We start from the raw sequence: 1,074,012 nt of genomic DNA, 5'->3' as shown, positions 1-1,074,012 counted from the left end.
CCTCTGCTCCAAGCTGGAGCTTTCCAGTACACAGACAGTGAGGAGTGTGAGAACAAGATCTTTCTATCATAAAGCAGCAGTTGAACAATAAACAACTGCATTCTTTATACTTAAAAAAGGATAAATCAGACTTGGACAACTTCTTGGAGAATGCAGAGAGTGACAAATTTAAGGCTGCAGGCAAGAGGTGAGTTCTGAGGTTACACTTTGAATTAGTGGGAAGTGTGAAGAACTTAGAAAAAGGACAACAATTCGGGGGGAGGGGGGGTTATGTGTATTTTGTTTGGTTTAGAGTTTATTTAGTCTCAAAACTGCAAATTAGGAACCAGATCTTTTTGGCTAAAAGTGCTCGCAACTTCATCATGGCCTACAAAAGTGAAAAAGATAATGGGCCAAAGTAGCCCATATTGGTATGTAAGTAGTTTCATCTGAAATAACATGAGTTCCACAAATGATTTCAGAGTTTGAGGAGCTGCTGTAATTAAACATCTGTTAAAAAGCTGTATGTTTAGTTTGAATATTATCCTTTAATACAAATTGTACCACATCCAAGCAATGCTTTTAATAACACATGAAAACTTCAGCAAATGAAAGCTTTTAAACGTAACACCAAACATATTGAGGGCTGTGTTATGCTTGTTAAGCATTCTGAATTTATCAAAAAGTTTTGCTATGGGGAATAATATGCAGTGTGGACTTAGATAAAATACATGTCATAACTTTAGCACAGTTTATAATTTATCGAGGGGTAATGTGTTCCTCTAAATTTTGACACTTTATGGTAGACAAATGTATATTTTACTGGTTTCCTTGTTTCCCTGTTTCTGAAAGGCGTAGAGATGTTTTTGACACTTAAACATACGATCCATTCCTGCCCTTTTTTTATAATTCTTTCATGATGAGGATCAGCAAAGGGTTCCAAGTGAATCATGCAGAGCAATTATCCAAAGTTACCGTTGTGAGGGAGTGAGCTGCATAATTCCCCTGGTTCATCATCACAACTACACAGTCCTGTTTCAAGATGTGGGACATATTATAAGTCATAAATATGTGGAAAGAAAAACAGTCTGCACCTCTCACTGCGGTGCACAGGAGCCTCCAAACACATCTCATGTCAGTAATTTTTTCTCTAACCTGTCTTTCTGCTGGTAGAATGCTTGAAATGTCTTTGCCAACTCAGGTGGAGATGTTTTCTCCTGATGATGTTACTTATTAGATGAAAATGAACAGAGAAATGGCAGATTTACTTGGCATTCTCTAGAGAATCAAAAGGAAAATATGAAAAGGAAAATAAAAGAATGCTGTGATTTGTGGTAGATGAATAAATGAATAAAAGGAGAGAAATCTAGACGTAGCAATTCAAGACTTTTCAGTATTTTTCATCAAAGTTTTGCAACTTTAAAACCACAAAATTAAAAGTAAAATGGTTACATTGAAAAGTAATATAAAGTCCCACGTTTTGGTGAAAACATCCCCCATCCAGGATCAGACTGTGAGTCTATGCTGCAGACCACAACCTGTGTCAGGGAGTATCGGTTAGCAGTGCAAAATCCAGCTGGAGCCACGTTACTCCAGTCTGGGAATGAGAAGGCTTGGGGCTGGAAGGGGGTGCAGGATCTCACTGATGTCTTCAAAAGCAGGAGATGGAGCCAGCCAAAGGACTCGAGCTGCCCAGTGTTCATAAGGTAAATGAGATGTGGTGGAAGATCTTTGAGAGTACTCTGTGTTTTTATTGTAGACTGTGATTTTGAAGCACAAAATTCAAGTAATAGTATTATTCTTCAGTGTTAGGATGTGTAAATGGTATTTTCTTATCTAGATTCTAGAAAAGACTTATAATTATGGATCCTTTGAAACTGGGAAGGACAATTAGGAGAAGAAGATGATTAAGAGAAAAAGTTGCTATTTTATTAGGTAGGATTGAGGGAAGAAAGTGAAAATGTTGATCTCTCTGCTTTATCTGCCTAGCATTTTACTGTTCACCCTTTTATCCGTTTCTATGACCATCCTTTCCTTTGTTCTGTGAAATTAGTGTTTTGTTCATCCCAATGTGCTCACTTTGATTTTCTATAAAGAGCACTTAATGAGGATGACTGACAGCTTGTGTTTAGGTTGTCAACACAACAACCTTTTTTTAAAATTTAGATATTTGCCCCAAAACTCAACTGGCCTTTCCTACATTTTGCATGAAGTTCACCTTCCATTCAGCCATGTTACAAGAGCTTTTTACAGCAATAAAATATGGTTGGATTCTTAGTAACTTTTACAGCCTTTTTCCAGTGCCTTTCAGGTTTCATCATCCTGTTTTGAGAGGATCAGCAGTGAATAGAGTCTTTCTAAGTTGCATTTTGAGTTCAAAAGCACCTTTATCTCTGGGCTTCGCTAAGTAAATCCTCAAGAGATTCACTCTTCAGTTTTAGAGCCACATGTATTTAATTTATGGGCATATACAAAAAAAAAAAGTAATTCTCCACATGGATGACCAATATCTATTCTTCTAAATTGTCATTTACTGGTGGGGAAGAATAAGATTCTCCACCTGTCATTTCAAGGAAGTATTTTCATAAATGTTAAGCAGTTTTTTGCAGCTTTCAGAAGTGGCTTCCACCAAGCCCATTTTCTGATGAAACCCTCAAAGGGAAGTCCCTGCATGGTGCCCTGAGGCAGTCAAATGTCAGCATTCCATTGGCATCTGTGGGGATCACACTTGGCCTGCTTGGAGCTTGGCTTCATCCCAGTCTTCCACAATCTTCCTGCTCCTCTGCTTCCAGTGTGGGGCAAAATGAGAATCCGGCAAGGTGTTATTTTCCTTCCTCCCTTACAACTGGAAAGCACATCTGGCAAGAGATTAAGAATGAGTAGAGGTGGCTCCTTCTAACCTCTGGGAAACAGGAATGCTAAACTACATTGATTTAACTTTAATTCACATCCTCTCAGAGGGAGCATTTTTAGGGAGCCACCAAACAGTGTCAGGTGGAAGAATATAAGGATGAAAGCCCCACATCAGAAAATTTGTGTTAGTCAGGACAAGTCAACAGCAAAGGGGTTAAAAACATTTCAGTATTTCTAGAGTGAGCCCTGAGGATGACGTGTGGTCATGGATAACTCACAAGTTGTGTCATCAGTCGGGAGAAAAAAGTGGAGCAGACATTGGAACGGGCTTTCGAGGGAAGTGGTGGAATCATCATCCCTGGAAATGTTCTAACAAGGATGTGTCACTTGGGAAGGTGGTTTAGTGGTGGACTTGGCAGTGCTGGGTAAATGGTTGGACTGGGTGATCTTGGAAGTCTTTAGCAAGGCTGAATGATTCTCTGACACGTATACGTGGCAACACACACCCGTGGATGTTCATTCCACATGTCAATTAATGCCCTGCAAATTCCCTGTCAGGACTCCAGGTTTGGAAAAGAGATCAGCAACCTGCCTGCCCCCAGCCACAGAAGCTCAAGACACTGTTCTGTGTGATTCCGCGACTCTTCGTGCAGCCTGTCAGACAAGGAGCAGGGAAAATAGACAGGTCCCTGTCTTCCCATTTGTTGGTTTATTTCCCCTGAGCCTTTTAAAATCCAGAGTCTGATTTAGTAATTAGTGTTTCTCCTTGCATATCTTGTGCAATTAACTAGAACAGCATATTAGGGAATAAGACATAAGCATTAATATAGAAAACAAACATTAATATAGAAGAACATAGGGGATAAGAAATGGATATTGATGAATCATTCAAAAAGCACATTTTGGTGCAATAATCTAAAATCCTTACAAATAAGCATTGTAATTTCCTTTAAAATACAATTCTTGTTCAATAATGTAAGTCTTTATTAAAACAATTTGTTAAACCTTGGCAAAGAAACTATGTGACAGCATCATTTTACAAGAATTCCTTGTAGTTCGTAGAAAGCAAAGTGAGAACTGGAATGGTTTGCCTCTCTTAGAACAACTGATGTTAAGTATATTAAAAAGGAAAATGAATCATGTTTAATTTTTTTTTTTTTTTTGCACCTGTAGAATTTATCACAAGCATCAGAACCAGCTGGACTTTGTAGAGCTGCATAACCCCATGTGGCAGGGAATGCCTTTTCTGTGATGGTGGCACCTCCCTGCTTTGCAGGAGGGGCTGTAATCAACATGATATGTTATTCTGAGCTCCTGCCAGAGGCAGCCTGCTAGTTTTGAGAAAGAGCAGCGAGTTCTGATAAAGAAAACCCACCCTCAGCCTTGGAATGCTTGGACCACGCTGGTGTCCCAAGGCAGCCATGGCTTTTGATATTGCCAGGACAACATTCCTAACTGCCCGTGAATTTCTGCCTAAATGCTCTTTTACAAGGGAGAAAATGCTTTTGTGAGAGGAAATCGATTGGTATTTCAGTCTGAGCCTGTTACTGTCACCAGGAAAAAGGACAGGCAAAAGCTTTAGTTGAGGAGGGGCCTTAAAAATCACCTAGTTCCAACCCCCCTGCCGTGGGCAGGGACACTTTCGAGTAGACCAGGTTGCTTCTAGCCCCATCCAACCTGGCTTCCAGGGTTGGGACATCCACAATATCACCCCTGTATGGTTTCATCTGGCTCTTGTTCTGGTTTTGAATTAGAGTCTAAATAGGCAACATAGACTGGAAACTAAGGGGGCTTATTTGAGATTTAATCAAAGCTGAAAGCACTCAAAGGTAACAATGTGTAAGAATGCAATCCTTTGAAAGCCAAAAATTAGTGTTTCTAATCTACTGGAGCACCCCAGCATTTCAACAATTGTTTTATGGAATTGCATTAAACTCTGGCTTCCCAGAAATGCCACAGAAAATCCAAATAACCAGATTATTCTATCCATGTCAAATACACTCCTATTAAAATTACCCACAGAGTCTCCAGTGCCCTGGCTGCTTTTACAGCACCAACCAATCATTCAAAGCACAAGTAGGAGAGAGATCCTGACGGAACAAATAGCTCCCTGAGGATGACAATTGCTCTCTACTGCTCCTGAGGGAGGTCAGTCCTGGCAAGTACCAGTGATGCTTGAAACTTGTAGCCTTAGGTTTATTAGGAAATTCATTCCAGCTGGGGCAAATCATGCACGAGCTATGGGTGTCACTTGGAGCTTTTCTAATCCTGCTATGTTTAGGGATTTGATCCATTTTTTTCTTCTCCAAAGTGGTTTGCAGCTTGAGTCATGTGGAAGAGGTAAGAAATATTGTTACTTCAACAGAACTGATTTTTGATTGAAGTTTTTAATTACAATAAGGTGGGAGTTTATTATGAGGGATATTATATATTAAATTCTGTTCACTTTGACCCTTTTCCTGCTGTTACCAGAAATTCTATTGTTGTTTGTTGTTCTGTATCCCATGGTTTTCTTAAGGTTGGTTTTATTCACCTGCTCTTAGCAGTAAAACCAAGGGTGGCTTTTTATGAAGCTAAGGCTGCAAATAACATCCCCCTGAAACTTTGCAATGCTTTCTGTGGCAAAGGGGGCCCTTCTCCTTCATTGAATTGAGTGCACTCACTGAATAATTGCATCTGACGAGATTCTGAAGCTTTGTCAAAGTTTCCTCTGCCTTCTCATTTTGGTTGCTTCTGTTTTGACTTTAAGATGTCCCTGGATGTTTGTCACGGGAAATGAGCTTGGCTGTTTGCTTTGGTTTAAGTGACATTCAATACTCTGAAGACAGAAGTGGAGTATGACAGGTCTAAAATTGGGTCAATTTTTCTTTTTTCATCCATGAAATAGCCAGGCACGTACATATCTAAGTGTTCTGCTCATGCAGTACACCATGTCCTGGAATTTTAATAGGGTTTCTTTGTAGCTAGTTTTGAATTTTTTTTTTTTTTCTTTTTTTGTTGTTTTTTTTTTTTTTACACTTATAAATGAATCTTGTAGAGCTCTGAGAGTTTTTAATCTGGAAAATGTCAGTGACAGGAGAAAAGCTTTGGTATGACAACTAAGAGAACCTTTTCCAACTTGTCTGATCAGCACTTCCCTGCCCTTTGGCAGGAGACATTAACTTGGTGGAAAACAAATCTGCAGACTTTATAGTGCCTGGAAAACAAAGGCAATGGGCAGAACTGTGGGATTCCTCAACAACAAACAACAGGTTGTGAAGCTAGAATCTGCCTTTGATAAATGGTTTTAATAGGATTAAATGGTGCAAATTCCTGGGTCTAACTACCTCATGGTGTTTTTTGCTCTGAAGAGGTTTTGAGTCCTGGTCCAAAACTGGCCTCTTTTTGCTGGAAACAGGGACTTGGCTGGTCTGCAGAAGCTGAAGAGCTGGTTCTGTGGTTAGTTAAGAACAGCAGCAGAGCTCCACAGACATCTGTGAGTAGTTGCACTACGGGAAATATGCATTAGTAGAAAAAAAAAATAGTTCCCTGTGAAGGTAATGAGACCCTGGCACAAGTTGCCCAGAGCAGCTGTGGCTGCCCCATCCCTGGAAGTGTCCAAGGCCAGGTTGGATGGGGCTCTGAGCAGACTGGGATAGGAGAAGGTGTCCCTGCCCATGGCAGGGAGGTTGGAATGAGATGGGCTTCAAGGCCCCTTCCAACCCAAACTGTTCTGTGATTCTGTGATTCTATTCTACCTACTGTCTTCTACCTAAAAATAGAAATGGCTTCTCTAAAAATAATTACACCACTTCTACATCTTTGACTTAAAAAGATTATATGTGGGACATCAAGGGATGAGACAAACTGAGTTTTACTCAGATATGGCCTGATAGCCAACTCGTGTGATATTAGCTGATAACACTTCCATGGCACCACTGGATTGCCTCCTCAGCTGCCTGAGTACAAGGAAGAGATTAATCCTCCCCTGCCACCCCCAGCCCTGCTTTGTGTTTTATACACCTACAGCTGTAGGACATCTGCTGAGACAGAAGATCTTACATAAATAAGATGTTAATGTAAAAAATGTTATTTACATTACCTAAAATGAAGACTGTTAGGGAAGTGTCCAAGAGCCTGTGTATCTTTCCTGTGACGGCTGGATGGAGATTCCTAAACAAAAAGCAGCAGGCAACCTAATGTTTTCAAGGGGTCCTTTACATTATCCTAAACTCTTAAGGGTTCCATGGAACAGAACTTCTAAGGTTCCTTCTAAGCGGCCCTTTAAGGTCTTAACTGCTCTGTTGTGCTTTACTTTCTTTTGGTTCTAGTGGGCTCCTTCCTCTGCTTTTTGAGGATTAAGAAGTGATTGGGAGGGTCACACGTGACTTGCAGATGACCTTCCGTACTGACATAACACACATGGAGGAGAGAAATCCTTGTCCACCCTTGAGAAAGCACCATGGTGCATCTTCCAGCATGAGCCTTTCCTCTTGTTTTCCTTTCTTCAAGGCCAAATTTGCTGCTAAGGTAGCCAACCGTGACACAGATCCCTTCTGTTTCATCTTTTTGTTTCACCCTGGGGTCCCTTTTCCTTGGTTATGCTGATCTCAGGTGCAGACAGGAGTGGCACACAAGGAGTTGCCTATGGATTATGATCCTTTTTGTTCTGGAGCAAGCAGCCTCCAAGTTTGCCAGGCCTCAGTGCCGATACAGCAAGCGCAGCCAGCAGGGGAAAACATGCCGTGTCAGCAGGAGAATGGCAACCAATGAAACCAGCAAATTATTTGTGGTTGGATGTTTGTTTCATGACTCTTTTGTCACTCAGCCGCTCTTCTCTTCATCACTTTTTTTTTTCGTTCCTGCTAAACTGCTCTGACATATTTTCCACTCCGTACATCACTGAGGATTGCTGCCCTGGGAGCGGCTGCGGTAGGACAAATTCCTTCCTCTTTATTCTTGATTTCTGGTATTTATAGTGAGGAAATGGCCCTTCAGAGTGTGACAGGGTGCTCCTGGGGCTCAAGGATCACCTTGCAGCTCTTCAGCTGGCCATGTTAAACTAGCAGTCCAAACCTACTTGCTCACCACAGAATTAAAGGTAATGATATTAAAGGTAATAGTAATATAGTTAATGGGAGTAATAATAAAAGTAATAATAATAGCACAATAAGTGCAAGTCAAGTTGTGAGGTCTCCTTCTGCTGAGGATCAGGTAAGGCCGTTCTGTGTTTTGAAGATGTTCTCCCATTCTTATAAAAGCTGGTCATTTCCAAACTATGTTGATCCCAAATGTTTAGAACTTCCATGAGGCAGTCATGGAAGGTTACCCTGCCATCCTGAGTCTGGCTATCCAGAGCCTCGGTGGTGCTTTGGAGCCATTGCAGGACTTTTGTGTTTGCAGCCCACTTGGAGCCGATTTACATGGCTGCATCCCCATTTCCCAGCTGGCTTCCCAGGAGTAAATCAAGCAGTGGAGAATCAAACCTGGCTTCTTATACAACCCTGGGTGTTTAGTGGAGCTCACAGACTAGAACCAGCAGGGCTCCTCCTTCCCAGACCCGGCCTGCCCGGAGCCATATCCGATCTCAGAGCGGTGTAAGGCATGCCAGGTGGGTGGGAGAGCCACAGCACAGCAGGGACATGGCTGCTGGGTGGAACCAGAGCAGAACAAGGACAGAAATGAAGCAGAGGTGAGGCTCTTCCCTGTGCTCCTCCCAGTGCTGCATGATGAGGCACTGAAACTACCTAATGGGCACAGAGGTGCACACACACTCAGACTCCAGGGGCATCTCGTTCTCTACAAGATACCACACGATGTTCCTGAAGTCATGAGTTGTCTGCTGTCCCAAAAATGGTGTCTGTGGATAGACTTCCAGCATTGGGAGTGACAGCAAACACACTGCTTGTCCTGGGGTGCTTTAAGGAGCACGTTTATGGCAGTTGCTGATCCCGGTTTTAATGGATGTCTTTGAGTGCCGCTTTTCATTTGTGCTATTCCTCCATAAGCAGCTGCAATAAAAAGAGCTCAGTCAAACACTGTGCTCCAGGTTTGTGTGCATGAAGACAACATGCATGTGCGAAACAGGCAGAAGAGAGCTTGTATTTTGTTTTCTTAAAACATCCAGAAGCTATTGTCTTTTACCTTAATGGAAATTTGGATTATTCCACTAACCAGCCTCTGCTCTACCAAGGTCTGCCTGTCTGGGGTGTGCTGCAGAGGCTGGGGGTCTTTGCAGTGGGCAGCAGCTCTAACCCCCTTCACAAACCCAGGCTCCTGGGCACAGTAAGCAGAGATGCATTCCCAATGACAGTGTTTAGAGGTGAAATATAAGTGCTGAGACATCCTCCCTGGGATAAGAGAACCTATAAAATTTCAAAAGCTGGAGTGGAAGCACATAAGTGATATTGGGTTAAGCAGTAGGATGCAGCATATAGCACTGAAACTTTCCCCTCTTCAAGTTCTGCACAAAAATAAAGCAGTAAATTTCATCGATATATCTAATTAGCTTTCCCCAGGGCCCATGGGGATTTGGGGTCAAGAATAAAGAACAAAGAGAAACATATATATAAGCTGTGTTTTACACCATAATGACCTGGTCACCCACTAACCAAAAATGCTGAAATAGCTCAGTAAATGAGTTTGTCTGATGCAGAACCACATGAAAGACCCTCTTAAGGAGTTTCCCACTGCAGACTTGCCACTCTCTGTTTTTTTTTCTCTGAGGACACCAGCTGTGGTTTTTCCTCTCCTCCTCTCCCCTCCCTACTTAAAAAGTGCCACATTCTTGCTGAAAACTCCTTTCCCAAAGCAAAGGGAATCACTAGTTCCTGACACTTAAAAAACTACCAAAGCTTACTCACTTGAGTCTCACCTTAGTAATGCACCAGGAGGATGTAGCAGCCTTTGCCAGAGCACGTTTTGTCCAGAAGAACTCAGGCTATGGGGCCCTTTTGGGATATCCTTCTGCTTTCTCCTCAAATTAGAGCTTTATCCTTCAAATCAAGGATATAAGCACTGATATGTGGGTAGCGTTTAGGCCCATTTCCTAGTTCCACAGTCTGCATAGAACTGCATAGTAATTCATCTATGTTTTTTTGTTCAGTCTTTCCTGGCCTGGGATGACATTTCCCCATGTTAATATCACACTTCTTTGAGCAGTTTATGTGTTCTATATATGGATGATCAATTATAGCCAGAAGCTGTAAAGCTAGGAAAAACTTCAGGGAACATGTAGCACTTACCAAAGTGCTGATGGAGGGACAGCCAAACTAAAATGTAACCCTCTCAATGCAGCCCCACATGAACCCTATGCTCTGTCCACGTGGACCTTGTAGAGAATCACAGAATGGTTTGGGTTGGAAGGAACCTGAAAAATCATCTAATTCCAGCCTCCTGCCATGGGCAGGAACACCTTTCACTCTCCAGTCTGCTCAGAGCTCCGTCCAAGCTGTCCTTGGACACTTCCAGGGGTGGGGCATCCACAGCTTTGTGCATAAAGCAGGGCCCTTCCATGTCTTACTGCTTATATCGTTCCTGGATAAACTTTATGCTATAAAATCAAAAAACCTAACTCAGCATCCAGTGATTCCAGAGTTATCAAGACCTAATTACTTTAGTTTGCTTTCATAATAGCAGGAAGCATAGCAGAGCATTGTCAAAGTGGCTTATTTCCATAAATACTGTTGGAAGAGTCTACTGGCATTTATACGGTGAATGAGTTCATTGAAATAAAGATAGGATTATTGTGGATTAAGTGGGAGCAAACACTCGACCTTAAAGCAGAAAAAAAATAGCAATATTATTCTTGCTATCTGCACATTGTCTTTACAAGAACACTCCTCTTTGTGTTGCTGGGTGGTTCTTTTATTTGGAGGGGAAGGGTTGTTTTTAATATTCCATGATAAGAAGACCCTGAAAAAATAAATAAGCTTGCTGGGACTGGGGGGAAGGGGGACTACCCTCAGTAAACCATTGTGTTTCCAAAGCTTTCCTCTATCAACAGCCTGGCTCTGGAGTCATGACTCTGGATGTTTATTATTGTATTAGCATTGTATATATTGACAGTCTGACCAGTAAAACTCTGCCAGAGTCATCCCACAAAATGCTGGTGAGAGAAAACAGCGCTGATCCATCCAAAATAGTATTTGCTGAAGTTGTTTTTGTCTCTCGAGGAACTAGCAAACTGCAGTTTGTTCAGATGGTCCCTTTCTTTCCCTTTTTTGTTTTGGTGATTTTCCCCTCTCCTGTGTCCTTTTGTTTTTTTTTTAAACCCATGTTGCATCTGTTGGCTTCATGTCAGGTCACAGAACACTTGGCTGCATTTTTCAGGAGGAAGGGAGATAATCAAGCTAAAATAATCTCAAAGTGCCTTGCATTGCTATAGTCTTGAAATGCAAACAGAAGTGAAAAAATCCTTTTCAGAGATACAAACTGATATTGGCACCGAGTGAAGGGAACAATCTACTGCCTACCCAGACCTCAGTGCTTTGGAAAATGTGTTTGCAGGTTTTCTTCTTAGGCTAAGTTATCTGGTTGGTGTGAGATGGTGTTGATTTCTAGATGCTTCCTAGCTGATAGTGTCTGTTTCCAGGTGTCCCCTGGCTGAGAGCACCTTGGTGCAGTGGGCAGGAGTGATGGGGCCAAGGCTGCAGAGCCACACTGGTGCTCTCAGTGACAGAGACAGAAGCCATCACTGCTGGTGTATGAAATCCACCTCAGGATTGTAGCCTCATAAGGAAAAATATGCCCCAATAGAAGGCAGTAATTGGCAGAAAATAAGGCAGAGGGAGAACTCAGCTCGACTCTCTGTTCTCATTAGTTTTAAATTAGTGGGACTCCATTGGCTTCATGGGAGTTCTTTCTGACTGAAGCTCAGATAACTGAGCTCAGAATCAGATGCAAGATAGATTGAAACCTTTTTTTTGTGTACAGTTGTGTGACATCCTGTGGAAATAGGCTGGAAAATGCTATAATTTGCTGGGCTGCCTGGCAGCACTGTCCAGCACCACCACAGTACCCTGCCCACAAAAGAGATGTGAAGCACTCACACATTTTGCATCATCCCAAACTCCCCTGGGCATCACCATCAAGCACATAATGCCTTTTCCACAGAGGTGAGGAAGGTCCATCAGCAGAATTAATCTGTGCTTTGAGAGGTCTTCTACCCACCAGAAAAACTGCTCGTTCAGCTAAAAGCAGTTTGCTGACAAATAGTTTGTGATGAAGGTGCTGAAGACCAGCACTGCCATGGTTATTTGTATTTGTTTTAGTCTATCTGCTATGCACAAACTTCTCCTGCAATCTCTGTTCCTCCTAATGGCATCTTCAATCAGCAGCCAAGCTTAGGCTCATAATTAGTTACATTTGAAGTGACAGAGGCTCAGTTTCTCCCTACAACGTTTCTTTCACTACGGCATTTACACTGCAAAGATGCATTGACTCCTTTCAGTCAGTACCAGTTACACATAGCTAAACACTACTGAGGTTTTGCCATTCCTTATTTCTTTGGGTTTTTTTTTTCTCGTTTTTTTTTTTTTTTTTACCTCAGTTACACCAGTTGCATTTTAATCAGAGAGAAAGAGAGCAGAATCTGAGGAGGCAGAAGAACTGAAACCTGATAGAGTCAGTGTGTCACAGCAAACCAGGGAGCTCTGTCACATCTCCAAAATCTCTCAGCTGGCAGCCAAATTTCCACAGTGTGGAAATTTGCTGGGTTTAAATGTGTCCCTCTGTACTTCTGTCTCAGGCTGTGCTATCTCAGACATGCTCAGAGGTAGCCAGGAGCAGAATCTGATTTAAAAATTAAGAATGAAATAAAAATAGAGTTACAGTAGTGGAGCTATGAATGTAATTCAAAAAGTTTTAGATGTGCTACAGGTGAAATTTGTGCTGTTTTGCTCATTCAATTTGTGCTCATTCAGTGTCGTCAGAAGAAAACAGCTAATTTGAAGGAAATAAGAAGTTGATAAATGTTTTAAAACCAGAATACCAACAGTTATTATTTTATTTTGAAAATCTGCTTTTGCTAAATAGGCAGACATGTTATAAAAACAAATAACTGTACATTTACCTGTATGTATACACACACTGAACAAGCACGAGTTTATTTCTTGACCATTTGCAGTTATTTAAGGTACTTGAAATTACTTGAACTTATGGAAAATACTTGAAAATACAGTGAGAAAAGCTGTGTTTCAGTAAGACCTGAAGCTGTTGGACCTTTCCAAGCAGAATAAGGTCTTCAAAGTCACAGGAATCCATCATGAAAGTGTAGTCCCAAATTTACCTTTTAAGGGAGTTTATGATGTTTCAGATAAGACTGGAAAGAATTTCCCAACTTTCCAGCATTTACCCATTTCTATAAACAAATGTAAACCCTAAACCTTTGACAAATCACTTGAAGGTTTACCCACTGCATGTGCAATAGATCTGCATGCAGTGCCGGGTTGTTCTGCCCTGGAAGGGGAGTTCAGAGATGCTGCATGACCAAAGTCACTCATTTCAGTGTATTCCCTTGTATTTCCACCACAACCTCCAGCTGGGACTGGAGAGGGTTTGTTTGCAGTGGCATTTTGGGCAGCCTCAGAGCTGCCTTTCCCCCGGCTCAGCTGCATGAGCTCGCTCAGCCTGCCCGTAGCGGGTGCGCTCCAGCCGCTCCTTGGACGCGCTCTCTCCAGAAGAAGAAAGAGAAGCCTTTTTCCTTGGCTTTGTCCATCAAAATTAGGCATGAGAAACATCACCTGATGACTTCTAGCCTAAAAAGGAATGAGAAAAAAGCAGGAAATCAGAGCTAGGGTTTGGTCTGGTTGTCCCTGGCAGAGGGGCTCTGGTGCTGGAGGGTTACAGATGGATTTGGATGCCAACTCCTTATGTCTCCAATATTACTTTAATCCTGTGGAAAGTCCCTGCTTTTGAGTACCTACTTTGCAATAGGATCAAGGATATTCTGTAATGAGGTGTTTGGTAGCCATTTCACAAATATTAAAGTGGATTTGCTAGGAAGACAGATGGAATTTCTGCTAATAGTGTCGAATACATTTCCAGCTGGGCACTCTTCTGAGAGGAAACAAACAAACAAACAAAGTAAATTTTCAATGTTTCTTTTAATTGTGCCCTAACCCATTAACATCAGTTCAGCTGCTGGTGCTTTGATCTTCTGCAGAAGGAGCTTCAAAGTAAGTGGAAGAAGAGTGAGAAAGGAGGAGAGAAGAGACAAAAGCTGTCAACAGCCCAAATTCTCCTCATGCTAATGCACTTCCTTCCCAGTTGGTTCATCTTCCATTAAGGCTTTCCACAGATTGTTGTAAAACAAATATCTGTGGATCTGGAGCCTAATAAAAATAGTCCTTTATTGTTTAGCACTTAATTGCTGGTCACCACTTCAATTCTGAACAGAATAAACCTGCCTGTGACCTGTAGGGGAAAAGGAAAGCACATCCTACATCCAATCTAGGAGGAATCACTGAAGTACACAGGAAGATCTGGGAACATATTTTTCTGATAATTGAAAATCAATTTTGCAATTGTTGCATGAGATAAATTTGGCAATCTTTGGATGAAAGTCTCTGTGCTTGTCAACTTCAGAATGGGCTGAGATTCCACTGAAAATTACTTACTGTTAAGTAAATTCATCCTAGCAGTGTCCTCCTGATTTGGAAGACAGGGCACTGGAGCAGTGCAAACAAAAAGAAAGGTACTTTCCTCATGGAAGATACTGAATAAGTAATTAATTCACAACATAAAAATATATTAATAAATTTCAATAATCACTGCCTGATTCCAGAAACGAAGTTCCTGCTAGATGGTTTGAACACCTGGCAATTAGAAAAAGTATGTGGCAAATTTTTCCCCTGCTGTGAATTTAGCAAGCCCATAGATTTTGGCAAAGCCAAGCTATGGGACTCCTCAAACTGTGGGATGGGTTCTCATAAGGTTGGGTTATCAACATATCTATCTTGAGCATGTTCTGCTCCATTTTAAAAGCAGTATGGTAGGTTTTTTTCTTAACTGTTGCTTCTTTACAGCAAGTAAATTTAATGTAAAAATTACTGGAATTAAAGGTGGACCTTTACATTGTGACAGACACTTTAGCCACAGCACAGTCACACTCTGATATTGCTTAAATGCTACCTGGTCTTTTTTTGTCCTCTGATCTCATTCTGCTTTCCCCCTGATGGTCAAATAACATTGGTCTAATTAAAATCAGGCGAATATTTTGTGTCGTGTGTAATAGGTAATATAAAGTACATATGTAATGATTTAACTGAACATCTGAATTTTGGATAAAGAGAAGTTTTCATCTGGCATTAACTTCCCAGTGGGTGGAGAGCACTGACTGTTGCCAGCCCCATCAGAGCTCTCTGATGGATGCTCATTCTGTAGGAATTATTCAAGCACAGCGAATTCAAGTGTATTTTTTGGGGTTTTCTTGTTTTTTTGGTTTTTTTTTGGTTTTTTTTTTGTTTGGTTGTTTTTGTTTTTTTTTTTTTTTTTGGTAGCTCTCATTTGTATGGGAAAAGTGATCCTCAAAGATAACAGAAGAAAATAGAACACCAGAAAATGATTGTGATATTTCTGCAAGACTGTCCTAATCTAATCTCTGTTTGATTATGGGAGTTGGATCAGTATGAAACATTAGCAAATTGGGTTTCTGGCCTCCCAAAGCCAAACACAAATATTTAACCTGGCAAAAGATTTTTCAGTCACAATCCCCCAAAAGCCTTAGAGAAAGTAGGCCTTGAAATACTTTCAAACTGATAATACGCTGATGTTCCAGGCTTCAGCCACTGCTCAGGAATAGCAGGCAGGAATTCTCTCCAGCCAGGGATATCTATTCAGAATTAGAGATCTAGGTGTTGAGAAAGAGTCCACCTAAATTCCTACTTTTCTTCTTCAGAATTTGAGAGGTGAAAAGTAAATGTAGGTAATTTTCTGTAGCTCTGTGTGCACTGTAGCCAAGTTTTAAAAGAGTGCAGGGAGAAGAGGTGGCGGATCAGCCACCAGAGGAATGATAAAGGGAGAGATACTTTACTGCTGAAAGAATTGTATTAATATTTATACTCACTCCAAGGTGTATGGCTCTGCAAATAGCAGCATAAAACTATGAATCCTTTCCCCTTGTTTTCCAGATTTATATATTGATGGTGTTTTTTCCTATTCTGTCCTTAAATAGCTGGTTGCTGCTATTTCTGTTTCTCTTGGCTTACTTAACAGAATCTACAGAACACAATGACAGCACTTTAAAAACTTAGAAAATATGCACACACAAACACACTCTTATGTGTATTGGCAGGTTGTAAGAAATGTGTGAATGTCATTCTCAGAAGTCATTACCCGACATAAAGGATCTAACAGGAACTGAGAAATTTATTATAATTCCCTTCTGCAATGTGCCGGATTAAACTGTACTGTGGGAATGAAAAGAGAAAAAGAGATCTTCATGCTTTGTGAGACAAACCAACTATTCACAGTATTTTCCATGGGGACCTTTTTTCTACTTTTATTTTCCTTTTGAGATCTCTCTTCTGAGAGAAAGGATAAAGTGGATCACTATCTACTCTGAATCCATATGGAAATTTCTATGCTTATATTTCAGATATTTCTCCCACTCTCCACTCTCCTGATTTGGACAAGAGTGGAAGGAACCTACATGAGGAATCAGCTCTAGCCAAAGTTCCCAGAGTTTGGTTCCATTCCCTGCAGTTCCAAAGGCATTGGGGTTTTTATTAGGAACAAGTGCCACAGCCTGAGCAGGCCCCTCAAGGCAATAGTGTTTTTCATGAATGAGCCTCCTTCTGCACTTGCCCTGGGGCACTTGTACAGCACAGCAAAGGTGAAAACAAGTAGCAGGGACTTTGCTGTGGGCTGCATGGTCCCCCAAATTGCTTCAGACCAAACACATGCCTAACCTGCAGAGAAATACCATTGCCAAGAGCTCAGTTCTTTAAAAGCAAACACATATTTTATTAACAAAGAAAAAAAAATCACTGTAGATTTTTTTACCTACCTTGAGTAGGGTTTTGAAAATTTCATTTGATTTTCAGAGACTGTAAATTGCATTTGTATTTAGCCAAGACTCCAGGCCTAAATTCCCAATATATTTGAAATGATGCATGGTCAGTCACTCCAGTCCTAATAATACACACTGGTTTTCTCTTATGTCCAGTCAGGAACTGCTGTTTCAGCCTAGCTCTCCCTATGAATTTTGAATGCTATTAAAAAAAAATTAAAATCACTGGTTTAAGGGATTAAATTGCCCTCCAGGCATGACACCTGCCTCATGGAGCTGCCCTCCATCCACCAGTGGTATAATTAATTTCATGTAAAGCAGAAGGGTCTTGTTCTATTCTGATTTCCAGAGGCTCAGTGTGAAAGCACTGCTGTCAGATAAGCTTTTGCTGCTGAATTGATGGGAAAAATATTGGGATGCACAAACTGAGATGCCTGGTGATGTACATGTTCAGCTGACTCTTGACTGTCATCAATTGAACCATTGCTGCTGACTGTGAGGAACTAGGTTTGAAGTGCTGGGTGTTACCAAAAAGGCTGTTTCCAGAATCAGGAAAGGAGAAGAGTTAATTTGTCTAGGTGTTTCATAAGCTGGATGGGAGCTCCTCAGTTAATTGAGGAAAGGGAAAGTGGGCACAGCTGCTGTATTTCTCTAAATTAAAAATACCTTGGCTTTATCCACCCCTGTAGGAGCCAGCCCAAACCTAGGAGTTGTAACAGGATGGAAACAGCTTTGCATCTTAATGAATAAAGGGTTCTGAGCCCTGGTCAGACATGCCCAAGTGATGGTACGTGGTATGGCTAAATGTAAAACCAGTCCATAAAGTCAGGAGTGGACAGAGATAACTCCTGCTGACACCTCCACCCCGCTGGACCCTGCCATCCCTGAGTATCCCAAGGGACCAGACCATGTTGTTCCAACCCTGTCCAACCTTGGCCTTGAACACTTCCAGGGATGAGGCATCCCCAGCTTCTCTGGACAAACTGTTCCACCACCTCACAATAAAGAGTTTCTTCCTAATCTAATCTAAACCCACCCCCTTTCAGTTAAAAGCCCTATTTCGGGAATTTTTGTCATTTTGTGGCCTTGCTACTGAGGAGAGAAGCACAAACACTGAAAGGTACTTGACTTCAGTTTCTGCCTCCCCTCTAAGTGCTGTGCATGGCTTCTAAGTGGTGGGTCACATTCCTTTACAGAAGGATCTGGCAGGGGCAGGGTTGAGAAATGAGTGCTTCCCAGGAAAATTCCCCTGTTGCAGGGAGAAGAGCCACCTGCAGCCCATCAGCATGGGAGGGGAGGGGAGGGGTGATGAAGGACAGTGGCTCTTCTGAGAAGTGTCAGAAAGCTGCACCTCTCAGAATGGAATCTCAGAGTGGAGATTCTGAAGCTGAGCCAGGAGGACCTTGGAAGGTTCATGCTTAAGCTTTTATAAAGAACGAAGCCTTTTTAATACTATTTTTATTATCATTATTAAGTTATTATTATTATTTCTTCTTTACATATATGTATCTCTTGCTTATTTCTACTCTAGGAATTTTCTTGAGCTCTAGAAGTTTTTCTCTCTATTTCTTTCTTCTCTTCCAGAATTCCTTTTGGTTTTGTTTTTGCTTTTCTTTTAAATAAGAGCTCAAAATAAAAGGATTTTTACCTCTGTAACTTGGACAAACAGGTGTTTGAAGGGGAGCATAAATGCAGTCTTTTATGGCACCTGACTTAAGCTAGGCTTGTTTTTAATCAAGGTATGACTTTATCAACTCAAAAAAAGGTGCTGATGAGTAGATACACTTGAATCTCTGGGTCAGGGGCTTACAAGCACATCAGACACTTTCCTCAAAGCCATCACCTTGGAGGCTGTCTGAGGAATTGGGCCAGGGAGGCAGCAAAGTGCTGCTGTAGCAGGAGCACTGGCTGTGCCTAATCTGCTGCTGAGGGCTGTGCTGCTTGCCAGAGCTGCTGTTCCTGAGCTGGGAGAGAGCAAACCATCCAGATACCCTTTGGGCAGGCAAAATAGTACAAAAAATAAACCCAAGGAAATGTTTGGCTGCCTTTCCTACTGCAAATAGCATAGTCTGAGATAGAGGGCTTTCCTAGAGGAAGGAAATTAAGTGTTTGCTGATGCTGATTAATTTCTGAAAAGATGGAAGAAATCTGTTTATACGTGGGCTGGAGGTGATATCATTTTTGTCTGATGTCTGGGAACAATGTAGAATTTTTCAGTTTGCTCATTCAGACGTTAAGCTCTGAGACGTGAACAGAGAAGACACCCCATTGCCTCGTCACATCAGTCAGCAAACTCACAAAGAGCATAAGGCCATGAAGTCTGGATTCAGTAAGAGCAGCTGGCTTTGGAAGAGAGAAGGAGCCCAGTCTGTGGCTCTGTTTTCAGGCAGGAGCCCTCGAGCAGATGTCTGTGACACGGCTGCTGCTCAGAGCAAGGCTGAGCTGTGCCTGCCCGCCGTGCTGCTGTCGGCCTGCCTGCCTCATCCCCAGCCTGCTGGGGAGGGGTTTTAAAGCCAGTCCTCCCAAATTCACATTTGAAAGAATGCCCGGAGAAGCTGTGGATGCCCCAGCCCTGGGAGTATCCAGGGCCAGGCTGGATGGGGCCCTGAGGAGCCTGGCCTAGTGGAAGGTGGATGATGTGGAATGAGATTACCTTTAAGGTCCCTTCCAACCCAAACCATTCTGTGTTTCTTGCTATTTATAAAAGTATTGTCAAGCTGAAGAATGTGTTTTACTCAGGAAGGTGAAGGGAGGCACAAGAAAAGGCCACAGTAGATCAGGCTTAGCTCAAGGTGAGGATTATCTCAGAGCAGGAGATGATTTCTTTCCAGAGCTGAGAGCCAATTGCTCCACGCTACAGGCACGGGCCACACTGAAAGTGGTGGGAGGTGATGGTCACAGTGTAGGAGAAAAGCCAGGAGATCCTGGGAGGAATGAGAATTTATGGATATGGTAGACTGCAAAAAGGAGTCTGATAGTGATACTTTAAATGGACTCCCTAGAGTAATTTAGAATTGGGGACATTTTGATGGCTCTGGTTTGCTCAAGGGGTAGACTTAATGTTTCACCACTCAAAATATCAGATGGATGCAAAATCCCAGCCAGCAGTGATGCAATAAATCGTTGATCAATAGAAACTGTAGAAGTTTGAGAAAATGTTTAAGAGCACCAAGCACCATCCATTGTGAATGCAAGTGGATGCAGCAGGCTAGGCTAGGCTGGGATTAAAACTGAAGGTTCTTACCTAAACTGCAGACCTGATTCCAAAGAAATGCTGATTTGGGGTACAAGATGCAGCATTTTCCCCTCACTGTTGGGATCTTCTGTTATTCTGTAAAGGAGAATCTACTTGATTTTCCAAGTCTTACTTGTTTACATGCAGTCTGTTGGTGTTATCAAGGTTTTCATTCTCAGCTGTAGCATGAAACCTGGGAGGAAACACAAATTATTGTTCTGAGGTAATGATCTAAACCTCACCCTCTTTCCTATACCTGTAGATTACAATTATAATTGTAATAATCCATTAATTCATTACATGCTCATGGAATTCTGTTTCTTTCATGTAATATCCTGTTGGCAGCTCTCCCTTATGAACCTCAGGTAAGCAATTGTGTGAAGAGACCAGAGCAGGCTAGGGGAGATGGAAAATGCAGTGTCAGTACTTGGGGAGTTCAAGACATAAGGCTTAGATTTGGAGGGGGGAAAAGGTGATTGAAGGGAGCCTGGGGCCTGGATGCTTTTGTAATGCCAGCTCCATGTCTGCTGCACTCCTAATGAAATCCTGCTCCCTCTCCCAGCCTCGTGCAGATGGTGGTGGAGTGTCACTGGAGCCAAAGGGGTTTAGGAAACCTCTGCTCAGCACGTGACTGGTAGCAGCACTCAGATTCTGCCCGAGTTGTTTAAGTTACATGGCATTAGTGAGGATCTGGAGAAGGACATGTTTCAGTGGTTTCATTGTTTTTTAGGGTTCTCTGGGTCATGGTGAAATTTATATTCTCTGGGGGAAAACACCTTATCCAAACAGACATCTTCCATCTCCAGTGCAGAGCAGAGACGGGAGTGAACCAGAAGAGAGTGAAAAAGTCTCTCTGCTTATTCTGCTGCTGCTGTTGTTGTAGGATCAAGAACTTGCTGAGCACTTAAAGCAGAAGTCAAATGCAAGATAATAAACAACCAACAAATGGGAATTATAGATACCACATCATTGGTATTTTTAAACTTTGTATTAATAGTCACAAGATTGATATGATTTTGACAAATTATTTTTATATAGCAATGACCCTTATAATTACTGTAAAGTTTAGCCTTTATTTTACTGCTCTCCTTCATTTACTTCTTTTTCATCCATTATTTAGCTTGTTTTTTGGACTTGATTTGTGTGCTTTTAAGTCTGATACATGTGTTTTTAATATACTGGGAAGATAAAACATTACCTCTTCTTACTCCAGTTGGAGTCTGTGGCCAAATCTCAGCCGTACAGAACAAAAAGGAGTCCCTGTTATTCTGTGTATATGGAATCATTTCATTCTTATCACTTTGTCCAGGTCTGAGTTAGTGTAAGGACTTCTCCTTTTTTTGCCCTTTCTCCTCCTGAGGTAAGGTGTGGCTGTCTGCTGGTATTTTTCATCTTTCTGGGTCCTGGGATACACTTGAGGGAATACAGACAAAGAATGATTGAGGAATTAAACAAAAAAAAGATTGTCATTATATGAATGAAGAAGCTTTCTGCTTTTCACAGAGAGCACCCTGAGGATGGTTCCTTCAATACCACCCATTTTTTCCTGCCTTGGAATCTGTTTATTCACGTCATGGCTATTCTTGCTGTCAGGATGAGCTGGTCAGCACTTCCAAGGTCTCTGTGTTATAAGTAATATCCATTTCTGTTCCAAAGCCACATTAACAATTGCAGAGGTCATTATTCTAATAATTAGCTGCTCTTTCCTTACCTCATGAAAGCATATTCACCCTCATCTTTAAATTTAGAATATTTTACCAGACAAGTCTTTCAAAGCTGATTTTTACTATTTCTTTTTTCTTGAAATGGTGTATTGGGAAAACAATGTTTTATAACCCTAGTGCCTAATTTCCAAAACAGTATATTCATAGGACAAATGCCAATAAGCTAGAACGTTACACAAACAAGAATGCTATAAATTGTGTGTGGACTATTTACATAAAAACTTCAGCTTGAGAATTTACACAGTAATTCATTTTTAAGCATTTTACAACACATTCAGTAGGAAAGAGGAAGGTAACAGAGTTAAACCATTTCTTTTGTAACTCAGAAGTTTAGAAAGGAAGATTTATTGGATGGTCAGTCATATTTTGCATAGCCATGAACAATAAAACCTGAAGTTGCTACAGCTGTAGCTATTTGACAGAAAAGACTATTAGAAAAGTTCTGTTAATATGTTGCTCCAGAGCAACTACATTAATGTATATTACAGCTGAAACATAAACCCACCTGTGCATACAAAAATGAGATGTTTTTTGTTTATCCTCTGTTGTTTTCCCTCCCCTGGTATAGGAGACTATAATAAAACAAGAAATTCTGTGATTTACTTAAACTTGTTAAGACAAGGGAGAGAAAAGAACAAAGTTTCTTATTGTGATAGACTCCTTTTGGAGAAAAACTTCAAAACTTGTGATGATCTGACAAAACACAAAACACAATTTTCTTCCACAGAGTGGCCACTGTAACACACACACACAAAAGTGTGAATCTAAATGCTTAAGTCTGATTTGCTGCTTGAATATTCTCAGTCAGAGGGGAATGTTTTATTTCCATCTCTAACAATATTTATTTTTCTATTCTCTCTCTTCATTTTGAAAAAAACCCCAAACAAAACCAAAACTATATATAAAAAAAACAACAACAAACCAGAAATTTAATATTATTCTACTATTTCTCAGCACTCATGGTGTAAAGTAGTCTGAAAAGATGCCTTCATCTCAATACATTATAGCACTTGGTATTCCAAGAGGTGTGGTTAACTCCTGGGCACTGCTCTTACTCAACAGTCTTCACAGATTCAACAAGAAGTGTAGGAATATGTTTTTAAAATAATTCTTTACACTGAGACCAAATCCAGCCTATATTTTAACAAAAACCTTTCTGAAGCCTCCGTTCTTGTATGTAAATGGGTGGCTGCAGAATTCCCCAGCTGAATTCCCCATTTCCAGCCTGGTTTTAGGTTTCCATTGTCTTCCTAGTGACCAGTTACACATTCAATTGTATTCAACAACTTCTGGTTTTGTAAGCTGGGAAACAATGTGCTTCAGGGCAGCATCCAATTCTGTTTGTGTCTTTGGGGACAACATGGTGCTTGGGAAGAGCATTTCAAACAATTAGGGTTAAATTAATCCTGGTATTCAGAGGCATTTCTTTCATTTGGCTCTTTGAAAGGAGAATACTCTTTTATCTTCTTTTGTTTCTTCTGTCATCTTTACCAGAATTAAAGGCAGGCATATAGAAGCACCAATGAATCTGTGCCCATATAATTTTGTTCAGTGGGGCAGGGGTTTTGACTCTATGTGTATATGTAGAGACAGTGAAATGAACAGATTGTTTTAAATATGTGACTGAAAGTTGGGGATTTTATGTTTACACTCATCTGATTTGATCCTGTACGTGTTTAGGTTTACATATGTCAAACTGACTGGAAAACTCCTGGGAGCTGGAAGCCGCTGGAGTCATGCATAGGAAGGAAAGGCCAATTGAACTCAAAGATAGACTTCTCGTAATGTTAGACAGAATTGATGGACTAGGGATCCCTCATCACATTTTTCTTCCACAGTGCATCCTGACTTTGGCCACTGTTTTGTAGCATGCCAACTTGATTTAATGTACAAACTGCTTGAGCTGTTGGATATGCCCATCACTGTTTTTTATGTCAGTTTCTGGTTTTAAATTTTATGTCAGTAATAAGCACCTACATTTCATTACAAGTTAACAGGACTGCATGATTGTAAATCATTGCAAATCTTTTCCCTTCCTTAGCCGAGGAGTAAACTGCATTTTTTTTTCCACATGGCTCAAGTGCTGTAAGAGGATGAGAGAGAAAACAGTTTACTTGAGCCTTGGATATAAATACAAATTCTTCCTCTTCGGGATCAACTTTAGTCAGGGTTAATCCAAATTTAAATTTAAGTCTCACTTTGGCCAGCACTTCAGTGTGCTTTCAAATGCAGCAGTCATAAATAAAATTCCAGGAGAACAAATCATGTTGAGTGACATCTCTTAGCCTGTTCCCTGGAGTTCATTGTCCTGCCTCTGGTGATGTATAACCTCCTCTAAGAGACATATCAATATGTTTCTTTTCAGCTGATAAGCATGCCCAGGTACAGCTGTATTTAGCTGTGCAATGTCTGAACCTCAGCAGGGGTGAAACCTTACGGTGTTGGGAGCCTCTGTGGAGCTCTGTCTGAAGATGTCCTTTATGAGGCATGGGGACATCTATGTTTGATTTACTGTATTTCTGGGTTTTCCTTTTCTTCTCAGCTTTGTCCATTATTCTCCAGTGTTTTACAGCTGTGTCAGTCAGTTTAATAAAAAATACTGCATCTTCTTACTAGTGATTCCTATGCCTTTAGACTGTTACAGCTGCAACAATACTGCAACTATTCAAATATTTACATCAATCTCTTTTGTTGTTCTTACTAGTTTTTCTCAAAAGTAATTAGAGTTTACTCTAATAAGCACACTTTTCATTAGGAAAGTGTAATTCTGTGGATAGGTAGTAACTTAACTGTTATTTGATGCCATTTAACTGATTATTTTCACCATTTTAGTAAAGGCTAATTAATTTCATCCTAATGTATGCAAGCAAATCTAGGTGGTCTTTAAGAAACGCTAAAGAAACACCCTATAAATATCAAGTTATAAATGTTAAGTTCTATAAAGTTAAAACTTTAATACAAAAAACCCAAATGCTACAAGATGAAACAAGGGCAGCAGGTATTCTCTCTGCTCCAGATATCCTAAAGCTCAGCCTAAGATGATCCAAGTCAGCAACTTCACCATTGAAAGGGAGAGCTCAGGTTTTCAAAATATATCCTGTTTAGCACAAGGGTCACTGGCAGGGCTCCAGATCTTGGTGTGATTTGGGGTAAGATGGGACTGTTTAATCTCTTCTTCATCAGCAGATTTTCTGCGTCCCTCCCTCTTCTGGGTGGCCAAACCCCAATTTTTATTTTTTTTTTGCCCTGACCTTATGGAGGGGTAGCTCAGCATGCTGGAATGATTTTCTGGCACTGCAATGGCATTATAAAATTCAGAGGAATCCAAGCACAAGAGCTGGCATCACTATGACAGACAAACCTTGAGTGACACAAGGTTTCAGGGTACTTGCAAACACATTTGAGGTTTGCCTGAATTCTCTTACGTAGCACAGAAAATACCATAAACAGACTTTCTGTTGGGCTGTGGGTTCAGGGCAGTCAGATTTACACTTTGATTATTCATTGTTAAAAACAACAGCTCTCCTACTAGGAAGATGTCTGTCCCACTCTTGGGTTGCCAGCAGAGAGCAGGTTAGATGGCAGGATTTTTTTCTGGGACAAAAAGAAAAACAGCAAGAAACAGCAAGATGGTCCTTTCTTATCACAGTTTGGAGCAAGGGAAGATCATCTGTGGTGTGCCTGATGGTCAAGGGCTATAGCTTTTTGTGAGGCTATGAAGGCTTTCATGTCTGCACAAATAACACAGCAGAACCAAACAAGTTGGCTGGCTGGAGTGATGAGTGTTAAAAAGAACATGAAAAATTAGCTTGTTTAATAGAGAAAATGTTAAAGGCAATTCTTTTTCCTTTATGTTTTTGAGATCGTGCTAATGTCTTACAAACAGTAGTCAAGGAGTAATTGTGTGCAGGAGGTGTCTTTAGTCAGTCAGGCTGAGCTATAATTCAGCTGAGAGGCAAACTTTGAGCTTTTGGTATTCCATATGAACTTCTCGTAATAGTTTTCAGTGGCTTGCACCTATTTTATTTCAAGCTTTCTCATTTCAAATTCCTCCCTCTCCTTTCCTGGTTTCCTCATCAAAACTGACATTTAGATACTGTGCTTTCACCTGAATTTTACCAAAACTGTCCCATGGTGTAATTAGCTTTTTTAAAAAAGATACATCATTTTATGATTTGAAGACCCGGGGCAAGTGTCCAAACACAGCATCACTGCAAATGCCTGTGTCTTGCAGCACTGAAAGTATTCAGCTTTATGAATCTGTTTCATGAGCCTCATTGAGAAAAAAACCTATAAAATCACTGTGGAGAGGTTCATCTCTGCATATGTTATCACAAGGATTTCCCTTTTAATGGGGAAAATATTATTAAGCTCAGACTGTTATGAACAATCTAATTTGTCTGGGCATGTGATATCCATGAGGAACAGATAAAAGAAAAGATTTAATAGTTTCAGTCTTTGGCAGCATATTTTGTTCCAGTAACCACACAGAATTTAAGCTGTTTGTGTTAAACTTGAACAAAGCTAAACAGAAGAGAGATCATGCTGATTTTCACAGCCAGTCAGAAGAATCCTTTTGGAAACTTACATAAGGGTGAAATATTCTCTTCCCCAGAAGAAATTATTTAGGATGAGTAAGCTCCCATTTGTGAGGTTCCTCTGAGGTTGTTCAGAACAAGAAAGTATCTTTCTTCTTGCTCAGTTGAGTGGCTGCCAGGTACTGAATGTCACAAAAGCAAAAATGTGGAACCTCCTGCAATCTGAGTTTCCTACAAATTGCTTTATAAGTGTCTTTTTACCACCTTTTTGTGTGAGCATTAAATGAATCCCCAAAGTCAATCTTTCTGGTGCATCAGTCATTTTACATCTTGTGCCAAGTTTTTAATCAGACTGAACACAAGTTAGTGAAGCTAAGTTCCTAGGGGAGCAGAGAGAATAATAATTTGTGGAGGTTTTGGCACCAGTAAAGTGCAGTTTAGAGGGTGTGCTAGAGCTTCTGGACATACCTGAGTGTAGAGGAAGAAAATGTAGACAATCAGAAGAGGATTAATGGTTGAGGAATAAGTCCATGCTGTCTTGAAACACCTTTGCCTTGATGTCTGGGAAGGAATAGTCAGAGCAACTCTGTTTCTCACTTGCTCTGACTTCCCTGTCTCTGCTCTGTGTGCAAAAAAATTCACATTTTTTGCAGAAAGGAAAAGAGGTGAGGTGTTACAGAAACTCTATGATCAACCTACCATAAATGGGGAATAGAGAGATGATTTTCTCCCCATCTTTCCTGTGCTTCCTACTGGCAGCCCACCTTGTCAGAGCAGAAAAAAACATGAATCATGGCAGAGATCCAGGTGAAGAAATTAGAGGGAAAATAGAATATTCAGTTAAATGTTGGTAAAGAAATATTTTGAGAGTTTGCTAAACTTCTCCTCAGCTCCCATGCATTATTAAAGTCACTTGGAATTAATAACTTTCCAGTACTGGCTGGCAGCTGAAGGACTTCCATAAAGATGAATTAACTAAGAAACAAGGGAAAAGCTCGCATCAGAACATAATGGCATTATAATTTGCACAAGAACATTTGTCAGAGAGGAAATTATTACTAAATGCTACAAAAGAGTCCTATAACAAAGGAATCTTATGGGAGGAAATGTTCAGAGTTTTTTATGGTCTGTTCTCTATTTCAGTGCCTGATGTAACAACTAGCTCTAATGTGCACAGTCAAGGTCATTCAGTGGAACTGGAGCCAGCAGCCATTTGTTCCAGCAGTCCCTCTATTTCTTCTCAGGTCTTACTGAATTCCTGGAAGATTTTCTCCCCATTGTTTAACAGAGGCTGTGTGAGGTCTAGGAGTCGTCTCCTATTCTTTTCTTTTTATTGCCTTCTTTATAATTTCTCATTCTTTGTTTTTTCTATCCCTCCACAGTTCATTTTCTCCCAGAGAGGCTATATGCAAATTCTATCCCAAGAGGACAAAATCTGCAGATATAGATGCAAAAATCTTGTCTTTGCTTTCACAGTTTTATGCATCTTTGAGATGTATGGCTCCTGTTTGAAATTTCTCTAGCGTGCTCCAGAATCAGAGGAACTTTCTGTCGCTGGGAAATTTTCTCAAGCCAAGAAATCTGGCTAGAAGTCATGAATGTATTTTGCCTCCTGCTTGTGTGTCTCCACACTTGTGAGGTCTTGCAGTGTTTTGCAAGTTGTAATACTTGGAGCATAGCTTGGGACTATTTGGCATTGCTTGGATATAAAGGCTGACTCTTCAGGCTGCACTGCCTCATGTAAAACATGAATCCCTGAGCTGTATATCCATGTGTTTTATAAAAATTCCTCTCAGACTTGTCACTGCCACTCATTGGAGGCATCTGAGCACCCCACTATGTCATCTTGGAAACTTGCCACAGATCCTAAAATCAGAGCACCAGCTGCAAATTTAGTATGGAGCTGGGCTCATCCTTGGCAGGAGAAAGGGAGCAAGAACCCAGTCCTATCCTAAGGGAGATGGGAATGCAGCTCTTGACTACACATCCAGTGAGCACTTCCTGTCCATGGCCATCAGGATCTGCAAGTGTCTTCCTGTCCAAGCTTGCATTAATTTAAAGAAGAAACACTTTTAAATGGTTAAAAATATTTGTATCAAATAGATTAATCCAAGCTCTTTCCCAGACTGGGTTGTACTAAAGTAACTCTGTTCAGCAAAATGCCTAGTTGTTTTTTCTAGTTGCCAGTGTTTTCCTGGTTATTCCTGGATTATAATATAGCTCTGTTTGAGCTCAATTAAATAGTGATATTTTCAATGTGGAGTTTGGAGTGTTAGCTAGAAAAATGACTAAAACTTTTGCAATTTATTCAGATCAGCCTGATTCTCAATCCAGAATTTAAAATCAGATTCTCCTCTGTTTCATTTTCATTTTCCTTCAGAAATGGCCATGTAACTAAGGGATCTTTCAAGACCTTGTTGTTACAATCAACTACACAAAGAAAATAGGTGGTTTATAAAAAGTCTCTCTCATATCACCAAAAATTAGCCACACCAGTTCTTTTTCATGAAAGTAAGTGCCATTAAATCATGAAATTGCTTATGATAAAACCAAAGAAAGTGTGAGTGAAAATGTAAACACAATGACGACTCTTTGGTGCCAAAATTAAAGCTTATATTACAGCAGCTGATAGCTAGCTGCAAGTCAGAAATATGATACATTAAAATAAACAGTTTGAGATTAATCTTCAGCTATCTGGCAGAGCATGAATTAAAGCACATTTCAAATAATGTCAACATCAGTTTAATTCTCCTTCCCTTATGCTCTCTTCCATTACCCAGCCTTATACATATGTTTTTAGTTGAAGCCCAAGGTCGGGAATGGACTTTTAGCTAGTGGACCCACTTCACATGCCCAGACGTCTGGGAGCACAACAGTTTAGCAGGAAATCCCCCAGGTCACCTGGGAAAAGCCTGTGACTCTCCATCACTTGTTTTTTGGAATAGATCACAGTGAGACCTTAGAGTAGTTTTGGGTTTATTATTTATCTCAATTTCTAGAAGAAATCCATCTGATGTTTGAAATTCAAGTTTGTCTTTGGGCTCTCATTACTGGATATCACCTTCAAGAAAACTTTAGGGTCTCATTGCAAAAAGCTGCATGCCAAGCAAAATTGAGTAGTGTTTGAATTTAATATTGGAGCAGGGGCAGATAATAGGGAAAATAAAAACCACTCCCCTGTAATGCAAGATATACTTATATGGCTCTGTTCACTTGGAACTCTGTTCTCGTTGATCTTTGTCTGACTCTCTGCAGGGTTTCCTTGGTCAAGGAGGCTAAAATTGATTCAAGGCCCAAAGCTCTTCAGCTCAGTGTTGACAAAACCTAGAATCCAACGTCCTTGTGTCAACACGCTCTGACTTTCTTGGATCTTCAAACCACATTCTGCTGTATGACCAAAAATGGAAGGTGGATCACAATGAGAAACATATGGCTGGGATTGGAATTTCAGACTGGAGGAGAAGAAAGGAGGAGGAGTAGGGATGGAGATTGAGAGGAAAAGAGCGGAGCAAAGTAGAAAGTGAGAAGAGAAATTAAATTTAGGCTCCTCTCTTAGGGAGAAGAAAAACATTCCCCTCAACTCTTTTGGTGACCTTACATGGGAACCTCCTAGAGTTTAGTTTTATGTCTTTTCTCTCTCTTGCATTTATTTCCCTTCACTGTTATTTCTATAATGTGCTAGACATTAGATTTGGGGTAAGCTGGAGAGCCACAAATTTTGAGTTATTTACCTGCTTTCCAGGGCATTCCAAAGGGGTGTGCAATATGTCTGAGTTTAGAGGCGGGAACAGCTTTTTAAATGAAGATGTTTGGCTGTGACTCTGTAGTTTGAGGTTGTTTGCAGAAATGTCTGAAGCAAAAACTCATTCAATTAATTCAAAATTAGAGCTGACTGAAGGGCAACAACAGCTCTGCTGTGTGGCAACTTGTGAGGTCCAGCAATTTAGGTTTGCTCAAACATGGCCTTATCTACTGGGAATTTAAAAATGTCCACTTTTCATTCTGACACAGAGCAAAGTTTGGGGCTTTTTGTTTGCTTTTGCAAAACACCAATATATTTTTACAGGGTGCTGGAAATGACCTTTTAGTGAGCTGTGCTTCATTCTTTACAGGAAAGGACAGGGCATGGCCTGCCTCTACATGGACCATGCTGTCCTTGGTGACACTCTTGGCCCTCTCATGTGGCAGAAGAGGGACTTGTGTCCAGGGCAGGAGGAGCTGTCTGGATTCCGTGGATACAGGTTTCAGCTGTGACTGACACTCCTTGTACCATGTAGAGCTGCTCTTATCATGTTTTAAGCAGTCTTCTCATTTTAAAAGGACCAGAGAAAATGGGATGAAGATGTTTCTTGCTGTAGCTTTCCAAACCATGTCATACAAAGAAATAGAGAAAAAAAAAACACCAGAAAAGAGATGCACATGATTCATACAAAATTCCCTGTTTCTAAAAATGACCATACAGTGAAGATGATACAATTACACTACCTCAGAGCTAATAATGCTTGATAACCAAAATCTCATCCCTTATTTTGACAGAATTCCCTGTGGACATCATGGGAGCAATGGCTCAGAGGTAAAATTTTAAATGTAGTGTCTGCAACTTGATTCTGCTTCTAAATTCTCTGTACATCAACCCTCTTCTCATCTAAATGCTTTACAGAGTTCCTACTGATTGCACCAGGCACAATATATATATATAATTGTATTTTATATATATTATAAATAGTAAAGTGCAGCTGATTCTACGTGATTCCTGATGCATCAGCTGAGATTTTAGGGGTGGAACACAAAATCAGGTTCCTGCTGACAGGTGATTCCTTGTGCATTTTTGGGAGTGTAAAGAGATTTTCATATGGGTAAAGAGCACTGATGTGTCAGTCTGTGCTGAGATTTCCAACAGGGAACCAGATTATATCTTTAATGAGTAGCCCTACAAGATGTAATAAACACACTTCAGGTTTTGGTTGATAGAATTAATGATTTGACAGTGGTCAAACTTTCGTGACTGCTAACTCATTATGCAAATGGTATCTTGGAGCATTCTATGTTTGCTTTTCAAACAACAACAGCAAAAAATCTGGTTTTGGAGAGCCCATTAAACACTATGCAGTGCAGACTACTTCAAAAATAGCATAAGCTAAACATTGATGGTTTTTAATAAACCAGACTTAAACGCTGAGTAAGTTTAATAAAGCGGATACTTAAGACAAGCATAATGAAAGGTGAAGGTATGTTTTCTTTTTATTTCATTTCTTAACCTCTACTCTTCGATCCTATGTTTGGTTTGGGGTTTAAAATAAATCATTCTCTTAAATGAAGTAATAAGAGAAGAGGGTGAAGAGCTGACCTGTGCAAAGAAATTTATTGCAGAGAAACTAGCAGGCAGGTAGAAATAAGTTCCTATATTAACTACAAAACAGTAAGTGCTAAGACTTTAATAACTTCATTGCAATGAAAATGTTTTTCATAGAGTCAAAACAGATTAGTTGCAAGAAAAAATATTTAACTCTTCTACTTGAAGCCAAATGGTGAAAATTTCAGTTAATCTAAATAGATTTATGACTTTCATCATAGTCTGTTCCCTCTGATGATTTGGCATGTTTTTTTGCTGTAACCAAACACCTTGAGGCTGTACTCAGACTAGAAAGAAAAGTGATGATTCCCTTTTGTGACATCCTGTCTCCCATCTCCCTTGGGTCTGTGTGACTGTGATGCCCTCACACCTTTCTCAGAGCTGGTCTGGAGGAGGTGAGGGTAAATTCCTGCCTCTTCCCAACTTCAACAAGTTGAGAGGGTATTGGACTTCATATTTTAGGATGGATTGTCTATTTTTGCATTAGTAGTTTTTGCAGCTGCTCCTAATTTCTTTTGCCAGCCCTACTAGGCTTCAGTAAAGGCAGAGAATTCCCCCCAAAGCTTCTGTCAATCTATTGAAAACAGCCTTGTGCTTTCAATGTTTCAAGCAGAATAGTTTCTAGACCCAGTAAAAAAAATTAAAAAAAAATAAGCCAGTTTCAACATAAAGTGGAGAGGAATAAATTTCAGTTTTCATTTCAAGGAGAGACATACATGTGTGAAATCTAGTTTAAATTTATTTACATGTGAACACTGGCAGAAAGGGCTTATTACTTATAAAGCAATATGAAGATATTGTGTAGAGAGGCTTTCCTTAGGTGACAAGGTATGGAAAAGGCATTGGCAAGTGGAAGGAAAGGAGGAGGTTTTCTGGTTTGTGTACTTAAGTATAGATGGGCATTGAATTATGATTATTAATAACCTCTAATAAATTTATCAGGAGGTGCCTCTGTATATCACAGTTGTACAATGTATAATTTGAAACTATTAGATGATAGCACTCTAGTAACATATTACTTTAACAGTATATTTTTTTGTAATTATTTTGTTTCTAAAATTTTCCTCCTAAGGATAAAAATCAATTTTTTCCTAATGATGACATTTAAACTAGGACCACTGGGTTAATGGAAGGAGTTGGTTACAGTGGACTCAGATAAATGTGAACTGGTGACTGGAAAAGATGCCTAAGACATATGTGGGTTTTGCTTTATTGAAGAGAAATTTTAGAGTTGGGGTTTCTTTTCCAAGTTTAAGTATGATGTGTTGCTAAAGCAGAGGGGTGTCAGCATAAGAAAGAGATAACTCTTCTGACAAAAGTATTAGTGAGGTTAATTAGCAAAATTATCCAAGGTTTTCAAACCAACACATTATTTAGAAGTTCCTCTCTAAAGAGGATCTCTTTTAAGTGAGTTTAAAATTTACAGATAGTCAATGAAAAAGAAGTTATTTGTAAATCTTTGTTAGTAAGGCAGTCCAGATATCATGAGATTTCCACTTGTTTTTGTTTGCCTGCAAGTGGGTATGAAATTCCCTTCTTAGATAACCTACACAGGCTTAGGATTCAATGAGGATCTGAAAATAAAGCTTAATCCAGATTTTGAAAAAATATAGTCAACAATTAGCAAAGCTTTTGCTTTCAGTTATAGTGGTGTCAGTATTTGACTGACATCTGTGTTCTTTTTCTCCTGAGTGGAAAACCATTTTCCTGTGCTCCTACTGTCACCAAGATGCTCCAACTCTCCAATATTCTAAGCCTCAGAGAGGCTGCATTGTCTTTCCTGAGTCGTTTTTCCTGTCCACTCTGTTAGTCTGAATTCATAAAAATAATTCACAGAAATGGAAAAAGAACCTCATTTTAAGAAGGATAAACACACTTGTCAGACTGATGCAGAGGGGAGGTGAGATGGCTGTATGCTCAGCAGGTGAGGTGGGACCATTCCCAGCTTTCTTTAGCACCATATGAAGAAGAAAAAGAAAAAAAAAATCATGTTTTTCCATCCCCAATGTTGATAGGCAATGCTGGGAAATTCTGGTTACAAGGCAGCGGCACTTTGGGGAGTTTTGTTTAGGTTTCATATTGGTTTACTGTGACAACAATCTCAGTTCCTTTGGGAGTTGTCCTTGTGGGAGAGGGGGATTTTTGGAACTGTGAAAATGTGCAAGTCCTGTATAACATCACTGCAGTGGTTCAGACACTGCTTCTGACAAGACTAACAGTGATAACATGCAGAGATGAATCTCAAGTGAGTGTTTATACAAGATAATCTCGTTGCAGGACGCCAGAACACTTGCTACCCCCTCTGCAGCCATGCACACCTTTCCCAGCTTCATCCTGGTGATTAATTTCATGTGAGCCTCACTTTCTGCTGGGTTACTTTTGCCACTTCAGCTGCAAATCCTGAATTTGTCACTGAAGGAACACCTCTCCTGACCCCAAAATCATTAACTGTGCAGAAGACTCAGTGCAGAGCTGTGGTAGCTCTGAGAAACCAAATACTGTCCTTTAAATTGGGTCCCAGACTTCTCTGGGAGGGCAGAACCAGCCTCTTCCTCCAAGTGACAAGTGACAGGACAAGAGGAAACAGCCTCCAACCGTGCCAGGAAGGTTGAGACTGGGTATTGGGAAAAATCTCTTCACTGAAAGGATTGCCAAGCATTGGAACAGGCTGCCCAGGGAAGGAGCTGGCGTCAGCAGCCCTGGAGGTGTTTAATAGATCTGTGGATGTGCCACAAAAACTGCACATCTGCTGCATGACCCTTCACTGGCTGGAGAGGATGTAGTTGGATTGATCTAATTTAGGTATTTTGAATTTTTCTCCTGAGGTGTTTTCATGCAGTCCAGACTTAGAAGCTGAGTTCTTTTCTTCCTGGTAGCAGGAGAAAAAACGGTACTGTTCATACCAGTTACCAAATGTCTTACGCCTTTTGAAGGACTGCTCTGAGAGCTCCTGGGGAAGAAGCACAAAGCCTGTTTGGTGCAGCCACACACACATTTCCTGATAGTGCTGCTGGGGCACCTCGCTCACCCAGCTGGGCTTGGGGAGGGGAGCACACAGCTGTGCTGACACCGAGCCCAGCTGTGACAGTCACACTCTGCTCGTGGTTTCCTCTCTGCTCTCAGGGGGACACTGTCACCTGGCAGAGAGGTGTGGCTGCCTCTGCCTCCCCACAGCACCTGGAAACCTCCGGAAAGTCCCAGGATTTCCCACAGGAGTGTGACAGTCTCCTGTGGGGGATTTATCCACCCAGATTACCGTGCTTGGAGAAGTTGGAGGCAGCTCTGAAGAAGGTTGTGTGCAGATGCTGACTTGGGGCTTATTGTAAATGCAGGTGAACCCAATGGGAAGAAATGACCATGTCTGACTCAATTCAGAAGGCTGAATTATTTCTTTATTTTAACCATGCTAAAATACATCAATATACTTTATAAAAGGAGGATGCTAAAACTACATACTACTTTCTCTGACTAACACAACTCGTGACCCTCTCTCTCAAGTCCAGCCCCAGGTGGGTTGGGTTGGCCATCAGCCTCAAACAATCCTCACCAGAATCCAATCAAGCACTCACTCCAGGTAAACAATTCTCCAAACACTTTCCACATAGGAAAAACAAGCAGCAGAAATAGAAATTGTTTTCTCTTTCATTTCTCTCTGTGCACCTCTATGACAGTCCTGAGAGGGAGAGAAATGTGCTTGCCACAGGGGCTCTAAATCAGTAGTGTCACATGGGTGCCACACTGGGCTCAGATTGGGAAACTTGCAGCATCTATCATTCCTAGCTCACCTTTGGCTCTGCAGAAGCACGTGGCACAGAGGATGCCCAATTTTGGTGGTCCCATATGTTTTATACACCAGCATTGACACTCTTGGCTCTCTGGTCATTCAGTTTTCTTCTCTGTCCACCTCGTTTCTTTGACACCATGCGGTTTGGGGTTCTCTCTCTCTCTCTCTTTTTTTTTTTTTTTTTTTTTTCCCTAGACAAGGTTTGTGGTGGGCATAATGGAATGAGTTAAAAGGTGTCAAATTAAATTAGTGCACAAATTTGGAAGGAAGCCAGTCAGGAAATAGCAACTGCTTTTTAGAGGAAAGCGTGAGAGATGGAGGGAGACAGGGAGGATCTGTCTGCCTGTGTGTAAGTGCAAATGTAAATCATGTGCCCAAAATCAAATTATTATAAATGTTTTGGATCAATGCAGCACATTTGTGAGTGATTTCCAATACTTCTTCCTGGAAAAAAGTCCCCTTGTTTGCTCAGAGAAAGAGCCAGATGTGCAGGGCTTGTTGGGAACTTGTGCATTTTGGACATTTCAGGCTTACCTTTGCTGTGCTGGTGAGTGAAGAAGCCCCATCCATACCTTGTTAACTTGAGGTAAGAGTGCAGCACGGTAGAAAATAAGGATGATGTGCTCACTGATTCCACACCAGTGGTCTACATGGCTTTAGCTCTCCTCTGAGCTTACAAACACAGCAGCCATGAGGAAATCTTTCCAGCCACAGCTTGCCTCTGCTTTACAAGTTGATCTCATTTCATCTGCTCATGTGACTTCCAGCAAAGTCAAATCTGCGGAGGCTTCCTCTCACTTCATTCCGCCCTGGACTTAAAATAGTCAGAAAGCTTTTCTATGGCTCGCAGCAGAAAACAGCCCTGGTGGCTTTCGACCAATTACATCATGATTATGCGGTAATCTGTGTTTTCTATGTGTTCAGAAATGTATTTTTTGCCACAAGTGCCTATTATAGTAGATTTATGGAAGAGCGCAGGGCACACTTTCTGCTTTGTAAACCAAATATTTTATTATATCAGACGCTTGCCAAAGTTCTCCTAATATATTTTGTGTCAGACTGTTGTGAGAAACAGCACAAAATGGAATACATTTCTTAGTTTCTCATGAATACTAATCTCTGAAGAGAAGCACAGACTATATTCCACCAGCTTGTTCTTGATGCAACACTAAACCAAACCTATGAGATCTCTGTATGAAATCACAATGCTTAAGACAGTTGTACTCCTTTGATTCTCTGTTATCCATGGCACAGAGTGCACTGAAATACATGTATGAGCTATTGAAATTACAGTTGTTAAATATGTCATTTATGCACCTCTACTGAAGGTCTTCAGAATTCTTTACAGTGTCTACCTTGTGTGATTACTTATTCTATTATTATAAAGTGTATAATATATGCTGCATAATATATATTGGATTTATTATACATCTCACATCAGTGTAATGCTAGAAACTAAGTAAATGACTTGCTGTCAAGTGTGGAATCATTAGCAACAAAAATTAGAAACTGTGACTCTTGGACCTTTATTCTAACCACTAGTTTTCAATTCTACAAGGACACTGTTTTGGGAAGGAAATACATAATAAAACTGCATTGAGGAAGTATTTTTCAGCTTCCCAAGTCTGAGGTATTTTGACTGAAAGAATCATATAATCACCAGATACATATATAACTAGTTGATAAAGACAAGCAAATTATTAGGTCTTTGGCATTTGACTGGGCAGAGGAGAATTTGTTGCACTCAGAGGAGAGGTCAGAGCATCTTTTACAAGATAAATACTTCTGTTCAGTATGGGACCTGTCACTGTTGGATCTTGGCTTTCTCCTCCTGTTTCTCCTCATCTTCCTTCTCAGGCACTTTTATTTTCATATATGAAGGTTATTCATAGAGCTAAATGCTTTATAATTTTTTCATCTCTAATTAAGCCTTGGTGTGGCACTTTTTTACAATGATTGCTGCTAAAATCCTCTCAGGTATTATTCCAGAGCTCATAGCTCCTTGTGCTGAAACAGGAAAAATCCATAGAACACTGTGTAAGGACATCAAATGAAACACCTTCTCAAACTGAGACTTTTTTTTTTTATCTACTTGGCTTTGAAAACATCATTCACGTGTTTCACACAACTTCTGGGCACTCTGAGATGCTTTTCTGGTAAGAACAGAGAGACAAAACTTCCCTCACTGAGACCAAAATGATAAAATAATTAATCTGCCTACCATGACATTGAAAAGGGGTTTGTTTAGTCACAGCAAAGGAAGGTTTTGTGAGCAGCATGTAGTATTTCAGGTTTCCTTTTAGTTACAGTGATGTTCTAACTGTTCTGTTGCACTCATCCAGACCTGTTGGATGTTTTCAGTCTGTGTCACCAGTCTCAAAAGTCTTTCTAGTGTATCCAAGAGATGTATCAGAGCATTTTCTTCCAGTAGATTCCATGAAGGCATCCTAGTGATGAATAAAAATGAGATAAAAAAATATGATGCATCATCCATGGTGTGTTAAAATGGGCCCCAGAGTTATTGAGACTGGTATATAGTTTGCATTTCATCTAAATGCATGCTTTGCCTCATTACTTAAGCAATCTTGGGAAACCCTCATATTATGAGCTTTATTTCAAAATTAAGTTAATTATTCATATGATTATTTTTCTTTCTTAGGTACTGCCTTTCTCCTTTTCATAGTCTGACAAATAATGTACCTAACATGCCTGTATTTTTGGACCAAGAAAAACACCCTCAACAGTGAACTTATTTTGTATATGGCAATCAAAGTTCAATAAATATAAAAAATTAATCTGTTTTTCATTTGTGTAAGCACAAAAATTTATTTAAGAAAATTCAGTCCCCTTCATATTTTACACTCTTTAAACTCCAACTTGGCTTTAGTGACATTTTTTCCAACTTAAAACCTTGTTTGCCAAGATTCAAACTGAGTGAATTTTTATTGCACAGTTATAAACCATTGGTGGAGGGGGTTGGGGGGAGAATTATATAATGGAAAAAAGTTGAAATAGCCTTTGCTCTAAAAGTGCAAATAGCATACAGCACCCATTAGAGAGGGGGAAAAAAAAGGTCCTTGTTAATGTTTTCATTTAAATACTCCTATAATGCTTTAAAATGCTCCCAGGGTGCTTTTCACAGACAGAACCACTGAACATCGTTAAGGAGTAATGACCAGTGGAGGGGGGAGCTAATGACAAGCTGGGGCAAAAGCTGTGGTGAAACCACCAGCCCTGAGCTTCCACTGGTCTTTAGCAGCCAGGAAATGCCAAACCTTTGGAGAAAGAGGAATATTCTGGTCCTGATGCTGTTCAGGTGTGGTGCTTTGGTGGCCAGGTGAGCACTCTGCTGTTCCTGGCTGTACCAGAGGAGAAAGAGGGGGTAGAAATACCCAGGGTCGTGTCAGTTCTATAATAATTACTCAGGAAAATATTCAGTTTTATAATAATTGCTCAGGAAAAGCTGGAAAATATTCATATTCTGTTAACAATAGTTTGGATATGCTTCCAATTTTTATTTTCTTTTCTTTTCAGGGCTGGCAGCTGCCAAGACCTTCGCTGGTTGTTGCTTTGCATTCTGGGGTGCAGCTCACAGTGATTATTTATCCCAGCAAACCAAAGCCTCCAGTGTTTTTCAGCATGACCTGGATGGTCAAATCTTTGGTTAGTTCAGTGATTTAAACTGAAATACCATCTGGCAGCAATATAAAACCCAGTCTGGTAGGAGGTGAAATGGAAGAGTAGGGAAGGATTGGTAGAAAAGATATGACTGGAGAACAAAAATGTGTATCAGCAATAGCATCAGGATCAGTGTCAGAAATTCCATGGTATGTCTTGCTGTCATCTTATGGTTAAGTTTTATGAGGCCTGCCTTCATGAAGGAAATCACACAGATTTGAGGGGAAGAACCAGGGTTCTCCTGTGGTAGGAAACTATTTTCCCGTGGTGGAATATGACAATTGGCATTTACAAATGCATAATAACGAAGGGGAACAAATAACATTCATTATAATGCTCTTGAAGCAACAATCAGAGTCTGTTTTAAAGTCAAGTGTCTGGCAGTACATGAATTAACTTGACAGAATTAGGAAAATACTATGGAAACTGGAAAATGTACTGCATAAAGCTGACTCTGTTTTGCCAATTCATAGTCCAGTGCATTTGTATAATTTTTATACATAAATGAAGCAGTGTGTAATCTGTGTAAATCATTTGTAAGTACTGGGAGCTGCAGTATCTAGAGCATGAAGTGTATGGAGCCAGAGAAAAAGCTCTGAAGGAACAGTAATGTTAACGTGATGACTGAGAAGTAACTGCATGTTTAACTGTCTGTGAAACAGAAAAAGGTTAACTGCTACATGAGAAGCATAATTATTATAGTGTAGTTCCCCCATAGCTTTTGAGGACACTATATATAGATATGTGTATATATAGTCATGATTTCATATAAATTTGCGCATCAATATATACACAAACTTGGGAGCAAACAAAACATTTTACTTTTTTAAAATTTTAATCTTTCTTTTTCTGTTATTATTTAAAAATTATTTATATTATCCCATCTCTGAATGGGAGAGCAAAATGTTCTCATTTCATCGAGTTTCATGTGACTTTTATTAACATTTGGTCTTTAATTTGGTGAAATTCCATTTGTAATATGTCTTTCCCATGAATATGATTTCAATCAATTTCTTCAGGTTTCACTGACAAAAAACTTCAAGGAGAAGTTTGCTAATGCTTGCTCTGGTCTGAAATACAGTGATCAGGACAACTGGAGCTAAAGAAGAATTTCTAAAGAAATTCTTTAGAGGCCTCATATGCAGAGTATGTTCAAAAAGCAAATACCCAAAGGCTACATACCTACACCTGGGGAAAAAAAAATCATGGCAAACTCTCTCAAGGTGCAGAGCACAAAATCTTTTGCTTATTCAAGGGAAATCTCCTGATTTAAAACGGTGGAGCCTTTATCCTCCATTGTTCAGTAATTCTGAATAACTCCTATTTGTTACAAACGTGATTTTTTTGCTAGGTCCTTCAAATACTGTGAAAATAAAAATCATAAATATAGGTGCAATAATCTCACATAGCAACAGGATGGATCTTCAGTAAGCTTCAACATGAGATTATCCAGAAGCATAAAAATAAGTGAATATTCATACTCAGTAAATCAAATCAGGCTTGTATGTTGCAGAAAGAATTGGATCTAAAGCATTGGGGAAAAAAAATGGATGAAATAGCTTTATAAGGAACTGAAAGGGGGTCAACAGAAAAAATAAGTAGAGATGATTAGAGGAAAACAGGTAAAATTTCTGTGGAAGGCCAACCAGAATAGAGAAGGAATAATCAGTTCATAAATCCAATTTAACAGTTTTTAGTTAAAAGTTCAATTATGCTGTTTAAGGGCTTTCAGATGGTCCCACAGGATAGCAATTTCTTTCTTTTTCCTTGCATAACTGCAGTCCACTCTTCCTAGGCTGCAATTCCCTGGGTCTGACATGAGCAGTGGCCCAGATCTCCAGCACAATCCAACAGAACAACTGTTCTTAAGGAGAGTAAGTCAGTGGACACACCTGACATGAATTTCCTTGAAATGAGCTGGCATGAGTGAGTTTTGTTCAGTCAACATTATGGTGTTTTAGTCCCTACTACAGATCACCAAAGGGTTTTTTGTTGGGATTCAGGCACAAACCTTTCCAAAAACCCTGTCTTCCTGGATGTCTTCGCAGTGCATGCAAAGAGCAACTGCCTTTTCTCAGCTTTTGGCAAAGCATGAAGTACCACTACTCATTTCGAGGCCACAGATATTTGAAACTTAGTCATCAACAGAAAAGATTTTCCTTGAAAAATATTTTGTTAAAAATTCCAAATTGTAATCTGTATTTGTCCATTGGGCATGATTCCAAGATCATCTTTTCAGTGCTGTTGTGACTGCAGAAAGGTGCCTCCCTGTGATGAAAGTCTTGCTAGATTTTTCTAGGGTGTAGCTCTGAGCCTGGCTCTCTCCCTTTCTCCTTTTTCAGATCAGAAGGAACAAAGGAATTAATGTCAGTGACTCACTGAGAACTGTTCTCCACAGCTGCTGCAAGAGCAGCAACCCACTCCCTGACACAGGTATCAGATTAATCAAAGACTTGTTGGGGACTATTTTTCCTTGACATATGGCTACGAAACTCTGCCTCCAAGACTTAGATGGGTCAAAGAGCCTTTTCATGGTTAAGCTTTTTGGTTGGAAATGGGATTACCATGGGACAGAGTGGTCCTCAGGCAAGCAGGCAAAGACTTCAAAGGCAAACTTGGCATTAGAGGTTTGGCAAGTAAAACACTTGAAGCCTCTGCCAAGCATCCCATGTCCAACAATGCCCAGCATCCTACACAGAAGGGAGACTTTTGATACCTTAATGAGCTAAAGAGACTGTAAAAAAGTAGTGTTTATAACATGTGTGTTGTGCCAGAGACCAAAAAGAATCCACTTTTTCTCTCTCTGTGAGAAGGAGAAAGAGGTAATTAATGGCAGAGAAATAAGTAAAAATTACCTCAGGCTTGCAAGAGTCTTGTTTTTTGTTTTGTTTTAAACTTTTAAAATCTGCCTTATCAATTAATTGCCATAAAATTATGTTTATCTTTGTTGCATTTCAGTGGCAGCTCTGGCTCTTCATGATATCATTCCAAAATAAATGTTTGAGCTTTTTTGGCCGAAACGACAGAATATACCATTTCCATTAAAAACCAAAGTAATGAAAGCCATGTAAACAGCTTTTACTGGCCCTGTAACCGCCTATCTATGTTTCTATAAATGGGCCAATGGGGAAAAAATTAGCTGGTGGTTTGGAATGCCTCTGGCACTGCAGCCAGGTGTGCATGGGCAGGTGCCTGTCCCACTGCCTCTGCTGTCAGCAGGGAGATGATGGCTGGTGTCCCTCTGCTCCAAGAGCCCCTGGATGCAGCCATCCCCTCCTGGAGTGCTGCTCATCCAACAAGCCTGGGTCAGCTTCCACCCTAAGCCAAAATTGATGGGAATGGTTTTTGTGAACTTGGCAGCGCGGTGAAACACTTGATGTGAAAATCTACATTAACAGGCTGAGAGGCCCATTGAGAAAACATATTATAGAATCATGGAATGGCTCTACAATGAATTAATAATGCATGTGATTATTATTAGAAAGCCCATACCTTATTAGGGTATATGATTATATAGATTATTATTAGAAAGACTATAGAATACAGATTATGTTTAAGGCCCATTAAGAAAACACAAGATCATATAGGATCACTTGTTACATAATGAATGAATGAATATAGAATACTTTCATTTTGCACTGAGATAGCCTGTTTTCTGTAGAATTTCCATTCCTTTTATTTTCAACAGTATTATAAATATACTTAAATATTTTATTTTGTTTTATTTTAACATTTTATTTTATTTAATATTTTATTTTGTTTGATATTTTATCTTATATATATTTATATATTTGATTTGCTTTGATGGAAGTGTGTCTTGAAACTTGCTGTATAAGCCATTCTCCAGTGAGAAATGCAAACACATAACTTTATAAAATGCATTGGTGGCATTTTGAAGTAAAGTTGCAAATGGACTCATCAGTTTTGCCTCACCTCTCCTTCCCCCTCTCTTCCCACTAATGCAATTCTTAAGGTCTAATATGTTGAGCTTGTCATCTTCATCAGGGGGATTAATTGTCCCCCTGCAAAGGAAGTTGAGAAAACAAATAATAGTGTAAATCATCACATTTTGTTGTTTTTTTGTGCATTTTGTGTTATTTAAATTGCAAACTGGTTTTGTGTTGCTTGGATGGAAGCTCTTTCCCCTAATAATGTCTAATCTGACTTCAGCAGCTCAGTTTAGTTGATTGCTACAGGCCTTACCCTAATTTTCCTCTTGCATTCATCCCTAATGCCCAAAAGATAGCTGTAGGAAAAAAGCCCCATTGCTTTTTTTGTTGTTTTTGTTGTTTCAGTTTAAAACACCTGCTGGAATAAGTGCTGCTCCTGAGAAATTGTGGGCATTGTCTGCGTAACCACCCAACAAACGCTTTTTCCCTGGCACCTACTGGGCAGCAATGCCCCTTGGAGTCCAAAATTTTGCTCATCGCTGACACGAGGCACATGATTGCCATGTGGAATGTCATCCTCCTTGCTAGAGATTCCTGACACAAGGGACTTTGCCTGGGATTTGCTCTGAGGAGTCCCAAGTGCCATGCAGGCAACTCTTTGCATCGGGCACGTGAACCCTGAGAGGACAAAACTCCGGTGGTCTGAGCCTGTTGAAAGCCTTGGGTCAGAGTTTCCATCTGTAAACATTCTCTTGCGTGTTTATGCTCTCATACAGCTTGATTTATTGGAGGTGAAACCCACTGTATACTAACTAACTGTATGCTAAGTCTCCTAATGAAACTGATTAATTACTGTTGATTGTAGGCTATGCTCATCAGCAATAATAACTCAGATGATCAGCTCATAGCCCCATACTATTAAGTTCAGCTACATGATGAGCTCATTGGTTAAAAGTCAGAAGAGTGACTGTGGATTATTCCACCTTTTGAAAAAAAAAATATTATTTTGCGGTTCTTTTACAACATGTCTCCAGAACAGATGAGAAGCGTCTACTACGTTTCTGTCTGGGTGACATCACAGACATCACCTCTGGTACACACAATGCATGTTTGTTAACAGATTTTCAGAGTGAAAAGAATTTTAAATCATGAGCTGAGGGTCATTCTTGATATTTAGACACATACATCTATCTAATATATATCTTAATTATACCTAATTATATCTTATGCTTGATTATACCTAATGTATATATTTTTATTTTATATTTCTTGGCTTTGTGGTACTGACATGCAGTGTGATCTTCTCAAGAGGCTGGATTTTCCAGGAGCAGCATTTTAGGAAAGGCAGTAGATCTTCTGCTGAAACAGCACGATTTTCCTTTTCCTTTTTTCCAATTTTTTGTGCATGTTCTTGCCTGATCATTATTTGCTATTAAAGCAGCACAAGCAAGACCTTTCAGATTTCTGAGGGATTTATCTATGTCTGTGACATGAACTGCTCATCTTTTGCAAATTATTCAGTGTCATAGCAAAATAACTATTTTTTGTCCCAACTTTCCTTTTTTTTCCTCATAAGACAGATTCACTCCCTTCAAAGGCAGAATGTCCCAACTTTATAGCTAAGTTGAGATGTGGAGCAGAGAGTACCATCACTGCTGTTCAATCCCGCCCATCAAGCTAAGCTCCAAGTACATAAATGCAATGAAGTGATAATACAGGGATGAAAAATATTTCATTGGGAATATCCAGCAATCCTCTCTGAGTTTTCTAGCAAAAATAAAATCACTACAAAACTCTGTGGTAAAATGAAATCTAAAATCAGTAAATATTTTTTAATTTTCTCCTATTTTGATAAGAAATTAACCATGTTGTTCCATTTTTTTTCTTTTTCTGGTGCAATTGTGGATAGAAGTGTGTGTTGGCTATTTTACAATGTGTGATCTGATCACAGGTACAAACAGTTTATGGCACTGCAGTCATACCTAGAAACATCCAACATCAAAAAGAGAACAGCCTCTCTGGCTTTTACTGTTATGCTGTTCAGAAGAAATTTAGTTCCTGGACCTGAAGTAGCAAGCAGGCATGAAATGTGATATTGTTTAGTAGAGTTTAGTGGTGAATTTGAAACCCTTCACAGGGGGAATCCAAGAGAAAAATGACCTCTGAGCAGCCAGAAATCACTGGCTGCCAACTGCTGACATCTGTACTCCTGGTGATGCTCTGAGATTCCTGACATATGAGGTCGAGTAAAGCAGAGTAAATTGATAAACCAAACATCATAGCTCTGGATTTCAGCTCAGTTTCTTCATATTAAAACAGTGAACAGAAAGCTTCAGCAGGGCAACTGGTTTTGAAGAGGACACGCTTGGCTTTGGTGTAACTGCAGCCCCACTTCAGCTCTGTGTTTGAACTGGTTAACGCCTCCAGATTCAACCTTTTGTGCCATGTGAGGAAATGTTCCCTCACTGCTCTGATCTTGCATTCTTTCAGTGTGAGATTTTCTGTGTCTCAAAATATCCTTTATTAACAACCCAGAATTTTAAGGCCCAAATCAAAACTTCCAGTGCAGTCAATCCTGGTCCAAATGTTACAGCTCAATTTCTTGCTTTTCATGACTTTCCTACCAATACTCAAACAGCTACAGGAAAATCCAGTATATTACCCTCATTTTCCATTTTCTGCTACAAAGTTTTTATCTTTCTGCATTTGTTTTTATGGTAGGACAGTTTCTGGTTTGAATTTTATCTAGCATAAAAGCTGCCTAAAGGCGCAGACCTCGATACTAGCCTATTATTCCTTTCAGGTTTTGGCTGAAACTGAAACATGGAGGAAAACCAATTGTCCTCCTTTTCCTGTTCTGAAAGATAAGTGTGACATGAAGCACATGCCTCTCTTAAACGCTCTCGCATGTGCCTAGAATTTTAGGTCAATAAACCCAGCTCTGGAACAGGGCTGAGGCAAGCATTATGGATTAAAGATTTGTTAGAAGGGTCAGATTCCAGGCAGAGGTTTCTTTGTTCCTCCAGAAGGTTTGTTCATACACGTTACTCCTCGTTTTATGTCTCTGCTTCTCAGTGCTTGGCCACCAGATCCTCGCAGGATGCAGATGTGCTTCCCCACTGCCCTTGTTCTTTCCCCACACTCTTCATCCTCACAGCACAAATGTTCAGAGGATGTAGCTATGGATGTCCAGACTGGACAAATTAGAGGATATCATCACTTCTGTGTTTCCAGGACTCCCAGCAACTCAGAATTGCAGATTCTTTGTGACTTCTGCATATAACTGGACTTCAACACGTACCTCAGCTTTTAGACAAGAGTAGCACCTGGAAGACCCACACAAATGAGCCCATAGATTCATCCAGCTGAAGTAAATTAACTGAATTTCAGACAGACAAACTTGTAACATGGCTGGTAAATTACATCCACTTTCTGCCGTTTCATTTCCGAGCACTTTTCCATTCTCTTTTTCTTCATCTGGTGTGGCTTTTGTCCCTGGAAGTGAAGCAGCAATGGCTCTGCAAATCCTGTTCAGAGAGGGTCAGGAATGCTCATGTAAAAAAGTCTTAGTTTTGCCTTCCAGTGCCTCCATTCCTGGGGATTTCCTGTTACTAAATAATGCTCTTAATAATATTTAAATCTCCCATAAAAATAATTAAATTAACTCTGTTGAAAGGCTATTTTCCTTCCTGACACTAACATGGGAGATTAATGATCAATTGATTGCCTGTTCCTTGCTCTCACCCTTTACAAAAACATTATAAATATAGCTATTAAAGGATATGAGAGAGGTGAGAAACAAACTGAGGCTTGTTCTTGCTCTGAAGAACTTCAAGCACTACCTGGGGCTCACCATAGGACAAGCTGAGTGGCCAGGCTGATTGCCTTGCTCACCTCCCTGCAGTTTGACTTAGCTCCTCTCTTCCTTCAGTATTTTTGCCTTTCCTCCCTCTTGACATCAACATCATTTTTCACTTGTCCTCTGGTGACAGTCAGGTAAAAGTTTTCTCCTTTATTTCGGCCTCCTGAACTGCTGGGAGGTGGTTGAGGTGGGATGTGCCAGAGACAGGGACTTGGACAACCAGGCAGACAGTTTGGAGAGCAAATAACCCTGGGTGAACCACCCCTAGAGGGATTGAAATACAGAAATATCCTCGCACAAGGACAAGGAAAATTAAATAAAGGACTCTGAAATAAAATGGCTCTCTTCAGGTTTGAGTGCCAGCTTAACACCCAGGTGCTGAAGTAACATTTCCAGATAGACAGAAGATGTGTGCATGCAGATAAAACCATGCCTTAGTAGCCAAACCTGAAATTCCAGCCTTCCAAAAGCAGACTTGACTGCTTAACAGTCTTTTAAATCTCTGCAATCCAGATGTACTTTGGTTTTAGAAGCTCCTGTTCTGATTTCACCTTGCAAGTATTTGATACCACTTTTCCTTAAATTATCGTGCCTGAGTGGGTGTGCAAATATGTACATACATATCTTCCACATTTAGTGGGTAAAAGGGACAAACTGAACTTAAAATAGAGATTGATACTGAGGAGCAATTTCTCTATCCCTGGTAGTCTCCTAATATCTAAGTAAAACTTATTTTCTGTCTTACTGACTCAGCCCTTTAATGAAAGGGAGGTTTTCTTTTAACTTCAGGGCTGAAGAATGTCTTTGAATATGTCTCCTAGAAGAAGTAGAAGAAAATATGGTTCTGCAATTTCTACCCCCTGTGTTTAGCTGGAACCTCTTCCTCCATGAGAAGAACATGATGAATGGTATGGTCTTAAATGTAAAAAAAACCCATTAAAGTATAGGAGTCCTTTTCTGCCTTTGTATTCTTTTGTAATATAAAATGTTATTTGGCCACAGGGTTTCTTATATATTTACTTTGGCCCTAATGTAAAGAAGGCAAATGAAGTTAATTTCTGAGAGGAAATAATGTTATTTCTCCTTAGAAGAAAGGAAGTTACATATACTCCAAGAAGCTTTCTAGGAGCTAATTATCTCAGCACTAATAACTATAATCTTAATGGCCAGGTCTTGCTTCTGGTCATTTAGGAGAAACCTTTAATAACACTGCTCTTTGAAGAATCTTCTGTACAATTTTATTATCACAGTTGGGATTGCTTAATGGTTATTTTTAGCTGCCCTTTGAAGAACTCTTATCTCTCCTGTGCCATTTCCTAGGAATTGCCTCATGAGTTCTGACATTTTTTTTAATAAATGACTACAGATATGCAGTTTTGCCAATAAAGGTAAATTCTGTTATGTTCAATAAAGGTATATTCTGAAAAAAAAAAAAATTAAGGGGTGATTCTGATGTTTCCTGTACCAATCATAAGTCCATCAAAACCAATCAATTAATTTCACTGATGGAGTCCTGAATAAAAAGAATAATTTATTTCTTGCTTTTAATATTTCTGATATGAAAGGTTTGCTTTTGATTGAAATAAGAAATGACTGATTATTGGAGTTGCTGACCAAAATGCCTGTGTATGCACATTCTTATAACTAGCATGAAAATTTAATGTTCAAAACATACAACTAAATTTCATTTCTCCAAATTAATACCTCTAGAATTTCTCTTTGAGTAAAAGCAGCAGCAAGGGAGAAAGTGTGGTGTATTTAATAGTCCCTCTGTTACTGCTGGCATTTTCAAATTGAAAATTCCTAGAAAGTTCATGTCTTATTCCTGTTAATGTCTGGTTTGCCCCAAGGTGTTGGCTCTTTTATTATTAACACCTAAGGTCTGATTTCTAACAGTGGGCATGCGAGAAGGCAGAGTTTTATACCTAGAATATAAAATATAAACTTATAACCAGCCCTTTGTTTGCATCAGTTACACTCTGAAGTGGCAGCCATGGAAGAGGCACAGAAATAATTGCTGTTCACCTTTAAAAACCATACCAGCACTGAAGAAGGAAAATTGTATTTATTCCAGGTTTTTCTGCACCAGCCTGGAACTGACTGAGCAGAAGGACTGAGAGGCATCACAATTCCCATGTAAGTCAGCCTTGGGTATAAAACCTGGGAATAAGTCATGTCAGTTTGGTCTTTAGCAGTCTGCTGAGCTTCAAATAAACAAAGAGGGATAAACCGCATATCAATAATTTGGAAATATCTAAATATTAATATTTCGGCTCCTTCAGTTCTTGTACTGTTTTATTTATTCTCCTCCTGTGTTTTGAGCTGCATGCTTAAGCCATAGACCCTTCCAATGGAACTAATGGCACACTCCTGGCTGGCATGTCAGCACTGTCACACAGCCCTGTGTCCTGGCAGCCCCCTCAGGTCCCACTGCTGATCCCACACCTCCTCCTGGCCCTGCAGCTGCTGAGGATGAGCTCATGCACTTTATTTTAGAAGGACTTCCAAGATCGTCTCCCTCTCAAGTGGATATTTCCATAGTTGATGTAGCCCTGTCATGGTATTTTCTGTTTACCTACAGCTGAGAAGAGGGTGTATTAAATTACTTGGTAGCAGCTAGGTTAGACAGTTCCATTTTGTCTTTATTAAATCACACGTCGCTGAAAGTTTAAACTACTTGAGCAAAACAGTGAATCAAAGTTCAGGGCTGTTCCTCCGATTTCAGCTGACTTATATCACTTTCACTGGATTGGAATTATTTGTGAAAGCAAACCCTTCTAGAGTATTATTGTGGTAAAAGGAATGGAATCCTACATTATTTTATATATGATATTTTTTTTCCACTTCATGTCCTGTTCTTTACAAAAGTCTTTAGCTTAATTGGCTCCAAAAAAGAATTTGCCTGCATTTAAGCTATCAAAACTTTAGGCAGAGCAGATAGGAGTAAAGCCAGTTATTTATACATTGTTTTTAGTGCACCAAAATGACGAAAATATAAAAAGCAAAAAGATTAACCCAAACTCTCTAACATTTTAAGGTCTCAAAAAAACCCAAGATTAAGGCTTTGAAAAGCATCCAACTAATAAATCCACAGAACCAAAACACATAGTTTTGATAACTTTATTATAAAGACACACAGGAGCTGACGGGCACAGATGCTAAGCTGGAAAAACTTCAGCAGCCCTCTGTGTTTGTGGACTTTTAAAAATCAAAGGGTCAGGTGTAATAAGCTGATGATGCAGCTTGATTCTCTGATGCCAAAACCCAGTGAGATGCTTGGGGGAAGGGTGAAAAAGGGGTGGGAGAAAAATATTCCCAGCCTTCTGCTTGGAGTCATTGGCAAAGCCAGAGCTGTTCCCCTCTTTAGATAAAGCAAGCACTGAAGCTATGGAATCATAAAATCCTTCTGACTTGAGTGATGTGGAGCTGCAGAGGACTCAGGCTTGATGGGCTTTTTGGGCAAGACTCTGATGATTTTCCCTGCCCCAGAGGGGGTCAGGGTCTGAGTTGGTGCAGATGTGGTGCAGATCTCGTGTGGAAGGCTCAGTGTCCATGGGCAGGGCATGGAGAGTGCACCTCAATGAAGTGTAACTACTGTTTTCAGTCACAAATCTGGTTACAAATGTAAACATCCTAAGCTTTATTGAGATTTTTGTCAGCAGATTTGGTCCTGGGTTTTGCTCAAAAGCAGCTGTTGGCTTTTGTGGGAGGGAGGTGTGACATTTATTCCCCTATAGCCTTGTGGATTTTGCTGAAAAGCAGAGGAGGTGATTCTAATTCTTTTGAATACCAGTAAAGCTATTTACAGATGTTGAGTAAGCTATTCTTCTGCAAATCCACTGGAGACTTAATTTAGTCTGCTGCACTCACTAGAGAAAATAAACTCAGCTTTACTTTGAAATTTCTGGATGCATCTCAGGACTGACAGGAAGCACTGCTCCAGAAATCAGCAATTTTGACACGGTAATGAATGGCAGATAGGAGCAGTTTTGAGTGCAATGCTTACTCCCAAGGCACTCCATTTGCAGTCATTTTTCACAGTAATATATATTTTGGTTTTGTATCAGGTCTAGATATGGTGGTTCTTTTGTTTTCCTGCTTTCCCTCAAACCACAGATCTGTGCAATCATTTCATGTAGTGAAATGAAAGGAATCAAACTCCTTTCCATCTCTTTCTTGAAGTCTTCCACTGTACTTCTTCCTGCCTCTTAGAATCTGGGCAGGAGGCTCACAGGTAGACAAAGGAGCTCTATCCATTTGTTGCAACCAACTAATGACAAAGGATGTTTCTTTTTCTTCTGTGTGCTTTCATTTCTTCCAGCTTCTCCACTCTTTCATCCTTTGTCATGATCACAGATATTTTGGGAAGTAGCTGGATGGAAGAGCTTAGAAATGAGGGACCTCTTCAGACCCGAGTGAGACACCGCTGAACGTGGCATCACATTTTCCTGTAAATGTATATTTAGCTTGAGTATCCCACCAAAGCTCTGCGGGCAGCAAAAGTGACAAAGGTGTGAAATGATTGATTGGCGCAGCGGAGAAACTTCTGTTTCATCCGCGGCCTCCACCAGCTCCGCATTTTCCGTGCGGCTGGGCTGCCAATTCTCACACCTAACGGGTCAGTCCTGTTTTGTCTTGCTTGAGCAAAATTCCATCGGCATTTCCAAAGTGATGCCTGCACCCAGGCATTTCCTAGCTTGCTGAGCAAGGTCCTGGATGGTGATGGCTCTCTAGTGTGGCATAGTCTCACTCACCAATTATTCTTGGCGGCGCTTCTCGCTGCCCTTCCAGGCAATCCTCGTCTGCCACAGCCTTTGACTGCTCTGCTTCATTTCTGTTTAATTCCTACTGTTCTTACAGCAACAGCCATGGCAGAAACACATTGATTCTTTCCTCTGACATGTCACCAGCTTTATCTGGACCTCCTGCATGGGCTGTTTCCAGGCATTGCTGCCAGCAGCATGCTTTTGGGTAGTGTTTTCAAGATCAAAGTTATTCAGTGCAAATTCTGAGGCCTCTGGTATTATCTGCACTGGATTGTTGACAGATGAAAATATAAATTCAATTCGATGGTGAAGTTGAGGAAAAGAATGTCTCCAAAGTAAGAGGAGGATGTTCTGTCTGCTCTGATCCAAGTTTGCAGTAGGCATGGCTCCTCACCAGTGGCCCATGGGCACAGGATATGGATCATGATGATTATTAGGTTAGAATATTTGGGATTGGTGTTTGTGAGATTAATTTTCCATCCCAGCAGCTCAGCCACTTTGGGGATGCGCCTGTGTATCCCATCACAGCCCTCTGCTGCCAGCAGCAGCAGGGAAGACAGGCCTCAGGGTTGCAGCCTAGCCCTCCATTTGACTTTTGCTCATTGATCTGGGGGGAAGAATTGGGGCTGCTCAGTCAGAGGAAGGATGCAAGGGACCAGAGTGCTTGTAATTTTGTCTGCTCCACTCAGACTGAGAAATCTGAGATACAAAACTGTAGGGTGCAAAGACTTTAAAAAGTTTGGCAAAGCCTGGAAAAGACAGAGAGGTTAATACATTCCTGTGCTAGGCTGTAGCCTTAAGTGGTTTTCAAGTATTGATGGAATTAAGGAGGGAAAACATGCTTCCAGTTTTTTTTTTTGTTTTGTTTTTTTTTTTTTGTTTTTTTTTTTTTTTTTTTGTTTTTTTTTTTGGTAATAACAGTTGAGGAGCACAGGATAAGAACTCTTCTTCTATTCCCTTTTTTTCCTCTTTTGTTCTCGGCATTGAGAGGCAACTTTTACCTCACATTACCAGCCTTGTACATGGTCTTTTCTAAGCATAAACTCCTAAGGAGGCTGTCAACTATAACATTAGTTTATACATGCAAAAATCATTTCTAAAATGGATTTTTTCCAGGTGCAAATCCAATCATCTGTTTAGCCAGGTGTGAGAATCTATCAGCTGTGCACACAGGTGTCAATGCTTGAAAACTGACCCAGTTTACTTCTCCACAAAGGGTTTACACATGGATCTGTGTCACTTAAGTCTGCTTTTGGGCTGTGTTTTGAGGATTTAAGTGGAATTTGGATGGTGGTTTCTGTGCTGAAGGCTCTCTGTGCAGGGCAAATGCTTCACAGAGCGTATGAACAGATGGGCAAATTTGGCGGCCCCCAAGTGACGCTGGGCTGGGTGCCCAAGTTGATGATCTTGCCCCAGATGTGCCTCCTTCTAAAACGTATCTACCTCTTGTCAGGCTCATTAGAGAGGGGTGGTTTTGGCTAGGTTGCCTCTTCGGGGTTTTTTGAGCGAAAACATAGCATTTCTTAGTGTTTCAGTGTTCCCAAACTCAAATATTTAATAACACCTGCTCTCTAATACCTGACTTGGCTTTGCATTAGAAACAATTGCTTGCAAAGTGTTTATCTGTTGAATGAAAATGATTAAAAGAAAATACAAAGTCCTTCATATGCTATTTTGGGGCAAAAGTATGAGCTTGCTGCTATTTTAAATATTCCAGTATAATTTATATTAGCTATAATACCATCAATAAGGCTGCTCGAAAATTAAGTGTCATTCTTGGCCTGAGCCACTGGGTGTGTTGTGGGACCAAATGCCATGTGCCAAAAAAAAAATTAAAACCAAAACCACGGTCAAGTAGCTGAATTTATGGAGAGAGCAAGCAATATGGGCCTGAACAGCACAGCTATTTTGGACAAACAGCAATGCTTCCACCTGGGGAAAATCTTAAAGTTCTCCTCCACCTTAGCAGCAGCTGTGGTATGGAGGGGAGAGCAGCAGCAAGCCACAGCCATCACTGGTGATGATGCTGTCACCCTCCAGATGGGCCAAGCAGGCGAGGCTGGAAAGCTCTGAGGAGTAAGTGGATGGGAATTAACTGCCATTTATGTCCCCGAGTGTCAAAATATAGTGATTACTTCTCCTTTATGGGGAAACTAAACCACCCAGCTCTGTCTTTCACTGATTTCTTCAGTGTCAGTCTTTCCCCAGGCAGCTCCTGATTCCACATCTTCCTGCACAAGTCAGTTTTTCTCCAAAGTGGAGGACACTAAGTACACTGTGCCAGACAAGGGCCTTCTAAGGCATTAATGCTTCCTTATCTCTGCTGGAAATCCCTCCCCTGCTCCATCCCAGGAGAGCACTTTGCCTCTTTCACAGCTGCATCACACTGATGGTTTCACGATCCTCCTGCGCTCTGCTAAGACGATGCCAATACTGGGGGATTTGGCAGCACTTCCCGGCTCCTGGCTCCAAGTGCAGGTCCTGGACACATCCCAGATCTGTGCTGCGGTGGGATCGGGATGTGCACTTGAGGTCTTTTCCTCCTACCTGTCCGTTCCATACTTTCCATGGAACTAAGTGCAGAAATACTGGCCAAAAAGGAGCCTCGGTGCAGTACATTTTGGCCAGATAATCAGTGAACAGAATCTTGGAGAAGTCTGCTCCTTATATCAGTTGTTTAGACACGGACATATAAACCATATATATTTTTTTTATTTTCTCTCAAGTGTTTAGAATGGACTCTGCTCTCCCCAGCCGATCCCATTTGACATCTGTTATTTTTGTTCACCCCTCCTGCATGACATAGAATATTTTGTCATTTTGTCATTTTGCTTTTTCTACAGAGCAGCAAAATCCATATTCTTTCAATTTAATCTATTTATGTCCTGGGCATCCTCCACTCTGATATTTCTGACCTTCTCTTTTCTGAGCCTTCCTGAAGAACTATCTGTTATTCTCCCTACTTTTGTGTAGCCACTTTGCTCCACATTTTGAATAAATCTACCAGCTCTTTTTTCACGCACTATCAGATTTCAGCTGCCTCTGTTGTCTCTTATGCAATCTAGACTGGGATGGTATAGCTGCCTGCCTTCCTTGTGCAGCAACCTCTTCATAATCATCTGAGGGTGACAGACTGCTTGAAATGATTTCTAAATTCAATTCACTCACTGATTCCCCTCTCTCTTAAGGGAACTGGCAGAAAAACTTTCTGCTTTTGTAGTATCTCCAAAATCAGAGGCAGTGAGGCCACTAGGAAGAGCAGCGGTGCTGCTAAAATGTTCTCAGTGAGAAAATTATGTGCTCTTTGAGCTGATCCATTCACACACTGAAGTGTCAAGTCCAAAATTAAGATATAAATCCTTTGAGAGAAAAAGAGATGTACTGCAATATTGTTTGGCTTCCAAAGGATCATTCTAAGAGGCATACCTAATCACTTATAAATATTCACTGCTAAGGCAGTTGTTTCCTTGCAGATTTATCCCATCAAGCCATAATTCTGGGCATTAATTTTTCTTCCTAAAATCTCAGAAACAATCTGTTTTTGTAGCTTTGCAGTTATGCGTGGTTTTGCTGAGTTGGTGAACCTCTTTAACTTTTTAGTATGCACAGAAGAGCCATGACTCTGAGATTTATGGCACAAGCCAATAAAAAAAATACCTCTGGTGGAATGCTAAATATTCAGAGGGGTTAGAAAAATAACAGCCTCTATCTATACATGGAAAACCAATATTAAAAGTTAAAATCCCCTCAAAGAAAGCTTTAATTTAAAAAGTAGTATAGCATTTTACCTTCAGAAAGAATAAAGGATTTTTTTTCTCTTGTATCCTCATATTTACAAAGACTTTGATATACTGCAGGGAAAACTTCAGGACTCTTCAGACATGTGGAAATAAGAAAACATGTAAAACCTCATACCAGAGCTCTGGAATCATGGCATCACCAATCCACTCAGACACTCAAGAGTAAAATAAGATCTGAGTTGTGCTGTCATGACATCACAGAGCTTTTCCATTAGCTTGCACCCCCCCAAGACATTTTACTTCTCTAAAGCTTTCTCTAGTGGCAGTGAATGTTCAGATTACCAATACCCTGCAAATAGATCTTGTATCAAAACTCCCATTAAAGTCAATGGGAGCCCTGTGGCCAACCTGTGTGTGTAACACACTTCAAATCTGGGGCTGGATGGCTGACTGTTTTACTTTACATGTGCAGGTTTTTAACAGCATTTTTAAAAACAAAGCAGTGATATTTTGGTGGAAACACAAGCTGGGGTTCAATAGACTGGGTTTTTTCTTTCACTTTCAGTGTCCTTGCCTGGATCAAGCAGGGAGCACCATAGAGGGGTCTCAAGCTCACACTGCTTGGAGGACTGAATTGCCCTAAGGGACAGAAAACAGAATCCAGCTAAAAGATTTGGGCTCCATCCCAGATACTTAGTCTATTAAATGAGCCAGGAGGTTATGACTGAGAAGAAATAAATAAGCCCCTCAGCAGAAGCATGGTTTGCAATCTGCCCTCTTTGGAAGGGCGCTGATGCAGAGACAGGCTGCTGGCCAGGGGAGATGCTCTGATGGATGTTGGACCAGGTGGGACAGCAGGAAAAGAGGGGGAAATCAGGCATTTTCAGGCTTGTTGATGAGGGCAGAAGTCATGCTTTTCTACACCTTTAGATACTGCCTTCCCCCTCCAGACACTGTTTCAGCAAGACATGACTTGACAGTAACACTTTAGGTAGAGGTTGTTCAAGTTCTGTGTGACGTGGCTGAGGAGCATGGGAGGTCTAGGAGCGGGAGCAGAGGTCTAGGAGCCACTCAGTCACTCTGTCACTTTAGGGCAAGTTACTTGACCTTTCTACATGGGCTTGAGCCATGTCAGATACAGAAAAGAGCTGCAGACCAGCATTTCACACAGTATCTGAAACCTAACCTGAAAAAAAACTTCCTGCAGTTCACTGAAGAGGTCATCTGTATCATCTTGAAATGATACAGCTGGGTGAAAAGACTGAAAAAATTATCAGTTCACCTACTAACCACCATCCTGCCTGTACACTTATGTCAAAAATTGAATATTTGTAGCAGACAAAGAGCATGTGTGAGCATAGAGTAACTGAATTGTGACTCTGCATTTGTATGCTACAATTCCTGGTTAAAATCTGTTAAATTATACCCATGTAAATCTAAAATTAGATGCTGTTTCTGAAAGCATGGGGCTCTGTAGGTTTTTCATATTAAATCTAGTAGTTTTAAGCTGAAACAAGGCATATGATTAATATGCCTTCCTTTTCCAGTTAATTGTTAGACTGCATCAGCATGTTGCGAACCTCATCTGAAACAAAATTCTGGAGCATTTAGATAATTAATGGGCATCAAAATGTTGCAGTTCCTGTTTCTATTTCCTCCTTAGGAAATAGAGAAAACCATACAGTCCTCAAACATAGTTTCTGCTTGCACAGTTTTCCCCTTGCTCTGAGTGAAAGGGTGGATATTTACACACTACACCTTGCAGCTGAAACTGCTCACAGGAATCAAACAGAAATCATTTGAGGGCACTGATTTGGTAGAAATAAGTCCTGTAATTTCATTGGCATCTTTGTGAAAAAGGAGAGGATATTAGGAGTTTTCAAATCAAGTTACCAAGTGTTAATTTGGGGGAGGGGGGTACAGGGGGAAGATAAATAATTAAAGAATTTCCAAAGATTAAAGGGAAATTCATTGCATGTTAAAACTGGTGAAACAGGCTTCATGTCCTGAGGTCTATACTAGATACACTGCTCCCTTTAGAAGTGATTTTCTCTTATTTTTCATAGAAAAAGCACACTTCGTGATCATGTGAGGAGCTCAATCAAATGGCTGAGTTGATTAATATATTTGCTGCACCCTAATCCCTTAAAATCAAAACTCCTTACACACAAATAAGTGTAAGGGGAATCTTATTTCAGTGTTTGAAATGGATTCATTGTGAATTTGCCTTCCACATTTAAGACTATTTTTAAACGTGCAGCACTCCTCCACTGGGGTTGCCACCGGAGCAGAGGAGATCAGGCTAAAACACCCATGTTGCTGTAGAGCAAATGAAAGTACTGCATGTGTGCCTTTTAAAAACAGGAGATGTTCATGCAAGTTGGCTTTAAGCATTTTTCCTGAGCCTGAGCAGTCAGCAATTACCCTGCAGCTGAAGAGCAGAGGTGCCGTATACCTTGCGGTTGCATAAAGCACTGCCTGTTCTATTTTTTAGTAACGATCCCCTTGCCTCTTTTTTTGGGTTCAAACTCTTTGTAAAGATTGGAAAAACTGTGTAGGTGATGTTTTCAAATTGCTCCAAGGCTCATAAAGGGTAAGTGCCTGGGGTATTTCTGCTCACAGCATGTAGGTCACTGGAGGAGGGATGGTTGGGAGTCAGTGGGTTTTCATACCTAAATATTTGCTCCTTAGGCCATGGAGATATCAAAAGATCACCTTGCACAGGCTTGTAAAACACACCATTATGCATCTGTCAAATATTCTGTGTCAAGACCACAGACTTCAGTCAGCCTGTGTGTTAGTGCCCAAAGTGTAAAACGTGACTCTGCAGGCAAAGACCCTGCAGGGAGGATGACTGGATGGCTACAGGGATCCTCTGCAGGGTTTTCTTTCACCCTTGTGCTCTAGAGAAACCTGAAAGCCAGAACTCTTTCCCCATCTCTGGTGGGAACGTTTCTTCTGTCCCCAAATAGGTGGGGTCCTGAGAAAGAGGCACTGAATGTTCAGCTGAGAGAGGGGATTCCTCTGTGATGGCAGGGCACCCTGTCCCCAGGCCCAGCACCTCATCTCCTGCTGATGATGCTGGGAAGGAAGGGAAAAACAGGCTCATTCCTCGAGCAAAAATAATTCTCAGCCTCAGTAGGGAACTCTCATGAACAAGATTCAGTCACAGTTTTTGCACAGACATGTGCAGAGGGGAACCATCCTTGAAATTTCCAGTTTACCACCGCCTTAAACAGCCCTCTTTGGGAATGCCTGTATAGGCATGCTTCCCCACCTCTACCAGGATAATCTGAATTTCAGCCTTGCATTTTCAATCAAGGGATTTTAGTTATACAAAAATATTTCAAGTATAGCAGCAACAACAAAAAAATTTTCATCTCCCATTACTGAAGCTTGGAGTTCTGCTTTAGGGATATTCTTCAGGTTTTTTTTTTTTAAAAACCTATGGTGAATTTTATTTCTCAGCCTTCTGAGATAGAAAGAATGCAGGGAATTTAGCATTACTGTAATCCTTCCCTTACTCAGCAGGTAATGGAAAAGCATAAAAAAGGAAAAAAAAAAACCTGCTTCCCAGAATACTGAACAAAATTTCTAGGAATAGATCAAACAGTAGGGTAAAATAATTTACAGCCTTTAACTTTATCAGTTGCAACTGGATCACCATAATAATATTCACCCTGATCTGAATGACAGCAGAGTTCAAGGCCAGAACATCACAGATTACCTTTTTGCTCACTTCCCTGCCACACTGTGGCCTGGTGAAAATTAAATTTACTTTTATACCAATGGAGGGACCAGCTGGGGCAGGAGACCAATGTTATTTAGAAAAGCAAGGGTGGAGGGAATCATCTGAGGTGGCCACCTTCCCTTCCCTGGGGCCCCAGCAGTGCCCATGGCACCAGCTGGAATGCCAGCCCAGGATTAGCAGCGAGGCTGGAGCCTGGAGGCTGCACTGGGACAGCAAAAGCAAAGCAGGAATAGTGTTTCTACTTTCAGCATTAAATTCAATACTTGGAAGATTCAGTGCTGTCAGCTGACAGAAAATAATAGATGCTGGAAAATACTTCTGCAGCCAGACAAAGTGTCTAAATGCATGTTTGTCTCCAAACTGGTGATGAATGCAGTTTAAACAAGGCAAACTTTGGGGACTGTAACCTTTTTTAGCTTACTGTAAAAACAGTTTACTGAACTTTCTAATGACTTTAATACATTTTGGCTATTGAACTTGTAACTTGAATGAAGAATATGAGATTGTTTCTGGTCTAGTGGGCTTTCTTTCTGTTCCATAGATGTCATAAATAACAATTAAAAATAAAAAAAAAGCTGATTTTTTTTTCAGCATTCATTAGCAATGGAAGTAGAATTTAATAGCAACTCTAAATCATCAGGATAAATATGGCTAATTTTCTGTTCCATGTGTTTTCTGGAAACTGTGCAAACATCACACACTGGCTGAAGTCAGCTCCTCAAAAACACAAAGTGCCCTGTGACCTTCACTGGATGCAGGAGCTCCGTGGTAAAGAGACATGAAGGAAAAGCCCACTGGAATTAGTTTGGTGTCCAAGCAGGACTGATGGCAAACAGCTGCCAGCTGAAGGATTGGCAAAGGATTCATTTTCTGTCGTGGTTATCTTGCTCCAAAAGCCCTTCCCAGCTTCAAGCACTTTCCAGAATCTCAGGGAAGTGGGGTAAATGATAAGGAAATAATGGGAGAAAGGCAGAAATAGTGCAAATACTGCATCTGTGGTCCTTCTGGGAGTCGTATGTCAAGTCAGACACTGCACAAAAGGCTTCCAGCCTGTGAGTTGGTGGAGCTGCTCACCATTTCTAGACAGAGGTTGGCTTTAATTTCTCCCTGTGAGGTAGTTACTGAGGCTGCAATAACAAAAGGATTACAGGGATATGTGATTGGATATTGGAAAAGGGCCTTTGTAACCAAGCAGAGGAGGAGGCACTTAATTTGTTTAAAAACAAAAGCTCCCATTTCGAGGGAATCTACATCACAATCTGTGTGAAGCCCTAATTCCACAAATCCATCTGTGCTTCCACTGGTACAGGGAATTACTGACCCTAGCAATGCCCAGATGGCAGATAAGGATGCAGAAAAAGATTGCTTATTTTATTAACTCTAGCTACCTGGGGGAGGGGCTAAGCCCCCCATTTCAGAGTGGGGACACAGGGAATACACAGTGACAATTAAATCCAATTAAAATATCTTTCACAGGAAATCATGACAAAGGTGCTCCTAATGTCTTTTTCTCTTGATGTGGCAGAGGAATGTGTGTAAGGCTGGAAGAGTGAGTCCTGCCTCATAAATGGAGGAAGATGAATTAACAAATTTTGCAGCTGGGGTGTGGGGGGAGGTGGCTAGAAATCTGTTTCTTTTGTGATATTTATCTGGGAGCTAGCTAAGGATTTCCATGAAGCCTAGTTCTCAGAGTCTAATTTAAATGCCTGGTCTCTCTGTATAATTATTTGAGACACAAAGGCTTCTGCACATGCACTTGGAATCCTCTGAGGAGGACTTTTTGATTGAATTTGGAACATTAGTTCCCAGTCAGCATTCACATAAGACATGAAAATCTTGAGAGCAAATATCCTGAAAGGTCTTTTAAGGTCCTCCATTCCATTTTTTGGAAAAAGGGCTGGAAGTCTTGCACACCTGAGATGAAGGCCCCATTTACTACATCAAACACAAAGCTTTTCTCATCTGCCAACATTATACAGAGCAGCATATCTGCAATTTTGTGTAATCAAACACTTTGGTAGATATAGAAATTAATCCTTCCATATATGAACCTTCTTTCCCATGCTTTTGACCATTTTATTTTCCAGTAATTGGAAAGCTGCATGAATCACTGATGTGAATTTCTCAGTTTTGCCATTGACAATGCAGATGGAAAGCTGTTTCATCAGGTTTTAATTTCTTTTGTAATTGTTTTGGTGCTAGAAAGGAAAACAAAATTGTACGATGGCAAACATTATTTTGGATCTTCATGAAAGTGAGTTTTCAGTAAGAGGAAGGTGAAGACACACCATGTCTTCTAATAAAGGGATACAAAATCTAGAAATTAAGATAAAAATTTAAGAGGGAGTAAAAAAGGTGGAGTATAAGATAAAATCTGTTGTAATGTACTTTCCATTTGGTATCCTCTGAAATGAGCCCACAGTATTTTCACTATACAGTTTAAAAGAGGCCAGGCTGTGTTAAGTTTACAACATACATCAATGCATAAAAAGGCCCTTACAAAAACATCAGAGAGTGAATAGGGGAGTACTTGTTTACCCACCAGACAAACCCAATGCACCACAGAAATGTTACCAATAAAGTGATTAAAATATCTGTCATTTTATAATGACAATTATAAATTTTATAAGGGGCAATTTTATAAGGGGCAATTTTATAAGGGGCAATAACAGTGATGAGATGAAGAATCTAAATTAGCTTGAATTTCATTGCTGTGGTAATTTTAAAAAAAACTTATATTTCCAATCTTCATCTTACTGTGATTTTTCCTTGCATGTCTGCCCTAGAACTGTGTACTTTATGGATGAGTGACACTTTGTAGAAACCAGCACCCTGTCTGAAGATTGATGATGACCAAAGCAAGGCAGATTGGCCCATGTAAATCTCTTTGGTGATTACAGGTCCAGCTGATGTAGGATGGATGCCAAATGTCTATTAACACTGGGCTTTGTGGATATTTTAGCATTTGCCTGATGTTCCAACCCTCCCCCCCAAAAAAGACATATGAAGCAAACAAAACCGATGCACTTTGGCCTCCCTTTAGTTTTGTGGATAATGGCTAGTTTTGCTGGAAAGGTTTTATCTTAGTTTACTCTTTTAGCAGAAAACAGATATATCAGCTGATGCTCTCCTTGCTTATTGAAAACAACTGTGCTGAGTTTAAGCAGAAAGTCAGAGCTGAAGTCCCTGGTGGTGTCTCACAGCTCTGGCCACAGCTGTGGCTGTGTGTCCATCCGCACTTCACTCGGGCCTGATGGCTCCTGGAAGAGCCACCCTGGAAAGCACAGACCTCTTGAGAGCCCTGCTGAGGGGAACAGCTTGGAAAGCTGGAGAGCCACACAGCTTTTGTGTGCACTGTTTCTGTAGGTGGAGCAGAAGGAATCTGTAAGATCTCCAGGAGTGAGGACAACATCCCAGCAGAACTTTGGGTAGAGCCAAAGTTCTGGAGTCTGGGAAATGCACCGAGGGTGCTGTGGGTGCATTTCCATTCCTAGGCTGGGAGGGATTCAGTGTTTCAAGGGGAAAATACTTCAATGAAGAAAACCAAGCAAATTTCAGGCAGCTAAAAGGTTTTTAAACTATGCATTATTGTTTAAACTGTGTGTTTGCATAATGCAGTGCAATCTCTTTCATTGGTGATAAACTGGAGATGCTGTAAGACCAAACTTGTAAATGCCATATTGCCAGAAGAACATGGCACATAGCCCTTTGACAGAAATATTACTGGGAATATCAGGATGAAATGAGAAATAGGATATGGAGCCTAACAGAAAGGCAAAATGATAGATCTGTTTTGTTAAGTGAGCTGTGAATAATCTGCTAAGGAATATAGTGGAAAGGTAATAGGAGGCTGGCTGCTCAAAACTGGCATCAGTTTTGATCCCAAAATACTCATTAAGGCAACCTTGGGATTGCAGTCAAAAACTTGGCAAGAAAATATTAACTTTGTAGGACATAAAGGGGCTGTGCATGTACCTTATTGGGCAAATAAAATGGGAAGGAAACAAATAATGGTGGGTCCCGGGCATCAGTGTTTAAACAGCTTGAAGAATTTGGAGCAGTTCATTATGAGAGACACCAAATAAAAAAGTGAAGGTAGAATTACAAATACATGACTTGTAAACAATCCTTGAAGGAGAAGAATACACAGGGAAAATTTTTGCCTGCATGAGCGTATTCAATGATTTGATGTTTCATCTCCTGACCGCTACTGAAAACTGAGCTGTCAGCACTGACTGTTAAACCTTGTTCCTGGGTGTTAATGAGCAGATCAGAGCCAAACATTTTATACATCGCTTTAGCAACGTGTTTTCCCACATGAATTATTTTATGTTTGTGTAAAAGGGTTCATTTCATTAAATAAAAGTAACACAGTTTCTTCTGAAATCCCCATGGGAGTGCAGAACAAGGCACGATGTAGATCATCAAAGGTTTCTGAAATCATATATGCTCCTTCACCATGTGTACAAGAAACCTTACAACAGACTCTTAGGAAATCATCTACCAGGTTAACCAATGTATAATTTAGCAGTTAGTGGTTCTACTTCTTCACAAACTAGGAGAATATAGCTCCTTTTAGTCTGTTTCTTCTTATTATTTTTGCTATTATTAGCCTTACCTAAAAGTATTTGTCATGTACACCAATATCTAATCCAGATGAGTGAGATAAACCTGTTCATCTTTTTTCACTCTTTAATTGTGCATTGTTGAAGGATGGCTCAGGAAAGCTACAGCAACAGGAAAAGGTCTTTCCAAGTAGTTTATTTTCCGTGGTATTTAGTCATTATTGAAACCACCCATAAGTTATTCAGGAATGTTTTATCTCTTCTCAGTAGGAAAGGAAGGGGTAAAACACTCTGTGTCTCACTGAATCCATCCTGTTCTCCTGCAGGTAGAAAAGCAGGGCAGGAGGAACATGGGAGCATTATGAATGGTGCTATCACTACTCCCCAAAAGTTAAACAAAGGCGGCTGGGACCTGCGGTCACCTACAGAGGAACAAAGGCTGTAATTGCACCACTGAGCTATGCTGATAAAGCTACCTTTCAAACACAGGCCTGGATATTTTTTTTTCTCTACCACTGAAATCTCTGGAAAGCCCTAAATAATTGACTGTTCAGGAGCCAGGAGCCGAAATAGAAGTTGGAAGTGCTGTTTGCACAGGTGGCTGGCCTACTGGGAGACTAAATGCTTACCCCCTTGCCCATATCAGTTATTCTGAGACTGTCTGTTTAATGTCTGCCCAGTTTTGATAACAACAAAATCCTTTCAGAAAACTGCTGATGCAACATGTATTGTGTTATCTTTATGGGATTTAGTTTTTCTTTTTTTTTTCCCCTTTTCTTTCCTGTTTTCATTTTTTACAGCACTATAGTGAGCAAAGGTACTGAAGGAGCTGCCAGGAGAGTAAGGTAAGAAGTCAATTAAACTACCACCCCAAATTTTCCAGGAGTTTAAAAGTAAACAGTCTGAGAGACCCTATGGGGATCTAGGTTGGTTTACTTTGAAAGCATGGGTATGGGCTTCTGTACAAACAATGAAATTCAACCATTCCTCCTTGCAGTTACCAAGGGACTTACCTGTCTCTTAGAAAAGCCTGACTAAAGTGAAATTTTGCCTTCTGGTCCAGACACTGCAGCAGGTCTCATACCACACACCAAGATTTGCTTAATATGAAAGCTGTACCTTTTATTAGCTTGTCCCCGTGAAAAGCAATAACTGGGATAAATCCTGTGAGATTCCCCCAAATAAGCAGATGGTGAGATCAGAGAAGTCCTGAAAATAAGCCAATGCCTCATCTTTTCATGGAGATCTATCCAAGCTGCAAGGGGAAGTCCCCTTCAGAGCAGATTGAGACATTTGGTGGCATCACAGGTCTTCTGCACTGGGTGTTTCATTCCAAGCCCTGATTTGCAAAGCCAAACGTTTAGGAAAAGCAGATCTGCTTAAGAAAAAAAGGTAGAAAGCAACAATAAATTGCTAGATCTCCTCTCTAAGGAGGAAAGTCATTAAAAAAAAAAAAAACCACAAAAAAAAAAACCTCTAACTTGTGGCCTCAGTGCCAAAACTGCACAGAATTTTGGTCCTGATTCCTGATTGCAAAATACTTGGGTTGCCAATTCTGTGCAATTCAGAGCAGCAATAGTGAATCAAGCAAATGCCACCCACCAAGTGTCTGGGCTCAGCAGCAGCTCTGCTCCTTCCTCTTGTTACCTCAGTTAACCTAGACCTGTTCCCTACCCAAACTGTTTGTTTAACCTAAAGAATAATAATGATCCAGTGCTGCCAATTTGTCATGTGGGAAATGTTATTCAGTCCCTTTAAAAGAGCTCATGGGCCAAAGCACAGGAGAAAGTGTGAAAGCCAGCAGTGAGAAACGGGAAAGCTCCAGTAAAGGAGAAGTGGTGGCTGAAAACTGCTATAAAATCCATGAACATCTCAGAGGAGAAACCCAAGTTGCCATTTTAAGGTGTCTAAGTCTCAGTAGTTGTCTTAACCCTGCTCGATGAGAGAATTTTGGATAAGGAGCGACTTGCACTGGGACATGGACCAGTAATTAACTTTATTAACATCCTGTGACTTTGGATGCCACACAGGTGGCATTGGGTCATGGGTGAGTGACCTCAGAATGAGGGGTGTCACAGGAGACAGCACTGCTTGTCAGGGCTTCTTTGTGCTGGAGCTTTTCTGTTCTTTTGCTCATTACTCTGACCCAAATTGCTTGTTTTCTTGGCTATGCAGAGTTGGGACTACTCTGCTGTGGGATGGAGAATGTGTATGAGCAGAGGGAATAGCTGGGAAATATAGGTGAGGAGCAAAGAAGCCCTGTGTAATGAAAAAAAAACCACTTAAAAATAGTTTGAGTGCTTCCCTCATACAGAGAAGCTGAAGCAATGATACTGGAAGTTTTTGAGGACAGTGTTATGTACCCACCATACAGAGATAACCAGAAATTCATAGAATAACTATTTTTATTAATTCCAAATGATGTTTGACCAAACACAGTCAAAGTGAAAAAATCTGGGGACTGTGCTAAACCAGTTAATGTATTGATGGATTTTTCTTCTCCATTAACAGGAAACTTGGAAGAGACAAAGTAGACACTACAAATACATAGCACTTAGAAATTCACAGTAATTTCATGGCCAGTTATTATTTCCTGATTTCTCAGGTTCAACGTTAATGAGAATGTGATGAGATATAGATCTTCAAGATCATCAAACTTGCAGTCAAAAACTAATGGTTAAAGGGGGGAATGTTGCTTCCACTGATGCCAATTCTGCATCCTGCCTGAGTATGTGGTCTTGCTTTTAGACAGAAAATATGAGGGAGATCAAATGGTAATGTTCTTGCTGTAATATTTTGTTTTGAAGCCAAGTCCCTCTAGACAAGGACCATCCTTGACAGCCTGTCATCAGGCTCCTGGAAGGTAGGGTTGAGAGCCCACCTACCAGTGACTAATATTTTCCTTTTTGGACAGGGCTGAGTGTGTGGTTTCCAGGTCAGACAAAGTATCCCCCAAGGAGAAAGAGTCGACTTATGGATTTCCTGCACTTTCCTATTGTCTAGCAGTGTCTGGGAGCTCATGTCAGTACTGTGCCTAGTTATCATCAATCCACAAATTGCATTTATTTAAAGGCCAAAATGTCCTCTCAGAGAGCTCTGCTTGGTTCAGATTTCTGAAGCAAGCATTCTCACTTTTCTGTGATCATCTGGGTAGTGACAAATTTTTCTCTGTGCAGATCACATTTTAAATTTCACCCTGTAATTAGATGAAATGAAAATAATGTCTTCCAATGTTTCTTTAGGTTAGTGGGTTTTATGTATCTCGGTGGCATCTGGTAATTTTTTATCATTATTGTCCAATTGCTTTGTAAAGGAAAAGCACATTCAGCAAGTCAGCAAAATGACTGAGAGCTGAAAGAGGAGCACCCATTTTCCTTTCAAAGTACCCTCTCTTGGAATTTCCTGGGGTAAGCTGACATTATCAGTCCACAACTACACATCCCTGGAAGTGTTTAAAGCCAAACTGGATGGAGCTCTGAGCAGCTTGGTCCAGCAGAAAGTGTCCCTGCCCATGGCAGGGGGTTGGAGCTAGGTGATCTTTAATGTCCCTTTCAACCCAGAGCATCCTGTTATTCTGTGATGATCTGAGATATTTTATGGAGAAAATTGGCTTCTCAGTCCTGGAGGCCTGAAACAAAGAGCCAAACAGAGAATCTCAGTTCCAGTTATGCTTGTGGACACAGATGCTCTAATACAAACCAGGAGAGACATGCATGACGTCAGGCAATCTAACAATACTGTGAAATAGCAATCAATTTACTTAATTTCTTGATGTTCCAGCTGGATATATACACAAACATTGCTGTTGCCTGTTGTGTGCTTGATGTAAGTGATTCTGGAAAATAAAACAGGAAAAGAGCAGAGTCCTCCTTGTGAATCTGTCTTTAAGTTTATAAACATGCACATACAGTACAAAATACTGGGGGGAAAATCACTGCATGTAGGTGTGTTATATACAGTACTTCAGGGTTTAAAACAGATGTAGTGGGGTAGTGATGTCACTATGACAAATTGCAGGGTCACTTGATAAACTGAGTCCTCCTCTGTTAAAGGGCACCCACTTTTGACCTCCTCACCTACAAAATATTTTTGCACCGGGATACTTCTCAGGGCACTGAGAGCCTCTGTCTAACAACAGCTGCCTTGGAAAAATAACCAAAACACATGAATTGCCCCCTCCCACACAAAGTATTTATTTAAGATAAATGTATTGCTCCAGATTGGAGTCTGCTGCAACAGTTGGCGCTGGGTTTATTACAGGTTTTGGATCCAACAAGCCATTGCTTTCAGTGCTAGGAATGTGTTACATCCTGACCTGGTTCTCATCCACACAGTTTGGGTTTTTCCATGATTGTCCTTTGCAATCTCAGCCATTGTTCCAATGGTCCATGCAGTGGTACTCCTAATTACTAAGTACTTCTTGGAAAGGAGGCTCGTTCTCATCAGCTCTGTGTGTTTTTTTTTGAAGTCTGTTCATATGGTTTTGTGGTGCAGGACTTCACAAAAGAAGGATGGAGAGCAGGAGCCTATAAAATGTATTTTGAGTCTCTAAGGAATATCCAAAATAAGGGTTCTATAAAATAAGTGCCATATACAGAAGGCAGTGATCTCATTTGCTTTCAGTTTTACTGGCAGTTGTTTTATCCAGTTTGTACAAACTCCTTGTGGATGTCTGCTCTTCAGGGTAACTTCACAGATTCTACCTAGAAGTTTTTTTTTTAAGCTGTTCTACATGGCACATAAAGTATCCATTCCGAGGTTATTTTGAGATAACAGAAACTCTTACTGGAAAGCTTTTCAAAAATCTGGCTATTCAAAAGTATGAGCTTCAGGTAAAGATCACAGGATATTTTTTTTTTTGCCCAGGAGATCCACAGAATCACAAAATTCACTGCAAGGTATTCAAAACCTTGACCTGTTTTGCCTTTTCATCATTCATATCCTTATACGCTCTCCCATTATTTCCAAATTTTAGAGTTGTCCATCTCCAATGGTGTAATAATTAGCAGTTCTAAAGGCAAGGATGGATGGATGGATGGATGGATGGATGGATGGATGGATGGATGGATGGATGTACGGATGGATGGTGTGTGTGTTCTTCCTGAATCTGTCTGGTGTCCAGTGTCCTAATTATTTCTTAATTAGAATTGATGAGCTGTAGAAGTTGAATTTTCCCTTCTGAAAGGACCATCAGGAAACTGTCTGTACTGTTAGTGTAGCAAAAATAAGCATTTTTCATGTAGTTTTCTCTCTTTTTTTTTTTTTAATGCTAACATAAATGAGTATTTCTTCCAGTTTTGGGTTGTGTATCAAGCTTCCTCTAAATAGCGTGCAACTGGGACTTGATCTCTCACAGGTTAAATTACAACACATTGACCTCCAGCTTTTAAATCTTGGTATCAAAGACAGTTTTTATTTGCAATATGCTTTAATGTAAGAGGTGTCAGATGGGACTGGACAACCAGTGACCAATCCACCTTTCCTCATCTTTCAGTGGCAAGAAATGAACTTCTTTCAAGCCTTGTTACACAGCATGATGTCAGCTCTTTACAAACTGGCCACAAAGATGAAAGTTCGATTTTTGTAATTCACAGAAATACCTTTTTTTCAAATGAAATTGCCCAACATGCCCTACAAGAGGTAGCAGTTGCAGACACTAGTAAAGAAATGTAAGTGAAATTCATGATATCTGTGACTAAAATTCAAGTCCAGTCATAACACTTCTGAAAATTAGAACAATGTGATATTTCATAATGCCCTTTATCATTTAGGCATTTATTTCACACTGTGTCTGTTAGGTGAAATTACCTGGGGCAGGCAGGAGGATGTAAGAAATCTTTCTTACAACCTGAAGACTTCTGGTACTCCACTCTTCTGCTACTAAACTAGATGCAGAGGCATTTTCTCTTATTGGTGTGCATATCTAGCATAGCCAAGACCCTTCCTGCTGGGCCTTAGCCCCTGCAAAGTCTTCACAGCGTAGGTGTTGGAGCAACACTTCTTTGAAGATCTCTTGTACAGCAGATTGCCTCTGCCTCAATCTGAGGTTGTTTGTAGCATCAGGAACGTAATTAAGGCCTGATTTTCAAGACAAGACCTGCCATGGCAGTTGTGAAGTGCTATCTGTCATCCTGACAGAAATACATAAACAGAGAGTGTCGCTTTCCTTCAGCATCCATTATGTGCCTGCTTAACGTTGCCTTCACAGGCATGGAGAAAATTAATCAGCCGCCTACTCATTTGTGCATCCCCTAATTGCTCACGCAGCTGAAGAAGCTGTCACCCAAATTGCCAGAACTGGGTTGGTTCCTGGAGCATTTCGAGAAGCCTGTCTAACAAGGCGTTGCGATGCCGATCACATAACGCGCACGAAGACAGAAGTGCGACCGTGACACTTGTGCAAACACATTTGGCTCGGCTCCTTTTTAATTAGCGCCTGGAAGCGGGGCTTGCCAGATCCTGGGGGCTGCCTGTGAAGAGGCAGTTTGATTGAGGTCAGCATCCAGTCGTGTGTGCTGCTGAGCACTCGCTGCTGCTTGAGCCCTACTGAAAGCCCGCAAGCCTGCGAGTTTTCCCCGTCCACATCCAGCTGAACAAAAGCGCCTTGTCAGGCAGCGGAGGGAAATGAAAGCAGTGTGAGGGAGGCAAAGAGCTTCTCATCTCTGCCATCTTTCCATGAAAATGGTACCTTTCAGCTCGCTGAGAGTCACAGCTTTTCTTCCCTGATGTTATGTCACGTTATGTCCCTTTTGATATTTCAGCAAATAAAAATTATTTAGTGCCGTTTCCTCATACATTAGCAGAACTGAGAATATCAACCATAAGCTGTGTGGAACTTGTTTTCTACCACACACAAAATACAGAAAACAACTCAAATTGTACATAACATTAGGCCTATAGGGTAAAATCCCTTCCATATACACATGTGCTATTTATAACTTCTAAATTTCTTTTCTGGCAGAAAGTTTAAGGAAAGCATGTGCAACATCCCCAAATTGCTTACACTACAACACTGTTTTTGGAAAAGAGTCTGAGGAAGAAAAAGGGGTTGTTATTCAGTTTTTATTCTTTAAGGATGTCATGGCCAGTTGAAGAATAAGGAGAGAAATGAAAAGACATTGAATGAGATGTTTTCTGAAGCCTCACTTTTTACAGTTCTTTTGATGTGTCTTCTTGAGAGACTTTGAAGGACTTCAGAGCTGTCACATGATTTTTTTTTGGATGCCAAAAAAAATCAGAAAGCCTTGGGAAAAAAACAATCTTGGAACAATGTTGTTATTTCTCCAGTGTGGTATGGTCGATGCAGAATAATTAATGCTTATGAGATTCCTGAAGAACAAGGTACACATTATGGGCCATATTTACAGAGTAAGTTTCTTTTACTTAATTTTGCAGGGAATTATATGAGTAACTCACCAAGTTTAAGTGATGAAGCAAATTAGACTGCTGGGAAACACAGAGTAGCCAGGCTGTTGATACCAGAAATTAATGAAGAAAACTATTTAAAATAATTTTTTGCTCTAAACTGAAGGAAATTGTACAAGAATTTAAGTCTGGAAAAATCTGAAAATGTCTTCATGTATTGTTTTACTTGCAGGCCTAGGGGCTCAAATACCAAACATAATGGGAAAAGCTCTGAAGTTTCTGTAACTAAAAGCTTTCAAAACGTGCATTGGAAATCAAACTAAATAAAATAGCTTCCGATAAACAAGACTTGGCAGCATCTAAGAGGCAAAATATCTCTTGGAAGATATTTTGTAAGAATCTGAAATAGTTGGTCAGATAAAGAACTTTGGAGAACTTGCAAAAGCATGGAGAATTTGAGGAACGGTATGTTAGGTAGAAAGTGTTGAGGGCTATATTGGTAGAGATGATGGGTGATGTTTAGTTTTCAAAACTAAAAAAATAGGAGAAAGCAGTAAGCAATTGGGAATGGAGTAGAAAGTAAAGGAAGAACTACTGAGTCAGTGCTCACAAACCACTGGGACCAGAACTCATTGCCTGGCAAATTCCAGCTCTAATTTTCAGCTTCTTGACCCTTTCTTTTTTGCAAGGTTTCTATTACTGTGATTTGCAAATGGAAACCAGCCAGACTCAAGGTGTTCTTAACAAAGGTTTCATAATCTTGGCACTTTTTCTGTTACTTTGACAGAGGGAGGGACCAGCAGAAGATATTCTTTTAGAAAGTGAAGTGTATTGTTAATTCTGTCTTATAGCCTGTCTTCCTTCTCTGTTTAGCCAAGGAAAAGTTCTTTCTTGACCAAGTAACATTTCACAAAAACAAAAGTTATAAAAGAGCTGAGAGCTGCTTTCATGGGTCTGTGCTTTATCCACCTCCTCACAGCCATTGCTGGCATGGAATGCACAAAGTTCTGGCACCTCATGGAGATGGAAGAGGACAGTGGTGCAGGAAGTGGCAAACAAAGGGGAAATGGAACCTTGAAAACCTTGCAAGTTTGGCATCATTTTGAAAGGCTTGGTATTGGGCAGCCACACTCTCTGTAAGATCTTGCCTGCTTAAATTTACCAGGAATTTATAACAGGAAAAGAAACAAGCTACTATGGGAGACACTTTGTCAGAAAGACTCCATCCTTTTATGAAAAACATTTTTCTGTGAGGATAGTTTATTAAACTTCACATAATCTGACAACTGTGGTCTTAAAGTAAAAGACTTTATACCCCTTTTAAATATATTTTGACCCTTTTCTTTTTTCCTTTTGCCTCCCTTTAAGGGACAAATGAGTTCATGAACTTTATCGATAAACAACGTCGCTTCTATCTGGACTTTTGTTTTCCTTTCAAGACTTTGCTGAGCCATCTGTAGTTAAATCTTCATTATTTTGGACATATATTTTTCGAACTATCCCCTTTTCCTAGCTCCTAATATAGCAAAGCCATTCCTATTCAGTCATGCTCATAAACATTTGCATAAAGTGAGTTGTGTACTTGAATTGGGGCCTCCGACATATCCTGTTTGATATAGTAGGCCTCATAAAAACAAAGACAAGACAGATGCAATTTGTGCCTGTCTGGAAGTGAAGTGCTTCTCTGCTTCACTCACATAAGCATCACATTCTGGCAGAGAGCAGAACATCTGGGTGCTGCCTGCTTTTCAACCAGCCCTGACAGAAGAGGAATCCTTTTATAATGTAATTAAGTAGTAAGTGTGAAAACCATATCTGTAAAATAGAAATGGTTTCAGAACAGTCCAAAGCATTTTTGGCTTTGGTTGTTGATAAGAAATGCTATATGCAGATTCTGAAAGTTGTCTGTCTGTAGTGCAGACTCTGCCAAAGTTAAAAATGTGAGGAGTGACCTGAGATACTTTTAATTTTTTTTTTCTTAACAAGGAAGCCAGAAATGCCTGCAAAAGGGATAGGGCATACATTAAGATAGGACATCACTTTATTTTTTCCCAGCATTGTATTTTTCCATTAAATTCTCAGTTAAAATGTAAACATTTCTCAGGGTAACAACTACTGTTCATGACTCTGGTCTCTCTAGTGCTTTAAGGCCCTATTAAGTCTTACTCTCTTTTCTGGGTACAAAACTGCTCAATAGTAAGGTGAAGAAAGCCCAGCAGTCGATTTCTTGGTGTTAGCAAAAACATCTGGACACCTGATATGAGCTTGGACAGCCAGAGGATCTCCATGCTGGGCAATTGCTGAGGGGTTTGCCTTGAGATGTACCCACCTGCATTCAGAATGATCATATCCACTGCTGAAGAGTTTGGATGATCAAGTAGGTTGGGAATCTCTGATAGAAATTGATTTAATACATTGAACATCTCCCTGCAGTCCAGTCCAGTCCGGTCACCAGTGTTGGAAGCTGCTCAGGCATGTCCTTGCTCATCAGCTCCTTTTTGGCCAGCTCTGAGGGCTGGATCCTGTGCATGCCCTGGGAAGTACCCAACTCTCCATCTTCTCTTTGCTGAGTCACCAGTGCCAGAATTCAGGTTAGCCCTTTCCAGGGAATACGCACCTAAACATATGAAAAGGCAAAATCTGCCATTCTGCCTCCCAGCAAAATCTGTGCTGGGGCAGAGAACTGAGCCTGGATCTCTGAAAATCAGCTTATATGGCTGGGCCTTCCTGCCTTTGAGGATCTTAAACAAAAAAATTTATAGTTTATACATAAAAAAAAGTAAAATCTCGTGTTGTATTTCTTGTATGATGTGCAGCAATACCCACAAGTGAAACACTGAAGTCCATCATTAAGGATTAGCTATGTAAATATGACCTATCAAAGAGATTCAGTGAAGAGAGTAGTGCTCTGTGGAGAACTGAATCATTTAGGTCAGGGGATTTTTTTTTCACTATTATTTTTTAAAAGAGAAAAACAATTGCAAGGTGGCCAGCCAGAAAGCCTAGGGGAACCATTCATGCTCAAGGTGTTAGTACTAAAAGGCACAATAGGAAGCAGATGTGCAGAAAAACAAAATAAAACTGCAGGCAGGAAGGACTACCTCGGGCTACAACTGTTCCTACTGTTACTAGTTAATGAGAACTCCACAAGGAATTACTGATTTAATTACAGCTCATGGGCAACAAGCTAGCTTATCCTTTTGAAATTATGCATTAGAAGTGTGCGTAGCAAGCGTAGGCTCTTGCGTGGTGCAACGTCTCACAAGGAGGAGGAGACCTTTGATATTAAAAATATTCAGTGTGCAGGGGACAGGCATGGTGCCAGCTGTCCAAAGAACAAAATGCCATGTGGGAACATCTTCCAGGTGGGAGCTGGATCTGGCTCAGAGGCTTGCCCTGTGCTTTAAGGTCAAGTGCTTGGGCTGAATTAGGGTTACCTTAATTAATTTCTCTGGCATATTTCAGCAAATATGGCAGGTTCTAGATAAAGGTACACTGAAATTATTATCAGACCTGAAAAAATGAGTGAAATTTTAGGTCATTCCCAAGGTTATATGAATCCATAACTGTTCCTGAAATAGCACTAAATACATGACATTTAAGCTGAAGGAGGAAGGCTAAACCCAGGTTTCTAAGCTATTTTAGAGGCCATTTCCCTATTCACATAACAAAAAATGTTAAATTTTTAGTTTTCAAGGGTTTTATAGGAAATGTAACCCAGAGATTTTCCATGGTTTCTGCTCCTCTTGCTGACCCAGTCAAAAAAAGGAGAAGGCAGAAGAGAAAATAAAATAAAAAAAAAGTCTGTTGATATTAAATGATCTCCTGAATGTAAAAGATGCCATTAGGAACTTTAAAGGAAATTTATGTACAGCTCCTGTGTGTCAGGGCTCAAATTTTTCCAAAAACGTTATTGTTCAACCGGATGTGTCAGGAACTAAAGCGAGTGCAATTCCATGCCAAGAAACTGATGGTAAAGAGCATCTAGCACCATATATCACCGAGAAATCATTCCAGAGGGGATAAAGATATGCAATGATTGGAAACAAAAAAGTAAGTTTCCCTATAAAATGGGCTTAGGAAGCACTTTTCTGTTATTTCTTACAAAAATTCTTCTTAGGGGAAGATTATGGGCTCTCAGCATGAATAAATATAAAGAGGAAAAAGAGGCATGTTAGGTAGATTTTGATAGTAGGCAGTGTCCCATCAGTAGCAAAGGGTTGGGCATGTACCTGGGCAGGCACTCCTGGCAGGGAAGAGCATTGATCCACAGATTTCTGTCAATTAGGGAACACCCATGTTGATGCATGCACCAGATATTTGGGTCTTTTCCCCCCATGTACAGACAGATTTTAAAGCACGGTTAAGAGATTTCCATGTCAGGATTATTCTGACATTTGTTCCACATAAGATGGAAAAGGGCCAGGCTGGAAAAGCTGGAGGGAAGAAACATCCTTCCAGGCAGGAGGCATCTGGGGCATTGCAGAGGCTTCCTCCCTGTTCTTTGCTTTGCTCTCTTAACATGAGCAGCAGGGGGGACAGCTCAGACCCACTCATCCCGTTTGTCACCCTAATCAAATATTTTTTGCCTGGGTAATGTGCAAATCAAAGAGTCCCTTGGGTGTTCTTCATGTGTGTGCTGGGCTGGCTGCAGGAGCTGGCTGCTCTCCTGCCTTCCTATGCATTCCACAACCCCTGGACGTGTGAGTGGTTTGTATAATTCTGTACCTGCAGTATGGAATCAGCCTGGGCATCAACAAACAGGTTTTAGTTTGTCAGCAGCATCTATTAATACATGTACGTGTGTAAATTTAGAAATATAAGTATATCTTGGCAGTTCATGAAGCTGCCTCAGGCGATTGCAAAGTCCTCATTTGTTCACACTGACCACAGAATGGTTTGGGTTGGGAGGAACCACTGGAGATCATCTAGTCCAGCCTCACTGGAATGAGCAGGGACATCTTCAGCTAGATCAGTTTGCTCTCACCCAGATCTTTTCATGCTGAACAAGGCAGATATTTTTTCAGGACCACTGAATGAATGTATAGCAAAGATAGTGGAAAGCTGTAGCTGAGCAGCCTCTTTCATAGAACACACTGTCACCCTGGAGATAATCATCATTTTGGCTAACAGCAGCAGGTCAAAATGCCTTCCTGAGTTTGTTTTTTGTTGATGCTTTGAATTATGTTTATTTAGAAGAGAAAGATTTCCATTGCCACACGTTAGACGTTATAATCCACAAACAAACACCTAGACAGCCTGATTTTTGTCAGGTTTCAAAAAATTAAACAATAACTGCTTCATCTCCGTAGGTGACTAATGAAGAACTGAATCAGGATTATTGTGTTGCTTTCAATTTGCAGATCCCTCCTGAAAACCAAAGTGAACTCCAAAGGACAAGGTTCCCCAGCCATCGGATGCTCTCTGTGGATGTTGAGCTGCGTAGTTCAGCCTGCTGCACTGTGTGGGCTGCTATTTATTTCTCCCTTTTCTTTAAACTGACTAAATGAATTAGGGTTCAAACTGTATATTTGCTCTAGAATTTCATCTAATTCCACTCTCATTGCAGCACAACATTTTAACATAAAATAAAATAGTAAACTCAATCTTTCAGAGTCTATGGCTTGTTGACATTGAACCTCACACAGTCCTTACACCGTCTGCTTGGGACGACATGGCGCTATTAGATCAACAATACCAGCTGGTTTTTTAAATCTCTTGGGAGCCAAATTTTAAATAAAGCTAAATATTAGGTCTGAGCTTAGATGTGTTCTATAAATATTGTCATTAATTTAGAAGACATTTGTTTTGAGGGTTTTTTTTACATTCAATTTTTATTGTTGATCTTTGCAATCTTGCATTTGTCATTGTTTTTTAAGGTATTCATAATAAGTGTTTTGTTTAGCATGCTTCTGTGGTGCAATTTTTCTGTCATGATGAGATGTTTCTAATCTGCTCCGGGGTTTGTTTGATTCGTCACTGTAATAATTTTAATTACAGGACACATACTATTTGTCACTGAGTGTCAGAAAGAGCAGGGGACTGAGACTTCAAAGGATTTGGAATAATTTGTCTTGTTCTGGGTGTTTCAGTGATGTTTTTTGACCCCCCCAAAATCTCTTGCATCTGTTATCTGAAGTCTTATGAGTCCTCAAATGGACAGCAAGAATCGTGGGATGATTTGAGCTGGGAGGGACATTAGGAATTGTTTAATTCCAATCCCCTGCCATGGGCAGGGACACCTTCCACTAGAGCAGGTTGCTCAGACCCCCATCTAACCTGCCCTTGAATATTCCCAGGGATGGGGCATCTTTTCTGGGCAACCTGTGCCAGTGCCTCACCACTGTCACTGTGAAGAATTTCTTCCTAATATCCAATCTAAACCTGCTGTCTGTCAGGTTAAAGCCATTCCCCTTTCTCCTGACACTCCAGGCCCTTGGAAAGAGTCCCTCTCTAGCACTCCTGTCGCCCTTCACGTACTGGAAGGGACTCTAAGGTTTCCCTGGAGCCTTCTCCTCCCAGGATTACCACCCCCAGCTCTCCCAGCCATGGTGTGTGCTCTCTCAGAAGCAGGCAGAGTCGTTCAGTATGATGACACACAATAGAAGAAAAAACCACGAATACCTAAGACTAATGATCATTTGCTAGAGGTAAATGGCTTTCATGCATGAAGATGGCGAGGATTGATCAGCACTTAGTACCAGGAGACATTTCCACAGCACAGCTGCTAATGTATCCAGCATTATCTGTCCTTTAACACAGAGCTGGTGTGTTGTACGTGGATTTGCCTTGCGCGCTCGCTGTATTTCTTTGGCAGAATTCTATCAGGTCCTGCAGGCCCCAGAGTGACCATAGCAGCGCCTTCCTGCCATTGTGCGCCAGGAAGGGCCGGCTGAATGCCTGCCATTTCCCTCCCTCAGTTCTGGGATGCATTATTTTTAAACAGCCAGAGTAGCAGGAACAGAAAGCTGCTCCTCCGCGGCATAGGAGCAGCCGCTGAGTTATGGGACAAAGAGATCCCCACTGCAGCCTCTTCGAGCTGGTACCAACACCTGCTTCACCAGTGCTAGAATCCGACATCCTTATTGCACTGGAAGTGGAAAAATGACCCCATCTTTATGGCAGAGAGATCATCAAGACTGAAAATCTGAGGCCAGATGCATTAAGATCCCTCTGTGCCAATCAGCATGAAAATCAGAAGCAAAATTATTCAGCCCCTGCATCCCTTCCCATATCTTTTGGTCCAGGACATGTGAAGGGATGAAGGTCTGGCTTCACATGCCAAGCGAGCTACTCTTCCCCCAAAGCTCAAATACTGTCTGTCTGTGCTGTTTCCTGGAAGATTAAGTTATCATTTTGGGCTGGAAGGTTGTAATTTGTGAGGCTTCACCAGAGATATCTGGGGTTTGTTTGTTTCTGCCTCAAATTGGAACACGGATAAGACTTAACCACAGAAAATAGTATAATTTCCAAAGTATTAGGGAGGATGAAGGATAGTAGCTTGAGAAGAGATGGTGATGTTCTAAACCTGATATTCCCACCATTTATACCACAGTAAATCCATAAGAATTATTTTTCTCTCAAATGCAGAGAGACACACCATCTTTAAAAAGTTATCAAACAATAGCAGGAAAAATCTCAGGGAAACAGCACCAAAAATGAGATGTGTAGGGCTTTATGTTGGAAAAGCGTTAAGAAATAAAGCCTGTGTTTTGGATGATTTGAAATGTCAAATACCTCAGTACATACCCATTGATTAAAAGTATACCCCAAATACCTGTGAGACTCATCTGGAATTAGTGATGTGTTCCGTTGCATAAAGCAACTATGAAAAGAACTTGATTTTTGAAGCAAATTAGAAAAAGAAATTATTTTACTGGCTGCCAAATAATTCTTGAATATATTCAGTTTCCCAGTCCAGATAGAGAAATAAGTTAATCAAGTTAATTTTTGCTTGTTATTAAAAACAGAATTAAAAATAAACAGATGTTTTATTGCATTTTGTTATATTAAATCATGATTAAAATAAATGGAGGAAATTCCTAATAAAAACGCAATACACCCTAAGAAAGATGCAATTGGCCCTCTCATGTGTTAGGCAGCCCATTTTTTATAAGCATTACTGGGCCCATTTTTTATAAGAATTTGAAGTATAAAAATGAATGAAATAGTGACAAAACTGTTTATCCAGTTTTAACTGTTTTATACTTTGCTAAGTGGTCAGGCTTTTTGAGGTAAAAGCACCTCATGCCCTGAACCTTTTGTTTCTCAGTCTCTTTCAGTCACATCCTCCTTTGTTTGTCACAATTGTAGAAAGAAGTTCCAGACTGCTTTGGCAAAGACTCCTAGAAGCACTGTTTTCAGGTTTTAAAGATCCCCTCTAGGAACAGCCATGTGCCTCTGATCTGCCCAGAGTGGGTTTTCGAGGCTCCAGTCTTATACAGTCTTGTTTTTGTGATGCTTAAGTTTTGGAAAACAAGAAGCAGAAAGTATCTGTCTAATGAACAGCATCCAAGACTTAAAGACAACCCAGATTAGACATTGCAATTAAATCCTTAGCCTGAAAAACCCATGCTAAGCCTCTGAGCAGTATCAGCAACAACAGGAAAAAGCTTTTCCTTTCTGTACCTCCAGCACTTAAACCTGGGAAAGGCTTTTACTGGTGAGACTGAAGTGGGATTTAACACTAAAACCAGAGCAAAAAGGGTATCATGAAGGTAGGCTGATAAATCAGACAATTTATTCCAGCTGTGGATTTGGCTCCTAATAAATTGTTAGTTTTACAGAGACATATTAAAATAATAAAAGTCAGTGAATCAGCAATCTTCACAGCAAACCAAGCTACAGAAAGTTCAATCCCCACAAGAAGCTCTCTTTCTCTAAACATTTGGACATCATCTCTGTCTGCTGTGCCTTTTTGAGTTTCCCTTTTCTAATTCTGAGCAAATTACTACATGGAGCTACTTCCATGTGTCAGAGCCAGTGCTGAGCAGCAGCTGCAGCCAGGACACACCAGTTCTGCACCAGCCTGATGCAGCCAGGGAAGCAGCAAGCTGCTGTCAAGGGGATCCTCCTCTCTGGCTGTTTGCACAAAAAATTTTTGAGCTTCTGAAAAGTACAATACTTCCCTCCCTCTTAGTCACCCCCAAACAGCATAATTTAACCAAATAAATGGCTTTTCCTGTAGGAATTATCTTCTTTCTATTGCAGGAATCACTTGCAAGTAAATGAGGGAAGAACAAGGTGGGGGTTCAGGCTGTGAACTTTGGCAGCATTAGCAAGGAGCAGCCCTCTGTGTTGTCCTGAGCACTGTCTGAAAAGTTGGTTATAGCTTCTCATGAGTAATTTGTCCAGGAAAAAAAAGAAAAATAAAAAGTCTACAGTGCTGTTTAATGCTTGGCAATACAGATGTGTAGGTCTTGGGAGAGAAAGTTCTTAATTACAATTTGGCTGTAACAGAAATTTACTACAGATGTATTGGGAAAGTACGGAGCTATGCCCATAATCAGTTTTCTTTTCCCAGTATTTGCACCTTTTTTGGCTTATACATGATAGCTGGGTACTGCTTATGAAATGGAAGTCAAGAGCTGTGAGTGAAATCACACACATGACACATAAGTGGAAATAAAAAAAGCAGCCGATTTTAGAGTAAAAATCATTGGTGTCCCTTTTCACTCTGTTTTCAGCAGCTAATCATTTTTAATGAAAACATCTTTGATGGATAGGAGAAACCAGTTGGCATTTAAACTGGAGGAAGTTGACAGTGAATACATTAGCTGGGGGAGTCATCTGTTCTGTAGCTCTTTAGCAAGTGGCCATCTATTTTAAATTTGTGTTACATCAGAGCTGGTAAAATTGTTGAGCTGCTCTGCTGAGTGTATTGAAGTCGACTCATGAGCATTGCACACAGAGAGATTTGTTCATGTTAACCAGACAGAAACATTATATTTAGTGTTGCTGTGACTTAAATCCATCTGTCCTGACACACAGAAAGGAAGCTTAAATATGGCCTGTGTTTATAACAGCAAAACTATGTGTGTGTATGTATTTATATGCATATATTATGTAGAAAAATATGTAGGGATTATGGCTGCTAAATCCAAGTATCATATTGGCTAATGGACCTGCAGTAATACATACATTTAAGACAACCTGTGTGGGATTTTTTTTATGCATGTTTCTGAAGTCAACTAAGATAATAGTCATTATTATTTAATGACTATTAAATAGTGGGTTTTCTCACAGAAACTGACTTGTCATGCTCCTGACATATTTCTGTTACCAAATTATGCACATACCTTATCTAGATCTTCTCCTGCTCACACATTTTTTTCCCAAAAAATAATTTACTGTGAATGAACGTGAGCTATGAGTTTTAGTTATGGCTAATGAATGATGAGGAGGGGAAAGAAACCAAGTGTGCTTTTCCATAATTTCTTCACATATTTAAATTTGTAGAGAAAACCAAAACTTTGTCTTGTTATAGATGAAGAAAAGTCAGTATTCATTCTCCTGAATACAGAAAGTTATTTTGCAGGTTTCCTTGCAGTTTGCTACTTTGCAGAGGTTTTCATATGTGATAAGAGAATAGATGATTCTCAGAGTTAACTGTGGCACATGGAACAGAAGTCATTGTCCCTATTTTGGTTAAATAAAACTGTTTGTGTATCATGGTGAGTTGGGTATTAGAGTTCTCACGATGTTATTTAAAGTATTATCGGTGGAGGAATACCACAGGAAGAACTGTTTAGAAGCAGCTACCTGGTGCAGTGATATATATTACTCTTCAACTAATGAAAAAGCTATTAAAAGCTGAAAATAACTCTTTTTCCAACCCAGCCCTAAACCTTGCACCAGCAGCAACAGAGACACGGGCCATCCCCACGGAATCCCTTGGGCCACACTATTAATCAGGGCTGTAATATTTAAATAAACCTGCTTTTGAAGACTTGACAGCTATGCCAGAGCCCATCTCCGTGGCTGTGTCAGTACAGCACTAGGGTTGCAGATGCCAGAAAGGCATGAAGCAGACTGCAAGCAGTCAGGGAGGTGTGATGGCTGGCCAGTCCTCTCCTGGAGGACTCTGAGTATATTCAATATGCTACAGAGCCAGGGGATTAATTTTAGGATTTATTAGCTTTGCAGTGACGAGTGGATGCAGTAGGGAAATGATGAGCGGAAAAAACCCAGAGCAATTAAAGTAATGAAATATGACTGCAAGTGTCCAGCCTACACCTTCCCCCAAATAAATAAAACTGACTTCCAAGTCAGAGATGGGAGCCAAGAAGTTGTGGAGAGGATAAAAAAAAAAAAAAAAAAAAAAAAAGGCATCCCTTCCATCTGGGCATGGGATTTATATCCATAATCTCTAAGGAAACCAATAAGAGAAGGATGCATTTTTCATCCCTCTCCTACCCTGAGAACTGCAATTGTGGTAGAGGTTCCTACCCATTTTCACGTGGGAACCGAGAGCAAGTTCCACCAACAAGTGAGGAACCTTGTCTTCAGTATTCTCTGGAGAACAGAAAAGATGGAACCAGTAAAGCCCCATCAGGTTTCTTTATTTCTGTTGGAATGTGGGAAACTGAGCTTTTAGGTATTGTGAAATCTCAGCTCCTTCTACCCAAAGAACTTAGAAGAATTTATTGCAAGAAGAGATGATATTGAGGTTCAGTTTTATTTGTATTCAAAGATCTGGTTTTGAACTTGGCAGGACAAATTTTTTGCAGGGTTTGGCTGTTCTTGCAGAACCTAATCCAAAGCCCATTGAAGTCAGGACAAATCTCTCCCTAGACTCCAGTGAATTCTGGGTCAGACCCCTACAGTAACATTGATTCTGATGGTTGCAGAGGTTGAGATTTTATTACTGCAATCAACATAAAATATGTCTGGCTTTCATTTTAGATATTTCCCTCTTTCTTTTGCATAGAGTTCAAGAAATAATAATATTTGCCTTTTCTGGGGAAAATATTTATTTATCACTATACAAAATTATTAATTATAATTGTTGTTATATGAAATTACCATGAAAAACTACTCTAAGTTCTATGCATTTCTCTTGCTCAATTTCCTTGTTTCTTCTGATGTTTATTCCATTTTTACATTACAAGACATGCAGTTTTTAATTCCTTTTCCAGACAAATATTTTCCCCCAGAACAGAAAAAAACATAGGCAGAGACTACAACAGACTTCATTCAGGCTGGAGCCCTAATTCTGCATATAATTCTGGTTTTAGTTTTAATGACATTAATATTGGTGAATTTTGCACTCAATACATGGCTATTATTAAATATAAATTAGGGTCTGCTGAGCCATTTTGAGGCCATTTTAGTTTACACCATGGCAAAGAGCACAAGCAGGTGGTCCTTCCCTAACAGGAGGTCTGGGACAATAACAGGGTTTTTTTGTTGTTTATGGACACATTTATTTTTAAGGAGCTTTGTTAAGCTCTAACAACTTACTACTTACCTTTTAATTTTTTTTTTTAATTTGATCTTAAAAAAAAAGCCTTTAGACATTTTGTCTTTTTTTGCAACTTTCTTTTTTAATTCTTGTATTTGATGGTTAATTATCAAGCTAGAAGTCTACTACAAAATTAGCATTTTCTTTCTTTAATTCTTTTTTCTGTTTTTGTAATTGGGATAAAAAAATCAAACACTTTCTGCATTTGGGGTTTAAATCATTCCAATTTGTGTGCCTTTTACTCAGGTGACTCCAGTAATCAGTGCCTTAACATTTTGAGATTTGCAATTTCAAAACCAAAATCATCAAACAGGAAATTCTGGGAGGAGTGAGAGGTTATGGAAACTGCATATGCTCTTTTGTGTTACAGTCTCAAAATCTATACATTGCAAATAATTGGTAGAAATACACTGCATCTGGAATGACAAATTTATGCAGGTGAAATTGTCATGTTATGAATAGTTTTGGTAAGAAAGGTGAGGTGATTTTATACCCAGTAGTACTTAATCCCCAAGGCTACTTTCAGACGGAAGAAAGACAGGACATTTATATATAAGTGTTGTGCAGCTTAAGGAGTGATGGATAGTGCTGTTATAAATTCAGATCATGCAGCCCTTGATTTATTCAGCAATTTTCAAGAGTATGGCAACATATATTTCTAATTTCCACTGTGGATGAATTTGGTGAAAGGAAAGAGAAATTATTTGCTAAAGTCTAAGCTGGAATGAGGTAGTGGATGCCAATATTAACACTCCTAAAGAAGAGCTGTTTCCTGAATTAGGCTACAGAGCAAGGAGCACTTTCGGCACAGAATTGCCAGAGCTGCTGACAGACAGTCCCCTTTATAGGAGGGCTGGTGGGCTTGATTAAAAGCTGGTGATGAGAGCTTTCACTGCCAGTACTACCAGAGCTCCTGCCCTCCACAGCAGCCTCCTGGCTGAGGAGACAGCAGCAAGCAGGGAAAGAGGCTCTGGGTATTCCTCTACCCCCTCTGTGTCCTCATAGGATTATGGAAAATAATTATGAATTACAGCTGCATCAATAAGAGAAGTGACAGTCACTTTGATGGGAGGTGTTCAGTGAGCTCAGAGCTCTACATTTCAAACAAGGAATAAAAAGGCACCTGAGTTATAGATAGCCCATACAGCTGAATATCCCCATTATCCCCAGCTCCAAATATAATAATCTGAGTGTGAATAGCACTTCTCAGCTGAGAGGCTGAAGTGGCTTGAAGACATTAACAAATTCCCTCCATCACTTATGGAGACAGGAATCACTATTATTGCATTTGGGATTTGGGGAAGTTTGAGATACCCAGGAGTTAGTTTGTTCAAGATGGCAAGGGGAATCAGTGGCAGAGCCCTGAGGACTGCGCCCATGTTGCTGAACCCTTGCTGCTTATCCTTTCTTAGTCTTTCACAGCATGTCTCAGATTAAAAATAAAATACTTTCTCACAAGTCAGACTGCAGTAAGGGTCATGTGTGGCATGGGTGACCCTGGCTGACCAGCAGACAATGGCTATGAATGACCATGACTGTGCAATATATTCAATTTACAACTTTGTGCAGTGATTACAAACCGAGCATAAGGCACTGTGACCACTGTATGTTCTCTTATTACTCAAAGAGGTGGAAGACAAGGTCAAGCTTTTAGAATTGCAGTCATTTTTTTAGAAATTGCTTTATTTTTTTATTGCTGCTGTGAGAGATACCAATAAAGCCAGTCTAAGCACATAGGAATTTTAGCTCTGCCTCTACCCTAAAATACTTAGATTTCCTTGAAACTCTCACTCATAAGGAACAGAAAGCCCACACTGTGGTAAACTTTCTAGTTTCTTGTAGGGTACTATTAGGCTTCTCTCAGGTTTGGTCAGCAAAGGGCTCTGAAGCTAATCTCTGCACATAAAGAAAACAGGTGGTGTCAGGTCTGGGTTCAATGTGCCCTAAACTTAGGAGGAAGACTAGGAAAACAAAAGTGTAGTGGAGGAAAAGTCAGTGGCTGTCAGTGTTTAAAGTGCAGACGTTATAGCCAGCCTCTCTGCCAAAACCTCACATCCACAGCTTCTTGTTTCTTTTTAAAACTTCTAAGCAGACAAAGGCAGTGCACTGGTCTAAATTTTTGGGTCACCCCAATTTCTTATAGCATCCACCAGCAAATGAAGGCTCTGGAATACAAGTCTGAAGAGCAGCTGAGGGATCTGAGGCTGCTTAACCTGGAGAAGAGGAGTCTCAGGAGGATGTCCTCACTCTCTGCATCCACCTGCAAAGAGGGTGCAGCCAGGTTGGGCTCTCAGGTAACAAGAGACAGGAGGAGAGGAAACAGCTACAAGTTGTGCTGGGGAGGTTTAGATTGGATATTATGAAAAAAATTCTTCAGTGAAAGGGCGGTCAGGCAGTGGAACAGAGAAATGATGGAGTGGCCATCCCTGGAAGTGCTCATGCTGGGGACATGCTTTAGTCGTGGGTTTGGCAGTGCTGGGTTCATTTGACTCAATGATCTTCAGGGCTGTTTCAAACTTCTCCAATTCTATTCTGAGTCTGTAGGCCATTTACAACACAGAGAAAGTTGGTGGCAAGCTCCTTTTTCTTGATGGAAAAATCCAAACAGTTTGGGAAAACATGAATCTCCAAACTTTGAGAATCTGTTAACAGACTGTGGGGAATATAAAATAACATGTATTTATTGAAAAGGCCTTGATGAAGTCTTTTTGAAAGCCTCTGCATTTAAGAACCAGAGTCTTTTGTGATTTGACCTCCCAACAGCACCTTCTTTTTTTGCAGAGGGAAAGAAATGTTAAATGCTATGACTGCTGGATGGGGAGCTTAGTTCAGCTAACATCAGGTTTATGACCCAGGATGGAGGTAAATGGCCAAACCCGATCAACACCCCATTAATCCAAGGATGATCAAGTAACATTGCATTTGGCAAAGCCACAAATAACCGTGTAATAACATTGTAATTCTATGGTAATTTCTTACACATGGTTATTGATGCCCTGTAAAATAATGTGTTACCAATAATCCCATATTACCTCTCTGCTCTTAAATATAAGGTCACTGACAGACCATGACTGTTTAATGTACTTTCAGTCTCAAACAGAAATCTTATACAATGGTTATAAAAATGAACCTTAGTGGGTGACCCTCTTTGCTCTCCTTTGTTTTTTTCCTCAGAGCATGTCACATATACATCAGTGCTACTCTAGATAGTTTGCAGGGTATTGGATTTCACTGACATTTAGCATTTCCTTTCCACTTTTCACCTACCTACTTAAAATTAGGACTTTTCTCAAAAATTTGGATTGTACAGGCTGTTCCCACTTTCAAGGGTGGAGACTGAGAACCTTGTTGAGAGGGAAGTGACTCCTGCACTAGGATTCAAACCATCCCAAAACCAACCAAATACCACAACACTGTGCCATGTACCTATCATTGCTGAATGGGTAAGAAAAGTTGGGTGCTCCCATTCCAACATCCTACTGGGAAGATCCCTAGAAACCGAGCTAGAAAGACTTGGCAGTACAGGGAGAGCACTCAGGGAGACTTGCCTAAGGGATAAACTAGTGTCATATTAGGTTTGTGTCTCTCAAACCTGGACTTATTTGACTCAAAATAACTGTGATGTTTAATATAATCTTTTCAACCTGTGTGCAGAGAAATCCATATTCCTCCATATGCTGTTGTTTTTACATAGAAGAAGTTTTGGGTCTCTCTTTTTAAGTAGATCTCACTCGTAGTCTGAACTTTTTTATCATAGAATTATGGGATGGTTTAAATTTGAATGGTTTAAAAAAAGGAATGGTATGGAATTATGGAATGGTATGGAATTATGGAATGGTTTAAAGGAAGGAACCTTAAAGATTATCTCTTTCCAACTCTCCTGCCATGTGCAGGCACACCTTCCACTTGACCAAAGTGCTCAAAGCCCAATTTTTCCCCTTTATTCTTGTCATTAAAAAAAAATGGAAAAAGATATTAATTCTAACATTAAACTTTGAATACTCTAAAAATTTCAAAATATTTTGAACTGCATTTACCTTGTGTTTTAAGCCTAACCCTCTTGTCTTGGTAAACCAGACATTGGAAAATACTTATTTGAATCAAATTGTTTTTTAATTAGGAATATCTAATGAATTAGGAGCCTGGCCACAAAATTCTTGATCAGGCACACAAGCAAGAACACGTTGTGCTCCTACAGCTGAGGCATTGCAGAGCATCTTCTGCTGCTTTGCCTGGGCTTCTGCCTTCCACAAATCCATAGCCTGAGGCAAGGGAGTGCTTGCACACTTTGAAACCCCATTTTGTTCTTTTGCTTATGTCCAGCTCTGGGATTGTGAGAGTTAGTTTTATGTCTGCAGTTCATCAGGGCTGGTATGTTTTGTGCAGCAGGGTAGCAAAATTTAACAGCAGTTATTATCATTCCTGTGCAGAGGAGATGTGTAACTGGGGGTTTATAACATTCTCCAAGAAGCTGTCGAGGACAAGACCGGGTCAGGCTTTTCAGAAAACAAACAAACAACAAAATAAAAGTGCTACAAGATGGAAGAGGAATCCTGAGAATGATAACTGTCCTCTGTGCAGAAACGAGTGGGGAAGCCAACAATCCAGCAATCCCACCAACTTCATATTCCCCAGGGCCTGACTGGAATTAGCATCTGACTGGGCTTCCTTTCACCAGCTGTGATTGTCAGGTAAACAGACCAAGGGGAAAATAGAGACATCTGTGCCTGGACATGGCAGAGCCCCCAGCCCATAAACCCACTGGAAGTCATGTTCACCGGGCTGTGCTGGGCGCTAATGAGTGAGAGCAGCATCTCTGGCTCAGCACAGTGTTCTTCCAACTGCACTTCTGAATTTAATTAGTTTTTAGGAGCCTACTTATGTGTTCTCCATACAGCTGTGGAGCACAAGGAATCATGTGGTTTCTGTGACCTCTTGTTGCTCCTTGCAGTGTTTTCTCTGATGCTGCCTCTCAGCCATTCCTTCCACCCCATCGTGTTATCACATGCATTGTTCATATCCTTGAAAGGCACAGCTTAGGATGCAAACATGATTTATGTGTTTCACAAGATCTTCTGTTTCTTCTGTACCAGTAAGGGAACCACAAGGCTCCTTTCCAGTGTTGCTGACTAGGACTTAGCTGGTGCTGCCTGTTACAGCACGTGTCGCAGTATAGACAGCCATGATACACTGAGCATCACCACACGGTTTCAGAAAGCTTCAACTCACACAGAGTGACACCACACCACTCCAGAAGACTGAAAGTATCTGTTCCTCTTGTCCTTCAGCCCAACATTTATCCCCTGATGTTGATGCACTGCCCCTGTGTGCCCTCTGCTCCCTTTGGTGGTTGCTCAGTACCCCTGGGCACTCCCTGGCTCATTGCTGTCAGTGCTGCTCACCTGCTTCTCACAGCTGTGCCCACTGGGGATGAGGCTCAGCCACAGCCCCACTCCCAATTAACATAAACTGTGTGTCTACAGCTGTCCATGGCATGGAAACCTCTTCAGATCTTCAGAGATGTGAGCAGCACTCACTCTTCACACAGACCCTTATGAGACAGGTTTTGATCTGGGCATTGGCAGATCATCCTGGTCACTCATCCTGGAAGTTCAGCTCTGAAATGCCCTATTGCACCTGGGTGAGCCAGTTCTGGTCACCAGAGCTAGGGTAGAAATTAGCAATGAGCCTCAAGGCTGCACTCATCTGTGTTTGTTCTCCAATGTATAGCAAAAAGGGCACAGCAAAGCAGGTTTCAACTCTGGTCTCTTGCAAGCGGATTCTTCCTGGCTTTGTTTAAATGTGTCATGCAAAAATACAAGTCATGAAGATATGATTCCTTTAACTTTTAAAACAAAATTTCCTTATTTACTGAGTCAAGAAGAATATTTTAAACTCTAAGTTTTAATTAATTATTATTTTTATTAAGAGATTGGATAAAGAGAGATTCTGTACAGCTCAAGATTACATGCCATGCTTTTTGAACCTGCAATGAAGATGCAAAATTAAAAACCTAATTTTTATACTAATTGTCAGGCTTATATAATTGTTTAGATTTGCTAAGTCCATTGACATGCCTGATAGTCACTAGGATCATTTACTGGTAATATTACTACAGGCAGCAGCGCTTCCCTTTTTTTCTGCAGCTTCCATTCCTCTTCCATAATAATCATTAGTCCTGTCACTGGAAATTAGCCTTTTCCCAAATCGAAATATAGCTGCTTTTCTGTCACAAAGTGCAGTAATACATATTCTTTTTGGTGATTAACTGAAAGTTGCAAACTATTATCTTTAAAAATTTTGTTTAATGAGGAGAGAAAATAACCATAAGTGTGTTGTTCAGGTTCCTAAGCCACGTTACACTCTGAAGGGTATACCTGGGCATAAGGGTAGAGAACAGGTTCTTAGCCCCCTAGGATTTAGCATTAACTTCCAGGCACTTGCCAGCAATGAAGTGCTAATTTGAAGCCTTTTGATTTGGCACAATTCACTTCAACATGGGGAGGCGAGCACAGAGAGAAAGAGCTCCAGCCCCCTTGGAAGGGACAGCGTTCCAGCACCAACAAAGCCTCATTGTTCTCCTGCCCAGAGAGCCTGGAAGCAGTGGTGACCCCAAAGCAGTCCCTTTGGAAAGGGAAAACTGCTTTGCAATAATAATTATTCCTAGAGTTCAAAAGACTAAGCCTTTCCCCGAAAGAAATCAAATGATTAAAAATTCGCACAACAGCTGGCTAGGGTTGAATGAAGACGTCAATTACACTGATAAGGAAGAAAGGAATGGTGCCTTCAAATGCTTCAAAGGAACAGCTATGTATAAATGTGTTTGGGCTTTGTAAAAATAGATCTGCAGTGCTATGATCAGCCTAATTAATGTTCCTCTTTTGTGTGGCATTCCTGCCTTAAATGCTTTCAGTTGCTTGAATAAGCACAGATTTCTCAGAGTGAATAAATCCTCCTGTTACCTTTTCAAAGTGCCTGAAAGCGTGGTCTAAAACATTACTTGATCCTCTCTGTCCTTCTCAGCCAAATCAGCTGTTCATAGATAGATCTGTATCTTGTGCTTAGTTTATGAATAGCAAGAATAGGCTCATCCCCCATTTCCCTGAGGAGAATAGACAATTTATTTATTGCATTATACAACAGACCTTCACTCCTGTAGTAAAAGGTATGATTAAATGGCACAAAACTTGGCCAAAATACTCAAGATACAGCTGAAATCTCAAAGTATGGCTTTCTGAATGCAATAAAAACCCCCCAAAACCAGCAAAAACTAGCAGAAGTTGGTTTTTGGTATTTTTTTTTCCTTGTAAGACCTAATGACCCTTCAATCAATGAATGTGTGAAATGTTAATTTCCAGTAAGAATTAAAATTGATCTTGTGTTTCTTACTGCTTACAACTCTGAGTGTGGCAAAGTTACTATGCAGAATCCATTGAATCATCAGCACTTATGCACTGGGGACAAAGCTGTGCATGAGAAAGGGGAAAAGAAACTTTTCAGGCTATTTAGGCAAAGTGTTCCACCTATTTAACACTTTCCCCTATCTGTATGGCCTCTGCCTGGGACACAGAATGGGGTTTACAGCATCACCCCCATGCAGGACCATGCAGTCACTCAAGGGTGAGTGACTTTTGTATGAGAGCATTTCCAAGTGTAAATCTCAGGAAACATGAATGGTACATGATATCCAGAAGAAATTGGGTTCTCATTTTTGCTTCATAGAAGTTTTTTTTTTGTTTGTTTGGTTGGTTTTTTTGTGGAAGATGGAAGGGCACTGCTTTTGAGCAGTCTCATGTCTTGCAGCTCAGGTAAAGGGAAGGGCTTTGCATTGAATAAATATATGGATTCTCTGCAGCCCTGACTTCCCAAATAAGAAACCAACCTTCAAACCATGAATGCAGTTACCAGCTGGCAAACTGTAAATTATGCTTTCACCTAATGTAATCCAGCTGAGATTTTGTATTTTAGCTTATTTTTTCCTTAGTACATTTTCACAGGTGAATGATCGTGCCAATGAGGTCCCCTTCCACAGAGAAGCTATTTGCCTTCTGTAGGTTATCTATGTATTTTATTGACTCAGACATTTTCTTTTAAGTGTGATGCTAGTAAATGTTAAAATGCCTTCTAGGCTCTTTTCCCTCTTTTTGGCTTCTCCACTTCTGCATATAAAATTCCCAAAAATATGTCTGTGCAGTTCCAAGCTGTGCTTGCATCCAAGTAGATGGAATAGATATACAAAATAAAAAAAGGCCAGAGGTCAAAGCTCAGGACCTTTGGGAGTCATGACCTCTCCAGGTCTCGCCAACCCAACTGTTACCACTGTCCTTGGTCATCCTGAATTGCTCACATCTTTTTTGGTGTTACCACAGAGCTGCCAGGGAACAAATTCTCATCACTGATGTGATGAAATGTGGGACAGTGCAGCAGAGCCTACTCCCAAAACATATCTGTGAGTTTCACTGAGCTTGTGAAGTTAATAGTAAGCAGGTAATCCTTCAAATGGCCATGCCTTCACAGCACTTCTTTCTGGATTTATTTCTCTTTTGTTTTCTTTTCAAAATGTGCTATGAGTGCTACATGCTTTTCTGGGCTGGTACCAATATCCAGGGATTTCACCATCACAGTCATTGCCAATATTCAACAGCCAATATCTTTCCTGGATTATGTTCTTCCACTCATTGCTGGGAAAAGGACCTTTTGAATTTTATTCATGTTGTTTTTCGCCTTGTGAAGTATCCGTTCCTGAAAGAAACTGTGGTCCTGAGAAACTGTGACAAACATTCTGATTTTATACCCATCAAACGATAAGTAGAACATGTGGGGTTTTTCTCATTTTGCACCTTCTTCTTCCATGCACTTCTCATAAAAATGCTAAATATCAGAAGTACCTTGCGCCCAAGCCTTGATAGCCAAGCATGACTTTGCTTGTAAATTCCTAAAATTTTGCTGAATTACTTGTACTGCTACTCAAGCAAACTCCACATGTGGATGGTCTGCAACTGACATGGGAAATGAAGCCTGTGTGAATGGCAGAGGTGGGTGTATGGAAAATGAAATCACCTGGGAAGTTTAGGGAGTAGAGTTCAGTTTTGTATTGGTTATCAGCTGGAAATGTTATCAGACTATCCAATTTATCCAGTAAGTGCTGCTGTCTCTAGAAAACCAACACACTGGCTCAGAGCAGATGGGGCTGATGGAATAGTAATTCTTGATTGGGTTCATGCTCCTGTATATGTATACAGGACAGCATTTTTTCTTTTTGTGTGCATGTCACATTCCTAAACTGTAATTGCTAGACTCTCCAAGTTTCTCTGGCTGCCAAATCCCCACACTGTGACTTTAGCAGTGTTTTGCATTAGCTGTACTCAACAGTAAATATTATAAAGAAAATAACCAGCATTGAATATTCTGCTAATGCATTGAAACCACCAACCCCCTGAAATTACTTTTGACCAGTTGTGTACAGCCCCAGATTTCAAGGCCATTTGTGACAGAACCCAATTTATCTTTTGTAGCTGTAATCACTATTCTCAGTCCACCAGGCACTGCAAACTCTGATGGCCTCTTTATTTTCCTGTACCCAACCTGCAGTATTTAAAATGTTAACATCTCTCCTGTCATACTGGTTCAGCACACTGAATATTGAAACTGTGCTTAAAAAATGAAACCTTCAGAATATAACACAAAAGAGGGGAAAAAAAGGATTTCCTGTTCTGCAGGATAAAATAAGGACAACAGAAATCTGTTGACATAGTCTCCACTGAAAGAATACACTGCATAAAAGGAAGTTCAGCAAAATGAATGGGCACCAATGCTTGGCATCATCCCAGGCTCTAAAATTAAATAGCAACTTAATTTTCTTTAGAAAGAATGGAGAGATAAAACTGAAATTATTCTTCCTGCAGTTAAGAACCCTGCACTTCTTAAATGATCTTAAGACTTCCAAAATCTCATTTGAAGAATTAATATTTCTTGTAAAACTTTTTTTTTTTTTTTATTAGGAGACAGCATGTACAGCACTACTTTCTTGGTATATTTCCATTTTTATTTTATTTAGGGGTGAGTTCTAATGCTCAAATCATTGTCCAGAAGTTGAAATAAAGTTATCAGGGGCGCAAATAAAGCAAATTAAGAAACATGGCCAAGAAAATTGCTATCTAAAAAGGTATGGGATGACAGATTTCTTCAGAATTCTTAATAAGACTGAGGTGACTTACAAAAGCCCAAAAAGATATGATACTGAGCACCAAAGGCCTCCTTATGATCAGCTGTGGCAAAATCAAATACTCTTAACAGAGAAAGTCATGGGTGTTGTTAAACTAATCTATACCTGTGTGAGTCATGGAAGGGGCATTGGTTAAGGTCAGGCAACAAATTTGTTGGGTTTTGAAGTATGGACAAAATTTTCTCATTAAAAAATGGCTTTTTTCTGTACTATTTAAATCAGCTTTTTGCAGAGATCAGGAAGCATTCTGTGGATACACAAAATGAGCTTGGGAAAACTATTTTGGATTAGGAAGATTGATTTGGTAACGACAGAGCTTGCTGAGGATCAGAGAAATGGTTTTAGTAATGAAGATTGGCTTGGGGTTGGAGAAGGGATACAGGGCAGGAAAAGTATAGTCAGAGGAGGGGGGGATGAGAAGGATTACACCTGCACAATGGGGATGGGGTTCTCCCTGTGGGGCTGCTTCCAACATGCTCAGCAAACGTCCTGTGAAATGCCAGGCTGAGCATGCACAGCCTTTTCCTCTCGGTTCCGTGGACTCCCCCTTTCCAGAGAGCTGCAGGGAACACACTCACTGGGAGGGCTCACAGCTCAGGAAGGGTCTGCAACACCCGTGCTGGAAACAGAGCTGGCTTGGAAGTTTGCCAAGAACAATAAAGGAAAAAGTGTTCTTGCTCACCTCGTGGAAGTTTTATTTCATCCTTTGGACCTTTTTTGCGACAGATTATAACTGTTTCTAAAACACTCTTTTTGGAGTGCAGCTTTTGTCCCACAAACAAAATAACCTACAACTTTTCCCAGCTGACTGTGATACAGGAACATGTGGAAGCCAGACCTTCCACTGTTCAGAAGGCAGAAAGCAAGAAGGGCTTTTTATTTGTCCCACTGTATATGAAGCTACAAATCTTAATGGATACTTAGAAAGGAAGAACAGAGCATCCATGATGCTGCATACTTATTTTCCTCAACTGTGAATTTATCCCTATTGTCTGAAATTACATTTCTTTCCTGCTGGGTTGAAACAGTAAGGAATGGAACTGAACTTCATCAGCTGAAGTGAGAAATGGTTTGCAGTTCAACTGGGAATTGCCAATCCTCAGTTTAATACTCTCTTTCAAGATACACTAAGTTTAGGAGAGCTACTTACTTGATATTTATGTAATGCTCTACTAACACTCCGCTGTTTCAACAAATCAAATCAGTTGAGTGTTCTCTTTGCAGGCTGAGGATGTCAGGTTCCACAGAAGAACATATAAATAATTTGTATCATCCAGGCATGGAGAATTGTGGTTGTGGCTCTCTCTCCTTGCCTTTTTTTTTTAGTTAAATGCTGTGCTGCCCCACTCAAGTGGCATGCCAAGTGACTGTAGGCAAAGCTGTATGGTCAAAATGCTGTGCTTTGTCAGCTAAAACTCCCTCTCTCTTTTAAAACAATGTTACATCTTTAATTTATTGCCACTCTTCTCTGCTCTGGGAAAGCTCCTGTGAAGGAGGGTGTCGATTTCCAGACTCAGTTCCTGAGGAGTTTGCTTTATAAGGTGAACTCAAGCAGTGCTGTGAACATCTCAAGGTCTTCCTTCATCTGCTCAGGGGTCAGGAAAATGTTGGTATAAGCTTTCCTCTGCCTTCTGAGTCTCAGGTTCCCTCTCGTTAAATGGTGTACCACATCTGGGGGAGATTGTCCTCTGAGACTGATGTCCACTTGTGCCAGCTACTGCACCACTGTTTCCTGCAATCTGCACAAAATTTAGCCTGGATTAGTCAGATTGTCTAGTCTTTATTCTCTAAAGTGAGACTTTACATACCAATACCTGCTAATAATGGCAAAATGTTTAAAAAGCAAATGGCAAAGTTAAATACTGTAGCAGAAGCTGACTAAAAAATAAAGCTTCTGAATCATATTACAAATATTTGTGGTTTGCAAAGCAGCAAGAAAAAGACAGAACTGCCATTTAAGAAAACATTTATAATTCAACTGGATGACTCTGTGACAGATTAAACGTTTTCACCCTGGAAGAAAACATGGCTAGCTGGCCAGAATTAAGTAAAGATGAGGAAATCCTTTGCATATATATATGTTATCCTTTATGGGAAATTCAGATGTTAGATATGATTTAAGGTGGCTCTGATATCATGCAAATGTACTGGGGCAAGTGACAGAGGAGTTTTTTAATTGTGCAGTCAAAACTAGAAGAAACTGGAAAATGACATACCAGAATTACTTAATGTTCTTTTCAGTTATTTTTGTAATACCTACAGCTACACTAAAAATACGTTTGTTTAGGGAAAGAGAAAAAAAAGTTTAGCTTAGTGCCGAGTTTTAATATTTTGATTTCTTGGCTCAGGCGCTGAAATTAATTTTACTTCATACATTTCTTTCTGATGTAGAGAGTGGTCATGAGCTTTTCACAGCTTGGAACACCACATCAAACTAATGAAGGCAGCTAAATGATGTGATGGCATTAAGCAGCTAAGTCTGTCTTCTGCCATTAGGCTCAGAGAGGCAGCAGTGTGTGTGTGTGCAAACCCTGGCCCCGTCAGAGGGGGAGACTGAGGCAGCTGTGGTGGCCTTCTTCTGGGGAAGGCAGAGCCAGAGGTGCCATTCTGGAGTACTGGAATTTGACCCTGCTGCTTCATGTTCTGGCTTGTGATCTCAGATGAGTTCGGGTCCTTTTTTGCGGTTCATTTTTACGTTAAACATCGTGCAAGGTAGATTGGTTAATGCTTTCATTCCTGTGCATAGAGGAGGATTTAAATATGAAGTTGGGAGAGTTTTACTGTGGGTGTTCTCTTCACATGACCAACACAACCCTTTTTTACCCTCCTATCAGAAGCTGGGTCCTTCATGTTCTGTCCCACTTCTTTACATGTTCATCTTTCACCAAAATTCAGAGAGCTTCAGGCTTGAGTACAGTCCTCACACCAAAGGCAGATTTAGTCTTCAGGAAGCACAAAGATATTCCTTCAGATTCACAGCCACCACAGAAATCATAGACAGCAGAACTTTTCCACTGCTGAGAGGACACTCAGTAAACTCCAATTTTTTTAATTATGTCATCGACAAAAGGTTTGGAGAAATCTTAATATGGTTTGGTGTTGCTAGAAAAATTTCTGTTTGGCTCTTTGGAGATGAAAGGTGTATGAGTGGATGGATTAAACATATGCCTCCCCTTTAGCCAACTGTCAAGAACCAATAAAGAAAAACCCTGTCTTCTATATTTCATGTTTATTCCATACAAAAATCTTGAATATATATATATATTTTTTTTTTTTTTTTTGGGTGGGGGGATTTTTCTAGGAATTTGAATTCTTCTCAAAATGAAAATGAAAGGTAGGAAGGTTCCACAAGCACATACCATACTCAAGTGAGCACTCGAGGGACATTTTGAAAGTCTGAAATGGACACACAAAATAATTTTTTCCTCATAGTCAGCAAAAACCTGGAAAAGGCTTGTGGAAATTAAAATGCTTTGTAAAACTCACAAAGTGGAGACTGAGCAGCACACACATGACATGGAGAAGTTCTTTCCAGCATCCTCACTCTTCTCATTCCTATTCAAATTATCGACAAGATAATACTAATACTTTCAGGAAGAAAGAGACTCATATTCTGAGACTACAAACAGAGGCTGAAATTTGGGCACTTGGTTATTGAACAAATAGGTTAGTCAGGAGATCTGAAAGGGAAGATGTAAACAATTTACATTCCTAGTGAAACTGGAAGCTTTTCCATTATGTTTGCTTTTTTTTTCATGGCTCATTTGAGCTCACTGGAATCCCACCCAGTAAAACATGAGTTCCCTAAATGAGTTTGGTATGTGTCAGACATGCACCAGCTTTGAGTGCTGAAGGTCTGTGGTGCAAGACTCATCATTTAGAATGTGTACCTCTGTGTTCCAGCCCCTCAGTGTACGGCAGGAATGCTTCCAGTAGGACTGAATTTGCTTTTTGCCAACAAAGGGCCTATAAAGATTTGCAAATTTAGCAAGCAGTTGCTTTCATAACAAATATTTTGGCTTGTGCCCTGCGTGATCTGTGAAACACCACAGCACAGTGATTTCCCTCAAATCTGTGCAGCAAAACAATAAATCAGCTAAAACCTAAAACACTGAATGCTAAGATGGAATGTGCCATATTTTTTTTTTGTAAGAGGCACAGATTAATCTTAAATCTTCAGCCTAAGACACAGTAAAACTTACAAAAGTCTTCAGATATCTTTAGCTGTATTTCTACTGCTTTCATTGAGTTTTGTTTTCCAGACTCTGGTAGCTCTAAAACCATGGTCATAGTACAGAAAAGAGCAAAAGCTCTGCTGTATCTCACTGTAAATTGTATTTAAAGGGCTTGTTAGATCTGAATTCTTTTAGAAGAACTTGCATTTTTGTGTTTTTTCCCTTTGAAGAGCATGGGACAAGTTAATGATTTGGCTGTGATGGTGTGTGTAGGATTTTTCAGTTAGATACCTTTATTTCAGCAACATCCAACTTTATTTCCAACTTAAAAGAGAAGACAAAGGTAAAGACCTCGGCGTTGAGTGGTTTCTGACTTGAATTTCTAGATTTCTGACTTTTTTCTGATCCACAAAGTGCTTCAGTTACCAGTATCTCCAGTCCAAAAATTTTGAATCCAATACACTGCTGTGTTTGAGCAGTCATACAGAAGTGCCAACTCAGTCAGAGTTATGATTTTGCTAAGAAGAAATACTGGCTAATCCCATTTATTTCAGCATGACTTTTTCTCTCACATACTAAATCTTGTTGTTAGTATCCCCAGATGGGATCAGGGAAACACAAAATCATAGAATAGTTAAGGTTGGAAAAGGCCTTATCCCAATCTGCTCTTCCTACATCCTTCCACTTGCTCAAATCTTCTTCTGGGTAAGGGGAAAGGTACATTTTTAGAGGTGATCTTCTTCTTTCAAAGGGAATGGCCCTCTGAGACCACATAAAATTGGTGTTGAGATGCTTAATTGGAAGCGATTTGGTCTTGCTAATTACTTTCTTGGTTGTTTTGTTTTCAGCTGTCGGTCCCCAATGTTCAACAGCCGTCATCATCGGGGCATTGTTTTTGCAGCTCCCTCAAATTCCCTTTCAAGTGATGTCTAAACTTCAAACTGTTTTCCTTGCAGACAGGTCTACAGAGATTTACTGGGAACATGGGAACTACAACTAGTCAGCAGGCGAGAGGAAAAGGCCCCATTATTGGCTCTGTCAGGAAAACTCTGCTCGTAATTAAATTCTGCTTAAGATTTATGAACCCAATGCAGTGGGCTTGATTGGGCTGCTTATCAGTTATTGGGAACCTCATTATTTCAATTTTCAAGTGAAATCTGTTTCAAGAACAGACAAAACTCAGCAGGACCTTTTATTGAAGTATTTGGTCTGCTTAATAACGGGTGGCTACTTGTTAATTATTGGGGTGGGGAAGCTGGGCTCATTATTGGGATGAGTAATCACGTCATCCCAATATTTTTCACATCAGTTCTTTGAAAAAGTCAAGTAAGACATGAACAAAAACAAGAAAGTTCATGCAAGCTCTGAACTTTCAAGTGAAATATGTATTTTTTCACTTCAGAGTAAGAAAAAAGTATTTTTTTAAATCATAAAAGAATTAAAATTTATTTTTCCTTTATAATCTGTATAAGGACATTAACACTTCTACCAGCTACATCAACAATAAAAATAAAGTAGCAATTTTTTCACATTTAGAATCAATCTATTAAAACCTAAAAACTTATCTCTAGTCACTTGTTAAGGCAAATACAAGTACAAGATTAGCCAATTTGAAAACACAGTGAGATTTGGTTCAAAACAGGAGAAAAGTGAACAGCATTGGAGCAAATCCCTGGTGTTCCTGGAGAGCCTTGTTAAGGTTTTGCAGCCAAACTGAAAGGAATATTGGGGCAGTTTTCTAGCACTACTGGAGCTGTGGCACCCCTTAGGTGCTTGTTAAATCACATTATTTCTCTTCATCCGCTTGTAATTATATTATCTAGTGACCAGCCCTTGTATGAAATCAAGAGTAGAATTATTTCATTTAAAAATACAGACTTGTCCAGAGTCTTTCATTGTTTCTTACTTGCATGTTGCTCCACTCCACTGGAATGGATGGAATTGCTCAGGACAGTCAGGTGGTGAGCACTTCGTTGCCTGAAGAATCCCTTCCCCTCCACCCAGCCAATTGCTGTTCTTGCCACACTTGAGAACACCAGTTTTGTTGCTTTCCAGACTTTTTAAAAGGGTGCTTTTCCCGAGTTCCCAAATTTTTCACAGAAAGGTAATTCCATAACTTTCCTGCTACCAATTCTGATATCACAAGTCAAACACCACTTTATAAGAGCTCCGGCTTTTTTTTCTTTTTTTTCTTTTTTCCTGTTTTCCTTTTTTTTTTTTTTTTTTTAAACAGGAATGAAGTGAAGTATAAACATTTCCTGCAAAAGTACATATAATAGAGGTTTGTTTGCCAAGTGGTTTTATTTTCCTCCTTGGCTGTGACTCTCAGAAAATGTTTAAACAGTAATGTAAAAATAAATGAATAGATTTTCTTCATTACTATTTTCTTTCCCTGCAAGAATGTGTGCCTCAGGGACACAAGGGTATAGAACAGATTAATAGGGAAATTTTAGTGGGAGCCCCTTGTTAAATACTGGCAGTACATCACTTTACTGGAGAAAAATCAAAGTTGGTGCCCATGGAGCTCTGCCTGATAACTGATTGCAAGACGCCTTCAAGGCTGCAATTTATCTTCAAGAAATACAATAATTAGATCTGTGTAAGCTTGGGCTGTCTCTCTTCTGTAAAGAGGCAGATATGATTTCATTATTCAATTCCTGTGAGGTCATTAGTGAACCTGGAAATCTCTTCAGCCTGTCTGTGTTAGCCTGGCTTCCAAGAATGAGAAGAAGGAATAAATCTATCTCAAACAGTGCCAGATGAGAACCAAAGCCCTACAGTTTATTTGGACACACTTAGGAAGGAAAAAGGTGCTGCCATGCCATCATGAATCTCAGCAAAATGCCTCCTGTGCTGCCCACACGGGGCTGGCTTCCTAAATCTGAACTCCTCTCCTACTCACAAAAGTAACTTGCAGGATCTTGAAAGTTCAGTGATATTAACACATACTTCTTAACTCCTGGGCATCATCAACACCTACACTGGCCAGGTAGTTCTAAAGTAAAAATGAGTACTTACCCAACGCTTTCCAAATATAATTTTTATTTTTTTTCTTTCAATTAAAAAAGCCTTTACTGAGAGAAAACTCTTCCCATGGGGGAAGTGGTATAAAAACACACAGTTTGGGGTTTTACTTTTAAGTGTACATTTACATGTATAAGGTTATCATCTATCACCATCTCAAAGTGTTAGCTCCTGTTTCAATGAAACAAGGTGTTACATCAGGCTTAAATCACTTCACCGGCCACAGAGAGGAAAATCAGATGGTGTATATTTGATCTATCCAAACTACTTCACATTTATTACACATGGGTAGCACCTAACACCTTCACCCAGACACAGGGCAGCCGAGGAATGAGTTGTCTTTTAGCATTACACCCCTACCAAGTATTGTAGGAGTTTTTTGTCATACCCAGGAATACCTGGAGAGGAAAAGATAGCAAGAGGTAGGAGCATAATAAAGGACTGAAACATCTCAGGGGGAATTCATTCTCTATTTACTGAAGCACCTGTATTTCAGGCTAACCCAATGCAGCTCTCCTGATTTCAAAGTGGCAGCAGAGAAATGAGTGTGTTTTCATTGAAAATGCCAGGAAGGGAAATAAGAGGAAGAACTGTGGAATGGGATCCAAACCAAGAGCAGGAAGATCAGAGCAATAACAATGAAAAAACACTTAAAAAAATAAAAAAGGGAAAGCAGGAGAAAAGCAGAAGAATCATGTTGAGGTTATCATAGCAGAATTTGGAGTTCTGTCCTTTTTGTATTTTTCCTGGAGGCTGCAGACACAGTGAATAGAAAAGCAGAGCATTAATTCAGTCTAAAAAATCCATTTGTCAACTGTGAGCTGTAGGGATCCCTCTTATTGTTTTTTCAGCTTGAATTTTCAGAAGTGTTAAAAGTTACTTTTTAAGTACCTCTCAAATCTTTTTCCCCTCTGTCTACCTACATGCTCCCAAGCTTGCTTTATTTATTTTTTTATTTATTTGCATCTATTCAAAGGGAAATGACAGCCCTGAATGCAATTAGTTATTAATTACACTGCTAAAGGGAAATGTTTCCTTTCATCATCTCCTTCCCCGTTGAAGTGCTGCGCTGGGCTTTTCTTGCCAGCTACATCACAAATGGAAATAGCTACAGGAGCCATTTATTTGTCCTTATGAGGCTGTGAAACAAATCTGCCAAGTGCCTTGCTCTCGAGAAAAGTCACTGCGATGTCACTGCTTAGGGCATTGTTAATGGCTAAGTAGGTTTGGGCATGCCATTGGAACAAGCTCAGAAAGGAGCAGAGGATGTGCAGAGCAGCTCTTGCTCACATTCCCTGTTCCCTGGTTTTGATTAGGCAGCACAGAGGCTGAAACCCACTGACATTGCTTGTCTCCTGCCTAGGAGGAGCTCGCTGTTGAGTGCATGGCTGTGCCAGTTTTCCAGCCTCCTTTCTGGACACTTATTTAAATCAGATGTCTGTACTGTAGGTCCTGCAGCTTGCCTCGGCTCCAGGGGCAAGGGTAAACAAGCAGCACAGAGCCCTTCACGTATGGATACCAGCCTCAAAAGGGCAGGAGCAAGGATTTTTATGGTCAGGTTTTGGAGAGAGCTCGGCTGTGAATCCCACTGCAGCATCTGAAGGGGCTTGTGCCCTGAACAGACAGGAGTGACCCATGTGAACTTTCTCAATAAACTCCTGGGTTCCTTTCAAGCACATAAACCCCTTCTGTGAGAGAAACGTGCAGAGCTGGTGGCAGCAGCAAGAAGGGAGCTGATGAAGGCAGAGAGCAGCTCTGCTGGTCTGTGTGGAAGAGCTCCCTGCATCAGCCCAGATGCTGGAGCAGACAGTAACCACACATAGCCTGGAACACCGAATTTCTGCACTAAGCAGCAGATTTTGTGTTATGACTGGCCACCGAACAACAAAGCGATCCAACTCTACGTTTCCCTTAATCATCACAAGTGCTTACTTTGTATTAAAATGAAATGCCTCCAGGACTAGATCATAGCAAGAGAAATGATAAATCTTGTCAGAAGTCCTGCTTGCCCTGGCAGGATGCAGGCTCTGTGGTTTTGGCTGTAGCGCATCCGCGCCCTTCGCTGCACCGAGGGCATCACACGTGCCTATTTAAGGTTCACGTTTGGCTCTCCCCCAGCTGCCCTGGAACCTGTTTAATTTTCCCTTTAGAGACCAAAAAGTTCATTTCTCCAGGGGTAAACTGGGGGGCCAAAGGAGGTGCTACAGCAAGATGGTCTAATCCTCTATTTTTGTCAACTGTGAATGTTTTTGAGAGGCTGGTGCCAAACTCGGAGCATGTGCTGGGTACCTGTCCCTTGATAGCTCAAGGTCTTGCCTGATGCTGGAGGCCCCACACCTCCCTCCTGCATGCCTGGGTTTCCTTCCCAGGGAAGGCAAGGCACAGGCAAAGAAGAAATATTTGTGGGCAAATCTCATCCTGATGTAAGTTCAGAGCCCAGCTGGGCTTAGTAGAATTCCCTCTTGCCTGTGTATTTTTGATACAGCCAATGTATGAAGCTTGCCACCAAAGACATTCTAAGTGCCAGAATTGTCTCTGGGAAAATAAACTGTGTGATACTCTGGATGTTTTCTAGTTTTTATCTTTTTGTAGCAAAATGCTTCTTGGAGGTCTGTGTCTTCTTGATATTTTATCAGGGAATTTCATACTGTCCTTGGAGTTATTTTGGTTTGCAGGGTAGAGAACAATGGGAGAATGATAATATCAATTGCTTCCTCATATTGTTTTTATTTGTTTTTTTTTCCTCCTATGTTTTGGGAAATAGTTGAATTTTACATGAAGCAGCACACTGAATAGTCATCTGTTGTCCTGGATCATTTCATGCCAGACAAATTACTCTGGGAAACAATTCTCTTCTGACCTTCATTTTTATGGATACTTGTATTAGTTGCTCATGTGAATTAAGTGGAGCAGTTTCATAAAACCCTGTGCTTTTCATCACATATTTTGTGAAGTGCAGTAAAAGGACAGTGCATCTTTGTAGAGTTTGGGGGTATTTTTGCATGATGAACTGGTAGTGAATCTGCAAGTTAGATTACAGCTTGATGTGAATTTACCACAGATTGCAATACAGGCTCTATTCAATTTACATAATTTTCCCCAGATTTTATTTTGTTACTCATAGTATTTTACTGACACTATTCGGTAAATAAAAATGATAATTCCACAGCATTTCAAAAGATTAGTTGCATTTCATTTATTGGTAAGAAATGCTGGTCACCAAATCTCAGATGAGAAACCATAAAAGAATAAACTGAGTTCCAAAATCATCCCTCCAGGGACTGTATTCTTTTTTTTTCAGAAGAATAGCTATTCACTGATCTCAGAAAGCAAGAGAAGGTGTACACCAAAAAAGTCAGAGGGATTTCTGATTACAACCAGTTGTACCCACTTCTTGTTCCTTTTGTTTGTTTTCTTTTGGTTTTGCCAGTTTTTAAGCAAGATGACAAAAAAATTCCTTCTCTGCTTTTGAAAGTTTTGAAAGTTTATAAAACAATTGCACAAACAGGGCTTATTCATCCAGCTCAGCCATGGTTCAGTGGGTCTTTTCTGGTCTTAGGGAAACAACCTCAGCAGATGTTTTTCATCACTGTTTCAGTACCAGGAATGTGACCAGGAAAGAAGGTAGTGTGCCTAGAGAATTCCAACTCCTCGGTCAGCCTGGGTGCTGCAGTGGCTCAGGGAACATGCAGAGACTCCCTAACAAGTCACAAAGGATGACTTGTGACTTGACTGGCACCAGAATCCCAGAGGAATTTAAGTGCCTTATCCTAACTTTGCACACCCTCTCTCACACTGGTCTGGGAGCATAAAGACCAGAACAAACAATGCAGGCCATTGTCTTAGGAAAGTAAATCTCTTAGCAGGGATGTCCCTAGTTTGTCATTTTGTGGTTTGTTAACAATTTTCTCCACTAATCCGTCTTCCCTAAATAAACTGAACTGCTTTGCTGTTTGGACTGTGATAGCCCAGACTGGATGTGAGTAATTTATTTTTTTATCAATTAAGACATCTTTATGATTTTCTACATTTGTTGAATGGGCTATAAGGGTAAGTTACCAAAAAGCCTTTGAGATACTGGGGTGGGACAGGGCGGGCAGAGGAAGAAAAAGAGATTGTTTCCTCCAGCATGTTGGTTTCACTGTGATAGTCACAAACCAAACCCAAGAACCCCTTTCTGGCTTTTTGTTTGTTAGATTTTGGTGTTTGTTTGCATGTAGAATGGGATCAATAAGGTGTGTTACAGAGATTTGATTTGACATCAAATGTCCTTTTCACTTTTCCAGCAGCAACCAGGCCCATCTGATCACAGAACCTGTATACAGCACCCACCTTTAGTGTGAAGCTCTGGTGGAGTCTCATGGTACAGGACACGCCTCTTCCAAAATTCTGCTTCTTCATGCACAGCTGTGCCCTGGACTGTCACAGCCTTTGCTGCTGCTATCCAACCAGCCACATTATTGCTCCTTACTTTAAAATGAATGCAAGGAGCAAACTATGTTCTGTATGTCAATATTTTAAAGTCAAATCAGGCAAAATTGGCCCAAATAACAGACAAAGGGCCAGGAACCAGGATGGGCAGGTGTTTAAGGTATCAGACTGAGGCTTGGCAGATCTGGTTTCAGTTTCCAAACCTGTCAAAAAACGTTTGTACTATCTCCAACAAGCTGTTAAGTCTTTTGGGCATCAGCTCTCCGGCTATAAAGCAGAAGATGATATCATCTTGCCTTGAAGAATAATTGTGGGGTTGAAGTTGTTTGCTAGGGCTCCACGGTAAGATGGCAAAGGCTATTGCTTGCAGCCTGATCTCACAGAGATGATCTCATTGCTTAGTGGTTTAGTTTCCAAATCTGCCAAGTGGGAACAATAACTTTGCTACCTCTTCAGGTCTGTTATGAAACTTACTTCAGGAATATTTGAAAAAAAAAAAAACAAAAAACCCTTTCCTTTACATTCTACTTTCTCTCAAGGGACTCCAGGGTAAAACAGCAGCTTCCTCACAGCCACCAGAGAGTTTAATGCTGAAGGGGCTTGGCTCAAATATCTGAGCTAGTTAAGGCTTTCCAATGTAAACCCTCAAAGAAGGGATCATTTAATGATTACCATCTTCATTCAGATTCCTCTTAGTCTTTTGCCTTGTATGTTGTATCTCTGGCTCCTAAGTTCCCCCAGCAATTTTCTCATGTTGAATGTGTTATTCCAAGAGCAGGAGAACTGGATTCATTAGTTAAACTCCTGTACAGCAGGAAGAAAGATGCCAATAACAACTGATTGTCAGTACTTTTCAAGACTGCACTTAGTCTCTGCTGTCATTTGAGCATGAAATTATTTTTAAAAAGGAACAGAGAAGTGATTCCCAATTAAAGATGTAATAAATAACAAAAGATGATGATACCGATCCCAGTTTCTTCAAGTTAGAATCTGGGAAATTAACATAGTGCAATAAGTTTGGAAGATGCAATCAGATGACTTATGTGCACTTCAGGAATATTTCCTCTCCCAGTATAAATTTTTTTATACACATTCACTCTTTCTTGTCAAGCCAAATTTTGCTGCATCTTTTGGATGTCCAGCTATTCTTCTCAAAACCTTAAACCAAATCACAGTAACTGGAGTGAGATTTGCATTCTAAGGCAAGATAGAAACCCTCACTTCAAAGTCTCCTGCAACTCTGAAGTCTATTCTACCATTATTGATGGCAATACAAAAGTGCAGCTTTGATCAAAAACCATGCCTGTACAGAGATGTCATTTCTTACAAAAAGATCTATGGATTCAATGGGTTGGCTTTAGTAATCAGAATATATGACAACCCCAAAATTTTAGAAGCTGCCTTGGTAGCAATACACACATGCAAGCTATGTTTTTATTAATATTATTTATTGATCACTGCTTAGAAATTACCTGTGTTAAGTTCAGCTAAAAAAATCCTGTGTCCTGAGCCTTCACATCCATATGCAATGCCCAGTTGTGCTATATCAACCTTTTCTTTCTCAGCAAAATTCCTACAAAAGGGAAATAATGTTATTCTAGGACAAGGGAGGGTTAACAAGATGCACATTTCTTTCAATACTTTTTTTCATATTTTCTAAGCTTTCTTTTATACTGGCACCTCTCTTCCTGTGTTTTTCAGTTTTTCCAGTAAATAAAGATCTGTCTATTGTTTTTATTAATCTGGTTCATATGAGGGGTCTCCTAAACAAGTTATTACCCTGCAGGGGAAGAGAGAACAAATTTCTTAAAGATTTTTGGAATGTGAGGATGTCAGCCAAGTCTCAGAGAATTTGCTGGGGGTTAACAGCAGTTCTAACTGTGTTTTCTGATAAGACCTGTTTTAGAGGGATTTCCCTTCTAGAGACATAAAGAATTGTTCATGAATCAGGCTCTTCTTCAGGGCACATCAGGAAAGCAGAAGGAATTAGCACTCCTCAGTCCTATCTCAAGGCTAAATAAGTTTGCACAAATGTGCTCAGTCTGACAAACAAATGACAATTCTGGTGATCAGGATTCAAGATTGAAAAATAAATGCAAAGGAAACTTCAGTCTCAAAAGAAAGTTGTGGAAATCTTTCATGTTTTTAAGAGAAATAAAAGCAAACAGATAACAAGCCTGAACTCTGGTTTGGTTTAACATGAGCCAAGTAGGACAGTAATGTTTTGTTGTCCAACCATATTTGAAAGGAGAAGATATAGAAAAGGGAATCCCTCCAAAGTAGTTTTGTTTCTTTGTTTGGTTGGTTTTTTTAAAAAAACATAACTATTTCATTGAGTTACATGTTTTTTAGACCTAGATTTCTTTAGGAAATTGACACTTAACATTTTGGAAAGTGTCTAAGATTCTCCTCTTTTTAAACAGAAATATTTACTTCAGCTTATAAATTAAAGGACAGAAATAACCACGCCTAAAAGTCAGCAAAGGTGTAGAAATTACTGAGGTTTCCTTTGCACTTCTGTTAAAAATAAGAGCTAATTAGTAAAATCACACATAATTGGTGAAAAATAAATAAATATATTTGTAAAAAAAAAAATCTGTCTGCAATTTTTTTTTAAATATGAAAACAGATACAGGGCTGTCTCAGGTATTTAAAAAATACTGACCAACATAAATATTTTACTATAGAAAAAGCAATGAGGAAGGTTAGATTTGTGAATCTATGTGAAAAGAAAGACACAACATAATGTGATTTCTGTCACAGATGCACATGGTTCTGGCAGACAGAGAGTCACGTATTTTACAAATCTCCCTGGCAAATAATGAGAAGAAGAAAAGTCCTCGCCTCGCATCCGTGTTAAATTATTCCAGTTCTGGTTTACATGCCAGAAGTTTGCACTGCAGTTAGATATTATTTCTTCTCTGTGTACTTCTGACCTCGCCACTCTGAAGAGCCAGAAAATCACCTCCCTTTCCAGAGCAGAGCAATAATTCAGGATGGAGCAGAAGGAGCTGCTTTAAATGGCTGGGCTTTGTTACCCCTTATCCAAAGCTTCCATCACCTAGACTGCTCAGTATGTGGGCTCTTACCTATTCCTTCGAACATTAATTAATTAAAGAAGGAATGTATCATTCCTTCAAATAGTAATTAAAATATTAACACTCCAGAGGTGTTAAGACCTAAGTTTGCTTAGAACTTTGGGCTACACTGAGCAGGACTGGTGAGTCCCCAGTGTAGCTGGTCCCCACGGAGTGGCTGGGACGTGCCCTAACCCACTCCCTTCAGGCTTTTGTGCTGCTCTCCTACTCCCTGTGTGCTTGTGACCTTGTCCCACCACGGTTAGGAGTCAAAAAAGGGCTAGAGGATGCATCATTCCACAAAAAATGAGGAATGTCCTCGGTCCTGCAACACTGTCATTGTCCCTTAGGGGTCCAGCACCCAACAGGGTCATGCTGCAAAGGATGACAGTGCCCTTGCTTGAAACCCACTCTAAGATTGAAAACCAAAACAAGCCATTTATACAAATGCTTTGTTTTTCTCCTCAGAAAAGATTGTATTTCAATCCTCTCTAGCCCTGCTACTATCACAGAATGACAGAACTTTGGCCTAGCTTCAGTTCTATCAGTATTAATCAGAAGGGTGTCTCTGCCTCTTTTTTTCTTCTTGAAATATATTTTCCTTGTAAGAACCAACACTCCACTTTATGCTAAATAAATCCTGTTGAAAATTATGCAGTCTGAAGTATTTCAATATATATTTTGTAGCGGTCAATTTAACCATAATGCCTCTGTCTTTGGGATATAAACAAGGTATCAGTAGTACAGAAACAGATCTTTAAATAGCTTTCTGAAGAAATTTGCTGCATTTTACTAACCAACACTGTCTCAAGGCCAGTATTGAAACTTGCAAGAAGAATACGGCCCTTACTTTTAAATAATTTTCATGAGACAAACAGCAAATTCTCTGTCAGGTTGTCACTTAAATGAATGTAGCCTTCTTTCTCAGTTTTTTGTCTGCTCCCAGGAGAAGTCTACTTTTATCTCCTTCCTTTTAGAAGCCCTGCTAGTACTGAGTGTCTGGTTAATCATGTTCTGATCATCTGGGTTGGTTGATACTGTATTAGAAAGCTGGCAGGCAATAATTTAATGGATTACACAAGTGTTGCACTGTGTGTTTTTCCCTTCCTTATATACACTCGTATTCCCTCTATATTCTTTGGGGTAGTAACAGCAACAGTTTATTTTGGCACTGGAGCTGCCTGTGGCTGTGTTTGCTCCAGACATGGAGGCCTGCAGATGATTCCCTGTCTTAGTGTCTCCCTTCTTTCTTTGATGTGCTCTAACACACATGACTTCACTGAGTGAGTGTGAGGATAAGGTTGAAACAGGCTCTCCTTTCCAAGCAATAGGTGGAGGAATTCAATGAACACTTTCCCTGACTGTGGTTGATGCTCTGGTGAATTGCACTCCAGCTCCTCAGACGGAGGGTCTTATATCTCATTGCCACTTCCTCCAGGTTGCCTTTAAGATATCACAGTTGTCTACAGCCTAATATTAATACAGAAGTCAAAACAACACAACTTCCAAAATTCTCTCCCCCTATTCTCATTGGGGAGGCAATATCCAAATACAGGATTTTGTGACTTTAGGTGGATTTAGAAATGTTAAACTAAGAAATGGATCAAATCCCCTTACAAAATATCACCTCCAAATTTCACTGAAGTTAACTAGGAAAAAAATTCCTCTGTGACTCCTGAGGGATAACAGTTGTTAGCATTCATAAGCAATACTAGCTAGATATTAGGTTTAATGCCATGCCTGCTGGGTTTTAACCATCACTCCACAAGCCCTGTGAAAAGCTTGATGGCTTTTCTTAACAAAGCCCTACTTTCCCTCCACCATTCCCTCTGAATTCCAATCCTGCACTGCCACAGATGTCAGGGCAAAATCCTTTCCCCTTCAAATTGCTATGATTACAGGCTCTGTAAATCTCTAGCTCCTCATTTTATCTCCATAGATTATCTATGCTAGATAATGCTCAAGTAAAATAGTCTAATGATCTTATCAGTTTCTAAAGTCAGATTCATTTTTAGAGAAAAAAAGAAGAGCAATTATGAAGTGGAAGGGGCACATTCAACAAATCTAAAGAGATCTTTCAGGCTAAAGTCACACATTGAGTGTTTATGTGCAATGCAGATACAAAGCCTGGGGCCTTACAAGAGCATTTACTCACACGAGTGCTCAGAATTTCTTAAAATGAATGTGAGTTTGGGCATAAAAAGATGGAGCACATGGTCAGCAGCTGGAATTTATGAAGACCTCTATTTAATAAAACAGTAGTAACCACTCTGTGCTGCTGCTGCATTCTTTCCTTGGTGGCAAAATGGTGGCACACCAGAAGAAAATAATCTGTGGCTTTCAGTAGAAAAAGCATTTCCCAGAGGCTGGGGCAGGGAGAAGACAATGTTGTAGCAAAGAGCTGATTTGCTTATAGTGTTCTATAAGTTGTTGGGTGGTTTTGAGTTGGGTTTTGGGTTTTTTGGGGTTTTTTTTGTGTGTGTGATATCTACTGTCGACACTTGTAGCTGCTCCCACACACCTCTTCCTCTGAGGTTTACAAGGCTTTTCTGGACAAAGCCACCACTGACAACTTAAGGTTGGTTTTAATCCTGGTTAGGACAGAATGCTGGAGTAGATGGTGGCCAGAAGTCCCTTCCAAGCAATATTACTACGATTCATTAATTTTGTGCTGAATTTGAAAATTTATCACGTTATAAGAAACTTCTCAACACAAAAATTGTGATTGGGCCTTCTGCCAAAGGCAAAAGAGCCCCAAAAGCTGCGTATTCCCCGTTTCAAGTAAAGCTAGCTAACCAGTGTGTATTTTCCCAGATGCTGGGGCTTCCTTGACAAACACTGCCTTTCTCATTTCATTTCTTTGTGGGAAACCATTTGTTTCAAATCCTACTCCAGCTTGCACCCAGAACCAACCAAAAACATCCATTTGGAGCTCAGGAGTTAGACCACTTGAAAAATGAAGCCAGCAGTGCCAGCTCTGTTGTGTGCAACAGTCATGAATAAACAGTGTGAAGGACATTTGTCATTGTTTCACTGTTGGCCTCACACTAAAGACCAGTAAACATTTTAAATAGTGCAGTTATGTGGGTTGGGTTGTTCAGGGAGGCATTTTCTGACTGTGGCAGCACAGAGGTAAAGAGGGTCAATTCCCAAGCCATACGTATGGATTCATATCTGGATAAGTTCAATAATTCATGTATGAAATAACATATAGATTTATACTGAACCAAACAGAGAAGGTAATATTGTAAAATCCCTAATTGCCTAATCCCAACATTATTTTCATCATACCACATTTGGTCAGTCTTTGTGATAGTGTACAACAGAACAAAATTTGTATAAACTTATAAACAGTAAAGGGAAAATATAACGCCAGGTTCTCCAGGCAGAAACATGAAAAACAGTGTATGAGATCCAGTAAGAAAAATAATAAAAAACTACTGGAGAGGGGAGTAATAATATAGAGCCAACAGTAGTCAATCTGAGAACACCTTTGGAAATTAAAGAAAAGACATAGAAGTAGGTTTTAAAAAGAAGGGAATAAGTAAAATCAGCTTTTAGGGGGATTGTAGTGCCCCCCACAGTTAAAAATACCATCACCTGCCAATTTCAGAAGTGATAGCAGATTCTTGAAAGAGCAGGTATTGTGTTACCCTGTGTCTAAAACCCAGCCAGGCCCAACACCTTCAAGGCTTTCAAAACCAATAATCCCAATTGAAAGGCAAGCAGCCCCATTACAGCAGGCTGATGGAAAGAACATAAGGGGAGCATAATGTGGTTACAATAGCTCAGAGCAGTACTTGCACACTGATTCCATTCTGGGCAAGGCCCAATCGCTGACATACCCCCATCAAAGGTTTGGAGAGAGGAAAAGTTCTCTCAAACAGTACACTCACAATAAAAAGTGCCAAAAGAAACAGTGGGAATCAACAAACTTTCTTCAGTACGTTTCTTAATGCTTCCCTGTGGTGGAGGGTATTGCTGATGTATTTTTCATCCCTCTTATTTTGACTGGGAGGTTCTGGTTTGCTGCTGCTTTCAGCAAAGGAGTTACAAATTTGGCCTACCAGGCTGTGCCAGCTGTTTGGTTGATGTTAGTGAGAACTGATTAATGACATTAAGTGATATTTCTAATCTGCACCAACCAGGAATTCTGCAAGGAGCAGCTTTCACTGGAGAAACCTTAACTGTGATTCAAATACATATGGCAATTTTCAGTAAATTTGGTTGTCTGGAGCTGTGGAAACAACAAACCCAAAAAGTTGCACTATTTACTCAACATTTTGCTTATGCGTGTTTTTCTTTTGATGACTGTTTGCCATTAATAAAGGAAAAAAAACATGAGACAGAAATGATCACAGAAACAATTTTGCCAAATAGAGATGGATTCATGTAAGACATAAGTTGCACATTTGTGAACCAGTGCTCAGAATGACTCTGTCATTTGTAGAATGTGGCAACGCTGCAGTGACAGGAGTGACTTCCTGCAATGCAGGTAGCCAAGGCAGGTACAACTACCTGGTTTTGGAGCACACTAATTTACCTCTTTCTTGGCTGTCTAGTAGAGATAAACTACAAATCCCTGGAAGTGTCCAAGGCCAGGTTGGATGGGGCTCTGAGCAACCTGGTCTAGGGGAAGATGTCCCTGTCTACTGCAGAGGAGTTGGAATGGGAGAATGGGATCCCCTTTAAGGTCCCTTCCAAGCCTAACCATTCCATGATTCTGCCATATCCCAGACCTGATCTATACCCGAATGTATATTTCTATAAAAAATAGATATGGATGTATGCAGAGTGTAAGTTGCATGTATGGCTATAAATCCATGGATACTCTGCCAGGAAATGCAACTGCAAGATGAAAGGCAGCAGGAGCAGGACTGCCTGTGATAGTTATGTTTGCCAGGCCCATGAACTGACATTTCTCCAATGAAAAATGATAACCACAGACACCCCACCAACAGGGCACAGCACTGAAGGCCACCACCAAGTCAATTGTCCAATATGCATTGCTTCTTTTCAGTAATATGTCACAGCTTGTGCATTCTGTTTAAGATTTAGCTGGTGAGTTAAATGGAAATGGTATTAATTATATGCTAGAATTATGTCAAGCTTCAAAACAGCTGCAGGCTTTTAGTCCAAGAGTAAAAAACCATAAAAGCATTCTAAGCTTTTTTTTCTCCAAAGGGACAGGGTTAAGATATGACCAGAATACCTTTCATTATCTCATGAGGAAAGCTTCCAGTGAGTCCATCTTCATCCCCTTTTTTCACCTCTCATGGGTCTTGATTCCCCCCTCCAGAAGAAAAAGGGAACAGAGGGAGTGAATTTGGGTCTTTTCTTCTGCCTGCGCTTGGCTTTGTTTTCATAGAGAAAATGATTAAATCTGCCAAATTTCTTATTCTTTTCTTAATTCTGCCTGTGTGCTGCTACATGAGCTTCATCTGCTGGTAAGCTTGACTGGAGCATGTGTGCATGCCCTGGCTATGAAGGACTCAATGGCCATTCTATGTTTAGGTTTCCTGTTCACCCTGGGGTTATCCTTATGATATAATGAGGCTCTTGAGGCCACTGGCACTGGCAGAACACTGTTTTCCTAATAGCCTTTCAATGGGGAAGGAAAGTGTTGACAGCCAGGGACACAACCACAAAGACACTGAATTTGAGGAATGGAAAGGGGGTTTTTTCTTCCCTTCTCTTCCCTTTTTTTTTTTTTTTTTTTTTTTTTTTTTTTTTTTTTAATTTTGCTGGTGGGCTGCTTTTCCAAGCCAAGGCACATATTTTGATGATGACTGCATGATAATGAAAAACTTGTAACTATTTTACAGGCAAACTGCATCGCTTCAGAACAACACACTTTGTTCCTTGTCTGCTATTTTATTTTACAAAGTCAGTGATATTTGGTCCAGATATCACCCAGAGTTTAGTTCTGCCCTGACATTATTTTGAGGAGATTTCTTATCACTTGGCTATTCACCAAGCCCACAGCCTGTTGTCACTAAATGAGGCATCATTTGAAGAGGAGTTATGCACTCATTGTAAGAGGCAGGGGTCTGAATGAGCCACCAGCCCAAGGAAGGTGGCAAACAAGAGCCCAATGCAAGTTCTAAGCCATCATCTGATGACATTTGAGATGTTTGATTGGGAGGCCTCTACAGTGAGAACCACATTTTAATTCTCCTTGTCACTACTGCTGGGTATTTTTCTGCCTTCTACCCTGATTGTCTATTCTGACAATCAAAAATTTGAGCTCGAAACTTGCAACTCTCTGTGCACGTATGGCATTTCTGATGTGGCACAAAGACACTTTTGTGAATGTTCACTCCAGCCAAATACAAACAGCGTGGTCAGTCCCACAGGCAACATCTGCTACAGATAATGCATGCAAGTGTAGAGATGAATTTGCTAAAACATGAGTTTGTATTTTATATTTTACACTGGGCAGGCATGGTTTGGTTCAGTTGTCTGTAAAAATTCATTGGTTAATTTTGTTTTTAATTTAAAAATAAATTAATTAATTGGAGTGTTGTAGCTATATTTCTTTATAAAGTTTTTTATAAAAATCTGCATATCTTTGCCACATGCTTGTTAACCCTCTTTGTGTTTCTTCAAAATAATATCAGTGTTACCTGATGTTGGAACATTTCGGTACTGTTCCTTATGTATTTCACTTTTTATAATTTCATTAAAAACCCATCTACCAGCTTCACTGCATCTGTGGGCACGCTTCTCAATCTTTCCACCCAAAATAATTCAAAGATAACTTTTGTTACTTGAAGGAATTACTGGTTTCAAATAATTTTATAGAAATCTGTATGTTGACTCAAGCTCCTTCAGAAGATGTGACAATTCAGGAGGTTTTAGCTTTAATTAGGGGTAAATTGCGAGGAAAAAAAGAGTAAATTCTCTGTTATGCTCTTTATGTCTTAAATTTAACTTATAATAAACATTAAGATATATTAGAATTATGGTGTAACTGGGATTTGGTTTTAAGGAAGAGAAAAACCTTTTTAGAGGCAGTTTTTTTTCCTCTGAACAATTTGCCCAGGGAATCAATCTGAGGTGTTGAATCTCAGTGCTGAAACTCCTTAAGGGAAGTTTCAAAATCAATCACACCTTTCCAAAGAACAAACTCTCCCATAAAATATTTTCATCTACGTGGCAACTTGTGAAGAAAAAAGTTCTGTTCTTTTTGTAGCCACAGACCTCTACTAGGGATGTCTAGCTTCCAGTGAAAACTCTTTATGGCATTTTCTAGCCATTCCTAGGAAAGGAACTTTCTAACCACAAAAAAAGTACATATGAAAAATGTGAGTAACTTACATCTGCAAAGCTACACTGAAATATTCTCCTTTCTAAGATAGCAAGCTGGAATGGAATATTTGGGAGGTAAATTCAAGCAGTGTCCTTTTTCTCTTGCTGCATAGAATTGATTTACTAGGATGGACTGCTAAAGACTCATTTAAAATCAAACAATTATTCAATTTTCCTTGCACATCTTAAGAATTATCAGCATCTGCAGATAAACTAAGGTATCAGGCCTTGTATTCTCATGAATTCAAAGTTAGAAACACTCCTAAGTAAACCACCATGATTTAATACTCTCTGTGCATTTAATAATTTAAATTATCATGCAGATTTAAAGCCAGAGATCCTGGAAAGTATGTGTATGTATTTCCAACTTACATCTCTGATCTGCTCTTTCTCATTGAAAAACTCCCAGGGGTGATGACTTCTATTCACTTACTCTAATTCATAGATACGGTTTGAAGTTGACAGATACACAGCTTTTGATCATGGTTTGGAGATTAAAATAAGGGGAAAGAAAAAAAGGAGAGCATAAAATGAAAGAATACTTTTCTCCATGGAGGATAAAATGCCATGTAAGGCTTTAACTGATGGTAATTATAACATGATTTAGTTATCATATCAAGTAAAAGGTTTTTAATGCCCTTAATATAGCACCAGCTGGGTTTTTTTTCTTTTGCCTAAGTTTATTATGTCTTTTTCCAAACCTTCACAAGGTTTGGGTATTTTTGTTTGGGGGTTTTTTTTGTTGTTGTTGTTTCTTTTTGTTTGTTTGTTTGTTTTATGCTTCTGGACCATGAATTGATGACTGTGTACCATTCTTACATAAGTTTACAGCATACAGAAGCTTTGACAAAGAGCCATATGGGATGAATTGTTGAGATTCTGTGTTGTGGGGGTTCTCCCCCCCCTATTCTTTATTTTTTTCTTCATTCCTTCTTTAGAAAAAAAGAAGCAGAGATTAATTTGGGAAGCTGAGCTGGGGAGATTAGAAAAGAAGAATTTAAACCTGATGAGATACACTTCAGTAGTTTTCAGTGATACAAATGGCCTCTGACTTTGAGACTATTTCTATCAAGGCAGGGAGATCCATTTTTCTCTCCTTTTTTTTTTTAATATGATGCATTTAAAAGCAATTGGGACAATTCAGACAGGACCAACAATTCTGGAATGTGCAATCTGACAACTAAAAGGGGGACCTGGGGGTTCTGTCTTGTTGTGTTTGGGTTTTGTCTGTTTGTTATCTTTCACTACATAGGGATGAGCAAAAAATGTAAGATGTTTATTCTTTCTTCAGCTCTTGAAACTTTTGCTCAAATGAAATGAAACTCAGATTTAATTATTCCCTGATCTGGATTCCAAAGTCAAATCCAGCCAAAAGATGCTATAAACTCCAGGTTACTTCCTTTCTATTTCTAGTATTTCTATTTTGATATGTTGAAAAGTTGCTGCTTTTCAACATATATGTTTTTTAGTCAGTCATTTTTAGGTGTGTGGCAGAAGTCAACAGATTTGAGCCAGCAGCGTCCTGGTGGCCAGTGGCATCTTGGGCTCCCCCCAGCCTGATCCCTTCTGTGATTTTGTGATTTAGAATCAACTTGAACTTTTTTATGCTTTATTGACAGGCTGGTTATCAGCATCTGTCACATCAGTGGCTAAGAGTCACAGCAGTAAAAAGCTTCAGTTTCGAACTGGGAAAAAATTAATGTTTTGCTTCTGTGTCTCTTCAACTGTATCTAGATAGAGGAACTAATGAAATTACTTGTAAAGCTCCTTATTAAAGTAATCCTGATAGGGATGAAACCAGCAAATGCTGCAGCAGAAATTCTTTTGTTGTATTGATAAAGTAGATGTGAACTGAATTTTCCTGTATAACTTCCTTAAAATGGAATTACACTACAAGTTAGGAAGAAAATCTGCTAGCTTCATGCCACTTACCTGAGTCTCCAGAAAAGCAGATACACCTGAAAAGCTATTATAACCAAGGAAGAGGCTTTATGTCTAAATATTTCCCTGGTTGTGATAGCAGAAATATTGGCCCACTGAAACCAGCAAATACAAGAATGAGGGAAGAAGCCATAGAAGGAGTAAAGCTTTTTGGATTTCACCTTGCTATAAAAGCTGATTTTCTAGAGGCTCTCAGATGCTCAAATATATGCCTTATACCTTTTTCTGAAATGAAAATGTGAGGAAATAATTACTTGTTAAATTATGAATAGGAAAAAAAAAAAAACCCAAAACAAACCAGGAAGAAAATTTACAAATTATTTAAGCTTTGACACTCAGGCTCTGGAATCCTATATCCAAAACGCTCTCGTGAAGCTAAGAAGGCATAAAGAAGATAACGGCTATGACCAAAGTCCAAAAAATATCTTCCACGAAAGAAAGTCTTGTAAGGTAACTAGGTTCTAACTAAAATAAATGAAATTCAGAGGAAAGAGTTGAAATTGAATTCTGCTGGAAAGAGGAAACAAAGCATGGGTGTGTGATAGAAGCTTGTACATTAATGAGTTCTATTAAGATGCTGAGTTTCTGCATATTAGCTGGTTTTCATAACTGAGAATGAAATACTCTTGTGGAAAAGAACAGATGGAGAAGAAGAGGAAACGTCTAGGTTTGATTGCTATATGAAGGTATTTTTCCACTCCTGCTTTCCCATACCTGAACTGATCATTCTCTCCTGGTGAAGGAGCAGCAAAAATCCCTTCAGTGAAAAATAGTTGTTATCTCTGCTCAGCTCTTCTCACTTGGAAAGATTCTTTGCATACCCCACACACTTGGCAAGGGATTTGTTGTCTTCCACACAAACTTCCCAACTTTTGCTGTGGTGATTCCCCAAAGTCACCATTAGTGTGCTGGGGGTGTGGAATGGGAGCACTTTCCTTCAGTTTCATTTTGAAAATGAGGCACAGTGGGAATTAATTTCTTTTTAATTTTAACTAGAATATCAAATACTGGAGGAGAAGAAAAGTGCACATTCCACATGGGATACCAAAGCAATATTAGAGAAGAAAATAAAATGGAATAAGCTACTTTTGTTAAATCAGCCAAAATTCCTGCATATCATTAAATAGTATGGTTTAAAGGGTGACTATAGTGGCTGCCCTGGGATGCCCAGAGAGAGCTCAGCAGGAGATTTGCAAACTCTGTATTTCTTCAATTTCAGTTTTAAGCAATTATTAGTCAGCTATTCTGTCTTCCTAGGCAACTATTAAAAACATCTTCTTTAAAGAATGGTCACTAATATTTTTGAGCATAATTTCATCTGATTATGTCAACAACATGATGGCTAAAAATATTAGTATTATATTCCCTGAAGGATTAAAGGACGTGGGACAAAACACAATGAAACAAGATAATTTACCTAGAAATACATGATAATCTTTATACATAATGCTTAATTGAGCTCTGCCACTGGTCTGGGTTGATTTTGTTGTTATTGCAGAGTTTTTTTACCTTGATGTATGAATGTCAGCCACAAATACTTGATACCTTGCTTAAAAATCAGTTATGCCTATTTACATATATATATGTATATATTCCCCCCGCCCCCCACCCCCTGTTTTCTTATTGTGGTTTGAGAAAATGAACTTGTTCTTCATCTAAAGAAACACCTTGAAAGACAAAACACAGAAATAGGAGAATTTAGTTGTATTTCCTGGGGAAAATTTGTATTTCCCATTCCTTATGTGTATACCACAGCATAATCTACCAACAAATATGACAAGGCTTACATTACCAGTAGCCAAAAAATTGACACAAATATTAGTTACACCCTTACTGAGTTACAAAACCACTGAAAATTAATTCAAATCTGCACAATTTTGCTGAGCATATCAGTGGATTTTGGATTAATTCCTTAATTTGTAACATATCTGAGCTGATGGTTTATAAAATCATAAATGGAAAATGGGCATAATGGTTGAAAAATAATGAGAAGAAGTATGGCAAAGCCTGGTGAGACATGTTGATTTAGGTTTTCAGCACGTCATCAAGCACACTGTTCCCACTTTTGATCAAATTTAAATGGCATACATTATTTTATTTGCAGTTTAATATGCTGAGATACGTTGGAATAGGCCTAAAATATCTAACATTTTCATATACAAACAAGCAAGAGTTTTACGGATAATTTCTGCTCATTATGAAAACATGCAGAAAGTAAAATACTGAGGAAGAAAAAGGTAGGTTTTAAGGGTATTAGACTTTTTAAAGATTTCATACCTTCGTTCATAATTTGTGTTTATTTAATACGTAATTTGTAATTTGTGTGTATTTCAGTAGAATTTAACTGCCACAGGGCCCCATAAAGTCAAGCCTTGGTCCTTTTTTTGTGAAAAGCAAGTCTCCATAATATTCTCCATGTAAAACACAGCTCAAAGTCTTATATACAGAATCGCTGGGGGGATACCCCAAAGTGTTTGAAAGCCTCCTGAAGTGACTGGATAGATTTATACCATTCCTTGAGTGTGATCTGAAATGCACACTTGCTTTGTGGCCAGGCTGTTTGGATTAGAGCTTTTAGATTATTCTGGGCTATGCCAGAGGAGAAAGGCTGTAAACTGCATGATCTCGATCAGAGCCCTTCCTCCTCAAAGAATTTCTGCTGGTTCTGGAGGGAAAGTAACCAGCAGACATCAGCACATATATATGGTGGCTATAACAGTGCCATTGCCAGCCAGGCACTGAGGTTAAAAAAATACTATTATTTTTAAAGGCATTTTTAGTTAGTTTAAAATAAACATACACCTATATCAGTACATTAACTACAAACAAACTTTCACAAGGTTTTAAAGAGTTTTCTGAGACATCTAACCTAGGCTAAGCACAGCAGCAACTGTCTGTCTGACAGACAATTACACTTGTGACTGTAGTATTTATTCATTGTTATCAGAATTATTGCCACATTTAGGACTATTTAGATGGAATGCAATTTCCACTCTACATTTCAGTGAAAAACCCCAATTGGCCCCTTGTGGGTTTCTGATTATTTCACTTTCTTCTTTCTCTCCTACAGTTTTCCTGGTTTCCTATTATTGCTCTTGTCTCTCAAGGCTCTCAAGTTCTTCTCTTGTTTGGTAATTACCTCATTTCTCCCTTGTCATTTACTACAAATATGTATTTCATATCCTCTCCATCCTTTTTATTCCCATTTTTCTTCTGCTATTCTTTAGAAACTCCTTCCTGCACCAAGTATTGGACTACAGCTCTTTCCATTACCTTTTCAAAACTCTCTTCTGTTAATCCAACCTCACCAAGCTTCTCAGGAAACTGATTTGTTGATTGCATTCTTATTCATCCCTTAAACAGGGAACTTATACCCCAGGAACACGTCATCTTGTATGGCATATGTATACCATCCTTTATTGCTGGATAAATATTTTGGCCTTGAAAAATGCTGCTAGTGCAGGGTGATGAGGCATTAAATTAAAAAAAATGCTGCTAATCGTCTGGCAAGTGAACTTTTTATAAGACGATATATATTCATAATAATTCTTCACAACTGTCATAATCATTTAAAAAAAAATGTGTGGGATTTATTCCCTCTTACTGCTTGAGATAAAATAAGGATATTTTACTTTTGGGGAAAAAATATACCAAGGTCCAAATTGCTAAGTATGTTGGAAAATTTTCTCTTTATCTCTGCCTTTTCAAATGATTTCATTAAAATTTATGTTAGGCTTTTAGCTAGGGCATTGTAATGAAAGAAATGGGGTGATTTTTTCTAAGTTTACCTACAGTGGGATTTCAAAGATTGCTCTCTGAGAATCAAATCAACCATCCCTTCATTTTATCTCCCCTTATCAATATAATCTAGGTTGTTAAACATGATTTTCTTAAAGTTTTAGCAGGTTAGAAATAACACTTTTAAACTTTGAAGAGACTTTTCAGTTATTATTAAAGTGCAGTACTTTTTCAAAAGTAACATTTTCCTTGTGGATCAAAAAGCAGCAAAATTGCAGAGTTTATGACAAAGAACACTGCAGAAGACTCCATTGAAAAAATAAATAGTGAGATGATTGAATTAATAATGAAGTATAAAATATGTTTTTAATGCATGCTCAAGAAAAATGTGCTAAGTCCTAAAACAAATATGTTCTGTGGTCTTCAGGAATTTTGCTAAACTTCTGTACTTCTGTGTGTGTCCTGTTCCTTTTCCCAGCAGAGTTTATGTCAACATTTATGTTGATGTCAGCAGGAAGGGATCAAAACAAATTGGTAAAGCTGATGATTTGTGTCTCCCTTAATTGGCAGCTTTTAAAATCTATGGTCTTGTAATATTATTAACTTCTTGGTTTTCCCCTCAAAATTGTATTTCATACATAATTTAATGAATACAAGTAACATAAAAACAGGGTTTATATTTCAATGATCAGGCTTTTCTGTCATTTTCATTTTAAAGCCTTTAAAGCTTATTTTATTTCACTACTGTGGGGTTTGCATTTTAAAAGGATTTAGTCTCACCCCCTATTTTCCATGGAAAGTTTTTCTCAAATTCCAACTGCAATGAAGCCTATTCAGGGAAGTGCTCATTCTGAGGAGTTATTTTTGCCATTTTGCCAGAGCTATTGTAGAGCTACAACAGGGAGCAAACACCATAAATATACCAAAGGTAAAACTGGAAAGCACCGCTGCTGCTTGAAGAACAAGAAGTGTGTGATCTTTCTATGTGGATATATCTTTCCAAGGTCTAACGAACACCTTTAAATCTCTAAAATATTCCTCTTTCTAGTGATGTGAATTTAATTTTCCCCCATATGCATTTTTTTCCTTGTACTTCATTCAGGTTTTGCTCACTTTCTCCTCTACCTATCTGCAAACTCCTGGCCATGTGACTGCCTTAGCTCTGAAACGGAACACTACTTTTACAGCATAAAATGAAAATGGCCTGAGTTAAAACATGGTTGTGTTTGGCCAGCCTGGAAGTGGTCCAAGGTTCAGAGGGGCTATTTTGAGTGGCTCCAGGCACATGAGCCTGGCTGTCACATGGACACTGCTACCCGTGATTAGTGACTCGTGCCACTGCAAACCCAACAGACACACACAGTGTCTTATGTACTCCACTGATTTTGTTCCTAGAAAAATAAACTTAGACCTTTGCTTTCATTTGTTGGTTTGGTGTTTTTTCCCCCGACCCGCTCTTTTTTTTTGTCTTCTGCAATCTCTAAAAAGTCCGTGCAGATGGGAGGTGCACGCTCCTGCTGCTCTACTGCAAGGCTTCCCACTGACATAGACAGCAGAAATTAGCCAGAGAAACAATGATCACATTATAACACAGACATTTCTGCAAGGAGGGTGGTGGGGTTATTTTTTTGGTAAAAAACCTCAGTTAGAGCTGTTTGTCACGTACACTGCTTTATCAGACAGTCTATTCAGTCTGTGCAATCCACTTTAATTTAAACAGTTATTTAGAGCACTTGGGAAATTCTGTTGAATAAATACTATTATTGTATAAACACCATTATTTTATGCATTATTATAATATGGATAATGCTCCCTAACCCTTACAAATAAATTTGAAATAGAAAGAATTCATGACGTTAATGACCCAGTTCAGTCTCATGTTTTACCATGGGTTGAGCTCACAGTTCAAATGACGAGCAAATTAACCTATGCAAGCCATAAAATTCCTCCAAACCTAACAATAGCCATCAAAATTCTTCCAGTTCAGACATTCATGACCTGTATTTTAATGAATTTCAAAGTCTGTTTAATGTGAGGCTTCTTTTCTTCTTTCCTCTCTCTTTTGTCCTTTCCTTTCCTCTCCTCTCTTCTCTCTGCTTCCTATTCCCTATTTTCCTGACCTCATCTGAGGTTGAGTAGCATGTAGGAAACCTTAGCAAAAATTCAAATTTTTAAATTTCTTCTTTCCTTAAATTTTTTGAAATATTCATAAAGCCACAAGCAACTTATATTTATTTCCTTTGCCTCAAAATTTGAATAAACCATATTATATTGATTATTATTCTGGCAAACCACTGACTTTTTTTAGACTCTTTCTGAGTAGATATATATGTATATGTATATATCAGAGCTGTTTCAATGTTTCAAGTTCTGGCAGTTTCATTTTGCTGAGGTTTGTGCCAATATTTCCTTCAGTTTTAGTCCAGATGGGTTCACACCCCTAAATTTAAATTTGACTTTCAGAACTGAGAAAACTCAGACTCTCAGCTGAAATTTAAGGAAAATGACCTGCACTTTAGAGACATATGAAACCACTTAAATCCAAATCTTGAGCTCCTCATATTTGTTTGAAATGTAGGCCAAAGGTATGTATTAAAGCCACAAAGATTACCTGTCTTTTGTCAGATTGACCCAAGTTTCAACTAAAATCCAGATCTATTTACTTTGCAGGTATTGAAAATGGAAATGGTGCCTGTGGTAACATCAGAGCCTACACCATTTTTTAGCACCAAGATGGAACAATTCAAATCCTTTGTTTGTTACATAGCCAAAGTAACAAAATTGGGGTGAGGTTGTTTTCAGCTTCTTTTGGAAATTAAGAAATTAAAATCCAGCCTAAATCACAAATTTTAAATCAAACAATAGTCTTCAGCCATGCTAAATGAAAAATCACGGGATTTTTTTGTCCCCTAGTTTGCTGTTTTAACTCTGAATGGTCAGTTGACTCCTTTGAAATGAAGCATGAATTAAAATATATATATATCGAATTTACAGCCTCATTATCAGAACAAATCTCGTTATCAAGCGCTTTCCTTGTGGTATCTCTTGCCTTTCCCAAGTTTGGCTATAAACAGAATAATAACACACGCTTTTCCCTCTGTACCTGAGAGAGTAGAAGGACTGATCAGCAAATTTGGCATACAACACTGTGAGTTTCATTCTACTGTAAGCATTCCCCTCCCAGAGGAGTCATTTGTTATCTTGAGTAAGTGCTGGACAAACCCTTTGGGGCTGTTATGAGATTTGGGTTAAGGCCTTTCCTTCCAGCAGTGAATTCACCTTAACAATGATGGGTTTGTCTTGAGATGCCCTGGCTCAAAATGTCTCCAGGTAGGGACTTGATAACTACCCCACCTTTATCTTGCAGAAACCCCCAGGACTGAATTGCCCAGCATTTTGGAAGATTGCTCCATGAGACATGTGAACTTGCCCACTTCCCTCAAAGCATGTGTTTTGACCCAGAAAACTATTAGACTTAAATGAATAAATTATAGTTAAGAACTGTTCTTTTCCTTTCAACAAATAATTCTCACATTTCTCTCTCTCACTACTGGTACATGGGAGCAGATCAAGTCTGTGTTTCCTTAAATCCATTCCCAATTCCTAACATTATTTCCTTGGTCTGTGCTTCCATTCTTAGCTACCAGCTCAGGAAACTCAAGCTTCCCAAACATGCACATTGAGCAGACAGAAAAATAGTGAGTTCATGTTCCTCTAGAGGAGCAGTGCTCCATGGACACCTGTAAATCCTGGTGCACAACCATGCACAGAGGGAGAAAGCTGAAGCATTGGGAGAAACAAGGAACATCTCACTGCTGATCCCATCACAAGCATGAGGAAAGAAAAAGTGGTTTTCCCTGTCTCTAATTACCTCATACCTCCCCCTCCCTCTGCAGCCACAGATCCTCCATGGATCCAGGGATATCTCAGAAATCTGTATGCTGTCAGTCAAGTGAAATCAAGGCTGGATGCCCAAAAAAGTAGGATTCTCTGGATAATACTCATAGGGTCAGTGCATAAATTTAGTCTGAGACTGTGCAGCACTGACAGGAAAGGCACACTTAAATTCCCTCCTGCAGCTGCAGCTGCTTTTGCATGGCTGTCTTGCCATGTGTCTGATTGTCCTGTTAACTGAATTTTCCTAAGGGGGAAAAGGGGCATGGAGGGCTGGGGGATGAGTAGAGTTAGTATTTAATTTTAATTAAGTGCTGTTTAACAGCTGCTCTAAGACTCACTACCACAAGCATTGGAGGAGTTTGGTGTATTTTTGCTCATGCTGGAGAATTGAAGGAACAAACATATCACAAGTTTTCACAGGCATCCAGGGATACCTGTGTTGTTTGTAATAAAATTCTGATGATGAATGAGATATGCCAGTCAATGTTAAAATAGGGAATTCCACAAAGTAAAAATACCTTTAAAATTTAAATTGTCAAGGATGAAGAAAGGATTGTGTTCTCCTTTGTATTTACTTATCTATTCATATTGATTTATATGTTATTTATAAGAATTCAGGAAAAGAAGTTATTCAGCTAAGAACTGTGATTTATAAATTGCTACCTTTAGAGTAAAAGGAGAAAAAGCAAGTGAATGCCCTCCTTTATCCCAGTAGAGACATATGAGGTGTTCCTGCCCATGGCAGGGGGGCTTGGAACTGCATGATCTTTAAGGTCTCTTCTAACCCAAACCATTCTGTGATTCTATGAAGGAGAAAGTGGCATTCCTCACTCATTCCTCCTTTAAGCTGCATCCATGTAGCTGCATCATAATTTTGAATGTTTTCTTCACAGCAGTAAAAACATGAGAAGTATGGCTAAATCCTCTGCCTGGTAGAAATGGATCTCTACACCAGAACATGGATCTTGCCCATTACCAGAGCAGCAATCTGTAGCTCTGCTCTGGTGGAGCTTCAGGCTGTTCCAGTGAGTCTGAAGGAGCAGCTACCCCACAAGAGCTATTCCTGCTAAAGCTGTGGAATGTTTTAGTGTGCTGCCTGGCCCACATTGGGAACACATTGGGAAATACAGTGTCTAGCACATGTTTTCAAGATCTGGGGTGAGATAAAGGCTCCACTAAAGCAATGGCAAATTTCCCAGTGTGTCTGTGGGGCCAGGACTCCACACCTTCAGTTTTCCACAGAACACTCAGACCTGCTCATGCAAGATGTGAAATAGAATCTGCCTGTGGCAGCTTTAATGCACATAATGCCGTAGTTACTTGCTGTTTAATTCTGGCTATTATATAAATGTTGTGGACAGATAATCTGCAGCCACTAAATTCTCTATTCCTCTTTGGTTTGGTACACACTGGTGCTCACTTAAGTGCATTAACTTGGTTGTGCTGGGACAGAGAGATCCTGGGTGGTACCTGCATGTGCTGTTCGTTAGAGATGTAATCAGCCTGATGCATGCAGACACCTTCCTAGTATTTCCTTTCACTGTTAAAAAGGTTGACTTTGTGTCATCTGAAAGCTACAGAAGAATTCTGAAAACTCTTATCTCATGAGAGACAGAACAGGTTTTAGGCCACTTTAAAGATGAGTTGGCTTTAAGCCTCAAACAACTACAATCATTCTCTGAAGCTCTTCACTGCTTTTTTTGCATTCTCCAAAAGCTTGAACATAGATTCAGTCCAAAAGTGCATTCTCAGCTTTAGCTTCACATCAGCTATATTTGTATGGACAAACTGTACAGTTTGCAAACTCCTTTGATTTTCAAGTGGCTTTCATGTACATCTACATCATCATGTATAAAGTCCAGGAGATTTTCTAGTGCTGAGAGCAATTTTGTGTCTAGTTGACATGCACAGGAGTCCTTTACATATTCCTGTAGAAGTCAGTTATGAGGATTTGATTGTTTTGAGTTGATATAAAGTAAACTTTAAATCTCTTTTTCTCCATATTTTTTTATCATTTTAAGGTTAGTTCCTGGAGCAGAGTTCAGTATAAGAAACAGTCAGGATTTCTGCCAGCAACCTGTCTATTTTATAAAGACTTGAAGACTTTTTTTTTTTTTTTTTTTTTTACTTTTTTTAGCAGTCTAAGAAGAACAAAGAGCAAGCTGTTATTACTTGTTGAAGACCTTACACATTTGGAGAGGGAAGAGAATGGTTTAATAGCTGGTGACTTATATAAACTGAGGGCACAGCCTCTGCACAAAGTTCTGAGTGATCTTTTTCACTGAGTACAACATTTTTTTAACATACTTTTTCAAGTTTGAAAACTAGGCTGGTTTGCTGCCTCAGTGCCTAAAAGGACTAACAGAGCTATACAATAAACTAATATATTGTCTTTCAAAAGTATTCCAGTACCAGAAGGGCCTTCAGGAAAAACATTGTTATCAATATTATTTGATAGGATTATCCAAATATGTCTCTTTTACCTGTAGGCTTCCAGTTGCTGCAGTCTCACAACCTTGCTTGACTTATTATACATGACAAAGAGGAAGAGGCTCAGAAGAAAAACAGATTATGGCAGCTCAGAGATGAGTACTTAGCTGTTTTAATCTAGAGACCACATTTACCATGATTACGGTGCTGTAGAACAAGTCCTTGTGGTTGAAAATCAGCTAAATTTTCCTGCCTTCCTTTTTCTCTTGGCTTTCTGTGGGTAGCAAGTCATCAAAGAGCAAGACAAATCAGACTTGGGTTCAGTTCCTTGTCCTGCTAATTAGCCCTATTCCTAGGATCTGTCTTCTTTGCATAACCCATTGATGTGTAAAGGTCATTTTCCAGTCCTCAAGGGACATCACATATTTCATATGGCAGAGTATCTCATGTCCTGAGGCAGCATGCCCACTTGTTCCCTGTGAAGTTTGACTTCTAACTGGTGTGATGTTAATTTCTTTCATTTTCATGATGCAGAATGCTTGTGAGCTGTGAAACCATGCTCATCATCACGCTCAGTTAACATTTTCATTCCACAACAGCATGTTCCAGCAGCTCCACAGGTGGCCTGCTCAGCGGCGGTCAGCAACAAATAAAAATCCAAATGCTGCAAGCACACATTTATTCCCACCCAGTGGTTTGAGTACCTGCAGGCTTAGTTGGGAGCCAGTTCCAAATGGCTCCAAGCCTTGTCTAAGGTTTTTGGATCTTCACTCATGACAGTTTGAAAAAATGTCCTTTTTCAAATGCATCAGTCATTCACCACCCCAATCCTGCAGCTCATCCACTGAGCTTCTGTACCTTGTAAGATTATTTGCATTATTTTCTCCCCAAAGATTAGAAAATTCACTGAGTGGAAAACAGTTTGGGAAGGGCTATTTTATATAATAGCCCTGCAGCCAAATTCTTATTGATGCTGAAGACACTTTTCCTCTATGCAGTCCAAGAGGAACAAAATAATTTTACAGCTGTATGAGACAAGAAATATGATTTAAAGGACTTTTCTGAGTATTGCAAGTATTCTGGAGAAGTTAAAAAAAGACCTAGAGAAATGTGTCTTAAGGGTCCTTCACATAAATATTTTCCCTTAAATTTCAGTCCCAAGATTAATTGTCTCCAGTCTCTAGCCTTACTTCCCCTGCATCAGAGAACAGTCCAGAAGCAAGCTCAGCATCTTTTTTTTTCCTTTTGCCTTCTTAGTAGAGCATTAATCTGTAATTTTTGTGATTTAATAACATGCTTAAAGAAGTTTTCTTGGCTAAAATCTGATACACAGTGCTGGCGACCTCCAATGCCCTTCCTTTCCCTGAACCAAAGGCTTTAATTGTTCATCCTCTAATACGTACAGAGAGGCCACTCAAACGGATGGGATCCAATGTAAATAATGACATTTGCTGATGAGGTCAGCTTTCAATTTAAAATTTATTTTACCCAGATGCCTGAAATGAGTGGCCAGACTATGTTCAATGTCCAGGGAAAACTCAGTAGGAATTTATCAATTAATTGAAGGGGTACATGTTGAAGGAATCTGTGCTAAACTATGTTTTTGGGAGGCTACTCTGTCTTCAGCATCTTCAGGCCTTAAGATGCCATCTTTTGTGCTGAGAAAGTCAGATCTGAGGATATGGAGAGCTGGTAACCAAAAATAAAAAGAGAAGATGATGAACAAGAGCCAAGGTGTACATAAATATTTGACCTCTACAGGATGGCTACCAGGTCGCTCTGCTCCTACTAATGTCAGAGGAATGTAGACTGACATTTCTGTGGGAAGGGACTCAGGTTCCCACTCAATCTACCCTTAAGTGAACTCATTTAACATGAAGATCATTATAAGCACCTTTAAATCCTCCTCCTTCCCACCCTTAAACAACATTCAACTAAACAGCATTCAGATATGCTGAAGATCTGAACCCAAATGGCAAACCATGGGACCATCCAGTTGTGTGAGTGTTAAATGCATGTTAAACTGTATTTGTATAGTGATTGGGGTTTTGGTCTTCATTCTTGCATTCCGTTCCCTTGTATTTCTGGTAAACATAAAAAAAAATTTTCTTGTTCATAAATGATATCAGTAATCCTATTATAATCTAATTTACTTCATGCTACTTATGACATGTTTATTCTCTGTAATTCATTGGCTAAAGTACTCAGGAAAGTACTGTAGTAAAGTTCACTTTGTTTTATTTTCAGTTCTTGCTGTAGATCTTTCATTCCAAAACTTCACTGAAATGTTTATAGAAAAGAAAAAGAAAAAAACCACAACTTTACATTTAAATGTTAAATCATTATATATATGTATATGAAATACCAGAGATATTTATAGGCAATACCCCTTAGCAAATCCATCTCTTCTTGTGGTCTTACATTAGGACCTGACAGTATCCATTGCAGGTGTCTGAAATGCTCTTGGATTTTCACAGAAGGCATATTTAAGGCAGAACATCCTCACTGAGCTCACACAGAACTGTCCTTCCCCATCAGCATCCTGGCTGACCTCTCTGACCTCTCCCAAGGCAAATGGAACACTTTTGTTGCCATGTCCACATCCCAGTGTACTGGAGGAGGAACTGCCACAACTCAGATATCCATCACATATCCAGCCAATGCCATGTCTGATATTCATCAAGCAGAACATCTTGACAAATGCATGGGGGTAAGGGAAACATATTCTAATTGCTAGAGAGGCACTCTAGAAAGTCAAAATATTCCCACAAGAAGACATAATGGGTCACAAGAATTACTGAGAACTCTCAAGGGAGTTTTTCTGTAATACTGATGCTTCATTCTTCTTAAATAATTACTGTCTCCATAAGGACATATTTACAAGGTGTGTGCTTCTACAGATCTGCTTGCACAAAATCTATATTTCTGCCACTTCACTCATAAGACAGATTGTAAAATTTACTAAGAATAACACAGAAGCTGCTGAACTCTATCCTGCTTTAACTAACTGACTTCTAGTATGATATTAATTATTTCAACTGAGCTCAGCTATACAATGTACACTATCAGGGACCCTATTCACATCATAAGTCACTGAACCTTTTAATTGAGAGTTGTTGATTTTTTGTTTGTTTGTTTTGGTTTGGTTTTTTGGGGGTGTTTTGTTGCTTTGTTTTTGGTTTTGTTTGGGCTGGGGTTTTTTTGGTTATTTTTTTTGTCATATGGTGTTGAACTCTAATAACCAGGGTCTTGATATTTTGGAATAGGTATTTCAGAGCCTACACCCTAAATTATCACCCCTGACATTCTTAATTCTGCATGTCCAGCTTCTGAGTGCAAATTGAGAATAATGGGTCCTGCGAGAATAAATACACTGAAAAAATGACTAGTGCCATGATATAATATCTAAGGAAATAAATAGTTCTCTCAACTATGTTTAAATTGTATTAGAGATGGGAGGGACATTGGAGTCCACACAGTGATATACTGAACAACTTGCCATTCTGTCAGAGTTCCTGTGATTCATTGAGGTCTGAGGGAAAACAAAAATATCCCAGGAACCAACAGGTTTGACTACCAAAGCACACAAGGGGGCTGAAATGAAGTAATAGAGAATCTCCTTTCTGGCATTTCCCATATTCTGAGTGCTTGAGTTAGGCTGCTATTGTTCTTCCAAATTTGTTTAAAAGAGGAGTGTATCCACACATCCTGTGTATAAAATATTACTGCCCACAGAGGGCTGGTTTAGCCAGGCTTTCTCATGAGAATAACTCTTGTTATGGCCATGTGGAGATCTGGATGAGAAATCCCAAAGCTCTTAAATTCATTTCAGGTTTGCTACTGATTTCCACAGTGGATCAGAATTTCGCCTTTAATACTGCTCAGGGTCAAAACACAACTGAAGGAAGTGGAAGCAAATGGTAGTAAAACATCAGCAGTAAACCTGTCCCACAAATTTCTCGTGCTTTTACAAGGATGTAGTTAATACATTAAGTTGTTGTTACCTAATTAGGTGACTTTTATTGTGCCATCAAATGGAAAACTGATACCAAATGGCATGTGCATATGAATGAATGAATGAGAGAATGGAAACAGCGTTATCAGAGCGGAAAATAGTCTTCATCTGAGGCATGGGAGCAGAGACTTCCTGAAGGACAGTATATTTATATGGAAGAAATAATTAGTGAATGCTAATTATTAAGAAGCTACTGGGGTTTTTGTCTTTATAGAAATAAATAAAACTGATCAAAAGCTCATACTTGCAACATTAAATAATACCTGCATCAGTGCTGTGGTTTCCGTCTCCTCTTTCTCCAAAAGTCACACCAAAAGCATCATAACAACCTTTGATGGTTCTGCATCCCTTACTCATTTTCACAGAGCATGAATCAGAAAAATTGAGGTTTTCTCATGTTGTCCCTGTTCTCTTTCCCATTGGGGTCACTAGGACTTTACCAGAAAAAGAGCTGGACACAGAAAAATATTTATGAGTTTAGTGAGGGCAACAGAACAGGAAGGTAAATGCTGAGCAGATCTTTAATTCTACTTTTAGCACTCTGTGTCATCACTAGAAGTTATTGCCTTCATTTAAAAATGCACCTTTATAAAACCAAGCATGAACAAATAGAGAATCATGGAATTCATAAGGTTGGAAAAGACCTCTGTGACAACTGACTGCAACCATTTACCCATCACCAGTGTGCTCACCACTAGCCCGGTCTCGAAATGCCATATCCACATGACCTTTGAATGCTTCCAGGGATGGTAATTTCAGCATTTCCCTGGGCAGTCTACTCCTAACTTAGCCTGTGACATTAGACCCACTCATAAATGCAGCAGCAGCAACAGATGCAAGGAGAACTTCAGGAAGGTTGGGGTACCAACACAAATAAACCACACTGAGCAGTCGTGGATCCCCACTTCACTGCCTCCCTCCCTGCTCACAGGAGCCTGGTCTCAGGAAACCAGAGTCACATTCCCAGGCATGGCAACACCAACTCCAACCTCAGGGAGACTCAGGCTGGTGTGGCACCTGAACCACGTGCTGCTCCAACTTTTAGGTGTTTAAATCCTGACCAGCAGCTCAGCTGAACCCTGTGCTCCTTCAAATGGTCTGAGCCGACCATTTCAGCCCATGAAGCCTAAGAGTGGCTGTGAGCTCCATCCTCACTTCACGCTCAGAGCCTCTTCACCCTGCTAATCTGCCACGGCACAGGGCTCAGCTCTGTGCCTCAGCAGTTTGACTCCACTCAGAGGTGGCTACAACAAACCATGGAAGGGGATTTTAATGCCATAACAACTGTGGAAGTGGCAGGTCTTTCTGCTGGCGGCACCAGCGTTTCCAAGCCTGGTGATGGCTTTGGGGAAGCTCTCTTTAAGTTGAATGATTCTTTTTTTTTTAATATTGCTTGATTAACATTGCTATTCATAAATGACCTAGAAATGCTATGGGGGCATTGATCTAGTGGTTTTTTTGAACAGACCGCATTTATGAGACCTTTGTTATTTTCTTTTGAATCAGTGCATTTTCCACAGTAGGGGAAAAATCTCACTAGTTACCTATTGTCAAGTTTCTACTGTAACAGCAGAAAATAAGAAAGAATTTCCAATTGCTCTTTCAGCAAAAAATCAGTGGAAAACATCAAAGGAATATTTCCATATGGAGGTTACTTGTAAGTTGAATCACAAGTCGTCATTCTGCATTGTGGGTTATAAGAATCAGATATAAACTACTTATTCTACAGAGATCTCCCTAGGAGACATTTACAAGGAGGAATAAATCCAAACTCTCAAATGAAAAAAATGTACTTACAGCAATTTATCAATCTTTAATAGCTGTCCTGCTATTTAATATCATGTTTGAGGAGACTCACCATGGCTTTGTGGATAAACATTTGTTAAACACAGTTTGCTTCTTCTTTCAAACAATCAGGTTTCAAATGCAGCCAGAGTGTTTAATTTCCCAAGAAGCATTTCCATTTGTTTGTACAATGATTCACTCCTCTATCCTATTTCTGTATATTTTTAAAATAAAACACTTTTTTCTTTTTTGTTTTTCTAGTTATGGGAATGACATTATGTGAAAGGGAACAGTGTTTGGAATTTCTGTCTCGCTATGGCATTGTACATGCTTCACCCTTTCATTTCTTAATTTCTAATGACACAAAGCATTATGTCATCCACGTAAGTAATATGGTCAAAATAGCCAAGTGAAAGTTTGTGTGAGAATTCTTTTCATTAATTACTGCTATTTAAGGGCTCTTATTTTAAATAGGAAGTTGTACCAGTACAAAGAAAATAAATACCAGTAGCATGTTTTAACCTTTGTTCAGAGAAGTACTAAAGAACCCCGGTGGGGAAAGCAAGTAGTTGTTAGTAGATAAATTAAAATATTTTTGGAAAAAGGTAGGTTGGATGAGGCTGATATTGGCTTTGACATACAGAAATATACTATCAATTTTATTATAAAACTTTTTAAACACAATCTGTAATTATAAGACTGAAAAAAGCCTTTAGTCTTCAGCTAAAGCATAAATTTAGTGTTGAACATACACATTAGTAGGAAAAAGTGAACTGCTGCATACATGGAGAAAGCTGTTGCTGAAAAAGGGACTAAGTCTTGTGGTGCATGTTTATTTCTGAATTTCCTTGAGCACAGCTGAAACTCCTTCTCAGAGCAAAAAGATCTGTAATTCCTGTTGGACACGAGATGTCTGTTAGGGGCTACCTAAAGGGCAAGTGCATTCGTTTGTAAATGTCACACCGCTGCAGACTTGGAGAAAGAGAATTAAGCTCTGAGAACAAAGTTTTCCTAATGCCACATGACACAAAGCTCAACAAAGAATATCTTGACAGGTAGGGGGTGGAGGAGGGAAAAATCCCATGGCCTGTCTGTCTCAGCAGGAGCACGCAAGTAATGTGGCATGAGGCTTACAGGGAAAAGTACTGAGAGTCTGAAAAATGTGTGCTACACAACTGTATCCTGCTTAACACACATTCTGTTAAATCCTTAGCTCCTTTAGCACAGGATCTTGCATAAGGAATATTCCCTGAGGAACATTTCCTAGTTTGCAGCAGTATCTGCCACGCAGAGGTGTGAGACTGGGTGAAGATGATTCAGTCCATCAGTAAATTCTGCTGCCTCTCAGTAAATTCAAGAGATAATTCTGCATTCATCTAATGTCAACCTGGCCCAAATTAAGGATTAAAGGAGTGTGGGTGAGAGGAGTGAGAAGGAATTTTGATTAGCAAAGACACCCCTCAGAGTTGTGTTTAGAGAAAAAAAATGCATCAGCTTGGAAAAAAATATGCATTAGCTTCTCCTTCATATCACTTTTAAAAATGCATTTTGTGTGTGTGTTTCAAGTAATGTAGACTTAATGTAGATTTAATGTAGACTTAAAGCATCAATGGTTGCTTTACAGAGTCTTTTCCTTCTGTCATCTCAGACTGCAAATAAGCTGTAATGATATAGCCAAAGATTATAAATATATATATACACCCTGTGTTATGTACCCCAACTGCTCAGACATTCTGTCCTTTAAAGCTTAGATATATTCCAGTAATCCATTTTAAAATTGTTATAAAAGTAACTCACCCAGCACTTTCACTGGTATGACTGAACCAGTTGAATTTCAACTACTCTAAGTACTAATATAAAGAAAAAAGGTTTTGACTTTTGGATTGGTTCAAACAGTAAAGGATTTCTTACTTTTTTTCTATCACTGCTAAAACATACATCTTTGTGTTTTGATGATAAAATGCCATTGGCATGGTTTACAGCATTTAAAAAAAAAAAAAAATCTATCAGTATTTTAATTTGTGTGCCTGTGTAAGACTTTTAAAGCAAGAAATCTCCCAGGCAGGAATGTTGTCGTTCCTTCCTCTCCATTCCGGCTGCACTCCATAAACATAACCTGGAGCTTTAGTGTCTTTGCTGCAAAGACTGGCCCTCAAATTGGCTAGTGTAAATGTGGTGAGGTTTGGGAAAGCCAGGGAGATGCCATGTAGTTTATCATGAGCTTCAGTATCTAGGAGCTGGAAGAACCACAATCCTTCAGACACACATTTATCGAGAGAAACCACTGGAAAATGTGATAATGAACAGATAATCAGCTGCAGCTTCTTGAAACCTCCCCATTTCTCGAATATTCCCCCATTTCTCCTCCTTGTAGCACAAGTTTAACTTCACAGTCCATAAAAATATTTCTGTTTGTTTGAGCAGCCTCCATTAGCCTGCACAGCAGGGGGGTGGTAGAAAACCAGGGTTATTATAAAGCTGGTTTTGAGTCTCAGAGGGGCAGTTCACGGCTTCCCAAGCTTCCTCTGCTCCTGCTGTCACACTGCAGTGCCTGGTGGCCAAGAGCAGCTCCACAGGTGGGGTCTGCCTCCTGCTAGACACTCTATTTAATTTCAATTCATGCCCCACGTGCAGCCTAAGGCAGCCCAGAGCGCCAGGGCAGAGAACAGGCAATAATCAGCCTCTTCCAAAAGAACCTCTGGAAAGCCAGCCAGCAGGATGGGACAATGCATGGCCACAGGTTGGTTGTCTCTCTTTTTGCAACAAAGAGGAGGCTGACAGGTAAGAGGCCTTTTCCAGTTTTAGTTGCTAATAGGTATATTGTTAGGAAGCTGAGAACTTCTTCCCTAACAAGAAAACACTGTTTTTCAAGCATCAATTTCATCCCATTTGAGGATTGAGTGACTTCCAAATTTTCCTTCTGAAAATGTGAGGATAAAGGCATTGCAATCCTATCTTGCTCTCCAACCCTCTGTTTGTTCCACTAAACTGGGATTATCTATTATAATTAATTTCAGAAAGCTATTGTTTGATGAACGATACAGGTAGCATCACCCTCTCATGTTCACGAAGAAAATTCTTGTTACACTGCTGTAGTTTAATGTCTCTCTGTGCTGCTGCTGCTATTTTACAGGCAGTGGCTTAGGAATAGAATATAGTGGGAGAAAAGATTAAATTTAACATGGTTCTCATGCAGATATACACTGGCAGTTTATCTATCATACTTTACTTACATGGTAATTCCACTATGGGATATGACAGTCTGCCACCATACAATATGTCTGAAAACTTTGTATGCCCCATAGCTGTAGTGTTCACTCACACCATCTCTTCTCCCTGGGTTTGGTGCATCTATAAAAGAGCGTGGTACAATATAAATAAAGGAATATGTTGTACAGATTTAGGATTTTCTCATTTTCTTTGGGCAGCTTGTAGAACTAGACTCACCCAAATACAGGAGACACAGATAATTCATTTAACAGAGAGATTTTAACATGGGAGCACATTTTGAATGGAAAGTAAACCAGGGAGAAAACTGTTAATTTTTAAACTGTTGGGGGTGAACTATTTTTTTGTGTTACAAGTGAACATTTTTGTGTATTCACTTGTACATGCACACACCATTTTAATTTGCTGTGTTTGGATTTGGGGACAATTCCAGTTACCTGGTATCCAGGTAAAGACTGATGTTGAGTCCCTGTTATCAAAAGTCAGAGTTGCAGCAATCTTAAGCAGACATAACTCCTGACAGAACACTTCTCTTCTGTGAAGTTTCTTGTGGTGGAAGAACTTTCCAAAATTATACAAGCACCGTGAAATAAGGTCTGTTTAATGTGAGTCACCTTGGCCTTGATATCTTCTGGTTATGTTTTGCCAAATTAGTTTGAAAAACCTAGAAATAGACAAGAATGTTTTAGAGTAACTTTGCTGAACTTCTTCAACACCAATTGCAGGTAAGAGGGACTTCAGGAAGTGAGTTAGATGAGCTTTTTTTAGTGAAGTTTGTTGAATGTACTAAAACACCAGGCTGAATGTACAAAAACTCAAAGGCATGGGGAAACTCATGGACCTTCACGATGTTCTACTGCATAACCAGGGAAATAGCTACACCCTAATTTAATGAACTGCACCACTCTGATTAATCCTAGATGGATTTGTCATGCTAAAGCAATAGAAGATATCTTATTAAAAATGCAAGTAGAGATTTTAAGACCTCTGTTGAAATTAATGAAGGAAAATCATGTTCTTCAAACATAAAATAAAAATTGGAATCTTATGCTGTTGCTTTGGCATAAAGTATATTTCTAGTTGGTAGTTTTTGGACTTTTTTTTCACATTTCTTTCATAGATTTTACTCAAAAGCGAAATGATCCATTGATTAGGAGAGGACTTATGTAACAGCTTGGTTCTCTCATGCTTTTATAGTTCCCTGCCTTAATTGAGCAGCCACATCCTTATTTGTGCTGTCAGTGGCACGGATTTGTTCCAACTCATCCCATCCCTTCATCACTCTCTGTTGTTATATTTTAAAAACCCTCTTATTTGTTATTGTAATCTACACGTTCTCAGAACCCAACATTTGGTAATGCTGTGCTTATTCAGAAAATAGATATGATCTAAAAAAACATGACTGTGGTTGTAAGGGGAAAACAACCCAACAGTGAACAAAAGCAAACTGCTCCTAAAGGAATGCATGACTGAGAGGACCATTTGATGACCTTGGGCTTGCTTAGCAAACAGAGTATTACAGGCTGTTTTGAGCTCAACACCCAGTGGCTACTGCCCCTCTACAAAAGTAGGGTTATTAGGTATTGACAGCAAAACATTGCTGTTTGCCTATTTTTCTTGCTTTTCACCTTGTTTTTAAGCCTTCCCTAAATATGGAAGGCTGCCTGAAGATAGGAAAAGCTTCGAAACAATAAGCACTGAATGCATGAAGTGACCAGCTGAGGTCAGCTAAATAGCTATAAAGTGACAGCCAAGAAATAATTATACAAATCTTGTTAGTTTTACACAAAACCTTACTCAATAGCAAGAACTGTGTATTTCTGAGAATGGAAGTATTTTCCATTAATTAGGAGTTCTCGAAAAATGTGTCATGAAATACAAAACACATGTCATTAATCTTCACTTGGGGCTAAAGAACAACTCTGATAATATCTGTACTCATTACATTTTTCGTTCCAAATACTGTTTATCATACAAATCTCTTGCATCATGAGTTTTCTATCTGCTCAGATGAGCAGACAGAAAACTTTCTTCTCCATGGAAAAGCTCTCCTTGGAATGAAAAATTACTCTTTTTTCATGCAGCAGAGAGATGAAATGGAGAAATAAGAATCCACATGCTTGAAGGAAGTTTCTAGCATGCCAGGATGCCAGAGGAAAGTGTGCTTCTTTGAGTAAATAAGATGAAAAAGTGCAATTATCTACAGAGAACAAAATGAGAAAAACAGCTATTTTATCTTGTAGCTCAGTAATAGCTTCTAAACTCAACTAATCCTTTATAATGTGTGCTACACTAAAGCTCTAAACAAGGGAATACTGCTCATATGATTAATGAAATGCAATATTTCTTTGCAATAAACCTTTTCCATGCTGCCCTCTGCTTTCTCTTGGAAGTCAGCTGCACTGAACAGATGGAGAGTGAGTCCATGATAAGGCTTTCATGACTACTGTAGAAGTATTTAATCTCTTAAAACAAATACATTCCAGTGTAAATCCAGAAGGCAATATATAAATATACATAAACACACAAATATGTGCATGAACAAACACCTATAAATGCATGTATAAATATGTATCAAATCAAATATCCATTATCAAGAAGTTTCTGTAGAATGTTAGGGAGAAAAAGTTTTAGAGTTTCAAAGATATCCTTGTAAAATGTGCAAATAGTAATAATGGCAAATATATTTTTTCTGTGATTTTTTTTTTGACTCATTCTTCAGAATCTTACATAGACATTCAGCAACTTATTACATTCTTTATGAAGGTCACAAAAAGAAGATAAAAGAAGTAACTTGTTGCTTGGTTAATTTTTAAAATATTTTTTACATTTCTTTTTAAAATTTTAAAAATTTTTAAGGGATTATGTAGTTTTTTCTTACAAATATATCTGCTTTTTAATTCTCTACTGCTATGATCTAATGAGATTTTTTGCTAGAATAGATAGAATTGGTATAAAAATGAATATTTAAATTTAATCTGTAGCACTATTAAAGTCATAAATTTTAAGCAACACAAGAGGTTGGAACTGTCATGGCTATAGCTGAGCAAACAATTGGATATATTAGTCACAAATTATTGTTTCAATAGATCATTGAGTGAGTTATTATGACAGCCGTACACTGTTCTTCTAAGAGCAATTAATAAAGCAGTTGCTATCCCCTTAAAGAGGAGTGAAGAGAGAAATCAAGAGTCAAAAGCTATGAAAAAGCAACATTTACAATTTTTAAGCATGAAAAAGTAAAAGGCTCCCTCTTTTACTGAGTGACCTGTCTAGGTTCACAATTGATACATTAAACCTGTTCACATCCATTGTAGAAGTAGCTATTTATAAAGTTTTGATCCTAAAAAGTCATTATTTTATACTTTACTGAAGATGCTTTAGTTCAAAACTGTCTTATAAAACTCTTTTAGGGACTCATAAAATAGCAGTAAAACCATTCCCTTCAGTACAATCTGCTAAACTGCAAAGAGCTTTAAAGTGAAAATAATTTTTAAGGTTTGGGTTGGGTGTCTTAATGAAAAAAAAAAAAAAAAAAAAAAAGAAAAAAATTTTATGTATACTGCAATGCTAGAACATTCTATTTTTCCAGGATGTAAGGCACCCAAAAGATAATGTGCATATGTACTGCTCCTCATAATTTCAAGGAGATCATTCAATATCTAATAACATAATTTAATATTGTCAAAGACATTCCTAATGTCTTTTTTCCCTAGTGTATTACTTATTAGCATTTCACAAAATAAATTACACTCCATCTTTGCTCAGATTTGGGTTGGTTCTTTGACAGTGTAATTCCACTGTTCTCCTTTTTCCTATTTTTAAGGGGAAAAAAAAGCCATTTGCTGCCAAAGGATTTTCCTAATTCCTCCCTTTTCCACATAAATCCTTTTCTTACTTGCCTGAGAATTACTATCAGTACAGGTTTACCTCTGAAGAGGGACACTGATGATAATGGTAATAGAAAGAATAACGAGCAAAAGGCTAATGAGAAGAAGAATCACTACTGAGGGAGTATTTCAAAGTTTGAAAATATTGTTCAGATGTTGAACTAATTTCAGTCTCTGGAACAAACCTTTCCTTTTCACTGTTATTACATCAGGGAGCTTTATCCCTGATGAGACATTTTTATGTCCTGCTTAATAAAGCTTGATGGCTCTTCTTTCAGGTGTCTCTAGTAGCTTCTCCTTCCCACAGCCATCAATCATCTCCAACTTTATCTCCCCTTTTATTTACACTGGCAGGAACACTTGTTTTGTAATTTTGCAGTGTGGCTTTAAATGTTGTATCATGGTTCTGAAGGAGAAAGCAGGAATGAAACCTTCAGTTTCTGAGTGTTAGATTAAAAGTCATTCCTATGAAGAACTTACATTTTTTTTCCTTGTCTCTCCCATACTAGTTGTTGGTTAAGAAGAGTGGATGAGGAGGCAACAAGGGGGCAGAAAAGGGGGTGCTTTAGAGTTTTATGTGTGATTTAAGACCTTCATACTACAAGCAACCACAGCCTTCAAAGGACAGGGATGATGAAGGGGCTGGAGCATCTTTCCCATGAAGTCTGAGAGAGCTGGAACTGATCAGCCTGGAGGAGAGAAGGCTCAAGGCACCTTATCAGTACCTAATGGAGCAAAGAAGAAAGACTCAGAATCTTCTCCCTGGTGCCCAGTGACAGGCCAAGAGGCAATGGGCACAAACTGAAACACGGAAGGTTCCTTCTGAACATAAGAAAAATCTGTCCTCCTGTGAGGGTGACCAAACAATCAAACAGAATTTCCAGTGAGCTGGTAGGGTCTTCATCCTTTGGAGATCTTCAAAACCCAGGTGGACAAGGTCCTCAGCAATCTGCTTTAGCTGGCTCTGCTTGAGCAAAAGACCAGACTAGACAACCTCAGCTACTCTGTGATTCTCACATTCTGTGGAAGAAAACACTACTCAGGCCACAAACATGTTTTAGAAATGCCCCCATGAACCTATTGGCTTTATTAGTTCTTCTCAGTGCTGATGGGATGGGAGCAGGTGTGGAAGTTGCTTTTCTTCCCTGATCTCGGTTTCTTGGTGGTTTCCCTGCAGAGATAAGTGACTGAATCTCCATCCTGGAGGTTCTTATGCCTGTGATAAGCTATCAGAGGAAATATTCCATTGATGCCAGCAATGCCACTGATGTGGTTAGGGCCCAAACACACACAAAACATGCCTGGAAGATCTCTAAGCAGCTTTTTCTTTGAGTCCTCTTGGTGGTTTTGGTGGTAGAAAGTCTTGAGCACTGGAATGCAGAAATAACCATCTCATTTTACTGCTCAGCAGCCATCAGATGATGACAGCACCTCCACTCTGGGGAATCCAGCATCACTGCAAGCTTCTGTAACTTCAGCTCTTTGGAAGCCTTGAGTTTCAGCCAGCTATAAATCTCTAGTCCAACAATCACCATCAGGTGTGGAAGAAACAGGAGAAGGTTTCAAAGGCTCTCTGGTGCCAGTGTATCCAGCAGACTGAAAGGAAAGGAGAATGTAGAAAAGCTCTGGACTTCCTGCCATTATTTAAAATAGGCATTCAACTGTCAAGCATGAGAGAAGTGAGGTATTGTAACAGCCACTCTCACCTCCCAGGGGAAAGAATACTTCAGTGCTTCATTACATCTCCAGATATACCATTAGCTGAGCCCCCACTAAAATACCTGCCATTCTTAATTTAGTTCTTAAAGAAGTCAAGACTGAAAATGATGCAAAAGATTATTTTAAAAAAAAAAAAAAAAAAAAAGAAGAAGAAGAATTAAAAATACCCAGTTTATTTATCTATAAAATCACTGATTTTTCCTTCCTGGCTATTAAATAAAGAATAATACAAAGCATTGTTATTGTATGTTACATAATTTTTGGGGATTCATTATAAGTGAACTTCCATGAGTGCATTGGATGATTTCATGATCACCAGATGCCTGAGCAGTGGCCAGAAGCAGTCACCACATCCTAACTATTGCAGCATTTCAGCACCTTCATGTGCTCCAAATAAGATGTGGATCTGATATTTCATATACCTGAGATATTTAACTGAGATATCCACATCTCAGTGACTGAGCTATATGAGAAAGGAAGTAAAATATAACCTATGGAAATTCTGTAGAATGTCAATCTGAGAACAAAGAAGATTTCTCCATCCACACTTATTGAGTGGTAGTAGCTCCTCTTAAATACTACTCATGGGTTTAGTTTCATTTTGAGTGGCACAGAAAGCTAGATTGAAGGCTTTTTCAATATACCATAAAAACTGTGTGACAACAAAAACTCAATTTGGGGTGCCAGCCAAGATCAGATAATAAACAATGGGCAAAACTAAATAGAGTGCCCAAATGCAATTCATTTTAGTTATTGGCTCACAAAAGAAGACTGGCTGGAGGCATGCAGAACTCCCCTTGTCAGACCACTGAATCATTCTTGGTCTTGTGTGTCACCTCTGGGGAAGGTTTAGATAGAATAAAGACAGTGAAGTCAGTATTTAACCCATTCATCTTGTTATGCAGATGGATACAAATATCTCATTATATTGCCACTTCTCTTAATTTCAATTGCCACCATATCTAGTCACTTCACAATGTGTGGAAGTTAAACTAAGAGGATTAAAGGGCTTTTAACTAGCTTTTTTTAAACTAAAGAGTTATTCTTTACAGTAAATTAATTATGTTCAAGAAGAGTCATGCCAACTACCAATACAAGTATGTCTTATTTTCACAGTTGCAAGCTCTAACAGACTTTCTCACATGGAAAAATATGTCAGTTTAAATTCCAGAACAAGAAAAAAAATTACTGATTCAGTCCTTCTCATTCAAAGATCATTGCTCTCCCATTCTAAGGAATTTTAAGAAACAAAAATGAAAGCAAAGATGTAACTAAGTTGGTAAACTCCCCCTGACTAGAAAGAAGGCATCAGCTGCTACTTGAGAATTTAAACAACCCATCAGCTAAGTTGCTTTATTTGCAGTTTTTTCAACTTTTCTTCAGCCACTTGCTGCTAACAATCTGTAAATGTTTGGCATATCTTTGACTCTTTTCATAACTTTTTTTTAAGAAACCCCTCTTCTGAAATATTGGTGGTTTTGATGGTTTATGAATTATTCATATGTTAAATTGTGACACCTGTATTTAACTGCAAATCCCAAATTAATTGGAAAAATTCCACAACAGTGCTTGTTTTTCTGCTCTGCTGCTTAGCAGTGATGTTAAACTAAATCAAAAGCTCCTTTAAAAGGATCAAGACCTGCTTCCAATATAAAGAAAAAAAAAAAAAGCAGTAAAAGAAAAGCAGCCTGATAGCTGCATGACACTAAGAGTTAAACCACTGTTAAACAGAATTAAAATCATGGACTCCAGTTCTCCAGGCAATCACACACATGTTTCATTTTAAATGTGCCTGTAGTTCTATTGACTTGCATCACTTAGAGGTACTGAAACATTGTACACGTGCTTGAGAGAAAGACTTACTGAATTTTTTTCCTCAAGAATGTGTCCACCCATTTCTACACTTGCTCATGGATCAAAATCTGGGCATTTCAAGGTTGGAGGCATTGCTAGAAACCCTCACTGCCAGCTGAAAGCAGTGAACACCCACTGCAAAACTTCAATTCTGTTGCACTAGACAGGAGCATCTGTTTTCAAAACGAGCTTTTCTGCCCAGAAGGCTACAGAGATGAGTAAAGAATTTCCCAGACTTTTTGTTCCACATGCACTTTCTATTATTTATGATCCTAATTCGTTGTGATGTTTCATGTTAATGCAAAGGTATTACTTTCTCTGTGTATAATAGAATCATAAATATTTATACATAAATTTATATATATTAGACATCTTGTAGGTAGAGACTTGTACTTTCTTAGGTCCAAATAACACACATATGTCCTTCTCTATTTTTTTCAAAGTAATATGAAAATATTGGGCAATTTAACTGACTGAAACAATCTCAATCATGTCTGATTGAATGGCTGCCCACCTCTTCATGTGGAAATTAAAGCTTTTGTTAAAGTACAGAGTAATTACTTCACTTAAACCCTGGGAAAAAAAAAAAAAAAAAGAAAGGGAAAAAAAAAAAGAGGATATTTTGGCTGTGCATTTGTTCATTAGATCCAGATGTACATTATTAACTGTCCATAGCTGGCATTACTAATAAATCATGCCTGAAGGATTTTGTTTTGCAAGATGGAGAGAGCAGTGTGCTCTTGCTTGTTTTGTTGTTGTTGTTGTTGTTGTTGTTGTTTTTTATCACAGTTGATTTATTGGTTTTGTTTTGTTTCCCATTTAGGACCTCCTGGCAACAGTGGCACAACAGTGGAGCAGCCTTGAGAAGAGAAGCGTGAGCTGCACCGAAGCCGCGGCTGAAACGGAACAGAACGTGCCGGCCTTGTGCAAGGGAGAGCTAAAATTAGACCAAAACCAATCCTCTACATGCTTCAGCTGTTTTGTTAACACCTACCTAGTAACTGAGACAAAAATGTGCAAATGTGTGTTCTGCAATGCACATGAAAAAGCAATTTTCCAGCCTGCCTGAAGCTGCATTTAGTAGAAAACCCAAATATCATCAACTGCTCACTCTAATCTCCCATGCACCCCTTATGCAAGATGAGCTCTTCCATTATTTTATATTTTTCCTAGCTTTTCTATAAAGGGAACTCATCTATCCTGCTGTCCCACACAAACCTCAAACACCATTAGCTATGTTGCCTGAGCCATTTGTCCATGGAAATACATGATCATTTCTCTTTTCTAAAAATGGGAAAGATGTAAGGAGCACTTATCTCCTGCAAAGTGCTTAAGTGACTCTTTCAGGGAATTTGCAGTCCTTGTGACAGCAAGATAGAAAGCTCTGTGACATCTTGCAGAACTGGACTTTATGTCATTCTATTGTAACCTATCTTGTCTTTTCAATGATAAACTCTCTCAGAGGATGGAGTGGCTTTCTCACAGAGAAACACACACACAAAGCCCCTTATGTTTACAGCATTTTTTACATGCATAGTAACATTCCACAGACATCATGTGGTTATAGAGTGTATTTCTTACTCAAATTTATAAAATAAAACCTGACATTTGAGATGCTTAAAAGGTATTATTCCTATTTTGAAACAGACAACAGTGATTTTTCCTAATATACACAATTTTTATGACAACCACTTGCACTCCAACTGAATTATTTTCCAGAACTAAAGTCATAATTTTATTGAAACCTTCCCCTCCCCTAGAAACTTACTTTTTCTGAACATTTTGTGATCCTTTGGAGGCATTTATTTTCCTTCTCTTTGACTGTCCTTTCAGACAGACAGACTGACAGTTTTTCACTCTCTCACCTCTGTTATACTGGCATCAGCAATTAACAGGCCACTTAATGAATTCTAAATATATGCAAGTCAATTACTATGACAACTGTTCCTATTGCCCAACATTTCTCAGCTCCCAAGATTTTTCCTTTACAAGTTCTGCTTAAAGAATATGAAATATGGAAGTAAAATCTGAGCAAAGGTGCTTTTTTACAATTTTCCTTTGTTGAAGGCCTTTGTACTTGGACACACATATTTCCATAGCATTAAATTGATTTTTAGCAGCAGCATTTGGCTGCAGACCTGCCATGACATAATGTGAAGCTCTGCCTCTGAAATTAGTCCTCATACTCACATGTAAAATCTAAGCAGCATCAGCAATGATGGAGATCTGTGTAGATCCTGGATGTCCTTGCTTGAATCAGCTGTGCCCTGCTCATGCTGGAAAAACCCAAAACCTGCCATCATATTGTTTCATGTCCAAAAGAGATGAGGATTTCCTGTTGGTAAGAAAGATGAGTATTCCGCAACAGAGGTTCATATTTCACCATTTTAATGAGATACATTAAAACTAAAGAGAACCTAAGAGGACAGAGCTGCTTTAGACATAATTTAGGAGCTTTGGTATGGCACAAATTAGGGCACATTCGAGTAGTCCAAAGATTAAAGCTTTAAACCAGAATTGCCAAAGGACCTGGCCTCACTCCTCTCTGTGCCTTTCCTGACAGCATGATGAACTTCCTAGGGAGAAAGAACTCGCCTGAAGGCAGCCTCACAAAAGTCAAATCTTCCCAGAGAGTCCTCTCAAAGCTTCTGCATAGCCATGTTTACAAAGCCCATCACACCTGGGATTAATGGTGAGAAAACCTTTGCAAACAAGCAGCTGTGAGAGAAAGGGAGCTAAGGTAGTTAAACTGCAAGTACAACATGCAGAAATTGAGCAGCATGAATGCAGCCTGCATTTTTATTTAAAAAAAAATACAGCAAAACCCCACAAAACCTAAAAAACCATTATTTTAATCCAAGTCTATGGGAAATTAAACATATTGCAAAAATGAATAGAGTCTGCTTTGCATAAATTGACTAAGAATTGAGATAATGATAATAATAATAATAATAATACAGAGATATTTTCTGATGGAAAATTCTTCAGCTTTATCTTTTCCTGAACACTTTGATTACAACAGTAAAAAGAAATAAAAGTGAATATTTCAACTCAATGAGATAATTTGTAAACAACTATTTTTTCTGAGAACTACAACATACTCCTAGTATGCTTTTATAGTCCTGTATTTTAGGACTGTTTCACTGTCTTTTCTACAAATAACAGGTGCTGACTACTGCATTTTATATCAAATACTCAGATAGGTATAGCGATTAATAGCATCCCAGGGTGTTCAGGGAGCATGGTTGATATGTCAAACAAGGGTTACTGCTTTCACGCTGTAGAAATAAAAACATGTAGGCAGGGCAAAGAAAAGTGAAACTTCTTAGATATCATGCTTGACACCAGCCTTTCTTTTCAGGCCTTTTAACATGCCACTGTTTATCACCCTAGTTTATGCAGCAAGGAAACATATTTACAGCCTCCTGGCCCTTTGCATCATGTCTCTAAGTACAACGTATAAATTTATGTGCATACCAGGAATCCATGTGCATCTAGTGAAATCCACACGGAACTTTCTGTGCCCATATTCCATCACATTTTTACATGAGCACATTGGCTTTTAGAACACATCCTGCTTATAATTTGGGGCCCTCCTTTTTCTGTGATCCAGCCAGATCAGATGGATTTCTCATCCATAGGGCCCTAAGACTTTACACTTGACTTTGGAAAAAGAGCAGGCATCAATGCCAATTTATGAAACTGTGTAGCCACTGCCATGCAGTTTGTTGTGCTACACACATCCAAATACATAATTCTGGGAGAAAGCAGCATCCAGATCGAAAATTTGGCCTCTGTGGGCAGCAGGCTTTACTGTGCATGTGGCAGCACCAGTCCTGGGCACATTGCTGTGGATAATTGATGGCTCAGGGCTGAGCTGTCGGTGTGCTGGAAGTGGAAATGCTGGGGTATTTCTTCACCCAAATAAGTAGTGGGTTATGATGCACACATGCCTTGGCAAAGTGCCTTGGTTTTAGTCATTTAGCACAAAAAATTCCCTTCCTTTTTGTCTAAGGTTTCATTCAGCTGCCTTTTAGCTCCCTTTATGGTAAGATTCCTACCCATCAATAGCAAGCCTTAATAGAAGGACACTACTATTTTAGAATTTAATTTCAAATAATCCTTCATTTGCTGGAATTCAAAAATACCAGGAAAATTTGGAATACTGCCAAGTGGCTATAACTAATACCTTGAAATGTCATAACACCTTCCATCACAGGATCTTTGGACCTCATTAGGAACATCAAAATAGTTTATTATCAAGTGCGTCACATGCTTACAAAACACTCATGGTCCTCTTTAACATTAAGAAAGTAGTGATACCCCTTGGAGGAAGCCCTGTCCTCTATAGTTTCAGAGTAACAGACAAATTTTCTTACAGAAGAAACTGAAGATATGCAGAGTTAAGATGCAGAGTTAAGAAGCAGACAGGAAATCCTTTGGCACAGCCAAGATAATTCCTACCGTGCAGTTACCTTACATTCCTTTCCTTAAAGCTAAACTGGTTTTTGTAAATTAATTGGAATTGCATAGACTTTAAAAGCTTTCTCCAGGATTGGAGATGTCTTAGAGGCTGGTGTAAGCAGTGCCTGAGATGTGGGACACCATGCAATAAGTAAACACACTGATGATAAATTAGGAGGATGGTCCATATCTCCTGTTAGGTACCTAGTAGAGCTGTCCCTAGGGTTTGTGTTAGAACTGACCATCCTTCTGCAATTCTTTTCTGACAAAACCATTCAAACAAACCCTTCTCTCCTCTACATTTTGAAAAAAAGTGTTGAACTGCCACCCACCAAAGATGAAACTGTCAAATCATATAAAGTTTGAGCACTACACGTCATAACTTGCACCAACCTGTCAGTGCTTTGAAAAGCAGTCCCAGAAGGGAGAGAGAGTCAATATCCTGAATGTCCTTGGAGCTGGTAGAGAGCCAACCAGTGCTAATTGTGGAGATGGTTTATTTCATGTACACTCCAGAACTTGCAGTCAGCAAGGCCAAAACCATTGACTTAAGTCAACCTTTATTATCTGTTTATCATTATAAGCATTTACAAGATATGCATCCATGCAGCATCTGGACACACTTGGCAATTCCATGGACTGGAACTGCATCCCCTGGCAGTTAATATCACTAAGAGTTTGTTATATTCCCACATTGTTTCTATTGTCTTGTACACAGTCTGAAACCACTGGAAAGACACTTTGCCACAGGGAGCTTAAAGTACAGACAAGCAAATTTTTCCAAGTGGTACAACAAGGCATTATGGAGTTTAGCCTTAGCTGTTTGTTTTTTTTTTTAATCTTTTCCCTGACTATTAGCATTAATAAAAACATAATTCAAACTAATGAATTTACTCTGTGAAGACCAAGACAATTCATAGACTCAGCCTTTGCATAAATATGAGAATGGAACAAGTTTTTTAATACTTACACAGCGTTGATTCCCCAAAATAAAACCATATGTCAGGTATCAGGAGTATCTGTCTGTAATGTATAGTCTTTTAGAGGAGACAAATCTGGATATATGCAACTATATATGCAATATGCAATGGATATTTCACTTTACCTCCAGGAATTGCAGTTTATGTTTCTGAGTAACTCCTGAGTTACACATACTCCAAGAACTATGAAATTATACTGCCTGCAGCCATGGCGGCGTGGAGCTCTGAAATCAAATGTCCACTGTCCCTAGCTCACTAGGATCTATTTTCATTATTTTATTGAGAAATTACATCAGGATTTCTAGAATTTCTCAGTGAATACAGGGGATGCTCTATATGAAGCCTCTCAGAGTATTGGTATGGCTGATGCAGGCTGGAAAGGCAAAGCCAAGATGCTGTTCTGTGGCAGAAAAAGAAGTAAAAGTGAAGTGGCCAGCTGTCAGATTTAAGATTTCAAGGCTGAAGCCAGGCAGCAGAGGTGAGGTAAAGTCCTTCTGAACATATTTTAAAACTTCTCTTGAAGTGAACAGCTTTATTAGATTTCATTGTTTCGTTGTGTGATGTCACTAGAAATTTTGCATGTGAGTATAAACAGATTCCTTACATTTTGAGAATAACTTTTTGATTACACATTAACCATTTTTTGACTGGATATCATCCTGGACAACACACATTTGGACACTCTTACATCCCAGTAAAGCATTTGTACATTGCAATTTTAGAACCTCACATACAGCAGGATTTCACTGCTAAGGTTCACTTGCTGTCCTCAGAAAGCACTTAAATGTGTTCCCTTTAAATATATTGGTATTTCTCACTATTCCCTTTAAGCCAAAACAAACAGTATCTTTAGATTAAAAAGCAAAACAAAATTCAAACCTGCTGTGGTTTTCCTTAATTCACAAGAATCTAAAATAAGGATAGTGGAATTAAGCCAATCCATAGGATCTGCTTTTGTCCTGTGAAATTTCCAGCTAGTATCATGAATTGCAAATGGAAAGCTGATAGCCAAGGCTGAAAGGTCCCAAAAGAGACAACTAGCAATAAAGTGCAAAAGACGGGGATTATCTGCAAGAATACTGTGTGTCCAGATTTCCAGGAGTATGTTCACAATGAACAAAAATCTTGAAAGCAAAGGAGCTGGACCAGCTGGAGTCTCTGTGGATATCCAGCAGGGCTGGTGTGCCCACCATGAGATAATGGTGCCTGTGCTGTGAAAGTAGAATTGCAATTAAAAAAAAAAAAAAAAAAAAAAAAAATATATATATATATATATATATATATATATATATATATATTTGGAGCTGCTGCATCTGTTAGGTGCAGAAGAAAATCCCATTTATCTCCTAAGAAAAACAAACTCCTAAACATCTGTAGAAATGTGTGGAGAGACATGGATTCTCTCACTTGTACTCCTCATTAGCTACAGGGATAGGGTTCTGGACTTGCTTTAAAAAATAGTAACAAATAGCTGGTTTTTTTCCTTATTTTCATTGTCACTTGAATCATAGGAAATAATTTGTAAAGAAGATGAGAAGATTGTCCCTATTAGTACAGGCTTTTTGTCAGGCCAGGCACATGTGGCTGAACCTTTTCAAACTCTGATTAGGAAAAAAAAAAGATGTGCATAAGTCCTATAAAACTGATATCTACAACAGAAACCTCAGGCGTGCTTAGGGCAAATCTTGTCATTAATATGTACCTGAGAATAAGAGGAAGAAAAGTTAAATGGATGTGAAAAGTTTGATATAATTTTATATATATATATATCACAATTAGTATATATTATAATTAATATGCCATTATATATAGTGTCTATGATATGTAATAGATTATATTTTATATATATATAAATATATAACATCAGCAGACACATAGGTACTCACACTTCAACCACATGAGACTTTCAAAGCTGCAGTTAAATGAGCATTATTAATTTAAATATAATTATATTTAATTTATAATTATATTAAATTTTGCATAACTTAAGCAAAAATTCTGCATGTATTCTGCTTTCTGGAAGTCCAGCTGACTCTGGTATTTTGTTATTGGGTAGTGACTGCAAGCAGGGGATTTGAATAAATATTTATTTATGTACAACTATGTCATCTGCTGGATGCTTCATTATTTTTCTGACAAAAGGGCTGAATAAATGGAAAGAGTAAAATGCATGAATGAACATATGGCTTGTCATTGTTTTGTTTTCCTTACAGTGAAAAAAAGGCAGTGACAGAATTCCTCACCCACACCATGTCAATGTCCCACATTGGTCTTACTGTTGTCAGTACATCCCCAATGTTAGCATTTTCCTGAAAATTTGATTAAGTTGAAATACCTAATTTTATACATACTTTTTTTTTTGTGTTGTAATTGGAATCTTTTCTTATAAAATGCACTCTAAGAATTGGAGAAAATGTATTGTTTATTAAAGCTATGTTTTGCTTGTAGCATTTTGCAGGAGTTCAGATTACACAGAGCCTTCTTCTTTGCTCCTTTTTAAGGAGATGTTGTAATTTGGGGAAGCAATGTAGGCTCCATTTGAATCCTGAATTGCCATGGCAAATTCACATTTTGATTCAATGCTATTGTAAATAATAACATTGTGTGCAAATAGCCAGGATGAAGGTTAAAAAAACCTCCCAAATATCCTTAACTTGGGGCAAGATGCTTTTTTTCCTGTCAAGGCTCACAATTCCTGAGACCCTTCCTGTACAGCATCCATGTGCACTTTTAATTGCATTTTCATGCTGTAGGTTGTTCTGACCTTCTTGGCTCATGGACAGCTTCTGGATAAACACACAGGAAGATTCTTTAGCCTTGCTAAAGATGAGTTTTATGAAGAGGCAGGTTCCAGACACCATCCAAACCAGCTGAATACTTTCAGGTACTACCTAAAATCTGAGTATATAGTCAGCTCTCCCTGACACATGAGATGGATGAGTGATGCAGGGTAGAAGAAAACCCTCAAAAAAGCCATCAGCTGCAGTAAAACCTGAGCAGCTATCAACACAGCTAGCCTGACTCATCCCTTTATGGATTTATCAATCTGGACAAGCACATGGCTGTTGGTCCTGCCCCCAGTCAAATGCAGCACTGGAGGGGTCTTTGTCTCCCAAACTGAGAGGATACTTGTGGTGTTTAAAAAAAAAATTAGCAATAATAAAAGACACATCCCAGGGCATTCACTTGTTTGCTCTGCTTGAACCAGAGGTCAGCTTGCTTCAACACATATATTTTCTTTGTTTCTTTGTCAATATTTAGCACATATCAGGGAGAACAATGCTGGTTTGCAGATAGTTTTGAATCCAAAGAATAATTAAAAGATGTGTATTGTTGCAGAGGAAACATAAATATACTCTGAAGAAAGAACAGATCATCCTGATCACTTTTGCCTTGCCTGCAAGATAGCAGGGAAGAGGGCAAAAATTTGACTGTGAAAACATTTGGCTCTGGATCTCCAGCGCATTCCTCCCTGTGGGATTTTGTGCTCCTTATAAATTGCTGCTCTTTTATTTAACAGCTGAAATGTAGAAAGGGAGGATTTTTTATTCCCCTAAAGCATAAAGGTATCAAGTTACCAACTGATTATAGGAATAAAACCGGCAAATCAAACATAAGCAAAAAATATTCTAAATCAGCAGAAAAATGAATTAGCTTATCTAATTTATTTAATTTCCAAAGCTGAGATCACCTCATGTCCTTCTGTGCAGCAGAAGATTGAGACTGAAGGGCTCTTTTCAGGAGGCAATGCCAGGAAGCACTAGCTTACACTCTTTGCTCTGCCTGCTTTTCTCTTTATCTCACTTTTTCTCTGTCTTTTGGGCTCCTGTTCCCAACAGGGACCCAGAGCTGCAAGGAGCTCTCCATCACAAGAGCAGCCTCCTGGGGAAAGCCAGGAGGGATGAGCTGGAGGCAAAGCTCGACCTCCCACCTCTTCCCATCTGGCTCCATCTGAGCTGCCCTGAGATCCTGCTCCTTCACAGAGGTTTCCCAGGATAAATAAACAATGCAGATATTGGCAACAGAGCTGCAGAGATGGTGGCAGCTCAGAATTTCTGTCCTTTGGGAATGGTACTATTTTTAGACCTGGTTTTAAGGTGTGCTGGAATTAAACATAATATTGAACCTCCACACATCTTCAATAATGTTTTGAAAACTGCATTTCTAGAGGAATGAATTGTTAAATGAAAATTAAGCTGCTGTTTTATTGTCTTCCTACAGTTTTCATTTTCTCTCATTTTTACTCTGCCACAGCTAGTCTGTTATCATCAATGGGAGTAAAAGTAAAAGTATGTTTTTTCAAATAAATATAATTATTTTAATGGTTTAAATTCATTCTAATAATTTCAGATGTTATATGGCATGTGATTTAGAACACCACAGCTTCTCTATTTTTTTTAATGAAATTGCATTTATAGTAATACTTAATGCAAACTGAAATAGGAGTTATTTTCAGCTCTTGTTACAATAGATTAAATATGAAGAAATAAAATAAAAAAAACAAATTGTAAGAATGTAGTCAGTCTTGATAGTACAGATTGCCCTTCAGTCTGGTTTTGCTCCTTAGTTCTTCCAGAAACTTCTGTAGTCCTTCTGGAATTTATTTTTTTCTGCTGTCATTCCCAGCTGCCAAACGACACAACATCAGTTATACTGGGGGTGTTTCCCCAACAGAAATTACAAATTACTACTTCCCTATCCCTCCTGCTCCATGATATGATGACACTGATTTACTTAAGGAAAGGAGGAAAATTGATTTACTTAAGGAAAGGAGGAAAATTTTGTCTGATGAAAACTGTCTCTGATCTGAGCGTCGCCTCAAGAAATAAGAATAAAATTCTGGGTCTTTGCCAGCTCTACTGTCTTGGAGCAACCCTTGCTATGAAAGCTCACACCACTATTGTTGCTGCAAAAAAAAAAAAAAATAACATCTCTTCTTAATATTGTCAAGACCTTTTTTTCTTACTGATTTGTGGCCAAATGCCTTTTCTACACTGACAATGGTGTTTAAATCTCTGCAGGTCTGACCACCTGCAGAAGCCACTAACTGTTGAAATTGGGAAAAATAACAACAAGTAGACTACATTTCCCATGATTTAATTCCAAAAATCTTGCACATGTGCTTAATTTAAAGTGCGTGTGTATTCTCGGCGGAATCGATGGGAAAAGGCAGAGGACTAAAGGTAAGCAGATGTGTAACTTGTGGGATCCGGGTCTGAAATTAAGACAAGCTTCAAGAAGTGAAAACTGCAGCAGAAGAGGAAATCAAAGATGACAGGAGCAATAAACAGCAAAAATGTCATGTAGTCAACCTCAGACACGTGTGTATCATGACCATCATTACATTGTATTTCAAATTTAAAAAATTAAAATAACAATGTATTCTCAATCAAAAATAATTTTCTCTTCAAACAGTGGAATACCTAGAGGCACAGGGACTAAGTTGTAAGGATGGAGTCAAACGAGGGGAAAGCAGATTTTTAGAAAGACTGTTGAAAAATAACTCTTCAAATATCTTGCTAACTGCAAAATACAAAAATAACAACTCAAAATTTTAGCAGCTCCATAGGAAAGGTGTTACAAAAGTAAAGAGCAATTGTGTGAGAGGACCAAACAACCAAAAAGACGTGAATTTGAATTTGTCTTATGAAACAGGACAAGCAGCAAGCTGCTCTAGTGCTGCAAATGATCCAATGTGTGGATTCAGTGGAGAGGTGACCTTAAGTGGTGAGGAAGGAGGGTCACCTATGGCATCTGAATCTGAACGAGCATTGGAGCAGGCAGGGAACAGGAGGTGACAATTGTCAAAGCCAGAGACAGTAAGAGCATAGGTGAATGTCTCAGCTCTCTCAGCACAGAAGCATCACACCCAAGAGTACTTCAAAACAAATACAGCAGTGTAAGACTGAGGTTGAATATAATAAGAAATCACCAAAATATTTTCTTTCATTTTGATTGACTGGAAAGTTCTTCCTTGCCACTCATCTACTTTGCAGTTTCAATCAACATATATTAGAACATCTGAAGGGAAGATTTAAAAAAAAAAAAAAAAAAAGAGAGCAAGAACTGAAAATGTTGTTACAATATACCGTGATTCACAGCATCATTTTGGAGGATGATACTTGTCTAACTGCTTTATATAAACATTCCTGGTACCACGCTGGTGTTTCAGAGCTGATGCTCTACCTCCTGTTGATTTCTTTACAGCAAGAACTCCTCCTCTCAAATATCTAATCTCCATACCTCTCTGCACTCATTCCTTTGTTACCGCACACATATTCAACATCCACACACTTAGCAGGAAGTAAACACTTCGATATTCATTCTAATAATATGAACTGTGGTTTTGACATTAAGCACCTGTTTAAAGTAGTTTTTCTGATTGAGCACCTATGCTCTCAGGATTAAGATAGTGAGAATGACAGATGACCTCTAAAGACCATGGGCTGACCGGTCTGTGGGTGGTATCTGCGGGTGGTCTGGAAGGGGAAGGAGATTGGAGATCAGTAAGACTTTCAAAGGAAAAACACTTAAAAGAGAATTTCTCAGCTCAAATTTATGATGCACATTACCTGTGTCTTGGAGCTTTTATGTTGACAGAGTCAGGGTGATTCCTCATGTCTGGCACTCAGTGGGAGCTCTCACTACATCTTAGAATGGGGATTTTGCTTAGATATTCATTTTGACATTCACACCAGTGCAGAGATGGAGCTGAGTCACAGCTTTTGGAGTCATAGCCACATCAGAAAATCCCTACAGTTTGAGGGCACTTGAACTGATAGTTTTGGCTCAAATCATCACTGATCTTCTTGTAAACAACTTGGCATCCTTCCTATTTGTACATACTCAGGGAATGATGTGAACCAGGAAAGAAAATAAGTAGGCTAAAATAATCCTTTCCTCCCTGTTGTGCATATGAATGGATCTGAGTCCGCCAGAACGGCAGATATCTGCCAGTACCAGCAGGGAGGTTATTATCTTTGCATATGTTGTTTCCTAAGAAAATCCCTGTTAAGGACCATTATGATGATATGCAGAATTGCATTAGGATGCATTTGCCCTCTACCCATTGTCATCCATCTAACTTTTTAATTTCCTGGGTCTCTAAACCCTTCCTAGGGGAATGGCATGACAGCCCTGAAGACATTACCTTGAACTGCGTTCCATTTCATCAGTACAGGACAGTATTCATCCCAAAACAATGCTGCCAAGAGGTTCCCAGATCAGCACACCCATGAGCAGGACCCACATGATGAGGCTGCTGCTGATAGCAAAGTTAACCAAAGCTGGAGACCTCAGGACTGTGCTTTCCATCTGCCTGTTGTATATCCTTGTGTCGCCCCTGTCTTGCCTTTTTACAGATGTCCACCTGAAAAAAAAAGGCAAGAAAAACAAAAAGGAGTCATTATCTGTGTGTTTTCTGAACTGCCTTATGTCTTCAATTCATCAGAGGACAGCAAATGGCCAACAGGTGAGAGAGAAGGAGGGAGGGAAGTCAGCATCATCTATTTGTGTATGTGCCTGCTTGGTCACATCTGTTCCCAAACTCTTGCACAAACCACAAGCAAGTGCTGAAGGCTAGAGGAGGAGCAGCACAAAATTAGGGCACATGAAATCGAGATCAGTCCTTAATATGGGACAGAGCAGAAGAATACATCAAAACACAAGAAACAGCTTGAAAAAAAAGAATTTTTAAAAAAGTCAATAATGGCAACTTTTTTTTTTTTTTTTTTTTTTGTTTAAGAAAAAAAGCAGGATCCCAAAATAAAAACCACACCATTGGTGGTCACTAGTGCTGTGCTTAAGCTGTCATCTGTTGAATCTGGCAGTCTGCACGTCATTCAACAGATAAATGCCTTTAGCAGAACCCTGCGGACAAGGAGAATGTACAGCACACACATTTAAACCAGACATTTAGGGCTGGGGCAAACTCTGTTGGTGGCCACAGACACCAAAGAATCAGGTATAGGAAACTCTGAGTAAAGCAGATGAATGCTCAGAGGAAAAAATAATGAGAAGCAAACCTTTTCCCCCACCTCTTATCCCACATTTCGGTAATCCAGACTAATTGCAGGGTAATGCAGCCACTCATAAATCTAAGAATACACACGGATTATGTCTGTGTGGCTAAACTGGAAGTGGTCTTTCCTTTCAGGTAGCCACAGAGCCATACAATCTGCTTTAGGAAAGCAGGACATATTTTATCTTCTCTCATCCCAGTTGCTCCAAGGAACCACATACTGCCTACTCTGCAACCTATTAACCATGCCACAGCAAAGTGTTTTCCACTCCGTGCCATGTGGGAGTCTCAGCAAAGCAAAAAAAGTGGGATCTTTTTGCAGATTATTTCATGGGCTCAGAAATCCTGAGCCTGTGCAAACATTAAAGAATACTCATAATATTTGAACTGGAAAACACACTCCTTTGCTGTAAGGCCTGTGGATTTCTTAAAAAAATAGAGGATCTTCTTTTCCAGTCATCCCCTCAATGTGAAGTGGGATAATGAAGAAGAGTTCTAAACTATTTTATTGTAGCATGTCTTCATAGGCTATTTACAGCCATTTCAGTTTATCCATTTATGTGCACTTTGTCTCAGTTTTCAAACTAAACCAAAGCTTTCTTGAGGGGGGGTAGCTTTATCCAAGTTCTGTCTCCTGCTCCACTGTTCTACTCCATGGAAATGGGCATATTGCTGGAATCTCTTCCATTCACATCAGCACTGGCACAATGCTTCGAGGGCAGCAATTATGCCTGGGGCTTTTAAAGGGTATTTCTGGGGCATTGCAGCTCCTGGCACTCCAGAAGGAATGCTAAATTCTGGAAAAACCCACCATGTGTGCTATTTTCTGTGTGATGTTCAGCAGATTGAACACCCTCTCTCCTGGGCATCTGCTGCCATCACTGTGCCAATGCTCTTTGAGTATGTGATCCAGATTTATTACTTTAGTCTCGCTCCTTTTCTTCCTCTCTCACCAGCCTACAACTGGGATTAGCATTTTCTGTGTTATCTGTTGAGTACACATGTAAGGGGACAAGAGAACAAACCTTTTTATAGCAAAAGGCAGAGGATCCTCTGCAGGCTATTCATGTTCACAAGGTATTTTCCACCATATAATGTGGAAGCACTGTTGTTAAAATGTTACCTCTACAGAAATTTCCAGTTCCTTTTGTTTATTCCTAATCTACATCATCTGGGCCTCCTGTGCTTTTGGGTGAGCAGTTGGTTTGTAGTCCAGCACATGAATTATCTTCACATGCCAAAGAAAGCTTAGGAACTGCCCAGTATATTTCAAAACCTTGAAAAAGTAGGAGGTTGTATCTGGCAGCAGCAATAAGCATTAAACATTCTCAAAGAAATCTTTGTTATTAAGGAGAGGTAACCCTTTTGGATCAAGAAAGACCAACATAAATCTTCATTCAGGGCTTCAAGAATACCAAGAACTATTCTGAAATTAAATAAGCTTTTTTCTTTCTTCTTTTTCTTTCTCCCCTTAATGTTTTGTTTGGAGGGGTTTTTTTCAGTATTTCCTAGGTCTCTGCACTGCTAAATTTTAACCTCTTAGGAAATAAAACCCCTCTCTGGTTGCCATTTGGATTGTATGTATTGAGTAAAGTGTAATCAAAAAAAAAAAACATTTTAGTTATGCATGATATATAGTTCCTGAAATCACTGCACAATTCAAGGGTTCTTTTAGACTGACTTTCCTGAAGCAGACAACCTCTACACCCTTGCAGAAAAGGTAGCAGGACAATTTCTGTTCTCATGGAATATCCTGAGTGGGAAGGGACCCACTGAGTCCAGCTCCTGGCCCTGCATGGGATCATCCCCAAGAGACACAACATGTGCCTGAGAACATTGTCCAAACACTTCTTGAACTCTGTCAGGCTTGGTGCTGTGATCACTTCCCTGGGGAGCCTGTTCCAGTGCCCAAGTACCCTCTGGGTGAAAATTGTTTTCTGATATCCAACCTAAACCTCCCCGACTCAGCTTCCTGCCCTTTCCTTGGGTCCTGCCACTACACTAACCTACAGAACTCGAGGTCATCAGCATCCTTCAGACTGCCTGCAAGCAGAACCGAGCCCTCAGACCCCTTTCCTCTGCCAAATGGCACAGACAGGGCTACAAACCATAGCAGTGAGTCAGACCAGACCTGACCTGAGACGTGGAACGACACCATGCGATCATTCCTCTTGTCGTCTCTCCACTTCTGTTTCTCTCCTTGCTATACTGGAGGTTTGGATGCTGTGCTGGAAAGCTGAGCCCTACAGACCAGAGACAGCGAGTTAATAAGAAATTCTCCTGCCCAAAGGGTCGATCCTGAACATATTTTGGGTAGCAATCTGCTGTTTCGTTGACTGCATGAAGAAGAATGATGAGGTAGGGAAGAGAAGCATGAATTCGGAGATGGTGCCTCACATCTGCCTAAGAATCTGAAATCTATGGAATATTTTAAACCTCTGTGGTTGCAAGGCCCTGGAATGTGGTTGAAATAATATGCAAATTGAAAAATAAAAATCCTGCTGAAACATTTGACTGAGTGTACCTTCACTGAGCTGAGGCCAGCTGGGAATTCGCTTAAGGCCCAGAATGAAGTGAGGTTTCTGATGCAGATAGCCCACAGTGGAGCAACAATGTTCCATGGATTTTATGAATTTCAATAACTCTGCTTTAATCAGAAAATTAGAAGTAACCAAGAAACCCCCCCTAAGGCCCGATTTGCGACTCTATTAAACCAGTGTAGCACCAGAGTAATATCATGGTTTTCACTGGAGTTACGCTGGCATAAATTTGATGTCAGGGATGGGTGAATCAAGTCCCAAGACAGCTGTGAATTATTTTCTTCCTATCTGACATGTTAATGCTCAAGTGAAAAAATATGGTGGAGTTGGGAATGAATCCCAAATACTCTCAACCTGAAAGTCTTGATAGAGAGAGATGTGATTTTAGTGCTGGTTTAATCACTCAAATACACAGAATATGTCTTAACAAAAGCACCAGCTAAACAACCAGGCTGCCACAGTTCTTAATAAATTAACAACCTGCATTTATACGCTGGCATTAATAAAATTTTATAGGGTATTACAATGGACAAATCCAAATATTTGTATAAGATTTTCTGATGATTACTATTTCATTTTTTCTGAATACAAAGTTAAAATATTTACCCTATGGCATTAGGAATAATCTTGTAAACTGTAATGGAAGCAAAGAACTTAGCAGTGCCTTTTCTGTGCAATTTATCTGCAAGAAAATACATAATTGCAATAAATTGAAGGACATTATGCTAATTAAAAACGAGAAAGAATGCACTTTACAGTGCAGTAAGATTTTAACTTAAGTGAGCCATTTTAGTTTTGCCCCACTTGTAAAATCACAGTAATTGTAATGTTTAGCAAATATTTGCAAAATTACACAAAATCACTTGAAAATGGAAATCTGCTAAATAAGCAAAAAGAAAGCATCTGTAAGTAATCTAACATCTGAACATAAAAATATTAATCAGGAGACAAATGTTGCCAAACATACACATAATTATTTTAGTTCATTAGACCCAAGCCTGATGAATCACAATGAAACCCGCAAATACATTTAAGATTCAACCCATTCTTGCACCACTTTTACATCAACAGAATCCTATTAATTGGAGGTCTGGGGAGATCTTCTGGTGGTGTATGGAAGAGAGGAAATCAGGCACTTGGCTTACAGTTTTCCAGGCGAGACATAACCACTTATGATTTCAGTTTCTTAAGTAGAATGAATACAAAAAAAAAGAAAAAAAAAAAGACCCAAAGTGCAATTTTTACCGCCAGGAATTGTACAACTCAAGCATGCAAAATGAAGCAATATAGCATTTTAGTGCCAAAGTAAGTTCACTTAAAAATTCTGAAAAACTGCAGGTTGCCAGCTCCATGTGTGCTGCACACTACCAGGCAGTAATGAGGGATAAACACAGGAAGGTAAATGGCCAGCTTCCTGTACAAATACTTGACTTCATCTTAAATATTAAGCTGAAATCCCCCTACAGCCTTAATACAAAACTGAATCTATCACTTTTATGCCCTATGCTTACATGGGGGTTTTAGCATTTGTGTGACAGTTGTCATCACAAAAGGAGCTGAAATCAGAACTGATCCTCTGTGAGCACCACCATGCCTTGGGCAGGCCCAAAGTGGTGGGACTTCCAGGACTTCTCTGCCCCATGCCACTGTCAGAACAGCTCAAGTTCTTGCCAGATTAGATCTGGGCAATTATTTAGAGTCACATGCATGCACCAGTGCAAACTTTACACATTTTTCCTAGAGCTGTCTAAAAGCCACCTGAGGTACCAAATGCCTTGTAGGTGACACACAATGTTCTGTGTCACATTTACTGACCTACACAGGTGAGGGCATCACTGCTGAATTTTGGTGCTGTGCTCCCAGCTCAGTTTCATACATTCATTAGCCAGATAAGTTGCAATCTTTTCAAAATTCTAAGGGAGTAGTTGCTCAAAAAGAAAGAAGAAAGATCCAAGCATCAAACTCGCCTTACATCTACATTCCTAACCATTCTCTTCAGAGCTAGGCAATGAATTCCCAGGAAGAAATGAAGCAATGCAGGACCAGAAATGAAAGGAACAAGATTATGATTCTACTGAACAGATTATGCACTAGTACACAACCTTGGATTTTTTTTCTAACCATGCATTTATATGTAAGAAATGGTCCAAAATAACTGGGAGGGCAGCCTTTGAAGGAGAGAGAAAGGAGAGAAGACTGAAAATTCTACATTGCCAAATAATGACAATAAACCATTGATTCATGTGGAAATATATCTGGCAAAAATTTCAGTTATAATACTACAGCAGAAAAACAATACTATTGTATCAACAGAAGAGATGTTTAAAACGGTTATTATCTGTTTCAGAAACCACTGAGGCTGCCTTGTTGTGATGGTTATTTAGACTGTCTAGCAGAGCTCTAGATCTTAAAAAAAGTCTTGTTCAATTAAGATATTTTCACTAAAAACAGATTATTAAACTGTACATTGTTTATCCTACTGTGATCAGCATAGACTGAGTGTTTCATTCTTGAAAGCAATGTTTACAATCTACTGTACCATCTCCTGGAGTGCAATCCCAGTGTGTCTTGCACAATAAAGTTTTTACTACAATTTTCAATGCCACAGGAAGTGATGTCTCCATCAATTGTCACTGAAAAGATCATTTTGCAAATATCCATGTCCGTGTCTTTGTTAATCATTGAGCCTGCTGGTTAAATTAATTACTTCCCCAGTTAATTACTTCCAGTTAAAACTGGAATGCATAACTATAAAACAAAGTTATCCTAGTACTCCTTTTTTAGAGCATTCTTCATGTCCTTTGTTCCGATGACATTTTTCCAAGAAAGCAGGGAAAACAAAGGTATTTGACTTTTCTTTTTTTAATCACCTACCAAATTCTACAGCTTGCCTGACCTGTATAGCCAGAATGATGCTGCTAAATTTTGCAATAGCCAATTCACCATCACTATTGCTTGAAGACAGGAAAATCATGGCTGGTGAGAAGAAACCACAGTTCGCCTACTTTTTTGTGCTTCAGTGTCCAAAAAGGAAAGAAATATTCCTTTTACAGCCTTATGAGCTACTAAGCACTTAAGCTTTGATTAATGTATGTCTGCTCAGTGGTTCATGTTTTTGGACTGGATGGAGAAGACCGACTGATCCTGTCAAGCCAGATACCTAAATTGGAAAGAAAATATCCTTTAACAATTTCAATCCACAGGTTTCATTACAAAAAGATTTTTCAAGTTGTCCAGAAAACTCATGTTCTGTTCTCTGGAAATAATTTCCCATGCTTCAGGATTGTTTATAGTAAATAAATCATGTGTTGGATTAACAGAAAACCCAAGTCAGGTTTTAGCTTGAATCTTTAAGCTTGAGAGTTTACAAAGAGATTCAGCAAACTTTTTTTTCTTATTCATTGCTTCCCAAGACCAACTGAAAGAAATCAAATCTCCAGCAAAGACATGATGGGTAATTTAATTTTGTCACATGATGAATGCTCCCACAAAGATGACTTAATAAATTATTCCAGAGAAAACCTCTGTATCTCTTACTTCAGGTCTAATTCAGCAAGGGGTGTTTCTTAACATCTTAATTGCAATTAACTTTAAATATGACTTTCAATATATCCACAGTATTACTTCAATAATATATTGACACAAACTCTTTTCTCACAGCACTGTATGATGCATACATATGATGCTGAAAGAATTTTTTTTTCTCAGTATCAACAGCCATTCCTCCCCAAGAGCTTTAATATCTTGTCCAATAACAACACCAAGACCACTCATGAAGAACAATTTCACAAGTCCCCTGGGCCCAGGGTTTATTGAGCGTAGTTTAACCAACCTGGCGGGAACTACTCATGAAAACAATATCTTTATGGCACATATAATTGTGATAACAATTACACCCCATTTCCAATTTCTTCCAATTTAGAAGGATCAGTCGCTTTTGGAATCTGGCAGCTTCTCATATTCCTGAGTTTTTTAGCTGTTGAAGTTGTACAAGTTTGCAATACATTCATCACAAGAGCCATATGAAAATACACTGGAAATAGTACATAATATGTGCTGATAAAAAAAAAAATCTAACTACATATTAACTTTATCTGGATCTATTTTGGCTTTCAATTTTCAGCCATTGGAAAAAAATTCATATGTTGAGGTATTGAAAGTATTAACATCAGCCAGACTACCAAATCAAACTTCCATTCCACTCAATAGAACTGAAACACCACTTCTTCAAATTCCAAAACCAAGTCTAATGTACATTAACATTTCTCATTCTATTTCCTGAAAAAAATTACTTTTCCTCTTCTTTTTTTTTTTAATGGGGAAAGAGCAAGACATATTCCTCACAGTGAAACTACAGGACTATAATTCCCTAACAAATATAAGGGTTTTTGACCATGCAATTTCACATAACACAAAGCTTTAGGAAAGACAGAGCTCTCCTGTTGTTTTGAAATACCATTTGCTCTGTGCTCCCAAGAGTCAAACCAGGAAATCTTTCCCCCAGAATCCTGGATTAAGTCTCGCTCTTGAGTGCATAATTAACTTTATTAATTGTGTCTGCAAGCTGCACTACCTAACACAGAGTTGCCATTTTCAAAAGAGAGTACCTAAAATTTTAGCTCTGTGATATCATCCTCATGGCCAAAGCTACGAATTTTAAAGCTCTGACTTGTTACTATTGTTTCCAAATCAGAGTGGGAAAATCTAAAATGTAGCCTGACTTTACTATTAGGGCACAATAAGAGCAAGCTATGGCACATGATTTCTTTTCCCTCCTGTAGAAATTTCAATCTTGTCCAAACATCCAGAGTGATACCAAAGAGATCAGCACAAACCTGTGCCCCTTCTGAGGTGTTGGGTGTGTCTCTGCTTGTGTCTGGGCTCCATACAAATAATTTCCTCATACTTAGTGTACATTGAGACTGGAAAGTGTATTTATCGCAGTAGAGGGCAGTAGTACTCATCCACAAGCCAGTACAATACATATATATGTGTGTACAGTACATATAAATACCAGTGCAGTTGTTAGACATTTTAGGGAAAGGGAGTGTGTTGAAGGAAAAGTAGTTCTTCTCTGTAAATTAATTTTCTTTTTAATACTTTGATCAGAGAGCATAATGAACTCACATCACACTCTTTATAGATAAAGACAGGTAATCAGATTTTGTAATCACAATATTAAAATCATCCTCTACATGTTAAAATCACTAACCTCTTAGGAAATCAGTCCAAATTTATGAGTGAACAGAGACTGCAACCACTTGTGCTTCATGCAACAATATATGTAATTTAAAAATCTGCAATATTGAACTTGGGGCCATCCCTACCCCATTAAAAAGAAAAGTCTCTTCCGAGCCAGTGGAAACTGGCAATCTTCACTGAGCAGCAACAGCTTACAGAAATATATCTCCATTTGTAATCATTTTAGTGTATGAATGATGACATTTGCAAACATCTGGACCTGATGATGTCCATAGGAGATTCCAAAATGGTAGTGTCTAACTGCGATGATACAATAAATACAAGATGTTTTATTTTAGATTGAAATAGCAGCATAAAGACAAGGGCAGATTTAGATAAAGCATTCAAGCATGGGACTTCAGGTGGCAGACCTCCTAACTCTGGAGAACACCTCCAGCTACAGCCACCTCCTGAGATCTCAGAGCAGCCCTGCAGCTGCTCTGCAGCCAAAATTCTTAACAGCTCTGTGCTCACCAAACTATGCGCCTGTAATTTAAACCATTCACTGCTCAACATAATTAAGAACCAATCCCGAGTCCAGAACAATAGTCTGCTCAAGCACTAGCACATGGGAGCAAAATGAGACTTTATGTCTTGGCTCATGTTTGCTTTCATCATTTTTTTTTCTCTCCCAAACCTTAGCTTCCCCTCTCCTCCCTGCAGCACACCCGTGGGCAGTTTTCAGATTACTGCAGCCTCCTCCAGGTTTTCTTCAACACTGAAACGGGGCTGCAAAGATACCCCAAGTGTATTGTCATGTAGGAGTGCTAAAGCAATAAATTTTGGGTGTATGACTTCGCAATAGCTCGCTTGGAGATCTGATGGAGACACACCAAAAACCAACCTGGCACTTATTTCTGGTCCGCTCCACTTTCAGCGTGGAACAGAGGGGAAATGGTGGGATTTACACAAACTTTGCTGTTTCTCAAGCCCCAGCTGACTCAAGAACTACTTCATGCCTCAGCTTGACCAAGGGCAGCCGCAGGGACAGCTCTGGCAGCCAAGAACAGCTCGTACGGAGAAGCCCTGGGAGATTTCTGGTTTCCCACTACATTCCCTGCTCCGCCACGCAAGGGCTGAGAAGGCCGGGAGAAATAAAATCGGTTTTATGAAACAATTTTCCTCAGTCAGGAAAATTTTCTTCTGGACAGGGTGGGCACTGCTCTGCTTTGTGGCCAGGAGGTTTCCAGTGACCAGAAGAAGGTTTGGGAGCAGGTCTTCCTCTTCCCTGAAGTGTGTGACAGCGCTAACCCAGCTCTGCACAAAGATTTTTGGCATGGGCCACACAAGTCTGCTGTTAATGGATGCAACTTCAGCTGGTAAAAGGTTTAAATAAAGAAACAGAGCAATGAAGGAAAACAATTAACACAGACAAAAGTGTAAGACTTTCTGGGTCACAAGCAGAGAGAAGAGACACTCTATTATGGAAAACAATCAGAAATTAGCTGTTCTTCCTACGAGTGCTGAGCTTTTTAAAAAGGACCTTCCTCACTTCAAGCTACTGACAAAGTCATAAATGCAGGAAATATTTTCTGTTTTGCATAACAAAGTCTTGCAAAGGAGGCCAGGGAAGGAACTCAAAATATGTTTTGAAGATCTGGAATCAAAGCCATGTGGAGACTCATGAAAACATACAGCAGATAAGGGCTAACAAAGATGAAATCTACACAAGATTCCTGTCCTACTTTTTCTCTGCATATTCCTTACAAATTACACAGTGTCCTTCCCTACAGAGAAGCCACCACTAGTCTTCTTAGGCCTGGAGACCAAAAAAATCATATTTGCAGTTCAAACCTCTCTACCCTCACCATGGGGCACTGCTCATTATACCTTCTATAACTCCAGCTGACTAAATTTGCATTATTTAAACTCAGAATAATAGGTAGACCAAATTCCAGCAGGGCCTTTCTATCCCCTAATTAACCTTTGCTATCATTAAATTAGACACTTCTGAGATTGTCTTTGTAAGACATACCCACTGAGGCTGAGCAGTAGCTGTGCCTGTTTACTTTGCTAATCAAAAATAAGGTATGTGCACAGTTTCTGTCATCTTGCCATGGAAACATGGAAGGAACTGGAAGCCAGGAAAAATTGGAGCCATCTACTAACGAGCCCATAGCTCATTTTCATTAGGGAAGAAAAAAAATTGTACTTTTAGGAGTTTAGACACTATTGTCATTTCATTAAAATTGTTCCTAGGCTTCCCAGATTCTGTGTGGTGCATAATGGGGTGTGCATGCTGCTCGCTCATGGCCCGATGCTTCTGCACAAGACTGCACATATGAAAAGGAGAAAATCACCACTGTTAATGTCAGTCTCTATTGCTGTTGGCATTAGTACTACTTCTTTTTAAAATTAACATTTGGCACCAGAACTACTTCTCCTCAAAACTGACATTTTTTTCTGCTGGAGGCATCTAAACCACTTGTGCGCACAGTAAAGTACAGCGTTTCAAAGTCCAGAGCCATCAGGACTGTCTTTGTTTCAGACCTTGAATTCAGTCGCCTGATGCTTCTGCACATTTGAGCCAGAGGAACTACTTCAAATAATCTTAGGTTTGAGAGTACAGAGCCCTTTGTTCACAAGTTCCCTTCTGCCTTCAGAATACATGTTACATAAATTTATCATTCTCCTCGCTTCTTTCCTTCAGAAAGTTAAACATCATGTGTTTGCCCTAAATTCCACACTATTATTCATGTTTTAGCACACAGTCTGAATGACAAAACTAGTGTATCACATCAGAGTTTATCATACATCACATCAGAGTTTATCCTGCAACAATTTTTCTTTTTTCATTAACCATGTGATAAACTATGGATGAAAATGGGTCTTCTTTCCAGTCCTCCTATCTATGGATTTTAACTATTATCAGGAAAATGGTGACCCCCTTCCATCAGTTTCCCATGATAACTTTATTGGATTTGTTTAAACAAGCTTGTGTTCAAGTTCTCTGATACACTAACAGCTGTTGGTGAATCACATATTTTACAAGAGGACCACTATCAAATGTTTTAGTTTTGGCACTGTGTCCCTGACAGATTGAACGATGATCACCTCGCCCTGCTAATGAAGGAGGGCAAACTTCAGAGTAGGGAAAAAAAATCTCTTGCATGTGGATTTGCAACCGGAGGGAAAAGACAGAGAGGTCCAATGCAATCTTGACATACTGTTTTTCAAAAGGTGAAAGTCACCAATCCTACCCCTCCTTTCTTTTCCTTCCCAGACTCCAGAGCTGTTTTTCCCTTGCTACTCTTATCAGTTCCCAGGCTCCACCCTGCTGAGATGGAGGGACACTTTTCTTAGAGAGAGAGAAATTTTCAACATGAAAATCTCCTTGCAGCTCCCCATGACTCACAGGCTGTGCCTCCCTGGTGCTGAGGCCTGGGGTTTCCATGAAGGGTGATGGAAATCCTCTTTTACAGAGCACAGCTCCTTTTAGAGCCCTGCTTAATTTACTGGTGTGGCATTTCCTGGGAGAAAGCAGCCATGCTTCTCTCTCCGGTGATTTGCTAAACAGTATGAGCTGTGTTAAAACCCAAAACCCTGCACATACCTCGAAAGCCCTTATTAGGGCATTCTTGACCAATTATTTCCTTGGAAGTGGCTCACGTTAACGAAGCAATTAATAGAAACCTAAAGAAAACAAGAAATTTGGAAAAAGCAAACATTGAATAGCTGGCAGTCAAGTGAATGTTGGTTCTTTCCTACTCATGGCAATTTTAATTCCAATTTTGTGCACTTAGTCAAACACTAAATCTAAGTATCCTGTCAATCTCCTTTTTTAAAATTCTGGCTAATTTACAGCTTCTCACTGAACAATTTATAAATAATATATGCTGACCTGTTTTTACAAAGCTGTTGAAAGCTAATGCCTGCCCCTCTTTTGGTATTCGGCATGGAAACCGAGAGGAGGAAAGAGCAGTGCGGAAAGTAAAAATTCCTAAGGTAACACCCTTCCTCTCAAGACAACAAAGTGGGAGTGGAGAGCCTTTTTCACTATCTTGACTCTGGAGCTAGGAAGTATTGAGATAGCCATAACCTTTAGCAGAAATTGTGCTCCGACCTCCCCCGGGGTGAGGCGAGCTGGAACCACAGCCGCAGTCTCTTAGGAAATGCCAAGCCTGTATCTGCTTCTTGTGCAGGGATTTATTTTTCCGTGGGACTTGGCTGGATGGTGCTGGAGATGAGCCTGTTGGGTTGACTCCCACTGCCCTTTTAACCTGTACAGTGAGGCAGCACCTTCCTCCAAGGCAGTTGGAAGAGAAGAGAAAATCTGTGCTTATCAGCTAAAACTGGTCAATTCTTCCTATGAAAGTGGACGGGATATCTTTCCCAATGCTGGTTTAAAACACTGAAACAGCACTGAAAGCTATGAAAAATGGACAATGCCTGAAAGCTGTGAGGCTTTAATTTTTTTTTTTTTTTATTGGTTGTGCCTGCTGTACACCTGTGACCCAATATAAAATTCTACTGGGGTGGAAAGCATTCCTGTGAATTCCCACAGGCAGAGTGGCATATAAAAAAAATAAGACTCTCCTGGGCTTTTGCCAAAATAATTGGAAATCTCAATTTATAAGTGTTTTAAAACCCAGTACCAGCTGGCAGCTACTGTTTGTAGGAGATTCATTTGGTTATGGTAACAAATAACTACTCTCTTCTGAAATAATAACACTCTATTTTCAAGTTGAAATCCAATAAGGTAAAACAACCTTGCAGCAAAATATCTGCTACTAAAATATCTTGGGAAGAAAGGTAACTATTCGTACATGGTTGTTCTTAGGCCAACACCATGGAAGTGACCAGCATGCCAAGAGTTTGCAACTTTTACAGTTAAATGCCATTAAGTAAAACTATCTTATAAACATAGCAGAGAAGTGTGTTCTGCCAGAGCTTTACATTTAAAATGAAACTTTAACTCTTGTCCATCAGTGCCAATGGCAGAGATTAATATTCCATACAGAAGGAAATTTGCATAAAGAAAATATTGTCCCAAGATCACTGGATATGCCAGAAAGAAAAGAGTGTGAAAGCATGAAATAAAAAACTAAAAGTATGGGATCAAGCTTAAAATGCCACACCAGCAGAGAAAGTCTCTTAACCCTTTCCCAGGCTGAAATCCCCTCTCTGCTGTGAGTCATTTGGCCCTGACCACCCCTCTAGCACTAAGAATATATGCGAGGTACTGTGGTATCAAGTGAAACCACTGTCAGGATAGCCAGCAGGAAAACCATGTCACCATCAAACCTCCCTGAGTCACTAAAAAATCTTTTCTTTGTGGCTTTGCATCACTTGTAGAAAATGACCTGGTAGTTGTCTGAAATAATACCTAGTTTTCCCCAGTCAGTTATTCTAAGGAAAAGTAAATTGTATTAATCACCGTATGCACGCTTTTCACTCCTCTCTGGACCTCAGGAGGTGTCAGGAGCCTGAATAAGGTAAAATACTGGCACATAGATCACCTGCCTTTCTTTTATCAGGGCTGGATTTTAGCCTGATGAGAAAACAAGGGGATGAGTTCCAATGTCAATGGACAAATGACAACAATAACGGGAGCTGAACTAGGATGGAGGGATAGAACTAAAATACTGCAGTTACCTGTTCTTGAAATTCAGACTGAGGTGGGAAGAAGAAGAGGAGAAAGACAGGGAAAGCACAGCTGTCACATTGCCACTGAGTCAGGGAAGCAGGGAACTGTGAAGCCCTTCCATGAGGCTCAGTTCAGGAGCCCAGGACTGATGGATGCACATACAATTTGCTGGTCATGAAGCACAGCATCACCCAGTTCATGGGCTTAAGAAGGAAGAGTGTATAAGCTGCTGAGGTTCTAAAGAGAAGTTTAACATCAGAAGACATTTTTGGGATCCAGTTTAGTGAACCTAAGTTCCAGAGTGGAATCATATTAAGAGTGTCACCCTCTTAATATTCTTACTATTCTCTTTACCTGTAGACAATCTCTTGCTGATTGTTGGTGGGGTTTTGTGAATCCAGTTTAAATTAATTCTTATGTTGGCTTTTCTGCACTACTTTAGGACCATCATGAATCATTTTCTTGGACCAAATTCTTGATGCTTCACTAAATCTATGCCCTGGAACTTGAAAACAATATCATTAACAACTTTAGGTACCAAGATAAATATTTCATCAACTACATCAAAGATTAGAAACCTTTTCGGAATATATGCCTGTCTCTCTAACAAACTAAAATGGACACAGCACAGGCATCTGCATCTCTGGATCAAACACAAGGTTTAAAAGTTACTAAACAAATACACCCATGGTTGGAACTTCAAGGGACCCCACAGTAAAGAAACTCTTTACCTCTTTGTGGTGGAGTAGATACTTTCCACATGAAGCAGGGTCATGAGCCACCATAATGCTAAATAAAGCTGTGGATGTGAAATCTGGGAAGCAGATTGCAAGGAAAACTTCCTCAGACTCTCACAGAGTAAGAGTGCCCAGCTGAATGCTTCTTCCCCAGATTCTGCAATCACAACACGAAACCTTCCACCTTTTGTTGCAGTAAATGGGCTACACCTGCCAGGCACAATGAATTCTGACAAAGGGAAGAGATGATTTGAGGAAATGCATTATTTCTTGTCACTGATGTTTTAATAAAACCAATTTTGTCCACTTTACAAAGACCATGTGTTGAAATAGAGACAATACATCATGATAAGACACTGAAAGCTATTGTTTATTATCTCTTCATACTAAAGCATAGTTTTCAATGCTCTTCAAGCTATTTCTGTCTTTTCCTTGTTTGGCTTAGTTTTTTGAGTGCCTTGTCTGAGACTTGTCCTTTAGCTTTCCTCAGGAAATCTTGTAGAGTAGAGCTTTCACAAAACCCTTGCAATTGTGAACTTGAACTCTTTAATAAAATTTTAAACTGAAAGCATGACAAGAAGCTAACGCTCCTGTAACATTTGGGGAATCATAAAAATCTTACAATCAAACCAAGGGCACCAAGGGCATCAGCAAACCTGGAAGAATTGGCTGGTCTCTGGTGTTGGGTTAACACTGGGCAGAGCTGTATGCCCAAGAGGAGCAAAGAAATAGAGCAATGGGAGAAGGAACCTCGCTAGCTGAAGCAGCATTGAAGATACTTGGTTCTTTTTATTTGCATTTACACCAGGCTTTTGTCATCATGGACATATAACCCCATGTTTTTAAAAGAAAAAGGCTTTTCTGTGGCCCCATGTTGACTCCCCATCCTGGGGGTAAACGGTTTTTATTTGATGATTTGGAGATTCTTCACAAGAAGAGGCAGCACACACACCAAAATCACTGGGATAATTTACTTGTGGGTACCGCTCAGAGCCACACCTCACAGGGTCCAAGGCCAGTACTGGTAAATGCACATGACTGTGGCATGAATTTCTGACAGGACTTTTGTCTCAGATTTAGAGAACAAAAATGATTTTGTGGCATCCCAGGGATGCCACCAAAAAGAATGATTGTTTTTCTTTTATTTCTGTGTTATTGTTTTAATTAGGACACCACAAAAGTTATTGTAATGAACTGGATATCTGAAAGAGAAAGGTAAAATTAAATCCGAATGTCCTTGGTAGGAGTGCTTTGATGTAATGTTTAGTTTAGCTGAGAGATAGAAGTGCAGAAAAGAGGGGTAGGATGGCTTATGTCTGTCAAGTCTCCTACCATAACTGAAAAAAATGATCTGAACAGTCTGCTGTTAAAATGTCTGAGTCAGATGTTACTTTTACCACCACAGTCAAAGCAAGGGTCTTCACTGTTTGACTTTCCAAATCCTCTCTAAGTTCCTTACAGAGACATAAAATGGTTTGTTTATTAAATCTGTAGTTTTACAAAACTTGTGAGGTCCAGAATGAAATGCCGAATTCTCTGCAATCTCTGGTGGGACATATATTTCCCATAATGTCTTTGAGAACATACCCCCTTCAGCTCATACCAAGTGCCACATTAATGATCTAAGAAGACCCTAAATATATTTTTTCTTTCTTTGTATTATCATTTCTGCTATATTCATCTTTAATACTTTCCAGTTGAGCCATTTTATTCTTGTGGACACATGGCGAAACTCCACTTTATTTCAATTTCCAAAGCCTGAATATATTTGTGCTTACTTGCTGCTTTTTTCTCTCAAAACATTTAAAACATTTCAAAGGTGTTTTCAAACCTCATACAGGAGAGATTAATTTTAACAGGCACAAAAGATTGATCATTGATCAGCAGCAGAGTGCAGTAAAGCTAAACACTGAGGAAGAGATAATGTCAAGAAATAAAAGTATTAGTTTTCCTGAAATCTATGTTCAATTAGGATATTTTTGTTTCCTCAGCAGTCTGATAGGCAGTTGCCTCTTTGCGTTCCAGAAATCAGAAATGAAATAACACCCCAGTGACAACACTGGGAAATAATACAGTTAAATGGGTCTATTGTATGCATTTACATTTCTCAATAGTTAGGTAATAGTGATTAATTCCCATCAAACTCTTGAGTGACAGAACACAGGCAGACTTCAGGCAGGGAAAGGAACTATGGATCCAAAAGGGTATAGGATCTCCTAATGTCAAACAGCATTTAAAAGTCATGGAGGAGGCTCTAAACCCACTGAACTGGATAGAGCTTTAGCTTGTTTGGCTGTGTTGCAGTCACCCCCTGTTCCATGTCTAATGTCCCACAGGAGTTTAAAGACACGCACAGCGGTGCCACAGAACCCCAGCACTGCCCCTGCCTCCAGTACCGCAGCAATCATCAGCCAGCCCCGAGTGTTTGGGATTGCTGAGACTAATTGGGATCAGGACCCGAGCTCCGAAGAAGGGTCTGAAGAAGGGACTGACAGATGAGAAACACATCAGGACGGCATCAGGCAGCCGCCATCGATCCCCCAGCGCCGCTGGGATGTCACACGCTGATTGCCCAGATCTGACACGGCACTGACGGAAACCAAAGCGCACTAAAGCGTGCCAGCCTGTCCTGGGATGCAAGGAGAGCTGGGAAGGGCAGGGAAGAGAGATGGAAGACGTAGAGTAGGGATGAGGAGTCATCTTGCCTAGGCAGGATGGGTCTGGACTTCTTCCCAAAAAAGAGAAACGGAAGACACGAGCAAAATAAAGCAAACACTAGAAGATACAGAAAAGAGAGGAAAACCTCCCTGAGTATATACTTGAAAAGCTTTCCTACTTGACCCTCAGACACTGATTACTACTTAAAGACATGGAGTTTTCTCTACAGTTACTCCTGGGAAAAGGAAACAGTAATGGGCCTCCTCAGGATGGGAATTTTGTTTCTTTCCTAATATTGTACACATTTTTATATGCCTTGGTAGAATTTTTATGCAAGTGTGCAAAGAAATCAGTGCACAGATGCCTCAGTTAATGCTCTTGAAATGTTTACACAGCAATAAGAAGATTCATACATAGAAAGAGGAGAAAGAGTGGCCTCCCCAAAAATATTTTTTCACCACAGACAATTTCCCACATTTTAAAAGTATGCATGTAATATATGTAAAAGTATATAAGTATAAATAGGAATATCTGTTATGCAATGCACTGTACAGCCTTGATTCCTTAGAAATCAATATAGAAGGCCCTCTTCTGATTCTAGGAACAAAACCCCATTGATTACAACACTAGCAATTCTGTAAGGATGTAAATAAAAACTACGTTTTATGAGAAGCATCATAATTGTATATGTACCATGTGACTTGCGTCCTTTTTTTGTGGCACCAGCTGGAAACAAGCACAACCTCAGGTGGCATAAATTATTCCTGAACACCTTGACTCAATCCCCTGAAATCAGTGGGATGAGCTGTTGCCTCCAGTCACACCTCATGGCCTTTGTGATTGAAACAAAAAGTTGACTTTTACGTGTTACAGCGAAGCCAGAGAAGCAAATGCACATCCAAAATAAAGTGAAATCTCCCTATGATAAATACTGTTACTTTTTACTCAAGGAACCCTGATGTTAGTCTTAAAATACTGTATGATACTTTTACTTGAGCATATCCTTCCTGAATTCTTTCCAGATTATTTTGTCAATCTTCATCACACTTCAAAGTTGAAACATCATTTCTAGATTATTCAACTTCTTTTTCTTCTTCCTTTTACTTGTGCATTATTTTCAGAGAAAAAAACAATGCCTTATGCCTGTGTCTGTTTTATTTGGACTCAAGGAGTCAGGAACATTTTGCTGCTGGTATAACCAGTCAGGCCCATTTAAGTGTAATTGACTCCAAAGACCAGCAGAGATAAGCAGGAGGTTCTGTAAACCACTTTAGTGTCTCCAAAGCAGCCGTTCTGCAATCCCATTCCTCCCACAAGAGGCCAGGTCCTGGTGTGCAGCGAGGTTATCAGGAACACCCTGCAGCAGAAAGTGGAGCTTAAGTCAAAGGTGAACTTTACAGCAAGGCAGGTCTGCACACCATCCTTCCTTGTGGTGATTTGAAAGGAAGGAGAGAAGGGAAGGGTAGGGACAAAGGAAAAGGGGAAAAGGGAAAGAAGAAATACTTTTGTGAACCAATTCTTATAGCCTCTAGTCAAATTAAGTTAAATTTTCGAAGGCTTGTTGCCAGGTGAACTCGGGTATCACGAAGTCCTTTGGAAGGCTCAACTTGTGCAAGTGCCAGCAGAGGCACAGAGAACTTTTGCTGCTGGTACTTCTGCTAATTTTATCCCTTGCTTTCTCTATCTCCTCCTGTTTCTACCTTCTGCTGGTCTCCCAGTGCTTCTGTTGGAGACCTGCTCCAGGAGGCTGAAGCAGTGGGAGCAAGGATAACACCACTGAGGTTGCCACTCTCCCTGCTGTGGGAACCATCCTGAGGGTTCCTGTGAGTTGTTAGCATTAGGTTACCTGGCATACCAAAAGTACATTCCTGAAAATCCTTTCATTGGAGTTACTAGCACCATATCTGTTTCTTCAGTACATCTGAATATCAGTGCTTGAAAATACTTGCCAGTTGTGTTGTTCTCTCTCTTTCTGCACAGTTCTTTTGGGTATCTGGTCACAAAATGTTGTACTTCCACACTAGTTGATATTATTTTACTGTTCATAAAATATATTTGTTCAGGGTTGTATGAAAAGCCCAACAGCAAGAGCTCAGAAAGGAGTATATAAACAAGTCAAGTGTGCAGTGGAAGTTCCTCAGAAAGCCCATTCCATTTCCTGTCCTCTAGTCCTTCATCTGCTGCATTCTGCAGAGAGTAATGTCCCTGCTGAAGACAAGCCATAATTCTTGATGGTGACCTCCAAACATTCCTAGAGACAAGGATGTAACACGAGCAGAAAGCAATTCTTTGGAACACAGTGCTGGCATTCGATGCTAGGACGCCCTTGGACACACCGTAGTGCTCTTTCTCCCCGGCTGGCAGAATTTCAGCAGAAGCCTAACACAGATTGTCACAGGAACTCCCAAAACTCTGCGTTTCTGTGCACCTCCAACCAAAGTATTTGAAACATGAAAGAAGGCTTTTGAGAAATTAGGTTTTGAAAAATAACATGGCTTTACAATAGGTGTTGCCCCTTTTGGTAGACTATAAGCAAGACATAAAAAATTTCACATTCAGGTCTACCATGGCAATTTTTGGTCCTGTTCCAGATACACTGTATTTTTCTAGATGCAAAAAACTTTATTCCCACTATTCTCAGCAAACAGAGGAGCTCAGAAAACATCACAGAGGAACCTACTGTTGATGGAATCACAGCAATTTTTATGGCTGAGCTTACATTTACAAGCAGGAGTATCAGCGGGGTCACAGCCCTGCTTCATGTCATGTGGCAACTGAGCAAAGTTGAACACACACAGACAGACATTTAGGTGGCCAGCTGGCACAGGAGGTAAGCACTTCAGTATCACTTTGCCCACCCACATAGACAGTGTTTTAAAACCAGTAAATAGAACTACAACAGTAGTTTTATAGAAAGGCCAGACCATAAATAATTAATCCATGGGATAAATATGCTTACATCAGACAGAAAGGGAGAACTCACCAGCCAAACTTTACCCTATATAACATTTTCTGGAGCATGAACTGTTTTCAAGTGTCATTAATTCAAAAAATAGAGCTCTGAAATTGTTGTTTTATGCAACTAGCTACACTAGCAGAATCCTTTCTCAAGATACATGCTATATTTTAATACCAACTACCTCTGCACCAGGGAAACAACCCTGATATCTGTCACACAGAAAATTTCCCTCAGGACTCACCTCATTCTGCAGCTCTCTCATTAAAGTGATGATGATTACAATCATTAGTGAATACCAAAGCTGCCTGTGTTACAAAGCTATCTCTGGCAACTGAGCATTTAAGGGAATTTAGAACACAATACAGGTAAGATATTAGGAAGCATGCTAATTTTTTCTTTTCTATAATTTATCTCTCCAGCTGTATCAATTGGAAAAAGCCATACTTCTTCGTCATTATATGAAAAATAGTTTTAATTTTATGCTTTAAAAGTAATGCACATTTATCATTTGCATTAACCTGTGACCTAGGCAAGTACCCTGAGGACTCTCTAAGCTTTAAGTTTAAAAAAGTTAATAAAAAATTATATTAAAAGTGGATTTTTGCCACTTAATTATAAAAATAATGCTCTAGCTTAACGTTCTTGAGGACAATTATGAGGGGTTTAATTCTTTAACATATATGAGAGCTATTCAACAATACATTCCCTTTTTTTTTTGCAAGAAGAAGCATGATTTCAATAATTTGAACTTTATTTTATGTACAAAGGCCATGTCCCTTTCCTACATAACTACTATGTTAACCCTACATAACTGCCATGTTCCACTATGCTGGCAGTAAAGGTAAGGAAAGCTGATTTTCTTTCCATACTGCTCTGAGATGAAATACAAAAATTTTAACTAAATTTTCCCCAATAAGCTGGAGTGAGGTAATCAAACTTCTGGTCTTCTAATTCCTTCCCATGGAAGCTACAAGGTTCCCAAATGGTGTTCTGGGCCACCATGAGCCCCAGGAGGAAACAAGCAAAGGAATAAACTGGAATTAGAGATGAAAATATCAACACCTACCAATAAATCTGGGGTTTTTATTGTGTTTTGGAGGTTGATACATTAAAAATACATCTCATAGTATATAATTTCCTAAGCAACTCCCCTATGTGCTTCCATAACTTTTTTCTTAGCTATTTTCCTACAGATCGTAAAAGAGCAAAATCAACCAAAACCCAATAACTACTTTTTTTTTTTTTTTTCCCAAATCAAACTGTTTTGGAGACAAAACTTTATTAGACTGCCCATATGTAGCTTAACAGACAAAAGTAAACACTTCTTAAAGCAGTGCACAAACAGTCTTTATTTGTAGCCAGATAACATCAAAACTAAGAATTTAAGAGCATTCCAGAGAAGACTGGAGAGTTAAAATACACCAAGAGTCACCTTCATAATGAACAAGAAAAAAACAAATTTGGCTAGGGCTATAAAAGAAATCATAAGTCTCAGGACACGGTCCAACCCGTCCGACATCAGGGAATTAAGGAACTCTTAGTCTCACATGAAAACTAATATCGACTTTTACGGAATATTTCTTTTCCAGGCGATACAAGTCAATGGGCAGGATTGGATCCTGCAGATTGATGCACCGGGTACCCACACTGCTGATCCAAAAGTAAAATGAGATCTGCATTTTATGTGTGCTGGGGATACCAGGCCCAGCAAACCTGCAGTGTGCTTTTCTGCAGCTGCCCAATGAATCCTGATCATCAGATTCGCTGCTTATTCCTCGAGGGATTTTAAAATAACTCTGCACAAAGAACCAAAGTTTAACTCTCCCAATTCCCAAGGCTGAATCAGGAAGACTACCACTTACTTGTAATTCTGATGGGAAAATAATAGAGCTAATAAGAGGGAGGACACTGAGTATTCCTCCACATACCTCTCCTTTTGAGAGAGGGGAAATGCATTCTCAACCTTTCAGGTTTAGGCACAATTTCACTTCAGTCCTCATTTCATCTTTTCTTAGTTTTCAGCTGGTTTTACTCAAATTCCTGAAGCTTTACTTCATGCATCTGCTGCCTTGCACTTTATCTCTCTGAGATCCCAGGTAGGGTTTCTCTCCTGGCACGCCGCGCGCAGCTACCGGAGCATGTTGGCAATTAGGGCAGCCTTGGGCTGGCTGCAAGGAGTAGAAGCTGCAGATTTCCACGTGGGATGAAATCAGAGCCCTGTTGTAGCTGACACCCGGCTCGCCAGGACCAGTTTCCCACCGGGTGTTTGGTCACACGAAAGAAAATCCTCTGCAGAAGCACGAGGCTGTCGTTGATGGCAGTCACTGGCCCGTGAAAAATCACTGCCAGCTTCAAAAAGGGCTTTGAAGTAAAGGGACACTTATACCAACAACAGTCTGATAGCATCTTTCACTTTCCCTTCCTGAGTTCCCTCCTGAGCCTTTTCCCTCATATTTTTTCTCTTTCTCTCACTCCATTCCTCACCAAAGCCTTAGACTTATGGTTGGACTCAATGACCTTAGAGGCCTTTTCCAACTTTAACAATTTTGTCATTATATGATTTTTACCACTGCACTGCTTTCCTCTCTACATTATGCCATACATGTGAAAAACTCATGTCTCCACCTGCTTTCCAATTAGATTATGCATTTCTTTCTCATTAGTACACATCAGATATAATAATGATTTTCAACAGAATGGGAAAATAATGTAAATGGGATCCATATGTAAGATATAGCTCAATGTTTTTCTTACCTATGTAATGAATTAAGGCACTCTTTTATTTCCTCAGCTGCTGGCAGGTTGTGTTGGTAATCATCAGGCATGATAGCTACTATTTGTTGTATATTCTATTAAATTATCACACGTGCAACAGAGTTGGTGGTTTTCTCTGCAAGAGATATACATCACAGGAAAACAATATTTATTAAAAATCCCTCCACTTTCATGGAGACAATAAAAGTATCTAACTATAATTCCACTCTAATACTAACAAACTGAGAATGAATAAAGAAAAATCTGAACCCTCTACCAGTGACATGATTTTCAATACCAAGCTCTTTACAGAAACATGGTGGGTTGAATAGCACAAGAAGACCATTAGGAATAGAAAACTTTGAGAAAATATGTTTAAAGAGGGATGTTTGCAATTCATATTTCAATATGTGCAGAAATCTCACCAAGTAGCACTTTTTACTGCAACAGCTTATCCAGGCTTTCCTTTCAAATTTAGGTATTTGATGCTTAAAATAAATATTTGCTTATTATCTACCTAATCAAATATATGAAGAGTCAGAAAAAGACAATTAGATCATATAAAAAAATATAGTGATGAATATTATCTTATTTTACTTCCTAGAATTTTATATTATACTTAATTTTGCTGGTTTTGTCCCAATAACAAAATGCATTTTGAATTAGGCATCTGATATCAAATAAAGGCTATTACACTATGCATAGCTGAAGACATACTTGGTGAAAAAGTATTTTAGTAGTTAAAATACAACTTAATATCTCGGTTGTCCTATACTTTACATCATCCAAAATTATTTCAAGTTCAACACCTTCATTGTTTGCTGTAATCCTTTCAATTTTTGGCATGGAGAGAGTCAACAGGTCACAAAAGTGTTTTTCCCCTCCACTGTGAAATTTCATTTGGGTCTGAAAAAAATCCCTGAGCTCATGGGGCTGTGACCTCAGTGGGGAAGTCCACAGTTTCTAGTGTCCATCAGCAGGAGGGCAATGAGCTCCTCGGTCTCACGGCCAACCCCAGCAACATCCACATCCCTTGAGACTGAGCCTTAGAAAGGGCAGCTTTACAAACATCATTGTTAACAGCTTTGTAAAAACTCTTCACATACAAATCCCTCACAGTGTTGTATAGTGACAATATTACATTTGCAGATAAATTTTCCAGCCTGCGCTGCTTTTTTCTACTCAAAAACACACACCTCTAAATAGATCCTGTTTCATCCCAGGAAAAGAAGATCAGTCCTGAATTTAAGATACTCTGCCCTCTAAGCTTCTTCTCACCCTCTATTTTTTTTTTTTTAGTCAGGTTAAATCCACCTTGATATCATGAAACATCTCTCCTTCCTCTCCTAAAGTTCTCCCTCTGTAAGATGGAAATAGCAGCCCTGTATGTCAAGAGGAGATAAATGCCTTAATATTCTCCAGGTACTTTGTTGATACATTGATGGATGTGCTAAATGAGGCTAAAAGTAAATGAACAATTCCACATTTAATTCCAGCCTTAAAGACAGAAAAGACTCTGCAGTGAATAATGAAAAGAAAGAAGTAGGAAACTGTCTGGAGTATGTGTGAATACATAATTAAAGACTGCGCCTTAATGCAAAAGGCAGATGAATTACAACTGCAAATCCACTTAGTGTTAACACTCCTTGCTTCATAGAACTTCACAGATTAATGTACTTTTAATGTATTTATGAGCAATGATGTACAAACCTATATATATTTAAGCATTGAGTGAGCAATGGATCCAGTCTGACTCAGGAGAGATTTACGGTGTAACAACTACAGGAAATAAAATCTGGATGAGAAATGTCATTTGTACTGGAAATTAATTTCAAAACAGTCATCAATTTATTCATGGAGCTCTAATGAAAAGGATAAATTTTGCTTTCCAAGTTAAAATTAGAAAAGTCATTATTTTAAAAAAAATATTCCTCCCTATTACCTTAAACCCATTTTAACTCAGTCAGAAACTTAATGTATTGCAACTGTAGCTTTGCAGCCATCATTATTTCCCCACTATTGTGATAATTCACACAGCTGTTACCCCACACCATGCATTCCCTCTGGGTTCACCTCCCTTTTCCACTTGGTGATGCCCTGATGGCACAGTTCAGATCTGGTCCAGCCACCACCCACCCTGCACAGTGATGCACATTCGAGTCCTGCTCTGAGGCTCACTGCAGGCAGGGTTGAGAAACAAACAGGGAAGGGAAAACCACTTGATTTTTTGTGTTTTTATGGAGTGTGGCTATGACCCTATCACCCCTGCTAATACCTTATTTGATGGCTTGCTTGCCTTCCCTGAAGGTGTGGAGCCCTGGTACACCCTCTCACCCAAAACAATGAGTCTTCCCTCTCAGGGAACTTGCACAGGGGAGGGGAAAGGTGAAAAGGAGACAAACACAAACCAAAGCTGAGAGTATTGCACAGCTACAGTCGTGGTATACATTGCCTCTTCTCTCTGAAAGGCTTCCTCAGAAGCTCCCTTCCCTCTCCCCACAGACCCGTAACAGGGTGCACACTCAGCTGATGTTAATTCAGCTCAGTTGACTCAAAGCTCAAATGAAGGGAGGGAACAAAGGGTAAAATAAGTAAAAAATAATGAAGCAATTGCTCAGTTAGTGTAATTGCATAGGCTCCAATAGTACTATGCTAATTTCCAGCAGCTGGAGCTGTGGTTGTATATTTTTATTTACTTTGCCTCCTGTACTTAATTTCCTACCCTCCCATTTGTTTGTTATTTTCATGTCCTGTGGTGGCTTAATTTGGAGTGTAACTTTCTTGAGGAATCATGGTGGGGGGGGAGGTTGAACAACCCCCCAAGTATAGGACATAAAATAAATGCATTCCACTAAGAGATATGTAGGAGAGATGTGGTAGGTAAAGAGACAGTATAGAAATGGAGCAAAAAATTATATCTACATCCACAAAATTTTCTATCTTGGACAAGATCTTATCTCACACACAATGCTCATTGTTACATTTTACAATTCATAACTTAGGAATAATATTTTCCTGGTCAGGTTTTGTATGAAACAGTCTCTGTATATTTTTGGACAGACATGCTTTGGTTACTTGAAAATATGATAATTTAACAGATGTGTTTCTTAATGATCATCACATAAATTGACTGTATAACCCACTTCCCCACCAACTATTTGAGAAAGAGTGGGGTGGATGACATACAAAATGATGTTTGGAAAGTATTACAGGACTCTGTGTTGCCTAAGACACTGCCAGTGAGCAGACAGACCTAAAAACACAACAATTTGATCTTCCACTTTCAGAGCTTTACCCTACTTCTTAAAAGAAGAAGCTTTGAGAGAACTGGTGGCTATTTTTCAGTTTTGGTGATCTCTTCTTCTTGTACTTTTTTGCTCTACCAAAGCAACCAAAGGTCTAAATGAGACAAGTTGTGTAATTTTAGTGAGAACTTTTTCCAGAGAAAACCCTAATTTGAGCTCTCAAAAGTTTAAATCTGTTGAGCCACAAACTAAAGTACAACAAGGCTAATGACACAATCAGATATGGATTATTATCCTCACCACCTGTGACAAAAGTCCTCAAAATGTTTAAGTTAATAAACTGAACTCTGCTTCAAAGTTCTTTCTGAATAGTCAAGGTGACATTAGTAAAAATGTTTTTATTTATATATAAATGTTCCCATTGTTTTCTTAGTAATTATAATACCTTAGATAGAAGAGATTTAGGCATCATGAAGTATTGTATAAATATTGAAAATTACCATCTTATTTACTACTTATCTAATATTTAGTAAATTTTGTGGAATCAGTTTTATCCATTTGTGAGGAAAAAAGAACTCCATAAAGCAGTAACAATTCCTAGTCAAATAGTTCTCTTGGTACCATCTGCACACAATTCTTAGGACTAGGACTGAAAGGACATAACCCTGCAATCCTGTAATGAAACTGTAATTAAACCCTGACTGTTCCCAGAGGAAAGAAAGGGTTTTTTAAACACAAAGCATCCCTGTACACGTGCAGGGGGGCTGGGAGTCAGCCTGTGCCATTACTGCATGGAAATAGAAATGTTTAATGTTATTTAATGTAATAATTATCTTTAGGCAGACAGACACACCTGTTACACCTAAGTTTATGCTCTCACTCTTTCTGGCAATTTTTCAGCTATATTCCTCAGATCTACCTATGAGCAGCTAATAGCAACATATAATAATGTATAAAACAAAACAGTGTTTTTCTCACCCCTTGCATTCATCCTTTCTGTACCACGTCTCCACCAGTAAAGAAGAAACTTCTGATCAAAATCTGTGAAGATATTTTTAAGATACAAGTTTTTACCTTGGAGTTTTGTTATGCAGCCAACTTAATGATATAAAACACCATGTCTTTATTTCCTAGCAATGGGTTAGGAAACAACAATTGAACAACCATTCAGGTCAAAGTAATCTTGTTTCATGGTTTCTGTAACAAAAGTTACAATCATTTACTAGAAGCCAAATCCATTATCAAAGTCCTGTTATTCAATACTAACAATGAAATTTTAAATACAAATAGCAAAGAACTTTTACATTTCAGTGCTAAAACTGGACTTGTTAGATAAACCTGCTCCTAACTTTCACATAACTTTCAAATTAACATATTTTCAGTTAGCTGAAAATTGTAATGTATCCATTTACAAAAAAAAAAAAAATAAATTGAGTATAAATCAGTCACTCACATCCAAAGATTCTGCTTATAGTTAATTTGCAGACCATTTTCATATAAATATACCATAAACATTTTCCCACTAAGTTCCCATTTCCTAAGCTACAAGTGCCATTCTGAGATGTAATTTACAGAATATCATCAAGATAATTTTCAATGGCATGGCAGTGTAGGTGTGAAATAAACTGGTTTGTGGAAGACAGACTGCCAAGGAATGTGATGCTACAGTGTTTTAATAAGAGCAGTCTAATGTCAGAAACTGGGCTATTTAAATGCTAGGTATGGATTAGATTTTTGACAGGAGAGTATTACTCTTGTTTTCCCAGGTATCTTTTGTTTCTAATATTTTGCTTTAATGCTTGTGGATGATGTAAGGCTCATAAAATACTGCAAAACTCACCCCATCTCCCCTGGATCAAAAGCCCCAGTATTCCCCCTGAAATTAAGCCAGCTCTCCTGTAAGGGTTTAACAAGGACAGTGGGTCAAATGCTGAGCTGAAGAACAGAAGCTGAAATGGAAGTTGTAAAACTTGGTCTGGGGACTATTACAGAGCCAGTAGTTAATGAGTTTAGTCCAGCAGTAAATCAGGAAAGGACTAACAGTGAAGGGACTGAAGAGCTCAGTGGTGTCTATGGTGTTTTTCCTATACTTCATGAGATTTCACTTTCAGAGGCATTACATGAGATTAATTTGTTCAAACAAAGCCTCAAGAGATTTGCTCTATTATTCCTAGGCAGGAAGAAGAGTCTAATTTCACTGGTACAGACTTTATCCAGCTTACAATTCCTCCAAAATATCTTTGCATACTCATATTTATCTCTATTTACTGTGAGAACCCTTTCCTTGAGAAAAAATATAAACAGTTTTTACCACTAATTCATTGCAATTTATTATATCTTTATACTGTAAATATCTGTATTAAATGGCTCCTAAAAATAAGTGACTTTATTACTGGAATAAAAATTGCTATTAGTTTTTGAAAGTTATTGTTCTTCTCTCAGTTATTTTGTGTTGCCTGCACGTACATCTGATGAGAGCACTCATAAGCATCTTAGTCTTGAAATCCCTGGTGAGACAGATTTTTTTCCTGGGATGAAGCCCACCTAAATGAGAACATACAGAACTGGTGAAGCAGGAGGCAAGGAACATAGATGTTGAGAGATCTGTTATGTTTGTTTTGTTCATCTTCTGTTTCCATGTTAAACTTTTCAAATATTGCATCTTCTTGATCATCAGAAAAAGGTCAGTTATAAGTTCATCTTGGTACAGCCTGCACAATACCTCTAAATGAAGTCTTTTATATGGAAAAATTTTATCCTATTTCATACTTCTAGTTTTTTATTAGAAAAAAAACCCAAATCATAAAGAAGCCTGCAGTTCCTGAAACCATATTAAACCCAAAAATGTGCTGTTTTTTCTTCTTTTCAAATTAGCAACATGACTTTTACATCAGTGACAAACTGAACTGCATTGAGTAACATTTATAGATGACTTTTCAGCTTAAATATGGGTTATGATGTGTTTATTCCATTTTCAGTTTAAATATATCATAATATTCCATTACAGGTATCATTAAATTCAAACCCAGTCCAATTTAACTGGAGACTAAAGAGTTTATTCATAAGTTATTTATCCCATTGTCAGCAGCATTTTTCCTGTAATGCACTTATTTTTGCTGTTCCTGAAATCTGTGAAATAAAAATAGAACAAAAACCTAAAGAAATAATTTCTCCTAGAAATAATTTATTACACTGTAAATTTGTATCACATGCATAAACCCTGGAAGTATCATTTAAAATGTGTATTTCCCAAATATTAATTATTGCTGTCATCATGAATTATTTGGTCCTGTTGGCCAAGAAGTGAAGTTATCAATTAAAGTAAAATGAGAACTCATCTCTTTTGACTCAGTCTGGTCACATAATTAGTAGTCATTTATAGACTCTGCCATTCATGGTGTCACTCCATTTACAGACTGAAATAGTGAGGGAAAATTAATGTCCCAAATTGTTTTAGGCTAATATAATGTGCAAATTGCAGTTCCTAGTGATAATGCCATTTATGGGACAATTCTGCGGGAAAATTGTTATGACACGTATTTCTATAAATCTTTTTACTGCAAGTAGAGTCAAGACAGGAGTCTTTGCATATTGAAGCTTTTCCAATTTCAGGAAACAATTATTTTCCTCTAATGACAAAACTAAGGGAACTCAGACTGCTCCTTTAGAAGCAGTCAAATATGTTTTAAATGCCATCAAATACAGACTGTAAAGTAAATATTACTTTACTGTAGCCCGCACCATTTTTCTTTGTCCTGCTAAAAGTTGAAAATAGATTCCTCACAGGAAGGTTTTATGTGTAAACTCTTACTTCTTAATGACACCAAAAGACTGTTAAGTGCTAAAATTTTTAGGTCTCTTCTCTGCCTTTCTCAAATATATAAATTTTTCTAATTTTTTTTCCATATAGATTACTCACTGAGCACTGTATGAATTTTGGCCCATCTCAGAGGCCAGGAATGGCATAAATATATCTGTTTAAATGTCTTTTAAATGTCTCTTTAATTTCTCAGAGAGTGAGAAAGGATTAGAAGTAGATTGCTGAACTTCAACAGGTAGGTTTTGCCATATTTTAGCATTTCAAGAAGTTAATTAAAAATATGTTCTGCTAAAGAGACTCATCTGAATAAATATTTAAAACTTCAGAATTTTGAAACTCAAGCCAATATTCCTTATGTTGCATAACTGGAATTTTATCAAAGATCAATTTACATTTGAAAAGGGATAAATGAAGCAAATAAAAAAAAATGAAAGAAGAAATAGATTTATGAACTCTGAATTGTATTTTCTTTAAAGTTCAGAATTTTGACATTATTTTCAAAACAAACAGGGAAACATCAAAAAAAAAAATGCATTTTTCTTCCCCTTAGATGGTATGGGAAAACCTTTCAACAAATACATGTCTGCATTTGCACAACAGTTTCAGATTACGAGCTGCATTCTCTAGCTTTTACAGGAAACCGCTGTGCTTGGTGGCAGTATTAAGTTATTTTTTTATTGGCCTAGGATGTGTACTGGTTAAAGCAGAGCTATTTGGTGAACCACACATACAGGCCTGTTTACCCACAGTTAATAGAGCACACATTAATCACGTGCGAGCAGGACGTGCAGACAGACTCGGGGCTGACTGCAAGCCCCAAGTTTACCTCCACGATCTGGAAATTTTCTCCAGTCAACCACACAAGTGCACAAAGAGATGGAAGGGCAGATCAACTCTCAATACTAAAGAACAAGCCCTCCAGACTTTTAATCTATTTTTGACACCTTCTCCTTCCCAGCTGTGTTGATCTTACCGGTGCCTGATTGGGCCAAAGGACGCAAAATTTTCTGAGTTCATTTAGTGCCTACATAGAGCAGAAGAAACTTGGCACCATAAACTAAAAGCACTCTGGAAAAAGTACCAGTTACATTTAATTTTAAATCAATAGACCTTCAAAATTATTGTTGAAAGCCCATGAAAAACCACAAAAAAGAGAAATTCTTTAACTGGAAAGAAAGAAGGGCAGAAGCTTTCTACATTATATACCCAAATAGCCTTTTTCTTCTGTCATTGTCTGCCACAGAGTCAGGAGCTGGATGGAAATGAGTCTGCAGTGCTAGGAAAAGAAACCCTCCACTGATTGAAGTAACTGCTGCAAAGTGGATGGGGACAAGATACACATGAACCTGGCAACACACCTCCACCCTCTTTTGCAGGCACCAATGTTTTGTTGCTATTATTTTTTCTCTGTGGAGAAACAATGCAAAGGCTTCCAACATCCAACATGCCCTTATATGAAATTTATAAAGATGTCCATGTTTGTCCTTGGGTTCACTCAGACAGTAATTACTCTGAATACCTTGGAGTAGCTATTCAGAATAAGTAATTCTTAATTTAAGGGTCACATTCAGAGATAAAATATTATAAATAGCAACAGTGTTTATTCATTACAATAGCTTGCATCACCACAGTCCTTGATGGTTTTAAGATAAAAGAGAATCTACAATGCAAGACACTCTAAAGTGATGCAAGACATACTGAAATTGGTCTAGTGATAAAATAACCCAAAACCAGGGAAATACTGGATGTTCTGTGTTATCCAGCAGCAATTACAGAATGTGGAATGTCAGATATATTCTATAACGCTGCCTGGAATACCTTCAGTGGGTTAATTCTATGTGCAATCCTGCATGAATATTCACATCTTAGGAAATCTTTTTTGCTGTTTGGAAACTTTGGTCTAGTGGCAGATTGTAAGGGACAAGCAAATTTTTTTAAACACCCAGAATGCTAAATTCTAGATGTGGCACTTTGAAATAGCTCATTAAAAGCCATCTCATTTAAAATTCAAGATATAAAAGCTTTCATTTCTGGAATGCCTGGGAAACTCTCCAAATAAAACCCAAGGTTGTACCATCCACATTTTCTAAGCATTTCTCAATGTTCTATGCTTTTTTCCACAAGTATGGCAGCCAAATAATCCTCTACAAATTAGCAACAGCCACTCATCCAGAAAAATAAACTTAACATTTTGACATGTCAGAGCTTCCCTTTAGTGTGAAGCTTGGATAATTTCTGGATTTTTTTATCCTAGTTCCTTGTCCTCCAAGGTACCACCCAATCAGGCTTTTGGGCAACCTTGTGGGTGTCTGGGTCACATACAAAGAAAATTAGACCCTCTGCTTTTCATCTTACTGAGAGCTTGGGACTGCAGTCCATGCTTTTAATCTTGACATTCCAGGATGTACAACTATTGTTCTCCTTTGAATTTTTCTTATTATTTGCCAGGGCAACTGGTATTTGGAATTCTGCATGGACTTTAAAAAAAGAATAATCCTAGGCTCGTTCCCATTTGCATTCAAGCTAATAAAACATGTGCCATGACTTCAGTAGAGTGCCAGGCCCTCAAGGGGGACTTTCTCAACATTCAGCTTCAGCTTTTGAAGTTCCACATGGCTCAACCCAAAAGTTGACTTACTGGAGAGGAGCAATTTCTTGAATCTTTGCATGCTGAAATACACATTCCAAAAAGTTACAGAGGCCAGTTTAAAATAGAAACAATTTTGCCAAACATGCCATGCTTTTTTGTTGTTTTTTATCATGGTACCTGCACTTTACTGTGACCTGGGCAAGTTCAGGTGTAACTTGCTGTTATCACAAGAAGATGCATTTAAAGAAGCATGGATGGGGATTTATGCTGTCTGGAGAAGTCACTTTCAGGCAAAAGTTTTTTGTTCAACCATTTCCACTTCAGTGAAGGAACAGGTGATGTCCCCCCATGATGCCAAGGAAGAGTATGGCCGCTGTGGCAAGGGTGAAACAGCTTTCCCAGGGCAAGCTGACATGTTATTTCTTTTGCAAAACCCTCAGGACTTTCTGAAAAAGGACCCAGTATTTGGTGAAGCATTAAGAACTCTTTGGAAAACATGCTTTGCTTCGTAAGAAGCTACTCAGAATGTGGTTCAAAATGTGTTTTCTTAACTAAAATGAAACGTGTGGAGCATATGAAAAAATACAGAAACCCATGAAAGATATCTTTGTTAAATGTCAGTGATATGTGTCTGTTATTTTTCTGTCTTGCAAGCTAATAAACTTAAGACCAGTTGCTTTACAGACAGGGTAGTTATTAGCTCTCAGTAGAAAATAATGTACCACAGGGAATTTACAGTATAAGAAAAATGCTCTTAAATATTTGGGGCCATCTGAGCCACCCAAGTTAAGTGTTTTCTGGCAGTAGAGGTGTTATTGTTGCCATAGCCCTGCCACACAATGTTATTCTCCGAAGTAAAACGTAGTTTTCCTATTAAAGACCTCTGCTTAAGTCCACATTTCCTTCTCATACCCAGGATGGAAGAGATGTTTTTGAAGAGTTTGCAAAAAACCAAAAAGAACAAAATTGCTATCAGTATTTTAAATAAAGAAGGTGGACTCCAATAAAAAGGCATTTAATTTCTGACTGCTGTCACAGCAAATAGAATTGCAGAAGGACTATATTACTGCGTAGAGTGACTGTAAACTTATTGCTTCTGTCTTTCAGGAAAAATAGAAGACACCCAAACATAAGACACCACCAAAACAGCTCTATGAGGAGGTATCTAACCCTAATGGCTTTATTTTTCTGTAATGGAACACTCTGCTATTAGACATATTCTCTAGTTTTTCTTAATTTTAGCTTGAATCTAGCTAATGAACATCCAGATTGGCAATAAGAACGGCTATTGCTGAAAACCCAACAGCCAGACTGTGTGGTGATTGTCAGGATTATCAACCACCTTCCAGACAGAAAAATAAACATGAAATTGGGTTTTCAAACCACTCAAACAATGTCTGGCTATACACATTCTTGGCCTTATTCTCTGCTTTTAATAATGTAAATATAAAATTATTCTGCATTAAAACTTGACAAAATTGCTTCATCACTTATTTCAGGGCACCTATAGCAAGGCTGAAGTTTTATGAGTGTAAGTAGATTAGACCTGCAATGTTATTTTAAGTTGTGTAGTTATTCACGAGCAAAGGGTTTTTTAGATGTAAACCAGGTGCAGACCAGCTGCTTTGTGTGTATCTGTGAAAGTGGCCTCAAACTCAACAAAAACATTGCAGATACGCATCTTTGAATAACAGCATTTCTGAGAAACACAATTCCTCCATGTTATCCTTGCACAACATTCTTCCATAACTAAATAATTGGGGGGCTCCTCAGCTGAGGTCAAGCCATGGGTGTCTGCCTAAGCAGAGCCTCCACAGGGCACCTCACATCCAGCCTGGGGAAGCAGAGAGTGCAGACTGCTCCTTCCCAGGTCCACGGACCATCCTGGGATAGAGGGAGCCCACTCCCAGCCCCTGCTACGTGCTGACAGAGCTCTACACTAGCAGCACAGATGGAAAACCAGCAAATCTGCCAAACAAAATGGGCTGTTTGAGACAAGGATTGTAAATCCCAGTGGAGGTCAGTGTCTCCTTGACTGTAAACAAACGATAATGATTAATATTAACATGTAAATTCATATGGGGAAGGGAAAAGATGCCTTAAGGAAAGCTATGATGCTCAGCCACAACCTAAATTTCATTTCAAATATCTCACAGTGATTTGCACTTAGCTTCTGAATAAAGGCCGGAAGCAATGTTTGACTGGAAAAATATTATGCAGCCAGAAAGCAAGAGCTGAGAGAAGGGCGCCTACAGCACTTGAGACTAGGGGCTGAAAGTCCCATCTGATAGAAAAAATGAATGCCTGTTGATCTGGAGCAAACATAATGTGAAACATGTTTGCTGAGTGAGAAAAAAGTTGCTTGGCCAATATCAAAAGCAGCTGTGGTGTGACAGTCGAAAACCAATTAAGTAAATGTGACATGGCAGCAAAAGAGTCCGTGAGGATTTGGGTCTGTGACGTTACTAGAGGGGACAGGGAAGTAGAACTGTCTCACTGAGCTGTCACTGTGACGACAGCACAGGGGGCCTGCCAGGGGTGGAGAGAAATATGTGTGTTCCTCAGATTATGTGTGTCTTCCTTTTATAATTATAATTATTCATTAAATATCTCAGGTTTCCAGTTGATCAGACACATCTCATGCTATGAGGGTAAGTTAATAACACGTGTAGCCATGCTCACCTGATACTTACCTAATAGTGTCCATTCCCTGGATTTCTTCTTGTTCTTCTTTGCACTAATCTCAAAAACCACATAACAAAAAAATCAAACCACATCACAAAAAAAAAAAAAAAAAAAAACAACACAAAAAGACCCCCACAAACAAAAAAACCACAATAAAATACCCCCAAACCACTGATATACAATTTATTCTGCCAGACAGGAAAAATGTTAGACTGACTGTGCTGTGATTTTCATTTCTGCAAGAATTGAATATAATGTCTATACATTTTTGTGATCGAGAGCAGATCAACAGCCACCAGCCTTCTCCTTTGCAGGAAAATGCAGTGCCTGCAATGAAATGGGTTTCACCTGCTTCTACCTGCTTTTTGAGGTATTACTAAAATAAAAAATTACTGGCTTGTCTAAAAAGACCAGATATTGACACATTAATCAAAGACTGGGTGGGTAATACACACTGAATAGCAATATTTTGGAAAGTGGCATGCAATGAGAAACTGCTTTTTGTACTTGAAAACACTGGAAAGCCAAAATGCAAACACAGATAACAAAGTTTATGTCCTGTCTGTCTTTTTTGTGGGTTCCTTCTTGAACAAAGAAACTAGTATTCAATTTTTCTGGTTATTTGAATCACACAAAATGTTTCACCAATGAGTCACTGTCAAGAGACTAGATGAAAAACCTTAATCATCGAGAGATAATGCAACAAAGCAATGCAAGTTTATGTTGCAGATTATTATTCAACATACCAGAATTCTTTTTCAAAGTCTGCTTACAATAATTCAGAAAAACATGGGCTTTTTCTACATCCCAAATGGTGCTAGCCGTTCTTTTCCCTGAAGCTTCCCGCATTTCCATAAAACAGAAGCAACTTTCTTTCAAACCTCCCCAACATACTCCCACCTTTTCCTTAAGGGAGCACTTTGGGCTGAATGGATGGTTTAGTCTCCATGACCCCCTCCCTCGGTGGTGCCACTGTGACTGCCAAGAAGTGACTGACATGGGCTGTAAGTGCCAGGCGAAGGCCAGGAGCAGCCAGACAGACACCAGGGATTCATCCCACTCTTAGTGCATATTCCTGCTGCTGTTAATCTGCCTGAACCACTGACCTACAGCTAATGCATTCAATAGGCCTTCTGCTTAAGTCCGACCAAGCTATTGCTGATGCAGCTGGCCTAAAAAAAGTACAAAAAATAGTTTGAATATGTATATGATCTTTAAATGACCTTCCCTATTCCTAATGCCTTCAGCCGACTTGCTTCCAGGTCAGACTAATGTCTAAAGCAATCATCCCAAGCAGCAATGGGTTATCTTTGGTGCCTACAAACCATTCCGCATGGTGAGCTTCCCTTTTTTTTTTTCCAACAGCAGCTGGGAAAGTAATTGCTGGTGGAAACACATGGACACAGTGAGCTTCAGCACCACCAGGACTGCATTAGGCCATGTGGTTAACTTGAACTGCATGGGTTTGGATTCCCTGTCTTAATTCTGAACCCACAACATAAGGGGAGCATATTTCCCTGCTCCCACATCATTATTTGCAATCACTGTTATCCAAATAATCTGGTTCATAGATAAAAACTGTTTCAAAAAAAACATTGGAAGAAAGACAATAGATCAGCTAACAATAGACTGGCTAATCATTTAGGAAAACTAATAAAATAATAATGACACATTAATAAACCATTCAGACTCCTGGCTCATCAAGTGTTTGGTCTATAAGTTACAACAAATCCAAAATCCATCTGCTAAATTCTACTGACACTGAAATCTATAGGAACTCTTGATTCTTGTGTAGGGTGACGGGTCAGTTCAGTGAGTTCAGCCAAGCACTAAAGTCTGAATTTGGCTTCAGGAATTCTGACATGCTTCCACCTCCAAGGGATTGCAAAGGTTTACCAAGAACCATAAATAGCCCAAGCACAAGGCTCTGAGTGAGCAAAGGACACAAGAAGCAGCTGCATTAGGTTTTAGCAATAAAAAGCTTGTTACCTTCTGCCTAACACAGATTTTCTACGTGACAAACATCAGAATTAAACAGTTGCAATATTCAGCACATTTTTATCCAGATAAATATTGAAAACATATTTAATGCAATATTGAAGGGATTACAGAATTCAGAAAAGGGAAAGTCTGACTAATGCTGCAGCTGTGCAGCATTCCAGTGAATCCAAGCCATTGCCAGCATTTATTAGCCACTCAGCCTCTGACAATAAACAATCTCCAGCTCATGATCATATATCCAGACAGATAGATGTACGGTATTGCCTACACAGAACACATTAACACTGTCCTGTCTATGTGATTACTTTCCAGCATTAGCTTTAGTTCAGTGAGCCTCCTTTAAAAGGTGAAGTTCAGTTTTGATTTTATGTTCTTTAATGACTGTAAACAATTACAGTATAACATGCCCTGTTGTACATTTACTTTTGTTTTCTGGAAGAATTACTGTGGCCTGAAGTATGTGAAGACTGTTTATTCCGGACATTAAAATGAAGACTTCAGCCATTTTACAAAATCAAATTTTAGGTTGGAAAAAGGTTTTCCCCCATAACATTTGGAATCAAACCACTTAAAGTTATGATAGTAACTTCAATAGGGGGCAGGTTTTTATCCATTGGAGTAGGGGTGATTTGAAAAATAAAACACCAGTGGAAATGTCTAGGCATGCAATTTCTTAGGGAAAGTACAGTATTAGAAATACCAAATAAATAATCATTATACTATCCCATTAAATCAGATGAAGAAAAAAACTCAGGGATTTTTTTTCCCATCCTTTTGTGGGACAAGTAACATAAGTTTTGTGAAATCTCTTCATTTCGGCATGCATTCCACATTGGATTCAGATAACCAGGCACATGCGGGATGGACTCAAAGCTGCCTCTCTTATCTTTGGCCACCACCACATTATAAACTTCAGTTAAGAGCTTTATTTATGTTTGGTGTCTGGTGAAGGTTCAGAAGAGGAAGCAAAGAGAGGATTGCCATTAACTAAACAGAACTTTGCAACGTGAGGGGGTTTTGGTTTCTTGAAATACCTGCTCTGCCAAGGACATGCTCAAGGGTTTATATCATACAAGCCAGGACACTTGCCTTGACACACAGCATTAAAACTGGACTAATACCAGCCAGGATGAATCTCCAGTATGAGATACTGTTCTGAGAATGGTCTAAACAAGAAAACAAGAATGCTCTGCAGAGGAAAAGCCAGGGAAATGATTCAATGCTTCTGATAATACAAAGCAGAAAGTCACAGGAGAGAGCTTCTCGTATAAAAATATGTATTGTTTCAATACACAAGATAAAATAATTACTTGGCCCTCTTTCTCTTCTGTTTCTTTTAGTAGATGAAGAATGAAATGTCACCAGTATTATTCAGTTATAGTCTTGTCAAAGTTCAACATATCAGAGAAAATCTCCAATTATACTGAGAAAGATTTTGTTGTCAGCTGGAGAGTGTTTTATTATGGTACCTTACTATGATAGTTTTATAAATACAGTCCAAGAACAAGTGGAAAAAGCAACAGATTTCTTGCAATATATGGAAGGATTAGGGTAAGAATAATACATCTATTTTCATTTTTCCCTGGTGCTGAACTTTCCAACATAAAATACAATGGGAAAGTATTTCAGAAGTGCATTTTTCATTAACATAAAATTTTCCATTCAGTGCAACCATCTCTGGCTTTGCACTTAAATTTATCACTTAAAATGATAATTCTCAAAGTAGCCCTAGGTGGTGAGGATGCAAACCAGCAAGAACCCAGGTGGGGACCCAGCTAACAAGAATTCATTCCTGACACCACTACATTGGTCTAAGCTGCCAGACACGCAGATTCCAAAATTGTTGCATTTGTTGTGCATTTTAGGACAAATATTTTGAGGCAAAACAAATTGGATGAAGTTACATGCTTCTGACTGGAATAGGCAAGCAGCTCAAACAGGTCTAACTCATGAACAGGGTAGGCAGGTCTAAGTAATGTTTTAATCAGTCATCCCAAATCGCCAATATTTGTTAGTCATTATATTTCACAAAAGATGGACCTTGAAAAAAGATGGACCCATATGTCCTGGTCCATACCCCCAGATTTACAAAAATTGCAGTTGTATGGGTTTTGATCCTCTGACCACTCAGCCAGCAGAGAAGGGATGCCAAGGAACTGCTCCAGGGAGGAGAGAAAGAATTCTGATCACGCAGAGCCATTGTTAAATTGCCCCTGAAGCTCAGCTAGGGAGCAAGAGCTCTGAGCTGGGAACTGGATCCAACAGGTATGAGACAATTAAACACTGGGCTTGTTCCACTGCTCTTAGATATTTTTGGTAAAACAAACATTGTTAAGATACCACTTCAACCCAAACTTGCTCAGTGGCACAAAGGTGTCAGGTGGTCAACCAAAAATGGTCAAAGTTATGGAATCATAACAAATTATTCCATTGATAGCCCTTGCACCCTCTTTCATTAATGACTGAAGGACACAGGGGAATTACTGAACATTAATTAGTTGTGGAACTCCCAACATAACTGATGACTCACATTTACTAGAATTTCACTATTTCAAACATAATTCCACCACAAAGAAGCAGAATATCACCCCCGAGTTCACATCAAGTTCAACTTGCAAAGCACCATGGTACAGTACGTGCTGCTGGATATAACAAAATAAAGAAAATGACTGCAGCTCAACTGAGATTATGGAACCTGAGAGAGTTCCTGGAGTCAATGATATCCAACTGAAAGCCTACCATGGTGGTCTGATCCAGAGGACATTTATTACTGTATAAGGAGCACAAGCCCAAGAGACTAGACAAAATTCAATAAATACATATTTCATTTATGAGCAGGGTGATAACCTGGACAGTCAACTAAGATTTTTTAACAACAATAAAAAAAGAAAATAATTCATTTCTCTGGCCTTTTGTTAAATTTTTTTGATGCTTCACAGAGGTTCGGGAGAAACTGTGGTCAGGGATCAGGAGCTCAGATGCAACTGCCTGGAGGTGATAGTCATATAAAAGATAAAAGGGCTATAGTACCATATGGTATCCAAGCAATCAGAAAGAACACTGGTAGAGATGAAAAGTAAGGAGAAACAGCCTGAGGTACTCAATTCAAGTCGTAGGTTTCCTTTAAGAAGAGATGCTGAATAAATCCAACTTTTTTTATCATTAGAAATTACTCTTCCTTTTAAAGAGCACATTAAATTATGACAAGTCAACATCTACAGGTCAAAACAAAAACAGCAACAATTCCTAGGTTGTCTTCTCCAGGAAATAAAAAGGATAGCATTTGCAACTAAGACTTTTAGTAGAATCTGCCTACAAAGTTGCATTCTAAATAAATGCTATTATCATGAAACAGTATTGGCTTCTTTCCAGTCCTAAAATCAAGCCAAGTATTTAAGCATAATAATATGGTTTTGTCCTAACCATTCTAAAGACCCAGTTCTTTACATTAGGCCTTTCTTGATGAAGTGCTGCTGATATCCTCAGCTTGATCTTTTAATTATTTGGTTATGAGTGGAGTTCATAGTGGTTTAAAGATCAACATCAGTTTAAATTAAAAGTCTGTCAGATTCTTTGAATAGTCCTTGATTTTTGAATGAAGGAAGTAAAGGTTGACTTGGACTGTTGCAAGGAGCTGATATTTTGTCATATACTGCTCAGTGATTGTTTCAACTCTTTTTATGCATCTGCAGGATAACAAACTTTGGTAATCCCACGACAACAAATCGTTTGAGGACCCATGGCTACATTTCTATATAACATCAGACAAGGGTTGCAGAGAATTTATCCCTTTCCCACCTTTATCCCCTTCTTCCCACCTCAGATTACGTACCTGCATTGGAAGACAAGCCACTCCAAGCACCTTCTTATGGTGATTCAGACAACTTGTATTTCAAGGCCTTTTAGAAACTCCTGTATCTTTCCAATTCATGGGCTTCAAGCTGTTACATCCCAGGAGAATCTTCTGGTTAAAAAAGAGATGGAATTAAAGCAGCCAAAGGGCTGATACAAAAAAAAAGAGTCTTCAATTTATTTGAAAAGTAGCACAATTCTAGATCTTTCTCATCCCCCTTCTTAATTGAGATGAAAATTCCTCTCTAGCTAGCAGAATTAATTATTGGGATAATTTCTTTAGTGATTTAAAATTATGTCTTTCAGTAAACAAGCATTTAGGCAGACATTTATTACCAGTCCTCTTATCAGATTGCATTTTCTGTGAAATTCAGTTTTTTGAAAAAAAATGCCCTGACTGAATTTTGAGCACTTTGCAGCATTTGGAGTGAATTTGAAGATCAAAGACAAGATACAAGCAGCAATGAATTTCTGTGAATTTCTTATTTCATTATAAGAAATTAAATGACCTGCTACAGTACTTTGTGTATATTCTGAATAAAGAAATTTTCCTAGATTGAAATAAAAAATAAACTCAAAATCAAAATACCTACACACAGAAGTGTGTTTCCTAACATAATAAGGAACATTAAGCATATATATGTGACTTGGTGACGGTCAAAAACTTTAGGAATATTGTTTTTTGAATGTCTCTTTATAGTTCTGATAGAAGCTAGAATATAATTACAGGTCAAATAAAATATTATGCACATATTTTTGGGCCTACAAAATGGGTGTCAAATTGAAAGACTGTATTTTCACTGATTTAGCCATTAATTTCTTTATTAAACAAAAGCTGAAGAGGCCTCACGCTTCCATAGTTGCGTTCCATTAGAAATAAATTTTTCTAGATAATGGGGCTCCTTCCTATTCCCAGTTTTAAAGTAATATATAGGCGTATTAAATGAATTAAAGTAAATGAAAGACATATAACATTAAATAATACTTCAGACAGAATATTATGTCTGCCATGGAAATGCCAACCAAAGGTAAATGCAAGGGAAAGATGTCAGCTGGGGTAGCTGATAAAGAACAGGCAGAGTCGCTTCAACAGTCTGTGTCATTGCCATCAAAAGGGAATTCTAGAAAATCCTGCTGCTCCAGACAATTTCCCCACAGGTTAGCAGGCTGAGTCCCCAGCAAGTCTCAATACAACGTTGGGATCTCTGAACCAGATCATGGCTGTGATATTAAGTCTTTGGGAAAAAACCCCAACTAAACAACCAAAGAGAAAACAAGCAACCCCACCAACCTATTTTTTCTTGTAAAATAAAGAATCATGTCTGTGGTATTAATTCTTTAGGGGAAAAAAATGCTACTTTGTCTGCAAAGTGAAGTATTGAGCCATGCTGAAATGTTGCATCAAATAGAAGTGATTTCTGTCAAGTTAAACACTGCAGAAGACATTTCCAGAGCCTCATAAAGACCACAGATAACCCCTTCCCATTATTGGGCCTTAAAGCATCCAGACCCCACGTTAGCTTTGAAAATTTCAAAGTTGATGAGGGGTATTTGTTCAAATTCCTGTTTCATTTTTAGAGGGTCTCTTCTGCCTCAGTTGAGTAAAAACAGATTTTGTGTTCACTTCAGCAGGATTAGTATCCTTCATGAGAGAGGACTAACCAGGATTCATGTCTTCCTACTGTTCTCTGTTCAAATTTTATCAAAAAGTGTAACCCCAGAGCACTGACACCTGATGTATCCAAAACAGGGAGACATTCTGTGGTGCTCTGACCTTGTCACATCCTGCTGAGAACCACCAGGTTAATCCAGGCTAAGTGAGACTCTGATGTTTAGAGCAGGTCTGGTTTACAGCAGAATATTCATCTCTAAAAGGGATGGGAAGAAGTGTCCAGAAGCATTATTTATAAATGAAGATAAGTGCTGGCTGACTTTCCTGCCTTATGCTTATATCATCTAATTACTTTGGCACAGTGTTTTATTCTTTCATGTTCCAAGTCTGGTTTCTGCTTGAGCAACTCACATCATTCTCCTTCCTATCTCTTAAATTTTCTTTCCCCTCCCTTCAGATACACCCTTAACAATCCTAAGTAAACCGATCTTCAGGGGTTTATATGCTCAGTGTTATCTAATTTCTGCTCTCAGTTTCCCAACAATTTCTTTTTTTGGCTGCGAGGCATTATGATATGATGGGCATGCTTTTAATGGGATCACCCAGACCCCCACATCAATCTCAAAGCACCCCAAAAACCAGTGAGAGCTATGAATTTCAATGCCTAAATTCTATAATTTGGAGAGAGTGCCATCTAGAACTATTAAATTCTTTAAACAACAATGAAACCAAGTGAAGCAAGACCTAAGACACCAGACTTATCTGGCATGTCCAAGGGTTCTCTTTTACAGCACATCAAGTTAAATGTTCAAACAGCACGGTTTATGGCTTGCCTGTGCTGTTAAAAAGGGTTTGTATGTGACACAACCCTCTCAGTTCTCTGCATCTGCAAATCTGATCTTTTAAATGTCTCTTTTCTTTGATCTTCCTAACATGAGCAAACAATTCTCTCAACCTCACTACCTATATCTCTTGCTTTTTCAGTTAGCTCTGAGTTTTAGTGGCCTGGTAAAGTTTCATAGATGTACCTTATGTAAAGGACATTTCTTAATCCCAAATCAAGGTAATGGAATATAATTTCCCAAGAAAATTGTCTAATTAGCGAGTAATAAAAAATGACAAATCACTCTCTTAAAGAATTGAAACATCAGCAGGTAGCTGGCAGAATAAATTATGTTTAATTACAAATATTTGCACTCCACTGTCAATAACATGATTCAGGAAATAGACTGAAAATGTAACGTAAAGATTTTTTGCATCCATTTTTAAACAAATCTTTACACAAATGCCTATCTTATTCTAATACTAGTTTATAGAAACTACATCAGTTCCAGGGGAATCTTTGATCTGCACAATTATCAATTACATAATTAAAATCAGAAGAGTGGAGACGCTTTGAAGATTCATTAGTAACTTAATTTATTCTCAGTTACTAATTTTCATTTTCTAAGATAGAAAAACATGAAACAACAAAGTGTGTATATTGGCTCTGTGGTGTTCTTTGAACTAACAAGCCTCCTATGAGTTCCAAGAAGTATATTTTGGGTTATTTAATAATATAGTACATAGGTTCCTAGGAAAATACGGGCAGAGTCTGTGAGGGGTGGATTTGTGATTTGTTGCAAACATTTATAACTATATTTGAGATTTTATGAAAAAAATAGATAAATTCTTGAAGATTTTAAATTAAGTACATTTTCTCTTTCCATTTACTCTAAAGATGCTTTTTATCTGCAATTAGAACATGGTGGATATTAATATTCCAGTCCAGTCTCTTTCTTCACTACAATCCTTTGTGTTGAGGGAAATATAAAGTATTAAGCAACTCAGAATATCTTGTGATAACACACAGTGGCCTACTATTTAAAATGGAATTACAACACTTCAACCTTTCTTACATGGAATAAAGATTTTTAAACTTATGCAGTTTATTTGTATTTGCAGAGATGCTACAGCAGTGATACTGTATCCTCACAAGCAAAGTTAAATCTTGTGCCACACAATTTTCCTCTAGCTAGGCAAAGTGATTACTCTAAATTACTCCTTCTGTGCAGCTGATAATATCAATTAACCAAGTGGTTACTTGTAAATGCAAATATCTGAGGAAATCTCTGGACTAGCTGCCACAGTGGAATCACAGAAAAAGTAATATACAAGTGGTAAAAAATTATCCTGTTTAATGAAAAAGCTACAAGCCAAAACAAAACACTCAGACACATAAAGAAGACTCTTTATGTATAAATACTATCAAGAAGCACCAGGTTTTGAAGGTAAGCCATTTTTAAGAGAAGACAGTGTGCAAATCAAAACAATGGACATAGATATTGCATCTGCACACTATAAACTCTAGAAGGAAGTAAAAATATTTCAGTTGAGAAATCATGTTCTGAATTTTAGAAGAAATCAACTATTTGAGAGCGTTTAAGAAGGAAAAGAAGGAAGCATGCCAGAACATTTCATCGGCAAGGCCCCAGCCTGATACCAGCAGACTGCTTTTTATCATTTAAATATCATAGAAAATTGCCAGAAACAGAGCTATGCATCATACCAACCACATAAATCTACCTCCTTAAGGAAGGATTTAAAGTTTTGTCATTCAACATCTGTTTAGGAGCCTGAAGGCTCATGTCAAGTATTCTGCCCCTTCATGAACTCAAACTGGGAGATGGCTTTTGTTACATACAAAAAAAATGAGAAAAAAAGGCAACAGAAGTTCAGAGGATGAGCATTCTGCCTCCTAGCCCATGGAGTTTCACTATTTGTATGTAACTTTGATTTATGCATAAAGGGTGAGTAATTTAAGATGAAATCCCAAAAGTTACCCTCTACAGCCACAGACATCTGCAGTGATTTCTTCAAGGAATCAGGCTTTCCAACACCACCTCATACACATGATATTTTTAGTGTTTCCTGGTTTCAGTTAGGAGAGAAATCACAAAAACCATAACTTTTTGAATGTATTTTCCCATGTATTTCTCTTGCCATTGTACCTTAGAAGTAAACCATAGCAGAGAAACAGAGCACAGCAGTACAATAAGCATCTGGAGCATAAACAAGGGTGAGTTACTTCTTCCATTTCAATGAGTATTTATGTAAATGTAACTTTAATCAGATGTGATCAACATGCTTTTTTTTTAAGCTAAATGCAAAAACCCAGCCCAGTGAACTGTTATTGCAAATGGGAAATAGCATCAGCTCTGTCTGAAGCTCTTCCCAATGCCATGGAGCTGAGTAAAGACAGAGTTTCAATTTCTACTTAAAGCTCTCTGATATAAATACCTAAATGGGACAATTTCTGGCACTGACATGCATTTTGCTAAGTTGATTAAATGTTTTTTTTTTTTTTTTTACCAAAATATGGATCACTTATTGTTCACAGGAGTCAAACATTATGCCAAGCAAGCAACATAATAAGCTACCCCTCTCTACCCAGATTTGTTTCAACAAAGCCTACAGACTCTTCCTTTTTATTTTGCAATTAACAGCCTGAAAGGATGTGCACATGGCTGTGTCCTGCCTTGGACATCCATGACAAATGGATTTTCATGACAAATGAAGTTTCATTCCTTTAAAGATAAATAAAATTATTTTAATATGGTCAAGGGTTTGCTTGAGAACTCAATTTTCAAACCAATCTTCCCATTTCAGAACATGGCCTGATCATTTAATAAAAATGCAGGAAATGTACCTCAAATTTGAACATAATTACTTTGAATTACTTTCTAAAGATTCAAAATGCAAATCAGCCTTTCCAGTGGTTTGTGCCATTCTGATAACTTGGAATAGTCATGAACTGAGTTCATGGCTTCTTTATGTTCCCAAAGTAATTTTACTGGTACAACGAATTGGTTGTACCAGGAAAATTAGATGTGAGAAGAATACTTAAGAAAGGATGAATTCCCTGGTACAACAAATTGGTTGCACTAGGGAATTCATCCTTTCATAAGTATGTTTCTCACATCTATATATCAAATAGCTAATCAACCAGAAAAAAAAAAAAAACTCCAAACTTTTACTGAATAAATAAGATAGCCATACAAAAAAGTCATAATGTTGCTTCATTAACCATCCACTCCACAGAGAGGGAAGAGCTTCAAGACTAGGAGAGAAAATAGTTTCCTGAGGACCTCTAAGCCAGCACACCATTAAATGTATGGTCTGACATTGTTCTATTCTTCCACTCTTGCAGCTACCACATGTGATGGACAAAATCCAAGTTAAACACTCTCACCAGAGCATGCTCCAAGACAGACGACCGGGCCTGGCCAAAACAATGCAGTTCTATTCTCTATTTATTTTTGTAGTTCAAAGACCTGGCAGTAGCTCATTTGATGCCTGCCATAAGGACCAGAGCGCTCCTGATTACTGCCATGAGATTTCCAAGCCCACAGAGGCATGTATTCCAGCCTATGCCAGTCACCAAGATGGACTATGTACAAACAGCAGCGGGATCCTCTGAAAGAAGGAAAAAAGCCAGCTCCCATTTCCACTTTGAACCCACCCATGATAGGCTGCCAACTTGAGGACCTTGCTTTAATCACAGCAACCACATAAAAGGGTTTATTCTGTTTATCTTGGTACATTTAGGAAACCAATGATAAGCCTGACATGAAAAAATTCCATCTTCTCCTGGAAGCTGGCATACTTATCCCAAGATACAGTCTTTGATTCCATTTTAAGTGTAGTTATTTACAGTCATATCACCGAGGGCATGAGTTTTCTCATCCTGCCAGATGACTTCTTTTCCCTAATAAGCAAGCTGTGATAGTTTCAAAATCCTTCTCAAGCAGAGTGGCATCTCTGGGGGAGAGTGCTGGGGAAAGGGCAGCAGATCCTCCTAAAGCCACGTCTGCAGTGTGCAGGCTGCAACCTTGATGTGTGCAGCCAGACAGGAGGCAAGAGGTGCTGGAAGAGCTGTGGCCCACACATGGGAGGGGATGAAACGTGCAATGAGACCACTTTTTCCTTCTTGCACTAAATTTTGTGAAGAAAATAGGACAAACGCAGTCTTCAATAAAGATATGAGACATGTGCCCAATTACTGAACATGAAGATGGAGTAAAAAACAACAGACATCGAGGCTTATGGAAGATAAAGTAATATAGCTCTTTTCTGCATGGCCTAGATGTGAGTTTGGTGGCTGTGGAGTATCATGGATAATCAGACAGGTTCTCTTGTCCCTGTAAACCAGAGCAGGGTATATATAATATAGCCTAACCTTCCTTTGGGCTGCTGGCTGACCCTGGTGGTGCTGCTGCAGTACCCAGATGCTCTTGCAGTGGTTTTCTGGGCTCACCAGGTACCTCACAGGGCTGAAGGGTCAATGGACATGGTTCTCTCCTTGGACACAGATGGTAGCACTCTGCTGTGACCAACTCAAAGACATGGACATACTGGATTCCTGGAAGCTACATGAAGCCTCAGCATCTGGCAAAGACATAAATGAGAATGGACAGGAAAACTCTTCTCATATTTGCTGAAAGGTGCATAGTGTTCAGATTCTGAGACATCATTATCGTCAGTGAGACCATTTTTCCTCTTAAGATGTAGGTTACATTACTACATTTACTTCTGGTTTCTCAGCCTTTGGCACCTATAATTCAATTTTCCCATTTAAAAAATTGCTGACGTCTCTATGCTGATATCTCAGCAAACACAATATTTCATTCCTAACTGTACTCTGTTAAGTCTGGATTTGCTCCTGTTCACAAGCAATAGATTTGAAATACAGCCTTGCAGAATAATTAGTAATAAACATACAAATTTGACAGGCAATAATTTCGTAGTTTTCATGTGAGATAACATGATATTTTGCAAAACTTTGCTGTATTTTGTGATTGTGCCAATTTACCTCTCACAGTAAGATAGAGTTATTCATGTTGTGAGATATTAGGAGATGCTACTATAAATCTTGCAGTATCTTGCAAATGGTGCAATTACTCTTTGCAAGTACCCAGATGGGGATTATATCTCATTATATCAAGTGCTATGCAAAAAATATGTCTGGCTGTAATTAATGGGCTTGGAAACTTCAAGAAGAACAGATCTGCTGATGAAAAAAACACAAACTTTCAGAGTTTCAGTTTGAATAACAACTCCAGTGCGTGGATGTTTATGTTAGACTTGTCCAAAGTACGTAATCACCCTGAGAATTAAGAACTGGACTGAATCTCAGGAGTGACCTTCCTTGTAGGATTTCCATTGTGTCCTTTATCTGTGTCTATGCCTTAGAAGTATGTCCAAAATTTTTCCTTTCTGATGCTACAGTAGCCTTTAAATTTCTGATCTGTATTTTTAGAAACAGAAATAACAGACGCCTGAGGGGGAAAAAAACCCCAACAAAACAAAACCAGTTTTATATATCTTTAAGGTTAGAAAATGGCCCACTTTGTTGGAAGCTAAAATGAGTTCCTATTTCATGTGAGAACTGATTCACTCCAGCACCCAGGCTGGTTTGCTCACATAGGTGTAACACGGTGTTGCCAAATTCCCAATTAGGAGCCCTAGTCAAACATTCCAGCACATTCCCATTGCTCCTGCCTGAAACCTTAAAATGTGTTTCTGAATTCTTAGCCCCCGTCATGTAACATTTGTAAATAGACAATATTCCTGGTTTGTCCTGCTCAAGGGATGCTTGTGGCCAGTCCACACGCTCTGCAGGATTTCAGTGTCATTTGCCTCAAAAACAGATTTCCCCAAAGAAACATCTTTGGATGATCTCACAGGCAGGTCAGAGATGGTCATCTTGGGGTTTTCCCTGAAGTTTTCTGTGGCATTATTTGCTGTACAGGCTGATTGCGTATTCAGATATGCTTATATTAAAATTGACTTTTAATATTAGTCATGAACAGATCTTCATACTTTTACACATATTTTCCCTGAGAGCCAAAGTGGTTAAAGAAAACTGCATCTGAATAAATTTATTCTGAATAAAGTTATTCTCATTGGGTAATAACTATTCTGATTAAGCACACCAAGTGTGGATCAATCTCTAAAATATTTTTAAATGCTTTGAAATGTAAGTTTTCATTTTTCTCTAAAGATTACATATTGTGTCCATTTCAAAGGAAGTATGGGACAAGTCAGATGAAATTTTTAAGGTGAAAAGTGAAAATAACGTGAAAGTTTTGTTTAAGAAAAATGACCTTTCTGAAACAAAGGCTTACAATTACGGTTCTTCTAAGCAAAACTGAAAAGAATTCCTTTTTCTTGCTATCGCAAAAGGAGTCAAAAAGCAAGGATGAGTGAATTTTGCTTACCTACCTTTAATTTCACCTTAGCAGTGTAATTTATCAGTCAGAACCAATGTCAGGGTTGCACAATTATTAACTGAGCTCCTTTTACTGAATCCTTGTAACTCTGACTACTGTGCAAGCCATGAAACATGAAAGTTCACATTAATTATGAGCTCAGATTGCAGAACAAACCATCAGGAAAAACAGCTCTCCTGCTTGCCTCTGCCTCCAGCTCCCAAAACCTGTCCTGAAAATGTTCAGTGACCCCAAGCCTGCAAATCCACAGTGTGTAAATGGATGCTGCTTTTAAACAGACTGTCATAAACACACGATGAACAAGGGAAGCAGTAATGGCTATTTTTAGATGGATGGCACCAGTTTCAGAGCAAACTGATTTTTTTTTAAGGAAAGTTTTCAGATCACCCTATCTTGTATGCAACTATATCAATTTACCTCAGCTTCCTCTATAACAAAAACAAAAAAAAAAAACCACCAGTAAGTGGTGTCCAGCATCATCCCTGGGCTTTTGTTGGATGTAGAGGAATTTCCCTGCCAGTTCCATGGATCAACTCTCACTTAGCAAGGACTTGGCTGACAGTAAGAAACTCCAACTCACACATTTATTCTCCTGGCTTATTAACTCTTCTGACTTCTCCTACAGTTTCTTCCATCCAGTCTGTGCATAATCAACTCTTTCAGTACTTAGGATGTGAACCTCAGGTTTCCTTCTTTCTGGAATTCTTTCTTCCCTAGTCCTACTCACTTTAATTTTGTACTTGCTATATCTGTCTAACACTGTGCTCTGACTAGAGAACTGGTATGCTTGCAGTAATTGGCAACGAAAGTTGTCCTTGAAGGACCACTGCTGTTTTATGTTTGGAAATACCAACCCTGACAAGACATGCCAACACTTAATTTGTACTTGAACCATTTAGTAGGTGAATTGACTTTGATCACCGTAACAGTTAAAAGGACCCAAAAAAACCCCTAACAAAAATAATATACAATAGGAACAAATATGCTGGAATATCTCTGCATTCTTGAAGTCTTTTGGTCTCTTTTTCTGAACAGCATAAGAGGCTTTTATATGCAGCCTGTTCAGGAGAATCTCCCTGCAGCTGGGAGAGTATGACAGTGTGTACTTCCCACAAAGTACTCAATACTGAGGGCTGCTCAGAATTTTTTATGGATAGGGAGTTAACAGGGGAGAGCTCTGCCTATGGATTAACTAAGAAAGTGTTACCTGGATGTAATGATATGCTCTTGCTTTCAGTAAAATAGGATAATGCAAACCAGAATAATACTCTGGCTGTGTATCCACAAAATATAATCTTTTTCCACCAGAAACTAGAACAGTTTAATGTGTTGATTTTTACGTCCTGCTACAGTCCTTTAATAAAATCAGCCCGGAGTTTGGAGGGGTTGGTTATTGTACTTAAAATGCGTTATTGTCCAGATTGCAAACTTAACCATTTTTCCTTCTCCTGTGCCCATAACAGTATTACAACAGAAAGAAATGAACCAAACTATGCTTGTTAACCTACTTACACGATTTTCATCCTAATAAATTCATGGGTTTATGTGTTCTGCTAATTCTTCTAATGAAGGTAAGAGAATTTATTTCTAGCAATTAACTGAGGGTTCTAATCCAACACAGCACTTCAATATATACTGAATTTTCAGCACCCGAGATGATGCCTTGACAACAACTGAAAAACTATAGAGCAGAACTAGTGAGAAACAGTAATCAGAGAACAAAAAACTATTTGGTTTGGAAGGGGCCTTTAAAGGCCATCTAGTCTAACCCCCTGCCATAGGCAGAGACATCTTCACCTAGATCAGGTTCCTCAGAGTCTGACTGTGAATGTTTTTATGTTTTTAGGGATGGGGCACCTGTTTCCTGCAAAAAAAAAAAAAAAAAAAAAATCCTAAAGCCCACCAAAACCCAAGAACACCTTTCCTCCACAGGAAAAAAACCCACAACTAAACTTCTAAGAAATTAATCCCAAATCTGTACTCACAAAATCCCTAAAAATATTTTTTTTTCCATCAAAATGAGAAACAAACAAAGTTCTGGCCTTCTGAATGTGTGCCAGGAAAGCTCCTGTCATATGCCAGAAAGTGAACTTACAGCAGGAGAAAAGGTGGCTTCAATAAGCACAAGAAGGGAGCAATAAAAGCAACAAAATTATTATAAACAGCCTGGTAGGTAGTAATTGCAGCCATAAAAACGTTGCTATTTACTTACTTGTTTTTTTATAGCTATTGTGGAAAAAATGGAAAAATGTTGAAGAGATGGTTTTGAGAAGCTCTAAGCATTGGAGAAGCTCACAATGTTCAGAAGAGCTGTTAAGAACGAAACACAAAAAAGTTAAGGAAACACAAAAAATGGGACATCTCCACATCTCATCTGGTTTTTCAGAAAACCTGGTAAAGACAAATTTATGCACGGGGGATGGGAAAAGGTCAGTGTAATTTTTTCAGAGTTATGGATCTAGAGCTACTTCTTGAATGAATAAAAACATCAGTAACTATGGGAAAGATACATAACTGAACTTAATATTTGTATTAATTCCTTATACATGCCATTGCTAATGTCTGTTAAACAGTTTGCTGCAAGTATCTTCACTGGGGTGGGGTAGAAAGATTATCTTAACATTTATAATGGAAAGGTAGCCATAAGTTTTCTCTGATCCGCCATTACAGAAACTATAAAACTGAAGATCAAATTTATAAATGGAGGTTTTGAAATCTAAACGAACCTCAAGGCTTCTGCTTGGTGTTTTACCTTTTACTTGCCATAACTGAGTCTTAGAAGGAAAAACACAGTTTGTTGTTTCAGAAGGCCATTTTAAAGAGCTGCTGTGGTTTGTGCCCAGAGGTGCTGGGAAAAAGAAGGATTAACATCTTCCAAAGGGAGCTAAAGTAATATGTGGAAATAGCATACATTTGTAATGCATTTGGTTGAAAAACTAATTGAAGCCTCAAGGTTAAAAAAAAAAAAAAAAAACAGGCAAAATAGATACTTGACTATCTGATTTGATACAAGCCATCCTTTCATTCTGCTTGTCACAATGTCAGTAAAGAATTCAATGTCACAAGACAAGAAGTAGCCATAACAGCCATATCTACCTCCAGGAGCTTTCCTTGATGTAGTAGAAGACTGAGATGGGCTTGACTGCTTTGCTAGTGGGAGCAAAGATGGAGATCACAAAACATGGTGCCTTCAAAGTCTATGTTGAGGACTTATTTTAGCATTTTTCCTATATTTTTGCTCATCACCAGCTAGATAGCAACAGGAAAAACTATTCCTAATTAGTTTAACTATTAATAAATCAAGCAACAAAAGCCAGCCTCATTCAGCAGTGACATTAATATCTAATAACTAGGTCACATTATCCACAATTACTAGAGAGACTATAGAGCTCCTTGTGGAAAATAACTTCCTGTAGTATCACAGGACATGAATAAAATCTGGGATGCATCTAGTTCAATAATGGACTCAGCCAAGCAGAAAATTAACCAACACATGGTCTAACCACTAATCCCATAGCTCTAAAATTCCTGCAGGATGTTAGGTATCTGTTTCAATCAAACCAGTAGTGAGAAAAAGTCCAGAGTTGTCTCACAGAATGTTCACAGTGAAAGAAAATTTTGTTCAGAAGTGAAAGACTGGATGCTTTCACGTACTGATCAGTATTTGGTGCAGCAGGTAGGTGTGAAGAACCCTGGGGACACTAGGCTATAATGATTCCTTCAGGTAAGAGTGGATTTTCCACATGTGCCTCATGCCCATTTGTTGGGTGCGTCCTCCAAAATAGTTCCTCAACCTGGTACGGAGAGTTTTGGCAATCAGCAGAGGAGCTCTCACTGGCAAGAAACTCTGCACGTGGGCTAAGCAAATTTAAGAAAATCCAGATCACAGAATTCCTTGTTATTTCAAATGTCTTCCAGCTGTTTTCTGTCAATCACAGTACTTCTGTATGCTTGAAAGTATCCTGTTGCTGAGGACATCTGCTAATGCAAAATATTGTCAGATGATGAACAGCAAGAAACCATCAGAAAGGATGTATATTCTTACCTCCTAAGGAAAATGTGACAACAGGGCTATGCCTAATCTGTCTAATCTGCACACAAAGGGTATTAAAGTCCCAGTCTCGCAAATTTCCAACATGCTCCAGGCCTGCTCTTCTGCTTGGAGGAGTGTTCTACTTTGTGTGGAGAAGCATGAAGAAAGCTAACATTGCTTTGTTCCTCTCTGTGGTCATAAGGGGACAAGATGGTGCCATAGTAAAGGACATGGGGCAATGGCTTTAATCTGAAAAGGGGTAGGTTTAGACTGGATATTAGAAAGAAATTCTTTACTGTGAGGGTGGTGAGGCCCTGGCACAGGATGCCCAGAGAAACTGTGGCAGCCTCATTCCTGAAAGTGTTCAAGACCAGGCTGGATAGGGCTCTGAGCAATCTGGGATAGTGGAAGGTGCCCCTCCCTACGGCAGGGACATGGTCTTTGTGAAGATGGCCTTCAAGGTCCCTTCCAACCCAAACTAGTCTATGATTCCGTGATAAGTACCCAGTCCCATGGTTCAGATATAGCTAAGGAGGACCATGAGTCCCCTGAAAACGTGCTCAATGAGGCTTTCAAAAGGGTTTTTTTTGTTCATGTATTCTGAGTAAGATACACAGGAGAAATACCAAGAAGATATTCCCTCCATTCAGAACCAAAAAATAAAAAACTTTTCTGGCAACTTTAGAGAATCAGTGCTTTGGCAAAAGGTTTAATGCAACATTCTATCAACATAAAATATTTCTGAAAGTATTAATTTAGTCCATTTAACTCTACAAACTCTAAGCCTGTTCGATTTTACGTTCCTCAAATATTCTAAGGAAATTAGGAGAAGATAAAAAAGCTGAGAGAAAGACTAAAAAGACATAGAAAAGCACACATACAGCTACCATCTCTTGGTGTTCAGCTGACAGAAATGAAGGTATTTACAGGTATAGGTTAATCCAAGAAACTGACACAGGGATCTTAGGAGCATATCAGGTACCATATCCTTAAGTTCCAGCTAAGTATATAGTAATCAACAAAAAAAAAGGGAAAGTCTCTCTTTTCCAGTTTAACAGTATTATATAGATTTTTCTCAAATGGAGAAGCAAACAAAAAACCAAAACTAACCAAAGCTAGCCATTAGTAAGTGATCAATAAGCGCAGACAAAATAGCATGCTTATCTCTCCCTGATTTACACGGTAGAAAAAGCACCAACTTTTCCCTCATGTGAATTACTTTGTTTTTTACACTACATTAAGGTGCTAATCAGCTTTGAGAAAGACTGTGCTTTTTAAGTATGTTACTCTAACCTTTAAAAACAATTGTAATGAACAAAGAAAAAAGGGCACAACTTAAATTTTTCCTCTTTAACCAATTTATTTCATTATTTTCAAGGCCTAGACCAGCCATATTGAAGTGCCCTACTATGATATATGTGATCTGACATTGGCATGCCTGCTCAGTATTTCTGGGAGATTATGTGGTTATACACCAGACAAATGTCAAGGTCCTTAAATTTTCACTGAGGTACATTCCCTGTGGTTTCATTGCAGAGGTCAAGATTTTAATTCCCAGGGGCAATTGTATTTTTAAGGTGGAATTATGTGTTTATAATGTTTTCCATTGTGGGCTACTCTTTCTTGTAATAAGAATTGTTAAGAACTCTAGTAGCATGTAGTTGATTAAAAATAGGAGATTTTTTTCCTCTCAATAATCTTTGAAATGTATTCTGTTTTGTAGCTATGTCTAGCCTCCATAAAATGACTGCAAGTAAGTATGATATGCATCAAGAGCCTTTAAGAATAAAACTTTTTGAAACTGCTCCCCTCATACTAAAACAGAGTTTGAGAGAGGTGTAGTGTTCAATTTGCATGGTAAAAACACAGAAAGCAATTGCAAGGCAGTCACTGCCAAGAACATTTGGTGTCAATTACAGCAGGGTTGAAAAAAAAAAGAAAAAAAAATTATATATATAATAGGGGAGAGGCAGTTCTTGGGTTTTTCAGAAGTGAGAATTTCCTGCATTTTCTGTTTCATCAAAAGGCAGTTTGTCCCAGCAAAAATGTCAAGATGTCTCTTACCTAAGTAATTGCCCCACTTGCATTTTCAGTAGACCAGAAAGTTGTACTATTTTCATGAGTAATAATGAGAATACTAGAAAGTGATTATTAAATGCAGACATCTGAGGGACAGAAATTGTAAAAATGGAAGACAATTTTCCACTTCTTTAAATGGCTCCCACTATTATTCCTGGAACTGTCCCATGACTGCTGCTGTTGGTAGCCACATACCTCAGCAACCAGGTCGGTCATTGTGCCATTAGTAACTTACCCCATGAGAAGTCCCACTGGTTTCATTCCCTACCCTTCCCATGGGACAGAATCAGGCCCTTTTGATCTAACAGAAAAATTCTCACAATGTATATGTTCAGGCACTGCACTTTTCTAAAAAAAAACCTTTTAAAGAAAATAATAAAATTCCATGCACCCTCGTTTTCAGTCCATAAAGAAAACTAGTGCTTTCTGGGTTGCAAAAATGACCCCCAATGAATAATAATGTCCTTGCTTGTGGCTTCAGAACTTAACACCCATAGATTTCCCCCATTTTCATCCCAGAGTGCAATTCCTTTCCCCATAAACTAAACTTCCAGCCCACATCAATTTTATGACATACTTTTAAAATGTCATTTCAGTCCAAAAATGTGCAAAATTAATTTGAAGTATGTTCTACCAATCATAAAAAAAAAAAAAAACAAAAAAACAAAAAACACATACAGACCTCCACAGACAATGTGCAGAAATTGTGTCATGTTGGGAAAGAAAACAGCCATGGCTGTTCACACACGTGGTGAACCAGCCATGAGTTGATCAAGCTACTCTTGGTTCCTCCAAATAAATCCTTGATTTTTCTTTTCATTCTTCGTGTCCCCAGCACATGGATGCTCTACTGCTGTGCCTACAGCCAAAAGAACCACAGCTGACTTCTGAGCATGCTGGGGTACCTGTTGTGATGAAGATCTATGGCCTGGCTTGAGCAAACCCTAAGTGGACAACCTCTTGTTGGAAAACAACCCACAAAAACCAACCAACCAACTAAACAAAAAAAGAGTTTTTTGAGCTGGCACGGTCTCTTGTGTAAGTTTAGCAGTCTTGTATCTCACCAGAGCTATAAAAGGAGGCCCAGTCTGTGATCTCATTTCCACCACATCTGGAATGATTCCACTGGAGTCACTAAAAATCCCTCTCGTGCCTCCAGAAGAAAAGGCTGCGATTACTCCCAAAAATGTTAGCCACCAGAAAGGGTGGTAGGAATTCTCCTGATTTAGGGGCACATTTGGCTACAATATGCAAACCCATGCCCCATACCTTGGACTTGTACATACTAGAGCAGGCCACCAGCTTTTGGAGTTGCTGTAGATCCCTATTTCACCCCACTGAAACTCAGACAATTTTATTTTTAGATGCCTTGTGGGCAGATTGCAAGGTACAAGGTCACTGAGGTTTTTTGCTCTTGCTTGTAGGTATAAGCTGATGAATATTGATGAAAAACTTAAAGTTGAAAATCTACTGGAAGTAATTTACATTTTTCCCTTCCCTCTCAGACAATACATGTGGTCCCATAGCAATGAAGGCAACCCACATTTATAAGTGCAGTGTGACAAAAATTACTTAAAATTAGTTTTTTTTTCAGAAGTCCCTAAAATTTTCCTTAGAGAAAAAGTGTATTTTCTGTAAATCTCTGTTAGTCCTGATTATTACGCTTTCTACTACTTTTAAAAGTAATTTCTGCATTTATTTGAGAGGATAGATGCCAGGTTACATCCTCTCACAGTCATATTAGCATTAAAATTATAACAATACCCTAGTCTAGTATCTTACTGTCACAAACCAAGCACAACCATTGCAGCTCATGACACAGCCATCTCAAAGTAAGGACCACCATTTATGCACATTTCTTTATTCATGCAAATTTCGAGAAAAACTTTACATATTTCTCTGTGCCAGACGCATTTTTTGGTCCAATTAACATCCCTTTATTTTTTTATTTTCGAGTCAAGATTTCATGCAAAATGAAACTTATTTTTTTACTTTCATGTCTTAATTAAAAGAAAGGTGTCAATTCCATTTATAGAGATGAATATTCAAATTTAAGAGAACAGACATGGGAATTTTGTTGGTTACCTGCTGCCAAGATTGTTCCTAATTTTACTTTGGTGAAAGCTCAGAAATATGTTGTTAGCACTTCTCTGTCTCCTTTTCCTAGCACTATCAGGGAAGAGTTGGCATAGTCTCATTTTACTTGTTTCATTCAAAGACATTCTCACCTTCCCTTGGCTTAATTTTCCCCCTTATTTCTCCTCCCACCCACCCCCAGTCATAAAGCTTTCTGCAAATTATGGTAAGCTTCACAGCTCTGTGAATTTAGAAAAAGCCCTCATAAAATAAAAGCTTTTTTTTTTTTTTTTTAAAGCAGAACACATGCAGGATGCTTAGGAAAGATGTGAAAACTCTCTTGTTTGACTACCCTCATTTAAGGGCAATTTTTGGAAAGCCACGAAATTCATAAAGAACACCAGGAGTAAATTAGCAGGTCATCAACTTCTTTGCAGCCACAGAACATAAGGATGAAGTTAATGAGAAATAGGTTAGGTGAATCAATGGAAAAGTATATGTAAAAAAAAAAAAAAAAGACAAAAAGGACACTGTTTGAGCCTCATGAAACTACTAAGTCAATTTGTTTTTCTTTTAATTTTACTTTTTTTCTTTTCTACATCTCATCACTGAATGTTTGCCTTGGGTCTTCCAGAGCCTGCTCTCAGAGCTAACTATTTACAGTTCCAAACAAAGTGCTGTGTCACAGCCAGGCTTCATACACCTCAAGCAGACACCCAAGGCATGTTACCCAATGTTAGATGAAACATTGGGAAATAAGAATCTAAGTATAGAACACTGTGTGAAAAATAATAACCTGAAAATTTACCTTGACAAAATTCCACTATATGTAAAATAAGTATTTTATAAGCTTTGTTATATCAGATTACCTAGATTACTTAGAAATGTGGAGGGGTTGTCCTTTGAGTTGAGTAGAAAGCAATTTCACATGTTTCCAACTATTTTACTGTCTCCAGATCTATTGCTACTGCTCCAAAAACAAAGTGAATACATCAGCAAAAAAAAAAAAAAAAAGGGAACATTTAATTTTCTTAATAAGTTAAATGAGTAGAGAGCAACCCATCTACAGTGCTCTCATGCCACAGCTGGCAGTTAAAAACAATTACATAGGAATATAGCACCTTGCTGATACAATTTTAGCATTCAGAAACTCACCATATGCTTGGCATATGCTGAAGGTCACAGACAGCAAATGGCAAAACATAAGAGAGTTTTTTAAATGTTATAAATTATCATCTCACAGCTAAAAAGGCACCGAACCCAACACATAATAGATTTTAACACTGGAATGACCTGAAGTATGATTATCTTCCAGTCTGATCTTCTGCAGTCAGTATTTGGACCGCTTGTTACTGATAAAAGACGAATTACCCAGTTTTCCATAAATCATCCACACTGGGATAAACCAGCATCCCCTGGAAGAGCAGTGTGGAGATAACCCCCAGAAAATGTGCAGAGAGCATCTGGCTCCAGGCAGCAGGCAAGAGCTATGGCAGATTCCCTCCCTCTCTTCCCTTCCCCACCCTCCACCCCACTCCCACGCTCTCTTCCCTTCCCCCTTCACTCCCACCACTTACAGACCCATAAATCAGCTCAGCACACAGGGGAGATAGCACCAAACATCAACTGGGACAGCAAGACCCAAAGGGAAAGAAAAAAAGCTTTTCCTTGTAGGGCAACGCATGACACGTAGGAAAAAATCACATTAACTTTTATTGCTAGACAGCTCACTCTCCTTGCTGGGGTCAGGTTGGAAACTCTGGGATTTAAAAAAGTTCCTTTTATTGCGCAGCAGAGTAATTCCTAAGTGTGTTAAACACATGGGCATATGTGACAAAGATAATTTATAAAAGTAAATGTCTCTAAATATTGAAATTTCCTCTAAACTGAAAGTTCACATTTTCGTAATAAAGTAAATCCAAAAATGAACCCTGATTTACTGTGCATTTGTATGTAATGTTCAGCCCTTGACCCCAACCTCAGCTCATTTTTTTCACATCATTTTTGGGTTTTCCCTCCTAATTTTATCGTTTCCATACACACTGATTGTTCTCTTTATCAATTAAGGAATGAATGGGAATTTTGTTCCACTTTAAATGTTCCTGAAGTTACCAACCAGGTCATAGACAGATGAAGTCAGAGAGCCCAACAACATCTTATCATGAACTTTGTTTCCCTGAGCCCTCAGAGCCCAATGCAAAAATACTGTCATTCTGTTTTCTATTTTTTCCTTATAATCCTTAGAACTCATATCATCTTTGCAGTCAGGAAAAAAAAAAAAAACAAAAAACACACATTTTGGCACATGCTTTGGTCTACATTTTGATTTAGCTCATCCTTATTTGATGCAGCACAAAAGTTATGCTAGAGCTGTAAGAAATTACTCCATGTATGATTAAACTTTAGAGCTCAGGAAATTAGTCTAAATGCATTAGAATATTTTCTAGTATATTTTTCTGCAGGGTGTTTATGCTTTATAAAAGGAAGAGGTTGGGAATAGATACAAAAATGTAAGTCTAGCTTTGGCCACTGAATCAGTGAACGAAACTTAGGAAGAGATTTGTAAATATTTTAGCTACTGAAGATTGACTTAGCATTGTATGGGGAGAGGAATCTGGTTAGACTTTGACATGAAAGTCACTCACTGTGTGGGTCCCAACTCCCAATACATTATCAGTAATTCTATTCAGTTTATCAAACAACAGACTATTAATCAATTACTACACACCCAACCTTGGGCTGATAGAATCTGACACAGTATTGCCTTTCTTGTAATTGGTTTTTACTCCCTTAGCCAATAGACTCCTCTCTGGTGGCAATGGTTACCAAGCAAATGACATTTTTCTCTTTCAGCCTTTGGCAGTTCCAGACAAAATTACTCTGTTGGACAGAGCAGTAGGAGCTCCTGTAGGAGCTTTACATTGCTTTGAGGGGAAAAAAAAAAGCCCCACCCATTTAAAATTCCTAGAGTTCCAAGACTCTAGGATGTAAATGCTTATCTCTTGCTTTAGGATGTAGCATCTTTTTACAAAATATAATTCAATGATAGATGGAACAGTCACTTTCAATTTTCTGTTTTGGGGCCAAGACCATATCTTATATTAAACAGGATGGTTATACAAAACTTTCAAGTCAGGTTTTTGGTGGTTTGGTTTTTTTCCTCCCCAGAAAAAATTCTATTTACCAAAAATGAAAATCATACAGGCCTTTGATTTTAAGTTATCTTTGCAATTCTGAAAGAGAATCTTCTGAGTTTAAGTGGAATACACTTATTTTCCCACATCTTGCTTTTCAGCAAGAGCATAAAAGGAAGAAAAACATATGACAAAATGAAATATTCCATTTCTTCCCCAAAATTTTGTATAATTTTTTAGGAATTTTACGCAACTATATCTTTGTGTTCCAGTAGATTTTTTTAAACAACATTTTTATCCTTGCAAGCCAAATTGCAAGTGAGCTCATATCTAAAATAACCTTCTAGAATTCTAAAAGAAGGATTTTCAAAAGGGACTGCTCATCTGCTATTCAATTGTATTTAATTATAGCCCAGCGTAAGAGATAACAATTTCCTGCTTTTGCCATTCCTTTTATGGGAAGATGGACTGAATTATTTACAGTTACGCTCAGCAAAATAATCAAGTCATTAAAGCAAAATTGGGCCACCTGCATGTAAACACTGAGATAAACAACAGACCAAAACTGCTTTGGCTGCCATCTAGCACTGCAAATGTCTAAACTCTCCCCTCACAGCCACATTTGACCAGAAAGCACTAAAAATAAGCTTGACATTTGCTCAAGCTCTTTAGGCTGATCTTTATGCACCCAGAAGATATTTTTTTGTAGTGTAATGACAAGATGCAAGTGTCCACAAGTAAAATTTCTTGCCGATGCTGCCACACCAGAGGCGCAGTGCCAGGGCCTGGGGTGGTGGAGTGCCATTGGAAGCTCAGGATGGAAAGGAGGGAGTGAAAGGATGAAGGAGAAGGATGCCAAGGGGTATCTCTGAGTACTCCTGTTCAGGATTTACCCTAATCGCTGAGAAAAAGAAGGAATACAGCTGGGGTGGGGAATATCAGCTCAAAGACCATTTTTATACCTTGTCTAAAACCAGCTAAACCCAGAAACAGGATTCAGTAGAGCAGGGACATCACCTTCCCATCCCAAACTGGGTGCCACAGCCACAAAGATACAGAGCTACGACCCCCATTGGGGATGCACTTGCACACAGATACATTCCCTGCTCTGCTCAAACAAAACCAAGGGGACCAGCAGGGATTCCACTCTTCAAAAATCAACAGATAAAAGCACATTTGACAGAATTCTAACTTTTGACAGGGTTGTAGGTGCTTGAGCCTGAAGGAGGAGGCTCAGGGTCTGTATAGGTGAACAGAAATATCTTCATGTGATCCAAACGAGAAACCACAAGGATCTGTGCCTAATTCTGGAGCATCCCAGCAAGGTGATGGAGTGCCACAGCCCTCAGGTGTGGCTGTGCTGTCCCTAGAGCCCACTATGCTGGTCCCTGCACTGAGAGCTCTCCCTGCACACCAAGCAGCTCTGTACAGAGTTGAGCAGGTTCCTTTGGCACAGGCAGCTTGGGTGACTTTATGATTCTTTACTCGTATCCCCATTTGTCTGTTTAGCCCAAAAATAAATTTTACACCTTTAAGATTGGTTCTGAAAGTGAAGGGGGAGAAGAAGAAGCAGCACACAATTTGTTTTCAAACACTGCACTCACTCCCCCACATCCCTACTCCTAAACTGTGTTATATACAGACAGACAAGACTGAGCTCTACTTTACTTTTAATTAATTTTTAGCTAACTAAAGCAAAAAAAGTTCCATATAATTTAGTTTTTCCTTTTTCTTTAAACCTATTTAAAGCTACTTTAAAATGAAAACCCAAAAGAACACTAACAACTCACACCTGTAACCCACCAGGCCTGAGCCACAACATTTCCAGAGCCAAAGAGACTAACAGCAAACTAAATAAGCTAAGCTACAACCCACCAAAAAAACTTTCAAAGTTTATAATCTATTTTAAAACAACAAGAAATTTTATTATTTCATAGCATTCATTTTTTATACTAGAAAATATTTTGCCTATTAAATAAACAATTTTTTTCCACTTTTCTCAAAAAAAAATTCCCAAACCAATTAAAGGAAAAACCACTTAAATCTACTTTCTAAAGAAACCCCTTCAAAATTCTTTCTCAGATTTAGCAAAGCCAGTTGCTTTGCCTGGAGAATATCTGCAGTGGGGCTTATAAAGCCCTAGCCACTTTTGCTTTCCCTTCAGATGCTAACTCTGGTATTCATCTGGGAGAGAAACAAGGTATTTTCTGCCATGCAGTAAGATCCAAGCTACTTTTCAAAACAGCAAACATTTCTTTCAAAGAAACCTCACATCAGAGTTCCCCATCAGAGTTGCCAGAACTGTATTTCATAGGCAAAATGTTTCTTATTTACTATACTACATGTGCTTTTACATAGTGCTGCCCACAAGGACAAGCTCTCTTACAGATCCCTTGGGAGATCTCCTTACATGTGGCTTTGTGATATTTTTTAAAATTTATTTATGGTTTAATGATTACATTTCTTTCTCCTTGATGCTGTTGCATTAATTTAACCTAATTATGATTTTAACATAACAAACAGTAGCTATCCAGACTCTTCAGATTATTCTTTATCTATTTACTTTTAAAGACCAGTGTTACAGTTTTTCATTAATCTCCTTTCTTTTGGCTTTACTTCTTCAAAGTCAATACAAACACAGTAATTCAACATTTCCTGATGATTTCTAGAAAATGGGCATCTTTTCATCATCTAAAATGAGAAGGCAATTAAAAAAAAAACACTTATTGTTTTATTTATATTACAAGTATCTTGCCACCACCCACCCCCATTTTGACTTTTAGGTGGAAGTTTTATTGCTCCTCTTTTCTACAAATTAGAATAAGTGCTTTAGCAGCACAATCAATTTTGTGTGCAATGGAGAGCAGCCTGGAATGCTGCCAATTTGATACTTCACTACAAAAGCAAAAAGACTTGTACAAATACTTACCCCTCATGAAATCTGAAAATTAAACCCACAACAGCCTTTCAACACTAAATCCTATTTATTTCTCAATATAACTTGTTTAAGCTGAACACAGGCCACATTTTGGCACAATTTTTCTGTTTTGTTTCATTTCATCACATATGCAACAAGCAATCATCCAAAGCTCTGAAATGGTCAAAGATTACTGAAGCTTTTAAACAGTGACTTTAAATACAGAGACAAATCAAGCCTCCTTGTAAAACACTACATTCAGTGAAGAATTGCATGGGAGATACCACAGCAGCCAATAAACTACAATGAAATTAAAATCTACTGGAAATCTACTGCATCTCTCAATTTTTGCTCCTATTTTTTGTAATCCCCATCACTGCCACATCCAGCTCTCTGTGTATTCTGCCATGGATTAGGTCTGTCTGCTCCTCACATCATGGAACCATTAAGCATTTTTCAGGCTAGGAATGTGGTTATGAATAACCTGTTCTTTTTCTTTGGTGTACCTACATGTTTTTTCCCCGTGATAAAAGGACTACAAGGCTAGATCAAATCTTTAAAAGTGTTTTCCAAAGAAAACATGCTATTGCCTTAACTTTGCCCCCCAAGGAAGGTTGCTGTCCCGCAAAGATCGTGCTAATTGACTCCCTTTTAGGCTGCCAATTACAGCATCTATCTGCTATTTCCTGCAGATAATTGATCAGAGCACAAAATCTTCATTAAGTCCTGTAAGAGTTCTCCAGATTTGCATGGGAAAAGTCTGCCAGCTGCAAGGCTCAGGTAATTATGCTATTATGTCCCCAAAGTAGACAAAACAGAGCTTCATTTTTCAGTTAAATCTATACTAGCCTTTTAAAGAAAAAGACACTATTCAGAGCCACACACATGCAGCACCTTCTCTGTAGTGCTCTCTCCAGTGGGTCACCAAAGCATGGAAATTGGAATAGAGACTTATACCAGAAATAATACTGTACAGGTCCTTTTGTGGAAGCAAAAGGGTAAATAATATCCCAGATTATCTTTCCCACTAGCCAACACTCATTATGTTGCAAACTATGTCCAACTTCACCATTATGAAAGAAATAATTTCTTTCAAAAATGCAGAATTATAGGTTTTGCAAGCAGACACCCTCAGTATACTAAGTTTGCTTTATTTTTAAAATGGAAGATATTTTATTCTCCATCTCTCATGTATCCTAATAATCACTGTGTGTTCAAAGGCAATACTTCAATCTTTTACTTGGTTGTCACTCTTCTAAACCACTATTTGTATTTATTTTTTAAAAGCTGTTTACAAGTTTTCAATCCTCAGAAACATTTTTAACAACAATGTGATGGAGGCAACAGTAAAGAATCTCTGTCTTCCACAAAGCAATTAATTACTCAACTTGGAGAATGATTTTCTTTTTCTATTTAAGAAGAAAGAAAATAGAAACCAAAAGGATGAATATGGCATGGCCCAGTGGACTAGTGTTGTTTACATAGCTGAATAAAATTCAAATCCATAATGTATCAGTATTTCTTTTTTCTTTTACCCTGAGGTAACTCAGTTCCACTGAGGCTGGGAGAATCATCCTTGATGTTCAGCACTGTCACAGGGCTGCTCTAACCCTGCATTATGCACAAGATTTATTAGCAATACAATTTTTCCCTCATTCTGTTCAAACATTTCACAGTCATTAATTTTGCTTTCTAATCAAATAATGCTCTGCAAGGAAGCCTGGAAGTGCCAGGGGTCAGAATTGCAGCTGGTATGAATGAAAGCAGATCTGCTGAAGCATCAGGGAGCCATGTCTACACACACATCTGAAGCTGTGCCTTCTCTGCAGCTCCTCTCTCCCCAACACGCTCTCCATCACTTAAATTGTGAAAGTATTTCAAGACTCATAAAAAAATCTTGTTCTTTTACTTGGCACATTTGAATTTCACTCCAGATTTAGCTCAATTATTACTTTGCCTTTAGACAACCCTGCCAGACAGACATTTTGGTAGGTATTACAATAGACATTCATTATCAGAAATCTGTGTGGCTTTCTCTTTCCTAAACTAGATATTTATTATCTGTGAGCAGTTGATTCTGCATCATTAATTCATGCCCTCACGGTTTCTTACATTTGTTACTGTGATTTTTCTTAACTCTTCTTCCAATCCTGTATTTTTATTAGGGAAGATTACTAAACTAGTAATCTAATCTAGGTTTGGTTTATTTGCATTCTCTATATACTTTCTTTTATTGTTTCAATACAGAGGCATTCTTGGTAAAAAAACCCAAAAAAAAAAGTTGTGGGTATTTTATCCTTACAATCCCTAGCTTATCAAAGTCAGTGCTGGTTGATAACCAGTTCTTCATATGATTAGTTCCCCTTTGACTCACCACACAGATCAGCTAAATAAAAAAACCCCTTACCACTTTATAAATTCAGCTAAAATTCATTTAACAGCTGAACAACTGGTTTTGAATGTAACTCTTTCACAAAGTGAATGGTGGTCTATGTTATTTCCCATTAAACAATGGGCCTATGTTATATCAAACACATGCATTAAAAACCCGAGTGCAAAGAACACATTTAAGAAATCTTGGAAATAAGGTGTTCTGTGCTTGTTTCTAGTTGAGAAGGCTTCAAATACAAAGTGACATAACAAGGTTTACAAAGCTCTTTTAGCATCTTAATATTTACAGTAAGCAACATGCTGTATATTCAAAGAATGTAAACTTTAAACTGCAGCTACAAATATTTACTATAGATTCGATATATAAAGAGGATGATCCAGACACGTTAGTAGAAATTCCTGCATTTGTGTAGCACAGGGCACAAGCATAACCCCAAAGTAATGCCAGGGTTGCTGTCCCTGCTTCTTCACTGCTGTAACACAGGGGTTTTTTTATCCATCGGGTTCATGGAACACAGAAGGAATTATTGAGACCCCATTTATCCCGTCATAAATTCTCACCTCTCCTTACACCTTTCCCTTCCACTGATAAGCTTCAGCTGTACCAAAATAAAAGCTTCAAACTCAAGAAAAATTATAGTTGTCTTGCAAGTTCTATTGCCCAAATATGAAATATAACAAAATAGGAAAGAAGAAGACAAGAGCACGAACAAAGACTTTAGAAATTCTCTTATTAATAGGATTGTCCATGCCAAATGACAGTCCTCTCCCTCCCTCCCACCACCACCCTTTTCCAAAAGCTGTTTATAGCCAGTTCCAAAGCTACTTTTACACTGCTCTTCCAAAATGGAAAGTTTGATTTTAAACTTCTCCTGCTTTCATTTAGTGGATTGTCTCATTTGTATAATCTAAATGAGATTCTGCTTCTGCTCCTTGGAAAGTATCCTGTTGGTTTTTTTTAATTTAATATCTCTCGCTTTCGCCAGATCTTAACTGGGACAAAAACTTGCAGCTGTATTTGAAACTAAAAATAAAAACCAATATATGCCAGAATAATTGTGGTACAGAGGAGTTTGGTCTTGTTCCTAGATTCTGTTTGAGACATTGACACATGGATTGCCATATCATGACACACACCTGCTCAGAGAAATTTTCATTGCTAGCAGCCAAAAATAACAAATATTGGACCACTCCAAAGCTTTCATTATGTCTGGTCTCACACCCTGGCTATTCAAGTCAGACCAAAAATTAAGCCCATAGGCCACAAGAGATTCTTGGGTGTGTTTAAAAGCTTCTTAAACAATTTATCCAAAGACAAATAATTCATCACACAAATGGATGGGTGGGGCTTTCTTATTTTGCTCCATTCATTCTCTTGCACACGAGAAAGCCCAGAAGTGAGCCTCACTGCCTCTCTGATCATGGATGGGTTTACATTTCTGAGTGCTTCCAGGTCTAAATGTTTCTGGGAAAGGCTGAGGAGAATGCAAGGTTGGAAGAAGAACCTCCAATGACTGTTCATCCCTTTTAAAAATGGTTTCTGAATGAAGACAATGTAGTCTCTAAAATGTGTCTGTCTCTTACCTCTGAGTAAAAAGTAAGATTTTATATATACCTTATATAAAGTAGCTATTTAGGTGGCTAAAAACATGTGAAATGCACTGCAAATTAAAGCAATACTTTCAGTCTCTATGTGTGGGATAAAATTAATCCTTATGAAGCAAATATAGTTATTAAAACCCATTTATACACAAGCATTTCAGGATTTCCTGGGTGGCAATTTTCTTATGCTATGACATCACACTACACCATTCTTTATACTGTGATATGCATATAGCTGTTCAACAGTTCCAGTAGAATTTATGTAACAGAGAGATTCTTTGATATGCATTTCACCAACAGAGTAATCACTATTCCATAAATTATTTCAGACCAATTGCAGGGGAACACTTTTCCTCCACACCTGATCCAGTGGAACATACTTTAAAAACCCCAGTAAAGCTTTTTATCTTTTATTCTAAAAGTACACTGACTGCTGTCATAGACTGGACAACAAAAAGTACTTCCTTCAAATTCCAACCATAATTTAGTAGGGTGCAAAATGGAGTTCCATTTTAAATAAACACATATCTTTGAAGTCTGTGAAGAATTTCCTTCTTTTTAGCAATTTCAAGCACAGTGCCAGCAGTCATCACTTGCACAGCTACTTCTCTGAAGTAGTTGCAGTAGATGTAACTTCCTCTCTATATCTCTGCCTGGAAAACCTAGCTAGACTGTCAGCAGAAAACCTCCACCAGCAAGGGTCCAGATCCACATAGGTGGGTAAGAGGGAGTAAGACACCCTAACAGCAATTGAGTGTTTTAGATAGATGTAAATTGTTTATAGCAACTACTTGTGAAGACACTGATTTGCAAACCATCTATTTGTCCAGAGAATATGTGGATGCCCCATCTCTGGAAGTGTTCAAAGCCAGGTTGGATCAGTAACTTGACCTAGTGAGTGACATCCCTGCCCACAACAGGGGGCTTGGAACTAGGTGACTTTTAAAGTCCTTTCCAATTCTATAACTCTGATTCTATTTCAAGTCACCTTTTACTTCAGTCAATGCTCATGTTACAAAAAAAAAAAAAAAACACCTTTGTGAAGCATGACTAAAACAGTATATTAAAATCAGGTTTGGTGATTTGCAATGGTTTTTAGTATGGAACCATTAACCAAATGAAGTTTTCAGGTTTAATTCTTGTATGTGAGCAGAAGGCCAAATTTCTCAACATTGGTAGCTGGTCATGACATTTAGCAGGTAGAAGACATGTAGAATTAATTTATCTCAGGAGTTAATATTTCCTATATATAAATATGCCTAGAGAGAAGAGAGGAACTCAATTGCAGCTGTACAAGGGAAAATTCTGTCCCTGCATGCCACCAATTTATGTTATATAAACTGTGGATGAAGTCCCATATCTAAAACACCATCATCTGGCACTTAAAGAACAGGCTGGTTTTAAATCATCCCTGAAGTTCTGGACTGAATTCCTGTACCTCTGGCAATGATAGCAGTATTGATTTCTACACAATCTAAATTTCATTATATTAGAGAGTTCTTGTGCAAAAACCTCAGCAGATTTAAAAAAAAAAATAAAAATGAGAGGGTTGTGATGGTGGCAGGCACGTTGTGTGCTCTGCTTTCTTTCCAGGTTTTTGCAGAAGAATGTAGAAAATACTACTACATCTCCTACCACTTCAAGGGAACAAGCTTCTCCAGGAGCAGCTGCAGCAGATCAAACAAGTAATGGAAGCCTCTAACTCTCATGCTTTTTGGAAGAGCTAAAAAGACAACTCCTGCCTCCTACCCATGTAATTTACAAATTAATTTCAGCAGAAAACAAAAATTCTGAAGGGCCTTCCCCTCTGCCTTGTATAATTTAATTCTCACTTCAGATGTAAAGGGTCTGTGGCAAAACTCCACACTTGTTTACAGAAGTTAAGCCCCATGTTTACCCAGTTATAACTAAATCAAAGTTTTTTGCCACAGCATTCTGTTTACTCGACTCACTTGGCTCCCTTCACAGCGCCTTTAGTGACACATCCAAATGTTTTGTGGTTGGTAGCTGTTGTCTCCTAATCTTTAGTGACAGCTCAGCTCAATCTGGTGTTTTCCAGGCTTGGATAGAAGACAGAAAAATAAATATCTTTTTTTCTTATATTCACTGACATTTTTCCCCTCTTTTTTTTTTTTTTTTTTTTTACCAAACACTCTCTACAACAGAGGTTTTCTGCTTTTCACTTTTTACGACTGAGCTTTCAAATTCTGAGTCTTAATTGATCTCCATGGCCTGAGATGTTTCTCACCATCTTACTCATGCTTAGGAAAAGATGTTTCTAGTGACAAAGACCTTAAAGAAATTATTCATTTATTTGCTATCTGATGTAATAAAATTCCTGTATAAAGAAGTAACTTTCCCCTCCTTGGTTTTCCTCACCTCCTTTGCTAAACATTTTAGAAAGAAAAAAAAAAATCTCAGCTGGAGATAAGGGGGCAACACTGAAAGAAAACTGTGATGAAGAGCAGCTCATAAGATGGTCTGTGAGACAGAAAGCCATTAGTTTTGAATAGCTCTGGTCACTTGTAGTCACACAAGCAAGAAGAAAGGAAGAATTTATCAAGCCGACACTGTCTCCCTGCCCCGAGTGCAGAGACCGATCATTTTCTGTCTCTTGGCTAGTCTTTGTAATAAATATAGGCTTGGTGTGTAATGAAAACCAGCTGAGTGTTTCTCAAGGTACAGATGCTTTCTTTTCTTCTGATTCCAGCTAAGATTGTTCTTACTCTTCATAATCTCTCACAGCTGCCAAAAATCCATCTTATCGTTGCATGAGGTGAAGTTTCCATTAACAGCTATTATGGTAGCAGAGGTCAGGCGACCAGTGTCAAATGAGCTGCTAAAGAGAAACACTGTGCTAGAAAATCCTGTACTAGGGAAGAAAACCTCAGCTGAGGTGTGTTTTATTATTAATCTGAATCGTTGTTATGTGCAGATGTGGCTGGGCTGTGCTGCTGACAGACCAGTTTCTGATGTCCGGGAAAAAGACAGGGAAATTTGGGGTGTGGATGAAGTGGGAATACACATCCACTTGGCTGGCTGAAGAGGAATTTTAATAGTTTTGATGATGTTCAATCTGTCAGCCAACCAGACTGGCTGCTCCTTAGGCTGAAGGGCTCCAATGAAGGAAACCGTGGCCATAAACATCACTTGCACACATACATTTCAGCACTCACATTGCTGCAGGTGTGGTTCCTGACTCCCAGTCATGGCTGGGGAATAAAATAAAAGCAATAACGATAATAGCCCTTAGTTTCCAATCACCTAATGGAAAATGAGAAGTTTCCCTCAAAAAGAAACAGCTCCATCTCAAACTCTTTCCCTTTGAAAAGGCCTTCCTCTAGTTAAAGCATCTGGATTGAACACATTCTTTGTTGATATCAAATAGCAATATTTTAAAGCCCTTCCAGTATGATGGTATATTTTCTTTTGGAATTATCTACCTGAAAAACATATTGCCTGAAGACATTTTGAATAGGAACACCCTGAATGTGTCTTTATAACTCTGTCTACATGATAAGTGCACCAAAGCTATAATCATACGGGCAGACACACTTTGCTGTGCCAGTTGTTAATTGTCAGTGTGCTACACAGTGAACAAAGACAGAAGTAGGCAAATAAAAAAAAAACAAGTTTCAATAGATTTCAGAATCATTTTACAAACTCCCTTAATTTTAAAATAATGAAAAGCACAGTTATTTAGAAAAGCCTCACCAAAATATTGACTACCACAATGTATTTTAAAAATCACTTTTGACATTTCAAAATATAAAGGAATAAAATATTTACAGAAAATACTGGCTATTTTTCAAATAATCACAACATTTTTCTCTCTACAATACCTCAAAATTGAAGGCCCTAAATTTTAAATACAGACGCTACCAAAAACGCCACAACTATCAGACACCAACACTATTGCAATATCTCAGTAACATCCTACTGAAACATGGCCACCCTTCCTCTTCCAAAAAGCCATCTTGCAAATTTATGTGTCAGGTTGTGTGGAGAATTAGACTTGTCTTGTCAGCCAGCAGCATTTTTGTGTGACATAGAAAACCATTTCCCACACAGAGGTGTGAAGATCCTGCACTTCATTTAGTCCCATGTTTTGCAGCTTAAAAAAATCCTTGCTCTAATTAAATCATTATAAAGTTCTTACAAAATTACTCACAGCAAACCCCATTGTTGCAGCACACGTGGCAGTCGAGACAGCTACAACACACAGTTTCATCACAGAATTTCAGGATTCAATCCACACAGAGTAACTCCACTCCAGAAGGCTGCAAGCACCTGCCCTTCTTGCCCTTCAGCCCAACCCTTTACACCCTGATGTTGATGCAGTGCCCCTGTGTGCCCTCTGCTCCCTTTGGTGGTTGCTCAGTGCCCCTGGGCACTCATTGCCTTCAATGCTGCTCACCTGCGGCCCATTGGCCATTCCCAATTGCCACAAGCTGTGCCTACAGCAAGGTTCAGTCAGAGACAGCATCCGAGCAATATCTATATCTTAAAACAGCTGACAGAACTAGAACAGCAAGTAATTGTGACACAGAGCTGACAAAGCCCAACAGATGTCTTCAAGACCAGATAAAACCATCAACATTACAATGCACATGAAAACTACCATGTCTCTTACTAAACCATAAAGTGGATACATCCACCTGGAGGGGAAAAAACACTTAGGGTAAAATGATCAGAATAGAAACACAAAGCTTGGTGAAAGGTACTCGTCACAAAATGCAGAACATTAATTACTTTAACAGAACCAATTTAAAAATTCCAATGGTCAGGAGATACATGCATGCCTAAAAGACAAGTCCCAAAGCAGCGTTTTGAATTATATACTACTTTATCTATTAGGAAGTAACAGTTTTAGAAACACAAGTTCTTCTGCATTCCTCTTCCCCACAAATGACCTCAGAAACAAATCAAGTAACTTCTGACTTACGTGTCTGGTAACAACAGCAGCTGAGGGTGGAATGGGTGATTTGGCTTCCCAGTATTCCCAGCTGGTCAGTGGCAGCACATGTCACACTTGAGATGGCCACAACACACAGAGCATCACCATAGAATTCCAGAAGGCGTCAACCCACACAGAGTAACTCCACTCCAGAAGGCTGCAAGCACCTACCCTTCCTGTCCTTCGGCCCAACCTTTTATCCCCTGATGTTGATTCACTGCCCCTGTGTGCCCTCTGCTCCCTTTGGTGGTTGCTCAGTGCCCCTGGGCTCTCCCTGGCTCATTGCTGTCAGTGCTGCTCACCTGCTGCTCACAGCTGTGCCCACTGGGGATGAGGCTCAGCCACAGCCCCACCCCAATCACCACAAACTGTGTGCCTACAACCCCATGGCTGCTGACCTGTTGGAGCAAGTCCAGAGGAGACCACTAAGATAATTAGGGGGATGGAGCACCTCTCCTGTGACAAAAGGCTGGGAGAATTGGGGTTGCTTGGTCTGGAAAAGTGAAGGCTTCATAGTAACCTAATTGCAGCCTTCCAGGACCAGGGAGCCTGCAAGAAAGATGGAGAGATACTATTTACCAAGGCCTGGAGTGACAGGACAAAAGGAAATGGCAAAAGCAGAAAGAGAGTAGATTTAGCTTAGATATTAGAAAGAAATTCTTTACTGTGAAGATGGTGAGACACTGGAACAGCTTGCCAAAAGAAGCTGTGGATGTGCTATCCCTGGAAACATTCCAGACCAGACTGGATAGGGATCTAAACAACCTGCTCTAGTGAAAATTATCCCTGGCCATGGCAGGGAGGTTGGACAAGATGATCTTTAAGGTCCCTTCCAAGCCAAATGATTCTATGGCCTGCAACTTTGGCAGTCAATTTGAGCAAATCCAGCACCCAAGACTCTACCACCAGAACCTGGAAGTTCACAAGTGCTCTGTGGCAATGCCATCACCACAGCCACCGTGAACCTGGGGTCCCCAGGGCCCCACAGGCTCTGGCAGAGAAGGAGCAGTACGGGTTCTGGAGGATAATTGGGAAGCACAGAGTGTTATCTGTAGTGTCTTCACAGAGCTCCGCAAACAACACTCTTAATCTGTACCTTCTATGATAAAGAAATGCTATAGGAGCAGAAAAATGCAGTACTAAGTAGGTTTTTCTATGCTCTTCCCTGCTGAAAGCCGTGGTGGATGTTTCAGTGATGAAGCCAAATGATCTGGCTTCATCACTGAAACTGCAGCCACTCCTTAGTTCACACAGAAATATATTGTCTTCCTCAGTGCTAACATGTCAAGAAAGGCATTAATTGATAGCTTTGAACCAAAATAATGTTGAATTAAAAAGCCACTATCTTTTGTTTTATAGAACTCACAATTAGCCTATAGACACCAAAGTGGTTTGGGTTTTTTCTTTTCCTAACTGAGAGAAGACTTACATATATGTCATGATTTCTGGTGAAAATTTGGTGTGTTTCAAAGTATGGTGATAAGAGGAATACCAGATTAATGGGCATCTCAGTTGGATTAATAGGAACAGGGCATGAAAGTGAAAACTTACATTACTAAATAAAGACAATAAACTCTATTTGGAATTGCACTTTGAGTGACCAATAGATTACGAAGAACATTTCTCAATATGTTTATTTTGAAACAAATCTTTTGTAACCTGTGCTCTGTTCCTAAATGCTGGGGTCCTCTTTAAATATAAGACTGAGATTACACAAGGATAAAATGGTTAAACAGTAAAACAGATACAACAGTTGGACTTGATGGTCTTAAAGATCTTTTCCAACTTAAATGATTCTCTGGTTCTACAACATCAGCATTTCTATTGTCCTCTTAATATTACAAGCAAAAAGAGCAGTCTGCATGCACAAATCTCTGACAAAATTATTTTCAAGGTTCCTGTAGTTTAGCACGTTTCTGTCTTCCAAGCAAAATGGGAAGTGAACCCAGACTGAAAGCAGAACAAGGTGGGTTGGCTGAGGAAGGCTGTCACAGCCTTTGCCAGACAGCCACATCTTGCTGCAGGGCTGGCAATCTTTTAAGCTGCCCTTTACATGCCAAGTCTCTCTCCTTCATAAAGGAGGGAGGATTTTACCACCCTACTTGCAAATACCCACAGAGAAAGATATAGTGAATTGCATCTAAGGTGGACAGGACCCCTGTGACCCACCTCCCCCCATCACACAAATCACTGATGGACGAGATCAGCAATAATACAAGTATGATAAACTCAAGACAGGAACTGAAATAAGAAAAAAATGTGAGAACAAACTAAAATCTGTTTCTACCATCAAGATGCAGCTGTAGACATTAGTGCCACAGGAAGAGGTGGAGACAAAACCTGATAATAAAAAGTTATTGCAGGATACACAAACATAAAAAAATATATAGATTTGAAAGTAATGTTAAAAATGTTTGGCTTTTATCAGCATCACACTCAATGTAGCTCATGATTCTTTTGCTTCCTTAGCATTACACACTTCTTTGTGGACTATGACCAAACACCAGCAGCTGCAAGGGCAGGGACAGGGCTGATTTAGTGTAGTAGCTCCCTTATTTCCTCTAGTTTCTGTCTTCCTCGCAGTAGGAATCCATCACATTTATATGCACCAGAGCAGAAATAACAGTATTTCCAGTTAAAACTCTTACACAAGCTCTGCTTTGTTGGTTACTATTATATTAAGTCAGGAATTTTTTTTTTATATTGAGAATTTTTTTATAAAAGTCAGATGTTTTAATCCATGTTTCTTAGAAAAACTTTTGATTTCATTAAAAATCCACTGCATTAAAAAATAAAAGTATTACATTTGTTACAGAAAAAAGTAGATTGAGAAAATATTAACACAGTCATGGTAAAATGCCTTTTGTCACTGCATTGTCATCTCTTGATTAGGGTTCCTGATCAAGTAACTTATTTTTTGATGCTTTACAATCCCTTCTCTTGTTGAACCTGGTGCTTCATGAGAGCTGTCTGAGCCCTAGCCCACAGGGGAAATGGGTGCATAAAAAACCCAAAGTAGTTTTCACTGGTCATCATATCCACACTCCCAGACAGATTTTTCATTGGGGCACCTTTTGGGTTTCTTTCCATAGATAATTTAATTTCCAAGTAAAACATGAAATGAACAGTTTTACATTTAAAAACAGCTTTGATAAATAACTTTCAACCTGTCCTACTCATTACTGCACACTTAGCATTTCCATGTGTGCTGAGGAGATGATATTATACCTGAGTTAATCATACATGCACTGAAATACATAACTGCACCTTCAGCATCTGCAGGAGAGTTCTGACAGGCTGGCAAATAACCCAGGAGCTGCAGCAGACCCTGTTTCCGAGTTTGGCAACTGGAAAATAAAAGCATCAGAGGCACCAGGGCAGTAGAGCAAGACAGTGTGTGCTGGCAGGCTGAGCTGGTTTTCCTCTCTGCATAAGCAGAATGGTGCATGGCTGGGTTTTCTGTCAGGGAGCCAGAAGTTCATAGGTAGTGGGGCTGAGTCGATCCAGAGGTAACTGGAGGGAATTTCACTCACACTCCAGCATTGTCCTCTCAGCACAATGCTGGCTCCTTCCAGCAGTAACTTCCTTCTCCCCTCCACCTTCTCTGCCGTTTTCATTATTACTGCTGCACTCAATAAGGTAGCAACATATGCACTGTTTTTTCCCAGTCCAGCAACAGTAAGTGTTAAGTAGATGATACCTCCAAAATGCAACGTGTATATCATATTTTGTGACTAACACAATCTCCCAATCAGGACATTTTGATCTTCCAGTTATAGCTAGGGACTTTGGCAGGAAATGATCTTTTTACATGCTCTCATAAACTGTCAGAAAGTCTGGTTTTGGTTCACTCTTTCTGCTAAAGAACACCAATAGTTTCTCTTTGGTTTCCCAGTGTACGTTTACCAAGCTGATAAAGGCTGCAAGACAGGTCAAAAGAAAAACTTGGTTTATTTTCTTTTATTTTGGCAGTGATAAAAGTGTGGAGTCCATTTTAAAACCAGGAGAAAAATAATTGGCGTGTCCCAGTTATTTTTTATACACAGGCACACATGAATGCATGCACACACAGATTTTAGGGGTTTTTTATGGGTACCTTCTTGACTTGCAGCCAAGTCATGTCAATGCGAGCCAGCTCATGTATTTAATTGTATCAGCATATAATGGCAGACAGATTTTCTTCCTTTCTGTGATGCAGCACGAGAAACTTTCCTAGGAAAGCTTGTTTTTCACTAGGAAACAGGAGAGTGCATGGTAAAAGAAGTAAACCCCCTGCTTCCATCGTCCAAAAGAGATTAAAAACACAGACGTATCTAGATGATAAACTGAAACACAGTATCGTGCCCTCTGTGTAATTTATGGAATACATGCCTGAACTAATAAACGCCTCAGGGAATAGTTAGTGGTGAGTGGAAGCCTTAAGTGCAGTGGTTACATTAAAATCAGGCTAGACTAGCTAGTGCTTTGCTTTTAGGTACAGACAACAAAACAGAAGTTGCAGTCCAAAACTCAGAAAAACCTGCTGAACTTTCAGCCCTCTATGTCTCTGTCTCCCTTTCCACAAACACAGCTCTCTCAGTAAATCCCAAGCAGGAAATAACAAAAAAATTGCTTGGAAAACACTGATAATGCTGTTCTGTTATTATGGTTAACATTCAGCAGAATATGCAAAATAATACAGATTATGTCTTTATGTCAAAAGAGAACAAAAAAGGCTGCAAGTTCTTTTTCCAGCATGTTGGGTTGAAGGTAAGGTCATTGCTTGCCAGCAGGCTATGACTGACTCTAATTAAACATTTTTTATACCACTCATCTGCGGCTGGGGAACATGTCATTAAAACACAGGAAACATTAATCTACAGATTAATGCTATAGAAAGAAAACTTTTACACAATCTTTACTCAACAATTTAAAGAAGCTTACAAAACCTTAACCCTTGGGATACCACAATGCCACCAGCTAGTAAGAGCTCAAAGTGAATGTTATTCTGATAATTACCTGTTTCTTCATCAAATCACATGTTTTGCACCCGTGTGAGGGTACTTATCCCAATACTGTTCCATTTTGCCTCCACACTCACAGACCTTGGAGAATTGGCTACATGTATTTGCTGCATTTTTGACTATTTGGAACAAACTTCAAATGCTTTTCAGAAAAATGATCACTAAATCCCTATGTTTCAGGCTAGTCAAGTGCCCAGCATATACTGTTCTTTATTCATTATTTATTTTTATCAAGCACTGTGGTCCATCTTGAAGCAATTGCATTGCTATATAAAGGCATCTCCATGCTAGCTCCATCTGCTTATGAAACCAAGTAATGTTCTGGGGTAGGAGGGTAGAGACAGAGGGGAATTTATGGATCAGCACAGAGTTCTATGCTCTTGTCTGTTTACCAGAAGTATACAAAATTTGCTGTTGCTTCTGAGGTGATACTTAGTTCTTGCACTGAATCCCCCCTTTTATTTTCTTTCGTTTCTGTAAGTTATATTTAAGTTCAAACCCCTTAAAAATGGGTTTACATAGATTAGAAATCGTGTAACTAGTAACGTTCATTTTGTCTTAGGTTTTACAAATCTATATACCTACAGAGCACATTCAGTATTTTTGTAGGCATGCAACTGAAATTGAGGACATTTTCTATTAGTACCTATATATGAATATGTATAGATGAAGAAAGAGAACATTTATATATGAATATGTATAGATGAAGAAAGAGAACATTTATATTTAATGTTTCAATCTGCACTTTTAGAAACGCAGCACACAATTTCACCAGTAGCATATTATCACTGCTCTTACTTTTCAGGTTTTTTCATAACAAAAAGTCTGTCATCCAGTCCTCACTGTTACAAAAGCATTTAGTTAAACAAGTTCAGATTTTTGCTAGAACCATGGTGGAAATATTTACAGTAAAACTCACCTGGCTTCAAGTGTTGTTCCAAAGTTGAAATTCAGCCCAGTCTTGGAAGTTCACAAAGGTTCATTAGCTTATTTGAGCAAAACCCAGGCTCGTTTTCAAGTAAACTTTGGCTGATATTTAGTTCTAGATAAAGGGCACAGTATGATAGTGATATGATTAAAATGGCTTGAATGCAAACCCTCTGTTCTTTCTTGTGAAGTGGAAGAGAAACATTATTGTTTTGGTTACCCATTCAACACTCATAAAATCGGCCACTCACTTTCAGAGAGAGGTTTACTGCTCATGCTCACAAATACTCACCGAGCAGCCAAAGGATTTACACAGCTTAAAAAATACAAAATGTGGGCAAGTGAAAGCATGGCTCGTTATTTAGGGAGTTAAAATGTCTCCAAAACTGGAACAAGCAAAGTGCATTCTACATTAGCAAGACAAAAAGGGAAAACAGGCATCCTCCAAATCCTTACAGACTTTAAAATGTATTCCACATCATCACTTGGCAGATTTATGAATTAATTGTTTCTTATTGTTCATTAACCCAGTGACCCAGATTTTACTGCAGCTCAGATCCAAACAAAAATCTAATCAGATGGGAAGGTAAGACCCTTAATGAAGTTTAAGGGCACACAAACCTGGTCTGTCTTACCATGCCATATTGCATGTTACTAATCTGCAGAGAGTTACAGCTAGTTTGTCAGGCTTAAACAAGGGAGGAATGAGAAAGCATTATTACCTCCTCTGAGGCTTCAAATCAGTTTTCAGTTTGCTGTGATGACCCTGGCCACCTTCAAGGCTCCCTGGAGAAAAGAAGGAAAGGAAATTAATAAATAGGGGTTCATAAAGATGGCTGCAGCTCTAAAGAGCATCCACGGCTCTCTTTTTTCATCCCGTAGTATATTGTGAAGAAAGACTGCCTCGACCATATGAAAATATAATAAAATGCATATGTTTCTTTCATATATGGAAAAGGTATGTAATTAGTTTTAGTTTAAAATAAGAAAAAATGGTCTGGATGAATGTGTGCTCACTATAAAAGAGAAAAGAGGACTTTTTTTTTTTTTTTCAGAAAGGCTCTTCTTAAAAAATTCCTAGTAAAACAAGCAGATGGGCTAATTTCACTTAAGCTAAAAATAATACACAAGTGGAGAAAGCCAAACTTGAGTCTCCCTTTGTAGGGAGTGTCAGGTATATATTTAGAGGGGTCCACATTTTCCTTAGCAGCTTGGGACAGGAATCAAAGGCATACCTTTGCTGCTTAACAAATCATTATCTTTACCTTTACTGCTTGGGAATAGAGGACCAGAAGCCTCAGTTGAGCATTGAACCTTCTGGTTGTCCACATAATTTTTAGTTCATTCCCTGGCTCCACTTTGGAGTCTTCCAGCCAGCTCTCTTCAAGACAAACGTGAAATGGAGAATTTTAATCCTGATGTAATCTGGATTCAAGGAGGGACTGCTCCATGACTCTGGATCTAGAAACTCTACCTTGGTTTGTGCTTAATGATATAAATACAACTGAATGGATTTTTCCAAGGCATGGCAATGTTTTCAGGAGGCAAGAAAGGCCTTTAGGAAATAGCTTTGCCCTGTGCCCTTATGTCACGTTAGAAAACCTGATGCAAGTTTAATTTGTTTATATTCAGATATGACCAAGTCCCAGTATTGCTTCTCTGTAGTGCCCCTCTCTTTGACAGAAGTGTCAGGAAATCAAGGATATTCCACAAAATTCCAGGTTTAATTGTGAATACTGTTTGATACAGTGCAAAAATAAAAGACCTTCTATTTAAAGCATAGATGTACTCTTCCTAACAATATGGAATACATCAGATTTTGGGTTCCTCCTAACCAGCTAGTTGTAATATTTCTACTTAAACAAGGGAATTTTCCCTCTTTCACCTCAGTCCGAGCTTTTCCTTACAGTTCCTCTCCCCTGACCTCCTGAGGAGGGAGTGACAGAGGAGATTTGGTGGGCACATGGTGTCCAGCTCAAGGCCAACCCACCACAGAAACCAAGCAACCAAAATCACAGGGTTAAGCATGAGGAGAAAGGGAAAAGGGAAAGAGCAAAAGGAAAAGGGGAAGAGAAAAGTGGAAAAGGAGATGGACCTTTTTGAGAGGTGGCAAAAATCGACTTAAAAAATCCTTTTACTTATAAAATCTAAACCAAAACTAATCATAAGCTCAAAGACATAGATCTTCCATATTTATACCAGGTTGCCCTTTGGAATACAATCACATTTTAAATCACAACTATGCAGAGTAAATAGTACTCAGTAGTCTAATTTCTATCCATAATTTAAAGTATTTCTGAAGTGAGAAATCCCTGAGTGAAGAAAGAATGTAAACTCAGAATATGTTTTCAGTAATATTTGCTTAGTGAAAAAAAAAAATCTTTAGAGTTGCTACTGTAGCTCACTATTAAATCTGAGTAGCTGTGTCTGAATGATTTATGTGGTAAGTTATTAAAAGTAAATCAAATAAACGCATGGGAACACCAGTCAGTCCTTTTGCTCTCACTAAATCCCCCTCAGGTTATTTCTCATATATCAGCAGTGTGGCCAAGCAGGCTGCAGGACTCTTCAAGTGTCATGATAATATTTTGGCATCTCCAAAAAGCAGTGACAAAGGGGAAGACTTTTGACACTCTCAAAAAGTGTTTTGGAAGTGTTTATTCATATAATTATGACAAGTTGTGTTAATTAATGCTGAAGGACTCTTCTCACTTTCCCAAAATTGTGCTTATCTTGGTGTCTTAAACATTTTCAGGACGTATTTGAGACCCTATGAAATATATTTATGCACATGAAACATAAAATACATTTTCAGAATTGCAACCCTGCAGTCTTACTCTATTTTCTTCTTCCAAGTTTCACAGTGATTAAGTTTCAACATCAGCTTCCTTAATTAGTCATATTTGAAAATGATTTCGCTATAATTCATATTGAATCATAGAATGAATCACAGAATGGTTTGGGTTGGAAGGCACCATTAAGATCAGCCAGTTCTAGGCTCCCTGCCAGGGAAAGGGACACCTTCCTCTAGATCAGGTTTGCCCAAGTAGAACGTGTCCCTGACCATGGCAGGAACAAATTAAAGTTAACCAAGTTAAAAAGATTTAAAATATATCTTCAATCAAAAACACTTATTGGCATCATCTCAGGCTTTTTCCCAATGTGGCTATTTTGCACAGAATATTGCAAACCATACATAAATTACATTCATTTTTATAAGGATATCTTTCACATTATGTTCTCTGTTGTGGAAACTTTCCCATACACAAAGAACTTCCATTATATTTTACTTTATTCTAATCCCAGTTATGCTTGTCAGGATTCATGAAAGCTCAGTGCACTCATTCAAGCTGTGAGAGAACAGACTTCAGAGGGCTATGCCATTTTACACTGCTCTTCTTTCAGGTTCATCTATGATGAAATAAATAGTTTGGGCCCACGTTGTTTCTCAAGGAGGCTTACAAAGAAATTATCCATATTTAGGATCTCAGCCAGTGAAACAATTTCCCTTTCATATTCTTTCTTACTGGAACACCAAGATGGAAAATTCATCGTATTTGCTGAAGGAATAGAACATCGTTCTCATGTATAAGCATGCTCCCCAGTTAACCAGTTCCCATGGCTGTCACAGACACTGGTTTATATCACTAGATGTTTGTTCTGAACTGGAAAATTGTCACCATTTCTAAATGGGGACGTATCTGTGAAACTCCCTTGAAGTCTGCCCATCACTTCTGAAGACACATCTCACAGGGCTTTACAGTGTGACCTGTTTATCAGGCAGGACTTGAAAAAATGCACTATTAAAGTTATTTGTTTGGACTTTCTATTCCTACCCCTATCACTTCTCTCTAAATTCACAGCTGACCTTCATAGTCTGAAACAGGTTAGGAAGTTTCTTAGAGTTAGTTCTGAGGACCAACACTGCCAAGCATTTCTATTTCCTGTTATTTCTATTTTTCCTGTTATTTATTAATAAAAGCAGGAGTTTCACATAAAAATGATGTTAGCTCTCAGTGTTTTCTTTCCGCATAAATGTTGGCTTTCTTAAAAAACAGCAAAATCCATTAATATCCCAACATCTTTTTTTTCCAGAGAACCTCTTCTGGTATCCCATGTAAATTAAATTGGTTTCTATTCCCAAGGATTAGGTTCTCAGCTAGACTGCAAAATAAAAGTTACTGGCAATCTTCATGACGGGGGCACCATTCTTCTCTGAAGGCCAAAAAATAGCAGATGAAAGTGGCAGTACATTTCTGCCAGAACATGTAGCACGGACAGTTCTCTTAAGGAACCCTGCAGCCAAAAAGGGGATTTCAGCTGAACTTTTCAATCTTTGGATTGAACAGACAATACAGAGAAAATATTTCTTATTCTGGGGAAAAATACTTATTTTTAAATAGCTTCCATTTTCCCATTAAACAGAATAGCACTTTCATAAAATAAAATGCTCATATTAATGAGCCTTCTGTAGTGACCAACAGGGAAAGAATGAGCAATCAAATATGAGATTATTCTTATTGATTCTTATGTCATTACACTTGAGGAATGGTCTGCAGATACCATCTGCAGGTAATCCTGGAATTAAATTGACACAAATTGCAGCCCAAGACCACCTCTGACTTCAAAATTCAGTCCTATTCATTCAATTTTTTCCAAATAATTTTCAAAATCCAGAAGAAATTTTAAAATCCTCACAAAAGAGTAATGTTATGATGGAGAAAAACAAATAACTATTTATAAGTGCTACAGCTCATTTCAGATGCCATTTCAGATTCTGAAAAAGCTAACTTGCATTAAAAAAAACCCCTGGAATTAAAAAAGTTACCATTGGGCATTACAAATGATATATAGCTAATTTTGTAAGTCTTTCAAAGTTCTGAAGAAATATATGAGGTTTTTTTCTCAAAGTACAGGCTTGTCTATTCCCTTCCTTACAATCAGAAAAGGTTAAGCCACTGAGCCACTTATTTTTGGGTCAGCAAAGTAAGAGCACTGCTAAAATGCAAGGTTTCATCTTTCAACAGGAAATGTCTGCCTGGAGTAAGATTTTCTTTCACAGCAGCCCCCAGTTTATGGCAGCAATGGCTTACACTGCAGGGGAAGTGAGGGAGAGAACAAGTACCAGGTATTGTACAGAAAACTGGATGAAAAAGCTGAACAATTTTTGAAAAGCTGGAACCATTTTTTTCCCTTCCATTCCAAAAGGAAAGTGGTAAATGTTCCGCAACGCTGCCTAATTTATTTACAGAAATGTACAAGGTGCTCTTTTCTTGAGCACAAGTGAAATCAAGAAACATGAGACAATTTTCTGCTCACTTTTCCAGATCTCTCCTAGTCCAACAATTGTTTCCTCAGGGACACCTTCTCCATGACACACTAAGCTCCGTCTCCTGTCCTTTTACCAGCTCCTAGATCAGATTCTTTCATCTTTTCCTCATCTCTCCCACAGATAGACAAACAACCATAAAACAGAGGCTGGGAGAACTGTTCTTGCTTCCAACTGCCTTCAGCGAGCCTTTCCTGCATCCTGAGACCCTAAATGGGTGACTGTATGTCACCTATTTGGCTGGCAGCCATATCTTTACAATTGTTTCATTTATTTTAAGGCCCTAAAATTGCATTGGCCCACTAATTTGCTTAGGTTTTCAGGAAACTTTGTTTAAATGTAAGAAACAAAACAATAAAAATAAACTCTATAGCTGAAACTATCTTTCTTATATTGTAATAATGCATTTTAAAGCACAGAAGATCAATAAAAAGAGGGTATTCCCCAGAAAACAGGACTATATGGAATAAGCAGAATACCTAGAAAGCAAATTTAGATTAATATTACTTGTTAATGGGGGAAAAAATAACCAGAAGGGAATGCTGTTATCTGAAAAATTCAGATAGTTAGCCAGGAAAAGCCAAGAACCTTTTCAGAGTCACTAAGATGAATTTTAGATTTCTGAGGAACTGCTGCCCACTGTATTCATTGATTTAGTGGTTTCTCGTGATAACAAACCCCAGAGCATGAAAGATGAGGCTCTCATTTCAAATCATCTCCAAAGAATAGGTACAACTAGTGTCTGCATGGGAATAGAAGAACACAAAAGTACACCATGGGTGATTTTCATGAGGCAATGGTACTATTTTTTTTTTTTTTTGAGCCCCAAAAGCAACCAGTAGTGTTAACTTTATATGAATATCTCAAAGTTACAGCAGCAACAATAGCATTAGATAATTCTGACACTAAAAAAATGCTGAGGTCAAGTTACCTCCACTTTCAGGATGGAAGTCCTGTTTAAGCCCAGCTGGACTACCAGCTCATTTCAAGCTTTCTGCTGAATTTATATTGAGTGCTAATGATCTCCAGCTAATTCCAGTTTGGAGTTAAGAGTTTACAACAGAAACTGACCTTTGCTGTCCCAGAGGAAAAAAGGGAGTGAAATTATTATCCGAGGCTATTTGTTAGGTCTGAAAACCCACTTAATGGATCAATAAATCAAACAGTGAATGAAGCTGGTTTAGAAGGCAGGTGTGTGGATTCTAGTACTAAATAGGTGTTTCATGTGAGAGAACAGTGTGGGTTATGTTAGACTGAATGAAATCAGCTGAACTGTGTCCTGTAAATCCCTCAAGCAGGGTGACATTTGTTCTAACTTCTTGTAAGAACACAGTAAAACATCCTTGGACATGTGGCTTACGCAAAATGTGTTAGCATCATGTGCATGTAATATCTGGTGAGTTTTAATGCAGTACACTAGTAACAGATAAATGCATGAGAGTTTATAAAGATAGGTCAGTCAAGGGCTGCCAGGAAGCATCAAAGACTGCTTAGTGCTCACATTTGGGATATTTTCTCATTTAAGACAGAATAATATATCACTGAACCACCTTCAAAGAGAAATGATGGAAAAGACAAAAAGAGGACCAACTTGCTTAGGAAAATTAAAAGCAATTGAAGCCCTAAACCTCATCTTTCCTGCCCTGCCCATGGCATGGCATAAGGGAACTCCAGAGACAACTGCTTTTTCCAAGTGATATTCAGCTTGCCAGCAGGTGTAGAGAAAACTACCACAGGAAATGCTGCAAGAGCCACCCACATTATCCCAAGAGTGCTTCATTAGTCCATTGGTAAATCAGTGGTCCTCATTAAAAGAGCAGCATGTAAAAGGCTATCTGAATATCTGTTCTGGGATATTTTAAGATGTTTTTGTCAGTTTAGGGTTTTTTAATTATTAAAATTTGCCAGACTTGGGGTTTTGTTACAAAAATGTAGAAATAGTAGAGAAAACAGGATTGCTCTCTGACAATATATAATACTTTAGTTTATGTAAATTTGAAAGGCATGTTACAATGTTCTGTAGTGTACTACAATGTTCAGTGTTTACTCAGTACATAGATTTACTCAGTAAAATCACACTTTTTCCAACTCTTCTCATTACATGCTGATGTATTACAGTGGAATAAGGCCAGAGCCTTATTCTATTCCATGTCAAATAAATAAACACAAAACAAGTAGGAAGCATACAAACTTATTTTTCACATCACAGATCTCTTAAGACAGAGTACATACGTCTCTTTGCCCCTAGAAAACTTTGTAACAGTCTGAAATATGATTCCTGTGGCAAAGTCAATTCCAAACCAGTACTTGCTGATAATATCACTACAGCACCTTCCTCCATACAAATTTGTCCCAGACAGTACATTTTTGGGCTAAATCCAATACTCATCCTGAAATAGCATTTTCCAAATATTTTCCAGTCCATAACAGGCAGTGTCTAGTAAAGCATTTAGTATAACCTCAGTAGGAGTAAACCTGTACTTCCAGTAAATATTTCTAAGCATTCAGAAAATATTAAATTGGAAGGAACTGTTAGTCTGTTGGGATGTGATAAAAACTCAATATGAATCTAGACAATTACAGAAGTTGCTTAGCATCAAATAAAGTCAGGTGCAAAATGCTTAGCTTAAATCAGGGAAATTGTATGCACAAAGCCAGAATGAAGAATGATTAAGCAGCAGCTGCTAAGAGGTTTTAAGGAGTGCCATGGATCACAAGCTGAACATAAATCAAAAGTTGTGTTCTGTGGAGAGAGCAGGCATCACATTGGGATGTGTTTTACAATATTGCCTGTGAAAGGCTGGAGATGGAGCCCTTCCTGTGACTGTGCCAGGAGAGTTCTGGATGCCTGCCCTGGAAACACCAAACTAGGAACTAAGTGCACCATTTAGAGAGTCTGCAAAGGGGTGGTGAGAGTGGGAATAAGTGATAAGGGGAAGGAGATGAGGAAACAGGGGAGGGGGAGAAAGGAAAGGCTGATGCTCCTTAATTAAGAGAAAAGAGGATGAGGGTGAGAGCAGTGTTAAAATAACAAAAATGAGAACAGCTCTTAAACCATTTAGACTTCCAGGAGTAAACAGACGTGAAGTTATGGAATTAAACTTCAACAGCAAAGATGAGTTATGCACTGGGGAGAGGCTAATAAAGCTATCAGGCAGGCCCAGGGAAAGCATGGCCCTCCATCACTGGAAGCCCTGAAGACAAATGTGCTAAGAGACAGATGTACTTGATTCTCCCACTGGGGCAGGAGAGACCTCAGCAGGCACTTTCCAGCCTTACATTCAATTATCCTGTGATTCTACAAAGCTATTGCCACCACAGTATTATTCATCTCTTTAGAAACTATGCAGCCACTGCTGAAATAAAATAAAGGGAGAAAAGGGGGTGCTGAGTTTTTTTCATAAGTTTCTTGTGATGGATGCGAGTCCCTGATAGGTTTCTGGGTGCCTATAAAGGAAACCTCCAGGTGGATACAAGTCTAATATTTCCCATTTTGTCTTCTTTTTTACACTCACTACGATTATTTAGATTCCATTTTGTTTATACTAATCTTAGTGCATCACATCCTCCACTCCAGCAATTTTCAAATACATCCCCTCAGAACAGCCCAAGAGATCCCCTGTATGATAAAGAAGTGCCAGGAATCTTTTTCTTTTTTCTTTTTTTTTTAATGAACATGTTTTTGAGTTAATAATATGCTGAGGGAGCAGCTGCACTCAGCAAAACTCCAGCTATAAAACCCTGAAAAGCTTGTGTTTCTTTCACATCATACTGCAGCCAAGCCAGCTGAGCCTACATCTGCCTCAAATCACTGGCAGGTAAAGTTTGTGTCTCACTACAGGGATGTAGTCCCACTGGGTTATTTTATTTATTTGAAGCAGAGCAAACTGAAACATTTGGTTTAACTTGAAATCATGTTTCTCCCCAAAGTTCACATGAATTTCAACGTATTTTTACTTTTTTTTTGCGCTGTTTTGTTTTGATGTGCCTGTTTTTACTGTGTGTGCTGCACACTTGCAGCCACAAACAAAAGCCATAAAACTGGTGGGGGATTGCCATGGCTGTTTGTGCTGCCATGTGCTTCAAGGACCATGGCAAAGGAACGTGGTGCTTGTATTTGTAAATTCCAAAACACAGAAACTCAAGGTGGGAAGAACCAGGGCCAATTTGAGTTAACAAACTCTAAAACTGGTGGGGTATACAACAGCAATCCAAATACCTTAACTTCTCTTTATCCAGCCCTGTTAGCTTTTACTAGTTTTGACATTCCTCTTGCTATTTGCATCCACATCCCCTTAAATCATTTCTGTTCCCATAAATCCCTTCTGTATTGCCAACACTGCATTGAGATTGTCTTTTCAGATTGCCATTCCAAAGAAATGCTGTGAAAAATAATTTTCCAAGCTCTTAAATCATTCCTGCACATACCACCCAACTGATCTGGGGAGTGCTGCTCGACCAAATCATAATGTTCAAGTTGAACAATGCCAATTAAAATAAATATTGACCACAGATCAACACAGATCTCTCTCTGCTCTGCAATCCTCCCTGCTCCCACCTTCCCCTCCCCATGACTCAGGAACTTCAGTCACACAGATTTGAAGGTTGGCTTAAGTAAGTTTCTTTCAGCAGCCTTCTCCAGCATCAATGACTCTTTCTCCTACCTCAAGAGGTATTAGATATAGCTGTTAAAGGATTATTCTGATCTGTTAATTTACAGTTTCAAAATATATTTTGTGCTTAGCTTTCCACGTGAGTGCTATATTCTGAAGTCTGAGTCAATACATTTAGCCAGAAAAAAAAATCATTTAACATAAGAACTTCAACAATTATCTAGGAGGAAATAAATGTCAGTAAGTTTGAGCAGATCAGTTCATTACAAATATCTGAAGACACAGAAAGCAAATATTTTGATGCTTCTTAACTGCTTTGAGGGGAAAAAGATTGAAATGAGTGAATAGAGTTCACTGCATGAATGAAAGCAAGAAATTAGTGCCCAAGCCCAGTGGAAAGACCCAAATAAAACACTCGCACATGGAAAGAGAATTCATTTTGTTAGCATTTATAAATAAAGGGTGTAAACAGTTGATTTTGGACTTTGTAACTCAGTGGGAAAGTGAGTCAGAAAGTGTGAATTAATGTCATCAGATGCAGACACTGACCTACTTAAATTAAAAAGACAATTTTGACACATTATCAAGAATGGAGTAAAAATGAAAGCCAACAGAAAATGAATTTTCTACTAATTTTAAAGCATTCCTATGATCTCAGTTTTGAAAGCAGACCTCCTGCAGCTTTTATCTGACTTTCAAGGCACATTAATTCATGGCCCAGAGATGAATCACAGCTGCCAGTTCTTCTCAGAACACTGACAGTGGCTACCTCTAGGCCAGTGGATCTGTGACTCTACAGTGAAAAAGTCACTGAGATCACATCTCAATCTGCATTTACTGCAGACATTTGTAGAAAAAAAATAATAAGCAACAGAGATGCAACAAGAACCACATGCATACTTTGGGAACATAAGCATAATGACTTTCACTGTCATGGACTCACAGAAATGTCAAGGACTCAACCAGCCTTTTCCTTGGCTCGGGAATACTGTGAGGTGTATTTTACTCATCCTTCACACATAATGATCTCCTGAAAGATCTCCAAGGGATAAAATCCTATAGTCTCTCATTAAGGAGTGTTTAAAAGCTTAATTATATGCATAGCTGTCCACAGAAATGCAGGTGGGAGATATTTTGTGTCATTTATTATCATCTATACACGTGGCTCACATTTTGGCTTTACCCCTCTTGCTTATCATTAATATCACTACACTAACCATAGGAACACACTGATCCTTACTAATAAAGTCAGGAAAATCTTTCAGTCTTCTTACCTTACTCAGTATTCTGTCACAGCCACAACACACAAAGCATCACCATAGAATTCCAGAAGGCTTCAACCCACACAGAGTAACTCCACTCCAGAAGGCTGCAAGCACCTGCCCTCCTTATCCATCAGCCCAACCTTTTATCCCCCTGATGTTGATGCACTGCCCCTGTGTGCCCTCTGCTCCCTTTGGTGGTTGCTCAGTGCCCCTGGGCACTCCCTGGCTCATTGCTGTCAGTGCTGCTCACCTGCTGCTCACAGCTGTGCCCACTGGGGATGAGGTCCAGCCACAGCCCCACCCCAATCACCACAAACTCTGTGCCTACAGTTTGACTATTGAAGGATATTAATCCATCAATAAGTATCTGTAGGGAATATTAGACCTGACTTGTTTTTTGCTGTTACTTCCACTGCCCCCAGCTAACTTCTGATATATTTATAGAACCATTGCTTTATGCCTTTAAGGTACATTTTTCCAATTAATTGACTTATTCTTGCACTTTTTTGTGATTCCTTTTGGATTTTCAGGATTTATTACAGACACTTCCTCTTCTTGTCACTTTTGAGTTTAAGGTTTACTTGCCAGAATGCTTGTGTTTTCTCTTGGTTCCTTTTCCTTATTTTCCTTTCATAGACCTGAAACATTGCAACCCTAATTTTACTAAAATAGGCTTTCTTGAATCCCTGAACTGTCTGATTCACTTTTTTTTTTTTTTTTTTTTTTTTTAGGATGGGATTAAATACTCATTAAGGATGAGGGTAGGTATTAATTTTGGAAAAAAAAACATTTCCAATATGACATGCTGTCTTCTGTAGTGCAAAATGGTGACATGTAATTCACTGCCTGATCTCCTGAGTTTGCAAAACTTCCTTTTTCATGTTGTAACTCACATGTGCTGACATAAAAAAAGCAAACAAGCAAAGGCCAAGGATGTGTAAGAGACAGATCTTATGGATCTAAAAGGAGAAAGGGCAAGGTAAATATTGCCAGACAAATCCTCCCCTGACTACCACCAGTGGATTCACAGTGTGAATTATAGAGCACTTGCTGTAATTTGCTTCTTAACTTTCAAAAAAGACTTATTTTGAGACATCCAAATTGACTGTACAAAAGGTTTATGGCATTTATTTGCCATCATACACATGAAAATGTGCAACTACTGCACAGATGGGCAGTTTCATGTGCTTTTCATTAACTTTTCTCTTTTTAAACACACCTTCTTTGCTCGAGCTAGTTTCTGCTGGTTTTGTTTTATGACATGATGGTTTATAAAATTTCCGTCAAAGCGTGTTACTGTTTGATCAGGTTAAGAACAATCAGGGTAAGTGTTGCCAGCTACAGTTTTCCATCCCAGCAGAGTGTACATATGGTGCAAGACGTAAAGAAACACAGACTGATTAGCGTCAAAGTGCAGCACGGCCCTCTTTACTATTCATCATTAATGTCAGAGTGGATTTTCAGAATCAAGAGGCTTCTCCCACAGCCACAGCAGTTTTGCACATAGCCACACAAAGAAAAGCCAACCAGAAATTATACAACATGTGTGAGCGAGGTCTTCAGCCATGAGCTCCTTTTCAGAAAGGGAAACATTGTTCCTATCATATTTTCTTGCTAACTCCTCCTAAAGGTTCAGGAAACATATGTCAGAACAGCTTTCCTTAATTCAGAGCAAATTCAGAGCACTGAACTTTCCCATGCATTTCCTGGAAAAGCTTCACTTCCTGAAAATGCTGCTCTGTCTGCCCCAGAACACCTGAAGCCCTCTCTTTAAAGCTTGCCACAAAAGAGAAGAAGAAGATCACTGTCATCTTTGGACTTCATGTAATAAATAGAAGTGGATTTTAGAGAAATAAAAGGAACACAAAAAAAAAAACCAAAAAAACAGGGCCAGCAAACCAATATCCTGAAGATACTAGAGACCTCCCTGTTGTCTTTTTTCTTCTGTATTTCATAGCCAAATGTCCAAGTGCTCTTTCTGATTACATTTTGCCTTTTTAGATAGGAAAAATCTAAATTCAGATTAATCACTACATGTAAAGATTTATTTGACACTCACCCAGGAAATTCTTTGTGTACTTTAACCATTCTGCATGTGCAGACATTAGTGAAGCACACGTGCTCAATGGCCTCAAAGGCGTCTCTTCAGCAGGAACTTTCAGAAGTGAATCCCCTTGAGATTACTCACAGAATGACAAAATTTAAATACCTTTTTTGCCAGGCAAAAACCTCATTTCAAGCAGCCAACACACTTGTATGCTTGACAGCAATGAGCAACAATTTATAGCACATTGCCTGCTTCACTGGCTAATGTAAGAAACTGATGCTTAGACATGTCAGAATTCATACAGAGCCATGTCACCTGAGGAATTGTTTGGGGAGCACTGCAGCAGGCACAATTCCATCACAATCTCCAAAAAGTGTGCATATCCACCCCTTCTGTAGGCAGTCTGGCTCCCTAAAATCACTCAGGACCCTCTCAAGAAGATCCATGACTTTTGGGAGAAGGTGGAAGGCAGAAAATTCATAGGTAACAAATTAATAAAGAAAGCTCTCAAATTACTTCTGTGCCAGATGATATTCTTGAAGTGCCCAGATGAACTATAATCAAATATATCTGATTAACAGAAGGTAACTCCAAATATGTGGGAACCAAATAAATACAGTGACTTGTAGCCTCATCATTTTGCCTCATGAGCCAGTCAGACCTCCCAAGTTAAGCAGTGCTGAGCCAAGTGTGAATTTAAATAGGAGACCCTCAAGGAAAACTGAGTGCATGGGCTGAAGGAAATAGTGCTGGTAATCCTTGTCTGAGTTACTACTGAGCTAAGATGCTTGCATGATGCCAACAACACAGGACTGAAGCTGTAGAAGTAACTCAAATCTTTGAACACCAGCTTCTCTGTTTCTTACTCACAAAGAGCATAGAAAGCAAATCTCTTTGGAGGACTTGGTAATGCATGAAGCCAACTGAGGAACTCCTGATTCTTAGAGCAGCTTAATCTGGAAGGGTCCTCAGAATTCATGTTGTCTAATGACCTGCTCAAGCTAGAGCCAATGCTAAAGTTAGGTGCCCTGGGTGCCCAGGGCCTTGTAATTTACAGGCACAAATAACACTCTCCTAATTTCATACATCATGTGAATGAAAATAGCTAGGGAGAAATTTTTGTTCTTTACTTGTTTTGGGAAAAGCCTGTGCTATAGTATTCCACAAATTCCTATTTGAATGTTGCCCCATTTTGTTGGCAATTGAAAGTTTTTGCGCATTCACAGCCTAATTCAGTGTGCTGATAGTTATCACTAATGCCAGCAGCTCAGAATATTCCCTGACATGAGTATGTGAAACATACAGATAAATTCAGGACTAGAGATAAAGAAAACATAAAAAACACTCTAAATCATTGAGGCATGGTCATGTTGTCAAGAATAGCAAATGAGATTTTGACACTCTTCTGAAAACTGCTGGTAATTGATACCCATGACATAGGTGTTAAGTAAATACATTCATATTTCTGGTGCCAAGTGTGATGCCAATTACCAGCAGATTGAATTTGATTTGTAGATGTTCCTGCATAGAAGAGGCAATTAGCAGCACCTTAGGCAGAAAAAAAAATTAAAATAAAAAAAAGAAGATACATGAAGAAAAAAAGGTGGGAGAGAATTTTGGATTTGTATACCAAACACTACCCAACTGACTTGTATTCACTGCATTTGTCCTTTACATAGCTGCAATACATGGATTATTCATTTGCTCATCCTTTATTAGTCCTAAAAGTGTTCTCCTCACTGCAAAAGCACAGAGACAGTCTGGGATGTAAGCTCTATCAGCCAGACTCAGAGGAGCCAGAACGCACCAGGAATCTGTGGGATGGGATCATTCAGACTGGTTTTGTGCACGGTTGCGTGCATTTGCTGCTTAATAGTTCTTCAGATTGCTGTTACCATGGAACAAAAGGAACATTTTTAGGAGCACTTTCAGTGAGAAAAGGATGATTCCTTTGGCTATGACCAATGTGGGATCATTAATACCTAGCCAGAACCATTTCCTGACTTTGTACTAGGGGAAAACCTAGGGTGCATCACCTCCCTGACCTTCCTGTCCTGGCTGCCATGGAAAGAAAGAGACAAACGTAGGCCAGAAGGACTGTGGGTGATGTGGGACAAGGAGGGTATGGCCTGCTGCCAACACCACCAGCCCATACACAGATTTTGTGAGGACTAGGACACTGATAGCCTTTCTGACCATATTGCCTAACAAGGAAAATGAATGGAAAATACTAAGTTATAAGCAGCCCCTGGCACAGACACTCAGCTAGTCCAGCTCTTCCTACTAACACAGATAGCCTAAGCAACAACAGAGAACAAAGTGTGCCTGAATCCAAATTATCTCAAGTGAACATATCTGATTCTATCTCAGCTTCCTCACATCTGTGCAATTAGGCCTCTGCTTCATCTTGCTGAGTCCATGAAGTGTCATTTGCATGAGCTCAGCAAATCTTTGAGGCACACCTTCCTGACAGCAGCCACAGCTGACCATTACGCCTGCCAAGCGATGACTGCCAATGCTTACTACTCCTCACCTTTTGTGCCATTTGGATCTGGTTCTCTTCTTCACTTCTGGTCTCCAAGAAGTAACCTGTAATTCATCAGCTTAGGGGAAAATATGTGTGATCTCATGAATCCTGGATGTTGTAAAATATTGTTTTGTTGGTGAGGAGACAGAGGTCTGTACACCATTAGACTAGTAAAACTCGCAGTTTTCCAGGGGTTTGCCAAGCAAGTCTTCAGTCCCTCAAATCTTCCACAGTCTGTTTGATATATCAGGAAGGAGAGACAGTAAACTATCCATGGGGGTAGCTAGCACAGATCATAGCGTCAAATGCATGACATTTATACACTATAAACTCACTTTAAATACCCTCCTACAACAAGTACTGTAACATTAGAGAGGGCAAAGTTGGAAAATACTGATTGTGACCATGTGTAGAACAAGGATAATTTATTTTTAGCTTTGTATTTCTATTCTAATACAATACTACCACCCAACACACATGCATATGGATTTCTAAAACGGTATCTTATATTTTAAAAAGCTGTTGTTAGCAAGATCCAGAAAATGAATAGGTGCACGTTTGGCTTACATCATGTTAGAGGTGCATAATTCACTGAGGGTAGGGAAAACTTATCTTCCCCTCATGGATTCACATGAATTCATGTTTTCCTCTCCACTCCAGGGTGCAATTCCAAAATTTATTCCATTATAACAGCAGGCGTCAATACCTCTGTTTCAACATTGCAGAAATTGGCAGCCTTTGGAAAGAAGCAATTAAATCACTGCCAGCACCATCAGAGGGCTTCCACTCTTTGCTGCTATGGCACTGAATAGTCTGAGGAGAGCAAAGTTACATCATGGATGGCAATGAGATGGGAAAAACACAACATTCCCTTTACACCTGAGTTTAGTCACAGGTTATTTACAGTTCTTCATTAATACAAAGGCCTTGAGCAAGGGTTGTATACTGCTGTTGTGAAATACCTGAAAGGCAGAAGTGGAACATTCACCTTTAAATTCCTGCATTTGGTATTTGCTTGCGTCTTTTGTAATTTCACTAAGAGGAGGGGTCTACCAGGAAAGGAAACTTCACAATCATCTTCTGCTCAAACCCTTATGACAGAGACTCATAGTTCTTCTCATCCATCATGTACAACTCCAACTAAAATCCCTGTCAAGAGAACCATAGCATGCTTTAATCCAAATTGACTGTGTCTTGTTCTGCTTCTTAAATCTATATGCAATTAGATTTTCTATTCAAGTTACCAAGACCTTGGAGACCTTGTTATTTGCATGAGTTCAGTAAATCTCTGAGCCTCACTCTCCTGACAGCAGCCACACTTGAACCTTACACCTATTGAAAATGATGATTGACAACCTATGTAATGACTAAAACATAACTCTACTGGTTGTACTTTCTCTCCCTGATCCCCCAAATACTTACTCAAATGAAAAATTTTTGAAAGAATCTGAAGAGAAAATCTGAGCACAGCTGACTGCCTACTGCAGAAGCTACCTACCTTGTGAAAATCCATCACCAAATGCACCATTATATTTGTTATTTGGGCTAGTGATTATACTAAACCAGTGACTCCTGCATTTCCTGTGAAAAACTGCAAAGGCCTCCATGGCATTTTGGAAAAGAAAAAAGAAATTCTGCATGAGTTTAATCTCTTTTCTTCATTTGTTTTTATCCTTGTCATAGTTTAAACCCAGCCAACAACTAAGTACCATGCAGTCACCTGCACATTCTCACCCGTCTCTTGGCGCAAAGAGGAGGAGAATCATAAAAAAGTAAAACCCACAGGTTGAGAAAAGAGAAGTTTAATAATTGTAATGAGTTCAACAATAATCATAATAGTCATGAAAAGGGAGATAACAAAAAGAAAGTGGGGCCTAAAACCCAAGGCAGACAAACGATTCAAAACACAATTGCTCACCACCTGCTCAGTGATGCCAAGCCCATCCCCAAGGACTGATCAGCACCCTCCACCAAATTTCCCCAGTTTACATACTGAGTGTGATGATCTATGGTGTGGGATAGCCTATGGAACAGCCTCTTGACCAGCTCAGATCAGCTCTCCTGCCTATGCCCCCTCCCAAGTCCTTGTGTACCTGCTGGCTGGCAGGGCACGGGAAAACTCCTTGACTTAGCAACAACGAAAACAGCAGTGTGCTACCACTGCTATTCTCATGCTAAATCCAAAATCCCAACCACACAAGGAATAAAATTGACTCTATCCCACCCTAATACAGGACAACTTCCTATCCTGAATTGTTGTTGTCAGGCCAGACTTGGCCCGCAGCGTCTTCAGTCGACTGGGGCAACTTGTGACAATGTGTGACTGTGCACAGTAAGGTGGGAGGAGAGATCTTGGCCAGCAGTATGTTCATCAAAATGCTGAACTTCTACCCTAGGAAAATGCCACAGGATCTTTCATCATGGAGCAGATATTTCCCTGTCTCCTTACCCAATTTCTTTACCTTCTCAACAATGGAGAGCAGAGTCAGAGCCAGAAACTGGTATTTGAGTCCAGATATGGCATGTATTCCAAAGTTGATGACTCAGTCTCAGAATTATTCCCTCTGGGTTTAGATTTTAAAAGGTCACTGTGGTCTCTGCCAGCTGGTAATGTCAGAAACAAGAGTATTGCTGTTAGCGTTTAACAGGTAATACCACTTATTTCATGGAGTGGGTTTTGTTCCAGATAGGGATATAAATTTATTTGTTTTAATGACTTAACTTGTTGACAAATAAACATTTGACAAAAAATGTATAATATAATCCTGGCAAACTACAACACGACTTTAGCTTTGCTTCAAATTTGAATTCAGCTATTTATTACATCACCCTTTGCCAGAATTGGGCAGTAAACCACTTTCATATTCAGAAGAATGTTTCCATTTAAAATTTACATTTAAAATTGCAATAAGATGCTGGATCTCATTCTTTTGGAGGAAATCGTTGTGCATTACATTAGCTACATTCTAGAGAAATGCATTCTCCTTCCTGTATCAGTTTCAATTATCTGGGTGCATTACTCACCCATTTTTATCATGGAATGTTACAGTTAGTGTAATTCCAAGTGTCACAAACCACAGCTACAAAAAATTAGTTTGCTGTTAATTACTTAAATACTGCATCCTGTGCATAATGAATTTCTTACCTACAGTCATAATGTATTATTGACAGCTTGGAAGAATAAATCTATTGCTGCCCAGCATAATTCTGAAATATAATTTATAGTGGTTATTTGGAGAACTATATAGAGTACATTAAAGCCATATGGTACTGTGGTTTCATCCCCAAGAGATGCCTCATCAGCTAAGAGAAGCATTATGATCAATATGTATATTACTCATTTTTAATAGAGTGTACTAAGCTGTAGAAGATTATTGTTCCTGCCAGTTACTTGAAAATATGAGGTGCAACAATTATTTTAAGATTGTTGGAGAGTTACAGTATTCTCAAGATATAGAAAATATGTCTTTGTTTTGTTATGCTTAAAACCTGAAACATTCTCTAGCAGCTGAAATCCCCCAGAAAATAGTCTGTCTAACTAGAAAAGCTAAAACCTATAAAAGGTAAAAACCTTATTTGAGCTGTAATGCTCAAGCAATTTGCTAAATATGGCTTCTAGGAAGGGAAATAAAAAGAGTTAGAGATAAAAAGATGAGAGCATTGTTTGTAATTTCTCTTGGCAAAAGGATGCAGCATCTACCACAATTATGCCTATTTCACTGTTAAAAATAAAACATGGCAAGTATTACAATGATTGTTGCAGCCTTAGCAATCAGAGATTCATATTACATATTCCTCAGTATATTAGAAAAATACCACATAAATAGCAAGTATTTCATTAACCTCTGACCTAGTGGAAGCCTTTGCAACTGCAGACAAAGTAAACTGCTCTGCCTAGCTAAACGTGCAAAGCCACAGACATGAAAGATGAGCATAAATTAAAAAACCCAAAAAGCCAAATTTCAGTCATTCCATCAGAAACAGCAGAACTGCAAACGTTACAAAACAGTGTGAAGAAGATGAGACAAGGCCACATAAGGGGCTGGGAGCAGAGACAGTGGGAATAAGGAGTGGGAAAGCCTGTGCCCCGCTGGTGAGCCAGAAGGTAAATACTCAGCCCACAACATAGGGCAATTCCTCCAAGTCTGAAGACATGGCTAAGGGACAGATTTAGGGGGATTTCAGCTGGAACAGGAAGCTGAGGACTAGATGGAGAGTTTAGACTTAAAACTACGTCAAGAAGGCATTTGTATGGTGCTCTACCCAAACTAATACATCCTTCAGTTGCAATTCAGGTCCAGCTCTTTGAATGTTGTCCAGAATTTTCACCCATTTCTTCTTTAAAATCAAATTCGATGAAAAACTTTTAAACTGAGTTACTTCTTCACCTTGCAGTGGCAAGGATGCAACACAGCTCAGCAGTGAATTAAGCTTAATCAACTTTAAACACCCTGTCTAAAAGTAGCTCCTTACGATTAGATGTGACTGCATGCTCACAGATTCATCTGTATTTTGTTCCAAGAAATTTCCACTGTTTCTTTGAATACTTGATTCAGTATTTTCTAAGAACTAACTACATGGGAAGAAAACCACTATCATTCTGAAATACTATCACAGAAGTATGCTACCAGGATACTGAGAAAACACTACAGAAGCACCATGACAAAAATCCTCATGTCCTTTTTATCCTCTTAAAGGCCTCAGCAGAACTTCAGCTCTCATGATGCATGATGGCCCCAGGTTTTTCCCATTTGTGTGTTCCTCACCAAAACCTTCAGCAGTCAGTGATCTGCTATTTATGAGTCACTCATAAATGCCCTCTGATCAACAGGGGATGCCCCTGGGAAGTTCAGCAGACACAAGGACAGCTGTAGTTTTCCTGAGATAGCTCTTTTAAGAGAAAAGCATTCTCCAAGCTATCCTATTTAGATGTTCTAGAAACCCACTAAAAAACTGGGAAACCCTGCTTACATACATGGGGAGAAAAAGCTAGGCAGTTTCAAAGCATGTATGTGTCTTTTTCAAGCAATTTACATGTTCTTCCATAATCCTCAGTTTTATTTATTTCCAAACCTTCTCTCCCATCTCTTCCCTCCTGCATGAGCTATATGTTATGTTAAACAATTATCCCTAGCACATTTTTTTGCTTCCCCTCTCAGTCCCAGTTACATTAACAATGCCAATTAACGATCCAGTTACATTAACGATGCTTTTTGTGTATTCCTACTCTCTGTTTCTTTTGTCGTGCATCTTGCATTCATACAGATGCTTTCAAATACTTATCAATCCTCTTCACCCTCCCACAACAATACTAGTTCTTATTCCTAGTTCACAAATGTTCTCTCTTGATAATTTTCCCTTTCTTTTTTCCTCCTTTGGACACAGACTGCCAGTTTTAGTGCTGAATCCCAGTTCTTCTGGTACAGATTCCTTCCCTTTCCTTTTGCTTTGTTTTTACCCCTCAGCATTTATTTCTGTGCCAGAGCTAGAGGTTCTTTATCAAGACCTACCTCCTGAGACAGTTTAATGCATTAGTGCTTCTTTTCTTTTCTTACAATGCTGTGTGCCCTGTGAACTATTAATTAAATAAGCTTAAGTAACTGTTGCATTAATTGCCTCTGCAAACTATTTAGAAACATTTCAGGTTTTAATCTACCTCATGTCCATGCTACCAAGTTTTCCTTGTGGCACTAGAAGCATTCCTGCAAAAAATGTTTCTGTTAATCTTTTTCAACATTAATTCAGGAGTAAAGCTATATTTTGAATTGGAACAAGCCCAGTACTGTTATTTTTGATGATAGACAACACTTTCTTCCTCTAGGAGATAAAATGGTCAAATTACAACAAGTTGTTTTGCCTTGCTGCTTCAGGCTGTCTCTGGTCCAAAAGATGAAATCATAACAAAGCAAATGCCTCAACTAACTAAATAATCAAGCACGTCCCTACTTAGAGGAGTAGAAAGCTGCAGGGTTGAAGAATCAGGTTGCAAAAATCAGCCTGGGTACATATGGCAATAAGTCTTCTTGAAGTTTCCCTGTTTAAAAGAGAAACAACAAGTCAGTGCTACAGACAAATAAAACCTGATGTATGCAACACACTGCAGATACCCATTTGGAGGTACTTATGGGAAAAGACAGAATTGTCATGAATAGACAAGGAAAACACCACAGAAAGTTTATGCAGGCTCTGAGATCTCACCATTATTTCAGAGACTCTAAACTGCCAGCCTCTTTTCCCTCTTCCCAAACCTTTCAGTAGAAGCAGCATTTGACTCTGGAGAGAGAGAGAGAGAGAGCCATGGGAAACACAGCTGATAAACCTAAAGGAAAGCCATTGGATTGTCACACTGGAGATAAAAGATGAGATGAGAAAGGCACAGTTTCCCAACAATTCCAACAGCACAGCTCAATTGCATTTTGCTAACAGAGGACTATAATTGAGTATGACATATTTGGTGAGTGCTCACAGTCGAAATAAAGTGTTGAAATAACACTTTATAACAGTCATAACACAGTTTGTAACACAGTTATAACACAAAATTAAGAAATTTGCATAGAATTTAAGAATGAAAGGGCATATCCCAAACACCACCTACACTCACTGTGATATATCTAGTCAAATTTCAAACTATAATTGAAATATTTTGTGCTACCAAATACAAGAAGTAATTTCACTACAACTGGCACAGATGGCATGGATGTATCCCTTACATTCTTAGTTCAACAGCTGTGAATGTTGACAGGAGAGGGATGGTTTTCAGAGGCTTATGTAACCATCCTAAAAAGAATTTCTTTCTCCACTTATCTGATCCAACAAGGTCTTTCTTAGGTTTTTACATGTTTTAAGAGAATTAAAATCAAACTAGCATCCTTGGAGATGAAGTTGTACACATGAATAGCAGTTTCCACTCCTAGTGACAAGGCTATGCTCAAAAAATTTCTTCTTTATCAATTGGTCTGAATTAGCAAGTCAAAAGAATCACAGCATATGAGCAGGGCAGAGGAGAACTGCTAAACCTGACAAAGCCAAAAATAGATTTTTAGAGGCCAAAAGCAGTATCACAAGCCTGATAGTAGAATATGAAGTTCCTGAAGGTCTAAGACTGTGTCTGAAGCATAGGACCAGGAATCACTCACTATCTCCTGGCCCCAGATGTATCCTGACTCCACTCTGCCCAGGATCCATGTCAGGATGAGGGCTGAGCACATGCCACCTGCCAGACAACATGATTTCCAAGGGAAAAACAATTAACAAACCTTGCCTCCAGACTTCATACAGATCAGATTTACCACTCCACCTAGACAGAGCCTTTAGTTCTCTTAGTAATGAGCCAGTTAATTAAATCAGCACAGAGCCCTTTCATTGCTGTTAACCAGCCCAGACTGCTAGCACAGTCTCATTTTCCAACATGAGCAAACCCGAGTCCTGGCTTCTGGGTGCCCTGAAATAAGAAAGATCCTGAGAGTCTACAATTAACATTTTATCTCAGTTACACTTGCATGAATCTGGAGTAAATTCAGGGAGGAAAATGGAGATATTTCTGATTCCAAGCCATATATTTCAGGTGAGGGTCTGACCACCCAATATGTCTGCAGAGAAACACTTATGCCCGCTGAGGTATGAGTTGCATTCATTTAGGCAGCCAGCACACACCTGGCTGGTCTACTATTTCTACCATTTCCCTTTTTCCCCTGTCAAATCTTCCTACTCTCAATAGATGCAATTCATGTTCTTTTGATGAATGGCAAAGAGTAGGTTAAATTCTTGTCCCAGTTTTGTGTATAGAGTTGTTAAGCATCAGAAAGGAGACTAGCCAAAAAGGCACAGCATATCATCCTGCAGGTCATTAACTGGAAATGTAATCTGCCCCACTCTAGGTGTCACATCCAAGAAAAGACCACAGAATTAGAAGCACAGTGCTCTGAGCATGGGAGTACTCCGTGTTCCTCTCCCTGCCTCATGTGTGAGCATCATAGCCAGCAGCCAAGCACAAATCAATGTTTTACACAAAACATCTCAGAACCTGATAGCAGATCCAAACAGCAATTCAGCGTCACGCACTGTGAAGTGGTCATGTAATTTATGTATTATGATAATCTGGTTCTCATCTAACCTACTAATTCAACCGTTGTTTCATTTAAATAATTGGCAAGCTGACTCCCCACCCATGTTGAGAAACATGCACACTGCTCTCTTGCAAGGATACCATTAACCTGGACAAGATGTCATGAAAAAAGAACAAAGATAAATTCCAAGGGAAAAAAAAACAGCATTCACTTTAATGGGAGCTTATCTCCCATTATATATTTTAAAACAGGTAAAGTTTTGAACATTTAGAAGGAGAAATTATTTCTAACACTGTTTGAAAGGATCACTTTCAACACTTCAGGAAGGGTTTAGTTTTTGTTTTCTGGATTTTGTTTGGTTTTTTAAGCATATCTAGAGTACATCCACCTGGAGCACTGAGTACAATTCTGGTGTCCCCAACTTATATAAGAAGGATACAGAACTGTTGGAGCAAGTCCAGACACAGGCCACAGGGTTGATGAAGACTGGTACACCTGCCCTGTGAGGACAGGCTGAGAAAGCTGGGGCTGTTCAACCTGGAGAAGATTGAGTGGAGACCCTCAGGAACCTCAGAGCCCCTTCCAGTATCTGAAGGGGCTGCAGGGAAGTGGGAGAGGGACCCTTTATCAGGAGCTTTAGTGATGGGACAAGGGGGAATGACTTCAAACTGAGAGAGGGGAAATTTAGGTTAGATATACAGTTGTTTGCTGTGAGGGTGGTGAGGCACTAGAACAGGTTGCCCAGAGAAGTTGCCCAATTCCTGGAAGTGTTAAAGCCAGGTTGAGTGGAGCTCTGAGCAACCTGTCTTTGTAAATTCCATGATCATTAGATGATCTTTAAGGTCCCTTCCAACCCAAAACATTCCTTTATTCTGTGAGAATCAATCTGTGGAATATCTACATGGGACTTTCTACTCAGCCACAATAAAGACAACGAGAATCACAAGGTCACACAACACTGCTAGGGACATTTCTTCTGTCAAACATTCTTTCACCTGACTCTGCAAGGCAGTGTCCAGCCTTGTCTTTAAACACTGCTCTTTCTCAAAGAGTGCTATGCAAGCAGCATTCAGCATTTGCTCATTTTAGTAATGGTTTTCCTGTCTCTTGTAAGGCATTTGCAAGTCTCCTGTGTAGCCAAGCACTCCCAGCTCCAGGTGACAACCATTCATACAGAGGGGACACAACCCCTTCCACTTTTACAGCATTTCACAAAGTCAGCAAGTGCAAGACAGTGAAGAACCCCATCCACAAGATGCTATTAAGCATTCTTACCCTAATTACAAAGGTTGTGGGGTTTCTTTCAGTTTTCCACTTCATTCTGGAGTAGTCAGCCACCCTCACAGTGTTACAAGAAGCATAAAGAAGTCTCTGTCCCTTTCAATACATGAACTAGAGGGTATAAATTGTAATTAAAAGGCATACTCACACCATTCTCCACTTGTCTTGTTCTGTATCAGTGCACAGTCATTCTATGTTGGTTCTCACCAAGAGATGCAGTGCCATGAAAGGAAGCAAGAGAAGTTAGTAATGACAAGTTCCTCATTCAGCTATTCTATTAAGAATATTTTAAAAATGCATATCTTGCAGGAAATTATGTACTCAGTTTATTAGGCAAGAGTATTGACTATGCCTGTTGTACTTTTTCTTTACGCATTTATTAAAATTTTTTAAAAATTGGAAGATGAATTGTATGAAAAGAGAAATAAATTGGATCTTATTCAAGGAAAAAAAATGCAGCCTGGATTTCCTAAGTGTTTATTTAGCACAGTGCTGTCTTCACAGCTCATTTCAAATTTTACAAATGGTCTTTTTCATTAGAAATCTTCAGGCAAATTCTATTAAATATAATAACTGAAAAGTTTCCATAGACTCACAAATTTTAAGAAGGTTTTCTTTGCCTCATCAAAATTTTCACTTTTCCCCTTGTTTCCTTTCCATCACATAATTTAAACCAATGGGTGGAAGTTCTACTTCTAAATAAATCTCTTTTTTCCCCTATTGATTCCATTACCACATACATTTTCTATATAGTGGTGATATTAGCATTTTAGATGGGTTTGTGAGGTTTGTCTTTAACTTAGATGTTACTTTCTTCAGCCTTCTCATCATTTTAGGTTTCCTCTCAAGTCTTAGATCTCAATACGAGCCAATTTGACTCTTCAGGACTTTCTGAGTCTTGGATACAAGTAGTGAAGCACATTTGCCTGAGTCATAGAAGACTGAAAACAGGACAGCACAAGGAGCTGTGTTTTGTAACTTATTTTAGCAGGACTTCAGCTAAACTTGGAACTTGCTTGAGGAAAGCCTTAAACTCAAGGGTTGTAGGTACATACAAATTGTACTGGCGTGGAAAGTAGCCCCTTACTTGACAAAGAAAATAGAAAATACTTTCAGTACAGGAGTTGGGTACCACTGGGTACTGCAAATATTTCACACCTGAAGTAGTCAGGCTGCTATATTTGGGCACAGAAGGAAATTGTTTATCATGCTCCTTTGTAAATGCATGTCAGAGAGATCTGGGTGTAGAGAGTGTAGATTAGGCAATGGGGGGAAACTGTGGACCTGCCTGAGCTGCCAGTGCCAGTTGTCAAAAATCAGGCACAAAGATCCTTCCCTGAGGAATTTTCTGACATGAAAACTGCCAGAACTTTGGGGTACATTGACTGGGACTGAGCTGAGATTGCCGTGGAAAGCATTATGAAACTCAAGTGCCAAGCCTGCAGAACACCATGGGCTTTGCTGTCTCCTGGGCACTGTCATTTAGGGCTTAACATAGCCTGAATGCTTTTGGCTTGATTTGCATGATGATCCCCAATTGTTCCATAGCCTTTTCATGGGGACTTCAACTTCCAATGCCCTCATGGTTTATTTTGCACTGATTTCAAGGCTTCAAAATCCACCAGATGTGAATGCTGACAAACAAACCCATTTATCTTGGGAAGACAAACCAAAAGCAAACATGAAAATAACCCTGCATGTTGGCTAAAAGTTCCCTCTGGCATCTCTCTTTGGAAATATGAAACACAAGACAGAAATCCTCTTTTCTTATCCTTACAAACTAAGCTAATTTTCCTCAGTCACACAGAAAGGAATAGAACAGGCTATCAATATAGCTTAAAAACAGTGTCAACTCTTTGCTTTCTGCTGAAGAAGTTGTGATGAAAAACTGGTTTATTCTTATCACAGAGATCTTCCTACAGCTCCTTGTTTGCTCTCCCCTCTGCAACACAACAGCTTGTTACTACTATGGGATTATGTCAAACAAGCACATATTATTTCTTAGTCCCTTAATTCCAAGTCCTCCACATCCTCTGGCTGGTCTTGGTCCTGAACCACAACTGACAATCTCTGTAGAGCTGCTAAGGCACTCAGCTCCTGTTCTCCTAATTCCTGAGCAAAAAGTCAGTACCCAAGAGCTTAAATTCCTGCTCTCTGCTCACCTGCAAGATACCAAGAGAAAAAGCACAAACAGTACTTGTTCCACCAACCACCATACACTGCAAACCATGCACTGCAACTATGTCATTAATAGGATTTGTTAAGGTTGGAGAGAATAACCAAAACAACCTATAATTTCCCTGACAGCTCCAGCTGAAGGGCAAATTTCTTCTGCCTGTTCTGCACTGTGGAGCTTTAATTGTATATTCTGTTCCCAGAAGGTTAAATTATACTCTCAGTTACAACCATGATATAATTAAAGTTAATGGAGCTGCTCAGGTCTAATTGAGGGCGTAGTTTATTGCAGCAAATGTTACATTACAATAAATCATTGAGAAAGATTCCAAGCTTTATATATCATTCCATTTCATGAAATCTGAGTTAAAAGTCTTTAAATAAAGCTCCACTGTAGTGGATAATTGTCCTCACCAAAAAAAATCAATTACTATAAAGTAAGCAGATAAACACTGAGTAGCACATTCATTACTTCTTTCAGCTTCTGCAACTATCTTACTTTTTGGTCGTTTGTCTGGGTTTGTGCTATGAATTTTTTTTTTTTTTTTTTTTGGTGATTTCTTTGTTTGTATGGTTGGGCTTTTAAAATATATTTTAAATTGTTATAATGCAAGGAATCCTATTTACAGACAGGTATCTGATAAAGAAACAGTGCCACAAACATACCTGCTGTACACTACAGACACAGATATTAGATCAGATATTAAATGTGCAGCCAGCAAAGGCCTCATTCTAACACCTGTGGACAGAACCAACACAGCTGAGTTTTAACCCAGCTAGTCTGGGTGCCACTAACAGTAAAACCAGGACAAATTGCCCATTTAAAAGCTATCCTTTGGTGAAGTGCACCTTTAGATTCCAATATTTCATGAGCTTTGCTAGTATTCCCACAGTGCCCATAGCAAACCCGGTGCTTTATGTCTCTATCCTGCTATTACACCTTTCAAAGCAGAGTGGATAAGATCTGGAACATGCAAAGTGAAAAGTTTTAATGTTAAATTGACATACCGGTTTAGTCTGCATGAACCTGACCGGAAATCTTTATCACCTTGTTCTTACAGATAATCCCTTATCTCTACCACAGTTCTACATATCTGCCATCCCTTTCAATTCATCAGAGGCACATTAACATAAACCACCATTAAAACAAAGGTTCTGTGCTTCAAATATTGACAGATAATGCTGAGATACGAGTCCTTAAATGAGGTTATTCAAATTAACTTTATTAAGTTATCATTAAAATTAGCTGCTTGCAGTCTTATAATGATGAAAGATTTGGAAAAGGTAAAAAGGGTATTTTTAGTGTTCAGATTTTATAGCCAATGCTCAGAAAAGCCTCTCCCTTTCATTTAATTTTGCCTCACATTAGCTTTTTGCTTCACGTTGCATTTTGACACCTTTAGAGGGAACACTTAATTTCTAGGTCTGAAGTAGCTGGAAACGCTTTGTGTGTGTCTGTGTGTGCGCGGCTGTACGATGTCTTTATTCTCTTTATCTTAAATTCTCTTTTTGTGTTTCTGGTTTGCACAAGCTGTTTCAGGAACGGCTGTTGTCAAAAACCATTTTCTCACCTTGTCCCCAGCTATTAAATAACTCTTCTTTCTTTAGTTCACCATTTTTCTGCTGTAAGCATTGCTTAACCACACTGGAGATTTTACAATACAGGCTTGAACAGATGAGTAATTAACTTTTTTTCCCTTTTTGTGAGGAGGAACACAAAGCATCGGCTTTTAAAAGTTAAACAAGGATTATCTCCTGTGCCTGCGAGTGATAATTGTGCCATTAGCAGTCGTTTATCCCAAGCTTATGCAGTGCCTAAGGGTCTCCAGATTTCAAGCTCTGGCTCACTTGAACTCTTCTGTTTTATTGCCTGAAGCCAGGGAAGAAGCAGGTCAGGATGAAGGTGAATCTCTTAAAAGCTTCACTCCAGCTCAGGTCCCTGTGCCTCCCCTCCTGAAAGGAGGAAGGCTCAAAATATTTCAGGATCCTTTCAGCAGGGATCTCTCCTCAGGTAGTCTGCTGGCCAGCAAATTGGAAAACATATCACGTCTACTTATGTTTTTCCCTTGATATTTTGTACTGCCTCACACCACTGCATCTTTTGAAGATTTCTTATTTTAAGTAGAGCCAGCAGTTGGAGACTGCCTGTCTGGTTCTACCACCGCTGAGCAAGTTTCAGTCCTCAAAGGTATTTTAGATTAGTCTCTCTCTCTCCACATAGATATATATATAAATGTGTGTGTCTGTGTATATAGAAAAAAATATAAATAGATAAATGAAAATGTATATAAGCAAATAAACTGAGACATTACTTATTTAAAAGTTATGCTTTTACACTGTTTATGTCAGAGGTGATTTTTTTAAACTTCAATTCTGTCTTTCTTTCCAGGTCTAGACTACCACAGCATTATGTACTATTTGCCTTCAAGTTCTTCATTGCTGGGGATTGTTCAGCTTTGCACAGCTCAGAAGTGGCTTTCCAGAGTTCCCTGCCAGCTTCCTTTGGTCTTAAGAAAATTGATTTGTGCAGCTGCAATTATATTCTTGTTGGTTACAACAAAAAGCACAATTAGTTTGTTTTAGGAAAGGAATATACTCACTTTTTCCTGACAGATGAAGTACATGACCATTCTGTTGGCTGGTTCCCTGTCTTGGAATAGATAAAAATGGATATCTATAATAGATAGCATATTATAATTATATAAAATAAAATATTAAATAGACAATATAGACTAAATTATGATAACAATAAAAATAGATATAAATAGTTATAAACCTAACAGGGTCATCAGTTGCACAGGAGTAGCTTACACCCTTCTGGAACTGCAGACACACGGAGAATGGCCCTGCAGAAATGGTTAAGCACAGGCCCAAGTCATCAGCTGAATCACAGGCCAGTCAGAAGACTGTGCTGGCAGGAAAAGGAAGAGGAATTCAAATGTCTGGCCATGGAAGGAAAAGAGCCAGCAGCAGCTGCTGAAGCCAAAATCAATGGGCTGCTCAGGGATGCAGCAACACGGCTGGCATGAGCTAGACCTGCTCCACCATAAATTAATGGCTCTGCTGGGAGCTTTGTCAGCTACTGCCCATGAATGGCTCCAGGACCTCCCCTTCCCCTCCACAGAGAGTTCTGCATCTTCTGTGGCTTTTGATCACACAAAGATTTTGGTATGTGACTCAGGAAGAAGGAGAGTTAGGCTAACCCCAAACTAACATCCAAATGCCATGCACATCTTGCAGCATATGTCTTCCACATTTGATGGAATGAGTGAAATCAGATATTCCTGTGTTTAGATTATTGCAAGCAAAAGCATCTCTTGGGAAGATTTAGCCCTCTTCCACTCTCTAATATCAACCACACAGTGATCATGACAGCAATTTTTATCTGAATACTTTTAGCAGCTGTTTCCACAAGCCAGTTTGGGAAATGGAAAAGCATCTTTTAAACTGAATGTTTATTTCAACACTTTTTTTTAGGGACCGTCTTCATCACAAGTCATTGTCTCAGTGAACTTTACTGGAGATTGGCATAAAGCGTAAAATATAAATACATGGAAATATTCCTGTTAGTCATTAAATTCAATTAAGTTGTTGTAGTTTAAACTTAATTGGAGCTGTGGTGCTTTGCACACAACCATACAAGAGGTATGAAAAATTAAAGGTATAGGAGATCATCAGCTGCAGGTATGCATGCCATTATACAGCATTTTTTAGGAGAAACACATTAAGGTTCTACAGACACGCTGTTTACTGGCCAATTCACATTTGATTCATATTTTCTGGAGAGGTAATAAGAAATAGTAATACATACAAATGGATCATAATGGGCTTTAAAGATATTATATGGCTTTGGAAATTCTTCAAAGTGCTGCCTGCCACTCCTACAGGCAGGAAGAAATTACCTGCTTTATTTATTTTTTTAATAACCATCTATTTATCCAGGATTGTATTAGACTGTTGCTGTAATGTCTAGCCATTTTCCAGGGAAATTACATGTGAGCTTGCCGGGTTTTTTTAACCTCTGAGGATTTTTGAGCTTTTCATTGTCTTACAACAAAAAGAGCACTTAGTCTAAGGATGCTTGAAAGGACTATCAAGGGAAAGCTACTCTGAATAATTGGGTTCTTGCATTGAGTGTTTAGAGTGGCACATATACTGGTCACTCTTATTTTTTCTGGCAGCAAGCTCCACAGCCTTACCCCAGCTCCTGTGAACATTTTGTTTCCTGTGGTTATGAGACTTTTCCTATGTTGTTGACAGCTTCATTTTTTCAGAGTAGCAAAGCTGTAGCACGAGGTCATCTTGGTTCATCTGCTATCCCACAAAAAAGAAAGACTGGGAAGAGCTAGAGTACTACAGAAAGTATTTGCATAGGTTTGAGCATACTTAGACATGTAGCATGTGGCATATTATGATACATTAAAAAAGTGTTTATTCATTTTCCAGGAGAAAAAATATAATGCATTGATTTATAACTACAGAATTAATTCCCATCATATGATGTGATTATTATTTCCAGCTTTACACAACATAACAGGCAGCAAAATCAGATTCTGTTCAGATGAAAAGTCATACAATGACTATATTAAAATGCATCTCTCATCTTTATTCTAAGGCACGGTGTCATATAGCTTAAAACAACACTCTCAGGAAATTATTTATCTTTCTCCATGATTCCTTATCTTTTAATTTTTGTTTATGCAAGACCTGCCTTGTACAGACACAGTGTCATCCAGGCTTCCTGCTAAAGCTCTTACTGACCATAAAAATTGGAGAAACTCTCATTACTCTTGTTATTATTATTGTCACTGGCAGTGTAGGAGAGTTTCCCACAAGCAGATGCTCCTCCCTTTCTTCTGCTGTGTGCATGAGCCTTTCCACTTTGACTGAAACACAAAAATGGGGCAAGACAAATGCTTTGGAAAGCATTCCAAAATCCTTAGACTGGGACAAATTCCTAAGCTCACAGTATCAATGAGATTTCACCCTGTCAGCTTACCCAGCCATCCACAGGGTCTGTAATGCAGCTCATGACAATTTCCATCTCAATGTCTAGAGTTTAACAGAGCATTTAAAGCACCGTGGAGTTAAGGGAAGGGCTGAGCCCATCCATTCCCACGAATGGATTCCTTGGCTCCTCTTTCCCATAATCAGAGAATCATAGACTCTCCTGAGCTGGAATGGACACTTGAGGACCATCAAGCCCAACTCCTGGCTCTGCAGAGGCTGGAGATGGAGGCTGTTCAAGGAGAGGGATGCATTTACCCCCTGGCACTCTGTTCCCAGGGTCCCAGCTCAGCTCCCCAGGCTCAAACTGAGCAGCCAAAACAATTGTGGGTGAGATGAGGCTGCACTGCTCATAGCATCCCACCAGGCTGCACGGTGCCCTCTCAGCTATCATTTTAATCAAAACTTACTCTTACCAAATATGAAAGACTGCCTTGACTATTTAAACTAGTAACCTTTTTCTAACATTGCTGCTTATAATTAGATTTCACAGAAAACCAGACTGGTGGGTTTCTCCAAGCCTGACATTTTTATCATGTGAAATATGTTGGATCAGGTAATCAAGAGGCCTTAAGGTCAGGTAGCATGACTGAATTGCTGTTAGTAATTAAATGTGCAATAAATAACAGTATCTGCTGCAGACCGTGTAGGTAGCTTCGTGTTCTGTTTTATAAATCATATTAAAAAAAGTGTAGGGGTTGTTTTATATTAAACATGGTGGTTATATGTGCCAAAGATTTATTAGTCCAGTCTGTCTTATGGTGAGTGGCTGCAGTCCAGATTCATGTGGTAGAATAATAAAAAAAATTTTAAATGGCTGTAGAAGTTGATGGACCAAAATGGAGTTAGTTACTCCATTGGCTGCCTGTGATGTCATAGCCGTGGCTGCAGCCCCGCATATGTTTACGAGAGGTTTATTCCCCTTAATTTCCACCTATATCATAATAACAATCAGACATTCAAAAGCATACTGTTCCTAAGAAATCACTAAATTTCCCTGCTGACTGGAGTCTCTCGGCCCCATCTACTTCACCCTGAACCCAGGGTCTGCAACTGTGTCCCTGAATTTCTCTGTTCCTCAAGGCTGATCAATCTCTGCCTCCACACTTTGCTGGAAAGGAACAGCTGTATTTAGGGTTAGGGTAGGCTATGGAAGAACTCTCTGTTCCAAGCACTTAGCTTGAGACCCTGCAAATGCTTAAACACATATATAATTTCCCTTTTGCAAGTAGCCTCACTCACTTCAATGTCACCATTATGTGAACAAAGTTATAACCATGGTTAAAAGTTTTCAGGAGACTTACTACCTATATTTTCAGAGGCCAAGAATGCTGACGGCTCTTAAAGAAAATAAAATGAAATAGAGACATGCATGATTTGGACTATGTTCAGAATTTGCTCTAATTGCTTTAATCAAATTCCCACTAGGCACTGAAATTAAATTGTCTACGTTAGCTGAATTCCACTGGTCATTACTGGCTGGCAGTGGTTGATGTATCAGATTTTCTATTTCTTGTTTTTCTTATGCATGGGTGTATTATATATAGACATTACTGGGGTGTCTGGCAGTCTCCCAAAGAAACTGCCTTAACTTCATGGCAGGATTTTTTAAAGATACACTGTTGATGTTTCAAAATGGCTGCAAATTCAAATTTTGACCCGCCTTTTTAAGGCTTTCTATCATGAAACCTGGTGCATGAATTTTGAGTGGTACCTTGTACTTCTGTCTGCCTGCCCTAAGTAGGCAGATAGGTATCTGCTCCATAGAGTACAAATAAATCAATTTGAGGGATTTCCTTATAAATTCAAAACTGGAGAACCTGGTCTGCACTAATCAGAACACTATATTGAAGGATAGACCAGGTTTATGGTGCTAAAAACCCTAGTTCCAAAAAAAAAAAATTAAAAAAACCCCCCAAAAAACAACAAAAAAAAAAAAAAAAAAAAAAACACAAACAAAAACAAACAAACAGAAAAAACCCCACACAAACAAACAAAAAAACCCCAGCAAGATCTGCTCTGGTTCATGTTTTGCTTTTTTTTTTCTTCTTTTTAAAACTTCTTTATTTTATAGGTATGCCTTCCAATTTGCATAAGTTGTAAGTTGTTATAAACAATACTTTACAGGTCCTTTTCAATAATCTATTTCTTTAAAATTTCTGAAATTATTTTGTGGGGTTATTTCCCAGTCAAAACTGTTTCCAACCACAGTAACTACAAAACAATAAGATTCCTGTGCCCAAATACTAAAGGCCTCTTGTGTCAATACCACATCTCTGCATCCCTGAGGAGCAGACTCTTTGTCTAAATTGAATTATAAATGATACTCTGGTGAAGGAAGTAATAGTCTAGTAGTACTTTAGTCTTAATGCCATAGCTGTGTTTATTGGTTTTGGCTGTTTGATAAATAGAGGGAGGTTTTAATTTAACATAATAGTTTTTTGCCTAGATAGAGAGCCATTACTGCAACAGCCAAGTAATATCCCTTCCCATGGGAGACCCTGTCAAAAAGCAAACAATATCAATTTAATTATTTTGTTTTCTGAACACACTGCAGCCTTGGGTATTGACTTCATGTTTTTCTTCAGTAAATGTAGCACATATTATGGCACCAAATTTAATGAACCTGTAGTCGTATTTTTTTAAACTGAGAAATGAAAGATTCTTTATTAAACAGACATGTAAAGGATTGTATTAGCTTTCTTCTATGCAGCTATGATCCTTCTTCCAGCTCTGGAATTTCGTTGTAATTTTAAGCCATGCTTTAGCAAAACTCCAGAGATTTTACATACAGGGGTGTTTAATGCTCAAAATGTCTTTAGCTGTGCATTACTAATCACAAAGGATTTGGTTTAAAAACTGTTCTTTTAAGCAGCAAGATATTTTCAGATGTTACCAAATAGAATAGAAAAAAAAAAAATAAAACTGGCTAGAAACAAAAAATACACTCTCCAAAATACATTTGAGAGGCCTAATTATCACGCATGAGCTCCTGTTAGAAGGTTGGTAATAGCAGCAGAAAACTGCTGTTGGATTATTGCTTCCTGTGCAAGGGAGCGTTACCCAAGGCGAAACGGAGACAAATCCAGTGCTGGGCGAGTGCTGAAATGTTTGTGACTAGAGAAGGCCAGGAGCTGGAGCTGACCCCACAGGCATTGCAAAGGCTCAGTGAGACCCTGTGGTGGCTGTGCTGTGTGTTTCCTGACAGACGGACACTACCGGGCTGGTATGCCAAGTATCTACAAGATTAATCTCTAGTCACGCTCCCTGGGATTTCATTACATTGATAAGAGGACAAATGGCAGCCTGTGATGATATGGTAATCTCTGTGATATAAGCACTTACAGTTTGGAAATATTTGTGCTTTAAGTGGTAGCTGTATCTACCGTTATGGCTGCCAAAGAATTCTTTTTATCTGTTCTCAGTTGATCATGTTTTTTTTTTTTTTTCCAAAATGGATATTTTAGCCTGATATGTTCCATGCCAGTTATTTTGCTTAGACTCAGATGTTCAAGATAGACTGGTGAAATTCTTGAGACGTGTCTTGTCCAGAGTTATCTTTATTCTCTGTCCCAACTCCTTTTTGAAAAGCTGTAGTGCTATTATGCTGTGAAGAAGAAATTGAATTTATAGACCAGGCTGCATAGTGCACTCAGGTTTCTGCCTGACAATCCACCTGAATTGAATACATCAGTTCAGGCTTAGACACATTCAGCAGAGCTTCTTAGGCACTAGCTGTGAGCAATTTTTCACAGACAATTTGCTAAGAGCAAGCTGCAGCTGCCAGCAGCCACCAGTATGCTAAAAAATATGGGAGTGGACCTGAGCTGTACTGCACAACTTTCTACTAAAAAAACAGCATAAGGTTCTACTACTCACCCTCATCTCAGAATAGGGCATCAAATTACCTCAAGCTATAATCCATCTCTTTCTAGTAATTATACTTTGAGTACTATGAAAAAAGCTCTCATGAAAAAATCTAACCAACATTTTTATTATTACTATTACTTGCCTATATTTCTGAAAGCCCAGAAAATGATGACTTTCCACTTAGAAACCCAAGGGAAAGAGTGTGAGATGGGGCACTCAGCTAAAGCAAAAAGATCAAACATTTTCACAGAAGGTAGACTTTCAGTGGAAATTCCAATTGGTCAAGAAAATCCATTTTCTCTCACACAGCCAACTATAAAGGAAGCAATTTCAATCAACTCTACTTATTCCCCTTTGCTAGAAATAGATAAATAGCAACTGCTCAATTTTATTAAAGAGGAAACTGAAAGGCTGCACAGGAGAAAATGGCAGGACTGTAAGCTGAACCCATGCTTCTAATATGTTTTGTGACTGCCACACTTCTCTTCCTCTGATGAATCAGAAATACCATTTTCTCCATATCCTTCTCCCAGGAAACAAGTGACAGGACAGGAGGAAGCAACCTCAAGCTGCTGCCAGGACAGGTTCAGGTTGGATATCAGGAAGAATTTCTTCATGGAAAGGGTTGTTAGTCATTGGAACAGGCCACCCAGGGAGGTGGTGGAGTCACCATCTCTGGAAGCATTCAAGGAAAAACTGGATGTGGCACTCTGTTGTGGCTTAGTTGACATGATGGTGTTGGGTCAAAGGTTGGACTTGATGAACTTGGAGGTCTTTTCCAACCTTTATGATTCCATATAGATCTCTACAGGCTCTGTGATTCTATAGAGATCACTGTGCTCATCTAGTTCCAGAATGCAAACCAGCATTTCTGGTCCCTAACCGTTATTTGCTGCCCAAAAGGGTCCACATTTTTGGACTGCAACCTCTCCTCTGCAGTACTTTACAAAACATCATATTTACTACAAAGACAAAAAAAAAAAATATATATATATATATATATATACAAAACAGAAGGGAATTCAGCTAATTTTCAGAGACTTGGTGATTTTTTAATGTGTAATGCTTATTAAGCACACATAACTAAATGTCAATATTTGGTTATTCTTAAAAGCTAGGAACTCAGTTCTAAAAAATATTAATTAAAAGAAGTGTTTTGCTTGCAAAATCCAAACTTCAAAGCTTAAAAGAAAAATCTACAAATAACCTTCCCATGCATCCTCTGGGAAAGATTCTGCAAAAATAAAACCTACCTCAGCAAACTCCAGAAGATGAAAAAGTAGGCATAAAGTCATCTAACCTTGTAATTTGGCTCAGTAGATAGAGAACATTAGGGGTGCAGGTAGAAGAATTAGGTAGAAGAATTGCTCTCCAGTGGAGTATCTGTCTCTTACCTGCTGACCGAGGCTGGCTACTCTCAGAGATACAATAGATCCCACCAGACCTGTCACCAGGAAAACTAATTGGAAACATCAATCCCATGTATGGTACAAGTCATCATGTATTTCGCAAAACCTACTCGAGTTGCACTCAAAGCATTCTAAACCCCTCCACAGCACTCAGGCACTTCCAATATGATTTTTGGAAAGAAGGATGTAAAATAAAGGGTAAATGGCAGACTGACAGATACAATCAGCTATATCCATCAATCAATCCGGTGGCTGGGTATTTTGTGCTATTAGCCAATGCCTGCACCAAACCCTAGAGATAACTGCTTGAAAAATATTATCACAAAGGACAAGGAAACACCAGCCTCATTGTTTTTAAGTAAAATGGGTCATTTTGGAGACTTTAATGAAAAAAAATAGTCCCAGATGCTTTTGAAATGTCATCACATTGCTCAGTTTAAATGCTCTGAAGGGGATAATGCCAGTCTGGCAATCCTTTACCTCCAACCAAATAACCTCCATTTGAAATTACCTACTAGCTTTGCTTATACTGAAATGTTTAGAAAAGTAAGGGACAAATCTAATGACCCATTCTTCATTCATACAACCAATCAGCTTGGGTGGCCTGCCCCAATAATACCATCAGTTTCCTTTCCAATTAATTAAACTCCTTTGAAGACCAGATAATGGAGAGCATGGATCACTGCAGTGTTACTGGAAAGATTACAGGGACAAGACTTGGCTCTCAGAGTACCTCCTTGTTTCACAGAGAGGCCCTTCTCCTGCAGCTGGTTTCTCATCTTACTGATTACCTGCTACATGAGAAATTTCAGTCGGGCCTCAGGGCTGGACCCAGCCCAGAGGCTTCTGTCAAGTTTGTTATAATTTATTTATTGTAACTCAGAATCTGATTAAACCAAGCCTCTCCCTGGCTTGCTGCACTGGCAGTGTTTGGATCTGTTGGTCAGTAAGTGCTGGACCACCTTCAACACCTTATGAAACTTTCAGCTTGGAAGCTAACATGAGACAGGACCTGCTTCTCAGAGATGTGAGTATATGCTTAAGTCCTAATGTAATGAATGGGACTTAATACCTGCTAAAAGTTAAGCATGTGCTTATGTATTTTTATATATAGGGTAGAACTTTCCTGTGCTTACAGAAATGGAAGTGCTCAAATGTTTTTAAACCTTGAAGCTTTATTTTTGAAATAAAGGCAGTTTTGTGAGTTTTTAAAACATTTTTGACACCTTTTCTGAGAAAAAACATGTTTTTAATGAAAGAATTTTCATGGTGGTGTGTCAGGTTGAGGAGTCTTTCAGGCCTTAATAATCTATATTTTTTTAATAGAACTGTGAAAAGTGTAAGTCAAATCTGATCTTTCTTCTAGGCTGGGTTTCAGGGGCCAGAACCAAATTGCTCTCAAGCACTTCCTAAAGATCCTGTTCATCTCCGTTATATTGGCACAATATCGCTAGGTTCATCCAGAATTCACTTGCATTTTACACTAGCCCATAATTTGGGATTTATTCCATAACTTATCCTAATCAATGTAGTTCAAAGATGAGATCAGTGGCAGAATGATTCTGTTACTCCTCTGCTGCTTATTCTGTCTTAATGCATATAATTCAAATATGAACAAAAAAAAAGACATTTAAGGTTTTTTTCAGGAAAGAAATGGTTGGAAATTATGAACAACTATTTGGGATATAAATGCTAGAAAGGAACTGATACAAACTAGAAGCTCACCTCATTATTGTTAGTTCTAGTGACAATAAATATAACTTCACATACCTTTCATGTTCCCCCTATGAAAGGGAAAATCAAGGGATGTCATTAATGCTATTAAAGATTGTCTTCCAGATGTTGTCCCCTTCCATGGAAGAAAGAACCAACACATTTCTTTTGCCAGTTCAGACTTAATCTGTAGAACAAGAGAATAGTCTTTCCTTTAAACATCATATATGAGTAGGAATAAAGATCCCCAGAGCAGTGGGGAGAAATAGAACTGCAATATTACATTTCAGTAATAAAAACCAGCTAGGAGATTAGAGGTAGAGCTTTATAAAATACAAGAGCCAAAAACCAGCTTCCTGAGTCTCCTAAAGGACATATCAGTATGTTGGCCAGTCTACTTTTCATTATCACTTCATGGTTTAGAAGTCGTTGTTTTCGCCCCCTGATCCCTCTCCATCCACCTTTTATGTGAAGTCTTCGGGTCCAAAGTCTGTCAATGCATTTATCATACATTTTAGGGACACATTCAAATAGCAACAACTTGTATGAGTGCTTTAAATGATCCTGACTAATGCCAGCACAATTTAAGATGCTTCTGGCCTAAGCCATTAATGATGTTACACACCATTAATGGCGGAATTCGCCTGCACAATTTGCTCCAAAGAAGCATGGAATACACATAAAAATGGATGTCCTGCTGTTCTGTTCTCCAGAGGAAGGCTGCTGTAAGCTCACCACTTCCACAGCTTTAACAAAGATAGCACACATCTGAGAGAGGAGCTAAAGCAGCCAGCACCAAAGAACTGATTGAGCACACAACCTTTGCCTTACGGCTTCTTTCAGATACATGACACACACAGATAAAACTCAGTGACAACGTAGGAAATAATTCAAATATAGCAATTCCTTTAGGTTTCTGATTCCCCTCCCAACTCCTTACACCAAGTGCCTGTTAACTTATACATTAGTAATTATGCAGTTCTAGAGTTAAAAGATCTAACTCAAAAAACTTGTCAGTTATCAGCTACCCCAACCACAGACTACACAACTACACATCCATAAAATCATTCATTATTTTCTGAAGACACTAGAAGAAAAATCTGATAATCTAGTCCTATTGATTGCACTGCCAGCAGTTAATAAATAAAATAATACTAGTAAAGAATGAGTAGCATCAAATAAAGTACAATTCTCCAATTTGGAACGTACTATTACAGCAAGTAAATATAGAATGGCAAGAACTGATTAAATGCTGTTTGCTGCATGTTAAATTATTAACATAAGGTGAAAAATGAATTATTTTTAAACATACACAAACAAAGGTTTTCTGTGTAATTACTCATCTGTGGTGCTGACAGGGCAGTATCCCTACAGAACACCTGGCACCATAGTTAGGGCTGTGCTGCAGGAACCACAGCTTTCAGTGCTGCCATGCCAGAGTGACGGCTACAGCCTGCAAGCACTAAAACATTTTGGGAGAGGCAATAAACACCCTTCAAGTCCTTTAACGACACTCCTCCACATCTATCATGCACAGTGCTCTGGACTGTCAACATATCATCTCCCATACTGCAGCAAGAGGAGCAGTTTTCACTTAGGATGATTTTCAGCTGTCACACATGAAGAGCAGGCGTGTGTTAAGGCTTGGGAAAACTCCACAGGGCTCCCCACTCTGAGGATATCTCCAGAATTATCACAGACAGAGGAGACAGCAAGAGAAGGTCTAGGGGAAAAAAAAAAGAATAGTAGAAAATTGCAAATCCAGATAGCATTACTTTGAAAGCCCTTCTGTGCTTGCAGTGTGAAATTGCTGCACTGTAGAATGCAACCTGATGCTTACATTGGTCTCTTAAGTAAATTTCATAGCAAATGATCCACCTATAAACAAATAACAGAAGATATGCCTGTAGACTGCATGTTATCTGGCAGTTATAGAAAAATCACCCACCTACTATGCCATATAACCCTGTCCTTTAATTTGAACACCTGTCAAAAACAGAGAAACAACAATCACACAGCAACTTCCAGATTTTCACAATAACAGAGCAAAGTTTTGTTGTTTATGTTTAAAATGTCCATAGGAAAAACAAACATTGATTTGCCTGTGGTAAAACTCAACTGTGTACCGTCACATGCTTGATTTTACCATTCATTAAGTAAATTTCCAATCAATCCCTTCTTTTCCTTTTTCTGTAGTTTTCCAGACATTACTGAAGAACCCATTATTAAAGTACCAAAGAGATTTGCCTGTGTAAAGAGTGAGCAGAGTTCTAGGGGATATGGACAGTAACATGATCATGTTAGAAAGTTGTCAAGCTGTCAAAATGTAAAGCACTCCAAATACTGAAGTGTGAGGGTTTAGGTATTTGTTTCCACTGATATCAGGAAGAGTTACGTGGCCTAAATTCTCTTACTTCCTCTCATACATGCTCACCTCACTGCTCATCAGAAACTGAAGATGACGCAGCAAGAGATTTTGAACCTCAACTCAAACCAGCAATTTCACTGACTGCAACAAAGGCATTTGTGCACATCAGTAGGAATGTCCAGTTCAATGTGATCCCAAAAACACTTTGGTTAGGGAAATACAAAAGCATTACTGTTCTCATCTTACAAGGCAAGAGAATACTGCACAGAGATGGCTTTCCTGAAGGTAAAAGGGAATACAAAGTAAAAGTGCTTTGTACATTAACAGTTTTGGACTGTCCCGTTTACGAATTCCCTTGTATGAATTAGAAAATAAATAAACCGAAATGAGAAAACAAGGCCTTGGGCTAAATTTTTCAAATTTGGTCCAAAGTGGGTTATTAACTTAGAAAACTCTCTTCTTGTGACAGAGATTTCTCAAGAATATAAACTGGCAGAGCATTAAGATACTCTGGTGGTATGACTGCAGTAGTGATGGAAACGATATGTGGAAAGACCATTGTCATACCAATGTGAGGAATGTAATCAGATTGGTATCTTGTGATCCTTTTGGATGCTACCTCAGAGCTCAACACAACACAGATGCTTCAGTTGTTAAAACATTTAACATCTCATAATACACATGATGCCAAGGCATATTTTGCTAAAGGCAGGCAGTGTCTGTCACTTACTTCAGTAGTAATTTTGGGCCCTACATGCAAATACAGCTGAATTAATGCATAGGTGGGGCCCCGCCCTGAAGAAGTAAATGAAAGAAAGTTTTAATTATTTCAGCAGGGCTTGGACCAGGACTTTCAATCACAGAACTGGGAGAATAGCCAGAAAAGATCTCCACAAACTGCAGTTCATACATTATGTAAACTGCATGCATTCACTGCTGTGAGCACATCCACATCCACAAAGCACAAGCGCTGTTCCAGGACAGCGTGTGACGCACGTGGGCCCTGCACGTTCAGCACAACTGCTTCCTCAGCAGCTTCACTCTCCTTTTCTGCTCTCAAGCACAATGACAGAGAATTTACACATGTGCCCAGGCTACTCTTCATGTACATAAATGGCTCCTTGCCTTTCATCTGCTCCTACATTTTATGCTGACAGATGAACAATGAACAGCATCATAAATGGAAGTAGCACTGTTTAAAACTAATAAAGCCAAAAGGACAGTCCCAAAACGAAAAGCTTGAATACAAAAGTACATTTTCCCCTTAGTATGCAACTCATATAACAATAACAAGTCAACAACAACAATAGTGAGGATCTCCTCCAAGGTAGGCAAAGTGATATTTAAAACTGTGTCAAAAGTCCTAGGATTTATTTTTGACAGGCCAGATCTTCAGCTGCTGCTATTTGCTTCAATTGCTAGAATTCAATTGGAAGTCTGGCCCAAACTTTATAAGATTGCAGGAAGGAGTGTTAAAGACAAGTTTGGCTCTATCACAATGCTGCCATTAAACTACCTGCACGAGGTTTTGGTAGCAAATACCAAGGGCCAAAACGTTTTAAGTCCCAGTCCAGCCTAAGGAAAAGTAAACTTGTTTCCAATTAAATAAAATTAATGTGTGGCAGTCAGAGATCCTCAAATTCAATTCCAACAGAAACATCACTAAGTACTGTAATGTACATGTCTGCATTTGGGAAAAAAGTAAAGCTTTGAAAATATCTGGGCAGACTAGAATCAATATGCAATCAAAAACCTATAGTTCTCATTGCAAAAGTTCCCAACAGCAGTGAGTTCTACAGCCATTGGCTCAATTTAAATAGCATTATAGCAAAAATTGCAGGGTTTGGACATTCTATGTTTCTTGCAGCCATGGGATGAAAATTGTTTGTGACTACATTTTTTTTCTCCTAGACAGCCTAAAAAGATTGTTCACCATGTGAGTGATTCCACTGAAGATTTAATTTGTATCTGTGTCATTAGGACTGCTTAATAGCAATTTAAAAGAAACAAATATCACAGACTCTTATAATCACAAAATGGTTTGTGCTGGAGGAGTCCTTAATGATCATCTAATTCCAAATCCCCTGCCATGGGCAGGGACACCCTCCACTCAGGTGGGCCCAGAGCTCTGTCCAACCTGGCCTTGAACATTTCCAGGGATGGGACATCCACAATTTCTCTGGGCAGCCTGTTCCAGTGCCTCACCACCCTCACAGTAAAGAATTTCTTCCTAATACCTAATCCCCACACACAGGTCCCATTCTGTGTTATGGATGAGGGCAGCCTGGATGAGGATATATTGTAAATTGTTCCATAATGACTCATGGATTAGCGGGGGTTGCTTTAAACACAACATTCCCGAGGGGTAAAGTAAAGCTGCCTTTAACTCAGGCTTATCTGGAAAAGAAAGAAAAAGGAGCATTTAGCTGCTTACCTGGCTTGCACTGCAGTATTTTTAAGCTCCTCTTCATCATCTTGTAACTATTTCAGCATAGTTTTGTAAGCCAATTGAATAGAAAATTTGGATAAAATATGCCCTTATCAGGTAGTGACTGATGGTCAGTAAAATCTTGATAACAGAGGAACCATCTCTCCTTATCTTTTCAAGACACTTTGAGAATTATTTGGTTAGACAGCCATAGGAATGAAAGCAAGAAACTTTTTTATATGCTGACTCCTAAAGTGTAGTGAAAAATTAAAAGAAAAAATACTTCAAGATCAATAAAAATTACAGATGCCTCAGATTAACAAGTAATGTCTTCAATTTTCAATGTGATGAGGATCAGACCTAAAGGAAAATAGAACACAGAATTTCTATTTTTTTATACAATGCTCAGGTAGCACCCTTTGAAAATACACTTTAATCCAAAAAAAAAAAAAAAGGTTTTTATTTTTCCTGTCATCTTCTAAGCTCCAGTAGAATTAGATAATAATCAAAATTGGCTCTTTGAGGGAAAAATATTAAGGAAAAAATCAGCAAACTTTCATCTGGCTTTTCAGCTTTGCTAGCTCCACATTCTCAATGCCTGGATGAGGACCATGGTCCTGTGGCTACCTTGCCCTGCCACTGATATGAAGAAGTTTTAAAAATGTACAGTTCTAAAACAGCTTGTAGAAAGCAAGAGGAAAAGGTCAAGAAAGATCTTAAATTTTTGGGTACTGCTGAAGGCATTTCCGTTTCCTTAAGTAAGAAGGCAAAGAGAACATCTCTGAGTATTTCAAGCCAGATAAATGGGGTTTTGTCTGTACAGTGCCCAACTCTTGAGAGAGAAATCCAACACAGGAAACTATCTCCCGGGTTAAATCCTCACCATGCCAGACACTACATCACACAACTCTTTCAAAACAGCACTAATTCCTTTCAATAAACTGAAGCACAGATATTTTGTCATCAAAACATGCTGTTTGAAAATACACTAACCCTTTTGCTTATTCATATATGTGTAATGTCTGAACTTTTCAATTGCAGCTCAGTGGGCACTTTGATGACAATTATGAATCAAACAGTGCTCCATATACCAGAGGCCATTCCATTAATTTGGTTTCAAGGTGACAAGGGAATGAATGATAATGATTAAGCCTGCATTAAAAAAATAATAATGAAAACTCATAGCCAGATGTAAATACTCAAGAGCAGTATTCTGAAAAATAGCTGGGGACTAACTATCATCAGAGAAAGAGATCTATGGAAACCCATTAAGTGGTTTAGATGCATATTTTCAGCATATCTGTAAGTGCTATCCAACACTTTGCTGAGCTTAAGCCACAAATTCACTCTTCTTTCCCTTCTTTTCATCCTACCTGTAGGAATTTCACTTACCTATTCTGTCTAGTTCAGGAAAAAAACCACACAGAAGTGCAATGAAATCGCAATAGAATGGAAGATTTTTTCAAGAAAGGAATATACATATATTTTCCAAAGACTTTTTGGCACTGGGATCCATTTCAGATTTCCTGCAGTGGTCTACTTCTTCAGAAACCTTTAATCATCTTAACTGCTGGCAAGACATCTGTTGGAAGTGTTGGAAAACCGAAAATGAAAAAGCTCATAACTCTACAGAAATCAGCAATAGAAAGTGAGAAATAGAACCTGCACAGCATTACTTGAAATGTCAAAATGTGCTGATAATAAATGGAATCTGGCTAGAAACAGTTTGGAGTTGAAGCCCCGCAGTAAGCATCTCCAGAGCTAGGCAAATCAGTTCTTACAAGGATTTAGGAATCTACCTACACTGCAACCTCTGTCTGAACCCAAAAAAAAAAGGTCAAAAGTTGCTTTTTACTCGTGTAGAGAACATTTTCCTCCTCTAAGACATATTTACTTTCCCCTCTTGTCACAGTTCCTTTTTCTACATCTTCTTCAGCTGTCATGGAACCTGTTACTGTGTCACCCTCAGGTACCCACTGCCAGATGAAACTCAGTATTCCCATCAAATTCCATTCAAAATGGGTATTTTACAAAAGCAAAATCCACAAATATGAGAATTTCAAGGTCAGCAAGGCCTAGGCACTTCACTGGAGTTCTTGCTCATGCTTCAGAAAATATAAGGCATGTATGGCCTGTGGGGGGTTAGAAAGGTGCTGAGAGCATCTGAAAAGAAAAAAAAAATAAACATATCGGGGGTTTACTGAGGAAAGACTGTCTCAGTCCTTGAACATTTGAGAAAACTGGCATTAAAATTCAGATTATAATCTCCATCCAAACGGATCATATATAAAAACCTTTGTGAGCAATTCTGCTCTGTTGGGAGCTCCCACATTGTGAAACTGTCCTCAGTCCTCTCACTGCTGCTGGTCTTATGTTCTGTAACTACAAAATACAATAGGTTTTGAAATTTTACCCAAGTTATGTTTATAACTAACGTCTTGCATTACTGAATGATTGTTAGTTAAGGAGAACCACACTCCCTATTTTCTAATAAAAAAGAGTTTAAAATCTATGTAGATCTTGACAAGCTCAACTGCTACGGTTGACTCAAACAATGAGCCTCTTGAACTTTGAAAACTAAGTCAAAACCTGGAAATGTTCCAAATGCCATGTCTCCTATGTGGATAACTGCCCAAAGAAGTGGTGGGTAAGGTCATGCTTTATACTCTGCCCAGAAAAATGAGGAACAGTTTCCCACCCCCTTGGCAACAGAATGGATAACATAAGGGAGAATACTTTTCCAAAGTCAGAAAAGTTAAAGAGAAAACTGCTATTTGTCTATATTATGTAAATCTAAAATAAAACCCTAAATTTTTATTTTAACAAAATGCAGTAGGAAAAAAAAAGGGATAAGTGGATCAAAAGCGCAGAGCCTTCTGAGTAGACTCAAAAAGGAATCTAAAGAAGTATATTCTTCTCTGCTTAAAATATATCAAAAAAATTACTTAGTTGCCACATTGGAATAGAAACAAATTTCTATTTAGAATTTTTGTAAAATATCAGACAGGTATGTATTAATAAACACACACACACTACAGTAGAATAGACTGAAGTATTTTTCATGCAGACAATTGCCAGAATTATCTTTATATGATGTGATATATAGCAGAGGAATAAGAGCAGCAAATCTGAAAACATGTAGTTATTTGCTGCAACACATGCAGAAACAGATACATTTCAGCTGATTTGCAATGTGCAGTCACCATTATGCCCAAGAGGATTTAGAAATGAAAAGTCGGGCAAGAAATAATTTGCTCACCATACGGAACTTTTAAATATTAGAGGACTGTTATATTTTGCTGGGTTAAACCCAAAAACCTCAACAATAAAACAGCAACTCTCTGGCACCTACAAGATGGCACAGCAGAAGGACCCAGGGTATCCATTCGGTTTTGTCCTTTCCTGACCTCCTGTGGTGAAAATTAATTGTTTCATATGTGAAAAAGATGGGCAGCATAGTTATCACAAGATAACCAGGGGTTTACTCACTCTCCTTCATGCGTGGAAGGAGAATGTTTTGAAAGTTACAGCCTGTACCCATTGATAGGCAATGACTTGGTTCCACCTTGAACCAGAAAAAAGTCCTTGCTTCAACTGTTGACTGATTAAAACATTTTGACCAAACACCTGAAGGGATCTTACTGTAAATGGAGTCTCCAAATTCACTTTTGTGTGCCTCTCACCAGGTAAATCAACCTTCAGTTGTGCCTCAGCCACGGGACACCAGAGCAATGTGTGCAACTGCTCTATTCACAATCTCAAACAAGACATTGCCAACCCTCTGTTAAACTTCATGGGATAATTTAAAACATATGCAAATAGATTAATGGTTTAAAATTCCTTTGGATTCTAATATGAAGACAGCATGCCATCAATTGCAGTAACTGCTTTAACATGCAGCAAATTACAATAGATATGGTCCCTGAAGTGGAGCAATGATTAATCATGCAGGGTTGGGGGAGTATTTTGTTGTTTAAACTTGCTTCACTCCTTGAATTTGCATCCCCTAGGCCACCAGTGTTCGAATGGTGATCATAAAGGAGAGGTAGTAAGCTGACAGAAAATGCTAAAAAAGGGAAGTGTTCCCACAGTGTTAGCCTTGATTCCCAAGGCTAATCGAGCACACGACTTGACTTTACCTATAACTCAGTCTTGCTGAACATTTCTGAGATACAGAACTGCATCCACTACCCACTCATTTGAGATAGTAATCTAATATGAGAAATCATTTTATAAGTAGGAATATTCCAAGACCTTGTTACTTTTATGAGTCTGAAGGCTAAATAAATGAAGCTGACATAAAAGCCCCAAATAAACTACTTTACAATACATATCACTCATTTCTAAATTTTGACTCGATTTATGAACACAAATCACAAAATGTAAAAGGTGCTACTCAGAAATGGAAGAACAGATACATAGACAGGCAGCTACAAACCCACAGCAAACAGTCATCTTTATTTATGAAAGTCAGTGCAATCACAAGCAAAATAAATGTCATCCACAAGAGAGCCCCAAAAGTGCTACCTGGATTTGAGCAATAGTTGAGTGTTTGGGTGTTTTGACATTGCATCATCTAACAAAGTCCTGCACTCTGTCCACACTATAACTAATGTAGCCATGCTCAGAATGAAACAGCTTTACCATATTGACATTGTAACGCAGGCTAAAGTGTTGGCAAAAGAAAAAATAAAAGACATAATGGTACATGTGGATTTGAAATCAGTAATGTTTCAGAATTCTTAACTTTTTGAAAAATCAAAATACAGAGTTAATACATCATGCAGTACAGTGTGTGACCCAAATAATGAAGCTTTTCTGCGTCCATCTATGAGCCATTGATCTAAAACAAACTCACTTAGATAAAAACTGTTTCTCTCTACTATCTCTCTATATTAAAGAACATGATGATGCATCTCTGAAGCTAAAAACTTCTTCCAAGCTCCAGGCTGACACTTCTGAAATGGGTGGAGACTTCACCTTCCATACTGTGTAAAGAAATTTTTTCACATAGACAAGTCTTTTCTTGCTGTACATTACATGAAAAAAATGCAAACTCTATTCCTATTCTGAATAAACAGACAAAAATATTTCTGCCACCAGAGAAGAAGGAACATCCACACTAATCTTCTGGAAATGAGTGAGCCTATTTTCTTCTGAGTCAAAGTAATGTTCTTTGACAAGACCACATCTGTAGCAAGAACAGAATCCCAGTTTCAAGATAGCCCCAACCTGAGCAGGCTCTCGTTGGATGGGTATGGGGCTCATAAAGGCAAAATTTAGTTCACAATGTACACTGTCTCTCCTTCATCCCTTGCTGTACTCAGGATAGGAAGGATTCAAGACATGGCAGAGCAACCCCTATTCCAGCATTCATGTTGCACAGGAAGAATTTAAAAGAAAATACACCACAGAGGTAAATAATGTGAAAAACAAAATCTTCGTATTCAGTTTTACATATGTAGGTGGAGTCTTTTGTTTCATCTAGGCCAAAACATCAGACTAAATAAATACTGAATATTACTATTAAAAAAAAACCCTTGGGCTAGTACATCCAAAGAGGAAGAATTTTCCTGTATCTAGTTGTGCAGTTAAAAATATTAGAAGTCCATGGCCTGTGTTTCATATGCAAATGTGATGCTAAACATGCCAACATTTGCTTTAGTCCAAATTTTACAATGTTTTACCAACATTTCTAGTACAGGGATAAAATTTGCCCTGCTCTACTTTTCTAAAAGAATAACTGGAAAAAGAGACTATTGGAAGGCAGTCTCCCCAACAGAAACATAGATTTTTATGAACAAATGTATAAATGGTGGTTAAAAAAAGTGATCTTTGGAGTAGCTTACCAAGAAAACTTGCATTTTGTCTTATGTCAAGATGTTCAGTGGACATACCCAGCTTTGTGTCTGCACACACAAGATTGCAGTATTCTCACACTCAGAACGAGTGCATTATCCTGATGTAGGTATGTGCTTGGCCAGAAACAGTAAAACAGTCACTTTGTGACTAGCTGGAATCAGGAAACGCTTTTGAGGCTTGGCCATCTCTGGAAAAACAATTTTTTCAGACAAAAGGCTGTAATTAGAAAATAGATATTCCAAAGGGATTTCCAAAGAGCATTAATCTAGGTCAGCATTAATCCAGGCTCAAATGGGATTCACCTTTTTTTCCAGCATCTTTCCACTGAAATGCTCATTTTAGTGAAGCTTTGAGAAACCAATAAGATGGCATAAATAATCTTTGCAATTTAGAGAATGAGATTTAGAAAGAGTTGCTGCCAACCCTTTTTTTCATCTGTATTTCTCATAGATGTCTCTTGGACATTGAAGGTCACAGAAGAGAAGAACACAGTGCAAATCTCTGTGAAGGGAAAAAAAAAACAACACAGAAGATTTTGGTGGAGGATTTTTCTTAGCATGGAGTCCTGTTTTTCCAAGATAGCTGGAAAGTAAAACATACAAGAATCAAAAATCAGCAAAAAGGGTCAGCGACGTTTATGTACTCCCCCTGCATGCACCTAGAAGAGGTAACACACCAGGATTACTGTGTGCTTAGTACCTAAGCCTGACCTCAAAGTATTCCATCAAATTCACAATAACTGCTTGTTTTGCTTATTCAGAAAAAGAAAGCCAAAACACAGAAACAATTATATGCAATTGATTTTTAAGATCTCACCCAATGTACATTTTACTTGCATTATCCCTTATCTACAGGCTGGGAAAGCAGGCTTCCTCAGTGGCTTGATATAAAATTTCAGTTCTTCCCATCCCAAAAATCCACACTGCACTCCCATATGGAAGCACCTCATTCCTCAGAGGAACTATTAGATGTTTCCAAATGTTTCAGGCTGTGTCACAAGTATCTCTCATCAGCAAAGATTATTTATTTTTCTTTTTCTAGAAAATCATCCCATGTTTTAAATACCTGCATATTAAAAGTAAACATCAAGACAGGTTTTAAAACATTAACCTAATTGCAGTATCTGTCATGGCAAGGATTAAGCAGAAATATATTTTTCTGTCACACGGTTTGGATTGTAAAAGCTTCTCCTCTCTGGAAGTTTCAGTGCCAGTAAAATCTAACCTTTCCTTTTGGCCCCCCAAAACCCTGACTTTGCTCTAGCAAATTTTAAAAGACATTTCTAGAACACGCTCATGTGTTTTGGGAAGCTGCCATATTCAAGCAAAAGGTCACGAGGCTTAACATACAAGTGTATCATAAAATCAAGTCTGAAGGGGTTTTGGAAAAAGGAATATAGAATGTAATTTATGAGGCTCGTCTCCACTCAAACTTCTTGTGATACAAACCATGACAAGTTGCCAATTCACCAGCATAAATAGGAAAATGGTTATAATTATATTTCCCTGTGCTGTTCTTCTGGAAAGTTTTGACCATTCGGATGTTTCAGAGCCAGTGGTTATCCAAGAAGCACAAGAGGAAGGCCACAGCAGGAAGGAATTGTGCATCACCCAGATTTAGTGTGCCAGTCCAAATGTGGGGTACCAGCAAATGCACTGAGATGATTGTAAGGGGAAAAGAAAGGCTGAATTTACCACTGGGCTCCCATGAGAGCCACATCCTATGGGACAATGCAAAAATGTGACTCAACTACATGACAGCTTTCCAGAGGGATGGAGTCAGGATGATTACATCAGTGATTTGTCTCATACTTTCACCACAGATTGCACAGAAATGACTAGTAGAGATCTATTGTTGACTTCTGTGGATGATGACAGCATGAGGAGGATTTTTGAGATGGTTGTTTTTTACAATTTTTTTTTTTTTTTTTGCTTTTTGAGTCTTAAGACATCTTTTATGTAGACATATATGAAGAAAAATGAGGAAAAAAATTAATTTACACCTCTTGACCCAGGCATCTTTCTGCATAGCATAGGTTTGTTAAAAAAACCTGGAAATGTAACTTATTTCCCTAAAATGGAAAGCTAATAATATCTCTTTATGTGCCATGCCACCCTCAAATTTCACCCACATTAAATAAAAAAAACAACACAAAACAAACAAACAAACAAAAAAGCCTCAGTTATATGGTTTGCTCCTGAAATTTGTGTCCAAAAGTGTATTTATGTGGTGAATACCATCTTTGCATTAGGTGGCAAACATAAAACTGACTTCACCCATTTACATATTTCTGCTTCATACAGTATTTCTGAGACTGGATACAACAACCATGAATAACTGAGGCAAACCAAAACCATATCTGTATATTCAAAATCATAATTAAACACATTTCCAATGATACTTTGATACTTTTTTTTTTTTTTCAGTGAGCAACTTAACAGGGAAAAGAACGACAAAACTGTACCAGATTAAGTTACTAATTTATTCATTTTTTTCAGGAAAATAGCTCTGCTTGAAAAATGTTACAGTCTAATTCTATGGGTCATTTAGGGATCGAAGAAAATTGACAGAGAGGACTAGCAGCATTCATTTTGGTCTCCAATGAGCAGCAATAGCAGAGATACTGCCAAGGCTTCTTTCCTATGCCAGAAACACAAACCAGATCCTATTCATGGACCAGGAAAAGTTAAGTAAGTGCAGCAGAGCCAGCCAACTAGCTTACCTCGGGCAGAATTGTCTGTGTAGAAGTTCTAGACTGTATTTCTAGTTTATTTGGGTTGGTATAAAATACTTTCCCCACCCCATGTACCTCTGTGTAAAACCAGTTATTCCTAAGGATTTTAAATTTGATGGTATCGGCTTTAGACAACTGAGCATGATTTCAAGCATTTTGCAGCAAAAGATGGGCTTAGACCAGCAATTTCTACTCCACATCACCAAAACTATGTCAAAATGATAAATCTATTGAAAATGCTATAGGTCATAATCCATACATTTAGCATTATCTAGTGTAATAGGTCATCACCTACTGACATTTTTATTTAACTGAAAAGCAGGAAAACGAATGGTTTCAATGTCAGGAGCTGACATTAGAGGAACCAGGGATTTGCAGATGTATAGAAAGCCTAGTTGGGCCAAGAAAGAAGAAAGAACAACCTGACCTGAGGCCTCAGCAGTTACCATTACTTCAAATTGAGACAGAACAGTTGGACTTGATGCTCTGTTTCCCAACCCAACAGATTCTGTGATTCTCTGTCTATAAAGGGGACAGCCTGGAACTGCAGTGCCAAAGCTTGTGTGCTTTGCTGAAGTTGCCATTTCACCTAAACTGAGGAGCTGGCAGTGCATTTCACATCTCTCAGAAGTAAGGCAGGCAGCAGTGTGAAAATCTTCCTCTGGTCCAGGAGCCCTCCAAGAGGAAAAACAGAGCAGCCCGAGACAGAGGCACTCACAGATCGTCCATCACCAGAAGGAGCAAATGTCCTGCTCCTGCCAGCAGCCCCACCAGCTGCCAGCAGCTACCACAGCAAGAAACTGCTCAGAGATCACCAAGGCCACATTCAGAAGAGGAGGGATCTCTCTTGTGCAGCATGAAGACAGCTGGAAGCAGGCATCAAACACAGCAGCTGCAGGTGGAGCACTTTGTGGAGCCTGTCCCCGTCTCCTGGCTGTGGGGACACGCAGGCAGGCTGGCTTGTGGACAGCCCAGCCACTCGGGATTCCCTACAGGATTTGGAGAGAGGAAAAAGCACTCTCAAGCCTCCACGTAATTCTAAACATTGTTCCTCACAAGATGATGCAAGAGCACTGTCACTTCCCTCCATCCCTGTACATCTGAAGTCACAACCTCACATAGGTTAGCATAAAGGAAAAAGGTTAACACCGAGCTCCACTATTATTAGGTCCCTCAAAAGGATACAAAATTAATCCTATGAGGTCCAGAGCATGGGGGACACATTTTTCCCCACTGAACTAAGAAGTATTTACCAGAAATGTAATTTTAATCTCTTTTTTGTGCTGCTTTTCCATAATTTCTCATCTAACTTTTTTCCCTCTACATCACTGGCTTCATGTATCTTTTGCATAAATATTTGTCTGAATGCATTTGAAAATTATTATTTCAATTGATTGACCCACCAAAAATCATTCCACAATTCAGTCAGGGATAATAATTGTTCTTGAAGCTGTGAAATGCCTCAACTGCAATTTTCCATGTAATGAACTATAAACTTTTATATTAAATAATAATGATATGCACATTCACTGAGGCATACATTTCTAACCACATAGTTTTGAGACGAATGGCATTTTTAAAAGCAGTTACACTCCACACTAATTAATTCTGAGAACATAAACACTCTCCAAAGTTGCAAAATTAGGCAATTATACAATAATATGTTATAATCATAACAGCTTTTCAGCTCTGATTTTTTTTTTTTTTTACTTATTTTCTCACCATTGCTGGGCACATATGTATGAGCACTACAAAGCCAATCAGCACTACAAAATGTATGCTTTGCATTTTAGCTTAGACTTCTGGTGTTTGCAGAACAGTGTGTGTCTAACTGCTGTTCCCACAGCTGTAAAGCTTTAAGACTTAAGAACGCATTGAACCAGAGTCTGTCCTCACATAATTGGAGTGGTGCAAAGTTTTGTCTGGGGGTGTTCATTTAAAGCACAAAGCCCCATCTGACGAACCCCAGGTTGCTCCCCACATGATAAAAGTGAGGGGTTATTCATTACCCTGTGACATGTAATTAACATGATGATTGGCTCTATACACCTTATAAACAATGAACACTTTTCTTATTTCCTTTTAACTACCACCATTTAAAATCACTAGGAGAGAGGAGGAAAAAAAAAAAAAGATACAGGCACCGAGGGAATTTCCAAATTAAGAGGTCCTTGAGATTCCAAAACAAACCCAAAAAACATAACAGACACTCTTCTCTTCATAAAACACTCACAATAGCAGAGGCCCAGCTTACAACTTTTAACTGCTGCAGTGCTCACGTGTCGAGGCAGGATGCTGAGGTCGTACAAAGGGATCCCACAGCTACTGCACATCACAGCCTAATGAATCTTTTCCCATGACAGGTACAGACCTCGGGACTGGGGCGGGAGCCAGGCTGTCAGAGGAAAAGTTCACAGAATCTGCAGTGGCAAAGGCTCAGTGTGCAAGATGCTGCAACAGTCTGGAAGATATAACTCCCTGAATCTACATTATACCAACTATTTTGTAAGTCCCAGAGCATCCCTACCTGGCCACCATGTTTCAGTCAAACCTACACAAACCAAGATGCTGTCAATCTTGACATTACTTGCTGAAGACAAATACACCTATCAGAGTTGAGAAAATTTACCATTTGTTTTGTCAAAACCTTCCTTACTGTCTTGGGTAGTTCAATCCGTTACAGGCATTTGAGGGAAATATGGAGAAAACTTTCTTCAACTCTTTTTTCTAGTTGCTATTTACTAAACATAATGCAGTCATTCTGGCCAATTCTTAGTATAATGAATAATATTATTAATTCTATTTGAAATGTAGCCTAGGATCCTGAATACTTTCTCCAGTTATGTACAGTGTCGCCTTCACACTTATTTCTGAGAACCAAGTTACCAAACTTGTTGCTGGAGCTAGTGCACAGAGATGCAATACAGATCTTGTCAGTCTCTACTTCCTCACAGAACATCAGGATTTCTCACACTCTTGCCACAAAAGATCTCTGGCTTTTCTTGAGCATGGGACCAATCTAAACCAATACCTTTCCTTTGACAACTTTGCTGGTTTCTGAAACTGAGAAAGCCTCAAAAGGATTTAAAAGCAGGATTCTTCTTATACCATTTCAAATGTCACTGTATACATGTCTGTTATGAGCCAGTCATCAAACTGCTCCTTTAGCCAGCAGAGAAATAACCTCTTTCAGATCTGACCTGCTTTAATTTAAGCAGAGACTAGTTATGTGCTAGATGCTCCTTTTTTTCCTGTGCTGACCACGAAGACTGTTAAAAGGACAGAGAAATCATGGTTAACCTGTCAGTTAAAAGAACAGGATCCCTACAGACATCTTCTAAGAGCTGTTTAAGGGTCTCTCCACTAAGTCTTCCTTTCAATCTCATCGAGAAGACATCTGAGTGAAACCTATATTAGCCAAACTTGTCCAGAAAGAAATCACAGACTCTGGTTGTCAAATAATCAATCAATCCCAAAATAGTTATGATTTCTATTAATTCTTTTGGTTAGGAAAATGAAATATTTTTCTGTTATTCTCCAAAGAAGACACTTTGAGTTTGATGTTTTTCTAACTAAATATTTTGTATTCAAAGCCACACTTTATTTTGAAATTTGCCTGTATTTTAATCACAAAACAAATGCTATTGGAGTGAGCCAAGCAAAAAATCAACAGTTCTAGTCACAAGATCATGTTCCACATTTAGGTTGTTGTCCTGCCGGGGAACACAATCTCTTTTGCAACTGTACCCTGCCCTCCTTCAGCTTCTTACCTAGTGTCTCAGGCCTTACAAAGGTGGAAGTTTTTGGCATTCCAATTTACCTTCCCCTTCAGCTTTTGGCTCATCCCTAGGGCATATCTGATGGGCGCTAATCCACCCTAATTAGCCTACTGGGAAAACAACAGACAGTTTGCAAGACTTGAAAGGCTTGTTCAGGAAAGTCGACATCTTTGGCAAAGAGCTTAATGTGTCTGCAATCAAGACAAAAAGGAGAGATTGGATCACCATAATGAACTCTAATTTTGTATTGCTCTAGAAGGATAAAATGAGGGTGAATTGAGGCTCTGAAATCTTTTAGCACAAGAGCAAATGAAAGCTTTAAATTATGCATTTTTTTTTCTGTCAACTGAATAAGCACGACTTTATAAGCATGATTTAATCCAAAAAACAGATGCACTCTTCCCTTAAGACAGAAATCTAAGCCAACTGGCTTGCATAAGCATTTTCTGTGCGTGATTATTGGACGTGGCAGGTTGAAAGAACCAAGAAGCAGGATTTTGAGCCATGGCAGGAGATGCAAAGAACAGAGGTCCAAATTTTCACAGGAAATAAAAGCAGGCGAGAGAGAGAGAGAGAGAGAGAGAGAGAGAGAATAGTGGGGGAAGACATTGTGCAGCATTTAATCACAGGGTTCAGGAATCAGGCTCTGAATGCAGTGATGACACGCACAAGTGGCGGTAGGTCCTCTTTGTGCGGTTTCGCTGCGCGAGCAGCATCGCAAGTTGTCCTGCATCACCCATAGCCATGGTTACAATTTTTACCTAGTAATGATTCCATTGTAATTAATGGATGTTCCCACTGCATAAGGCAGAATACTGATGAGGAATGTGAAGGGCAGACAATAGTTTAACTATCTTTGATTAAAGTCTCACTTTGCGTAGAGCAAGCTGCATTCATCATGTTGCCTCTCAGTTTTCCATTCTTACCCATTATCAATAAATTGAACTAAGAGATTTCCACCCTAGTAGATTTTTCTTTATTCTGTTTTGTGCACTGTATTTCCTGACTTTTCAAGACAGACCACAGATGTAGGAGCCCTTTGCACTCTGAGTTAACTTCACTTTTGTAACAGAATGGATGCAACTCTGTGTGTGTTGTTGTAATCGTGTCTCAAGTTTTAACAACTAACTACAGAATATCCTAGATAAAGCTGAAAAACATTGAATTAGATTTAATACTAAGATATTACTGTATGTAAAATTTACTGCTGATTGAACTCCTTAGCAGTAAATAGCCTGAATATCTGGACTGTGAACATATGTGACTGATAAATTTACAAAGTACAGAGGGCAAATTCTGGCCCACACTACACCTACACAATTGTCACTGCTTCAGCGGGAAGAGCAACAATTCTCCCTTCAAATTTCTATTAATTACTGTAATTTTTCAGTTTTGGTATTTCAATGTCACTTAATTTTCTCCTGATGTTTCCAGCTGCTCTTGAGAGCTTCATGAAATTTTTTACTTTGCTGCTTGGTTAAAAAAGCTAAACACATGTTGGTGCTTTTCCTCTACTTATTCCCATATCCCTTGTACCCAGTGGAAAGGAGAGAGGCCAGAGGAACAGCAGATGAAGAAGGACCACAAAAAACAGGAAAGTGAAAGCTGGTTGCTGCCAGCTCCCCACCAACACTCACTACATGAGAACTAGTGCCTGTAATCCCCAGTACGTGCACATGCATATGCATGATTGTAGTGCCACTGATGAATAGAAATGTTTGTCTCGTTCATGTGAAAAGACATCAGCTGCTTTTGGCTTCAAAGTCAAGATGTCTGGTTTTAGCCTTTTTTCTGTCAGAGACACCTGATGGATCTGGACTGAATCCCACAGGGATAGATCAGGAGCATTTAGCAAACTTTTCTGTAGATCGTGTAGAGTTTAGGGAAATGTCTAAAGTCGCTATCAGGGGTTTTAAAACTTTTGTTAAAGTCTCTCTTTTTTCTTTCTTAAGGAAGATACCAATATGCTGGGGGCTGTTAACAGAGAATGCATTTGTCAGACAGAGCAGATGGGCTAAATATTGTGCATAGAATAAGGAAACCTCTTTAATCCTGGTTGGATATTTACAGGTAATCAAATAAATGACAGCCATGTTAACATAAATACTAACTTAACATGAAAAAGAAAACCATGAAACTGGTGGGGTTTTCTGCATCCGGAAAGAACTTCAAGTAATTGTCAGCTTTTGTGAATCAGCAAAGAAATTTATCTCCAAAGAGCTTTCAGTTATGATGTGCCACACAGGGATACAAAAGTGATGGACTACTGTTCAGTCTTGTGTCCTGCCCTGTTTTCATATTGTATGACTCAAAAGCTGTACGAAGTACTTTTAATATGTTTCTCAGAACCAGTGACAAAACAATGTTTTTAACTAGCTACAAATCTAAACACAGAAACTCTGTTGAACAATTTAATTTCCTGTTTTCTTCTTGTTCTTAAAAAGTAATTAAAAACCCCAACCTTACAACCACAATCAACTCCTTGATTTGTTTTAAAATAACGGATGCAAACATTACCAGATCAACTTGGAATATGGTGAACGGAAAAGGAAACTCTAATTTGATAATATTTGTTAGTTTTAGGCAAGCCATTTCATACATTATTGGAGAGATCCAAAATTACAAAAAATTTGACCATTTGAACTATTTAAGTAAAACATGAGAAATACACTATATGGAAAAAAGTGTGCAGAGGTAATGGCAAAAGAACCAGATGTTTCTGTAGAGCTTTTCAGTCTTTAACTTCAGCATCAGGATGATAAAGAGCAACATAAAAACCTGTCACTGCTACAGCCAAGCAAGTACACATACACACACTTCCAGCACAGCCAAGATATGACATTTTTAGGAACATGGAGTGCATCCATTTTGTTCTCATGTTTGTACATTTCTGTGAGCACAGCCAAGTTTTTGCAAGGCAGAACTCAAAGAGAAAGACCAGGAGGCTGGATAATGCTGAGTGTAGTCTAACAGGATATACCGGGCTATTGGTTTCCCTCCAGATGTTTTTCAATGGAACCAGTGTTTCAGTGGCCAAGTCTCACTAAGCTCCATGATGTCAAACATAAGGTTCCCTACCACATGACTCAAGAAATTAAGGATAAAAGCGCTGACTTAAGTGTGATTGTGAATCTGGACAAACTCCTAGGAATAAATTCTTGTTGCAGAATGCTTATATTGACTAAAGACACACAAGGGGATGCTTAACGAAGATAAGTGAAATATTAATAAAGTAAAAATTCATGAACATATATTAAAAAAAAAAAAAGGTTGTAACAATAATTAGGAAGTTTTCCAGAGGCACGTAAGTTTTCACTTAAACCAATGGATAAGTTTAGGTACACAGTTCAGCTGGAAAACCTTATTAATTACTATAATGGCCAAACTCCAGGGCCTAAATTTTTATGTTATTTCTTGACGTTATGATTTATATGATTGTCCTGTTCTGGTGACCAAAAGAGTACCAAAGCACGTAAAAATCTTGTACCAAAAAAAGAGAGAAACTGCTTAGTGTCACATTCTTGTCCCCTCTTTTAAATTGAAGCAAGGGATTCTTACATTATCAGTTTCCAGCAGAACCTGTCTTCAGAAAGACACTAAAAGATCAGAAGTTGAAAGACATACAGAATTTTCCTCTTCAACACAGTGAAAGGCATAGGATAAAAGGAAGGAAACAGCTCCTGTTTTACTGCTGCTCTGATTACTATTTATGCATCACTTACTGAAGAATTTGTCATACTTGACACAAGTTGTGACCTCATCAATGACAGTAACTGAAATATCAGCTGCTAATTCATGAGTCAGCCATGTATTACTGTCTCTGTAGGATACAGAGGATGCATGAAAAGAAAAGTCACAAAGAAATCACACCAAAAGAACCAGGTGGAGGGCTACTCATGGGGTCACATCCTCTTTCAGGCATCCACTTGCTCCCATGTGGAGTCCTTCACAGGCTGCAGGTGGATCCTTGCTCTTCCATGGGCTGCAGGGGCACAGCTGTATCACCATGGCCCACGCCACAGGGGAAATATCAGCTCTGACATCTGAAACCCTCTTGTACTTCCTTCTGCACCAGCCTTGGTGTCTGCAGAGCTGTTCCTCTCATGTATTCCCACTCCTCTCCCTGACTGAAGCTGTTGTTGAGACCTGTTGGTCTATTCCCCCTTTTTGAATCTGTTATTCCAGAGGTGCTACCCTCGCCGCTGGTGGGCTCAGCCTTGGCCTGCGGCTGGTGTTTCTTGGAGCCAGCTGGCTTTGTCTCCATCAGATACAGGGAAAGCCTCCAGCAGTTCCCCACAGAAGCCACCCCAAAACCCTGCCCTGCAAACCTAATACATTCTCCTGCTCAAAACAGACACGTACTCAAAGCCCTTGCCAGCCCTGTGTCAAGGATATCATGTTCCCTCCTACACAGCACAGAGAAACTGTAAGAATTGATGGATTTCACCCTTTTTTCTCCTAAGAAATTTCTTGTTTCACAAATGCTAAGAAAATGGCTTTGTATCAGTTCTTCGGGAAAAAAAGAGATTTCTGTAGGATGCCTGATAAACTCCCACCATTCTTGTATCACACTCAGGCAACCTCAGCTAAAGGCCTTGCCACTGTTCCATCTATGAGTCTAAACCACAGTATCACATGATTTCACAACTGGCTCTCATTATTTTCTACCACATAAAATCCTTGGGATGAATGTGCCATACTTAGTTAATTTGTTTTTTTTTTTTTTTTCCAGTTATGGAGAAATGAAGAACATCTACATACCAGGTTAAGATTCCTTGGAATGTTTGAGAAAAGGATGCAAGTCAATAAATCATTTGAAAATGGACATGCACAGATGGTTTTAATTGACGTAAGGACATGATTCATAGCAGAATATAAAGAAAAATCTAACAACTTTATGTTGGTCTACTGATTAACCCTCCTGTGCAATCGCTGCATGTAACCAATGTTGGGACTTATGGTTTCAAGCATTTTGCTGACAAACTGTCCAGAAATACAAGTTTCTCTCTCATGTCATTAATATTTTCAAGGTAGACTCCACCAACAAAAAATTTTCAAGAATCAGTTTACTAGAGCTCTATCTAATTTCAAAGCTACACCCAGAATTTCAGAAATGCTCCAGACATTACATTGCTCTGGGAAATATACTACTACTGAGACTTGAAGCTCTGCTGAATGTTAAAGAAGCTCAGTACTTCCTGTGACAACTTCTCACTTAACTCTGCCAAATGTGACTTTTAGGCAGTGATTATTCCCAAAGCAGAGGGTCTGCTTCACAAAATTTTTGGAAGATTCAGCCAAAACCCTTTACCTGTTTCTGAGGAACAGAGAGGGGGAAACATGGTATTTTTGCTCCTGCTGGAAAAAAAAATAATAAGCTTTGGTTATTAAATTAGTTGTGAAACAAAGTTTTGCATTAGACAGGAAAGTTGTTCTGTGTCAAGGATAGACTTTCAACTACACCTGTAAAAATTTGCCTATACTTGGCCCACCCAGAATCCTTAAAAAAATAAAAGTCTATTTAAGCAAGTCCAACACGAACTGGAAATTGAAATTGAGCTGCTAATTTCCCTGAAGACTCCTCAGCTCACTGGAACATGCAGCTGAGCAAGACATTTCCTGCAATTAAAGAGAAGAACTTGTAATGACACCTTTTATCCTCAGTGACACTTTGGCTTAAGTCTGAAGGAGGAAAGATGTGACTGGATGCACAGTTTGGAAGAGGAAGGATGGAGACCAGCTAGAGAATGAGGAGTGAAGACATTTTTTAAGAGAAATCAAGAGTTCAACTGAGCCTGCTTGGCCAGATACCAAGGATAGAAACAGATACAACAGGCAGGAGAAATTGTCCAGTGGAAACATGTGGGAGCAGAGAAGAGAAGGCAAAAAAACATTAATACATCCCTTCAGGGACAACCAATATAAGCAGCTTAAACCACAAGGTGGTATAAGACCTTGCAGACAATGGGAATTATCTATGCAAAATTAGAGCCTTCTGGCAAAACTGAACTGGGTTTAGGCTACTTGAATATTTTAAAATTCAGCAACTGAGGTAGAGAGAGAAGTAAATTTCTCTGGGCAGTAGATGAATTGGGTGAAACTAATTCTCCCTTCCAAACCAGCATCTTGTATCCTCCTGTAGCCACAAGCAGATACCTGGGGAGCATTAAGTGGTATTTTCCCCAATGCACTCACAATCTCCAGTGGTGAGAAACAGGATCTTTCTGACCAGAATCCAATCAGAGCAATCTTTCTCTTCAATGAGTTTACTTGATTACCTTTCAAAGCCAAGCCAATTTTAAGCATCTACAGTGTCCCAGGCCAGAGTACTCCTTTGTGTGAAGCTGCTCCCTGTGGATGGTTTTGAGCCTGCTGCTGCCAGTTGCATTGTGATCTTTCTTTCTTATACTGAAAAGCAATCTTTGCCTCTTTTGCTCCCTTCTCCATCACATTTGTCAGTTTATAGGCTTTTGCCCTCTGTTTCCTGAATCATCTACAGAGCTGAATAGATTTGATCATTCATATACAAAAAAATGACTCCTTATTGCTTTCCCTCTTTCTTCTCCACATCCTCTTTAGCAGACACAAAAGAACAAAATAGCCATCAATATTCAAAACCAATTATATAACTGCAGATACAATGCACAAATATGACATCAAGATTTTTTATTTTTATGAATAACACTCAATAAGTAAGGAAACGTTGGCTGCTGTCATCTGTGCCCAATATTCAGTGGTTTCATACAGGTATTAGAGATGAGCTTTCCAAAAGAAATACTTCTAAGGGAAGGGAAGATGAGCATCCTTCTGGAAATGCTCTAGTAAGAGAAGATTTTAAATGAATTGCCGATGTCCACACAGTCGGGGAGAAAAGGAAGAGGTTGCTTTGAAAAAAGAAACAAATAAGCAGATAGAGCCTCCAAAGGGGAGAGTAAGAAATTTTAATTTAGTGCCAGAAAACTCACTGAGTCAAGTGAGTTAATGAGGAAAGAACAATTACTTGAAGATTAACAACTGTGCTCATTCTGGGGATGAAATAGAGTCAGAGATACCAGAGGAACTAACAGGATAATAAATAAAGAGTGAATTGTAGAAAAATTTTGGTATGCTTGAGGGCACAAAAACTAATGTTGGAAAATAGAATGAAAGACTCCAAAAATTTAAGGAATCTGTGCCTGCAGGTGTGTTTTCTTCCCTTTCTCCAAACATATTTAGCTTCAGTCAAGACATGGGGTAAGAGCACACTGGGATGACCTTGAGAGTAACAAACCATTCAGCAAGCAGCAACATCATACAATGAGATTTCAAATAATAGGGGAGTTTGAGACATATTCAAAAAGCAAGATGAAAAGAGGGAGGTATTAGACACATTGAATCAAAACATACTCAAAATGTTCTGTATTCCTGAACATCAGCCCTCACATCACCCTTGCAATCCCACAGGACAATCATCTTTAACAAGAAAAAGCTTGAAAAAGTAGTACTTAAAAGCATTTGAATGGGCTCAAGGGAGTCAGTACAACAATTCTTAGAGAAAGCAGATCAAGCAAAACATCAAGACTATTACAGATTCCCTAAGCAGAAATTAAATATTTGCAGAATACCTCACAACCCTGAAAAAATAATGATCTCCAAAACAGGCAGCTTTTCACCAAAGGGCCAGTTTAGATCTTCATCTGTTTTCAAGAGAGTTACATACATTTTCCACTGCTGACACAGAGATCAGTCTTGGGTTCGAAGTACGGGTCTAGAAGCCATTATACCAAATGACAAAAACTGTCACACAAAAATTACACTGGAATGCATATTCTGAGGGCCAAATTTCACATCATATATTTGGACAAAGAATTCTGGAGCGTATTTCCAAGTTACCGGACGAGAAATACATTTTTGAAAGGATAGAAAACAAATACCAAATGTGTCTTTTCTGGTATAAGTATTTGCGGAAAAATATCCAACAGTTCATGAAGTTCAGCTTAAGGAAATTTCAGTCTGCTTAAGCTGCCGATCTGAAATTAAAAAAAAAAAAAATTTAAAAAGCCTTATTTTAAATCTTTTAGAAAGAGAAGTGGGTGAAAGAAAGCAGAAGTAGCATTTCAGCTGATGCTTTTACTGAAAAGGCCAGAGTTTGGGGAATGAGCTACCAAAGTGCAAAGCACAACACACAAGCCATGGGCAAAGATCTTCCTCCACACAAGCAAATCAAATACTAATATGGAGGATAACTAAGGTAACACACTGAAGAGAAAAATTAACAATTCCTGGCACCTGGCACTTACAAGCTCTATTAATATAGAAATTTTGAAGCACATAATGTCCCTTTAAATCAGACATGCAATTTTATATAAACCTCAGCATAGAACTTAAATCTACCACAGATCAAGTTACATAAACTGTGTAACAGATGCTTTATATTCATTTTTTCATTCTTGCTTAAGGTTTTATTCATTCCTAATCAAATGTTTATATGATTAAAATTTGGGTTAACTTGAAATTCTCTGTTTTCTTTGAATTTTTAAAAGCATGCAATGCCCTTAGTTGTCCTGGCAGCATTTAAAGAACTGAAGTCATTAAAATATTTTCCAGTCCAATATGGAAGGGACCTAAGTTGAATGCTGTATGGCAACATTGTGCTGTATGGCAACATTTTTCTACTGGACATACTGTGGTATTTGACAATAAAATTTCAGTGTTTTCTCATGCCATGGAGGAAACAATATTGATCCTTTAAGTGGTATTATAAAATACAAATTAATAAACATCAATAACAGATCAAAATAAAATAAAATCAGCAGGACTATATAATGAAATACATAATGCATTTGTATTTCTTTTCTGAAAGAAAAGAAATTAAATGGGATAAGAGTAATTAAATAGATTTTATAGCTTTAAAAAGTGAAAGCAAAGAAGATGTTAACATGAGGATTCTTAATCTGAATTTAAAGGATATTTATCTAATTATTATGGTCTAGATTGCAAAAAGGAACCTTTTCCCAGGTTACCATGTCTGGAAAATTTAGAAGTCAGTGTACTTTGATAAATTCAAAACTTCCAAAATAATGTTTCCAAGAAGTTTTTTAATAGCCATTAGTACCTGATTGTATCAGAAGCCTTTTTCAAGTATCAACCTTCACTTCAAGAGCTCAGCTAGAATGCCTATCAGTAGGTTAATCAGGCAAACATTGACTAACACTTAAATGGCAGGAGGGCACCAGAGAAGAGAGAGGGTAGTGGTGACATTCTGCCTCCTACCATGAGATCTAAAGCTTTTTGAGGCCAGGGCACTTGCAGCCAAGGGACCCACACAGTAGATGGTATTTGAGAGCTACCTAAACCAAACATCTCCATATATACTTGGCCCTCAGTTTTAGGGACCTGGACTTGTTGGTCCAGTCTCTATTATTCTCAGCTGTTTTCTTGTGATGAAGAATAGTCAAGCAATTTTTTTTTCCTTAATATTATAAATAGGACAAATTTTAGGGGAAAGAGTGCCCAAACAAGGGAGGAGAATCTGTGCACGTATCTGTCAGGATGGTTGTTCATCCATTTTCCCTGCTCCAGACTAGTTGAATTTGTACCTCAGCTTCAACCCTCTGAACATTCCTGCTCCACTAAACTACCCTGACCACACCACAAAGCTCTTCTGGTGTTGTTCTCATCACACTATTGACTGAAACAAATTTAGTTTAGTTGCAAGCATAAACTTCCAAAAAATTATTATTTTTAGAGATCGTTCCTTCTCTGAGTATAAATGGAAAAGAAATAAAATGATGTTGTGATGATATAAAAATATCAGTTATATCTGTCCTATGCTCTTTCCAAAGATGGTACAGATATTTTGAAAATAATAAACTGATAAATGTTTAAAATGTTTAAATTGCATCATTTCAGCAAATAGGAGACCTTATACTTTGCCAAAGTCAGCAATTATGTGGCATTTATAAATCAGTACTCATGGTATATGCCTGCAATCCTGTGAGGGTAACACAGCAAAAAACAGAAGCTTTGAAGCTGTGAAGTTTAAATCCAGACTTTGCCCATATTTAAAGATAGCTGAAGCCAGATATTGTTTGAATACAATAGAAAGTTTGTAGCCAGCAGCAAATTTTTGGCCATATAAACGACTGTTTCTGAAATTCAGTCATGTTCATGAGTTAAGCTTTGGTGTGAGCCATGAGCAAGACATGGACCAGCACTAAAGTTCAGAAATTAATTTTGGCCTACAGTCTGTGTCAAAGCTTCCTGGATCCAAAGTGTGCAAAACTAACACTAATTTTTGTCTTTGGTGCAGGTAATCCAAAGAACAAAAAATACACTTTGGATGAATGTGCATATTCCAGCTCCCTTGTGTAAAAGTGCACAATTCTGATGTAAAAAATTAGTAGTATGGCAGGCTCCACAACAATCTTTAGAAATTTTCTCCAATGGTGACTAAAAATGTCCATTTCCTTTCTAATCTAATTTTATCCAGGTATCAACATACAGTCATTGGATCTTCAGAGATCTTTCTTTCCTACACCGGTAACCCAAATTTTCAAGTTTTGTTCACCTTAGAAATATGCATCTGTATGGACTGAAATACACATTAAACTTGTCACAGTCAGAAAAAACAGTATAAGCATAAATATAAAACACACATTTCCTAACCCTTCCTTGATCCTGACATTTGTTTTCTTATCACCTTTTGACCATCCAACTTGAATTCATGTTGCTGGGACACACTAAAACCCAACAGACCCTGCATCAAGACCCTGGATTTCTTTGCTTATTTGTGTATGGATCCTATCAGCTTTTTTGGCCACAGCAATAGTCCAGAAGGTAGCAATCAGGTATTATCCATTTTGATTCCCAATTCTTTATTTACTCTTTCCAAGTTGGAGACCCTTCTCCTGCAATTAGGGCTGTCCTCCTGGCTAGTGGATGTAAGAGGTATTTGGCCATATTCAGACACACTATTTGTTACATCCAGATGATCTAGATTTTCCTTTCTCATTAATCACTCCCCAGACTTCATGCCACTATTACACCATCAGTAAAGCTTTTAAGTTTCATTCCAGCAGGTTAATATGGATCAATGTTAAACACAATGTTAAGGCAAATTACCTAACACTTTTTGTAGATATGATCCTGTTTATGGCTGTGGAGGAAGATGGTATTTTCACCAGAATGAGGACAATAACATGACCTTAGAAACTTCTTAAAAACTCCAAAATCATCAAGCAATATAGTCTGCCAAATTCTAAGGTCAGAGGAGAAGATATGGAACAGGACAAGGCACTGAGAATTTTGTGAAGTTCTCAGGTTACTTGTCAATATTCCAATTCTCCTTTTCCAACCCTCCATCCAACATTATGGGTTGAAACCATCTGAAGGAATGAGTTGGAAAAGTCTGAAGGATAACTTGAAACTCTTCTTGCCCTCTGGAAAATTCTGAAATCCCTCCTATTTAATTACAACACAGCTTGTATAACACTTTGGCTGCCTTTCCTCCTCTTCTTTGTTTTGTTTGCGTTACTAAGAATATTTGCATGAAAACAGGATATTTGTTTATTAAGAGCTCATCATCTCCTGCTGTGTACTCTCTAGTTTAAGTCATATTCCTTAACATTTATTAGCAAAAGGAGACCATAAATCCTGTTTCCTGTAAAAGTGCCTAATAATAAAATGAGCAAAGAAACTTAAGTGAAGTAGAGCAATTCAGGAAGAAAGAAAAAATGAGGAGGAGACACTATATGATAGATAGTGTAACTTGTGTTTTCCAGAGGAAATGGCCTAAAATGTTCCCCATGAAGTGTGAACTTTTCTTTAGGACTCCTTATCCACCCTTCTATTTCCAAGAAAGAATTTCTCAAACTAGGCAGAAAAATTTTACCTTGCCATCAGCAGACAAGTCCATAACTCCCCCTCATCTCTTTTGATACTCCTTATTTTCTCAAGAATGCCAGCCTACAGGAGGAATATAAAACTTGGAGTCACATAGCTGGCACCATGCATATGGAACAGCAGAAGAAGATCTAAGTGCTTGCCAAGAAAGGACTAAGCAAACCTCAAGTGCAATCTTAGGTTTAGCTTCATACTGTCTTCTCATTTATCATTTTCCTTCAAAATATGGTTTGCATTTCCAAGATGTACTAGATTGATAGATTCCCACATGACTGAACATGTTTACAGTTTTGCAGGCTTTTTTTAGCTCTAAAATCTGCAAAGATCTACAAGTAGTTGGCTAGAGAAAATGAGCAAGGAATTATTCTGCAGTGGTAAGCAATAGTCCAAAGCATTCACACGCACAACACACACCCAAAGGATTTCCACTTACCCTGTGCAGGATAAAAATGGAGACTACATAGTCACTAAACTTTTTCAGGGCTATATATTTATAATGTGTGGGGACATTTTTCATCCAAACAGCAATCTATTTGGCATGGGAAAACGATGGAAAGGGAAGGACTGGGAATGGTTCCACAGCTCTGGCATACAGTGCAACCAATGTTACATCATCATCTCTTCAGATGTGTTATACAAACAAAAATGTAAAAATAAATGCAAAAATAGGATAAGTGATGCTTTTTCAAGATGGGGTGATTAGCTTCATAGGATATAAAGTACATCTACCCAGACTGGTCTCAGCTAATATAAAGGCAAGAGCCTATTTACATAATAGAAATATTTTAAATGCTATCTAAGAATTAATAATCTTTATTGGTTTCACAAGAAACTGGCATGACCATTGTATCCTTCCTCTTTCCTTTATCTTTCTTGAAACATTATTTTGTTTTGCCTAAAGTTAGATTCAAGCTCTTCTGTCATTCTAGACCCAAACCACATATTTTCACTGATCTGCAGTTACATCAAATTTCTTCTCAATATATGGTTTCACATACACAAAGTGAGTCCTAAAATTCTGCCATTTAAAGCTCTCCCTGGTTCAGGGAGCTTGGCAAGAGAAAACAAGAAACTTGGCAGTTCCCTATCAGCCCAATATATCATTAACATTCATGGCACCTGTTTCCATGAGATGTTTCTTAGTTTCTTGGGTCTATCCAAAATGCTATGATGAACCAAATCCCAGGTTAAGGTGCTGCCTCTCACAATATCCAGTAATTGCAAAATAAAATCCATGTTAAATGTACTGCAGAGAAAAGTCAAGTAAAAGAGATAACAACTAAGTGCATGCAATGCATCAAATATATATATATATATATATATATATATATATATATATATATATATATATATATATATATGCACACACACACACTGCTACAGCTGCATATACATAAAGACATACTAAAAGACATACTAAAAGACATGTATATGGAACACACATACAACTACAACCCATGGACCAGATATTTGGTTCTCTAGCACCCACTGTTCAGCATCACACCCATTTCCTTTGTCCTCTTTAGTTAGGGATTTATGTCTCTTACTGAGACATAAATCTCAAAGCTCTTGCTTGGGGTGACAGCACAGAAGTAGCTGGGTCAAGACCATGCCCTTACTTTACAGCTTGAAAAGCTTGCAAAAATCAACCAGGGATGCCTTCTCTTTTTCCATTTGCTTCCTTCAGGAGGGCTGAGGACAAGACCTCTACTGACAGTTTCTTACCTTGAGTGATCTTTCCCTTCTCACTAGGATATAGACAGAGAGGTATTGGCTAAAACATGGATTGTTCAAATTTTAATCAGAGACTTGAGTACCTGCCAAACCCTCCCAGAATTGGTAAAGAATCAAAAAGTCTTAAATCATGTTTTAGACACTGGCTATAAATCATTTGGACTTTACATTTATAATAAACTAGATGCTTTATATTTTCATATAAAAAACTCCATCAGTAACAACTCAAGCCAACTGCTTGCTAAAACCAAATTATTCCCATGACTAGAAGTGCAGATTCTTTACATGTAGTTGAACAGAATTTGAACAAAAGAAGTCATAGCACTATTCCTAAATTGTAACTGGCAAATTTTAGAACAAAAAAACATGTTAGTCTCAGATACCTGCTCTGAGACTCCTAATTCCATGCTTGTACTACTATAATACCATGTACTTACTTTCAGAAGCAACAAGACTCTACATGAAGATAGAGATCTAAAGCGATGGAATAATTATAATTTAGGATAATCTCATCTTTAGAGCTCTTGCTATTTTCCATTGTAAGGATATAAAGTGTTATTATGTCTGATGCATCTTGTTGGGAATTAGGGACCCACATGACTTATGTTAAATAATATTTGTATATCCCATGTTTTTGTTGGACTTACCAACACATCTGCCTTGTGCCAGAATGGGGAGAAATTTAAAAAATATTTAGAGGGATCCCAGTTCTCAAGCCATTTAATTTACAGCCCTGAATATTTTCTCTTTACTTGACTCTAGCAAAAGAAGACCAGTGTGGTGCATGGAGGCTTGGAAATAGGTACCATATTTTATTTTAGGAAGAATAACAAGCATCACAACCACAGAAAAGTGATTCCTTTGCATTGTGACATGAGCAGCAGAGATTACAGTCTATGACATAAGCAAAGAGGGGGGGACATATTTTTGTCTGGATGCTCACCCACACCCTCTGACACAGCCTCTTCAGTATTTTAGGACCAGGCTTTACAGTAGGAGCTGCCTGTGCAGGCTCCTGTTCCTGTGTGGCATCTATTGAAGTTCAACAGGAGTGTGCATTGTTCTAGTACTTGGAAACACTATTCCAGTGTCTAGAGTTTTTATCTCTGAACAATATCTAACCAAGGTGTAAATATATGTCTCAGATCAGATTCCACCAAAATATATCACTTAAATATTTACTGAAGAAAAAAAGTAACTTTGATTTTATATTTTTTCTACAGATTTCTTTCTTGTGTCTTGCAAGCCACTGGCAAAATAGGAATAGATAATATTGAAGGATTTTCCTTAGATTTGTTTTTTCTTCAAGACAGTTTCAAACTTTTTAATCATCCAAAATCACATTAGAAAAAAAGGCAACACAGATCCCAAATTCTGAGTAGAAATATTCTCAGAAAAAATTCTCAAAGTTGCAACTAGAGCTCTCTAAAATCAAGTTTTTCTAAGGATAAGCACATAGAACCAACAGAAAGACTTCTCAAGGTAAAAATTTGCTGTTGAGGACCCAAAGTCCACCCACTAAGCTCCTGAGCGGTAGGACTATGAGTCTTGCAGATTTTTTTTGTTTGGCTGGTTATTTGTTAGACTTTGGACCAGTCAGGTTCCATGGCCTGAAAGCCCTTTAGCAGCTGGAGTGCATTAGCTGCAGTGCTGCAGTGCATCTTCCAGCATAGTTTCACTGGAAAGGAATCTTGTTCACCTCCTCCAAGACCTTTTGCCAATGCACATCAAAACAAGGTAAGTGTGGACAACTGGTAGATTCTCTTCAGAAGTCCTGAGCTGGACTAAAACATGCAGGTAGATGTTCCCTGTGCATGTGCTTTGCAGTGTGGAGGCTGGCAGAGATCACTGACCCACAGTTTCACAGGGGCAGTATCATCACTGATATGGCCTCCTTATTAAAAAAAAAAAGCCCCCCCCCCAAAAAAAAAAACACAAAAAGACCCACAAAAAACCCTAATAAATCCTACTACCAGAAAAGTAAGATAACATCATTCCTTCCCTATAGTAGTTTTTCCAAACAACTATTTGTCTGGCTTCATCAAGTCTGCTATGTAAATATGTATGGAAACTAGAGATAGTCAGGCAGCTATAAAACTGATAGACTGATCAATTACATAATCCTTCTGTTAAGATATGATCACATTTTGGGAAAGTCTGAGAAATCTTACTGCTTCCTCTACTGTTTCCTTTGAATCTTCCTTGCAAACAACACATATTGGCTCTGGTGTCATGGCAGGAGACAATTAATTTGCATCTATTTACTCAGCCTCTTCAGAAAAAGCCTAATTTAAAAAATCTTCATATTCAAGCAATCTGATATAATAAAGCAGACTGACTCCCTGTAGGTGTTAATATGTCAAACCAAAGGTAACAATGAACTTTTTTAAAATTAAAGGAAAACTGAAAATGCCTCCATACACCCTTCTCTGTAAAACCTAAACATCTGCTCAGGATCCTGATGCAGTAACACAAAATGTCTGCAGCTTTCATAGTTATGAATAAATGCATCTTAAAACACAATACTGCAAGACCTATCCTTCCTCCATTTGCCTGCCAAATTCAGAGTTCACCAATCTCTGACCTGGGTCCTTTAATCAGTTCCTGGCACTCTGGCCTCCCTTGGGAGCTGCAAAGGTGGAGGGAGCTGGCTGTGGCCAGCATTGTTCCCTCCTCCTGCAGGAGTGCCCTCGCTGGCACACGAGTGCCAGATCCAGAAACATTTGTGCTTCCACTTTCAGCCCTGACAGAGGAAGGGCTATTGGAGAAGATGGAAGACAAGGTAGGGCTGTGGCCAAGGCAGCAGAGCCCAGGCAGGTGACACCCTAGAAGAGCTGGAATGGATCTGCAGAGCTCAAACCTGCCATGGATTTTATTTGGAAAGTGAAAATCACAGGCAGTAATGACGTCAAAATCACCTTCTTGAAACAACACCTTCGAGCTGTCATGCTATGGTCAAAGGTATTCCCTAAATACAGCACTAAGGGCTTAACAGGTATGAAAGCCTGAATGTTATTTTCAGCATACCTTATTATATTAAAAAGAAAAATTACAGCAATTAGGGCCTTGAATCCTTGAAATGAAAAAAAAAAAAAAAAAAAAAAAAAAAAAAAAAAAAAAAAACAATTTGGATTTTATTTATTTGTGGGCTAGTACCAGGTGAAAAGCAATTTAACTCATTGTTCTTACAAAGAGACAAGGGCTGTGGTCTTTGTTGCCTAGGGCTTTGAAGGAAGTTTGTGGAACTCTCTTGAAGCTCTTCTTTAGTTATGTCACAATTGCCTAATTCAGATTTGGCTTAGTCAGTGACATTTCTGTACATTACTTCATGGATCATAGCTGTGTACCAAGGTAAATGTATGGCAAGATTCTTTTCATTTGATGTTTAATATCAACACACATTGTGACTATCACAGTATTAAAGCAGCTGCTCTAACAAGAAACACCTTTAAGTTTGGAAGGCTTTTTAGCTGAGTCCAGTTTGTTTATACTTGATAAATTATCTCTGATTTGCTACTTAGTTTGGGTTATAGAGTTATCAACTCTTCATGAAAGGGCTAAACCCCCAAACCTGCTATTTTTCAAGGGGGCGGGGATACTTCGATATTGTGTTCCACTTCATTCCCTTTTGTTTCATTTTTCTCCTGGTAGAAGCCTCTGCCAAATATTTCAAAGCCCTTCTTGGCAAGTAGTAAAATAATTTGGACAGAGTAAACTGTAATTAGAATTTTTTGGCAGGTTTCATATTTTGGATGCTGATGAGAAGGGTATCAGTTTTAGTGTACTTGACCAGTTCATTATTTCAGATAATTTCCTGCCACACAGAACCATTGCTACAGATTGTGTTTGGTTGAAAAACCAGCAAGGTCCCAATTTCTGGGTTTTTTTCAAGTGCAGATAACATTAAATAAATTGTTTTTTCTCCCCCATCTGTCATTCACTCTAACTTAACTCATAAAATCTTCTCTCCTTAATATTGTGTATCCAAAAACTGTTTCTGACACTCCAGAATATGTCACTTATTATACAAGAAAAGGTTGTAAAACACACAGAGGAACACATTTGCATTGCTGTTATTAGAGGCCAAATTCAATTATTCCCTCTTTTGCTTGTCTTTGGCACCACAAAAATCTACGTACATTCCAATGAGACAAATTTTTTTGTTTGTTTTTTGGGGGTGGGGAGCTTTAGACAAGAGCTGTGACCTTCTGCACTTTTCTGCACACCAGAAGTCACAGGTTTTTATTGGATCCTGTTCTAAATTTGTGTCAGCACTTCCTTTATAAATCCTTATTTTGATATGGATTATAAACTGTTCATTAATAAATCCACCCCAGACTAAAATTCTATCTTGTTGTTGTGGAGAGTGTTAAGTACCAGACTTGATGACTTGGTATTTCTAGACCCTAAGATTACAAACAAAACACACCTTGTGAGAGCTCAGAAACACTTTTTACTGGTTAGAGATTTGTTCGCTGTATGCTTTAAGGTACCAAGCAAGCTGTTCGCTGGAGTTTTTATTTCCCTTACACAGCTTTTCCAATAAAAACTTCCAATGAAACCACCAGTGACAGACCACAATGCAGGACATGCCATTATGCCTGTTTCTCCCCCTGCTACAAGAAGTCCTAGTGGTTTGTGTTATTTCTTCCTCACAGAGTTATCACCTCTGCAGAAAAATACTCATGATACTAAATCAGGGTCAGAGAGCACTGAGGGGAAAGGGGGGTCAAGATCCATTCCCTCATTGTCAGGGAGAGTTGTTTTTCTCAACCTTTCTGTCTACATCGTGGTATAGCAGAATAAAAGAACAGCATTTTTTTACCTGTTGCTGTAGACAACATTGCTCAAGGATCAGCACCTGGCTTGCCAGCATTCTCAGGCCTTCAGCTCCATCTCCATGCCTCTTTCTGCAAGTCAAGATGCATTGAACAGACCTTTATTGTATGGTTAAGGAATATGTGAGAGACAGCTCTAAAAGGTAGCTTTCTTCCCCTTCTTTGTTCTCCTGTCCTCAGGAAAACATGCATCTGCCTTGGGCAGGTAAAACCTGATCTGTTAACTAGTGATTTCTTCAAAACTGGATCATTGCCAACGATCTCACATTGCAGGGCAACCTAAGGAAGCAAGATGGACTTTCACAGTGCACTTCTCCTCGATCACAGAGGAGCTTTGCTGTTTGCCTCTCTGTCCTCCACACACTTTTAAGTTACTCTCTTCAAGGAAAATGTACACAGCCCTCGTTGTGAGCTGTGTTTTCCCTGCCCAGCAAAATGTGTGTGACTGCTAACACAGAAGTCGTGTGCAACACCCCCAGGAATGACCAGCTGCCTCTGAGAGGCCTCAAAGAGAAGGACACTAAGCACATCTTAACCATTTGAAAAGTTCAAAGCTAATTATAACTTTAAGGACCAAAATTCTTAGTGGAAAATGTATGGAGAGCTGACACTGATCAGTACACACATTTTTATAAGAAACAAGAAGAGAAGCCCACAAGAAGTCATAGGGCTGCACTGAGTTCAGCTTTGTGGACGCCCCACACTGGAGTCCCATGTTGCAGGGACAGCCATTCGTGTGGTCCCTGCTGGTGGTGTTTTCACAGTTCTAATTAATTTGATATGAGCATTCCTGGCAGTGCTGGTGGCTGAGTACTGCAGAAGCTGAATAACACTTCACTGATGATTTGCAGAAACCCTTGTATGTTTATATCTCCAGCAGACCATCAAATCCACAAAACGCTTTGGTCAGTTTAATAATTATCCTGGGAAGCAAAGTAGGGCTTCCATTATCAAGATGCTATCTTCTGCCTAACGATTTAAAGCAGCTTTCATTCCTTGGGGTGACAGATGTGCTTGAACATTATGCAGAATGCATTACTTCCATAATGGGATTGTGACCTGTTATTGATCTCCATCGCTTTCATCACCACATTCACGTCAGCTATTTATGTCAGTCTCAATAACTGGTCACATGTACAACTATCTGCATGGCTACATGAAGACTTTCAAGCAAACTTGTGAATCTTGCTCATTTTATTCTGCCTTATGTTATGTTAACTCTGTTTTACATTGTTTGCGTCTCAAAGCAAAGATTTTTATTTTTTTCTTTTTTTTTTCTTTTGTTGAATATTAACATTTTCATTGAAACTCTGTTAATTGTTGACTTCCTGTAAGGGAGTCTTTTCCCTTAATAGCATTCAGATCTTAGGGAGTTAGTGGAATCTTAGTTTTTAAATTAGTGTCATCACATACAATCAGTAGGGGAAGAAAATTTTTGTATTTGCTGTAGCTACATTCAAAAGAATCAAAACAAATTTTAAACATGCATAGACAAAATTGCCACATTACCCACTGAAAATGCCAGTCCTAGTTAGACTCCATGGAATGCAGAGAATGGAAAAAGCAACACAAGAGAATGTCAAAGGAATTGCATAACTTCCATATCTTCAGCTTTCATTTTTAAATGAGGATAAGCCAGTCTCTTTAAAAAATCTGTAAGATTTACCTGTCTCATACCTACAAGGCCCTCGGCCTCTCTTCTTTGCCTAGCTTCAGCTCCTGATGCTTCACTTTTTCCTGCTTGCAATATGTTGATAGACAGAACAATAGAAATAGAGTTGGAACTGAAGAATTTTTCAGTTTTTCCCTTTTTCTTCAGTTTTCCTGAAATCCAAGTTCAAATATGTGATTGAAATAAAAAAAAAAAAAATTATTCAAATCCCTCCATATTTTACTAAAGAAAAGGCAACACTCATGCATACTAATGACAATTAGAAATCTAAATCACAAATAATGGTGCATTCCTCAAAAGGCAAGTTCTCCAGAAGATTGAAGATGGAATCAAAACTACAGCTCCCTCTCCTAAATGAAGGGAAAACTTGCTTTTCCTCTGTATTATTTCATAAGCATATAAACGAGCAGAGGTAATTTCTAGCTCACTTCATGCTTCAAGAAAAAGAATTTTCCTCTGCACAGAATATTGTACACTTAGCATACTGAATCTAGCAAAACCTCATCATCTTAATAAAGACAATTACATATAATTGTGTATAATATAAAATAAAGAGAGAGAATGTCAAATCTATCATGAGCCACACCAAACACACAAGGTGTCCTATATTTTAGTTTCAGACAACTTTACCATGATATTGCTGCTAAACTATACTGAAGTTACACTGTGAGATGTAGAAAGAAATGAGCTAAATGCTGGTTCACTGAACTTCGAGACATCAGAAAAATCTGGCATCAAACCCACACTGGCTCAAAAGCAAATTTTCAAATTGCAAAGGGAGGATACACGATTAGTCATCCTCTGTAAATAGGAGGATGATGATACAGTCTGCTGTAGATAACCTTCTACAGTCACTGTCATTGTAAAACAGTGTGCCTTTAGCTAAAAAGGCACATAATGCTTGCCATAAAACTGTTTTTCCCAGGAATAACTTTTGTTTCTGCCCTAGATGAGTATTTTTGGATGGAATCTGTTTCAGTCTTCAAGTCTAGGAGTTAGTTCAACCTGGTCCTTACTCTACTGACTAGATAATACCATTCTGCATTTTTAGGGTCAGATTGAGTCACTTTAGTGAAGGCATACCACAACACACCATGTTTCCTCCTGTCTCCAGTCTCAAATTGTGATCTGCTTCTCTTGCACTTTAAAGCAACATCTTAAGTCTTCCAAGCATTAATGTAGATGAAATTTCCCTCCACGGGGCTCATTTCACTACAATTTTCTAGCTATTTTGTCCCTCATGGTCTCTCCCTACACCCTCTAGAACATGACCACGCTGTTCTAGTGCAAGCCCTCTCCCTCACACTCCATCCAGAGGAAGAAGCATGCTGCAGAATGATGAAGAAATGCTCACAGTACCCACAGGGTGCTGGCATTTGCAATCTCCTTCACTCCTGAGGGAATCTAGCCCAAGGCCAGACTTGCATGCAAGTAATTTTTATGCATTTATGCAGTACCAGACTTCTGTGGCAAAGGGCCAAACATAGCTGTGTTTCATTCCAGGCTCCATATAGATTATGGTATCAAACCCATTGACACTGTTTAAGAGGGTACATGTTAAAAGGTCCGAAGAGACATGTAAAGGGCCTCCATATTCAACTCTGATCCCCAAACAGGCAAGGATGTAAATCTCTGGTTTCTCAGCAGTTGAAAGGAAAAGCCTGGGATCAGAAACCTGAAGTCTACTATGTCCCAGTGCCTATTTTCCACTGGCTGGCTGTAAGTCTTCAAAAAACACCTCACACTTGACAGGGATTAATTGGAGATTAGTCTTTCTGACCTGAAACAGAACTTCAGAGAAATACTGACTAATATCCCCCGTAGCTGTAACAGACTAACATGAAACTGCAGACCCTGGAAAAAAAAAAAAAAAAAAAAAAAAAAAAAGGCTCAGCTGAGTAGAAGAAAAACTACAGAATGCTCTTCATCTTCAGTAGATCCTGTGTAGGATCTAGCCTGGCTCTTCAATAAACCTACTTGATTCTTTCTGTAACCCCAGTGAATCCAGTTCTCAGAGTTGCCATCCCACTGGTGAAGAAAGTAAAATTTGTCACATACACTTGAGACTGCTTCAGCATAAAAGGACGCAACCCTACCTGTTGATTCAAATAACCTAACCTACAAAATTGTTTTTCCAAAACACTGGATGTACTGGGTTGTACTGAACAGGAAATAATAAGAAAGCATTTTTCTCTGTTCACATGTGGGTAGAAGAAGGCTGAAGCAGTTTGGACATTTCTAGACAGAAGCGATAGGAAAAATGAAATCAGTATATTCATCCTCCTCTGTGTCCTCAGCCTATTCTACCTACTGCCATAATAACACAAGCACCCTACAGAGTGCTCTTCTGCACTGATAAAGATAACCTTCTGTGACACATGCCCAGAGATGCTTGGGCCAGTTAGCACCTCCTGGAGTTACCCCATTTTCAGGGTGTTTACGGATTCTGGATGGCAGGCTGGCATCAGCTATAGCCAGTTGAAGTAAACTGAGCTAAGCATTTCCTCTAGAAGAATGAAAAATTAGTAATTTCATGGCACTGAGTCTGGGGGCCCAAAGCACTCTTCTACAGGGTCTCTGCTCTCTCCATTTTGGCCCCAGCCTGACCAGAGCTCAGTGATTAAGTGTGGAGTTGAAAACGCCCTATAATTTCAAGCCTGAGCAACAGATGAGTTTATTTGACTTACACCATATGATGAAAAGACACTGAGCCAGATTAGATATCTTAGTTTACAAACAATAAATGAGGTCATTTGACCCAGAAATCTTTGCTTAAATGTTTGCCTAAGTAGAACATATGGAATATGCACATAAAAATATAAAATGTTAAAAAAAATCCGCTCCATGTGTTCCCAAAGGTGTTTCACAAATAAGCATTTTTTTCACACAAATGCTGTATTCATCTAAGCTCACATAAATAAACTTGGTAATATTCTTTGAGAGGTACCTGAAGGTGTCTGTGAGGGTTGTTGGTACTTTTGTAATTTCTACAGGTGTAGTTTAAGCACAACTGTTTGCAAGTCTGTTTAGCCTGGATGTAATTGTATTCAGTCAGAAAAACTTCAGAGCAATTGGGATAATAGAAGCTCCTTCTACATTAGGAGGGAATTATGGAGGTTTTTACCTGACAAGAAAACAGTCTATCTAGAGTTTCTTTCAGGAGTTTGTGTCTGTCTTCCAATATTCCTCCCTGAGAGAGCATCCAGAACTAGAGAACAGCTCTGTATTATGTTTCTGAATTATCTGAGAGCACCCTGCAGGTTATTACAATTTTTACTACCTGAAATGATTTAATGGTCACCCACAAATTGTGCAACTGGTTACCTAATATACAGCATGTGACTTTCTCTTCCTTGATTAGATTAAGCAAATCTGAGCCAGGGGCTCAAAATGTGCTTTTCATGAGTGTTCTTATGAACAAAAAGGTACTTTCACTAATATTCACAGAAGGAAAATAAAAGCCTAAGGTCAGGAAATCACTAAAGCATGTGTTTAATTCCTCCTCTCCTTAAGAGAGGAGTTATGCTCACACTTAAGTTGCAATGCTTAACTGTTGTCTGAATGCTTTTCTGAACCAGAACCAGCAAAGAGGCAGCCACAGTTCAGTCATCTTTAAACACTAAAAATGTTTTAAAGATAATTAAGTCTTCTGATTTATTGCAACAACATGCCCTTTTAAAAGTTACTAATTTTGCATTTTTTCTAACCTCCAATATTCAGATAATACTGGCTTTCAGCCCTCTGCCCTTAAATTCTTGTACCCTCATGTGACAGAAACACGCCTAATAGGATAGCCTCCACATGTCCTATTAGACAAAATTTGTGTTTTAAACCTAGATTCAAGAGTAATTGAAGTTAATGGAAAGACTTAATTGTTTTCAATGAAAGTTGGATATAGAACTGATAGTTTAACTCTGGACACTCTCTTTTGAACCTACTCACCAAGGTGCTGATCCAACTCCAGTGAAGTCAATAGAGGGATTTGTGTTGGGATTTGGATAATAACTCTGTTCTTCTTGGAGTCAAATCCCCTTTGTCAATATGCACACGCACAAATACAGAGATATAAATGAAAACAAATGTTTGGCAACTCGTGACAGAAAGTCCAAATCTGTATCTGTGTATTTGGGCCAAACCAAAATTGTTATGCTTGACAAAAACATCATTATGCTGATCTGGTTTTGGTTTTTGCTTACTAGTAATTGTTTGGTGAGTATAAATCTAACTTCTCATATTTTATGTTTTTGCATAAATAAATTCTTCTGTCACTGTAGACAGTAAAATGAGAGGGATTTCTATTCAAAACTCTCTGTTCAGACTTGTCATAACTTTGACAAACATAATCCTCTCAGACCAGATTTTTCCATGCTTGGTCTCCATCAAGAGCAATTCTGTTTTTGCCAAGTATGAAGACGTTTGCTTCAGCTCCTTCTTAGTTTCCAAAATACAAAAGGTTTCTCATTTAGGATCGATCCTACACTCAAAACAAAAGGGATGTGGGCTGGATTCCCAGAGGTGCAGCGCTCTCGCAGTTCCCATTGGCTTTAGTGTTTCTAAAATCAGCTTCTGTGTTTTTAAAACAAGAATTCCAAGTGGATGAGGGAATTCTGACTTGGACACAAGGAGCTAAGCGGAGCCTTGGCTAGCAGAGCTGCAGGGAGCAGAGACGTTGCCGATTGCTTCATCTGCCGAGCGTTACGTGCCGCGCACCGGCTGCGCTCCGCTAACGGAGCAGGGCTCCTGGTAGCACACAAGGACAGGAACAAGGTGGGCATCGAGGGGAACACCAAGGCATGGGAAGTCTTCCAAAGCTTTGCCTCAACACCACTGAGGCAGCTTTTTCTGCTGTAAGATAAACAATTTCACAATTTATGCCGATAACAGCTCAGGCCATCTCATAGCCCTAAACAGACTGATTTTAAGACCCAGTGACAAAATAATTGGTTCAGCCCCAGCACCTTTTCCAAAATGATGCATTCTTTCTCAGTTGTGCTACTCCTCCAAATACCAGCTCAGGCTACTCATTGAACACTGAGGCCATCCTGCAGTTGCTTAGCTTGTGTCCTCCAAGACTTTGTATTTCTGTAATATTTACTTCATGAAGCAAATGTCATCAGATTATCCATCTGTGTTCTGAAGATATTAGATGGCCAACTTTGAAGCACATCCATATCCCCTTATGATGACATATGAGATACCCAAGAAATATATAGATATTGAAAAGTAGTACCTAAACTCTAAAGGTCAGTGAACAAGCACCAAAAAATTCAAGTGAGAATCAAGTAAGAATCCCTCCCTCAAAATAATTTAATAATTCATCAGTAACATAACACAGAAAAATTTCTGGCTATTCACTCTCTGGCTGGTTTAGGCATAAAATACTTACTTTAATAGGTCTATTTGTTGCAGAATGAGAGCTTGGGTTGTTTTTTGTAAGTTTTGCCATGTTTGTTTTTAAAAAAAAGCCTGCAGAGTCTGGAAAATCTGTGAAATAATAATTATAAAATATAAAGTTGCAATGAGAATTTGGAACTATGTTAAAGGTATTTGGTAAATGAATATTAAAAGGGACTAAAGAGACTGACAATCAAATCCATGACTTGAGAAAAGAAAAGTCAGAGTCAAGAGAAGGAATTCCACCTCCATGGGGACAGAAGATGGAATAGAATATTTTAGTAGGAAAGGGCCTACAATGATCAACTGAATACATGATAGGTCCAGCTGCAAAAAGGTGATAGTGATTTGAAGCCATCTGCAACTGAAGAGAGAAAATAATCTAGATTATACCAAAATCCTGTAGTTTGAGTAGCTACTTACAATTTTTGGATGATAACTGGGTCCCTAGAAGAGTTCACCAGCCTATGTGGTGTTTATCTAAGCTTTTGCTTGTTTTATAGACCTCACTACTACTTTAATGACATAAAGAAAAAAAAATTAAAAGAAATGAAAAGAAAAACATCCCTCATCAATAAATAGGTTGTGAATTACAGAACAGGAGTAGCTGCTTTCGAAGGCTAGAGTGGCAAATGCACACTTGCTGTAACAGCCCCAGGGGCTGACAGATGCCAAAATGCCTGGATGATCTGTTCATTCATGTCCAGGCAGATACTGACAATGGCTCCTCTCCAAAGGGGAGGCTACATATTGTTCTGACATCCACATCAGATGACTGAAACCCCACCAGGACTTCTGAGCCATATATTTTTTAACCTGAAGATCAGAGAATGATTTTACGGCATTTCTCCAATGCCTGATTGATAAAAGGCAGCAAAAATTGAGAAGAAAGAGGGGATGCCCTTTCAAATACATCTCTAAATTAAGTTACTAAAGTCATGCTCAGCTTTGTCTTTTTCCAGATTGATCACTTATTTCAAAATATACCATTGAGGGGAAAAACAAAAGGAAAGCATTTTTCCAGAAGCAATTTTTCTGGAAAGGACATGTTATCATTGTAAAGGGAATTTACATTTTATATTTCTCAAGTCTTAATTAACTTAATTACCTGCTGTAAAACTCCCTAATATCTACTAAATCAGATAGGTACCTTTAGCCTAACTCCTAATTTAAGTCTGAAAACTCTTTTCTGTACCCACTGTGCATTTCAAAACCAGATATTAGAACTCAATAAATTTCTTGGGGAACCACCAGTGCTCTTTGTATTTAACCTTGTGACCTATGCCTCTGTATGGGCTAAATTACACCCACCTCTGTGGGAAGATTTAAGCCCTGCACCACTGTCTCACAGGACTGGAGGGGCCTGTCTTTAGAAGAATGAAATTAAGCACAGACAATGTTTGAGAAAGTTCAGATTGGCAAACTTGGCAGGACAAAAGGACAAGTCTTCAAACTTGCTTTACTTAGCAAGATTCGGGGGAAATGCGCCGACTGTACATTCTCTACCCTCATTATATTCTCGGAGTTTTGACTTCCTCTGTTGCTCCCTAGCCACAGATAGGTATCTAAACATGGGGAAGGCAGAGTGTTTTCACAGCTGCTAGAACCCTGTTACACCTATGGGCTGCAGGCCACACAGGGGGAGCACAGCCGCTCGACTATTGAATAATAAGATGTTGCTTAAGTCAAAAGGTCTTAATTGTGTTGCTTTACATTCAGTTCTCTACCTAGACAAAAAAAAAAAAAAACCAACCAAAAAAAACCACAAAACAAAACAAAAAAAAAAAAAAAAACCCAAAAAAACGTGGTTAGCAAAAGGAGAGTAGTTAGATTTGTTTGGGGGAGTCAGAGCAGGAAAGAATGCAATCTTATGAAACTACCAACACTTTGCAGCTCTCTGTCTGTACTTGCATACTTGAGTCTATGCATCTATACAGAGTGTATAAATGGCTCTGCATTTCAGAATGCACCAATGCTTCTGAAAAATCTAAACACCTGTTAGGGCAAAATGGAACTTCAGGAATTATTTTTTGTCTCTTCTGAACTATCAGTAAGAAGATGAAGAAGAAAGAGAGGAGTCCAAACTCTGAGACTTCAATTTTTTCCAAATGAAGACATCATCCCTTTCACAACTGAATATTGCACTTAAAACATCTGAATTTCAGTTGAAAAACAAAGTATCTGTATTTGATATAGGGCTCAGTGTATTTTTAGCACATTCAGAATCTCACTTTACTATCTTATGTTGGCTCATTTTGGCCAATATCATTTGTCCAGTGGTCCAAAAGAGCACTTATTGCCCTTTATCTATGGAGGGGAAGATTAGCATCACAAAAATAATCTTGTAATTAGTACTGTTGCCAGTGCCAGATGAAAGACAATGATTCTGAAACACTTAAAAAGCTGTTGCCCAAATCTGCAACTTCTGGAAATTCATGTAGGTCCATTACAATGAATGGAGTTTTGCCAATAAGCCAACTGATGACCTGCCTGTTTAAAAAAAAGAAATCCAGCCTTGATCATTCTTTTATTGTTCTGATTCTTTTGCAGATTTAGAAAATGTAACAAAACTGCTTAAAATAACCCTACCATTTATTATTCCAGGAGCAATGTTTTCTTAATAATACAGTCAAAGTGTGTCTGGAATTTTGAAATGCAATTTATTTTCCCACAACACACCAGGCAATCAAAAAAGTTACATTCCATATCCAGAACAAAAAATTGTGGCTATTACAAAACAAGAAAAAGTAAATCATTAAAAAAAATATTGCTAAGCCTAAAAATCTATAAAATAACACTGACCTTTTTATATACCTCATAAACAGCAGAGAGAAATTCCTGCTTCTGCCAAACACTCCAGTTTGCAACGGTGTTCCAAATTTTCATTAGCACAGCAACCATGCTGCCTGATACCCAGTGGATCAAACTGTTTTCACATTCTTCTTTCTGAAAAAAAGAAAAACAATGAGAAAGGAAAAAGTAACTAAAAACCAACCAGACAGGTTTATTCCATATCAACATGACACCTCTAGATAGTGAAACATCTACAAGTGATGCAGCTAGGGCTGAAATGTGTTCAACCCAGAAGCCCAAGTTATAACTCAGATTTTGGAAAAGGTTGTCTTAGGCATAAACCCTTTCCTTTAAGGTTCTTTAGACCTGGTACCTGTTAGCACATGCATGGATTGGTAAACAAGACCATTTTGAGAATAACTTAAAGAATAAATATGTTTGCAGATGAGTAATTTCAGAAGACTGCAGAGAAACATTTGAAGGTTAAATTTTTATTTTTAATTAGGCTTTTTTTTTTCCTGCTCAGTACAAACACATTTAAAATTTTCTCAATTTCTCCCATGACATGAAAACAGGATACCATAGAAAGCATCTTATAATTTCTTACTATAAAGAGAAATTTATAGGGGATCATAAGGAAGAGATAAAAATACTCACCGTATAAGATTCAAATTAGGATTCTGATTTTACCAATCCCAAAATTCCAGATCTTTTGATCTAGGATTTTCAACCAATAAGCAGATATCCCTTCCAAATATCTACATTCACAGATTTGGAGGTTATGGTAATTACCTGTTTATCTCAGGAGACATTTTGATATGTGAGATGTTCCAGAGCAAGGAAAGTAGGTGGTGGCTGTTCAAGTTTTTCATGCTGTTCATATTGGAATAAAAAAGAATGTTCTAGAACAATTCTTACTAAAACAAAATAGGAATGAGATAGAATTCCCTTATTTCTTTAAGGCAAAAAATTGCAAATCAATCTGAACCAACAACCAAAAAAAAAACCCCAACCAACCAATTAAAAACAACCCAAAATACGGGAAATAGGAATAGAGAAGATGAGGAAAAGAAAAACCTGTTGGTTCAATGTTTTTCCAGTTCTCTTCCTTGTAATATATAGATGGAAAACAAAACTAATTAAGGGGGCTTTGGATTGGTATATGACATTTAGGTGTCACAAAAAAAGTCTATTAAATCCTTACCAAATATTGTTTCAGCTGCTTCAGAGCACACTCTGCAGTCACATAATGTTGAAGGTACCTGATTCCTCATCAGCAATGTTCAACACCTCCTGGGCCTGGGTCCTGTTACAAGAGAAACAGTTTAAAGGAACTGGAAGTGAAAATAATCTTTGTAGCAGATGATGTGGACAACATAAGCTCATTGTTAGAAAATACTGGAAATTAACAAAAGGGAACCAGAACTGCACCTTTATATAAAGTGAGCTAAGAATTATGTCAGAAGACAAAGAATGCCAAATAATGAAAAGAAAAAGGAAAATCAAATTTAATTGAAAAGTGCAGTTTTAAAGAAAATAATTTCATCTATTGGACTAGTAAGAAAAAAGCATTAAATCTATAATAACATATACATTTATTCCAGTCAGAAACATATTTAACAATGACATGTAAGTGAGTAGCGGGATAATTGCTAAGATGTGGCTAAATAGGCAACACTTTATTATTTTAATATTAAATACAATCACGATTTCTTGTTTTCTTAGTTCTTTCTTTCACAAGGGCTGTCATAATCCATCAAGTCCCAGATTTGGAATGTGTCTTTATGTGACTTTATGATTAAATTCCACACTCAAAATTCACAAAGAATAAACCTGATGAAGTGCACGTGCATCTTAATAAGTGAAAGGGACAAATGAATTCATTGTCTATTGAAGCAGTTTTATAATATCTAAACATATGCTGAACAAAGCTGCAAACTATTAAAACAAAACATACAGGCTTTAATTACAATCTAAATCTGCATTATAAAGTAATAAAATGACCCTAAAATAAATGTTATGGAAGTCATGTTGTCCCTACAAATGAACACAGCATGAAAGAGTGTTACAATAAAACACCCTAACATTAACATGTTGTATGTACCAATGTGGCTTCCCACAGAGCTAAATCAACCAGACCTAACTCTTCTCTTCCATAGCTGTGGGCAAAATTCTCCTCTCCCTTAATTTGCCTTTGTTGGTCACATTCATCAGAGTTCCAGGAGCCTGTGTGGGGCAATAACCCTGCTGGCCCAGCCTCCTCCCCAGGGTCCCTGGAGATCTCCAGTTCTGGGCACAAATCCTATCGGGAGCCAGATGGGGCGATGCAGAGCTAGGGAATAACTCATCTTAACTGCAAAAAGAGTCCCAGCTTAAACGCTAAAATTTGGCATTACCGTGTGGCAGCCAATTACAACAGAGGAGTCATTCTTGAGATTATCCATGTGTAGAACATTATTCATATGACATTTACATATGAGAATTTGGAGGGTCAACCATAACTGTGGGGTTTTTTTTTCCTTCTGGGCAAGCACTGATCTCCAAATGCATGATCTGATATTATTTCCTAAAATAATCTGCTATTTTAGAATACTTGATATGCGATCATGACATTTATGATCTGTTGCAGAGCCTATACTGAAGTCTAGAAGCATTTTAACCACAGTATTTGCTGCCATTTCCTAAATCATCACATCCCACATTGATTCTGACAATACAAGAAAGAATGACAAGGGCACTGAAATAGTTGAATGGGAACAGAAGGCCAAAGCTCCTATTTAACCATGTATTTGCCACTATGAGATAACACAAATAAAGGCTTCTTTCCCCTCCTCTGTAACTCAGACTGGGAAATGTCCAAATCCTTCAGTCCAATTTAAGCACATTAGGGCAACTCCTCAGGAGGGTTCCTTTACAAACACTCACTAGTCTCTGCACCTTCTGCCAAACCCCACAGGATCATTTCTGATTCCTTCTGAGCACTTGTCCTTTCACTTTGGACATGGCAAACAAGCCCAAGCCTCACCTGGCTACACCTACCTTTGAGGTAGAAAGCCATAATGTCTCCCCAGGTTCCTTTTTCCCAAATTAACAACCACAGCTCCCTCAGCCACTCATCAGACATGTTTTTAGATCCTTCATGACCTTCACTGCCCTTGTTGGGACAGGCTTCAGCACCTCAGTGTCCTTTTTGAAGGCAGGGGTCCAAAACAGAGCACAGCACTCGAGGTGTAGCCTCACCATGATTGCAATATTGGCTCTAAAAAAGAGATTTCTGATTTCTGCAGTGTTCCCCCCTCCAAGGGCAAGCACTTGAGAAACAGATGAGAAAAGGAGCACATATCCTCTCTACCATAAAACATGAGATTTAAACAGACACTAGACCACTTCACCTTGTTGAACACACAGCAGAGATCAGCAGGGTTTTCTGCTTTATCATAGGGGGTCTAATGTGCTCAGGCCTGAATAAAAGAGGAAGGTGCATCAAGTGGGGCAGACTTAATTGCTAATTCCTTGAATTATGTTGGGCTCCTACTAAGACAGGACACTATGCAGTCATTCTCCTTCAGATGCATTGATAAGAAAAATATGAGCGTGTGAGAAAAGGAAGGGGGAAAGGCAAGAGGCTGTAAAACTGTATCTGGCTGAGTAACAGGTGAGCAAAATATCAGAGCAAAATTAAAAACTATGACATGGTAAAGGTCCCAAAACTGCACACCATGATACAATTATATTCTATATCTTCTATAATTTCAAGATATTAAGATTATTGATTGGACTTGAGTGAGAGTGTAGACTGGTACCTACCTATTTAAAATATGCTAAAATTCTTAACAGCTTCACTGAAGGCACAATGGTTAGGAATAATTTAAACATTTTAATATCTCACAGTAGCATATAAGTCTTTAAAGTTAAAATATACTAGAAGGCTGAATGCTTAGCAGATGGCTTGAAAAATAACCAAGCCTTAGATTTTTCACATGATCAGATAAAATATATTAGTTTTTCCAGGTTCACTCAGGGAAAATAAAGCCATTCCAGAAGATTCAAATATTATGTTTTGAATGTGCTTAGATTATCCTACTTGACCTTGCAATGCAAGAGGGTAGAAGAGCTCAAACACTTCATCCCCACTCTTCAGTTCTGCCTTTGAAAAATGTCTCTCGGCAAACTCTCAGCATTTTTCTGTGCAAAGTCAAAATGGTCTGCTTAAACCACAGGTGACCACCTCAAACCAAAAGGCAGCTTTACAAACTTCTACCTCTCTTCTTCCTAATTACCAACTTCCACACCCCTGTTCCTGTAGGTTTTTAACTTTTCCATGACCTGAAGGACAGAGGAATCACAGGTTCATGGATGCTAGCTGGCTTTCCTCTCTCTCCAGAGGTGATGTAAGGGGAGGCAGAGTTGGATGTGTTGGTCAGTAAATTACAGCTCAAGATCAGATGCCAGCAGAGGCACTGTGTAACAGGAATGTGCAATGCAAGAGCCTCAGTAAAAGGCACCTTACTGAAAATAAAATGTGTAAATTAATTCCCGTGTGGGAAGCTGGCTCAGAGTAGCAAGGATACTGCAAATTCACACTGCTGTTCACTGCACATTCATTTTTTTAGGTGGAGGACTCTAATTGAGTGCAATCTTGGAACACACATACTGTAATGATTATGGCACCCTCCTAGAAGGGGAGAGATCCGATTTCAGCTGGGAGCTGTAACAGGGGTCTCCTCCTTCCATGCAACTGTTCCAAAATGCCAAAACCCAAACTTGGTGTGCAATTCGGTCATGCTCTGTGCGTGCCTGCCAGATGAACTCCTGAAGGTGAGCTGTGTGAAGTACCAAAACTGCACACTGAGACTTAGGCAGGAATTAGAGGCAGCTGCATTCAACTTAGGTGGCTGAGAGCATGTCTAGGAACAGAAATAGAGGTACTACTGGGACTTTCCTAGAAAGCTTTGGCACCTAAAAGCATTACACAGTTCTGAGGGCAGGTAAAATTGAATTTTTGCAGACAAAAGCACATGAAAGTGTTGAGCCTGCCGCCCTACGTAATTTGCTTTAAAGATGGCCCATCTATTAAGGCATATATAAAACATGTGAAACCTCATTTCATACCTGATGCCTTTCTCATTAGTGTTAAGTTACAAAATCCTGCTCATGTCAGCCCTGCAAATGCAGATTTTGGACAGAACAGATGACAGCGTCTAATTAATGTTAGATTTTACCTAACGGTTTATGGACACATTAGTAAGAAGAATTCATCCTTCTTTATATTTTAACTTGTTAAAGAGAGAACAATCATATAAAAATAAATATGCCTGTCATCCTTTAGAGACCACTTTTAAAGATGGCTCTGGTTAACTCAGTTCTTGTCATATTTTTATTTTTCACGATATTTACACAGCTTAGACATTTAGAATATTTTTTTCACTTTAATCTCTGAGAAATACTTTGCAATATTTTAAATGCACAAAAGCATTTGAATTCTCTTTAATTTCACTTAAGATTTTGTCAAAACCCATTCTTCTTAACTGCAATATATCTATATAGTCCATCATTTTATTCTTTTGAGAAATGACTTCAGTAAGGTCTCAGCAGCCATAAAATAGGTTATTTTATAATTTCAGGGTATCGGTGGGATTAATCACTCTTAACCAGATATTTCATAGCCATGGTGTGAGAATGTCTAAGGTTTATTTGGAGTATTGTGTTTTTTTTCAGGATAAAGCACAGTAAAACATGTCAGCCATAGAAAAGCATTACTCACTTCCTTCTTATCACTCTTAATTGAGATCAAATGGTTTTAGGTCAATCAATTTGGTCAGGAAAATTTATGAAAAATACAGGTCAATTTATACTTGGTAGAGGTAACTAAAGTTTTTTACGGACAGTCATTATAATAAAAGCCTTTCATTCCTCATCCCTCACTGCATCACTGTGAGAAATTCCACAGAGTAGATGAATGTCTGGATTGTAATATTGATTTCCCTGGGTTTTCTGGCATATGCTCATGGTAGCACATAGCTCAGTACCACTCACTTGTTAATCATCAAACAAACACAAAGCCTGTTTCTGTCTCTAAATTTGTGAGATGTGACCAGATGGCAATCTCACCCTGACAGGTGTGTCCTGAAAACTCATTTCAATATTTGTAAATAGTGGCACCATTCCTGCTTTAGGTGATTAATAACTGCTGATCCTGTCACTCTCTTTAACATAATTTCTGTCTTAACAAATTTTCAACTTCATAACTCAAAGGAAACTTTAACAAATACCTTTTCAACCTTAACTGACTTGTCTTCATTAATTATCCAGCAACTTATTTCCCACAGTCAATAGCATTTATTACGTTGTGAAAATTCTAGCTCTTATTCACACACCTACAGGAAGTTAGGTTTTGCTTATCAGTTTAGCAAACGTGAGTCACTGGGATGAAAGTTTTGCATAACTATCTGCCTCATGGTGAAATATCAGAGACAGTTCATTAGTTAAAAAAATTAAGGACGAGAAGATAGGGAAGGGAAAGGGGAAAGGGGTCATGCAGAACAGAATGACTTCGGGAGCACAAGGCAGGGAAAAGTGCAGAACCAGGCTTTGAGGACAGAGGTGCAGAAACAGAAGGGAAAAAACTGACACAAAAGGAAGGGTATCACAGATGATGAAAGAGGACAATTTGTGGGAAGGAGCAATAGAGCAGTGGGACAGAAGAGCAATAGACTTTGTGACAGAAGTGGAGACCAAAGTTAGGGAGAATAAATGGGCTGAAAAGAGAAGGAACAGACAGAACTGTGAGAGAACAGGCACTTCCAAGACCCAAGGCTGTAATCAGGACATCACTTTTCTAGGGGCAAACATGTGCTTCCATTCCCCTCTAGTGGCAGGTACACTTCAAAAAAAAAAAAAAAAACACCCATCAGTTAGCATTTTACTCCTATGGGGTTCAAGGTGACACAGTCACCTAAATTTTAAAAACTGCCTGTGACTTATGTAGGATGACCATACTGCTTACTTTACACCCTCATCTTTCTTTATTTTGTAACCTTTTAAAAGCCTTTGAAACCACAATGAAAAAAATCATTTTGGTAATAAATGGGCAAAATCAAACAAGAGAAGTCAGGAAATTAAGCCTTTCTTTCAATACCTACCCAAAGGGCATAGCTAGGGTAATGCACGTTTTAGTAATGCATACACATTTCCCAAAGAGTTACAAATCTGTGTGGTTGCACACTGGTTGGTTCCCACTGAATGAGCAGATAATTATTACTGCTATCCCAGAACATATATTGGGAAATTGCCACTTGGCATTCTGGCACTATCCCTTCTGTGCAATGAAATCTTTAATTTGCATGTTAATAAATGTCAAAGCATGCCTTCTGCTCTGATTTGATTTCCGCTTTTTTTTTGTGATCAAATTCGCATTTTTCCATATACGTATTTCTGCATGACACCAACCAAAGTATTCATCTGGAAGAGTCATTAAAAAATGACTCTTTAGTCATTTTTGCTCCATTTGGATTTCTTTAGAGGAATAGGTATTCCAGTATACCCAGGGATTTGCATTACGGTAGGAATCAAACAGTGATCACATCACATACAAGATTTTTATAACTCCTGCACATTCCAGAGAACCACACCTCTTCAATATGTCCTTTTGTTTTCTTCTCATTCCAGATCCTATTTTCAGAAATATAGTTGCTTGAAAATGAAAATTGCAGTAAGAGGGGAACTATGCTGATTGCTATTTCTATGCGTTACGTTGATACCTTTACTGGGATTGAATGGAGCACTTCAAAGTGAGTTAATTTTTACCTTGGAGCTTTGTGTGAAATTAAAGTGAAAGTAATTATTTGTAATCACTAAAAAGAAGTAACTGTTGGCGTTTTACAAATGACCAGATTTGAAAGTTAATCAAGAGCAGACATTAGTTGTAGGGTTGATCAAGTGAGCCAAAATACAAGCTCAGCCTAATAGCTTCTATAGGAACCTTTACTTTTTTCTTTCCTTATTGTTTAAAGAAACTCGTCAAGGAGACATATTCTAAGAGCTAACAAACCATATTAATTCCATTCACTGTAATTGTTCTTATCCTGAGTTTCATTACAGACTTCTAGAAACCTTCACAAATCTTGAGTAATTGTGTTTTGATCCCAGAAATCTTTTTGAAGCAGTACTTTATACTTCAGAACACCAAGTTTCTATTTTAAACCCTGATTTTCACTAAGCACACAAAATCACTGACAAAGGCTGCACCTGAGGTTGCAGCACAGTCAGAAGGTCTAGCTAAGCAGTCTGACTTGTTAAGTTCAGGTTGCTAAATCAACCAGAAGAGAGAGCTTCAAAGACAAACGTGATAAATGGTTTGGAAAGCCTGAAACCCCCAAACGTCAGGGTTTTAAGAAAAGTAAACAGAAAGGAAGTTCATTTTTGCTGAGACTACTATGGCTTACTTTTAGTTGTGAGTCAGGGAAAACGCTCTCTGCTCTTTAATTGCATGCTCATAAAGTTTTAATTAGCAAAGTTTCAAAACATGGCAATCGCACTGCTGAAAATCAGCCACAGTTTTGATTTATAGGTCTGCAAAGGATTACTTGGTAGCAATCAGGATGGATTGCATGCTTAAGCCCAGAAAGCTCTAATATGTTATAAACACAAGCAAATGATGCAGTAATTGCCCTTGATTGCACTACTTAGAAGATTTCTAGAGGCAAGCCAAAGAGAAGTTGATAGTACCTATGTGCCTATGGCAAACAGTATGTGACAAGACCAAATGCATGCAGGAAATCCTGTAGCACTGTTTCCTTTTTCCTAATACTTAGAAAGCCAGCTCTGGGACAGACCATCATCAGGTCTGAGGACTTGTGAAGCTATCACCACCCAAAAGGGTCCGTGGAAGGAGAGTGTGGGCTTCCACAGGGTCTGGCAAAATCAACAGAACCATTAATGCAGATACCACAGCCACAGAGGAGTGGTTTTCTTCCCTACCTAATCTGTCTGATGGGAGCAAGGTTTCCTTTTGTTACACCCATAAACTGTCATTAGCCAGCAAGAGAAAGGGGATGGGTGAAAACTGGGAGAGAGTGGTGAAATCTGTTAGGTTATGACGTTAGGTTCAAGGCAACTTCTGAACAAGCAGTAAAGAAAATAGTTCACATAGCCATTATTTATCAACCTGAAAAATCCACACTACTAATGACCAATGTACAACTCTTCCTTTCCCCTTTAAAGATACCCACTTACTAAAGCAGGAAGGATTTACATAGTGTGGCCATTTCAAAGTTACAAATACAAATTTCCATAAGCTTACAGTCTATGAAGATGATTCTTAATTCTCCTCTGTGTAATGACCTTTATAATGTATTTCCTAACTGCATTTCTAAGAGTAAAATTTTCCTGAAGCCTGGGGCTGGAGAGAACTCTGCTCAGGATCCTGAGGCAACTCCTCCTCCTCCTACCCTTGAATTTATGCCAGAGGCACCCAACTTTAAGAAATCACAGCAGTTCTGAAAGTACTGCAGGAGACCTAATATCCACACCTTAGATTTAGCAAATAATTGCACACAAATTCAAAATTCCTTGAACTGCTGGTATTTCAGTTGACTATGTTTTCAAATCTTTTACAAGCCATTACAGAGATTGGATTTGACACACAACTTTCAGCACTAATTTCAGTCCTGACAATACTGTTTAATTTCTTATCAGCATATTAAATCTCTGGGCATAAAACTTCAAGTTGATAACACAGTTCAGTCTGGTGGAATTCCTAAAGACACCGTAAGGAATTCTGATAGTTGCAAAAAAATTTTTACTTTGGAACCACATGCTACCACAGTCAAATAAAATGACTGCTCAATTTTACTGTCAGATTTGAGAATACTATTTCTTGAACTGATATTGGGATCCCTAATGTTTCTAAAGAATTATTTGAAATCAAGAAAGAGTTATACGCCACCAAATTCCCAGAGAAGAGCTCCCTGTAGAGCTACAAGGATTTCCCTGCTACAAGAATTTCAAAATCTCATTAGAAAGCATTTCCACAGCTCTTTGAGCTCTAATCCCAAATGTAAAGAGCTAGATAAAAGGAATGGGGATTTAATACTTTTTATGTCAACCATTCTCTTTTTTTATAGGTAGTTCATATTCACCCAAAAAAAAGATTAAGGTGGCCAGTGAGCTCCTCAATTTTAAAGTAGCAGCATTTCTCAGATGGCTCAGCTCTTGGCAAGGTTTGCAGAAATCTACAAATTTATATTTTTTTAGGACAAGTCACAAAGTCATAATTACATATTTCATTGTTTATTCTGTTCAAAGCCTTAAGAAAAGCCCATATGCATATCTTTAAATCAAATGCAAAAGTTTATATTAAAAAATGAAAAAGGAGACATTGCTTTTTAAAGGAGGAAATTTATTTTCCTTCAGTTAGTATCTGCAGCAATAAAATAACTAAGATCAAACATGCTTCACGTCCCAAGAATGCTGTTTAATACTTAATATAAAATATTTGAGAAATACACCACCTTTACTGTCTCCTGATTTTTTTTACCTTCTTTTGGTCACCAGCAATACCTTACCATTTAATGACCACAAACATAGCACTCCAGCTTCCATTTGATTCATGTGTACATATAAAGCAGGCCAGTTCCTGAGTAGCTTTATTTAAGGCCAACTGGCTACAGTCCCAGAAGGAAAATGAATGATTCAAATCATATCTGAAGTCTTATGATCTTGTTTATGATGACTATGATCTTGGACAAGTGGCCTGGTGGTGCTGAACAAAAATTACATAAGTGGGCACAGTTATTCACTTCAGCATTTATCTGGAAATGCCATAATCTTTTTTTAAAAATATAGTCACTTTTATCCTTAAACCTTGTTTGATATATATTACTGTACATGCACACAAAGGGAAAAAAAAAGGAGAGAAGTTTTATGTTCTATAAATGTTATATGTTCTTATAGCACTATATTCCACTGAGGTTAGAAAAATTATTGCAAATACTCCCTTGAAAAATTTGAAGAACCCTGTCTTCAAAATAAATGGATACACGTTTATATGCTCTTGAACTCAAAAATTTATGTAATATATATAAAGAGTGATTCCTATTTGATTTGAACACAACTAAGACCTACTCTCAGTCTGAGGGAGTTCAAAGGAGCCACCAGTTACCTCAAACACAGCCAAATAATGCTCTTTGGAGAGATTTGTAAATTTTGAGACCAGAAGTACACTTTTGATAATCTAGTCTAATTTCCTGCATCATAATTAACACATAGCTTCCTGTACAGACCCTCACCAAGTAATTTCTTAATCAAGCCTTTATTTTCTGATTTAGCTAGACCACACATTTTGTAAAAGAACTGTGTTTATTTCATTCAATATTGACTTACATTTGAAGTTATCACATGTAGGAAAGGAGCCAGCTGACTTCTGTGAGTACCAGATTTGAAACAAGATAGTCAGCAGGAAGTACACCTTAAAACTTTGCATTTTCCTGTATTGGTTCTCCTCTGAAGGAAGAATCAATTCCAAGAATTTCTTTGGCTCGGTTTCAGCTGCAGCATGGGCTCCTCTATGCACTGCCCTGCAATTCTCTTTTTGTACCCAACTTTCTGACTCTTTCTTGTACACACACACGCTCCTCCACTAAAAGTATTCCCTGTATGTACTCAGACCCCAGGGAAAACTTCAGAATCCAGGGTTCATGTGGCCTGCTGCTCTGAGCATTTCCAGGCTAGGGAGAAGCTGCCTAAGTAATAGCAAGATAAAGTGCTTCTGACATTTTGCTAACTGACCTCTCATGCTTATCAGTTCCAATGAGATCTCCAGCTCCTAACATCAAAGCAGTGAGATTCAGTCAAAAGTAGGAATAATACATAAAAATCTTAATTTTAGAATTCTTAATCTATATTATGTCTACCCCACTCCAGAGCTTATGCAATTACAAAAAGTGTTAATAAAAACATTGTGCTTTACTTTTAGCAGCTAAATAATACTGAATAATTATAAAATATACTTAAATACTTTAATATACTTAAATATTATGAAATATTTACTTAAATAAGAAAAAAAAAAAAAACAAACAAACCAACTCCCATAAAATAATGCATAAATATCTCCATCCATAAGTGAAACAATGGTCTTGAGGCAGATGTTCTAGTTTCCCAGAGTGAAACTTGGGGAACTACAGCCTTTTCTTGAAGACTGCAGTTCTGTCACTGAATTACAAGGGGAAAGATAACTTTGGTTAGAATATGGCCTTCACCAGAGAACACTGATAACAGTCAGAGGGAAGGCAATAGAGAGATTTGTTTCAGAGATCTTCATAGCCAGCAATGGGAACACCACTGCACCACTAGAAACCAGGAGAAACAAAATACACCCAGTGACAGGTACTGTGAGGGTGAATCTGAAGCTACAAAACTTTCTGACACAAATTTAGCTGAGTTTCAGACATTCTCTGGGTAGCTTTATATTTTTCTGACAAGTACCTTTTTCTCTTTGCCCACAGCTGCTGCACAAGTTCCAGCTGCATAGATGACCCTCCATCTCACTTACTTTTAGAAGATAATTCAGAGCTCAGTGAGGTGGGTCACAATGACCTGAAATTTTAGACCTTCTAGCACCACCCGAGTATTCCCAGCTCCTTCACCACCCATGGCCATTTTACCCAAACAAAACGGAGAATATCCTGAGTTGGAAGGCTATAAGGATCACTGACCCAAGTCCTGCCTCTGCACAGCACAAGCACAAAACCCAGTTTGGGCTGTCTGCTAATGGACTGACCTTTCATCAGACATTCAGATTCTTTCACTACCAGTTGTGACCCAACCCAACCAAAACTCACCTGCACTTGTTCAGAACACTTTAGCAAACTCTCTCCTTCCTGCCTTCAGCTCCTACCATCTGTAGTCAGGCTGGCTTTAAAGCAAATCAGATAATTTAAAAAGTACTTTCTCCTCTCTGTTCAACTTCTGTCTTCTCAGTAATTTAGAAGCCTTGCCTTGCTAGACTTATTAATTTCACACCATGGCTATCAACCTATATTAGCATCAACAACAGCCTCTTCTACAACTTTTAAAGGATTTTTGTTCAGTTGTATTGTGACATTAAATATGTCCTTCAAATGTGGGTATCTTCAAGTCACACTTTGATGTTTCTATAAACAGCGTTAAAGGCTCTTGTTCTCATTAGCAGCCCAAATAAAATTTCAGCTTCATGTTACTGTTGTTCAGTTCTTGACAATTTTTCTCACACTTTTACACTTAAAAGAATAGAGACGGTGAGCAGGAAAACATTTCAGAGGCTAGATGTTTGAAAGGTCAGATGGAGAGCAGATTACTAGAAAAATCAAAGGCAGAAGAAGTATTAGCATTGAGTATCAGTAAGGCCTCAATGTCAACTTTAATGATTTTTGATATTCAAACCCCTCACCCCAAACATTTTTTTTTTTCCTTTTTTTTTTTTTTTTTTTGTTTGTTTGTTTCTTTTCTTTGACACCTCACCTTTTTTGTATTTTTACCAAATGAGAACTGGAAAAAAACAGTCAGTTGTACAGGGTCTTCTCCCCAGATCCCCAACCCTGGGGGATCTTCTGGGAATGGGGACTCCCCTGGGCAGACAAGCACTTTTCCATCACCTGTAAGTCTTTGAGGCAGCAAACTCTGGCAGAAATTCATATCAAAAGATCTGGGGACCTGTACTGGGAGCAGTCAAACCCAGAAATAGTTTGGTGCTATATGAAGACCACTGCGATGGCACCTGCTTACCTTAGCTTAGTCTATTTTTAACTTAATTCAGCTGGATAGAAAACTTTCCTGCATGCAGATCTGTCTCCAGAAAAACTAACATAGCATTTACAAAAACAAGGTAATTTGAAATACTTCTCTGTCTGGTTATTTGCTGACTTAAAGTAATTGCCAAGGAGACATATTGAAAGCTGTCCAATAGCTTCTGGCATTTAGGAGGGAGGCCACACTTACTTTATATGGGTCAGCTCTGCCCTCAGATATGTGATTTTAATTTCAGTAAAATTCCTATGCTATACACCATCATGCAAGAACAAAATTAATTAAGCCCTTTGTGCCCAATTATCAGTTCTCTTAAGCTGTACTGAATTACATCTCTTCTTTCCAAAAATATCTGTACACTGACAGATACTTCTCTGGGAAAAACAAACTAACTAACTAACATAAAAACCCACTAAAAAAATCCCAACAACAAAATAACGAATAAAATCTAAAAAAAAAAAAAAGACAGAAAACCCCTCCTCCCTTCAAACCCAATATACTTCAGGGTGAATGAGAACTAGACCCTCACTCTGTGCACAGTTGAACTCATTGTAATGAGAATAGCAGTGATTGCCACTCTTGAGTCTTATTTTGAATAATTTTATTGGTGGTCTGGTTGCTGCCTGTAAAGATGAGGCCACATCTGGTCAAGTGCACAGTCAGTAGGTTCAAGGCTTTAGTTCCCAAATGTATATTGCAATATTCAGACACTTTACTGACCAGTTTCTCTTTTTATAGACCCTGGACGTAGAGAATTAAACAGCATTTACCTCCCAGAAGCTGTTGCCTTCTTAGACCATCTGGGTAATGAGATGTATCATTTACACCACATAAAACTGTGACATCTGGAAAGGAAAAGGCCAGGCTGATAAGATCACACGTACAAACAGAATGAATGAGCTTTTGATCAGCCTTTCACAGTTTGTGGGGTGGCTTGTTTTTGGTTTTTTTGTTTGTTTGTTTTGCCTTCAAATAATGGAGTTGAAGTAAATGAGTGTTAAAAGAATGATAGTTGAAAAATAGACAAAGAAATCACTTCCAACAAATAAAAGCATCTTCAGTTCACACTGCTAACAACTAAAAATGTGAGTGTGGTGAACAACCACAGTCAGGGTTTCTTCAAAAAATAAGCATGAACAACCTAAGAATATGCAAGCCTAAACTTCATAGGCCCAGAGGAAAGATCTGTACTTCAGTGTTATCAGAGGAAGAATGTTGTCATGCCATTACCACTGTAGAGGCTCCCATTTTCTAACACTCACATATTTATTACAGAATCCAAAGATTACCTTTAAAGTAATGCCATTTTACTAAGTGGTTTACATCACTAAGAATTAAAAAAAAAAAAAAAAACAAAAACAAAAAAAAAACCAAAAAAACCCCACACAGTAATTCCAGTTCTGTTCCCCACAGGAAATGAACATGATTAACATGCACACTCAGTTTCTTACGTTTATTAGCCCAAGAGTAGGCATATTCTGCATATTTCCCCTCTTTATTTTATTGGAAGTGACTCATAAAAGACACAAAAATACCATCTCATTGTGCCCATGTAAAGCATCCCCTCTCTGCAGTCAGACCAACTGCACAGGGACATGGAAAACGAGTTCATACAAGTTAATTCCATGCTAAAATTCTGGTCCTCCTTACCTCATGACAAGCACCATACCAGAAATCTTACAGGAAATGCCACCACCTCTATAATTTTGTTTCTACTTCTGTCCAGTATCTGATTTACATCAATACAATGCAATGAATATCAGAATTCTTAATTAATTTGGTTTATTTCAAATCTATTTTATTTTGTTATTGAAACACCTCCCTGAGGACTTCTGCCTAATATATTTAAGGGCATGAATAACCCAGGTAAATACTCAGGGACATCAGAGAGACACGTGAATTAAGTTAAATAGAGCCTAAAACAAGATAGGAACTTAAATGGATCACAGAAATATCCAGAAAATCCATACCTAATCCCTGAAGTGCCCATATTCCTACCAATAAACCCATCCTTTTCCCTGCATGTTTAGGTTCTGTATCTGCTCTCATAGACACAGAGGTTTAATGCCAACTCCTGTTCCCACACTGATGGTTAGATTTGCTGCACAGCAATTTCTTAAACACCCAGTCCAAGAGATCAAGTTTTATTAACAACAAGAATTAATTTCACTGACAGATCAAATACAACCATGGCTTTCTTGCAGCTCTTAAAATTGTTTAAAAGCAGAACTATTTCTTCCAGTTGGGGAAAAGCAAGACCAAGCTGTACCTAGGTTTTCAAATATTTTCTTTATATAAAAGCACAAATAATTTTTTCCTCAGAGAGTCTAGAATAACTGTTTTGAAGACTGAACCAATCATAAAATCACTGTGAAAATTATTCCTGAAGAAAGAGCACTGATAGCTGGGACATGAGCCCCACACACCAGGGTCATTTGTAACTAGAACCATATCATGGCATCCAGGAGCATCCTTGGCTTCAGATGCACATCCTGGCAATGCCCTAACTTCTAAACAGGGAGGCTGATATGAACCATTTCCTCTTTCCACTCTTCCCACACCCTGGTTTTCACATCAAGGAAACTCAGATTGGGTTTAGGAGGTTTCCTAAATGAATAATTTTTGCTCTGACAGAAAAATTTCAGTATCAGAAGATTCCGTAAATATGCAACAGTTCTTTAACTCATTCAGAAAAATGCTGGTCAGCTGCAAAGATCTTTACAAGGGCTACTGAACGACAATATGTGCATCAGGCTGTAGGTAACTATTGCACAAAGAAGTTATTGTCCTTTTAAACTATCAATACTGAATCTGCACAGGCACAGAGGATATTTGCACCAAAAGAACAAAATCTAGGGAAGATGTAGCAGATACATTTCTGTTTTTCTCTGTTTATGTTCCACATCCACCTACTGATTTCAACATGCTGCTGATTTATATTTAACTTTTTTAGCAGGATTTTTTGCCCCTGACTGACCAAAATCTTTGGCAGCATTGCTGCTTGGAAAACAGAAACTGCACTGCCAAAATAATTGCCTAGGATAAGGACAGATCCAGTCTCTGGAAAAGGCATCATGCTTTTAAATCGCCAGTTTTCACCTGTCCAATGCACTGCGCACTTTGGCTTAATACAGCCTAAGCTGACTCCAGTGAAAACAGAAAAACTCAAGGCCAAATGTCTGACTGGGAAGGCAACTAAGAGTGTCCTGGCCCATTTGGGAATGGAGGCCTGGAGAATAAAGTGTGCACTGAGTGTACTCAAAATAACTGTGTGCAAGTAGGGGAGAAAAAGGGGTTTACTCAGTAAGTGCTAAGCTCAATATTTTAATAATTCCTTTGACTTTTGTTGGCTACTCTAAGGTATTTTGGGTTTGCTTTTTTGACGTTCTGCGCAATTTCTGTTTGACAGGTGCTTCAGATTCCTAAAAATAAGTTCTTTCTGTGCCTTAAATTATCTTTTTTTTTTTTTCTTCACTGTTTAAGTGTTGGAATTCTGCAGAAAGAGAACTTGGCTTATACTTTAGAATAGCCTCCTTTCAAAAAATCTTTTCTTCACAGAATGTAAGGAAAAAGGATCCATGAAGTTATCCACAATTATCCACTGTCACCTCCTGTAAAAATGCTCCTGTGTTCACATCAATAATTTTCTTTATTCATAAATTCTATGAGAAGCAGCAAAAAGGGACTGTTAATATCCTCAAAAGTATTAGAATCTGGGGTCTTGGTTCTATAAATCTTTTCTTTAGCCCTTCCATTAAAAAAAGGCTGTGCTCAGGTGAGATCTTCCTCCTCCTCACCTCCCATTGGTTCAGCTGCAGTTCTCATTTCCAATCATACTAAATGTTCACAACTATTTTAGAAGATCCTTTTGGGACCTTATCACACATGAACTGTCTCCACCATCTCAGAGAGCTGAAATTTTCAAGTCACCTCCCTGTTTCATTGTTAGTCTGAGCAGGATAGAAGCCCTACCTGGAAATTAACCTCACCTTTAATTATTAGCTTGCTTTAACTATTACACTATTAAACAGAAAAAGTTACCAGAACACCAAGATTCCTGGGAAATATGCCCCTTCTCAGCACAGGCAATACTCTAAAATGAAGCCTTGTTGGAACTCAAAATGTCTCTCAGACATTTTTGGAGGTTCCAGGCCCTGGTCAGAAGCATTTTAGACCCTGGCAGGCAGCTGGAAACAGCTGTGATTTTGGATTTGAGCCACAGAATGATTTACCAACCTTGCAGGAAGAACAAGGAGTCACAAAAGTTTAGATATTATAGTAGAATTAGTCACAAAGTAGAGGGAAGAATTCTTTAGTGCTGTACGGGAGGGTTTTAACACCTGTACAGGGCGGTTTTAGTTTTGTACATGGGGGTCAGAAGTTTTAAGATGGAGGGATCTGGGCCTGTCCTGTCCTCCCTCTTTCTTCTTCCTTAGCTCCATGTTCTTGGTGATGTTGGCACTCACAGATTGGTTTAGAGTAGAAAGGCACCATTTAATATAGGTAGTAAGTATTGGGGAAAAACTGTAAACACGTAACACGTAATATATCATATAAAAGATAGCAGCAGCCCTGGGCGGGGAGAGAGAAGACGAGAGACAGAGAAGGATGTCAGGGTGTGTGTGTGGCTCTGCCTGAGCTGTGAGCAAACTGCAGCAGCTCAGGAAGAAAATCTTTTAGATAGCTTACAATAAACAACCATGAGACCGAACAACAGAGACTGCTGAGCCTTTCTTTGGAAGCACAGGTTGGAGGAGAAGCTTTTCCACCACACAGAACCCCTGAGCCAGGCAGGGGCTCCGACAAAGCCTCACATGCAAATTTCCAAGAAAGCTGAAATCCACAACTCCGACTTGCTCTCACTTAGCAACTTTTCAGCTCGAGCCCAGACAATGCAGATATTGTTCTACCTTCAGCTGACAGCAGGAATATCTGGGATGTTCCACAACACATGGAGCCATCTGATGAGAGATTAGCCAGCCAGCTGAAGGCAGGCAGCCTCCTCCAAGAGCAGCCTCTGCGAGCCTCATCCTGCAAGGTGCAGAGAGCCTCGACTCCCGCTGGCTGCAATGGGAATTGAAAGCAGACGAAAAGATGCAGGAGATGATCAATATCTCCGAGACATTGGCCCTTAAGGGGCTCAGATTTCAAATGCCTGGCTCTCGCTGCAGATGTGCAACAGGAATAAAACTTCCTACAGCTCTGAGGGGCTGTTACGTTGGAACAGAACATGGCCAAATCTTAATGGTTATAGGGACATTAGGTTCCCCTAAAACACAGGAGCCAGGGAGACAGATGAGCAAGTTTCAAAACCAGGTTGAAAGCAAAGTCCATAAATGCACTAGCCAAGAGTGATAGTGAATTTGCCTGTGGTTCAAATTACAAAATCATGTCTCCTCAAAGGAGCCACGGAGAAAAAAACAACTGTACAACCCACCAAACAGAAGGTACACAACAAACAGAGCTCTCATACAGTTTTAAACACAAGGCCAGCACTTCTCTAGATGCACATCCATGACGTCAGCAGCAGAGGCAGTGACAGTTAAGATAATTGCCTTTAGCTGACAGGGACTCCATCTATTGTGGTGCCCAGGGGTGCTTCTGTCTCTCAGCCTGTGACAGCAGAGAGCAGATGTGCTCACACAGCCCTCTCCTCCCCTCGGTGCAAGCCATGTCAGAAACAGGACTCCCTGCTTCAGAAGGATGCCCTAGTCCAGAGCTCATTTCATTTTTGTTCCCTTTTTGGCCCTTCTTCAGATTCTTGCACAACTCCTGGTTCTGTTTGGCATGACTTCAAGGACAGATTAACACTTTCCCCCTCTCTCAGCCCATTTACCACCATTTTGCTTCTATATTTCAGCTTCTCAAAGCATGGTCCTTCAGAACAGGGTTTGAAGACTTGAAAACACAGATGAACCCCAAATCTACTTCTTGTTTTTTATTTTTCCCCATCCAAGAGCTCTATACAACAGGCTGTTATATAAAAGATTTGCACTACAATTATTTTTTATTAGAATTATTATGACTATGATGCACTTAGGTAAGTGCTGCACTTCTACCTTCTTCTGTCAGCATTTTGTCTAGCAGGGTTTTGTTTTGTTTGGTTTTTTTTTTATATTTTATCATTTGTACTGTTAAGTCTGTACCTAGTCACATTGGTTGGTCATTTCTAAAACATTATGAATATTTTGTTTATTTGCTTGTTTTGAAAAGTTATGTCAAACAACTCTTAAATATCACAGAAGACTCACTCTTAAAAAGCTGCAATAAATAAGCAATTGCTCATACACATTATTTGATGGCAGGACAAAGATCCACTTTACAAATTCATGACCCAACATATACATATAAGTGAAAATAGGTAGCAAAGCAAGGTATATGAAAAAAGAAAAACGACATATGAAACCAAATAAAAAAAAGATCCTTTCAACAAAAGACCACTAAATATGTATGGCTATTCCAGATGTTTCCTGAGATGAAACAAAACATCCAGCGATTGTTAACAGATTGATGATAGAGGATTAAAATGGATGGAAAAAAAGAATTCCACGGCACTGAATACATGTGACACCTGAAGGCTTCAAGGTTAGGCTGGGAGCCCAAGAGAACAGAGATTCCAGGGCATGGATCATCCATCAGGTACAAGCACAGGGCTAAAGGAAGCCCACAGCAGGGAAAACATTAAGGAACATTCGTGGAGAGGAGGGGAATGAGCATGGCCAAACACGTGGAAGAATCACTGCACTTTCTTCATGGATTTACTTTTACCTCCAAGAAGATACAGAGGAAGGTCCCAGGGCATTTAAATGCCTTGTGGCTTAGGATCCAAGGTTTTGGAACTGATTACAAGGCCCACAAAGACTGCATTTTTCACCTCTGCAGTAATAAGAACATAAAGTTACAAGCAGCTGAATTGATTCTGTAACAGATAAAAATCAGCATATGGCATTTTGATGTCTTTGTTTTAATCCTGCAGTTCCCACTTGTAACATTAAAATACATAAAGTCCTCTAATAGTTGTCCATCTTTGTTCATTATTCTTGGAAGTGTATAGCCGAACAAGAAAAATGCACATTTTTTACAAGTTCTCATCCCATGTTTCAGCATAAAATAACAGGCTTGTTTGTGTCTCTTAACAAAATGGGGCTTAACTGTGCTGCAGCTCCTAACTTGTACCCCACTGCCCTCCTGCCCTCCACATCAGTACTGAAATCTCTATTGTTTAACTTCACTTGTTGCTGTGAGTTTCCAATGTGGGTGTTGAACAAATTTCGAATCTCTGGATTATTTTTTTTCACTTTCCTCCACTCACCAGTATTTATTTTAAATCCTGGCACTTTGATACTGAGGGAATAATACCAGACCCCAGTAAAATCAAACAGAGGTGTTAGATTCAGGGACACCACTGTTTCCCATATTTTGGCTGTTTTTACCATGAGGGTAAATTGCAGCTGAGTGAAGACAGACTCAAATTCCCATTCCAGAACAAACAGGTCTTTCTGTTCCCAAATACATTTTTAGCTTATCATGAAAAATTATAAGATGATATGAGACTCTTATCCAAGGTAATAAAGATGATGTCCAACTATGTAGGGCCAACTTGTAAGCCTAAAAGAGTAGGGAAGAAGGTGACAGTTTTTTCTCTGTGTGCTATATTCTACATTTATACATCTTAATGTTATTTTATCTTAATTGTACACAAAAAAAAAAATTGACCCTGAAGTGGTGATTACCAAACAGGAACTGAAATCTTGGAGCCATCATACACATTGTCATGAAAATGAGCTCAGGAACTTAAAAAGCCCACCAAAACAAAACAAAATTCCAAGGAACAGCCTCACTAAGCCAGCATGGTACTGGAGATCCAGAGAAAAGAAATGAGCTTTCACCTCGAAATTTATTTCAGAAGCATGCTTGCAAAAACCTGAAAATCCTTCTAGACTGACCAGTGCTGCTGATTCTCTTTTCCTTACACAGAATCTTGATTGGTACCCACAGGGGACTATCAGTCACCTTTTATATAATTGTCACTATTGAGACTTTTATGTTTTCCTATAAAAGCTACTTCTGGCCCCAAAGAGAGGGTCCTGGCTAAGTGATCTGACTGGTTAAACTGCTCTTAGCTGCTCCTCTCCTCCTGGAAAGAAAATGAATCCACAGCTTCCACAGGGATGTGAAGACTGATTAAATTTATCTGCATTTTCTCCTGCCAAAGCAAAAGCACTCCATGGCAATGGGGGGCATAAATTTGACCAGTTTCAGCAAGAAATGGAAATACTTGACAGTTCTTTCAAAGCTTTCCAGAATAAAAGAGAAAAATTTTGTATAGTCCTTCACAGTGAGAAGAGGCAATATTTTCTACTTATGCTTCACTCACTGGAGAGGTTTCAAAACCACCATCCCTATTGCTGTTTCCAGCTACCATTGAAATCCCAGAACTCTGCAGAGTTCTTGCAGAAGAAGTCTTACCTCGTTCTCACAATTGAAACATTCTAGTTTTACTCATTACAAAATTAAAGAGCATGTCCCTGGGCAGGGAGCACAGGACTAAGAATCACACATAATTATTATCTCTTTTACACACCGTGGTATCTGAGCACTTAGACAAGATGAGAATCAATTTCTCATTTTCTAAGATTAAGTTTCATGAGCTGTGGTCATTTATTACCACTTCTAAGACACAGGGAGTGTCACAAACACACTTAAAACTATCAGAAAACTAATTTATTAGCAAGAAAAAATATATTAGGTGAGAGCTACTCAAGAACACAGTAAAAAGAAAAATTATTCTCAGCACCAAAAAAAGGGAAAGAGAGAACCTTGAGGAATGAGAAAAACCTAGGTGGATGTGTGGAATTCTTTCTCTACTTTACTTTTTTATATATTTCCTCCTCCACTCCAGGTAGTGGAATAAGGCTTCTTGAAATCTCTGGCAAAAATGCCTTTGCTGATGCAGAAGGAGAATTGAAACCTACTCACAAAAAACATCAAACACTGACAGATTCATTGTACCAAAAAAAAAAAAATAAATTAGTTAGAATCCCAAAGAGGTTTGCAACAACCACACTCAAAACCTTGGTGCTGCTTTGTTCTGTGCTAAGTGGTGTCATCTTTGTCTTTCCTACTCTGCAGGAATCATTATCAGTGCACCTTACCCAGGGCTCTGCTGCCTCTCCAAACTCCCACAGCAGATTTAGGATTTACTGAAGGTAATTCAGTAGAGCTGTATTTCCTTAGAGGAAAAAGAACAAAAGAAAGCCCAGTAAATCCAAAGCAGAAAAAAATAGAACAGAGTCAGGCTAGGAAGGATTTTCTAAGGATATTTTATTTTTAGGTTCATTGCTGAAAAGATTTTAAGTTCAGAGGTACAATCATGATAATTTAGTCTGACTAAATGTTATGGTCTCTTATCCAGCACCTCCAGTTTGATTTGTAACCCACTGAGTAACTTTGTCACTTCCCCTCTCAACAGCCTCTGCAGGGGTGAGAATACCATCTATCTCCTGTGATCTGAGATCTCTTGATCTCCAAAAGCTGGATGCCAGCCTTGGGGATACTTGGCTATTTGCCAAATTGTATTAAAAAAAAAAAAAGACCCCATGCTGACATTTCACATGAGAAATAGCTGAGCAAGCCAAGTGTCATTTTGGGGTAAATCTAGTAAAAGTTTCCTTTTTCTTTTTAAAAATCAGAATTCTCTCTTTCTTATTGTCAGGCCTAAGTCAAAGGTAGAATATTTTAGCCCATGAAGAAACTTCAGGGGTAAAAAACCTACCATTACATTAAAGGGACAACATAATTTTTCAAGACACTTGATGAGACAGAAAATATTTACAAAATATTAACACCAACAAATTAATATTGATATTATCCTTACAGATATGTTGAAAATACTATTCAGTTAAAGAGTGTCTGCCTGAGATCCTCACCCTATCTTGTCCTTGCTTCTTTTTTCCACCCTCTGCTACAATTAAAGCTCCATAAATAGCTCTAAAAACCTTCCAAAGCAGCACCTTCTTCTTGCCCACCTAATATCATTCCTTGCCAACCTCAGCAGCTCCTCTATATTTCTAAGCATAACTCTTTTTTTTTTAAGCCCAGAATGTCACAATTTTTATGTTCACAAAGGGGTGTGAATTAATGAGTTTTTGTGGGTGCCTCGGGGGTACCCTAAAACCACTTTTCATAAAATATTGTCCATGTAAATCAAAATCCCTGATTCTCTCCAAAGTTCAGACAGCTACTTTGCTCAAAGCTGAACTGTTATTTTGGAAAATTAGCTTTATTTACAAAACAACTGCTTTATAAAACACTAAAAGTTCTCTTTATGGTGACAAGAATTACTGTAGAGTGATGCAGTTTAGAATTAGCTCAAGACAGTTTAAAGTTGACTTGAAAATACAATCTTCTAAGGCAGGAAAAAAATAGAAAAAAATACATTCTTCTAATTTCACATTAAACTTGTAAGTGTCAGGAGTATCTTTATAAATACATTATTGTATGGAAGAAATCTATCATTAGGTATTTGGTAGCTTTTTTTGGTACTAAATTAGGTTGACCTCTGGAAACATGTTTTGCTCCTTGTGCCTCAGACCCTACCCCATGTCCCTCTTGCAAAATATTTACAATAGGATCCTATTCACTTATTTCTTCATGAGGACACCGTGTATTTATTTTTGCCAGCAGAAATCCCAAAGTATGTCTTTATTTCCTAAGAATAATCTTTTCAACAGCAGCAAAGAGGAAGGAATACTAGATCAGCAGCAGAAAATATCAATGAAAACATTCCAGGAACCCCTGTACTCTCAATTATGCACTTCCACTTTGAAGCAGCTGTTGTTTAAAAAAAAAAAAATATCTGTTTGATGTCTACTTTTTGTTAATAATTTAACAGAGGTGTCAGTGCCATGATGGCATCAGTGCCATCACTGCAATGATACCCCCAGCTGCACAGTCTGGGGGAAGCTGTGAGCTGCTGGTGTCAGGATGGCTCTCCAGCTGAGAACACTTCTCTTCAGAGCAGGATTTCTTTCCTCCTTGCAGCATTATCATTTCCCTCCTCATGCAGGGGCAAACAGTCCCCAACTGTTCAGACAGCTATTATGAAAATACCAGATTATGAAAATTGACTTATTCTTCGTTCTGCAAATCCTCTCCAAAAGAAGGCAAAACACATTCACATTAAAAAATATAAATTTTAGAATCGGTGAATGCTAAATCAGTTATTTTAACTCAGCCATAAGACCTGTTTGCAAGCTCTCTTTCCCTGCTCAATAGCCTAAAGAGTCTCCAAGTGTTTTCAATTTGTTTTATTTCAGATGATTTTCAAGCTGCTCATTTAGACGATTCTCAATCTCTCTAGCTGATTAATTGGCACCTCTCACCACACTGCATGAAAATCTCACCATTTGCACTGGAGGCCCTTCTCTGACTGAAATCAGGCCCACCAGCACTGCTGCCTGCTTATTGTAATCCTTCTCAAGCCTCAGAGCCCATCATAAATCTGCAGTCATTTGCAACCCATCCAACTCTGTTCCTATGCTCACAATTCCCAACACCCTCTGTGAAGGAGTGAGCCACCGTCCCCAAATTATCAGCTTCCCAGAGCTCAAGCACAGCTGATGAAAACAACAGGCTGAGCACCAAAGGGCATCATTTCACAGCTCTGAAATATGATTAAAAACTTACAAATGATACATAACCCCTGCTGCAAACCAGACTGAGTGGCATCCCCACTTTCCAAAGGACCCAGGCTTTAATCTGGCGTGCTGGAAATCCTGACACGCCAAGTGTAACACTCTCAAATGGTGCCAGAGCTCCAACTCTGCACACTTAAAATAGGTTACACACAGATATGTATGGAGAGAGAGCCAGAGAGAGAGATGGCTCATAAAACAGGCTCAAAATACTTTGTTTTGCTGCCTCAGACTATTCCTTTAATACAAAGTATTTCTGCTCCAAGCGAGGCATGAAGAAGGCCTCACCTAGAGTAATCCTTTTAATGTGTATATTTATTATTTTCGAAGTATAACCTCACGAAGATTGGCTGTGCCAATCCCTCCAAAAATGCCTCCTTCCTCACATATGCTAGTCCTTTCCAGGCCCTTTTCAAGCAGAGTGATTCCTGCTCCCAACTACTTTTATTTATTTTAAAATAAATAAATAAAAGAAATTTTTTTGAAGTTTCAAGCTCCAAGCTTCCCTTCTCCCAGTCCATTTCTTTACCCCACTGCACTGGAAAAACCTCCTTGCCACACAATGGTGGCTAAAAACAGTTTGAATTAAGATTTTCTTTTTCCCCCATTCCTCTGTATTTGTTCATGGGGTTTAAATGACTCTAAGAAGACAAATGACATATTAGAATATATTCAGCTTTTGGCAGGTTACCTAACAAGATTTTTCAGCAGAGTTTATGTCCTGTCAGACTTTATGAATGATAACTATTGAGTGTTTATGTAATACTATTTATTCATTAAGACCTTTGCTTCATCTTTCAAATTTCCTTCTCTTTTTACCTAAAAAGTACTCCTATGAGTTAAAGGAAGTCACAGGGACAGATGTCTCTCAGCTCCTCTGAAAACACCCAAGTCACTGCACTGAGCAGTGATGATCTCCTTGGAAACATGGATACAACTGAATTTTGGCTCTAAACATTGAATCTAAACATGGCTCTAAACATTGATTAATTAGAGGCTTCATGAACATTTCTAATAAAGGTTGCAAAGAGTCACATCTCTTTTTCACTTGGGCCTAATGCAACTCTTTTTACCCCTCTTGATTTAATTTAAAATTAATTACCATTAACTATACCTCTCAAATAAATAAACAAATAACAAATGTTAGTCTAAGATTAATCCATCAAATTATCTGACAGAAAACATTTTGTTTTCTCCTGCACCTCACACTCTTCACATGAGCCTTCCTGGCTAACTACCCCAGTGCAATCCCACCATACTATTTCACTAAATAACCTAATTTTCAGTTCTTCTATAACCAGGGCTGAACATAGTTTAAACAATAAAACATATTTCATCTTTACCTGATGTTTTAGCCACTTTCAGCAGGGATGGAAATCCTGACCTCCAGATCAACTGTGGAACAGGAGAGAAAGAGAACAGCATCACCAGCCAACGTGTTCCCCACCTGAAAGAGATAACCACCACAAAATCACCATGAGAAACCCCTGTGCTCAAGCAGCTCCTGCTGGGGCTCTGATGGGTAATTCCTGTACAGGTGATCACACAGCCCTCAGGATCCACTTTAAACATTCCACAGAACACCTGATGGATAATTATTGTACAGGTGTATCCCACAGCCCTCAGGATCCACTTTAAACACTCCACAGAACTCCTGGCAACGACAGCTTTTTATTTCCCTCTCCATTTACAAGCATAACCCTGCCATATGCTCTACACACATAAAACACAGACATGCCAATGGACTCAGAATTAGTGACCAGGTCAGAGTTTAACAGCAGCTCTGCAGCGTGCTCAGAGATTTCAAAAGGAACCCTCAAATCCAAGTGTTCTGTACAAGTCTTGGAAAGAATCTACCCAAAATATTAATAAGAATATTTTTTAAAATCCCAAAACATAGCATAAACTATTAATTATTGTCCTGTAGCAATGAAAAACCTTTACTGAAAGGGATGCACACCGTCCACTCTCTCCTTGCCCGTTGATGGAGTTTCTAAGCTGGGACAATGTCTCTGGGGACAATGTCTCTGACTGAAAACATCTATCAGCTGCCCAGAATTTATCTGTGAGACATACTGCTTAAATAGAACTTAGAGTTGTCACTTTCAAAATCCTGAAGTGAAAAAGATAGAAAACCTAGGCATCTTCTGATAAAGAGAAATCAATGCACAGAAAAACTGCCCTCCCCTGTTTCCCTTCAGGGCCATTTGCCTGCTTCATCTACTGCTTCTCATCACAGCTTGTGAACTGCTTTTAGAGGATTTGTGAAAGGCAAACCTAACAAGAAAGCAAGTATTACGTGGCTTAAATTCTCCATAAAAGTGTCCATACTAGCAACAGGAAATGTTCCCATCTGTATGCTCTTATTTAATTTTTAAATTTTCTTACTTCTGTGACCAGGTGTAAACTCCTTTCCAACTCATTCTCTAAATTCCACTATTTCCTCCTTTCCCTTCCAAGCAAATTAATCCTTTCTTGTGTCAGTGATGGTGGGACCAAGACAGACTGAGAGTTCTAACACTCACCCAAGGGATTCTCTGAGCCAGGCACTTTTTAGAGAAAATAAGGGAAGGTGACAGGCAGGCTCAGTCTGGGTGATGTTTGACACATTCCTGGTCACCTCTCTTTCTTTGGTACACAGGAAAGTCTTTCACATGGGTTTAACTTCCCAAGAGTAAAAAACAATAATCCCAGTGGATGTACCAACTTCTTGCTGCTGAAGTCACCTCCCTGAAGTGAAGAGAATTTTGCTGATATAATGCAGTGTAATTTATGAACCACTTCAGACACAGTTTGTCCAAATGTCTTTTGAAAACTTGGTCTGGCAAGTATAAGAGCTACATTAGCACTATGCTGCTAAAACTGCTTCAAGGGTTATCAAACTATCCATCTATCTTCCATGGAAACTGGGGGTGGAAAAGAGCTCCTAGGTGCTTAGCTCATATCTCTGCCAACACAAAACTGCTCCATGCTGTGTTCCGAGAGGTTTGTCCAGCTTTTAATCGAGTAAAGAAGCTCCCACCATTTATCCCAATGGAGAAATTATTCTCTATCATAAAAGATTTCAGTGCAAAGAAACAATTCCTGACACTTAGCCTAAAATATTCCCTTGCTGACATTCTTACATTCATCTCTATTATATACACACATATATTTATATACATATGCTATACAACAAAAGCCAAACTGCTCCCACTTACATCATACAGGCCTTGAAAAGCCAGTCCCATTGCCTTGGTGTAAGCCTGGAAAGAATTTGTTCTCACACTTTGTTCTTCGGGAAATCTTCGTGGGGGTAAGAGCTCGATTTTCATGACACACATTAAAAGAATAAACAATATAAATTGTCAGAAAACCTCACATCAAATGAAAATCTGTAATTCTGCATCAGCCAGGCCCTGGTTGAAAGTTATTTTAAAAGCAAAAGGTGCTGGGGACTGTGTAGGTGATGTCATTTACCAGCAAAGAGATGCAATCTCTGCAAATTTTCCTAATTGCAAGACGTTCATTTCTGTGTAGAGCTGCTGCTTCTTGGTTCTTCAAGTCCATTAAAAGGTACCACAAACAAAACCAGCAACAACCACATTGTAAACACACAGATCCTTTAGCTCCTTGCAGTAGTATTTAATGTTCTGTGTTTATACTTCCTTAATTTCTGACCAGCCCACCTTTAAGGATATGGAACTGCTGCAGCTCCTGGCACATGAGACCCAGAGATTAATAAACCCTACATAACCAGTTGCACAATGGTTTTGCTAATCTTGTTTTCCTAGATATCCCCTAAAAATAATATTTTTAAGAAAAATCTATTTCTTTCAGAAGTTCAAAATTCCTTTCAAAGCAGGAACTGCAAAGCAATTTAAGTTTTAATCTGGATCACTTTGATTATTGATCAGATTATTTAATGCAATTTTCTGAAAAATTGTATCATAAGTAGTTCTAGAAAGGGTCTGTATGCTTGAGAGTTAACATCTTTTTATACAAAATAAAATGAATTTGAGTTCTGGTAGATATTAAAAACAGATGATTTTTTTTTCCTGACTTTCGCTGACAAGTCCTTCAATTAGTTTGCTCTTTAGGTTTGCCAAAATTACTTGTGACTTTTTATGCATTGACACAATAACTATAGGTCATTTTCAATAACCCATGGCTACCCCCATAGAAAGAGATTAAGCAAATTCCCTTATTTCTCATGGGAAACGTTAAGGTCAGTGTTAAGGCTGTAGAAAGATGGAAGGGTTAAAATTCCACCACCAGAGCTTCTCCAGCAATTACAGATGGAAAGCAAAAGAAATCAATGTTAATTAATTACACCACTCCCTCAGGAAGGGGAAACAAAATTTGCACAATGAAAAACTATCTTGCTCTCTCTCCTTTTTAAACTGGACAACTGAAGTACTTTATGATCCTCTTTCAGTCACAGCTCCTGTGCGGAATGAATGCTGCAGAGACCTCAAAAACCAGAACACTTAATATGGTACCCCTGACCCAGTTCTGGTCATCCTTACTTCCTGCCATCACTCTGGCTTTTAAGAAAAGTGCTGCTACGGCTGAAGATGTAGGAATAGTGAGAGAGACCCACAGAAGTCTCACAGGAGATTCACTGACCTTGCTCTCTTGATCTCTCACAAACCACTGTTTTGGCTGAGACTAACACCTGGGCTGAGCCCATCTCCTGGTGGTTTAAGTGTCACTAATTAAGGGCATGGAATTTACAGCAGATAGGAAATTTGGACAATTTTGAAAGAGAGACAGCACCTGGTACTGCAGGGCAACTCCCAGTTCACCCCAGTTCCACCCTTTGGATTTGTTAGCCCATTCATTCAGCCTCCAGGTGACACCAGTGCAGAACAAGCCACATAAGCAGAGCTGCAAGAATGGAAAGCTTTGGATATAAGGAATTCCTTTTACACAGCTCCATATGTCTCCAGATCCCCTAAAAGAAAAGCAGGCCAGCAGTCTGACAAAAAACATGCTGTCTGAGCTACTGCATTTTGAGTTTGCAGTGCCATAGAGATTGTGAATGTCCAAATCAGCACTTTTTTCCCCACCCCCCTGTTTTTTAAACCTAAAATACTTTCCCTTATGGACATAGTTTGTCCCTGTGACCTGCAGAGTGTGGCAGTTCTGCAAAAACAGGCCTTCAACAGTGGCTTTGTGAGAGTCTAAGTACAGCTCATTGAATCAAGCCAGAAGTTCCTCTGTTTATTTATTTAACTTTGCTAATGCAAACTAGCCCTGTCAGAGCTTACCTGCAACTGGAGGCTTGGATTTTTCTTAGTTTTGGTTGTGTTGGGTTTCTATTTTACTTCTCTGGTTTAAAAAAAAAAAAAAAAACCAAAAAAACAAAAACCTCAGATAAAATTAATTCCTCAAAAATACTCCTGTAGTTCAGTGCACAGATGACAGTTAGATGCTGTCACAACCAGAAATTGTGGTTATATTAACAGTTATCTCATTCAAACTAATTTCTCTGAGAATGGAACCTGAAAATCTGAGTAATGAAATCCTGGAGAAAGGTCTCTGTTATTCTTGCAAAACTGAACTGCTTTGCTTGCAGATAAGGGGCAAGTTAATGAAAAAGGACTGGTCTGAAATAGTAAAAAGGGCAAAACCACAAAGATAACTAAAATAGAAACTTGTGATAAAATGACATTTTTATTGACTCCACAAAACTTTAGCATGCCTGTTTAAGAAAAAACATTTTAAAGATAAATATCTGAGATGAGGCAGACATGAAGGTGTTATCTGTGGGAAGGATTGTCCAGCAAGTCACGTGTATTTTGAAGTTATTAAAGTAAATGTGAAATGTAACTGTGAAATAATATTATGTACTTCTGCCACTGCTGCTGCATGTGAAAGAAAACATAATGGTAGTGGAATGGTTCTCCCAAATACCATTACAGGTATATTTGAGAGATGGAATTTTGCCAGTAAGTCTTCCATGTTCCTCCCTTATCACCTCTATCCATTAAATTAGATATTGCACTGAAGAAACTGGATCATTCAAACAGTACAGAAAATCCACCTCACAGTGTCCAAGAGCACGGTGGTAAGGCTTTGGTTTGTTATCATTTTTCATGCTTTGTAAGAAAACCACCAGAGGCATGCTTTGCAATGCAAACTTTTTGAGATTTTTGTGGTAACTGTAACTTCAGGAGACAAATTGCATTTAAAAAGGAGGAGGGTCCAAGACAAAATATGAGTCAATTCCCAGGGAACTGTAATTTCCATTCATATTGAAAGATATTGGCAAGAAATTTCAAAGTTTTGTGGAAAACTGAACGAGCTCTTGCTGCAGATTCTGAGGGAAAAGCAAATGGCTGATGAATGACCAGGTTGCAGAAGTAACACTCTTCCAGTAAGAGTGCTTGGCACATGCCTGCCATTCTGAGGGGCATGAGGCTGGAGCAGGGATCCAAGTGCTGCTTATCCATGTCCCTGGAAAGCACTCTTACTGTAAGACTTTTCATTTTCAGCTGGAAACATTTACACAGCTGGAATATTTGCCCTAGTCTTGTAGGAGGAGCACGTTATGGTGGGTTCCCCATCCCTGGGACTGTTCAAGGCCAGGCTGGATGAGGCTCTGAGTAACTTGGTCTAGGGGAATTTGCCCCTTCCCACGGCAGGAAGGTTGGAACAAAATGGTCTTTGAGGTCCTTTCGAAGCCAAACCATTCTATGATTTTGGGATATTACATGAAATATGATGAATGGTCACTGTGGATCATTTAAAAGAGCAAGAGACTTCAAGTACATGGTCTTAAACTGGTCCACAATTCTCATAGAGAGGCAACAACATCAGTGACAGTGATAAAAAAAAAGTAAATTAATTTCAAAGTTGTAAGATTTTAACCCATATTTTTAATGGTAAGTATGGGGACCTTCTGTTGCCACTGAACATCCTTGTTCTGATTCAGTTCCTACTGGGAGAGATGCTGTCACCTAGCACCAATGCTATAATTCAGGGTTAGTTTGAAAGCTTAGGGAAATCCCTAATTCATTTCTCACATATGAGAAAGCATTTTGGAAAGTGGCAGCCTGGCTAGTTTTGTCATTTTTACACGTCTTTCTTGTAGCCTTCTTTTATTATTACTTTATCTTATGGTTGAAAAGTTGAGTTTGCTTTTCATCTTCTGCAGCCTAAACATTTCAGCATGAGCAAAAAGACATTGATTTTTCACACTGGATGGCTTCAGCTGAGCTCCAAATTTAGAGCAATGTGCTGGCAAATACCCCACTCCACTCCAATTTTTTTTTTTTTAATGAGATACCCAGAGTAAGTGCTTTCTCAGATTATTGCCTCCCAACTTGCATGATTTAATCATGATTTATGTCTTTAGTTTGGATTCTATATTTGAATTCTAAACTTGGAAGTTTCACCCTCCAAGTCCTTAGAATACTGACTAGTATGAATTACTCACTGTATCTGCATTTTTCTCTCAAATTACACAGGGCTGGTGTTCAGATCAACATTTCTATTTGTGGTTTTTGTGATCCCAGTAGTGCTCTGAAGAAGCTACAGTGGCTGTATGAGGGGCTGAAGATGGCTGTATCTGCCTTCTCCTCTCTTAGATCTCTGATCTTGGATAAATACCTTGGCTGCAAAAAAATGAAACCTGTTCAGGTAAAAGCACATGGGTGGCAATTCCCTTTCACAGCCTGGCATAAAACCCATACATTTTACACCAAATTTGGTGAGGACTTCCCCAGTATCTTCATCACTGTGTACTTCCAGAAGGGGCCTTGTACCCTTAAAGGGCTTCAAGGAATGTTGAGGTCACCCATCCAGCACATCTGAGCAGGGCTGAGGTTGTACCAGAGCTTTTTCAGGCATCCAACAGAATGTCACAGCATGCGTGCAAAGGAACGAGGGAAATGATACCAGAAGCTAAGGACAGAAATAATTTTACAGAAACACAGCCCTGACAACAGTGCAAGAAAAGCCATCATCTCCTCTGGGTTCCAGTACATCTGAATGCTGAAACCATATTTGTCTTTGGCATCTGGCAATGTCATTTAATACATTCTTATGGACCTGCATGCAGTTAAGCATGCACTGTATATTATTTTATGATGTTTGGATTGGAATCATACTTTCTGGGTACAAGTATTCATGTTTTTGCAGATTCTTGTGTAAAGTTGGGAGAGCCTGTTTCCAATTTCATGACCGTTTATCGCTAATCCAAAATGACTGCAGCATTACCTACAGACAGGAAGCTGGATGAGGTCTTGTGTGTTTTGGATTCATCATGCTCTTCCCAGGAAACTCTGTTAAACTAGTTTTATGCTTACATGAGAGGAAGACAGAAATTACTAATGGACATGACTGTGCCTAATCTATATATAGTTTTACAAAATAGAGTTAAAACTGAGATGGGTCTTGTAGCAGCTCTTCATCCATATGAGCTCAAATAATCATTTCAGCATTCCATTCAGGTTTCTGCTTTTGCTTTCTGGAAGCTCAAACAGCATAAAAGCACCCTGCACTCACTAGTCCAGAAATGTTATTGTTTTAGTCTCTAGCCTAATGGTGAACTTTTCCTAAAATAAACAAAATCTTGCAGCAAAACAATTCTTCTACACAATTCACACTACCATCTGGCAAGAGATGATGGTAGACTGCAGTCATATTACATGTCAAAAAAGCATATTGCTCCTTGAGGAGCAAAAAACCAGTACTGACAAGAGGACAGATTAAACTGTCCTTCAGAACTGGGAACTGCCTAAGAAAGATATACTTATCATTTTATAAACTTCTAAAACTTTAGAGGTTCATTTTGGCCAACAGCTGATTTAGAATTTTTCTAATAATTCTCATGAGAAAAGGACTTCTGCTGATTTATAGCAGTCCAAGATTTTGATGGATAGAAATACCTGTCAGATTACTCTCTTAATAATTCTGGAATCTTATGTTTAATCATAATCATACAGTAAAGGTGCACATATTCTTTCCCTCTTAGAAAGTTAATAATTTAATTGGATTTTTGCCAAAAAGTATTAGAATCCTACTTGCCTGAAAAGGATTTGAACTGATTGCATTGTTTATATTCTGTTCAAATTCTTTGCTCATTATGTTACTCAAGCAAGGTTTTCAAGGAATATTTATTGTTGAATACCATTCAACAGTTAGAAAAATTACTCTAAGTTTAACTTCCAGTTAATTGAACCTGTAGTTACTTAGTGGTAACCTTAAACAATAGCAAGCAACCCTCAAAGTTGCATCTTCATTAGATAGCATTTAGTATTAAGGAACATCTACATGGCCCATTCAGTAGTGCAGGGAGAAAAATGGAAATGTGAACTTAAAAAACACTGTAATAACAGTAGAAAAACAATAATATATATTAGTAGGGCTCTGAATAAAAATCCATTTTCAGAAACCATTTAAAACTATTTGATGTAGTATTGTCGTACATTATTTAGGTCTTTTGTTTTCTTTTACAAAATTTCCTTAAGAACATGAAATTTCAGTCAACCAAATCCAATTGCCTGCATCTAATCCCTTCCCTCATAACAATTCCATACTTAGATTTTATTTCCTGAGAAAAAGCTGTACCTACACTTGCTCCTTTCTCTTGTGAGAAAGCTAAAGAAGGAAACACCCTTTATGAAGGTTACTGCTCTCAGTGCCTCTGAACATGATGGATATCTCTGAAGACAGTGTTTTCTAGTGCTTGCTTGGGCTATAGGATAAAATCTGGCACTTTTTTCCTACTGAAAACAACTCATGGTTATTTGACTAACATCATTATGAATTACACCATGCTTTGGTGTTTCTTTAAGCGATTTACATTTTTCTACATTACTTTATAAATGTCTTCAGGGTTTTTCCCAATAATTTTATTATTGGATTTTTATGTATTTAGTTACAGTAGATTATGATTTCTCTGGCTAGTTTTTTAACTGTCCAACCATTGAAAAGAATGGAAGTGTAAAAAATCAACAAAGAATATATATCAAAGTACTTTTACAATTGATTTGTAAACACCTAGAAATAATTACATTTGTAGGACACAAAGAACAAAGCCATGTTTGTCCCTTGCCACTTGAGCTCTAGAGTGTGAAACCCACCAGAATTCAACAGCTGTGAAGCCACAGGCACTAACTACTCAGTACCCTGAAGGGAAAATAACCTCACAGCTCCCCATATCCATTCAGCACAACCTCCCCTCTCCTCAGAAATACTCTGTCAGGCTCAGTATTTCAGGCAGGTTCTGGGTGATTTTTAGGAAAAAAGGCAAGAACCATGTCTACTTGATCAGAGGGTACCAACAGAAGCCAAGCATCACAAAAGGGAAAACTACTGTCCACCACCTTGCCCAAAGGAAAAAGCACTTCAGCATGAAAAGGAAGTACAAAATAAGAATTTCTGGGGTGTGCAAAAATGAATTACTCTGACAAGCTGGAGAGGCACATGAGGATCCAGGAATAACAAGAATGGCTGTGTCCAATGTGTAGCAAGTCATAAAAGGCTCCACACTTTCTATCTTCCTGCAAAATAAGGGGCTTGATTGGTGATCAGTCACACACTTAGTGCCAGGTGTCACATCTGGAGGAAAGGAGGAGAGAAAATGTTCAGTTCATGGGAAAATATCACAGTTCAAGATACCTACAGGATATCAAGGACCCAGAGAACAGTTCATGGATGAAATGCAGGAAGAAGCATCAAAAGGTGCCTGTTCCACTTCCATTTTCCAGGCCCTCTTGGTGAGACTTTAAAAAGGTAAGTAACTTTTCTAAAAGAATGTGCGAAATCCTCAGGCACTGTTCAGGTTTTTAAATTGATTATCATTTTTATTACTGAAAAATAATTCTCTTCAAATAGCACAGATTTCTCAAAACAAAACCATTTGTATGAATGTATCAATTTAAACTTAAAGTGCTCCATGTCCAAAACACAAATTGTATTGAAACCCCAACATTTTTGACTACTACCCATCTCTCCTAAATCTTAAAGGTGAGAGATTCATCTCAGGAATGCAGATTTAAGTCCTGGTTTGACTCAGAAATAAGAGGTCTTGACCCTGTGTCACACAAAGCAGAAGTCATCTATAACCTTAACCAAAGGATAGAATGGTCTCATTCATAATTATTTTTTCTTAATTGCTATTGTTATCCAGACACAAAGTAGGAAAAGTTCTACATCCCCATTTTTACTTTGTTTTCCCCGTGGGCTGGGAAATCCATTTCCTGTTCAGCTTTAGGCACAACTTACTTGCCCCCACACCGTTTGTTCATCGCAGGATTTTTCTGTACCTTCAGTTATTCTCCCTCTTTTCCTAAAGCTGCCATCAGGGAATTAGTGCTCCAAGTTCATTTTCGAGCAACTTCCAGAGATAAAATATGTCTGTCAAAGCAAGTGCAGTGCTCCCTGTTAGTTTTATTCAAGCTGTGAGGGCAGAGTTTGGCCCAAGTACTGCACATCCAAGCAGCTCTGAGTTCTGAACCTTGCTGGCTTCTCATTTCAGGAGACAAACCAGCATTTCCCACAGCAACCTGTTGTATGTTTAAGCAAAAAACCAGAAAACCCAACCAAACACATGGGTTTCTGAATGCACTCAGAAGATACAAGACCAGATTCACCAATAAGTTCTAGCTGCTTTGCACTCCTTTGGCAGCAGAAAACAGCTGTAAAGCTGGTTTATCTGTGTTTAGCCAAGCCCATGGATACTTTGCATCTATTGGAAAAAGTCAGGACTTTATACTGAATCTGGCCATTAGAAAATATTATACTGCTACTACACAAAGCACAGGGAGTTAAGACACAAAGATACTTTCAGCCTGCTGTACACTATTAGTTCGGACTAAATCTTGTCACAGGTTGCCTGGAAGGGGAGGAGAAATCTCCATTTTATTATTATCAGTTATGTATCTGAAAAATGCTTTTTTAAAGATACTCAACAAATAACCACATTTAAATGTTTAAATATACTCAACAAATAACCACATGTAAATGTTCCAAAAGTATCAGTTTTTAATGATACCTTGAATGCATTTTGTTATACCACATATTTGAAATATTATGAAAATTGGCAAAGTTGTCCCATTTTAAACAGACTATTTTATACAGGGAATATATATTTTAAATACATGTGCAATAAATTTTAAGCAAATGCATTACAAGTATACAGAAAACCTATTTTTTTTCCATGTGCGAGGCAATGATCCCTGTTACAGCCATTTTATTGCTCACTGCAGACAGTTATGTGAAGCAGACTGCATCCATTTGATTTTTTTTCTTCTAGAAATCTGGAAAATTTTTGCAGATCCCTTACTTACCGTTAGCAGGATAACTGAGCCCTATTACAGACACCATGTAGCTGCGATGTAAAAGCTACCTCTTGAGCTCTACTGACAGAGCTGTGTGTTTTAACATGAAAAAGCTGGAAAGCAAATCAGTCCTACTTGGGTTCATGCCCTTGCTCCTCAGAGATCCATATCTTTCTATCCTTGACTTAATCACGCTGCATCTGAAAGCTTCCACTCACAGTTTCCTCTCAGTACTGGAAATTATCTACATCAGAAGCAGAGGGCCACAGTTAAAATAACCTGGTGACTAAGCCAAGGATTACTTGCAAAATCCCCCTAATGTTGGTGCACTGATTTCATTTCACAACCAATTTGTTGTCACTTCCAAATTTTCAAGCGTTTTGAGCACTGAAAGAACAGGAGCTTTGGGTTTAGCACTTGGGATCATGAATCTTTCTTGGCTGTAAATCAGCTTTTGTTTGTTAAGAATGAATTCTTAGCTGAAAAAAAAAAAATTATTCATATGCTGTAGTAAAACCAAACAACCCATCTGCCCAGGATGCAGAGCTCCACGACATTTTATGGCACTTCTCAGGTGCCCAAACACTAAGAAATTAGGAATCAGAAGACAGATCTGTTCACCAATAGTGTAAACTTTTGATCCTACTTGTACAAAAAATGATTCTGTTCAGGGGCAAATCTATTTCTGGAACTTTAAAAGATTTTTGATTGTCATCTCATCCTGTTATTTCTATTTTATTTCAACAGCCAGCTATTTTAGTATTTCAGTTTCTACATCATTGCAGACTAGATCTGTCCTCTTTTGACAGATCCAAAATACCAGGGTGTGCAGAACATGCAGTCATTTTACAGCTTTTTCAGATAATAAATTTTACTCTCCACACAAAAAATTGTTTAAATCATATCCAGACATAAGCTTACTTAAGGAGGCTCCTGCCTTGAGCCATTAAACAGTATCTTCCCCACTGCTGGGGAAAGAACAATACTCAATTTCCCCCATCAAACCCCATCCTGACCACAGCCAGTAGATGACACCTCAGATTTACTGAGGAATCCTCTCTGAGGATTACAAATGCACATTTCTGTACCCTATGTATGTGTACCAACTGGAAATGAAGAAGCCTGGCATCTGAACAGACACAAACATTTGTGTGGTGTCATACACAGTCACAAAGACACAAATATGGTTCTGGAATCACCAGCTCAATAGATGACAGGACCTTTAATTGCTTACATGGCAAAATATTTCATTACTTAATAATTCATAAGTTACACAGTAATCAGCAGCTCTGAGCCACAGCACTTTCCCTCCAGCTCTCAAGAAATGCTGCTTTCTAAGAGAAATTATGAAAGTTGGTATTCTCTCTTTCTTCCTCTTATTTCAGTGGTGTGGTAAAGGATTTATGGAAGTTCCACAGTGACTTTAGATATAATCAAGGAAAAAAAAAAAGATATTTAAATAGTGACTGCAGCACACCTGATGTTAAACATCCCAGCTTAAACTAATCCAGGTAACAGCATGGAATGCACAACATTATGGGTCTGTGATTCCTGCACGTAACCACAGCTGGGGAAGGGTCTGTACTCTGTTTTGATGTATACAAAAACATTTGCCATCTCTACTCCACTGTTATTTTATCATGCTAAGAAGGATGAGTTAAGACAGGGATGCAAGCTCATGCCAAATTACTATGGTTTTATACATGGATTTACTCTTATAATTAGATGCTCACCCTGACTGTGGCACTGGAAGCCAATGCATTCCAGTGGGTATGAGATTCCTTGGAAACACATCCCAAAAATGGGAAAGTTCTGGAAAGTTAATGTATCTTTGTGTATTTAAATGACAGGTATGATACACAAAACCCCATGTATATTCATATATATTTATAGAGAGAGTGCATGTCTACAACTGTACAGACATACATAATCAGTCATCTTATAAATTTCAGATTTATATGATAGTCATATGATTGGATGCCACTATTGTTAATGAGAAAATCATGTTGCAAAACTTACACTAATCTATATCATCATGGTATAAATCAGTGTTAAGGTCATGTGTGTATCTTTATTTTTCATGTGAAAGTCAATTTTTTTTAGTATTTTCTCTTTTTTTTTTTTTTTTTTTTTTGAGGGATAAATGGCTTTTCACAATCATCTTGGGCAGAGAGAACATGCACCATCTTTACTAAGTTGTACATGTTTTCTAAATTTCTCTGAGTACAATGAGACTGATTTCTACCCATCCTCAACTGCCTGCAAAAAGTGAGCCAGTTGTGGCCACATCTCTGAAGAATCTTCAGTGCAACTCTTCTGGAATTAACCATCTTCTTATGCACTAAAAATACACCAGGGCCAGAAATTAGTGTCTATCTGTGCTTCCACTTACCATCTCCCCAGTTACCCAGAGGCTGCCTCAGAGTCCAAGTTCACAGTGGAATTCCAAAGCCATATGATGGTATTTCCATCCAACATCAGAAGAATGTCTACCTCTCACACACTGCCAACTGACTCTGAAGAAAACATGAAAAATTCAAAATTTTTTTTTTAATGGATCAAGCCAACTCTGACTCTTTTTTATCACTACCTGCAGTGAAAGATCTCACAAACCTCCAGGAGCATAATCCAAGCAATGTTAAGCACTTTGGGAATTCCCTCCTGTATTATTAAACATGCATTCATTTTGGCTTGCTTTTCTGCAAAGAATTTTTGTGTACATCAATTTTTGTCAGGAAGCAAGTGTTCCTCTGAATGCAGCACCTGAACAAATACTTCTGCATATATGTCTGTAAATATCTAAATTAATGTGAATCAGCAGTGGAACTGCTGCTTTGACCACCCTGTCTGTAAAGCATGCCCTGTCTTCAAGAAATGTGACCAGAAAGAAATTAAATGAAAAGCCTGTAGGTCAGCCAAAAAATCTGGCTTCTGTCTTTCTTCCTGAAGCAGGAAGGAGCCCAGCTATTTCTAAGTCTGGTGTCCAGGTACATAGCCAAAACCAAATGCTACTTCTGCTGGAGAAGAAGACAGGAAAAGGTTTTATACATTCTAAAGATGTCAGAAGACTTGGTAGTCTCCTCTCTTTGGTGTGTCACACACTCTTATCCTATGATAATTTACTTCCCACTGATTTTTTTCAGGTGCTGCATTATCTAGTTAACAAACAGACATGATACTGCTCTATTTGAAGTACAGGCTTAAGAAAAAACAAGAGAAAAGCAACCCCCTCCCCCAAAAAAACCCCACAAGTCTACTTAATTCTGTATTTGCAGAAGTCAGAGAAATAAACTAACATTTTTGCTTCAGAACACTTACAAACCATTCCTTAACCCAAGTCTAAAAATTATTTACTGTCATAATTTCAAAGAGTAGCCACTGTCATTAGTATTGCAGTCAAAAAAGGGAAGAAAGAACTATGAAGATTTTATTTCTTTTCAGGACTTTGTTTCCTTATGTTAAAAATTAGTTCAGAAAAATAACTTGATTTCCCCTTACTACTGGATAATTTATGTTTATATACATAATGTATCATTAGAAAATCTCCTGGGCATTCACAAAACCAATTCATATAAAACTTCAGATTTCTTGCAACTATCTTCCATAATTAATCACTATTTATACTTTATCTTTCTTGATAGTCAGTTTAAAAGCATTTTAACTAGTCTTTAAACCAAAATCAAATTTTCTTTATCATTTCTCTGGTTTTACTCTTCTCTCCCTCTGCTCTCGATTTCTTTTTTTTCTTTTTTTTTAACATTTAAAGCCTGACCAGGGCTTTTGGAAATTACATTAACGAGTATCTTCCCTAAGAAGCACACGGGATTTATTCAACACTGCATCTCTACAGCAATTCTATGCCACAAATTGAGATCCAGTTGCAGCTATTCTTCTGAGAGCTTTAGATGGCAGACAGCTCCAAACATGGGCAGGTAGCATTTCAAGCTGAGTGTGAGCTGCCTACAACAGAAATACCTCACATCCAGTCAGGAACTAATCCAGATCGAACTGATGCAACTCTTGAACCTCTGCCCACACGGTCAGCTTGCCAATTTCAATAACTTAATAAGAAGATATAGTTGCCAAAGGACGTTTTGAGACATGAAACAATATAATTCTCTTTTAATCATGCAGCAAAAGGGCACGTGTACTCCAACGTTTTTGTGATGGATGCAGCTGCATCAGTAATAAAACAGAGAAAAACATTGTGTGAGTGCATCTTTCAAGCCTGTGGGAAGCACAAGTGACAGAATTCTGTGTACATAACAAATGTGTGGATTTCCTGGGCAACAGACCTAAACAATACTTTAATCCAGACCCTTTCCTTTAAAAATTACAGATTTTCTTAACCATTCCAGCAAATCATTGTGTTCGAAATTCATGATGACCCTTCCACAGCCAGGCTTTAACTAATTGTCAAGATAAACATTCAGGAATTCAGCTGAATTCCAAGGAACACATGAGCCAAAAGAAGAAGCAAAATACTCCAGTTCTTCACCACAGATTGCTTTTGAAGGTCGTCTTTGGGTTGTTCAGCTAAAAGCAGTCCAGGAGGGCCATGCTGTATCCTCACTCACCCTCAGGAGTTCACAAGGTGATCATGTTTGAAGGGTTGGAAAGAGCAAGCTGAAGCTCAAATGGATCAATTAACATGTTTATAGGAAAAGGTTTTATGACCCTGTGCTCGCTAATAAACTTTTCTCATTATAAAAAGGCAATGAAATTATTCAGTTTAATAAATCCTCTGGAATTTTATATAAAACATAATATTAAATAATGAGAAAAGAAATATTCTGTGCCTTTTTTTTTTTTTGCTAAATAGATGGTTATAGAAAATTACTGCAAGAAATGCATTCAAAATATTCTTTGCTTTTGTGAAAAAAAATGAAAATGTCTCATCTAAGCCACTTTCTACCATGGGTTCAATGAGAAAAAAATCCAGAACCCATATGGGAAAAAGAGCATGGAAAAAGCATGCACTGTACTGGCAGGACAGCGTGGAAAAGTGTATCACAAACTCCCCTGTCATAACCTCACCTGGCCTGCAGTTCAGCCAAGAGATCTCCTGGCTGCAAGGCTATGAAACCTTCATCACTAACACTCAGAAGCATCACTGCAGAGGCTCTAGAAAGACCTGAGGGAAGAAAGACAGGAGCAAAGGTAGAGATGGAGATCACAAACAGGAGAGAGTGATGAGATTTGTTTTCTCCACAAAGCTGCTCTTTTGTGTGTGTCAGTAACATACCTTAGTGATAAAAAGTTCCAAAAGGAATGCAAGAAAAAAAACAAAGAGTGGAATGATAAAGCAAGGCATTTCCCCAGTGCTGTGGTACAATGGGAAACATAAAAAGTTTGACTCACACTAGGATACTCCAGGATGCAGCCATAAAAAAATAAAAGTACTCCAGGGAAGCAACAGCATTCTCAGGGCTAAAAAACTTAGTGGTTTTATTCCAACATATTTGAAACCAATGCATTCTCTTATTATTTTTTCATCTTTCAGCTGAGAGGAAAATGCTCTGATGGTGATTTACCCATCAGTAACTACACTTTGGAGCTACAACTACCAAAATCCTATCAGCAGCAAGTAGTTTCCATTGTGTTGTTGACTGTTTCCCTTACACTGTTGCTTTCTTATAGCAAAGGTTGGTTCAACAAAGATCAGGAGCTTAGGCTGACTAACTTAGACTGAGCCATCTAATTGAGGGCAGGTAAATCTGATCTTGCCTAAGATGATCAGTGAGTTTAAATGCCCATCTGTTTCCTGCATGCACATACCCATCACAGTTCCGCAGGCCAGAATATGAAATATTGTGTTATGATGGCTTCAGACACAGCCTCTATATAATCATTTGCTACACACACCTGACACACTGGATCTTTTGATGGCAAGTTTTCCACACCCCTCTCTGAAAGACAACCTTCAAGTTACCCCACATAACTTGGGATAGAGTCTTTAGAATATGCACCGTATTCCCATCTCATATGCTAATTTAACCAAGGTATTTTGACAGTATTTGACTGTATTTCTGTGTTATTTCTGGGACCTATTGAGCTGGATGCATGCAGAATTGCAGAAAAGGACTATTTAACAAAACCACAATCAAAACAGACATTATTTGGGCCAGAGTCTATTTGACTCTACTTCCTGGATGAGCTGCTCATGAAACATCCTTTGAAATGCACTGTAGGAATAAAATGTACACTCTAATCCTTCCTTTTTAAATTTTTCTAACAGCAAGAAGTGTTTAAGCAAGCCTAGAAGCCCTGCATACCATTTTCACCACTGATTTACATTCTCTATCACAGGTGGAATGTTGTGGTTGCTCCCCTTCTAGATTAACCCATTTTCTCCTGAACACTAAGGGCAAGTCATCTGCCTGTTATTTCACAGTTCAGGCCATTATTTAATGTGTCCCATTTTCTCCTATGTTTTTAACTACCTGAGAAAAGCTACTTGTCAAGCTACGGTTTTATTTGGCTGTTAATGGGGGAGTTTTTTGTTTTGTTTTGCCTCCAGACAAGTAATCAATCAAGCTCCTGCAAAAAGATTCCAAACATAGAGGTGAGCCCTCTCACTGTTCATCATATTTGGTCCAGACACCATACTTCCACTGGAAGAGATTTTGTACTTAACTTCAGTGACCAATAACTTAATGAAAACATCCATAACTTTCCTGGCTGATTCCTTCTAGGTTGCACTAGCCTGAAATTTTGGGGAAAATACAGAAGAGATCTGTCTTTTACTGTCCATCATAGCAACATTTTTTTTTTTTATCCAAGATCTTCTCTATTTCCTAACACACATCCACACATACTTTTGCTTGCAGACATATTTTAATTTTTAAGTTACAAGACAAAAAGTCAAGAGCTTCTTTCATACCTACAGCTGTAAGGAACCAGCTTGTCTTCCCAACATGACCTTCTCCAAAAGACACACCACTGAACACGAGCCCAAGTTCTTGCTCAAGGTTATAGATTCCCTCTAAGTTACATCTTCAGAAAGCACTCCACTTCTGGTTTCAAAACTTTAAGACGTGAAGAAAACGCAACAGTTTTGTGAAAATTCCACTCCATGTAACTTTTAAAGCATCACTTTAATGTCTGCCTAATGTCCATGCCCATAAAGTGATTACAGCTTCCCCTGAGCACAAACAGTATTAAAAGCCCAATTAATAATAGAAAAGGTTTTACGACATGCAGTTAAAATTACACCTTTACTAATAATTTGAGGTTCTCAACATGCAAGCCATATATTTGCAAATGCTAATATAACCTCATGCAAAAAATTACAACTTTTTGCCCTTCACTAACTATGTATATGTATATATAGATATATTTCTTCTTTTTTTGAAAATATATATAGGTTTATTTCATTTTTAGCTTTAAAGCCCTGATATTCACTGAGATTTGAAATCTCTTCTATTTTCTTTATCTCTTGTCTATTTCTAAAAGTTCAGAACACAGATATAAAAACCATATCCAGTAAGGATCCAAGGCAGAATGACATATTTCCTCACCAGATTCTAAATTGACACATTATATTTTTCTAGCAACTCTCAGTGCCCTCATTCTTCATGCTAGCGCACATGACTGAGCCATGTGTACCAGCTCACTGCCTTTTGGAATTGTGCTCTTACACCACTGGCTTTTTCACTTCACAGTTTCATAAATCCAGCATTAAAAGGACATTAAAGTGACCAAGGACAAAGCACCCCCTGGAGAAAGAGGATTCATTTCCTGATACTTCCTTTGAGACAGGCATTCTAAAGACTGCATTTCTCAGCTTACTCATCTCTCAGACAGCACACATTGCATCCACAGCACAATCCACATGATTATTTATTAAGTATTTAGAGATGTCATCTTCTCCAAGTTACCATTTGGGCTATCAGCTCTTTTAGGGCGAATTTAAATAAGTCTGGCTTTCTTTGTGCCTCAGTCCTTCAACTTTAAAATGGAAATTATTCACTTTATCCTCTTCTAATTAGCAAGATACACACTGATAAAACAAAAACTCAGGAGCTACATGGAACTTCCTCTACTTCCTGAAAAATAAATAAAGCTTTGTGGCCTCATTAGCCTGATTCATTACTCTATCATGATTTTGCTAAAACAAATATTGGAATGAAATACACATTTTGAGATTAAAAACCAAGTAAATACTTAATGGTCATCCCAGTTTAAGAGGCAGCTGAAATTCCTTTTCCCTGAAGAATCTACTGAAGACCACATAACACTAGGAGAAATCCTCCTCTAAATCTTTTATGGACCACCACCTTCAACTAGTGTCCCACTCTTCCAGTAACTCCTTGTAATAATCTACACCCCAAATATTGTATCTAACCTCAGCAGAAGAAATATGGAAATGCAGTAATCTCCATGTTCAACCTCAGACATTCAAGGCTGTGCTCACATAGTGTGTCTTCAGAAGTAAAGCAGAGTCAGAAGCTCTCCCCACAGACTCAGCCTCGTGCCACTGTTTGCTGTTCTCTGAATGCTGTCAATAGCTGCACTCCTTGAATTAATTCAGACTGTAAATAAGAAGCATAAAGTGAGATGGGATCACAGCCTCCTCTCCCAAAGTGTGTGTAAGAAACCTCTGGCCCAGTAAATGAAGTTTCTGAAAAGGTTTGTAAATCAGAGTTCTTGAGCCATGGGCTTTTACTATTTCAGGCTGTGACATTTTAAACACACAGTTTTAAGGCAGTACTTTCATACTATAAGAATGGGAGTCCTCTGGCTTAGCAACTTCAAGTTATAGGAGGACTGAATCGGTTCTGGCAAGTTCAGCCTCACAAAAAGGTTACTCAAGCCTCTTTTAATTCTCTATTTTGTACACGCCTAGGTCTTAATAAGCATTTTCTTGCAATGGTGTTTGAGCATTGTTGTTATTATAGAAACTTGTAGATATTCATTGCTGAATTTGAGATATTAGCAGTTTCCCAGTTAGAGAATGGCTTGTTGCAGCTGCATACAACAAAGTTTGTAAATGCTCAGTTACTAATAGCTCAGATTATAAGAAACCTCCATCTGACATTATTTACTAGTTCTTCCTACAGCTGTTGATGGCCCAAGTAAAAAGTGTGAACCCTGAATACCAGTTTAATGTGCTGAGCACTGCACCAAGACTCTGTGCTGTGTGACAGCTGCTCCTTCCCATTGATGCAGCAGCCCTTGGGGACCTCAGCTGACTGGGGGGAATTTATGGAGGCTGTCAGTCACCTCTGAAGTCTCCCGGCCACCTTCCCTAATTCTTCCAACCTTCCAGTTTTCCTAGGGTCTTTCTTGCTTCTTTAGTAATCAGGGTTCATTTCTTAAATTTTGAATTATGGCTGTGGACAGCCAAATTCTTCTCTCACTTGCACTCCCTGAATTTGAAGCCATCCTAGATTTGTAATGGAAAGCACATCTGTAGGAGTCTCCATTTGGGTCTTGGTGATGACAATACAGAAAAGGGAGAGATGAGATAAGAATATCAGGAATTAATCAAAAGCATAAGATGCCTTCTTCATAGTTATTCAAAGCCTTGAAGCCATTTTTGTCCATTTTTTCTGCAATCATTTGGTGATTATATTTTTGGCCCTCTGTGGTTGTCATTCATTTATGTACTTAACTGCATATCAGTGATGGAATAAATCTATCCTATCACATAGTCATCTTTGGTGAGCTTATGTTAATGAAATAGAAATTATTTTAGAGATAATGACAACCATAAGAAAATTCGGATGTTTTTGGTTTATCCCCTTGGCCATGACAAATGCTGAAAATGCTCATTGCCACTCTATATGTTGTGTGGAGAAAAGAATGCAAAAGGAATTTTCACTGCAACCCTGGGAACGAAGCCACAAGTCACGTGTTCATGAACATGTAGAGTGAAGGCATTCTTGAACAATCAAATTCATTAATGTTCATACAGCAATAACCCCCCAGTCATAGTTCCAGTCCTGAAAGATCCGAGTAAAACCTTCAAGTATATTTGAGATTCAGAAAGTGCTACTAAAAACTGCAAGAATTTTTTTTTTTTCCTGGCACTTTGAAAGTCAGAATATGCCTTTTGACAGTAATTCATTTTTCAGACAAAAGCTATCTTCATTATATTTGCCCAGCACTGTTGTAAGGCAGCTTACAAGAGCACAAAGGACTCGTTCTCATGTACTCCTTAAGTAAAATCCAGATAGAGGGGGAATCAGTACAGCTTCACAATAGCTGTCTCCCTTACCAACAGCCAGAGACTTCAGGACTCACAGCTCTCAAAAAGCCATGGCTAACATGCTGTTTTACTTTCTTTTTACAAACATAACAATGTGGGAGATGATGTTGTCGAAGAATCATGGTTAATTCCTTTTTTCATTAAGTCCTGCCTAACTTAGGCAAGACCAGCTGTTTTGGGATAAACCAGGAGCAAAGAGAAGCTGTTCTGGGTGAAGTTTTGAATGGCACTTTATCCACCCTTTCACAGCAATCCAACCAACTTCCACTGAGCCAGATAGCTTCAAGTTTTCCTCCTTAACCTGCATACAAGGAATAAAGAGGTATGGAAAACCTGGACATCTGTCCTGGCTGAAGGGAGATACTCAATTTATTTGTCACTTGAGTTTCAGAGATCCAGTACTTTGTTTCTCTCCTCCAGTGTCTCAGATGAGTTTGGCTGGTGGTCTACCCACTTATGGACACATCAGCTACATCCTTGCAAGCTCCCCAATCCTTATTAGCTCCATGTATCATCCTCTGACCTTCCTCCTACCAACCATGTGCAAAAGGAAGCTACCACAGCACACTCAGCTGGTAGATCTGCAGTGGCAATGTTCAGTTTTTCCTCTTGTAAGGGAATCCTCTGCAAGTAAAGAGAGCTCTTCAAATCACCTTCAGTGCCTTTCACCATTCCTAGAGGTGGAACATTTTATGTGATTGGATGCCTCATCCATTTTTATACATGATGACAGAAAGATTCTTCCCTTCACAGCAATATATACATAATTAAGCAGTTCTGGATTCAGCTATAGAAAAAAAAAAAAAATGGATGCCTGCCCACACCCATTTTTCATTATTTGTCCATGCTCCAAAATGGCCCAGTAGGATTGACTGAACAAATACGATACCAGCCATTACTTGGAGTTGGAGTAGACCAGGACAAATCAAGTGAAACATCTTTCCATTTCACTTCAATTAAAACCTGCTGCAGCTGAATCAGTGTTGTATTAATGAATCCAAATCTTTACTGTTGTGGTATTGGAACAGACATCTTCCAGAAGAGGAAATGGGAAGACAGCCATCAACCTCAAGATGACAAGAGAAGAAATATTTTTTTCTGTAGACTACTTATGAGGACACTGAAACAGTGCTCTGTCAGAAGAAAGAAAAAATAGGGAGAAAAAAGTGAGGTCAAGAGGAAAGGAGAAGTTTCAGGAGCCTTTGCATCAGATTCCAAACATCTTCCTTTTTCTTAAACTAAGAGAAAGTTATGATTTTCTGTACAGAAAATTAATCCCCCCCACCCCCCCAAAAAAAAAAAAAACAACATCTAGTACGATTCCCTGTTTAGTGACACTTCTTATTAATGCACTTTTATGGATACTTTGGAAAGACATTGTGAGAAAGGAACAATACACATGGTAGACATGAATGATATATGTGTTGCAAATAGCTTAAAGTCTAGAAATTGGAAGGTAGGATAGCTATAAACAACCTGGCTGATGAATTATGTAACTATTTAAAGCCATTGATTAATCAATTATTGATAATTTATTAAACCCTCAGGAAAACAACTGTCACACAAACCTTAACTACAAAAAGACATGTACCAAAAGAGAGGAAAAAGGGCAACAGCTAATCCATACAGTCTGTTGAAAATTCTTAAGATCTGTGTGTTGGCAGGCTGTCTAGTGGAGAGAAGGGAGGAAGGGTAAGGGCCAAATTCCTGGGATGAGAAGCTTTCTAATAGGAAATCCCCACAAACCTCCCATGGAAATTTTTACCTGAGGAACAAACAGCCAGTTGTATGCCCCACATCTTAGTATGGGGTGAGAGCCCATGTCTTAGATAACGGGTCCCAGACATGGTAGGATTTGGAGATAATCACCGACAGCTTGAGTTGCACCTGGATGAGGACAGGAAACTAGAGCAGAAACACGAGCATTATCCTCTCTCAGAAGCTCACCTCACAGATGGGAGCACTCTGAAATAGCTGCAAATTCCTCAAAGATTGGCTTTAATTAGAGCCTAGCCTTGCCAGGAGAGGGATGGAGAGCCATCACCCACCCAGCAGGAGTGATTGCAGTCTCCTGCCTGGCTGGAAACGATGAAAGGCACCACTGCTTGCTGCTGCTACTCCAGATTGCAAAGCCACTGACAGACTTGAAAGGCAAGGCTACAAAACTTCATCATGGTGAGAAGAATGATTATGAAATAAGAAGGATGAGAATTCCTACAATCAGCCTGAGCTGGCCTAATTCCCCTCTGGCAAAGCACTACAGGCATTTAAACTCTCCTTATTCATGGTTGCAGAATTTTATCATGCAATATAAAGACTACAGCAATGCAAGAGCCACATCTTATGGACCCTTACATTATATCTACACTAAAAAAACCCTCAGCAATACTTTGTTTCCACTTCTGCATCCTAGCTGCAACCCAACTGCATCACAGGTTCATCCATGCACCAGAGTTGTCTTCCATGTGCTGGTTTCAAGGAAAGCTCAGGTGCAAAGCCCATACAGTAGACAGAATGCCCCTCAGCAGGCATGAGAGCACCAGAAAGCATCTCCTGGCCTCCCTCAGCCTGCTGCTCTGGACTCAGCTGCTTCTGCTAGTGCTTCCTCACAGCTACAAGTTGTTTTGATACTATAGGATGACTAGGTGATTTCACAGCCTGCATTTTTGAAGCCCACGGAATACCGTAGTAAGAGATTTAGGCTTAAAACCAAATCTAAATACCAAATGCACAAACTATTTGCTCTTTAACTCAGCTGCATCCAGCCTTGTGCCCTCCAAAGTGCTGCATTAACTTCCATTCCCAGCAGGGATGAATCCCACCCCAGCTCTGCACATTCTTCAAATGTCTCTCCAAGCAAGCACAGCATCACTGCTGGTTTATCAGTGTTGAATCAGGGACAGCTGAATCTCAGCTGGATCCTTACCTGGTCACAAAGTAATGGCCAAATTTAACCCTGGGCACATAAACTCGATTTAGTATAACTGTGAGACCAAAATTTTATTCAGGGAAAAACACTAAGAGTGAAGAATTTCTGTTAAGTAAAGAAGACAAAAATCAAAATATTCGTTTAATGACACTGCAGTTGAAAATCTTTCTCAGAGTTTTTCCTGGAAAACCTACATTAAAAACATTGAAACAAACTAGGAAAAGGCCATCAAACCTAAAGACAAATAAATTAAAAAAAAAATTACAAAAAACCAAACTGGAAGAGGAGCTCCATGAAAATCCATAAAGTAGAAACTCTAGGAAAGCTGAGTCACTGCTCAAGTACAATGTGTATTTGATCAAAGGGAACTTTTTGCCTACTTCTCACATATATACATTATATGAAAACAAAAAGAGACTTCCAGGTACCTTACAGATATAAATGGCAAACCTTGGATAAAAATCCCAATAAAACAGTGCCTCACTGTGAGTCAGGTCCAGAACTAAATCACTGAAATGGAAACTGCCTCTCAGTTACCATTAGTAGGACTGGAACTGGATCTTCCCAAGGTGCCATTCACATTAATATGGAGCAGTGAGGCAGCTGAGCCCTGGACATGGATTGATCTCTGCTCCAGGGATGGCTGTCTCCAGCAGCAGGGTGGAGCAGAGCTCTGGGGTTAATTCCTTAAACTTCTGCAGACAGTTTAGGCTGCACTTTCACCATGAATTATTTATAAAACAAGCCCACTTTAATTTCTCTTGGAAACTTAAAATTTCTACTGTCTTCCTACTGTTTTCTGGGAGAAAGCAACTTATTTTATATTAAAGAGGTACAGAGTTGCTCCATTTGCAAGGGAAATGTGTTGGAACCCAAAAGCTTCAGAGGAATGCAGGAGGAGGAAGAAAACCTTTGCGCTTATTCTATCACAATGTAAATAAGCCAAAAAAAAAGGGTTTGTCCAAATCAAGTGAAAGCTCAAATACACTGCAGGCAAAATAGAGAAACAGGCAAAAGTCAGCATACTCAGGAAGAGAGATGCTTTGAGCACATTTCTGAGACTTTACCACAGCATTTGTCAGACTGTTACCTTGCAAATCCAAATTTACCCAGAGTATTTAAGCTGTCGTGCTCTGCCATGTAATTGCCTCCTACCCACCACAAGACCCACGGCTGCCTCAGCAGCAAGCATTTGACCTAATTAGAGTGCACAATGGAAAAAATTAAAGGGTTTTTTTTGCATTACTTCCAAACATTTCAAAACACAAACCTTTCACAAAGGTAAGCTGTGACTGCTGTATGTCGTGTCGTCCAGTAAGAATGTGCCCTCACTCTGTAGTCAAAGCTACTAAGGAAAAAAAAAATAACACAATAGTTTGAATTTAAAATGTATCATTTTAAGTGCATGTAGAGATGGGCTTTTTGATTTGGTTTTGTTGTGTGTGGGGGGGTTTTTTTCTTTCTTTCGTTTCAGACTGTTGCAAGTTTTCTGAGGAGCAAAATAAGGAGCATGGCTTTGCTTTGCTGTGTACCGCTGCCATCTAGTGACCTGTCTCTGAGAACGGGACTCCAACAGCAGCGACACCGTGTCTGCACTGTCCCGCTCATTCCCTTCATTTCAGCTTCAGCAGAATGTTAAACCACTTATTATTTCAATTCACAGCTCCTATTGCACTGTATAAGTATTCAAAGCAAAGAATAAATTTCAGTTAATGGTGGCGGCATATGTGCGATCATATCACAATAATGGAACATTTATTCACTTTGCATAATTGCTATATCTATAAATCACCCAGAGGAGAATGATTCTTTTAGAGAAAAAGAGAGAGAGGGTTTTTGTTTCTGTGAAGGCAAAGTTAATGCAGAAGAAAATCAATTGTAGTATTAAAACATAATTAACAGACTTCATTATTTGCCTATGACATTGCATTAATGAGCTTTGATGGCATGCACAAGAGCATGTGGTCGTGTTTTTCCCTCTTAGCTGCTTGTGACAAGCTCTCCATGAAGACTCAATTTTGAACAGTTCTGGCAAGGACAGTGATTTAGGAAATGCAAGGGCAAGTTGTGGCACAATGTGATTAAGAGTGGGTCTGTCTGAGCTGCTTAGAAATCCCACAGAAGGTCACAGTGACACTGGGCTAACTCAGCCAAGCCAACCCTCCCTGTCCCAGAACTGAGGGGTAGGTCCGAATTAACAAGGATTTGAGAGACCCTGATACTTCAGACAGCTCTGCAAGTACAAGGCAGACATGGGAGAAGGGGCAGAACCAGAGAAGCAGGCTGCTAACATATAAGAGCAATAAATGTAATAGCCATAGCCTAACACCACAGCCCAGACTGCATCTTCATTTCTTTTATGCTCTAGACTTCTGGGAGGTATCACACAGTCCTGTATGTGGCTGAAAGTAATTTACAAGCCCATGGCAAGGGCCAAAACCAAGTAAACCTATATCAGAGTGCTCCTAACAGGGAAACTCATAAAGGTATATTGGGGAAAAAAAAAAAGAAAAAAAAAAAAGCTATTCAGCAAATTACACAGTCCATTCTCTAAGGAGGTCATTGAAGTCAAATAAATTTCATAGGTCTTTCCTATGCAATAATTTAGATGCAGTTAATATGCCCCAGAACACCAATAACAGCTAGATGCAGAGGTCATTTATTCACATTTTATCAATAGGATCTTTATGGGATGCAGGCTCCTTCTTCAAGATCCATCCCATGCCAACAACCCAGAACATCAATGCTGTCCAGAAACCCACCTCAGTGCAATCATCCATTTCAGACTGCTGACTGAGCAATATAAAGCTAGAAAATGTCTTTGGGAGATACTCAACCCTCTGCCTCCACCTCAAGCCAAAACTAACTTCAGACTTGCTGGGAGGAGGAAAAGGCTGCCTGCCGTCCCTCAGCCATGAGAGGTTTTCATATGAAGTATGATAGCATCGTGTGTTTCCTCTGAATAATAACTTACTTCAGCATAATGCTTGTTTCTTCCTTGCCTGGGGTTCATCATTTCAGTAACACAATGATGGTTTTTGTTCTACACCCTGGACCAAACAGACATTTCTGGTGCTTCACTACACAGGATACCAGCAGATCAAAAATTAGTTCAACAAAACACATAATTGGCTAATTGACTATATCCCCTTCCCCTAACATGGATTTTACTACAATTTAAACTGGGGTGGCTTTTCAATGGACTTAAGACAATGTTGTTTGAGTACACAAGATGAAAATATTGCCACACAACCGAACACAGACAAGTCAAGCTCACTTGTTGAAATATATCCATGCACAGCATGAAAGTCTAAAGACCTCATATAATCAGCTGATGAGTGCTCCAGTGTTCCAGGTTTAGAAAGATTTCCTTTAAGGTCCACCTACAGAACAAATATTCAGAGCAGTCATACTGGGGAGTGCTGCTGACCCCACCGCTTCAATAATCAGCTGAGAAAAATTATGTTCAGAAATCACATAGGTCATAATGGAGAATTCTGTTTAAAAAGTCAGTAATGTGATTAATCCAGCTGGACAAAAAAACCTGAGGAAAAATCAAAAAAGATCTGGCCTGAGGATCTAGAACATTTAGGATTTCTCTGTTTTCATTTGTAAGTGTTAAAACTGTTTTCTCGGCTCATACAGAAATTCTGCTTATATAAATACATTAGGTTTTAAGGAACACTTTTCAGTTATTCTGCTTATAAAAACATCACCTCCTCCCTCTCCCCCCAGTGATTTCCAGGGAGCTGCTACAGCTTGTTTCCTCCAAACTACCATCATCCTCCACCCCCGCCTACCACCCATTAGGAGGCTGATACAGATATCAAATATGGGGCATAATGGGCATTAAATGAAGACCTCCCAGCTGTCTCCTGACAGTTTCATTGCATAATGGTGACCTCTGCATGTCTTATTCACCAAATTAAAAAAAAAAAAAAAAAAGACAAAATTATACAATTCCAAGCTGCAGATTAAAAAAATAAATAAATAAAGTCCTATAATATATTTGGGGGGCAGGTTGGAGGGGGGTCTTCATTTACTTGCATATGTAGATGGTCTTATGAGGCTTCCCTTGGTGCTTCCTAGTTGTGTAATATTTTATTTCTTGATAGTCATTCTTGCTTTCTTTCTTGCTGAAAAGTGATAGTTCACTTTGAAAGCAGAGATTTATACTGCAGACTCTTCATTTAAACCTTATGTAAAGAAATAAAATCTTTATGTCCACACATATTTGAGCTCCTACCTTCATACATTTATAGTGTGTTACATTTCCCAGCTTTCCCATATTTAATGTTTTACAGCCTGTTCTCCAGATTCAGGTAGTAAAAGGCTTGAAGGCCAGAAAGCAAACAGCAGCTCACAATTTAATTAGAAAAGAACCAACACAGAGTTCTCCAAACTGCACAGTTGCACAGAGGTACTAGCAAGACCTCTCACCAGAATAAGAACAATCTGACCTATGACTTCCAACAAAATATTTTAATTTAGAGAGTTTTAAAATGCTTTAAGGGAATGCTTGCTGGACCCTGTGTTGTCTCATCAGTATTTAGAAATAGCACTAGCAGGGAAAAAGAAAGAACAGGAAAGGGAAAGAATTATACACTAAATAGAAAAAAGTCTGGGTAAGGAGAAATAACTATTCCTCCATTTCCAGACTGCTTCACTCCCACTCCATTCGGCAATATATCTCCCAGCCAAGATGTGTGACATTTTCTGTGGATGGCAGCACAGTTGTATTGGTATTTAGCTTGCATCTGACAAGCCCATGCACTTGGAAGAACCATAGAATCACTGAATATCCAGAGCTGGAAAGGACCCACGGGATCATTGGTCCTGCACAGGACATCCCCAGGAGTCACACCCTGTGCCCGAGAGCATTGTCCAAGCACTTTGCAAATTCTGCCAGGTTGGTGCTGTGACACTGCCCTGGGGAGCTGTTCCAGTGCCCAGCCATCCTCTGGGTGAAGAACCTTCTCCTGATATCCAGCCTAAGCCTCCCTGGTTCACTTCATGCCATTTCCTTGAGTCCTGTCCCTGGTTATGAGAGTGAAGAGATCTGAACCTACCCCTCTGCTTCCCCTTGCTAGGATGTGGAAGACCACAATGTCTCTCCTCAGTCTCCTCTTTTCAGCCTGAACAGACCAAGTGCCCTCAGCCACTCCTCATATGGCTCATCTTCCAGACCCTCCACCATCCTCGTGGCTCACTTTGATGGTCTCCAGTTGTTTAATGTCTTTGCTATACTGTGATGCCCCAAAACTGAACACAGGATTTAAGATGGGGCCACTCCAGTGCAGAATTTGCTGATAAGAAGGAGTTATCAAAAAGAACTTATTAACAATATTTTACACTTGTGGAGTCTGACCATATCCTTTATATCCTTCCCACTTTCACTCTCCATGGTTTTTTTCCCCCTACTTCACACTGTATTTCCTGGAACATGAAACGGAATATAGGAAAATGCCATCAGTCGGGGATCTCAGGAAAATTACATGGCACCATTCCCTTGCTCCAAAGGACGATTAAATATCACTTTGCAATACATTTCAGATGTTTGTCTAATCCCAAAACAACCTCCAAGGCTCCACATAGCCATCCGAGGGTAAAACATGCTGGCACTTCCCCCACCTTATTGGATCCATGGCAGGAGCCTCCTCTAACATGTCCACACATGGCCTTGCACATTCCCCAGTGTTCCACAGGGCACACACTGGAAAAAAAAATGGGGAAATGGGCACCACAGCCTGGGTCTTGTCCATAAGTTAATGGCTCAGAAAGTGGGTACTCAAGTGCTGACAGAAAAGTTGTGCCTGGCCCACAGCCTGCAGGTAACTCCTAAAGTACTTTGCTAAAGTTGTCCTCTTATACCTGTTGTTATCCTAGCAATTCTCTTATTCTCCCCTTTTTTTCCTTTTTTCCCGCCCTTGAATTAGGGCATTAACACACGACAAATTAGGTCATTAACACATGTTGTCAAGCAACACTACTGCTGACCACCACGGCAATGCCTGCCCACAAGTTATTTTTATTTTTTCTAATACTTCTGAGGACAAGGTTCCTCCTCTGCCACAACATAACAATAGTGACTATGGCTTGGCCTCCAACCTTTTCTGACTCAGATCTTCCTCTGGGCTGCAGCTCACTGGAACATTACCCAGGTTTACACCTCAGGTTTAAGCATTACTTTTACATTACACTACATTTCTTAGGTGAATTCCTCACGTTCCTGCAGAAATCCAAGCATAAAGCTGGGACGAAATTCTAAACAATTGAAATTCCAGGTGTGACCAGTAGCAGTGGCTGTCTGCAAGCAACATCTCTGCTCTTCTTCATGATGCACAGACAGAGGTTTTGCTGTCCCAAGGCTGCAATAATGGTGGAAAACAGAATACCCCTCTCCCTAATCCTTCATCCAAGGCTCCTTTGTACTGGAAACCAGAGGATAGAGACCACTGGGAAAAAGGAGCTGCTGTCCTCCAGGAAGTGGGGTGTTCAAGGACCCCCATTTTAGACATTATCAGCCAGGCTCTCCATTAATGCCATCAGTATAACACAAAGTTTAGGAGGTAAAATACCAAAACCCACCAACATCTTGAAGCGTGGCTGAAGCCTCTGTTCAGGCACCCCTTGGCCAGAGCATAATTCCCTGCTCCCAATGCCTAGCATCTGACAGAGAGAATGATACCTCTTTTCCAAGCGGTTATTTTAGGATAGAGGAATTTATCCTGTGTGGACTTATTCTGACATAAATCCTTGCCTCTGATTGTAATAAAAGCTCTTTATGGTGACTTTTCAACAAGCAAACTTCTGTCAGAAGTCTTTCAGAATTACAAGCCTCCTTTCCCACGCCCTGCCTCAACAAGAGGGAATGGAGGAGAACAGAATCTCTTTTGCTGCAGGCAAACTGGCTTTGTGTGCTCCATGTATTTTGGCTTTGGGTTTCTGCACAAAATTCAACAAAGTTTTCATGTAAATGCTTATAGGTTTGGAGGCAACAGCTTACAGTGGCAGCCTGAGGCAGGTCAGCTGTGGAATTGAGGGGCTACAAGGAAAATGTTTCCTCTCATTGAAACCCACACTGACTCCTGTAAGGAAAAACATCACAGAGACACAAAAGACCACTGAATCCAGCAGAGATGCTGCCTAAGCAGTACAGGGAGGAGATGGGTTCTGGCACGTTTCACTAAAATCAGGGAGCAAGTTGTGCTCCTTCCTCTGAAGAGAGAAGTGCAGGGCACGTCCCTGCCTGGCAGGCTGTGAAGTGAAAGCCTTATCTTTGAAAGCACAGACACTCCAGGGAGACTGCTGTCGAAAATCCCTCCATCAGACAAATCCCTGTGAGTTTCCAAGAAGTCCCAAACCTCGCTGGTCTGTCAGAAATGGATGCTCAGCTATTGCTAAGGCTTTTCTAGAAGGATGCAGAGATCCAGCTGTATGACTTTGGCAACAATCAGTGAACCACCACAAAAGGTTGTCTTTTTTTTAACGGAGTTAATTTATATGAATATTGTCACTGCTGCTCTCTTCCAAAAGCTCAATTTGCAACAGTGGCTCGATCTCAGACAAAAAAAAAAAAAAAAAAAAAAAGGAAAAAAGAACATGTAAATGTGTATCATTGATGAATTCACCCATCCCATGAAACCTCCCTCCACATGATAAGCTGTCTGAGACATCCTGCTATGTATACACAATAAAAACTGGGAAACTGGGACTCGGAGAAGTGCTTACTTAGTTTACAAAGTTGGAAGCTTAGTCTTTATTCAGCTGAGGTTTTACACAGACTAATGTACCCTCAGCTCCAGACACAGACTTACACGTATTCCCCTGTATAAATTTCTACAAGCTCCAATTACCATATGTAACTACACATGTTAGAATAACCAAAGCAAATTTTTCACAGAGTACAGCTACTGTGTGCTACAGTGAGTAAAACTAGATTCTTACAATCAAGAAATGCCAGATCTGCATAGCCAGAAAGGATAATCATCTTCACAAGATATTAATTCATAAACTTAGGTAAAAGAAAAATAGAAAATTGTTGTCATGCAGGACAATAGTGCTCAGCTGAGGGACACATGCAAGCAGCAATGCATGTTGCAGGGAAATTCTAATTAAAAGTATATTTTGACCCCAGAAAAAAAGATAAAAATATATTACTTTCTAAGAGAAAACAAGCTTTCTCTTCTTCTGTACCTTTTACCAACAAGTATTGGATTTAGCAATAAACATATATATGTTCAGACTCCACACTATTAAGAACATTACCAGACATTTATAATGCCATTTATAATATCATATTATAACCATATTATATATTATAATATCATATGACTGACCTAAAACTTCCTGCCAATCCCATTATACATTACAAGAACCCACAAAGCTGCCGCTTAAAGGTAGTAGTCCAAAACCTGCTGTCACTGATTTCTGAATCTGCTCACAGCAGCTACACTGACAAAACCTGACACAGCATTGTCCCACATTTCAAGGGGACAACTCAAGCCTCCCTTGCTTAGTTTGTCCCTGAGGTCCCTATAAAACTGCAGTTATACTGACTGAGAAACTTGAAATTCGTATAGAGAGACCACAAAAATCACTGCCTCCCCCTGAAATCAGTGTTTTCCTTTGATTTTCAAGAAAAGCAAGCTTCCAGTCACAACCTTTAGATTCATATGGGGAAAACATTTAGAATTTCATTAGAGAGAATAAAGCATAGGTCCTTTAATATTTGCTATGAAATAATCCTTAGAAATAGATAATTTACTAGAATTCTAAAATAATTTCTGTAAAATTCCATAGAATTAGAAAGTGAGCATCTGTTCTAAATAACTTTTTAGTTGCCATATGGAATTGGAGAAGCAGAATATATTTTCTTGCTCATTTTTATAGTCTGGTAGATAACTCATGTAGAAAGATTTTCAAATTCTATTAAATGCCACAGCACTTTTTCATGCAGGAGTCTTACTATTTTCTCTCTGTGATCGTGTCTTATTTGAGGAGGGGAACATGTTCTGCAGCCAAGTCTCCATTATTTGCTTTGGACAGTCAATTTTGCAGCTGAGCCCATAAGGTTTCTCCATATAATTATAAAACATGTCTGACTGTTTCAGTGGGTGGACAATTACAAATGTCAAAACTTTTCTTCCAGATAATAACAAAACTGCAAGGATAGAAAACCTGCTATATGAACCTCCAATTTAAATACCCAACATCATATCAATTCGTCATCTGAAACACCCTGCTGGGCAGCACACATGGAAATTACCTTATTTGAAAGAAAGATCTGCTAGGCAGGGTAAATATTAGCACTATCTGGCATGAAAATCTTGCTTTGGCATAAGTTTTAGGTCAAGAAAGAATAAATAATGACAGAAGAAAACCTCCCAGCTGAATACATTATGCTAGTTAAAGAAAGTAAAAGGTGAAAACTCCTTCCAAGACCTTTTGTTTTTTAGATATCTTGTGAAATACATGAACCAGATTCTATTTCAGCCATTAATTCAAGTATTATCTTAAGTATAATTTAAAAAGAATCAACCAAATTAAAGACTCCCAACACACTCAAATGCTCATGAGGTTGCTTGCCTGAAATCGCCTCCATTAACTTAGTCAGCTCTTCCAAAATTTAATCTTTCTATTAGAGCAATAATAGTTCTGTAAACAAAAAGCATTTTATGATTGTTTCTGTATGTATCAAGATGTGTTTGGCACTGAAGTCTGCAAAAGAGAATTTCCTGTTTACAAGCTCATTTTTTGTCCTGAAATTTGAATGCATACTTGAGCAAAACCCTTCTACACAACTCCTCATCTTATTTCAAATGAGAAAATATTTTGATGAGCATTTTTGCTTTAAGTTAACCATAATTATTGCAACAGTTTGACCTCTTATTTTCTTAAAAAAAAGGAACAAAAGGAAAAGTATTGACAAATTAACAACAAAATATGGATATTACAACATAATATATGAATCTAAACAACTTTATAGATCTGAGAAGTCCTGTTTGGTTCAATGAGACAACTCTACCACGTTGTTGGCCATTGTATAAATGAAGCCAAAGCCTTTGTTTGTCAGGTTTTTCTCAACAGCTGTTCAGCTTAAGTCTCATAAGTCTGACTTTTTGTTATATTTATAATAATCCATATATAATTTTAGACAAAAAACTCATGGAATTATGCTGAGACATTAATTTACCTTATTTTCCCATTTCAAGATATCAAAAAAAGTGGTTTTATATCACTAGTTTTTATTTTCTTTATTCTAATGGAAGAACTGTATTAGTTATGCTCTCACTACACAATCATCTAAGTTCAAAGTTGAAATGTGAAACTGAAAAGGAGCCAAAGGAGCCTGGCTATAAATGAAGGTGAAATAGAGAAATACAAGGTGAGAAGTGACTGTGTTGTCCACGTACCACGCAAAACACTGACCTGGAGCTCTTCCCAAGAGCTGTGGCAGAACCTGGGCCCCACATGATCAACCCAGGAAGTTGGGTCAGTCTGCCCAAATTCCCATCTCATTTTCCTGAAACAAGCCTAACTTTGCTGTCTTCAACTTAATTATTTCTGACTTACAGTAGAATAAAGGATTTATCATCAGGTTTAAAAGAACACTTGGATGTAAACTAGCCTCAAGGCAATCACATAACCCTTGGTCTCTGGTAACCCTTTTCAGCATCATGCTAGAATCCAAAAGTGCTGCATACATTATTCAGATCCAAAGTCAGCATAAATTCAGAGAAATGTTGGATTTACTTACTTGTATATTATATCACCCAAAACAGCTGCCAGGTACAGAGCCTGTTATTTTGTCAGTTAAAAATTTCTAGTCTTAGAAATCTGTTTTATACTATTAATTTGCCAGATGGTGGTAACCTTTATTTAATATTCATATTCTAAAGTATAGAAAAGCCTCAGATGTGTTGCAGGAAACAGCCACTGAATTAATGTCTCAACCAAGTAATATTCTATAAGAAAGAGGTTTTGGACAGACTTTCAATAGTGCTTTTTATAATAGTCCTTTACACAGAAAAGCAAACAATTTTCGTCTGCAAAATAATAAACCCTGTGGGGTGAGGCTGCATAAGGAACAGTAAAGGCCATCACAGCACAGTAGGGCAGGACCACTCAGATCTATTAGGACCTGATTGACTTCTCTTTCTTCTTCACTTCTATGAATGAACATAAGGTTTGCTGTCCCCCAGTTATGAAATGCTCAGTCACAAGACAGATGTCATCAATAGGTTTGAACTTGCTCCACAGGATCCATAACTCCACTAAGAAATACTTAAAAGATTTTAAAATTTAAATTTTGTTGAAAAACCATGTAAGAACATAGCTCCAGGCAAGACCAGTTGCTCAATACTTAGGGAGTACAATCCCTAATTATTTAAATTAAATACTCAACAATGATGGATCGCCATTAGATCATCCACATCTTATCCCTGTGCACCCTTACGTGGTGTGTGCTGGGATTAATCTGCTGTGGAAAGCACCGTTTAAATAGCATATGGAGAAAAGCAGAGCCACAGCCTGGGAATGGCAGGCAGAGCAAGCCAAATTAATATCTTTTCAAATGCACATGTTTGGCAATCAGGTTGCACATGAACATTGTCAGGTGCAATTTCTTTTGCTTTGCAAATACCTTGGTAACTAGAGCAAAACCTCATGAGCATCTCAGCTCAGGAAGCAGAGGTGTGAGAACTGAGCTTTTCCTCTCCTAATGTGCTCAGAGGCACAGAGGACACAGCAAAAAGGAGAACTTTTGGCTGTTGCTCTCCGTGACTTTAATTGCACCAACATAAATTGAGCATCTTCACCACTTCTCTTCTGACTTTTGCACAGCTACAGACCATCAGTGTCTGACAACTGCCATGCTTTTTACAAAGTCAAGCAGGTCAAAGCCTAGCTTACATCAAATCAACCAGGATTTACAAAATAGAAATGAAATTTTCACTCCTCAAAGGGTTGATCTAACAGATATACTTCATTTGTAAATATATAAAGCCACATAGCTATTCAAGAGGATAAAACTTCTTGCAAAAGATAGCTGCAACCAACTGCTTTGCTTTAGGTCCTTGAGCTGTGCTTTCATGCAAGAATGTAATTGTCAGGCACTAACCGTGTGGGGCACCCAAGTCCTTTTCTTTGACATCTGCCAGTGCCCATGAGAATAATCTAACTACCAGACTGCACAAAGGGCATTCTTCAGCCCTTCAGTTGAATCACTGCTGTGTTTTCCTGTAAAATATAAGTCTCAGTGATACAGAAAAAAAAAAAGAAAAAAAAAAGAAAAAAAAAAGAAAAAAAAAAGAAAAAAGGAAAAAAAGAAAAAAGGAAAAAATTAAAAAAAAAAAAAAAAGAAAAAATAAAAAAGGCATGCAAGAGACCATGCTTCTAAAGTCTAGTAGTTATGTCACTTACTAAGAAAGGACAGTCTTGGTTCTAGTTCCAAGACTATGCCTGTAATCCCCATCATGGCATAAAACACATAAACACTATCTCATACCTTCCATTCCTTCAAAAGAAAACAATATTTTCTGTTCAGTTATTTAAAATAAAAGGTACTTTCAGAAATACTCAGTGAATATGCACCCACACAAGTCACTTTCCTCCTGAGCAAGGTGCCTAAATCTCAGAAGATGATTAGAACTGGACACATTTTTTTTTAATTATTTTTGTCTTCTGCAACTCTTATTAACTACCTTAAAGCATCTCCTCACTCAACACACCCCCCTTCTGAGATACCTTCACTGCACACCTCCCCTAGGATGCCAAGGCATTCAGCATTTGGATTCTGGATTCCAGCTTGCAACCAGGTGCTCAAAGGTTAAAATCCTCACCTCTGTAGCAGATATCTGCTACATTTTGCACCCTCCAGAAAATGAAACCAACATGCACATTTTTGGCAGCCAGGGTCTGGAAGCAAGCTCTCCTCTAGATTTCCATCTTCCATCTTTCTCTCCCATCTCTTGTTCCCTGCAGCTTCCCTCCTCTTCCAGTCTGTCCTCCCAGTATTTTATCAGATGGGCAAGCAGCAGGTGCTCATCACTGTAGCTGTGCTGATGGGCCAGGATATGCTTATCTTATGACTGCTTCCATCATGAGAAGCCAGGGTTTCCTGCCTGATGTTGGTGGAAGAATTCACTGGGAGTCTACATCCTCACTAGATACTGTTTTTTTCACCACACATCCAGCAATTTAAAGCTTTTAAACCATGAACTCTTGCGAAACGTAACTGAGTTCACCAGCAGATTTGGAAGGTTTTGGACAATAGCACATAAATGTACATATGGACAAAGATTTTGACTTCTAGACAATTAATGAGGAGATGAGGCTGTGTCGGAGAAAGAATGGAATAGGAATTAAGCAAATAGTTGGACATTTCTAAAGATGAGATTCACCCATCATTCACACTGCCAGTCTTTTGAGCACATGCTCAAGAAACCACCAGTTCAGCAGCCAGAGACAGTCTGTGTGAGCAGACGGGGTTAGGGAGTGGGTCCAAGGCCTGGCACATCCTCCAGGATGCTCACTTTGGGCTGGGCACTCTGCAGGACAGGGCTCTGAGGACAGGTGCAAGCCTGAACAAGGAACCCTTTGCAGGGGTACTTTGGATGCAGTCCCTCTCTCTGGTGAGGGTGATTTTGCTGTACTGATGCAAGCTAGGCTGGGCCAGTTGGCCTCAGGAGCAGAAAACAAATCCTGTAGAAGCAGCCAGAGAAACTGGGACAACATCATGTGTTAATTTTGACCCAAGGGTGGATGGATAAGTAGAGGGAGCTTTGTCCACCACTGGAGCCCTTTGGCTCTTCCCACACCAGCAGCTCTGAGCCTGCATTGCTGTGAGCACATTCCCAGTTCCAGGAACTCAGTGTTCCCAGATCCTGAGCTGATGTGCTCACAGGAAAATGTGCATTCAAAATATCCCTTGTAGACAATGATCTCATGTTTTTCCACAAATGCTCTTTTCTTTTTCAATCCTTCTGTGAAAAACTGAGATTCAAAAATTTGAAGACAACATTGACAGGTCCCATAAACAGGATTTGCTGTTGCCCATAGGGGTTAAATCAGTGCTCAGTGACTTCAGTAACAAATTGGAAGGCAGGAGTAGTAATAGGAATTAATCAGGGATCCTTAGCCTTGGACTGCAACCTTTTTGTCCCCATATTTGCACTGTTGGCAAAATATAGATACAGAAACACATGCTCGCAAAAATTTCCATAAATATCAATACACATATATAGACATCTATTAATACATTTACACAATATGTTTACTTGCATCTACCCAATTTCTTAAACATATGCTGAGTATAAATATCTAATTACATATGAGTATTTCTTTAAGTTTGTTTATACATACACTTATATGCACATATACAATAGAGATAAGATACATTAAATACTGGCTGGGGAGCAGTTAATGACATATATCCTGAAATATTTTGTCAAAGGTACTCTGAAGGATGGAACTGGAAGAGTGATCTGCTAGAAAAGTGCCCAAAAGTGCTGCCCTGATCCCTTGTTTCCCTGTGCTAGCCTGTATCACACACGTGTATGTACACACACAAAAGCTCCCACAAAAGTCAACATGAGCTTTGATGCAGAAGCAGCCCTTTATAAGCATTTCAGCAAAAATAGAGCATGTTTTGGGTCATTTTGGTGAGTGACAAAATAACCACTCTAACATGAAGGATCCTATTCTAATTCTTCTTGGATTTTTAGAAATAAAAAACATTCCCAAACTAAAAAGAAAAACATAGAATCAAGTAATCACTTTCTCCAGCCCTCAGTCACATATTCAGAAATGAAAAGACTTGAAAAGAATGCACCTTATTTCAAGACTTTATTGCATCTATTCTAAGTATCTGTTTTTTAAAACTGACCTTTTCTTTAGGCTTCTATTTCCAGATAGGCTGGAAATATGCTTCCAGATACTATTTCCAACACCCTTCATGTTTTAAAGAGATGAATTCAGGTGCATATTGCTTTTCTGGAAGTTTCTGTCTCTTAATTCTATTTACCCTGGTACCGAGTTAGCATTGGAAATGCTGCCCTTTTCTTAGATCACACACAGTTTTGTACCCTGCACCACACTTCTACAAGGATACTGAAACCAATTCCCTTACCTTCAGGTAAAAGTCTAGCTTTAAAATTTGGGTTCACTGCTCTAAGTTTTGTTTTCCTCTCTTCATACACCCTGGACTCCAACTGTCATATTCACAGCAGCATTGGTATTAAAAGCCTTAACATTAATGTCATTAAACATTAGTATTAAGATTAAAACCTCTGGTTTCATTCTTACTGACTCCACCATGCTTCTATTTTATGAGCAATCTTTTTAATTCTCATTATATACAGTTCTAATGACTATTAGCCTAAAAGGCAATACCTTTCCAAGTGTCCTCTTATTTAATTATCATTAACTGATAACAGCAGATAACCTTTCCTGCAACCACTTTCCCACAAAATGCAGCCTAGACACTTTCTCAATAAACTCTTCAGTCACTGGTGATGATTTTTCCAAGATAGATAAAACCTCCTACTTTCTCACTATTTTCTCAAAGTCTGTATTTACTAACTTTCAAAATATGCCCTTAGTGCTCCTTTTCAGTCCCTACAACAAGGCAATAAGTTAAAAAGTAAAATTTCTCAGGATATTAGGCAGCTAAAAAGTATGGCATTGTGATCCTGCATGTGCAACGCATGGGAAAAAAATGGTGTTATAGTTCTCTTAAAAATAAATAAATAAGGGAAATAAAACCTCACTACCATTTTGAAATAAACCTGATGATAGCTGAGTCTATAGGATTTTGTATTCTGACAAGCAGAGCACTTTTATTTGAGACTTTTAATCAGAAATTTGTAAAGCTGGGGGGAAAGCAGCTGGGCATTTCAAAAAGAGAAGGAGAAGGCTCATAAATTAACCGGTTGGCACAACCCTAACTATAGTATCACGAACAGTGCTGTTATAATATTATTGCTGTAGGTTAATGTGATCCTTTATACAGCCTTTTTCTCCTCCACAGTAGCCCATTTTCAAGAAATAAAATGGTTTCATTTGAATTGCAAATCCCAACACATATATAGTTTGATTCTTTTGGAGAAGGATGAGTGACAGTGGTATATTAGAGTTAACAAACCTTACCCACTTTTAAATACATTTCTGGTATTGAAAGCTAACAGAGCTGAAATCTGAATGGGTAAAGGCTCTGCTCTGGCATTCATTCCTTTATTGGAGCCTTGAAAGGACCGTATGGAGGGAACCTGATAGAAATTTCGTGTTGCTGCTAAATAGAACTCAGTCCAAGGTAGAAAAATAAAAGCTTAGGTCTGTCGTCTTTTGTAACATTTCATTCCTAGGGGCCACTGCTTTCAAAACTGAAACTAGGGGCTGTACAGCCTCTTTGATTCAACTGGTCCCTCAGCTTAATGGACTACAGGCCTTGCAAAATTGCTGAATCCAGCCTTTTGAAAGATTCTGTGCTTCCTGTACAGAAATCCATTAGCACGTGCGGCAGCAACAGAAGATTTAAAAAAAAAAAAAAAAAAAAAGGAAGCTTCAGGAAAATGTGCAGTGGGAAGTAGATAATAATCTCCTTCCAACAGTCCTGCACACTTGGGAAGCTGTTGGGAAGCTGTTTTTTAGGTCCAGTACAGAAACTTAACCTGCACATTGCCATTAGCGACAGCCAAAGACATATCATAGACAATAGACATGCAGGCACAGAGCAGCCAAACAACACTAATCTGACAGAGCAATGTCAGACTGAATTCATTTGCTACTCTTAACTTTTTTAAAGAAAATTCTAGATCCCAAGGGATATACAGGCAAATTTTTATAAGAGGGAGAAATCAAATTTATAATAGGAAAAATAGCACCCAGCCAAAGTTGTGCTCAAGTGCTCTATTAGAAATACCTGTCCAAGCAGGAATTCAAGGCAGAATTCTTCAGTATCACCCTCAATGTGCTTCCAAAACTTAAGGAAAAAAATTAGCTGTAAGACATTTGTACAAATAATACAAATATTCTTCTTGTAGCCAAGCTACCCATCTGTTTAAAGCATTGAGAAGCAGAGCACTCACTCCACAGCACGGTCACAGACTCTAATGCAATGTGTCCCAACAAAGACGCTTCATGTTTTCATAGTTAATCTTCCATTCAGCCATTGTACTTTGATGTGCTCTGAAAGCAGAAGAAATTTACTCATCCACCCTTCGGGCTGCAGCAGCTGTGACACTGCAGAGCAACACAAAGGGACGACTCTGTGGCCAGGGGATGGCAGAGACCTGCTTCCCTTTGAGGCTGATAACTCATTCTGCCATTTGGAGCTCCAGTGTTCAACAAACAACAGATTTACACCCAAAAATGGAAGTTATTCGAGTGAGAGATACAAAATATGTATAAACAATGAGTTGCATACAGGAGCAGACATTAATTTAAATATACCTCAACATCAGCTCAGTTGAAGAGTGTCTGATCGATCCCATGATATTCTGACACTTATTTCAACAGCTTTCAGAGTCCTGATCCTAAACAAAGAAATAATTTATACTCCTTCCTATTTCTGTAAGACTAACACCTGTAAAATTATTTGTGTTTTACTTCTCACTATGCACATGATTTTAAATGCTGGCTGCACATGTAGAAACTAAGATTTTTAATGCTCTGGTACCCTGGCAAAATAAGCCAAAGACATCCCTAATAACATAGATATATTATTATCTGGGCCATCCTGCATTTATTCTAACAGTTACTCTAACAATCATTAACCTGAAGACCATGAAAGCATCAATTTTAAATGCTTCAGGAATAAATTTCCAACATAAGGTGAATAAGTGAAAGTCTACTCAGTCATGGGGTGTATTTTCATGCTTTCTTTTTTAGTGACTTTCTAGGCTGAGCAGTGGCTTTGATTCCTTCATCAACCTTGAAATCAGACAGAAAGCCAAGAAAAATGTGCCTAGATTGCTACTGCAAATGCTGCACAGACAATAGCTTTTTCACACACCACTTCTTTCAAACATTGTCTTCATTTTTATATTTCAGGGGTTTCCAAGAGATGAATGGCAGATGTAGCAAGTAGTTTTAGCTGCCAAAACAAACGCTGGTCACTTCACTCATTGTTCAAAGCCTTTGACTAAACAGATTCAGGATGTGAAGGATGCAAGGAGAAATTCCACACTACAAAATGTATTATGGGTTTTGCAATATCTGTCTTTGAAAAAAAGACAGACTGAATGTGAAAATCACTTTTAAAAAACTGGTCTTAAATCTCTCTTTGGCAGCACAGACTGTAGAAGTCAGAGACAGAAAAGACCTTACAAGAAATCTACATATTTGCTCATGAACATTGTTCCTTCCAACACAGTTACCCCTAATATACTGTTGTTTCAAATCTATGTTTATGAAAAAATTTGGATGATCCTCATAGGAAGATCTGTAACCAATATACTGGATCACACTTTTCCTCAGAGCCTCCCTGACCTTTCCCAGTTTCATTATTCAATTCTTTTCATAAATATCCCAAGCACAAATGCTTTTGTTTTACTAGTTACTGTTTGAGATTGAACACAAATGGAGGCAGTTAAGCCAACAAGATTTATGGGACCACCTGTACATAGCTAGTATTTTTTAATTTATGCATTTTAAAAAGTAAATATTCATTTTGCATCAGAGGTGATTGAGCATGGGTTTGGAATTTGATGGTCAGATTCAAGGACCGGGAAAAAGAGTGAAAGCAGCTGACAATAGAAAAATATTTTTTTTCCTGTATTCATTTATTTGCCTGCTAGGGACATGTTTAAAGGAGAAAATGCCACGTTCCAATTGATCTGGATACTTTTCACTTGCAGTGCTCTTTGCCTCCTAAACAGGCAAAAGTTCTTTGTCAGGTGACACGGAAAAAAAAGCTATTTTCACAGTTTATCAGCCAAGGTTTTATACAATCATATGATAATTCAGGCTGTTCCTTTAGGATTGACGAATACCAATAGTGGTAGGGCAGTAACAGAACCAGCCAATATAATGGAAGAATTTTCAGTGGGATTTCCCCCACAGGAAGGGTTTCTAAACAGCAAGGAAAACAACCAGCTCATTACTTGCATTTGTCTTGTTACTTGCCAAGAAAATGGCAATGAAATCTGAAAAACTCAGGTTTTGAAGGCACATTTATAAACATTGCTTCCATCATTCAAGCCAGAACCCTAGAAGCTTCTTTTTACGTAATGTTTTATAAAATAATAATTACAAAAATAGAGGCAAATCAGAGATTGTTAACAAGACTGCTTCAAAGCAGGCCTCTTATTTTGGCTCCTCTCTAATTCTTCGGCTGACAAGTGAATCTGGTGAATTAATGTTGGAGATTTGAACAATAAACACTCTGGGCCTTTTCTATTGCTTCAGTGATGCAAAGCCTAATTAGATGGTTAACGAGGCATATGGCTACTTTGCATCATTGTAGAAGCAGAAAGCATCTGATGTGCACACTGCTTCTAGAAATTTAAAAGCACCGTAATTGTTGGAACATAATTTTCCTAGATGCCAATAACAAATGGTTGGGGTTGCAGAAACATGGAGTACATTACAGGTTTTTCTTTATTTATTGTAAATATCAACAGTATAAGCAGAAAACTGAAGACATACTGTGATTATTTATTGCAGACTCAAAAATAGTCAGACTCAAGCAAGAGAAATATACTGAGTGAAAAACAACTATTTTAGATCAGTACTTAGCTTAGTTAACAGCTAAGTTAACTATCACATTTTGAAAGCAAATTCCAAATTTAAGAATTGGTGGCAACCATTGTAAATAATGCTGCAATCTCATCAAATGTTAAAACAAAGGCACAAAGACTGAAAGCTTGAGAATAACATTTTTTGGGTTGTACAACACTCATCTGTTTGTTTTTCAATACTGAAATTTCCATAAACTAATTACCAAGAGAGTAACAAACCAGAGCAGCTCTTTCAGAACACACTGCTGATCCTTTTTTATCATTTGAAGTTCTAAAGGATCTGGATCTTCTCTAGTGCCTTCATTATTTAAATTTATTCATTAAATACGTTTTTAAAAAGTTACTTTGTTTACTAGAAATTTACAATCAAATCTTAGTGAACATTAAATATACAGAACTCAAGCTCTTGAACAATGAATTTGTAGGATTTGCTTCTTTTTTTTTTTCCTCTGAAGAAAGATTATATTCAAAATTGCATTTCCCATTCTGATTCCACTGACTTCAAATTTGAAACTCTCATTTCTTGCTAATTTGTGCAGCTTCTCTTCAACCAGCCTTATCAGTGAAGGTTCCAGCACTCATGTTTGTTTGCTAAGAAAGTGACAGCAATCAAAACCAAAGCCAAAGAATATGAAGAAGGATCCTAGAATTTGAATACCTATTTATCAGGAGTTCTCCTGTCACAAGCAGTATTTTTAACAATTTGGAAGCCACACGTCTACCCTGAGAGCTGGAAAGACACATTAACACATCTAGCTGGGGGTTCATGAGTAAGAGCCTCACGGATCCCACATTTTTAGCATGCACTCTAAAATTCCATCCAACTTATCATCCTTACTTATTCATTTTTACTATTTTAATAAGGAAAATAAGGCTGGTGTCATGTAGGTACCTATATGAGTGCTTCCAGTGGAATTTTCTACATGCATAAGAATGAAATGAGAATAAGTGGCAAAGGCTTCACACAGTGCTTGTTTCTGCCAAGTCAGCATGATTATACAACCTGAGCTATCCATGATCTCACTCATTAGACGAGGAAGAGGCTGGCTGTGAAGTCCCACACAGTATTCCAGTGTCATAGCTGGGTATTTTGGGCAATTTCCTATATTCCACTTACCTTGGCACAAAATCCCTTTTCAGAATTGATGCATATTCCAAAGCAGAGCAGAAGGTTCAGATATATACAGTGGCCCAAGTTTTTTTTTATCCCAAATGGATTTTGTTCATCTCAGTACACATTTTTCCTAAATCTAAGTTATTTTTATAAGTCTTTGAATACTTTATTCTCCCCTGTCAATAATGTCATTTGAAAGCTAAAATAACCTGTGTACCCTTCCTTCACCAAGCTTTATAAACTTGGAACATCCTTCAAGTACTACTATAAAAAAATATATCAAACCCTACTGTTTGGTTTTCTTGGTCCTTATATTATTAATCAAATTACTGAGTCTCTCAACCTCCCTTTACATCCTGTACTAACAAGCCCACTGCAAAAATAAACCAGGTTATTGCCACAGTCACCAAGTTTCTGCATTCAGCAGCTGTCATTCTTACAAGGTTGCAGGCACTGCAGAAGTATTTGTGATCTCAGGAGGGCAAAGCAGGGGGCACGGGGGGGAAAGGCTGTCCAAAGGTAAAATAAAGGAGATTTCAAATTATTTCTTTTAAACATTTGAAATTAAATCAGCCAATATCAAGAGACAACCAATGATGGTATGCAAAATAATGGCAATGGGCTTTTTCTGGTTTATCAGTTTATCAGTTAATTCCAGGGACTTCAACTCTCCGACAGGAGGCTATTAACAAGTAACAGCCCAATAGCAGAAGATTCTTAGAATAAATAGTGCTAAAATCTCATTAATCAAAAAAGATTTTAGACAAGGATCATGGACAAGGCATCTTGCAGATTTCAGCATGCTTTCTGTGATATTAGAAGAAGAAATTAAAACAATCATACAACAACATCCCTCCACAGACACCACAGAGTTTGCAACTCCTTTCAATGTTGCCGCATAGTGAAACCACTAATGTAAAAACATTCTATTTTCTTTTAAAATTACACAATGAATAATTGGCCTTGGCCAACTCCTGTCTTCATTACAAAGTGGCTGCTGCCACTTCCTCTCAGTGGGAAGTGATCCATGTGAGATGAAGGCTGCAATTCACATTTTTAAAATAACATCTCTCCTCTTTAATGTGAAGTGATCCTCAATCATTTCACACAGATGAAAGAGGAAGCTGAAATTTATCCCAGCTTTTTATTCACTCTTCTATAATTAGCATTTACGTATCCCCAGCTGATGTGTTTTACGTGTAAAATTCACAAGAGTCTGACAGGAATGAACAAGCTTACCTTATAAGAGAGTCGTATATAAGATAAATGGTGCTAGCTTCCTCCCAGGAAAGGTAGATTCTGCAACATGGAATAAAGAAAAAATTATTTCAGTGGAAATGAAACTAAATAAATCTTATGTGGGAAAATAGAGGATTATTTCCTAAATTTAAAGACTGCAGATTGAATGGCAGAAGGCCACCGTGCACTGAAAAAAACCCCAAAAAATACTTCAAGAACATAGCTATTTAGTTAGAAATACCTAGTTCTAAATATCTTAGAAAGAAAATCCTGCCAGCCTGAAGCAGGATTTGGATTCAGGAAAAGGGCACTCTAAGCATCAGTGGAGTGACACATGCAGACAGAGAAGCAGAAGTTCATCCCTGCAGCAGAAAAGAGCAGGAAAACTTGAGATCAAAACCAAGAGCCACAGGAGCAATTCTCCAAGGAACAACACAGCCAAACATTCACAGGAGCCATAAGAAGTAATTCATGCTTTGCCACAGAAAGCACAACCTGTTCTGTGCTTTGTCAGTGCTCACTCCCAGGACAGAGAGGCCACAGCCACCCACCCAGGAGCATTTCCACTGCAGCCCAGCCACCACGGGTAGCCCAGCTGTGACCAGCGACTACTGCCTGACAAAAGGGGTGACACTCAGGCCACAGATTCACTCAGCTGGCAAGTAAGCACAGACCCAGCTGTAATACTCTTTGGAGTCAAGGATAACCTCACAATTATGAGCTGAACCAAGATAATGGCCTCAGAACTGAAAAGCTATGAATTAAAAGGCCAAACTCTTCCATTTCCATATTTCTAAAATGAAATATTAATTTATGTCCAATACTTCCTTCAAATGTGTAGCCAAGAACACATTTTATGTAAGAAACTCTCCAAGCCAAAACAATAATCTTAAAACAACTATTTATTTCATTTCAAACCATGTATCTTTCTTCTTTTTCCTAGGGAAAAAAAAAAAAAAAAGAAATTATTTTCCCTGCTTTTTTTCATCTGTTCATAATATTGAGAGAGGTAAAAAAAATCCTTACATTGCTAAAAACCTCCTAATAAAAGGCATACACTGTCTCCTTGCAGACATGCACTAGCCCTTTGAATTTCCAACTGGACCACTTGGTCCTGGAAATCCTTCCTGCAGCAATGGGCTCAATGTATTTAAGTACTGAAGCAAGGGAAGAGCAAAACTGGAAGTGGGCAATGCACATAGAAGTGGGATCCAGATTTCCACCTGAAATACTTATTGAAGTCCAACCTCACTTTTATCCAAGACCTGCAGAGAACTAACTTTTGAGAGGTGGTGTCAGAAGGCAAAATTCTATTTAGAACACTGGAAAAATTATCAAAAATGCATTCTCACATTTAAAAATCTCTAACTGCAGGGTATTATCATGTGCCAAAAATGGTAATGCAAAGCTTTAAAAAACCAAAACATGAAAAGATGCTGTTTGCCAATGCAATCTAACTTCATTTCTCATTTAACATGTTAGGACACATGAAAAACAAAGTCATGAATGAATCTTACAGGTTCAAATACACCTAATATGCATACACTCATACGCAATCACCCATACCCTTACTCAGAAAATATTGCTCATATTTTTCCCATTTTTAACAAATTTAAATTTTCCTAGATTTATGCATGTGGTATTATCATGCTCTCCTCAGATTCTTGAGTGGACTGAACTGCCTCAAAACCTCCCAGAAAAATATTTGCAAGGATTGAGAAATAACCTCAGGAAGCTGGACTGACACTCTTGGAATGCAAAGATCAAGGGTTTCTTTGCACTATTTTTATTATAAACAAAGAACCCACTACAATCGCAGTGGCATCAGTGGGGGAGGTAGAGGGAGGAGATGAGGAACAGTAGGAAAGCTGGAAAAAAATACAGATAATTATTTGAAAGCCTTGAGTATATTCCTCCTGTACTCCTCACATCATTATGGCAATGAAAATACCCCAGGCTTTTTCACCATGAGCTTTATTTCTGTCTGAATGAAGTCATAACATTACAAATTTTGGAGGCTGTTTAAAACATCGTTATGTGAAGTCAGATGTGAATCACTAAACATTTCCCTGTAAAAAAAAAACAAAAAAAAAAAAACAAAACCAACACAATCAATCACCAAAATACAAAGAAAACAATCAAACACCAAAATACAAAGAAAAACAAAAGTAAGAGGAAGAAATAAAATGAGCTCAGATTTCTGGCCATGTAAGTCATCAGGAATTGTTTCATCTTAAACACTAAATGCCCCAGCCATTGCTAGCATGTAGAGATAAGACATTTCCACCTCCACATGACAGCTCATACAAACCGTTTCTTGTTTATTTCCCTGTTAGGAGTTCTCAGCAGTCACCGAGATTATTTCGCTTGATTTGATTCCTTCCCTGCTCTCTCTGTGGTTCCTTTACGGAGCCCTGCACAAGGCTGTTGGCGTCCCTTGGGAAGATCCAAAGTCAGCATTTGTGCTGCACGGAGCCCTGGCCGCCACAACGCCGCTCCTTTTGCCCGTGCTCTCACCCAGGGCACCTTCCCAGGCAAAGGGCTGGGACAATTCTCCACGCTGCTCCCAACTCACTGCCTTGCCCACCTCTCTCAATCAAGAGTGACAGCTAAGGTGACAACAGAGACAGTTGTGAGGTTGGTATCTCTGGTTGTTGAATCCTAGGTTTCCTGGTACAGCCTTTCTGTTGCAAATAAAAGTGAGAGTGCCTGAAGAAAATCTGGTTAAAATCAAAATATATTCCCAGCTTTTATTTGAAACTCTTCTTTTTTTAAAGACATTAAATGATGCCTCAGGTTTTAGCTTTTAGATTTTTCAGACTCTGTATTGCTTTAGTATGTAACTCTGTGCTTCATACAAGGGGATGGTGACCTCTCTTCACAGAGCAGGGAGACAAAACAATTCCTTCTCCAGCTGGGGACCAAGGACAAATTATCCAAGTCGTAGGCCCAAGAACATAAACAGTGGACTGAAGAGAGAAAAAGAAGGATGGAACTTCATAAACTGAAGCTATAATTGGACAATTAACTCCAATACACAAATGGACCAGAACTTATTAAGACCAGACCCTATGACTGGTTGTCCATTTTTGTGACCATTTTGGTTCATCTTGGGTGTGGCCCTGGCTGGGCTCTTGTGCTGCCCAAGGTGGATCCATTGAGGCCTCCTAATAAATCCCTACTTTGTTCTTTAACTGTCTAGCCTCTGTTCTAGGTCAGCCTTCACAAGGCATCAGAACATGCAGAAAGCATGTACGAGTGCTGGTGATGAGCCACAGCTTTTGCTGGTATTTTAATATTTCTCTATCAAAAGCTAAAGAGAATCCCATTTTATTTCACAAGAAATGCATAAAAGCAGTTTCTTCCACAACTTAATTACTAAAAAAACCTCAGCTCCAAATAATGATCTCTGCTAGCTTAAAAATCAAATTTTCATGTTAGTTTCTGCAAATGACTTTTGGTGAGTTATTGCCAGGCTACTGTCCAACCAAACACTTACTTGTACAGGGTAAAATGTAAAATGATACATGAATGAGCTACCCATTTCTGTTCTAAACTGATGTAGCAGAAAAAAACCTTTAAAAAAAAACCCAACACAAAAACAAGAAAAAGAGAATTTGTCACAGTTCTGGGAAAAATGCTTTTTTCCACTGTGGAGAACACCATCAACACCACTGAAGAATGACAGCAGAATTTATTCTGGCACATGCCCACAGCTTGCAAAACTAAGCAAATAATAGGGAGAGTTAGGAAAATAATCATTTGATAACACTAAAAAAAAAAAAAAAAAAAGAAAGAAAAAAGAAAAAAGATAACCCACACAGCAAAGTTGCCTTGCATCCCTTTCTGGGTGAGGGCTACACCCTGTTTGGACAATAATGTAAGAGACTATAAGAGTTAGTTGGTAAGAATTTACCCTAATGATAAAATAAAGCAGATATGCTGTAGCATAACCAAATGAAAACAGCCAGCTTTGCTTGAAAATTTACAAATATTTCTAGCTGCAAAACCTGTTCCTTTCCGTACCCAAAACATAATGGGAACATTGTGAGGGGGGAGGGTATTTATTCCAATGCAACTTTTAAATTGAAGTTACAGAACAGATTAATTTTTCCAGCTAATTATTACAGGAAGAAAAATATTATAGCAGGCATAGATATTTTTTTTAAGCATTCCCTACATCATACTAACACTGTATTCTTTTAGTTTAATATTACAACTTGTAGATGTTCTGAGATACAAGTCTCCTGAGTGAGTGTTAAAACACTCCAGTATTACTTCCTCAACTTCATCTGTAAAATATGAAACAAACTGGAATTGCAGCACCGAACAGTAAGCAACCTTCCAGAACATTCCAGCCTTTAACCTCTGTGTCAGTCAGAGCTCTGTATTCATATCACACACTGAAATAGATAATACACGCCATACTTGTGAAAAAAAATGGAGGACCTGCAACTACAACCAATAAAATATTCTTTCACACTTTTTGGATGTGATCAAAGAAAAGGGGTTTCTAGAACATCATCCAATAATAAATGATAGAAATAGATATCTGAGCTTAGTGTGATTCATTTGCACATGTGACCTGGGAAAGAAATCAAATAAGCATTCTGGAAGGAAATCAAAGTCAGTCTGCAAAATTTTAAAATAAGAGCTGGAAACAATAAATGATACTTAATCTAGAGTACAGCTAGTATATACAGTAGTAGAGAACCCAGAACTATTTTCTCAAAGGCAGATGTGCAGATAGAGGCAGTAATATTTAAAATGGACTGTAGCTGAGACAATTGACATCTCTGTACACCACACAGATGCTATATACAAGGATCCATGGCCAAGCCCCAGATGGTCACTCATGGTATCTGTGACTCATGATATCATGATATCATGTTGACCTAAAAATCACTGAACAAAGAAGTTGTAGGAGTTGTTGGGCTTTTTTGCCAAGCCCTTCATTGCTCTTATTTGTTCCTGGATGCTTTAATAGTGAAAAATCAACATTGTTACAGAGAATAAACCAAAACAACTGAGTCGACCAAGAGGCTGGTGCACAAAGACCAACCTACAAATGTTGAACTGCAAACAAATCAGCAGGAAGGTACTGAAACATTTGGTTCACCCCTTTACCCACTCCTAGCTCATCCAAGTTCAACAGCAAAGGAAATGTGATTATTGTATAATTTTAGAACCTATAGAATGTCTCTTAATCAAGAATCCAAAAGCAGTTTTGGAGAATACAATGCTGAGAATTAGGTCTCAGGGGAATTCTCCTAGCCAAAGCCTAGGAAGTAGACCATGGGATTAAACATTGTCACATTATGTCAAATTATTTCACTCATTTATATTTCATTTCTTTGTCTACAGAATTTAGCACAGATCTCCAATTTTTCCTCCTCCCCTTTCTCTAATCTTCAATATTTTGATCTTCTGCAGACATTTCTTACAACCACATAATAAGATTGTTACATTTTATACTTGACATTTTCTTCCATACTTAGATGTCACTGCATATTCTTAAAGAAAAACAAATAATCTATTCTAGATTATGGCAATGCAGAACTTAGTATGGGGCTCGCCTGGGAACTTCAGCTTTGTAAATTCAAGCAGCAACAGCATAAATTCTGTTGAAAATAGGTCTCTTCTGGCTGAACAATAATGAGCATTGAATTCTAAGACTTTCTCTCTAACTGAATGTGTTTGGTACTCCTGAAAAGGAACTTAACTTTGTAATTTTTTAAAGCAAGAAGGAAATGATACAATTAAAGAAATGAAATAAAGCAAGGGGGATAGAAAACAGACATGCAGGGGGAAAAATGAAAGGATGAAGAAAATTAACAAAAATAAAAAAGGAGGGGGGTGTCAAATCAAACACAAGATATTCTACTGGTTTTCCTTCTGCAAAAGAACAGCCTGGGGTATTCAGTTAAATTATAGATATTCAGGATATTTCACAGAGCTGGTGTCAAACTTTACCTGTTCTGTAAGCACCAGCATCTGCCTCACTATGGAATCCCACTGTGCTCTCTCTTGTAGATCACATCTTTGTGAACTGCTTCTAGATAGTCTTCAGTGAGTGTTTTCAATTACAATCTGGTTTTTGATCTTCTCTTTCCCATTCAGTGTTGTTTCAGAGAACAGAAAAGTTGCTTCCCTCAGGTGAGATGTCTCCAGGAGACATGGAAAAACCTCTGGAGATTCAGTCATGGCCTTGCAACTCTTCCAGGTGCAGGACCTCATTCTTCATGATTTTGGCTCTTTGCACAGAGTGTTAGAAAATGGCACTAGAAGGTCCAAATTCTACTTTTATTTCTAAAAGTAATTTTTAATAACTCCTCAGGAAAAGTGAGGGCCATTTTTAAAAAATACTATCTTTACTATCGTCTATTTATATATACATGGAGCCAGAGTTTTTTAAGCAAATGGAACACATTTGGACACTGAAATAAGGTCACATTTCCAGAAAGGATCTGCAGCTGGAAGCTTTCACCACCCTCAACACACTAAGCTCTTGGAAACCCAACAATGTATATAGACACCTAAAGAAGAGCTGAGTGGTTCTGAAAATCTGGTCCCAGTTGTCAGTACTGACATCTCCTGACTATCCTCTCTCAGTGGGTTCTGAAAAGCTGCCTTACCTCCAGCTCCCACTGACTGGGAATCCCTGTCACTGAAAACCACACGTGCCTGAGTGGAGACTGCTGTGGTTCCAAACATGAAAATTCACTTTTGCATTTTTAATTTGAAAATATTCATCTTTGCTTCAGCCATATATGATCTAATTTGTGTTTTTTCCAAGAACCTGTTGCTGAAAGGTAGAAATTACAAGGATGTATTGCAACTTATAAATTACACCCTCTAAAAATGAGACAAACTTTCAGGGCTCCAGAAGCATCCATTTAAGTTAAACAGTTTTGTTACTGAAAATTCCACTATATTCTAGGAAAATGAGGGAAGAGGACAGCTTTCTGCTGGGAAGTTTCAGCTGGGTATGATTATGACTCCTTTTATACACACCATAAGTATTTAATAACTTTGAAATTATCTATTTTTCCAATTAACATGTCAATGAAAAAATAAATGAGCAAGGGATCACACAGGGCTGGTCTTAAAAAGTCAATATCAACCTTAATTCTGTGATGACACTTTATAGCTTATTTTCCAAATATTTTATTTCCCACTCTCACAGAATTAACATTTTCTTCAATTGTCACTGCAGCATAATGATGTTAGTACAAAACATGGATTTTTCTCATCACTTAGATATCATGAGGTTACCTTCAATTTAGCTTGTGCTACAATATCCCAAAACTGACAAGGATGTGTCCCATCCATGCTCCTACTTCCATACTCAGCCCTGCAGTGACTTCTGTGACAGTTTTGTATACTGGAATTTGAAAGCATAGTAGTTATACTACTTGAAGTATATCACTTTCATTTTTAAATGTAATAAAAAGTAAGAGCCCTGCAGTTTCTCACCAGAATGCACTACTTCAATCTCCTCAGAAAGCTTTGCAACCAAAACTATGGATTTTTTTTCCTCATGAGAGGAAAAATTATAGAACTTAAAATGTAACAATAAAAAGCTAACATAATAATGAATCTTAGTAATTTTTTTTTTCATTAAAGCAATGCAAAAGACTGAACAATAGGTGATGAAATTGCCTCTAGAACAACCTCTTTGCATGATATAAGTATTACACCAGCTGTAAATTGAACTGCATAATCTCTAATGCATTAGGATACGTGGATTAGGAGAAAGAACATTTTCTCACAATACCTTTGAAGAAGAAAGAAAAGGAAAAAAACAAAAGAAAATTTAAATGAGCCTCCAACAATCAATCTTTCAAACTACAAATTAAGTTCCCTATAATGAATTTTAGTATGCACTTAAAAAAAAAAAAAGAAATTTAAAAATTGTCTTAATACTTATGAATATATTCACACCCTGGATTATAAACAACAAAACTACTGAAACAAACCCATTCTATGTTCTTGGGTAATTTTTTTATTTGCATACAGATGTTAAATTTAAGTCTAAGTAATCAACTGTGATTTTCATCCAGCATACACAGACTTTTCCCTTCATGATGGCAGTTGTTTTTTCTTGGGGGCAGTGCTGGAGTTTTGGGGGTTTTTTTGGAGGGAGAGGGATTGCTGATTTCAGAGATACTAAAAGAAAAGTGTATTTCTATAAGAATATCAGCATTTTAACTCAGTCTCTCATTGCAAAATTAACATCCTTGTGACTGATGAAGACACAAACTCGATGGATTTTAAAACATCAAAGGACCATGAAGATAAATATTTGGAGATCAGCAGAGAAGGCACAACCTGAAGAGAAGGGTGCCTCCCTGTGGCAAACAGATATAGGAGAGGCCAGGCAAACTCCTGAGCCTTAGTTCCAGTTTCTTTTTTCCATCTTTTTTCCATCTGGACTCAAGCAGCCATAGCATCAAATGTTCATGAGAGCATGCTCTTCTCTTTATGCTGTGGCAGAAAATCACCAGGGCAAAAACATACACACAAATAGAGAAAAAAATAAACCTACAGAACATCCACACAGGCAAAAACACTCACAATTTTTCCTGACTTGGGCAATTTAAAGCTTAGGCCATAATTTGATTTTTAATTAAAACAAATTGAATTATACCAAGCTTCTCTCTTGTCACCATACTAATATAGATAAAGGCACATTTTTATGAATTCAGAGAATCAAACTGGTTTTTTGCTGAGCACCAGTTAACATCTAATCTTTCTTGATGCTCTCTTTCCATTCTCTGCTTCTAATTCTTCCAAATCAGTTCCTTCTTTCCTGCAGAGTCCTACTCTTGTAAGGAGTCCATACAGCCTTTACTACAAGTTCCTTTGGCCTTATTTTTCCACATTTCCCGAAGCATGTCACTTCTAAAACTAACTCTAAAGTTATCACAGCAATAGTTGGCCTTGTGCCATTATATAGTTCAAATCTAATCTAGCCAGTCAGACAGATCTCTAGAAAAAAACTGTATTTTTATCTGAATGATGACTGTATCAGCAACAGCCAAGGTAATTATATTACCCAGAATTACCCAGATAGCATCATCCCATACAGGTTGTTGAAGCATTTTCAGATGTTTCATCTTATTTCAGAAACAAATATTTTTAAGACACAAGTGTGGGTTTTTTTGGAGATTTTTGGTTGTTGTTTGTTTGTTTTTAAGATCTCATTCTCTTTAGATTGTTTCTCCTTTCTTCACTGGTAGAGTGGAAAAATGACAGAAAGAAATAGAGGAACTAAAATCAGAAACTAGCTACACCATGCCAGTCTCTTGCTATTATTCTCTGATTGCTTATCCTGCACATTCCTTTAATTTTATCAGATACTATTAAAGATTCAGTACATGTTTTTAAAATGCATCTGATACAGAAAGTCACATATTATTGAAATTCAAATATAAAGCAAAAAATAGTTTATCCCTATAAGTTCAGGATATATATATATAAAACACCTCCAAAAGGACTTGTGCATGTATGATGATACCAGTTCTTAACTTTGGGTAAAATAGGCATCTGTAAGACAAGATAAAAGAAAAAAACAGCCATATCATAGGAAGGAGAAAATTATCCTTTTACAATCTATGTGAAAAACTTGGATTTAGGAGATGTAGGATCACTGCCTGGTTGCAGAGAACTTTTCCTGCATATTACCCTAAGAGGAAATAAGATTGAATGTAAACAAATTATCCACTACAATAGTAAAATAAATTTTCAATATTAAATGAAAGCAATAAAAAATAGATTGTTAACCTAAAACAATTTTAAAGGCAGAATAATTCTTATCCAAAAACACTCAACTGGGCTAACAGGCTAAATCAGGTTTTAAAATACACCAAAAATTCTTCAGCTATTTTTTTCCTCTGTTCTAGAGCCTGCTGTAGGCAGATGAAACCTATCATGGTTATCATTATATTCTGAACTAGTTTATTTGAAAACAATTTTGAAGTCAAGGTCTTGTGATACTTTATGAACTCCTTTACTCTTCCTCTGAAATATTCTTGGATGGACTTGAAAGAGGGCTGCACATATGGTCTACCGGATTAAACAAGGAGGTAGGAAGGTCAGATTATTACCGGAATAATTTATATTTCCTTTTGCATTGGCTGTGTATTACATGAGCTGTAAGCAAATGAGACTCCCCAAAATTTATAGTCAGCTACACTTTGGATTGAAAATCAGACTGGGAAAAAAGAGATTTTACATTGACCAGAGAAACAGAAATCATGACCAAAAACTGGAGATGAGTGGATGGAGATTAGAAGTATCTTTCCATGCACCTGAAATGCAGTTCTTCCTGCAGCATATGCTTCACCTATTGTACTTATTAAAGTCAGTATTTCAAATTTTGAAATTTGTAATCACTTTATCAGGGAAAAGAGAACTATTTTCTTTAGCCTGTCTCTTCACAGCAGTGAAGACAACCACTCAGTGGTCATTATACTGTACCCCTGCAACTGAAGGCAACACTCCACTAAAAGAAGCTGCACTGATCATTTGATGACAGCCTGATTCCTTTTTCGGAAGTTTCTTGCTAGAATTTACTGGAAATACCCTGTTACCTAGGATAGTCTGTGGCATATCCACAAAACATAATAATTTTAAAAGGTGTGTGTTCTGCAATAACCCTAGCAAAGCTGATATTTCAGAAACAATCTGTTTAGAATAAGGACATCTTTTTGCTGAATTTTTAAACAAAACACATACTCCCTGGGGAGAGGGGAAAAAAAAGTGAGGAACTTTCTATTCTGCATTCTCCAATCACCTCTAAGAAATGAGGATTAATAACTAGTTGCCTACAGGCAAATTGTTATAGAATTACATATTAAAGGACTTCTTCCCCTTCACCCAGTTCTGTCTTGAGACAAGGCATCAGCTTCTGTGTTTTGAAGGATCTTTAAAAGTCATCCAAAGTAATCACTGTGATAAATGCAAAGAAAATCAACTGCAACTGGTTCAGGGAAGGGTTTTCTTTCCTTAGTAGAAAGAAAACTTCAGGAAGTGCTTTTGTCAATCCCAGTAAGACTTTGACAGCAACATGTAACCTCAGTCCTTGACCCAGCAAGTCTGAGCTGCATTTAATTGGTCTGTCTGCAAAGCTATGAAAAATTTCTCTTTGTGTACTGTAAAATAAAATGTATATATTTCATACAGCTGGGAAACAATATCTACTATTCAGAGCTGCTGGCAGCACAACAGAGCACTTTCCCTGTTAAACTCTCTAAAACCATCCCCTTTTTTCCAGCCCTGCTTTTAGGTGCACTGAAGAAGCCAAAACTATAAAAGTCAACAAGTGGAAAGCATAATCATTGGAAAATTCAAAGGACATAAATCATTCTTAGGAGAAACACAACATTAGGTGAAAAATCATGAGAACCATGCAGATTTGGAAGGATTTATCAGAAAAAAAAAAACCCAAAAAAAACCCAAAACCAAAAACAACAAAAAAACAACTGAACAACTGCACAGCCACACTGAAACCAAATCCCCATCTCTATCCTGCCCATCTCTTTTTTAAACTCTACTTGCTGGTCTTCCTCAGCGTTAAGCTACTCCCCATAAATCCACAACTAGCAGCCACGTGGACTTTTATGAGATAAACCTCAGTATAACCCAGTATAGTTTTTAAAAACCTAAGCTTCTCAATACACAATCAAATAAACATTCAAAGAAGAAGAATCCTAATGTCTGTCAGTGTGAGTTACCATGGCAGTTTTAACACACATTGAGCTTGTGGCCATTTTTATGGCTGGAAACAGGATGGGCTGAGGGGTATCAATGTTATAGAATGAGTTAGCCAACAAATCCACGCCAGGAGATTCCCTCATGGAGCAGCCACAGCAGTCATAAAGATGTAAACAAAGGTAGCAACAGGACTTATTTCACTGCTGAGGTGCAGCTACCCAAGAAGTTTTGCTGGCAACAAGATCTTAGTAGTGGGAGGGAGGACTTCCCAGTTTCCACTTAATATACCCAAAACCAGTAAAATTTATAGCACAGGCTGAGCCTGAGCTGTATAAAAACACAGTCACTGAAAGTTTGCAAAACACTGGTTAAAAGGAGAAAAATGGTTATTTAAAGGATGCCAATATTGATAAGAAATGTAGACTTTTAATTGATCCCATACTGATCCAGCAATAAAATGTCTGTTATAAACATCACCACCTCATAGGCCTGAACACAGTAACACAACTTCAACTTCTTCTAAACCTTCATTTTTTATCAAATGAGAAACAAACTAAACAATGAGAAATAAATGAGAAACAAACTAAATAATAAACAAGGTAAATTAGGTGTGTCCTGTACAGAAAACACATGTGGAAGAGACACACATCATTTTAGTCTTCCAGATACGTATAGATGCAGTGATAACTAACTAGAGAAAAGGTAATCCTGCATACAAGCACGGTCAAGATGCAAGACCATTTTGAATCTTTAAAGTAGTTCACAATTTTAAAGTCATGGGCAGGAGAAAGGCAGAAAAAAACGAAAAGTGGGAGTATCTTACTGCTAAGGGACCTGGACACCATTCTGACCCAAGTGTCCTTATTGTTTTTAACAAAGCACAGAGAAACAAAACTGTAACAGTAACAATTAGGTCCATTTTTCTTTAATCCTGGGCAGAAAAATAACATTCCCTCAAGTATTGTTTGGGTGGGCACTGAACAAGTCCTGTTTGGTGCTGCTCAGTGTTAAATGGTAAAGCACTAGCATTTATAGTTTTTTATCTTCAAGCATTGGTATGAATTGAAGGGATTTTTTTAGCATTTTGTAGGTGTGTGATAGTTACACAATGCAGAAATACAGGCTGCTGAACACTAATTAAAAACAAGCCCTTAAAATACGTATTCCATTTGCTTTAGAGCATCAATTATAAAACCAGATGTTAGAGCCAGATGTCAAAGAATTATTTTTCATAAGCCACAGCTTATAGCCATGTAGCCTCCATTCATCATCTCAGATGGGAACATTTAATTTGACAGCACACATTTTGGTTAATAGCCAGTTTCAACATTAGCACTTGTTTTTGCAATTTTATGTAAAGGGATGCGATAAAACTGTCTATAATGAAAATACTGTTATTTCAGTACCTCAGCATTTACAAATCATGTCTATCTGTGCACAAGCTGAAAATGTTTTACACACTTGTGAGCGTCTGCAGTATGTCTCAGAGGCATAGTTCTTTCCACATGCCAGCTTATTTAATATATATCTACAGATAGTTTGCTCCTAGGAGCTGTGCTCCTCTTTCAAGACATTTATCTTAAGAGAACAGAAAATAAAACATCTTTGCTCCTGTGTTTCTTGAACATTACAAAACTTCACTGATTGCAGTGGATAATTTTGGTTAAAAAATATTACATTGTTTTACTTTTGATAGCTAGTCTTAACAGAAATTTGGGCCTAGAGCTCTCAGGGCAGCCTATATTTAGAGATACAAGTCCTGTCTTCTTGTGTATTTATTGCATTTCTAGGTAAAATCTATGCCAGGCTTCAGCTGCTGTCAGGCTTGCACAGATCCAGTATTTAAATTTCTTTTACATTTGACAGGGCGAAAAAATAACCTATCTGTTCTGAAGCCAGAAATAATAAGGAAGGGATAACTGGCATACCTCAAAAATCTGCCAATAGATACCAATCTGCTCTGATTTTAGCCCTAAAAGTGAACAGTCCCACTGCAAGTCTTCTACTGAGAAAAAGTGGGTAATCATATCAAATTATGTGACAAAATTATGAAAACAGCAAATTAATTTTCCTTCTGACTAAAGCCAGGATTTGACTCTCCAGATAGTGAGAAGACACAAGTACACTATTTCAACTGTGATATTTCAGGTTTGAATTATTTTGTCCAGACAGCAAAACAGATTTTTTGGCTGCCGATCACACGTTTTCAAACCCAGACGTTAATTTTAGAATAAAACCCTCAAGAAGCAAAATCAAGATGTTTAATGCAGCTCTATGAGAAAGACATATTATATGTGCTGCCTACACTTGTGAAAAAATTAGGGAATGGGCATTTTGATTGCTCCTGTTCATAAATCAAAGAATGAAAAGAACACATGAAGGGACTAAAGAGGAGCATAGAGTATCATCTATCAAAAAACTCCTGTGAAAGGGAAATTGAGATGAGTCATAACATACCTTTAATTCTTCAATGGGAGGCATGGCCAGATCACAGACTCCAACTGCTAATAAGAAAAACCAGTCTCTTAACTGCAGATTAATACAGAAATCACATCCAACATCTTTTCATGCTGACATAGAAGAAACCATACCAGCTAGCTTTACTTTCCTATTAAGAAGGATTTCAAAAAGTGCCCTAAACCAGGACACAGGGGTGCTGAACACCTATGTTGACTCCTCCACACACTTGAGAGACAGAAATGCAGAAGGCCTGGGTGTAACCATGTTCAAAGAGCCTCCCAGATTCTGAGCTGATGAGGACAGGAGGGTTAAGATTCCTCCTGTGTAATAAATGTTTTCATTTGGTGTTTTTTTAATTTGTTTTTTTCTGATTTTATTTTTCCTGTCTCAGAGATTGGAAGTTCCACCTATTAGAATTGGTAGAACATCAGTCTTACTCCTTCTGCTCAGTATGCAAGCACAACAAAAACAAACATATTAAAAAGTTAGTAGATCAGAACATACTAATGACTTCTCTTTTCAGTTTCTGAAAATAAAACAATATTAAAACATCACAGTTATTCACACACTGAAAATCCTGATTTTTCAATACCTGGTAGCAGTAAAGTCAGCTCAAGGCTTTTGAACAAGTCACAGTTCCTTTCATGATTTTGGATATTTGTACACAAATAAAACATAGACTGAATTCACTACTGAACTTCTGATGTGCACAAAATAATGTTCTGACACAGGAAAAGACCTGTATACAGTGATTGTAACTATTGGTTTCAGTTGTTATGGTCTGGCAAAAGGCTTTCAAGAGCTCTCATATCTGCTATCGTCACAGGAGAAAGGCATTGCAGCTTAATTAACTTGTCAACAATGCAGAGGCAATGAGAAACTAACATTCCACCTTTTCACATAGATCATACATGTTGAACAGCTCTAGCATTCAAATCATTACCACAAAAAAAGTTGTTTTTCCAGTCACCGACATCCATGTTTTTATTTGAGCAGCCATAACACTCTAATGGCTAAAGGGGCTTGCTTTCCCAGAGTGTCTGGGAAATGATTTTGCTAATCTTGGTTCACAAACTCATTACCAAACTGAATTCCAGCATCTTTTCCAGTGTCTAGCCTGAATATCAAGTTTCAGACACCTTTCACTACTCCTTATTTATGTAATTCTTTATTAAGCCTGAATTTTACAGCCTTTTTTTTTTTTTTTTTTTACAACTTGGGCACATTAAGTAACATGGTTCTGGATAACTGGAAAAAATTCAGCAGCAGCTCAGGAGGTATGGCAGATTTGGGATGGAGGTGTAAAATAAATTACAGAGCAGCAATACACACAATGCTGATGCAATTCATGTGGCTGCTGTTGCATGCATTCCATCATACACAGGAAAGTGTGTTACCTTCCTTCCAATCTCACCTTAGCCTAGGAATCCTTTTCTGAGGAATAAATGTTCAAGAGTAATATCAAATATCCACAGCAAGGCAACTGGCACAGCAGCTAAACAATCTGCACTCGTGAGGCACTGCAGATGTTTGAAACACTGTGCAGACAATTTAGGGAGTTTTGGGAGACACAACTCCCTAAACCTTCAGCATCCTTGCAGCATCCTTTCCAAGGCAGGCAGGCAGAAAGGAATGCCTGTGACAAGCACAGTCCCAAGTGGCAGCCAAAGGAGTGCACCAGGCACGAGGAAATAGGGACAGTCTCTCCTCAAAGGACAAGGGACAAAAGCACAACCAGCACAAGAGGTAAATGGAAAATTATTATTAGGGACTGGGGGGAATAAAACCAGCTCTTATAGAAAGGGTTATCACACCCTGGAACAAGTTGCTTTACTATGGGATCACCATCCTTGGTGCTATTCAAGAATTGCTTGGGAAAAGCCCCAGAAACCTCAACTGGCTTCTAAAGTTGCATTTACAATGAAGAAAGCTCTGCTGTGACTAGCTTGGACCAGCCAACTTTCCCTCCCAGCCTAATTTGATCCTTGATTTGATCTCACTTTCCATCCCACATTCATGATTCCACAATTTGGGAACAGAAAAGGAAGCCTCTGCTGTGGAAAGGGGAGGCAGATTTTTCTGCCACAGAGGCTGAGCAAGGCAGAAGCAGATTCAGCAGCACACCCAAATTTTTTTTTTCCTTTTAAATGCTTGCTCTATCCCCTACCTCCTTTAAAAAAGATAGCATGTACTAAAATCATAAATTTTATCACTAATTTCATCTCTTCAAACGGTATTGTTCTCAAAGGGGCTACGACATACTCAGTTTTCCATGGATTTTTGAAGGGCAATGACCTCCCTCCCTGCAAACTTGAAGAATGTCTACAGCTGGAGGTATGCTGGATCCAGGAAACCTTTCATATTCTACCCCAAATCCATCACAACATTTTAGAAAATTGCTAACTTTTGAAAATAGACTTTTGCCAATTAAATGTTTGGCCCGTGTAACAACTGTTAGCTGAAGACTTCTGCATTTTCTTTTTGCTCCTTCAAAATCTGAGTTTGATACATTTTTAAAATTTCAAATTATCTACTGAAATAATAAAAATTTTCAAGTGTCCTAAAGAACTATCTACTTTCAATTTCACTGCTGAAGTAAAAGGAACAATTCCAATCAAGCATTTTCCCTACAGTTCCCAAGAAAGTTAGAATTGCATTTAAACTAAACACAAAAATAGTTTTCATCTTAACTAATCTTATTAAACCAAGTAGCAAAGTTTTCTATCACATCAATGTCTATTTAAGTTGCACAAAGAAGGAGAATTCCTAAATATTTAAAAATTGAAAAAAACATAGGGCTTTGTTTCATCCTTTCTAGCTTCTAGAAGAAACTGCACAATGAACTCCAAGATACTTCAGGTTGTTTCATTTTGGTTCTAACAGTATTTCATGAGTTGGTGGTGTGCTTGCTCAAGTGTAACTTCAAGAAAATTAAATCAAATACAGTAATGCAAACTGATAAACTGCAGAATGAAAAAAAGAAGTTTGTTAATTCTCACTTGCACAAAGACATGGTATTCAGAAAGTTATTGCCACTTCTAATTATCACAAGCAAACAGCTGGCATGTAAAATTGTTAGTTAGTGACCAAAAGTATACACAGATGTGTTATTTAAATTTATTTCAGACTGGATAATGGGCTCTTGGAATGAAGAAGACCTATAACTAATTGATTCATACACTCTAATTTGTTTATTTCAGTTAGAAACATTTCACACATTCCTGAAAGACCTGGCAAGGAAAGTAAATGAGAAATAATGATGTTTCTTGCTGGAGTATTTTATCATTGTTCATTTTATTACTGCTTTTTTTTTTTTCCTAGTGGATATATGAAATATGCAAAAGTTCCTGTTATTGTAATACAGATACATAAACAGAGGAATTTGGCTTTTCCCTGACTCCATTACAAAGAAAAATAAAACAGAATTTTACCTACTGTCAGAGTTAGGCACGGTTGTATTTTTTCAAAACTACATTAACTGCAGACCATATATGTGGGAATTCAGGTCAAATCTCATTCTGCCCATCCACTTTTCTTTCTGTCACACAGACTCCCTTTATTTCCTTCTGCCATTTCCCAGGCTTTCTTGACACTTGGAGCAGCACCACTGAAGGGCTGGGAGGGATTATCCCAACCTATAACAGTGCTCCATCACAAAAATGGGCATTGCTCTAAGAACCACTTAATGAGTAATTAACAGTATATAACCTGCAACTTGAATAAGTATTTCCCAACATTTAAGTTGAATTAAAAAAAATATTTAGGTTTCTTAATACCAAGGGGGCTCATTTTGAATAAATACCATTCTCTTTAGTCCCATTTTAGTTCATTTTTATTTCAGTTTTTTGTTTTCATTTTGCTGGTACTTGGAAAAAATCCCAACATTTTAAAGCTTATAAAGCAAAAGGTAATGGTATGCTAACATTATTCACAAAGTAACCCTACTGCAAGGCTGGTCTCGCTGTCTTTCTAAGGGTTAGAGAGCAAATAAACATTTTAAACTGCAATCCAACTGTAAATATGTTTTTCTCAGTGCAGCCTGACAGTAGATTTTGCTCTTTATGTGTATATGCATGAACATTCATATAAAACTCAGAGGAAAAAGCACTAAAAACAGCACTGGAAAGATTCAAAAAGCCTAGAGAGAATCACAAAAATCTTCTTCTTTTAATGTGTTCAAATTCAGAAGTCAGACAAAACTGGAAGCGGCCACGTTTATTTTTTGAATAATTCTTATTTCATGTTAAGAGTATAAATGAGAGTCTAGTTTCTCAAGAGCACACCAAACCTAAACACAGAAAGAAAACCATGCTGAGGGAATAGCCTGACGTTGTGTCAAGGCAGGTTTAGGGTGGATATTAAGGAAAGTTCTTCCCCCAGAGGGTGTCTGGGCACTGAACAAGCTCCCCAGGGTCACAGTGTCACTGCACCAGCCTGAGAGATCTTGAGGAATGGTTGGACAATGCTCTCAGGCACATGGTGGGATTCTTAGGGTGTCCTGCACAGGGCCAGGAGCTGCACTTGATGATCCCTGTGGGTCCCTTCCAACTCTGGATATTCCATGATTCTGTGCAGCCCCTGGGATGAACGGCTTTAGCAAGTTCCCGTGTTCCTCTGTGGGGCATTGTGACCGAACACAAAATCTGAGGACATGCCACCTATCCCACAGGCCAGAAGGGACAACTCAACCCCCCCTGGATTATAAGGAGTTCAGCCTCCTTGTGCCACCACCAATCCTGACTTTCACCCAGGTACACAAACACTGAATTCTGCACCTTGATGCCCACAACAGGGAAGGTTGGTGGTGTGTGTAATGCTGCCAGCAAAAGAATGATGCTGATAAGTTCAACAGGGAGTGAAAATCTTTATCTTTCAGGAAAAACACAATCCTCAATACTTAAAATTGGTTTGGAAGCTTCATTTGAGACTGTAAGTAGTACTCTGATTTTTCTTTAAGGAGGCTGGCCTAAGCAATATGCCCAATGTATCATGGAACAACTCTTAATTATTTTAAAGAATAAATGAATCAATTACATGGACTCTTAGAGCTGGCAAAAGACTGAATTAGAATTGGCTAGTATGACTTAATGCTCAGTTGTTTAACGATTTTTAATAAAATATATTACAACTGTGCTTAAATTTTTAGGTCTAGAGGCTTTTGATTTCCCAAAAACAGAAAAAGAGCAATTAAAAATCTGCCTTAAAATCATAATTTTTTTCAGGCAGACCACAACCAAAGCAAACACCCAGACTCTGCGTTGAGTGCCCCCAGGTTTAAGAGGTCAAAGGCACACCCTGAATCCTGGTGGTCCTATGACAATCCCAATTCAGACCTCCCTAAGGAGCAGAGTGAGGCACTTGAAGCCCCCAGTCTCCAACAATCCCTTTCACACACTGCAGCTTCACTTTATGATGATTCTGAGCAAACACGTCCCCAAACCATGACCTCTTCCAAAACTTCTGAGCACTTCTAGAAAAACAGACCAATTTTCCTTCAGCACTGGGCTCATATCATCTACCTTTTACTTGTTCCTGACTTGCACACAGATTTTGGTTGTCTCCCTGCATGTGAAGAGACCCACTCTCTTTCTGATGGGGATGCATTTCAAATGCTGGCGTGAAGAGCATGTCAGGAGCTGCTGGCTCAGAGGAGCTTGGAAGCAAATATGGAGAGAGCTGGAGAAAGGGAGCTGGGCTTGTGCATGGCTTTTCCACACACTTTTGTAAGAAGTTTAGGCTAGTCCTGACAGCTGGGAAATCCCAAATGACAGATGATCCATTTTTATTACCCTTACATTTCCATTGTGGATATAACTCATATTGGACTTGTTGCAAAAAAGCACCATGCTCAAAGCCAAAGAAGATGTAGCACATTTCAAAGCAGTCTTTTTCACATCTCTATGGTTATTCTAGGAGTAGTTAATGTAAAAAGTAGCCAGGATGACATGTGCATTAATATATATATGCAGCACCTATGGGTTTATTCGTTAATTAAGGCAAGAACCTTTATGTCATTTGTACAGCGTGAGGTAAAGAACATTTTTCCTGTCTGTATAAGTTCTGGTACACCAGTTTCCTCCCTAAAGAGCACATAATAGCTACATTTAAGTAAATCAGGTCAACATGTCCTTCTTTATTTTAAGTTAAGGTAAACTAGTCTTCCTGTCCCACTGCAGCCTAATTTTTCTTTATAGCTATTTAAAACCTATTATAGGTTAACATTAACATTCAGACCGCTTCCTGCACTGTCTGATTTTGCTAGATGATAAACTTAATAGCACTTAGTGACAGACAGCAACCGAGAAGCTCAGGGAAGGAGGGATTTCATCTCCAGCAGCAGCCTACAACACTCGTAGCAGTTTAATAACAACATCAATAAAAAGGCAGATCTACTGTAAAATGCCTGCGGTGGCAATTACTCTGCTTTGTTTACTTTGGCTGCAGCCAGCAGAGAGCAGGATCCATTCTGCTCACCATTTCTTCCCTCCCAGCCACTCCTATCCCACATGTGGATGGGGAGAAGCTGTGAGCCGGGGTGGGGATCAGGAAGGGATCGAGGGTGGACACCGTACCGCACCTGGCACAGACCGCGTTCCTCCGGCGCACGGCCGCTCGCCCCGCTGCTGTGGTCCGCACACAAACCGTAACCTTGGAAAAGACATTACCTCACAGGAGAAAAATTCTGCGCTGTGCTCATTTTTCAAGATTGAATTAAGCCTGTTTTGGTTAAATGTGAATATCAGTAGTTTGGAAACCCAAATCTGATGCATGTGTCTCTCTATACTGCCTCAGAGGTTCAGTCAGGGGATGTTTAAAAGCTTTCTGCTGGTAGCAGGCAGCAGAAGTCACTCAAGAGGCAAGAGGAATGATTTGTCAAGAGGTTTCTGATTCCCAAAGCCAGTTTTCAGGAGCAGTTTTATTCTCAGGATCAGGGTGGCTTCTAGAGACAGCAACTCTGCAGTTATGCTCTGTCAGGCTGCTTTGGAAATATCTTCATCTGCCAAAAACAATATTTATAGTATGAAAGACCATGTAAGTTACTTCAGCAGCACTCAGTTTCTAAAGACATTCACACTTTGCTGATACCTGACTCTTATCTTTCAGAAAAAAAAGAAAAGACGACATAGAAAGGAAAACCTTTGTGTTAACAAGGACAACTGAAAAACTGACTGTTCTCTTAAAATTATACTAACAGTGCTAAAATTATTCTAAGCTGGGCCTTCCTGTCCTCAGGCCTACTTGGTACAGACTAAAATGCATGGAATAAAGAGAAGTTTCAACACCATAAGAAGTTATAGACTCTGGGATTTTGCTCTGGTTGACAGCTTCCATATGGTCATGGAAAACAAGGAGAATTTTTAAAATATATCTGTGTGCCTCCTTGCACAGATTAAGCTACTTTGGTAGTGTACATAAGGAGGTGTCACAGAAAACATTGTAATCTCCTTGCCAAGGAAACCAGACAGGTATCCATCTGTACACTCTATAATGAGCAGCACAAAGCAACCAGTCCTCTAATCAACTTCCTCCTAGAATTGGACTCAATTATTCTTATAGGTCCCTTCCAACTTCAGATATTCTATTGCATGATAAGTATTGACTTTTCCCCATGTGAAAACGAAATCTCTTGTATTTGTCACAAAGTCTCCAAAAACATCTCTAGCAAAATAAATGCCCATCACAGTTCCAGATATCTGCTTATCTTTTCAGCATGTCATGACTATTTTTTTCATCCCAAAGTATGAGACCTCAAGATGGACCCATGAGATGGGACAGGAGGAACCTGGGCAGCCCTTTAAAGAGAGAGGTGCTAAGCTGTGCATCCAGGAGAGTTCCTCTGAGCACAGAGCAGCCACACAGCTCATCTGACCATGACATTTTTAGTCCACCTGCATCCCATGACATAGAAAAAAAACAAAACAGTGGCAGGAAAAGAGGCAGAAGTCAACTCTGAGGCTTTCATTCTAGACACATGATACTCAAAAGTCAGAATAAAGGAGTTAGCAAGAAACATTGACAGCCAAGCGAATTTATGTAAGCAGCAAAGATAGGTGCTACATATGCCCCTTCTGCTTCCCATCCTCAATGCACACTCAGTTGCAGGATACAGTGGTATCCCAGGAAGCTGCAAATGCTCAGGAGTGCAGTGGCTCCTGCCTCTCTGATAACCCCTTGGAAAAACATACTGTTTCATATAAATTAGAGGAAACCCAGGAACCACATCTAAATCAAGATCTAGGCAAGACCTCAGCCACCCTAAAACATGGAGAGGCACAAAAGTGCTGCAAAAACACCTTTCCACTCCACCTCCCTTGAACTCAGCAAGAACTAAGCCCCACGTCTCACAGCTGGAGGCAAAGCAGTTGGCTGGGAGAGGAAAACAAAAGTCTCACTGCAAGGCAGCTCTCCAAGGCTGAGCCCCAGGAGAGGCAGTGCCTGCAGCGTTGTGCAGGCAGCACCAAGAGAAGCCACGTGCCATGGCACCGGGACAGTGCCAGCCAAAGGCCACCGATGGTTCCACTGCCAGCCCTGGCCAAGGGGAAACCTGGACGCAGGACAAGGCAGAGAGCAGGCAAATGTTCTACTCCTTCTCAAAACAAGTTGCTGTTTTTGTTTCCAAGCTTCAGACTCTTTGGATCTAATTAAATTTGAAGAAGGAAATGAGGAGTAAGCAAAATTCATAGGCAGCAGGCTGGTTTGCTCAGCTAGCTGGGGCTGCAAGCAATGCTTGGAAGGCAGTGTCAGGTGCTAAAGCAAATTTCTGTGTCCTTTAACAGCAACAAGAAAAGTGTGAACAAAAGAGGATATACCTAGTTCAGGAATGTAATTGTTTTATAAGAAACATGCCAACCTCAGTGTTCTTCTAATGTTTTTTAATACTCAGCGCTTGTAAACTCCTTCAATCTGGGAAGTCAAAGATTTCATCTGATAGCATAAATATTTGTTCCATATCATTCTGAGTTGGTTTTTTTTAGCTCTTAATGTTTATATAAGTATCACTTGCTGAACACTGGACCTGTGAAGGATTAAGGAAACGTGCCCTTAACTACCCTGTGCAGGTCATCTGGAACAAATCTCATGTCAGAGCAGAGGAGCTTCTGCAAGCCCCTGATTTACCACCACCTCCAAAACTTGGTAGTGATCTTCCAGAGACCCACCATGCAGAGGCCAAACAATTGTTACTGGTCTTAAAATGAAAAGAACAATTGCTCCATGGAGCTTAAGAGAACATGCTGTCTTGGCATCAAATCCTATCAAGTCTGCTGACAGTACAGAGGAGTAAATAACACAGATTTGTAAATTATACCTCTTAAAAGCACAGCCTAAAAATAGGAAAGACTCCTATAACAAAGAATCCTTCAATAAGTGCTCAAGAAAAAAATTCTTACATCTTCTAGACCACACATAAACCAGGTGGAATCAGCTCTGAAGTCAGATTTCAATAGTTTTGAGTGAGATTTTCTTTCACAGTTGCATTATTGAAGCCATGTAAACTCCTGGAATCCATATAATCTTCTAACTATAAGCTGCAGAGTTTAAATTTCTCGCTGTGTGGAGATTCAGTTTGTTTTGAATCTGCTGCCTGTCAACTTTTTTCTATCTTGTCAAAGGCTGTCTGGGGAGAACACTGTCAGTGGAATTTTTGTGAAACCTACATAAGAATCTGAGGAGATTAGTACATAAGCTTGGGTGTTAGTGGAAATTCTGCAAATAAAATGCAAATTTTTCAGGTTATTTAACTGATTCAGCACTTTGCTTCAGCTGACAATAGTTCAAGAATTTTATTTTCTAGTGTCTTCCGGTGGCCCACATAAAAGAAAAAAAATCAACTTCTGCCATTTTTCATGTCCAAACAGATATTCATTTTTTTAACCCTGCATTATGACAAAGTAAGCAACATTTAAAGTCATTATTCAAAAAGAGCCCTGAGAAAAGGCTAGATGTTATATGTAAATTTCCTTCATTTTATTGTGAAAGCTCATTTTATATACTAGCTTTCTGTGTCTCTAGCTGCTTATATCTGTTACTACAGCCACTTCCAAGTCTTTGTAAAAGTTAGTAATTTCTCCACCTTCACTTTGTGGGAAATTGTGGGGGCAAAATAATAATATTGTTTAGTCCAAGTTCAAGCAGAAACACAGAAATTCTGAAACACTGGCCTGCTTAAAGTTTTATTTAACACATTCCAGTGGTCTCCTCACCTCTCCTGGTGGGAGAGAATAGCACATTATCAGGTGACCACAGATGCACACAATGACTTACCCAGGGACAGGCCAGGAGACCTGAACATGGTTCTCACAAATCTCACAACAGTCCACTTGCTGTAGGACTGTTTTTCTCAACTGCTCCAAGAATTTTAGGACACTGCAGGTTGGTAAATTACTACAGCTAAAGGAGAACAGGGTCGAATTCCAGAGCTGTAATATTCTCCTAGAAGGGGCAGATTTTTAAGAGCCATCCCCATCACAGGTGGGAAGCTTAGTTAAATGCCTTGCAGTGTTGAAAGACCACATCAGATTTTACCTCTTACCAATAGATTTCTACTCACTTCCTTACTACTTAGGCTTCATCCCCTGCTAGATTTTGGGTAACTATATAAAGAACAGAAGAAAGCGTCCTCTTCTTTCAACAAGTTCTTAACCCCACAAAAAGTTGAAGAGAACCTGCAATAAATGCCTAATGTTCTTTTCATGCACCATCTTTCAAACATAATTGAGCAGTACAGGTATGTTAGTGCTGTACTGCATATCCATCTGTTACAAATCACCTGAAAACAAAGAGAAATTTAAATGTGAAGTATGTCTAGCTTTGGTGAAAACCAATTGGATTTTATATGGTATGAGACACACCGGTAAAAGCTAACACCAATGTATTACAGTATTTAGCAGCTGAACAGTTTATTATTAATTCCTTTAAAAGTTGCAAGAATCTTTGCTACAATTCACCTTAAGCAATTGTCTCAGGGCACAAATATTAACATATAATGATTTGAAGGCAACAAAAAAGCAACATGCAACACCACATATAAAAGGCCAATTGGTGACCACTACTAAACAAGTGAACTACCTCATTTTCTGACTAAAAAGTTTTAAAAATTTTAAAATGTTTTAAAAATTCTTCCACACCACTTTTGGTTTCTCCAAAAGTTGCCTAAGCAAATTCATCTTTCTCAAGCTGGAAAGCCATCTAGAAGGGACTCACCAGGCAGCAGGAAAAGAGAAACTATGGCAATGGCTGGGTCAGCAACTACAGGAATGATGTCGCTTCCCAGCCTTTCCATGGAAAGTGATGGTTTCTCTTTTACAGCAAAATTAGGACACTCTAATAGTTCCAAACAAAACAGGGCTCAGCTCAACTACAGCACTCAGGTTTTGCTTAGAGGATCTATTAAAAAAGCAGTGAAACATCATTCCAGCTGTAACTTGCTGCTGTTAAGAGATACTTAAAAAAAAAAACATGCCGAGTGCACTTCAAAGTGCTACTTAGATGAAGAATTACCCCTTTTTGGAGCAAGCTTTAGATACTGCGATGATGAATTTCATAACCTCTCATTTACTAGTCAAAACAAGAATTTGTTATCAAAACTCCTGCACAATTACCTTTGTTTACAAATGTAAAATTCTTTATGCTTCCGTGCACCATCACTGACAATATCCAGATAATAAAAACCATGTTGAAAACTCCCCAGTGGCTGGTTTTTCATGTGAACCATAAATAGAGAATATTAAAAGGAAAAAAACAACTGAAGATGATATAAAGTTGGAGAAACCTGCAGGATAATAGGGGCAATATCTATTGTTTTGACTACAAAATCCACTAAACAACACATATTGTATACAAACATGGAAAGAGACATTAAATAAAAAGAACGATTTTTTTTTTTTTTTAAATAGAAGAGCTTAGCGTTGGTTCTCTTTTTCCAAAGAAAGCTTCACTTCTTGAAAGCTGTGAGACATGTGAATTCTCACCCATTTACAGGGCTAGCTTTGAATTTTTATGTGTTAAACAGTTTCTTTTATTTCTGTAATTCTTCTGTAACTTTCACACACACAAAAAAGTTTGTTCCCCAAAACAATGACTTCAAAGAAGTTTGCAACCACTCAATACAATCCACACAAAGAACAGGCATGGTCAGACTTTCATTTTTCCACAGTTCAGGCTCAGATCAGAAAACACATTCACTGAAGTCTCTCAAAGTTTCATCTGAGTCAAAGCACAATTGCAACAGCCATCAAATATTTAAAGATATTTAAAAGTCACATGCAGTACACAGCTACTTTAAAAAGTCTTAATTATTATGTGTAAGATTGTTGATATATTCACTTGAACTTATTTAAGTTAATCAAAACTCCAATGCACATATTGTGTGCTATAATGTGTATAATTGAAAATATTTCTGAAAAACCTCTGAAATAATAACAATGTCACCTGGTTTTGAAATGCTTTCACCAAAACGTACGTCATGTCCTTGTCTAACCACAACAGTTAAAAGGCATAAAGCAATATAGAATTTTATTGTTACCTATGTGCCCATCAAACAAAACTGCAGGGCATCTGGAACAAGCTGGTTACTATCTGAACCTGGGGTTTGAATAAATCCCTTACTGCAAGTGAAGGCACATGAAAATCATGGACCTAAAACAGTCCATACTCTGAAATTTTCCAAATTTTTGACATTGAGAGCTGCATTCCAGTCACACGCACTCCTTGAAATTCAACAATCTGCAATAACAAGATGATTTTACACTAAAAAAAAAATCTACTCTTCATCACAAAACCACAAGTGTTTCACTCCTTAAACACAGACATGTATCACCATATTCTTTGGCTATGGGTGCCTGCCCTTTAGCTCTCCTAATGTTTGTCCCAGCCACCTTCCACAAACTCTACCATCATCTCCACCACACAGACAGCCCAGCTGCCCACTGGTAAATAGATATTTATATACTTAGACATCAAGAGGTGAAAGACCAGTCCACATGCTGGGGCTCTTGTTTCCTGTCTTCCCACTTCCATGTGAAGTTTAATATGATGATGGTTTCTATTTTTAGAGGGCAATTTTCTGAACTACTATACAGATCTGAATAGTCTGTAAATAACAACATCTTTAGCTTGGCATCAGCTCTCTTCTCTGCAGCACTAAACTTCTTTCTTGCCCTAATGATTTCTCAGTCATAGTTTTCCCCAAACTCTGATACTACTAAATTTAGATCACCACAGATATTTTTTATTATATTCTCTGGCATCTTTGCACTATAACCATTGCCTTACATTAGCTGCACATTTTTAGCTGCACTCCATTATTCCCATAACTCTTTTTCCAACAGAGCTCCAACATCTAATTATGTGAGCTAATAGATAAGAAAAAAAAAATCTTTTTTCAGATGTTCACATGAATATAGCCATATTGTTAAATAGATTTTATCTACTTTCATCCACATATGCTTTTTCAAAATGTAACTGAAATTGTATAGTTTAGTCTTCATTATCATTCAGGATTACAAACTTAAATACAACAGATCTTTACTTTAGACTGGAAAAGCAAAAAAAAAAAAAAGGGCAAAAAAACCTAGCTACAGCAACAAATCAATATGGGAATAAGAAAGCACTGGAAATCAAAAAATACTCCACAGCACAGGCAAATGCAGTGATCCTCAGGAGTTTTTGACACAGATTAAATTGTTAAAAAATTAACAAAAGCTTGACCAGAACATTGTTTCCTACTTGCAGAATTAATCAGATGAAAAGAGCACTGAAGACAAAGCTTCTTTTTAACATATTTTAAAGGACCCTGAATTAGACTATAAGTAACAACGTGCTTTGACTTTAGTTTCATGTTCTTTTGCACATTTAAGCTATTCAACAACCACAATTCTTTGATAATGACAGAAATAAATTAATAATAATAATAATAATAATAATAATAATAATAATAATAATAATGCTTTATTAGGAATTACTGATTTTTAGTCTACATCCTTTTCTAAACCTGCCACAATAAAATCTACTTTTCAGCTTTGTCTAACTGGACAATTCTTCTAAGATTCAGACTTGAGAAAACTATGTAACAAAGGATCAACATCAAATTGTCTTAACATGAGAAGCTTAAAAATAAGGAAGTACTTCAGACTTGACAAGTCCCCCCAGGTCTTATGGGGGGACAGTCATCACTGGTGACCTGTAACAAAACCTAAGCCTATTTAAGCCCATTAATCTGCTGATGAACCTGTTCCATTTCTGCTCTTCCCACTATAGCTGTGCCTAACAACAGAGTTCCTGCCAGCACCCACAGAACACCCTCCCTAGATCCGGAGAGCGATCCATGATTGTGAGGTCACGGGGACCGCTTCCACATCACCAGCCAGACCTAAGGGGTACAGGCTGTTGTGCATCAACACAGCTTGCAGAGTCAAGGAGAGGATCGCAGAGACGAGCTTGCCCTAGGCTACCGAGCGAGTTTTGGTGCCTCTGAGGCAGTTCACATGCACCTCTCTTCACTCAAGGAAGGATTGGAAACTTTGTCAGGAGGAGAAAGGCCAACAGTGCTGCGGCCCAGACCCTCCAGGCATTCCACCATGCCCACAATGGTGCAGCAGAACGCTGCTGAGATGTGTTTTCCTGGGAAGAAGCGAGGTGAGAACCAAGTCTCCTCGCCAGCTCCCCATGGCTGGCAGAGGGGGAGCGGCCAAGAGCAGCAGAAAGGGGAAGCAGGAGCTCTGCAGAATGACCCCAGAGTAGGATCCCTCCTCTCATGGGCCAGCGGAGCCAGGCTGGGCTGTGGGCACTGGTGCTTCCCCTGCCCTTTAGCCAACCCAGCAGGGACACAACGGGGCTTTGGGGACAATCCTAGAGGGACGTTTCCTGGGCCATGCAGAGGTGCTCACAGCACCTGCCCTCTCTCTCTCTCTCCAATGGGCGCACTGTGTCACTGGGCAGAGGCAGATGCAAACAGCAGCAGCTGCCTCTCCGGACAGCCCAGGCCGGACGAGACTCATCGCCGTCCATGGAGACAGCGAGCGAAAGACTCAGGCAGGAAGACAGGGAAGCCCATACGGCTCAACCGTGTGCCGCTGCTGCATGCTGAGACCAGCAGCCCCAGGACTGCCACTCAGGAGGCGCCAGGGCTGTCCCAGGGCATGGTGCTGGTCGGCGGCAGCGGCGGCAGCGGCTGCATTAGCGGCAGCAATGGCAGCAGCGGCATCAGCAATAGCAGCATCATCGCCAACAGCGGCAGCAGCGGCCGCAGCAGCAGCAAGAGCAGCAGCAGCAGCTTGCCCTGCCAAAAGCGGGGCTTGAAGCGAGGCCACCCGCAGAAAGCCGCAGAGCCACAGGCGCTCGAGGGCCCGCTGGCGAAACGCCGCAGGATGGACGAGGTGCCAGCCCAGAGGGCCGAGGCCATCGGCTCCAGCACCGCCTGCCAGGTGGCATCGAGGCCGTCCCAGGACGCTCAGTCGTCCAGGAGACAAATAGCCTCTTACAGACCACCCTGGCTCTTGCCCCGCTCCGAGCCTGGCCCAATTCGTATGAGGCACGTCTGGCAACAAGAGCGGCGAGAGAAAAAGCCCTACAGTCGACCCCAAAACCAGAGCAGGACCAGAGGAGCAGTCGTCCCTGGTGCTCGCCCCCCTTACCCCTTAAAATAAAGTTTTGTGTTTGTTTGAACTGGGAGATGCCACATTCTTTTTTCCAGTCATCTTGCAGCCTCCTGCAGCTGATCTCCATATAGGGGCCCTAAGCTTGGTGAGACACTCCAGCACCTGTGTACCCTCAAGGACTCGACCTGTCCCCGTGGCAACACCTAGTGTCATGATGTCCCATGGCCTGGAGAGACCAGCCCTGCTTCTGCCAGAGGAAAACCAGAATGGTGTAAAAGAGGAATGGAGATTTTGCAAGAATTCCTGGCTCAGACAGCCTCAGTGGGAGGGAGGGCACAGCTCTGCCTGCTGCAGGTGCCCAGGAGGGAAACTCATGGATGCATCCAGATTATTCCCCTCCCAGCCCAGGCACAGTTCAATCTACCATCACTGCCATTGGAGTAAGACATACCAGCCTGGAGAGTAACTGGGATAAGAGAGAGTAACTTCCAGCATCAGTGCAGCTGATGCTGGGAAGGCAAAACTAAACCCAGCCCCCTCACCCCCAGTAAAAATACACTGCACTTGGAAAAAATAGCCAACACCCTCCTGTTCTCTGCAAATGGGACAAAAACTTTAAAAAGTATAAAAAAATTAAACAGGTTTTAGAGAAGACACAGGCCAGACTACATGAGGCTGGAAAAGACTGTACAAGTTCTCAGAGGAAAATTCATAGGAAATCCCTTCCTTCTTGCTATTAAAATCTCAGGCTGTTGCCATCAGACACTCAAGCCACAAGAAAAGTGCTTCAGCACCTGCACCCAACTGAGCACCTGTTTGATCCACCTCAGTGGAAAAATCATTTTGCAAGCAGAATTCCTCCTCTGAGTTACACACAACATAGTTTTTTCCAACTGGAAGTGCTACTGGGTTTTTTTATCCAGCATTTAATATTAAATTGTGGAAGTACTTTAAATGAAAAGGGAATGAAAACTCAAAGTATTTAAAGAAAATTGTTGGGAAAACACTAAGATTTTTTCCATTCTAAAAGGGAACCAAGGCAGCACAAGCCCTAAAAAACTCACTAGCTCTCTCAAACAAACAAGGAATAAAGCCTAAGAGGAAAATGAACAGATAGACTTAATTTGGCATTTATACAGCTTTAAAAAGGATTAGTTGAAGTTTGCAAGACACCTTTACTTTGATTCAGAGATTTATTTGGGTTTTCCTTCAAACTCCAGAGAGCTGGCAACAGATCTCTGTGCGGTGTGCACAGGCTGGGCCAGCAGTCAGGGCAGGGCAAGAGCCAACAGCTCACAGGAAGCATCAGAAAAAAAGCACCTTGGGATGGGCTGGAGGTGGAATGGGAACAGGATGGGTGGGGTGGAGGGAGTTCTGCTCCCACCTAGGCTGGCTTGTGGGAGTAACTGGGATGAATAAACATGCAGCTGAACCCAAAAGTAATTCTGCACCCAGGTCTGGGGTCCCCAGCATATGAATATGGACCTGCTGGAGTGACTCCAGAGGAGGGTCACAGCAATGGTCCAAGGGCTGGATCATGGAGATGGAGATGGGCTGATAGCTAGGGTTGTTCAGCCTGGAGAAGGCTTCAGGGAAACTTCAGGACCTCTCCCAGTGCCTAAAGGGCACCAATCTTCTCAGAATTCCTACCATGGTTGCCCACACCAACCCTGAATTTTCCACTGCCTCAGAAACTAGACATGGCTGCTTGTCACAGCACATGACACAGTTAAGATGGCCATGACACAGTATCACCATATAATTTTTGGAATCTTTAAACATTTTACCACAGAGAGTCACATCATGCCTCACCAGAAGGCTTCAGGCTTCTGCCCACACAGAGTAACAACCTATCCCTTCAGAAGGCTGCAAGTATCTGTTCCTCTTGTCCTTCAGCCCAACATTTATCCCCTGATGTTGATGCAGTGCCCCTGTGTGCCCTCTGCTCCCTTTGGTGGTTGCTCAGTGCCCCTGGGCACTCCCTGGCTCATTGCTGTCAGTGCTGCTCACCTGCTCCTCACAGCTGTGCCCACTGGGGATGAGGTCCAGCCACAGCCCCACCCCAATCACCACAAACTCTGTGCCTACAACTGCTATCCTGCCAAAATCCTGCCAAGTTCCCATATTGCTTTGCTCCTCATGCTCTCAGTATCTTTTTTTTCCTTTCAATACCCTTTTACCACATTGTTTTGGCCTTTAGGATGCTCTTAAGCCATAACAGAATTCAAGGGTTTTGTGACTTTTAACAAGGGAAAATTTGGACCTGGAACATTTGCACACAAAAGGATCTGTTCTACAGCATTATGGATTAAGAGCTTTCTTGTAACACTTGTCCACTGTCCAAACCAGATGAACAATCTTATTTGCTACCAAACAACTATCTTTCTGGAACCCAATATTGTAACCATGAACACACTTGGGGAAAAGACTAAACTCCAGTGTTACCTCAATTACTTGCGGTTATTAATCACAGATCAGCTTTTGAGCTTCAGCCTCACCCAGAGCTACAAACAAGTTGTCTTGGTTTGAAACAGTTTAAAGAGGTGGGAACTATGAAATTAGTAACTTCCCCTTGATTCCTACCAATCCCTTTCTAGCAATAAGGAACAAGTGAATAGATACATGAGATAAGATATAAGTGAAAAAAAAAAAAAATTAGTTTAATTACAAACAGAATGCCAAAAGGCAAGGGAAATTAAGGGAAAATACCTGTTAGATACCAAAGTGCTAAATCTCATAATGCCATGAGAACAAAGAGAGACACAAAATGCCAGAAATACCCATTCCAAGGGCTTTGTTCATCTCTCACCTGAGAAAATGGCTCAGTCCTCTGATGCTTTCTGCCAAGTGTCACATCAGACTGCTGAAAACCTCTACTAAAAGTTTTATTTAGTGGTACTTTTACTACCTTAAAACTGGCACAGCCTTTTATTAACCTGGTGTGATGTTTACAAGACTGTTCTGCCAATTAGTTAACTCTGTGATACATTACAGCCATATTTTCCCAAATACATCTTATTTAAACCTTAGGCTATAATTCTAGCTTTATTATCAAGATATTCCACTTCAAAATAAAAATTATCAAAATTCTATATCAATATTTAAGCTGTTCCAATACTTAAACCACAGATTTGAACTGAAAGATAGATGTAATGATAATAAACTCAATCCCTCAAAAACCAAAACACACTCTACAGGATAATGTGAATTAGAAGCCATCCATTGCATGGGAATAGGAGTTGTTTATAAAATGCAGACTGCCCTTCAATTTCTGCATCTCTTAATTCATGTGAACAGAAGACTGTTATCTCCACCCCCTTCAGAGACTGGGGAACCCAGACTTGCATCTATACCAAAACTCCAAATTGGGCTGTTGTGTCAGATTCAGAATTTTACTAGGAACTGTACACAAAAGAACTTTTCCAGCTATAAGAGTTGTTGAAACTGGTACACCTCCATCAAAATTTTAAGCTTTGACAAATTGGCAAGTTTTGATATTGAAATTACTTTCTCAAATAAATTCCCAGTAAATTCAAACTCTAATCCCAAACAAAATAGCCAAACTTTCCAAAAGACCATGAGGATTCTTCTGGTTATCAACTGCTAATTGCCACTCAAAAAGAACAATACACACTTGAAATCAAGAATTTAATGAAAATATTGGAACAGTGTAGCTGGAGCTGACATGCCTCAAAATTATGAGATCCTGACAATGCTCTCAGTAGAGGAGTAAGACTGCACTAAATCACACAGAATAGGCTGTGTTGGAAGGGACCCACAAGGACAATCAAACCCTGCACAGCACCATCCCCAGGAGTCACACTTAGTGCCTGAGAGCATTGTCCAAACACTTCTTGAGCTGTCAGGATCAGCACTGTGACACTAACCTGGGGAGCCTGTTCCAGTGCTCAACCCCTCTCTGGATGAAAAACCTTTTGCCAATATCTACCCTTAACATCCCCTGACACAACCTCAGGCATAAACATCTGAATATTTTGTTGATATGCTGATTCTGTGTCCAAACAAATAGTCACAAATGCATAATTATTATTTTGAACTCTTTTCAGATACCTCAAGAGGAGAGGAAATGGTAATGTCACAAACCTGCAGCCTAAATGAAGAAGTTTCCATGGCCTAGAGACCATATACAAGATAATATTTTGGTTAACTGAATGAGCTCATTATTTTTTGTTTTCCTATCCATAAACTCCCTGATCTCTAGTAAATTATGAAGGATAGCATGTTAAATCTCTGTTGTATACATCTAATGGCAGATTCTTAAGGCACCCCAACTGGACCAGACTTTTATGGGTACTGCACACCTTTTATTAGTTGCCCTGTGAGGTGTAAGCTCCCCATTAGGGCAAACCCCTGCTCATCATTTTACCCACTGCATTTCCTAGGATCAAAACCTCCAGACCTCCAGAGTCCCTCCCAGAACGTCACCAAAAGTGTGTTGTATTTGCCTGTGAAAAGCTTCAGGTGCCAAACACAACCTAAGGAGCAGTTTGAGCAAACTGTCTCAGAGGGGATGTTGAATGTGCACAAACACGTGCTCTGTTTTTGCAAGGGAACCAGCCAGATCCCTGCTGATGCATCAAGTGCAGGAAAGTATTTGGCACCAGCCCTCAGCCCCAGAATTTATCCCCTTGTAGGCAGTGGAAAAACATTCCATTTTTAGTTGTTCAGGCATGTTGGGTCTATACATAAGCAAAGCATTCTGTCTTGTTGGGCAGACAGTAACCCTGTCCACTTCTCTGGTGCTTCTAGGTATGGCAAGGCCCAGAGGACTGAACCTTTCCTTATCATATTTTAGCCCCTCTTTAACCTGAGCTGTATTTGCTGACAAGAAGGAATCTCAGGACAGATGGGGTCCCTGCACTCCAAGGACAGGCCCTGTTGCCACTGAGTAGATCTGGGACTACAACTCGACTCAGCCACATCTGGACTCCATCAGGAATTTAGAAAGCCAAGGGGTCCTCTCAACCTTGTGACTCAATGGAGGGATCTCTCATACCCTTTGCATGCCTGGTCTTCATGCAAATCATTCTAATCAAATTTTCCTCTGTGTGTTTCTTTTGTGTACTAAGCAACAGAGTGACCCTTACCGAACTCTGCTAGGTCTTGCTTTCAGAAATTTATATTTAAACCTGGTTTTGTTAATATCTTTGACGGTGGTTCTTGAAGCGGCCAAACCCACTCATTTGCAATGGGCTCCCATGATGGAAACTGAAATTAAGTGGGGAAAGGCTGGGAAATGCCTGGATTTTTTCTTGATGTACAAGCAAAATAAAGTCATGGGAGCTGGGAAGCACTGCAAGTTCATTACCATAAAAGATGAGTAGAAAATAGTTTGCTTTAATTAGTTGGGGAGGTCCCCCAGAAAAGTGTGAAAGTGAAGGATGCGGGAAATAAAAAAAAAAATTGAAAAAACAACAAAAATGTCCAGGAACAAAGACAGCAAAGAGCACCATGAAGGGAATAATGAAGCCTTTGAGGCAGAAAAAGAATAGAAAATAGGGCCTGAAAGCCTGAGCTTCCAACAAAAGAGAAAGAGGCAAGAGCACAATTCAGTCAAAGCTAACAGGAAAGACTAAGAGTGCTCAGACAGGATGAAGAGCCAGCAAGGTTAAAGAAAGAAATGTGCCATGGCCAGACCTCGGTGCTCTATTCCAGCTTTAACACTCTCACTGGTATCTTTGGCTGCACTGGCAACCTTATTTTTGTCATGCTGCACAGCCCCAGCCTTCTGTACTCATCCAACATACATCAGGAAAATTTTTCTATGTGTATTTGTACTTTATAACTTTAATTTAATTAGACTAAACATGCTTCATATAACTAATTTCCAGTAAAAAATGAAATATATACGCCTCAACACACTGTGGTTTTTTCCTATCAAGAATCTCCTAAGATTCAAACATCTCTACAATGAACTTTTAACAAAAGATTAAAAGGGTACTTTGTAAATGCTTGGAACAAATATAAGCAGAAGGGAGACAATTTCCTTCTTCTATTAAACAACGCAGCAAAGCGTGAGACCTTCCAAATAATAAAACAAATGTTTATGTCCTCCCTTCTTCTTCCCATAACAATCTCAGCGTTAAGTAAGAAAAACTTTAGCTTGTCACAGGCACATTTCTTTTTCAACATCTCATGCAGTACAGCCAAAAAAGCACTCGTTTGATGAGGGCCTTCTGACAGAAAGGTTGAAACAGCTGCTGTATTGGATAACACAGAGAATCAAGATTTAAGGTATTTGGAAAGATACTGTGATGCAAATAACAAATGAGGAAACAAAAATTTGACCTTGCTCAGCTCCCTTCAAGTCATGCTGAAGTTTTCACTCACACAGAACAAGCTGCTTTAGCAGACACAACCCCAAGAAGGTTTCCATCAAAAGCTGGTTTAATAGAAGACAAAAAAAAACATGGAGTGGAAGCATGCCCCATCTTCACAAACAGCATCTGCACTTACAGTGCACAGAGTGGCCACCACATGTTCTTAGCATCAGAACAGCACAAAACTTTTAAGATGAGAAGTCTAAGACCCACCCTGTCCTTCACCTAGCCACTATGGAGTGAAGACAATCACGCGCAAAATCTGGATTTTTCTGTCCCCATAACATAAGGCAGGTCAGCTGTAGCATTCAAATTAAAAACAATTAATTAAATTGCCTAAAATAGGGAAGATTACAAAGGAAAAAAAAAATCTGGAATTATGTATCAATCTCTTTCTACAATTTGAGACACACTGGCAAGCAGATTGTTATTTTGGCAAAACTATTCTAAATTATCATCCCATACTTACAAAAGATAACTCTGGACATGCCTGAGCTACAGATAATGATTTAAGCATTCATCTGGTACTTTAAGTTAAATTGCATCCAATGAAGTTTAAAAAAATCAGTTGCCAAATCACCTCTTTTCTCACTTTCACCTGTTTGCAAAGTCTTCTACCATGTTCAAATGAAATGAGTTGGTAGCAGTCTGAGGAACATCACAGCAGTATTTTTCCCTCTTTTCAACTATTGTAGCTAGCTTTTTTAAGCAGTTTCTATTTTATATATTAAAAAGTAGTCAAAAAATACATAATTGACATCAGGGAATGAAAATATAATATTAATAACTTTTGGCCTCTGATATATTTCAGATTTTAAAACACTAAGCATATGTCATTTCAATGTAACTAGTATTCTTGAGGTTGGAAACAAGTTTCCCTAGGAATCGCCAATGGAAGAAGGGAAAAATGAATCCTAGCCAACAACAAAAAAAAAAGGCTTTCTGAAGAACTATTAATAAGAAATCTTAAGAGAAGGGCATTTGTCCGCCCAACTGAGTAAATATAAAGTATTTCCACCATTAATTTTCTCATACAAAAAATCACTAAAACATAGACCAGTATCAAGAAAATACTCTGGAATCAAGACATCTCTGGTCCAAAGTTAGCTGGTAAAAACAACTCAGTGATTATTCCTCTTACAAACAGGGTTATGTCTTAGTTCAGAACAAATTTTTAAATGCTCCAGAAAGGCAAACAGCCATACAAACAGCTTGTTGAATGACACGCCAACTGAAACAAGCTCGTAATAATGTTGTGAAATTACATTATCTGACACGTTTCAAAAGCTTATTCAGGTGCTTATTTAAGCCCATAAAACCTGTAGGGAAATACAGACAGGATGACATTTCAGTCAGCTTACCATAACATTTTTCTAGTGAAATTGCATAGCAACATGTTAATGCTGAAAAAAGTGGCAGCAGTAAAAACAAATGCCAATAACCTACACACTTCCGTGAAAAAAAAAAAAAAGCTACCAGTAACATACATCAGCACATTACAAAGACACCACAGTCTTAACAGCAGTTTAGAGCATCAAATATATGCTCTAAAAATATCATACAGCCTCTTAAGTGCACTCTAAAATGAGAGAACAAGGCAGTTTATACCATATGCCGTATGAAATCTGCATCTCCCATCGTTCTGCCAATATGCACAATTTGGAGGCAACTACTGAACTTTTTATTCCTCTATGAACAAGTGGACAGCAATGGCTGCCAGTGTAAGAGCTTTTCACAAATCATGAAACTCAACACAATTCAGTCATCAATTCACACACTGCAACGAGACACACCATTCTGCCCAGTAGGTTTCCCACCTGAAAATCAAGATAGAAAGTGACAATCAGTTGCTAAAAAAGGTCCTCCTTGCACCTAACAAATTATTTCAGTGACTGAAATATCATGATAAAGTATCCCTTTCCCCACAACTCAATTCACCTGCAAGTCAATTCAATACTTGGAAAGTGCTTAAGGTGAAATCGAACCAGTGATAAGCCTGTAAGAGAAATTAATGTTATGTGAATTGAAATGCAAAAAAGATGGTATAATTCTTAATAGCACAAGTGAAACACAAAAGACAATGCCATTCAAGATGCACAAATTACCAAATCAATCATTTTAGTCACCTGCTTCCCATAGCTTAGTAACAGTTATCCATATATTCTTTTCACACCCAAAAAATGCCACTGAAGTTGCACCAAAAAGACTGTCAGATCAAGATCTAGATGTTCAATGAATCACAATTGGGAAAATGCAGACAGAATAAGTACTTAAGCATCTGAAATTCCAAGCTCTCTCAAACATGCAATGCACTTTCCCAAATCTACTTCCCGACTCATTCTTTACCCATTATACAATTTCCCAGGAGAGGCGTCTGTTGCCTTGACTAAGAAAAAGAAATATGACTGCAAGAACCCAGCCAGAGATGAAAGTTAACCATATTTTCTAGTTACATCCCTTGGACACATACAAACAGCAATATGATCTCCTTGCTGCAGTTGTTCTCTCCATGGTCTTTATAGTCCCCTTCTGTTCATTTTTAGATCTCACTTGCACTATTTTCTAGCAGAGCCTGATCCTTACACTTGGCACAAATGGATTAACACCACTTAGACAGCAGTACTGATATCTCGGGTTCCAACCTGCCTAGCTCTGAAGGAAACTCTTTATGTGAAAAACATAGCACATTTCTGAATTCATCATCATTCCTTCAAGGGATACAACCAAACCACTGAAAAACATTTTCCTATATTCTAATAAATACCTGCTTGTTTTTAATCAAGAGTTTCAAATATCTTCTTTCATTTAGAGCAAAGGAGGACCTTACTTGTTAACAGCAAAGGAAACCACAGCATGATCAGAACACCATCCAGCAACAAACTAGAACAGGTGAGGTTTGAAGGTCCACAAGACAGTTTGAATCCTGTCTGGATATAAACCTGTGCCCATGAAAGACAGTGGGCAACTGACTGAATCCAGTTTTGGGAGCAAAACACTGGAGTCTGTGAGTCCCCAGCCAACATAATTTTCTTGCCTTGGCCTTGATACAGCAAAGGTTACCAGAGATAGAAATGTGGAGAACAGAGGAAAGAGAATATCTGAACAAAGAATAACAGTGGAAAAAAGAACTTCTAGCTCTAGAGGATATAGAGAAGAATTTGCCTTTGGACATCAATGGTGGCCATCAAATAGGTAACTATGATAATTATAGTCTTAGGAATAAATACAAATACCTCATACAGGTAGCAGAACTAAGCCTCAGATATTCTACCTACAACATTTCTGAGGACCTAAAGATCTTAATTACAATGCACCTGAAAAGATATGCAGCCCCAGAAGAAAAAGTCACACCTCTTAATGGAAAAAAAAACTTTCACATTCTACCAGCATTCATGACATCAGTGCTAAAATGAACAAGCACCAGGCTGTGCCACCTCTATTTGGCTGCCACATGTGTTCTCACACTCCCTCAGATAGAAGTGATGACATGAAGACTAAATCTGAATTATGGGGTAATTCAGCTAAAATACCAGTTTTTTTGAAAAGAGCATGTAATGTGGCAAGTAGATCTGAATTTTTTTCAAGCTCCCATCTCAAGTTCACTAACTTTGGCTAATTTGGTTTAATTCAAATAAATAAGAATTCTGAAAATGGGGATATTTAGTAAAAGCTCCAAAGGTTTCTTATTTAATATTAGTATTCTAAAGTCGATATTCAACATTCCTTCAAAAGGAAAACGGAGTATTTAAATGCTACATAAAAATCTTGCTTTGTAAACATAGTTAATGCTCAGAGATCACTTACTCTTGTACCTTTCAAAAGATATCAGTAGTGAACAAATGTCATGAATCTCAAAATATTCTCTGACTACTAATAAATCTCTAAATGGCCATGATCATTCCTTAGCCAAATGAACTTTAACAACCAGATTGTAGAATTCTATAAAAACTGGAATAAAATATTAATTGTAAATTTCAGGAGGTCTTTAGTTAAAGAAGAACAGATGTACAGCTAAATGGAATTACAGATATAATACTGACAGAAACTCCTTAACTCTCATCCACTCCTCTACCCACGTGAAAATGTGTCAGGTTTATAAAAGAAAAAAAAATTATAGATATTATCATATCTTTTTTTTTTTTTTAATGTGGAAGGAAGGATTCCAGCCTGCACCTATACTACTGATTTGGCTTGCAGCAGTATCATAGTTTGCAAGTGAACCCTCTCATTCTCCCCACTCACATCCATTGGCTCATTTCTCAGAGCACTTTAATGCAGACGTGGCTGGACTCACTCTCATCTGTGGAGAGCTAGTGAGGCTATGAAGCTTCTCAGCCTCGGGTGTCAGATCCCACAACCAGCAAAAGAGTTGTCAAAGCTGCTGTCAGTTTATCTGGGCTTTTAGTGGATGATGAGAGGGAGTTAGCAAAGGAAAAGAAAGGAAAACAAAGCAACCAAACATCCAGAAAATGGTTGTACCAATGTAACTGAACACATGATTAGGTGTTGCAAGTTAATGTTCTAACTCTGTCTGGGAAAAGTGTCCAGTTAGGACACAGGAAGCACAAGACAAAGTTTGATTTCTACCCCCTTATTGTTTCACACAACTTCTTTGGGAAATTATTTAGCATAGTTTAGAGATTGACTAAATCCCCACTGGAGCAGTAAGGCTGTCTCAAGGTGCAAGGAACATTGCTTTCCTAGCAAAGTGAAAATAAAATATGTACATATATATTTAACTTTCACGTACTTTGGCTGTCTTGAATCTTCCTGACAGTTGCAGACCACATGAACCATGTCAAGTCTTGGTCCATTGCAGAATATATAGCACGAAAGTGGAAACTTATTTTCTTTTCCTCTAATCATATAGCCAACATTTGTCTTCTTACAAAAGTAACCTGTTTTAATTGCTAAGTTCTATTTTCAAGAGTTATTTCAGTATTTGAGAGTTTTGAGTTTTGTGCAATAGCACAAAGGACTTCAGCTGGAATTTCACACAAGTGATTCAAGCACAATTTACCCTTAGGAAACCAAAGCAGAGAAACAGTAATTAAATGCCAAGCATCATAAATAAATATTTGCTAAAGACAAGGAAAGGCAACTCCATGGCAACAAAATTTATTACCCAAAAAAAACCAAAAAAAAACCCCAAACCATTGAAGGCTTCAATAATACCCTTGTTCAAAAAAATAAAATTCTCCCAACATAAAGCCACCAGATTAAAAAGAATTCTCTCAAAGTTATTCAGAGCTCAAACTACACTGAGATCCAAATCTAATAAATGAAACATAATTGCTTAGTCCTGCACTGGAGAAACACAAATCAGACAGCTAATCACATTCTTTCTCCTCAGCAAAATCCAGGTTTTCTTCTCTACTCTTTCCCCAGCAAGGTACAATAATCACAGAACCATAGAATGGTTTGGGATGGAAGGACCTTCCAGATCATCTCATTCCAACTCCCCTGCCACAGGCAGAGACACCTTCTGCTAGACCAGGTTGCTCAGAGCCCCATCCAACCTGGCCTTGGACACTTCCAGGGATGGGGCAGCCACAGCTGCTCTGGGCTACCTGAGCCAGGGCCTCACCACCCTCACAGCAAAGTCAAGATTACTGGATTGTGGCTAAAAGTTGGAAATACAAAATCATAGAAATAAACCTCAACGTTTTCTAAGAACACAGCCCTAGTATTTTAATTATAAAAAAAAATGAAAGGCAAAAACTGACATCTCCATTACCCTCTTACGACCATAGATTTGTCAAAGTATCCAAGCAAAACACACCCACGTAAAGCTTTAAGCAATGGTAAAACCCCTAGTAGAATTCCTATTTAATTTCTAGAGCATATAAGCATCTCATTAATAAGCTTAATTTTCTCATTTAACAAATTCATTTCCTTTCTACAGATACCAAGACTATCTAAAATGAGCTTAGTTAAAGTATTCCAGTGGTAGACATATTAAAACCTTCAAAACTTCAGTCAAAAGCCAACTGGCAGGAAAACTTTAAATGAAAACATTTACCTCACATCATAATCTGAAGTGCACTCTTTGAAGCAATATTTTTAGATCAAATCTATGGTAAAGTAGGACTTAAGGAGATTTGCTCATAGCATGCTAATGTATAATGTCCTAGTCATATTTATTCCAAAACTTGGAGCTTCCAGTAAAATTCCAGTTTTTCCCTAGTAGTACTTTTCTTTGGTTTTCTTCTGAAGATCCCTTGCTGCTGCATATCTATTTGCTATTGCCTTTCAGACATGAACACATTTATCATGATTTAAGGGTGATTCTCCATCTCTGTTTCCCTCTCCTCCCACCTAAAATTTCAGGTTAAAGTTTTGGCTATTTTATCCTCTTGCCACTGACTGCACATTTACTGAGACCCACATGTTTCAGAGACAACTGAATCATTTGTACACTGGCATAAAAACATAACAAGACCAAGGCCAGCCTTCATGGTCTTTGAATTGTGTACTCTAAAAAACCAGTGTTTTTAACAACAGACTATATCTTTCATATATATTCATATATGTATATCACAGACCTTTAAATTCCAATACTGCTACGTAGAGGAAAAATTCAGTGTTTTCTTATTATATTTCCAGTTATAGAAAACCTACATTTTAATTCCAAGCTAAGAACCCAAAACAAACTCAGACTGGCAATAAGCCTTTTTCTCTTGGCCAACAATATCTTAATCAAACTTTCCATTTCCTTTGTTTACAAAGTTCCATCTAGCTCCCATGTTACATTCAGCACAGATCCTGAGAGCACCATTCATCTAGGAAATTGGTGCTAAATGGGGCAGAAAAATGTTATGTGCAGGAGCACTGTCACTGCCTTTAGGTCCCCAGGCTTTCTTCTGCATCGTTTGTACACAAGTGACAGAACTGAAGATCTCAAACCCCACCCCATTTTGACTTTGTTGCTTTTCTCTGCAAACACCTAGATTTTCTCCTCCTTGAGGCATGCTAGAAAACATACTTTTTTGTAAAAAATGGAAAAACACATTTGTGGAAAGTGCAACAACAGTGGAAAAAGCCAAAAGACAACAAGAGTATCTCCAGAGAAGGTTCTGCAGTAAACTGCCTGAACTGCTGATAAATCTCAGTCCTTGTCTGACTTGATTAAACAGAAGTCACAAGTGGATAGTTGTCTCCTTGCCCATTCATTCCTTGTTAAAGCTGCCAATTTTGCCTCTTTACACAAAAGACCACAAATCCAATATTTGCTTTTTCTTTTGAAATTCAGCTATGCAGTTCAGCTATGCAAAGCAGCAGAAAAAGGCAATGTGCATGCCAGATTAAGAATGTAAAACCAGAACTTAAATCCAAACCAGTTTCTTTCTGTGGAGTACAGGACATGTATAGTGTGTGTTCATTCTTTCCACTCCAAAACAATACATGCTGGAAGGTATCTAGTGGTGCTCACTGCCTTTTCTGGGGAGGTTCCTGCCCTCTCCCAGCTTGCTACCAGGGAACACCACAATCACCACTATTAAAGCTGTCCTTATCAAGTGTTAGGACAAGCACAGAGGCAAATCATGCAGCCTGGATCTGCTAAGCACAGTTTTTACATAAATGTCAAATCTGCCCATTTGTAACGGGCACAAGACATTAAGTGAAATAAATGTCACAGAGCAATTTGGCTTCTCTTGCACTGCAACAGACATGACAGATTTCAAATATGAAACTTGCTGATTGGAAGACTCTTTTAATTGCCAAAATGCTACCATCTGTTCTTCTAGATTTACTGAGAAATACGGGAAGGGTTGCTGCAGCCAGTGTTTGATAAATTGGTGCTAAATGACAGAAGCCAAGTTTAGATTAAATAGTAGGAAGAAATTTTTCAATAGGGTGATGAGACCCTGGCACAGGTTGCCCAGAGAAGCTGTGGATGCCCCATCCCTGGAAGTGTTCCAGGCCAGATTAGATGGGGCCCTGAGCAACCTGGTCTGTTAGGTGGTATCCCTTCCCGGAGCAGAGGAGTTGAAACAAAATGGCCTTTAAAGCCCCTTCCAACCCAAACCATTCTTTGAAAATTATAACTGTACATCTGAGGCCTTTCCCACCTGCCCTAGAGCTGTCCCCCTGCTCTGCATATCAGATCATTTGTGCCAGACCTGTGCATGAGACTCTTTGTGGAACTTTGGTCACAAGTTTCTTCTCAGTGCAAGGAAGCTCCACTTCTCACATGGTTTATAGGGCTTCTTACAGGTTTAAGGCCAATGCAAAAATCTGGGGATTGTTAGAAATCATTAGCGATTGAAAGCTGGAAGGAAAAAAAACCAAAAACAATAGCTCCAAATCCCTGACCTGGTCACACATCTAGAAGTCCTAAAATCTTTAAGGAAAATCAAGATCATGACAGCGATTCTTTAAGGAAAGGACTGCAGCAAAACCAGCCTATACTTAAAACACTCCAGCTCGCCCTACTAAAGAGAGAGCTGAAGTTAAACCACTTCACATGAAAGAGAAACAGGAAAAGCTGTGGGTGTCCTGGGAGGCAATGCCCCTTCAAGCTCAGAAATACTTCTTTGACACAGTTTGACCTGCTGTATCCTATTTTGGAGCTGTGGCACAAAGTACAATCTAGCTCTCAGTGGGAGAAGTATAAATGTGGTTATAAAAATCAGACAGGAAGAGACCTAAGCAAGGAGACAGCTGAATAAAACTGAATTCTTGCAGTTTGAATAGTTGAGGCTGGTAGTTGTCAAGAATGAGATACTGAAGTAGATAGAATTAGCCTGCCATCATGGCAGTCCTAATTTTCTTATATTTCTAAAAGGAAAGGCATTCTGTATTTCTTTCTATAAATCCTAAACACTATTCAAATGCTGGGCTGTAGATAAGAGAATAAGTGTTAAAAAGCATAGCTGTCTCCTAAATAAAAAGCTAAATTTGAAGGAAATATCTTTGCCAAAATATAATAGCAACCTCTGAACCCTCTTTAATTCCATATCTGGCTTCTGTTTAATCAAAGCAATATCCTCCCCTCATTAAAAGCCACTTTGGCTTAGATCTCTAGAAAATCCAAAGTGCAAGGTCGGAGCTGGAGCTCTTACTTGAAAGAAGTGCCATTTCACCAACGCAGGGGCCACGCTGTCACCACAGTGTGGCATTCATCATACCCCATTCCATTAATCTGTGAGGCAATAAAACTCTGCATGCTGCCTTTTGCTCAGGAATTAAGAGTCCCCATGCCAAACCATGGAGCCTTTTTCATTTTTCAAAAAGTAATAACCCAGCAGCACAATTGTCTCTTTGGTATGAGCAACAAACTAATAGCAGTAATGGTTGTAACCACAGCCTAGTTTCAAAGTTTTTTCACAGGTATCAGTTAGTGATGCTTCAGAGTGAGATTATCATGTAATCCCTCAACAACAGCAAAACATCTTAATTCCTTCCACATGCGCAATACACCCCAAAATTACAGATCTGATTAGCACTGCTAGGTGTTCCTGCAGTTTCAGGGCTTCTTACCTGAATTAAAAAGTGAGACCTGGAGTTTTCTAATTAGAGCCTTAAAAAAAAAAAAAAAAAAAAAAACCAAAAAAAACCCAACACATTACTATATCATTTTACCCTCAGACAAATGCCAGATTTTCATTACTTTTTCATACCAGATTTTCATACTTTGTTTAAGGTTAGGGTGAATTAACATTTCTGACTTTGGAGATGATCAAAATTCCCCATATTTTTAAATGATATAATTAAGAAACATCCTGGGATCTGCACTGTGCAAGCAAGAAGCTTCAATTTAGCTTCACTAAAATTCAGAAGTTTTAGTGAAGCTCTCTAAAGCAGCTGAAGTCTGGTCCTGCTTTGTATGTTGGAGGACCTATTATTCATACTTGAAAAAAAAAAAACCACTGCTTATGGGTGTATTCACCATAGAACATCAAAATATATATTTTTAAAGAGAACTCCACAAGTAGAGCACTGAGCTGAGTTACACAGTAGCTTAAGGCTACAATAATCTTTTGCTTTAATAGGATCAGTAACCAAAACTAAGTATTAAACACTGTGTTTGCAAAATAAATGTCCATTTCAAGAGTCATTTTTATGGCCCAAGGCAATATTTCAACACATTTGTATTCTGCTATAGAATTTCTGTTTCAGCTTTGCTTTCTTTTGTTTCATTCATGGAGCAAAATTCCATGTGGATGTACTCTGCTCTTTCTTGAGGGAAGGAAATGCATTTTTAATTAATTTAACAAATTAGTCCCACTGCAGAGGCATAAATAACCTCTGTACTAATAGCAAGTTCAGTAGCCCTTTCACAGCAGCTGTTAACACCTCTTCTCACTGCCAGAAACTTCCGGATGGCAACTTGGAACAGTCTTTCCATTTCACAGCAAGATAAGCCATTCTAATTCTTTCTCTGTTGGAGCAGGACAACAGTATTTTAGCACTTTAGTATTTAGAGGGGAAAAAAAAGAAAAAAAAATACAAAGATCAAAACTATTAAGTGAAAAATTTGTAACTGAAAACCAATACATTCCTTTTCTAAAACCAAAGAAGAGAATTAAGTTGAATGAGAGCCCAAAAAGTAAAAGGAAACAGGCAAAACCATGGAAGAAAGTCAGGGTGGAGAAGTAGCAAGAGTGTGTGAGTAAGCACCAGGAGCTGAAGGAATCAATAAGAAGGTTATGATCTAGAAGGAGAGATACAAATCTACACAAATCATATGCCATAATTCAACCCTAGCTCCAGAGGGGCAGAAATGAAAGACAGGAAAATATCAAAGTAGTAAGAGGAGGGGGAGAGAGAGAAACAGAGAACCACAGAGATTATTTTACTTTAAATAATGCATGGTTTATTAGAAAAGCTCAGCAATAGTCTGCAGTTAAAGTATTCTCAGCTGCAAACTTCATCAGCAACAGCTCAGCTTTGCCCTTGTGTATTTAGAAATTTTAATTAAAATCTCACATATTTCTATGTAATTTTTGCTAATACGTTTCTGTTCCAATTTCAGGCAATGAAATGGGGTCTTACTCAGACCTCTAAAACAATCAGTAAGTTCCATAGAGTGTGTGCTGTCAAAAGGCCAAAGCCATAAAACTCATGATTCTCTTACACAAAGTGAACTGAGCATTAGAAAATATCCTGCAGGGAATAATCCTATGATAGCAAGCAGATAGACAGGGTAGTTTAACAAGCCTTTTCTATCAATTTCTATGATGTTATCAAGTGCAGTACATGACCTTGTCATTAGGGTAGTTTAAAGAAATTGCCATATTTCAAAACATCCAAGGATGGTAAATTTTGGTGATCATTAGACTATCTGACCCTATCTCTTGCTGCTGGACATAAAGCATCTCCTCCCATTCCTTCCATGTTTCTGAAATTAAAATTAAGAATGATACCTAGACCACCTAAATCTCCATGCTCAAACATGCCTCCCCTTCTATAAAGCAGGAAGAAACTGGGACAAAAGTCATTCCCCTATCCCAGCCAGCACCACAGAGTGAACACCTGAACTGATTTACTCCTGATGGAATTTTTTCAGGTGGAAACATTTCACTGCTGAGATTATGTTCACCTGTCCATAGTAGCACACATCTGGAATAAATCAATGGCAATGAAACTCGTGTCTCTCTTCACTGGGGCTGTACAAATGCAGCAAAGAAGAAAATTTGTCAAATTATCATCTTTGATAGCTCACCTAAACCCATAACCACTCACTTCTCCATTCAGCTTGGAACTGTTTCCTTTCATTAAGATAAATTTTCCCAAACAGCCTCTATCGTGGAATTATTTTGCCCTCACACTCAATGATTCAACTCCTCCACATCCTGAAAGGAAAACAGCTGTCTACGCCCAAACTGCTTTACTGATCCAGCAGAACTACTGTAAGCAAGTCCGAAATTCTTGTTGTTCTTTTATTTGGAGACCTAGGGAAGATTATGGAGTAAAGCATCCTCAGCTTGAGCCTCCTGGGGCACAATATTGATTCTTTCCAACCACAGCCAGTTACAAAATATCTGACTCGTGCAGTTCTTGGTGGATAGGCTGCCTTGCCAAGCAAGCAAGATTAAATTAAATAATAAAACTCAAAATATGAAATATATTCCACTGTTCCAGGATCTTTTTCCTCACTGGTTGCAAGTGAAGGCAGAAAGATGATCCTGCCACAGACTGCTTTGAGGGCTGGGTGTGCAGCTGGCAAGTACTCAAGCCTGTATTTAAAAGTATAGTGGGGATGAGGGAGAAATGAGATGAGGGGAAAAAGGAGAGTTGCTGAGAAGGGTGGGCTATTTTGGGCTTAAAAAAAAACAACAACTTTGTAATCAAATCAAGTTTGGTTTTGTTTTCCTGGGGAAATGGGAGGTGGGGGAAGAGAGAAGGAAGAGAAAGGTTTTACAGTTCCTTCCAAATCATTGAACAAAACAAAATCCTACCAAAGTTAAAATATGTGAAATCTAAATACAAGTGTTTTTAAAAAACAAAGTACTGATAATTGCTCCATCAGAGCGCATGGAGAAGCTTTGTCGCTGAGAAGATAAACACTAGGTGTACAGAAAGAACATGATAAAAAAAAAAAAATCTCACCCTCAGAAACTGTATCTGCTCCATATGCATTTTAAGCACATTCACAACAGATTTACTGAGGGTCTTCTAATGGTCTGACATATAATTAATTAGAACAAAAACTACTCTACATAAAAGAGCACCACATCAAATTTCTAAGACCTGATAAATCTGTAGAAAAATATGTTAATTTAAAAGGACCAAGCTAACTGAAACTGAGGATGGTATTTCACTTTTCAATATATTGCTAGGGTAGGAATATTTCCTTTGTAACTGAAGTTCCTCAGAGATACTTTCTTATTTATTTAATATATTTTTAAAATACACTTTATTTCCTGACAAGCAGACCATACCGCTTTTATTAAAGATTATTCCTCTGACAATACCTTTTTTTTTCCACTTTTTTAACCTCTTTTTTGGAAAGTTACTTAAAGCACAAAGATTACCTAAAATATGGGTCAATAGATATTGCTCTTATAACAGTTACTGTATTGCCCCAAGAGACAGGTATGGGGAATAGTAACATAGTATAAACTGTATGGCAAAATGAACAGTATAATTAAAAGAGCCTTGACTTTGTGAGAGAGTCTTAAAATGGTTTTAAAAGGACTGGAAGAATGCCAGAAAACCTTCTAGTGAACAAGGTTGCCTTTAATAAAATGTTGCCTAAAATTTGCTAGATTAGTCATAGGCCCATCCTGCTTCTTTTAAACCAAATGAGAACTAAAATCTGGGAAAGAAATGTTACATTTAGGCGCAAAAGATGAGAATAACTTTTGAGCATGAGCAATATGCTACAGTTACCTATGCAGTGTTGCACATACCAGTGGCCTCCATTTGCAGCTGTGCTGTCTAACCCATTTCTTCACTCTCCTTCCCTTGATTTCTGATCCATAAATAACATAATGGAATTATTTTACCTCCTCGACGTGGTGTATTAGAAAATAGTGGAAAGTATTAGAAAAATAAAAAGCATCATAAAAGCAGCAGCTAACATCTGAGAGCTACAGACAGGTAGAAGACCCTTGCTATCATCAAAGAGTCAGAGCATTAGTGCTGTAAAAACATGTTAAAATTTTAAGGAGAAGAATGATCAAGAACAGAGAAGGGAGACCCTGCAAAAGATTGATTCTTAGTTTACAGAGTCTCTGGGCATTGGCTTGTGTTCTCATTAAATCTAGAAGAATCAGAAGGTCTGCCAGATACATAATGTAATATAGAAAGTATTTTAAAATAGAAACCTTCCTTCCCACAAAATGCATTTTCCAATCCTCCTATTGTGCTCTTCTCATTTCATGATTACAGCTCTCTGTCCTGCTTGTTTATAAAAATATACTCTCACTGGCTTTCTTTTTACCTTGCTTCGCAGTCTGTCCCTCACGATTCATTCTTTTCTATCTCTTATAATATTGGGTCCTGTATCAAGATTAAATCCAGATGAGAGTTCCTGACAAAATAGAAATTAATTCACAGATGTAAGGGATTGAAAATAAGAATCCTCTAATTTCACTGTTGCTCTGTAAAATATACACTTTTCTTTCTAGAAGGTTTTTTTTTTTTTTATCATCTTCAAACTGGAGTTCAAAGAATAGGAAATTCACACTTCAACTTTATTCACCACAATCACGTCATTTGAAGGGGAGATTATCTCAAAGATGAAGACTGAGAGGGAGTATCAGGTTACAAATTAAGTGGGAGACCAGGTTCTAGTTGCAGGACTCTGCCACCACCATAACAGGGCTGCTGCTCCAGGGGCTCTGCCTTTCAATGGTCTGATGGCAGGTGTACCAGCACAGCCACACAGCATTGCAGATTTCACAAGGTCATTGCCAGTCTTGCAGCTTTTTTTGGGTTTCCTCACTTCTCCAATAGGTTTATTGCACTCTCAGACACATGTACACATGCTCAAACCTGTGCTCAAGTCAGTACTCAGGCAAAGGAGACTTCCTTTTGTTCCCCAAGTACCTCTGTATGAAAGAACAGAACAGTCAAGAAACATCATCATCTACATTTTCACTGCAGCCTCGGTCTAGTACAATGGAACAGAAATGTTGGATATGCTCAGATTGCACATCCTTTTAGTAATTAGTAGGCAGAAAAATGCATTTCAGGGAAATGAAGGAAAAGAGAGACAGAAATCAATCCCATAACAATCAGCCAGTGTATCTGGATGTTTTACCACTTCATCAAAGAAGACGAGTTGTGGGCATTTTATGTAAAGAAATGAAAAAGCAATAGGAAAGTTCTGGGAAATTTGTCCCAGAAATATTCAATTATATTGGTTTGTTAGGGTTTTTTATTTTGCTAATGCCTTAAGGAGAAAACAGCTGGCCTTTGTGGCTATATACTCAAATTTCCAACAGCAAATATACACTGGTAAATGAAAAACATCTTTTGTACAACTTGACTGTTTAACACTTTCAAGGGGTATCCTTTGATTTTTCCCACTAGTTTAAGAGTACCAGCAGAAATAAAGTCAGTACTCCTGTCTGCACTTTATAAAAATTTTTCTGAAGGACACTTTGAACCCACTTACAAAATACATAATTTACTGTATATTGATGATTAATGAAACAAAAATTTGTGTATTGCTAAATTCCAGACTTTATCAACATCTACATGTATTATAACAACACACATTTTGTGCTAGCAAAATACACTACCTGATAAAAAGTGGAGTTCTTTAAAAACCTTTCATTTCCTTGAGCTTGTTGGCACCTGCAAGCCAACGCAGAATAAAATTCTAAATCTATATTCTGAATATAAAGAATATGAGAATATTCTGAATATATGAGGAATATAGCTCTTCTCAATCAGAAAAGATGAGTTATTCCACCTCCTGAGCAAACCAACAATGTTCTGTTGTTTTCCCACCAAGGTGTCTATGGAAGAAGCAAAGAAAAAGCTGTGCTCTTCAAGGAGAATGCAACAAATATAACCAAGGGATAGCCTCCCAGCACTAGCTCCAGGAGCAAAATTAACCCAAAGGAGAGAAATCTGGAATTCATAAAAGACATTAGCTACCAAATATGGGACCACAGAAATTGCCAACACCAACTAAGAGACCACAGAGTCCGGAGTATTTTAATTACAGCCTTTCCCAGTTTAAAGCCAGAAGCACTAATGTAACATATCTAAACCAGTTCAATATATCACATGGCAAATCCCAGCAAGGAAAGGAGCACTTTGCTTGCCTTCCCCCACCTGGCAGTGGGAGGGCTGGGCAAGGTTGCTGCCTGCCAGCACGCTCAGGAGGACTGGCAGCATGGGCTGTCTCGCTGGGGCTGAGCTCTGGCCAGCTGGCACGAGCTAGGGCCACTTTCTGCTTCCCTCTCTCTGCCAAGCTCCTTCAGCTTTTTAGGAAATTATTCTACATTTCTTCCCCCTGCCCCAATTAGTCTTTGGCAGCCAGGAAAATAAATACAGCAGGAGGAATATAGAAGGGCTGCTTTTATGACATGGCATTTTTGGACATTTATAGCAACAGATTGAGAAATCTGCTTTCACAGAACAAAAAAAAAACCCTCAGATGACAGTATCTATTGCTTCTTAGGCAATGGTTGAGGTAATGGGACAAAACTATCTCCTTTTAAGTTCCACACAGCAGCATATTTTGGTCACCTATCTCACTGTTCTTAAGCATGCATGTATTTTTTTAATAAAATCAAAAAGAACCTGCGTGGCGCCAGCCACCTCCAACTACAGGCAACCACGTGAGAGTCCAGAGAAGACTGATCACCTCCTCCCCTGGCTTCCTCCCCTCACCACACACTGGGAGCCAGAGACAGGAGCTCACAGAGAGCCAACACAAACATGGGAATTACCAACATCAAGCGTCATGGCAGGATAAAAAAAAAAAATTGAGGAACAGGAAAGCCCTCTGGGGGTGGGCTAGTCTGGGTGCAAAATTCAGCTGTGTCTGGCTTCCAAAGGGTACCTGCCAGAGCTGCTGATCCATCTTATTAATCAGGGAACAACTCAAGCCAAGGAATTGCCACAAGGCTGTCAGGACAGTCCCAGCACTCCTGTTCCCCCAGGGCCTTTATGCTACCAACCTGGGCATAGGACTCCCAAACTTTTCTTATCTCCAATGTTAGCATCTCCAGCATTAGTTGAAGCAAATAAAACACACAGTGAGTACTATCAGTATGGCCCAGTTTTAATCCCAGGTTAAAATTAATTAATTCTGGAATATCCATTTTTATACTTTAGCAAAGAAAAAAAAGATTTATTGCTTTTTTAGTAAAGCAAGTCTCCCTGCACAGCAGCTAATGATAAATTACTCCAGCTGAGAAAGTCTAAGAGGTGAGGCCAGTTTTACTGATCACCATTCAATACCTGTGCATAATGCCAGCCTTGTCTTCACAACCTGTGGCAATTTCATTTTCTGAAAGTATCTATCTGCCCATACAGCTTAGCTGCTTGTGTAAGAACATCTGCAAAAGTAACACTCATTGGCTCCCAATGCATTTGATGTTCTGCTATTTTCCAGCTATGCAGTGAATTAGTTGCTGTTATATTCCTCTCTTGGCAGGCGAAACAGATTCCTTTTAAATACGTGTTAGTTCAATTAAGTTAATATAAATTACCTGAAAAACACTATTAGAATGCTGACACATGAGAGCCTCCCTTTACTGGCTGTTGCCATTACAATGAATGAACAAGCAACTTTTTTAAATGTAGTCCCGTTGAAAACTGGAAATACAGAATTACTTTTCATGGTGGTTTTTTATATTGAGTGTAGGGATGAGATGGATACTTATTCTTAAGCCCCATATCAGTAGTGAAAGAATAGTTTCCCTTTTCTCTCTCCAGCAGCCTCTTGTCAGCAGCCTCCTCTGAAAGCAGCATCACAGGAGTCTATCAGAAGATGCCTGACAGGAGCATTTATTGAAGCACTTGAAATTCAGGGGAGGTTTTAGCTCATTCAGACAGAGGGAGCTGACTATGAAATGGCAACACAGGAATCTGAGGGGAAATGCACTTTGTACAAGAACAGTTAGAGGCAAAAAGATACAGACTTCTCAGAATCCAGTAAGGCAATAGCACAGAAGTGTGTGATGCCAGTGTAAGCCTGCAGAGACAAGCACAGAAAAACTGACTCTGGCGACAGACCAGGTATCACAACTGGGATCAAAACATTCTAGCACACACTATTAAATGACCCTGAGCTAGCCCTTGACAAGGCACACAGAACTTACCATGCATAAAGAGCTGGGTTTTGAAAGAGGGATGTCCTCAGCCATTACAAACATTATCAAAAATCAAAAAATGTCTACTGAAGTCAAATGGGGTAAAAAAGAGCTACAGATTTCAAAGTGAGAATTACAAAATAAATATGCTGTAGTCAACTGAAAAATGCTCAGAACTGGGGGGAAAAGATGCAGTAACTATGAAGCATTCCACCCCTTGGCTACGAAGTTACTGAGGGCCAGCTTAACACTTGGAGTTTACAAGCATGCCAATATCTGTTATCTCAAAATAATTATTCAGAAAAGAGGGTATCTCAGGGAAAGATTAATGACCAATCAGCTAGAAAACAATACAGGCCATTTTTCCTTTTCATTTTGGCAACAAGAATAGAAGTTAACATTATAGTGTATAAAAAATGCTCTTACCACTCTAAGAATATTCACAATCAGTAGATGAATGGGTAAAGACTTGCTAATCCTCTAAAAGGTGTATGTATATCAGTCAAAAAGAAATTGAAAAGATCCAGTTTTGAACCATTTCAAACACTGAAGGTGCAACTGCTGCAACCCAAATTTCCTCTTATCAACAGGAAGAACTGCTAGAAAAGGACAGCAAAGAAATTCAGGAAAAAGCTAGTTATTTTTGCAAGCACTGAGAAAATCCTTGAAATGAAGAATATAGATCAGAAAATCTTCCCTGTTCATATCACAGCAATCCACATCTTAAGGCATATAATTCTGAGAATCACATACTGAGCAGAAGTTTCAACAAAATGGGTAATATATAAGCAGGTTACTGCCACAGAAAAACAGGCTTTTGTTTTCTCAAAATATACAGAGGAGTCGAATAAGAAGGTGAAGGGATTTATGTTTTCTAATAGAGAAGAATCCCCAGGATAAGGGTGATGCAGAATTATTCTACAAAAATTAGCATATCTGTAGCTACTGGAAAAATCAAAACTCATTACCAGTGTTTTTAGGAATACCTCTTTCCCACTCTGCAACTTGGGATCCACACAGCTTCACCAAGAAATACAAGTTGCAAAGGGAAATAATTGCTACACACAAAATGCATTTATAATTTGAGAGAAAATTATGCAAAGGTACAAGTAAAAGTTGTATCAACACTGAGCTGATTCTTCTTCCAGCACCACCTTCCTTCAAGCTCCCCTACTAACTTCTTACCACTACAACATGATGGTAAGGAACCTTTATAGTACAAATAAGTTGCCCAAAATTAAAAAAAAAAAAAACCACACCCATCCCCAGGATTACTCAAAAGGGAATGAAAGTGAATGCAGCAAAGGGATACAGGCTGGTGGTAGCAAACCTGAGGGGATGACGAGTACACATGCTCCTGATGGTCAAGGAAAAGACAAGAAATGTTCCTTGAAGCACCAAACTGCATAGGGACTTCTTTTTTCTCCTAATCCAGATCCCAAATCTAGCAAGACTTGCAGTTGGAGGAAAGGGTGTGTTCTGGTAGATTTTATTGGCAGTAGTCACACAGTAAAATTTTCTACAATGCAAATAAAGGTAACACAGCTTGTCTTTAAAGTCTGCTCTCTGCTAAATGCTTGCAGCCAGAGTGGAGCATGCTTTTGCTTACATACTACCAAAAAAAAAAAAAAAAAAAAAAGAGAAAAAATACATATATATATATGTAGCTCAGCCATTATAAGGATGGAGTTGGAGGGGGTGAAATTCCCTGCTACCTCTGAAACATAGCAGTTGTTCCAACTAACAAAGGTTAATAAAAGCAAAATGCTGTTAAATATAAAAGTTTAGGTTTATTGTCTTCATGCTATGTGCCAGCTAATTTTATCACACGGTCATGTAAGTATAAAATAACGATTTGCAGTTGCACCTTCTCAGGTAATGAGGCAAAGGACCATGACAAGGAACACAGGCAAGTTTTGGTGAAAGCAGAGACTCTACCTGATTGGCACAAGATGAGCTAAACTTCTATAATGGATTCATCCAAACAAAAGCTCACACCATGAAAATAGTACTGCAATGTCTTTCTTCTCACAGCATTCCTATAAAATATAGTATTAAAAAATGCACCTTGATTACTGAATAATAATTGATCCCAGAACCCCATCAGATGAGAGTGCCAAAACTGCTTGAATTTTTCCTATCCAAAAATTATTTGCAGAACAAGGAGTGCTGAAGTCCAGTTGTCCAGAATTGGTTTTTTTAATACTATATTGTTTAGTTATTTTACTTTTTGAATAGCTGGCTGAGACAATGGAAATCCCCTATCATGTTTATCTATTCCTGGATCCCTGTTATTAGTCCTTGTAAATGCACACCAGCATTATCACATCCTAAACACCTAAGCACACTGTCAGTGTCCCAGGGAAACAACACGATATGCTCCAGTCCACTGTGAAAATTGAAAGGACAGGAGTGTCTGGATTTTCATTATTTATTTCCAGATAGTCACTTTTAACAAAGAATCCTATGGAAAAGCCATTTTTGGATATCAATTAGCAAACAAAAAAAGTAACATTGCTGAGTGGACATTTGGTTTCTCCATAGCTGGAGAGAGGAAAACATTCACCAGTGCACAATCAAAAAATAAAAAGCATATGTGTTTTGGTATTTTTATGTTTGGAAAGGGAGTTCAAGGAGAAGAGGGCTTAGAAAAAGTCTAAAGAAAGAAAGCAAGAAGAGCAGTGGGCTTGGAATAGGAAAAATTCTCTTTTCCTAGAAAAGAGAGACAACTCCCCATGAGAGCATATTGCACATATTCGGGCTGAGTTTGTTCTGGAAGGTGTTAAGTGTTCTGGCTTGTTTCCAACAAAGCACTTAATCACGTACTTAACTTTAACTACACCCACAGTCCTGTAGGACATCAATTAGACTGATTTTGAAAAGACTACTTAGAAAAATTTGAAGGCACATATTTGTAAGTCCTGTTGGATTGGAGTGAATCGAAGCTTTTAAAGCCTCCTCTTCTTTGACAGGTAAAGGCAAAAGGTGTTAGAGCCAGAGCTGGGGGAAACTTGATTTGAAAATGGTCTGCCTTCAAAATCAGGTTTCATGAAAGTTATGTATTTCTCATCAAGATTAAAAATTCCAAAAACATTCATCCTTCTTGTTCTAAGTACAACAGGAAGAAATAATAACCCTCACTCTCTCCATCCCCTCTCCTCGTTCTCCAATTCTCCATTTTCCTTTTTTTTTTCTTTTTTGATTCAGTAATTTTGGGGTTTATTTCTTAATTTGGAGAAATTACAAAGTATTTTTCCCAGAAGGAAAAAGAGAAAATGAGCAAGGCATTAAAATGTCTACACATTTTATTTAAAGGTCTGAAGTGTAACCTGACAAAAATAAATATTTTTGTTTCAGGTGTGAGCATGTGTAGGATTGTAATTTTCTGATTTTTGAATTAGAAAGTTTTAAAGCCTTTGTAATCAAAACTGGCACTAGTTTACAATAAAATAGCACTCTGGAAGACTAGATGTCCAGAATAAACATCAGTAGCACAAGAAATGCAAACGCAAGTGCAACAAGGGAGCCAAGTTTATCTGACTCTCAGCCCAGGGAATCCTGCTTCCCGCTAACCAGTGCCACTTTCTCCTACAACTGTGCTTTATATTGCTGCAAGACAGCTGGCACAGAAAGTAATCCCTAAAAGTCAATATGCTGCTTTGCCAACTTCTGCTGCTACACTTGGGTTAAGCAGGGGGGCTGCATAGCTGTGATCCCACCTCACTGTTGGTGCACAAATCCCCACACCAGCCAAGCTCCAGGGGCAGCTGAGTCCTCAGTCTTCTGAACCTGTCCTCCATGCCTGAAAAAAAAAAAAAAAAAGAATTAGTAGGGCTAGAGAAGATTTGGAGTTCAATCATTTAAGGGTTTACCTATAGGAAGTAGAACAGGAGAAGAAAAATTTCTTTCACTCCATCCTCCTTCTCAGTTTCCACTTCCAGGTATTTCTCCTCTTCAGGAGCTGTGTGCATGATTAACATAAGCTAAAACAGTTTAAGCACAGCGTTAAACACTGCAGCTCTCTACATATTTGAACCTTCTTCACCCAGACCTGCTTTCCTGGCATATACAAACAAATGTTGTGTAAACTTCCCTATAAAACCAGAAAAATTTAAGAGTTTTTCTAAGCTCTATCTCTGAACTACTTACTCCCAGAAGAAATTCTATGTCAGATGCAAAGAATCAATTTTCAGGGTTCCAGGTAAGGCAAAAGCATTTTATACTTACTATCAGCATATTGGCTGCAAATGTCTTCCATCTCACACATTCTGTCAAGAAAGGTTTTGAGCAGACAAACTAAACCATCTTACACAACAGAAAATGTTTGAGAATTTCAGATACTTATATTAGTTATATTTACTTTCCATTATTTTGAAACCTATAGTTGGTTATAGCCACACTGTTTCCTCATATAAGTATCAATTTTAATGACAACCTCAATTTACTACAGCCCTGGGCTTAATTTTTTTTCCTTCTATTTCTAGTATTAATCCCTGATGTAAAATTTTATCTCCTCTTACTATTAAAAAAGCAACTAAAAATCCAATCATCTTAATGTCCGATGAAACCTTAAAATATATATAATGTGATTGACATAAAACTTCTAATTCCAGTGGTAAAAGTCAACAGTTGAATCTCATTTATGACTATATAAACCTCAGCTGTTCCATAATACAACAGCTAAATACTGGTGTGAAGACCCAGATCATCAAGTCGCTTTTTTAACCAAAAGGCATTCCTTCTCTCACTACTTGGTTGTTAATCCATATTAAGAAATACAAGGCTAGAAAAGAATCCATGTTAAGAAATACAAGGCTAGAAAAATATTGGTGTGAAGACCTAGATCATCACATTGCTTTTTTTAAACCTTCTCTCACTGCTTGGTTGTTAATCCATGTTAAGAAATACAAGGCTAGAAAAGAAAAGCAAGGCTAGGATGTCTTCTGGAATATTGCCCTTTTTTTCAAATTGCGTTACATCATTTACATGCTTAATCTCTTCCAGGCTGGAGGAAAGAGTTTATAGCCTCACTCTCAAGCTATTAATGTACTACAGAACTGCAATGCTACTGCTCATTAGCTCACCAAAACCAAAACCCTTGACCTGGGGGATGTTGTGAGCAACAGAGCAGGGGGCTGGAGGAATAATTCTCCCTCATTCCCCAGCCTATGGGCTGATCACCATGCAGCACCGCAGTCCCTGCACTTCGCACCGTGCTGGGGGCAGCCAGAAAACACACAATGGCCTGCTGTACTGGCCTGGCTCTTCCTCAGCAACACCTCCTCTGGCCCCCACAGCTGTCTTAAATGATTTAATATAGGTAAACCCTGCAGAGAGAGATATTGGTGCACGCAGAGGATTGTTGAACCTGTACAAGTGGCTCTTGAATAACACACACGCTGTAGTCAGTCTTTCCAGCCTGAGTACATTTGTACCAACCCACACATGGGGAAAAAAAAAAGTTTAAATGGATGTATGCAGCAGCAAAACAAAAGCAACTACTGGACTTTCCCCTCTGCCTTGCTGTCTTATCTAGATTACAGACAGGTGCTCAAACTGCTCACTGTCTTCTTTCAGACTTATATCTCCACAAGAAAAGTGAAGATCATGTCTTTCCACAGAGCTCCTGCCTTATCTTTCTTGAATAATGCAGTTATGACAAGCCTACCACTTCTATGACTCCTTGTATTCACTGTCAGATACTTTCATCAGCTGACTTCTTGACTTCGTTAAGTGACCCCTATTTACTTAAGATGCAAAAGCTGCTCCTCTACCACCAATTAAAATGACTGCCAAAGTTATTTCTTATGCTACCAGTTCTTCATCAGAATCTACAAATGGCCCTATTTAATTTCTTCCATCATGACAGAAGGATGGCTTTGCTAATGGTGTGTTGAGCAGTCAGACCCCCAGCACCAAACCCAGACCCATGCACCTCCCCAGGCACAGAGAGCTCAGGCTCAGCTCTTCCAAAAGGCTCATTACCTAGGCTCAGGAGGCAAACACCAGCTCCAAGTCCCAGAGCTAACACTAACAAAACATGACCTAAACTCTAGCAGTTTTCCAAGGGCTCTTAAATCCACCCCCCTCTGCACAGCATTCTGAGAAAGGCTAGTGCACAGGACAAATAAACATCAGCCAGCCCAGGAATCGGTGTGGGATGGCTAACATATTTTCTGTGCTGCTTGCAAAGCAGCAGGCATCTCCCTTTGTTGCTGATGCAGATTGTTTCCAAGCTCGCAGCATGTCTTTTTCAGCCACTTGCTCCTGAAACTTAAAAGGAAAACTGTGCACAGTTAATTTGAAAAATGCCTTGCAGATTCCATAGCAGAAGGGGTTGAGTAGGTTGGAGGGGGTAAAAGAAACTGTTTTACAGAGTTATTGAGGCCATGTGTGACAGGCTAAACAGAACCTCCAGGCAATTCTGTCACAAGTTATTTTCACTTCTTACAATTTGCACAACTAAGTGGGTGGCCATATGTCTATCCCTTCTCCTTCTTTTTCAACAAATGAAATGAGGAGGATTTTAATTTTTTTAATAGTTTGGTTGGTAACAGCTCTGCCTTTATTGTTTTCAGATTGAATATATGCAACTGAACAAGTTTCCTCGTTAAACGCAAAAGCAGATGATGATCATGCTGATGAGGCTCCTTGCACTATGGGATTCCTTCTACATATCAGGCTATATTTATCTTTCATTCCTCTAAGAAAAAGGTCATGTAGTGTCTTACACATGTCATGGAACCAGAGTGCAAATGCAGAGCCAAAACACTAGCCTAGTCCAAGGTATTCAAGGAAAAATAATCAGAATCTGAAAAAGTTTGCAGTAAAATAACAAGCCAGGCTCATTCCTCTTTCCTTTTCACACTCAAGCAAAGGTCAAGATAAAGATACACATAAATAGGGTTCTTTTCTCCCCATGCTTGATGCCTTGTAAGGGACAAGGCTATAGCTGCCTTCAGTCTATGCAGACTAAAGAGGAAAGCTATCCAGCAGAAGTCATGGTCTTGAGCTTCATACCTCCAGTCTATCTCAGAGCTCAGTCTGTTAAAATGGATTTTTCCTTCTGCCTGCTGATTAACATTACCAAGTTTTTCTCTTTTCCAAGCACACCAAAGGTGGACAAGCATGGATTTAACTCAACAATCAGCTTTCCCTGAGTAACAGGAGTGGACCTTCATGATCATCTTCTCTGATTTAAGCTATTGAGCATTTCTGATTGAGCAGTGGACACCACCTTCTCCACATTCCAGACCAGCTAGCCTGCACTGAAAAGCAGCTGATTGGGAATAAAGCAATAAATTCATGTACATTTTTAATACCTGCTATAATGAATTTCCAACGATGTAAAGTGGAAAGATATTTCATTCAAACTGTTCAGCATATCTACAAGATATTAAACTGAAGTTCTGGTAAAACAATCATTTATCCTATTCCCCTTTTAACTAAAAGTTAGTCAGTCTGTGCTTTGGGATAAGGATTGAGAAAGGATTCTTCAGAAAGGGGTAATTTCATACCATATAGAGTTCAGTCCCAGCATATTAGAAAGGTTTTGGATTTAGTGTTGTTCTCAGGGACTCTGCCTCCTGGAAACTGATATTCCAGCATGGCATTTGTCTTTATTGAACAAGCAATAAATATATATATACACATATGTAAGGAAACAAAGAAGGAAGCTGGGCTATTTGCATCTCTTCTCTACCCTGGTTCTACATTTTCCATCCATTCATGCAAACTCCAGCTTCTTTTTGTGCTTCTCAGTCCCCATCTCTTTTTAAGTTCTCTGCCAAGCCAATGCCACTCTTATTTTTCCTCTAGAATGTAACTGCCATTCTAAGCCCCCACCCTACCCAGTATTCCTTTGGTGTGTCTTATTCTTGTTCCTTACCTTAACACAATGTCTTCAACACCCCATATGCCCTCCACTTAATCTTCATTTCCTAAATGCTAACCCATCCCATCATTATCTCTACCTGTAACAGAATTTTTCAAGCCATTCCAAGTCCTTTATACTTCTTCAAATACTGTGACCAACCTCTAACAGTGATTTTTCCCCCTCCCCAGTGGAGACCTTGTTGTCTCCCAACACCAGGATAGTTCCTGCTGCCCCAGGTCCGCACTTAGCGAAGCCATCCATACTTCTACTGCTGCTTTCAGCAAAACCAAAATTGAGTCTTAACATTTCAACATAACCAGATGATGTCTACTTAGCATGAAATGTAGTTATTGTCCAAGATTTGTATGTGCCAAGCAATTTCTTAGCATAATAAATTTTAAATCCATTGGGTTTTAAGTGTTTGGAAATCATCTGCTAGGGTATATAGCAAGTTCACTACATTCTTATTTTCATTATCTATGCAGAGCTAAGGAATTCCAATTATGAAAGGCTCTATTCTGTAAGCTCATTAAAAGTTAATATCTACTACAACACTGTCTCTCTATTTCGCTGGTTCTTTGCAATCACTGAGCAAAGAAAGTAAGCACCAGGCTTTTTAAGAGAGTGAAATACTTTCTTACATAAGATGACTCAATCTTGTTCTCTCCAAAGCACTCAGAGAGTGGTGAAAGTCACAATTTTATTTTCCTGACTCTTCTTTCTTTTCCAAACCAATGCAGTGTGATAGAAAGTAACTATTTCCCGGGGTAGATGGATCACAGACAGGTAATATGACATTAAGGCTTATTCCTCAGAGGCAGTCAGCAAGAAACAGAGGATCATCTTAAGGATCTAAGTAACACCATCCCCTTCTCAAGAGAGGAATCCTTTAAGCAAGCAGATTGCTCATCACTTCCATCCTGCTTTGATTTAATGAACCAACTATTCCTGGCAATGAGCAGCAAGAGGATACAATTTGACTGTTACTTTCCTTTTAATTTTATTCAATCATTACATCAGAATAGGCATTTTACTTTTGTTTTGCATTACTCCAGAGGACTTTGGCACAAAGAAAATGAAGCCAATTGAGAAATAACTAGTTTAAATTTATATATACCAACAAATCACCCATTTCAACAAGCGTAAGAGAGACATGGGACTTTGCCTCCCTCTGAGCAGCTAGAAGCATAAAAAAAAGCAATGATGCAACATTCATTAATAAAACTGTTTCTTAGAAATCTCTTCTTGTGAACAGATTCAACATCTGCAAGAGATATCCATAACATACTCTTTGTGCTACACTTCCCTTTTTCCATTCACATGTTGTACCTACTGAAAATGTTTTACGGAGTAGGTAGGCACACACCATGCTCCCAAATTTTCTTCTAACACATTATAAAACAAATGATGATGATGCTATAATCAAATACAAGGTAAAAGTATGGCACAGATACCCCAGCAAAGGAAATTCATCACATTACACATCTCCTCTGGAGAACTCCACCTAAAAGTAACTTGGAAAACAACAAATAATTGGCCAGGACTTCAGTCAGTGATGTGAATGAATTTCTCATTGCCCTATTTACAGCATCTGAAGCAAGAAATAGCAGAGGGTTCTCTTTAAGGACCCAACACTTTGAGTGGTATCTAACACAGCACAGAAATTTAAACAGAGCAATTCACAACAGGCAGCAATTCATCCGGCCAGCTCGCACCTCAGATAACTATCTGCAAAATCCAGACCAACATAGTACTCCAAGGGGCAGGGAGACAGCCAAAAGATTCTCAGCTAAAGAAAACCAGGAAAGAGCACAATGTTCCTTAGCCTGGCTAACCTAGACAGCATGTCTCAGACATTAGCATGAAATTAAACAGAGAGTGAGAGGCTGAATTACTTCCAGTGTACAGATACTGCCCAAGTGAAATGTGACAGGTGACCTACAATACAAAAAAATGCACTTAACTGTAAAAACTAGAAAGTGAAGCTAAAAATGAGAAAAATGAAAAGCTGTTCTTGGATATGCAGTAAAAGGCACAATGACATAATAAATGGGAGAAGGAACACAAAAGCACCCAGCTGTTCAAAAGCTGCACTGTTAAGGTACAAAAAAATCAATTTTTTTTTTTAAAGAAAAAATCCCTCACAACATGAATAAGCTCAACAACACTAAAACCAATATTATTTATTAGAAAAATCATCTGCTCCAGTGCCTGAAGCAAAAGGTTTGCAGTTTATTCCATCATTCCTCCAAATCCAGGGATTAGTGAGAACTTCTTAAAAAATTCCTTCCTTGCCCTATAGTCCTTCAGCTTCACCAGGGCCAAAGCTTGCTGCTCACAGTCAGTACATGAATCCCTGCAGTGTAACCATCCACTCACAGAGAAAAGTACTCACAGTGGTGAACCAAGGGTTGGGGCAGTTGTCTGATGTCTGAGCAGGATGTTCCCAACTCAGTGGCACAAACTCTGCTTTTGTTCAAGCAGGAATTAAAAGAAAAAATGTCAGAAATTAACAATAGAAGCAATGAGGAGAAATGTTGGGCTGTGCACACATTTGATCCAGGCAACATCAGCTCTAGGTGTGGTTTAAAATTCACATTTATTCTCTATTAAAGCCATGCACTGTATTTATGGCTCTCAATGAATTCTGTATCCAAAAGGGACACATTAGATGATTAAGAATTAGTTGGATTTCCTTCCTTCTCCTGTAGCAGTGCCAGTAGGAGAGGTAACAGAGGCAGTTCCCTGGCCTTCAGGCATTGCAGAGAAGTGGGATACACAGATACATACTCATGCAGTCAAACTGCAGTTATTTCATTCAGAGCCTAAGACACAAAGCTAGGCTGCTTTCAATAAATCATGGACAGGGATGAGCTCCTAACATTAATAATCCACTCCTCCCTCTTTCTCCCGAGACAGTCTGAACAACATGGATATCCCTAATACAGATACAGGACTCGGATACAACAGCAACCCCAAGAAGCCATTGTTCCAACTATCTTTCCTTTTCTGCATCACACCAGGAGGAATAAAAATAAGTAAAACATATTTAATTTATTATTGTAGATGAAAACTCCTCTAAGTCCATAGAAGAGACGTTGTATTTTGTAACCTTGTTCTCCACCTAGAGTAAAAGCAAGGTCTGGTGTGAGGCAGCAAGAGGAACAGAGAAAATGCTGAAAAGAAACCAAGGAATGTGAAGCCACATTTTCAAGCATTCCAGGCAATCATATCACTCGGGGACATTCTACATCTCAGCAAATCACATGCTGGAATGCAATGGAGTAGGGAAATAGGGAGCTGCTCTACAAAATAGGTGCTACAGCCTCTTATGCTCAGACTCTTAGACCAAACTTCCAACTCTAACTGAATGGCATTGTTAACCAGAAGAGCACTGAGCTTTTGACCTTCTCAGACATCAGTCCTTATGCAGCTCCTCCCATTACTATTTCTGCCATAAACTTTAGTATAGTAGCCATCCAAGAACCCAGGATCTCTACTATATTAAGAATACAGAAGGTAGTTCTCAGAGTGCATTAATAAGGAACCAATAGAAAACCTAAACTATGATCTTCCTCTCAAAAAAAGTAGCAGACAAAAAATAGTGTGAAAAGACTTTTTTTGATGGCTGAAATTAATTTGATCCTTTAAATTAAGTAAATTTCTGAAATTAAATTTAAGCAAATTGAACTGTTGCAAAGTATTCATAATATACATACAATACAGTATACTAGAGTCCAAAATTTAAAAAGTTGGTCATGGAAATATGGGGTAAGGGATATATTTATTTGGAAAAATCAGTTCAGCAGAGATCTCTTTGCCACAAATATCTCGAATTTAATCCTTCTGTCTTGATACAACCTCCTGAGAAAATAAAAATAATTAAATAAAAATCATATAGGAAAAACTAGAGTTGGATGCAGTCTACTTATTCAGACATGATACAAAACTCTGATTTATTGTCTTGATTTATTGTCTAAAGGAGAATGAATGAATTATTCTTCCACTTAGAGGTCTATAGCACTAATCCTTGAGTTGAATCAGAGAAAACTCAATCTCTCATGAGTTCCAACTCCATTTACTTTTCTTGTAATATTGGCTTTCAGGGACAAATTAATGAGAAAATTGACATACAAGCTCCTTCACTGTTTTTCATTTGGCACAAAACCATGTATTTCAGCAAGAGAAAATTCCACTTCTACCTGCAAGAATTTAATACTCTTTCTTCACTGCACTGAAATCAAAGTCAGCGATTCTAACCATTGTTAATTGTGCTGGAATAGAGTCCTAGAGACTTGTGAAGCAATCTCATAAAATGTAGTGATTGCCTTCACTTCAAAAACCAGAATCCCTTTGGAAGAAGCCCTAAAGAAGGTCATATCCTGATTTATTTAAACAAGAGGCTGGATCACCTTTTAACTTCTATTAAATTTGTCTCTAAGGTTTTAGAGGAACTGTAAAATACATAAGAAAGAGTTGGGTTTGATGTAAAGAAATGCAAAAGAAAGACAACTCAGAGGGATTTGAAGCTGAAGCTACTTCTCACATGCTTTAGAGCCCAGATAGGAACTCCTACCTTTTTGTCCTAGCAGATGATTCTTTTCCTGATTGTGAGAAAAAGAAATCACCCTCAGCGGCACAGCCAGTGAAAACGAGTGCCTGTACAGTGCAGCTTTGACAAGGGTCCCTCCCGAGGTCAGAGACTAGCCACATCACACCCCCACAAACAGATGGTCTGGCAAATCTCATATATCTGAGCTGTAAGAGCCTCTTCCAGATCTAGAAAGATGCAATTTCTCTAGTCCTCACTCCATGTGCAAAGTCCACACTCACTCCCATCTTCTTGTGTTTGAGAACCATGAACATGACAAAGGCAAATTTTTTGGTTTTAAATGAAAATTCCTTTTCTCTGTTGTTTCATGTCAATAGAAAGGAGGTTATTTTTCTCCTTCAATAATCATGCAATATTCCATAAAGTTGAAAGCTTTTGCACAGGATGAGCTAGATCTGAAAATGTATAGTTCTGAGAGCTTACCTCAATATATTTTGGGACACAAAAAAAAAAATTTCAGTCGGGAGTATTGCTATAGATGAAGCAGCAATTTACAAAAAGAACACTTAAAACTGAGGATAAGCATCTATGTGCAAAACCACTTTGCCTCCTGTACCCTTTCTGAAAAGCAGTAGTGCTCTACACATGGGAAAAATATTTGCATTGTTTTTAAAAATATTGTTTGAAAGTATCCCGTTCACATCTGTCGGTGACTGCAGAACTGATACACAGAAAGTGCTCTTACACGGATCTTTTGCAGAAGTAGCACTCTGGAGAACATCTGGGGAAGACATATAGGGATGATATGAAAGTATATTTCATTTACTTTATTTTTTCCAGATGACCCAGTAGCAGAACCTCAGCATGTACCAGTCGGAGAATTTTGGAACAGTTTAGATGGTAACAGATCAGTGCATATTGCTGACAGTAAATGCTGATGGGGTGCACTGCCTTTGGTGCTATGTCTGAAAGAGGGAGGGCTTCACACTGCAATAAAAGAATGGGAAACTTAAACAATTAAAGGTACAGAAGAAGCTGACTTGGCTGTATGCTTTGTGACAGCCCATTTCTGAACTGTTTGAACAGGCAGATCTAAGGCTATTTTACTGCCATTCTTCAGAGTTTATTATGGCATTCAAACAGCTGCTATCTCTCAGCACAACTCTATTAACGTTAGTTCGATGACAATGGGTTTACTATTATGGTTATGTCAGTGAAACAGACTTGGGAGTTCCTCTGACTTTACCATACAATTACCTTGCTCTGTTGTTGTGCCTCCAAGCTCCACTTTGCACATTTCTGTGTCCCCCTTACCCATGTGGAACCATTTACTCATGGCAGAGTCGAGAGCGTCAAGCCTTACACTAACCTTACACTGTGTCACACAATTGCACAACCATAAAGGCTGTGAAGTAATTTACCAAGTTATTCCTAACTTACACAAATAAGAGTGAAAATAGGATTGTGCCAAAGAGGACAGTAAACTCTTATATTGAGGGGTAACATGAGAAGTTAAATAAACCCATCAAATTAAAAAGTTGCCTCGTTTAAATTGTTATGGATACAAACACATGTAGACAAATGGGAAAAAAAATCCACCTTTACTATATCTAAATTAATCCCAGAATGCTTACAAAAAATCTGGTGAGTAGTATTCCAGTAGCCCAATATCTGTTCTATTCTTGCTCATCCTTGAAGAGAAATCAAAATAATCCAAATTTAAGAATAAGCATTTTTGCTAAAAACCTTAACATTCTGCTATTCCAGTTAGCAAGATCCAAAAAGGAGGATTAAATACATAACTTAAAACCTGCAGATAAATTAAAAGCACTGCACATTCAAACTTGAATGCTTGAGGAAAGACATACAATATCTAATAGATGCAGGTGTTAATATCCGAGTTAACTAAACTGAAGAATTTGGGTCCAAGTTTTTCATACTAAGTGAAAAATTTGTACATAACATTTGTGTTATTGACAACAAATATAGAAGAAATTCAGAAATATAGTGGAGCTAGAGCAAGGAGTATCTGGAGAAGCTCAGAACATCCTGAAGTCAAGATTATTCATTCTCCTAGAACTACCCTCAATGTCAATGACCTCCTGCTGATTTAGTCATAAGGATTCCCACAAACATACTCCCTGCATCTCAGCAGCCCATGGGTATATCTGGGTCCTGCAGAAAGAAACCTATTCATATTTTTTCATTTTAGGAGACCCTATTCATTTCTTTCCCACCTGAACATATTTTCTTAGAAGGGTCAATAAAAATTATACATTAAACATTATCTGAAATTTGCAAGCAGCTTGTTCATACAAAGAAAACACATTGCTTTTAACTGGAGCTATAAAAGCACAAATGCTTCTTTTGCTCTTACATCAGCTTTGCTTCAATTTGTTACAGATTTTAGCTCAATCAGATCAAGGACATGGGAAACAAATATGTACTTCAGGTTCTGGATTTATAAATTCTTTACGTCCAGCTCCTCATTGCCACCCTCAGGAGCCTCCACCCTTGGAGAGGAACAGACCCTCTGAGTTCCAGTGAAAAGTGAGACAGAGCACCTTAAACTGACAGGTGATTAAGCTGATAAATTAACACCTTTTACTCTGCACTGGACAAATAAAGAATGTTTACACACAAAATTCCAGCATCTCAAGTGAGAAGGCTGCAAGTCCCAGATGAGGAGCAATAACAAACAGCTGGGTAGCATTTTAGATTATCTTCATTCCACATCTTTATGGTATTCACAGAAAAGTTTTCATTTTATAAACTAATTAAACATTAAGCTTCAATATATGTTACCTCAGTGGGTCTAGGATTTGGGGTGGGTTTTTTTTTGTTTTCATAACCTATATTAATTATAATGGCTGAATGTGACAATAATCTTGTCTTGTGTAGAAGAGCAATGAAAAAAAGGGGTTAGAACTTTTTAAAAAATATTTGAGCAGGTTTTTTTTTTTACAAGGCTCGTCTCCTGAAAGTCTTTCCTTTATTGTGTTAGATATTAGAAAGTATCATAAAAAAACAATAAATGCTCTTTAATAAAAAGACTATCCATCCAAAACTTAATGACAAGGTACCTTCAGCAGAAAGAACAAACTAATTCTCTACAGAGAAATTACTCACTTCAAAGGCAAAAAAATGATCCCAAATGTTTTGTGCAACTAGGAGGAATGGGACTTTCAGGAGTCCCCTGCAGCACACTAAGTAAAAATAATGGTGGGAGCCACTGCCTGTAAGACATCCCGAAAGCAGAAATCAATCATCTGCAGAGCACACGCTTAGATGTTCTCTGCCTTTATTTCTCTGACTTTGGCTGGAAGGTTGATAAAGTCTCTGGAAAGTGCAGACCCAAATCTATTTTTTATTAAAAGTTTTGGCAGCAGGACGGGTGCGTGCTTTACAATAAGCAAAGGGTGGGGGGAGCGGAGTTCTGAAAAACCTCCAGTCGCAGCACAGGGTTCCAGCACATCTGCTGGAGCAGCAAGGGCTGCGATTTCTGAGAGGCTTGTGGTTAACCTCATGGCACAGAATGAATTATTATTCCCAGCCCTGGCCTTCATTAAACCACCCATCCTCTGAAATGTGTCGATGAAGCCGACACATGGCCGGTCACTCATCAGCACCATGACTGTCCGTCCCCAAGATGATTTCTTTTTTTGGCCAGGACTGAACAGAGCTGTTCATCCTGTAGAATTCTGAGCTGTTTACATTGTGTGCTGCCCAGAGGGATGAACAACTGTCATGATTTAATTCAAACAGCCTGAACGTTCACACATTCATGTTGGATGTCGTGCAACGCGCCTCGCGAGCGCGAACACTTCTCAGACCCTGCGCTCACAAATATAAATGAGATACAAGGACTAAAGATGTGCTGGCTGAGATGGCCTAAAAAGGGTAAGGGCAAGGACAGCTTACAATGAAATTTGCAAAATAAAAAATTTCCACAAAAGTCTTAAGACACAAGTGAGTGGAAAGTTGAAATCTTTAGATATAAAAGCTTTCATGCCTCCTGTGTGGTTTATCCCTCTTGTAAGGATCACTCAGTATATGAGTGATCATTAAGTAATTGCTACTATATGACACTTCAAATGGTGGAAAAGCAGAGAAAGAGAAAATAAACATAATTCAAATTTTGTTGGGCTATATTTGACCCCAAAAAATGGTATGTGATTTTGGGCCACCATTTAAATTAGGGTTTTCCCAGATAAGATTATTTTAAAGTGTTCTTATGGTGACATCTGATTTGCTGGAGCATTTTGTTTTTATTTGCAACAGGTATGAAGAGGACCCAGGTGAGGTGCTATAAAACACTAAGTTCTGGGAGAAATCAGTGCACAGGCAACTAATCAGGCTTCTTCAGTCAGACACTTCAGTCACCAGAATCATCACATCTCCTTTCTCCAGAAGAGATCATCAGGTTTTCTCATAGGGGGAATAGAACAGGAAAAGAAACACTATGGCAATGAGGGAGCTGGAAAACCTCACAAGGAAACTGCTTAAACTGTTCTCAGAGCAACATTTGGATGGTAGTGAATAAATAAGGCATGTGAGCTGCAAGAAATAAAAATAAAGCACAAGCTTACTTAGCAGCACATTCAGTGAGCACAGACTCTCTATGCAGTCTATTTGGAAACTGAGATAACACTTTAAAATCAAACCAGATATCCCTATCACCAAAAGGCAGACACCAAAAGCTGGACAATCCAAGCAATCACCAGATCCAGATCTCCATTGTGGTTTAACATTTTGTGAAATCTCAGCACACTCTCTTTTCTCATATGACATAATTTTACTCTTGATTCTGTAAAAGTCATGCTGTGTTCCTGCTGACTCTAAAGAAAATAATTACAATCATCTGGCTGTTGAGGGAACCTTCTTTAGGGTCACAAAAACAACAAATATTTGGCAGTGGAGACAAAATTTTAAAAGAGAAAAGATAAAATAATTATCTGTGGTAGAAGTTCAACAAGGATCAACAATTTTAGCAAAGAGGAATATTTTGCAAAATGCATTAAAGGCATTTGGTCAATACCTTTGTACAAGAGGTGGTTTCCCTCATCTTGCTGGCAGAAGAAAACTGAACATATTTGCAGAACTTGAAGATTTATGGTTTGTACAATGAGGGGTGAAGATGGAATACAAAAGATACAATTGCTTTTAAAAAATTATGTGCCTACTTTACATTTTTTTAAACAGAGCAATAGAAGTTTCAGTCTTTTCAGAAGCCAACTATAAACTATCTTAATTTTTGGCAATACCAATGAGCTATTTACCCACTGAGTTTGGAGTGGTGAATGGTGGTAGGTTTTTTAAGCAGCATTTACATTGTTGGTGGTAGGTTTTTTTAAGAAGAAGTGTTTACATTGTCTTCCTTTGTTCTTCCCCTGACCCTTATCAAAACACACCAAGGCTAAGAGAAAAGCCCTTATGCTGTAAGCAAGGAATGTGTGTCACTAGAAGGAGCTGCTAGGAGCTAACAAAATTTAAATATGAAATCAATTTATTAAAAAAGGAAGTTCCAAGCAACTTTAAATTCTGAATATGCAACATTCAGGTCACCTGTCAGAAGGAGGAGATGCACTCCTAGAGTTCACTTGGTTGAGCTCTCATTGGAGCTTTTGTCCAGCCTTCTCCTTCATGCCTCTTACCCAAGTTTTAAAAACCTGAGCTTAAATTACTGTACTATAACTAATGGGCTCCGTTTCCCCACTTTTTTTCAGTGTTAAACCTAATGCATTATAGATAGGTTGAAAAGGTGTTTCAAAGGGGCTGAACTTGACACCATTCTGAAACTCAGGCCTGCTCATCTATCCTTTAGTTTTGCAAAGAAAAAAAAAACCCCAATCACAAACATACATACATATATAGGTATGTGTGTATGTGTATAAAAATATATATGTATATATATGTATCTATTTCAGTCTCCACCAGGCCTGCATTGCCTCCCAGCTGTCTCAAATTTCAAGCTGCCAAAAAGAAGCTATTTCTCCCTCCAGCTTCACAGATGCTAATCCTCAGTAATCACATCTCCTCTTCAATTTCTCCACATTTATTATAGAAGTCACTGGGGTAAAGGAGAGGCTGGTCAGGAAAAATATGGGGCAGTGTTATATTTAAATAAGCAGTAATAAACTCAAGAAGTGCACCCAAATGATCCTGAACATCATTATTATTGTAACCCTGACCCTTCCTCTCCCTGCTCTTTCCTGCCCCCACACATATGCACATGCGCTTCCCCTCGCATTCACTGACTTCTGTCTGAAATAAGATCTTCTGCTCCTAAGGATTGGAGCACTTCTTTGACATCATGTGTAAAATCCTCAGTTCAGTTAAAGTGCCTTTATACAAGTAAAGAATAAATCTGACATTCAGGCAGATACCTGGATAAAATTAGTCTAATTCCCAGTAGGAAAGAATGCTCCTTAACTAATACTTCAGTGAACATAGACTAAAGGCTTTTCTTGCTTATTTTGAGATGATCTTTCAAATAGAGGTAGAGGAAACTGACTAATGAAGTGTGAATAAAACTGTAATATTGCTTCTGCTCATTACATATACACTTTATAATGTATATATAAGACATTAAAATTAAAATTCATAATCTATAATGTGCTAAAGCTCTCAGCTTTCATAAGCACTATCAATCACATGAACAAAAACTTTCTTGTTTGACTTCTCTAAGACACATCAAAATCATCCACTCATTTTCAAGAAAATAAATAAACTGTACAAATAAACAAACATGTTATTGTTGGCAGCTGTTTCACAAAAAATATAAGAAATTTGGTTTTTCCAATCCAACGGGTTCAAGGTCATTATAAACTCAGTGAACTAACAAGTCCAATAAATAAAATTAAACCCAAAAGTGACAAATTAAATTTTCTTTTATATACTATGAAATACATCATCCTTATTCTCATGTTTTTACTCAGAACACAACTCAGGACCATGCAAGGGTGACTTTGCTACTGATAAACGAGCTACTAAATGAAAACAGACACAAATTCATTAACTCCCCTAGGGAAAAAAAATAATACACATTTTTACACAACTTTTCACTGGGGATTATTCAGTTTGAGCAGAGCTCTGTGCTGATGTACCTACCTGGATCTGGTTCTCTGAGATCTAGTTCAGCTCTCTCTGAAACCACTGCCCTGCACCCAGTAAACTATCTTGCTTTGCTTCCATTTCCTTTAGCATGAATTTTTCCAGCTTTTTTACTTTTTTTCTCCCATAAACTACATCAAAATAAAGACTTCAGCTTCACAGCATTTCTTTGGTACAGTCTTCTCAAATGTTTTCAAAACTAAAGTATTCTTACACATTTTGCTTTATAACAGAATTACCTCAAAAGCTGAGGCTTTTCTGTGTTCAGGAGGTATCACTGAGTTTCCTTCAGCAAGGTTAAACTGAGTGTGCTGAGAGGGTGAAAGAGTGAGCCACAAAACAGTGGCCACAAAAGGATAATCTGGAATTGTCATATTTGTATTTTTGCACTCAGTAACTGGGAGAAAGACCCCACTCACCAGAAACAGTGCTAAAAGGGAAAGAGAACAAGCGGAGAGGAATATATTACATAAGGCTCTCCATTGCACACAGAAATAGATGCTTTGGGCACAAACTCTGCTGGAGAGAGTGTTTCTTCAGGGAGATCTCATAACACCTCATCTCACCAAAGACTGAAAGAAGAACTGACTCCTTTCTGTAGTCTCCATCTCTCACATTTATGGGCACTGATGAGGCATCTGCCAGTCCAATCTGGCCGTGTATTATTTGGCATTATTTTTCCTGCATGCTAAATGGATACATCATGGACAAAAATTACCTGTGACAAGGGAGTATCACCAGAAGAAAGAGACAATAGCCTACAGCATATAGGTGGTGACTGGGGCACTTCTACATGGACCAGGGAACAAAACCCAGGCCCCAGGGAAAAAAGAAATTCAAGATTTTTCTTTAAAATCTTATAAGGGATTGATTAGACTTTATTATAACACAGATAGCCATGAAAAATTTATGGACAGAGAGTGAAGAGTGAACAATCCTGAAAGGACAAGTGGGCAGAGAGGACATCTGTTCTCAGCCTTGTTTTACCTTTATTTTGCCCTACCCTGTAGAATTAATCGTCTCAATTTCTGAAGTTAGTTCTGCCCATCTAGAACTGAGGGATTCCAAGTCCAGCTGGTAGACATGTCTCTGGGAAAAGGCACGAGCACCTTCACCCCATATCTGCATGGCAACCTGCAGAACCAGGACAGTGCTGAGCTGTTACATCCAACCCCATCAGATGTCTCAAAGCAAAGAGTGTTGAGTAATTGCTGCTGTCGATAAAATCGGCAACCATAAATGATCCCAAATTGTTACCATTTCTTCTGTATCTAAACTACAGTAAGTCAATCAATCACTGGTAATGGCTGACTCATACTATGTCAGGCATCCAGACAAATAATTGGATGACACTGCTTTGAAGAAAAAAAAATATATCCCTTGCAAAAAGGACAGCAATACAGGGGATGACTTTGTTGATTTAAAAATCAAAGCAGAGATTACCTTCACCTTCAGTCCTCAATTTTGACTCTCAGATATATGTTTTACCATAAGGATCCATAAATTTTCCAAATTATTTGACCATATTTAAAACACCTAACAGTATTTTATGAGACCTCATAGATAGCAGTGTGCTAAGCTATGTCTGTCTAATTTTTATTGTCCATTTCATAAGAAAAAAAAAAATCTTTATTTAATTTACACATTCGTTAAAATGTTCAAAAAGTGTGTCTTTCCAGATGATAAATAGCTCCTTTTCAGCACTGACATGAAATGCTCTCATTTGTGGGAGGCCAGGACATACATCAGGATGAGAGCTGTGCTGCAATAGCAAAATGAATGTCAAGTACAAATATAGGTGGCTGCAGCCCAGGTGCATTCATGGCCCATAGCTCGCTCATGTAGCAACACTGCACAGGACCACAAAAGCTGGGTGGTGCTTTTATGTAAAGCTGCTTCCATATTTTGACTATAGCAGCAAAAACAGTAACAGCTTCTAACTGAGATAAAAGTACCTTGAGAGCAATACTGGATCATCAGGTAAGGCTGAGCAACCTCACATCCCTGATTTTAGAGGCCAAAAGAGTACATTTTTTAGATGTATAAACATTTAAGCACTTATTTGCAGATATCTTCACATCAGAGCACAGAGGCAGAATATGGCTACTCTTCCAACACAAGATTTCAGGAATCCAGCATCCTGGCACAGACCTTTAGAATAGACAGGAGCTGGAGAAACTCCAGTCTAAGAGGAGCTATTTCAACTTCTTTTCTATTTAAAGCACAGTGTGCTAAGCGTTGCTAAACCCTAGAAATGAATAGTGTCCAAATATCCTGCATTTCCAATTACTTATATTCAGTCAGTCCAAACGTATGCCACAGCATTAAATTCCACCCAAGAGTCTGGCTCATCATGCTTCATTCCCTGGAATACCAACTTTGGAATAAGATAATTCTAGGTAAAATGGTAGAAGCCAAAGCCCTTAAAACAAAACAAACCTAACAAAAAAAAATGCAGGGAAAGCAACATTCATTTTCTCATGTAAACACTTTTGCATGTGTCTTTAATACATATATCTGGCATATCATCCTTCCAACAGTCTCTTCTGCTATGAAATAAAATACTGACAGGTAATATATATATCAACAATAGATGTGAATTTTTTTCACCAAGATACAACGGTCCTGGATAGGATTGTAAGTCTTTCACAGAGTCCTAGAGATGTGGATTAAGTTGATAAAGAAAAGCAGAAAAGTGCAAGAAAACATTCGCTTAAAGCATGAGTTTCCAAACATGATGAGGGTACCACAGATTTGCCTTTTCTTCCCAAGTGACTCTCAGGTGTTTTGCATTTAAAGACAAGACAAACCAAATCAGTCTGCAGTCACCTGATAAAGGCCTTGAGCATTCTGCTAGAGAAACTCTGCATTTCCATGTCCAAGGTAATAACTAATCAGTCCCAGAGCACAGCTCTTTCTTCAGGTAAGATCAGGACTGTTATCACATTCAAGTATTTCCAGCCCAGCCCAAACCCACCTCCTTCTCTTGAGAAAATCTTCTCCCTCCTCTTAGGTATTGCCATTTTTTCCCCCTGTAGTTATATTAGAAGAACAAGTGTCAGTGAGTTTGCTGGAACTGTATCAAAGTACAAGGAAAATAAAACAATTACAGGAGTATTTTTACAAGGGAGCAGTTCTTTTAGGCACATCTCAAAACAGTTCCACAGTTTTGCTTCCACAACTGAGGAAACTGGGTACTGCAAAGCAAAGGTAGAGCAAAAATGCACTGAGCTAATCATACCACTGAATTTTGTACACAAATCCATCGCCAATTGCAAAGCTTATTGAAAATATTACACCAACAGCCAGCCAGTAAACTGTGGAATTCACTATGCAGGGTGAGGAGGAGACAGTAACTTTGGAACTACAGAATCTTTCATAAGAAATTGTTTCCCTAATGATTTTTGACATCTCCCTGTTCAGCACTACCAGACGTTGCAACAATGAGCAAAGAATTAAATTTTATCACCCCCAACATATCCATGGGTGGGCTAATTTTCAACTGATAGCAATAAATAATTTTCATTGTACAGAGTCTTTGTGGGTTCATTTTCACTGCTGGAGTAGTCATTTGACAAATTAGGAAGTGGAATTGCATATATCATAGGATAAAGGGCCTTGTGGCAGTAGCGGGCAGTCACAAGATGAGTGACAAAACAAATTACTTAAATTCAGCAGTTCTTGTCTAGCTTGCCTATATGTATTTATATTACAGCTGGACCTGAAGTAGGATTCATAGAACTGTCCCTAAAACAAGCTGGACAGGGACCCAGGGAATTTAAACTGTGTTTGTTGTGAGGCCACAATTGACTTCAACTGCCCTTGGAGGCTCATTACTCATCTCTGTTCTCTCACGGTTAGTATTCTTCCCAAGAAAGGACAGCAACAAGGAATGATGCTTCATGTAGTGCAACAAGTCAGATGCTACTTCAAGAATCTGCTCGCAATTCCAGAATCTATTTTCAACAGATTTCAACTTCAAAAAAACCCTAAAACATTCTAATGTGACTAGGTTCCAATCCAAGCTACAACAGGTTATAAGGACACACCACCAGCCTAGTGCTTTGTGCAGTAGAAGCCTCCTTCCTAAAGGGAGAAACGGAAATAAACATGGAATAGCTTCCCAATGGCTTGCTAGGTTACAAATGCTGCAGAGCTATCTCCTTCTTCATAGCACTAATTGCTGCACATTTAGAAAGAAAACAAAAAAATCTAAAAAACCTTAATTCTTCAGCTCCCAGAAGGGCACCAAAATATGTGAAGTGCAAATCTACCCCACACACTCAACCTACTTTATCTACAAGAAAGATAAAAAGCTAATTGCTTGTGGAAGTTACTGAAACCTACCTACATATTCAGTACCTGAAAATATGGGCAGATCTTGAATTCCCATTGAGGAGAATGAGCTGGAGTGAGAGTTTTTTGTAAAGCAAACTTGAACTAACTTCTTGGCTAGCTTGCAATTCACAACCACATCTAGCTGCTGGTAGGTAATATATATCAGGACATTATCACTACTTCTAGCTAAAGACGACCAAAACACTAAATCAAAACTCACACTTCCCCCAGAGATCATATCCATATTCCATCCACTTCCTCCATTTCAGCTCTGCAACAAAATTTAACTAAAAATAAAAGAGGCCAGCCAACAATGGGGAAAATATTTCAATAAGGAAGAGAGATAAATGCAGAAGAATAATGCTTTCTGAAATAAAATATATTTCATGTTTGCATTGATGTTTACATTGAATGCCTCTGCCTTTTACATGCTGTCAGGCACAGTAAAACTGAGCAGATGTATATGCAAGAATATAAAGTCATACTGCCTCAGGCCAGGCCAGCTTGAACACTTCTGAATTTTTTTTCCTTGGTGGTTTAGTTTTAATCCTATTTATGCACATTCTTAGGGTGGAGCAGGGGGGAAAGAGGAGGATAAAAGAATTATTTGTCCCTTTGTCCAGAGGAGAAGATGGATTATGTTTTTTGTTTTAATCTTCATGCCCTGTGAAATCCTCCTGTCTCAAAAAATACAGCTCCTGCTTAGCTACTAAACCAAGGTGCCTCAAAGGTCACAATCTCCTTACTATTATTTCTTTATGAATTAAGATGTTTTCTAAAGGATACCAACAAAAGCAATAGAAACAACACACCCTGGAAACCATAAGTGAAGATATAAAGTCAAGAAGAGGAAAAGAATAGTTAATTCAACTTATCTGAATTAATTAAAATCTGATTTAATTCCAAATTCAAATCCTCTTTGGCCTGAACTCAAATTGAACCTGTAGCAAAATTCTTTGAAAAGAATATGTAGGTATTTTACAAAATACTCAATACTGTTCATAGAAATCCATTCTGCTTATACCAATACATATATCTACATATTAGACTGACAAGAAATCTCAGAAAAACAAACAAAAACAAACAAATAAAGAAAGAAAACAACAGCAAAAACTAACCACACAAAAAAACCAAAACACTGATAGCCAGGACTGACTTTGTATTTCCAAGTTCTTGTTTTCCTCTTTATCCCTCATTGAGATTTCTTTCCAATGATGAGTGACTGGAATTGCAATTGTTCACATTCATTTTCTGTGCAAGTAGAATCCTTAGCAAACATTAAAAAAAAAACAAAAAAAACTCACCAAAAAGAATTCATGAAAGGCATAGGCCTGGCATAAAATCCATCTACAAAATACCATCTGGTAAATAGGTTTTTTTCTTTTCTTTACCACTACTACAAAAGATGAGTGAGAGTGTGTAGGAATTTGCTGGGTTTTTTCTACCTTTGGTTTCTGTTTCTGGTGTTTGGTTTGTTGTTTTTTCCCAAAACGTCAAAGAGTCCCTTTAGTTGCAGTAGATGATTCTGTTGCTCCTTTACATCTTCCAGATTTCCCAGTGGTTTTCTCTTTTATTCTGTGGTGTGGACATGAGAGCATTACCTATTTGTCATGGAGGGTATCCAACCCCGCCCTATGATTCCTCCCTTTCATCTGGAACCTTTTGCTGTTCTCTAGGTCCCTCCATCCTTTGGAAGCACAAAAGAGCCGGAGCAATGTAAGGCTTGGAAGGGTCACCATCAACCACTCAACCACCTTTTTATGGCAAGATGGAAAAATAATACTGGGTATTATTTTAATACAGCTTTAATTTGTAGTTGTCGTGATATCATACTATAGCACAATTCATGACAGGCTATGAGTTTCTGCTTTATGTGATAATTTTTGGGATAACTTCCTTAGTTGATGTTATGCCTCACCTAACTAATGAGCAGAAGCAAGCTGCAATTTCCTCTCCTCATGTCTGTTCTAAGTCATTCCCTCAGTGAATGTTTTACTTGCAGAAGACTGGGACTCAACTTTCCACATAATTTTTTGTGGATGAAAAACAAATTCCAAGGGAACAAGGACAAGTTTCTCCATAATGGGTTACTAGAGGCCAGCTATGAGTTTACGTAATTTTTTTTCTACACATTTCTAAAAGCTGTGTAAAAAATAAAGAGGCATCCTCTTGTATATTGTGACTCCTACCACAAGTATCAGTATTTTACCTTAAGGGCCAAAAAATATAATTATAGGTATTAAGGTTCCAAAGAGATATTTTTTTAAAATTCGGATATTGCCCTTTGTCATTCTGTTCTAATGCGGGTCAGCATTCTAATTCCCTCACCAATTTTAATTCCAATATTGCTCTTTGTCATTCTGTTCTAATGCAGGTCACCATTTTAATTCCCTCACCAATTTTAATTCCACGTGGAATGCACCCTCATCCTTAAATTATTGCACATACATATACAGCAACTGATCTTTGGTCAACAAAGCACTTCCTTATGCAACACAATCCTCCTCTTTACCAAACAAAATCTGAATAGAGTTTTTCCAGGGGAGCATGCACTTGTGTGCATATATTTCTTTTAAATACATAATGAAAGGCAAATATGAATATTTTGGAAAGGCCACTGTGGTATCACATATGTCCATTTCAAGTTAAGTCTCTCCACGTTTTGTCAGTGCCTCACACTGCACACGGTTTCCATTCTGTTCCCTTCAATGCTCTTGGAAACAATTGAAGTCAAAACATCCTGGAAGAAGAGTTCAGGTTTTTACACCCCTGGTTTCAATTATTTTTAAATCTGACACACAAACACAGCTTTTTAAGATATGTAAGCGGTGTGCCAAATAAGGATCTTTTGATTTTTTTTGAAATACATGTGGTTGAAATCTGAGACCTGCCTGCTGCCAAGCCACAGTATTTGGAATCAAGTACTGGCACAAGAAAATAAGCCATTGTTCAGAGTATAATTTTAAGAGGAACTATCCTGCAAAAAGGAAAACGTAAATTCCCATCGTTTAGCTCATAGTTATAAGACAATCCCATAATTCTTTGTTAAACACTTGAAAGTTGAAATATAGGTCCTCGCATTGTTTATCCAGGCTCTCAGAAATAATCTTTTGATATAAACTACACTAAAGCCATTAAGTTTTTCTCCATTATAAAAAGAATCAAAATTATAGGATGGAATAGTCTATCTTATCAATGATTTTCTCGTGGTGTACTGACATTGCTGCTTTTATGTAAAGCTGCTTCCATATTTTGACTATAGCATTAAAAATAGTAACAGCTTCTGAGATAAAAGTACCTTGAGAGCAATACTGGATCATCAGGTAAAGCTGAGCAACCTCACATCCCTGATTTTAGAGGCCAAAAGAGTACATTTTTTAGATGTATAAACCTTTAAGCAATTATTTGCAGATACTCTGAAGGAGTCAGAGCTTCAGCCACTCTCAGCATTGACCAAGTAAAAAAAAAATTAAAAGAAAAAAAATGTTTCCTATATTAACAAGGGCTCAGAACTTAATTTTATTACAAATAACTCTTCCTAGAATCATGGATGAGCATGATGAGGGGCATGGACAAACCAAGTATAGAGAGAAAATCCAGTATTTAGCTTTTGTGAGGGCTAAGGATGCATAGAAAGCACACAGTTATGTACCATGGATATTCATATACAAAATGAATGAAGTTGAAAATTAAACTGAGAAGAGAAGACTGACCTCCTGAAGATAAAACTGAGTCATTGATTCTAATCTCAGGTAGTGAAACAAAGGAAAAAATTTTAAAATAGAATTTTTTTCAGTTAATCAAACAAAAATGTACAGTAGATTTCTTTATTCTATCAAAAGAACTAATATAGTACATGGAAAAAAAGCATTAAAAAACCAGTCTAGTAATAGGATTTTAACTAGGAATGTCCTCCTTCCAGTGCTTGATGCCAGAGTAACACACCAAGTCACAATGTTTAAACTGGACTTAGAAAAAAAATATTAGTCTATCTCAATGCTCAAAATTCAGTTCACCATCTCAGTCCTTTGTGAGCACACTTACTAGCTCAATATTTCCCACCAGTTTGCCACCTAGGTTTCTCTGACTACAAAGTCAGAGCCATGTTAGACCCAAAATCTACCTTTGACAAGAGCAACATTTTTAGGAATTCTTCCTATTTTATTTTTCTTAGAGAAGAGTAACATCACTGATTTTTAAGGCATGTACGTTAGCATGCCTTCTCAAACCAAAGAAGCCCTCAAGAATCTTAAGTCGCCTCCTGGAAGATTCCCAGTTTGGGCACCTAGTCTGGAAACTTTAGGATACCAATCACATAATGAATCATGGGAGAATCAATGAGTCATGGAATTAGGATGAAGTGTGTGAAGTGTCTGTGTGCCAGCCTGCACGGGCTTGTAAAGCACGTGCAAGTACAGAAAAACATTGCTCACTAGGAGAGTACTCAATATCAGGCTACACCTGCACCATTGACTTTTCAGTCCAAGCTTGTTGTCTGCTTTGAAGACCTAACATTAACCAAGTCTGGGAGGAAGATAAAAGAGGATTATAAGAGAAAGCAAAAACATATTTTGAGTTTGCATTACACTCAGGGCACTGGTTGTAGTGCACACACAGCACATATAACTCAAGTGTGTGTCTCCCATGGCTGAGCCTTTGCTGGAGCAGGTTCTCTGTTCCTGACCATATTCTGCTTTTGTATGCACAAAAAGAAACTTTACCTTGTATATCAAAGCTGCGATGTGCATTTCTTCTCCTCTTAAGCCTGGTTGTTCTTGGTTTGGGCTTTTTCCCAGAAAAACACCAACTTACTCCTCCCAGTCCATGGCACAGATTGATTTTACTTCGCTTCACAATCTGTCTTAAGTCATTCACATAACTGGAAACTGTTCCCATGTTTATTCTGCCCTTGAGAGGTTTTCCTCAGATTGCTTTGTTTCATAAATAATCGACTCTTCCTTTTTGTGCTCATCTTTTGTTTGGATTAGCTCTCAGTATGCAATATGTCATATTCAGAGTGATGCAGTGTCAGTATGTACTGACATGGTGTGGACAGAGCCCACCCCAGATCATCACTAGCAAAGTGGAGGGGTGTGTTATGCCCATGCGTGCATGTCTGGATCTGCCTGAACCAAAACCGAGTTAATCTTAGGGTGATGCCTATCATCTGGCTTCTAGGCTTTCTTTATGCCAATACTCTGAAATAAGCTCAACCAAAACATTTTCTTTTGATACAGCACAAGCATTAATGCATGATAGATACATTTGGAAATTATTTATCACTCATTAAACATTCTCTAAATAGAAATTATGCAAAACAGACTACATGAACTGTCTACAAACTGACTTCCTCTGAAGTACCGAGAAATCTCACGACAGTCTCAGAGCAAGCAACACTCAAGAAGCAGTAAATAAAAAGGTACAAAGCTTATGCTGTGTTCAAGAAGAACCTTCAGATATGTATTCTGTTCAGAATTTCCTTCATCCAGGCACTCTGTTCACCTTCACCCATTGCCCCTGGTAGAAGGTTTTCTTTCAACACATGGTACATGAAGCAACCAAATAAAACACATCTGCAAAAGCCAACAGGGACACCAACATGAGCCTCAGGCAGCTGGGCCAGAAGAGTTTGGGAATGAATAGAAAAGTACCAACACAAACAGCTGATGACTGCTTCCACCATTCTTCAAGCACAGCACTGAAAACCCTAACACCAACCCTGCATCATCTGGAGGCCTTCAATTACCATCCTTTAATTAGCAAGCTCATTACATTCTCTTCAATGTCTAACATAACATTTCTGGGCAGTCAATATGCCAGCAGTCTGAAGCTGCTATGCAGGCATCTGACACTGCTCAAAATGAAAAGTGATCTCTTCAACAGGTGCAGTTTCCGTAAATGTGGCTTTTGTTTATTGACTCCATTTCATTATTAGAAACATGCAGATTTTAGGTCAGTTAGGGTTGTCTTCTTTAATTACAGAAAATGTCAATCATGCTGCAAAAGAAGCAGGTGGATCTGAGCTTAATTTGCCCTCATAGATTCCATCTCGACATAGCATTTCTACAGCATTTCTACACTTCTCAGTGTATTGTTATTGGAAAAGATAGAAATTTTAGTTAAGACTTCTAAAATAATTAGTCTTCATAACAGCTGATCTCCGCTGTGTAAACAAGGAGAAAGGATGTTCCTAGCAAAATTCCCATGAAAAATCTCATGAAAAATATGGAAATCTGTTTCCATTTCAGGTATAATCACAATGGTGTTCACAAACTGGATTTCTGGAGTTAAATTTATTAGCATCAGTATGATTAAACACAAAAATGAACAACATTCTGGCTAAAAACTCTATGACCACTGGCAAAATAGAGTAATATCTACATAGCTTAATAATAGAAAATTAAATTTTAAACACCAGCTGGCAAAGAAACCCACAATTATTCAAGATATAGTAGTATGTGATCAAAAACCAAGGTATTCCTTGTGGTACAGTTCTTTTTACTGAAACTGTTGTATTTTTTTAGCTACACTTAAACCATCACCCACAAACTCATGGAACACGGTGCAATCAAACTGAGACCTGACGTGCTCAATTGTTCCAGTTTGTGCTGCTAATAAATGCATTTACAGAATAATGCTTTCCATCTCTTCACTGAAATGTTTTCCATGTGGTAAGAACATTCAGGTCTGCATCTGATCTTTGCATGCCATAATACAAGGCAAATTTAAAATTAATAAGGCCATTCTGTGGATTAAAAATTCAAGGATGACTTGTCAGTTCTGTTGACAAAGGATTTGTGGTTTCCTACAGAAATACCTACCCATTCCTTGCTTGACATGAAGCTAGATTCCAGCGATATGTACCTCTTCTGGTACTTATTCTGTTCTTTTCCTTTACCCGAGGCCATCTTCCTTGCATAATTTTGTTAGATTTAATCATTATTACTAGAATCAGATCAAATATATGTCAGCTCAATAAGGGCTGGCTATGGAGCTCTGTCTAGTAATACTACATGCTTCTAATAGCACACAGGGAATACCATCATTCCCACTTTATGGATCAGGAAACAGGGTCCTACGTGAAGCCTCCAACATCACCAAGTGTGTTGGTGGCAAAGCTGGAAAGAGAACTTGTCTCTCAAACATTCAAGGGAGTGAATGAGGGAAACAGTTTGCCAAGCCTCCCACACACACATAAATGGAAGTTTGCTGTCGATCTGTTCAGTTCTTTGGCACTGCAAATACTTGCAAATTTACAGCTACAGCCATAACTTCATTAAGCAAAGCATCTCACAAGTATGACAATTTCTTTATAAGGCAACCTACTCTCCCAGTAACCCGACCCGCTGTCCTGACACCAGTGATGTAATCCAGGGCAGAGGCTCCCAGGAGCATCTGGTAAAACGTGATGATTCAGTGGAATTTTGTAAAACAAGAGCTGGAAGGGCGAAACACATCTTTGAAGGAATTCCACTGAAGCTTGAAAGGGAAGACAGTACAGTGATGCCAACAAGATTACTTTAGGGATTAATCTGGCCTGAGATCAGCTTCACCTGCCCCTCTAGCTACTCCACTTAAATCCATGAACTGGCTAGAGAGAACCATTCCTCTTGAATTAGACCAGGCTCCCTGAGTTCAAGGTTTCACTCATCCCTGCTCCTGACAACTTCATTTCAATTCCCAGGACTGTCTGGCTGAGCATCTCCTTGGCTCCCCTCCCTTTTGTTTCTATTTATCTCCTGTCTCGTGCAGCTACAACTTTGTAGTCATAGGCCAGAAGCCACCTGCACAAACCTGAGGGGACAGCTGCTCAGCTTTCTCTTCCCATGCAGAGGCTGCATTAATGAGCTCAGTGGCAACTCATCACACCACCCCAGCCCTCCTCAGGGAAGCCTCTACACAAAGCTACACAAGATCCTCCTAGTGATTTTCACTCACATCTCTTCTGGACCTTACTGCAGGGAGAAATACCAAAATTATCCATAATTCTTTCCACTGAAACATCTCTGCAGTTGAAAGTACAACATGGAATTTACTGACCATTTTCAGAGTCTCTGCATGTCTTAGTCCAAAAGAAAAAAAAAAAAACTCAAAGTTTTGGAGTGGGCTTCATTGTTGGGGCACAGCTGGGGGGAATGTTGGATTGATTTTTTTAGTTCCTAAAAATCATGTTTATGCAAATATAATTAGGTTCCTTTGTTTGTGGTTTTATTTGAGAGTGTTTTGCTTTTTGGTTTGGTTTTGGTGTTTTTTAAAGGAAAACACAAATTTTATAGGAATTAAGGAGAAGATTCCAACCTAGCTCTAATAAAAGAAACTGATTTCTTCTTCAACCCCAGCCTGCAGCCCTCTCCTACCAGCACTGGGCAGACTGCTTGCTTGGAAGCCAGAAAAGAATCAAAAAACCCATAAAAATCGTGAGCTAAAATTTTCCCAATAAAATCTCCAGATAAAAGAGTACAGAAGTCATTCAATGAAACAGTACAAATCTAGAATAACTGCTACCCCAGACACTTGACAGAACATGAGAAATGTTGTGCAGTTGCTGTTATTGTTTGGGGTTAAGACCATTTTTATTTCTTCACTGCATGACCGAAAAGAGACTGAACAGATATTTTGGAGGGATAATGAGATGATAAAAAATCATGTTAAATTGATATTTTGAGCTCCCAGTTCTAAAATATGCTGCACTTATGGCTTCAGACAAAACCCTCAAAATTCCTTGCATTGAATCTACAGGCAACCTGAAAATATTAATCCAACAAGAGTTACCTTCCCTTTTCCCTACAGCACTTGAAACTATTATCAGGCTTGGTAAAAGGCCGTGCCAGTGAAAATCCACAGAACTCTAGTGCTGCTATATGGGAACCAAATTATGTTCAAAACCTGGACTATCTCTTTATTCGAGCATTTTCCTGGCCTGCCAGTCAACATTATCCAATCTCACTGCCATGAAGCATCAAGGGAAATTAAAAGGGTAGTGTTCCTTAAAAGTCTTAATTGATGAAGCGATAATGAAAATGAATCCTCTTCTGAAGACCCTGTTTCACCAGAGTTCCCTGTCAGGCACAGACACTTGTGCATTTGCACACACATATTCCACATGACAAGCAGCAATTATAGCAATTCCTGGCTTGGAAACTAAATGGAGAAACATTCTATTTTTAGACATCTTTAATGCAATTAGGCAGCAACTTACAAGCAGCCTTCTGGAGACTACAGTTGAGAACCCCTGCACCATGAGATCCCATCCAGAACACACATCCCCCTGCTGGGCTCATCCTCAGAGACCACACCCTCAAGTGTGGGAACAGCACAGACAGGTGAATCAAAATAATACAACATACTGCAATGGAGCAAACAGACCTCCAGCTGGGCAGAAACACACCAAGATGACTGAAGGAACTCCATGCAAAGAGCAGGCACGTAGATTGGTGTGCTCTGTGCTACCTGCTGCAGTAACTCCTCATTTCCCCTTTCCCACCCCAGTTTGCCCCCTGGAACACAGCCAGTGACTTCTCCAAACTCCCATCTGGATGCTGGGCCAGGAGACAGCAAGTGCCTGGCTGCTACCAAGGTGCACTGCAATCCCAGCAAGGATTTGTGTCTCAATAGGTCAGAAGAAGTACACAGAGAAAAGACAGCTACAGAGCTCCAAAGCAGATTTTGTGCCAGGACAAAAGGAGCACTCTCTCAGATGGACTTTTCCACCTTTGCCCAAGCGTTGGCTTTTGCAACACCAGTAAGATCATTTTGTCTTTGACCTCCATCCTTAACTTTATCAAGACATGGAAAAAATTATGCATGGAAAATTACTACATGAGCAGACACAGCATAACCACACCAAAATCACTTCCTAGGAAACATGGCTAAGCCCAAGGAAATTTCAAAGGAAAAGAGGGAAGAATAAAACCTCAAAAGAGGTAGAAGTAAAACACTATCAAGAAAGAGAGAGAATATTTATCTGCAATCAACAATCTGTCAAGAGGCTACCAAAGGAAGTGGATTATCCTGTGCTCTACACTGTTTTTATAAGGAAACCAATTAAAATGCTTTTTACCCAAGAAGTAAGTTCATGAGCAAGACCTGCAAGAAGACAGATCCTAAAGTAAATCGTCTATTCGGAATACCACAAGTCACATAAATTTAAAGTTCAAGAACCGCAAGGAAGTATTGCACTGATCAATATTTACCCCCATGGAAGGAGAAAATGTTCATGCATGGGGACCAAGCGCCATTCCTGGCATTACTCTCCTGGCTTTTCTCAGGGAGCCACTAGAAAATAGAAAAAATATATATTCTTTTAAAAATCTTTTTTTAAAATCACAGAAATAACCTCTGATCAAGTAGAACTAGACTCTCTCCTGGTACAAACTAGGAAACTTCCAGTGAATGGAACTGGTTTCTTTTTTGCTGGCAGAAACATGTGCCAGTTCAACTGGCAGAAGCTGAAGCAGCTCATCACAGCAAACAGAAAGAATACTACAATAAGAGCAAAATAATTTTCTTTTAAAAGTATTACAAGAAGATTCAGTTTTACTCTGGGGTTATGCGTGTTTAGTTTTAAAAATAAACAAAAATTTGCTTTTTTTCCACTAAAAATATGTATTTTTCCTTTAGTATCGGAGTGACAATGTGTTTCCTGACACATAAAATTCCACTCACTCAGTGTCCTGCACTGAAAAGCTTAGATCCACTGCTTATTTTCATAGGTCTATTTCCATTTATGAGGAGGATCAGAAAGGCTTTTTGCAGTAAAGCACTGTGCTAGTGATGTGGCCAAGCTTCAAATTCTGAGCACAATTGCAAATTTAGGTGTTATCAGTGGAAGCTTAAGTTCCTCTACTTGCTATCACAAATCAAACCATGAGTTGTATGAAGCAGTTAATTAAGGGAAACATCACACCTACTCCACATTATTTGTTGATTTTATTCCGGTGAAGACATGTTTCCTAAAATTGTAGCAGATACTGATAAATACAGAAGTAGCTCTTAGAGCACCATTCAAAAGCATTTTTTTTGTGTTACACAATTTTCATTCTCTTCTCTCAGCAACCAAGGCCCAAACTGGCTGCCTAGAGACAAGAAATAGGACACATCCGTGAAATGGGTCAAAGCTTTTGTTTTCCTGGGTGAGAAACACCACAATTGAAGCTTCAGGTACCACCAGTACCAGCAGGAATGAATCCTTGAGCACCACTGCTCTTCCAGAGCACTACTTGTGTTCCAAAAAACCCAGTGGTTTGCCATTCCTCCAAATTGCCTGATTCGTTCCTAATTATTTTAAAGTACTTTGCACTTTCTTTAACATGACATTTTCTGAATTAGGAATGTTTCAAACCAGATGCTTGGGTTAAGAACATCTGATATTAAAAACATAGCTATATTTTTTTCCTTCAGCACTAGGCTGCTCTCTTATGGGAAGCAAGTTTGTATGTATCATCTGGTTGCAGAATGTTGCTTCAGGGCTGGAGCACTGGAAGCATTTAACAATTATTTTTTGGTCTCTGTGCAAGAAAACCTCAAGAGAATTCCAGGCCTTCGGAACTTGCTGCTTGTCAGCAAGAGTTATCAAAATTATGTAAAACAAAAGCCTATTTTAAAAAAATCAAAGATATCTGCTCAAATGAAAACACTTTTTTAAAAAATTGGTTCTGTAATGTATATTGGTCATCTGTACTGCCCATAAATGCTGCTTCTTTTAGAACAGACACTGAATAGACTACCTTATTGCCCTACAGTATCAAAAATTGCCTTTTTGATATTAAATGCAAAATTGTTTTCCCTCTATACCATATTTTCAATTATGGGCAGTTACTCAGGTTTTGTTGTTTGTTATTTTTTACAGATTAAACAAAGCAGTTGTGATTCATGTTTGTAAATATTTGCACATTTAAAAAGTTGTACTTTTAGAGGGAAGCTGAAAGTTCAGAATCACACCCCTTAAATTTCATAAGCAATGAGAGCAACCAATTCCACTAATTAGCTATTAAATGTATCTGCATTCTTGAAGAACAGGGAGATGGAAAAAAGAGACTTCTACACCCCAGAAAATGTTATGTAGTTGGAAATGTCAAGATTATTAGGGAACTAATGGAAGTACCAATAAAAACATTCATAGGTCCCTGTACCATTATGTTAAACTTTAAAATCCAATGTCAAAAGGTCAGTAATTCCTATCTTTTTTGCAGTATTATTGCATTTAACTTAAACCACATTTTCTCACCCGACTGGAAGTAGGGCCAGAATCCATTCCTATGAGCTGATCACTACAAATCCAGTTTGGAGCTCATGCAGAGCACCTAGGTCTGCTGTTTGCAAAAAGTGTCAGGTCACTCCATAAAAAGAAACAGACTGAAGAGTTCTGGTTACTGCCTGATGCATTAATTTATAAGATTTATGACTTTTATATAAAGGTAGGATTAGCACAATGTATAAAAATTCCAACTGCTGACAGAACTCTTACAAAAGAAAAAAAAAAAAAACTAGTTTTCAATAAATTGGGAAAAAACCCTTAACATTCCCCCCACCCTATGGTGAGTCTTTCTTCCCCCTTGAAATGCTCCATTATCTTTCATCACAGCACCTTTACAAGCAAAGGCTGCTCTCTTGTCTATTACATACTTCCACTCTCCTGAGGAAAACCATTCCAGAACTAGGACTTGTAACTAACGTGGTAAGAATTCAAATGAGAAATGGAAAATCATGTTCTGACTTCCCAGCCTTCCACTTACCTGCTTGTCCTTAGTTAGACCCCCATTCTCAGCTGTTTGCACCGAATACAAAGCAGTTTTTGAAGAAAACCTCAGTAGGAATTCAACCTGGTCTAGTGGAAGGTGTCTCTGTCCACGGAAGAGGTTGGAACTAGGTTGTCTTAAAGGTCCCTTCCAACACAAAACATTCTGTGATTACCTACTAATGTGCTCTGATTATATAAAAACACTACAGATTTAAGTATATGAAATCACAGAATTTAACTGTAAGAAATCACAGATTCCAAATATAGACTGTCTCATTCTCCTACCTACTACTTTTCCTATTATTTTAAGCAGAACTAGGTTCAACATTTTCAGACAAGCCTCAAGGCAGCCACATGCTTAAAGACAAGAACATGGTCACAGGCTTAAGCAAATGCAGATTTCATAATTCTTTGTTTCTCATTAATAAGAGATCTCCCAGACGTTGTACCACTACACCTTCACTCCAACAAGAACACTAAGACCCACAGCAACTTCTGGTGGCCATCCAAAGGTCATTCAAATGAATTTACAATGGGTTTGTAACTCCCATTTTGAAATTTATACCTGAAAAGAATCAAACAGATAATGTGATGAACACTGGGCAAAGTATACATTGAAAACAGTTGAGAGTGAAACAGACTTTCATTAGAATGGCCATTTTAAAAAATTTATTCTCTACAAAGAGACTTATTACCTTGCTGCTATTGCAAATTCACATTTAATTACACATAGCTTTGACTATCAAATTGCATGTGTAATTGCAATGACACTACTCCAATTTGCAGTGCAACTTATTCAGTCAAAAAAAAAAAAAAAAACCTGCAGTGAATAAAGAACAATTTTCCCTTGCTCCCTACTGCTGTAGCTCAAATCCAGGGTTACTGAAACACTGTCTTCAGGTAGAAAAAGCATTGGCTTTTTGAGCACTTTCTATGGTCTGCCACGAGCTGACATGGTGGCAAGGAGAGTAGTAGCCCTCAAGAGTCTGTCAATGCCATGGGTATGCTATTAAAAAAAACCCCCACACATAAACAAACAAACAAACAAAAAACAATGACAAAAAAACCAAACCAAAAACGCAAAATAAAAACCACTCTACAGCATAAAATGGGGTCAACAGAAACACAAAAGAATTGCAAAAATTCCCTACCTGCAGAAGAGTGCATATACATGACAGATTTTTTGCTGAAGGAATTTCACAGATATTTGCAAAATATGAAGGCATGCAAGAGACTTTGGCTTTTGTACAAAAGCCACAAAATACAGAGGATTGGTTGAATGTTCATTACAAATTATCTTTGTTCTACTTCACACAGCATAACCAGCATTTTGAATTATGTTAGCAAAAAACAGATGGCTGCAATGTCCTGGAAAGTTCAACGTGCTTGTGATCACCTTCCACAATAGTTCAAATTTTGATTTCATCTCAAGGCTTCTCCTTACAGGCTAGGGCTGAAACCAATGAAATCCTCATGGCCTGAGGAAGCACAGACCCTTTGCCAACAGCCCAGATGAAGAACACCTTGTAGCAGGTCACAACCTCTCAGCACTCTGACCAAATCCCAGTGAAGTTAATTCCCTCCATTCCCAACTGTTTTCCAGACACTTTAAAGCATACATGGCTTACAAAACCACATATGAAAATCAAGTAAGGATTCTGGAAAACAGCACTGTCTTTAAGCATAGGCAACTGCCTATGGATCCAGATTGCTCAGGAAGACCAACTCCTACACCAGCTCATAAGTGTTACTTGGGATCCAAGACTGACAGTCTATTTGCCTTCACTAACAAAACTCATTGGAGACCCACAGCAAGCAGGAACACAAATAAAACTACTTTCAGACTACAGTATCACATTTCTTTCTGAAAACATCTAAAAAACATTCTTAGAATGACAGCCTCCAGTCATTCATTACAACTTCAGAAGTTCAACCTCTACAATTTTTTATAGTGGCATACTCTATTTTCCCCACTAAAAAAAAATTCAAGTCACTGTCAGAAGAGTGTCTCTCATTTATGAAAGACATGGTCATTTTAGCTTGGAGAGTGATGCCTTGCAGAAGTTAGTGAATTACTAGTGAATTACTGCATGACAGACTAATGAATTAAAAGGTTTTTACAGATTTTGAGATACTGTAAAATCAGAGTCCTGAAATCATCACCTCTGTCCAAAACCAGCACAACTGTCATGCATGAATAAATTTCCCTGTGGAATAGTCAATATGGTGGTGAAAGCAGCTAGCATTACATCCTCAGTGAGAAATCTTTGCTACCCCACTTAGAATCAGCCTTTTCCACTCCATAAAATTACAGGTCACCAATTTAATTCCAAATATTCTTACTCTGCTGCCCTAAAAGCTCATTACTGACACTGACTCTGGTTAAAAACATCACAAATCATGACAAAGAGACCAAAGAAGCAAACAGAGGAAATTCCCTTCTCTTGTCATTACTATTCCTATAGCAAGGGAATTGAGTTTTTCTAATTATTATTTACAGCAAATTGAAACATGTATTGAACAGCAATCATAGCAAAAGCTGAGCACACTAATGCAAGCAGATGAAAACACAAAAATCTCATCTGCCATCCAGACATCCAGGATAAGAAAGATCCTTACATGTATTAATCTATGTTCTAAGGCAATGATGTGCCTAAACTGTGCAAATGTTAGAATACTTGAGCATAAGACACATTTAGAAAAATCTGGCTGAGTAAGTTATATGAGGCCCTTGTAAGATCTCAAAAATTACTTCTTTTGATTAGGAAATTTTTCAGGAAATTAAATTAAAATGTATTTTTCTAATAAAGAAAAAGAAAAACAAAATCTATAATTCAACAGCAATATATTCAAGCTGTCCTTATGTCCTACCAGGACACAAAATTAGGAGCTGTTCTGCTTTCAAAATGTGCTAACCAGCAATCCATAAAAGTATAATATTGAGATGAAAGACAGACTTAAAACCTCAGTGTCACTCATACCACCACCCACCCTATTTAAGCATTCTGGCAAAGATGTTGCTGCTGCAGGCTTGTTTCTCAGCTTCTCCCTCACTTCTCAAGAGGTCCAAGATCCCTTTACAAAACTCCTACTTGAAGCATTGTGATCCATCATGAGATGTCAGGTAGCCCCTCCAAACGGAAGGACACCCCCTTGGGACAGATCCTAGGCTCCCTGGATAAATATCATGGCTACTCTGGAAATCTCATGTCATCACTTCAGCAGTCCTGCTTAATCTGAACACTTGGCCAGGTCCCAGGACTTGTGTCACTGGAGCATAAGACAAGGTTTGCAGGCCTGGAAGAGCAGCAAAGTGATGGACAAGGCGCTGAAGAATGGGAGATTAAATCCCCTGTTACAAAATGCAAGGTTCAACAGAAGAGGGTGTTTGTGAGTAGACTACTGAAGGACAGAGGGGAATTCTCCTCACAATAAAGATGACTGACAGGATTTCCTAAGGGTTATATAAACACACACAAAAATCATAAATCTCTAGTGTTGCAGCCACTTCCACAGAGTAACAGCTCTTCCCTCACTTTACCTGTGCACTAAAATATTGAGAGTTTAGACCAAAATGGGCATATAGGCAAAAAATAAGTGCAAGAACTCAAAGGTGTTCAATGGACTTCAGCAGGAAAGAAAAGAGTAGACACCATGGAACTAAAAAATGTCCTTTAGAAAATGTTCATACACTAAAACAAAAAACAGGACAGCAAATTTAAGTCTAGCTAAATTATGGAAGAGTTTCAGTTTGGAAACCACCAACTATCAGATTTTATGTTTTAACTTCAGATTAACTTAATAGTAAACTGTGCAATTATTATTGGAACTTGGCAACTTGGTAACTGACATGCACTAACAATACTGTGTTTAAGTACTATAGAAAGTTTCTATCCAGTTACTTTACTCCTGTGTTGTTTCAATGCCATAAAATTACAGCATCACAGACTATTCTGAGTTGAAAGGATCATGAGGATCATCAAAGTTAGGCTCCTGGCCCAAGAATTCAGGTGGTAAATAATTTCTCTCATTTATGCTTTGCACAAGCCACAACACAGAAAGTGATGTAGCTTAAGGTGTGACATGAACTCATCAAGCAGTGAAAATAAAAACCAAATTAATATATACATTTCTTTCAAACACAATTGACAAGATTAATTGGAATGATGGGTCTGAGATTCTAAAAAAAATAGATCTGATTATTCCAACACAGAATCCTTAAAACAGGCCATATAAAAAATTACTTTTCAAACACATTTTGCAGGAAACTGAGAGAAGTCCTTGCTCCACAGATGATTTCATTTAGGAACTTGCTTTGTAAGACACTCAGAGGTAGCTGCAGCAGGTGCATAAAACTTTGCCTGACTGGGACCTTAAGGAGCAAAATCAGAATGACATAAAAATCTATAAATGTACATAAATAAAGCATACCTGTACTTTAGCAATCAAAGTAGCATAAATGTAACAAAGTTGCTTTCTTCATGACAGTCCCCTGACTGCCAGGAAATGACTGGAACTGTCTTTCCTAGAAAATCGCTCTTGAACAAATCTATTTGCTTAGTAGTTTGGTTTCTTTTATGTTCAATTTAAAAGTTATAAAATTTCCCTTTAAAAATAAAATTTATCCCATACTATCCACACATAGTTTGAGAATTTATTTGCCAACTAGCAAAGTAAATTCCCCTTATTACCTTCAATTTCATATATACTTGAGATAATAATGGCTTATTAAGAGTATGTGCTATGCATGCAAAAGTAAAAACATTAAAATAGTATAGAATGGGAAACAAGATTAGAGAATACTATTCTGGTTTCCTTTGGATGGAAATAAATTTTATTTTTGAAATGAAAATAACTATTTTACTTCAACAATTTCATTATTAAGATCTCAAATCCATTATTAGTGTATTGTTTTCACACCAAAAAACCCCACAGATTTGGGCCTCAGATGGTGAAAGCACTGTTTGAGCACAAATGAAATCCTGGGAATTTTTATTTAACAAACAAACCAGAAAATAGATTATTACATTTTTCAGCCTTTGAGTAAAAGCAATGTAAATATTCTGTGACATTGCTAACAAGGATTTCAAGAAGCTTTCAAGCAACAACTTCTGAAAGAAATCTAAGTCAATGTAATTTAGTCAGAACACATCGATTTGATGCAATTCTGCATCAAATACACAAAATGATACTGATTAACTGAAAAACTTATACTCTACTAAGTTTTTTCTCTAAAGGAAGCGAATACCCACAATTATGGTTTTGTTGTTTAAATCTATGCCAATTTATTCCTTTTTTGCTAAAAAAAAATAAACACAAAGTTCATGAGCTGAGCCCCCAAGGAAATGGGGATACCTATGGAACACAGACATATATATGTACTGAAAACACAGAGTTATATCAGAAGGTGCTGAAAAAGTAATAGAAAAATATTCTTCTGTGACTTTTCTCCAGAGACTTGTCCCAAGCACTTTCATGGAGGTGAAGGACAATTAGTTAAGAAATATCAGGGACTGTTGGTAACTGGCTGTTCTCAGGAGCCTCTCAGAAAGGATGCACAACATTTCACTTGTGTTTGCATTGTGTTTGTTCACTCATGCAATGAAATAATCAATAATTATGACCTCCTTTACTGCCATAAAGAAATTTTCATTGTTTGCCTTACTGTAGGTTATAATGCCTCTCCAGTTTCCACCAAGAAACAGTTGGATCCCTTTGCCAATATGAAACAAGAAAGTTCACAGACCATCACTAGAAGCTTCTCAAGCAGTTTTTTTCAAAACATGTAAATAATTACCCTGTGACACAACTTGGTTTTAATCAGATGGTTGCTATTTGTAAAGACCTTGTGCTTGTCACACTTCAAATATATAACCATGTAAGGTTTATATATGCTTATCCTAAAATTCTCCTATGACTTAAACATAGAAAAGATTGAAAAAGGAGACACCAAGTAAAACAGGAGTGTAGGCTATAAAATTGTAACAGGAGGTTGGATGTATAGACCCATCAATCTATACTAAATGGTGAAAATGTCAGAGAAGACGACTGCATATCAAAGGTCATGCTTTATTTCTGTTCTTAGCTTTTTTTCCCCTCATGCTTTCAATAAAATGCTTCACTTTAGCAAAAAAAAAAAAAAAAAAAAAAAAAGGGTGGCTGTTAATGTAGCAGCCATATGTTCTGCTGTTAAAGAGGTTAGCCCAGCTTTTGCAGATTCTTGAGTTCAGCTACAGCTTGCTTGCATCTGGTCTTTGTCTAGATTTATTAATAGCATGGCAAGAATTCTAAATTATGCAGCAGTGTCACAGAGATCATGCAGCATACATTCACTCCAAGTTAAAGTACAATATTCAGCTTAAACTTTTTAATGGGCTTCTTTAAAACAAAACTGGACAACATACCAGAAAATACACTTGAGAACAATCCTGCTTTGAAAGGCTGATTAATTAGGTGATCTAATCAGTATTTTCTAGCTATATTTTCCATGGTCCATTTAATTTTCTGTTATCTCATTGTTCCACTTCAGCATCCAGGCACTATTCAGAAACTATATGATAGACTCAACAGCCCAGACATTTGATGTGCTGTTCCTTGTGGATCAAAAAGCCACTTTGGGAATGTCTAGAGAAGGAGTCTCTGTCCTTCCCAACCCTGCACCTGCAGGGCTTGGGCAGTGTTGAGCTGCAGGGTGTGCAGGAACACAACACAGCCCACACACAGGTGCTGCTGAGACAGGAAGATTTCCAACCCCCTTTCCCTTTTCTCTCCAGAGCTTATGAGCATGAGAGGTGGCATTTAACTTCCCATGCCTTAGGACATTTTTCTGCAATGACAGATGACTGAGGGCTGGCAGCCCTGTCCATGATGTGTAGCATGGCTCAGAGATGTCTCAGCCACAGATGGCTCTCACACTCACTCCATACACAGACTCCTACCCCAGGAGGAGATTCTTCTTTCCCTCCAAAGATCCAATGTCATGTTCTAAGCTCTGTTCCACACACAGGAAGACTTAATAGCTATGTCCTCTCAGCCTGCTGAAAAGCAGCCCCTTTCCAAGACTGAGAGAAGCAGAGGTGGCTTATATGTAAAGGCTCATTATGTTCTTTTCATCACATTTCCTTCTTCAGCCAAGATGGAAAGTATTTAAACCACAAGTAAAAGGGAAGAGGTGAGATTCGTCAGGTTCAGGAACTTAGATGCTGCACAGCTACAGAAATGGCGCCAGAACAACAGGCAGACACAGCCAGGCAGGTAAACTTCCAGCAGGGAACTTGATTGCATACTGGGGGAATCCAGGAGCCACCAGGTAAATCTTCTAGACCTAGCAGTATTATTAATATTATTAATATTATGGGAACTTGTGTGGGAGCACCTCTGACATATTTTCTGTAGCTGGATAAGAACCTTATTAAAAATGTTGCCCCAGTAATTTCCACAACTACATCCACAAACCCCTCATATGAAAAAAAAAAAAATAGAACTTTTTAAGGTCTCCGAGGTTATTTGTTACAGTGCCATTATGGAAAATACATGAAATAACAACTCAGTCATTTTGCCAGATATCATATATCTGTTTTTCTCATGTGCATTATACATAGCTCTAGCATATAGGTAAAAATAAAGATTAAACAGTCTGGATTTCACATTGTTTGAATTCAAGATGAGAGAAAAAGCCATCATCTTCTAAAGTTCTGGGGGGAATGCTTTTATGGGAGAAGGAAGTAGTACAGCCTTCCTTCCAGCTGCAGGGCAGGAATGTGCAAAGTGTGGGATGGAAGAAGAATGGTGCAGGGCCAAATAGCAGAGAAAATGATGTACCAGAAAACCAGGTGAATTGGCAGGCAATCTAGTTCTCTTCAGTGAAACACCTAGAAGAGTTTCATGCCAATATCCTGTGTTCATCTTGATAGATTTATTCTTTACATCGTTCTCAAATAAGTTTGTTGGAAAATACAATGGAAATAATCAAAAGTCAGCCAAATGCTCCTTTTGCTCTTCCCCTCTCATTCCCAGTGGTAACAGTTACCCTATTTTCATTCTTGTTCATCGCTTCAGACTTGATGGAACTGGAACTGTGGTAGGTACAAACACAATTGTTTAAATGTGTTTGTACTGACTTTCAAAGTTAAACATGCAAGAAAAACACTCATGTTTCAACACCTTGAAAATTTAAATAAAAACCAAGGATGGTATCTTGATGCAAAGCTAATGTGGGGAAAGAAAAAAATAAAGAACGACTGCCTAATCTCACATTACTTGGTCAGAAAAGAGAAGACAGAAAGCTGAAGACATGCAGATGGATAGGAATCATGGAAAAGCCACCTCCAAGCAGAGACCCTTTCCTTACTCCTTTGTTTTATAAATAGGAGAAAGACTGGTCCGCATCCCAAGTGCCATAATCTCCTAAAAGAGGAAAAAGCTTGACATTACTGAAATCACAGATAAAGCAGCCCTGGGGTTTTTCCAGTGGGAATGTCTCAGTACACAAGCAAAGGGCACTACCTCTGGAGCAAGATATAGGTCAGCTAAAGAAGAGGACATGAGTTCAGCATTCACCAAAAACTTTAGTATGCCTCTGTGTGATAGGTGATGTGGGACAACAGCATGGAAATTCTGTAAATGAACCCTGAAGTTATGTTTCAATAACAGTATTCTCACAAGTTTCCAATAAAAAAAGAGTGCAAATCTAAATAAAACAAATATATGCATAATTAAATCCACCCACAATGACAGTAAATTCCTTCTGCATATAGCTAATGAAAGCTGCTGTAAGAGAACCTTAAAAAAAAATCAAAGCAGTGACTGTCCACAAATGGACAGTCCTCCAATGGAATTCTCTCACTCAGACACCATACATTTAACTAATGAAATTTAAATTTGGCATTCTCCATGTTATCACAGAAATACACTCACAGTCCAAATTCCTAGAAACCATTAAATCCACAGAATTCAGGAATGCATTTTAAATTATATAACCCCCATTAATATTACTGAGAAACAGCCTTGAACTACCACAGATCCACTCTCCAGCACAGCCAAAAAGTCAAGAATAAAGAAGAGAACACCACATAGGAGTTTTATATCTTTTCACTGACTGATCTTTTGTATTTCTTTGACAATTTTTTCTCCCTCTCTCTTGGTCTTCTTTCCAGAGAAGACGACTTTGTCATGGAGCTTTCCAATGCTGCTTTTCAGGATGATTTCCCACCGCTATTCCCAGATGCCATGTCAATGGCAAACCAATTCACACAGACCAGGGTATTCCCATGCAGCACATTGATAGCAATCCTTAGGGAGCTTTGTCTGTTCTGGTTCCCTCTGATGTTTAACAACATCCTGTCTTTCCCAAGGTTTAGAAAGGTAAGAAATAGCAACAACCATTTTCTATCATCCTTGACTCAGAGTGGTTTTGGCATGCTAGTTCCTTGCCTCTAACCATAAAACTTTGCTACACCTATTTTAAGGGTCTTGACTGAGAAAGAAAATGAGACCTGCCTTGTTGTGAAATTCAGACAGCAGGGCCTAAGCCTCTGGAGAAGGCTTAGCTGCTAACTGGGCAGGGACTGACATCATCCCTCTCTGCTGGGATATTGTACCCCTCGGCCCTACCCTCAGATCATCAGCAGCAGAACAGCTTTCAGCCTCGTGTAAAAAAGAGCAGCCCAATCCCAACATGGCTTTGTAGCTTAAATAGCTGTGCAGCTAGAAAATAATTGCCCAGGTCTATCTTCTTCTTGCACAAAGCTGGTATTTTGCTTTTCAGCTTTGTGACGACTTCAAATCCCCTCTCTGCTAAGCTGTGGCAGGAAGGAGGTGGGCAGTGAGTCCCAGGGGGTTGAACCACTGTCTCTTAGTCACAGTATAATGCCTTTCTTCTTTTGATATTGCCCTCTGGCTTCAGCAGCTTTCTCCTTGGCCCATTTCATGCTCAAATCTTGTGTGTGTGTCTATATATACATAGCATTAAATTCACTTAGCAGCATTTTCTTCCTTGGCTCTCTTCCACGTGGAGCCTAGTGAAAGCTGGGCTTTCCGGCAGCATTTTTTGGAGGCAAGCAGAACCAGTGCCATTTCAGTCTCTCAGAGCTTCATTCACACTGCAGTCTCAATTATACTGTGAACATTCTTGTGTGTCTCCATCACAGGTGAAAAAACAAGGGCACCAAAGACCGAGGATAAGAATTTTAAGAGGGAATTAGATGCCAAAACTACCCAAAATTTCAATGCATGCTGCTCCTTTAATAAATTTACATCAACAATGTAGAAAGCAAAGTGGAAATTAAAGCATAATCCTGATTTTTCCCTGGTGAGACAACACTCCTTTCCTTTCCTGGAGAGTAATATAAATCCAAAAAATACAAAAAGCCATCAGTCACTTTAGAAGACAGTGACTTTCAGAACAAGATGTGCATTAAACCACATTTTAGTACTTAACTGAGATGCTTTCTTTTGAGACATCAGTGACAGAAAGGTCTCTGAACCACTAATTTTCTACACTTGAAAACACCAGACAGAATTCTGCCCTTTCAGCTAAAACATACTGCAAATGTATGGTAAAAATACACCAGTGTGACCAAATGCAGGTAAGTGAAGTGTCAACAGCTCTAACATACCAAAACACTATGTCTGAAGACTTCTGCTGGGAGTTAACAGCTAAACATTGCATTTACCTCAAATTCCTACTCTTTACTAAAGTGATATATCCAGGCTGCTTGATTAAGCTAACTCATGTTACTTGAAACGTTTATTCCCAAGCACAAAACTGCAAACATACTCAAGAATCATAATTTTAAGTGGTTTTATTTGCTTTGGGTGCCATAGCACTAATCTAACTTTTTCCACCATAAGATTTTGAGCCCTCACATCTGGTTTTTAAATCTGAACCTCTAAATGCTGACATAGATACATATGTGTGTATATATATATATATATATATATATATACAGGGTGGTTGGGCACTGGAACAAGCAGTGATCACAGAAACAAAACTGACAGCTCAAGAAGGATTTGGACAACACTCTCAAGGACAAGCTGTGACTCTTGGAGTGTGCTCTGCAGGGCCAGGAGTTGGACCCAGTGATGATGGGTCCCTTCCAACTGAGCATATTCTGTGATTCTATATAGTTTTGATGCCAAACAAATCCAAAAGAGCCAACCCATTTAAGGGTTATTTGAGCAAAACTATGCACATTTTTACACTGTGAAGCTACTGTGTAATTTGGTTCAGTGCAATGGTTGGTTCTAAGCGCTGGGGGAGAGTCTTTTTAAGAAAAAGTAGATGGCAAATACCACCAATTGATGAAGTTCACTTTACAAAACAGAGCATCTCCAATTTACTGTACCTGGATTTGCTTTACAAAGCTACTTAGAAAAGGCAAAAATAAGTCCTATCACCACTTTCACAAACAAGAGGAATATGAAACACACGCACACAAAAGGAAGAAAAAAAAAAGCAAAATTAAATAACTCCCAGATGAGGAAACTTCACAGCAAAGACTGAAGACATACAAAGACAACTTAGCAGACCAAAATCAATGGAAACACTGATTAAAATAGCCTAGATCAAAATAAATTGGAGTCACACTACAAACAGGGACAAAGGAAGTTTTAGTTTTATTCTCTTTGCTCAAAATACCTCAAGCAAATATCCAGACAAAATATTCAGTTTTGCTCTCTCTATTTCCCCATGGAAAAGTTGATGAAGATAAATGATTCCTTTAGGAACCAATGCTTATGAGCAACATACTTTAAACATCCATAAGAATACCTATGTTTTGAAATACCATTTTTTTCTATCACGCACATTTTCCATATTCTAAAAATATGCAGTAATGTTTTTTCATATGAATATAGAACGCAAGATGTCAGGGCACCCATCTGACAGAATGTCTGAAACTGGGAGCAGAGTACAACAGAGTTAAAATTAAGTAGGTGGGCCCAAGGCAAGGTAACTCATGCTTATGTTCCTCTTGCCATATTATTGCAGTTCTACAAATCCCACTGGTGAAGTACAAGGAGCTTAGCAGACAGCTCAGGAGTCATTTTTCAGGTTGATTTTGATCTGTTTAGACAGTTTGTATAAAGGTTGTTCTTGTTCAATTGGTTTATTTTCTCTGCCTCAAAAGCTTTCTTTGAAAGCATTATTATAATCCTATAGCAATTCCCAGGCTTTTGAATCAGAGAAGGCAACATATGTTGTTTGAAATATTCAGACCTAACAGGTATCATATTTTCTACTGGTAAACAACTATTTACCCATCTCTCTTCTATCAAACACCCCACTGAGATCAGAAGAATTATTCTCACCTTGCATCAGTACAGCTTCATAGATAAAATACAGCAAGCATGCTCCACCTTCAGGTAAAAAACAATAAAAAAAAATACTGAGATGAGATTTCTACTAAAAAAACGCCTCTCCATCTCAGGAAACAGCTATGCTGGCAGTCTTGAGCCACAAGTACTAAACAGAAGAACACTATTAAGCTAAGAATATGAGACATTTACTAGTATTAAAATATTTTGCTGGTGGGAATTTCAGAAGCCTGATGTCAATATACCTTACATGTTTATGCTACTATTTCATCTCTGGGAGAGTTTATTATTGAGGATAAATGTTTGTAGGACAGAGCTTTTTCCAAAATAACAGATTACAGTTCTTCTGGCTGTTTACACTGCAAGGTCAGGACCAAACTGTCTGTTTGGGAAAACAGACATTCTAACCACCACTATGTTCCTAAAGTACCTACATTTTTGGCAGTCCATTCATATCTTGGGTGGTAATTCCCAACAATTCAGTAATTCAGATGCATCCTCCACCCAATACACTGAAAAATATCCTGTTGAACAGCAACAACAACAAAAAAATTCTAACACAAATGAGTCAGTGTTGTAAACATAGCAAAAGAGAAATGAATCACGAGAAAGGGCAGACATGCCAATAACATCAGACTACAGATAAATTAAAAATCCCCAAACACTGAAGACCTTAACTTGTCCTATGACTTGGGTCATAGAGTTCAGTCTAGAAAATCTCACGCAACTCAAACTAAGCACAAAAAGCCCAGCCTAAACCTAAGAGTTTGTACAGAAACATTTCTCTGTGATGATTATAATCTTCTCATTTCTTGTTTGAATTATTGATGGACAAAATAATTTCTTTTCTTATAGGAAAAAAATACTTTAAGCTTCAATACTGAGAATTCATTATTGCTTGCAGCCATTACTTGCCACAGCAAACAAGTCAAGCTCCTGTTAAAAAAACCTAACTTAGCATTCCCCTGTTCTGTTTTTCCTTCATGTTTTAAGTCCCTCCAAGGTTTTTTCTTTTTTTTTTTTTTTTTTTCTCCTTAAATGTCCAAAACTGACTGCAGGAAAAGCTCTAACAGCCAATTTCCCTCTAATCTTGCACTTCCTTTCCCAAAGCCCAACATTTTCTGGTTTATTATATGTCACTACAAATAACCTGTTTTATAGACATTCTAGATCTTGTGTTTCTCATGAAAAAAAGACAAAATCTTAATTTTCCACAGCTATACAGAAGAAGTTAGAAAGGCTTCCTTTCATCTCAAAATCAACATTTGAAGGGAGGTGGAAGAGACAGCAGTGCTTACAACTGAGGGTAGAGTAATACTTCAGTATTCATTCTCATTTTCTACAGTGCAGACACTGAAATTCTAACTGTTGAGTTACATTAATCTGTGAGATTCATGAAAAATTCTTGCAATGTGGACCTGAGACTTAATTTCCCTGATATTTCCTTCATCATCCTGCATAGCCCTCACCTTTCTAGGCTCAGCATTTTGCCACCACCTCCATCATGACAGCAACCTTCTAATAAATTTTGCTGCTTGTCTTCTTCTCATTAAACTATATTAAACTACTTGTCATTAATCTACTTTTAAGTTCCTTAATAGAAAGCGAAACATTATTTCCATGTATTTATTTTAAATCGTACTTTGACCAACCTCTATTCCATGGGCTCTTCATACTTATTCTATTGGTCTTCCTGATACTGCTGCACTTACATGGCTGAATAGTAGTTTATAGCTGATTACATTTTCCTTCTCGAGCTCTGGAACAGTCTCTAGTTTCTGTAATTCCTTCCCTTTCAGAAGGTCTGGGTATTTAATACAAGCCAACAGTTTTATACCACACCATAGTAAATGTACCCAGGACCAAAGATTTTACTTTTATAAGCTCATTAATCACTTCGATAACTTTGTTAACTTTTTGTAAGTCTTGAGTTTTTCTAATACCTTTATTGAAACATTTCGTTATTAATGCTACTATTAGTGCTCTTTTCCAAAAGCGTGTGTCCCTAAGTTCTTCAACCAGTTGAGAAGACTTTAAGATATCTCTTTTAATTGCTCTAATCACTCATCTATTTCAGCAAATCCTTACACAGAAATCAAAGTGAATCACCCTGAAATGACTTAGACACAAGATATCATCCATGATCAGCTTTTCATGCTATCCTCTACTTAAAATAATTAACTATACCTTTTGACTCATGGATTACCTGTAAAAGGAATGTCTTAAAATTTGGCCTTGAAATCAGTATTCTATCATTTTGAGGAGATGCAGAAACCTGGTGGACAGCAATGTCTCTTGATTAAATTCAAGTATGAAACATGCTTTTTTCTCCTCAAAATTCTTTCTTACTGCTCAGTAGGCATCCAGAGGTCAGGATGGAAATGCTGATGTTTTGAGGCCAGCATACTTTTGATTTCATCCATAGAAGAGCAGAAACTGGAAAGCTATATGAAATGTATACTTTTCATGTTTAAATGCTGCAGTGTGTTTCTCAAAATATTTAAACAAGTAGGGAAATAAATCTCTGAAGTGGAAAGCTAATAAACATTCACATATGCCTTTTGCTCATCTCTGAATGTAGTGGTAATTTAGTTATTCCCTTATTTATGCAGTGGGACAAAGATCAGGAAAGATCATCAGTAAAAACTATTTGGCTGTTAATTTTCTTTACTCCTGGTTGTTTAACATTTATTTTTAAATTTATAACAAATGGATCTTTTCTGTTTGGTAGGAAAGGAGGATGACAGATTGTGGGAAGGAAAATGTGAGCTGTATGGAAAGAGAGCAAGAACAAGAAGAAGAGAGGGGCTAATTCAACAAACTAGTTAATAGCAAGTGGAGAGTAGAAAATTAAAAAGGACCTCACCTAGCCCACCCCACCATGTCACAACAGTGATGTCCTGCATAGAACTTATTCCAAATAAAGTATAACAACAGCAGCAATTCTCCCCCCAACAGGAGAGAAAGTAAAATTAGAACAAAAATAACACTATACATCATTCATAGAACATGAATGAAACATCAAATGTTAATCTAAAAAAAAATAATGTACCACTTTCCAGAACAAAAGGCATGCTACCCACCCTTTGTCATCATTGACACTCAAAGAAAAGCCATTCAACCCCTGTTGAAAAGTAACTACAACAGACCATCTCAGAGAACAATAAGGAAATAAGAACAAAAATATGAGGTGATCCTATGGGAAAATTACTTAAGCAGTTTCAGTCAGTACATGCCTGACCATCACCATTTTTTTCTTCATTTCTTGCCAGGAAAGATGCGAAATGTCAAGGTTTTGAAGCAACAGTTCTTCTCAAATTCAAAAAACAATGCAACATATCTCTTTATCCCTTTCTTTTTTTACCTAATCCTCTACCTGCTGCCTTTAATTCCCACAAAGACTGGAGAAATTGAAATCTTACAGCCAGCATGCCAGTAAAATTACATGGAATCAGTGAAATCACACCTGTATACAATAATCACACCTGTGATTATAGCTAAAAAGGAAGAAATAAACCTATAAACAAGCCTGGCTCTATTTAAATAGAGAGAAAAAAAAAAACAAACAAACTCTGACAGTACATTCAAAATAGACAAGTAATTGGAAGATGTAATCAAATACAACATGGTTCTACTAGGAATAGACAGTATGAGACATATTTTCTGTAGAAATCTAATCAATCTGCCAAATAATGAGATCACTACACAGGACAAGTTCAAAGCTGAAAAGCAGGGAATATTGCAGAAATATAGAAGTACATGAAGAAATGGTTAAAATGGATATGTCACATATGTACTGCTAAATAATATTGTTTTGAGCAAAATTTGGGAATTAAATTTCTCAAGGTTAGATATATTGATTTTGTATTTATCATCAATTATAGCTGTTTGAAACCAAAAACTCACTAATGACTGAAAACTAGAAAGAATTCTCATTTGGTGGGCGAGTATGAAAGATAAAAACCAGGCCAGTCCAAGAACCTCACACTATAATGTTAGAAATGGGTTGAAAGTAACTGGTACAACATTAATTTACGGAAAATAGTATTGAAGAAATTCAGTAGGCTGGGAGTCAGCCTTCTGGAGACAGAGACTGGATGTAATTAGGACATGACACAGACAAGGTAGAAGGACTGCTTGAGATCCTGCAGGCCTGTTGAACTTAGGTTTCCTCAGAAGCAGCCTACAGTTTCTTACCAGCCTTTAAAATTTATTAAAGCCAGATATTCAATAGCTTGAAGGCCAGGATAAGAAGCTGGTGTTTCATGATACCAAACTATTTCTGGAAAGCTGCTGAGTTCACCTCATGCAAGGATGGGTGCCTGCACCACTTCCATCTTCACTCAAAACACTTTTCTCCCTGTAAGTCCTAATACAGTAAAGCAAGAATGTGCTTACCAAGCAAACAAACTGCAGTGCTATCTTTCCCTGCAGCTGAAAACAAATGGACTTCTAAATTCTAAATGCATTTTTCCTCACTTGAAGTTCCTAACTTCTTGCCTGAATTTTACCATTCCAGGCTTAAAAATGACTAGCATGGTTTTTAGATTAGATACTCAGTACCTATCCATGCTAAGCCAAATCCTAGCCTGATTTAAATCCCAGGCAACTCTAAGCAAAAAAAATATGGAAGCCCCGAAAAATTCCTTCAAGGCATACCTTGCTACATTGTAAAAGGCCCTTGCCCTAAAACCCAAAGCATACTATACCATAACTCTGAAAATGTTTGCCTGGCACATTCCCAGAATTCATGACACCAGTTTTTGTTCTTCTCCCATTAGCTTACTTGCTTCAGAGAATATCTGCTCCCATCCATTGAACACCACATTTCTCTATTTCACTGTCCCACAACTTTCATCTGAACTGAAAAGAGATGAAGAGAAACTACTAAAAGACTTCACCTGGAATAAAATCATATATTTCCCCTTGTTGCTCAGATACATACACGGTATATTAAAACTGAGTCCCATAAGTTTTCATTATTCAAGCATTTAATCATATGGAAAATGTGGTAATTTAATTAAAACAAGCAACATAGGTTAGCTATCCTAAGAGATAAAGAGCAAGGAAAACTTGTTTGATGAACTCTAATTCATCAAGTTTCCATTTCAAAAATGTATTAATGTTAGAGCAAGAGACCACAGTAAGAAAAATAAACTTAAAAAAACAATGAAGGAAAAAAAAAAAAAGGAGAATAAAAAACATGGTGTTCATTTGCAAAGCAGTAATCCAACACTAAGGCAATTTCAACTTAGGAAGCCAAAACTTGAACTGCTCTGTCTCATGTCTGCAGCGGGTGTTTGTCAGAACATAAGACAAGCAGCAATTACTTGCTGTACCACAGCAAAGCCTGGATTTATTTTTTCACATGCAAAAGGGAAGACATAAAGTGTTATTAGGTTAGACATCACTACTAAAGATGGCACTTGTCAGACATTCATGAAAGGTTTTCAGTCTTCCTTGCTGTAAAGCACAAGTGTTTAATTCTTCCCAAAACTTATGTCATGTACCTGGCACTCAACTTCAAAATGATTTATCAGCCCACTGTTGGGAGGGGAGAGTACAGGGGGGAGGCAGATTCATACACACAGATGTTTGCCATTCTCTCTAAAGTCCAGGATACACTCACTAAGCCAACCTTTTGTTTTCACATATTAAATAGTTGCTTTTCTCTGACTGAATAGTCTTTCGCTTCCCCTCCCTCTCACAAATCCCTCAAGCCACAACCCTAATTCCAAAGCCTTTATAGAATTTGTCCAAAATACTCTTCAGGCAGACTTCCATCAGTTATCAGCATCCTAGAAGGCCTCAGAGGTGCCTATGAAAAGGGACTGCAATGTTAAATTTATTTTATGTAATAAAAGTAGTTACTACATGCAGTATTGTCACATACTTAGAGCATCTATGTAGCCATTTGCTCTCCTGTAATTCTGACTTTTTAACTTAAATGGACTCAATCCTACATTTCCTGTCTTTCCAGAACTCCAACAGAAATTAGCGAAAGATACAAGCCTACATTTTTCTATATGTGATAGAAAAAAACCACAAAAGCACAGGCACACTACTCATCTGGCCTATGTCTGCATAATTTCAGTGACATTCCCATAGTTTATATGTACTGTTGTAAAATACATCAGCATATTATATACAAAAATACTCAACTTCCCACACATTTTCAATAAACATTAAGCAATATTTTACCCTAGTTTTAAATGTCCTTTCAATATTTTGCATCCCTTCCTTTCCAGCGTGTTCAAGTTTTCCAATTTCTTTGGCTCATGCAGAGCAAGTGAAGAAAACAGCAAATATTAAAAACAAATATTTCACAACAAATTCTGCATTTTTTTTAAAAAAAGCATGGCATTATATTCTTTTCCATGATGCTGCTCTTCTTTTACTTTCATAGCTTAAGCTCATTTGCTAGCACACTTATGTATATCTCAATTTGATGAGAAAACACAAATAATCCAACCCTACCTTGGAGCAAAGATGGGCCAGGAGCCCGGCCAGAGTCCTGTAACAGCCCCCACATGAGCTCAAAATATCTGAGCAGCCATAGGTTCAAAGAGTTTGATCTGGTGATCAAAGTGAGCATACCTGAAGTTTGTCAGGTAATTGAGTTCTAAGGGATTCCTTCACCAAAATAGGGAAGAGTGGGAACATTTCTAACTAAAACACATTTTGCATTTCACACATTCCTTTTAACAATCTGTGTATCCCTTGCATGAGCTATTTGATGCTGTGGGTTTAGGTTCTTTCAAAAAAACCAAATCAAATAATGAAAACAGATAACGAAAAACAAACATAAGCAACATAAAACTTATGGATACCTAATACTGAAAAAATCTAAAAGAGTTTTTCTTACTCATTCTTTAGGGGGGAAAAAAGCAGTTTAGCAGCTTTTATTATTCATTATTATGGGAAAAGCTAAACCCAAACACCACATTTAATTCAGTTTAAGCAAGAGAGCTTTGTAGAAATAAACCACTTGCAGAAGAACCCCCAACTCCAGCCCGCACACACTGGCCTCTGCATCCAGCACTGGGAGAACCCAGCTGAGGCAGTGGGATGACAGGCTACAGGCAGCCTACAACTAGACAAGTTTGTTTTTTCACAGCATTTAGGTGTTTTGCCTACCAGTAGCTTTTAACACAGTATTAATTATTTTAGTAAGTATCCAATCCACCAAGATATCAAACTTCCATCAGCTGGTCACAAGAGTGGAGCTCACCCAACATGGCAGTCATGGCTTGGAGGAGCATGACATGGCATAAATGACCATGTAACCCAGGCTGTCACTTATTTATCCTGAAGGACTGGTGCAGAGTTGTAATTATTTCAGTTAAAAGCAAGATGAAAATATTTCAGCTGTCCCTCTGCCTATTTTGACCTATTACTTCTGGGTTTAGAGGCATTTTTTCCCCTCCAGGTCTTCAGAATTTACATAATGGGAAATGCTAACCCTTTTATAAGCTCACAATATTGCAAAGTTCCCAACCAACTCATCATCAGAGACCTGTTATTTGTCACTACCAACCTGTACGATCAGTTGGGCATGACTTGCTTTAAAAGGATGCAGTCTGTTGTGCATTCATCTGGAATGATTTTTGAGCTAAAAAGCACTGATAAAGTCTCACTTTTCTGTGAGAACACAACATGTTTTGCCCCAGGCAAACTCCTAGTCAGTAGCCAGCCAGAGGAATGCCACACACTATAAAAGTTTGAAGTGTTAAGTCCTAACAACTGTTTGTGCTCCAGAGTGTTGAAGATGCAGTGAAGGAGGTAAATAATACCACAGACACCACCTCATTGGAAGCATCCCATTGCCCACACACTATCAAACACCATTAAGCTTTTCTACCAATAGGTTTGGGATTTTATCTGCTAAACTGTAGTTATTGCAATTTCTATATCAAAATAAAATAATTTTATAGTTTGGTCCACAGTGTTTTGCAGGCCAAGTTCAAAATATTCTAACTGTTGCAAGTAATGAAATTTAAATTTTTTCCCAGGAACACGAAGAAGTATTTTATTAGCATTTGAGAGGACTTAAGATGTTGGCTCCTCAGAATTGTAATTGTTAAATTACTAAATAAACAACAAGTAGATGGCACTCTCTTATAGCTTTCAGACAACATTACAGTCTGTCTTCTCCAAGCATTGGGGATGTAGAAGAGGAATTTTTCATTCTCCAGTGCTGGCAGAATCAAAGCTCCCATGAATATGCTCCTGCTTTTCCAGATGATAAAAAAAAAGAAAATAAACAAGGAAGAAGGGTAACATGGCATAATGCAGGGGCAGAGACTGGTCACAAGGTAGTGAAAACATGAAAGCTGCCATGCAGAAATCAACACCAAACACTTCAGAAATGCAGAATATCAATGAAAGAAGTGCATTTTCATGGACATACATCTAGTGTACAGTAACAAGGTTTTTATGGAAAAAATCTCATATTGTTTCATAAAATGACAGAAAAAAAAATAGAAGAGCTGTCTCCTCTCTTCTCTCTCTTCCACACATGTCTTTAAAGTTCCGACTCTCTTCCTGTATAAAAAAACTTAATCTATGTCTTCCAGTCCCAAGTGTCTTTATCATTGTTATCAGAAGAACTTTTAAAAAGTCATGTCTTTTTGTATGGAAATTTTCTTCCTAGAAGAGGTGTGATTATTGCTTTGTTTAGCATCATGCTGTTTTGCAAGAGAACTCATGGATTTAAAAACCACCGCTAAGTTACAGGTTGTAACAGAATTACTGTGTGCATTCATGTAACTGATGGAGCCTTAAGATGCAATTCAAACAATTCTTAAGACAACATTTAATATAAAAGCTGCTAAAAACTTGGTCTCAGAATCTTAGTCTTAAATGAAAATTTTGATTTTTCTAATTGAAATATTGTCAAAATTCTGAGGGAATCACTGAAGAATTTTAGATTAATTAGAGCAGGCTGCTTGGGATGTGAAGTGTTTTAACTTCAGAGTATGCATCCATCTCCAGCTGACTTTGCCTTTTTACCTTCCCTTTTTCCCTGCAATTAAAAGTAGTCAACCCTTTGCAAAGTTCCTCATCACTGAAAGCTTTCTTAGAAAAGCAAATCTAGAGGAAAGCTGAAATTCTGAAAATCACAGGCATGATACTCTTCAGAGGGGTGGGAAGAGAGTTACCTTCAGATGCTCTAACATGAGCTTCTCCAAGGTGAATGGTGGAAACAGTAAGGGGCCACTGGGTGCCAAACCATAACCTGTAACTTTGAAAATCAGTCCAGAAGGGATCAGTTTGAAGGGAAGAACAAGCACACGTTGTGTGCATCACTACCTCTTGTTTATACTACACTCACATTTTCCAGTCATTTTAGACTCCCACAGGGGCTTCCTCTTACTGACTTATGTCCAGAGGTGGATCATGTGGACAAACTCTACAATTACTGAGCTCTCACATGAAACGAAGAGTATTCTCATTATTAAACCCACAATATGTGTCCTTTAATATAAAATATTCTACCCTCAGCTGTTTACACATAGCTCTAACACAAGGGAAAGAATGTGAAGGTTAAATATAGCACTAAGTGAATTTCCAATGAAATGCACTTTCTTTGCTGGAACTGCAGGAATCTGAGAGAAGATAAAATGATCATGACCTGAAAGGTCCATTCTAAGTAGCAACAAAATTTTCCTCTCAGTGTTGTTTTAGATAAGAATCCCACACCATCTTTTTGGGGACAGGTAGGAATCAATCCCAAAGAAGAAACAACAATATTTTCACAGCCTTGCTGTGACATCCTCAGGGTGGTTTACTCTGCCCTCCTTGTCAGGCAAAGGAGCTCAGGTTCTTCAAAAGGCCTAAAACATGCTTGGTTCAGAGACTCAAGAGCTACAAGAGTTCCTGGAGCAACTTCCCTGAACAGAGCAGAACACCATGGTCTGCATAAAGGAGAGTTTAAAATGCAATCAGACTTAGCAAATGAGAAACAATAAAGATAATAAACTACCAGCATAATTCATCACACTGTATTACCAAAGGCTGCTGAGAGAAAATGTAACCCAACTGCACAGAAGAGGAAAAATTGTCATCCAAAGCCTGTGCTGATCTACATCTTCAATGGGCCTGTCAGCCACAGGGGATTGTGTGGGGTGGGGATCATCATAAAACCTGGCTGTCTCTGCCCTCATGTTTTTTCACGAGTTGGCTTCATCTCATCTGGAACACTTGGGATGCTGTCTGGAAAGCAAAGGCAGCTACATTTCACTTGTCAAGGCAGGAGCCATAAAGAGGAATGAATAGCAGTCAAGCACGCAAAGGCCCTAGGTACAAAGTCCCTCATCACCTTTATTTTAGCTCAGTCCAGTGCACAGCTCTATCATCTGGACAAAAACTGTGAGAATTCAGTGGTGCAAACTACGTCAGTTTTTTTTAATGTCTTTATGATCGCAAATTATTTCCACAAAAGTTAACTCTCCCTACAGAAAGCAACAGACTTCAGAAAGGGCCTTGGAGACTGGAAAGGATACATCATTTTCCTGCCTGTGAATCTCACAATTTTATAAAGACATTATATGGACTGGCTGATACATTCAGCTCTTCATAAGCACATGGAATTTAAAAAATCAGATTTAAACAGACAGGGTCCTGGTCTTCTTCCTCTATCCAGTCACAGTACCCAAAATCTACAAAATTATCTGCACATACCAATAAATTCTTTAAAATAGTATAATAATAAAGTCAAATGGTTCAGGTAAAAAATAATAAATTAGTTTTGTAAAATAAATTTCAGTTGCCTAAAAGATTTTGTGATTATAGTTTGCTTTGCTTCTCCCAAAGTATAGCAAATTAAATACTCTTGCTTTCCAAGTCCAGTGGATTATTTAGCAATAATCATGTGACTCAAATACCAATTCAGCAATGACCACCACACTTGATAAGAAATCAATTTAAAAATACTAGGATTCAAGTTTCTTCTGAGATTCAAGGAATTATTTTTTTTTTTTACTACAAAAATTATGCTGAATAGGTTATCTGTTGAGCAGATAAGAAAAGGAAACCCAGAACAAATCCAGATGCAAAGGGTAGTCTCTTAATTTATCCTTTTTTCCTTGCCCCAAGTACAGTATCGTTGTACAAATACCTCATTATCAGTAGATAATTATTTTTTAATTATGTTTTTTTTTTTTAAAGAAGATAATGTTCGCAGAAACATAGGTAGGGACTTTCCGAGCAAGGCCTTCTACAAGTTAAATCACATCTGGTGTTCTGGTCACTGATTTCCAGCTAGCATTGTCTACAACACAGCTTACACAAACAGATAAGAAGGAAAAAATTGATCTTTTATAAAAAAGTGGAAGAAACTATGGTAAAGGTGTCTATCTTGGCTTCATTCCCCCATGATGATTCACATTCCATCTGCTGCCCTACTCTAATACTGACTTTAAAGGGGCATGACTTCTTTAACTGAACAGCACAGATTTTATATTTTATGCTAGCTGCAACAACTGCGTCTGCCAGTTCTTGTGAACCACACACCTGATAGCATCAAATTGCCTTCCTACTTTCTTGGTGCTTTTAATACCTGTTGTGACACCACTTTCTGCTCCAAAGTCCATTTTACTCAAGCTAGTAACTAACATTATCATGCAGATGATTTCATGCCTTTAGTTCATCCCCAATCTGTGGAGCAACATAAAGAAAGGGTAGGTGAACAATTCTCAAAAGCAACAAAAGAAATACAGACCTTTAACATGATTTGCTTAAAACCTATCCAAGTGACTTCAAATTTTTAGTGGCCAGTTTTTGGATACACTTGAAAAACATTCAAATATGCTCCTGAAGTCCAGGAGGAAAAAGGAAATGTTCTGGAAAACAAGACTGTTAGTGCATGGAGAGGTATCCAGACAAGCTGAGATTTGCCAAAACAGAAACATTTTTAAAAATGCTTTCACTGTATTTGAGTCATTAAAGACAAATAGCAAGGTGAGAACATTACTAGGAGACACATACCAGATGCCCTATGCACTCACAGTACTGAAGACCTAGAAAAAAATAAATAATTTTTGCAGCAATGGAAAAAAATTAAATGGTTTTGGAATGCAATTTTGTATTATCTTTTTTTAATGATGTGTTTATTCTAGTTATTAGCAACCTATTTAGGTTTTTTTAAAAATAAAGGAGAGTGGCAAGGTGGATTAGGTAGATCTTCATACTGTGATGATTTAGAACCTGCACATACAGTGAGTGGTCTTCCAGGAGAAAAATTTTCCATTTAGCCCTCAAATGCTGCATTCCTCCTACTGTTCATTATCTTTCTATGAGGAGTTATACAATTTCTGACTCCAGATTTCTGCGAAATAGATTTGTGTGCCTCTCTAGAATATGGTATAAAGCCCAAAGCACCCTCACTTTTTAACAGAGGAGGGAAAAAAATGACATTGGTTGCAAGTAGTTTAACACTTCATTTTCTCTTGCACATCTGAAACAGATCACACTTTTGTTTCAGAGGCAAAAACACACTTGTGCTGGTGCTCTTCTGTTAGGCAAGGCTGCACCTGGAAAATGTTTGATGACCTCCTGTGCTTGGAATACTGTCTTGTTCATTTACAGAGGAATCAAAAAGGTCAGTATTAAATTATAGCCTGCACACACAGCCCCATGCATGACCCACACAACATATGAGATCTAGTTTAAATAGCAATATCTGTAATAAATTCAATATGCATTTGTAATAATGAAGATACTTAATATGAAATCAAACTTTTGGGGGCTGAAGGAAAGGAAAGGCTACTGGAACTTTCCTTTCAGGTTATAAGTTGCAAAATTTAACTGTTTTATCTGATTATTCCAAAGACAGAGAGCTGGAGTAACCCATACAGCAAATCCAACAGGTCTCATGAATCACTATTTTATGGATGATACATAAAGAGTCTCATATTTACTGTTCATGGGTCTTGAATGTTTTTCTCCTTCCTGAAGCTGACCACTTTCCAAAATAATTTGAGCATAAAAAAATCATTGTGGATGTCAGGTTACGAAAAAACAGCAGTTAAAAAAAAGGCATTTGTTTGCATATATCATTCAAAAACAGACCCTTTAAGGAGGTTTCATTCTATCAAGCCTGTCCAAAACAGACCCTGAAGAAAACAGCTCAGAATAATTCCTTACTACACAGTGCTTACTCTCCTGTGAATGAAGAGTCATTATATCTTTCTGCTCAGGGTTGCAGCAATTGTCAATGTAAGGATACCCTGATGAAGCCTGTCATTAGCATGCTGAGCCACTTCAGTAGCTTAGCACTTCTTTTTCTTTTCATTTTGTAATTTGGCATGTAATTTGCATTTCTATGAACTTTCAGGAGCTCAGCTTGCTGGGCTAGCAAACCTCTGCTCCTGGGGAAGCTCCAGAGTGTACTTCAGCTTCACACTGTCACTTTTCAAATACTTAAAAGTTTCAGCCATTCACATTTATGAGAAGGGATGCAAGCAAAATGTTTATCTTTGAATTTTCGTAGTTAACTGCTTTCCAAGACCAGTTTAGCAGACTCTGATAAAACACAGTACTGACTGACCAAAGCCCTTCATTCTGAATTCCTAGTGAACATTCACTTACCTCTCAATTCAGCCCACGGACATGATGTTCACATTCAGGCTAAACAGATGCCAACACTGAGATCACTTCTGGAACTCACCTAAAGGGATTGCACCTCCAGCCTATGGTCTCTGCATGGCCAAATTCATCCTCTCCCAGCTAAACAGAGCATTGTGTTCCAATAATTGTATTTGATTCCTAGGCATTATTGTGTGTGTCCTAAACTTTAATACCTGTCCCTCCAAAAATATATAAATAAAGTCAAGCAATGAAATTTTAAAAGCACTGTTTTCCTATAAAAGAACACAAAATCACAACTCAGAGCTTTTTGCTGACTTGAAAGAAAAGCCTCTCCTTTAAATAGAATTAGGCAGTCAATCAGATCAGAACAGATCTAGAAATTAAAGTTTATTGCATGGCTTACTGCAGAATACTGCCTAAAATTTAACCTGTCATCCAGTCAGCATGGCTGTGGAAGAGGAGGAAATTTTAAGGAATATCAAGACCAGACAATGCCACTGATACACTGAGATCTATCTGAAGGACAGCTTCAAATTTATGTGGATTTACACAATTACAACTGCATCTAAGAGTCAAGTCCAGTTAGTCTAACTAGAAAGAATGTCCAAACATATCCTGTGTATTGCCAGCTGGGCTTGTTTAATTTGTGTTTTATTAAAAGATGCTGAATGCACTGAAATGACACTCAAAGGACACCGTGCCTTTGATTCTGGATTTAAAACCCAGTAAGTGTGATCTAATATGTTAAAGCAAATATGTTTATGAGCTAGTTGAAAATACAAGCTAAAGATGTGCCTGTGAGACAACGTATGAAATCCTGCACATGTTGACTAAGGATTAGCATAGATGATGGAGAGAAGATGTCATATGGAGAAATTAAAGCGATTTAATTTAAAACAGATGTCTGAAAGGTTTCTCCCTATGTCTTTATTTAAAAAAAAAAAATAAAAATATCATGAGAGCAACCAGCACAACACTCAGGTAAAAACAATGGGGCCATTCAAAATGAACAGTAATAAAAGATGGGAAAAAGTATGAAAATAAATGGGTTTTATAGGGGGCATGTCCATTTTTTTTGTGAGGGCACATATCTAAGTATAAACACCACAACTATATATACATATTTGGACACAGAAACATTGTGTGTTATTCCGGAAGCAGTTCAAAGCAACCACAAAAAGAACAACAACATTGCCAGTACCAAAGGGCTGGCATGCCATAAATAAAAAACAAATTAAAAAGCGCCATCTTCAGCTCTTTCCATATATACTGAAATTGACAGAAATTTTCATGTTGTTTGGAATGTCATTTTCTCTGTGCTAGGACAAATGACCAGGACAGACACTGAAAGTGCTCAGTCATGACATTCAAATCCGTTCTTGGGCACAATACTTTGTTTTTCATAAAACAAAGTAATTAAAAGGTAATTCAGAACTCTTACACTTAGATGGTTTACACACCACATCCCTGAAAACTCCATTGATCAAAACTGCTTTTCTTCTCTTTTGGAAAGGTACCATGTTGAAAAGCTAAAGGATGTGCACATGCATGGACAAAAACAAATCATACCCACAAAATTCTTGCAAGTTCCCATGGAAAACTGTATGACTCTTTAACAACAGTCATTTTTATTGTGCACCTTTGACCAGCATTTTGTTTGCCCACTAATTCAGCTTTTGGGATTACTTTTCACTTTCCAGCTCTTGAAGTAACACTGAACTGCTGCCATTTGGTTCTTACATCAGATTCTGAAATGATTCTTCCATCTCCCCTCTGTTTTGGAGTTTCCATTAGGATAGCACCTGTCTGTGATCCAGAGAGGAGAAGTTGTCCTAGCCAGCATTTATTCCTTGTCAAGGTTATGTTTTATAGTTCATTATTACTTATATGACTGTCTTTCTAAAAGCCAGGTTAGTGTCTCATTCTGCTAGATACTACATCACTATCTCTTTAAAAAGTTTATGAAGGAGAAGTAATTGCAGGTGAAGGAAAAATTCTGGAGGCATTGCAGGGAGGGCAGCCACTGCCAGCACTTATCCATCCACACCCATGTTAATCACATGAGCCTCATGTTCTGCTGTGAACCGGGAGTTATTTGAAGGCTGCTTCCAAGGTGGGAAATGTAAACACTGCAACACCATCTGAGATATTTCATAAACTCCCATGAGTGTGTACTCATCCCAACAGAAAGAATATTTCCCCAGAATCCCAAGTGAAAGGGATAAGTAGTTTTGTTTTTCTAGAGTAGCTGGCATAGGAGCAATCTAGGTCAACTGCCTCCAACAAACTGCTTGAGCACTGCTTACCAGATACATAAATGATAACATGAGCAGTGAAGAGCCTTGGTGTCCACAAGAACAAGATGGTGCTGGGCTGCTGAAGGTCAGAAGAGACACAGGATCTGCCCCAGGCAGTTTTATCCTATCTTGCTACTTTAGGTACCAATCAGAGACTACTATCCTCGTTATGAGGAAAACCAGAGTCACACCATCTAGTGTGACTAAAATAATTATATATTCCATGCTATTAAAGCTTTCTGTAAACACAGGTCTTTAAGTTCAGTTAGAAACCCAACCATAGTTCAGGGAGCTCTGGATCTTCCCAGATGATAGCCTTTCAGTTGCAAGAACATATCTGAATGGCTACAACAATAAGAGCATGCCATGCTGTCCAAGCACCATTTTCTTTATGTTAAACTAATTTTTCAGCAAATATATATCTCTTCAGGAAACTTAAAATCCCCAAGAGTATCCTCACAATTGCAAGTAACTGCCATGCCAAATGTAAAGCAGAACTTATTTTAGGTCACACAAAGTATAGAAGGCAAAATTCCACCACTAATAATCTCCTTTAGGAGCAGAAGGGGCTGAATTGATAATTCACCACTTTCAGACAAGAAGTGATTAACAAGAAGAAAACAGTAACATAGAAAAGTAACTTAGAAGCTCAAAACTGCATGACTCTATATGACTCAAATCTTCCTAGAACAGAATAATCTGGGGAATCATTCAAGTTTAAATCTGTACTAAAATTTCAGAATCCAGTTGATTCTATTTGATATATATCACCTCTACTTCACCCAAAATTCTGGTCAAAAACTATACAAGCAACTTCACTATCTAAATTAAATACAACCACAGTTACATTGAAATAAAGTGAGGGCAAGAAAAGGACAGGAAAAGCTGACAATTGAAGCAGTGTAAGGAAAGCTTCCCATTCCGGAAAAAATACAGACAACACAGGCTCACAGCTCTTTTGATCTTTAAACCACTATTTAAAAGGAAATGCTGAATTACAAGTGTATTAAATGTCTGAGTCTCTAATTTCACATGGAAAGAAGAAGTCTTTAAGGAAAGTCAAGATATTAATCAAAGTAGCTTAGAAGTTTTTGAGGTAAGAACTACAGACTGAAATGGAACTGTGGATTGTTATAATTTACTGACCCTAAACATTAAAAAAACATTTTTTCTAACTAGGAATTGATTTGTACCAGAACTGTCAAAAATGCAAAATTTTTCTCTATGTACACAATAAGCATAAATCGGGGGTTACCAGTGAGAACAACACACCAAAAAAAAAAACAAAAAAAACTGGCATCTAGCTTTCCAGTTCCATGCTTAGCTTGTCTGGTTTGGCAAAACCAAATTTTTCCTTGCAAATGAACCAGGTTTTATTTAGACATTATTAAATGCAACTCAACCTTGAAAATTACCCAGCATCACTGCTAGCAGTGGAACAAGAAATGCATTTTGGAGCACTGCAAAGCGATGCATGGATTTTGTTGACTTATGTCAGAACTGACAGAAGCAGGCATTTTGACTATTCCAATGTTTAATGCTGGCAAAAGGAAAGATCACAGAGCCTATAGGTCTTGCCCAAGAAATTATAAAGCACAGTACATGAGGACTCCGACCTCCTCCCCATCCCTTGAGACAAATCAATGTACGTTGCAGGGGAAAAAAAGAGAGAAGGGAAAAAGCAAAGAAGCATCACAGGGTTTTTACTTTCCTTCTTAGGTAGCCAAAGGCTTGGATGGATCTTGAATTTCACCCATCCCAAACACAACCAACAATATGCCATAACATATTAAACCATGGGAGCTTATTCCTCAGCCTGAGGTACAGAACCTGAGGTATTTCTGTGACATCTGAAATTGTAGTCTCCCTTCTGGGAGGCTTGAGGACAATTTGAATCCCACCTGACAGGGCTGCAAACTGACAATTAACTCCACAAGAGATCTTCTGAAAGCATCTGTGAATTAGTGGATAAACCCACAATTTCGCTGCAACTTGAAGCAGGCAAACTTATGGTCACTACTGCAGGCTAGAGGTTTCCATTCCTGTCTAAATAGGTTTTAACATTGAAATCAAGCAGGAGTGCAAGCAATTCCAGTGAATAGCTCTGGAGCAGAGCCAAGGTGGCCCAGAAGGTTGCGTGGCAGGACATCCCTGTTATGGAGTGCCATCAGCCAGGGCCAACATCTGTCTCTTCAATACAAGTGAGGGCTCTGTGAGCGCCAAAGGATGCCAGCACATCTTGCACCTTGTTTACCTGACAGCCGTGAGATGGAACTGAACAGCTACAAAGCCTATGGTAAGCAGTCACCACAGCAGGGCAGGCACACAATTTCCACTTGGCAGGGATCTCCAAAACTGGCAGGAAGAGAAGAAACACCAGTGCAAGCTTCGAACCGAACCCAATTGTCATTCAGTAGTTAGAGGGAGCAGAAAACCTGCACACAAAGACCACTGGCTCTATTTCTGTAACAGAGACATACACAAAATGTCAAACAGTAAGAGAGGAAACTGGATATTTGTGGCTCGGCTGCCAGAACAAAGCATGAAATCTTAACTTTCAGCTCCATCTCCTCAGAGGAAGTTCCCCAAAGGATGAAAGGATAAAAGTGAGATGCTGAAGCCAGCAGCCCCACTTTCTCACTCTGGTCCTTGCAGTCACAGAAAAGCAGAGACACCCGTGCCAGCCCTTGGCACAGAGACCAAGAACGGAGCACGAGGGAGTCGGGCAGGCTGAGAGGAGAAGTGGGAGCCTCCAAAGGCAGCAGCAGCTCTGCAGAAACAAAGCAGCTGGCAGGAGACAGTGCCATGGAGGAAGTTGGTGTCTGTCAGCTGAGTCAAATGACAACAGCCTCATCATAAACCCTGAAAGATCAGGATAGGGATAGCTGTGCACAAAGGCAGAGAAAACACCCCTATTACTGCTTTCAGCAGCCCTATTAATGCTCAGAAGCAGTCCCGACAAGGCATCTATTCAATTTTCACTCCATGTGTTCCATCTAATGGGAGCTGTATTATGTTTCACACTGAAGGTAATTACCTCTTGAAATTTTTGCGTACAGGGGGAGTAAATGCTTTAATTTTCTGCAGGTGCCTTGGACACATTCCTCACAAATGCTTTGACCTAAAATGAGGTGTGCATTCCTGTTTTACAGGGCTGCTCTCAAATAAGGATGGTTTATATTTGCAGGCCAAGCTGAAGTCATTTATCCCATCCTTTAAACAGAGATGTATAGAATACATTCTAACATTACCACAACATAAACAATAACTGCTCCAGTGAAACTGATTTAATACCATAGCTTTTCTATTGCTAGTTACCAGAATACTAAGAATATTAATGGTTCTGGATTTTACAGCATAAGACCAGGAGGCTGCTTCCTCATCACTTCATAGAAGACATCCTTGCAAAACTTCCTGGAAAGGCCAGTAGAAAACACCACAAGTTCCACCAGCTCCCTAACTTAGCAACTTCTACATTAATTGGAACAGCAAAACCTTAATTCTCTTCTCCTGTTTTTAAAAACAATATTTTTTACAAATAATATAAACAAATTCTCAGAATACTGGCCTAATGAATACACTTTTTTCCAGCTGCATCATTTTGCTAACATAGTCCTATTATCAGGCCATAAGTTACTAACCAAACTTTAAAAGTTGCAGTATTTCATCTAGCTGAGTTTTACTGGGCAGAAGAATCCAATGTACTTTGTATGTCAGCTAATGTTTTCATTAATTTTTTAAACGAGGATGGTTGCTAAGCTATTCAACAAACTGTTAAATTCATAGTTCTTGAATTATATCAGCCAAAGACCCACAATAAAGCACAAAAACAAGCATAGTCTGGGAAAAACAAAATCAGCTTCTCATCACCAACACTTGTTATAGATATAACGTGAAGAAAGAGTAGTACCACAGCCTAAGCATTACTTCTGAACCACGCAGAAAACCAGCTTCAAAAAATGTGTATTTTCTTTAGGATGGAATGAACAGACATTTCCAGTCTTACTGGAGGCTGCTACTGAGGCTACTCCCTGAAAAGGCTTCTGATGCAGGCTACCACTGCTCTCCCATAAGCAAGTTGATCATCTTCAAGGAATTCACTATGCTGACACCAAAATTTGGTTGCTTCTGTTGGAGCTTCTCTACTTTTTATTACAACAATGACATATTCTTTAGAAAAAGGATTGGAATTGTAGATTTCTTACAGTATAAATCCATGCCCAGAATAAGGCAGGAGGGAGAGGGATTTCATCTGTTTTCCTCCATATGCAATTCTTCCTTTGATTGAAACATTTCCAGTTGGACTCTGCTTTGACTCAGAAACATTTGAAAAGCTTTGGCTTCGACAATCCTTCATGTTTTGACCAAGAAAAAAGCTACCCTATGTTTATTGCTCCCTGCACCTTTCTTAAGTAATGGATTACTTTGCTGAAGGATGTAACATGAGGAGTACCTCCTTCACCAAGTCATAGCTTTATTAAAGATTAGGAAAATATCCAGAAAGAATTGGAGCTTTTCTGCCCACTCTCACCCCACAGGTGCATTTTCCAGGTTTGCCTGGATTTGGCTTATAATTTAACCAGAAATAACCCCCCTAAAACGTATTCAGGCACTTCTTTTAGAGTATAAAATACTTCCTTGTAAAAGTGATTTTCCAACCTTGCTGGACTTGAGTTTTCCTCCCCACTCTCATACAAGTGATTGAACCAATTTTGCTCAAGTCTTCCAAAAAAATTCATGTGTGGCCACAGTCCAAGACACAGAACAATTCATCTGCAAAGCTGAATGTTTCACAAGCCATCTGCAAATAACGCTTTATAAGAGGAACCATTTTGTTACCTTAGCCATGCAGCAAGAGCAGCAGCCATAACATAACATTCAGAAGGAAGGATTACAGCTGTAAAAAATGTTCACAATGAAGTCATAAACTACACAATGTGCCCCTTTTGAATTTCTTTACAAACACAAAACTTTTCATAAAAGGTTAACTAAGATTCACACATCTTTAGAGAAAATATGGGCCAGTTTATGGGACCTACATAAATGCCTGTGAAACATTGTTTTTTCTATTTTTTTCTTTCCCCATGAACCTGAAACTAAAAATAAAAATCATGGGGTGCAGACCCACGTGGACTGAAAGCAAAATTACTGTACATGAAGCCCCCAGAAGAAAACACCCCATGTTTTGTACAGCTCATTAGGATGACATTATTATAAGAACTGGGACCACTTAGGAGAGCTCATGGAAAAGCCAAGAACATTCTTGAGTGGGGGATGGGAATATATGCTCCAGTTTTCCTGCAAGCCTAAAACAAGCTTAATTAAATTTTCAGAAATGTTAAATAATGTTAATTTGCTGCCCTGGCAAACTGCCTGTTACAGCTCTGCAGACTCCATAAATGAAAGTCTGTGGCACCATTACTGAAACCCCTTCCTGTGCTACTTAGGCTATTCAAGCCCTTTGTGGTTGTGGATTTCTGACTTTCAAAAAGCCACTGAAGTAAAGCTGTGGACAGACTCAGAGCTATCTCAGGTTTGAAAGGAAGAAAGGCCCATGGATTCCTTCCTGACAGTGATTCTGATAGAAAACTTTGTCAAGAAACAAAGCATCCTGCCTCTCTACAGCAGGATCAAATCCAGATGGCATTTATAAAAAGTACACCAAATCCTACATGATATGGATGTCTATTCAAGAATTATTTTCAGTTTAGTACACATGACAGGACAAGGGGGCATATATGAATATTATAAGAAAAAATTTTATTTGAAGCAGATGTCAGGAAGCCCTGATGCATGCAAAATAAAAAAAAAAATTTAAAAAAAAAAAAAAAAGGAATAGTTGTAAAAAAGCCAAAGAAGCAGATTTCTGCAGGTACAAACACTGGATCCATTCACAAGCAATTGGATAGCACATTGGGTGCACTATGGCCAAAGGGTCAAAAATTGACTGACAAGTTCTATAAATACATTCAGTGCAGCAGTATAGAATGTATTTAAGGCTATGCTGCACACTGCATGTCACACCTAGGACCAGCTAGGGATAACAGCATTTCCAAAGATTTCCTTTCTTAAGGACAGTGGATACATTTTTGAGTGGAGGATGATATTCCCAATTTAGAGCACCTCAGACCACTAATTAACTGAAATTTATATATAATCCTCTTCTCTCTTTTCTGGTTTATCTTATACACACACACACTGCAAAAGTGCATGTAAAGAAGCCCAAGTAGCATTAAAAAATGTTCTTCAAGAAAAGAAAAAGAAGGGAAAAATAAAAAGGGATGGGCAGGGGGGTGGGGAGGCAAAGATATTGCAAATTCAAAATATGGACCATCCAAAACCCCAAAAGCTCTTACACATAAAGCCTCAGCCCTCTCTATGGAAAAATTATATTTTTATTATTATTCTATGGACAAACAGCTTTCATTCAGATCAGATTTATTCTGTTTCAGATCAAAGGGATAAAGAAAGGATTTAGAAAGTTTAAAAGAACTTAGAAGCAGCAGGGAATACAGTGAATTCTTTTCCAATCTAGAGACTCATACACATCAACATTTACAATCAGAGTTTGCAAATGCAAGGATTTTTATTTCCCCTGCTCTGGCTCAGATGCCTTTTAAATCATATTGGTAGCACACTGCCCCATATGGCAACGTTCCTTAGCAAACCTGCTCAAGAACTTGGGGCCATATTCCTCATTTAATGGCCTCAGTAACTTTTCCAGGGGGGATGAATGTGGCCCAAATCATTGCTTCAAAGCAATGCTGCAAATGGTTGAACACAGAGTTGCCCTGTGTAAGGTTAGCTTCAAAGTTTCTCAGAAAGTTTATTTTTGCACACAATGCACAAAATTAACAGGGAATCCTCAAGGTCTCTATAAAAGTTAATCTTTCTTATGCATATACCTGAAATAATTTCCAACAATTAATCTATAGCTGGAAGTCAACCATCATGACATGCTTTGAATTTTGTTTTAACAAATAATCTGCCATTTTACACCACAAACTACTTTCTAAATTTTTGGAATCCAAAAGATTTTATTATTTAGAAATTTTGAGTAATGAATTAATGTTTTAGAGCCTGCAAAGATTAACATTAACTGAGTGCTTAAAGCCTCTTCAATTAGTACAGCAGATTACTGACATTTAGCCAGATTTCACTTGCAGTAGTTAATTGATAGTTTGGAAGAAATGTTCTTTTTTCACCCCAGGAAAGGGTAAATAATAGGTAGGCAGGCCAGAAATGCCTTTTAAGAAGAAAGCCTTGACAGCACATTCAATTTTTTCTGGGAAAAAGAGTATTCAATTTACAGATTAGCAGGGAAAGGCTTGGTGTTTGCTAGACTGAGACCTCTGCATTTAATGTGCCCATGTATCTTTCAAATTGAGACACAAAGTTCAACACATTTTATCCATCAAGAATTACCTTGAACTTCACCTGGTGTGCCCTCTTTTCTTTGACCTGTACTATTCCGCTCATCCTAAGGCAGCTCAGAATGAGCTGGTATTTGGGAAAACCAAGCCATCTCACAGTTACCCACGTTCCATACAGGTCCAAGCTCTTCCCACTGCCTTGGGCAGTGGTCTCTCAAGGAATTCCATCTTAGGACAGGTTTCAAGGCAAGTCTGGCACTACAGAACTGCTTGGCATCAAAGTCCAGGAGAGGTGTAGCCCACACTACAGCAACGTACGTCGTGTCCAAAAGCCAAATCACAGCCATAAACAGATAAAAGTAAAGCAGCACAAACAGAACAAATGTTTTCCTGAAAATGGTATCAGGAACCAAATTGTGTTTGACACTTGGTACATGGGAAAAGAAAGGCACTACTCTCATGGGGAATCTTCACCATTGCAGTGAACAGGACAGTCCAGTCAATGTGCCCCCCCCAGCTAAAGCATATCCCGGGTCAAGCATGGGGGTCCTGCACCCCAGCACTTTGGGGAGGGCATCTTTCACTAGGCACTAAACTTCCATTTCCATTTCTTGTCCGTGTTTTTCACCCTCAGATATCAGGGTGGCTGTGTGTCAGCAAGAAGGGACATGCCCAAGAAACCTAAATGGATCTACAGACTTTAAAACCACTTCCAGATTCTCTAATGCAGACATAGGTTTTGACTACCCAGCTCTAAGAATGTTGGGAGGTGGATCTGCTTGTTTAGGGTTTTATCTTTTTCCTTAATCAATAACACAACTTCTTTGCACCACAAACTAACCCAGCCCCTGCTTTAGGGATCAAGAACTTCTTCTGTTGGAACAGTCAAAAAAAATAAATATATTACAAACTCTTTCTTATGTGATCAGTTAAACACTGACAGGGGGGTCACAGATGTAGGGACTTAGAAATATGGTATTTGATAGTTTACTAATTGTTCATGCCACTAATCTAAATTTATCTATTCAAATTATCTATTTTTTTATTCTGATATCAACCATAGGATTAAAAAAAAAAAAACAAAATAAAAGCCATGAAATCTCTCAGAAGAAGGAGATACAATACTTTCCTGGGTGACTTTGAGACTAGAGAAGAAACAGTTAACGGTCTGGAAAGCTTAAGTTTCACTCTTTCCTAACTTTTATCATATAAATCTGGAAGGACCCCTAAAGACTGAACCTGTAGATTTATCATTCATATTTTAAAAGCACTCTCCAAAACAATGAGTTCTGATTCCAAAGAGCCAGCGTACAATACCTTTTAAGAATACCCATGAACCTATAGGATTTACAAGGCAAACATTTGGTTTATTATCTGCTTTACTAATGAACAGCAACTAAAACAAATCAAGAGGTCACCAAGTACGTTTGAGATGGCAAACAGGAGACTTCAGAGAACACAGTTCATAAAAGACCCTGATTTCTCTCCTAGTCAGCCACTTTATATTCTTAATAAAGCACTGGAACCCCTGAGTCACATTCTTAATCAACTGTTCACAAATATTTTGCCTAAGTAGCCTATCACTACTTAGGCATAACCTACTTTATTATTCAGTCATATGAGCTTCTTTCAGCTAGTATCAGATTTTGCTTCAAGCACACCCATACAGAGGTAAAACAAAAATACCATTACCTGAGATTTCCTCATTTGTTACTCTGCTTTTCCACTACCTGTGCTTTCCACTGCATCTGCAGTTTAAGGCATAACTTTAGTAAAACTTTGGTCAAGAAAAAAACTTAGATTTTGTGCTATTTCAGGCCATACTCTTTACATTCCCGTTGCAAGCTAAATCCTGTGGGTAAACCAAAGAACAGTGATCCTGAGTTATGAGTTATGTGGTAAGAATCCTGTAACACTATGTTGGACTTATCGGAAATATTCCTGGTCTATTAACCTAATAAAACTGTGCTTAAAACCATCCTTTTGTCTGTCTTCAATTACCTGCATGTCCAGACCAGTACTCTCTTGTCAAAGGCCTGCTGCTCTAATTCTCACTCTCTAACACCATGTGGTTTTAGTTTCATCCTGGATTTGTCTCCATATACTTCTTTTTTTCTTTGCTTCTTTTATACACATCCCTGGCTTTCCTTTAAGCTGTGCCTTCAGAAGCAAAACTGTTTCTCAGGAACACTGTGGTGCTGCTGCATGAGGCTTTAGATGTCAGTGTGATGACAGGAACTGTAGCTCTCCGTGTGCCAGAGTTTTCCCAGATAGAAAAATGTAAACGAAATAAACACAAGAGTGCATTTGGTGTGACAAAAAGGAAGCTCAGCCAGAATTTGAAGGCAGGGACTAGTGTACATTCAAGTAAGGAAGAGGCTTGGCTGAGTTACTGTAACATGCACAATCACTGAATATACTAGAATAGAGAATATTAATAGCTTTGACCAGATCTAAGTGCCATTTACATGATTCAGCAGAATTTCCCAACCAGGTGGCTCACAGGCCTGACCCCTAATTAAGAATTTGCCCTCTGTAGGAATGTGTGAAAGTTTCTATAAACTGTATATCCTGAATTCTGCTCATGTCTAATAACAGGTTCAAGTCCAGTAAGGTCCAACTTCATATACCAGAGTACCACCCTCACATCATACTTAAAACCATCTTGACCTTTTGTTTTGTGGAAAAGAAAGTTTATGGGATTACTTTAGGAGCCCCGAGACAATCTGTGTTCCTGGTGTCCTGTGCTTTCACGCCTTGTAAGCCACTCTCACCATGAAGATCATAGCCAGGTACTTTACACTCTTTATACAAAGTCAGGCTATTTGCAAATTAGATTCTATTATACAGCACATATGAAGGTTATTGCTGGCCACACTATCCTGGAGAGGGAATTCTGACTAGCCAGTTTGCCACATCCAGCATGGGTAACAGAGCCATCAGCACAAAGTGGCATTTAGGATAGAACAATGAGCCTGAGACCTGGTTATAACTTCTGAAGAGCAAATAAAAAACAGTTTAAATTTGTTGGGTGTTTTGTGGCTTGGCTTTGGGTTTTTTTAAAGATTTCTCCCAATGTCCTACTGTACTCTTGAATACTTAAAAAGAACTGTAAATTAATGAAAGATCACTAAGTTCCAACACATATACAACTAAGGTAAATGTCACAGCAAGATGCAAGCTCTCAAAAAAATTATAGATACACAAACAAACCTTTCTTTATAAACACAGTAACAGACATGCAGGCTCTCCCATTCACTTAGCAAAGAACTTGCTGCTGAACTAATTTCATTAAGACTTTGAAATTAACTGGATATTTCCAAATGCCAAGCAGCAGCTTTAGACTGCAGCCAGTGACACACTCTTTGCCTCTTAATGCAACAGACAACGCGTCTGCAGCTCCTGGCGACCCAGCAGGGCATCCTGGCATCCTAGGGAGATTCCTACGGAAGGAAAGGAGTTGAAGGAATACAGTTGTTGTCACAGGGGGAAATGTCACTGATTAAGGCTTCAGTGCTCTTTTGTTTTCTGCTGCACTTCGGAATGGAAATCGCAGAGCAAAGAATTCACTCAAAAACCACTATCAGTGCCACTTCCAAAAGCCACATGTCCTCGGAAATCCAGAGAGGTAAAATAATACTGGGTTGCACCTTTGTTCTTATCAAAAGCATTAAATCTTTCAGAGCCACAGCAGCTTATGAATGAGAGCAATCTGAATTCTACGGCAAAGTATTTTTTAAAGATCAAAAAAACCCTGTTTATTTGAATTTGAAAATACAGTGTGATTCATTTTTTTCTCTCTCTGTATAACGTGCTAGAGCTCTGTACTCCTGTTGATGAATGGAAAGAATAAGTAAACTGGAAAATAGATCAAAATTCTTATTCTGATAATACTTATACTTGGAATCCTGATGGTCTAAAATATTCAAGCAACAGAGGGGAAGAAACACACAAAAAAGTTAGGTCAGAAAAAATAATGATATTATTATTACTGTTCATTTGAAACAGAAAATCCATGTGCATTTCCATGGCTCAGTTTTTCCCACAAAATGGAAAAATAATTTCCTTTTAGTCAAAATTAGACTTACCTCTGTATTCTATTTGTATTTCTTACAGAGTAGTCAGACTTTCAAGAGAAAAAGTTGCAAGAGATAAGCTAGAAAGAAGAGATGCGTGTGTCACCCTGACAAAAGAAACAGGGAGCACTTAGTCCCATTTCCAGGTAAACTTCCCAGTACATAACACAGCCTTTTTTCAGAGGCAAAATTCCCCATCTACCTATTCCTTCTGTCAAGCAGAACCTATATATTTGTATCTCAAGTAGAAGTTGCAGCCAGTAATCTTGCAGACAGCAAATCTGCCAGCAATGTTCTCTGCCTTCAGATTCTGCTCTGAAAGGCAGAACTCAACTTCCCAGATAGAAAAGTCCTCATAATCTCTAAAAGTAAGGCAGTAGCAAGAAAAATATGTTGAGAAGGCCATCGCTTTAAGACAGTTAAGCAGCTTTCCAGCAGATAGACATGTTTTGTGGAATCATATTCCCCCTCTTTCACAAAGAGTTCACAAGAATTTGCTTGCTTTGTATTTACAAGCTTTTTTTTTTGTTGTGGTCATGAAGGATTTGTCTCCATGAAATGCTTAAAGTCACTGCCTTCATCTCTGAAAAGCCTTGATCGAATTTCAAATAGAGAAATTGTGATGAACACAAACCATGACAAAGATCTCACGATAGAGACTTCACACTTTTGTGCAAAAGAAGAAAAAGATCATGCAATGTAACATTGGATGTGCCACAAGCAAGAAATAAAATCAAGCATAGTGTGTACTGGCTTCACAAGACACTGAAGGTGCTCCAACCAAATTTCAGGACATTTCCTGGGCTTGCTAAGTCTGAAGCCTGAGGAGAAACACCCAGTGATGACTTTGCAGTCAATTACAAACACCATTCCACTTTTGTGGAATTTAACCACTGTGACCAAGGCAAAGTTATTTGTAGCAACTTTCTGGAGTAAAAAGTCTTTCCAAATTATGTACATGGACTTCTCACACAAATGCCAAAGTATTTCAATTTTAAATGTGTTCTTGGGTTTTAGAGGGAAAGGTGGATAGATTGATTTGTTTTTTAGATCAGTGACCCTAAAATAAAAGGAGTAATAAAAATAAATGTAATACTAATAATAGAAATTGTCAGAACACCCTGTCCTAGCACAACAAAAAGAAATGAGAAAGCAAAAAGTCCAGGCAGGTTTTCCATCACCTTCTTGAATGGAATGGCATCATTTTTTACAATGTATGAGGTAAATCCATTCCATTCCCAACAGCACCTACAAAGTAGAAAAAGTTAATTTCCATTAAGTAAGGCTTTCCTTGCTAAGGATAACTCAAGAACCATCCCAGGCTCCACCAATCTCACTGACTGAACAAGTAACCTTTACCAAGATTTTGGGACAGAGGCTGTGGCACAAAACTGGAGAAAACTCAGAGCTGATGGAAGAGAGAGGATGCTAGGACTGGGCCTGTGGAGACCCTGCTCTCTGCAATACAGCTTTGCAGCCACTGCCATCTTTTCAGCACTGCTTTGAGTAAAGATAAACCTAAGCCATAAAAGTTCTAACATGATGCCTTAAAAAAAAGAATCAAAAGAAAATTTTACTCTTGAGAAAATGCCTTTTTGCCAAACTTTGGTGTCAGTTCTCCAAGTTCAAGTGTTTGAATTAATGATTTCAAAATCCCATGTAAACCTACAATGAATTGAGAGAGTTTTCTGTAAGTTGTCCCAAGATTTGAAAAGTCATTGAATGAAAGTTGGCATGGCAATTATCCAAAAAAAAAAAAAAAAAAATTGACACTAGTTTTCTTCTTTTGCCTTCATCACCTCAGTGAATTCACAGGTCACAAGTCTCAGGTTGACTTCTCTTGAGAGCAAAAGGAATAAGAGAAATACTCCCTGCCACAGGACAGACAGCAAGGCAGCCTGACTACAGCAGATCTGTCTCACTTGGACTAAACCATAACATGATCAGGACTGCTGAATTTCCCACAGTTATCTTCACAAGGCAAAGACACAAACAATGAAATGTCATTTTATTACAGAAGTAAAAGAATTACACTGATGGGTGTTAATTTTCTGTTTTCTTCCTGTGTTCAACAGCAACAACAAAAAAAAAATACACATTTTTAAAATGGTAGAAAGAAAATGAGCTACCCCTCAGCCAATACCGAGGACTGGGGAGGGACTAGGGGTTCCTTGGACGCCCAGTTTTTGGCCCTATCATGAGCAGGCACAGCCTGGCTTGCTCAGCTCCAGGTCCCACACACTAATCCCAGCTCCTTTTATCACAAGGGAGTTGTGAGGCACAGGCTGTGGCTCTGACCGTGGTTTGAGGCTTCCCAGCTGCTCAGAAAGGCCACAGCCAGGGCAGCTGTAATGGCAGAGACGCAACTGAGAGTATTCCCAATCTTCAAGACATCAAGCTCCTGGTGAACACTGAGGGTGGCCATTCTGTCACTTAGTTTTAAAGCCTGTCCTTCCAAGTTCATTCATTACTAACAGAAGTAAAGGGAAAGCTCAATCATAAGCACAAGCTTTTGCAAAAAAGTGTTAACCAATGCTAATTAAATCTTTTCGGGCATACTGTCCATCTTGAGGAAATCTGGTCATAACACAAGTCAAAACAAGAACAGAACAAAGTTCTCCAGTTGCATTGCCCTCAGTGATCACAGAGAATTGCTCACCCGAAATAAAAGTCTGGGATGAGACTTCACATTTGAGACTTTGGCTGCTGACACAGGATATTACACCAGGTACTTGCAAACTCAGTACCAGAATACAAGACAGGAAAAAAATCATTTCTGAAAAGGTTCTTTAATGAAAACAGCAAACATTTGCTGTAGGGGCATCACTGCAAAGGTATGACAAGCATGTCCAAGGCAGGTCTCTGAAGGAGAGTGGCAAGCCAGCTCCTTCAGAAAGGTAAAAGTCTGAGTAAAGTGTTTTCCAGACCTCCCTAGAAGCCCCTCTTTCAGCCTAAATAGAACTGAACAGGAAGTTTTAACAGGAATCAAACAAATCCTCAACTGAAATTTAGTTGCAATTAGATTTGAAATAGAAGCCATACCTCAACTTCAGATCCATATCTCTCAGGAGTGGCTCACTCAGAACAACTGCTCACACTTGTGTGGTAGGACAAATGTCAATCTTGTACATCCCATCGGTACAATTATGACCAAAACTTGACCATTCGAGTAACTGAAACAACAACATTCCACAAAGAAAACAAACAACCATTTAAAAAATAAATTTGCTTGTTTTCCAGAGGGAAAAAATAAAAATGTGAAACAATTTATGAGAAATAGTAAGGTTAATTGCAACTACCATAAAGGTAGTGTAGCAGCCAAAGGCTTGAGTGTAGTCGGCAGAGTCCTTAGTGGCTCACACCTGACTGCCAGATGTATGGCAGAGCAAGAAAATGGAAGAGATCATAAAAGCAATTCCACCACAACTTCTGGAAGCACAGCCCTGACAGCTATTTTCTTTGTAGGAAATTAGGGGCAAAAATGCAAGCTGTCTGGTGCAGAAGCAAGAAAATATAACAGTATTATCTGTACTCATTTTTATAGTTCATCCGGTTGTGGCAGCAAGTTAATATTGTTTTCCAAGAGTCATTCACAGCTCTAATATCTCTTGGGAGGAGAGCAGCTTTGTATATGCCTATAATATACTAGCTACTACTTCAGTCAAGAACACAAAGATCTGGTTGAAATTAGCATATTTTTCTTTGCGGCCACAGAGGCCTCTAAACATAGAAATATTTGAATATTTTCAAACTCTGTGGCCAAGTGTTGAAAAGTCTGTTTGATTTATCTCAAAATACTAATTAACTATATTAGCAGTATTTTAAAAATATATTAGAATCAAGGGGTTTGAGATTTGATAAATTTTAAGTTGATTTTAATGCATCTACAGACATCCCAAAGCACACTACAGAGATGTTATCACTTGATACTGAAGAGTATTTAACATGTGTTTCAGCCTGTCCTGCTTATCTGCCAAAACACTTTCTGCTTCACAAGATACTTTGTGGTGTCATCTTTGAGTGCAGAGATCCTGCACTGCACAGAATTGCTATCACTCTACCTAGATTGATTCAAAATTCTGCTTCAACTACTCCAATACATTAGAGGAAGATTGGAAAGCGCAAGCTTAAAAAAAAATTAATATTGGTGTACTGGAGAGGAGCTGAGTGTGTAAAGAAGTATTTTAATACAGTTATTAACATTTTTGTCTCATTTCTAATAAAATGTCTTCATCAAAGAGGAAGCCACAAAAAAGAATCAATCAACTTACAAATATGACAAAGCAGAAATCAGACAACTTCCTTTCAAGGTAAATGCTAGTCCTGAAGAATCTCAAGAATTTTTTATCCAAATTATACACTAACCTGATTCAATCTTCTCCCCTGATTAACATTTGTCAGAAAACACAGAAGAATTCTTTCTGTATAACTTTTTGCTTCTTTTGTAAGTAAAGAAAGTGCATTTGCTCTTTGATGAAATACAACCAAGTTTTTTAATTAGAAAATGCTAAACACTTCTCTTCCAATACTTTTTTTTTTTAATTCCACATTTTTTTCTTTTAAGATCCATCTATCTGTTTCACTAACACACAGCTGTGGAAATATTCCTTCTACAAACATATTCGGGATGGAATTCAGAACCTGGAAAACGTCTGGCCAGGTTTCAAATTACAGGTAGTTTCATGAGCATATATTTGGGTATGTAAAGCAGTGGACTGAAATGTTACAATTGATTGATGAGTTTTAAATAAGGGCTGAGACCTGATTTAAGCACTCTAAATCTCCAGCCTGTTCCATAGAAACCAGGATATGGACAAGTAGAAACTAGAAAATAGGAGACTGGGAGATTGGTACATGTAACTTTCCCTCTCTCCCCTGGGAAACTGAGGCATGACCAGCATTAAATTCAGGTCCCACACTGACTGCCAGGACAGTAGAAACAGCCTAATGTGCACCCAAGAGAAAGAAAATAATTACTATTTTATTTTCAGTCTAAAGTAATATTCTTGCATGCCTTTTGGTTTGTACACTTGGTGTCAGAATCCTCCCTTTTACACCAGAGCTGCCTTCTCAAGGCACAGCAGGAAGTGATTGTCATCAGCACCATCTCTTCTGCCAGTACTGCCACAACAAGGACTGAAACCAGTGCTACAAGTCCCTCTTCATTGTAAAACACACTGAAACTAACTTAATCTGAGGCAGGTTGCTGTAAAATAGACAGGTTTCATGAGGCTGTAATTGAGAAAATGGCCTACAGATGAACAGAACCATTATGCTACCAATTCATATGTGAAATGTGGTTTTTGGTACAATTAATTAATTGGATGTTCTACATTTTTTTAATTGGCACTTTTTATAATTCATTTTCTGTTTCAATATAATATGTACATAGAAAACTCATTCTCTGCATCAAAGACTACCTAGGGGTAGTTCCAGATTTTTAACTGTTAGAATGTGGCATCAGATTTAGGTTGCCAGTTGAGGACTTAAAGCCGCCACGTGTACACCTCACTTACTGTAACACCACACAAGTCACATCCTCATGCCGTTTGAGCTTTGCCTGCTTGGATTTGCATTAAAAACAGCATAGTGAAAGATTTAGAAAAGCAGATATAAAATACTGGTTGAAGATGATCTCAAAAGATTTAGGCTGGCTCATCTTTGAGGTTGCCCTTTTTTTCTTCTACATGTGATGTATTCACTTTTCCTCCACCCTATTTCTTATAAGGACACCTTGTGCTTTCCTGATTTTAACAGGTGTTTTGGGGCAGATGACTGCTGCTCTAGGACCTCTTTGTAGCCTCAGAGGCCTTTGCAGATTGATCTTATACCTTAATTCATTAAGCATTTGCAATTGTCTAAGGTATTCCTAAAAAGCAGTATGTTACTGACAGGAATGAAAGGCTTGAATGTTTCCAGTGCTCACTGATGTCTTCACTGTCTACTTGCAGAGATGCAAAACTACACAGAAGTGCCCCACAGAGCCCAGAAGGCAAAAAAAAAAGATCAAAAAAAAAAAAAAATTGTGAGATCCCCTTGGATAGGAAAACTGAAGATAGACAAAAGAAAAGAAGAAACTTCTGGAATGACAGGAGCTAACATGGCTCAGTACCTTTTGTTCTTAACTCCTAGGGACAGAGGGTTGCAGGTGAAGAAATCAGATGAGAAATTCAGACAGCAAATATCTCAAACAGACAATATTCAATATTTGCCAGAAGTTTGTTCTACTGCAGATGTCTATTAAATTCCCTATCAAAATCCCCTATTAAAACTGGAATGCAAAGATTTGTTCATTCCAAAATAACATTTAAAAAGGAAAAAAATTTCCAAAACCCCTAGTTAATCTACACTTGGGAATGAACGTACCTTAAAAGGCATACTACTTCAATTACTTAAATAACTGCCTTTTGCAATTTTTATGACTCCGATCTCCAAAAAGTCTGGTTTATATTCAATGGGGTGGAGTAGAAGACAAGTCTGTGGTACATTGCATCATGTGCATATGAGTGTAAACACAATCTGAAATGGAAAAATGAACGGTAGGAACTAAATCATAGCTTTAAAAGTCTTCTTCTGTCTCTTAAGCAGTCTGTTTATTTAGAATATTTTTTTTTTTATCCAAAGACACAACATGGCTTTCTAAAGATATTTACAGTTGAGGGCAACTGAGACAACACAGTGGATCTCTTTGCAATATGTCCATATTTGTGGACAGTGAGAGGAAACAGCTCTATTGTCATGGGAAACATGTAAAAGTACACAGAAGGGGGAATGTAAGAGCACATGATAAACCCTCCTCAGCCTCATCTTCTCTAGTCTGCCCACATGGCTGCTAGGCAAGCCACAGTTACAATAACAAAGCTAGGGAGCCTCCAAAAGGGTGTTCCCCATCTATGCCTCAGCTCTCTACAGCAGGAAGACTGCAGTCACTGACTTTTAGACAATCAGCCACATTAGGAGTAGAACCATGTGCAATTCAACTATAACACCCTCCATCACTAGAGACTATCTGCTCAAATTTCTTCTGTTCATTCAGAAATGCCAACATTTTGGCCTTGGTGAGCAAACTTCTGATCATCAGGTGTCCAAAAAAAAAAAAAAAAAAATAATTAGCCTACCTCAAGATAGCTTTTCTTGCTATTGGCTTGATATTTTATCCAGAATACACTCAGCAATACTACTTTGATCAAGTGAACAAGCTTCATACAATGGGATACATAACATTCCCCTCGAGATTCTATGATTATCTGAAAAGTTACCATAACTTGATTAATGTGCATTTAAATGCGCATTAAAGGTCTTGAATGTCTTTACAAAGGCACACATGCCTTTAAATGTCTTCATGAGGTCCAGACCAGATTCAGACCCTGAAAGTACACTTCTCATAAGATTTTGAAGTGCTGTGCACATACTATTCAACTCAGAAAGAGGGCAGGAGAAGTGTTGTGGAAATACTTATTTACAGAGTAGTCACAGCAAGAAAAACACACTCTAGTGTACAGTTACTGGTGATGAAAGCCCTTGATTACATCAGTGAAACCATTAAGAGTCACTGTGCCTTACCCTACCTAAGATGTTCTTCCTCATTACCTCTCAAATGGGAATTAGTTTGATCTAAATGAAGATTAGGTTTGAATTAAACTAAATTAAGAGATCTAGTAAAGGTTAAGCATGTTATAATAGGATCATGCACTAATTCTATGTTAATTGTCTGCAGCTGAGTCCTCTGCTCATTTTGTTTCAATAAAAGAGACTGGATTGAGCAGAACCTTGTGAGGACAGATGCAGCAGCAGCTCTCTCCCAAGCTGTTTAGGCCAAGACCACAGATTCTCCAAGGCTGTCTCAGGAGTTAGTGGTGCAGCTATGCTGTATTACCTCTTCCAGGGCAATAATGAAATGTCTGGGTTAGGCTTTGGGGTTTTGAGATGGTATTTATTGTAGGGTTTGGGGTTATTTTTCTTAAATCTTCATAAATCCTCAAAAATCCTTAAATAGGGGTTTAAGTGGGAAATCAAGCAGTTAGCGGAGATAAGATTTATCTTACTTGTATAATCCTGGTTTAGGTTAGAATAAAAAAAAAAAAAGCTGCAGGTTAATTTCTTTTCCCTGAGCATCTGTCACAACAGACTTAGAGATTCTTATGCCTTATTATCCAAACCTATTCCAGGCAGAGCTATATTTATTAAATTTTTGCCTTGCTCTTTTTCTTTTTTTAGTTAGTTCTGGGGCTGGCTGAATATTTTTTATAGTATATACTTACATCCTAAGTACCAGAAGGAAGAATGATCATTTGTATTATGTCATGAGGTCTGAGCAATAGCAGCCAGCCAAAAAAATAATTTCCCTCCCAGAGCCCCATGCACAACAGTGCAAACACACCAGGTGTACCTTTTGAGCTACATTTCATGACACTCTGGGTAAATACTGCTACATCTGATAAATACTCTTAATTAGAAATGCAGTTTTACTAAAATTCCTTTCTCCTCAGCCTACAACTACATACTTAAGACATATGTTCACCAATACCTTCAGATAATTGTTTCATGCTATTATAAGGCCTGATCCTTTATGAAAACTACTGTTAATTATATAGGAAGCAAACACAATTAAAGCAGTTTAACTGGAATTTCACCAGAATTTCACAGAAGGGAATCAGGTTGTCTACTGTTAATGAGGTAATATATACAAAAATAACAAAACCCGAGATCAACTCATTTTTTAAATGCTTCTTAAAGCATAACTTGGTTTTAAAGTGTAAATTTTTATTAATTTATTTATTCCTCACATACCAGATACTGTGATGTTCCTGAATATAATAGACACAGACTTGAATAAACTGGCTCAAGCTGAGTACTGTGGGGCCCTTTCCTCTACTCACCTCCTTCAGCAATTCTGTCAGTCTTAGGAATTATTGTGAACCAAGCCAAGAAAAAAAAAAATCTAAATAACAACAGAAGAAACACACTCCAAAATATAAACAAAGAGGGGGGAAAAAGCCTCTTTAGTCAGCTTCAAGATATAACCTCTGCACCATCTAGAGCTGGCTGCAGCAAGCAATATTAAGACCATAACAAGAATTCCTCCCAATCACAGCAATTCTGTTCAATATAGAACATATGGATGAGCAGCACAGCCTTTAAAAATATCTCTTTGAGAAAAGATGAAAACTATTTTCTAAGGTGATAATGAATAGCATCTTCCCCTGCTTCATTAAAGGTTATATTCAGCAGAAACAAAACTATGTCGTACATAACTGAATAAAACCAATGAGGTTCTGTTTGTTTAAATTAATTTCCCTACATCTCTTGATGGAAAGACACATTTGTGAAAGCAAAGTTACATTTGACAGGTTTGTGCTGCAATATCAAATTGCAAAAGGAACTCAAAAAATGAGTTTTCTATTTCAATAATGTGATGAATTGATTTCCACAGAAACGAATACGCAGCTTTTCTCTGGGAGAAGAACTGTGGGCTTAGATCTTTATTCTAGTATAAGAATAATGTTTCTACATCTGTCTCAGGAGAGACCTGGAATCTTGAGATTAGGGATTGTGTATATTTCCTGAGGTAATATGTTTAAAATCTAAAAAATATTGAAAGCCAAAAACTTCAGCCATAACCCATATCCTTCAGAACTGATTCCTTGGCGTTTTTTTTTTCCCCAGGAAAAGCACATTTTAAAATATAAGATGCTTCCAGCTTTGAGTCACTGTAGGCACTTACTGTTTCTAGTGCATCTTTGGCATTTTGTATGACTTTGGAATTTCTAACTGTCTGTCATTGAGATGATTACTCATGAAGAATGTGAGAGCAAAAGCAGCAACTCTAATTCCTGTTTCCCCATACAACAGGCACTGGGTGAATAACAGCAATGCTCTAGTAAGGTATGTGAAGCCTAGACTTGGAAGGAACCCCCTTCATTTCACAGGAACTTTCAATCCTTGGAAGTACCTGTGTTGAAGACATAAATATCAACTGGCAAGATTAACACAAAGAAAAGGTAGGCAACAAGTATCTATAAATTCCTGGAATTAATCAAAGGAAGCAATGGATAAGTCCATGGACCAGCTTCACATGGTCTGAATTGCATTTGATCATGTACAAGTCCTCAGATACAAAATATAAATATCAAGTGAAGGCTGATTGTCTGTGAATATTAATTAGCTTGATTTAATGTATCACAGTAGCCAGAGTTCAGGTGAAAAAAACACTGTGCCTCTGTTCTGGGTGGTTTCCAGTTACTAAATGAAGGCATTCCTAAGACCTCAATTTCTTTCAGTCATTAATGTAAAAGACATGAACTACAGTAATGGAGTTCATCTGCAAAGCAGAACAGAAGGCAAAATGAGTATGGCTGTAGTGTTTAAGTGAATGTGGTGTTTAACTAGAAAAACTGACCTCAGCTGTAGAAGTTTTGTCCTGAATGAGAATATAAACTCCAGGATTCAGAACTCCTGCTCCACTTCCTGAACTTGAGCTGACTACCCTGTCCATTTCTCATCCTTTTTCCCAAGATGAAAAAAATCATGAACAATTTGAAGGTTTTTTTCAATTTTTAAGTCCGAGTTCTGCAAAACTTATCTGAAATGTTAACAGATATTACATTGTATATGTCAATAAAAATGGAAGGAGAGGACAAAAGGTAAATCTGTAATGAATACAACATTAGTCACACTCTTTCAAACTGTAAGGGATAACAATTTGCAAGGCTGACTCAATGCAGAGTTTGCTTTCCCCATATTCTAGTCTCCTGCCTTCTGAAATGGTTACTTGAGGAAAAGAAAAGTGTATGTTCCCTTGTGCTCCAAGGAGTCAGCAATGAAATATCAGGCTTAAGAGCCAATAAAGGAGCACAAAAAAAATCTAGTGAGAATGTTTAATTGATTAAAAACTACAAAAAACCTCTCAATTTAGTTTGCAACTCAAAACAAAAGCATTCCTGTAGCACATAAGGAAAACACATCAGCAATAGGACTTGATACCACTAGAGGACAAGTGGCTTCAGTGCTTATTTTATGCAAACACCTTCAGCCACAATGTGGAGGAAAAAGCAAGACTAATTTTTTAAATTAGCCAGTCAGCTTTTAAGAATAAAAGACTTTAAAAATGTCCTCCTTTAAACTTTAAGATTTATTTAAATTACTTGTAAACACAAGCCACAATTTCACGATGCCAGTATGTCCTTCACAACTCTTTCATTCCTCTTCATTCATTTTTAGATAATGATAATAGCAACAAACAAAATGAGCTGGCAGCATTTCCAGCTGAAAGTCTGGAAAGACAGAGGAATTTTCTCAAATTGCTTTAGAGAGGGGTCATAGTAAAACCAGGCAAGATCCTCATAAACACATGCCATGTCTTTTTCCACTGTATTTAAGGACAGCACCAACCAGCACAGACCTACACAAAGCACTTTAATTTGAGGCAAGCTCATGGAAGTTTTGCACATCCATAGGGTCAGGAAAAGATCCCTCTGTTCTTAGATGATAGAACTAACACATCACACAGCAAACCTAGCCACATTTGTCTGATGATGGACCTTGCTAATTAGGATCCCATTAAGCCACCAGTTGGCCAACACATCAGCTTCAACTCTTCTCAGTTTATTAACACCACATTTCAATACTAAATCAAGTGGCTTTTCAGTGAGAGCCAAACATCTGTGTGCACACATCCCTTCTGAGGAACACTCTCCCTCTGTGCTGGCAGCAGTTCTCCTCTCTAACCTTTTGGACAGATACCTCCCACAGCATTTTGAGAGCTGCAGGCCTCGTCATATCTGTCCCATCCCAACAAAGTATCTGGGGTCACACATGGTATCAACAGCCTCATTCCAACGGGACTGCAAAACCCACCTTCCCATTTTAAAGAGGGCCTGAGGACCAGGAGCTGCTCTCCAGGTGGCTGCAAACTTTATGTCAAGGCCTGGCTCTCAGAAAGTAGCAAATCAATTTCTCAAAATTATTAATTTCTTAATAATATTCCATAAACACAGTCCAATATGATATTTTCTAAATACCAACTCCCTGCTTCCTCTTACCACAACCAAAAGCCTGCAAAACATTTTCATAGTGGAACAGGCAAAACCAAAACAATGCATGAAACCAGAGTATGCAATTGCACTGTACCAGTGACTAAATTCTCCTCTGATACATTTGCATAGATGAGTAGGGTATGAGAAACATGCACAACTAAGAAGTCTTTAATCATACCGAAAGGGTTGCAGAAGAGAAGGGAATGGAGAAAACAACAGCTGAGCAGTGCCAACCCCAGCTAGAGCAAATCCTGCCTGCCAGGAGGATCACTCACAGAACCAGCAGTGCATTTTCTGCTGATTACCAGACCTAGAAAATCCAAATATTTTTTTCTAGAGGCGAGGCCATTGCTAGTGACAACCCCTGTGATATGTATAAAAGAACTTTGCAAAGATTCTACAAGAAGTCATTTGCCTGTTGACAATTTGAAGAAAAAAGTAAAGAAGTGCATTTGTGTCCAGATATCCCACTGAAATCTTGAGCTGTGGAATAGCAGAATGAAAATTCCTCTAAAATTCAAGAGGTAAACTGAAAAGCTATTAAAGCATTTAAACACATTACTGATGTTGAGTTTGGGGTCAAAGGAGGAGTCACCACATGTACCACTGAGCACCTGAATCACAGCTAACACCCAAGTTCCTAAAATGTCTGTATAACATGTAGACTAGAGGGAAATACTGGCAGTGTTTGGGCATATTTCATCCTGTTTTGACAAAAGGCAGCAGCCTAAGTTTTGGGTTTTGGTTTCTTTTTTTTCCATAAAGGAATACAAGAAAACACCAGTCTTTCTGCTTCAGAGTGGCCCAATACACTGCAGTCAACTGTTGCTTGGTTTTCATAACTGGATAATCTTTACCCCTTGTGATAGGAAAGTTTTAATGAAAAAGTTTTCATTGTGTGTCAGGTCAGTGACTGAACCAATCTATATTATTGTCACAGCCTCAAAAACAGGGCATATGGAAACAGAACTTACCACAGCATGTCTGATGCCTTTGTTACCCAAAACCACAAACTCTACACAAGCAAATTTCAGTTTATTGGATTCAATCCAGAAATCCACAGGCAGACTAACTGCCCATTGATTCCACTTATGAGGAGCTTCAGCTTTAGGTAGGACTGCTCCTCTTGATTAGTCAGACAGATTTAAGAGTTTAATTACCTTAGATTAATCCAGCACTGGAGTCTGGCTGAGGCTAATAAATCCTATTTAACAAAGATTATCTCCAAATATCTATTAAAGACTAACCTATCTTTTGGCCACAGAAGCTAATTTGTCAGCAAAAGCAGTTTTAAACAAAAAGATCAGGAATTATATTAGGCAACATTTTTTAAGAAAATCTTCTTTAAAAATTAACTCTTTCACCTTCAACATCCACCAGGCACATGGTCCAACACTAAACAACACTTGAAGATTCTAAACAAATTATTCAATTCAGAAATGTTAAACTGTCAAGCCTGCCACCAGCCTCAGTGAGACTAGGTTTAACAAGCATCTATGAGTCTTTTTAAAACTGCTGTCAAAATATTTAATAACTCGGAGCAGGTGAAAACCCTCGAGATATATATTTTAATTTATCATATATATCTTATATATACATATATAAGATAAATGCATATTACGAGAATATGAATTTTATCTATGCATTCATATACAATTATTCCAGTCACAGTATCAGAGTGAGAGATTGAGCTTAGAACAAAAAACTCCCATGTGTTTGTTCCCTTACATTTTCCATGCCAACAACTGCAGAGCTTTCTTCTATCTAGAAAAGAATGAACCTTCCTCTCTTGAAAACAGAAACATCTGTTTTCACAAGACATCTGCTAAAGAAGCGAGAGCAGGATGTAAACTGCTTAGTCAAATAGTTTAAAGATAATGAAGAATTAATTGATTACAAGGAAAAAAACTCCAAGATTAAGATCTGCTTGTAATTAGCTGTACTCAAAATGCCAAAACTCTATGCTCAGAGAAATATAATTAATGAGTTCTTGAGAGCTCCTGATGATTCTCACCAATGCAGTGAGAAGAGGATGCAGCAATCTGCTCCAAATGTTTACTGGGCAGGACCTGTGGAGCTGGGCTCCCTTCTAGCAGCCAGGCATATGCTGGAACAGTATGTTTTCATGCTGTGCCCAAGTCCCATTAGACTTGGCAAAGCCATAACCTATGGATTATGAGCCTTGCACGCAGGCAAAGGCAGCTTTACCAGCACAGCTTTACTTGGTCCAAGCACAACAGCATGAAAATATATTATGCTTTGGGGCACTCGTGGAGATTTCATTGATGAAGGATACATTGGATCTGATCCTTCACAAGCCAGTAATTTATTATAAGGCTAGGGAAGTCAAAGAAACATGCAATTTACATTTATTTAACAAAAAAGGGAAGATTTTGTCCAGTTACTGTTTTTCCAGTGCTGGACCAAACTTGAAAAATAAGATAAACTCAAATTACAAACATGTTTTTTTCTGAAAGATTTAATGGTAATCAAACTACTTCCTTCACTTTGTATTCCTACATGTGATGGACCTAAAAGTTTCTTTTAACCTGTTGGTTTTAAAAATTGTCTCTTCTTCCCACTTTCATTCCTTCTAAGCTTGGAAACAAAAGCTTTTTGCTGTTTTATTAACTTTTACCTTCCAGCAGGAGAACAAAAGAGAGATCCATGCAGCACCACTAGTCAGATTAGGAAGCTACAGGATGGCTCAGTCTTTTTGATAGTGGGGCCAGTTCCAAGGCATCTCCATGAGCTGACAGCAGAAAAGGGAATTTCCCAGCCCAGTCACACAATGGGAACAGCACGAGGCAGGACTGAACTGCCACCTGCCCACTGTTAAACTGCCAGACTGGCCACCAGGGAACATACTCTACCCTAGGGCCAGAGAACTCCGCTGAGAGGCAGAGTTTTCCCTCCCCAGCAGCACTGGCTTTTTGCTGCATGCCACAAAGTTGTAGGGGACAGAAAATGGCACCAGGAACCAATTCCCCATTTCACACAGGAAACCATGCCAAGACCAATGCTCTACGCAGCAGTTGGTGATCTGGGTGAGCAAAACAGAACTCTGTCTGCTTTTTCCACGCTTCCTCTTTTATTTCTTTACCTACTGTAACATATCCTTCTACACCAGATGAGGGCAAGAAAGGCACTCTCTCCAGTTATCTACCTTGGCAGCTTATTCAAAAGAAATCAGCCTGCAGGCAGCACTAGGCTTACAGCCTGCCAGTTGGACCATTCAGATACAGGCTATTTTATTCCATATTTAGAGGGCACTGTCAAGTGAGGTCATAAAATTCCTCAGTTTCCCTTCAATGTTTCTTTTCCATTAACTATAGTCAAAAATTCCAGATTTTTTAATTCCAATAGAAAAATGCTGATGTGTAGAAACAAACTTCTACAGGAACTGATACTGTCAAAAATTTTTCAATGAAAGCCAGATCCAAGCGACTAGCCAGCCCACCCACAGGCAAGCTCCCAAGGGGACAGTCTTCTTGGCAGACATCCTGAGCTCAGTTTTGCAAAGAAAAATTAGTTGGAAACATTAAAATTTCCACAGTGTGGATGTTCCAGTTCCCACACGGCTTCCATATTAGTTGGCTGGGTGAAAAAAAAAAAAAAAAGAAAAAAAAAAAAAAAAAAAAACAAACAAAAAAAAAAAAAAAAAAAAAAAAAAAACAGAAAGAGCTAAGTACCCAAACTGTAGGCTTATCCTCTCAGGAAATCAAAACCAACAGTCAATAGCAGTCTTCACCATTTATCAGGACACATTGTGCCATCAGCTAAATTAAATGCAGGAGGAAAGACTCTACCACCACAATCACAAATAAAGGAGCAGTAGAGAAGTGCTGATTCTCCAAGAGAAGGGAGGAAAAGGCAAATATCCACTCTTAACAAAGTGGAGAGAGCCTGCATGTAGTTTACATGGTTCTCCTTCCTTTGAGCTCAAGACTTGAGAGAAAGCTTTACACCACTAACTTACCCATCCCAACACACAAAATCAAAATTGTTAGAATTGTCACTTAATATTAGCATAAACGCTCTAGGCATGAATGATTCTCCCTGCAGTTTTCATATGGCCATTCTGAACACAATTGTTAAAACAAACTCCCTTCAGCTAGCAGTGAAAACAAATACAACCTAGATGAAAATATCAAGGATTATTACTATATACAAACAACAGCTGGCATAATGCAGGTATAAGCCACATTTCTCTTTAAATTAAAAGCTGAAATGTTCATCTAATTAAACTTTGTGAGAGAACTTAATTTCTTTCCCACTGAGGATAGGGATGCTTCCAAACTTATAACAATTAAGCAAGTCCTGCTAACTCACCAAACTAGGTAAGAAAATGTAATTGCTTTGCAACCTTTCCCCAAAAATCTGCTTCATGAAGGACCAAGACTGAGAATGCTGCTCTCTACATTTCACTTTCTGCACTGGCAGCTACCACACATATCACATCCATATGTACATACAAGGTCCTGACATACACATGTGCTTATCTCCCCCGGCAGCTGCAGAAGTGTTCATCTTGGCTAGGCAAACCCCCTCCAGAGATCTGAGCACTGCTCTCCTGCCCAAAGAGATGAGATCCAAAACTAAGGCCATGCTGCTTTCAGGCAGAATAGTCATTAGGTGCTCTGACTAGCCATGTTGAGTATATTAATTTCAACCACCCCAGGATTTCCAGCTGAAAGCCTTCAATAGGGATTCGGCCAAGAGGAAGGAGAGAAGGTTGTTCCTCCATAGGAAGCTGGCTAGACTAAAAAGCAAAGCGGGGCAGGATAAGTCAGGAAGGCAGTTCTTTCAGAGGTAACACAGTAATGGGACCTTCTCATTTTTTATTCAAAGGTTAGTGACATTTTTTGTTCTTATTGGACTGTTGTGTTTTTCTTCTGTTTGTTCAAACTACCCCCCTATGATGACTTTTGTTTGCCCAATCTTGAAAGTCAAGACCTTGCTGCATATGGATTTTAAAATTTCCATCCCTCCTCAGCTTGGCCACAGACAATATAAATGTCTGTGCCTTCAAGATCCAGGTGAAATCTTAAGACCTACTCAGACCTACATGAGACAATAAAATAGAGAGTTTTCTTAAATAGTAACAACAGCAGATACATTAGTACAATTCTTACATTTCTACACAATTTTCCTATAACCAGGACAAAGCAGTCTCATAGTACCGATGTCACAGCATTCTGTTACTTGAAGACAAATTTGTGCTTGACAGGGTCTATGCATACACTGCTTTTTAGGAGTTACCAAATTAATAAACTCCAGCACTGAGGAAGAGACAGAAACCTCAGAAGTTTTCTTCTGAGATATTTAGTTATTGTAACAGTTTTATTTCTATTAATCTGGTGATCCAAAATTCATTCCACAATACATTAGATGGTTCAGGACTGCCTTATGTATCTCCAGTGCATGTACATTTTCAAGTAGAAAACATGAGTGGAAGACAAAATGAATATCAATCTTCTGTACAGCTTATTGAGCAAAGGCCAAAAGTGCTTTTGTCATCATAGTAACAGCCTAAGGGATTTTTTTTAAAATTTGTTTGTGGTTTTAGGGATTTTGGTTTTGCTTTGGGGTTTTTTGGTTTTGTTTTGTTGTTGGTTGGTTTAGTGCAGTTTTTCAAGGAAAAAAAACAACTGTTTCCTCTTAGCTCTTGAAAGTCAAGCCTCCGCACTTCCACACCTCTTAGTAAACATTTTTAATTGAGCAACTTGTCATGTGCTGACAGGTATAAGGCTTCGGAAACAGGAATTTAATAGTTTCTGATACTAACTTAATACTTTCTGGAATAAAAATTTCTGATTATATGCAAATACAAGGGCTGAAAGAAAGAGTGAGGATGGCCAAGAAAAAGGCTTGACTAGAATTTGACTGAAGCGTCTTGGCTACAGCCAGCATAATAAACAGCCATACTGCAAAATTCACATTACAGAACTTCTTGTTCCCCCATGCCTCATGACACTCACCCTTTGCCAGAATCATTTCACTCCTCTAGCCTCCAAAACCACTCTAAACCTATGTACTCTGCATATTTGTAGCACCTCTGGATAATAACCCTAGATGGCTGCCTCTGATTTGGCATCCAAAGAGCTCAATTTGTCTATATATACAAACCCAGAACTATTTGTTTCAAATGCTGCTCATGCTAAAGAAAGTAAATTACAAAGAAAAACCCATTTTGTCAGCATTGTCACTTTCCAAAGCCATATGACAGCGTGTTGCCATCTTCTTCAAAGTAGGGAAATATTTTTTCCGCCATCAAGTGAGTGTTATTTGATGAAAGAAAAGCTTTACTAGCTCACAGATAATGAAGCGTTTTTAGCAATGCCTCTCATCTACAGCCAAATGGAGGACAAGCAAAAGCAAATTGCTTCTTCAACTTACAAAAAAAAAAAAAAAAAAGAAGAATTTATTTTCATATGTTCTACTTCTATTATCATCCCTGGTATTTTCCATTCTCACGACAATGTGAACAAATACCATATTGTAACTTGCTAGCTTACCTGCCCTTACTCAAAATCATTCCAGCAAAAAAGTACCATTTTCACTTCACATAAGTCAAAAAACCATCTTAATTTTCAGGCTCTGACAAAAGAACACATCAGTCCCTCTGTACCACAACACTTCTCAAGTACTAACATCAGTGGCTTTGGTGAAATAGCTTGACAGTTCTAATACTGCTGCTTGATGAAAGTTGGGATGAAGTTTGCTACTAAACCCAAGACAGCAAGACTGAGCAAACCTGACCTTTGAAACCATACCAAACTTTCCACCACTTCAAACATGAATTATACTGATCCAGCAGAGTGGGAGTTTCCTGTTCCAAACCTGTATCATACAGGATCAGGCAAGAATTCAAGGACATTGATCTTCAGTAACAGAACAGAGAAACATTATGACTTACAGGCTCCTAAGTCTGACTTCTATATTATATTTATAGAAAGTGTAATAAAGAGGAAAAAATTATGAAGGAATGTGATCTATTCTGGGATATTTAAAATAAAATCTAGAGTTTTTTCAAGGACACTTGAATATATGTGCAAGGATCACACAGTAGATATATTTTTTAAATTCCAGAGTGGTTTTTTGGTTTGATTTTTTAAATAAGCATTACACCTAAGGCAATTGAACAAGACAGGATCTACTCTTCCAGAATGATTCTTGATAAAACACTGAGGATGAACAATAGGTATAAATGGTCAGATGTCATAGCAGGTAAATTGTACAATATCCTTGTGGGAGTAATTGTGATTTTAATTCATCAATATGGTAAGAATGAAGAGGAAAGCAGTAAGGTTTGCACATTATAGATAAGCATGTTAATAATGCAAAGTACTTTCTAGAAATAAAGCTAACTGAGAAGACTGACAAGAAAAAAAACACACAATCCTGAGTTGCATGGTAGAGAAGTACAAATTAATGCACATACCCTTAATAATAGGCTCCAATTAAGCCATTCCTAACCACCAAGTAGAGCCTGGAGTCACTTTGGTTACTTCCTCTAGTCCAGAAAGCACAGAAAATTGTGGCCTCATGAATCAGAGATATGAAACGTCTTTTCCTGTCAGAGGGGAGGCTATAAAAGGTAAAGACTCAATATGGAATACAGACAGCTCTTTACTGGATCATGTCACTAGTCTGTAAAAAATCCTGTAGAGAAATTCATAGAATGCAAAAAACTCAATTTCTCCTTGTTAAATGAGAACTGGGGGGCATTTATGCAATTATCACATACCTGGTTCAAAGCAAAAAGAAGAAAACACTTTTCAGACAACATAAACTGTGGAGCTCACTTCCACAGGATGGTGGAAAAAGCCAAGTACATAAATAGACTCAAAGGGGAGGCAAAAAATTCACAGAAAGTTGGTCTCTTTGTAGCTATGAAGTACAAAGAACCAGACAGGGTCTCTAAGTCATTAAACAGTTGCTAAGCAAAAATTGGTTGAAGCTGGGTGGGTGGGAACAGAAATTATTTTGTCATTCCTTAATTGCACATAAAAGCCAGTCAGGAGAAGCACAGTAGATGGAGAAGCCCTGGTCTGACCCTACATCATCACTCCCAAGCTGAGAACCACCATTTGTAAATTAGCAGAGCCAAGAGAGCTGTGCTCCGTTTCCACCACTGCCACAGGTAACTGTGGCACAGTTTTAATTTGTGTCACTGTCTACAAGTCGGATGAAATTCCCTATAAAATTCAACTTGCTTTTAAGTTTGATAATGGGCTATAGAGACAAAATAGAAACTGCAGAAACACAGGTCTCACTTGCACACTATTCCCCTTTGGAGCTGATGGGTTGAGTCAATCTGAATGTCCCAGAATCCAGACACTGACCCTGGACTATTAATGGTTATGTGGGAGCATTACATAAATTAGAATAGTTGTAGCATGCAGGGAAGCAGAGGAACAATTTCTAGTGTATGAAAGCAGGGTTGGCTCTTAGGGCTCTCTCTTTTAATAGATTTATTTCAGGGCAACACTACCAGATCAGCATTAAAACTACTAGACACAAGATAAAAATCCATTTATAATAGACTATAGACATCCAAGAAGAAGTTACAGTCACAGCACTTGGACTAGAAGTGTTTAACATGCTGTGTCTTTAACTTTGGTACACTCAGGACTGTTTTAAGTCATTGAACTTGGCCAATTGCTTCCCCTTTGTCTTACTTAAATAACATATAAGGAAAACCAAAGAATTGATATCATCAGTCAATTTCATTCAGGAATCCAATCTGTGTATTTTTCTTAATACTTCTTCATGACTAAAACAAAAATCTGAGGGTTATTCTCATTCAATGGTTTTTTTTTTTCCTGACCAGTGTTCAAAAAAAACAAAATCAGAAAAAAAGACTTGGAATAAAATCACAGAATCACTAGCTTGTAAGAGACCTTCAAAATCATTGAGTACAATCCATGTCTTAACCCCTCAGCTAAACCGTGGCACCAAGTGACACATCCAATCTTTTTCTAAACACAAAGGCATCAGCTGAGTGTGCAAAGTTCATTCTGAAAAGCCTTTTATCAAAATATCCTTGGTCACCTGATGCTGTAAACACAATTATGTAGAAACCAGTGTCACAGCATATCAATTGTCACCATTATTTTGACATAATCAAAACACCTACTGTGTTCCACACTGACTGTTTTTCAAACCAAAGATGGCAATATGGCCAAGGCTCACAGTCCAAAAGCATGAGCCATGGGGAAGCAGGACAATATGTAAGGAGCAAGGAAACCAGCCTGGCTCATCCAGCACAGGGTGCGTGACTGCTTCTGCCACCAGACAGATTCTGTCAGAGAGGACAGCACTTTCCATCTGCAACTGAGAGGAATTTCACCCTCATTTCATCTGTATTGCTGTTTGAAAGGGCATTTGGAAAACAATCCACAGTACTGGAATTGCTATATAGCCTTTAATCAGTTTCTGCTGCAACAACTGATTTCCTCTTACACAGCACCTCAGGACATCCTTCTCCATTGCTGTTTACCTTTTTTTTTAATACTGGTGGTGCACTACACTCTTGCTAATTGTTTATTTTCCTCCTCCTTCACCATGGAGTTTTGTTTGGCCAAGTCTCTCATTTTTCATGGAAGTCCTAGTGGGAGGCAGGAATGGCAAAGCCACAGCAATTAATGATAAACAGATTAGTCTGAATAGTCCACCAATAGAAGAAAACAGAGCTCATTCTTAACCTCTGTGAAATCCAACAATATCTTTCCATCTCTTCCATGATTCCTCTGCTAGCATCTCCTGTGGAGAAGGTGTTTTGGTTTTGTTGGTTTTGGGGTTGAGGTTTTTTAAGTTTCCTTTTGTACACAAGAAATTTTGAAATCTGTGCCTTGTTTCTCTATTCCCTCACACTCATAAAATTCTCTTTTTGCTGTAAGCATCTGAGAAATTTAAGGCTTTCTGCCTATTATAGCATAGAAGAACTTATACCCATTTAACCTCAAAAGCACAGTGGAGATGAGAAAGCTTCCTGCATTCTCAAGGGTTTATCATGTGATTTGAGAGACAAAATAAATCAAGTCTTTTTTTATAATCTACTGAGGCTGTACCAACAGCAGCAAGCAATCATCCCCAGAAGATATAAATGCGAGAAAGTAAATAGGACACTTCTTTACACCTGTGAAACACATCACACAGATAAAAAGGATATCAACTCAGAGCAGCAGCATTTTACACAATTTTGAATGACAAAATTTTGAATGCCCAGTGAAAGGCAAGAAGGGGTAAGGCCCACAGAGGAATCATGGTTTGCGTCAGGTCACACATCAAGTCAGTAGCAGAAGTGAGATGAGCTCCCTGCTCCTGACCCTATACAAACTGACAGACCATGCTCCCTTGTGGCTTCCCCCTTCCAGGACCTTCCTGAAGTTTTCCCCTGCACAAATGAAAAGGGGAAGAAAAAAAAAAAAAAAAAAAAAAAGAAATCTACTGTTAAGAAACAGATGGAGGTATTTTTGTGATCATCAGCCCAGTACCTGGAGCCTTGTTTACACTGTAACTTTTCACTCCTCAAAGGAAATAAAACAAGCATTTGTGTCTTTAGAAATACCTATTCACTTCCTGGGACATATGTTACACAGCACAGGAACTGAGAAACGCTTTTGATCATAACCTTGGGAGCTGCAAAGTAGAAAGTAGTGTAAGGTTTATGCTCCTGAGACTTGTCTCCTGACACAACAGCTACAAGAATTCAGCATGTACTCATTGGGAAAGCCATGAAGGAAGAAAAGTGCATAAGCAGATGATCCCTGTACCTTTTATTCCGTTATACAATGTCTAGTTTTCACTTAGCAGACAGTGCAATGTAAAGAGAAAACTCATTTTCTAAATATCCCATCGTGAAAAGGTATTATACTTACAATTCAAAGACTTCAGTTAATCTAGGATAAAAGATCAAGTTAACAAGCATAACAGCCACTCCACAGGCTAGATACAAACCTTCCTAATTTGGTTATTTGTATTCCTAAACTGCTTAAAGATACAGGCAGAAACTCATAAGAAGGGGCTGGTCTCAGTTTATTCATACCTCTCCTGTGCCATCTACTGCTCACAAGTTGTTACTGACACTGTAATACTTGAAAAATGCTGATTACCTGGCTTCCCTGCTCATGACAAGATGGACAAGAGAAGATAAACTTTATATTAGAACTTCAGTGAGGTAAGAACTAAAACCAAAGAAAAATATATGAATATAAATATATGAAAAATAAAATTTAAAAAAAAGGTTTATACCCCAGTGTGGAAATCCAGCACATGGTTGTGGAAACACAATGTTAAAAAAAAACAACATTGTCTCCTAGCAGTCAGTGCAATCGTAATACAAGCAGAACACAAATTCCTGTCACCACAACTGGATAAGGAAAGAAAGGGGAGTCAAGCCAAATAATTTTCTCATACATAACTCTTCACATCTGCCCATTTCCTCATCTGGCCCAGTATGGTATCTTGTCAGAAGAGCCACTAATAACACAGCCTAACAACAACACTAATAACAGCAATAGCTATGTCCTGCTTCTCCCAACAGTTTCAACCTTTTTCCTGCTGTAGACTCCTCATCTTCTGAGCTGAAAGCACAGACTCTACACCTGGACAGGCTTCCCTTCATCAGGGCAGATGTGGCTTTAAGCTTGATGCTGCAGAGATTGGTGCTGCCAGTCTTGTGGCTGAAAGAGCTGAACCCAAAAAATGGGCCTATAACTGTGTCCTACATGCCAGACTTGCTGGCAAATCAAGCTCCTCTTTCTGGCAGGTCTGGCATTGGTCAAGTACGCCATAAAACCATTTGTCTGCAGGGTGATGAAAGGGAACTAGAAGGTTCTTTCAAAAAGTATAAAAGTGGGGAGGAAATACTTGGGAAGCTAACTGCCTCCTGAATAAAATCCAAAAATCTGTTGATGTTCAAAAGCTATTGGTGAATTCTGGAAGAGAAAAGGAAGAATTCATCAGCTGGGAACAGAAACACAGGTAACTGTGTTTGTGATTTGCTGGCAAATCCTCAGTGTCCCTGTAAAAAGGGCACAGTTTGAATTCTCACTTGAGGGGAACCCTGTTTTGCCCTGGATAGGAAAATTGTAGTTGAAGGAGTCCATGTATTCTTCTCTGTGGGCCCTAAACTTGACAACAGAAATGGTGGATGCAGATTCCAAACTACAGTCCCACAAAGGCACTGAGTTTATGTACCAAATCAGGCAAACCAACAGATTTTTATTGATTCAAACTCAACAGTTTCCTCTAATTCAAGTCTTAGCACAAGAAAAAAAATAATTGTTTTCCAACTAAAAGTCCAGGGGGGAAATAAACCAACTTTTTAATAGAAAACTTTTAACTTTAAGGAATTTTATTTTTTAATGAAGTAAACCTGTCTCATCCCTATAACTGGATTTACATGCAAAAGTGTGCAATTTGAAAAGTTTTAAGGACAAATATGAAATATAAGTCAGGAAAATAGATGGCATACAGAATAGGATAAAAACTTTGGTTGTACAAAAGAACAGAGAATTTGCAAGAGAAGTAAAAAACAAGAAGTCACACGTCAAGATCACCTATGCCTGATAGTGTGTGTCAACAGCTAGCAATAATTATTGCTCCAAATTGCCCAGCACTGTCAGACTAGACTCAGAAACACAGAGGAGATCAAGAAAATGGGAGATAACAGCAGAATTACTATTAAAAAAACATTCACTAAATGAACCATTTTAGCCTGTATAGGCAAGAAAGTATTTCTTTCAAAGCATTATCCTATTGTCCTACTTCACACCACTATTACATAGCCAACCCAAGTTTGCCCTTCTTGATTGTGAAGATCTTAAGTGCAACCTCATCTCAAGAATATGAGAATTTCATGAACCAATCATAGTGGCAGCAGCCCATTTTCCAAAGGCGTTTCTAAGATGAGCTCCTGCTGAGCAACAACAAAATAATCCAAGGGTGGAACTCTTTCACCAGAGCAAAGTTCCTCAAGATCAATTTGAACTATGGCTGTTGTCATCTTAGCTAGAGAACACACTTTTTCATGATGGAAATGTCAGAAATATTACTTCTGCCATGGAAATCTAACACAATCTAATGTGACAGTATTTCTCCAGTTTCCCAAAATGTAGAGGCTATTAGTGGGGTTTTGCTTCAGAATACCTGCACCCAGCTCCAGACTCTTTCCCTCTGCCAACACCCTACAGAAACATGACAATCTTCCCCAGAGAAAATGAGCTGTCTCACTTGGGTCAATGTCCACTAAAATTCCCACTGACTGAGAATTGACAGAGTCTGTTTTGGGAAGGGGCATCACATTCATTCCACACTTTCCCCCAGCATCTTCCAACCTCTCGGAGACGTCTAAAAAACTGTAGGTGACCAGATTAAAGGAAGAGCAAGAAGAATCATAGCAGGATCTGTTCCAAATATACAGGCTACTAAACATATCAAGACCTAAACAGCATTCAAATTGTGGAATATTCTCCTATGCATTAGGCATGGAGAAATAGCATTGCAGACATCTTTACTGGGAACAAGGGTTCCAAGAAGAGTCTTGATCACACTACTATTTTTCATAAAACATTGCTTAACAAACCTCACAGCAGAAACAAGAAAACCACATTCAAAAACTAATCAGCCTAAAAGCCAACCAGTCTAGAATAACTTTATTTAAAATACCAAATCAAACCAAGATATACATTTAAAAGTACTTCTCCCTTCAAAAAACAAGAAAATAAAAAGGAAGAATATCATCAGAGTTCAGTGTTAGGAACAAAGAGAATGGGCTGATGTGAAATCAGCAATGCCAATGACCTCACCACATTATTTTTAAGTGAAGCCTGGCAAATCAAGGAGAGATCAAGTTCAAATGTTTTAGCAGCTCTCTGAAACTCTACCAAAAGAATTAAAATGTGCATTCTGGAAAGCTTAAAAAAATGAAAAAAGAAAACACATATGAAACTGCAAATCTTTCTTGGCAATAGCAGGGAAGGTTGGCTTTACCACAAATAAAACACTACCCAAGCACCTCAGATGCACCTCACTGTAATTCCCAAAACATTCAAGTAGCCCATCTAGCCTGAGTGTTGTCTGTTTAGTTTCAATCTATGGAGTTTTCTATATTAAGGTCAAAGGGGAATGCAGCGTAAAGAGATCATCTCCAGGGAAATATGTACAAAGATTTCTCAAAATATATGGATTCAATTAAATAAAAATGTCACTTGCTGAGATTTGACAATTATCTAGCAGAGGTCCAAGGCTGTCTCTCCTTTGTTTTCCTGAAATTACAACTCTCAAGCCAACACCAACCAGTAATATGATCCTGGTTTAAGTTTACCTGATTCCACTTCTGAGATCATTTTATTTTCCCCAAGTGATTAGTACTGCCCCTATAACCTAAGATAGGATTAAGCAAGCTATTTTGGAAAAGATTATGAAATTTATTTACTGTAGAAAATTCCCACACAAGGAGTTTTTCTTGATGCAAATGCCTCATAAAAGCAACCATTAACATAATTGCTATCCACACAAATATGTCAGCAGGATTGGACTACTTACATTACAATTAGACCTTAAAATGGGATTTAGCTCTTCAGCTATAGACAACAAACCTTGGAATTTTTAAAAATGTTAACTTTCATCTGAGATCATTAACTTGTATCTCTAGTACTCAACAAAAGGCCCAATTCGTTTAAATTCACAAGTTGTGGTGTTCATAATTCCAGGCAGAAATATAAAAAAGGCTGCATTGCCTCAGATTCTGGGTGAGAAATTAAAAGCAGAAAAGATTAATCATTGCTCTGAGGATCTTGCAGAAAAAGTTTAAGACAAAAGGCACCATGAAGGAGTGCAAGAGAACTAGATCAGCACATTATCTGGAAAAAGTTAAGACAATGAACAGCAGAGTTATCACAGTTCTGGGACAACAAAGAACTGCCAGGGTTTCAGGTGAAGTGCTGATTTGACCCTCTTCACCAATTCACTAACATTTTTTCCTATTGCCTCCTCTTTAGTTCCTCTTTTCTTTCTACCATTTTGTTAGGACCAGCTGTGCAAAGGAACAAAGAGACATTTTCCCATAATCTCAAGAAAAGTATTACATTTAAATATATTCACAGATCTAGGTCTTCTGATCAAAATGTGATCCATAGCAATAACGCTTCCTTGCTATTTGTAGTGGTTATACCAAGTTCCCCACCAAAAATTCTCAGTAGGGCAAACTACCACCTTTGAAAAATGTAATTAGAAATTAAGGTTTTCACTCAAGCTAGCTAAACAAACAATATTACTTCGCTATGTAAGTACTCAGTCCTCAAGAGTAGAAAAGTCAGTTGGGTAAGAGCAACCCTCAGCATCATGGCTGTAGCAACAATAATAAAAGACAGGAGGGAATCTCTTTTGCAAGAATGAATCACCCAATAAGTCTCTGTCTAACTATTTAAATATATTCTATGTGCCAATATTACAATATGTACAGCTTTAAATGTCCTATGTTCCACTTATGAGGTTATGGTCAATTTTCATGCATCTTACATGCCCATTTTGCAATCTTTCAAATGATCAAATTACATCAATTTGAAATGGCAATGATGATGGCAGTTTTCTCTCAATATGAGAATTGGGGGAAATGGTTTACAGAACCAATATCGGTAATAACTTGTAATGTGTATATATACGCACACAGAGCAGTACATTTTGAACAGGCATGCACATGTCCTTCCATTCCCCATAAAAAGGATTTCTTTGCTTCTTCTGGTTTTTCCAATTCCCCCGTGATGATTCAAACCTGAACACTGTAACCTGTGCTTCCTCAGCAAGTTCCTATTTCCTCTTCCTTTTTAAAAGCATATATATATATTTATAATTCTAATAGCTAAGCAGACACACAGATACAAAAGTCTGCTGAGGATATGGAGGCTGACATCTAGTTATTTGTACAACATCAGCATAACTCCACACATTAGCACTGCTGCTCAAAAACATTTCAGCGACGGAAGCGCGTGACATATTATGACAACATCTGGCATTTTCCTAAAAAATAATGGAGTTCATTTTCTTATTCCCTAAGCAGACTTGATGAAATGTAGCACTTCCTGGAGTATCAGTAACACACACTTTCCTAACCATAGTATCTCCAGTTTCTTCAGTACTGAGTTTTTCCAAACCAACAGCCACACTCATGTGGCTCACACCGGAAGCATCCAAAATAAAAAAAATCAATGAGATTCAACTGGGTGCGAGGCAAAGCAGAATTAAGCCCAAAGGTTTTGACATGGAAAAATTATGTCAGGCTTCCAAACCTCACAGAAGCTTATTTTTCATGGCTTGCTCCCCTGCCCCTGTGGATGCCGATCGTATTCTTTGGCTGAGAGAAAAATCTGAAAATCTTGGGTCCTTTTTTGTTCCACTGAAACCACAAAAGTTTGGAGAATCTCACATAAACAGACACATGAGAGGCTCTGGTAAAACTGCAGACAACAGTCCTAATTTTTTGTTACATTGGAAAAATAAGCTCCTCTTGTTTTCCTAACTGTTTCTTCTTCTCTTGTAAACTCAGTCACCAAAGGTCTTTAAAAATAGGAGGGAGAATAATAGTTTAAAGCATGGGAATATATTTTGCCTATAGGGATGCTAAAGGGGAGCTCACAAACATTTGCCTGATGATAGAATTATATCCCTGGGAACAGAATCTCTGAAGTCACTACCTTCCAATATATTCCTCAGACTTGTTCTAGAAAGTTTCATCAAGTTAGGACTGATGCTTAGTTAAGCTAATTACAACTTTTCCTAATGAATTCAGAAAGTGCTCTTCTGCATCACCATTCCAAAAGCCAGCATCTTTGTTCTACAGAGATGTTTGCTACCAGAAGCAGCACTGTCATTTGAATTATCATTATAACACAGCTAACATGATGATACACCCAAGCAACAAGCACACAGAAACAACAACTGAATTGGTAGGGGAAAAAAAATCACATGTATTTTGGCATAATAAGATTAAAGAATTTAGGCTTTAAGCTCAGCGAGTGTTAATCCATTTATTTTCACTCTGGTACATAGCAGCAGTCTCTGATCCTCAAATTGCAGTAAATGACAAATGGTGCTTTTGCAGACAGTGTGCTTCACCCTCACATGCTACTCAGAAAAACCTCTTACTAATTCTAGCAGAAATAAAATTTAGCTTAGGGGAAGTAAGATCAAGCCATTCATTTTATTTTAATCAACAGAAAACTCTTCCAATAAATAGACCTCTCCTGTCAACTCAGTTTCTTGGTGTTCTTACTTAATTTCTGCTTCAGCATATTTATCATCTTTTAGCTTCACTTAGTGAGATCAAAAAACAAAACAAGCTGGAGAAAGCCAGCATCCCATATGCTAAAAAACGAGCCAGATTATTTTATTTGTCTAAAACTCTGGACACACCTAACTTACACTGTGCACATTTCCCAGTCAATACCAGGATTTCATACTGCAACAATCAGTAAAGTACGGATGAAGGGGAGTTACAAGCACACATTAATTCCTCACTTCTCATTCCATATCCCCAGTTATCTTCCCACCTTCAGTCAGCTCCATGTCAGTGTCCATCCAGTGAGAATAACAAGCCTACCCAGCACAATGGGACTAAAACCTTTTAAAGAAGAAAGCATTTCCTGGTTTCTCCTGCAACTCCGTCCTCTTCCCACTTGATATTCCTCAGACACTCAATTTCTTCTGTGATCCTCAACTTCTCCTAAGACTCTCTTAAAATTTCCTAGAATTCACATACCTTCTTGACATTTCTCTATTCTTTTAGCCCCATTTTAACATACCATTTTTCATCTACTTGAGCTTCTTCATGATTCCCTGATGAGCTCCTTTTGAGCTCAGCCAAACAGCACCATGCACAAGGGGAAGCACAGATATGTGCAGCAGACAGGAGATCTCAGTTGCAAGACCACTCAGTTATTTAGCTGGGAGATTCTTGACCTCCACTGTGCAGCTACGTGTTTGCCTTGAAATGAAGTTATTTGAGGTATAAATCTCATCAGATAAAGTGTGGCTGCTAAAAACTTACACTTTAAAGTTAAATAAATGAAAGGAAGGGGAAAAAAAAGTGAATGGTTCTGAGCATTTGACTGTACCTTCTATCAACATATAGCTCAGTTTTTCCATTTTTATTGCCAACATGCTGACTATTCATTTTTTTAACTCCAACCCACAAAACTACACTGAAGTTTTCTTTATTTATCTAGATTTTTATATTAAACAAAATACTGTTCACAAGTGGACCCCTTAATGGGCTTTAAATCACCTAGTTACTCTTTATCTGGTGTTCCTTCCTTTCATCAAAGCACCTGAACACCTTCCAACAATTCTCTACACAACATGGCAAGCACCTGCTACATTAAATTCCCTCCCTTTGATCAAAACAATCTTTTCTGATCCTAACACATTGCTTTGTTTGTCTTAGGGCAAAAACCTAGTCTAAGAGAGGGATCAGCTGGAGAACTTCACAGCCCTGCCCCAGAGAAAGGGCTCTCCTTTTCTTGTGTTAAAAGCTTCTGCCCTTGTGCAATAAAATTCCATTCAACTAAAGAAGTGGAGGTGAGAATACATGCAATACTGTGGTGGTCATTATTTAATTCTGGATTAAATAAAAGACTAGATCTATCACCGTAAAAAATGTAACACCCTACATAGAAAAAAATATTACAAAATTCCATACCAGTTACCGGCCATAACTGTTAATAATGGATTTTACTTAGAGTGTAGTCTTATGCTCAGTAAACATGACCAAAATGCTGCAAAGAAAACAATATTGCAAGCTTGGATTTAATTTTCAAGGTGATGAGTGCAAGACTGGGATATAAATCTGTAGCACTTGCCCCTGAAACTTCACAGCAGATTTTAAGATAGACACCCTCTAGGTAAGTGATAATGATTAAATTATTTATAGTCCTTTCAGAAGTTCTGAAAGTTCAAACCAAACCAAATTTTGCTCAACCCCTAAAAACCTTTTTTGTTAAAAGTAGGTTTCAGGGACCACACATTGGAAGGAAGAGAATTTATAGAGGACAGAGCTATCCAAGATGAAAGGACACAGCACTGGGAAGAGGACACAGCACTGGGAAGAACACTCTGCTCCCTGGGAGGTGCTGCTGGATCACAGGTGGTCTCCAGGCTTGACACTAAAAAGTTTGGGCTTCCCAAACCAAAAGGCCCAAGACGCAGGCAAGAACTTTGGCTCCTGACAGTCTTCTGCAGAAGAGTACCACCCCAGAGAACCTGGGGTTCTTGAGGGACAGTTTGCTGAAGACATTTTAAAAAAATAAATCTATCCCACATTTTATTTTATAAAGATGACTTACCAAAACCTAGCCTGGCACCATTTCACATCCTTCCCTGAAACTTTAGCCTGAAATAACAGTAAAGCATCTTCTTCCCACATGCTTCCCTTTTAAGGAAAGGGCTGCTGAAGTACAGTTTGTCAATCCCCAGGACAGATTAACCAAACTTGATTTTTGTAGTGGGGCTTTGAGTACAATAATTATTGCATGACGCACTGTGCATTGCCAGTGTCAAGCTGGCTTCAGTATATATCTTTCTTTTACACAGAAGGGAAGCAGCATCTCAGTTTACACAGTTTTTCGTGTACCCATCTTGTTAGTGGTATGTGTGTCTAATGGGGGCTTTGACAGTAAAACAGCCTTGTTAATAGATGACAATTTAGTCCATTATCCACCATTTTTTTAGGCTTTTTATTTGAGGAAAAAAAAATAGGTATTTTAGAGTCAAGTTGTATTTTCCTAGGCTCTCCACCAACATTACTAGACTATACCTAGCCATCTTCAGTGACAACTGTAAATTATATAAGCAGTGGAAAAATCTGATGATCCACACAAATCAAAATAATATTTGAGTGATGTAAGATAGACAAAATTTAAATAATGGCAAGAACAGGAGAGACAAGAAAAACTTAAATTTCTCAGTGAGGATGGAAGCATTTATACAGGATGGTTCTTAATATAGCCAGTTCCACTTCCAACATCCCAGTTCCACACCCCATGCCATATATATATATTAAGACTGCTTCTATGCAATTCAGATGTCAATTTTGTTACTTGTTCCAGAGAAGCTTATGAAGCTTTCAGGGGTTTTTGGTTTGGCTTGTTTTTTCCTTTCTTTGCAATTCATTTTTCCTCTCCCTTCCATCCTCTTCATCCCCAAGGTCTGTTTCTTCCATCGCTCCTAAAATATCTGCCAAATCTCACCTTTCATTTCCTTTTCATATTTTCCTTTTTTTATTCCTTTCTGATTCTTTATTACTTACCCCTACTCACACACACCTTGAACCATCAATCAAAATCTTCCCAGCTAACGTCTTCTCATCCTCTTAAATTTAAAGCAATGGAGTCACTGGATCATCTTTAAAGGCACACTTTTTTTACTGTAGCTCAGCTCCAATTTTATTAATGATTTTTTTTTTTTCTGTATAAAGAAAATATTTTTTAGGCCAAAGAGAGCTGCAAGAGTTCTATAGCAAAAACACCACTCTGGTCCAGTTCTTCCTAGCCCCAAGTGTGGGCAGCCTGCCTGCCTTGTGGAGAGCACATTCCAGCTCCCTGGCACTGCTGGGAATTTATAATAGCAAAAGCAGGGCTAATCTTATATATCACTGTGTCATCCATCCACAAGATATAATGGAGCTCTGAGATTCTTCCTCCTTTTTTTGTTTTTCTGCTCCAAAGGAAGTAACTGATTTCTAGAAAACAATTTGGAGCTTTTAATTGGGTCTTCACATGAGTGAGGCACACTGCCTGCTCCGTTACATGGAACACAATTAGGATCTATGACTTTGAACTCCTACATTTCAATTTTGAGCTGACCTTTTCCTATATATGGCCTAGAAATTAAAAGCCCAGAAACTCCCACCTTCCTTTTACCCCCACACAGTAAATAGCTGTTTCAGCTCCCCACTACTGCAGCATTTTTTGCCATTTTCTTCCTTCAAAAGCTGGACCAGGCTACTGGAGCTGCTGTTACTTGACAACATAATAATTTAATTATATTTTTAAAAATCCCTTAGAAATTAGTAGAAAATGAAAAAAATTCTATTAATGCTTTTATAATTGACTGGGAAAATATTCTTGTATAAGTTTGACACAATCCCTGGTTTTAAAGCATAGTAACTTAAACCTGTAAATCTTTCAATTATCCTCATATTTTTCAAATCAACAGAGTTTAGAGCAAAATGTCAAAAATACATGCAGGAACCACCCTTCCCCAGATACAAGCAGAAAAGATGGAATATAATGAGATTTACTTTTTCTTGGTGTAAACATTTAACTCTTGTACAGTAGAAAACTTCCAATGCAATGGATAATTTTAAGAAAAATGCTGGAAGCTGTACAGGCAGGCAGTTTCTACCACTCCTACACAACCCACTCAAGAAACACAAAAGAGCCCTTGGCACTAAACCTCCCCTCAAAAACACCTCTCTATTCCCTTTTGTCACCAGCTGATTAGTCCCTCTGCTCCACCAAGGTGGATTAAGGGATCTCACCTGTATTGTCATCTCCCAGGTGACTATAACTGAGCCCTGCCTCCTTCTAATTATTCAACCCCTCCCCCTCAATGCAGCCTGCCCTTCCACAGAACAACTTCCTCACTAAAGCCTGAAACCAAAGGGACTGAAAGTTTGAGTACTCCAGATAACATCACATTTTACAGGCCTTTTCCTTGACCCCCCCACCCCCCAATTTTGGTATTTTTCTCAGCACCAGCACAGTGATGGTAAGAGTACAACAGCAAATTACGACAGATGGATTGACTGGCTTTGAAATAGTTAACAGAGAACCTCTAGAAGAGCCTGATCTGAATTGCATTCTCCTGGATATAATTGCTTCTAAACAAAGGTAATATTTAACAACTGCTCTTCTTCTTGGCAAGCTCTCAGGATGCTGCCCAGGACTGGAGATGCTGCCCATCTCCTCCTATCCTTGTTGCACACAAAGTTAGAGTGGAGCATGATGAACAAGGCAGGCAAAACTGCTCTGCTAATGTCAAGAAGACATTTAACTCCACATTTGTGTTCAAATCTAAACACACACATACATATTTACATATACCCATCTTTATTTCTATAGTCCCAGAAAAACATTCAAAAACTCTGGCCTCATCTACATCCTGAGTAGGAGCACAGCCCAGAAAGCAGATTATAGTATGAGATGCCCTCTGAGTTTCTCTCTGCATTCCCAGTCTTGAATTCCTGTTTGGATCCTAGAGGAGTTCGAGCTGGAGCACAAGCATGATATTATTCCTAGAACAAAGTGTAAACACTAGTTTACCACTAGTCTCTGTGGTGACTGGATTTGGTGGCTTTTTTCAGTTCCAGGGCTGAATAAGAGGGGTAGGAGCTGAGTAAGAACATTCCTGCCCCAATCAAAACCAAAACTTCATCAGCAATCACAGCCTGCTGCAAATGGCATTTGTGCACTTAAACAAAATGAATCAGAGTACACAAAGTTATGGAAAACAATAAAGCACTGGAAGTCATGACATGAAGATTACTCTTTTAAGAGGAACCACCCAAACAGCAAATATTTACATGGTGAGACCACAGCTACTTCTTTTGAAGTCAGCCTCATTAAGTACACTAGGAAATTTTTCCACATAAGGACAAACCACCATGAAGGCTTATTTCAGCTTTGCCATCAAGGAAGTGAAATACTTGTAAGTGATACTGGTGGTTTGTCTCTATCCAAGTCATAATTCCTGTTCTGTATTTCCCCCTCACTGAATTTTTTCTGTGTACCAAAAACTTCCTTTGGATCATGGAAACCTGCATTTACATAATTCCTTAAATGTCTGAAAATCATGAAGACCTAGTGAAAGTTCTTCCTCTAAATTTTTTCATATTTTTGTTTTGTTTGGGCTTTTTCACTACTAAGTTTTCTTAAATGCTTTTTTTCCTCAGGTAAACTTGCCAACATAATTCATACACTTTTTTCTGTTTTTCTATAGTCCTAATGCTTGGTATGTGTACATGTGCTTGGAAATCAGATTAAAGCCTTTTCTAAGAATTCTGTTAGAATTCCAACAGAAGAGGTGAAAGCACATCCTTGTTCTAATGGTTAAGGCAGAGGAACTATATGAAGAGGGATGTGAGTAAAGACATCAGGTTGGGGATAGCCTGTCCTTTGAGATAACATTTTCTTCAGTATTGTACTGGCTCAGATCTCCCATTAACTAAATGTTAGCAAAGCAAAAAGCTTTCCCTGCACTTTCTGTAGACTGTCATACAGCTTCCAAGTGTGAGGAAGATAAATTTTCTTTCCTTTATTTCTTAATGCAGTAAAAACACTCGACACACCACAAAAGGCCCAGAAAGCATGGATAACATGCAAAATTCTTTGTTTTGGGAAACTGATAAGTTTTATATTGCACCAAGCTCTTTGGAATTACTTATCCAAAGATACAACTTGGTGGTATTCAGTTTCTTTTAATAAACTGCAAAAGTCAAAATTGGTTGATGTTAATATTATCACTGACAAAATTCAGACAAGAGAGACAAGTGAACATGCATTGAAATAAATGAAACTAAATTAGGACTCATGTATCAAAGTGTTTAGGCATTACTGAGTTCTTCAAGGAAAACATCTGCTCAGCAGCAGAGCAGCTGTCAGAAAAATTAAAATTGACAATTAATACATAAATTAGCATAAACCCATGCATGTATTGTTGATTCTAGCTTTGATCTAATTAAAACTCAAAAGTTGGAGGGTGACTGACAGAGGTGCATGTAAATAAATTTGGGGAGGTGTGATAACAGTCTGGAGAAAGATTACTGAATTTATACAAAATACCACACACAGTATTTTAGAACTGAATTAACAGAAACAGCAGTTAAAAGCATTGTGCCATCATATAATTTAAAATGGTATTTTAACACAAAAAAGGGCCAGGTTCACAAGTTCTCAATTTACTTCACATTGCAATAAAGCCTGAAAGGTGTTTCAGCAAGTTTTGGGGAACATTTTTTTTTGATAAATTGAAAGAATTCATCCCTATTTACAAGAAATTCTACAGAATAAGAACCCTAAAGAAACATCTACAGCAAATGTAAGGTTATTCTTCATTGTACCCAAAACCATTTGTGCTTCAAAAAGGTTTTGGTCTCTGCCTCCGTATATGGTTTGCACTGGAACTTCAGTTTTATCTCTTAAATTATATTTCATCACTAAACCTGGGAACTCCTTGCTCTTGTACACTGGACATGAACTCCAACAACAAAGGACCTGAAAGGGCCCCTGTGGCTAATGGGGACTACCAACCCTAAGATAGACAAACACTTAGAAAATTTTGCTTCCAATGAACCTTCCAAGATCACTTCCCACCTATCAAATTCTCAGTTACTCTCCCCCACCCACACGCTGAGGGTTGTGCTTTCCAAGTTGTTCTTTTCCTCAATAAAGCCACTGTTCTTTTCCTTCATAAAACCACTGTGCCATCTGAAAATTTATTTTATGCTTGAATTAGGAGTGTGTGATATTTTTCCAGATATCATGCATTAAAACATTTGTTCCTAGGCAGCGACTGTGTACACAAAGTATCAGTGCCAAACATTGTCAGAAGTTACACAAATAGAAGTCCTCAATAGTGGAAAAGATGAGCTTTGTTTTGAATTTGTTACACTCCCTTCAGAAAGTAGGCTGATTTTCATTAACATGCAAGCGGTTCATATGCCTCTGCTTTCCAAGACCAAGCATTTTAGAAGGGAAAAAAAAGGGGAAAAAAAAGTAGGAAATTGCATAAGGACCTGCCCATCTTGGGTCCCAATGATTAATGAAATGGAAATGTTAATGCAGCTCAGAAGTGGCCATATCACATGGAAGTTCAGAAAATAACTATCGAGTTGTTTCCAGAAAACTGTACCCATTAATAATCTCAAACCTCAGTTGGAACACAAGAGGCATAAGGGAAATATGTTGACCCTGATGGTATTGATTAAACCATGCTATTGAAAGTTTCACACACCAACCACAATCCATCTAGGAAAACCACCAAGAGCTGAATTCCAGTAAGGACAAAATCATTTTTAAATGGACATGTAATTTCTGTAAGGGTTCTAGCCAAAGCCAATGTAGATCAAATGAAATCACAAGCTTCTCAGCTCCTCACACCATATAAGATTTCTTCAACATCTGTACAATCTTTTTTGCTTGACATTCTTCGCATCTCAAGATTCCTCAAGTCTTAATAGTACTAATTCTTGTTCCTGGTATTTGTTGGGTTTCTTCTGGACAACACAGTTCCCTTTACTATAGACAGCTGTATCAAAAGTATATTAAAACATTATATTGATAAAATATTTAATTATTCAAACATATTCAATATATTTTCTGAGGCGATAGAAGGGTAAACTGAGATTGCAACAGTAATTATCTAAATTTCTGTTAGTGGAATATAGCACAAATTCTGCTGCTAAAGGCAAAACTGTCTCACAAACAGAAATAATAAGGAATATGATAATCAGAGCTCAATTCCCCACTGACCTGTACTGGAGATAAAATATTATTAATGGTTAATTGTAGTATTTTATTTTTCCAAGTCATTTTCAAAGCACTGAGCAGGTCTTTGGTGTGTGTGTTAGGGCTGGAGGCAGAATGGGAGGAAAAGGCTACTAGAGAGGCAAAGTCTGATCCAGATCCAAGATGCTCACACTCTAAATGTGTTCCACCAATCATAACTGCTTTATTCTGAAGCAACTTCAACAAACTAGTGTAAAATTGCCTGCAAGACAGTAAATCGGAGAAACAATGTGTATATGGTTTTGTTTTCTGTGGCAGTTGTTGAAGGTTAAAAACTTTATGACTTCATCCCAAATTTGCTATCAGAAATTGTTTTTGTATAGCTACCTTGGAAGAGAACCTTACGAGAAATTTTCTTCACAGGGATTTCACAAAACCACAAAACTTGCTATCTACCTAAAGAAAAGCATGTATTAACTTGATTAATCAGCCTTCATATGCTTATTGTGGGCTGCCTTCTGAATTCAACAGAGGGTGTACAAGCTATCCAGCTACAGGTCAATGCAAGAAAATCAAATGGAACAGAGAGCGTGTCTGGGAAGGATACCTATCCCTCTTTGCTCCTGGGCAGCACAGAGGGATGTTCCATGGAAAAATGTATTCAGATGATCTCATTTGCCAGTAGCAAAGCAGCCAAAGATGAACATTAGGAGACTGTAGCAGACACACCATAGGATGATGGAATTATTTTCCTTGGGGTTGTCTTCTCCTTCTTGTTTCTTGGATGCTTTTGCATCTGCCATAATTGTAAATGAAAATCAGAGCTTTGACATTCAAAATGCAAACCCAACAGTCAGACTATCGCTGTGGTGTACTTGGATAAACTGTGATTTGAATATCAGGAAGAATTTTTTTTAATTGAAAACTGAGCCTAAGATTGATATTTTTAATTTGAAATTAATATTTCTCCTCTTTCTGGCATGCCTGAAATGCATTGGATTAATGTCAATCACAATTCTAGCTATGTACAGGTCAAATCCAGAGAAATGAAAATGAAACCTTACATTTACACAAAGCTGGAAGTTTAAATATTTAAATATTCAACAGCAAGTATAAATTAAGGAAAGATGCTCTGTACTGAGATTCAGAAAAGTATCTACAAGGCATGGGGGCTGATAAGAACTTCAGAGTCAAAACTTGAAGTGCAAAAGCAGCAGCTCTGTCAAACGGCAACAAGGCTGTATGCGGCAGGCATCTGTATTTAGCTACATTTCCGTTTATTTAGGAAAAAATAGCACTACATTAATCTTTTCCTTGCACAAGTATATTAATATGCCTCATTTGTGTTCTGATCTCAACTGAGTTCCCGATTAGCTCATTTTACTATCAGATTTCAACAAGCACAGGGGGGTGCTTGTGTAAAAAATAAGAAATGCATGACAACACTAGAAGTAATTTTGCAAGTAACTATTCAAACTAAGTTGATGCACTTGTAATAGCACTGTGTAGCCACAGTGGTGGTGTTGCCACAAGTCAGAGGAACAACACAGAAGCAGGATTTGCGTGGAGATAACATCTTTGGTTGGATAAAACTGCAAGTAATAAGGAAGGCTGACAAGTTTTCTTGTACTGAGATTTTCTGCAATTATACCAGTTGATTTAACACGAACTACTACCTTTCCCTTCACAACTTCACATACATGTGGCACTTCACACCCTGCATTATCAACTCCTCACTATTCCAGTCACAAACTCTCGGAGCAGACAATTTTACAACTTAACCCAAGGAAAGAAACAGTAGGTGTATGTGAGGTTTTGTTGCCTCTGTTTCTGGATGGACATGTTCATAAAAAACTTTTTTCCTTACCTTTTAAAGTGTCTTCAAGTGAGAGACAAGTTGAAAGACAGTTGAATGAATCACGCGTGAAGTACAGCAGATGTTCAATAAAGCAAGCATGTTAGTGTCAGATGTAAAATAGTCGGTAGCATTATTGGAGCATTATATGGACAAGACAGGCCCCTTTGGAGCGGTCTTCTTCATAAAAAGACACCACTTCACTGTAATTATTCTCATAATTAAAATTCATGGAACATACAGCCAATTACTGATTGATTTGAGATGCAGCAGACTCCAGGTACACACACAGCTCTCCCCTAGGAAGGGCATAGATTTATTCTGTAACCACTTGGTTGAGCACACACCTCAAGTGCTGTATCCAGCTCTGGGCCCCTCAGTTCAGGAAGGACACTGAGGTGCTGGAGTGAGTCCAGAGAAGGACAACAAGGCTGGAGAAGGGTCTGGAACACAAGTCCTGTGAGAAGCAGCTGAGGGAGCTGGGGGTGTTCAGCCTGAAGAAAAGGAGGCTCAGGGGGACCCCCATCACTCTCTGCAGCTCCCTGAAATGAGGCTGTAGCCAGCTGGGGACTGGTCTCTTCTCCAAAGTAACAAAGTAATCAAGTTGCACCAGGAGAGGTTTAAATCAGGTATTGGGAAAGATTTATTAACTGAAAGGGTTGTCAAACATTGGAATTACTGACCAGGGAGGTGGTGGAGTCACCAACCCTTAAGTTATTTCAAAGACATGCAGATATGGCATTTAGGGACATGGTTTAGTGACAGACTTGTGCTGGGTTCACTGTTGGACTCGGCAATCTTAAAGATCTTTTCCAAAATAAATGATTCTGTGAGTTCAGAGAGGATACCAGACAGAGATCATTCTGACTTATCTGGTAATACAAACTCCTTCTCTTCCACTCTAAACAGTAGGGGAATGAACTATAAAGGACTACATTGAGTTAATCTAACTAAAGAAAGACCATTTCCTTAAGGAAGCAAGTTCTTTTTCAAGGCTTTGTCTTCAGGAATACTAAAGTTATAGCTCTAATTTAATCTTGTAAACATAAAGCAAATTGTTCCTTGTCTTCCCCTCTTAGTCTGTAAATATCCCTTGTCTTAACTTGGATTCTACTCTATGGTAATAAAACCACAAGTAACCTTATGTTAGCAACCACAAGTTAAGGACAGCCTTTTCTGCTAGGTCTGGAGAATGAAGTAGCAAATACATGCATTTAGTACTAGAATTATTTTGCACTAAGTACAAATGCTTGAGCATTCTTATTTGGTAGAGCATTATAATGTCCTTGGTAGATCAAATTCCCCAAGACTGAAAATGTACCAAACTGATACTAAGGAAATATTTAATGAGTGCAAAGGTCATTAATTTTTCTAATTTCAGAACACAAATCTGTCATTTCAGGTTCTTTCAGAAGATTAATGAGGCATCAATCTCTCAAAGAAGTGAGAAAAAACACTGAACCTTTTAAGCCTTTGTATTATACACTTGGTTTCATATACTGAAATTGTGTTTCATATTATTTGGCTACTATCTTTTCACTTGTCAAATTACAGTGTGTTTTTCTGTGACAGAATCTGACCTAGGCATATGACAGCACATCACTACAAGTTTTACTCAGATGTTGCAATGTATCCAGACCTGCTCAAAGTGAGCAATACATCAAATGATACTGTATGAAATTGGTACCATACAACTCAAAAACTCTGCTGTTTTATCTCCTTCCTCCACCCAGAAACTGTAATATGTCACCAAGAAAGTATATACTGCCGTAAAATAAACAGAGATACACACTTAAGCTATTCAGTAAAACAGAATATTCTAGGTCAGCATTAGAAGTTAAATCTACCAGTGTTCACATTACTCTATATTCTGTTTCCGAATATGAAAATCATGGCTGTCAGATCAAACCTCCTCAGAGGTAACTCAGAGACATCTCCAGCAAGTCCTCTTAAGACAGGCAAGGTCAGAAATCTTCACCTCAGAGGACTGACATCTTCAGAAGGACCACACTGCCCTGCAGATCTGACACTGAGACCCCTTAATATTTGACATTTCTGCCAGAGGAATTAAAAAAAAAAAAAAGAGGGTCTCTCTCCAACAGTTTCTCATTCTGACAGGATTCCTGGGAATGCTGTCAACTGGGAATTAAAAATTATTTTCCTAAAGAGAAGTATTGGGAATTAGCATTCTAATGTCTGCATTGGTCAGTCTGTCAGGACAGCAGGTTTCAGGAAAATCATCTCATTTCATCAAAATCAGCTCGCTTTTATTTTTTTCCTTTAATACTGTGGCTCTCAAATCACTAACAGACCTAATATGAGTCTCTGCTTTCTTGTGCTACATTGTTTTTTTTCCCTATATATGCAGGTAGTGGAGTCACGATGTTTTCCAGCTTTGGCAGCTCTCCAGGCACCCTGTGTCTTGTGTTAATGAGCAGCAGGAGTTTCAGATCAAGGCATCAAAAGGACAATTATCTCAGAATATTATCCTGCAAGGTGTCTCAAAAGCAGCTTTCCCTCCGAGTTTCTACAACCTCAACTAAGCAACATTTCTACAGTTTAGCTTGGTACAGGAGAAACATTGATCTTTTGGACAAGCCTTTCAGATAAAACCTCACACAACTCCAGACACGGACTTTCCACTGACCAAGAGCTCTGTTCCATCACATCCAGTTTCCACAATCCTATCTAAAAAGATTTAGGGGGCATCCATGGCTTGGCTGCGACTTAACCCTTGAGTCTGACTCAGAAGCCAAGAATTTTTCTTCCCCATTTCCATTTCCTGCTTAATTTTGGCAGACCAGTGTGGAGTCCCTGCAGAGCAAGGCCCACATATATCATGTGCTTCCATCCGGACCACTTAAAACTTTTCTTCCAGGGGTTCTACTGCCCTCCCTTCAGAGTAAATTCTGTTCAAAAAACTGTATGGTTTATGTAGGGAGGGTTGTCTGCTTTTTAAAAAACAAAACATAGTTCTAGGCAAAGAGTAATTTCATACAGCTATGATCAGAGACAGCTAGGAAGGCTTACAGAAAATTCTGGGGCTCACAAGCTACATGGGATGGTTCTTAGTGGTATAACCACTCAACAGCTCACTGCTCAGAGAAAAAAAAAATACATAGTTACTCAATCATCTCAGAACAAAGATAAAACTTCCTCAACTTTGTGCCTTTGCTGTTATTTTAGCAATGGTGCACACAACTGCCATTCTTCTATTCCAAATTATGCCCAGAGAACAGGCATAGGAGCCTGGGATACTCTTTTTCTCTTACCCCAGTTTTTTTGCATAAACAGACAAGTGTGTGCTTACCTAATCTAAAATTGTTGTATCTCAAATGTTTGGGATTTTTTCATGTCAGCCAGTTCCTAGCAATCTTTAGAATCTTGGTTTAAGGTGAGAACTACAAACAGCTGTTTCTAAAAGAAAAAAAAAAAAAAACCGAAAAAAAAAACCAAACACCAACAACTTATTTTCCTGGGAGTGTTTCAATGCTGGAAACTCAAAGGGCTTTAATAACTGTTTAATGCTGGGTGTTTTTTAAGTGTATAAGGAGTTTCTGATCCTGGTTCCCACTGAGTTACTGAGACCAAACACAATGAGAAATATGAGGAGTTTTCCATTCTAACAGCAAAGCCTGCTGATGGACTCTTGATTCAAATAGCACTGGATGAGGCCATGAGCATTACAAATGTGGCTCAAATCACTGAAAATCACATCTAACAAAGGTCAAACATACTTCAATTATCTATGCCTGCATCCTCATTTTTTAGCCCTCCCAGTAACTAAACATGTCTAGGCCATTACATAACTCTTCTAAACTCGGCATGCCCATTCTATCTCGCAACATTCCCAAACACCTGAATCTTTTGCAAGCTCTTTTTCTGAGTATGAATATCAGATGAAGTTATTTTCTCCATTTTCTGAGAGGTAAAGGTGGTCACAGAGTAGTTGCTCAAGGTTTTGTTCAAGTCCACAGCAACACTTGGGAATAAAAAACCTGATATGACAAACTCCCACCCACTGAATGACAACACAAATAATCATGTATTAATAGCAAGCTAAAGACTTAAGCATTATTTATTTCATCTGCTGACTTAGGGCATGATTGTTCTCCAACAGAAATTAATGGTAAACTCCCTTTGAATTCAACAAGAGCAAGATTAAATCCCTGTTTCTTGTCTCCCTATAGAAGCTGACAAATCACAAAAGTTAAATTACTATTTTTACTTGGGAATAATGGTGGAAAAAATGCACGCAACAGTTATTCCATATTTCTTCTCCCATTCCTTTAACAGACTTCTGATTTTTACTTTGAATATTTAACAGAATAAACACACATACCAAAAAAACCAAGATACAATAAAAGGCTGACCAATACAAAGTCTGTCATTACAAAGCAGACACATTTGCATTTGGGATACTTTTAAAATCACATTAACTGACGTGCAAACCATTCACCCCCTCCACTACCACCTCCCTCACCCCCCTTTGTCACATGCACATACTGTGGGGACTTGCCAAGACAGAACATCCCACTGACCTTGGCAACTGGCAGCTGTGATCAATCACTTCATAAAATCCTACGTGTCAGCTAGAAACCACTTGTATTTCTTAAGCAAGTCAATCTGCTAAACAGCTTAAGTCAAGAAATCCATTCAAAAGGCTAGGAAGACAAACTCATTTGGATGAAATATTTCTTTATGCCTAATTTTCTTTTTTTTTTTCCCATAATAGTTAATATTAGAGAAGAAATTCCTCTCTGTCATAGTGAGAAACCGCTTGCACACTCCACTGAAGGTGTACTAGTTAACGGAGGGGATCTCATCACTTACTGGTGAAGCTCACTACAGGTATCTATGGCCATGACAAAACTTCCCAACGTTTTCAGACAATTAATCTGATCTAAATACAAAGTGAGTTACCAAACAAAAGGAAAGCAAACATCTCTCCATAGAAACAGAGCATCAGACAGAATTGTTATTATCAAACACAAAAACACTAAACAAATGAGACAGTTTTTAACCCTAGGCTGAACTTTGGTGGAATGAGATCAGCACGGAAAGTCACTCTTTCCATAATAATTTTCTCTTTAAAAGCAACATTTCAATGGATTTTCTTTGGACAATTTGCTCATTATTGAGACTGTATATTCTGCTCTCTGCCCCTAGATAGTCCTATGAGCATAATGTAAGTGATTTGTTGACTGTTTGCATACTTCATCTGTCCCACAAAAATAACAGTTTTTCTACTCAACCCTTTGGATAAAGCAAAACAACCTTAAAATATGCAGATCAAACATAAAACTTAAAGGGAAAAAACTAACAGGAAGGATTAAGAAATTAAAACAGTACACTGAAGAGACAAAGAAAGAAGCCAACTGTGAAAAAGTGAGGATAACAAAGACATTACTCATTGGAGTAATGAGTCTTGAATGAGTAAAGAGGCATGTGCAGCTAATCTACAGTTAAACCAGATCACAAAAGGAATTTTACTACCTTGACTGCATTGTGATACCTCTTAGGAGTAGAATAATAAAGTAGAAGCTTGCACTTTCAAACACCATTCACTCCTACAGCCATCCATAGGAATGGATAGCTCATTCTCCAAGAACATAACCATTACAAAGCACAGTAATAAAACATGTTTCCATTCACAACCTCAGGGAAAAGTGTATGGTGTTTTGCATTTTTACTGTAAAATGAGAATACTGTGAAAGCTACCTTCTTAGGGTACAATGACACACTTCCTTTCTCACCTAGACCAATAAAAGCATGCAATGCAAGCAGGGTGTCACACCTCACAGGTGTCTGGCCACTTGAAAGTTACTCTGCAGCAGCATCAATTACACATATGATAATCAATTATAATTTGTCTTTACTAGATTGAGCATTCCAAATTTGTCATCTAATTAGTGTCTGCTCAAAGGTTTGTTTTTTTTCTTCAGATTCAGCTTTGGCAAGGAAAGGATTTTAAATGCCAGATTCATTTCCAATTTATGTCTGACAGAGAATTTTTAAGTTCTCCTGATATGAACATGAGAAAAAGGAACTGGCAATAGCTAACCACTAGTTTCAACAGCAAGGATGGGAACATAGCTGTTTTCTCAGAGTATGCCTGAAGCAGAAGGCAACAAGTTCAGAATTGTTGTGGCTTAATGGCATTTCATCACTGTGATAGTCTTTGACAAAAATTTCCAAGCAAAAGCTTGAAAATCATCACCACTTGAACAAGACAGTGTCTCTTTCCACTCATCACTTTTTTTATACTTCAGGAAGGCTGCTTATCACTGATACATGAAAACTGTTCTGGAAGGTGAAAATAATAGCCTCAAAATGCAACTGGGTCACAGATTTTTTTGCTTGTTCTCATATATTTGAGTTAGGATATAGGAGTTTGTCTCTGGCTTGTACAAGAAATCTATGGCAAAGCAGAAGGTCACAGAGCTTAAGATTTCTCACCTGCACAACAAAAGTAGCAGTCAACACAGCCTTCTCATAAGTGGATGCTGAAATCAGTTTCAAACATTACAAATTCTAAAGCCGAGGGTGGGAGGCAGCTGCCTTGCTAAGAAATGCAGCCATCACCTCCTTAAATGCTGTCACATCAGCTCAGGGCTGAAGCTCAAAGGTGAGCTCAGCTCCAGAGGACATGAACAATATACCTGAATTCTGTTCACAACCTGATTCCAGTCTCACGTGCCTCAGACTCCGAAGTCTGCTTTGGACCTCTAACTGGAACTTGCCATCAATTAATTGGTGTACATTGTGTTCAGGCACCTGACTGGGGACAGGGGAATACAAGACACTGGTTTTAACTCTAGTAGATAACCAAGTGAGCCATCAGCTCTAAACAGGAGAGCTCCTTGGAGCTTAGATGATGTACTACAATGTAAATCCCACATGGGTAAGAAAACCTGCCTTTAGGCACCTTGAATTCAGAAGGTTTGCCTGTAAGGCAGAAGTACAAGACTTTATTAATATATGTAAATGAGATCACTTCCAGATCACAGGCATATACAGAATCCTAGAGGTACTGAATATGCTTAACTGGCTTACTTCAGTTAGGCTTTTACTGGACATTTCACTGCCCACTCCATTTCTGCATCTAATTATGAATCTAAAAATTGCTTCCAAAATTTATACAACATAATTGAGCTGAAAGAGGGCGAGTCTCACAGACTTGGGGTACAGATACACCAATAATGTGCTGTGTAACCGGCTCAGTGAAAACCGACCATATAAGTGTGCTCCTACCCCATGGAAAATGCAGAGTTAAAGGAGCAAGTCTTTAAACTAAAACTTACACAGTCCACAGTTTAAAACAGTTCATGTTTCAGCTAACCAGACAGTAACTTGCTCACAGAGCTATTCCCTAAATTTAAACAGACTTCATCCAGCAGGTGATATGCCAGGTAATAGTACCACAAGCACAGACAGCATTGTCAAGTCAGAGATGCTGAACCTCCACCAGAAAATCCAATAATCCATATACAAAGGCTCCAAGATCCTGCTCTAACAAAATATAGGCTTTGAAACACATTTCAAAGGGTGTCTATTTTGACATTCTCCTGTGTGCATTTAAGTCTGCACTCCATAGCTTGAGGCCTTCTCGAAGTGAACAGTGAGACTTCCACAATGCACTGAATAATACACAGCACCAATCTCACATTCTGTTTAAAAAAGTTGAGAGAAGAAAGCTTCCCTGGTGCAATGCCAAGCATAAGAGCCACTGGCTGCATTTACTACAGAGCAGGGAGAAGCCCTCTCCACCAACAGGACCTGTGAAGCAACATCCAGAAAATATCCATGGAAAGTTTTCACAGAACCCCTGAAGATAAAGAAAACAGGTTATTTTTCTAAGTACACACATCAATGGGAGTTCTATGTATCTAATAACCCACATAGCACATGAGTGCATTATCCTAATTATATTCATCCAGCAACCAATTCACATTACTCAAGTCATTATTTAATGCTGTGGGTAGTGAATATCCTTGATCCAGAAAATATTTTCTCAAGATAAAAGTTAGCCCTTAAAGGTATTTGCAAGGGTAGAATTTTAGTACACTGATGCATTGTATCATGTGGCTTTTAAAAACAAAACCAAACAAAACCTACACAAAGAGGATTGCCCTAGAAAGAAATTGACCATCTTGTAGAAGTGCAGCCTTCCAAACCGACAGATCCTGGATTTCCAACTCAATTTCACTGAATCCACTGACAAACTCAAACAAGGCTCACTTCAGAGAAACCAAAACAGACTGATTTGACTGGCAGTCTGATAAGTACAGCTGTGAAGTTAAAAATTTTTAAAAAGCCTTTCTATGTCCACACAAGTTTAGCATCTAAATCCAAGTTAAGCTCCACTATGTAAATTGAATTAGAAATTCCAGCAAAAACACACATCTCTGTGTTCTTTGCTTATCTTTCTGAAACAGAGGTTACTAACACTGTATAAAACCAAGAACATCGGAGGTCAAGTCCAAGACAGACTGAAAATCTGAAAGAAAGTGTTATTCATGTCATCTTGTAAGGAATGCTTTAAAAATACCATGAACTGGCAAGAAGAATGACAAGACATGCACTCCTGGCTGTCTAGACTGAGTTTGAGACTAACCAGCCACACCGACTGTAAAAAGAAAATTTCCCAAAAGCACTGGAAAAACACACTTAAATTAAAACAAACTGATAATAAAAGCAAATAGGCTCCTTCCAAACAGGCATAAGTGATTTCCATATTTTGTTTTACTAGAGCCTAGAAGAACAGAACAGTATTACAAATCCCGATGGTAGCTGGAGATGAGAAAATAGTGGGGGCTGAGGGTCCTCTTCATTCTCTCCAGAGCCTTCAAGGCTACTAGGTCATAATATCACAGAATGAGTAGCTAAGAAACACTTTGAAGCTCCTATCCAATTTATAATCTGAAACTTTACAAAAAATTCTGGGAAATTAAGTGAACTTGCTTCCAACTCTCAAACTGCAACAACATAAGGGTTTCCCTTGCAAAAGACCAGAGTCCCTTCTGTCTCAAAAGCCCTTCTGTGACAAAATTTACATTAGAGACCTGGACTCTGCCAGCTTGTTTCCATGATTGAGTGATTCTTTCCATGGGCATCAGCAACAGAGGCCTAAAGAACAAACAAATCTGTAAAAGTGCAAATGCACAGTAGGTCCAAAGCAAGGCATCCAGCTTGTCTTTACAATGATCTGAAGACTGCACAGCAGTCAAGGCTTCTCTGATGTCTAATTAAGCTGTTTTTGAGGATCACAGAAACCAATCAGCAAGGCACAAGTGGCTTCCTATAGCAGAGAGATGGTTTGTATTTTTGAAGATCAATGAATGTCTTCATAAAATGAGCCTAGGAAAGAAGATCTAATGGCAAAATTGTTTAGAAACTGTGTAGTGAAGATCAAATCTATTTAATATATAAGAAAAATAAATACCATGGTTACAGATTTGGAGTGGAGGGCTATTGCAAGGAAAATCAAATCTTTTGTTGTTTTCTTTTAATAAAATTTGAATGGATGGATCCTTTTTCCAGGGGCTTTTCTTCTTAGTCCCAGAAGAAAATTTCCACATCTCTCAGCAACACAAAGAAAAACTATCAGTATTTTAAAGGTGTGCTGAAGTGATTGAGTTCAGACTCTATAGTTACTTAACTCTACATTAAAATCAACTGAGTTGTTTAATCAGATCCCCAAACCAAATTTACAGCTCATTTACATTAATCTTTAATGCTGCCAAGAATAAAGCTTCCATCAATCTGGCTCCATGAATGCACATATGCCATAACCATCAATAAAACCCAGCCATTGATCACACACTTCCATCTAACTTTCCCAGGCTTCTCTTCATTGGGAAAAATTATATTATAGTGCCTTGGGCCTTTGCTGCCAAGAAAATGTATCAGCAATGCAGAAATGCTATCAGGAATTCTATTTCATGGCTAAATCAGGGCTGGATCACTGAAATACACTGGCATGATGCTCTGTAAATCCCCTCTCCAGCCAGAGCTTTATTTTCTGCCATATAAAGCAATTCCCTACACTGCCATTACAATTTTCTGTCCCGCAGCTACCAAGCCTATTGTGGAGTTTTATTCCTGAAGCCAAAAGAGCTTCATCAGGAGTTATAGGCTTGAAGTATATATATACAAGATAGCAGTCATCTAGATTATTTTGTTGCTGATTAATTTGCCTTACTCTATATAAAATAAATACTACCTCAAATGACCATTTAAAGCTTTCTCTGCTTTAAAACCTCTCACTGAAGTCCTTCCCTGCTTTTCTCTCAGGTATGAATGAGGTGATCTTTATCTCTATTTTCCTTCTGAAGCAGCACACGAAAGAACTCTCCTCTCCCCCTTTTCCCCATCCCCTTTCAAGTAGCTACATGCAAGAGATTTTTGCAGCACTCACAAGTACTGCCAGCACTGAAGTGGTAGGTCATGACCAAGCTTAAAATGTCAAGAGTTAAATGTCAAAAATATTAGTTGTCTATATTTGCCTGTAGAGCACCTGTAGAATGGAAAGCAGTAACAGTAGTAACTATAAGTACAGAAAAAAAAGTGGTAAGTTGCAATCCAAAAGGTAGATCCTTTACCCTATCCTAAAAAGGTAGCCCAAATATAGTTAGGTACAAACCTCTGCTTCAAGGGTATTGCTCCCACACCCACAAAATCATAACCTGACTCCAACAGCATTTTCACCGTGACAAATCAGCATTGCCATGAAAGGAGTCCAATGTCATTTAGCCTGATTATTTTAAACCCGAAATTAGTTCTCTTCAGAAAGGATAGCAATCATGTTCTCTAGAAAGGGGTGTGTACTGTACAAGACCACTTGACAGTCTCTGTGAATCTCAAAAGCTTTTCAGCTGTAGATAAAGTCTCTGATCTCTCACACTTGGCTGCTTTTTCTAGTTAGATCACACCCAGCTATTATCTCCTCCTGCAAGCCTGCCTTCGAGGTATACTTTACATAAGTGTACATTGAGAAATAACCAGGATTGTATCAATTTTTCATGCAGCAGCCTACATAGCACATAAAATCATTAGAGCCACAAAAGTTGATACTCTAACAAGGTTTTCTCTACAGCATTAGGCACCAATGACGCCTCTTTGGAGGTGGCTAAACACAGAATCAGCAGTGTAACACACTCGCCTTATCTTTTTTTTTCCTTTATCAATCCCTTTGGTAAAACTTAAATCTTACTTGAAGCATGTGTGTAAATATTCACTGTAACACATTTTGTAGAAATCAATCTAATTGCAGGCAGAAAACTAAGAAAGATGCAGAAGGAGGCCTAAAAGGGTCTGGTGAATACACCTAAAACAACAAAAACCTAGAAGGTACATCATAAGAATTTGAATAGCATAATATACCATATATTAAAAAAATAAACCCACACTTTTCTAGCTCATACAGAGCCCAAATCACAGGGAAAACTGGCACAGAATTAGTTATATTTCTTTTACAGAGCTGATTCACTATATGTGCAGTGTACTAACACTTGATTTGAACTGTTGCAATGATGCTTTTGCTTCAAGTTTCAGCTGTTACAGATCAGATTCTCATCTTTGGTTTTCCTTTAAACCATCCCATGTTCTTTACCAGAGATAATTTTATTAGCTAAAAATAGAACTGCAACTTGAAAGCTTGATAGCAAATGCACCATTTCCTGGAATTGGAAAATAGCTTAGCCATGTCAAGATAAAGTAAAAATAAATACTAGGAAAACAATAGATCTGCTCTTGGCTCCTCAGTTGCTTTCTAACAACTTTCTTGGCAAATAAATGATGATCAATTTGTTGAAATTGTTCCCAAAAATGCAGTGACACTAAATATTTTACTTCACTGCTGGTGAGCACTGTTGTTTAAATCTCAAATCAAATGCTACAGCAGACCTAGAAAGTTTATTGTCCCTACAAAAGGGACAATACCTTGTCCAAACACCTGCAATTAGATTATATTCACTATCTAACAGCCAAGGCCTGCATGCAGTCCCACCACACCTTGTTTCCTTCTAGTGTTGATAGTACAGATTTGTTTATAGTTCTTATTTCCCAGAAACAGCCACTGAAGTAAACGTGGGGTAAAGATTTCTCAAGAGTACTGCAATTCCTTGCAGGATTTGAACAATCCCTGCACTGCCTGGAGTCCTGTGCTCAGCAAACTGGGCAAGGACTGAGATGCTGAATAAAAATCAAGCAGCACAACCAGTGGTACCCTCAGCTAGCCATGGATGCTGCTACAGAGGGAATCTTAGAACAGCTGCAGCAAAGTTGGTTACCCATTGCAAATATTAGTGCATTATGAACTAGCAGCCTATAAATCCCTTCCCACTGGCATATCCTTATGGGAAAGGGCATGCAGGCTTCCATATGGTGGTGATATATCATGTGATTTTTTTAAAGGCATACTGTAGCTCAGACTTATTTACTGTTCTCTCTCTTCATATCTGTAAACAAGAAAAGCTTAAAAGGTTACATTCCTTCCTACTCCTCGCTATGTTATTTAAACCAGAGTTTAGCCATCATATAAACATCTGTCATCTGAACTTAATTCTTGGTACTTTTTTCTTCTTCAGAAAATAAAATAGGTATTCTGACTACATAAAAGGGGAGCTGAGCCATCTCATTTTTCTGCATAAGTATCAGAAATAATGATAGGTAAAAATAAGAAGAAATTTTAAAAAAACACCAAAACAATTACAAACAAATAAGTGTGCTGAAAATCAACCATATCCTGAATAGTCTCCTTCTATCTGCCTCTACACAAAGTACAAAATCATCTCAGATACTATTTACTTGTGGTTTACTCTATAAAAGAATTCAAACTACAACAGTCAACTGGTACAAATTGAACCTAGGAAAAATGATCAGAGCACACAGGAAGAAACAAAATTAAAGTTTTCACATTTTCTTTTTAATTTTTTGCCCTACTTCTGTACTACACCCATGAAGATTCCATTAATAAGATAACCAAATAATAGGATATATTCAATCCATGCTTCTTGCTACTTCCTTTTTTTAAGAGTAAATAATTTTATTTTAATTTATTCTCCTCTAATTTGATATGGTAAGGTAAATTTAGCAGTCTCAGAGAACAACAGGAGACACAAGAACCACAGGAAAACTCGGGTTGGAAGGTACCACAGGGGTGTTGTGATCCAACCTCCTGTTCAAAGCAGGGTCAGCTCTGAAGTTACACCAGGATAATCCAGTCAATTTCTAAAAACTCCCAAGGATGAAGACTGCACAGCCTCTCTGAGCAGCCTGCCTGCCTCAGGATTAAAATTTGTTCCTTATATCCACTTTGAACCGTACCTCTCTTAAGTAGCATTTCTACACATTTTAAGTTGTCATAGTTCCAGTTTTATTAACCTAAACAGCTACATAGCTCCTTTCCTTTGCAACCAAGTTGTTCCAGAATAAACCTGGCATATATAAATATATGTATACACAGTCACACGGTGCTTTTTCTCTCTAAGGCCCCCCAAGGGATCTGTTAACCTTAGCTCAGGTGTGGATTGTAACACCAGTCTGAGGCACAGGGATATGGCCAGAGGGGTGCAAGGCTCCTGGGCAGCAACAGGCACTGGGCTGGGAGCCATCAAGTACTCATAGCTCAGCCTAAATAATAAAAAGAGGGGGTACTAAAAGCAATGCAAGTTTATTGCATTTAACATATCATCACTGCTATGGGATTAATTTGGCTAAAGAGGGAATAAGAGCAGCAAAGGAGGGCTTTGATTTGGTGTCCATGCAGTGCCACTTCTGGAGAACTGTGAAACTCTAGAATGAATAGGGTTGGAAGAGACCTTAAAGACCATCTAGCTCCACCCCACCTCTGACAACTGGGGGGTGATAACAGGGAATATGAGGGGAAGATAGGAATGTGGCAATGGTCTGTAATTAGGCACAGATGAAGAACTTGCTTGGTTTTCACTTCCACCTCTGGAGGTACACGGCAGTAGACTTTAGCCAATACCCATTGGCTCATTTATTTTTCCTGTGCTCAGGTAGGGTGGTTTGAGATGAGAATGGATTTTTTTACTTAGTGGTCTTGGACCATGAGATTGTGCAAGGAATGCTAATTTTGAAGAGGCCGTAGAATCAATTTTAGGAAGAAAGAAAGGAAAGCCAAGGACCCCGATTCTCATGCTCTGGCAGCTCATGGAGGAGAGGGAGGAGGAGGCAAAATTACCTATTTTTTGACTTTGCCAGAGGTTGCAATCCCCACCACAGAAGCAGCAGAACAGGTGGTACATCTACTGCTCAGCTGAGGCAGCTCAGGCTGTCACATTAATAGAGTTGCCATCAGCTCCAGTTTACATTACTATGTGAGACTGAACTACAGCAGCAGAGAGCTCCAATTCCCATTCCCTGCTGGAGCTAAAGGGCTGAAGAGATGGCCTCCCCCACATCTCCTCAGCCAATGCAACTTCATCTCGCAGGGATCATGAATCAGAGTCCGGCAGCAGGGAATAGATTAGTAAAAAGAAGTAAGACAGGAAATAGAGAACAAGAAAGAGAGTAAAGAAGTGAGTGCAAGAAAGTAAAAAGCATTAGCAGAAAGAAAAAGGGTTATTAGTATGTTAAAGGGGGGAGAAAGGATAGGAATTTGTTAGGGTGTTTCTCAAAAGCCTAAATTTAGAGGAAGTAAGGAGACAAGGCACCTCACATCTATTAATACTACTGAGTTATTGATTACCTCTGGGCTTGATCTCAAAAAGAGCCAGTAACAAGTTGTTTGAATCGATTACAAATATAGTAGTCTATAAAATATGGTCATCAAATTAAGTGAAAAAGCTTTTGTCTGGGATTTGGATACTCTAAGCTCTAGGATGCATGAGGGAGCAGAGTTACACCTTCAAGAGTTAATAACATCAATACGGAACAGATTTTTACCTGGCCGGGCAATTAAGAACTGTCCAAGTGATGAACAAGAGGAATTGGCACCTCCAAAGCATAAGGCAGTAAGCAATGGCTTGTTAGGAAGAAAGGCAAAACCCTTCTTTCTTGAGCTAATGAATGATAAATTAGCAGGTCAGGGAAAAATCTTTCCACTGAAATGATTCAAAAGGTGTACAGGGACCAAACATGGAAAAGGAATCCGCCTGCTGCAGGCTCCACTCATGGAGTGTAACCTGAAGACTTAAAGACCTAGTGAAAACAGAGGCCTCAGTTATAAATGCTGCCAGGCATTTGCCAACTTGTCAATTGAGTCATATGGAATAAAGGAAACCACCAAATCTGAATTAAATGCTGCTTGGAGAATATGATGGCGTTTTCTCCATTCCCTTCTGTTCATACAAGTATGTGTGTGTTTCATCTGTTTAGGATTTATAAACAAATACTTACTGACTTGTAGCCTAAATTTTGTCAGGAGTTATTCCAAGGAAGGTTGAGCTCTAAGGCACTATGGGAATGGCTACCCTGAAAATTTGTGCCTTAGATATTTGCAAGATGACCACCAAGCCCTAGGTGTTGGTGTTTCCATACAGGCACAGTATTCTCAGTCTCTGCACATGAAAGATTCTTCTTGAGTCCTCAGGCAAAAAATGATTACAGGGGAAATGTGTTTTGGGGTGAACACTGGAGGCCAGGAGAGCTCTTGGGCAACACTCCATATTTCAAGGGTCTCATGGGACATAAAATAACAATAAAGACTGAAACAAAGTGGTTAAAAAGGAGAGAGAATCATTACACATGCTGCAGGATAAAGTAAAAACTCTCCATGTCCTTGGTGGTGCCAGAAGTTAGTCCCAAAATGAAACAGTCCAAAGCAATTGAATTAGCCTCTGTTAACACAGATCAAGTTAAAGGCCAGAAATGAGAAAATGAGAGGCAGCTAAAAATGAAGATAATAAAAAGGCCAAACTGGCATCATAAGAATCAGAGCACAGGAGGTGAATGGGACTGACAATGGGGCTGAGATGAAAGGACATAACCATCAGAACAGAAGCAACCTTCCAAGTCACACAGCCTGTAATTCACATAGCACAGGCAGATCTTTCTGACAGTTTGTGCAGCATCCACAAAGCAGCTAAAGACTCAGGTATCTGTTTTATGCTTCTAGCTGTCAGGACAAAACTTCATCCTTTTCCTTTGTACAACAGTGTACACTAGGCAGTGTATCAAATTACACTCTGATCAAACATATTTTACTAAGATATTTTTAATTATTCCAGCAATAGACAGCCAACAATTGACAGGGCTTCAAAGAGCAGAACGGTTTAAGTCTTCTATAGAAATATTTGCTACATGCCATACCTATGCCAAGAAGAGGACTGGGATCTTATGTGGTGGGAAATGAGGCAATTATTGTTCTCATTAAATTACTTTAGGCCAAGGCATTTCAAATCCTCAGGAAACAGTTCATTTAAATGTGGGGATGATGATATGTTTGCCACTAATCTCTCAGGAAGAGCATAAGAGAAACCTCAGCATCAGCAGACGGGCAAGTGAGGGAGCAGTGAAATTAATCCCATATTCAGTCCCATCCCTGAGCTCTCCATAGAAAATATCCACAGTAGTACCTTGCAGCACTAACTCAGAGTACAGCAAGTCACTGTGCCACACTTTCAGTTAGCAGAGCTTATTCAGGGCAGGCAATTGGCTGCTGAGACCAGAGGTGAGAGGATAGCAAGGACTGTGTGGTATCAAGGTGTTGGGGAAATCAAATCCTGATTGTAAGAACCATTCCACAGCTGGGAAGGTAAAGGCCAGAAGGGACAAGTAAAGAATCAATGACATTTCCACAAAAAGAAAAGGAAAAGAATCACAATAACAACAATCAATGAACATGGAACTACTACAGACTGGAGAATGGAGTCAGTGTGAACCACCGCATGGTTCCTAGCTTAGCAGGACCTAGAAAAATCTGTCCTTAAAATATATTCCAGTTTTTCCAGCAATCCCAGCATGCTTATGCTCTCACAACAGGCACACTGGCTCTACTCAGTTGCTTCCAGGTGACCCCTGCAGACATTGTCATTATCACTCTCCTTGAGCTAACCTGCCAGCCCCTCACTTTTGTGTCTCTGAGTCTTTCATGCAGTTGATCCACAAGATGGATAAGTCATCACCAAGAGCCAGCCGCAGCAAGAACTGAATGCTCACCTACCACCTCATGCATACATCTTTGGAGTATGAATGTTGTCAGGAAGTAGCTATTCTCTTTCTTCTGTTAGTTGCTGAATGGTATAATACAGTCTTGTTTCCCTTCCAGAAAGTGTTCTTTGTTCTGACAGGGAATTTATATAGACCAAGCAGTGACACTTTTGTACAGGGGAGTCTTAACATTTGGGTAGCACGGCTGGGAAAATAAAATTTCTGCTCAGCAAGCATTAGCCTTTTTCCACATCTTTCCTTCCTAAAATTTACAGTCACTTCTATCCACCTTTCATCTGCTGAAAGGAAAAAACAAAATAAGGAAAGAGCCTTTTCTTATGTTCTTCACTTAAACAAAACCAGGCTTTCACATTCAAAGAGATTCATACCCTACTACCAAGATAATAGGTGAGATGCAAGTCCAAAAGTATCCCTGCTGTGTGCTGAGCATTCATGGGTGGTCAAAGCTGTAACTGAGCTGCCTCACCATGGTGCAACAAGAATTCAGATTTATTTTACGCAACTGGCATTCCATTTATACTTGTTGGTCCAATGTATCTCAGAGAGCATTACAGAGCATTTAATCACAATATGCTGTACCTACAGCACAGTTCCACCAGAGTCATTTAGCACATAAAAGGCAACAGAAGGGGAGAAGATGGAATGAAAAGAGGGGGGTTGACTTCAGAAAATTTAATTCTCACCTGATTAAAAAACATTTTAGCCTTCTGATTTTTTTCCTCCTAAGTCCTGTCAAAATCTTCTCACTCACTGTACCTATTTTTAGCAACTCAATTCATACTATCTGGTAGTTAACCCTTGCTTTCTAATTCCTAAGTTGTTTACCCATGGCATAAATTCTGCACAAGTCTCACATTCTCATAACTGCCTAAATGCTTCATAACAGACCTCTCTTAATTTTAAACTGTGGCAACAACCAGGCCTGTCCAGTGAACAAACACACAGCCTTGGTACATAAAGACCTGGCCTCTCTTCCTTGAAAACACCAAGTTAAAGGATTTTTTAAATATCCATGTTTGCGCCCTGTGTGATATGTCTTCGTATTTTGGTCTGTAATCTAAACTGCAGCTCTCCAGAGTAGGTAAAGCTTTCCTATCCATGCCTTGTAGCATGCCAAGTACATTGCCAGTGCTTGACAAATAATTGCTGCCTCCACACATTATTCTTCCTAGCCAATAGCAGAGCCCCAGGAATTCAGCTCAGCAGCTCATGAGCAAAGCCCAGAAAAAGCAAATAAGCATTCTGAGGAAAGCTCATCTTTCTCTCAGCTGCTTCTGGAACCAGAAGCAAAGACAAAAACAACGGGAAACAAAACACAGTTGAAGAACTCTAACCAGCCTGAAACCTTGGTTCCTTCCATGCCTCATCTTGGCAAGTTACAAATGCAGTAGCTTGGCCTCCCTTCCTACCCATGAGTGTGGGCTCAAGAGTGAAGAAATATATAGGCTGGAAACCTGCAGTAGTGGTTTATTTAGTGTGTTTCCATGAGGGCACTTCAGCTTTTCTCCCTTTTTTCCTACAGGACTTTTTAATTTCATAGTACCAAATGGCAAATGAACGGCTGATCAGACACAAGAAAACCTATTAAAGTCAAAGTAAGGGGAAAAAAAACAAACAAGTATGATTCACATATAAGAGATGTGAGGTCAAAAAGCCAAGTCCATTTTTATTAATTACTCAATATATGTATGCTTTTACAAGTGCAGAGAAAACTTCATTTATATATATAAAAGTATATTCCTCTTGCAGGGGAAAGATTTATGCTTGCAGCACAGAAGAATGGTGCGCTGCCTTCTTTGTTTTGTGGTCTTTTCAGATTATTTTGAAAAAATAAGGATGCTCAGCCCACCTACTGTTTGGCCACACCATGGGCAGCTCAAACATGTCATTAATGTCAAGAACACTGCAAATGTTGCTTCTCTCTTGCTTTCTTTTCTGCTTGACTTGATTGCTACTTAGAGCATGCAGCAACAGATTGAAGGAGAACCTCCTTGCTGTCTATTCTCCATCACAATTGTGATCACTATTATTGTACTTGCATTACCCACAAGGGAAAAGAAGTTTAGAAGTGTTTTTCTGTTTACAATGAAATGATCCCAGTTCAGAAGAATCCTGATTTGGTTACTAATGCCAAGAAGGAGATGGCTATGGATTTAAAGTCACCAACTGGAAGTATCCCAAGTAAACCTAAATTTACACCCCTCACAAGCCCTTTTGGTTTACAAAGTGAAGGGCAGTCATAATTTCATACTGTTTATCCCAAGGAGAAAATTCTATTATTTCTATCACAAAATCAGACAAACACAGTGTATCCTGTGTTGGAAGGAGCCCACAAAGATCAAAGTCCAACTCCTGGCCCTGCACAGGACAATGCCATGTGCTTGAGAACATTATCTAAATGCCTTTATCCCACCTTCATTTCATTTTCTAATAAACAGGACCTGATGCACTGGCTGCAAGCAGGGATGAAGCAGCATGCAATATTTCATATGCAACAAAGCCTGAAAAGTTTCGTTTGGTGGAGATTGTTCAATAACCTATGTGGCTGGAGTTTTGGAACAGTAACAAACAGCCAGCGAAACGAGTTTGCATTCAGATGCACTTGGGCTCAGCAGGCTGTGGTTTAGCCCCATAGGTAAGCTCAGATTTGACATGGGTTAAAATAAAATAGTCCTTTGCGACCAGTCACGGTAACTGAAATCTTGCTGTTGGAGGACTGGTTAAGAGGGTCCAGATCCAATTCTTCCACAGTCACTACAGCTGGAACAGAGCTGGTCTGTCAGTGCCCAGCTCCATTAATCCTGCGTGTCTGATCTGCCTGAGTTTCACTAAGAAAACAAAGCAAGGGAGCCCCGAGACGCGCAGACATAAATGAAGAAATACATTCCTGTTTCCAACTGTCCGCACGTGCTCAGGAAAGTTGCACCTCTGCTCCATTACTCAGCATGTGGTTCCAATTGTGACAACAATGCGCGTTTGTTCGGCCGCGTGCTGGCTGCAAACGGCGGCGCTTAAATACCGCAAGCTGGGTTTAAATCCAGCCTGGCCTGGGACTGCCTCACAGGGTCAAGTGTCTGGCATGAGCCTGCAAGGTTCTGGTCAGTATAATCTTATAGATGGCCAGAGCAGCAGAACCAGACTCTTTGATGTCAGAAAGGCAAGTTTATGCACAGTATGCATACACTGAATGTTTTTAACAAGGGCAACGAAAAAAGGATACAGGGGAAAAAATGCAAGGATGGAAGAAAACAGTATCTGTCTAGGTCTGTCCATTTCCTCTGCATTAGATTTGCTAAATTAAGTATATAATGATTTATACTGCTCTCATAAAACCACATTTAAGTATTTTTTATTCATTATTACAAACAACAGCTCATGAAAATTGCCTTGCCCTGCAGAACATTTTGCACTGATTTTTACTTACTATGAGCAAGGAAGATTTTCAGAAATACTTGCTATGACCCAGTTTTCAGGGGAAAAAGAAATCATTAACATTGGTAGTTTCAATTTTTTTGGTTCTCACAGATTTAGGATATTGTCAACATTTTCACTAATAGCTGCTGCGGAGTTAGAGTAGAAGTCAAGACATCTCCCTGAAAGGTGTACTCAATGTACAACTTCAGTGTAAAATTTAGCAAGACAGGATGACTACATCACGAGCCAGGTAAGAAAAGAGTTTAGCCCATGTTTCGCAGGTGTGCTCTACTCCTATCTTACACCTTTCATAAGCTAGGTAATGCTTTCTCATGAAGTTACTTTAAATGCTTCATTGTAAATACCCATTTAATCTACACTGACTTTTTTGCAACTTCTGTTTTAAATGAAATCTCATGTCAAGGCATTTAGCTCCAAAAATCTCTCAACCTCACATTTTGGAACAGGGAAACCTGAAATTAAACAATAAGATGACCAACATATGTGACAGTATAATTAAAAGCAGCACTATAATGGTTGCTCAGAACTGAAAAAAATTAAAGCTCTGCTATCTCTCAACTGTGACACTTCCTAATGTTTAAATACTCAAAATTGTTATGAGGTTATAATTTTATAATGTAAAAACCACATAATTTGACAGGGAGGAAAGGGTTGTTTACAAAGTAAAACAGTGGGAACTAGCAATTCAAGATATTTTTAACCTTTTCAGTCCCAAAATAACCTCCAAATGTATCCTTCTCTGCTGCATAATAAGTCAGCGTGGAAAAAGCAATTAGAATTTCAATGAATGAAGCCAGCAAGAGATTTTTAGTAAGGAAGGAAACAAGAGCCAAACCCCAAGCTTATTTTAAAATTTGTATGTTCATCTCTAGTCTTAAATAATCCACATTGTTCTTCCTACCCCACAGGCTTTCAAGCTTTGTGTGGCGGCCAAAACTTCACCACTACAGTCCTGGCTCTCCTGGTGCCAGTTAAGGAGCTGCACAGAGATGGGCACACCAGTGATGATATTTAGACTTAATGTTTCCAGTGAAAGGCCCACAGAAAGAGGACAGGTTTAAAGGTCTGCTTGCTTCTGAAGACTGTTCTTTTTGTATAAAAAAAGAAGAAAAAAAAAAGAATAAAGAGAAAAAAAGGGGGGAAGCAGGGAGGGGAAGCAGGGTGGAAAAGAGAAGGGGAAAATGGGGAAAAAAAGAAAAAAAAAATGGTTTGGGATTTTTTCCAAGATCCTTGAATATGGAGGCCAAACAGAACACAAGCCCTTATTTTGCTAACACCTCTGTACTCTTGAGATCTGAGAGTATAATCTTGAATCATGCTGAAGTGTAAACTAGTACCAACGTGAGATGTAAAAAGCCCAAACAACAAAAACACACAGTAGGATTTTCTTACAGCTAGATTTCTATCAGTCTTAGTTCATTTTTCTTTTCTACCTCTATCATCTAGCAAGAACCCTTTCAGTCTCTGGAAGATTTCAGATCTCCTGGAGGGTAGAGGGCTAGGAGAGGACAGGAGGAGAAAGTTCAAGATGAAAGATCATTACTAATGCAAACATATCCACTGGTTGAGATTACACATTAGATAAGTCCTCTCAGCAAAGGACAGTTTGCACATAGATATGGTGGGTGTTGACATCTCAGATCCTGAGGACACTTGGGTTACTCTTTCACTGGATGAGGTGGCTGGTGGCAGGGTTAACATCCAGCCAGGGTGAAAAATTAATGTCTGGTGATCATACAAATTGAACTTTATCTGTTATTCCTGTTGCTTTAACAGATGAGAAGAGTAGATATAAATTAACAGGTCTTGGCATATCCAGCAATAATGTTGCTCAACCAAGCAAAGAGTTTTAAAGAACCCAAAGCTGTGTCTGTGGCTTTTTTCTTTCTAGGTGGCTCACTACACACCAGAGCCTGGCCCTGCTGCATCTGAGTTCAAACAGGCACTGTAGCACACCCAGCATTTTTGAAAGTCAGACTTAAGCATCCAAAATAGGAATTGAAGAGCTTTAGTTTGAGACAGCGTGTTTTCCGATCCTGACTTAAAAGAAGGAGGTCAGATAAGGGCCTCAGAGACTGTGAGATTACTCCTTTGGACAGCAGAATATTTTTCAGCTTGGCATAAAAGCTGACCTTACCTTTAGAGGACTCAAGTTCAAGTGGCAAAATTGAGGGAACACATACTACAGAAAGACAGAAATGAGGTAACAGGGGCAGGGACTCTGAAAGAAGCTCAGTGAATTTTTAGTGGGGAGTCCCAGCCTCACAGAGGAAGCCCCACTTATAGGGACAGGCACTGATGATAAATAATGACTGATGTTGCCTAATCTCAGAAGATCACACTCTTTGGGCCATCCAACCAAGTGAGCTTTCATAACACTTTGAAGAGCAGCCATGAGGACTCACCAAGAGCCACAACATCTGGAAGTAGCACTAACTGCACCTTCATGTCATGCAATCATATCAGTCCAGCCAATACGCAAAGAGATTCAGAAGAAGAGAAAGAAAAGAGCTACTGAGGGGAATAATAATAAAGATTAATACTAGAGAGATTATTCATAATCATACTAGAGAGGTTATCTCTATAGCAGAGATTAGTGATACACCAGGTTAACACAAGCACATTTGTGTGGATCCAATTGTTGGCAGGGCCAGTCCAAAGTCTGTTAAATGGCAAATTTTTCCCCACTATAAGGGTTTTATATTCTCCTACACTTCTGAAAAGCAAAAATCCAGCACTTTTGAAAAGCAAATATCATAACTAGCTTATTTACTACTGTGCTAGTCTGTCAGTTCTTCTTTTCTTGTGCATATCAGCACCACTAATAAAAAAATATTTTTACATCTTCAGTAGCAAAAACTGAGCAGAAGCATCAAGGCTGGTGTGATGTGGCAAGAGCATACACAGTGTCTCAGAGACAGGACATGCAGACCTATCAAGAGAACCTCTCACTTCTTCATTATACAGTTCAGCTCCACAAAATTCCATATATAGATTTATCCTATGAGCTCAAGAACAAATTGACACCATAGACAGCTGTGTCCATCTCAATGAAAATCCAAGACAGCCTCAAGGAACAAGTAACAGCTCTTTATAACATATTTGTCTCCAAACTATATAAAATGTTATACTTTTTCACTTTACAATACCTTATCTAAGCTGCTCCTGATAGAATTGGTTGAACAAGCTTGAACTGTGGTTTGCTATTCAACATGTTGAGTAATACATCTACATTTCATTGTCAAGGCAATTACAGAGGTTCACAAGGGTCTGGGTTTTGCCTTTTAACTTCCTGAGTAGTACATTAAGAGCAACCATTGTCAACAGAAAGTAAATGAAAATTAAATCTGTCTGATTCTAACAAAGTAAGAAATAGGAGAATGGATCCAACAGAATATTTTGTTTGCTAAAGAGCACCTATACCTAACACTGGTACCTTTACAGTAAACTGTGATTCTGTCTGAATCGCCCTTCATTTCTGTTAGTGCAGTGTCTTTGACAAGAAAGAAAAATCTTCTCACTTTTAGGGTGCCTGCTATTGAATCACAACTATTAAAATGCCACTGCTTATTTAGAAATCATAAAGCAGGTTCACAACCTGCCTGCTCGGCATCTCCATTTTCCATCAGTAAATTAAGAATCATACCCTTACAAGAGGATTTTGCAAAACACAAATTTAATTTTTACTGTGATTTTCACAGCAATATCCAAAAATAGTCTTTCCCACTCTTGGCATGTAAGCCTCTAGACTTGATCAAGAGCATTTTTGTTAATTTAATTATCTAAACTACCTCTAATCTGATGGTGGACCATAATTATCCTCGTAACCTCTCACTGCTGTGACATCCATTTTATTTCATTAAAATAATCTGAATTAGCCCAGACATCTATTCATAGATCTGCTAAACAAAAAAAAAAAAAACACACACAAACCAATATAACCAAAAGTTCTATTTTTCATTAACGATTATTTGAAGCGCAATTGATTTTACTCCTCAAAAAATAACAAGATAACCATTTCCTCTTAGTCTCTGTGAAAAAATACTGCAATTTCAGAGTGTTTTAAGCTTAAAACTTGCCTAAGATGAGTTAGTAACTAATCACAGAATATCTGAGCATCCTTCCTCCAAAAGGAAATAATGACTATTCGTGAGAGAAAAAGCATTTTCTTTGAATGAAACTTATCACAGGTAATAAAACTTGCCATAATCTGCTATTTCAAGAAGAATGCCCAGTCAGGTTAAATACTGATGCATGTTCGGAGATTAAATTTGTTAGATTCCAGGCTAACCACATAAATCATCAACAAACAATGCAATTGCTTGACATTTAACTGCTATTCTAGTAGTATTTTCACTGACATGGGCTCAGTATATTTTTTAACTACTTTTAAGACTTAGGATCTAATCCTTTAACCAGGATCAAACAACTGTAGGGGAGAGAGTGACTTTGTGGCAGTGCTCTAACTCTACATGTCTACACGTCCCTAAAAAGCTAGAAATAGTCACAAAATACTCATTGTTGCTCAGTCTTTCAGACAAATAAATAAAAGCCAGCATCACCTTATCATCATTAGGAACAAGAAATTTTTGGAGAACCATGGAATGGCCTGGGTTGGAAGAGTTGGAAGATCATATAGTTATACCCTCCCTGCCATGGGCAGGGACACCTTCCACTAGACCAGGTTACTCAAAGCTCAATCCAGCCTGGCCTTGAACACTGCCAGGCATGAGCCATCCCATCCCACAGCTTCTCTGGAAACAACACCCTCATAGTAAAGACCACCTTCCTTTATCTAATCTAAACCTACCCTCTTCCAGCTGGAAGCCATTCCCTCTTGCCCAAATTTACATGTTACTTTATAGTATCCTAGGTACATCACTGGAAGTTGACATTTTCCAGAGTTCCAATTCCTATGTTTTACATTTATGACATTTTTAAGCACCTGCACATGAAGCTGCCTCATCTACACAACCAAAAATCTTCTTATGCTCACAGACACAAGTTCTCAAACAGACACATATAAGCCAGGCTTTTTGGGGCAATATAGCAGAATAGATTATGAACTTCTCAGAAAGGATGTAGTGCCCAGGCAGTCTCTCGTGCAGCACAAAATACCAAGAAAGAGACAAGCTAGTTGGTCTTGAAATATATGGAAAATATAATGCTGACAAAACAGTTACTAGCAAAAATCTTTTTCTCCTTCAGCAGAAGTTATGGGTGGTCTTTGCAAGAATAAAAAGAAATTATTAGGACAATCTTGGCTGCAGCTCGCTCACTGGCAAAAGCAAAACCAAATATCTGGCACCAGGTGTGAAAGTAGTGAGGCACCCCAACCTCACAGTCATTAGAAACTTGCAAGATTTCCAACTCAAGTAAGATTTCCCAGCTCACACCTCCTTCATCAGCCCTCATCAAGCTGGCTGAAATGATCTTGGCAGCAGGAATAATTCTTCATCAGCTACAATAAGTGTTACAGATGTATCTGAATCAAACACAGCGCCCCGCCGGATACCTGGCTTCAAGAACTCCTACCATGCCTGTTGAAAACTCCTCCCTGGGGACTGGGAGCTGAACCTGGAATCAGGAAAAGCCCAGCAACAAAATCCCTTCCCATGTTTATCTTGAACAAGGATGCCCACTGCAGCCAAAGGAGTGACTGTCAGGTTGAATTACCCCCTGATAACACAGCAAGGTGGCCTCGTGCAAATACTTCTTTAAACTCCTCATTTTCCTAAAAATAATCCAAACCACAGATCCATAAGGAGCTCCTCATCAGTCCCCACCCAGAAGGTATGAGATGGTCTCCAGCTCCTATGTCAGTAACAATTTATTTTCTTGTCCAGCAGGGCTTTTTCATGCCTGCTTGTATCAAATGTCACCTCAGCCCATCCCCTAGGTCCCTGTCCTTCATACAGATAGCACATTACTGGGAAACGTTTACTTCACCAGGTACTATCACCATCCTAGGATGAAGTGTCAAATTCCAGGCTTTCATCTGGTTATAATTTATTCATTATATCACTACTTCATATTAAATGAAAAAAAAAAACAGTGTGAAAGTATGAACAAAAAAAAAAAAAAACAAAAAAAAAAAACAAACTTTTTTGGCAATTCAATAACCTGAAAAGTATTCAGGTTAAAAGCTCTTGAGTCAGACAGAGCAGCATCATATTTTTAGAATAATACGTTAATGTTTCAGTCATGCAATCTCTGTGGGTCCTTTGAAACACCTGTGGAAATAAGTTTTAAGCTATTACAATGCTAACAAAGACACTGGGCTGAGTCAGTTTAATTGCTCAAATTATCCATATGACTGAATTTTATGAGGTAATAAAACACATCCTGAAATAAATATAATAAATGCTTTGTATAACATACTACACTGAGTATACATTCAACAACTTCTTCCTATTTTCTTTGTCTCCTCTGTTTTCCTGTTCCTCAGACTGCTTTCAGTACAGCTGCTATTCAGCAGACCCCTGAGCTCCTTGTGGTGGGATGGAAAGTGAGAGCCCATCACCTACTGAACGATGGAGAGTCTATCTTTAAAAACAAGAGATACTGCAGAATAGATTTAAGTCTTTCCAAGGAAACCACAGCAATGGCTCCAGCTACCTCAGTCAGCACAGAGGAAGAGGCACCATTTCTTGCTATCTCCCTTCAGCTTTGTTAGGCCAGATCCATATTCCCAAATGTCATCACACCTCAACTTCACCTACTGGCTCTCTGCTTTTACTGCTTTCTCTGAGTGTTTTGTCATTGATAACAAAGTCTGGGAAACCATTTTCCTTACCTAGCATTAAATCCCTGTTTTAACATAATTGTGTCATAAAAGCACATGACAGTAAAAGTTTCATGATGTCTAAAAAGATGGGCCTGAGTGGCAAAACGTGCACACTGACTGAAAATTTTCCCAACTTCAGAGGTGTAGGGTTTCAAGCTCAACACAACTTGCTCCCTTTTCTAAATGATTACATGTTCTGCTGTTTTCTTTAAGAGGAAAACTTTGTGAATACAGGAAGGCATTTTCACTTTTAGCTTATGATCATAGTAAAGAAGGATAGCCATTAGAAATTAGAATGTTAAGATGCAATAATTTAAACATTTGGTTCAGAAACATAATAAATGCTGTGTGGAGTTGTGTCCCACTGTATATCCCCTCATAATGGTTTGTCCCTCCATACCCCCCTTGTATCCCTTTGGCTCATCCCAGCTTTCCCATCATTACCTGTGTGCCCATCAAACCCCAAAATCCCTAACTCATCCCCCTGTCTCCTCCCAGGTGACATGTCCATCACCTCGTGACCCAGAGGAGGGCAATGAGGCTGCTGAGGGGCTTGGAACACAAGCCCTATGAGTAATGTTTGAGGGAGTTGGGGTTGTTTAGCCTGGAGAAGAGGAGGTTTAGAGGTGACCTTATCACTCTCCACAGCTCCCTGAAGGGAGGTTGTGCACAGGTGGGGGTCCATCTCTTCCACCAGGCAGCAACTGGCAGAGCAAGAGGACACAGTCCCAAGCTACGTCAGGGAAGGTTTAGGTTGGATATTAGGAAAAAATTTTTCACTGAAAGAATAATAAAACACTGGACTTGTCTTCCTAGGGAAGTGGTGGAATCGCTATGTCTGGTTATGTTTAAAAAAAGACTGGACTTGGCGCTATAGTCTAGTTGTGGTGTTAGGGCATAGGTTAGACTTGATGATCTTAGAGGTCTCTTCCAACCTCATTATTCTGTGATGCCCCTTTGTCCAGAGCTTCTGCCAGGGTCACTAGGTGACTGCACCATGGCTTAGGACCCCTCCCCTACCCCCTCCCCAGTGGTCACTCTGAGGTCTTGCCCCCAGAGAGCCACTCCCATGTCCTCCCCCATTGGCTGCTCAGGTCTCCCCACCCTCCCTATATCTGGCTGCTCCAGGCAGGGACTGCTCTCTCTTTCTCTGGATGCCATTCATGGTTGGACATGTCCTGGGACCTCTCCCCAGGGCCTCATTAAACTTTGGAATTTATCCAGAGAAGAAGCACCTCTTTGCTTGTGGGACCAGCTCATCTTTGGACTCACGAGGGAGCTTCTCAAAGTCCCCTGGGATCCCACAAGAAGCCCCTTTTCTCTGCCCAATTCGCCCCAGTGCCCAGCTGGCCGGGGTCCACAGGGGATTTGTCTCCATGGAATTGGGGGCAAAACACAGCAATGCAGGAAAACAGATAGGTCACTACATTATTGACTTCATTATGTATTTTTCATTTTTACTGAAGTAATTTTGAAAGATGATGGTCCACATCAGTAAAGGATAGCTAATTACCAAACAGAAGTATATGAATTAAAATCATGCATCATTCCTGAGGCTGAAGAATTTATTACCAAATGGGTGATCTAAATGATGACAAGAAATAAGTCATTAAAAACAATATGTAAATACCAGCCTAATTTAATAACAAGCTCAGAAAGGATTTATGATACTCACAATATTTTAAAAATATAATTTCCTTCACACCCTTAAAATCAAATTTACAGCTATATAAATCTTTGACTGTTGAAGTAGAAAAGTAGCATACATATATGCAATATAAGCATCTGAAAAATATTTTTACTCAGTTTTATTAAAATATAATCACACAGCCTCTTTAGCCTTTTGATTCTGTGTATTTCAACAACTCCACATTACCAAAGCCATTCAGAAACTGCCTGCCCCCTACTGTGAGACATTGAAAACACCTAATCACCAGCTGATTATTCTATAAAATGAAGCTGTCTTAGGAACCTACTTGTCCTTGACATGAGGAGCTCCAGCTGTGTTACCCAACCCTCTGCCAGACATGACCAGACCCCCAGCAGGAAGAGCAGAACAGGACCATTCTGCAGCTACAGTAGCTCACAGCCAAAATTTGAACTTCCAACTGCCAAGGAGAATTGTGGCACATGACTGCCCCATTAGGTCTCCCCTGGCTGCAAGGAGGAGCAGCAGCTGACAGTTCCTGCTCAACGCAGGTGGGCACCTTGCAGTAGAGAAATGCAGCAGATGCCTGTAGATGACCCTGGTTTAAAGCACTGCAGCTATCAGAGGTCCCCTGTCTGAGCACTTAAAAGTAGTAAAAAAAAGGCAACTTTTTACTGCAAACAGCAATTCAAAATAAAATAATCACTTCATAAGGAACCTCAGCTACCTTTCCAAAGTTACAAACAAAAAGCAAGAAAATTAAGAGAAAAAAACCACAGCAGCCTTGATTATATGATGGTCATTAATCTGTGAAGAGCTGACAAGCCTAAATTACAGGAAAAGCATTGTCTGCTTAAAAGCATAGTTCAACAACTAATATACCTGTAGCTTTATGGTTATGCAGAAAAGTATAACTAAGTTTTTAAACTGCTATGCCTGCAGCTTAAATTCAGGCAGAAGTCACAAGAAAGGGGATGGACTTGCTCAGTCAAAAAAAAGGTCATAGGATTTTACAGTAGCTATCCTAAAAGTCTGTTTTAAGTTCTCACAGGAGAATTTAAAGAGAATCATAAGAGAATGTAGACCTCCCTAAGAAAGAAGCATTGGCAAATACCCTCTATGGTAGAAACTTAAAAATTCCTTCACAACTGTGACCTGTAGCACAATCATTCTAATGACTCATATATCACAATTGAAAACTTATTTGCAGCCTTCTCCTTAGAGCTTGATGGGATGCTTAAAAAGCACAATTAACATTTTACAGCTGCTTAACACTCTCTCTAGGAGACTGAAGCAATGACCACTAGCAATCAGTATCTGTGCGTTCACATAATACCAAAAGTTACACAGCACACATAAAAGGGATTTTGCAGCATCCACAAAAACAAATTCATGAAAGTTTTGTACTTACAGGCTGAGGATAATGGTGCCACAGTCTCAGCAAGGAAGTGAAGCTCAAAATAAGAACATCTGAAAAAACTGAACCAATTCCTAAATGTCACAGCACATGTCACATTTGAGACAACCATGACATGCAGATTATCACCATACAATTTCAAAAAGCTTCAACCCACACAGAGTAACTCCATTCCAGAAGGCTGAAAGCATCTGCCCTTCTTGTCCTTCAGCCCAACACTTTATCCCCTGATGTTGATGCACTGCACCTGTGTGCCCTCTGTACCCTTTGGTGGTTGGTCAGTGCCCCTGGGCACTCATTGCCTTCAATGATGCTCACCTGCTTCCCACAGCTGTGCCCAATTAAGGATAAGGCTCAGCTGCAGCCCCACTCCCAATTACCACAAACTGTGCCTATACTAAACAAACAATTTGGAAATCCTTGGAAATCACTTAATTCCAATGAATTGGTGACCAGCATTTTTGAAGCCAGATAACTTTCACCTCTTTTAATGTGTTTTTACAATAATAAATCCTTGTGTAAATCATACCTGTGGTGACAATAACAATAGAACTTTTGAGCTCTGAATCATTTTCCACTCCTGTTAAATCATTTTATTCCTCCTCCTTTGTTTATCTCATAGAAACTTATAAGGGCCTATGATCAACAAATCACTTTAATTAACATTATTGTTATTATTATTAATAACTGGATCAAGATATCTATAGAGATATAAGGAGCATATATTTGTATATAGAGATGCAAATAGATATGAAGAAACTCCTTCTGAGAGCTTTTTTCCTGGTAAGGAAACCAGGCTGCCCATAGAGCAAACTGAGGAATAATGTTTATTGAAGAATGCTATAAAATGGAAGTGATCTCATTTTGAAAAAGTTCCCTCCCCCTCATGCCACTATACTGTCTAATTAACAATTATATTCTTTTGAGCATCTTAAAACCATTAGAAAATTCAGCCACTTCTGCAAGAGGTTTAAATATAAACATGTCATTGATTTAACAGAAATTCCTCACATCGGGCTTTAGTGTGGTGTTCTTTTTCCTGCCTTACACACACATGTTAAAATAATCATGTCAAAGGATTCTCAAACTGTGTCTTCAAGCCTTTCAGAGGATGATTCACTCTATTCATTTTCACTAGGCACAGTGTTGCTTTACTTTAACTGAACATACCTTTTATATATTTCATATGGATCCAGACCAATCTGCAGAGACTGACTGACTCTTTGCTAACAATGTCAACAGACTGAAACAAAATACACATGTAGGAAAGAAAGGATGGCTAAGAGGGAAGTGCTTGGCAGGAAAAAAGAAACTTTTGGTGATTTGGTGGTATGTGAAAGAAACTGGGCAGCTTCCTTCTGGATTGCATCTTTCCACCTGCTCTGCCCCCACTGATAAGTGTATTGGGCCCATACACGCCTCTCTCGGGTAAATCCTTTGGAGAGCAGAAAAATGCAGTAGCTCAACCAGGACAATTGAAGGATTAGGGAGTAGAAAACTGGCATGCCAAACTGACTCCATTTATAGAGAGGATATATATAAATAAATATATATATATATATAAATATATATATATATATATATGGAAGGGATCTGCCTCACCCATGAGCAAATCTCTTCAAACAGGGCAAGATTTAAGCAGAACCTGCACCAAGCTACCCCTAAGTATGCCATGAAGGTGCAGTGACGAGGTTGGTGGAGGTACAGGTGAGTTATTCATTTAAAGCATATAAAACTGTCAGCTGCCAGATTTTATTTTTATAGCCTATCAGCTTCCTCTTCCATGAAAATCATCCAACTGATTGTTGATAGCATCCTATCCTAGTATCACTACAGTTATATCAGAAATAATATTTCTTTTCACATAAAAATAACTTGGCGGGGAGGGGGAAAGGGCAAATAAAAGCTAGAATAGTAGTGAGCCAGACAATGATGGAATTGCCTCAGATCTCTAGATCTGAGTGCCTGGGGAGTGAGGACAAACCTCACTCCCCAGGCACACACTTACTGTGGTCTGTAATCAGCCTAGCCCAGCCCTTGGCCATGGAATATAAGGAAGAGGGATTTGACAGCAGGTCCTCAGCTGGAGTGCTTCTTGTCAGTAAGCGTCCACATGACATTTTGGACTAAAGATCAAATTCAATGTGTTAGAAAATCCTTTCTAGAAAACTCTTCTTCATCACCAGTGCTCTCATTAAAAATCTCACATCCAGAGAAACTCAAGGAGAGAAAGAGAAGCTTCTCTGCTGAGGGTAAAATCCTACCTTTAATTCTTTTATTTTCTAATAGTAAGACTTCAGGCACTATTAAAGACTATAAAACAAAAAGAAAATGCATTTGCATAGTTATCTCCTGGGTCTATCAAGTAAGGAATCAAGGATAGTTTGTCTCAGAAAGATCAAAGTATTTTCCTTTACTTTGTAGGATATACAAACAAACTGAAACTGGAAACAGAAAGAAAAGGAGGACCTTTGCTTCTGCTAGATATGAAGTCAGAGACATCATGGACGAGAATGTCTCAAAATGCTCACTGATTTATTTTTGCAGGCTCTCCAAAGTGTCTTGACACCTTTATTTGGGATCCAGATATTTATATAACACTCTGGAATTCATCAAAGACCAGTCTGAAATATTGTCACATGGCAGCCAAACTGTCTCAAGATGCCTCACTAGAATTCAAACATACACACTGCACAGGAACTTCTTCTAGCAAGCTTTACAGAAGGGACCAGATAAAGCTGCCAAAGAAAATGAAATTTAACAGCCAAAAGTATGTGAAAATAACCCCTAGAACTGAGCACTATCTCTGCTGGGGAAGCATTTTCTTTTCCTTTCCTTCCTAATTCAATTTACATTCATTTCCATTGTACTTTGGAAAATTATTTTGCACCAAATCATTGTTATTTCTATCAAGCTTTAGACAGACTTATTTTTACACCATTAAATCATGCAGCTAAAGCACTAACTTTAATCAAGAGACGTCAACCATTTCATCTCTTGTACATGCAAGCCAGTGTCTCAGCCCTTATAAAACATTCCAGCATCTCTTGGTTTGCAGTTTTCTGACAGTCCTGTGATTACAGATGCAGTTAATACCATGAAGACCATGCAAGTACTAATGTACTCACAGTATGCTTTACCTGCAAGTACTTGCTTGTACTTTTTTTCCAACATTTTCTATGAGCTCCCCTTGGAAGAACAAGACTGAATGAATAATTAGGGAAATCCAACACAGTAGAAATAGGAATGCCACTAAATGCACAATGTTCTTTTTATGACTTGAGAAGAAAACATGCAGCAAATTCTCTGTGCTCTCCAGAATCTAATTACCTGTACAGGGCAAGTTTGGAGACAGGTATTTATAGCTGTGGTTACTGTTGTTGCTGCTATTCAACAGTCACAATTAGGAAATCCTAAATGCTACTCCACCTTTTCTTGTCTCCACTGAGCCTACACTAGGAATTGCTACTGACAGCCATAAATAGAACAATTTACAGGCATGAATCCTCTATCCTGTCTTGCCATATCATTTTCACTCTGGTGTAGGAGGAATCTACTCTGTCTGCCATTTCAACCAAGAGCAAGTCCACTATCTCTCTTTACCTCCTCAGATTTCCATCAGTCATTCACCATATACACACTGTGGAATCATAATAGTGCTTGTGGTCAATCTCAGATGACTAATAATCCTGAACTAGACTGTTCAAAGAACCTAAATATTTTCTAGGGTTAATTGCCTTCTTTTATTAGTGGTTAGGCCATTTACCTGGACTGGTAAATGCTTTTGTACCTTTAGAGCCTGGGGCACTAAAGTACCCCACTTTGGCTAGCAACACTTGCAAGATAAGCATTAAAACTCCATTTCAGTGGGGCTGTACTAACTGCCTAGAGGGCTTTTCAAAATCCCTCAGCATGTCAGACAACCATCTGTTGTCACTGGCACTTGGGAACATTGTCCTTGAGGAGCTCCCAGGGCCCATGACAGAAGAGTCAAGCACTGGCTTGCCGATGCACAGTCCTGACTCACCTCCTCTAATCAGTTCTCAGAGACATTATCAGAATTTACAGTGGAAATCACTGCACCAACCAGAGAGCCAAAGCTCTCTGGCAGCATTTTAAAAATCCCCCCAAATGGCTACCTCTGGCTCCTGAAAATTAGCCACAGCTGTTGCTAAAAACGAGTGCAATTCCACAGGAAACCCGCAGAACTGGCAACTTTAAAGCAGTAACAAGCTTCCCCAAGCAACTTTTAATCCTGAGCCCCCAAGAAGTGCAGAGCCAAAGCCAATGCATCATCCATTCTCTGAGCAAACTCTGCTGGCCTCTTCCACAGTGTCTCCCTCGCAGGTCTCTCCAGCGTGCAATAGTCAAAAAAGGAGTCACCAATACTTTCCAACGTGATTTTCAAGAAAAACACATTTTAATATATTTCAGGTACACGGGCCATGAAATGTACAGCAGCTTATACACAGTCCCCACTTTCCCAGAAACTCAGGGCCAAATTCTGAAGTAATTGGAACCTTATGCAACTGTTGACTCTAGTGAGAGCAAACAGGTGTTATGTCAATTATCACAGATTATCTCAGTGGAATAGCCACAATTTGGGGTTACATTATGACAATTTTGTAACTGCTTGACATAAAAGGTCTTATAGTCAACATAACCAGGCACAAGAGGCTCATCAGTGTTTTAGGGTGGAGTAGTGTACAATCAAAGGAAAGTAAAAGTGGCCAAAGTTTCTTTCAATCCAGAAAATCCCAATGACTCCTTATCTCCAAGGAGTATTTAACAACTTGCACAAGTTAGCACAGCATAAGACTGCTCTGACATAGGCCAAGTGAAGGGCTCAGTGCATGGCTATGATAAAAATTGCCTACTAAAACCTTTGTTATCCAAGATGTTCTTTTATTTTAGGAGAATTTGCTCATTCTTTGCAAAAATACCTCATTGCTTCATGCCCACAAAAACAAGTGAAACTACCTGCACTCTACAAAATTAGAGTGTGTCTTCCCTTCAGCACTGAACAGTATTTCTGCCTAAATTCTAGTGACCCACTGCATTTTCACAAGGAAAAAATTACCTGCAACAGCTATTGCAACTTGCTTTGCCTGAAATTAATGAAAAGAAATTATAATTCCTTTTTTTTTTTTTCTATAAGGATGTATAGTCTTTTATCCCTTTGGTAGTCATTTAAAAAATAAATTAAAAAAAAAAAAAAAAAAAAAAAAAAAAACAAGGAAAGAGAAAAAAAAAAAAAAAACCAGCTGAATTCATTTTCTTTGTCCTGACTACAAAAGAAGGATAAAGGAATTAAGGATTTTCTAAAATTCAAATGGTATTGTCTCTCAGTCAATTATTATTTGGGCTCTTAAAAAGAATCCAGGTATGATGACTGATGATATTTAAACTTAACCAGTTGTTTTGATTAAAGATGATGGAGCATAACAAGTAAACCTGTGGGACAGTATAGGTTACAAATTAAATTTACATTCCTTTTGTGAGTTTAAGAGTGATTTCTCACCCTTTAGCTTTATAACATGAATCTTCAAAGGGCAGTGGCAGTGGGAATTCATCTTGATAGCCTGTTTCCTGAGCACATATAAAGATAAGTCTGTAATATTGTTTTGCCCATTTATCAGCTTGCTGAAGACATTTTTAAAACATTTCATTTACCCATAATTCAGAAAGAAAACCTCCCTATTTACAGCTGAAAGCACATCAAATTTGAAAATATTGAGGGAAATTTTCCTGAGGGCAGCAACGAATTCTGACATCAACTAGTTCTTATGGCCTCCAAAACCCATAGGAGCTTAGCAAATGCAAAACTATCATGGCAGCACCTGTCTTGGCATTTAACAAATATGTAGCTAGCCATGTCACATGGATAGGTACATGGCTATTTGGCAAAAAATTCAGCACTGGTAGCTGCTCCATGTGCTTTTAGTCACAGCAGTATAGATGCATATGACATAATCATTGTCTGGGACAATATCTAAAACACAATTGTTACTTGTTCTTAAAACCAGCTGCTATTACAGCTGTATTTGGAACTTTTGGATGCTGGCACGTGCTGGATGGACTTCCTGCACACAGATGAGTGCTGGAACTCTTGCCTCATTAAGAGGAACTTTCCCATAAACTCTGGGACTGTTTGGAATTCTAGTGCTCCAGAGATTACCTCATTGTTAGGCATCACCTAATCTGAAACACAATCATACCCGACAGCTTTCCATTATCACGTTAGGAAAGTTTGCCAGCTCTTTCTGGCATTAATAGACAACAAGGAGATAGCTGCATCATGCCTCCCAAAGCCAGAAATGTTAATCCAGGAGTAGAAATCTTTGATGTCTGTTATACAGTGCTTGAGGTACCTGTGCAAATACTCTTTCATGGATGGACAGATGGATGTTGGAGCAAATTGGTAGCTACAAGGCTTGCAATCTTGGGCTTCTTTGTATTTAAAAACAAAGAATATTTAGTTTTATTTTTTAAATGTATTTTTTCACAACTCTCTTATTCTTTAAAGGTTTCAACTCAACATAAAAAGCCCAAAAACCTGAAAAGAAGATAAAGACCAAAAAACATCTTTGTGTAACTACATTAAGCAGCCTGAAGAATTAAAATAATAGCCAATTAAGCTCATTGAGTCAGGATGGGAAGAAAAAAGGAAATTAATGTGTATATTGGGTAAGTGCATTTGAAGAATTAAAATCTTCCCTTGAATCTTTTAAAAAACAGGAACAAATTTATCCTTCAAACAATACTGATTAATGAAAAAGAACACTGTGTGAATTATGTCGGTCCTCTATTTTTGCCAGGAGCTCCTAACTGTACAATTTATGTGGTTATGCAGTCATCCACAGAACTTTTTCCAGGTAGCTTAAAATAAGTTGGGCTCAAATACTGCATATTAGATATGACAATGAAGTCCGTTCATCTGTGATTTCATCCATGAAATTCCCTCCATACAAGATGTTTATGGTGATAAGGAAGTACAAGGGAAACACTTAACAGCAAATTAAAACACTTCCTTGTAACCTTATGCTCTGCAGAGTACCTAGACCAGCCAGGCCTTCTCCTGCCTCCTGCAGTTTGACGTGCTGCTGATGCTGACCCATCCCCTTGCCCCTTGCAGCAGTCCTGGGGAGGACATGAGAACCTTGGCTCTGCTACCTACTCTGCCCCTCTGCCCCTTCCATTGAGATCGCTGTGCTTTGCCTTGCAGAAGTGCCAGAGCCCCTCGGTCCATGCAGGGCCATGCTGCTGCCAGGGATGCGGCTGCCCCAGGAAGCTGATCCAGCTGCTGCAGCACAACCGTGCCAGGCTGCGGCTGTGCCAGCGCCACTGCTCTCAGCTAAGGCACAGAGCCAAGAGAGCAGCACCAGGGCTGTCTGGAAGAGGAGGACACTCCAAGTCTTCCCTCAGTGCTGACTCTCCAGCTCCAGGAGCACTCTGCGTGCAGAGCATTGGGGGATGTGTGACAGTTGCCTAGCCTGGGCACTGCAACATCCCCCACCTTAGGAGTTAGACACACCCCCATTCTTAGTCGTAGGATTCCCTGCCACCCTTTCCACAAGAAGTTCAAGTTCCCCTTAGTGTTCTAGTTCTGAAAGTTGAAGTTTTTTAGGCATAAGGTTCTCAACCCATAGTCTTCTAGTTACCCTCTAGTTGTAGATTTTGGGAGTAGTCAAGTTAATGACATTCATGTTTTCTACATTGCTGTGTTGTGTTCTTGATATTCCATCTGAGAGGGGACACAGCAATTGATGGGTTTGCATGGGAGATGCAGATCCCCCAGAATGGACAGACACAGGATTTGCAAGACTAGGGAGGGCAGCTGGAAAAAAGATGGTGGGCAATATTCACCTGTCTCCACCTGCACTGTGCCAGGGCGACATGAAAGGCCTCAAGCCTTTGGATTAAGGCAGCCCCCAGTCCTCAAACAGGACCACCCTGAATTGTGCACCAGTCCTGCCTCTGGGCCAGGACTGTGCTCCAGCTCCCAAGATCCTTGCAAGCTGGGCCTCTTGAGTGCACTCCTGTATCAAGAATTCCTCACCAGAGCTTACAGAGACTTTAGTCCATTCTGTGAGTTTCTGTCACTTCGCTGACACAGTTCCTGTCTCAACTGACTGCCTGTGCTCCTTCTCTCTTTGCTCCTGTGCTCTGGCCACGCATTGAGTCTTAGCCTTCCAAGTGAGACAAGTTCTGTCCCTTTGGAGCTCCATTCCCTTCTGCTACCAGGGCTATGGTACTGGAGGGGGCCTGGAGATGCTCCTGCTGCCCCAGCAGCAACAGCACAGAACTGCCTTTGTAATGCTCCAACTCCATCTTAAAACTCAAGGTGCTGCTGATGGAAAAGCTCTTCCTGAATCCTGTGCATCAGAAACTTAGGACTCCTACCAGCACATAAACTGAATATAACTGGACCCTAAATTATGAATCAAGACAATGCTCACCAAAATGTTCTCTTACATGCTAAATATTTCCACATTACTACCAACCTGGCCCAATAAAAATATCAGACAAAGCAGACTTCAGTTTTTTAACAGCATTGCATCTGATTCATCACTCACAACTTCTGATATTCCTATCAAGAGATTAATAACAGTATCAAAGACACAGACATCTACTGAAATGCTGGTTACATAAAACCAGATTTTTTTTTTCCTGAATCTTAATGCAACAATAAAAATCCCACTTTTGAAGGAGGTTTAGAAACTGATCCACACACAGTAAAATGAAACAAGAGTCTTTCTATTCCTCTCAGTAGTCTTTGGATCAGGCCCTGATTTATTTATCAGCATCTATTTATGAAGACCCTTAGGGTGCCAACTTGTTAAATTAAATATCGATCACCAAGAAATATCCTTGTGATTCTTATTTCCTCCATGTTGAGAAACAGATTATTTTGAGCAATGTAATTCATTGGTGAGTATAACTATTGATTTCAGAAGAATAATGTCTGTTTTTGAACTTTTTTCTGCATCTCCTGCCAAGCTCCATGGAGATATTTTATATGAGATATTATTCAAAACCTGTAAGTCTGCTAAATTAAACAGGAGGCTCTGGGGCCTTTGAAAATTAAGTGTGGTGAAATCAGAGACTTTTACCTACACAACTTAGTGAAAATAAGCAGCTACAAAGCACACTGCACTTCATTGTTTTGAGTTCTTCAGCCCATTACTAAATTTAAAGCCAGCATTTGAGTTTATTACTTCTTTCCACAGATTTCACATTTCTCATCTTATTTTTGATGCTGGTCAAAACTAGAACCTCCTTCTGTCCTTTTTTTTTTGGATGAGGGCTAAGAATAGATTTACTTCTGGCATGTTATTAGTACTCCTGCTTTGGTCCATGATAGTCTGTTTTTCTATGACACTTTGAACTTAAGTTCTGTTCATTATTTTATGACAGTGACTTTGTTCTTCTGCTTTCACCTTGAAGAAAAAATTCTTCAAGATAATGATATTTAGGGGAATCATTTGTTTGCTGTACTTGTGAGGTCTTAATACACACAGAGACCTTTCTGGTTAGTTTGCTCAGATCATAGTTCAGTGGAACAGTCCACTCTTCTTACTTCTGGAATAAGTTCAGCCGGGCTCTATCCTGATTGCATAGCCTAATACAGGCACACATTTCCTAGCAAGTATCTCAGTCACCCCATTCCCAACTAGCTATATATTATATTCCAGTTTTTCTTGGAAGTTTTCTCTGGCTAAACTATTACATTTACTAATAGAGATACTTTACAATCATTTAAAAAGATATCAGCAGAGGTCATCTTCATTTTGGCCTTTTCAAAGACATGGTATACTCTGGGCATTTACTATAATTATAACACAATGCTTGTTTTGCTTTCTTTTTCTGCAGAAAATAGGAAAAAGCCAAAAACCTTCCCTTCACCCCTCTAACATATTAGCTCAAGGATCAGACAGCACTAAAATCCCACTTAAGACCTGAGGTCAGGGTAAATTTCGCCCTTAAAGAACTATACAGGGGGAACTAGTTTATTTTATTCCCATTTTGGAAAAAGTCTGTCTGCTTTGTTGTATATCTGGACTTTTTCCTCAAATGTGGTCTTTAGAACACAGGTGTCCCCACATTATCTTTGGTTGAGAAGACATGGATTCAGCTATAAAATGATGTGAAAGAAAAACCGAACCAAACAAAACCCAAACAAAATAAGTTTACGATTTATTAACTCAAGGAAAGAATATTTGTTGGCACATAGAATGTGATTCTGTGACACATGGGCTGCAAGCTTACCTTTACAGGAGTGTTCTTGATCATATTTATCATATCTTTTTTGTCTATCATAATTGTTACAAGCATCTGTCAGTACTAATAGTTCTGGTCCACGAAATGCTGCTTCTCTAGCCCCTGTCTCACCAGAGGGATTTACATTTCACTGTAGCCATGTCAGAAAGACAAAAATGAGTGTTTTGCTCTTTTTGGAAAAAGGAACAAGATAGATTTTTGTCCTGCTCAAATTTCACATAGATGAGGAAATTACAAATTCTGTCACTCACAAACATTCAACCCCCTCTATTTTGCTGTTTTCATGATTACTTTTTCCACTGGATGAAGGCAAATCAAAACCATTATACATTTCCTAGGAAGAAGAGGAATCAAGAAGAACAAGGTTTTGAGCTTGTCTCTAAAAAGCTAATAAAATTCTTTTATAGAAAAATTTTACAACATAAGTCATCACCTGTCCTCCAGTAATCTCCAAGGATCTTCATGTTACTCTCTGAATCTTGTCACTGGCATTGAATTGCTCAGTTAAATGACACCCTTTCACTCCTTCCTGAAGAATGATATCATAAACCTTACAACAAAGGGAAGTGTTGTTGTCATTCTTCACTTTCTTTTTAATTTGCATTGAACAGTTACCTAAATTCCTTCTTATATGTCAATAATACAAGTGCTCATAATTAAAAGCTACTATTACTAGTAATATCAATACTTCTATTATATACACCAGATAAAAACTTAACTACTCGTGTTCTAATGACAAGAAAAACACCTACCAGTGTAGCATAAGCTTATCCCAAAGTAAACAGACTCAATTCCATTTAGGTGGCTACAGCCTACTAGCCACCAGAAAAGGGGAGGCTAAAACATAAAGGACTGGAACACCAATTGTTTAACAAGCAAGCATTTAGACTAATGAAAAATGTTTCCCATTATTAGACTGCCTCATAAATACTTATTGGGCAACATTAACAGCAGCAGTAAAAGAGCTATGTGTAATATAACATATGCCATATATCATGCATTTGCCTCTGCTTAGATTAAGAATGTGTATGTTATTTATGAACAGTGAAATTGTAAGTTTAAAGAGCCATTTTGGGGAACAAAGTTAGATCAGGCACACACAGTGTAGGCTACATTGTTTGTCACTGAGTCTCATAACTTAGAATTAAAGGATGTTGACTCTTGTCACACACAGCCACATTTCAGCACTGTTTACTGCACTCTGTGGCCTCTCCTTGTCAAAGGTGAGCAACCTGGTACCAAATTTACATGAGCTTTCAACCAGCTTTCAGGCTCACATTTCAAAACACATGGGACTAATTCTGGAGCCAAAACCAACCTTTAAATCAAGCAACAAGAAGAAATGGATCATTTTAAACAAGATATTTAACCATCACAACAGGAGAAGCCATCAAACAACCCAGGTTCAGTTATTGGTGTGCAGTTTAGGTACATGGTGGCCAATAAAACCTGAAGTAACTTTAATGGTGATTAAATATGTCCTGGTTAAACACATTATTTATTTAACTTCACTGATTTTTTTTCACCTATCCCTCCCCACACACAGACTCACCTCACTGAATTATGAGAAATAATATCTTGCAAATACCTGACTCAAGTAATCATAGAATCATGGAGTAATTTGAGTTGAACAGGACCCTAAAGAGCCCCTCTTTTCAACCCTCCCTGCTGTGGGCAGGGACACCTTCCGCCAGACCCAGTTGCTCAGGATGCACTCAGTCCTTCCCATTTACATCATTAATGAAGATACTAAAAGCATCCTGGTTTGCACAAGGCTTACAGCAATGAAGACTCACTGGATACATATATTCAAAATGCTCAGAGGCATAATACAGTTGGTATCAAAAAGCAAGCTACTAAAATCCATTTGTTAAGTACTGGAATGCTACATTAGGGGAAACCCCCAGACACCTAGAACTCCTGCTCCAGAGCTACTTACCACAAACAGAACATGTTATATTAATACATGAAAATTAATATATTGAAGGACACATAAACTGAAGCTTTCATTCTGCACACATTTTCAAACCTGTGTTACAGTGGCAAGATCAGGTAGTATCACGTCAGAGCTAATTTATTCTGAGCTAGAGAGTCAACATAATCAAAAATAAAATAGATAATCTATTCAAGGAATTATAAGCAAAATGTGGTCACATTGTCAAAGCCTTTTAAAGAGTGTGTGTTAAGAAGTCAGTAAAAATAGACAGGAAATACTGTTGTAATGGCACTTCCCTTACTGTCTCCTTTTTGTCTCTTAAAATATTAAGACTATGCTAATTCCACCACCTCTTCCCCATTTCAGCTATAGCAGTTGCTCAACAGCCAACCATCTTCATATGGAAGGTAATAGGATTGTTTAATGGATTGTCATCATCCAGAACAAGAAGGGAAGAAAAACTGCAACAAGCAGGTGACTCCTAGTGAAGCTGCAGATACTTGTTAACCATGCTGGTCATTTTTTGCATTGATAAACTGTATTAATTATGTATTGTATCAAAATGCCATCACTTTGTCATAAAATCACAAAATGGGTTAGGTTGGATGGGACCACAATGGGTCATCTGATCCAACCTCCCTGCTCAGTCAGGGTCATCCTGGAGTACATGACACAGGATTGCCAGACAGTTCTGGGATATCTCCAGTGAGGGACACTCTGCACCCTCTCTGGCCAATCTGTTCCAGCTCTCAGTCACTTGCATCGCAAAGTTCTTCTGTTCAGGTGGAACTTCCTGCACATCAGTTTCTGCCCACTGCCTCTTGTCCTACTGCCCAGCACCACTGAGCAGAGCCTGGTCCATCCCCTTGGCACCTCCCTGCAGATACTGACAGACATTGGTGAGGTTCCCTCTTAGTCATCTCTTCCCAAGGCTGAACAGCCCCTGCTCCCTCCTAAGAGAGACGCTCCAATTCCTTCATCATCTTCTTTGCCCTCCACTGGACCTGCTCCAGGAGCTCAATGCCTTCCCTGTACTGGGGAGCCCAGAATGGACACAGCATTCCAGATGTGGCCTCAGCAGGACTGAGCAGAGGGGCAGGATCACCTCCCTGTGCCTGCTAACAGTGCTCTTCCTAATGCACCCCAGAAAAGGAGAAGAAATACAGCTCAACTTCAGTATAAGCAGGTGAACAGCAGGTTCAAGGAAACCAAAAGTCAGAAGGATATTAAGAAACATATTTTATACATCTTATACATCTACTGTAACTCAGGATACACTGAAGAAAAACACTCCTCTCTATTAATTGATATATGAACAGGGCATTCTTGAAGTATCAGGAGGAATACATTAAGTAAGTGGGATGCTGCTTTGTGCAAACATTGCAGAATAAATCATTATTATGTTTTTTATCTTATGTATTGTTTTCACAGATAAATGTAGTGTTTATTGCAGGGAAACAGCCAGATTGCATGGTTCTTGGGAAGCAAATCTGCATGCTCTTTACCAATGATTTCAAGTAAATTATCATTTTCTTTGGCACCTTGTGAGACATGACTGACTGTATATGAGAGTTGGTGTCCTCAGGATTGGTGCTGTCATGCCCTGCTCTTGTAAAAAACACCCTCTGCCAAGAAAAACAATGGCCTAGAATTTGGTGAATTTTTCTGAGCACAGATAATGAGGTGCAGTTGACTCCCATCAAGCTCAACTGAGAAAGTGCAACTGGGTTATTCCAGAGGCAGTTGAGAAGAATTGGCTGGAAACCAAAACCCACTTTATTTGCTAAAGAGGGGGAAAGTTTTCTGAAAAAAGAGCCCTGAGAGATGCCAGAATGCCCTTTCCAGCTGGGAGTAAAGCAGAGAAGTCAGCAGCAACTCATGAGTTTATGAACTGTCATGGTCTTTCAGAAGTCTTCTGGATCCCACTCATCCTTCTGCAAGCTCTGGGAGCCAACCACTGTTGAGGCTGACATTTCTCATCAAGCTACCTGAGTGCTCACAGAGGAAGTCTGCCACTTACAGGTGATTTGAAAAATCAATCTAATTTGATTTCCAGCTATCTTTTTTTCTTTCTTCCTTCCTTCTCTAACCTGCAAAATTCTCCCTTTGCTGTTGATACCATGCTAGGTTTCTTATCCTCTTAGTGAAGACTGAAGAAAAACTTCATTAATTCTTCAACCATATTGATGGAATCTATTTTTAGCTTTTCTTCTTCTTTGAGCAGAGGACCAGCTCTGTCCTCCTCTTAATGTATTTGCAGAATGCTTTCTTGGTACCAATTGTGTACCTTCTTTCTATATTTTATCATCCTTTCTAATTTCGGATTGCATTCTTACATGTTCATATGATCTCCTTTTTCTGCTTTCTACTTTTATACTAGTATTTTGACTGCCGCCTCATTTCTGCTCTGCAGATAAAGGACTTTGGTGTCCCATTTGCCAGTTCAGGCAACTTCATAAGAAAATTAGATCTGAAATTCTGTGAGAAGAAGAGATTCCTTGCTCTTCATTGCACCTTCTTCGTTCCCACAGTTGGCAATATTAATATAAGGCTGTTACTGTACCTTGATGTTTGTCTTTTATTGTAGATATCTAACATGTACAAAAGTATTTCTAATATGGTCCACGATTTAGGAAGAGAAAAAGTGTGGACTCAGCAATCACTAAGTATGTTATATGGACTAGAAATAAGAACAACTGAACTTTAACTTTGAGGGCTGTGTTCAGTTCCTTGGAGGAATATGAAACATATCTTTGCACTGTATTTTGTCTGCAGTCTGTCATTTTGAATCAGCAGTAACACATAATCCATCTGTCCTCCTCCATTCAAAGTCCATATTCATTTAGCAAATGATTTTACAAACAAGTGAATTATTCAAGCAAAACTTATTGAAAATTATGAATGAGAAAATAGCAATAATACATCGTTCATGTGACTATATGTATTGATAAAAATACGATTCTAATTCATAATTTTGGAAAAAGTTTTTTTCAGAGCAGTTCCTTTTGTTTGGTCTGAGTCTGAAGAGATCTTTGCCAAATATGACAAAACAGGATTCTGAAATCTTCTAAGTTACTAGATCACAATATAGTTTAAGATGCTTTCTTTTCACCCAGGTAAAAAATTATGTCTGGAATTTTTTAAACCTCAGACTTGGCAGGTGACACTGTTTTGAATAAGAAACTAATTCATATTTAAAATCTGTTATTTGCACAATGTTGCCATTGACATTGAAACCCTAGCAGAAAGAACAAGGTCAAAATGGCTGCCAAATATTACATCAAAGAAGTCATGCACTTTTTGACTTTTAAAAAAGCTTCTTTACGTAAGTGATAAGAATATTTCTTCTGCTCTTCAACTGCACATACAATTGTTAAGCACTGGAATTAACATGGTAACTTAAGTGTGGAACTAAAAACATATATATTTGTACATATGAGATTGTTTATATCACTTACTTGCTTTTTTTTTCCTGGGTCAATATATTTGCCTGGTATATCCATCTGGAAATAAAAAAGTACAGTTTACCTTATGATGCAAAATACAAGCATATACATCATTTTGCAGTATTCTTCTCTAAATAATTGTTTCCATATTTTTGGCTTCCTTTGGAAGTTGTGTCAAAATGTTTTGATTATTAGCTGATGAAAATGAGGAGACTCTCTTTCCGTTACACTGCCATGCACATCTCACCTAATTCAAATTATTTCCTTTCATATCATGACTCACAAGTGCTGTTTAGCCACTTCATTCAAGAAATATATGTTGTTTCCTTCCTTTATTCTCTAGGTTCTCAGGACTATAAAGAGCCTCAGAACTTCCAGACATGGCGCTTAGATGTGCATCCAGAATCTTGCAGGCAGAGAAGCACGAAATTGTCTCAAGAGTCGGAAACATAAAGCAGCCAATACCCCTCAAGCCTCAAATATTTTCAGATCTATAGCTAAGTGTCTGTTCTATTCAGGGAACAACCATGGTAGATCACCTCCCTTCCCAGAAGCTGAGATGTCCCTCAGTTCATGTTTTGCTTTGGGTTTTGTCTAGGTAAGTGGATCAAAGCTGTCACAAAGTTTTATAGTTTAATTATTATAATTTATGGGTTTTCTGACAAGAAAATTGAGCACAACAAGCTTGCACAGTACCAGATTGCACTATTGAATTGCACACTTTCAATTCCTCCTGACCTCAAATACTTCACATTTATTGGATTGATCTGTTGGTAAGCAAAAAGTAGACACCAGCTATGTAAGACTTGACTTCAAGAGCTGGATTGCCTGAAGAAATTATTTGAGAGGTGATGAGATACAGAAAGAGGTTTTTTTTTCATTTGGCACATCTATGTCCCAGTAAATGATTCTGAAAAAAAATTGTGTATTTGGATAGATCAGGCACAAAATTTTGAGACAAGAGTGTTTGTCCAAGGCAAGTTGTGCAGCTACGTACTCCTAAACTTCTAATTTTTGCAGGAAATCTACTGAATAATTCAGAATGTATGTGAAAATCCAAATGGCAAAGATTTAGAAGTATTTTAATTGCTGTTTGTAGTGGACTGTTATTATCCAAATTTACAAAACTTTTCAATGCTTGACTCCAGCATATATACACATAATAAAGCATTTGATCCAGTTTTTCTCAGACTCAAGAGCGAGCTGCATATACAGTGGCTTCAGTATAAAAATATCTATAGTTGACAACACACGTTTGTTGTGCCAGGAAAGCAATGGAGCTTGGACTGCAATTTCACTGGAGCACAGACAGAACCTAGCTCACAGGTACAACCTGATACTCAGCCTGGGAGATCAAACTTCAGAAGGACTGAGTTGAGGAGACTGTCTTGTTAACCAACCCTTAGGAGTTGGAGGGAATCCCTGATTTAGACTGGTTCGACTGATAGTTGTCCAACAGGAACTTCTGCAGTGATTTCCTCCAATGTATAGATTTCTGTGGATTCTTCTACAGCTGAGGAACAAATCCACATGTCATCTTGGGCAGATGAACTCAGAATCACCACCTCTAACTATTTTGGTCTCCTTCTTTAGTGGTTTTGTAATCCACAAAACACCATAATAGCTCATACAAATCATTTCAAGAGACACATGGTTTACTGAGAGATCTACGGCTAAATTGAGGAGATGTTATTTTCATTTCATTATTCATTTTTCCTTCTCACATGTCGGCTAGAGTGGTTCAGATTCTGTCTTCCATTGACGTCAATTTGAGTTACATAATACTCAAGAGCAGAATTTATGATCCAGAAATATTACCTCTGATTTTAAAAGGTTATATACACTACAGTCAGGCCATGGTATGAACCAAGGAACATATGTTTAACCTGATACTTCTAAGGTATTATATTTTATTTTCTTTATGATTTCTTCCAAGTTTATTCCTGTATCTAAGCATGAAAAAGACTACCAAATTTCCAGCATTCTTCAAACTTACCATTCAAAATTTTCTGCACTTATGAGAAGCCAAAGTTGCACTTAAAAGAGAAATTCCAAACTATGAGCCATGAACACAAAAGATATAGCTCTGCTTTCTCTGATCCATGCCAGTCCATGACCTAGTCCCTTGGGGATTCCAGAATGTTCCAAAAGAGCATCCATAGCTGACTGCCATTAAATAAAGTAGCCTTCCAATATAATGATGACAATGCCATTTGGTTTCATGTAGTGTTCAAAGCAGTAACAAGCTCCAGGCTTTGCCCACTATTTTTACCTTTAGCAGATCCCAAATCTTTTGATTTGGCAACATTAAACCCCAGCCAATTCTAAGGATTTTGAGAAGAGAGAGAAGCAGATCAGTTGTATTTTTCTGACCAAACACACAAGACAGAGCTGCTATGTGAAAAACCTAACGCAGGATTTTCTCTCCTGTACTGTGTTTACCTACAAAAAGTCATTGACAGTGTTGTCTTGCTGACTGACAAATGAGATCCATCCACTCCTACTGATACTATGAATAAATTTACCAGCAGCAGAATAGTCAAACTGGAGTCTATTTAGTTGTTGATGATTTGTTAGCAACTTAAATTTCCTACCTGGACAATAAGATATTTTCATCACCCAAAATAATCCATTCACCAGACTATATGGCTAGAGGAGCTCCTTCAAATACTTTGGTTGGAACAAAAATGGTAAGCACAGTTATTTCTGATTGATCTAGCCACAAAAGCAAATGATTTAAGGAGTCTTGAAAGAGTAAAGGAAACATCTAAAAAGGAAGTCCAGAGAGGCTTTTTACTTTCATCTTCAATTTTGGTAGCTTTTCCTCTCCCCAGTGCAAGCCTTAGATCAGTTGAATCCCTTTGTGTTTCTATAGGCTTCAGTGATCTGACAGGAGGAATGAGTTTTGCCTTTTCATCTCTGTGTAAATGTTTATGTCTAAATAGATACACTGGCCCAAATTCTGGGCTGTGTTCCAGCGATTTCCTTCTGTAGAAATGAGATGGATGTCCCTAGTGGAAAATTAATTCCTTCATTGGAGTGGAAGCCCAGATGACAAAAGCTTAGCTGAATGGTTGTAGCCTTCCCTCAGGTTCCTCTGGGGATGGTGAGGGGAGACTTTGATGAGGGCAAGACTTTTATGAGGGTATGATGAGTTCTGTTTGATTCCACTGTCTGTTCAGTTGTCCCTAAGACCACTGTAATGGTCCCTCTCCTTAAAAGTAAGCTCCCAAACAGTCATGTAGATATTTGGAAAGGTAGATAGCACAGAAAAAAATATTTGACTGATGACCACTAAGAACTAGTATTGACTAAATGGCTTGGAAAATTGAAGGGTTTTACCTGTTTTCACATTTGATCCCTCTTTTTTGGACACCTAAATTCTTGTCCGTATCGGTGGGTTATCAAGCACTGAAACAGGCTTTCCAAGAAAGCGGTTGAGTCACCACCCCTGGAGATAGTTAAAACTGGAACTGGCAAGACAGCAACACATGAAGAAGGACTGAAAATCTATCTCATGTGCTTAACTGAAAAGTTCAGACTACCACCAGTCTCTGGAAACAGGCTGCTACAAACCATAACCTACAGAGCAAGGTTATTCCACTTCCCACTCTCTCTTCCCTCCCAGCACTTGTGCTGCTTGAAGAGAACAGGGATCACAAGCATTTCACATAAAGGGCAAAGTCTTGGGAATTCACAGAAGAAGGAAAGGCTGTCTAAGGTATAATTGGCCATTCTAGGAAAACAATGCATACTCAAAATGACAAATTTCAAAATCCTCCAAAAACACAGCAGTTCAGTAAGACTGAAGAGAAGCCTGCTTGCGGAGTCCCTAAAAATCACCAAATCCCCCACTTCGGCACAGCCAAAGCACCATGTGTGGGACTTGCTTTCAGCCCCAGAGCATCCCACCAAATATAGAAATTTGAAGCAATAGACCATTATATGCTAAGAACTCAAAGAACTCCTTTCTAATCCATCCATTTTTTAGCAGGAAACCTGGGAAGTGCCTGTGAGCTCAGAGGTTAACTGTCAGACTTGCAGCCACTATTCACAACAGCTTCTGCATTGTTTACATATTAAAAATGTTTTTAAGAAAAATAATGTGTTTCATATTTTCGCTTGATTGTGTTTTATAGCTTTTCCTTTTGTTTGTGTCTAGAACTGCCTTCAGTTCAGGCGAGGTAACTAAACCGTGCAATTTAACCTCCACAAAGAAAGCATTGACCTGGGTTGATTTTGGAGGAAGGGGAAGAGGGAGGTTGTGCTCCATCCAGAGGCTGTAAGCCAAATAGATCTGAAATGGAGAAGTGCCCAGATTTCTTACAACATGCATTCACTAAACCATAGTAACTCATTGTGTACTGCAACTCCCTGCAATTTATCAGATGCCTGGAAAATGGTGGTGTCAGATTTTGAAGCACTGTAACCCCCATATTCACAGCCCTGGGCTGCAAAAGAGGGGGTCAGTGTTCCCAAGTCTGCACAGGTCAGATGAGCTGCTCTTGGTGCAGGTCCTGATCACCTAATTTACAGATACTTTTGATATGGTTGCATCAGAAACACAAACTAAGCTCACAGACATACTTGGAGTCATTCCAAAGGTCCGTCACAGATTGCTCTGCATAAAATAAACTTTAAATTGATTAAAGAAACAGCTCTGCCATGGATCTGTTTGACTGATGAAGGTGCAAAAATGCCCTATGAGTTGAATTCCTTACCATTCCTGTATATGAGAATCTCACCAAGCATGCCCGTGTCTTTTCTATTTCCTGCACTTCTGAACAGGACCTTCTGCCAGTAAGCCAGCAATGAATAGATTCTCTATGGCTTGTTGCAAAATATTTGGAGGAGAAGAATCATATATTCATATATTCACACAGCATTATCCCATAGTTATCCCACAACCATATGGCAGATGTTCATATGATAAGCAGGCACCAGGAAAAACATATACTCTGTGTGGATTAATTCAAAATCAGTTCTTGATTTTAAATCTCAGATAATGTTGCCACCACACCTGAGAAAGTCGTGATAACTTGTGTACCTGGAGTTCAACATCCACAGTCTTTGATGCACTCCAGAATCTTCTGCTTTAAAAAAAAACCCTTAGAGGGACATTTCCTACCCTGTAAAACCAGCCATTTTCTTGATTGGCAGAATACTGCTATCTCTTTTACAAGGTCATTTTGGGAATTAATTAATCTGCAAAGTATTTTGATTGTGTGAATTAATGATACATAATAGCAATTTAACTATTAATCTAACATTGTGGTTTTAGCTATTAATCAAATGAAGTAATGCTACCCAAGGGTTCAGTAACAGCACATAAATAAAGTCTGGTACTATATTACAAACAATTTTTATCCAGTTGAGTATTTTAGGATAAAATCTAAAAAGAGGAATGCTAGTGTCTTTCTTCTAAATTTCCTGGCTTTGTTTCACAAATATTCTCCTCCTTGGCATTGTCTCTAGATTTTTATTTCATCAATATTAGAAGTAAATAATTAAATTATGTGCACATTGGCTATTCTGTGTTTGGTGATGAATTAATCAATAAGAGGCAGGAAGATCATTTATCTTGGCATTCCAAACCATGTTTGACAGCTGATCTCATAGTATGAAGATAAACTGCCATAGAAAAAAACAGAGATACAGAAAAAACCTTTACCAAGAAAGGAAATTGTGTGCTATAAAGTGAGAGAGAAAAAAAAAAAAAAATCCAAGACAACACAGATGTTTTGTCATTGTCTACTTTGTAAAGCATTTCAGAGTTTTAATTTCACATTTTATTTCCATTTTGGAAACCAGCACACAAAGTCCTAAAAAACTTCACGCCCTTACCTGTAAAACCTATAATGATTTTCTTCTGAGAACTAGAATCTGAACATCCAAAAAATTAGGTAGATTTAACTTTTTAATGTCATGTTACTATTTGCATGGTACCTCATTCTCTCTCTTCTTCTATGTCCTTACCAGACTTCAAGTTGTTCAGTAGCTAAAAATCCCCAAAGCTCAAGTTCCCTGTATTTTTTGAAAGACAAAAGCATTGGAGTGCTCAGACCTTAGTTATTAAATACTGTCCAAATATTCCTGTGAAACTTGCAATCAAAATTTAGTGTTTTGCACAGAGTCCTTGGTTCTGGAACTGAGAGCTTACATGAAAATCTTTCAGGATTTTTAACTTAACTTTTCACACCTTGAAAAACTTAAAAAATACTTAGAACTTCAGAAATAAGAAAGCCTTTAACATACAAAATTATTTTTTTTACTTAGGAAATTAAATTACTCTGGAACCACACTAAATTCTTTTTTTAAGTGTTAAAGAAAGAATAAATTGCATAATAACCAGTCAGCTCTACAGCTGCAAAAGCACAATAGGGAAGGGGAGAAATGCACACATGGAGTAGAATGTAAAAAAAAAAAAAAAAAAAAAACTTAAACCACAAAGAAAACAGTTAGGTAAAAAAAAAAAAAAGATCCAAACTATGATTTTGAAAAGCTGTTCATGTTTTTAGGAGTTCTAGTGTCCCTAATTTTTTTTCCCATGTTTTGGATTCCCCAGACAGCTCAGATCTCTCATCACACACTGCAGTCTGGGACACTCAGAATGAATTTATGTTGAGCAACGCAGATTTCCGATGATGTTACAGTTGTACAATAGTTATACAATTTCTGTCCTGCTAATAACAAAACCTATATGAAGCAATAGTTGGAGAGGATGCATAATGTCAGGGGAACTGAGAAACAGTTACTTAAACACAACTGTTTGTGATACAGATAGCCATGGAAATGGGAGATTATCATAGCCCACTCCTTTTGAGTGCCCAAACTCCTCTTTCTGTAAGGTGTCCTCTTCAGGGCTCCCTATTTCCTGGCTCTCAAGCCTCTTTCCTTGCTCTTGTTTCACTGCTACTACAAAGAGAGATTCCACATAATATTACATTTCCATAAGGCACAGCACTGTCATTTCTGCTCTGCACTGACTTCCCAACAATACAATTGCAATCATATCCCACTCTGCCCTGAGGTTTTCAACAGAAAAATGAATTATTGTAGCAGATACAGGTAAACAACAGAATGATTTAGAGCTATAAACATATTTCATTTCAAACTTGAAAAAGCCTGAAGGTATGTATACCAGGAACTCACAGAGACAAGACTGTCAGGGTGATGCAGCACTGGGCAATACTGTGGCCTCTACCAAGCAGAATTTCTCAGCAAAGTCTGGGAAGAAGAGAAGAAGGAAGTTAATGATCAGGACTTTTTTTAAGTACTCGTTGAGAAACCCAGCCGTTTGCAGGATAAGGGGAAGAGTTAAACTCACCAGTTCAGGGAGTTCTTAAGCTCCACTGTGACAACACTAACAGAGAAGTCTGGGAATTAGAAGTCTCAGAACATCTAAAGAGGTTTCACTATGCAGAGTTTTGGGACTGAGAACCTTTCACAGAAGCTGAGGGATGAGAGAGAATTCCAGGGCATTCCTTCAGGAGTAAGAGCCACTAACCAGGCTGTGATGGCAGCGAGACAGTTTGGTCAGTGTCTCACCTAGACTAGCATGAACAGCTCATGGACTGTGCTAAGCCAGCTTAATTTTCCACTAGCACCTCTCTTTTTCAACAGTAGGTTTAAAAATTACGAAAACTTAACATTTTGTGAAGTCATTTAATAAAAATCCTAATTTATTAAAGCAGCCCATTTCAAGTGTCAAAACTTGCTTTAAAGAAAAATAAGTATGAGCAGGGGTGAGAACCATGGGAGCCTTCCACTTGCTTAAGTGAATAAAAATTGAAGAAAATGTAGTTCCAACAATTAATAAGAGGCCTTACTTTTCTTAAAAGTGATTAATGCTCAGAGAAAACTCAGAGGCCTGAAAAGAAACTGTTCATGGACTTGGCTACTGGAAAACTTATGTTTTATAACTGACTCTCAGAACTGTTAAGCAGCTGGGAAATCAGCTACTTTTATATATTTTATTTCAAATGCCATGGAACTTTCTTTTAAAAAACATATATTTTACTTCTAAAACTAAAAAATAGCTTTGTTGTTTGAGGGGAAAATATAAATGCAAATATATAGAGGTTATTTTAATCTTCTTTCGTAAGAAAAGTTCAAAGGCCACATAATATCCATAAGCTGATGTCCAGCATTAAAGCCAAAGTGGGAAGCATCCCAGGAAGTGTCCACTACATTAAGATTCATATACAACATCAGGCATCAGTTTGTAGAAGTATAACAAACAAAAAGTGAGAATAAAACCTGGAATATTCTTAAAGATAAATAATTTTCAGAGCTTGTTATAAGTCTGAGACATTATTTTTCTATTAAGAATCAACTTAGAAAATAATTATGGAGTTCTAAAACAAATATTAAGATTTTAGATCCTGGTTCTGCTTTGCTCTCATAGGATGAGAAGTCTTTTAAAAGCAATTGCTTTGCTAATGCCAGAACCAGACAAGTACTGGCTTCAGAAAACCTCCACTGTTTTTCTAATACAGGCTTCCATTTAGTAAGACATACATGTTTTTTAATTAAATTTCCTATGAAAAACAGTGGTTTAAATTGAGGGAAACTGTGCCTCACAAAAACTCAGCAATATTATTGAAACCAAGAGCTTATTTGAGAAGACAGGATTTTTCACAAAAACCTAAACACACTCATTTCTCTATTCCTGAAGGTAAACAAACCTTCACTAATTCCTCCTCAGGTTTGCCTATTTGAGTTTTTCTGGGTGAAGAAGTACAAACAGTGCTTGGTAGAACTAGGGGACCCTGGAGAGGTGGAAGGGCTGGACTGCTTGTCCATATTCCAAATCCTCCATGCCTTCTCCAGCCACTCAGAGAGAGCATAGGCTCTTTGTACCTCCTTCCTGTCCTGGGAGCCAGACAGGAGGTGAGGAGAAGGGGATGCAATTCCCTATCTCATCCTAATCTGGAGTGAGGATTTGACCTGGCTGAGTACCTGCAGCCAGGACCTGTGGAGTTCTCACAGAACAAGCTGGTCAAAGTTCAGGAAAAGCCAAACAGAAGAGCAATAAAGGAAAACACTCCCTGTTCCACAGAGACAACTGCTGCATTTTACACCACAGTGTGTGCACTTTGGTAATGTCCTGCCATGGGCCCCAGGACAAGCACAAGCACCAAATCTCTAAGCACTGGCTTTGGAATTCCAACTGTCCACAACTGTTCAGAGCAAATGTGTCCAGTGATGTCTCTGTCAGGAGAAAACAACTGCATCTATCTCCAGCTGAAAACAATTCTTGTGTCTAACACTTCACATTTCCTCCAAGTAGCTCACACACCCACACCACAGCCCAACATTTACCTTCTTCTCACTCACAGGAGCACAACCTCACTCATTCACATCCAAACAGCAGTTCTATTTTCTTTTCTCCTTTTTAGTCAATAAATGCTTTTTTTTTTTTTTAATTAGCATGTTCCAAATGCATTGGATGCCATGTCTTGAATAGGCAGTGTTGTTACCAATGATGAACAATCAATTTCCAAATTTCCTGCAGCAAAATTGGTACCTTTAAATCAGCACAGTATCTCTATAATGTCTTAAACCATCTTGTTCATTTTGTTGCCTCTCAGCTCTGTACCCAATGCCTTTTATTTCTTATGGAAGTATGTCATACAGAAACACAGTAAATCTGAAGGCCTACAAAGCATTTTAAACCATCATAAATTGGACCTAACATGGAAGACCAACTTGTCACCTCCTGCTCCGCTCTATCCCTCAAGCCACCACAAGCTTTTGGGCTGCAGCACAATTATTTGGATTAATACCACTGTCTAGCTGTGAACCAGGTTAAACATGCAAAGCTTTTTGTTGGGTTAGGCTTAACCCAGATCATAATTACACCAGATCAAAACTGGAGTAAAACTGCTGTGATAAAAGCGAAAGTCATCTGTTGACATGAAATCCAGATGTCCTTTGGTCTCTCAGCCATCACTATCTAAAAAGCAGCACAGACATCTTGGCAAGAGAGTGGATAGGTCTTGCAGTCCTAACTACCTTCTCAGGCTACCAGATCCAGTAGAATTCCAAGTTAATTAGCCTAATATTCTTCTAAATAGAGGTATTTTCCTCCCCATTTTTGGGGATATTAGTTTTTAATGTGGACCTCTGCTGCGTAAGGGAAATATTTGTAGAGGGTTCAAAAGACAAGCATTAAGTTCTGAACACTGTTAGAACTTTTTATGTAAAATGAGTGGAAGATCTGTTTGCTTTCCAATTTGCTTTCTTTAATTTACATTGACTTCTTCAAGTTATGATATCAACTTCAGAATCCACGTTTAGAAGTGCGGAGTGAGGAAATCAGGCTAACTACAGCAGGAAAATGCTTCTTGTTTCATTAGCCTTAATCCAGGAAAACCAACACAGAGCAGCAAGGCCAAAACTGCCAACTCATGTTCCAGAATAGTTAATGGTAAATCATCAGATATGGGAATGGTGAGGGTGGAAAGAGAAAAGAATGGAATTGTTTACTCCCTTGTGGCTTTAATTGAATAACACACACACACCAAAAAAAAAAATAATATAGCAAGACAAGAAAAAAATCTTGGCTTATGTCTGTAGCAGCCCTATGTTTTGGACAGAAGCAATGTAATAATGTATAATTATATAACTTGCTTGAACAGTTGCTTTCCATATGGAAAGTAAAAGATTTGCCCAGCTGCATTTTGGCAAAGCCTGAATCTACCATTATTCAGGGTATAACAATTTTGCTGAAATTTGGAAGTCTTACAAAGATATCTACATATTTCACTGATGGTCTTTGTCAATACTTCTCTTCCTAAGAATAATACATAGCTTGAACCCCTTTTCCAGAGGTCCTCAGACATATTTGTCTCCCAGGATTGTCAGCATAATTGTGTTCTGACTACAGATGACTAAGTCAGCACTCCTTTCCTCCCATGATGAAAGAAAGGATGGAGTTTCAGGACACATGGAAAAGGTACTTTTGAAAGTCTCATTTAAACAATTGGATTTTGGATAATCCTCTAAATACACAGATTTGGTTCAGCTGCTTTGTGATCTTCATCTCAGGTTATTTTGTGTCTTCCATATCAGTCAGGAACTGAAGCAGAGAAAAGTCTTCAGTAGCCTCAAAGCAGCAGCCAGATCTGCTGCTTATTTCAGAAGCTTAGCTATAACTCCGAGGTTGATTATATTTCTTTAAATTCTGCAGAATACCAGACTTTCAGTATGCATGAACCTGAACTAACAGTGGCCAGGACTATTTTTTTGTCAAGAGTTCTTCTCCAATAGTTAGAACACTAATTGATCTCACCAGTTTCTCAGCCACCCATTCTAATGTCAAGAACTGGGAAATTTTCAAAATGACACAAAAGAAAGTAATAAGCACAGATGTTTGGCATGTATAAGCAGGATATAAGTTGTTGAGTGTGAAACTCAGCAGAGAAGCCACAAAAACTGTCACAGTTTCACAAAACTGATGCCAAAGTGACCTAGTTACCAGAACATCTGAGTTTTCAAGTGTGAGTCAAATGCATATCAATTGGAACTTCCCTCACAACCAGCCTTTCAAATACTCGACAGGACATTACTCCTGCAAAAAAGTATTTTACAGGCTTATTTCACTTCATGTTGGAGGAAAAAAGCAAAGGTGTCGAACTTCAAAAAAGAGAATGCAATGTGAATTGAGAGAGCACCAAGAAGTGGTTCCACAAGTGCCACTGCAGTCTCCTGGGGAGCACAGCAGTCGCGTAGCCCGTAACATTTTCAGTATCCCAAAGGGAAATTACCTCAGATTTCCTGTGTTCTCATTTGTCTGACACGTGTTTTTGTTATTTTATATCTTTAAGAATTTTATACTCCATGAAATCACTCCAAAAAGCAATTTATCACATTATATTACTTTCTGCTATCTTTATGTATCATCAACATTTTGAGAACTAAAACTACTGTGGTTTGGAGAATCTGTGGAAGGCATCTGGTACAATTAGCAGAGCTAAAAAGAGAGTGTTTTTGTTGCCAGATGGTCCTCTGTATTTTGCACGAAACAGTTGTTGAATAATAGGCAGGAACAGGCCTGGGACATGGAAAAGAACTAAGGCATGTGGGTGAGAAGTTTGAATCCTCACAGGCAGACAAAGGAACTGCAGAAGTCTCCATACATCCTGGCCAGGTGCCACAAACCAGAAACGTACCAAGTCTCACCCCAAAGGCAGCAGTCCTCAGTGAAGGTCTCAAGTGGATGGGAAACCTCCTTGAACCATATGACAATTTAAATGTAGCATTCACCCTGTCTTTATCTCTTCCCCCATGCCAGTGGTGGGCAGCTGCTTTGGATCCCCGTGTCTTGCTTGGCGCTTTGGACACCAGTTTGGATACCAGCTACTAGGTCGGCTCTGATCTTTAATTTGCAGCCAAGTCTTCACTCCAACCCTTGACCATGACTCCTAGCTGCCAGTGAATACTAGGGAGGGGAGGAAATTTGAGATGGAGGCAAGATTTCTCCCAAATGGTAAAGACAGTGAACCATTCTGTGAAATAACAACCTTCCTCACAGTATGTATGGCTCAGCCATGACAATAAAGGAAAGCAGCTTAGGACACAGACACTTCTATGAGGAAGAAACAGAAAGTGAGGAAATGCACCACAATTCATGCCTCAAGAAGCACCATTAAAGCAACTAAAAAGCTGAACACATTGTCTTATTGAGACACAAAATTCTTCCTCTACAGGAGTCCTGCTGTACAATCATTTTCTGAAGTGCAGAATTTTGCTGACTTTACATTCCAGCAAGTGATCTGGAGTAGCTTACAAATGTTGCCATATTTATGCAGAGGGAATAACTTCAAACTGCCAGCCCTCCACAGGCCATGAAAACAAGCCTTCCCCTCAACCCCACTGTTCCTACTCAGTGTTTTGTGAACTTGAGGCACTGACAATGTATTTTAACCAGTTCTTCAACAACTACTATTCTAACTTTCTGCCACTGTAAAAAATTGGAATCCTCTGTTTTAAAACCAGTTTAAAGAAAACTTTCTGTAATTTAGTCATGTCCATTCGATATATATGAAGACAGAGAGGCACACACTCCTAAATCAGAAGGTTTGAAACAAAACAAAGCAAGATGATAGAATATGCAAACCATCCTCTGGCCAGGGATGGGTTAATGCAGTGCTCTGGGCTCTGCCTCCCTGTGCTAGTAATAGGAATCAGGCTTGTAGGGAAGGATTTCTTGGTGAGTGGCCAGGAAGAGAGCCTATAATCTGCAAAAGATGGGGTCTGGGGTTGAGTCAGGAACTGCCTGAGAGCCTTCTGCCTGTCAGAGCCTTGCTAAGAGCAGCTAAGTCTGCATGCAACAACCAGGGGTTCTCATCGAGCCCATCCTTCTTTGTCATGGAGGCAGCGCTGCACTGAAAGCCAGGAACAGCCAAACAAAACGTGCAATGCCCTACAGCCCTGCGACTTTTGGGGTTGAGACTGTGGGGATTGTTATAGCAATTGCTTCTGAAGTGACAGTGGTCAAAGGCACACTGAGTGGGGACATTTTTGTATTGTTTGGTTAACTCCAAACAATTGGCTGCCTTCGCTAAAATGACCAAGTGGAGCTGGAACCACAAAACGGTGAAGGAGAGCCAGAAGTTTTGTTACTGGGGAGTCTGGTAAGGTGTAACTCACAGAAGGAAAGCACTTCGAGCAGATTCTCTTCAGAAGGGTCCATACCAAACCTAAAAACAGATGAAAGAATCTGGCTGAGTGAGAAGGGCTACAAAAGGTTCATTATCACTGTAACCTTTCCACTAGGAGAAACTGTGATCAATGTTCAGCAGCTCACTAGCTGAGTCAAAAATCACTCCCATTGATGCAGGGGTAGAAAACCCCCAGCATGAGCATTTTGTGTGTTCATTTCAGATCTCTCAACTAATACACTACTTCTATTAAAATCATAATGGCCAAGTACACACAGAGGCAAATACTGAACATCATTCTCTGTCAAGTCAGGCTGCTTTGAGTGAAGTAATCATGTGTGCTTACCGGTAGATGTCTTTAAACAAAAACAAAACAAACAAAACAAACAAACAAACAAAACAAAAAAAAAAAAAAAGAAGAAAAAAAAAAACCCAACACAAACCCAAGAACAACCCTGAACTGTTATTTCTGTGTATTTTACTCATCAGAATAATTAGACTGACAGTGTCAAGAAAAATATATAAACTGGAAAATTCATTTGTTTTCAAATCCAAAAAGTAATTGTCAGGAAAGATCCATGGTGCATCTTCCTATTTTACACATTATACAAATGCATTCCAAGACTAGTGCCATTATCTTTGTGCATAATTAATATCAAGATTGTTGATAAGCTATAAAATATATACCTGTTTTTAATTTCTTCTGTAAGAAATAAATCAGCATTTTTCTTCTGAAGATTTTATTCTCTTTTGCAGTCCTCAGTGGTAAAAGTTTAGTAAGAGCACTCAAAGAGCCAGAGTGCCCTCTCGTGGTCCTGCATCATCCCTGTGATTTCATTTTAGGAACAAAGCAAAACAAAAATTATAAAAAAAAGAAAGGCTGGGTTGTAACTAGTCCACACAGAAATCTTACAACCATCAAGCCAACATTCCTAAATATTCTCTTAACAAATATAATTTTAAGAGCTAGACAATTAAGTATGTAGATCCAGATGGCCAGATGTCAGCCATGTAAAATGAAGTCCAGAAAATAAAGCCCATACTTTATATCCACCAATTCCAGACATCACAACAAACTGAAAGGCAAACCACAGCTTAGATAAAGTTCTCAGTGGCTAACTTGGTTTGATAATATAAACACCACATTGGCATGACACAGAAGTGAGGAGAAGTAAAGAAAAGAGTAAGGAAAGTGAAGAGAGACTTCCAAAATTAATTCTGCTGTAGCCAAGACAGGACCAATTCCTTCCAGGAGCTCCTGCTCCTGGAGGGCTACCTGCTGGGGGCCAAGTATGAGGCTGTGTTGTGCACAGACTTTCAGTCATTGTCACATATTTTGGGCCCCTATCACTGTCATCTCAGCTGCCCCACAGCTAATATGGACTGGGATGAGTCAGTTTCCAGGGTATTTTTGCCCTGTGTTGCAAGGATAGGGAAAGATTTAGTCCTTCAATTTGTCCATCCCTCATCTGTTTCATGGTTCTTCACAGGCAAACTGCAGTTTTCACTCAGGAAAGCAGCTTCCCTACAGCAGCAAATGGAAAATTCAAAACTAAAAATGAGAGACTATTCCCCAATTCAGAGGAAGAACATCCTGCAAGCAATAAAAAGCAGATGGGTATTTTAATGCCTGGCTCCAGCAAGCTGCCAGTCATGGCTGGACCAGGAGCTGCATTGGAAGTGGTGCCACTATGGGCAGAACAGTAAAATATTCTGATAAAGGATACAAGCTGAGATGCAGAACATATGCTGCTAGGTCACCACTGGCACACAGCTGGTAAAAAAAGAAAATCTAAACGTGCACTACTAATTGAAGGATAAACAGATATCACCAACATCAAAGGCAACTAATTCAATGTCTACTCCCAAGAACAGCCCAGCAGAAATGCTCAGTGAGAATACTTCAGATCGCTTTCCATGTATCTCAAACTTTTCATATTAGAGGTCCAATAAACACTCCATTTCATTTGTTTCTAATGTGTCCAAAAGTAACAAATCGAACACTCAATTCTTCAATGAGACTAAGAACTTAGTTGTAAAGCAAAGCAGAATTGGAATTAAGAATACATATTTTCTAAATATCAGATCTTTCAGTTCCAATACAGTTTTACCCTTGAACTATAAAGCAATGATTTAATATACTACTGCCTAAGTTACCCAAAGAGAGCAAAAATGCCCTCTCTGGGCAATCTGTGTGCAAATGGAACAGTTTATTAATGCTTACTTAATTGAGAACAAGTAAACAAGGGTCTTAGCCACATTGAACAAATTTCTTGAGGCAAACTTCACGGTCTGAGTTTCCAGAAACGCACTGGAAAATTAGCAAAAGGGAATGTCTTTCACTGCTTTGTTTAAAGCCACAGAAAACAATGTCAGGCCACACTCACAAGAAGGTTCATTTGACTCCCTCTGGCTGTAAGAATTACCACAGCTTTCAGGGAAAAAAATAAATAAAAATAAATAAAAATAAATAATAATAATAAAAAAAAAATCAGGTAAAAAAATCTCTGTTTAGCACATATTCCAGACCGTTATATTTCACAGAGAGACATCAATACCATTTTGTGTCCTGAAAGCCTCATGGTGGTTTTTACATTCTTTGCTGTTGTTGCTGATTATCAACATCACAATTATCCAAAATTTCCTGTTCCTCAGCTGAAAATCATCACCTTAATAGTGATTGACTAGCACAGCTTTGCCAATTAACCTGTCCCCATTTGCCAATGTCAGCTGAAGTAAAAAACATGCAGTACTAACAGAAACGGACAAGAAGAAATGTGTGGTTCCTCTCTGGAAGGGGGTTTTGTAAAATAAATAAATAAGAATTATTTATTGATTAGTACAAACTGTTTTCTGCTGCTGAACTTGGATCTGCTCACACTACCAATATCAACACCTTTACTGCTAGAACAGATGCTATGATCTGGAAATTGGATAGGGTGAGGTGCAGACAAAGTAACAATATGTCAGTGCTTGCTAATTTCAAAATATTCATCATTTTGGATTGTTAGGTAAATGTAGCATTAGGTATTGTATTCATAACTATTATTTATCATGCCTCAAGGAAGGACTTTTCTGATGGCACCACAAGGCCAAGTTTAGCACATTGCATCTAATTAAGCAAGTTTTGCAAAGGAATATTGAAAATTTAAAGCAATCATCCTTTACTCTAAAAATGCCACATGCCAGGGAAGGGAAACCTCTCTTTAAATCTGAAGAATCACTAGAGAAAATATCAAGAGGTCATCTTGGTAGTTTATTATAACACAAAGAGGTGTAAAACACCTTTATGACATGAATGCCCTTGAGGTCTCTTAGAACTTTCACTGTACCAAATGGGTGGCTGATATACAGAGAAAAGTAGAATTAAGGGAAATGGGTATACCCCTGGAAAAGTCTTGTGTTATGACAGAAAACAGCAGAAAATATTTTTTCTGTAATTGCTAATGCTTACTCAAAAGATCTTATTTTTCAATGGTTCCACTTAAATCGTTGCTGTTTGTGATCAGAAAAAATGGAATATTTTCATTATCATAACATGGAAACCACAGGCTGAAGTAGCCTTTGGGTTAATTTTCTTATCAGTAAAAATAGGGACAACAATGAGATTGATTCAGTTAGGAGAGATACTTGGGTAAGTGGAGCTTTAAGTCTACTCTAAGTTGGCAATAGATCATTTCCTGAGTAAACAAGGATGTAATTTTGCAGGGTTTTTTTCTGCCTACACACCTCCTTTTTTCCCAAGGGTGAGCATTCTTAAAATTTCAATCTAGAACAAACACGTGAAAGTGACTAAAATATTCTCTAGGACACAGAATTTAGAAACATATCTGCTCTAGAAGGTAGTGCTTAATCTGCCAATAAATCCAACACATACATGTAAATCAAACCCAAATGACTCTTGTGTTTGGGGGCTAGGCACATGGGTATTCATTAGCACACGGCAGTGTCACAAAACTCAGTAGCAGTAAAGATTCCTTTCCTTGCAGCAGTTCTGCTTCTATTCACAACGGTGAACTTAGTTGGCAAAGCAACCTCACCAGTCTTCAATTACTGCAGGCAAGAGCTGAGGTATAAAATACAAACCTTTGTTTTTCACGTTTCAAGGATAGTAAGGTTCCTTTTCAGTTCATAATTTCTGTTGACAATTACTGAACTATTGGGAAAATGCTCTGGTCAGCTATGATTTACAGAAGTTGTTCCAAAACCACTTTGTCTTGTGGAATCTTCCAGTGCAGTTTTGACTGATTCACTGAATTTTCAAACTTGATGCATTTCTGGGCAATAGAGCTGTTCCATTCAAATTTATGGAGCTGAACATCCTGGTGTGGCTGCACAGAACAGGAAAGTCATCCCAGGTTTTTTTTCCCAGATTTTTAGATTCATGGAACAACACCTTTAGAGAAATCAGCTCTTTTGAATACACTAAAGAAGAACAATGATGTCCAGATATGCACATTGTGGGGAGAGGGGGGATGACCCCTCCTACATACGTGAAACTCGAGCCAACAGTCTTAAAAAGTTTTCAGTCCTCCCATAGTTGAGTCCAAAATAATCTGACTTCTCTTCTAAGACAAAATCTAATTCTTTTCTGTTCATTTGTAAGTGCCAGATAAAGTCTGTATTTTCACCAACAGGTGGAGCATCAGTTCAGAAGTCCTTATCTGTTTGCAATCTAAAACGACCTAAATATTTACTAAACAGTAAAATAAAGTGTGTTTCACATCCCTGCTGCTGTGAAAGCAAGGAAAGCTACACGGAGTGAAAAGGACCAACTATTGAGCCAAGACAGGAAGAATAAATATGGAAGTGTGCCAAATAGAAATATAGTGTTTCAGTATCATCATGAAAATAATAGGCTGTTCTTACTCTGAGCTGTACTAAAAGTCTTTTCCCTTTTTAACTGATTTTATGGAGCAAAAGCTTTTACAGCCAGTAAGAACAACTTCTAAATATGGCTGAAGTATTATGAAGTTTGATTACAGAGAAGGTAAACAAGACAGATATGTCTCAGAGGTTTGCACACATGGATCACACTGAAAGAATAATTTATTTTTACTCAACAACATCACTATACTTTCTAAATTTTGGACAAATTGTTAAATTTCAAGGCTGAATTCTACTTCTGTATAAGTGCAATTTCCATCAACTTCTTAAAATAACCATTCCCCAGAAGTTACCAAAAAGAACATTACCAAGGAACTTCATATTCATCAGGCTGTTCTTTTGGGTCTACTTAATAACAAATTTTCTGTCTGCTAAAGTATCAAATTAAGATTTCTATACTAGAATACATTAAGTTTTCACATACAAATAAGCGGTAAACATTTGCTTGCTGAGGTTTTGGCTTTACTTCTGTTTATAAACTGTGTAAAGGAACAATCCTCTAGGCAACATTTGAGGGAAAAATATGAATAATTACTTCTTGCAGAACTGCATAGATAAAAATGCTATTACTCCATTTGCAGTGCCTAGAGGAGAAAAATACTGACATTTTTTTCCCTTGGTGCAAACTAAGATGTGTAGGAACTTCAGGTCACAGCAAAAAGAGCTTTGTTGGGCAGGGAGCAAAAGAAGAAAGCAGAATTTTAGCAAGCATAGGAACTTAGCAGCTGAAAGGAGATGGACATATCCTCAGCTTAAGTAAATCAGCATAAATTCATTGATACTCAGTTGATGTCAGACTGAGAATTTAGGAGGCACACACAGGCTGTATTCTGGTAACCCAGCTGATCAATCAAATTTACCTTCTTCAATAAATTCCAGCATCAATAATGACTAAATAAAATCTATAATCCAATATTACAACTGCCTATTCCTACATTTTCTCTAGTAAAATCACAGGACCTTTATTTATTCAAGTATTTCTTAATCTTACCAACTATCCCTATTTTCTTCAATGCAAACAAATTCATGAGTGAGGACTAAAGGATCAAGGCAGGGTGTTTTTTCACCCTGGAAATCTGTTTACATTAACTTTTCATAAATCCCTCTCTTTGGGCCATGTGCCTTTTCCTTCTCTAAAGAATCCTTTATCTGTAGAGTCAGAAGAATTGACTGAACTACTGATACAACCACACAGAAAGAAAAAGCACAGACCCTGTACAATCTGTACCGGTATAATACAGAATAATTTTTATATTATAATATATATTTGTAAATGTACAAGTTATTACAGTATATATTATAGAGTCATAGTATCATAGAATGGTTTGGGATGGAGGAGACTTTAAAGTCATTCCAACCCTTTTGCCATGGGCAGGGACACCTTCCACTATCCCAGGCTGCTTAAAGCTCCATCCAACCCTGCCTTGAACACTTCCAGGGCTGGGGCATCCACAGCTTCTGGGCACCTTGTGCCTGTGCCTCACCACCCTCAAAGTAAAGAAATTTTTCTTAATGTCCAATCTAAACCTACTATCTTTCAGTTTGAAGCCATTCCCCCTTGTCCTGTCACTAAACACTTTTATATATCATATTATTTCTGAGAGGTTTCTAAATTGTATATATTTCCAACAGCTTTCATACACAACAAAAAAGTTTAAAGTCTCCTTCAACTGGATGAGATTTCAAAGAGTGAGAACACCCTTCCTGTAGAGGACTGTGGCATCTTAAGATTTTTTTTTTTATTTAACACAGATTTTATTATACACTTACCTACTCTGTGGAAATAATAGTAATTTTTTTAAATAAACTATTTTTCCCTGGTATTGCCATGTGATGGTAGTCATGACAGGACTGGGTAGCTCACAGTCAAAACAAGAATTTGGTTGGTACTAAGGTCACTGAGATAACATTTTTAAAAGCACTTTGGAAGGTCAAAAAACATTTAAAATAAGAGGGAGTATGAGGATAAATGCAGGGTACAACTTATCACATAATTTGTGTCAAAAACAGATGAATGGAATGTTTACAAAATAAATTGAACAGTAGAAATATATTACCAAATCTACTTCCCAAGTAATAAAGCAAAAGTCAAATCCTTTTGATGATCTTCTATGTGACATAAAGGATGGGAATATTTTAACAGTCCATTTTCTTCAATCAAATTCAATCATTTTGAAAAATGGCATCCATGAGAGTTTCTTTTATTGTCTTGGTAGTTAAAAATCCCACCCTGAGAAAAAAATCCAAATACAGTATAAGCATTTTTGCAGCCAGTAACATGAGAGCAAAGGTCTTCCTGAGTATGCTATTGTTGAGGTCTATGTTCTTAGCTAACAGATGCCAGAAAAAACAGAATTTAATAAATGAGCTGAGACAACAAAGTTAAATTTAAGTGAGGAAATGAATTGGCAAAACCTTTTTCTGACATATGAAGCTGAACATAATATAATTTAATTTTACTTTGTTAATTACCCCAATGTATTTAACTTGCTATTTTATATGCCTCTTTTATACATTATGTATTTCTGAAGATAAATGGTTTTTTAAAACATATTTTAAATTAATTTATCTTGATTAGAAGTCCCATTTCAATACCAGTGATATAATACTCATTAAGTTTCAGGGGGAAAATGAATGCAAAATAAAATCTGTTGCATGATATGTGAAGAAAAGGGAAAGGAATTTTTTAAGGTCACATTTATGAAAGCTTGAGAGGAGATTAAAGTCATGCTGCTGATCTTCTGTTAGTTCTTAAACAGAGCCCTCTACAAATATTTAATTACTAATACTTTTGCCATACTGAGAGAATGCTGCATAGACTACTGTGAAAAATTATTTAAAACAGGAGATTTGGATTCTAAAAGAAATCCAGCTATTCCCACCAGGGTTATCATGTTTGAAATTCCAGACACCATCTTCAGTGCTACACAGGCAGATCCACTTAAATTCTCCTAAATTCAACAGTTGGTAAGAGCTACAATACAAATTAATGTTAATCTGATTAATTACAGTGTTAATGTATGATAAATATATAAATGCTATATCAATTTTCACTACGTTACCTAAAGCAAAATGACCAGACTGTATAAATTAGAGTTCTGGTTCCCATGGGCAAATTGAATTTAAAAGCATATCCATAGATGTATCTATCAGCAAGGCATTATTTTGCTGAATAATCCTCAGAATTTTGCTGACAGAGATGAAATCATATTCAGTAAATACTTCTGTCTCTTGGTTTGTAGCTTCATTTTATCAGTTATGTTCTTTGGCAATGTCCAGTTTCCAAAGACATTTTTCTGCCTTTTGAGCTGAATACTAAAAATAATCCTTCATCAAGATCTGGCAGGTCACAAGTGCTGGAGACAAATTCCTCTCATAGACCCTTGACCAAAGCAGAGTTTTTATAGGTGTGCTGTAATGTAATTTTGTCTAACTTTTAATTTTCCGATTTGCATTCTGTGGCTCACATTACCAGGAAAGAGAGGCTGTAACATAGCAGCAGTCTCCCGAGTGTTGCAGAAGTTGCAAATGGTTAGTGGAGTAGAGTTATGGCTTGTGCCATGCGCTCTGCTGCCTGATTAGAAACTGTTTTATTGCTGGATTCATGTGCTCTCTAGGATATTTGTTTCATGACAAACATTTCACTGGCTTCTAGTTCACCAACAGAAAAGTGTGACTGCTTCTGTTGACAAACAATTTTTTGTAACATGAAAAGAACAAGAAATTTTCAGAAATATTTCTTCATTTTTTTCTTTAAACTGATATGAAATATTGTGATATAAGAAAGCTACAGGAGTAAACAAAAGTACTGAGTTTTAAAGCATTTGATTCAATTCATTACCTACTGAAGATGACTGCCTGCCACATAACCAGCTAAAGAAGCAAAATACTATTTCTTAAAAGTCAAGAGAATGCCTTACTGTATTCAGTCAGTTCATTGTATTTCCTATTCATTTTGTGCAAGTCAAGTGGTCCAAAGTGCAGAAGGAGTCAAAATCTTCCAGGATGGGACTTGTCTGGTAGATAAGAATCTTAGAGATAAAGAGCTCCTACTCCTAATTTCACAACAGTTAAAACACTAAAAGAACAGAGACTGTTTGACTTCAGGAAAAAATACAACTGGAGCACAAGTGTACATAAGGATTTCTGTAATTGACAGCAAGCATTTAAATCATGTTGAAAAGAGGTAGGAAGGCAAGGATAACTATACAGAAATAAAAGGAGAGCATGCTGCTTTCCAGTGTCAGCTTAAATTATTCTTCAGAAGCAATCCAGTGCTACAGCAATTCCCTGATGGTTCACACAGTCTGAGATTTCTTCACTTCTTTCTCTAAGTAGAACACACTGATAAGCAAAAAAAGCAGCAGCCTACACTGACATTTACATTTCCACTTCAGCAGGTTATCTATTTTTCTACAGAAATGTAATTTATTTTCTATTTCTCTATAGAAATACTTACATGTAAGTAAGTTTTATGTAAAAGTAATTGTCACCCTTGCATCTCAAACAATAGTAGTTTTAGGTTTCCTGTTATTTCTTTTGTTTGGTGAATTTTCATATTTGGGAATGAATAGATACATTGATTAAAAAAGCCCAGAAAAATCCCAGCTAATAGTAAGGTCAAAAGATACTTTGAACTGTTATATGCAAAACAAAGAAATATCTATTAAAATGTGTTTCTGCAATAATAAAATCAAAAATTCTTTATGCCTTCCCAGTATTATATTTAGGATATGCACTGCATCTACACTGAGAGGTATGTCTTGAAGGAGTCTAAGCACAGACCAAAAAATCCTCAAAAATTTTTATATCCTAATTCTTATAAATGTGTGCAAACTACTCAAACAGCTAAAGACAAGTAATTATATAATTTGCAGGTAAAAGATCAAGCAGCAAAAGTAACCCAAATGTTATTAGCATTAGCCTCCTAGAACTAAATTCTTTCTATTGATGTAAATTGCATAGTAATTCTAAAGCCTTGTTATCCTTCCTTTACATTTCTCTGTATTAAGGGACAAATAGGTTTCTAATTCATGATCTCATCAACCTGCAAGTGCACAGGATGTTACTCCACTCCATTCACTGATACAAAGCAACAATGTCAATAATGTTGTTTTAATTAACTCCTTAATGGAATCATTCCTGTAAGAGCTACATGCCACACAATAACTGTCTCTCAAGGCAAACAGGTATTGATGCTTCTTTATTCCATGGTGCCCTACTCTTAAAAGTTTTTCCTTCTTCTGACTGAACCAAAAATGATGGCAAAGATTTTTTTTTTTTCCCAGAAAAATGGACCTTTGTGGCAGTAGTTTTTCAGTTCTTATGGGTAACACTGTTGAAGAAGGTGAAGGCTGCAGCCATGTTCCTCATTTGATGTGCATCAGAGCCATAGGAAAAGAGTTAATGCTACGGATACCATAACATGAGGGAACTATTTCCTATGGGACAGCAATTACTACCCTGAGGGGTAGCAGCAAGAGCTGATTTCCCCTCTTGCCCCCCTTCCTCAATTAGCAGAAGCAACAGTGGATCTCTGGCCTTTCCTCATTCTCACAGGCACACAAAACTCTGCAGAGAAGGAGGAATGAAGCATAGTGGAGAAAAGGGACTTCTGGTGATTTAAACAGATAAAAAGAGCATGGATGCAAGGGCCAGAGAAAGCAACATAATTTCATGAGGACAGAAGAAGGGAAAAAAGCAATTACACAACTTTCCCAACCCCTTAAAACACCTCTGGTTTCTTCTCCATGCAAATTCTTTACTAGCTACCCCTCTGTGTATCTCTTTCTCTCTCTCTGACTCCTCAACCTTTCTTCTTTCCTTCTCAAATTCCCTGTTTTCTTTAGCACTCTTCTCATTTGCACCCTCCTCATCTGTTCCAGGTTTTTCAGTGAGACTATCCAACTGCTTTTCACTGAACAGCTTTTCACCACCTCTGCCAGAATCACAAAACTGAACTTTGCTTGCACTGTTGAGAAGCTCTAACCCAGTTTTGCCTTCACTGTCAAGGATCTTTAATCCAGTTTCCATTCTCCCAAATTTGGAAATGTTTATCTGGTCTCCAGTTCTGCAAGATCTAGAGCAGAATCACTCTGCTCTGTACAAAAGCATTTCTGCCCAAATAGAAGTCTAAAGCCAGGCATTAGGATAGAAGATTCACCATAACAGAAAGCAGGTGATGCTATAGATACCAGCTGCTCTGTAAGTCCTGTGTTCCTTTCTTCATCCTATGTTTTTTAAATTTGTCTTTGACCCTTCTGCATTTCTTTCTCAAATGGACACATAATCAGTCAAACAACTTAGTGTTTTACTTGGTTAATTAAACAGAGATAAATATATAGCTTTTAATCTAAACAAAATGCAGAAAGTTGACATAGCATCTCTTTTTACCAGATTTCAGACCACATGGGAAATTATGCACCTTCCCCTCTCCTCCCATAATACTGAAGAAGAAACTTAAATCGCATTATTGTTTTCATAAATGTGTCTGTATTTATTTAGACATTGATCAAACCTAGTGCTGTTCAACAGATGTTACGAAGAATGAAAGCCAAAACACTGAAACTGTTGCATTCCTAATGAGCAAATTGTTCCCTTTTTTATTGTCTTAGTAGTGGTGCATTGCTGGAATCAGGCAGCTATGATCCATGGAATGATACAGAGATAGTCAAACACTGTGCAGGTGTGCCTTGTTAATGTCAGATATGGAAAGATGGCTCCTCTGAGATAGAGATTTATAGAGCTGAATGCTTTACATACTCTCTGCTAAGTGCCACATGTCTATGCCAAAGCAAAGCCAAAGTTCACAGCTAGACTCTACAACTAGCAATCAACCATCTGAAAATGGAAAGCAGAACTTCTACTTGCAAAGTACCATGGGACATAAACTCACAGCTTGAGTCAGAAATTTTTTTTTCTTTTTTTTTTTGCCTTTTTTTTTGGTCAAGTTTCTCACAGGAAAGGGTAAAAATATTATTGCAAGAAGAAAAAATCCTGTTGATTTTTTGTTTCTCAGAGGAGAACATACGATGCAGTCCAGGGATTAAGTTCTTTGGAAGAAGGCAATGGAAGTTCTAGCTTGTTGTCAGCACTAACTGGTTTAGCCTGCAATTCCTCATCATATGGCACAGTCATGGCCCTGTGGCTTCCTCAGGCACAGGGTCCTGGTGCAATCCTTTCCACTAAATGGTAAGAATAAGATCAGAACAGAATGGGTCTTTAAACTCAGGTGTTATGACTCTTATTCCCACCACGGACTAGAATTTGCTGCTCTTATTCCTGAATTTTCCCATGTACCACTAATAGAATGACTCATGTAAAAAGTGAATAGATACGATAGTATTTTAATAAAATTAGTTCAAAAGCCATAGATTAGCTCAATATCTATGTCACACAACAGAGTTTTGATTTTAAAATTATTTTACCTTTTCAAATTAAAAAATCTGTAGCCTGTTTCAGTTTTAAAAACCCCCAAAACTGTTTCATTTAGCACAGGCAATTCAACAGGAGTTTTGAAATTCAAAATACTCCTGACTCATTTTTACTTCCCATTTTTCTGCTCCCTGTCAAACTTTTTCTTTTCTTTTTGAACTGATAGGCTAAGTGCTACTGAAAGTGGCACACTAAGAACTTTCGTGGGCTGTCAGTACACAAAATTATCAACAGACATCTACATATTCTCCACAGAAGCAAGTGGGACACAGAAGAAAGGGAATGGGAGAATGTTTCAAGCACCCCCTAATGTGCCACTGAGTGCCAAGGAACTTGTGCAAAGGTTGTGGTGTTCATCTGGAGGTACTGGTGTCCAGTGGGAGATGAAATCCAGGATCCTTTAGCACTTCTATGCAATACTCCCCTTTCCCCATCATAGGATATGACTTTTGACATCATCTGTTGGTATGAATTGAATTATTTCAGCTTATGTTTAATGCAAACATCTGTAAGTACTCCTGTAAATATTAGAAATTTCACTGCACACATGTTCTAAGGTCTGACCTCTTCAAGGAGGGAGAAAGGGAGGTTAGCTTCCAAATATAGATGTGTTTATCTTATAAATTCTTATTAGGAAAGGCTGCAGTTGTGAAAAATACACAGTTTTTCACTTGAATGCATATGCATACATTATGGGTATTTCCAGGTTCACAACAACGTGAATCAGATCTCCAGCTTCAGGAGGGGACCGCAAGACTGAAATGTTATGGGTAATACAGAAAGACTTTTCCTCCTAAAAAGCAAAGTCCAGCAATTTTCCTGAATTGTCTCTACATACATGACAGAAGTTAGGCTTGTCCAAAGTCAAACAATTTAGGAAAGAAGCCAGAGATCCATAGAAATCTTAATTCACTGCTTGAGAAAATAATTCCTATGACAATGCTCCTGGTCTGCTCTGACTTCAGAGCAGTGACAGGTTCAAAGGAATCTGGGACAGTAGATGTGATGCTCTAGGTCCACTTTAAATGGCAGATGTTCAGTGAGGGCTACAGATTGGTATATGGCTCCTTGAAAGCTGCTGGAGTGGATGGATGTGTTTTGTCCATGGTTACTGCACATTGTGTTACTTTGAAAGGCTGAGCAGCTGAGAGAAAAGTTCCCTGTTCCCATTTTACTGCTGCTGTTTTCTGGGCTGAGACAGGAGAGTCACCCCCTCAGAGAAGGTAAACTTGCTCAGCACAGAAAAGGTGCATTTTGTAGTTCAGTGCTCTTCTCATATTTGAGGGGAGAGCTTCACAACAAGGAAAATGGATCACAAAGGCACCTTTAAATTCTGGGTGCACTGGCGTCCTGCCCCAAACTTTCCTCCTCTGCTTTGCTGTGATTTCCTGAGCTGCCAATATAGAAATAAAACTTTGTACAAGAATGCTGGCTCTGAGGCAACCTGAAAAATTAAAATATAAAATTATTTTCTCATCCCACCAAGACCAGCAACATTTCAAGAGTGTTGCCATCAGCAAATCTTTGGCCTGTCAGAAAGCATGCAGCTTTGAAGAGAGAAGAAAAAGTTCTAACTGGGTATGCCATTAAAGAAAGAAAACAATAAAGGGAAATTAATTCATCTGTCAACACCCTTCAGAACAAAGAATAGCAACCAGCATCCCACAGAATAATGCAGGTCATCCCTGCAGGCATCAACATCCAGTCATGGATGCAAAAACCACATGGCATTGATACATTCAGTGATGTGGATCCATAAATTAAATTAATCTGATAAATAAAATAGAACTAAACTTTCCAAAGAGTTTCTTTTATCTCAAGGACAAATAAATCCAGTAGGCATTTTGCACCTTGTTTTCAGGGAAAATAAGATAGACACTGAGATTTTCTGGAAGCCCCACAAATGGGGCTTAACTTGTAGTGCAATTGCAGTCACGTAAACCACTCACTCAGTCAAGGAAGCTGAGTGGCATCAGATCAGATCCTCACAGCTTTGACTACTGCCAGCACACGGGTTCTTTGGATAATAGATTCCATAACAGGCTGGGGATTTGGGAAGCTCTCTGATCCATCCCATTGCCAGGAGGCAGCATTAAGCAGATATAAAGCATCTCTCATACATGTTTTTCTAACCTGTTCTTAAATATGTACAAGTTCTCTCTGAGACCTGCTCTGTGTTTATCTGTCTTAGCTACAGAATACCAATAATTCAATATTTGATCTCATAAAAACACAGTCTCTGATTATTCCTACCTCAGTGCAGTGGGTTTTACACACCTTGAGTGAATTGTACTTTTAAATACTTCAAAACTGCTGCAATTGATCAAGATATTTTAAAATTCTAAGATTATCTGTTGATCCTAGATTATCTGTTGATTCTAGTATGAAATGATTAAATCTAAGATTATTTCCTCCACAGGAACTTCAATAAAACATTCTGTTCTACCTCTCAATCTATTAATGAAACTATGAACAATAATCAACACCAGAGAGACTCCTGAAGAACTCCACTTGGTATACTTTTCCATTTGCTTGGAATCTTTTATGCAGAGAATATTACTTTCCAGCAAAATCTGGATTCACGTGGTAGTAATTTAATCTACACCAAATTGTACTCATTTGTTTAGCTGAATGTCATCTGAGACAACCTCAAAAGCTTTTTTAAGGTGCATGTGATATGCTGTTTCTAATCTACACAAGGAATCTTGCCAGAGATGAAAATTAGACTGCTTTAATATGATTTATCCTAAAAGTTCCATATTTGTTCTTTCTAGTCACTTAATTACCTGCTGAGAAAATGTAAATAGATCAGATTATTTCTTTGCCTATTTTTCCGACAGTTTTAACTTCGGATGATTTGTATATAATATTTTTTAATAATTTCATTGTGAAGACAGGGAGGATTACCTCCAATGAATCTCACTTCTTCTTTATGAGTCCTCAAATATCTTAATATTTTATTTATATTGTATTGCTAAACCAATTTTATCTTCAGAAAGAAACCTTAAGGAACTAAGGCAGATCTACATTGATAAGGAAAGATATGTCATTTCTTAGCATAAAAATGTGACAGTGCATATTAGAACTTTAATGAACCCCTTCAAAATGCTCACTTGTATCTTTCAGAAAATCTGTCAAGATAGGATAGTTGTTTTTATGACAAGCGTTGATGGGTTTGCACATTTTTAATCCTTAGCGTTATACACTGAAAGTGTAATGTATATAATGATTCTGACTAGTAATGTTTTCTTAGGTACTATAGAATGACTGACAAGTCAAAAGAGTTAAAAAGAAGTGTTAATCTCCCTTGCAGGCCAGACTGTAGCTATAGCCAAGTAACAGAGTAGCTTAATAAAATGTGGAAAACAATATTGCAGGTAAGCACCTTTCCACATCCCTAAAGTCTTGCTCTGTTTCTAAATCAAATTCCAAATGAAAGCGCTGTAGCTCAAACTGGTGGGCTGTAGCCATTTGCCAGGTTTCAATGCAGAAGAAAATTCAGCCATCCTTACCTATAGAACACTTGCTACAGCAATGGTGAGTACCAGATTGCCTCCTGTTTCTCCATGCCTTTCTGTATTTTGTACTGCAAAAAATTTCTCTAAAATTCAATTAAATGGCTTTTCTGTCCCTTGGCTTGTAGATCAACCTCTCAAACTGCATCTGTCTCAATTTCAATTAAACAAACAACTTGACCACAAAAACACTGTCAATATTCTACACAAGATTTCTGTCACAGACTTTTGTGGGGGAACAACAAAATAATGTGCCTATACTCTCACTGCAATAACTTCAACCCAAAAGTAAATCAATTATATTTTAATTGCAAAACCCTGTGTGTTTTATAATCTATTTTTGAATAAAGGGTGTGGACATGGAAAGTGAAGCTGAGTACTACAAACTTAGCCAGTCTCAAAATGGGAGTGTGGAAAGCCTGGCAAAACTGCACTTGCTTTTAGGTTTCACAACTAGGGAAAAGCCATTCCACCATAAAGTACTATCAAAGAGTTGAAATATAAACCATTAGAGCAGCAATTTCAAACTAAACTGAAGAGCAGATTTCAGCTATTATAACACCCAAGGCCATCACAAGAAGGCATCAAGAATATGTGGCAGTCTTTTTTCACATGGCAATATCACAGGCATGACAGATTTGCAGCTGGCTCCCACACAGAGAGGGCACCAGAAAATGGAGACAAAAGGCAAGAGGAAATATGTGGACAATACTGCCAAAGAGGTTGAAGTGGTTGCTGAAAGAAGGGATAGTAAATCACTTTATCAGTTGAATAAAGTTACAATGAGACAGTTTACACTATCTGGAAATGTAAATAATAATCAGAAAAAAACTTTAACATTAAGAAAAAACTCAATAAGTGTTACTTTTCAAATATTAACTCAGCAAGTATCACAGGACACTTCACCAATGATATTACATTCCCAGAGCTGAACATTAAACATGTCTCATCACAATGTGATAATTAGAAGATCTACAAACAGCTGAAGTTTGTGAAAGTGAAGAAACGTAGGGGAATGATATGGGACCAAGAAAAACCTTTGGTATAACAGCACTTGAAATTGAGATACCAGAAGAAGTATTTCACATGAGTGTGACTTAGTGTAACAATGACTGAGGTGAGCAATACTACGTGCATAGTCCTTTTAAGCACCTTTCTTCCTTTTTATTTCTTTTAGATCTGAAGTCAAGCAAGAACAAGCTGCAAGGACATGCTGCATCTCATGTGTTGGACAGATTTTTACCCTCAGTATAAACATCAAAGAAAACATCAAATGCTGTTTTTACCAATCAGCACAAACTTCATAGATTCCCCAGCACATGGAGAGCTTCTATCACAAACCAGTACAGAACATCTTGAATTGTTGTTATGTTCCAACAAAAATTATTGCCATCATTAAAGTGGGGCTTGCCTAGATCAACATAAGCTTGAAGAAATGGTTAATCATATAGATTGATATTAAATAATGATGTCATATTTGATATTGCCACTGACTTTAATATTAGAATTACAGAGGTGTTATATAGATTTTGAAAATCTAGATTTTGTTGATGACATAGCTTTAATTACTAGCTCAACAAAAGGGAAAAGACAAAAGCAGTCTCATATTGCCCCTCAAAAATATTTTTTATTATGAGAAAAAAAACCAAAATGTAATTAAAACCAAAAGAAACTACAACTCAATCACTTCATTAAAAAGACAAAGTAACTACAATAGGAATCAATCAATTTCCATACACTGGCAGCAACAAAAAATATCCAGGATTTTCAGAAGGAACTCATTAAAAAATGGGCAAGGTGGCAGGTACATTTACCCACTTAACCAAGACTTTATCACTAAAACCTCTAACTTCAAGACTGATCTGTGAATTCGTAACACACATTATTTCCATCATACCATGGATGTAAGAGTCAGATATTGACCAGAGTACAGATATATACATCCTATCTTTAAACTTATCCATAAAGAAAATGAAAATATTTGGGACATGTTAAAAGAGCATCAATCAAACTGATCAAAATTACTATTTCATAAATCTCCTGAGAAGAGATAGTGTATGGGAACTAGGACTCTCATCTCATTTTCATAGAATAATAGAATGGTTTAGGTTGGAAGGGACCTTAAAAATCACCTAATCCCAGCCCCTGCCATGGGCAGGGACACCTTCCACTAGATCAGTTTGCTCAGAGCTGAGCAGCCTGGCCTTGAATATCCCCAGTGATAGGGCATCAACAATTTCTCTGGGCAACATGTTCCAGTGCGTCATCACCTTCACAGCAAAGAATTTCCTCCTAATATCTAATCTAAACCTACTCTACAATTTAAAAATCTTGTCCTGTCACTCCAGGCTCTTGTAAAAAGTCTCTCTTCACCTTTCTTGCAGGCTCCCTTCAAGTATTGGAAGGCACCAACTAGGTCACCCCAAAGCCTTCTCTTTCCCAGGCTGAACAATCCCAATTCTCTAAGCCTTTCTAATAGGGAATGTGCTCCACCCCTCTGATCATCTTGACACCCCTCTGCACTCAATCCAGCAGTTTGTCTTGTGCTGGGACCCCAGAGCTGGAGGCAGCACTGCAGGTGGGGTCTCACCAGAGCAGGGCAGAGGGGCAGAATCCCCTCCCTTGACCTGCTGCCCACAGGGCTTTGAATGCAGCCCCAGGACATGATCAGGACATGGCCCAGAGCCACTTTGAGACACAGTGGTGAAGCCTATTAAATCCAAACAAAACTCTGATATCACAGAAAGAATTCAGACTTCAAATAATCTATTAAAGGTATAAACCGGGCATATTTAAAAATATTTACTTGGAGTACATCCTATTTATAGTTCTTGCAACTGAAATCACTTGCTGAGAATTCAATGTAATAAGAAAGAAGTACAACATACTTGATCATTAGCTATAAAAGAACAGGATTCCATCTGGAAAACATGTAACAGATATTAAAACACTATTTATAAATGGAATTTTAATTTAAAGTGTTTCTGAGATTTGATCCTCAAAAGTTTTCAATTTATTTCAATTGGGCCAAGTCAGCTTTATAGCATATATGAAAATAAGTAAAACTGCTTCAGGTTATTGATCAGACATGCTGCCAAAGCCATACTCTGTATTTGGGATTAAACTTTCCATTATAGTAGGAAGCTTTGCTAACAGAAAAATCCTCATCTCCAGCCCTTTTTTAAAGATGCTTAATAGTCAGCAGTGCCAGCAAGAGCCACTGGAAGAATCAATGTGCTTGAAGAGTGGCAACCACTGTAATGTTGGATATCCTAGGGCATCCAGGAGTTTTGCCTGCCTGGGTCTGACAAATGGCAGAGCTGGGCTGGAAGAGCTGTCCTTCCTTTTCAGCAGCTGGAAACTAGGATATGCCAAAGCACCTAAAATAACACTAGATACCTACACCTCAGGTATCTGACTCATCATCATGTTTATATTCTTGTCTGTCTTATTAAAGTACCACAAAAGGAATCACAGTCTGATTAAAATGTGTACAGTATGAGGCACAACTTACAGCTATAACTTAATAACTTATGGGCTAAGACCATGCACACACATCAAACAAAGAAATGGAGGGAGATAGTTTGATTTTCATGTTGCTGCTGTTAATCAGTGTATCTGAATAATACTAGTTTATCTGCACTCATGGCACATATCACTGTTTAGATAAAAATATTTCATTTGGAGGCATAGATTTTTGAATAATTTTATCCAGATGTTAGACAGAAGCTTCCAAAATAAAGGAGTTTACAAATGCCAGATCTTATGCCCCTTATTTATTATCACAGCTGGGAAGCAGGATGTTGTCACCCAAATATCCAGTGTAGGACCACCTTGTTTGACACAGAGAGATGTGGAAATAACTAGTCCTGTTATTGAAGAGGAACACTAAAATGCACTTTAAGGCCCAGCTCATGTTGTAGCCAAGATATTATTAGACAAAAATTATTATGGGCAGAGAATGACAACAAAAGCAAAGCAAACAATCACATCCCTTCCTCTGACTGCTCTGTTAATAATTACAGTCAACCCATTCACTCTTCAAGAACCTGTTACCCATCCATAAAAGCCCAAGCTGTATTTCAGCCAACAAGCAACACAAAAGGCTTCACAAAACTATCACAAAATGCCTGCCAGCTTTGAAACAAACTAAACAAGATGCCAGGAGAAAACAGTGCTAATCTCTTCCCATTTCCAGTATTTTTAGCCAAGTACTGCAATGACTCTCACTGATACTTTTATATCAGTAGGGTAATCTATTTTTAGCCCATGGAATTTCCTGTATCACTTTACTCTGTCAAACAGAAAATGCTCTCAATTAATCTAAGCAATGACATCCAAGCAATGACAGAAGTTCCAGAACATTACTTTTTCCCATCCAAGCCTTTTCTCTCCTGCCAAACTTACTATTTTTTTATAGAACCACTGCCTTTCCAGTTTTGTGCCATTTTATCCAACAACCTCACAAGGCTTAGCCTCATACTGTAAAATCTTCAGCAAACATGTAATTAAAGACACAAATAATTGTAACCAATTATTAAGAAAATCATAATGAAAATCATAATGAAATCCAATCAGAATCAGGTGCAGTGCTTATTGTTCTTTAAACATATGGTTGCTTGTTTGGATACACATGAACAGGGCTTGAGCTGCTTTTCTATATTCAGAAAATACTCTCTTACCATAATATATAAGGGTACAAAAACTCTCGTACATGAGGAGTGTGTGCAAAAGCAAGTCAGTCCCCCCAAGGCAGTACAGACAATCATGTTCCAATACAGTTTTAATAGTAGGTATTCTTTTTATCAGTTACACTGAGCTTTGAAGATATTAGATAGCAAAAGCATAACCTGATACACTATTCCCAAATAAATTGAGAAAATTTAATTATTCTGCACCTTTCTATTCCTATTCCTCTCAAATTCTTCTATGGATAGACTAAATTTTTGAAGCCACAAAGACAAAGGCAGACTCCCTTGTTAAAGTGAATTCATTCCTGTCCTATCAGGTGACAAAGATGTCAATATGTAAAATCTGAGAGTATTTGCAGCATTATTTTTACTTGATATACCCAAATCACTGATGTTATCACAGAAATCTTAACTGAAATATTAATTTCCACCTTCCAAATAAAAACTCTGCATCAAAATCACTTCCAGATAAGAAATAGTGAATCTTCCCCATTACTTTCATAGTTTCACTGTAGGCATCACTAACAAAAACTAAAAATCCTCGCATTTTCTCAAAGGCTGAAATTCAAAGAAAACAGCCTTTGTGAATGGAAAAACATACATAGTCCTATAAAATGGCCAACTAAAACTATGATACTGTTTTTACACCTATCAAAATCTTTGGAATTCATGTTTTAGTTTATCATTTCCTTTTACTTATTCCTATGTATGTAATAGAGCTATATTTGATTCTTACTACAAGTGTAGCTAACACAACTTCTGTTGCAATAAAACTAGATACAGGAGCAATTAAAACTTTTTACAGGATACTGGTTCAAATAAATTAAGATGCTGCACGATAGCAGACACATGAAAGAGACAGTCATACATACATGCACTAAATCCCCAGAAATACTTGTGCTCTGAATTTTTTTCCTTACTGTCTTAATGAGAAAACACCATCTTCCCCCTCTCGATTACAAACAGCCTCAGGAAAGTCACTGATGTTAAAAAGGAAAGCATTTGACCCACCCTATTGACAGAAACAATCAGCATGCTTGTTGTAAGAGCAAATGGACTAGGCTGAGGTTAGGGAAATGGGAAAGAGAAAAGATTTGGAGCCCTGGAATCAGCAGAGTGGGAGGCAGAGAGTGAGGTGAGCCAGCTGTGTCTTACACATGAAGAGTTGCATATGGGTTTAAAAAAACAGGTGCCCTTTGTCACCTTCAGAATCACTCCAGACACACAGCTGAGGGTGAGTTTTAAGATGAAATATTGACATATGACACCAATATATATGCTAAGAAGGCAAATTTTAATGGAAACCTGTTCCATGTGGTTTTTAAAATAATTATTTCTGTAACTTTATAATGCTTTTCCTTCAAAAATGAGAAGTGAAGGTTGCTGTTCTTATATTTCATGCATTTCAAACAAAAGTAGCATGGTTACTGATTTTTCTGTGTGTGCAAGGATGATGCAAATAGGCCTGTATGCAAAGAGACTCACTTCTGCTTCACTATTATTTTTTAAACTAATTTCTTCAACAATGCCATTCAAAGAAAGAAGCCTGAGTTTTTTTCTCTGTTGTTGCAATTCAAATAGTAATAAAACCTAGTAAAGAGAATGCTTTGGAGTCTCTTATTTTGTTCTCTGAAACAGGATTGCTGGTTTTTAAATAGTTGCTTTTCAGCTGCTTGTTCAGAATCCCTTATACAAGTGATTATGCCAGCTTGCCTGTTACTGATGTGCCTGAGGCAGATTGCTATGTTTTCAGAACCAACAAATATCAAAATACATGTAGAATTCAGCTGAATGTTAAAAACAAGGCAGTGGAGTCTGTTCACAGCTCTCAGCAATGGTTTCATAACAATTGAGACATTTTATTAAACCAATTTAAATCTCTGTTTATCACAGAATTTCTATTGATGTTTTCTCTCTGGATGGTCTATTTAAATCATTAAGTTATACAGTGAGGCTGGTTTAAGTCCTACTTTAGCACTCTCCTCCAGATTTTATCAATCTGATGTTTCTGGACCATGAAGGGAAGTGTAACACTATTTGCAAGGAGAATTTTGACACAGCAAAGCTGTGACTCCAATGATTATATCCTGTATACAAATGCAACCCTATCTAGTCAAGAATTGTGTCATTTTGAGAAATGGAACATGTAATGCTAAGTAATTATTTTTTCTGCCCTGCATTTGTGCTCTTGCATACTAATTATTCTCAAGTTTTACTTTATTTTTCAAAAACAGTCAAAATCCTGAATTAATACATATATTAATGCATACATAACACATATAACAATTTTTTGGCTGAGACTTGATGGGCTTTTTGGTGCAGCAATGATTGTAGAGAAATGCAGAGGTCATGTTGAAATTAATAATGAATGGCTCTCTCTTCATTAATCAATGTTCACATCTTCCTGACACTTCCTGTGAAATTGACTATTTATCAAAAGAAACTTTTACTTGCTAAATTTGTTCAGTGCCTATTTTTTCATCAAAACCTTACCTGGGGTCAAACAAAATGAAGAAGGCTGTAGTGGCCCCTAAAACACAATGGATCCCAGTTGCTGTTTTTGAGATGTTCTAGATCTCCTTTGTCCCCTAAGGAAACAGTTAACTGTCCCAAATATGTTTTAAAGAATCATTGGAACAGGACCTGGTTTGCTGATAAACTAAGAGTTGTTGTCACCAAGTCAGAGAAAACTGTTCTCTCTCAGTCTTTCTGAGTCAGGACACATTTCAGCATCTTACAGAAAATTACACAGTTTCTGAAGTGGTATCTTTACAGAGGTACAAGACAGCCCTACTCCAGTATTGTCATGATCCTGGGAGACAGATTTTTCAGGGTCAAATATAGAATAGTCTCCCATTTTTATTTGTATACTCCATTTTCTTTGTTTGCAAGCTCCCCAGCCACAGGATTACTACAATATACAACGGAATTCCCTAATCTGCAGTATTTATGGAAATTTGAGTTGAAGGTCATGTGATTGTACCTTGAACACTTAGTGACAACTTATGAGGGGGTCTTCTGAAAATTTTCTATTCCCATCCCTTTCACTTCAACCCCTCCTCACTGAAATGTAACCAGGTCATAGTAAACAAATGAATGTGCTGGTACCTTTATTGTTCCTCTAAAATAGGCAGCTCTGTAAGGGTCAGATGACCCTTGTGGAGCACAGTAAATGAACTCCACAATGTCAGATCAGGCCAAGCTAAACTGTAGCTGAACTGTCCTTTTGCTCTCAGAGTCTGCAGGCATGTTTATGAAACACAGGAAGAAGAAGCTTGTGTCTGAAGGAAAAAGCTTTAAAAGGACTAATGAAAGCATAATTAGATCCCAAATTTTGTCTCTTCTCAGCTGGTCATCCTGACCTTTAATTTTTTCCTAATTAACTGCTTAACTACTATAAGCTTTATTTACATAGATGATATTTACATAAATGTAAACAGTGCCTTAGGGTCCAGGATGTAGCAAATACTACATTTGTTAACTGGTTACACTTACCTTGCTCTTTCCATCTAGGAACTACCTTGTACAATCTGGGACATGTTTTACTCCAGTCTTTCTGTGTCTGAGCAGGACTTCAGGATGCATTAGTCATAAACACAATAGCCTGACAGGGCCTAATTGAGAAAGCTGCTGGTTCTTTGCAACAATATCAAGCTTTAGTCTGTTAATTCAATGTTCTCAAATATCTAAGACAAGTTGCTTTGCCTTAAACTTCCTTTTTGATCTTTTCACTGGCATATCCTTTTGCCTTACACTCTTTTCCAAATAATCTCAGCTTTTTCTTGACTTGAGTCCAAAATGTTCTGTTTGAACTCTCCCAGCAACAATTCCTCCTCTACACAATTTGGTGTTATCTGCTCAGTTTTTCTTGTTTTCTTTGACATTCAGCAATCAGCAGGCCTGGCCTGTGATCAAATAAGTGCTAGAGCTGAGTCCCCCTGCGCACATGCAGTGGCTGCTGACATCACAGGGTCAACTGCAGGATACACTTTCCTGGAGCTTTTGCTATAGCGTATCAAATGGGCTGTTAATGGCACTTGTCCTGAGACCTTATACCCATTCTTGTTCTAGTAAACTTTCATACCATCCAGAAAAATTCTACAGGCTGAAATGGCTGGAGAAAGAAAATATTTACCAGTGAAAGATTTTCTAAGTATTTATTTGGAAAAATATTATACCATTGCCAAAGATTTTCATTCACTGGTTTCTTCATAGTGAGGATTTTACTTCTGTCTGTTGATAGCAAGTCAGACTCCAAGTAGTTTTTATGCAATGCAGGGTCTCAATGCCTTATCCTCCACACCTGCAAACACCTGTGCATAGGATTCACCATGGAAATCTCTTGCTCGCATTTCCTCTTAAGACTATCTTGTCCCATTCCAATTTTAAACATTCAAGAATCAGGAAGTATGATCAGTTCCAGATAGGAACAACTTGAATCTCTAAGTTATTTAAGGTCTTGCTCCTCTATATATACAAATCTAATAGCACACTGTGGTCAGTTTAGGAATGTTCAGGGAACCATCCAACCCAAACAGTCTGAGAGCTTAAAAACTTGTGAGCTAATGTTTTTCTCCTTTGTTTGTCAGGAAATTAGGCTTATTTATATAATTTAAATTCAGGCATGATCAGCCTAGATACATAAAGAATTAGATCTGATATCCTAGTGGAACCAAAACAAATTACTTCTGGGAAAATTAATTCATGGCCATTTTATTTCCCAAATCATACCACTATAACTAGTTTTTTGCTTTACATACACAATAACTCCTCCTGGAGTTGCTTCCATGACTGCTCTATCATAAAAAATCAAGCTCTTAGGAAAGATAAGATGACAAATTAGAGCAGCAAATACTGAGTGTTAGAACAACAAGGAAGATGTGTCAGTACAGGACAAGAAGGGAATAGAATGGAGAGAGATGAGTTGTTAAAACTTCTGCAAGGGAAGTGGGGGAAAAAATAGAATTAATACCAAGCCTGAAAGAGGAGTCAAAAGAGATGGGGAAAAAACAAAAAAAGGAAGGTGGCTTATTCTTGTTGTACAAAGAAATATGCTCAAGGTTTGGGGAGGAAGGAATAATCAAGGATAGAAAGCTATACAATTATGAGTTATTGTCTGGAATTTCATCTGAGGCTTTGTGACTTCAGTTTCACTGTTAATAATTTAAGTTAATAGACCCACCCGCTATTCTGATAGAAAAATGGCCCCTTGGTTTATACTGGACTGTTTATTCTATATTTAATACTCCCTGTAGGTGATGGAACACTTGAGACTGCTGACTCTCACCACAGCCATCTGACATTCAGTATTAACGAGTCAATAAATATGCCCCCTATGTTATGTGCAAAGGCCCAAGATGTTCTTCTGTCTTTGATTTTTCCTATTCATTAAAAATACACAGCCTTTCAAAGAATTCCCTGTCAAACAGAGATAATGGAGATCTCATTGGCCATTGCCTTGTACATGCTGATATATCCTCTAAACAAAAGTGTCAGAATGTTGACACAGGAGGAATCTGGCCAGCTGGAGGGCTTTAGCGAATAATAAAATATAAAATTAAAGCATTTGTAACGGTTGTGTTTAATATAAAAAATCTGCAAAAGTTAATGACTGGATGGGTAATTTAAAACAAAAGCCCCAGCAGGCAGAGAAATACAACTACAAGCTAGCAAGGGGAATTCTTGATCCAGCTCTCTGGAGAGCATAGTTGGAACATGGCATGTATTTTTGCAATACAAAGCAATTACAGACATCTCCAAACAATAAAAAAACATAACATGTTCTGGTGTTCTGATTATTTTTTTTCATTAGATAAGGTTGAGAAGTTACAGGATCCCATTTCATGCTGACAGCTCTCCACATCTGATAGGAACACTAGGAGATAAAAATGCTTAAGTAATCGAATGCTGTGCATATTTTTAAATGCACTCAATATGTTTAGTACGGCATCGTGAAAATAAATATGTGAACATGTAAAAATTTAGAGCTGTATTTGTCCCTTAAAAAAATCAAAATCAGTGCCTGTGGACATGCTGAAACAACACAAAGTATAGCCAGTACAAGATGTGAAACATCACAAAATCAAATCTAGCCTGTAATAAGTCATCTAAATTGACATTTGCAGCCTCCTGTTGATGGTGACCATATCACCCACTGTGGGAAAATCATTCATCTTGTCTCTGCAATGTGATGGAAACTTTCGGTACTCAGAAGTAAAAGGGATTTTCAGTTATTTTGAAAACCAGGATGTTCTACCTGCAGATTTACTCTACATAGACAAATCAACAGCAAACATGGTTGTGTAAAGTTTCTTCTGATTCCAGTTAATCAAGATGGGTTTAGCTGTTCCTAATAAGAAATGTTAAACATAAATTTAAAAATATAAAAACTTCACATTGTAATTAAGAGAAAAATAAAGAAGCTTTCCTTGCTTTATATGTGGCTTTGGACAACATTATAAACTGAATGACAATTATCTGAAAAAGTTATTCCTTAAAATAGCACATTAACTAGCTTGAAAAAATCTGTTTATATATCTCAAAGTGTGTATCCATTAGAAATCTTAATTCAATAAAGCTGCATATGATAGGATTTTTGTGCTATTAAGACTAAGTTTGGTGATATTTAATATTCTGATCAATGATCTGGAAGTAAATATAAAATTGCAGTTGATAAAATGTGTGGAATCCATGAAGAGTGCCAGACTGGAAGTCTGAGGGATGAGCTGGAGAAGGTAATGCCACAGATATGAAAGCACATTCTGCCCTCCTTGCATCACCTTAGAGTGAGAGAATGTATATCGGTAAGCCTATTTATCAAGAAAAAAAGAACCAAACCCAACAACTGAAGAGCTGTCATCTTCAGAAAAAGAAAAAAGACGAATTCTGTTTAACAAGAACAACATGGACAATGGCTGTAGCTGAAGGAAGACAAATTTAAACTGGAGATAGAGCACAGATTTTTAATTGTCTTCACCATTAAAGGAATAGATGACTCAATTATAAAACATACTTCAAAATACTAATGAGTTTATTATTCTTCACTATATTAGGAAGGCAACAATATTGTCCCATTTGAGTTCTTAAACAGCCTTTTTATAAGTTAGAATGCTGGCCAGCAATTAAAGAGATATCATAGTAGGGAAGGAAATCTTTAAAAATGCTTCTCGTTTTCCATTATACCTACAAGGTTGTTAAGTACCTTTGACCAAAGGAAGTCTTCCATGACTCAGCAAACATGAGCACAACTGTGAGTTGAAAATGGCTAGGATTTTGAAAGTTCATGTGCATTAATTGTATCAGATAAGACAAAAGAGATAATGACCTGTGATGCAGAAAAATGTTATCAGGAACTTCTTACTGACATATAAAGTGTAAAGTAATTTCAGGCAATTCTGGTTAAATAACAATATACAAAGTAATTTGCAGTCAGTTGTTTCCTGGCCTCTCTCCCCAGTTCAGTATTCAAGAAAAGTTCCCATGATTTCTGGGGAAGCAGCTAGCTGGGATTGTTTTAAGTCTTATCTGCAGATAAGAAGAATTTGCTTCTTTAAATCCTGTACTTGAGAAAACTGTTCATTATTGAGCATAAAGTATGAGCTGGAGTGTTTGTATCTGAGGAAACAAAAAAGTTTTCAAATAAAGAAATATTATTTAAAGGTTATCTATAGTATAAGTTGTTAGGTATCATGAATTACAAACTTAAAAATAATTTCTTAAAATTGACAAAATAGGTACTGGTTTTAAAACTTTGCTTTAATATATTTTAAAATTGCACAATATAGTCTCATGTGAAATCATATTGTCTGCATTTTCCAGCTTTTAATCAGTAACACCCTGCTGTTACTGTTGGCCTCTTTTGTGGAGGAGATCAAACTGGGATTCTCTCCAGAAATGTAACTCCTTAACCTTTACAGAATTCCTTAACTGGCTAGAGGGCAGTTTGTCCTGTTCTCCCTTTACAGAGCTGAAAGAGCTGCCTCTGCTGCCCTGCAGAATGATGAGAGCAATCAGGCCACATCCAACCTCAAAAGAATTCTGGAAAGTAACTTGTTAGTAACTTTACGTTCTGGTTTGGGGGTGCAAAAGAATGTCCTGGACTCGCCCTCTCAATGCATTCCTCAGTATTTAGCATGAAGTCAGAGAGATTCTTCTTGAGAGCCCGATCTTCTAGTCAGATGCTGAACTACTCTTTAAAAATCTGCATACACTCCATTTTATTTATTATTGAACTGATGCAATATAAATGACAAAGTTTTATTTCTTTTTTCATGAAAGGCCTTAAAGCTGAGAATCCAAATCTCTAAGTAAAATAATGTGGTTTTAGTTACTTGATCAGCTGCTGTTTTCAGAGCTCTTTAACTATTCCTCTCTGTTCTGAACATCCATTTTCAGTGACATGAAGAAGAAAACTGGATGCTTTAACCAGTAAATATCCAAAGATTTGCATAGCACCACAAGGTACTTATCAAAAGAGGCGCCAGAGCTAGTAAGATCCATGAGCTTGAAATTGCTTGTGTATTAAATTATTTTTAAAAGCATTTTTAAAATACTGCCTACATGTAACACGTGCAGAAATATTCTAAATGTTTCAAACAACACTTCAGAAAAAAAAGAGGAGTATTTTAGAGTTCACTATGAGATGGAAACTAGTGCATAATCTAAACAATATGATTGCACCTTGCCCTTCCAGCGATCTCCAGTAAATCTATAGCCTGACCTCATCAATTACCAATAAGAAAACTTAAAGCTAAGCTACAATGTGATTTTATGGCATACCTTGTCACTGATTTATGACAATAATGAAGGTCTGTTATGCATCTTGACATAACTGGGCATTAATAAAAGCAGACTTGCATTAGCTCTGTCTTTATAGATGTTTCTGGAATGTATCGGTATTATTTTGGCATGCTGGTTTAAATTGGAGAGATGTGCTCTGCTGTACTGCAGTTGAATTTATTCTTCCTATAAACCACTTGTGCTTAAGAGAGCTCCAACTAAACATAAGTTGCAGTGCCTTGTGCAGCAGGTACCAGATATTACAAAGAGTTTTAAGCTAGTCTGTGTTCTAAATTAACAGAATATTTCCTTTTTCCCTGTATATATCATGGTAATCTCCTTCAACACCACCTGGAGTTTTCATATTGCTTTCCTGACTGGCAATAGGCTGATCTGGTTTCTCTTCTTAATAATCTTCCTGATGAATCCCAGTCTTCTTTCTCAATCAACTACTGAATATTAACAGGCAGTCACACAGTTGTTCTACACATATTAAAGATGTACACATAATTTACATATTAAAACACCTGAGATTCTCCCGAGAAGGAAATAAGGCTTTATCTTGCTAATTTAAAAATGTAATTACATCTACATAAAGTACACTGTGACTTTAATGTTGAACTCAATGTACATGTTTTCCTGTTGAAGTCAAAGTAATCAGGTTAGACAGCAGCAAGAGTCAATAAAAAGTCCTTTAATGCATTTTGGCCAAGTTCTGGTTGTGCATCTAACTCTTCAACCTGGCTACAAACACTTACCCCATGTTTTACCTGTTCTGTGCCAGGAATATGCTGGAAACCTTGCCACAGTGTATGCCAGGGAGAGTAGATAGTAGATATTAAAGTTTATGTTGTTTGGAACCTGAAAGCTGCAAAGCTGCAGGTCAATGTGGCACATTCACCACTAAAGAACCAAAAATAATTTTCTGAGTAGCCATAGGAAAAAAAAGGATTCTGTGATTGGCCACTACTTGGAATGGATGACAAGTAAGCACAATGAACTGCCCAAGTTCTTAACTACAGCTCATTATGAACAGAAGAAATATTTGAGAGGTAAAGAAGCCTAGATTTAAAGATAAATATAATGACAAAACACAAGGTATTTCCAGTGCAGAAGGTGCAGATACTGTGCATGAGTTCCTGAAGGTCTCTCATTTAGTAACTTCCATCTCATCAGAGATGGGTTTTAGCTGACCTGCCAGCACCTAAATTCCCTGTCATAACAGCTGCTACCAAACAGCAGAACCCATGGGATTTGACACTGAACAGAAACATTTTCAAATCTTACAGTGCAATTGTTCCAGTGAAAACTAGAGCTAGTGGCCACCACAGCAGTTTTTCATAACAAGAAAGAGAAAGCAATTCACAAAAGCCTGAACTGCCAAGTATGAATCTGATGCTGCTCTGCTAGAAAACACTACAGGAATTCTGGTCCTCATTTTGTAATCTTCCACTGCAGATTTTCTGTGATTTCCAAACATTTCTATGTGACCTCAAGCCTCGCAGATTTTTATTGACAACTTGTGAAGAATGCAATAAGATGTCTGTTATTTTTGTAGGCCCCAGGGCTTATGACAGGTAGAGAGAGCTTATTTGATGTTCTCCCTTAATGAAAGTTTGTTCTTTTTTCCTATATACTATAACCATGTCACAAGTGTTCTCAGAGCTGATCACATTTCTCTTCTTGTTTATCTTTAATTATCAGCTGTTTTGAAAGTGAACTTGAAACACTAATACAGAGATGAAAAAATTAATTTCCCTTTCTTTTTCCCTACAAAACATACCTTTTTGAAATTGTATATAATATTGTATATTGTAGGCGAAGTACAAAATTCAGGTCCTCAAATAATATCTTTTCTATTTGTAAAAGCATGATTTTAGTCACCATTACTTTTATCTGCAAGTCATATGCTACATTCTACACTGGATTGTGCACAAAAGCTTTAATCAAAAGAGAGGTGCTGTCTGCTTGTTCTCCTATTGCACAACTTCCTAGGATCCCTCCCTAGGAAGGAATTTCATTCTCAATCTCTTCATTCTCTAATGGGAATATGCCTTTGCTGAGACAGATCTAAAGTCATGGGAGACAAATTTCATTGGAGTTACTTCGTTTTCTGATATTCCTGATAATGATATCTGTGTCTGTATGTATCTAGTTCTCCACTTCCTGTGATTTTTCCAAAATAGAAAACTCAGTTAGAAAAATGAGTAATGTATTTTTCTTGATATGAAATCTACAACATTCCTGAGAACAGTTCAGTTGTGACAGACACTGTTAAACAGCTACATGGGCTGGGTAAGTTACCAATATGCAAAATAACTGAAGAAAAACATCCAGGCTTTATCAATTTTGGTTAACCACTAAAGCCTGTGACAGTGCACAGCTCTGTGCAGGCTTGCCAAGCTGTCAGGAATCAGGGAAGCAGGAGGAGGTGGCCTTTCCTTGCATCACTTTGCATCACTCCTTCACCTCCGACACTGTGGCACCATTTGCACTTTCCAAAAACCAACCAACCAAACAAAAACTAAACTAACAAAAACCACAAACAAACAAAAACAAAACCAAAAAAAGAACTCAAAACAAAACAAATACAAACCTCTTTGAAGTCTGACACATGCAGACACAAAAACAGACTAAGAGATAAGGGAGGGTAAGCAACTTGTCTCCTCAAAGGAAGACATTCCTCCTGTGCATCCTATATGAGCAATTCTGTCTCAAGAACTCTCTGCGTCCTTGGAATTCTTCCTGCACTGTTATTTCCGAGAAGAACAATCAGTGACATTTTACAGGGGACAGAAGCTTCTGAAAAGCCTGAATATTTGGCAGCAGGATCAAAGAACAGTCTTGCAAATTCTACTCCCATCACTGACTTCCAAACTACTCCTAAAATCCCCCATTTGTGTATATACATTCTGTCTGTACTTTTATTCTCACTTTATAAAAACACATGCACCATTTGGAACTCACTTAAAACTGACCCTCACAAAATTATCAGCATTTTTTTAAATTTTGAACAGAACTTGTACAATGCATATGGGGAAAAAATATTTTACTTTTCAGACCAAAGATGGCTTGGAATATATAACCCTACCAGCTGCGGTCACAAGTTACACAATTCTATTTGCATAAATGGATCTCCTTAACATAGTTTTGCTTCCATTTTCAGTGCAATCCATGTGCAGCTTCACATTACATTGGTTTAAATGGTGTGTGCAGCGTGTGCTTGCTGACCAAAGCAAACACTGTATTTGTCATTTAAGTGACAGAAGTGTTTTTGCAGTCTGCAAATGGTCTTCACAGCTTTTCTCATCATGTTATCAAGATTTTATTAGTTAACCCGAATTACTTATTAGTTAACTGAGAAGACTGCTGTTACAGAAGAGCACTGTGGATTACTACACGGATGAGCACAGAACTTGCAATGCCCTCTAGTGTTTCTTGCCTGGAAATTAAAATTTAGAGTGAAAATTTGTTAGCAACCTTGGTTACTTGAACTTCTAAGTCCCTTGGTGGATATTGAAAACAAACCCACTGTAAATACAGCGACACCATGAAACACAGATTCTCCATAAGATGGAAAGCAAACAAATAGCTGAGATTTCAGAGACCAGAAGAAATTAAAGTTGCACTGTAGTTTGATTAGAATTGCATTGTCTCAGAGACAGGGAGAGCACCCTATCCTAAACCACCACTCCATGACTACCCTGAATTTTATGTGTGTACACATTGAGAAACAGTCCTGATGCTGGAAGGCAACAATCAAGCCAAGACATGACACAATATATTTACAAAGTTCTCTCCCAAAATGGCAGAAATCATAAAAGCTACAGGAACATCAGGATTTTCTCATCTAGCTAGCAACTATCTAAGAAATAACAATTATTTTTGGAGCAGTGTCTGCTTTGATTTGACAGGCAGCACAGCAGCAGCAATGTATCACTACAGCACTGCACCCAAGCTAAACAGCTTTGATCGTGCTTTTATGTTCAAGCAATTCTCTCACAAAGTATCACCCTTGTTCTGCAAGGTTCTGGCTTGGTAGCTGAGATCTCCCTGCCCTCCTGCTGTATGCACTCAGATAGTGTCCCTAGTATCTCTTAGATTCCTAGTCAGCAATTTCGTAGTTCTGCTTCATTAATCTGAAGAAAATTACAGTTTTAGTTGGCTTTCATACTTCAAACACATCAAAATAGAACAGAAAAAAGCTTCCAAAACAATGTTGTGGCAAACTCCCTTACTCATTTGTGAGAGTTTACCTAGTTGCTGGTTTGTTTATTTTATGAATGTGATGATGTTTATTCCAGGAATGTTTCGGCTTTTTTTTTTTTTTTTTTTTTTTTTTACACTTCACAAGAAATGATAGACAATTTTTTTAAAGTAACATAAGCAAAACAGTGGCACACAAAGTAGTGTTTGTGGGAGAAAGTGACCATAATGTTACATCAGTCACTGAGAAGGAATGAATAGGGAACTTTTTTTCAGAAATAAATATATAATGCCTAGAAATTTAATTCTTAGGGATTCATCCTCAGGTACTTAACTGCCCGTTGATTTCAACAGGTTTTAGGCAGCTGAAGTCCTGTCAGGATATAGGGATTAACCTCAATTATGCTTTTATTTCTGAGCACTACAAGGAAGCCCAGGAATAATTAGAAACAAAGAAAAAGAGTGGTGAAGTTCACTTTTATCTGAAGTCTCTCATCATCCTCAAATCTAAAACAGATGAAGAAAAGCCTAGAAATCATATTTTAATCAATAACTCCTTACACATATCCAGAATGAGCCAGAAGAACTTTTCCAAGGAGTCCCTAAAAACTGCTAAATAATGGATAACGACTTAGAGAGAAGAAAGGTCTACAAGAAAAAGGAGCCAAAGTATTAAGAATAAAATTAGTGATAAGGCTATTTCTTTATCTGACCTCAAATTGATATTGTGAAAGCCACTTATTTATCTGTACAGCAGTAATCTCAAACTGAGAGACTGGAACTGATCGTAAAAACTTTGATCAGCACCAGGTGGTGCTATTTTGCTTTTTTAAAATTTTGTAGCTTGATAAAATAATTACATTTTTAAATAGTAACCTCTGATGAAAACTAAATGAGTGAGAAGAGTATCTATTTTCTCATGCTGTAAATTAGTTGTGGCTGCTTGTGGTGTTATGCATTTATATATTTAAGAAGCAGAGGATTCCCAACACACCTGATAGGAAAATTTTAAAAGCCTGTAGCCTTTAAATTAATCCTACTTCTCTCACAATTAAACTAGTTTTATAAACTGTTTAATCCATAGAAATTCTACATATGCTTCTCTCAGATTATCACACCAAAAAAAAGAAAATTCATATTAATCCAAATGTGCTGTCTTATGAGGTGGCATATTTAAAGTAAAGGTATTTGCTCTTAAACTTTTAAATTACAGACAGGCTGTTCCAAAGCAATGCACCAAAGTCTGTGCCTCAAGAAACTCAGACAAGTCCAGACTCTGAGGATTAGAGGGAGAGAGAGATTTAAAATCAATCCTAAAAAATAAATCTGGGGTTAAAATTCAAAGATTTTTTTTTTTTTAATTTAGCATGTTTGCCACATATTCTTATACTTTGCCCAGATGTTCATATAAAACATAAGTTGCCCCTTTTTATGGTTCTGGTCTGTTTCTCACAAGAGCACATGGCCACAAACTGTATTTATAGACAAGTTTACAAGAACTTTATCAGCTTCAGTTTAACAAAGTCTAATCATGTTTTATCAGTCTTTGCAATATATGAATCATGTAATAATTTTTAGGGTGGCTTTTGCAATTAGGTTTAGGTTTCTCGTTGGTACAAAAACTGTCTTAGAGGAAGTAATAAGAATCCAGCAGGTTATATTAAAGGCCATGAAGTAACCACATGTTGCCAGCCTATCCCCACTGTTCTGCAAGCTGAAGATTCTTTGCACAAGTGAAAGATTGATATGAGTGACATCATCCTATGCTGCTGTTCAGCTTATCACTTATTCCTTGGATTAATGGTTCTCCCACAGACTATAAATTTGTATTTCCAGGGGTTCCTGTACTGCTGACTTCACCAGTTTGCTAAAAGCATTGCCTTTGTGGCTGCTTTTGAAGAGAGTCCAGAACTGTAGGAGATTTGTTTGACAAATAAATTGGTTTTCTTTCTTGCTGCTGCAAGACTGGGCTGAAGGCACAGCCTGGAATGCACAGAATGTTCAGTGCTCCTGCAGTCTGAGAAGAAGAGATGGTTAAACTCAGTGTAGCAGAGCTGTTCCTTCTGCTCTCTGCAGTGCAGTGCTGATGTAACACAAGGCAGGTAATAGGACAGTTTGGTGAACCCAGCTGCCTCCACACAGACACAAAACAAAGAGCTATTCTTTAAGTGATGCAGTAACACCAAAATCTCTCTGTGTTTGGGGTTTTTTTTCATATGCCACTAGCGTCAATGAGAGTAAAAGCAAATCTAGAGGTGCATGTCCATTTCTGATTGTGACAGAAGTGAAAATTAGAATGTTGCCTCTGCCTTTTAGAATTTTTACAATTGTTTGTAGACAAGAGGTACAGCCAAGAAACATCCCCTTGGAAAAATACCCTACCAATCCCATTCCTCAGTCTTTCAAACATGACAACTGACAGGCAGTAGCAGCCTGAGGATGCATGTTCTGGTGAAGGAGAACCTACCCTGTTGTCCAAGAACAACAATGCCCACACCACAGAACTGCCAACATTATCCACTGTTAATCAGCAGAAGACCAAATCATCCTGATTTTACTAATTCCTGTAGATTTAAGGAATGTTTCTAGACAGGATGGCAGAATGGGAAAGTAACCTTGTACCCTAACAAACATTTGCCATGGTCCTTACTTTGGGAATTGAATACAGTAAAGTACAGGGTCCCTTACTCACAGGTATGACCAAATAGAAAAAAAAAATAGGAACTTTCTCCCTTCAATTGAAGGAATGAAGTCTCTCCCAAAACATTTCAACTCTCCACATCATGTGCTAACATCTCATGACTCATGACATAAATGACACACCATTCATATGAAGTCATAAGCTGATTTCCACCTTGTGCAGCCCATGAATGCTGGCTTATCTTTGATCCCTGGGCACACTAAAACTCACCAGCCAAGTCAAGGAGATTAAAAGTGTTTGAATACTGCAAAAGTAGCCTTACCATGTCTTTTAGTTTTTTCCAGAAGGGGATTATGACTCAAAAACTTCTGACCTAGTCAGCATTGGAAATAGTTGCATAATCTGCTAGAGCCTAACATCAGCTGGAGAAAAAACACAATATAGTTTCAGAAAGAGGAGTATATCATAAACACAGCATCAGAGTATTTTGTTATTTCTTTTTTTCTTTTACATCAGTAACACCAGAATTGTTCTGTAACAAAGCAGAAGGATATTTACAAGGCAGTTCAGCTGGCAGCAAAAGTACCACAAATAGAAGGGGAGCCCAAGTAGGCTATTGTTACTTTGTAGGCAGGATGTCTCTTAAAATTCTCTATTATTGTCACTTCTGTGCATTTAAACTGGTTGAATTTCCTCCTTCCCCAATCCCTATTGGTTTGGTTTTCTCTGTATTGCAGAATTTTATAATCTTTCTCCAACTGCACATATTTTATGGGATTGAGAAAAATGTGCTGTTGTGCCATGTTCTCATTCGTGTACAAATACAAGAGCTGACAAACTTGAAATGGGATCCTGACCTTCCTCTAAGGTGGCCTAAAATCTTGCAGAAAATACAATGCAATTGCACTTTGTATTTTAGTGAAACTGTAATCTACAAAACTCAATAAAGTAATTCTTGTAAATGTCAAAGGCTGGGGTATCTACAGGATTAATGCTAGCTCAGACCCCTGTCTTTTAACTTCAAAAACTTATGTGCAACTAAGGTAATGTAAATACATTCAGGGAAAAATATACGGCTCTGAAAGTATCCACTGTATCACTTTTGACTCTCCGCTCCTCTTTCATTTTACTGTTGTGTCACCCATAAATATTGAGTCTAGGCATACTAAATGTGGTAAAAGTTGCAATTCACACCTAGAAAAACATTCTATTTGATTTTAGAATTAGTAATTTGGCCTGTTTGTCAGCAGTGTCATGCTTTGTGATCTTCCATTTCATAAGCTACACAAAACCTAAGCCTGTTTCTCTCATTTTGGCACATTTTGGGGGTCTCTATACTTATATTTACATATTCTAGTTTTGCTGAGTTGTAAGCAATTCTAATAAAGAACTTCACAACCAATTTTAAATCCATCTAAAAGTAAAATACTAGTAGCAGATGATACTGCCATTAAATTCAGCATTAGCTCAGTAGTTTAAGAAACACCAAAAAAAAAAAGTCTCCCAATGAGAAGGAGCCCAGGAAAAAAGAAAAGCTGACAAGGATCTTGAAAAGGCCTTCTGGACACACAGGGTGATTTTGATGGTAATGTTTGGGAGTTTTGTTGTTTTCTGCCATCAAATTCTAGACCCAGATGTGGGGTAGATGTTGTCCTAAGGGAATGGGGAAAACACACCCCTGTTGTGTACAAATGAAACAACTCTGTTCCCTCAGGGCATAAAAAAGGGAAAAAGGCTGAAATATGGATGGTGCTTAAGTGTCTTTCTAAGGCAATGGTGACACAACCACTATGAATTTTCCATCAGCTTTCTGAAATCAAGATGTGGGTAATGCAAAAAGTTCTTTACTCAGTGTCTACTGTGAAAGCATTATGCTGATCTTGGTACTGTACATGCCAAACTCCTTCAGTAACTGCTACTTAGACACAAATTCCTGGTGTACATTCAGCTTCCCTGGCACCCTGGTGCCAAAGGATTTTTATTTATTTTAGTCCTGTCACTCACCTCAATGGAGGGTGGTGGCCCCACATCTTTGACAGGAGTGGGATTCAGAGGGGATTGTCCTTCTCTTAAAATTTCATGCTGGTATCAAAGAAAAAAGGAAAACAAAATTTTAAGAAAAGGAAACATGTAAACACCTAAATATTTGAGTCACACTACTTGGTGAGAATCTCACCCACAGACTCATCGTGGTAATTCTGCATTCACCCTCTCCGAACTGAGTTGTTGCCATTGCCTACTCAAGCCAAAGTCTCCAAAAAAGCTGAAGCTTTTTCTCCACGTGGTGGCCACCATCCCACTGAGTGTAGTGCTAAAATATTCAGTGGTTTCTAGTTTGCTATCCATTGTCTATCATGCCAGTGGTGCTCCTCTTAATGGTCTTTCTGGGAAACTGCTGCATTGCTGTGCTTCTGTAATTACCTCAGGCACAATGTCTGAGGGAAACTAAAGTTCATGGGTTTTGCAACAGATTGCAAGACTTTATTAGTTATTGATCTTATGTCAGCTGTCGGAGAAAACCTGGAGGAGATGACCACATCTTGAAAAATTAGAGAAAATTGATCCCATAAAAGGAAGCAGAGAAAATCAATTATGGCAATTCACAGGAAAGAACAAAAACGGTGAAGATACGGCTTTATACCTTCATGTCCCTGTTCATTCAATATACTGCATCAGAATTTTACAGATGGGAACCCAGTAAGGAGTCCTGTGATCACCTGAAAGCACTTGTATCTAATATTTTGTGGAAGAGGGAATCAAATACCGGATTGGATTTTGTGCAGTTGCTCATTATTCATATTGTTACATAATGAAAGAGAATCAACCGGGCAATTCATTACTTTGACCAGCAGGAAAATACATGAGGAAAAACTATTTGCTCACATAGCTGGGAATGAAGCTCTGGGTGGGAGGGGGGAGGTGGAAATCTACGGCTGCTGCAGCGAGGAATTGCTTTACTTTATTTGTCTGAAAGTGGGGTTTTCACGGTTGGCAAGCTCCTGACAGAAACCACACCGTGCCCCGGCGCGGCGGAGCAGGCGCGCCCTCCCGGCCGCGCAGGGCGCGCTTCCCCCGCGCCCCGCGGCGCGGCGCCGCTGGGCCCCGGGCGCGGGCGGGCGGCGGGGACGGGCGGGCTGCGGGGCTCAGGGGCTCTCGCCACCTGCCCGCGGCCGCCCGCAGTCCCGGTGCCGCGGGCCGGGCGATGCGGGGCTGGCGGCCGCCCGCCCGCCCGCGATGTTCGGGGCGGGCAGGTACAGCATCCCGCGGCCCGTCACCAGGAACCTGGAGGACCTGGACTCGGTGCAGAGCGTCCTGCTGCACAGGTCAGTGCCCGGGGCGGGGAGCGGGGGGAGGCTGCCCGAGATCGCTTCCCGAGCTCGGGAGGCTCCGGCATCCCTGTCCCTCCGCAGGGCAGCACTCGCCAGGCGGAGGGACAGTGGAGCTGCCGGAGCCCCGGCGAGCTCCCCTTTGGTCGTGGCGGCAGGAGGGGCGAGGAGCCGTGTCCTGCCGCCGGGAGCCGGGGCTGCCCCTCTTTGCACGGCAAGGGAAGGGAAAGGAAGGGGTGGCTGCCGGCGGGGAGCCGAGGTGCTCTCGACCTTCCCTCCCTCCTTCCTGGAGAACAGGAGGATGTGCGGGTGAGGAGAGCTACGGGGCTACGCCCGGGACTCTTACACGTGCAGAGAAACGTGCTGATAAGTCTTTGATATGGATTGATGCTGTTGCATCCATGCCAGAAGCGTTTTGAACCCTTCTCTGAGGGCAGGGGATAATGTAGTCTAACTCGCACACAAATCCAAGAGGGATGGGAAAGAAATCCTTAAGTGGATGCACAGGAGGCGGCACACTGTACGAGAAGCAGCTGCTTTTCCTCCTGCATTCACCATCCCTAACGTGCGATTTTCCACGGTATTCCCCCACAAAGACATCTCGACAATAGGATCTCGGCCAGCAGGCCCGCGCAGGATACTGAAAGCCACCCTTAATGGCATTTTCCATGTGCTTAGCTGAGAGCCGCAGAAACTTTACAAAGAAAAACGCATCCCATTCAGCAGACTCCAAGAGAAGCTCATCTCCAGTTCTAAATGTCCGTTTCCTGTTTCTGAGCCACGCTGGTTTATTTCCAGCTGCACAGAAAAAGCACACGGGCACTTCCAGTGCCAGCTCCAAGCAGCTCTTGCTATGGAAACTAACAAGTGGTTGTTAACTCTAGCTCAAGACGTCAGACGTGTGAAATCCATTCCTGTGAGCACTGGAGATGCAAACACACAGCACAGCAAGGAGGGCACGCTGCAATCAGCCTGCTCCGGCACGGCACTCTGAGCTGCTTTATGCACAATAAATGTGCTCGAGTGCAAACAGAACCCCATGGACTTTTCAGTGATTTAACAGAAAATGTTCTATTTCAGAGCCGGATTAAAAACACGCTGCCCCGTGGTATTGCTTACGTTAAGATAGTCAAAGTGGAATAAGGCTACTCATGCTTGAAACATTTGCATGTTGACTGACTGCAAATAATGGTTTTCTTTCATGCCTGACATGCCTGCTATGCATAGCAGGTGATCCGAAAAAAAAGCATTTAAAATATTAAAGGTGAAGTAAAAGCAGTAAGAAAAAAAAAAAAAGAAAAGAAAATTACAGCTGCTTTTCATTCTGGAGAAAACTCTTAACTCTAGAAGACTGTTTTTCAATAGAATGAGTTGTACTACTCTTCCCAGACTTTTCATGGCTGTCTTCCTTTGGTTTTGTGTTCTTCTGAAATACCTTCTGTGATCAGAGCTGATACAGAAAGCTTAAGAAGTCAGAATATTTATTTCATTTATTGAGCACTAGAGTGTTTGCTCACAAAATTTCTGTTCTTCTGATCCCAGAGATAGCTTTCATTTTGTTTGTATGTAAATATCCCGATTAAAATGACAGTGTCACTCTTCGATTCATGCCACTTTGCTGTGGATAGTCTCTACACAGTCTTGTCAGGGAAGCTGTGAACAGAAGATTTTTAAATCACAGTGTTAAACAGTTTTATGGGAACCTTGTAATTAAAAAAAATTTTCATTATTAAGGAATCCTTGTGAAATATGTATTTTGTCCTTTAAGAAACACTTGGGCAGGGGAGGGAAAGTTGTGTTGTTGTCATTAATCTTTAAAAAAGAGGGAATTATTTCTGATATATGTTGCTCATGCTGTACCCTGGAGGAATAAAAAAACCCTGGAATCAATAGCTGAAATATAATGTCAGTCATATTTTTTGGTTAGTTTTTCTTTCAGTAAACAGGCATTAGCAAGAAACACAACTGAAAAACAAAGATGAAACTACTTCCCTCTTAGTTTTATCTGCTTGCAACGGATCATGTTTTATCTGCAGTGTATCTTTGTGTCTATCCAGTTGTTGGTAGAGCCTTCCTGGAAATATTAAGTCATTGGAAATCAAGAAAGGAAAAAATGAAACATTAACAAGTCACTTAGGCATTCTTATCTCATTAGCACTAATGAAGAGCTGTCATTTGAAGCATGGAACCAATATGTCCTATACACTGTCTTTTAACTTCACTCTCCTTCTGAATATAAGCATAGATCAAGGCAGGCTATTATTTTTAAAGCACAACAGCTTCTGAAACAGGTTAAGCCAAAAAAAAAAAAAAAGTAACAAGAAACTCTTGCTCAGGAAATAAATTTCCACACGTGCATTTAGTTCTTTGCATGAACAGCTAGTCAGAACAACCTTCAGGTTTTAATTATCCATTCCTAAGTGCTTATTACCCAGTTGTCTAGTGAAGGTGAGCAGTGCTATTGATGCTAGTGATTCCCTTTGGCAGATTTTTACCATCTGCATGTTAAAAACATGAAAAGGCTCAAGAATTCTTTAGTGAGGAGCAACAGCCCCAGCTACTCGGATTAAGTGTAAAGTGTCTGCCAGAAGACAAATTATTTCAAGTTTCATCCTAATATTTATGCCCAAGAAATGAGAGGCTTTCCTCTCAAGAGGGATTGTGTGGGAAAATCTGTGTCTTCACTAAAATAAGATCCTGCTGTGTGAGATATATCCTGCAATCTTTAATTGTTCCCACAGCAGCAGAAATTCCACATTCGTTTCAGCAAAGTCTTTAGGTGGCTCCCAGCTACTCCTCTCAGAGGACCAAAGCCTTCCATCATCCTTCCATTCATAATATGCTTATTCCTATAAAATAGCAAGTGGTGTAAAACCACTGCCTCCTTGAGAGAGAGCCTGTATTTCTCACTTAGTGAGCAAACAACTGGAACCAATTAATCAGCTCTTGAACTCAGTGAAATTTAACTAACACAGCACCATCTGGCATTGACTATCACTTCTCTACAGAAACACTTCAGTGTGCTGCTCGGTGTATTAGAAGTGCTTGCAAATGTAAGCATAATTAGGGAGGGTGGGACAGTATATCCCACCTTCTAAATGAAACCATAGTAGCACAAGCTTTTTTTTTTAGGAAATGTTTCTCTCTCCCCCTCTGGATACGTTTGTAGTCTTAATAAGCATGCAACAGTAATTTATCTGTGAAATCAGGTCTTGTCCAGGGACTTCAGAATGGCCCCAGTACTTAATATAGGTATTTTTACTCCAGTTGAAGCCTTAATCACATGGATGTGAGTCCAAAACATTTCTGTCTGCTAATTCGCTTGAAATCACACTTACTAATATACACTTCCCCAAAGCAATTTCAAGTACAGCAATTTCATACCAGGATTCTGTCACTCCTCTGTAGTGTTCCAGCGCTATAAAACCTCACTGCTGAAGCTGTGCAAATATCCCACTGAGCAGAGATTAAACCCAGTACATGAAACATGTTCCAACAATTACTCTCCATCCCTTTCCCTACTCACCATGTGTGTCCTGATGGGTTTACTGACACAGCTACACAGCAAGTTGTCTGCAGGGCTGCCATAGGTCTTGTTTTTCATGGATGTTAATAATTTAAGTCCTGAAAACCGAGTAGGGTTTGTTTTGTTTTTTTTTTTTTTTTTTGTGTGTGTGTGTCTTTCTCGACTGTGCATGATTTTACACTGTGCATGATCTTACTTATGGATGTGAATAATTTAAGTCCTGAAAACCGTGTAGGGTTGGGGTTTTTCTGTGTCTCTCTCGACTGTGCATGATTTTACACGTGCAGACTGCATGGGCTATTTTAAGGTATTTCTTTGGGTCTGTCGCATCCTTGCTTCTGAACCGCGCTGCTCTCCTGACAAACCTAGGGAGAACCTACCTTAATTTCTCACAGCTCGTTAAATCGATACAACAGCACATAAAATAAAGCACAGAGGCATTCCACTGCTTACCAGCTGACGCCAGAACCACATTTACCTCACGTTTCCCCCTCCTGATTGGCTTACAATGCTCTGAGCCTCACCTTAGGTCTCCCGAATTTCACTAACGGTGTCTTTTATGGGACGGGCGCTGGCACTAAATAAACTAAATAAAGCCTGGTTCTGCGTGTTGAGCCAGGGAAAGGCGCTGGCGGGCGGGGGGAGGCCGGGCACACGGGAATTCCCGGGGCGATGGAGGCGACGCTTCGCCCCCCGCTCGCCCCCCGGGCACGGCGCCTCACGGCCGGGCGCTCGCGCGTCCCTCCGTCTCCATGGCGGGCGGCGCGCCGGCCAATGGCAGGGCGCGGCGCGCGTCACGTGCCCCGCCCGGCGCGCGGCTGTCATGGCGTCCGGGGCGCCCGTCGGGAGCGGCGCCGCTGAGGGGATGGAGGAGGCGGCCGGGGGAGACGGCGCTGAGCCCGCGGGCACCGGCAGCCAGAGCGGCTCCTCCGGCTCCTCGCTGGCTGGGAGCTCCGAGTAAGGGCGGGGCCGGGAAGGGCGAGCCGCGGGGGCTCGGCCGGGGTCGCGCCGCCCGTGCGCAGCGGAGCCCGGCTGCGGGCGGTGCGGGGCTGGGTCGGGCCGGGCTGAGCTGAGCTGAGCTGAGCTGAGCTGGCTCCAGCAGCAGAGAGCCGTGCGAGGATTCCCGCAGTGTGTCCCTGACGGTAACGCGGCGTGGGCTCAGCTGCGGGCAGTCCTTGCGCCGAGTCCCGCGTCCCCGCCGGGAAGCGGAGGGGAAGGAGGGACTGGGCACACGCTTTAGCGAGGAAGGTGTCGTATTTCATTTTAGTGTCTGAAGTCAGAAGGCAGTTCTGTAGGAATACGTGTTTTAAAGCTATAAATGCAACCTTCAGGGTTATAGTTTATTTCCGTGGTTTTTAATTCGGATGGAGTTAAACTTCTAACATTAACTTGGTTCCCTGTGTTAAAACAGCTGTACTTTACACTTTGAATGTCTATTTCACACATCTTTTGTCTAAGTCAGAAGATAGTTCTGAAATACACAGAATACATATTCTGTATTAATATCTATTCTGTATTAATACATATTTTAAACTTACAAATGCAGCCTCCGGGATTCTAGCTTATTGGTATATTTTTTTTAATTCGGATGAAGTACAACTTACAACAACTACTTGGTTTGCAGCTTACAACATTGGCTTGGTTCCCTGTGTTAAGACAGCTGTGCTTGACACTTCAAATGTGTATTTCGTGGTCTAATCAATAGCATTTCATTCAGCGTGTTAGTTTCATCATGCTGCACAGTGGAGGGGGAAAAATAGTAAGTGGGAGAAGTTAGAATTGTGTTCAAGCCTAGTTTAATTTGTAATTGCCCTGTACCTCTGGCTCAGACACAAAGCTGTTGTTGGTACACCTACCTTACTTTATTCCTATATTTATAAGCCAGAAGTCAACTGTAATATTTCAGCTTGAAGTGATCTTTTTTCTATTTTGTGTGATTGGGTTTTTTTCTTTTCTCAATTCTTTTGTCTAAAATGCCATTTTACAGTTATTCATTATATGTGTTTAGGGGATAAAGCTGTTCCACAGATTTCAGCACATAACGCATGCCTACTACTTGTAATAATATGTGTAATAGTTTTAAAAATGTATAACAATTTATCCAGCAGAACTTGGAGCCTTTCTAATTTATTTTTCTTCCAAAAATGGACACCTTCAATCAGCACAGTTTTTCAGACATTTATTCCAAAGAGGAAATAACTGTGTGGGGTCAATGAAACTACTCTCAGAGAAATGCAGGCCTTCAAGTTTTTTAGCTCATTTGACTGAAGCTTCCAGTCCTAGAGGCAAGTTGAGGTTATTGTGTAAGCACTTGTTTTGACACAAGAGAAAAGAGATCAAAATATTTTTTTTTCCTTTTTTCTTGCCTTGCTTGGTTTACATTTATTGTGACACTACAGCATTAGGGGGAAAAAAACCTCTCAGCCTAGGTGCAGACTTCTTATTTCAGATTTGCTTTTCCAGATGTCTGTGTGGATCTCTGTTGGGGAAGTGAGAGTTTTTTTACAGTACAGTTCCTTCTTGACTTCTCTCTGGAGTGGTTCTGTTTGAATGAGTCCAGAGTAACCACCAGAATGCCCTCACCTTTTTTTTTACCTTTTTTTTTTTTTTTTTTTTTTTTTTTTTTTTTTTTCCTTTGCCAATGGTCCATATTGTTTTATTCTAAATAAGAGAACAAAGCTGGAGAACATGACTGTATGAACTCATGTCCCGGCTGAAATATTGACATTTACCCCAAAGAAGAAACAGCTTTTCCAAATATCAGAGTCTTTTTTTAAAGAGGGAATAAAAATGCTGTCATACATGACAGAAGTTTTTGCTAGTCCAGATGTTATTTGTTTATAAATTTCTAGTGTTTTCTTTTTTGTTTCCTTTTTTGTTTGTTTATTGGTTTTGATTTTTTTTTTTTTTTGGTGGGGGGGGGAGTTGAATGGTTGGTTTGGTGTTTGTTTGTTTTGGTTGGGTTTTGTTGGAATTTTTTTGTTTGGTTGGTTTTGCTTAATTTTGCTTACATATGCCAGAATGTGGGAGTACTCCTTAAAAAACAAACCAAGGAAAAACTTTTCTCATGTTATTTCTACCTACCACCTTCTGAGAGATGTTGGATCAGAAAGACCCTTGACAGCCTTTAGATTTTGTTAGTATTCTGATACTTTCTTGAATGAGAACTCAGGATTATGAGTACAACTCAGCAAAAATCACAAACTTGGATTTATCCCTCAGGTGGATCCAAATTATCACAAGTGTTGGCTCTTCTTTTAAACTATCTATTTGGGAAAAAAAGCTGATAAATGCATAGGGGAGAAATGATGTTTCTTCCTGCCTACAAGATCCATAGACTTTTCTCAATAATTGGGACTCCAGAAGGAGAGTAATGCCAATGTTTTCTGTATTTTTAGTCCACCCAGATCCTCTTGTTGAGCCCTTAAAGGTGCTCTGGTGCAATATCTGTGTAATGTTCTCTGTTCAGCTAAACTTGATCATTTATATGTATTTTCAAATAAATGCTCTATTTGAATATTTATTACTAGCTTTAAAAAAGATTTTCACTCTTTATTCAGTAAAAGTAGTTCTAGTGCAAAATGTACAAATGTGTGTTGACTTTAAACTATTATATTAATTATTATGTAAATCTCCAGTCTTTTTTTTCCTTATGTGATTTTTATGAAACAAAGAGACCTTTTCTCATGTGGTTAGGAAGAATTAACTGGTCTTGTCTGTTCTGAAAATCTTCCATGCAGAACATCTCAGATAATTAAACCTCTGGGGACTCTTACTTTGGCCATTATGGCTTCTCATGTATCTGGAGTAACACTCCATGGTTCTCCTCAAGGTTCATTTGGTCTATTGCCCCTCAGCAGGCAGTTTTTGGTTGGTTTTTTTTCTTCTTTTTCCTCAGCCAAGAGAGATTATTTCCTTCAGTCTCCTTCCTTTTAAATGTGTTTATAGGCTATATAGCATTTGTCTCTTTGTTCTGGGTGTGTTCCAGTTATTACATCTTTCTTAAAACCTACTATCCAAAACTGGACATGGCTGATACATCACCATTGCCAAATTAGGACAAAAATTTTTTTGCACTGTGCTGATGATGTTTCTGTTATATCCTAGAGCTGCTTTGCCTTTGCTTTGCAGAAGTGTCTTGCTCTTGACTTTGGGTGATCCACACCAGCTGCCAGATCTGTTTCTGTAGCAGTGCTGCCCCTTTGCATTTTTAGTGTGTATTATTTGCAGATGCTATTTGGAACTTGAATTTTTAAATCTGTTACCTAGATTTTATTTTAGATTGTTTTGAGGTTTTTTTCTAATGTTAAAGCTAAGTGATTTTTAAAATGTTTATCTTCCCTTTCCAAAGGGCTGGCAATCTGTGTTCCCATAGCATTACAGAATATCATGAGTTAGAAGGACCCCACAAGGATAAACAAGTCCATCATCAGGCTCTGCACAGGACCACCTCAATAATCATGCAATGATTCTATTACAAATGCATAAAGGAAAAAATAATGGGAGAGAACAAACAGAATGTTTTTTTTTTTCTCTTAAGAGAAAATTCCATCATGCACATGAATGTAATTGCTAATTAAAACTTGCATGTCAAAGAAATGTTTGTTTTCTGAAAAGAGAATACTGCATTTTGCAATGGTTGTTTTCCTCTAAGGCATTTGGAGAAACTATTTTACTGGTGAGAGGGATGTTTTTCCTTGCCATATCCATCATTTATCTAAAACAAGCTCTAAATCTCCTGGCAGTGCAAGCTCTAACCCTCCTGAGCTGACAATGTTCAGGGGACCATTATTTTGTTTTCCTACTTTTTATTCAACCCTTGCACTCTCTCTGTCCCCTTCCTACTTAAAATAATCAGATCTCACTTGCACAGTGATCTTCCTTATCAGAACTCATTGATCATTCCTCTTTCTTTTCCAGTGACCTTGAGCCTGAGTGGTTGGATAGTGTGCAGAAAAATGGAGAATTATTTTATTTAGAATTAAGTGAAAGTGAAGAAGAAGTTCTGCTTCAGAACAGCTGTCCAGAAATGCCAGCAGTGAATCATGTCCGGTTTCGTGAAAACGAAGCTGAAATTATTCAAGAGGGATCACGAAAGGAAAGAAAGTATGAACTGAAGAAATGGACCAAAATGCTAAAAAGGAAAAGTCTTTTACCAAAGAGTTCTGGTAAGAAAGGCAGTGGAAGCTGTAGTGCGCACCCCTCTGGTCCTACTTCCATATTGAAACACCGGTCTGCTCAAAAAATGGGTGTCACTGTTCAGCAGAGGTATAAAGATGTATCTGTTTATGTAAATCCCAGAAAACTCTACAGTGCTGGGGAAGAAGAGCAGCAGAGGCTGCTGGAAGCATTAGTAGGTATTGTCCATCAGTCTTCATGGAGCAGCAGAAGAGTGGAAAAACAAGGCAGGAGGGATAAAGCCACCAGAGGAGTCAGTGAAGAGAAGCTTGTGGTACATGGCTTGGTGCCAGGTAGTTCTGCAATGAAAACAGGTCAAATCCTGATTGGTAAGTAACTGAAAGGAATAGCTAACTTCTGCACTCTTCCTTTAATATGAAGATTTATGGGGATTTTGCTGTTAGAGGCAGCTGACTTGAATATTCTTGAGACATAAGCAATTACATCATTTCTGGAGAGGTTATTTTAAGTCAGTATCATTGCATCTGATGGTTTGGTACCTAGTCAGTTTTACTGTGTTATTACTTTTTAGAATATGTAGCATAACCTGTAAGGTGTTCATACAGTAAGGGATGACCATCCCTTAGTGTTCAGAGTCTGATCAGCTTGGAGCGGGAAATACCCCATCACCACCTTTCACTTAGGATTTTAGCTGAGGATTTGATCAGTAGATAAGTGGGACTGGAGCAAACCTATAGACTGTCAGGTACCGTACTTAGATTTCGTTCTTCTCCACAGCATCCCCTTTAGATAAAAAGCTTTACTTATATGTCCTTTAAATGGATTTTGTATCATAAAAATGAGGGGAAAAAATACTGAGTAAGATACATTCTTACGTTACAAACTTTGTCCACAGCCTTGTTTGGTTATTCCTCTGTTTAGCAAGTCTAACAGAAGCTTCCTCAGCAGTTGTGACTTTGGGAGGTTTGAAATCCATGGCAGGGCTGTAGTCTGGGGAGGCAGTGAGCCAGTACAGCTGCTCGGGCACTTCCATGATCTGATGAAATAATCTGGCAGGAAACTAACCCAGAAGAAAAATTGGCTGTCTAGTATTTTGCTGGTGCAGTAAGTTAAACTTGGGTCACAGAAGGTCTGACAGGCACCCAAATGTGAATGATGGAGGGGAATTAACTGCTGTGAGGGGTAATGAGGGAGCAGTAATGCTTCCACTCCCAGCACTGAGGCCACTCAAAAACTTGGCACTCACAGGACATCAACCTCAGAGACAGTAAATGTGAGACAACCAGGCCACATCTGTAAAGGGTGAAAGGTTATTTAATTACCCTTGAAGCTTGTTGCTCACAGAGTGGGAGAGCAAAGATGTGATGTTGGTTAGACGATCATTAAAAATCTTAATGCTATAAGTAGCACAGATCCCACAAAGTCAGCGTGAGTTCTTTTGAAATTCCAGTGTTGTGTGTGTAAAAAGGCACATCGTGCTTCAGCTGGCTGACTGCTCCAGCACGAGTTTTTGGTAGAGATGCGAAAGAATACTCCAGAGGGAAAATTGGATAACTTTCAGATTTTACCAGCCAGAACTGATTAGTCAAGAAGTGGGGGATGTGGGCTGAGGGGGAGGAGAGAGCAAGGTTCAACTTGATCTGCTTAAGGGTTTTTAATCTAATTTGTGTAAGAGTGGGTGTTTGTAACCTGTAAGTTAATTTTGGGATACAGATTTGTATATAACATTTTTGTGAGAGCAGGTGTGAAATCAGAACAGTGTAGGCAAGTGCCAGATCCAGGAGATCAAGCTGACCTAACCAGAGATAGCGTTTCATCTGCTGCACTTAATGTTTCCCAGAGCTAGTGAGGACAAAAAATAAGGTTTGGTTTTTTTTTGTTTGTTTCAAATAGGAGAACATTTAACTTCATCTAAGAAGAGTCTTGCATATTTATGATGTCCAGGCTATCATCAGCCCTTGCCTTGTGTTTTTTGCACATTGGAAATGAAATAGTTTTAAGCATACTGGGGTTATTCAGCTGTTAACTGGGAAAATGAGCTGTGTTCAGTGCCAACAGTGGAAAATGTATAATTTTCATATAAAAATACTTTCAAATTATATATCTATAGTGAAGCTGAGTACTCTGGAATTTTTATGTGGTGTCTAGAAATAGGGATGCTTTGCATAAATTAGATGTTCGGATTTCAGTCTTGTCTGCATAAAGAATATACAGTAAAAAAAGTGCTGTTCTTGTCAAAAATCTGTCGGGTTTACTGCTTTTGTAGTGCACATCACAGGATGGGATAGCTGTGGTGTACACCTAAAGCCTGATGTAGAAGCAACTAGAGTTCAATAGATAGCTCCTCAGATCATCACAGGAGCTGAAGGTGGACAGAAAGCTCAAGAACAATGACAGCAGGACTTTGCCTTTAAGTTGTTCTTGATCAAAGTCAGTTTTAGGAGTTGTGTGGAGAACTGTGGAAACAGCCAGTAAAGGATGTTTTTTGTGTTCAATCTAAAACTGAAGAATCATCACAGAATTGAGCAGCTTCTTAGTCCATCATAGAGGAGGAGTACCTGATCAGCACAGCACAATGCCTGCTGGCTGCTCTGGTTATAACTTTATTAATCTCCATTGACCTGTATGTGTATAAACATTAACCGGTTCTTGTTTAGCTTTATAATAATTCAGTGGTCCAGACTAGCTTGGCAGTAGTCTTTTGTGAGGCAAATCCAAATTATATTTTCCTTTTAAAATACATGCTTTAAAATGACATCTGGTTGTCTTCCTGATCACCAGTTTGCAGCAATCATTTTGACTCACGAAGTGGTTTATGCTTCAGCATTTTTAGTGGAAGTACCTTCTTTTTCCATCCTCAATAGTCACTTTCCTCAGGTGGCTTCTCCTATTTGTTTTGAAATGCATGTCCTTTATAGTTTTGAATACTTCAAACATCTGTTTATTATTTGCACGATACACTTTAATTTTTGGTTTTAAGATTGCATATGGAAGTCGTAAGTCTTGTTGCTGTACTTTATTAACCAAGTGGAATGCAGGCACTGACCATATGAAAGTAAACACAACAGTTCTGCAAGCTAAAAAACCCTGCTGCTTTGTAGCTCTAAAAAGATGGCACTCTATTCATGTGTTGTTTATCAGTTAATTTATCTTGTTTTTTGTTTTTTTTTTTCATTTAGCAGGCCAGCATCCATCTTAATTGATTTTTAAACTCGCCATCACTTTCATTCTGGTTAAGATGAAATACAGTTCCTTCTATCTCGTGCTTTTTAAGTGTCTTTTGTATTTTTGGCAAAACATTTTCCTTACTTTAGTTAATTTGCAACATTATGCAAAGCTTCGTCTGCTGTGGAAAACTTTGAGCATATCTTCAAAGAGGAAAAACGTCATAAAATACTCATATTTAGATCCTGACAAAAAAGGGTTGTGATGGGTAATGCCATTATAATTTGGTTCCCACCCCCTTCAAATTGAAACCTGCTGGATCCATGCTGGGGAAAAGTTCTTGTAAATACTATTGAGCATCATCTTTACCATAGTAAAATAAAAAATTAATTCCAATGATACTGAAAATACAGCAAAGCTCTTTTCACTAGTGAAGCACACTGTCGTTGTCCTCTTTGAAAGTATCTTACTGCTCTCATAACCAAATAGCTCACCATGAATCTTCTCACTTCATCAGTATGTACTATTGTCAAAAAATTGTGAAAACTCCCCACTGACGGGAATTGTTTGATAGTAAAGATATGGGCTATAATACTCCAGTTTTGAACATGTATGCAAAAGCTACAGCTGCTATTGCAAATTTCACTTGAAAGGACTATGTCCTTAGAGTCCTGTCAGAAAAAAAAAGCCCTTGAAAGGACCAAAATACAGGAGGGTTTGTGATTTCTACATGGAATTACCATACATGATGTATCTCTGCTCTCCAGAGTAGAGATGCTGGGCTCACAAGATGGAAATGGAGTTTGTATAAGCTCTGCTGTGTTCTCACTGTGGCGTTTGGGATGTGGCTTTTTTTCCTTTAATCTCCTCTTGAAGCACCGCAGCACTGGTATTGGATGAAAGCAGCCTGCTAACATATAAAACAAATAATTGATCTGCTTTTCTTCAGTGGGAATGCATTCCGTAGTTTGCCTTTTTTGGAAAAGGCATATGGGAACTTTTATAAATGCTCCCACCAAGTTATTACCAAGAACGGAGAAAACTAAATATTAGGATTCCATGACAAAAGTGTCCTCCATCCTTTCCCATGGGAACAACTTGATTCTCTTGATTTCAGAAAAAAAAATGTGCCTTTCCTATCACAGTATGGAAGTGGTGCTCACTTGCCAGTCTGTGTCCCTAGGCTCAATGCAATGGGGATCTACTTTTAGAAATGGTGCTTGCAGGTTTATCTCTAGGGAAGGAATGGTTAATTCATGGTCATGTGCCTCGAGTGGCAGAGAGCTAGGCAGCTGTGAAATAAATATTTAGGGATGTCAGCAGTTCCAAAGACTTTCCTAAACTTTGTCATTAAAGAGGCAGGAATAATTCTATCATCTGTGTGCTGACTGGGTGTTTGATATCAACACACACTGGTCTTAGTTGCTGCTGACTGAATGGGAGAAGTCTCTTCTAATGAGAGCAAATAAAATAGAGGGAATTCTGTTTCATCACTCAGGTAAAGTTCAGCCCTGCTTAACATTGTGCAGAGAACATGTATGGATATCTTAAAGTTTCTTTGTGAACTGAGAATCTTTCCACAGTTAAGTTATAGCACTCAAAAGCTTGATCATTCATTATGATGAGATTTAAGTAAAGCTTACTTAATTCCTTAAAATGAGTCATAGAATCATAGAACAATTTGAGTTGGAAGAGCCCCTAAAGGTCCTAACCCCACACTACAGACATCCAGCCCGGCCTTGGACACTTCCAGGCATGGAGCAGCCACAGCTCCACTGGGCAACCTGTGCCAGGGCCTCACCCCCCTCACAGGAAAGAATTTCTTCCTAATATGTAATCTAAACTACTTTCTTCCAGAAGGACATGTCTTTTTTCTATAGATAAATTTGTTGACTTAAGCAATGATATCCTGGAGCTGCCTGAAGAAAATTCCTTTCCTCTGTTGCAGTGGCTCACTGCATCTCTGAAAATGGAACTGAGTGATACTTTGTTCTGATATTTCTCCCCTATATCTGTAATTCAATGAGGTTTTGATTGGGATGGTTTGACTTAACTCTGCAGACCATTGACTTAAACCAGCTTCATTGCAAAATCTGTTTATTTTGTATATATTCTATATACAATTTATTTTCATTTAACCTCAATTGTTTAATCATTAGGTAAATGAAATTAGATTAATATAATTGCATTAATTTTTTGACGTAATTAATGTTTGAAGACCTGAATCAGTCTTTCTGTAAGTTTTTCACTCTGCTAAAGGGCAGGAAGCAATTCTCAAATAAAATGTAGATGTCAGGCTCTTAAAAAGTATGACTTGCATCTATTAACTCTTTCACTGCAGTTAATTAGCACACTGAGTAGATCTTGTGGTCATGTCCTTCTTCAAAACTACTCTGGGTAATTTTACACAGCTCTTACTTTGCCCAGTGATGTTATTTATTCTGATACTTCCTAGTCTCTATTCTTCAGCTGCTGTTGTATGTTGCAAAAATAAAATAGCAAAAAATACAAACACCTACCCTCACTGCCTCCACCTCCAATTCTGGAAAATTCATACTAATCAGTAATGATTTTTTGTTGTGTATCAAGTTGCTCTTCTTTGATAGTGATAGAGCATTTCCTGTAAGGCAGCCAGACTTACCGGACTGCTTGGGCTGTGTGCTCTGGAAAGCTGTTCCATGTATGGTCCATGATTACATTTTTACCAATTGGATGGAATAAATATTTACTGCTGCAATTAAAGTTTTACATGTGTACATTAGACACTGAATAAATAAAACATTTGGAGTATGTAACATGTAAATACTGATGGCTCTTCTTCTTTCCAAGTGTCTTTGTCTATTCTATCCTGGTGGTTCCAAAACATTCCCTCAAGTGCTGAGGTGTGGATGTCTTCACAAAGTGTGTGCAGCTCGCCTGAATGGCTTTACAACAGGATTCCTAAGAATACAGTCAAACAAACAGAACACAAACAACTTTTGTTTAAGATGAGTACAAGAGCAATTTATGCTTTCTCTTGTAATTGTGTATTATGATCTGTAATACAGTGTTCTTAAGAAAGAACATAGTAATCCTGTTTATAATTCTTGTTATATTAGAGTAGCCTGAGTGCTCTGCTTTTCATTACTAATTTTCATGTCCTGGGGTTCTGGCATGGACTTACTGAGTTCCTTTTAAATACTGTTTGACTTTCAGCTTTTCTGTTTTTGAATTACTGTTGTGTTGAAGATTTGACAGGCTAAAACTTAACTGCATCAAGAAACATAGAGGAAAAATTTTAAACATTTTTATACGTAGAATAAAATGTAGCCTTTTCTTGGTTTTGCATTCAGAAAGAGTAGGAATGAATTTGCCTTTAATGTAAAGGAACAGTGAGCAGTTATTGCTGGTGTATTAAAGAGGAATATTGCTTGCATTTTAGAGGTATTCAGTGTTTCCTTACTGTTGGTTAGTTATGTCTCTCGTTGGCCTTGATTGTGTTGCACTGATTTTGAGCAATTGACCTTGTATCTGGGAAGAATCCCAGTTGCAATTTGAAGGTATTTAAAAACAAGGTAGAACATAGAAATAATGGTAACTGTCAGTCTTCTCCTGAACTTCAGCATTCCATGGCCTTGCATAGATTCTCAGGGAATGGAGAGACCTTAGAGACTCAGGCTGTGCCTTTCCATAGTGTGCTATGTCATTAGCATTGTGTCAGTTTGAGCCGAGCAAGTTTTCTCCCTGGAAAATTGAAATACACACTGAAACTTACAGTGCTTAAGTGCTTTATTTCTGCACTTGTTGCCAAGTCAAGGCTTCAACTATAACTATGCTAAACATGCACTTTTGCTGCAAATGCATATCCTTTTTCTAATCCCTTTCCACTGCCTGAGTGATGAACACCATGTTAATAATCTTGGAGAGGATGTGGAGGTACTTTCTCGGGGAGTTTTTGGGCTGCTCAAGCAAAATGAAGCTTGGTTTTCAACTTGCTCATTCAGAGGAGCTCTTGGTGCTTTTAGTTCACACATAAGAATCTGGTAACTTTCAGTGTTAAATAAGAAGCTAATTTATTTCCCTATCTACAGAAGATACAAGCTAGAAACTAAGCTTTTCACAAGAGAAAGCAGAGACAACTAAGAGTGCCACCAAAGAAAATCAAATAGAAAATAAGTTTATTTTCTTACTCTAAAGTTGAATATTTGCCTCTGTGAAGGGACTAATGAACCATCAAATCCTGGTGCCGCTGGCAATCGCTTCTTACAGTTCTTTTCATAGGTTTATATTGCCTCATCCTATGTAGTTTGCTCCAAGTACCTTTATTGGAAAGTTTTGTAGAAATTCTCTTGTTAGGGTCTGCAGAACCTTTTGATTTCTACTCTAGCTGCTTTCTCACCTAGGCTCTGCTCACCTTATGTTTAACCAAGAGATTCTTAATTTCCTATGGTTGCTGCAGTATTACTTCTGTCTATCTGATCTCATTTGATTTCTTTTTTCTTGAGTACCGGTGAATAGGACTGTCAGGAATACTCTGGATGGGAGAGCTCACCTACATTCCAAGGAAAGGCCAAACAATGAATCATCAAAAATCCTTTTATTTTTACTTCCCAATTTCTATTCTTTTTGACAGGTCTATGTACTTTTATCTCTTGATGTTATTTTATGTTTTCTGGTTTCACAAGTTGGTCTTGTTTTCCACAGGTTTCATATCCTTCTTGCATATTCCATGCTTTAACATGCATCTTTTTGAGGGGGATGAGGTATAGATTATCAATTAATTACCACTGGGAATACTTCTTGAGAATATTTTCCTTCACTTGATGTAGAAATCCCAGTTTGACTTTTGTACTTTAAAATGGAATGTGGATTTTAAGTTTGTAAGCTATAATTTGTTTCTGTTTGCTTTTGTAGGTGGTGCCTTTAATTTTTCAAACCTTTTTCTCTTGTAGTTAATGACTTTGGGACCCTAAGGGGTTTTTTTCCCCCATTTCCAGTGATGATAAGCGTGTCATATGTAGAAAATAGAAGATGCCGTTAGGCAGGAAAAATTGGCAGATAAAAACACGGAGAGGAGAACCCACAGCAGGGACAAGGAATGGAAGAGAAAGGACTAAAATGAGAAATCTGCTATGTTTTCTGGTCAGGTAACAAGACTAGATGGAGAAGAGAGACTTGGAGAGACATGAGGGCCGCCAAGATGATCAGAGGGATGGAGCACTTCTCCTAAGGAAGGGCTGAGAGAATTGGGATTCTTCAGCCTGGAGAAGATTCACAGTTACCTAATTGTGGCCTTGAAGTACCTGAAGGGAGCATACAGGAAAGATGGGGAGACACTTTTTACAAAGACATGTAGTGACAGGACAAGGGGGAATGTCGTCAAACTGACAGTAGATTTAGATTGGATATGAGAAAATAAATTCTTGACTGTGAGGATGGTGGGACACTGGAAAGGATTGCCCAGAGAAGCTGTGGGTGTCCCAGCCTTGCAAGTGTTCCAGGCCAGGTTGGATGGAATTTGCAGCAGTCTGGTCTAGTGGAAGGTTTCCCTGCCTGTGCCAAGAGGTTGGAACTAGATGGTCTTCAAGGTTCCCTCCAGCCCAAACCGCTCTGTATTTCTGTGATTTTTGTCAAATGATGTGTGGCCATAAGGCCTGAGGAGCAGTGAGGTAATAGACTAAAAGTGGTAAACATTGCATGTAAAAAAACATCTGCTTACATATAACAAATGGACATTTATGACAGCTTGAATGGTACATTAATTTTTTAAGTAAGACTGTTTTGCTCTGTATTGTGATGCAGTGGCAACTGAATTTCTCATTTCTTGTCTGTTCCACCTCCAGGAGATGTTCTTGTTGCTGTAAATGATGTCGATGTGAATTCTGAAAACATAGAGAGGGTTTTGTCTTGCATTCCGGGTCCTATGCAGGTACAGTATACAGAACAGTTGAACATTTTTTCCAAAAACCCTCTGTAAGAGTTAGTACTGCTTCTAGCCTTTTTTTCCTGAGGAAGCAAAGTTTAGGTGGCCTTTTTCTTAAAACTTACTCTGTTATCTTTTGAATGCATTGTTTGACTTCAGTCAGAGTAGAAATTTCAGAGTTTAATTCTGATAAAAATCAGAATCAGAAAAATCCTATGAAAATAGGTAGGTGCTGATGTCTAGATTAAAAGTAGAGTAGAAATTTCAGAGTTTAATTCTGATAAAAATCAGAATCAGAAAAATCCTATGAAAATAGGTAGGTGCTGATGTCTAGATTAAAAATAAACATGTCAGCAGGATAGTAGTGGATTTTTTTTTTCCAGTTACTGTATTTAAAATGGTAATAATTGCTCTGAAAATACTTAAATAAAATAATTATATCTTCATCAGTATAAACAAGACTCACAAACCACAAGAGAGTAAAAACAAGTCTGAATTAACAAGTAGTACTATTGAAAATATTGAAGAGCATTTAAGTGGTGAAATTGATCCTGGCTTAATATTTAAATACAAAAATTAATTATTGGGGTTCTAAGAGATGTTAGATTGAATACTTTTCAAGATCTTTCAAAACTCAACAGTGATGAAATTGATAGAAGTTAATAATAAAAATTAGTACCAAAAAGTTCCAAAACATCTGATGAATTACGTTTCTTTCCGCCAAACTTAACTGCATATATCTTTTCTTCTAGCTGAATAATTTTGGAGCTCTAATCAAGAACTAAATATGTCATGAAGAATTAGATAGCTACTTCAGAGCGAAGCCAGGAGAGTGTTGCTTACCTAGGATGTTACTAGCATTAAATGGAATATTTTGAGTTACTCTGCTTAAATCCACTTGCTGATGGACAGGAAGACAAGATAAAAGTTGAAACTTTTATGTATATGAGGTATGATCAGGGGCAGGTTAAAAATTTAAGTGTCTCTTGGTAGGTTTTCTTCAGGTAGACTGTTTTGAGGTAATGATAATAATAGAAATATTTTACAGTCTAGAGATTTTTCAAAGTGGAAATTTTATGTTTTCTTGAACACAAAGTTCTATATGCAAGTTCCTGTGGAAATACATCTTCAGTTGCAGTGAGATTGATTACTAGAGATGTCAATTCAGGAAGCTTTCCAAGATACCTGACAGCCTGAAGTTTGCCTGAGCTACTGGAGTTGTGATCAGGTACTGGCAGAGCTCCATGGGAGAAAAACCTTCTCTCATCTGCCTTTGACCAAATACGGAGTTGCTGTAACTTATTAAATGCAGAATGATTAAAAATGCAGAGATGATGCAGTCTGTATAATTGCATCCTCTCCAGATGAGGGTGTAGGCATTACTTGTTGCTCAAATGCAGTGCAGCCCTTGACAGAGCAGTTCCTGGGGATGCAGTGACAGTGTTTGCTCCGTCAGTAAATCTGTCAAGCAGGCAGCCATTACTTGAAATGTGTAACAGTTTGTCATGGTGGCTTTCCAAATCCTTTCATTAAAGTGCAATTATTCCTTTTCCACTGTGCAGTTTGAGTCAAGCCAGACAAGTGGTGGCTAGAATAGACCAGTGGAGATGTAAATACAGACTTCTGGGGTTTTTGCAATGCAGTGCACTGCAATCATGCTGCTGAAGGAACAGAGGGTTGTTGTAGCTGACATTTTGTAATACAAGCAGAATTGCTACTGTGTTGTCAGTCATCTTACATTGCAGGATATCAAAAAATACGCAGTTTAAAGCCTTTTTACCTACATATATGTTATTTCTTTAAGTGAAGTCCCTGCTCTTCTGGATTCATGTTAAAAATTGCTGGAATTAATTTCAAAAACTTCACTACCTAGATTCAATTGCATTATGTGACATAACATATCTCTTTATTCTATTTCCAGAATTTTGTTTTTCTTACCTCAGTTTAGACAACTAGATCTAGGCTTGTAAGGGCTAGTTTAGTGCATTTATTGAGTAATAGAAGTCCAACTGCTACATTAGTAATTTGTTTTACATTTTTGTAATCAAAATAGTTGCTGTTTCCTAGCACCATGAGACAGAGAAGACAGAATAGGAAGGGCAAGATATGCTAAAGGAATATACTCAGAAATTGCAGAACTATTTTACTCAAAACTTTGTAAAAATATCCAGCCTGAGGCAGACATGTAGAATCAGAAATTTCAGCCTGAAATTTTGAGTTCCAGTTGTGCAGACCATAAGCACATGGCAAACAGATACTGAAAACAGGAAGCAGGCAGTCTTTAAAAGGCAGGCTATGCCCCCAGCTCTGTCTGTAATGAAACCCATCTTCTAAGCCATGCAGCTTTCTTGCAGATTAAATCATGCCATTCTGGGGCAGATCAGTGGTACAGCAGCTACATTTTCTCTGTCTACACTGAGAAATGTATAACAGTATTAAGAAGCAGATTCAATACAGAGTGACCTTCCAGTCATTACTTTCCAGTTTCCAGCAGTTAATAATAAAGGACTTGTAAAACCAGTTAAGGATTTCTATGTTCTTCTTTGTTTCTTAAAATTCTTTTGACCTCCACAGCATCCTGGAGCAGTGATTTATGTAACTGATTTGTCTTATGTTAATTATCACTGGCTTTCAAATTTCCATCTAACCAAGTGCATGTCATACCCTCACGTTCCTGGGTTATGAGAAAAAGTTAACTGTTCATGTCTTACCCTGGCATAGCTGTGGAGAGCTCGTCATATTCCACTTTGTCACCTTTCCTAAGCAGAAAATGATGTTATATGTCCCTCACAGTTTGCTGTTCCTACCATCTTCTTGCCATTTGATTATATTCTTCTTGAGAACGTGAACATGATATAGAGAGTGAAATATTAATGCTTTTCTCATTCTTCATGTAATTTTCTGTTTTCTGTTGTGCCTTTCTTCAGGAGAAATGGAATCAAAGCTGTGGAAGGTTACACAGTCAGTACTTACAAAATGGGACTTAAGTAGTCATATTTAATCAGATCCTATGCACTGCTCAGGATGAATATTTGTTTCTTGTCCACAAAAAAAATATATATTTTTAGGATATGTAAAAATGCAGCCTCTTGGTCCATTCCCTGTGATGTGGGAGGCAGCATGGATGACTCCAGGCTGAGAGATAGTTAAAGTTCTGTTCAGCCCAGTTTGTTTTGAGCTATTCCCTGGAGGATAATATGGTTGTGTCTCTTAAGACAAGACAGACTGAGTTTGTTTTTTTTTAAATTGAGCGACTAAAAGATAGACTGCAGCAAGAATGACATCTGTGTGTCATTAATGTAGAGACTGTAGCCTAAGTGTCATGACTTAATGTCCAGAGACAAGACACAGTAGAAGTTGAGAGAAATAACTATTGAGCCTTAAGGAAGTCTGTAAGAAGTTAGACTGTATGAGGAAAATATTCTGAAATATATGCAGATGGCGTGACAGAGAAACAGAACGGAGTCTTAGAATGCTGGAGAAGAAAACACACACTTCTGAAGCTGTCAACTATCAAGTTACTGGGGCTTAGAAAGCAGCTGCTTCTCAGCAGGGTGTTCCTGCTCCTCAAGCCCTGTTTGTGTGCAGTGCTAGGAGTCAAAACTGGACTGGTGAGGAGAGGGCAAGGGATGAGTTGCTGTCTGAAAAGAAAGAGGTAGTACAGGACAGGAGAGCAGGACTGACTGCAGTGCTGTGCCAGGGAAGAGGAGGAGAAAAAAGGCTGATGGCAGCCCAAATAGGAGAGGGGAAAGTTATTGGAGAGTGTTGGGAGAGAGTGTAAAGTGGAAGATGGCAACCAGTGACAAATGTAGCTGTAAGAGCTGACGATGGCACTTCTCTCCAAGCTAGTTTGACAGGCAGTGGGTGTTTTAAAGCATCATTTTTTCTTGCTGGCACTCCTCTCTTGAAGTTTGTGTACACACATGCACAATTACCAAAATGATCTGGTTTTAAATGTATAAATTATCTGCTTGGGCTTCTCAAAATTTTTTGCAGTTGGGAAAACAAAAATGGATTTTGTTACATCAGTCCTCAGGCTAAACTGCCACTGATTTTAACAAAGAAGCAGGATTTGGTGTGATGTGTTATGTTCAGAACTTCCCACGTTACAGTATTTCAAGGCAGACAAACAGTCTTGAGTAAAAACATGTGAAAGAGGAAACTAAGAGCATGCCTACTTAGTCCAAATATATCTTCAGTCACTTTGATAAACAATAAGGTCTCATCCAAGAACATAAATTAATTTTTTCTCCTTGGAACTAGCATTTTTATCCTCAATCAAGAGATAGGTGTTTCTCATCTCTCCTCCTTTTGTACTTAGGATAATGTGTTCATTCACAAAAAAAGAAAAAACTCACTTTCATCACTGCTGAGACAACTAAGATAATTTTTGTAAGTCAGGGCTTAAAAAACTATGTCTGTAAAGCAAATTTTGAAGCATGTTTCTGCATCAAGTTTGGATCATATATTGTTTGTGTGTCAGGAAATACGTATGGAAAATGAAAGAATTGCTACCATTACAATTTAACAGACTTTTGCACTCCAATGTAAATTTAAATGGATTTCCCTGTGCAAATGTGTCAGTGCACTCAAAATGACAAAGAAATGCTCTAGAAAGAGCCTTCAGTATATGTATTTAGGAAACTGCTGACATTTTAAAAGACGACAAATACTGTGTGTGTTTCAAAGGCACAGTAATGGGTTTTTGTGCTCAGACAAAGCCAGAGCAGTAAGTATATTTTTCCATTCTCAAAACCATAAGAATTAGGTATGAAAGCATAGCAAACCACATGCTTACTCACATGGTTCATAGACCATGTAATAGCTGGCTTGTCCTTTCTAATAGATGGTTATGTAATGCTGAATGTATAATTGGTTTTCTTGAAACAGCAGGAATTTTGTTTGCTTACATCTTCATCAGTAAAGCTGAGGCTGAGAAAACCTAACCTCTTAAAGGGCTCAAACTCCATCTGTTTCATCTGATATTAGAAAGTAATTGTAAGTACAGCTTCATTCTCACAGTAATCACCTTATAGGTTAAAATGACATTTGAAACCTCAGTATTTGAGCCTGAAGGAACTTCTGAGCAAAGGAACAAACAGTCAAGTATGAACAACCTGGTTCGGCTCCTGTGGGGAGAGGACACTTTGGACCCTCAGCAGGCTGTGCAGGACGTGCCTCACATTGTCATGTTCCTCACGCTGAAACTGGACTCAGAGACATCCAAGGATGAGGTATGTGCCTGACTCAATAAACCCGAGCTCCACGGTAACCACTGACCTAGCAGCTCCTTGACATTAGATGTAAAAGGATAGATAAAATATCCTCCTAATGGTTTGGAGTTGGGAATCATCCATAAAATACCCATTTTGGCAGAAATAAGGCCTGTAATTCCAGGGAGGAAGAACCAGCATCACTGCTGACAAACTCCTGACTGGCCTTGAACTCAGCTGAGAGCAGGTGAGGAGCAGCCAGGTGGTGACTCCACAGCCAAGGTGCATTCCCCAGTGCTGAACTGCCTCTGGGAGGTTTTGGGTTTTGAACGCCAGGATCTGCCTAGTCAAAAAAATATGCCCCAGCAGGAGTTATTGGCACTCCACATCCATAATCTGTCTGGCTCCTCGTGTTTTGAAATGGTAATGTGCCTTTTCTTAGAGGGCTCTGGCATGTCTGCTATTAGCAGTCAGCTGCTATTCTTGCTTGGGCAGTGTTTTTTTTAGAGCTACTGAAGTACTTTTCCTTTGTCCTGTAAAGCTTCCTTTCACTCTCTTTCTTTATAGTGTTCTTCGGAGAAAATGTTGCCAGTGTGCATGTAAGGCACTGTAAGCTTGTGTAGTTGCTCAGGCTGTAGCCATAGCTACAAATATTCCTCTCCACGCAGAGACACAGAGCTGAGCTTGGCCTCTTGCCCAGTCTGGAAGTGACAAGTGGACAAAGTGGACTTCTTAGGAACAGACATTTGGGAAAAGATTCTTCTGCCTCTGTGTGAATTCTCAAATTTAGCATTGTGTCCCAGTGATCTTAGATTATCTGTGCTGAGGAGACATAAAGCACAGGTTTTTTCAGTCCCCAGGGACTAAGATGGCAGGACAGTGATGGAGTGGGGAGCAGAAAGAAAACATGTTGCTTTCTCTCCCTTGGAATTTATTCTTAGATTGAGATACCTTTACTTTTTTTAATGCTATTTTTCAACTTCTACAAGTCTACATTCTGCTGGTGATACGTAATAGAGAAAAAGTGTTACAGCTACACAAAATAGGGTTTCATTTTATTTTCTAGAGACAGGGATGAGAAGGAGAACCCTAGAAAATTACATTATACCATAACGTACTAGTCCAAGACCAGTGTTTTCTTGACAACGTAACCCTCATGAAATATTAAAAAAACATAATTTCAGGGCCTCTGGCTCCTCTCTCACACATGTAAATGCCTGATTGCAATTCTGCACTTCACAGTAAATTGAGTACTGGTTTCTTGCCCCATTGTTCCTTTACATTCTCCCAAGAAACTGATTAATCCTGAACATTAAGCAGAGGTAAAAGAGGGATTGTAATGCCCTTATTGTCCCTGCACAACATGGAATAATTGTTTCCTGAGAAGTCTTGGCAAGTATGCAGCCCCAGATATGTTGAGAGATGCTTTGCTGATGTAATGAAGCTCTTTATAGCATTTCCTTGAAAAAGAATGCCACCTTCTTTAAGGCATTTGTCTTTAAATTTAATTTTCTGAACTTCAGGCAAGTGCTATACTGTAGATGTCCTGTCCCAGATTCAGTTTAAGCAGTAGTTTAAATGAAGTTACGGTACACCAAAGCCATCCTGCACAATAGAAATATAATGATTCTTTAAGAAGCTGCTTTACCCATATCCAGAGGAGGCACAGTATGCAGATCACATCCGTGTAAACTGTGGCAACTGGAACTTGTAAATAAGTATTCCACTTGTGAGCTTTTGGCTCCTAAAATAGAACTAATGAGCTTTAAGACTTGTAAGCTCTGTCTGCTCAGCTCTGCAGGGAAGTAGTATTGGGAATAATTTGGGATATTTGTATGCCTGTGGGGGGTGTCCCTATGGTAACAGTTTCTCAGTGAGTAAGGTCAACCCTGCCTTTTTTTATATTTTAGTTTAAGGTGGGTATTATAATTACGCATTAATTGTAGCTGTGTGCAACACTCACATCTTTGACCTGATTTTGGCAATAGCATATATTAAAAGGAATAGTGTTCATGTTCCTTCTGTTATTACTAGAAGATTCTGTCCAGGTTTGGGGGTTAGGTTGAGGGAGGATTTACACTTTAAGAAATTAGGAACTTGTATTTATTAATCCCATTGTCATTGGCCTGTGACCTTTGGGCTTGCTTTGGAGACAGCTGATTCGGTGGCATGTGCTGGCCCTTGCTAAATCACTATATATCCATACATGATAACAGTTCTGCCCATTTGTTACAGTTGGCTTTTCTTTCCCTGGGAATGTGTTCAGATCATTCTCAGACAAATTTTGGGTGAAGGCCCCAGTTCATAGTGAGGAAGGGGGGGGAACAGGCTCCTTCTAGCCCTTTGCAGTGCTTCAATTAGAAAACAGCAGGGTTTCTTCAGTTGAGGGATTGATTCTAGAAAAAAAGATCCTTGTCACTAATGAGTATTTATAAATAGAGTTAATTAAATTGGATATGAATGAAGAGTTTGTCAGGTTCTTCTGTAACAAAATTTTGCATTCTTTGTGAAGGAAAATTTTCTAAAGGATGTTGGCACTGGCTGAATATGATTAGTGACATAAACAGGGAAGTTAATCATGCCTGTCTCATTTGTTTGTGGAGAAAGATAATTTACTATAATCTTTGCAGTGGATATGCTTAATATTGCATGCATTATTTTTGGCCCATCATGATTTGACAGAAAGGAATAAATGAGGGGGAATCATGTTTGCTTATTACTATATTTTTATAGCTACTGAAATAATACAAATTTTTTTAAAATGCTTGAATAAAATAATTTTTTTTTAATGGTTATAAAAAGAAAGCTATCTCACAGGTATTTATCTCTATAGAGCTTTAGATTCAAATGACTTGTGTATTTGGTGAGATGTTTCATGAGAAATCTTAAAGGTGTATTTTAAAATTTGACCATATTCTTCAGTTATGTTTTATGCTATCCATGTAAAGCAGCCAGGTAGGGTTATACAGAGAGACTTGAGTTTTCATATTCTGTGTTAGTTTTGAAGAGCTGTATGTTTGATGATGGTTTAAGTCAGAATTTAAACATTGAAAGAACTGTACAAATACTTGAATCAGAGAATTGTTTGGTTGAAAGGGATGTTAAAGATCATCCAGTTCCAGCCCTACAGCCATGGGCAGGCACACCTTCTGGTGGACCAGACTGTTCCAAGCCCCATCCAGCCTGGCCTTGGACACTTCCAGGGATGGGGCATCGACAGCTTTTCTGGGCAGCCTGTGCCAGGGCCTCAGCACCCTCACAGCAAAGAATTTCTTCCTCCCTCTTGGCATCAGATGTGTTAACAGTGTACTTAAAGCTGTAAAGCAGCCACACCAATCATCATTTTACATTTCTCCATGTAATAATTAATCTAAATAAGTCATGCTTTTCTATAAAATAGATAATTTAAAACTGTCAGAAACATTCATGTGCCTTTTAGAACTTTCCAGTATGCCCATGCAGTGCACTGCTCATTTCAATGCCATATGAAAGGATATGATAAAATATTTAATGTTTGGAAAAAACCACAGTTGTTACCACAGTAAAAAATACTTATTTTATTTTCTGTGGGGATTTTTTGGAGGGGTTTTGGTTTTGGTTTACTTCACTAACAGTTAACTTTCTTCACAGCAAGAAATTATTTATCAGTACCCCATATCTGAAGCATCCCAAAAACTGAAAAGTGTGAGAGGGATATTTCTCACACTGTCTGACATACTGGAAAGTATTACTGGTACCGAGATTATCAGGTAAAATGTTTGAAATGTAATTACTGTTTTTATTACTTTATACATACACGTACAGCAAACATGGGTCATGCATCAAGTTCTAGACAAACCAGAGCAACTCAACCTGTTTAGGCAGTAACTTTTTTTAACTACAACAGCATGCCTGAGGTGGAGTACTCAGCCTGGATGTAAATTGATTTGGGGGAATTTTGGTGTCGTGGGTAGCAGTGACTAGGATTTTTAGTTCAGTGAAATGACTTTCAGCTCCCTTATAACTTCATAGTGTTAACAGAAATACTTCTGGTTTCATTTTTCTAGTTCCTCCCTGTTCTTATGTGAAAAACTGGTTCAAGTTGTTTACTGGAAAGAATCGGATAAGTTGCTCATAATTGGCCTTCCTGAAGAAAAGTGAGTTTCAAAGGAAAAGTTTTGTTTTCCTTTAAATTTTGTGTCCTCAAATTTATTTTGTGTCCTCTTCTAACAAAAAAGGCAAGAAAGGGCTTAAAATGTACTCAGTATCACTAGTTTTTGTGTCTGTGATTCCACTATTTTGATAGATTTTATTCACATCTTTCACATATCCATTGTTGTAATTTCTTTTTCTTTTCCTCTGAATAGAATAAGATCTGGAAATATCTGTAAATAAGAAAAGAGTAATATCCTAGGATTTCGAAAACACAAGTTCTTTGAAGAGACTGCTGAATAACATCAGTAATATTATGTATTTACATGTTCTAGGAGGGCTGTTTATGCATCATAAAGATGTTATAACCATAACTGTATGTTTTAATTTTTATTTGGTAGTGTGCCACTTTATCAGCTGAGGAACATGATTGAAAATGTTGTCAGGACTTTAACATTCATGTACAGTTCCTTGGACAGGTGAGTTTTTTCAGAAGTATTTTCTTTTCAGTCACTCATTTTTCATTGGTGCTCACTGAAAAAGACAAGTATTAGGATTAATTTTCATGTTTCCAGGGAGTTTCTTGGCATGTTCCTTTACACTTGTATAAAAACAAGAATTCTGTTGTTCTTGCCTTTTGGTTTCAGTCTTAACACTAGTAAGACACTGTTTCAGCAGGCTTTGTCACTTCATAAAGTTTTGTCCTTGATAGGTTAAATCATTCCCGTAATCCAAGTCACTGTGGATGTCAGCAGCATCTGTAAAACACACATGTGTCAATGTTACATTTTTAACAGAGTAAACACTCTGGACTTCTCCAGAGTGAGTATCTAGAGTGCCAAACTCCATTTGGCAGAGTGAGTGTCTTTCTCTGCATTTGGAAATAACCCAGGAGACTGTCAGTCTGACTGTTACCTAAATAAAATTGCCCAGGTAGATTACCCATACTCTTGAATTTAACTCAGGGTTAATGTGTGTATGCCATAGTGAATGAAAAAGAACAAATCTCAGTTTCCAAAAGGATGAGACTGATATTTCACTCACCTTAAGCTGCTCTATGGTAATACCATACTGGTTTAGTTTGTTTTTTGTTTGTAGATACTGCCTGGATATCATCCTAGTGGTTTTTTTCCATGTTAAAAAACACCCAAATGTATCACTGTGCTATAAAGAAGCTTGCATATCACTGCGGGTTATATAAACAAGCTGCACATTTCTCAGTGTTATTCTAACTTGGAGTTCATGTTTGTCCAGTGCTTTTTGCCAGGTGGAAAATGTTTCTCGCCTGGATCATTTTTTCAACCTGTTCTTCCAGCGTGCCCTCCGTCCCGCGGGGCTCCAGCCCAGCAGCAGCCCCGGTGCCCAGCAGCAGGATCCCTGCAGCGCTCTGTTCCTGGGCGGCTTCCCTGGCCTGCGCTGGCTGACGCTGCCCCAGGAAGTCAAGGTCTTGTCCTTTTCACATCTCTCCAGGAAAACCTGCCCATGACAGGCCAAAAAGTCAGTGCAGGTGTCTTCTGCTCCTCCTGCCTGATTTACCTAAGTGCTTTGCCCATCCCAGATGGTCCATTTCCCTATAAAATTCAGGTTTGGAGCTACACCAGCATTCCCACAGGATTGCAGTTTGTGAGTGTGACTCAAGTTTGGTGACTTCAGTGTTACCTAGGAATAGTAGAGAAAGCAGCCCCTGGTATGTAGCTGTATGTTTGATTTTAACCACTGAAGTATTTTGGCAGGCAGGAAATATTATTCTAGAAGCCCATGTACTTCTCATAATTTAGGAGAGTTATAAATGGCTGTTGCAGAATCAAAATAAATACCCACATGTCATTAGTTGATGCCAGACAGGTAGTTTTTCTGTACCATTTCACTGTGCCAGGTTACCTCCATATTAGAAACTGAGCTGTGCTGTAAGCAGTAGTGAGACAAAAGGTGGATCACAGTAAATAACATTTAATTACAACTTTAATAACATTTTAGCTGCCAGTCATAAACCTCACTTTCATTACTTTAGTATCTGTGATTCCAGTTTAAAATACATGAGTCTGTGCCATTGTTTCCAAACAGATTTCTCTTTGCTATTGTGGCTTTCTCCCTTTTCTCCTTTAAAGGAGAACTGTCTTCTCCTTTATCTTTAGTCACAGACTGATCATTATTTAGTTCTTTCCACCTTGAACTGTAGGTTTTTTACTGCTTTTTTACGATTTTTTGATGAGGGGTTTTCCATGCTTTTTTCTTACTTCTCAGTTTTTGTAGAGAGGCTATGTTGTGCTTTGGTCTCCAGTTTAGCTTGCAGGCTATTTTTTTCTTATAAAATAGTAAGTTATAAAAGTGTTTAGGAAACAGCATCATTGATACTTAAAATACAGACATCACTTTTCCAGAGTTCTTTGAGATGATTCCCATTTGCCAGAAAAGTGTTGTTGTTGCAGAAGATGACATTTCCAGTTAGTGTTTTGGTGAAGGGCTGTTCTATTCTATAAGGGATATAAAACTAAAAATGTTAGTTCTTCAGGCAGAAAGCCATTTAAATTTTGACTGGGGAAAAGCTGAGTGGATGGTTAGTTGTTGAGTGCCAACAGACTTGCTGACATTTCTCTGTTTGAAAACTGGCTGTATTTCAATTAGAGACAGCCTGTTAACACAGCTCAAGAAGTTTGCAACCACGTGATTTAGGTTCTTTTCATTAAGCAGCACATTTATGTAATGAGTTTCAGTGCCTAGGACCAAGAAAAGTACTCTTAGTTAAATTTGATTTTACCAACAGCTCTTGCAGTTACAGAAATAAGGAGGCTTAAAGTAGTTCCAGTAGAACAAAAATAATGTGTGAGAGAATTTTGGCAACTTCCATAGAGACAAAAAACTTAAATACATTGGATAAAAGATTTTTCTGAAAACTCAGTTGGATGCAGTAGTGTTCCAGGTTTGTCTCTAGACCTGATGTTTTAAAGCACACTGAAAGTAAGAGTGGCATCTCCTTTGTACTAACACGGCTCAGGAGGCACACAAGCAGAGAAATGGCACAGTTCAAAGAATAGGGCAATAGACAGCAATTAGAAAGGATTTTTCTTAATTCTGGTATCTCCAGGTGTTCTTGATATTTGATGTTGCTAATAAAAAATAGGTGCAGCTTTTTATCCAGTCACTTTGTACTTGCAAATCCCCAGATGAGATGAGCAAGAAAGAGCAAGATGTGCTATTACTGGAAATTAATGTGTTGTAAACCTTTATTTTAAAAGTTTGGGGTTTTTTTTACTATTTCAGATGGAAATTGACACAGCACTGAGTGATCTGGAAGCAGCTGACTTTGCAGAGCTGGTAAAAATTTTATTTTGTGTTTGCTTTGCACAGTATCTCCTTGCCTTTGCATCACATTCAGTGGTTTATTTAAGCAAAGACTATTCTAAGCAAAATCCATCAACTTATTTTAATGAATTGGGAATCAAAGCAGTTTATCTTGAATTTTTCTCCATGCTTAATATTATAACATATTATAATCCTATAGGATTGGTCATTGAAAATCTGTGATTTAATATAATTTAAATCCATAGGATGTCTACAAAAATCACAGAGGTGATTGTTGTTACATTTCTTCTTTGTGTAAACAACAGTTTCCTTCCCAAGCAATTGTGTACAAACTTGGAAACATCTATGGATCAGAATTTAATTTTCCAGTTTACAGAAGGCAATTACAAATTCTGCTTAGTTTTAATATTGCTACAGAAGATGATAGTAATATAATTTACTTCAGTAACTCTTAGCTGTGCAAGGTGTAAACACATTGACATTTCAGCTTTACTTTGTAATGAAAGCTCTCTTGAGCTCATGTTCCAGAACAGTTACCCTAAAATTCTATTCAAAAGAATCCTTGCACTGAACAAGTTAGATGATTACAGAAATTAGTGTTTATAAGTCAACAGTTCATTGCACAGAAACTGATTCCACCTACTTAACTGAAAATACAGTATATCTGTCTAAAAACAGTGCTGCCAGTGGGAGAGCACTGGGCATTAAAAGATTAATGACTGGGAATCTTTTGAGTAAAATGTCAAAGACCGGAAAAAAATGCTTTGACTTTAAAGTTTTACTCTAGGAGGGCCCCTGGTGTCAGTAGTTATGCTAAAGCTACTTTGCTGTTAACTGTGAGAATGGACATATCCTAACAAAAATAGTTTATGAACACATAAGTACAAAGTTTATGAACACATAAGAACACATAAGTAGAAACTAGTTATTTTGAGGTGAAATTTTTAGAGAAAATTGTAAGCACACAAAATTCAATGAGGGAGGCCAAAAATTTGGTATTTCCCTTAACTGCTCAGTATTAACTGCTGTACTGGCAATAAGATGTGGTCAGATATGAAAGTATTGAAGTACTAATTACAGTTGACCAGAATTAGTTCACCTGCATTTGGTAAATAAAATAAAAACACAGAATTAAAAATTATACAATGTTTTTTTTCCTCCCCAACAGTCTGAAGATTATTATGACATGAGAAGATTATATGTGATCCTGGGTTCTTGTCTCTTTTACAAGGTAGTATTAATGATTAAGACCTAAACATTAGGAAAATGCATCTAGAAATCTGGTTTAGTCTTTCAGAATCTCACAAGTCTGAAGTGAATATGTGACTGATTTCTAGTGACAGACCTAAAGCTCAAATACCATAACAGAAAAAAATCAGTGTTGGGAAATGCTATGTACTAAATGAACAGCAAGAACAAAAATACTTCTTTAAAATTGGAATTTCTTGGTGTACAAGCCAAGGATTGGAAAGAGAGAGTAATAAAGCAGTAAGAGTAAGGTCAAATGAAACTGTAGGATATTCTAATATGAACTCTTGTTTATTCCCATGTTTTAATAGCAGGTACTCTATCTTGAATCTGTCTTTAAATTCAAGACTTGAGAAATTGTATTGACAGCTTTTTTCACTTTGGCCTCATTTGTAACTTTATTTCTCTTTGGTAAATGTAGACAGTGTAGTCAATAGTACGAAGAGGAAGGTAACAGCCTTTGCTTTAAAAAAATTTGCATTTTTAGGATTTTATCAGGCAATTGTTTTACTGCACAGTATCTACTATCTCAGCACTTCAACATTAAAGCCCTTAGTGCTGGAGCCACTGTACTATGGATTTTCTTTGGAAATTTTATTAGTTCCAGTGAAAGCTCTCTATTTTTGGAGAGAGAATTAAATGAGAATTCAAACACCTTAATAGTGTAGCTGTTTTGCAAGCTGGGAAAGCCCAGCTCACCTCTGATAACTTGCATATATGCTGATGGTTGATTTGCTTATATTTAGTTTTGATTACATACATATTATATATATAATTATATATATATTATATTATATATGTATTTTATTATATTTTGATTACTTAGAAGTGGCCTAAAAGCTCAGTGTTGTACAACTACACCAAAAAGATAGTCTGTGGCCAGAAACCTGAAGATCTCAGTGCACGTGGAGCGGGGATATCTCTGTATGAAAAGTACTCTGAAGTGCTGCGTGGTGGTGTTGTATTCTCACTGAACACACTTCCTTTTCTGTGTTTAATTAAGGGTTACTTGATTGGTAATCACTTGCCAAAGGAAGACCTTGTTGATGTGGGTTTCTATTGCCAGCACTACTGCCTGTTAGCCCTGGCAGCAGAGCAGAGGATTGGGCAGTTAGTGATCTGGCGGGAAGTGTTCCCACAGCATCACCTCCAGCCGGGCGAGGAGTCGAGTTTGACAGGATACAGGGAACCTGAAGCAAGATATTTCTTACTGATAGTTGGCTTGGTGAGTTAATGCTGCAGCATGTCCATTCTCTGAGGCTCTCTTCTGCTGTTGTGAGTTGTCTGTTCAGTAGATCAACACTTTCCATTTATTTTGTTGGGTAATTTTTCAAAATACTCAAATTGTAGCTGTTTCATGGGATAGAATTTCCCAGGGAGCAGCATTATTTATAAACCTACAACACTTGTGAAGTTTAATACAAATTCTCATTATATTTATGCCTTTTCACTTCAGTTGAAAATGTTTCTACCTTCGTAATCTTGTCTTTTCAGACAGCTCACATCAGAAACGTCTGGTTTTGGTTTTCTAAATGTGGACTTCCTTTAAAGCAAACAGCTGATGAGTTTGTAAGCAGTCTTTTTTGTTTGTATTTACAGAGACACTTTGTCCTGTGTGTCCTGCTGGAGGCAGGGGGCTGTGCATCCAGAGCTATTGGGAATCCAGGACCAGACTGCATCTATGTAGACCAGGTCAAAGCAACCATACTCCAGCTGGAAGGAATAGACGCCAGCATAGAGGAAAGGCTGGATTCTCCCTCCATCCCACCTTTAGCCTGTGCTGACTGGTTCCTTCCTGCAGCACGGGACAGACTGGAGAGCTTGAGCACCTCACCAATGCTGAGCAAGCTCCAGAGCTCCTACAAAGCTGGGAGGACTCCAGGGAGCAAGAGGAGCTTCTTTGGGGACACTTCCCACACCCCACGGAAGCAGAGCCCCCCGAGGAGCAGCAGGGCAGCCGAGCAGGGCAGCGAGGGGCCTGTGGGGGAGGAGAGCACCAAAGCACAGCCTGTGCTGGAGCAGGTCAGAGAAACATGCAGAGAGAATTGAAAAGCTTCTGGGGGCTTGGGGACAGGGCAGCTCATTCAAACTCAAGGTGGCTTTTATTAAAAGTGCATGATAAAAAGAGTAAGTCCCTTGAATTCAGTAGAAAATAATTCTTCTGCCTTGGGGAGCTCTGAGTCAGACCCAGAGCCTTCACACTTCTTTATTTTATCATTGCTTGTAAATATTTGGAGATTTCACATGACTGAAGTGGGCACAGCTGTGTTCAAAAAAGCAGATTTAATAGGAGAATATCCCCTAAATAACCCATCAAAACTAATGGTTGCACAGCTGTACAAATGCTTCTAACCAATTTAGTCTAAAATAGACTATAAAATACATTTATAGAAATGGATATAACTGGGTCTTATTCAAAATGCTACATTGTCCTTTCTGTTGGTTTGGCTGGATTCTGTTCTTTCTTCAGCTGCGTATTCTGTTACTTCATCTATCTGCTTCTTCAGGCCACTAGGAAAAAACACACCCTGCCAAACCCATTTCATTCAGGAAGCCTGAAAAAGAACTCTTCAGAGAAAGATACAGAACTTCTTAATGCTATCAAGTAAGAAATTTTTATTGAGTATTTATTTTTTTAGGCCATGCTTGGGTTGTTCTTTGAATATACACCGATCACAGAAGTCCCCTCATTATTTTATTCCAACCAAAGCTTTGCTGTGCAAAGATTATCAGAATTGAATCTGTTAAACTGAGAGCTTAATTAAACATAAAAATTTGAAATAATACAGTAAAAGACAGCTGTTTCTGAATAATATGCCAGTATTGTGCACACCTGTCCCACATCTGTGTGACCTTGGAATTTCAAGCAGAAGTTTCTGGACCACACACATATTTGCTTTGTGCCTCCATGTTATCTCTAGGTAGACGTACAATGAACAAAGCTTTTATTTCACTTTCCTGTTTTGGGAGCAATTTTTGAGAACACAAATGCAATGCCTAACTAGCAGCACAGTTTTTTTAATTTGTTGTTTTTTTAAATTAAGTATTTATAAAAAATCAGCAGGATTTCCTTGGTGTGGAGATAGGAACCTTTTGAGTGCCTGTATCCATTTTGTACCCTACTGTAATTAGAAAAACAGTTCTGCCTTAAGAAACAAAAGCTGCAAGTTATTTTAATTATTTTAATTAAATGAATTCTCCAATATTTTGAAGGTTGACATCTGGTCCTGAGAACACACTCTTCCACTATCTGTCTTTGGAGACAATGCAAGGAATCTTTATTACTCCAACTCACAAGGAAGTAGCACAGCTCGGTGGCTCCATCCACCCTCAGTTAATTGAGAATTTCTACCAGTGCTGCCTTTCAATTCATTCCATTTTCCAGCAGTCCATGAAGAAAGAGGTATGGAAATTTGGATTTCTCTTTGTCCAATCACATTCTCAATGCAGTATTTCAGGATTCTTTTCACTTCATAATTTCAGTGGTTCACGAGCAGCTGTATTTGCATGTCTGCAGACCCTAAACTGAAGTGGAATACTCTCAGTTGTATTTTTTAGATCCTAAAGTGACAATTCAAGTGAGTAAAGTGAGAAAAGGGGAAATAACAGTACAAATTGAATGAAGGCAAGTTTGCAAATAGCAGTATAGTTTTTCTTAATGTCTCTTTGATGTTACTGAAGAAGTGATTTCAATCCCCATGTGCCTTGTAAATCTGGGAATTTTCAAGTGTTAAAAATAGTGATAATTTGGTGGATTGGTCACATGACACTGAGGTTTGGCTGAGTAGGACTTTGGCAATGAGCCATGTATTTTGGGCATTTTTGTTGGGAGATGTAGAAACCTAAAAGCAGGCAGAAGAGAATAAATTAGTATTTCTTAGCATCAAATTGCCTTTGGCAACAGCCGCTAAATAGACATTTTATAGTTCAAGCCATAAAAACTGAGAACCAGAAATAACTGTTGGACAAGTCTCTTACAGCAGATTTGCTGTAGTTTTTTGCAGATTGGCTCCAGCAATTAATGCTGAAATTGGCAGGCTGAATTATGGCACAAGGAGAATGTTAAAGAATAAATAGAAATTTGCCTTGTTCACAGTACATTATAAAAAAATCAAATACATAAATGTACTATTATACTGTGTATTCTTTGTCATCTGCTAAATACTGTTATGGTTTAGGATCCAGAGAACTGTACCAGTAATGCGAAGTTACTGTAAACTGATCAATAATTAGTTTTGCCTCAAATTTTGAGAACTGAAAATTCACAATTTAACTTTTAAAATGTGTACAGGAATCTTGAGTAGGTCTTAAATTGTGCAAAAATATGCTCAGTAGTCTTAAACCCTAAAATACGATGTTTTGACTGTGTATTCTAGATCTTCATCCCCTACATCTTCAGTATTGTAGGCAGATTGAGCAATGTGGTTTCTGCATCTGCATATAGCACACAGAAGTTCCTTGAGCTGTTTTCTAAAAATACCTTTTCTTTCACCTTTGAAGCAACTGTGTTTAACTGGCAGATCCAGAGATGAACCGGAACTTTGCAAGGTTTATTCAAAAGCTCTACTCAAAACATAGCTCTAAAAGCTTGAGAAAACACAAAAATATCTTTATTTTCTATGCTTTTATGCCCTCATACTGAGAAAGAGTCAGAAAATGCTCTGAGCAAAGTGCTTCAGCTGTTTATTTACAAAAAGAAATTCCTACCTGGCCAAGTTTATTCAGTAGACTTTTACTATCACAGTTCTTAATTAGGGAGGCACACAGAGAAAGAAAGATGAGAGCTTTAACTGTTGTAACACACTTTTTAAAAATGCTGTAGTAACTCAGATGTCTTATTAGAAAAACGGTCTTTAGCTAGAAGGAAAAAAAAGTCAAAAAAGTGAGCATGCGTCTAATTCCAACTTGTGTAACAATGGAAAAGCTTTTTGATGCCAAAGTAACAAAACTGTGGGGAAAAGAATCATGTAAGCAAGTCAGTTATGTCTTCTAAGCCTGTTCTTTTGACAGCAGAGTCATCCATCAGAGGGTCCTGCACAAATCACATGGTCGTATTTGCTCGTGTTTATGTCAAAATGTCTCATTCTCTGCTAACATTTCACCAGCTGTTTTACAGAAAAAGAAGAAGGCAGGCAGCGGGATTTCAGAATTCAGTAAGGCAGCTGAGGACCCAGGTCTGGTAAAAGAATACGGACTTCTGTTTGAGTGCTCTCCGGAAAACTGGACTGACCAGAAGAAACCACCACCAACAATGAACTACTGGGTTGTGGGGTGAGTGTAAAGACAAATTTCACCTCCAGTTTTTCATTTTGACTATGGCATTGTGTTATTTAAAAATAAATTTAACTGTAGCACATCACAGAAATATTTGAGGTGGCTGACAGAGGTAGCTTTAATTTAAAGGGACTGGGAAGTTGAATTGATGTGAATTTCCACCTTTAATAGCTACTGAGTCAATGACATAAACAAATAAAGTGACAGTTATAATTACTGTTATAGTATAAAAAACTTTTTCATTGGGAAGAAAAATGGTTAAAGAGAAAGAAAAATAATTGTTTCCCACTATGAATATACATAACTGCAGTTTGTGTGGAAAAATTTAAATCTTTAATTAAAACATTTAAGAAAGTTTATGCTACTGTTGATATCTTTTTAAAACATAATTATAGTGCACAGGTATTAACAGCTTCTCTATCTTAGCTCTTTCTCTAGAAGAGCTTATTGGATTAATATGTGGGAATGTAACTACCCAGATGTTACTACCTTTAAAAATTAGTAAATGTGTGAGTCCTGGGGCTTGCTCCCTAAGACCTTGATTGCAGCCTGTAGCCCACAAACTTGGCTTGCTGCAAACAGACACAGAAGATCCTGAAAACCTGAAGATTTTTTTTCCCCTACACAGCCTTAAAAAAACTTGAGTAGAGAATAATTTCATTTAAAAATCCACTGCATTGAAAGAGGTAAAGTAATGCAGGACAGACACTAAAATTTGCCAACTGTCTTACACAGCAGCCTGTTTTAATTTCCAGCAGAAAACTCACAGTACAACCAGAATCTACCATTTGGGGAGGAAAAAAAATAACACCTGTGATGATTTTCTTCTTTTTCTTCTTTCTTTTTTTTCCCCCAGGAGGTTCATTCCCCATCCCAAACCTCAGGAGTGTTACGTGTGTTTCCATGACTCAGTGACAGAAGCTGCTGTGGAGCTGGCCTTTAAACTGTCCTTTGGCTTAGCTACATAGATGAGCTTCCTGCACACTCAGGCATCCTGCATGGTGGTGTTCATTCTCTAAAGCATCCCATGGGGCATCTCTGAAATGCTTTTAAAAAATCACCTTGTGTTATGACGCATTCAAAATTTCAGTGGTGCTTCTGATGAGCTCATCAATTGAATGCTTGTTTTCAGAGAACCAAAGTTCGTATTTTGATATAGTCACTCTTTTTTTTTTTTATCCTGATTATAACTTTATTATATGAAAACATCACATCACTGAACATACAGTGCTGTTCAGTGTACAATATGCAACATAAAATGATAAGCTGATCCTCAGAGTATGAACATGGAAATTGGTGGTGGAGGAAAAAAAGAGTTCTCCAGTTACTTAAAATTTTGCATCTCTGAGGGCCTGAAAAACGCTGAATGTTTTCAGTAGCATTGTGTTAATCAAAACAGAGAGAAATGTTTTAGACAATTCCTGGCACTTAGCCTCACAAAACTAATAGTTTACCACTTTTGCTCTCCTGCACACTCAAGGACTATAGTGCTGTTGATGTTTTATTTGACTCCGTGAGTTTTAACTATAAATAATACTTAAATTTGTTAAAATGCAATTTTGAAGACATAAAGAAAGAAGGGGCGGGTAGGGTGGTTTTAATATGTGCATGGACATGGCTTATTTTTAATTCATAATAAAAATGTATATTTGTTAAAGAACAGTAAAGCATTAATTTTTATTCTTTTTTTACTTAATGTATTTTCTCTTTTGTTATTTTATTCTGCTTGTTTTTCATGAGTGCTTTTCATAAAATGCTTAACTAGAATTTCATTTTAACCAATGGGATCAAAAGGTTTAAGTGGAAAGCAAACTCAGTTTCATGGGTTCTGATGGCCAAATCTTTAGATCTTGTTTTCACTAGTGAATGGCACAGTTTGGGGTAGTCCTAAAACAGTCAATCAAATGCTTGCAGTGCTCACAGGGTGATTCACAGCTTGTCTTCATCACTCAGCAGTTGCTTTCGTTCCAAGCAGCAGAAGTCTTAGGCCTGAAGTGCAAGCAGTGATTGAAGACTTTACTAATCAGCTTTCTCCAGGATTTATGGTTCCCAGCAGATGAGCAGCAGTACTTCAGTCCGAGGCCTACAGATCACAGCAGTAGTGTGTTAGCTGTGTTCCCCGTGTATAAATCAAGTGATGGGAGAGTTAGTCTGTTACACCTCCCAAAAGTCTAAAATACCTGAGGTTTGGGTATTAGATTGCCTGGTAGATGGAAGAAGGAACGTGGAGCAAAGCAAGAAGTCTGTTCTGCAGTGGTTTTAGCTGTTTATCTTCATGTCCAGGAGAACCCTTTCTTTAATTTAGAAGAATAATGTAATTCTAGAAGTGCCACCGAGTTTCTGATACCTGTGGAAGCTGTCAGGTATTGCTTTAAGATGGAGTGTGAGCACCCTTTCTGTCAGCCAAACTGCACAGGGAGGCTTCAGAAGTGCAGTGCCTGCACAGCCCTGTCAATACTCTGCTCTCCTGCACTTCCCATTGCTATCCCTAGTCCTAGAAATGGGTCAAGTAAAAAAGTTGAAAATCTAGGTTATTTCTCATATTACTGATGTTTCTCTGATAGCTTTGAGATTTTGTAGTACTAACACCAAATTCATAAGTTTCAAAATAAATCCAGAAATTGCAAAAATAAGTACTTGAAAAAGGAAAGACCTGAAAAGGAAGTTTTTGGCGTTTGTTGCAGCTCATACCAAATAGAAGAGATATTTTATAATATCGTTGGTGTACTATAAACTTTGGAAATTTTAGAATCTCTAGTTATTTTTAAAAATCCATTTCTTTCTCTGTAGAATCTCTGGCACTGGAGGTTTGGTAAATGTGACACAGTATTTCCCAACACAGGCTCTAAAGGTTGCTTTTAAGGACAAATGCAAACATATCTTTATGTCCAAAGGGGATAAAGGAAAACAGGTAAAAATCATCTTGTGCATATTAATTTTAATAAGCGAAATAGATATGCTAAAGAGCTGTGCACTTTTTTCCCTTCAGCATGGCTGGTAATTAATTAGTGGGGGTAGAAAGAGGCAGGTTTCCTTGTAGCCTGTTGTTGCAGCAATAAAATCTGGGGTTTGATCTTAAATGATTAATTACTTTGTGAGGTGCCTGCAAATGTCCCTCCATTCAGATGGATTCTTGAAAGGCACACAGGCCAACACCCATGGTATTAATGACAAGAAATCTTGGTCTTGGAATATGAAATGTTGATACTGGCATTTGGCAAATTGCATAAAATTCATTCATATCAGCAGAATGGAAAGTAAATTCTTCATATCTGATTTGTTTAATGTGAAAATAGATGGAAAATCTGCTTCATTTGTCTCTGTCTTAAGTTATCTCTTTCAGGTTTTCTTTGATTAGGTTTTGATAATGTAAACAAAAATCCAGTGTTCTGTGCTTTCTCTTGTTGACAGTTCTTTACTACAGTGCCAAAAAATTTCCTTGCCACAGGCTTTTCTGGTAGTGCTGACCAGGAGGAATTCTGTCAGTCACTGAAGTTTGATTAATCTCCTGATATTGCATGCAAATTCTTAAGCAGTCCTTTTTCAATTACAGTCATTTTGTATATAAAGAGTTTAAGGTTGTTTTCTTTCTTTCCTTGCAATGGAAAAAAGTAAAACGGGCATTGTGTAATTAACACTGTTTACAGTTCTTTAAATCTCCTTTCCATCTCCTGGAAATGCTTCCAGATGGCTCACATGTGTATGAGCTCGTGACTCAAATTTTAGAAGCATTCCATGAATAACACTCAAGATTAATTTCCTTAGAAGTACAATATTTAGCCAAGTGGCATATCCACTGCTGAAGCTCAGGGCCTTTGGATGCTGTCTTACATGTTCTGTTCAGGACAGGAAATGGGATCCTACAGCTGCAGAGTTGTTCCCAAACTGGCAAATAAAAAGTTATTTTGTGTACAACCACATGGTCTGCATTTACTACACAAGATGTACCCCTGATGCACTTAAAAGGCAGCACAGCTATGTCAGAGCTGTAAAAAGTTAGGTAAATTGTTTCTCCTACTGTGATCAGCTTTTACCAGTGAAAAGATAAAAAAAACTCATTGTAGCAATTGCTCTGAGGCTGCCATGTTTCATTATTATATTGTAAATACAGCGTTTTGGACAGATCTTGTTCTTGTTGCTGTGAATTTAATTTAGTACAAAGGTCAATATTCTAATATTGTAATGCTGTGTTTTCATAGCTGTATGCAGCAATCTTTGTGTTTCAGTTTTGGAAGGGCATTCTGGCAAACCTGGCTGCTGCCAGAGCAGCAGGAGCCAGATCCACTGAGTTCAGCTCAGTGGTGCTACTGGGGGAGGCAGTGAAACCTCTGCAGTGGCAGTGCCAGGTTTGCCTGATGTGCCTCAGGTGTTATATTTACTTCATTCTAGAGGCAGACCAATGCACAATAGTATTAGAGTCCTTTCTGTTAAAAATTTACCAAAGTGCTATTTATAAGCATAAAAATAATAAGAAATGCACAATCTTTAAAGAAGAAGATGAAGTAAAGTGAAAGAAAATTCTCTGGAAATAGTTCTGGAGCACAGCTCTCAGTTTTGCATTTGCTTAGATTCCGCAGGGAAATGTTTTAACTGAATTTTATCACCTTTGGGTGCAGAAATCAGAGGAGTTTGGGTTTTCCTGACATAAGGTGTTATGGGGTGTAATTTAAAGAACTGATGACCATCCTTGTTCTGTATCAAGAATATCAACCGAAGATTTTCTCAACTGGACATGATTTCTGGGTAGGTTAATGTCTTTAGATACATTTCATTCATTCAAATAGGTAAAATTAATTTCCTGAAAAGCGTGTCTGGAAGGCTTTGCAGTACAGAGAGAAATCTCTGCTGTCTCTGGGGCTGTTGGCTTTCCTGATTTGCCTGCAATGGACAACTTAACTCTGATTCTCTATCCCAGGAACTGGCTGCTTTGCTTCACCTGTTGCTCCTTGTGCCCTGTACATGGGTTGAATTAATAATTTTGTGCTGCCTTTGGTATAAGAGGGTGTACAGTTTGGAGTTCTTATTTCAAAGGTTGGTTTCTTGCCTGCCATGTTTTCACCTGTAGAGAATCCCAAGAGCTGAAAAACAAATTAAAATCTACACATACAATTTTAACTTTTTTAACTTTGTCACATGGATGTTTTAACTTTTGCTCCACTATAGGGAAAAGCTGAAACAAATAATGCTTCTCATACATCTGAGCAAGAACGTGTGGGGAGGAAGTGAAAGCATGGCATTCCATAGAAAAAATTCTTTCCAGAGCAAGGGCAGGAGAATTTGATCCATAAGGATTCTGCTGGAGGATAGCACCACTGGAATGGCAGCTGTTTGAGCTGGGAAGTGTTTCAGCAAATGGAAGTCACTACCTATTTGAATACTAATACTCTGTCTTCACCCCTCCAGGTCTGTATGCTTTGTTAGAGAGAGACAAAACGATGATCTCCTCTGTTTAAATGTCTCAGCTATGCAGGCAGTCTGTGCTGAAAAGCAGGGTAACTGCATGCATAACAATGTGCATAAATTTCTCTTCTGTTGGGTGCTGCTCAGCAACAGTTCCAGGAATTGGGGACTGGATTATTAAAATTATAAATACAGATGGACTTCCTGGCCTGTACAGGATTCCTAAGTAGGTAGTTCAGTATAGGGAATTGTTGTGCACCAGGCCTTCAGTTTTTGATGTTATGGACACCACTAAGGTGGCTTTTACAAACAGAAATGAACACCTTTTAAATCTTCTATCATCACATTTATTATGAACTCATGAGGGTGCTAGCAACAGCTTTTCCATTTACAGTTATTTCTGCCTGACAGACTTACTGAAGAGCCAAGGCTTTCTACAGTAGGATGAACAGAAATTGATCAAAATTACATTTCTTTACTGGATTTGATGTGCATTTTACAGAACTTGTACAGCCTTCCACTTTTGTTTTGTAGAATTATATTCAGTTCACAACTTGCTGAAAGCTTTTGGTAGAAAACTAAGGACTGGTTTTCCTTTTCCTGATCAGAGCCAGGTATTTGGAGTAGGACAGGTTTGTGGGTAGAATAATTTTACTAGGTTGTTCATTAACATTTGAAATACATCTAATAATACTAATTCTTGCTGTGAAGATTATCTTTAAATAAATAGTTCTTTTAAAAAAAACACAAAAATGTTCTTGAGAAACAGGGACTTTGTTCCCTGCATCCCTGGGGAAGTTTTGCCACCCAATAACAGGAAGGAGTTGTTAGTTCCAAAGTGCTGTGTTTCAAGGTTCTCCTCTCTTGGTATGCCAGGAAGTCAAATAAAATCTGAATAAATGTTGGCATAGAACCTGCTTAGGTCATTTGAGAAAATACCAGGGATACTTAAATTCTTACATAAGGCCCTGCATACCTCTGGTAATCTGTCCTAAATATCACAAACCTTGAAGCATACCCCATTAGCACTACTGATGTCTGCCTTTCAGACTAAAGGTGATTTCACTGTTTTATGCTTTATCTGAGCAGCAGGCCTGCAGTTCATGCTGGTTTTATTTCAGAGTGCTGTGCCCCTTGAGGCTTTACCAAAGAATTGCCTCTGCTTCTGGTCATTAACTTACCACGAGAATAGAGAAGAGTATCAAGATTACTAAAAACACAAATTATTACAATTTAGAGTAAGGTAATGGGTTTACTAGCACAAAATGTGAGAATGAGAGGATTTGTATTGTTGTGTATGTGTATTTTGTGAGTGATCCTTATTTCATTCATGTTGTTCTGAAGATGCAAATGAAGCTGATTAGTATGATTTTAACAACTTCTCATCATGCTGCTTATTTTGATCCCAGTGGAGACCTTTAATTAAATATATCACCTGTTATTTCTCCAGCTGAGACTGTGTTTTCCAGAAGGGATAACTTTCTGAATCAACAAACCTACTACAGTAGCTGCTTTCAGCAAAACTGGTTTCTGTCAGCTGAGCAGCAACAACTATTATCAAATAGCCTCTCATTTGCATATATTAATGTTGATCCAAAACAAGATATGCTAAATGCTTTTTAGCTATGTTGGGACACTTATTTGTATTGATCATGTAAGCATATATTTCATACGTGTGTATCAGTGGCCTGAATTGGACAAAATTATCTTTCTGCCATTATGGAGGACCTAGAACCTTACTTGGCATTGCAAGTGGATTTGATTTCAGATGTAGCTGGGTTAAATCTTCAGTTAAAAAAAAAAGTATCTTCTCCCCAATATAATTTGACATAATGAGAGGGATTTGGATTTGTCTCTCCCAAAAAAAAAAAAGTGTGCATGTTTTTAGCTAGTGAAGAAAAAAAAAAAACAAAACAGTGATGGTTCTTAATACAGCCCTTAATATGTTTTAGAGGACTCTATTGATCACTAATGAACTGCAATGTACTTGGTATAAAACTATTTCATTCATACTAAAGAAGGAAAAAAATGAGCTGTGCAAGTTTTAACAGCATTGAAAGAATTCAGAGCACCCTTAGGACTGGAGTGACCTCATTTAATTCCTAAGCCTTCTACTTGCCCAGTAGAGCTTAAAAAAAGCATCAGAAGAAGGATCACAGCTTTTCTAAATTTAGCCATTGGTACCAGCTAACAGAGTGTGACACCAGATAAATATTTAATGGTCAAAGGATCCTCCTTTGGAGTGATTCGTTAGGAGAAAATTTGCTTAGTGTTCTTTACTACAGAAAGACCATGGAATCCAAGAAAATACTTACTTGCCTCTTGTTTGAAATTCTCAATGTTTCCATTTTGTTGATACTAAAACAACATTGAAAAGGCTTTTAGCTGGCTGGCAGCATTTTAAGCCTAAAACACAGCCCAAAAATATAAAGAGCCAAGCATATAGAGACCTAGAACACTTAGTACAATATTTCTTGAGAAAATTTTAAATGGCTCAGGATCCTTCTCAGTACTGAGGAAAAATCTTAGCATGTACATAAATGAGAAAACTCTTATTTCTGAGGTAGTAATTTTCAAGAGGGAAAGACCAAACCTTGTGGAGTACTGGTAATTTAGGATCCAAAAGAAGTGTTTGGGAGGCATTTAAATGTCTGGCTTCAAAGAAATGAAGCCCAGCAGCGTTCCTAAGATTTCACCCCAGCCATTAAGTTTGACGTGAAACCCTTGGCTCATGGAATATGTACAATTTTTTTTTTTTTTTTTTTGAGCTGCTGACATACCAAATGTAATCCATGGGCCAAGAACTGGAAAGACTGGGGCAACCTCAGTCCCAAAATTGCTACAGGGGCAGTCCATGATGAGAAGGGGGCTGTGCTCAGGTATGTCTGTGGCTTACCTGGCTGGAGTGAGCTTTGTTCATACTCCCAGGCTGGGCATCAGTGTGACACTGAAGCACACAGACGACTTTTAGGAAATGCCTCCAAGAGTCTGGCTTACCCTGCTTGTACTCTCAATCTCCAGCTCTAGACAAAGCAAATAAAAAGTCCACTGGCACTTTCTGGTGGCCGTCAGGAATGTTTGCACAAGTCTGCTCCCGAGAGCAGCTTCGAACCAGCTGGCTTGGCTTGCACAACCACACAGGAGCATTTGCATTTATTTAATCTCTTTGTCCCCCAGGTTTCTATTCAGTGGGGAGGCAGCCTCAAGTGGTGCTGCCAATACCTTGAACCACTGTTTTCCTAACGGGTGGAAAGAACAAAGAAGGAATTGGAGTTGGGGGATCTGCCTCCCTGGCTACTGTAGATGGGACGGGACCTGATTTGCCTTTCTGATCCTCATCCTAGCAAGTAAAGATGGGGTAATTAAGGCAAGTAGAGTAGCTGTGTTACAAATATTTCTGTGTACCAGTGGTTTCCCTTGCCTCTGGAGGTTTTAGAGGAAAAGAGTATGTTTTAATTATTAATATTCTGGTTGTTTAGTAGACTATTGAGACTGTGACAAATGGGAGAGATAATCCAGCCTCTTGGCAGGGATGTTAAACTAGTTTAGTCGTTTTGTGCTTATTTTTAATCTCTCCAGTGGAACAAAACTGTGCAGTGTCACATGCTGGGTCACAAAGACGTCACATTGCTGTGTGAAACAGTGTCATTTTTAGAAGCAAGTAACTACTTGGGAAACTTTTCCAGCCTGCAGGTTTGTTTCGTGGAGTTTCAATCCACAATTACCAGATACCCATAAAACACGGGGTAAGCAGAGATACTTGGGGCTCGGGCTGACTTTTTCCCCCCAGGGAAAGAAAACAGACAAGGCTGTTTCTGGAAATGCACAGGGCCCAAGCGCGGCTGGGACGGCTCTTCCATCGGTGTTGGCAATGGGCAGAAGGCAGGAGCCGGCAGCGGCACCGAGAGCCGTGCCCGGCTCTGTGCCTGCCGGCCTGGGCATAACCGGGCTTCCACCGCGGGGCTCTCCCGGTGCCAGCCGCTGCAGGCTGCCCTCCTCAGGCAGGGGCTCTGTCCTCGCAGCAGCTCCGCGGGGCTCACTGCAAGCACGGCCGCGCCGGTGCCCGCTCTGCACTAGCGGCTCGGATCGCGGTCCTCCCGCACCGGGAGCCGCGGGCGGCGGCGCCGCGCGGCCGCTTTAAGGCGGCGGGGCGGTCCCTGCGCAGCGCTGCCGCTCTGGGCGGCGCCGCTCCCGTTCCAGATCCTTCTGGAAGGGCAGCGCCGCCCGAGCGCTGCCGGAAAGAGCCGAGGCGGCGCCGGGCCGGGCGGGCTCCCCGCCGGCGGCGCCTGCGCACGGCGCGCCCGCTGCCGGTTGGTGCCGGCGCTCCGCAGTGGGGGAGCGGCGGGCGCGGAGCCGCGGCCAGTCCCGGTGCCAGCCCAGTGCCAGCCCCGGGCGCAGCCATGTCCGTGGTGGGCATCGACCTCGGCTTCCTCAACTGCTACATCGGCGTGGCGCGGAGCGGCGGCATCGAGACCATCGCCAACGAGTACAGCGACCGCTGCACGCCGTGAGTAGCGGCGCGCCCGGCCCGCCCGCCCCGCGGGGCTCCCCGCGCGTTCCCCGCGGGATGCGCCGGCCGGCCGAGCCGGGAGGCGGCGGAGCGCCCCTTCCCGGGACCGCGTGTGCCGGGCGGCGCTCGGCGCGCCGCTGTGCTCCCGCCGTGCCCTTGAAGCGCCGCGCCGCGCCGCCCAGCAGCCGCGCGGTTCCGCGGGCCCGGCGCGCTGCTCTCCCCGCGGGGCTGCGCTTTCCTCCGGAGCGCTTCCAGCAGCAATCGCGCGAGGGGTGGCGAGACGGAGGAGGAGGAGGTTGACTGAGCAGGGAAGCGGCGCGATGAGCTCCCTTGCTCTAAACCTGTTCCTGCTTGCAGCGCATCTGCTGGCCCTGGAATACCGAGGTCTGGCGAGGGAGGGGGGGGCACTGGGCAACGTCCGTGATGATGGGAGACGCAAGAGTAGGTGGAGATATTGCTCCTGTTTCTATGGGATACGTCTAGGATTCTTAGAGCTCCATCTGTGCATAATTTTGAAGGAGGATTCGGGAATTCGTGTAATACTCGTAAAAATCGGGGGTTGGTTGTTGCTTCTCTTTTTACAAAGGGGCTTGTAGCCAACTGAGAAAGATGTTTCTGCTGTGCGAGACTGTAGTAACTTCAGCACTGCTGCCCTTGTCTCGGAGAAATGTAGGTTTGCTTTCTAAAAAGTGCAAAGAAGGTGATTGCTGAAGAGCATGTCGTCTGATTTAATGGGAATACGCTTAAAAATTCATTTTATTCTTAGAAGAATATTCTTCTCGTATTAACTCGGGAAGTAATTCTCTTTTGTGCACTAGATATGCAGCGAGAACTGAAATTCTCGGGCCTTTCAAATGCAAAGTATCCCATGAAATTGTTGCCCACAGAATCCTCAAGCAGCTGCAGTTTCTTTCCCCCTTGTGATGAAGAGCGTTTCCAATTTTTAGTAATTTTTGGAGTGTGTTGTTTGCAGGTAGGCTTACCTGCATTTGCTATTTTTTACACTAATGTCTGATTAACTGTACTTTCAAGATACTTGTAAAGTGATTATGAAAGAGGTTCGCGTTAGCAATTACAGCATCTGGAGTGCACATACGGTCACACTTTAAGTGACATTTTCATTGACCTTTTCTGTCTCAAAATGTGGCAATACAGGAGACGTTGAGGAACGTCTTTTCTAGTGTCACTGCCTTGAGAGAAATCAAATAGAGGTAAATAGAAAAGTAACAGGTTCATTACTGTTATGTAAGTCTTTCATAGTAGCTAAATCTTTACTTCAAGTGGGATTTGAGTGATACAGACAGATCTAAGTCTTCAATCATCAGAACTTTCCTTATTGCACGTAGCAACACAGTAAATTAACATATGTGAATGTTCCTATGGAGGTGCCCACATCATGCAGGTACTTGAGTAAGCTATTAGTTAATTACATTCTATAATCCGGTGCTTGGGATTGTCAGTGTTAGTACAACCATGTTTCATCCTGCAAGCTTTAGCACAAGCACTTTACAAAGAAGGGAAAAAGATCTTGCCAGTTAAGCCATGCATTTCAGTAGAAATTGGATATTTCCTGGCTTTTGGCCCTGCATCTCTTTGAAAATTGACCCTTGACTTTTCCTGAGCTGGGAACTTCAGCAGGGCTGTTGAACACATTTCCAGTGCCTCTGGCTCGTTACACTCATGGCAAGTGGCCCTTTCAGGTGCTCTGCCTCACCACTGTGGTTTTTCGGGAAAACAAGACAGTTGCTGATAGCTCATGACTTATTTCACACCAGGTGTGATTAATGTGATCACATGCTGTAATTAAGATGATGTAATAAGGAATCTTGGAAACGACTGAATTTTTTGAAGCCGAGGAGGGCACATTTATTTTTTTGGCATCTCAGCTTCCCAACAGCAGGAGAGAAAAGCCATCCATCCCCCTGTGCTGGAAGTAATTGAAACAACCCATGGCAGGAGCTGTGCTGGCTCTGAGCTGGTTCTGCATGGGGTAATGTGCAGGCTGTGCTGTGAGCAGAGGCAGATTCCCGCACTGAAAAGGTGTGATGCAATAGCATTCGTTTGTAAATCATTTGCTTGCCGTGGAAATTGCTCGTTTATCTGACTACCCCTAATTATCACAAGGCGTAATTGGGGAACTGTAGCGTCTTGACAACTTTAAAAATCGTAAAAAGTTGTTCGTGAAAGCTGCACTGCCTATTTGAAAATACAGGGAAATGCCTCGTGTGTTTGGAGCAGTTAAATCTGGAGAAGGTTTTTGGATGTCACAGAGAAGAGGTTGCTAGAAAATACTGCCAAATTGCAGTGCCCTCAGTGATGGAGAGGAAGCAGGAATCAGTCTGCTCGAGTGCATTAAACAATTACATTTGGGCTGTGTGCAGTCTGGGCTTCTCCATCACTCCCGAATGGTCGTGGTTGCCTTTTGGGGCAGAGTTGTATTTCGGGTCTGTGATGCAAAGGTGCAATGTGAGTAACTTCCAGAACAGAAACGAACATTTCCAGAGGCATTGCTCAGAGGCCAGATGGTGGCTGGAGCCCTGGGCAGCCTTTGCTGATGCAGGGGGGTGCTGTTGGTAGCCAAGAAGCTGCAGGGGGCTGTGGATTACAGAAGGGCTTCCCGAGAGCCCTGCCTGCCTGGGAGCTGTCCCCAAGTCTCTCCCTCTGTGCCTGGACCTGCCAGTCCTGGCTGTGGAAGCACTTCAGAGCTCGTTCAGCTCTGGTTTGTGGGTGCTTTAATGGTTGTTTCAGGATTGCTGCTAAGGGCTCTTGGAGTGTGAATGTGGCCCTGAGACTCAAGGGTTGTTGAGTCAATAGAACCCGGCAGGTAAAGTTCAGGGGTTTGAATGAATCTCACAGGCTTCTTAGGTTTTGTTTTAACCCATGACCCAGAAGTAACTATCAGTGCCTTCCCTTCCTGATGAGATCTGTGGAACGTTTCAGCTTTTAGAGAATTCCTTAAATGCAATTAAAATGGCAACAGTTGCAGTTGCTTGCTGTTTCTAAATTCATTTACAAAGAACAAAATAACTAGAATTCCACTTCTGGTTCTGGTGCTTCGTGCAGTAATGCTGTTATTTAACACATCCATGTTCTGCTGCTTGAATTTTTGTGGGTGTTCTACAGAATGATACTTCAGAACACATATGATGTTTTTTTTTAAAGCTGATTTTTTTTTTTTTTTTTTTTTTTTTTTTTTACTTAGAGCATGTATATCTTTAGGATCCAAGACCCGAGCCATTGGGAATGCAGCAAAGAGCCAGGTAAATGGATCAAAACCTTTTTTCACTGATAAACAAATTCAAGTTGTCCTGCAGTAGTTTCCTTTGATAGCTTAAATAGTGTGCTTGCTGGGGTTTGTTTGTTTTGGTTCTTTCTTTGGTTAAAAGTCTGTCCTGAAAATAACTAGGTTGAAACACTGATGAGAGAATAGGTGTGGGGAGGCTTTACATCCAGATGGGATCTGAATTAGAGGAGAGCTTTAAAGGAAGGGAAATGTGTTAATTTGTTGAAGGTTCATTTAAGGTTAATGTAGGTAATAACTTCATTAGTTCCTGCAGGCAGCCACTGCAACTATATAGGATCTTAAATACTTCATGCTGTATCAGAAAGCTCTTCTAAAATAAAAAGTACAGTGAAAATTTGTGGCAGCAAGTTAAATAGATATTAAGAGAGAAGTACGTGTGAATTTTTCTATTAGGGCCCATAGATTAAAAAGTAGATTATTTCACTCTTCTCACACTTTGCTTTTCAGTAAATGTGTGGGACTTGACACAGGTCAGTGTGTGCATTAAGCACAACGTGAAAAATTCCTTTCTGCCCGGTCCTCTGTGTCAGAATGTCATGAGTAACGAAAATATCTTTGCCACAGATCGTCACAAACGTAAAAAATGCAGTACATGGCTTCAAGAAACTGCATGGAAGAGCGTTTGAAGATCCTTACATCCAGGCTGAGAGGGCCAAACTTCCCTATGAACTTCAGAAGATGCCAAATGGCTCCGTAGGAGTAAAGGTGAGTGAGAGCTTTGGGTGGAATCTCTCTGGTGGGCTCTTGTCACTTAACTTCCTCCGTGGTCACTTATATTTTCCTTTAGAAAACAAAATACATTCCTGTGTCTCTGAATAAGTCTGTACTTTCTCCAAAATGTCCATTGATGTTTCTCATCTATCATACTAGTTTTCCATAGTCACATCAGCTTTTCATTTGGCCTTACTAGATTTATCTTCAAATCTGTATAATTACAGTGTGAGATTATTAGTTCCCATCAGACATGCAGAAGCCAAGTGCCAGGAAAACAACATAATGCTCTGAATATGAAATCTGAGCAAGTTATCTTTAATTTGATTCCAAACTAAATGGCAGGAGTGCTTGGGATTGCTGGAGAGATGATAGCTTGTTAGGAATTCAGGCCACAGAACCTCCCATGGAGGCTGAGGATTCAACCACATTTCCTGAGCAGAGCAGGTCTTTGGAATTGCCTGGTTTACACCTTCCCTGCCTCCTGTGCTTGAGTGACTGTTGCAGGAAGCAAATGTTCCTTGGGCTTGCTCCAAAACTTGTATTTTTAGCCTGTGTTACAGCACAATGTGATCCTATATATATTATGCTCTTTTTTTTGCTATTTTTTTAAATTTAAAATGCACGAGCAGGAGAAATACCATATCATTGTGAATAGTCCCTTGAGATAACTGAGGTGTTAAGCTTCCCACAAAAAAAAAAAAAAAAAAAAAAAAAAAAAAAAAAAACAACCCCAAACGAAACTGTTGAAAATTTGTTGTGGGGAGCACAGATCAAGAGACAGGGTGCCTAGACTTGTGTCTTGGTGTTCAGGGGGTCTCAATACTCAACATCAAAAATAATGCCCAAGCTGCTTATCTTGAGAGCAAAGTTGAGATGGTTGATCCCAGAATCCCAACTCTCTGTTCCAGGTGAGGTACCTGGATGAAGAGAGACTGTTTGCAGTGGAACAGATCACAGGAATGCTGCTGGCCAAGCTGAAGGAGACTTCGGAAAGTGCTTTGAAGAAACCAGTGGCTGACTGTGTGATTTCAGTAAGTTGTCACGTATTTATTGCAATCCACAGGCAGTTTTATGCAAGCTAAGACCATTTATACCATGGTGCAGTAAGAGGTACACGTAGTGGATAGAAGTCATGTTCCCAAAAATGGGCCTTTTTGGCAAGTTTTCCAAATGAGAATAGTTCTTGAAGCATGTGTGAGGAGATGAAAAGGTTGTTAAATCAAGAGTGTATTTTCAGAAAGGACACAGTGCTTAAGCTGATGCAGTCTGTCTGTCTCCAAGGGCTACAGACAGTATTTCTGATTACTGTAGTTCTTGTTACAAATGGGAGCTGTCCTAGGTGTAAGCATATCCCACTTGCTTCCAAAGAACCTTCTTAAATTCTTGTTCAGTTTCTTTCCTGTTGTGTGGGTGAACCCTGTTGAGTGCAGTTGAGAGTCACCTGAACTTAGGGATCTGTGGGTTATGCTGATAATTTGACACACCCAAACCACTTGGCTTTATTTGAAAAAGTCATTTTATTTCGTTGGATACGATGTCCTGTGTCTGCTTTTCACATGGCCTTTGTTTACTGGCCCTGGTGGGAGGTTTGGGCATGAAGGATTGCAGTTATCCCTTCTCTGTCAGGCAGAGCCATGGGAACTGGAAAGCTGTGTACATGAGCTGTTAGAAATCTGCTTTGATATTTTTCCTTGCTTCCTTACGCTGGGAGAATACCTCCCACACACCCAGGGATCCTTGACAATGCCCCACAGTGGTAGCCAACAAAACACACAACAAAATGGAGCTCTGTGTCTGCTGAAGAGGTGCCAGCAGATTGCAGCCAGATCCTCAATGGGCTCCGATACTGCTGTGGCTATTTTTGGTGGCACTGAACCTTGCAGCACACTGTAAGCTGGCACTGTGGTGGCAGTGATAGCTGGAAAAAGGGATGCAGGTTCAAGTTGGATTCCAGAATCACTGCAGTGCTTCTGCCATTGACTTATTTGGGGCTGTGTGTGAGTATTTTTTGGGTTTACTTTGTCCTGCACGAATATTTCCAGGAGCTGGTGATGATTTTAAGATGAAAGACTCATTCAAACAATCTGAGAAAGCATTTTCAGGATTTTTTTTTTGTGTGTGTGTTAAAATCTGCTTTATTTAAAACAACCCTGGATGCAACTTCATTTTTGTCATGTTTTGAATTTTTAATTAAAATATGCACTAAAATGAATTAGCTAGCTGTTTTATTCAGACAGCCCTATTAGTTTGAGGTTGGCTTATAACAGTTTCTTGTAGTAATTTATAGGATAGCTTGATGGGCAAGTCTGACTACTCTAAATTAAAAAATTTGTATCCTATAATATCCAATGTCATTATTTTTGGAAACAGGTCCCCAGTTTCTTCACTGATGCTGAAAGGAGGTCTGTAATGGCAGCTGCACAGATTGCAGGATTAAATTGTCTGAAGCTGATGAATGAAACTACAGCAGGTAAAGGGCTGGGACTTTTTTTTGTCCTTTGAGGCATTCAGGCTGTTGAATGTGAGGGTGATGACACCCTGCTCTTACACAACTGGGAGCTTGGCAGAGAGCTGTCCAGGCTAGTACTGCCCATTCCAGTTTGGGAACTGGAAACACAGCAGTGGGGTGGTGTGCAGCGCTTGAGAGGCAGCACGAGTGCTGGGGTTTGCTAACCTGAGCACAGTCACACTTGGGAGTGCCTTTGGAAATAAACCTGGAAATAAACCTGGGATCTGTAAAGTTGTGGCAGTCCTGTCAGCTGTAGCAATGGCACAACTATTTCTATAAAGTAATTTACTCCTCTCTTCTGGCTTTGGTGAATTCTAAGGTAGAGCATAGAAAAGACGTAACACTTCATGGGGACTAAAGTTGGAGCTGCTTAAATCAGTAAATTTTATTTTTCTCGATTCTCTTTGCTTTTAAAAAGTCCAAAAAAGCTTTCCAAATGAGTGCTGGTTGTGAAAGCATAGATTTGTGTAAACTAGTCTTCCAGAACATTTCCTTTATCTCTTGGGCATGCTTGAATTTTTCAAAGCTAAGGCATTTCAAGGGAGAGGTGTAGGCATGATTCTTAGTCTGTGCAGTTTCACGAATTGCAGTGTTAATTTGGCACCAAGTAGAATTAAAATATAGGGAGAGTCTCTATTAGTGCTAAACCTTCACTTGACATCTTTCTTGTTAGTGAAAAATGTGCTTTCGACATGATTTTGACTTTTAATAACAGTTATGAAGGTCTTTAGAAAGGGTGAACATGGGCAGTGTCTGTCTCTTGGTGGTGATTTCAATGCATGGTCTGCAGCTGTGTGTGCCATCCCCTTAACCTTCCACGGGTTGGTGTTTTCCAGTTGCATTAGCCTATGGAATATACAAGCAAGATCTGCCAGCCTTGGAAGAGAAGCCAAGAAATGTGGTCTTTGTAGATATGGGGCATTCTGCATATCAAGTTTCCATCTGTGCTTTTAACAAGGGAAAACTGAAGGTAATCGTTTAAGTCATACATTAAAAGCCTGAAGTATTTAAAACTCAAAATACTACTCTGAGGAAAGATTAGCTTTTTAAGAAGTAGACATCCATAAAAAATATTTTTTAAACGTGGAATATGAAACCTTTCTGTTACATTTTGGCTGGTTTTGTTACATCAAATCACTTTTTGTAAAATGTAGAAATGCAGCATCCTAAAGTGTGTTTTGGAACATGCTTGATAATTAAGGACATTGCAGAGTTTTTGTGTCATATCCCTGAAATATTTGCATATTCAGAAAGCCTCTTAAATATTGTAGTTGTGCAACTGACTCACTCATGGGAGATTCTTGAGCTATCTTGAGACGCTCTGAAATGTTGGGGTTTTTTTTGGTGCCATCCATGGGAGTTCGAAGGTCTAAATCCAGTGGGATGTGAAACAAAGCTGAACATTCGTTGCATCCTGGTTTGGAGACTTTTTTGTCTGTGACCTACTAAAGGCTGAAGGCTTTTGTGGGCCTGTTTCTGGTAGCCAAATGCCATCTGAAGCCATGTGGAAGGCGATGATGACACTTGCTGCTTTGTTGAGTAAATGACACAGCACAAACCTTGTCTCATAATTTCTGGTCTTGTTCTTTGACTCCTGCCAGGTCTTGGCCACTACCTTTGACCCTTTCGTAGGTGGCAGGAATTTTGATGAGGCTTTGGTAGATTACTTCTCTGAAGAATTTAGGACAAAATACAAACTGAATGTAAAAGAGAATCCCCGAGCACTGCTGCGATTGTATCAGGAATGTGAGAAGCTCAAGAAGCTGATGAGTGCGAATGCATCTGACCTTCCCCTCAATATCGAGTGCTTCATGAATGACCTGGATGTCTCCAGTAAGATGAACAGGTACTGGGTGTTGTTCCCACTGAGGGGCAGGGGGTTGTGGTCTCTGAGCAGCCTGGTAACACCATGCACTCTCCCTGCCCTGCAGAGCTCAGTTCGAGCAGCTGTGTGCTGCCCTTCTGGCCAGAGTGGAACCTCCTCTAAGAGCAGCCATGGATCAAGCCAGTAAGTAGAAGCAACTTGAGGTTCTGCTAGTAATCCAGTCATTCCTGATCTCTTTAATGATTATCTTTTCAATGTATTTTTGTATTTATTAGAATTGCAAAGCTAAATACTGAAAAGTTAAATGTAAGTTCCATTCATATGCTTGCCATGAATGCATGATCCCATTCCCGCCTCATTTAGTGCACATGCTACTCTGCAACTTTGGTTATTGACCCTTATTCACCCTGTGTCATGGAAAAGGTTGGCAATCTGAATTTCTTAAAAAACACCAAACAACCAAACTAAAATGATGATGGTAAAAGATACTGTTCATAACTGCAACATTCTGGCCAGCCTGTTCCATGTAGTACTTACATGTCCTCACTGACCTGGTAATTTGGCAGTATATTCTTAAATTGAATTACCTAAAGCATGTGCCAATAACAAAGTAATTTTTTTGTTTCTTGCCTAATGTAGTGTAAAGGAGAGAATTAGACTTCAACAGGAAAGGTTTTACCCCTTAATTTCAGCACCTTCAACTAAAAGGGAAGAATTCTGCTGATCTTGTGGCTTGGCTCAATAGGAAATACAGGAATTAAAAAACTGAGTAACTGCTGAGCAGAGCTGTTCGAGGACTGACAATTGTTTGAGATGACTTCATACACATATCCTGATTCCAGAATTAAAAAGTTAACCTTCAAGCACAATGTGCTATTTTTTATTTTTTAGATCTATTGGCTTGAAAGGTTTTCTTTTCTCTTTTGGCAAGCAAAATCAAGCCAGACATGAAATGAGATCTATTTGGATTTCGTTTTGTTTGGGAGAGGTGAGACATTGTCCAGTAGTGCAGAGGACCCAATTTCACCTTTCTGAGTTCATGCACAGCAAAAGGGGGATGCACATGGACAACACACTTTAAAGAACAGCTGTTCTCATAGATGCTTGGCTTCTGCATTTCCCAGGTTCATGCAACTAGAAAATTTTGTAGCCTACAGGAGGGACAAAGAGTTTTAAATATCTTGTCAGCCATTAATACATTCAGTGCTTGTCACAGTGTCTAGATAATAGAACTTTTATATTTTTTTTCTTCTTTTTTTGTCCAAAGATAGCTTTCTGATACCTTGATGATAACTTTAAGGGCATGCACTCTCTTTTCTAGAACTTCAGCGTGAAGATATCTACAGTATAGAAATAGTAGGTGGGGCTACTAGAATTCCATCAGTGAAGGAACAGATCTCTAACTTTTTCTGTAAAGAGATAAGCACCACGCTAAATGCTGATGAAGCTGTTGCAAGAGGCTGTGCCTTGCAGGTATAGTTCCTGAAATAAAACTTTAGTATTGCTTCTTTTAACATAGTGTACTAATGAAATTCAGCTAACCACAAGCAAAAGGTACTGCAGCTGAAACAAGATGCAGAGTCTTACTTGTTCTTACTTGCACTAATTCATGGCAGTGACCATGTCAGAAATTATTTTGTTACATTCATTAATTTGCTGCGGTGTCATGTGAGAAGGATGGGCTTATTAAAAAGACCTGTTAAATTCTGCTGTTCCACTTCTGTGTAGTCAGTTGGAACCTTTGCTGGGTATCTTTACTGAAAATCACTGAGGAAATAACATCTATTACTTTAGTTAAGTCTTTCAGTTCAATTAGCTCTAGGAAGTTTCTGTTTAAAAAAATGTCTGATAAGCAGGACCTCCATATGACCTATATGATTATTCTTGTACTTGCTATTTATTTGACTACATGGATATAATACATTTTTGGTCTCTTTTCTCTAGTGTGCAATTCTTTCTCCAGCTTTTAAAGTACGTGAGTTTTCCATCACAGATGTTGTTCCTTACTCTATAACATTGAGATGGAAATCATCTTACGAAGAAGGAACAGGGTAAGTTGTAGAGTGCCTACAAAACAGTGTCTACAGTATGTTTGGATATAAAGAGAAATGTTGAAATTTTAATTTTCTTTTTTAGCAACTCCAACTCTTGCTAAAAACTGACCTAAACTAAATCACTCAGTTGCTTGCTTAGCAGGGCTGCTGATTGTTAACATACCTTGACTTTGATTATCCGTGAAGTTATGCTCAGAGGTTTAATGTTGTCTAATGTTTATTGCTTTAGGGAGTGCGAAGTCTTCAGTAAGAACCACGCTGCTCCATTCTCAAAAGTAATTACCTTCCACAAGAAAGAGCCTTTTGACTTGGAAGCTTATTATACCCATCCACATGAAGTGCCTTATCCTGATTCCAGAATAGGTAAGGACATGGGAATAAAACCCCCATCCCTAACTCCTGTTGGTACAGGAGAAAGTGATTCCCTTTTCTTGTAAGATATGTTACTTCCATATTTTCTAGCTTACAGAAAAGCTTAGGCTCAGCACAGGCTTCTTGATTTAAGTATGGTGAGCAAACCATATTGACATCTCTGTTTGACATGCCTAAAAAAAATTATGCGTTCTTCCTTCTATCTTTACAGTTTCTGAGTGCTTCAAAAGAAGTAGGAACAAAGAGTTTAGTGATCTATTGTCTGGTTCTTTTAGTCTCTGTAAAATTGATTAGGATCTTATGTGCCTGCCAGCCTGGATTTTTCAAAGAAATTGGATCAAAGGACCTGCTGCCTGTCTGGACAGATAACTTGTCTCATGCTATCTGTCATGTCTCATTCTATTAATCTGAGAATATAAAATATAGGTGTTTCCTGAGTTTAAGCATCTGTAGTAGAGTCTAACGAATTAGATGACATATATAATTTCCTGTTTGCTAATGCTACCTTATTTGCAGTTATTAGTACACTCCTCATGGTATTTAATTCATTTTATTCACTGATTTATGAATCAGGTACAAAGTTGCTACAATCTGTTTGGCTGTCTATGCAAGAAGTCTGTGTTTCTGAGGAAGAAACATTCTCCTTTGTATGGACATAATCTACACTTAAATTTTCAGCAAGCTGCAAAATAAAGTATCAACCTCACTGCTTTCAAAAACCTTGCTAAGCACTGTTCGTTTTCCAGAAAGTGTAGTGCAGCCATGTTATCAAATTTAAGCAGAATATTTTATCTCTGTTAACGTTTTATTTTTCAGTGTGAAGTTTGAGTTACATGGACAAAAGAAACCATTTGAGATGAATCAGAGTAGTTTTTCTAGTGTGGTGGTTACAGAAGGCAACAGAGAAGTAGAACACCTAGTAAAGTACTGTCTTTTTTTTTATGAAATACAGATAAGGGAAAAACATCTTAATTAATTATCAGTGAGCTAATAATAATTGGGGAACCAGCTTTTAGTTTATCTCCCTGCAATTTACACTGTAGAATTGTCAGCTAAATAGAAAGTTTCCAAATTGTTTCAGTTACAACATGAAGTTTCCATTTAAATTAACACCCTTAATGGAATGTGTTTGGGGTTTTTTCCCCCCTTCTTTCTCTGCATTTTGGGGCAACAATTAAAGCCACATCTGTTGTTTCCAAGGGCGTTTCACTATTCAGAACGTTGGTCCCCAGCACGACGGTGACAACTCCAAGGTGAAGGTGAAAGTGCGCGTCAACATCCACGGGCTGTTCAGCGTGGCCAGCGCGTCCATCATAGAGAAGCAGAGCCTTGAGGGGGATCACAACGACACCCCCATGGACACCGAGTCAGCAAGTAAGAACCAAGGCAGAGATGAGGAGCTGGTATGTAAAGCTTGTAAACGCCTTCACTGTCATTGTGGCAACAGAGCTGATAATTGCAGGGTAAATGGCCGTGTTTGGCTTCTGACAGTTAACCTTCTCCACCCTTAAATTACTTCTCTGGTTATGTAACATCTTTCTTCTTGTCTATTGCTTAAGTGTGGCACTAAGAACAAAGAATGGAAAAATGGATTCTAAAAAAATAGTTTTTTCATTGTTTTTGTCATCTCTCTATTAGTCTTAGCATTACCTAGTGTCACTAGCAAAAGGCAGAGTATTTTATGAGATCTGTTGACAAATTAAATCTAAAGGTATTTATTTCCTCACAAAGTATGTTTTCAAAGAGTAAAAAATATATGGTATTTATACATGGAAAACTGCACTGCCTCCTGAAAGTAGCTCCCAGTGAGGTGCAGCTGTGCCCCCTTGCAGTGCAGAGTTGAGGACTGGGTGCCAGGGAAAGCTTTGGAGCTGGAAACAGCAACACCAGCAGTGACCCTGGCAGCCTTTCTCCTAGGATTTGGCCTTAGCTAATTCTACAGGAATTAGAGCAAATGGTTACACAACTAGCATAACATAATTGGTATAAGCAACTTCTTAAAAACTACGCTGCTTTCCAGGAATGTGGGCATATTTGAAATGCTGAGCATGGTGCAGTTCCCTGTGGGCAAGTGCTCCATATGCGATGCTGGTAATCAAGTGAGCAAAGGTTGGAAGTGCTGGAGCTGGCATTTAGTGTAAGAGGCATGTGGAGCTTACTGAGAGTCTGCTGAATTCAGTTTGAGAGTAGCTGCTTCCATGCTCAGGCTTTCCATTTGTGGCACTTCACTCATTCATCTAACACATCTTCTGTTTTACGATGGTGCTTGTCAGCAATTACCTTTCAGTATTGAGGATGATCCCCTCGACTCTGAGGAGGAGGTTTGTCTTGTCTGTGTGTCCTGTTATCCCCTCTCTGGCTCTTTCCTGTAGGCAAAGCAGTTCCTTCCAGTTGTTGGCTTTTCTGTGTGAACAGTAAGAACAGCAAGTGAGGATTTAGATATTACTTTTTCTACTATCATGTGACAAAACTTTAAATTTGGTCGAAGTAGTCTTCTTGTTTTCCACTTTAAACTGCAACGTGTGCTAGAGTTTGAAATCCTTAGACAATTGTTCTTATTATTTTGCAGAACTAGTAGTAAATTATTCTACATGCATATGTTGTTTGTGAATCCAGAAATACAAATTCCTTGTAATGGAGGCAATCTTGGACCTTTCAGACCTTAGCTACACCTTGATGGTCATTAATGCTCCAGATCTCTGAGTATTAGAATCATCCTGAAAACTTCAGGGTTACCCATTACTATGTCATTAAAAGTGTTTTTGAGTGATGACATGGAGCTGTATTACTTAAACCAAGTGATCTGCACTAGTAATTTAACAATCAGATTGTTAAATTTAGAACAAGGCATAAGAGATAAACAAACTTACTGAAAAATTTAAGTGAGCCTCTCTTTATTTTGGGTGGCAAGGAGGGAAGATAGTTGCTCATGTACTCCCAAGAGGCTACCACTACAGAAGCTAATTTTTATTGATTTCACGGTCTTGTGAGACAGATACAGGTAATAATTGCAGTATTATAATTACAGTGATTAAATTACTTCTGTTTTGGGTTGCAGACTTTAAAGTTCAGGTCAAAATGATAGGAGGTCAAGAGTTCTGGCTGTTCCATAGAGAACCCATTGTTGTTTCCTGTGTTGGTGGTGTGTTGCTAGAATGTTCTTTGATTTCATTTTATATGTATTTGTTTCTAATTTAAAGGGAGTATTCACAAGGCTTAGTGTAATTATGTAATGGGGACAGACAGCAACATGAAGCAGCAGAGTAGAATTTTCATTTAATTTGAAAGATACAAATAGAAATACAAAATCAAAACACCTATCAAACATGGTGAAGCATAAATTTTTAAGATCTATTGTGAAGCTCATATGTTGTCTGTGGTTCGCTGTAATTGATATCAGTCCTAAATCTTCCAGCAAACCTTTGCATTCAGTTATGTAACTCTTTGCAGGATAAAATGCAGGTTGATCAAGAGGAAGGTGTGCAGAAAAGTCAAGCTGAACAACAGAACCAAGCAGATGAGGAAACTGAAAATGCCGGAACTGAAACAAAGGTTTGTATTCAGTATTGATAGGATATTTTTTGCCCAGTATTCCTACACTTAACTGATTTGCTAGTTGGAAAACATGGGAATGTTTTTATATTGAAATGGATAAGTAAGGAGTCCTACCATAGCACTTTAATTTTCAACATAGCATAATTACAGCTTTAAGGTAGGTTTCTGCTGTTAAACCTGGTTTTATAATGAAGGTGGAATTTAGGGAGATACGGAAACATTGTGAAGAATAATATGCAGTGCTTTAAGCTTTTGAACAAGCTTACTTAACAGTTATTTAAAGAACTTAACTTCACCTGTTTGGTTCCAAACTAAGGTAATAGTGATTTTGAACACAGAAGAATAATTAGGTGTTTGATTTACATAAGATTAATTTGTAGGTGTCTTAACTAATTTAATTTGTCTCTCTTTTTTTGAGCATAAATGTAGTAATACTTCAATTCCTGGAAGTTTCTTACTAGTGTCACTCTTTTCGTAGGCTACCTTTGGAGAAAAGCAAGATAATCCCTCCCAGCCAAAGTCTAAAACCAAAGTGAAGAGTATTGACCTCCCTATACAGGCAAGCCTCTGTAGGCAGCTGGGACAAGATCTGATTAATTCCTATATAGAAAATGAGGTAAGCAGCATAAAGAGGTGGCTACTCAAATTAATGTCTCTGTAAATAAGATAAATAAATAATTCTAATTTAGAATTCTTGAGGAAGTTGCCCATAATTGCAACAGGTTTTGTTGTGGTTTGGGTTTTTGGTGAAATTACTCAATTTCTCTGGACTGAACTTAGATGATTGTGGTTGTGCTTGTAGTGGTGACTTACACAGAGGTGAACATTTTTATCAGTAATTGTGAGTTATCAGGCCTTTGCCAGGTTCCCTGGTAGTTTCAAGGGTAGTCACTAAGCTTAACACTTAAAAATGCTTTCAGTTTTCAGTGTGCCTTTCTCCACCCTAGGGGAAGATGATGATGCAAGACAAACTTGAGAAGGAGCGAAATGATGCGAAGAATGCTGTTGAAGAATATGTGTATGAATTCAGAGACAAGCTGTGTGGAGCCTTTGAGAAATTTATCACTGAAGAAGTAAGACTTGCTTATGTTTCAACTGTTGGGAAAAGTTTTTTGTCTTTAAAAATTTTGAGTGTGAGTTCTGTGGAGGCTGCAGGGGTCTCTTGGACTAGTTTTGGAATAGGAGATGTCTTGACTTCCCAGCAGTAAAGCTCAAGTTGATGCTTACACCTGGCATTTGACTTGCAGAGTTCTTTACTGCCTGAGAAGCTCCTCAGTGGCAAGGAAGGAGCAGGGATGCAGGCAGAAAGTAAAAACCCTATGGTCAGCATAGGAAAGTAGGACAGCTCACCACAAGCTTCTGAGTGGCATGAGTGGGTAGGAATAAAAAGGCAGTGAACAGATAATATGGAACACTCTTCAGAGGTCCATGGACTGTCTTAAATAGCCTCAGGGCTGATTTTATAACTCTGGTAAACTTCACCTGCAAATCACATGAGTAGGGTTGTCCTGCCTCTCTTGTCTCTGTAAAATTGTGGCTTTGAAGTCTGTTAATTACTGTTTTCCTCCACTCTCACTTTGAATAGTTTAAGCTGATGAAGTCCTTTTTTGAGTAGGGTGGATTTGTGCCAGGGAGAGAAGTCATATTTGATGAATCCCTTCTGACTTGGGAGTGTCCATAATTTGCTTTGTAGGACTCAAACAAGCTGACCTTGATGTTGGAGGACACAGAAAACTGGCTTTATGAGGATGGAGAGGACCAGCCAAAACAAGTATACATGGATAAGCTTCAGGAATTAAAGGTAAGGTTTTAAGTTGTTTTCTAGAAAACTCACTCATATTCAGAACTAGAAGTACATTTTAATGTGAGTTGTGATCCTAATTTGAAAACGGTTGAAATGAAGCAGACTGTCACTAATGACAATAGATTTAATTGCTATGGGAATTTTTTGTCAGACTTCTTACAGTCTGAAAGAGGCTTTTGAGTAGTCTGACTGCACTCCTGGGTAATGATAATTACATTCCAGAATATATATTCTGTTTTCCCTGTTCTCAGTGATCTTCAGATGCATAGTAAGACCGATTTTTGGGTCTAATATCCAACAATAAAGGCTCTGGAGTGCTTTAATAGTAGCTTCCATTGTATAATTTGATTATTAATGACAGACACCCCCTAAATGCTTCAGATTTTAAGGATCTGTTGGGGAAAACGTGAGTTCTGATGAATAACTACCTACTTTGTTGTAAGTTGAAGTATGTGTGTAGCCCTTGGGTTCCAGGTATTTACTCTCCAGTCACATTTTCTCAAGGGGAGGAATAACTGATGGAAACAGCAGTGTAAAATACCAGTATTCAAGAGAAGGAAAAAGCAAACAGTGGATAGAATAAGAAGTTTTCAGATTAACTATTTGAAAATTAAAACCTAACTAGTTCCTGTTCCAAATGCTCTTCTTGCAGAAAACAGCAAAATACCAAGCCTAAAAAGGACAGTCACTATTCCTGTGTTTAAACTTTGCTTTTTTTTTTTTTTGCTGTTGGACTAAAGCAATATGCAAAGACTTGGCTTTTTGAAGGGGTGAGAAAAGGAGTTAAAGGCAGCCTTCCTACCCATGCTGCATTGTATTCTTAGAGCAGACGAAAGGAAATACGTGTTTTGTAAAGGTGCTTGTGCTTTTTATTCCAGAAATTTGGACAGCCTATCCAGGAAAGATGCATGGAACATGAAGAGAGGCCAAAAGTTCTAAATGAACTGGGGAAGAAGATTCAGCTCCTTATGAAAGCAGTAGAAGCTTACAAAAATAAGGTAAAGCTAAATGATTTAGCTGTTCAGTGATTGTAGGTGTTTTGAGTTTGGCCATAGAGTCTTCTGTGTTTAAACAGATCCTGTAAAGTTACCTCTTACACTGCTTTAGAAAGGCTGTTGTAGTTCTGCTCCTGAGAACTCTAAACTTGTTCAGCATTGCTAGCAGAATGAGAACGTAAATCAGAGATGTATGTGTTTTTATGGTGGGTGGTACCACCTGAAATAGATCTCTGAACTTACAGCTGTTACAAGTGTTTCTATAACTTCAAAGATTAACTGAATTGGTGAGCAGCATATTTTAATTAGTGATACAAATATCTCTCTCTCCCCTTAGGATGAAAAATATGACCACCTAGAGCCTGCTGAGATGGAGAAAGTTGAAAAATACATTAATGAGGCTATGAATTGGTTGAACAGCAAAATGAATGCCCAGAACAAGCTCAGTCTAACTCAGGATCCAGTTGTCAAAGTGGCAGAAATACTAGCAAAATCTAAGGTAAAAAAAATAATTGTACTTGTTGCATTCTAATCAGTTTTTCCTGGACCAGATTTTAGCCTAGATCTGAGCTAGAATTATACATCTGCGTACATTTTAAAGCTATTTAAAGATCTATACAGAGGGGGCAGCAGTTAAAGCACTCTTCAGTGCTGGCTCTTGATTTACAGTAGTACCTCTGCACAAGCCTTTTTAAAATACCCTGAGTTACAGCACCAGGTTTCTATAGAATGGGTTGTTACATACAGGTTTGTAGAAAAGCAGAAGTTCCTCAGATAGTGAGAGGCTTTTTTTGAAGTTTCTAGACTAAAGAATAGAGAAGTCTGGTCCTTGACAATGAAATTCCAGGCCATTAGGGACCAGAAGCAAATTAGAGACATTGTGGTTGAGTGCAGTTGCTGTGCCACCAAATGACCTTGCTGTCTCACTTGTGTCACAACTAGGAATTGGATAGCTTCTGTAATCCCATTCTGTCCAAGCCCAAGCCGAAGATAGAACCTCCTAGTGACGGGCAGGCCAAAGCTAACGGGGAGCACAACGGGCCAGTGAACGGACAGAGCGCTGCTGAAACAAAACCCGAACCAGCCAAGGACAACCCTCAGCAGACCAAACCCCCCGGAGAAATGGAAGTGGACTAAACCTTGCATTTCTTTTACTTCATTAAAATAGTGCAAGTAACCACAGGGTCCATTCTTTTTGTCTGGTACACACCTCAGATGTTCAGTTATTCTTAGCCAAACTTCTGTCATTTGTTGCTGAGTAGTTTTGAAAGTGTTTTATATTAAGTACACCTCTGATGTTCATTTCCACTGATGCTGCTTATGTGGAGCTTTAGCCAAATGTAGATTGTATAAGTCAGTTGAAGCTTTCCCAATATATTTTATATCAAACATACAGAATTGATATATAAATGGCAACAATCTACCTTATTTAAAGCTTTTATTGTGGATAAACCTCAGCTCCTTTATTCAGGAAAGGATACTGTATTGCACTACTGATGCTCAAGTGTAGATCTAATTGCATCTTTATTTTGGAAAAAATATTGGAATTGAAGTGGCAAAACCTGTCACTTGAAGCACTGACCTTTTCTAGTTATTGTATTGTTATAATTTAAATATTAAAATAGAGGTTAGTTGGCATACCGGTCCCATCTTGTTGATGTACCATGAGAATTGTGCAGTCTTTTTCATAGGAACTGAATAATACGAGCTTAAGCGTTTTTTGGGTTCCCATACCACTGCCAGTCTTCACTGCAAACTGCTCCAGCACTGTGGCTCTGCTGTGTGCTGGAATCCCTGGTCTCTGCACATTGCTGTACATACCCTACTGAGCTTAGGACAGCGTGATGCTGGTGAGAACAGGATGAAAGAGGAGACCATTCAAGGCCTGCTGCATAGCTTTCCCTTGAAAATGCACATGGAACTATTTCCGTTTCTTTTGTTTTGAATTCAGTTTACATCTGATTGTATCTCATCCAGGGGAGGGGAAACAACAGAAACCGTGCTGTGCAACCTGGGTATCACCACCCTGATTTTGAGGTGGCTTAAATGCTGTTTGGTGCAAACTTGAAAGAAATGTTCAGAGTTTATTTAAGCCTTGATGCTCAGCACATAATTTTTTTGGTCAAGGACCAAAACAAAAGAACTTCAAAACTGGATATTAGTACCCCAAAGGTGGAATCTACCTGATGAACTTGCATAGCTTACACTTAGCTTTGGTCATTTAGCTTTCTAATGAAAGTGTCTACAATATATTACACAGTAGAATCACTGTTTTCTTTGATAAGTCTTAAACGTTGTCAAGGTCCAGTCTATGTCCCAGATATATTCCAAATGCTTCTGTCAGTCACTGAAGTGCTGCAGCACTTGCTAAAGCCAGTCACTATTGACTTCAAACAACTCTTCTGTTACCAGAGTGGGAATGAGCTACTCTAACTATGAAAAGTGGTTTCTTTACCTAACATAAGAAACTAAAATAAGTTGCAGTGATTTGAACTCTGTCCCAGAAACAAATTCAGATGTTAACCAGGCACTCCTACAGCAGCTCTCCCATAGGAGGTTGTTGCTACTGTAAAGAAGTGAAGAACCACAATCTTGTTTCTGCCTTTGGCAGCCATTTTATCTTCAGCTGTGCCCTTCATCTTCTACCACTGTTAATGCTACAGGAAGTAACTCATGACCCCTGGGAGAGGTGGATTCAACTCTCCCATATTTTTACAGAAAAAGGAAGCATCATTGCTGCCTGTATATAAATCTGCCAGACTAGTTACAAGTGCTGGAATTGCATCTTCATGACTGCCATGAGGTGACCAAGATGAATGAACTTTGCTCTTGTTCCTGTTCCTCTTCATGCAATCAGTGTGGATGGTCTGACACTAAGTTTACGTGTTGAACAAAAACTGAGTGACTTTGAGGAGAGCTGTTCTGCAGCTCCTCTGCAACCTCAGTCTTGAGTTCCACCATGGTAGTCGCACCTCTGGTGCTGAGGGGTGACTGTACTGCAGCATCAGCTGTCCTTTCAGTCAGGCTGGGCTGGCTTTGGTCTCGTAGGCTTTAACACCATTTCTATCCTGATGGCTTTTACCACAGCAGTGTAATGAGCAGCATTCTCAAGTACTGGCTTCCTAAAATCCAGCTACACAATAATTTGTCTAGGTAGACTTCTTGGAACCTGTGGCAGAAGAGCACAAAACTGCAGAAATCTCCAGTGTCAGCTCTCCAGTAGCTAAAGGGTCATGTGCAAGAACATGCTCATGGCCATCAGATGCTTAATACAACATCACAGATGTTTGAGGCAATGCTTAGGATAAAGGCTAGAATAATTCTGCACGCTTAAAAGCAGATATCGTTCAGACTAAGAGTTGTAATCAAATTTTCTTACTAGAATAGGTTTGGTTTTTTTTACTGTGCCTCTGGTCTGTCTCTAGATCCCTGCTGAAGAGGATTGCTGCCCACAGAAGCTGGCTCTGAGGTCCATGTTAGGAATCCCATTTGGGATGGCAGAGTTGATCTTTCCACAGTGAGGTTCACATTAATATATGATTTGCTCCTATGTAATCTGTTTCCTGTTACAAAGAGGAGATTTTACCAGGACAGATTTAAGTACTTACACACTATGCACAACTTGAGGTTTTGTGTGTCAGACTCAATGAGAAAGGACCCTCTGCCTCCCCTGACAGCACCAGAGTGTTTTTGCAACAAAAAGTTTTGGTAGGGAACCAGCAGCAGTGTACTGCTCTGCATCTTATATTATAACAGTAGGTATTTGTTGATAATGTCTTACTTTATGCTGATGTCAAGATACATTTCTAGTATTTGAAAACGCTCCCTCTGTCCCACAAAAAGAAAAAAAAGGAAGCAACACTAGCCTTGTAAAGGCAGTAGAGTTTGTTTAAAAAACAAAAGTTTTGTAAATCAGGTTCAGAAGTGTTACATATTTTGTTTTAATTTTCTTGACTAAACTAAGTTTAGTTCAGAACTGATTCATTAGTTCCTTTCCACTTTTTTTATTACAGTACTTTAGACTCCAGGGAGTTTCTTCAAACTTCAAATGTAACATAAACAGATTCGTAACACTCAAGTTAGGGTTTTATGCACTTCTTTCTTGAAGCTGCTGCTTCATGACAAAACACCCCTTGATTTTGAGTGAAGGATTTGATTTTGCATGTCTGAATTTGAAGGAAGACTCCTCTCTCTTGCTAGCTTCTGGCAATGTCCTTGCACTGCTTAAATACTGCCTTTGGGGCATGCTTGCAGAACAGTAAGCAGCTGGTCCTGAATGCTCGGAGAGGCAGCTGGGAAACACCCAACCTGTATTCCACAACCTGTATTCCCTCCCAAGGCCACAGGGCAGAGCGAGGGGGAAGATGCCCTGGCTCTGGCACAGCAGCACAGGAAGGGCAGTGCAGTGTCTGCAGTCTAGCTCTGGAGTTCTGGACACCTTGGGGTGTGTGGGATGGAGGTTTTGCTTCCTCCACCTACAAGTGGAAGCTGTTAAGGTAAAGCATCCAATCGCTGTGTTGATGAGATATTTCTTTGTATCTTCAACATTTGAAATTCCTTAGTATTTTACAACATCTCTGTGTGCTGAACGCCAATCTCTCCTACAGATTGCTAATGACAGTTCTCAAATGCTCCATATTTAATTCTGGGTTTTCCTGTAACGATTATGTGAATGTAATTTCAGGAAACAAGCAAGGAGCTGTCAGAAGGGTTTCCTTCCCAATTATTTTTTGACACCAGTGTGAAAAATTAACAGCCTTAACAAAATGTGGAATCTACACTTGCCAGAGCTCTGGTTTTCCATGCCTCTCAGTTAACCAATGCTGCATCTAAAACATGAATCTGTGTTGCAAACACGCTGCGTTTGCTGGTTCAAATCACCTGCCCAGCTGCTACTGTAGAAAAAGCAGCTAAATGCAATTCCCATAGATCAGTGCCATCATGAACTTCATTCCTCAAAACAGGACTTTTCAGTGCTGTGTAATCACACTGTAGTACTTCCACACTTCTGTGAGTCCTTCCCAAGTGAAGCTCAGATGCCCAAACTTGAGTTGTGGGCTGATACAAGGTCTGCCTGCTCTAAGGATGTTTATATTAGTTGCCACTAGCTGTGAGTTTATTGATTGGATGGAGGAATATTTTGTTGCCTCTTCTGCTACTCTTAAGTTTTCTCATCTTTCAGGCACCAGGAGACAGAAACTCAAAAGAGGTGGGGAAAAAAAAAATGTTGTTTAACAAAAGGTGTTAATGCCTCATAAATTATAACTTCAGCTCCCAAGATAGCAGTTGGAGTATAAACACAAGCTCTTAGTAGCTTCAGAAAGTGTGTGGGGGCTGACTCCTAGCTGAATTCTTAATTTTCTGCAGTTGAAATTTGAAGACTTCAACCACTTACTACACATGTAAATAACAGTGAAAAAAGTAAATGTGACTTGGCACTGCAGAATATTAAACCAGGAATGTGCTTGATGTGACTTACTTGACACAGCTGTTAACCTTGGTTTCCTTCTTTCCTGGTCAGAAGGAAATATGTCAAGCAGTGAAAACCAGGAATCACTGCAATGAAATCCAGCGAGAATAACTTTAAACAAAAATGCAGTTAAGAGCTATACCCACCAGCCACCTTACTAAGTGTTGAAATAGTTTAATTAAGTTGATCAAAAAAGGTGGTAGTCCCTGAACGTTGCAGTGTTTCGAAAAGTTTCTTTCCATAATTGATAACCATAACTCCAGGGGATGAGGAGGGAGGAAATGGGAGCGTCAGAATTTAAAGCGGTGTTTAAGTATGGAAAATGTTTACCATGTATGTAAATGGGATCCTTAGTAGTGAAAGATCATGTGCAATTGACAAGACTTGGATTTATTTTTGAATGGCAATACAGATTGTCAAGGTTGTGTATAATTATAATAAATATATAAACCGCTACTTGAACCAGAAATGACCACCCAAGACCTCATTTTTACATTAGTGTTTTTAAAAGTAGCTTTATCTGATGTTGTGGGTTAATACAATGTGAGTTTGTCCAAAAGGCCACAGGTAAGATAAGGGCATTTTTGGTGCCTCACCTGTCCTGCTGTGGTTTCTCTCACTTTCTCTGGCCCAGGCTGCTGCAGCTCAAATGTAGCACTGCTTTGCCTCAGGGGATTTGCAGTTATTTACACGGCTGCCATCTCATCTCTGCATTTGGATGGACACAAATTCCCAACTTCCCAGTAATTCATCTTTCATGAATGACTTACTGCAACATACAAGTTCCAGGTGGTTTTCCTGTGTCTTGAACTGCTGGGGGAAATTGATGGCTTTGGGCACAGTTGATTCTCTGAGCAGATGCACAGCAGCAACCTGTGGCATTCCTCCAGGATTTTTTCTGTGCTAGCAGTGTAACAGGAATCCCTGTGTCCTCCACCAGGATGCAATGACTGTAGAATTCTGCATAACCAACACAAAAGCACCAAAACAACATGATTCAACATTTTTATATCCATCTTCCTTGGTACACTTTAAAATCTCCTCAAAGTCTGTATTTCATCCAGGCTTTGCATTCTTAGATCTCAATAAATAATAAGATATTTCAGCTATATTAATTTCAGAGGCAAGGTTTGGAATTTTGGGGTGGGGAAAGGTCCTTCCTGTTGAAAAAAACTGCATATATTTTCATGTATATACATGTACATATATTGTGCAAGTGTAAAAATGTACACCAGAAATCAACTTCCCCTTATCAGTACAGTGCAAAATACTGCCCTTAACCTACTCTGCTGTCTCAGCATTTCAGACCACTCAACCACACTCGCACTTCACACTCCAGTAGTTACCAGCTGTGCAAGGATGTTCACCACCAGGAAAAGTATCCCATTGTCACACTGCAAAAGGACTGTTCTAGCAAAATAAGGTCAATGTTGAAAAGAATCACAGAATATCCTGACTTTAAAGGGACCCACAAGGATCATCCACGTGCAACTCCCGGCCCTAAACAGGACACCCCAGCATTTCCCACCATCTACCCTAGAGCATTGTCCAAATGCTTCTTGAACTCTGTCAGGCTTTGTGGTGTGGCCACTTCCATAGAGAGCTTATTCAGTGGCCAGACACTCTCTGGGTGAAGAACATTTTCCTATTATCCAACCTAATCCTCCCCTGACACAGCTTCGAGCCATTCCCTCAGGTCCTGTCAGCTGAAGGTAGCCAGCTAAAACTGAAGGAATTAAAGACACAGCCACAATGTAAGGCTAATAGTTTTTCCATCAAAATGCTTAAGAACATTGTGAGGCCCTGGATTTCAGATTTTGCCTGAAAACTAGCTTCTCTGAACTGTAATATCCTTAACACTGCCTCATGGGGCTGGCTGGGTGCAGTTTCAGGGAGAAATGAGTTGCTTGCAGAATAAAAGCCATCTATTCAAAGGGACTGTGTTTGTCACAGAGCTTCTGAAACAAGAGTGTCCCCGTGATCATTACCATGGCTGCAACTAAATATTATCCTTTACTTTCTCAGCTTAACTCTGTTCTACATTCTTCATTCTCCCTACAAATATCAGTGTGCTCTTCTTTTTATAAGGTTAATTAGATTTTCAGTGGTGCTGAAGCATTTACAATTACAAAGAAGAAAATGACACCTTCCACAGCAAACACAATGTTTAAAAACTACTGGTCAAGAGTACTTGCAAATTTCTTCTAAGAAAATAGCCTTATCCTTGCATAAGAGAACACTCCGGGAATAAAACTGAGCATTTTATAAGCACTGAACAGACAAAAGTAAATGTGGGTTACTAGTTATGCCTCTGAAGGACAGTGAAATTAAGTGATTCATGCAAGCCACAAAATATCTACTGCAGTGGAAAAAACATGCTACATTCCCAGAAAAGGAGCCAACACCACCAGGAAGGCAACACACCAGCAAAAAAAAATCCTAGCCAGACCTTTGAGTTCCTCCTGTGGAACATGGCAGCAACCAGAATTACTAGAAAATAAAATGACAAAACAAAACAGGAAACATTTGTCATGACAATACTAAAGGAAGATGTGGCCCAAGAAGTTTCCTTTCTCAACCAAAAATAACCTTTCCCATTTTACTTACTCTTTTCACATCTTTCAGATGCTCCTGTTGCAATAAATACTCCTCACCTACTCCATCACCTGTACCGCCTTGTCTACAATATCAATGCAGGACAAAATACTCCTATATGGTGATTTTAACATAGAGAGTGGAGATGGAAAATGTGCAGACTGTGCGATGGATTTAATGATAATTCTTAATAAACAGGTCAAATACTGAGACCATCCTTTTTCTAGGAATTTATTTTGACTTGCCAAAGTTTTCTCTATTAGAAACTATCACTTAGTGCTCACAAGCGCAGTACAATCAGAAGAATCACAGACAAGGCATCTGGAAAAACCTGCAGAGCAGTTCATGTCCTGCTCAGGAACAGGGCAAAATCTGGGGCTGTGTTCCATACAGCAACAAATACAGACACCTACAACAGAGGCATCAGCCAAATTAGCAAATCATTCCAACGACCTCATTGTTTCCATAACACAGGCATGATGTCAGCCTGGCTCTAGTGCTAAATCACTGACTAAGCTCACCCTTGGTATCCACAGAGACAGGCTGGACTATACCACGCAGTTAAAAATTCTCTAACTCACTAAGATGGACAAAAGATCTGAGGGGGGAAAAGTTTATGCTGGCATAAATGATAAAGTACCACTGGCTACCAAATGCTGCCATTACAGTCCAACACAACCAGTAAAAAAAAAAATACCCACCTGTCTTTGACAGCACTAATACAAGCAACACAATATTTCTGTAGCATAGGCTTAAGGCCACTGCTGCAGGGCCACTAACTTCATAGGAGGGTTCAAAGTTGGAATGTCCATAAAAATGTGTTAGTGCAGCAAAGCCTTCTGCCACACCAAGGAATTTACTCAAAACAGATTATATTTAATAGCCAGCTTCTCAGAAACAATCATTCTTTCAACAAACTATTTTTTTCTTCACTTATATTACAAATTACTTCCCTTCAGCCAAAGATGAAATATGTCAGTTTTACAGACGAGTAAACTAAATCACATGGCTAACAAGTTTGACTTGTTTCTTAAAGATATAGATTTAAATAAAAAATTCCTTCTCTGAAATAAACTGAATTTCACTACCAAGGAAGTAGGGGAGGTGAGTAAACAACTTTTCCACATATTTTTTCTTGATCAGCACAGCAGTGGCACAGTCAGTCCCAGGATGAAGTTGTTCTCCGTTATTTTTTCTGTCTGAAACATGTTCCCTCTGGAGAACTTGCCATCATACAGACAGATGAGAGCTGCAGCCCTTTCCTGTGTGAGGCAAAGCATCAAAAGTGATCCAAGTCTCAACATCCTTGTTCAGCTCCCAGCCTGTCTCAACATAAAGATTCTGCCATCTGAATTCATGTTTCCTCTGAGCATGCTGAAGAGAGAAATGTCATTCTCTTGAGCAGCCACATGAGGAATATGAAGTGGATAAAGTTTAAAAAAAAAACAACCAAAACCTGGGCTACTGAAAGTGAAAACAGAGACTGTACTGCACTGTAGCTATGCTGCTGCTAGTCAGACTTAAACAATAAACATACCATGGAAAGTTCTCAAGGAAACCAGTCCGGTCTCCCTGGTAGGAGAGAATATCAGGGAGGAGAACTAAGAGCTCAATAATTAAAGCCGAGCATAGGCTTTTGGTTAAGAAAGGAGTTTCAAAGGTAAGCTTTGAACACACTGTTTCACATACCTCCAAACTTCAGGCACATTGCAAATACACCCCTGGCAGTTTGCAACTGCCTTGTTGGAGTCCTGGTGCAGTCACAGCAGCACAGAGCTCAGCACAGGCTACTTATTCCTCAAAACACAAGTCCAGTCTCAGGTTCCAGTAAAACCAGGCACCTATGGTTGTAATGGAAGTGACACAGATGTGAAGCAATTAATTCAAAGTACTTCTGAGAATGGAACATGCAGAAAAAAAACCCAAACAAACCAAATGTGAATTTTACTGGGGAAAAAAATCCCATTATTCTGATTTTACCTGCTATTCAATATGAGCAAGACTGCTCACTACTGAGCTGCAGATGTCACAGAAGAAATATAACATCCCTGCTTTTGAAAAATGTAAATCCCTGCCTAGGAATCAAATTATACCTTTCTACAAAGCTATATAACTTTTCTAATTTCAATGGAACTACAGCTGCTTATGTTTAGAGCTGAAAATAGTCCACTCCAGTTTCTGCCCTTGGAAAAAGCTGTCCAATGATTGCTTCAGAGGAGTTGCATGGTCTAAGCAGGCACTTCAAATTTATTTTCAGCCAAGATGATGGGAAATAACCACATTAATTTAGTTAGGGATTGGTTCTATTGCCAAAACTGACAGAAATCTTACTCTCTTTCCTAAGCTCCTCTTATTTTGGAAGCTGAGGTTGTTATGGCCCAGTAGCTACATGAATGTCACAGGTTGTCTGGGATCCCAGGAATACAGCAGTGGTCACTTCAGCTTGTTCATTGCCACAACAAAGCTACTATGCTTCATGTAACACAAGGTGATGCCTGATAGCTGAGTGAATAATCCTATATATTCACAGTACACCTCATACTGTGCTGCATGTGACAGGTACGTATGATTCCTCCTTTGCTGCTTGTGTGAAGCAGAAAGATAGAGTAAATCCATTCATCCTCTTCTGACAGAAGAATGAATAAACAGTTCTACCAAGGCAGACAAACTCAATCTTTTTACCCAGGATGTCTTAAAAGAAGATCTGTACTCAATAAGATGTGGGCTTTTTAACTCTAAAATACTGTTGAGATATGATCTATTTATTTAATATAAAAACTGTTTCTCACTGTATCTTCCTGCATGGAGACAATAAAGTGCCATTCAAAATCCAGTTGTTTTTTATTCAGAGGTCTTTTTGCATTCTGTGGAATACAGACAAAACTCCATGTGTTTGCAGCAAGCTCAGTGTACAGGTAAGTGCTAATCCCTGAGCTCAGAAAACATATATAAGAACAAATGCCAATTAGAAAAAGGATTAGAATATAAGACAGTAATTACTCTCACGACTGTTGCATAGTTCCACATGGCTTGGAAACACCATTAACAAAGGAATTGTACCTAAGGGAGCAGTCCACCTTTGCGAGTAAGACTAGCTGTCAATACTGGCAGCTACACCCACTTTTGGCAATTGAATATTCATCAAGGAATATGATGACCAAGGAAAACTCCAGCCAACACCTACATAAACTCTTAGGAAGGTGGAAACAATGCTGGCATTGGGCAAAGATAAAAACAACAGACCAGCAAATCCTCGGACACCAAACCACACTGAGTGCACGCTTCACCCAATGCCTCCTGCAGGGCTGCACTTCCAGTGACCCTGGCACTCAGCTGCAAAGAGAAAAGGCAAAGAAACACAGCTGAAAAGGTTTACAGAGCAGGAGGTAAACAGGTAAAATTCCACCTGAGGAGAAACTGGAGACCAGCATCACCTCTGGATATTGTAATGCTCAAGATGGATGGAGAGCCTTAACATGAATAAAATGCATTGGCAATAAACTGATGCTGCAGTCTTCTCATTTTTCCAGGCTGAATTCAGCTCAGATTAAGTCTGAGGTGGAATGTGTCTTGCATAAGCCAAAAATTAAGTATTTTATTGTTTGGTTTGGGTTTTTTTTTCCCATGTTATCTTCTGAGTCATAGAAGAACACTAAAATTATTTGGCCAGATTGTAAGTTACAGCACAAAATAAATTTACAGACAGTGAAGGTGTGGATAATAGCCATAAGGAATAGGTCATATGCTCCTAATGAAGCACAGTCAGAACCAAACTTTTAGTGAGTTTTACTCCAAGCTTCAGAATAATCAAGAAACAGTTTTGTTCTCACAAATTTTGGCCCAGTGTCTTTAAAGTATGTGAGTAAAAATGCCTTTTTCTGTTCATCTGTAAGATGTACTTACTGAAATTATGACATTACTACATTTAACTTAAGAAGCAGGGTATGAAGACTGAAGACCACTGTAAACAGCAAACATCCAGCAAGTATGTTCCAAAATTCCTGATCAAACTGCTGAAATATCAGACCGAAACAAGTACTGCAAATGAATTGTTACTGACAGAAATTTTGCTTTTCACTGCTCAAATTTTTATCAGACAGGTGATTCTAAATTACAAGAGTAGGGTTTCTCATCTCTGAAAGGAAAGCTGAAAGGTGAGCTCCAAGGGCATTTGTGTGGGTGGGCACAAAATCAAAGCAAATTCTCGTTTGATAAAATTTTATATTCTTTGTAGAAACAGAGAATTCAATTTAGTGAAAAAGAGACAGAAGCATCCAAGTCTCCGTGATCATGTACTTTCCCTTGAATAAAGTAAATTAACAAAAAATACACAACAAACCCACCACAAACATAACCTGGATTTGATTCAATTTTGGTTTGGGTAAATCACTCCTTCCCTAAGCTTTCTAGCATTACCATCCAGAATGAAGAATATGGAAGAAAACAATCTATAACAGCACCTGGAATGGGGTTCTCTTTCACAGGGCAGTCACGATAAATAGGAAAACAAAACATGCATTTCAATGGTGTTAAGCATGAAAATACCCCACTGAAGTTTTGTGACTGTATAACTATAAAGTTAAATTTTTAAAAATAAATTACTCTCGATATGAGGAGTTGGCAACAATTGCACCGAGTCTCTCGCTTTGCTGACACACCCCGGCAGGCTCGGAGGACTGCTGGCTGCCTGTCCTGCTGTGCTTCCCCTGCCCCAGTGCCACTGAAACACACGCCCTGTCACAGCCATCTCCTGAGCAGATGCTGGGAAAGGCAAGGCACCATTTATTTGAATATTTAGAATAGACAGTTAACATAGCAATGCAGATATGTTTGATATATTAACTGTTTTTTTTTTAATCCTAGTGGTCAAACAGAAGCCAAGACTGATGGATCATTACATGGTCACAATTCATCATCTACCTAAGGACACACCAGCGATGCTTCCAAGATTCAACTTCTGTTGTCTAGACTGGCACTACCAGATATATCTGAGAAAGCTCCCCTGTGTCTGTGAAAAGTAGCAATAATAAAGAAATATTCCTATGGGAAATAAGTGAAACTATCAGTGTCATGAACTTTGTGGCCAAGATGCAAGAGAAGCTGCAGAGCAACCAACGACCATGTATTACGATTTGTAAAATGTAACTTTATGCTGCCTTTCGCTTTTTATCATCCTTCCTACTCAGTTCCTTTTTACTTTTGTTGCCAATCAGACTTCTCCACTTGATGAAGTATGTCCTACATCTTTACATTTTGGTCATTTAAAGTTGAAGGAAGGCCTGCATGTCCTATTTTAAGAGAGTCCTTTTGCTCTCATAAAACTTTGAAGAAGACTTTATATAGCGTTTCTTTCAATGCTTAAGCCTTGAGAACAAGATTAGGTATTTGTGCTCTCTGATAAGAAGTGTTAGCAAAGGATTTGTTACATCGTTGGTTCGCCTCACAAGCTCTGCTCGCAGATGCTGACCCCTGCAGTCATAAATGCAACCCAGCAACAAAGAGTGATTCGAGTTCCTGTTTCATGAGACAGGAAAGCTTCATTTCACTGCATGATGCAGACTGGACATCAGTGGAGCTGCACCTTCACCACTCTTCAGGCAAATAATCTAGCCTTGCAATTAAATGAAAAGTCTCTTTCTTACTAATCTTCCACCTTAGTTACTCAAGCCAGTGATGACTGTTCGTGTTCCGCAGCTCCACACACTGGGTCTATTTAATTACTCGCACACTCCTGGTTTATCTGTAAGGACTCTCAGCGACTGACACAAACACTTATCCACAATCCATTTAACACCCATTAAGGAGTGCATGAAGGAGCAAGTTCAGCTTGATTGCAAGCCACCTCTGTATTTTATTTCCACAATGAAATCTGGCAGGTTGTGGGGGAACTGCTTGAGATTACAGACACGAGCTGGCAAACACTGGAGACGCTCAAGTGCTAAATCACTCCACCTCCTCCTCGCATCCTGACGTCTGCCGTAACGAAAATAACTTCGGGAGCATTCCCCTGGTACAGAAGGCGCCAGCAGGATGCTTAGGAGGCGGGATAATTCAGAGGCAGGCTAAACAAACAGAACCCAATGAAAAGGAAAATCCTTTCCCCAGCCCAAACCAATTCCAATTCCAAGGCAGGTGGGGTAACCTGACCTGGGGGGTGTGTCCGTGCCCCAGACGATGGCCAGGATAACGCACCGACACTCCCGGCACGGCCCGGCACGGCCCGGCACGGCCCGGCACGGCCCGGCACGGCCCGGCACGGCCCGGCACGGCCCGGCACGGCCCGGCACGGCCCGGGCTGAGGCGCCACGCGCGCCCCTCACAGCGCACGCGCCCTAACGGCCGTGCCCGGCCCGGCCGCGAGGGACGCTGCGTGACGCGCTTGCGTCAGACGCAGCCTCGTCCCGGGGCGGGGCGGGGCCGGGGGGGTAACGGCGCGACTTTTCAAAATGTCGGCGGGGGGGGCGCGGAGCGGCCGGCCCCGGGCCCGGGAGCGAGCGGCGCTGCGCCGCGGCGGGCGGCCCGGGGCGCCCTGATGGGCAACCGCGCCCCAGGCTCTCGGCACGACCGGTAGCGGGACCCGAGGGAGAACGGCCGGCGCCATGGCGACCTGCATCGGCGAGAGGATAGAGGTGCGGCGCGCAGCCCCGCCCGTCGCGGCCGCGGGCGCGGAGGGGCCGGGCGCGGGCTCGTCCCGCTGCCGGCGGGTGTTGGTGGGAGCGCGATTCCTCCCGCGCCTTCGCCCCGTCCCCACGTGTTCGCGGGGAGCGGCGGCGCCGCGGCCGCTGCCATGGCAGCCGGGGCGGGTGTATCCCGCGTCCCGGGAGCCGCGGCGGGAGAGGCGGCGGGAAGGCGGCCCGGCCGCGCCGCCCCGGGCAGCGCCAGCGGCACTGCGGTGCCGGCAGCAGGATGCGGCGGGTGTGGCTGTGCGGCCCTGCCGGGCCCCTCCGCCGAGCCCCGGAGAGCTCCGTCCAGGTACCCCCGGGCCGCTTTGGGGTTTGCCCGGGTCTCGGGGCTGCGTAGGCTCCCCTCCGCTGGTGGGAGGGTCCGCATCGGGAGAGGCGCTGCGAAGCCTGGCTGACAAAGCCCCAGGCTAACGAGGCTGGTTTGTTCGTTTTGCAGGATTTCAAGGTGGGGAACCTCCTGGGGAAGGGCTCCTTCGCAGGGGTCTACAGAGCAGTATCCCTGAAAACCGGCCTGGAAGTGGCCATCAAAATGGTAAGGCAGCGGGCCAAGGAACTATCTGTTTCCCTGGAGATTGAATGCAAAGTTGTAGCAGGTTGGGGTTATGCAGTTGGGCACTGGTGTTTGGGTTGAATGTTTGTAAATAACAAACATTAAGATTATAACTCGATCCTGAAAAATGCACCACGACCAAACAGACTTAGTAACTAATATAAATGCTTTTTAGTGTTGACTATATTTAGCCTATCTGCATAGCAAAATGAGATTTATGTTTCTCTGCTTAAGTATTTCAGAAAAAATATTAGTAAGTGTTAGTATTGATAACGTTAACACTTGACTGCTTTCAGTTGTGGTGTTCCTCCAATTATCTATTACACTTGTTCATTAAAAGAGTATGTTAAGTTAAACTATGTGAAAACTTGCTTGTGCTTAAAAATTGTCAGGTAAACATGCACTGAACATCTAAGTTTTGCTGTGATCCATTTACAGATAGACAAAAAAGCCATGCACAAAGTTGGAATGGTACAGAGGGTTCAGAATGAGGTGAAAATACATTGTCAGCTAAAGCATCCATCTATACTCGAGGTAAGAATCGTGAGGTTTGTAGAGAGGGTAGTACATGTGACTTGCTGCATAGTCTACAAAATGGAATTTCATTTTTTCCTTGTTTTTTTTTTTTCCAGCTTTATAACTATTTTGAAGATAGCAACTACGTGTACTTGATACTTGAGATATGTCACAATGGCGAAATGAGCAGATACATAAAGAACAGAAAGAAACCCTTTTCAGAAGATGAAGGTGAGATTTTTTTGGTCTGTGAAGTCCTCTGCATTAATGTTTAGCTTGCTCAATTAATATTGAATTCTAGAGGAAGAGTGTTTAAAACTTGCCATCACAGTTTCTATACCTTGATGTCTTGTGGTAAGTCATAATCTAGAGATTATTATTGTGCATATATTCACTTGCATTTCTATATACATTTTTTTTTCTTTGTGCTACTTGGAGTATGAAAAGATGGTGATCTTAGAAGGCAGAGACAGAAAGCAGAGCTTGCCTTTGTACTTAAAATTCTGTTGAAATGTGGGTCAAGACTGGTAAGAGGAAAGAACAGGAAAATTGTCAACTTCTGCCTTTACTGCTTCCAGACTCACCTCACTCCTCACCTCTTGCTCAGTTCTTCCAGTTTACCTACTTCTCTATCAGTTTCTAATTTAATTCCATGATACTGCTACAGATAGGCATGTTTTGGGACCCAGGGCAGAGGACTGGATTAATGGGGTATTGCTATATAAAGGCATCATTAGTTTAACTTCTATCTGTTTCCAAAAGCGATGAGCAGCTTAGCTGTAATTCTTAAGAATCTAACTTTCTAAAGTTTGGGCCAATTGAGAATATTTCCAGTCCCGTTTCCTGTGTTACATAAACTTTCATGAACTTAGAACAAAGTTGTGCCATTTTGCTTAAACTAGAAAGCAGAAAGTTAATTTTCTTTAGGTGTCAGACCAGTTTCACTGGTCTGACACCTAAAGAAAAAGGTGCTTCTATTTTTATAAGAATAAATAGAAGCAAGATGAATAGCAGACTTAAAGCTCAGTTATCTTCAGAGCTATGATTTCAAATATAAGATGCAACCTCTGGTTTTGTTTTGACAGCACGACACTTCTTGCACCAGATTATCACGGGTATGCTGTACCTCCATTCCCATGGAATATTGCACCGGGACCTCACCCTCTCCAACATCTTACTCACCAGTAACATGAATGTCAAGATTGCTGATTTTGGGTTGGCGACTCAGCTGAAGATGCCTCATGAGAAGCATTACACCATGTGTGGGACTCCGAATTACATTTCTCCGGAGATAGCCACGAGGAGCCCGCACGGGCTGGAGTCCGACGTGTGGTCTCTGGGCTGCATGTTTTACACTCTTCTCATCGGCAAGCCGCCTTTTGACACGGACACGGTCAGGAACACGCTGAATAAAGTGGTGCTGGCAGACTATGAAATGCCAGCCTTCTTGTCGAGAGAGGCGCAGGACCTCATTCACAGGCTACTGCGCAAAAACCCCGCAGATCGCTTGAGTCTTTCCTCGGTCTTGGATCATCCTTTTATGTCCAGGGGTAGCTCTGCACGGAGCAGAGATCTGGGAACCTCAGAAGATTCCATGGACAGTGGAAATGCCACCATCTCTACAACCTTCACAGGCTCTTCCAGCATCAGTACCAGTGGTAGCTTGAAGGAAAAGAAGAAGCTGTTAGTTGGACAGCCACTCCCAAATAAAATTACATTTTTTCCTACAAACAAGAATTCCAGTAATAATTCACTGGGAGAGGGAAGTGGTTCTTTCCAACAGTGGGGAATTCAGGGAAAGGAAATTGGAGTAAATGGCAGGGGAAGAACCACACAGCCTGTTGAGGAGAGGCCACATTCCCGCTACCTCCGAAGAGCCCACTCCTCAGACAGGTCTGGCACATCCCACAGCCAGACTCAAGGCATATCCAACATCATGGATCGATGTCACTCTTTAGAAGTGCTTTCCAAGCCTAAAATAGGACCAAGGGACAACACAGAATACTTTTCACCTGCCAACAGCTATCCTGATATAGGAGAAATATTTAAGGAGAAGACTTCAAGTACTTCTGGTTCTTTGGAAGAGCAGATATCGCCACCTGTAAAAGATCAACCACAGTAAGAATCAATTTTTTATTCAGATGAAATTTAGAGCTCCTTTATTGTCTTCTTTCCACTTCAGAAAGTTGATTATTTCTTTCCCCACAGTAATTGTAATAGAGAGCCTTGCTAATTGTTATTTGTAGAAGAGCTGATGAGGGGAGAAGGCATTCAAAGTGCAATTATCAACATTTTTACTTCCTGATCTCTTGAGGTGTTTTTTTCTTATGCTTAGAGAGGATAAAAAAGGAATTTAGTAATGATTAGGCAATAGATTATAAAGATTGTGTACCAGAAGGAAAGTGTCAGTCATAGATAATTATTTGAAATGGAGTCCTCTACTTATTTGTAACTTCTTTGTGAAAATCCTGGCTTCTTTCTATAGACTTTCCATGATCAGAATATCAAAAGAATAATTTTATGGTTTAATATAAGGACTTCCATGTCTTAGTTCCTGCATTTCTCACTACTTTAAGAACTGACATAATTTCCTATGTTTCCTCTTTGCAAATCAGTTCAAGGAAAAGATAAACAAGCACTTTTTCCTGTAAAAAATGTAAACAGAGTAAGAAGCTTTCTTGACTGTTCTCAGGTGTTTGACATAAGCAAAGTTCAGTGGGCCATGTGCATGCTTTCTAGTTTAAGAAATGTTTGATAAATCAAAAATTTATGCAAATGTTATGGCAATGCTTACTTTTGTTCCCCATGACTTTACAAAGCCATGCTAAATGTAAACATGAGAGAATATTAATGTGAGTATGGGGATTAACTTAATGATTACAACTTTTTTTATATAATTGATTATAGGAAAGCCTCTTACACCTGTAGTTAGCTTGCACTGCAATCTTAAATGTAAGTCCTAAGACTTGAATTAGATGCTTTATATCCTTTGGTTTGGGGGTGGTTTTGGTGGTGAGCCCTTGCCAATGGTGAACTAGTCATCGTCACTACAACAAAGTGCAGACAGGTTCAGGCTATGGAAATGAAAAATCTCAGGAGCTTAGTGTGAATTTACAACAGATCAGTGACTCTGCAGTAACTGGTTTTGTGTGTATTCTTTATCCTTTAACACATGGATTATGTCACCTGTGTCTACATATATGTGATCATCTAAAAAGCTGTAAAAATCTTTATAATTTCTGGGATTGACTATATTTTATACAAATTCAAATTATTTTGGGTGGTAGGATTGGCATCTTTCAGCTGCATATTTATTATGCTGAGTGAGATGGCTCAAAGGGTCATGCCATCATTGGGTCTCCGCCAAGGCTCTGAATTAAGAGCTAGATGTAAGAACAGCTACTGCTGGCAGCATTATCATAACTTTGCATTCCATTTGAAAACTATTTCATTTTCTTATTCTTTACCCCATGAAAAAGAATCATGTTCTAGAGCTACAAAATGACACTTGCATTTCCTAATTGTTCTAGGTGTTGTGGTTTCTGCAGCTGTAGCATTTTAACTTTTGTTGTGCAATTGTCTTTGATGCAATCTTGATAACATGTGTAACTTTTATTTTCTAGCTCAAATTATCTGTGCCCAGTGAAGCCCCAGGTTGGTTTGTTAGAGCAGAAGTCCCAGGCTGAGACAATGCAGCAGTGGCTTGGAAGTATGCAAACGAATGGTGTGTTACTCATAACTTCTGTATTTTTGCAGTCAATTTAGAGACTTGTAATGGTTTCAGTGGGATTTTCTATTCTTCTTTTATTTCTTTGTACATTGAATTTGATTACACATTTTCCTAAAACAAGCTTGTTATTTTCTAGTACTATTTTACAAAAAAAAAAACAAAACAAAACCCCAAAACAAAGATGAAACCAGAATTTTAGACCCTGATAGAATTACTCAGTTGTGTAACTATGTCAGAGTAAGTATATGATAAAATATTAGCAGGTGACTTGAAAACCCTGTTAATTTAGTTGTGCAATTACAACTAAATAAGAGAAGATGGGGCCTCAATGAATGAGAAAGATAATAAGGCTGCAGAAGGATGGGTGGAGGAAAGGACAAAGACACAGAAGGGATGGAGGTATTCTTTGTTGTGTATCCTATGACATCATTTGCAAATAAAGTAATTTAATCATAAGAATAAACCATAAATCCATTCTGGCTTTTTTTGGTTTGGTATTACCGGACTCCTTCCCTTCCTGTCTACAGGGAATTGGAATCAGAAAACATATGGTCTGAATAATCCTATTTAATTTTTGATCCTTCTCAATTGTTCAGCCACACAGCAGAAGGAGCACAATAATGATGTGGGTGAGGTGAAAGTTGATCAAGGGCTTAAATATCAAAACTAGAGAAGGAGTTATAGGAAGGTTAAATATAAAACCAGGTGTTTAAAAGAAATAAATACAAGGATTTTGAAAAGAAAACAAGGGATTCAGAGTATGCATTTAACATTTTGAGTATTAAAACCTCTGGTAGATGGTAAAACACTGGTTAGATAAACCGGAACTTTTATGAAATTTGCTGCTAGTGGTTATCTGAATGGTAAATAAGCTGTTTTTCAACAGATTAAACTAATTCTTGTGTAAGAATCTATTTGAAGTCTTAGTATTTTGTTTATAAATTATTCTTAAAAATTATGTGATGTGTGAAAACTAAAGACCATCATAACTGAAATGCAGCAACAGCTTATTTTAAGTAGCACTGGAGTTTTGCTAGCATTGGTGTTGATGGTTCTAAAAATCCTGATGATTTGGACTGAGGATTAAAGAAATCCCATTCTCTTAAATAAGCCTTCTAAGACAATCCCTCAAAAAGTTTTTGAAGCTATACTAGAATTTTTTTCCTTCTGGCTATGACTCTTTGAACCTGCAGTGTCCCTTTGTGATTCTTTCAGATCCTCTGGGACCACCTGCAGACCTGACTGGCAAGAGTAATGCACAGGGAGGTTTTCGGTACCATCTGGATGTGCAGCAGGATGTACCAAGGAATGCATGGAGCACCTTAAAGGATATAAGGAATCACAGTGCATCTGGTGACTGTCCACATTCTTTAAACCAGAGAAACCCAAAGCAATGCATCCCTGGAGTTCTGTGCAAAAACGAGAAAATTCAGCCTGGCCTCTGGCTGAACTCCAAAATGCCATGTGGCCTTTGGTCAACTCCAGAGCAAAGCCAAACTTGTGGCCAAGAACCATCAGCACACCAGAAACCAACACTGCGAAGTGTTGTGTCACCTCTCACTGCTCACAGGCTGAAACCCATCAGGCAAAAAACCAAAAATGCAGTGGTAAGTATCAGTTCTAAAAATGGGAACAATTGAATGCTTAATATGGTGTGACTGTCTCTTAAAACTCACTTGTTAAATGGAAATAAATGTTTTTAGGAAATTTATTCTAGAATAATTTAATTTAAAATCATAGTAGTAAGATGCATCTTAGCTTTTGTATAGAGAATACTTAAAGCATAATAGAGCAGACCTGTCTGTGTTTGTCACTTAAGAAGCTTCAACCTTAGTTACAGGCTTATACCCTTCAGTCATCTTGAAGTGCTCTGCTTTAAAAAAATAGCACTAATACAAAAATTACTGTAAGAAGCAGTTATCATTTTGAAGTGCATTTATTAAAGCATTTGTGGGGGAAAAAAGTGTATCTTACCTTTTGCAGAAAGTAAAGGTCTTTTTGTTTAACTTCATATTTAATATATTTAGGTGAGCATTCTAGATACCGGGGAAGTGTGTATGGAGTTTCTGAAAGAACACCGCTCACAGGAACTTGTGAAAGAAGTTCTCAGAATATCTTGCGATGGATATGTGGTGAGTATATTTTTGATTTCTTCACTGTTTTATGAAGTGCTTGGAGTTCATTCAGAGCTGTTTTTTCTTTTTAAGTGATTATTTCTTTTGAAATCCACTGTTTATATATGCAGAGCTGTAAACTCTGCCCCTCCATAATAAAGCCATATAAATATAGGGAACAAGCAATTATTTCAAAGAAAAAATTGAACTTTACTTTTGGAATAGGTGAAGTATTGGTGAAAGTGTGCTGCTGTTAAATAATTGCTTAAAGGAATAGAGCTTTCCTGGTAAATCACAGTAATTAATTAAAATGTGAGTTATTTCCATACCTGTTAAAAGTGCAGAGTGTTATAGTAAGTTGCAACTACACACAGTTTTTGTTCCCTTTTTGTAGATTGCAGTTTATCATCCAAATGAAGGAAGAGGATTCCTTCTTGATGACAGACCTCCTCCTCCTCCTGAAGGCATCTGCACATATAATTTTGACAACTTGCCAGGTAACCTGAAATTTACTTAAAAATTACAATGATTAATGTGATATTTTAAGTGAATCTTGCAACTTTATAGCTTTGATCTATTACTTTTCAGATAACTCTGAAGTAGAACTCTTTTCAGAATTAGATTCAAACTACAGTTTAACTGGAAAAATGTTTTGAAATTTCACAAGGAAGCATAACCCAAAGGTTTTGATTCTTTTTATATGGAAGCTTTAAGGAGTTTCCCCTTTAGAGTGTAGTGTGCTAAAATCAAAATTCTTGTAATCTTTTCCTCATTCATACCGGGAGCTGTTGGTGGAAATAAGTCAGTTTCTCTAAACATGTCTGTCAAGTACTTAAATACTTCTCACAACTTTCAGCTATCAAATACATAATTTAAATTACTTCTATTCAAGCTGATGCACAGTGCTTAATCTGATAAATTCTATTTTTTTTTTTAATTTTCTTTTTTAGAAAAGTACTGGAAAAAATACCAGTATGCAGCTAAGTTTGTGCAGTTGGTGAGAACAAAAACCCCCAAAGTGACCTTTTATACAAGATATGCCAAGTGCATGTTGATGGAAAATTCACCCCCTGCAGATGTTGAAATTTGTTTCTATGATGGTATGTATTCATTTTTGCAGTTATTCAAATAGCTAAATCATTATTTTAGGACCTGCACTAAAATATTACCTAACACTAAACAACCACCCCTCCAGTTGGAAGAAAATAGTGCACTATAAGCAATTTTTTGGACACCCTGCCTTTATTTTAGCACTTGTAGATTAGTTGATTCTTTAATTCCTTACTGATATTTTCTTCAGGAAGTATATGTTGCAGAAGTGTTTTTTGAATTATACTTTGGTTTTATTCATGCGTTCTTTACCTCTACCTTTGCTTACTAAGAGGCATGTCCCTGCTCCAAGCCTTCCACGGTTTCACTGTTATTTTATACAGCTCACACTGAAAGTGTTCACATTTTCTTGCAGGAGCAAAGATCCATAAGACAGCTGGTATAACTCGTGTGACTGAAAAGTCAGGGAAATCCTTCACTTTGAAAGGAGAAAGCAAAGCAGGGTTAAAGAAGGAAATCCAGGCTTATATGGATCATGCAAATGAAGTAAGGTGTTTTACATAGACCTTTTCCAAGCAACTTCCTGAAAATTCAGTTTCCCTTTCACAAATGTATTTCCTGTGTTGCTTTCCACATCTTTCATTACACTATTAAGGAGGGAGGATGGTGTTTTCTGGAAGAGCAAATATCAGAGTAGAGGTAATGGTTACAATCCCTCACAAGCAAGACTGAGGGGAACTAGTGTGTAAAGCAGAGTTGCCTGTCTGGTGAAAGGATTAACACAACAGATGAAGCTGCTTTATACAACTTGAAAAATTGAGTACCGTTGAAATTTCCTTGGGTGGGCTTACTTGCCACACTAAACGTGTATGAAATAGTTATACAATTCAATTTAAAACTTTATTAAACTCCTCATTTCAGGGACATCGTATATGCCTTGCACTGGAATGTGCTGTTTTGGAAGAAGAGAAAAGGAGTGGAAGTGCTCCATTTTTTCCAATAATTGTTGGAAGGTAACATCTTTCAGTTCAAAACACTGGTGTATTTGAATATTTATGTACTTGTTGAATATTTATTGAATATTTATGTATTTGAATTGAAAAACAGTTCTGCAGAAGACTCCTGCCATCAGGTGCTTTTGACAGTCCATGGTAAAATGAAGGAAGATCTATGTCTCCTCACTTGTTTCTTTAATCCCTTTTGGACAGACCTTTTTCCCATTGTTCTTATTATTTTTCCAGAAAACCTGGTAATACTGAATCACCACAGGATGTAGCACCTCCACTGTTGGACAAGACAAACTATTCAAAAGAAGTTGTGTCATTGGATAGAAATCAAGCTGCCAGTTCTACTCCAGTTCAGACTCCAAACTGTGCTCCTGTAAGTGCAGATGGATGTACCATGGAGACCAATCTCCCATATTGCTGTTTTACTTGACTTAATGGAATTAAGTCAATTAAAATTAATTTTAATTAAAATTAGTGTGTATGGACATAGGCTTTTATTAGCCATTTTTCAGCATACTGACTAGAAATGTTAGCTTTGATTTCAACTAACTTTTGATATCTGGATTTAAGAGCATCTGAAAAATCGGAAAACTCCAAAATGTTACCACAAATGCCTCTTGGGAGCAGAGTTTGAAAATTGCTTACTTGTGCTAGACAGCACAGTCTTTGGTTTGAAAGCTCTGTTATATAATGTTATACAGCCCTTGGTGCTGTATAACAAATGGTATCACATAAAGTATTGGCATTTGATGATGTTGTTCTGAAATGATCAAGTGTTAGTGTGTATATAAAAAAAGGGTAAGTGAGAATACATGCATAGCCAATAAGGCTTTGTGAGCAATTTCATCTGGTTTGTTTAGAAGGCCCACCAAGCTTTGGTTCCTCATAAAACTTCCTCAGCTGGCTGAATTATACTGGGGTCTTGGCACACTGAGTTTGTATTGTGAACTTTGTTGAATATACATCAATCTACATTTGTAGGATCTGCATCTGTTTGATTGTGTAGTTCGTGTCCCTAGTACAGAGTCTGACCATTTCCACCTGACTGAAGTGAACTGACAACAAAAAGTTGTGTCCCTGTGGGGTTTTTACGCTGTAATGCTGTTAAATGAAGCATAGAGGCTAAATCTGTCTGTATACATGAACAGGTGGCAATTAACCACTACAGCTCATCTGGAGGGTTAATGCCAAGGCTGTTAATTCTGTGCATCTCTGGGTTTTAGGTGGTGCCCTGTGAAAAGCCTACGTTTCTGACTAACACTGTTGAAAAGACCTGCTCCTCTGGTCTTCAAACGGAATGCAGTCCAAATTCAGCCCAACTTGTCAAATCTGTTTTTGTGAAAAACGTTGGTTGGGCTTCTCAGGTGAGAAATTTAATAAAGGAGGCATGTCTGTTCTTTTTCCTACTAATTTGAGATATGTATTTTTGAGTCATTAACTTTAAACTTGATTTGTGAGGAATCATTCGATTGTGCACTACAGCTTAAGTCTAAAATTTGTATGAAGAGATACAAATTTTATCTAAGATACTTTTAAATAATTATCTTAGATAAAAACCATGGGAACTTTGTAAGTAGAAGAAACCAAAATAATAGTTCATTACCTCAGTTACCACAGTTTTCCTGTGGCAGCTATTGCCAATTTCAGCATCCTTTGCCATTTAAATTTGACTCTGGTAAAAAACTGAAACTGTTTAACTTCTCTGTTCACTAATGCAAAGGTGTCATGACAAAGTTTTTAATAGCTACATACCAGATTTGCACAAGATAAATGTGTCTTCCTCTACAGCAGGAAAAGCTGTTTCCTTGCAAAGCCATCTTCCCCTCTGCTTTTCTGTTGGATAAGCTTTAGGTTTAAAATATTGTTCTTGGCTATCCAGATAAAGTAAGCTTCCTGTCCTAAAAGAAAAAGTTCTCTTGATATAAGTATGAAGTTTAAATTGTGTATGGCTATGAACTCTCACAAATGGACCTCTTTTTAGAGTTTGGCCCTTCATAAGATTTCTTTAGGAGTGGTTAAGCTAAAGGTAATTCTTTATATATCTGACATTGACAAGGTTAACTAAAGCCAAGCATCTGAAACCTGAGGAAGTCAGCATGAGACTGCTTCCTCCAAAGTAATATCCATGCAATCTTTGTCTTTAAAAGACTGACCAAAATACCAAAGTCCCTTCAGCAATTTTGAAAAAAGCTTTCAGCTTCCATTATTAGAAAAGTTCTAGGTTTGTAATTTTGTATTTTTATATGCTCAAACCACAATGTAACTTCTCTCATCAGCTGACCAGTGGAGCAGTATGGGTTCAGTTCAATGATGGATCCCAGCTGGTAGCCCAAGCAGGTGTCTCTTCCATCACTTACACTTCTCCAGATGGCCACACAACCAGGTGAGTCTGTTCCTGCCATAAAAATATCCAGGTAACTCAGTACAAGGCTGTTGTACATCAGGTAACTTCACAGCTGCTACTGACTTCAGTTTGTAAATTTTAAACCTTAGCATTGCCATCATTTCACAGTGGGTTAGCTTATGTCAGCTTATTAAATAAAGAGAGGCACCCATAGCCAAATGGTAACAAAGAAATATTCATGTGTTATCTGGATAATGAATTACTAAAACAAGCTGGTAGTGCATCTACTTGGTCTCCAGAGTACAGCCACTATTCATGTGTAGTATTCAAAACAGGGAGGTTGAGGAAAGTAGTGTTTTGAAATAACTATATTGTCATTAAATGAAATTATTTAAGCATCTCAATTTTTCTATGCTGCTTTACCACTCTAGGTATGGAGAAGATGATAAGCTGCCAGAATACATCAAAGAGAAGCTTCACTGTCTGTCTTCTATTCTCGTAATGTTTACCAATCCAGCTGGTCCTCACTGATTAAAGAAAACCGGGTGTCATGGCACAAGAGCTTAATAAACTCACTCACTGACTTCCCAGTAAAGTGACTGATCTTACTCAGCTTACACAGAGATTCTTCCAAAATCTGGTAAAAAGTTAGGAAGGGGAGGGTTACTCTCTTTTATGTGTAGCAACTTGTGTGTGAAGTATCATACAAAACATACTTTTCATTAAAGTGATGGATAAACTTGCTAAAGCAAAACTTTGAGGAACTTAGTTCTTGACTGTGTTAAGTCTTTGGAAATAATCTGAATCTGCTGTATTTTTTTTTCTTACTCCACTGCTTACTCAGTGCCAACAATCAAGGAAAATGCATCTGTGCTGTTCAAGTATTTGTATTTGTAAATAACTTATATTTTTATGTCTTACAAGTAATATATGTAAATATGTATATGTTTTATAAGTCTGTTTTTATTTTTTGTAGCAGCAGCTTAAAACTTCCCTGCACAAGCATGTTATACAAAAAAAAAAAATAAATGCAGTGGTAATTGTCTGGATCTATTTATTTGTTTTATGGTCAAGTAATGGCTAAAGGAGAAGAGTTAGTAACTTCAGGTGGTTTTACCTTGTTTTGCACATTGAGTAATACTTACAGCAACTGAAGTAGCATTAACAGTAGCTTTTCTCCTAAGCATTTGGCTTCAAGTGTGCTAACACTCCTGACGGTGCTTGTATCTGTACTTAAATACTCGCCTATGACTTCCTGATTAGGCAGGAAAAGATCTTAAATGGACTGGGATCCAAAATTATGTTGGAGGGGGGAGGATGAGGTGCTTCAGAGGAGCTGGTGCTGGCTGTGTGCAAGCACAGCTCAGATGCACTAATTCAAGCCAGTTTTCCTTGTTCAGTTGCTGTTTAGAGACAGAACTTTGGTTGCTTTGTCATGTCCAAATCAAGGAAATAAGCTTGCAAATAAAGAATTTAGCACTAGGAACATCAAGAACATACAAGTAGCACTTATTATGAATTAGCTTATAAAAGTGAAGTCCTTCACAACAATTTGTGATTCTTTAGCAGGAAAGCCCGTAAGAATAAAACTTGCGTATCCCCTTCAGTCAGTATTGAAAAAAATAATCTTTTAATTCAGTAGTCTCTTAGTGTTTGAACAATTGAGTACATAGGAATAATAATTACATTTATTAAATTCAAATAGTAGACATATTAGACAGCAGCCACAATTCTCATATTGGAGTTACTCCAGAGGTTTTTTTCCCCAGTAGCATTAAAACAGCTAAACAAACATGTACAGATGAGCTTAGGCCCCATTATGAAGATTACAGTCTTACTTTTTAAAATAAAGCTTGAATTACTAAAACACTGTAAATTCCTGTTTCTTGTATCCTAATATTAAAAAAACAGAAGTCTGCAAATAACAGTGAACACCCAGGAGCCAGTTTTCTCCTTCCACTTACCGCTGCACAGCACAGTGCATTCATTCTCACCAAGCACAAAAGTGTAAACTATTGTGCTTAGACTTTTTTTCTTGTAGTTAAAAAAAGTTTCAGGTTATCCTTCTTGCTACAAAAAGGCATTCAGCAAAACAGTAGAAGAAAAAGTGCACATTTGGTTCACCATAGTTCAAGTAACAGCTGCTGAAACTGATTTTAAGTGGCTCTTGATCAATTAAAGACCCAAATCCCACATCAACTACCTGTGTGGAGGGCACCTACCTTCCTCTATGTTTCTGTCACCTGTCATTTGGAATCCTGGAGGAGATGTAATAGGTTCCAGAACCAGATGTCTGTATTAACCAGTGCTTACAAGCCAACAAACCCAACGTCAGAAGGTTTGCTCAAGTAGTGGTGTCTCCATACAAAGTGCATGCAGCTCAACTAATCTCGCAGTTACAAAAGAGTTCCTAATCCTGATTCACAGAATCAAGATAATATTTATTTTACTTCTTTTTGGAAAGGATGCACATAACCTGTGACCTTCACAGCTGCACTCAGGGCATATGTACATCATATAAACTGTACACACTTCATATGTGCCATGATATCACTCTGACCCATCACATTCCTTCCTCTGCTGCTAGAAAAGCAGGACACAGAAGCCAACTGCAGCAGGGTTAACCAGGTATTGGGGTATGACCAAGTTAAAATGTTCTGTCAACATGTAAGTACAGGTGTACAGTTGTTAGCACACAGCCAACAAGGTCAGTGGTTAAGTACTCCTCATTCAAAAGCAGTAATAAACTAAATATTACTTCTGCTTGGTTTTACTGTTTGGGCTTTTTTTTTAAATACATATTAACAATTCTCTTCCTGCATCCTCCCATATCTGACAGAAAATGCAATTAGTCTCCTGTATACTATCTCTAAGAGTAAGAGGGAGACTACAACTACTCCACAGATCAAGCTGAATGCCCAGCGTGGCCCCAGGTGAGTGTAGATTTGGCTCACGAAAACAGGCCCAAGGATCCGTGCTCCACTTCCAGAGGCAGTCAACCATCCCATGTAGACACCCTACAGCAGATCAAAAGCTTACGTAAGTAATACAGGCATTATTTAGCTTGCCATTAATTCCAACCCATTAGCCTAACTAGAAAATTTAGAAGTATTTAAACAACCACTTATCTGTCTTAAATTCATTAAAACACTACTTTGTTTCCAAGAGTACTGCTCAGCCTCTCCAAGCTTTAATTCTAAGGCTCCACTCATAGGTACTCTACTGCTTTTTAAAAAAACAAAGCATTAAGTGGCTCAAAGCATTAAGTCTCTTTCACCAAAATCTAACAAGAAAAAAATGGGCAAAAGGGGAATAAAATATTTTGTTAAGCAAGAATGTAAGTTTGCTATAGTGTTCACTACTAAAAAATGCCCATTCTGGGGGTCTAGTAGCATTTGCAGTCTTTAAGCGACATTATTCCATGCTCATATTACAAATATGTAATTGGTAATTACAAAAAGAACTCTGTCAGAACAGTAATAAAATTTTCATGTTGTAAGATCTGCAAAAATAGCACAAGAATTGCTTTCTAAGTCCCCTAGAAACTTGCCTTTGATTTTGGAAAAGATTGGAGCTCCTGCAAAGTTCTGCCCTGCTTAAAACACACTATTTATTTGGCTGATGACAAAAGGAATTTTAACTAAACCCCTCATTCTAATAAACAGAGTGTGAGTCTTGCAGGGCAAATTATATAAACCATTTAGGGATGGTGCTTACCTGAGGCTTTGGTCCTAGGACTTTTGAGTATAAAGTGTAGGACATGACATTACAAACAGGATAGCCCAAGCCTATGAGCACATCAGAGCTGATGTACTGGGCCAGGTAGATCATGGGAGTGTTCAGGCACCAGGACTGTGTGACAGGGCAGCCCACAGGTTCTGCTGTGTGGTTGGATGGCAGCTGCAGCTCTGGCAAACTCCAGAAAGGCACTAACATTTCACTGGGGGATGTTCTGGGAATGGAGTTGTTCTTTATTTCTGTAGAAATAAGTGATTCATATCATTGAGAACAAAAGTGCAATGAAAGGCTTTCAAAAAACACTACAAAGGTGGTCTAGTAAGACTTGAACTATACCTTGCCACTGGATATTTGGTAGTTTCTTCCCCCAAGGCAGTAAGATAAAGAATCCAACCAAGACAATCACTAAGCCTGCATGGAGTATGGCACGCTCACCAGTCCTACCAAACAATGAAATTGTAGTTAAATGTATCATTTAATTAATGTAAAGTTTAGGTAGCTGCTAATGACATAGCCCACTAGTTTGTGGAAATGATATTTGACCAAAACATCAGCAAGAAAAGTTTAAAAATCACAGTAACTTAAAACCAGCTTTTCTTGTGATTCAAGAATAAAAGACAGTGAAATAAGAGGGGGTTATGTTGACAGAATAAAGAACTGCCACAACATCAAGGCTATGCCAAAACTGGAAGTATTTAGTTGTTATAGTAAACCCAGACTCATTATCAAGTAAAAAAAACTTAAGAGATTTGGCCTTGCCATAAAGCTTTTCACATTTAGCCAACATAAGAAACAAAATCCCAAAAACTTACCTTTTTGATAGTGTTTTAACCACCATGAAAACAATAACTGATTCAATGCCAATAATGCTAAGGATTATCCCATTATAAAAAACAGCTTCTTTCCTAGTCCAGGAATACATATCCATTGTCAGTGGAGTAGCTATACTGAAATGACAGAACAAAAATACAGTAATCATAAAAAGCTTCTTCCATATATTAGTGTCCATACATATATCACCCCAAACATCAATGCACTGCACCAGACACACTCTGAAACATCATTAATCTATTTCTGGTAGTTCATGAAAAGATGATAGAGTGAAAACCAACCCAAGTTAAGCTTTTTTTTTTTTTTTTGAATACTTAAAAAGTTGAGGATATGGATTTGCCTCTATTCAAAAGCTTTTACATTAATGTTTTCTATACCACTAATGGTACATCTCTTTAGTTATTGCTGACCTTTACTCATTACCTTAGTTATTACTGACCTTTGATACATTATCAGTACACATTAGCTTGATTGCCTATGGTTTTGGACTCAGGAGGTTAGGAAGATGAGTGGAACAGAAAAGCCTTTACGTGCCTCCCCACTCTATGTGTCTGAATATTTTGAGAAAAAATAGACAAACTCACGTTTCAAAGACAGCAAAGACAAACAGGATGACAAAGAAGAGAACGTTGAGTGCTACCACAGCAACGTGGTCAATACTTCCTTCTGTGTTCTGATCCAGAACATCACTTCCTGCAGCAACACAAAATAATTACCTGAACTGCACACTGAGCTTTTTCTTATACCATCACAAATTACAAACAGCAATGATTCCTTTGGTATTCCCAGTATTTAGCATGTAAGTTGGTGGGCAGCTAGGCAGTTATACTTTGACACTCAAATTATAAAGTTTTTACATCAAAATGGAGTTGCTGAAATTTCAATTCTGCTGTCAATTAGAGAAAATTATCTCCAAACTGGTTACACAGTCTGCTTTCCCAATGAGTCCAGAATGACTGCAAAATAAGCAAACTTCTTGAAACATCTGAACAATGGAAACCAAAACATTCTCTTCAAAGGCCAAAATTACACAGCAGAATTCTCAGGGTGAAAGTATGGAAAGATCCATACAATTTTTATTTTTTCCTTCTTTGCTATCAGACAGCACTATGGGCACAACATGACAAATGAAGCAATTTCTGGACCAGCTAGGGAGAGATGTAGCCTATTTTCCACATCAACTTCCCAGTGCATCAAACTTCAGAATACTTCTAAATGCTTCTATGTAATAAAACAGTACTTCAAAATTATAATCACAGAATAAGTTTTCAAGGAAACAAGGATGGTACCTTCTCCATCAGAATTGATACTTTTGTACTGCCGTCCCATATCATCCACTCGATGCTCCCTAGAAATACAGAACTCTTTTCATTAATACACATATTTATTTGATCTGCTATTGAGTCAAGTTTCTATTAAAATAATTGTAAATGGTATCATCTATAGGATAATTATTTGCAGCTCCATCAAACATAATCTACAAAGCTGTCACCTGACTGCACTGAACACTATTCAAGAAAGGAAATATTCTAGTAAGAGAATATCATATATCCATATGCATCTGCACCGGTGGAATAATGAATAAAAATGCCCCCTGAGAATCTTAAAGGAAAGACACAGACAGAGAGATCCCTACAGACAAGCCAACCTTATTTCTCCTTAGAGAAAAACATGGGCAGCAACTATCAACACTAAAACTATATCAAGCCTAATAGTCTAATATCTTTAACTTTTTAAATTAGCTTACATTCTAAGCATAACATCACCAAGATTCATTTATGAGTATCAGAAAAATACAGGTATTAAAGAAGGCAGAAACACTCAAAAAATTAATAACAGCTTATAGTTTTAGCACGTTTATTACTCCTCCTGCTGAGCAGCATATTATTTGCTACAAGTCACCCACAAAAACAAGGTATTTATAAGGTTTTTTTTACTTGATTACCTGAATATGGCAAAGATGAGAATAATATTAATAACTCCTAAGAGAGCCCCAAATAAAACTGGTGTTGTGTACATGTTCAGCTGAAGACAAAGGAATTTCCACGTTACTCCTTCTTCTCCAATAAGTGTAAAACATGTCTGAAAAACTTAAAAACATCAATGTACTGTGAAAATCTTGAGAATCATTAAGAAAGCATTAGAACACATAAGAAAAGTTGTTCTAACTGCTAAGGAAAATTTAAGTATTACACCTCTCCAACCTTTTACATTTTGAGAATCCTATTCTAAATAAACAAAATGGATACCAGTGGGATCTCAGCTAGCCAGGAAAGTAAATGATTACATAAAATAAACAGTATAAACAGCACCATGACACTTATAGTACTGAATTCTGAGTATACTGATGGTTAATTTTCTTAGCAGACAGACAATTTACTCTTTTTTCCTCTTGCTCCTAGTGGAAAATCTTGGTTCTGGGACGACTGGATTATCCCTCGTGCTAAGGGTAAACTAGAGAGAAAAGATGCTATGGGCGGGGGGAGGGTTAAATTAAATTTTAAATTGGTGCAGAGCAATTGGACAAGAATTTTTCATATATATTGGCTTACAGAAGTACAGACTAGTGGATCCCACTTATTCAATTGTGATATCATTGACAAACTATGCCTTAAAATTCCCTGCATACAGCTGCTGAGGATTCCTACTTCCAATGCCCAATTTCAACCTAAGAAGAGAAGTGAGAAAAGAAGATTTGCTTTACCTGGGCCTAATATGAAGCCAACTGCTTGGCAGGCACTGGTATTGGCCATGGCACTCGTTCTTTCTGTCAGAGAAGTGGCACCCGCAATATACGATCGAACTACAGCCACATTTCCTTTAAAAAATCCAAAACCAAGCAAAGGTTCATGCAAATATCAACTTCATATCATTAAACTGTTGAGTGACATTTATTTTAGGAGTTTTTTTCTTATTTTGCAAGATAATAAAAGCCAGCACTCCCTCCAGTATTTTTATGCAACAGCACAATTGCACAATTTTGTTACAAATCACTATGCGCCAACCCTTTGCTTTGTTAAATATTACGTTCTTATTCACATAATGGTAAATCTGGTATTAAAACTTAACATTAACAATCTTACATGAGACACAGAATGTAATGATTTCCAGAAATGTAAGTCCTGTTGCGTTTACCTGCTCCAAACCCCACGAGAGCACGGGCAGTCAGCATGTAGTACTTGTTGTGGGAATGGGGCACATGGACGTAGGCATAGAGACAATTAGCAGCTACTGAAATAGCAGTGGAAATGACCAGAGGTTCTCTCCTGGGCCTGTAGTTGGACCACAGGCCAAAGAGGGGAGAGGCAACCATCTGGCCAATGCTGTATGAAGCTATAATCCAGCCCAAGAAACTGGCATCTGCTGTTGGATCAATCTGCAGGAAGACATGAGTCAGATCTGTGGGTAAAGCACTGGAGTGTTTTATATTATCAGCAGCACCCTTTTAGAATTGACCTGGGACACCAAGGACCCTGGACTGTCATGCATTCTCTCACATGAGTAATAAACTCTGGCTCACTCTCTCCAGCAATGCACCAAACCAATAAAATCTGCTTTGCTTCCAAGCCTGGGAATGGCTCACTTGCAGCAAATTCCAGTTGTTTTTGTACAGCACTGCTGATGTTCTGGGCTAGAGACAGAACTTCAGCAGCATGGCAGGCACCTTCCATGCCAGGAGCAAGGAGTCACTTCCACTGACTCTGCACACGCCTCAATCTGTCCTGATTTACAAGGCTGGCAATGTATTTTCTTGTCTTCTGCAAGAGTTCAGCATCAGCCTCACTTTCAATGACACCTCTAGGTACCTGCCCAGGTTATACTCTTCCAAAATTGCATTTGAAGCTGCCTTCTACAGTTCCAGGGGCACCAAAATCCTAGCACAGATTAAACTGAGGTTTTAGGGACTTCTGTGCTGCTTTTAAGATCTAAGAGGTGAAAAGCCCCTAGTTAAACTAAAATCACTACACAGGAAAAATGGCTGTCCCCTGTTAGGAATACCAAGATCTATGTGCAACAAGGTGACATTTACAAAGCAACTTCTACCTTCAGTTTCCTTTTTTTTTTTTTTTTTTTCTTTTTTTTTTTCTTTTTTTTCTTTTGTTCAAAACCCAGACAAGTCTTGTCTACTATGTTTTAATAACAAGACTTCTTTCGATTTGCTGTCCAGGAAATCATGATATTGGAAAACCAACATTTCTGGAGTATGATATACCTTTATCAATTCAGGAAAAAAAACTGACGGATTTTGCAAGAAATAATAAAAGCTGTCTAAGCGGATGGCAGAATAAAAGTCTCTTAAAGCCACACACCTCCCTCTACTTCTTCTTTTCCTAAATAAAACGCCAGGTTTTGTGTTACCTACTTTCTGAGCAGGAGTTTTCTGTTCTTAATCATTTAAAAAACACCCCATATTTACAAACCTTTTGGAGATACGGCCACACAGACATAATTACAATTGAGAAACCTGTAACACAATAAAAAATGACGCTATTTTATTTGCCATTTTTGTCAGTAATTTTCTTTCCTGAAACAGTTATTACAAGTTCATTCTTCTGCTTCTAAATGTATTATAGTATAAACCTGTGCATTTCCTGATTTTTTTAAGGAGTGGTAATTCCTCCTATCAGGAGGAAATATTTTCAAAAGACCATTTTGTAGGTGCATACACACTAAACAAAAAAACTCCCAGTGCTCTTCTCTCAATGGAAAGAAAACAATGTCCCCAAAGTAAAGTAAAAATAATTTATTGATAGACTGACATATCTGTATTGATTAGTCAAAGAGATATTAATTAATAATAATAAAAAAAAGAGTTACTGAAGTATCCTATCAAATTCAAGATAATTTCTAGGCCCACAGAAAATCACCACAGGTCAAAAATCAAGAGCATTCTTGTTTCTGGGGGGAGTTATTTAGGAATAAAATTTCAATTTGTCCTGCAATGGAGATGCAAAGTCCAGTAGGAGAAAACAAGTTTTGATACATGTTTTGAAATAGACAGCATACATTCCTATAAAGATATTACCTCTTAAGAACTCCACGTTATTTCTGTTTTCATTCCCTAGAAGTTTCACTCCAGATTATAAATTGCAAGCTTTGTTTTGTTCAATACCCTTACCTTGCCACTACCGAAGTATTAGGGAGTCATAATCCACAGACTTATGCAATCCATCACTTTGTGTAAAACCAGTTTTATTATTACTTATCCCACTAGATATAACTTTCTGTTTGATTTGCTAGATTCATACATTAACTTTTGAGGAATCAAACAATGCACCGTTTTTGAGGTTTGAACAGTAGCATTAAAGAAGCTCTGTAGTTGGAATTTAGAAAGCCCTGTCATTTTCAAACCAAAATATATTAATTAAACAAGTAACATCGAGTTCCACATGTATTTACTCACCTACACTACTGAGAAACATTGTCAGGTACATGATCCAGATGGATCGCCACCTGCTCTTATAATGCTCCTGGGATTCCACAACATCCCTGATTTTAAAACAAAAAGCAAGAGGGAGAAAGAAATCATAATCAGATCTTCTTCTAGCTGCTCCCACATGACACTGAAAACATTTTTTCACCAACCTCTCAATACAACTGTGTAACTTGCTAAGCAGGAGTGGATGTCCGCTCAGCAAAGACTATAAAACTATTTTTCAGTGGAAAAATACTAGATTGACAAATCAAACAACACAACAGAAATACTATCACACACCAAATGTGTCACAGAGAGATCTTGATCTAGGGAGATCTCCAATTCTGCAAACTCTTTGTATAGACACTTTGGATCACAGATCATATAAAAGCTTTAAAAAGCGGGTGTTAAACCCCTCACAGCTGTAACCTTAAAAGAACCTCAAGCCTGAACAACTCTTGATTTCACTAAAAGCTACAGGCAGTCTGTTTTTATGAGAAAAATAACAACATACAACATAAAAATTGCGTGTAAAAGATACTGCTGTCTTTTGCAAGGGCTGAAAAAAAATTAAAATAGAAGCTACCAACTAAGTTACGAAGTTGGTATTCGGATGATGATGCAGACTCAGATGCCTAAACATAGTTTACAAACGCTGTTTATGCACATCTGCGATTTTAAGTTCAAAACACTTGTTTTGCTGTCAGAAGGGGGAAAAAAGCCTCAAGCGACGAATAGCTGCCCACAGACGAAGGCTGCTGTTAAACACCCAGCCGCACATTAACGCTACTCGGCGTTTTTTAGGCGCTTCCCAAGCGAGCGGCTTTGCGTTTCCCCGCGGAGGGAAGCAGCGCCCGGGCCGCTCCCGGGCCCGGTGCGAGCCGCGGGCTCCGGGCTGCGCAGCGCCGGGCACAGCGGCTCGGGCGGCGCCCCCGGGCCCGCCGTGAGGGGCGGGGAACGACCCGGCACCCACGGGCGACGCCTGGGCTCACCCGCGGCGGCGGCGCCCCACCTCCTGGCGCCGCCTCACCGCGCGGCCGGCCCCTACCTGCTCTCCTCCTTCTCCTCGCCCTCACCCGCCGCGGCCCCCAGCAGGGGCTCCCGCCCTTCGGGACGCCGCTCCGCAGCGGAGCCCGCGGCCGCCATGGCCCCGCCCGCGCCCGCCTCACGCGCGCCGCGTGCCCGCCGCGGGGGCGGGGCGGGGCGGGGCGGGGCCGGCCGCCTCCCGCCGAGCGCGCGCGCTCCCCCGCGCCCGGGCGCGCGCGCGCACGCGCGCCCGCCAAGCCCGCGCGCGTGAGCCGCGTCCCGTCCGTCCCGCCCTTCGCCCTCCTCCTCCTCCTCCTCCTCCTCCTCCTCCTCCTCCTCCTCCTCGTCCGCCTCCGCTGCCCGCTCCCGCCTTCCCATGTGGTGCCTCAGCACCGGCAGCGCCTCGGGTGAGCAGCGGGTGACCTTCGCGGGCCGGGGGCGGTGCCGGAGCCGCTGCCCCCTCACGGCGCGGCGGCTGTGTCCTGCCTCCCGCCGCCCCTTCCCGCGGGTCCCGGGGGCAGGGATGGCAGAGATTTGGGGCCGGCGTCGCGGCTGCCCCTTGGAGGGCTCGGGCAGGCTGGAGGGGAGCTGCTCGCAGCCCTGCTTCAGGCCCCGTTGTTTGTCCGTCCGCTTCTGTGGAGTTGCTGTGGGGCGTGTGTCTGTCTTGGCGTGACTTCTGTGTGATTTCTTTGATTCCTAAGCAGTAATTTCTCCTGTAAGAAAAGGGCCTAGCGTTAACTGTAAGAGAGGTATTTTAAAATAGAGAGAGAGGGTGGGGAAGTTGACAACTCCGCCTTCTCCAACAGCCTCCGTGGTTTTTTCAGGTTGGCTGCTGGGAGGGAGCATTTTCACACAAGACCCACAGTGTAGTTTCCATCCTATACATGGATGTGAAGCCCTCGTGTGCTTTCCAGGGCTGATTTTCTTGTAACTGAATCTGTTTGCACGGATAAAAAGCAATATACATTTTATATATTGGCTTTTGGATGAATTTGTGTCTGTTTCTATGTTTCTTCTTAGCGTGTTTTGTATCTGGTGCAGTTTCCATTCACAGGTCACGTTATGTGAAGTTTTCTGTGCTAACAATATATTCATTCAAGATGCGTGACACAGATCCTGTCTCTTGGGCCACGCAGCTCCACAGCATCGTTATCAGGTCACTGCTTCCAGCTGACCTGTGTCACAGTGGGATCGGGATGTGGCATGTGTGCTGTTTCAGAATGAAGTAGCCTTTCCTGATTCTCTCATTCATTTCAAATCCTCACTGCTGAAATACTCCTGTTAATGTGAAATTATAAAACTTCAGCTTCCAGCAGTTGGATTTGCCTTTCCTGGCAGTAAAGGTGTTTGTGATTGTCTTGCCTTGTAGGCATAGATGGGCAGTGACTGGAGCATGTCCTGCCCTTTTATTATATATATACATATATACAGTAGGGGCCATCCTCCCAAATTTTTTATCTCAGTGATATTTCTAAAATATCACTGCAGCATACTTCGCATACTAGGAATATTTTAAAATTTTTTTTTAGTGCTTCCTATACTCTTTCCAGTAGTGCTTTTATCTTGATTCTGATTAATTGAAGTATCTCAAGTTACTTCAGAGTCTCCATTCCATCAATGAAGCAGAAGAGAGGATGAGAGAATGCTTTTGCCTCAATCAATATTTCATTTAAATATAATGTACTTGCCTAGAAAGTTGTTTTGGCACTCACTTGGTGCAGCAGAGAGCTTTCAGGCCAGACTTGGGACTCAAAGCAAAATCTCCACCTTCATGTTTTTAAAACAAAGTGTCCCCCTTATGACTTTTTGCTAATTTCACGTATTTATTTTTACCCTGTAGTTATTGACCCTACACCCATTGTGGCTTTCTAGCATGCTTGTTCTAAAATTCAAGTGCCTATAATTCCTCTTTTGATGTTAATTTATTCTAGGTGCTGTCTAGAAAGAGAGTTCTCATTTTTTTCCTGTATATGGATTTGTAAATGTTGGCTTTCTAGAAGTGCAGAGGAATGTTTTTGTTAATCTGATCTCAATTTTGACTTGTTTTAATCAAACAAGTTTATTTTTTTAAATTACCATATTGGAGTGTGGCAGAACACGTGCTTTTGGATGAAAATAAAATTTCAAAAACCCCATAAATTAAATTACACTACTTTGAAGTGTGACGAGATTATTGAATACATTTGGTATGGAGGGATCTGGAAATACTAGAAAATGTCTGGAGTAAACTCACTAACCAAGTGTTTGATTATTTCATCTGTTATTTTCTTAGGTGTACACAGATCCTGGACTTTAATTGAGTAACCTGTATCCTGCTGACCAAGAAACCAGATTCAAATTTTTGTTTTTAGTAGTGGTTTATTTTTTCCCTTCCTCGTTGGAAGAGCTCAGCAGTGGCTCCCTGTTCATGTCAGTAAGTATTGCTTTGAAAATAATACTCAGCTTGCCTAAAATCTCATTAGGTTTAGCTCTGTTTGAGCTGGTGTATTTGTTGAAAGAGTGATTATCCTGGCAGGGATTTTGAGGGTGTGATTTCTTCCCAGAAAGGAATGGGAGGAGCATCAGTTTGATAACTGTAAGAAAAACTGGAAAGGAGCAGATAAAATAAGGATTAGGATGTATGTTTACCACACCAAGGAAGGCAAGATTACAAAAATGAGCTTTCTCTGCAGCAGTGACTGGAGTTACATTCTTTACCTCCTTCTCTTCCTCCCTCCTTCCTCTTTTTCTCTCTCTCTCCTTCTCTCCACTAAGAAGATGAAGAGATGAAGTCTTCTAGTGGTTTAAACCCACCCATTGTTTCAAGCTCCCATTCCGAGATGTGTTTATGACAGCCCACCTTGGCTGAAGAGTTTGGCCATCGTAGCTCTACTGAGAGGACAGAGATCAGTGCTACTCTTTGCTCAAGTACAGTGCAGCTAGGACGGGTTGAAGATGTAGTTTTAAAATGTAGTTTTGATGTACTCCTGGTGTGCCTCTTAAGATGGCTTGTCATCAGTGGTGTAATGAATATCTGATTTTAATCAGCATTTTAAATTCCTACATGTTGTATCAACTGCCTTTATATTTTGTTCAAAATGAAAAGAGTTGACCTGAATATCAAGATAATTTTCTTGGAATACATTAGATGGCTTTTCCTTAATGCAGAAACCAGAATAAGAAACCACTTTGTGTTACAATCAATGAACTTGCCACTCATGTAGACTTTAACTGCCTTGTTTTAACCTCTGCTTTTTCCCCTAGATGACAGTGTGCTGCTAATGGGTGTAAGTAAATTAGATGTCTTGTACCGAAAACTTCTCCTCACTAAACTTTTCATCAGAGGATGGGGAAAACCAGAGGATCTGAAAAGGTGACTTGTTAAAAAGTAACTGCATAAATTATATGTTCCATTACAAGAAAATAAGCTAACCCTTGAAGTAGCAACAGTAATTGCTGTCCTTTATTTAAAATACCAAAAGGGTTTAAGTTGGTTCTGTTTCAGAAATCATGTGTTTCTATACCAAGGATAGAAAGATGGATTTAAAAGAAGCCTTAAAGGGATTTGGAATTTTTTTCCTTTTTAAAGATGTTCTTCTTGAGGGAATGTCTATAGGTACAACTGTATTTTTACTTATGTTTATCTGATGACATACTTGAAACAGCATCTCTGGAAGTGTTTTCCAATAAAAAACTTGATGAAATTCTGCAGCAGAATAAACTGTTAAAGTGGTTCTTGCTATCTTTCTGTAACTTCCCAATTAGCTTTAAAACTGTAAGATTTAATCAGAAGTTTCTGTCACAGCCCAAAGTTGTAAACTTTCTTTTTAGTTGTCTTTAAAATAAGAAAAAAATGGAAGAACCTCTTAATTTTTAAGCATTTGATTGTTTTTGTTAATTACTATTGAGATTAACACCTTGAGGTTGAGCACTTGTATTTCTTAAAGTATAAAAATGAAGTGACAATATATATATATATTTTCTGCATTGTGCAGGATTTAAATAGGAAATTATAAACCTGCATTTAATAAGCTCACTCTTATGTATATGAAAATCAATGAAGAAACTTTTGAAAGCTACTGAAATAAAATGTTGTGCACTGGATAGCAGTGGAGTTTTATGGGAGCTTGTTTTTTGGTGGTTTTTTTTTGTTTGTTTGTTTGTTTTTGGTTTTTTTTGGAAGTCCACGTGCCAGATCTTATCTGGAAATGCATTGTGTGTCTGTCTTCATTTGATATTTCTTTTAAGTAGCAGACTTTCCTGCAAAATGGGAATGTTGACGTTGGTTGGAATAATCAAAACCAGTGGGGTTTGTTTTGACTGCAGTATTTCTGTATTCTATTCCATGTGTATATCCAAAATGGGATACTTTAATGTTATCAAAACCCTGTCTTTTAAAGACCTTTGGGTTCTTGGTGAGACACAGGCAGGTTTCAGTGTCCCATCTCCATCTCCCTGCGGTCCAACTGTTGTCTCTATACAGGGAGCCTCTGACTGATGCTGCTGCTCCCCATGCAAGGCTTGCCTGGGCTCTGGAGGGTGATCACACCCACACCAAATGTCAATTTGCTGGTGGTAACACTGATATCAGCTACAGTTCCTCCTTCTTCATTCAGGGGAAAACCCCTCTCCCAGCAGATCAAAGAGGGGGAGGAAGCAGGAGGCAAGCTTGCTGGTCTGCAGAGGGGAAGAAAGTTTTCTTCTATGTGCTGCCCCTCACTGGGATGAAGATGAGATCTTCCCCAGCAGCTTGGCTTGACCTGGATGAAGAAGGAAGAATGCTACCTCCTTTTGACTTCTCACACTGCCTTGTGGGAGGAGGGGTTTTATTCTCACTTGTTAACTCATCACTGTCATCATTATTCAATCTTAGATAAGATTGAAGGACAGACTGCCTAATCTGAAATTTTGTGTGCACACCCTTGATGTGATGAATGGTAATATCCTTCCTTTGTCCTCAACTCATTAGCAAGGGTTGAAATTCCTCAGTAGAGGTGAGATTTAGCCTTCAGTATGCACCTAACTCTAGAAAAAATGACATAAATGCAGTATTTTTAGAAGTTTTATTGTCAAACAAAACCTCTCTTTAGCTTACCCTCCACACTCGCATCTCACATCTTTACCCTTGCTTCCTCAGAAATACTTAATGCACTTGCTGTTTTCTATAAGAAAAGCAAAGGTTATAAAGCAGAGCTATTTTTTGTGTGCTGATAAACTGGATTATCTATCCATTCTTTGGTTTTTCTGTAGTGTTGGGTAGGTGAACAGATCATTCCTCTACTTTTCACTCAAAACTGTTCTAGCTTGTCAGGTCAAGTGTGTATTTATGAGCATAGGAATGAGCAAGTTATAGAGTATTTATATATTTAAGGTTGAAGGAGCCAATGTGAGGGCATCAAGTCAAAATCCCTGTTCAAAACAAAGCTGACTTCTTCGTTTCTTCAAGTCGCTTGGCACTTCATTCACCTGACAGACACTTCATCCCTTGAGGATGAAGATCATTTATAGTTTCCCTGGGCTATATTTTCATGTGCTTTACTGTGAAAACAATCTTTCACTTTGCCCCAGAAGGGATTTCTTACACTGCAGCACATGACCATTGCCTCTTCATGTCCTTCAGTAATCTTGTCCTCCCACTGCATGCCTTTGAGAAGAGTTTTGTTTAATTTACTCTGTGTGGCTCTGTAGCCCATTTAAGTAGCAGAAGAAAGCAACCAAATTTGTCCCTTGGTTTTTACCTGAGACTTTTTTTTTTTTAACTTAAAAGTATCTTATGGTAGCTACCTACCCTATGGTGGCCTGATTAATCTGTAAATGCAATGCTGACTTCATAACTTTTATTTGTTTGTGGCTTACTTTAGCTCCTGAAATTTTATATAAATATGTCTCTTCTTTTTTTTAGATTAAAAGTTGAATCTTCTCTACTTGTTTCCTTTCAACAGAATATTTGAATTCAGAAAGATTATTGGGAACAGGGAAAAATGCCAGAAGCTTGTTTCAAAAGATTACCCAGTGTTCATTGACAAGGTACTTAAAATCAAGAGATGATGTGATTTAACTAAATTTATTTTCCTAAGGGTATATAAAGGTGAAATAACTTGGTACTTTACACCAGACTACTTTTATAGGCTACTAGAAGAGAATGGAAGGAAATAGAGACTGAAGCAGTGCCTGTATAGCTACTGCATTTTTCATTTCCCAGTAGTGTAATAGTTGGGCAGTGATATATCAAATGTTAAAACTCAGAAAGTTTTCAAAACTTAGTTTGTGTTATTGAATGTATTTAAAATGGGACAGCATTACACCTTTGTTTGATTCCTGTAAAAGATTATGTGATGAAAGCAAAGTTGAAAAAAAGTGTTTTGACCCTGTTTATAGCATGTACTCCTATTTTTAGGAGTAGGCCTGAGCTTTGGGGTTTTTAAAGCAAATTTTTTATGCTATAACAAATTCTACTTTAAGAGATTTGCTTTCAGAGCAAGTTAAAGACACATAATATTTATTGCTATTGTCCCATTCTTTCTGCAGGTTGAGGGACAATCAGACTGTAAAATCCTTGAGGGGCACTTCATTTCCCCCTTGGCTCATTGTGTCCCAGGTATCCTGCCAGTCGAATCTCTTGTAGCAAGGTAAGAGAAACCAAGAGGTATTTCTGAAATTAGTGCTGCAGAGAAATAATGGTCTATAAGTAGTTTTATTGTGCAACTAATTGATTGTAATGCAAACAATCTGTAAAATCTTATTCACATGATAGTTCAATCTTTTGGACTAAGCAAAGTATTATTTTTTTTTGTTTGGTGGTTTGTTTGTGGTTTTTTTTAGTGTAGAAATCATATTGCACAAAACTGTGGAATACCCTGAGGTTTATTAATTATTGGTTTGGTTTTTTGCAAATGAGAGGGATGTTAGAAATGAAGAACAGTAGTTATTGTTCTATATGTAGCAGAAGAAGCTGTTTATATTAAAGCATATTATGTTGTATTTGAAGGAGCCATTCCAGCTTTCCATTTCCATTGAATACAAACATTTTGTACGTGTGATAAAGTAGCAAGCTTACTTTATTGTAGCCAGAGAACCTGGTTCCTTTCTTACTTGGCAACAAGCAAAGATTAAAAAAACACATTCTTAAAGGAAGCTGGAGGCTCCCTAACAGTGCTGGTTTCACACTAACACTTCTTTGCAGATGAGGAGTTGGTTTGCAAATGGAGCATAATTTGTTTGCTTTTAGTTTGGAGCTGAACTGTTATGATGAATTTTTTTTCCCAGACTTTGTTTGTTTAATAACATAAACATAAAAGTTGAGTTTAAACATAAACATTGGGTTGATACTGACATTGTAAATTTTGTCAGAAATACTGGTTGGTGGTTTTATATATGTACTTAAGCATGTAATGTTAAGGAATGTGAGAAAAGGTTTAATTCAGTAAATCAGTTCTGTTCCATCTTTAGTGGTTAGAGAAGGACACTGTTAACATTTATCAGATTAATTAGTGCCATACTGAACAATGCAATATACTCACTGTTTACTTATCTCTTGTGCTTTGTAGCCAAGTTATGGTAACTGTTACTTTGGCTAGTATTGTGACAGTTTGAAAAGCTGTACAGATTTACCTCAAGATGGTGTGAATGCATTTCCTGAGGTTTAACAGCCATGTAGGTAACAGTGCTCCATCTTGTGGGGAAAACAGTTGTGGCTCAGAAAGGATTTTTTTGTTCAGTAGTTTAAACTGTAGCAGCGGAAGGCATTAATGTTGAGTGTATAGAATAATTTCATGGTTTGTATGCTGGGGTTTTGATTTACTTTTTATTTATTACTCATCTTAATCTTCAATTTCAGCTGTTGTGCCTTCTGGAGAAAAATAGCAATGATGCCTAGGAGAGCTGGACATGCTTGTTTAGGCTGATCTTTATCTGAAGTTGCATTTCTCCACTCTGCAAAGTTTAAATTGTGATGATGAGGTAGTAGTCTTTTTTAGGAACATGATCTTTCATCTTGGCTCCTTTTCTTGTTTGGCCTTTCTTCTGTCCTAGTTTCAGATTCCTTTGTTTGCTTAATGTGTTAATGAAAAATGATGTTGCTGAATTGCTGGCAGTTTGCCTGCGTGGGTTACAAATACTTATGTTGTTTTGGTTTTGCTTTTTAATTAATTTCTTTTGATACAGCTTGTTAATAGATATTCTTACTCTGTTAAAATAGATGTTTTTCCTCACAGATTTCAGTTCATCATACCCAGAAGATGGAATGGCAAGCACAGACCTGTGTGCATTCATTTAGCAGGCACTGGAGACCATGTGAGTGTGTAAAATGTAAAATTGATTGTTACTTAGAAATTCAATCATAAATTTTTCCTTATCTGTGTTGTTTATACATCTTGTCTTTAGCACTTCTGGAGGAGACGCACATTAATGGCACGGCCAATGATTAAAGAAGCTTGTATGGCTTCCCTGTTGCTAGAAAATCCTTACTATATCCTTTTGTGGAAAACACAGTAGTTATTCCTAATGTCCTCTCTGGAAGCTAGAAGAGTTACCACACTTGTAAAATACCAACTTTTTGGTACCCAGTGGGTAGAAGCAAAGAAAGTATGGCCATTATGTGAAGCACAATTCTATGGTACCTCAGGTTAACTTCTGAGAAACTTGCTGTTACCACTTCAGATTTGGGTGGTTTTTTTTTTAAAAAAAACCAGTAAAGTTTTGTTCTGTCATCTTGTGTAACAGTATTATTCTGTTTCATTAAGTTACTCTTTTTTCCTACCCATATATCTGACAGTAAAATGTTGCAAACTGCATCATTAAAATAGATTGAAATTAATGTAGTGACAGTTAAACAGTGGGAGTTTAAATTCCAAATTTCAATTAATTCATGCTATTTATGCATATTATTTATTGTATCTACTTTTTTTTTTTTTAATTACCAATTTTGATAAAGCCTTTTTTACTTTCTTTAACTGGAGTCTTTTACATGGCTGTAGAAAACCTAAGGATCAACTGTAAGTATTCCTGTTACATTTATGGATACCGTGTTTTTAAATACTGCTTTTCTTCTCTTTTGAGCCACAAGTTGCTTAAACTTTGATAGCTTATTAAGAAAAAAAACATTTCAAAAACCACTTGTAACCTGCCAGTGTGAAATTGTTTGCTGTTTGCTAAACTGCTTTGGTGTTGTGTTAGGAGATCTCAGGGATCAGGAAAGTTTGCACAAGATGAACTTGCAGTATGAGTGAGATGCAAACATCTTGTGTGAGTATAAGCCAGGGCCATTTTATTTCCTGACTCACAACTGCAGTACAAGTGCTGCTGTTATATTTCAGTCAGCTCTGAATAATCTTTGCTCAGATAGCATATTTCTATTATCATTTATATAATAAATTATAATTGCTAGGATTCTGCTTTTCCAAGATCTTTTAGCAACTTACAGGCATATGAATAAATCTGGTGTTGATCGGTTGTTAGTCAGGATCCTATGCAATATTCAGTATTTTACAGGATTTGTTTTTACAGACGATTTCTTAAATTAGAATTTGGAAGCCTAATTAAGGAGTCTTGGTTTTTTTTTTTGCTTTTTACATTTTCCAAACCACAGACATACAGCAGCTGCAGATGGCTGAGGAATCTTACTAAGCTGTAGGAAAGAATTGCATTAGGCTGTTAATGCTGCTGTGCAGCAGCTATGTTCATTTCTGTGTGACTTCACAGTGAGCTTTGTCCTTGTGCTTCAGAGTGTCGCAAATGTGACACTGGCATGCTGGCAGAAGAGGCCAGGAGCCCTTTTTAACCTGGCTGTGGTACTGAAAATAGTCAGCCCCCCTCCCCAAGTTAGAGGTCTATTATTTTTAGAGTCCCTCTGATGGTTCAGCCAAATAGATTTCTACTTGTTTTGTGTCTTCTGTGTTTTAGTGCTTTGCAGTACACTGCCTGAATTTCTCAATATTGTGACAAACTTCCCACTTTACAGTTTCAGTCTTACAGTGACACTGATGAGTGCTTCCAAAGCTGACATACTGATTGCTCTTCAAATGTTGTGTGCAATTTTTCAATGATGTAAAACAGGTAAATAAGAAAAAAAAAAAATACTTGTTTCTGCAAACTAGGTAGTGTATGCCTAGGACTGTATCACTTTGACTCTATTTTTAAAATATCTGTTACAACTTTACAGGACAGAATATTGCTTACTAATGAGATGCTAATGTTGGTAAATGTTTCCAAAAGACCAAGCTGTCAGTGATATTACATTAAAAGCATAGGCAGGTGTCTATTTCTAGTCCTCATGTGGACGAAAAATTACAAGTGCCAGAAAATACGGGCTTGTTTTTTCCTCCTGTTGAATCAACAGGAATTCAGCTCCAAAATTCTCTGGGATTGTGCTGAAGCTGTGTATAAAAGTATGTATAGAATGATAAGAACTGTCAAGAGTCTAATCTTAGAAAATAAACCCTCTATTTTCCTTTTCTGGGGAGAAAAGACGGTCATGTTTAAAAAATGTCTCGGACCTGTTTGTGATGGGAGGAGCTCTAATTCTAGAATCGGCAGCTCTTTTGCACTGGCTAGAGAGAGAAGGCTATGGACCACTAGGGATGACTGGAATATCCATGGGAGGACATGTAAGCTTTTATATCTCCTGTTCAGTAATTTTTGTTTTAACTTCTCATTTGATCATGTAGCATACGGAAATAATTTGTTTTATAGTGTTGATCTCAGAAGTGCTTTAAAATAAACACTTTGAGTCATGAGAAACAAATTGTTGGCAATTCTCCTGTTCTGTGGTGCTGAATTAGTATAATCCTTAATATGTACTGACAAATCATAGAGCCCTTTGTCAGCCATCTCCCAGCAGGCTTAATAAGAATATAAACTTCTCACATAATTGGTTTTTTTTCCACAAGGGTGGGGGGAAGAAATGTTTGCTGAAAGAAAGTCTGCACTGATTGATTGCTAATTCTCCCTCTATTCCTCCTTTCTCCTTGCTTAAACCTTTGTGTTTTAATGTATTGTGTGAAATACCCCCTCTTTTAGGCATGTTGTAATTGTGGTGACTTTTTGGTGTCAGTGATCATTGGTACTGATCAGAGATTCTGTGGTGAGGTGCTGAACATTTTCTGTGTGACACTGTTACGCTCAGACTAAACCAGCAGAGTGTCACTAAGGTGCTTGAAAGACTAATGCACAGTTAAAATGTTACTGCTTGTGTCTGTGCAGATTATCACAGCTCTGTGAGACACTGATGCAAAGCTTACATAAACAACACACCTTTCTTTGTTTGTTAGGAGCTCAGTAAATAATGTTGCTAATGGTAGTGTTTCCCAAAAGGAAAATATTCCCCTAAAGCACAGTTTTATAACTGTAAATGTCATAAATGTACAGAGTACCTTTGGTTTACATCATCACCCTGCTGAATGAGAAACTTCTGTGAAATAAGTGATATTTTATATTGATGCTCTGTAGAGTGCGTTTTACAATGGAAGCTTGTATGCATTGATTCTGTTCTACTAAAGGGGAGAGATTTCTGCTGTTGGAGAGAATCAGAGCATAAATGTGTGGTGTTCTTGTAACTTTTTATAAATTAAAATAATTAGAATAGAATTATAGTTCAGTTGCATAAATCCACTTATTGGAACATCTAGAACAGACACAAGGTGTTTCATATTAATAAAATAAAATCTGTCAAGAACATATAATATGGGGAACTTCTGTACATTGAACTTAATTGCTCTGGCTTTTTCTGGGATAAACAGAATAGTCACAAAAATATTTTCTGGGAACGAATGCAAAAGTAATAATTCAAACTTAAAGGACAGAAAAAAGGTATGCTTAACATGTTGAATTAATTCTCCTTCAAATTTTGTTTCCTGTGTACAAATTTCGAAGGTATAGAATTTTAAATAGTCCTTCTCATAGATTGCCTTTGTTTAGCCTTGAGATAAACTTGCAAGAGCTTAGTGGGAAAGCTTTATAGAAGTTTTTTTATGGTTTCAAACAACTAATAGATCGTATTAGTTTTTATAATTATAATTAATGGATTATAAATATAATTCATTGAATATTAATTGTAATAAATGGAATATTTAGTAATATTCCATTGGGAATTCTTATAACCAAATCACATTCAGCCTTGAAATGAGTCCTTTCCAGAGCAACGTTTATATTTTAAAATATCGCTGGAGACTAGGTGGTAACTTCTAAATAGGTGAAAGTATATCCAGCTGCCACAGTCCTTAACTTTTCACACCACAAGTTTCATAAATACCATGTAAACAAAGAAATTGAAGATGAGAGAGTTCCTTTTACCATACTGTGAATTCAGTATTAAAATATGTAATAAAATGTGCCTTTGTGATTTTAGATGGCTTCACTGGCAGTGACAAACTGGCCTAAACCATTGCCATTGATTCCATGTCTTTCCTGGTCAACAGCCTCTGCAGTCTTCACTACGGTAATTAACAAATTATAAAACACATTTTTTGTTAATATGTTAGATTATGATGAGAAATGTTAATTAAAATATTTGGGCTGGCCACAAGGGAAGTGGGATTCCATGTCCTGTGTTAAAATATGTGCTTGTGTCTTGATTACAATAATTCTGAGGGCTCTCTGGGAACAGAATTCCACTTAAAAAAAATCAGGACAGGAACGGGTCAATTTCCTGCATGTATCATTATTTTAGAAAGACCTCTGGGTTTTACTTGTGTACTGAATGCTTTTGTTTATCATCTCAGGGTGTGCTGAGTAAGGCAGTGAACTGGAGAGAGCTGGAGAAACAGTATTTTACACAAACTGTGTATGAAGAAGAAATCATTCAAATGCTTGAATATTGTGGAGTAAGTATGGTTTATTTTACTCAGCTATTAATATTTACTCGTGCAAGTGTAGCAAATAATCCAACTTGTTTTTACTTCCTCTCAAAGTAGAAAATTGTAAGCTGGAACTTACTGACACGTTGTTTCTTTATGCTTTGATATATTTAGTCTTTGAAGGAAAAACCTGAGAAACAAACCTAATATTTAGGTTGTATAATGAGTTTAAAGTGTAGCCCTTGCTACAAGTTTCTCCTTTGATCACACTTAGTGTAATCTACAACATAAAATGTATTCTATTAAAATTCTGATAAAACCCTTTTTTTTTTTTTCCCTAAGATACTTTCTTTTCTCATAGTTCTTTTTCTAATACCTCACAGCAGGAGAAGATGAGCTGGGGTGCAGATAGGTGCAGAGCTTGGGCACTTGTCATTACACTCCAGCAACACTGATGGAGAAGACAAAAATGAAAAGCAAGATTTTTTAAGATGTTCAGCTTGTGTCTCCCTAGTATTTAGAGACTGTCAATTTTTCAGCCTTAAACGTAACATTAGACCTGGTTGCATATGTTAATTTTTCTATTATTATTAGGTCATTTGAGCTTAAATTATTGTAATTACAAATTCAGAGTTTAATATAGAAAGAAAAACAATTGTTTATATCACAAGCTTCTGTATATGTAAGTACCCCCTGCATTTTTTAAGCTGACAGAAATGTTGAATAATTTACTATGATCAGGATTTAATTGAATGACCTACGGGTTGAAAACAGGAGTGATAAGTGCTAGTACTATCTTTTTTTAAATTTCTAAACTTTTTTTTAAATTATGAGTTCATCTTAAAAATAAAATAAACCAACTGGTTGAAAGGAGAAACCCTTAATTGTTGTCTTTGTTTAGACGGATTCTTTCAAGATGGGACAAGACTTTGTGAAGAACTTCCCTGACAGTGTGGAGAGTCTGGCGGACATGGACATGGCTTCCAGAATATTCAGCTTTGAGTCCTTGAATGATACTGTATCTAAGGAATCTGTTCACAGCTTTGCCACAAATAGAAGTGCTCTAAGTGCCTCCTCAGAAAGACTCTTAATGCAAGATGCTCCTAAAATGCAGTGCATAAATCAAACCTTTTCCACCAGTAGCACTAGCAATAAAGACTTAAGCAGCCCACAGGGACACAGGATAAATACAAGAAGGAGTGATACTTTGCAGAGAGAATCCTTAATGTTCATGAAGGGAGTAATGGATGAATGTACCCATGTAGCTAACTTCCCAGGTATGTATCTCTTTGTTTCAATGTGCACGTTGGAAAGTTGAATAAAATACAGTGGGGGGAAAGGAATTTTCTTAATTCTCCAAGTGTAAACCTCCTGGAATCTTTGCTGAAGTATGGAAATACTGTGAGCATTATTCTGTAGTATCTATTTACTACTCCATTTCCTAGTTGTTTTTCTGTTTCTTCTTGATGACTAACTAATTACAAAGTTAATTAAAAATGTTCCTCTCAGTATCTTTGCCCATTTTTCTCTTCTTCCTTGCAGTGGCCTTTTTCAGATATGAGTTAGTGCAAATTAGTATTGTCTAAAGGAAGAAAACACGTGTGATGCAATACCTAGGTGTAATTGATCTTAATTAATCTGCTAATAAGGTTTTTCAAGAAGAAATCTCATTCTGACTTCAGATAGAAAGTAGCCTGCATAGCTGAGCCCCAAGCTTGAATGATATTGCCAGTAAGAACATTTTGGGGGTCCTTCTGGGCTGGTGCAGGCTGGTAAATAGTTTCCCAGGACAGGCATAGCATACAGGGGGAGCTGTAGTCCAGCATTCCTTGGCGTTCAGGGCAAACCCTTTCCAGCAAGTGATTGCTTCCTAGAGCCGCCTTAAAAGGTTCTGCTGGAATGGGGGCTCGGAATTCCTTTTGTGGCAGTTCGTGGTTTGGCTGTGCATGAACCTGCTGAAGGCAACTCCTACAACATGCTTTGACTTCAGACAGAGTTGTCTTTTAGTGTCAAAGCTTTCTTGGTACTGAGCTCCTGTGCCACCTCATTTCTTAATCCTGGCGTTCTGTGCTCCATTGGTGCAAGCGTTTAGATTTAAATAAATGTTAAAAATAAATAAAAGGAAACATACAACATAAGGAACCTACACTTTTGTAGATTCACTGCTAGCCAGAGATGTCTTGTGATGTATACCAGTGAAGTGCTTTCCTTAAAGCTTTTAAGTTGCTTCAGTAGACAGAAAAAGCCCCGTAAGTTTTATTCCATGTGCAGACGTTCTTATTTATCTAGACTTACCCAGGTGTAGCTTAGCTAAGCATTGACCTTTCTTGGAACTTAAGAGGATTTGTGACCCTGATGCACTTGTCAAAGAGATGGTGTCCATTGTGTCAATTGTCTCCCAGGTTTTGTCATTCTGTGAGACTTTGCATCTCCTGCCAGGGTATCCTTGGAGTGAGGCCAGACAAGAGCTTCAGAAAATCTGCCTAATGCTCAGATTTCATGGAAAATTGAATGGCAGACTTGAATTTATCTTAGCATTGCATATTCTCTATATATGATTTAGTATATAGAAGAAGGAAAGGTTTAAATTATTTATGACACCCCACTGCCAGACATCTTGGCTGGTCACCCTTTATCATATCACATATTTTCTTTTTGAAGGGAGAAAGGTTCTCTGTTCAACATAATTTTGGGTTATTTTTCTCAACATCATACTGGTGTTATTCCTGCTAGTAATCTGATTGGTGCAGTTCTGCTTATGAGTAATAAATATGTATAACAATATGTTGGGATTTTTATTTTGCAAATAAACCATGTAGGAAACAGAAAAGAAAATTAACATAGGCTGTACTTTCTGACCTCTTGTATGAAATGCTGTATTTTTTCCTCCCTGAGGGGAAAAAATATATGAAACTCTCTTGAATTTAATAGGGGGTTTTTTTGCCAATAAAATGGGATCTCAAGGAACTGACATGAATGCTATAGAGTTTTGTTGATAAGAGGAAAGTGAGTTCTCCTGTCAATTTCACAAGCCTTTGAGGAATTTCTGCTCTAGGGGTGGGAAGGGTAAGGGCTAGTTTGGTTTTCCACTGATGGCCTCACTCCTGTAACATCAAAAATCAGATAAATTTTGCTGGAGACTTTATAACATGTGATTTTATTAAAGCTTCGAATAATTTATTTTTTATGAAAATAACACTTTGACAACAGAAATCTCAGCTGTTGTGTTTCTGTTTCGTACAACAGATGAACTCAGTTGTGCTTTGTTTTCCTTTAGTTCCAGTTGACCCAAGTTTAATCATAGTAGTACAAGCCAAGGAGGATGCCTACATTCCTCGCACTGGCGTACGCAGCCTGCAGGAGATCTGGCCGGGGTGTGAAATCAGGTATCTGGATGGAGGTCATGTCAGTGCCTACCTCTTTAAACAAGGACTCTTCAGGTAAGGTGAACAGAAAGGTTTAAAATTAAATGTTAAACAGAAAGGTTTAAAATTAAATTTTAGATTTAATCAGAATTAAATAAGTAGTATTTACATGAATTCATGCCTTAGTAATATCAGGTGTTGATTTTCTAAAGACAGTTATGTAAAGCAGTTATATGAGTGCAGTTCTGTAGTTTTCAAAAAGTTAAATACTTGTGCTGGTAGTTTTAAAATACAAGGAATTAGGAAGACTATATGCATCATTTAGGAAGTCTAAGCAACAACAAAAAAGAATAGCATTATATTGGGTCAATGTATGCTAACCAGTAGTTTACAGCTATTTAAAACTTCAGCCTTACTTTTGTGGCAGTTGCTCAAAATTTTCAAGCTATGCATGCCTCTGATGTGTTTGAGTAGAAAACTCCTAATCTGTCTACATTTCCACTCGCATTAAAGTTGGAAAATAGTCCCACTCATTTCTGAAACACAAATATATTACTAGATCGAAGTGAGGAATCCCAGAAACAAAAGGAGAAAATATCACCTGATACCACATTTTTATTGAACACAGTTTTGAAATTGATAGCTTTGTAGATATATTTGTAAATATATGGAAAAATGCCACTTATATCTGCCTTTTCCCAAATAACACAAATTCTCTTCTCTTTTCCTTTTTTCAGACAAGCAATTTATGATGCGTTTGACCGCTTCCTCCAGAAATACACCATGTGATCTTTCTAATGCATTCAAACTGATCTCATTTGTAATTCAGCTTACTGGAACTCATGTTTGGAAAACAAGCCTCTTGTAGTGTTGAGCAGATGGTCACTGACTGTTGTAGGTAACAATTACCAGAAGTGATAAAGTACCAGCATTGTTTTCATTTCAACCCAGTGCCATTCTGACAGCTGCTTCGGCGTTACCTATGAAAAAACAACAGCTTTTGTCAGTGCATGAGTGGTTCATGTACTTCATGTCTAATCAGATGGTGTGTTCCTTAAGTTCTGAATAAATTCTGAATTGTGTGTCAGTAGAAAATGGATCAATCAAGTATTGGAAGAATGTAAAATGTACTGTGGAGCTAAGCTGCTCTCTTGTGTTTGGTGTAGTTTTGGTTTGTTCCAGATACCTCGGTTACCTCTTGCTTCCTCATGGCCTTGCTGTTCCTTTTGTGTTGTACTGTGGCTTTGCCAGCACTCAGCCTCTTATGTTTGTCACTGCTTTTGTCTTCAATTATGAATTGAAAATGAGCCTTAGCAGAAGGCTCAGCACCACATCTTGGAAAGAGAGACTTTGACAATGTAAGGAAAAGTGAGAGAGAGATGTTTTAATTCAATATGTCTGTGAAGTTTTCCTTCCACTAAATTAAACCATGCCATTACAGGGGAATCATGTAGCAATTCATCAACCAGGTTCACAAAACTGGAGTAAGTGAAAATCAAGTGTCTGGTAATTAATTGTTTACATTAATTCAGTTGGATAACATAAGTTTCCAGATTTGTTTTCTTTTTTTGGATTGATAGATGAAATAGAAATATAATTTTACTTTCTAAGCACTGGCTGATTCTAAGCAGTTAAATTGACAGCAGATTATATGGTGCTATAAAGACTTGTTGGAAATACTTCAACAGATGTCCTTTCTAAAGTGCACTCAATGCTGATATGCAAAATACACTTGCACTGTATAATTTAAAAGATACGTGAGACTAAAGGTTATTGAAACAGTTAGGTTTGCTCCTTATTTTTCAACACTTGTCTTTTTTAATTGGATGGAAAATAAAGAAACTTGGATTTTGAGCACATTTTAGAAAATCCAAAGTCTGTTGTTTCCTCTTTTGGGATCAAAAATGCCAACAAATTATAGCAGAATAAAAGGTTGTCATGTACCAACTGTGTGGGTATCTCTCCACATTTTCTTTTTGTTGTTGTTGTAATCTCCCATAACATTCTTTCAAAACTGATCTGCAGAGAAGTTGAAAACTGAAACACTTCAGTATTTGGTACAGTCATGACCAGGATTATTCTGAAACAAACATCCAGCCATTTCTCAGGATGTGTCACTTCTGCACCTTTCCAATCAAGCACTTTTGATCTCCGTGGTTACTGTAAAGGTTTTTAGTGGGCAGAGTATGGAGTAAACAAAGCTCAGTTTATATATTCTCTTGGATTTTAGTCAGGTAGACAGGACTAGTAACTGTGAAGAAATCACTGTTCATTTGAAAATCAGGTGTGTTCAGATAAAACTGAAGAGCAACAATTTTAAATAACTGAAATGACGTAACATACAAATTTTACTGAAAATGCAGAAGAGGTTCTAGTCTGATGGAAGTTAAATTGCTTCCTTCAGATGGTTTTTCATAATTTTTTTGGAGAATGTTGGTTCTATATATGGGGAGCAAGTGTGAAGTGACTAGCACATTTAAACAACAAACATTTGGAGGAATTGAAATTAAATACTAGCAAGCTTACAAATTTAAAATTAAAGTCTTGACTTCAGTTTTAAATTGAAGATTCACAGGGTTTACAAGCATTTTCATCAACTACAAGTGCTTTACTACAGCACTGTCTGCTGTTCAGCAGCTTTTGTAGCTCTCACATTTTAAATGTAATTGTGTGCTTTGTGTCCTGCTTCTGTTGCAGCTATGAGAAAGGGAGATAACTGGTGGCAGGAGAAAGGGCTTGAATACATGCAAGAGAGAAAAGACAGATTTTGTAAAGGCCAGGAGTAAGCACAAAAAAAAATCAACTCTGCTACAAAGTATAACATGCCAAAGTAAATATTTTCAAAGCACACAATACTGGGAATTACACAACTGATGGGAACTCTGCATCCTGAGGTTAGTGTTCTGATGGTATTACTAACAAGGTTTAACTTACCAAAAGGGCACAGAAGGAGGTTTAGGCTAATACCACTCCTGCTGTGAGAGTGTCTTTTGGGACAAATGCTGCTCCTGGTTCTGAGAGTGTTTTTTGGGACAAGCAGTGAAGGACTGGCAGGTCTTTCAAATTTGACAAATTTGTCTTTCAAGTCTGACAAATTTCTGACAAGAATAAGGAACTACACCTTGCTCTGCAACTGAAGTCGTGTTGCCAAATATGAAAGCCCAGTAAGCATTATTTAAGAAATTTCTCAGGTTAGCATAACAAAAAAAAAAGGAAAAATTAGCTCAGTGGTCTATTTCTGCCAGTTATCAGACATAGGGAGATGGTCTGGGGGGAATGTTGCTGTGTGTGTGTTTTTAACCCTTGGGAAATCAACTTTTTAAATCATATTTTAAGGTTAAATCCTAAAAAGTATAAATAATCCATTTTGATGTTAAATGAGAATGTGGTTTTAATCCAGGAGTTGCATGAAAGAAATATTGTAACAAGGTTTCCTCTGTATAGCAGGTAAGCTATTTTGTCTGTCTTAAATTTATTGTAAAACTGGTCTTGGTAATTTTTTGGTTTTAATTTTTTTTCAATAAAAGTCCTAAAAACATATAAGTGTGAGGGAGTTTTTCTTCTCTCTTGTTAACAGGTGTTCAAAATGCATTCCACTGTCATCCTTTCTCTTCCTACTAAAGCTGTAGCACGAGGAGAGCAGGTAATCTACAGGACAAGATAAAAGCTTCTCATAACAAACACTGGTGCTGCTTTGATGTTTTTCTACATGCCTAGGAACCTAGTAAGGAAAATAAGCTTTATCAGCTAATTAAGATACCATTGTGATTCCAGTTTAACACTTGCCAGTGCAGGACACATCTAATAATTGTCAGATGGAGCATCTTCTAATTTTTTTTGCCCACGGCCAATAAAACCCCCCCAACAACTCGAAAGGAACCACTCGGGATTTTTTTTTCTTTTTTTTTTTTTTTTTTTTTTTTTAGCAAGGATAGATCACTTGAGTTTTATTACTCCAGAAAGTCTGCAGAAAGGAAACACTATATGAAGGAATGGAGTCTTGCTGCTTTTTTCATACTTCCTACTGGAATGTCAAATGCCTGTAATTGAGATACTTTCTAAATAGTAGAAGAGTGAAAATCCTTGGATCCTCAGAATACTATTTCTGCTTGATAGCTGCTAACACATTAAGGCAGGTATTTTTTTTTTTTTAATTTATCTTAATTGTTTCTGTCTTGTGTTGGTTTTTTTTAAAATGTTGATCTGAATTGCTGTTGGTTGGGCAGGGAAGTTTCTTTATCTCAGACTGACAGGTTCTCTGCCAGCTTGACAGTAATGATAAGTTACACGGCATGGAAAGGAGCTTTGGGGTGGTCTGTAACCCTGTCATTCCTCCTGAATTTTTACCCTGTACAAGTAAAATGCTGCTATTCCATGCAATCCTGGAATTTGCAGTGTTCCTTGGTAGGCTTGGATGCTTCCACACAAGATACAACATGAGCATTAAAACACCAATAAGAATTGCTATTCTCCTGGTTTCACTTGGTGTAAATCAGCCCCTTTTCCAAACAGGAGCATTTGAAGTACCGTGTTCCCGAAGGAAAGGGAGTTTAGCCAGAGCAGTCTGACTTGCGCTACTAGAGAGTAACAAAGAGGATGATACAAGTGGACAAAATGTAAAGGACAAAAATGAGTCCTAGCAACTGTAACAGTTTTTTATATCCTCTTCAGTCCCAGTCTGTCCAACAAAGTCTGCAGGAAGCTCCATCCTACAGAGTTAGCAAAGCAAGTATGGTCACAGACTTCTCAAGTACCACATAACTGATCAACTTTAGTGCTTTTTTGCCCCCACGTAATTAGCCCTTAATTAGTTTCCTGCTCTGTTTAGGTTCCTGAGGTGTAGAATTCCTGAAGTCCCAGCTGGCCTGGGACTGATCTGCTACTACTGGTTCCAGAATAACCCTAAAATGTTTCAGTGCCTGAGGGATCAGCTGTGGTGGGAATTGTTTGAGGTTTTGGTTGATATGTGGTGGATTTTTTTTTTTTTTTTCCCTGATGAAGGGGTAAAACTCCAACAACATGATCTCATTAGAGCGGAAAACATCATTACCCCAAACAGAACATATTTTAGTGCTGCAAAACACAGGAAATTTGTTTATTTGTGACACTACCTCAAAAATATTTAACTAGCTTTATAGAAGCCTGTTTAGGAATTTGCTTAGTTCACTATAGAAGTGTTGGTGTTATTTTTTGGAAGACGTTTTGTAAGAAAGGGATTAAAACACGGCTGAGAGGTGAATGAAAGAAATGGAAGAGGAGCAGGTTTCTTAAGGTGTAATCTAGGAGAATTGTGGGAGCATTAGGAGCTGGCCAAGAGGGAAAGGAGTGATTAAAGTCGTGCTGTGGTGGCTTTCCTCATCATCCTGTGACCGTAGTGGCAGGAGCGTGGGTATAACCAGTGCGCCTGAAATGAGTGCACGTGCTACTGCGAGCTGGTTTTCTGGGGGATTTTTGGGAGAAAGTAGAAACGCGGAGGAGAGATGGCATGATGGCAGAGGTACCTGTTGCTTGGAACGCTTAAATGATACGGGATTCCCTCGCTGCTGGGACCTCAAGCACGTTCTCCTGCCCCCGTTGAGCGCGTTCTCGAGGCTGTGCCTCGGGGGGGCCGTGCCCTTCGCACCAAAGAGACGCGCTCATCCTCCCGCCCACCCTATCCAGACCCTCCCCGCGCCGTGCAGGTGCGGGCGAGGCCTGCGGAGCCGAAACGTCCGAAAGGGCCTGGAAAGCCTCCCGGCGGCGTGAGGTCACGGCGCACGGGAGAGCCGCGGGTCCCTCCCCCGCGCGGGCGGGGCCGGGCCGGCCGAGGCGGCGCGCCCGGAGCGCCGCGCGTCCCTCCGCAGGCGGCGGCGGCCCCGGCGGGTCGCGGTCGCTGTGCCTCGCTCCGCGCGTCGCTCCCCGCGGCAGCGAGGGCAGCAGGGAGCCCCGGCGGCGCTCGGCCCGGCCGGGGGGCGCCGGCAGCGGCTCCGGGGCGGGGCGCCGAGGAGAGGAGGCGGGTTCCCCTTCCCCCGCCGCGGGCTCCTCGCCTCGGCCGCCCCGGCTGCGGCCCCTCCGGCGGGCGCACGGCCGGGCATGTCCGCGGCGCAGGTGTCGGAGCGGCGGGGCTGGGGGGCGGCCCAGGAGCCCCGGCAGCCTGAGCCCGGCTCTCCCCGCGGCGTGGAGGTGGCGGAGGAGGGCGGCCGGAGCAGGGGAGCCCCGGCGCCCAAGGAGAACGCGTGGACGCGGCGCAGAGCCCGGCGGGACAGCCCTTCCCCGCCCGCGGGGCCGGACGGGCGGCTGGGACCGCAGGAGCCAGGTGCGGGGCCGGGAGCGTGTGCGCGGCGCCTCGGTGGCAGCGGGGCGGCTTCGGTTTTTTTGGTGTTTTTTTAGGAAGGAAAAGCGCGTGCTTGTCGGCGGCCGCGGAGCCGGGCCCGTGCGCGGCGCGGCTGGAGCCGGGCCGGGCGCGCTGGGTTTGGCATAGATGGGCACGGGAGGCAGCGCTCGGGGCGGGGGACACGGCCGGGGACGGCAGCGCCGGGCTGGCCGCAGGGCCCGCGGCTCGCGAGTGGCCGCCCCGGCCTGGCGGTGACCTCCGGCCGGACCCCGGCGCTCGCAGGGAGGCTGCTCGCCCACTCGTCTCCGTTAGCCTCCTTCAGGAACGCCGCTTTGCCGCAGCTCTCTTTTGGCTACTCGTGTAGCAAGGCCCTCGGAACGATCCGTTAGCTGGGTTTGGTTTCCAGAATGGGCTTGCGGAGGCTCTGAGCACTGACCAAAGCAGACAGTTCGCTCGCTGTTGGGATTTGGTGTGTTTACACAGGGAGAGTAGCCACGGGATAATTTCCTGGCCTTAAATCACTACGTGTAAGATAAAGCTGCTTTATGGGCACCACGCTGACTGAACGGGCATATGGCTTTACAAAGCTGGTCGTCAAGGATGTAACTTGAAATTGCCAGGCTTTGTGCTTAGGCTAGCAAAGAGTTCCTAGAAGTTTGTAGCTTCTTGGAGTATTGTTCTTGGCTGCGAGTAAACTGCTGACCTCAAAAGAAATACTTCAACCAGTGCTTCCCGAGAATTTCAATCTCAGCACTTGCTCCCAAGGGCACCTGACAAACCTTTTTTGTGATCTCACAGTCACTTTTATCCTTGAATTAAACACGTACTTCCTTGACAAAGAAAAATATATAATTTACAGTTTCAAGCGTACAGGTCATACAAACGGAGACCACATTCCAGACCACAAAATCTCTACTTGACTGAAGAGCAGAACTTTTGGCAACATATATATACCCATCTTTATTATCTGTACTGTTTTGTTTATGTGTACTGACGCGCTCCTAAGTACCTGTTTGTGCCCAGCTTCCAAAATCCAGCTGGTTGGGCAGAAGCTTGTGGTCCGCTTCGTGCATGAAAGGGGCCTTGTCACTCGTTTGCCTTGCTGTGGCAGCAATAGCAACACTGCTACATCAGAAGCAGTGGGAAAGCTGCATTTTTTGTGTTAGCACCGTGAGTGCTTCACCTCTGTAAAGTTTGCTTTTCCAGCAAAGATAAAGGACACAAATAGCTGCAGAAGGAAGGAGGAGGCAGCAAGCATTCATACTTCATTTTGTGAATTTGGAGAGCCTAACATTGTTTTTCTCCTGCAAGAAGTTGTGCCTACCATTTATGGAATTAATAATTAAGCTGAGGAGTTGTACTAGAACATAATTTTCGGTGGCCAGGTGTGTAACTGAGCAAATAAGAGAGTCAGCATTGCTGGCAGTGGCACTGGTGAAGAACACACACCAGGGTGTGTGTTTTGGTTTGGCCACCACCAGAAGAGCCATGAGGAAGCTACCATTCTTACCCTTGTAAAAGGCAAAGCAGCTGATCCTTCCTGGCTGTTTGAAGGAAGAAATTGCCATGTGCCTCCACCCGCAACAAGGGATGTATTTTGAAGACACTAATTGCACGTTGGCAAAGAAACATCTGTCACACTAGGCCCTCTTGAATGTTGTAGTATGGAAATTAGTCATGTGAAATAATAAGTGGATGAGCAGAAGTACTACTGTGATGGAATGTGGAACTATCCGTAAAGAGAATAATAAAATGGAAAAGGATCTCACATCAAAGCAGTGACTGGATCCGGCTAGACTTGTTGATCCTGGCATAATTTGTTAAAAATTTCCTGAGATGTGCACCTATGGTATGTTCAGTGATAGTTACAGACTTGAGAAAATTGGCTCCAGCCTGTCATCTTTGGACTTTCAATTTATCATGGGATTGGTTTGTGATAGAGGCAAACCTTGTTCTTGTTACTGAAACAAACTATTAACATCACCTGATACTACCAGGAAAATGTAACATTTTGGCAGAAGAATTCGGCCCAAGCCTTGTTACTGCAACTGATTACGTTTTTGTCTCAGATACCTTAGTGGGTTTTAGTCACTGCAGTGAACCAAACACCCAGTGCAAACATACCTGAACTTTTCATGGTGTGTTTGTTACCACAGTTCAGTGTTTTTGACCAAGCCTTTCATTAAACTTCGCTTTTAAGCAGAGTAATTTCAGAATAACTTCATAAGCTACTTCTACATCCTCATCTGCCTTTAACTTGTGGGGCATGACTTGTATCAGGTATAAAATGGCTCATGAAATTAATAGGCTTCTCTCTAGTTCAGGAAGAATTGTTCCCCTGAGAGAGTGGTTAAGCTTTGAAACACACTGCCCAGGGAGGTGTGCAGTGTCAGTCCCTGGAGGGGTTCAAGAAATCACTCAGTGCCAGGGTTTAGTTGACAGGGTGGTGTTTGGTTAAAGGTTGGACTTGATGATCTTGGAGGTCTTTTCCAGCCTTGGTGATTCCATGATTCTGATCCTGACAGGTTCTCAAGTCTTCGTGTGATTTGTATAGCTGATGTGGGTCTCTAATGACTTATTAGATTATTATTCAAAAGTTGTTCATGAAATTCATCAAAATATTCAGTGGAGCAAAATACTTGTGCTGCTGAAGTGGTTGAAGTGGGTTTGCCTATTAGTGTGTGCTTGAATGACATAGTTAATTAAAATAAGTGCACACTTCATTCTTTTATTTTCTGCTTACTGTGTTTATTTTGGGGCATCAAAGAGTACATTTTATCTGTTTGATATTTTGGTACCAGAACCATTTCACTGTAGTGCTATTGTATAAACCAATTTGCTTTAGCCTGATAGCAAAACAGGTTGTAAAGGTACACTTTAGTGAAGATACACTGTGTTGCTATGAATAGCAAACCTTAGATGAGTAAATTGATAAATGATCTGATTACTGTCTTTTGGGTGTATTTAATTCAGGTGTGCTCATTAGTTCTTAAGAATTCATGGAGTGTTTTAATAGTAGCATATAAAACTTATTGAAAGCCTTATCAGAAGTTTCAGCATTGACAATTTCCCCAACCCTAAAAGGGTTAAAAACATTATCCATACAAAGCTGCTGCCTGTATTTTAATTATACATAACAGCATGTGTAATTTTGTTTGACTGTTATTTGTCTGGGTTTTTGTTTCTAAACTGGAGACCTGTTATGAAACTGAAACCCACCTCCCTGTGCTGTGGCATGTGCTACATTTAACCATGAAAACTTTGGTAGAAATTGAGTCACAGGTTGCAGTTTTCTGTGAAGAAGCTAAGAAAAAAAATGAACTGAGAAATTAAATCTAAGGAAAATAAATAGCATCATGGTGAATCAATCATGTTTTGTGGATTCTGCCCCCCCCCCACTATTGTTTGCTGTATTGATGGGTTTTGAACATAAATAGATGGAAGGGTGCAAGTGTCATAACTTGCTGCCTTGGTTAATTGTTCAAATATCATGGAGATTGATAACCTAATGTAGTTTTTGCTATAAAATTCTAGAACTCCTGTAGAGCAGAATGTTAGGATAGTAATTGGGATTTTTAAAATTGTTTTGCAGAATCTTTGCTGTAATCCATGCTCTGGATTTTAATTAATTATATTCTCCAAGGGATAATTTTTGTTACATTTGCAATACTTCATCTGTTAAAACAATAGATAAAAGCATAGCTTACCTTGTTTAAAAATACAATATACTGTCTAGTTTCAAATGGAGCATTGAAAGAAAAATATTGTACAAGTTCAACACACAGGCTCCAATTAAGTTTTGAAGAGCTGAGTGATTTTATCTGCTCCCTGAAGCACTTCTGGTATTTATGTGCTGCTATTTCCTTCACAAAAGAGAACACACGTGCAGTCCAAGTAAAAATAAAACCTGAATATTGTCTAGAAAGCCTCATAGCATAAACAGTGTTTGTATCAAAAATTAGAATACATTCCACCTATGTTAATAGACTTTGCTTTCATAAAAAATTAGTAATATCATCTTGCCTTTCCATCAGAAAAAATTACTTGCTATTTATTTGCAGAGCTTCAAACCATCCTTTTTGAAGTCCTATTACTTGTGACCCTATTGTGATTGTGATCAGGGGTAGTTTGGTGAGAGATCTTAGGTACAAACTTTGATCCTCAGCCATGCAATCTGCTTTTCCTTCTCTATTGCTGTTGTCCCAGAGGATTACTGCAGTTTTGGTGGTTCGAAAATTCATCTTTTCTTTTTCAGACTTGTTGTTCCATTGATCTTGACATGCTGCTCATGGCACGTTTGTACTGCCTTGTCTTTCTGCAGGAGGTACCTCCTGTTGGGATGTGGTCTGCTAGGAAACTTGGAAGAACCATAACAAAAATGGCTTTGGAGGCTGATTTCTGTTTTCATGTGAATGCCATCTCCACTGGATGGAGTTCAGTGATTGAAAGATGATCATTGCCAATAAACTGCCTTGTCTCTGAGGCAGTTTAAATTCATACTTTATTTATTTCTCCCACACCTTCAAAACTCTGAAACCCAGCAAATAAAATCTTTGAAGATCAGTGAATTCCTTCATCGACACAGCACACCACTAATTAACAAGTTCCTCATAGCATACCACAGAAAAAAACATTTTTAATGCAGTTGTGTTGGAATTAACAAGTGAAATAGTATTTTGACTAAAGATACCATTTCTAGGTACCCAGCACTGTTATGGGAGGTTAAAATCAAGCCCTGGAGTGATGTTAGGCAGAGGGCTGTTACCTGAACATGTGTTTTGCCTGTGTTCAGATGGTTTTTCAGGTGTTTTGTGGCTCTAGGCCTGTTTATGACAACAGAACAGATGTGACCTGGGTAAAACCTTTCAGTGATCTCGTGTTATGTTCTTTTACTCTCCCACCCTCTTTCTTGTTTTTCCTTCCCCTTTATCTTCCCTTTCATGCTTCACACTGAAGTCCAGCTCCCACGTGATAAGCCCCAGAGAGCTGGCCAGGAAGGACCTGTTGGTAAATTTGTAAATTTGGTTTTGAGCGTGGCTCTTTTGGGAGGAAAAGGAACTTTGTGGAGGTGGGGAAGCACAGAGTGAGATGAGATCTCAAGCCCTTCGAGTTCCAAAAGGGCATCATCCACCAGGCATTGCCTAATATTTTCTTTTTGTTTAGCTTGCAAATGCATCTTCCAAGTCTTGGATTACTCCATTCAGATAAGAGAGATTCTTTCAAACAAGTTGGGTCTCATTCTGCTCCATTCAGACAGCCTTTCCTGCCACCTGGAATAAATTATTTCCCATGACTAAGACAGTGCAGCAACAATGAGTGTTGCACTTCTGGGTGCCTCGCTACACCCTGCTGACACACAGAGCAGCAGTTCTGGCAGAACAGCTCTTCAGCAGCAATTTAAGTAAAAGTGCTGTCAGGTGGAAAAAGGGCTTCAGTCAGGTAATTGGACAGAGATGTGTGTTTACAGCCACGCTGTGGCCACTCAGTTTACCTGCATGGCTAATTGGCAGTTCCTTTGGAGAGAATTACAAATTTGTTTGCTGCTCCACCCCTGCAGTTGTTTGTCTTGTTTTGTAAAAGGGCAATTAGTTTACTACTGAGTGGCAAGTGAAAATTAGGGTTACATGGTCACTGCGTGTTTCTTAGAGCTCTCAGTCTGAAGTTAATTGAGATGTGTATTTTGTCTTTATTTTAAAAAGCAGATCTGTAGGAGAGGCAAAAACCTGCTGGCTAGTGGTGGTCAGGATTCACTGGATTCGTGTCTGGTGAGATGTCCAAGTTGTATGAAGCATATACATGAAACTCATCATTTATATGGCTATAAATTATATTAAAATTTAGGCTGGAATGTGGAGTAAGCATTAGTTTGTGCTTGTAATGTTCACTGTGTATTCCAGGAAGCAGACAGAGAGGCTTTCCAGAGTCACTGGGCACAAGGGTGGGGTTCCCAGTGTGGAGCCCTGATAAGGGAGATTAGTCACTGGATGTGAAAGAGATAAGGGCTGAGGAGGTGATGTTATCCCTGTATAAAATAATCCACTTGTGATTTCAGACACGTTCAGCGCTTCAAGCTTGTCATGCAATAAAACACCGAATGAGAGGTTTCAAGGAATAGTTGTGACTCCCATCTCTATGGGAAGACATGCACTGGGGAGAACCAGGGCTTAACAGAAGAAATTAAGAGATGGTTTCCTCTTGCTCAGGAGATCAGATGGGATCAATATTATAATGTTTAGGTTTTAACTACGTACTGTTTTTCTCTTTGCATATTTTCCTTTGTTGTTTGTTTGTTTTGGTTTTTGTTTTACTTTGGCTTGAATTTGAGCTATATGGCTAAACTCTATTTGGCATCTGAGTAATTACTTATAAAAGAAATTTACTAGGAATTTGTGAATATATAGTTGTTTTTATGGTTGTTTCCCCTTGCTTGCATAATTACATATTTAATTGATTCTGCCTTATAAGTATAGCTTTTAATAGGAGGACTTACTAAATGTGTATCAGAGGTTTTCTTTGCCACTTGTTAGGTTAAAATACCAGGATTTTGACATAGCTTTAATCTTCTTAGTTGAAAAAAAAGAAAAGCTTAAATATGGGGTAAGGCAGCATCTTGTACGCCTGGTTTGCAAGAGGATTTGCCCTTGTGAGTGTGAGTTTTCAGTGTCATGTACTATTAGTGACTTTATTCACTAAAAAATTGTTCATTGACTTTGATGTCAAGCCCTCAGAAACACTTTGGTGTAGTATGATAGACCATGGCAGAGTTGTTAACACACACCTGCATTACTCATTTAAAGTGTAGCCTTATTTCTTACTTGAAAATGTTTTTCTTCCTTTTCAGAACTACAAAACTCCACTAAAGTGATAAAAGCGGGAAAACCCAGGTCAAGAAAAAGCAGCAAGGTTTGTATTTTTGCCTGTAAATATTCAGGATCATAAATAGCTGATACTGCTCTAATAAATAGATACAAGGTATTTTGAAGCTCCAACCAGAAGTGTTATATTATGCCTTGGTAATAGACAATTTTTAATACAGAGACAAAAAAAAAGGGAAATTAAAATTAGGAGAGTTGCTAAATTGGTGTATGGACGAGGGATAAAGGAAGGCATTATTGTTTAAAAAATAAGTGGGATTGCATAAAACTATGAAGGGGCTGCAAAGAAACAGCATCACTTGAGCACAAGGGATGCTTGATTGGTTTTGAAAATCCTCTTTGCATCTTATGTGATGAGTGTCCTTTATGTGCATAAAGTTACCATTACAAGAGACACTGAGTCCTTTCATTGAAACATTAAGTTCCTAAAATTTTGTACAGCCACCCCTTTTAGGTTGGTTAATAGCTCTCAAGATTTTCCAAAAACTGAAAGCCTTGAGCAGTAGACACCTTTTAATCACATATGTGTAGGACAGCATTGAATCTGAGAATTGTCTGATGTGAGCTCAAAACTCCTTCAAATGTTGAGTGTTTGGTTTCTGTAGTATTTCTTTTTATAAAAATTGCTGCTTTTGACAGCTCTGCTCTGGGGGTAGTCTGCCTCTCTGAGCTGTGACTGACATTTTCCCTGTGTTAAAAAGGGCTAAGTCAAAGTAGGAATATAAAGTGTTTGTCACCTTTGCAGGCCGATGATTTGGGTGATATTGCAAGCTGGCCGACCCCGAGCGAAATAGCAAACAATGAAGTAAGTGTCTTTTGTAATCCTCAGGATTATTTTTCTTAACGATGTTGGTTTATCTGTTTCATACTGTTCCCCCCAGAATATGCTTTAGGTGTTGTAGGATTTCAGTAGAAGTTTTGTCAGTAATTCAGGATACTCGTGTGTTCTTAACTGTCTGCACTGGTGCTGGAATTTGTTAGTGGTGTGCCATGGATATGTGCATGAAATAGTGCCTTATTTTTTAACTCCGCTGTTTAAAAAAGTTTAATTTACCTTTTCTGCTGTTTTCAGCTGTTTGTGCACAGATGAGAAGGCCTTTGGAGTTGTGAACATGCTGCCTTCTCTTGTGGCTCAGAGAGAGTGCCCATTGTCTGAATACAATTTAGTTATTCTTAGTTATCTTATTCCTCTGATATATTTTTCCTCTTCTGGGTTTTAAGCTAACATCTATTCTGTCAAATTATCCTCCTTTCACTTTATCTCAGGTGATAAGTGCATAGTGTATTTTAGATCTCTCTCTTGCTATTTAAAACAAGAAGAGAGCACAGATTATTGCAAATGCTGAGGTGCCATTTCACAGTGCAGTAGCTCTGCAGCAGCATCCACATGGTGCTTTTGGTCAGGGAAACCAGAACATTTGGGTTCAACAACATGCATTTCATAGCTGAAAGTGCCCAAATTCATGTAGTGTCTGTAAAACAAAATAACATTTGGTTTGTACTTAAACTTAGTTTATTCGTCTAGGGGAAGGCTTTGTGTTCTAATTCATTATAGCACAGTACTGCAGTATCTACTGTATGTATTCCAGCAAGGTTCAAAGCTGTCTCCACAACATAGGAAAATTCTTTCACTGTAGCAGAAATGTCTGCAAAACTTCCCATGTTGCAGGTAAAAATTATACCTGATCATAGAATGATTTGGGTTGGAAGAGACCTTTAAAGGTCTTCTAGTCCAGCCCCCCCCAACCCAAGTTGAAGGGACATCTTCCACTTGATCAAGTCAGCTTCATCCAGCATGCCCTTGAATGTTTCTCAGGATGTCCCAGGGACATCCAGCGACCTCTCTGGGCAGCCTGTGCCACTGTTTTACCACTCTCATCGTGACAAATTTCTTCCTGTACCTTGTCTGAAAGTCTTTTATTTTAAAGCCATTTCCCCTTGTCCTATTGCTACAGGCCCTGCTGAAAAGTCTGTCCCCATTTTGCAATCCCCATTTAAGCATTGAGAGGCCATGGAAAGGTCTCCCTGAAGCATTCCTTTCTCCAGGCTGAACAATCCCAGCTCTCAGCTTGTCTTCCTGGGAGAGGAGCTTCAGCACCTTTCTTCCTTTCCTTCCTTTCCTTCCTTTCCTTCCTTTCCTTCCTTTCCTTCCTTTCCTTCCTTTCCTTCCTTTCCTTCCTTTCCTTCCTTTCCTTCCTTTCCTTCCTTTCCTTCCTTTCCTTCCTTTCCTTCCTTTCCTTCCTTTCCTTCCTTTCCTTCCTTTCCTTCCTTTCCTTCCTTTCCTTCCTTTCCTTCCTTTCCTTCCTTTCCTTCCTTTCCTTCCTTTCCTTCCTTCTCTCCCTCCCTCCCTCCTTGTTGTGCACACCACTGTTTTATGTCTTCTGTTAAAAACCAAAACCTTTCTTAATCTAAAAATTCATTTTATGCTCTTTCCATGCTAGCAGAATATAAAACTATTTAAAAATGGACTTTACAAAACAAGACAATTTTTAAAGTTCACCCTGCTGAAGGGGCTGGGAACAGGTAATAAAAAAGGAATTTTAATAGCTGAAGGAAATGTGCACCTCCTGGTATCAGCAGCTGTACTGCCAGAAGTAATTGCCTGTGTCTCTTACAGTGTAAGACTGTAAGTCATAGTAAGAAGCCAACAAATAGAAGAGAAAAGGAGGAGAAATCTGATCAAAAAAGCAATAATGGAATCAAGGACAATCCGGAGGCAAAGCCAGATGGTCCAGCAGATAACATTAGTGAAGATGAAGCTCAAACTAATAACCAAAGGAAAAAAGGTGAGTTTAGGCACTGTGTATAATGCAGTAAGTCATTGTTGATACAGATGCATTGATTCCAGTTGAGTGACTCAATAAAACTTCTCATGATGTGCATTTGCTGGGTGAATACAGAATATATTGGTGTCTGCATGGAAGCCTCAGCCAGCCTGCCGCCCTCAGGGTTTGGAGCCTTCTGTTCAGTCAAGTAGGAATTCTGGGGGAAAAGCAGCTCATGCTCTGTTGATTGGTCCTTGGAGCTCTGAGGATTTCTGGAGGATTTTATTATGGCTGTACAAGCCATTTCTGCCTCTGGTATCTTTGTTTCCCTCGATAGGTAACACCGTGTTAATTTAATTTAATATATATGTGTGCGTGTGTGTTATTGCATATACACCAGCACTTCCATTTTCATGCTCTACTATTAGCTTGCCCATTGAAGTGATCATTTGAGGATTAAACCAGGTTATTTGCTTCCTTTTGATCCCACTCAAAATGGGAAGCAAACCTCATTTGGTCAGGAGATTGGAATAAGCTGGAGAAACAGCAGAGTTTCAAGATCAGCTGCTTTTTTGTCTGGCTTCCCTGATGGTGTTTTTCCAGACCCTAAAGACCTTTTCTGTTCAGATTTATTAATCTTCCTATATACATAGATATATTAAAAAAACCTATAGTGCTTTTAATTTTTTCAGTCTAAGAGCAAGGCATTCCACAGGTAAAATATGTTTTTCTTTTCCCCTCCAGTGCAGAGAAAACATTTTATGTACTTGCTTATATTTCTTAGTCATAAAATAATAGATCCCACAATACCAATTAATATTCTAGTTAAATAACTTGTTGGTGGATAATTTAGGTCAGCCTGAAACTAAAACAAAATGAAGCTTTGCTAGTAATTTTTGATGCATGTGAATGAACTTTGAATATCTTGAGGTGAAAGTACGTTATCACAGCTAAATTCTCAGGAAAATTTGTATGACTTGTGATTGAAATTTTTATTGTGGTGGTTAATTTTATATGTTTTTTTTTTTCATCTCAAAGTTTCATATACAAGTTGTGAAATTATATAGCAAGTAATTTACTGTCTGTATTTAACACTGACATAGCTGTAAATTCTTCATTATGGAGCATCTGAAAAGCCATTAAATAAACTGCTTACCTTTATTTCTTATATTTGCAGCTTAGGTGAGGTTATATTTCAGTTTCAGAAATTCTTATTTTCTGCATTAATTATTTAGTCATTTGTAATATCTTAAAATTTCCATGTTAAGCTTCTCCCACTTTTTAAAATTTGAAATTAACTGTTGCTAGTTTTACAAGGAAAATTCTATGGAGTCTTTCCAGGGCTGAAACCTCGAGTATTAGTATAATAAAGAGTAATATATTAACTTTTCAAGGTAACAAGCAGAAATGGGTGCCGCTTCACTTGGACGATGTGAGGTCAGACAGTCAAGACAGATCAGGCTCTCGAACGAGCTCCAGGTTTATGCTGGAAACAAACAAGTTAATACCTCATAACAACAGAAGGAATGAGGCAAGAAGTAAGTAGTTCTCACTCTCTGGGTCTTGCTGTTGGTGGCAAATAAAGTGTAATATCACATGAGCTGGCAGTTTGTGTCGAATCTTAGTAGGTAAAGCCTGGTGTTTATATTTGCCAGTGACCAGCAGGAATATAATTATTGTATTATATTCCTCTTCATAGCACCCTACACCATCTTGTCCCACGATTTTACAATGAAGAAAGTTTGGAAAAAGCCTCAGAAGGTGTCTGCTCTGTCCTGCTCTGCTGCTATTCCCACAGCTTGTTGCTACCAGAGCAGCTGCTTGTGGAGCTACACTTTGAACTCTGCTTTGGCAGTTCTGCTGATGTTGTTTTTTCCTTCATGCTGGACTGATTCCCTCATCTCCCTGACCTATTTCTCAGAACAACTATGCAAAAAGCTGTACTAACACCACAACTGGTGCTGCTTCTGGTCCTCAGGTGTTGTGAGCACAGCTGGTTAGGTGGCAGAAGTCTTAGGCTGAGTGGAAGGTTGTTGGTTTAAGTTTTAAAGTTGCAATATACATTCCCAGTTTGAATGTTTACTCATTACAATAAGTACTGGATGCTACTGATACGGAATTTATGAAGTCATTTTAGGAATGTGGATGAAAGAGTTTGATCTGCATGTGTCTGAAGGATGGATAGGGGTGGGTGGAGGATTTTGACCAGTTCTCACTTCCTTCAGCAGTTTTTTATTAGGATGGTCAAATGACTGAAAACCACACACATACAGATTATATTCTCTGTAAATTCAGAGTCTTATTTGACAGGACTTGAGTGTATGAACCTACATGTGTAGGGTTCACTAAGAATCGTTGCGAAAGCAAGATTTTTAATACCATTTTTAATACATATCTTTAGTCAGTCCTTTGTTAAATTTAGGAGCCCTCAGTTTGATCCAGTAGGGTTACTCAGAAAAGCTGTGGTTGCCCCATCCCTGGAAGTGTTCAACAGCAGGCTGAGTGAAGCTCTGAGCAACCTGGACTAGTGGAAGGTGTCCCTGCCCATGGCAGGGGGGGTTGGAACCAGATGGTGTTTAAGAGTCCTTCCAACCCAAGCCATTCTGCAATTCCATGACTCTCATCTCATTCCAGTAGTGGTGAGAGTTGTCCACAGGAGGAGACTGAACTATTGTGATCATTCCCTCCTGCCCCGAGCTGATCATGGCTACTGTGACCTCCGAGCTGGCACCAGGGTGTCCAGTTGCTTCAGAAGCATTTGGGATTGACTGCCATCCATTACCTCCTTGCTGCTGACCCCTCCTGCCTGGCCCACCCTCTGGCAGGGCTGGCACACCTTTCCTGCTCCTCTCCTGCAGCTTCAGCCCTGACCACCTCAGCATAGCTGAGGCTGTAGGTTGCTCAGGTTCAGGCTGAGAACTCTGGTGGCATGAGGGGCTTAGAGGCACCAGGATGTTTCATCGTGATTGCAGATATTTTGTGTTTTCTTCTTCTCTTGGAGATTGGCGTCGTGATAGAGACAAGAGAGACGACCATGACGAGGTGTGCAGCGTGAGGAGCGAGGGCGGCAGCGTCCGAGGGTTCTCCAGAGGCAGAGGAAGGGGGAGAAGCAGAGGAAGAGGACGAGGCAGAGGAAACCCCAGCAGTATGCTAATCCAACAGATACTTGGCACAAAGTTTGAAAACTATGCTTATAATGTTGCTGTCTTCATTTTCTGATGCTGTTTTATGTTCTCTTCTATGTTGAAGTGAACTTTGACTATTCAGTTGGTTATCAAGAGCTGTATGGTGAAGGAATTGACCAAGTATTTCAGCCTGAGCTTAGCCCTGGTGTGATTTATTACTATGGTGACGGAACAGGAGTGCAGATGTATTCTGTGGATGAAGCCCTTCTCAAGGAATACATTAAACACCAAATGTACGTAGATTGCTTAATGTATAAATATTTTCAGAAGTCTAGTTAAGATAAAATAACTCATTTCAAACAGTGTTGAATCCTTATTATCCATGTCAAGTTGGAGATTAAGGCACTGCAGCTCAACTGTTTGAGTTAACTTTGACCATTACTAGTGTCAGCTTGAATTTATTCACTAGTGGGTGAAAAAACTTGAGTAATGGGGAGGAGTTTTAAGGAAGCTGTTTCTACATCTTGTGCTGTAGCCTGGCTCTAACTCGTATAACTGCTTTATTTATGGTACACAGCCCTCTTTATGTTGTCATGTAATTGAGATATGGATGTCTCTGAGCTTGTGCTTTTGAGTACTGTTAGTCTGTTTGCCTATAAAGCTCTTCTTGGGTGATGTTTTCCCCTATTTGCTCTCAATTTCACTTTGAGAAGTCTCATTACTTTGATGTTTTCAGTGTGTTTCACCTGGAACATGTAACTGAGAGAGAGAGAGTAGTTTTGCAATGATACTTGATTTTTCAATGATCTGAACTGTTTACTTTCTTGTGTATACCATTAGGCAATGAGAAACCATCTGGAAGACTGATTATCACCAGGAGACAAGTCAAAAAGGGCCTGGAAAGCACTAGTTCATTCTAAAGAGACAGTTTCCACCACTGGCAGATATTTCATCTTCTGTACTTGCATTTCTCTGCAATGCTTCTGTGGTGGTTTTTGATTGCCCTCGTGTTCCATACAGCAACTTGCTTATTTTATTCTCGCTTCTTTTGTTACAGTTGACGCAAAAAGGAAGAGAAAAGCCTCTTTAAAGGGCAGAAAGTATCTGACATGTGGCTATCAACTTCAAAACTTCTATTGCAGTCTTTTTTTTGCTCTTGCTGCCAGGCCCCTATGAGACCTGACAGTGGACATGTACCCCCATGTCAGGATAATCGGCCTTCACTGTCCTCAGACAAGTGGGGGAGGATCACAGCCACTCCACTGTTGGCCAGATTTCTGGGCATGCAGTGTAGAATCCAGACCTGCTAAGGTAGGACATGGTGATGTCCCCTCTGCTGAGAAAAATGTCAGTTACAGCACTGGTCACATCTGACTTCTGGGTATATTTGTACTCCCTTTTGGCACTGAGAGGTTGGCAGGTGTTGGTAGAAGACTTGGCATGGCTGGATAACCACGGCCATTGGTTGCTTGCCTGGTGTGAACTCCTAAGGCTTTTGGTTATGGAGTTTGCTTTCCATGAGAGGGAGATTCCTGAGCAGATTTAGAAAAGAACTTCACTAGTTTTATTCTCCCTAGACCAAAAAAAACCCAAAAACCCAGTGTTTTTTATTTATTCTGTTCTTTTAATAATGATGGGAAACAGACTTTATTCATCAGTTACCTGTTATGAGCCTCTAAATTTGGGGTGGCTTTGCCTGCCTTTCATGATGTAGCTATAAAATATTAAAGTGACTATGCCAAAGAGGGAAGTATATACAGAATAAAGGTACACAAAATCGTTATGACTCAGAGCTCCTATTGGGAGTCCAGGAAAAATCAAGATATATTATAGAAGTGAGATTGAATCCTAGTGGGTGAATAAATTTTAAAAGTTTACCTGCTTAATAGAGAAAATATTAGACACTGTCCAACTGAATGGATGTGTAATTACAGGAAGAAACACATTGCTATCAAGCAATTTATGCTTATCTCAAGAACCAGCTTGATGTACAAGAGAGTAATATTTGGATTGCATACAAAAGTATCTTCTATGTTTTTAAGCACAGGCTGAAGTTGTCAGCCTGAAAAGTTTCAGTGCTTAGCAGCTCCTCATTCTGCAATGTGCAGCAGAACTCTATTTAAAAAGTCCTTTTGCTTTAGAAAATAAACAAATAAAAGTTCAAGTATCAATTCAAGAATAAGGAATGAGGAAAAAGCTGGAGGGGGTGTGTGTGTTTAGGTTTGTCCCTCTACTTGGAGCAAACTTTGTGCATTGTCTTCATTTATCATTAATGGTCTTTCACATTCCTTTTTCTAGAGTGATGGACATCAAGTGAGGCAGTTTGAGTCAAGTTCAGTCATTGTCCATTTCTGCTTGTGGAATTTTTAACTAGGTGAATCGTTACAGGATTTTACCTTTACTGTATGATTGTAAAGGTAACACTAGTTAAATGTTGGTTTATGGCATTTGTGCTTGCTTATCTTCTGGGAGGGGAAAAGGAACATAGCAGCTCAGAACAGTAGACAGGATATTCTTGAAAGAAACTATCTCTTTGTGCCCAGTTGCTTCACTTATCATACTTGGCTCTGAGTAAGAGCTTGATTCTCCAAAAGCCTTGTTCTCTTCTCTGTTTGCTTTGATTTAATAGCAGTGTTTCCATTTGTCCTGTCTTGTCCAGCACTGAGACTTTAAATTCATTGTCTTGGAGCTGGGTGTTGGTCAGAGCACGGCGCTGATGCTGCCAAGGTCTCAGGGTTGATCCCTGCAAGGACCGTTCACTTGGGAGTTGGACTCGAGGATCCTTGTGGGTCCTTCCAGCTCAGAATATTCAGTGTGTGATCTGTGTGTTTCATAGAGCCAGCTTTTCCTTCAAATTTCTTCAGCTACAAAATTTAGAGAAAGAAATGGTATCAAGGTGCTGCTTGAGTCAGTGGTGGCATCAGAGTGCCCTGCTCTTGGAGACTTTGGCCTTGATCTCAGCTTCAGTGGAGAGACTTGGTTTTTTATTCATTTTTAAAAGTAGAATGATCTTTATTTCAATTTGCATGTGCAGCTTGTTTCCTCAACATTTTAATACCCTCTCATTTTCTTTTTGCGTTACCTCTATTTTTGTCATACAGTTTTAACTGCTTCCCATGAAGTCTTTCCCTACTTGTGTTTTTCTGAATGAGGAGTTAGTATTCCTTGGATGTACTGTGCAAAATCATGCTATGATGTGTAAGCTCTATGAAAGGCCTAGATTTCAGTTGTCATGTAAATTGAGGGCATTTTCCATTCTTTTCCATAGGACCTTTTCTCATTCCCTTGCTCTGTGTGACAGATCATTATTTGAATTCCTTACTTTTTGTCTTCACTAAGTATCTTGACACCTGGATTATTTCCTAGAGCGGCTTCATTGTTGAAAATTGGTCTTTCTGCTGTTTGTCCCTCATCTCTGTGGTATTACCAGATTCCTGTAATGTCCCTGTCCTTCAACATCATCCATTCTTTAAAGCTTTTTTCCTCCATGAGCTGTTGTGCCTTTTTGGTACAGTTTCATGGCAAATACAACATGACTGGTTTTGTTTTCTCATCTTCTCACAAGCATGCTTGATGGTTCAGGATATCTATCTGTGCCTCAGCACTCAGATAGGATATTAAGCCTTCCAATCCACTGGAAACTGGGTCAATAAAAGATGCAGTTCAGGATGAACTGGTACTGCTGTGTGGGACACAACTTATGCTCTGACTGTAAGCAGTGCTTGTCCTTCATTTCTATGGAGGCCAAGACAATGTTGTTCCCTTCTGTCCATGTAAGTAACGAGGGAGGGGGTGGGTGAAGGACAACTGGAGTGTAGTTTTGGGTTGTGCAAATGTAACAAGGCTTTGATTTTTACCCCTCTGTGCTGTACTGAGTCATAAGTCTGTCTTAACCTGTCGAGCATGCTTGCTGCTCTCTGGGTCTTCTGCTGAAGAATGGTCTTGTTGATGTCAAAATACTCTGTTTTATTAATGGAAGCCTTTAACAAGGAATCTAGGTTGTTGCTTTAGGATTTTCTTTAACTGTAGAATAAGCTCAGGTTTGTATGTTTTGTTCTGCAGTGAGTATTATTTCAGCACAGAAAATTTGGAGAGAGACTTCTTCCTGAGGAGGAAGATGGACCAACAGGGATTTTTGCCTGTGTCGCTGATCGCCAGTTTCCGTCGGATGCAAGCTCTGACTACGAATGCTGCACTCATTTTGGAGGTAAAATCATTCAGAAGTATGTGTTTGAAAAGGTGCTTGGTTAATTCTATGGTGCCATAGCTTCAGAGCTATGAAGTGAAGAAAAGTTTCTGTTTGTAATGATAAGGATTCTATAAAGAGGCTATACGCGGCCAAGTTGGTGTTTTGGGGTTTTTTTTGTTTGTTTGTTTTTGTTGGTTTTTTTTTGTTTTTTTTTTTTCTTTTTTGATAGTTTTTAATGTTACAATATGCTTGTCACATTGTCACACAGGCCCTAAAGGACAGTACCGAAGTTGAAACTGTGGATCAGAAACTAAGAAAAAGGGTTGATCCAGAAAAGTGGCCGATTCCAGGTCCTCCTCCATGCAACCTGCCTCCAACTGACTTTTCTCAGCTCATCAACTGTCCAGAATTCATACCAGGCCAAACTTTTGGCTCTCATACTGGTAAAGGATTTATTTTACAGAAACATAAGTTTAGGGCTGTCTGTCTAGCTTAGGAAATTTGCCTCATGATACTGATTCCATAATAGAAGTTGTATTTTTGGTAATGGTTTATTCAACTGCTCTGCCTGCCAGCCTTGCACTTGCCAAGTCATGTGGCTGATGTGAAGTAGATAAAAATGTTTCTTGTGTGTTATGGCTGTAACCATTCTTCAGAATATAGAATGGTGGGCTACAGTCCTGTGGAATTAGAAACAGCAGTATTAAACTTGTCCTAAACTCTGCTTCATTTTTGTGGCAGCTGGAAGTTTGTTTGGGGCATCCTTGTTTCAGATGGGAAATTCATTCATATTTTTAATAGGGAGATGCATTTGTTTGCTGACAACTCTTGTCAAGGAAATCTTTTCCTAAAACATTGGCTGAAATTAAATGGGAAGAATGAAGATGGAGTTAGACACCCATCCACAGAGTTAGAGAATGACACGGAGAAAACACGATCCTAATGATGCTGCTCTTTTTTTTCTCCCCAGCAACACATAATATCTCACAGGCTATGAAAGAAAGTTTCCATTAAGAAACTTTCCATGGAAATAAATTCTTAGAATTGATTTTATTTTGAAGTGTTGAGTAGACTTTGAAAAGCTGTCTCTTAAAAATGAAAAAATATCTGATCAGTGTTATGTTTATCCAGAGAGGTAGAAAAACGGTAGCTGTGGTTAAAAGACCAGTGAAAGATTTGAAAAACAAACAAAATAAAACCAAAGCAATCCACAACAGGAACTGAGCTACTGTTTTCTACTGCTAGAGTCTGCACCAAGTTCTCCGAGAGTGGGGAGCCCACTGAGTCCAAAGGAAAATGCTGAATCAAGTAATTTTCAGACAATGTCTAAAGGACTGTCCACAAGTTTGCCAGATTTGGACTCTGAACCTTGGATAGAAGTGAAGAAGAGGCATCGTGCATCCACTGTCAAGTTAAAGGTAAAATAAAAAACCTTTATGTTATGTTTAAATAAACAAATGCAAAATAAACTTTGAGGTTACACTGTAAACCAAGGTTTAAGCATCTTAACATATGTGATGCTTGAGAATACAATGAAGTTTGGAAAATCATAATCCATAAACCTTTTCCAACTTAGGAGACTGTTCCTGTACCTGATCAAATACCAGATGAACCCCAGCCACCCCCACCTCAGGAGGAACAAGAACAGGAAGAACTTGAATTTTTGTTTGATGAAGAGATGGAACAAAATCAGTGTCGGAAAAATAAATTTACTGATTGGTCAGATAGCGATTCTGATTATGAAATTGACGATCAGGATGTAAACAAGATTTTAATTGTAACACAGACACCACCATATGTGAAAAAACACCCTTGTGGAGATCACGCTGGCAACCGTGTGTGCCGTGCAAAAATTACATCAGAACTTGCTAAAGTCATCAACGATGGCTTGTACTACTACGAGCAGGATTTGTGGATGGATCAGAGTGAAAATGATACCCTCATGAAGGTAATTCTCTTTAGTTTTTGACTAGAAAACCATGCCTGTCCAAACAGTTTCCAAATTAACTTCAGCCTTCTGCTATGTAGTTGTAAAATGCTACAGGAAAGTGATAGTCATTTGTAGGTCTGCTGAATTTTCTTTACAACTGAAAGCAAACCCAAGTTTTTCATCCCACACACTTGACCAAAAGTACTAAATGAATATTTTTTGTAACATTTTGGAGATAGTTCAAGTTTTCTTGTTCTGTGAGTACTTTGTTTCATAACTGCAAACCTTTACCCAGAGGGGAAGGGGGTACCTGCCAGAGATGAGATGATGTAATACAGTCATTTTAAAGTAGTTTTATATAAAGGTTCTGTTGGCCTTGCAGCTTGTTGGAACAATAGTTAGAATTAAGTTATCTAAACACTGAGTGGTGAGGGAAAGGGGCTTCCTCTGTGCACAAAGAGGGGGAAGTAGGTGCATGGACAAATGGAGCATGTCTGCACAAAAGCAAGATGACAAAGGTGGAAATGGTTGTTCAGAATATGAGCAAGAATTAAAGGTAGAATTTAGAATACAGATTAGAATGGACCAAGAAAACCAGCAAACATGAGGAAGCAGTGAAAAATAGCAAACTGCAAGAGAGATTATTTCCTTTTTTGTTGTTATGGACTTGACAATGATTTGATGAGATTTTTCATGCTCAGCATGCACATGTCCCACCTGAGACAGATATGTGGATACTTGTGTGTCAGTTCTAGTTTATTTTCTCTTCATGAAATGCATCTGTCTCCCTGGATGGTATCTATTACCCTGCTTTGCATTTACAATTTGCTTTCTCTAATTCAGCAAGAGATTGAGAACTTTAAGAAGCTGAACCTCATTAATAAGGATGAATTTGTTAGTTTTGCACCAGAAACTCGTGATCCAACCCAAGAAGTTCCTCCCAGACCTCCAGGGTTACAGAAAGGTAAGTATGAAAGCATTTGGTTTTTTAGAATCTCTGTAATAAAGAACAAATCTGTAGGTGTTTTGACTCTTTCTGCCTGTGCAGTATTTTAATTTTGGTTCAGTCAGCAGTCTGAGGGGGCTCTTTCTTTGCTAATTTTTCAAATTGCCAACTGTTCATGGGTAGTGTGGTTTCTGTTGAGTGACAAGAAGCTGGCACTTGTTCTGCTTTGTTGTCACTCTCCACCAGCATCAGGTGCTCTTTGTTTGACTTGGAATTTACAATGTGTGAAACATTTTATAGAAACCAGCATTTTTTATGGGATACAGGCATGGAAGGAAATGAGATTAGAAGAATTTACTGCTTGTATCATACCATTACTGAGCAGTCACAACATCCAAATCTTATCTCTTGTGCTATTTCTGATACCATGGTACTATTAACATTTACTGGGTTACATGCTAATAGCACCTCTAAAGTAGCTCAGTAAAACCACCCCACTTTCTCCTTCCTGCCTCCATATTTAGCAGAGGAGCTGGCCTGTAATTTCCTAAGTGCTGAAGTACTTCCAACAGCAGGAATGGCTCGATCGCTGCCAACGGCAGTCCCAGATTCCCCCTGTTTCCACCCTGGCTTCACCCCACGAACACCTCGCACCCCAAGGCTCCAGGATCCCAACAAAACACCCAGGTTCTACCCTGTTGTTAAAGAAGCACGATCCTTTGATGTAAAGGTAAATGGAAAAACATACTTAAAAAAAAAAACAAAACAGCAAAAGCCTGCAAAATTCACATTTGTGTATACAGTTTATCAAGAATTAAATGGCAAAAAATTAAATGCTTCTACTCCTATTGCTTAACTCTAAAATATTTACCATATTCAGTGTTTTATTTCTATTAAAGGATTTTCGAGTCTTCTTCCTTGAAAGTCCTTACTGACAAAACTGTAGTGCTTAAGATTTTTGATTAGTTAAACAAGACTAATCTTCAGGTTATGAAGCTGTGGTCTTGTGACTTTATAACTTGTTAGATAACAGAAAACTTTTAGGTCTCTGTTTTAAATGGGCGAGAATGAGTGAAGTCAAAATAGGGAAATAAATCCTTCATTTACTTTCTTAGGCTCCAAGAAAAAGAAAAACACGCCACAGTACAAATCCTCCCTTGGAATGCCATGTTGGTTGGGTGATGGATTCCAGAGACCACAGGCCAAGAACTTCCTCTGTGAGGTAAATGCTGTTGCTGTTACTGAAAATTTAGTTGCAGGTAGTTCTCACTACTAATGGAGAAGCAGGCTATAAAAGGCAATTTATAAATACAATGGAAGCAAGAAAAGACTGATCAAGAGAGACAAAAATATGAAATGCAGTATGTCTGGAAACAAGCTAGGCTGATTGGTGTTCACAGTGTTGTCTGATCCATGATACAGCAGCAGTAATGTTACTTGAGGCACTGATGTTCACTTCGGTGGTCATTTAAAATCAAGCAGAATGGTAATGTTTAATGATCATTGTCCAAAGCTGGTTTATTTTTGACATATTGGCACAAAATCTGATTTTCTTGAAGTGCACCCAAACCCAGGTGCACTGCAGCAGTCCCCAGGTGACCGTACGTTAGCTCTTGCACAGGTCAGGGCGGGTGAGAACTGATTCTGCAGAAAAGCTGTTTACAGGGCAGAAATATGTTGGGTTTTTTCTCCAGCAGTTCCAATGCCTCACCTTCAGAAGGAGCCCCACTGGCAGGTTATGGCTGTACTCCAAATTCTCTTCCCAAATTCCAGCATCCATCTCACGAACTGTTAAAGGAAAATGGCTTTACTCAGCAGGTGTACCATAAATACCGGCGGAGGTGTTTAACAGGTAAGCTGCTCCATGCACTTCCTAAAATTTTTAGAAGCTTTCACATGTTGTCTGATACCAGTTTTCTTCCTGTTGTTCCTCATCTTTAATTTTTCTTGGGAAAGGCAAGCAAAATTTACTTGCTTCCTCTGTTTCAGGAACCCTGCTTTCCATTTAACATTCCCTGACCAAAAAATCACCCTCAAATTTAAACTGAAGTTACCAGAAGATCTGGTGTGTTTTTTTACTAAAGACAAGGCACTTTAAAATATTCTGGTGAAAAATTAAAATAGTGGTTTTATTTTTCCCTTTCTTTATTTTCTTCCAGAGAGGAAACGGTTGGGAATTGGCCAGTCCCAAGAAATGAACACACTTTTTCGCTTCTGGTCCTTTTTTCTGAGAGACCACTTCAACAAGAAAATGTATGAAGAATTCAAACAGCTTGCTCTAGAGGATGCAAAAGAACACTACAGGTATTTTTTCCTGAGGCCTTACCATCCCTTTCAATGACAGTGAAATGTACGTACATCTGCAGTGAACATTTTTTGTACCACCTCTGACTTTTTGTAAATCTTTAAAATACCGTGTGTATAAGTTACTTTAATAGCAAAAAATCATTATATAATTGTGCTTTGCAGTTGAATGACTGTGCAGCATTTCCTGACCTGTATTCAGTTCTGAATTCTACAAAATCCTCTAACTTGTTGACCATGACAAGTAAGTTCTGTACTAACACTCCTCAGATTCTTTCTTCTGTAGGTGAAGACATTCTTAAACTCATTTTACTTGTTCAAACTGGTTCTTGCCTTACAAAAATACCAGAAAAATGGCCACAGACGAAATTGTCGTTGCTGTTTACCTCTTGGATATAATTCCCTTCCTTCCACCCAGTTTCCCCACCTCTCTGTTTCTCTGAGCCAAAGAGACAAGATGGATTTTTGTGCCTCTCTGTTCTCTTCCAGGTACGGCTTGGAATGCTTGTTCAGATTTTACAGCTATGGCCTGGAAAAGAAATTCAGGAAAGAAATATTTGAGGATTTCCAACAAGAAACAAAGAGGGACTATGAAGCTGGTAATTATCACAGGCCTGTCACTGCTCACACTGCAGTAACATTAGTTGAAGATAATCCCAGTTCCTTGGCATTGACTTCTTAACTAACCAAGAACAGCTTTTATTCATATTCTTTTTATCTTCATTTCTCTCAAAAATATAGTTACCAGTGAATAATCAAGTTTATAATTAAATTTGACCTTTGTCAAGTGGTAAAATTATCTTTTTCTCTTACTAGGTCAGTTGTATGGACTGGAAAAATTTTGGGCTTACCTAAAATATTCTCAGCACAAGACTCCAGCTGTTGACCCCAAACTGCAAGAATACCTGAGTAAATTTAAGAGACTGGAGGACTTCAGGGTGGATGTAAGTTTCAATGCTTGTTTTAAATTATATTTGGTGTACTAATATTTTCACTGCAAGCTAATCTGAGAGCAGTGCTTGATTTCATGAAACGGCAGCCTGATAAATTCAAAGAGCCTGATCCTTTCAGTCCTACAAGTCTGTGGAGAGGCAAAAAATACCTGGTTTTATGACAAAACACCTAACAGGTCCCCCATGTTTCTTTTCAGCCTCCTATTGGTGAAGAATCTGGAAGGAGGAGACCAGGTGAGGATTCAGGGCATCGCAGACATCAGCCCAACTCTTCTAAAACCCTTCCCACCACCAAACCCGCTGCTGCCTGTCAGTCCCAGGCACTGGGAAGTATTTCCTGTGGGAATACTGTGCAAGCCACAAAATCTATAGAAAGTGATGTACCAGAAAAGTAGACTTTGGATGAGCTCGTGCCCTTGAGAATCAACTTTGGCATCACTCCCCTAATCTGGAGATCTTCAAGGCGAGGCAGTCTCTACTACGTGATTAAAAATGTATGGAAAGACAAAGGATGGGATGCTCTTTTTCACGGGATATAGTTCCAAAACACTTGTCCTAGGAGAGTTGCTCTTGGTTATGGGATCATTGGAAGGATGCTAGGGAAGATTCTTTGGCTTCAGTATTGCTTTCCTCAAGCTTTTGTTTACAAAGAACTGCATTCCTTGCATATGCAAAAAAATACTTCGAGGGATGCCTTACATTTCAGCTCAGATTTCTTAAAAAAAGGTATGATGTATACCCATGTTATTTACTGTGCTTTCCTTACCCATATTTCCCCATATTTGTATTTTACCAAAGCAAAAAAGATTACATTATATGTAGAGTATTAAATGGAAAGGAAGGATCTATGTGGCAGGTTTGCTTTCAAGGCTAACTATCAAAAAGTATGTTTTTCTGCAAAAGCGCATTTGAGAGCATGCAGCTGTATATGAAACTGCATTTCTGGATTCTATTTAAAGATAGAGTTTCTATTTTTTTCAGGGTCTCCATAGTTAGTATTTTATTAAGTATGGAGTTTGAGTGGATGTAACTGGGATAGTTTTGCAGGTATTTCCTTCAGTGCTGGTTCTTTAATAACTCAAACAACAGAAAATTACAGGGGAAAATTGAGCTTTTGATTTCGTAGTGTCTTAAATTAACATTCAGTATCTACAGTTTGTGCAGATTGTTAAAATACCCAACTATTCATACTCTGGGCTTGAGAGATGTCTTCATTTGAATTCTCTTATGATTATGAAGTGTAGCAGGAGAGGCATAATTTTGAATTTTTGTTCTCCGTATTTAAAGTAATTAATAAGTTTGGAGGGAAACAAAGTATGCCTTGTAAATTTTAATTTTAATTTACTTTGTTTTTCAATATCTGAATGAAGTTCTGCTTAAATTGTGCTTGCTAAACCTCGATGATTTCAAACAGGTCTAAAGACAATTTCACTGAATGTAAGTTACTCAAATACAAATCCACTTTTGTAGCTGAAAGAGGGGGATGTTTATAATCTGTCATATCTTATTAACTTCACTACTTTGTTTTTAAAAACTCAAGAAGAACGAAGTGAAAAACTTCTCTTCTGGGGTAGGTGAGAGGAATTCCAGCTTTTTGGTTAGTTAACTGCAGAATCACTTCCGTTAACTTTTAAAAAGTTATAAAGTGATGTCTAGCACAGATGCCTTAAACTGACTGCACAGCCATAGATGGAGCTTTAAACTAACAGCTCACAGAGGTTATAATGGATCTGTTAATTTTTCAATCATTGTGCTGTGAATCTCACTGAAACAAATTATGGATGTTTGCACTGAAAGGAGTGGATGGTAGCAGTGACTTTCCCCACAGTTTATACCATTTCAGCACAAAATCCAGCCTTTTGTCAGTGGCCTGTTCTAAATAAATTTTAATGAACACATACCAAGATTTGAAGTAAATATCCTATAAATATGCTGAAGTGACACATCTCAAACCTGTGTTTGATCCATGCCTTTTGCTACCCATGAAAATGCGAATGTAAATTTGGATTGAAATTGTATATACGAGTAATAAATTTAAGATATTTCAATTTTTCATTGGAAAATGTGCAGATTTAAGCTTTTAGTGTGTGTAATTTTGTGATATCTTGAAAAATTTTATAAAAACAACAAAAAACCCTAATAGTGTTGTATATCAAATTTTTTCCCTCCCAAAAGTGTGAAGAAAAACAGCTTGAAAGAATAGAAGGCTGTAGATTTGCATGGGAATTTCTGCTGCACTGAGGTGTTGGGGAAACCCAGCCTGGTAAAGGCAGAAGTGCTTCTTGGAATGCAAGCCAGCTTACTTCAGAAGAATCCAGAGGAGAATATTGATTCATTTTTGTAATATGATTGTGTATTTGTCAAAAATACGACAGGTGAATGACAAACATGGGGAAAGGCAAGGAGAGTGAATACTTCACCTGCTGGCCTCTAGAGCTGCTCGGTGTCCCTTTAGTAAGCTGGACAAAAACACCACCCAAGTCCCTCCACAGCTCTGCCTGCCTCTCAGGAATGCCCCTTTCACTTCCCACGGGCTTAAATCTTCCCTTGCAGATAGTGGTAAAAAAAAAAAATCCTTGCATTGATGCTGGTTTCATTGTCCTGTTCATCATTTCCTGTCCTGTTCATCACTTCTCAGGAATTGATGGGCCTTGGTGCAGGGCAAAATTATGTATCCAGCATCCCTTCCCATGCCTTTTAGGTCCATTTATTCCAACCTTAACTATGTTGTGTTCTAACAGTGGTCTATGACTGACCATTTTTGCAAGTCTTCGACCTCGTCTAAAAATTCTCCTGTGTGCTTGCTGAAAAACTTTTAGGTTTGTCTTCATTTCTGCTGTTAACAAATAGCTGTACAAACACTTCAAAACATTACCCTGCCTAAACCCCAGATTTTTGTCATGCTCAAAATACTGCATTCTCACAGCTTTTTAAAATGGGAGATTCAAGCTGGCTCTTGTTCCCGTTGGAGAGCAGATAATGTTCTCCTACACTGAGCAGCAGTAGCCTGTCTGTGTTTTAACAGGGATTTGGATTTCTGTGGGAGATAAAGCATTAGAATGGATGGAAAACACTTGGTATCATGGCAGCCTCCACACTGCAACCTTTGCTTCAGGCACTGCTGAGGTGACAAATGACACTCCCTGGGAGAGGACACTTCAGAGTAGCTGAGGATCTCCTCCTGACAAACCCACAGCTACACCAGGCTTGATCTGTCACAAAAAGAGCTTTCTTCTCTGCTGTCTCCATCCTCTGTGCTTTTGGGATTTCAGGTAAACAACCCTTCACCTGGCACACAGGTTCTGTCAAAGCAAGCTTAAACCCAAGCTGTGAGCACCTGTTAAGAAACATTCACCTTTAACCATAAATTACAGGAGAAGGATTTGCTTTCCATCTGTAAGCAAGTCTGCAAGGCCAGGGTTACATTATAGCTGATATTTAGGGTGAAAGAAATAAATAGCCAAATCTTTTGTACTATTCCATACAGAGGAACAGTACCTCTTCCTAGAAGAAATAAAACCCCACAAACTCTTACTGTGTAGTCAAACAGAATATTGTCCAAGAGACTCAAACAAAGCCTATGAAAGGTTTAACTGCTCCCTGCCCTTTACAGCAAAGACAGTAAAATCAAACTGATTCTGCAGGAAGAAAATAAAAAGCTAGAAAATAGCTCAGCACTGAGATATTTAAAGTGAAACAACATCCATAGCAGATTGCCAAACTGATTTTATATGCTGTGTCCAACTCTGAATGATAGAAAATTTAAGCCTTAGTCAAGGAAAAGTAGATCTAGAGCTCAATAAAAAGATACAAACAAGTACAAACATATGAGATAATTCTGTAGTCATTACTGGAAATTCAAAACGTTCAGATCTAGAGGTCTGAAAATACATCTACTGCCAAAATGAAGCATTTTTGGGAAGTGGTGTACAAAAATGAGGCAGAAGTGTCAAAACAAGTGATGACTAAAACTAATTTAACCAAGTCTAGCCTAGGAAAACAAGTCATATATTAAACTGGAAATGTGTTTTGTTTCTGAAGATAAGACATTCTTCCATCAAGACCCTCATGTTGCTTAAACAAAATTTACCACAGTATCAATGTGTCATTTACCTAACAGCGAATTTTGACCAAGTGATTGACAAAAATGTTCCAAGGTTGAACACTTCCATCAAATTTTTATAATTGCACTGAAGTTTGGATGGATCTGATGTTATGCTAAATTATGCTGTGTGTCAACTCTTTATGAAAGCTACAGTGTGCTTTAAAGCACTTCTTTTAGGTTGTCAGCTTTAGATCACTAGGAACTTTGTATGTAAGATGGATGAGATTAATTTAAATCCACTAGACACGAAGTTATGCAATGTTCTGCTGCCATGGGACAAGTTCTGTATTCTTCACAGTTACCCTTAAGGTGCTTCAAAGCAAAACTCACCCTTTACCCATCTCGTAGTTCAGCTAATCCTGAAAGTTAAATTTTAAGCATTGTCCTCCTAAAGCAATTTTAAAACCCCAGCAACAGAACTGTATGTAATTTCACTGTAAGCTTCACTGCCTTTCTGATAGCAAGGGAAAAGACAAGACTGCAGTCCAACACCACTTCTATGGAGAAACAACTCCATTCCTGTTACTTCCGGGCCAAAACAATTCTATTTCAAGGCTGGAGATGAAAGAAAGAGTTCAACCTGCCTTCTAGGACATGTGAGTTACACACGATTCCACAGAAGAGGTTTTGTTTATTTGTTTAATTTACATCAATATCAATCTCTTTGAGTCAAATAGGAATAAAAAAAGTAGTCAACCCTGGCATTTCAGAGTTTACAGTTCAACAGAATGTATGTATATAAACAAGTCACAGCAGACACAAAACTATTCTCCCTTCAAAAGTTACCTTTCTTGCACCAGTAGGAAGTCAGTCCATCAAGCAGATACAAGCATGAGGGCAGCTCATGCTACAGCTGTGCCAGATGCAGCAACAGCTGCACTGAGTGAAGAGCACAGAAACTCAGAGCAAGCATCAAGAACTTCCAGCTATGACTCTGTACAGTAGAAGTTGTAACACATGGATGGATTTTCATGTGGAAGCCTGGAGACAAACACTTCTCTGATTGTCCTAAGGGATGGTTGGGCAAGTTGCCTTTTCTTTGTTCCACAGCTAGACAAGCTGGGTGCCATGATGAGATGCAACAGCTGTGCAATAGCTAAAAGTGAAAGGCATACTGTAAATGTGCCGTAAAACCTTCTATAGTGAGACTTGCCTAAAAAAATATTTCCTAGTGAAGCATCCAGATATAGAACTGGTGTTTAATTACTCTCAGCCCTTGTCCTCTGCAAGGAAGCTTTTATTTATCCTGTTGGTTCCCACTGCTCCATCTAAACCACATATTTCTGTGGTTAGTTACAGCAGCATGCCCAGCATTTCAGCAGAGTTAGATGATTAGCAGACACTCAATCCAAGCCTGGACACTGCACCACTGCTCAGCTTATAAGGACGTGACTACAGCAGAAGCCAGTGCTTACTGAATTCACACCTCCCAGGAGTGTCCAGCCTCTACAGAAGCCTGCCAACACCACTTCTACAGAGAAACAGCTCCATTCCTGTTACTTCTGGGCCAAAACAATTCTATTTCAAGGCTGGAGACGAAAGAAAGAGTTCAACCTGCCTTCTAGGACATGTGAGTTACACACAATTCCACAGAAGAGGTTTTGTTTATTTGTTTAATTTACATCAATATCAATCTCTTTGAGTCAAATAGGAATAAAAAAAGTAGTCAACCCTGGCATTTCAGAGTTTACAGTTCAACAGAATGTATGTATATAAACTGTTACTGTAGACTTAACACAGGTGAAATCTGCAACCAGAGGTACAAACATAAGCCAGGAGGGTGCTGTTCTTGTCCTGTTAATGCCATGTGACATATTCCCTATGTTGCACTCAGTTACTACAATGCTTTCTTTGTACCACTTTTTTGCCCTCCACCATCAATTCACTGGCATAGGTTTAGTCTCTTAAATACAGCTTACCTGAGTAAGTCTTTGGGATTCCTCCACAGCTGGGACTTGAAAGGGAAAATCATTCCACCAGGACAAAGAGCAGTATTAACAGCAGTGGCTGTTTAATCTATGCAAAATTTCTCCCCCTTTTTATTGCATCATATTCCAGCTCTGCTTACCAGCTTCTACACAAAGTCTGACAGCACATGTGGTATTGTACATGCTTTATTAAAATGGTATTCATATTTACAATATCTGCAGAAACAATCCCTCCCAAGTCTTGCACTCAGACAGACACACACACAGACACACGCGCGCAACGCCCCTTCACTCTACGGGGATGTGAAGGCTATGCTCCCAAAAGTTAGGCAGCTTCTGGAAGAGGAGGAAGGGAGACTCTTTTTGTGTGTTTGTAATTCCTTAAAAAGAAGCATGGGAGTATGCATTTGGCCATCACAATGCTAATTAAAGTATATGTAGTATTAACATATGGCAGTAACACTGAGTGCTCCTCTTTTACATTCTATACACAGAATGACATCAACGTTTTCCAGTCAACAGAACATTCCAATTCAGTCTCACTGCTGCTTGTAGTGACTATGAAACCGCAATTTGGGGGCTGTCCCTTAAAACAATTCAAGTCTATGTAAGCGAAATAAGGCACAATTAATATCTGATTTGATTTAGAGGATGGGAAAAAAGGGGAGACGCAGGCTTCAGATAATAGTTGTTGTAGAAGAAACTTTTTTTACCCAATCCTTTTGAGAAAAGGATGAATTTTGCCCCATCCTAATCTACATGGACTTCTCTTAGAGAATTGAAGTATTCTGCCAGGCTACTAACGCCCACGTACGAAACAAAACTGGAAATTCACATTTTTAACACCAGCTTCAGTAGTCTCACCTACTGATGCTGATGTGGATGAGTACATATTTCTTTTAATGCTGAAGGAGAAGACACACACTAAACAAGATTCCAACCTTCCTCTGAGCTTGAAGACTCACATCTTTTAGAGAGATTTTAAGGTACACTAGTTGAAGGCTTCAGCTTACTGATAAAAATGAATAGCATTTTTGCCTTTAAATCCCTGGCCCCTCTTCACTAACGAAGCCTAACCAGACATTACAAATAAACTGCAACAAAAAATTTGGCAGCACAAAGAATGTCTAGTATTCAAATCTTCATTTGTGAGTATATTATTTTCCTTGTACAAAACCTGTTGAATGTTTTTTCGCAGCAGATGAACTGTACCCAAAGATGCAGGACATTCTGTGATGGGGAATAAGAGGTTGCAGTTCCGAAGGCCCCTGACTTTGGTTGTTTACAAAGTTCATTCCTGTTTAGTGTGATCCTTGGTATCTTCCTCATCTGTGTATTCTGATGGTTCTTCCCCTGGTTTTAGGAGTCTACCTACGTAGTCATATTTTTCTGAAAGAGATTTATGATTCCATTACAATTAAATACAGCTGCATTTGCTTGCTAGCCCATACTACTGCAAATTCACTTTTTCTCCTACACACTAGTTCTAAATCTCAATCACTGAAACTGATGGTAATTTAGCAGCAAGCTCAGCCTCCTAAAGCAATCTTTCTACCATTACTTTCTCTGTGAGTATTTTGTTTCCATTCTCCTCCAGCTGATCAGGCAAGATTTATCACCCAAGGGCTAAAAACCAATGCTCTTCAATCCTTCAGCCTGTTTTGATTTCAATTAGTGTGAAAAAATGTTCCCCCTCCCTCCAGAGGCATAATTCCTTATTTGTCAGAAATTATATCAAGACAAACTCGTTCAACCCTTTTTGTAAAACAACTCTTAGTCCTAATGATAATTCCATGGCATCCAAAGCCAACAACCTCAAGCAGGAGTTCCACCAGCTAAGCAGATGAGATTTGAGAGTGAAATTCTGTGCCAAATAGCTAACAGTTTTATTGCATAAAAATAAAAGCTTATAAAAGCTACAGTGACATATAGTGAAAGCCTCTGTGGAAGAACAGTCTGAAATCCCTGGTCTGTTATTAACAGTTAAGTTACACTGCACACGCATTAGAGGGGACCTCACTGCAGTCTACACCTCCCTTATGAGGGGACAAGGAGGGGCAGACACTTTGTTGTGGTGACCAGTGACACAACCCTCAGGCTGTGTCAGGGGAGGGTTAGGTTGGGTATTAGAGAAAGGTTCTTCACCCAGAGGGTGGCTGGGCACTGGCACAGGCTCCCCAGGGTCACAGCACCAGCCTGACAGATTTCAAGCAGCGAGAAATCTGGGCAATGCTCTCAGGCACAGGGTGGGCTTTTTGGGGATGGTCCTGTGCAGAGCTAAGAGTTGAAATCTATGATCCTTGGGGGTCCCTTCCAACTCAGCATATCCTATGATAATATTACTGTTAACACATCTTTAAATGCTTCCCCAAGCCCAAATCAGTCATTTTTATTAAAAGCATTTCCTTAAGCTGGTAATTTCAGAATTTACCTTTAAATTGCATTTCCCACTCTCTTACACTTTCCATCTGTACAGCATTTAAGTCCGATAGGTCATCATATTCATCTCTGAGTGCATCTTTATCTAGACAGAAAGTTGCTAGTCCCCTGGAGGCATCTCTGCCAGCAAATATTCCATATGGACCCTCTGAAAACAAAAAGACAAAATTGATACCTTCATGTCTTTGTTTATGGTGACCAAATCTCAGTTCTTTATGTAGTCTGCCAAAGCCATACATTAAATTTCTGCAGTTGATGGAAAAAGCAGCAATTTCAATGCCGTGGCTGTTTGACATTCAACAGCACTGCAATTCAATCTTTAATATCACTAAGAGATAAAGTCTGCTGAGAGAAGCAGAAACAGGAAAATAGCTTTGAAGGGATAACTGGAAAAATCCCTGTCAGTTGATGCAAGCCAGTTGATGCAAATTCCAAAGGGACCAGAGGCTGGAATTCAAAAGAAATACACTTCTATTAAGCAACACATTGAATATTTACAAGTTAGGCATGAACAGAAGCAAATTGTATAGACATCTTAATTAGAAATCCATTATCATAAATAAATAGAACTTAAGAGGGCTAATTAATGATTTCACTTCACTTACAGAATCACAAGAACTTTCTACATCTTTTGTGATATTTCTTACTTCTAAGGAAATAATCTCATTTATTTTGGGCAGCAGATCCCTTATACCCTTAGCATGTAATGCTCTTGAAACCAGCACAAATTTTCACATTAGGAATATAAAGCAACTGCATCCTCTGTGCTTTCTGACCAAGGTAAAGCAGCACAAATATCCCAATAAAATTCTGAGCTATGACTCTGAAATAAATATTACCGAGAGAAATTGACAGTTTGTAAATTAACAATTTGCATCGTAAGATTGGTAACTGGCTTTCACAAATTTTAATTAACTGAAAGAACTTTAGGCATATTGTTATCTTAGACTTTCTTGACCTAAAACCAAATACCTTAAATTCAGATCAATAAAAACAAAACAACACCAATACAAAAAAAACCCAAAAAACAAACAAAAAAAAAAAAACAAAACACACTTTAAAATTTTCTGCACTAATTGCAGCAGCCCAGCACCACAGAGATACCCAAGGCTTGCTACAGAATGGTCCCTGTGTGGTGGTAAACAGGCCAGAACCCTTCTCTGGCTTACCTCTCAACAGTGGCCATCAGACTGAAGAAAAGGCAGCACCCATGGGCAAGAATGAACACCAGCAAGTGGCAGCACACTGTCCTTCACCCCCTCTAGTGCCTGCTGGAGCACCTCAGACCTCTTCTGCAGCAGGACGAACCATGGGGAATCATTCCAAAGGGCTGGCTTCTCCCAGGCTACCACACCTATCTGCTCCTGCTGGGCATTGACTCCAGGGCTGGGACACAGGCTGAATGTAGCAGGGACAATTCCTGAAGTGAGGAACCTGAGTACCACATGGAGCAGAAGAAACTATGTCCTCACCAGAACTGGTGTTGTCTCTTCACCCCAGAGTGCCTGGTATTGTAAGCTGCTTACAGTCAAACCTGAGAACAGAAGGTTGTCCTGTGTGCCAAAGATAATTCCCTCCTCTCTCTGGAAATAAACCAACTGATTTCAAAGGACAATTTCACAAGAAGTATATATTAGAGAATGAACTACCAGCTGGAAATTTGCACTGTACCAGTCTGACCGTAATAATGAACAGCATCTTTGTGCTCAACCTTTCAGGTATTTAGCTCCAAGAACAGCATCCATGAGAACTACCTCAGGGATCAGGGATTACAGGTACAGTACTTCAGGGAAACAAAGCCAAGAAAGCTACCTTTCCTATCTGCATCCTGAATTAGGTATTTATTTGACAAGCAGGATTTACAGACTGAAATCAATCCTATACCAATGCACTCTGCATGCTCAGTCACTTCCACAGGACAGGCTAAGAGGCAGCAATGACCATCATCTGAAACACAACACAGAGTTTCTCCAAACAAAAAGTCCTGCTTCGAGCAAAACAGCAATCACTCAAGTAATTTCATTTTTGATGTTTTGAATGAAGAACATGGGAGCTATAAACTGCTCTTACAAACAACACAATTAGTAAATCCTTAAAAGCAATTAGAAACTGTTACATAGTGACCCCACCAACAGTATTCTGTCCCCATTTTTTTCCTTTCTCTGAAGTGTTTCAACCAAATATGTCCATAAATCCTACTATTTGCACAAGGTGTTTTTCAAACTCTGCCTAATCAGAGAGTAGCACCCTGCTGCCCTTCCCTTCTACCCTGCATTTAGTGGTTTATGGAATTTCACAGCACCTGCTGAGATGCCACCTCTTCATCCACCAGCTTGATTCCAATTATTTATATTAAAAAGAGAATGATATTATATTTATCTAAATTTATCTAAATCAAGCACTAAACATTCTTAAATCTCAATAACACACTTAACTGAAAGCATGAAAACTTTTAGAATGCCTCAGTTTGCATTAATATTAATGGATGAAAAATTTCTGCAAGTATCTTGTAACTACTATTGTAACTATTGGTGTATGCTATTACATCAATATCTTTTTTCTTTCCTAAAACTGAATTTGAATTTTAACATTCCAGAACGTTTATCACAGAAGTATTCAGAAGTCAAGAGAGGACTCATCAAGCCATGTCCAAGCACTCAGCGGAATGCTAACTTGTAAAAACCAACCTTTGGACTCAACAGGCAGTGTTTTAAATTCCAGCTCTGCAAATGCAACTTAGAAATGTGTTCTTTTCTTTAATCCTGTACTGAAAGGTAAATATTGAATTGTGATTATTAGTAAATGGTGCAAGCTTGGCTTCACCTTGGTTCCTAAAGCAGAAGTTCAGCAATCTCAGTATGAGCAAGATCTACTTCAAGACTTAAAGCTTCCATTTAGGTGCTTCTACAGAGTTTAACTACAGTATTTTATATTAACACAAAACATACATGTCTGGGGTTCTGCTCTAAGCCCTAGGTTATTACTCACTTTTATATAAAAAACTGGTGCAACTGTCTGAAAAAGCCATTTTGCATATCAGATTTCACTGCACTTGGAGAAGTGTCCAGGAAGATGCCAGCACATAAAATCCCAGGGAGAAAATACCTTTCAGGAACCTGATTGAGGTGGAGACGTCAGTGCAATCCTAGACACACTCCCACAGAGTTCTTTCATGGCCTGATGCAATTTACTCTGCAAGCTCTACCCACAGTCCTTTCCTTTCCTTTTGTCTGCCCACCTATTTAGCCTGGCTCCTGCTGTAAATAATTGATTGCAGCATGACATGACAGACATGCTGAAGAGAGGGCAGGAACAGCAGCTTGTAGCACAGGTATGTAAACCAAAGCAAGTTTCTGAGACCATATCACAAAATTTCAGTGGGTTCTTTTGTGTTTTTTTTTGGCTGTATCCCCAAATTAACCATTTCACAGCCAAATACGCCTTTAAAAAATTCTCCTCCCACTCCTATTTGGGATAGTACAACAACAAGAGTAAGGGAAATGTCAAAATCAATTAAAACACACCTGCTACATATTACTTCATTATATGGAGGTACAAGTCTTCCATAAAGGAACGCTGTTCCTTGAAGAATGCTTTTATTCCCACCATGGCTCTCATATTTAAAGACCTCTGTTCCAGAGCTTTTGTTTATTTTAGCCCTGAGACCAGCTATCAAGCCCACATATTTGCCTGTCTATCTCCACATCTACACCTTCATGTTCATACACTGCATTTCCCCTGTATAAAGTCCTCATCTACCTTACAGCTCCACCTTGTATAAAGTACACCCTTCTCTAAGCTACAACACATGCAAAATGTTGCTACCCAACACCTGCAAGAGCTTCACTTCCTTTCACAATCCAGTTAAGAATTTAGCAGCCTTGATGAATCTGACATTCTGTTCAGCCTGACATTTGTCTTCATTCACAATAAACTGGGTACCTTGAGAATTGGTAAAGTCAAGGTCTGTTCTGATCATAAAAATGCATTCACAATTTCTGCATCTTCTAGCACTGTTTTGGTTCTCTAATGAAGATTTAATTTCTCTTTGCAGACAAGGAAAAATGTATTCGACCTGAAGCAACATATTAAAAATTTTGAACCACTAAGTTTTTATTTGGAAGCACTGCTTCTTGTCACTTCCTCCCAAACAGGGTAAACTGGATCTTGGAACAGCACACATTTCCTTTTTCAGCCAGTTTGGCCAATAGCTCTCCCAGCAAAACCTATGCTGGATCTAACTTCAGAGTAAATCCCTGGTAACCCAAGAGGCTCCCTGACCATTTCAGTTTGGAAGCAGCTTTGTGGAACATCACAGAGTATTGCTCCAACACCAGTAACGCTGTACACTGAACTTTGGATAGATCCAAGGGGCAGCACGGGGAATACACCACAGATAGCCACATGTGGACTTTATAGCTAATGAAGTGATAGGCAAGCTAAGAATTGTGGTTGCTTTCACAAGGTCCATGTGACTTCGCTAAAGAAGCCACACAGGTTAACAAGGTTCAGTTTTACACCAGCAGCTTTGGTTTCTTCAAGTAGTCAAAAAGCATTTCAAAGCAATCATCAAATGTGCATCTGTGGGCTCCATACAGCTACTGGAAATAAACCCCAGTTTATCTGAAGTTTAGATACTCATGGACAACACCTGTTAATGTGCAAACAAGAACAAGGACTAATGTCCCCTTTAATGTGAGTTAGGGCAAAGGGAGACAGGCTACAAAATCATTAACAACTGCATTATCCCATTGCTCTGCCTACTTTTTCCACTCCAAACTGAAGTGAAACCTTCACTAGCTGTTTCAAATTTTCTATCTGAATCCTGACAAGTATTTGCATATTTCATGAGAGAATGAAAAAGCTGAAAGTTAGCCTAAGCCATTTGGAGATGTAGCTTGAAAGCAGAAGGTTTCTAATAACATTTATCACTGGGAACTCAAGGTGACATAATTTTAACTTTATTGCTCCAGATTTACATCAAAGGGAAGATGTGGGTCAATTTTAAGTTAAAACTTGCATGGAAAGTATGTGTTCTTAGGAGACCAATCCACATGCTAAATGGGAACTCTACAGATGTGAAGTCTACAAGCTAAGATGGGAACTGCCCAGAAACAGGGGTCTAAACCTGACTCCTCAGGCACAAGGCCGGAGAGTATCACTCTCTATTTTGCTTACTTGCTTTTTAACTCAGTGGAAAAAGAAAGTGCAAGAATCAATGACCCAATTTCTACTAAAGGGGCAGGCAACAAGCACTGGTAAGAGCCCATAGGCCAGCAGTCAGGAGCTTTCTAGATGATAGTTGCATTCTTGAGAAGGACCTAGATTCAACATCTTGGTTTAGTGAGAAATGCTCTGACCACCAGTTTATTTCCTAATAACACAAGCAAAGCTGGTCAGGTTTTTTCATTCATTGAGGGCAAAGCTGCTGTGTATTGGACTTGACATTTACATGTTAGTAACAATTCATATTAACTAACTAACGATTCATGTGATGTCACTATCTCATTTCATATTACCTTCCTTTGAGCACACCTGCTTGATCAGGCCCCTCAAATGTCAGGTGACTCAATGATTTTAGAGGTTCTTTCCAGCCTAATCAATTCTGTGACTGGAACATGACTGGTTTCAATAGGAACTAGGAATTTGTACAGACCTCTTATCAAACACATAGTTGTTCAAATTTTAAGGAATACACTGAGGTTGTAAAAAAGGGAAAAAGAAATTTAAAAAACAACAGAGAGCTGACAGACACACAGAGCAGAAGCAGAGAAGACAGAGTGGTGATCTTCCTACACAAAACCATTTTACTGCTCACCATGAACATGGCCTGGAGGCTCAGAACAACCTCACCCTGGTAGCAAAGGCACTACTCCCTTTAACCGTAAGTATGGAAACAATCTCTCACCAATATGCCTGTATACACCTTTTAGTTTTACTGCTTCTGACTGGAACTCCACTTCTTTGCCCAGAAACACTATTTCTCTGAAAAGCTGAATCCCAGGGCGAGAGACACTTCCACTACACAGACAACCAAAGAGGTGACAAACATCAGAACCACTGAGAAGACCTTTCACACTTTACAGAAAACATTTCTTTCCCCAGTCTTATCCTCTGTACTTAGCTGTAACCCCCTCAGCCTGTTGTGTTCCTAAGATAAGGCCACCCTTAACAGAATTCTCCAAATACAACATATGTAGAGTCTCCCCTGCAACGTTTTACTCTAACCATAGCTGTGGAAAGGATGTATGGAACAGCACCATTGCCACGTGGTCAACAGAGACACAGTGAAATTTATGGCACTGAATTCTGAAGAAAGTCTAACAGCATCAGATTTTTTTGTACAAATTATTGGAAAAAAATCATGGCTGCTGGCCACAATGAAATAAAGGCAGTTTTCCCTTAATGGAAAATGAACTATGATGGAATATTTTTTGTGAAAGGAACTACTACTATCTAATCTATTCTTCTTGGAAAATCAGAGATCTTCACGACATTGTGAAAGACAAGTGGGATGAGAAGGGAGTTGACAGTGACAACATACTGCAGTGAAGGGAAGTCAGGAAATTGATTTTTTTAAGATCATGAAACATTAAGAACCAAGAAGTGACGTGAACAATTGCACACTCAGGGTTGAACATAATCTTGCTTTGTCATGCTCAAAGATGTGTATTTTTCACAAACGCACAAAGTATTTACTATGCTAATAAAAACCTGTTTATGGCATTACCTTGGCATGCAAATTTAAGTGCTAAATATTAAGATATGCTGACAAAGTATACTAACTCTTACAGTGCTCTTTTACTGACAAATACGCAACCAGAAATCTTGATGCAAACAAACACACAAAGTTCAATGTTACAATAAATTAAAAGTAAAAAACTGTCTCTAACTTTAATATCTAAAACCAACACAGAAAGTATTAATGACTAGACCCTAAGTCACAAGATGTGGTTACAGATGGGAAATCATCCCAACAGAGGTTCTCTGACAGTCTGGTTATATGATATTTTTAATAGTGAACCATTAATTGTTTATCTCTTTTGGAGCTTGTGGATGATAAAGGGAAAGGCAATTAATTAGATTTAATAATCAGTCAAAGCATTCTAGGTCACTTACTCATCTGGTCACAGGCAGAAGTGGAATTTAATACACCTAGGTGAAGTCTTTAAATACATGGTGTATCTGCAGGAGAGAGCAGCATTTTGGAAAAGAACTTGGCAAGTAAAGTTTGAAATTCAGAGTTCAGTGTAACCAAAGTGGTTTCTGTCATATGTTCACTGTAGCCTTTCTTTACTCTTAGCTAAAATACTCTAAGAGATACCAGAAACTAACAGTATACCAATGAGATAAACTATGGAAGGCTTAAAGAAGACAGCATGACAAAAACAAAAAAAAAGGGAAACATTTGGATTAAATGTTCAAGAAAATGAAATTTTCAGTCATAGCTGTTTGAAAGGATGTCTTCAACACTTTACCATTATGTTAAAATACCTTTACTGTAGGTATGCAAAGGGCTTTTCAATGAAATGGACCAAAGTATAACAGGATTCAGGAGAACTCTGAATAAAATCAGAAGTCTAGTGGAAATTTTAATGGAATCTCAATTGTTGGACAAAAATGTAGACTAGATGACCATTTTGTGCATTTTAAACTTTCTGCTATAAGTAGAAAAAAAAGGAACACCTTGGCATCCAAACTACACTGAAGGAGGAAAACCAGACCTTACTATGAAGACATGAGGCACCACCTGAGGTAGCCACGTTATTCAACATCAACCCAGGCCTCCAGACTTGCTGAAGACTGACAGTGAGCCCTCAGCCACTGCTTTCCACTGCCTTCAAAGCTGAAGCACTCTCTCTTCACATCAGTACCTCAACAGTCTACTAAAGGCTCACAGAGCCCGAAATATCAGCAAAGCCAATGTCCTCAGTTCTTTCTTCTGTTAAAATTTGGCCACGTTTTGCTGGTATGCTTTGCACTTCCCTTGCCACACTCCAGCTATGAGACACAAAATTTCCATGAGAACTGCTGTGGACATCTGGCTACTCTGGCTGAAGCCCTTCTGAAAAGATCTCAACCATCTGTAGAAGACTTTTCCACTTGAAATCTTCTCAGGTTTTTAAGGCCTGCAAAATACCTACTAGTGTCTTTCTTTTCAGCCACAAAACAGTTGAAAGAAAAAATTCCCTGATACGTATCCAAAGAGGGAAACCACATCAGCACCATTCAAAAATCATCACGTTTGGCAGAGAACACACAGCTGATGATGCACTGGTTGAGCTTAACATGCAACATCCCAAGCTACAGATCTGATAGACAGAAACGATGTCACTCCTGTTAGAAAAAGGCAATCTATGACTACAGGGAAAAAAAAAAAAAAAAAGAAAAAGCCTTTGTCCCTCTTGATGAAAAGCTAGAAGCACTGCTTTTAAGGAAAACCAGCTGCTACCAGTTATCAAAAAGCAGATCCATGTCCTAGAACATTAAGTTTTAGCTTCCTCACAATAACAGGCCTCCAAAGGTTGACAGTGTGAACCACTGATGGTATCTGGAGAGGAGAGCCTAACATTTAACTGAAGTTTGATACACAAAAGGGAGGAAGTCAATGTTTAGATCACAATTCAGTATTATTTCACAGAGCACTCTGTCAGCTTGCTGGTGTTTTTAGTTTCATGCAGCATATGTATTACCTGCATTTTATGACAGCACACAGGTCTCAGTTTAAAAACCCCTAAATAAGAGAGACAAAAGAACTAGCCTGATTAAGTGTCATGAAAGGTGCAGCTCACCAGGCTGCATTTTCTAGTTAATAAACAACATAAAGCATGGCAAGGTATTTTGGATTCCACTGTGAACTTTAACAGTACCCAGCCAAAAAAAGCATTTCAATTCAGTTACAGCAGGTTCACTTTCTGCAACTGGTATCACAAACTTTGAGCATAAAATAGTTACAAAAATATAGCCCAGTTCAACCACAGAACTGCTTGTGCCTTCCCCGCCAAAAACCAAAGGCTTGTAACATGCCAGCTTTTTTCCTTTTTCAGTATTTTTCTTTTTGTAGCTTCAATTATTAAATAATAATGAATGATTACTTAACTTGAACTATTTCCTGGGGGAGCGGGAAATATCCTCGCTCTCCTCCACCCCTCTCGTAAGGAAGATTGCCATGGTTATTATGAAAACTCCTGTGTAGTTTGATTAGAGCAAGTTCTCCAAACCACCATTGTTTAAAGAAGAAAATTATCAGCAGTCATAAGCCTCATTTCCTTTGGCATCAGTTGTGAACACAGTGCTCACCAGTAAGTTTACCCACCTCATTATTAAGAATGCTGTTTATCACGAGAAAGTGTGCTGCAGTTTCACAGTGCACAAGGTGAATATAAAACCAGAACATTTCTCTGAAGCCTGCTTTTCTGAACCTTCGAAATGCACATTTCCTCTCCGAAGAGGAGTGCTGTCTGTCTGTTTACGAGACCGGCTTGATTTCTGCACTCTTCCCAACAGCAGCAACATATTAGTCCCAGAGCTCTCCTTGCCTATCTTTATCCTGACTAAAAGTCACACTCAATATGGCATTTACACCTAAATAAATAACCAGCTGGTTGGGTTCCTCTCCTGAGCCGCAAGCGCTAGAACGAAGAAAGCACTGCTCAGCTGCACTTGGGAAACCTACTAGAAAAGACAGAAGGGAAAAAAATAGAATTAACCATGGCACATCCACATCAAGGCATCTGGGAAAATGACGGCTGCCTGAGAACCCAGCCGCGCCGAGCATCACCGGTGTAACACCGCCGGTGGGTCCCAGGCCGGAACTCCCCCCATCCCCCCGCCGTCTCACCGGGCCCGTAGAACTTGCTGCCTTTGGTCACGTCGAAGACTTTGCCGTTAACAGCCAGGAGGATGCGAGGATTGCGAGCGCCGTCGAACTCGCGCAGCTGCTCCAGGGAGAAATCCCGGCGCTTCATGCGCGGCAGCGCGGCGGCCTCGCCCTGCCGGGCCGCGCCCCCCGGCCCGCTCCGCGTCCCCCAGCGCAGGTAGAGCCGGTAGGCCGCCAGCAGCGCCAGGGCCAGCAGCCCCACGCTCAGCAGCACCTCGCCGCCCGCCAGGGCCGCGCCGCCCGCCCGGCCCTCCTCAGTCCTGAGCCGCCCCTGCCCATCGTCCGCCATCGCTGCCCGGACAGCGCGCGCCCGCCCGCCCGGGACACGCCCTCCCGCGGCCCCGCCCCCGCCCCGCCCCTCCCGCTTCCCATTGGCCGCCGGCCCGAGCCGGCCCCGCCCCCGCCCGGCTCGCGCCCCGCCGGCGAATCGGGACGCGGGCACGCCCCGCGCCCAGCCCAACGGCGCGCGCGCGCCGCTCGCGCGAGAGGCGCCGCGGCACCCAGCGCGCGTGCGCGCGTCCCCCCCCCCCCCCACCCCCGCCATCGACCTGCCCTCCCCCCCCCCCGCTCCCCGCCGCCCCCGCGCGCCCAGGTGGCGTTGGCGGGAGCGGCGCGCGGAGCGCGGCTCGCGCGGCCGCCTCACGGCAGCGGGCGGGGAGCGCCGGGCGGGTCCGCGGGCGGCGCGGTACCCCGCGGGCTGCGGGGAGCTGTGAGCGCAGCGCCCGCCGGTCCCCGCCACCGGGGAGGGGGCCGAGGGCAGGCGGTGCTCCGCCACCGCCGTGCCGCCGCGTCGTGCGGGGCCCGCCCGGCCGCTGCTGAGTGAGCGGCACGTCTGGCTGCGCAGGGCTCTGAGGCGGCGGCGCTGGGTGACGCTGGGCCGGTCTGTGGGGAGGAGGCGGCTCACGGTGCTGCTTGGTGCACTTGGCTGCTTAGGGTGAATGTACTCTTCCATTTCTGGCTGCCAGAAAACGGGGTGCTTGCTGACATAGGGCTGATGCGGCAGGATCGCCTCCCGCGCTGTGAAGTGTGTCGCTGGCAGCACATAGGTGGCTCTCGTATACCTCGTTGCGTAGTACCCGTGCTCCTCGGGAGCGAGGTTGCTCAGTTACGTGAGGAGAAAGACTTCTTAAAGGTTTTATTTTTTCCAAGGGGAGACATGGTGCGTGTAGGTCGTCTCAGGAGGAGGGCATCTGCAGAGAAGTCAAGGACCTGGAAGCAGAATGAAGCCCTAATGCACCTGTCCCTTGTGAACGTGTTCCCAAGCAGCACGGACCATCCACTCTATGGATGTGTAACGTGGCTCAGGCAATGTAAACCCGGCTCAGCCAGTCTCCCTGCGGCTGGAATATGGACCAAGGAGTACTTCGGGCTTGAGAAACGCTGTTACTCCACGTAACTCCGGGGTGCTGAAGCATCCCTGCCCAATACCAGCTTTGAGAGTAATTCACAGTCATGCAGTTCGCTTGAAACTCAAATGTTTTCACAAAGCTGGGAAGACAGCGCAAGGGACTAAACCCAGTGGGAAATAACATTGAGGATACTTGGCGTTTTCACGAAGTCCCGAGTTTTCAACACCTTATGTAATGGTTAGGTGTTTAATCTTCTGCTCTCTGAGCCAGTTCAGTAATGACTACCTCTGTGAGGAAACAGGATAAAGTTCTTGCTAGTTAAAGAACTGCAATTAAAGTATTTATCACCATTGTCCTTAACCTGGCTGGCTCTACTTATTACATGTCTAAGTAAACACTATTATGAAAGTCCTTTTATCTGAACAAGTCACAGCTTGATTGTGGTAACAGCAGTTTTTATTACAGAATAATAACATATTTAAATTGTCTGGGCACAGCCAGGGTGCAGATCAGAAAAATACAGTCGCAGTCTTATCTCTGAATTTCCTTCCCTCATATGTTTAAAACAGATTTTTCCATGTCATCTTAAAGTGTTCTCTTAACTTCTTTGTATTTCAGAGATGGGTTCAAAAAACCAAAGCAAGTGGTAAGAGATGTGAAGTACTTTTACCCGTCTTCCTAGAAAGATCTTGCCTCTAAAGTCATCCACAGTGGTTAAATCATTCTGCATGCTTCTTTGAAAAACCTGTGGTTTCCCACTGCATGAGTGTGGTGGTGTGGTAAATCCTGGCAGGAATACTTTAAGAAATCGGCGTGCCAACTCCAGCCATTCCTTTTAGTCTTCATTTCTTCTGTTCTGGATGGCTTCTTAAGAGATTATATTGCTTCCTGGGCTTGGCTGGGACACCTTGGCTTAGTTCTGTAAGCCATGGTGGCTATTTTTTATCCCCAGATAAGAGCTGGAAACCAAGAGGAGTTTCAGGAGCCCACCCTAAGGACATGAAATAATTTAAAAGATCATGTTTAGAAGAGTTATACTTGAAAGAATTTAAATGCTACAAAATAGACAAACACTAAATAAATCTGGATTAGACCGTTTCCAAACCTCTCAAATGTAGTTACAGTGCTGCTTGCTTGACCTGCCAAAGAAATGCCAGAAAACACAGTTGCTCCACTATGACTTTTCCCAGCATTTCTTCCTTGCCTGACTGGTTTGCTGAGACAAGAAGTCTGTCCCTGTACAGTGTAAGGGTTACACAACTGATAAATGCTCTCCAGAAGTCTCTCAGCATTGCTGTGCTGCCTCTGCTGTTCTTTACCTGTGCTTCACAGTGGTTATTTAGGTGTGAACGAGTTTTATTTTGATCTAATTGACAGCCAGCTGTCATAGATCCTGATCCATGATTGGGAAGCTGAGGTATAGCTAATGTATATAATTGCAGGTGGTAGGGGTGTAATTGCAGCAATATGATTAAAGGAGTGTAAGTTGGGCACTTTAGGTTATCTGTGGGGAAAAGATCCTCAATGTTTCAAATTCTGAAATCCACGCACAGCTAGTTCATTCACATGGATTTGATCTGAAGAGCAAACTAGATAGTAAAAATATTTACATATGACAGTTTCCCATAAAGTTCTTAGTAAGCCCTGAAAAAAATTTATGAAAGATGTTTATAATTACTGATGTTACAGCTTTGGTTGTTCTTGAGTATTGCTTAATTTTATAGGGTTTTTTTTTTCCCTGAGAAAATTCAAAGTACACCTAGAAAGTGAGTAACTCATCACTGTATTCACACAGTCTCACCTTGCTCTGCTTCCTCATCTTCTGGATAGCTTACCCATTAGGAGGTGAATGCCTTGACTCAGAGTGATGCTGTTCACTTTTGCTTTTCAAACACTGCTTATTACAGCCTCTGGAAAGAAGACAAGTCAGGGAAGAGCACAAGTTGAACCCAGCTTTGAGGACAGAGATTGAACTCTGATGCCAACCACTCTCATGGCTGAAGCCTATTTTCCATTGATTTTGAAGCTGAAGAGACATCTCTTACTGTGCAAGGACAGGCTATGCTCAGGATGGATTAGGAGGTGGACTCTGTGTGAAGGAATGTAGGGACTTCTGAGTAAATTTGGAGTCAAAGAACAATCAATCAGCTTCATTGATCCGGGGTATTTTTAAACCCAGCTTAATGTATGGGATGTACTGATAATTTTGTTTTAAGCTGATACAGCTTGGAAACACTGATGAGGTCAATGCAATGCTTGATGTCTTATTTTAAAATAGTACCTGCCTGAATTCCTTTGCACACATTTATTTAATATTTATTTAAAGTTCTACGTGTAGGCCTATGAAAAATAATTTATTGTCATGTCTTATAATGAAGGACTGCTGAATTGTTCAGGAATTTAATGAAAAAATTTGAAAATGCAGTATGAACAGTCACATAACAAAATTCATATTGGCCCACTGTGCAGGTTTGGGCTAGGAGAGAGTTAATATTCTTCAGACTTATTGGTCTAGGGCTCAGTTTTTCACTGGTAAAAAATCAACTGTTATTTCTTAGACTTTGCAAAAGGTGCTTTTAATTTTAACTCTCTCGGGGTTATCCTTGTAAAATGCTGTTGTGTTTACATATGCATACTGTTTCATAGGATCAAAGTAAGGAACCCGTGTCTCAAGCCAACATACTTTTTTTTTTTTTTAGCTCTATCTAAAAAAACAGTGTTGGTTTTTCCTGGAGAGATTGGCTCCTATAAAGGGCAAAAGCCATTTGATCTTACACAGAAGTTTATGGCCTCTCTTCCATCTCAAAGTCCTCCTCATTATCAAGGTCGGGAGAATGGTAAATACACAGCCAAGTGTAAATGTGTCATAGTAGTGACCTATATATTTTAAATAGGCACCATTCATACAGTTAGGGGCTTTTGCTTTTGTGTGGTGTCATAATCTAGAGCTGCATCATTCACACATAATGGCAAATAGATTGAGATAGAGTTGTCATGATAATTAGACCTCTTAATTGGACAAAGCATGTCTGGGTTCAAAGTCACCAAAAGTCAGTCTGTCTGTCTTTTTTATTTTTCTTCTTCTCCTTTTTGGGAGGGGTGTGTGTAAAAACTGCACACATGCACTCCTGTTCTTTGGGAAGCAGTCCTAGCAAGGAGTAAATTGCTGAAGTCCTCTGTGACAAAGTCCATGTTTAATTCACGGTTTGTCCTTTGTATTTTTCTATTTTTGTTGAAGAAAGGGGAGGGAGTTGAGGAATACAATCAGGTTTTGTGTATCAGGTAGGATCATGCACATCAGCAACTCATCAGTAGCCTTTGCCACTTTCAAATAAATACTACATACGAAATTACTGCAGAGCCAGAATTTTGATTGTTTTGATTAATAAGGTGAATTTTTCTGGGTAATTTCTGTTATTAAGACTCACATTCACTGGTACATAGTCCTGTCACCAGAGTCTACAAAACCTTTTCACTGGCTGAAGACATTCCTGTACTGGAACACAACACCTTTTCATTTCTTAGACGGCACAGCCTTTGTGTTACAGTTTGTAAACGGGACTTTATCAGGGAGAAGCCTGACAACATTTTTCTTTGAAATCTCAGATCAACAAATCCTCTTTCTCCAGTTTTGCAGGTACTCAGAGAATGGAAGGGCCAGTTAGGAGGCTGAGCAAAGCCACTACTACAGGTAGTAAGGAACTGTATCTCATTCCCAGTGACATTGCTGTGGAGATGCACAAGAGAAGCACCAAATTCCAAACTTGCAGCAGGTACTACAGGAACAAAGGATAAAAAACTGACAATGGCATGAGGAAAAATGAAGGAAGAAGGCACTTTCTAGAAAGGCAAAGGTTTGCAGCATCTAAAGCTTATGTGCAGATATAAATTCTATAAAGACTAATTACAAGCTCCCTGAGCAATAACTTGTATAGTGTAGCACATAAAAGTTATGGCAGTGCATTTATAGAGTTTATTTTCACAGATTTCACTTTAGCTTTGGTCTGCCAAACTCCACTAGGTAGTTAAAACCAGGGTTTTGTCAGTTGACAGGAGGTTTGATGGTCTTGCTCTTAAACATTTCCTTTTAAATGTTTTTAATATTAATGAAGTTGTATGCTTAGACATTTTTGTTCACTTAATCATAAAGAAATCATGCCATCATGCCATTTTCAGAATTTTTGAAAACAACTAAAGCAACTAACCTGTAAGATTTGCTATAGCATCCTGTGCTCACAGGAAAGCACATGCCAAGATTTGTGTTTAATTTGACATGTCATCTAAAAAAGCAATCAATCCTATGGAAGCCTTACAATGATTCTGGCACTATAAAGCTGAAATTTATGGCCACCTAACCTAAAACCTGTTAAAGAATAAGCACCACAGGCTTCTAAATGCCTCATAACATACAGGAATGGTGGTTCCAAACCATTTTTCTAGCATCAAACCACCCTATCTATCAGCCATAAACTGCTCCCTAAAATGGCCTCATCTGAATACACGTAGTCATTATAATTTTAGTCTTCCTGATTTCTTTTCAAAATCATGGATGCTTCCCAAAAGTGTGAGTCAGCTCAAACCAACTCCTAGCAAAATATTTACAAGATCCAAACCTTGTCAGGGCCCTCACTTTCAGTTTCTCAAGTGAAGGTGCAAAATGAAGTAGGCTACAAATGAGTGTAAACTGTTGATAGCAAAAAAGGACATGTTGTCCTACCTGCCAAACCCATGTTCTGCTTCAGCAGTGGCTGAGAACAATAGCTGATTTTTCTCTGCAGGTCTTACATCGTCTGGGACTTGCATCTAAAATAATGTCAGGAGAAGGTAGATGGGGTTGACCCAATATTTTAACAAGTGCTAATTCACTGTGAGCAATGCCACGAGTTCTGAACAAGGCTCCAGTTTGTCCTTTCAGTGCTTGACACTGCAAAATAGTGTTGTTGACATAGGTGTCACCAAATTCCTCCAGACATTCAGAACTAGGCTTATATTTCTTTTGGTGTTAAAGCTTCTGGGAGGAAAAATTAAGCCCAGCTTTTTCTAGGGGGGAGTATTTCCTATGGTAGTTGATGTAGACAACTATTTGTGAAGAGACAACCATATCCTTTTGGGATTAATCTAGATCCTGAGGTGAGGGGAGTGTAATTATGTGCATATAATAAATACATTAAGTACTTAAAGATTTGAAGGACAACTGGAAAGAGGAATAAGAACATAATTTTTGTGTTTTGTTATGTTTTCTTGACTGCACTCTTTAGTCTGAGAATACCTGAGGCTAGATTCAGTTTCTAATTCACAAGTGAGGTACACTAGATACCTGGCAAATCATTATTAAAACCTTTTGCAAGTAAGTAAATAAGACTAAGAAATTAAAACAGGAGCCCTTGTCCTGTGTTCTGCACTCACCAAGCAGGCCTGTGTGTGACTGGTGAAAATACAAGACGCTGGAAAAGCAGGCTTAGTGTGTATATATCCATCTGATATCTCTGTACCCCTATGTCTTCTTTTTGATTCTGAGTAATGACCTTCAGTAAAGGCTGAAACTGAGTGAGAAATCCATGTTCCAAAGAGGCAATGCAATATTATAATTTAACAATCAGATTGTTAGAATTGGAAGCTGGACAGACATTAGACAGAAACAGCCTGGAGAGAGTCTCAGTGAGTTCTCTTTAACACAGGTAAGGATTTGGGAACTTTGCTGTTAAAATCTATGTTTGATGCAGACTTGAAGAAGTAGTCTCAAATCCTAAACTTTTCCTCCAATGATAACAGCAATGATGCACTTGTAGTAATTTGTGTTGAAAAGGGATTCAAGTATGCAGAGGTACATGGAAGAGCTCAGACATAGCATAAAGTCTGTGCAGGACTTCAAGTTGTTGGAAGTCAGAGTATCCTCTTTCCTCTATTCCAGTGCTGTTCATGACTGCAAAGAGGTGAAAAGTAGCCCAAAAGAATGCATGAGTTTGTCTCCAGTGGTGCAGATGCACTGCCAGTCCAACATCTTTGTTGCAGAGGGATGTTACAGTCTGCTTTGCCACGTATGAGTTAATTTCTGTACAGACCATAAAGGTACAAAATCATGTACACCAGTGTTATCAAAGGGATGTTGGTACTCTCTGGAGATCAAGTTTTTCCCTACTTGAAGAACCATTATGCTATAGTAGACTCATTCCACAAAGTATTTGTCAGGGAAATTTCAAATATTTTTTCAAATATCTGTATTCTTTATTTGTGACCATTATAATGTAATAAAAACTCAATTAATATATAGAAGAAAATGAAGCAATGTAAGGCTGTGGTTCTGCAGTAAGTCATATAAAATTTGTGAATGTGGAATTTCCTGGCAGTTGAAATTTGATCTGTATTGGTGTGAGCACATGACTGCATTTTTACCAAATGAGCCGGAGCATATGTTACATTGTTTATTCAGGGTTTATGCCAGCTTTCTGTCAGTTGAGCTGGATAAATTATGCCTGATCCAGCACAAAGATAGAGTGGTCCAAACAGACAGTTTGGACTCTATCTCATCTGATAGGACCTCTCTTGGGACAAAATTATTTCTTCAAGGTATTTACAATCACACAGAATGATAGCCTAATATGCTATAAACCCTGCCTAGGCCTTAGAAAATCTATTTCAAGTTAAAGCATGTCTATAGCTGATTAGCTGTAAATAGACTGACAATTTTTTCCTCAGAGGGAAAGAAGGGGCAAGTCACAAGTTCACATTGTATTTTACACCTTAGGCAAGTACAGAAATGTTCCAGAATATGATTTGTATAAAAATTTTGAGTGTACTCATGTGTAAGTGTAAATAATAAGGTGGGAAAAAAATTAGTCACAGTGATAGTTAGAAACATAATTCTTGAAATTATTTGGTTAAGTTTGGGCTCATGTGAAAGAAAAAGGATTTGCTTATATGTGTCCCACCATGTTTCATCTTTTAAATATGTAGCTTCCATGTCCTATTATGAATCCTTAGTATTTCATTCTGAAGCTGAATTGTCATGACAATAGTTGTGGGAAATAAAAATAGCAAACCAGAACATTATCGTTTGAACCCAATGATTTTTGAGATCTCTTAAGCTGGAGGGCTGAATCCATCAGTAAGCATATGCAGGTTTTACCAGTTTGGATATAAAATTGGCTGAGGTCCTGTAAGACTTTAGTTGGGATTTTGTTAATTTAAATTTAATTAGAACTTAATAAATTATTTTTGTCACTGCACCATTGTCAGTCTTGTGACTGACACAGTGCAGCATTCAATGACAGTAGTGCTCAGCATTGTTCAGACCACCCTGGCTATCTTTTTCTGCCTGCACCCTGTACTGCAGCCTTTACTGGGCTGGAACAGCAGGTTTTTATGTGCTTGTGGCAGCTGGCACTGCCACTGATTTTTTTTTTTTTCCTTCAAACTACACAGTCTATGAAAATAAATGGATCTGGGAACTTAGAGCAGACCTGGTGAAAGGGTATGATGGCAGTGTGGAATAAACTGCAAGGAGTATTATCCCTGACAAACTTGAGGTAAGAGCATACCTGTACCTGAAGATATCCTGAAGTAGATGCACTCACATGGATACAAGAACACTTGAAAAGTACAGCATTCACTGGGGGCTGTATGTTAGATTTGTTTTGATGTAACTATATCTATTCAGCGGTGCTGGTATAACAGTGTTACTAAATATGTCCCCTTAACTGAGAAAGCGATGCTAATAAAACTTCTACAGGTACAAGACCCCTAAAAATTGGAATCAGTAATCAATAAATAACATGTCAATCTAATGTAAACATTGCACATCCCAGATAAATAAGAATTCCTGTTATGCAGCTCTGAGTTTGTAGAGCTGCTATTCTACTAAGCACTTGGGGAGAATGCAGAAGTTGCCTTTTAGAAGCTGAAGAGCCATTTTACTACCCTGCGTACATTTTGGTGAACTTTGCAAAATCAGTCTTGGCACAACTGAAGCATCTTTAGCATTCTTCCATTACTACTACCACTATTATCTCTTAAGAGCTTGTGTTTGTTCTCCAAATGGGACCAGATTGTACTGAGAGATTGGTATTTTTAACCCAGTTTCCTGTGCAGGAATAACCTGGCAGCACACCACAATTCAACTCCTACAAAGCACTCCTCTCTCTCACTCCATATAGACACAGGCTTAGACTCCAGACCATTCCGATGTAATCTGCACCAGTAGTGCCATTTTAGCTGCAATCACTTTACATTATGTACATTATGTACATTATGTACATTATGTACATTATGCAAGTACTAAAGATATACAATAACTTTAAACATCTTTTGGGGTTGAATTTTGCAAAAAACTCAGCAACAGAAAACACTTCCAGGCAGTAGTTGATGAAATATACCAAGTTATGCACTGATGATACATAGCAGTTTGCGGCATATGAAGATACTTAACCCAAAAAGTGGTTTCTATATTTGACTTCTACCTGCAAGAGAAACACCTACAGTGCTGTTTGTGATTCCAGTGCAGTTGGGATGGAATGGATCCAGCTGCTGAGCAGCAGGCCTTGTAGGGGCACTCTCTTAGACTGCTGTGGATGTTCTGAGTCTCAGGACTGACCAGAAATCCTCAAGTAAAGGAACTGCTGAAGATTATTGAGTATGACTGGCCCAGATACTCCAAGAGGATCCAATCTCCTTGAATGATAGGGCCTGTTAATTTGGGGCAAAGCAGGTGGGAATCAGAATAATGGAAAAAAGCCCTCCATGCATGTGATTTCTTCTGGTGCATTTTGTTGTAAAATAATGGCAAATTTATGTAACATCAAACTCTAGGAGTCACAATTTTCCTCTGCCTCTTTAGTACCCTTCCCATAAATGCTATGCTAAATTCCTAAGTGTTCTCACTCTTTGCATAGAAAAGGCAAAAGTAGCAAGGAGGACTAGAATTCAAACTTTTTGAGGCCACTTTTGAATTGAGCTTGGTCACAGGCCCTAGTGCAACATCACATGAGAGCAAAAGATGTGAAGATATCCAAAAGGAAAACTCACACATGCCTTTATCAGAATTCAAAATATACAGGATATTTAAAAAAGACATTGTCAGCTTCCTCTTCCATTTTGGACATGGACAATATAGGAGAGAATAGTGGGATGTGATTGAAGAGTATATGAAGGGATTTTTGTATTATGTTCTTAATACATCATGTGTACAGGTTTTGTATAGGTCTAATTAGCCTTTTTTAGATACAAATCTCTAAAAACCCCATAGCTTTCACATTGCACTAATGAGGCAAAATGCATAGAAACATTTTACACAATTTATAATTGTATGCAAGTATTATAATTGCTATGCTGTTAACTCCCAGTGTGCTTAGATCTCATTGCACAGCAATGATAATGACACACCTAACTTGGGCTTTGCCCACAGATAATAGAAAAGGAATTCTCCCAAATGAAAAGTGCTTGGAAAGGCTCTAGTGCAAGGCAAAACCACATTCTGATTTCCTGGGTAGGTCTCTTAAGGTCTTCCAGCCTTACAGATAATAATAATATTGTTCTTATAAAGAAGTATTTATTTTACTTATTTTTTTTCTAGGCACCCAGTTTATGTTAATTGGGAGTGGGGCTGTGGCTGAGCCTCATCCCCAGTGGGCACAGCTGTGAGAAGCAGGTGAGCAGCACTGACAGCAATGAGCCAGGGAGTGCCCAGGGGCACTGAGCAACCACCAAAGGGAGCAGAGGGCACACAGGGGCAGTGCATCAACATCAGGGGGATAAAAGGTTGGGCTGATGCACAAAAAGGGCAGACACTTGTAGCTGTCTGTGGTGCCATGCTGTTGCTCTGTATGGGTGCATGCCTGAAGCCTTCTGGTGGGGTATGGTGTTACTCTGTATGGGCAAGTGCTTAAAGCTGTCTGAAATTGTATGATGATACTCTGTGTATGGTGGTCATCGCAACTGCAACATTATTTTGTTTTGGAAAAATAAGTTAAGGTCTTTTACCTATCTGTATCTTTCTTGATGTTTCCTGAATTGCACTTTAGCTTCCCTGATGTCAAGGCTTCTCATAAGCTCTCTACTCTTCTAAGAGGTCCTAAGAAAGAGTGAGAGCATTTCCTGTGCTACAAACAAGATGCTGTTTCCCTTACTACTCTGATGCAACTACTAGCAGTGTCAGAGCTATGGGTGTTTCCTTAATTTCCAAAGCATTTGAAATGAGAGGTGGGAAAAGACATATGACCTCCACAAATAAGGAAGGATAAAAACCTTTTCTACTATCAAAACTGAAATTAAACAGAACTCTTCACCTTTCTGGTGCTGCTTCTAGGCACTGAGCTTCTTCAAACCACCTGTGTTATCAAGTGCCTACCTGTCACAGCCTGTCATAGTTTAGTGGGGAATTAAAGTTAAAATATAAGTTGTTTTTTTTTTTTTTTCTGTGTCTCTAAGAACTTGGGGAAAGGGATAAGTGATAAAAACAGTAGACTGAGGCTTTGTTTCTGCTATTTTTTTTTAACACTTTTTGGAGCTGTCCCTGAGCTATTACCTTGTTGAAATCCTTAGAGCCTCATCAGTCATGCACATAGCACCCCTTGGTGACAGGCTTGCAGAATAATTTAATTTGAAGGGATTGTGGAGGTCTCTTGATCAATCTCAGACCAAAGCAGGGCCATTTGAGAGCAGATTAATTGGGGCTTTATCCTGCAGAGTTCTGAAGGATGGAGAGCTAAGAGACACTTTTAGACAACCTGGTTCACTGTTGGACTATCTCTAATTTGATTTTTTTTCCCCACATAATCATTCTGTCTGTCCTACTATCCAATCTATGACCAATAGTGTTTTAGGAATAATTTTATTCTTTCAGAATCTGCTGCCTTTGTTTGTTCTTCAGGTAGGTTCTGATGTTCATGGAGCACAACTGGTAGGAAATATTGAGTCGGGACACCACAGAGTTTTCTTGGGAATCCTTCTGAATTTTAAAACCAGAGAGAATTTTGTGCAGTGCTTTGGACAAGGTCTTAGTATAACTCCCATTGAACAGCTGAGCTGAGGAGCATCTCTTGCTAAGGATAGTTAGGAGGGTCAAGGTTTGCACTTTGGTGGAACCTAATTTTGATTTGTTTTACTTTTTCCTTTAGGCCAGTGATTTGCAGTCAGGTGCTAAGAACACTGCCATTTCTCCAATCCCTGCTCTGCTCCCAGAAAAGCAGGCAAATTCCCTCACAAACACTAGTAAAGGATCAATGCTGCCTCAACTTACTGCAGTACTTAAAGTTGCAGTTACCCAGCCCTGTAACTGGCCAGTGCACATGCAGGTAAGCAAAGCCAAGATGGACAGCAGTGAACGCATTGTTCCATGCACACTTTTGCCAGCAGCACCCTGTTTCCAGGCATTGCCAGGACCCTCCTCAACTGCCAGCTGCTTGTTCCTGAAACCCTTTCAGCTGTGCCAACACAGCTGTATATGCTTATGTTTGGAGACTGATTCAGGTTAAACTGACTAACAATGTTTTTGGGGTTTTTTTTAAATTTTTATGCAATACCTGTTAAATTCCCTGGACATGATTCACAGGGCAGCCTTACAGATAGTTGTGTTGATAAAAGTCTTATGGTCCTTGAGAGAGCAGGATAGGCAGCAAGGAAGGAAAAATTTATTGGAAGTACTTTAAGTCAATCCTGCTGGCAAAGGCAATGTCTTTCCAAACTTACAGCTTTGTGATGCTGCTGCTGACAGCTGAGCTATTGCTGTTGTGGTCAATCTTACAGTCAGCCTCTGCAATGCTGCCACATCCATGTATTCATAACAATTTGCTCATCAACAGTGGCAAGCTAAAGGTTAAATTTAAAGAATGTAGTGGAAAGGGATGCCTCATAAATTTGTGAAGTTTTTTGGAAGGAATTTCTGGCTCTTTTCATGCAGCTGCTGAGTTTGCAGAGCAATGCTCTTTGCAGTGGTGGAATAGAATCTGAATTAGCAGTGTATTTAAAACTGAGGTCCTCATTTAAATTTTTATGTTAATTTTAGTCTTCCACTGATGTCACACAAGTGTGCAGCAGGAATAATTTTACTGAAATCACAGACAGTGCTGTGTCCCTTGTGAAGTAATTTCTACCTGTGTAAAATGCATATGAAATGTTACTAAATCAAGTCAGCGTTTTTTATTGTCTTGACACCCATATTGCAGTGATGTAAATTGTTGCGATATGAGGCATCAGTGAATAAAATTGCACTAGAATAAAAGTCTCATGTCAGAATTTGATCCCATATAAGTGTTTAATACTGTTGCTTTAATGGAACATTGCAAAATTGAAAAATCATTAGTAGTCCTGCCAATGCTTTAGCATTTAAAAGGTCCTATTTTCTATTTCCCTGTAGTCCCTTTATGCCACTCCATTAGTTTAAAAAGGCTATAAAGAGAGCATATTTAGCCACTTGGGAATATTTTCATTTCTGTGTTACTCTTGCCTTTGGCATAGTAGATACGTTAGGTTGTGGCTGAGGAGAAAGGGTCACGGCTGGCCCGCCCCCTTGTTCCAGCTATTCTTGGCTGCTGGAACAGCTCCTGGGGGCCCCGGGCTGCCAATTGTACTAAAATTGCTGGTAGCCTTAAGACTATTCAAGGAGTAATTAGCTACCAAATGTGGGTAATTGTGACAGAGTCTAGCTAATACTGCTTTTGTCTAACGGAGTAATTAAAGGCTGCACATATGAGAAGAAGAGGGGGAAAAAAACCACTCTTCTTTTAAGGGAAGGAATTACTAAGAAAATTTGATCTAGTATTAAAAAAAAGTTCTGTTTCTTCTTGCAGGATCCTAAAAATTTTTAATTTTGAAAAATGTGCTTAAGAGTGCTTAGATTAAATGCTTCATTATGTCACCCTTTCATACTCTTCTTTGATATCATTAAAAAGATATATTTTTTGTAAAAGCATTGTTCAGTGCAAGAACACTTAAAAATTATTCTTGCATATGAAAAATCAGAAGTTCTAATAGTGCTATCAGGCATAGTTTGAATTTAAAGGAGCCCAGCTGGAGATATGTTATTGTGGGTACCTATGATTTGTTTTTCCCTCTGTACAAAATGGGATGGGGAAGGGGAATAATCACCTGCTGGCCTGGCAAGAGTACAGCTCTCCATGCATCGGTAGAACTGTGTTTGCTGTGATTTTTACCTGTGCTCCTCCCTTCTGCTGCTCCTGCAATCAGCTGTGAATAGTTCCATTCCAGCCCATTTATATAGGGTGTGTCTTCAGTGGCACTTTGATTAATCAATCATAAAATCTCACATCTCAGCTAAATTTTCTATGCCTTTAGCTGTGCTGCAGACAATAGCAGGTTTCTGAACTGCAGGAGTCCCATCTATAGCTGATTATATTTACCCTTTCTCTGCTATGAAGTAGATCACAGTTAAAAGTGAACAAGCAGAATGAGATCCTTGCAAGAGCAGCAGACTGAAAATCAAACAGTTCCCTTTTGTTCCTCCTGCCCAGTTAAAACAGATTATTTTAGAAAATGCGTCCTTGTGTTCTGAGAAGCTGCAGTGTCACTAATGCCCTCTCAGCCAGCGCTTCCCAGCCACCTGGCCATCCTGAATGTTCTATTTCTTACTCTTTGACCTGTAATGTGTCTCTCAGATACAGCAAACAATTTGCAGTGTCCTGCCTTGTGAACTGACCCACATATGCAGACATTCTGCAAAGTTCAAACCAGGCTGAATTCCAGACATTTTACAGGTAGGGAATACAAGTGTTATTTTATAGCCAGCTTCAAGGCGCAATTGATACAGCCTTCCTGTTTAAATACTTTCCTACTTCATGTCCTGAAAGTGGATTAGAAATACTATAGTGCATGTGATCCAGAAAAAAGAAAACAAAGCTCTCTGATTTACTGCAGACCTCCAACTAGAATGGGCAGCTAATGATTGTCTTGGTGGGGATCAGCAGAGCTTGTGGCTAATGCTTGCTCTTTCCTTCTGTAGCCTCTCTATTGATTTGCACTTGGGAGTTTATCTAAGTGAGATGTTCTGCCTGGTGTGAGAGTACATGTGGATATGGGAGGACATGGCAGCTCTTTGAACTGATAATTCACGTGACTGAATGTCAACTCATGAGAAAGCTCTTTGGTAAAGAGCAGCAGTGATACTGGTTTAACAGGACAGGCCAATCTGAAAGTCTTCAGGTGGCTTTTGAGGCTGAGGATGAAATTTGTGTGTGGCATCTGTGGAAAGATGTCAGAAGGCCCATAAAACAGGGTTTCAAGCAGTCTCCTTGTTTACAGTCTTTGTAAGAGCAATTCTTTCCCTTGGCATTAACAATTGGGGAAGCATATTGAGAATGAAAGGCATTAACTGCAGCCCAAAGGAAGGGAAAAAAGTAGAAATTGCTGTGTAGATTCATCACTCTTTTGTACAATTCAGGGAAGAGGAATCCAAAAATAGGAACAGCGATGTCTGTACCTTTTCAAAACTTCTGACAGCTGATAGTTGCAAAATGTGGGATATAGAAATTTTTTTTAAGAAAGAGTGTTCTTATATGTTTGATCTTGGTATACTGTCAAGCCTGAACAGCAAGAAAGGAGATTTAATCTGTGAAGCAGGTAGCATCTAACAAGATCTAAGTGATGTCTGGGAGTTAGAAAGACAAATTACGTCTTGTAGAATTGCCTTGTTAAGGTTTAGGGATGGATGTGCTTCAATGATCTCAGACTTAGGGAGAGGTTAACTAAACTTGGGAAGAAGGATGTACCACTCATAGAGGGCACAATGAATGAAGAATTTAGGGGCTTTGAGGATGTTTAGCAGAACCCCAGGATAAGAAAGAAACTAATAAAGCCAAGTGAGGAATTATGCTGTAATCAGCTCCAAGTGGGTAAAAGGTAATTCTGGCAGGGGTAGATCTGTGGCCACCAATCCAAGAAACACACTGACCCAAAAGAAGAGAAATACTGAAAATACAGACTAATTAGCATTAGAAGCGAGTGAATTTTTAACCAATAGGAGAGAGAATACTAATTAATAAGGGGGCTATGTAACTTGTAGCCAATGAACACTAATCCCCTTGTGTGCTAAAATGTATTAAAAAAGTAGTTGCTGTGCTTCATTTGTGGAATACCAGTGAGCACCCAGGCTTGTGCAACTCTGAAATAGATCTCTATTGAATGTGTAATTTTTGGCTTGTTCCACACTGGGTAAAGAATCCAGTTTGTGTGGACAACAATGAAAAAAGCTACATTTTAGAAATACCTGTCATTGTTTGTCATTATTCACATAACTTTACAGAGTTGGAAACTGGGGCTTCTGTATGAGTGCTACCTTGCAGTATGAACTGCAGAATTGATAGAGTAAATGAGTGTGAAGTAAATTAAATTAATAATATAATACTTGATAGAGCAAAGTAAATTTAATAATAAACATGAAGGCTTCACCTGGATGTATGAAAAAACTCCATATTTTTAAAGTTTTAGAGGAAAAAAATCTGTGGTTTGAGTTGGGGGTTTAGTTTAGATTTTAGTTGACAGTAATTAGTAGCTCACATGTGAGAAAGCTAAATTTTTTTTTGGCCCTTGCTCATCTGTAGAGCTATGTTTCCCATACCTGCAGCTGATCATCATGTCATGAGGATGAGTTCCTTCTTTGTTTCTTTTTATGTAAAAGGATTAGTGTTGTGCTCTGTCTTGCTCGATGAGCTTGGAATTCTGTTTTCCCTTCAAGTTCTACCAGAGGCTGGCCATTCCCTTTCATCCAGCCCTCATCCAAGAACAAAATGCTAGCCTAATGATCAGAGCATGCCTCAGAGAGGTTTGTGTTTAACTGCATTTAGCCAAGGAAGAAATTAGGCCAAATTTCCTGCCTCTGACCAAGGCTTGATAGCATTTTGTAAATTGGAGCATTATCGCCATGAGCAGATCCTTACAAACAGAGATGAAGGACAGGATAGCTGCTTCCTATGACTGTGTAAACAGATTGCCTTGTGAGACCACAGGTACAGGCTGTGTAGGTATTTTGAGGGAGAAGTGTTATTCCATTTTTAGATGGAATAGCATTGCCATTCCAGTTTATCTAAGTAGTCTGGCCACAGAATGCTGCTATATTTAGAAGTCACTTAATGCAAGAACAGCATCTTACAAAAAAAGGTCACAGTACACTTCTCTGTTCCATTAGTACTGAGTTTTACGATTTATGCTAAACCACTCTATTCCTCTTTAATTACCATACACTTGAATGTACATTTTCCCTATGTAATTGTGGCCTCCATTTCTATCAATAGTTGTCTCAAATGTGCCTAGAAAGACCATTCCACTGATTCTGAGTCATCATAAGCTCTGAGCTCATCCAGAGGATCTGAATGGCAGAAAATCAAATGTATCCATGAAATTAGAATACATATTGGTACATACCAATTGGTGCATGAAATTAGTACTCTGCATTGTCCTTTCCACTCCTTTTCAAGGAATCCATTCCCTTATTAGGGTTGGATTGGCTGGCTAATGAGGGTGGATTTATGGCATGCAATCTGCACAGCATGCAGGCTGCACATCAGATGTGTGTTTCTAAGGGGGAATATACTGTGTAACATACTTCTACACCTGATTTTCATGAGTTTAGATAAAGAAACAGTTCATAAAAAGACATGCCTCATTGTAAAGCAGTGAGGCTCAAAGCCATGCATGGATAACAGGGACATAAGACAAGGAGTTGCTGAAGAACAGCAAAATAAGGGTAGTGCTACCCTGGATCAGGACCTGCTTCGTTGTGCCTATGAGCTAAATTGGTCAGCTCTTGATACACGTTAGCTGAGACAAATCTGTTCTATCCAACTTCTAGGTTTGGAATTTGATTATGCATAAATCAAGGGAGCTGTTCTCCAGGATAGAAGGCTTATCAATTTTTTAATCTGTTTTTCAGGAGTTACAAATTGTTTTCCTTTCAAATTTCTTCTTTTTCCTTCACATTTGCATGGGAATTTGCTTTCAGTGAGAAAAACCTGTGTGTGATATCAGAAATTAAAGTCTGAACTGTGTAGAAATGTGTTAGAATGCATGAACCCATGTCCTGGTGGTCTTTATATCTTTAAAAAGCTAATCTGAAATGTCAGGAGATGAGAAACACTTATCAGCATGAGTCTATGTAAGCACTTTGTATTTTCAAAAAATGATTTGGCATGAGGTGTAGACACTTCAAATGTTGGGGTTGAGCACTGTGAGCACTATTATCTTGTTACTTCCTCAGAATGGCATGTGCAAACAGTCAAAGAGAAATCAAAGCCAAATCTCTAAATTTTAAGAATATGCTACTAATTTTTTTTTTTTTGTGTCAAAGAAAGTACACAATGTTAATTAATTGAGGGGAATTCATATTGAATATCATATGTCATCCACACTTGCAGCGTTCCAAGCTGTGCTTAGCCTGTGCTGTGACTTAATATACACAGTGGCATTGCACAGAACAGGTGGGAATCCACAGGCCTCAACACAGAAAAACCAGGCATCCTTGGCAACAGTTCTCCTGGTATTTGTCATTTGGCTGTAACAGGACAGATTTGCTATTACAATTTCAGGTGTACAGTAATAGGAACTGATTGCTTACTAATTTTAATGCTTTTAGTGGTGCATCCAAGGCAAATAAACCAATTTACCAGACAATCTGTCAGTAGAAAGATTCTGAGTTTTGCATCAGTTTTATCATTGGTGAATCTAATGGCTAATTGCCTGACAGAACTCTACATAAAAGCAGCATTATAGGTGTAGATACTTTCTTCATATTTCCTAACTAGAGTAGATTGAAATAATTGTTATAGCAGTAGAATCATGAAATTATTCTGCAATTCTTTGGTTTTAGAATTTTAGACAAATATTTTCTTCATAGGAATAAATAGTTTGGTATTTAGTGGTTCACGCAGAATAAGAAATTGCCAAGATTTTCTGTCTGAAGGAGGACCACTCCTAAACTGAGTTTGTGTCTCTAAGCAACTTGAATTGTAACATGTAATTTAGAAGCACTTTAAAAATCTAATTCATGTGAGCCAGGCCCCTAATATATACCCAGTATCATGTGTGTGCCAGAGGCTTGATAGACCAGTAAGGCAGATGATTCACTTGATTTGCTTATGTAGGTGGTTAGATTAGTGATACCACTAATTCTGTAGGCTGCCTACATCTCCCTGTGTCATATTTGAATGCTGCCCCACCCATTTTTACTGTCCTTGCTTGGAGCTGGCAGCTCCTGGTGCCACCTACCCTGGAAGGAAGTCTGTGACCTAATCTCTGTATGGTGGAAGATTCCCAGTGCGGTAACTTAGTAAAGGCTTTCCAAATCACCACTGGTATGGGAAGATTGTTGCTTGGTTGGTCTGGTGTGGTTAAAAGTGAACCAGCACCTAGTTCCACAACGAGGTCAAGAAATTAAAGGAGGTCAGAACAAGCCAAGAATAGCAAGTTATGCTCAGGGGCTTTGCAGGGGAAAGCATTCCTGGCTGAGCTATGATGTTTCCTGGGAAGATTTTAGCAGGGAAGCACACACCTGTGACTTGACACTCTGTGTAGCAGGGAGAGCAGGGAAGGATCTCATTGCCTAGCGCATGGTACAGAGGAACCTGATTTGTTACAATTTTGCTTTTAGGCAGTGATATATTTCAGGCAGCTCTGGAGTTTCCAGCCCCATTCCTAGTCTCTGACTCAGGCATTCAATATTCCTGCAGCCTGACTTCATTCCTGCAAGATTGCTGTTTCTGTAATTGTCAGGAGGGGTAGGGTGAGAAGTGAGGTGGCAGAGAGAGGAGCCTGCAGTCTGTGGTGCCAACTGTGGGGCTTTTATGCCAGATGGTATTCCCCCATCTGAGGTCAGGACAGCATAAGCATATGGCATTCAGGAGTCCTGGCATGCCAGGGACACACTGCATGCATTTTGTGCCCAGTGATGGGCACCACGATTATTTTAAGTGTAAGCGGTGTCATTCCATCCTGTTCCATGGTTTGTGTGATCATTGTAGGCAATTAATTAATGGATATAAGCTCCTGACTTAGAATGGTGTTAAAGTGCATGCATAACTTTAAATGTGGCTGCTCAGTTAGTTTCTTTGTGTTCTTTGGGCCCTGTTAGCAGTTTTGTTTGCTTTTCTAAAAAATAACAGGAATTGAAAGAATATGGTAAAAAGTAGCAAAGCCAGTGAGCTCCAGAAAGATTTTTCTGCAGGTGTTTTATTATCCACAGAGTTGCTGTTACACACAGGGAAGAAGTGAATTAGGCTGGGAAGGGACTGTTAGTTGACAAATGTCTGCAGTCTCCTTTTATGCCTTGCTCCAGAAGAGGACTGAAAGCAATAGACAGCAGCACTGAACCTGACCCAGCCTTCCTTGGCTGTGCTTTTTTCTCACTGTCTCTCACTCATGCTGGCTATAATAGGTACCCAGTAAGAGTATCCCATGCAATTAAAGAAAGAGTCAGAGGGCATTCACTCACTACACAGACTCTGCATATGGCCTTCACAGCACAAAGACTGAAGAAATCCAGACATGAGGAGTTAGGTTTGTTGCCATTATGAATTGTTCAGGACAGAATAGGATGAGGGCAGACATACAAGATGACCAAGGCCCATGATCCCCTTTTAGATCCTGTAACTGAGTGTGTCTGCAGAGGAGGGGTGAAGGCACTGCAGGTATTTATGCAACAGTCTCCTGAGCTCATACAGGTTTACTTTCATTCCCCAGCTTCAATTAGTTCTCCCAACAGTAGCCCTGTTTGCTTCCTTGGAGGTGAATTTACTGAGTTCTGCTGCAGCTGATACCTACTACTGCTCTTACCTGCACAACAGAAAAACACAGTGAATGGAATTTGTGTTTTATCACTGTTGTATATACTGAAATGGTAAATGGTCTAGAAAGGGGCCTTAAATTAGTTGTAATATAAATAGAATATATTACATTAATAACAATATAAGTAAAATATAATACACAGAAAACACTCAGGAGTAATTTTAACACCTGCAATAAAAAAGGAAATAAAGTTTTTATGTTCTTAGATGGCCATACTCTTGATGCAGGGCTTGTTTTACACTTACTATGCAGAGTAGTAGGGTTCCTATTCCAGAAAATGGTAAGGAAGCTTAAGTAAATACTATTCTATCTTATTCTTAAAAAAATATGAGCATCTTAAAATGGCATAAGTTTAAAAAAAAAAAACAGTCTTTTAAATAACTATGATCTGCTTCTGTTTGCAACCTGAGCTCTAAAAAAGAAACTAGCTTATTTTTAGTTCAATTTCTAGTGCTTTTACCCTAAAACTTTAATGCCAAATAATAACATTTGGAACTGACCTGTATCTTCTACAAATCAGTTTTCTTATCACTCTTGTTCATTTCAACAACTTAGTTGTTCTAAAACTAAGTGTATTGAAAAACATTAACTTGATTTCAGTCAAGTTCTTGATTGAAAAGGAGAAACTAAAATATCTGCTTGTATATCACTTTTTAGGCTCAAACCCTCTTTCAAAGAGGGAAGTTTCTTGCCAGTTGCTCACTTAATGTGCATCCTGTCTACAGTCAAAGGTTTCATTGGTTCCATAAGTCCATCCAGTGGCTGCATATGGGAATTGCATTTTTTAAGGGTAAATGCCAGTTTTGTGTGATTTAGTTTATTAAGAAGTGTAGTTAATGCTATTACTGGAAATAAACATGAACTGAAATGTAGAATTGGAATACTCCCAGCCTTTGCTTATAAGTAGATATGTATCTGTAAAATACCCTTTGAATAATACTGGGAGTTGATTTGTTATTTCAGCAGCAGGAAAAAGATAAAAGTGTATGATTTTTTATTAATATCTAAATTAATTATCTGCTAGAATGAGGAGCAGAATTTTTCATTGTGAAACTGAGAGAGCTGAGGACATTGTGAATACTAGCTCTTGTGAGTTGTCCTCTTAGATCTCATGCTTGGGTTTATCCTAAAGCAAACCTCCATGAAATTACAGCTTTTGATTGTTAAATATATTTTTTGCAAAATAGCATAAGGTACTACAAAAATTAATTAAAAATCTGAATGTAAAGAGGACAAGATCTGAGCAGTGTATTCCAGGAGTCATATTAAGAATTTATACACAAACTATTTCCAGAAAATCCTTCTTAACTTCAGTATCCAGTCTTGATGGGTCATCAGACTAAACCAGGCCAGCTAATTGTTTGAGAATCTGTGATTAGTTGCAGCATTTTCCCCTTGATGATGACAGCAATTTGAGCCTCAATGCCTTGAACCCTAATTCTAACATTACTTCCATTATTGCTACCACTGTTGGGGTTGTAAATGTGGAGAATATCAATGGAATACTTTTATCAGTTAGAAGAAGTCCATTTGCTAAAAGCCTTTTAATTCCCTGTTCTTAGCAAACTCGGGCTTTTAAACTGTTCACCATCATTACTGGCTTTTTTATTCCCATGAAAGTAAATGTATTTTTAATTTTGCCTTCTAGAGTGAATGCATTATGATACAGTGTACAATTATGTGATAGCCTATAATTTGCCTAGGGGTGCCCTGTTTCAGTTAGTGCATAGGCTGGGGAGGCATAAATAGAGAAGAACTTTTGTAACACCAGCCTAAATCTAGCTTAAAAAAAAAAAAAAGGTTTATTTTTTCTATCTATATAAATAAATTTTACCCTAGAAAATTTCAGAAGTGTGTCTAAAAGATACTTTGTGTATGATGAAATAACCATATAATAACTACTGCATGCTGTGGTACAACTGTTACCTTTATGATTCTTACCAGGGTTTTGCACATTTTGGATCTTCGTTATTTTCAGTCTAAAATTGCCACTGCTGAGGTTGCTGTGGTTGTAAAATCTAGCAGGTTCTCTTCAACAAAAGGTCTGCTTTTAGTAATAAAGTTATAATATCACAATTCTTTCCTGCTGCAGTGCTTACTACAGAAATAGAGAATGTTTTGAGGACATAGTGCAACTCAAATCTTTTCTGCTACAGAAACTCTGCTTTCAGGTTTTTTGATTTATTTTTTGTTTTTCTCTAGGGCCACCATAAACTTATACCTTATTTGATAACCCAAGTACTTCCCAGACCTGAAAACAGACTAGTATATTTAGGCTCCATGGGACTTTGAATTAAAATAAGGTATTTGCAGAAGATGAATGCAGAAAGCATTCAGCTCCTCTCTGGACCTCACTCTAGCAGATTTTGCATGGTTGGCTGATATCTCAGGGATTCACCTTCCTCTGTAAGGGGAAAGAGCTGAGTAACATAGAACTACTGAATGAGCTCCTCCTTTTCCTTTCTCTATAAACTGTGACTCTCAACATATTTCTAGTTGGAGCATAACATAGGTTCCTTAGAGCTGGGTGTTTTTTTAATGCTGTGTGCTTAATCAGGCCTCAAAAAGCTGTGGTTATAATACTGCAGTTGTCCTATTCTTTCTTACAACCAGAGTATCAGTTGGTTGTTTTATTTGTATTTGCTGCTGTTAGGTTTTTATTCAGTTGTAAATTATGGCTATCTCACTTGCCAGAACCAAAAAGACTCTGCTTCTTAATACATTACATTACAATAACTACAAATCTTTCCAGAGGTGTCCAGTTTATTTTTCGGTTGTATTTGTTCCATTAAATATATAGGGAACTATTTTCCTCCAGAAGACAAGGAATAAACTCTATGTATTTCTGATTTGTTCTGAACTCTTTACTGGAGATTGGAAGAGAACTCAAGAGGTATTATAGCTTTTCTTGAGGCTGTGGCAGAACCCACTTTTGTGCTCTGACAACTTCCATTCTTTCTGTCTGAGGAATGTTAATACTGCAGTATTCTGTTTATGCAGAGCCTGCATTTTACCATGTTCTGTGATGTGGCTGATCAATAAACCCCTTCAGTGGGGAGGTTGCAAGTAAAACTATGGAATTCACAAATTTAGAAAATTATTTTCAAATAAGCTGTAGTTTTATAGGTAAACAAAACAAGGTTAATAAGCACCTGCATACCAAACTCTTCCTATGAGAGTTCACAAAATTCACAAAGCCTATAGGTTTTTCTTACAGTTTAGTGAGTTTTGTAGTGCACCCTTATCCTGACCTCAGATGATAGGTTCTTACAGAGACATCAGTGTGGAAAAATCTCTGCTGTTCTAGTTTCTTTTCCAAAGGTCTCCAGGAGTTCTAGAGCCTACCTAAATTTTGCCCTTTCACAACAACTGCAAACAAGGAGAAGCGGTTTTGTGGGGTCAAAATTAATTAGTTGTCAAAAGTGGAAATTTTAATGTACTTCTCATTAATATAAGAATGGAAAGACTTTGCTATTGTATGTGTATTTACTTCAAAGTGGAAAAATACAGAAGGAATGAATAAAAAAATTAGAAGCTTTTCAGAGAAAATAATGGTCACAGAATTGAGTTTACAGGTCAGCACAAAGCTTACAGGCTTATGTTAGTGTGTCATAATTATGATTGTCCATTTGTTCTTGCCTTATGGATAAAGATAAAACATGACATTTATATTTCTGAGGCCAGATTTTCTTTCATCTTTTACTAAACCAAGCTGTCCTAATATTTTAAATCTTCTCCTGTGCACAATAGGGGCCAATTTAGTAAGGACTGTTAAGTGTCATTGCAAAACTGTTTTTAAATTCTAAAATAATTTTTAAAAAGTCTATTCAGGTTTATTATACTATGCTCCATATTCCTCACACTTAAATCCAGAGATCTGTTTCAATTATATTTTCACAGAGGTTTGTCCAGTTGCTATTTGGTTATGAGGTTAGAAGTGAGTTTTGAAAAATGTGCTTCATGAATATTTGCAGTCCATCTGTTTATGAATGAAGCACAGACTGAAGAGACAGCATAACACAGAGTCAGAAATGGGTTCCTAATTATTTCAGTTTGCAGGCTTGCTCCTGTATGGTCCTGCAGCTGCTGGCTCCTGGCCTTCCCTTGAATTCATCTCTTAACGCAGCTGAAGGACTTTTAGATACCCTTTAATAGTCTTTTTTTTGTGGGCAACTTTGTGTCAAAGAGGGTGCAAGCAGAAACCGAAGGAACTAAACCAGTTTTGAAGCAGAAGGGCTGACTGCAATGAAATGAGAATGGGATTATTTTAACTAAAGAGTATTTTAATATAGTGAACAATCTAGAAAAATGTTTTTCCCAACAGAGCACAAAAAAGGTCCAGTGGCATTTGATTTATTCCTGCTCAAAGGCCTAGCTTACTTCTGAACAACTATTAAGAGAAGCTGTTATGCCAAACCCATTTAAAAACAAGATTTTATTCAACGTGAATAATAATGGATTCTTCTATGGATAAGATTAAAAAAATATTCTATTTTTACCTAAGTGAAAGAATTAAATTAAGAAAACAAGCAGTGTTTATGCAAACCCCAAATGTTGTTCTCATCTTTGAACTGGTGTCTTGTCAGGCTCACTTGCCAATAGTTTTGTTTTTATGAATAATGTTTAGAAGGCAGCTCCTCTGATTTTTGCTCCAAGGTAAATATTTTTGTCCAGGATGTTTTCAAGCCTGATTGGAGTGTGGGTACTAACATCAGGCAGCTCCCAGTCAACATATAAGGGAGGCACATTGGCTGCTGTGCATACATTTGGTAGGTCACCCATGTAGAGAGTAAATGGAAAGGAACTGTCAATGACAGGGTTATAAATACATGAAGAGTCTCTTGAGCAAAGATTGAGTGGTTTCTGATGTCAGCAGAGCCCTGAGATGAATTTAGTGTCCTGCTTATGTTTTCTGTTTTTCCATACCCTGTGAAGCAAGGCTCCTTTACAAAGAGCAAGAGAAAGCCAATGGTATTTAATGGAGAACTTAGATACTAAAGTGATCACTAAAAATTTACAGGATGTCTTGTTCAGTCATGGCCACAAACATATGCATACAATTGTATTTTGCATGTACCCTGGAATTCTGAATCTATTAAAGTACTTCAGTTCCTGGCTCTAAGGCTGTTGTACCTGGATATTACAAAGAACAATCTTTCAAATACTGTTGGTATAGAAACTGAAGTATAAAAACAGAACAAATGGTAGTACACTACAGATCTAAGCAGGCAAATCAGGAAGATAATGATATTAAAGATAATAGTATATACTAAAGAATGAGAATCTATTTTCATGGCAATGCAACAGAAAATAATTTTAAAACCAAAAAATTTAAGATTTCTGTAAAATCAGTGGTAATCAAGGAGGAATAATCTCAATTAGCGACAATAAAAGAAACAAACTAAATTGTTCTCAAAGAATTATTCATAGGCTTCAGTAATAAAAATATAGTATATTTTGTAAATTGCACTGCAGATTACTCTGAAACCTGAAGGCAGAATCAGTGTGACAATGACCAACTGTATTTGTTTCTGAGTCAGAGCAGGAAGAGTTGTGGTCTGAATAAAAAAACCAAATTAACAGCATGTCCTATGTATGAGCCAAAGCCATCAGGCTTAAATTCACTCACAGCAAAGAATAACTTTATTTCTATAGAAATATCTATTTTTTACATTGTGCCTCATAGTAATCTCAAAAAATCAGTTCTGATTGCACTGAAGAATGTTGCATATTTCCTGTAATTGGTCTGAAGGAGTTTTAAGCATGTGAACAGCATAATTTGTTCCAGAGGTTGAAGGTCTAGACCAAAACCAAATATCTGCTTGGATCAAAAGCCAAAACATCTGACATTTCAGTGTGAGGGGGAATTTATGAAGCAGTGAAGACCTTCCCCCTGCTCCTAGGCAGAATTTGTGGCACAGCTAAATTAAGACTGTGGCACAGTCTTATCTGCCAATACTTATTTAAAATGACCCAATAATCTATCAAAATCCTATAATATGTTCTTATCTCAAAATTGAAAAATTAGCTAAGGACAACTGTTGTTGTGAGGATGTGATTTTTCTGTGCCCCCATCTTTTTCTGTCCTTTATAAGATTATATAAAACATTTTCTAATATTATTGCTAAAATACATTGCCCTGGCAAACTCTGGGTCCTATGACTCAGCTGTGGTTTTCAGGTGTGCATCAAGTAAGTTAGAGGTTGTGAGATGCTTTCTTCATGTCAGAGCCTTTGTGGTGTTAACAAAAATGCTCACTAAATTTCAGGCTAAAATGTGGGATAAGACTAAGAGTTATGACTTCTGTGTAACTACCCAGATCCTTCTTCTGACAGTAAATTTATCTCAGGCCTGAAGGTAGTCTACAGGCATTGAGAATTATATTTCACTTATTCCATATGTGCAAAAGTGAAACAGAAATTTAAAATTAATTTCAGTCATGGATGGGATATAACTCTTAATATTTCCATTTTCACCGTGGACAATATCTCATAACTCTGTTAAGTTTCTTACTCTGAATGCAGGTGTTTTCTTAGAGTAACCCTGTAGAGAAAAATACCACTCCTCTCCCCTCAGAAATCTAGAATAATAACTCGTGGAGTAGAACAAAAAATTATTTATATCTGAGCAATGTTACTGGTTGAAAAAGCAAAAAAAGCCTACAAAATAGAGGTTTGATATTGCTTTCCAGATAATGCAAAACTTTGAGCACATGACTGCATTGTTATACCATGCTTGAAATTTGCAGTCCCACATAGTATTGAATACAGTCCTTTCACTTGGTCCGGCCTAAGGAGAAGAGAGCCCTCAACAACTTTCCCTCCTCTGTTGTAAAATCTTTCTCCAGTTAGACTTTTTCCCCCCTCTACTATGTTGCTTTTAAAACCCACTATAATAATTATATTAATATTTTTGGAATTAGGCACATTTCAGAGAAATGCACTGTACTGAGCAGTAATGCCCAGAAATGCAACTGTGTGAAGTATTTCATCATATATAATAGGCTGATATTTAAAAATATAGGTCTTAATAAAATTTTGCTGCAGTAATACAGGAATAAACATACAACAGGAAACTTCTAAAAACTTCAGAGTAGACCAACTTCTTACACCTGTATTATCTAAAGATAAAGGATATTCATTATAACAATAGAAGGTACAGGTGTAGATGAACATATCTAATTTTTTTCCTCTTTCACTTCAACATATTTGGGAAGACCTGTGATGGAACATGCCTTCCACTTTCCCTCTTAGTGGAATCTGACAATATTTTTGGCAGGATCAGTTACTTTAAGGTGTGATTTCCTGCTGAAATAAGATCTGGAGGCCAAAGGGGAGGTGAGGACTTTATTAATCTTAGCTGGAAGTAGGCGCGAGAGATCACATCATAAAGCATTCTGTCAGTGTCAGCTATATGTTCCAAGAGTGGATTAGCATTTTAAAACTTTTCCAAGTCTGAAAAGTGAGTCTTTCCATTCTTAAAAAAGAGAAAGCAACTTTCTCAAGTCTGTACTTTTGTCAGAAATTAAATAATTTATTTATAATGAATGTTTACAAAACCAGCTTGAAATTATGTCATGCCCACAGATTAAGGCATCTTGGAAATACTACATGGGTGGGTTTTTTTGTATTTTGCTTGTGTGGTTTTGGTTTTTCTTTTTTTGATGGCAACTAGGTTTAGCTCCATCAATGCAAAAGAGTAATAGGAACAATAAGTGTCAAGTTTTTCTATGTGTCTCCCCAGAACACACTAGTCGGGGCTTTTACCTGGAGCTGAGGGTCTGAATCTCTTGTTTTCTATATTTGGGGCCAAGGGGAGAGGAGAAAACATTGATGGTATATCCAGTCAGGTAACTCACATCAGCTATGGAAGAGCAAACACCAAGGCTTCAATTTATCCAGAGTAGGAATTCAAACAAACCATTAGCCCTACAAAAACAAAATTACTAAGTATTGCAAATTGGAAAAGAGTGTGAATTTTCTATCTTGGTGGGGTGTTTTTTTTTGGTTTGTTTGTTTGGTTTTTTTTTGTGTTATAAGGAAGGTAGCTGTTATAGCTGTTCTAGAGGAGAGACAGATGCTAAGAATCCTGAATAGGGGTGGGCCTCTAACTGGTGCTGGGGGCGTATATTAGGTCCTCTCCTTTATTTTTTTTTTTTCTTTTTCTAGTGGGGCATATTTGAATAGTAGCCTAGTCAGTCTGTTAAGCTTGCTGGTTTGAATGCCTGAATTTCCTGCATTTTATGAGGACTGTGAGTACCTCTCAAGAAAGTGAATTTTGTGATACATGCATCAGTGATGGTAGTAAGCCAGGGAAATTTTTTTCTACTCTGAAAACAACTGAGTTTGTTCCACAAAACAAAGTGCCAATTTTTGTGCTCATTGAGCACCAGGCAGGAAGCAAACCCAAGGCTTTTTAAAAATTCAGGTGTGAGAATCTGTGTGGAGCTCTGCTACAGTGTGTAACTAAAGGAATGAGAAAAGTTTTAGGCCCTGGTGTCATCTGATATGACAGATCATAGTATTGCAGTGTTTGCTGCCAAATCCTCATCTAATCAAGGCAGATACATTTCCTTTAGCAAAAGAGTTTCAAGTCATGTCAGAAACAAAAAAATAAGCAGTTAAGTAAATTGTGATTAACCTCAGAACACAAGGTAGTTCTTAATCTGGATAATATTTTATTATTCTGTTGTAGAAGGTTAGATTCAGATTGGGTGTTGTTTTAAGTTTAGTTACTGATGAATGATGCATTTATTTGGGGAAGTATAGTAATTAAAAGGTTATTGTACTGACAAAGTAATGCCTGTGCCATAGTGGGCCAGCCAGAGTGGGATTTCAAAAACATGTCAGATTACTTTTCCAATGAAAGTCTGTTAATTTAAATAATTATAAATCAAAAGTGTTTCACTCCCCATTGGAATAGAATAGAGTCATTTGGACATGACTTAATCAGAAAGAAACCAGTGATATATTGTCTTCCTCAGGCCACCAAATTTGAGAAATATAAAAAATACAAGTTTCTCTGGTACCTAATTTTTTTGTTTTGTGGGTAAACTAATTGTTTTTAACTACATTAAATATGAGCAATTGTGCACAAATCATAAAATATTATAGTAATTACATGGAAGGACTATATTAACCTCTTAGATCTTTTTTATTTTACAGGAGTTACTTTTTACTGACTTTGTTTAGAGTTACTCATGATTAAACTTCAGGTTTTGGGCCTCCTCTTCACATGTTTTATGCCTGAGCTTTCTGGATTGGTCACATGCTAATTTCACATCCATGTTGCTTGAAAAAAACATGAAGGCACCCCAGGATAAATGTATGTGATGATAATTATGGAATCGGATGCCTGTAGGTTGCTTTGAATGCTGTGCTACATCAGGAGCAGAGTAGATGGAAATGAGGTTTCATTTATTTCCTGAAACCCCTGTTCTGTCTCCATCTTCCTTTCCATCTTCCATGTCTCCTCTGCTTTCTGCCAGAAGCCTGTGTAGCCCACAAGATGATACTACCCCAGGACACCAGCCCTACAGCTCCAAGCTTAAACATGGCTAGATTCCTTTTTAAACTTTAAAGAGATTTGTTCAAACTGTAGTGTCCTTATGGCACAAACATCCTGCCTTCCAGATTGTCATCAGCTAGTAATTGCAGGTGATTCTTGCTAGGGGACATAGGAGAATTCCAGTGTAGAAAGGGATCAAGTAACTAAGGAGTTTGAGGAACATGCTTACCCTCCATGGAAGGCAACTGTTAGGTGAAGGTTCCTCTTAGGAACCAACAGGAGTGTCTCTGAGAAATGCAGACAGCTAAACAAGACTTTAAAATATTCAACTAATATATTATTGGCCGATCTTCAGACTCTTATCTATAAGGCAGAAGTTGTTTTTTGAATAAATAAATAAAGGTTATATCATTTAGAAGGTGTGAACTTTGAATAACTTTTATCCAGAGCAGCACAGGGAGAGGAAATGCCTTATCAAGCCCCAGCCACCTGAGACCCACTGGGCAATTTAGTCCAAGTTATTTGGTTCTGGGCAGGGTGATACCAGCAAGGCCAGCACCCCTCCCTCCCCAGAGTGAGACAGAAAGAGCAAAACCCTTCCTGTTTGGGAGCTGCTGTGCAGCTTTGCAGGGAAGAGAGCTCTTGCCTTCTGGAAGAGGAAGCAACCTTTGCAGCTGTGAAACCTGAGAGAACAATGGAGTTTGTGTAGACCAGCAGTTACAAGGGGCTGCTCTCAGGGCTTGATGCCAGAGATGTCCCACAGCAGCAATCTTTTCTTTGTAATAAATTCTAAACTTCTCTTGACCTTATTGCTTCATTCTGGTCTGAAATTAATCTGAACAACTGATGGGAGATACCCCATACCTTAAAGTTTGTGGGTGCATACTGAATGTCAACAGAAATGTCCTGGACAAAATGAAAATGTAACTGAAATAATGTCCTCTTGTTTCCAGGCTGAATTTGAACTCAACTTTTTATTCTGCCTTAGCCATGCACTGGAAGAACATGTCATACCTCTCCCTGCATCTTGCTGTTGTGAATTAAGTTCCTTTTAGAAGTGATTCACATGTGTAGTCATTAGAGACCATTCTTCTTGACTAGACTGTAGAACTAGTTCAATCCATGTGCATACTAAGCCCATAGTTCTTCCAATTTTATGAATATGCCTAAAATTTATTAATGTGAACATTCCCATTGTTTTTTTACTGTTGTGTACAACAGCCATGCGCAAAAATTGGAACTGAATTAATACTATGTCCTTGGAGGATTAGAAATGTTTGTTTCTTGCCAAATGAAACATAAGATCCTGATTTACACCATCAGTTTTCTATAAATTGCAAGATAAATGTATTTAAACAATAATACTGTAAAATAATAAACAATATAATATTGTAAATATTATTTCCTCTGACATAATGGTGGACTCTCATAGAAAGTGGCCCACAGCTGTTGGATTAATATATGTAGGATTTTTAATTTATGTTTTAAATTATATAGTCCAGGATGGGTTGTGCATTTTTTATACACATATATACGTGTGTGTGTGTATCTGTGTATGAAGTCTTGGATTGTGGTCAAGACTATATAAGAAATATTTCTTGTGCGGAAACTCTGAATGGCCTCCTTCTACAGTCATCATCATGCAGGCATTTTCCCTGTTTAGTATCTACTACCCCTCAATGCTGTTTCCTTTAGGTAACTATTTCTGGCTCATGTCACACAAAAATATTCCCTCCACAGCCTGTCATCTACTTGGATTCATTTTATATAAGGTAGTCACTTCCTTATCTAATGAATAATATAGTTCTTTGGTTAGTACAATTTAAAAATTAGGAGGATTTATAGTTCAGCTGTCTGAACATAATACAAGATTTTTAACAGTGAAATAAGCTTTTGAAATTCAAATTTTATAAGTGGGTTCTTTAAAACTATTTGATGTCAAATCACACTGAAAAAACTTTATTACACAAGTGGCTGTAAGACCTTTAAATGCTGTCTGTATTTATACCACACCAACTCGAGAAATTATCTTTACTTACCAAAGAAATAAATTCTGTTCTTTCTAGCTGGATTATATTTAAATCCTAAAAAAATTTTACAAAATATGAAGATGAAAGCAAAGATCAGTGAAAGATTTAGTCCTGAAATAGTTGAAATGTAGTTTGTGAGATAAATGCTTTTTTATATTGACTGCATGTCAGCTCTGTATTAGATGTGAGCATGAAAACAACTGATAAAACAACTACCAAAATTTCCCTTCTTTTATAAGAAACATATATTGCTGCTTGACCCATGCATGAGGTGGTGTTATTTAGCAACGTGTGTGCTCCTCATACAGCCTCATTCAAGGCACTTCAAGGCAAGTGCCTGTGTTGGTTGATTAGCCTTCCTAGAACACTCCAAAATTATTGGGAGGAAGGGATTTCTGTCACCTAGGGGGCAATTCAGAAGAAGGGTTCACCACAGGGAACAGAATTACTCTCCTAATGAGTCTTTCTCGCCCTGCTGATGCACAGAATACCAACAGCATCCAACTTCCTATTTTATTGTAGAAACAGAAAAAAAGAATGACAAAAATCAGGAATAAAACCTACATCAAGATAAGTGTATAAGCTTGTAGAATGGCACATGCAAAATAAGGGCACTTAAGGCCAAAATTAGAAACCTGAAAATGCTGGCTTATGTGGTAGCAATTTCTAGGCTTCCTCAAAGTGTGCCAGGAGCCTGGTGATACATCACCAGGCATGTCTGGAGGTGTTTGAGAAGTGGTAGTGCTGGAGAGCCAGTGCACATTGTGTCTCAATGTAATCCACCTATAGAAATTAGATGTTCTCTCCTTTATAGGACAAATTATTTTATTTTCCTGTATTTTCATGTCAAGACCATAATTACTGATTTTAGTGGTTAAAACCATGGTTAAAACACCCATTCTCATTTAAAAGTTGATAACAAAGACATGCAAAAATTGTAAGCATTTACAGTTTGAAATTACCACTATGATTGCAGTAGATGCTGCCCATTATCAGAAGGAGAAAACTAATTCTCACCTGAAGCAATTGTGTAATGCAATAAGGTACAAAACCTGTTTTAGTCTAGAAGAGCAGGAAAAGTTTAATCAGACTCAAGGAACTGGGGAAGTGGCAATGTCAGTGCCGTATTTATTCTATCACTGCAGCACAGCTTGAAGTTTCTAGAGCTAAATAATAAAAAAGGTTATGATCCTAATTATTTTCATTCTTTATTCCTAAGAGACATTTAAAAAAGGGAAAAGCCAAGGAATAGCTTTAGCTGAGTCAAGACAAATTGTATTTATCATTGCCAATGGAAGAGGTAGGTTGAAACTGATGTCTTATGATTTCTTTTATTTAATGATATCCAGCTACTAAAGAAATCCAGATAAGCTTGAATGAGTGTTTAGGGATAGGACACCAGAAAATGCATATACAGCAGTGCTGTTGAATGACTGGCCAATAATCAGATCCTACATTAATTCCAGAAAGTACACACAAATGATATTCCTTGGTTCTATTCTCAAAGCTGCATTTGGAAAGTTATGCATACTAATCCTGTAACAGTAACAGGATTTGTGTTGCCAACACAAGCATAGCTTTGAAAATTTAACCATTAGGGTCCAATGCAACAGTCAAAGTAATCCCTGGCCTTTTACCCTCTGAGAATAAAGAACAATTTTGCAAAAATTTTTGTCACTACACTAAAAATATATCCTGTTCCCTGGAGAAATCCTCACATGAACATTCTCTTTCTGGCTGGAGGGATGCAAGATCATTAGGGAAATGGAGAAGAAAGAGCAGTTATTGAAAGAACCCAAGTCTGCTTCTTAACCTGCCTGAAAATCCCCAGTTTCCCCATCTTTCCACAAAATCATTATTTTAGAATGATGTGGTTTGTAAGGGACCTTCAAAGTTCATCTAGTCCAACAGCAGGGACATCTTCCCCTGGATCAGGTTGCTCAGAGCTCCATCCAGCCTGACCTTGAATGTCTCCAGGGATGGGGCATCCACCACCTCTCTGGAAAGCCTGTGCTGTTGTTTCATCATGATCACTGGGAAAAATTTCTTCCTTATATCTAGTCTGAATCTAGCAAAATCATTAATTAACTCTCGAGCTATTGCAACAGGTCCTACTAAGCAAGTTGTGACCCCAGAGAAGAGAAGTGAGCAGTGACTTTGAGTGCTGTGTGATTTAAACTGATACAGATTTAAAGTTATAAAAGTAAATATGCTAGTTTACTCTCCTGTTACCTGACAGGGCAGCATGTTGTCTGTTCTCCTTCAATTCCTATTGCCAGAGGGTAGGAAATTTGGAAGTTTTCAGGATTGGCATTTTTCCTGTTCTCCCTAGAACATGAGCAGTCTTTAAATCTTACATGTGAATAGGAAGTTAAGTGAAATTCAGTAATTAATACAGAGAAGTAGTAAATGTGTTCTGAAAAGTTCCAACCTGGGACTTTTCATTCAGAATTCCTGTTGACTTCAGAAAAATGTAAGATGTGATTCCTTTTCTCAGGAGAAAATCAAATCCTCTGTGTAAATATCTGTTGGACTGAATGGATGTTGGTGGCTTTTTGTCTCATACTGAAAGCTGTTGATTCCTGAGGATATTGGTTTCCAGTCTTATGGTTCAGAGCAGGGTTATTGGTTGTTATTATTGTTTGTGACACCTATTTTAAAGAAGGGCATGTTTAATATCTCTCCAGGACAGCAATATCTAAAGATTGCAGACACAAATATCAGTGTTGTTGCAAGTGTGAATAAAACTGCAATAATGTTTTTATTTCAAATTAATCAAGCACGAAGTCTTCTTAGCATTGTTAAAAAAAGAAAATGGCTTAATAATCATATGCAACAAAAGATATTAAATATCTGATATCCGGATACCTCTAAGTTAAAAGAAGGGAGAGAGAATTTCCAAGACAGAAGGATTCTATGGAAAAAGAAACAATGTTATGCACAAATGAGGTTTTAAAAAATGGGGATAAGGATTTTTTGGCGGAAATGGCCAAGAGGTGGCAGCACACCCTGCACTGCTGAGTGCCTGGCGTCCTCGGAGCTATACAGTGCTCATTCCCAAGGACTCAACAGCCACTTTGCTTCAAATGCACCCAATAAGATGATGTCCTTAGAAAAGAAATCCTTCTGTGGCTACATTTGGATTTTCTAGAATTACATAAGACGGCATGAAGTTAAATATTTTAATAGGTCTGAAAAATACTCGTTTGACACTCTGGCATTCTGGGCTGCTGGTTCTTGCTGTAGTCTCACATGGCATGTTGCTGAACCACAAAAGTCAGACATATATGCTTATGGCTTAATTGGCATCAGTCTGGATCCATAAGAAAAATTAACCAGATTAAGACTTGCTTGATCCTTCTGCTTAAGAAAACACCAGGATACAGCTCATGTAAAATCATCTTCTATTTAGAAAAGTATCTGCAGGGCACTATTCAAGCAGGTTGGCTCTTTGTGCCCAGAGGAGTCACACAATAATGGAAGCAAACCTGCAGGTGTTAAGATGGGAACAGCTGCGGTTCTTTCCTATGGCCATTATCCCCCCACAATTTTTAGACAGAGCCCAGCCAATTCTGGACCCCTTTCTCATGCTTGAGAACAACCTCTGAAGGATCCTTGCTATTAGCAGTGGGTGGTTTCCACATATGGTGGGACGTGGTAATAGTTCAGTTCTAAATGTACACGATACAGGTGCTGGTTCCTGCTGTGCCAGGATTGTGTCTGTGGTGTCTCGATTTGTGGTACCCTGTCACAGCCTGGCTCTGAGCATAACTGTGCCCCTATTGCCCTTTTCCTGTTCCTTTTTCTCTTTGCCCTCCTCACAGGGTCCTCATTACCCCTGTGGTTGTCTTTCTCTAATGGAAATGTTCACCCTCCCTGCCCCGTGGCCAGGAGTGTGCAGCTTTTCCCAAGGCAAGCACAGGAAGAGCACTGAGCCCCACACATTTGGTGGGGATGGAGGTTTGTGTGTCCTAGAAGCCACTTCAGGTGATGAGTTCAGTGAGGGGGCAGTGGGGCAGGGAGAGGAACTCCTCCATCTGAGGAAATCCTCTGTAGTGATCTTAGCCCAAAAAGCACATTATTAGTGGTATCTCCTCATCGATTGCTATCAGGGTTACAAAGGACTCCAGTGATAATCTCTGCTGCTGCTGCCTATCGTGCTGCAGATTATCGCTTCCATTGCCAAGAAGATGGGCTTATTTTATTGAGAACTGCAGTTCTTTTCTCTTACACCCTTTATACCCAGAAAATAAGTAACATGACAATAGTTTCTCTGAAAAACTGTTAAATTTATCTGTCTGGGCATTACAGCCAACAGTAACTGAACCATTGGTTATTATCTTCAGTTAGAGGAAGGCTTTTCTCTTGTTCTGATGTTGAACTGGTTTAGTGGCTTGCAGTGCTGAAAGGGTCGACTCAATTTTCCCTTTTTCCTAGCACATATTCCAGTTTGCTACCTTGCTGCTCATTGTGTATGTTTGATCCTACTGTAATCTGGTTCCACTTACTAAACCAGAGAGAACTACCCCAGCAAAAAATGTGACTTGTTCTCTTGTGATTTGGAGGGAGCTGAAGCACCTCTCACAGGGCTTACACAAGTGCTGTAAGTGGTATAAGGAAGAAGGGAGTGAATGAAGGAATCAAGACAGCTCCTCCAGAAATGATGTTACATTGGCTCAGAAAAAAAGAAGAGTAATTAGTAAAGTGTATTCTGCAAAAATAGGTAATTAATGAGCACCAAGATATGCTGCCAGTGAAGTCAATACACTCTGTGCTCTCTGAAAATGTATGTGAGCTAAATGTGCAGGCCTGTCAGACATTGGCTCCCCCAAGAAACTTGGGAAACCATCTCCTTCCCTGAGTGGCTTGTTTCCATGTGTCCTGTGTTTAAATTGCCTGCCTCCTCAGATCTGCCAATATAGTATTATTAAGGAAGCACAGTAAACTGGGTCACTGAAATGACCTGGCTTGAAGATCCTTCCGTGGCTGGCAATGAAAGGCAGGGAAGAAGTGCAGGATCTTAACCTTTGGGTAGTATTATGGTCTCATATTGACTCAGGCCAAGCCAAGTATTTCCACCTTTATTTGCATCCTAAAATGTTTCATTGATGAAATAGAACCAGGTACATTAACAGCTGTACTAAACCTAGAGGACTGCAATGCTATTTTCCCATTCTTTTTCCTGTTTTCTACATGTTTTGCATTAACACAGTGTTTTGATACACAACTGTGTACCTAGCTCTTTATTTGCAGCATTATGAAGTGTTCTGAACTCTGTTACTGGTATTCCCAGGCAGCAGCCATCCTCTTTTTACAAAAAGTACCTACTCCAGTGTCAGTTTGCAGGGGTGTGTCTGCAACCTAAATACAGAGAGGCAGCAGTTGCCACCAGCCATTATTTTTGACTTGACAGTATCTCTTTCATTTCTGGCTCTCTGCTATGGAAAATCCCAGAAATTTTTAATCTCTAAACCATATTTATTGAGGTGTCAAGGAAAATGTTTTTGTGATGAGCAGAAGACCCAAGGTAGTTAATCACCTGAGTGACTCTCTGAAGTAGATTGAGGTGATGCAAATGAAGAAATTGTTTGCTGATCAGCCACAGCTGATTTCCCTTGCTGAGACCAGCTGCTTCCTGCTCCTAATGCTTGAGATAATTATTAACTCAAAGGAACTTTCCTTTTTGTATGAGGAAACATTTTGATACTTCATATTGTCTACACGTATTCCTGTACTTACCCTTAATACAACTTTACTCCTGGTTCTTTCCTCTTTCTTTTCCCTCCTACATATTTTTAATTTTTCTTATGTCATTTAAAAATAAAATTCCTCCCTGAATTCCCACTAGGAGAAAGGGAGATAAGTCACCTTTCCTAAGTCTTAGAGAGCCTAAAAGTGGGATTCTTAAACCTATTCCTGAACCCCAGTAGTCATGAATCCTTTTAATAGTTAAACAAAAAATTAAACAAATTAAAAATAGGAAGAAATATGGCTCCTACTCAGTTGTCATAACTGTAGATGCTTGATAACTGCATGTTAGACTCTGTAAGAATTTGGTGCTGATATACCTTTAAAATTAGGCATTTCTACAGGCATTTTGAAATTATTACAACTTAAATAAGATTAACTTTATCAATGACACATTAAGAACACATTTGAATATATTATTTCTATCTTAATACTCTGTTTTGAAGTGTTACAGCTATGCCATTTTCTTCAAGGTCTGACATCCTCTGACTATCAACAGTGAGCAGTCAGGACTATTATCAAATATTTAAAATATGGAGAATGTAAAGTAAAAATCTACGTTGAGAACAGTGATTAATACTGATGATGGCCCCAATTTGATCTTCTTATACATGACAATGTAGAATTTGCAATATTCTGCTGAACAAACAGAGAATTGCTTTCCTGAATTAGTTTAGGGAAGCATTTTAAAAGGTGTGCTGTGATATTAAAGGCCATTCTTTTATGCATGTTAGAGTTTTCCCTTGCCTGTGCTTGGAGACACGTAGGTAGTGGGAAAAATCACTCTGTGATGATTTTTCTGAATTATGTGTAGCCCAAATCAGATGCCGAGCTGATTAAAGAGTACAGGGTGTGTCAGCCATCCTTATAAGTAAATAATATTAATCCCTTCAGGGCGATGTACTACCAAATTATTAAAGTTAGTTCCTGAGGAAACTTAGGCTATGGTGCTTAATAAAAATGTCATATTCCTTGAGTTATTAGTTCCTCCTGCACTACTGAGACTAGTTTTGAGCTCTTCTACTCTATCCAAGAATTTGTATCTTGTTAGGAAAATGAAGCCACAGTACTATCCAGACACTAGCTGTTACTTCAGATGTGCTGTGACAGCAGAACTTGTAGGAAACCCTTGGGAATATGAAGGGGATTTCTGAATGCCTCAGGTGAGAGGGGATTCTAAGTTAAAGAAATAGTCTAAAGTAAGTTAACTCTAGAATCTAAGTTTTCATGCCTGATTTTACAGTTCAACTTAAAACCCCAACTATGTTATAATGCAATGTTAATAATTTCTCTAAAAAGTCTCATGTCTGTGTTTTCAAATTACCTCCACATGGTTATTGAAACAAAACAAAAAGAACAAGGCTAGCTGCTCAGCTGGCAAAAAACTGCTTTAATTGAGATTGGTGAACTATCCCAATTTGTATCTGTGGAGAAATTAGCCTATAGGTGTTTACATCAAATACAATGAAATTAATGTAATCATAAATTTTCCATGGTGATTTTCTGGTTTTCTCTGTAGCCAATATAGGGAGTGCAAAGATAACAATTAAATTATATTTGTAGATAAATATATGCCATTTTTAGGTGAAAATTACACCTGTTATTCAAAGGTAATTAACAGACAGTAAATATGCAAATTCAGTGAAATGCTTCAGACAGATTATTTGTACAGATTTCCATTTTAATGGTGCTTTCTGCAATAATTACCAAATTGTTTATGCAGGTCATTTTAATGTGTGATTGCTCAGCAGTTCCTATTAGGTAGTTTTGCTGTTATTAATGCATAATCTTTGAGTTGCTAAATCTTGACATTCTCCCTATAGATGAATTTTTCATTATTTTTAATTGAAAGGTGACAACTTTTCTGATATTTTCTACCTATAATTTTAACACATATGCTTTTCTCATGGAACATCTTGTACATCATTAATATTTTATGGTAGTCAGAAGAAATTAGTGTAGAATAGATCTTAACAGGACAGTGTTTCATGTATCTGTCATAGTAGGGGAAAATAACTATCCATGTGTGTGTCTGTCTACTTATCTAAGCATAATTCACATACATAAAAGTATAAAAAATCTGCTCAGATAAAGTTCAGACCAGTGATATGCTGAAATAAAAATCATCCTCAATAAGCAAAAATATCTAGGCCTGTATTCAACCATGCACTAAGGCACTCACCTAAATGTAAGTGCATCTATAAATATATTCTACTGTGCAAAACTAATTTTTGATTTTGAGCATGTATTTCAGGGCTTTGGGGGATTAGAGCTTTGGCATTGTGTATTCCCATGGAAATCTCACTGCTGAAGTTCATCTGAACTTTGAAAAACACTACAGATACGCTCAGATATCATGTCAGAATCTGTCTGCTTGCCTGTGTGTAAGACTTGTAAGTGATAAGAATAAAACAGGATTTATTCCAAACATTAAGGGCATAATTTTGCCACTAGTATATGTAGTTTCAATTTACAGGTGTCATGGCTTATTTCGATAAAAATGCCAGATACCAATTTCCAAGGGATAAAATTTCATACACTTTATCACAGCTAATTTTACCCCACTTTTACAACAACTCTTGGTGTTGTCTCTGTTACCAACAAAATAAAACAGCTTAAAATGGAGTTAGTTTTCTTACCATGCCAACAAAAAACCACATCTCAATGACTGGAGATAGAGAGTCCACTGCTGATGGCCCTGGTCTCTAGTGCAAGACTTCCATGTTCTACACAAATCTCAGAGCACACAGAAAAGAGCAGTGAATTTAGAACTTGCTTCTTGTGTAGAAATCTTGATGCCTCTGCCATACAGTTTGTGAGAAAATAGTGGTTGGGTTTTGTGAGTGCTTCCCCTCTTTCCTCCCCTCACTCTTGGTGTATTGCTGTGTGGTTATTTGTATCTAAGTGTCAACATTTTTTGTGTCAGATACTTGGAACTCTGTGTTGCTCGAGTTAATTTGCTCATAACACAGTAGTCAAAGTAGGTTTGAGGACACTGAATCATGTCCTTATTTCAACCCAGAAAGATCTTGAGTGCCTCCAGACCATGCTCTTCATGAGGACTAGAAATTTTATTCAAAATTTACAATTAGTATTTTGATTTGCTGGATTTGCAAGGTCTCAAAAGCTCATGTTTCAATCACAAGCTCATAACCCAGCTCAAACCTTCCACCAGGGAGAACAGCTGCCCATCCCACCTCAGCTGCTGAGCCTCTATCCCACCCTTTGGAGAAATTGTCCCCCTCCAATTTAATTAGTGTAGTGGCTGGCTTTGTTTAATGCTTTCTAGAGGACAGTCTTGGTTTTCCATTGTTTTTTCAGAATCCATGATCTACTCAACTGGATCTCCAAGGGATGGGTTACAAACATGAAACTCTTCCCTAAATGAGTTAAAAGTCAGTGAAGGACATTTTAATGCAAAATGGTGTCATGTGAGGCCTTTTTTTTTTTCCCCCCTTCAAATGGTGGTAAATTATCTTATGTGTCAAAGTAAAATTGTTCTTGGTAAGAAAGCAACATGTTATAAAATTGGCTGCTTTAGAAAGGAGAGCTAAACTAGTATTTATACCTAGCTGTTCCTGTGCTTCTTGGTAGATCTCAGTATGGTTACACTGAGGGTGAAATGTAGGCAAAATGAACAAAATTATTTTCCAAAAGATTTAGTTTGTAGGTGTGTTACAAAAAAGTTGTTCTCTAATGGTTTGAATCCATAGATGGTAGAAAGTGGATTTTGATGCTATTAACACATGCCATGTAAAGCTGTTCAGAAGTCTCTAATGAAGGAAGTTTCAATTTTGCATATAAATGTTCAACTTTTTTATTGTAATATTTTTCTTATACATAGAACATATTCTTCCTAAATTTACAGTACTTTTGTCATGTTTTTCTTAATTTTCAACTAAGTTAGCAAGTTTTATTATTAAAAAATACTTAAGAATATAGTCACTTCAGCTTTCTTGTCAAATGACTTTGATATTAAGGAATGTTCAAAATTCCTTTGTAGTTAAAATTCAAAATATAATACTTAAATGGTTGCCTTTAAATTATTTTAGAGGTTATTGGCTATTCTATTCTACTATTTTTCATATGTAAAACCATCTTCTTCAATGATACTGAGTATTGATCAAGCTGTATGAGCCCTGGGAGAAAACTGGCCTCCCTGGTCATCTCCTTTCTGCTTCTTCTCTGTGTCTATGGCTTTCTACAAATTTTCCTCTAAATAGTAGAAAAAATATCACTATATAGTCTACTCAAAAAGCAGCACAGTTGACATTGTAACAGCAAGCTACTTGTTGGGGAGCACTAAGAGAGGCTGAAATCCAAAGCAGGGTCAAAGTTACTGAGTTTCAAATAATTTTAAAGGAATATATTCATTGGAACTTGGCATTTATGTTAGTACAAGAATATTGTATGCAGTCTGGCAGAGTATACATCTTCTGGACTCCAGTTTTGGCATAATTTAATTCTGAGTCATGTTTTCTAACGTAACAGCTGCTAAGACTCCATGTGCTGTTTAGTTGAGTGACAAGTGATGCAGGGATTGCTACCTACAAATACATTGTAGGGATGTTTACTATATTCACTGAATCAAGCTGAAGTAGACACAGATTTATAAAAAGAAATGGATTGTTTTTTCTGATATGTAGTAGAAGTTTTGGTCTGTTTATAAGGTAATTCCAGAATCTTCATCTTTTAACTTCTACATGTGAATGAATTCTGGAAAATTAAGATAGTTGGAGAGGTAAAAGAAGGCCAATGCTCTTGTACTTGTCTACCTCACACAATGAAGAATGGTGAGAATTGTATTAAACTGTGATAGATGGGACAAGTAAAGAGACAGACTGTGATGTTCTATAAAAGCTCGGTGACAAAGCCTAAAGATTTGTCATGAAATTTCCATTTTTGTGTTTAGCCAAGCAAACCTGCAACTAATACTGTTGAGGTGCTAATGAAGTTCATGGGAAGGAACCCTTTAAAAATAAGTTCAGATGGAACAAAAAACCCCTGTAATTTGCAATAAGTAAATTGCTTAGGTCTTGAAAATAAAATGTTTCTCTTAATTTAGAATCAGGTTTTTCCTCTTTTAAAGAAGATTTCAGTTGTAACCTTCTGTGACAACTGTCTGTAATGTAATAGCAGAAGGATTAACTGAGGGTTGCATCTGTACACGCAGTGTCATTCTCACTTATTGATTTGAAATCTAAAATATCTAATCCAGAATCTCATGTTGGTAGTGTGCTTTGAGGATTCTCCTCAGCTTCCAGGGTTGGATTCAGATGTAGAAGAGCTTTTGTTTCCTGTCTTTTATAGGGATGCAAAGTTCAGATGTGGACCCAACTACTACTAAGGTCCTGAAGGGATGATGGTTTTTTTCCTTAAAACTAAACTGAGAATTGGAAGTGCTGTTGGAAATAATTTGGCAATTCACATATGGAGTTGTCTAAGTGATGATTGCTTTTTACATTGGTGTCTTGTAAGGAAGATAGCTCTTGGGTTTTAGGTAAAAGGCAGTTTGGAGATAGGTAACTGGAAGAAAAAAGACGGTGAAAGATAGCTGAGAGTGATGGGTAGCATAATCATTGTGAAGTATAAGTCTGCAATAATTTATTTAAAGTGTTTCTATTAATGAAACCCTGGGAAAATCACCTTAATCTTGTCATCCAGCATTGCTTTCACTCTGCATGGTATTTTCTGTTCTTTTAAAGGCTGTGTATATTTCATATGCTAGCGATAACATAATAAGGCCACATGGAAGTCCTATAAAAACTAGAGAGGGGAAAAAATCTCTCATGAGAGGCAAAACAGATGCAAAGCTGTAGTCTTGCACCTGGAAGTCTTTCACATGGCAGTTGTGTGCATTCCCAACCACTCCATAAGGACAGAAACAACACAAGCAGCTGATAATGTGATTGTGAGGAATGTGTTGACCATAGTGATGACAGGGTGATACATTTACCCTCAAGAGCACGAGTGCACCTGTGAAATATTAGACTGTGCTTTTTTGCTAGATCAGTTTAGAAATATTTAGGAGTAAGCTACAAGATGGAAGGAGAGGGCAGTTAGAAAAAGCTGGGAAGAGACATTTGGGAAAAGCAGAGTGTGCTTTTACTACAGCTTATCACAGAGCTTTGGAAGCTTTTTCCAGTCTCACTAAGAATAGATCCTATGGAAACAAATGTCTATCAATGGAGCTAATTAAATACACTAGAATTAGTAAACAAGGAGAGAAAATTCCTAGTTTATATTAAAAGTACAAAAATTAACATGCAATTAGTGATGTGTATTTGAGAAAGTGAAAGGGAATGTTTCAGAAAGCTGATTTGATTGCACTGAATGTATTTCTAATTTATGTTTGATGTTAACACACCAAATGGTACCAAAAACACTGCAGGCAAGGAGAGCATCAAAACTGAAATTACTGTAGGTTTGGTATCCTCTGGGTTTCCTGAATTCTTGGAATTTTTTTCTTCCATGCTCATAAATAAATAATGCTTGTGATTTTAGTTAAAGAAAACTCTGCATGCTAGTATTGCTATTTCCAAATGATCCTTTTTCATTTTGGAGTTCTCCTGTGGCAAGAAAGAAATATTGTATACTTGTGGCTTGGTTTGTTTTTTAGGGTTTTGGGTGTTTTGTTGTTTTGTTTGTTTACTTTTAAGGGTTTTTGTTTGTTTGTTTTTAATGTTGTCTTATGAAAACTTAGCAAACAGTAAGCTGGCTTGTAAGGGATACCTGTGGATGTTTTGAAGGGAAGAGTCTTCCCAGCTAGCTGCTGTTGTCTGAGAGATGCTGAAATACATTGGTCAGTTTACCTACTTCAATGTTTTGTTGAAGCTGGATGAAAATGTGCTATCTTATACAAATGCTGATAAAAAGATTGCAATGCCATCTGTAGAAAATAGGGAGTGTGCCTTATACAGGCTTGTGAACAGATGCTAGCTGACATGTTTTAGCCGAAAACTATGGAATTAATGATAAGATTTCCTGGGAAAAATATACTTCTGTGAGTATTTGAGGAAAGCAGTTCTGAGCTTAAAATGTCCTCACAGTCAGTTGGATGAGGACTGACTTGGCCTGCCACTGAGAAGAAGTAGATTCTTCACTTGCAGCAGCTGAAAGGAAAGGCAAATGCTGAATGCAGAGTTTAATGCTGAAGAAAATAGCTGTCAGGAGTTCAGAGCCCAGCTTTCTAGTGTGAGGAAAAGGATACTAGGAGGCAGAAACAGTAGGACACCTGGATGTAGAGTGCATTCTTGGAGATGATAGATTAAATTTTCTCAATCTGACTGTTGGAATCAACCTTAGGAAGAGAAAAATGCCTGGAAAATGAATTAATATTTTGGCACTCTGTCCAACATTACTTTGCTGGAGAAGAGAAGGAAATCAATACTAAATATTTTTAGGAGTACATTATGCTGAGTTATGCTGACCTCATTAAATATATCACAAAAAAATGGCTACAATACAGTCAAATAGCAGGACAAAACTGGAATCCTAGTCTGCTGAAGCTTCCTTTAATGTCAAAGACAAAAAGTACCTCCTTCAGGACAGGGCTCAGAAAAGTTTAGCAGAGGTTCTGAAGCTGGTTAGCCAGATCAACTGCTGTCAGCTGAAGAAAGGGAAATAAACTAATTGAAATCTCAGTGCAACAGGAGCTTAGTAAAAGTCAGACTTCCCAAGCAGCCTTCGTAAATGTGCTAAAACAGGTCTGATCACACCCTTCAAAATAATGGTTGAGAAACTTGGTGAAAATGCTCTCTAAGACTCACTGGTCTTGTGCTTCAGGGTATGGGATGATCTGGAATAAAATCTCCCATAAAATGACAACCAAGTGGTAATCTGTGAGGTTTCTGTGAGCATGGGGAAACTGCAAGGATTTGCAGGACAGTAATTTTGCAGTGTCTTGAGCAGTGTTATTGAGGGGAATTAAACCCCTCAACAGTTCACTTTTTTTTCTAATTATGGCCTGGTACATCAAGCTATTAGGTCATGGTCATTTGACAGGGTTCTCAGTTTCTCCCAACAAAAGTGAAATGTGAAATATGTTGCAGTAGGTCTTTATATTGATCTAAGATGTTTGAAAGGTGTGTGTATGGTAATAAATGAAACATTGTAAGCCTATTGCTTTAGGAAATGAGACAGAGTGTAATTTCTTGATGCTTGTCCCTCCCCTAATAACTTTTGAAGCCATTCTTTCATTGCGTTATTTCTTTCACTCCATTTCAACCAAAGTTGATGATGGAGATCAGTCTTTAAGCCATTTGATTTCTCTGAGCTTCCTGAAAATACAATCAATCTCTCCTTCCCAGCTATCTATCAGTGCTCTCATTAGGAAAATGTGAGTGTCAGCTCAGCCCTTATCTGTTACCAGATAATCTGTAGGTGGCAGCAATGGTATGAATTGCCTTGATTGCTTCTGTCAGTTTTTCTGTCAGCTTTTGTGGGCATGAGAATCCAGTGTGAGAGCTAAAGCTGTAGAAAGTCAGTTTTTTCTAATTCTGCTGTTCATCTTTCAAATCAGTTTCACTTCAGGCACCAGTAGGAAGAAGCCATAAAGGTGATTAATATTTTGTAATGAAGCTATCGGCACCTAATAAGATATTCACTTCTGTAGATTCCTTCCTAAAAATATTGAAGAACTTGAAGGTAAATGTGACATTCAATTTTGAATACATGCATTTGGATGCTAGGTCCTTTGTCTAAATGAATTAATTAGTATTGATTGATCAATTGCCTTCCAAAGAGATAATCAAGGAGTAATCTTGTTAAAGACAAATGGACTACTTAGTATGACTCAAAATGTCAAAGGGCCAAATCTCCGTGTGAGTGTGGAGAATAACCTTGTGATTACATTTGGACTGCTAAAATGAGAAAGGCAAGAGGGACTCATTCCAAAAAGGAAGTGAGTTTTTTCCTAGATCTCTAAATCAGAGGAGCCTGCAGCTGGCTGATCCAGCAGCTTGGCTTTTAGAGACAGTACAGAATGGAGACACTGTGCAGACAGGGGAGAGAATTAGGCCCATTTTGGTATTGTGCAACAAGAAGAGAAAAGGTCATTTGAGCTAAAGCTTATAATTGATTCCTGATGTTAGTTTTTAAAACGAAAATGTTGTAAAATGTTTTTGGCAAGTGTTGGAATTAACTATATGGATAATTCCTAATAACGATTATGAATATGCTTTGAGAAGGGTATTGCAAACTTTAATGTGTTTGACTATTTCATAATGGTCAGCTAAAAGTTTACGATATTAAGATGCCAACAGCATTTGGAAGATGTGCTTCATATTATTAAAAATATTAAGAGCTATTAAAAATCCCCTAGATCTGACTACCAGCTGTGTGTTTATTCCATTTTTTTTCTGTGTTATCTTAATTTCCATTTAAAGTACCAGATACAAAGGATGGTATCTGTAAGCATTGGACTCCAGATCTTCAAATCTTCAAAGACTTTTTTTTTTTTAATGTCACAATTTCTACTGCTATAAATAGTAATAAACATTCTTAATATCTCACTTATTGATTTACTTAAACTTCAGACAGTAGTTATGGTTATGTTCAATCTTACAGAAGACAGTGGAAAGAATACTTTGTTGAAACATCAGTACTCTTGGTTCTCTTTAAAATACTCTTCCAATCCCTGGAGTTGCATGGTACCATTTTCTAAAGGAGTGTTTTGAACAGTGCTCTGAAATCTACTGGACTTGGTGTATGACCAGATGCTAAGGAGACTAAACTCTAGAACAGTAAACTCTTGGATCCTGGGAGCCTTTGGCCCTGGCAATAGGAGTGACCTGGAACCCCTCTGTGAATAAAAAACACTGCAAAATATCTTTCCAGTGTTCCTGATAGCCGAGATGGTGCCTTCTGCAGACACATCACTGCTGGCTTATAGCTTGCTCAGTGTTTTCTCTTGCTCGCTTTGTTGAGGGTAGAATATAGTCAAGGACTCATATATTAAACATCAATTGTTGAGTGCCCAGGACTTAATTCTCTACAAACTTTAAAATCTACTTCAAAACTAGAACAATAGAATAAATAGTTTTTCAACATGCATGTAGGGCCAGCTGAAGCTGGCTAAGTTTCTTTCTTACACCTAACTTCTCTTTATGCTTTGCTTAGTAATATTTACTGGTGCCAGACTGATCCATTTTATAGGGACAGGATGCAAACAGTTCTGCTAAAACAAAAATCTCTACCAAATGGTTAAAAAAAAGTATTTTAAGATGTCTTCTGAGTTATAGAAACCTAGGATGTACTTTATTATACTGACTTGTATTTTCTTGGTGTCATTGATGAAAAATTTAAAAATTATAGCTTCTGCATTTATCTATGTTTCCTGTTTGTTGAAATCTGGTCTGTGGCTTAAGGGTTGATAATTTTGTATTTTTGAAGAAACATCTGTGACAAACCAGCTGGAGCTTATGGATTAATTCTTCACTAACTCATCCTGCATATGTTCTGATGCTACAGTTTGTCTCCTCTTCACCCTGATATTCCAAGCTTTGTTTTTAAGCCCAAGCAACTCATTGTACATGGATCTGCAAGGATTTCCAAGCAATAAGGTGGACTAAAACACCTTACATTTAAATTTATTTTGTAATACACATGCACATGTGTCATGGTTTAGGAATGGTATTCTCCAATTTAGTATTTCCACTAAAAACCACATGCTGTTCCCCTCCACCCTCCAGTTGGAGGCATAAAAGCCAAAGATCATGGGCTGGGATAAGAATAGCTTACTGGAAACAGCAATGAGATAAGAAATGCACAGCAACAATCATAATAACAAAAGGTATAAGAAAAGAAGCATTTCACATGGGGACACATCCTTGATAACAGAAATACTGGATGGCTCCCTCTGCCACATTTTCTCAACTGGATGGAGCCTCTTCTTTCTGAAGAAACTTTTTCTCCTGCTCCCAGCAATGATATTAAGTAGTACATAATGTCTTCTGTCCTGGACATGCCCCCTCCTGGCTACTGCAAAAATTAACCCTGTCCTGGCTGAAATTATGACATCATGAAAAAAGTGTGGCATGACAGAAAAGTATTGCAAGGCTTAAAAAACCCCAAATGTCTTTTGGAATATACAGATAAGGTTTGGTGTTTTTTTGGTGGTGGTGTTTGTTTGGTTTTTTGTTTATTTTGTTTTTTTTGTGACCTGCTCTTCATTGAAGCTTTCATTTCTATGATCCATGCCTACATTTGAGGTTGCCACCTTTCAGAAACTTGTATGCAAGGTTTACCCAGGAATGCAGAATGAAGTATCCCTCTTGCTTCATTTCCAAACCCCTGTGCCATGCAGAGGAAGCTCAGGATTGCATGTCTGTCGTACGCTGGTACTTGAAACATCAAAATATTTGTGGCTGAGGAATTGCTCTGAGCATGCACATTTCCATACAAACCACAGCTTTTGTTACTGCTGTGCCAGGGGTTGGCATAATAAGGTTAACTTTCAACTTTGACAAGAGCGGTGAGCACCAAGTCTGTAGTCAAGCAAGGGATGGTGTATAAATACTGCAGGAAGTTCAGGCTCTGGCTCAGGTCTGTTTTCCAAACACAAGGTAATGCATATGAAGTGGTCCCTTTCTTGTGGCATTGATGCTCAGGGTTCCCTAAAGATTAAACTTCTCTTCTTTATGTCTTGATAAATATTTAGGACATACTCAGCAACAGGCAACCAGTAGCTTGGCTTCAGATCTTGGGCCAAGAAATGTTTTGGACTTACATGAACATCTAAGTTACCGAGTTATTGAGCATGTTTCTTCCCAGGAATTCCAAGGTGTAAGGATAGCTTCATTTTTCAGCCTTAAAGGCTTATTTGCAAAATCTTTGTGAATAGTTTTTTGTTTGTAATATGTGTGTTTGTTTGCTTTGTTTTTTTTTTTTTTTTTTTTTTGTCTTTCTGAATGTGTAAGCGAACGTTCCATTGTTCAGAATGACTGTCATGATCTGCTTACCCTTATTTGTTCCAGGTGTTCAGCCTTTGGGACATGTGTGCAGTTGGTGTTGGCTGTCAGCTGGGAGGTACAAGGACTGATCCTGAACTGATAAGGTTTGCTCTAAGTGGTGACTTTGAGGGGATAGTCTAGGCTATGTTAGCTGTGTCCTCCAGGGTAGCATTCCTCTGATCTAAAATACATCTCCTGAATGTGTTTTTGTGAGCTGAATGATGATTTGCACAGAATGAACAGAGAATGTAGCTTTCAGGTTTCTCATGTGGCCAGTTTCTACCCATGTATTTTTGTTCCTTCTTCCTGTTAAGACAATTTATACTGTCTGAATTTTAGGCAAGTGTCTCTAACATGGGATGTTAGATGCCAAAACATACTGAAAAATTGATCAGTGATTCTTGTCATTGATTTGGTGGGGATGAACTTGAAAAGTTTGATGGCTTTGTAGGATCATATAAATCTGCAAAGAAATGTTAATTATATCTGGTGATGAATATTTGGTTTTTTTTCTATTATTGGTCATAAGTGATTGTACATGGCCCCCAAATTAGTGACCAAGGGCATGGTATTGAGCAAAATAGAATGAGGTGGCTTTGATTTGTCTCCAAATGCAAATAGTGTTTGCCTGCTTATGGGTACAGCCTGATTAATCAGTGAACTGACTGGGATTCAAAGAATGTGGGTTTTATTAATGTCTTTTCCAGCATCAAGTACAATGGCCTTGGCAGGTGAGTTGACTTTCTTTTGTAGATTGAAAAATTGAGATTTGAAGAAGCAAGTGACAATTTACATCCTTTCTGTAAGTTACGAAAGTAAATCTGAGTTACATAAATATTTACAAAATAAGTGAACATTTATAAAATAAGTGGCTGTTGATATTACCACAGCATTTCCACCTCAAATTGTTCCAGAGAGTTTGTAATGCAAGGATTTAAAACAGTTTTATTCCAGAGATACTTCTTGTGTTTTGTGGTGGTTGAGATCCCTTTCTTTCCATCCTCTCTCTGTGTCTTAAATACTACCCCTCAAACTTTTCCAAAAGAATTAGGGTTGAGGGGGATTTTAATTCTGACCTTTCCAGTGGCTATAGCAGCTTTTTTCACCTGTTGCCAGGGTACTTTTTTGTGTGTGTGTGTTTTTTGGATCAGCAGTTTTTTCTTCTGAAATTATCTCTGCTGTGAGTGAGACTTATGGCACCTTGTCCATTCCTTATGTATCAGTGTTACTCTGTGAGCTCCCAGCTTCTCTGTCAGAGGAGGAACAGCTTCTCAGAGCAAGCCCACAGCATTATCTTTGAACATATGTTCTCTATTAAGTGAGATGAGGAAGTCACTTAGTTTTCCTTCCATGTGGAGGTTAAAATAGAGGGCTTGTCTAAAAACAGATTGTGCCAAATTGGGGGTTTATTTGAACAGTATGTCAACATTATTAACTTGAAAATATATACTAAATTGATAGGTTTCCTTCAATTACCTCATCTTGAAAGCTGTTCTCAAAAACCAAGCAGGCAGTTCCAAAGTGATTTAATCTGCCTGAAAATGAGAAAGTCAGATGAAAGCACATAACACTTTTGTTATAATGAGCGCTAGATAAAGTATGTCATGTCTTTGGCCCATTTTACTTCTCCCTGTTCAAAAGTAATAACACATTTTAAAAATGGTAGGTATCCAGGTTCTAGGGTTAACCTGAAGACATGGTAATTTTGTCTTAAACTTTGGGCACAGACAACACACTGGGTCACAGAGGGAACAGCTTTTAGCTCTGACCATTTTGCAACAGGTTATGTGACTGTGATCCTGGATCTCACACTGTCACCTGGCTGCACTGACAGATGTGTAAGGTGGCAGTGTGAAAGCTTCCTATGTGAAATGCATTACACAAATATCTCTAAGACTTCCTTGCTTTTAGGCATTATTTGGAAGATTTTGATGATGTGGTGTATGCCAAGAAAGCCCACTTTCTTTAGCATTCCACACAATCATAGACATTTCAACAGCATCCACTCAGCACTGCTTATGTATGTGCCATCCTTTCAGAATCAAGAGCTAAAATTAGGGACTTTCTAGAGTACCCTATTGCAAAGGAAAATCTGGGAATTTCTAGGGAAATTGAGCTGCTTTAGCACAGTTAATGAGAAACATGTGCCAAGCCTGACTTTCTTCAACACAGTACATAAACCAAGACAGTTTTGCCACTTGGAGCTTTAAAACTCTTTCAGTAAATAACCCATTTTAAAAATCCACTTGTTCATAAAACAAAGAGAGAGATCTACTATTGAGTTCTGGTGTGGACATGAGTCTGACCCAGCTTTCCACCTGGAAGGAAACAGCTCCTTTACTGACCCATTCTGGAGAAGAACAAGTGCTGCCATAGTAGGAATTGATCTTCCTGACCTAGTTCACCATTTCAGCTCTTGATAGAATGTGAAAGAAATATGACATTTTTGCATCTTCCAAACTACTTATGTTTTTCCTCTCCAGTGAGTATACCCAGAAACATCAGCATCCAAAAGTGGTGCTTTCTGACAAAATGAATGTAGGCTGTCACAGCTGTAGGCAAGCGCTAGCTGTCTGGTGAAGGAACAGTGCAAATGTACCAGTTTTTGTCCTTTTACTTCAAAAAACAAAAATAGCAGGTCTTGACCTACATGAATATTGTAGTCTGGGTAGCTTCTGCAGATGTTAATCAGTTTTCTGTTATTTTAAATAAATATTATATCCTGTTTGTAATTGAATCTGTACCCTAATGTTAAAAAGCTTTATTGTTGTACAAATTAATTAGAGTATAGCAGTGAATCTAGCTGAGATTACTAAGCTTTTAGGCAAAGGAATCTAGTGATGGTGCCTCATCTAATCGTGGTTTGTCATGTAAGGTACAGACACTTTCTCAAGTGGAAGACACTGCAGGATGTTTCCTTCATAAATTGTTACTGTGCAGAGCACAAAGTGTAAGTAACTTTCTTAACTGCAGCTAAAGGATGTGGTGGGTCTGGTGTGTAAAACTGTGATTGGCATTGAGGATAGTGGTTTGGATAGATAGGAATTTGGGACACTATTATAAACCATGACAATTTTATTTTTATTTTTTGGGCAAAAATACCTTGGTCAGTGAAAGGATTGCACTGGGCTCATCTAATATCACTGACAGTGTATCTGGCCTGATAATGTGCAGAGCATATCTAGGGTGCTTAAACTGCTGAACAGGGACTTGTTTAGAGCTTATAGTTAGATGAACAAAAGGAAATTCTTCAAAATGCCTCTGGATTTTTGTGGTACTGTATTCAACAAAAACGAATATGCTTAGAAATCCTGAGAACCTGTGGTCTGAATGTCAATGGAAAAGAATTCACTGAAGTAACAGCATCTTCTTTACTTGAAACTGCTTTGGGATCTAGAAGGTGCAGACTTTGGACTTGAAAAAGCAGTTGAACAACATGTGACATATCACAGAGCATTTTCCAGTCCTGCTTACCAGGGTGTTGTTTCCAATAGGAAGATGTAAACCCAGACAGTTGTACTCACATCTCCTTCCCATATGCACAGTACATGGGAATATCTTTTCATCTTGCCAATTATTTCCTCACACTTGGTGTCGGGCTACTCATCAGCACCTCCTCTTTAGTCTGTGTGATTCATCAGTTTGCATTGTCCTGTTTTATGTGGCAGCTTGTCATTAAAGAACCCAGTGATTGTCACCTGCTTCCAGCCCACCAGCCTCTGCCCTACATCTAAATGGCAGCTGAGCAGTCACAGCTTCCTTCACTCTGAAGTGTGAAGGAAGTGGGTGGCATCAATCTTTTCTTCTTACTTGTTCTGTCATTGCTTTATAGTAGTTATGTCTCCCTCAAGTGTTGCCACTCTGTATCCAGTGATTCTCTCTTTGCTAAAAGTATACAGGAAAAGTGAGATGGAATTGAATGCTATGTTTGCTTATTTCCTCTATTAGGATTTATTGTTGGTAGCTTTTTGCTATATAACACATGAAAATAAAGACAGGTTTGTATCTCAAAGAGCTTATTATGCTCCTTCTGCAGAAATTTTTTCCTGGGGAATCCTTTTGGTGTCTGCCTTTCTCTTTGTTCTGGAAGTTGGTACATATATTTAAACACAGAAATGTAAGAAAGAAAATACCATTGCAAGCAGGACTGAAACTATGAAAGTCTTTAGAACTTTACATGCATATAGCTGTGATGAATGTAAACTTACTTCATTGCAAAATGAAGGCTCATCTTATGGCACATGTTGTATTATGCTTTTATAAAAAACATTCATGTGTGTGTTTGCTTCCCAAGCAGCAGGGCTGTAGCAAAAGACCACCTGATTAAAAGCCTTCATCCTGCAATTCCCAGTATTATAAATCATAGAGCATTGTTTATATGACTCCTTGTGTTTCCTGCCATGTGTCCTCACATGCAGATGTTTTTTATCATTTATTGCTAATAGTGTGTCTGTCTTAAAGTTTTCTATACTTTTTTTTTGGCACTTGGTATGTTTAAATTTTGCCAGTGTAGAATGGGGATCATTATGCACCTTGAGAGAAATTAAACATCCTTGGGATAATTTTTGGTTTGTTTTCTCTGCTTATGCAACAGCCTTTTGCTGTTCTAGAAAAAGTTAGAAACCTTTCACTGAATAAAATTTCTGCCTTTAATTTCTGTATTCATAATGTAAGCAGAAGATACATTCCAAGTGTATTTGGATTGTGTGTCAAAGCCCTAAAAAGGTCCTGTGGAAAGCTCCTGGAGGCTTTCCCCATGTCCAACAGCCAATGCCAGCCAAGGTGGACCTGAGGCCAAGCCCATGGGTGACCACGGTAGTGCTGCTGAAGTAAGAGATTTAAGGGAAAAAAGAAACCCTGTGAAACAGCAGCCACAGCTGGAGAGAGGAGGAGCAATGTGGGAGAGGAACAACTCTGCAGACATCAAGGTCAGAGCAGAAGAAGGGGCAGCAGGCAGCAGAGCTGAGATCCCCCCTCAAGTCACATGAAGAATAGCAACGTGAGAGAAAGCATTGACACAAAGCTGCTTTGCTTAAGAACCAAGACTAAAGGGAAGTGATTTAGGTGTAACTCCATACCTTGAGTCCTTTGTGTATTGAAAAGGGTTCCTTGTCAAGAACTTCAAAGGCAAAAGGCACAGGGAGTCAGATTTTTCAACTGTTTTAAGTGACTATAGGTACAGTAGTGATGAATGGATGAACAACTAACTGCATGTGATGAACTGGACTGAGTCATTTGAAGAGCTGGTTGAGAATATCTTTTTGAATGAGTATTAGGGGAGGGATAAGGAAGATAAATCAAAATTTTGCATGCTCTTTCAAAACTTTCTCCCTTCTCCTCTTGTTTGGAAAATAACTGTAGGTAACAGCTGGTAAGAAGTCCTAGCTGAAAAGTTTGATTTAAGAGAGGATTTTCAGAGTCCATTCTCTTCAGACTAGAAAGCTAACCAAAAAACTTTTAACTGTTCTTACAGAAGAGGAAAAGGCTGATACCCAGTTAATGTTTTTCTTCAGCAATTGCTCATATTAGCAAAAACAAAAATGACTCTTCTTCAGGGTAATGGAAGGTCAAAATGAATGCTCAAAACTCCTGTAAGTGTCCCTTAAAGTGTACCCTTTCTGCTTTCTCTCTTCTTTCCTAAGTAATCTTCTGGGAAGAAGACTCAATTTTGTGTAACAGCTTTCTTTTTCTTTATCTTTTGGCAGAAAATGGCTTTGTTGAGGTGGTGGTGTGTGTGTATGTGGGGTGATGGTGTTTCGTTTTCCTTCCCCTACCACCATCCAAGTCTAGTAGGAACTGTTTTTGACTTTGGCCAAGAACTTCACAGCTGCTACTCTTCTTTCTAGTGTGTTCAAAATAAGTTGTGAAGACTTTTAATGTCGTACAATGAAAAAAAGCCCCTGAATGCTAGAGAACACATTCAAACCTTCTCTCTTACCTATCAGTCTGAATGGATGAATGAACACATGCTTGTGCTCCTTGGTGAAATTAATCTTAAAGCCCTAAAAAAGGCACAATTACAATTTGTTTAAATTCCTGACTTCCAAAGAGATACTTGAGTGTTTTATAAATAAGGATTTGTTATGAAACAGCTGGACTGTTCTTGTAAGCTGTTTCTGGCATCCTTGAGAATTTAATTCTAAATTGCGAGCTGTCTTTTCTCTAGAGCTTTAAAAAGAAACAAAAGTTATATAGGTAAACCAACAGCACATCTAGGATGGATCCATAGAGATTAGTAGGCTCAGAGTTAATGGTCTGCAGTTCTTCCAAATAAATAGTACTCCCAAATGTGGACTACATTTAAAAAGCACCATCTGATTTTAGTAAATGCTGGAGAACGGTGTGTAGCAGGAAAGGTTGTATTGTGCTGAGGGATTAGAATTTAGGATTCTCCTGGATTTTGATGTTTTCAAAGCTACTCAATTGCCTTCATTAAGTGCTTTCCTTTTCCAATTGCTTCCGCAGCAGCAGGAACATGCCAGAGCCTCTCTTGTTTTTGCTGGTGCAAGTAGTAACCTGATTCTGTCCTTACTCACCACAGTGCTTTATTGTTGCAGTTCATGTGTTTTAATAAAAATCCCTTATAGTAAGCAATAAACTATCTAAGCTTCTGACTTATTTTCTTGTCAGTCCCTTCCTGGGCACAGGGAGGAGGTTGAGGAAGAAGGGTTTAAGTATACCTGCAGTCATGCAGCAGCAGCATATAAAATGCTGCCAGCTGCAACAGATGTGCTTAACACCTGCTAAGCCCTTGCTAGCAAGATGGCCTGGCACCCTCTGGTTGTATAGCAGGCAGGAGTACAGTTTGATCACAGTCTAATTTCAGTTTTAGACAATCCCAGTTTTTATGGATGACGTTTATTAAGTGAACGTCCTGATCAAACTGAGCCTCCCGTCATCTTTGCAGAGCAAAATTCTCTGGTATCCAGACTTGTGACTTGAAAGACAAAAAAACATTTTCAGTGTAAAGGCTTCACATGATCTAAATTTGGAAACTAAGTGGATTCTATATGTACTCCTTCATACATCTGTACATATATGTCCATCTTTTTTCCCAGAAGAGTAACGGGAGAATTGTTCTGCTCCATAACATTTTTTTCTTGTTAGGCTTCAGAGTGTTTGAAAATTAGTGGTAAAAGTCAAAAAGGAAACACCATGTAAAACTGTAGAAGTGTCATCAGTAAATCACTTCCTTGCTGCTAGGACAGAGGAAAATGGATGAGATAAAATATGGATAGATCTGAGAGAATAACATGGAAAGGTGGAGGGAAGCACTTGCATGTGAAATGATCAAACTGAACATCTTTGGAACATCTTATTTTTGAGGAAAACATCTGTCACACAGTTTCACGCTTATGACATTTTCTTCTATCTTTCAAGCTGTTCTTAATTCCTCACTGCAAAAGGGAAGTTTCTTATTAGATGGAGTGAATTTAATTAATGTTTGTCTTTGATGAGAGCAGCCTGAGGTAGTGCAAAACCAGAGCAGACTCATCGGATTCAGCAGACCTACCGTGTGACCAGCTGCCAGAAGTTGGACTAGGGAGTCAAAGGGAAAGGCTTGTAATCAATTTAGAAAATCATATAGCTGGGCAAGGAGAGAGGTGTTTCATTTTTAATTTCTACATGGTGATTTGAAGGACACACAGATGATTCACATGAAGGGAATTGATTTTTTTCCCCCCCCCTCTTCTAAACCTAAGTGAGCTGAGTTGAAAACTGTTGAAGGATTTTCTGTGAGATGTTCATGCAGCTCTGGTGGTGACAGTATCTTGGCTTTAGTTCTGAATTTTGTTCTAAATTTAGGATTCCTCTTTGCCTCTCTCTTGGAAATGTAGTTGTTCCCTTCCCTGCTTGGTATCAATAACAGTCTGCCTCCCTTTTAGCGTAATTTCTGAACTCAATAGTTGCACAGCGTGTGAATCTCTTTATATCTTCTGTGACTATCACCATGTTGTGGACATACATTCTCTTTGCTTTCACAGAAGCAATTTACAATACATGAATCCTTGTTGACACTTCTAGGCAGGCAGAGAAAAGAATATCATAACAGTCTCAGCTCTGAATCAAAGAAATGTTGTCCTTACCACCTCCTACCACATTTTGGAAACTGTTTTGTTTGACTTATCCATATTTCCTATATTTTCTTAGCCAAAAGTAAACAAAAATCAAGTGAAAATCTGTCAGGAGGTCCTGTCTGAAGGACAGATTGTTATTATTTTTTAATTTCTCTGTTCATTGTGTCTCTTATTAACATGTTGCTACGGATTTACATGCAGCTGCATCAGCACCCCCAGCATTCCTGTTGTGTGAAATGACTTGTCTGCCTTCAGAAATTATGAAGAGACAACAGGCAGAAAGACAATAGATCAGGCAGAATGACTACAGATGTTTTTAATCTGATCCTGTTATTTATACAGCGTGATAGGTATGCATGTTGTTTTATAGATATATAAAACCATGAGAGTTTCCTGTCCTGAAGGGCTTACAAACATACAAGATTGTAAATTAAATCCTGCAAGATTTCTGGCCATCCTGTTCACTGCCCAGTTTGTATAGCTTATAGCAAATGCAATATGGAACATCCCTGCTTCTCACTGGCTGCATGTGGAAGAACAAGAAACACATGAGAAAAGTGGTAATGGATCTTCAGCGCCTCTAACAGAGAATTCCAGTATATGAACAGAGTTAGGGTTTTCTTTTGTCCTGTTACTTGCTGTGGAGGAGCTCAAAAACATGCCCAGTGTTTATTTCAGCTGTGTGTGTGTCTTCGTGTGGAACGCTGCAGGGTGAATTTAAAAACTGTGGAGAGGAGAGACAGCTGAATAATTTCCTTACTAATGAAATGAGATGACCATTTCAGAAGCCTATTCATAAGTGGGTTTTAAGGTCACAAAGTTATAAACCAATTACATGCTTTTTACTAGCATTTTACAGCTACTGGTCTGGTAGAATCCATACCTTCAGAATATGTCTGATGGAGATTTGTGCACTTTGCACTTCAGTCTTCCCTCTTTGTGCCATGAAATGTTGACTGGAAAAATTGACTGTGAAATTTTTTCTTCCTTTATGTAAGTTCTATGTTAGGAGTGCAATCTCAGAAGCGATTTTATGGCCTCCACTTCATGGTTAGGAAAATCTTGACTCCTGATAGATAAGAATAATTTTTTTAGTCCTGAATTCTGACCCTGGGAAGGGGCAGTATTGACCTTATTACCTTGTTTCAGGCTCAGTTCCCATTTTTCTGCACTACACTAGGAGTGATTTATGTTCTTCAGAATGTCTCCATAGGATCAAGACCTTGAATTTTTTTCAGTTATTTTTTGATTTGCGGAGGTCATAAAAATAACTGCCTGATATCTTTGACTATATAGATACCTCTCCTTCCTACCTTCAATTTTATTTTCTTTCTCCCATGATATTCCTCATTTTCAAGATTTGAAAACAACTGTAGGACAGAGGGAAATTGGGAAAAAAATCTGGAAGTTGGAAGCTCAGAAAAGAGTTAAGTGGGGGTTTTCCTTGCTGTAGAATTATTGGGCAGAAGCCAAGTGCATGAGAGCTAGAGAAGAGGAGTTGCAGAAGTTGTTTCTCTGTGTGTTGTAGCCTGGAGAAGGAAAAATGACTGGAGCTAAAACAGGGCATGACTCCAGGGTGGGAGCCTTTTATGACAGCTTTCTGGGAGAGTGGAAACTAGGAGAAAAGATGGCCAGAAGAATGTGCATGAAACATGTTTGTTGTACTTAGCTGAGACTGCTTCTTAAAAAATTTAAGCTAAGTTAATTAGCACTTGCAAAATGCTGCTTGAAGTTGCTGAACTGCTTTCTGTCTTTGGGCTAGTTCATTTAGAATTAGCCAGTTCCAGGCTAAGATTGCCAAGTTTCTAACCCTGACTGAAAAAAATCCCAACCTGAGTTAATGGGTTCATACCCATCTAAAATACCTCTGTGCTTCCCCTCTGAAAATCAGAGCACTTCTGATATTCCCTCCCTCATTTCACACTGCAGCAGGCACAGGGGCAGGGATACTCAGAGATGGGGAATGGCTCCCACACAAACCCCAGCTGCTTAACCTGGCCTCCTTAGGGCTGGGGAAAACAAGGCTGTGAAGAGATCAGAAGACTGTGAAATCCTGTGTGGCATAGAAAATGTGACTAAGGAGCAAATAACCACATTTTCTCATAGCCTCAAGTGACAGCGAGGCAGTAGCAGGCTGGAAACATTCCACAACGATGATCCTGGGGCACTTGTTGCCATGTGGTAGTACAAATGCTTTTAGGTAGGCTTGGGCTCAGAAGTGATGAGGCAAATTAAATCTCATGAGGCTGTTCTGAAGGCAAAAATGTCCTCTCTGTTGCAGAAGGTGCCTGAAGAACTGAGGGATGTGTTGGTGTAGTATCACTTTGTGCTCGCCCTTCTCTTGTGCTCGTTATCCAGGTATTTGCTGCTGGCTGTGTCCACATAGGGTCTGGCTCAGTGTGGCCGTTCACAAGGAACAGCAGGTCATAGGCAGGAAATATAATATGAAATAATCAGTTTGGGACAGTACAGATTTGCTTTTGGGTTCTCTTAACAGGGTGTAAATACTTTGGATGCTATTTGAATACAGTTGAATAGCAAAGTGGTTTTGCCTTTTAGAGCTTTCCTTCTTTTAAGCTGAAAGAGAGTAATTGCTAAAATCTAAGGCTATTCAGGCAAAATTTCATTGCTGAAAAGAAGGTTATGCATGCAAATCTGCATGTACACATGTTTGATTTGATGTCTAAGTAAGTTTCAAATGTATATCCAAATGTTAAGATGCTGGCAGAGATTCAGCCAGGCTAGTATCAAACTTCAGCTGTTGCTTCAACACAGTGGATATGTATTTTGCTGAATTTATGTTTAGTTCTAAGAGTGGCAAGCTGTGTTGCCCTAACTGTAGTTTCAGAGAAAGCTGTAGTGTTTTGTTTTTTCTCCTTTTGTTTTTCTAGAAAAGAGTGAAATTACTGTGAAGGTTCTGGTCTCTTTAAAAATTAAAATTTCCATTAAAAATCTTTTTCTTTGGCTTTAGATTTACAAGCTTTGAACATAAAATAGGGCCATTGAGTATGTTCACCTGTGGATCTGATTTTTGTGTTGACATAGCCAGTTTACTATATACTGAAGTACTTGACTGTGCCCATGTTGATATTTTAAGATAGGGCTCAGACAAACATGACTCCTACAAATGTAAATCATGATGGTGACACCACATAACTTTAATCACTTCATTTGAGGGGTTCCCTTTTGCTTTAGGCTGGTGGAGAGAGATATTCCTGTAGGAATCCTGTGAACTACCTCTGTGAGGAGAGTGAAATGGGTCTATCCTCTCAGAAGTGTCTCCTCTTACTATGTGTATATAAGCACTTCTGCAAGAATATCACAAAATCTTTCTTTCCTTTTAAAGATAAAATTCAAAGTCCCACTGAGTAGGAAACTAGGCAGTAATTGGAGGCTTTTAGTGAAAATTTTAGTACTGTATAACTAAATTGTGCACCATTGTAGCAGATTGCAGTTCTGCACCGTAGTTCAGCTAATATTTGCATGAAGTGCACAGAATTGGAAATGTGTGTAGAGTAAGAGTTTCTTCTTTTTCTTAATGGGAAGAGAGGAAGAAGACATCCTAAAATATTTCTTATCAAGTACAGTAATCTTAAATAATCTGAATCAAAAATTAAAATCTGTTCTGGTTCTGTCCAGGGAGTACTAAATTGGAGAATACCATTCCTAAACCATGACAAAATCCTACAAGTCAGTGGGAAGGAAGAGAGATTATGAAATACAAAGAATAAAATCAGAATAGTGAAAACTGGATGTCTCTGTGGTGTATAAATCTTTGCAGATTTGTCTCCATTCCTGGAACTGCAGAGAATGCTTTGACTGAAGACAACAATTAAGAGAAATGTAGCTTCAGAAGGCATGTGGTTCACCACCTCCCTCAGGAAAGCTTGGTATCAGTAAAGGAAAAAAAGATATTTCAATTGTATTTTGGAACAGGACATTCTGTTCTGTGATACAGTGCTGTGAAATCACGGTATGATAATCTGGACTGCTGTTTAATCTGCACTCTGCTGAAGACTCCCTTCTGTGTGAGAGAGAATTCAAAACAAGTAGCTCCTATAATTCTGTGTGTTTAAAGAAACCAAGCAACACTTGTGTTGTGGTTCATGGCTGTAAAGTAAGGAAAAAGAGAATGAATCCCTGGAAACCCAGGGTTATCAAAATATCTTCCATGTTAAATATTCTTGTCTATGATCTTAATGCCCAGGCCATTAGCAGCCATGGGAATTTCAGGTAGATACTCCAGAGTAACATATGTTGATTAGTTGTTTGTCTGCCTTTAAACAGCAAAATTGAAGAGCATGAAGGATTTCAAAGTCAGGAACACATAAATCTGTTACATAGGACAAGTTGTGGATCAGATCCATGTGTGTTCTGAGGGTGACCACCAGTGATCTGAGGAATGGAGTTTAAAATCCATTACATCTGTGAGAGCTGGGTTTTCTGGGGGACAGGAGAGCAGGAAAAAAGTGAAGCAATGAGAGAGAACCTCTGAGAAATGTGTGTCATTATATACATGTATCACAGTATGAAGGTGTTGTGGGCACAGCTTCATTTTAATAGTTTTTTATATAGGAATAGTATCAGGGCTTGTGGCAGGTACACTTAGACTTCTTCCTTCCATATGTTTTCCAGATGCTTTTTAGAGTCAGTAGAGATTGTAGGTGTTCCTATTCAATTAAAATTCAATTAATTTTTTTAGTTTCTTCCTCATTATATATAGTCAGGGTAATGTTGTGGTGCCTTCTACCTGCAGTTGTTTAGCCTGGCACAAAGGAAATGCAATAGTAGTATGCATAAAAAGAGAAGATTTATTCAATTTACTGGGTAAATGTTGTCTTCCAATATTTGAAACAATTGCTAGAGCAATTAAATGCCCCATGTCCATGGCCAGTGCAGAGTCTTGTCTGTCTTTCCAATTCTTCCCTTTGGGAGTCCCAAATTTATGTTGGGCTTTGTCAATTAATATCTTTCTAGTGAGTGTGACAATTGCAATTGTTATTTCGGGAGAGAATGTCTCATAGCTATACATTGTTAATGCTCTTGTCCCAAATGATCTCCCAAAGGGAACATGAAGTTGCAGGTAAACATACATGACTGGAGAACAAACACTTTATTATGTTAATAAAATGAAAGAAAGGCATGTGAAATCCAAATGACATGGCATTCATGTGCCTTATTGAGGTAACTTTTTTTCCCTAAAGTCTTCACAAGTCTTTGATATTATTCAATATGTCTGCTAGCAGAGATGGGCTTGCAAAATTAAGTGCTTGAAAGTTAAAAAGTGACCAGATGATCTTAACCTGTCATCAGCATTTGTGTTCTTTTCACAGATTTTGATAAATTGTACCTCTGAACTTTGCCTACAAATGTTGTATGCTTCAGGTATCCTGTAAAGGAATACTTCCTCCTTATAAAATATCCTAGGGTGCCTTTCATCCATGGCCTAATTCTAGGATAAACTTTCTCAAAGACCCACAAAATAAATATAAGGAAAAACCACCAAGAGTGGACTTCTATAGCTGTAATAAAGTAGTAAATCACAGGAAAATATTTCTGGTGTTTGATAAAACAAGTTATATTTGGCAAACTGATTTTTACTGCTGTTTGCTAATAATACTATGTTCAATTTTTAGTTCAACAAAGCTGGATAGGAGACTGTGGGGCTAATTTGAGTATTGAATCATCAAAGCTGCTCTAAAACCAAATGAAGCTCAACAAATGGCTTAGTCTTGCTTGTATATGGAGCAGGGAGGAGTGAGAGAAAACTTATCCATCTAATTCTGAATTCATTGTTGCCCTCTTGTACAACTGCACATCAGGATGGAAAGTTTTCATTCATTTGCTAAACTGTTCTCTCCGTTATGGGGGAAAACAAGCTGCATGCAGTTCCCTAAAGCAGTATGTACATGAATTATTCACCCAAAAATAACTCTGGCTCTGCATTCTGCACACTGACAAAACCAGTGCTGGGTATTGCTGCTTGTGGAATCACACTGCCTTTTGTGCAGCAACATGTGGGATTTTTCTCTAGCTCTGCTGTTAAACTTAGTTATCAAGCAAAACAATACCACAACCACATGATCAGACCAAACAACTCTGTGAGCAGGTCCATAGCTAATATAACAAATATTTAGACCAAACTTGTTTCCAGCCTGCTCTGGTTAGACCTGTTGCTATCTCAGCCCTTTGAGCCCTGCATTGGGCACCAAAAAATGCTATTGTGGTTTAGGAATGGTATTCTCCAATTTAGTGCTCCCACTGAAACATTTCTAACCACATGCCCCTCACTCATTCCCTGTCTCTCTCCCCCTGAGGTGGAATGGAGAGGACAATTGGATGCAGGAAAAGCAAAGATCACTGGTCAAGATACAAACAATGTACTGAAAGCAGGAATTAAATAAGAAACAAACAGTAACAGCAGCAATTTTAATTACAAAGTGTACAGTAGGTGAACAATTTACATGCGAGTGCTCACCTCAGCTTCTCTGGTTGCCAAAGCTAGAACACTTTGGTTCACAAGAAGATACTTTGGCTATTGCAGATTTTTATTTCCGTTTTTAAAATATTTCACGTTACCAACAATAGTATTGCAATAACAGACCAAGGGAGAAATGACTGTGATGTAATTGTAAGGATTTTGCATACATTTTCCCACTCAGATCTCCTCAGATCTGAGATATCTGGTTCAAGAGAATCTGAAGGGGACATATATGTCACCTTATGCACTCTATCATAATTGTCATGTGCTTAAATTACATGGTATTTTTTTTTCTCAAAAACTTTTATGTTGTGATTTGTGGATGATTTTGAGAGTGTTTTCCATAGGAGGAGTTCATTCATCTCAAGTTGTCTTGCAGATGTGATGTATACTGCCTGTGTCTTCAAAGAGGAATAAAAGGAAGATAGATTAATTAAATCAGATGATTGGATCATCTACTCATCTGTGTAAGTTAATTGCACTGCCTTTATAAAAACTGTGAAAGCAGTTCTCAATCAAGTCACTCCACCAGCAGCAGGACAAACAGACCATGATTTCTTACAGATATGCCTGAGTAGCTGAAGTTTTTGGTGTCTGGGAAGATGTGAGATTGAGCTGATGCCTTTTTGCAGATAAGATGATTTCAAGCCTACATTTGTGTGGGCATTTTTGCCTGTCTAGTAAATCTGGAATAAAAGTTACATTCTTTCTCTCTGAAGTGTTCAGACTCTCTCTTCTCAGCTTAACTATCTGATATCATAACGCTTGATGAAAATCACTGTCTTTGAGGAAATTAGTTTATTGATTCAGAAATTACTGGTAAGAGGGAGAGATAAGGATCACTTATTTGGGAAGCCTTGTTAAGGTAGTGAAGATCAGTGATAACTATTTTTAGTGCAGGCTTACAAAATAATTCTGTTTTTCTTCATTCCTTTATAATACAGGGCAGTTCAAAATGTTTAAGCCTGTTTTGGGCTTGTTTTCTGTTTAGTGTTTTGTTTTTTTGTGATTTTGTTGGTTTTTTTTCTATGTTTTGGTCTTTTTTTAAATTGTGGATCACCTTTAAAATACATTGCTTTGCATACACTGGAAGCTATAACATCCATCAGGATATGCTTGTGATGTGAAAATTGTGTGCTTTCATTCTTTTCATAAGGTGAAGGAAAATGGCTTTTCTTTTTCTAAGCGTGACACAGGCATTTCTCTTTGCCTATTGCTTTGGAAAGCTTCTTCCTTACTTGTCTTGAGCATTTTCCACTTTTTTTAGTAAATACTCAAAGAATTGAACTGTGCTACTGAGTCAGTCCCAAATCACAATAAAACACCCCTCTTTAACTCTAAGCCCTTCTAAATTCTTCCCAAAGCATGTAGCTCTGAATTAAAACCAGTGCAAGGAAATGTATAATAGGGAGAGGGAGAACCAGGGAAATAACACCTCTCAATTTGTGTAAAGTAAATTAATTAGTGTAATATATAAGATAAGAGGGAAAGGCAAGTTCTTCCCTTTGACACTGGAACCTCAGGATAGAAACATCCTGAGGAGGAACTTGGTCTCATTTCATACTGATAATTAATGCTCACATTTTGCTGTTTCTTAGAAACTTATCTTCCCCTGTCTTGCATTAATCTTTCACTGAAATTTTGCTTCAATAAGATTTTTAAGAATAAAGAGAGAATAGAAAACATTTCCTTTTTCTTTTTTAGTTATAGTGTATCTGAAATAGCAATGATTATGCTACAGAAAACCCAATCTCAGGAATATGAATAACTGAATGAAGGCATTCTTAACACTGCTGAACTTAATTGTCATGTAGGAGCATAATGTTAGCCAGTTCCAATTTCTTCATCCAGCAAAAAGGATATATGCAGCTTTGTGTGGGAAGAGAATATAGAAACAGCCTAATGTATCTTGCAGTAGGAAAACCTGACTAGAAGTTGATTATGTCAGTCAATGCTAATTATTCTGTTTCTGAAGACTAACTGTGAGCAAAAAATGACAGTGCAGAACCTTTGAAATATTTGAAATCCAGTTTCCCCTTCATTTGTAGAATTTGTTTGTGCCCTGGACCTGTACTAAGTTTACTTCAATAGTTGGATGCAGTGAGTCACATTAGATGGAGAGATAACAGGCTCCAGGATATTTCATCCATTCATGATCCATAGGATCATATCCATTCTGGCTTCTTGATGGCATATGGCTTATAGGGAGCACTCCTGTGAAATCCTCTTTACAATTGCTGGAGAGCAGTATGAGCTGCTGCTTCCAGCCAATCCCATCTCTTGGCTGTCAGCTCTCCATTCCTTTCATCTCTAAACCCAAAAGTTCCCAGCTTCTCTTAAGTGGCAAGTGCCTCCAAGAAACACATTTTCTTAGTAAGAATTCTAGTGATAATTTGTAGTGACTTGTCTTGACTGAAAGGAGTTGAGGGAAACAACAGTAATACCATTTTATTTGCTATTTCAAATATTAGCAGGGGAGTTTTAAAGATGGTGTGCACTGGATTAGTACTTTATGCAGACCTAAATCACGTGCTATTTGGTGCACATTAATATCATTACATATGGTGTAACATGTTGCCATCACATAGATAATGGGGCTATAAATGAGTAGGAGAATCAATAATCAATAAATGTGTAGGTGAATCAAAGCTATAATTATATGCATGAGGGTTTTCTTCAGGCCCAGTCAAAAACATGAGAACCTGTAGCAATTCTGTTCCTGCTGTGTGTCTATTCTGTGTTTACGTGCTCTCTATTCCTTGGCCTCCAGATCTATCAGTTTGTTTCTTTTCTTAAAATTGACTCTGATTTTTTTGATAGACAGTTAGCAAATATGCAAGTCTGTGAAATTGCACATTATGGATGAATGCAGATGGCTGTTTAGGTTTCTTTTTATCCAAGATTCATATATTGAAACAAAGTTGATGTCCCTGCCATTGCTTATCATCATGCATAGTCTGCAAATGACACTGTAAAATACTTTTACATCACAAAATCTTATGTGTCAGTTTTCATATTTTCTGCTTGGTATTGGAAAGTATTTCTTCTGTTGTCATGTTTTCTACATATTTTCTATTTTGGCATTATCCTGTTAATCCCATGATACAGATGTGAGCATCTTGGATCAATATAAACTATATTTTTTTCTTTTTTTCATATCAAGCTATGCAAAATAAAAATCAAGAGACTGAAAATGGAAGCAGTGGGGGAGCTGTTGACAGACAAATAAAAGAAAGCATTTTTAGGTGATCCAGGTTATACAAAAAGAGGCCAAGACTTGGTGTCCGATTACAAGCAATCATCTGAATTTTTTCCCCACTAAAGAAAGTGCTTGCTCTAAAAGATTACAGAGTCATGTCTCACAATTAAAAGAAAATAATTTACTTTCATCCTTAGATAATTTTGTCTTGGTTGCCAGTTATGTTTCTAATGTAATTGTTAGACCCTTCAGTCTTGTTAACTTTCAAAGCCTTTTATTACTGTGGAAAAGCAGCTGACTGTTTCTGGAGTATTTGACCTATATTATCTTTACTGTACTCTTTGCATTAAAAAACCTGATTCTCATTTAGTTGCTGAGGAATTCCAGATGCAGAACTTTGACATGGTGAATGTCTTTGAAGAAAGAATGTCTCTTAAGTTCAGGGTTTGGTTCTTACTTCCACCTACCAAAACAGACAAGTCTTTTTTGCAGATCCTCATATAATTGTTTTTCAGATATGCATTGACTACTTCCCACAAGTAAGAAGTGCTGAGTAAATTCTTCATTGAAACCACTTTTTCATAAAAGAATGAAAAGTGGAGAATTTCTCTATAGGGAATTCAAAATAGAGGTCTTCATTTTAATCAAAACTCATAGTCTTGTGTATAATCATGGAAGGAAACAAGAAAATTTGTCAAACTCACTTACCTGAAGCTACCCATTGTGACAACTGTTTTTCCTCAGTCTTGGAATAGCAGCAAATTCCAATGACATGGAATGTTGTTCAGCTTGTAGAGTTTGAAGCTGTCACAGGTGTATGCTTGAGTGTGACTTTAAGAACACAAAGAACAGCAGGGGATCTCCTCCTAAGCTTTTTATTTCTCTCATAACACCTGCTGCTAACACCATCAAGTTCATTCCAGAGTAAATAGTTGTGGAAGAGGCACTCTTTTATCTGTTTTTAGCAGGATCCCAGGAGCTCAGGCTGTCTTGGCAACAAAAATAATCTGGTTATCAGTGAGATGGATCAAGACTAAGGTGGTTGGATATCTAGGAGCTATGCTGTGAGTTTGGAGGAGTTTGCAATACCAAATAGGAAGAAAATTAGGGTTGAAATCCTTGTTTAAAATGATGTGTGATTTTTAAACTTTCTTTCAAATGTTTGAGTTGAGTCTCATATTTCCTAACAGATATGGGGATCTTATGGCATATTTATATATAGACTTGCAGTTCTGGTTTTGTGTTACCACCAGAGACGAGGTTGCTGCAAACAGTGTTGGCAGAAAACCGGGATGTAAAACAGAGAAGGCTCCTTTTCAGAAATTTAACCAAATTGAAGTAAAGCTGAGCAATTCTAATGAAGAGAACTTGTGAAAAGACTTGTAGAAATTTTATATTTCTTGGAATGGTGCTAACAGGAAGGCTCTTAGATTGTTCTAGAGATTTCTCTGGTTTCCTCTGTCTTCTGTGCAACTCATCACTAGTAAAGCTTTATTAAAGGAGTTATTTGAAATTATTTCTGATTTAAGGAATAGACAAAGCTCATACCCTTTTAAAATCAACATGGCTTGTCAATGTTTAATATTGGACAAGCCATGTTGAGTGTATACCTTATTTGTAGATTATGACTTGTAATTTTTTTTTTACATGGTATACAAAGTTTTTGTGACTTCATCACCAGTGAAGATATACATAATTGCACATTTAAGTCCAGTGGCTGGTGGTGCTGCTTTGTTTTAGAGGTCCTGATGCTTACTCCACAGTAAAAAAAAGAAAAAGAAATAAATCTGTGTTTTGTCAGCACTGACTATGTAAAGGTATCTTTGGATTTTGGAAACTCAACGTTTTTATAGCTTAGTTTATCTCTGTCTTTGGTTTGTAATTCTATGAAAACAGCATGCCTAGTGGGGGGCACACATATATTTGTCCATATCTACTTTTTTTCCAGGGGTTTATATTCAGGTACACAGTATCTCAGTCACACCTTTGCTCCTTTTGGGCTTACTATGCAAATAATTCTAAAAATGGGGCTTACAGTTGATGTGAAGTCTACTCCTCCAGGTTAATTGTTAAAAAGAATTCAAGATGAGCAACACAAAATCCAGAATAATTCTGAATGAGAGTACCTACATGAGGATTTAGTGGTTTAAGTATTTTATTAGATTAATTTGGATTTCTGAGTGTACTTAGGTAATTGAGTTTTCCAGCATATGCTATGAAATAATTTCCTGCCAATTTTTGTACTGTGGAGCTTTGTAACTTGAAGATGTTTATAATTTTTATTTCATTTGTCTCTTAACCATGCTACCAAGTAAATTTTGATACTTCTTGTTACTTCTCAACTCACTCCCATGTGATATCCCTTAGCCACTATATTTTAGGTGGAAAAGATATTAATAAGCACCAACAATTTCAGTCACCTCAACACTTGTCTTGATGCTGCAAATTTCTCTGAAGTTGTGTTACTTTATCAGAATGCCCTAAGTTTGCCACTGCAACAGCTCAGCTGGGGTGTAAATGCTTTGCATCGAAAAGTCGCTTTTATAAAGTTTCTCTTCACATGCTGTTAGCTAATGGGTAGCACCTAGGATTGTTGTTGAACAGATTTGCTCACTGATCTGTGGTGGTTGTTTTCTGTTGTTGTTGACACAAAGGCTGATGAAACATTAAAAATAAGGTCTTTGTGCTTTTGGATGCCTGTGCCCAAGGAAATGATAGGTAGGTTTCTAGAGGTTCAGCCAATTGTGTGTCTGTGATTCAAGGACTTCAGTGAAATGTGTTTGGAAACACATTTCTATAGCAGGCACGTGCTAAAAACAATCTCTTTCCCGCTGCTGGTGCAGGGAAAGAAAACAAGCCACAGTGATTCTACATGATCTCTTTACATATAAGTTCTACTGTGTTGCTTCATGTACAGGACTGTTAAGAGGCAGCTTTTGGCTTCTTTCTAAAAAAAATCCCAAAGTTTTTGGTTTCCCAAAGAATAGGGCTGTTTTGTTTATTTGTGCTCTGTATAAACTTATGAGGAAACCGATGTACACACTATTTCCTGACAGCCAGGGTAAGTTGTCCCCAAAGAGGCAAAGAGCTGAGCTGAAGACTAGCTGTCATGGGAGGGTCTCTGATGTGACAGCACCGTGGCTGTTAATGACAGGTTTGCTGCTATTCTTGCCGCCCTGAAGGATTTTTTTTTGCTGAAGGTGGGAATACAGTGCAGGCAGTGAGAATTAGAGGGCTGCTGGTTCAGATTGCTGGCTCTGCTTGTAATATTGCTTGGCATAGCTTGTAAGGAGATCTTTTGTACGACCTGAAGTTTGTCTCTGTCAGTTCAGCTGCAGCTCCTTTGTCTCTGGCTGCAGTTCTTTATTTGGTATATGAAGAGCAGAGATTTTAACTATGGGGAGATGGGGGAGGGAGGAATGTGGGGGTCTATGGCAGGTGGGGAGAACTTCACTGTGCTCCAACAAGGAATTATTATCCAGGGTTAATAATCTGAAACATTAGAGAAATGGTCACTGCATCAGGTTCCAGAGAAAGGAAAAAAGGATTGGCTTGAGACATTTTTGAGCCACCAGACATCTATTCAAAGTGTCTTTAAAACATTTACTACAATGCTCGTTTTCTCCAGACTTTAAAGTGGATGGGGGCACTGGTTTGATTTGCAGAAGCAAAGGTTCATCTGTAAGCAGTGCTATTTTTTGTGAGCTATAATATTAAAAAAACTAATCCTTGAGGGACTGCCAGTGGAGAATTTGTTCAAAAGCCTTGGAGCAAAAGCTTTAAATGAATTACAAAAAGAAGGAAGCCTTTTGATGTTTAAAGAAGTTTGTCAACATGCTCTCAATGTGTCAGAATGTGTGTCTCTTCCCCTCACCCTGCCTCTTATTGAATGTCCTGTTGCTTGATTTTGTGAAATAAAGCTGGGCTGTGCCTAGGACTGGGAATAAAGTTGGTTCTTCTGGGATAAAAGACGTTTGTTTTTGTAAAAAGGTATATTCACATAAGAACAAAACGTCCTACGATAGCAGCTTTTGTGAATGAAAAGTGGTTAAAGGAATAACCAAGAACAAACTCTTCTTGTTGAGCCTGTTGAGAGGTGCCAAAAGGAAGCTGAAGATGAAAGGAGGAATATGAATAAAATTTATTTTATGTTACATTTCTGTCAAGTTAAACCACCTATGACACTGAGTGCAATTTGTCATTTTGAACATTGTAACAGAGCAAACAGCAAAACTGCACTTGGGGAGACAATATTCTAAATGGCATTTGCAAGGACAGTCCCTTAAGCTCACAAGTTTTACACCCATCACACAGCTATCCAAGCATGTCACTGTGAGCTGCTTGTTCATGAGCAACCAGGAAGTTGCTTTTTATGGTCTTTTATTCCCTGTTCTGCTGGTGGTGCCACCTGAGAAAGCCTCTAGTCCTGCAGTGGCCTCTTCTCTGGACAGCCTTTGGTCATGGCATGGTACAAGTGCTTCCATTAAACTGAGCCAGAGCCTTTGATCTCTCACACAGGATCCGGGTCCTGCTGCTTTTGGTGGAGGCAGTCCCTACTCATGTTAGTCCTTGGGCTCCTCTGAGTTGTGGCATCCAGGTTTGCCATACACTGGGGTTTATTTCCTAGTTCTCCTTCTTTTTCCCTATAAAACTGCAGGTTATTCCATAACCTAAAGGGGACTGCATAGACACTCACCTACACGTTCTGCTTTGCACACAAATCTTATTTTGTTGGTGCAGATCACTCCCTTAGCCCTCTTTCTCATCACCTGCAGCTTCTCAAAATGGCCATGTTCAGGGGTGTTATGGACTGAAAAACCAAAAAAACTACTGTTACAAGAAAATTAATATTTTATAAAAGAATTAAAACCAGTTGGATGCCCAAAACATTTGAATTTCAATTGGAAATATTCGGTCTTGTTAACTGAATATAATATTTTGCCAGATTTCTTTTAAATGACATAGATAAAAAAACTCAACCTGTTTTCAAATGGCTGCATATTAATAGCTTTGAGCAGGTGCTCTGGAAATCAAGGGAGTCTGTGAAATTTCCAAATGCCCCCTCTTCCCATTGAAAGCTTATTTCTAAAAAGTGCACATGTCTTTAGTCTAGTGTAGCAAATGTGTGAGACTATGATCTGTTTGTACTTCTGCTGTATTTGAGATTGGCATTTTTGTAAGGATTCATCTTGCATTTGTCTCAAGTGGAAATTCCACAAAAGCTTAGTCAAAGGACTTCTAAAACATATCATTTTAAGGGTCCCCAAAGAGCAAAAACAGTTAGCATAAAGCTTCCAGGAAGAAAAACACCAAATAATGAGAAAAAGCCCTAAACTCTCTGAAATGTCTTTTGTCACCTGACCTGCAATTGCTCCAAAAAGCTGGCACAGAAAACTACAAAACTGCATTTCATCTGCAGTTACAGACTGATAGATATTCTTTGTGGCTGACAGTAGGAAGTGAGGCATAATTCTTTTTTTTTTTTTCTTATGGCTGTTTAGCACAGTAAGTAAATTTAGGTCAGACTCTGTCATTTGATCATATGCCTGGAGATGTAATACATTTTGTCTAATAGCCAGGGGAAACAGTCATTTACAAGTAACTGTTTCAATTCGTTAAGTGACTAATTTGATGGACAAGGCCCAGTTCACAGGAAAACAAAAGGTCCTACAATGGGATGTTCTTAGCCTGACCTTCCTTCCCAGCTGGATACCAGTGGGGTCTGTCAGCATGGAGATGTTTTGCCAGCTTGAGGGAAGGGTTTCAGCATCATATCTGTGATAGTTACATCATGAAGTGCATTGCATCTGTGTCTACTACAAATAATTTGCCTCTCTCTTTTTCTGCCACAAGGTATCTGAAGCGGGGTACAAAGGAAGAACATTTAGTTAAAAGAAAAGCAAACAGTTTGCTTTATCTTTAGTTTCAGAACAGCAGGTGTGTATTTTTCACCCTTCTTGATGTTGAAGACCGAATTCAGCACTTTATTGCACAGCTAAAACAGCAGGTGGATTTAAAACGAAGGGACAGCTGTACGGATGAGCTGCTGTATAAGCAGATTATAAAATATTCAGTTTGTAGAGGTGGAACTTATCTACCCTCAGTAAGGAACTCTCTGCTGGTTGTTATTTGACAAGTTCAGCCATCATCTCTTGAAGATAAATGTTGGTATTGCCATTGTAGCTCTGATTAATTCCACATTGGCCTCTTATCATCATGGTTTTGTCTCTTTGGAAAGGTTTAGTTTATAATGGATATATATTTTGCTCATCTACTTTAATCATTATAAACCACTTATACTTGTAGTTTAGCACTGTCAACTGAACATTTCTAATTATTCAGTACATAATTGTGGTTTCATCATGCTCTTCTCCAGTGGCACAATTCCTTTCCATTTGATGATGACCCAGGAGAGAGAATCTTCATTTATATCTAAAGCAAAACCCACCAGAATTATTGCTAAATTGGATACTTTTATATTCAAATTTAACTGAAAAAAGACTTTTCACTGCAATTTTTAATTTAAATAAGGTTGCACAGCTAGCTTTGCAAACTGTGGTAGATATTTGTTCAGGCAGAACAAGTGTTTTTGCTGTTCTAGTACCACACCTTTTATACCAGGCTCTCATTGATCTGCCACCTTGAGGGAAGGTCTTTACTGTACCTTGATCTGGGATGAAAGTTTGTGGAAATTATCTTTTATTCTCTTCTTTCTTTAGAGCATAGTATGTGCAGGATTTTGTCAAGTACATAGCAGCAAATAAGCATATTTAAAATTATTAGTCCCAAGGACTGGAAAAAATTGTAATGTATACAATTCAGCTTCCAAAAATCTTTGTTTTAAAAGTCAAGATTTATTTCACTGTTAATCGTATTAATTTCTTTCACTGTACTTTTACTTCACACAGGTTCTTAATGCTGTTGCTTAAAAAAAATTATTTTATGCTTCTTTTTATTTTTTCATGAATGTGTCATGATCCTATGTGTTAATTTACCCATGGCTCCAAGTTGTGTGTTAGGCTGCCTGTTTTATCTTCCTGTCCTTTTGGTCAAATCCAAAAAGTTGAGCAAATGGCATGTTCTGTGCAAGTGACTGCTGGGTGAGTGTGATTTGTATGTGCTATGCACCTCTGAAAATAAGGGACTTTTTTTTTAAGGCACCAGAATGGCGCTCTCTCTTTCTTGCTCTCTTTCTTTCTTGTCCAGCTCTGATACAGTTTGGGAGTAGTTTCTGATACACTTCAGGAATAGTTTTGCACACAGCCTTCTCTTCTCCCTCATTTTGTCTATTATTAACACCCAAATCACTGCTCTTGGAAGTGAGAATAGAGCCAATTTTATGATCTCTCACCAGGGTCCTCTTGGTCTTCTCCCAGCCAGGGAGAACAAATGGGCCTTTTAGTGTGCCCTAAAAGTCAAAAAACTAGAACTAGTTTGTAGGGGGTAGGGGGGGAAGTCCCCAAACTTGGCGGAGGTGGGTGTGACAGCAGAGAGGGCACATCTGCCTCTTAGTGGCACTCCTGCCCTTGTGCTCAGCTGCTCACAGTTTTGTACAAAGAAATTGTTTGGTTTGGTTTTTGCTGATGCCTGATTTTCCCAAACATTTTTAAGGTAAATTTCTGAAATACTTTACTAATTTAATTGGCAAAAATACGTTTCTTAAACGCCATAGCCCAAAGAGGTTGAAAAAAGGGTAAAAAATGTATTTGAAGAGAAAAGGGATGCTGATGGTATCTCACTTTGTAGGTGGTTTTTGAATTGGGCATATAGTAGCTGAGAGATGCAGGATGTAACCTCTGCCAATCCAATGGCAGAGAAAAACACTCATTAGGTTGTAGCTGTTACTATATTTCTGGTTTGGGGCAGAAATCCATTGGCTCCTTATTTTCTGTCTTGGAGATGTAAGCATAAAATTCAATACAATATTACCGTTTTTTCCCATTTTGTGATTTATTAGGTTTCTGTGTACAAAGTTGTGATGGTTAAAGAGAAAAGGAAATAAATGTGCATGGATGTTACTAAAGGAAAAAAGAAAAGGGAATTGCTCTGATTTTTGAGTGTGAAAGTAAAGAAATATTCCTCTATCCTTAAAGGAAGTGAAAGAGAGAGAAAAACAGTAAAGTAGCTTAACAATAAAGAACATGCCTAAAGCAAATGTGTTTACTCTTAGCAACTGAGATTGATTAGGCAAGAGTAAATTACTTTGTTGCTTTACAAGCAAACGATGATAAGAGCACACATCTGCTTCAGAATGGCATGATTACAGCTGTGGTGTGAGAAGGATTTCCTTGGAGCTCCAGGAGTTATCAGATCAGGCCTTGAGGAGGCTGCTGAGAGGTTGAGAGCACATCATGGCAGGACAGGACAGGCTTGTCTGAGGCACACAGATGTCAACTGGCTTTGGAAAACAAGGCTGCTCCATTTTGTGCCTGGCCAAAGGGTTCTGCCAAACTTCTGGGGTGAATAGTTTTGAGGTGAGGTGTGATTTGGGCTTTGGTTTTCTTTTGCAAGAAATTTCCTTCTATGCTTTGTTCCTAATAATGTCAGAAGTGATAAGTTTACAAGTTCTGGGGTTTAAGAACTCTTTCCTTTAAGTGAGAGTAACAGAGATGTTACACCTATTCCACATACACAAAAACATTATGTTAGCGTAAAGTTTTAGATGTCTCTTGAGAGTAAAGACAAAAAACCTTGGATGCAAGAACATGACTTGGATGCATCTCAATGTACATCTACATTGAGATATCTTTTTCCTTCTACACAGGGTCTATATTTTCTCCAGAAAATTCTTTAGAAATTACAAGTTCTCAAATACTGGGGTTTGCATTTGCAGAAAGAAAGGATTTCCACAGAGGAAAACCCATTTCTACCAGCAGCAATAATGGGTTTTCAGGCACTGCCTACCTTTGATAGATGAACCACCTACTGTGAAATCCCAAGGGAGGCAGGCAGGCTGTTGCTGTGGTGCCATTTAAGGACAGGGTTCACTGTGCTTATTTGTTCATCACTGACTATCTGGTTTGTTCAGTGATAGACCAACAATCTCTGTAGACTAGAAACTGTCTCTACTAGTGAATAAACAAAAAAGAAACCCATTTCTGGCAGTCAAGACAGAGCCATAATGTTCCAGATGGCTCACAGTATTTGAAATAACTCTAATATTAAATAGATACAGTGTTTCAAAAACTACAAGTGCCTTGTAGAACTTTTTATTCCCTTATCTATTATTTTTATTATTTTTTAAAAACTTTAATTTCATGATTATTTGACAGAGACCATTGCTAGGGAAAAAAATGGTAAAAACATGTGGCATTTGACACCCAAAGTTTAGGAAGCTGCAGAATAAACCAGACTTTGTGGTAGTTTTATAACTGGAAGAAATGACACAATTCTGATGTTTGTAAATGATACAAGCTTGTCTTTGTGTGTGTGTTTCTCTTATATGCCTATACCTTTCCTGTATGATGTTCTAAATATTTTTTTTCAGAAGCAGCTTAGTAGAAATGCAGCCTCTTAAGACAAAAAACTGCATTTTGCTAGACAGAATCTCCCTAACGGAAAAACTGAATTTTCCCTTTAACAGTTATTCAGCAAGGAAGACAAACAATGAGGAACATGATTCAGATGACTGGACAAGTTACAATAATAGCAGTAAAGTCCCAAGCAGTGCTGGAAGCAATGCATTTGCAAAGAAATGTACAGATTTAGAGTGGGTAAGCAAATGTGAGAGTGCAGGAGGGCCAAAAGGTTAATTTGACTGATTCTTTAATTTTCCTTCCGATTCCTGGGACTCAGGTCAATGGAGAAAGTGTATTATTTAAAGGGAGCTATTGGGAAAAGGTATTAGAACTATGGTCAACCTCTCCTTGGCTTGCAACAGAGCTCAGAAATTATTGGTTTGACTCTAGTAGTAGATTCTATCAAAAATTAATTTACTGAATTGGAGTGAACATGAGTCTAAATTTTGGACAAAATAATAGGCAAGGCTCCTTAGCTTATATTTTGGCCTGTACTGTGCTGGTTATGTCAATTTCATGAGACCCCCATATAATGATGAGATGGGGATATGAGGCCATAGCGAGTTCTAGCTAGTTGCATGAACCCCATGATTTATTGACATGAAAACTAGGAATGACTACAGCTTAGTGAACAGCAGCTTAAAAACTCCCTGTGGGACCAACATCAGCTGGAACTGACCTCGGGTGCAGTTACAGTATCTCAAGGACACTGAAATTTATGTGAGCTTTTCAGCTTTATTAAGGGAATGATTTTTGTGTGTGTATCTGTGTTCTTGTTAACTGCTGAATTGCAACTTGCTGTTTTCCTTTTCCAGAGGCACCTAAATCCACAAAAAAGATCAGTAGTGCTTTGTAATTAAAGGTTTTCTCAGGTGTGCTGTGCATAAAGCTATAGCCGATAATGTAGCTTTGGGAATATTTATACTTGGCAAGTATGTTCTATGGGAATGGTCCTTCTTTGCTCTTTTTCCAGAACCCTGTGCCCTTGAAAAGCTTTGGAACATTTCTGTATGCATATGTGGTGTGACTATGTAGGTCAAACATTGCACGTGACCCTTCTTAGTTCAACCCCACAAAACTGAGAATGTACCTTAGACTTCATAGTCCTGAGGATTTGCAGGGATTGATTTAAATTTTTTTATAATGAGACTTTAAGATTTTTTTTTTCCCCACAGAAGGTGAAATAATCTTAACTTGTATCTGAAAAATGTATTGCACAAGCAATGATTTTACAGGTTTACTTATACTGCCTAATACATTCTCTTCAACCCTGACTCCAAGAAATAAGTGAAAAGCTAACTTGTTCCACCCCACCTCTCCCAGACAATTGCAGGCATTTTTTTTTATTCTGTGAGCATGGAAACTCCAAGGGATGGATACCCTATTTATCCAATGACTGGTTCAAAGGAAGTAAATTAATTAAAAATTAATTTTAATTTTAGGCTTTAGCTGTGTTCAACAGAAACCATGATTTTAACATCAGATTCTGTGTCTATTTAATCCTTAGACTATGAGGTTAAATAAGCATTTAGACACCTATGGTGATGGGGAGGAGGGAAGTTTCCTTGCTAGGCACTGGGTGTAGTTCATTAAGAGGTGGATCAAAACATTTGTAAATGTCAAATACTGGGTTCTCCAGAAAGAACAAGAAAATAATTGTTTGTAAGTAAAAACAGAAGAGAGAAAATACCTGGCCAAAGTTTAGAACAGTAATGGGAAGGCTACAACTGTGTCTATATTAGCAGCTGAATTTTAAATAACAGTGGTTTTAAAGTGATTGTTGATTGTTCCAATTTACTGCATACGTATTCAGTGCTCAAAGGAATCTAGAAACAGCTAGGTTCCTCTAGGAGGGATCTGACTAGGAGGTTCAGGTCCAAATATGCTCCAGTGTTGGAGTTTGTTAGGCTCTATCCTTCAGTTTGGGGTTTGCTACTATGAGGTTATCTTAGAAGAATAAATATAGAAGGGTCAAGATGAGGATCTCAAGTGCTGATGGCTCTCACAGCATCCTGAGGAAACCTCCCTCATTCATCTGTATCTATTTGGAATTGAAATCCTTTTCCTTCTGTGAAAGGATTCTGTCTTTCTCTTTCTGTCTTCCCTTGCTGAATTGCTATTTTTCTTTTTTCCCGTTTTGCATAATGCTTTCTCTGCTTTGTTCACCACCTTCTGCCAAGTCTATAGCTGCCTCTTTTACCTCATGAAACCTGCAGTTGAAACCTGCAGCTTTGGGGTCCCCAAAGATCTGACAGTCTTTGAACTGTGCAAGAATTGGGATTTTAGTGCCATTAAATATATCTGCTGTTGACCTGGAAGTCATTAATCTCATGATGGCTGTTGAAAGAGGACAGTGGCAAGCAATGAGGAATTCAGACAGCTAAAAAATGAAGGTAGAGCCCTGAAAGGGCTCAAGAACAACATCTAACAGAGGCACCATGTAGAAGAGTCCAGACAGTGACTATTCTGGAGTTTGCTCCACGATCCCAGTTCCACATAGAAGGCTTCTGCAAGGACAGGCCAAGAAATACCTCTTTCCATGTTTCCAGGCAGTCCTGGAGTCAGTGACCCTTTGTGCCAGTGCCCTGGATCCCAGCCCCACAAAATGAGCTGCTTTATGTTGCTCTAGGAGCAGCAGGAAGTCGATGCCTGACTTTTCTGGTAGCCTTATAGCTTTGGGCTCAGGGCCACAAAAAAAAGCTGTGCATTGCTGGCCTGATACCTTTAAAACATCTCCTTCAGAGCCATCAGCTGTGGAAAAAATTCTGCATGGGACAGTTATCTCAGAACTTCCTTCTCCAGTCCTTACTCTGAGTGAGGGGAGTGTTCCCAGTGTTGGGGAGCTGTGTTTAATGCATGCTGCAAAAGCACAGCTCTCTCAGATTCCTGTGCTGAGAGCTTCTATTGCAGCCCCTTTCTTGAACTCGCTGCCTGCTCACAGGGCAGCAACTTTGTGGAGCTTGTCCCTGACCCACAAACACGAGATTATTATCACATTTCTGACACACAAAGCAGTTATTGGCTGAGGTGCTGGTGGATTGCAGTAACCCTTCCCCTCCTTTGCATGTCTCAACATCAGGAGTTGCTGTGTCACCCATCCTGTGTCAGCCCCGAAGGGGAGCCACAAGGATGTGACCATCTGTAATTGTGACAGTCTGTCTGCAGAAATGCTGTGCAGGACAGAGCCATGGCCCTTGTTTCAGGAGGCTGGGAGCTGTGTCGATTCCTACTTTCGGCCAAGAGCTCACAGACAGGATAAATTATAAGTCTTTTGGGGTGGGAAAGAGAGAAAGGGCTCTTGGCTGTTGTGTGCTATCAGGCCATTGCTCCAAATGAGGCTTTGGGTTCATGCAGTACCACAGCATTACCAGTTTGGGATGCAGATGTAGGCAGACCCGTGCATGAGAAGGAATGTCAGAGTGGGCAGCCCACATCGCTCTTTGAATCTCCCTAGTCTGCAGGGATTTGAGCAGGTTCCCAGCAAAAAGGCTGCTGCTGTGCTGAGATCACTTATCAATTATTCTTGGGAAATGGGGAAATCACTTATCAGTTATTCTTGGGAAATGTTTTCTACCTCCTTCCTCTATGGCACAGGCAACACAAATTCTCTGTGTGTGTTTCTGTGTGGAGGGGCTGATGTTACACAGCACAGAAGTTCACGTCTCAATACAAGGGGTAAAGAGAAGGATTTTCTGCTGAGAGGTTATTATCCTTCCCACCCAAGATGGTTGCTGCTCCCTGTTACTGATTTTCCCTCTGCTGGGCTAAGGTTTCTGCTTTAACAGCTCTTGTCAAGCTTTCCTTCACCTCTGCTTTCTTGTAGCTTGAGGATAAATGGCTTAATGACTGTTGTTGGTTGACTTCAGCCAGAAGCTAAGCACTCACATAGCAGCTCACTTGGTTCCTCCCTCAGTACGGTGAGGGAGAGATTAGGAAGACCAAAAGCAAAAAAAAAAAAAAAAAAAAAAATCATAGAACAAGCTAAAGAAAGTCTCCTAAGTTAACTCCATCCCAGACAGACCCAGTAAAAGAATCCAGTGTCACATGGGGTCTGTAGCACATCCTGTGGTACCCATGGGCATCCAAATGCTGCAAATGATCCCCTCTTCCTTGTGTCTCACTACATTCATAAGTGAGGTAAATGTGGTGCTGAAGTATTTGTAAGAGGTGAGAAGACAGAAGGTGCTTGGAGAGACCCTTAGTTTATGTTGTGAAGGATAATTGCCCTACAGAAAGTTTTGAGCAGTTTTGTGAAGATGCTTTGGCCTTAAGCCGGGCTGTAATCCAATGTGACCCTCATAAACCAAGTACGAAGGAGATTGAGGTGTTTCAGCACCAACCTCATAGAGCTGCTGAACAGCTCACTTTAGGCTGACAAATGATGAGAAATAACTTAAAATCCAAGGTTCTGGCCCTATCTTTTGAGCCATTTAATCTTCTTCTTCCAACTTGTGGGTTTTTGGTTTTTTTTTTTTTCTTTTTTTTTTTTTTTTTTTTTTTGCAAAGAGCATCACCCTGTTTCTGTTTCTGTATCTAAATACTCAGGAATGGATCTGTTCTGACTTGTTAAAAAATACTCCAGTTCTAATTGAAAATCTCTGTCCTGCATATCATGACTGTTCTGTTAATGAAGCAGCTGCACAGATGCTGGGATCCCATTTATTTTGACAGACTTTACTGAAGGGTGGGGGCCATTCAGTTTCTATTCTCAGGTTTGCTGTGGCAAGTGTTGCTGTAGTGTGTTACATCCATCCTGAATTTCCTTATTTGGTACCAGCCATCAGCTGTGCTTCTCAAGGCTGTGATCCTGTCAATGTTTTTAAGGTAACAGGATTTGAGCAGAGTCACTATTTGCATGGAAAATGCCCTTGAAAAAACCGAGAGTGCTGAAGGGAGGTGGTCTGAATTGCTAGACAGTGGTTTCTCTTTGCCACTCAGTACTGCATCTGTGGCAGTGTTGGGAGGAGATTTCCAAGCTTGTATCTTTTAAATGTCAGACTTTTTTAAACTAGATGTGGTAATGTGATACCATGGTGACATTTACCACCAGCAAGGAGTGTCAGTCTGGGCATCCTAGCCTTCTCCAGCAGGCAAGAGGTGAACTTTGAAAGCTTGCCTCTTCAGGAGGTGCCAGTGATAACACACATGCTGATACTCTCCTTGCAGCACTGATCTGCGCTAGGATAACATGAGCAAGCAGTAGCTTTTGTTTGTTCTCTAGTCATATAAGCAAATTTAAACCCCAAATCCAAAGCTGACAAAATATTGAAAGTTAGAAACAATGCCAGTAAATCCAACTGTCTTTCCATGTGGCACTGTAGCTTCTTAGGCAGCTCTGTGGGCGTGTGTCTGTCTCACCCTGCTGGGTTTGAAGGTGTGTGTGGGACAGAGGGAGGATGTTTGCAGCTGAAAGGAAAAAAGGGGCAGGGCTGGCTGTGTTCTCAGCCTTCAGAAATAAAACTGTGGGCATGGCAGAGGTTCCAGAACTGTGCAGAGAAATCCAGGTAGAACTAGTAACTCTCCAAAACCTGAAGGGAGGAAGTACATCTCCATGGGTTGAAACTGAACTATCTTGAGAGATGCTTAAGAGAAACTTAACTTGATTTAAAGAGAACTGACTTCCAAGAAAACCAAATTAATTTGAGCCATATGCAGGTACTTGGAATTCCTAGATATAATGAAATAGCAAGACTGTTCCATATTTCTCCTCTGTCTAAATATCAAGGATCAGTTATTAACAAATGACCCGTGCATTGGTGATTTTGCACACACTCACTGAACCTTTAAATGGAGGATTTTGCACACCTAATGTGCTTTTTCTTCAACATTTTGCTCCATGAAGCACAGCAGAAGTGGACAAGCTCCATAACAAATAATACAACCTGTAACCTACATACCAGAGCTTCACATGGCTTTTTGGTCAGTATGTAAATATCCACAGGAATTTATGCCTCTTAATATACCCAGTTATTGATTGATATTGATGGGTATGAAAGTAAACTGGTGTCAGATTCACATGTATTGATACTTATCAGTTGGTATTACTGTCTACTGATGGCTGCCATAACAAGAAGTATCTCTATCAAAAAGTATCATATTGATAGGTAGAAATTCTTATCTAAATCACTGTATCAATACTTACCTATCAGTAGTTATAAAAAATTATAAATATTAACTACTCTTGCTTTTGAAAGGTATCAGTATCAATAGATATAGATGCCTACTGACATCAAAATCAGCATCAAAATCATTAGGTATAGGTGACCATTGAAATGAGTAGCTTTTGAAATGGATAGTTTCATGCCTAGCAATGTCTATTGATGCCTATTGATTTCAAAATCACCACAGAAATTGATAGGTATTAATTCCTATCATTTGATACCTATTGATATCAGTAAATATTGATGCCTAATGATATAAAAATCAACATTGAAATTGATAGCTGTGGGTGCCTACCAATACTGAGATTAGTTTTGACAGGCATTGATATTAAGGTTATTGATTCATTTAAACAGGCATCTTAATCTTTTATTGCCTTTTGGTTTAAAAATTCATATTGTAATAGGTTTTGATGCATTCTAATATTGAAATTTGCTTTCAAAATTAGGAGGTACTGATAACTTTACCTATCAATGCATTAAGATAGATATTAAAATTGGCATTAAAAATAAAAGTATTAGTGTCTTTTGATATCAAAAGGTAATATGTACAAATATCAATGCCTGTCAATATCACAATTTTGAAATTAATAGGCATCAATGGGTAGCGATGCCAATAGATATTGATATCAAAAAGTAGCAATATCTATTGATATAAAAAGAGTTATCAAAATTTATAGTATTAATATCTTTACTATGCCTAGGTCTGTGAGCCAGGGTTCAGTTTAGAGAGAAGATGGCAGTGGCTCAGTATGTCAGAATTCCTGTTTAATTACACTGATTCCTTCTATCCCTTAAGTTTAGGGAAAATAAATGTTGAATGGTCAGACTTACTGGGAGATGTAATGTAGTTAGTAGTAATGAATGAATTACAACTTGGAGAACTCCTTAATGCTTTAGTGATGGTGCACTCCTGAAATGGAAAGCAGAATCTGTTTCTCATTCTTCTTGAGACAATCTAGACCTGTATACAGATATGAAGTTCACTTAGTGCTCAGCATCAGTATTCATTTCTGTATTTGAAAAATATCTGTGTGCTACTGCTGCAGGCAACTTTTCTTTCAAAGGAAAAAATGTCTGAGAAACGCAACATTTTATTCCAACTTTACTTTTTTACCTCTGTCCCATTTAAATTTCCTTAAAGTGCTTTAATACTAAATGGACATTTTGGTTTTTTTTCCTCTTCCTAAACGGCTACTTCACAGTTAGCAGGCTTTGTAATATCCCTGAAAAGCTACTAGGTTATTAAATCAAGGAGAGCTTTTAGGGATAGAACCCTTACAGAAAACATGCTGTTTCTCTATTCTCTTCTTCCCTAGTACTTTTCCATGTTTTTTTAAAATAGTTTCTCCCTCAAGTATATCTGCTGATCATCACAGGGTGCATATGTGCTAATGTGCTGGTTCTGAGAGGGGATGCCCTGTGACAGGAATCTTTATCCACCTTCCCTGTCTTTTGTTGTTTTGTGTTGTCAAATGTCTTGGAGAGCACAAACTGCGCTCCTCTTAGTTTAAATTAAAACAAAAAGCAGGTTACAGGACCATATATTTATAGTGCTTTAACTGCTAATGGTCATTCAGTGCAGGGTAGAGCCAATATAAAGCATTTCTCCTTCCCTCCAGTAACACCTGTAAAGCATGAGGTTTTCATTTACAGCTACACCTGTTTTGCTATTCAGACTTGCTCTGAGTGTGCTGCACAACTTGCTAATGAAGCTATAGCCTCAATTATGCTGTATTCCCATCCATCTAAAAGAAAAATATTAAAAGTGTGGTGGGAGTCCTAAAAATAGGCTTAAATATCTGCATTTTGGTGCTGTTTTCAACAGAATAACACTTCCTACTGAAAAATGCATCAGTACAGTAGTTTGATGTCTTAGTCTTTAAAGCATCTTTTTAATCCTGGTGTTTTCAGATGTACGTGACAGAATTTTAGTAGGAAATTCTGTTGATGGTTACCAGACTGAAATAGAATTCAGTTCTTTCACAGATAATCTTTGGTGAATTAAAAGAGCAGTAGATCTTATTTTCACCACTAAAATAATCTCTAGGGACTCTTATCTCTATAGAAGGAACACATTTCTGAAGTGCAGAATGACTGTCTCTTAATGCTGATGACTTTAATGGAACTGTATTTGCAGACCTGAATTTCACTCACTGGCATCATAGAACTCCAGAGAGTTTTTCCAGAGAAAATACTTCCTGTTTATTTGAGCTGTTTGCTTATACGTGGTGGTTTTTTTTTTTCTTCTAAACAGCAAGAATATGGATAGTGTGACACTGCCACAGCTCAAACCATGGCATGGATGCTTTCAAAAAAAGATACCATTATGGTTTTCCTATGAATGTTTGATACTAACCAAAAAACCCAAAATTGAGTCTTGCTGCTTTCTGTCTGTTTCTGCAGATGGCTTTCACAAGGAGGTCCCAAAGTGTAAATAAACATCAATATTTACAGATAAATTAACAAGCTTGATTTACTTTCTAAATTCTCTTTAATTCTCACCAAGTATACAATAACTGAGACAATGCACTCCGAGAAATGCCAGCTTTGGGATGCAAAGGATAAATTTGCTTCAGCATTACTTTTAAGAAGAGTTCCACAAATCTAATGTGATTTATGGCAGAAGTACTGGTCAAGCCAAAACCCTAACCATTCTGCCAGGTAAACAGGTAATGGCTCAGCTGGCGGGTGAAGGAATTGAAAGGCTTTGATGAGTATTACCATGAAAAAAAATCTGGATTTACAGGTCTTTTGCCAGTTGCATTTGGGATGGTGCAAACAAACACACTGAGAAGTGAGGAAAAGCTAATGCTTGGTGTGCCTCCTGTTTCAGAAAGCAGCTTTGTGTAGAATAGGGGTAACTGTGTACTCAGAGGACTTTAATCTTAGTCTTTTAGACTCTTTAGAGAATTAGGTTGGTGTGCACATGAATGTAATTTGAATGTAAGAGTCTTTTAAAAGCTAAATCTGCAAACTGCTTGCGGTTGCTAAAATGGATATTTACAAGTGATATGTTGCACACAGAGTTAAGAATCAGTTTGCTTCAGTAACCATGTGCTCCCTGAAAAATCCAAGCAGGAAAATGGAGTATCCTGAGGCACAGCCCATTTTGGGGAAAGTTCATATTGGTTGATTTGGAACAGCAATTGGGCTATGGTAAATTGTGTGAAAAAGTGACTGATAGAGAACTAGTGAGTGCTCTGGACATGTACCAAAGACGCCAAAGAGAGAGAGGATTCTTGAGTCTGTTCCACTTAAGCAAGCCCGGACTGCCTAGATTGTGATGCTGTTGAGTGGTCAACAGAATCCAAGTGCCAGGGCAGTTGCTGGGAGGAACAACTGCCAGGAATGGAAACAAGATAAAGGATGATATCCAAGAGGAAATAAGTATCAAAATGGGAGAAAAGGCTCAAGACAGGTTCTCCTCAATTTACAGAAGAATTTTGAAGGAGAAACTGTATTGGCTGCAGCAGAGCAACCTTTAAAGGAATATAAAGGCTGTTCTGGCAGACAGAGGTAGCCTGTGATTTCTGATGCAAAGATACTTTGAAAAGTGCCATCAACTTCATGTAGATTATAAATATTTTGGTGAAATTCTATTATGCTTTAATCACCTATTTTTAGGAAGGGATGGCTCATCAGATTTTGGGTTTAAGATTGTACACTTTCCAGAAAATCTTTATAGCCATCTCCTGCTTTGAAGTAAGAAAACAAATTGCAGATTGTTTTCTTACATGGTTGGAGCTTGGTATATCTTACAAGCAATTTTCTCCTGAAAATGTTATTGCTATGGTCTGTATCGATGGAATTCTTTAGTTTACTGCCTTTATCAGAGGACTTTCTGTTCATCCAAGAAAGGTTTACTGTAATAATGGCATAGATTTGGACCTTGAAGTAAAACCACTATAATGGTCTGGAAGATACGGAGTGAAAGAGTTCTTTTAGTTGTGTCGGATTTGTTTGATTTATTTGACCTTGAATTCAAAGTACAAATGCTGTTATCAGTAAGTGGAGAGGGGCTTTGACCTAGTGTCATGGGGCACATTTAAGATTTCACAGAGTGTTCCAAGAAGATTCTAATAATTAGTCTCAAAATAGGTGTTAAAAAAAACCAAAAAACCAGATGGGTAGAGGCATTTTATGTCTGCTTTCTTTCAGAACTGCTACTGTACTTAACAGAAGAATTAGTAATTTCTAACTCTGGCACTTAAAACATCAAAGAATAAGTTTTCTTCTCCCTATCAAATATGTCAGTCAGCAGTTCTTCCACAGATTAAACAAAAAAAAGGAAAATAATGTCAGGAAATGAGGACATTCCAAACTCTGGATCACACATTCTGCACACTCACTAAGGGACATATTGTGGTTTATAATTTACCACCAAATAGCTGTGGAATTGCCCTTGTGTATGTTTCCTTCTGATTTGGCTATGTTTTGTGTTGGTTTGTTGAGGTTTTTTTTCCCTGTATGTGAAAATAGAAGACATGTCCTGTGCTCCTCAATTGTCCTGTGCTCTTGTAGTACAGGAAAAAAGAATGCAAACAATATTTTTTTTTTTAAATCTAAATAGAGCTCTAGAAGTATTAGAAAATATTTTGGTTTTGAATGATTTTGCATGACCATGAAAAATCAGTATATTTTTAAATTAACAAAAATGTGCATACATTTAAAATAAATGACTGTAGTAATATTTCACTCATTGCTTCTGTTGTCTGTTGACATAAAATATGCATGTACACAATAGGCACAACATGGTTCAAGGACTGAACATGTGTTCATTCCTGCACATGTTTATAGAGTTCTTCTCTTGGAGTTATTTCACTAATTTCAATACAATAGAAGTCTCTTTTGATTTCTGCTGTACTAGTGAGATTCCTGCTTTCATCCTTTTATGACTGTCTTTGCCACTAAAAGAAAATTGTGTATGAATGTAAAAGCAGCAAAATGCTGGTGACACAGCCATTGGTTGCCCTGGGAGTACTTGCTGCATCCTTCAGTTTAATTTGCTTAATATATGTAATTAATTAGGCAACTGCAAAATGATAGAAATGTATTTGTGGATTCAGCCTCCGTAAATTAGTGGTAACCAATTTGATACTGCAGGACATTAGGGCTCTCTCTGTGGGACTAATGATGTCTAATGCCTCAGCAGTCATTTGTGGAGCTCATCATGTTTACCTATTAAAATGAAGTCATTACATTTTACTGTAGAAATCTTAGAATGCTTTTGGTACTACTTGCTGTGAATTTGGCTGAATCCAGGTGGGCAGGACCCTGTCCACTAAAATAAGTATTTTCCACAAAGGCAAAAAGAGGTCTCCTGAAGGGTGGAGATAATTTTAAATGCTTGGATTGAATAGCTGGAATGTGTCTACTTGTCTGCAGAGAGCTTTAGTGCAGCAGGTGCTGTGCCCACAATTTGCAGCTGGGCAGCTACACTTGCAACTGCCGAGCCTGCCTGCACAAATGATAAAAATCTTCCATACATAAAAAGCCATAGAAAAAAATATTGGAGGCTCAACTGAAAGAATTTTCAAAATTAAGCTCAAGACTAAGCCTTCCTAATTTCCTGTACAGAACTTTTATTGTTTTTATTCCCTCTGACTGTTTAGGGGAAAGAGATAATTTAGCTGAGGTCCAGGCACATGGTTATGAATGTCATCTGTACCCAAGAGATAAGTGACGTAACCTTAGTGCAAAGAAAAAAAAAAATTGCAACTTCACTTGTTTGCAAAAGTGTTTTTTTCTCTTGAGGAAATTCTTGTGGTTTTTTGGCACTGTCAAGCAGCATAAGAAACTTTAGGAACTTAATCATAGAATCAGGAGGGTTGGAAAAAACCTTTAAAATCATTGAGTCCAGTCAGGATGTCAATTAGATGGGACTGATGGGATAAACCTTTCAGAGCTTAGTCTCAAGTGTCTCTGTCCCTTGTTTTAACTTTTTCCACCTACCAAATATATAACAAAATGGATTATTTGTTTATATTTGCAAGCGCTGGCCTAAATATACAGGAGATTTTCCAGTATATGAAACAAAATTCTTTCTCAATAGAGAACTGCAAGATGAACATAGTGGAATTATTAATAGAGTACAAAAAAGTTAAGATATTTTAACTGGTGTCCTATGTATATAGTATGTGAACAAAAGTGTTATTTTTCACAGGGTTGAAAGTGTCTATTTTTCTGCTGTGAAGTGTGAAAAGAGTTAGGATCAGCAAACACCTTGTTAGGTAGGATTTCATTTGGTGCTTATGTTGGAAATGAGATACAGCTTTTAAACCCTTTGTCGATTAATTCTTCACTGGATTTTAAGGTTGAGATGATGGTTTTCAGTCAGGGCATGATGTGTTGTGTGTGACACATCAGTTTATTAAGAAGTATCATAGTGTTTGAATGGCAGTGGCTATATAGAATTCTCTGTAATTATAAAACATAGGCCTGGGGAAAAGCATAACACCACAAATGTTAGTGGCATAAACACCCATTCACAAAGAAAAGAGACTTTCAACTCATGCTTTTGGTTTCAATGGTTGCTTACAAACTCTAAGTATATGGAAATAAGTTTTAAAGTAAAATACATATCAGTGTCGTCTTTCCTTAGCTGGGCTTGGAGGCCTACAGGCTTTGAGATACTCATTAAAAAAAAAAGCATGTGTGTATAGAGCAGCAAAGTATTTTGTGTGTATATTGTAGCTTGATTGCTTGGACTGATTTTTTTTTTTTTCCCATGGAAAAAAATAGAGAATTCAGGATGTTAGACGATCTTTGGCAACTTTAAGGGGATATAAGACATTTAACCAGATGATGTTAATTTAGAAGGACAACCAGCTTAATTGGTCACTGAGGCTCTCCCATTGGGGCCAGCATTTTCTATACTTGTCCATTCCCTTCACCTGAACTGCCAGGGCTCACACAACCAGTGATCTTGGGCTCTTTTTTCTTTGTCCAAGGTGGGGGACTTTTTTGCTATCCCTGATGTCCTTCACTGAGGTCAAACTCCTGCCAACAAGTGATCAAGGATCTCTAAACCTTGTGTGAGGCACTACTGATTGCACTGTACTCACAACATTTTATTAAGGAAGGCGTGTAGGATGCTTAATTTCCTTAAAAAGAGACCCCAAAGAACCCGCAGGAGCAGCTCTTGCAGAAGATGAACATGTAAAGAAAAGACAAATTGAGTCTCTAGGCTCCACTGTCAACATGCTAGGAGAGTAAAAACCCCTTTGCTGTCTCTATGGGCCTGTCCAGCCTGTCAGTCAATATGTGCTTTATTACACATTATCGATCCAAAGCACCACACCAGAGTGCCAGCACACTTTGTACTCTGGCATGGCACTGGGGCTGGCACTCTTTCAGGCTTTCCAGAACGTATCTTCTGTAAACTCTGTCTGCTGTGACCTGAGACTCTACCTTAAGTAGCCCTTCCCCAGAAGAGATCTGAGGCACTGTGAGCTCACCTTTAGCAGGGATGCTGCTGTGGCTGGATGAATACTTGAGGAGCTGAGTAGGCTGGGACTGGGGTTTTGGCAGCTACTTAAGGATTTGTGTGCCCACTATAGATGTCACTTTAGGGAACCAGATTAAAGGCAGTTGGCACATTTACTTTGTCCTAGCTCTTACATTTCCACAGGAAGAAAATAACCTTCCTCAGATTGTCAGTGACATACATGTGTGATGGTTTAAAAGCATGTCCTCAATGAAAGACACAATCTTTTCTGGCTTGTGCAATTTGAGGAGCAAACATGGGTGTTTACCCTGTGCCAAAATCTGCCCACATAAGCAGATCAGACTTTTTTTTTTTTTTAATGTTGTTCTGGAAGGTCAGAGACTATTTTTTGCTTATTTTTATTGGTTTTTTTTAGCTTAGTAAAGCAAAGTTCACAGAAACCGGAGTGATGATCTGATTTCCAACTTTTCTTCCCGGTGTACTTAGTTAAAAATAACCGTGACAGTCTTGCCTTTGAGCAAAGATGCTGTAATTTCTAAATAAGCAATAAACTCCTTTGTCCATTAAAAAAAATAAGTAACCTCAAAACGATTAGTATAAAAGGTATGAAATCACTCAAGGCCTGTTTACATCCTGAGCCCTGAAAATTTACCATGCAACCATTTGGGGTTCTCCCTCTGGACATCCTCATGCAGAAACTATGCCACCTCCTGTACTCCTCACTGGTCAGGTGGAGTCTGGAGCAGAAATTTGGGATTAGACACATTCCCTGTGCAAATGCAGTGTTAAGGGTATCTTCCCCCTCGTGCTGTGTGTGTTTCAAACAGCACTGAAGGATTAGTCTGCTGTAACATGTCAGGGCTGAATCATGATTTCAAGTCTCTTTGCTTTGCCAGAGGCAGTTTTTATTTGTATCTCGTTACAATTATGGCTCAGTATCCTATTTAGAAAAGAGATAATAATTCTCTCCCTGATAAGAGTCCTGTGGCTTTTCTTATGTTGTGTGTGTATTTCTGAAAAGCTCTTAGCAAAGTGGAAGTGTAACAGTGAGAACTGTATTGGTTTGGGTATGTGTTAATGACACGGTCAGCTCGGGCCAGTTTCTGAAAGGTTATGGGTTCTGCAGGGTTATTTCTGCCCATGGATATATGGCATAAACTGCCCTCTTTATCCCAATACCTCCCCACCTCTTTGAGGGGGTGTGAGAGATGGAGGAGGGTTAGATAACAGCTCAGCTTTCCTATATTCTGTGAACATTCTTTTGTGCTGAATATTCCAAACCTTTTGTTCCAAGTCTTGTTGGATATTGTTGAACCTCTGGACATAAACAGTAGTGAAATCTAAATCCATGAGGTAGCTTTTATAACACTGATGTTGAGTAAAACATCCCAAACTGGTTTTTGTGCTTATTTACACAGTAGAAAAGCTCAACAATCAGTATTGCCACAAGAAAAAGATATTTAGTTTAAGTTTCTCAATTTTTTTTCTGCTTGCTAAACACTGAGAAACTTAATTTCTAAAACATATAATTGGTAAAGTAAAATAGCTGAAATAAACAACACTTGTCTATTTGACTAGATTTCCTTTATCTAGCAGTGGTCGCTTCTTTACACCCTTTTATTTTGTCTATTACTGAGCTGAATTACTTAATAGTTGAAGTAGGTTTCAGGACAACTGCATCTGAAATAAGTGGACCTCTTGACCATTTAAGGAGAAAATTTGCCATCTGTTGAAATCATGGTTGCCACATCCCCTAAGAGGGATTTCAAGCATGGAGACTTAGGAGGGGAGCTTATTTATACCTACTGAGGACAAACAGAATACATCCTATCTCATGGCTAATTGTCCTAAGTTTGGTTTTTGCCATGGAGGGTGTAGGATTTCTCTGCCCTTGTGGCAGACCTCAGTTTCATGGCCTGCAAAGAGCTTTAAATTCAATGAACTGTGAGTCATTGCATTTGGAAGAAGAAATAGAAGCAGCTCTGTGGTGATTCCATCAAGTACTAAAGGGAACCCAAAAGGACCACATGGGAAGTTACTTGCAGGATTTCTGCTCTTTGTAGACATGTTATCTCAAACTGCTCATAGCAATTGGAGCACCTGATCTTTATTTTTTGATTTAATATTTATCCGATTCCTAAAGATCCAGAGTTGCAAATTTTCTTCAAAGTAATTTTGGCCCTAAGTTTTTACTGAAAAAAAAATTGATTTTTTTTTGCACTTCTGTGATAAATTGGTACCACTGCTCCACTTCTAGCAACCAGTTATCAGGTTGCACTCTGCAATCAGAAAATCTGTAATCAGATTCTTTTGAACTCTTCCAGAAGTCTTGTCACAGCACCTTTCTTTCACTATGTGATTTCTGCCTGCACAAACACAATTTAATGTTGAAGTTCATTTAGATTAGCTGTTGTAATGTTGCCTGATGAGCTGCCAGATAGACACGTGTAGATACTTCAGCCAAGATTTGATCTGCTGCTGCTAAATTCCCACTTGCCTGAGGTTTTCATAATCCTTAGGGCATTACCTCGGCTGCTAATTACTTCTCTCATCATGTACAAAATTGTGTTATTTCCCTTAAAGGTGATGCATCACCTTCATCCAGCTTAACTTGCAGACCTGCAAGTCTGTTTCCAGTGTTCCATTGAGCTTCTTGTTCTACTGGTTTCCTGTCAGCTTCTACTTTTCAATTACAACAGTTGGGAAGCACATGATTTCAGTACCTGTACTTTTAGATTTTGGAATGTAGTCAATTTTACCTATTGGGCATACCTGTCCCTGCTTCCTTTTCAGATGAATGCACACTGTCAGCAGTTGCATATTCATGCAATGATTGTGTCTGACTTGCAGAAACATTTCAAGATATCTATGTGCAAAATGTCATGGAGGTATACTTTGTACTGTGTTCTGTGCTGTGAACCAGGCCAAAGGGGAGGATATGGTTTAATCATTAGAAACCTTGGACTGAGAGGCATTACTTCAGGTTTCTATTCTTGGTTTTAATGCTGACTTAACATGTGACTTGTGTGAGTGATATAACCTTTACAGGCCCCTGTCTACCCACAGATAAAATTAGTGTTACAATCTCTACTTCTCAAGTTTTGTCATTAAAAAGAGTACACAGGTCTGTCTGTGCAAGCCCACTAAATAAAGAGTTCACCTCTGAGGATTCATTTTCATCCCTTTCTATCCTAATCCTTCACTGGCACAGCTTCTCCTTCCTGGGGCTCTGGCCCATACACCGAGTTAGAGATCTCTCATGACTTCATCTCAATAAACCAAAGAAACTGTAAACCAGAAGAATGAGGGTTGTGAGCACAGGAGAAATCACATCTTTGGTGTATGGCTTATGAATAAACTAATCACTCTCACAAGCAATCCTGGCAGCTGTAAACCTCAGCTTCAGACTCAAAGGGAATAATGACCTGCCTAATCCAGACACACCAAATTTTGGTAGTTGTGGATAATGAGAGGGACAAAAAAACCAGACCACCAATTAGTGGAGGGTTCTGTGCATAATTTTATGAAGCAGTTAGGTGCCACCATGCCATAAATGATGTATTTGGGTTGGACAAAACTGTGACAACTGTGTTCCTCTATGGCTCATACAGGAACTGCGTTGAGTAAGTTTTATTTCTGCAGGATTTAAAAATATTGCATTTATGCAACTTGTAAGTGGTATAGATTTACATATGCATGAGTCAAAATCTTTTTTTCCCCTTGCTTGTGTGATTAGACCAGCTAGAGACAAAATGGACCTTGAAATGAATTGGCCCAACTATGCATCCATCTTACGGCTCTGCTCTATAAAATACCTGTCACAGGAGATATGAAAACTCTCTGGAAAATCCCACTCTTTAAGTACAATCTAGTGTTGACAGTGCTGATTTGGATCTGTACTGTTCTTCTCCTCAAGTTTCTAATTTTCAAAATAAAAAATAGAAAATAGAAGTTCCTGAAAGCTCGAGCTAAAAGAGCAAAAGAACAGTTTTGAATTTTAAGTGATACTCTTGGACTAAATTTAACAGTGAGGAGAAACTCAGCTTTGTTAGCTACACCTTCATGTATGAGGACTGTATTAATTAGCAGAAAATATTTCAATTGTTAAAGTATTATCAAAATAAAAAAAGGAAGAAGGACGGAAATTAATTTTACTAGCCACTGCTACAGCAACAAATTTCCACAGAAGGGTGCTGAAAAGCTACATAGTCTTTCCTTGGATTTGTGTATCAGCTAAAATATTAACAATCCAAGAGGGAAATGTTAAGAAACTAATAAAACAATAAAGAATTAAAATAAAGTTTAATATATGAGTGAGTGTATCTGATGAAACAACTTACAGAAGGGATCAGAAGTTCTGTGTGCTAGCACAAAGCCTAACTCTAAGCTGGATACATGTTCTCTGAGTGTTCCTGGAATAAATGATAATGCTGGTAGAAAGATAAGTGAGAGAGGCACAGAACCTTATGACATTATTTATTATAAGAAAGTGCCTGTTTTGCTGAGAGGGTAAATACCTATTAGAGACGAGGGGTGATCTTAGAACTCCTACTGACTCTACTTAAAGCAGAATTTTCCTCATCACCTTGATGTTTAGTCAGTGCAGGTAGCAGAAGACTACTCTCTCTTGTTTGACCATAGCTATGCTCGTATCCAACTTCATACCTGTAATGCTGAAGCAGTAACATTCCCTTTTTGTTTTCCAGACACTTCCAAAATTATTCTTCCAGCTCCTAGCCCTTTGATTTTTTAAATATTTCCTTTTAAAACATAGAAGTGTATTATTCCAGAGGAATCTCTGTGGATGCACTGTACTCAGAGACAAAATAGCATCTTTGTTCCAGTTGTGTTACCTTCTTGTAAAGACTGCGCTAGCTGCTTGTGGAGCACAGAGGACTCACATTTGGGGAGTTTTTCTATGGTAATGGAGATAGTTGGTACTTTTTAAAAACACAGCCCATAATTCATGGTACCATGAAAACATTAATGTTATCTTAAATGTGAAAACAATCATGTTATCTTAAATGTATGGCCTCACATGGCTTCCAAGAGAAATGTTTCCTAAAATACAATGTGTAATATAAACTTGGCTACATATGCAAAGGAAAACTAATTACAGGGAAACAAAAATATTGCCTCAAATCCAAGGAGCTTGAGACAGGAAAGTTTCTGTCATTCCTCTTGAGAAATTAGAGCCCATTCACATTTAAGCTCTTCTCAGAAGCTTGTTCTGAACTTCTTGGAAAGAATTCAGGAAAGTGGAACAAATAGCATTTATTGTGATTCTTCAGTCTTTTACAATGGACAATATTATTTAAAATTATTTAGAAGAAACATCATCATATTAACCCAGTAGAAGTGCATGCCTGTGTACAGTAATTGCCAATTGACAGTAGCTTTGCTAACCTTGATTGCTTTTTACGGATTTATGAGAAGCAGTCCCTGAACTCCTGAGGGGCCTGCAGACCACTGAGGGAATAAACTGTCCTGTTCTGTTCTGGGGTTTATACCATGGCACAGCAACAGGTTTAGGAAATACAGAACAACTAAGTCTCCAGTCAGTATTGAAAATTAACAGCCCTGGAAGTTGAGGGGTAAGGTGACAGGGGTGTGTCAGTAAGTTTATTATAATTATCAGTTAACGTGACGGGGTGTGTTGCATGGATCGTCATGGATGTTCCTAATTAAGCTGCTGATGTACAGAAAGCTATGCCAACAGGTATCTTTACAGATCTGGATGCCAAGGCAAGTGTAGGAAGAAAGTAGGGAATGCATGCCTTTCTGTATTTTCATGTAGTAGAAAACAAGGGAATCAAAGTCTTAGATTCAAAAATCTGAAGGTGCTTCAGGGTGTTCTGTGAATAAAATCACAACTGTCTGATTTTCACAGTGAAAGAATATCTCCAGGGGGGAGGATGTTTTTGTAGTAAAGCACAACTTTTTAGGATGTGCAGATTCAATGTAAGTACTGTTTCATTATTGGGTGGGTGGGTGAGACGGCAGAAGAAATGACTCGGTTTGCACGGATGAATAACGACCCAATTCCTCTGCTGAACTAAGGTGTGATTCTTTGGCAGACTGATGTTTCTGTGGAGGCTGCATTAATTTGTATTTGCATACTATGGGGATTACTTTACACAGATCGCCTTAATTCTGTGTCTGAGCTTATGCTGAATCTTCTCTGTGGTGTTTATTACCTCAGAATATATCTGCTCAGGAATTCTGCTCAAAAGGGGGAGTTCTTCACTCAGGGAGCACAGGTGTATGGCGTGAGGTAAAGCGATTTATGTGGAAAAATAAGGAAATCTGCATTCAAACACGCTTTTTAGGTAATGGGAAGTTTAGTATGTCATTTGGTGCCAATTTGAGATAATTTCCTCTCCTGCTAGAGAGATGTGAACTGAACCGCAGATTGTGTTGGCTCTTTCTAGTCTTTGAGAAGTATCAAAGTTAACGAGCCATAGGGATAACGCTGGGGGCTGAGAATAGGGAGCGTGCAGTTTTATTCTTGCCCCGGCAATTATGCGCTACGCATGTGGCCACAGCGTTTAACTCTTGGTACCCTCAGTTTCTCTGCTTGACAAATAGTGACTCACGCGTTCTGCACGGGCAGCCAGTGCATCGCTAGAATTCCTGCTTGCGAAATCGGTTTAAATCTTTTGGAGAGAAGCGTTAATGGTTGCAGGGTAAGGCCAGCAGTGCCGCGGGCGGGATGCGGGTGCAGACACGTATCATTTCCCAGCTGCCCAGCCGCCCGGCGTTGCCTCCCATCTGCGTTTCCCAGCCCGCTGGAACACGAGCGGGAGGCGGCGGGAGCCGGGCGGCCGCGCTCCCCCGGGGCTCCGGCGGCGAGGGGCGGCGGGAGCCCCGCGCGGTGCGGCCGGGCCCGCCAAGAGTTAACGGCGGCTCCCCCGGGGCCGCGCCGCCGCCTCCCCACCCCGGCGCTGCATTATTATTATTATTTCTCCCCCCTTCCCTCGCCTTCCAGTTTTGGCAGGGGATTAAAGCAGCTCCCCCCTGTGGCAGCAGTGACCCAGAAACGAGTTTGATTCACGGAGTCCTTCCTCCATAACAAGTACAAACGTCAGTCAGAGGGAATCTGTGTGTGTGTGTGAGAGTGTGTGTGTGTGTGTGGCGCAGCGAGCCGCGCTCCGTGCCCGCTGCCCGGCGCCGCGCCGAACTCATGCGGCGGCCCCGAGCCCTCCGCGCAGGGGGAGCCCGGCCGCGCCGCCCGCCCTCGTCGCCGCCGCGCCGCCGCCAGCAGGTAACCGTGCCCGCCGCAGCGCCAGCCGCGGAGCCGCCAGCACAGCCATATTTGATGGGGTTTTTTTGTCGCTCCGGAGGCGGCGGGAGAGCAGTTTCGTGCCGAAGGTCGCTGCCTAGTGGAAATAAGATAGTACGTCATTAACATGGCGCCAAGAGCCGCGCCGCTCGGTACGGGGCGAGGGGAGGCGGCCGAGTTGCGGCTCCGCTATCCCACAAGCAACTTGTGCGGGGCTGTGGCGGGCGGAGGCGGGAGGGGAGGCAGCGCTGCCGCCCGGCGCGACCTGCCGCTGCCGGCTCCCTTTTTGTTCCGCTGCGGGCGAGCGGGCAGCGCGCAGCTGCCCAGGTGCAGCAGCCAAGTGAGCCGCCGGTGTGCCGTGCCGTGCCGTGCCGGTCTGCGCCGTGCCGTGCCGTGCCGTGCCCCCGGCCCTGCGCCCCAGGCGTCGCTGCAGGCTGCGCCGCGGGGGCAGCGCCTGGTATCGCCCGCCGCGGAAAGTAGGAAGCGTTGGAGCAACTTGGTAGCCAGATGGCAATGGCAGAGCGCAAGTCTTGCTCGGATACTGATGTGTAGGAAGGGGGTGGGGGAGAGTCATGGCCACTGTGTGTCACCGTGTTACCCAGATGCCCACGAGACCCGTCGCCTCTCGCCGCGGGCGGGGAGCGGTGTGCGTGGGAGAGGAGGTGTTCGGTATGCAGGAGCAGCTTTGTTTCCCTCCCTTTACCACCCCGCTTGCACTTGGATTTGGCTTGGGGGGGGGGGGGGGGGGGGGGCGTAAATGCTTGGAATGCATAAAAACTGCTCATCGGTGAAATTAAACAGAAGTTGCCTTTCGGAGCGGGAGAGCCGTAGCCGGTCTGCCTCCCGCTTGATGGGCGCCGGTGGGCGCTCTACTGGAGGCGCGGAGCGCCGAGCTGTCAGAGCTGGCTCTGTCCCCCCAGACGGGTGCGCGGTGTCTCCTGCTGGAGAACAACTTGCCCGAGCCCCGAAGTGCACGTGTTTGAGAGTGGGAAAAGGCGGGGAAATGCGTGCGGCCCCACCGGGGCGCGGGGCGGCATCGGGGCAGCGGCCGGCAGGTGCACGGCGACCCCGCCGCGCCGGCCCCCGCCCCGGCCGCGGGAGGTGGAGCGGCAACGGGCCGGGGGGCGCGCAGCGAACTTGGGCAGGACGTGGGGGGCCGGCCCCCTCCGGCTGCTGCTGCCCGGCGCAGGCCGAGGGGCGAATCCGTGTGCTCGGGCCGGAGTTTGTGGGCGAGGGAGCGGAAAGGCGGCCGGCGGTGTTGGGGCGCGAACGGAACATCGCGGGGGGCGGCGGCGAACGCCCCAACTTGCTCGGGCGGCGGTCTGGGCAGCTCCGCGATTTGGCTCTTGCCCCCGTGCCTGGCGAGCGGGACGGAGCGGGGCTGCGGCACTGCTGTGTAACGGGCCGCTCTCCCTGGGGAGGTGAGTGCGGCTCCAGCCATCATTCCACTTGTTCCTCTTAGACAAAGCCACCCTGCCCAGCCCTGGGCACGCGTAGTCGCCAGCTCCCAGGAGAATTTTGGTGGTGTTTGTGGGTTTTGGTTTTTTTTTTTTTTTTTTTTTTTGGGAGGGGGGCAGCCTGGAGGATGTTTGGTTGTTTTGGTTTTATTTGTAGAAATTTTTTTAATTTGCTTTTCCCTTCCCGTTCGCGCCCGCCCGTTCGTTCCCGATAGGATGAATTTGGGAAGGGTGGAGGCAAAGGGTGTTTGTTTGTTTGCACCGCCTGCTGGTTGGTTTCCTGTGACAAGAGGTGATAACACAGTTTCCAGAACTGTCTGGGAGTGGGAGGAGAGACGGACAGAGAAAATGAGCTCGTCTCCGAGCTGCCGCTCGATCCGCCGTCCCGTCCACCCCCTCGGTGGCAGCGTGGCCACGGGGGCGGGCGGGGAAGGTGCCGTGGCCGTTTTCGGCAGTGACAGCGCTTTGAGCGAGAGGCGGCGGAGCCGGGGGCACCAAGTTTGATTTGCAGCCGTGGCCGAGCGGATTGGTGCGACCGGCGGCGGGGAGGAGCGGGAGCCGGGAGGGAGGAGAAGGAGGGGGCGAGCCGGGCCGCTTCTCCTGGAAGGCGGCCGTGCAGCTGGCCGGGGAGGTGCCACCCCCGCGGGGGAGGTGTAGCCCGGCCAGGAGGCTGCTCCGTGACCGCAGCCGGCCGTGCCCTGGCGGCTCCGGGGTCGGCGCCGCTGCCGCGAACCCTGGGCGGGCGCGGTGCCGGGCCGGGGCCGAGATGGGATCGCTGCGGGGGGAGGAGGAGGAGAGCCGCCCTGAGCGGTGCCCGGCCGGGCTGGAGCCGGCTGTCGGCGTGAGTGCCGCGTTGGAAGCGACTCCCGAAGGCTCGGCTCCTCTCCTCCTGCGGGGAGTGGCCCCATCCCGCAGCCGTGGGCTCAGCGCACCTGCGAGCAGCGCCTGCCGCCGGCCAACTTCTCCTGCCGGCTCTCTCCGGCTGGTCCTCAGCTGCTCGCCTTATTCTGAGAAAGTTGATTAGGTTCACCGGCAGGTGAGAGTCGGGGCATCCTGAGATCTGTCACCTCCCTGCCCCTTCCCAGTAAAACAGGCCGTGGAAGTATTAGAAATTCCAGTAGGATTCAGCAGCACATCTTAGTTGATGTTTTTATGCCAGCCCCATTTTTTAGAGAAAGGTTTTAGCTGTTATTTTGAATAATTTCCTTTTTAAGCAGGTGCTGTCTTTTAACTAAGTCAGAAGCTGCCCACACTTGTAAACCTAAAACCTTCATTAAAGTTATGCCAAAATATGCTTGTTATGATTCTATTTCTAGATGTTTCTCACACTCAGTGGGATATTGTTGAAACAGCAAGAATTGTATGTTTTAGTGGCAGGATTTTCCCTCTGGCTTCAGATACCACTTGCTCCCAGCTTTTGAGCTATGTTTAATACATATGTTTAAAATAAAATAATAATAATAAACTCCCCTTTCCTCTCACAGCTGCAGATTTCCCTTCCAGCTTCTCTGGTTTCATTCCCAATTCACAGAACCTAGTAAAAAAACCCTCAAACTCCCAGTGTTTCCTCAAATGATTTCTCCATGTGTTTAGTACTGCTGCTTCATGCTCCCATTTTCAACTGGAGATGGCCAAACTGGTACCATTTCCTAGGTGGAAGAGAGGAACTGCAGTGGGTGCAGGTTGAGTTGCAATAATTCTTGGAACGCAGTTCATGCATTGCTTGACATTTTGGATGGTCCGTTTCACTCACTCACACAGTTTGGGAATAATTTGCTGCCACTGTTCAGGTAGTAAGTTAATATTATGGGCTGGCTTGCACAGGTGCATAAATAAGCACATGGATTCCTGAGAAGTGTTGGGTTGATATGGCCAAATTGTGCTTTTCTCTTATATTGATAAATTTTGGATAGGTGTGCTGAATTTGGTAGAAATATTCCCTGTGGAGAACACTGTTGGCCTTGTTTCATGACACTTGGGGGATTTTTTTCCTCCAGATTTAAGGTCTGTGACTCTTTGCACTGTGGATGGTGCTCTGTAATAGAATTTTAAAGTTTTAGGTAAATTTTAGTAATAGCTTATTTCTGATGCGCTTCCTTTTTTGTTTGTTTGTTTGTTTTAGGTCTAGGGTAGAAGCAAAAGAGCTTCTTGTGATGTCAGGTGTCAGTGAAGAAGGGGTGGTGTTATAAATAAGCTATTTAAAAAGAACCCAATAATAGAACCCAAATGTCTCCATCTTCTATTTTATTATACTGTGTCACACTTCGCTTCCATTTGTACAGTAGGTGTTCTGAAGCAATTTCTTGTGTACTAGAGATAATTAGGTCTTCGTTTCATTGCAGTTAGTGGGTTACTTTCAGGAAAAGCCAGTTTTTCAGTTTGTCTTCAGGGTGTACATCTGTCATAACTCTGCTTTCTTCCCATTCTGTCTCTGCAGCTGTTCAGTGCAGTTTGTTACAGTGACACCCGTTAACATGGTTACAGTTAATTGTCTGTCAGAGTTTGAATTATACACTCTTTTACCCAGGGGTTTATGCAGCCCTTGAAAATACTTCAGTAAGAACTGTGCTGTGGAAAACCTTTGACCTGAGGATGTAGATTTTCCCATGTATATTTTTTTTTACAATCTGGTTCTGTTTAGCTATATGCGTAACAAGGACTGACACACTTTACATCTTTCCCTTCGATTGCCTCTCTAGTTGAGGTCAAACTTAGTGAAGAACCATGTGGGGTTCTTAACTGTGTATGTGGCACATGGGGGGGGTGTGTGTGCACGCTGTTGTCCCAGTTTCTTGGGGTAGTGTCTGGATTTCTGCCCTTTGCATTTTTTACACTCTAATCAGTGCAGCTCCTGGGACTTCAGCGTGGGAGAAAAAAGGAAAGGTCTTGACATCCATGTCCAGTGGGGTCTTTGGGTTTTGTTGGTAATTTATCTCTTGGAGAGGTAAGGATGGACTAGCATGGTAAAACGAACACTGCTAAAAATAATGATTTTGCTGTGCTGTGTCAAGTTGCTGAGTCTAACCCATTGCACTGCATCTGTCATCCAATACTTGGAAGTGGACAACAAAGTCTGTATGCCTGCCTGCATCTAGTTGTTTGTGTGGATTAAGATGTTTGTTGCTCAGCTCCACAAGGATATATAAATTCAAATGCTGTTGTGTGGCCTGACATTGATTATATTGGATTATTGTCTTGTCATTTCATTTGCACAGCATTTACAAGTGTTTTGAAAAAGGCTTCCCACGCTCTCCAAAACACAGGAGTCAGTTTCAGGTGGTGTAGTTTTGCCTTCAAAAACAATTTGAGCAAATGCACCATCGAAGTCCAGAGTTGCATTGTTATGTTTAAAGTTTGTATCTAATCATTGAGCAAAACCCGGAGCTTAAGCAAGCATGATTAAAAAGGATGGAAAAGCGACTGGTGATGTGTTTCTGGAAAACAGAGCAGCACTTTCAGCCTCTGGAAAAGCACAGTAGGGTGTGTTGTAAGCTGTGTTTGGCCTCACAGTGCTGCCCTGGTATGGCCAGCTCATCTGAGGGTGACTGAGGACTAAAAAGGCATCGTCTGTGTCCCATTGGTGCCATTTATCATGGTGGTTCCATGAAGTGCTCTTGGATGCTTTGCTTCCCATGGAATTGGAGTAACATTGCCAGCAGAATCGTGGCTGTTTCTTGGAAGCTGTGTTTGGCTGAAGGCTGGCATTAGCCTGAGCCCAGTTTGGTTCCTCCCCGATGACTTGCTAAAGGTTATACTGGAGTGTTGGGAGAAAACATGATCAGCATGCTCTGTGTTGGTCTGACTGATTTCTGAAAGGATGATTTTAACAAAAAGAAACCATTGTCTTTCGAAGAAATGAAACTGAAAGTTTATATATAAAAGTTGCTGAGTTACTAAGAATTTACAGGAGTCACTGGAAACCGATAGAGAGTGTGGCTTGGTGATGCAGCCTTTGTCAGCTTAGGGTTGTTAGACTCTGCAGCAGCTTTGGAAGTGCTGGGCTTTCTCTTCAGGTGGAGAGTGTGTTGGGCAAACACCCCTTGGGGGCTGGTGTAAGAATTTGGGAAAAACAGGTGTAGAAATGTTTGTTAGGAGATCCAGGGCTCAGCCACAAGCACTGCTTGGCTGGCCGTGTCCTCGCTTCAGAGCGCTGTTCGTTCTGCAAAGGGGTTTGGGAGCTCGTTCTGTGGCATGGGTGGGTGCAGTGGATTTTTGTGGGAACTTCTGGGCTGGACAGCAATTATGTGATTGCAGGTACTTAGGAATTGAGCTCAGTCATCTGGGTGTCTCTTCTTGCCCTGCAAGTGTTGCAGGCTGGGGTGCATAGCTTTTACTCCTGGTATTAAAGCTGGTCTGGAATGTTTTACTGTTTTTGTGCTTACATAGGAATTCTCTTTGCTTACAGCCACTTTGCTTACATACACTGTGATCACAGTGTATGCCTGCTGGAACAGGGCAAAAATTTGCAGTATCAGTCTGCATCTAACCCTCACTATCCCTGACCCATGTTTGTTTTTAATGTGCACTTTTTAACATGTTTCTTGTGTGAGTTTGGGTCACCCACCACCTGGCAGAAACCAGTAGGATTTCAATGTGCATGGTTCTAAGTCTCACTAGCTATTCCAGTGTTGTCTCTAGAACATGTGTTCTGGTCTGTGGATATGAACATCTGGTGGCAGCTGTTTAAAATTATTTTAGAAGCTGAAAAAAGCAGTTCTTCTAGTGACAAAATTCCAGGGGGTTAATCTTATGAGGTTTGAGTCTTGCTCTAAGAAGCCAAATGCTGGTTTTTCATCTCTGATTTAGCTCCCTGTAAACTCAGGTTAGGTTAAAAAATGGGAAAATCAGATCTCTGAGTTTTAATTATTTTTTCCTCCGCATGGATCTATAAAACAATCTCCCAGGAGCTTCATCAAATGGGATATTTCTTTTAATGTTACTATTGAGAACACAGGCTTTTCAGTGTGGCCAACTTCAGATGCCTGACTAAAGTGGACAAGGAAATGAACTATCTTATCTAATACTCTGTGCTCACAAAAGTGGCTTCTGCTCTGGCTTATTTCCTGAAGAACTCTGGAGAGTGCTTAAACTGGGAGGTGTGATTACTACTCTTTCCTCCAAAAAGCAACCAAAAAGGGGATGGTCGGTTTGTTTTTTAAAGACAGGTGGTAGAAGCAAGAAGGTTTCGTCTCTTTCCTTATGTTTTTGAATTTGCAGAATGTATGTTAGGGGGAGATTAAGTCAAAATGAACTTGTCCAGAAAGATGTGAAGGAGGAGAACTCCAAGTTTTCTTGTTTGTTGCAAGTTCACAGGTGTTTCCTAGTGTACTTAAACTCTGTTGCTTTGCTTAACAGTGTATTGTGCTTTTCAGACTGTGTGGGAAATAAACCAAGAAGTGAACCAGAAACATGCAAATTACACTTCTGAGACAGGACAATTTTCCTGTATTTTCTTCCAAATTTTCTTTACTTTGTTTATGGGAGATTTTTGCTAAGTGAATATCTTCTTTTACATTGCTGTTATTAATATGTGAACTAACAGAAAAAGTACTTTACAGATAGATGTTCATCCTCCTAGTTTTGGCCTTGTAAGAACTAATTGATTTTTCAGTTCTGTCTTAGCCTGTTTTGAATCTGAGTATTGGCTTTCTGTCTAAGTGACTATATAGGAGCTTGGCTCTGGATCTCTTAAATTTATACCAGGTGTATATTCAGTGGTTTTGATGGTTCTGGCTGGTATGGGTATTTATCCACTGGCAGCATTTCCATCTCCCATACACACAAAGTTCTGGCCTGCTTCAAAGCAATTTCTGGAGAGAATTCTTCTAGCCCTGTAAGAGGCTCCCATTGATGATTCTTTATTCTCTGGCATCAGACACTGTATGTGAACTTTTACTCTATGAAATGGTGACAAAAGGTCTTGGTGAGGTGAATCATTCAGCTTCTCTTTAGTGAGCAAAGCTTGCAGTTCAAAACTGTTACACATTTCAATGACAGGTGTATTAAATCCCACTCTGAAAAGTCACTCTGTGGGAGGGAGGCTTCCCCCCAGCTCTGTTTGCACGTGTAGTATGAAAAAGGAGGCCATCCTGCAATGCTCCTGCTCTTAGGACTGTATTAAGTTCTCTGCAAGTATAAAATAGTATCTCAGATTCAGTTGCTTGTTACTTGCTAGCGGTGACAAAATGAATTCCCTCAAAAATAAAATTCTTTTTAGATGAACTGCTTCTGGAAGAGCAGATATTTTTGTGCTCTATTGTAAATAGTGTCAGGCTTTGTTAGGCTTTTTGGGTTTCCTTATTTTGGGAATCAGTCTTACAAAAGTTGAAAGCATTATTGAATTTCTTAAAATGAGCTGTGTTCTCAGTGAACAAAGCTGAAGCAGTTAATTCCTACCCCGAAGGACCAATGGTAAGAGTTTTGCTGAGAGGTTTGAGGAAGTCTGAACTCACGTGGAAGTAAGGTTAAATTTTCTGCACTTAGCTAGAAGCAAAGGAATATTTTGGTATCTAATCTCCAAATCTGTGTGCAGAGATAGGTATGAGGGATTTGCTGCCAGCAGAGTGCCCAGACCTTGTTGATACAACTGATATGTGGTAAGCGAAGACTCAGGGGTTTTGATGTGCATCTAGAGTCCTTGTCAGTTTAACTTATGGTGGCTATGCCTTTCTGGACTTGTCTTGTCATGTTTTTGTCTGCTCTTCAACTTGCACTTTTTAATAGCTTTTTACATGTAAATACTGACTAGCTATGTACAGCTTCTTTGTTTTTACTGAATTTGGCTTTGTTCCACAGGGAGTACGCGTGAAAATGTCAGTGCTGTGAGAACTGCAGTTAAAAAGATTTGGAATTTTTTGCCTTTTTATCACAGAGGCCAAAATGATTCTTTTATCACATGGGCATGTGCCCATGAATTCGATATTGGTAGAAATCTGGCAATTTGGAGGAACATCTGAATAATCATCTGAATAATCTTACTCCCAAAGAACAGTTAGTGTTAGGCATGGCTCTAGAAATGTGCCTGCAGGAGGAAGTAACTCTCTCATCTTAGAGGGTGGTGCTTTCCAGGGCATAGATGATGCATGTTTAGTTAATCTGGGAAAACTGGGCTTGCTACTGCTGATGTTTTGCTTTTTATATGTAAGTGGATGACTTTAATCTCCGATTTCGTAAATCTGGCACTTAAAACAGGAACAAAATTGCTCCAAAAATATATTAGCCAAAGTAAATATTTACACAAGCAGTAAAAACGTTATTGTATTGCGAATCCAGTGTCAGAATAGGCAGGGGAAGTGAAGCACACTGGCTGGGGATATTTAGTGATTTTAACACCTCTCGGGACAAAACACAGCGTTCTGGTGGGGGGAAAGCGTCGGTGGGATTGTCATTGCCACTCTCCAGCCTTGTTCACCTGCTCACGCTATAGCAGCCTAATGAAGCACCCTTGAGAGGTTCACTGTTCATCTCTGAGCTGCTGGTGGAGTTGTTTGTTTTCCTTTGTGCGCTGGAAATGCTCGCATGCCATCAGAAGCAGGAGTTGATGAGTAGTGTGTGTTATTACCTGGGGTTAAGTGCTGTCTCATTGCTTCCCAGGCTGCCTGCTGTTTCCCGGGGAGATCATGAAACGCCAGCGGCTTCCTAGCAGCAGCGAGGACTCTGACGACAATGGCAGTAAGTGCTCCTTTGGTGTAGAGTGCAGGAGGTTCCGAGTTGGAAAACATGTTCTAATGCAGTGCTGCATGTGCCAGAGGCATTCTGCATCTTGGCTGAACTGGTAGCAATGTGTGTTGTAAGGATCTAGTTTTGATCTCAGTCATTCTGAGCACAGGTGTTCAGTAGATCCAGGATCCCCACCCCTGCTGCTGAACTGACATGTGGTTTTAGTGAATAAGATAAAACAAGAGCTTTTACCAAATAAAATATGAAATAGTTAATCTTGCAATTGACGTTCTGAAATAGGTACCATTGACTGACATGTTGCTGATTACAGCGCTTGTTTGCAATGTCATTTGATGCACAAATGCATACTATATAAACCTTCTATCAAACTTTAAAAATTCTTTACAAATTCACGTCCCACAAAAAGTCAGTGGTCATCTTTGAAATCTTGGCAAGCAGCACAACGTAATCATTATAAGGACAGAGTGAACATGGAGACATCTGCTGACATTGCCCATAGAAGTTTGCATAAGGATTTAAAATTTGCTTCAGTCTTCTCACACCCTCTTACACAGTGGGAAAGTCTAGTGCTTCAAGCTTAAGCAGAAAAGGTTAACGGGCATAAAAGTTGTTCCTCACTGCATTTGAAGATTTTCTTTGAGAAATTGGTTACGAGAATTTGAATTCAGCAAACCACTACTTTGGATGTAGAACATATTTATGGTTTTTAACTGTTTCTGTACTGCTGTAAATAGCACACACTGTGGTGTCTCTTCTCTGTCTTGTGTTTGGATTCCAGTGACGGATAATCTTTCATTTAAGCAAAATCTTAATCTTTCATTTAAGCAGAAAAAACAAGGGGTGGGGGGAGAGACAAAATACCAGTTTGGGGAATGTGCCAAGGTGTCTTATTTGCCCAAATGAGCAAGTAGGTTGCACTTGACAATACTGCAGCTTAGCGAGTTGTCAGAGAGGTTTTTGTGGTTTTGATTTGATCTATCTGGATGCACATCTTCAAACCTGGGTATTTTGGTAGCATTTCAGTCTGAAAATGATTGGGGTGGTTTCCTAGGTGCTTTTGAAAGCTTCACTTTGAGAACTTAGCCCTGTGGTACACTGTAGCCCCACGTAGGTGACTGCTTCACCTGCATTTCTTAGGTGTGTCTGTGCTGCCTGGGATCTGCTCAGGTATGGCCAAAGCTGCCTCTTTAAACAGCCCTGGGCAAACTGCTGCTGAAATGAAGTAGTAAAGGTGAAAGGATTTGAGAAGGTAAGAACTAGCAGGCTGATTAGGAGTTAATCCAAATAAGGATTGAGCAAAATCTGTTACAAGTGAGGAATTTGGCTTGGTTTTGGAGAGTTACCTGCAGTTGGGGGATTTTGGAAGAAGAAACCCCAAACAAATCAGACATATTTTTATTGGTTAGAAGTTTGGTTGAGGTTATTAAAACTGAAGTCAGTGTACTTCCTTAAAGGTGATGTGTACTTCTCAGAAACAAAGCTGTGTTTTTATTTGTAAAATAAACAAGTAGCAGCAAGCATGATATCTTCCATTAGAATTTAGCTTCACCCTGTTTTCATTCCCTAGCAACTTTATAAAATAGTGTTTCATATTAATAATAGTCTTTATTTTCAGTCTCTTAGCTGTTTTTTAAAGCCTTTGATCTTTTCATGTGCCTTGTGTAACAGCTTTTACCAAATAAAATATGAAGCAGTTAATCTTGGAATTGAAGTTCTGAAACAGATACAATTGACTGACCTGTTGCTGATTACAGTGCTTGTTTGTAATGTCATTTGATGTATGACTATTTGGAATAGAGTTACCAACTTAGTGAATTTTATTTTCCACAATATCCATAGGCCTTGATATAAGAAAATGAGTTTGGAAAAGAAAAGGAAACCTCTTACCCTTTTATGATCTGTCTATTTTAAAGCCTGGTTGTTGCAAATAACTTCACTGAATACATTGCATGGCAAAGGTAGGGAGATTTTAAAAGCATTTTCAAGAATTATTTTAAATATATGCCACTTCCTTTGCATTACATTTGTTCTTTCCTTGATTATGGTTTATTTTTTTCCCCCTCTTGTTACAGGTTGAATTCAGATACAGGTTCCTGCATATTTATTCTATTACTGTATACATATTCAGAAGGATCAAGGATTATTAATCAGAGACCCAGATAATTTGAATGTGGGGTCAGCACTTCCAAGGCTTTTTGTCATTCAGACTTCCCTGAAAAGAATGATTGACTTAGCTCAGGTCCTTTCCTCTTTTCCTGTTACAGGAGATACCAGCGGTTCCTTGCACCTACGTTTGAATGTCAAGGGTGTCCCCTTACAGGTTTCACCTTCACAGGATCTCTCTTGCCTTTGGTAGAATTACTGATTACTCTTCACTGTGTTTGTTTCTGTATTCTTACTTTGTCAGTAGTATCTCTGATCCACTGTACTTACAGTAGTCTTAGAAGAGTAAGCAAGTTTTCCCCCCTCTCAAAAAAAAAAAAAATTCTGTTGATTTTTTATGGTCTGTATTGAAGGCTTCAAGTTTTTCACCGGCTGTTTTTCCTTCTCACGGTTTCTAGGGGCTGACAACAATTACATTTGACTTCTGGGCATTTTAAACAGACATCATCTAATTGAAAAATTGAAATTTTAGTCAACACTGAGTTGGAATCCTGTTATCAAACACCTGATGCCCTTTCAGACAGTGGTGCCTCTTGACCCTCCAGTGGACTTGTTGCATCATTATGAGCTCTATGGTCTTTAAGCTTAGGGCTCAGCCTTGCTCTCCCTCATCCTAAAAGAGGATTGTGCCTTCAGCTGCTGCAGTTCTGCAGCTGATTTTGCATACCATGCTTTACTGGACTGTGATCAGTTTCAACATAGGGTCACTGACTAAATGTAACCTGAATGATGGTGGATTTTTGGGCTAGGCTCCAGCATGTAGGCTTTTGCAAAAAAAAAATTGGAAAATATCTTGGCATAAAAAAAAAAATCTACATTTTATTTTCTTGAGCTCAAGATCCTGAATATTTGGAATGTAATAGTAATGATGCCACTAATAATGGAATTTATTAAAAAAAAAAGTTGTTTTTCATTGGATCACTGAACAGAATCAGTTTCCTTGGTAGTCACAAGGAAACAAAGCTCATACCCAAGTGCTAAAAATACATTATTCTGGAGATACAGTAGTTCTTCAGAGGGAGCAAAAGGTGCTCTCATTTTGTGAGATGAAAGAAGGAAGAATGGCTTTCATTTAGGGATGAAATACAGCGGAGAAGAAAGCTTAACAACATGGCTGCAGTCCTAGAGTATGTACATGTGTTTACTGACTCATGTAAGATATTTTCGTGTGGATGTTTATGTGTTTTTTACAATATTTTAGAGCCTTGCAGCTTAAAGTCAGCACCCTTGCTTTCCTCATCACTTCCTTACCCTCAGACTTGATTCTTTTCTGAAAGCTAAGCTCCCAAAAATATTTATTTCACGTACTTCAACCTAACTACTAAGCTGTGTCCCCTTAGAATCAAAATTCTAAATCCTCATTTCAACACAAAGCCAAAATAGCATATTTGAAGCACTGGGCAGGAGGTGTCAGTGCCAGTTTTGCCTGGCAGTTTTGAAGTTAGTCCCTGGATATCTGAGTGTGTTCTCAGGGATTTCATTTTCTGAAATTAGAGGTCACTTTTGAACATCTTACCCGTGAAATATAATTGAATGAAAAATGACTGCAGGCATTGCTCTGGATTTTGAACTTCTGTCTAAATACAGAGGAATGGTGTTGAGAGAGGAGGTTTGGGGAAGTGCCTGAGAGCTGAGAGTTTTTGCTCCTGAAAGCTTTTCTTTTTTGGTCACCTGGCAGAGCTGGTTTGTTCCTGTGGCCTTCCAGATAGTGTAGTAGAGAAGCTATAATGAACATTCATATTAGCTAGGTCCATCATAAAAGCCTTGTGATGTGCATGCTGCATTCTTCAAAGCCTGTAGAAAGGAAATAAGTAATGTTTACGTCAAATCCACTATGCTCCTGTTTTCTGGTGGCTGGCTTTGATAGTTTCTAAGCAAATTTTGCTACACTGCATTTCAGCTTGCTCCTCTGTTGCTAAACCTTCTCTTTGTGATTTGGGGGTCTCACTCTAATGAAATGTTAGATAGTGAAGCTGTTTTAGCTTTTCTGCTCAGTGTTTGACACCTGGCTTTTTAGGCTCGTTGGTCTGTAAATCTGCAAAGGTGGTTTGTGCTGAATATTCCATATGATGTTTCCTGGTGAAATCAAGTTGTGCAGTGGAGGAGTTCCCATTTATAGCTTTAAGGCATTCCTTTTTGCATAAATTGCTTTGACATGTGGACAGCTTGTTTTTGAGAAAGGCTGAAACTCATGGAAATTTGTATAAGGGATATTGTGTGAAATCCAGGCACTCCTTGGTGTCAAAGTAAGTTTGTGCACTGTTTTCTGTGAGCAAGGAATTCAAAGCATGATTTTATTCAGACTTCATTTGCTCCCATGATGCTTTTTCATTTATTCTTGGAGGGGCTATCAATTTATCATACTCCTACATGCAGAGTGACCAAGAGAAGAGCTGAATACACTTACAGATGAAAAATACCTGCAAGATTTACAGAGTTTCACATGAGTTCTGAGAAATGAAGGATTTAATACCTATGGATTATGGAATAGAGTTCTGTAATTTAGGCAGACCCTTATTCTATCATTGCTAAACAAATGTTATTTTAAAGTTAAACGAAATTTGCCAATATCCATTGCACTGACTGAATGACAAGGATCTTAGATTTAGAAAGGGCTTTGAATCCCAGTGGATTCCTGTAGTGTTTGAGATGGATCCCAGGGTGCCTTCACAAAGGTTACTGAGTACATAACCTTGTGGGTGTGTGTCATTTACTGTAGAATTGCAGCCGCTGCTGGCCTGAAAAGTGGTGATTGCATGTGCAGAGCTTTGTGAAAAGGAAGCGAGGAAGGTTTTTTTGGTTTTCATTTGAAAACAGGAGGTAAGGGATGGTGACTGAACAACAGAATGTAGTTACAGAGCTCAGAATTTGAGTAAAGCAGCAAGTGTAGTGGTCACTCTGTGCCTTTGGAAAAGGGTTGGTGAGTGATGACAGATGGTAAGAACGAGCATTTTATCTGAAGGTTAATCTCAGAGTGGGGCAGAGTGGCTTGTGGTGAAGTTGCTGGAGCGATCTGGAAGAGTGATTTGAAAGGCTTATCTTGGCTGATAGGGTATCACATCTGAGGAAGGGACTTCACAAAATGATCACCATCATTTGACAGCAAAAAAGAACTGACAGGAGGAAAAGTGCCAGGAAAACCACAGCTCTGGACACAAAGAGAGCAGGCCACAGAGCTGCTCAAGGAATTAGTAGGTAAAGTCCCCATGGAAAATGTTTTTGCAGGTACTGGGGTCCATCAGTGCTTGTCAGTTTTTAAACACTGCCTCCTAAGGGCACAAGAGCAGGCAATTCCTAAACATTACAAGTCAAGCAGGCAAGGCAGAAGGCTGGCTGGGCTGAACAGGGATGTCCTCTTGGATGTAAGGCAAAAAAGGAAGGTGCATTCTGACTACAGTGAGGTCAAGTGACTTGGGAAGAGTACAGAGATGCTGCTTGCCACTGTAGGGAGAAATTCATATGGCCAAAGCTCACTTGGAGTTGAAGATGGCCAGAAATGTGGGGGACAATAGAGAGTTGTATTAAATACATTAATGACAAAAGGCAGTATTGAAATAGCATCAGCCTGTTACAGGATGAGGATGGGCACCTCACAAACAGGGACATGGGCATGGACAAGGCAGAGGTGTTTAATGCATTCTTTGCCCCTGTGTTCAACACTGATGATGGACCAAGGGGATCTCAGTGCCCTGAGCTGGAGGATCATGACAGTGAGAATCAACTCCCAGTTGACCCTGAACTTGTGCAGAATCTGTTGCTGCAGCTGGATCCCTACAAATCCATAAGGCCTGATGGGATTCATCACAGAATCCTCAAGGAGGTAGCTGATGTCACTGAAAAACATTTCTTGATGATTTTTGAACCGTTTCAGGAATCCTGAGACATCCCAGCTGACTGGAAGCTGGCAAATATCGTCACAATTTTCAAAAAGTGTGAGAAGGAGCATCCTGAAGACTACAGTTCTGTCAGTGTCACTTTGGTGCCTAATCATGGAAAAAATTAATTTAATCATGGTAAAATCATGGAAAAGATTATTTGGGGAGGTATTGAAAAACAGCTGTAGGATAATGCAACTAGTGTTGGTCACAGCCAGCACAGCTTTGTGAGGGGAGACTCCTGCTTGTTGAATCCTTCTACAACAGGGTCACCTACTTAGTTGATCTAGGAAAGCCAGTAAATGCAATCTTTTTGGACTTGAGCAAAGCTTTGGATACTGTTTCTCATAATCCTTCTGGACAAGACGTCTAGCACACAGCTGGATAACCGTGTTACGTGATGGGTGAGCCACTGGCTCATGGGTCGGGCACAAAGACATCAACTGGTGTCCAGGCTCTTCAGGGCTCCATCCTCACCCTGTGCTCTTCAGTGTCTTCCTAAATGGTCTGGACATGGAACTGGAAGGAATACTAAGTAAATATGCTTGAGGACACTTCATTGGGAGGCACTGTCAACTCCCTTGAGGGCAAAGAGGCCCTGCAAGACCTCAGCAAATAAGGGAGATGGGCAATCACCGACTATATAAAGGACAGTAAGGACAAGTGCTGGATTCTGCACCTGAGCTGAGGCAACCCTGGATGTATGGACAGACTGGGGAATAAGAGGCTGGAAAACAGTGATGTGGAAAGGGCCCTGGGAGTAGTGTTAGACGTAAAGTTTAATGAGAGCTAGCAGTGCCCTGGTAGCCAGGAGGGCAGCCCTGTCCTGGGGGGCATCAGGTGCAGCATCGCCAGCTGGGTAAGGAAAGGGATTGTCCTGCTCTGCTCTGCTCTGGGGTGGCCTCACCTCCAGTGCTGGGGGCAGTTTGGGGTGCCACAATATAAAAAAGACATGGAGCTTTGAGAAGCCATCCAAAGGAGGGCCACGAGGATGGTGGAGGGTCTGGAAGATGGAAGATGAGCCATATGAGGAGTGGCTGAGGGCACTTGGTCTGTTCAGGCTGAAAAAGAGGAGACTGAGGAGAGACATTGTGGTCTTCCACATCCTTGCAAGGGGAAGCAGAGGGGTAGGTTCAGATCTCTTCACTCTCATAACCAGGGACAGGACTCAAGGAAATGGCATGAAGTGAACCAGGGAGGCTTAGGCTGGATATCAGGAGAAGGTTTTTCACCCAGAGGGTGACTGGGCACTGGAACAGCTCCCCAGGGCAGTGTCACAGCACCAACCTGGCAGAGTTCACAAAGCATTTGAACAATTCTCTCAAGCTCGTGGTGTGACTCCTGAGACTGGTCGTGTGCAGGGCCAGGAGCTGGACTCCTGATCCTAATGGTTCCCTTCCAGCTCAGCACATTCTGTGATACCATGATTCATTTTTGGAGAGGCACATTAATTTTTCTTTACAAGACTGCTAGACTGAGTACACGTAAGTCCACTGGACTTTCAAGCCTTGACAACATCATGTTATCAGCCTATGAATGGGAGGTGCTCAAATTGACTTTGATAACCTGTGGTAAACTGGAGTTCAAACTGTTATGGTAAAGCATGGCTACCATGGGAGTTAGTCTGGGGCTTGAGTGGCACTTGGGTCTTTTGCTGGAAAACAAGATGAGGTCTAGGAATTCCTGACTGTTTTAAGAGTGCTGTGTGCCTGTGTGTGGTTATGTGTGTGTTCTGTGAGATGATAAAACTCAACTACGTGCTACTGAGGAATGAGATGACAGGTGGCAACTTGTGTTAGAGTGCTGTGGCAGGGAGCTGCAGGGATGGTTCATTATGTGTGTCAGAGACTGAGCACTTGTGCTGTGGTGTTTTAAAGCACTGCAGAGATCGTGTGGATCGACACATTGTTCAGCAGCTGCAACTGGGGAGTTGTCAACTGATAGTAAATTTCAAGGAGCATTGCTGTTGACAAAAGATAAAAGGCTATTGCTTCTTCTGTTTTGATCTTGAAGGAGATTATTGTATTATAATATGCTATAAAGATAAGGAAGATAGATGGGCAAGCCCTCCAGCAACAGAAAAGTGAGAAAGAAAATTTGGCTTTGTGAAATGGTGTCTTAGGTGGTGTTTGCTTGCATGCTGCTTTTCTCTGTGATAAGGCCTGAAGATCCTGCCCGGCCGGCTCTTTCTGTACCTGACATAGCGGAAACTGCCCGCAGAATAGCGCGCTTCTGTTTGCTTCGTGCTGGAATTTGAGTCCGAGTGTGGAGCTGTTCCTGAGTGGCGCAGAGATCCTGCAGGAAGGAGTTGTGGGCCAGGCACTGAATGGAGAGACTGAGCACCTCTGTTGTCTCCTCGGCCGTAGATCTCGGTGACAGCGGTGGCAGCGGCGCCTCGTTGGGCTCGGAGTGAGCTGCGGGGCGGCACGGGCGTCTGGGGAGGCTGCTGCTGAGCAGAAGTGACAGGCAGCCATGGATCTGTGTCAGGGCCGCTTTGCTGTGCTGTGCTGCCTGCTGCAGTGGGGTAGAGCAGTGTATTTACACTGAGAGGAGCACACGCAGGGATCCGAGCCTTTGAAGCGCTCAGAGGCTGGAGCAGCACGTAGTTCTCCAGGGACGCAGCTGGGTGCCTTACAGGTGGCTTTACAACAGCCTTGTGCGTGATGCTTAATAGCTGGGACTTCTCTGCTCATGCTGAGCAGTGCATTAGCTGTGGGGTAGAATTCCCTGAGGCTTTGAATTGTTTTATTGGTTCCAAGCAGTTTTCTGTTTTGATTGGATTTTTTTTTTTGGGGGGGGGGGGGGGGATGAAAATGTATTCTTGACAGATCATTTAATAAAATGATGCTGTTAAAATTGATTAAGTTTTTCCTTTTGGGAAGCATGTGTTCTTCACAAGTGGGGAAAAAGAATGCACACTCCTTGATTGCTTTCTTTTATTATCAGGAGGCGTGTGTGCTACATACACCCTGTGGTGGTATTATAAGAACACTGTATTTACAGTGTGAGTGTTCATAGCAGCCTTGGGGAAAAGAAAAAATTCCTGTTTGAGTCTGAGAAGTCTTTGCAGCACCAATGGTGTGTTAGAACTCTGCCTCCCTCACTGAGGATTACACCTTTTTAGTGGTTTGGGATTCCTTTTTGCTTTTTGTCTTTAAGTAGATAAATGCAAAAGGAAAGCTAAGAGCAGGTAACAGCAGTATGATCCCTCCCCCGTTCTTCTCAGTGATGAAAGCCTTTTAAAACACTCAAACACCTTGGTCATCTGAAAGAATCTGAATTGTGGAAGAATCCAAATGATCTCGGTCTCTCTCCCAGAGTGATGATGCTGAGTAGGCTACTGCATTCATCCTAGACTTGCCGTGATCATGTAACACTTAATAAGATACCTTTTATCTCTGATGTCTTAACAATGATGGAAATGCATATTTTGGATGTTATATTTGGCTTCATGCCTTGGAATTGTGTATTTTTCATATTTACTGTTTCTCACGTGGCTTATGGTAGCATGAGCTCTCTTAACATCTCACTGTTTTTCCATCTGCTGTGAAACTCATTCTTCCCATGAGGTATATAATGGTATCTTACAGAACTTTTATATCATCCAAATCCCAGTGATTCAGACTTGCCTTACAATGTTTTTTTTAAAAAAATATTTTACCATAACAGAGTTTAACTCTTGTCTTGATCTTTAGTTGTTTTTCTAGTCTTGATGATTCTAATCCAGTTTGGGACTGGGGATGGTACTCATAAAACTTGAGGAACACAGTGATTTTGGATACTTAATGAAAGAGAATGATTTTGGTGAAGTGTCTGGAATCTTCCTGAAACAACTGAACTAAGTTCATGTGCTTATTATAGTACAGAAGAGCTGTTTCAAATCCTGTGTTTTGTTTTGACCAAAGTAGATTCTGCCTTTTGTATAATCCAGGGATGGTTCTTCATGCACATGTACAAATGTACAAATCAGATCATTAAGCACTGAAGCAGGTGTAATGGACTGTGAATTTCTGCTTTCAGTGAGGTCCCTTTTCTGGATTAAGTGTGCAAATATGGAAAGGATGTTTAATAGACAAATAACATCCTTACTTTTCCTCCTGCAGTTTTATTGGTGTAGGCAGAGTGGGTGGATGGTTTATTAATGAGGGCTTTGGGAAATTCAGTGGCTTGGGCTGGCACTGGTGAAGACGCTGATGTTTTGCCATTAGCTGTGATGGAAGCAGAATTGCAACTTTTGTTTGGGATTTCAAAAGTAGCTAGAGTCAATACTGTTATGGGCTGGATATTTTGCTGTCATTTGGCTGACTCTTTCAATTTCTTACTTTCTTGTCTAAGCAGCGGTGCTTGGTTTGAATCTGAATTCAAGGCTGGCTTTGTTTATTCAGTGAGTAAATGTTTTCCCTACTGATGTGAAGCCCTTGCCAAAGGTCATCTGCTAGCTGCAGTTTGTAGTAAAACCTCAGTCCCGTGAGGAATTCTTCCACTGTTTTCTCCTGGTATTATGTAGTTTACGCTGCTCAGAAAAAACCCAACAACCCCTTCAGTAACAGTGTTTCCACTGTGAGTCCACCAGCCTTGTGTCCAAGGAAGAGCCTGTTACAAAACTGATAAAAACTTTCTTTCCTTATTCAGTGTAGCAAGGTGGTTGGCTTGGAAGAAAAACCCTTATTTACAATAGATCCTGAGGAAGGCTGGCTGTGTTTGACTTGTCTCTCAGGCATGGAAATTTTACATAGTGTGCTTTCATCTAGCACTTAAAAAAATAATTTAAAGTGAAGTTCTTGTAGTTTTGATGATAAGAATTACCCTTTTGTGAAACTTGGAACAGTTAGTTAATCCAGTGACCAAACCCTTGTGTAAATGGACATAGAAGTGTGCATTTGAAACACTTGTTCTGATGTGTAAAATGACACAGTGAGGAAATGGAGATGGGTGATGTGGCAGGGATTGTCTTACTCCTCACCTTTGGAGCTTCTTTGTGGCGTGAGAGGGACCTGGAAAAAGTGGCCCATACTCTTTTTTTAATTCAGTTTATGATAAGTTGTCATCAGAGCTGGGTTAAAGGACACTGGTAAAGACCCAGAAGTACATCACACTGCCACTACACTAATTTTGCCACATGCTTTCCTTACTTGGGAACAACTGTGTTAAATCCTCCAGACTCATGAGCTCATCTGTCACAAAAACTTGAATCAAACACACCTTGCCAATACAGCTTGTTGTTCTCAATTATCTTTCATGTGAGCAGGCTCTCTCTCCCAGGTCCAACAGTGAAGAAAAACCACTCAAATCCACAAAAGAATTGGAAATTTCCAGGTGCTGACTTGCTGGTGCAGTGGTTTAACTTGCTGAACACCTCAGTGGCAGCTAGTTGATCAGATATTAATGTTTTGCCAATGGAAAATATCAGAACCCATGAGAACTGAATAGTAATCTGTGTGGGTAGGTATGTGGTCTGTGTCTTCTAGGGAGGCTGTTGATTAAAGAAATCACATCTGTCTGAGTGTTAAAATGTTAATATTTACATTGCTGCATTACAGGAAATAAATCTGGATTTTTTTTTTTTTGTCATGCATTTTAGCTGTGTATCTCACAGTTTTTGTGAGGGATTTTACTTATTCCCTTCTGACCTTAAGCAGAGTTTGGGGATGGTCTGATAGGATCCTTGCAACTGCTTGTGTTGTGTACTGTGCTCCTGCTGTGTTTCTGTACTCCTGCTTGTGTTTCTTCTTCAGTTTTCAATGGAACAATTAAATTGAATGGTACTTAAATGATCTTGGGAGTCTGGCTTTTCTCACAGAGTAATAAATGGCAGTCACTCACTATTTTTCTTCCTTCTTTCTATGAAGGGAAGAAAAGAAGAAAGAGTGCTGATAACTTCACCATGTTTTATATTAAAACACTAACATTTACTTAAAATGATCCTCTCTTTATTCTTACCTCAGGAGATAAGGTTTTTAGCTATTTGCTGGGAACATTGCTTCAGTTTTGAGCATTATGCATATTCTGTGTAATGTCTGTTATTCACTGCTGTGTTCCAGAGAGGTTGTACTGGGGCAGATTTCTTAATGGATCACTAACTGAAAAGAGAAGACAGATAACTAAAACCTAATGAATTCAGTCAAATTTTTCTAGTGAAAGCATTGTATAGATACTTCACTTCTAATTTTTTTTTTTTTTTAATAGAGAACTTATCCCATCCTGTGCTTTTGAACAGGGCTTTCTTGAGGGAATCCTTGAGAGTTTTCTGTGGGCTGGTGTGAGGTGGTGCTGTTCTTACAGATTGTAGCCTTACCCTTTTTACTCCTACCATGTTTGTGCACAGACAGTGAAGGAATGAGCAGTGTGGGAAGGCCTTTGCATCAGTTTGCTTCAATTAACATCCACATCTGCAAATACTGAGTTAATGACATAGGTCTTAGCTTCCATGCCAGATAGACCTAGTACAAATCCTTCATCTCTGCAACCAAGAAAGATTTATTGGCTTTTTTTTTTTTTTCATTGCTCCTTTGTAGTTGACAGTGGAAAATACTTGCTGTACCTGTAAATCTTAACTGTGTTGAAATGAGTTGATTTGCACAGGTGTAATATATTCTGGTGTCAAAGCACTATCTTGTCAAAGGAGTGCAGATTCTTTCTCTTTTTCCTTTCCTCCCGTTACAATATTTCTGAAAGCTGACAGAGACCCTGTCAAACAGTTTCAAGGCAAAAAGGTATAATTTGTTTGGAATGTAGTGAATAATTATACAGACAAAAATCATACAGCCACACTGGGAGATTTGCTTGGGAGAAGAAACAACAGCTTGTTCTGTGGGTTCTGCTGTGTGTGTGTGGCTGTGTGCTTCATTTTGCAGAGGCTTTTGCCAGCAGAAATCAGGTAACCAGTGTAGGTATCTAGGACATTAGCTTCAAAGAATACATCCCAAGCTATTGGCAGAGCTCCTGGTCAGTTATTAATCTGCAGGAAGTCATTTCTTGATGCTCAGGGGGAGAAGGATGTTATGAAGTGGCTTTTTTGGAATGCTGGGTGGAAGGCAGGTAAGTGCAGTGCAGCCAGTACAGGCACACCTCAGCTGGGAAATGAGAAACAAAACAGACCCAGGAAAGTGATCACAGAAATTTAGGATTAAGTGGCTTTTATTTTCTGGTTTATTTTGAAAGAGTTTCCTGGGGATTTGTCACAGAAGCCTGCAAATTATCATTTCTGTGTCCTAGGTCTGTTTACCTGGTCCCAGCATTCCAGATCTCAACGTCGCAGGACTTCATGTTCCAGAGATGAGGACCGGAAACCTTCTGAGGTATTTCTGGAATTTGACTTGCATTTTGTTACATCTCTCACAGTACCTGTACACACAATATATACATGCATGTCTTCCGGTAATGGATCAATTTTTTTCTGATTTACTTTTTTTTTTTTTAATTATTATTTTTTTTTCCCCTACATTTTGGCTGGCACATACCTCCCCTTCCTCACCCCTTCTTCCCCTCTCCCCCCTCCCCTGAAGATTAGAGAGTTCAGCTGTTGGCACAGCTACTGCCAGCACCAGTTTCTATCTGTGAATTTTGTTGTAGTCTGACACCCATTCAGCATAGCTTCAGAGTCTTTCTTGAGCTATTTTAGGCATTGGGGTTTATTTGCAGCTTGATTTGTGAACAGTGGAAATTTACATTATGTGCATTTATTTCATAGTTTGTACTGGAGCTCGGTGTGTGTGATCTTTGCTAAAGTGCTTGTCAAACTAGAAATCTGCTTCCTGACAGTCCTGTCTCTTCTAGTGCTTTGAAGAAATGCTATCAGGGGAGATAAAAATCTTTGAACTTTCCAGGTTGAATCAGCTGTTAGTAACACACAAAATGTGATCCATTTCTTTGGAAATGTTCCTGCTGAATCTTCCTGTCTTCAGGCAAAATACTACACTGCAGACTTTGTAGAAGCTGCAAAGAAAGGATTAGCTCTGGGAGACGCAATATCTCATTTATTGTACTTACACATTAGTAAGTAGTATTGAGGAAAAAGTGCTTTATTAATCTCCCTAATGACAGTGTACCTAAGTCTCAGAGAAGAGTTTTCACAAGGAGATGCCATTCATTGTTCAGTGTGAACTATGCCTAGTACTGCTGGTTTCCAAACTCCTGTGACTGTCGGCTATTACAGACCTTTTTTTTTTTTTTTTTTGCCATTGTGAAGATCCCTGGTGAATTTATTCTTGTGAGCAATAAGCTTATTTTCCTTAGTTACCTTTTGTGCATTGCTTAGAAGTAGCCCCTTACACCTGCTTTTGAAAACCACCTCGTGAACAACTATCAAGAAATCATCGGAGATAATTAGGAGTCTTGCAGTTGATTTTTTGTGTGCTTCTGTTTTCTTCTCTCCCTTACCTTGCTTTTGCTGTCAGAATCTTTGCAGTTTTGTGCTGTTCTCTCATGTTTTCTCAGTCTGGATGAACTTCTCTTGTGCTTCCCTTTAGCTCTGCTGCACAGCCTTTCCCCCGCTGCGTTGTCCCTGCTCGCCGCAGCAGAAGCGCGCTGGCAGGAAAGCGACGCGCGCAAACTCCCCGGGTGAAATCCTGGCCTCAGTGAACTTGGTGGCAAAATTCCCACTGACTTCAGCGTGGCCAGGCTTTCACCCTTTAGCTTTGAAGTGTTCAGTGCTTCTGAGAGCCAGCACTTCTGTAAGCTCTGCTTTCCTCCAGGCACTCCGATTGCATCAGCAGCTAGAGCAGAAAGAATGGTGTCATGGGGCCACTGGCCTGCGAAGGAGTTTCTTGGCTGTCAGGTGCTGCATTAGCTTTGCTTCTGAGGGAGTTTTGTGACAAATTTATCCAAGAGCCTGAGTTATTTTGCCTCTGAGACTGAGCGAGGTTTGTGTCCCATTTTATATTTTTAGTGTTCTTTTAATTTGACTTTTGATTGCTTTAAGTCAAATCACTTAAAAGTGCAGAATCCCCTGGCCAGCTGTGCTTGTTTGTTTTGTGAGCCCATTTACTTTGTGGCTTACTTTTCATTTCTTGATTGAAGCCTCACAAGACTTGTAATTTAATTGTTTTAAACATTTCAATATATTTCATTACCAGCATTCACTCTGTTCTTCATATGGCAATCATTGTCTTTATTTTTAATGGTGGCAGTTTTTTCTGAACACATGAAGACAAGTGTTAAGAAAAATGTCATGATTTTATGCTATTTTAATGACAAAACCAGAGTAGAAACAGAAACATATGTAGACAGAAGTGGGACAGCACATGTGTGTTGGGAGGGAGGAGGGGTTTCGAGATGTGCAGTATGGCAAGGAAAATCACACTTGAAAATATTCTCAGAAGTGCAATTGGCCATCAAATACACTAAAATAGTTCCAAAAATCCAGGGTTTTCAGGTGTGTGAGTAGTGGATGATGGAAGTGGCTGCCTGGGTAGTTCTCTGTGCACATCAGGTTCTGCCTCAGCCACACACAGCAGCAGGCTGGGGCTGAGGTGACAGCATGGCCATTGGTTTGGGGCTGGGAGGATGGGTCACTTGGCCCCCTTAGCAGCCTCATAAGGGAGTCTAGGAGCACTGCCCTGAAAATCCATGTTTTTTTCTGATGTATCTGCAGTGTGGGGCTCGGTGAATGTTGCTTCTGACCACCACTGACTGAGAAGTCTGCAGGGAGCTTTACCTGTTTTCTTTTTGTCCTGGTGGTGCTAATCTTCTGTCACCTGGTTACTTTTTAACCCTTTCCTTTGAATGAGGCATGGAGTAGTTAGAAATTAGTGTTGTGGAGGTGAGGAGAACCCTGTCTTTTGGAGAGAGGAGGGGGTGGGAAGGGCTGGAACTCGTGCCAGCAAGTGCAGGCTTGTAGTTGGGATGCCTGTGATAGCAGCACTCAGCTTTCTGTAATGCCAGCAGGCTGAAGCTGCCTCAGCAGGCCTGCCACAGGAGTGAAGGGATCTTTTTATTTCATTCAGTGGTTTGTTGAAGACAGCATGGCTACTTGTTCATGGCTGCTAGCCCACAGGTTGCCAAACATCCTGCTGGCTTTAGAGCTGAATACCTTTGCAAGAGCAAAGGAAAATTACAACTGTGACACAGAGGTGTCTGTAGCTGATTGAATAAATACCTGTACTGAATGGGGAGCTGCCACCAGAATTCCAATTTGGGTCTTATTTTTTTATCTTTTGGGTTATTTTTATAAGCACTTGCACGGAGTCGTCTTCTTAGAATTTCCTCTTGCTGCTGGTCATGGTGGAGTCATGCCTTGATTTCTACCACAGGGATTTTCTAGAATGTCTTGGTATGAGTCAGAGCTCCAATAATTAAAAAAATCCAAAAATCCTGGGAAGCAAAAACGAATCTTCCTTGTGCTGCTGTTTTACAACCCAGAGCTGCTGCAGCTTTTATTGCAGCCAATATGGAGGTGAAAGCGAGTAACCCTTTTAGAGCAAGTCTCCAGTGCAGGAGAGCTCCAGGACCTGTAGTGCAGTTAGGTGGAAGTCATCCTGTCACTATTTGTGCCTTCAGCCTCCCCTTTCCCTGCCATGAAGCTAATCCCTGTTCTGCAGTGGGCTGGGCTAGTGCACTGGTGGTACAGTGACCGTGTTCCCCGCTGTGCTCCATGGTTACCCTGAAGCTGTGAATGGTAGAGTGTCGATATCAAATGTCAGTGTCTCTATTTTTCTCTCTTGGTCACTCTCTTTGCAGGTGTTCAGAACGGACCTGATCACTGCCATGAAGTTACATGACTCCTTCCAGCTGAACCCTGATGAATACTATGTGCTGGCAGATCCCTGGAGGCAGGAGTGGGAAAAGGGAGTTCAGGTGCCAGTTAGCCCAGGGACCATCCCAGAACCAGTAGCCAGGTATAATTTGGAGGAATGGGAACAAATACACACGTGTTTGTGCTAGCAGCTTATGCCTGCATTGCCTTGGCTTCCTGAGCTTTATTGTGCAGTGCCCAGCTAGGAAGGCCTTGGTTCTCAGAGATGAAGAGCAACCTGGAATCACCTTTTGGAACAGTCAGAGAGGTCAAAAGTCAGGCCTATTCTACCCATGTCAAACACAAATGTCAGAGAACTGTTTTTGGCAACGGAGTGTGATAACAGAACCTTTAAAATGGCTTCTATTTTAGGGCAGACTTGAGCTTACTTATCATTGCTGGAAGAGCCCTTCTCTGGCACTCCCTCTGCTTATTTCCAAGCCATAGGTTCTTTTCGAGGAGCAATTGGACAAACCAGGCTTAAGGGCTAGAGAAAACACAGCAGTTACTTTATTTTCATAGGGGTTTTTTTGTGATTTCTTTTATTAACCTAAGAAATTGATTGTACAACATTTCAACTGTTTTAAGAGCCCTCCAGATGTTCATGTAACTAAATAATGTGAGATTTTCTAGCTCTTATCCAAAAATCCCTTATTTTCCTTGCCATGTTTGTTAAACTATTTCCTGTTTCCAATTAAACTCTGCAGTTCTAAGGGCAGCAGTGTGCTGCAGTCCATTTTATGCTTATTAGGGATAGGGGAAAATAAGAGCAAGGATTTTTGCCATTTGATCATTCTAGATCTCTTTGAGTCAGTCCAGGCTGGCCCATAAGGCATTACCAAAGGACCTACCAGTGCTGGTGGGGCCACAGCAGCTCAATCCTTGGTACACAGCAAAAATTTTGTGATGATAGAATACTGACTGCTTCTTGTAAGGTGTGTATCTGTCACCTTTAGCCTTGGATTAAGCCTCAGGAAGGTTTGTTAGTGTTGTTTTTGTTCTGTGCAGCCACTTGCGGAGTGCCCCACTAGGAGGGGCTAACCTGCACATCAGGGAAATCCTGTCCATTCTTCTTCTAAAGGATTGGACCTGGAGCTCCAAGGACAACCTGGCATTTTGCTCTCTGCTCTGCAGTATAGGAGATGGGGACATACCCTTTCCCTGTTCCACACTGACCTCTCCCAGTCCCTGCAGAAACACACACACACCCAGTACATGTGCACTCACATTGCCTGCTCCTCACTGATTCCTCTCTTCAGCATCTCCTGAGGCTGTGGGAGTGCCACACACCTGGGGACTTGGGCAGAGGAAAAACCTCCCAGGGGATCCTTGCCCTGTATCTGTCAGGGAGATGCTTTGGTGGCTATAGCAGGTCCAGGTACTCACTTAGAAGAGAGCTGTTCTCTGCCAAAGGGCAATAGAGATGTTGCTCCAAATTTAAGATGGTAAGAGACAGGGAAAGAAGGCATCACAGCTGGAGGTATTGGCACAGCAGGCACCACTCCTTGTTTTCTGCTGAGCTATCTTGTGTAGTCCTACTGAGCACCTGCTGGCCAGAGGAGCCCATTGATGCCTGATTATTGTCCTCTTCACTCCCTCACAAAACACTCAGAGAGCCCTGCCTTGCTGCTGGAGTGCAGGAACTGCTCTGATCCTGAATTTGGGAGGGAAGGGGGTAGGTCTGTGCATGGAATAAGCAACAGACAGATCATAGCTGGGGTAGGATAGGAGCCAAAGCTGTACAAGGAGCTGGTGCTAGTAAGGAACATAACAGTGAATAAAAGGTAGTGTCTGGTGAGGGCAGAGGAGCAGGAGGCAGGAGTGAGGCTGTGTAGAGATTCACTGTAGACATGTGGTCAGAATGACAATTCAGCTTTCAGTGTGTACTAAGGGCTGCCTTTTTAAAATTTCTTTCTAGCCCAGAAATAAAGACAGGAAAGGGAGTTGTTTTGAGGTCAGAGTCACTGTGCTTGTTTCTTCTGTGCCACTACTGTGGCAGGGTGCTGCCCAGAGGTTATGATTTCCACAGAGAGGTACTCTGGAAGGAATTTATTTGGAGAGAAGTGCCCAGTTTAAAGTACATTCTCTGTGAAGATGCAGTAGTCTTTGCAATATGACCAGAAACAGTTCAGGCAGTGCAGTTAGGCTGGCAAGGTCATTCACATTTGTATTTTTCACAGCACCTCAGAAGCTCCAAATTCAGCATTTGGCTCTTGCTCACCATTTCTCGTTGTCTGAAATAAGTAGAAGAAGGGAAGCTTGAGGGATGTACAAAGCTGAGAAAGGTAGAGAATTTACAGAGATTTGTTTGTGCAAATACAGCAGCAGCAGATCAGGGCTTCTGCTAGGAGTTAACACGCTGGACCTCGGATGGGGGCAGAACAGAGTGGGGTGTGGAGGCTGTCCTGCTCCTTGTGGGGCCTAGGCTGTTACCAGCAGAGAGTTGTGGCAACACTGGGTGGTGCAATCTCCTCTCTTGCAGCACTAGCACCCCAAAAAATCACCTCCAGTGGTAGTGTAGCAGGCAGGCATTTGGCAGTGTGGCCTGTTGCTCCTGGAGGGACCGGGGTTGTGTTGTGAAGCAGGCTTCATCCAAGCTCAATTTCAGTATGTGCTGTTGATTAAGAGAAAGGGCAATGTCCTCTACTGAGACAGCCAGAAATACTTCTTTTTTCCTTGAATGTTCTTATGGTCAGTATTTTAGTTAAACAGATTGATATAAAAAAAAGTTTTAAAACATAGTTTAACGTGTGTATAGATAGCAGCCACTATGTAATAGAGCGTCCCTGCTTTGGCTTTAGCAAGTGTGAATTTCAGGTAAGAGAAAGCACAGCTCTGTCCTCTAATATTTAATTTTATTTAGAATTCTGGCAATGAATTGGATTTCTAGACAACTCCAGTTAAGTTCTTAACTCTAGTCAAGTTCTTACAATACCACAAATCAGTTTTGGAAGTGCAGGGAACTGTTTTTCCACCTCTGTGGTGCCAGGTGGTTGCTGGGATGGTTAGGTGGCTGCTGGTGGTGGCTGTTAGTCACTTAGAGCAGAGCATTTTGAATTCTCTAGAGCTGAGCCTCTCAGCACTCCTCATGCCTGCCTGCCTGTCTGTTTCAGAGTGGTGTCCGAGACGAAAGCCGTCACCTTCACGCGGCCCAGGAAATTCATCGTGTCCTCGGGCGCGGAGCCGCCGGAGCTGGGCTATGTGGACATCCGGACCCTGGCAGACAGCGTGTGCCGCTACGACCTCAACGACGTGGACGTGGCATGGCTGCAACTTGCCAATGAAGAATTCAAAGAAATGGGTGAGCAATGAGGGATTTGTTGCCTTTTTTTTTTTTTTTTTTTTTCTTTTTCAAGCTGGCAATCTTAAGAATAATTTCAGGGAGAAAGAAGAAGTAGTAGAGGTATGAGGAGATAATAATTATATGAGCAGAGCTGGTGTGATTAAGCCCTAAGATAGATGCCTTCATAACTCCTGTGTTGTATCTGCTTAGACCTGGTCACAGACCTTAGAATCTGGCCATATGTTTTGTTGTTTTCTCTGCTGCTTTCCATCTCACGAAGTTCCCAGTTTGCCATCTTGGTTCTCAAAGGGAATGTCGGAGAGACAAAGGTAGTTTTTCCATGTAGTCCTATTTATTTATTTTTGTCTTCAGCACAAATCTGTGTTGTCATTTTAGCTCATAGTGTTTGGTACAGAGAAGGCAAGACAAGTTGTTTGTCAGGCTTAGAGAATCTGTGCCAGCTGAGTGGCACAGGGCATGGGACAGGAAGGAATTCCTGCACTGATGTATTGGAGGGAGCTCCCAAGCCTCACTGTGACTGTGTGCTGTAGTTCCAAATCAGGAGGAAGAGCTGTCACAAGGGGAGCTTTTCTGCAGAGTGGGTTGTGTGAGGGAAAGGACACGGGGAGAGAGGCAAATTGGAACATTTTCTTGGTTAGCTGAGTGCTTCAGGAGAGGGTCTCAGTGGAACTGAATAGGATGTGAGTCAGCACAGAACTTCTGCCGCATTGTTTGGCTGAGGGAAAATGCTGTGCCAGATGGAAGGGGTTTAGACATGTTGGAGAACACCTTTGGTTTTTGTTTTGACACTCTGGCAGTTCCCTGCTTTGGGTTGCAGTTTAATCAAACATGTTTTACCTGGCTGTAGCCCATAGATGGCATGACTGAAGAACTGGTAAAGCACAAAATGACCATTTATAACTCTGTTTCTCCTTTTTAAACCAACACATAAAAGAAACAAATTATGTCTTGGCCTGGTCTCTTATCCAGGACTTTTTTCCAGATCTCACATCAGCCCTACTCAGGTTTAGTGTTGGGCTTAGAGGATTTCAGTTTACAATTTCAAAGTTTAGGTTACCTTCAGGAGAACAGCAGCAGCAAGTTCCCTTGGCTTTTCTTAAGGGAAAAATACTTTTTATTGTTTGCCTGGTATCCTTATATCCAGTCTATCTGTTTTTTGCCAAAACCAGAAGAGGGATCCTATAGTGGGGTGTGAGCAGCACAGGAGGGGCAGATTTGTACCTCTGCAGGGAGCCCCATTCTGCTACATCAGCATAACCTTTAGAAGTACATGCTGCACATGGCACAGTGAACAGCTAGAATTTGTTGGATCTTGTGTTTTGGTGTAGTTTCTTGTAGTTTGTTTGCTCTAAATCGTTACCCGCTCAGTTTTGCTGTATGCAGAGGGAAGGAAATGCTCCTGTCAGTACCAGGCAGTGTGTTTGGGGTCTTGAAATTTGTTCTTGGGTGCTTGGTCAGACACTGCACATTGCAGGTACTACAAGTGGGCATCTGAAAAGTGAGCTACTTCCTGATCTGCACCTGAAGCACTTCCTTACAGTGCCCCTGGGGCCGTGAGTTCCCTGGTTTTTGTTTGATCCCTGTAGGAGTGCTTCAGGTACTGAGAACATGCAGTGGTTCTGTAAAAGAATGACTGTGAACATCTGAACAGGAGCTGCAGCCTCTGCTCCCCTTTCTGTGACCCTTGCAGATGCACAGGCAGTCAGTCACATGTCTAAGGGTCACTTACAAAGTGAGAGCAGATACAATTCAGTTGCAAGCTGGTGTAAAACCTGCCATCATGTGCTTTGCTGGTGCAGCAGTTCTGGATCGCAGGGCAAAATCCTTTCATCAGCAGGATTTTAGATGTTCCCTCTTGGCTCCTTTTCAGCTGCTCAGTTTGGGTAGCATGGGATGTGTTGATCCCTGCTGCAAGGATTGACCTGTCAGTGAGGGAAGCTGAAGTACTTTGGTGGAGTGTTTCTCTTCTGATCTGGAGGAGGTAGAGAGGTTTTTTACTCTTTGTTTTGTGGAAATTTTGGCTCAGTTTTTCACAGGGAGAGCTGAGAGTTTTCTTGTTAAAACACCCATCCTGAGGTGGCCATCTCTTGTCTGTCCTGGTTTCAGCTAGGATAGAGCTAATTTCTTCTCAGTAGCTGTTACAAGTAGCTGTGGTTTGGATTTTTATTAGTAGCTGTTACAAGTGCTGCGGTTTGGATTTCTAATGAGAATGGTGTTGATAACATGCTGATATTTTGGAGTCTGTGGTTATCCTAAGTCAGGGGCTTTTTTTCTTCCTTTTCTTTCCTTTTTTGTTTCATGCTCTGTCAGGGAGGAGGTAAGCAAAAGAAACTGAAAGGGAGTATAGCCAGGACAGGTGACCCAAACTCACCAAAGGGATATTCTACATGTAGAAGGTCATGCCCAGGATATAAACTGGGGGAGTCACCTGAGAAGGGAGGCCTTTCAATTTCAAAATAAATCTGAATTATAATATACCACAACGTAATGGGTCTGTAGCCTTGTAATGAATAATTTTCTGATGGATGCTGTTGGAAAAGAGGAAATCTGACATGAGATACTGCATTTAGTTATTGTCTCAGATTTGATGTTGCATTTATTACAGGTTTTCACTTTTTAAAACAAATTAATTTATTGTTGTAGGGTCTGATGTAGACCTCAGTTGGGATTGCATCCCGTTGGGCTGGATAAACCAACAACTGTTGTTAGAAACTGCAGATTCCTTCCAAGTATCATAGCAGATTTTGTTATTGATTTTCTCCCCCTGCTCCATCACTTGGTTCAAAATACTTTCAAATCTTTCATCAGAGTCAACATCTGGGTGGCAAAATTGGAGCAAAAGCCATAGATGGTGTTGTCCCAGAAGGAAAAATGAGAACAAGACCAAGAAGCCAGAACCAGTCTTGGAAAGTTTTTTTTTTTAGAAGTTGAAAGATTTGGACAATCCACTTTTGTTAGTTTAATACACTTGTAAGACAACCTTGCCTTTTTTTTTTTTTTAGTTTCCCTGGTTTATGCTGGAGCAGGCATGATTGTCTAGGAATGAAATGTGTCTATGTGGGGATTGGCTGTGTCTACTCAGCTGTTAAGAAAGAAGGTGGAGCTGTTTGTGGTGATGGTTATCACTCTCCTTCAACACCTGAACAACTCCTGTTTTGCAGGGATGCTGGAGCTGGATGAGTACACCATGGAAAGGGTGATGGAGGAGTTTGAGCAGCGCTGCTACGATAACATGAACCACGCCATCGAGACGGAGGAAGGGCTGGGGATTGAATACGATGAGGATGTTGTCTGTGACGTCTGTCAGTCTCCAGATGGAGAGGATGGCAATGAAATGGTGTTCTGTGACAAATGCAATATTTGTGTGCACCAGGTATGGCAGCAGCAGGGTGTCAGGTGGTAACAAACTTTGCCAAAAGGGCAGTCAGAAGGGACACAGGTGGGGTTTATTCCAGAGAGCTGTGCTAAGAAGGCTCTACTGTGTGACACTTTTCTGTGGTAGTTCAGAAGTTTTCTTAACATAAGAGATGCAGTTTTAGCCTATCTGTTTCCACGGATGCTTCTTACACTGGCAGATGCCTTCCCATCAGCCTGTCCTTCCTTCCCAGCGTTAACAAGTTTCTATTGCCATTCATGTTTGGAAAAACTTGTCTGGTGAGCAGGAAACACATTTTATGGCATATGTTACTTAACTGCTTTTGTACTTATGATAAAGGACTAGGCCTGTGACAGCTCTAAGTACAAATGACTATCCCACAAGATACACAGGGCAAAGCTGGTATTTTCAGACCTGTAGGGTTTCTCTACCCACATCAAACCTAAACTTAAGTGCATTAAAGCTGATAGTAATTGGGATAGAGGGCTCCGTAAAGATGCAATCTTCTGAAAAATGCGCTCTTAATTATTCGCCATCCTGCATTTTTCCCTTTGGAGTAAAAATAACTCGGAGAGTTGCGCGAGGCTGCGTGTAACCAAAGACAGACGGTGGTGTTTGCTTTGCTCTCTTTGCCCCCGCTGCTGGCGGGGACGCAGGCGTGCTATGGGATCCTGAAGGTGCCCGAGGGCAGCTGGCTGTGCCGGACCTGCGCGCTGGGCGTCCGGCCCAAGTGCCTCCTCTGCCCCAAGAAGGGCGGCGCCATGAAGCCCACCCGGAGCGGCACCAAGTGGGTGCACGTCAGCTGTGCTCTCTGGATTCCAGAGGTGGGTGCTGCTTGCTGCTTGGAACCCTGGCTGCTGGGAATTGTAGACTTTCTGTGCTGGAAGGCACTGACCCCCAGGAGAACACTGCATGTGACCTGAGGCCGTGGGGAAGGATTCCAGAATGGAATGATAGAACTGGGGTTATGGGTGTGTAGTTTGAATAGAAGTGTGTAATATCACAGGGTGAAAAACACAGAGTTTAAGTGTTGGAGAGGATAGATAAATATAATTATTCATAAATAATACAGCCAGGATGAGAACAGTCCTCTCTGCTAGCTGGACAATGCCCCTGCCTACAGATGGGTCCAGGGGTCAGATGGACTGTTCCATCTCACCCCCCAAAATGTATGGTTCACCTGCACCTGTAACCCTCCCCTAAAACATCAAGTGCATGTAACCCCATTGGCCCAGGCCTTGTTCCAGCCCACCTTGAAGCCTCCTGATAAGGGGGCTCCGAGGGGCCGGACGGTCCCTTGGAACTTCCCCCCTCTTGGAACTTCCCCTCTCCTAGAGCATCCTTTTGTCTCTCCCCTCCCCCACCCTCTCAAGCCTCGCCATGTGCTGCATCTGGCAGCTCGAGGCAGGACCTTTTCTCCATCCCTAATAAACCTGATATCCCAAGAGCAGCCTTGAGAGATCTCTCATCTCCATTCATCTATACCGTCCCAGCGACAGCGCTCCCTACATTTAAGGTTTTAGAATATAGTAATATACATAAAGCAAGATGGTGGTTTTAGGGCAGAGGGCGATCCTTCCTTCTTCACCTTCTTCTTTGTGGGTTTGGGTGGTGTTGTGCAACTGGACAGAAAAGTCCACATTGTGGACTTTGAGTGATTAGTTATTGGGTTAAAAGTAAAAATAATGTAGGTGTCATTTCTTAATTGGACAGTTTATCCTTAAAGGCCTTGTAGAGAGAGGGAGATACAGCTCAATTTTTAGTTTGTTAGAGTGAGGTGGTGTAGAACTCACAGTTTGTGAGACTGTAACATAGATAAAAACTAATAAGCATCTGAGTCCCAACAAGAAATACCATCTCACACATTTAGTCCTGGCCCTGGCAAAAAAGAAGCAAAGACTCCACAGGTGCTGGTCCTGGGATTCTAGGAGAGAAAAAACCCTCCTTAAAGCATTGTTTAACTTCAAAATGAGGTATAATAGTGACTTGGTTAGGTAAAAAATCTGGCAGGGGATGATGCTTCACCTGTAATGAAACTAATTAAATCCCCTTTGTCAATCAGAATTAGGCCTTGGAAAATGAGGCCTTTGCTGCTGGCCAAGCTCATTTAACAAGGACACCAGATATCATTTCACTTTGTAAACAGAACATTAAAGGTGAATCAGGAAAGTTTGAATCTGATAGAATTCCTCTGGGTTCTCATAGTCAAAGTGTTCATCCTGTATAATAATTTTAAATTGGTGGGCCTTACCTTGAAACTGGTTGGTTTGTTCACAAAGTGAGAAACTGTTTCCTTTTTTAAAAAATAATTTTAGATCCTGATAAACTGAGGAATCTGGGACACACTAAGTTACATAAACACACAAGGATTTTGACTTCTTTAATAAAACTGTTTATTTTTTTCAGTTAACAGTGTCATAGTCACTCCAGGTTTTTGCCCATTTTTCTCTTAGGTGAGCATCGGAAGCCCTGAAAAAATGGAGCCCATCACAAAAGTTTCCCACATTCCCAGCAGTAGGTGGGCACTGGTGTGCAGCCTTTGTAATGAAAAAGTTGGAGCTTCTATACAGGTAATTTAACTATACAAGTAACCACAGGTGTTTTCTTTTGTCAGTTTTTAGTAGATAGGAAAATGTGTTGTTTGTTGTTACTATGGACATAACTGAACTGATCTGTACCCCAGAGCATTTTACACTGGGCAGTGTTGTTTCACGTGCTTATTTATTTTGGGGTTGTTAGCTGGAAGCACCTGTAGATTCTTTACAGTGGAAAACCATTCAGAAATGTTAAAAAATCCTTTTAAGAAAAAATTAAAAATCTATAAAGACTGAGAAAACATATTACCAAACCTCAGATTTTTAAAAGAGGAGACACGGGGACAGCAGACAAGACGTTGATCTCCTTTACTTGAGAATAAGTGATGGACTTGAGAATAAATGTAAGGACAGGTGACCCATCTGGGGCAGTGTTGTGCTTGTGTAGAAAAAGACAGTAAGATGTAGCTCAGAATTGTGGTGATGCTCCTCATCCTCAGAGCACTTCCAGCAGCAAAACAATCCTCAGGAAGCTCCCTGAGACAGAGAGGGATGATACTCAGTCTCATAAGGGGGCTGAGGTAGAGCTCTTTCTTCTGGGGCTAGCCTGGTGTTACAGGATCCATGGTGGTCAGATCAGCATTAAGACACAAGAATGGTTCAAGTCTTACACTACTTTGAAATGAGTTTATATAATTTCCATTTTCTCCTCTGCCTCAAGTTATTTGATTGAGGCTGCCAAGAAGAGCTGTAAATCAGCAACACAGCAGTAGTTCCAGTGAAATCTATCACAGTCCACTTCCATGTGAGGAATGTATGAAATAGTAAGTGTTAACTAGAGAAAATAAATCTGTCCACAGCATATAAATTTGCAACCATAATCCCTCCTTGCAGGGCCATCCGCTTCCTCTTGGCTGCTGTTACGTAGCTGAAGCTGTTTTTGTCTGTTCTCCAGGCCACGTTCTGATATGTGCCCAACAATTAGGGAAAGTGGCAGCTGGAAGTGTGTGTCAGGCTGGTCAGGGAGCAGCTGCAATGAGCTGGGAAAAGCAAGACTGCATATTCCCCCAGGTTCAACAGATTTCCTCCCAGTGAGACAGGCTTTCCCCTCTTCTCCCAACAAAACATGAGCTGCAGTAAGAGCTAATTATGGCTAAAGCACTTCTCTTTACTGCCCAGTGTTCCAGTTGGGATGCTCCTGGCCTGTTTGTTAGTAGGAGAGGAAAGGGCAAAAGATGTTTTGGTATTTTTTAATTCCTTTTATATGTTGCTTTTATTAAAGACTGCTCATTTAAAACCTGTACAGTTTGAACCCTGCCATACCTTTATAAGCCATCTGGCTGCTGAGTCAACCTGAGTAGGAAAACCCAGAGGGGAGAAAGATTTGGCTTCTTTACAAAACACTGTATAAACATCCCAGTGCACTGTGTTGCTCTTTCAGGGTCGGTGGCTTGGTGTTTCCTAGTTAGGATCACTAATGCTCATTTCCATTTCAAATCCTGTTCCCCAGAAGTGTGAGTGGGTCCAAACACATATGTATGTGTACTTGTATATATATACACATATTTATATGTATTTAAACCTTTCAGCTGGTGGCTGGTGGTATGTATGATAGCATTTTGCAAAAGGAAATTAGATATAATGGAAATGAAGTGCTAAATCAGCTGAACTGGTGCCCACCACTCTATGATGGCTGGGTTCACGAAGTAGGAAGAAAAATGACATTTGAATTTCCTGTTCTCCTCCTTTCCCAGGTGAAGTGAAGGCTGTGAAATGAAGTAATGGTTGACAGTGATTTAATATTTGACATTATAAAATCGGGATAAAGGGGGGAAAAATTCCCTTTGGTTGAAGCCGTTTGGATAACATGGGTCCAGGTGCTGGGAAAGACTTTTAATTAAAAGTCTCAGGCTGGCCTGGAGCCACCACAGTGTTTCTTTTTTCCCCCTTGTGCTGGCACATTCCAGAGGGGAACATTTTACTTCAGTAATGGTGCTGTATACAAGTGGCTCTGGTGTCAGTGGGGATGTTCCTCTTGTGTTTTTTTTTTCATGGAATAGCCTGGTGGGGCTAGAGGTGGGAGTTAAACACTCCTGTCCCTCTGGACCATTTGATCCTTGCCTGGCCTGGAAGCACTAAGTCATAACCCTAATTAAAGAGAGCAAGGAAGTACGTGCAGCTTAGAAGCAGAGCATGGTGACATGGTTCTTCTTCCAAAGCAGCCCCGACTTCTCCAACAGTTTTAGGCAGTGTGCATTCTTAACTTTTGTATTTATTTGGTTAATTGTAATTTATTTTCTCTAGTGTTCAGTGAAAAACTGCAGAACAGCCTTTCACGTCACCTGCGCGTTTGACCGCGGCTTGGAGATGAAGACCATCTTGGCAGAGAACGATGAGGTGAAGTTCAAGTCCTACTGTCCCAAGCACAGCTCCACCAAGAAAGCGGACGCTGAGACTTTGAGTGAAAGCCCAGGTCAGGAGAACAGGAATGGGATTCAGGACAGCTCCCTTCCTGCCCACATGGACCCCTTCCACACCATGGATCAAAACCAGGAGGAGGCCCACAGGGTCAGCCTCCGCAAGCAGAAGCTCCAGCAGCTGGAGGACGAGTTCTACACATTTGTTGAGGCTTTGGAAGTGGCCAAAGTGCTGCGGCTGCCTGAGGAGTCGGTGGAATTCCTTTACCAGTACTGGAAACTGAAGAGGAAATCCAATTTCAATAAGCCTTTGATTACCCCAAAGAAGGATGAGGAGGACAATCTGGCTAAACGGGAGCAGGATGTTCTGTTCAGGAGGCTGCAGCTCTTCACACACCTCCGGCAGGACCTGGAGCGGGTAAGCCCCGGTACTGGCCACAGTTAGCCCAGTTCCCAAACTGTGCTCACCCCAAGCTGCAGCTCAGCTCACAGCTGTGCTGTCAGGCAAGGCCATTAACACTAAATTTCTCCAGAGCACAGCAATTGCCCTTTGCACACAGAGGTCAGTCACGGGGCCAGCAGGTCTTGGTGTGTAGCATTCAATCACCTGCAACTGCACTGTCGTGTTTTCGCTTGTGCCTTTTTACTGATTAACTCTGAAGGCTGTGGACTGTACTGCAGCCCCCAGCTGAAGCCTTTTCAGCCTTTAAGGACTTTCCATGCTCCTTTCACCCAGTGAAAAGGATGATGAAACTTAGCTTGTTTTGTAGCAAATCTGTTTTTCATTGGCATACCAGAATAGGATGATGTTGCCCTGGACTGTCTGTGTAGGTTTGGGAGGTAAATGATGTTTGATGTATTTAGGTTTTGAACGTTTGAAGAACAGTTCTGTAGGATCAGTTTGGTGTTTCAGTAAGTACATCTGATCCTGAATTCTTTTCTTTTTGGATTAATTTAAGAGCTCTTAGAGCCAGAAAGAACACTGAAATTAGTTTCTCATGTCCCTACAGCACATGCTCATGTAGGTCATGGATGAAGGCTAGCTCAGGAGGTCCTACCTCAGTAACCTGTAGGTGAACCAGAGTCTTTCTTTCAAAATACTGTCTAATTTTTAAATCAGGACAGCAGGTTCTCATGGATGTACTGCATCCTTTGTAAAGGATCCTGATGCCTAATTACTCTTACAATGAATTTCTGTAGTTTTTCTTTTAATTTTTCTCCTAGTTTCAACTCCAGCCCATGGCCATTCTGTAGCTGTTCAGATGGCCCAGATCCTAGCTGTTACCTGGGATCTTTTGTTCTTGCTCCATGTGCTAAAGCTTTCTGGTCATCTTCTCTTTGATCAGCTAAATAATTAGAGTTTGTAACTATGTTCCCTGGATCTTAAATGATTCTGTGTGCATCTCTTCCATTTCTAAATGTGATGTCAAAACCAGATATGTGATTTTAGTAATATTTTTAATGTTTTACTAGTCTGTTTCCACTGATTGTACATCTTGAAAAAGGGACCTTTGCAAAAGCAAACACAGATGAGTCCACAAGTCTGTAACACAGGGCACCACCCTGTAATGAGAGAGAGGAACTTTAGAATTGTTTACCTCTACTTCTCAATCATTCCCTTATCTGGGAAGAATTTAATACTGAGTACATTCAAGGATTTCCAACATTTTCCTAGATTTCGTGTGTTTGTAAGTCAGGTGTTTGTAGAAGTTACTTCTGTGGTATGGTTCTCCAAATCTGATGGAATAAACTGTCAATTAAATTGCCTGTCAATTCAACAGGTAATCTGTCAGTTAAATAGACTGTTCTCTAAGAATTGTGTTGAAGGTGGTTAAATTTAAATGGTTTAAATTTCAATTGTACACCATTTGTTTAAAAGGTGTATAATACTCCACCTGAATTAATTCAAAGCACAGGTAGGGCAATATCCTGGGAATAGAATTCCTGTAAAACCCATCCCCTTGCTGTCTTCCAGGTGCGTAACCTCACTTACATGGTGACGCGGAGAGAAAAAATCAAGAGATCTGTTTGCAAAGTTCAGGAACAGATATTCAACAGCTACACAAAGCAGTTGGAACAAGAAAGAGTTTCAGGTATGCCTCAGTGTTCCCTTCCTTATGTTAGAGCACAGGGACAAGGTTTGCTTGCAGGCTGTGAAGGACAAACAGGGCCTCATTTGTTCTCATTTCATTCCTCAGAAAGATGAATACCTTTAAAATTACTGCAGTGGCCAGATTATCCTTGAACTATTGAGTAACTAATAATCCATATTTTAGATGGCATCAGTGAGATTGGCTTGCTGGTTGCTTTTTGCCTCTGTCTCTGAGGAGCATCTTTGTCTAAGTAGACAGAAGAGTGCTAGGACTTGTGTTTACTACAAGTGTCATTAGGCACAGGTAGAGGAAGATAAAACCAAGCCAGCAGGATGTTGCAAAACCATGACATAGCCACAGAGTTGTAGTTATGACCTAAAAGAGCAGGACGGGCAGCCAAATACGCATTTCTGATGTGAACACGTCAGGCATGAGGAGCAGAGTTAAAACAGGTACATTGAAAAACTGGTATTTATCTACACAGCTGTGGGATTGCTTGGCTTGAACTTAGTTTGCTTCCGTGCAGGTGTGCCTTCCTCATTCTCCTCCATGGAAAACACGGTGCTGTTCAACAGCCCGTCGCTGGGCCCCAACGCCCCCAAGATCGAGGACCTGAAGTGGCATTCTGCGTTCTTCAGGAAGCAGATGGGCACATCTCTGGCCCACTCCTTGAAAAAAACCCACAAGAGAGACAGGGTAAGAGACAGGTCTGGGAACGACAGCAAATCCCTGCTGAGGCAGCCCAGCCCGAGGGAAGGAGGCGCAGCTCCAGGCAGCTTTTTAAATTTTGACAAGCCCTTCGCTGAGACACGGGTTGTATCAGCGCAGCAGAAAAGCAGCGCCGTTCTACCAGAGCACAGGAAGAGAAGAGACAATCGCCCACAGTGCGAGGTGGCGAAAGCAGAGCTGAAGGAAAAGACTTCTAAACAGAACCACAAACCGCTGAGACCCACGGAACTCTCTCAGAGGCAACTGGAAAACAAAAGGGCTGTGAACCACTCCGGTGGTAGGTCAGCGCCTGGCACTCGGAGGGATATAGTGCCTAAATGTAACGGGGGTCTGGGCAAAGTAAACTCTCATCAGACAGTAGTTAAAGTGCCTACCACGCCCACGAGCCCGGGGAAAAACTGGGGCGGATTCCGAATTCCAAAGAAGGGGGAGAGGCAGCAGCAGGGGGAGAGCCTGGAGGAGACCTGCCGCCAGAACTCCGGCTACCCCTACCTGGGCGTGGGCAGAGTTCCAGCCAAGGAGAGGACGAAAAGCAAGTTAAAGCCTGACAGTGAGAACGATGGCTACGTCCCCGACGCCGAAATGAGCGACTCGGAGACAGAAGTGGCTGAGAAGAAGTGCAGGCAGCAGAGGCTCAGTCCCAGCAGCAGCATCGGCAGGAGGACAGACATTATTCGGAGGAGCATCCTGGCGACCTGACTGGAGACAGCGATGGGGGCACCAGAGTCACTGCCTACAAGCCAACTCCACCTTACTCATCAGTGTGAGAGAGGAGCATTCTTGGAGCTACAGACTGACAAAATGAAAGGCCATTTTTTCTGAGTTGTATAAGTATGTTTACATGCACTTAAAGCTGTTTTAAGCTCTTTGGTTTTGTTTTATTTTGTTTTTTTTTTTTTTTCTCTGCCCCATCCACACCCCCCACCCTCCCCATTTCTGTGAGAAGTTGGAATCTCCCTTATTTGCAATTTTCTTGAGTAGGCAAAAAAGTGACATCACTACTAAAACAGGAGTTGGGATGCACACAGCTCACAAAAATCTTTTAAAAGGGGCTGGATGTGGGGTAGGCAGAATCAGGCTGTATTCATCCCTTCTAGCTAAAAGGCACTGAAACTTTGACTCCCTTCCCCTGACTTCTGGAAAAGCACAAGCTCTTAATTTAACTCGTGTGTATTGAATGGAAGATGGTTGTTAGACCATACTGCACTGCACTGGTAAGTCCCAGTAGAAATGCTCTCTGTCCCTGGGCAGGGACAACTCTTTCTTCTCTCTTTGCAGAATGTGTTCTGTTGTGTTCAGTTTGAGCACAGGTGGCAGCTCAAACTATGCTCCAGAGTTTACTAAGTGATGACCAGGCACAGCCACAACGTTGCACTGGAGGAGGAGGAAGGGACAGGGCAGGGCTTGAAAGATTGGGACTGACACAAAGGATGTTCCCAAATGGCTCAGTTCTGAGCAAGGAGCAGGTTTGGGGGTTCCAGCACTCCATGGAATAACCTGTCACCCATAGTCAGGCACCTGCTTTTGGGAGTGTGATGACAATTCCAGACAGAAGTTTTCTATGGCACTAGGCAGGAGGATTTCCCAAAGGCCACCACAGATGCACTAATGATATGTACTGGGAGAGTCAGGCTTATGACACTAAAAGGTTGCTTTAAATGGACACAAATATATATTTTTAAATAGGGTAAAACACAAAGGCAATACATTGTGATTAGCTCTTTACAGTCAAGCAAAGAAAAAACTATTTCGTTCTATTATGGATTAGATTTGATGGAAAAGGGAACTTGTATTCTGACTGTGTACTTTTTTAATAATTGCAAGTGGCAATAATGAGTAAGCTGTGAGCAATAATATAAACAGGTCGTGAGGATACTGTTTTGTACTGAGTAGAGTGAACACATCGCAGTGGAGCATTAGGAGCCTGTACATTTTGGAATTTTTCATAGATGTAGGAGAGGTATGTACCGGTGGAAAAGTTGTAGCAGCAATGTGTTAATGGAGAGACAGGCATAAAGAGCCTCCTTCTCCTCCCCTTTCCCACTCCCAGCCTGCTGTTACGGCATCCACTCACCTTGGAATGCTTGACCTTTGCCTCCCGAGGAGGGAACACTGACAACACACAATTCCTCTGCCATAGGACTGAGGATTCAATCAGAAAATAAAAAAGGCTTAAAACCCTATCTTGCTATGCAAGGTAATGTTATTGATTAAATATTTTACCAGAATGCATCCCTGTTATGTAAGGTAATACACTTTCAAAATCCTGTTGCTGGTCCCAAGAATAATACATAACTTACAGAGGTGATAGTCAGGTAGGGCACTGGTGACTGAGGTTACATAGTCACTCTTGGGATGTCTTCAAAGTACAATCAGCAGACAGAGAAAAGGCCAGTAAGTTCTACTCAACATCCAGCAACATTCTCCAGACAGGCACTGGTATTTTCTGTAAGAAAGAAGCTCATGACCACACAGGAATTGTCAAGCCATGGGTGGAATACCCTAAATTTGGATTCTGAGTAAACCTTTAACCTCACAGCCCTTGGACAGAGGTACCTTGTTAATTTGCACTATATATCAGGAACGCTTATGTTGTGCAGAGTGAATGCCTTAGCTGCTGTGTCCCCTGGCACTGAGGGCAGAAAGCTTTGTGAGGTTTCCAGTGGAGCTGACCCCAAACCAAAAAGGCTGTGGTACGACCAGCTCTGTAAGTTAGTTTTGTCCCTGTGCTTGGCCCTCAGCAGGAGGTGTTACAGGTACTGCAGTGGCAAACCCACCCCGTGTTTTACTGGCATTTGGTGGATTTCTGTTTCCAAGCGTGACCTTTCCTTGTGCTGACTGACCAAGAGATCTTTGATATGATCCATGTGTTCTGTAGGCTAGCTGAACGTCTGTAGAGTTGCCTGGAATGCCATTTGTTAGGTTATAAACTCACACAGATCTAAATGAAGGGTTCATGTTGTGTACAAATCTTGATTTCAGAAGTTTGAGACAATTGTGATGACATTTGTAAAATTTGTACAGATTTTTCACTATGTGCCTAGCTTTGGTGTCCATTCAGCTGAAATTAATTAAAAGGTGCATGAAGAGAAACAGAAATAAAAAAGTATATGTAGAGATGACTATTTTATATTACATGGCCCAATCCTGTATTTATTTTCTCCCTTTTTTGAAGTATTTCTAAAGACCTAGTTGAAACAGCTGTATTTTTTGTTAAAATATTCCGTAGAATTGTGCCTTTTGTCTGTATGTGAATAAATGCTGTACATTTTTGCAGTATGCTTGCCAGCAGTGGTTTAGACCTCCCCGTATTTGTATTTGGCTTCTTACAAAAACACTTCACTGCAATGGTGTGAACAGCTTTCATGGATTAGTACAGGTATCACCATGCACACTGCAGCTGCAAGATTTTGTAAATTTTTAAGTGTTTTTTTTCAGGACTGCTTGTTACTGACAGCTGTGCCTATCCCATCAACAGCACAACTGTGTGGTTTTGTCCTTGGCATCCTCACAGAGATGTTGCTTACCTCAAAGCATTTACATTTGTAGACAGGATGTAAAAGATCCTTACAAAAATCTCTGTACATGTTCCACTGGAAAAGGAACATGAGGTTTGAAGCCTTGGGTCTTTGGGATAATCAGACTGAAAGTTCATTCACACTCTAAACTGCCTGAGATCATGCATTACTTGAGAGAATGTTTTCTTGCACGGCAGGATTTCCAGGAGATGAAGATTCCTCTAACTCCAGATGCAGAAATACAGAATGGACTTGGTGCTGAGCAAGAAAAGCAAGGCAAGGCTGTGAAAGGACACCCAGAGCAATCCATCTTGGAAAAAAAATAAGACATCCCAATTTGGGAGCAACATGGGAGTAGCCTCCTTTAGTCACCTCAGGGAAATGAAAGGAGGTGATGGGTGTATGATGAGCTCCATGTCACCACATTCCTGTTCATGGTGCTACAAGGCAGATCAGGATAGAAACCTTTTCCTTTCCTGTGTCATCTGCTGGAGTTGCTCTCCTGCCCCTTCCCTTCACCATGAGGTGCTTGTGTCAATCCCTTGTGCAGCTCCTGTTCTGGCAAACAGCACCACATAGGAGCTGTGTCCCAAGGTGAAATGAATATAATCATAATTAACAGGGAAGCACACAGGTGCTGTGTGTTTCCAGGAACAAATACCCAGATCCTGAGAGGCGACTGCCCCTTCCAGCCAGGTTTCACTTCACAGCCAGAGCTTGCCTTTGAAGAGTGAAGGGGATTAATGGCTCACACAAAATCTTCCAGGTGGCCTGTCATCATCTCAGCTGTGCATTATGCAAATGGAAACAAGGTACTTACCTGCCTCTGTATCACTCTGTTGATTGATGGAAATCTCATCCAAACAGCTGCTTGGAGCTTCTGAAAAATGTATCCATGTTGTTTTGGAGAATCTTCAACATCTTTTAACCAAAACTGAGATTTAGAGATTGCAGTGGATAGAGACATCTATCAAAAAGAAAAGCAACCACTGTAGGAACTAGTGGCTTTCACTGCAGGAAGCAGGAATTGTTTCTAAGAGTGCATCCATCTTGCAGGCTCTACCTAAGCAGCCAAGATTTCAGGAGGCAGCACAAAGTCTTGCTTCCACAGGGGGATCAGCCCAGTTCGGTCCTCTAAAATACAAATATGGTGAAGATCCACTGCCATGGACACACAGCTTTATTAATCCAAATGAGACATTTCCATCAAGCACTGGGCAAGCACTACCCAGCAGCTGAATGAGAGGTTAGAAACCAGAATTGCACTCTTCACATTTAAGTGGAAGGACAAGCAATTGTGTCAGTTAAGGCCAAGATGTGAGCACTTCAAAAATCAGTTAAACACCTACCTAATGCCTGTAATACATGCTAAAAGAAAAAATGGGAGTTTGGCTGTAATTGTACAATAATAGCTATGACATGTTTCAACTTCAAAAAAACCCCATGTACATGAGGATTCCCACATCTTGGCATCTATACAACTGAAATTCACTATTTCAAAAGGTATAAAGGCTGGATGACTTCACTTTTTTGAAAACTGAAGTAAGAGGATGGAAGTTTCCAGATACGTCCAGACCAAGGGAGCAGACCAACAGAAAAGCAAGGAATTTTAAAATAATTAAGAAATTATTTTATTAAGAAGAAATACTGAGAAGAATATTAAGTATAGTAAGAAGAAAAAGCACAACTGCAGGAAGATTACAGAGCTTAGGAATGAGCTGAGTATTTTCATTATTACCTGCACCTTAGGGGCATCAAACCAAACCAAACTGAATTCTTCACACTGGAAGGCAACAGAGGCAGCTCAAACACTGACCATCAAAAGAGAAACTCTTTGGCACTCATGCTGTAATGAGTCTAATTATAATTCACAAAGGATCTTCAAATTGTTCCCAAGTTAAGGAACTGTAAGTTCTATGCTATAAGGAAAAATTAAAGATACTGGCTGCACATGAGCAAAGCCAAAGTGAATTTCAATAGAAGTGTTACCCACTCCCTGTACACAATCTCATCACAGGTGGAGTTACTGGATTTTAGACCAAAAAAACATCAATGTGCCACAGCCCTGTGTGTCAGATTTTTTCATTTGCTACATTAAAGGACTTGAATGACAACATTTTGCAGTCTTCTTCCAACCTTTATTGTGCATACAGAGACAGGATTTTCATCCACTTCCTTTCTTACCAGAATTGAAGTTTTACAAGCCTTGCTGTGCTTTTGACGGTAGTGCTCCAATATGAAGTTTCTCCAGCAATACTCTTAACTCCCAACATGGTGAATGATAAAAACACATGTTTAAATGTTTTCCAGATCCTTCAGGGAAGTAGCTTTTTTATTCTGTGTAGTTATCAGGCTGAGCTGTAATGAAACACAAGCAGATGATATCTTTGTAATAATTCTTTGTAAGATCAAAGTAACAGTAGAACTTCCATACTAAATGTGTCATGAAGGAGAGGGAACAAGCACAGGCAGTGTGACTTTGGGATGAACAGCAGGGTTTACAATGTACTCTGTAGATGACTACTGCTTTTGTCTTAATTCAGATCCCAGAGAATACAAGATGATAGGTAGCAGGAATACACTAAGACACCTACAGGATAGATGTTTTAAACTTGTGCAAACATTATCTTGTATTTTTTATGTTTCTTAGTGAAATCACTATTATTTCAGAATAAGGTAAGATTTAGTCATTGAACTGACCACAGTAAAAGTGTAATTTCCAGGCTCCCTACTAGTCCAGCTCTAGTCTATGTTTGATACAATTTTACAGTGAAGGTGGATAACGCAGTGAGACCACACAAGCCAGAAAGCAGCCCTCAGCCTATAGGTTAGGAGAGAGAATTATCACTGAGTCTGATGGAATTCACATGGGAACATTCAGCCTTCTGGGGCCTAGGAGAGAATAAAGACCCAGATTAAGAAGAGAGGATATTCCTGCAGCACTACTGGAGCCCTTTAGCAGGGACAGTGCCGGTATTTGTTTTTTTGGGGTGGAGAGAAAAAGGAAGGGGCTTGGCACAGCGGTTCTGAAGTAACTACAGAGCAGCCAGCCTCTGCAGTAACCTCTGCCACGAGGGCAAGGCAATTCTGAAATCTGGCAACAGCACTTGGGCTGCACAACATCAAATCTCTTTGTTATCTTCCAGAGAAGGCATGGCCAGGAACAGCTAATTACCAATGTTTTCAGGAACAGCAAGACCTCTTCCTCTATGGGCACCAAGGCCACAAGTTTATTCCCTTGAAATGTGACATAAGGATGTTTGAGTTTTTATGGGAAGACAGCATCTTAGAAGCATTAGAGCTAAACAGATCCACATAATAAACAAGAGGTTAAAAAAAATTAATTCTTCTTTCAGAGCAAATCTTCAGCAGCTGAATAGACCTTGTCATGACAGAGAGCATTTAAAGCCAGGAACCACAGCTTATGTTATGACAGCTTGGCAGCTATGCCCATTTATTCACTGCTGTTGGGAAAGAAAATGCCATTTGTCCTAACTGAGCAATTTAGGTCAGCCAAACAGCTCCTCTTTGCAGCTCACATGGGGTCACCTGCATTAACAAGCTGTAGTTTGCAAATAGTTTTCCTAAATCACTCTAAAAAAAGCAGGAGGCAGAAAGACCATCTTTACTTAATAGGAGGCCAACTTGAGTAATGAACTTGTTTGGGGAAAAAAAAAAACAAACCAACAAACCAAAACAACTCAGTGTATAAACCCCCATGGGATATGCTTCAAGCTGTACAGCTTAAACACTATGGAAAAACAGAACACTGAGAAGGATACAATCTCTCTCCTTTACCTCTCTGGAAAGAAACAAGCATTTCTTACTATGTCTGCACAGTTTTCACCACTGCAGGAGCTGCTGCAGCTGTAATACACAGCCAACGTAACTGCAGTGGGTGCTCCCCAGACCAGCAAACAGGAGCTACAGTTATTTAAGGTTTTTTTTTGTCTTTGCTAACTTGCCATTTCTAAAGCTGGAAAGGCCTGTATACCTTCATTCACACATTCTGAACCATGCAGGTTTAATTCACAGCAAACTGGTTTCCACATGCAAATCTAAGCTGTCAAATAAACATCATGTCAGAAGGGGACGTCCAAAATCCAAGCTTGTTAAAATCCTGCTGGCAATAATGCTCATCAGTGATCACTCTGATGTAAAATGAGTACTTCTGCAAACTCCATGTGCTTGGATAACACTTTTTGTGAGCTGAGTACCTGTTGGGATGCTGTGGCTGCTCTTTGTTCTGCCTGGCTCAGCCGCCTCTGAAGCCTGTCGATGTATTCCCGATACTCCATCATCAACGTCTCATCCTGTGGAAACAGAATCTCTCATCACAATGCCAAGTTCTTTTTCACTGAATCCACTCATTCTGTAGTGAAAAAAAAGCTTAACACAAGACAAACGTCAGAAGTGGAACTGTTCTTCCTTTACAATAAAAGCCTGAGGACAAAATGCTGACACATCATAGAGTATTTCCAGCTCAAATGTGACATCATCTGACTTTTCCAATCAATCAATCTGCAGGGAAGTTTTACTCATTTCACCACCTTGAAGCAAGATGGATTAAGGCTGACATTTTAATTCAGGTTATTTAATCCATGCAACCTTACAACGTAACTGTTTTAGCTATTTAGCTTAGAAGAAAGAGAAATACAGTAGATAATACAAATGGGATGATAAATCTGGTACAGATCTCCTCTGTTCCCTTCAAAGGGTCTGTAAAAAGCCTTTCTTAACCAGCCTTTACTCACTTCTCTTATAGTTTTTGTCCTCTAAATACCACAGCACTACAAAAAAAACAAGCCAGAAGAACTTATCCTGGATAGAACCGGATGTAATCACAGATTTATAAGGCTGACAGGAAAGCCCTTTCCTAAAGTGGCCATTAATTATTGAACAGTGCACATTCCAAAACAACCCTTCCCTTAATCTTTAATGGATATTGTTTTTAGATATATTCATGTATGGACACAGAATGTAAATTCTGCATACACACAGCACGTGGAGAACTTGGTGTCTGTATGTGCCACATTATTCATAATCCCAATGTGCCTGCTCCTGTTTTGGGGCTTGCAGGGATTCAGAGGCAGAAGTAAGGTCAGAAACATTTCCTGAAATTTGTCTAGAATTGCTAGATTAGTCACATAGAAAGATAGAAAGATGATTTCCCTTTCACTTTTGTAATTTGAGACTAAAGTTCATTTGTCTTCCTGCCATTGGAACATGTCAGTCAGCAAGAAAGGGTGAGCCTTCCCAATTGTTACTGACTACCTCTGTCAAAAATCCTTAATTTTCTCTAAACCAGCAACATAACTCACCTAAATAGGTTTCTGCTAAGACTTTAAGTATATGCACATCAGGTTGTAACTGAAAGTAGCTGTCACATCAGTCATTATCTTACCTCAGTTACCTTCTCATTTGCTATTTCCAGCTGGGAAATGAGCTCCTGGCTACGGAGTTTTTGTTGACGCAGCTCACTTCTGGGAATCAGAAGAAAAGATGCTGATTGGCAAACAGTAGTACTTCAGTTATTGGAATGTAATTTCATAGATAGTTCCATGAATTGTGGAGGCTTATGGTGGGTTTTAATTACAGGGTTACTCTTAAAACACCCATTTCAAAAGCACCACACAGCACTTCTTCATGCTGTGCATTCAAAACTGTAATGGCAGAGGAACAAGATGTGTTTGTTGGAATCAGCAAGACTTTGTCAAGGGCACTTGACATTTTACAGGGTTTTTTTTCCTGTTTATTGAATCTTATTTTGGAGGCATGCTATCTAGTATGCAATAAATATAAGCTGTGTTTTGCACAGTAAGTTCAATATTGAGATTAACATTCTAATTAGTGTTCCATAACCAGACCTCACTGCAGGCGTTTTTAAAGGTGCTTTGAAGTACCTAAAAATAAATCATTCTATACTTGTGAGACAGACAACAATGTGACACTTTGTGAGGAAAATGAAAATACCACCTACTTCAAAGCAGTCTTTTCACTTTTATACTGAATGAGTTTTAGTGATCTTCAATTTACACAGTATTGAAGACAAAAAACATCTGGGTTATGACAGACAATCTCTGAGCTAGTGCCTAAAGGAAACAGTTATTGCCTTCTATCAGCACAAGAAGAAGGATGACTAAAGACACAACTCCAGTAATTTTGGTCAGGGAAAGATGCAAACCTAAGTGAGCTGCTCTAACCTCTGACCAATCTCTACCACCTCACCTTAAATGCTTCACCTGTTGCTGAGGCTGCATGCACTGCAAGGGAAGCTAAAGCCTTTATTTTTGAAGGAATGGGGGTAGGGTAGCAGATACTTTTAACTTCAGATCTTCACCTTAAATTCTGCTATTTTAATGATGACACTTAGTTCTCAACAATAATTTCCTTTTATAAACTTCTAAACGTAGTACTTCATAAAATTTTGAAAACTGATACATGGCATTTGAAATACAAGGTTGCAATGCATGTGTAACATCAGGTCACCACTACATCTGGTGATGAGTTTGCACTCACCTATTCTCAACCCACCCTCTTAACTTCTTTCACTAGTCCCAGGTAGATATCACAAAAATAGTTCAACAACTTTGAACTTTCATAGAAATGAAAGTACATAGGCAGATATTTCAATGTTGTTAAACAGTTAAAATCACATCTAGGTTATACCTGTTATCACCTGTGAACACTCTTTATATAAAGTAAGAATTAAGATTGCAGGATCTAGACAGTATGTTAGTATGTAATACTATTTTTGTAATTTGCCCTCTGTATTCTAGTACTAAGCATCAAATGAGGCATTTTCAATACAGGAGACCAATTTTTTGGTGCTCTAAATATTCTCAGTTACTGAAAGGAGCCTGTCTCCTGTGCTTGTGCTGAGGTATGGAATTAGCATGCTTAGCCGCACAGACCATAAACAGAGTTTACAGGCTCATACACAGCTGTGATCAAGAAATTATTTTTATAATGAGATCACACTGAACACATTTAAAAGGAAACAGTTTAACCTTGTAAGCATAAGGAAATGTGATGGCGATTGAGCTAGACAATTGATTCAATCTGAGTGTTAGCCCTCCCCCAAATACAACTTATGAGATCTCAATATTAGAACTGAGCAATAACTGCAACTGCTGGATAATTACATCAGCCCCCACTGCACATTGTCTTTGCTAAGTGAGTAGGAAACAAAAGGTGAGCTTCCAGCATTTCAGCAGACGGGTGATAAATCCACCAGCTGCAGCAAGTACTTTCTGCAAAGCTCTCATGACAAATATAGCATGTGCCAGCTGTTTCTTTGGTTGAATTATACTGTAATATGCTTCAGTTACTCTTAGTAATTATGAATTTTGTATACTGCCAGTACCTGCAGCTGTCTCTCATCCTGGTAATTTTTTTTCTTTAATGAACATCTTAAAATAAGCAGCTATGGCTGCCAAACATTGCACAAGTGCAGCCAAGAATAATGTCACAGAAAAAGAGGCAACTTCTTCATCTCAAGATGCCATGCAATTCACTCCATGTACTCTTCAGGATGCAGGGAAAAGGAGAAAGCATTCATGGTCAACACTTTATATATTGCCAGCAAAAAACGTCATTCCTCAGAGGCAGACTATTTTAAATCACAGAAAAACAGAGAACTCCAAACCCCACGCATGCCTACCGATGAGTCAGGGACTCTTAACTATGACAAAGAAATGTGTCAGAGGCAAAAACTGGAACAAAGACACCCAAAATAGCTGCAGTCAGAAGGTTTAAGCTAAGCAAAGTCTTTAAATATAAAAACCATATAGCAAGGATTCCCTTTTGTTAAGTACCGACTGTGGTGACACGCAGACGCGCGAAGTGCAAAAGGCAAAAAGCCTTCTGAATCTGAAGTTAGAAAGTTTTCTTTTCTGTATTCCCCTGAGCACTCACCCCTCCCCTGAGTTATTCCCATTGGATTTGACCTGTAATGTACTCAGGCTGGACACTATCTCTATTGGTTTTACCTTATCACCTATACTCCCTATAAAAATTCTAACCAGACCCTTGCCCCTCGTCACTTGTCCCTGCGGGGTTCGAGCAATACAACTTTCTTCGATCTGCACGCAGGTGGCCTCTCTTGGTCTCTTTGTCTCGGGTCCTTTAGCGCTCTCAGAGCAGCGCTGCCCGTGTCACATGAACTCACTGCTGCCTGGGGATCTCGGCAGAGAGCCGGGGCAGCGGCGCGCTGCTCACACTGGCCACCCACGGGCAGCTGCGGGCCAGCGCCTGGGGGACGGGGCCGCGTGGAAAAAAGGCAACACTGACAATTAAAATACAAGTGACTGTCCAAGGCCACCCTAGGCTGCGGGGTGGCTTCGTGTGGTGGAAAAGCTTCTCCTCCAACCTGTGCTTCCAAAGAAAGGCTCAGCAGTCTCTGTTGTTCGGTCTCATGGTTATTTATTGTAAGCTATCTAAAAGATTGTCTTCTCAGGCTGCTGCAGTTTGCTCACAGCTCAGGCAGAGGCACACACACAGCCTGACATCCTCTCTGTCTCTCGTCTTCTTCTTCTCTCTCCCCGCCCAGGGCTGCTGCTATCTTTTATATGATATATTACGTGTTACATGTTTACAGTTTTTCCCCAATACTTACTACCTATATTAAATGGTGCTTTTCTACTCTAAACCAATCTGTGAGTGCCAACATCACCAAGAACATGGAGGTAAGGAAGAAGAAAGAGGGAGGACAGGGCAGGCCCAGATCCCTCCATCTTAAAACTTCTGACCCCCATGTACAAAACTAAAACCGCCCTGTACAGGTGTTAAAACCCCCCCGTACAGCACTAAAGAATTCTTCCCTCTACTTTGTGACTAATTCTACTATAATATCTAAACTTTTGTGACTCCTTGTTCTTCCTGCAAGGTTGGTAAATCATTCCATGGCTCAAATCCAAAATCACAGCTGTTTCCAGCTGCCTGCCAGGGTCTGAAATGCTTCTGACCTGGACCCGGAACATCCAAAAATGTCTGAGGGACATTTTGAGTTCCCACAACTGACTATTGAGGAAATTAAGCCATTCTGTATAGTTACTCAAATAAATAGGTTTATGCTACAAGTTTTTTTTATTTTTCTCCTCCCAATAGTTTTATCTTGCTACTAGACAATAATGGCAGATGAACAGGATTATTAACTTATTAGTTTGTTCACACTGTATTTTGTTACTGCATTTTATTACTTCTGTAATTAAAGAGTTCAGATTTTAAAGCTCCTCAAATGCAATGTTTCATGGAAGCAAACTTGTCCCCCTTTATAGTTTAAGCCAACATTTATAAATTATTTCTTGCACTGTTTTTTAGAAGAACAGACCGGTGTATAGCTATTTCTACCCCTATTCAAGCTAAACTGTATCTAAACTGAGCAATTATCCATGTGTCTGACAGGTCAAAGCAATATCCATGGCAAAGTTGAGAGAACTGTCAATTTCCTGTCAGGTTTTCAAGTTAGAGGATTGACCTTTTTCCCTGTCTGCAGTTGTCCAGATCTAGTCCACTGAAGGGCATTCTGTGATGATTCAGGTTTTTGATTCACTAGAAAACTTTGTTTATCCATGTGAATCTTATTCTGTTCGCTGCTCCAACCAGAATCACATTCAACAAAAATACGCCCTTGGTGTTGGCAACTGGTGCAGAGTCTGGCAAGGGTTTATCTGCTTATCTGCAAAACTCTCTCTCTATTTACCCCAACTTTTCATTCTCAGGGTAAGGACATGAAAAAAATCTACAAAAAATACTGATATGCCAATGAGATAGTGTTAACCATCTTTTCTATTCATGCATTTATCTACAGACCTGTAAAGTTGGGCTTTACAGAACAAATCAATCATCTTCCCTTTATTTTTAAAACTTGCATACAGTCTGTCACTTCATTTTATTTAAGCAGATGCTGGCAGACTGAGTTACCCTGGTTTTGCCTGAATTATTCTGTCAGAATTGTCTCTTTCAACTATTCCCATTCTACCCTATGTTCTGTTGCTACTGAAGTTTATTTCCTTCCAACTTACAAATTTCCTAAACATTCCTTTGGTATTGCTGATTCCACCTTCCTGTGTGCTGTCATTTATTCTTCTCAGCTGAAGTCTGAAGAGCTACAGAGCTTTACAGTGATGCTGTAAGGTGAGCAGTCTCAGCCAGTCTCTTCCCCCAAATGTGGCCAGAGGAACCATTCTTCTGGATTATAGTGCTTCAGTGAAAGCAAGAGCCTTTAAAAACTTGTGCATGCTTTCCTCACCTCTTTTAAAAGTAAATTATTTCAAATGAAGACAAGAAAAGTAAAAAGCACTTGACATTGATTTTTTTACCAGAGCTATCAAAGGCAGATCACTTTAAATTTTTGGGACATTCAAACTGAGAGCCTAAAGTTTTACAATTGGAAGCTCTACGCCCTGCGGATCAGCAACAGCAGCAACATGGATTGCTTCTAGTTCTTACCAAATTCAACACTCATTTGTAGAGAAGTGACACTGGACATCAAAATAGCTTTTTCAGCATTAGGTCTGATTTGGTTATTTAGATTACTTGGACAACATTCCACATAAACAGGAGGAGGGGGAAAGAATCAATTAGTAACTCAAGAATCAGTTAGACTAATGAACATGAAATATGTAAATTATTCATCAAGACTTAAAAAGCTCTTTTTATGTTCTGAAAGAAGTTTGACAGTTTTAAAATATTTCTATACTTCTGTTCTCAAATTAAACCCCTATAAATAATAGGAAAGATCACTTTTTTACAACTTTTTACAGTGAGCACTCACTTTATACTATTTTACTACTATTTTCTAATTGTAAACATTTGCTAAGTTCACTTCAGTACATACCATTAGAACTCAAACTACATTTAACATGGATGCAAGCAGGGGTCAGAGCAGTTTGGTTTCTGACTCTGCCAGAGCAGACACTGTGGGAATAAAGGGAATAAACCTGGCAGTGAGTTGTTGGCCATGCTGCCAAGAGCAAAGTTTGTATTTGGAATGATGACCTGTGTCACAAGGAGCACTGATCTCCTTAGTTACCTTCAGGGTTGACTTGGCACAAGGAGAGTGAGGCAAAACTGGCTCCTTGCCCTTCTGCAAGGTGAAGATGAGGTCTGTTACCAATAAATTCTCCTTAAGATGCATGCAGGATCTTAAGATGCTCAGAGGGAAGAAAGCTTTTCTCATAAATGAAGACTGTATGAAGAAAATGTAAATGTAATTTAGCCTGCAAGTATTCAGTGCACTGCCTCCTGTTCCAGCACTGGTTCTGAATTCCAAGTTCAGTTTTATCAGCAACAGTTACACATTTAACTTGAATGAGATGCAAAGGTTCAGAAAAGCACAGAATAATTTTCAATGAAGCTTGGAAGTATCAATTTACTTATCAACACTTCTACCTACAGTTATTTCACTGATCTACTAGATTCTTATGTTTTTACATATGCTCTACCATTACAGTTTGCAAAATTTACTTTTACTTCTTAAATTTTTTTAAAGATCAAAAACCCCCTAACATTCACTGAGGCTGCTTCATTCCTTAAAATTATTTAATGCTTCTTTTGTGCATATAGGTTACACCTCACCAACAAAACCCTGCAGACTTAGAACACGACAAATGAGCAGCATGTGCTCATGGAATGTGGAAAAGTTAGCAGCTGCTGCTGGTAAGTTCAATAGAGAAGCCAAAATGCTTCAGACACCTTCACATGGAAAATGAAAGCAATGAGGACAGAACTGGAAAACCAACATGACTTTCAGGCAAAGGAATGGGAAACACCTACACCAACAAATGGGACACTGAGTCAGTGTTTATGGGAGCTGCACTAACACCAACCTCCTGGTGGAATGCAATCTAAAACGCTTCCCCCACACATGGATAGGACTTGGTTAGAACGTTTATAACTTCCTAAAAAAACACTCAGCTATAAAACACATTACCATGCTGCAACGTAATGATTCTTGTTGAAAACTGTATTTTTGTTAAAAAATTAAATTCTGCTACATGGCACCAACACATCCTGTGCATTTGCTCATGTATTTACGTGGATCCTCTGTTCTCTTGGACCCCACCACGAGGCTTAGTGAGAACATTTCCTGCATTAGCCTCAAGAGACCTTCCAAACACGGCATTTAATTAACAATAGATTAATTAATCCATTACCAGTATCAGTTTTATTTTGTATTCTTAATGAAATTTCCCTGATAAATGCATTTGCTGCAACATTATTCTGCTTTTTAAATAATCAGCAACTTGATTTTAGTTCCAACACAAAAAGAAGCTATTTGCTGCTCTGTACTTGCACTCAAAATGTTATTGTGATAGATGAAAAGAAATATGATAATTATACATTTATAGTATAAGCAAGGACTTTTGTGCTGAATAACTACTACAATGAGAATCCTGGAGCTAATTTTCATACCAGCTGCATTCTGCACTACATTGCTGAGTGTCTGGCAATACATAGGAAGTGAAAAATAAGCTGGCTTTAAAATTTCCAGATAATACCGATAAGGTTCTGTTAGACTACGTGTCACCATGATATCAGAGCATCACTGCACAGATTTAACATCAAATTCCTGATGTCATTCTAAATTACAACCTTCCTGTTTCTATAGCCAGCTTCCTTGCCAGGTAGAGCAAATGCCTGATAAAGACTTCTATTTCTAGTTTATACAGTATGAAAAAGCATAACACACAAAACCATATCCTAAAGTAACTGATTAGTTTTTAGGCTTGCACCAAAATGTCTACTGAAGTCACATAAACAGGGACATTTCCAAGATTTATTACCCACTTTTCATCCAGGTTCACAAAGCAGACTTCCTTGTATTTTCTATGTCAGCATTTTGCTGCAGATAAATATGGTCTAAATCTTTTGGTCTGCTGTAATAACTTTTTAACACTGAACAGTAAAGCTTTTAGAGGGAAAACAGCTGTATCACAGATAACTTGAATTATTTTGGAAGTCTGCAATTTTCCCCTTTTAACTGGAACCTGCTGAACCACATCCAGGATCTAGTGATGAACTTAGATACTCAGCTGTGAAGTTTTGCATTTTGATTTACAGAAAATAAACTATAAGTTTAAGAGTTAAAATTTACCTTAGCATGAGAGATTACAAAATAATTTTCTTCTCCAGTTACTGCATTTACAAAAGATGCTAAAATAGTATCAGTAAGAGCCAGCTAATAACCTACAGTGAAGATACAGCACTAAAACTGTCAGCTCCCAGGGTCTCACAAACAGGCTCTTGTGTTCTGAAAGAGACTTTTCCCTTTCCTAAAGAACTGTTTAATAATAACCTTTGCAAAATGCAGGATGTTTTAGGGGAAAATAAAGCCAGCCTGTGTCTGAACAGATAAGGTAAAAAGCCCCCTGTAAGTGATTGCTTAGGGAAGGTAAAGATGAGCACATACTTCACTGCAAAGATGGATATCCAGGTTAACAGTAGATAACAAGGTAGATTTTCCTGTGTTTAGAGAGCTGGGCTCTAATTCCACTCACACCACTGGAATTCTGACAGCCAAGCTATGCTTCAGAAATGGTAACTACAAAACTGCATGGGATAGTGGAAATATGATTGAAGTTGAGAATATGTAAAGCATTGCATTAATAAAACTTGAAAAAAACCCACAACTACCCCAAAGGAAATGAAAGGTAGAAATCACTGGTTCCCAATTTTAATAGGGAAAAATTTTGCTTCCATGTTAACATGATAGTAACATAATTTCTAAAATCAGTCTGAGCAAAGAGCCACACGAGTGCATCACTTAAAGTGACTAAAGGGCTGCTTCAAATTTATCAAGTTAACAGAGCTGCAAAACCTGACTTTTTGTTCTCAAACCCACTAAAAGGTAATGAATGCAATGTTATATTCCTTTCTAACTACTTTAATTTTAAAGAAATTAGATTTATGAAAGAAGGCTTCATATATCAGCAGTTATTGTTGACCAGTGTGTCAACCTTCTCCAATTTTTAACCAGTTTTGAAGAAGAGGAGATCTTGAGGACATAAACTTCTTTGCATTCAATAAAAATACCAGGCTAATTTAATCTCAAATTAGTAGCCTACTTGAGCTAACTGACAACATTTCCTGAACCTAGAAATTAAATGAAGCATAGGGGAAACTTGCAAAACTGAAAATATTCTTGTATTCTACACTGCAAAATACAAGCATCAGCTTAGAAATATGGATGAATTAAGAGAAAAGTAAAGTTTACCATATTTTTTCTTAGGAGAATCATACAACCCATTTTTATCTTCATTTATAACAGCAACTGCTCAGAAGAGCATTATTACACATACAGAGGTTTTTGTTCCGTTTATTTTAGAAGTCTGGAGATTCACTCCACAACTGATGTTATGGCTTTTCTGAAGAGGTATAGAAGTTCTCATAATCCAAAGTTAAAATTGTCTAAATTGAGTGTGCTGTATCTTGAAAGACAAAAATGAAAAGTAATATATTCTATTTACTTTTTGTCATTATAAAACCTCCCACATTATCTACAAGATAATGAAACAATGTAAGCTTTACTTCAGTGCTAACTTCACAGAGAGCATCACACGTTCTGTTTAGATCACTCTTTGTTTTGCTGCAAGCACATCTTTGAGGCTGGATGGTTTGCTCTTCATGGTTTTTCACCACAGGTCTACTGCCATGCCCCAAACAGTATGTGAAGCACACTTTGCAGAAGGAGAACAAAACTGCACTTACTTCAGCTTATTGATCCTGGCTTCTGTAGTTTCAGTAAGGTTTTTTGTTTCTTCTTTCCACCTGTTTGTTGCTTTTTGCTGAGCTACCAAGAGACGTCTGAGCTCAGTAGTGGACTTGTGACTGGTGTCCTCCATCTCCCTGAGTCGAGCTTCATATCCATGTTCTTTCACTGCAAGCTCATGCTCCATTGTGCTTATCTAAAAAAAACCCACAAATCCTGCACAATCAAATCTCTCGCTCTTTGCCTTTTTTTTTTCCCATTTGTTTTACAACGTCTGAGTTAAATTTATAAACATTTGTTGAAAGTGTGTAACATACAAAATTAAGCTTCTAATTATAAACTCAGAGATACATGTTCCCAAAGCCAATTTAAGCAAATAGGACAACTGACAATAAAGGATAATGAGCTGTGTATGCTTATTTTTGTAAGCAATCTTTATTCTTCTCCCTTGTGTTTCCTCCACAGAAAAAAGTTGGTTCTTTTTCATCTAGCTAAATGTGTTAGGAGTTTCATAACTGCATCTGCAATCCTTTGTACATCAGAGGGAAATGAAATCAAGCAGTGAATCTTATCTGTGACTGTAATGGAAGCCTGCCTGATTAAAAACGAGACAGACAAAGATTTAGTATTTGCTTTCTGTGCTTCATATCTACCACCTCTCTGTTACAAGAGTCTCATCCTTTGTTTAAGCAAAGGGTTCTGGACTTGTACAAGAGTCCCTGTTCAATTTCACAGCTTTCTTTATCTTGTAGTGCAAAGTGGAAGCCAGATTTGAGCTGGTCCCCACTCACACCTTGTAAAATTGCTTACTGAGGTTGTCTTCATTGCTCCAGATCCTCAGTTCCCTTTCTTTGGTATCTTTACACTGCAGAGGGGAAAGTACCAGCTTTGCATGTTCAGAAAGCACATCAAGGATGAAAGCTGTTCCTCCCTCCAGAAGCCACAGGTGCCCTGAATCTGTTGAGGTTACTACTGATTCCTTATCCCATCTGCAGCCTGCTCAGGGGCATCTAATGAACATGTTCAAAAAGAACAAACCAGCCTGCAGCTAAATCTCTTGTCTGCAGCTAAGCATAGAGAACAATTTCTTCTGTCCAGAAAATAAGAGTCAGTGCTGACAGCCACACTGTTAAATAATTTATTAGTTACACACTGCCCTGACAACATGGTGGACACACAAGTAGAGGAACATTCTGGACAGAAAGTCAGACAGCCAAAGATTTCTGACACATCAGACACAATAAATAAATGAAGATTGGGACTTGCATTATTTAATCTATTCATCTTATTTAAAGCAAAGAACCTTTAGGGTCATCTGATCAAGGAGAATTTAATACACATTAAAATACAAATTAATTAGCAGACACTGAGCTCCCCCATGGATTCTGAGGACACACAATGCAATAATAAAACTACTTTTAAGCAGCAACCAGGAAGCATCACTGAAAGCCTCAACCTTGGTTTAAACATTTTATGCTTTTTTCTGAGAACTGCCACCTTACTAAGCAAATATTAGCCTTACATTATGAAAAAAAAAAAACCCAAAAAAAAACCACCCACAAACCGAAAACATACCTTTACTTTAGCTTTTTTTTGGGCCTCTACTGCCAGTTTTCTCAAACCCTCCATTTCGTTTTGCAATAGTTCATTCTCCTGCTGAAGTTTTAGTCTTTGTTCACTGACAAAGGAACTCTTTTCTCTTTCTGAATCCAGAGTGCTTTGCAATTTACAGATAACTTCCTGCCAACGAGATTTCTCTTCCTCAGAGCTAAAAGAGAAGGAAAGTTTGGTTGCAACTGAAGAACTGAACATCTCCTGAACCAGAGAATGAAAGATATAGACTGGGAGCTACCCACAAATCAGCAAAGAACTTTATCATGATAATGGAATTGATAAAATCAATCTTAGTGTCTGTCCTGGCTTGTAAAATAAGCATGTATTGCCATCTGTTGGAGGTTGGGCAGTTTTCTTATCTCTTCCAAGAACAATGTCTCCCTCCAGGGAGATATCTTCTGTTAATAGACTATTGAATGACTCACTGCATGACTGGTAAAGTTACATCATCCCATTGTGAGATGCTCCGCCCAGAGGGAGGAGCCAAGCATCTGTACCTGCATAAAATCAGCACTTTTTGGGACACCAAGCAGCCCTTCTCTGGATTCCCAGAGAATCAGCTCTCTTCTCTGCTGGATTCCCAGAGGAAGACCAGGCCCAACTACTACCAGACCTTCAGAGAAAACTACACCCTTCTACAGATCACTGCTTCAGCAGCATTTCATCTGCCACTCCAGGAGGAACAGCCATTTAACTGGATACTACCAACACCCTGACTCCTCAGGGTGACAGGTTTCTGACTCCATCACTAGTTTTGTTTGTACTAATTACATTTTTATTATTTACTTTTATTTCGTTTTTATCCTAGTAAAGAACTGTTATTCCCATTCCTGTATCTTTGCCTGAGAGCCTTTTTTGAAATTGTGGTAATTTGGAGGGAGGGGGTTTACCTTTTTCATTTCACAGGAGGCATTTCCCTTCCTTCACAGACTCCTGTCTTTTCAAACCAAGACAGTTTCACAATTACGGTATCTTGATACTATGTCTGCTACTGAATAAAAGGATTTGACAAAGCTCTAACAACACACATTGAACAGTTTAAATAGTCTGAAATAGTTACCATTGCTTTTTTTCCCTCCTTCTGTAACCACCTGTAACATCACTTACTTCATTTCCAGTTGTTTCAGTTTCTTTTGTGTCATCTGTAGACTCCGCTGAAGGTCATCCTTGGCAGCTTCTGCAAGTAAATACTTCTGATGCAGCTGCTCCAGCTTTCTACTGTCAGGTTTGTGCTCCCTGTAAATCTGAACAGAAAATTTACATGTGAGTAATTCACATGTAAATTTTCTCATTGCATCCTATTTTACCATAATTTAAAATTAAATTGTATTTCTAACATTGTTGCTGCCACTTGAAAAAGAGAAAAGCTTTCAAAGATATTTATTTTGTTTTCTGTCTACTGATCTTAACTGGAATATGTATCAGCATTCTTTTGGTTAAGCTACACATCTCTTTTTTACTTTTTACACTTTTCAAAGAACTTTCTTTTTCAGTTTGGTGCTGCAGCTTTGAAAGATCTCTGGATTAAAAAAAAAAAAAAACAAGAATGCAAACAACCTTAAAGTAAATATATGAAAATAGGCAACTATGAAAATCTACTCAAAAATAAAATAAGACATTAAGGGCAAAACACATGAAAAATGGGGAAAATATCTATGTATTTTTCCTTCTGTAAAGAGATCTTAAACGTGATGTAAAAATACATACAATTGCCTTACCTTGTCAAGTTCTTCTTCCACTGCTCTCTTTTCTCTAATGGCTCGTTCAATTTGACTTTGTTTTTCTCCACATTCCTTTTCATAAAAGTAATTTTTAAATAAGATTTAATAAATCAAAATAAAAATTCAGGAAGTGCTGAAGCCAAACCCTCCCCCCCCCCGCCACCACAGTGTAAATGCAGTTCTTGCTACTGCCTTGGATGCATTTGATTATATTTACCTGCTCATTGTTTTCTCTACAGAATCACTCAATATACAGACCAAGACACATCAAATGAAACCTTTTTAAAATCTATTTAATGCATAAATAGGTGCATAAGCACAGAATTCTTTTGGTCACCTGCATAATTTATTACAAGTTCCTGGTTCACTCAGAAATATGATGTCTGTGATCCACAGACTTTGTCTTAGGATACTTTCTCAGCTTTCATATCAGCTTTCCTTTGTACACACACAACTACAGGTAAGCATGGAAGGTTGAGTTTATTGTGTCTCTGAAAGAAACAGGGATATTTAACAAATGCCATCACATGGGAAGCATTTTCTAGAGCCCAGATCTCACTTTCAAAATGCCTGTGAACTCATCTCTGGAGACAGGCAGGATGTAATGTGCTATACAGTAAGAGAGGACTGTCCTACACAATTACTCATTAATCACATGTTGATTGACCTAAAATACTAAGTTCTAGTGGAAGTATTTGATCATCAAAAGTCTAACTTAAAGTCTTAGAAGTCTTGAATGTTTTGCTACTGAAAATATTTTTATCAATCCACTCCATACCATCTGAAGAGCTGAAACTTCTTCTGTCAGCCGAGAAACCTGCATGTTACATTGCTTCTTTGCAGTGTCTACCTGTGACCAAAACAAAACTACAAAATTAGGCCCAAAAACTACTTTTCCATCTTGCTTTTTGACATATATATGTCGTATATAGGTGGTGCATGTATTTAAAGCATGAAAATACCTGGGACTGCAAGAACTGACAGCTCTTAAGACATAAATGTTAGAAGAATGATTATTATCAATCCATACTACTTTAACTGAGGGTGTTTAGGAGAAAAAAAACACAAATGAAGACACCACAACTACCATTCACATCTTCACAGTGCAACCTTCTCCATGCCAGTGTCTGCAGAGACACCAACAGTTTTGCTTCTTGTTTAGAACACATGTTTGGACAACAAATGCTGAAGAGGATGGTGCTATCAGCATGCTGCTTTGCCACTTATATTATCCAAACTCTTGTGAGAAAACTGCTTGTGATGACCATACACCAGCAGTAGTTTTTCACTCTGAGGAAAACAAAAAAAAAATCTTCCCATTCTTACTAAACATCATAACTTACTTCCTTTCTAATTCTTGCAGCAGTATTTTCTGCAAGTTGAGACATTTCATCCTGCAGTTTTTTGATCTCTTCTTCCTTCTGTTTCTCCCCAAAGAGTGCCTAGAAGAAAAATAACAAAATGAAATATGACTGATATGTCAGTGTGATACTAAGAGCGCCAAGAGAAAAACACACACTTCTCAAAAGACACCGTCTTTTCCTTTTTACTTTGGAGTAGCTGACACTGAGACTCAGTAACACTGACACTGAAAACACGTGACACTAAATGCACATTCCTGTAAATCAGAACCACACAAAGAGTTAGTGTCAATAGATGCCTTTTTCTATGGGGACTGGGAGATTCTGGCTGAACATGGAATTACACAGAAGAAAGCACAGGAACCCAGAGCAAAATTTCCACCTCAGTCTCCTACAGAGCAGGGAGAAAACAATTTGAAGCAGAAAGTGTTAACAGATATGTGTATTAATGTGCATGTTTTTTATTTTGTTCATTAACTGAACACTATTTTTTTTTTCCCTTATGTTAATTGAATTTTCTTCTCAGTCTGAAAAAATTCAAGATGTTTAAGCCAGAGCAGTAAATTAAGAATTGTCTGCTTTGTTTTGGCCCCTTGAGCCATGTTTTCACATCAGTAGTTTTGGCATAAATGTTATTCTATGATAGTTCAATCACACATTGTATATAAAGTTTATTTTAAGGCTCTCCACATGCCTAGGTCTCTTTGTTGATGACTCTGCACTTTCCTTGTTTTCTATGCCTTGTCTTTAACAGTTATAAATTTGTAACAGAACCTTCCTCTTTTTTCCTGACACTAGTATTTGGTAAGAAACTCTGAACTCTTGTCAAAAACTTTGGAAGATTCGTGTTTAGGTACAGTGTTACCACTTAGATGACCTTTATCCAGGCACTCAACATACGCTTTGAAGTTCATACTGTATGACAAATCTGAGTGATGAGTGGTCACATCCCAGCTTGCTCTCTATGCAGGACTAATTTTAGCACAACAGACACAAAAGAAGCTAGCTTGTGTATCCTAATAATCTTCATTTCTAGAAAACACCTTCATCCAATGCCTTACTTGACTTTTTTGCAGGTTAGCTTCTTCCAAGAGCTGTATGCAATCTTGGACTTTTGCAACAGCGTCGTATGTCTCACTTTCCAGACTGGCACACTTGGTCTGAAGCTCACTGATCTGCTCCTCCAGGGCTACTTTTTCTGTTCTCAGCCGTTCAGCATCTTGAACAGTCACACACAATCTATGAGACAGTAGAAATTTGACAATGAGATGGTCAATTAGGACACTGATCCATTCAAATTGAGCTATTAGTAAGTAGCTATTCATAAATTGCCCAAATTGCATTGTTTTCTGCTTGTTTTTGGACAGAGTGTTTTGCGTTTGATGATCAATCAAGTCCTAGAAAGAAACAGAATTATAGGAGTTAACTCAGATATGTAATCTCAGAAGATCCTTAGAAGAATCCCAGTGATATCCTGGGATACATCACTGAAAATGTTCTATATTTAACCAGAACAGAACAGCCCCAAAAGAAATAAAGTTTTCCTCTGTGGAGGAAACTGAATAATTGGATGTGGGCAATGAAGTCACAGCTTTTAGAGAAAGAAAACCACTGGTAATTTCACAACAGCTCAGGAATTCTTATTGTTTATGATTGTCAGTATTGGCAGACATGAGAAAGAAGAGAACCTCAGAGGGATCATCAAAAACATGTCTTTGTTACTTCCTAACATGTTTGCCACAAAACATGCAAGGACAGACAACCCTTCTATTGTAGGGTTTGCATGTATCCTGTTAGTAACACACAGTGAGCTCTCTTTACCTTATTTCTAACTGTTTTATATTAGACTGCATTTGCTGCAAGCGTTTGTCAGATGCTGTTTCTCTCTCCTGAGCAGACATCCTGTCTTCTTCCTGGAAAGAATGAAAGTGTTATCCAGATTTGAACAAAATAAAGATATGGTCACATAAAACAAGCTAGGTAACAACTTGCAGTTCATTTAATGTCAGCATTCAGAAAATGACAGCCCACGCAGTTGCAACAGAAATGATTCATTTCTCTAGGATACCTTTCTCTCCAATTGGCTCTGAAGTTTCTCTTTCAATGCCATCATTTCTTCAAGCTTAGCATTTGCTGCCTGCCCATCTATTTTGGCTTGCCTGTATATAAAAAAAACAGTTATTATAGAGGGGGAAAAAAAGGCTCAATTAAAAGTTTGTCACAATTGCTGTGAAGAGCAGAAAAATTCCACAATACTGTTTTCACAGGGCAGAAGAGGATTACTCCTTCTCCTTATGTGGCACAGAGAGAGAGGAATACCAAATTCCAAAAGTCCTGTGGAAATTACTTTATAGATTATAAGGAAGGTGTATGCATTGATTAAAGAAGGACTAGGAAATCAAAAACTTCAATGATTCAATAACTTAGTCACAGATACGTAATGGAGAAGTCTTTTCCAGAATTAGATTTTACTTTTTAAAAGTAATAGGACTAGGAATTAAAACAATCATTATACACTTCTAAAGAACTTAGTTAACGTGCTTTGTAATCCGAATAGGTTTTGTGGGCTGAAGGAGAAAAGGGGAAAAAATAGTTAGTGAATCATGTTCATGACTGGTGGCTCTTCATCCTCAGTAGAAAAGTCTGTTGAAAAAAGCAACCCTCCCACTCCTCTGACTTGGGAACAGAAAGACACAGAGAGCCTTCACCTGGGGTGTAACCCAATTATTCAGCCTGCATATGAGGCTAAATTTAAAAACCAATGACTGGCTCTATCACAAAGGTAAAACACAGCAAGCACGTATTAGATTAGCTCATGCAAACTGCAACACCAACAGTCATGAGAGAAGCTGGAAAATATTTCATACTTCTGACAATCAACTTCAAGCAAATACTTCTTCTAGAAATACTGATTTTGAATTAATGGCATACAAGTCAAGCATACTGTACCAACATGAAAATCTTAAGCAAAATATACATAATAGAAGCAATTTTACAGCAAATACTTTATTTTAGCCCAGTTAATTGGAAAAGTTGATTTGGTTACAATTTCTTTAAGATGCAAAAACTACAACAAAAACATCATTCCTAAACACAGTGTTGGCCCAAAACTTTGACTTTAGTCTATCTGAAACATTGCATCTTTCTCCTACAAGAAGTACTATAAATTCAGGAGGATATTAAATTGCCTCCTACAAAATATTTTAGAAGTGTTGTAAAACAAAGTAAAAACTCAAAAGGCAGCATAAGAAGGGAAAAAGAAGAAAAATGGTCATAAAAATCAGAACACCTTAAGTATTAACAATGCATTTTAACAACCAGGTTCAGTTTCCGGGGTCTGCATTTTACAGGCAACAAATTGATTCTAAAGATACAACTTTTATTCTTTACTGTAAAAGATATCTTTAACCTAATCTTGGCAAGTTATCTCTATTTAAGAGCTTTATGATTCTGAGATGCAGATTCATGCCCTAGCTATGCCAAGTTTCTTAATTTGTGTGTTTTATCCAGGCCATACAAACATAATTTAAACCTCAATTCTCTAACATACAAGTCATTTTTTAAAATCTACTTTTGCATTCCTGACTTAGTACTCTATTACCATAAATCATGTAAAACTGTGGAAAACATCCCAAAGGGTTAGAATTGCCTGCACCATATGCTATATAATCCATGCAGACTACATCTTCATGTTATAGAAGCAACTGGTGAAAATACACCAGACTTCTTGGAGAAACACTGCAGCCCCTTTTAGGGCTAGACAGAGCTGCTGCCATTAACACTGGGAGTAAAACACTGTTTTTAGGGGTGCAAGGACTCTAGGGTGATCTGAGACGAAGGTGAATGTCATCACTGTCTGTAACTAGAGATTGATAATGACTGAATTTGTTGTTTTAATCTCAGTTCATAAATCCACTGTTGAATGATATAAAATTTTAATTTTAGATCAACCATTGCTAGTTAAAAGAGAGAAGAGTTACATTAACTGGCATTGAATAGACTTCAGCTGTGAACAGAAATAATCATGAATTGTGTAATAGGTATTATTTCTCCTTTCTCTTCATATACTTCAGGAATGTAATTAACACTTCTTTTACCTTCAACTTCCACAGAACCTATGGTTTAGAGCTCTTTATTGATAAAGGGTAAAAGCAAATTTTATTTAAAAATTAAGACTTGGAAGCTTGTTTGAACATTCAAATTTCAGAATTGCAATAAGTAACCATGTAACTGGCTTTTGAGCAAACTGTATTCTATGAAAGCCTATCTTCAGAATCAATTGTGATGTGATACAATTTTTTCCCTTTTAAATCAAAGGTCAAATGTTGACTACTTCAGGGAAAAGCTGAACCAAACAACACTAACTGGAAATATGTTACCATAACACTAATGATGTCTATACAAACTTCAGTGGCAGGTACTGAAAGCATTGTAACTATGAGGATAACAATAACTTGCAGTACAAACAAGGCCCATGACACAGCAGCAGGTTAGGAAAAGCTAAAGAAAACATGTTAATTTTTTTTTTTCAATCTGCCTGGTTTATACCTCAGTTGTTTTCGTAGCTGCTCTAGTTCCACATCTTGTTCTGTCACAGTTTTCAGAAACTGCTGATTGGTCTGTGAAATAAAAAGATATTTGTAACATGTTCATTACAGTATTGAAAAGGTTAAATGTGTTACACATGCCTTACACTGAGATAGTAAAAATGACCACAATGGCAGGCAGCATTCAAAATGCACAATATTCTCCTTTTCTCTCCTCTCTCCTATTAATTACTAATGTTTTTCTTGTTTTTTTGACTGTTGCTAAGAGTTGTTTTCAGGCACTTTCTTGTTTCTAAAATATCTATTCTGAGTGCTAACAGTTCATTTCAAGACCACCATAGAGTACTCAAAGTAAAAACCCCATCTTGCCCACATCTATTATTTTTGTTTCATTAATAACAACAAAATACCAGATGAAATTAACTCAGATAATCAATGAGATCTTTCTGCAAATTTCTCTAGTTTAGTACAGTTAAATATTTTAACAACAGCAGTGAACACTCTTGCCTCAGTACTGAATTCTCATTTCCAGAGCATGCATAAATATACTGAACAATTCCAACCTTGGCACATCTAGGAAACACAGCTGTTTCACCACAATAAAAAACATGGCTAATTAACATGTCTCCTCACTTCCTATTTTTCAGTTTGTTAGTTCAAAAAAGGTTCGATGCTTTATCCCATGACATCTTTATGCCTTTGGTAACAGGTGGTGCCAAATATCTTTTGGATAATGCAAACAAATGGATTATCTTTATCTTAAATATTGTCTTAATTCTTTTCTCTGATGTGAGGAAAAATATTTCAGTGATAAAAACACAAATAGACTGTTAGAGTAGGTTAGGAGTCTTTTTGCACTCCCAGTATTCAGAACAAACACCCAAAAATAAATCATACAAGAATCAAAAACAAGTTGCTCAGTCAAAAACCTCACCTCCTCTTTCACCTCAATTTTTCAACAGAAACTACTTGACACTTTCTACTAAAACTGCTCGTCAATTTTGGAAGGCCTAAGCTAAAGCTTATAAACTAAGAAGTCTCCCAGTCTAAGGATGTGGATAAAGCACTGGAAGGTTATTAGAGCTCAGCAAAATGTGCATAGAGGCGACAAAGACACTCAAGACAGCAGTGCCAAAACAGGAATGGATAAAAATATGCCAGAGCTAGCTTATGCAAGAGGGCATAATTTAAAAAAAAGTTTCCTCTGTGAAGACATGTGAGAAGTACACTAGCCACATACTGCAGTTCTGAGTGTAAGCTTACCCCTGAAGTGTAAAAGAAAGAGCTCACATAAAATTAAAAGCTGACCTCTCAACCACATTGACCTGGTGTTTGGAGTACAGGAATAAAGCCATCACTGCTTCCTGGTTGCTGGAGAAGTTTGCAAATTTGAGTGACATCAGGTATGTGTCAAGGTCTTTTTGCTTTGTTTTTGTACTTTGAGGGTCTGCTAGGAAAATAAATAAATTACTAGTTCACTGTTCAGAAGGTTTTACTCACCATGTGCAGTTGGCGAGTCAGCTGCTGAACGCTAGTCCGTTGATCCTAAAAAGAGAATTCAGAACTTCTTATAATAATTATAGTCAGAAAGAGTGAATAATTAGAAAGCTTCATAGTCAACTGAAAACATTTTAAAACTATACATGCAGCAGGAAATTCAGTGTGTCTCCATAGATTTCAGCTAGATTGTTTTTAGCTGTTGACTTCATACCCCATAAAATTAGGTTTACTACTGAACAATTTATCCAATTTTCCCTGGGCCACAAACTGCCTCCTTCCAAAACTCACATGCATTTAATATGAAAACATGAAAGTACACATGTGGTTTTAAAGCATGTACTTTTAAAGCACACAGTGCTTTTAAAGAGACACACAGACTACTACATGTACTACAAGCATTTTTGCTAAGCAAAGTAACAGACATGCACCCATTAATTAAAAAATTCCTGTTATGGACATTTTCATTTGTTCTTTGCCATACAAGGACGTCTTGTGTCCCTAAAAAAAAAATGCTCAGTTAAGGTCTTGAGTCTCTGAATGTGAACTCTTACCATTCTAGGAAAACTAGCATAACTCAGAAAAACCATATGCAGCATGCCAAGTGCCTTCAGAGCAGAGAGAGGACTGAGGTCCCTGAGCTGAAGTATCTTCTAAATGTACTAACAGTCTCAAGGCCAAGAATATGCTAGAAACTTATTCCTGCTTCTCCCTTGCCTTCTACATCCAGTCCTTATGATGTCCCCTCTCCTCCTTGCCTTCTGTCAATTCTACTTGATCTGACTTTTTCTATTTGCTTTTCACAGCTGTTTGCTACTCCTTCATTGAAAACTAAACCTGAAATAAGTTTATTTAACTGGAGAGCAGTTTTCTCTGGGAGACAATTAGCATTTAAGAATAGAAGCCTTGTTCTTGTCATGGTGGCATTAAAATGCACCAAAAATTTACTTACTAATAAGAAATGGAATCTGGAAGCCCTACAACAGCTACCAGTGGCTCTCTATACTCCACTGTATATGTTATTAGTAACTGACAATACAACCAAAAAAAATTTAATATTAGAAACATGAGCAGAAAGCTGGAACCACACAAAGATCAGGGTCTTCTTAACTATTCCTTGAAATCATTAAGAAATAGTACAACAGCTGCACAGACACTTATCCTCTTTCTCAGAAATTATCACATTGCCAAGGTGAACTCAATACCACAAAAAACCAAAAATCAGTAAAAAAATATGTCTGAGGTGAGCTGTAGCTGTGCCCACAAGTCAAATGTGTTTGAAAATGGAGAGAAAATATTAAAAGAATTTGTAGGTTCTCTCTTAGAAATAAACGTAGCAAAGTACATAAATGCATCAAATTTCTATTACTTCTCCACACACTGAGCATCTCTACATAGCTCATCAGAGCAGAACAACTTTTCTAAGAATTTCCTGAAAGGCCTTCCCCAATTCAGCATAAGAAAAACAGGCTGCTAAATGCAAGCTAGCATTAGACAAAGACTAATGAATTTGATTTTTTCACCTGTTTACTTCTCTACTGAATAACAGCAGGAAATGGTGACTACTTTTCCAGCTAGGAGAACAGATAGACTTTCACCTCAGAATTCAGAAATCTTAAGCAACTTTTTCAGATGTTTTACTGTCCTGATGATTACTGACCATGCAATTCAAACACAGGATTATTTATATGCACATGCATATTTTGTGTATGTATGTATTATATATATATATATATAGGTATATGAAAATAAAAAAAGAGCAACAATAAATGAAAATTACATTCTGCTTTTTCCTTTCAGCTATGAGAACGTGTGTTTCAGTCAGGCGCTCCTGGTACTGCTGCTGAAGTCGGTCGTGCTCCTGTGACAACGTCTGCCAGCGCTCAACTGCTTGGTCTTTTTCCTAATTTACAGAACAATATTCTATTACAGCACGTTTGTTTTCATCTGTCATTGTCTAAAAAGACAGGTCTTAATTTCTATTTTGAAGAAAAGCCATTACCTGTACTTTTCTCTGCATATGTTTTTTTTAAATTTAAATTCAAGTGCACAAAAACAGGTGCTTGGAAGTTCAAATTCCACTTCCAATATTTTGCCTTTTTTTTTTTTTTTTTGAAGAGCTCAAACTTTCACAGGTCTTTAGACAGGCCTGCAGTATAGATACTATTCAAGTACCAAAATTCAATTGATATATTGTAATAAACTGAACAAAATTTGCTTGTATTTTTACATTTAGATACTATTTTCTACATCCCGCACTTCCTTCCTCATATCACATTACAATAGTTTTGATTAAAATGACAAGTTACTACAAAAAGCTTGATTGAACAAAATATTTCATGGAGTTGCTGATCATTAACTCGACATACAGATCAAGTCAACCAGGTAAAATTACTGACATAAATTAATATTAAAAAAATATTTTATGAATCTAGGAAAGAAGTTTCTTCAATCTTTGAGTTCAAGAGGGGCTCAAAACAGACTCAAGGAACTCTGAGCAAATGATTTCTAAATCAAGAAATAAAACAACCTCCCCAGTCTACCAAGGCACAACAAGAGAAATAAAACAATAGAAATGTTTATCTCACACACTTGCTTTGCCAGCCGTAGTTCCTCTTGAAGGGTTCTCACTGTGCTTTCATCTGCAGGAAGAGCCTCCAGTTGCTTCTCAAGAGACTCTTTCAACTCTGCATGCAGACTGAAATTCAAAGAACTAAGTTCAGCAAGGTATTTCTTTAAAAGGGATTATTTTAACATCTGAAATATACCGTGCCCTTCACCTGTACATACTACTTCCTTCCAAGTCAAATTTAAATCTATTAAGTTATGATCTATAAACAAAATGGACAGTTTGAAATAGTTTCACATCTAGTTCTTAGTGACATGGCAAAATCTCCTATACCTGGTGTTGTAATCTGTATCAAGCACTTCAAGACATTCTAACATTAGGATCCTGAATTTACTTAGTAGAAGATTTCAAAGATTTCAAGGTCCTAAGTCAAAAAAGCTTTTTAATGTTTAAGAATAATTTGAAACAGTAGTAGCAACATGGCAGTGCAATTTTTACCTTTCATTTTCCTTGGTGACTTCTTCCAATTTTAGCTTCATCTCACCCATTTGTGCCTGAAACAAAAACATTCAAGAGTAAGCACTCATTTAAATTACACAAACTCTGGTACCACTGTCATCCTGTATTTCTGTCTGACACTGTAAAAGTTGGACAATTTAATCCAGCATAATACAGTAAATGAAAGTCAATTGCTTTTTTAAGGCAAGTCAAAAGATTCCACTCAAATTTAATGGCTGCCAAGTTCTGTTACACCTCAGCATTTGGAAGTTATTACAGACATTAAACTTAACCTTTTGAAATTCTCATGGCTCTTACAGATTGATTTTTAATTAACTCAAGCTTTAGGGGTAGAGTGGATAACTCATATGCTGCAAGCATGTGATGAAAGCTTCAGAATTAAATGAGGAGAAACTCCAGTTATATGAAACAAACTGGCTGTTTTGTTTACTAGTGCAAGGAAGCCACAGTGGTTCTGTTGCCTCCTGAAATTGATCAGGCTGCAAGACTATTTGCAAAATCTTTATAATGCACAGATCAAACAAATTAAGTGCATTAAACCAAAAGCAGCGTGTAACTTCTGCATGAAGATCACAAGCAAAAATTGCTTTCTGTGTGCCATAAGTTTTAATATCACTTATGTTTTCAGTCATGTGAAAGGAAGATGGATCCCTTCCACCTCAACCCACAGGATTACACTGCTGCAATTTGGACAATCGCCCAACCTTTTCACAGAAGCTCTCCATTCATCCCCTTGAGGCAGCCTGCAGTCCAGCAGCTTCGTGAAGCACGATAAAAACTAGTGCCCAACATATTCACACCTCTACAAGAAGATCCAGTCTGAAATGTAGGAAATTCCCATACCTGATAAAGCTGCAGCTGTTCTCTCATTTCTTGCACGTTTTTTCCATACTCTGTGATTAGAGCTGACAAGCTAAGAAGTTGAAAAGCATGATCAGAATGAGTTTTGGAAGTGCTGAAATGCTCTGAAAATTAACTAATTTTAAAGAATTCTTAATCTAGAGGTCAGAACAGAACAGTCACTTTTGAGTTCCAAGCTCAACATTCCCCAGAATCAAATAAACAAATTTAATCACTACTTTTAAATAATGATCATTAACAGCAAGGGTCCTACATAAAAGAAATAGAACATATAATGGGACATAATAAATTACTATTAATACAAAATTAATGTTTAATCAATTCGCACAGAATCCCAAATACTAAAAGACTACACTTCATTGTTGCTTTCACATACAATAGTAAAGAGGCCTAAAAGACAATGCAGAACACTGTAGTTCTAGACTTTCTCCCTCCCAATATTTCCATAATTGATAGCAATTCTCTGAAAATTCTATATTAAAACCTAACAAGAAAAGCTAGGTTATTTTTGTAAGAGGAAATTACAGTGATCATTAAACCATCCACTGATAGACAACTCTTAGTTGAAGAGTGTCAAAAAAACATTTTTAAAAACATCCTCCAATCTCAACAGACAGCAGTTACCTGTGTTACCTAGATCAGTGTGATCTTACCAGAACTTTTGTTTATTCTCTCAAAACTTTGACTAGAAATTCCTTCATTCATCTCTCATAGTTTATTTTACAGCTTGTGGAAGCAAAGTCAATAATTCAATTTACTGAATAAACACAATACCACTAAAAACAACTATCACAGTAACACTTCTACAGACACATCTATACAAGACCCAGTTCACCTGGATATTTACACTCCTGTGAGCACATGGCAATTTCCTTCAAATATACTGCAGTATTCCCACTTATCACTTGGAATCAGTTACCTTTGGTCCATTATCCTGGATCCTGATGTGCCATTACCACCAAGGGCATGTTCCTGTAATGGAATGGTGATTTACTCATTAGTAATTGCACATAAATGCATGTGGTTTTAATCTTCTATACGAAACCCGAAACTATCTATACTGTAATCTGTACACAACATGCCACAGAATCACTTCCAGGTTTATGTTCAAAAACCCTCAAATGTTGGCCCAATATGACAAAATAATGATTTTTTTTTTTTTCCTGGACATGCTCTGATCTAAAGCATAATTACATCTGAGGGAAAATCAACTAAATCTTAAAAGAACAATTATGGGTTTGTCGAAGTGCTTGGCTCATTTCCATGCATCTCAGCATCAGGAAAGCAGTGAAGCCCTGCTTCTGCACAAGCTTTCAGACAGGCTTATGGTACCCAGCACAAAAAGCTATCTCAACAGGAGACCAATCTTTTAGAAAAGGGAAGTCTATAAAAGTGAAAAAGTGTGCTGAATTACAAACCAAGGGCTCTTTCAGGGATGAAACTTTCAGAAATTCACTAAAAATACCATAATTCACTGTTAGTGCAGTTTTTTTCAGCTGTTGCTGCGTTGTATGATGGACCCAAACCAGGGCCAGACAACACTGAAGTGAGCTGTGCTCCATATTTGAAAAGATGTTTATCACAAAACAAAATCAAAAAATTCTTACTACTTCCATCTTCACATACCTGCTCAGCAGCAATTCTCAGAAGCTCACTGGCTTCACAGTGTCCAAGTGCCATTTTTAACCTCTGATCTGAAAAACACAATTTTTGAGAATCATGGCTATAACACAGGCCTCTATCTACATAAATGGGACTGGCAGTCAGAAATATGTTTAACAATATAATGCTTCAAGGGCAAAAAATAAAAAAGCTTCTAAAATTCTTCTATTTAGCACAACTGTTTAAAAAAAAGAGGACTTGAAAAAATCTACAAGAACTGTAACAATAATAAAGAGTTACATTTCTTTCACATTCTGTTTTAAGAATTATTTTTGTTCTGTTTTGTAAGAATCTGAGTAAGGCTTTTGTAACTGCAAAGGGTAACAAAGAAGAAAAAAATAAGTGGTGAATGCAATGGCTATATTTTGATTTAAACAACTTCTTGCCCATTTTTCTTGATACACATCCCATTGTCTTTTAATAGTTCTAAACTTCTGCAGGAGGATATAGGAAAAAGACAGTGGGGATAGAAAGGAGGCAACAGCAAAGGAATGGCAGGAAACAGGAAAGCTGCTGCCCTTACAAGCCAAAGGATGTAAATGTGAGATGCCAAAGGTGCAAAAAGGGACAGATTTTAAACATCACTGATAGAAGCTCACTTTCAACAGTAAAGCATTCAATACATTCTGAAAAAAGTTCAGCGTGTATCACAAAAGTATGGAACTGAATGGAGGATTATTATTTGTAGGCCCGGCTACTAATATTTCAAAAAGAATTCAGACAGAACTCAACCTTCTTTACAGCTATATATTTAACACAACACTCTACAACACTCTCTATTGCTTAGAGAATCTCTTTTCAGAGGTACTATACATATGCAGTGTTTTAGAACTTTAATTTCACATTCATGAAGCAAGAGAAACATTAATCCATGTACCAGGCTCAGAGTAGGCCTAAAACAACTTAGGGTTCAGCTGGCATAGAAGCCAACTTCAAATCTTGTCCTGTGAAAACGTAGAAATATTTTTTTTAAAGGATTAAACTCTTTGATAGGAAAGGGAATTCACCATTTCACAGTGAATTTAATCCGAGTTCTACTTAGATTATAAAGATTTACAAAATAAGCCCCAGGCAAAACAAATACATATGAAAAGGCAACATTCCATTATTTGAAAAAAACATATTTTTTCACATCACAGAATAATAAATACTCTTGCAAAGCACAAGAAAGACACAGATTTTTTTGATCCAGAATGACTGTGTTATCTCAGACAGAAACTTTTCTGCTACTGAAATCCTTGGAACCAAAAGCTGGTCTTTCACCTTTGCCACGGCAGGGAACTTGGTACCCAGTGGAATTCTGAGGTTTGAGTGATGGATGCATCGTGCCCTGCTCCTGCTGCCAAGTTCTCCTGCAGCACTAACTGGGGACAGCGACATTCCCTGGGACAAAGCCCATTCCCCATCTCCAACTTACAGGAATAGAAACTCCGCAGAAGCAAATCTGTTTGGCCTGTTACTTTGTTGGTGAGTAATTGACATGTACTCTGATTAGGTCACGTTAAGTCACATTAAACCCAGCAAGCAACACTTAATTAAAAATACCGATTTTAGTCCATAGAGCAAATTTCACGAATAACGAGAAAGAGAGCTTCCCAAAGCGTAGGGAACGCCGTGATTTCATAACTAAAGAGCCATTCATAAGAAAAAGCATGTGCTTTTAGCCATCACCCTCATTAGCAGCTTTCAATTGCTGGTGTTTAGCTAACTAAAAGCAGTAACTAAAAGCACTACCCACGCTGCTCCTCACTGGGAAAGCTACGGAACACAAACCTCCAGCGCTACCGAATATAAACTCTCACTACCAGCACTCACCCGGCCGCGCTTTCCCCAGATAAACTCCACGGGGGGAAGAGCCGCTTGTCCGGCTGGAGCAAAGGGAAGGAAAAGGGAAAAGGGAAAGGGGGAGGGAAAGGGGAAGGAAAAGGGGAAGGAAAAGGGGAAGGAAAAGGGGAAGGAAAAGGGGAAGGGAAGGGAAGGGAAGGGAAGGGAAGGGAAGGGAAGGGAAGGGAAGGGAAGGGGAGAGAAGGGAAGGGGAAGGGGAAGGGGAAAGGGGAAGGGGAAGGGAAAGGGAAGGAAGGGAAAGGGAAGGGAAAGGGAAGGAAAAGGGAAGGGAAAGGGAAGGGAAAGGAAAGGGAAGGAAGGGAAAGGGAAGGGAAAGGGAAGGAAGGGAAAGGGAAGGGAAAAGGAAGGGAAAGGGAAGGGAAAAGGAAGGAAAAGGGAAGGGAAAGGGAAGGAAAAGGGAAAGGAAAGGGAAGGGAAAGGGAAGGAAAAGGGAAAGGAAAGGGAAGGGAAAGGGAAGGAAAAGGGAAGGGAAAGGGAAGGGAAAGGGAAAGGAAAGGGAAGGAAGGGAAGGCGGAGCCGCGCCGCAGGAGCAGAGGCGGCAGCAGCCGCTCGCCGGGGCGGGACGCGCTCCCTCAGCCGCCGGCGCCCCGGGGCGGGGGCCGCGGCGAGAGCCGCCCCTCCGCTCCCTGCCCAGAGCCCGGTGCCCGGCCAGGAGCAGCCCCGGGCCCGGCACAGCCACAGCCGCCCGGGGCCCGCGGAGCCGCCTCAGAACGGCCGAGAGCCGGGCCGGCCCCGCCGCTGCCTCCGGCCCGCCCCGTGACGTGGAGCGGACATGGCGCGGCCTCCGTGAGGGAAGCGCCTCGCTGAACTTCCCCGGGGGCTGCGGGGAGCGGAGGTGCCTGCGCTCCTTGTGCCTCAAACATTAAAAGATTTTCCCCCCGGTCTGTTTTTCTGATGTTACCAAATCCTCTAAATTCATGTAGTTTTGTTTATCTGTCCTCTTGATAAATGTTTCTGGGGGTTTTGGAAGGTATTTACGTAGACGTGTGATTGAAAAGCTTAATAAGACTTGCTGTATACATTTCTAAGCAACTACAGCATTTTGCTTTATATTCTTAAATCAGTTTCAGAGCTTTGATTCAATTGCGCTCTCCAATTGTTTTCCAAAGGGCGTAATAAGAGAAAAAAAAAATAACCATTTTTACAACGAAATTTCAAACTAATAAAATCCTTAAAGTAAATTTCATTCTGTAAATGAGGACTAGTAAGAGGAAGGTCATAACAAGTTACATCATCTGAGTTTAACCATCCCCTTAGCACACTGATCTAAAACAGGAAAAGGGTATGAAAAACCGCAGAGGTGTCTTCTGAAAAGGTATATGCACATTTCACATACTTCTTGTTCTGTGTCTTTCTTCTAAACAGTGATTAAAACAGCTCCCTGTAACAAATTCATGAACAAATCTGATAAAACATGTCTTTGAGTAAACGGTGAACCTAACCTGACAACTCAGATAACTAGTTTGTCAGTTAACCTAACCACACCATTCTTTTCTCCTGTATCTGGTTTATTTTCTCCAGAATTAACTCAGTACTTTCTCCCCCATCGTGCTTTACAAACAACCTCCCTATCTGCTTTTTGTGCCCTATGAAGCCAAGAGGAGTAGTGATGCACAGGAGCACTGAAACTCCAATGTCTGGTCAGCTAAATCTGGATGGTGCTCTTTAGGAACAGCAGAATTATTTTCTAACTGCAAAAACTGTTATAATACCACTTATTTAAACTTGATTTCCTGTTCACTTGTGAATTGATTATTTGACCTTAAATTGTTATGATTTTTTTGACCGTAAAGCCAATTCTGATTTGCTGAGTTGATGCAGTAGAAAATACTTATATTTACATTGTTCAGCTGTTCACAGATAAAGTTGCATAATTTAATAGCCAATGGACATACTGAGTTCTGACTGGCTTGTTAAAATGTTTTTTAATAAAGATGCACCCTTCGTTCATCCACCTTTGTCATTTATACATCCAGCTGTGAAGCTCTCCAGCTTTGCAGTGTTATTTACTAGGATAATTGAATACCATAACTTCCCAAATTTTGTGTACATGACCAATCAATATGCAGATTTTATAACCATAATTTTACACACAGATAATCTGTTAATTGGGCTGCATGCTAAGCTGAGGAAAGCAACACAGCAAATTGTTTTTGCTTTTTGATAGTTTCTGCCATGTCAAGCTCTCATTCTGTCCTTTTGTAATGAGTGTATCTCTCATGGGAGGGAATCTGACAGACAGAAAGAGTCACACAGACAAACATACAAAACAATCCACTGTTTAGCATAGAAGTTTCATATTTTGCTTGCTTTGTCTGTCACCTAAGGTTGTGAAAGGTATTCTAGTTCTTTGAGTTTATATTCTGCCACTGATTTTTAGCTGAGGGACACAAAGATATATGTGTTATGTATGTTTGCATATTTATGTGTTTATATATACATATAGCTATAAAAGCACATAAATACACATGTGGGGGTATGGGGGTGTATGTATATGTAATACTATTGATTGTTTAATCTATAGTATCTTTTGTCCTCAAGCCACACACCTAGAAGTCACCTAAATTTTCATTTTTTCTGAAGATAATTCAGCTTGAAATATTTTTTTTAAATCTAGATTAAGAGCAAATAATTTAAATGGAAGTTTTGACAGGACCACACTTATAAGGTTTTGAAGTATTACAAGACTACGAAAAATTGCTACTCTGTCATCTGACTTTTTAGTCCTTATCTAAGACATAAACCACGTTTGTTTGATGTTTTGTTTGATTTTTTATCATAAAAGGAGTAGGTGCTTTATCAATAGACTTTGTTTTAATTTAATACTGCCTTGATTATTCCCTACACGAATCCAATTTTTATTTCTACTGTCTAGAGTGGGAAAATATGAAAAAGAGTTCCCCACATCAAATCCATCCGCATCATCTCAGAGGCTACCTTCAGTAGCTTAAACATGACTAAACCCCTCCCACTGTTACACTGGAAAGAGTCTTGATGACTTAAAAAAAAACCCTTGTCATTCTCACTCCATTTAAATGTATCACTTTTAATAGCAAAACAAGTAGAGAAATTCTAATGTGAACTCAGGACCCTTTTCTAGGGACAATTCCATTGCCATGGAATTTTAACATACTTTTTTATTTCTGTTTATGTATATATGTATTCTATACACTATGTTTTTACCTTTACAGAAGTTTCACAGCCCTCCATGAACTAAACCTGAAGATGAAAAATCACCTGAAAAAAATGAGAAAAAATACGAAGAATCAGTTAGTATATTAGAATAAAAACTCTAAATGCTACTAATCTACATTGAAAAATGCCAATCACTTCCATTTTCATGTTCTGCTAGCACAAAGGCATGAAATATCCCAGGTTTCTAAAGCATGGATTTGTCACTATTTTATGAATGTCTGTAAATTAGTCTAGAGCAGACCAGTTAGTACCTTACAGCAATAATCCAAAATTGGTTTGAAGAAGTGCTTTGTAATACAGTCCAGTTTTGGAACTCTTGTTCTACCTTATCAATAATTGTATATATATAAATTACCTTCTTTGCAAACAACAGTCATTCTCAAGTATATTTCTCACTGTTTTATTTAATGTAATTTTGTGGCAGATTAGGTTCTAATCTTAAGAGGCAGTCAATGTGTGTGGGGGGGAAGATATCTGTGTAATTGAAGTACAATCCTTAAGTGCCACTGTAAAAAGAGAACTCTGTGTCCGGGGGTCCATCTATACTTACCTTTTAGTAATTCCATCTCAAATCTACTTACTTACACAATAAAATATGTTTGTTTTGTTCTTTTTTTCCTCTGTGCTATCTTAACTAGTTCATTTCTGAACATTGAAAAGCTGACAGAATCGGATTTTAAGGGATGCAGATAGAATCGTTACTTTGAGGATTCAAGCAAAAAAATGTGCAGGTGGTACTGAGTTACAGTTTCATAGCTTGGATGGCAGCCATGGGAAGTCGGTTTCATCCCTTGTGTTTGTGCTGATCTCAACAGGATGAAATACACTTCAAAAGGTAAAGCCCTATTTTGTCCCCTACAGTTGGCCTTTGATCACTCCATCAGGGATGATTGATTGGAGTCAGCTCTGTCACTCATGGATTCTTTCAGTTTCTCCTTAGTCACATACTCTATGACAAAAAAGCAGAAAAGAAAGGGAGGAGAAAAGAGAATGTTTCTCTTTTTTGTGTGTATGTCATTATTGGTCTAATTTAAGAATTTATATGCCATATCTTTTTGAGATGCAAATCTTTCAAGAATGGCTGGAATAGTAAACTGCCTGATGCAATGCTATCTGTCCCTAGCAAGGAGTGTTTTAAGCATTTGTAACTTGTAAACTTCCACCTTTGTCTTAATACACACCTCAGCACATTTTTTACTAGATTTAAAGTAGTTATAATAATTTACTTTTTCTTGCTTTGTATCAGTTTAAAAGCAAATAGACAAATCTTTGGACTAGTTGACTAGTGATGCTCTGTCTTCAGTTTTAGCATTTAAGATTTTACCTCTCCTTCAACAGTCTCCTTCAATACCTGCCTTTTCCTTGCTGATATGAGTAATCTTTCACCCTGACACTTTGTATGTGCTCTCTACTCAAAGATAGATAGTTACAGTTTCTCTGCCTTGAGAAAATACAATTTTAAAAAGAAAAAAAACCTCATGAGCTGACCAAATGATGACAAAGTACGGTTTAAGATTATCCATGTTAAGAGTCAAAAGACATGAAATTGTGGCTACAAAATTAATCAGGAAGGAGATGTGGCTCTTTGCATTTGATCCTAAATCTTGCTGAAGACAGCTTTCTTTCAAAATTTTCAGTGAGCAAGAGATTTGGGATCTTGTAATATCTACAGCTGGCATTAATTTCTAGTGATGCCAAAAGCAACATATCTTTGCATGTGACAGACCTTAACTGAGAAGGTCACTGGAACTCTTTTTCAGTCACCTGACAAGAAAGGATCTGCGCTGCGCAGTGGTTGAAGCCCTCCAGCAGGACAAAAGCCAATGAGCACAATGCTTCCTGTAGCTTTAGAAAGAAGCCTTTGTCAGCAGGATCCCCTTTATCAGGCAGCCTGGAGTAGATACTAACCACAGGGCTCCTTGGCTGCCTTGGTTACTGATTCTTACCTACAGGCTTTGGACTTGCTCGTGGCTGTTCTTCAAACACAGCTCCTCACGTGGAATCCACTTCTTGATGTAGAGGGCAATCCCTCCATCTCCTTCAGCCCCTGTATCTTCTGAACAGGCTGTAGCTATCAGTAGTGACACTCCAGTCATGGGATTCGTTCCACCAAATTCCAGTAGTGCAACAGGGTCATAACTTTCCTGCAACACAGCAGCTCCGGCTTCTCGCCCATGCTGCATGTGTTGATTGAAGGCACCTCAGCCTGCCTGTCAGTCATGTCACCTTCTCAGAGGAACACCCCTTTTCTTCCTTTGAGATAATTTTCTGGTGTTTTCCTTATCAGCTTTTATTACCTTGTCTTTCCTGACAAAGCCAACCCTAGACTTGCCTTGGCCTCTTACCACTCCCTGGCACTTCATTGCCTTGCATGCCCGTCTTCCTGCCTTGTCTTGCTTTCAACTTTTGTCCCTGGCTTTGCTTACCTTTGTCTACCATTCCTTTGCCTTGCTTTGCCTTTTCCCATCCCAGCCTTGCATTTCCTTACTTACACCTCTATGTCCTTCCCTTCCTACCACTCTGTTGTCTTGCTTTGCCATAGACGGACTCGGCGCCTCGATTTTCCTGCCCTTTTTTGCCGTCATCTTGGGAAGCTCCAGCGCGTCCCGAGCCGCTCGGCGGGGCTGCAGTGCCGCGCTCTGCCCACACGGCGGCAGCACCGCCGCCCGCCGCAGCCGGGGCCGCCGCTCTCCTCGGGGCCGCGGGCGGGGCAGGGGCGGAACAGCGCGGGCGCGATCCGAAACATCCTCTGCAATAAATGCTCCGCTGCTGTGTGAGACGGGTTTGTCCCGGGTCTTGAGGCTCTCCGGGATCGTGTCTCATGGAATAAAGCTCGCGCCGCTTTCCCAGCTGCGGTGACAACGTTCTGTGGGCTGGGCTGAGCTCTGTTTCTCGGGGAGCAGCGGGTGTCGCACGGAGAAGCTGCTCCTGTGGTTACTGCCGAGGGTCAGTGGGAAAACCTGAACAGTCCTGATGGAAACCGATGGAAAAACAAGTTTGGTTTGGCTTTGGACTTGACATTTTCCCCCTGACCCCCACCTGGTCCAGGTGTTTTGCCTTAGGGAACAGGAGACAGAAGGGGGAATAGAGAAAAAGATAATTCATTACCCCAAAAGGGACAAGCTAATTTCTATTTATTTCCTGATGCACCTGGAATGATTTGGGTCTCGGGAGGCACCTGGGAGCCTCCTTTTGTGTTCTGGGTGGGGTCGTGGCTATAAAAGGGGTAAAGGATGGAGGAAGAGGAGCAGTGGTTGGGATCAGCGGTACCCTGGGGATTTGCATCTGGAAGCGGCTGCCAGTTTCCTGATGGGAGCCGTGGAAACAGAGCTCGGAGTCTGTGGGAAATGCGAATACTGCAGCTGGAGTGCTGAGAATGGAGGCTCTGCAGAGAATGTCGTCTGGTGAGTCTCCTGATGTCCCATAGCTAATGCTGTGCTGGCACCAAGTCACCTCATTCCAATTTAAACTCTCTTGAAATATGCTTAAATTACAAACTGGACTACAAAATGCACATGGCAGGCTTCATGTTTCTAAGAAAATGCTTTAGGGATGTGCAGCTTCTGAACTGCAGCAGTAATCCCCGCTCCCACAGAAACCTGCTGGGCCGTGGTTCTAAGGAAAGAGTGCCAGAAAAGTGGCACCTTCAGTGCCACCCTAACAGGGATTTCCCTTGAAGCTGTCAGGATCAGGAGGTGTTCATGCCCCTCTGGGAAAGCAGGGAGTGGGATCAGTGCTGCAGCTGTGTCTTTTTCCTGCTCTCTGCAGCTGTTCCAAGGATGCCCTGGAGTGCTCTGGCTCATGGCAGGATAATCTGTGTTTAGAGCTTCCCCCGTGCCTGGGTGCGCAGCTGGGTCAGTCACTGGGCTCCCATGGAACCTCTGAGGCTGGAAAAGCCCTTTGTGGTGCTGAAATAGCCCCAGGACAAACCTTCCCAAGATAGAAGCAAAGCCAGTGGCAGGGAGGGAAATCCAAGAGGGTGGTGGGAAGGGCTTTCTCCCAGGTCTGGATGCCCTCAATGCAGGGGTGATAATTTTAAGTGTTGTTAAATGCTGCAGCAGCTCCCTCCCTATGTGAGAGCTGCCCCAGCTTGCATGAGTGTGAGGATGTCCAGCTCTTCCTTAGGGCTTGGGGCATGGCAGGGTGTAGAGCTCATGTTTAATCTTGTTTAGACACTTTTAATATCAAAATGCATTAAAACAGAGACTTTGAGGAAATAGCACATGAAAGTCTGTTGCAAGAATAGGTGCAAGCTGTCTTTATTAAAGATCTACATTGATGGATGTTTTGTCAAACCACTCTGAGGACAGAACGTGTCCAAAAAGCTTCACTAACCCCTTGTTCTTTTGCTGGTAGGGCAGCATCTGACCCCAGGGCTCGGGGGCTGTGTGGAGATTCCTCCCTGGAGCAGGGTCACCCCGTGAGGATGAGCCACAGAGGTTCAGTTCTTGGACCAGGTGAGGATCTCTTTCTACTTAGTAATTGCTTTTGCTGGCTGTAATGTCACAGCTCCAGTGTTCCTGCAGACATTGTGCCCTGCAACAGCACTTACACAGCTCCTGTGCTGGGTAGGGAGAAGTTCTGCTTCAGGAAATGGACTTGTAGAAAATTTTCAGAGTTTGACAGAAGGTTTACATATGTATCTGAATGGAAATTTGAGATGTGCCATGGAATAGGACAGACATTGTTGAGAGAGCAATGGAGCTAGAAACAAGTTTAAAAGAATGAGTTTGTAAATAAGACTAGATACTTTATTGAAATAGAACTATAAAAGATGCATTGTAATAAGATTTATGAGGGGTAATTTTAGATGATTGGTTTTAAGGCATTGACAGCATAGTGTAGCAAAAGCTGATAGGTCAAGAAACGCTTATAATGCATTGTAATTAGGAAATAGTTGGCTTCTGATTGTGATGGCGTGAATTATAACATCTGTATTGTCTCACCCTTCACGTGAGACTGAAAATGGAATAAAAGTTTTTAAAAACACTTCTCAGTTGCCTTATTTCTGGGTCAGAAAAGGGCATAATCTGATAAATTGGTGTGTTGTGTGAGGAAGATTTATCTCTCTCAATGTCCTATTCCATAGCATTTCTAAGTCAGCATTACTTATCTCAAATTCTGCATACAGATGCACACTATGTGAGCATTCTGTCAAGCTTTGAGAATTCTCTACAAATCCATTTCCCACATTCCGAGGCAGGGCTTTCAGTCCCATCAGTGTCCATTTAAATCAAGCTTGTGTCATATTTCCATCAGTCTCTCTGGTCTGGCACCCTGGGTCCCACGGGACAGAGCTGTGTGAAGGTTCAATCCCATCTGTACCAGTCCTGCCAGCATTTCCAGCAGCAGCTGCTGGAGGCACCAAGGGCTGCCCTTGGAGTCTGGCTCTACCCTGGGGTTTTACAGAGCGTTACAAACTCTGCCCTTCAGGATCCAATGTTTATTTTGAGCACTGATCCTACAGCTGGATAGTTCAGCTAGCAGGGATTAGAATCAGCTCTTGAGCCCAAAACAGGTTTTGTTCCACAAAGATCCACTGAACCTCCTGAGATAGCACACAGATGATGCACTGGACTTTGGGGTTAATAGTTAGTGTTGCCAGGTGTCACGATCCGCTTATAGCGGGGTGTCGTGATGGTTCGTTAGCCAAAGTGCAAAAGACAAACAGCAGTTTAATCACAACAAATGCACCTTTATTAAGGGCCAAAACAATAAATGAGATAGTGGGGTCAGAAAAGAAATAAAAAAGATAGAGAGAGAGAGAGAGAGAGAAGGGGGGATGGGAATAGCTACCAACACAGGCGGAGTCCTCACTGGTCCGGACGATGGGGATCCGTCTTGTTGTGTTGGGGAGAGTCTCCAAAGTCCTACCTAACCCAGGGGTCCAGTTATAGTCCACAGAGGGAAAAGGGGGGAACAGGCAGAACAATGAGAGTCTATAGAAATTGCTGTGGGGGGAACAGGTGAATCTACTGAAAATCATCCAGGCAGAACAAACACAATGAAGAATAAGTCCATTGAAGTTACTGGAGAAGAACAGGTCAGGTCATTCTCCCCCCCCCCCCCCAACTCGTTGTGGTAGGGGTCTCAGTCTCAGTCCTTGGGGAGAGGGTTCTTGATCTCTGTCTGTCACGGTGGTAGCGAGGCAGATGAGGTGTCTGCAGTGAGAGACCACCAGGGTCACCCCAACAGTTCATTCAGCTTAAAGGTGGAGAGTGAAGCAGGAATTGCAGTAGGCCGCTCCGTGCTGGGTCCACGCTGGGTCTTCACCAGGTCCTTGCCAACTCCTTGCCAAGTTCTTGCCCGGCCTCATCGGGAACAGCAACGTAACGGTGCAGCGGCTGCACCTGCACTGTTGCCTTCTCCAAGCCGGAACTGCAGAGGGGGAAGGGAGTTCCTGCTCGTGGCAATCAGCAGGCAAATGAGTGAGGGTCATCAGACGGCCTCTTACACTGAGCAGGAAGAGGAAGATCTCCCCAGTTTGGTTGCCTGTGGCACGAGTCTCCATCCCTCCTCCCAGAGCCCCTGTGGGAGCTGCCAGACTGCAGATGGAGAAGCCCTTTGGACAGGACTGCCTTTTCCTTCAGAGCCACGGGTATCAGCAGAACCTGCTCATCCCCAAGGATGCAGCTGGCAGGAAAATCCAGAAAGGAAAAACGGAGGCCAAGGCCAGTGCAGAAAGTGTTTCCTGCAGCCAGACACACAGCAGCTATTTCCAGGAGGCAGTTCCCTGTGCACGGTTCTGAAAATGATGTGGCAGTGCCACAGGAGTATACCTGTGGTGTGGTGCTGCACAAAAATCCTCCAGGACCAAAGGCAGATATTTCCACCTCCAGGGCACTCCCAGGCACCAGCAGTGGAGAAGAAGAAGAATGAGGATGAATTCCAAACTGCACCTATTCCTGTCAGGAGACTTCAACCTAGCCAGAACCTTGGTGAGAGGTGCTGGAGCACAGAGGGAGCAAAGCCTTTAGACAGGCGTGCCTGCTCCCCCAGAGCTGCAGGTGTCAGCAAACCTGCTCCTCCTTGAGAATGCAGATGGCCAGGAAATGGCCAGAATTAAAAAGGGGAGTGCAGCTCTCTTCAAGAAGATTTTCCCAGAGGCAAGTGTCCCAGCATCAAGTGTTCTGGATATGTCAGTTCCCAGTCCATGTTTCCCAGGATGCTGTGGCGGTGCCAGAGAGGAAGACGCTCAGCATAGTGCAAGAGAAGATCCTCCAGCAGCAAAGGGAAATGTTCCCATCTCCAGAGAATTGTCTGCCATCAGCAGTGGAGGAGCAGAAAGTGGAAGATCTGGAGACTTGGGATATATCTGGCAAGGGCCTCAATACCTCCCAGTGCCTGAGGGAGAGCTGCCGGACTGCAGAGGGAGGAAGCCCTTTGGAAAGGTGTGCCTGCTCCCCCAGAGCTGTGCCTATCAGCAGGACCTGCTCATCCCTGAAGATGCAGCTGGCCAGGAAATGCCTGGAAGTGAGAAGGGGAGCCCAGCCCTCTTCAGGATGTTCCTAGAGGCATATGGCCCAGCAGTGTCTTGGTGCCACCAGTTGTCAGCCCATGGCTTCCACAGAGCTGTGACTGTTCCAATGGGGAACACCCCATGCTTGGCAGCAGAGGTGATCCCCGGGAAACCAAGGAAGTTCCTTCTATCAAGGGAGCTCCAGTGAGATGGCCTCCGCTTCCAGGAATTTGTTGAAGGAAGGAAGTCAGATCTTCTTAGGAATATTGGTGTTAAATAAATCAGGATTTTCCCAGAGAACTGAGTGTTCCCACTATTCTGGGTTTGACTGGGATTCCTTTCTTCCCAGAAAGTGGCACAGTGCTGGGTTTGGATGCTGGATGGAAATGCTGTGGATCACAGCTGGAGAGTTTGGTTGTTGCTAAGCACAGCTTGTCCACCTCAAGGACTCTGCAGGGTCCTAGAAGCCGCTCCATGTCCCACGCTCTGCCCGCGAGGAGGTGACAAAGAGCCTGGAGGGAGCATGTCCAGACAGCCAACCCGCACTGCGCAGAGGGATGTTCCAGACCACAGCGTGTCCTGCTGAGTCTGACAGCTGAGGAAGCTGGTCAGGAGAGGCTGATCGCTGGTGGGATTGATGGGCCATGAGGCAGTGGGTGCTGAGCACTTGTGTTGGGCATTACTGCTCAATCCTGGGCTTTGGTCCTCTGGCTCATTTCTCCCCAGCTTCTCCCTCCTTCTTGTTTGTATTCAGCTTCCTGGTTTTCTTCTCCTCCTTCTCCAGGTCTTCTTCTCAGTCTTTCTTACCTTTTTTTCCTCTGTTTGTTTTTAATTCTCTTTTTTTCCTTTTTTTTTCTTTTGTTCTTTTTTCCTTTTCCTTTTTTTCCTGCCCCACTGCTGGAGGCTGAGCTCACCGGAGCATGTCTATCTGTCCTAGAGCCTCTTTTGGCATCTGCACATCCCTGAACATCTCCATTGGATGCTGCCTTCCCCTGGGAAGGTCCTTGTCTATAACAATGTGTGCAATGAAACTATAGAGATGATTTTCAAAAGGGATATTTTAATGAAAGCATTGCCCTTATAGTTCTCATAGAGACCCCAAGAAAACCAGTTTTCTTTCAGATTCTCATGGCATTATTCAGTAAATTATATTAAATACATACACCCTATAAAATGAGCCTAGGGAGAAGCATTAATTTAGGCTACAGTGATTATTCTACAGTAATTTCTCCTGTGTGCATTCATCCAAGCCTCTGACTCTGGAAAAAGACTGACAGTCCAGAAAAAAGCACTCATCTTCCAACGGGAGACTTCTCACTCAGAGAAGTTTTCCCAGAAGTATTATTTCAGGTCATGTTTTCTCCAGACAAGCTGTGCTTTGTTCTCTGGATTTCAGAAAACGCTACCACAGCTGCAAATACTCACAGATTTGCAGTTAGGGGTTGCAAGCAGCACTGCCTGATGGCCCAGTGCAGGGGCATAGAATTCAAATCCCCACCCAGATGATCCACTACCGCACCTTTGGAAATTTACTATCTGGGTAACAACAACACAATCAGGTAATAACACAATATAATAACACAACAAAATAGCAAAACATTATTCTAAAGATAACAAAGCTAAAGGAGTAAATGACTCATAATAAAAATTTCACGTTACCGCTTGCAATTAGTCCTTGTACAGAGGACTCAATGGCTCTGGGCCTGCAGTCACCAACATCCCAGGGCTGTGGGGACACGGGGACGAGCAGCTCCTGGAGGAAATGTGTCATGGCCCTTGGACAATTGGCAATCACCACAGGTCACTGGAAAAGGGATAATTACTACTCCCAGCTCAAGCTGCAGACGATGGCTGACACACAGAGCTCTCGCCATCCTGCCACAGCGGCGTCCTGGCTGGAAGGATCACGGCGCAAGTCAGGTCTTCAGGCAGAGAATGGGAGAGCCATTCAGGGCACAGGAGCGTCAGCAGCCAGCATTAAAGGGAAGAAAACTGAAAGAGCAGGCACATTTCTGAAAAAAAAAACCCAAATTTATTTCCCAAACCCTGTTGTGGAAGGTCAGGGCAGTAGGCAGAAGGTGGCACAGGTTTAGTAGATGGCACCTGCCCACAGGCAGTCAGCTGGGAGCTTTCCTGTGACTGGTTACTGCACTTTCCATTACCATGGGTTGTTTTTAAGGCAGCAGAAGATATTTTTTGGGGGTAAAATGAGACCAGCACGGTGGGAATGACTCCAGCATGTCAACATTTCCTGTGGGCTCCATGCACATGACTTAGGATGGTGCAGACCAAGCTGGTCAAGCGCCTAGCCCTGCCTCCCATTTCATAGGAAGAAAAAAAAAGAGCTCAACAGGGCTCAACCTGAAATGATGTTTTGTAGCTTCTGGCTCTCCTCAGAGTTCTGGTAAGAGAGGAACGTCTCTGTCTCTGAAACCAAATAACCCTTGGAATTCACACATGGACCTGTGTGTCGCTTCAAGAGACACCAAGAAGCCCTGCCACTTTGCAAGGTGTCATGGTTTGACACTGGCACAATGCCAGTGCCCCCATGAAAATGTGATCCCTCCCTTGAATGCTGTGAAGTGGAATCTAGAATAGAGCAAAGCAGGCCCAAGCTTAAGAACAGAAAAAAAAACTTTATTAAACTACTACTACAAAAGAAAAAAGAAAACTAAAGAAGGGGAAAAAAACCCCACACAAAGATCAAATGAAAACCTTGCAAAACATTCCTCCCCCACCACCCAACTCCAACAAACCACAGTGAGACACAATTTGGACCCCAATCAGGTTTCCACCCTCCAAACAATCGATACTCAGTCCATCGAGGGAACAGAGTCTCTCCTGTGCCACAGACCCCCCAAGAAACACAGCTCCACATCCTGTGTTTCCATGTCACACATGGCACCACCCGGAGAAAAAGTTTGCCATGGTGACCCTTCTCTTTTCCATGCACAGTGCTCTCACCACCAATGCATGGATGGACAGACTGCTTTTAGGATTTTTCCTTTCAAGGATGCCCTGCCAAGAGAGGAGAAAAACAACAGTTCAGTTTTCATTGTTTGGGACCACAGTCCCCCCCCATTTTCCCCTGGGGCCGAGGGCACAAGAACAGAGATCTTCTTCTCTTCTCTTTCCTTTCCAGGACAGGGGGATGCCAGCACAAACCCCCTAACCTTTTCTCTGTTCACTTTTGTCTTTTTCCCAGCTGAAGGAGGTCTCTTGACTCACTGGCATCCTCCCAAAACACAGTCCCTCTTGAAGGAGAAGATTGGTTCAGGTTGTGGCTAACACGGAAAAGTCCAGCCAAATGCCACTCCTTGTCCCCCTCCCATCCAGAATTCCTCCTTCCAACATCCCAGGGTCCAAGGTGTCCCTCTTCCTCTCTTTCAAACCGAGGAGGGGAAGGAAAAATTCACAAGCTTTCATTTCTCAAGGAAGGGTTAAAAGTCCGAACTCCCAGGGATGACTCGATGCCCAGACTCCGGCAACTCCCACGCACTGGGCACCTTGCAGCTCCCCCCGCTCCTCCTTCCTGACAGTGAAATTGCTGACAAAACTGCCGCTGTCTCTTTTCTCTCTCCCTCTCGGGAGAGAAACTCTGGGGGGGGGAACGGAGACATCTTAGATTTCTTCCACCCTTCCATCTGCAGGGGCCAGCCAGGTTCCAGTCCATCCACCACCCTTGGGGCCTACCTTTCAGGCCATGGGGCTTCCCTTCCCCCACCCAGCTCATGGCTGGGCAGGGGAGGTTTGCACTGCACGCTCACCGGAACCAAAGAGAGCGAGTTCCCCTGGGAATTCTGTTTTAACCCCTCTGTGTTCTCAGAGGCGTGTTCACCTTCAATTGGTCAATATCTAAATTGATCTCTTCCTTCTGGAAAAGAATTCTCTTTCCGTGTCAAACCACGACACAAGGGAGCTGTTGTTCCACTGCTGCATTTCTTGGCTGGGCAAAGTCCCTCCTACCTGCACTAGGGCCTGAGCTTGAAGATATAAAGAACCAGCTGGGAGGGCAGGCATGGAAAGCTTGACAAAGGCTGAAGGCAGCACTCTGATTCCCCCCTTTTCCCAAGACGTTTCTTTAGCTGAAGTTGCTGAAAAGAACCAGCCCCTTGACACACCACAATGGGTTGGTTGTTTTATTTTTCGGGTTCTCAGTCCTGCGTGGAACTCGGAAAGTGGGTGCTGCAGAGGCTCCGGCAAGGCATCAAAAGCGCCGGCCCCGCACCCAAGGGTGGCATGAGATCTCCTCCAGCTCCGGCCTGTCCGCAGGGTGCTTGGCCAAACACCATCGGATCAGGTGCTGGAGCTCTGGGGAGAGAAGGCAGAAAGTGCCGGTCACCGGCAGAGTCTCCTGCCCAGCTGCCCCCGTCGCCCGCGGGGCCCGGGCCATGTTGTGCTGGGCTCTGGGCCGTGCCTGGCTCCCGACCGGCTCTGCCCCACACAGGAGAGCGGCACGGCGGGACACGGCCGCCTCCTCCGGCCGCCCGTGCCGCGCTGACCCCGTCGGCACGGGCCCCTCCTGCGGCCGGCCCTGGAGGGCAGATCCACGTCCCGCGGAGCTGGTGAGGGCCGCGCCGAGCTGCGCGCTGCCAGCTGCCAAAGCCCGCCGGCTTGAGGCCGGACACCCACCTGGAGAGAGCTGCTGCCGGAAGACGAGCTTGCCCAGCACGATGTCAGGCTCATCCTGGAAGGGGAGGCTCCCGCAGACCATGACGTACAGCAGCACGCCCAGGGACCAGATGGTGGCCGCGTGGCCGTGGTAGCAGCCGAGCCAGATCCACTCGGGCGGGCTGTACACGCGCGTTCCTAGGGGAGACAGGCGGCGCTGGCCGGGCGCAGGCTGCTGCCTTCCAGAGCCTGGCGCCGGCCTCCTGACCGAGGCAGGGGCTGCAGCCGTGGCCACAGCTTCCCCCCGAGGCCACCCCGCGTCCCCCAGCCAGCTGGCCAAAGGCACGAAACCATTCCGCAAGGCCAAGAAGGCCAGCGGAGCAGCCCAGGCCATCGTGGGCCCGCTGAGCCCAGGGGCCGGGAGCCGCTTTTGCCCCCCCTCTGTCGGCAGGGCCGGCAGCCGGCTCCTGGGGCTCGGCATCCGCCCCGTTCCTAAAGGCGGCCGGCTGCAGGACGCAGCCCGCAGCCCAGGAGGGAACGGGGCCGTGCGGTGCCTGGCACCGGGAGCAGGGCCCAGGCCATGGGCTCACCGGCAAACCCCGTGAAGGCCCGCTCCTGGAGGAAGGTGCCGCAGCCGAAGTCAATGAGCTTCAGGTGGCCGCTCTCCGGGTTCACCAGGAGGTTCTCTGGCTTGATGTCCCGGTGCAGGACGCCGCAGGCGGTGCAGTGCCGCACGGCCTCCAGCACCTGGCAGAAAAGCCAGCGCGCCTGCTCCTCGCACAGGCAGCCCTGCTCCTGCAGGAACTGCAGGAGATCCTGCGATGCCTCCGGACGCTCCAGGACCAGCACGAAGCTGTCAGGCAGCTCAAACCAGTCCAGGAGCTGGATGATATTCTGGCAGCCAGAGCCCACCTTCTCCATGAGCACCACCTCCAAGGGCACGCGGGTGCCGTCGGGCTGTGAGCAGGAGAAAGTCAGTGCCTGCAGCAGCCTGCTGCTGCTGCTGCTGCTGCTGCAGCAGCCCTGGGGCTGCGCTGCGCCCTGCCCGGGATGCCCCAGTGCCCCCTGGCGCAGCCTCCCAGGCGCTTGCGCTTCCTCCCGCCCGGGGGATGCTCGGGGGTGCCGCTGCCCGGCCCCAGCTCCGCTCTCCGGTGTGCCCAGGCCCGCGGGGCTGCGGCTCCGCACGCTGAGCCCGCCCCGGGATTCTCCCTGCCCGCCACGCCCCGCTCTGTCCCGCTGGCCCCGTTCACTCACCAGCTCGTCCCACTGCAGGACGCTCTCCCGGGCCACGCGTTTGATGGCCACCTGCGAGCCACGGAGAGAGGAGGGCTGAGCTCCAGCCCTGCCGCTCCCCGCCGCTGCCCCTCCTGCCCCGCCCGGCCGTGGCGGCCACTCACCGGGCTCCCGTCCGAGAGGCGGATGCCCGAGTAGACGGTGCTGAAGCCGCCGCTGCCCAGCTGCGGGCCCCACAGGTACAGCTCCTGCCGCTGCCTCTGTTGCCCTGCGGCCGAGAGAAGCCATCAGCCTTGCGCCCAGAACCCCCCGCAAGTGCCCGCGAGTGAAGCGGGCCGGGCCCCCGCGGCCGCCGCGCTCTCACCTGCTTCCTGCTGCGCGCCGGGCAGCGGCCACCGCCCTGCAGCCGCCGGGCTGGCGAGCGGCAGAGCCGGGCCGGGGCAGCGCGCACAGGCGGCTGCGGCAGCCCCGGGGCAGCGGGGCAGGGCGGCACCGTCGCTGTCCCCGGCGGCGTGGGCTGGGCTCTGCTCCTGACGACGGCCGGGGCTGCAGCCCGAGCCTTGGCACAGGGGGATGCCAGGAGCGGCTGCAAGGCAGACAGGGCTTTTTCAAGCCGTGCCGTCGGAGGCACTGGAAACAGCGAGCGACTAGGCTGCTCGCAGGGGCCCTGGCTTGGCCTGGCCTCGCCCCTCCAGAGCCCCGGGGGAGCCGCAGGCAGCTCCTCGGGAGATCTCACCTGCTACTAGAAAGGCCTTGGCTGCACTCGAGGGCTGTCTTGGGGCAGCTTCCTGCAGATGGAGGAACCTCCGTGCTGTCTGGAGGCCCGTCTCCACCACCAGGCTGGGGCTGTTGCTGGCGGGCAGAACCAGAAGAGCGTCCTGGCTGTCCTGGCTGCTGTGGGATGCCCACTGCTGGCTCCAGGACGCTTGCTGCCCCGCCAGCTGCTCCTGAGCGGGCTCCCCTGCACCGGTCTGGGCTCCCAGTTGGACTTCTGGGCTTTCCCTTGCCACGTCAAGGGTCAGGATGTTGCCTGTGTTGTTGAAGTCCCAGAGTCCAAGGGAGCTGGGAGGCCTGTCCACGGGCTCTGCTCCTTCTGCAGACTGACAGGTCTCACTGAGCCTCTGCAAGGGATGCAGGCTGTCAGAGATAGCAGAGGCCCCTGGCTGGATGCAGGGTCTCTGACAGCCTGAGCTTCCTGCATGAATGGTGATGTCTCTCCCCTGCTGTGCCATCCTTGCAGGCCTTGAGGCTCTCCCAGGGATGGAGAAACTTGCTGGGAGCAGCCTGTGGACGGGATGGAGGCTTCTGGAGGAGCTGGCTAAGCCACAGCAGGGCAGGTGGCCTTGGTTCTGCAGCTCCTCCAGTTCTTTCCACAATGCCTGCCACATCCCAGAATAGAGCGGCTCACGTTTTCCGTTGCCATCCCCGAGGTGCAGCATCAGTTCCTGCAGCTCCCGGGCCTCTGCCAGGCAGGAGCCGCAGCTGCAGGGGCTGCCCAGGGGGCTGGCGGGAGCACGTGGCCGCTTGCCAGGAGTCGCCCGAGGCCTGGGGAACCTGGGAGCCGCAGGGGCTCCTCGCTTCCTCCGTGAGCCTCTGGGCTGGACCCTGGGGCGCTTCCTCCACTTCCCTCTCCGTGTCCGCCGGCCCCGCGGTTGCCGGTGGCCAAAGGCCCACCAGACAGCCACGGCGGCCAGCAGCAGGAGAAGCACGGTCAGCAGGACGTCACCGTCACCCATGGCTCCGGCACGTCCCGTCGCGACTGCACTGGCAGCTGCGGGCGCTGGCCCGTCTCACACAGCCACAGCGCAGTGATGTCACAGCGATGTCACAGTGCTGCGGCCAGCACAGCCCTGGGACATCACAGCCCTGCCTCACGCCAGCGCTCTGCCCCTTTGTGCAGTCACAGCCCTGCCTCGGCCCCGCCCTCCGCAGTGCCCCAGGAGGGATGAGGGGGCTCCCTAGGGGCACTTGCCAGCTCTCTGGAGCAGAGCGGGTGGAAGATTCTTCTTTACGTAGGACACAGGGATGAGGAGGGGAATGTTGATGGTCTCACCTCCTTGCTGGCAGAGCACGGGACATGGGTTGTCCAATGTGACACTGCAAAGTCCTTGAGGAGGGCAAGCCCCACTCAGCAACATCCAAGACATCCGTGTGCTATCCACCATATTCCCATGCTGAATCCAAACCCAGCTCTTTGCCGCTCCCTGGGAAGAAAATGGATCCTATCCCACTGAAAGCCAGTACATCTGCCCATTCTTCACCCAGCACACCCTTTCTGTGTGTCACACAGCTGGACACCTGTTCCAGGTGTATTCTGTGAGGGACAGGATCAAAAGTCCATTTAAAACCCTGAAATAGAACCTGCTTTTCCTTCCCATCATCCATGAGACCAGGCCAGGACATCGCTGCTGTTTCTGTGCTGCTGGAACTCCAGTGGTGTGAGCTCCAGTCGAGGGATCTGTGACCTGTGGATGAGCCCAGACAGGAGCAGGACACCCGCAGACATCCGCGGCTGGGAATAAGCCCATGGCAGAGCAGGAATCTCTCAGAGTACCTGTGGCCATGGTTGTTTCCATGCCCAAGAAGGGATTGTGGGCCAGGGATAAACCTGAAGCCTCTGTGGCTGTGGATTAGGCCATGCTCAGCAGGTAGCCCTCGAAACATCAGTGCCTGTGCCTGGGGTCGTGCTGGAGCACCTGAGAGCCATGACCATGGAAGAACCCCTGGCAGAGCAGTTACAGCCTTGGGGGTGCTGCAGCCGTGGTTCAGGCCAAATCCATTTCTTTAGTGGGGATGGAAAACTTCATTGCCTATACTTTGTATAAAATCATGTTTGTAAAAATGTAAGGTTCTAAATTCTTAGGTTCAGGACAAATAAAACACTGCTAATTTTCCTTCAGCTATTTTGTTACTTGTTCCATGGTTATTTTTAAGAGTGAATAAAGGATACAAAAGGCGCTCTTAAAAATTAATTTCAAGAGCTCTTTGGAATTTTGTTTTCAAAGGAGAATGAAATAAAGAGGATTGATAGTATGACCTATGCAGCTGGTGACAAGCTTGGCATTATGTTTAAGCTTTTTTTAAATTATTGGATATAGCCACTTTTTAAGAAATCTTGCATGTATATTTATACTGTTAGTTTTTAAAGTAGAAAAGTGTAAGCTGATGTTTTGTAGAAGCAGCTGAATGCATTGGTCTTCCTGGCAGGTTTGGCTGAGTTGTGTTGGTGAGTGTGTGTTTTGGTTTTGTTGCAGTTATCCTGGAGAGGATGGTCTGGGCAGGAGAAAAAGGCTCTCTGCAAACCTAGCAAACAAAAGTACCTTGTAGCTGGGCTTTGTTTCAGAGCTGGATCTACACACATCCTTTTCTTATGCAGCCTTGGAAATTGCACCGCTCCTTTGCTGTTAATGACAAGGTTATTTAAATATGCCAAGGTAATCTGGACTCTTAAATCATGGTAGCCTTGCACAGCACAGCGTGATCCCTTCTGTTCCCGGAGAAATCTTGGAAGTTTTATGGAAGAAATTGCCCCTTCAAGGCAAATTAATAAAACACTTTATTCTGTGAACTTCATCCTAACATGAGCACTGTGTGAGCAGTGCTCCAAGCAGTGTCCAACTAGAGTCACCCATGAAAACTGGAATCTGAAGGATCATCAGCCTGCCTGGGTCACTTTGTTGGATGCATGGCATTGCTGGTAAATTTGTTTCTTCCAGAATAGAAAAGAAAAAGAAAATTGAGGCTTTTTGAGGGTGTGTATTAGATAAACTTTTGTCTGATAGTTCCTATTTATTGATATTCTGTGGTCAATATCACCGTTAGAGTTTGAAAATCACCGATCCAATCTCTGTAGTATGTTGAGATCTTCAAATATAGACGTTTCAATATTTGCAAAATAGTACTTATTTCACTTGGGTTAAATTTAAATTGGGTTAATAATGGGGAAGCACAGCAAAATCTTCCAGCAACAACTACTTGGAGCAGTGTCTTGGTTTGAAAAGACAGGTGTCTGCTAAAGAAGGCAGAAGCCTCCCCTGAAACGGAAAATGTAAACCCCTTCCCTCCAAATCATTATAATTTTAAAATTAAAAGGCTCTCGGGTGAAGATATGGGAATAACAGTTCTTGTCCTAGTTTGATACGGAAAGAGAATTTTTTCCGGAAGGACGAGGTCAATTTAGATATTAACCAATTGAAGGTGGACACACCTCTGGGAATATAGAGGGGTTAAAAGCAGAATTCCCAGGGGAACTCGCTCTCTTTAGTTCCGGTCAGCGTGCAGTGCAGCCTCCCCCGCCTGGCCCGTGGCTGGGTGGGGAGGGGAAGGCCCATGGCCTGATGGAGGTGAGGCCGAAGGGTGGAGGGACTGAAACCGGGCTGGCCCCTGCAGATGGAAGGGTGGAAAAAACCTAAGATGTCTCCGTCCCCCCGCAGAGAAACACAAGATACACAAGAAGCACATAGAAACACAAGATGTAGAGCTGTATTTTCTTCAAGAGTCTGTGGCACAAGAGACTCCTGCCTCCCTCGAAGGGCTGAGTATCGATTGTTTAGAAGGTAAAAACCTGAGTGGGGTCTAGATTGTGTCTCACTGTAGTTTGTTAGAGTTAGGTGGTAGGAAGATGAATGCTTTGCAAGGTTTCAATTTGATCTTTGTGTATTTTTTCTTTCCCTTTTTTCCTTTCTCTTTTCTTTTGTAGTAGTAGCTTAATAAAGTTTTTTTTTTTCTGTTATTAAGCTTAGGCCTGTTTTGCTCTGTTCTAAATTCCACTTCATAGCATTCAAGGGAGGGATCACATTTTCATAGGAGCACTGGCATTGTGCCAGTGTCAAACCATGACATTTTTGGTTCCCTGACCGGGAAAAATAAAATAAAATCAAATAAGACAAGATAAGATAGTGATAACATAAAAGCTGTAAGATGAAATCAAAGAAGAATAAAAGCAAAGCATGTGTTAAATTTTGAAATAAATTAGGGTAGAAATTTAGTATAAGTTGCTGTTTCATATAGAATGTGTTAAATGTAATTTTGATACTGATTTTTTTTTTTCTTTTTTTGTAATCAGTGTTCTCTGAAGCAAAGGGTAGAGTGTCGTGGTTTGACACAGAAAGAGAATTTTTTCCAGAAGGAAGAGATCAATTTAGATATTAACCAATTGAAGGTGGACACGCCTCTGAGAACACAGAGGGGTTAAAAGCAGAATTCCCAGGGGAACTCGCTCTCTTTAGTTCTGGTTAGTGTGTAGTGCAGCCTCCCCCGCCCGGCCCGTGGCTGGGTGGGGAGGGGAAAGCCCATGGCCTGACGGAGGTAAGGCCGAAGGGTGGAGGGACTGGAACCGGGCTGGCCCCTGCAGATGGAAGGGTGGAAGAAATCTAAGATGTCTCCGTTCCCCCCCCCAGAGTTTCTCTCCCGAGAGAGAGAGAGAAAGAGACATCGGCAGTTTTGTCAGCAATTCCACCGTGAGGAAGGAGGAGCAGGGGGAGCTGCAAGGTCCCCTGTGCGTGGGAGTTGCCGGAGTCTGGGCATCGAGCCATCCGTGCGGAGTTTGAACTTTTAACCCTTTCTTGAGAAATGAAAGCTTTGTGAATTTTTCCTTCCCCTCCTCGGTTTGAAAGAGAGGAAGAGAGACACCTTAGACCCTGGGATGTTAGAAGGAGAAATTCTAGATGGGAGGGGGACAAGGAGTGGCTTTTGACTGGACTTTTCTGTGTTAGCCACAAACTGAACTCATCTTCTTTTAAGAGAGACTGTATTTTGAGAAAATGCCAGTGAGTCAAGAGACCTGCTTCAGCTGGGAAGACACAGAAGTGAACAGAGAAAAAAGTTAGAGGGTTTGTGGTGGCACCCCCTGTCTTTAAAGGAAAGAGAAGAGAAGAAGATCTCTGTTTTTAAACCCTCAGCTCTAGGGGAAATGGGAAAATAGGGGGGACTTTGGACCCAAACAATGAAAAACTGAACTGTTGTTTTTCTCCCCTCTTGGCAGGGCATCCTTGAAAGGAAATATCCTAAAAGCAGTTTGTCCATCCATGCATTGGTGGTGAGAGCACTGTGCATAGAAAAGAGAAGGTCACTATAGCAAACTTTTCTCCGGGCGGTGCCATATGTGACATAGAAACACAAGATGTAGATCTGTATTTTCTTCAAGAGTCTGTGCCACAAGAGAGGCTCCTGCCTCCCTCGAAGGGGCTGAGTATCGATCGTTTAGAAGGTAAAAACCTGATTGGGGTCTAGATTGTGTCTCACTGTAGTTTGTTAGAGTTGGGTGGTAGGGAGAGGAATGCTTTGCAAGGTTTTCATTTGATCTTTGTGTATTTTTTCTTTCCCTTTTTTCCTTTCTCTTTTCTTTTGTAGTAGTAGCTTAATAAAGTTTTTTTTTCTGTTATCAAGCTTAGGCCTGTTTTGCTCTGCTCTAAATTCCACTTCACAGCATTCAAGGGAGGGATCACATTTTCATGGGAGCATTGGCATTGTGCCAGTGTCAAACCATAACAGTTCTTTACTAGGAAAACTCAAAAATACAAATGTAATAGGACAAAGCTCAACAAAAAGAAACAAGTGAGAGAGTCAGAATAAGACCTGACACCCTGTGGGTCAGGGTGGTGGCAGCATCCCACTAAATGGTGGCTGCGGTGCTCCTGCAGTTCCAGCTGTGCTTCTGCTGGAGCAGGGATCCTGTAGAAAGGTGGAGTTTTCTTCTGAAGGCCCAGTAGTGGTATAGATGGGCCTGGTCTTCCTCTGGGAATCCAGTGGCGAAGAAAGCTGCACCTCCGGGAATCCAGTTGGGAGAAAGGCTGCCCTGGTGTCCCAAAATCTCGGATTATACCCAGTTAGGAATACTTGGTTCCTCCCCCTGGGCAGAACATCTCCCAGTGAGATGATATAATTTTATCAGCCATGCAGGGCCACTCCATGGCCCATTACCAGCAGATTTCTCCCCAGAGGGAGGATTGGTTTGTAGAAGAGATAAAGAAAACTGCACAATGGACAGAAGATAACTGCCACACCTCCAACAGGTGGCAGAGAGAATACACACATTGCCTTGCAATCTAGGACAAGGAGTAACCAAGCAGTTTGGTTGGATTATTGTAGGAAGAAAAGTTACAAATGCTCACTTGAAGAGGGCAGAAGATGCTGAACAACTTCCAGCTTGCTTTAGATCTACCTAAAGAAAAAAAATACATCCCAGGGTTGTGGTGTATAACATTTCTGGATTGTCAGTGTTCAATTTATGGATGGAATGGAGTGGGGAGAGGGGGAACTTGCAATACCTCTGGGAAGGGAGGATGCTTTCACTCCTGGAAAACCTCTGCCACAAATGGCATTCCTGAGATCAGGGCTCCACCTTTTCAGCGTAAGGGTGGTTGTGATGGAATGGGATTGCTTGGTTCCAGTTTTGCTCTGACAGTGGGAATGAGAGCAGGAGAATGTGCTGTTGCCTCACAGAGGCAGCCACACTATTTTCTGAAGGTGGCACAGGTTTAGTAGATGGCACCTGCCACAGGCAGGCAGCTGGGTGCTTTCCTGTGACTGGTTACTGCACTTTCCATTACCATCGGTTGTTTTTAAGGCAGCAGAAGATATTTTTGGGGGGTAAAATGAGACCAGCACCGTGGGAATGACTCTGGCATCTCAACATTTCCTGTGGGCTCCATGCACATGACTTAGGATGATGCAGACCAAGCTGGTCAAGTGCCTAGCCCTGCCTCCCATTTCATAGGAAGAAATAAAAAAGAGCTCAGCAGGGCTCAACCTGAAATGATATTTTGTAGCTTCTGGCTCTCCTCAGAGTTCTGGTAAGAGAGGAATGTCTCTGTCCCTGAAACCAAATAACCCTTGGAATTCACACATGGACCTGTGTGTCGCTTCAAGAGACACCAAGAAGCCCTGCCACTTTGCAAGGGCAGCTGTTGTTCCACTGCTGCATTTCTTGGCTGGACAAAGTCCCTCCTACCCGCACTAGGGCCTGAGCTTGAAGATATAAAGAACCAGCCGGGAGGGCAGGCATGGAAAGCTTGACAAAGGCTGAAGGCAGCACTCTGATTCCCCCCTTGCCCAAGACGTTTCTTTAGCTGAAGTTGCTGACAAGGACCAGCCTTGACACACCGCAATGGGTTGGTTGTTTTATTTTTTGGGTTCTCAGTCCTGCGTGGGACTCGGAAAGTGGGTGCTGCAGAGGCTCCGGCAAGGCATCAAAAGCGCCGGTCCCGCACCCAAGGGTGGCATGAGATCTCCTCCAGCTCCGGCCTGTCCGCAGGGTGCTTGGCCAAACACCATCGGATCAGGTGCTGGAGCTCTGGGGAGAGAAGGCAGAAAGCGCCGGTCACCGGCAGAGTCTCCTGCCCAGCTGCCCCCGTCGCCCGCGGGGCCCGGGCCATGTTGTGCTGGGCTCTGGGCCGTGCCGGGCTCCCGACCGGCTCTGCCCCACACAGGAGAGCGGCACGGCGGGACACGGCCGCCTCCTCCGGCCGCCCGTGCCGCGCTGACCCCGTCGGCACGGGCCCCTCCTGCGGCCGGCCCTGGAGGGCAGATCCACGTCCCGCGGAGCTGGTGAGGGCCGCGCCGAGCTGCGCGCCGCCAGCTGCCAAAGCCCGCCAGCTTGAGGCCGGACACCCACCTGGAGAGAGCTGCTGCCGGAAGACGAGCTTGCCCAGCACGATGTCAGGCTCATCCTGGAAGGGGAGGCTCCCGCAGACCATGACGTACAGCAGCACGCCCAGGGACCAGATGGTGGCCGCGTGGCCGTGGTAGCAGCCGAGCCAGATCCACTCGGGCGGGCTGTACACGCGCGTTCCTAGGGGAGACAGGCGGCGCTGGCCGGGCGCAGGCTGCTGCCTTCCAGAGCCTGGCTCCGGCCTCCTGGCCGAGGCAGGGGCTGCAGCCGTGACCACAGCTTTCCCCCGAGGCCACCCCGCGTCCCCCAGCCAGCTGGCCAAAGGCACGAAACCATTGCGCAAGGCCAAGAAGGCCAGCGGAGCAGCCCAGGCCCTCGTGGGCCCGCTGAGCCCAGGGGCCGGGAGCCGCTTTTGCCCCCCCTCTGTCGGCAGGGCCGGCAGCCGGCTCCTGGGGCTCGGCATCCGCCCCGTTCCTAAAGGCGGCCGGCTGAAGGACGCAGCCCGCAGCCCAGGAGGGAACGGGGCCATGCGGTGCCTGGCACCGGGAGCAGGGCCCAGGCCATGGGCTCACCGGCAAAGCCCGTGAAGGCCCGCTCCTGGAGGAAGGTGCCGCAGCCGAAGTCAATGAGCTTCAGGTGGCCGCTCTCCGGGTTCACCAGGAGGTTCTCTGGCTTGATGTCCCGGTGCAGGACGCCGCAGGCGGTGCAGTGCCGCACGGCCTCCAGCACCTGGCAGAAAAGCCAGCGCGCCTGCTCCTCGCACAGGCAGCCCTGCTCCTGCAGGAACTGCAGGAGATCCTGCGATGCCTCCGGACGCTCCAGGACCAGCACGAAGCTGTCAGGCAGCTCAAACCAGTCCAGGAGCTGGATGATATTCTGGCATCCAGAGCCCACCTTCTCCATGAGCACGACCTCCAAGGGCACGCGGGTGCCGTCGGGCTGTGAGCAGGAGAAAGTCAGTGCCTGCAGCAGCCTGCTGCTGCTGCTGCTGCTGCTGCAGCAGCCCTGGGGCTGCGCTGCGCCCTGCCCGGGATGCCCCAGTGCCCCCTGGCGCAGCCTCCCAGGCGCTTGCGCTTCCTCCCGCCCGGGGGATGCTCGGGGGTGCCGCTGCCCGGCCCCAGCTCCGCTCTCCGGTGTGCCCAGGCCCGCGGGGCTGCGGCTCCGCACGCTGAGCCCGCCCCGGGATTCTCCCTGCCCGCCACGCCCCGCTCTGTCCCGCTGGCCCCGTTCACTCACCAGCTCGTCCCACTGCAGGACGCTCTCCCGGGCCACGCGTTTGATGGCCACCTGCGAGCCACGGAGAGAGGAGGGCTGAGCTCCAGCCCTGCCGCTCCCCGCCGCTGCCCCTCCTGCCCCGCCCGGCCGTGGCGGCCACTCACCGGGCTCCCGTCCGAGAGGCGGATGCCCGAGTAGACGGTGCTGAAGCCGCCGCTGCCCAGCTGCGGGCCCCACAGGTACAGCTCCTGCCGCTGCCTCTGTTGCCCTGCGGCCGAGAGAAGCCATCAGCCTTGCGCCCAGAACCCCCCGCAAGTGCCCGCGAGTGAAGCGGGCCGGGCCCCCGCGGCCGCCGCGCTCTCACCTGCTTCCTGCTGCGCGCCGGGCAGCGGCCACCGCCCTGCAGCCGCCGGGCTGGCGAGCGGCAGAGCCGGGCCGGGGCAGCGCGCACAGGCGGCTGCGGCAGCCCCGGGGCAGCGGGGCAGGGCGGCACCGTCGCTGTCCCCGGCGGCGTGGGCTGGGCTCTGCTCCTGACGACGGCCGGGGCTGCAGCCCGAGCCTTGGCACAGGGGGATGCCAGGAGCGGCTGCAAGGCAGACAGGGCTTTTTCAAGCCGTGCCGTCGGAGGCACTGGAAACAGCCGGCGACTAGGCTGCTCGCAGGGGCCCTGGCCTGGCCTGGTCGCGCCCCTCCAGAGCCCCGGGGGAGCCGCAGGCAGCTCCTCGGGAGATCTCACCTGCTACTAGAAAGGCCTTGGCTGCACTCGAGGGCTGTCTTGGGGCAGCTTCCTGCAGATGGAGGAACCTCCGTGCTGTCTGGAGGCCCGTCTCCACCACCAGGCTGGGGCTGTTGCTGGCGGGCAGAACCAGAAGAGCGTCCTGGCTGTCCTGGTTGCTGTGGGATGCCCACTGCTGGCTCCAGGATGCTTGCTGCCCCGCCAGCTGCTCCTGAGCGGGCTCCCCTGCATCGGTCTGGGCTCCCAGTTGGACTTCTGGGCTTTCCCTTGCCACGTCAAGGGTCAGGATGTTGCCTGTGTTGTTGAAGTCCCAGAGTCCAAGGGAGCTGGGAGGCCTGTCCACGGGCTCTGCTCCTTCTGCAGACTGACAGGTCTCACTGAGCCTCTGCAAGGGATGCAGGCTGTCAGAGATAGCAGAGGCCCCTAGCTGGATGCAGGGTCTCTGACAGCTTGAGCTTCCTGCATGAATGGTGATGTCTCTCCCCTGCTGTGCCATCCTTGCAGGCCTTGAGGCTCTCCCAGGGATGGAGAAACTTGCTGGGAGCAGCTTGTGGACGGGATGGAGGCTTCTGGAGGAGCTGGATAAGCCACAGTAGGGCAGGTGGCCTTGGTTCTGCAGCTCCTCCAGTTCTTTCCACAATGCCTGCCACATCCCAGAATAGAGCGGCTCACGTGTCCCGTTGCCATCCCCGAGGTGCAGCATCAGTTCCTGCAGCTCCCGGGCCTCTGCCAGGCAGGGGCCGCAGCTGCAGGGGCTGCCCAGGGGGCTGGCGGGAGCACGTGGCCGCTTGCCAGGAGTCGCCCGAGGCCTGGGGAACCTGGGAGCCGCAGGGGCTCCTCGCTTCCTCCGTGAGCCTCTGGGCTGGACCCTTGGGCGCTTCCTCCACTTCCCTCTCCGTGTCCGCCGGCCCCGCGGTTGCCGGTGGCCAAAGGCCCACCAGACAGCCACGGCGGCCAGCAGCAGGAGAAGCACGGTCAGCAGGACGTCACCGTCACCCATGGCTCCGGCACGCCCCGTCGCGACTGCACTGGCAGCTGCGGGCGCTGGCCCGTCTCACACAGCGACAGCGCGGTGATGTCACAGCGATGTCACAGTGCTGCGGCCAGCACAGCCCTGGGACATCACAGCCCTGCCTCACGCCAGCGCTCTGCCCCTTTGTGCAGTCACAGCCCTGCCTCGGCCCCGCCCTCCGCAGTGCCCCAGGAGGGATGAGGGGGCTCCCCAGGGGCACTTGCCAGCTCTCTGGAGCAGAGCGGGTGGAAGATTCTTCTTTACGTAGGACACAGGGATGAGGAGGGGAATGTTGATGGTCTCACCTCCTTGTTGGCAGAGCACGGGACATGGATTGTCCAATGTGACACTGCAAAGTCCTTGAGGAGGGCAAGCCCCACTCAGCAACATCCAAGACATCTGTGTGCTATCCACCACATTCCCGTCCTGAATCCAAACCCAGCTCTTTGCCGCTCCCTGGGAAGAAAATGGATCCTATCCTACTGAAAGCCAGTACATCTGCCCATTCTTCACCCAGCACACCCTTTCTGTGTGTCACACAGCTGGACACCTGCTCCAGGTGTATTCTGTGAGGGACAGGATCAAAACTCCACTTAAAACCCTGAAATAGAACCTGCTTTTCCTTCCCATCATCCATGAGACCAGGCCAGGACATCGCTGCTGTTTCTGTGCTGCTGGAACTCCAGTGGTGTGAGCTCCAGTCGAGGGATCTGTGACCTGTGGATGAGCCCAGACAGGAGCAGGACACCCGCAGGCATCCGCGGCTGGGAATAAGCCCATGGCAGAGCAGGAATCTCTCAGAGTACCTGTGGCCATGGTTGTTTCCATGCCCAAGAAGGGATTGTGGGCCAGGGATAAACCTGAAGCCTCTGTGGCTGTGGATTAGGCCATGCTCAGCAGGTAGCCCTCGAAACATCAGTGCCTGTGCCTGGGGTCGTGCTGGAGCACCTGAGAGCCATGACCATGGAAGAACCCCTGGCAGAGCAGTTACAGCCTTGGGGGTGCTGCAGCCGTGGTTCAGGCCACATCCTTTTCTTTAGTGGGGATGGAAAACTTAATTGCCTATACTTTGTATAAAATCATGTTTGTAAAAATGTAAGGTTCTAAATTCTTAGGTTCAGGACAAATAAAACACTGCTAATTTTCCTTCAGCTATTTCGTTACTTGTTCCATGGTTATCTTTAAGAGTGAATAAAGGATACAAAAGGCGCTCTTAAAAATGAATTTCAAGAGCTCTTTGGAATTTTGTTTTCAAAGGAGAATGAAATAAAGAGGATTGATAGTATGACCTATGCAGCTGGTGACAAGCTTGGTATTATGTTTAAGCTTTTTTTAAATTATTGGATATAACCACTTTTTAAGAAATCTTGCATGTAAATATACTGTTAGTTTTTAAAGTAGAAAAGTGTAAGCTGATGTTTTGTAGAAGCAGCTGAATGCATTGGTCTTCCTGGCAGGTTTGGCTGAGTTGTGTTGGTGAGTGTGTGTTTTGGTTTTGTTGCAGTTATCCTGGAGAGGATGGTCTGGGCAGGAGAAAAAGGCTCTCTGCAAACCTAGCAAACAAAAGTACCTTGTAGCTGGGCTTTGTTTCAGAGCTGGATCTACACACATCCTTTTCTTATGCAGCCTTGGAAATTGCACCGCTCCTTTGCTGTTAATGACAAGGTTATTTAAATATGGCAAGGTAATCTGGACTCTTAAATCATGGTAGCCTTGCACAGCACAGCGTGATCCCTTCTGTTCCCGAAGAAATCTTGGAAGTTTTATGGAAGAAATTGCCCCTTCAAGGCAAATTAATAAAACACTTTATTCTGTGAACTTCATCCTAACATGAGCACTGTGTGAGCAGTGCTCCAAGCAGTGTCCAACTAGAGTCACCCTTGAAAACCGGAATCTGAAGGATCATCAGCCTGCCTGGGTCACTTTGTTGGATGCATGGCATTGCTGGTAAATTTGTTTCTTCCAGAATAGAAAAGAAAAAGAAAATTGAGGCTTTTTGAGGGTGTGTATTAGATAAACTTTTGTCTGATAGTTCCTATTTATTGATATTCTGTGGTCAATATCACCGTTAGAGTTTGAAAATCACCTATCCAATCTCTGTAGTATGTTGAGAACTTCAAATATAGACGTTTCAATATTTGCAAAATAGTACTTATTTCACTTGGGTTAAATTTAAATTGGGTTAATAATGGGGAAGCACAGCAAAATCTTCCAGCAACAACTACTTGGAGCAGTGTCTTGGTTTGAAAAGACAGGTGTCTGCTAAAGAAGGCAGAAGCCTCCCCTGAAACGGAAAATGTAAACCCCTTCCCTCCAAATCATTATAATTTTAAAATTAAAAGGCTCTCGGTTGAAAATATGGGAATAACAGTTCTTGTCGTAGTTTCATACGGAAAGAGAATTTTTTCCGGAAGGACGAGGTCAATTTAGATATTAACCAATTGAAGGTGGACACACCTCTGGGAATATAGAGGGGTTAAAAGTAGAATTCCCAGGGGAAGTCGCTCTCTTTAGTTCCGGTCAGCGTGCAGTGCAGCCTCCCCCGCCTGGCCCGTGGCTGGGTGGGGAGGGGAAGGCCCATGGCCTGATGGAGGTGAGGCCGAAGGCTGGAGGGACTGAAACCGGGCTGGCCCCTGCAGATGGAAGGGTGGAAGAAACCTAAGATGTCTCCGTCCCCCCGCAGAGAAACACAAGATACACAAGAAACACATAGAAACACAAGATGTAGAGCTGTATTTTCTTCAAGAGTCTGTGGCACAAGAGACTCCTGCCTCCCTCGAAGGGCTGAGTATTGATTGTTTAGAAGGTAAAAACCTGAGTGGGGTCTAGATTGTGTCTCACTGTAGTTTGTTAGAGTTAGGTGGTAGGAAGATGAATGCTTTGCAAGGTTTCAATTTGATCTTTGTGTATTTTTTCTTTCCCTTTTTTCCTTTCTCTTTTCTTTTGTAGTAGTAGCTTAATAAAGTTTTTTTTCTCTTATTAAGCTTAGGCCTGTTTTGCTGTGTTCTAAATTCCACTTCATAGCATTCAAGGGAGGGATCACATTTTCATGGGAGCACTGGCATTGTGCCAGTGTCAAACCATGACATATTTGGTTCCCTGACCGGGAAAAATAAAATAAAATCATATAAGACAAGATAAGCTAGTGATAACATAAAAGCTGTAAGATGAAATCAAAGAAGAATAAAAGCAAAGCATGTGTTAAATTTTGAAATAAATTAGGGTAGAAATTTAGTATAAGTTGCTGTTTCATATAGAATGTGTTAAATGTAATTTTGATACTGATTTTTTTTTTCTTTTTTTGTAATCAGTGTTCTCTGAAGCAAAGGGTAGAGTGTCGTGGTTTGACACAGAAAGAGAATTTTTTCCGGAAGGAAGAGATCAATTTAGATATTAACCAATTGAAGGTGGACACGCCTCTGAGAACACAGAGGGGTTAAAAGCAGAATTCCCAGGGGAACTCGCTCTCTTTAGTTCTGGTTAGTGTGTAGTGCAGCCTCCCCCGCCCGGCCCGTGGCTGGGTGGGGAGGGGAAAGCCCATGGCCTGACGGAGGTAAGGCCAAAGGGTGGAGGGACTGGAACCGGGCTGGCCCCTGCAGATGGAAGGGTGGAAGAAATCTAAGATGTCTCCGTTCCCCCCCACCAGAGTTTCTCTCCCGAGAGAGAGAGAGAAAGAGACATCGGCAGTTTTGTCAGCAATTCCACCGTGAGGAAGGAGGAGCAGGGGGAGCTGCAAGGTGCCCAGTGCGTGGGAGTTGCCGGAGTCTGGGCATCGAGCCATCCGTGCGGAGTTTGAACTTTTAACCCTTTCTTGAGAAATGAAAGCTTTGTGAATTTTTCCTTCCCCTCCTCGGTTTGAAAGAGAGGAAGAGGGACACCTTGGACCCTGGGATGTTAGAAGGAGAAATTCTAGATGGGAGGCGGACAAGGAGTGGCTTTTGACTGGACTTTTCTGTGTTAGCCACAAACTGAACTAATCTTCTTTTAAGAGAGACTGTATTTTGAGAAAATGCTAGTGAGTCAAGAGACCTGTTTCAGCTGGGAAGACACAGAAGTGAACAGAGAAAAAAGTTAGAGGGTTTGTGGTGGCGCCCCCTGTCTTTAAAGGAAAGAGAAGAGAAGAAGATCTCTGTTTTTAAACCCTCAGCTCTAGGGGAAATGGGAAAATAGGGGGGACTGTGGTCCCAAAAAATGAAAAACTGAACTGTTGTTTTTCTTCCCTCTTGGCAGGGCATCCTTGAAAGGAAATATCCTAAAAGCAGTCTGTCCATCCATGCATTGGTGGTGAGAGCACTGTGCATAGAAAAGAGAAGGTCACTATAGCAAACTTTTCTCCGGGCGGTGCCATGTGTGACATAGAAACACAAGATGTAGATCTGTATTTTCTTCAAGAGTCTGTGGCACAAGAGAGGCTCCTGCCTCCCTCGAAGGGGCTGAGTATCGATCGTTTAGAAGGTAAAAAACCTGATTGGGGTCTAGATTGTGTCTCACTGTAGTTTGTTAGAGTTGGGTGGTAGGAAGAGGAATGCTTTGCAAGGTTTTCATTTCATCTTTGTGTATTTTTTCTTTCCTTTTTTTCCTTTCTCTTTTCTTTTGTAGTAGTAGCTTAATAAAGTTTTATTTCTGTTATTAAGCTTAGGCCTGTTTTGCTCTGCTCTAAATTCCACTTCACAGCATTCAAGGGAGGGATCACATTTTCATGGGAGCATTGGCATTGTGCCAGTGTCAAACCATAACAGTTCTTTACTAGGAAAACTCAAAAATACAAATGTAATAGGACAAAGCTCAACAAAAAGAAACGAGTGAGAGAGTCAGAATAAGACCTGACACCCTGTGGGTCAGGGTGGTGGCAGCATCCCATTAAATGGTGGCTGCAGTGCTCCTGCAGTTCCAGCTGTGCTTCTGCTGGAGCAGGGATCCTGTAGAAAGGTGGAGTTTTCTTCTGAAGGCCCAGTAGTGGTATAGATGGGCCTGGTCTTCCTCTGGGAATCCAGTGGCAAAGAAAGCTGCACCTCCGGGAATCCAGTTGGGAGAAAGGCTGCCCTGGTGTCCCAAAATCTCGGATTATACCCAGTTAGGAATACTTGGTTCCTCCCCCTGGGCAGAACATCTCCCAGTGGGATGATATAATTTTATCAGCCATGCAGGGCCACTCCATGGCCCATTACCAGCAGATTTCTCCCCAGAGGGAGTATTGGTTTGTAGAAGAGATAAAGAAAACTGCCCAATGAACAGAAGATAACTGCCAAACCTCCAACAGGTGGCAGAGAGAATACACACATTGCCTTGCAATCTAGGACAAGGAGTAACCAAGCAGTTTGGTTGGATTATTGTAGGAAGAAAAGTTACAAATGCTCACTTGAAGAGGGCAGAAGATGCTGAACAAACTTCCAGCTTGCTTTAGATCTACCTAAAGAAAAAAAATACATCCCAGGGTTGTGGTGTATAACATTTCTGGATTGTTAGTGTTCAATTTATGGATGGAAAGGAGTGGGGAGAGGGGGAACTTGCAATACCTCTGGGAAGGGAGGATGCTTTCACTCCCGGAAAACCTCTGCCACAAATGGCATTCCTGAGATCAGGGCTCCACCTTTTCAGCGTAAGGGTGGTTGTGATGGAATGGGATTGCTTGGTTCCAGTTTTGCTCTGACAGTGGGAATGAGAGCAGGAGAATGCGCTGTTGCCTCGCAGAGGCAGCCACACTATTTTCTGAAGGTGGCACAGGTTTAGTAGATGGCACCCTCCACAGGCAGGCAGCTGGGTGCTTTCCTGTGACTGGTTACTGCGCTTTCCATTACCATCGGTTGTTTTTAAGGCAGCAGAAGATATTTTTGGGGGGTAAAATGAGACCAGCACGATGGGAATGACTCCGGCATGTCAACATTTCCTGTGGGCTCCATGCACATGACTTAGGATGGTGCAGACCAAGCTGGTCAAGTGTCTAGCCCTACCTCCCATTTCATAGGAAGAAAAAAAAAGAGCTCAGCAGGGCTCAACCTGAAATGATATTTTGTAGCTTCTGGCTCTCCTCAGAGCTCTGGTAAGAGAGGAACGTCTCTGTCCCTGAAACCAAATAACCCTTGGAATTCACACATGGACCTGTGTGTCGCTTCAAGAGACACCAAGAAGCCCTGCCACTTTGCAAGGGCAGCTGTTGTTCCACTGCTGCATTTCTTGGCTGGGCAAAGCCCCTCCTGCCCGCACTAGGGCCTGAGCTTGAAGATATAAAGAACCAGCCGGGAGGGCAGGCATGGAAAGCTTGACAAAGGCTGAAGGCAGCACTCTGATTCCCCCTTTTCCCAAGACGTTTCTTTAGCTGAAGTTGCTGACAAGGACCAGCCTTGACACACCACAATGGGTTGGTTGTTTTATTTTTCGGGTTCTCAGTCCTGCGTGGAACTCGGAAAGTGGGTGCTGCAGAGGCTCCGGCAAGGCATCAAAAGCGCCGGTCCTGCACCCAAGGGTGGCATGAGATCTCCTCCAGCTCCGGCCTGTCCGCAGGGTGCTTGGCCAAACACCATCGGATCAGGTGCTGGAGCTCTGGGGGGAGAAGGCAGAAAGCGCCGGTCACCGGCAGAGTCTCCTGCCCAGCTGCCCCCGTCGCCCGCGGGGCCCAGGCCATGTTGTGCCGGGCTCTGGGCCGTGCCGGGCTCCCGACCGGCTCTGCCCCACGCGGGAGAGCGGGACGGCGGGACACGGCCGCCTCCTCCGGCCGCCCGTGCCGCGCTGACCCCGTCGGCACGGGCCCCTCCTGCGGCCGGCCCTGGAGGGCAGATCCACGTCCCGCGGAGCTGGTGAGGGCCGCGCCGAGCTGCGCGCCGCCAGCTGCCAAAGCCCGCCGGCTTGAGGCCGGACACCCACCTGGAGAGAGCTGCTGCCGGAAGACGAGCTTGCCCAGCACGATGTCAGGCTCATCCTGGAAGGGGAGGCTCCCGCAGACCATGACGTACAGCAGCACGCCCAGGGACCAGATGGTGGCCGCGTGGCCGTGGTAGCAGCCGAGCCAGATCCACTCGGGCGGGCTGTACACGCGCGTTCCTAGGGGAGACAGGCGGCGCTGGCCGGGCGCAGGCTGCTGCCTTCCAGAGCCTGGCGCCGGCCTCCTGGCCGAGGCAGGGGCTGCAGCCGTGGCCACAACTTCCCCCCGAGGCCACCCCGCGTCCCCCAGCCAGCTGGCCAAAGGCACGAAACCATTCCGCAAGGCCAAGAAGGCCAGCGGAGCAGCCCAGGCCCTTGTGGGCCCGCTGAGCCCAGGGGCCGGGAGCCGCTTTTGCCCCCCCTCTGTCGGCAGGGCCGGCAGCCGGCTCCTGGGGCTCGGCATCCGCCCCGTTCCTAAAGGCGGCCGGCTGAAGGACGCAGCCCGCAGCCCAGGAGGGAACGGGGCCGTGCGGTGCCTGGCACCGGGAGCAGGGCCCAGGCCATGGGCTCACCGGCAAAGCCCGTGAAGGCCCGCTCCTGGAGGAAGGTGCCGCAGCCGAAGTCAATGAGCTTCAGGTGGCCGCTCTCCGGGTTCACCAGGAGGTTCTCTGGCTTGATGTCCCGGTGCAGGACGCCGCAGGCGGTGCAGTGCCGCACGGCCTCCAGCACCTGGCAGAAAAGCCAGCGCGCCTGCTCCTCGCACAGGCAGCCCTGCTCCTGCAGGAACTGCAGGAGATCCTGCGATGCCTCCGGACGCTCCAGGACCAGCACGAAGCTGTCAGGCAGCTCAAACCAGTCCAGGAGCTGGATGATATTCTGGCAGCCAGAGCCCACCTTCTCCATGAGCACCACCTCCAAGGGCACGCGGGTGCCGTCGGGCTGTGAGCAGGAGAAAGTCAGTGCCTGCAGCAGCCTGCTGCTGCTGCTGCTGCTTCTGCAGCAGCCCTGGGGCTGCGCTGCGCCCTGCCCGGGATGCCCCAGTGCCCCCTGGCGCAGCCTCCCAGGCGCTTGCGCTTCCTCCCGCCCGGGGGATGCTCGGGGGTGCCGCTGCCCGGCCCCAGCTCCGCTCTCCGGTGTGCCCAGGCCCGCGGGGCTGCGGCTCCGCACGCTGAGCCCGCCCCGGGATTCTCCCTGCCCGCCACGCCCCGCTCTGTCCCGCTGGCCCCGTTCACTCACCAGCTCGTCCCACTGCAGGACGCTCTCCAGGGCCACGCGTTTGATGGCCACCTGCGAGCCACGGAGAGAGGAGGGCTGAGCTCCAGCCCTGCCGCTCCCCGCTGCTGCCCCTCCTGCCCCGCCCGGCCGTGGCGGCCACTCACCGGGCTCCCGTCCGAGAGGCGGATGCCCGAGTAGACGGTGCTGAAGCCGCCGCTGCCCAGCTGCGGGCCCCACAGGTACAGCTCCTGCCGCTGCCTCTGTTGCCCTGCGGCCGAGAGAAGCCATCAGCCTTGCGCCCAGAACCCCCCGCAAGTGCCCGCGAGTGAAGCGGGCCGGGCCCCCGCGGCCGCCGCGCTCTCACCTGCTTCCTGCTGCGCGCCGGGCAGCGGCCACCGCCCTGCAGCCGCCGGGCTGGCGAGCGGCAGAGCCGGGCCGGGGCAGCGCGCACAGGCGGCTGCGGCAGCCCCGGGGCAGCGGGGCAGGGCGGCACCGTCGCTGTCCCCGGCGGCGTGGGCTGGGCTCTGCTCCTGACGACGGCCGGGGCTGCAGCCCGAGCCTTGGCACAGGGGGATGCCAGGAGCGGCTGCAAGGCAGACAGGGCTTTTTCAAGCCGTGCCGTCGGAGGCACTGGAAACAGCCGGCGACTAGGCTGCTCGCAGGGGCCCTGGCCTGGCCTGGTCGCGCCCCTCCAGAGCCCCGGGGGAGCCGCAGGCAGCTCCTCGGGAGATCTCACCTGCTACTAGAAAGGCCTTGGCTGCACTCGAGGGCTGTCTTGGGGCAGCTTCCTGCAGATGGAGGAACCTCCGTGCTGTCTGGAGGCCCGTCTCCACCACCAGGCTGGGGCTGTTGCTGGCGGGCAGAACCAGAAGAGCGTCCTGGCTGTCCTGGTTGCTGTGGGATGCCCACTGCTGGCTCCAGGATGCTTGCTGCCCCGCCAGCTGCTCCTGAGCGGGCTCCCCTGCATCGGTCTGGGCTCCCAGTTGGACTTCTGGGCCTTCCCTTGCCACGTCAAGGGTCAGGATGTTGCCTGTGTTGTTGAAGTCCCAGAGTCCAAGGGAGCTGGGAGACCTGTCCACGGGCTCTGCTCTTTCCGCAGGATGACAGGTCTCACTGAGCCTCTGCAAGGGATGCAGGCTGTCAGAGATAGCAGAGGCCCCTGGCTGGATGCAGGGTCTCTGACAGCCTGAGCTTCCTGCATGAATGGAGATGTCTCTCCCCTGCTGTGCCGTCCTTGCAGGCCTTGAGGCTCTCCCAGGGATGGAGAAACTTGCTGGGAGCAGCCTGTGGACGGGATGGAGGCTTCTGGAGGAGCTGGCTAAGCCACAGCAGGGCAGGTGGCCTTGGTTCTGCAGCTCCTCCAGTTCTTTCCACAATGCCTGCCACATCCCAGAATAGAGCGGCTCACGTGTCCCGTTGCCATCCCCGAGGTGCAGCATCAGTTCCTGCAGCTCCCGGGCCTCTGCCAGGCAGGAGCCGCAGCTGCAGGGGCTGCCCAGGGGGCTGGCGGGAGCACGTGGCCGCTTGCCAGGAGTCGCCCGAGGCCTGGGGAACCTGGGAGCCGCAGGGGCTCCTCGCTTCCTCCGTGAGCCTCTGGGCTGGACCCTGGGGCGCTTCCTCCACTTCCCTCTCCGTGTCCGCCGGCCCCGCGGTTGCCGGTGGCCAAAGGCCCACCAGACAGCCACGGCGGCCAGCAGCAGGAGAAGCACGGTCAGCAGGACGTCACCGTCACCCATGGCTCCGGCACGTCCCGTCGCGACTGCACTGGCAGCTGCGGGCGCTGGCCCGTCTCACACAGCGACAGCGCGGTGATGTCACAGCGATGTCACAGTGCTGCGGCCAGCACAGCCCTGGGACATCACAGCCCTGCCTCACGCCAGCGCTCTGCCCCTTTGTGCAGTCACAGCCTTGCCTCGGCCCCGCCCTCCGCAGTGCCCCAGGAGGGATGAGGGGGCTCCCTAGGGGCACTTGCCAGCTCTCTGGAGCAGAGCGGGTGGAAGATTCTTCTTTACGTAGGACACAGGGATGAGGAGGGGAATGTTGATGGTCTCACCTCCTTGCTGGCAGAGCACGGGACATGGGTTGTCCAATGTGACACTGCAAAGTCCTTGAGGAGGGCAAGCCCCACTCAGCAACATCCAAGACATCTGTGTGCTATCCACCATACTCCCATGCTGAATTCAAACCCAGCTCTTTGCCGTTCCCTGGGAAGAAAATGGATCCTATCCCACTGAAAGCCAGTACATCTGCCCATTCTTCACCCAGCACACCCTTTCTGTGTGTCACACAGCTGGACACCTGTTCCAGGTATATTCTGTGAGGGACAGGATCAAAACTCCACTTAAAACCCTGAAATAGAACCTGCTTTTCCTTCCCATCATCCATGAGACCAGGCCAGGACATCGCTGCTGTTTCTGTGCTGCTGGAACTCCAGTGGTGTGAGCTCCAGTCGAGGGATCTTTGACCTGTGGATGAGCCCAGAAAGGAGCAGGACACCCGCAGGCATCCGCGGCTGGGAATAAGCCCATGGCAGAGCAGGAATCTCTCAGAGTACCTGTGGCCATGGTTGTTTCCATGCCCAAGAAGGGATTGTGGCCCAGGGATAAACCTGAAGCCTCTGTGGCTGTGGATTAGGCCATGCTCATCAGGTAGCCCTCGAAACATCAGTGCCTGTGCCTGGGGTCGTGCTGGAGCACCTGAGAGCCATGACCATGGAAGAACCCCTGGCAGAGCAGTTACAGCCTTGGGGGTGCTGCAGCCGTGGTTCAGGCCACATCCTTTTCTTTAGTGGGGATGGAAAACTTCATTGCCTATACTTTGTATAAAATCATGTTTGTAAAAATGTAAGGTTCTAAATTCTTAGGTTCAGGACAAATAAAACACTGCTAATTTTCCTTCAGCTATTTCGTTACTTGTTCCATGGTTATCTTTAAGAGTGAATAAAGGATACAAAAGGCGCTCTTAAAAATGAATTTCAAGAGCTCTTTGGAATTTTGTTTTCAAAGGAGAATGAAATAAAGAGGATTGATAGTATGACCTATGCAGCTGGTGACAAGCTTGGTATTATGTTTAAGCTTTTTTTAAATTATTGGATATAGCCACTTTTTAAGAAATCTTGCATGTAAATATACTGTTAGTTTTTAAAGTAGAAAAGTGTAAGCTGGTGTTTTGTAGAAGCAGCTGAATGCATTGGTCTTCCTGGCAGGTTTGGCTGAGTTGTGTTGGTGAGTGTGTGTTTTGGTTTTGTTGCAGTTATCCTGGAGAGGATGGTCTGGGCAGGAGAAAAAGGCTCTCTGCAAACCTAGCAAACAAAAGTACCTTGTAGCTGGGCTTTGTTTCAGAGCTGGATCTACACACATCCTTTTCTTATGCAGCCTTGGAAATTGCACCGCTCCTTTGCTGTTAATGACAAGGTTATTTAAATATGGCAAGGTAATCTGGACTCTTAAATCATGGTAGCCTTGCACAGCACAGCGTGATCCCTTCTGTTCCCGGAGAAATCTTGGAAGTTTTATGGAAGAAATTGCCCCTTCAAGGCAAATTAATAAAACACTTTAATCTGTTCCGTAAACTTCATCCTAACATAAGCACTGTGTGAGCAATGCTCCAAGCAGTGTCCAACTAGAGTCACCCTTGAAAACTGGAATCTGAAGGATCATCAGCTTGCTCATCTTCATGCCTGGGTCACTTTGTTGGATGCATGGCATTGCTGGTAAATTTGTTTCTTTCAGAATAGAAAAGAAAAAGAAAATTGAGACCTTTTGAGGGCGTCTATTAGATAAACTTTTGTCTGATAGTTCCTATTTATTGATATTCTGTGGTCAATATCACCGTTAGAGTTTGAAAATCACCTATCTAATCTCTGTAGTATGTTGAGATCTTCAAATATAGACGTTTCAATATTTGCAAAATAGTACCTATTTCACTTGGGTTAAATTTAAATTGGATTAATAATGGGGAAGCACAGCAAAATCTTCCAGCAACAACTACTTGGAGCAGTGTCTTGGTTTGAAAAGACAGGTGTCTGCTAAAGAAGGCAGAAGCCTCCCCTGAAACGGAAAATGTAAACCCCTTCCCTCCAAATCATTATAATTTTAAAATTAAAAGGCTCTCGGTTTAAAATATGGGAATAACAGTTCTTGTCGTAGTTTCATACGGAAAGAGAATTTTTCCGGAAGGACGAGGTCAATTTAGATATTAACCAATTGAAGGTGGACACACCTCTGGGAATATAGAGGGGTTAAAAGCAGAATTCCCAGGGGAACTCGCTCTCTTTAGTTCCGGTCAGCGTGCAGTGCAGCCTCCCCCGCCCGGCCCGTGGCTGGGTGGGGAGGGGAAAGCCCATGGCCTGACGGAGGTGAGGCCGAAGGGTGGAGGGACTGAAACCGGGCTGGCCCCTGCAGATGGAAGGGTGGAAGAAATCTAAGATGTCTCTGTCCCCCCCCGCCCCCCCCAGAGAAACACAAGATACACAAGAAACACATAGAAACACAAGATGTAGAGCTGTATTTTCTTCAAGAGTCTGTGGCACAAGAGACTCCTGCCTCCCTCGAAGGGCTGAGTATCGATTGTTTAGAAGGTAAAAACCTGATTGGGGTCTAGATTGTGTCTCACTGTAGTTTGTTAGAGTTAGGTGGTAGGAAGATGACTGCTTTGCAAGGTTTCAATTTGATCTTTGTGTATTTTTTCTTTCCCTTTTTTCCTTTCTCTTTTCTTTTGTAGTAGTAGCTTAATAAAGTTTTTTTTCTGTTATTAAGCTTAGGCCTATTTTGCTCTGCTCTAAATTCCACTTCACAGCATTCAAGGGAGGGATCACATTTTCATGGGAGCACTGGCATTGTGCCAGTGTCAAACCATGACATTTTTGGTTCCCTGACCGGGAAAAATAAAATAAAATCATATAAGACAAGATAAGCTAGTGATAACATAAAAGCTGTAAGATGAAATCAAAGAAGAATAAAAGCAAAGCATGTGTTAAATTTTGAAATAAATTAGGGTAGAAATTTAGTATAAGTTGCTGTTTCATATAGAATGTGTTAAATGTAATTTTGATACTGATTTTTTTTTTCTTTTTTTGTAATCAGTGTTCTCTGAAGCAAAGGGTAGAGTGTCGTGGTTTGACACAGAAAGAGAATTTTTTCCGGAAGGAAGAGATCAATTTAGATATTAACCAATTGAAGGTGGACACGCCTCTGAGAACACAGAGGGGTTAAAAGCAGAATTCCCAGGGGAACTCGCTCTCTTTAGTTCTGGTTAGTGTGTAGTGCAGCCTCCCCCGCCCGGCCCGTGGCTGGGTGGGGAGGGGAAAGCCCATGGCCTGACGGAGGTAAGGCCGAAGGGTGGAGGGACTGAAACCGGGCTGGCCCCTGCAGATGGAAGGGTGGAAGAAATCTAAGATGTCTCCGTTCCCCCCCCCAGAGTTTCTCTCCCGAGAGAGAGAGAGAAAGAGACATCGGCAATTTTGTCAGCAATTCCACTGTGAGGAAGGAGGAGCGGGGGGAGCTGCTGCAAGGTGCCCAGTGCGTGGGAGTTGCCGGAGTCTGGGCATCGAGCCATCCGTGCGGAGTTTGAACTTTTAACCCTTTCTTGAGAAATGAAAGCTTTGTGAATTTTTCCTTCCCCTCCTCGGTTTGAAAGAGAGGAAGAGGGACACCTTGGACCCTGGGATGTTAGAAGGAGAAATTCTAGATGGGAGGGGGACAAGGAGTGGCTTTTGACTGGACTTTTCCACGTTAGCCACAAACTGAACTAATCTTCTCTTTTAAGAAAGACTGTATTTTGAGAAAATGCCAGTGAGTCAAGAGACCTGTTTCAGCTGGGAAGACACAGAAGTGAACAGAGAAAAAAGTTAGAGGGTTTGTGGTGGCGCCCCCTGTCTTTAAAGGAAAGAGAAGAGAAGAAGATCTCTGTTTTTAAACCCTCAGCTCTAGGGGAAATGGGAAAATAGGGGGGACTGTGGTCCCAAAAAATGAAAAACTGAACTGTTGTTTTTCTTCCCTCTTGGCAGGGCATCCTTGAAAGGAAATATCCTAAAAGCAGTCTGTCCATCCATGCATTGGTGGTGAGAGCACTGTGCATAGAAAAGAGAAGGTCACTATAGCAAACTTTTCTCCAGGCGGTGCCATGTGTGACATAGAAACACAAGATGTAGAGCTGTATTTTCTTCAAGAGTCTGTGCCACAAGAGAGGCTCCTGCCTCCCTCGAAGGCGCTGAGTATCGATCGTTTAGAAGGTAAAAACCTGATTGGGGTCTAGATTGTGTCTCACTGTAGTTTGTTAGAGTTAGGTGGTAGGAAGATGAATGCTTTGCAAGGTTTCAATTTGATCTTTGTGTATTTTTTCTTTCCTTTTTTTCCTTTCTCTTTTCTTTTGTAGTAGTAGCCTAATAAAGTTTTTTTTTTTTCTCTTATTAAGCTTAGGCCTGTTTTGCTCTGCTCTAAATTCCACTTCACAGCATTCAAGGGAGGGATCACATTTTCATGGGAGCACTGGCATTGTGCCAGTGTCAAACCATGACATTTTTGGTTCCCTGACCGGGAAAAATAAAATAAAATCAAATAAGACAAGATAAGCTAGTGATAACATAAAAGCTGTAAGATGAAATCAAAGAAGAATAAAAGCAAAGCATGTGTTAAATTTTGAAATAAATTAGGGTAGAAATTTAGTATAAGTTGCTGTTTCATATAGAATGTGTTAAATGTAATTTTGATACTGATTTTTTTTTCTTTTTTTGTAATCAGTGTTCTCTGAAGCAAAGGGTAGAGTGTCGTAGTTTGACACGGAAAGAGAATTTTTTCCGGAAGGAAGAGATCAATTTAGATATTAACCAATTGAAGGTGGACACGCCTCTGAGAACACAGAGGGGTTAAAAGCAGAATTCCCAGGGGAATTCGCTCTCTTTAGTTCTGGTTAGTGTGTAGTGCAGCCTCCCCCGCCCGGCCCGTGGCTGGGTGGGGAGGGGAAAGCCCATGGCCTGACGGAGGTAAGGCCAAAGGGTGGAGGGACTGGAACCGGGCTGGCCCCTGCAGATGGAAGGGTGGAAGAAATCTAAGATGTCTCCGTTCCCCCCCCGCCACAGTTTCTCTCCCGAGAGAGAGAGAGAAAGAGACAGCGGCAGTTTTGTCAGCAATTCCACCGTGAGGAAGGAGGAGCGGGGGAAGCTGCTGCAAGGTGCCCGGTGCGTGGGAGTTGCCGGAGTCTGGGCATCGAGCCATCCGTGCGGAGTTTGAACTTTTAACCCTTTCTTGAGAAATGAAAGCTTTGTGAATTTTTCCTTCCCCTCCTCGGTTTGAAAGAGAGGAGGAGAGACACCTTAGACCCTGGGATGTTAGAAGGAGAAATTCTAGATGGGAGGGGGACAAGGAGTGGCTTTTGACTGGACTTTTCCGTGTTAGCCACAAACTGAACTAATCTTCTTTTAAGAGAGACTGTATTTTGAGAAAATGCCAGTGAGTCAAGAGACCTGTTTCAGCTGGGAAGACACAGAAGTGAACAGAGAAAAAAGTTAGAGGGTTTGTGGTGGCGCCCCCTGTCTTTAAAGGAAAGAGAAGAGAAGAAGATCTCTGTTTTTAAACCCTCAGCTCTAGGGGAAATGGGAAAATAGGGGGGACTGTGGTCCCAAACAATGAGAAACTGAACTGTTGTTTTTCTCCTCTCTTGGCAGGGCATCCTTGAAAGGAAAAATCCTAAAAGCAGTCTGTCCATCTATGCATTGGTGGTGAGAGCACTGTGCATAGAAAAGAGAGGGTCACTATAGCAAACTTTTCTCCAGGCGGTGCCATGTGTGACATAGAAACACAAGATGTAGATCTGTATTGAAGAGTCTGTGCCACAAGAGAGACTCCTGCCTCCCTCGAAGGCGCTGAGTATCGATTGTTTAGAAGGTAAAAACCTGATTGGGGTCTAGATTGTGTCTCACTGTAGTTTGTTAGAGTTTGGTGGTAGGAAGAGGAATGCTTTGCAAGGTTTTCATTTCATCTTTGTGTATTTTTTCTTTCCCTTTTTTTCCTTTCTCTTTTCTTTTGTAGTAGTAGCTTAATAAAGTTTTATTTCTGTTATTAAGCTTAGGCCTGTTTTGCTCTGCTCTAAATTCCACTTCACAGCATTCAAGGGAGGGATCACATTTTCATGGGAGCATTGGCATTGTGCCAGTGTCAAACCATAACAGTTCTTTACTAGGAAAACTCAAAAATACAAATGTAATAGGACAAAGCTCAACAAAAAGAAACGAGTGAGAGAGTCAGAATAAGACCTGACACCCTGTGGGTCAGGGTGGTGGCAGCATCCCATTAAATGGTGGCTGCAGTGCTCCTGCAGTTCCAGCTGTGCTTCTGCTGGAGCAGGGATCCTGTAGAAAGGTGGAGTTTTCTTCTGAAGGCCCAGTAGTGGTATAGATGGGCCTGGTCTTCCTCTGGGAATCCAGTGGCAAAGAAAGCTGCACCTCCGGGAATCCAGTTGGGAGAAAGGCTGCCCTGGTGTCCCAAAATCTCTGATTATACCCAGTTAGGAATACTTGGTTCCTCCTCCTGAGCAGAAGATCTCCCAGTGAGATGATATAATTTTATCAGCCATGCAGGGCCACTCCATGGCCCATTACCAGCAGATTTCTCCCCAGAGGGAGTATTGGTTTGTAGAAGAGATAAAGAAAACTGCCCAATGAACAGAAGATAACTGCCACACCTCCAACAGGTGGCAGAGAGAATACACACATTGCCTTGCAATCTAGGATAAGGAATAACCAAGCAGTTTGGTTGGATTATTGTAGGAAGAAAAGTTACAAATGCTCACTTGAAGAGGGCAGAAGATGCTGAACAACTTCCAGCTTGCTTTAGATCTACCTAAAGAAAAAAAATACATCCCAGGGTTGTGGTGTATAACATTTCTGGATTGTTAGTGTTCAATTTATGGATGGAATGGAGTGGGGAGAGGGGGAACTTGCAATACCTCTGGGAAGGGAGGATGCTTTCGCTCCCGGAAAACCTCTGCCACAAATGGCATTCCTGAGATCAGGGCTCCACCTTTTCAGCGTAAGGGTGGTTGTGATGGAATGGGATTGCTTGGTTCCAGTTTTGCTCTGACAGTGGGAATGAGAGCAGGAGAATGCGCTGTTGCCTCGCAGAGGCAGCCACACTATTTTCTGAAGGTGGCACAGGTTTAGTAGATGGAACCTGCCACAGGCGGGCAGCTGGGTGCTTTCCTGTGACTGGTTACTGCGCTTTCCATTACCATCGGTTGTTTTTAAGGCAGCAGAAGATATTTTTGGGGGGTAAAATGAGACCAGCACTGTGGGAATGACTCTGGCATCTCAACATTTCCTGTGGGCTCCATGCACATGACTTAGGATGATGCAGACCAAGCTGGTCAAGTGCCTAGCCCTGCCTCCCATTTCATAGGAAGAAATAAAAAAGAGCTCAGCAGGGCTCAACCTGAAATGATGTTTTGTAGCTTCTGGCTCTCCTCAGAGTTCTGGTAAGAGAGGAACGTCTCTGTCCCGGAAACCAAATAACCCTTGGAATTCACACATGGACCTGTGTGTCGCTTCAAGAGACACCAAGAAGCCCTGCCACTTTGCAAGGGCAGCTGTTGTTCCACTGCTGCATTTCTTGGCTGGACAAAGCCCCTCCTGCCCGCACTAGGGCCTGAGCTGGAAGATAGAAAGAACCAGCCGGGAGGGCAGGCATGGAAAGCTTGACAAAGTCTGAAGGCAGCACTCTGATTCCCCCTTTTCCCACGACGTTTCTTTAGCTGAAGTTGCTGAAAAGAACCAGCCCCTTGACACACCACAATGGGTTTGCTGTTTTATTTTTCGGGTTCTCAGTCCTGCGTGGAACTCGGAAAGTGGGTGCTGCAGAGGCTCCGGCAAGGCATCAAAAGCGCCGGCCCTGCACCCAAGGGTGGCATGAGATCTCCTCCAGCTCCGGCCTGTCCGCAGGGTGCTTGGCCAAACACCATCGGATCAGGTGCTGGAGCTCTGGGGAGAGAAGGCAGAAAGCGCCGGTCACCGGCAGAGTCTCCTGCCCAGCTGCCCCCGTCGCCCGCGGGGCCCGGGCCATGTTGTGCTGGGCTCTGGGCCGTGCCGGGCTCCCGACCGGCTCTGCCCCACACAGGAGAGCGGCACGGCGGGACACGGCCGCCTCCTCCGGCCGCCCGTGCCGCGCTGACCCCGTCGGCACGGGCCCCTCCTGCGGCCGGCCCTGGAGGGCAGATCCACGTCCCGCGGAGCTGGTGAGGGCCGCGCCGAGCTGCGCGCCGCCAGATGCCAAAGCCCGCCGGCTTGAGGCCGGACACCCACCTGGAGAGAGCTGCTGCCGGAAGACGAGCTTGCCCAGCACGATGTCAGGCTCATCCTGGAAGGGGAGGCTCCCGCAGACCATGACGTACAGCAGCACGCCCAGGGACCAGATGGTGGCCGCGTGGCCGTGGTAGCAGCCGAGCCAGATCCACTCGGGCGGGCTGTACACGCGCGTTCCTAGGGGAGACAGGCGGCGCTGGCCGGGCGCAGGCTGCTGCCTTCCAGAGCCTGGCGCCGGCCTCCTGGCCGAGGCAGGGGCTGCAGCCGTGACCACAACTTCCCCCCGAGGCCACCCGCATCCCCCAGCCAGCTGGCCAAAGGCACGAAACCATTCCGCAAGGCCAAGAAGGCCAGCGGAGCAGCCCAGGCCCTCGTGGGCCCGCTGAGCCCAGGGGCCGGGAGCCGCTTTTGCCCCCCCTCTGTCGGCAGGGCCGGCAGCCGGCTCCTGGGGCTCGGCATCCGCCCCGTTCCTAAAGGCGGCCGGCTGAAGGACGCAGCCCGCAGCCCAGGAGGGAACGGGGCCGTGCGGTGCCTGGCACCGGGAGCAGGGCCCAGGCCATGGGCTCACCGGCAAAGCCCGTGAATGCCCGCTCCTGGAGGAAGGTGCCGCAGCCGAAGTCAATGAGCTTCAGGTGGCCGCTCTCCGGGTTCACCAGGAGGTTCTCTGGCTTGATGTCCCGGTGCAGGACGCCGCAGGCGGTGCAGTGCCGCACGGCCTCCAGCACCTGGCAGAAAAGCCAGCGCGCCTGCTCCTCGCACAGGCAGCCCTGCTCCTGCAGGAACTGCAGGAGATCCTGCGATGCCTCCGGACGCTCCAGGACCAGCACGAAGCTGTCAGGCAGCTCAAACCAGTCCAGGAGCTGGATGATATTCTGGCAGCCAGAGCCCACCTTCTCCATGAGCACCACCTCCAAGGGCACGCGGGTGCCGTCGGGCTGTGAGCATGAGAAAGTCAGTGCCTGCAGCAGCCTGCTGCTGCTGCTGCTGCTGCTGCAGCAGCCCTGGGGCTGCGCTGCGCCCTGCCCGGGATGCCCCAGTGCCCCCTGGCGCAGCCTCCCAGGCGCTTGCGCTTCCTCCCGCCCGGGGGATGCTCGGGGGTGCCGCTGCCCGGCCCCAGCTCCGCTCTCCGGTGTGCCCAGGCCCGCGGGGCTGCGGCTCCGCACGCTGAGCCCGCCCCGGGATTCTCCCTGCCCGCCACGCCCCGCTCTGTCCCGCTGGCCCCGTTCACTCACCAGCTCGTCCCACTGCAGGACGCTCTCCCGGGCCACGCGTTTGATGGCCACCTGCGAGCCACGGAGAGAGGAGGGCTGAGCTCCAGCCCTGCCGCTCCCCGCCGCTGCCCCTCCTGCCCCGCCCGGCCGTGGCGGCCACTCACCGGGCTCCCGTCCGAGAGGCGGATGCCCGAGTAGACGGTGCTGAAGCCGCCGCTGCCCAGCTGCGGGCCCCACAGGTACAGCTCCTGCCGCTGCCTCTGTTGCCCTGCGGCCGAGAGAAGCCATCAGCCTTGCGCCCAGAACCCCCCGCAAGTGCCCGCGAGTGAAGCGGGCCGGGCCCCCGCGGCCGCCGCGCTCTCACCTGCTTCCTGCTGCGCGCCGGGCAGCGGCCACCGCCCTGCAGCCGCCGGGCTGGCGAGCGGCAGAGCCGGGCCGGGGCAGCGCGCACAGGCGGCTGCGGCAGCCCCGGGGCAGCGGGGCAGGGCGGCACCGTCGCTGTCCCCGGCGGCGTGGGCTGGGCTCTGCTCCTGACGACGGCCGGGGCTGCAGCCCGAGCCTTGGCACAGGGGGATGCCAGGAGCGGCTGCAAGGCACACAGGGCTTTTTCAAGCCGTGCCGTCGGAGGCACTGGAAACAGCCGGCGACTAGGCTGCTCGCAGGGGCCCTGGCCTGGCCTGGCCGCGCCCCTCCAGAGCCCCGGGGGAGCCGCAGGCAGCTCCTCGGGAGATCTCACCTGCTACTAGAAAGGCCTTGGCTGCACTCGAGGGCTGTCTTGGGGCAGCTTCCTGCAGATGGAGGAACCTCCGTGCTGTCTGGAGGCCCGTCTCCACCACCAGGCTGGGGCTGTTGCTGGCGGGCAGAACCAGAAGAGCGTCCTGGCTGTCCTGGCTGCTGTGGGATGCCCACTGCTGGCTCCAGGATGCTTGCTGCCCCAGCAGCTGCTCCAGAGCAGGCTCCCCTGCACCGGTCTGGGCTCCCAGTTGGACTTCTGGGCTTTCCCTTGCCACGTCAAGGGTCAGGATGTTGCCTGTGTTGTTGAAGTCCCAGAGTCCAAGGGAGCTGGGAGGCCTGTCCACGGGCTCTGCTCCTTCTGCAGACTGACAGGTCTCACTGAGCCTCTGCAAGGGATGCAGGCTGTCAGAGATAGCAGAGGCCCCTGGCTGGATGCAGGGTCTCTGACAGCCTGAGCTTCCTGCATGAATGGAGATGTCTCTCCCCTGCTGTGCCGTCCTTGCAGGCCTTGAGGCTCTCCCAGGGATGGAGAAACTTGCTGGGAGCAGCCTGTGGACGGGATGGAGGCTTCTGGAGGAGCTGGCTAAGCCACAGCAGGGCAGGTGGCCTTGGTTCTGCAGCTCCTCCAGTTCTTTCCACAATGCCTGCCACATCCCAGAATAGAGCGGCTCACGTGTCCCGTTGCCATCCCCGAGGTGCAGCATCAGTTCCTGCAGCTCCCGGGCCTCTGCCAGGCAGGAGCCGCAGCTGCAGGGGCTGCCCAGGGGGCTGGCGGGAGCACGTGGCCGCTTGCCAGGAGTCGCCCGAGGCCTGGGGAACCTGGGAGCCGCAGGGGCTCCTCGCTTCCTCCGTGAGCCTCTGGGCTGGACCCTGGGGCGCTTCCTCCACTTCCCTCTCCGTGTCCGCCGGCCCCGCGGTTGCCGGTGGCCAAAGGCCCACCAGACAGCCACGGCGGCCAGCAGCAGGAGAAGCACGGTCAGCAGGACGTCACCGTCACCCATGGCTCCGGCACGTCCCGTCGCGACTGCACTGGCAGCTGCGGGCGCTGGCCCGTCTCACACAGCGACAGCGCGGTGATGTCACAGCGATGTCACAGTGCTGCGGCCAGCACAGCCCTGGGACATCACAGCCCTGCCTCACGCCAGCGCTCTGCCCCTTTGTGCAGTCACAGCCTTGCCTCGGCCCCGCCCTCCGCAGTGCCCCAGGAGGGATGAGGGGGCTCCCTAGGGGCACTTGCCAGCTCTCTGGAGCAGAGCGGGTGGAAGATTCTTCTTTACGTAGGACACAGGGATGAGGAGGGGAATGTTGATGGTCTCACCTCCTTGCTGGCAGAGCACGGGACATGGGTTGTCCAATGTGACACTGCAAAGTCCTTGAGGAGGGCAAGCCCCACTCAGCAACATCCAAGACATCTGTGTGCTATCCACCATACTCCCATGCTGAATTCAAACCCAGCTCTTTGCCGTTCCCTGGGAAGAAAATGGATCCTATCCCACTGAAAGCCAGTACATCTGCCCATTCTTCACCCAGCACACCCTTTCTGTGTGTCACACAGCTGGACACCTGTTCCAGGTATATTCTGTGAGGGACAGGATCAAAACTCCACTTAAAACCCTGAAATAGAACCTGCTTTTCCTTCCCATCATCCATGAGACCAGGCCAGGACATCGCTGCTGTTTCTGTGCTGCTGGAACTCCAGTGGTGTGAGCTCCAGTCGAGGGATCTTTGACCTGTGGATGAGCCCAGAAAGGAGCAGGACACCCGCAGGCATCCGCGGCTGGGAATAAGCCCATGGCAGAGCAGGAATCTCTCAGAGTACCTGTGGCCATGGTTGTTTCCATGCCCAAGAAGGGATTGTGGCCCAGGGATAAACCTGAAGCCTCTGTGGCTGTGGATTAGGCCATGCTCATCAGGTAGCCCTCGAAACATCAGTGCCTGTGCCTGGGGTCGTGCTGGAGCACCTGAGAGCCATGACCATGGAAGAACCCCTGGCAGAGCAGTTACAGCCTTGGGGGTGCTGCAGCCGTGGTTCAGGCCACATCCTTTTCTTTAGTGGGGATGGAAAACTTCATTGCCTATACTTTGTATAAAATCATGTTTGTAAAAATGTAAGGTTCTAAATTCTTAGGTTCAGGACAAATAAAACACTGCTAATTTTCCTTCAGCTATTTCGTTACTTGTTCCATGGTTATCTTTAAGAGTGAATAAAGGATACAAAAGGCGCTCTTAAAAATGAATTTCAAGAGCTCTTTGGAATTTTGTTTTCAAAGGAGAATGAAATAAAGAGGATTGATAGTATGACCTATGCAGCTGGTGACAAGCTTGGTATTATGTTTAAGCTTTTTTTAAATTATTGGATATAGCCACTTTTTAAGAAATCTTGCATGTAAATATACTGTTAGTTTTTAAAGTAGAAAAGTGTAAGCTGGTGTTTTGTAGAAGCAGCTGAATGCATTGGTCTTCCTGGCAGGTTTGGCTGAGTTGTGTTGGTGAGTGTGTGTTTTGGTTTTGTTGCAGTTATCCTGGAGAGGATGGTCTGGGCAGGAGAAAAAGGCTCTCTGCAAACCTAGCAAACAAAAGTACCTTGTAGCTGGGCTTTGTTTCAGAGCTGGATCTACACACATCCTTTTCTTATGCAGCCTTGGAAATTGCACCGCTCCTTTGCTGTTAATGACAAGGTTATTTAAATATGGCAAGGTAATCTGGACTCTTAAATCATGGTAGCCTTGCACAGCACAGCGTGATCCCTTCTGTTCCCGGAGAAATCTTGGAAGTTTTATGGAAGAAATTGCCCCTTCAAGGCAAATTAATAAAACACTTTAATCTGTTCCGTAAACTTCATCCTAACATAAGCACTGTGTGAGCAATGCTCCAAGCAGTGTCCAACTAGAGTCACCCTTGAAAACTGGAATCTGAAGGATCATCAGCTTGCTCATCTTCATGCCTGGGTCACTTTGTTGGATGCATGGCATTGCTGGTAAATTTGTTTCTTTCAGAATAGAAAAGAAAAAGAAAATTGAGACCTTTTGAGGGCGTCTATTAGATAAACTTTTGTCTGATAGTTCCTATTTATTGATATTCTGTGGTCAATATCACCGTTAGAGTTTGAAAATCACCTATCTAATCTCTGTAGTATGTTGAGATCTTCAAATATAGACGTTTCAATATTTGCAAAATAGTACCTATTTCACTTGGGTTAAATTTAAATTGGATTAATAATGGGGAAGCACAGCAAAATCTTCCAGCAACAACTACTTGGAGCAGTGTCTTGGTTTGAAAAGACAGGTGTCTGCTAAAGAAGGCAGAAGCCTCCCCTGAAACGGAAAATGTAAACCCCTTCCCTCCAAATCATTATAATTTTAAAATTAAAAGGCTCTCGGTTTAAAATATGGGAATAACAGTTCTTGTCGTAGTTTCATACGGAAAGAGAATTTTTCCGGAAGGACGAGGTCAATTTAGATATTAACCAATTGAAGGTGGACACACCTCTGGGAATATAGAGGGGTTAAAAGCAGAATTCCCAGGGGAACTCGCTCTCTTTAGTTCCGGTCAGCGTGCAGTGCAGCCTCCCCCGCCCGGCCCGTGGCTGGGTGGGGAGGGGAAAGCCCATGGCCTGACGGAGGTGAGGCCGAAGGGTGGAGGGACTGAAACCGGGCTGGCCCCTGCAGATGGAAGGGTGGAAGAAATCTAAGATGTCTCTGTCCCCCCCCGCCCCCCCCAGAGAAACACAAGATACACAAGAAACACATAGAAACACAAGATGTAGAGCTGTATTTTCTTCAAGAGTCTGTGGCACAAGAGACTCCTGCCTCCCTCGAAGGGCTGAGTATCGATTGTTTAGAAGGTAAAAACCTGATTGGGGTCTAGATTGTGTCTCACTGTAGTTTGTTAGAGTTAGGTGGTAGGAAGATGACTGCTTTGCAAGGTTTCAATTTGATCTTTGTGTATTTTTTCTTTCCCTTTTTTCCTTTCTCTTTTCTTTTGTAGTAGTAGCTTAATAAAGTTTTTTTTCTGTTATTAAGCTTAGGCCTATTTTGCTCTGCTCTAAATTCCACTTCACAGCATTCAAGGGAGGGATCACATTTTCATGGGAGCACTGGCATTGTGCCAGTGTCAAACCATGACATTTTTGGTTCCCTGACCGGGAAAAATAAAATAAAATCATATAAGACAAGATAAGCTAGTGATAACATAAAAGCTGTAAGATGAAATCAAAGAAGAATAAAAGCAAAGCATGTGTTAAATTTTGAAATAAATTAGGGTAGAAATTTAGTATAAGTTGCTGTTTCATATAGAATGTGTTAAATGTAATTTTGATACTGATTTTTTTTTTCTTTTTTTGTAATCAGTGTTCTCTGAAGCAAAGGGTAGAGTGTCGTGGTTTGACACAGAAAGAGAATTTTTTCCGGAAGGAAGAGATCAATTTAGATATTAACCAATTGAAGGTGGACACGCCTCTGAGAACACAGAGGGGTTAAAAGCAGAATTCCCAGGGGAACTCGCTCTCTTTAGTTCTGGTTAGTGTGTAGTGCAGCCTCCCCCGCCCGGCCCGTGGCTGGGTGGGGAGGGGAAAGCCCATGGCCTGACGGAGGTAAGGCCGAAGGGTGGAGGGACTGAAACCGGGCTGGCCCCTGCAGATGGAAGGGTGGAAGAAATCTAAGATGTCTCCGTTCCCCCCCCCAGAGTTTCTCTCCCGAGAGACAGAGAGAAAGAGACATCGGCAATTTTGTCAGCAATTCCACTGTGAGGAAGGAGGAGCGGGGGGAGCTGCTGCAAGGTGCCCAGTGCGTGGGAGTTGCCGGAGTCTGGGCATCGAGCCATCCGTGCGGAGTTTGAACTTTTAACCCTTTCTTGAGAAATGAAAGCTTTGTGAATTTTTCCTTCCCCTCCTCGGTTTGAAAGAGAGGAAGAGGGACACCTTGGACCCTGGGATGTTAGAAGGAGAAATTCTAGATGGGAGGGGGACAAGGAGTGGCTTTTGACTGGACTTTTCCACGTTAGCCACAAACTGAACTAATCTTCTCTTTTAAGAAAGACTGTATTTTGAGAAAATGCCAGTGAGTCAAGAGACCTGTTTCAGCTGGGAAGACACAGAAGTGAACAGAGAAAAAAGTTAGAGGGTTTGTGGTGGCGCCCCCTGTCTTTAAAGGAAAGAGAAGAGAAGAAGATCTCTGTTTTTAAACCCTCAGCTCTAGGGGAAATGGGAAAATAGGGGGGACTGTGGTCCCAAAAAATGAAAAACTGAACTGTTGTTTTTCTTCCCTCTTGGCAGGGCATCCTTGAAAGGAAATATCCTAAAAGCAGTCTGTCCATCCATGCATTGGTGGTGAGAGCACTGTGCATAGAAAAGAGAAGGTCACTATAGCAAACTTTTCTCCAGGCGGTGCCATGTGTGACATAGAAACACAAGATGTAGAGCTGTATTTTCTTCAAGAGTCTGTGCCACAAGAGAGGCTCCTGCCTCCCTCGAAGGCGCTGAGTATCGATCGTTTAGAAGGTAAAAACCTGATTGGGGTCTAGATTGTGTCTCACTGTAGTTTGTTAGAGTTAGGTGGTAGGAAGATGAATGCTTTGCAAGGTTTCAATTTGATCTTTGTGTATTTTTTCTTTCCTTTTTTTCCTTTCTCTTTTCTTTTGTAGTAGTAGCCTAATAAAGTTTTTTTTTTTTCTCTTATTAAGCTTAGGCCTGTTTTGCTCTGCTCTAAATTCCACTTCACAGCATTCAAGGGAGGGATCACATTTTCATGGGAGCACTGGCATTGTGCCAGTGTCAAACCATGACATTTTTGGTTCCCTGACCGGGAAAAATAAAATAAAATCAAATAAGACAAGATAAGCTAGTGATAACATAAAAGCTGTAAGATGAAATCAAAGAAGAATAAAAGCAAAGCATGTGTTAAATTTTGAAATAAATTAGGGTAGAAATTTAGTATAAGTTGCTGTTTCATATAGAATGTGTTAAATGTAATTTTGATACTGATTTTTTTTTCTTTTTTTGTAATCAGTGTTCTCTGAAGCAAAGGGTAGAGTGTCGTAGTTTGACACGGAAAGAGAATTTTTTCCGGAAGGAAGAGATCAATTTAGATATTAACCAATTGAAGGTGGACACGCCTCTGAGAACACAGAGGGGTTAAAAGCAGAATTCCCAGGGGAATTCGCTCTCTTTAGTTCTGGTTAGTGTGTAGTGCAGCCTCCCCCGCCCGGCCCGTGGCTGGGTGGGGAGGGGAAAGCCCATGGCCTGACGGAGGTAAGGCCAAAGGGTGGAGGGACTGGAACCGGGCTGGCCCCTGCAGATGGAAGGGTGGAAGAAATCTAAGATGTCTCCGTTCCCCCCCCGCCACAGTTTCTCTCCCGAGAGAGAGAGAGAAAGAGACAGCGGCAGTTTTGTCAGCAATTCCACCGTGAGGAAGGAGGAGCGGGGGAAGCTGCTGCAAGGTGCCCGGTGCGTGGGAGTTGCCGGAGTCTGGGCATCGAGCCATCCGTGCGGAGTTTGAACTTTTAACCCTTTCTTGAGAAATGAAAGCTTTGTGAATTTTTCCTTCCCCTCCTCGGTTTGAAAGAGAGGAGGAGAGACACCTTAGACCCTGGGATGTTAGAAGGAGAAATTCTAGATGGGAGGGGGACAAGGAGTGGCTTTTGACTGGACTTTTCCGTGTTAGCCACAAACTGAACTAATCTTCTTTTAAGAGAGACTGTATTTTGAGAAAATGCCAGTGAGTCAAGAGACCTGTTTCAGCTGGGAAGACACAGAAGTGAACAGAGAAAAAAGTTAGAGGGTTTGTGGTGGCGCCCCCTGTCTTTAAAGGAAAGAGAAGAGAAGAAGATCTCTGTTTTTAAACCCTCAGCTCTAGGGGAAATGGGAAAATAGGGGGGACTGTGGTCCCAAACAATGAGAAACTGAACTGTTGTTTTTCTCCTCTCTTGGCAGGGCATCCTTGAAAGGAAAAATCCTAAAAGCAGTCTGTCCATCTATGCATTGGTGGTGAGAGCACTGTGCATAGAAAAGAGAGGGTCACTATAGCAAACTTTTCTCCAGGCGGTGCCATGTGTGACATAGAAACACAAGATGTAGATCTGTATTGAAGAGTCTGTGCCACAAGAGAGACTCCTGCCTCCCTCGAAGGCGCTGAGTATCGATTGTTTAGAAGGTAAAAACCTGATTGGGGTCTAGATTGTGTCTCACTGTAGTTTGTTAGAGTTTGGTGGTAGGAAGAGGAATGCTTTGCAAGGTTTTCATTTCATCTTTGTGTATTTTTTCTTTCCCTTTTTTTCCTTTCTCTTTTCTTTTGTAGTAGTAGCTTAATAAAGTTTTATTTCTGTTATTAAGCTTAGGCCTGTTTTGCTCTGCTCTAAATTCCACTTCACAGCATTCAAGGGAGGGATCACATTTTCATGGGAGCATTGGCATTGTGCCAGTGTCAAACCATAACAGTTCTTTACTAGGAAAACTCAAAAATACAAATGTAATAGGACAAAGCTCAACAAAAAGAAACGAGTGAGAGAGTCAGAATAAGACCTGACACCCTGTGGGTCAGGGTGGTGGCAGCATCCCATTAAATGGTGGCTGCAGTGCTCCTGCAGTTCCAGCTGTGCTTCTGCTGGAGCAGGGATCCTGTAGAAAGGTGGAGTTTTCTTCTGAAGGCCCAGTAGTGGTATAGATGGGCCTGGTCTTCCTCTGGGAATCCAGTGGCAAAGAAAGCTGCACCTCCGGGAATCCAGTTGGGAGAAAGGCTGCCCTGGTGTCCCAAAATCTCTGATTATACCCAGTTAGGAATACTTGGTTCCTCCTCCTGAGCAGAAGATCTCCCAGTGAGATGATATAATTTTATCAGCCATGCAGGGCCACTCCATGGCCCATTACCAGCAGATTTCTCCCCAGAGGGAGTATTGGTTTGTAGAAGAGATAAAGAAAACTGCCCAATGAACAGAAGATAACTGCCACACCTCCAACAGGTGGCAGAGAGAATACACACATTGCCTTGCAATCTAGGATAAGGAATAACCAAGCAGTTTGGTTGGATTATTGTAGGAAGAAAAGTTACAAATGCTCACTTGAAGAGGGCAGAAGATGCTGAACAACTTCCAGCTTGCTTTAGATCTACCTAAAGAAAAAAAATACATCCCAGGGTTGTGGTGTATAACATTTCTGGATTGTTAGTGTTCAATTTATGGATGGAATGGAGTGGGGAGAGGGGGAACTTGCAATACCTCTGGGAAGGGAGGATGCTTTCGCTCCCGGAAAACCTCTGCCACAAATGGCATTCCTGAGATCAGGGCTCCACCTTTTCAGCGTAAGGGTGGTTGTGATGGAATGGGATTGCTTGGTTCCAGTTTTGCTCTGACAGTGGGAATGAGAGCAGGAGAATGCGCTGTTGCCTCGCAGAGGCAGCCACACTATTTTCTGAAGGTGGCACAGGTTTAGTAGATGGAACCTGCCACAGGCGGGCAGCTGGGTGCTTTCCTGTGACTGGTTACTGCGCTTTCCATTACCATCGGTTGTTTTTAAGGCAGCAGAAGATATTTTTGGGGGGTAAAATGAGACCAGCACTGTGGGAATGACTCTGGCATCTCAACATTTCCTGTGGGCTCCATGCACATGACTTAGGATGATGCAGACCAAGCTGGTCAAGTGCCTAGCCCTGCCTCCCATTTCATAGGAAGAAATAAAAAAGAGCTCAGCAGGGCTCAACCTGAAATGATGTTTTGTAGCTTCTGGCTCTCCTCAGAGTTCTGGTAAGAGAGGAACGTCTCTGTCCCGGAAACCAAATAACCCTTGGAATTCACACATGGACCTGTGTGTCGCTTCAAGAGACACCAAGAAGCCCTGCCACTTTGCAAGGGCAGCTGTTGTTCCACTGCTGCATTTCTTGGCTGGACAAAGCCCCTCCTGCCCGCACTAGGGCCTGAGCTGGAAGATAGAAAGAACCAGCCGGGAGGGCAGGCATGGAAAGCTTGACAAAGTCTGAAGGCAGCACTCTGATTCCCCCTTTTCCCACGACGTTTCTTTAGCTGAAGTTGCTGAAAAGAACCAGCCCCTTGACACACCACAATGGGTTTGCTGTTTTATTTTTCGGGTTCTCAGTCCTGCGTGGAACTCGGAAAGTGGGTGCTGCAGAGGCTCCGGCAAGGCATCAAAAGCGCCGGCCCTGCACCCAAGGGTGGCATGAGATCTCCTCCAGCTCCGGCCTGTCCGCAGGGTGCTTGGCCAAACACCATCGGATCAGGTGCTGGAGCTCTGGGGAGAGAAGGCAGAAAGCGCCGGTCACCGGCAGAGTCTCCTGCCCAGCTGCCCCCGTCGCCCGCGGGGCCCGGGCCATGTTGTGCTGGGCTCTGGGCCGTGCCGGGCTCCCGACCGGCTCTGCCCCACACAGGAGAGCGGCACGGCGGGACACGGCCGCCTCCTCCGGCCGCCCGTGCCGCGCTGACCCCGTCGGCACGGGCCCCTCCTGCGGCCGGCCCTGGAGGGCAGATCCACGTCCCGCGGAGCTGGTGAGGGCCGCGCCGAGCTGCGCGCCGCCAGATGCCAAAGCCCGCCGGCTTGAGGCCGGACACCCACCTGGAGAGAGCTGCTGCCGGAAGACGAGCTTGCCCAGCACGATGTCAGGCTCATCCTGGAAGGGGAGGCTCCCGCAGACCATGACGTACAGCAGCACGCCCAGGGACCAGATGGTGGCCGCGTGGCCGTGGTAGCAGCCGAGCCAGATCCACTCGGGCGGGCTGTACACGCGCGTTCCTAGGGGAGACAGGCGGCGCTGGCCGGGCGCAGGCTGCTGCCTTCCAGAGCCTGGCGCCGGCCTCCTGGCCGAGGCAGGGGCTGCAGCCGTGACCACAACTTCCCCCCGAGGCCACCCGCATCCCCCAGCCAGCTGGCCAAAGGCACGAAACCATTCCGCAAGGCCAAGAAGGCCAGCGGAGCAGCCCAGGCCCTCGTGGGCCCGCTGAGCCCAGGGGCCGGGAGCCGCTTTTGCCCCCCCTCTGTCGGCAGGGCCGGCAGCCGGCTCCTGGGGCTCGGCATCCGCCCCGTTCCTAAAGGCGGCCGGCTGAAGGACGCAGCCCGCAGCCCAGGAGGGAACGGGGCCGTGCGGTGCCTGGCACCGGGAGCAGGGCCCAGGCCATGGGCTCACCGGCAAAGCCCGTGAATGCCCGCTCCTGGAGGAAGGTGCCGCAGCCGAAGTCAATGAGCTTCAGGTGGCCGCTCTCCGGGTTCACCAGGAGGTTCTCTGGCTTGATGTCCCGGTGCAGGACGCCGCAGGCGGTGCAGTGCCGCACGGCCTCCAGCACCTGGCAGAAAAGCCAGCGCGCCTGCTCCTCGCACAGGCAGCCCTGCTCCTGCAGGAACTGCAGGAGATCCTGCGATGCCTCCGGACGCTCCAGGACCAGCACGAAGCTGTCAGGCAGCTCAAACCAGTCCAGGAGCTGGATGATATTCTGGCAGCCAGAGCCCACCTTCTCCATGAGCACCACCTCCAAGGGCACGCGGGTGCCGTCGGGCTGTGAGCATGAGAAAGTCAGTGCCTGCAGCAGCCTGCTGCTGCTGCTGCTGCTGCTGCAGCAGCCCTGGGGCTGCGCTGCGCCCTGCCCGGGATGCCCCAGTGCCCCCTGGCGCAGCCTCCCAGGCGCTTGCGCTTCCTCCCGCCCGGGGGATGCTCGGGGGTGCCGCTGCCCGGCCCCAGCTCCGCTCTCCGGTGTGCCCAGGCCCGCGGGGCTGCGGCTCCGCACGCTGAGCCCGCCCCGGGATTCTCCCTGCCCGCCACGCCCCGCTCTGTCCCGCTGGCCCCGTTCACTCACCAGCTCGTCCCACTGCAGGACGCTCTCCCGGGCCACGCGTTTGATGGCCACCTGCGAGCCACGGAGAGAGGAGGGCTGAGCTCCAGCCCTGCCGCTCCCCGCCGCTGCCCCTCCTGCCCCGCCCGGCCGTGGCGGCCACTCACCGGGCTCCCGTCCGAGAGGCGGATGCCCGAGTAGACGGTGCTGAAGCCGCCGCTGCCCAGCTGCGGGCCCCACAGGTACAGCTCCTGCCGCTGCCTCTGTTGCCCTGCGGCCGAGAGAAGCCATCAGCCTTGCGCCCAGAACCCCCCGCAAGTGCCCGCGAGTGAAGCGGGCCGGGCCCCCGCGGCCGCCGCGCTCTCACCTGCTTCCTGCTGCGCGCCGGGCAGCGGCCACCGCCCTGCAGCCGCCGGGCTGGCGAGCGGCAGAGCCGGGCCGGGGCAGCGCGCACAGGCGGCTGCGGCAGCCCCGGGGCAGCGGGGCAGGGCGGCACCGTCGCTGTCCCCGGCGGCGTGGGCTGGGCTCTGCTCCTGACGACGGCCGGGGCTGCAGCCCGAGCCTTGGCACAGGGGGATGCCAGGAGCGGCTGCAAGGCACACAGGGCTTTTTCAAGCCGTGCCGTCGGAGGCACTGGAAACAGCCGGCGACTAGGCTGCTCGCAGGGGCCCTGGCCTGGCCTGGCCGCGCCCCTCCAGAGCCCCGGGGGAGCCGCAGGCAGCTCCTCGGGAGATCTCACCTGCTACTAGAAAGGCCTTGGCTGCACTCGAGGGCTGTCTTGGGGCAGCTTCCTGCAGATGGAGGAACCTCCGTGCTGTCTGGAGGCCCGTCTCCACCACCAGGCTGGGGCTGTTGCTGGCGGGCAGAACCAGAAGAGCGTCCTGGCTGTCCTGGCTGCTGTGGGATGCCCACTGCTGGCTCCAGGATGCTTGCTGCCCCAGCAGCTGCTCCAGAGCAGGCTCCCCTGCACCGGTCTGGGCTCCCAGTTGGACTTCTGGGCTTTCCCTTGCCACGTCAAGGGTCAGGATGTTGCCTGTGTTGTTGAAGTCCCAGAGTCCAAGGGAGCTGGGAGGCCTGTCCACGGGCTCTGCTCCTTCTGCAGACTGACAGGTCTCACTGAGCCTCTGCAAGGGATGCAGGCTGTCAGAGATAGCAGAGGCCCCTGGCTGGATGCAGGGTCTCTGACAGCCTGAGCTTCCTGCATGAATGGTGATGTCTCTCCCCTGCTGTGCCATCCTTGCAGGCCTTGAGGCTCTCCCAGGGATGGAGAAACTTGCTGGGAGCAGCCTGTGGATGGGATGGAGGCTTCTGGAGGAGCTGGCTAAGCCACAGCAGGGCAGGTGGCCTTGGTTCTGCAGCTCCTCCAGTTCTTTCCACAATGCCTGCCACATCCCGGAGTAGAGCGGCTCACGTGTCCCGTTGCCATCCCCGAGGTGCAGCATCAGTTCCTGCAGCTCCCGGGCCTCTGCCAGGCAGGGGCCGCAGCTGCAGGGGCTGCCCAGGGGGCTGGCGGGAGCACGTGGCCGCTTGCCAGGAGTCGCCCGAGGCCTGGGGAACCTGGGAGCCGCAGGGGCTCCTCGCTTCCTCCGTGAGCCTCTGGGCTGGACTCTGGGGCGCTTCCTCCACTTCCCTCTCCGTGTCCGCCGGCCCCGCGGTTGCCGGTGGCCAAAGGCCCACCAGACAGCCACGGCGGCCAGCAGCAGGAGAAGCACGGTCAGCAGGACGTCACCGTCACCCATGGCTCCGGCACGTCCCGTCGCGACTGCACTGGCAGCTGCGGGCGCTGGCCCGTCTCACACAGCGACAGCGCGGTGATGTCACAGCGATGTCACAGTGCTGCGGCCAGCACAGCCCTGGGACATCACAGCCCTGCCTCACGCCAGCGCTCTGCCCCTTTGTGCAGTCACAGCCCTGCCTCGGCCCCGCCCTCCGCAGTACCCCAGGAGGGATGAGGGGGCTCCCCAGGGGCACTTGCCAGCTCTCTGGAGCAGAGCGGGTGGAAGATTCTTCTTTACGTAGGACACAGGGATGAGGAGGGGAATGTTGATGGTCTCACCTCCTTGCTGGCAGAGCACGGGACATGGATTGTCCAATGTGCCACTGCAAAGTCCTTGAGGAGGGCAAGCCCCGCTCAGCAACATCCAAGCCATCCGTGTGCTATCCACCACATTCCCGTCCTGAATCCAAACCCAGCTCTTTGCCGCTCCCTGGGAAGAAAATGGATCCTATCCCACTGAAAGCCAGTACATCTGCCCATTCTTCACCCAGCACACCCTTTCTGTCTGTCACACAGCTGGACACCTGTTCCAGGTGTATTCTGTGAGGGACAGGATCAAAACTCCACTTAAAACCCTGAAATAGAACCTGCTTTTCCTTCCCATCATCCATGAGACCAGGCCAGGACATCGCTGCTGTTTCTGTGCTGCTGGAACTCCAGTGGTGTGAGCTCCAGTCGAGGGATCTTTGACCTGTGGATGAGCCCAGACAGGAGCAGGACACCCGCAGACATCCGCGGCTGGGAATAAGCCCATGGCAGAGCAGGAATCTCTCAGAGTACCTGTGGCCATGGTTGTTTCCATGCCCAAGAAGGGATTGTGGCCCAGGGATAAACCTGAAGCCTCTGTGGCTGTGGATTAGGCCATGCTCAGCAGGTAGCCCTCGAAACATCAGTGCCTGTGCCTGGGGTCGTGCTGGAGCACCTGAGAGCCATGACCATGGAAGAACCCCTGGCAGAGCAGTTACAGCCTTGGGGGTGCGGCAGCCGTGGTTCAGGCCAAATCCATTTCTTTAGTGGGGATGGAAAACTTAATTGCCTATACTTTGTATAAAATCATGTTTGTAAAAATGTAAGGTTCTAAATTCTTAGGTTCAGTAGAAATAAAACACTGCTAATTTTCCTTCAGCTATTTTGTTACTTGTTCCATGGTTATCTTTAAGAGTGAATAAAGGATACAAAAGGCGCTCTTAAAAATTAATTTCAAGAGCTCTTTGGAATTTTGTTTTCAAAGGAGAATGAAATAAAGAGGATTGATAGTATGACCTATGCAGCTGGTGACAAGCTTGGTATTATGTTGAAGCTTTTTTAAAATTATTGGATATAGCCACTTTTTAAGAAATCTTGCATGTAAATATACTGTTAGTTTTTAAAGTAGAAAAGTGTAAGCTGATGTTTTGTAGAAGCAGCTGAATGCATTGGTCTTCCTGGCAGGTTTGGCTGAGTTGTGTTGGTGAGTGTGTGTTTTGGTTTTGTTGCAGTTATCCTGGAGAGGATGGTCTGGGCAGGAGAAAAAGGCTCTCTGCAAACCTAGCAAACAAAAGTACCTTGTAGCTGGGCTTTGTTTCAGAGCTGGATCTACACACATCCTTTTCTTATGCAGCCTTGGAAATTGCACCGCTCCTTTGCTGTTAATGACAAGGTTATTTAAATATGACAAGGTAATCTGGACTCTTAAATCATGGTAGCCTTGCACAGCACAGCGTGATCCCTTCTGTTCCCGGAGAAATCTTGGAAGTTTTATGGAAGAAATTGCCCCTTCAAGGCAAATTAATAAAACACTTTATTCTGTGAACTTCATCCTAACATGAGCACTGTGTGAGCAGTGCTCCAAGCAGTGTCCAACTAGAGTCACCCTTGAAAACTGGAATCTGAAGGATCATCAGCCTGCCTGGGTCACTTTGTTGGATGCATGGCATTGCTGGTAAATTTGTTTCTTCCAGAATAGAAAAGAAAAAGAAAATTGAGGCTTTTTGAGGGTGTGTATTAGATAAACTTTTGTCTGATAGTTCCTATTTATTGATATTCTGTGGTCAATATCACCGTTAGAGTTTGAAAATCACCTATCCAATCTCTGTAGTATGTTGAGAACTTCAAATATAGATGTTTCAATATTTGCAAAATAGTACTTATTTCACTTGGGTTAAATTTAAATTGGGTTAAATAATGGGGAAGCACAGCAAAATCTTCCAGCAACAACTACTTGGAGCAGTGTCTTGGTTTGAAAAGACAGGTGTCTGCTAAAGAAGGCAGAAGCCTCCCCTGAAACGGAAAATGTAAACCCCTTCCCTCCAAATCATTATAATTTTAAAATTAAAAGGCTCTCGGTTTAAAATATGGGAATAACAGTTCTTGTCCTAGTTTGATACGGAAAGAGAATTTTTTCCGGAAGGACGAGGTCAATTTAGATATTAACCAATTGAAGGTGGACACACCTCTGGGAATATAGAGGGGTTAAAAGCAGAATTCCCAGGGGAACTCGCTCTCTTTAGTTCCGGTCAGCGTGCAGTGCAGCCTCCCCCGCCTGGCCCGTGGCTGGGTGGGGAGGGGAAGGCCCATGGCCTGATGGAGGTGAGGCCGAAGGGTGGAGGGACTGAAACCGGGCTGGCCCCTGCAGATGGAAGGGTGGAAGAAATCTAAGATGTCTCCGTCCCCCCGCAGAGAAACACAAGATACACAAGAAACACATAGAAAAACAAGATGTAGAGCTGTATTTTCTTCAAGAGTCTGTGCCACAAGAGACTCCTGCCTCCCTCGAAGGGCTGAGTATCGATTGTTTAGAAGGTAAAAACCTGATTGGGGTCTAGATTGTGTCTCACTGTAGTTTGTTAGAGTTAGGTGGTAGGAAGATGACTGCTTTGCAAGGTTTCAATTTGATCTTTGTGTATTTTTTCTTTCCCTTTTTTCCTTTCTCTTTTCTTTTGTAGTAGTAGCTTAATAAAGTTTTTTTTCTGTTATTAAGCTTAGGCCTATTTTGCTCTGTTCTAAATTCCACTTCACAGCATTCAAGGGAGGGATCACATTTTCATAGGAGCACTGGCATTGTGCCAGTGTCAAACCATGACATTTTTGGTTCCCTGACCGGGAAAAATAAAATAAAATCAAATAAGACAAGATAAGCTAGTGATAACATAAAAGCTGTAAGATGAAATCAAAGAAGAATAAAAGCAAAGCATGTGTTAAATTTTGAAATAAATTAGGGTAGAAATTTAGTATAAGTTGCTGTTTCATATAGAATGTGTTAAATGTAATTTTGATAGTGATTTTTTGTTTCTTTTTTTGTAATCAGTGTTCTCTGAAGCAAAGGGTAGAGTGTCGTGGTTTGACACGGAAAGAGAATTTTTTCCGGAAGGAAGAGATCAATTTAGATATTAACCAATTGAAGGTGGACACGCCTCTGAGAACACAGAGGGGTTAAAAGCAGAATTCCCAGGGGAACTCGCTCTCTTTAGTTCTGGTTAGTGTGTAGTGCAGCCTCCCCCGCCCGGCCCGTGGCTGGGTGGGGAGGGGAAAGCCCATGGCCTGACGGAGGTAAGGCCGAAGGGTGGAGGGACTGGAACCGGGCTGGCCCCTGCAGATGGAAGGGTGGAAGAAATCTAAGATGTCTCCGTTCCCCCCCCCAGAGTTTCTCTCCCGAGAGAGAGAGAGAAAGAGACATCGGCAGTTTTGTCAGCAATTCCACCGTGAGGAAGGAGGAGCGGGGGGAGCTGCAAGGTGCCCAGTGCGTGGGAGTTGCCGGAGTCTGGGCATCGAGCCATCCGTGCGGAGTTTGAACTTTTAACCCTTTCTTGAGAAATGAAAGCTTTGTGAATTTTTCCTTCCCCTCCTCGGTTTGAAAGAGAGGAAGAGAGACACCTTAGACCCTGGGATGTTAGAAGGAGAAATTCTAGATGGGAGGCAGACAAGGAGTGGCTTTTGACTGGACTTTTCCGTGTTAGCCACAAACTGAACTAATCTTCTTTTAAGAGAGACTGTATTTTGAGAAAATGCCAGTGAGTCAAGAGACCTGTTTCAGCTGGGAAGACACAGAAGTGAACAGAGAAAAAAGTTAGAGGGTTTGTGGTGGCGCCCCCTGTCTTTAAAGGAAAGAGAAGAGAAGAAGATCTCTGTTTTTAAACCCTCAGCTCTAGGGGAAATGGGAAAATAGGGGGGACAGTGGACCCAAACAATGAAAAACTGAACTGTTGTTTTTCTCCTCTCTTGGCAGGGCATCCTTGAAAGGAAAAATCCTAAAAGCAGTCTGTCCATCTATGCATTGGTGGTGAGAGCACTGTGCATAGAAAAGAGAAGGTCACTATAGCAAACTTTTCTCCAGGCGGTGCCATGTGTGACATAGAAACACAAGATGTAGATCTGTATTGAAGAGTCTGTGCCACAAGAGAGACTCCTGCCTCCCTCGAAGGCGCTGAGTATCGATTGTTTAGAAGGTAAAAACCTGATTGGGGTCTAGATTGTGTCTCACTGTAGTTTGTTAGAGTTTGGTGGTAGGAAGAGGAATGCTTTGCAAGGTTTTCATTTGATATTTGTGTATTTTTTCTTTCCCTTTTTTTCCTTTCTCTTTTCTTTTGTAGTAGTAGCTTAATAAAGTTTTATTTCTGTTATTAAGCTTAGGCCTGTTTTGCTCTGCTCTAAATTCCACTTCACAGCATTCAAGGGAGGGATCACATTTTCATGGGAGCATTGGCATTGTGCCAGTGTCAAACCATAACAGTTCTTTACTAGGAAAACTCAAAAATACAAATGTAATAGGACAAAGCTCAACAAAAAGAAACGAGTGAGAGAGTCAGAATAAGACCTGACACCCTGTGGGTCAGGGTGGTGGCAGCATCCCATTAAATGGTGGCTGCAGTGCTCCTGCAGTTCCAGCTGTGCTTCTGCTGGAGCAGGGATCCTGTAGAAAGGTGGAGTTTTCTTCTGAAGGCCCAGTAGTGGTATAGATGGGCCTGGTCTTCCTCTGGGAATCCAGTGGCAAAGAAAGCTGCACCTCCGGGAATCCAGTTGGGAGAAAGGTTGCCCTGGTGTCCCAAAATCTCTGATTATACCCAGTTAGGAATACTTGGTTCCTCCCCCTGAGCAGAAGATCTCCCAGTGAGATGATATAATTTTATCAGCCATGCAGGGCCACTCCATGGCCCATTACCAGCAGATTTCTCCCCAGAGAGAGTATTGGTTTGTAGAAGAGATAAAGAAAACTGCCCAATGAACAGAAGATAACTGCCACACCTCCAACAGGTGGCAGAGAGAATACACACATTGCCTTGCAATCTAGGACAAGGAATAACCAAGCAGTTTGGTTGGATTATTGTAGGAAGAAAAGTTACAAATGCTCACTTGAAGAGGGCAGAAGATGCTGAACAACTTCCAGCTTGCTTTAGATCTACCTAAAGAAAAAAAATACATCCCAGGGTTGTGGTGTATAACATTTCTGGATTGTCAGTGTTCAATTTATGGATGGAAAGGAGTGGGGAGAGGGGGAACTTGCAATACCTCTGGGAAGGGAGGATGCTTTCACTCCCGGAAAACCTCTGCCACAAATGGCATTCCTGAGATCAGGGCTCCACCTTTTCAGCATAAGGGTGGTTGTGATGGAATGGGATTGCTTGATTCCAGTTTTGCTCTGACAGTGGGAATGAGAGCAGGAGAATGCGCTGTTGCCTCGCAGAGGCAGCCACACTATTTTCTGAAGGTGGCACAGGTTTAGTAGATGACACCCTCCACAGGCGGGCAGCTGGGTGCTTTCCTTTGACTGGTTACTGCACTTTCCATTACCATCGGTTGTTTTTAAGGCAGCAGAAGATATTTTTGGGGGGTAAAATGAGACCAGCACGATGGGAATGACTCCGGCATGTCAACATTTCCTGTGGGCTCCATGCACATGACTTAGGATGGTGCAGACCAAGCTGGTCAAGTGTCTAGCCCTACCTCCCATTTCATAGGAAGAAAAAAAAAGAGCTCAGCAGGGCTCAACCTGAAATGATATTTTGTAGCTTCTGGCTCTCCTCAGAGCTCTGGTAAGAGAGGAACGTCTCTGTCCCTGAAACCAAATAACCCTTGGAATTCACACATGGACCTGTGTGTCGCTTCAAGAGACACCAAGAAGCCCTGCCACTTTGCAAGGGCAGCTGTTGTTCCACTGCTGCATTTCTTGGCTGGGCAAAGCCCCTCCTGCCCGCACTAGGGCCTGAGCTTGAAGATATAAAGAACCAGCCGGGAGGGCAGGCATGGAAAGCTTGACAAAGGCTGAAGGCAGCACTCTGATTCCCCCTTTTCCCAAGACGTTTCTTTAGCTGAAGTTGCTGACAAGGACCAGCCTTGACACACCACAATGGGTTGGTTGTTTTATTTTTCGGGTTCTCAGTCCTGCGTGGAACTCGGAAAGTGGGTGCTGCAGAGGCTCCGGCAAGGCATCAAAAGCGCCGGTCCTGCACCCAAGGGTGGCATGAGATCTCCTCCAGCTCCGGCCTGTCCGCAGGGTGCTTGGCCAAACACCATCGGATCAGGTGCTGGAGCTCTGGGGGGAGAAGGCAGAAAGCGCCGGTCACCGGCAGAGTCTCCTGCCCAGCTGCCCCCGTCGCCCGCGGGGCCCAGGCCATGTTGTGCCGGGCTCTGGGCCGTGCCGGGCTCCCGACCGGCTCTGCCCCACGCGGGAGAGCGGGACGGCGGGACACGGCCGCCTCCTCCGGCCGCCCGTGCCGCGCTGACCCCGTCGGCACGGGCCCCTCCTGCGGCCGGCCCTGGAGGGCAGATCCACGTCCCGCGGAGCTGGTGAGGGCCGCGCCGAGCTGCGCGCCGCCAGCTGCCAAAGCCCGCCGGCTTGAGGCCGGACACCCACCTGGAGAGAGCTGCTGCCGGAAGACGAGCTTGCCCAGCACGATGTCAGGCTCATCCTGGAAGGGGAGGCTCCCGCAGACCATGACGTACAGCAGCACGCCCAGGGACCAGATGGTGGCCGCGTGGCCGTGGTAGCAGCCGAGCCAGATCCACTCGGGCGGGCTGTACACGCGCGTTCCTAGGGGAGACAGGCGGTGCTGGCCGGGCGCAGGCTGCTGCCTTCCAGAGCCTGGCGCCGGCCTCCTGGCCGAGGCAGGGGCTGCAGCCGTGGCCACAACTTCCCCCCGAGGCCACCCCGCGTCCCCCAGCCAGCTGGCCAAAGGCACGAAACCATTCCGCAAGGCCAAGAAGGCCAGCGGAGCAGCCCAGGCCCTTGTGGGCCCGCTGAGCCCAGGGGCCGGGAGCCGCTTTTGCCCCCCCTCTGTCGGCAGGGCCGGCAGCCGGCTCCTGGGGCTCGGCATCCGCCCCGTTCCTAAAGGCGGCCGGCTGAAGGACGCAGCCCGCAGCCCAGGAGGGAACGGGGCCGTGCGGTGCCTGGCACCGGGAGCAGGGCCCAGGCCATGGGCTCACCGGCAAAGCCCGTGAAGGCCCGCTCCTGGAGGAAGGTGCCGCAGCCGAAGTCAATGAGCTTCAGGTGGCCGCTCTCCGGGTTCACCAGGAGGTTCTCTGGCTTGATGTCCCGGTGCAGGACGCCGCAGGCGGTGCAGTGCCGCACGGCCTCCAGCACCTGGCAGAAAAGCCAGCGCGCCTGCTCCTCGCACAGGCAGCCCTGCTCCTGCAGGAACTGCAGGAGATCCTGCGATGCCTCCGGACGCTCCAGGACCAGCACGAAGCTGTCAGGCAGCTCAAACCAGTCCAGGAGCTGGATGATATTCTGGCAGCCAGAGCCCACCTTCTCCATGAGCACCACCTCCAAGGGCACGCGGGTGCCGTCGGGTTGTGAGCAGGAGAAAGTCAGTGCCTGCAGCAGCCTGCTGCTGCTGCTGCTGCTGCTGCAGCAGCCCTGGGGCTGCGCTGCGCCCTGCCCGGGATGCCCCAGTGCCCCCTGGCGCAGCCTCCCAGGCGCTTGCGCTTCCTCCCGCCCGGGGGATGCTCGGGGGTGCCGCTGCCCGGCCCCAGCTCCGCTCTCCGGTGTGCCCAGGCCCGCGGGGCTGCGGCTCCGCACGCTGAGCCCGCCCCGGGATTCTCCCTGCCCGCCACGCCCCGCTCTGTCCCGCTGGCCCCGTTCACTCACCAGCTCGTCCCACTGCAGGACGCTCTCCAGGGCCACGCGTTTGATGGCCACCTGCGAGCCACGGAGAGAGGAGGGCTGAGCTCCAGCCCTGCCGCTCCCCGCTGCTGCCCCTCCTGCCCCGCCCGGCCGTGGCGGCCACTCACCGGGCTCCCGTCCGAGAGGCGGATGCCCGAGTAGACGGTGCTGAAGCCGCCGCTGCCCAGCTGCGGGCCCCACAGGTACAGCTCCTGCCGCTGCCTCTGTTGCCCTGCGGCCGAGAGAAGCCATCAGCCTTGCGCCCAGAACCCCCCGCAAGTGCCCGCGAGTGAAGCGGGCCGGGCCCCCGCGGCCGCCGCGCTCTCACCTGCTTCCTGCTGCGCGCCGGGCAGCGGCCACCGCCCTGCAGCCGCCGGGCTGGCGAGCGGCAGAGCCGGGCCGGGGCAGCGCGCACAGGCGGCTGCGGCAGCCCCGGGGCAGCGGGGCAGGGCGGCACCGTCGCTGTCCCCGGCGGCGTGGGCTGGGCTCTGCTCCTGACGACGGCCGGGGCTGCAGCCCGAGCCTTGGCACAGGGGGATGCCAGGAGCGGCTGCAAGGCAGACAGGGCTTTTTCAAGCCGTGCCGTCGGAGGCACTGGAAACAGCCGGCGACTAGGCTGCTCGCAGGGGCCCTGGCCTGGCCTGGTCGCGCCCCTCCAGAGCCCCGGGGGAGCCGCAGGCAGCTCCTCGGGAGATCTCACCTGCTACTAGAAAGGCCTTGGCTGCACTCGAGGGCTGTCTTGGGGCAGCTTCCTGCAGATGGAGGAACCTCCGTGCTGTCTGGAGGCCCGTCTCCACCACCAGGCTGGGGCTGTTGCTGGCGGGCAGAACCAGAAGAGCGTCCTGGCTGTCCTGGTTGCTGTGGGATGCCCACTGCTGGCTCCAGGATGCTTGCTGCCCCGCCAGCTGCTCCTGAGCGGGCTCCCCTGCATCGGTCTGGGCTCCCAGTTGGACTTCTGGGCCTTCCCTTGCCACGTCAAGGGTCAGGATGTTGCCTGTGTTGTTGAAGTCCCAGAGTCCAAGGGAGCTGGGAGACCTGTCCACGGGCTCTGCTCTTTCCGCAGGATGACAGGTCTCACTGAGCCTCTGCAAGGGATGCAGGCTGTCAGAGATAGCAGAGGCCCCTGGCTGGATGCAGGGTCTCTGACAGCCTGAGCTTCCTGCATGAATGGAGATGTCTCTCCCCTGCTGTGCCGTCCTTGCAGGCCTTGAGGCTCTCCCAGGGATGGAGAAACTTGCTGGGAGCAGCCTGTGGACGGGATGGAGGCTTCTGGAGGAGCTGGCTAAGCCACAGCAGGGCAGGTGGCCTTGGTTCTGCAGCTCCTCCAGTTCTTTCCACAATGCCTGCCACATCCCAGAATAGAGCGGCTCACGTGTCCCGTTGCCATCCCCGAGGTGCAGCATCAGTTCCTGCAGCTCCCGGGCCTCTGCCAGGCAGGAGCCGCAGCTGCAGGGGCTGCCCAGGGGGCTGGCGGGAGCACGTGGCCGCTTGCCAGGAGTCGCCCGAGGCCTGGGGAACCTGGGAGCCGCAGGGGCTCCTCGCTTCCTCCGTGAGCCTCTGGGCTGGACCCTGGGGCGCTTCCTCCACTTCCCTCTCCGTGTCCGCCGGCCCCGCGGTTGCCGGTGGCCAAAGGCCCACCAGACAGCCACGGCGGCCAGCAGCAGGAGAAGCACGGTCAGCAGGACGTCACCGTCACCCATGGCTCCGGCACGTCCCGTCGCGACTGCACTGGCAGCTGCGGGCGCTGGCCCGTCTCACACAGCGACAGCGCGGTGATGTCACAGCGATGTCACAGTGCTGCGGCCAGCACAGCCCTGGGACATCACAGCCCTGCCTCACGCCAGCGCTCTGCCCCTTTGTGCAGT

The 1,074,012-nt window shown here is 40.0% G+C and overlaps 15 protein-coding genes and 6 long non-coding RNA genes across 50 annotated transcripts; 8 read left to right on the top strand and 13 right to left on the bottom strand.

Annotated features, from left to right (window-relative positions):
- Nucleotides 1-34,915: 34,915 nt before the first annotated feature.
- On the top strand, nucleotides 34,916-48,633 carry LOC146767698 (uncharacterized). Its single transcript, XR_014954934.1, has 4 exons — nucleotides 34,916-38,793; nucleotides 38,991-39,119; nucleotides 41,477-41,567; nucleotides 43,430-48,633. It is a non-coding gene; the product is annotated as an uncharacterized LOC146767698 (long non-coding RNA).
- A 67,891-nt stretch (nucleotides 48,634-116,524) lies between these two features.
- On the bottom strand, nucleotides 116,525-274,831 carry LOC110484355 (uncharacterized). Of its 3 annotated transcripts, XR_014955222.1 has the most exons (14): nucleotides 247,628-274,831; nucleotides 237,134-237,197; nucleotides 236,404-236,526; nucleotides 230,470-231,030; nucleotides 209,505-209,602; nucleotides 205,240-205,448; nucleotides 198,390-198,521; nucleotides 184,440-184,502; nucleotides 180,217-180,352; nucleotides 159,877-159,983; nucleotides 156,081-157,089; nucleotides 146,467-146,611; nucleotides 137,251-137,477; nucleotides 116,525-136,936 (listed from the first exon to the last, which is right to left on the bottom strand). It is a non-coding gene; the product is annotated as an uncharacterized LOC110484355 (long non-coding RNA). The 3 variants fall into 3 exon arrangements; XR_014955223.1 differs by lacking the exons at nucleotides 116,525-136,936; nucleotides 137,251-137,477; nucleotides 146,467-146,611; ... (1 more) ...; nucleotides 159,877-159,983; nucleotides 230,470-231,030 and adding an exon at nucleotides 178,526-179,823; XR_014955221.1 differs by lacking the exons at nucleotides 116,525-136,936; nucleotides 137,251-137,477; nucleotides 146,467-146,611; ... (6 more) ...; nucleotides 209,505-209,602; nucleotides 230,470-231,030 and adding exons at nucleotides 233,561-234,401; nucleotides 234,578-234,713 and having other exon boundaries at nucleotides 247,628-249,717.
- A 10,109-nt stretch (nucleotides 274,832-284,940) lies between these two features.
- On the bottom strand, nucleotides 284,941-667,208 carry LOC146767697 (uncharacterized). Of its 6 annotated transcripts, none has more exons than XR_014955217.1 (15): nucleotides 666,978-667,208; nucleotides 609,795-609,839; nucleotides 451,743-451,825; nucleotides 394,183-394,242; nucleotides 357,894-361,464; nucleotides 349,877-357,227; nucleotides 335,751-348,123; nucleotides 322,403-322,504; nucleotides 321,991-322,071; nucleotides 321,208-321,351; nucleotides 318,398-318,495; nucleotides 313,006-317,856; nucleotides 311,327-311,411; nucleotides 286,674-304,830; nucleotides 284,941-286,558 (listed from the first exon to the last, which is right to left on the bottom strand). It is a non-coding gene; the product is annotated as an uncharacterized LOC146767697 (long non-coding RNA). The 6 variants fall into 6 exon arrangements; XR_014955216.1 differs by lacking the exon at nucleotides 666,978-667,208 and adding an exon at nucleotides 624,137-624,707 and having other exon boundaries at nucleotides 609,795-623,488; XR_014955214.1 differs by lacking the exons at nucleotides 609,795-609,839; nucleotides 666,978-667,208 and adding exons at nucleotides 496,951-496,998; nucleotides 594,114-596,070.
- Nucleotides 662,717-705,008, top strand: INTU (inturned planar cell polarity protein). 3 transcript variants are annotated; one of them, XM_085579298.1, is made up of 16 exons: nucleotides 662,717-662,924; nucleotides 671,374-671,960; nucleotides 680,580-680,665; nucleotides 685,696-685,893; nucleotides 689,503-689,621; nucleotides 689,919-690,008; nucleotides 690,405-690,482; nucleotides 691,258-691,447; nucleotides 693,265-693,318; nucleotides 694,475-694,537; nucleotides 695,558-695,779; nucleotides 696,154-696,576; nucleotides 697,062-697,159; nucleotides 697,768-697,957; nucleotides 699,671-699,825; nucleotides 700,685-705,008. In XM_085579298.1, the coding sequence occupies exons 1-16, from the start codon at nucleotides 662,836-662,838 to the stop codon at nucleotides 700,794-700,796; spliced, it is 2,754 nt and encodes a 917-aa protein (XP_085435424.1). In that variant the 5' UTR covers nucleotides 662,717-662,835; the 3' UTR covers nucleotides 700,797-705,008. The 3 variants fall into 3 exon arrangements, 2 of the variants coding, with proteins under 2 accessions (XP_085435424.1, XP_021397302.3); XR_014955213.1 differs by lacking the exon at nucleotides 662,717-662,924 and adding an exon at nucleotides 667,254-667,410 and having other exon boundaries at nucleotides 699,660-699,825; XM_021541627.3 differs by lacking the exon at nucleotides 662,717-662,924 and adding an exon at nucleotides 667,254-667,410.
- A 4,533-nt stretch (nucleotides 705,009-709,541) lies between these two features.
- HSPA4L (heat shock protein family A (Hsp70) member 4 like) lies at nucleotides 709,542-732,809 on the top strand. Its single transcript, XM_021541626.3, has 19 exons — nucleotides 709,542-709,735; nucleotides 712,941-712,998; nucleotides 713,607-713,747; nucleotides 714,665-714,787; nucleotides 716,127-716,226; nucleotides 717,102-717,235; nucleotides 717,867-718,111; nucleotides 718,197-718,273; nucleotides 719,412-719,563; nucleotides 720,035-720,141; nucleotides 720,374-720,507; nucleotides 721,717-721,919; nucleotides 723,967-724,068; nucleotides 724,550-724,687; nucleotides 725,019-725,144; nucleotides 725,765-725,872; nucleotides 726,754-726,873; nucleotides 727,208-727,369; nucleotides 727,813-732,809. The coding sequence occupies exons 1-19, from the start codon at nucleotides 709,629-709,631 to the stop codon at nucleotides 728,005-728,007; spliced, it is 2,532 nt and encodes an 843-aa protein (XP_021397301.3). The 5' UTR covers nucleotides 709,542-709,628; the 3' UTR covers nucleotides 728,008-732,809.
- Nucleotides 721,051-741,272, bottom strand: LOC144246234 (uncharacterized). Of its 2 annotated transcripts, none has more exons than XR_014955220.1 (5): nucleotides 741,083-741,272; nucleotides 736,625-736,776; nucleotides 732,937-733,300; nucleotides 722,797-722,919; nucleotides 721,051-722,082 (listed from the first exon to the last, which is right to left on the bottom strand). It is a non-coding gene; the product is annotated as an uncharacterized LOC144246234 (long non-coding RNA). The 2 variants fall into 2 exon arrangements; XR_013339902.2 differs by having other exon boundaries at nucleotides 733,111-733,300.
- A 135-nt stretch (nucleotides 741,273-741,407) lies between these two features.
- Nucleotides 741,408-753,978, top strand: PLK4 (polo like kinase 4). Of its 2 annotated transcripts, none has more exons than XM_021541609.3 (16): nucleotides 741,408-741,564; nucleotides 742,055-742,150; nucleotides 742,607-742,702; nucleotides 742,801-742,915; nucleotides 743,770-744,802; nucleotides 746,308-746,408; nucleotides 747,630-748,021; nucleotides 748,442-748,546; nucleotides 748,923-749,025; nucleotides 749,479-749,628; nucleotides 749,994-750,124; nucleotides 750,500-750,591; nucleotides 750,820-750,958; nucleotides 751,809-751,949; nucleotides 752,862-752,968; nucleotides 753,361-753,978. In XM_021541609.3, exons 1-16 carry the CDS (start codon nucleotides 741,535-741,537, stop codon nucleotides 753,458-753,460), a joined length of 2,931 nt encoding a protein of 976 aa, XP_021397284.3. In that variant the 5' UTR covers nucleotides 741,408-741,534; the 3' UTR covers nucleotides 753,461-753,978. The 2 variants fall into 2 exon arrangements, with proteins under 2 accessions (XP_021397284.3, XP_085435423.1); XM_085579297.1 differs by lacking the exon at nucleotides 741,408-741,564 and adding an exon at nucleotides 741,592-741,907.
- A 558-nt stretch (nucleotides 753,979-754,536) lies between these two features.
- MFSD8 (major facilitator superfamily domain containing 8) lies at nucleotides 754,537-764,066 on the bottom strand. The gene is made up of 12 exons (XM_021541624.4): nucleotides 763,963-764,066; nucleotides 762,903-762,988; nucleotides 761,920-761,963; nucleotides 760,634-760,874; nucleotides 760,203-760,316; nucleotides 759,444-759,588; nucleotides 758,788-758,846; nucleotides 758,083-758,191; nucleotides 757,480-757,614; nucleotides 757,004-757,107; nucleotides 756,647-756,906; nucleotides 754,537-755,946 (listed from the first exon to the last, which is right to left on the bottom strand). Exons 1-12 carry the CDS (start codon nucleotides 764,058-764,060, stop codon nucleotides 755,731-755,733), a joined length of 1,611 nt encoding a protein of 536 aa, XP_021397299.3. The 5' UTR covers nucleotides 764,061-764,066; the 3' UTR covers nucleotides 754,537-755,730.
- Nucleotides 764,067-764,164: 98 nt separating this feature from the next.
- ABHD18 (abhydrolase domain containing 18) lies at nucleotides 764,165-783,618 on the top strand. 5 transcript variants are annotated; one of them, XM_085579293.1, is made up of 15 exons: nucleotides 764,209-764,347; nucleotides 766,213-766,353; nucleotides 767,184-767,292; nucleotides 769,862-769,946; nucleotides 770,448-770,548; nucleotides 771,757-771,878; nucleotides 772,133-772,211; nucleotides 772,302-772,388; nucleotides 772,887-772,912; nucleotides 774,385-774,523; nucleotides 776,263-776,352; nucleotides 776,636-776,737; nucleotides 777,612-777,987; nucleotides 779,988-780,150; nucleotides 780,813-783,618. In XM_085579293.1, exons 6-15 carry the CDS (start codon nucleotides 771,871-771,873, stop codon nucleotides 780,862-780,864), a joined length of 1,122 nt encoding a protein of 373 aa, XP_085435419.1. In that variant the 5' UTR covers nucleotides 764,209-764,347; nucleotides 766,213-766,353; nucleotides 767,184-767,292; nucleotides 769,862-769,946; nucleotides 770,448-770,548; nucleotides 771,757-771,870; the 3' UTR covers nucleotides 780,865-783,618. The 5 variants fall into 5 exon arrangements, with proteins under 5 accessions (XP_085435420.1, XP_077639168.1, XP_085435419.1 ...); XM_085579294.1 differs by lacking the exon at nucleotides 771,757-771,878 and having other exon boundaries at nucleotides 764,165-764,347; nucleotides 769,822-769,946; XM_077783042.2 differs by lacking the exon at nucleotides 771,757-771,878 and having other exon boundaries at nucleotides 764,179-764,347.
- Nucleotides 780,673-785,818, bottom strand: LOC146767696 (uncharacterized). The gene is made up of 2 exons (XR_014955212.1): nucleotides 785,577-785,818; nucleotides 780,673-781,055 (listed from the first exon to the last, which is right to left on the bottom strand). It is a non-coding gene; the product is annotated as an uncharacterized LOC146767696 (long non-coding RNA).
- A 314-nt stretch (nucleotides 785,819-786,132) lies between these two features.
- Nucleotides 786,133-811,615, top strand: LARP1B (La ribonucleoprotein 1B). 3 transcript variants are annotated; one of them, XM_021541616.4, is made up of 19 exons: nucleotides 786,133-786,370; nucleotides 793,230-793,291; nucleotides 794,009-794,068; nucleotides 795,881-796,049; nucleotides 797,423-797,566; nucleotides 799,030-799,173; nucleotides 799,278-799,446; nucleotides 803,216-803,360; nucleotides 803,611-803,785; nucleotides 804,588-804,760; nucleotides 804,919-805,290; nucleotides 806,116-806,236; nucleotides 806,743-806,948; nucleotides 807,334-807,440; nucleotides 807,913-808,070; nucleotides 808,378-808,522; nucleotides 809,012-809,121; nucleotides 809,339-809,466; nucleotides 809,673-811,615. In XM_021541616.4, the coding sequence occupies exons 1-19, from the start codon at nucleotides 786,148-786,150 to the stop codon at nucleotides 809,868-809,870; spliced, it is 3,009 nt and encodes a 1,002-aa protein (XP_021397291.3). In that variant the 5' UTR covers nucleotides 786,133-786,147; the 3' UTR covers nucleotides 809,871-811,615. The 3 variants fall into 3 exon arrangements, with proteins under 3 accessions (XP_021397291.3, XP_085434430.1, XP_085434429.1); XM_085578304.1 differs by having other exon boundaries at nucleotides 793,991-794,068; nucleotides 807,916-808,070; XM_085578303.1 differs by having other exon boundaries at nucleotides 793,991-794,068.
- A 4,063-nt stretch (nucleotides 811,616-815,678) lies between these two features.
- Nucleotides 815,679-828,163, bottom strand: PGRMC2 (progesterone receptor membrane component 2). The gene is made up of 3 exons (XM_021541620.3): nucleotides 827,789-828,163; nucleotides 817,940-818,095; nucleotides 815,679-816,897 (listed from the first exon to the last, which is right to left on the bottom strand). Exons 1-3 carry the CDS (start codon nucleotides 828,114-828,116, stop codon nucleotides 816,800-816,802), a joined length of 582 nt encoding a protein of 193 aa, XP_021397295.1. The 5' UTR covers nucleotides 828,117-828,163; the 3' UTR covers nucleotides 815,679-816,799.
- A 97,497-nt stretch (nucleotides 828,164-925,660) lies between these two features.
- JADE1 (jade family PHD finger 1) lies at nucleotides 925,661-970,003 on the top strand. Of its 12 annotated transcripts, none has more exons than XM_085578299.1 (11): nucleotides 925,661-925,764; nucleotides 935,411-935,488; nucleotides 948,751-948,833; nucleotides 952,213-952,370; nucleotides 955,381-955,568; nucleotides 958,733-958,944; nucleotides 959,604-959,771; nucleotides 961,401-961,517; nucleotides 963,786-964,316; nucleotides 965,874-965,991; nucleotides 966,518-970,003. In XM_085578299.1, the coding sequence occupies exons 2-11, from the start codon at nucleotides 935,437-935,439 to the stop codon at nucleotides 967,417-967,419; spliced, it is 2,529 nt and encodes an 842-aa protein (XP_085434425.1). In that variant the 5' UTR covers nucleotides 925,661-925,764; nucleotides 935,411-935,436; the 3' UTR covers nucleotides 967,420-970,003. The 12 variants fall into 12 exon arrangements, with proteins under 12 accessions (XP_085434425.1, XP_085434423.1, XP_085434427.1 ...); XM_085578297.1 differs by lacking the exon at nucleotides 925,661-925,764 and adding an exon at nucleotides 926,124-926,161; XM_085578301.1 differs by lacking the exon at nucleotides 925,661-925,764 and adding an exon at nucleotides 926,170-926,342.
- Nucleotides 970,004-972,354: 2,351 nt separating this feature from the next.
- SCLT1 (sodium channel and clathrin linker 1) lies at nucleotides 972,355-1,003,833 on the bottom strand. Of its 2 annotated transcripts, none has more exons than XM_021541614.3 (21): nucleotides 1,003,118-1,003,833; nucleotides 1,001,267-1,001,334; nucleotides 1,000,560-1,000,612; nucleotides 999,623-999,692; nucleotides 998,759-998,814; nucleotides 998,284-998,389; nucleotides 997,472-997,594; nucleotides 995,695-995,739; nucleotides 994,196-994,266; nucleotides 991,716-991,806; nucleotides 991,469-991,560; nucleotides 990,709-990,886; nucleotides 989,630-989,728; nucleotides 989,065-989,136; nucleotides 988,284-988,358; nucleotides 987,673-987,809; nucleotides 986,527-986,719; nucleotides 984,951-985,147; nucleotides 975,643-975,721; nucleotides 974,456-974,551; nucleotides 972,355-972,596 (listed from the first exon to the last, which is right to left on the bottom strand). In XM_021541614.3, exons 2-21 carry the CDS (start codon nucleotides 1,001,318-1,001,320, stop codon nucleotides 972,534-972,536), a joined length of 1,950 nt encoding a protein of 649 aa, XP_021397289.3. In that variant the 5' UTR covers nucleotides 1,001,321-1,001,334; nucleotides 1,003,118-1,003,833; the 3' UTR covers nucleotides 972,355-972,533. The 2 variants fall into 2 exon arrangements, with proteins under 2 accessions (XP_021397289.3, XP_077639167.2); XM_077783041.2 differs by having other exon boundaries at nucleotides 1,001,267-1,001,329; nucleotides 1,003,118-1,003,813.
- Nucleotides 1,003,834-1,008,978: 5,145 nt separating this feature from the next.
- LOC146767695 (uncharacterized) lies at nucleotides 1,008,979-1,014,101 on the top strand. The gene is made up of 3 exons (XR_014954933.1): nucleotides 1,008,979-1,009,746; nucleotides 1,010,699-1,010,799; nucleotides 1,012,619-1,014,101. It is a non-coding gene; the product is annotated as an uncharacterized LOC146767695 (long non-coding RNA).
- A 4,803-nt stretch (nucleotides 1,014,102-1,018,904) lies between these two features.
- LOC144246174 (serine/threonine-protein kinase pim-1-like) lies at nucleotides 1,018,905-1,021,381 on the bottom strand. The gene is made up of 5 exons (XM_085579554.1): nucleotides 1,021,320-1,021,381; nucleotides 1,020,382-1,020,497; nucleotides 1,019,810-1,019,913; nucleotides 1,019,667-1,019,717; nucleotides 1,018,905-1,019,306 (listed from the first exon to the last, which is right to left on the bottom strand). The coding sequence occupies exons 1-5, from the start codon at nucleotides 1,021,379-1,021,381 to the stop codon at nucleotides 1,018,905-1,018,907; spliced, it is 735 nt and encodes a 244-aa protein (XP_085435680.1).
- Nucleotides 1,021,382-1,028,730: 7,349 nt separating this feature from the next.
- On the bottom strand, nucleotides 1,028,731-1,029,759 carry LOC146767694 (uncharacterized). The gene has a single exon (XM_085579553.1). It carries the CDS (start codon nucleotides 1,029,757-1,029,759, stop codon nucleotides 1,028,731-1,028,733), a length of 1,029 nt encoding a protein of 342 aa, XP_085435679.1.
- Nucleotides 1,029,760-1,037,655: 7,896 nt separating this feature from the next.
- LOC146767693 (serine/threonine-protein kinase pim-1-like) lies at nucleotides 1,037,656-1,041,028 on the bottom strand. The gene is made up of 6 exons (XM_085579552.1): nucleotides 1,040,972-1,041,028; nucleotides 1,040,029-1,040,413; nucleotides 1,039,457-1,039,560; nucleotides 1,039,314-1,039,364; nucleotides 1,038,650-1,039,016; nucleotides 1,037,656-1,037,759 (listed from the first exon to the last, which is right to left on the bottom strand). The coding sequence occupies exons 1-6, from the start codon at nucleotides 1,041,026-1,041,028 to the stop codon at nucleotides 1,037,656-1,037,658; spliced, it is 1,068 nt and encodes a 355-aa protein (XP_085435678.1).
- An 8,130-nt stretch (nucleotides 1,041,029-1,049,158) lies between these two features.
- LOC144246181 (serine/threonine-protein kinase pim-1-like) lies at nucleotides 1,049,159-1,050,497 on the bottom strand. The gene is made up of 3 exons (XM_085579551.1): nucleotides 1,050,152-1,050,497; nucleotides 1,049,584-1,049,760; nucleotides 1,049,159-1,049,262 (listed from the first exon to the last, which is right to left on the bottom strand). The coding sequence occupies exons 1-3, from the start codon at nucleotides 1,050,480-1,050,482 to the stop codon at nucleotides 1,049,159-1,049,161; spliced, it is 612 nt and encodes a 203-aa protein (XP_085435677.1). The 5' UTR covers nucleotides 1,050,483-1,050,497.
- Nucleotides 1,050,498-1,060,660: 10,163 nt separating this feature from the next.
- LOC144246180 (serine/threonine-protein kinase pim-1-like) lies at nucleotides 1,060,661-1,061,999 on the bottom strand. Its single transcript, XM_085579550.1, has 3 exons — nucleotides 1,061,654-1,061,999; nucleotides 1,061,086-1,061,262; nucleotides 1,060,661-1,060,764 (listed from the first exon to the last, which is right to left on the bottom strand). Exons 1-3 carry the CDS (start codon nucleotides 1,061,982-1,061,984, stop codon nucleotides 1,060,661-1,060,663), a joined length of 612 nt encoding a protein of 203 aa, XP_085435676.1. The 5' UTR covers nucleotides 1,061,985-1,061,999.
- Nucleotides 1,062,000-1,070,474: 8,475 nt separating this feature from the next.
- On the bottom strand, nucleotides 1,070,475-1,073,847 carry LOC144246178 (serine/threonine-protein kinase pim-1-like). Its single transcript, XM_085579549.1, has 6 exons — nucleotides 1,073,791-1,073,847; nucleotides 1,072,848-1,073,232; nucleotides 1,072,276-1,072,379; nucleotides 1,072,133-1,072,183; nucleotides 1,071,469-1,071,859; nucleotides 1,070,475-1,070,578 (listed from the first exon to the last, which is right to left on the bottom strand). Exons 1-6 carry the CDS (start codon nucleotides 1,073,845-1,073,847, stop codon nucleotides 1,070,475-1,070,477), a joined length of 1,092 nt encoding a protein of 363 aa, XP_085435675.1.
- Between the last annotated feature and the right edge of the window lie 165 nt (nucleotides 1,073,848-1,074,012).

The sequence above is a fragment of the Lonchura striata genome, chromosome 4 (genome assembly GCF_050655825.1).
Source record: "Lonchura striata isolate lonStrDom1 chromosome 4, ASM5065582v1, whole genome shotgun sequence".
Taxonomy (NCBI): Eukaryota; Metazoa; Chordata; class Aves; order Passeriformes; family Estrildidae; genus Lonchura; species Lonchura striata.
This window is presented reverse-complemented; position numbering and strand designations above follow the sequence as displayed.

Bases quoted from the DNA above. Each gene is read 5' to 3' on its own strand.
- INTU (XM_021541627.3), top strand. From the start codon at position 667,277: ATGGCGTCCGGGGCGCCCGTCGGGAGCGGCGCCGCTGAGGGGATGGAG. The intron at 691,448-693,264 runs GTCTTGTCCTTT...TTACTATTTCAG, and splicing joins CGCTGCCCCAGGAAGTCAAG to ATGGAAATTGACACAGCACT. The intron at 697,958-699,670 runs GTATGGAAATTT...GCTGTTTTACAG, and splicing joins AGCAGTCCATGAAGAAAGAG to AAAAAGAAGAAGGCAGGCAG.
- HSPA4L (XM_021541626.3), top strand. From the start codon at position 709,629: ATGTCCGTGGTGGGCATCGACCTCGGCTTCCTCAACTGCTACATCGGC. The intron at 714,788-716,126 runs GTAAGTTGTCAC...TTTTGGAAACAG, and splicing joins TGGCTGACTGTGTGATTTCA to GTCCCCAGTTTCTTCACTGA. The intron at 725,873-726,753 runs GTAAGGTTTTAA...TTTTTATTCCAG, and splicing joins ATAAGCTTCAGGAATTAAAG to AAATTTGGACAGCCTATCCA.
- PLK4 (XM_085579297.1), top strand. From the start codon at position 741,842: ATGCGGCGGGTGTGGCTGTGCGGCCCTGCCGGGCCCCTCCGCCGAGCC. The intron at 748,547-748,922 runs GTGAGTATATTT...CCCTTTTTGTAG, and splicing joins TATCTTGCGATGGATATGTG to ATTGCAGTTTATCATCCAAA. The intron at 750,592-750,819 runs GTAACATCTTTC...TTATTTTTCCAG, and splicing joins TTTCCAATAATTGTTGGAAG to AAAACCTGGTAATACTGAAT.
- MFSD8 (XM_021541624.4), bottom strand. From the start codon at position 764,060: ATGGCGGCCGCGGGCTCCGCTGCGGAGCGGCGTCCCGAAGGGCGGGAG. The intron at 761,964-762,902 runs GTGAGTAAATAC...ATTGTGTTACAG, and splicing joins AATGTTTCTCAGTAGTGTAG to GTTTCTCAATTGTAATTATG. The intron at 755,947-756,646 runs GTAAGCACCATC...GATCTGCTGTAG, and splicing joins TCCTAGGACCAAAGCCTCAG to GGTGTCTACATGGGATGGTT.
- ABHD18 (XM_077783042.2), top strand. From the start codon at position 767,201: ATGGGTGTAAGTAAATTAGATGTCTTGTACCGAAAACTTCTCCTCACT. The intron at 772,212-772,301 runs GTGAGTGTGTAA...TCTTGTCTTTAG, and splicing joins TAGCAGGCACTGGAGACCAT to CACTTCTGGAGGAGACGCAC. The intron at 774,524-776,262 runs GTAAGCTTTTAT...TTGTGATTTTAG, and splicing joins GAATATCCATGGGAGGACAT to ATGGCTTCACTGGCAGTGAC.
- LARP1B (XM_085578303.1), top strand. From the start codon at position 786,148: ATGTCCGCGGCGCAGGTGTCGGAGCGGCGGGGCTGGGGGGCGGCCCAG. The intron at 805,291-806,115 runs GTAATTCTCTTT...TCTCTAATTCAG, and splicing joins AAAATGATACCCTCATGAAG to CAAGAGATTGAGAACTTTAA. The intron at 806,949-807,333 runs GTAAATGGAAAA...TTACTTTCTTAG, and splicing joins CACGATCCTTTGATGTAAAG to GCTCCAAGAAAAAGAAAAAC.
- PGRMC2 (XM_021541620.3), bottom strand. From the start codon at position 828,116: ATGGCGGACGATGGGCAGGGGCGGCTCAGGACTGAGGAGGGCCGGGCG. The intron at 818,096-827,788 runs GTGAGACGGCGG...TTTTGTTTTCAG, and splicing joins CAGCAAGTTCTACGGGCCCG to AGGGTCCATATGGAATATTT. The intron at 816,898-817,939 runs GTAAATTCTGAA...AATCTCTTTCAG, and splicing joins GTGGGAAATGCAATTTAAAG to AAAAATATGACTACGTAGGT.
- JADE1 (XM_085578291.1), top strand. From the start codon at position 927,118: ATGCTTGGAATGCATAAAAACTGCTCATCGGTGAAATTAAACAGAAGT. The intron at 952,371-955,380 runs GTATAATTTGGA...TGTCTGTTTCAG, and splicing joins ATCCCAGAACCAGTAGCCAG to AGTGGTGTCCGAGACGAAAG. The intron at 959,772-961,400 runs GTGGGTGCTGCT...TTTTTCTCTTAG, and splicing joins GTGCTCTCTGGATTCCAGAG to GTGAGCATCGGAAGCCCTGA.
- SCLT1 (XM_021541614.3), bottom strand. From the start codon at position 1,001,320: ATGGCACTTGGACACTGTGAAGCCAGTGAGCTTCTGAGAATTGCTGCT. The intron at 998,815-999,622 runs GTATGGGAATTT...TTTTTGTTTCAG, and splicing joins AACAGCTGCAGCTTTATCAG to GCACAAATGGGTGAGATGAA. The intron at 995,740-997,471 runs GTAATTTTCATT...TTCTCTTTTTAG, and splicing joins CTGAAAGGAAAAAGCAGAAT to GATCAACGGACTAGCGTTCA.
- LOC144246174 (XM_085579554.1), bottom strand. From the start codon at position 1,021,381: ATGGGTGACGGTGACGTCCTGCTGACCGTGCTTCTCCTGCTGCTGGCC. The intron at 1,019,914-1,020,381 runs GTGAGATCTCCC...TCTCGGCCGCAG, and splicing joins CAAGGCCTTTCTAGTAGCAG to GGCAACAGAGGCAGCGGCAG. The intron at 1,019,307-1,019,666 runs GTGAGTGAACGG...TCTGGCTGCCAG, and splicing joins TCCTGCAGTGGGACGAGCTG to AATATCATCCAGCTCCTGGA.
- LOC146767694 (XM_085579553.1), bottom strand. From the start codon at position 1,029,759: ATGGCTTCTCTCGGCCGCAGGGCAACAGAGGCAGCGGCAGGAGCTGTA.
- LOC146767693 (XM_085579552.1), bottom strand. From the start codon at position 1,041,028: ATGGGTGACGGTGACGTCCTGCTGACCGTGCTTCTCCTGCTGCTGGCC. The intron at 1,039,561-1,040,028 runs GTGAGATCTCCC...TCTCGGCCGCAG, and splicing joins CAAGGCCTTTCTAGTAGCAG to GGCAACAGAGGCAGCGGCAG. The intron at 1,037,760-1,038,649 runs GTGAGCCCATGG...TTCTCCCCCCAG, and splicing joins GGCCTTCACGGGCTTTGCCG to AGCTCCAGCACCTGATCCGA.
- LOC144246181 (XM_085579551.1), bottom strand. From the start codon at position 1,050,482: ATGGAGAAGGTGGGCTCTGGCTGCCAGAATATCATCCAGCTCCTGGAC. The intron at 1,049,761-1,050,151 runs GTGAGCCCATGG...TGTCTCCCCTAG, and splicing joins GGCATTCACGGGCTTTGCCG to GAACGCGCGTGTACAGCCCG. The intron at 1,049,263-1,049,583 runs GTGGGTGTCCGG...TTCTCTCCCCAG, and splicing joins CCGGCAGCAGCTCTCTCCAG to AGCTCCAGCACCTGATCCGA.
- LOC144246180 (XM_085579550.1), bottom strand. From the start codon at position 1,061,984: ATGGAGAAGGTGGGCTCTGGCTGCCAGAATATCATCCAGCTCCTGGAC. The intron at 1,061,263-1,061,653 runs GTGAGCCCATGG...TGTCTCCCCTAG, and splicing joins GGCATTCACGGGCTTTGCCG to GAACGCGCGTGTACAGCCCG. The intron at 1,060,765-1,061,085 runs GTGGGTGTCCGG...TTCTCTCCCCAG, and splicing joins CCGGCAGCAGCTCTCTCCAG to AGCTCCAGCACCTGATCCGA.
- LOC144246178 (XM_085579549.1), bottom strand. From the start codon at position 1,073,847: ATGGGTGACGGTGACGTCCTGCTGACCGTGCTTCTCCTGCTGCTGGCC. The intron at 1,072,184-1,072,275 runs GTGAGTGGCCGC...CGTGGCTCGCAG, and splicing joins GCCTCTCGGACGGGAGCCCG to GTGGCCATCAAACGCGTGGC. The intron at 1,071,860-1,072,132 runs GTGAGTGAACGG...AGGCTGCTGCAG, and splicing joins TCCTGCAGTGGGACGAGCTG to GCACTGACTTTCTCCTGCTC.